Source organism: Equus przewalskii, chromosome 6 (genome assembly GCF_037783145.1).
Source record: "Equus przewalskii isolate Varuska chromosome 6, EquPr2, whole genome shotgun sequence".
NCBI lineage: Eukaryota > Metazoa > Chordata > Mammalia > Perissodactyla > Equidae > Equus > Equus przewalskii.
Window position 1 is genome coordinate 40,304,087 of NC_091836.1, and position 995,263 is coordinate 41,299,349.

The following is a 995,263-nucleotide window of genomic DNA, read 5'->3' on the forward strand; positions in this document are numbered from 1 at the left end:
CTATTTGTGCTCTCATTTTTTTTGAGAGTTGTTTTAATATTTTTTACTTTAATTGTGGAATTGTCCATTTCCACAAATGTTTTTATTTTGTAACCATTTTGTGGTTTCACTAAAGCTCACGACTACTATTTCTTCTTGGTGGATTGTAGTATTTATCCTATAAATACTATTCTTTCTCATGGTTAGTCTTTCTACCTGGATTCCTGTTCCTTTTGATATTAATATCATTGTTTTTGTTGTTTTTTATTGTTTTTATTGTTTTCCTGGTATGTTATTAAAACTTCTGTATTGCTTTATTTTATATGCATCTTAATTAAGTAGATTAAAATTAGATTCCACACCCCCCCGTCTGTGAATCTCTGTTTTAATAAAGTTAATATACTTATGTTTATTGGTAGTAAAACCTTGGTACTTTTTCAGGTCATCCAACTCTTTGTTTTCCATTTATAATTCTTTGTAGCTGCTTATTAAGCCCTCTCTCGGATCTTTTGCTGTATTTTTAAAGTCGTCTGTGTCCATTTTTTCTTTTCCTTTTCATTCTTTTTAGTTTTTCTCAAATAGTTTGGAAGTTATACATTATCTTTCAATTTTTCTGCAGATTATCCATACTTCTTCTTCTTCTTCTTCTTTTTTTTTTTTTTTTTGCTGAGGAAGATTCATTCTGAGCTAATGTCTGTGCTAATCTCCCTCTATTTTGTATGTGCGTTGCCACAGCCTGGCTGCCAACAAGTGGTGTAAGTCCACGCCCAGAAATTGAACCTGGGTCTCTGAAGTGGAATGCACAGAACTTAACCACTAGGCCATGGGGCCGGCCCCAATCCATACATTTTTAACACATGGAATTGAATGTATTTTTCTGAAAAAAATCTCGGGAATTATCATGGTTTTCCTTTCTTTAAGAAATCTCAGCTTGTTTCTTATTTTTCCTGGTTCTCTGTTCCACTGCTGTCCATCCATCGAAAGCCTCGGTCTCTCCCACGTTAAGAGCAGCTGATGTTTGAGTTTTAGATGTTCATTTTTTTTCCACAAAGCATAGCATCAATAATTATTTAGACTGAGTTATAAGTATTACTGTTTTCTACTGTTACTTTTACCTGCATAGCTTGACCCTTAGAATATGCTTCCTTGTCTTCTCGATTATTTTTCACCCTAATCAGCATGTCTAATAAAGCTGTCCTGGTATTGACCAGTATCTGGTGGAGGCCCCATCTGGCATAGTGCCTTGTGTGACATGTCTCTGGAATCTGACTTCTGTTGCCATCTCCCTGCCGTTCCCTTAGTTTGGGCCCTCTCACTTTTTGCCTAAACTCTCCTTTTGACCTCCTAACTGGGCCCTCTGCGCCCACGTGAGACTTAGCATGAGCTTAAAAAACAAAACCTAGAAACTCTTTTTTTGCCTTAAGCTACTGAGATTCTAGAGTTCTTCTTTTGTGTCAGTTAATGTGATTTATCTTGATTGATTCAGTATCCACTATGTTTATAACTGCTGGTCAGTCTCCCGCTTAAACTGTGAGCAACATTAGGAAAAACTCCAACTATTTACTAATAGTCATATCTGTAGCACTTGTGAATTGTCTGGCTCACCGTAGGCGCGCAATCAGTACTGGACCATCCATCCAGTGAATGATGGTGACCCCTCGATGGCAAGGATTCACCGTGTCTGGATAAGGCACAGAGCCTATCACAATGCCTGAACAGAGCTGAGGCCCAGTAAATTTTTGTTGATGGTTTGATTCATGAATACATGTCTTTACGCCTCTCTAACTTGACAGAGAAACATAATAAAGTACCATATTACATTTAAAGGAAATATAAACTTCCATATTCTTGCAATATGACCAATGTTCTTCTAAAGGGAGGACATCATTTGGAATCAGTAACTGCAGCGTGAGGGCTGAGGTCAGACCTCCTGAGTTTCCTGTCTGGTTTGATTACACGTACCTTGACTCCTTGATCTTTTCACTGCTCACTTTTCTCATCTGTAAGATGGGGAAGAAAAATAAAGGTGTGCAAAGCATACTGTGACACCCAATATACACATATTAGAATTCTGGTTATATTTTCAGTATTTTCACTTTCACACATGATTTAGAGTGTTGTAAATGAAGAAAACATAACTGGAAGGGAAGGAGGGAGAATATATTTGTTAACGTGCATGTAACTGTACTTTTAGCTGTTATTAAGGATCATACCTCCTTGCCCCATGGAAGTGCCTTACTTGTGCAGTGACATTTCTACAAACATTTCATTTCTAAGAACATCAAATACAAACATACTTGTTAAAGCCAGTTTCCCCATAGAAGGCTTTTCGACTGTATGATGGTATTTCTGGGTTGCTGTGGAAGGCAGGAACCATGTCCGTGTGCGCACGTTTCAATTAACAGCGACAGGAAGCTGTGCACTGAGGGCCCTAGAACCTCTGTTCCTCCAGGAACAGGTCTCCTGTTTGCAAGGACAGATGCAGAGAGCACCGTTCTGCCCAGAGTCACTTCTTCCTTGTCTTAGTAGGCAATTTTAATGTATTTTGATATTTTGTCAATACATAACCCCCAGAAAGCTTTTCTGAACCAAGTGTAAGGCAGATGTACTGACGCCTGATTCATCTATCAAGTCAAGAATCTACTCTTAACTAAAAAAAAAAAAAAACAAAAAAGAAGTCAAAGATAGAGCCAATAAAATTCAAAAATTAATGTAAAATCAATTGTTTACTTAAAAACTACTTCTCCCCAAAATAATTATATTTGTCTACCTGATTGAAAAATAATGCCCTCCTAGTAGAATTAATATATACTCTGTGCCAACTGAGTACTAATGGCTTTACCTACAGGCTGCATTTAATCCTATGACACTATTTTACTCTCAGGTCACTAATGGGTTAGCTGCCACTCACACAGCTGAAGTGTCCTGTAAACAAAAGCAGTGTGTGAGTGGGGCCTCAGGGGAGAACCCAGCTCGGCCTCAGCTCAAGGGCCACACCTCTGGACCTCTAATCTATCTTGCTACTTCCTTCTCTCATAAGGTGTTACTTTTGTTAGTGATATGATTATCACCATTACACCATCTGTGTGTGTATGTGTATATTTTCTTTTGTGCTCTGTACTGAAAATGATAACTGATACCTCAAAGAGCAGAACGAGGGATAGGAAGCCTGGGTTCCACCCACCTCGCTGCTGCCTCATGGTTTCGACTGGGAGCCTCTCCCTTCTCTCTCTTGAGGAAATCCACATCCTATTTTTAGTCCCATCACTTCTCTAAGATTACGTCCAGATCTAACATGGTATCGTTGTCTCCACCTCAGTCCGAAGCAAAATGACAATAACAAAGATTGCAAATATTTTAAGAAAAGATTATGAAATAGAATATACAAACATACTTTGAAAATAGAAATTCAACTTAGAGAAAGATGTACAAGTGTTAGTGCTGTGGATCTGTCCACAAACAATAGTTGCAGAACAATTCATTTGTAAGGGACCTCAAAATTCATTTATTAAATTTCCCTACCATTTAGCCCATATGTCATCCTAATTGAAAGTTTATTCTACAGAATGGTGGGAATGACCTGAACACATGGACAATGGATCACAATTCTTAGGGAGACAAAGGCAGAGTGTACCGGTGGCTGGCTCTGAGCTCTCAGGAATGATTCAGGCAACTGTCTCCGTCTTTTCTCTTCTGGACATAAATCAAAGACTCTAGCTTTCTAGCCTGCCAATTCAACACCTTTTATAGGCACTTAATTCACTCAGAAATTAAAAATATATACATACTCCTTACAGAAAGTACCATTATTCTTCAGCATGACACATGATTTGATTTTAAGCCTTTATATGTCTCTTCGATATCCTACAGGGGGTTAGAATCAGTCAAATGTCTATGATGGATAGCTATTGCTGCCTAGCCTACTCACCGCCCACATTGACTCCATTGATACCTTACTCAAGGAATCTTTGTGCCTCCCCTTCCCCTGCAGAAGTCACCAACGCAGCTTGTGGAGGTAGCACACAGACAAGTCAGGTTCTTGTCAAGAAAATCACACTATGTCCTCTTACCATTAGACCTTGTGTCTCCCGTCTTGCAGAGCAATATTCGGACTCACTAAGAAGGCCAAGTCAGTTGTCATTGTTGGCAAACCCAGGCTCCCGGGTCCCCATCCTCCTCCTCTCCTCCCCTTTCCACACACTCATACCACACAGGCTCTCGTGTTTTCACTATCACTCCTTCTTTCATAACCTATGAAAACCTAACCTTTTCAAGAAGTTGAAACCCCTTCACCCTAAGCTTTCAGTGATAGACAGCTTAATTTATCCACTCTTTCCAGGTATGGTTCCATTTTTAAAGATTCAGAACTTTCAGTTATGAAGAACATAATTTTGGGGAAAAGAACAAGCCAGGGCATATTGCTTGAGCAGAGAAGTCTTCACAAGTAGTCATTCAATCAAACTTGAACTAAGGTATCCAGCTGCATTCTAGAATAAAAAAACAACGAACACGGGATAAGGAGCCAGAAGAGTTGATTCTACTCCTAGTTCTGCTTTTAACTTGTATGAATCTCAGCATGTTACTGCCCTTCTCTGGACACCACTTCTCACTGTAAAATGACACTGTGGGGGACTGATACAAACGTCCCCAGAGTCTGTTCACTTCACAATCTTCCCCAAATTCAACTGGTAGAGTTTAGCATGTTTTTCGATAGCATTAAGATAGCATGAGGAAACAGACTCAGAAATGTATAAATCCTTCCTCAGATCAGGTTCCTCCCCCACCAAAGTCTTCAACTTAGAGGTGCACATGGAGGGAAGTGGCCAAAAGCAGTAAATTGACACTTTATTGTCAAATTTGGCTGAGTCATCAGCCCTAGCATAGAGAAGTGGGGCTGTTCCATGTACCCCAAGAATCCTTCCACTTTCCTCTAGTTTCAAGCTTAACTCCCAGCGTGTACTATGTTCTGCTCAACTGCCTGGTGGGCAGCAGACTTTAAAGAAGAGGATGCTGGGACCCACGTGTGTGCCAGAAGCCCTCGTGTGTGAAGGGCTAAGAGCCAGGAGCCTCTGTTCGACAAGCTGCCCGGTTAGACTAGGAGAAGCACAGGCAGTTGTCCAAGTCCAGAGGTCTGCAGGGCCCCTCTGAGGAAGTGACTTGATTTACTATGCATTCCACCATAATAATCTCCAGAAGTACCAGTTTTAATTGCTTTCAATTTCTTGCTCAGAATCAACAGCAGCTATGCCTATCAAATTCAGTTCAAACCTCCTAGACATTCAAGACCCTAGGGTTTAGGCCCAAACTACATGCAGTCTCAGTTCCTTGAACACACAGCCTCAGATCCACCCATTTTGGGTCATCTTGATTTCCACCGACCTCCAAGTTCCCTCCAACCCTTTGCCAGGCAATTCTCCCAGTTTGAGTGAATCCCTAACTTCTCTTATTCAAAGCTGACGAAGGCCAACGTCTCATGCTCTCACTGACCACCCAAGGCTGCCCCGAGATTTTTGCTTTGAGTCTCAGTCTCACTTGAAGTGTAGCCAAGTGTGGGGGAAAGAGCAGGGCCTTGGGTGTGGTGAAGTCCTGGCCAATTACTACCTGTGCAGTGGTGAACAACTTAGTTAACTCTTTGCCTCCACATTAATGGTGACAGTATCCACGCTCTAGGGACACTGTAAGGGTTAATTCAGAAGATACATACAAAGTGCTAGCCCAGTGTCTGGCACACAGAGATGTCCAATAAATGGTGGTTTACTCCCTCCACCCCACTCTTTAGGAGGAGGAAGGATTCGTTCTATGTTGACTCCATCTATGACCTTATTTTAATTGCAATTTGATAATAGCACTGGCTATTTATTTTTTAAAAAATAAACGGCCTCAGATACCTATCTCTCCACCTAAGGCGTTCTCTCTCCCACAAGCTTCACAGAATGTCTCCATGCTTGCACTATATCAGGGAAAGTAACATGGGAGGGAGAGGGAGGCAAAGGGAGTTGGTATTCACCTGCCCTCACGTGGGCCCTTTCAGTCCAGACACTTTCAGTTGCAAGTGACAGAAACTCGATTCAAAATAACTTGAGCAAATAGGGAAGCAGGCAGCCTGAGGTGTGCGTCTGCCTTTAGGCATGGGCTGTCCTACTGTCAGTGAGGTCCTCTCCTCTTGGTTCTATTTTGCTTTTTGTTGACTTCATTTTCTTGCAGACTTTCTCCACCTGTTAGGAAAGTTACCCGCCTCCACCACCGCCAACCGTCAGCGGAGCAACAGAGCCTGTTTCCAAAAGCACCTAGAAAATTCTCAGGGAAGAAACTGATTGACCAGGCCAGGGTCATTTGCCTACTCCCATACCAAGAGTATGACAGCCCCAATCAAACCGCGTGGAACTGACTCCCTGGGGGCCAAGGAGGAGGAACGTGTGCCGTGCATCCAAAGACAACAGCTCCCCAGTCTCCTCCAGAGCCCAGGGAGCACCTCCTGGCAATAAGCCTCCTGAAGGCAGTGACGCTGTGAAGTTCTTACTGAACAGTCTCCAGCACAGCGTTTGCTTTTTCAAGCAAGCTGCTTATAAAGACAAAGGAGCCGGTGTGTGTGTGAGATATGGGACAGGGGCTTTCCGAGGCTTCGTGTTGGTTAATGCATGGCAACTCTGTGAAGTAGATATCATTATTTCCACTTTAAAAATGATATGAGGGGCCGACCCAGTGGTCGAGTGGTTAAATTTGTGTGCTCTGCTTCAGAGGCCCAGGGTTTCGCCAGTTCAGATCCTGGCCGCAGACATGGGACCACTCATCAGGCCACGCTGAGGTGGCATCCCACATGCCACAACTAGAAGGACCCACAACTAAGGTATACAACTATGTGCTGGGGGGATTTGGGGAGAAACAGCAGGGAAAAAAAAGAAGAAGAAGATTGGCAACAGTTGTTAGCTCAGGTGCCAATCTTAAAAAAACATAAAAAATGAGATGGGAGGAGATGAGATGAGAAAATTGAAGATCACAGAACTGAAGCTGATAAACAGAATTAGGCTTAAGTCCTGGTCTTCTGATTTTAAATCTTAAATTCTCTCTGTTACAATACCGTGAGTATTGCTTCTTTTTGAGATGTTGACGATAATTCACAGAAATCAAGGTCAGATTACCGTGCCCATAATTCCACTGAAAACCCTCCTTTTGTAGGAATGTGGGTTTAAATCTCTGACCTTAATCTCTGTGCTGTGACGAGTAAGACTTTCGTTTTAATAGCAGCTTAGGCTAATTATCAATAAATGGAGAAAATCTCCTGCTCTAAGTCAAATACTCAAAATAGACCCACATAATTCAGATACTATTTGCACCCTAGACCCACTCCATTTACATGCAAACTGACCATCTACAGGAGCCACGTCCACCATGGCTTTCCAGGGAGAGCCCCTTTAAAAGGCAGGAGACTGCCTTCTCCCATTTCTGCCATGGCTTTCTCTCTCCCCAAAGCGCTATTGCGAGTCCGAGCTGGACCCGGCTCAGCCCAGGCACGCGGAGGGCAGGCGCCCCCTCCGCCCCCGGAGGCAGGGCTGTCCCCGCGTCGGAGACCGAGCGCGCGCCGCACGGAGCCGGGCCGAGGCGGGCCGCAGCAGGCGGACGGCCGGGCAGAGCAGCGGCTTTTGTTAAGTCCCGAACATTATTTCAGTGCCGCTCTTTAGATTTAAGCTCCCGCAGTTCTTTCCATAATAGCTGAGAGAAAGAAAAAACACTGCCCCGCACCCGCTTCTTCCCTCCCTCCCACACACCGCACCCGCCTCCTCCTCCTCACTCGGGCTTTCCCTCCTCCGGGCCTCCGGGCCTGGCCCACCGCGTGCCACATTGTCCGCCCCTCCGCCCAGGGCTGCTGTCAGGGTTCAGCTGGCGTTTGGACGGCGGGGCAGCCGGGCCCCACAGTGACCTCCCTGGACTTGCTGCTGGGCTCGGCGAGGTGACGGGTGGGCATGGGGCAGGTTACAGAGAATCAATCCCTATTTGTACTAGCTCACCGCACGCCAGGCGGCATCTTAAGCTACCTGATGATGAAAGGTTTATGAAACGCCATCCAGGCTGCCCTCTCCTCGGATGTTAAAGACCTCATCTGTTTCCCCTTCCTTATTCCTTATTTCTCATGCCTCCTCCTTATTCCTTATCTGCAAACAGAACAATCGTTTTTGTAGTAAAGTTCTCTTAACTTCAAAGAGTGCAGATGGTGAGAGAATACCATTCTGCCTAGAATTTGAGGTCCCTTTCCTGCCATTAATTTTGTCTTAGGACCATTCTTCCTCCTCCAACGCTTGAACTGGGAAGTAAATGGTGCATAACATGCATCTGGCTAATCCAAGAGGCGGATTGAGTCCTGCAGACACCTGATTAGGAGTACTCACGCCTTCTCATGCAGAGGAAGGAGCTGTGATGTTGAGTAAGGAACCGAGATTTCAGTGTCCCCTTCCAGTCACAGCTTCCCCCAGTCAGGGCTTCTTTAGTCATTGCTCAGTTCCAGTCACAGAAAGCCCTAACCACAGCCACAGGCCGCACCACCACGGAAGGACCAAGACACCCACTGTTTGGGTCACTTGCAGGATTGAGATTCCCAGCTCTGACTTAAAAGACTCTGAGACTGAAATGGAAAAAGGAAAAGAACAAGGCTGACTTTATCGATGTGACCGTTTCATTAGGCAAGGGATGGGCCTGGCGGAACAGAAGCCTTCTGTAGACAGCCCGGCATCAGCTGTTCAATCTGTAATTACAGCAATGAGCTGCTGAGTGAGGCAACAGGCCCATATAGGTGACAGTGTGTTAAACTCCAAGACAAAGGAGAGGAGAGATGGCTCCTCTAGAAAGAGGTTAACTGTGTGCTTTTGCAAAACGTGAAGGCCACTGGGAAATTTTACTCTAGTGGTAAATCCAAGCATTGGAAGAGATCTTCCTCTCTAGGTATTTCAGCACTTAGCAACACTCAGAGCCCAAGTTCGACTTTTGGTTTGGACCATCTCTAAGGACGTAGTTTGCCTCAGTGAGGGCACAAAGCACCATTCTGAAACTGCTCCCTCCAGAAGTCTTAGTTCCCAGGCACGGATAGCTCTTCCCAGTGACACAGGATACATCACGTTAGTCTGTTTCCTTAAAGTAGTGAAGCAAATGAAAATTAGTTGATGTTTCTGATGTATGGCGATGGTTGTTAGGGAGTTATAATTGCTGTTCTCCTTTCAGAGGTGGAGTTGAGATGACTCAACCAAAGCCTCACAGGCCCGAGGGAGCAGAGCTGGGGTTTGAACCAGCCAGAGGCAGCTTCAGTCCGTGCCCCACCATCAACCAGCCATGTTGATGATGACAAGTGTCTGTTGAGTGTCCCTGTCGTGTGCAGACGCGGTTACGTTATCTGTGTGTAGACAGTAACTAACATGGATCAGACGTTGTGCCAAATTTCAATTTTTTAATCTTTTAAAAATTTTATTGCAATACAGCAGGGCAAGATGGGGCATCTCAGGCAGGTCTTAAGAGCCCAAAATTTTGGTGGTGTATTTCCGTGTCTAACTTTTAATACAGTGTCTCTTGCCTGCAGTGTTCTTCCCTCTGCCTTAGATCTAGTCTCCACCTCACTTCCTAGGTGTGTCATGACTTTCTTCATCTCCAGAGAACTTTTAAAAACTATCCTAGAAAATGCCCATCTATCACTTCTTTGCATTCTTATGAAATTACCTATGTGCACCAGCCATTTGCAACTCAATTAATACTAAAAGAAGTATATGGGTTTCCTGTATTTCCTTTACTGACACGTGCTGTTTCATATAATTCGTAGTCTCACATACTACTAAAAATAGCAAAGAGGTTGTATATAAGAATGTCTGGTGTCTATTTGAGGCCCTCACAGTATTTAACAGAGGATAGTATCTTAGGTGTTAGTCTGAGAGACAAATGCTTAGGCTCCAGTCCTGGCTCCATTGTGTACCAGCTGTGTGGCTGTGGACAAGTTTTCTTTGAGCCTCAACGTCCTCATCTATCAAATGGGGATGACAATGGCACCACTTCACAGGTTGTGAGGATTCGGTGAGAAAAATGGAGGCAAACACTGACTGTCCCGCCTGGCACATAGCAAATACTCTATAAATCAATGGGAAGTATTAATTTATTATTGTCATCACACATATGGATACTTAATAAAAATTGTTAAATGTACAGGTTCATTGCAGGATCGGGTGAGGACATTCACAAATGGCAGTGTCTCTGCCTCTCCAGGTGGGGACTACAGACTTATAATGACCCATGGTCTTCATGGGCACTCTGGAGAGAAGTGGAATGGCAGTAAAAGGAAGCCACCTTTCCTTCTGTACTGAACTTTTATCACCGTCACCAAAGCCATTGCAAAGTGTTTCACTGTGCGCGTCACTCTGCTGGGCACTGTGCAAAAAGACTAGTAGAGAGAAAATTCATGTCTGTTGGGAGCTCACAATATCAAGGACGTTTTGATGGACATGTGAATTAGAACATAGTGGCAGGAAAAAAAATCTGCTAACTTAAAACAACTTTACAATGGAAAGGGGCCCTGAAAGTTATTCCAGTTCTCTAATTTTATAGATGAGAGCAAGGTTCACAGAGGTGAAACGACCTGCCCACCGTCTTTGATTTGTGCGGCACTAAGGCGAGGGTCCAGGTCGCCACAGCCCAGTGCTCCTTCCACTCAGAGCTACAGGCTGCACTGCTGCCAGGCCTGCCTTCTTCACGCACACACGCATGGGGAATGGTGCCGCGTGGACTTGTGCAAAGTGATGGAACTGTTTCCGTTCCACCTCTCTGCCCACAAATAGAAACAGATACGAGTGCTTTCTTTTTATGCAGTTGGAGAATATATACATTAAAATGATGCATGGGGGTTACTAGGAAGTATGATAATTAGCTGTGGAGATCTGGAAGAAATATTTCAGAAATGCGTGCCGAGGCCTCGCGATGCTGGGAATTTATTAGAATCGGCTCGGGAAGCTTCTGTGGGGGCTAAGTTTTCCAGAAGTTTTATTCCTCGTACAATTGCTTCCCATAAGAGGAAACCAAAAACTAGAATCATCAACTTCCAGGGCCTTAGAGTTAGAAGATCTCTCAAGAAGTCGTTATATCCATCCGATTATTTCTGTCAGAGTTTTATTTTTACCCATCACCAAGAAGATAAATGTCTGCAACTTTCTGAGGACATTTTTTATAACCACACACAACGTCTACACTCAGAAAGTCCTACAGCATGTCTACCTGAAAGCTGACTTGCTGCACTTTAAACCACAAGTGCTTACATTGCTTTTTCAGTGAGAGTGTAGATGGGCTGAGGCCCGTAGAATAAACTCATTCCTTGTTCTCTTTGGAGGAGCCTCCGCGCGTCCCAGATGTACTTCTTCTCAGGCCTCAGAGGCCTCGGCCCTTTTCACGGTATCATTTACACATAGTTGACTTTAAGAAATAAATTAAGAGGATGGAAAACAGCAGTGATGCAGGTGTTCTGAAACAGTGGTGACAGAAGAAGAAAATAGAAGGTTATTTATTATTTTCAAAGCAACAAAGTAGGAGGTTGATTGGAGAAAGGTGAAAGATGAGAGAGAAAGAAATCTGTCATTGAATGATATTTTCATCAGAGCGGAAAATAGGTACCAACAAATGAAATTTGACTCATCTTTGCAAGTTCCACTGAGCATGAAAATGACCCTTCAGAATTTCCTATAAGCTGTTGCTGGCTGTGGGATTTTCCAGGGCCAAGGGAATCTGAGTTCAGGAGGCCAGGGGATGCCAGAGAGAAAGGGATTTTTTGATGCTTGGGGCTCTGAGACTGTCACTTTAAAAAATGAAAGTCACATAGAAGGGGCGAAGTGGCATTTATCATTCCATCTCTCCGGGCTCCTGTCTCTTTAATCAGCTAGCCTGATTTGCCCAGTAAATGATTCCTGAGTGTGTGTGCGTGTGCCCGCGCGCGGGGGTTGTAGCTCTGTCAATCCTTGGATTAGAACCAATGATTGCAGCTTGTAGGAGGGCTGTCCAGCGCCAGATTGTAGGATGTGTCTCAGTGCCAGAGTATGAGTAGAGATAATTACTGAGAAGTCACACTCTCTCACACCGTCGGCTTTCTTGTTGTGTCCTTCAGCAAAACAGTGGATTTAAACCTCCTTCCACGAGCTTGAGAGCAACGCAGTCTGTCAGGAAAGAAAGGAAGAAAAAACCGAACCTGACAAAAAAGAAGAAAAAGAGGAAGAAAAAAAATCATGAAAACCATCCAGGCAAAAATGCACAATTCTATCTCTTGGGCAATCTTCACGGGGCTGGCCGCTCTGTTTCTCTTTCAAGGTAAGAGCTTGAGATTGATTTGCCTACAGTAGACCCAAGAATTGTACAGTGTGCTTTATATGATTCTCAGACTCCCTGAGTCGGCTCTGCTGCGCGGTTTGCAGGTGGAGGAGAGAGCGTTTACACAGCATGGCTGGGACTTCATTCTCCCTACCAGGCTGTGAGAATATTGATTTGCTGCTGGCTGCTCCCGGAATGGGGGAATGTATATGCATAAGTAAAATGTGTCTGGTGCTCCTGTTAGGTTCGTGGCTATGTGCTAGTCTCCCTGGCTGTATGTACATTCTTGCACACATACACAACGGAGCACACATGTAAGCAGGGAAAATTACAAATTCAGAGGGCAGCAGGATTGCTAATGTGTTGCTTATGTTTCTGGGAAGAAATTACAAGACGAAACTTTAAATATCGCCAGTAAACTTGCAAAGCTTCTGAAAGGAGCAAACAGAAAATTCAGGCTAGAAATAATCAGGTAACTGTGCCTCCTACAAGCCTCTGGTCAGAGATCCAGCTTGAAGGGATGAATCAATTTGGAGCAGCGGTGGACAACTGTATTAGTTTTTAATGTGTTTGGGGGTGTGTTTGTGACTAGGGGTGGTGGGGGTGGGGTGGGAGGAGAACAAGCAGATAAAAGGAAGTGGGAGCAAGCAGGGGCTCTGAAATTCAGGAAACCTTATCTAAGTTGAAGGCAGAGAGGCAGTAGAGTCAAATGCTAATTTTCTGTTTATTTATGGGCCTGGAAGCCCAGCCGTGGGGGCGGCAGGGAAGGGCTGAGCTTGCTCCCTGGCCGAGGGTATGCTCTGATGTTGGCTGTGCTGTGTTGGGGTGCATTTGGAATCTGTTTCAACCTTGAGTCCATTTGCTGCACCATGTGGCCCCAAGCTCTGTCTCAGCTCTCACATTCCAGGAGCAGTCTTATTTGCCAACCTGCTTGCTCCCCCTACCCTGTCAGGGGGTCTGGCTTGCCTCTTTCATATTAAAGATGCCTGAACTCAGAGATGGAGACAGGCAGAGAAAGTTTCCCTGGGTGGTCCAGCAGGGCTCTCGGAGAGGATCCCATGCAGAAGCTCAGTGCTGTGCAGCTGTATTCTCAGAGGAAAGTTCCGTCTCATAGGGTGAGAAAGGATGGGGAGTCCCACCCACCTTGTTCTCCTCTCCTACTGCAGTATGGAGTTCGCATGGTCTCTGAGTCCCCACCTCCGATCCTGCCAACCTCTCTCTGAGGGTAGGCTTTGGGGACGGCTGCTGTCCCCTTGACATAGCTTCCAGGGGCTACCACGCAGGACCTCACAAGGTGGGCAGAGGGACCAGGCTGGCAAGAATCAAGGAGGAAGGCAAGGGGGCACTGGAGGAATCTGAGTCGGATGACAAGGAGGTGCACTGGGTGGATCTGGCAGGGAAAGCCTTGATGTCGCCTGCTGCACTCAGCCTCAGAGGGCCACCGGCCTCGGAGTCTCTCCTCTCCCTTGGGGCCATTGGTGGGTGCGAGGGTGAAGGAGGCAACTTGGAGACATCCTTGACTGACTCTTCTTATGTAATATGGAGCAGCAGCCACGTGTGTGTGTGTGTGTGTGTGTGTGTGTGTGAGAGCGTGCGTGGTCTCGCCCCTACAGGGGGTGTGCACACCCTGATTGTTCTGGTGCACAGGGACTCACCCAGTGAGATCAGAGCCCCAAGCTGGCAGTGGGGGAAACTGAGTTCAGGGCCAGGCACCCTCCAGGAAACAGCTTCTATCATACTAACAACGGAAATAAAAACTAACTAGGCGAGGAGTGGAGTGAGGGGATCAGAGGAAGGGCAAGGGAAAGTCCCAAGTCCTCAATAATTTCCGTCTGTCCTGAGGTCTGTGCCTCTTCCATCCATCACAGCAAACTGGAGACAATGGCCAAACTTCCACCATCAACAGCCCCATTGGCAGCGCGCCAGGAGCCCCAGGGCCATAGCGAATTTACATATAAATTAGCATACGTCAGAAATAAATGCAGGGAAGCATAACATTTGCTCATACTTTGAATCATCCCTGAATAGATGAGTAGAAAGTGGTGGTGCAAAATTCTCCAGTGTGAAATCTGGAGGAGTTCCTCTCTTGGGGTGGAGATGGAGGCGACTGGGGTATCTGAGACCTCCTCTCATTCTACCAAGTCCTGAATTTCCTAGGGAGAATAATGATGGCAATGTTTGTGCTGCTCCCCTCGAGCCAGCTCTGAATAGGCTTCAATCTGTCCTAATAGAACGAGGCTGCTCAATTTTAAAGCAGAATGACCCCCAAAGACTCCCACACCACATGCCAGGTGGACCGGCAAAGGTGATGTCTGTTTTCTCTTTCAGGGGGTGAGAGCCGGCGTCTGCCAGCCACCTCTTATCAAACTTACAGAATTACTGAGGCAGCCCAGGTCTTGCCTGCAATAATCCACCCCTATTGCATTGACCCAGGGGGACTAGTTAGAATGCAGTACACATTCCAAGGCGATTTTTTCTTCTCCTCTGTTTTTGTTTTAAGCTGCTCTTCCTAGAGCGGCTACTTCCTGGCTTTTTTGCCTTCTTGAAAAGGTGTCCAGTGCTAATGGTAGGTTATGAACCCCTCTCTGACTCACTCTTCCCCCCGCCCAACTGGCAACCATGATCCGGCTTAGAGGGGGAGGAAATTTCTGAGGCATCAGCACTGATTAGTGCTGGGCAGAGGGAGGGGTGAGGAGCGCCCTGGGGCTCTGGCCCTGAGACGCACCAGGGTTGATAACCCGGCAGCTCCTCTTCCCCTGGAGCAGGAGCGAGGAAGCTGGATTAGGCGCTGTGCTGTCCTTTCAGCACACCGCCCACCTTCTGCCACTGAGAGGCTCTGGAAGGAATGGCTGGTGGTGCCGCAGCTTTTCTCTTTCTAGAAACCCGACCATTTCTCCTTCGAAGGATTAATGCTCTTTTGAACACCTTCCGATGAGCTTGGCTAGATTTCTGTCTTACCTTTCTCGTTTTCTCTCATCTCCTCCCACCCCACCTCAACTTTTCTGCCCACCTGAGACGCCAACAGGGTAGAGTAGAAGGGAAAGGAGACTGGCTAAGTTCACACTCTCCTTCGCTCAGTGCCGACCACACGGACACTGTTCAGCTGGGCAGATCGGCCAAGTTCCTGCCACTCACAGTCAACATCCGGGTGCCAGCAGCAGCCTGAGTTGGGCAATGCTTCTAAGGTGTGAGGGAGACAGATGAAACCATAACAATGTTTACTGGCAAAGTGAAAAATCGGTTTGGGAGGATGGGTCCCTGGGCCTGATGTAAGCGTTGTGAGCACTTGGAATCATGGCCAAAAGAAAAAGGGGAGGGGGACAGAGGGGCTTCACAAAGGAGCCCCTGGCTGCCAGGCTGGGGCTGCCAGCTTGGCCGAGTGTTGGCAAGTCGTGCATAGCGCAACAAATGCAGCTCTCTCCCTCCTTCTTGCTCGGGGACGGTCCTCTGAGCGTTGATCAAGGTGCCTGGAGAGGCGCAGCAGTGACCAGCCGGCCTTGCTGCGTGAAGGCCATTTTTGGAATTGCAGCTTTATTTACCAGGTGCAAAGCTTAGTCCTGGTACTGGTTCTTCATTTTGGCACTTTTAAAGCCAAATGTAAGCCCAAGAACCCCTCCTTATCTGCTTCACTGCCTAGCCCCTGACTGCTGTCCTTTCTCAGTGAGCCTCTCCGATGATGGTGCTGGTGTTAAGGGTGCTGGGCTGTGTCCTTGAAGAGTCGCCTGGTTCTTGCTGGAGCTGTTCCTCTCGGGACTGTAGCAGTTCCCTGGGCTCTGTCCATGCATGCAGTCTGGCAGCCCTGAGATGCAGTGACCCAGGCTGGTACCAGCTACTTGTCAAGAATGAGACAAACAAACCAATGCTGGCTTCAGCCACGGTCTATCTCTTGGGATGAAGTGAGCTCTCTCAATATCCTGAGACACGGCAATATTTCTGCATCAATATGGAACACTTAATTCTGGCATTTGCAGGAAACACATGTTGGAAACATGCACAATGCTCTGGGCTGTCTACTCAGGGTGGAAACACTCCAGCTAGGACGCTCACGTCTGGGAATGAGCTCTGTTCCAGGGTTTTTGGTTTGGGGCTCACGGCCTGTTCCTGCCTGCCAACTAGAATGCTAAAGATGAAAAACAACTTTGCTTTATATCTAACCTCAGCAGAGATCCTACAGACTCTTCTCACACTCTAATGAGCGTGTCTTCCAAATTTAAGACAGTGCTGGTGGCCTGAGCTCAGCTCACTGGGGACATCTGAGCTCAGAGGTCCCTATGTTTTCTGTAGGGGAAAATCTTTCCCTCTGTGAGCCTGTCTCCCCACCTGCCTGACGAGCTGGGGAGCAACTCCCGTGGGTGTTGTAAGGACTCATTAATGCTTGTAATACTCTAAACATGTGGTGCTAAGTGGAACTCCATGCTGAGATTGGTGTATTTATGCAGTTTACTTCCTTTCTGCTCTATTGGCTTGTTACATGTTTACTTTATGTCTATAGTCATTTGAAATTCAATAAAACAAATTAAACATAAAAAATGAAAACATGCAAAAATAAGGTAATCAACGGCATACAGGTCAGGTGGGGTTGTTGGCGCCGTTGTGGCAGTCCTCCCCAGCATCTCCTGGTGTCAAGCTGATGGTGGACACTTCCATTCCATTAGACAGTGCACTGCAGAAGGCCAAGGGGCTTTAGAAGAAGGATGCAAGGAGCACGCCTCCTATCCATTTGTGCAAGACACTTCCACATGCAGGTGCAATGCTGGCAGGGCGAGCGGCAGAGAGGAGGAGCATGGGGGTGGAGGAGATCAGGAGCTGGGAGTTTTAGAGGGGAAAAAACCCAGCTCTAATCTGGATTAGCAATGCGTGGGAAAAAGAGGGCTCTATTCTCTGCTTTGACTATGATTTTGGTCAGTAACCTCTGAGAGCTTTAAATTTTATGTATTTTTGTATTTACTTATGCAACCTTCTGGATTAAGCCTGCTCTTCTATCACTGCTTAAACTTAAAAGAGCTTAAACTTGAAAGACACGTGTTCATCCCCCTTCCCTCCCATTCTCTCTTTCCCAATCCCCCCCCCTTTTTCTCTCCCCTTTCCTCCCTCCCCCTTTCTGCCCTCTCCTCCCTCTTTTCTGCCCTCTCTTTTCTCTTTTCTCTTTCTTTCTTCCTTTCCTTTTTCCTTTTCCTCCATGGGAAAAATAATTGATCAGTTGACAGATCTAGGTCAAGCTGGCAGGGGTTGCTCTGCCTCATGCAGGCTTGCCTGGGAGAAGGAGGGGAAGTCTGTCCTCCCAATGCAGTAAGAGGGCGGCAGAACCAAGGAGCCGACGGGCGAGTTCGGCCATCCCTAGTAAGGGTGTCTGGGTCCTGTTGATTACACAGTCCCCAGCTATTTGAGTTACCTGACACTCTAATTTTTCATATCTAATTTATCTTTCCCTCCTTTCTGCTTTTTGCTCAGCTTCTATACCCTGCTTGTTCCAGTTTTCCTCATTCCTCTTTCTGCTTGCTTCTCTTTTTCTCTTCTCCTTTTTTCCTCCTTCCCAAACCAAGACAGATCACAGAATCTCTTCCATTTAAGTTATATTAGAGAAATGGTCTTTTGTTTATTTGCAAGAAGAAAAATACAAACTTGCCAGAAGAGCTCTGTAAGTCATTTGCAGACTGCAAACAGACCAACAAAGATTCACATTTTCATTGCTGAGAAGGAAGTATTTCAAGAAAGGCTGTCAAGCTAAGAAATCAAATATTGGAAAATACATTCTTCAGCTCTGTTACTAAGGGCATCTTAGGTTACTAAATTTGATTTTTTTTTTTTCTTGGCTTCTCTAAGAGTATTTCCCTTCATAGTAATAAAAGGCTTTCAAAAGACTGGCTGGTTTTGGCTTGAATTGCTTATTCACATCCACTCTCTAGAGGTGCTTCCTTTGCTTTGTCTTGGTGGTGCCACCAAGCTCTAACCTCACACAGACTCTCTCTAGTTGTTTACTTGTTCATTGGTTCAATCACGTGTTTGAACCAGCAAGTGTTTATTGAGCATCTATTAGGTTCCATGTGTTGTTTTAAGTGCTGGGAATGTATCAGTGACCAAAACCAACTAAAGGATGAGGCCAGAAATAGAGTACAATCTCCCTGATTTGACTTGTTTTGCCATCCTTTTTAGCAGCATTCAGAAGCACCAACAGAAGTGCCAGCAGCAATAGGGAGGACTCAATGACACAGCCTCTGGTTTCTCAAGCAAATGATCGTGGGTGGCCAGAAAGTGAATTTAACAAGTCTTCCATCCTTGTTTTTGGATAAGGAGCTGTGGAGGAGGATGCACAACCCTGACTGTGTTAAAATAAGTGAGAGGGGTTGCCTTTGCTGCTCCGTGTTGTCTCCTGCCAAGAAGGAACTCATGGACGTTTGATGTGCCCTCAGTTAGCATGTGGATGGTGAAGCTGGTGTAAGTTAGTTGGCTTTGTGACCATTGTCTCTTGTCATTCAAGTTATTGGTTGATTCTTGTCACCACTGCCATGCTGTCCAGCAGCCTACCCACCTCCTTTGTTTCGTGCCTTCTGCATAGAACTGGAGGGCCAAAGAAGGTAAGGGGTGAGCGGATGCCCATATAGCACCAGGCAGGGATTTGCCTCAGGCAACAGCTGTTCACGAACTTCTGTGAGGGATTCAGTTTCAGGGTAGATCTAAGATGATCTCCCACTGAGAGCCTTTTTATTTGCTACCCACTCATCACACCCTACTATAGGGTTTGTGGAATAATAAAGATACATCATTTATTTATTCTCCTCTGGCGCTATGCTGAGGAGGGGACACAAATCTTCTCTCAATCCATCAACTTGTGTTTTCAGCTATTTGTACCCAGAGGGAATATAGCTTCTGTTATGCTCATACCGTTTACTACAGATGCCCCCGAATGCTTGAGGATGATTGCCTCCCTGGCTGCTTCTATCTGTATGTCCATAGTGTTGGCGATTATTCTCAGCTTTTCTCATGTACAAGAACAGGTAACTACCTTTCTCATGGATCCATGTCAAGCAGCCAGAGCGATCTACATCTCCTGACCCTATCTCAGAGGTCAGGAAGGTCCTCGCGGCAGGGGGTGTGTGCACTGTGTGTTTATTTGCAATACTCTCATTCTCTAAGCCAGTGGCTCGCAAACTTGGTGTCCCATAGAATTGCCTGAGGAGCTTTATAAAAATATCAATGACTGGACCCTATCCCAGACCAATTAAATCAGAATCTCTTTGTGATGGGGCCTCCTATCAAGATTTTTAAGAGCTAAGAAGTTCTAATCCATGATCAAGTTTAAAAACTCTGAAGTACCTCTGAAGTTATCTGAAAATGTTCTACGACTTTGGGTAAGACATAACCCATATGCACCTCCAATTCCACATCTGCAAAATAAAGAAATTGGACTAAGAGATTTTCAAGTTTTGTTTCAAGTTCAACATTTTGCAATTCTGCCGATAGTCTTTTTGAGTATAATACTTGAAAGGTAGTGGTCCTAGAAGAAAATATTTAGAAACAGTCTCTGCTTGCAGTAAGCTGAGAGTATAACACAGTCACAGATGGATGACCAAAGTCACAGTGGGGTGTGTGTGTGTTGCATGCAAACACTACATATTGTATCATATATACTGTGTCCCACATCCCCACATACACAGGTATTTCTTTATCTATAAGGCATCCTTAGTTTAGGAGGAGGATTCGCTAGTCACAGAATTTCAGGTAGGGGGAATAAGGAATGATAATGACTCTAACTGATCAATCCCATAAGAGAGATTCAGGAGCCGTTTGAATGTGGGTCAAGATTGAATGTGTTAGCATTGGACTTAGAGACTGCGAAGTGATAGTGGGCCTTGGAATAAGCTCCATTCATAAGTGCACAGATCTGCATATTTCTCTTCTCCCTAGCCTACCTCCCCCTCCCCAGGATCGGTGAGCTAGGCATCTTGCTTCCATTGCTCTCCTTCTCATGGGCAACCAAGGCTCAATGCCAAGAACCTCAATGGCAATTTTGCACCTAGTGTGTCAGACAGAAGCAATGCTGGCTCCACTCTCTAAGCCAGGCCAGTCCCTCTAGTGCATGTAGGAGGGAAAAGTTGTCTGTTTTAATAGAGTCAGCAGGTCTAGGAGGCACATGGGGAACAGGGCTACTGTGCAGATTTGTGCTGAGTGCAGTCACTGGGTAACTCACCAAGTGTTCACACTGCTGGCTCCCCAAGGTGTTCACACTGCTGTGTCAGCCAACCCCAGAGTCACATCCAGCTCAAGCCCAGAGCAACTCTCAAGGTGATTTATTTCAGTCCCTCTCTTTGAGCTCCAACACATCAAAATGCAGCTGCAGTGGTCCCCTAGCTTCTGTCTCCAGTCCTTATTGGGAACTGCATCTCCAGATTGTCTGTTGTATCTGACCATTCAGGAAAACAGAAAGAGGAAGACAAAGAAGGAGAATCTGTCTTCTTATAGATTCCAGCCATTTGCCTTAGGTCTGGAGAGAAATTGTAACATTGTGGCTAGATCGCCTGGGCCCAAACCCTGGCTCTGCAACTTGCTACTTTGAAACCTGTGGCAATTTAATCAACCTCTGTGTGACTCTGTTCCCTCTTCTATAAAATGGAGATAATTATGGGACTTACCTTTAAGTCTGTTATGAGGATTAAATAAGCTTCTGCAGATAAAGTGCTTGGAAGGCTGCCTGGCACATAGTAAGCTCTCAATAAATATTACCTAAGAGTATTATGGTGGCTGCTAATACCACCACCCGCAGCACAAGTCTACTGTTTCTTCAAGATGACTTTTCTTCAAATATTTGAAAACATGATTCCCTCCTCCCCCTCAAGTCTCCTTTGCACTATGTTAAATAGTCCAAGCTTTTCTTCCATTTTCTATATAATCACCCATAGAAAGGGTGCTGACTGCCTTTTCTAGAGTTAGTCTGGTTGTTCCGTACTCTTCTCCCAGTGTGCTGGGAGTAGCCAAGAATATCAAGGGTCCAAATCCAGAGAGTGTGAAGTCTCAGGTCTTCAGAAAGGCATGAGAAATCCTACGGGTCTGGCTGGGTCTGTCAGCCTTTCTCCTCATCCTTTGTACTCCCTGTTCCATGGCCGCCTTGGGTGTTTCTGCTGTTCCCTCCTCACAGCTCCCGGGCACGCTGCTCCCCTCTGCTGAGTGCTGCCCTTGTCTACCATGAAAACACTTGTTAACATTCAAGACAAAATCCCACGCTCAGCCTCCCTCTGAAGCCTCTCGTTTCTTCCTTTCTGCCTCCGTTGCTCTCGTGCTGACCTCCATTCTGAATGTCCCCCAGGTGTTTGCGTAGTTACCTACTTAAACGTCTGTCTAAACTCTCACCAGACCATGAGTGCCTGGAGGTCAGGGACTGACTGCCTGATTTCTCTCTTCATTCCTAGCACAGCCAGCACAGTACCTGGCACAAATGTGACACCCAGTGTTTATGGACAGGAAGAAAGGAAAGAGGGGTTGGGGGAGGGATAAAGGCCTGGGATCCCCTTAGGTTTTTCAGGAGCTGTATAACTCTGTTGACTTATGGTAAGCTGTTGTGAGCTGCTGTTAATTCAATCCTTCTTTATCCTGTGCCTGTGTTGTTTTACTATGTACACAACAACCTGACCTCAGAACTTACCCTTTCTGAAGTCATCTTATTAGGTTCAAGAGATCTTTCTTGGGCTCCGAATCTGTAATCCCATATATTAGAAACCCCTTGTGGCTGTAATCAGTCATAAACCGTAGTTATAGATACCTAGGTAGTGGTAGATGAACCCAATATTTCTGGCTAATCTTAGCTGAGAGCAGAAAATAGTCACTCTAGTGGTCAAGAGATCAGATAAGTGGAGGAAGGCGTGGGTATCTGGAGCCGCGTTGGCATCAGAAGGAGCAACAGGGACAAGGGAAGTTTGACTCTAAGAAGAGGAGAAGGTGACTACATGCGTTGATTGAGTTGAAGACGATGCAGTGGTCAGGTGTTTCTTATCTGTTTCTTCAAATCTACTCTTTCTCCTTCTTTCCCAAAGCTTTCCACTGGGGCATTTGATTGTCCTCCTAAACGGTCAGGATGCTGGGCCCAGACATGGAGAAGATTAATTGACAGCTTTTTTCTCAATGCAATTGGTGATGCACAGACATCCACAGTTGGATAAACCGTTTTGTTAATTCTGAAAACAAATAAGAATTAATTAATTGATCCACATTTCTTCCTTTTCCATTTAAACTTTTTAATAGAAGAATCTAAATGCCTTATCATTATTTTTTTCATTACTTTTTTGCACTACTGAAGCCTTGTCCAAGGTCAAAATAATTTAATCATCAAATCCAAAGCTTTTTCACAGACTCCTAGAGTTGTGAGATGCCTTGGAATTTACCCATTCTCCCACCCAAGGCACCAATCTCACCTGAATGATGTTCACTAATTACTGTTCAACAATTCCAGAGATTTCCAGTGAGCAGACACTCACTGCCTGAGTTGCAGTCCCCAGTCTGGCTGTCTGCCAGAATCAACTGTGGAGCTCGTTCTAAGCAGATGCCCAGGTCTGACGCAAAAATTCTCATAGAATTTATCAGAATAGGGCAAGGTCATCTCTACTTTGCAGTAACTGCAGATCACTCTATCAGGTAGATATATCTGAGAGTAACTGGGATTAGCAGCTCTTTTCATAGTTGGTAAATTGTGTGAGAAAACACTATCCTGGCAGGTACTTTGGATGCCTCCTTAAAAATCAATTCTATCCTTTCTCTTTACAAACAGTGTTCTAAATTTGTTCAGGGCAGCAATGTGCCCATTCAAAATACTCATCTCTGAGGTTCCCTTATAGCTGAGTATGGTCATGCAACACAATTCAGACTAATAAGATGTAAGCACAAGTGTACTGGGTATACTCAGGAAGCCTGAGCTTTGTAAACCTTACCATTCCTAATTCTCCTTGACTGAGAGATTGGCATACTACCTGGAGGTCCAGGAGTCAATTTGCAAACAGGAAGACAATGCACATCATGACTGGAAAAGAAGGAAGCTTTTAGGTTGAACCAAATAGACTTGCTGTTTTGGTAAATCAAAAATAGTTGAGTATAAACAATTTCATATGGTTCAACCTAATAGAAGGACCCAGGTTCAAGATGATATAACAGTTGTACCAGCTCTGGAATACATATTTTCGTACTTATTATTACTTATGGAAAAAAAAATCCCTGTTAATTAGTTTTCTATTACTTGTAGCTGAAGACAATCCTAATAAATCTATGTGGAGCAAAAAGTTGCCTCTTCCTAACTTCTGCCAATTAGAGCTACTCAAAATACAAATAATTTTGTGTGATCCACTTTCTTTCTAAGAGACGACTCTCCAGGACCCTGCTTATCTTGACATTCTTAGTTCCTTCTCATGATTATCACAGGCATAACTTCTGGACCACTAATCATCCTCATCGTTATCTTCTGAACATGCTCCAGTTTGATAACAATCCACTAAAGGCATCACCAGACAGAGCCTTCCAGATGTAGTCTGATTGGCAAAGTGGAGCATGAACTATTACCTACAACATTTTGGACGTTATAGTTATATAGGCCCACTCTATTATTCTGTTAGTTTCTCTTTTTTTTTTTTTCAGACATACCACACTATTGACTCATATTGATGTTGTACTCATTCCTCTGACAAAAAAGCTATTATACAAGACCTCTCCGATCCTTGATTACAGTTAATTTTGTTTAAATGTTTCTTTTAAGTATTTGAAACTTCACTGCAACTTGGGTCATTATTTATATCCATTGAGATTATTCTGGGACTCTGATGAACTGTCACCATCAGTTTTGTTTCATCCCCAAATGATATAAACATGTCATCTCAACATCAGCAAGGTGAATGATAAAAAAGAAAAAAGTAACATAATAGATCCAAGGCCATGGCCAAGTTCTTTCTTTCTTTCTTTCTTTTTTTTTTGAGGAAGATTAGCCCTGAGCTAAATACTGACAATCCTCCTCTTTTTGCTGAGGAAGACCGGCCCTGAGCTAACATCCATGCCCATCTTCCTCTACTTTATACGTGGGACACCTACCACAGCATGGCTTTTGCCAAGTGGTGCCATGTCTGCACCTGGGATCCGAACTGGCGGACCCTGGGCTGCCGAGAAGCGGAACATGTGAATTTAACCGTTGCGCCACCGGCCGGCCCCCAAGTTCTTTCTTACATTTATATTTCATCTACTCCAGAATGATCAATTCAGACCCTACTGCGTGCTAGCCATAAAAAACAAGACATACTTCTTACACTCAATAAGGAGACAACTCAATATAGTACGGTAAGTGCTAGGATGTTTGTCATGGCAGCATCTAAGAGATTTTTCAAGTCAGAGAAGTCTTCTAGAAGGAACAGATGGTAAAGCTGAGACACAAAGGTGACTAGATTTAGCCAGTTAAGAGGAGAGATGAGTGTCACAGGTAGAGGAAACTGTATATGCCAAAACCTAGAGGCAGAAGAGCATGGTTAAGAATTCAGGAATCCAACAGCCAATCAGGCTAGATTGAGTGTGTCTATGTGGTTTAGGGGGGCAAAAGTGGAGGGGGAGGAAGGATGCAGGTAGAAAGACAAGAGGTGTAGGTAAAGATGGAGACAGACATCAGACCTTAGGTGGCCTTATGGTTCTTATTAAAGGTTTTATACTGAGGGAAGAAAGGTGTGGTGAAGGGTTGTGTGCCAGATAGTAACATGATCAGATTTGCAGTTTTAATCATTAAATAACATTATTTGGGTTACTAAAAAATGTTAAAATGTTACTCTAGTTACAGTGTGGGAAATGAATTAAAAGGGGACAAGACTAGAGGCAAAGGAGCATCCTAGGGATTGTTGCAGCCGATCAGACATGAGTTAACCAGGGGGAGAGTTGCAGAGATGGAGGGAGGTGGCAATATTCAAGAGTCATGGAGGTAGAAAGGTTCCGACTTGGAGATGGAGAAGACAGAGGACGGTAAGTGACAAAGGAAAGTGAAGAGGACTTCTAGCTTCTGGATAAATGGTGAATAGGTAGGTTTTCAGGAGGTGGTGATGAATTCGATTTGGGCCATGATGGGTCTGAAGGTGCGTGCTGAACATATATTAGGAGCTCTCCAATATGAAATTAGCTAGATAGATCTGGAACTCTGGAGAGACATCTGAGCTTGGACAAAGATGCTCAACACAGAGATAATTAATTACCCAGGAAGAGAGTAGAGAGTGCACGAAGAGAGTAGAGAGTACACGAAGAGAAATGAGGGAAGACAACTAGTATTTAAAGATTGGGAAGAGATCTTGGAAAGAAGATTGAGAAGAAGTGGTCAAAAACATACAAGAAAGACCAGGAGAACGTGGTGCCATCGAAGTCAAAGGATGAGTGTTGGGGGACGGCAGGAACATTAGCAGTGTCAAATGCTGCTGAAGGATCAAGTAAGATTATACTTAGTAAAGAGAATATCTTCGATCACCTTGGGAGAACAGTTTTGTGGAGTGGAGCCATAGTGTGGTGGATAAAAGTGGGATGAGGATATAGAAAATGTGAACAATTACTTCAAAAGTTCGTGGGGTTTCGGGTGAAAAAAAAAGGGAGAAAGCAGTGAGACAAAAGGAGAGTGCACTTGGAGAGGATGTTGTCACTTTTGTAAGACGGGAAAGAGCCCTCTGAAAGCTGATGGGCAGAGACTAGTAAACGGAAGCATGGAAGAAAGACACAGGAGATGACTGACCAAGTGGGGTCCCTTAGGGAGTATGAGAGGGTAGGCGGGGCGGTGAATCTTGAGCACAGGTAGAAGAATGAGTATTGAGAAAGAGAAAGACCAATTGCATCACTATTTAAAGTAAGGAAGGAGAAATACACTTAAGAATATCCATTATGTTTGTGTTTGGCTGCAAATAACAAAACTACATGATAAAAAATGGTTTAAATAAGATAGAATTTTACCCCTTGGCTTACAGAACATCCCCTTTGTTCATGGCTGGTGCAGTGTTCCCTAAACTCAGGGATCAAGCCCTTTCTGTTGTTTGGATCTATTGTACATGGCTTTGACACTACGCTACAATGGCAGCATCTGTGTGCCAGGCAGTGAGATGAAGGAGGAGATGAAAAAGAAAGGGTAGAATGGATAAGTGTACTGTCTTCCCAAGATGGTCCTTTCCTGGAAGCCCTTACATGACACTCTTCCTCACAGTCCCTTGGCCAGAACTTGGTCACATTGCCACATTTAGAGGCAACAGAATGTGGGAAATACATTATCCACTGCCTAGACAAATTCAGGGGCCTATCACCATGGAAGCATGGGAGGATGAATATTAAGAGACAATTAGGGGCTGGCCCCATGGCCGAGTGGTTTAGTTTGCATGCTCTGCTTTGGCGGCCCGGGGTTCCCTGAGCGCAGACCTAGCACTGCTCCTTAAGCCATGCTGAGGCGGCGTCCCACGTAGAGGAACTAGAAGAACCCACAGTTAGGATATACCACTATGTACGGGGGGTTTTGGGGAGAAAAAAAAAGGAGGAAGATTGGCAACAGATGTTAGCCCAGGGCCAATCTTCCTAAAAGAAAAAATAAATAAAAGGCTCTTTGCCTATTAGGAAAAAAAAAGAGACAGTCAGTGTGTTGTACGAAAGGAAGGTTAGAACTCCCCTTGACAAGAATGGAAGAGGCCCTCGGACATGCATGGTTAAGGCATTGCCACCTCCTCTGTGGCATCTAACCATGGGTTTGCAACGTCTCTAATCATAAGGGAAATGCAAATCAAAATCACAATAAGATAGCACTTTGCACCCATTGGGATGGTTATTATTTTCTTAAGAAAGAGGAATATAACAGATATTGGCAAGGACGTGGAAAAATTGAATTAGAGCACTTACGCATTGCTGGTGGGAATGTAAATTGGGGCAATCACTGAGGAAAACAGTTTGGTAGTTCTACAAAAAGCCAAAAATGGAATTACCATATGATCCAGTAATTCCATTTATAGGTATATACCCCAAAAACTTGAAAGCAGGGACTCAAACAGATATTGCACGCCAATGTTGCCAGCAGCATCATTTACAGTAGCCAAGGGGTAGAAGCAACCATAGTCTCCATCAATGGATGAATGGGTAAACAAAATACGGTACAGACATACAATCAAACATTTTTCAGCCTTAACGAAATTAATGAATGAAATTTTATACGTGCTACAGCATGGATGAACTTTGAAAACATTATGTTAAGTGAAATAAGTCAGACACAAAAGGACAAATATTGTATGATTACACTCATCTGAGGTACCTGGAATAGGCCAATTCATAGAAACAGAAAGTAGAAGAGAAGTTCCCAGGAGCCGGGGGGAGGGCATGGGGAGTTGCTCAATGTACAGAGTTTGTGGGATGATGAAAAAGTTCAGGAGATGTATGTTGACGGTGGTTGCACAACACTGTGGATGTACTTAATGCCACTGAAGTGTGCACTTAAAAATGATTAAAATTTTATGTTACGTGTATGTTACTCCAATAAAGAAAAATGAAAAAAAGAGGTAATTAGCTGTCCTTGGCACAGTGTGGATGCAGGAAAGTGAAGCAGTTTGCATTTGATGCCTTTTATTTTTTCTGAGCATAATTCGGGGAGGATGTGTGTTTACACACATGTGTGAACAGCTTCACATATGTGTTTTTCCAGAAAGCAGAAAAGAATTGAACTGGTTCCTTATGTAATGGGTCAAAGAGCTGGCTGGTGAGGCTGAAGGGTCTCATGCAGGGTTCGGTGCTCCTTTCCTCATGGCATTCTCTTTTCTCCCGATTTTTAAGATATAAAGAGATCTACCACTACCTTATTTTTCCATCTCTTTTTCCAGTTCTGGTGATACCATTTAGGAGATGGTACCAGACCACAAAGATAGAGTTTTACATTTGCCGTTTACAGAGCACATCCACATCAAATATATTTGTTGATCTCCACATCAATCAGGATATTCTTTTCTCATCCCAGTTCTATTTGGAATTGAATTTTTTCCCTAAGCCTTTATTTTCCTCATCTGTAAAAGGGGATATTTAAAGTTCCTTGGAATGTAGTTTTCATGTTTAATTGAATTATGTTTATGAAACCTGTCACTCAATACATAGTGGGAAAGTGAAAGCCAACGATTTTACGAGGTTTTTTTCACAGCCCAGGTGTCAGTGGCCGTGCCTGCCCATCAGTTCTTCTCAGCTCCCCCCTCCTGTAATCAGCAACTCAGCTCGGTTCCGCCTCTGAATGACTCCTGTATCTGCCCGCCTCCTGCCTGTCTGCCACTGGCTCAGGTGCGGCTTACGTCATCGCTTGGACCAACGCAGCCTCTTAGTAGGGCTCCTGCTACCCGTTCACATCTCAGCTCAGCTCACCCTCCATCTTGCCGGTAATTGATTATCTTGCTAAAAAATACATTTTGTCACCTCAGTACTTTACTTAAAGTCTCCACTAGCCCGCCTGGCTTTCAAGATAAGGCCCAAGGTCCTCAACTTGGCACAGAGTCCCTTCCCTCTCTTGCCCCAGCCTCTTTCTTGCTGAGTCTCGCAGCATCCTCCTCATCTACTCTTTAGCCCCACTGACCCTGAGCACTGACCCTGGACACTGATGCCCTTCCACAGCTCTGTGCCTTTGCACACGCTGCTCTGTGCTGGGAATGTCCTTCCTGCAGGATTAGCACAGTGCAACACAGCACAGACTTGTTTTAATGTCGAGGATAAGGGAATAAATGAGGCCACGAAAAGAATTTAAAAGGCTGAAAAAGGAGAACAAAACTGTTTTGAGACCTACTCTAACCCACCATTTCTATATCTGGCCTTTTTGCAGATCCCTCCCAACAGTTTCTTTGTTTCTAGTCTGCCCCAGGGAAAGAAGAAGGGGTGCATGGCACATAATGTTATTAAAGCCACAGCTGTCCCACTGTGGTCCCTGAATCCCAAAGTCTGGGCCTTTCTGACGCGCAGCTATCTGCGTTTTAAGAAGCCCCGCAGGCGATTCACAGTAAGTTTGAGAAGCGCTGAATTAAGGGGGTCATGAGGCACAGAGGGAGGGAGCTGATGGCAAGGGCTGCTGCTCCCAGCGTCAGGACGGTGACGGGGAGGGAGTCACCGGCCCTGCCCCCAGGGGAGGCTGCTTCTCTTGAATACGCCCACTTCAGAAAAAATAACACCAGAACAGAGCAAGCTTGGTGGTATGTAAACTATGAAAATATTTACATATTTTCATATGTAACGAAATACATATTACTATGTAAGGAAATGCATATTCCCTTTTGCTAGGGTGCCAGATTTAGCAAATAAAAATCTAGGATGCTCAGTAAATTTAAATTCTGGATAAACAACAAATAATATTTTATTATGCAAAGCACATACTTATACTAAAATATTATTTCCTACTTATCTGAAATGCAAATTTAACTGGGTGTCTTGCTCTTGTTCTGTTTTATCTGACACCCTACCTTTGTCCATAAGTGTTAAATATGTGAGGGAAATCGCCTGATCAGAATCAGATGTCTAAAAGGCAGGAGTCAGTTTTAGTAACCGGTTTATTTACTCTTTAATGGAGAGGTATATGATTTGAAAGGGAAGAAAAATAACGGCTGCTTTTCCTGACTCATTGGATTATGTGTAAAATCTACATTTGGGGAAAAAAAGAGAGGAAGAGAGTGAGCATATAGAGAGAAAGAAACAAGATGTCGGTTGCAAGTGGCCCGCATGCCAGAAAGTTCCTTCCCTCAGTTGACATAAATGAGCACCGTCATGGGCCAGGTCCTGTCCCCACGGCCCATGCAACAGAAACGCGGAGCGAGCTTCAGAGTTGAGCTCCCTCCCCTGAGGCCCCAGCTCCTGGGCAGGTTTTCTACAGCCACTCCTTACTGCCCCAGGTGACAGGATGCCACTTCAGAGGGTGGAATGTGGCACTGTGAGTGGGGAATGAATAACAGGCTTCCTAACAAGATGCAGCTGAGGGAGCAGCTTGCTGACAGAACAATTTGCTGGTGCCCGGAGTCTCTGCCCAGCCTCAGCAGAACTGCAGCGGGCGTCAGGAGAAACTCAGGACTTACCATTTGCCTAGGTGTCAGGTTCCCGGTGAGCCGGCATTCTTCCCACGGCGCTTTTCCAGGCCTGCAGCCTTGATGTGCGAGCCACCGAGGCTTCCAGAGCCCCAGGAATCACACGTACAACCATTCCTTCATTTTCCCCCCTCTTGATCCGCTTGTGTTTATGTAAATGGTTGGAAAAGCAGTTTTCGGCTTATTTCCGAAGCTTAAGGGCTTCCTGAGAAGCCTATTATTGAAAAATCAGAAACTGAAAAGCAACTTCTTAGACAATGAATTAGCAGCTCAATGACTGTGTGTAATGCAGAGTGTGCTGTAACTGGCTGCGTTACAACCGGGAACTCCCCTGGGATGCGGTAATCAAACACATGCCAACAGGTTGTCTGTTTCAACAGAGAGTGAGTAATCAAAGGAGATTTGCAGTTAATCCAAATATTACAGAGACGCATCCAAGAGAAGGCCAGGAAAAGGAGAAACTAGAAGAAGGGTGTGGGGAGACCAGAGCTTTCTGACCTGGAGTTCCATGTGCAACTGAGAGAACTTCAGGGGACAAAGTTCATCCATCTGAGCGCTGATGGCACCAACTACCTAGAGGGGAAACTGAGTCTTGGCTACACATTGAAGCAGACCAGAAAATTAACCTCAACACTTGCCTCTTCCACTTGACCAGTGATGTCAAATTGGGGAGCAAATTACCTAGCATTCAGTGATTTGCTGCAAAAGTCTGAGTCCTATACTGGTTTGAGGGCTAGGGGTAGGGTGAGGAGTGGGGAAGGACTTGCTCCATCTGAGAGGCGCTGGCTAGATAGTGGAACTATGCAGTGTTTCGGGGAGACGGTTCAGTTTGTGTGTCTATCTCTGTGGTTCTCACAGTGTGGTCCCAGGCCAGCAGCATCAGCATCACCTGAGATCTTGTCTGAAACGCAGATTCTTGGGCCCCATCCCAGCCCTATAGTCTCAGAAACTGAAGCGAGGCCCCGCATGCTGTGTATTAAGAAGCCCTCCAGGTGATTCTGACACTCGCAGAAGTTTGGGAACCACTGGCTAATCTGAGCACCTGCACACTGTGGGTACCAGCAATGCTCCACGTTCCTCTGCAGGCCTGTGGGTGAGCACAGCCATGGCTGGCTCGAGTCAAGATCCTGGAGCAATTCTGTGCTGAGCCGCTCGGTCCTGATCCCCTCACAGGGCTATGGAGTTTTTGGGAAAGAAATTTAACATTTATTAAACATGTACTAGTACTTGGTGCCAGGCCCTGGTAAATGTTTTATGTGTGATATTTTATTTAATCCTTTCTACAACCTTGTGAGCTAGGTGTTATAGGTAGGATTTTATTGCTGAGAAAATTTTGGCTCAGAAAGGTCAACTGGTCCAGGTCTGAATGTTTCCTGAGCCTATGCTCCTTCCCCTATCCCCCACAGCATCTCTGACAGGCGTCCTCTGCCCCCAGAATGCCTTGGGTGCCCCCTGCACAAAGCACTGCCAGCCTGGCAGGGCCCCAGTTCTACATTTCCATTCCTCCCCCACCCCACCCGACTCCTTGCCTCATGTTAATTTCCCACCTGAGTACTGAGTACTTTATAAATAGCAAATCTAAAATGAATTTTCTACCAGCGATCATTAGCTCCCTTGACATCCATTAAACATTCTCGCAAGCAGAGTGAAGTGACAAAAGGGATTGATTTTTACAGTATGCTTAATAGGGGAAAAGAAAGAAAGGTGTTGACAGTCCTTTTTTTTCTGTCCTGATATCACAAGGAATTTGAAATCAGTCAAATGACTTTTATCTGGAAAAAAGAAGGCTAGGATTGGGGGTGGGAGGAGTCAGGGTGGGGAGAGAGAAGCAGCCTGCCCAGCACCCTGCTCAGCCCACTTCTGCATTTGTGACAGGTAAACATGGAGTTAGTTAGCTCATGCCAGCCACCAAGATGAATATGTCAGAGTTAATGCGTCAAAATATATAGGGTCCAAGCCAGGGAGCGAGTGGAGGGCTGGGGGAGGCAGGAGAGCAGTGGTGGGGAGAGGCAAAGTAACCAATCTTCTGCGGAAACTACTGGAAGAATAAATGTGTTGATGCAATAGCTGAAGTCAGAGGAAGCTGGCATATGAGGCACTGTAGCTGAAAATTTAACTTTGATTTCAATTTTCATATTTGTCAGCAATAATTAGATTCACGAAATGTTTTGCCACTGTTCTAAAATACTAATAAGTAGAGGCCTTTGTAGTGTGGTTAATGGAGTCTTTTTTTCCTAGTGGTCTAGAAAAATTCCATTAAAGCAAAAAGTCATGCTATATTATGGCACTTCAACATACAGGCCTCTGCTGCCACAGTACTGCCGTCCCCGAGCCCGCCGCCCTCCGTGTAGCCACAGAGCCCTGGCTGGGGAGGGGCTTTGCATGTCATAAGCCTCAGCTGTCCATCATGTTTGACCTGCACAGACTTCCCCACATGGGGGAAGCCAGCCAGTCAGAGACAAAAGGAGACGCAAACTGAAGAAAGCATTGCCCTGGAAAGGACCCTCACCTCCTGGAGCAGGCTGAAGAGAGGACGGGGGAGAGGATGGTCGGGTGGGTGCCTGGCTCTGGCTGGGAAGTGCGGCTCCTGCCTGAGGACAGGAAATCCATCCCCGTTCATCACCAAACTGGACTCCCCGGGGTTAAGGCTGGAGCCCCTCCGAGTGGCAGAGCCCACATTTCCATCTTCTCCCAGTGCCCATCCTGCACTGGGAAGGCTGAATTCTCTGGAGATAGAGTTTGGTTAAAAGGTCTGAGACCTACTATTTTTGAGTGACTTTTTCCTGGGATGTCTAAACCTCTCTCTGATATCCCAGGGTGCTCCCTGCAGGCCAATATGTGGTGGAGGGGTAAATGACTCCCTTACACAGTTAAGTGTATAATACAGACACTCTCCAGAGAGCCCAAGTGGATAAGGAAGGGTCTGGAGCACGCTCACCTCCCTTCCACCCTGCCTTCACTGGCACACCACTGCAGTCAGGGATTCTCATGCAGGTGCGCTGGTGTCTCAGAGAGGCTCTCTCCTGTTGCTGCAGAGCAGCTGCCTGTTAGTGCATCTCTTGGAGTCCAGTGAACTCAAGAACTCTGCCATGATGCCCTTAATTTTCCTTCCCTAAGTTTTGAAGAGAATTCCAAGCCATCAGTTCTAAGTTAACCAACAGAAAAGAAGAAAGCAAAATGGAGCTGTGTGATTTCCATCACCCACCCCCAAGTCCCCTTCCTGTCAAATTGTGGTTGCTTGACCTAGTAGTAGAGTGACTTGGAATTGACTAACCTTAAAAGGGAAACGATGGAGGAATGGATAGATTGGCAGGGAGCCAGACTCGGACTGACAACTCAGCCCGGATAAAGGACAACTTTTGGAAGCCACTCATAGCAAAAAACGGTACCTCCATCGCACCCACGAATGCAGGGCAACTCCTCGCCTTTGCCCTGCCCTTCCCTGGGACCCTGCTTTCCTTGGCCTTTGTCCCTCTGTGCTATGCCCTTGCATGCATGCCTATGTCTCCCAGTGGACAGAGAATGGCAGCCTGTGCTCCTTCCCCACAGTGCAGAGACCTTCCTGGGGCCCAGGCCTCTCCCCAGCCCCTCCTTCCTTCCCTCTCTCCCCACCAGTCGCTATTTTGCAGCCGCCTTGCTCTTCCCCCGTGGCATGTGCCAGATCTTATCCCAATGCAGCACTTCAGGATGAAAGAAGGAGGGGATATTAAATCCACCAGTGATACGCGTGGCAATTGGGAGAGGCTTTTGTTGTGTCATTTCCTACCTCCTTCAGCCTATTAAGCAAACAAAAGTGCTTGTGGAATGAGAAATGTAAATGGCCAACGCAAGCCGATTAATCCTAGATGTACAATTCCATTAATAAGGCCGCTTTTTAATAGGCAGCTCCGGCAGCAGCGGTGGACAGGCCGGGAATTGATGTATTCTCTGTAATTGTATTGCAACTAATAGGATATGAAGAAAATTGTACTGGAGAAGCAGGTCTTTCAACACCATTTTCCAATCAGCTGAAATAATGACTTGCAGACGAAAGCCTTGAAAAGTAACGACACATTAAAAAAATATAACATCATCCAGGAGTATCCATTATTCCCAATCTTAGTTTGGGAGATCTTTCTTTCATTCTTCTCCCTCCTTGCCCCCACCTTCCCTCTTCAACTCCTCTCTACCACAGGGAATAACCCAAACCCAGAGGAGTCCTGTCACTTGTCGATGAGCGCAAGAGCTGTCAGGGAGGCCAGCTCGCAGGCTGCGGCTGTGTGTCTCCCTATTTGCAAGTCAGGAGGGAGAAGGAGAGAGGCAGGGTGCGGGGTGGAGAGATCACTGGAAGGAACCCAGTGCTGGATCTTAAGCCAGTCAGATGAGTGATTCTGGGCCGTCCCTTCACCTCCCTGGCTTCCCTTCCAGTTCCCAAATGCAGTGAATCTGAGTTATCACAGGGCAGGCTGGGAGGAAAGGCGGCCCCGCAGCATTCCGGGGCCAAAGATGGACGCCTGCGCACAGGGGTGTGCTGGTTGCCTGAAGGCCGCCTGCCGACAGGCTCTGCGGGACCCGGGTGTCTCCCCATGGACTGCGACTTCTCACCGGACGCCTGGCAAGCGCTCTTAGTCGTGGGTAAATTCATCTGTTCACTCCTTCGCTCACTCCCTCATTCATCAGATACTGACAGGATGCTGAGATGCTCTAGATGCCGCTCCAGGTTCTGGCCGCGCAGTGGTGAATAAAGCAGACAAAAAAATTCGTCCTTGCCCTCATGACGCTTGCAGTCTATCAGGTGAGCATAGTTTTTGCGGAGCCCTCACTATATATTCTATCAGTCCTTAGCCTTTTCGCTGGCTGAGAAGACAAGCGGAAGCGCCTCTGCTTTTGTGGATTTCGCTGGGGGCGGCAGCCGGCCCCTTGCCAGCACCTCTCCCTCCCCGCTCCCCCTCCCTCCACTGCGGTCGCTGGGTCTCTTTCCTGCCATTTGTATGCTGACTCTGCCCCTCCCTTGGTCGCAGGCTGGAGAGTAAATATAAGGAGAAAAGGCAAAGCACATTTCGGTTGAAATCCCCAAGGAAACAGATGTGATTGCTGTACAGAAATGGTTCCAATAAGGGCAGAAAGGAATATTGCTTTTATAGCTTTTGGGACATAAAACATTTAGAAAATGTGATTGACTGGCAGGGTCTAATTTATCATTTATCTCATTCCCTCTGCTCTCTCACTCTCTCTTCCCCACAACACGGGGGCACGTACTTAGAGGCAAACTTTTTTCTCCTCTTTGCTTTCCTTTCTTCTTCTCTCTCAGACTTGGATTTATCATCATTCTGTGAAGCAGGAGAACTCCTGTGGCTATTTATAATTAATGCTCAGAAACCTGCCAATCCATTTAATGACACTAGCAGGTCATGGCCCCCTTATAGCTCTCCATTAATCATCATTAGAACAGCTCTGAGTTTTTACATTCTTTTTAAATGTTAATTCACCTCTGTAATGCTCCTTTTAGTTAAAACTGTAAAGAGGCAAGTGGCTGGTCCCTCTGTGCCGCCTGCCAGGGGAAAGCCTGGTGGAGCTGATAAAGCCGGTTGATTTCATCTGCTCTTTTGTCCTCCACCCTGGCCCCACTACCAGATGCCAACCTAGTTTGTTCTTTGGTTGCCTATATTTCTCTTTTAAAAAATGCCTAGTGACTTAAAGTTCCGGGCCAATAAACCCACTCTGATATCTTTGGACTCTCAGGGCCAAGGTGACAATCTGTGAGGAGTTACTGACTCAGTGTCGTGATGTGGTTTTCTAGCTCCTTTAGGTGATGGATGGAGCATAAAGGGCTCCAGGGGTAAGTCGAGCTGAGAACTGCCCATGTGATTTTTCCAACACTCAAGAATATGCTCCAAATGAGCCGGCTGAATGAGGTTATCTAAAGAATTCTTCTTGTCAAGAGAGCTCACCACTTCCCCCATTTTTGCCACTAATGGGCTATGAGACTTTGGGTAAAACATTTCACCTGCCTTCTCACCTACAAAATGGGGCCCATATCTGTCCTGCCTAACTAATATGGTTAAATCTCTAAAGACTAGGTGGAGTTGAAATTATACCAAACTTTTAAAACTAATGTATCGATGCAAGGTGTCCATATAAGTCTCATTTCTTACCTTTCTCTGCCGCTTCACGTACATATCTCGACCTCCTGCTAAAGCAGTGCTCTGTTGTCGTTCAGGCCCGTGAGTGTGTATGCCCTCAAACCTCCATCTCGGTTGTATTTATATCATATTTCTCAAGCCGGAAAAGTATAGTAGAAAAAACATTAAAATGGCAATGAGGGAATCTGAATTTGAATATCAACTCTCTTACGTACTAACTGTGCAACTCTGAACAGCTTTCTTCAGCTCTCTCAGCCTCGTTTCCCTTACTTTTGGGCTTTATATTTCTAAGCCCCCTTGCTCTAGTAAGTCCTGTGATTTTATGGCTTGCCTCATACATGAGTCTGCCCAAAGGGCCGTGGCAGTGACGCAGGCCTAATTGGGAAAACCTGTCCCTTTGACCATCTGAGCTCTTAGATTCTCCTTGTCTCGTCAAGCAACGTGCCCAAGGCTTTAGAACTCTAACAAAAGCAGGCACAAATAGATGGGGAAAATAAAAAATAAGATTTAGTTCGTTTCCAACCCACTGTCTGACCTCTCGATACTACCCCTCTTTGTGCAAGGCATTCAGAGCTGTGGATTTGAACTTATTTTCAAAGTTGCCTCACATCCACACATTAAGTTGAGATAACTGCTCAGGGCCTACCAGGAAGCAGACATCTCCTATATTACATCATTTACTCCTTCTTAATACTTCTCTAAAGTAGGCTAACCTCGTTTTATACATGATTAAACTGAGGCATGAAGAGGTAGTGCTCCTGGTCTGAGGTTTGTGTAGCTTGCACATTGCGGGGGCACCGGTCAACCTAGGTCCCCTAAATTGAAGTCCAGACTTCTGTTTCATATAGTTTCATCTTGTTTTGCTCACTCTTCCGTTGTCTTTAGATGAGGATGAGGTAATACACTTTGGATAAAATAAAGACATACTGTATCAGCTGCTCCTGTTCTGGCATGAATTGTAACTGGTGACCTATGATTTGGGCTAAAAACCTACTTTCCTGGGTTGATTCCTCACTGTGCTTGCTTTCGCGTTGGCACCACGATGTATAAATGAGCTTCCATGGGATTTTCTACGGGGAGATCCACCAGCCACCCCTGTTCGTTTTTAGTCTTCCTACCTGTGTGGTCCCAGCCCCCATTCTTACAGGGACAGTCATACCTCCTTCTCCTTCCTGCGAAGCATCACTGACGCTCTAAGCAGACACCAGTCCCCAAGCTAGGCTTTGGCCATCTGTTCTGCCCATCACTCAAGAATGCAATAAAACCCACTTGACAATTATGTCAGCACAAAGGGCAGAGAGGGCTGCATAGCACAAAGCTGTGTAAAATTCATTCTTCCAAAGGTTGCCTCAAGAATATTCTGGCCAAAAAAAAAGCTCTAACAGCAAGTGGAGTATTGTGTCATCTGCCTTTTTCTCATTTCACTACTTTGCTTTATTAATGGATCTATGTTAGTTCTTGCTTGGTACAAGTTAATAATAATAAGACCTTAAAATCATGCAATGCTGTACACATTTGAAAGGACTTTCACTAATCTATTACATCTTTAAATCTTCCTGACTGTAGTTGAATTTTTGAACTGAAGGGGCCTTAGAAAACATTTAACCCAACTCTTCCAGCTGATTATTATGGATGTATTTTGTTTAGTTTAAGTAATGTATCCTTATCAAACATAATTTGGAAACCATACAAAAGTTGCTTTAAAAAGATTTAAAGTCACCCATGCACAATTACATTTAATGTATTTCCTTCCAAGTTTTTTCCTTATTCTCTGCCGTGGTTTTTATTATATAGTTATAATCATATCATTTATATCTCATTTTTTCTTTTAAGACTAGATCAGAAGCAATTTTCCATGTTGTCACATAGTGTTATTGAGCATAATTTTAATTGGTTTTATTGCATTACATCAAGCAGATGTATAATACCCGTTACCCTATGTTTGGACATTTATGTTGTTCTAATTTTTGGCTGTTATAAATAATGTTTCAGTGAACATCTCCATGAGTATAGCCTATCCCAGTTTTACAATTGTTTCCTTTAGACCAGATCACTAGAAATCCTATTATCACCGATTCTCTTATTTTACTCAGGGGAAACTGAGGCATAGAGAAATGAAGTGACTCCAGGTACTGTGGTCAGTGAAAAGATCAGCATGTACACCAGAAGTCAGGCCTTTTGTCTCCTGGTTTCACATTTCTTCCACTATCTGGTGGTCCTCAGAATTTTTAAAAAGGGCTTGAAAAACGTCTTGGTTGTCCACGTGAAGTAATTTTGTTTTTAGTGTCCAAAGATTGAGAAAAAACACAATAAAAATTGCCATAAATTCCGTAGCCCTTCTAAACAATGTGCGTGAAATTAACTACAGCAGTGTCCATATTTATTTAGGAACAACACGAGCGTGGATGTTGAGAAGGATCCATTCCATCTGTTGACAATGCTTGATGTGCACATGGATCCTAAACCCCTTTTAAAAACTTTTGCCCCCCAAACTAGGCTCCATTGTCCTTTAAAAAGAAGGCATCTTTGGGGGCCTCCCCAGTGGCATAGGGGTTAAGTTCATGCGCTCTGCTGTGGCGGCCCAGGGTTTGCAGGTTCAGATCCCTGGCATGGAGCTACACACTGCTCATCAAGCCATGCTGTGGTGGTGTCCCACATACAAAATGGAGGAAGATTGGCACAGATGTTACCTCAGGGACAATTTTCCTCAAGAGAAAAAAAAAGAGGAAGATTGGCAACAGATGTTAGCTCAGGGCCAATCTTCCTCACCAAAAAAAAAAAAAGAAGAAGAGTGTATCTTTGCTTTTCTGTCACGATGTTCGTTCCAAGCTAGAACCTGTGGGAACCACAGTTCTCTCCCATTGGACCTTTCCTGCCCTCTTTAATTTATAGGTAGAAGAGAGATGGAGTGACTGTTCTGAATGTTGACAGCTGCAACAGGCCTGCACCAAGTTTTATGTAGACTGCACAGCTTTACAACCTGAAAGATAGTCTCCAATAATAACAATAGCTTAAATTTATTGACCACCTATTAGGTACTAGGTACCATCCTAATTGCTATGTATGTGTAATTTCTGTTGATTTTTACAATGTTCCTATTAAATGGCTGCTACATTTATCATGCTTTTACAGATGAAAAGGCTAAAGAGGACAGGAGTTCAGTTCACACTATCTAATTGGCATGCAATATCCTATTAGTTTCAGGTGTACAACATAGTGGTTCAATATTTATATACATTATGAAATCATCACCACAATCAGTCTAATAACCATCTGTCACCGTGCAAAGTTATTACCACATTATTGACTATCTTCCTCATGCTGTTCATCATATCCCTGCGACTTATTTATTTTATAACTGGAAGTTTACATCGCTTAGCCCCTTCACTGACTTCACCCATTCCCCCATCCCTCTCCCCTCTGGCAACCACTGGTTTATTCTTTGTATCTATGAATTTGTTTCTGTTGCCTTTTCATTTTGTTGATGGTTTCCTCTGCTGTACAAAGCTTGTGTTTTTAGATTCCATGTATAAGTGAAATCATATGTTATTTGTCTTTCTCTGTGTGACTTATTTCAATTAGCGTAATATCCTCTAGATCCATCTATGTTGTCAAAAATGGCAAGATTTCCTTATTTTTTATGGTTGAGTAATAGTGGAATTGTTGCATATATGTATCACATCTTCTTTATTCATCTGTTGATGGACACTTAGGTTGCTTCCATATCTTGGCTATTGTTAATAATGCTGCAATGAACATAGGGGTGCATATATCTCTTCAAATCAATGTTTTGTTTTCTTTGGATAGATACACAGAAGTGGAATTGCTGAATCACATGCCATTTTTAATTTTTTGAGGAAACTCCATACTGTTTTGCATAGTGGCTGCACCAATTTACATTCCTACCAACGGTGTATGAGGGTTTCCTTTTCTCCACATCCTTGTCAACACTTGTTATTTGCCATCTTTTCAATAATAACCATTCTGGCAGGTGTGAGGTGGTATCTCATTATGGTTTTGATTTGCATTTCCCTGATGATTACTGATGTTGAGCATCTTTTCATGTGCCTGCTGGCCATCTATGTATCTTCATTGGAAAAATGTCTATTCAAGTTCTCTGGCCATTTTTTAATTGTGTTGTTTGTTTTTTTTGATATTGCATTGTGTAAGTTCTCTATATATTTTTGATATTAACCTCTTGTTGAATGTATGATTGGCAAATATCTTCTCCCATTCAGTAGGTTGCCTTTTCATTTTGTTGATGGTTTCCTCTGCTGTACAAAGCTTCTGGTTTTATGTAGTCCCATTTGTTTATTTTTGCTGTTGTTGCCTTTGCCTGAGGATACTGGGCCAAAAATATATTGCAAAGACTGATGTCAAAGCCTGACTGCCTATGTTTTCTTCTCGGAGTTTATGGTTCCAGGTCTTACCTTTAAGTCTTCAATCCATTTTGAATTTATTTATGTATATGGTGTAAGATAGTGGTCCAGTTTCATTCTTTTGCATGTAGCTGTCCAGTTTTCCCATCAATGTGTATCGAAGTGACTATCTTTTCCCCTTTGTCATAGACTAATTGACCATATAAGTGAGGGTTTCTTTCTGTACTCTGTACTAGGTTCCATAGATCTATGTGTTTGTTTTTGTGCCAGTACCACATTCTTTTGGTTACTTTAGCTTTGTAGTACAGTTTGAAATGAGGGCATGTGATACTTCCAGCTTTGCTCTTCTTTCTCAAGGTTGCTTTGGCTGTTTGGAGTCTTTTGTGGTTCCATATGAATTTTAGGATTCTTTGTTCTAGTTCTTTGAAAAACACTTTGATGTTTTGATGGGGATTGCACCAAAGGGTAGATTACTTTGGATAATATTGACATTTTAACAATATTAATTCTTCCAATCCATGAACATGGTATATCTTTCCATTTATTTGTGTCATCTTCAATTTCTTTCATCAATTTCTTATAGTTTTCAGAGTACAGGTCTTTCCCATCCTTGGTTAAATTTATTCCTAGGTATTTTATTCTTTTTGTTGCAGATAGGGTGGAGATTTGAGCCTTGGAATCATGGCCACCAATTGTACACTCTTCCCCTGTGCACACACAGCCTCCTTCACCCCACGTCCTCCAAACATTTGAGAAGTGTGATGAGGCAGGTCATGGTCCTTATATGTTCAGCTCTTGCTCTCATCCTTATCTCTCATTCAGAACCCACTTATGGAGTGAGGGACAATAAAGGACTCTTGGGACTCTCCTCTTTACTGGCTGGCTTTCCAGAATCACTGAGATGGCTCTTCTTCCTGAATAGGAATTTGCTGTGGTTATCCAGGCAGCAGCCACATTTGACCGAAGACTCTGTGCTCTGGCATGATTAGGAACAGATCTGTGGATGATTGTGATTACAGTATTAGATTGGGACACACAAAATGGCCAGTTTTCAACCATTTTGATGTCCAATAGCATCATTGTCATAAGGCTTATTCTAGTACATGTATGGGGCCTGATTGCCTCAGCAAGCTCATTCATTGGTTGATGACATATTGCAATAAAGGGAGGAAGATGGATATCTATCCACTTTGCCCACCCCTCAGCCAGCATAGGGAAGCTACAAAGGGACCCAAAAAACTTAGAGTATTGTAGGATAAGGAAGCTGTAATGAATAGATGATTAGGACATCACCTATCCCTTCTCTCCCACCTCTCTTCACATCACCTCAGGTTTACCAGCTAGCCTGAAGAAATTACAACTCTGTTTCGGTTCCTACTAGCTTTCATGTGAACTTGTGTTAGGGTTCTTACCCGCTTATGCTGAAGACCATATTCCTTTTCTGAAATGTAAAGCACCAGAGGAGCTCACTCCAGATGCACAGTCCTTATCCCTGGATAGTGTCTCTGTTCTAAATTCCTGCAATGTTGATCAAAAGCATGGGATTTAGAACTAGAGAGGTCTTGGTTTGAATCCTGATTCTACCATTTAATATGTGACCTTGAGAAATTTGTTTATTTTCTCTCAGCTTGGGTTTTGTCAACTATAAGATGATTTTAATGGTTAAATTCTAGAATATACGTAAAAGTGCCTGTGCATTGTGGACATGGAAGACATTTTTGCTCCCCCTTTTTTTCTGAATCTGGTGATCTGGGAAGGATGCCAGAGGAGGAAGTATGAAGGTACTCTCTTCACAGAGAAACACTATGTGCTGAACTGTAAATTGTCCCCTAAGTTCCACCAGGTGTAGTCATGCTTCTGTAGACAATGGACCATAACATTTCAAATATGGCATATTTTAGGAAATCTTGGACATGTTTTTTATTATTTAATTTCTTTCCTTTGAGATTGAAGTAAAACCAATTTCTGCTTCCTCTCTCTAGACCTAACCTTGGGCCTTCTGAGTTTTTGGAGTCTGATACTGAACGTCCCTAACAAACAGCCCTTTCTCCCATAGCGAGATACAAAAGAAAAGAGACATGCATAGAGACAGACAGAAACTTAGAGACAGAGGGAGAAAAAGAATTGATAGATAAATAGATAGATGTAGATATTTAAACTCTTAGAATCCCAAAAGTCAAAAATATTTAATCATCAGATAAACCTTTAATTAAAAACAAAATCTTGGGGTTGGCCCAGTGGCCCAGCAGTTAAGTTCGCACATTCCGCTTCAGTGGCCCAGGATTTGCTGGTTCGGATACTGGGTGTGGACCAATGCACCGCTTGTCAAGCCATGCTGTGGTAGACATTTCAGGAGATTTGATCTTCATTCTTATTGATTCTATAATTTGAATAATATTCTGAATATGTCAAGCTCAGGGACCAATTCCTATTGTGGAATCAAGAACTGTTTGCATTAGTCTACTTTGAGTGAGAGTGAATAGCCCAAGCAATGACCTTCCTCCACATTTAAAGTAGAGGAAGATGGCCATGGATGTTAGCTTAGGGCCAGTCTTCCTCCGGAAAAAAGTGGAGGATTGGCAGCAAATGTTGGCTCAGGGCTAATCTTCCTCAAAAAAACAAATAAGATAAATAAAAACAAAATCTTAGAGTTACCTATCCTTCTCAAACTCTTTCAAAACATTGAAGAGGAAGGAACACTTGCAAACCCATTCTACAAGGGCAGCATTACCCAAACACATAGACAATACAAAAGACAAAGACAATACAAAAAATTACAGGGTAGTATCCCTGATGAACATAGATGTAAAAATTCTCAACAAAATATTAGCAAACCAAATTCAACAATATATTAAAATATATATACCACAGTCAAGTAGGATTTATCCCAGGGATGCAAAAATGGTTTAATATCAATGAATCAATCAACGTGATACACCACATTAACAAGATGAAGGACAAAAATCATACAATAATCTCAATAGATGCAGAAAAGTCATTTGACAAAATTCAACATCCATTTATGATAAAAACTGTCAAAAAGTGGGTATAGAGGGAAGGATCTCAACATAATAGACACCATATATAACAAACCCACAGCTAACAACATACTCAATAGTGAAAAGCTGAAAACATTTTCTCTGAGATCAGGAATAAGACAACGATGTCCATTCTCACCACTTTTATTCAACATAGTACTTGAAGTCCTGGCCACAGCAATCAGACAAGAAAAAAAACAAAATAAAAGGCATCAAAACTGGAAAGGAAAAAGTAAAACTATCACTATTTGTAGATGACATGATACTATATGTAGAAAACCTTAAAGATTCCACCAAAAATATTAGAATTAATAAATGAGTTCAGTAAATTTTCAAGATATAAATATACAGAAATCTGTTGTGTTTCTCTAAACTAATAACAAGTAATCAGAAAGAGAAATTAAGAAAACAATTGCATTTGCAATTGCATCAAAAACATAAAATACCTAGGAAGAGATTTAACTAAGGAAGTGAAAGACCTGTGCTCTGAAAACTATGAGACATTGATGAGAGAAGACGAGGATGACAAAAATCAATGGAAAGATACACTGTGCTCGTGGATTGGAAGAATTAATCCTGTTCAAATGTCCATGCTACTCAAAGTAATCTAGATTCAATGCAATCCTCATAAAAAAAAAACCAATGACATTTTTCACAGAACTAGAACAAAGAATCCTACAATTCCTCTAGAACCACAGAAGATCCTAAATAGCCAAAGCAACCTTGATAAAGAAGAGCAAAGCTGGAGGTATCACACTCCCTGATTTCAAACTATACTACAAAGCTGTAGTCATCAAAAGAATATGGTACTGACATAAAAACAGACACATAGGTCAACGGAACACAGTACAGAGTCCAGAAAAACACCACGCTTATATGGTCAATTAATTTATAACAAAGGAGGCAAGAATATACAATGAGGAAAAGATAATCTCTTTAATAAATGGTATTTAGTAAACTAGACAGCTACATGCAAAAGAATGAAACTAGACCACTTTCTTACACTATGTACAAAAATAAATTCAAAATGGATTGAAGACGTAAATGTAAGCCCTGAAACCGTAAAATGCCTAGAAGAAAATACAGGCAGTCAGCTCTTTGACATCCGTCTTAGCAATATTTTTATGGCTCTGTCTCCTCAGGCAAAGGTAATAGGAGCAAAAATAAACGTATAAGACTACCTCAAACTAAAATGCTTTTGCACAGCAAAGGAAACCATCAATAAAACAAAAAGGCAACCTACTGAAAGGAAAAAGGTATTTGCAAATGATGAGGGTTAATACCTAAATATATAAAGAACACATACAATTCAATATCAAAAAACCAAACAATCCAATTAAAAAACAGGCAGAAGACCTGAATAGATATTTTTCTGATGAAGATGTATAGGTGGCCAACAGACACCTGAAAAGATGCTCAACATCAGTAATCTTCAGGGAATCATCAGTATCAGGAATGATCAGTAATCCTCTGTGATCATCAGGGAAATGCAAATCAAAACTGTAGGAGATACCACCTCACATCTGTCAAAATGGCTATTATCAAAAGATAAGAAATAACAAGTGTTGGTGAGGATGTGGAGAAAAGGAAACCCTCATACACTGTTGGTAGGAATGTAAATTGGTGCAGCCACTATGCAAAACAGTATGGAGTTTCCTCAAAAAATTAAAAATGGAACTACCATGCAATCTAGCAATTCCGTTTCTGTGGATTTATCTGAAGAAAACAAAACACTAATTTGAAGAGGGATATGCCCCTCTATATTCATTGCAGCATTATTTACACTAGCCAAGATATGGAAGCAACCTCAGTGCCCATCCACAGGTGAATGGATAAAGAAGATGTGGTGTGTAAATACATATATACACATATATGTATACATACAGTGGAATGTTACTCAGCCATAAAAAATAAGGAAATCTTGCCATTTTCAACAACATGGATGGACCTAGGGAGTATTATGCTAAATGAAATGTCAGAGAAAGACAAATACCATATGATTTCACTTATATGTGGAATCTAAAATAACCAAAAAAATGAAAAAACAAAAAAGAAGCAAACTGATGGATACTGAGACCAAAATGGTACAAATTTCCAGTTATAAAATAAACAAGTCATAGGGATGTAATGTGCAGCAGACAGAATATAGTCAATAATATTGTAATAACTTCATATGGCGACAGCTGGTTACTAGACTTATTGTGGTGACTATTTCATAATGTGTATAAATATTGAAGCACTATGTTGTACACCTGAAACTAATATAATATTTTATGTTAACTATACTTCAACGAAAAAATAAATAAAAATAAAGTTACATTAAGAAATGAAATAAAACAAACTCCTATGGGCCTTATAAGCATCCCCAGGCCACATAAAGAATAATCTCCCAGGTCATCTAGCTTCACCTATTCCCACCAAAGGTCAAAATCCCATCAAGCTACCTGTAGCATTTGAGAAAATGTGTTTGTCACCTTCTTTTGCTCAGGGCAGACTATTGGGCTATCTCTTCTCAGTGGTTTCCTTTAGTTAAAACATGAATTTTGAAAACAAGCAGACAAGGGTTCAAATCCCTGATGTGCCCTCTTCTGGCTGTAAGTTCTTTAGCCTCATTAAATGGAGCTATAAACTTTTGTCTGAGCGTTGTTGTAAAGATGACAGCACTTGATATTGACAAATAAAAATGGCAAGCAATAGGATATATTGGAGAATATGAGGAAGCCATTTGGAATAAACCTAATTCGGCCTGACCTTGTCTTTCCAAAAGGGCCTGACCCTGGCTGCTGAGCATGCATTGTATATCTGCTTTAGATATTCCCTATGGCAAGAACAAAGGCCCTTGAGATAAAGGTGCAACTTCCCTCCCCCTCCCAAGGTTGGCATTGTCGTCTCCTTAAGGATTAAGCATCTTTCCTTAGGCTAGAAACTGATTGCTGAGCTCACCTGTGACCGCCCAGCTCAAGACAATAGACTTGCCTCCTGCTATGCCCACCGAGATAGCAGACCCACTACCTGCTGTGTCCATCAAGCGCTGCGCTGACAGGACAATCTTGTGACTATTGTGGGAGGGACATTTCAATCATATGTGAAACACCCTGTTTGGGGGTATATAACCACTCTGTGCACCCCACTTCTTCGGTGCCCTTTCTTCCTTTGGAAAGAAAGGCCCCGGGCCATGGTCCTCAGATTTCAGCTCAGAATAAAGTCACCCAAATTTTCATTTATAGATTGGTTTGGATTATTTTCGTCGACAACATATAGCAGGTATTCAAAAAGTAGAGACACCGTGTTTAATTTCTGGTGTTTAGATGTGTCAGTAGTGGCTATTTCTTCTTTCTCCATCTTCCATTGAATGTCCTTAATGCTCACCAGTGTCCCTGTCCTCTCTCAGGATATTGGGCATTTGAACAAGATGTTCTAATTGGTGCAATTAGGAATGGTAAGCTAAAAGAATTTCCTTCAGATGAATTTTATCATCAAAATCTTCTTCATCACCCCATAGTTATTCTCATCATCATTTGAGTCAGACCATTAGATTTTCTTTTTTTATTTAAACTAGGAGTTTCACCAAGAAAGGGACTAAACTGTGACTGATGGCCATGGCTTGCTCTCTTAGTTGCAGGTGGAGGAGAGATCTTTAGCTATGCCTTGCACAGCCATCAAAGTCTTGGCAGAAGTTACCTTGCTACTGTAGGAAAATGTGCCCTGTGAGCTGAGAATCATTCTAAGATGGTTTCTGGATATAGTGCCAACTTTGGAAAGACAGCTGACAGGAACTGGGTAAAGGATCTTCATTGATTTGTATGGGTGGGAGCATTTGGCTTCACAGAGCCCTACGCATCGATTATATTCCAAAAATAATATTATGGATGTAACAGCATGAAAATCGCATGTCATGTCATAACTACAAGGATAAAATATTGGATCCATATTTAGCAATTATTGTGATCTCTGTTACATTACTCAGTTCCATACATAGAGCATTTCTAGTTTTCAGCATCTTATACTGAGGAATTCAGAAAAGAATGGTCAATGGAGACAATTTCTTCTCTCCACAAAGAGAGATAACTAGATCATAGAGAAAACAACCAAGTGTTGGAGGATCCTGCTTGCCCAGTGGCCAAATGGAGTCTGGCAGAGGAGATCCCCTAGGAAAGGTTAAAGAAATGAGAAACTAAAGGATAAAAGGGGCTACAGGAATCCCCATAGAAGATGGGCCCCATTAATGGGGCTTGTGGATAAGAAGCACAAGGCAGTAAATGGGTAGAGTCAATCTAGATGCAAGTTATGCCCACAAGGGATGGACAGATACTCAGAAACAACCAAGAACTAAACAGTAGCCTGCAAGAGGATGCTAGTATCCAAAAAACAATTATTAAAACAAAGCATGTAATCTAGGGTGGAAAATATAGACACAATGGGATATCCTCTGGTCATACTAGTACTATTCAAACCTTTATTAAAACTCTTATTAGAACCCTAGGACTTTTATGGCATGTGCTATAGGACCCCAGAGGCGCTCTGTGGAAATGATCAAAAGGCCATATCACAGGGCCTACGAGGACTGTCACGTGGAGATAGGGTCGTTCAGCAGGAGAAAGAAGTTAAGGGGTGACTCAGTACCAGTCCACAGTTAAAATAAAGGATACTCCAAGTGGATGACAAGCAGCTGTTCTTCATTAGGCTTTGGAAACTCAAGAAGGTGAAACCTAATTTAATTGCAGTAGGAAAAGCTTAACTGCATAAATGGAAAAGCCAACCAACCCATTTACACTTCTTCTAGATTCCTAGATCTTTGGGCCTCCTGGACTGTCATCATTCTCCGAGAAGAGACACTGCTTGTTCTCCAGTCTCAGATGGACAGAGACAGATGTTTCTGTCTCTTCCATGTCAAATAATGAGACTCTCCATTGCTCACCAAGAACACAGCCTACCCCTTGTCCCAAAGATTACAGCACATTCCCTAAAGCATGGACCCCACAGTTTTTCACTCCTCTGCTATTTGTACTTTAGTCTTTACTACAGATGCTTTGGTCCTATAATCACTCCTTTGCAAACACCCTCAGCTCTCTGGATCTCTTTCCTTTTGCTGCATTTCCCTGGCAAACCTTAAGGCTGGTTGAAACCACATACCCACTTTCTCTGATCCTGGACTTCTGGAGCTAGACATTGCTAGAAAAAAGCAATCTGATCTGATGTCTTTTTAAATCTCAGTGAGTACTTACTACTGCCTAGGAATCCTACTGTGAATTCCTAGAAAGTTTGTTTTCCTTTCCTTAAGACATCTAATATGTACTTTCTCCCCTCTCCTCAAAATGTTTACAGTCTTGCAAAAATCTCCTTTCTCCCGTTTGTAATGCACGACTCATATTTTGTTGAGATAGAAGCAATCAGAACTAACGCATCTTCTAGATACCAAGTGGTCCAATATACCTGCCTCTAATTTGTAGACCCATACCTTACTCCTCTTATAATATAAAAAAATCTCTTTCCATTTTAGGGTTAAACTTCTCAATTTATGTTGTGAGGCCTCTCTCCTCCTCTCTCCAGGATTTCAATCCTGCGATTATCTTCCTTTTTCTTCTGCATCATTACTTCTTTGCTCTCCACTGGATCATTTCCATCCACACACACACCTGCTCCAGTATCTCCCACCTTTAAAACAACAACAATAACATCAACAACTTCTCTTGACCTCACATCCTCCTTCAGCTACAGACATATTTTCCTGCTCCTGTCCCCAGTAAAGCTTCTCAAAGGAAAGGTCTTTATTTACTGTCTTCACTTTTTCACCTCTCACTCACTCTTCAACTCTCCTGTCTGGCATTGGTCCATTCCACTCCACTCTTCTCATCACTCTTCTCGTCAACATCATCAGCAACATTGATATTGCCGAATATAGTGGTCCATTTCTAATCTTTAATCTACCTCTGAGCTGCACTTGATATCATTGGCCTTTTCTTCCTTTTTGAAAATTTTCCTCTTGGCTGCCCTGGCATTGCACTCTCCTGGTTTGCTGCCTACCTCACTAAGCACTCCTTTTCCGTCTCTTTTGCTGACTTCTCTTCCACCTGATCTCTACATGCTGGGTTGCCAAGGACTTGGTCCTCAGGCATTTTCTCTCTCTCTTCACTTTTCTAGGAGATTTCATCTAGTATTGTAGTTTCCAATATCTCTATATACTGGTGATTGTCAAATTTGTATCTGTAGCCCAGACCTTGCCTGTGAACTCAAGATTTATAAAGATAGCTTAAACTTAATATGTCACTTCATTCATTCCATTACCCATATTTTCTCACATTTTCATATCTCTGAAATTGGGATGCATCTTACAGTCAGTGGCATCTTATAATCTCTGTCTGCCAAGTGGAGACTTCGAGCTGCCATTGCCTGCACATGCACAAACTTGGTCACATTTTCTTCATTTCCCTCGGTGATATGCATTGTTGCTACTACCTGTGTTAGTTTTAATTGTCATTTACAATTTCTTTAATAAATGAGTCTTTGAATCACACAATAATTCAGCATTGAAATAGAAATGATTGTGTTCACAGAAATGCGTGGAAACAGAATAGCAGGGTGTAAATTTGATTATAGGAAAGTACATATTTGTCTATGGAAGAATGACCCCAATTCCATATTCTCTTACAAAACAACAATCAAATGCTTTACTGAACCTAAGATGGAAAGGAGGCCCTCGGTCGACAATCTGGCTGTTTAGATACACAAAAAATGTTGCCTATCACACACTTCATCTTAAGGCAGAGGAAACTGACAAGTCCTGTGCGATAGAAAAAAGACTTCAAATCTAGGGAGGCTGGTATGACCGGTTAAAAGTGATTCTGAGGTTTTTTTCCCTTTCTTAGTAGTACTTAAGTTATATGTCTTAGAATAAATGGCATCTGCCATTTGATGTGTCCAAAATGGAACTCGTTATTCCCCCATCTTGCACTCCACTGAGAGGGTGTTCTTCCCTCAGTCATCTCTAACTCACTTAATGGCACCCTTCTAAACATATTACTCAAGCACAAAACTTAAGAATTACAATTCAAAGAAATTTATGCACCCCTATGTTCACTGCAGCATTATTCACAACAGCCAAGATGTGGAAGCAACCCAAGTACCCAGGAACTGATGAATGGATAAAGATGATGTGGTAGATATATACAGTAGAATACTGCTCAGCTATAAAAAAAGACAAAATTGTCCCATTTGTAATGACATAGATGGACCTTGAGGGTATTATGTTAAGCGAAAGGAGCCTGACAGAGAAAGACAAACACTATATGATTTCACTCATATGTGGAAGATAAACAAACATGTGGATAAAGAGAACAGATTAGTAGTTCCTGGTGGGAAAAAGGGTTGTGGGGGTGGGTGAAAGTGGTAAAGAACACATATGTATGATGATGGATAAAAATTAGACTATTGGTGGTGAGCGTGCAGCAGACTATAGAGAAACTGATATATAGTAATGTACACCTGAAATTACACAGTTATAAACCAATATGACCTCAAGAAAATAATTGAAGAAAAAAGTTATCTTTGTTCCTCCCTTTTCTTCACACTTAACATCAAATCTGTTAGCATTTCTTGTTAGTTCTCCCTCCAAAATAAATCTCCAATCCATTTTCATTCCCCTTCACTCAAATGCCTTCATCCAAGGGATCGTGACTCTTGCCTGGACTACTGCAGTAGTCGATTTTGCTGCTTCCACACTTTCCACTCATCCTTTACCTCAGGCCCCCTACAATCCATTCTCCAAACGGTAGCCTATATAATACTTCCCAGCATAAATCCAATTTTGTCACTCCTCCTTTACACTTAGAATAAAATGCACACTCCTCCTCACGCCCCCAAGGCTCTGCAGTCTTGGACCCTTGCCTGCCTCCCAGAGGTCCTCACGTGTCACCATCCTCCTCAGCAGTTTTGCTCCAAGAACTCTGATGTCCTTCTGTTTCTTAAATGTGCCAAGTTTTGTCTTACTTTAGGGACTTTCCATTCAGTTGGTTTTCTTCCTAAAGCTTTTGTCCTCCAGACCTTCCCATGCAGTGCTGTTCACTACACTTCAAATCTCACAGAGGCCTTTCTCATCCAGTCTGTTTACACGTGTGCTCCTTCTCTGTCACTTCACTCTGTGCAGCTTCCTGCAGAGCACCTACCAATGCCTGAAGCTTTCTCGTTAATTTGCTTACTTGTGTGATGTTTATTTCCTCCAACTAAGATACTAGTTCAAAAGGGTGGGGAATTGGCTCGTTCGTTATTGTGTCTTTAAAAGTTAAGGCAGTGTTTGGTTACTAGTAGAGGATAGTTCAATAATGTCAGAATTAATGAAGGAAGTGGCGTCGCTGAATCTGAGAGTGACACCACCCTTCCAAAACATGAAATATAACTCCTTTCTAGAAATTAGAACAATTTGTTAAACCTCATTTACCCTGCGTTTACTTATTTACATAGTGGCCAGACAGAAATCCTTATCTCTCTGGAATGTTTTAAGAACTAATAAAATAACTTATGCAAACAAATATTTTGCCAAATGGGAAACCTTAATATATTGCTCTCTGAGAATCAGATAAAAGCTCTTGCCCCACTCCCAGAGTGACATCTGTGGTCTAGGAAAATGCCTAGATGTGCATCGGACTCTGCACTGAACAGCCCCAAAGATCACAAGTAAAGACACCTTCCCCCACGCAAACATTAATCTTACCTTGGTCCACATTCAGGCAGTTTTCAAGCTGATTAAAACAATTTGGAAATTAGGATGTTTGCTTTTTACAGTTGATGAGACAGGATAACATTTGCGTTGTCAATATTGAAGACCTCGGTGTGTCACTGGTTCCAGGCACTGGCTCACTGAAAGGCCCACACCACTTTCTGTTTATATCAGTGGCCTAAGGGTTTCTAGAGAATAGTTACAACACTGAATTTAAACAAAAAACAGGACTCTCAGGAGAGGACCTTAGTGACTCGACGTGTCTGTCGTAGGATTTGGTGTGTTTTCATCCTAAACAATCTGTTATGTGGCCAGAAAAAAAAGTGTCACAAAAGGGAGCCCTGTGCTCGGTGCTGTCCTTTGCCTGTCAGTTTTTATCCAAGGGCTGCATTCAGTGCCCTGGAAACCTGTGCCATGGTGGAATTGTGAAATATTTTATAGCTGCATCCAGTCTGCGCACGCGAAAAACCCAGTGACCAGGGACAGAAATGTGACATGCAAAATTTATGTGGGAAACATACCTCAGGCCCAGGAGGGCTTACAGAGCAGCCAAGGAGGGGACATCGGAGAGAAGAGCCATCAGCGGGGTTGGAAGGTGGGAGGAAAGCTTTGAGCACCTTCTCTGCCCTGGCTCGGGCTTTGTCACACCTTCACCTTAGCTTGAATACTATGCAAGACGGCCCGTGACTGGCTCTTGAGGGGAAGGAGTCCCGTGGTCAGGACATCGCAGGACTGGACTGCCTGGCCTCCAGCTCAGATCCCAGTGGTTCCTGGGCGGGGAGAGAAGGCGACTCCTGATGAGGTTTGGACCCGCCCCTTTCTTTGAGCAAATATGCCAGTAGCATTTGGGTTAATGAACTGTGCCTTTTAATAAATGGTTCTTATCTCGCCACAGTGGTGCTAAATTGTCAGGGTTTTAAATTAACTTAATAGTTTCATAGATGGTACTTATTCACTGGTTACTTGGAAAGTGAATGCGGCCCCCAGCCTGGCTTCTTATTGAATTATGCAACAGTTAGTTATTTCATTTGGGTTTAAGGGGAAATGTTTAAGATTAATGTGCAATGCCTCAACGCCCCCCTTAATGGGCATTTCCAGGCCTACCCTAAACTAAAAGCCAGTTATTCATCATTGGGTCACTCAGTGCTATGCAGGCTTCAAGAAGAGGCTGCACTGGCCCAGGAATGGTCCACAGACTCCTGAAAACACTCCCCTGCTGAAGGAGGGAGACCAAGTGCCTGTCTTCTCTTCCTTTTGTTCATTTGTGCAAAATATTTACCGAGATGGGTCCTTTCCTGCCTGTAAGAAGCTTATAATCTCTAAGTCAGAAAGCTGTAAATGCTATAAAAGAGGTAAGTTAGGAAATTCTGGGACTTCTGAAGAGGAAGGAGAAATTAATTCTGTCCAGCAGAGAGGAAGAATTGGGGTGAAGTTTCTCGGAGGTGACAGCTGAGTGGGCCGTGAAGAGATGTATGTAAACACAGCGACGTGAGAGCACTCCAGGTAGGACATTCGTCTTCCGGCTCTCTACCTCATAACGATCAGCCTGTGGGTAAAAAAGAATTGCCACTTTTGGAGCATTTACTGTGACACTAGTATAAATTGTTAGCAAGAACTTTATGAGACATAAAGCAGCACTGTTTCCATTTTAGAGATGCGAAAACTGAGCCTCAGAAATGGTAAACACCTCGCCCAAAGCTACGCAGCTCTCGGCACACACAGATTCCAACTGAAGCCCAAAAAGGTCGGTAATATTGTTTTTGAGGCAATTTCTTTATACAGAAATTTACACCAGTCGGATCGTCATCACCATGAAGCAGAATCATCCATCATGCATTGGAAATTATGTTTGGAAAGAAGGAAACAACTTAGCATGTAGCTAGTGCCAATTATGTGCGAAGCACAGTGCCTGGCAGGTACTGTGGCAGGTACCGCGGTGACTAAGCCACTATCTGACCCTCCGAAGCTGCCAGGACATGCAGAGGAGGAGCACCATCCCCACCAACGAGAGACCTGAGTCCGTGACAGAAACCACTGATGTTGGCAAGCAAATAATGAGCAGATGTGCGGCCGAGTCCTAATTGCAGAGCGAAATGGAGTAAGACTGCAAAGCGTTGGCGTCCAACTCTGTCTGAGGAGCAGAAGGATTCGAGGAGAGTGTATAAGGGCGGCTGAGAAGGGGCACTTACCTGTGTGCACTTTGAGTCCTCGTTCGCGCTCCCCTGAGGGCTGCATCTATGGCCCAAGGGGGTGGTGGGGTGAACTGGAGCTGGTTACACACAGCCTTGGGGCCTCCTTCCACTGAGTGGGGCACACGTCCCACAGTAGCCAACTGGGATGGCCCTGCTGGGAACTTCAGGTGTCTCTGCCCCCGGGCAAGGACTCTGCTGTGACTGAAGAGAAACAGAAAACAAAACCTGGCCCTTTCAGCTCCTCCGCAGGTCCCTGGGAGAGGCACAAGGGGGCCTGCTGAGCAGAGTGACCTTGAGAAGGTCGAGCGGCGTCTGAAGTGGTGCAGCAGCACTGGGCAGGTGGAGCCGCGCGCCATAAAGGGAATCTTGTGTATAAAAGATCCGTTTTTCCTTTCTTCTGGAGCAGACACAAGGCTCTGACTTCATTTTGCATTCATAAAGCCTTCCTTTGGAAGCGCCTTTAATACTACTCAGGAGGCTTGAAGAAGCATGTTGGAGGGTCAAATACACATCTCCTTGGGCTTGCTTTCATCTGCCTTAAAAACAAAAATCTCTCCTTTTTTAATCGCCTCCTCCTGTAAAAATGGCTAATCTTTTGTTAACAGCAGCCTCCCATGGCACAGAATCTCAGCAATTAATACAGGAGAGCAAGGGAGAGACAGGCGGATGGGGGCCGCCAGTGGAGGGGAAGAGGGCCAGTGAGTGAGAAAGGAAAGTTGAAGGACAGGAGGGTGGGAGCTGGCTGGCCGTCACTCGAGGAGGGAAGAGAAGAGGGAAGAAGGATTGTGAATGCAAGATGCTGATTGGGTTGGCCCGCGCATCGGAGAAAGGTGCTTTCTGGGTGCAAGCCTGCAAATGTGGCCAGTCAATCCAAACTAGTTCCTTCAATGAGGGGCCTGGAACTGGAAGGATTTCAGTTGATTGCAGCCTTAGGACTTCTTCCTCCTGTCACCCTTCCTGTGATCCCTCATATTAACTTATTTTTGGTAATTATTAAGCAGATTCATTATTTTCGCAGTTTCTGATTATGATTTTTGCTTTAGAAATACATTTCTAAAAAAAAAATACACAACTACCCTGCTTAAAAACCTTCAATGGCTCCCCATTTCTCCTGGGATAAAACTCCAAACACTGCAGCATGATTTGAGGTTCCTGTGCCTGAGTTTTATAAACATTTCCATCCTCATTTGCTGCCAGGCCCCTCTCCTTATGCCCTGCATTTCTGTGCTCTCACACAAGCCGTGTTCTGATGTGACTTTGCCCCAGCAGTTACTCTACCCATGTACCTTCGCTTCCTTCCTACCTGACAAATCTCTTCTTGTCCCTTAAAACTCTGCTCAAAGGTCACTTCCTCTGTGACACTTTCATGAACTCCTCATGGAGTTTTTAACCATTTTCTCTGAGATACTTGCACGGCAGTCTGTGTGCGCCACCAACAATGTGCTCGTTCTATGAGCTTTAAATGATTTGTGCATGTGGACAGTTTTTACCGCCAAGAGATGTTCAGAAGCATGGAATATGCCTTATCCTTCTTCCCAGCACAATGCCTGGGACCTAGTTGGCGCTGAGCACATCTAAGCTGAAGACTGCCAAGGCTGTAATAATACAGTACAATAACCTACTCCCCAACATTCAGTGCTGGGAAGAGAAAGAGGAGGAAGAGGTTTCTGGATTCTTGGGACTTTATCTCATCAGGCAGGAGTAGGAGATACAGAGAAAGTCTGCTGGAGGATTTGGGGGGGGGGTGCCTTCTGTGTGTGTGCATGTGTGTGTGTGTCGGGGGGAGGGGGTGTAGCTGGGAGCTGATGAAGCCGATTCCCGGTGAGGAGATCACAGTGAGCTACTAGTGGGGTTCCTGAAATCCAAGGGAATGATGCTTTACTCCCAAACGTGGAGGAGAGAATGTCCAGAGGCCCCAAATCTCAGCTGCAGGTGGGGATACCTTCCCGCCTACCGTGCCAGATTCGCAGAGCACAAAGAGCATTTTGGGCATCTCAGAGCACATGGCTGTCACTTTTTTATTCTTCTTCCCCAATTACGTGTTTGGAACAGAGCCCTGAGGACAGTTTTATGCAGCAAAGGGAACAAAAGTATAAGCAGCATTTGTCTTACTTATGTGAAAAGAACTGTTGCAGAATTCCCTGCATGTCTAGATCTGAAAACATAGCTGGCTCCTCTTTGTCTTCAAACCAGGTGATTCCTCCACCCAGAGCTATGGGTTCCCTGCCCCTCTTGCTGCGGAGTGAAAGCTGGGTGCCAGCCCAGTAAAGTGTCATTTAGTGTCACTGCGATTCTAATAGCAAATGTCCCTTCAGTACATTGTACCCTAAGACTTAGATTTTTACCTCCTCTTCTCCTGGCCTAGGTTAGCCTGGACACTCCTGCCAGAGAGATGTGAGAGCTAAGGAGCAAGGACAGCATTTGTTTTGAGCTCATAAGCCTGTAGACTCTGATCATGGAACAATGATGAACTCAGCAGTCTGGACCTCTGAAACTTGTCAGGAAGGACCAACTCTGAGCTTCAGCATGAGTCACCTTTTGAGTGTTTCAGTTTCATGGACATGATACTGTGTGGAAGGATGGAAGAAAAGGAAGGAAGGAAGGAAAGGAGAGAGGGAGGCAAGAAGGAAGGATGGAGGGAGGGAAGAAGGGAAGAAGGAAGGAAGGATGGCAAGAAAGAAGTAGGGGAGGCAGGAAGAAAAAGAATGAGCTAGGCACAGAAAGCAAATAGACAGTTTGGGTATTTGTGCATTTTCAATCCAAAGCACATATTTGGGATCCTAATATTCACCTCTATAATATCTATCATCTCGACTTCTAAGTAACAATCTGGAATATTAAGACAAAACTGTCTTCCCTTCTCCTCCCCACTACACGAGTTAGACGTTTCGATACTTAGCAGTAGACAAGTTTGTTAGTTCCCTAAGTAGTTGATGATAAGGAATTTGTTTGTGGAGTGGTGTGGTTTATTGATGACACTTGTGTCTGATCTGCTCTCTGCGCTTATAAGTACAAGATTTGTGCTTAGCTTGTTGAGATAATAAAATCTACAAAGCAGTTTCAGAAAAGAATATGTACTTGAACGTAATTCTCGGTGAAAGCAATGCCTCTTTGTGGGGCATGTGTGTGTCTGTTTCTGAATCATCACTAATCATGAGACAGGGGAATGTCTGCTTTCTAGTGGTTTGTTTAAAAGGAGAACACCTAAGACAGGTCACCTATGATGATCCTAAAATGGTTTTAGGTTCTGAGTGGAGCTTTGGCCTGGCCCAGTTACAGAGGCCTTAGGCCAAAGAATCTTCAAGATCTAAGGAGAACTTATGGTAAATTTGAGAGAAAGTGAGCCAGAATCCTCACCCTTGGTTTTGGGAGGCCAACACAGTTCTTTGGTCCCCTGGTACCTCAGCTCCTCCCATGTGCCTATTGAATAGATAATGGCTGTTTTTCCGAAGAAGAGTGAGAGACCCCAGAATAGAACTGGTGCCACCTTGCAGCCTCCTCAGAGAAGCCACTGCTTGCAAAAATATTGTTATCAATGTTAGAGAAGTAATTAAAGTGAACTAATCATTTCCCAAAATATTTATGTATTGAAAGTAATTCCGACTGATTGCCTTTAAATAGCATTTTATTCTGTTTCAGTAATAAACAGTGATGTGTGTGCTTTTTTCTGCTTTCTGAGCTCCAGCCCACCCACGGTGGGAAGGACCCCGGGGTGGTGTGTGCCCTCCTTTTGAGTACAAGGTGCGAAGAGTACCTCATCAGTGACACGGCCCAGCCTCCGTCCAGTCCCGGGAATAGCCCCTGGGCCACCCTCTTCTCCGGCCGCAGCTCTTTGGGCAGGAGCTTTGGGCAGAGAGAGCCCTGTCCTGCAGTTACAGACGCTATCTTCTCCCAAATCATTGTCAGTTCTGTGCTGCTTCCTTCACGCCTCCGGCTGAAAGAAACGGGAGTCTGATTAAATTAAGGCAGACACACAAACAGCTGGGGTGCCAAGACCAAGGATTTCATTGAAAACAATAGTGTTTGTGGCAGTGCTGTCTTTTGAAGGTGCATGCAAACACACTGTTTCTGCAGTAGAGGTGCAGACTCCTGGCAGTTCAGACCCTCGGGGGCAAGCAAGAAAACTTTAGAGGATGAAGAGGCAGGAACGAGGAGCCAGCATGGTCTCTCGGTGGCCTGGCTGTGAGCAGGACAGGAGAGGCCACAAGGTGAAGGCCTCGTGTGTCAGGAAGGCGGTTGGGGGACCTGGTTCCCAATTAGACACTAACTGGCTGTGGACCTTTGGGCAAGCCCCAGACTCTCTGAATCTCCATTTCATCTGCCGTAGTGCAAATGGTCGGATCTTTGATGTTCTTTCCTCTTATGACATTCTTGAATTCTGCAGAAAGAGTTTACATGCAAAGAAAGGTAAGAGCAAGATATTCTGGTCAAAGGTGGGATGACATGAAAAACATAAACCCTGGAGAAAAATTTTACAGTGGAGCTCCCTTCCCAAATACTGGGAGACAAAGGGAGCAGAAGTACCCAGGGGGTGGCATTCCTCTGGATAGGGGCTGAAGAGCTGAAGGCTCTTTCTTCCTGTCCAGGACTGAGCAGATTATCTGCTGCTCAGGCCTCTGGCCCACCACTGTGGAGCTTGCCCTCTGCCAAGGCCCTAGATCACTGAGCCCCATGAAGGGGCCAGTGGCGAAGGCCAGACAAAGTCTATCCAATGACAAGAGATGCTGTGGCAGATGAGGGCAGCAGGCTGAGACGGCCACTTCCCTCATGCATTTTCTTTGTGAAGTTCAGGAGCACTCAGAAGTGCCTACAGTTCCCAGGAGGAGGAAAGAGCACGGCTGATGCCCTGTGAGGTTACTGGGACGCTACATGACTGCCTCCGGGCGCCACTCTGGCCCTATGCCCAGAGTCCATGGTTTTGCAGGTGTCTGCATGTGCCTTGGCCTGTGATGGACAGAGGTGCAGGTTGCGTTCCTCATTCCTTCTTTAACTTCACGGAAATCTGCCTTGCTTACCCATCAGAGTACTTGAAGTTCCCTCATTTCTTGCAGGCTCTTTCTAACCCTTCTCAGGCCTGCGTGTTATTCCCTCAATCTCCAAACAAGATTGTCTGCACAATGCAGCTGCCCAGGACTTTGGAAAGCAAGTTATGCATTCCTGAAACCCGCCCAATTCCAGTCTGCCAATCCTGCCACTTGGCACCTAGTATGAACACTGCTGATGACTTGGGGTGCATCAGGTGTAAGCCGGGAGCTGATTCTTCCCTTGAGAATGATAGGACCATTTATTGACAGCAAATCCAAGGGCAGGCCATCTGGGAAAATAATAGCGGATGAAATTGGGATGGAGTTGAGCTGTAATTATAGACTCTTAGAAAAGATTCTAGGTGATTTTCTAAGTCATTGGGTTGTAGACATTTTTTTAAACTAGTGACGCCTTTATAAAAAGAGAATCTCCTAGCAGCTCCCAGCATACAAAGCAGATAAAGAGGGCCTGCTTCATGGAGGCAGCTCAGTGTGGAGCCTGGTTGCAAACCTCCCAGACCCCTGGCCATGTGAGTGCATCCAGATACTGTCCATCTAAGCCAAGAAACTTCCTGCAGACAGGACACGAAGGAGAGTGCTTTAGTACCTTATTTGTTCCCATTTTGCTTGATTTTCTATTTCCAAGGATATAGTTATGTACTCTATTATTAAACAAAAACAAATAACTGTAAATAGTTGCACATCTGATGAGGAACAGTGCAGAACCCAGAAGTGTGGGCACCCGCCTTTGAGGCCAGTCCTCCTTCCCCTAAGCTAGAGGCCAGGCCACCAGCACGACAATGGCGGGAAGCCTGTTAGGAAGGCAGAGTCCCAGGCCCAACTCCAGGCCTACGGAATCTGAAATACGGGATGGGGCCCAGAGCTCTGCATGTTAATAAGGCCTCCAGGTGATTCTGATGCGAGCTGAAGTTTAAGAACAATTGCCATGGCCTAAACCATGATGCTCCTTGAATTTTTGCAGCAATTTAGAATGTTTTTGGTGTTATATGGGTTAAGGCTTTGGGTGTTTCCCCCTTGGCATTTTATGTGTTAATTTTGGTAGTGGGTACAGGAGGTAGGAGAAAAGATTTAAAATATACAGGATGCCCCACATTAGTTACCTTGTGATTAAGGTTGCCAGATTTAGCAAATAAAACTATGGGATACCCAGTTAAATTTGTTGTTCAGATAAACAATGAAAAATCTTTTAGTACAAGTATGCAATATTTGGGACATACTTATACTAAAAAGTTATTTGTTTTGTATCTGAAGTTCAAATTTAATTGGGCATCCTCTATTTTCTCTGTTAACTATATTTGGAATAGATCATGAATTAGGAAAATATCCTTTTTTAGTGTATTTTCTCCTCCTTTCTCTACACCCCAAGTCAGACACATCTCAGTACTGTGCTCTGATTTCCCCAGTCCCTTTCTATGTTGGTGAGAGAAGCTGGGAGAGAGAGGAACGTAGTGGTAAAGGAACTCACCTTCAAACTTATCATTTTTATTATATTATTTCACTTTCACATTCATCACATCATAAAAACTGCTGAGTAAGAGGCCAAGAAAACCTTTGAGGACTCACAGGGCAATTCTCGTGCCCTTCCTCCCACCAGCAAACACCCTGTCTGCCACCTCCAATGTTTACTGATAAACTCACCACGCTGGCAAATGAACTGCTCTTGGCCTCAACTAGACTTTACCAGCAAAACAGAGTCCATGTTTGTAAGCCACAGAGTAAGACTCAGCAAACAGACTCAGTTTCTCCTGTGGGTGGGAGCAGGAGTGGGGAGCATATTGTAGGAGGCAAAGAAACTATCAGGGGTTTTACCATAAGATTTCCAAATGAACTTGAACCTCCAATAGGACTTGACTTGAAAGTCAAAGGGAACAGGTCTGCAGTCTTGTTTTTGATGTACTCCTATTTAACAGAGCTTGAAGTAGGGAGCGGATTGGGAGATTGGGAGAAATATTAGCAGAGAAGTGCAAATAGAATGGAAGGCAAAAAAAAAAAAATGTTTTCTCACCATATCTCTTGCCTGATTTCCTTTGGTGGTGGAAAGAGTTAGGACTGGGAGTCAGCTGACTTGTTTTCTAGTCTCAATTCTATTTCAATATCACCGTGTGACCTTGCGTGAGTCACAAACCTTTCTTATTCTCAATCTTCTCATTTGTAAAGTGAGGGTATTTGTGAAATTAGAACCACCTCAAGTTCAATGACTAACAAGTTATACCATTTCTCTTAGGATCTGCTAAACTATTCCCCAGATCTCCACTTATCTGAATGGCAACTTAAACCATTGCTGCCCTGGCAAACTGATGAGAGGCAAGAAGTCAACTGATAAGATAGCAACTTATTTCATGCATAAGATTGTGCATTAAACACAAGGAAAGAGAAAAGACATTTGATAATTTTCCCCTGTACCTTCTACAGTGATAACAGCAAGGCCTCCTCAAACTGTGGGTTCAGGGCAGACTTTAATGAAATATGATTTTAGAGTAGGGGTCCCTTTGATCTGATCCGTGTAGCCTATCCTCAGTGGGGAAGGCTTTCCTGGCTCCAGAAAGGGCTGAATTTTGTTAGACATTAAGGGACTTGTTATTTGACACTAGTGGGAACTGGAGAGATAAGTTCATTGGTCTAGAGGAAATTTGAAAGTAGTGTACAACCCTCTGTGCACAGGTTAAAAACTTAATCATTGAAGGGACAAAAAAATGTTCCAAGACAGAAGGCTTTGTAGGGGACTGGAGCAGGTGTCTTTAGGCTCTCTGGTGTGGCTGGATGGACTTGAAGCTGGTATTGAGTTCCTGCCAGCTGCCACAGACTATGCCCGTTGTCATGTGCACATCTCCTCTGGGACAGACCTGCAGTGCAGAAATAGGCGTGACACCTAGCCATGCGATTGCCTAGGGCGGTCCCTGCAGATGGCAATGGATGGGCAAGACATTTTGAAACCACAATAACCCAAAGGCCCCCAAGTTCGAGTTCATGCAGGATTAGATCAGCATTTCATTTCTCTAATCCTCTCGGGGCTCTTTCCCTGGAAGAGAAGGGTCCAGCAGTTAGTTCTGACCTGGATGTTGGGTTGTTCTCAATACAATTTAATTCTCCAGAGAATCTATATTAAGAAACATTAGTGCTACTATTCTAGGCCGAAATTTTGTTATTTAGACGGAAAACGGCATGCTCATTATTTTATTTGAGGTGCTCAATTTGGCAATTGAAATGGGGGCTGTGTAAGTTATCAAGAAAAAGACGGAATCGAGGAACCTTAAGCAATCATAGCCCTCTAAAATCCATGTGGCCCATTTGTTTTCATATAGCAAGATGGGGCCAATCCTCCCCAAGGAGGAGGTCGGTCAATGGCTTTCCTTCCCTTGATCCATGACACATACAGTCAGGGAGCTGTATCGTATGTCTCACCTAAAACTCCCCTTTGGCTGTGCAAGTCTTTTGGAAAACAAACAGACCATTGTGGAAAATGTCCTAAGCTTTTGGCAGTCTCTTCATAGGTTTGGTTACAGGTTTCATTTGCTCTTTTAATGGGATTTTCTGTGAGTAATTGGCAGTCAGTAGGGTTCAGACAACTGGCTGAACAGGAGGCATCATAGGATCATAGAATTTTAGAGCTGGAAGGAACTCTTGGGCTTGCCTTCCAGACAGCAATTATTTTGTCTTAGGTTGAGCTAGGAGGTAGTGAGGCAGGAGGGATTGGATCCAGTCCTTTCTGCCACACAACTAGACTGATGGAGACCTTTAAATGTCAACAAAGCCATTTTGAGTGGAATTCAGAGCTCACTAGGAAACTAGTCTCAGATCTGTGCTGTTAGAGGAATCACAGGAACCAAATGCCTTGTTGTATCCCGGTGGAAGCATTCTGCCTGGGCTGCAGCCTGCCACAGCTTTATCAGCATGCTGGAAAACTGCCGATTTGAAGCAGTGCAGGCTAGACGCTATCGGCGCGGATCGCTATTACTATTAGTATTATCCATCTACTATTATCTACCATGACTATCACTATTACTATTACAGTATCAGCAGAGGTCAGACACCACCTGAAGATACCCGGATCTCCTTTGTTTCCCGTCTCCCACTCACCAAGGAATTGGTAACAGCTCTTTCGGAGACTGGCCTTTGGGGGAATCAGAGCAGGCAGAGAAGGAACACCTCCATCTGAGCTCACCCACAGCTGCAGATGCGGAGCGAGCGAGGGGGCGGAGGCTGGCACAGGGATGAGGCGGGCCGTGATTGAGTTGGCCTCCCAAGCCTGCCCGTCCACTCACAGACCAGATGTGATTATGTTCCTGTTTGTCTCCTGTGCAAAGCCAACTGCTGTACCCTGGCAGGAGTCACTGTGAGTTTAGGGGCAACGAAACCAACATAGAGATTTTCCCGGTTAGTCCATTGATTCTAGTGATTTGCAAGAAAGCAAAACAAATCACTAGGGTTTTTTCTGCCTGTCTGTTGATATTTCTGTGTCACATGTGTAGACATATGGACAAAGTTTGAAAGCCAGGAGGGTCTACGCCCTACACCCACTCCCCCATACGTTAAAGTCACAGCATGCTTTAGGAACTCTTCAAGTTTTGTACTTTCACCGCCAAATGGGCAGAAGTAATCACCAAGGCGTGCACACATTAGACCAGTACACAGAGACCCCACAGGTCAGGGTGAGTGGAGTGTCTCCTTTGGATTAGCTTTCACAGATCCATCTGTCTTTCCATTCATCTACCCAAACATCCACCGTCCATTCATTTTTCCATCCATCCAACAGATGGCCCAGCCTACTAGGAGGGCGAGAAGCGCTAGTGTACACTGATGACAAAAGCAGACCTGTGCTTGGTCCTTGCCGTTGGCTTGGAGTCTACTGGGGGAGTCATGGGAGTCATCAGTCCTAGAAAGAACAGCTAAATTGCTAGCAAATTATTTGTCTGATTTTATTATATACATGTAAGAAAATCTGTTATTATATGCAAGTAAGTAAGTATAAGATTATAATTTGTGGTAAGTACTATGACAGTGTACAGAGCGAAATGAGGGAGAACAAGCCAGTGGGGGGCAGCGGGATCCATAGACAGAATGATCTAGAGAAGGGCTCCTGAAGGAGTGACATTTAAGTTCAAACCTGAAGAATGAGGAGAGACCAGTAGTGAAAAGAGAAGGCAGAAGAAGGAGGAGCATGGGAGAAGCCTATCAGCTGGGAAATAGCTCAGCACATTTCAAGGGACTAAAAGAGGCCATTGTGCCTGGGTTGGATAGGTGAGGGAGAGAGTGGAACCAAATGCAATGGAAGGAGAGAGAAGCCAGATCATACAATTGTTTGAAGGCCATAAAAATGTTGATTTTTATTCTGAGTACAATGGCAAGACTTTGGAGGATGGATAGGGGTACAAAAGGATTCTTTTAGCTACCGCATATAGACAAAATTGGAGGAGGGTAATAGCAGACATTGGGAGACTATCATAGTAGCCTGAGCAAGAGATGCCAGTGGTTTAAACAAGAGAGAATGTGGGTCAGGACTAGTGGCACATCATTCTTAGAGACTGACGACTGAGCCGTCCGTGCCCAGGAATGTCACTGGAGGATTCTACTATGGAAGCCTTCATCAACCTTCTCCCTTCCTTAGGTTCTTATAGGTAGGTGATCAGCACCAGGGACAGTGTCCTACTCTCACTTAACAGTTGCTCAATGGGAATTCTACAAATGACTGTGCAGTAGGCTGAATAATGGCCCTCCAAAGATGCCCATGCTAGGGCATCCCTGGAATCTGTGAGTATATTACTTTACACGGCAAAAGGAACTTTGCTGTTGTGATTAGGTTAGGGATTATGAGATGGGGAGATCATCCTAGGTTTCCCAGATGGGCCCAATGTAAAGACAAATCCTTTTAAGATTTTCAGAGGGAGGCAAGAAGGTCAAAGGCTGTAGCAGGAGATAGGACAATGGAAATAAGAGGTTGGAGAAGTACAATGAGGGGCCATGAGCCAAAGCACATGGGCCGCCTCTACAGGCTGAAAAAAGCAAAGAAATGGGTTCTCCTCAGGAGCCTCCAGAAAGAGACAGCCCTGCTGACACCTTGACTTCAGCCTGGTGAGACCTGTGTTGAATATCTTACCTATAGAACCAGAAGATAATAAATTTATGTTATTTTAAGCCATGAAGTTTGTGGTAATTTGTTATAGCGGCAAAGAGAAACTAATGCAAAAGGTAACAGCGGTGAAATCAGATAAGCTCAAGGCCCACTTAGTGTGTCAGGACCTGTTTGCTGCACCCCCCAGGCTCCCTGTTTTAGATACACTGGACTGACACTAGCCTCCCACTGTGATGCATCCAAAGTTTGCTTCCCTTAGCAGAGCAGCCAACTGAGGACATTCAAGCCTTGGGCTTCTGGAATTGGATAGGCTCAGGAGACATAACCCAGGAAGCCAAACAAGGAATGTATTTATTTTATTTCTTTTTTCTTCATAAAAGTCAATTTTAGTAAATATATTGAACAATGGCAAGAATGATAGCTTGTTAGAACTAGTGAGTGTTTGTTGGAAAATGCTTGGGTCTAATTGTCCTTAATGATGTAAAGCTTTTTCTATTCAACCCTATACCATGCTCTTGAGCCTCTTACCCATTCTCTGGCACTGGCTTTTCTCTCTTGTGCCCTCATCCCTACCTTTATTCTCTCTCCATTCTGAGTCAATGGAGTGTGTCTACCCTTCAAACTCAGGAGCAGAGCAGGCTGATTCCTGTGGGGTGTGAGATAGGCTCGAAGCTTGAAGAGGACTCCACCAGAAGATACTCCACCAAAAGCATCCCAACTTTTAACCAAGATTTTACTTCAAGAAATCAAGCATCTGCCCTGAAATAAACTTTTACACCTATCTGACAGCAGCTATGCCTCCTCCACTGGCACCCACCACCCAGGTCTGCAGATGCCCCTCAAGTCCATTGGCATGGCTGGCTCATGAGCTTCCTGTGCTGGCTGACCAAATGCCCATGGCTAATCTTTTCCTCTGAGAAAGCAACTGGGCTTACCAGTCAAGAAGAGGATAAAGACATCTAAGACAGACTTAGAATCCCACCCTGCCTGATGGGATAGTCCCTCCTTTGCAGAGGCTGCCCGCACACAGTCCTGCCTGGAGGAAAGAGAAGGGATTGGACAGTGCTGAGGGTTCTTCTGGATCCTTTGACCTTTTCCCCACATAGAGTCTTTCTTTGAAACCAAGACTAATGATCTGGTATCCCTCCAGACAGGCCTCCGGGAACAAGGGCTTAATTAGGGCTCATTTATAGAAAGTTACTGCATATGCAGTTCCAGGCAACTTCACCAAGGGCTTAAGGCTAAGATGACAGGGGGTGACATGGGTCAAGATTTAGACTCTCTTTCCCAGAACTGTCACCTCTAGCCTGCCTCATTCAGGCTTCCCACATGCTACCTCAAATTTAAACAAAGCAATTGCTGCCTAACCTATGTATCTTTATTAAGAACGCTCCACCTCAGCCTTGGAGAGACGCATATTTAGCAGTGTGATTATTTGGGGTTAGCTAGTTTCTTCCTCTTATGAATACACATGAGGATTCTCCTTTCCCTCCTAACTTTGTTATGATGACTGCCTCACTAATAAGGGTTTTCCTATAAATGCATTTTACTTTCATAATTGCTGAGGAGTTTAAATGCTCTCTAGAGATATTAGCTGTTCCTATGTCCTGTGAACAGGCAGTGGTCATCAGCATAAGCTGTTGAAGAATCAATGGATCGAATAACCCAGAGCATTCTCACGTTCAGATCTTAGCCCCATGTTTTGGCCACAGTGCAGTGAACTTGTGAACAATGTAAGTGTCCTGCTTTGTCCTGATGGAGGAAGGGAAAGACTTTGGTCCATCTCGGTTGAGCAGAGGATAGCTTAGGATTCTGATAGACTATTCAGAGGGATAGGAGTGACATCTGATAGCAGTCACGTCTGAACATTTCTTATCCACTATTTCAGATCTTGATGTGTGCCCAGCTCCAATCTGCTACCTCCCTTCTGCCCCCTCTGCCAGAATCTCCATCTAGACACTTGTCGCTTGTCTCTGGATGTCTGTTTCCTTCTCACAAGGTTTTCTACCTTCAGCCCCTTGTCCTGTCCAATCTGGCTGAGGAAGTTGCCAAATTGCCAGTTCTCCTGGCATGTTTACCACCTCCTTCCTTCCAATGAGCCCTCCTATGGCACTTCCTGTCCTTCCGGACTCAATTCAGGCTTCTGACCATGGACTTGTACTGGTAGTTACCCTCCGGAACTGACACTCCAGTTTAGGATCTCTAATTTTTTATACCCCTGGCCTACGCCAGCGAGATACCGAAAGAGAGTTGATAAAAGATGTATTAGCTTGCTCTGACTGCCATAACAAAATACCAGAGAGCAAGTGGCTTAAACAACAGAAATTTATTTTCTCATACTTCTGGAGGCCGGAAGTCCAAGATCAAGGTGTTGGTAGATTTGGTTTCTCCTGAGATCGCTCTCCTTGACTTTCAGTTGGCCTTCTTGCTGGTCTTCATATGGTCTTTCTTCTGTGTATGCCCCCTTGGTGTCTCTATGTGTGTCCAAATTTCCTCTTCTTATAAGGACACCAGTCAGATTGCATTAGAGCGCACCCATATGACTTCATGTTACCTTAATGACCTGTATAAAGACCCTATCTCCAAATAGTCTGAGGCCATATTCTGAGGTCCTGGAAGTTAAGACTTCAACATGGGAATTTTGGGGAGACATAACTCAGCCTGCTACTTGTAGACATGAGAATGGTAACAATAATAATAATAACTCCTAAAACATAGTAAATGCTTACTGTACGCCATGCACTGTTCCAAGCTCTTAAAAATATCTCAGTCGACCTCCACAACATCTCTTTAAAGTGGGCATTATAAATATTCCTATTATTATCTGAGGCCCAAAGAGCTTAAGTAACTTGCAATAGACATTCAGCCGGTAGTAGATACAGGACTTGACCCCAGGAAGTTTGGCTCTGAATCTGTGCTGTTAACCTCTCTGCTATACTAATATTGCAACTAATGATCACATTTATTGAGAATTCATATGTGCCAGGCAGAGCATGAGAGCTTCACGAGCATTAGCTCAATCACTTCCACAACCCTTTGTAAGGTCAGCGTTTCAAAATCACCCTCTTACAGGAGAAAATAGATGTTGGCAAGATAAATGAGCTCACGTGAGGTTACAAAGCTAGTGAAAATCAGAGTCAGGATTTGAATGCGGTCTGTCTGACGACACAAAGTGAAGTTCTCACCACCGCAGGCCGCACGGTGCTGCCTCCTGATGCTTGCCTAGGAGGCAAGAAGTCCTGGGGCATTTCTGAAGGTAAATAGCGATCTTGATTCCACTAACTTGGCTCTGTTTGAGACACTTTAAGCAAATACCTTAACTTTCCATGCCTTGGTTTTCCTGTTGGGGAAAAAGAATTAAATTGACAAAAGATAAAGAAAGGAACAAAAAGCTTTTCTTGTTGGAAATGCTGAAGAAAGGGTAGTTTATCAAATATCATCTAATTTTGAGTTTCACTTTGGGAAGAAGCAGTTTGCCTTGGCTTTTAAAGTGACAGGACGTTACCCCTGGGACTGGGTGCTTGGAAATCAGTGCTAGAGAAGAAATGGCTGTCAAATACCTGTCATTAAAAAGATCATTAGTTTTTGATCGGGCATGAATTAAATAGAAAACAAGAAGCTGTGAGGTCCTTCTGAAACCCACTTGGTAAGAAATTTCTTGGGTAATTCTCAGAATCCCCAAAGTTTGCAAGTATCTTCCAAAGTAAATGGCCCACCTCCCTCCTCCAGATCATAGAGAAGCTGAGCCATTTTAGATACTAGTCTGGGCAGGAAATCTCATCCGAACCCCTCCCCTCCCCTGCCCTTCAAAGGAATGTATTCCGGTATAAATCAAGGAGGCAGCACGCGAGAACTCATTGCAGATGGCTAATTTTACTCCTTCCTCCTACACTTTAAACCCACTTACTTATTTGATGCATTTTACATGTAAAATTTATTTCTCCTAAATTTTAAATAGTTGTTGAACATTGAATAAATTGTCACCTTAAGATCAGGGACCATCTCTATTACTGTCCTTGTTTCCACTTTCTTTCAGTGAGTGAAGTGACAGCAAGCAGCCAACACTCGACGGTAGGATCTCTGTTTGCTGGGCATTGATTATGTGCCAGCATTGTCCTGGGTGCCTTGCATCTTTGCTGCACAAAATGTGGTGCCAGCACCAGCAGCATTTTCTTTGCTTGGGAGATTTTTGGAAATGCAGGCTCTCAGGCCCCGCTGCAGACCTCCTGCATCAGAATCTGCACTTGAACAAGACCCTTGGGTTACCCATATGCACGTTTTAGCTTAAGAGGCACTGGTTTACATCATTTCATCTATTCCTTACAGAGACTCTATGAAGTAGGAATTATTGCCCCTATTTTACAGATGAGAAAAATGAGGCTCAGGAAAGTGAAACGAGCTGCTTGAGGTTATGTTTACTGAATAGGTGAGAGACCAGGGGTTTCAACTCCATTTTCTCTGTCTCTGTATTCCATGCTTTTTCTGCTCTGCTGTGCTGACCTCAGGAGAATCCATTTACAGTAAAGCTGTAGCTTCAGAGATACCTAGCTTAGCGAGTTTTGAAATTTTCTGGGTTAAACCTACTCTGGTTAAAACATCTAAAGGTGCTGACCAGTGGACTCTCTGTCAGTACAGTCCATTCATTCATTCGTGGAAAAGGCATGTCGTTGTTCCTGAGCTTCTCTGGGTGCCCGGCAGCACCGTTGTCACTTCCCGGGCACAAGGACCAAGGGGCTTAGTGCCTGCCTAGGGGGAACGCTTGTCGCTGAGGAATCATGAAAGCGCCTGCTGCTCAGAGACCACAAGTACTTTCTGATATCAACCCAGAATCCCCAAAAAACACAGGCTGCCTGGAGATCAACATGTCCAACTTACCTCCAGGTTATACAGTATCTGGTTCCTTCTACGTTGCTGGTCAGGGTGTGGCACCTTTCCCCTTCCAGTCTCAGAAGGGAGCTGTAGAGAGCAGTCTGAGTTCCTCAGTAAAATCAACCATCAGTCTCTGTATCCGCAGCTCAGATCTTTCACGAGTAGGGCATTCCCATTTTCCTGAGGCTCCTCCATGAAGAAGCTAGACATAATGTCCACCTGGCCAGTCGGTTAGGGAGGCGGCCCTGCCCATTGACACCCACTTCCTACCCAGAGTGGAGAATGAGCTCAAAGCTGCCATGCAAATAAATCCTAATGGCTTTCCTCCTGCATTTACATTATTAGGAGTCCCTTTGACTGGTGTTATGATGATAAATGAAAAATGCTTTGCACCATTACACCAAGCACTAATGGAGAGCAGAAAGAATTTCTGCCTGTTTTTTTGCTTTGTTTTGTTTTTTTAAGAAAAAAAGAGAGAAAATAGCAGATGGGAGAGCAATTGGCTCCTGGTGTCCTGCTAAATTATTTGCACACGGGCCTGGGGGGAGGCTGCCTGGAGGGTGGAGCCGTTCACACTGCACTGAGCCATGCCCATGTGGGCTGCCTGCCTTTTCTATGCTGCAAAGGTTTTGCCAGGCTGAATTTTCCATTTCTCAGGATTCATTGACACTTAGGCCCATTTGATAGGCGGGTGTGCTGAGTTATGCAACTTCCTCAAATCATTACAGATAAATGCCTGATGCATCTAACTGGCCCGTGGACCAGCGTGTCTTCCTCAGAAGGAGCACCGTGAGAATTTACTGTCTAGTTTGTAATAGATTAGTTTTATTTTGTAACTTCTTTCTCTTTACATGTTTATCTTCTCAAATTTAGGTGCACTTTGTTGTTAAGATCATTGGACTAAGAGGGAAAAGGCCTGAGCTGAAGTTTTCATGTTCTCACCCGTCGTCACAGCTCGTGGAAGCCTTTCTGGGATTCGGTTTTCTCATTTTTAAAGTGGAGACATTTGATACTTACTTCTTGGGGTTATTTGTTTGGTTTGGTTTGGTTTTTTGGTTTTTGTTGGTTAGGGGGAGTTGAGAAATAATTTAAGTGAAATAACGTATGTTCAAGGTTTTGTACAACGTAAGGTGTAGGGGGAAGAACTATTCGTTTACTCTCTAGGTCCTTCCGGCTGGTCTGAGAATTAGATCGACACGAGATAGAATAACAGGAGAAAGTCCAACAAAGTTTAATAACGTGTATACATGGGAGAAACCTAGGAAAACTGAGTAACTTACTAAAGTGGCGGAAGCCACCAACTTAAATACCATTTTCAGCTAGGGACAAAGGAGGATGTTGGGGATAGCGGTTTGGGACTTCAAAGTGGAGGAATGTAATTCACATGTAAATAGAAATGCAAATGTTTGGTGAGCAGATGTTTGGTAAATAAATGTTTGCTGGGCCACCTATAGACAATGTGACAACAGAGAGAGAGAGGGAGGGAGAAAGAGAAAGAGAGAGGGAAAACTTTGATAAGCGAGCTTAGCAGGGACCCTCCCAGTCTACCACGCCCAGAGTCATCTATGACGATGGCCTGTCCTGGGAAGCGCCTTCTACCTTAAATTCTTTTAGGCAGTTAGTGGGAAGGTTAAGAGCATTTTGTTCCTAAAAATAAGCCAAAGAAACACATTTTGGGGTGGCAAATTCTGATCCCCCACAAAGGCCATAGTTTTTAAATAACTTCCCATAGTTCCTTGCTGAGTGTTATGCCCCGTCATGCCTAAACAGTCCAGGGTCAGTGTCTCAATCAGTAGCAGCCTTTTGATGTTAAGGCCCACAGACGCTAAAGTAAAAAATAAATACATTAAAAACCCAACAACACTATAAAGAGATTTTAGAAATCTGAGTGGGGAAGGCGTTCGGAACCCAGGGTGGAATACTGGCTCTTCTCCAAAACCAATCAAACAACCTGTTAATATGGCAAAGCCGAGTTCATCGCTTCCTGCGGGAAGGAGAACACCAACTCCACATGGTCTTCCCTGTGCCCCTGAGGGAGAAATGCAAATCTGGGCTACTTACTGAGATGTCCTAGTCTGGTTTAACTGGGTCTTTCAATGCAAGGGCTAGGGAGAGGCTGATTAGAATTCATAAGGATCCTGATGTAAATGGTTACAATCGGTGGACACAAAGAGTCTTAGGGTAGAAACTGTCCTTTGATATTTTTTATTGGTGACTTAATGGCTCTTTCAGGAGGCTCCTGAAAGGAACAATAAAGTTACTTGCAGCTGTAATCTTCTTGAGCAAGAGTCTTGTGAATAATAAAGTTGTGATAATAAATGACAGTGGAAGAGCGAAGACAGGAAGGTATGCAGAAAGTCTGGCTTCTCACCAGGTAGGACCCTATCAAGGCTGATCACAGCAGAGACTACTGCTGGTAGATGGCAAGTGTCATCCTCTTGGAAGCAGTCATTGAGGGCCTGGTGAGTCCTGTTGCCGTATTCTGCTTCCTCCTTGTCCCTAGAAGGGTCCTGTTTGGCCAAGAGGTCATGTTTCCCTTTAGATCCTTCTCACTCTTCCTGAAGACTCTGAGTGGCCATAATTTGGGTGTCAGGATGAAGTGCCGGAACTGAGTGTGCAGGTTCTTGAATTCATGTCCACGTGTGTCTTTGTGGGTCCTGAGTAATGAGGGCAGAAGTCCCGTTCCAGGATGGGGGTTGGACGCGTGGCAGTGGAGTGGCGAAGGGCCCCGGGAAGCCAACACGTCTCCACACTGACGTGTTCCTGTGTTCCTCAGCCCACCTGAGGAACTCCAGCTTTCTATCTCAAAGTAACCCAGTATGCAGGGAGGGAATTTCTCTGCTCCCAGCTTCTAAGGAGTTGTATTGAACAACTGCAAATAAAAAAACAATTAAATTTGCTAAAGGTCTGCAAAATCAGATCTAATCTCTTTGGGGACTTGGGAAAAACAAGCAAACAAAAGAGCTGGGTTATCGATTGCTGCATTTCAGCAGCTCTTAATCTGAAATGAAATCAGCCTGGACTGGGGCCCAAAGGCTGGAGACCCTGATATCCATTCTCCCCTTGTCAGAGGCCCACCTGTCAGAACTAGGGCTCCTTGTTCAACGACTAAATTAGTAGGCAGGTGGCAGGTTACAGAAAGCTGTGGCCATTGGGCTTTCTTGGGGCACAAAAGGCAGAGGAAGAACTGGAAGATTTTCTTAAGTGTAGAGCAGTGGAGCAAATTGAGTTCACAGGGTCAACGTTACTCTTCTTCACCATATCGACAGAAGCACCTAATCTGGCTGGCAGCGCTCTACCTCCATCCTGTATTTCCCTTTTATGAGGTGCTGTCACTCTATTATCTTCCCTGAGTTGGTCTTTACCCCTTTGACCTTCAGAGGTGGGGGCGGGAGGGAAGGCAGCAGACTGGTGGTCGGGGGCTCACCAGAGAGGAGAAAGACTTTGACCTTAGATAAACTAGGTGTGTAGCTTTCCCTGAGTTCAAATTACGTCTGGGATGGAGTGAGAGGGAGCTGGAATCTCACTGGGCGCGTCCAGTCCTGAAGCAGATGACTCACACCTGAGGAGCCAAGGAGCTAATCTGGGTTTGTGGCGCTTTGAGGGTTTTTTTTTGGTAATTGTAAGAAAGATCATTTGACATTCCCCGAAGCAAACCCAATAAAAGTCTGGGGTAAGAAATGTAGATCTTTTGGCAATTATCCTGAAAAGATCAACCAGACAAGTCAGAATATCTTAAAAGTTACAGTTTCTCAGTTTACTTCTTCAGATCCAGGGACAAGGAAGAAGAAAAGGGCCAATACCTCTATTTTAGTGAGACTCTTTGTCTTAGTCCACTCAGGCTGCTTTAACAGAATGCTATAGACTGAGTGGTTTATAAGCAACAGAAATTTCTCACGGTTCTGGAGCCTGGGAAGTCCAGGATCAAGGTGCCAGCAGATTCAATGTCTGGTGAGGGCCCCCTTCCTGGTTCATGGAGGGCCACCTTCTCCCCGTGTCCTCAGGTGGTGGGAGGGGTGAGGGAGCTCTCTGGGGTCTCTTTTATAAGGCACTAATCCCATTCATGAGGGCTCCACCCTCATGATCTAATCACCTCCCAGAGGTGAGCGTTTGGATTCCCTAAACCACGCAGTAGAGAGATGGCCGGGAGAGGGGCAGCCTCCTCAGAGAGGACCGTGAAGAGCACAGGCGAAATTGAGAGGACACTTCCAAGATTTTCCCAAGGACCTATGGAGCCTCCAATTCCTCTTTGTAAATAGGGATAAGATACCCACTCTACAAGGATGTTATAAGAACTCAGTGAATGTCTCCAGTGCATTCACAAGTCATCCATGAACCCAGATTTTGGATGTCATTACTTTCTAGAGTAAACATCTGTGAGGCTGATGATAATGATGATTATGAAGAAATATGAGTAATAAAGACACAAAGCGACACAAAAATAAATAGCTGTATAACTTACATGAGAATGTTGGAACAGATTAAGAAATTGGAGAACACTAAAGCCACTTGAGTCAACAGCTCTGGTATTTCCATGCACGCTCCTTGAACTCATCCAACTTGGTGTCTCTCAGGTAAAGACATGCCGAAGAATGCCTTTTTGTCTAGTCTCTGTATCACCAGGGTCTTTTACTCACACAGTGCTGCTCTAATGCACTTATTCAGTAGGATTTATAATGCAATTATGAATTCATGCCGTAAAACTTTCCCGGTCTCCAGAAATAGCTTGCACTTCCCTGCCATGTGTCCCAGGCGCTCTGCTCTTAGCCTCATCATGGCACTGACATTGCAATCGTTGATTTACTTCTCAGTCTGTCTCAAATGTGATTTGAGCTTCTTCAGCACAGGGACTGTGTCTCGTTCGCTATGCTCCTGGTACCTAGAATAATGTACAACACTTAAGTTGTGCTCAGAAGGTACTTGCTGGCCTTGCTCACTCATTAGCACATGTTTGTGGGGAGCACCTTTGCTGTCAAGCCGCAGGCACGCAGAAGTGTGACCACGTTTACTCTGGAGACTGCAGCTGAGCAGGGCTCAGCCAGAAGGAATTACTGAGTTAAATTGTGGTAAGTGCTGCAAAGGAAAAATACAGTGTGCAAGGAGAACGTACGAGGATCCCCAGCCATTTATGAGGGTGTGGGGAAGCATTTATGAGGAAATTATATTAAAATCTAAAATGTGAGGAAGAGTTATAATACTGAGAGCGTGAGGGGTGGGGTGGTGAAAGGTGAGTGAGAAGAATAGTCCTCTGAGAGGACAGAAAACTGTGAGGGGAAGGTGTCTGGATCTTCGAATGTGCAAAGCACCAGAGAGCCAGACAGATGGGAGGACTGGCTTCCTCCTGGTTGCTGGGTCAGTTGACGGCAGAGCAAAGACTGGAATCCAGGAGTTTTTCTCCCAGACCACACTGCACAACACAGCCGTGGTCAGGAGAATGAAAGCCTTGAGCTATTTGAGAGTGACAGCGGGCAAAGATCCAGAGTGATTACAGAAAAGGGAAATAACAAGTTCATCCTGAAAGTCACATCATGTTCATTGGGACTAATGGTTCCTCCTAAGCGAGACAGCAGTCCTGTACCTTATCACAGCGCTCAAACAGTGGGGTGGATGACCGGTCCCTGGCCCCGCAGCAGCCCTGCCCATTTCCTCTATCGAAATTCTCCCTGCAGGTTACAGCGCTAGAGGCCTCGCTGCTGGGTCGCTCATCCTGGAGAATCTGCTTCCCCAGAATGCTATCTCCCAGCAGGGTCCTGCAGGCTGCCACCTTAATAGCCTGTCTGACCACAGGCCCCCTGATCCTGTTGCTGGATCCCAGTCAGTATCTTCTCCACCCACTGGGCTGTCCCCAGAGGCATGCTGCAGGGAGATGGGCTACGAGATTCGTGTTAGCTTGATTTGCAGCAGCCCAGTGCAAAGCGTCTCAGGGACCTGCAAAGACCCCCACGGCCTTGACTACATTGCCTTTTGCTGTTTATCAGTGGAACCTGTCTGTTTTCATAGCCACTCCTCCGCCATGCTCAGGACTGCAGCTTTCCTGATGGGAATCATGCCCTGGCAGCGTGGGTTTCTTATTTGGGCATTGTGGGCAGTGGGAGGGGTGAGGAAAGCAGAAGAGAGTGCAGGAGGGGAAATAGTCATTCAGCATTGTGAGGGCTACTGCCCTGGCTAAGGCCCAAGCCCCTCCCACTTCCTTTCTGCCCCAAACACCCCACTCCCTACACCTGCTCATATCCTCACACTGACTTGGGGGGAGGTGGAGGAGAAGGACCAGCAGATAGGCTAACAAGATACCTCTAAGCAATGACGAGTCTAGGTTCCTGATCTGCTTTCCTGCATCCCCCATAGACGTGTTGCTCTAGGACAGCAGACTCCTGTGCTCATGAACTACCCTTGGCCCCTAGCTCGCAGCTGACACTTCATCTCCACTCATTAATTCAGTAAATATTTATACTCTCATTTGACTCCCACAACCACTGTAAGATTTAGCTAAAGTAGTTTTGATTTCTCCATCCATTTCACAGATGAAGAGGTGACCCTCTGAAGGTTACACAGAGTCTGGAGCCAGGTGTGCATCTCCAGATGCAGCAGGCTCTGGGAGAGGGTCTGCTTCCCCAGGGAGTTTCCACACAGTGAGCAGAGCCCTGGGTGGGACAGAGCCCAGCAAAGAGCGCCCCCATGACACACTCACTCCCCACCCCCCTTCCCATCACTCCTCCCACCATCCCTGCCACTTCTCACCTGCCAACATCCTCCATCTCCCCCTCTCCCCTCACCCGTCCCTACCACCCACCACTCCTTATCACTCCTGAACTTTCTTGTTTTGAGTGGTGGAAAGAAGGATGATGAAAGGCATCTACAAAATTAAGTTTCAAGAAAGAAACACTTCTCTACTTAAGGGTCCTTGTTTGGGAACTTAAAGCTTAGCGAGCTCAGGAGCTTTTGAATGTACCTCGAGTGGAGGGAGGACTTGACCCTCTGCGCTTCCAAGGCCCTATCTTTGACCAGTGCCAATTCCTACTGCTGATAACACTATAGCAGAGAGGGGAAGCACCGCATTCCTCTTTAAGGAGAGAACTGCCATTTGGGATGTGAGAAGGTAGTCTTCAGGATGAGCTTGGAAGTAGACAAATTCTTTCATCCTTTATTCTCTCCGAGTTGAGGAAATAACGGTTAACAAACCAAGACCCATCCCTTTATGGACTCCACAGTCTAGTGGATGAGACAGATATTAAATGACTAATTTTCTCATTAAAAATTTTGGACAGCGCTCAGAAGGAGAACAATTTTCTGTGAGAGAAACTGACAGAAGACCTCCTTTATTTTGGAGGGTGTCAGGGAAGACATTTTGAGGACGTCATAGTTAAACTGAAGTGACGGACCAGATTCTTTGTCTGGTTAAGAGAGGTTATGAATTGTTCAAGGTCACATAGCTAGCAGGCAGTAGACTTAGGACTAGGGGTCAAAGGACCTCAAGTCCATGGCTTAAAAAAGAATCCTATTTTTATCAAAATAATTATCAATAATACTACAAGTGTAATTTTAAAAAATTGGCGTCATTCTCCTCGCCCAAGAATCCCATTCTCCAAAGGCAGCCATTTTCAACTCCCTTGGGTTTACCTCCAAATTTCTAAATAACATGCTTGGAAAGCTATTTTATCAATGCTAGACATTTCTTTACTACAGAAAATGAAGTCCTATTAAGTGGATGTTGTATTTTTTTATACTTTTTGTCATCCTATATTTAAAGTTAATATTACTTAAAATTTTTTTCAGCTATAACATTTTTAATTTCCAAGAGTTCTTTATTATTCTCTACTTATTGTTTGTTTTCGTTTGAGAGGTAAGTGCTAAGAAGCTCTTTGGAAAGTCTCTATGTGAGCATGTTGACTAGAGGGCCTCATCCTGAGTTCATGGCGAGGAGCCAGACATTTTGTTGGGGAACCTTCAAGTATCAACAATTTTGCTCTGTTCTTGTGGGTGCATTTTCCAGAGAAAACTTCTCTGAAAAGTCTTGGAAAAGTCTGCTTCACTGAGAGTTATCTTCGACTCTGCAGTGATGTATTCCCAAGTGGTCCTCACCTGGAGTGAGCATCAGGGTCAAGGCAGGGCTGGTTAACCAAGGACTGCTGCCCCTCCCTGCCCGTTCAGGAGTCTCTGACTCAGGAGGTCTAGGGCGGGGCCCGTGAATCTGCATTTCTAACAAGTTCCCGGGTGATGCTGATGCTGCTGACTTGAGGACCACATTTTTGGAAACCACTGCTCTAGAGAATAAGCTTTCCATCTATCACCAGGATAGAAGTTTGGTGCCCCAGTCTGAGCGAGGATTTAAGGAGCATGACTTTTCCTCAAAGAGACTTTCAACAGTCTCCTTGTTTCTCCCCCCATCCATTACCACAGTCTCCATAAATGGATGGTGTCTCAAATTCATGAGCATTTCTAGAGTTTGCAGCCTGAATCAGCTTGCTTCTCCCATCCAGGCATTTCGGTTTTAACTTTCCCAACTTGGCTAAATCAGTTACTATTCATTCCTCTGCTTTCTGTCCTATACAATTTTCTCTACATATTCCATCTGCCGATGTTTTCTCTCATTTAATTTGTCTATATGGATTTTTTCATTGCTGTTATTTTAGAGAGGTATTGGAAGGAAGTAGAACTTAACACAGTTCTTCAGGCCACTATAATTAGTCATGTCAAGAGTAATTTCGATTGCAGGGCACTGCCTCCCTTCCCCGTGTTAAGAACAACTCTCTCTGGCCATACGCTTACAGTGAGCTGATGCTGTCCCCAACCAAAGCCCAGACACTGCAAATGTGCCATTATCCTAATCACGCAAAGCACTCTCATTTCCACTCCTGCCGAGGGAGGAATGCTTCCCAGAACTAAAATCCCAACTCCAAAAAGAAGAACAGGCGGTTTGACATTTTCTTGACTGTTTGGAAATTTTTCTAGCGCAACAAGCTGTTTATCCTCCACTCTGGTTCTTATTGAATTAAGGAGGAAGAAAAGCAATCAATTCACTCTCCATATGCTGCACGGTAAAAACCACCACTCACTAAACACTATGGAATCCTACATATGGAATAATATGTAGGAAAGGGGGAAAAAAGATAAATCCATCAACTAACAAGATAAGTGCCTTGTTCCTCCATCTGTTACTGCTGTGTCCTTATCTGGGATAGGAGCATGGCAGCCACGATATATCTTGTGTCAGGTATTATATTCCAAAGTCATATGAATGAATTTTCATGCTAGTAACCATGATGTAGCCCAGCCACAGCTAAATTTGTCCTAAGGCACCAACTGTCTTTTTGCATTTGGAAGTCCATTGAATTCACAGGCAGGAATAGGGTTGACTGCTGCTGTCGAGCGATGATATCTGTCTCAGAGCTTTTCCAGCACGGCTCTCTCTCTGCTGTGCATGGGCTGGTGGTGATGACTTAATGGGTTCACCTCTGAGGAAGTGCTCATGTCTTTGTGGGATACAGGAAAAAATTGGAGGCTTGGAGAAAAAGTATATAGAGGTCCTGTGTCTGGGTACATGTACAAGGATTGAATCATTGATTAGATGATTGGTTAGATGTGCTCTTTCTTAGGTCACTGGGGAAAACTTCAGATAGTCTTCAGTTGGAATGACATCTCAGGCTCTTTAGCAGCCCCAATTATACTGTGATGATTTCCTCATTCAAAAACAGAGTTTATTTTGAGGACTCAGGCTTAACTGAGCATCCAGGTGCAGTAACAGAGATGATGACACGTGGCGTCGGAACCCGTGATTTTGGCATTTCTGACAAGGCTGAAAATCTCAGTAGATAGATATAACTTGTTTGCATCCATGGTTGAGACTGAACCTGGCATTTCATTATAGAGATGGTGTAATTCATCTATATTATCATCACTGTCATCATCATCCTCACCGACGATAGCAGCAGCAGCAGCAGCAGCAGTGCTACAGCAGAGGGTACATTACAGCTTTCAGCACTTGGTGAAAATCTTATCTGTGTCCATCTCTGTCTTCATAACCCAACAGTGTCTGATTCATAACAGGCAGTGTGCAGGACAGAGGTACTTAGACATAGTGTTCATGAGCTAGATTTGCTTCAGGAGTCCAGGTGAGACACAGCGAGCAACTGAACTTTGTAAGTGGTAAAGAGTTGGAAAGAAAAGACACAGGTTGAAAATATGTAGCAAATAAACTCAGGAAATGAAGACTGATTATATTGTGATAGAATAAAGGATAGTGAAAAATGAAGTTTGTCTTCCAGGTTTTTAGCTAGGATGCCTGGGTTCATGGTTGTACCATATTTGAAGAATAGGAAAGAATAGGTCAGATTTATAGAAGAAAACAAAATGTTTCCTTTGAAATATATTGAGATTGAGATGCCTGTGGGTCATCCAAGGAGGGCTGTCCAGCAAGAGTAAGTGTATGAGTCTAAAACTCAAGGGAGATATCTAGGGATAAAGATATAGACCTGGGGTCTTCAGTGCACCTGTAGTATGGTAGGCAGCCTCTAAGATAGTCCCCAATGATCCCCATCTATTAATCTTGACACCCTGCATGTAATTCCTTTGCCTTGAGTGTGGGGTGGACTTGTTGACTCACTTCTAAAGAATAGACTGCAGCAGAAGCCCTGGGATATTACTTGCAAGACTATATTATTAATGTGCAGTTGTGCATCACTTAATGACAGGGACATGTTCTAAGAAATGCATTGTTAGGTGACTTTGTCATTGTGTGAACATCATATGTGTACTTACACAAACCTAATGGTATTGCATACTATACACCTAAGCTATATGGTACTAATCTTATGGGACCACTCTTGTATATGGTAGCAATGACATTTTGGTCCATCGTTGACCAAAATGTCATTATGGGGCATATGACTGTATTGTGGCTTCTATCTTAGGGTCTCTCTATCAGTGCCTCTTGGATCACTCACCTTGGGGAAAGCCAGCTTCTGTGGTATGAGGCAGCCTTGTGGGGAGATTCAGCTGGCCTGAAAAAAACCATGTGAATGAGCTTGGAAGAAGACCCCTCTATTCCCCCAATTCCCCCAGTTGAGCCTTCAGATGAAACCATAGTCCTGGCCAACTGCTGACTACAACCTCATGAGAGATCTTGAGCCAGAGGAACTCAGCTAAACCTCGTTCTGATTCTTTAGACACAGAAGTCAGAAGATAATAAATATTTGTGGGATTAATTTGCTAAGTTTTAGGGTGATTTATTACATAGCAATAGATTACTAATATAGATAGTTAAAATTATGAGAATATTTGAGCTCATCCAGGAAGAAGGTGTAGAGAAAAGGAAGTAGAACCCTGATCCTCTCCCGTGTCAAAGGATAAGAAAACAGTAAAAGGAGACAATATGGGGGACAGAAAAAACTGTAAGGGTAAAATGAGAAAAAACAGGCCAACTTGGCATTATAGAAGACCAGAGGATGCATTTTACAGAAAGAGAGAGAGATCAACAGTATCAAATGCTGCAGAGGACTCCAGTAATATAAGATTTGAAGTGTCCTATAGGTTTGGAAATTGGGATATGGTCTTGGGTGATCTTATGAGGGCAGATTCAGTAGAGTAGGGAAAATAAAAACCAGATAGCAGTGGATTGAAGAATAAATGGTTCATGAGGAAGGGGAAAAAGAGATCATAGACCATGTTTTTTATTTTGTTTTTAGACTATGTTTTGAAAGGAATGATTGAGGAAGGGAGAAGGATTGGATGATAAAGGAAGATATGACATAAAATAATGGCTTTTCATGCTGGAAGTACTTGGAATGTGTTTAAACTGCAATAGAGACAGAAGAAGAGAAGAAGCGAACTTTCAGGATAGGTTAAGGATCACCAGTGGAAGAAAGACAGAGAAAGTGGGAGAAGGTGCAGTCAAGGACACAGGTGGGGGCCGTTGGTCTAAATATGACCATAGCTCATCAGCTAAGACTGGAGAAAAGATATAAAGGAAGACTAAATGTGGGTATAAACGTTTCTGGGAAGGAAGATGAGAAATTGTGAGAGATTATACTTGACCTTGATTTACTTATCAAAGCAGGAAAGGGTGCATATCACAACAGTGCTTCTCCAACTTTTCCATTCAATATTCCTAATAAGAAAGAAGAGCTCATGTACATCTGTAGCAACTTGAAGCCATAGCACAAAGTGATCAGCAACAAGCTTAAAAATTAAAAATAATTATTAATACATACTATTTATATTATATTCATATTAAAGCCATGTTTTAATATAAGATGTTTCAATTTGTTTTAATATTTAACTTTCCTCCAAAAATTATTCAAATAAAATCTATGTTTCTGAAAGCTGCATTATATTTATCCTGCAGTGTGTTTGTCTTGGCACATTTCCCTGAAGCCCTAAGGGTATTTATAGGGCAGTTTGAGAGTCCCAGCATTAAACCATTAGCACCCACTGGCACATTAGCTCAATCAGATTTTGAAATTCATTCAGTTCTCAATGGTCACCTTGGGAAGCACAGAGCTTCATTTGAGTGAATGACTGAGAAAAATGAAATTTACATTTACTAGAGGAGATGAGGTGAGAAAGCAAAGAGAGAATAATCTTAAGCCTGGGGTGACATTGCCAGAATTGGGCAGTTCTCTTTGGTGTACCAAGGGTAGGGCTGTGTCCTCGTGGGGCATAAGGAAGGAGCTTATCTTTGAGGTGAGGCATGGCATATGGTAATCAGCCTGAATGTGGAAGTAGGGTATGGAGAGGTGGAAGTTGTTGAGAGTTGTAATAGAGTAAGTGACAAGGACACACTTGACCTCCATTTTTGCAAGTGATGAAGCTGCCAGGCATTAACGTTCCTGCAGGATGGGACTTATATATACCATCCAACCTGCGTTGCTTTTTGGGGGGCACCAGATAAATTACGAGCCCAATATTTTTCTTTTATCTCAGGGCTTGGCAAACTAAGGCCCACTAGTCAGACCCAGCCCATCACTTATTTTAGTAAATAAAATTTTATGGGAATATAGCCATGCTTATTTGCTGACATATTGTCCTTGGCTGCTTTTTCCCTATAATGACAGACTTGAGGAATTGTGACAAAGACTTTATGACCCACCAAGCCTCAACTATTTACTATCCAGCTATTTATAGAAAAAGACCCCTGTTCGAGATTGACGTATCTAATGAGATAAAACTTAAATAATTTCTGCAGATCAGTCCTGCTCATTTTCAACAATTCCGAGTTTTCAGGTGTTCAACTTAAGCCTCCTCAGCCTGCTGGAGGAGAGGCTGTGTTACACGTAAGAGACTTCTCAGCCTTCACCTGAACCCCTTCAAGTTTGGTAGTGTAAGCCCGTTAGAACTCTCTGTGCTTACACACAGTTTGCCTTTCAACAGAACTTCCTAGGTCCAGCTCAGTCTTACAATAGTCTCCCAAATTCTCCAGTTTGCAGAATTTCTGCTGGGAATTAGCCTTTGTATTATAGTCTCCTTTCACCCTTCTCAGCTATACTCTTCCTTCCAAATTTTACTTTTTTTCTCTTTTAGAACTTCCAAGCAAGCACACTCAGAGTTCTGGACTCAAACTTTGCTCTTTCCCTCTTCTTTGATCCTCAGTAGAGACAGTGAACAGGACTAGTTAGTGTACTTTAAAAAAATATCAATTCTTCATGTAAAAGGATTTACTCCACCCATCACACGGAGGCATGCATTCATGCACCTTCTTCTCCTTGACCTTTGAAATCCAGAGCCCCTGGAGCCAATCAAAGGGGGTGCTTATGGCCTCCCTTATAGCATTGGACCCCACATGCCCACCCAGAGCCTTCCTCAAGTCATAAATGCTTCTCTGATGCAGCGTTTGGGATGAAGTCAACTCTGAGTGTAGGTACATACAGCCAGTGCTGACTACATGTGATCTGTAGTGGTTAATGCAGTTTGTAGGATGACTGACTTGTGACACTCAGCGCAATTTGGGGCCTCCATCTTCACTCTTATCCAGAGTATTCCCAGGAAACATGTTATAGTTTGAGTAGGTCCCAGTTGTTACCAGGACCTAAGCTGAACACTGGCTGTGGAACTTCACAGCCAACAGACTAATTGCATTTGAAGGCATGTGGCAAATTCAGATTTAATTATGGCTGACTTTAAAAATCACTGAGGTCCAACCCAGTGCATAGAGTCAGCAACAGGGATATAGACACTAGTGTCTGGTTCTAGAAAATCGATTTATCTATAGCAGAGTCCTACATGGTGGCACTATCTGGACCCAGTCAGTCCAACCGGGGTTAGGGCAGGTCCCCAGCACCTGCAGGTCCATTCTTGCATTCTAGGCCATGAAAGTGGAAGTTTGGGGAAGGCATAATTTGCTGGGTTATGTGGATACACAAGGCTCTCATTAGACACCTTCTAACAACTTAGAGCAATTCATTGTAAACTCCACCTACTCCCAAAGCAGTTCCTGCCTTGGGCTGGATTAGGGGATCAGGAAATGGAGGGAAGGACGGCAATAGCATTTGCAGAGCACACACGTGGGAGAAACTGTTCCAGACTCCTAATGCATGTTCCCTACGCTGCCATGGATGGAGCGCCTTCGCGTGGCAGGTAGCTCTGGGCTCTTTGCATCCATTAGCTCTGTGGCAGGAGGGTGAGCATGACTGACCAGAACTGCAGCCTGCTTCTCCCGACAGGAAAAGCAGTCCTGCTGGGAACCACAGACAACTTCCCAGACGTTACTATGCACAGCTGAAAGCTTCATGTAGCATGACCTAGAGCTTTGTGTGGTAAGAGGTGGTGGCATAACATGTCACAGTGGGGAAACCATGTGAGGCGCCATGAGGGCGAAACTTTTGAGAGAAAGCGACGTGCAGTGAGGATTTTTAAGGAAGTTTCACTGTGTAATACATGGTGTAAGTCCTCTGCTGTCCCTTTAAATAAACCCTCATTCTTTTTCACTGGAATTCGGAAACAGCACATTGCACCTGGCCGGGAAGGGCTCTTGCTTTGTACAGGTTACATGTAGCTACCTATATCGAGCAGCCACCAGGTGCCAGGCACTGGCCTACGTACTTTATACACATTTTCTCATTTATTCTTCATAAGAGATCTCTGCACTGGATTACATTGCTAAACACATAGACTCGGAGAGGTTAAATGAATTGTCCAAAATCACACCGACAGTACGAGGCAAAGGTGGGTTTCCAAACAAGTCAGTCTCCCTCAGTCCTTCCCCTCCACCCAGGGCACGCTGCTGAAGCTGGCAGCCCAGGAAGCACGTTTGAACAGGTGAGGGTGAAGAAGCTGATGGAAAGCAAGTGCTTTTAACTATTGTCTTAACTAAAAATAATGTTAGGAAGAATAGACAGTAACAGGATGTGAATAAGAATGTGTAATGAACACCAAAGCCAAACATAATTATTCCTGCTTTAAATATTCTGCCCTTTTATGGGGTTCCTGCTGAGGTTCTCCCTCTCCCTGACACGGGCCGCTGAGCTGTGTGTTCGGAGGTGGATGTACACTCTGGTCAGTGATCGCTTCCAGGCTTTGGTGAATTGCATGTGGGGCTATTACAGCCTGGTTTGGGGATGACCACGAGGGCTGGTGGAAGACCCCTAACACGCTTCTTACCACTAAAAGTGAAGGTTAGGAGCACTTCCTTCTCCTCGTGACTGTCCAAGACTGATGATTCAGTTTACATTTCTTCTTTTCAGAGCTCACGTGCTCACTGTTGAATTAAACAGAGGTCCCTTCCCTTTGCTTCCCGCTGGGGCCCTGAAGGATTTGGGTTGTCTCTTGAGAGGCTCCCAAATCCCTGTTCTAATTTCAATTAGATGCTCTCTGTGGTGGTGCAGGCTGGGCTGAAGAACCGACTCCTAATCCCCACATTGGTGCTGATTCATATCTTTCCTGAGCTCCTTCATTGGCTGCTCCTGGGGGAGGGAGGGAGTGAGAACTGAGCAATCTTTCAGAAGAATAAATATGGTTTGTTTGTATTTGTTTCCACACTGAATTCTGATTGCATCCTGTGCCTTGACACCACAATTATTATCAATTTCCCCCGTCTGCTCTTCGATTCTTGCTGCCACAATGACGAGATGATGGATAACGTTAGATGTGGTAATTGGTTGAGTTGGGGGAAGGGAAAAGAAAGGAAAGACAGATGTTTCATTATGAGATTTTCGAAGCTCAGTTTGAGCCTCCAGAGCAGAGGCCTAAAATGAAGCTGCATTAGGGCAACTAGGAGGAGAGGGGACCCCATTCTGATGCCCTGCACACCTGTCCTAGTTCTGCATCTTTGCTTATTTTCCTTGCATTTTGTGTCTTGGGATTTCACACCATTTATGGTAAATGCTAGAAAGCAAATAAGATGGAGTGTGGAAAGCTAGACCACCCCGATTCTTCAGACTGTTGCATCCCCACTTTGTGGTGCAGTGGGCCACACGGCCTGGCTGAGTGACCATAGCCAGACTACGTCCTGTTGACTGGTGAAATCAGGTCACTCCTGCTTGCAATATCTCCTGATTTGTGTTTACAAATGGCAGCTTGGCAGCCCCTGCTGAGCTCCAACTCTTAGAGCTGAAGAGGTTGGTCTCAAATAAGAAGCAGCTCAGAGGAGCTGCTGTGCCCTGGGCCCTCCCCTGGCTCAGGCTGCCTCGGCCCCAGCTGAGCATCCAGTGACGAGTGAGGTGGTGAAAAAGCCAGTTCTCCGGCATCACTTTCTTCCCTGCCTGGCGCCCATTCTCTCCCTGCACCGTCTGTCCTCCCACCAATAACTCTGCTACCCACGCGGGCTCATGCTCATTCAATTTGCTGCCTCTGCTTCACAAACACCAGCTTCCCCTCTGATGTGGTCGGGAGGGCAGGAGAAAGCCGTGTCTCTAGAATACACACCTGTGTGTGGTATGGCCCTCCCTGAGCCTCTAGGTGTGGTATTTCCCAGACAATCTGATAGAATCTGAAAGCCAAGAGAGGAAGTTGGACTCTGCCCTCTCTGGGGACCAGGAAGACCTCACAGGTGCTGACAGGAGCCTGCCCTCACGAGAAGAGCAGCAGAGGCTGCCACTCTCCCAGCATGATCGGTGCTGTGTAGTTCTGTCTGTCGATACAGGCCATGTGGAAGAAAAGGGGAGCCCTAGGCCCCAGTAGCCCCTTCCTTGTTCCCATGTGTTTTTTGAAACCACCAAGCAGTTGGCCAGTTCTCAGTGGACACTGACTGGGCGTGCCATAAATGTAACTCAATTCTGACGCTATTTACCTGAAGAGAGCATCAGGTCTCACAAGTTAAGGGCTCAGTCCTACAAGACTGCTCCCCACTTCAGATGCCAATCGCAAGTCCAGGTTGTCACCTGTGCTTCTGACTGGCCGGCTATAAATTGGAGGTTCCCACAACCCTCTCCTCAGGTTCAACTAGTTTGCTAGCAGGGCTCATAGAACTCAGGGAAACATCTACTTACAATTACACACAGTGTAATTGAGTGCACATTACAATGTGCACTCAGTGTTATAAAGGATATTATAAAAGATACAGATGAACAGCCAGATGAAGAGGTAGTGGAGGGATGTCCAGAAGGATCTTGAGTGTAGGCACTTTCATCCTCTGGAGTTGGGGCTCATCACCCTGCTGGCAGTAACCCAGAAGCTCATAGGATCTCGATGTTCCAGAGTTTTCCTAGAGCTCAATCTGCAGCCCCCGCTTCCCCTCCCAGGAGGTTGGTGGGTGGGGCTGGAAGTTCCAACCCTGTAACCACGGGGTCTCTCTGGTAACCAGCCCCATCCTGGGGCCATCTGGGGACACCACCCTAAATCACCTCATTAGCAAAGGCTCAGAAGGGGCTTCTTCTGAATGACAGAAAACAATCCTATTACTCAGGCAATCCCAAGAGTTTGAGGGTTTTGTGCCTGGAACTGGGACACAGACCAGATCCACTTCTTAGTACACCGTGCCTGTCGTCGAGGAGCTCCTCTCACAGTGCAGGCTCCACGCGGGGCTGAGGCTTCCTGTCCACCCTCTGCCATCCCTCTAGCGGTAGCAGCAGGGCCTCCAGGACACATGTACAAAAAGAAAGGGGACGGAACATTGTAGTGAACAAAAGACTGTGCTGGTCACTCCCACGGAAGGGGGGTAGGGAGTCCTCCAGGACTCTGGGCTATAAATCGGCAGTCACATTAGGTGCTTACATTTATTTTTTTCTCATCAGCACGGACGCTGTTGCTGGTAATGGAGCTGCCATGCAGTAACTCATGCATGAGATTAGCAACAGAGGAGGGCCAGCCAGGGAGCTGCCAATTGCCGAGCAGGCACAGGTGAGAGGAGCCTGAGGGGGACCCTGTGTGGCTGCTCACTAGTGGGCTCTCACAGGGCCGAGAAGACTGGGCCTACAGTTTGAATTTACAGACAGGGAGGGAACCCTGGAGATAATTACAGTCCAGCCTCTGCATTTTATGAATGGGGAGCAACAGCCCAGATTGATGAAGGGACTGGCCTTAGGGCACACAGCAAGCTAGTGGCACAGCCTGGGCCAGTATTTAGAACAGTAAACTTTCCTTTACAGCGTGTCTTCCCTTTCTGAAGTCTTGCCTACAGAGGGATTCTCAGTGCAGGGAGGAGAGAGCATCCAGTGGGTGCACAGCCATATGGCAATTCCAGCATCACCACGTCTTTGTCTCCTTCATCTTCCCCCAGCAAACCCTCTCTCCTCTCCTAATTAACTCGCTCTCTCTCTGTCCTTGTGGTAATTTCCACCAGCTGGCCCTTCAAGGGAGCGTGTGTGTGCAGAATCGCTGGGGGCCCCAGGTGTGCTAGCTAATTGTGTACTCCCCACGAGGGACCGGAAAGTCCTTGGAAACCCAGCTCATCTCTCTCATGTGCACTCAGTGTGGGAAAGCTTGTCTGGACAAACAGGGCTCTGTTGTCAACTCACACTGGTTGCCAGACGGGAACTGGGTGGATCAAGGAGAGAGAGCTCCCGCCCCTTCGGTTCCAGGCACTGTCCCTGCATTTACTCAGCCCAGTGCTGGATCTGGAGACCAGGACTCTGAGATGCTCAGACACGCTGTAGTTAAGGAGTCAGTCACCTCAGAGGGAGCTGCTGTTCCAGGGCCACAGCTGGAGACCCTACATCTTTGCTCTCCTTCTCTGCAGGCCTCAGGGTAGGATGCCTTGTTCTATCTTTAAGTTGCCACCACTTACTTCATCCCTCAGAAAAACTTCTCAAAGGCTAAGCTTCCATGGGATCAGTCTTCCCAGGGACCACCTTCCTCACCACCTCCTTGTCTTTGCTAACTCCTCTCTCAGGCCTCAGGTTCCTTTCCGTTCATCCAGTAGATGGGGAAGAAAACCAAGGTTCCCGAGCCAGGCGCAGGGATTCACACAGGGGCATCGGAGCCAGACCCGGAAGCGGCGCACGGCTCCCAGGGGTTTCATCCGCCGGAACTCCATCGCGGCTCCACTGCCCTTGGCATCGCCAGCTGCCTGTCACCTCGCTCTGTGCCACGCAGCCTGGACCCCTTCTCCCTTTTACATTCGACTAATTCCTACTCCGTCAGCTTCTAAGTCAGGTTTGGTTTTATCTCCAGGCAGCCTCCCCTGAATCCTTAGCCGGGGAGGTTGGCCTCCCACATTCCCTGGGGTGCCCTAATGTGGCCCTAGAGCATCCATGGCAGTGTTAGCTCTGCTCACCCCTTTCTCACTGCGCCCTGACCGTCTCAAGGCATAAACTGTGCCTTTGTTTTTGTTTTCAGGTACTTTTTCAGTGGTTCTTAATAGAAATTATAACTTGGAATCACTCTGAGATCTAAAATATCTGTGCTTTGGACCTACCTACAAGTAATTAAATCAAAATCTTTGAGTGTGGGGTCCTGATAATTTTTTTTGAAAGCTCAAATATTCATTCAGGGTTGAGAATCATTATAGTAGATGCCTCAGAAATGTTTGCTGAGTAAATAAACTCTTTTTTTTCCAGCATTTAGGAATGCAAAGGAGATGGGGCAGCACAATGGGAGTCTCTCCAGTGTCCAGTGGATGGGTTATGCTCATTTCGTGTGATCTTTACACACAGAAACCAATCCATGTTAGTTATTTTTTAAAAATCATTCGACTTGTTCTGGATATTATAAATTGAACACAATAAAGTCCCTTTCTTCTATTTACAGAATTATGGGGAAAATGTGTCTATGTAGAGAAAGAAAAATAATTAACAAACATTTTATTATAAGCACTTATTGAGTGCCAATTATATGCCTAATCTCAAGAGGGACTGTGGGGATATATACAGTCTAAGGCATGGATTTTCAATGTCAGTCGGGAAACCAAGCAGATGCAGAAGACGGAGAATTATAGATGAATATTTTCTCTAGATATTTGTAAGGAGTACATTACTTGGTACAGATAATTAGAGAAGAAGACAGTGTACCATCAGGTGCTAATTATGCAGTATGGAAAATAATGTGAAAGGTGTAAGAGGAGAGAGAAATCATTGTGGGCTCATGTTTCAGAGAAGGCTTTGCAGAGGAGAGAGGCTGTGGGTTCAGCCTGGACGGGTGGCCCACACAGCACCCGGTGTGGGCAGAGGGAAGCCATGCAGGCCAGAGGACTCATATGCGCAGATTCAGAAATGGGCGGGTGTACCTGGACATTTTTAAAGAGACAGGTCTGGCTGGGACAGAAGGCATTTGGGAGAAGGAACATGAAATCCATGTGCTTGAGGAAGGCGGACCGAATGACGAAGGACTCTGACGAATGGGCAGAAGAGCTGAGACAAACTGGAGATGATGATAAGTATCGTTGGTGTGTGATCTGGGGACACTGTGGTCGTCATATGCTCGAAAACTGATTCTGACAAGGTGTGCATGAAGGTGGGTGTGAGAGGAAGCAGCAGCTCAGAGGCCCATAAGCGGCCATTTGGGTCATCTGAGTGTGATGTCATTGGGCTCCTACCCATGGTGGGAGCGGAGGGAGGGCTGGGTGTGCTGCTGCGGTGGGTGTTCACAACCGAGAACCTCGGCATCTCCAGGATGGCTGCCGGAGAAGCCCAAAGCACCCCCCACACAGAACACATCTGCTCCTCTGGGCTTTGGTACTGTCTCCCCGTTTCCTGTGCCCCTCGCATCATATCCTCATACAGTCAGAGGTAGTTTGGGGCCCTTGGATGTGGACCTGGGGTGGAGCCTCACTTGGAAGGGATGGGGCCAGTGGCATGGTGAGCTTGACGCTATTTTATCACTGTTGAAGCCTTCCGAATGTTTGGAGTTTTCTGAGCCTAATGGGCTGAGAAATGGAAACTCACTCAGTTGGCAACTCCTGCCCTCCCCACCTGCTGCTGTGCTGCTTGAGCTCTCGGGCAGCCTTCCTGCCAGCAGGCCGCACTGCCTCTCAGAGTTTTCCCATGGCATGGAAGCCCTTAGCCCAGACACATTCTTTGCTCAGCCCACGGTCTACTGGGGGTCTCAGGTGGGGAGTCTCCCTGCTTTAAAGGCATCCTCCTTTCAAAACTTTGGGAAAGACTTCTCCCTTCTCTGAGCCTAGAACCTTGGCACAGGGCTACTCATTTCTAGTGGTGTACTGAATTTAAATGGGCTGGCAGGAAGCTCTCTGAACCACGTGATGTGTGTGTTTTCATTTGTAGAAAGGGGCAAACAATACCTTTCTTCAATCATGTAAAGCTAAGTGATGATCTAGGAAAATATCTTCTGCATAGTAAGTGCTCTATAAAGAAGCTATTATCAGCGTAGACATTCATTTTCATCCCTGTGAAGACACTGAAGTTTGAGGGGCTTCTTGGCTTTCCCAAGACCGCCCAGCTGGTTAAGGTCCTTGGTGTAAGCCCAGCTCCTCTGAGATTCCTGAGAGCCCCACCTCCTCCTCCTTCAGCACAATGATTAGAAAAAGGCTGAGCGGGTCCCTGTGATGCCTTTGGGTGGGATTCTTATCACTAAGGTGACTGTGACTGCTACTTTATTCAGTGACCCCTCAGGAAAAAAAATAATAATAATAACCACCTCTGTAGTCCAGCTCCCCTTGGGACTGTGCAGTAGTCAGTGTCCTGGATGATAAAGCACACAGGACTCTGGTTTCTTTTTTCTATTGGACCAGCTCTCCCAAGACCGCATTTCTACCACATTTCCGTATCTCAGTGGGGCTGTCTGTCCTAAAAGGAGACATATTTTGGGAGCATAGATACTTCCTGAATCTCTGAGCTTCCTTTCATGCCCACAACATGCTCTCAGGTCCCTGGTCAAGGGCAGAAACACAGATCATCAGCCCTAAACCCCCAGAACTCATGGCAGGAGGAACTCCTCTCAGAACTGCACGTGGAAAGAGACCTAGTTTGGGAAATCGGGAAATAGGAGAGGAAAAAATGAATGCCTTCTGTAGAAACCCCAGCTTGCATCTTCCCAAGGTGTGCTTTCAAAGAGAGGAGACCTTTTGTGATTATAATTAATAATGGTGAGTCATCTGAAATACTTTTCATTATAAGAAGGCTTGAGGGACAGTAAATAATTGGTGCTAACAATCCCACTACGAATCAGGGAGCAACTTTTCTGCTTGAAGGGTAGAAATCGCTTTTCTCTAGTGGTACAGAAAGAGGAGACAGAGAAAGAGGGAGAGACAAGTACAAGGAAAAAGAGTAGTTTTATTCAAAAAACAAAGCAAGCAAACAAAAGGAGAAGAGCTTACCCAGGGATTACCAGGCCCGCAGGGGCCTTACAGAAGATCCACATTTTGGGCGCATCACTACATCGTGTGTTGGGCTAGAATATGTGCGCTAAAGCGGAATGAAGCATCTAACATTTCACAACCCCTCCACCGAGTCCTTATTGAAAACAAACTTCTTGCTGGCTCTCACATTTGCCTGCATTTGCTCCAAATATCTGCCTGAGGAGGCACGTGATGACTGTACCATCAGGGGAGAGTGAGGGAGTGTGTCCCTCCCTCCCGCGGGGTGGGCTGGAGGACAGGCAGGCTGGAGGGCTTCCCCGGCATGGGGCCTCCACACCGCCCACACCAGCAGGCCCCACAAGGCAGCAGGCTGAAACGCCTGTCTCCTCTCCCCCTTCCAACTCTAGGACTTCTTTGGTGGTGTCTCTTACAGTCTCCATCCGGGATCCTTTCCCCATCACACGCTGGCTGCTCTGAATCTCAAAGCACATATTTATCTTTTTTGACTTTTTATGAACAGACACCCCTCAGTTCATCTGTAAGAGGATTACTCTCTCTTAAAAACAAAATTTTTCCTTTCTTCTTTCATCGCTGTGTCTGAAAGGCCACGTGTGGCAGTGAGAAGCCTCCCCTAACACACCCTTTCTCTCTGTGTCTAGACTGCAGTTCAGGACGCATGGCAGCTTCCTGCTTCTTTTCAGGGCTGGAGCCAGGGCTGGGGATCTTGTGGGTGGAGGCGGGGGAGGCAGAGGCAGAGTGCTTACATCCATTGGAGGAAGTGCACGATTTGCAGGTGCTATAAATTTTAGGAAGTCGCCTCCATGGGCAGTATGTATGCATGAAGTGGAGGGGGATGGGTGGGAAGCAGGGAGAAAAGGGCCAGAGACTTAGAAATTAATGACACGCGCAGCGAGCCACCGCATCCTGACTTGGTAATAAGCTGGGGCCACAGAGAGAAGAAAAATCACCTGTATACAGATCCTGTATTTGGCATAGTTTAAATAATTTTAAATGAAACTGTCAGCCTTAACCTCTGAAATGTGCCTCCAGCAAAAGATAAACACAGAGAAGAGAAGACTGGGGTCTCAAGGGAGGGGGGAAGACATCACAATCTTTAACATTTTTAATCATCCTGTCTTCGCAAAACAGGAAACATTGTTGCAGATATCCTTGCAGACTATAAATTTTCTGATTTTTTGTGTGCTGTTCAATGCAAGCATGATAGTTCCATTTCAGAGGCTCAGCAAGACTTAAAATCTCTGCTCGGCAGCCACTGGCCCAGTGAAGGCACCAGGTGCTGTCAGTGGCTCAGCAATTGACCTGAAACCTGCAGGTAGCGGCAGCCAGCCCCTTGGGTGCAAAGGGTTGTCGCAGATTGGAGTCAGGGAGGTGCTACAAGCAAGGCAGAGGGACAGATGGCCCACCTGAGAGCTGTGCATCATCTAAAGTGTCTCTGTGCTCAGGCTGCTATGGGAATTTCCACCATCAGGCTCAGACCACTGAGATAAACCTCCGCCTTCGAGCTAACACCTTACTGAGAGTCTTAGCACAAAGGAACAGAACCACGTATCAGGTCAGGGGCTATAATTTTGTTTAGGAAACTGTTCCTTGGGAGGAAATCGGGCCCCTGAGGTAGGAAAAGAGGCTGAGAAGAGTGGAGGAAGGGTCTCAAAAAGCATAGGGGAGAGGGACTTAGCAATGGTGCTCAGAGTCAGATAGGACTTGGCTGAAGTTCTGGCTCAAATGGAGGATTGAGCCCAGGAGCAGAGAGAGGAGCTATGAGGGAGGTCTGGATCTCACAGATCAGGGTTCCAGAGCAAAGCAGTTAGATGCTAGTGGGTATGCCTGGTCTGGGAGATGTCTTGGCAAGGAGAGGCTCTCTGACCAGGGCGTCAGGCACTCCTCTGCTTGACACATGTCCTTCTCTGCTTTGGAAGCCCGTTGGGACTTCCCTCCCTCCTCGGTCCTCATCTGGCATGCCAAAGTCCAATGTTCTAGCATAGCTCCCAAGATGGAGGAGCCCAGAAAGCCAGCATGGCTCCTTGTCTGAGGGAGGTGCCCAGGATAGACAGCATGAAAGTCAGAGGTGAAGTTGGGCTCCGAGTGAAATGGAGCTGAGAAGTGAAAGTGGAGCTCAAAAGCAAATCTTAATATCATACATATTAACTCGGAACCAAAGAACATCTTTGACTATAGGGAAAATCCCATCTACTTGCAAGAGCTTGTGGGCAGTTACATTTGAGTTGAGTCTGGAGCAGGTGACTCTGCACGTTCCTTTGTCCTTTTTTGCCCTCTCATAGGAACCTCTGCTCCTGCTAAACTAGATTGGATCCCTGTGCTTTCCTATCTCTCTGTTTATGTTTAAGCTCTTCTAAGACTTGAAATGTCTTCTTTTCAGTTCATTCAATGTAACATGCCAGGCACAGTGTTAGATGATGGAGGCCCATTGTGATATAAGATGCTTCAATTACACCCAAGGAATACAACATTCATTTTAGGGGAAGAGGACATGTAGCGTGTTATAAACCAATAATTCAGTGAATATTTGCTGAGCATCCACTCTGCCAGGAGTTGTTCTAGATGCTGGGGATATAGTGGTGAAAAAAGCAGAGCCTCTACCCTCCAGGATCCATGTGAAGAAAGAAAGCAAAACAAACAGCTGTGGTAAAGAAAAATAAAGAAAGCTAAGTTGGATAGAGAGTATGAGGTATACTTCTTTAGACAAGGTGGCCACAGGTAACTTCTCAAATAAGGTGACATCTGAGCACAGATCTAAAGAGAGTGAGGGTATGCCGATGGTTTAGGAGGAAACACGCTGCATGCAGTAGGGACTCTCATGTGCAGAGGTCCTGAGGTGAGCAGAAGCTTGTGAGCCCAGTGGGCTAAAGAGGAATGAGGGAAGGGAGGAGAGCAGAAGATCAGGTCAGAGAGAGAGGAGGGGCTGGATCCTGCGGGGCAATTAGGTTGACATTTGCATGTGACTCTGAGTGAGATGAGAAGCCATTGGGAAATGGATAGCGAATAGGTCGAAAAGCTGAGAGTGGGCAGATTCTGCGATTTCAAAGGTCACACAGAATTTGCTGACTTGGATATGGGATTTCAAAGAGTAAAGACAAAGATAACTCCAAGTTTTTGTCCAGAAGTTTGGGAAGCATGTAGGTTCTTTTTACCAAAATGAAGACAATTAAGTGGGGAGGAGGTATGCTGGAAATGGGAAACAGTTATCCCGGAGAGTGTGAAGTTTAAGATTCCTATTAGATAGCAAAGAAGAGATAGGAAGTAGGTGTGTATGTGAACCTGGAGTTCAAGGGGAGGTCTGGACTGGAAATTTTGCAATCATGTGGGTATGGAATTTCACTTATTTGAGATTGCCTTACCTCGGGAATGAGTGTGGGTTGAAAAGAGAAGTTTGAGTATTGGGTCCTGGGTCCCTCCAACACTCAGCTGAGGAGGAAGAGTCATTGAGGCAAGAAAGAAGAGAGGGTAGATTCTTGGCAGGCAGGCGCCTCCTGCAGGAGAGCCGTCACGAGTGTTAGTGCTGCCGGAGGTGGGGCAGTGGAGGCTGGGAAGAGGCCCTGGGGTTCAGCTGTGTCGAGGTGGTCGGTGACCTGACAGGAGCTTTCCTGATGGCATGGCAGAGACGTGCAGATATGCATACTTTGAGGGGAGCCCCATAGTAGACATATTTATAGGGCATAGGGAGTACAGAGAAGGAAGAGAGCGTCCCACCATCCCCGGGGAGCTCCTTCCACAACCTCTGTCGACCAAACCCCAGCCATCCTTCCAGGCCCATCACAAAAGCCATCTGCTCCATCGCAGCAACCCTCAACTACCTTCCCTCCCATCCTCTCCCTGCTCAGTTGGACTGGTTCGCTTTCTCCTTCACCACACTGTAGAATTTGTGTGACATCTTACCTGTTCGTCCCTGTATATGTTGTAAGCAACCTAAGGATGCGGGCCGTGCGTTATGCCTCACTCCCAGTTCTCTCTCACTTCTAGCACCTAGTGCATTGCCTTCAGGGAATGGCCACTCGGAAAATGATTGCCGAATTAAAATCTGAGAGTTGTTACCAACCTCAGGCTGCCCCTTCCAGGGCAGTCTACACTGGGTCATCAAACTCTGAAGCAATGATTCTCAAACTTCTTTCCCCAATCACTTGGAGACATTATTAGAACACGCGTTGCTGGGCCTCAGCCCTGAGTTTCTGATTCAACAGGTTTGGAGTAGCCCAGAAGTTTGTATTTCTAACAAGCTCCCGATTGCTACCAAGACTTCTAGTTTAGGAAAAGCACTTTGAGAAGCACTGCCCAAGACCTGAAATGTGATTTCTTTCAAGCGTGTTTATTACTTAGCTTCCCTGGAGAAGCTGGCTCGGTTTTTTGTGCATAGAGGCATTTGGTCTGGGTGCATGGGAGGATGTGAATGCCACCTCTCCATGCTGTTCAGTGGCAGCATGGCACTGTGCATTAGCCTCCTGCATGGGGCAGGGAGCAGACATCTGCACAGCCATCAGAGACCAAGCCAAACAGCTGCCATTCTGGACCTACTGAGACTGAGGGCCACAGGCCTCTTGCACTCCCCAGCAAGAGTGCCAAATAGATGGGTACAGAATCTCCTGCACCTTCTTCTCTACAGTTTCATCACCTAGGTTCCAAAAGGGCTTGGTGGCTTCCAAGGATATATCTTAAACTATCTTATAGATTTGTTCGTATGCATATCATTGAGGCCCTAAATTCTGCGTCCATCTATAAGGTTGTTGAGAACAAGAAATGAGCCATATTTATTCTGGATAATCAGAACTTTAGCTGTTGCACAGTGTCTGCTTTTAAGAAGAATGACTATAGAAAGGACAAATTACTAGGATGATTATGAGCAGCTAGAATGGAGAATGGCCCTCACTAGGAGCAATCGCTGGTTCACGACAACCAGCCCTAGCCATCCAATCTCATTTCCTTTTTATAACAAGTGATTTGGGAAATTTGGTAGCCATGGTTTTCTAGATTTCAGCGTGGCGTTTCTCGGGGCTCCTCATGGTGCTCCCGGGCGGTGGGCGGATTTGTGCCTGTTGAACGGCAGTCTCCATAGTGTTCTGAGTAATGGATCAGTGTCAACCGGAGGAAGGCCTTGCGCTTTGACCTGGTCCAATTTAACAATTTTTATCAGCATTAGAGGCAGACACAGCAGGCACACAGATCGCACTTCCACCTGATTCAAAACCAAGAGAGTTAATAGTCAGAATGGCAGAATTGAGTTTCAAGGGATCTTGACAAGCTCAGCAAGTGGGCCAGGTTTTAAAAAAATGGGACAATTATCAAAGCAGTAAAGAGAAACAAGGCTCAGTAGTGGAACTTAAAAAAAAATGTTTAGGAATTTTGGTTGCTAGAAAGCATAACATGTCATTAGTGCAGTGTAACTTCCCAGAAGTTGATATATGGGGCTGTATTAATAGACCAACAGTGCCCAGAACAAACTACATTGGCAGCATTATAAGTGGTTAGGGATTCACAGACAAACAGAATTATGTCCGAGCGGCCCAGATGATGAATAGACTGGATAATGTGTCTTATGATTCTTATGATGAGTCATAGAAGGACCTGAGAGGGCTTAGCTTTCGGCCTAGAGAGGAAAAGACTAGAGGAAGACACAGTGATTATTGTGTTCGAATATTTTGAAATGTCTCATGTGAATACTACTTATTTTGAATAGCCCCAAAGGCCAAAGGTAAGACGGATGGATGAAGTAATAGGGTTACAGATTTTGACTTAATACAAAGATAAATATTCTAGAATCCAGAATCATCCACAGGTGAAATAATAATATTGATGATGACGATGATGAAGTGAGCAAAAACTCTAGCAAGTCATGCAGGTTGATAAAGCACATGCTACTCCAAATACAGGGCTTGATTCAACTAGACTATCAGGATGGCGAGCGCAATATCACTGGGAAAATGCAGCCGTTGGCTGAGCAATGATGTTGCAGAGGAGATTCAAGCATCAGATAGGAGGTTGAACAGGATGACCTTTATTTTGGAAATACTGTGACTGTGCTTTTCTAGGCCTGTGCACAGAAAGAACTGTCAATACAAAATATTTTTATTCTTCACATTTTTTATATTATTTCCTCTGGATGCTTTCAAGTATGACAGAAATTGTGAAGATGAGGATATTGGTTGCAAAATCTGCTCTTGCCGCAGATCTGAGTGGGAGACTGCCTGTGATCCAGGATTTGTGGGCCTGTCTGCAGGGGATCACTGTTTGTTTTATTGCTTATAAACAATCAATGTATTCGTTGTTGACGGCCAATCCTGTGCCAGTGTGACCTAAGTTGGCCAGTGCATTACAATTCCAACGCCCTACTGTGATAAAGAAGAATGTCTGCCACTCAATCACCAAGTTGGGCACCATGCAGACGTGCGAATCTTTTCATGCGTGTTTGTGTCTTCAATGCCAGTGTGGTGCCTGGCAACCATCTACATTCAACAATTTTTGGTTGATTAAAAGAAAATTAGAAAACAACTAAAGAAAAATCTCTGTATAACTGAACTTAAGAGACGTGAGAGATGAAAAACAAAGAGGTTCAAGTTGAACGTGCCCTTACCTTAAACCCAGCGAGCCCAAGAGAAATGAGGACGTAGGTTCAGACACAAATCTTCACGTGAATGTTTGTAGCAGCTTTGTTCATCATTTCCCAAAACTGGCAAGCCCAAACGTCCTTCAGCTGGTGAACAGATACAAAACGAAGGTACCGTGGGATACTGCTCAGCATTAAGAAAGAACATCCATGCAACACTGTGGCTGCCCCTCGAATGCTTTATGCTAAGCCAAAGCCGCCGGACAGAAAAGGCTGAATCCTGTGTGATTCCACTCACACAGTGGTCTCCAAAAGGCAGAACTGCAGTGACAGGAAGCAGCTGAGGGGCTGGAGGGGGGAGGAATTGACCACAAAAGAGCATGAGGGAACTCTGTAGGTGCTGGAAAGATCCTGTATCTTGATTACAAAGTTGGTGACATGATGGTGTGTTTGTTAAAACATGTCAAACTGTATCCTAAACATGGTGAATTTTACTGTATGTCAATTATACTTCACTTTAAAAAAACAAGCGACAACAAAATAGAGGCTAGAGAGGACTGGATCAGCCTTGGAGGAGGTAAGATAAAAATGGGGCTTCAAAGCTGGTGAATTAGATTTAGCGGAGAAGAGGGAGGGAAGGTTGCCACCTGAAGGCTGTGCTTCTTTATCCTGAGTTCTCTTTTCCGTAGTACACAGCTGCTACTGTTTCTGTGGAGGGACTTTTTCGTTTCAATGATTTCCTTTTGTTCTGCAATGAGGCAAACACCACGCGGATCCTGCCCCTTCGCAGCAGTGGACCGCAGCTTCCACGAGGCCCTGCCGTCAGGGCCCCTCTCCCGGGGCAGGAGCCTGTGAGCTGGACTCCAATGAGACCAAAGGTTAACCTTGACTTACAAGGGCCGCTCATCTACTCATGAGAAAAAGGCATGGGTAAGAAGAGGCTTTAGGGGCCGGCCCAGTGGCGCAGCGGTTAAGTTCACACATGCCGCTTCAGCAGCCTGGGGTTCGCCATTTTGGATCCTGGATGCAGACCTAGATGGCAAGCCATGCTGTGGCAGGCATCCCACATATAAAGTAGAGGAAGATGGGCATGGATGTTAGCTCAGGGCCAGTCTTCCTCAGCAAAAAGAGGAGGATTTGTGGCAGATGTTAGCTCAGGGCTAATCTTCCTTAAAAAAAAAAAGAGGTTGTAACTGTTCCAAAGGTTCAAACACAATGTCTCCTCGTCCTCTTTAAATGTAGTGGAGAAGTGACCGACCCAGGACGTTAGAGCACTGGGTTCTAGGGCCAGGTTTGCCTTGAGGCCAGCGACTTCACCTCTCTGGGCCTCAGCTTTCCCTTCCGGAAGAAGACTGTAGACAGATGACCAGGTGCCTGCGGTCCTTCCCCAGTGCTAGCATTCTGTCCTGTCGTGCTCCCATCTCTCAGTGGGAAGCGGCCAGAGGCTGTGGATCTGAGCGTGAGCCCTGCTCTTGACGCGCAGCTCCCTGGTGTTCCTCTGAGTGCAGCCGCCAGGCGCACACGCCAGGATCCCCGGAGCAGGAGACATCCAACACCAGGAGGCCGCCAACCAAGCAGAGCGGCACCAGGTGGCCTAGAACCCTGGCCCTACCCCTCGGTGTGTGACCTTGGCAAAGGCCTAAGCTCAATTTTCACAGCTGAAAGACGTAGATATTTATCTATTCCTGAGGACTAAGCATTGGAGATTAATGTACTAGCCAGGCATATTGCGAGTATTTACTAAATAACAGCTGCTAATGTATTATTATTATTATTATCATTGCTATCATTAACATCAAAGGTGTAACAGTCAGCATGCGAAAAGCAGTCCAACACACCAAGATGCAGTTTATCATCTACCTTCAGATCTGACCCTCATACATACTCTCCTTTCTGACCCTTTCTTCATGGCTAAACCTGTCCCTGTGAGATCCATGCTGGGGGCATCCACCCGATTCCCAGCCTCCATCCAAAATGGACTTGGCTCTGCCTCCTGGAGGCTCTGGGCTGCACACTGCTCAGGCGACGGCTCCAGGAGAACCGAGCCTAGGAAGAGAGGCTGGAGGGTGGGGGCAGCGCTGTGGCAGCTTCTGGCCTCCGGGGATTTATCATGATTTATGCCCAGGTTTCTGATGAATGTGTGAGAAACGCAGGGTGACGAAGCAGCACAAGTCAAACAACAGTAACATCTTTTGTTTTTTAAATGCTGTTGACCCAGAGCTTGGCTCTCTAGGCGATTTCCTCCTTGTCTCCCACTTTAGGACAGTTTCCTCCCTCTAGAGATGTTGATGAGAGTGCTGCTGAGCCTGTGAGGAAAGCACCAGGGAGAGGGGGCAGGAAGGATGGACACTGCTGCAGGGAAGGCGGCCCCTCGGTCCTTGATGAAAGTGTCGGGGGGAAAAAGCACATCCTCGGAGACCTGACACCACGTGGACACCTCCCAAGAACAGGGAGTTGCAGACACACTGCAGAGCCTGGGAACTTTAGGGTATCAAAGAACTTTGTCAAGAGGGAGACTCTTTCCAACGTCAGCAGTAACCGATGGGAAAGGGGAGGGAAGCCACATCATCAATTCCTCACTAAATCTGCTCTTTCTGGCAGCCATCTCCAACCCCAGTGTATATTTCACAGGGTATAAATTAATGGTGGCCCCACAAGGATTTTGCCTCATAACACTAGTCCCACTCTCTTGGTTTTCTTCTCTCTCGCTGGCTCCCTCCTCCTCTCTTTCACTCCTTTTTCTTGCTGCCCCCTCCCCTGCTCCCAATTTGGCAAACATCCTACAAACTGAGACACTGTGACACCCCAAACAGGCACACAAATCAGGGATGTCATTGACAGAATTCTGGGAAACAGCTATACCCTCTGAGGGGTCAAGATGTCCTTCTGCCAACTAAGAACCACATTCTGTCAGAGACTCTGACAGAATTTCAACTATCAGTGTCCATCCTGGGCTTCCAGGGGTCAAGGGTAGCAATAAGTCATGCTTAAAAAGATGGTCAAATAATTTGCCTGCTTCTCCTAAAAATCCCTAGCTCCTGAACATGTCATACTGGGTTGATACCCTTCTTGGACAAGGCCTCCAATTGTCGTTTTTACTCAATGTCGTTTTAATCAGTGTTTCTACAACCTTGATGGAAGGACAAATGGCATTCAAATCTAGGGGGAAATCGCACATATACACACACATACTGCTGTAGATCCAGCCATTTCCCAATTTCCCCAATGGTGGATAACCCCAGAATGACTTATATTTAGCTTTGGTGTACATGATAGGTAATTAATGCATAGTGGCATCACCTTCCTAATCAGGCTTTGCTCAGCTGATAAATGAGTTTGAATTCCTTGAATACATCCCAGCTGGGTGGTGAGGCAGAGCTGCTCAGGGATGAACTACAGACGACCCCACAGACCGGCAGCCCACTGGATTGTCACCTCTCTGGGATTGCTGTTCCCATACACAGTTATTGCTTCTATCACAGCCCATTTTTTCTGTGCATTCCACACTGCAAGAGGGAATTAGAAACTCTGAATCAGGCTGAAATCTGAGAAAAATGCAGCAGGCCATGGACTAGGAATAATAGACCTGCGGAAGCAGGAAGCTGTGACAGAGGTGATTGCTGCGGGAGAGTCATGCCTATGATTTCGTCCACAGTGCCAGCTTACTACATGTTGTTCTATACACAATTAAAGTCCTTGTCATGCGTGGGACCTACTGTCCCCAGGTCCCAAGGCCTAAGCCCTTGGGACTTGTATACTGATCTGAGGTTTCTTGGGTGCTGTAATTTCACAAAGCAGAGCACCAACTCTGATTGAAAGTCAATAAAGTATTGAATTCCACAGCGAACACTGTCTCTTTCTTTCTCAGAATTCCAAACTGGGCTATCATTAGCACAGACAGAAAGGACTGGGTACTCCCGTCTGAATGCGCCAAAGGAATCACAAACTGTTTCTGTGGGTCTGTGTAAGAGGAATTGAATCTGTCTAGGATAGTAGAAAAGGTCTGTGGTGGTCCCCTTGCCATTCTTGGAGCCACAAGGCCCTTCTCTGTCCTTTAAAGCCACAACAGGATGCCCTGATGGTTGCTAATATCCAACAGATGGCAGAGGACCACCAGGGGCTGTGGTTCTTTGAGCTACTCATCAGGGTAGAGCTATCACCCAGCAGGGGTTTCAAGCAGAGCAGGATGTGTGTCTAACAGGATCCTATAAGCTTTCGCCTGAAGCCCTCACCTTTAGCATAGTCAGCAGAGATACGAGCACCTGGGGAGCAGGTACATGATCTGTCTCCTCCCGGATATCACAGATCCTCCAGATGCCTGTGCGGAGCCCTCCTAGTCCTGACAGCCAAGGATTATGCCCATGAAAGGGGCCCGGGGAGAAAGCCATGGAGAGAGGAAGAGAGGGAGAAGAGAGCAGTAAAAGAGAGTGGGAAGACGGGGCAGGAAACAGAAACAAGATATGTGGGGCTATTTTCCAGCTGATAACACAGCCGTGATGCACTGAGTACTTCCTAAGGGCCAGGCCGTGTGCAAACTGTATCTCATGTAATTCTTACAGCAATCATATTACAATAGGTGCTATTATTAGCTCCAATTTATAGCTGAGGAAACATACTCTCTGAAGTCTAAGTAGCCTGCCCTAGGACATATAAAAATAGACATTCCAGCCGGAATTAAGACTTAAGAAATTGTGACGGTTTGGGATGAGTGACGTCTGAGTCCTCGTCTCAACTCCTGCCGTGGAGTCGTGCAGACTGTGTGCCAGCCCTGCCTCAGTTTCTCCTGAGGCAAGAGCCACTCCCCTTGTCTCTCTCTCAGATGTTGTGCAGCACAATTAGTTACTGGTTATAAGGCAGGGCAGGTGCCACTCAAGTTCACAACATTGCTGACCCCTGGTGACTGTGTCTACGAATTCCCTCCTTTCCGTGGGAATCGGGGTGGAGTAGGTCACGGCTCCAAACCCTGCAGCTGCTGACCAGATGCTAGAATCAAACCTGAAACAAGAGCCTTTGGGAAGGAGACGCCGTTTGTGGATGCAAAATCACAAAGCAATGATTTCTTCTCTCCTTTTAAATTATTTTCTTAGTGTTGGGGATTTACAGACTTATTCTTCTCTCAACGCCCTGCTCTCATAGCCTCTCATACAGAGGAAATGAAATCATTGGCCTACTCTCCAGCTCTTCATACGTGCACACACATGCACACACACACGCACACACACCACACGCTCTCAACCCAATCCTTAGTTTTCTGGCCTAGCAGGACTTTGAAGAATTGCTTTAGCCAATTGTGAATGATGAATGATGAAATTTTAAAAACACGTATTTATTATTGGTAAAGTAAAGATAGGGAAGGGAGAGGGTAAAGCCAGGCACAGAAGAAGAAAAAGGGACTAAGGATCAAGTTGGGAAATCAAGCGGAGAAGCAGAGAGGTCCCAAGGGGAGCTGAATTGTAGCTCAGAGAAGCCCGTGACCTTGATGAGCATGCCCTTGGCGTCCCCATTTCACAGGGATATGTATAAATTTCTCTCCTTCCCATTATAAGTCAGGGGCAGTCAGGAGCCGGGTCCCCACCGGGAGTGCGTGGGAGCGCGCTGGACTTCATCCGCCCGGGCTGCACTGCCTCTAGGCATTGCTTTTACACCACTGAGGAATTCAGCCGTGCTCCAGAACGCGTTTACAGGGCCGAGTTTAGGCCACTGGGAAAGTTTCCCCAGATGTTTTTGAACTGTGTCTTTAAGGTAGCTGCCTTCCTGGCTACAGGTCTGATATTTTCATAAACCTGCGATACCTAATTGTTGGACTAAATCAGTGTTATTCAAACTGCAGGTTTTGAGGTTATTAAATAATTCAGTCGCTTCCACCTGTGATTTAAAAAAAATGAAATAGGATTATCAAAGTGCATGGCATATAGTCGGGATATTTCATGAACATTTTGTTTTGGTGGTGGGGTGCATGTGGAGGCTGTGTTGTGATAAACAATGAATTTGTTACTGTGAATCACAGTCAGAACAGTTGAAAGCCATGGGAGCAAGTGACCCAGCAGGCCCACAGAGAGTCTGTGGGCCTCTGACCCTGAGCCACCCCATGAGACCACTTCAATCCAGAAAATGGGGGCAGAGAAGTCTTCTAATGACAAGCTATGCTTTCCTCTGTCTGTGGGACTGAATATTTGAGAAGATTCTAGCATATCTTCCACACCTGAAAGTTTACAGAAACCTCTTGAGTCAGCCCTTTGACCAGTTCTGGATGAGTACACTTAGGGAAGGGGAGGGGTTGGGGCGGGTGTAAGCTGCTGTAACAGGAAGGGCATCTAATGCGAAGGCTGCTTCTAGCCTGTGCACCTCCCTCCCGCCCCACACTTCACCCGCCTCACTTTCTTGCCCGTCTGCTCAGTCACATCTGATTGACTGGCTGACTCAGGCAACCTAATGAGAGGTAACACCCACATGACGAAGCCAACGCTGTGTAATGGGTTGATTGACATCTCTGGGATCTGACTGTGTGCACAGCCCTACTTGCAGATAATGTTAATGGCTGAGGAATTAAAACGTTGCTTGGTGCCTAATGAATGCATCATGTGCCTCATATTAGCACATGCCAGCTGCATCGCTGGGAACCAGGAAGCAGCAACAATTTCTAAATTATTTATCAGTTTCCTTACCTCTCCCCCAAAAGAGAGTTGGTTTATGCATTTATTTATCTCATGGACCAATATGTAGAGTAATTGCTTTGGGTTTTTGTGATTTTTTTTTGCCTATGGATTTTCTTTTTCTGATTCAACAGCAGGGGGAAAAAAGAGAGAAAATATCATGTCAGTGTCATTTGAATCATAATAGCTACCAATTCACTCCCTTGAATAAATAGAGAAGCTTATTTATCAAACACAGACAAGATGTCTGTCGAGTTGTTAACAGAGGGAGAGAGATTTGAGTAGGCAGAAGCAATTGCAAAAGTTTGCATATCTCCAGAGCTCCCTCGGGAGGAGCAAGCAAGCAGCTTCTTCCCTGGCCTGAAACCTCGTGTTCGGCAGCTGATTGGCCAGCCAAACGTGACTGTCAGAACCCTTCAAAGGATGAACTGGGAGGCTGAGAGGACCAGGCACGACCTGAGGAGTGAGGCAGTGCTTGTCCTCATTCAGCTCCTTGTCCGTTTAAGGCAGACGGAATGGGTGAAATACCAAGATATGGGAGCAGATAGAAAGGGTTAGGTTGTCTGTGGCTCTAGCCTTTTTATTCTATTTTATTTTTTCATCTTTATCCTGGAGGGGCCCCTGCTGCTCTCTGTTGCAATCACAAGCTTCTGGTGCATCCTCCCTCTGTCTCTCTCCTCCCGCAAGCAGCCCCTCTGGGTCCCCCACAATGCTGCCATATGTCTCCTCTGTGAACCCTCCCGCAAGAAGCAGCCCCATGCAACAGGAATGGCCACTATCTGCTGAGTAGCTACATCCAGGGGCTCGCCCAAGTGCTTTACATATATTGTCTCATTTAACTCACAATAAACTGTGAGAAACAATATTTTATGACAATTTTATATAGACGAGAAAACCAAATCCCAGGTAGGCAAATGACTTGCCAAGGTCATTCCCACTACCACATGTCCAGTCAGGATTCAAGCCACCAGGTAGACAGACAGACATCTGGACTGTGGATCGGGGGACCTTGTTTTGATCCCTAACTGCTGGGTTATCTTAGGCAAGTTGCCCATACCTCTCTGGACTCAGTTCCTAGGCGGCAGGTGGCTGTAATAGTGGGCAGAGTCTGTTCAGGACTCGATTTTCTGGGGTTAGACCCTAGTACTGCCAACAAGGTCACCTTGGAGGGCGCTACTTGACCTTAGTTTTCTCATCTATAAAACGGAGGTGATAATCATAGTGTCTCCCTCCTGGGAATGGTTTTGATGATTGAATGAGTTACAGCACAGAGACCCCAGAGCTGAGCTTGGGGCACAGTAAGCACACACTGCATGTCGGCTACTATTCTTTAGTTTTTGTCTGTGTTCATATTTGTAACATGAGAGGATTAGATGCAATGATCTTTAAGGTCTACTTTGGTTTGGAAATTCTATGAATCAGGTCTGTGTTTACACTTTCTTAAAGCTCTGTAGCTATTTATGGTGTTATGCCAATGAGAACAAAATTAGAGGGTGAAAACTGGCATGACTGTGAGCAGCACGCACAGCTTGCACATGAAGATCTCTCTTATTGGCAACGCTTGCTCGTGTCTCCATCTCATTTCAGATGAACGTGAGAACCTCACATTATCCCCTGTGGGTAGGGCAGGGAGTACTTTCCCCATTTTAAAGAATTATTCAGCGATTAGCCCAAGGTAAGAAAGGTTAGTGGAAAAGCAGGACGCCCGTCCACAAGTCCTGCTTCCCAGAGAGTTCTCAGTTGTCCGCAAGGCAAAGGGATTTGAGATTCTGAGTTAAACCCCAAGAAAGGAGGCGCCTTAGAAAATGAGCTTTTGTCTAACTGTATTAGGCATTTTCTATTCCAAAATAAAAGACTGGGCAAAGCGTCTTGGCTGTATTTCATCAGCTCATCTTTCTCTAAACATAAAAATTTACCACTTTTCCTTTTTCTGACTAGAGAGCAATTAATCTTGTCCCCACTAGACCCTCGCACTGGCACACATTACAGCTATCTTGAAAACAGACAATTCCCTGGGAGAGGAGAAAAGTGAAATAACCCAAAGCAACAAGAAGGATTGGAGAGTCCAAAGCCTGGCCAATGGGAACCAGTGAAAGTTGCCTCGGGGGGCTCCTCCAGTGCCTCCGGGTTGTCATCTGGGGGGACAGACCTGCTGCCCAGGCTTGCAGGCAGGAGTGAGCAGGTCAGAGCTCCAAAGGAACGCTGGTTGGCGGGTTGCATGCAACAACGCTACACAAGGTCCTGAGGGAGAAAGAAAGGCCAGACCTGTGAACTCAGAAGAGAAAGCAGCCAGTGTGCTAGGAGATTTTGTTGAGTGAGAAGCAAGCAATGCCTGTTAACACGTGCATTTCTAAACTCCCACAGCCTATCTTATCTATACCATGTAACCCGTTCTGAGCTCCGCTGTGCTCCCTTGCTAAACTCTTACCTCCCTCAGGAGATCACAGCTCAGAGTTGACAGGAAACCTGCCGTACACTTTTACATCTTCTCTCTCATGCTGGGAGCATAGAAGATGCTCAGTGAATTCCTGAGAAGTCAAACTGGATTGACCAAACTGCATCCCACCCAAACATCACTCATGCAGGAGTGCTGTAGTCTCTGAATCAGCGGTGGGGTGGGCACTCTTGACCTGGGGAACCCAAGAAGAGTGGCTGATCCACGAGACCTCTAGACACACTGTATAGTTTTTTGTATCAATTGCCTTCCCAAAGAAGTTTTTCCCGGCTTGATTCATTCACTTATTCAACCAATATTGATAGAGTGCATACAACCTGCTGGCGTGGGACTAGGAAATACAAGGGTATCAAGACAGCCACAGCCTTTGTCCATGCAGAACCGATCATATATGGGGAAATGTCGATCATCATGATTACACGAATTGTTTAACTGCAATAATTACATATGCTACCGAGAATTAGTGAGTGTTCTAAGCGTGCATAACAGGGAGCCCCACCCAAACCTGCCCAGGGTGCAGGGTGGAGGCGAAGGAAGAAATCTTTGAGGACAGGCTGTTTGTATCAAGATTTAGGGAAAGAGTGTGCAGTGCCAGTGTCACCTCACATGCAGGTTGAGGTGCCAACGTTAAAATGAGTTTGTCTTTCCTGAGGACTCCCTAACTGATTGCGGGTTAGCTGGTGTAGAAGCAGGCCAGGAAATCCACTCTGTTCTCAGAGAATATGCTTGCTCAAGGGTCTTCAGGACAGCCTGCCTTCATTCACGTGTTACAGAGCACAGGAGCTGCTCCTGGAGTTCTAGCTGCTGGACGGGGACGTGGGAAGTGATGCAGAGTGCCTGCACCTGTCTTTCTGCCCTGTGTGCTCAGTGGCATCAGCCTGGGAATCAGCTCTTCTCCCCAATGACTTGAGAAGGGGAGAATCAAAATTTGCTAGCCAAAGATTTCATTGGGAACAAGGGTATCTGCCCGGTGTTGAGGTGGCTGGGAATTCTAACCAGTTACCTGAAACTAAGACATTTCAATTAACGTGTGGCACTTCAACGGCAATCTCTCTCTTCCTGGCTTCCCAGTCAGAAAGCTGTGTATTATAAATAACAATCAGCCGGCCCAGTCAGAGGCTGTAATTGTGTCTCTTCTTTCTGCTGACATCAGCAGGATCCCCTTGAGTGAGTTACTGTGTGGGTATTTAATTGGGTGACACATAGGGGAAGCCAGCTCCGCTCTGTGTAATTGCCTCAGGTATGCCCCACTGGTGTCAGTGCGTACCCCCGTACAAAGGCTCTTGGACATCACTCATGTCCCAGGAAGCTATTGCAAAGACATTAGGGAAGACCAGGGACAAAGGGAATCAGCCTAGGGGCTTGAAAAATGAAGGAAAGTAGATGGAAAAGAAGACTAATCTCATGTACAAAAACAGTTGCCCTGGTTTACAGATTGAACTTGTTTGGAACCTAACATTTATTAATTGTGTGTGTGTGTGTGTGTGTGTGTATGTGTGTATGTGTGTGTGTGTTTTGGGGGGCAGAAGATAAAGGATGGGGAAGAACGCTAGCATGCACATAATCACAAAATACAAGGGAGCAAATGTTAGGTGCCAAAAGAAAGGCATAGTCATTTATTCAAACAATTTCGGCACCACTTCCTTCATCTAGGAAGAAGGAAACAGGGGAGGGTTTAACTTTTTTTTAACTGATGAGTGTCTGGCAATGAATATATGTCATTTTACTCCTTACAATAGCCCTCTGAGGTAGTATTTAATGTGTCTGTTTGACAGATGAAGAAGCCGAGGCTAAGAAAACATAGTTAATAGGTGGTAGGTATTCCATTCAGACCTGGGTCTGTCTGACTCCAAGTCCCGTATTAATTCCACTGCAAGCCAGGGAGTCACCACCTTTCAGTCCTTTCTCAAGCTTCTTGAAGATCACAGTGATTAATTAATGTGCAAAATATTTGAGTTTCCAATGTGTGCAGGGAATAGCTTTTGATCCTGTAGGGAATATGAGGAAGAGTAATAATACCCATAACAGTAATAGCTAATGTTTACATGGTAATTACTATTTTCTAAGTTTTGTTCAGAACATTTTACAAATATTAACTCATTTAATGAGAAACCTGCATCTAGACAACTGGCTTCCAAGCATATCATCTCTGTGCTCCAGAACAGTGAGCCTCTCACACCCGGGCACTCTGGCTCAGGAGTCAGGCAGCAGGCAAGAGCGAGAGCAGGCTGTTAAGCCGCTGCCCAGGCCAGGGCAGGCAGGGGCACCTTGTGCTGTGGCACAGGGGCTCCACGCCAAAAAACAAATTCCCCATGCTTTGCCAATTGTACCAAGAAATTTTCCTAATGGAGTCCATGAGCAAAATGTATGGATCCCAGACGGGGAAGGGAGGGGTTGTGAATCAGTGGGTGAGGGTGTGTTCACTAGCTATTTAATCTTTTTCCCATTCCTTACTAGGGGCTCAATTCCTCTCTGCAGCACCTAGGGAGGCTGCAGATAAAGATGTCCTTTATCCTCTTAGCAAAGAGGCTGGGATGGGCAGGGTTTAAATCATATCAGAAGAACTAGAGATTAGACGTTACTTAAACTATCCTAGCTGCAAGGTTTTTGAGAAACTTGGAAGCATAATTGAATTAGGGAAGGGAAAATGGAAGCTAACATCATTGAGTGGCCGCTCTCATATATCACGGCAGTGTGATAGAGTGTGTTCAGCTCCCTTGCCCGTTCCCACTGTGCTTATTCCAAACCCAACCTCTCCTGCTGCCTAACCACCATGCATAGCTACAGCTGGCTCCCTTCTCCTCTCAGAGGACGCCGTGTCTCTCTCCCTGCTAAGGGCTGATCCTGCCGCTTCTACCACACATTCCACCTGCTCCCATCTCCTCTGGAACTTTAATTCATTCATCTCTTCCTTCTCTCTCGAGCATCTTTAACCTCTCCTTCCCTTTGACCACTTTTTCCCAACTTACTTTTTTTCAATCTATCAAGTTTTCTTTAAAAATTAAGAATAACAGTAAACATTAAACATCTGTCCCCTTCTAAGAATTGCTCTCTCTCTCCTTCCATTATCATCCAGATGGCTTGAAAGAGTAGTCCACACCCCCACTGTCTTCATCTTATTACCTCACATTCAATTCTCAATCAACTGTGTTCTGGCCTCTAGCCCCACTATTTCACTGAAATTGCTCTTGTTAAAGTCAGAAATAATGACCTACATATCAAAAACTACAAAGCACTTTCAGAATCTCTCTGATCTTTCTCAGAACATATTCACATCTCACATATTTGTAATGTTTGACGCAGCAACTAAATACTACCTCTGTCCTGCAACTCCTCCTCCTCAGCTTCTATGGTACCTGCCTTTCTTTTCCAATTGTCATTTTAAATGGTCGGTTTCTTTGGGTTCTACCCTTAGCTCACTTACTCTTCATGTTCTCCTTGCCAATTTCATTTATACTCCTATTTTAAAGTTCTACTTCTATGCTACTAATTCCCAAATCTTTATTTCTAGTCCATGAGTTCCGTACCCACATATCCAACTGTCTGCTGGACAGTCACCTGGATACCTCTCAGGCACCATATGCTGCACACTCTTTATATACAACCTTGAATTCATCATCTTTATCTCCTACCCTGTTTTCTTCCGAATTCTCTTTCTCGATTTGCAGCATCTCCATATGCTCAGTTGCCCGGCCAGGAGCCTGGACTTTTCAATATTCATCTTTCTCCAGAGCTCCATTTACAACCAATCATCAGTCCTGAAATTTTTATTTCAAAGATATTCCTTTTTTGTCTTCCTGATGCCACTATCTTAGTTTAGCTTCTCTTTATATCATTCTTGGATGTTTACAGCAGCCTCCTATCTGTTATTCTTACCTCCACTCTGCCTATCACCTCCCCTGCTCAAATACATCCTTCATACTGCTCTCTGAGCAATGTTTCCAAAATCTTGAGATGACCATATGAGTACTCATATTCAATTGGACAAAGTTTGAGCTTTTTTTTGTGTTACATAGAAAGGTTTAATATATGTGACCCCAGCCCATTTCTCTAGCCTCATGGCCTACCCTTGCTCTTTATGTTATATCAATATCATGCTACTTTCAATTACCCCAACCTATCATGGTTAAATCTCTTCTAGCGCTCTGCCCAGAGTGCTCCTTCTGTCAGCAACATCCCGCATTCTCCTCTCTTCCATCATGTCTTTGGCTCCATTAGCTCTTTAGTCTGTCCTCTCAGTTGACAGAGCACAGTCCTTCACAGACACAAGGGAATAAATTTGGCAAGCCAAGTCCAAAATTATAAGTAGATAGGGTAGGTGCCCATCCACATGGTTTGAATGGTGGGACTTTGGAAAGCTCTCAACTAGTGATCTCCCATTGTTTAAAATTATTTTTATTATTGAGTCATTCCTTTGATCGCCTTTGTCTTCTAATTTTTGGAGAGTCCTCTATAAATTTCTCTGGGAGGAGGTTAATCTCTTAAATCTTTATCAGTTCCCACATATTATGGGAAGGAGGTCATAGTTAGCTGAGGATGAGGCCCTTCGTGAAATGGGACATGGGATAAAAAATTGCAATGTCGGGGGGAGGAGTGTTGCTCTACAGAGAGCTGAGATAATGTCAAATATGACAGTCCACATCACAGATCTAACTTGATTGAATCATGTGGATGGCGCCAGTAAGTTAGGATTCAGGTTAATACCCAGGTCACCAAGAAAGAGAAGAGATAAAAAGATTTCCTGAATAATACAGAATCATTACTCATGTAACCGTATGTTCACTTCCACAAAATAATGCTGCCAAAGATAGATTATTTATTTAATGGGATCTTGTGGGATGGGCCAAAGTATGTCTGAGTTTTAGAAATGAAAGATAAAGATAATGAACTCAGTACCCTACAGGTTGTTGGAGCTAGAGTGAGAAAGAAATTATGTTACGGTCAAAAGACTGGGAAGAGTGGAAGAGAGGCAGGAAGAGAAAGACACATTCAATAAACATGTGTTGGGCATCTACTACCCAGACACTGCTATGCCACTGAGATTATATTGGTGATCAATATGAACACAATCCCTACTGTGAATATCTGCTTGGCACAAGGTAGGTCTCAGTATACATATTTGTGGAAGGAAGGAAGAAAAAAGGAAGGATGGAGGAAAGGATGGAGGGAAGGAAAGAAAGAGCGAAAAAAGGGAGGAAGGAAGGCAACAGGTGCTCTATTTGTTGGTCTAGGATAGCTTAAATTAAATGAATCTGTATTAACAGTTTACTGTTTTACTTTTTACCCTATGATATGTTCTTGACCATGGCATGTTCTTCTAGAAAATTCATACTAAATCCATTCCCCATTAAGGTCAGGGAGCACTTTATCAGCCTAACCTGTGGACTGTATATCAATTCAGCATGTTAAATTTGATGAGTTATTAAAACAGATAGCAAGTGAGTGGTAGTTGGGATTCTGAAACCCGGTGCCATGAGGACCCCAGCTGATCATGTACGTGGGCCCTGTAGCCATGCTGGGCATCAGAGAATGCCTCCCTGCTAGTCTAGACCACTGAGTGGGCAAGCCATCTGGCGCATGCCCGGAAGGGGAGAAGAAAGGGGTACAGAGCTCAGGGCTGTGGCTAGTCCAGTCGTTGTTTTCTAATCAGTCTTAGTTATTTACAGACCCCAGAGCAATGGGGGGAGGGCAAGCTTATAACTTTTGATTAGAGGGGTTTATATGTGTTCTGGGCCAGTTTTGTAAGAAAGCTACCCCAATAAAGGATTTATCAAGACAATGAAAAAGAGAGACAAAAGGCTAAAGACCCTCTAGTGAAAACAGCTCTTTTATATTATGAGAGTCTAAGAGGGAAAACTTCAAACAAATGCCAGGCTTTGTCCATGCCCACCCCACCCATCCTTTCTCCTGCCCAGGCCAACACAGAGGCAGACGAGATCTCTAATCTTCACCCCAGGGTCTAAATACTATGGGTACTTGATTCAACCTCAATCATCTTACCCCAGATAGGATTTCCTTTCATTAGAAATGGGTTTCCTGTTTGGGCTATTCTTTGGGACCTCAAAGATGGCGAGTTCTAGCCAATAAAATAGTTGTGAATTGAAATTGGGCATTTCAACCCTGTGAAAGCCACAATGTGTTTCTCCAGGTAACCCACCACCTACATTTCAATTCAACTGGGCTCTTTATTGAGTGTCTACCCTGCCCCACACATGCGTTGGGTGGGAGGGGTAAAAGGCAGATTCCAGGCAGCTCCGGGACTTGTGGTGTGCACTGTGAGCACTCACTTGCTGAGGCCAGCACTGATTATTAGTGCCCTGCACACCGCCTTGAAAAGCCAGGAGCTTAATAAAGGCTTATTTATAAGCATTCTAATCATGATGATTCAATTACTCAATTATTTATAATTCATTTATATAACCATCAAACTTGTTTTGAGCACCTGCTATATGCTTTCAATATAAAGATGAATTAGAAACAGTCTCCTTGCCCTTGAGAAGCATTGTAGAGCTTGGTGGAGGAGACAGATGTACCAACAGACAATTACAGTGTAGTGGGAAGTGAGTTCTAACAGAAATCTACACAAGGGGCAAGTTTTCCAGACAGAAGGAAGAAACAAGTATTCTAGGCAGAGAGAAGAGCTCATATAAAATGTGAGACAGGTGGAAGGGAGCATGAGAGCTTCAGGGAATTGTTAGAGATGAGGTGCAATGCATCATAAAATGATAGTTGATGGATTATTTGAGGAGCCTGGAAGAGGACACGTTGAGAACTAAGGCTAGAGACGCAAGTTTAGGGGTTGCCTAAGGCACACCTAAAAGAAATGAGGCTGCGGCCGCTACAGGCTTGAATTCCTTACTGTGGACCCCTACGGTTCTTAAATGGTGGGAAAAGTGAGATCACAATGTGGAAAGGGGCAGTTCTGGAAATGAGTGAACCAAAATAGAGGACTATATATTAATGCAGGAAAGAGATGATGAGGAAATGAACTGGGCCTGTGACAGCGGGTGCGGAAGGAAGAAAGTGATTCGAAAGGTAATTGGGAGGCAAAGGTGAAGGTCATGATAAGCGGTTGTGTGTGAGAACAGGGCAGGACCTGGGGAGGGTGGAGGAAGTGCGCCATTCCCCTCAGAACAGGGGGTAAGAGAGAAGGGGAGTTATCAGGAATGATTGTCAAGCAGGATGCATGGAGGAAAAGCCACGGTGGCTTGCTCCATTGAAGGACTACTCCATCTGCTTCTAAACACGGTTCTCTTCCTTGTATACCTTTCCTCTACCCACCGAAGGTTGCCATTTTATGCTAGGAGTTTTCACCAAATGCAGATATCATGCAGACCCTGCGTATTGCTCTTCCCTGAGCAAACTGAGTTTGGGTCTCCCATGATGAAACTCACATACAGCTTGTGTGCATCTTGCCTGAATACCACAAATGCTTTGGAATAAGCATGGAAATTGGTTTCTAAGCTCCAGCAGTTTCTAAAATAGGGGTGGTTTAAAATAAAGCAGTACTATAAAAGGGATTCCTATAGAGCAGATTGTGGGAAATAGCAGTGAGCCTCCAAAATGGGAAACCTGGAGAAAGAGTCATAAAGGGCATCCAGACATTCCCAGGAAAGGGTGGTGCGGGAGGGAAACGTGTGATAGGCCAGGGAGAGCAGTCAGCTCTGTCTCCATCTCTTCAGTGTGGTGAACCTCATTTCTCTCCATCCCCTGAAGCTTCTTTTCACTTTATATCCTAGCTTGATGCAGATGTAATATATCCCGTCAGTGCAAAATTTGGGCTGGAAAATATTGTGGCCTTTGGAAATCTAGGAGGGAGTTGGGTGAAGGTTTTCCAAATGAATTGCAATGTGTAGATGCAGTACATTGGGGATGGGGAGGCAGAAGAGGGGAGGGTAGTGACTATCAGAAGGCTGTATGTGTGGCACTGCTTGGCTGGAGAAAATGGTAGACTGGATAGGAACAGGATTGATGTAGAGAATTTAATGATGGAGGGTGGATGAAAATTTGAGTAGAGTTTGTCTGATAGCTTCAATTTCCTTAGAGAAGTTAGAGAAAAGATTGTTTTCCGACACTATAAGGTTGGAGTGAATATTTAGCAGGATAGTGAAGGTTAAGAGAAGTGGAGAGAGAATTGACCAAAGATAATGAGTGGATTTGGGAGCTTCCCTCTCTGAATTTGGAGAGCATGAATGCACATGACTCCAGTCTACATGGTTGCATGGTCCTTATCGCTGGCCATGCTCGGCTTTCTGGGCAAAGGCTTGGAGTAAGCGGGCCAAAGGACTGGCTCCAGGTTGGGAATATATAAGGCATGTGAGTAGTGAGGGAGCTGGTGGTGTAGAAGAGGGAGAATTTGAGAAGTAGCTAGCATTGGGGCAACCACAATGAGACCAGCGATGAAGTGATGGCAAACATGAGTCTCGAGCTTCCAAATGTTATGTCACGTTTTCGTTGTATGAGAAACGGCTAAAGGATCTATGTGATCACAGGTCCTGTCTCAGCAGAATCAGTGCTACGTCAGCAGAGGCCGCTATATAGCCCACACTTTATAGCAACTGGGGTCCCTTTTGTTATCTTGGCTTCCCTACAATCAGTATGAACTCTGCATCATTAACAGTACTATCTCCTCTCTTGAAATGCAGCCATGCAGTCCCCTCCTAGGTAGAAGTTGTCTTATCTGCCTCTCTAGAACACCATTTAGGAACAGGGCCAGTAAAGAAGACATTCCCTTAGTAGCACTGAAAGTCCCCCCTGGTCTCCTTACTCATAATGAAATGGCTAAAATATGGGAGTTGATAAGGAAGGCAACATCCTCAGGTTGATAATGAAGATGGATGCTGCTAACATTTCTTATAACCATACTGAATACAGCTGTCAGGGCAGGAGGGATTTGAGAAGGTGGTATGTAATTAACCTAGTTGGAATTGGGCCAAGGAACCCAAGGTTAATGGCCCTGGGAATGGGAGCATTAATGACCACTAATAGTCAAGCCCCTTTTCATGTCTTACTCATTAGAGCTACCTTTTATATTCTATAAGATCATGGCCTTTGGCCCTGGGACCAAGGGTAATAGAGAGTGGCCACTCCCCCAGACAATGTGTTATGTGTTCTGACAGCTTCTGTCCAGCTCTTGATTCCCTCATCACAATATTCAGGTATAGTGTGTAGCAGATCTTAACACATACCAGCCATCTGCTGAACACTGCTGATGATAGCTAAGACATGTAGATGATGCATATTCATGGATAAAAATTGCTTCAGATTTTTATCCAACAGACTGACAAAAGCGTGACATCCTCTTGCTTTCACCTGTTTGGTGCTGGTATTCCATTTTCTAACACTCCTGGGTGAGCTGGAATAGAATCTTTAACCACTCTGGAATGTGTCCTCAGTCATATTTGACTGTGACAGGAATTATTAACATGTGAATATTCACAGTCTTCCGCCCTGACTTGATTGACAAAGAGAATGCTATTTTTGTCCATTCCATTTCTCCTTTCCTCTTATTCCCTTTACCCTCCAAAAGAGAATTCCACCTTTGCTATAAGCTAATCTTATATGATAAGCTTTTGTGATGCAAATTTGGGACACTGGCTAGAAAGAGACAGAACTGGAATGGGGAGATGAAGGTATAAACTCAGGGGAGAGAGGGAGAAAGCAGACACAGAGCAAAGAGAAAGGGAGGACAGTCTAATTCAATACAGTCATGATTTGTTGGGGGAAAGTTCATCACGGGGCTTGGAAAGAAAGAAGCTTCAAGGTAGCTGTGTCGTGTGCATGAGAGAGAAAAAGCACAGGAGAAGTAGGGGAAAGTGAATTTTAAGAAGTCTGGTTGATAATTATCAATCAGATCTCTTTTAGTATTCTTAGAGGCTTGCAAACAAACACTGGAATTATTTTAATTATGTCTGTGTGTTGGGTGTGGGAAGACCCCCTGAGACCGGGTATGTGCAGTTCTGGCATTGTCCAGCTCACACGTTTAACTGGAAGACTGAAATTGATGCCCTGAGAGCAGCTCAAACCTCATTCAAACCTTCCTTCTCTTGACCTCAGAGTCAGAAACACATTTTGTGGTGCTACCTTCCCTAGTGAATTTTAAAAAGCAGAGTGTGTTAAAAATTACTAACTACCAAGCAGCTGCATGCTGCCTGCAGTAACATGCTTTACAGAAGGCTCCACGGTTACACAGCAATTCCGTACAATCTTATTGAAGCTTTACATAAACTCTCTGGAGTAGATATTACTTTCCGATTTTGTAAACATGATAACTGAGGTCTAAGCCGCAGAGTGACTTACTTGTCCACGGTTACAAAGCTCATAAGGAGCACCTCAGCCCACAGTAGAAGTCTGAATTTTTATGACTTCAAATAAAGGCAAGAATTCAGTGAAAACTATGAGGCTTTTCTTAGGTTTCAAGGGCCAAGCTCATTTGGGTGATTCTCTACACACAGTTACTTTGAGCCGTTTGTTGAAAGAGTGTGATCATCCAGCAGAGAAACAGAACCGCAGCTTTTCCTGCTGCATTTCATCCTGCATCATAGCTTCAGACAGCTGGTGGGCTCTTCCACTTACCTGGCCCTTTTCCTTGGACCCAGCAAAAGGGCAATGAGGGATGCAGAGCCTGTCTCCTGCCCTTGGGAACTAAGGACTGGGTACAGACAGGACAAGAAGAAGATGTCCTCATGGTCCTGACAGCCTTGGCATTTCCTCCACAAATCTGCAAGATAATTCAAGCCGTTAAATCATCCAAAATCTTATGCAGTGACTGTCATTTTTCTGTGTGAACATCTCACTGGCTGAACACAAGCATCTCAGTAGCCGTGGTGTCCCAATTTTCTTTGTTGGAGATAACAAAACCAAATGTAATGAGTGGGAGGAGGGACTGAGTGCCAGGGGCAGACTGAGGAAGTCTCTTGGGCCTAAATACACCTAAAGCAGATCCAAAAGAAAGCAGTGATTACAGGCTAATTTTCTGCCCGCGTTATGTTGTGTCCCACCGTCTCCACAAATAGCAATTGCTTTATGCCAGAAATCTTTCTACTAAAATTCTCTTATTGGTAAATTTTGTGTTTAAAAAAAAGGAGACTAAGGGAAGATTTTTCAATTTGAAGGTGAGACTATCAGGATACCACTAAAAGATACAAGGCTGGCACACACCCAAGAGTTGATTTTCCTTTTCAAATGCAAATATTAGAGAAGGAGAAATGGTTCTGTTCTTTAATTTTGCCAGTTAAGGATCTGGGAGGTCCAAGCTTTTAGCTTTAGGAATGCACAGCTCCACCTCGTGCAAACCCACTTGGTTTCCTGGCAAGAAAGCTGATGGTGGGCTGAGGTGGGGAGCATAGGTGAGAAGAGGCTGACAAAGTTAGTCATTCCTGAGTCGTCCCAGGTGGCCCATTTGCAGGGAAAGTGAGAGGGACACAGGAGACCCTTCTTTCTCCTGCATTGATCCCACCCCTTTCCCAGGAGCAAGGAGAGTCAGCTCAGCCACTTCACTGAGACCCTCTTACTCTTCCAGTCTCTCTCTCAAGTCCTAAAGGTCTTCGTATGATATTCAATCATTCGCTCATCATCCATTCTATGATCATTTACTGAGCATCGTCTATGTGGCAGACCATGGGCCACACCTAGGGAATTAAAAAACACAGTTAAGAAAAGGAAGCTGAAAGCAGGATAGTCAAACAGAAAGTGGAACATGGGCATTGGAATCAGATCTGAATGGCAAATTTCACCAAAACCCTTCTTGCCTTGGATAAATTACTTATGATCTCATACTTGTAAATTGGGGTAGTGGGGAGTAGATTATTGGTACCTACCTTAGAGAACTGTTTAAAGGATTAACCAATACATGCAAAGCAATTATCACAGAGCCTGTCACCAGATCAGGGATCAATAACTGTGAAATGATTCTTCCTTCTTCTGAATTCTCAATGGGGACCTGAACCTTTTTTTCTCAGGGAAGCTTCTGACTTACAACCATAAGGGCATCAGGCCCCCAGGCCAACTTCAAGAGACACTTTCTTGTGCCTGTCAGGATCCAAATCTACCATCCTCTTGACAAGGAAGCTGGAAGGAAGGATAAAGACTGTGACATGTATAGTGGGGCAGGGAGAATTTGAGACAATTCCAAGGGAAGGGTACGTGGACTGGTGAGAGGCCCTTCTGTGCCGGGTACCATGTTAGGCATTTTGTATAGATTATTTTGCAGGCCTGTGTGTGGGGTAGGAATCCCTGCCCCATCCAGTCTCAACAACTCCAGGAGAATGCCACCAGAGGGGTCGGAGAGAAAAATAAGGAATGGCAACTTCCCAGAGCCCCAGAAGATCGCTGAGCCTTGGCCTTTTACCACCATGGCATGTGCATTTCTGAGGACACGTGGCAGGATCATTAAATCCTAAAAGAAATGAAGATTTGCATTGCAGTTGGGAATAAGGTGTAAATTAGCAATTAGTCAACTTTTTATCCCATGTCCCCCGCAGACAGAGTTTTGATACCAGGGAAAATCGGCTTACCCTCCAACCACCCCCAGTGGGAACCTGGGGCTTGATTTAAACTTGTCTTCACGCGTCATGTACCAGTGCTGAGGGGTGTACTTACTTTTCTTGAACATGCTGACCCCAAGCTCCTGCAGCGCACATATTGTTATGGAACCTTAAAGTGACTAACGACCTTCAAGTTTGAACGCAGCCTCAAGGGCAGGATTGTGAAGGAGAAAAGGAGAGTGTTGGTCCCTATTTCTCAGAGAGTCTAGGCATGGATTATAATCCATACTTTGCCTAATATGAGCTATGTGACCTTGGGCAAATTATTTCTTTGAGCATGTTATATCTTCTGGAAAATGGCGATTGTAACATCTGACAGGGTTGTTGTAAGGCTTAATTTAGATAGCGCAATTTAAATACCAAGCACAGCAACTGCCATTTACTGGAGGCTCAGTTAATATTAGTTCCCTGATACGGAATACAGAACGAAGGACATTTGGCAAAGATTTAGTGTTTGATGATGATGATAATGATAATAGGAGCATCACTGTGGGTATTCAGACAGGAAGACAAACATGGGACTCTACTGCCTCCAGAACTTGGCAGTGAGTCGGGTGCTAGCCGTGGAAACGGGGGTGGATGCAGCTTTGCCGATTCATGCTACCAGCAGGCCCTGAAGTTCCAGTCCAGGCAGCGAGCCGTCTATGGCCAGCATGACACCAGGGTGCACGAGGAAATCGATGGAGCTGCTTGATCACTCATCTCAGTCTTCTACATCTCAGGTTCCCAGGGCCAACCACTAGTTTGTGCCCCTTCCCAATGGTAAGGACACTCTCAGATGGGGTCTCTCTCAGCTCCCTGACTTGCAGCCGCCCAACTCTGCTTCTGATTAACCCTTTGGAACCTGGCAGAGATGGATTTCCTAGACCAAGTTTTGCTGGTCAGGAATTGGCAGGGACTTAAAATAACGGAACCCCACACCATCCCTTCTTCCATATCCATTGTCATTTGGTGCTAGTTTCCTAAAGCACTAGGTTCTCTCACGATCAAGTCGAGCAACCCCAATCACCCATGAACGACTGTCACTGTCTTCCTTTTTCTTCTTTTCCTTTCTACCAATATTCTTCTCCAACTTCTCTTTCTCCCTTGTCCTCTCATTTAGCCTTGTTCAAAATTGCTGAGTCAAAGATTCCTTTTCCTGCTGCCTCTCTCAGAAAGCTGACAAATAGCAGGATGCTAGCACTGGATGGGCCATAAATAATGCACGGTGCATAGAAACAGCTGGAGAGGCCCTCTGATTACAAAGAAAAGATCTTTCGATAACATATTATCCTATTTACTCTTCTTAACGCCACCAGTTCTTCATTCAGCAGTGGCGCACACCTACTTGTTCATCAATATGAAACCTCAGCAAAGGGCCAATGTTTCTCCTGCTGTCTGATCCCAGGTCCACCACCAGGAAGGCTTGTCTGACATCCTCTCCTGATGTCTGCCTTGCCATTCTCCAGGCCACTGGGAACCTGCCATAATGGTGGCCAGGCTAATTTCAGCTCAAGGCTTATGCTTCATTATTTTAGTCTTGTTATAGTCTTGATGTCTTGATACTTGCTGAACTCTGGAAGGGACAAAGACCTCTACCTCAGTCCCCTGATGTTTTTTTAGTGCCTAATAAGTTTCATATTCAGGACTAAGGGCTTGGTGAATCCTGGATGCCCCAAACATAAACCTGTAAAGTATGTTATGATTATTTCCAGCTTCAGTTGAGGAAGTTACAACTCAGAGAGTTAATTGATTAGTCTAAGGTCACTGAGCTAATAAATTATAAGTCTAAGATTGAAATCTAGTATCTATGACTTCATGTTCCACATTCATTTTTCTTTCTGCTGATTAAGATTCAGAATTTGAAGACTAACATAGGGGAGTATTTCAGTCAGGGTAAGAGCAAAAAACAGAATTCCACTTGGTTCAAATGAAGATATGGTAATGAAGAGATGAATTACAGAGTTTGTAGGCAAGGTAAAGAAAATCCTACAGGAATGTTGAGGCCCCCAGTGATTCACAATCAGGGGAAGCTGCTACCATCTCCAGGTCTATAGCGAAAAGGGGAAGAGATGATGTAGTTGGAGCCAAGTGAGAGCTGGAGCCATGGAGAAGAGTCTGCCTGCCAGGATTTGTGGCTCAGAAGACTCAACCACTGTCAGGATGGCAGCCCTGAAGCATAGAGAGAACAGGAAAAAGACCACTTTCTGTGTGATGCATTTGCCAAACACAACTGGAACCAGCTAGCAAGGGAGAAAGTGATGTAGTCGGTGGGGGCAGCATTCTTTGACACAGAGGAGAGCAGAGAAGGCCAGAGAATGTCTGTCAGGGGTTGGACCGTGAAGAGTCATAGCACATAGAGCGAGCACGAGATCCTTTATCATATGGCTGGCTGGCATGTAAGAGAGTCACTGCCTTCTTCCTCAGGCTCTATATCCAGAGGTGGATTTTCCATGAAGCTGATGAAATTTAATCTTCGAGGTCTATTTCCATTATGTCTTGCTGCATAATGGACAACCCAGAAACTTGATGGCTTAAAACAAAAATGATTTGTTATTCCTTATATTTCTGTGGGTTGGCTGCATGGTTCTTTTGCTTCGCATGGTGTCGGCTGGAGCCACTCATGCAGCTGCATTCAGCTGAGAGCTCAGCTGGGTCTGAAACATGCAAGACGGCTCCACTCGCATGTCTGGGGTCCTCAGTTCTCCTCTGCATGGTCTCTCTCTCCCCACTCGATCTCTCATCATTCTCTAGTCTAAGTTGAACTTCTTTCCACGGCAGCTGGCTTCCAGAAGGGCAAAAGCAGAAATTGTCAGACCTCATAAGACATAGATCAGGAACTGGCACAGCATCACCTCTGCCTCATTCTATTGGTTAAAGAAAGTCAAAGACTAGCCCAGATTCAAGGGGAAGGAAAATAGATTCTACTTCATGATAGGAAGAGCAGCATGCACACACAAGGTGGGAAGAATTGTTGGGGGCCTCTCTTCAGACAATCCAGCACAGTTTGCCTTCTCACTAAAGAAATTCAAACCATCTTGTGTGGAAAATATATTTACCCCCTCACAAGGCACCCCTAATTTTCATCCCACTATGGCATCAAGCTCAAAGCCAGTATCTCATGGTCTGTATTGAGTGGAGATGTGCATGTGTCTCCTTGGGTTCAGCACCTCTTGAGCTGAAGAACTGTGAACTGAAAAATATGAGTAAAATTCTCCCACATTCAGCAAATAGTTGTGATGTGTGATCACAGGAACATGATAATTTGATTAAACACTCCCATTCAAAAAGAGAGAGATGGGAAGCAGAGAGCAGTTACTGGTCCACAGCAATCCTAAAATCCAGAGGCATTTGCTGTCCACTCACCCTTCCTGAGGCCAAGACTTTTCTTTACTTAGGGGCTCTGTGAGAGTCTCCCAAGCCACTGCTTTTGTTTCTACCATCTGACACTTGGCTTTGCCCTCCAATTCATCCTTCCTTTATCATAAGAAATAGCCCAAGCTTACACCTGAGTAACTTTCTCAGCCTGCTTTCGTCCCATAGGAAGTTGAGAGTTCCAACGCCTATTGCACTTTGAACTTCCCTATTCCTTTATCCAATCTGGCAGTTCTGTCATTAGGACAAAGCTCTTTAAACTATCCTGTGTTAGCTATCAATCTTGTTGGGGTTTGCCCCAGGCCTTAGCATAATCCTTTCTGAGATTGACCTCTTTCTACCTTGGGAATGCACAGCTGCTGTGGGACAACACCCTGATGATTCCTAGGAGTCCTTTTGTCTTGCTCAGATAGCCTAGGTCATTGCCTTAAATCTTCTAGAGGTCTTAAAACAGGGTCCTCTAGCCACAGCCTTGATTTGATCTTTTCTCTAAGGCCCCTACTTTCAGAGTCTTTTGCCACCTGGAGAAACTGTTCTGGGGCCCCTATGTTTTCTCTAAATTCTGCTTGAACGCTGCTGTCTTTCTCTGGTTACCCTTTCTTTTGCAGTACCTTAACTTACACTACTAAAAGAAGACACTTGACATTTTCCCTGGAAATCTCCTTAGCCACGTTTGCAATGTACTCACCTCTCTGCTCTTCGAGCCTCTACTAACACTCTCCCCTTCCAGCCTTTGCCTGCTGCATCATCGCAGAGCCAACGCCACACGTCTATGGCAGCATCACACTTCTGGGTGCAATTTAGTTGTCTATTGTTGGTTATTACTGAGCAGAAAGCCTTCCCAGAACTTAATAGCTTAAAACGGCAACCATTTACTTGCTCAGGATTTTGCAATTAGTGCAGGGCTCAGCAGGGATGGCTCAAGTGTGCTCCAGACAGTGATAGCGGGGGTCATTCATGTGGCTGCATTCAGCTGGGTGCTCCTTTGGAAATGGAACATCTAAGAAGGTCTCAACTATGTTTTGGGACAGTCTATTACACAGCAATAGATAACAGAAATAGAACCCCTCACTTCTACTGGCTCCTTACAAGGCCCTGGACGAGGCACTAAAAAAAATAGTCAGCTGGTCAAATTATTTTCTAACTATAGAAAAGTATGACATTTTAAGTGTAATTAATCAGGACTTCTATTACTTAAAATTTGACATAACATTTATCCTACTTCCCCTGTGTCAGGTGGCATTTGAATGGCCACAAGCATTTTTTGGACCCAGTAAAGAGGAATTTGCATTGGAGATACCCTTATTTTGGGTTTATTCAGCTGTACTTTATGTACTTCACAGTCACTTTCAAGCATATTCTATTCTTGCTAGCTCTTCTGATGTAGAGATGGCTTCCCAAAATGTTCCTACTGCCTGCATGAGACACCCAGCGTTACCCCGATGTGACACTGCAACAGGAATGTGTCTTCTGGGGCCTAGCACCGGAAGTGTGTGGGGAGCGGAGGAAAAACAAGGTTTGAAGGGTGAGGAGCCTGAGGATAATCTGGAAATTTCTTCCAAATATCTTAGCACACAAATGAAAGGAATTTGATAGAGTTTTTCCAGATTTGGCTAAAATCCTAAGAATTTCTATGTCATTACCAATCCTGATTTGGGAAGCTGAAAAAAACCATTCTAAATTATCAATTTAAAAAATCAACCATACTAGCAGACACACTGAATTATCTTTCTATTCTTTCTCTAGAAAATATTATAAAATTATTATCACGTGAAGAAGTGATAAATGTGTATATATATATATATATATAGCTGAGAATGTAGGAAAAATATCACTGAAATGTAAGGGGAGATAGTTAATAATAATAGGTTATTTTTCTAGAGTTTCTGATGTCGCGATATTTTTCAGCTTTTAAAAATTTAAATAAATATTCACATTCATACTTAATTTTATATTTGTAATTTCATGATGTTTTCCTTAAAGAGGACCTCAAAACTATGTGAGATTCAGGCCCCACTGAATCTGGGCCATGCCTGTACCTAGAGCGGAGAGTTCTCTCTGAAAGGCAATGAATGGTGGGACAGTAACTAACAAAATCCTGGAGTTGGTGCTCTCTCTCAGCATGGAGGAATCATGCTCAGTGTAAAATGAATCATTTGGGTTGTGTTTCTGGGAGGATAGAGAATCAGAGGATACTAGAGCAAGATAAGACAAGATGAGGGATGGAGAAAGCAAAGAAGAAGGTCGCCTTACCTGGTGGCTGCCAAGACAGATGGAAACAGCACCTTGTGGCCCGAGGGCAGCCTCAGACCTGGTCAAGATCTGGGAGCACAGGGAGAATAGTAATGCTGCTAACAATAACACAACAATAACAGCTTAGTTCTCTTATTTCATTACTGTTTCAGGCATTGTTTTGAGCACTTTGTATGTATTAACTCACTTGACCCGTTTAACATCCTGTAAGACATTTTCCACTCTCCTATCCATTTTGTAACCAAGGAAAGCAAGCACAGAGAGGGGCAGGAAGCTGCCGTGGGGCACGCTGCCTGTGTGTGGTGGAGCTGGGGTGGCTTCTGCAGCAACGTGCAATGCAATACCTTGCATTGGTACAGCAACGTGCATTTTATCAAGCAATTTTACAGACAGCATCTCACTTGCAATCCTAGTTGTCCTGGAAAATTGGCAGGACAGTTGCTGCTAGTCTCATTTTATGGGTGATTAATTGAAATCTAAAACTACAAAGTGACATTTTTAATCACACAGCTAGTAAGTGGTGGTATTGGATCTGAAAACCAACTCCTGTATGCTTTTCATTATATCACACTGTGGATTAATATACTTCAGCTGTAGTACTTTTCAGTTTCTAAAACATCTTTATGTATAATGCTAACTCAATAACTTCCCCAACTTTATAATAAAAGTATTGTTATTATCCCGGTGTTACCAAAGAGAAATATGTGAGTCAGAGAGACGAAGCATAGACTGTACCTGGCTTTTGACTCCTCGGTGGTAATAACTGTGGTAATGAAGATGACGATGATGGCAGCTCAGACGGTGCCTCTGATGCAAAGCCGATCTGCAGGTTAGACGGAGGCCCCCATTTCACAGATGAGGCAGTGGGCCAGAAACATTGAGACTTTTTCAAGAGGCAAATCAGAATTAAACCAGGTTTAAAAGAATATAAACCCTGGCAACTTTTTCTTACACTGTACCTCCCTATTCCTTTGCCCAGAAACCATTACTGGTATTCTATTTTCTACTCCATCAAGGCTGAGCAACTAACTTTTATATTTATGACATCCACGATTGAGCCTAACCTACATACCCATCCTAATTTTTTCTTTGTAGCCTCTTATTTCAACTTTATTTCTTACCAAACTTATAATCATTTCTCCTCAAATATCTTTCATTCTTGTACCACTAAGAGTCTGTCATCCAACAAGTTCTATTTCCCTACTTTTTACCAAGTACTACACTCAACACACACAATTCTCTCTTTCTCAAATGTGCTTCCCCCATCTCTACCTTTCAAAACCTTCTATGTCACTTAAGGTTATGCTCTCACGTGTCAGGAACAGAGTAAATATGAATAAATGATTACTATTAATATTATCACTATTTTCATCATCAGTCATCCAATAAATATTTGAGTGTGTGCAATGTGTCCAAGCACCGTGAGGTGTTAGAAAAACAGTTACAAATAAGACACGCTATTGGCCTCCAGGAACCACGGTGGGTGTGGGGAGGGTGTATGGAAGGAAAGCGGGGACACACGATGAGTATGAGAGGGCAACTGACGGTGCCGTGAATCACCAGCCCGCTGTGGCGGTATTGAGAGCCTTTCAGAAAGGGCCGGGCCGCCTGGGGAACACGACGAAGTCGCCCAAGCGAACACAGAGTCACAGTGGATGGATGGCTGTCCAGTCTGCCTGAGACCACGGGTCTTTCTGAGTCACTGATCCCTGAGAACTAAAACTGCAACAGTCCTGGCAAACCGGGATTGTGGTCACTCTGCTGCCTGGCAAGTATTTCTGAATGAATGAATGAGTAAATCACGCATGAATACGCGAGAGGAATAATCCACTGCCAGTTGACCTCCCTCTGAATATTTGCAAACCCAAATCTGACCTGAGGGTTCGCAGCTGCCCCCTGCAGGGTCCTGTCCACAGTGATGTTCATTCAGAGGCTGCTGTCCATGGCACGATTTTAATAAGGAAGAAGATGGAGCTGTCACCAGAAGGTGGGTGAAGATAGCTCTGGAAATCTCCCCTCCCCAAGCCCATGTGTTTCATTAAAATATGTATGACAACATTTCTCCTCCTATTATTGTATTACACCATCCTTAATTGCATAATTCAACATTTTCAAGGGTATTTGGAGGAAATTTGGATGGTTCATTGACTGGTATTTGAAGGAAGCTGAGAATTAAATTAAAAAACATGAGAGGAAATTAGTAGTAAAAGAGACTGATTGAAGGGCTGACGTGGCTGACTCTGCGCTCCCGTCCCGGCGCCGAGGCACCAGTTTGGGTCTTTGGCCCTTCACACATCGCGCGGTGCTCCCAGCCCGGTCAGCAGGGGCCTCGCCTTCAGTCCGGGCCGGCCCGCGGCTGCAAGAAGCCTGCTGCGGGGTCCTCCCTGCCCTCGCCCCTCGCCCCTGTTGTTTGCGGTGTTTGTGATTTTTGACACGCGTTTTGCAGATTGCGTGTTTTCGCCTGCTCTGTTGTCTGCGCCCGGCTCTCGGGCTGATTGCAATCACGCTGATTAGGAGGTGGCGCCGGCCGGCGGCCCAGGCCGGCTCCGCCGCTGCCTGTGCGGTCGTCCTGGGCTCCTGGCTCCTGCTCCCTGCCCTGCAAACTTCCCTCTCCCACCCAGCATGGGTTCTCCTCCTTCCCTCCTCCCGGGTGCTGAGATCTTGCGCCGCAGCCTGGGCCAGCAGCCAGCAGAAGCTGGCGTGAAAATGAGGCTGGGCGGGGGCCTGAGGCTCTGGGACGGCCCCCAAGCTCCTGGCAGACATTCCAGCCCCAAAGCCGTTCCTGTCGTGGGAGCGCCCTCCTTCAGGCGCAGCAAAAGCCCCAGGTTCCAGTCGGCTTTACATGCTTACTCCCAGAACGGCTGCACATCAACAGAACTAGCAAACTGATGCTTTCCGCTTCACTGGTGGGTGGTTTTGCTAGCAAAAGAGAACGCTGGAGGGTGTGGGAGGTGTCAATTTATCAAAAGGGATGCAAGGAATTTGAAACGTGATTGCAAGAAATCTGAATGGCCTTCCAACTCCAGCGAGAGGCAGACTGAGATCTTTGGCTGAATTCAAAACTGGACGCCTTTGGACTGAAGGCACGTTGAGTTCCGGGGGAGCAAGTGAGTGGTCTGTGACCGAATGTTCAAAATGAAGCAGATCCCTTCCTTGCCCCTGTCAGCACTGGGATTGTCTGGGTGAAGCTCCCACTGTAGGGCTAGGGAGGAGGGGGCCTTCTGGGATCCTTTCCTGCCCTGGGATTTAGGGTTCATGGCTGAGAATAACCTAGGCAATGGCTTTCACACCCCTTTGCCCCAAAGAATGATGCTTTCGCAGTCCTGCTGGCAGCCAGGTGGGGTCCAGCCTCTGTCTGCGAAGGAACAGGCCTCCTGGTGACCTTGCATCTGTGCTGCTGTCACATGGGCAGGGTTCCTGCAGACGGGCCCCTCGCCCTCAGGGCAGTAGTGTTCAGCTTGGAAAGGACCTTCCTGAAGACAACTGGCAGCATCCTTGCTTGCAGACAAAGCAGGGGAGCGAGACCCCAGCAGGCCAGGGGCTGGCACAGCCAAGGGCAAGGAGCCCTGGGGCCTGGGCCACAGCCACATCCTATGACCTTATGGCTCTCCTGGAGGGGTCCCAGGAAGCTACTGGGAGCTGCATGCTGAGGGGGTAAAGATTAGCAAAGCCCTCCCTACTGGGGGCGTCATCTTGACCCAGCATCTTTGTCAGCTTATTTGAGAGCATTTAGCTTGTTCCAGTTCAATAATTCATTCAATAAAACTGTGAAGGCCTGGCATGATCTCGGACTGGAGTGTGGCTACAGGTACAAGGCTGCCCCAACTGACGGCCCCTCCCAGCACCTCCACCACCCACCCTCGAAGTGAGTACCAGGTGATGTTAACATCATTGGAACTGATAATGGGAATAATGACAGCAACCTGGGAATAGGCAGGCGGGTCTCTGTGAGGCCTTACCCGGACAACACAACCCCCAAAGAGCCTAGCCCAGCAGTGGTCCCGCATGCCTCTCCCTCGCAGCTTGCTCCTGAACAGAGACAGATTTCTGTTACTGAATTCTCTCCAGCCCGAGATAGATGCTCAGAGGCTGGGCTTCGCTTCACAGCAAGGTGCTCAGGCTTTGGAGGAGAAACGTGGCTCCATGTGATCTCTGGTCGGCGAGGAGCCACGCGTTTCCATCTCCTCTCGCACCAACTCCTAGGGAATGGGGCCCCCATCTCCATCCCACCTACCATTTTGTGCCAAAAGTTGCTGCTGCCAAGAGGCCCTTCCTGAGCCCATATCGCGCTTGGTGCTGTGGATGGTGCCACCATGTTAAAAACTGCTGAGGACAGAGGCAGCTTTGAGTAGACGTTGGGAGTATGGGCCCTGCAGTCAGACAGACCCAAGTTCAAGTCCTGGCTTAGGCCCCACCGCTCTTGTGATGTCAGATAGAACTGTGTTCAGTTTCACTTTCCTTAGAATAGAGGTGATACTACTACCCGCCTTGAGGAGTGGTCATGAAGAGTGATGTACGTGTTGCTTGGCACGTGGCTAATATTTATTGAATGCTTACTAACAGTTACTGAAATAATATTAAATATTTTATATTGTCGTTTTATTGATTCTGCTGTTATTTTTATTATGATTATCATAAGATTCTTCTGAGTCCTGCAAATGGCTCCAACCTCTGCCCTGGGGCCAGGACCTTTTTCGTCCTTTTGCTCTGAAAAAACCACAGCAAATTATTGCCCATTACTTCTGCCTTTTCCCTGTGGTCTTGTTTTATTAAAAATGCTAATTCCCCCAGCCTGCTTTCCCATCTTGGCATTTGCATATACATGAGCAGCTTGTCCCCATTCTGGAGTGGGGCTGAGCTGGGGCCTGAAAGGGAGCTCTGTTGGAGGGGCTGGCTGAGGAGCCAGGGCCAGAGCTGCCAGGAGGGGTGCCCACTTGCTCTGCTCCTCATTTGACCTCCTTTATGCTTGCTGGCCATCTCCTGGAGGCACCTGCTGGTAAGCAGGAGGATGCCGGCTCCTGCCTGGGGCTCTTCTAACTGGCATGGTCTTGCCAGTGTCAGTTCCAGGCAGGAGATGCGACCTGTGCACTCTGCAGTGGCGGGAGGCTGGTCCTGGCCATTCACTGGGCCAGGGAGCAGTGTCACTTGGCCAAGTGGTCCCAGGGACGTTCCGTTCCGGCACTCGGAGGCCCCCTCTGGAATCCAGAAGAGCTGAACGATAAAGCACAATGATTATTACAGCTCAGGGAAGACATGGCCGCTAAGCAGGTGTCCCTGCTTCCCCAGGAGAATGTCGGGGACCGTGGATTCCATAATTCTGTACACTCTTTATGGAGTGAGTGAGGCAATAGGCGAAGAAAGCATTCTTGGGGTCCATAGACGTGGGTTCAAATCCGATCTTGTGACGTAAAGTCTAGGTAAGTGAGGAGCTCACCTGCTCTGAGCCTCAGCTCTCCTCGTTAGAGTGGGTCAGTGGGAAGCGCTTCATAGAGTTAGGATGGCGTCCAACAGGTCAGGGCCTTGCCCAGGCTCATTCAGTCCCCTTTATCTCCTTTGTCACTGCTGTCATCCAAGCCATTCTAATCTCTCACCAGGACCACTTTGCCTGCCTTCTAAAATCTTCCCATGTTCCCTTTTGCTTCTTTCCAACCCATTCTCCAAACCATGCCAGACTGTCCTTTCTAAACACAATTTGGATCACATCACTCATTTGTTTTAAACTCTAAATTGGCTTCCCCTTTTTCTTGGGGAAAGAGGTTCCCAAATCTCTAATTTGTCCTTTGTGCCCTTCCAATCTCGTCTCACACACTGGCTTTTTCTAATTGTTTAAAATATGCTAAGTTCCTTCTGCATCAGGGCGTAAAATCTCCTGAGCCCCCAAACCAGATTCCTCTCCACCTGCGATGACATGCTCTGAGAGTGTCCTGTGCTTTTGATGTGCACCTGTATGTCAGCTATATACATATTTCCATTAATTTGTTTATCTTTTGTTATTTTGTGAATCGTTTGAGCTCTTTGAGAAGCTATATCATTGCAAATGAAACCCCTGGGTGATGTGTGTTCTGGCACCAGTCACGGGATGGAAGAAGCCCTCATCCAGTCTAGGGCTTTAATGCCATCTAAGTGCTGATGTCTCCAGCTGCCACCCCTCCCTTGAACTCCAGACTCGTAGATCCAGCACTCCATGATCTCTCCACCGGAAGTCTGACAAATATCTTAAAATTAACATATTCACAGCGAAACTCTTGATTTCAGGCTGACCCATTCTACACACAGGCACACAAGCCCTCATACATATACACAAACGTGTTCCCTCTCTGGTGGTCGCTATTTTAATAAATGATGTGACCATCCAACCAGTTGCTCAGACCAAAGCTCTGGTAATCTTCATGGATTCTGCTTTCTCTTAGCCCCTGTCCCACATTCAATTCTACAGGAAATACCATCATAACTGGACCTTTGCATCATCCCACTGCCACATTCTCTCTTATCTGGACTGGCAAAACCCTGGTAATTGGTCCTCCTGATTTCACTCTCTAAAATGCAGCCAGAAAGACCTTTTTAACACGTGTATCAGATCTTAGCATCCTTCTCTTAAAAACCCAGTATGCTGGAATAGAATCCACGCTCCTTCCCTGGCCTGTGATGTCTTGCGATGGCCCTGCCTCTTCTCTGAACTTCGTCTCCTGCCGTGTCCTCCTCACTCCCCATGTTCCAGCACAAGACTAGTTCCCAGCAAGACAAGTCCTGCCTAGAACGTTCTTCGTCCAGATATTTACACAGCCAGCCCTTTTCATCTTCTTAAAAGTTGCCTCCTCAGAACAGCCTTGACCACACTATCAACAACTGCCACTTCCCCCCACCCAAGTCACTCTGTATCCCCTTCCTACCTTTATATTCTTCACAGCACTCACTGCTCTCAGACCAATACGATTTGTTCCCTGTCTTTATTTACCTGTTTGTTGTCTGTCACTCTCATCAGAATGGAAACTGCAAGAGGGAAGGATGTTGAGTGTCTGGTTGTATAACTCGGCAGGTCTAGAAGTCAGACTGTCTGAATTCGATTTCCAGCCACACCACTTACTAACTGTGGTGTCTTAGGCAAACTACGTCCCCTCTCTGTGCCTCAGGTCTCTCATCTGTAAAATGAAGGCAATAATAGTAATGCCTACCTCATGGGGATGTTGTGAGAGATGATAAATAGATATAGAACACGTGGGGCAGAGCTTCATGGGAGATATTCGCTCAATAAATAGTTGTGGAATACCTAAGTCCTCGATCCCAATGCTTTCTCATTCCCGGCACATCATTGGTGGCTGTGAGTTCCAAACTTCACAATCCCTGTGGCAGCCCTGCCCCCTCCTGACCGCAGTGGACGTTGGAGAGAGAATAAACCCACACAAACTACGATCCCGGTAGGCTCATGCTGAGAGAGGCCTCCACGCTTCTTTTCTCTTTCTTTGGCCAAGTTACTCGTTTTGCTGGCACAGACAGGAGGAGCCTGTGCAGTTTTCCTCTGATTATTCCCAGCTCTTCGGAGGTAAGAGGTGAGGTCTTCACCTGGGATAAGAGAAGGAGGTTTGGAGGCTTGGGGAGAAAGCAGGAGCTGTGGGGTGGCCAGCTCAGAGGAAAGGAGAGCAAATTCCCTTGGAGAAAGAGTACTAAGGTCATGGGGCAATTCCAGGCCCACTTGATGTTTGAGGTCAGAAATTGAAACAGGCTTGGTGGCATGGTGACGCATTTTTCTCTAACCCGTTTAGCTGCTCTGTTAGAGGTGAAGTTAACTGGAATAGGGATTAACGCAATGCTGTCAACAACCCCTACGCCAACCACAAAAGGGCTGTTAGTGCCTCCAGAGCAGGTGGGTCTGGGCAGGAAGGCCCAAACCACAGGCTTGAAAGGGAATTGGGTTCCAGCAAAGGCGCTACTTGGCTCCCTTTGACCCAGGCACCTGAGGGCCACTCAGATCAGAGCCATCTGTCCCAGCTGGCTGCCTCCAGGTCCCTGCTTCTGATTCCACTCACTGTAGACACTGTGGCATGTCCCTCCCCACAGGGCCTGCCTCGCGCCCGGCCCCACCAGCTGTCCCTGTGCTCGCGCTTCCTCTCTGTCCCCCACAGTTCCGCCCTGCCGTTGGCCTGTTCTGGCTGCCTGGTCCATGGCTGACCTCAGAACAAGGATTCACTGGACTTAGGTTCCCAGGGGCAAACATGGCCACCTGCCCTCTCCTGACAGGGGGTCCCCTCAAATCAGGTGGAACAGCAGCCACCCGGCTCACCCATGGCTAGCCCCTTGGGGCTTGACAGGGGCTGTCTGAGATCCTGTTTCTTGGCAGAGAGTCAGAAGGAATTTTCAACAACTGAGCACCACCATAGCACCCATTCCCAGCTCCAAATGGAATCAAGAGCCCATTTCCCATGGCACAGGGGTTCTCTCATCCACAGATGGTGTTGGTGAACTCACGTGTACCACTTCTATCTGTCTCTGGGCTTTCGCACCTCTACCTAGATTTGCAGATTTTCCAGACTTCCCCTGTCTGTGTACTCTGTGGCCATCTGGGTGTTGGTGCACCCCCACACGTCTGTCAGCTGTCAGACTCCCCCGGTATCTGTCTATTTATTGGGCTGTAAATTCCCTGCCATGGCGCACCCTGTCCATCTGTCCACCCCCTTCCGCTTCTTCTGCCTGCATCCCACCCCAGCCCTACCGCAGCCTTCTCTTTTTTGGCACTGGGTGCTCATGTCTCAGAATCAACATACACGTGTTGAAAACAACCCGCCCTGTCCGCAGCAGTAGCATCGCTGGCCTGAAACAGGCCGAGGATGTTAATGCGAAGGCAGGGTGCCGCTCTGTACCCAGCGGGATGGCAACAGGACTGGTGTGAGATCGCTAGCCCTGCCTCCTGCTCCACCATAGCGAGGGCACTCAGCTCTCTGAGCCCCGTTCACCACACTAAGCAATGGGGATAATGCGACCTGGGGTATCGAGGTCGTTGGAGGTCTAGACAACAAGATGTTACTGTATGTCCAGCTAAGTTTACAGCACATAGTAGGTCTTTAAAAGTGCTCTTGAATCTATGGCGTATGGTGGAAACCTCAAACATGTAATATTAACAACTACCATTTAGGGAATAATTATTCTCACCATGTTGAGGACTTCATATGCTTCGTTGTGTCAATTTTTACAAAATCCAATGACTTTGCTCATTAAAGTGTGGTCCCTGAAACAGCAGCACTATTATTACCTGGGAATTTTAAAAAATGAAGAACTTCCTCCTCCATCCCCAAACCTTTTGAATCAGAATTGGCATTTTAACAAGATGCCCAAGATGTTGAAAAGTGACATAATACCATCCTGTATCCTCATTCTATAGGTGAACAAAGGGAGATATAAACCGGATAACTAATTTGTTCTGCGTCACACAGCTAGCACAGGGCAAGTCTCGGGTCCTGCGGCTGGCCTCTCTGACTCCAGTCCTCTCCACCACAGCCTGGGGCGCAGGAGGATGTAGTCACAATCGTGCATTCTCCCGCCCGCAAGAGCAGGGGGACGGCCCCTGAGTGCTTTCAGAGCCCGTGGCCCGAAATGCCCAGAAGTCAGAAGCCCAGACAAGCTGAGAACTGTCTTCCTTCCCCTCACTGGAAGGAGGTGTGGTGGCAGGAACGCCAGACTGGGGAGGAGGAGACTTCAGTTTAACTAGCTGTGTGATCTTGGGCATGTTGCTTTACTTCTCTGAGCCTCTGCTTCTTCACTGATAAAGTGAGATGATTGGACCAGATATTATAACAATGTTCCTCTGTTATTATCCTTTTATTCTGCAAGTGATTATGTCCTGACAATCCATATGCATGAGAAGTTTGTCTGTGTTTTGGTCTGATGTCAGTCACTACTCAGGCGATGGAGTTGGCATGGGGGGAGAGGAAAAAAGGGTGTAAGAGGTTGTGAGAGAATGGTTGAATTCGGAAATCCAAACCTGGCCTCCCCTAGAACCACTCATGCTCAAGCACAGACAAATCAGAGGGCCCTGTGTCAATTACTCCTTGCGATTATTCTGGAGCTTGTTTGTGGGACTAGAGGCCCTTTCATACATCATTCCTAGGACTTTCCTCAAGGGGTTTATGGACCAAGGACATCTGGTGCCTGAGGCTTTATGTCTGTTGGTGTGATCATCCAAACGGGGAAGGGCCTATAACACTCCAAATGCTGGTGCCCGAATATCTTTAATTCCTTCTGAAGGGTCGGGGTTATTTCTCCATCGGGAGTGCTAATGGGATTCTAATACCCTGGCAAATGGGATTTTTTACAACTGCCATTCTGCAGTTACTGAGATGGCGTGTCGCTGGGACAGCCCTATAAATCCTGCCGGGTCGCCTTGAGGAGGAGGCGGAGAGGGGACCATAGGGAGCAAGGGCTCACTCCTGGTGCCAGCCGTGTGGTGGCCCGCGGAGGGGGCTGCTCTGGATCTGGTTCTCAGGGTGAGTTACTAACTCTGCTGGAGAGCTGAGCTAAGCCCTGAAAATACGCCAGGGTCCACAGCCCCAGGGCCTAAAACAAACCAGACTGAATGTGAGGGAAATGAGGCAATGGGTCTGTAGGAAATAGACTTTATTCTTTGCCTCTTGCTCTTTCTCTTTGGTTTTCTAAGGCATCTGTTTCTGAGGGTTTGTGGGCAGAGGACTTCAGGATGTTTGCATAAAGCAGGTACCTCTGTCTTTCTGAGCCCATTGGAACAAGACCCAGAGAAAGGCTCACGGTAGATTTTACAGAGAAGGAACACACAATAGGTCCATCCTGATGTTGGGGTAAAATGGATGCCTCAGAGTAAAAGCAGTGTTTAAAAAGATAAATATTTTGATAGATAGATAGATATGTAATGTTCAGATTAATTACCCTCTGAGCACAATTCCTTGTGAAGCCAAGTCACTTACGTCAGAAAACTGTTCCCTGATAGCCTGCACCACGAGAGATGAGAAAGATGGGCAGATCAGGGTATATTCTTTCCATTTTAGAGAAGAACACTACACTCGAAAACTTAAATAGGTTGTTCCAGGACACAGCAGTTTAAGTTGCTGAGTTAGGACTCAACATAGATTTTGTGATTTAAACCCAACCTGCTCCCCAGCCCCTCACGCTGTGTTGCATTCTCTAGGAAGGTATTTGGCACAGTCCCCTTTCCTCCTCAAGGTCAGCAGTCTCGGCGGACAGCTGCCCTAAGGAATGATCTTAGACTGGGGGTGGGGTTGCTTATGAGTTGGACGTTTGCCCGAGGGCCACCTAACATTGCATCGTGACTACTCGGGCTCCAGCTCCCCTTCCCTCTGTCCTCGCAGCACGTTGCTAGGCTCTCTCTGGTTGTGCATTTCTTTCCCTATCTTCACTGGCCTGCTGCCTTCCTCCCGCTGATGCGAACAGCTCATTCAGTGGCATCACACCGTATCGTGAGCATACTTCTGTCCACAGCAGAATGCAAGCTTCTCTTGGAGGCTTCAGCAAGCATTTACTGAGTAAATAACATTTGCATAACTAGATCCGATGGAAGATATGAAAAAAGATAAACCCCAGTTCTAGTTTTCAAGGAACTCACAAATTTCCTAGGAAGACAGGATATATACATAAGCTAAAAATCAAAGTAATTTGTTGCCTTTATAATGTGCACTACTTTCACAGCAGTATCTTGTTCCATCCTCCCTTTAGTGAGAGGAGGCTAGGTTTTAATTCCTTCTTTAAAGATAAGGAAATGGAGGCTCAAAGAGGTAAACTGAGGCTTGCCCAAATTTATGAAGCTAGAAAGCTTTTTAGCTAAAGCTCTATCTTAGGCCTGTTGCTTCAAGTAGCTGAGGGTGGTAAGAGGATGATGCCGATTTGGGTGATGTAGATGCAGATACCACAGGCCATCAAAGGGAGAGCAAAATCATTAAGCAGGAAGGATTGGAACAGACTTCACAAAGGATGTGATGTGTAGACAGGTCACGTTTTCAATTTCTCTAGAATTTCCACATGGCCATCACAGGGATCGAAATTCACAAGTTGTATGAAGCCATCCAGACTTTGCCACCTGGGGCAAAGCCGTGCCATCCCAGTGCTGGGAATGAGCCTGCCCATGCAGCTCTCCTCACCCGTGATCTCAAGCTTCACACTCCCCCTGGGTGGCCGCCAGCCCCAGGAGGCCTGCCCCTCTGGACCCTGGCTCAGAGCCCTGCAGCTCCAGCCTGGAGGAGCAGAGCCGGTTAGGGTGGCATTTTCCAGGTCAAGGAAGAACCTGCTCTGACACCACCCAGCACCGCTGTCATTGTCATTCTCTGGGTATAGATGGGGAATGGTCAGATGGGTCTACTTGCCTGCTGTCCTTGCCAGTTTCCTAGCCCTTCAAAGAGTGGAGCTTGGAGCCGGACAACCCTCAGTTCAAATCTAGCTCCACCTCTCACTTCTTGTAGGATTGCAGTCAATGTAGTAACTTCTTGGTGCCTACTAACTTCAGCCTCAGCAATTCCTACCTCCCATATCCTCTTATTATCACTTGGTTATTCTTGCTTTTATTTTATTATCAGTAGACCTTTCTAAAAGTCCCGGGGACCGGTGCAGCTGGAGGAACTAATGTTCTCCAGGGATGGCTGGCGCAGGGCTCTTTCTTCTGCTCATCCCTGGCTGGGCGGGGTCCACGCTGACCGCTCCACCATGAGAGGAGCTCTGTCCAGCAAAGCCTACCTCCTGATGGTCTGGAAGGAGCCATGAGCCATCTGCATGGACCGAAACTGGCATGTTGTGTCCTAACCTAGATTCTGCCCGCAACTTACTGTGTGGTTTGGGGAAGTCACTTAACCTCTCAGAAACTCCAGTTCTTCAGGTTGAAAACAGTTTTGAAGAGAATAAGACCTCTCCAGGGCTGTTAGGATCAAGGTAGACGATCCCTGTGGAAACACCATAAACTGTCGGTCCTGTGCTCCAGGCCATGTGGTCTTCAGCTGGTGCTTTTGGGAGCTCGTCATATGTTCCTCTGAGACCCACACACACAGAGACGCGTCTGAGCAGAGATGCCAGCTGGTTGGTGGCACAGGTTCCAGGGACCAGTAGCAGAAGTTCAGGAGGAGCCAAGCCACCCACTCAGGTCCCAAGCCAGCTGGATGAGCCCAGCAGGTGAGGCTGAGACAGCAGTCAGTGGGAAGAGCACAGTGGTCCCAGGCCCTCATTGAATCAAAGCGAGGTCGGGGTAGCATGGCAGCCAGCGACTCTTGGTTTTGGCCTGCCTCTGGCCAGGGCTTCCATGATATCTGTGCTGTTACCCTGTAACCTTGAAAACACTCCTTCATTTCCCTCCCTGCTTGAGGATGGTTTGAATACACCAGTGCCAGTGCCTCCAGACTTCAGTCTGAAACCTAGGGCCTCACGTAAGCTTGTCTTCAGGCCTGCACTTAAAACAACAAAAACAAAACAAAAGCCCCAAGGTTATGCATATTACATGACTGCATCCAATCTCTGCTTAGGATTGATTTTTCTCCATCCCCGATTGCAGGAAGCCAGAAAGATGGGATTATTGTCTTGGGCAATCATGAGCTGAGACACCTGGCAGCTGAGCCCTCTACCTCCTCCTTCCAAACACTTGTAAATAGGCAACATCCAGCTCTATCCTGCCCCCAGAATCCTCAGCTCCTATGGCACAGACGGAGGCATTTACTAAATCCCATTATAACTGGAAGCACTTTGCAAAGCCACTCTCTGTGTCCCAGGGTGACCTTTCAGCACATGAATGCAGAAGAACCTGACCCAACCAGGGCTGACAGGCACAAGGCCCCACTCTAAGGCACAGGATTTCCAGTCAAGCGAAGCCAGACCCACCTGCTGTCCAAACAGATTCCATTGATCCAGGAAGGGAACAGAGACAGACAAAGGGCCAGAGAGGTAATCGCCCACCAAGTACAGAGACCCACAGGCTCCCACTGTGGACCCCACATGCGACGCCAGGCCTGGTCACCAACTCTCTCTCCAGGGAAGAACGGAGCAGGCTGAGGGCCCTGTGGACACTAGTGGACCAAACTGCTGGGCTTCTTGTTTTGTGACAGTGCCCCTTGGGGCACACACACTGGAGCAGGGGTGCTGAATTGATCGCAGAAATAATTTGCTATGTGTTTGTTCATTTGTCTCTCATTTGTTTACCTTCTGGATGTATGTAAAGTCTCTGTCCATGTCCTTGCTGCTCAGCTCCAATCGCAGGGTCTCAGCGGCCCCGCCTGCTGCTCTTGCTCAGTCCAGCACAGGCAAGTGCTCTCCTAAGGACGTAGGCCAGTGCAGGGGCAGCGGACTCAGGCGTGGTGCTCTCACCTGGATGGAGAGCCAGCCGCGAGGCCGCTCCTCACAGCCTCGGGCTTTGAAGAGCGTGGGAGATGGCCAGCGCTTTGCTCCCTCCATCTCTGTTGGTCTGAACCTTAGCCAGACTTCTGCAGGCTCCGCCCTGCTGCAGGGTCAACCCAGCTCTGCGTTCCTGAGCTAATGACATCAGAGAAGATTGGACGTAACCAGGGGGGGCAGGAAATAGCTTCAGAAGGTGCTGGCCTGGGGCCGGCTCCATGGCCGAGTGGTTAAGTTCGCGCGCTCCGCTGCGGCGGCCCAGGGTTCGGATCCTGGGGGCGGACATGGCACCATTCGTCAGGTCACGTTGAGGTGGCATCCCACATCCCACAACTAGAAGGACGTGCAACTAAGATATACAACCGTGTACAAGGGGAGTTTGGGGAGATAAAGGAGAAAAAAAAAAGATTGGCAACAGTTGTTAGCCCAGGTGCCAATCTTGAAAAAAAAAAAAAGGTGCCGGCCAAGCCACAGGCTGCTTTGCTTTGCTGTCTGCCCGCGCCATCTCCTCAGCCACCTACCAGACCCGCATCCTCAACTGGGGGAGAATGCAATCCTGTCACGTGTGTGGTCCCTGAAGGGACAGCCCCGCACTCTGTGCCCTCCCTCTGTGGGCCCAGGTTTGCCTTCTGGAAGGTTTCCCCTTCCTCGGTCTTGACATACGCCCAATTTAGCATTCAATGCTCAGCCGTGCGCTTGGCATCACTGAGACTTGGAGCCTGGTTCTGAGGCTGCACTAGAGGCAGCTCCTGATGCCCCGTCTGGTCCTTTCCAACCCTTTCTCCAGCTGCATTCAGTTCTTGCTCTGTTCTGTGACTGCGTCGTTTCTGCCTGTGATGCCGCATTCTCCACGCATTCTCAGGGAAGCCTCCATTGCGCCTCACATGTGGGATGCCACGAACGGTGCTGCATTAATGCATGAATGCAGGGTGTTGTCCACTGCTGCGGGTCAAAACCAAGTGCAAAGTGAGGTCAACGCTTTGCGTGTGGCACCGCCTTTCTAGAAGGAAACTACTTGACCTGTCAGTGCTGTCACCAGGAAGGCTCCCTTCACCAACGTGCTGGGGGGGACTTTGTACTGAGCCCCCGAGAAGGAGTCGCGGCTCACACCCAGCCTCTGGGGTTTCCATAGCAGGCAGCAAAGATGGCAGCAGACCCTGGAGAAGGCCAAGCCAGCCGGACCAGAAACGCAGAACAAAGAGAGAGAAAGCCCTTTGAACACCCGTCAAGGGGCAGCTCCTCCCTGAGCCTGTGACACAAGGGGAAGGTGAGCAATTTCAAGTTTGTGTGAGACAGGATTAAGGAACGACAGCAGCTTCCTTCCTGACATCCCCCTTCCACTGTCAGATGTGGTGAAGATGGGACGAAAGAATAGATACGAAAGTGCTTTGAACTTTTTTAGGCTCAAAGGAGCTTTAAGGATCTAAGGCATTATGATTATCTTTGTTGTGTGTGTGTGTGTGTGAGGAAGACTGGCCCTGAGCTAACATCTGTTGCAAAGCTTCCTCTTTTTGCTTGAGGAAGATTGTCGGCTGAGCTAACATCTGTGCCAATCTTCTCTATTTTGTATGTGGGACACTGCCACAGTGTGGCTTGATGAGCAGCGTGTAGGTCCGTGCCCAGGATCCGAACCTGTGAGCCCCGGGCCGCTGAAGCAGAGTGTGCAAACTTAACCACTACACCACCTTGCCCGCCCTACTGATTATCTTTTAACCGGATGGTAGCATTGATTTGTGGGGATATGGTGGGCTGTCTCTGGCTGCCTGGGCAGAGTCCTTGGAAGCTGAAAGTATTTATAAGTCTTGTTGTGTAAAGGTCATTGGCAGGCTAGGATTCGGGAGACATTTACAAAGGTGGTGGAGGGCCAGAGGTTAAGTTTTATCTTAATTGTGTGTTGCGAAGTGGCTCTCTGCCAACTCAGAGCCCAGCAGGGAGAGAATCCGGTTTCCCCTTCCTGCAGCACCGTTGCCCTCCTAACAGACACATGACTTCCAGCCTCACCCTGCCTCCTGCCTCAGGCACTTATGCTCCCAAGCCCTGGCATCAGGCTTCACCAAGAAAAATGATTATTCGTGATAATAATAATAATAGTAATGGTAAGTCAGCCGACACTATCACTAACGTCCCAGGGAAGGAGGCCTCAGAACATCGCCCGCAGCATAAACACTTTGATTTACTCTCCCAAGTTAGGATTCTGCTGTAGCTGATAAAGTGGAAAGATCCCAGTCAGAGAAAATGGGGCCTGAACACCCACCCTGACAGGTGCTAGCCTGTCGTTTGATTTTCTGAGTCTCGGTTTCCTTATCTTTAAGTGTAGATAATGCTAATGTCTCCTGTAATATTGATGCAAATGTCACAAGAGGAGGAGCCTGTCTCAGCTGGCTGTTAGTGCTATCACCAGTCTTTGAAACGCCTCGGAAGATACGGGAGCCCATTCACAAGCCTAATGAATCAGAATCTCTTTTTATACCCAAAATCAGAAAATCAGGTTCACTACCGAAATCAGAATCACGGGCCTAACTCGGAGTTTTTGTGAGGGTTACTGTTGATGCTGCGCGTCAAGCACAGCACAGCGGCCAGCGCGCAGCCCGGCTCAGGACCTGCTCTCACATCCTGGGGAACCTGAGCAGGAACACGGCTCTCTGCCCGGGGTGTGTGGCGCTTCCTGCCTCCCTGTGAACATTTACTCACCCGCTGAACAGTTTGGTGCTGTGTATCCTCCTCTGCCACTAGGACAAGCCCTTAAATATTGGGGATAATTACAGGCAAAATGGGAGAGCTGGATAGAGTCACCCACCCAGAGAGCAGGTAACAGATGAGGTGGGAGTTCTCCATGAGTTCAAGGTGAGAATTGTGAAGATCATTTTCTGCTGGTGTCAGGCACATTATTTTAGGAATGTGCAAATCTGGCCTTGGAAGCCAAGCCTGGTTCAAAACAATAATTCACAGTTAATGAACTTATAGAGTTATGGCCCTAGGATCAGAGCGTTCTTCTTGCTCATTTGGCCAGTTTGGCTGGATCAGGTGTTCAAGTATAGAAATGAGAAACATTTCATAGAGATTGCACATATAAAGCCTCCTCTGAATGCCCAGGCTAATTTACAGTCATTTTTGTTTAATTATCCTATGTACTGCCATAGCAGGGCTGAACAAATGAGTCTATTCTCTACCCAGTTTCTAGGTCGGGAAGTAGTCACGAAGAGAAGACCCATATGGAATTTGGGTTTAGAAAATATGCACAACTTGCTAAACTTGTAACTTTTCCAATGAGCTAAATAGAACTTATTCTTTTATTTTTTAAAATTTTTTATTGAGGTAACATTGGTTTATAATATTAAATAAATTTCAGGTGTACATCCTTATATTTCGACTTCCATATAGACTGCATTGTGTTCACCACCGAAAGTCTAGTTTCCATCCGTCACCGTACACATGTGCCCCTTTAAGCCTTTCACACTCCCCCAACTCTCTTCCCTCTGGTAACCACCAATCTGTTCTCTATATCTATTTATTTGTTTGTTTATCTTCCACATATGAATGAAGTCATACGGTAATTGTCTTTCTCCATCTGACTTATTTTGCTTAGCAAAATATCCTCAAGGTCCATCCATGTTATTGCAAATGGAAAGATTTCATCTTTTTAATGGCTGAGTGGTATTCCATTGTATATAAACACCGTATCTTCTTTATCTATTCATCCTTCGATGGGCACTTAAGTTGCTTCCAAGTCTTGGCTTGTGAATAATGCTGCAATGAACATAGGGGTGCATGTATCTTTTCAAGTTAATGTTTTCATGTATGTAGAACTTAGTCGTCCCCATTTATAACCATGTGTATTTGTTCATTTGCTTGGTTTTTCAAAAGTAAGTACACTAGATATAGAGAAGGCACTGCTTGATTGAATAGATTTCCTTTAATCAATGTTTTATTTCTGGGGTGTGCTTTTAATCTCTCAAAGTGCTCTTACCTGTATTATCTCATTTGATTTACACAATGGTCCTGTGTAGCAGGAAGCAGGTATTATTTTATTTCGTAGAACAGATGGAGGAACCAAGCCTTCCGCTCCTGAGGCAGTTAGCACAGGGGATGTGGTGGCATTGCTGGAGCTGGAACCTCAGGCTTCAGGATCTCCAACCTGTGCCCCTTCCATGGGATGACCGTCCCTCTTGAAAAGTTACACCTGCATTGTGAGAAAATATTTATTGTATCAACTTGACACCACCGGTGTGGGGGGTGAGAACTTGAAAAATGGCACAGAGGAATTTCTTGTGTGACTGCTCAGGGAGAAAGTTGTCTCTGTCTCTCTCTATCTTTTTCTCTTCTGCAATGTGAAAAAGAACCTTCTTTCCTGCTTCTGGGCCCTTTTAAGTGTTTTCCACGGAAGCGGACATAGAGCCACTTTAGAGTGCGTTTCAAGGTTGGTCGCTGAAGCGGGAAAGGTGACTACGGCAGACCAGGGGGCCATCCATCTGGAGACGGACGTGGCGTGGGTGTGGGAGGAGGGTCGCCGTTGGAAGACGGTGTATGTTTGCTCAAGACGGCTCAGCAGGCCCCTGGGGAAGTCTCCGGTTTTGGCACAGACTCAGGTCTCTTGGGTGGTGATCGGCAGGTCTGCCTTCTCATCGCCTCTGCTGTGGCTCAGGTCTGAACTGCTGTTTCGGTCTCAATTTACAGATATCCCAATCGTGCCCTGCAAATGGATGCTTGATTGTCTGCACCCAGGATGTCTGTGCAAGATTCTGAATAACATGTAGAACAACCAGACTCTGGCTGCCTGTGCCACATGTCCAACGAAGACTCCAGGCTCACTGTACTGGGGACCCTTCCTCTTTAATGTCAGCTATACCCTTTCTCTGTTGCACACTCTAAATGTTAGCATTAAGTGCACCCCAGTGGCTTAATCACAAGAGTCATTATCAACAGGCAAAAATAATACGCAGGCCAGCAAATGGGGGTGCAGAGACCTGATCGAGCCCTCCTTTATTTCACTTACATGGGAAATCCTGTGCCTTACGTATGCCCTGTCTATATTCTTCCTAATTGGTTGCCCAAGCATCACTCTATTTTTTCTAGCCAACTAGAGTCTAGCTTTTCTTTATTTACGCTCCGGCTCAGGCAGAATGGTCTTCTGGTCCTTAGCATGGTCCTTGAAGAGACTTTACAGGACCCCTCTATCTGCGTTCACCTGCCATCAGGCCTTTGGTTCAATTAGCCCATTTTCCAGCCAAAGTCCCCATATGTAACTTCTCTTACTTACTTTCCCATTACCCAGCCCTCCCTCTTGCCTGAGCCCCTGCTGCTACTCGAGCTTGCACAGCCCATCTGTACCGCTCAGTATTCTGGATATCGGCTCAGCTATTTGAATTAGCACTAACACAAACATCCTCATTTACATGGAATGCACAGAAGGTGACATTCTGTCTGTAACAATAGGTTATAATTATCATGTCTCTCATTTGTATTCTATTTTACAGCTTCTTGAATTATTTTCACATGCGTTACCCCATTTGATTCTGCTTACAATGCTCGGAGGTAGGCAATTATTCATTCCTTCCTCACTCACTGAATGTGTATGGAGGGGCCAGGGAGGTGATTAAGACAGCCGTGGTTCTGCCCTCGTGGGGCTTATATTCTAGAGAAAGTAGGTGTTATCTTTTCTGTTTTACAGCTGACCCAACTGAGGCCCAGAGAAGGTAAAAGGCTCATGTCCCTCACATGGTAGGTGCAGGAGTGAGGCCTAGAGCCCAGATCTGGACGTCTACGCTCGGCTTTCTCTGCTTTACCTGGCCGTGTCTCAGAGAACAGAGAAGTCCTCATCACAGGCGGAGGCTGTCTTTCACAAGTTGAGCACTTGGAATTCAGGACACATTCTCCCTTAGAAATTATGTTATAAATGGTTACTATGTTACAAGGCCATTCAACAAAAGCCCAGTTAACCCGTTTAACCCATAATGTAGCTAAAGTGTGCTATTAATAGGACAATTCCTTCCACTGCTACACGTTTGGGAGGTATTTCATCCGGCTCATTCAAAATTGATGCTGTGTGAAAAAAAATCAACTTTTGGCCTTTGGATTTCTTTAGTTACTCACTGTAGGCAGGGTACCATCCCAGTCTAACAGGTCCTCTTTCCTCCATTTGTTTATTTTCCTCATATTTCTGCTCTCTCTATTTTTGTATGTTCTGCAAGGAGCTAATGTTATAAGAACTAAGCTTAGTTTGTGTGGATGGCATGCTATTAAATGAGTAAGTGATTATCTGGCTTAAGGACAAATATATGGCTGTTTCCATAGATACCTGATCATAATAGCTAATTAGACCAACATGTTTTCCAAAACCTATTTCAGGGGCATTTCAGAAGTAACATACTCCAAATGTAACATACGTCCAAGTATGTACCAGAAGGAATCTGCACAGATGCGAGCTGAAGCATGCTTACTCCTCCTCTGAATGTTAAGACCCCAGATTCATGCCTCGCTGCCTCCTGCTTCCCCTTCGTAATTGCTGAAGACGTTTATGCCTAGATTTTTCATAAATCAATGTTTCTCTCGTTTCTAATATAACAATAGGTCAAACTTCTCTTGGAAACATAAGCAAATTAAAATTTAAATTGATGTGATTTATATGGAAGGACAGCCATGAGGATATAAAAGACAAGACAGCAATGTGGAGTGGCTCCGGGTGCTTGGACTAGAGGAATGAGTAACTTTATGACTGCTAATTGAGCTCATGGCTGTGTAATGATTAAGTTCCGGGGTCCTCCACCATGCCCTCCTTCCAAGTTCAGCACCGACAGGCTGACTTTCGAGGAGTCGCCTTTTTCTTGGGACTGGTGATAACTGCAGTTACCAGAAGAAGGAGAGATTCAGGAGAACCGAGACCAAGCCCTGTGCAATCTCAGCTGACGCAGACATTAGGTGACCAGATGTGCTGCTAACAATGTTTGCAGGACAACACAGAAAAGCCCCCTGTCGGTATGCGTGGTGTTTCATTTTTAGCTAATGTCAGTGTCGAAATAAAATAGGATGATCTGCTGAAGTCTTGACTGATACGCATTTCATAACAGCTGTGCAATTCACAGTTGAATTGATGAGCTATCAGGGTTCAGTGTTTCTGTAAAACAGAGACATCTAACTTGGAAAAGCTTTCTCCAGGGAAACAGACCTATTTGAGCTAAATCAAAACAAGATTAAAGAGTGATTAAAGTGCTGCGAATAAGAACGATTTGGAAAGGTCGGAGAAACTGGTCGTATTTAACCTGGGACAGAAAAGCTGTACGGAGATTTCAGGAAAACTTCAAGTGTTGTCCAAAACCTTCTCCAACCAGTGCTTTCCTCTGTCTCCATAGAGCACAGACCAAGGGAACCATCTTAAGCTGTATTATTAGGGATTTAGGTCAGTCAATGGTCCTGAAGCCCCAGCTGCATATTTAAATCATTTAGCCACCACTTAAAGCATACTGACGCCTGGGTCTTACCCTAGACTAGCGCGTCTCCAGAGGTGAGACCCAAGCATTAGTATTTTTAAAAGCTCTGCTGGTGATTCTAATATGTAGCCAGAGTTGAAAACCACTGGGTTGAATGAAGCGACAGGTTTCCTGAATACGTGGGTCCTAGGAACTGGTCATGAAAGCATCTGTAGATGTTAAGTTTTAAAAAAACTCAAGAGAGTCATATTTGAGCTGGATTGGTTATGGCTATACCAGTCAATTTAGTATCCCCATTTCTGACTTGGCCGCTTTTTCTAATAGTAAGTGGCCTGGGATCCTCAAGTCCCAGAGAGCATCGTAGCATGGGTTTCTCAGTCAATATTTGTTGAATGAATAAATTAAGAAATGAATGCTAAAAGACCTCAGAGGAGGGCAACTGTCAGTTTGTAAGGCTGACCTGCAGAGGTGAATTTCAAGAGTGGCTTCCCCAAAACAAGTGGTGCTTAAACTAAGAAATGGCTGCTAGACATTGTGATTCAAAAATATCTGCTGGGGCCAGCCCTGTGGTGTAATGTTTAAGTTCCTGCATTGGTGGCCTTGGTTCGGATACTGGGGGCAGACCTAACGCTTCTTGTGAAGCCATTCTGTGGAGGCATCCCACATAAAATAGAGAAAGACTGGCACAGACGTGAGCTCAGGGGCAATCTTCCTCTCTCTCTCTCACACACACACACACACACACACACACATCTGCTAAATTGCAAGACTTTCCTATCAAAAAGTGGTAGAGTTGGAAGTCAGAATTCAGAGGTCAACAAGGAAGACGGTGGTACAGAAGTGGAGGGAGTATGAGTTGATCACTCATTTGTGACGTTTGAAAGTAAAATGAAGAAGAGACGGTGAGGGACACCTGGAGGTGAAAAAAGGTGAAAAATTCTCTGTTTGAGTTTGAAGGTAGAGAGGAAGGATGGTGGGAGGAGGTTTAAGATGCTGGGCAGGGCAGTGTAGCCAAGGAAAGCAGGCTCCAGAGGAAAGAAGATTGAGGACACAGCTAGCAGACTTCTCAGAGTAATTCAGGTGTGCCTCTGGTCTAGTTAACTGTCGCTGAGCAACAAACTTCCCTAAACCCAGGAATTTGGTCAGAACTCGGCTGAGGGATCTTCCTGCTCCGTGTGGTATCAACTGGGGTCAGTGGGTGGCATTTGGCTGCTGACTGTGTTGGTCTAGAGGGTCGGAGGCAGCGTGACTCACATGCCTTGTTGCTTTGGAAGCCATACTCGCTTGGGCTCCTTTCCTTCTCCATGTGGACGCAGCACTTTTCTACCTGGTCTCTCCAGTGTGTTTGCCAGCCTTTTATGTGGTAGCCTAGAGCTCCCAGAGACCAAGATGGAAGCTGCCACTCCTCTCGGGCTGGGCCTGCACAGGCCTAGTATCACTTCTGCTGTGCTCTATTTGTCTAGCAAGGCACTGAAGCTGGCCCACATTCAGAGAGAGGAGAACGGAACCCACCTCTAGATGACAGGACTATCAAACAATTTGTGGCCATCCTTACTCAGGCACAGTCACTCTCTAGAAAGAACAAATGAACATAGAATGAACAATTCTGAGGTAGAAAATAGTGAAAATTCAGTAGAACATATATTGAATGGCCTGTACATGTCAATAAAAGAGAGATTGAGGCAAAAAAGTATATGTGGGGCTCTGGCCTTAGACTAATCTAGTTTCTAACCTTAGCTACTTATTAACTAATTAGTCTTGGACTGTTTCCTCGTCTGTAAAGTGTGGTTAAAGTAGGACCTACCTGAACAGAAACTGAATTCCTCAGGAAGCAGGAACTGAAACAATTTAACAAAAAGTTGTTTGTTGGGAGGTGCCCTTGAAACCCACACCAGTGGAAAGGTGGAGAAGGAAGCACAATTGGACAGAGGGACAACTCACGCTCTGGTGCAGGCCAGTCGTCACCTTGGTGGACCCCACAGTGGGGCACTTTGCAGTGAGAATGGCCCTTCAGAGTAATTCTGAGTAGACTGAGTGTCAGGTCTCTATTCAGTCATTGATTGTGGCCACCTGGGGAAGGGCCAAGGCCCTTGAGCGAGATGGCTCTCTCTAGCTGAGGGGATCCCTGAAGGGGCTGACAGCTGAGGGCATCTGTTGAAGCAGCCCCCAACAGCTGGAGCAACAACCCCTCATTGGAGGGGGTCTGGGCAGTACACCTCAGCGTCCCCCGTGCCATGTTAGTCAACCTCTAGACCCCGGCACAGCTCTTGTACACTGTAAGCACTGTTTGAATGTCAGCTTTTGTTTGCCAGTAGTGGTTGTGATAAAGGGTTTGTAGGCTAGAGGGCAGTTTTCTGAGCAATGATGTGGAGAGGAACCAGAGGATAGCTAGTGAGACCACAAGGGCTGCATCAGCGTTTAACACAGTCCAGGTGGGCAAGGAGTCAAAGGTAGCCAGAAAAAGCCCAGCTAATGGACTGGGCAAATTTTGAAAATTGCTAATACATTCCCAGAGCAGTGTTAGCAGGTAGCACTCTCTTCACCATGTGAATGAATGGAAAGGGAAAGGTCATGGGACCCACTCCTTCTCTTCCCCACAATTTCTCAGCATCACTGGGGCATGAGGTCATGGAAAGATAGTGGCCTCTGGGTTCAGATTCCAGCTCTACCATGCACCAGACATGTGAACTTTAGCAAGTGAATTAATCTCTCTGACCTCAGCTTCCTCATTGTAAAATGGAGATCACAAAGGCAAACTTGCAGGCTTGCTTAGTGGTCATGTATATATAAACTGCCTGGAAGAAAGGCCTGTGATCAACAAGTAAAAATTCTTATGACAGATGGGTTACTTGTGAACTGCCTCCTTTCTCCATTCAGAAATTACCAGGCTAAATCCCAGAACATTTAGATTCAGCTTAAACATTGATTGAGCATCCCCTGTGTCAGCTCCGCATCATGCACTTGCACATGTGTGCTCTCACCAGAGCCTCACAGTAGTACTGCTGCACAGCATTATCGCCCAGTTTCGCAGAGAGGGCAACTGAGGCTCAGAGGAGTTAAGAGCCCAAGGGGTTAAGTAGTGCAGTAAGCAGCCTTGAACTCAGGTCTCTTGACCCCAAGTCTCCCCTGTGTACCGCGTCACCATTACCTGCCCTAAGCTGAGGCACAGATTAAGTCTTTCTCTGCACCCTGGTGTTTGGCAGGGGTCTCGGGTCTACAGCAGGGCTCACACGATCAGGGGTCACACATTTCAGGATGGTTCAGCACCATAGGCTGGAGCATGCATCTCCACCATCAGCTTGGACTGTCAGCTTTCTTCATAATGATTAAAAGAAGGTAAAGGAGGAGGAAAAGGTCTAAAGAAATCGTCTTTGTACATTTTAATCTGAGCCCTTTTGAGCAGCGTGATAAGGCAGGTTGTGGAAATGTCAGCTTCTCCTTATCTCTAATTGACTTAAGTAGAGGCGGCTCTAATCCTTGTGTGCACAGGAGCCTGGACTGGAGAGATGAGGTCTATTGATTTCTACTTTTTAATTAACATATGAGCTGCTTAAAAACAATAGTATATTGGGGGCAGTTTGGGAGCAGAAGGGAACGTGTGGGAGGTGGCTTCCACGGCAGTGACATTTAGAGCAATATCGACAAGTGTCAGCGTTTGATTAGAATCAGGCTGGAGCAGAGCTCAGAGTGTGTCTTGTGCTTGGGCCTGGTCACAGAAGGCTGCTGCCAAGGCGACAAAGCAGTTTGTATTTCTAGAATGCACTAATGGGGAGACCCTTTAGTTTACTAAGCATTGTGCGTACGTTGCGGGGGCGGATCTTAAGGTTTGCATTTGTGCAAATTGCTCCTCAAACTGTCCTCTGTGTTGGTGCTTGTCCGGGGGCAGTTAATGAAGTTGCTGGTTTAAGTTCTATCTCATCTATGTGTTAGAAGGTTCATCCATGCTAATGAATAGCATCTGTGGTAATTTTGCCCATAGCATGGCTGATGTGCCTATGTGTACACCCCCCTGTGCACCCAGAGCTTACCCCACTCACATCCTATGTGCCTGGGTTAAATGGATAGGCTTTTGTCCTCATTGCAGTAGTCTCCTTATTCTGAACTCCAGACTGGTTGACTGCTGCCCCAGTTTTCTATAAAATCACTTCTGTTCTCCCACCCCTGAGAGCTGGAGTTCATGCTCAGCACTCTCCTCCCCTCCCTTCTTCACTAGTCTTATATCAGCTCGATCAAATCTGTGATCACCATTTATCTTCTGCATTCAATGAACATCACCACCACCTGGATATTCCCATTGCCACGCTCAATCTATGCCCAAAATTAGTTCCCTGGCATACTGTTTACCTGTAAGTCTGTGTAAGAACTAAGACTTGCTTCGTCTCCTGGACATTGACATTTGAACTCTGCTCTGTTCCAGTCGGGGATAGGAAAGGAGGGAGAAGCCTCATTGCTGAATTAGCTTCCCAAGGCCCATCCCTGTAAGAGCATTTCTATCGTTTCTTTCTTCTTTGTTTATTTTCAAGATTCCAGCACTTCAGAGTACTTCAGGGCCAAATGACCGTGGGTCCTGATACTTAGAACATTATTGGAGCGTGCGCTTAGGATAATAGGCTTTTGATTAGTGCTTTTAATATATTAATAGATGGGAGACAGGGGCATGGACTAGATGGCCTCTGAATGTTTTCTTTTCCAGGATTTAAAGATCTGACTATTCTGTAGATTTGGAAAGCAATAAACAAAATGATTGTTCATAGTATTCTGCCCATTCCATCATATAAAACTTTTCTCTCTCTCTTAGCTCCTGTTCTCATTCTGTTTATTTTCGTTTTACTTTTTATGTCTTCAAGAGGACACACTAATCTGGGAATATGCCGTTCTTCTCCATTAGAATTAATCTAAGTTTCTTAAGGATGGGGACCATGTATTATCCATTGAGATAGCTCCATACTAATAATAAAAGCTGACATTTATTGCGCACTGGCTTTGTGTCTCTGCACTTTACCTGTTTACTTTCTTTAATGCTCACACCCCTTCCATTGAGGAGTGAGGTTATTGTCCACGTTTTATAGTTGTGGAAAAGGAAGTTGGGAGATGTTAAGAAACATACACAGGTTCATGCAGCTAGTTAAGTGTGGGAGATGCTAAATCAGTGTGCAACACAGTTTTTCTGTATCCCTCCCAGTGCACAACACGCAGTAGATTCTTATTTAGTGCTAGTTGAATGATTGATGAGTTAAGACATGGATTCTATTTCCAGTTCTGCTACTAACTTGAACATTCCCTCTAAGTAACTGAGCTTTTTCTTCTACCCACCACCTTCCACAGGTCTCAGTGCATAGCAAGTTTTCAGTAAATATTCAGTAAATGAACACTAGCTGAATGGGTGAATGCATGGTTGATCCTGGAACTCTTTTCTAGGTCTAACAGTCTATGGCTGAAGCTTACGTTGCTTTCTCTCTTCTCTGACCTCTCACACCCACTCTATGTTTAGACATTTGATTATATTCTATCCTTTGTTAGTTCTAAGTGTTCAATGTGTGTGTTTTGTATTCCCTAATAAATCGTATTATATTTCCCTTGTATCCTCCATGGTGCCTAGCCCAGTTCCCAGAATATAACCGTACTCAGTAAATATAGATTGAGATGGAATTGAGTATTGCCTCAGCACACTACAAGCCAAAAGAAACACTGAAATAGCAGTAGCCTCCTGGGCAGTTGTTTTAGTCTTCAGAGAAACTGCCATGTGGTTTCTGCTGAACAGATGTCTTTGACAGGTCAGGGAGCAGTGTCCAGGCTGCTGGCTTAACGCACAACTTGACACACTACCACAGGGTACTTACTATCTGCCCATGAGTGCTGGTCTCCCGAGAGAAGGGGTGTTATGCAGGTTTTCGGAAATCTAAAGGGCAACAGTCTGAGAGAGAGACCCCAAGGTAATTGATAAAATTCTGCTAACTGAATGACTGGTGCCCTGAGACGATTGCAAACACACACACACACACACACCCCTACCTCAACTCTTTCTGATCCTAAAGCTACTTTTAAACTTGTGGGCAAAATTAGCCTATCAACCATGCTCCTTCCTGGAAGCGGGGAGAAAAAACAATTCTCAGAGGGCAATAGGGCGGGAAAATGCCAACGGGTTCCCGGTGCCCCAGGAAACAAGAAGAGCCTTGGTGGTCAGCGTCAAGAGCAGGCAGAGAAATCCTGGCTTCTTCAGCACCCCAGACTCCAGGACTTAATGAGCACCAACCTGAAATCAAGAATGATTGATACGCATGTTGGCGTCATGGCATACATATTTATCCAAAGATCATAGATTCTCTAGGAAGTAAGTAAAAGAAAAGTCAAGAGGATGACAGGAAAGTCCAGGCCTTGAGTGTCTGCCTACCCTTAGTTATCCTCCCTGCATCTAACCAGCCTGGCATTCTTTGCAGAAAGACGTAAGCATTCCTGTTTTGTAATTCCATGAATAACCTACTTTTGGAAGGAATGAACTCTTTTATCCTATTCCGCCCATGCCCTAAGTCACCTCCCCGTCTATATTCCCAGGGCTCTAACTCTCCACCTCACACACTGTTGTAGAGTTCCTTGAGGAGTGTGAAAGTGAGTTTCAGAAAGGAGCAGAATAGGAATTTGTCCATTCTTGTGCATCCATCACACACCACTGGACCCATCTGCGAAAGCGGGATTACTTGGTGCTGCCTCTGTACCTTGAAATCCCTCTGCACATCAGACATCAAGGCACCTTGCAGTCATATATTCACCGGAGGCTCTTTTATGGCAAGGACCATATCCCATCGATCTAGTACTCTCTGGTGCCTAGCACAGTGTCTGGTGCATAGTAGGCATTCAATAACCATTTGCTGAATCTATGAATGGAGGAAACTTTAGATGGGTTTCAGATGTACCTAACCTGCTATGATGGATGCTTTATATCCCCTATTTTAATCTATTTTTTTTTCTATAAGAAGGTTGAAAGTATGAGAATTTAAGGGCAAAAAGAAACAAGAAAGAAACACATTTAACCATGGAAGGCATCCAGTAAAGTTTAGTGCTTTTCACAGAGAGAACTTACCAGTTACTTAATTGGGGGACTTGAAAGCTCACAAAAGAGAAAGGAGGGTGGGAAAATAAGAGAGAAAGAAAAAGCACTTTCCTCACTATAGGGAGGGCTGGGACATGAACAAAAGCCCTGTGATTCACCCAAGAATGGAAGCTTAAAGCTCTACAACCACGTGCCAAGGCGCGAGAGGTCCTGCCAGCCTCAGCTCATGTGGGGCGTTTGCTCTTTGCCGCAGCCAAGGAAAGGGATTGAAGCAGGCTAATGGTGACCTTAGAACAGCTGTGCTGGAAGCCCATTTTGGAAAGAGGAAGCACCCTTATCCTGACCCTTCCCCTAATTCCCTACCTCCTAATTGCTAAAGGAAGCAAAAGAAAGAGTTAATTACTAGGCTAGCAAAACTAAGATCATGTTGCTGATGGAATAATTTATGCAGAAAAAAATATGGAGGTAATTAAGCAAGAAATCTGAACTAGAGGTGGGGGAGAAGAGAGAAAAGTAGTGGGAGGGAGAGATGACCAATGAGCAAAGTTACAAGGAGAGGCCCCTGCGACAGATAGCAGTGTGCCTTGAGCAACAGCCACAAGCAGGGGCTTCCACATACTATCTTACTGAGTCTTCACCATCGACACTGAGTGTAGCCCTGCTATTCCCGTATCCTAGACGAGGAAGCTGGTTTCAGCCAGGTTAAATGACAGGACCAAGACTCGGCCACCAGACCAGAGTCGGGATTTAACCCACGTGGGTCAGATAACACAGCAATGCTTTTGAAGCAGAACCGATGTAGGGGGTGCAGCCGGGGCTCGGGGTGGGGTTGCCGAGTGACATATTCTTATCTTCCTCCTTGTTTCTTTCCTGTGTTGCAACTGTAACAACTTTCTCTGAGCGGTTGAGACTGCCTGTCCCCCCACCGGCATAGAATTAAACAAAACACGTCCAAGACCGACCAGTGTAATAAATATTTATTGAGCTCTTACTATGAGTTAGGAATGCTACTATGTGCTGGGGATGCAAAAATGAGCAAAGCATTGTCCCTGACATAGGAAACTCCCAGTCCACCTAAAGGGATTATCATAAAACAAGGTAGGGTGACTTAGTAAGGCATGTGTAAACGCTTGAAGAAGTAAGTGGGGACACATTAAGACCTCTGATGCGAGAGGAATTAGCGAAAGCTTCTGTGATAAGCTGATTTTTTTGAGGTTAGGGTGGGAAAAGCATTCCAGACAGAAGGAAGAGCACGCACAAAGGCCCAGACCATGAGAGGACCATTGCATTTGGGGTGCAGGGAGTCATCCAGGCTCTTTCATGGGGGAGAAAGTAGAGATCATAGTCAGTTTTCAAAATCTGCTGCCTTAATGTATGTTTGTTTTTTTTTTTTTTTAAAGATTTTTTTTTTTTTTTTTCCTTTTTCTCCCCAAAGCCCCCCGGTACATAGTTGTGTATTCTTCGTTGTGGGTTCCTCTAGTTGTGGCATGTGGGACGCTGCCTCAGCGTGGTCTGACGAGCAGTGCCATGTCCGCGCCCAGGATTCGAACCGATGAAACACTGGGCCGCCTGCAGCGGAGCGCGCGAACTTAACCACTCGGCCACGGGGCCAGCCCCAATGTATGTTTGTTTTTAGGAGCAGGCTATTGTGGTAAAATAGACATAACATAAAACTTACCATCTCACCCATTTTTCAATGCACAATTCATTGACATTAAGTACATTCACATTGCTGTATAAGCATCACCACCATCCATCTCTAGAACTTTTTCATCATCCTAAACAGAAACTCGGCACCCCATTAATCAATGGCTCCCCACCCGCCTCCCTCCAGCTCCCACCAACCGATATTCTACCTACTGTCTCTGAATCTGTCAGTTCTAAGGACTTCATATAAGTGGAATCAGACAATATTTGTCCTTTTGTGACTGGCTTATTTCACTTACATAATATTTTTAATGTTTGTCCATGCTGTAGTATGTATCAGAGTTTCGTTCATTTTTGTGGCTGAAAAGTATCCCATTGTGTGTATATACCACATCGTGTCTATACATTCTTTTGTTGGTGGACAACTGGGTTGTTTATATCTTTTGGCTGTTGTGAATAATGCTGCTATGAACACTGATGTCCAAGCGTCTGTTTGAGTCCCTGATTTAAATTCCTTTAGGTATAGACCTAGAAGTGGAATCGCTGAGTTACATGGTGGTTCTATGTTTAAATTTTTGAGGAACTGGTCAACTGTTTTCCACAGTGGCTGCACCATTTTACATTCTCACCAGCGATGTACAAAAGTTCCAATTTATTCACACTCTCAACGACGTTTGTTGTTTTCTGTTTTTTTTAATTGTAGACATCCTAATGAGTATGAAGTGGTATCTCACAGTGGTTTTGTTTTGCATTTCTCTAATGATCAGTGATGTTGAGCATATTTTCACGTGCTTATTGGCTATTTATATATTTTCTTTGGAGGAATAAATATTCAAGTCCTTTGCCCATTTTTGAGTGGGATTGTTTGTTTTTTTTGTTGATGAATATATAAGTTTTGAGTCTCGGGGCCTATGGAATTGGAACTAAATATAACAAATAGAGTTTTTCGGCTTCTGCCAAAGGCACAGCTCTGCCTTGCTGAAATGTGAGACTGGAGAAGTATTTTAAAAAGTCCTATTGTTGTCATTGTTATATATTTTCTTGTATTTCTTGAACAAGTAGCCCCTCCACAGTCTCCCATGGCCAAAGGTAACACAACTCAGAGCAGATGTGGGAATGCCAAGCTAAACGAAAACCCAGAAGACCACCAGGAAACAATCTGAGGATGTAAATCATACAGCGTGAAAGCCACTGGATTAGAAACACATTACCCTTGTCTGATTTGCTAACACTCACATGTTCCAAGTAAACTTCAAGTGTGATTTACATCCCAGCATTTAAGGGAATGGGGAAGGGTGATCCAGCTCAGCCTTGATGAATGCCTCTCTCTGTGTTTGTAACTGCAGCCCTGGAGAAGAATGGGGTAGATGTCTCCGATCATGCAAATGGGAGACCTGGGCCCAGCAAGACCTTTGTCCATCAGTTTAAGGGCTTCTCTGCCCGGCCCTGACTTGATCCTGGATCATCAGTTACATCAAAGCAGCTGTGTCCTCTAGCAGATCTAGTCCAGGATTGGGGGTCAGAACTCCTGCCTTCGAGCCCAGCTCTGCTCGTGTTCCTTAGAGCTTCCCGAACCTTAGGCTTTCCTTCTGCAAAATGGAGAAATGGAGCTGTCACTCTAGAACTGTAATAGGATTCATACAAAACAAAGCATGTTCTGCACATAGGCAATCTGACAAGAAATACACTCTGACAGTGGTAGAGAAGAAGAAATAAACAAGGCGAAAAAGACGACAGCAGCAAAGCACATATGCATAGAAAAACAAATGGCAATTTTTGTCCAGCGTCAAAAGCAGATGTTATCTAACAGTTGGAAATTTTATTTGTTGTGTTTTCCTTTAGATTTGAAGGCCCCTCTCCCATGGCACAGAACCTCTCCTGTGCCTGTCCCCCAGCTGGTGCTCCCAGAAGGCATTCTCCCCCACACATGCTCTCTTCCCCTGGGCTCTGAATTACCAGGCAGTCCTGCTCCACGAGCTAATCCCCAAGGTGCCTCTCCAAGGGAGGTTCAGCTGCATGCATGGATTCCGCGTTAAATCCCTCGTATCCACCCATCCAAGTGAACAGCTGGTAGTGGATACTGATAGCGAGGAAAGAAGTCATCGCTTTGCTGGGGGTTTCTCTGAATAATAAGTGAATGGCCTATGACATTTCCAAGAGCGTCTAGAACAGCCGTCACCAAGCTGCTGCCACCGCTTTGCCCTCTGTGGTTTGAAACATGGGTAGAGCCTTTCCTAATGCTTATGGGAAATTTGTATGAATGGTGACATCAGACCATAGCCAGGGCCCTAGGGACAGCAAGTGAAAGACACACACGTGCAGGGGCATTAGAATCAAGTTTTCATTTTTGGCTTGTGACCTTGGGCAAGTTGTAAAGCTTCTCCAAATCTTGCTTCCGTCCTCCATGAAATGGGGCTAATTTCTTACCAAAAATCTGTTGGGATTCAATATAACAGCATAAGAGAGGGTCTCTGGCACATCCCGTAGGCGCTCAATAAATGTTAGTTCCTTAGTCCCTAACCCAACATAAAAGAAAATCATATACTTATTTCTTTGTCCAAATAAAAAGCTTTGTTGTGATATTTCTGGGAAAAAAGAAACTTTCCCAATGATCACCCTGTATCCTTGTTGGGCACAGAGCCATTATTGAAAAGTCACTTGCAGAAACAGTTGCACCACGGCCTTGGCAGGAAGAGGGCTGTGCTCGACTGGAGCCGGCTGCCCGAGTGTCTGGAGCACAAAGCCCTTCAGTCCGTGCTGAGTCTTTGATGACTGGTGTGCGCTCAGCCGCCCCCAGCTGCAAATCCCTGCATTTGCAATGGAGGGAGCCGCTCCAGTGGCACTGAAGTGAGAAGGAGAAAAAAAGCTTTCCTTGCAATCAGGCTTGTTCTGCAACCACCACTGAAGGTGTTTTTAACATTCACATTGGTTTTGCCTCTCAGGGTCCTTGATGCTGCTCATGAAGGGAAGGGAACTCATTTGTCTATGTGCCCCTGTGGCCAAGGGTGGTCCAGGTGACAGCTGTTAGTTCTCAAGCATGATGGACCCCAGGCAGAAGCAGGACTTAATTAATCAATGCAGTGATTGAGCACATCCTGCAAGCCAGGCACTGTGTTAGGCACAGTGGGGGATAGAAAATAAGGCACAGTCTTGCTTTCCAGTATCTTAAATTCTAGCCAAGGGTGATAAAATATATGCACGTGAAAAGTTAAATAGCGATTTGAGAAATAAACAACGGCTCAATTCAATGATATAGGAGATGTCAAGCAATACTCCGGTCCATGATTAATTACCAAATGAAAGGTATAGACGTTAAGTGCTATGGGAAGAAATTAATCAGTGTGTATTTATTGACTGCTTCTTACACGCCTGTGACCATGAAACAAGCAAGATATTTCTAAGGACCCTTCCCTCACCTCCTCATCTAACGCTATTTTGAAGTTCTTGGCAGTCCATTAAGTGCTAGGCGAATGACATAAAGGTCTTTATCCAAATTCCCATCCCCTCCCTTTCTAGGTGCTCAGCCTCTGTGCTTAAGTCCCCAAGGGGAAGGAGGCCAGGAGTGCAATTTCCCCATCAAGAGGTTAGCGCCCACATCTTCTGGTGTGCATCTCCCTTGGAGAAGTCATCATATGGCCTTGAAACTGTTGGTGCATCTGTCTCCCTCATAAGAGCACAAACCATCCAAAGACAGGGCCTTGTCTTATTTGCTTTGTAGCTTCCTCTGTGCCACTGCTTAACATGGTGACTGACACACAGAAGCCACTCCCAAAACATGTTTGAATGAACCCTTACAGCATGCTACTGACAAGGTATTGCTGCTGCCAGATATATCTATCTATAGAAGAACTGTTAAGAGTAGATAGTGCTTTACTGGAAAGAATGACTCTTTCCTTGTCAAAAAGGTAACACTTGTAACAAAAGTATGGATTCAGTGGTTGGGTGGCAGCACTCACCTTATTTCTTTTTTTCTTTGATAGAGAACTTGGGGGAGTGGGTGGTCTTGCTCAATTATATCTTCCCTGAAGCAGTCCCAGGGGCAAATAGGTCATTTGCATCCTACTGGCTGTAGGAGCATGCTGGTTCTCCTTCCGGTTGGAGCAGAGGAGATGGGCAGTAACCAAGAGAGTAAGATGCAGTATAGCCTGGGCGCCTGAACTTTCCCAAGCCTGCTCTGTGAATGTTGCCTAACCCTGATGGCAAATCAGAAAGGCAGAGGCAGGGTGGAAGGTCAATCAATGGCACATGAACAGATTGGACTGGCAATTAGCAATTATTTACTGAGCACCCAGTAACTTTTCTCAGCATCACCCTGGTTATTAGAGGGGACAGTCACATAGATATGGAGCCCAGAATGTGGTAAGCACTTCATAAGTATTTACTGAATAAATAGATTAACGAATAAAGCAGAAGATCAGAAACATTTCATTTTTTTCTACATTTTTATATTAATGTTATCCAACATACAGAAAAGATGAAATAATTCTACAGTGAATACCCACTGTAATTGTATTCTACAATTAACAGTTTACTCCGTTTGTCGGAAATTAATCTGTCTATCTGCTATCCATCCATCAATCTGATGATTTTGATTTTATAAAGGCTATATTCCGCTTAAGGAACAAGGCATATCCATGTGAAACAGTTGCTCTGTGTTTCACAAGACAGTGCTGAATAGTGAGATTTAAGCACGCATCTGGTTGGAGCTGAGAAGATGATCTTCCATGAAGGATAGGATATTCAGAGACCATTTCCCGGAGGGAAGCAGGGCTTCCGCTGGGTCTGGAAGACTGAGTAAGATTGGGATGGGTAGAGAGAGAGAGCACAGTGTTTCGGGAGTGGGGTTCCAGGGAAAAGGTGAGAAGGAACGTTTTGACCAGCACGCACCATCTCTTCCTTCCTGCCTGATGTTGTTCTGGGGCCATCGTCATCCTCAACATCATCAGTACTGAGGACGAAAACTCGATGTGAATACCTGGGGGCTTCAGACCCTGAGGGAGCTGGCATTTTTCTTGTTGAGAGTATTTCCAGAGGTTGGTCCAGAGGGATGAGTCGTTTTCACCCAGAATGAAGTTAAAGAAAACACTCGATCTGGATATTGTGGGATGTTGGAACTTGAGGAAACGGTTAGGAAGTAGGTGGGGAGTTTGAGACTCCAGGCAGCTAGTCTGCCTGCCTGCTGAGCAGGGAAAGTGACAGAGACCTGATGGAGGGGAACACACTGGCCTCCCGGTGGAGCACATGCAGCAGGCCCAGCATAGGGTGGAGGCAGCTGGAGGGGAAAGCAGGAGCTGACAGACCCATTCAACACTAGCCTTCCTCTCGGTGTCTTCTTGGGAAGAGGCTTCTGAAGATCAGCTTTAAAAGGCTCTTATTGCTTAGGTCCTTCCTGGGACATTTGCTGGTAACGGGAGACAGACATGATCCTTGCTTGTGCCCAAAAGGCAGACAGAGAAGGTGCAGAGCAATCTCTGAGCACGTCTGCATGTCTCCACAATTTCGACAACTCGTTGCCTGTCCCCTGGCAGGAAAGGCTTTGGCCCCAGGCAGCTGGAACACTCTGCATTGCCTTTGGTTTTTCTCTTTTCCTCCACTTTCTCCCAGAACCACCCTCGCCTTTCACCTGCATTGTTTCCATCCCCTTGAATGGGTTTACTGAGCATGGATTCAGTCCACCTGGGGCTCCCTGGCGAAGGAACACAGCGCCTGCACTCTGTGGAGATGCTCGCCCTGTGCGGCGCGGGCGGAGCAGGCCAGGCACCTGGTGTTCACAGAACAAAGGGCACCTGTCCTGTGAATGGTCCAGCCACGCTCGCCGGGAGGAATTCAAGCCAGCGCGGCGGAAGCAGAAGCCGGTTCATTTTGTGACCACGCCTCTGTGTACTCTGTCAGCAAGATGGAGAACACTCACTATTTTTTCTGGCTTTGAGGATTTCCATGTTTATTGCTTGTTTGCTACCACCAGGGAGAGGACAAGGGGAGAAAACAACAACTTCCTCAATTTGAAATTTTAAACATGAACGTATGAGGTTTCCCCTCCCTCCCTGGTCCCCTGCAGTTCCAGCAACACATGGAACCGGAGAATGTCAGAGCTGGAAGCACTGGAAAAATCCAGACAACACTGCCTCATTTTACACACAGGGACACACAGGCGTGGCATACAGGGACGCGGTCAATGCCACATACCTAGTTAGAGGCAGCCCTGAGACCAGCACTGATGTCTGCAGAATCTGAAGTTAATTTCCTACCACTACACCATGCAGGCTCTATTTCTATTCAAGTGAAAAAGCCAGCCTTGTGTAGGAGACCCTACTGTGCATTCGGCACTGTGAGAGAGCCCCGCGCATCAGCTGCTTTACTCTCACCAGGCCCCGGAAGGGTAGGCATTTGTCCCGATCTGTTCAGCTGTTGAAATGCCTGGATCACAGAGTGTGTGATGCAGAACCAGGGCCAGAGGGAGAGGCAGTCACTGTCTCCAGGACCTTATCTACTTGCTGAGGTGATGACAGAACAAATGTGATGCAATCAGGAATGACATTCGCTGTATGTTGGAAGCACTCAGTGCAGGGCACACAGTACACGCTAGATGTTTGTAGAGGACAAGAAGGGACTATCCCTCATCAAGGGGCCAGAGAAGGCTCTTTTTTTTTTTTAGGAAGATTAGTCCTGAGGTAATATCTGCCGCCAATCCTCCTCTTTTTGCTGAGGAAGATTGGCCCTGAGCTAACATCCATGCCCATCTTCCTCTACTTTGTATGCGGGATGCCTGCCACAGCATGGCTTGCCAAGTGGTGCCATGTCCACACCCGGCATCCAAACTGGTGAACCCCAGGCTGCCGAAGAGGAACATGTGAACTTAACCACGGTACCACCATGCCAGCCCAAGAAGGCTTTTTGAGGGAGCAGCACTGAAGTTTCCTTCTGGAAGAATTTCAGCTGATGAGAAAGAAGGCATTTCCAGCAAAAGCAAGAACGTGAAATAGGATGTGTTCAGGGAACAGCATGCAGGAAGGTGTGCATGGGGAACGAGCAGCCGTGCAGGGGTGGTGAAAAGTGGGACTGGGAGGGACTTCAGCCATTCACGGGGCAGATGTTTACTGAGGGCCGGATGTGTGACCAGCCCCCTTGTAGGCCTGTGATTTTTGCAGCCAATAAGACAGAGAGGGTAAGGATGGGAGGCACATACTCACACGCAGATTTTGATGTGACAGCAAGTGCCTGGGAGCCTAATTTGACAGGGGCCATCTGAGGTAAGACTTGAGTGACAAGGAGAAGCCAGCCGTGGGAAAAGCAGGGTTGGACAGCCCTCCAGGCAGAGGAAAGGCAAGTGGAAGGCTTTGAGGCAAGAACAAGCTTGGCACATTTGAGAACGAGAAAATAAAAGGCCTGTGTGAAGTGAATTTTGGTGGAGTCTACCAGTGCGAGAGGAGTTTGGGCAGCTGAGCGGGAGTCAAATTATGCAGAACATTCTAGTCCATGGCTTGGAGATGGAATTTCATTCTGAGTGCAATAAAAATAAAGTCTAATCTCCTCCCCTGCGTTATCTGACCTTGGCCTCTGTCTCTGTGGGAACAACCCACCTTGGTTTGCCCAAGACTTCCCTCTGTTTCGGCACTGAAGGTCCGGCATCCAGTGGATGCCCTCAGAACTCTGGGTTGGTCACCTTACCTCCCACCCTCATTCTTGCTTACTACAGTCCTTTCATGATTGTCTGGGGCCATGTTGTGGAGCTTCTCAAAAACTCGGGTTGATTCATTAGAAAACAGATGGCCATTCATAATTTTTGAAAATGATGTTAATATAATTAAAGCTATTTCAGCATTTTTAAGATACTGATAATTTCTAGGGTCATCAATTTACATAAAGATGCCTTTCTGTGGAAATTTGGGGATTCATTTTGATGTGGAAAGGGTAATGGGCCAAAAGATGTGGCTTCGTTGGGAATGAAAAAAGACGGTCTCCATCCAGATGTTCCCATCAACACCCTCTCTTGCAGAATTGATCAGACTATTTAGTCCTCATTCTTCAACTTGAAAGTAAGAACTCAGACTATCTATCCACAGTGAGCAAGACTTAAAGAAACAGGCCTTCACGTGGCAGCCCCAGCTGAGTCTGCACAGGTCTCTGGGATTACCTAAAGCTAGTTGTGAGAGACAGACCGTAGCCTCTGTGCTCGCCGCCTCTGGAACTGTATTTTCTAGCTTCTCATTAGTTAGGTGTGAAATCAGAATAGGAACTTGCTTCTTTAAGAATCTTTACCAAGATAATGAAATTCATGATCTCACAATCACATAAATCACTGCCAGCCCCCTTAAGTCAATTCATATTTCTGTAGTTCGTTAGTGGCTCGGGAGGAAATTGCATTTATTATAATTGCCTCTAATTGCACCAGATTAGTGATTACAATTATTGATGGCAGCTGATTATTCATTAGGCATCAAATCAATTCCCGTGCTTCCTCGTTACTTGAAACAGTAACTCTGATGAGGAGAGGTCTAAAGGAGGCCACGTCCACCCTCTTCCCTGTGGCAGGCAACCTCCCAGTGCTGTCTCTAAATAAGCACCTGAAAACAATTAGGACTTAAAGACACAGAGAGGCATCCCTCTCCTTTCCCATCCAATGCCTACTGCCAAGCCCAATACTGACTGACGAAATTACGGAGTCTGTTCAACATCACCAAAGGCTATTTGGAGGCCCCAGAATGCTCCAGAATTGATAGCTCTTCCAGGATGCCCTTCTTGGTTGTATAGTGGAGACTTCAGAGTCCCCTGGCCCAACTCTTCTGGAATATATATAGCCTAGAATGTGCAAAGAGGATGGCCCTTAGAGGCGCACAGACAACACTTTAAATTCTGGCTGAACCCTTGTGTGCTATGTAAAGCCAGACAAGACACTAACCCCGTCTGAGCTGTAGAATCGTCTGTAGATTGGAAGTAAACAAGTGACGAGATCGTCTCTGCTTCCTTGTTCACACTGTTCACTACCACCTGAACAGCGCCAGCGAACATCTGAGGAGTGAATGCCTGAGGGCAACCACGCCTACCGGAAAGGGTTGTGGGGAGGCTGAACTCGATTACATATTGAGAGCTGGTCTTGCACCAGCTTGTTTTGCACTAGCTTCTAGACCGGGACAGACTAGGAAGAAGGACATGGCCACCGATTTCTGAAAACATTGGCCATGAAAACTTTATGAATAGCAGCGGAGCATTGTCTGATACAGCACTGGAAGATGAGAGGATGGTGCAAAAAGATCGGGCAGGACTCAGCTCTGCCGTCCACAGGGTCTCCAGGAGTCAGAACTGACTCAGTGACACTAACAAGAACTTGCACCAGGTGGGATTAGTTGCTCAACAAATGTCATTTCCCGCCTGCCTCTACTTCCTCCATACGTTAACATCTAAATTATCTTCAAAAGCTTTATTCCTTCTCTCTAGACACTGGCTCAATATTAGCCGTAAATCTATCATTCGCGTATTTTCTTGTCAGTGAACACCAGTGTATTTGCAATATAAAAGCAGCTTCCAGAAGACTTGCATGGTGGTTTTTGTTCTTTGGCTCTTACGTGGGTACCTACAGGATGCCAGGCACTGGATCTAGAGAAGTTGAGAGACAAATAAAACCTAGGTATTGACCTTGAACAGTTCACAGCCAAATGGGAAAGACTGTCCATTCTGTTTCCGTGCTTTGTCTGCATTTAAGGAATGTACAACCATAGAGGATGGAGAAAGCCAGCTCAGCTGGAGGGTCAAGAAGGCCTCATAGTGGTAGTATTTGAGATGGGCCTTGAAACTGCATGAATTTCTTCAAACGCCTAATGGAATGATTAGATTTCCAAGAGAGCAAATAGCACCTGAAAAGATAGGAAATCAGAAGCGAGCACCTCTTCAGAGCGGCACTGTGCACTTCAAGGTGTTTGATTCATGACCACTGTGACAATTGTAAGCGCTGTTTGCCAGATGTCCCCACGGGCAAAAAGTCCATGACTGAGAGGACTTTCCTCTCAGCAGCTGAGATGTCAGAAATGTGGAATTGTTGGAGGGTTTTTCCCTGCAGGCTTCTTTGAGACCATATGTTGCCTTTCGTGACACAGAATCCTAACCTATCCTTTCCCCAAATTTCCAGGTCAGCCATATCTCTCCCCATTTCAGTGCCCTTGTCCATCAGCTCCCCACTTTTCACAATCCCCTACTTCCACTCATGATTCAGTTCAAAGAGCGTTAAGTGTATTTAGACATGCTGCTGCCCATGCAGATGCAGAATCCTCTGCATGCCAGAGTGGGAAGGAGGGAGGCTGTGGTGAGAAGGCATGCAGCCCAGCTCCTGGTCAGGCCTTGTCTGCATGGGAGCTGCTGCTGGTTTCCTCTGTTGCTCAGACTTGAGCCCTGCAGTGGGTCCGACCTGTACCCAAACCTCTGGGAAAGGAAACAGCCATGCTCAAAGCAATCCAAAACACAGGGCCTGGAGCCGGGAGGATGAGTCCTGGTACCCTTTCTCTTGAAGGCCATACACTCAGTTGCCAACACTCTGCCTCTTTCAGGGAACCTGAAGGGGCACATGCAACCTCTGTGGGCAGGATGAATTTATCTTCTACCTTAAGTCTCCTGTGCATCCTACTTCTGAGTCAGTTGAAACTTCACCGTTTTATCTTGAGACCTCCCCCTCCTACATCTCAGGCTGCTTATCCAGGCGGGAGGAAATTGACCCTCTTCTCTAGCTGACATGTTCCTCTACCTACTGTCTTCTAAATGTCCCAGATAGTGGCAGTCTCCTCTTTTAGGGGGAGGAAATACATAAGTATAACATCTCTTCCAGAGAAACAAGAGAACATCAGTATTGTATGACAGATCAGACTCCCAGACAATGCTTTCTCTTTCTTGGCAACTGCACCCCCTTATCGCTTTCCCAAGACCCATTGGAGGGTGGAGTCTTTCCTGAAGGGCAAGAGGACACTCCCCCATGGACTGGTAAAGGAAATTGTATTCAGTGGTTTTCTGATTGTGGAGAAAGCTGCTGTGGTCAGAGCCAGAGGGAAGTTCTGCCTGGTGACTGAGAACCGTAGGGGTGTGCCTGGGCTGCTCTGGGAAGCCACCTGGAGTCTTCTAGTAGCTCCCACATGAGCTCTGCTCTAACAGAGCTCTCCCAAACCCTAAACTTCCAGAGAAATACAGGGCCAAGCTCCATTCCCCGCCCATCCCCCAACTTCTGCCCAGTCCTCCATCAGCCAGTGCTGCAGTCCTGCAGCGTCCCGGTAACAGTTGGTAAATGACTCCCAGTTTAGCTGCTTATGCAGGATGGTTGTGCAGTAAGAGCCTTCATCCTTATGGCAGGCACATTAGTGCCAAGTTTGCTCATTCTAATTAATAACAGTCAGTAAACACCAAAGAGAGCTAATGATGATTACAGGCCACAGCTCCTGCATGTTAGCAAACACGGCAGGCAGGTGGCCTCTCCTCCCTTCCCAGGAAAGAGGCCGGGTCTGTTTCTTGAGGAGCTGCCATGCCTCCTCAACGCCCCTGCTGCCACATTTAGTAAATCTCAGGTTACTTCTCACCTCAGTTCCCGGCAAACGGGAAGAGAACAAGGTCCATGCAGCCCAGGCAACGGAGAGGATCTGGCTTCGAGAACAGAGGGCTGCGAAGCAGGTCCTTGGGTCCATTCAGGTTCTGAGACAGCTTGCCCTTGAATTTGGGATTAAACAAATTTTTCTATTTTTTCCCTTATTTTTAAAACATTTTTTCCAATTTACAAAAGGATGCAATTTGCTTTGAAAAATTAAAATACTAGAGAAGTCTGTAAAGAAGGAACAGAGAGCCTCCCTTAGTCCTACTCCAGAGGTAAGACTGAGTCACTGGGTGGTCTGTGCACAGCCCTGGCTCCTCCATCTCCTCTTCTTTCACCAGTTCCTCCTCTGATTTTATTCTCCTCTATTCCTGTGCACACGTGGTTTCGTTCGACTACTGAATTATCCCAGTTATGAGCCCCTCCCTCCTTGTTCTGCAAAGCTTTTCCCCACTCTCTGTCCCTAGACTTCTCCTGACTCAAAAATCCTTCCCATGATCATATTCTAGGCTCGAGCAGGCAAAGAGGAGGAGTCAGCTGCACGGTGCCCCCAGAACACCTCGTCTGGGATGTTTTCTTACTTGAGTCCCTGGGCTTGTGACAATTAGATATAATTAGAGAAACAGCCTCTCACTCAGGTCTGCATCTAAATTTGCAGAATGTTTAACTTCTCAAAACAGTCCCTGACTCCATGCCCCTGGGAGCGTGGGGGTTGAAAGAACTTACTTGCTGGATTGTTGAGGAGGCTGACACCTCCATGTCGTGAGCCTTCCAAGTGGTCCCCAGCTGAATGATAAAAATGGATCTCCGGCCACCTGGGAAGGGAACTCTGTGGCTGTGGGAAGGGGCGGTTTGAGGAACAGAGAAGCTTGCTGTGGTATCCAAATCTCACCCATGGTTTCACCTTTTGCTGGAGGACCCAGACCCTCTCAATCTGTCATTTTCCCTTTGCTAATCCAATCCTCCTTCTTACAGAAATCAGTTCATTTGGCTACAACGGTAACATTTCTTCTATCACCATCACTGCAATTCAGACAAGACTCTCCTCCTCAGTGGATGGACTGCCCAGTCTATCCCACCCAGAACTGATTCTCTGAGGGTTTAAGAATGAGGGGAGTGTAAGGAACTGCAAAAAGTGATGAGGGAGCATTTCTAAGGATGTTAATGAACAGATCCAAGTAAATAATAGAGTGTGAGTAGAATGGTTTATCTGATTGTCTTTTTAAATGTATGGGACCTTATACTCTGTTTCTTTCTTCTCTTTTTTTCTTTTAAGTGTGTCCCTTTCTATGGCTCTTCGTCTTTCCTCTATTTTTTCTCTATTTGACCACTTTCTTCCTCTCTCAGCTTTCTCATTCTCTCTTCTCTCCTTTTGATTACAACAAGGAGTTGAAGGGCATTTCTAAATTTAGTTTGATATATTTAGTGCATTTATTCATCCATCCATTCACTCATTTCACCAATACTCACTAAGTTCTTACTCTGCATCCATCTCTTTACTGGTTCGCAGAATAGAGAGATGAAGAGATAATCTCTGCTTTCAAGCAAGAGTGAATCAGTTTGAGGAGAAAGATGCAAAATCAAATAAACTGATAAATGGATGCTGGATATTATGGGAGTTTAAAGAAGGTGATGAGCAGGTTTACGGGGTCATATCAGGGGAAGTTCATAGAGAAAGCGACGTTTGGGCTGAATATTGAACTGTGTTGAAGGTATCGCCAAGGACAGGGTGAGAGGCAGAGAGCAGGTGTTTGAGAAGAAGGGTTTGAGGCCACAGGAGCCGCCTGAGCAAAGGCCCAGGGGCGTGCGGCAGTGGAACGTTTGAACATCAGAAAGTCGTCTCACCCGGCTGCAGACAGTGGCGACATGAAATGGTCCGGAGGTTAGCTGCTGAATGTGATCATCAAGAAGTGGGCAAGCTACTGGAAAATGCAAACAGTGTTTCCCGTGGGTCATCAGCTGAGGGAGTAGGGATGGTGACGTTTACATTCTACCTAACAGCTGGCTGTAGTGTTTGAATTTTTATACCGTGAGCATGTTTATTTGTTAAAATGTAACAATAATAATTTTATTAAAAGTATTAAAAAGTGACACGAGTAATTTTATTGAAAGTGTTAAAGTGACAGTAATGACTGATAGCATCGTGTGCCATGGTAAGGTGTTGCTTCTCCTCCTTTCTGAGAGCAGGGAGAAGGCAGGGTGACAGCTCTGAGACTAACGCTCTTGTGTTTCCTATGCCCTCACTTTAACGCTTTCTACATTTCTTTAACAAACTAAACCAAGTGTTTTTTTTTTACCTCTAAGTAACTCTTGGTTGACTTTATTTTTCTGTTGCTCCATGACCCTCGATACAAACAAGGTTCCCCACTGCTCCATGAGCAATTCCACTTCATCCCTGGTGATCGCCCCATTTCCCTGTCACTCTGTTTCTAGACACCTGCCTCTCCTCCTCCATTCTGCACAGCAGGGATTTCTGCTAGGGCTGAAAAGTTGCCTATTAATCGCTGAGCAAAGTCAGCTCCATCACGTTTTCCAGACTCAGGAGACCGCCTGTGCTTCTTGCACCAGCCGATGCACCAAGCTGCCCGGCTCCTCTCATTTGGAGCTTTTCCATCTGGTACCAGCACATTCCCCAGTAGCAAGAGAGCCCCAGCAGCTTCTGCAGCCGCCTCAGCCACTTGGGGAATGTGAACAGAAATTGCATAAAGCAGGAGTGACAGGAGCCACACTGGTCTTTCTGCAGGGCTGCCAGCGACCCCAGGAGGAAACGAAAAATCAGCTGTCCTTGGGGTTTGCGAGGAGATTGGGAGGCCCAGATAAAGAACCCTTCCTCTTTCTTTTCGCTGCTTCTCAGGCTGTACCTTCCTTCTCCTTCTGAACCCCTCTCCCAGGCCTCAGGCCCCTCTGTATGCCCTCCTCTCCCCTTGGCTGGTCTTCCTCTTCCGGGCTGGGCTGCTTTTTCCGTCCCTAAATCCCTGGTCCCATCTCCGAACTTTGTGCCCACCCCTCTTCTGTGAGGTCCTGCTCCAAACCACCTCCTCCAGGAAGACTTCCCTAGGACCTGTGTTCTTATTTATCTCCTGTCCTCTCAATTCCCGCCTACTTCACATCTATCAGGGATTAGGTGCCCCTAGATTCTGTACGTCGACCCTATGTCCCTTTTGGAAACTCCTTGAAGGTGGGAGGCAGGGTTTATGAGTCAGTGATGCTTCCCAAATCTAACAGCACAGTGCCAGGCAGGAGGCAGCTAGAAGCATCGAGATAAGATCACAAATTTGTTTTCAAGATCACAAGGAAAAGAGCAAGAACTTTGGAAAGAGACAGAGAGGTTGAAACTCAGCCCCGCCCCCTACATACCCCGTATTAATTCAGAGATCTTGGGCAAGAGCCTGAACGTAAAGGGGCTTCTCTTTCCATTACTATAACATAGAGACAGTGATCCTTCTCTGGGAGTTTTAGAGACTGTTACTTTAGGTATGTAAAGCAAGTAACTCAGGGCTTGGATTTCACTAGGTATTAATAAATCTTAGTTCCCTTCTTTCTTTGCAAGAATTTTTTCCTTTGGCCACAAGCATGTTTTGCCTCCACTACCACCCTCTCCTTCTGCAATTTTCCAAGTCAATCCCACCCAGGCAAGAAATAGCCCCCAGGCAGTACATCCAGGTGATGCCTCAGGAGTGAGTCAGGAAAAGGCAGAAAAAGAATCAAAGGCAAATATATATATATATTCTGATTCCCTAAAAGGGAGGGGTGAGGCTTGATCATCTTCTTTTATATTCATGGTGCTTTTCCCCTCCCCAGAGACTCAGTGCTACACAAATGTGAAGTTATAATAATTATGGTAACATTCAGATTAAATGTGATACTGACAAGCCTTCAGGAGATACAAAGATTTGCTGATTCCCACTGGAATGGGTAGAGCCAAGTCTCTTTCCTCAACCTCCTCTATTCTGATCCAGCGGGACTGCCTAGGGGTGGGGGAGTGGAGAAGAGAGGCTGACCCTTTGGAGCTTTATTTATTTATGTGATATGTATCAAATGCACCTGTTGCCTCCAGGCCTCTTAGTATATCTAAATCCAGTAGTTAGCATATACGTCAAATAAAAAGAAACAAAGCAACAGCAAATTTCCACTATGGACCAATAATTTGAAGTCAGTTGCTGATACCTGGCAATTTGGAGCAGTGATACAGAAAGCAACAGTAATAAAGAGCTTCATGGCCAGTGATCTGATTGCCCTCCAAACTAGGGGTCCTTGAAGGGAGAATCCAGGTATGAATGAATGAACGAACACTCAGAGGCAGAATTCCTCCTCGTCTCCACCATTCCCTACTCTTCTTAGTGCCCCAAAAAGGATGCCAAGGAAAGTGGTAACAGATCAGAGGCAGATTAGGGAAGGAAGCCTTCTCCTTTTCTGGAACATCTTCAGATCTCACTCTCGATTTTGACAGCAGAGGCATGGAGGTGCCTCTGGGAACTCTGCTCAGCAGACTGCAATCAGGTGAATAGAAATATATGTCTGGGGTCACATCCCAGGTAGGAGAAACTCCAGGCAGAAAGGGACAGAGGAAAAGAGAGATTAAAGGGTTATTGACTGCCCTCAAGATGTCAGGAGCTAAACTCCACGTTCATGTGTATTATCCTACAATAAGCCATAGGGTAGTGACTACGTCCTTAATTTCTTAGGGAAAAAAACCAAAACAAAATGAAAAACAAGACAGAAAAAACACTGCCATCCAAGGATGGAAAATAGTCTTCCCCAAGTCACAAAGGGCTGTGTTTTCTGGTACCAAAAGCTTTTATACCCCACGTGCTCATGTGCCTTGGACACTGAGAAAGGGTTTTCAGTCAAGGACACATTCTGTTGGAGGTTATTCAAAGCTATTCCATGCAGCCCTTCAAAAATCTTCACCAGTGGAGAGTCAGGGTCGGGGGAAATAAAATCTTCACATGAGGAAATTAAATTCTGCCCCAAAGATGATTAACATCTCCTAACACTAAAAACGAGGTTCCATCTTTCAAATGATAACACACGTTTTAAGGTAGCATCCTTTTCATGTGCATATGTGTGCAGAGTGAACAATGGTGACATGGTCAAGCATGTGGCGATGTGCATTGCGTCCCACACGGTGGACTCCTGAGCCACGGGAAGTGCTTGCATTGCCCCAGGGGAAGCATGTGGCGCTGGATCTGGAGAATTAGGGATCCACACTGGCGAAAGAAGCAGGAATGATAACAAGATAATAATGAGAACAATAGATAGCTACATTAAACATTTACTATGTGCCAAGCACTGTTCTGAACACATTACATGAAATGCATTAATTAAGGCTAAAAAAAAAAAAAGGAAAGCCCTATGGAAAAAAGAAAGCCCTGTGAAATAGACACTATTCTCTCTTTTTTTAGATGAAGGAACTGAGGCTTAGATATATAAAGTAGTTTGTGAATGCTACCCAGCTGGCAGTGGGAGCCTGGACTCCAGCGCCCTGGCATTGAACTGACTCTGTGCTCCAGACCCTTTCGAGGAGAGGAGGGACTCAGGGGGATATTCGAGTCAGAGCAGCAGCTTAGAGGGAAGATAATGGCTTGTAAAGATAAGACTTCTAAGGTAGCCAAGAGAGTAAGTGAAACTGTCAGAACTATATGAGCCAAAAAGAATGGACTTTGAAGGAGGAGGGAACACATCTAGTGTGGAAATACTGTGAGATGTTCCTCAAAGAAATAAATAAATAAAAATAAAATCTCATGATTGCAATGGTCAAAGTTTAAGAACATGATATCTGCTATTATGGCTCTCTTGGAAATTCAGTTTTCAGTGTACACAAAGGCTCCAGAAAGTCTTGCAGCTGAGAAACCAACTGAACGTTGTTAAAACCAATGTGTTTCAGACACATGGAACCATGAACCAACTCATCCACCATTTTATTTTGTATCTTCTGTTACCATCCTTGTAGAAGTGAAGAATCCTCTGTCCGTGAGACTGCTCTGGGTAAAGTGCTTATCCCCATGTCTCTTTCCTGCCTGTTCTGCCCTTGAGGGGACCCACGGATGTCCTTTGCAGACTTCCTCTTGGTTATCAGAGAAAGAGACCCATGCCAGAAGCTATGGCTGCGATTGCAAACCCTGAGTCCCCAGGTACAGAAAGAAAGCAGGTAGCTACCGCCAGCCAGCCGATGAGGCGTACTGAAAAATTAATTAATGTTTTGAGGTTAAACTCTCACCTACCATACCAAGACTACCACACACAGGGTAGAGCAGAAAAGAGGGCCAAGACCTCTTCAGCATCCATAGCAGTTATACAACGGGCAGGGGAATCGAAGCTTCCTGTTGTCTAGGATCGCTACAAACACCTTTAAAGAAAGTGTCACTCAATTTACATGTTTTGATCAAAGTCTAAAGTTTTAGACAATCCAGTAGTCTCCAGTGAGCAAAAGACTTAAACGGGTGTTTTACGAAACATGTCCCAGATAGCCAATTCAACATCATCAGATATCAGGGAGAGGCAAATTAAGACCACAGTGACATACTAAGGCACGTGCCCCAGAATGAAGAAAGGAGAGGAGGAAGGAATGGAGTCAGGAGGGGAGAAGGAAACGGACAGGGAGGAAGATGAAGGGAGAAGTAAAAGGAGAGAGAGACAGAGAACAGAAAAGAATCCTGCCAATGCAGTGTTGAAGAGAATGTAGAGGAATGTACGTCTCACACACAGCTAGAGGGACTGTAAATGGGGGCAGGCACTCTGGAAAATAGCTTGCCTTTATCCACCAAAGTTTAAGATGTGCACACCATATCAGTCAGAAATTACACTCCTAGTTATAAGAAATTTGTGCACGTGTGCATCAGGGGCTGTACGCAGGAATGTTCCTGACAATGTTGTGTAAAATAGCCTGAAGATGGAAACAATGGAAATGTCTATCATAGTAGAATGAAGACACACATTGTAGTGTATTCCTTCAATGGGATGTCAAATAGCATTGAAAATTAGTCAATTCTAACTACACACAACAGGCTGACTCACACGAATCAGACTGAGCTGCAGAACACATAACGTACAACATTCCAAAACAGACAAAACTGAACTCTTACGCACTGCTTTCTTAGGTGGGAAAACCAACGAAACAAAAACAAAGCAAAAAACCCAAGGAAGTGGTTATGATAAAATTTAGGATGAGGTTACGCTTAGTCAGGAAGCAGAGTACATGAAGGGCAAGGGGCTCATGAGTTCTGGGGTGTTGGCTATTCTCTTTTTTGTCTGGGTGGTGGTTACAAGGGTATTTGGTTCACAATCATTCATCAAGCTAGATATCTATGTTTTATGCACTTCATGGGTGTTTTATTGCAATTAGTAGTAGTAGTAGCTTTTGGTGAGGAAGACTGGCCCTGAGCTAACATCTGTTGCCAATCTTCCTCTTTTTGCTTGCAGAAGGTTGTTGCTGAACTCACTTCTGTGCCAGTCTTCCTCTATTTTGTATGAGGGATGCTGCCACAGAGTGACTTGATGAGTGGTCTGTAGGTCCGTGCTTGGGATTCGAACTCGCAAACCCCAGGTCACTGAGGTGGAGTATGTGAACCTAACCATTATGCCACTAGACTGGCTCCTTTACATTTTTAAAACAAGATTTAAAAAATCTCAATGTGAACACAGACCAATTCCACTCTCCTGAGAGCTATATGAAGACTCCCGACAGCCTGCCAGACAGCTTCACCCGGGGTCCAACAGCCACCCTTAACTCTAAGGATTGTAATGAACTCATCCCTCTGGCCTCCAAGTCTGTTCCTTCCTTTGTGTTTTCTGATTTTAGGAATGGCAGCACCATCCCGTTCTGGAAACCTGGGAGTCATCCTCTCTCCTCCTCCCACATTGTTTACATCCATTTAGTTCCTAACCCTGACTTATTTCCACCTCTCTCACATTTAAAATTTTATCTCCACCTTTCACGCCCACTGCCACAATCCTGGTCAGAACCGCATAATTCCTGACCTATGCGATAGTGACACTTCCCAATATTTTCTGTGTCTATTCTCCCCTCCATATGATGTCATTTGCCTCACTACTCTCAGAGGGATCTTCCTCAAATGCAAATCTTATTAGGTCGGATCATAGTTTAAAGGTCTTCACCATTTCTCTATCATCTGTAAAATCAAGCTCGGATCTCTCCATGTGGCACACACAGCTATCTACAGCCTGGCGTCTACATATATTTTCACTCCTGTTTCCAGTGAACTTGACTTGCTATTTCAAGTTCTCTTAACCTATGGACCTGTTCTTCTCGCTGCTGCCAATAGCTTTATTCCCACTCTTTGCCTGGTCAACCTCACTCATTTATCAATTGCTCAAGGCCCAAATCAAATGGCACCTCCTCTGTGGATGCTTCTCTTCCTGCCTTTAGGTTTTGTAAGGGTTATGCTTCCCTCTTTTAATGCTTCAGTAGCTTGACCTTAGTTTTATTTTGTTACTTAACATTCTCTTTGGCTATTATGTGTTGTCATGTCTGTCTCCTTTTCAGATCAAGTGAACTTCTAAAAGACTTTGTCACATTTACACATACAGCTCCAAGGACAATGCTTGGCACAAAGTATGATCTCAATAAAAGCTGCTGAGCGAATGAGTGAACAATAAATGACTCACATGAGACCCTGTGGCAGTTTGAGACTTATGGCATACGGTGAAGCAGCTCAGCCCCTGCAATGTTTAGCAGCATGTCAGTTGTTGACTAAACACAATGTTTAGCCACTTAGGACTTTTGACAAGGAGAATCAAGATCCTCAAGGATGCAACAGCTTATAAACAAGCATTGCTACAAATACTCTTTCTTTGTATACAAAGTTTCCTTAGGTCACCTTCAAACAGCCACAAGCACATGCTCACACGCATCTACAAAGGAGTAACTCATGAGTACAAAGGAAGAGAGGATGCTACTTCTTATCGCTCTATTCTAGTAGTTTCTCCTGGCTTTTCCATTGCTTTGGACTGCTAGCTTAAGTAATTCACAAGTGCAGAACAACAAAATCTCTAGGATTAAGTTATATATTAACACCACTTTGCTAGGTATGAAAAGCAATTAGGTTTCAACAAAGTTTTTTGAAATCACTTGGCTGTTTTTTCCTCATTATTTATTGGAGAAACCCAACCTCCGCTCAGATGCTTTGCCTTGCCTTGTGAAGAGCACTGCCTCCTAGCTCTCCTCCTGGTCGGGGAGCAGAGGCTGCTGATGACATGGCATCTAAGCCCACTGCTCTTTCTGATTAAACTGCTCAGCGTGTCTCTGGGTGACCAGCTCAGCAAGACACAAGAACCTGGCTCTTTTAAGGAAGTCACACATTTTCTAGGTCATCAACATGTATTAAATACAGTCAATCTGCATGTCATAAATATAAAACGAACACAAACATTTTTCCCAACTTGTGGTCGAAGTCAATTTATACTCTGTACCATTGTTGTTTGGTCCTTTTTTGGGTGGTTCTTGGGGGAAGGATGGGATAAACTGACCAGAATTCCATGAGACAGGGTGATCATTCAGTCCTTACCATGAAATCTGTAATGAAGACAGTCTTCTAAAGGTAAAAATGCTTGAAACTCATTGGGAGTTCCCCAGGTTTTTTCTTGGTGAGGGAATGGATTGTAGAACAGAGCCCTCCAGTACTAGAGAACTAACTAATGGCCCTGAATTGCCTACATAGCCCCCAAAGTTTCCAGCCTGTGGCACATCCAGTTACGGGTCGATTAGGAATAAGCGAAGCACAGAGCAGCCTAAGAACATTTTGGGGGGCTCTTTTCTTGCTGTCATCGATCAGACCCAGCCCAGTTGTCAGCTTTGGTTTCCAGATGGTGTCTGGGGAGCGGAAGGTTCCTCGCTCTTCCCCAGGCAGGAGAGGTCCTGCTGCTGCCTTCTCTTTCCTCTATCAGTGCTGTCCTCTAGGCAGTGGCAACTCCAGAGGGCACAACACGCACTTTCTCTGACAGCATCTGTTCCCCAGAGCAGTCAATTCCCTCAGGGAACAGGCTTAATAGGACATTTTTGAATGCCCAGAAGTGACAATGCACTTCGAGCCCACGTCTCAGGCCTCCGGGGTAGCAAATAAGGAAGAATTACATATGACAAAGGGGCAAAGGGGCTGCCTTTGTTGATGGCTGGTGGCCCCCAGCTCTGTGCACACGCCTCGAGGAAGTTAACCAGCCTCTGAGGAAACAGTCAAAGGAAAGCCTCTTGCTTTTGCCAGGAAATGAAGGTTTAGCATCTTGTGGATGAAAGTGTGTGTTCTGAGAGCTGTCATGGTGGAGAATATGTCCTTGGAGCTGAAGGCAGCAGGTGAACAGAGATGGAAGATTGGAAACAAGAGTGAAAGACAATACAAGTGACAAAATTACAAACCACTATGACTCTGATGTCAAACTCTTATTGATGTCCAGTCCCCAAGTCACCTTCCCATATCAAGAGTCAGACCATTAAAACCAAAAAAGTTACCAGCACCACACTTAGAAAGGATAGAATATCACCAATTACTATAAAGTTGGAAAAACAACCTGTTATATCTAGATTACATGAAAGGCAGAGTATTATCATTTAATACTTCACGTTACACTCTTACTGGGAATGGCATTTAACAATGGATAAGTCGGGGGACCTGAGTTTAGAGCCCAGTTCTGCCACTTCCAGTTTGTGAGTTTTGGGCCAATTGCTGTAACTCCGTGCCTCAGCATCCTCCTATATAAAAAAGGTCATAAAAATTGCACCTATCTCAAAGGGAATTTTGATAAGCGAAAAACATAAATCTCTTTATCTATCTATATCTTATAGCTACCCAGGTATATACAACTATCTATCTTAGAAGACCGTGCTATAAATGTTAGCTAGTATTGTCACTTATAATCATCCCATTCAGAGGCAGAACATTAATGATGGGAAAACTTGTACACTGTCTTGGTGTATGCATGTTTGTGTGTATGTGTATGTGACTGAAAAGGGGAATTTCAGGTGATTTTTGACTTCTTTTTTCAAGTCTGTTATGACATGCAGGGGCAGCTCATCCTAGTGTTTTGAAGCAAATATTGGTTGATTGATTGATTGATTTTCCGGGGTTTCCCGGGAAGGGAAGCAGGACATGGCTGGAGTCCTCTGGGTGTGCTTTGGGGCTTCAGGTTTGTGTGTAGCAATAAGTGTGGAACCAGACAGAGGGGCAGGGTGAGGGTGGGCTGGGATGCGCTGAGCGTCGGAGGTGGCTCAGAGGACGGCAAAATCAGCCCCAAGATGCTGCTGTGGCTGCCATTCTTCTTGAAGCAAATATTTAGATGAATTTTCTCCTTCCAGCTAAGCCACTTACCTTGGGGAAGAGGAAAGAAGCTATTCTTAAAGTAGAGTAACTGAGGCTATTGCATGTGCCTTTATGGTTAAGGTGTGCTCTGAGCCAACGAGTGGTTCTGTGACCTGGGCAACTTGGCTCCAAGGAGTGGAAAAGCAGAGCAAGATTCTGAGAGCACTGGCCGTTCCCTCCATCTTATCATTGACTGCTGACCCTTTGAAAGCCACTTCACCTTTCTGTGCTTCAAGATCCTCCTTGGAAAGGACAGTGAAGACAAGAATCCTTTTTACACACGGGAAGGAGATTGGCTCCTTTAGTCATCATGACTGAATCATAGAGTCAAGATCTTCCAACCTTTTAATGCTCATAACACCCTCTTGGTTCAGGAAGCCTTGGATCCCTGACCTAAAGCCAGTAATAGGTTTATCTTACTTCTACCTGGAAGACACATTTTTAAATCAACTTGATCATGTTTTCTCAGCCCTATTATGTGGCACATAGGAGTGTGTGGGTCTTTGCTTTGGACTGTCACCTTCCTGAATGCAGTGGATTCTGTCGTTGATCCAATGTGCCTGATCAATTAAATGCTTCTTAGACCGTTTTGATGATGGGGCGGGGGAGGTGAGTGATGGTCTATTATGCCTGAATCTCTGAGCAAATGTTAAATGTAGTCTTAAGACTGGAACATCAAAAGAGCTCAGCGCCAGAGCCCCACACCCAGCTCACTTTGCAGCATGCAGCTTGGCTTTAGGGGCTGACACCACTGCTGCTACCTAGAGATTCTGCCTCAAGGCCACTGAAAAGAGAACAACTACCCACCAATGAAGCCCCATCCCCTCCTGCCTTCCGTTGACTTGTTTGGTCCTGACATACACAAATAGGAACCACCCTGACGAACCGGTCAAGCCTTTTATACGCTGAGATTTTACCCTTTGAGAACATCCATTTAGAAATAGAAACCATCTATGTAGAGAAACGGGCTGGCCTGGAACCGGGGTGGCATCTTTGCTTCCTGCAGTTCCTTCACTTGCTGCTGCAGAGTCCCCTGGCCCTCCCCTGGGCTAGCTTGTCTAGCCCTCACTCCTGGGAAGACCCCTGCCCATCTGACAGACCCATTCTGGCGGGCTTAAGACGCTGGGATTGGAACCATCCATAACTGTCCAGTAGCTCATGATTACTCAGATAATCATGGCATCAAAGGACAGAGAGATCTGTTCCCTATACCTCGGAGTTTTATATAAAAGTGTTACTGGTTTTACAATTCCAAACCTCAGCTGTGTCTCTTCTTTCCCTAGAGCTGAAGTCTGTTTTGTTCTCAAGTTTTGAGGATTTCTTCTCTTTTTGTGTATATACCCATCCTATTATTGAAATAGTTCCAAGAAGATCCCCTGAGATTTTGAGAATATCATTTGCTAACGGGATTGGCAAAATCCTAACGCTCCAAGCAGTTCCTTTCTTGGCCTGAAGAATACGGTATTGGAAAGGCAGCCAAGTACCACCAGGATCGCTGGACGTAGTTTCATGTCTTTAAGAGGACGGTGGTCAATCTGAGGGGAAGGGATGATGTTCTCTGAGTGGCTGTGCAGACACCGACTAGAACTTAAGCTTGTGGGAGAGAGAATTCAGTTTCAGATGTACCATTCTACTTGTATGTGGCTCATAGTGAGCCCAGAAAATGAAAAAAGAAAAAAAAGAAAGAAAGCAAAAAGGTAGATAAGCAAATGTGGCAAAATCTTGATAATTGTTCATTCTGAATGATGGATACATGGGGCTTATTTTGTCATTTTTCTGTGAATGTTTGAACATTTTCTTAATAAAAAGTAAAATCAAAATGTAATTGAAGGGATAATGATGAAATACATATTAGGGTATGTAAAACAAAAAAGAGCAAGAATGAGCATTTTTATGTTTATTTGTTCTTGTTTTTGTTTTGGTGAGGAAGATTTGTCCTGAGCTAACATCTGTTGCCAATCTTCTTCTTTTTCTTCTTCTTTTTTTTTGCTTGAGGAAGACTAGCCTTGAGCTAACATTTGTACCAGTCTTCTCCCGTTTTGTATGTGGGATGCCTCCACAGTATGGCTGATGAGTGGAGTATGCCCATGCCAGGAATCTGAACAAGCAAACCCCAGCTGCCAAAGCAGAGTGCGCAGAAATTTAACCACTCGGCCATGGGGCCAGCCCCCTTGTTTTTGTTTTTGTTTTTCGCTCAGGAGGATTCTCCCCGAGCTAAAGTCTGTTGCCAATCTTACTCTTTTTTTTCCTATATGAGCCGCTGTGAGAAAATGGCCACTGACAGAGGAGTGGTGTAGGTCTGCATCTGGGATCTGAACCTGGGCTGCCAAAGCATGGTACACCGGGGCCGGCCCTGAAGACTGTTTCTGTTTATTTCAGTAACCAGCATGTCTTCTGGCTGGCCTGGATTTCTCTCAATAAGCCAACCTCCACTTTTGTGCCTTCCCAGCTGTATACCCAAAGGCCTGATCTAACTTTTCTCCTTCTCTTTAGTGAAACTTGGCCTTTACAGCAGTCATGCTACTCCAGAAAGGCCCATCAGCCACACCTAGCATCTCCACCTGGCGTTCCTGACAGTTCTCTGGGAAAACAAGGAAGTGGCTCTATTTTCTGCATTAGGGATTCTGCTCTGCTTCTCCTGTCCTTCCTGTCCTCCTGCCCCTTAGCATCCATGGGAAGAGTGTGGTGTGTTTGCTTCACAGGCTCCAGTTTATGAGATGTAGTCCTGACTTTAAAGAAGTTTGTGTTTTAAACAGTAAAGTAATGTTTTAGTTCCAAAGGAGATTATAATTGAGTTTTGTATTATTCAAGATATAGGCTTCAATGCTTTATTATAGGCAACTCCAAATATGGGGCTTAGTCAAGGTGGAAATGTATTTCTCTTTTAAGTAGGTAGATGGTTTAGGACTTGTGCAGTGATCCAGACAGTCATAGCTTTCAAATCTGGTTCCAAAGCAGCTGCTTCAGTACTTACCATCACATCTGTAACCCAAACAGCGAGGAGGAGTAAGGGAACAAGAGAATCACACATTCATTCCTTCCGAAGGCATGACCTGAAAGTGGCACACATCACTTCTGCTCTCATCCCATTGGTCAGACAGTGCCACATGCAGACCTAGCTGCAAACGTGAATGGGAAATGAAGACTGGCTATTAAAACAAGAAGAGAAGAAGTTATTGGTAAAAATTAGAATTTTCTGCTACAGTTAGCTAGTGGCCCACCAGGACTCAAATTCAGGTGTTCTGACATTCCATATGGTGCTATTTAAGACATGAAACAGAAAGTTAAAAAATGATTTTCTCCCCAAAATGAACGCACACAATTTGCTACACCCCATCTTTAAGGGACCCTGCAGGTGAAGGTCTCAGACAAGACCTGAGATGCAGCTGCTCTTTGCTAATCCTAGGAAGAAATGATTTTGCTGTCTGTTGCACTTTTTGCTTCATCCTATCTTTCAATGGAGGCCAGGGAGTTTTCCAGTTTTCTGCGTGGGAAGCCACAGTTTTCCCTCATGCAGAAATTACAGAGAGAGCTGCAACTAGCATATATCTATCCCCATAGTAGCAAACACAGTTGCAGAAATTTTGATTAAAAAAATCTGTTATCCAGGGTCAGGGCTGGAATATATGTTCCAACATGCCGTAAATTTTCTAGTAATCATATACTACTTTTTTAAAAAAAATCAGTAGCTTGAAGTCAGCCTGTGGTAAAACGTCCAAGGAAGAGAATCTTTTGTGGAATTTATTTTCCATTACATTTTTCTCCGGGGGGTGCCCTATATTCCCGGAGAAGTGATCAGTTACTTACCTTCTTCATTCACTCTGCTGGCTCCCCCCATCCTCCAGTCACATCTTTGGAATATGAAAAGCTATATTCGATGCTTAATGTATTCCTCCTGAAGAACCTTTAAGGCCATCTTCATAAACACAACATTTCTCATTTAATAAACAATCACTGTCTCATTAAATGTAAATTAGTTCTTTATCCTTAGCTGTATTTGTTGAATCTATTACTTACTGTGTTTACCAATTTTGTTTCCTTTGGCTGGAAAGCTTTCTGTAAACTCCTCATAAATATAACGTTGAAATGAAGGCACTCTCTCTCTGTTTGAGCACCTGCATTAGCAGCTTTGAACGGCCCTTTCCTTAAGGCTGCTGTCTTCCCTGGGCCCCTTATGCCGACGGTTCCAATCACCTGGAAACAGCTCAGCATGATTGCTGGCTCCAGGCAGCCAACCGTGGGCCTTTGTCTCTCAGCAATGTCCACGTCCACCTTCCTGGCACAATGCGGGGGATGTCCGAGGACTTGCTGTGGGGGGGACACGTATGATCTTTGAGAAGAATAAGGATAGTCAGTCTTTTGCCGAGTAGAAAAAGAGTTCTTTGTAGAAGCAGCAGCGTTTGGCACTCTGACTCACTGGGTTCTAACAAGTCCAAGTTTCCCGGCTTATAGGGCGCAGTGTAAGGCCCATCTGTTCCAGCAGGCCTTCCCTGATTAGATAGAATGCTTGGCAAACAGGGTCTCAGATAATGGATATTTGAATATTTTTGTAATTTCCATGCTTGTGCCTAACAGCTTAGCAGTTGGCCCTATGTTTAAAGAAAATGGGTAATAATCATGACTAATGTGGCAATTTCCATTCAAACATTTCAAATGGCGCTTAATTAAATCTCCCGGTAACATTTGGAAGCAAAGGTTCACCCTGCCCACGCAGTTCATGAAGGAAAAAGAGACAGGACAGTGGACGGAATCTTCAGGAACTTGTGGTAAGACCAAACCACGCCCAAAAGCTGTGACCACTCACTTCATGGCAGCCCCAAAGAGAGCACTGTGCACAGCCCAGCACTTTCCATGGGGCTGCTCACTGGCAGCCTGGCTGGGAAAGCATCTCATGACTGGCAGAGGCCCTCAGCCATCATCGCTCATTTCCACAGTGCCTGCGAGAATGGAGGCACCGCCGCTGGTTGAACTCCTGAAGGTGTGGTGACAGTTCTAGAAGGCTGTTCTTCTGACCCTGTCCCGGTGCAAAGAAGGCTTGCTACTTTCCGGGTCACACGGACGGCTGCTGGCTGGCAAGTTGGCTCATTCAGAGCGTGTCCTAGACGGCAGAGAAGCCCTCATCGGAATCTTCCCACAATGGATGCTTGTTCTGATTTTGAAAACCTTGAATATAAGAGCTTTCCTTAACTCTCCTTGGTAGCTTTTAATGTCCAGAACCCTGTTAATAATAAAATCTAAGAATCCTAGTATTTGGAGAGGACTTAGTAGTCTTCTAGATGGACCCTCTCATTTCAGAGATGAGAAGCTCAGCCCCTGCTCTCCCACCCGCCCCAAAGGCTAAAGACATATCCAAGTTCATTTCAGCAGTTTTCATCCTATTGGCCTGGGACCTGGGTCTCCTGACCTCCAGCCCAGTGACCTTTTGCTTCAGTGTTACAAGTGGATTTTTCCTCTGCTGACATCTGAATCTATTTTTATTCCTTCAGTGCCCGTTGGGGCTGGGCAGGAGGTGGAGTGATAGGAAAATTTATCAGTACCCCATTTGTATTCATTAGTCCCATCACACATGGCCAGCACTGCACTGCCTCACTGCCCGCTCCTGGCTCCTTTGGCCTTCCTTCCATTATGCCTGTCTTCTTCACCTCCTTTTGTCTCATTTTCCCAACCTGCAAAATCAGACAAATAGGATTTACCCTCTATCCTCTAGGGATGTTCGAAGATTGATAACACATCAGGAAAAAGACTGGATTTTATTAGAATTTCACAATATCCTATTTAAACAGAAAATAGTCCACTGAGAAAAGAAATTTGAAAATAATTTTCTCTTACGTTATTTTTAAAACTTACTTTCTTCCTCTAATTATTATTGCTTTTTACTTTTCAGTCTGGTACTACCACAATTTAAAGTCTCTTATAAAGGTCCTGAGGGCTCCTGAGAAAGCAGGCCATGCACTGAAGCAGGGCAGAGAGAAGGACGATGCAGGGAGCCAGGCCTGGGAGCCAGGCTGTCATGCTGACTTATGATGGATGAGGGGAAAGTCCATTTCTCATCTGTAGTGGGGGAGGCGAGGTGTAAAGAAAGATGCACCAGGAGTCTCTGGGCGACTCATCTCGCGGCAGATGAACTCTCAGAAGCTACAGAGGTTTTAGCAGAAGAGAGAAAGAACTGAAGAATCAAATTCATTATGTGAAGTATAATCTCACGAGGAAATATCAAAACATGTCAGCAGCACCCAAGATGGGAGGGTGGGAGAGGGTGGGGAACTCGCTGATGGTTTTTGTCAGCTGCTAAACCAGGCGTGGTGGCAGAGAGGGCCCGGGTTCCCCTGCTCACGCTGCAGACAGCCTTCCCACCAAACTCCCGAGGAGGCTGGCACCGCCGGGGGCGTTTCACAGTGAATGAAATCAGGAGATTCAGCAGGCATACGGGAGACCTCTTTGAAGGCCCTCCTTCCCAGGATAAAATTCACCTTCCCCAGCCCTTTGCTTTGTGTTCCTCCCTTGTAGGTTCTGCAGACGTGGAATCTGGAGGGTAGGTCTAAACAAGCCCCTGGAAGGTGTCACATGGAGCTTTCTCGCTAGAGTGCTCCCTGTGCATTTCCAAATTCTAGCAGAGCTCTCCCCACTCACAAACAGCCTGAATCTTGCAAATGAAAATAGATAGTTTAGGGAGCCTTTCCCTGGCCCTTTAAACATGCTTGGTGGACTGGAATTCTCTTAGTCCTGCACATGCATCAGGCGCCAGCCAGCTCCTTTCCCACACTCTTCTGCAAACTCGGCCCCTCCAGCACCCCAGGGGGAGAAGCTGCAGAAAGCTTCGCCAACTCTGAGCATGGGGCAGGTTTTGCAATTTCAATCTCTGCCCTGCTTCTCATTCCCAGAGTGACCTTGGGCAAATCACTTTCACCTCCCTGAGACTCAGTTTCCACATCTGGAAAGCTGAGATAATAGCTACCTGCCTCCTGGGGGGAATCTGCGAGGCTTAATTAATTAATGTTTGGCAAAGCTTCCGAGACCTTTGCTTGGAAGAATCCGTGTGAGTGCAAATTATTATTATTATATCACTGGAGCTTTAACTCCAATTTTGCTGCTGAGGCTAATAATTATTTCTTTTCTGAAGAAAAAAATATTAATTTTAACTCTAAGTAATTTATCAGGTAGCAGGGAAAAAATTTACCATTTGTCAAGGACTATGCTGTCTAAATGGAAGTTCCAGCAGCCCCTCTCAGTGAGCATTGCAAGAAAACTTTCATGTTTTCCATCCTCCGGGGCATCTGCTCTGCATGCCCCTTCTCTGGTCCCTGCTCTCCTCTTGCTCTCCACATGGTCCAGGTGTTTGCTAGGTGGGCCAGGGCCATAGCTCTGCTGAACGTGCTTTTGGTTTCCCTGTGCTGAGGGGCCCTCGCCCCAGCCCCGCGTTCCACCAACTGCCCCATCCTCCCAGCTCTCCACACTTCCTTTGGCTCATCATAGAAGCCAAATGCCAAGTATTTTTAACGAACAAGACTTCATACAATACCCTTGGAATGATTTCAAATAACTGGGCACCCTCTCCTGTAAAAGCGTCAAACTAATTTACTGTGTCAAATGAACCACCTCCCCCAAGACAATGGCCCGTGTTTTCCAGGGGGATAAAAATAGTGCGCGGTGTTGGCAGTCATTTTCTCCCTTTCTTATTCCTGTCCCTGAGGCTTAATGGACCACCTGGCTCCCCACGCCAGGTTCTCTTCAGTCCCCCAGCAAACTTCCAGGACTTCTCCTTAGCTGTTTCTCAAAACAACCTGCAACACTTATGTTGCTGCATTACCGAGGGACAGATAGGTTTCTGCTGCCCAAGCTTTGCCCTGACCCTCCAACCTCAAGCCACACAGAAAGTCACATGAGTCTGTGTTTCTCGAGGAACGCTGTAATTGCGCATTAGCTTCCGAGCCAGGAGCAGACATTTTGTGCAAGGCTTTTTCTCTCGGTGGTTTATGCCCCTTGTTTCTGTAGGAGTTTTTGCAATGTAAAGGTTAGTGTAGACTCCATTTTACTGAGGAAGAAACTGAGGAACACAAAAATAGCTTTTCACTTCTCTTTCCTCCCTATGGCAGCTCGTCCCTATGGCACCATCCCTGCCCCAGGCTTTAAGACTCATTTTCTTGTCTGAGTCTTTCTTCTCACATACCTCTTTTCAGGAATATTCTCACCACACACACACACACACACACACACACACACACACACAGAAATGCACACACACATTTCTCTTCTGTAACCGAAATCCTTAACTTTCTCTGGGACCACTTCCTGTGTGTATTGCCCAGGCCACAGCGGTCTGCTCTCCGCTTGTACCGTCACAGTGTGTGAGACTCTGGAAGATGTACACCAGCTTTGGTGCTTCTCAGGTCTCACGTGTTGGTAAGACGGCAAGCGTGATGAGAAGACGATGATTCTGAGCGCGTAGCAGACGTCTGATTGCTGCACGTTGGCTCTTGTGATTATTTCCAGCACTGTTCCCTCTGGACAAGAGCAGCAGGACGGACTTCTATGTTGATTTCTCATCTCATCTCCAGTTGTTTCTCACCTCAAAGTCTATCTCCAGTCTCAATGAAACATCGGTCATTTCCTGAACGTGTCATGTTCCGTTCTTCTGTGCCTTTGTTCATGCTCATCCCTCTGCCTGGAATAGCATTAACTCCACTTTCTGTCTAGAAATCTCCAACCAATATTCTTGGCCCAGGCCGAGCTTCTCGTTGGTGAAGTTTCTGGGTCTGCTCCCTGCCCCCTTCCTCTCTTCCCAGGTAGTTGGAGCAGGTCACATCTTCCCGTGCGCCATCATGGAACCCTGTGGGTAACTGATTGTTAGCATGCTCTGTGCTGGGTGGAACATTCTTGTTTTCATAGCTAATTCTCCTCCTTGTCTAGGAGCATCTTGAGAACAGTCCCTAGCCCTTAGCTGGCACTCAATAAATATTTAATGAATGCATGTGTGCACAAATAAGTGCCTCTAAATTCCATGTTTTTAGAGCAAAAATTAATGATACATTTGGTTTATTTTGCTTATGTGCCAGAAAAATACTGAGGAATCTGCGTAGGGCCCTGATTTTCTATGGGACTCTGCATACTACTTCTGATAAATGTGCTCCAACGCAGCTTGCTGAGACCATCAAGTCGCTCTGTTCTAGCAAAATCATACACATATTTCAGCGACTGCTCTATCGGTCCATATTCTCAAGAAACAATCTTGATCTTTATGCCAATCAATCAACATCCTCAGGAAGTCCTGCCTTTGTTCAACCTTCAGTCCTATCAGCCCCGAGCTAGGAAACACTGCACTTTAGAGCAGGATGAGTAATCTGTGTGTACACACCAAGACTGAAGTGATTAGCAATGAAAATGTGATGTCGATATGAGATGATATTATTAGAAACGAGTTAAGTGCATTCCTGGTGTGTGCTTTTAATGTCTCACCCTTCAAGAAAACCGCCCCACACCGTGTCTCATTTTGTGCAGTCAATACGATCCTGATAAGACCTATCACAGCGCTTGCGGGGCTAGAAGAAATTAGACATTTAGGGGACTCCTCTAGCGCCACACTGATTGAGCTCAAATGATGCTGCTAAATTGACAGATGCATTTGTCCTTGCAAGCTACTAAGGCTTCTTTGCAGAACGGGTATTACAAATTCCTTAACAGCGAGGAGATAAAAACAAACCAAGAACTCCTTTATTCTACCTTTATGCTGCTTTCTCCAGGAGGGAGTCTCGGTGTGCCTGCCTGTGGTGTGTGTGTGTGAGTGTGTGTGCGTGTGTGTGTGTTGGATGCAGGGGGAATGCAGCAGGAGAGCCAAATTGTTGCTCAACTCATCATACACGCAGTGTGAGTCTTGAGCTTTCCAGGGCTGACCCTCTTTTCCTGGCCATTCTGTTAATTGAGCCAATCGTGCCAACTCCTGAAATGCGAGGACAGTCTTGTCAGCAGGGGAAGGCACCTTGCGCCTCCCAGCCAAATGTGGCACAACTTTAAACCGATTAATAAAACTCTTAAAAGGATAATACTGTTGGGCAAAGTGCTAAGGTTTCCTGCTCTTGCTTGGGTTGTATTTTTATTAAGCTGTAAGCCATGTTTTTAAGAAAAAAAGAGAGGGAGAAGAGGAAGCAGGAAAGAGACTTTTATAGCCTGCAGGCTCTTGTTTGCAGATTATTTTCTGAAGATGCTCAGTAGAATATCAATTGCCTGTGATTAGAAGTCCTGCCAGGTACTGCCTTGAATGGAAGATGCTTTGGAAGTGAGACCAGGCCCTCAGAGAAGCTGCACATTTTAGCTTTGGAAGATGGCTCAGCTGGAATTTTGCCCCCACAGCGGGCAGAGTCGGGCAGGGGGCTTGGGAGGCTGGGGCTCTGCTGGGCGATGGGCAGGGTTTGAAAGGAAGCCTTCGTACTCTGCTCCAATCCGCCTTGGTGAGGAGCAGGCAGTGTCCTCATTACCAGAGAGCTGGTCTGGGGGGCCTGGGAAGGGCTGGGCTGGGGCAGGGGGCTTAGGAAAAACCTGGAGTGAGGTCAGAGACACTTGAAAGAGCTCTGACTTCAAAAACCTGAAAAAACTCTCATTGGAAGTGCGGCTGTTCAGGGCCATTCCATGAGTCCTCTCAGATTATAAGTAATCAAATTCACCCAAACGTTAAAAAAATGTTCTTTTCTTTTTTTAGAAACAATGATAATTCTAAATGGAAATGTGCTTCTGCATCAGCTCAGTTGTGTAAATGCTGATGTTTCTGCCCCAAATAACTAAACAAAGATGCTACCTGGATCCATCCCATTTGTCCATCACAATGAGAAAGATGGTACCAGCCATGGCCGGGGGGTGGGGAGATGGAACCCCATCTGGGGTGGGACCCAGGGACTCAAATTCTTACAGATGTTTATAGTCACAGAGGTGCTGTCGTAGCACATGGTCTGCGTTCAATAGTTACTGGTAGAATGAATGCGCTAGTAAGCAATAGTAATGCCTGCTCTGGATATTTCATCTACGTGGAATCGGACGCTATGTGGTCCTTCATGTCCGACTTCTTTCGCTCAGCACGGTTTTCCACGGTCGTCCGTGTTGCAGCAGGCATCAGTCTTCATTCCTGTTTATCAGGTGCTTTCTTTTTTCCCAGTGTCTTTTATTGAAACTTCTTCTCATTTCTACCTATGGATCCAGGTTTTTCTCTCTCTCATGTTTCAAGGTCCCAGAAACCTGGGCCTTCTTGGCTTAAGCTCTGGGTTCACACTTCTCGGCCTGAGAAATCGTTCTCCTTGGCACTAGGTGAGCTTCTACTGGGTGCGTGGTCCCTGTGCAGGGCAGCTGCCGGGCTCCGAGATCAGCTTCCCAGCTTGGCTTTCCTTCTGTTAATTCTTGCACTCCTCCCGACGTCATTTAGTCTGTCTCACTCTTCCTTGCCCTCTGATCTCTCTGCTCAAGGCTTCTGACCTCATGCTCCTCCAAATGCGAATGCAAAGAATCACCCGAAGCTCATGTAAAATGTCACTTCTTGGACCTAAACTGCAGAGGCTTTCATTCTGTTCATCAGAATCAGCATTTTTAAACAAGGTTTCCAGGAAATTCTGAAGTGGGTGGTCCTGTGTCCTTCCTTTGGAAAACTTTCACTCCTTTCTAGTATACTCCTCACAGTACTGGAATACTCCTCACCCTTCTAGAACACTCCTCCCCCTTCTGGTACACTCCTCACCATTCTAGTACACTCTTCATTCTTCTAGAACACTCCTCACACTTCTAGGACACCCCTCACCCTTCTAGGACACTCTTCACCCTTCTAAACACTCCTCATTCTTCTAGAACACCCCTCACCATGCTAGGACACTCCTCACCCTTCTAGAACACTGCTCACTCTTCTAGAATACTGCTCACCCTTCTGGTACACTCCTTATCCTTCTACTACACTCCTCACTCACTCTTCTAGAATACCCCTCACTGTGCTAGGACACTCCTCACTCACTCTTCTAGAACACTCTTCACACTTCTGCTACACTTCTCACTCTTCTGGCACACTCCTCACCCTTCTAGAACACTCCTCACCCTTCTAGGACACTCCTCACAATTCTGGTATACTCATTGCCCTTCCAGAATGCTCCTCACCTGGTTTCTAGATGCCTTCTCTTTCCCCTCTTCTGTCTCTAGTCACCAACTTCTTTTCAGGGACAGGAATGGCCATTTTCCATCTAGCTCACCACTGCCTTCCCTCCCACCCCCACTGTCAAAAACCTCAAACTTTCCTTTATTCATTCACTGCTTTCTAGAAGCATTTCTTGACTTGAATAATGCTAGGTGCAAGGCCACAGAGGCAAATCGCTGGGACCCCTGATCTCAAGGAGCTCACCCTCCTGAGATGGATCCTGGTATGTCACTAACTGCTCCATGCATCCCCCCACCATTTATTGCGTGCCTATGGAATGTCCCGCGTTCTTTGAGCACAAGCCACAGCAGTGAACAAGACAGACAGGGTGGTTAGATATAAACACACAGACACAGAAATAAGTACGACATCCTCAGAGTGTTGAGTGCAGTAGAGAAAACTAAGGAGGGTAAGGGGTCAGGGGGGCCTGGGAAGAGACAGCCCCTCACACAGGAGGCTCTGAAAAGGGGTCTCTGAAAAGGTCTCTGAAAAGGTGACGTGGGAGCCAAGCCTGCGAGAAGAACGACCCAGGCCCTTGAAGATCCACCGGAAGAGCAACTGTGTGAGAAGGACAGGCCAGCGCTGGCTCCAGAGCGCCATGACGCAGCTGAGACAAGGTGCCAGGGCACGAGGAGAGGAATGCCCTCCATCTCGTGGCCCTCGTTCTGAGCCGCTGGCCCTCTTTTGGTTGAAGAAGAGCTCGTCTGCCGCTGATGCCAGGGGCCTTCTTCCCTCCACCAGGCGGAGCCCCCAGCCTCACCTGACCCTGGATGAGCATGCCTCTATGAAAACAGGCCAGGAAGAGGAGCAGAAACGATCAGTCCTTAGACTGGGGTGCTAACTAAAGTTTATTGAGACCCTTCAGGGTATAAAGCGGGCCCTAAGCAGGCAGATGACACAAGTCCTCTATGCCTGAAGGGTAGAGGGAGCTGGAATTATTCACAAATTCTGAGAAATTCTAAAACCCCGAAGTGCTCTATGAACCTTGAAAGAAATGCATTTAGAATGAATTTAGTAGGTCATGAATTTGCAGAGTCCTTCACCCACAGGATATAGTACAGGCTGAAATAATAATTTAAGAATAATAACCATTTGTTCAATAAACAGGATTGCTTATTATGCGCCAGGCACTGCAGACTCAGAATGAACGAGAGCAATACCATCCCAGCTCTCCTAGAATGTACAGGGTAACAGAGAAGACAGCCACCGAAGAGTGATTAAGGCCACGTCAGTGCAGTATCGTGGGAAGAGCAACAACTTTCAAGTACATTTCTTCTGTGTGGCCTTGGGCAAGTTACTTAGCTGCTCTGTGCCTCAAGTTATTGATGTTTAAAGTGAGGATACTAGTAGTACCTCATCGGGTTGTTGTAAGAAGTAAAATGTTTTGAATGATGCCTGGCACACATTAAGTGCTCAATAAGTATTATCCATTAGGTAACTAACTAACCATATTTTTGATAAATGCTAGGCAGGGGAAGTGGAATCAGTAGTGTAACAGGAGCTCCTTGCTCCACCTGGAAAAGCGCCCCTGACACAATGACTTTGCAGGGGCCCCAAGCGCCGTAGCTGACGACGTACATATATTGACATGAATCCAAAGAAGTCCTGCAGAGTAGGTATTACACCTCTTTTAATTTACTCAGGAGGAAACAGAGGCTTTTCAGGAAGTTTGAGCATCCTGCCCAGGTCATCTACCTGGGAATGGAACCAAGTCGCACCCAAAGCCCAGGCACATTCTTAGCACTTCTCTTGGCGAAGACGCAGTTCTGGGAGGGAAGCTCCGTACTTAGTTACCGAGGGGAGCTGGGATGTTTGGGACCGCCGTGCGTCCCGCCCAGTGGCTCGTGGCATCAAGGTCAGAGGAGAGGGCTGGGCAGGAGACACTGTGCTGTGTTCCCGGGGGGCAGGTCTGTTCTTCCGTTTATGTTCTTCGTTAAAGAGCACGGTGTGGAAAGATGAAGGGGGCCCTGGTTCCCGTCTGCAGCTGACCCAGCAGCAGGGGGGCCGCCGTCTGAATCCTGTCCTTCGTAATCAAAGCTGTGCAGGTGTCGGCCTCTCAGAACTAGGTCACAAATGGGCCTGGCGCAGACACTCCTTTTTGGTACCATGGGCTTTGGGAGGAAGAGAGCACACATGAAGAGGGGTGTCTGTCTTCCTACGTGGTGTGTTGTTCCACAACACCAGCTTCTGTCTTGGGTAGGTCACAACAGGCTGGGCAAACAACCTTAGACAACAGTGTGAGATGCTGGTTGGGCCCACTAAAATAACTTTGGCCTATAGCAGTTGATTCATGGCCACACCTGGGTGCTCCGGCTTGCAGGGAGATATACAAGTGTGCGCCCTGTGGCCTGCAGACAGAACAGGGGCACACGCGGAGCTGCCTCTCTCTCAGCAAGGATGCTCAGGCCCCAGGATTTCCCTACAAGGCAGGCGAGTCAGAGCTGCCCCCATGGATGGGACAGCCTGGCTCTCAGGCTCTCCGTGGCTAGGCCCCAAGAGGACCCCCGCCAGAGCCAAGGATCCTTCTGAAACACAGAGCAATTGAACACGTTTGCCCCGAAAGAAAGCTCTTGTCTGTTCTTCTCCAGAAGATAAAAACTAAACCTGAAACGTTCCCACTCCCACCGCAACCCTCCATCCAGTCTGGGCGTTCCCACTTCCCCCATCTCTGCTTCCTTCCCTTTGTCTCTCTTTACCTGGCTGTGCTTTGTGATCTTCTGTGTGACAAATTTCAGCTGCCACCAATGTTCATGTCGAGCATGTTTCTCTTTCCCTTTGGATGACTGCGTGCTCGGTGAACGACTTCTCAGAGATGGCTCCCTGAATAGAAATGCACAGGAGACAGACAAAGCGAGCAGCGCAGACATCCCCACCATGGCTCGGGGAGTTTAAAAAGCCCCCATTGCCCTAGAAATGAGGCTATTAAGGTGTGACATGATTCTCGCTTTCAGACAGAGGCTTTTTAAACTGCTGTAGAGCCCAATCAAGAGGAGATGAAAACTTCAGTGTTTCAAGACACCCAACTCTTCTGCTGATGAAGGAGAACACGGCCGGACGCACGGAGAATGAGAAGCAGGCTCCTGGCACACGGTCAGCAGCCTGGCTGGGACGGCTCCCAGCCCCCCCCCCCGTCACCTCCTGTCTATCTGCTCGTCCTTTCCCCACAGCCTCCAGAGCCAGCATGAGGGGTGCAAAGGGGGCTTGGGATCCAGGAAAGGTCTCCGCTGGAGTCGAGCAGGGGGCGCCACCCCACCCTTGCACCCCCTCTTCCTCCTGGGGCCGTGAAGAATCCTGAACCGGAGCAGGCAGCAGCGACAGCCTTGTGACCCGCTGGGAAGAGGGGTGAGAACTGCGAGTAAATACCCCCCTGCCGGCTTGAGCCCAGGCTCTTCGTTATCATTCCCAGAAATAGCATCTGACCCACGGAGTGACTTTGGCACCAGGAAACCAGGGTTTAAATCCTGTCTCTGCTAATTTATCATTGTCTCGCCGAGCCTCAGTTTGTTTATTTGCACAATTCCTGCCTTTCAGAACTGTAGAAAGGAACAGATGAAATGTTTCATATTAAGTGCCTCACAGTAGAAAGCCAATATAGATTAGCCTGTGCCGTGTTCTTAAATGGCAAGGAAACGAAGGCAAGGAGTCCCACCCAGCAGGTTAGGGCTCAATTCAATTGAAAGTAACTTTAATTTTCTCCAATTGTTGAGTTGAAACAGAATTTCTGCTCTTTCTCAAAGTCTCACGTGGTAGATTAATGCCTCTCTCAGTCAGGTCCAGTTCTGCCAAAGCCCCTTCTCCTAAAGCAGTTCCCTCTCCTAAGATTACCAGGAGAAGCTGGAAGGAAAAAAACAGAGATTATTTTAGCCAAAAGAAGTACCCTTGGTCCTGCCAGCAGGGACCCAGAACCCCATCCCCAAATGTCTCCTGAATCCGGGTAATACCCAGTAGCGCTTCTTCACAGAAAGGTTGGGGACCTTAATCTTAAAGGATCAGATCCTGTTGACAGGCTACTCAATCATCTCTGGGGTCTTGGTGATGAGGATGAGCCTACCCCTTTCTGCGGGTTTCTTCTAAAGTGTCAGGAGTATTTTCCACCTGGAACGTTTGAATCCCCAGAGGTTTCGTCTTTGAGCCACCGGACGTGGTCGGGTCTTAGGAGGCCATGGCAGGCTCATGCCAGGTTGGATGATGAAGACCTGTGGGTTCTCTTCCTTCTTTTGAATGCAATTTTCTTTATTCCCACTCGTGGCTCCAGCATATGAGTGTTAGGGCTGAATTCAGATTTGGGGGTGGGGGAGCCAGATGTCCGGTGTGTGTGCGCCTGGGTTATGCAAAGTTTCTGTCAGGTGCTTGGAGAGAGAGATCCAGCTCAGCCATTGGAAAATGAAACAATCTGGAAACGGCAACGTTGTTCTCTGCAGTTGCAGGTGAAGCATCCAGTGGTGACTGCAGTTTAGGAAATCATGTCATTGTGTTCCCCACTCTGTCGAGGGAAACATGAGCCAAAAGCAATCCCGAGTAACTGTACACCACATTTTTCAAGTCCCCTCATGTCCACCACTCCCTTTAATTCTTTCAACTTCCTAGGAAAAAAGGATCATTCCTATTCTCTCTATTTTGCATAAACTGAGCCCTGGCTGGTGGAGATGTGTTCTGGCCAAAGTTATTCAGTGTCAGAGAGGGAACTTCAGAATCCATGCCTGTAGTACACCCGCCGGGCCACACTGAGAGATCCAAGAATGCCCGTTAGAGCGCGTGAGTGTGTTTGAGGGGGTGTGCGCAGGTCTACGTTCCCTTAGCGTTTGTTGGGCTCCCTTCCTATGGTCCATCGTGGTGGTCAATGCCAGGCAGAGGTTCCCTAGGGGAAGGAGAAAGAGAAAGCAAAGGAGAGCATCAGAGCAGAAGGAAGGGGACAGACTGAGACTTTGTAAAGGAAGCCATATTATCGCTCCTTAAAATCCTTTTTCCTCCCTCAGCTTTGCATGAGGTCACTCAGCACTTGTCTCCCAGCAGAGAGGAGGAAGGCTCTCCACCCTAATACGCGCTGAGAGAGCCTCCGAGAGCTGGAGCCGCGAGGGGGCGCTGGGCTGTTTGATAGCAACCCCCAGGGGCGGGCCTCTCCTGCTTGCCTGCCCGCTTCAGACCCCTGACTGCCAGGGGCCTGAGCTCTCTCAGGCTTGGAAGAGACCTTAGAGAACATCGATCTCAATCTGCACTTGCTACAAGAACACCTTAGTCAGCAGGCCTTCTCAAAATGCTTTCCCAGAAATCCAGTCCCTTTGGATGTTCTTTAAATACAAGAGCAAAGAGGGCTCTATAGTTCACCAGTCTATGAAATTGTTGGACAACTATCTTCGTCTAAGGATTCACATTGAACCTTGGCATACAAAGGCTCTGAGAATGCCTGCAACCAGGAAAACTGTCAAACTATGATAAGACTAACAGGCTTTTATACAGACATGGTTTGAACAGCTTCAGTGACAGAAAGTCCACCAATACATTAAAATGCTTTCCTAAAGTGTTCTTATGGTACATATATGTCTTTGGGCTTGTAGACATATTTTATTTTCTCTTCTAGTTGAGATGTTTCTGGAACACAAGGACTATAGACCATATTACTTGCATCATAGTATACAACATATAGAGATGCTCAATACTGCTTTTTCCAAAAGGGTGTAGAAGAACATTGAATAAAGTAGTACGTCCAAATTGAATGGCATTTAGTGACGTAATCTTGTCGCATTGTCCGGTTGCTGTAACCTTTAGAGCTCAGACAGTCGAGCTGGAGCCTACCTTTCTGGAACTCTCAACATATCCCTCCTCCTTTTATCCCATTTCCTCCTGTGATTTAGCTGAACGTCTTCAAGAAAACAATTTGATGGTGTTCAGAAGCAATCACTGGGCTGGGGGGAGGGGACAGCAATAATGACAATGTTGGCTTACCCTTCCCCAAGTCCAAGAGAGTCCAAGGTGCAGGAAACTTTGCACAGACCGTCCCTGGACCACATTTCTCCCTTACTAACTCAAATCCTCCCTCTGGTACCTGTATGCTCCTGCTTTCTCCTGGCTCACTGGGCACTCTGTGGATTCCAGTCGAATTATCTCGAGCGGCAAATATACTCTAAAAGAAGGCGAAGTGCAATGCATCTTACATTACCAGGGTTAAAATTTCATTTCGTTCCTTGTCTGATGTTATTCGGGACTGTTATCTTCCATCGTGCTCAGTAGGCAATAGAAATATATTCGTCGGCAGAAAGCCAGCCTCCGACACAGTATCTAGAAGATGCGCCGGAAGGAGGGGGTCATTGTGATTTGTGCTCCCTTCCTTCCACTCTGCTCCTGCCAATTAGGGGAGGGAGAGAGCTGACCTCCAGACCATAAATAACAGCTCTGCCACTGAAATCCCCCTGCCAGAGCATGGTTCTGTGCACATTGGCTACATATTCTACAGCTTCGTGTCCCTTTCAACCATTCTCCAGCACAGCTGGAAAAAGATGAGAGGAAACAGCAGGATGTGGATATTTGAGGGGTCTTCTGTCAAAAGGACCAGGATTGGTCTGTAACTAAACGTGCTGAAGGTAAGGCCTGCCTCGGTAGCCTCTGCCCTCCCATGATGGTGCTCTGCCCCCTCCTTCCTCGGGCTGTGACCCAGACCTGCCTCCACCCATCGTCGGAGCTTTTGCCCTATTCTTCACCCCTAAGATTATCAAAGCTTACCTATCTTTCTGTCCTTTTCTTTCAATGATTTACTCTCAACTGGACACATTGGGCGAGAAGCTCTACTTCAGACCAAACCTTAATGACTGACGAAGACAGTTTCCATTTAAATAGAAGACGATGCCTCCCTCCAAGGAAAAAGAGCATCTCTAAGTGTAGGTTCACGTAGGAGCTCGGGGAACAGATACAGCTTTCAGGACCCTCCAAGAATGGCCAGTGAGCACCTGCCGGTGTCAGGTTTGATAATAAGATGAGCCCTGATATAAATAATACCATGATTGTAAACAGCAGACTCCGGAATCAGGTTATGTGGGTTTGAATTGGACTTTAGACAATTTGCTTCCTGTGTGACCTTCAGGAAGTTCTTCATCTTCATCTACAAAATTGAGTATGATAATATTACCAGCAGTGTGACTCTTGTGAGATTAAATGAGATAATCTGTGTAGACCCTTAGCACAGCGCCTAGCTCAGTGTCAATGCTCTAAAGTATCAGCTCTCAATGTACCGACAATATTAGAAGCCCGTGTGGTATAAAGGCAAATTTCAATAATTTGGGGACCAATCAAACCTGAGTTTGAATTTTAGCTCTTTTGATTACTGGCTGTATGACTGTAAACAACTTATTTAACCTCTTTATAGCATCAGCTTCCTCTTTGGTAAACAGAAATAATCATGTGTTTGAAAATACCTTGTAGCTAGGAGGCATTCAATAAATGTTTGGGGATGAGGAAAACGTCTTCTGAGCAGACCACTCAGAAAAAATGACATGGGTTCCTCTGGGCATTTAAATGTGTGCATTTCAATAATGGGCTTGCTTTGTCACTTTGTCCTGAGGCTATCTATCAACTCTCATAGCACTTCTGTGAGGCACAGAGCAAATGTGGATAGCAGTGTGTCGACTGTATTAACAAGTGAGTGTCCCAGGCACCAGTCAATACAGCCCAATCAAGCATGACTCCAGACAGACAGGTTGCTTTCTCCCTTTGAAGCAGACGTTTTCAAATTATATTTTACATCTCACTTTTTCAAGAAGGATCTAAAATAGAACATTATTAAAATATACAAAATGGGGGCCCACCAGGTGGCATAGTGGTTAAATTTACATGCTCTGCTTCGGCGGCCCAGGGTTCATGGGATCAGATCCTGGGCGTGGATTTACATGCTGCTAATCAAGCCATGCTGTGGTGGCATCCCACACACAAAATAGAGGAAGATTGACACAGATGTTAGCTCAGGGCTAATCTTCCTCACCAAAAAAATAAAATAAAATAAAATTAAGAAGAAGAAAAATATACAAAATAGTGGAGCTGCTCGGAGTGAAGGGTGTGGACGCCTGCTCCATCTCCCCCTCAGCCCCTTCAGCAGCCTCTGAGCACCTCTAAGGAAATCTGGGACTCCACGAGAGACAGTTTAGACCCCAATGTGCCAAAGCCATGGCATTTTCTTTAGACTCTTTCAATGCATGGTGTGCGTTAATGGTGATTCCCACTGTCTTAGATTTAGTCAGATTAAGTTGTGTCAGACAAGTCTCCTTTCCGACTTTGACAGTGTTTTCCAGGGAAGTGCAGTAAGCATAGTGAATTGGTATTTCAGGAATGCATTTTACAGGGCCTTTGTAATAGCTTTGTTGGAATGACGAAGATATTTACACTGAATACTAGTAAAATTAGGTATATTAGTAAGTGGATGAACAGCTATAGCCAACAGATGCTGAATCCCTGATTGATCAATGTCAAGCAGTGGGCCGCAGGATGCAGTATTTAATGCTTCGGCTACGTCCTGAAGCATTAAACGTTTCCATTGGCAACTTGGATGAAGACAGAGAGACGACACTTAGCAAATCTGTGGATGACATGATCGTGAGGAAAAGCAAATTTGTCAGGTGATCGAATCCAGAAAGATCTTGTCGGGCTGGAGGAATGGGCCAAATCTAAGATGATGAAATTTAACGGTGGGGGGAGGGGAGGAGGATGCATACCTTATAATTAGTTTCAGTAAGTGAATTATTGAAATAAAGGTCTGTGTCACCCTTGTGTTAGCTTCAGGCGAGCCCTGGTAGCTGCAGGAGCTCCCCTAGGCTCAGGGCCCTTTAGGACGGCCCTTCGGGGAGCCCGAGTGCCAGGAGACGGCAGCGGAGGCAGGCCGGTGCGTCAGGCACAGCGTGGGTTCTAAAGAAGTCATGGCTGCAGGAAAGGGTGATGGGTCAGAGCTGGAGCCATTCCAGGCTGCGAATGGTGACAGGAAGCCAGGCGCATAGAATGACTGTCCCGCTCGCTCTCTCCAGGCATTCTCATCTCGAGGCCTGGGCACACCGTCTTTATGGGCCCAGGCTCTAGACTTAGACGCTGCGGGATCAAATACTGGCTTTGCTACTTACCAGCTGTGTTCCTTTAGGCAAGTTACTTATCTTCTCTGTGCCTCAATTCCTTCATCTATAAAATGGAGATGTACTTGTAGCTACCTGCCTCGCGGGGTTCTTGTGCAGATCCAGCTCAATAATGCATAGAAAGTATTTGTTATTTCGACTGCTGCTCACTGAGTGCACAGCTTGATCGAGGGAGGAAGGGCAAGGCCCACACTTCTTTGGGGGGAAGCTTAGCAGAATCAAAGCAGAACACTGAGCGCGGGAGATCCCGAGGCCTGGAAGCTTAGCAGGACCGTCACAGGAAGCAAGACAGGGAGCCAGTCACCAGAACTGGATAACAAGGAGCAAACTGGATTTGGGGGCCAAAATGGAATTTAAGTGATCAAAAGAAATGCAAAGTCCCAGTCAAGGTAGCAAGCAGTGGAGAGCCTGGGGCATTAGGCGGGTACACTTTGAAGCCCTGGTGTTTGAGGTCAGGATTGATTGTAGACACAAGGCAGAGTGGACACCGTTGTGGACAGTTCCTGCTCTGGACCCTGTTCTGAGGAACAACGGGGCACTGAGGCTGGAAGTTAGGAAGAGGCTAATAGATTGGAGAAGTTTCGTTTTAGCAGAGTAGGAAAGGAAGAGGAAAAAATGTGCCGATTTTATGGATTGTCAGTTTCCTACAAGTTACAAGACTGAGGTATATGTTATATAAAACAAAAACATTTTTGTGTGCCGCCTTGCCCTGAGCCCATCAGACAATGCCCGGGGCTCCACGCTAACCATCGCTCCACACTTTTAAAAGTTAGAAGCAGCCCATGCTGGCCAGGATGGGGAAGCGACACGAGTGCACGTTGCATGAACAGAGGACAGGAGAGCCTGCAGTGTGCCTTTGAGGGAACCACAGCCGAGTCCACACACGACCATGCGGCCTCTTCGAATATTCGCAGGCTGTCTCGTGAAGGAAGAGAGGCTAGTCCTTGCTCAACATGCTGCTGAGGAACAAAGGATGGAAGGTCCAGGGAAAGAATTTTAACTCTTAAATTCAAAACCAGTGAAACGCCCAGGATGGAAGCCTCAGCCTGGAGAGGGGCGTGCTTCCCGAGGGCTGGCAAACACACGGGGGCGTCAGCGCTGCTTCAAGAGTCAGGCTGATGGCGGTCTTTAAAATTTCTTCCCAAACATAGCGTTTTATGTTTTTATGAAAACTGCTACAAGACAATTGAGTAAATCCCAGGATTTTGGCTGTGGTTCCAGTGCATGAGTGCCATCTTTGGAATGGCTGTGCTGGACGTCGTCTTTGCCTGCTGTCAGTTGTAGAAGTCCTTATTAAGCGAGCTGTAGTTCTCTGCCGAGCCAGGAGGTGGAGCCAGTCTATAATGTAGCTGGAGGACCCCCCAGGGAGGGCCGAGCAATGAAGTTGAGCACTGGAGCTATCTGTGTGGATTGGCAGCCATAAAGGAATGTGAGAGCTAATCGGCCGCCATCTGTCTTCATTTTGCTAACCCCCTCTATTGGATGCCACAAGCAGCTCACTTCCTATATTTATAAACATCCCCAATCAGTCATTTCTCTGCCCGCTGTCACATATTTGTGGCATTAATGCTAGCTGCTTTATCATAGATTGGACTTCATTTCAGGCATAACTCTCCTAGACTGTGGTTGTGAGATCTTTATAGCCACATTACAGTCTACAGCTGAGCTGTGATTACACATGAGCACTGCAAGGCCACAAACAGTGATCTGGCCCACACCCACCCACCTGCCAGCCCTGCCTTCTGCGGGCAGCTCTAGATCGTGCTATAGACATAGAAAAATTGGACCTTGAGCGGGACTTGGAGAACAAAGGGGCGGGCACACTTTCACGAGGACTCAGGACAGATGAGGGCTCCTCCACAGGGCTGAGAACTCACGGAACTGTCTCCTCTTGGCAGAGTCCCAGCAGACGGACAGAGTTAATGGAAGGAAAAGAGAGGTGAGGGAAAGAAGTTTACAACTGAACTGACCTTTCTTGGGAGCCCCCAGATTTCAGAGGTGACAATGGGGCCATAGGTTTTCTTTACCTTACATCTGAATCAGGAATAGAACTTAGCATTTCTTCTTGCTCTCTGCCTCATGCTTGCCACGTTTGTAAGACTGCTTTTGTTACAGAAACAAACAAAAATCATCTTTTTTTGTTTCATTGCACTTGGGTTCTTGTGTGTCTTGTGAATGAACCCTTGGAACCACAATGACGGGCGAAGTAACAAAAGTTCCCTATCTGGAAGTCATGGCAGCCATGAAGAGGTCAGAATGCACAGTTATTCTTGGTCAGTAAACAAACAAAAAAATGGGGAGGGGATAGTAAAATTTTAGAGAATTGTGGGCCTCTGGTCGTTGCTAGAAAAGTATGGGATATTGGGTATGCCACCTGCATTTTCAAAGAAAATGCTTTTTTATTCTGAAAAACCCAAATTTTCAGTCCTTTGCCATGCTTCCTTCTTGCTATTCCCAGTAGCCTGGAAAAGCTCTCCTCGCTCTGGTGGGCGGAGCCTGCTCTTCCTCCCCAGCGTGCTTGAGTTTTGGAGGCTCTTCCCAGACCCCCACAGGTCTCCTCTCACTGCCCGTGGCTGCTCAGGCCTCCTCAGGCAATCTTGTCACCTCTTCACTATGTCGTCCCACATCTCTGTTCCTCTTTATCCTCAAATGTAGATACTGTTTCTTCCTTGTTCCCCAAAGAGGCATGACCACGTGATGGTAGCAGGGGGTGTTGCTTCAGGGGAGAGGAGAAGTCTAATTAGATATAAGACGCCGCACAGTGAAACCCTCACTCACGGCCTTTCCCTGGCGTCCTCCCGCTCCTCCTGTGCCCGGTCCTTCCCTGAATCCCAGGGCCCTGACCTGCCCTCTACTCTCCCTGCCTCTTCTCAGGGGAGGGACATTAGTGCCCCGGCCATCCTCACTCCCCAGCGTTTGCTCTGCCCGCAAAGAACACGGGCTTTGACATCGTTATGTAGAACATGTCCATCCTGAGGGTCTCAAACTCCCCTTCCAGACTGGGCTCTGATCCTCAACTCTCCAAACCAAGAGGCCCGCTAAGGTCCTCCTCGCCCTGCATACTCCCACCCTCCTCATCCCCCCGACAGCCAGCGCTACTCGGGACAGGTGGGTCCTGCCCCCGTCCCTAGAAGGCAGAAAGTGCTGCTGCTGTGGCAGTTACACCCCTTGGGGGGTTTCCCATGCTGGCGAAATCTGCTTTACGTGAACACCAAGAATAGCCTCGCGGGGGGAAGTATGGACTAGAATCTACACTGACTGGCACCAACCAGCGTATGAGAAACATGGAGCATGGAAAAGCGGCCAGCTCTGCCGCCTGTCAGCCGGGCCCTGGCTGTATGTAAATGAATCCCCCGGTCTTTTTTTAGAGCCGTAGCAGTAACTGCACGTCTAAATTTAAGTGGGATGCTGCTCAAGTTAGCTCAGCGGTGAAGCCGTGCGGCAGAGTTGGACGGCCTGCATTGCCAGCCCAAGCTTTACCGCTTACTAGTTTTGTTTTGTTTTGTTTTCCCTCTGGAAAAGCTCCGTTTTCTCCTCTGAAAAGGGAATAATATTCCCCTCTGAGTTGGTAGGAGGAGCAATATTCACCTCAATGCCTTCAAGGCACTTAGGACAGTTCTCAGTATGAAGTTAGCACTCAACAGCTAACATATTGATATTATTGATAACAACCAATGTCACCTTCCCCAACTACCACTTTTCTGTCGAACAGACACCTCAAAAATCAAAAAGCAGGGGGCTGGCTCCGTGGCCGAGTGGTTAAGTTCACGCGCTCCGCTGCAGGCGGCCCAGTGTTTCATTGGTTCAAATCCTGGGTACGGACATGGCACTGCTCATCAAACCATGCTGAGGCGGCGTCCCGCATGCCACAACTAGAAGGGCCCACAACGAAGAATATACAACTATGTAACAGGGGGCTTTGGGGAGAAAAGGAAAAAAATAAAATCTTAAAAAAAAAAAATCAGAAAGCAGCCTCTTCTCAGACCTACTCAGCTTAGGGGTGCTGCCACTGCATCGGGTCAGAGCTGGGCAGGACCAGAACTCTTGCGCTGTCAGAACTGGGGACTACTGTCTCCAGCTCCCGCCAGCCGGTCTCATCTCCTCCCGGCTGTGGATCAGGGCCGCACTGCCTTCAACTGAGGCGCTCAGGAAACCTCATGGATGGGACATCCTTCAGGACGAGGGCTCCAGCGTGCTCTGCTGTTCCTGTGCCCCGCTCCCGCGTGGAGGCCCATCTCTCTGCTCACTGGGAGGACCCCAGCGCTTTGCGAGCCTGTTTCCACGGAGCTTGGGAAGCGGTGACGGAAAGTGCTCTCGCAGCCTTGGGTTCCAACAGAATGGATCATGGTCTGGTTTTGCAATTGGATTCAGAGTCCTGAGCTGAAGACCATCCTGTTGGTCCTCGAGAGCAGAGAAGGTGGTCTCTCTGCACCTCGAATTTAACTCATTTCAAAGAAATTTGAAGTCTCATAACAGTGCTCCCTCCCTATCCCCCCACTACGTCCTCCCCATTATCTAACTCTTTAGCCCTTGTGGCAAATAGATATTAAAATATTAAATCTGTCCAAGATATCTTCTTCATAAAATATTAAGGGAAAATGTCTGTGTTAACAATGTTTTAGCATGAAATAATAAACAAACTGCAGTAATTGGGTATTTTTCTATTTTTCTTCTGAAGGTCATATGCCTCCACAAAAATCACCCTGGCAAACGTGCAATTCAGAAGAGTAATCGCACCTCACATTCAGAAACTGTGTTTTTCCATGTTCAAAGAGCTTTCTTAAACATCAATGAGTTCTCCACCAAATACCCTGGGAGGCGTGGATTGACATCTGCTAGTGCGGACGGAGACTCACAGAGAGCAACGCTGAGTCCCGTCTCACATCACGCCAAATCCTGGGGCGGGGATTCTTACCTCGATCTTCACGAATGGACCAGAAACAAGCCACAAGTGGGGCTTAGGGACCGACGGTTATTTATCCTGAATTTCTTAGGGGTTAATTCTTCTCCTCCATTCGCGTGAACCTGACAGATGAACTCCTGAGAAACGCTTTCATCTCTCCCCTTAAATCAGATATTCACTTGTTCCAAGAGTCCTCAGCTGGAAGAGGTCCCCCTGCCTAATAGAATGGGGACTACATGATTTTGAGGGACCATTTCAGCCAAAAGTGATCTTTCCTAAGTGCCAAAAATTAGAAGGAGGAGGGCTGCTATGGGAGAGCACAGATCACAGAGGTCCCCCGCATCTTCCTGGACTTCCATCCACTAGGACCAGGACAGGCGGAAAGCTCAGAGATGAGCTGGCTGCAAGCCTTCTTTGGCTGACACCCTGCCCGAGTCAGGAGTGTCTGTCCCCAGGTCCCTGCTCCATGCTTTCTTATGTGCCCATTGCATAAAACCTCTTGCAACCATTCCCAATAATTGCAGCATAAAAAGTGAGCTGATCAGCATCCGACTTTTACGGCCAGCTACTAATCCAGCCAGTGTTTTCTATTAATACTTTGCTTTTATATCCCAAGATCGCAGAGCAATTTACAAAGATTAATTAGAAGCACCTCAGAACTCTCCTCCTTGGTGGAGGCCAAGAGAGGGGAGTTCAATTAGTCTCCCCCTAGAGTGGGTGTGAGGATCCTAAGTGAGGGCTTGTCTGGTTCAAGCCAGGGCTGTATCTGAGAATAAAACCCTCTGTCCCATTTGCAGGCAACAGAGAAACAGTGTGTCATTCGATATTCCCAAAGGATTCAATTGAGAGGAAGTAACCCAGCTATATGTGTTTATTTTCTATTTGAAAAATAATGTAAATACCCAAATTTGTTACTACCCCCTGGGTCCTGGCAGGATGCCTAAGATATCTGCTGTTTTTCAAGATTACAGTTCGCGCCACCCCAGGCTGGCCCATTTCACTTTTTGCTCTTCCCTGGCCCAGAGCCTACATTTCGCCGTTCCCTGAGAGGTCAAGGGTAAAGCTGGTGTAAATGTGACCCTTTGAGGTGTGGTAGTATGTGGGCTGCCTTCTCGGGCTCCCCCTCCTGGTGCACCATTGGGCCTGGCTCTGGGAGAATCAGCTTGGCACAGAATAGGCAATGATGGTGGAGAAAGGACTCTATCAGGCCATTGAGGAAGCGCAGCTGTCGAGGGGCCAAGGGGAGGGGCCGGGGGAAAGCTGCAGTGACGTTCTGTTTTGTTCTTGCAACCAAGGCACAAATTAAGGCAAAATTAGAGACTTTCTTTGGGAGATTGGACGGATGGGAGGAGGAGGAAGACGGGAGAGCAGAGCTTTTAAGGACAGCAATTTGAGAACATCTGAGACAAATCTGTGGTTGATTTTTTTTTGCGGTTAGTTAGTGACTTTCTTTTTGAATTCCGGAGAGGTTTTCCCCCCTTCCTTTCCCTTTTTGCACCGTGCACATGTAAATGTGATTGAGAATTCTTTCGTCAGATCTGCTGCCTTGGCAGCCTTCCTGCCAGCTGGCCTGGCTGGGGGAACCCACGCTGGTGGCTGATTGCGATTGACAAGTCCTCCCAGGCTTCGTGGGAGGAAGTTTGGCTTGGCAGACCCTGCCAGACCCTCGTCTGGGCTTTAGTGCCAGGAGGGAAGGAGGGCAGAGGGGACCCCCAGCAGGACTGAACTTCTCTCTGCCCAAGGAAGGTGCCCAGGCCACCACCACCATTTTGTCTTTGTCCACACAGCACACGTAGTGGCTGGTGCAGAATGCTTCTTATTCTCATCAGGATACCATTTGGTGCAGAATCTCTGAGGCCCAAAGTCAGAGTGCATCTTGAAAGGCCATGTAATCCGCACCCCTTCCTCTGTCTCCAACTCCGGCACTTCATCAAAGCGCCAAGATATTAGAGGTGTAAAAATCTTGCCCACGCAAAATCACTGTAGCTTATGGCCAATTCTGCCTTTTTCTTCTCTATTTCAGCTCATTCTCTTTTGTGTCCCCTCTTCTTTCCCACCCTGGCTTCAGGCCATGTCATTTCCTTGTGTTTTTTCTTACTATCTTTCCTTTCGTCTCCTTGGCCAGCAAATTCTCACCAATTTACCAAGACCTACCTCAGGGCTTGTATCCTCCACCAAGTTCTCTCTGGCAACTAAATGGGGTAATGTTTACAAACTGTTGAGCGCAGAGCCTGGCATATAGTGACTGCTGTCTAAAAGGTCAATGAGATGATACCCTATCATAGTTCATCTCTAGTGTGTGTGTATGTTTTAGCTTAGTTTTTTTAAACAATATTTCACTTCTTCCTTCTTTGTCTCGAGTTCATAAAGCTACAGTGTGCAAAGACTCTCTAGAGGTCACTTTTTCTATAGGTGGCTGTGGCAGTCAGCCACTGAGAGGACCTCCGAGATCCTCTCCTGCTGGCACTCACGCCCTCGTGTAGTCCCTTCCCCCTGAGATTGGGTGGTACTTGCTGACTTGATTCTGACAGAAAGACCACAGCGGAAGTGCTCAGATGGCGCTTCTGAGACTCAGTTATAAAAAAGACTCTGGCTTGTGCCTTGGGCAAGCTCTCTCCCGCTCCCTCAGAGCGTTCACCCTGCGGGGAGTCAGCTGCCATGTTGTGAGGCCGCCCTGTGGAAAGGCCCACCTGGTCAGGGCCTGAAACCAACGGTCCTGTGAGCGAGCCTGAAACAGATCTCCCTCCTTCCAACCAAGCCTTCGGTCCAGACTGCTGCCCTGGCCGACGGCTTCACCGCAGCCTCCTGAGAGACCTGGAACCAGACTCTGGGCCCAGAAGCTGTGAGATAAGAAATGTTCATTATTTTCAGCTGCTTAGCTTGTTACATAGCAATAGATAACTAATACAGCGGGGTCTCAGGCCACTATAACACTCCATCCTCCTCTTATGATGCTTTAAAGAAAACGACTGTAGGTTCTCAAAAGGAAAAAAATACACAACCAGCTTTAGCATTAAGGGACTATTTTTTTAAGTATTTTTAACTCTTTGGAAAAAACAATCTAGATTACTGATCTCACACTGGCTGTATCTCAAACCAGAGCAACTTCAGCTATTGAAAGAGATATCAGACAATGCTGTCCATCAAATTCAATTCAATTGACTTAAAAAATAAGTAAATGTTCAATTGGGAGGCTATGGAAGAAGTGGAATTACTCAGACAAGAGAGGGACACTAAATAGTGCTAATTGTGCAGGTGTTATTCCACATGGCGTACGTTCTGTTGTCTCATTTAACCCTCGCATTCGTCCTATGCAGTGCATTCTATTATGAGTTCCATTTTACAGATGGGACAGCTAAGGCACAGACAGTTTAAATAGATTTCTCAATGTGATATAGCTGGTAAAAGTCTGACTTCAGAGCCCCTGCTCTTGGCCTCAAATGCAAGTTATTAAATACAATCAGGTCTTAAAACTTATAAATTAATTGGTTGAAGAATTGATGAATTACCTAGACACGAAATGATTTCGATACTATAGTGTATATTTTAAAACTCCATATCATGTATGGAAGATCTTATTTTGCCAGTCATAATACACACCCACATGAGTAGAATTGTCTCTTTAATGCTCCAAAGCACCCAGTACGTAACTCTATTCTTTCGTGACTATGCATCAGAAACAATGGGAGGAAGTAGGCCAGACAGGGCCCAGCACGGAGAGAAGCATGGTAGTTGTCAGTACTAAAGGAGAGGTGGCCGGAGATCAAAACAAGTTCAGGGTTGGTGAAATAAAAGTGAGAGAGAGAAAAATCAAATCCCTGTCTTTAGGAAGAGGTCGACGAGTAAGAGTGACCCAAAATTGATGAGTCAGACAAGGACGCGGAAACGCAACAATGGGACGCTTGTTGTGTGCCAGGCACTATTCCAAATGATTTACATGTGTTGTCTCATTTGATCTGCATGTCACCGTATGGCATGGTTACAAAAATTATCCCTATTTTGCAGATGAAGAAACTGAGGCATAAAGAGATTACTGTTAATCCCAAGCCATATTAGTAAATAGAAGGGCCAGAACACAAATCCAATATCGCCCAAGTCCAAAACCCTTCCTCTTAACCACTACACTAAGTTTTCTTGACAGTATAGTTTGAGGCAGTGGCGCTAGTAAGCCAAGGCCCTGAAGCAATTTGAACTGAACTGAAGAATAGGGATGTTCATCTTATGGTGTCTTTTATAGATGTTGGACCTGGGTAATACAGGGGAGCAAAAACCCCCTGTAGCCGGAAGGATGTGACATCCTGGCAACCTGATTCCACCTAGAACTAGAACAGACAATCAAAAGGAATAGGAACTGTGGGAATAAATAGTCAGTCCTGGTAGGATTTTACCAAACATCAAATATTTACACTTTTTATGTATCTATTATGGGCAAGGGCCCGGGGTTGGGTGCTATGGATAGATAAAGACATATAAGACAAGGTCCCTAGTCTGTTAGGAAGACAACACATATCATTCTATAACTCAGGGTGATGTGCAATCATTGCTAAGTGAAGTAAAGATCTTAACTGCTGGATGAGTCCAAGAGACAGCTCGCGTGCTGTGATTTGAGTTTTGAGCGAGAGCCCTTACTGAGCCAGTGAGGGAGAAGGGGAAAGGGCCTTAAGGAAGGCACGACTACACGAGGAACGTGGAGCCGGGACAGTGCTGCAGGGTCCCGCAGCGTGTGCACATTAGAGAGACGGGTGGCTTTTTGTCCTGTAGGTCGTGGGTGACTGCTGAAGGTTTTGACAAGACAGGCAACATGATGGAAGCAGTAGTTAAGCGAGGTTAAGAAAGCAGTTATACCAGGAACCATGGAGTTAACCTGGGAAAAAACTATCTAGGCTCTGGGGACAAGGGAAAGGCACTGGGCTGGAAGTCAGGAGAACGCGTTCCTGTGACTATCCTGCCGTTAATATCTGAGAGCCCGGCACCTGCAGACAGGGCTGCCCACACCAGCTTCTGCAGGGCCAAGACTGGCCTGTCCTCTTCTTCCTTGCACACGAGCACGAGGCCAAGGTGACTTTCTCCTCTCGGGGTTATTTAATCCCAAATCACAATTGTCATTTTGTGTTTGGTAACGTGCATGCAGTAAGTTTGGAATATGCCATATACAGGACAGGGAAGCACAAACCCACCCCTTCCTCATCACCTTTGTTGAAACATTTTCACAAACACACATACACACACCCCTCACAATGCCAGCTAAGCGCACTGGTGTTACTGCCCTAGCCTCACTGCTGAGGAGAGAAAAGCCAAATTTCCAGGTAACTTGTTGACCCCTGCCCAGTGTTTCTTAGCTTGGGGTGTAAGGCTGGTGTCAGACAAGACAGGGTGATAGGTTGATGCCTGTGTGAGCAGTATATTCCTCACCTCAGAAAGTAGGGAAGAATAGCTCTCCTAAACCAAAAGGCAGCAAACAAGCAAGAAATCCTCTCATCTACAGGTACACCCAGGGTCCGAATAAATGCAGATATTCATTAAGGAACTAACATGTTCGAACCCCAATACTGGGAATGTTATTCTCAAGATGATCTCTGAATATAATTTTGCAATCTTTCAGACTATTTTGCTAAGCCCCTACCACCAGCCTGTCCTCGCTATCATTGGCAGGGTTCATTCTCATGAAGGGGCAACCTTCTGTCCTGCCCCAGAGGGCAGCCCTCTTTGTCCTTTCTGTTTTCAGGGCCAGGATTTTCCCAGCAGTGCTGGCTCTGAGGGCTTCTGTCAAAATTAAACTCTCAGGTCTGAGGTGGAGCCAGTGGGAGCAGAGTTGCCTGAAGTGACTAGAAGTGGGGTTGACCAGGAGCTGAGTGCAAACAGCAAACAGGTTGATGCCAGAGGGGCAGGACCAAGGTCGGGTGGGAAGGCCACTTGTGAGCTGCAAACAAGGGAAGTGAGTAAGAGCCCAGGAGGGCAGGGGCAGGGACAGAGAGCAGCACTAAGGGGGCCCGACGACCTGGCTCTGAGAGAGTGCCACAGAATCCCATCTCTGGGGCCCAGGTGTCCTCTGGGTCCCCAAATGAAGACATTTGGATGGCCTCTTAATGTCCCAATGTCAGGTCACTGTCAGCACTTCTATGTATTGTAAGAATAATTTTCCTTCTTTGAATGCTTACTCTGGGCCAGGCACTGAGTAAAAGCTTTACAACTTTATCAAAATTGATCCACATGACAATCATGTTGACATGAAGGCCATTTTCCCATTTTATAGATGGGGAATTGGATCCCCTAATGGAGCTTGAACAATTTGTCCAAGGTGTGTTGGAGTCAGTGGCAGACCCAGGGTTCGAACCCAGGTCTGACCCCAAGGCCAATGATCTTAACCGCTGGTTTTTGCTGTCTCCACTCACTCCAAGGGCATGTGGGTGAAGGTGACAGCCGAGCAGCATTTGGACAGTGCTCCGTCACCTGCAGCCCAGCTGGGGTTGGGAGAGCGGGCTGTGCTCCATTTCTGTGAGCACGGGAAGCTCCCAGGAGAAAGCTGAAGTGCACGAGGAGACAACAGCAACAAGCAGGCCAAACGAACCCAAGGAGATGTCTGGGTATGGTTTCGGTTCATCCGTTCCAGGAGCCAGCAGCGTGGATCCAGCCACAGCTTCAACTTCTTAGGGAAATTTCTTGCCAGCTCAGCCATTAAGTCTCAAACACCTCACGTCCTCCCAGCCCCAACTTTACGGCTCCAGGTTCCCGTCTTCCCAACACCATTCACTCATCTCAGGCCAGAAGGCCTGGCAGAACACTGAATGGTCCCTGGGGAGGGGAGGCCCTCCTGTGGGAGGCCAGATCTGTAACAAACGACTTCCTAGGCAGACAAGCTGTGTTCAGAGGCCCTGCTGAGGAAAGCTGATGTCTCCCGGTGGGCCTGCCTGGCCTGTTGACTGCTGACAGGCCATGGAGCTGAGCCTGGGGAGGTGCACCCATAGGAGACTGGGGACCACACTCTGCCACCCCGCTGGGTTTAGGACCTAGCCTGCTAAGTTCCATCCCATCTGACAGCGCTACGTGGAGATGCACGAAGTCCTGCCCAACAGGACTGTCTGCTGATGAGCTGAGCCGGGAGTTGCCAGTGTGCATAAGGCAAGGCCAGGGATTTGGTCCCCATGAAAACCACTGATATAGAAAATGGCCACTCTGCTGCCTTCAGCCTATCTTGTACCAGGTAAACATGTGGCCTCAATCACATGAGGGAACAGGGGAGTGTGGATGGCTCGTCCCTGCTCATCACAGACAGTGGAGAAATACCCCCAGTACGTATGTGACTGGCACTGAGGGACCAGCCCGGAATGGAGAGTGGACGTCTTATTCATAGCTGAAGTATGCTCTCATGTGTCTGATCTAAGTCCCTCCTGTTGCAGTTAGTTGTATTTTCCCTTTTGGTTTCATTGGAAAAGTACGCTTCGTGTTACACTCTGGGGACGAACCAGCACTAGTCGTTCCTCAGTGTCTCCAACTCTCTGTGAACCCAAGACTGCTCTTCTTTCCCTCCACTTGCACAAGTAGCGTTTTGGCTCAGGTCTAATAATGATGCTCCTTGTGATAGGAGCTTGTATTGGTCAAGTTGATGATGAAGGGAAGAAAACTATTTTTTATAGAGTGTCTACAATGAACTCATCAAATTTTATCCCATTCAATTTAACATTTGACAAAACCAGAGAGGAATTTCCGGGGCTTTCATGAAATACGTAGTAGAGGGTGCTGAGTGCTGGCTTCAGACCTCCACCATGGTCTTCACGCTGCCGTTACTTGCTGAGAAGCCCTAGACATGGTACTTAACTGCTCTGCAACTCAATTTTCTCGTCTGTAAAATGGGGTCATAATATCTACCTCTTTAAGCACAGTTGCTGTACCCTTTTAACCTAGAATTTGCGATCACTAACCCAAGGTCTGGAGATCACAGAGGCTCAGTGATTACTTTAGTAACAGGTCAATGCTTGAATGGTTGTGAGATGCTTGAAATAGCATGTTTAAAATGCCTTATGGAACTTAGCATATAGTAGCTTTCCCAAAAAAGCCAGTTTCTTTTGCCTTGCAGTGGTAATGGGAGTCATGCAACCAGGGTCTGAAATTTTCTCTTCTGTGCGCGCCCGCAACACACATGCACATGTGCATGAGCATGCATGTGCGCACAGCACACTCCCTCTTTTGTTCAAAATTGACATTTCGGTGCTCTCTCTTCCTTCTCCCCTGCTACCTCTTGCTCCCTTGCTCTACCTGGGGTCCTTGCCAGCCCTTGATGGCCACCCGTCCCATGCCGCAGCCTCCAGGTCCTCTCTCCCTGTCCCCGTTTCCCCGCCGTCCTGGGCCTGTGGCAGATGTGCAGCCTCCTGCCTCTTCTCAGCCAGCGTGCGTCCCTGTCAGTCTCTGGCCATGCCTGGCAGCTGGAATTGCAATTCCCTTGTTTACAATGCATTGTGATTGCAGACACAGGCTGTGCTGTCACTTGTAATTTTATCTCGTCCTGTTCTCCCTGCACATTCTCTTGCCTAAGTGTCAAGCGCTTGCCCTTGTGAGAGGTACTATTGGCAGGAAATGTGCTCCAACATCTAGCAAAAAACCAAACTATTATTTATTTCTCTTTCTCTCCCTCTCCACTCAAGAGATGAAATAGACCAAGAACAGACCTGCCCTCCTGCAGCCTCCCCCCGCCCCACGCCTGCTTCCCCCTCTTCCCTCCGGTCCTCCAGCGGCTGGGGCTCCTGCTTCAGCTTGGACTTTGCTTCAGTGAGCCTGCAGACTAGGGGGCACGGCGAGGAGCCCCCCCCTTGGTGCACTCCCAGCAGGTAGTGTCTGGGCTCTCCAGAGGACCGCTGTGGCTGCAATCCTCAGGGCGGAGGGCGGAGCCTCCCCGGAGTGCCGGGCTCCATCAGGGTGTCTGAGACAGGGTGGAGAGAGCCACCCGCGTGCGTGGTGCTGTCCTAAGCCGTTTGCGCAGGGACCCTGGTTAATCCCCTTTACAGCTCTGCAAAGAAAGCACCATTATCTCTGTTTTGTAGATAAGAAAACTGAACCTAGGGCCCAGTCCAAGGTCACCCAGCTATGGTATGTGGGGAAATTGGGACTTAGAACGAACCCCATCTGGTTCCAAATCCCCCGTGTTTTATTGTATTTTGTTTTATTTTGCGTGTTTATCTGTGTTTCTGGACACACTCAGTCTCTGCAGTTCCCGTCTTGTTTTATGATCACCCATTTGCCTGTCCGCCTGCTGCTAGACTGCAGGGGCCTGAGCGCAGGGCCGGCGTCCTTTCGTTTTCCCCCTTAGCACCTAGCGCAGAGCCCAGCGCCTGGCGGGTCTTCTTCATACGCTGGTTGAGAATGAATGTATTCAGAGGGTCGACGTTGCTTTGTTCAGATTGCCGTCTGGCAATTGCTGAATTCTCTGCCCCGGCCTTATATACTCTTGTTTCTGCTGAACGTGCAGAATTCTTTGCCTCCAGATGCATAAGGTTGATTGTTTTAGACAAAGTTAGAGGGCGGGACAATTCAGAGCCTATACCTCATAACAATTCGATTCAAGAAGAAATCCACCCCAGTAGCCCCACTTGCATGCTGTTGAATTTGGCACTCGTAAGGATTGTGGAGAGGAACTCTGATACTCCTGTAGATTTTTGAAATCTATGTCAAGTCGCCTGTCCCTGTCCTGACAGCGTTCAGTTTTGGCGAGGAGAACCAGGGGTGGATGTCCTCTGAGCTCCCTCCCCCCAAGCCTTTCGTAATGCTCTCACATTACATCTACAACGAAAAGAAAGTTTACTGCTTTAAGAAACATTCATAGCAATCCTCTTTCCAAGGAAAATATTGCAGCAGCTTGAAGGGAGGGAGAAGGAATGAGAGGAGCTCTGGCTTGTTGATCGGCATTAAGACCTAAAGAAGTTGATAGGAAGGAAGAGCGAATCATTACGTTCTCTAAATGTCACATCAATGATTTCTCCTTTTTCCTGCCTGGTGTTCTGTCCCTGCTCACCTACTCACTAGCTGTGTGTCTTTGAGCCACTTATTCAACCTCTCTGTGCTTCCATTTCCTTATTTATAAAACTGGGCTTATGATGCCTCTGCCTTATAGGATTTTGCTGGGCTTAAATCAATCATAAAATATACGCAGGGGCCAGCCTCGTGGCTGAGTGGTTAAGTTCGCGTGCTCTGCTTCGGGGGCCCAGGGTTTCGCCGGGTGGGATCCCAGATGTGGACATGGCACCGCTCATCTGGCCACGCTGAGGCAGCATGCCACATGGCACAACCAGGGGCCCTCACAACTAAAATCTACAGCTGTGTACTGGGGGGCTTTGGGAGAAGAATTTAAAAAAAAAAAGGAAGATTGGTAACAGTTCAAGTGCCAATCTTTAAAAAAAATTGTATGCAGAACTCCTAGAACAGTGGCTAATACACAGTAAGCTTTCAGTTAAAGGGGGCTCTTAATACCATTGCTGTATTCACACTGGGAGTAAGGACAGTGACCTGAAAGAGCTGGGCGGCTGCAGCTGAGTGGCAGCATGAGACGGTTTAGGCTCTACATGGAGCAGGCAGGGGCTCACACCGCCGCCTGGGCAGGGCCCTCCAGCTGATCACCTGTGGTGTCTGTACCCTCCCTCCACATGGCCCTGCGCCTCCGCCAGCTGAAGGCAGCCAGAAAGCTTTGATGAGATCCAATTAGGAATACAGATTCTACATTCAAGAGGGCCGAGCGGTTCATGCAGAGGGAAGAAAAGACCCTGAAATTAGTCTAAGTGCTCTGCTCACAGATCCTTACAAGCTAAATGGTTAAGAAAGACGCACCATTCAGCAGCACTGACCCTGGGGGTGTCTGCCTCTCATCAGCTGGGACGCTATTATTGTTTTGCAAATGACATCTCCCTCTCAAGTGACTGTGTTCCCCCTCACTCTAAAAAACACATAAATAAATGGTATTTAGAGAGCCGCTGACTGTGGAGCTTGGCTGAGATGCAAGCCGGGGGCCAGCCTTTCCCATGACACCCCCTTCGCAAGCCCTAGGATGGGCTGTGCACGCCTGCAGGATTCGGGGTGACCAAAAAGGCGCATTGAACCACACAGCCTCCTCTCTGAAGCCACTCGGGCCTCTGTCCAGGAGTAGCTCAGGAAGACCTCAGAAGCAAACTCCAGATGCTTCAGGGCAGACTCAGAGCCAGAGCCAGCCAGAGAGTGGTGTCTCCTGCCGGGCAACAGCAGAGGGAAGAGGCGTGGGCGTCCACGGGAGGACGAGAGCCAAGGACAGAACACACCGGAGACCGCGCCTGGGCTGACGGCGTGCCTGTCAGGAGCTGGTCCCTTTGCCTTCCTCATCCGTGTGGTGGTGGGGAAAGCCCTGCTCTGCCTGGGCCCAGGCCTCTCTCAGACTATCCCTAACCGTGAGATCGGAACACCATCCCAGGACTCAGCCTCCTTCTCTGTGAGGAGAACACCCACCTGGGGACTGCGCCAACCTCGTGACACTGAGCAACGGGACTCTCCTTTCACTCAAAAGTGCCCCCACCTGACTGCATCTCCCTGGGTGACGGAGATGCCTCCCACTCTACTCAGCTCAATCCAACATTTGTCTTCCTTTTTCAGTGAAATTCAAGATTATTATTTAAGGGAGAGAGCAGGGATCAGCAAACATTTTCTCTAAAGAGCCAGACAGGAAATATTGCAGGCTTTGAGAACCTTGGGTCTCTACTGCAAGTACTTCATTCTGCCATTGTGGCAACACAGATAAGGAATGACAGCGCCTGTGTTCCAGTGAAACTTTATTTATGAAAACAGGCAGCAACGAGAATTTGGCCCAAGGGCCATAGAGTGCTGACCCTTGACATACTCCATCTGGGTTTTCCGACTCTGCCTACCTCCTCATGCCCTTCGTTCCTCTCCTGGTTCCTCTCCTTCCCCTGTGCTCTGCTGGCCAGGAGGGAGCAAGGCCCTCCTTTGGGATTCTGGTGAACCCATGGGAACAGGAGGCGTGTCTGAGGACTCCAGAGAGGCAAAGGCCCTCTGTCCTGCACCCGCCCGCCTCCTGCCTGCACCCGTGCTGCAGCCTTGCGCTCCGCCAGACTTCCTCTTGGGGCTAGATCTTGATTTACTCTCCCAGTTAATCTGAGGCTCAGTTTGGGCACTCAGAAAATTTAGGGACCCCTTTAATACCATATGGGAAGTTCCATCTGTCTATTGTTCTCTCCCTCTCCCTTCCCCTTCGCCTCTCTTCCAATCCCCCTTGTTCTCTCAATCTGACCCCCTTCCCCCTTTGCCTGCTTGCCCCTCTCCTTGCCTCCAAAGTCACTGCTTTCCCTGCAGGCGTTGGTGGTGAAGCCCCCGCAGGGGCTGCCCTCAGCACACCTCAGCTGGGAAACTGTATTCCACTTCCCAGCCCAGCCCTTCACTTCAGCTCCTCCATTCCCCAGGAGGGATCCTCTCCCACGCCAACTAGAAAGTCCAGCCCTAAGTCAATGAGTCCCTCTTCCTACTTCTGTGTGAACTGCGCCTACCCTGCACCCTCTCCCTGGGTAGGAGTGGGCTTTGAAGGGAATGGTCCAGCCTCCTGAGCTATGCCCTCAGTAGTCTCCACAGTGATTATTCCACTTTTCATGTTGCCCCCAGAATAAGGGGGATGAGACAAGTAAGCAAGCGGGGGAACATTCCATCAAAATGTCTCATTCCTAAGGCTGGCACACAGTGAGGGCACATGAATCTCCTGGCAGAGCAGCCGCTCCGTTGTTGGTGTCCTTTATGATTAGCTTTAGGGAAACTTAATTCAGAAGGATTCAAGAGTCCCTTTGCCCAGGGTGAAGAAAATGTTCCACGGCCTATCAGGAAGTCCTCAAGAAAGACAAGCCACAAAGCTCTACATGCTGCCAGCCTGGGTGGCTGGGGACCACACTCTTCCGCTCCTTTCCTTGTCATCTAGTTCTGCTCCTTGGAGCTCTACCGTTGGGAAGCATTCAGGGTCTGCTTGGGGGCTGATAGTGCAGGTCAACGTGTGTGTGTGTCTGGTGTGTGTGTGTGTGAGAGAGAGAGAGTGTGTGTATGTGTGGTGTGGGGGAGCTTTCCTCGACATTAGCCACTCAGAGACCCAGGCTGATGGAGGTTCCTCCTTCTGAACCCACACCATGTGGGACACGTGGCCTCCAAAGCTATCACCACAGCAACAGAAGGAAGAACTAGAGAGCCACAGACCTGCCCACGAGCGTTCCATGCCACTTCCACACCCATCCGTGCACCGGAGCTAGTCATGTAGTCCTGTCCAACTTCAAGGGGACTGGGAAATGTATGGAAGCACACGGATATTCAACGAGCAGTAAGTGGTTCTGCCACATGGATCTTTAGCGTCTTTAGACCTTAACAGCCACTTTAGAGAGCAGCACCTGGTTGCCCATACTATTTGTATATCTCCTCAATCATTACAAATAATTATTGAGCACCTACTTTATGCTGAATATATTCCTAGGCATTGGGGTTATAATGGTGAGCAGAAGAGAGCCTGTCCGTTCCTCAAATGGCTCACAATTAAATAATATAGTGTGACAAATGCTGTAATAGGAAAGGCACAGGGCACCATGGAAGCACCTGGCAGGAGGAGTTAATGTGCTTGGGAAGCTGGAGTTATCCAGGCAAAGAAAATACTGGTGGTGGGGCGTAATGAAAACGCAAGTTGCTCCAAGTCAGGTCCTCTATCTGCAGAAAGTGAAACCCAGGAGTCCCAACTCCCTGGTCAGAGTTGTGCCCCCAGTGGCCTCCCTTCTGGAAGAGGGACAGTTTGGAAGCAGAGAGTAGAGCCCAGTTGCTATAAGCAGATAAGCAGGGATTGTCTGCGGCTGAGGATCTCCCTTGCCTTCTCCCAAATGGCACTCGTCCCCTCTCTGAGCCAGCACACCTCTGGTGGCCAAAGTTGAACAGAACACAGGGAACCCCTGAGTCTGCGTCTCTTACAGATGTGAAACTACGAACAGCCCAGGATGCAGCTGCTCACGTTAGGACCCCTCCTCCAAGCAGCCTTCTCGGGGAGGTTGGGGCGAGGCTGTGGGGAGACACCTTGCTGTTTAGTAAATAATAGAAGAGATTCATAAAGTGCCGGGGAAGCACATTCCTCATGCAGAAATGTTACAGAATAACACAGGATGAATAATAGAAAAGGTTATTGAAAAATTCATAATTTCCAAGTGCCAGTGAAGGGCAGCTCCTGTGCTGTCTATTTGCCTGTAGAAAAGTGATTAAAATATATATTATTGTCCCATCTATAGGAAAATGTATTATTAAGTGGATACTAGCGTGACATTTGAAAAATCCATTTTCTTCCATTTAGCAGCAGAGGGATTTTGGCTGCAGCTTTGTGTTGCATGTTTCACAAGCATTTTAATAAGCCATTGAAAAAACAAAAAGGAATTTTAATTATGGCCCCCTGCCTCACAGCCATACTATTGCTTTGCATTTACAGTTCTTTTGCCAAAGAAATGTTGAAGCACATAATAGGGAATGTAAATATCCTGCCTACATTTATTATGTCACTTGCCAAGAAACAACCTGACCATTGACCAGTACTTAATGGGCAGAAAAAAGAAAGGCTGGGAAATGGATTTGCTGGTCCAGGCACAACAAGAAACAAAGCCTCGGGCTAAAGGCCTGCCATCTCTGAGAAACCTGAAGTCTGACTACCTCCTAAGCAGACATTCCCGATGCTGTCCCCGTGAAGCCAGGAGTTACTTCTGAGGTGTACTTCCACACGCTTCGTATTTCTGAAGAATGACTTGAGTCAGGGTTAGGATCACCTGATTTATCCATCTGCTTCTGGGAAGGCTGTAGCTCCTCAGCTTGAAGATCCTCGTGCCCAGTAAAATTCAGAGCTGGGTTCTGAATAGATTCAGATTCAGGGCTTGGGAAGAGTACCTCTCTGATCCTCGCTCAGTATTAATTTTCTCCTATGAGTTGAGGAAGGGTTGGGGACAGGAGGGGATCTGAGAGGAGTGGGCCACATCCTACCAACCCCAGGGTCTGATTCAGCTTGGACAGCTCTTGCGGCCGCTGGTCTTGGGCTAAGGGTTCCGCAGGGTCGGGGGTCATGAGGTCGTCCAGCAGCTAGGGCAGGAATTTAGGCAGAAACAACACGGTGTTATGAACAGTACATTCACAGTCCCTTCCTCTTACCAACAAATTGTGTAATTTTGCCAGAATCGCAAACCTCTCTGGGTCTCAGTTTAATGACAAGAAAATAGAGCAATTTGCATTAGATCATAATTTTCAATATTTTTATTTAAAACCAGTTTAAAAAATAGATAATTAAACCTTTTGCTCTACTGTAATTTCACCTGGGAGCAGATGAAGTGTTTCTCTAGTTTAAGGATGACCAGGGCATCAAATTGCCCCCCACCTCTTCCCTCTGCCTTTTCAAGGCACTCCCAGGAAGCCCAGAGCTCGGAGCTCTGATGCCACAGGGATTCCTGGAGCACAGTGTGGAAACCAATGTCTCTGGTGATATATAAGTCTCTTCCAGCTGGAAGTTTCTTATACTGAATTGTGGCCTATGTATGACTAGTCGAAATGAGAGAACGGCTTCTTCTGACCTTGTTTTTACTCCTCCTTATTTCAAGTCATCATGTATTTATCCATTTATTCAACAGACATTTATTGAGAATTGCACATGCATTGCAAGCAGAATACAATACAAGGACTGCCTGAATACAGAGCGTGTGGAAGAGGTGGTCCTTGCTCTAATGGAGCAACAGACATCTAAACAACTTGCCATCCTTCAAAACACAGGAAATAAGAGTGATATTGGATGTACAAGCAATTTGTTTACTGGTAAAAACTATGAAGTTTAAAAAGAAACGAGCTAAATGTCTCCATAGTTCATTTTTTTAAGGCCACTTCATTAATTAAATTCACCATGCTGCACCAGGATGGCTAAAATATTGAAATACTGCCCTGTGGGCTGGTGAATAGACTCTGCTCAGGTTTCCTGAGTGTCCTCTACTGCCTTCTAGCTTGTACCCACTCATCCCCGACTTTCCCTTGATCCAGCCACTCTTCTAAAATCTAGGAGGAGGGGAAGGGGTTCTGGACCCTCGAAGGCTATGGCCAGAGCCCGGCCTGAGTGTTTAGTGCCAGTACCTTATCAAATATTAAATATGTTGAATAACCCTCTTCCCAAAAAAGCCATGCTATGTCAATGCTTCTGTAGATTCTAAGTTCCCAGAAGACGGCTTCCACTTAATATTCACTCCCCATAGATTTCCTAGCGTTTCTCTGGCTTGAAACCAGATAGTGAAACTAATATCCCTCTTTAGCATTTTAATATTGTTTTGCCTTCTCTGTTCTCTCCTAGATGATCTCATTTAGATAGCATCTTTGCGTTAATGACTCTCAAATGTCTATCTCCAGCTCAAACATCCTGAGTTCTAGATGCACACACGCAACAGTCTCCTCGAGCTCTCTGCTTGGACACCTTACAGAAAACCCAAACTTCATCTTCCCAAAACTGAGTTCCTTTTTTCTACTGTGTTACAAACTCATCCCCCATTTGGTTGTCACTATGGTCAGTAAAGAGTGCCTCTATCCATTTAAGTGCTTATGTCAAACACCCAGGAGTCCTTTCCTTTACCATCCACCTCAGTCATCAGCCACTCTTGTCAGTTCTGCCTCCAAAACATGCCCTGTAATTATCCCTTCGTCCTTCTGTACTAATATCATCTTGGTTCAAGGCACAAATATCTCTCCACCCAACAACCAACTAGTCTCTCAATTTCTGCTTTTGCTCCCTCCTAGTTACTATTCCACGTAACAGCAAGTGTGGTAATACTACCCCTATGCTTTATAATCCTTCCCAATTACAGTGAAATTCAAACTTCACACCCTAGACTGCAACGTTCTGCAAAACATGCCCCAGGCTTACTTCTCCCAACCAATCCCGTGCCATTTCTCCCTCTCTTCCGTGCTAAACCATCCTGGCCACTCTCAGTTCGTCCACCATAACAATGTATTGGTATATCTGTCTCACTTCAGAGCCTCTGCCCTCTCTCCCTCTCTATCTAGAACAGTGCTTCTCAAACCATAATGTGCATGTGAATAACTGGAGACCTTATTAATATACAGAATATGATCTCATGTGTCTTGGGTGGGGCCCGTAATCTGCATTTCTAATAAGCTTCCAAGTGCCGCTGACCATTCGTCCATGGACATAATTTGAGTACCTTGCCAAGACAGATTTGGACTACTCCTTCCCAGCTTATTGCTTGGCTAGCTCTTCCTCAATTATTTTCAAATAGCTTGATTGAGGTATAATTCACATTCCTTACAATTCACCAATTTAAATTGTACGATTCAATGTTGTTTAGTATATTGACAGAGTTGTGTAACTATCACCACAGGCAATTCTAAACCATTTTTATCATCTCACGAAGAAAGCCTGCACCCATTGACAGTCACTCTTGACAGCCCCTGTCACCTTCAACCCTAGGCGACCACTAGTCTACTGCTGTCTCTACCAATTTACCCATTTTGGACATTGCGTATAAATGGAACTATGCAACACGTGGTCTGTGTGACTGACTTTGTTTACTCGGCGTATTTTTTTTCAAAGTTTATGTTGTAGCATGTATCAATACTTCACTCCTTTTTACAGGCAAGTAATATTCCATTATATAGACATATCACATTTTTTCTATCCATTCATCAGTTGATGGTCATTTGGGTTATTTTCACTTTTTAGCTATAGTGAATAAGGCTGCTGTGAACGTGCATGCACAAGTTTTAGTGTGGAGATATGTTTCCATTTCTCTTGTGTATACACCCAGGAGTGGATTCTGTGGGTCATATGGTAACTCTATGTTTAAAATTTTTAATAATTGCCAAACTTTTTTCCAAAGTGCTCACATCATTTTACAATCCCATCATCAATGTATGAGGGTTCCAATTTCTCCACACCCTCCCCAACACTTGTTAATATCTATCATTTTTATTATAACCTTCCTAGGGAGTATGAAGTAGCATCTCATTGTGATTTTGATTTGCATTTTTCTGATGACTAATGATGCTGAGCATATTTTCATGTGCTTATTGGCATTTGTATATCTTCTTCGGAGAAATGTCTGCTCAGATTCTTTCTTCATCTTTTTTTCCTTTTTTGAGGAAGATTAGCCCTGAACTAACATCAGCCACCAATCCTCCTCTTTCTGCTGAGGAAGATTGGCCCTGAGCTAACATCCGTGCCCATCTTCCTCCACTTTGTATGTGGAATGCCTGCCACAGCATGGCTTGACAAGCGGTGTGTATGTCCACGCCCAGGATCTGAACTGGCGAACCCCGAGCCACCAAAGTGTGAACTTAACCGCTGCAGCACCAGGCTGACCCCCCTTTCTCCATTTTTTAGATTAGATGTTTGTTTTTTGTTATTAAGTTGTAAGAGATTTTTATATATTCTGTATACTAGTCCCTTATCAGATATATAATTTTCAAACTTTTTTCTGTTCTGTGGGTTCTCTCTTTTTTTTTTATTGAGTTATTGATAGGTTACAATCTTGTGAAATTTCAATTGTACATTAATGTTTGTCAGTCATGTTGTAGGTGCACCACTTCACCCTTTGTGCCCACCCCCCACCCCACCTTTCCCCTGGTATCCACTAAACTGTTCTTGGTCCATAGTTTTAAATTCCTCATATGAGTGGAGTCATACACAGATTATCTTTCTCTTGCTGGCTTATTTCACTTAACATAATTCTCTCAAGGTCCATCCATGTTATTGCAAATGGAATGATTTTGTTCTGTTTTGCAGCTGAGTAGTATTCCATTGTATATATGTACCACATCTTCTTTATCCATTCGTCTGTTGATGGGCACTTAGGTTGCTTCCACGTCTTGGCTATCGTAAACAGTGCTGCAATAAACATTGGAGTGCACAGGACTTTTGGGATTGCTGACTTGAGGCTCTTTGGATAAATATGTGGGTTCTCTTTTTACTTTCTTGATGGCATCATTTGAATCACAAAAGTTTTTACTTTTGACGAAGTTCAATTTATCTGATTATTTTTTTTTTAATAATGTTTAGTCTGGAGATTTAATATTTTAGCAATATTAAGTGCTCCAACCCATGAACATGCACTGACTTTCCATTTCCTTAAGTCTTATTAAATTTCTTTCAGCAATGTTTTATAGTTTTCAGAATACGTTTTGCATTTCTTTTGTTAAAATTATTCCTGAGTATTTTATTCCTTTTGATGCTACTATAAATAGAATTGTCTTCTTAATTTCACTTTTAGATTGTTCACTGCTAGTGTATGGAGGTATAATTTATTTTGTGTATTTATCTGTACTCTGCAACTTTGCTGAACTCATTTCTTAGTTCTAATAGTTTTGTTGTGGTTTCCTTAGGATTTTCCCTATATAAGATCATGTCATCTGCAAATAGAGTTTTAATTCTTCCTTTTCAATCTGGATGCCTTTTATTTATTTTTCTTGCCTAATTGACCTGGTTAGAACCTGCAGCACAATGTTGAATGCAAGTGGCAAGAGCGGACATCCTCGTCTTGTTCCTGATCTTAGAGGGAACGCTTTAGTTATTCACCAATAAGTATGATGCTCACTATGGATGCTTTGTAGATGCCCTTTATCATGATGAGGATGCTCCTTTCTATTCCTAATTGGTTTTTTTAATGTTTTTATCACGTAAAGGCATTTCTTCAATTTCAAGTCAGCTTAAATGGTCCTTCCTTAGAGATCCCTAAACTCTTCCCGGACAATCTCATGTCAGCTGATTTTATAATCAAGTTTCAGTCCTGTACTGCCTCTTCTATATTCCTTATTAAATATTATAATTTTTTTTACCTTCCTTGGTCTTATTTTTCTTTCTGTACCCCACCACATCCATGAAACTCTCCCCAGGAAGGCAGGGACCAAGTTTGTCCTGTTCACTGCTGTATTTTCTGTGTCTATCACAGTTCCTGGCAGATCAATGAGTCAATATTTGGTCAATGAATAAACATTTGTTGAATGAATTAATGAGTGTTCTGTGTAGATAGGTGCTGAGTGGTCACTCATTAGATGGAAGTAGAAGAGACTGATGGCCAATTATCCACCTTTAAGTAGACATTACAGTAATGAGTCTGAAAAATAGCAGAAAAACTTTTAAAGTGGAAGATTTCAAACAATGGCCAAGACAAAAAGAGAAGAAAAGGATGTGGGAACCGACCACAAGAAGAGCTCTGTGAGGGTGGAACGCCCTCATCCCCACACCCAAACCAAGTACATTGTGTTCAGTAGTCTGGGTTGTTAACAAGGGAGTTTTGTTTCTTTCCAGGGTGACAAAGAACGACAATAGCTATTACACTCTCCCCAGCAGGCTAGCATTGTAGGCACGGAGCCAGCCTGCTTTGGGGGTTTTCCTATCCCAGCCTGCTGCGGCTGACAAAGGAAAAGGCCATGGCAGAGGAGACCACATGGTGGTTGGCTAAAGAAACCTCTAAATGGACCTTTATCATCAGTCTCATCTCATTCCTTTTACCACCCTGGAGTTAAATCTGTCCATGTCTCAGCCTCCTCCTCCTCCTGAGTCCCATCGTGATCATCTAAATTAAAATCTGTTATCGGTTTCTGGGTAATCCTCTTTGATGCCCTGAGTACTGCAGGATCTGTCTTGCTCAGACCTAGCATGTAAGTGCTGATAGCTTTGGAGCAGCTGAAATGGCTTTGTATATCTCACACAAATGTCTGCATCGCTCACAAACAGCCAGGAGCTGGCAAAAAAAGACACAATCATGGCTGCAAGTTTTGTGAAATTGGGAATTGCCTTTCAGGACAGCTCAGAAGGGCTCCTGGACATCCTCTCCCTTGGAGAGAGGGGGACAGGGCCCATGCTTCTCGGCTGCTGTCGTGACATCGTCCTCCCCGTGGTTTATTTTGTTTGTATGTTGGTTGTTCATAACAATCTTGCTCCAGTAGGTTATTCCGGTTACTTCAGTGGCCAAATTAGAAATGTGAAATTTTTGATGAGCACATTCTAACTTCTCCTGGGCCAGTCAACCTCAATCACGACATGACACAATTTCAATTTAGTTGTTTTCCCATTTCTGCCTTCCCTTGCGAATGACCTTTCTCTCCTGGGGGAAGAGAGGTGGCTATCGGGTCCCGTAGGAAGAGTACGCGTTTGGCGTAAGCAGACTTCGGTTCAAATTCTGCCTCTAATGATTACTAGCTGCAAAATGCTGCACGAGGGACGTGAGCCCTCTAGAACTCAGTCCCATTACCTAAAACACGAGGACTCGAATACTCTTGTAGCACTTACTAGAAAAGAATGTACTTGACGACTGTTGAACTTAGTTAATTATTGTCATTCTCCCAAGCTCTACAGTAAACCAGATTGTAGACTCCAGGAGGCCAGGGAGTGATTCTGCTGTGCTCCCCGTATTGGCAAGACGTGTTGCACATTATTCGCTTGGTAAGCACATGTGAATGAGTGAGTGCTCAATGCTCAGGGTGACATGGTACATGTTTATAAAAATAGTTATTTCTTTCAGTTTGAATGGTTCTCAGATTTTGTGTACAGATTAGCACATTAGAAAATCTCAGTTAAGGAGAAAATTCCTTCCTTTTGAGCCTTCTCTCTGTGACAGTGTCACACCATTTTTCCTAAGTAATGGACCCTGATAGTCTAACACTTCCTGACCTGGGGACCTGTGCCTTGGTCAGATGCAGATGACTTTGCCCTGGCGCCCAGGCCTCGTTCCCTGGACCGTCTCCAGGAACTTTGTGTACACCACTCCCTTTTCGCTTCTCAGCCTGCCAATTATTCCTTTCTCCCTCTTTCTCTCTCTTTCTTTTGCTTCCTCCCTCCCTCTCTCACTCCTTCCTTCTCCCTCTCTTTGTGCTTTGATTCTGAACCTTCTCTGGTACTATCTGGTGGAGTTGCTTCATTTGTTAGACAAGACCACTTCTTCAGAGACATTGGGATTTAATAGTGTCCCACGAAGCTGGTGGCAAAGTCATGATTAGATAGCAAACTTTTAATCCTGATCTTTTTGGCACTCCTATATTTGTGCTACCTATATCAGCTGGAAATATTTGTTAAAGTAATAATTTAGAACTTTAAAAAAAAAATCAAGCGAACTCTTTTTAGCAAAGGAAGTCTATGTACATGACCAATAGTTAAAACTAAGAAAAGTGGAGGTGCTCAGTTCAGGGCATGGACAGAAACACGCATACTCAGCTTTCCCCTGAAGTTTTAGGAGGCTGACTGTGCAGAGACTTGGGGTCTAAAGACCACTTTCCTATGAGCACTGGATTTGGTGAAGGGCGACTGTTGGGGTTACATTCTCTGGGTCATGCTGCTACAGTAGTCCCCCCATATCTGCTGGGGATACGTTCCAAGACCCCGCATGGTACTGGGCCCTCTATATACTATGTTTTTTCCCATACATACATATTTGAGGTGCAACAGCAAAACTAGCATGACTTTCTTTTTCCTTCTTCACAATCTCACAGATGGAAGATTCGTTCTTACCGTAGATCTTAGCAACCTGAGCACACATTTTTTTTCTTTCCTTATTAAGTAGAGAACTTCCACTTTTTCACTTAAAGGAGGCACTTTATGGTTTCTCTTGGCATATCCAAATTGCCAGCATCATTACTCTTGCTCTTTGGGGCCATTCTTAAGTGAAATAAGGGTTACTTGAACACAAGCACTGCAATGCCGCGAGAGTCCATCTGATAACTGAGATGGTTACTGAGTGTCTAATGGACGGGTAGTGTGTACACTGTGGATATGCTGGAAAAATATCCTGGGTGATTCATGTCCTGGGTGGGACAGAATGGGATGGCGTGAGATTTCATCACTCTACTCAGAATGGTGTACAATTTAAAATTTATGAATTGTTTATTTCTGGAATATTCCATTTAATATTTTCAGACGGTGGTTGACCACGGTTAACTTGGAAAGCGAAACCACGGATAAAGGGGTACTGTACCAAGGTTCTGCCTTTGGTTTGTCTCAGCCACAGGGAGAGCTTAGGCTTGGGGTGCTTGGCATAGTGGGTTCTCTCTTTGTTATCATGCCTGGCTTCATAGTAGGATGTTGAGGTGTGGTCAAAGCTCTATTATTCAGTCAGTTAAACTCAGACAGGGCCTAGTCTGAGAAAACACACTGCAGGAAGCACCTTGCCCACATCTGGTAATGGAAGCCGTGACCGACGCCCTCTGCAGCTCTGATCTCAATCTCCTCCATATTTGTTTTCATGCCGTGTGGTCCCCTGATTGTGACTCAGTTTGGGTTTCCATCAACAGGCTTTGACTTAATCCGGAGAAGATCGAAGACTCCTTGATGGAGACAAGGCACTGGAAAAGCAGACGATGCTTTGTGTTTGAGCTGGATTTATTTCTGGGTTTTTTTTTTTCTTTTTGTATGAATAACAATGCCAGTCCTGGGTCTGGCACTTAATAGATCCTTATTTGCTGGATGAGTAAATAACTACTCCCCTTTATTCACTCCTCTCTAACAGCCAAAGCAAGCTTCTGTCTTCAACCCTCTTACCCAGTCCCTGGTTCACTTCATATAAATGCTAATTAGGATGTGGGCTTAAGGTCATTATTCTCTCTCGGGGAGAAGACACCAAGGATAGGCTTTCCCGTTCCAGAGGAGGGCAGATCTCAGGATGCCTGTCTTTCTCTTGCTTCCATCCCTTCATCTAAACAAGGAGGTGGGAGGCTCTGCCCTTGGCGAAGGAGAAATACATTTCTTTGTTTCAGTCATTTGCACAGTTCTGTCATTATCACCCTAGCAGCATCTTGTGGAAAACAAAAATGTACAAGCACAAATTACTCCCGCTTCCCACAGTGGGCAGCCCCAAACAAGACACTTGCCAATGGTACCAAAAACAATTGCTAAATTGTCAAACAATAAACAGGGTAAACTGAGAGAGAAAATAAACCAAACAGAGAGAGAAAATAAAGCAAACAGAACGAGGGCATCAGCAATGGCAGAGCAAGTGGAGTGTCTCCTCTGCTGGGCGGGATGCTGCCAGGCCCTCACTGACACAGAATCAAGTGTTCCAGGTTTAAACCATGATGGGAAACCCAGCTCTTTCCACCCAAAGTAGCTATTGAGCCAGATGAAGAAGAAAGGAATCCATTAAAAACCTTGTTCCTGGGGCTTTTACTGGGGGTTTCGGCTCACAGAATTCACTTTTGTAAATAAGTATTGAATTCTTCTCAAATGTGGAACAGTGTGCTCAACCCAGCTGGGTGGAGAAGACCCACGGTCTTGTCTACAAGAAGACTGTTTTTAAAGGAGTTCTACACCAGAGCAAGGAGAAACTGATTTTAATACAAGGTTGTACACTGGGGCGAACGAGCAGAGTGGACAGCAAGTGGAACTGGAGATTAAGAGAGGCAGGTTCAGGAGGAGCTAAAACACTCAAAGAAGTGTGATGGGAAGACGGGGAGCACAAATGGGTATAATTTGGATGTGCAGGGGCAAGGCCATACCAGGAACGGAGGCCAGCATGAGCAGAGGCATGTGGTGAGAGGTCTCAGATTGGGTAGGAGGGAAAAGTAAGTAGAAACATACTTTGTAATAAATGTTGAGGATTTTATATGCTAGGCCAAGGAGTTTAGACTTCATCCTGACATCAGTGGAGAACTAATGGAAGGTTTTTTCAGCCAAAGAATAAAATGATGAAAGTGGCATTTAAGAAAAATGGATCTGGTCAAATCATGCAGAATCGATTGGATTGGAGGCGTTAACGGTGGCCAGACGACCTGGGATACTAATGCAAATAACGTGTTGAAAGGTGATAGAAACACAGAATAAGGTGGCTGTAAGAATGGAAAACAAATGGAGAACAGAAACACTTCAGCATTGGTCACTGTGGGTGTAGACAGGGCACAGGGGATCAGGGTAAGCCAAGGGGATGCTGAAGGTTTTAGCCTTTGCGCCTTTTTTTAGGTGGAAACATGGACAGAAAAATATCAGTTAGGAGGGAAAGGTGATTTTAGGGAGATGATGAATTTGCCTTTACTTAAATATGTTAGGCGTGAGAGAGTAGCAGGATACTCCAGCACAGATAGCTGGGGAAACTCGATTAGAACTTGAACTTCAAATGGCACCTTGGATCTGTGCAGAACTAAGTCCTGCTTCCTGCGTGTATGATAGCATTTTATAATCACATGCTACGCTCCGCGTATGTAAATGAATTTGGTAATTATAGGATAAGTCCTGTGGCTCTTTGCCTCTCTAGCTCCTCTGCATGGAATCATATTGCTTTGGGACTGTGAGAACAATAGATCAAAAGGGAATCCTCTTATATAAGGAGAGAGGAAAAGAGCAAGTAGGAATGACAAGAAGTTTCTAATTCAAATGGAGCTGAAGACCTAACACACATCCTGGTCCTGTTGCTAGTGGTAAAGAAGTGGAGTGAGAAGCAGAGTGGAACTAAAGAGAAAACAGGTGTTAGGAGAGAAGACATAGTGCTGGAACTGAACTGGACTTGGGTGATGGAACAGAAGCTGCCAGAACCAATGAAACACACTAAAACATGTCAACCAAGGTGGGAAAAGCTGGACTTTTCCCATGTGGAGCTATAACTGTCTACCTGCATGTCTGTATACATGATGACATGATTCCGAGGATAGTGTAAACGTGGATTCCAAAGATGAATTGCTGGTTGTGGCAGCCAGCCTTCAAGAGGAACTTCAATGAGCCCCAGCTCCTGGAATACATGCCCTTGTATAGTACCTTTCCACAGCATATCAGGGCTGGCCCTATGTGACTAAAAGAATACGGGGGAAGTGATGGTAGGAGACTTTAGAGGCGTGGCCATTTTTGACTTGATCTCTTGTATCACCTGCTTGGGGGAAAGCCAGCCCCTGCGTCTGAAGCACATTCAACCTGCCTCCAGTCAACAAGCAGCACCAACCTGGCAGCCTGTGAGGGAGTCACCTCGGATGTGGGTCCTCCAGCCCCAGTCAAATCTATGGATAAATTCAGCCCCAGGCTGCATCAAACTTCAGCCTCAGAAGTGACCCTGAGCCAGGCCTGCCCAGCCATGCTGCTCCTGAATTCCTGACCCACAGAAACTGTGAGAGGTAATAAAGTCTTCCTGTGGTTTAAGCCACTAAGATTTGGGCTGATTCGTTATGCAGCAATAGGTAACTAACACACTAGAGTCATACGAAATGTACTAGAACTGTTTAGAGTGCTCATCTCAGTTTTAATGAGAAAACATTTTGGCTGCTGTAATGCATCACCAAGCTATTGAAATTTATGAATAAAATGTTTTCAGCCCAAGGTCTATCCAAAAGTACGCAAAGTTTCGTGCAGGGAAGCAGAGCTCAGGAAGAGAAATGGATGCGTATTAGATGTCAAACACGTGCTTATTGAGTTCAATTGAATTGAAATTGCAGACGGTTACAGATGAGGCGCTTTACATTGTCACCTCACATGTTTATCAACTGCTGAACTCCTGACAGCAGTGTGCCGCGTGGAACGCTTCTGTGTGAAAGTCACTGTGGTGGAATGCAAGCTCAGCCAGCCGCGCCGCGGGAAGGCGGGCAGGAGTGCTCCGCCAACAGGAGCAGCAGCTTCCCTCTGGCTCAGGGCCCATGTGCAGAACCACAGAGGCTCAGCCCTTGCCCGCCCGTGCTCCTCAGTGGCCTGCCCTCGTCCTCTCCCTTGGCCTCTGCTGCGGGGGTCTATTTCTGTGACACCCACAGTTCAGCCTCGCCTCAAAGTAGGCGAAATCATTCCAATCTGATGCCATTTCCCTAGGGTGACTTGGGGCCAGGCCCTTTTGAGAACACATAGCCTTGGCTGTCCTCAAGTGAGCCTCCTGGTCTGTCCCTCCCCACGTCGTCTTCATTGAAGCTTCCGCTCCTCAACGCCTGCTTCCCTTACAGATTTCTAGCTTTCCCACCTGGCCCACTTCTTGCAGTCTGGTTGGGAGCTTTTCCCTGGGTGCTAGCCATCTGTCACATGCCTGTGCACTGTCCTTGCCTTGAAGCTCATAGGTCACTCTCACAAGCTGACCCCTGGTGGCCTCATTCACCATCCACCGACTGCAGACAAAAGCTGGTTCTTAGTCTGCCCAAAGACTGGGCTGTCACGCTGAGGTCTCTGCAGTGGCATTTCTAATTATTCCAAAGTCCTCCAGGGCCCCCTGGATTTTTCTTCCAGGCGGTACCATTAGGATCTTTCAGCACCCTTCCTCAGGCTGCCCCTCTGGGGTATGCTGTCCCCTCCTTTCTAACATGGAACCCCAAATGCCAGACTGAGGAGGGAATCCATGATAGAGTGGGCACTTCATCCAAATTTAGTAAAAATTTAAAACTTACCACGACTCAAGTTCAATAGTCTAATCTGAAAATATTCATAATTACAGCTTCCGCTTATTGGGCCTTGGCGAAGAGCCAGGCACTGTGCCGAGGAGGTTATATACGTGACCACATTTAATCCTCACCACACCACTGAGAGTTACTGTGATCATTGCTAGTTCACAGAAGAAGAAACTGAGATGAGAGAAGCTAAGTATGCAGCCCAAAGTCACACAGCTGTGAGACCTGAGGTCTGTTTAGTTAGCGGCATCCCCACTCTGAGGTGCTTGGGCACGCCCACTCTCATAACGCTGGAGGGATCCTGAGAGACCGTCCCCTGCAAGCCTTGACGCTGAAGCTGAGGACGCAGAGGAGCTGCGGGCTCCAACTCCTCGGCCTTGCTTTCTCCTACTCTGGGCTGCCTCCTTTGCCGGTGAAAATCCGTTTCTTCCACGCAGACTTGCGTCGTGCATTTCCCTCCTTGCTTTGCAGAAAACTTCAAATGTTGGAGTCGTAAAGGGACTTCGAGTGACCTCTTAACCCCGGGCTGCGCGATGACTTGGAGATCGCTGAGCTTGCCAGGTGTGCGCAGGATGCTGGCCGTCACCAGTCCAACTAGAAGAAGGCGTTTTGAGGAGCAGCCTTTCTACCTGGGAGCTGCCCTCCGCTCACGCCGAGAACGGCCTCTGACTGGCCTGCGAGTGCGCTGGGCCGGGTTCCGTTTCTGGAGGTGTCCCTGGTGCCCCCTGACCAGAGCCCAGTGGCCGTGCGGAGCTCGGGAGGGGTCCCTACCCCACCTTCATGGGGACCCGCTCCCGCGGCCCGCTCCAGCTCTATTACTAGCAGTTACAGATCCACGCCGGAAAGTGAACGCTTTCCCCAAAATGGGTCAGTTCTTTTTCTTCTGATCTCTTATTCTTCCCAGAGGGAGCAAACTCGCTGATGTTCCCCAGGGTGAGGGGCCGGCGTGGAGGCACGGCTGGCGCAGGCAGTGCACACCCTGCGAGGACGGCGCCTCCGCGTCCGCCCGTGAAGAGAGCGGTCCGAGGAAGGCCGTGGGGCGGGCGCTGCGGGTCCATCCCCCAAGGCCAGAGCCGGCTGCAGTTCGACGCCCGTGTGGCTGTTTTCTAGGGCTAGCTCTGGGTGACTTTTTCACTGAGATTGCCACTTCTTTGTCAGTTCTTATTTAAACGTCCCCTGGGTTGTAAAACTGCGTCGTCTGTCCCAGGTCTCAGAACGCAAAAAGCTGTTGCAGCTGCATATTGTCCAGAAGACGATGAGGCTGGAAAACGTGCTTGGGTGGAAGTGTCCTTAGTGGAAAGTGAGACACTGGGCGGCCTCCCGTCACTTGAGCGGCCCCAGCACGGGCCCCTAGGTGCTGGGTCTAGGTCCTCACCTTGTTATAGCTGGCTCCGCCCCACCCTCCTCCTGCCCCGCCTCCCTCGCCCGTGAGCCATGTGAGGTGAGGGAAGCAGGAGGTCTGGCAGCCAGCAAGGGGTCTTCACCTGAAGCCCTCCTCTCGTCCCGAGGTGGTGGCAGCGGATACGCTTGTGGTCAAGGCAGTAGCCCAGCTTCCCGGAGGCGGCACGCACAAAGGTTGTGCGCTCGGACTGAGAACGGGCGTCTGAGAGCGACCAGGTTCCAATCCTGCCTCTTCAGAACCTGCCCCCTCTGGGACCTGGATCAAGTTACCAAGCTTCTCTCAGCCTGCTTCCTCCGCAGCAATCCGTGGAAGATGGTATCTGCCTCTCAGGGTGAGGAGGCCAAGTCAGAAGCGCAGCACTCCGCCTGACTCACCGAAATCTCTGCATCAACAGGAGCCCCGCCTGCACTCGGATGTTTGGGCTGTGGCCCCTGGCAGCTCGCAGCTCCCAGGGGGCAGGGATTTTCGCCTTGTGTTTCTTCTCTAAACCCTTTGGCACCTAGCACGGTGCTGAGAATGTACACACCAGGCGCTCACGGAGTACCTTTTGAGTCAGCTGATGGACAACCGAGTCCGGGCAAGTGAACATGGCAGGACCGCTGCCAGCCGGCTGGCTGCGGTGACCTAGGGGATGGCCGGAGTCCTCCCCGAGCCTGTCCTGCAAGAGCTAAGGTCGAGGGTGTTTGCAGCACACCCGGCTGGTCAGCCATGAGGAGTACAGAGTGTGGCACTTGGGTGAGTATATTCAGCAGACTGGTTTTTTCATTTTATTGCTTGGCCTCCAGTGGAATCCTACAAGCTGACCAGTGCTGCTGGCTGCTCTCGGCTGCTTCCTCTGTCTCATGCACTTCCAGGGCCTCTTTCTTCCCGGGTAGCGAATCGTCTACAAGTATCGATTACCGGCTCCGCTCAGGAGAAAGCGGCAAAGGAGAGACTGTATCCGGGACAGGACGCGGCTCCCGCCTCACCCTCCTCTCCCAGGCCGCTCTCCCATGGCCTCTTCTCCTTCTTTGACCAAGGCAAACTGCTCAGTACAGATCCCCATCGCCCAGGAACAGTATTTGGAGTTGAAGGACAGAGGAAAAAGAAATAGTTCTTAAAACTAGGGAGTCGGAAATCACCACGGACAGAGAGCAGGGGAGAGGCAGACCATCACAAAATAGAGGAAGCCATCTGACAATGAGGTGAAAATTGCCACTGCTGCTGCTCCCTGACACCCTGAGCTTCACTCACGGGCTCAGGAAAAGGAAAACGTCCACAAGGAACCATAATAGTTTAGTGATGGCCTGCTGACTTGGAATGAGATAGAGGCTGCTGCTCTGCCGGGGGAGATCTCTCCTGTTTTCAACCCACGCTGACAGGATGTGGAAACAGCCTCTTCCCCAGGCCCACTCCTCCGGTGGCTGAGCACAGCCGCTCAGAAAAGCCTTGGGGATGGAGAGAATGTGGAGAAGAAACTCACGTCAAGACAGGGTTTTAAAAACATGCAGGTGGAGTGTGTGTGTGTGTGGTGGTTGGCTTTCCTACAGCTGTTTTAATGAATGTGCCTTCCCTTTTAGAGGCCCTCTGCCTCTCTCTAGCATATCTCTACTTTATGGCAAATGGGCTTTGATTTTGAAGCAAATTGACCTGGAAATAAGTTCCAGGATCTGAGTTCTTATGCCCCAGATGCTGGGTTTGGAATGGAAGCTGCTCATTCAGCAGATAGCAACTCCATCATATGAATCTGGAGGGGAGTGCCACACTGTATCAGCCTGGCTGGCGAAGGAGCATTGTGGGCTGGAGGCTGCTGCAGGCGAGGGTGGAAATATCTGGGGTGTGTGGCAGACGCTGGTGCTGCCTTGGTTCTCCTTTCTGATTGAACGCATGCATGTGTGTATGTAATCGAGGCTGTACTTGTATTTTGGAATTGTGCCATGAGTGGTGGGAGTGGGGACTGCAAGAATCTGGGATTACATGGTGGCAAAACTGATCACAAATCTGTCATGTCACTGGGAAACTGAATATGGTTTATGGAAAAAAGTGTGTGTTATGTGCATGCACCTGTGTACACATGGAAGCCAGATTTTTATGATGCTTCTGATTAAGAAGTTTATCTCAGCCTCCGTTTTGCTGCGCTCCTGACCCTCTGTGTTCTAACGTGTCTTTTGTATCAATAGGATATCAGCATTACTCTATTGAGATTGTAATTTGGGGTTTTGATGTAACAGTCAGAGACAGCAAATATTTATCGCGCATCTGCCATGGCCTGGCAACGGAGCCACTCTCTAAAGTGAAAGCAGAGTAGAGCAGAGTTGTGGGAACTGCTTGGGCTCAGCGTACCGCCGGTGTGCTCACGGCCGGCTTTGGAGTGTTGGACAGTACAGGTGTCAGGTCTAGTTTAAAGGTGATTTTTGATTTGTGTTGCTTTAATGCGTCCAAGTGCTACATTGTTCATGAACTGAACTGGCAATATAAGGGCTCATGTCACCAGAGCAGAGATGTTCTCCTCCCATTTCCAGCTTCCACAACACAAACTGTCATTGAAACGAAGCGTTTTCCCCAGAGGTGGTTGTTGTTGAGGCTGAAGAAATGAAACAGCTCACTGCAAAGACAGCCAGATGCCTTTTACAGATTATAGAGGTGAATCTAGACCAGAAAGCTGATTGGGAGGCAGGGGGCGAGGGCACCGGGCTGTCCAGTGTGCCGTCTCACCTTGAGATGGAGAGTGATGGAGCCGTCTTAGAAGAAGCAGGGGCCGTCAGCTTGGCCCCTCTGGGCCGGATCTGGGCTGCTCTGATGTGGCCCGGAACCAAGCTCTTGGGATGCTGGACAGAGAAGTAGGAAGGGAGTTAGTGCCAGAAGAGCAATCCCAGAAAGGCTGCAGGCTGCTCCTTTCTCTTCCAGGGAGGGAGACCTGTGGGAGAGATCTGTATCGAAGCAGCAGCTGGGTATAACTCTGGTGACAGTAGACACTCAGCAGATCCAAGGCCTCAAAAGCCCCCAGAGGTTGCTTAGTGCAGCTCCCTCCCCTCTCTGGTCTGTGTCCACAACCATTCGAGAACAACGGCGTTTCATTTTAAATAGTTCTCAAGAACGTTTCATAAACTCCCTAAAGCACAGGTACCAAAACAAAGCCCAGCAGAAAGAGGACCAAATTTCCTCTGGACCATAGCCAAGCACAATCCAAGATGGATACAGATGTTTCGAAAGCAGGCAGTTAGTCAGTAAATGTGCCAATATACCTCTTCTCTGTGCCCTCTGGTGACATGCTTTCCAAATTAAATTAGCTTGATATTGCTCAGGGCTCCTATCTGACTCTGATTCATTCTGGGGGGAACAACATTTTCAGTTCAAAGAAGAGAGGTGAGCAGAAGTCTTTGTCCCTGATAACATAAGAATGTGGACCCTGGTTCTGCCTCCCTGATGTTCAAGTGAGACAGGCAAACTGGAATTTAATTGTTAGTTGCTTGCATTCCATAGTCAGCTTGCACTTTTGCTAGTTTGGGGATAACTGAGTAGTGAAAAACCAACATGTTCTGGAAACAGAAGGCTTAAAACCTCTTCCATGCATGGATACAAAGGAGCTTCTTCTAATGTGCTACACAATTGCTCGTATGTATTAGTCACCAATTATTTGTGCTACAAATGCAAGATGGTATTCCTAAGGTGATACTAAAGAAGAAGAAATATTTTCAGAGCATATGAAGACTGATGAGATAGGATAAAAGTCCTGTGGATAAAAATATGCTGAGAATGGAAGAATTAATGCTAGGCTAAAGAGGTATGCAAAAAAAAAAGACGGGGGAGGAAAATGTTAAATGTTAAGAGTTTTGCCCTTGGAGAGCGTAGGTGGAGCTCCTGGGATGCAGTATCGCTCCGTATGGAATGAGCTCAAAAGAGAATGCACAGGCGTCTACTTCTGACGACAGGAAAAGACATGTTTGGCAGTGGTTGGTAATACCCAAAAAAGAAAATGGAGGTGAATAAATGAAAACCTGACGTGACTATTTAGGAAGTTTCCTCTCTTCTTGGGCCATAAAATCATATGGAGAGGCAGCTAAGATGCACCAGTCCCACTACTGCTCCCACTCTGATTTTATGTTAGACATTTGACATGGACAGAAGACCCTGGAAGATACGTGTCTCTAGTAACATTGAAGGTTGGGGCGAGAAACCACAGTGGGAGCACAGGGGATATCTTCACCCTTTCTAGTGCTTGAAGGTCAGGGATAAAAAGCAGAAAGGAGGAAATAAAGAGTAGTTATGTATTTAGTACTACAACACAAGAGTTTGTCTCTGAAAATGTAGTTTATCAGACTGAAATGATGGGCAGCTGGTGATAGACACGGTGTACCCGTGAAAGACAAAGAAAGTCAAGAGGGTCAAAAAGCAAAAATTGCATGAAATGGAGGAAAATGTCCGTATGGAACTATAACATTAGACCTTATAGAGAACAGCAGGTGTGGTATAGAATGGACTGTGGAAGGCGAGGTGTCCAGGAGAATAACAGTAAAGAACGTAGAAGCAGTATTTCTACCCCAATTATCTATATACTAAAGCACAGAATATAGGTAATAAATAAAGGTAATATGAGATTTTACCCAAGGAGGTAAGTTCTGTGACTCTAAATTTAGACCCATCAGGACTAATTGAAATTTGGTTTCCTTTCCTTATGCTTTTTCTCATTTCTTACCACCTTCTGTTACCCCAAGGATCTCCTAATGTCCACTGCTAAAACCCTTTCAATGTCACCATCTTCTTTAGAAACCTCTTATCGGTCTTCCTGTTTCTACTCTTTTCCTATCCCTCCCTCTCTCCTGTTCACTACTCACCAGGCAGAGTTATCCTTTTAAAACATAAATCAGATGATGTCGCTTCCTGCTTAGAATCTCCCAATGGCTGCTCATCTCATGCAGCATTCAATTCAAATGCCCCAGCCTAGCTCACACGCCTTTCATAATCCAGCTCCTGGCTGCTCCACAGCCTCCTGTCCTACCACACCCCTTGCTCGCTCATCCCCAGCTACCTGGGACTTCTCACTGTTCCTCAAACCCACCAAGTATGCTTCTGCTTCAGGGCCTTAGCACTTGCTGTTCCCTCTGCCTGAAATGTTCTTGTCCCAGATATTCACATGGTAGCTCAGTAACATCATTCAAGTCTAGGCTCGCATGCTACCTCCTAATATAACACACCCTGTGCCACCAGCCCTGCTCTATCCTTCTTCATAACACGTTGCTCACTGTAAATCACATATTTATTTATTACATCTGAGCTCTTTCCTAGGCTAAGATGTAATTTCTGCAGTAGCCGTGCTTTTGTCTGTTGGTCCATTAACATACCTCAGTGCCTGAAGAAGCACTTGGCACGTGGAGGATGTTCAGTGACTATTTGTGAAATGAATGAACTAATAATGAATCATAACTAGAAATGATGCTAACCAATGACTTCAATCGCTAATGGTAATCGGGCATTGCCAGAACACAACGCTCCATAAGGTGTATGATGCAAGAATACAAAAGACCCAAATGATGTAACATACAAGAGCACAAAGGGGATTCAGAGCTGATTGAGCCCACTCCCTGTTAGAATAATGAAACTCAAAATGTCCTATTTATTAATTTTCACGTAACTAGTACGTGGTGGTCCACACAGGAACTTAGGTCTCTACTGTCATAGGCCAGAGTATTGCTTGTTTACACTATTCAGTAAGCTATTTGTCCTCTAAAGACAATCTGAGTCTCTTTGGGAAGACCAGCTGTTTGGATTTGACAGTCACTTAAGAAGCCCTGTAAAGTACAGTAGGCAGCGTGGTGGGAGAATCGGGAGACGAAGGGAGGAGAGGAGAGATGTCCGTTGACCACCTCTGAGGGAGCTTTGTGGGTGCCTATATGAGGGGTAGACATGGGTGAATGCAAGGGACAGAGTGCTGTCTGTCCTTAGATGCAGACCTCAGGTCAAGAGTCACCCCTGTAGACAAGGGAGCTACAGACAGGAACTGAAAGGAATATTTCCATGGGGACTTGGTGAGACATGCAGCCCATATTCAGGGGCCTAAACAGCAAAGAACAACATAGAGTCAGGGGCAAAACTTCCTTTCAATGCCTCATTGGAAGCAGGGGGAACAGCGTGTAAGCCGTGAAGCTGAGTGTCAGAGGGAGCATCCGGAGCTGTGGGCGTGGCAGGTGCTGTGCTGGAGTCGTCTGCAGGCGGTAGAGGCTAACAGGAGGCCAGGGGCGAGGGCAGGTGGGGCCCATTTCTAGGGATCCAAACCCATCGATGGGGAAGATGTGGCCAGAGATTAAGTTCCTGTAGTTAGGTAAAATGGGTAGAAAGCCAGCAAATTTTATCTCCTAAAAATAATGTGAGCTCGGGGACGGCCCCGTGGCCCAGTGGTTAAGTTCCCAGGCTCTACTTCGGCAGCCCAGAGTTTTGCTGGTTCTGATCCTGGGCGCAGACATGGCACCGCTCATCAAGCCATGCTGAGGCAGCATCCCACATGCCACAACTACAAGGATCCACAAATAAAATATACAACTATGTACTGGGGGTATTTGGGGAGAAAAAAGCAGGGGGAAAAAAGGCAACAGTTGTTAGCTCAGGTGTCAATCTTTTAAAAAAAATTAATTAAAAAATAAAAAAATAATGTGACCTCAGGGGTACCCACAAGCTGATGAGGACTGGGGAAAGATGAATAGAAATAAAATAGGTGCATGTGTGTTTTATTTATCTCCTAGTTTGCACAGTCTCATGTAAACAAGCATGAAAGCTGAGACTCCGATCCCCAGCACACGTCCAGCTCTGTCATCGGACTGCCTTACACAGGGACAGCATTCGTTTGTGTGCATAACATAGCCTAGTATTCAAAAATGGTTTGAAAAGAATGAACAAATAATTTATTTCTTGCTTGAAAAGTTAATTCATTTATGTTAATATTTCGTTTATTACCTCTAAGTTGACCAGATTATTAAATTAACCATTATTTGGTATAGCCAAAATTTTGCTGCACAAACAGTACAAATTGATTGTTTCTGTCCTGCGACAACACAGTTGAGAAAGAAGTGAAGAATAAGGGAGGGAAAACAGGGCATAAATTGGCTTCAGTTCTGCTTCTGGGCCCCTATTCTTTTCGTGTAGCAGAAGGAAAATGTAGGCACCCCGGCCTCCAAGGAAGTCCACACCCCAAGAGCTCCGCATGGACCCTGTGTGTTGGGCCCTTGAGTTAATAAGAGAAGAAATCAAATGAGCTCTCTGGGAACTGTCAGTCAGTCGGCAGCCATCTATTAAAATTACGTGTTTGTGTTTGTCACTGAGACATCGGTTGCCTTCCACTCAGGTGCTCCTGTTGGTACATTGGCCTTCAGATTGGAGTTCTCCAGAATAAAAAAGAAAAAAAAAAGAGAAAAAAAAAAAGGGCTCTGAAGAAACAGCTTATCTCAGATGATCTCAGAAAACTCACCCCCAGCATTGAAGAGGTGGGGCCCCATGAGCACACAGGCGCCCCTCTAACTGGAATTTTACTCTGTAAGTTCCTTCAGGATGAGCCCACCATGTAGTGGACAGCCCCAGATAAGTGGTAGTGTGGGCACAGTGCAAAGAGTATGAAGTTTACAATCAGAAGATGGAGATTGGGTCCCGATCCTACCCTGTGATAGCTGCATGACCTTGGGAAAGTCACTTCACCTCTCTCAGCCTCAGCTCCTTCATCATCGGTGTATATGGCAATACTACCTCCCAGGACCGTTTTGAAAATCAAATGAAAATATATGAGAAGAGACTTTGCACTCGGTAAAGCCATATACAAATACTGGTTATTATTACAATGAGATCCTTTTGGTTGTTCAATAACTAAAAGCCTTTCACTAAAGACTAAGACAGACACCACGTTGTCCGCCAAATTCCACTTTATACCAAATCGTGTTAGAGAGTCCGAGTAGTTTCATTTTAAAATTCCATCTTCCTCTGCCTGCATATTTAAATGAAAATTCACTTGGATGGCAGCATGCTTGGAGCAAGACAGTGGTAACTAAATAAACAAATAATCAGCAATGGATTAGGCCCTGATACGGATGCGAATGCAGAGCACCTGCAGTGACACCAGCCTGCGAGTGATCAGAGCTGATGCTCCTCATGCTCCCGCTTGTCACCCTTTGGGCCAGGACCCGCGTTCCCTCCCACACAAGAAAGCACGCCACACGATTAAGCACCTAATGTGTATGTAGGGAGTGGGGAGGAGTTGATGGTATGTTTGCTTTTTACCTTATCTTGTCTGTGTCCGGCTTTTCCTCTGCTGTAAACCTGAGAAAAGCCTCATGACTCTTCTACATCCGGCATAAAATGGAGGGCAGGCCCTGGGAGACCAGTGTTTGAATGCCCGCATCAACTCTCACCCAGCAAAAGCGGTTGCTTTGACAAAGGTGGCTAAAGATCCTTAATTCTTTCTGCGAAAAGAGCTGATGGGCCCTGTTGGGATGTCTTGTCCCAAGCTCTCTGTGGGCATCTTGTGCTCTTCTCAGAGGACCGGTGGTCCCATTTGTGCTTGAAGAGGCAGGCAGTTGGCAGGCCTCAGATTCTGTTTTCCCAGCTCATGGAAGTGATTTCCTGGCAGGTACTATAGTGAAGTCTGGACTGGGCATCCGATCCAACGGTGTCCCGTTCGTTTTCTGAGGACCAACTCACCCAACACATCTTCTAGCAGCAACATGTATCGTGTGTCTACGCTTGGAATACTACTGACCTGCTCAGTGATCTCAGGCACGTTGCTTTAGTGTTCTCGTCCATATGATGGACCCACTGCCAGTCACCTCACAGAGCAGTTCTGAGTATTCATGTAGTCCAAATACAGAGCTAAGATGCTCTCTGTCACCTTGTAAACCACGGACACCACAGGAAGTCTCCCCTGGCTGCTCCACTACTCTTGACTGCTCTTCACTGTGTCGCCACAGCACCCTGCTGCATATTTGTCCTGTTTGTGAGCTCCTTGTGTTATTGGCTATTTCAGAGTGCTGCCTGTGAGGGTGGGAAGCATGCCCGCACATACCTTTGTAGCACTTAGCATCTTGCTGAACGTGGGGCGGACATTAACAAATGAATGATTTGTTAACTCAAGTCTGTTTTGCTTCATGAATAGTAAAGTTAGAACGCCCATTCGTGCTAATCAGGAAGTGCTCCATGGCCCAGGGAGAGGGCAAGCCACTCTCCAGCTTACACTTCAGTCTGCTGGATGCATTCATTGGTTCTCCCACTGTACATGTCTCACATCCTACCGAGTGCCGGGCCCCTGGGGCTGGTGGCCAGGAGCTGGGCAGCCGTAATCCCCATGGAGCGTGCACTTTAGGGGCTTCAGTTGCTGATCTGCTTGAAGCGTTTTTGTCCCTTCAAAGAAGAAACTCTCAGTGAGTCAAAGTACTTAGAGATCTCCATAACCTGAAAATCTTGGTGGTGTCTGAATAATAACCCACACCTTGTTATGTTGAGCTGTCATCAAACTAGAAACAGAATTACCACATCAGACACCCTGCAGTACTGGTGGAGCTTATTTCCTCTGCTATACGGAAGGCACCCGTGTGGAGAAGCCACCTCATTTTAAAAACACTCGTGTTCTATTTAAGTGTGTTAAATTATCATACTCTTTGGAGAGGAATATGTCCCATCAAATCATATGGCTACATCAGAGGCCAAGATGCAGGTGTGGTTGGTCACCCTCCTGAGGTCCTCCCCTGGGGGGTCACGGGGAGCCCCCTGCACAGGGAGAGGGACTTTGGTGTTCCATTCCTGTAAATGGCAAAGGAAGGATCAAGAATCTTCAGGATTCAGAGTTGACCAAATGTACAGAAGGCAATTCAGTCACTTCTTGGGATTCATAGAAATTAGTCTTCCATAGACTTTTCCTAGAGAAAGAGAGAGAGACGTGGGGTGAGGGAGGATGGAGGAAGGAAGAAAGGAAAGAAGGAAAATTTCATATAACTTTTTAATTTTTTCAAAAATTGCCTTTGAGTGTAACATACATACAGCCAAGTTCACAGCACGGCAGCTCAGTGAAGTGTCACAAACCGAACTTACTCAAATAGTCAGCCTCAGGTTAAGGAACAGAGCAGCCCAATCCCACCCATTTATAGTCACCGTTCCCCTGGCCTACACGTCAATCTCCCGCTGACCCCCAGCCCCTGCGGTGAGTGTGCCTGCTCTTCAACTCGTGTGAACAAACCGGCTCGCAGAGCATGCTGTCCTCTGTGGCCGGCTCCTTCTGTTCAGCACTGTGTTCTGAGATTTGGGCATGTTGTTGCCTGTGTTTTTGGTTGCCATCCTCAGTGCTGGGTAACATTCCCTTGTGTGAATAGGCTACACTTCATGGAAAGTATTTATCAAAGTTTCCTAGAAGAGGAAAAGTTTCAAAAGTTTGAATACACGTAGAGAATATAGCTATTACATCGTGGTGAGAAAGACAGCTAATTGCTCTAAAGCATTTATACTTGTTCAAAGATTTCTTTGTAGTAATTAGTAATTATTACAGTGCTAATAATTAGTAGTACTACAAAATGGATATGAATTATTAATCATTGTAAATGCCAATGTTTGGTTGTTTGGTAAAGAGTTCTATTTTGTCACCAAAATGAGTAGGAAGTGTGTGAGAAACAATGAATCATTGAATCACAGCTGCAGGACACTTAGCTGTTCATCCCAACAGTGGCAGCTTACCTCAGTTGCAGGCAAAGTATTCCTCAATAAGAAATGATCAGCCTTTAAAGTACTAGTCTGGAAACTTCCTACATGTGGAGTGACAGCAAACGCCGCACGCTGCCAGGCGACGGCAGAGGGAGACGACGGGCACGATCGGGAGATGCCTTTTACTCACCGAAACAAACCAGAGAGTCAGCAGAGAGGTGAGGGCTCCCGGACGGTCCATGCTTATTCTCCACCCTGACCTGCAGAACCTTCTTCCAGGGTCGGTTCTCCTCATGGAAGCAGTTTTCATCCTCTGCTTCTTAGTTTGCTGAGAAAGCATAAATAAATAAAAAATAAACAAACAAATAAATAAGTAAAAGATAAAAAGAGCCCAGCTCTCCTTCCCAAAATTGCTTCTTCCTCCTGCCTCTTCCCAGGGAACCCAGCTTGTGAATGACAGCTGCTTGGGCAGGAGCTCTGAGGAGTCTCTGTGCTTATCTCCCTCCCCTGCACCCAGTGATAAGATAATGAGATGCAAGCTCCTGTGTGTCTGACAAGCTGGTCTCTCCAGCAGGAGAGTTGAGAGGCTCAGGGGCTGGGATTGGAGATTAATTAATGCTAAAAGACACAGTTTGATGTGGCAATGAAATTTCGATTATAATAATCTCTAATTATCTTGTAGCATGAGCGCCCTGACTCTCCCAGGTGTTTCTTCCTGGTTGGGAATAGCGATTTGTACATGAAATAAAGCAGACTGTATTTTTGGAGGAGCAGTAGGGAGGGGGTGTAGGTGGGACTGGGAAGAGAATTTGCCCCGTCCTGCTCAGAAGCAAGGGGGTGCCTAGGGTGCCTCTTTGAGGAAAGTGTAACATTTGAGGAGAGTGAGGTTGGCATTATTTTACAAGTGTAACTGAGGCAAGATGGAGGGAAATGTGATGAAGGAGCCAAGTGGAGCCAGAATCCTTATCTTTATTTGACTCCTGAGTGCCAGGCAAGGACTCCCTTCTGCAAGCCTGTGCCGCCTCCATGACTACGGGAGAAGCAGTCCCCTGGTGGAGGACAAGTTAAGTCTCATCTTTCCAGGTACATCAGGAGTCCTTTTTATAACAGACATTTCCCCGTGGGAAAGAAATACAAGCCCTAAAGAGTTAGTGCTTGGACCAAGGAAATATGACCTCGACAGGGGAGAACAAGAACCCCTGGCTCCAGCTGCAGAAGCCTCTGCCCCAGCCCCTGAGCCCAGATATCTGTGGCAGGAGCTGTGTTTGCAGAAAAAATGTGGGCTAGTCAAGGCTGCGAAACTTCCATTCTGCTTCAAGATTACTCAGAAAGTTTGGAGGGCTTGTGAAGCCAGGTGAGGGAACTGACAAAACTTACCTTCTGGAAGAACACATAGGAGGGAGGAGACAAAATCTCTCACATCTACATGCTCTGAAATCAGCAGGAATTTACAAGAAAATCCTTCCACTTATTCGTGGATTCTCCCCAGGTGACCCCTTCCCCTCAGTGAGCCACAGCTGGGAAAGCCGTGCCATCATCACTGGCCATAGATAAGGAAGGATGGTTTAGAGCCTGGCCGCACATGAGCTGTGTGGACGTGAGTGAACTTCTTAACATTCTAAATCTGTTTCTTCATTTGCAAAATGTGGGGAATAGTAGTTATTAGTAATTCACAAAGACTATTTTGATGAGGTAATGTGTTTGGCATAATATCTGGCATATGCTTAATAAACATGGTGCTAACAAGAATATTTCAAACATACCCAGATCTTTTGCCCAAGCGCATAGACATCTGAAAAGCTTTTAGGTAGAATCGTTGAGTGTGTGTGCCCTGTGTGTGTGTGTGTGTGTGTGTGTGTATTGGAACTAACTGCACATCGGTTTTATTTGGGGCAGGTCTGGTAGCCAAGAGTCAGATATTCAAATGGTACTCATGTCTCTCATCCTCATGCCCAATACTAATTATCCTGCTCTCTAAGGAAATTACTGCCTCTGTCTGAATCTCATTATGTGTCAGGAGTGTGCTGGTCCATCCAGACCAAGGGCTACCTAAGTTGAAGACTAGGCAAGGGCTTTTCTCACTGGAGACTAAGAGAGGATGCTGACATACTGCTGAAGTTTTACAAGAAATCCAAAGGGGACCTTGCTGTTCCCCTGGGATAGAGGTAAGTATCCAGCTGGGATGATGAACCATGTGATCAAGAGCCAGGGATATGGGACAAAGGCAAACAGAGTAAAAGGAGATGGACACAGTTCCTGGAAAGAGGCAGTTGGTTGACTCATTTTGGGGGGCATCTGCTGCATGGTGTGTGAGGGGCAGGGATCAAGTTGAAGGGAGAAGCAGTAGGCACAGCGCCTCAGCCTGTTCCTTAGATCTCTGCCAGGCTCATGGATTGTGAGCAGAGAGATCTCAGACAGCATCCTTGTAAAGATTGTAACTCAGAGTTTGGGGAATTTTTCTATCATCCCTTTAAATGAAGATGACAGAGGTCTTCCCAGGAACTTAATAACAGATTCAATGAAGAGTAAAGCTGTGTGACTGCAAATACATTAAAGATTTTTTTTAAAATCTTTAGAACCATTACAGAATGCCTAAGTCATTTCATACAAGGCTGTCTTAGTCTGATCATTTCTAGTCATGCCAGAATGGAGTCCAGTTTCAACCTAAGCACAAGGAAGCTATATCACTCCTCACCTTCCATTATTCTAAGTCTGCATGTCTGTCGAGCCTCTGAAACGGTCTTATACTTGGAAAAATTTTGCATCCTTACCTGAGGGCATCCCATTTCTGAGCGGAGGGCTCTGAGAATGGGCAGCTATATGATGAGGATGTGCCTGCATGGGTATCCATACATTGAATAAGTGGCTGGCTGGGGAGAGTGGGACACTCCGTTGCCTCTTGCTTACACTTATCTGCTTAAAATTGCTTCTACTGAGGGAAGCCCCGAGAAGAAAGCAGCTGGCTTACAAGAAATACTCTGGAGGATGCACAAATACACATACACAATTTCAAAATGGGAATATTTACATTCGGTTGGTGTGGTTGAACAGAGGACAGAACCTCATTTGTTTTCTGTTAGACACACAATCTGTGTGCAAGAATAAAGGATCCAAAGTTATATTTTGCTAAAGGAGATGTATCATAGCTGGGTTTAGATTTAAGAAATAGAAACCCGAAAAATAGTGACTTAAATAGTATAGAAATACCCTTTTCATGTGTAAAATGCTAAAGATAGGCTGTTCAGGGCTGGTTGCGTGGCTCTGTAGTCATCCAGGACCAGTGCTCCTCTGCACTAATTTTAGTGTGACACTTGGCCTCATGGTCTTGGTCAGAGCTCCAGCCATCACATAATTCACCTTCCAAGTGGCATAAAGGGAAGAGGAAAAGTCAAAGCACATGAATCAACTATATTTTAGGACAATTCTTAGAGGCTCCCACACAACCCTCCTGCCGGCTAGAACTTAATCACGTGACTACATCTAACTGCAAAGGAGATTGGGCCACTGTTTCACTAAAAATTGAAGATTTTATGAAGATGAGAATGGATATTGGGACAGAAAGTTAGCAATATTCACCTTGGATCAGGATAAATCTATAAAATTTAATATCCAAAAATCTGATATCCCCAGGAGGAGATGCTTCTCAAATATTTTTTCTCTCTTCCAAGCGCCAACTTAATCTCTTATGATTAATCCTGGCTTCAAAGATTTGGATAAGCCCTTTTAAATTGAATCTAGGGAAAATCTTGGAAATTTTTAGATGTGCTTGGCTCTTCCAAGTTCTCAGTGTTACCCTTTTCCATACTCCACTTGAGTTGAATAAAAATCTGTGTGTGGTAAGAGTTTACCAGGATTGATGACCATTTCTTCAATTATCGTCTCACTCCTCAGCATTCATCCTCCATGCCTGGACCATACAGCCAAATGATGGAAATGAGACTTACAGTCAGAGATCAAGTCAAGAGTCAAGGACTCTTAACATATGATCCAATCAAGACCCAATAGGCTCCTTTAGAAACTTGGCTTTACTCTTTGTTATAGCCCTCCTGGGTCAGATCAGGATAATCGCCTTCCGCGCTGGGAGCTCCTGGAGGTTAATTAGTTATCTGTACTGCAGATTGAGCCTTTTATTGAATATTTTCTCTCTGGTATATTACATGAAATTTTAACTAGGGTTTGCTAGGTTTTAGAATTATTTTTTTCTGAAAACCTAATATTTAATGATGTCTTTGTGACATTCTTCAGAGCAAGGGAATAAGTTTGGATGAAAAACACTAAAAGTAAAAGCTGCTTTCAGAAACCAAAAGCTTCCCCCAATTTTATTGTTTATATGTTCCACAATCGCTAATCTGCTTTTCAATATTCTCCAGTAAACTGTTCTTTTGGTCAGGGTGAAATCAAGTAACTGTGGAAGTACCGCATAGTGGTTAGGAACTCAGGGATGTCTTGAGAAATATATGGATTTCAGTAGGGCTCTAACCCCTATTAACAATTTGCTTACCCTCTCTGATTTTTAGGTTTTTACTTGTTAAATAGCAATAATAACACCTATGGTGGGGTATTGTGAAGAGTTTATGAGACAATGTACGGAGAGTGCCTAGCTGACTGAGTTCAATAAGTGCATATGTGTGTGTGTGCATGTAATAAATAAACTTACTGCCTAAAGTACCTAGACAGAGGAAACCATCCAAACCACAGAAAGTACCCAAACTGACAACATTTTCAATTAATCTAATTCTCAATTTCAGTCTCTGTTCCCGGTCCACGTTATTGTTAAGATATTTTCAAAGCCAGGATGGATTTTTAAATCGCAATGTGTATTATTTTCTAAAAGTTCCCTCTAATGTTAATAACAGAGATTAAAACCACTAAGAGAGTGGAGAATTTTTTTAAACTACATGTTTTTACTATAGACAGTAGCGACTGACTCACGACTCAGAAGGATGTGGGAATAGGCGTTGTAATGCTTCCTCCACTTGACTGTGGATCACGTTGCTATTTTTCCATTTCATTCACTTTTGTTACTACAATTTTCATAATTGCTTGCTCCTAATTATAAATTTAAATGCATTTAAGTTTCAGAACCAACAAGTCTTTTCCTCCCTCTCCTCCATTTTGATTGGCTCACACATTCTTACACGTTTGCGAATGTGCCCTGTGCCTTTAAGGCCACTCAGCTGCCATCATATTTTTTTGGTGGGGGGGTCACATGTTATTTCCCTCAAATGTTGGTAAACATTGCTCTCACATCATCTAGCATTGAATGTTATCTTGGAGAAGTCTGAGATTAGCTTGGACTTATTTATTTAATTTTTTCCGGTGACTTTTTTCCCCCCCCAAGATGCTGGAGAGTTCTTACCTTCTCCTCCATGGCATTTCATGTAACAAGGTTATGTCTCAGCACGAATCATTCTGAAACAAGTGTTCAAGGACGTGGAGCACTCTTTTGAGCTGCCGATCCAGTTATTCCTTAATTTCACGGCTGTTCTCCTGTACTGTATACTGGAATACTTTTTCAGTGTATTTATTAGGTATTTTGGTTCAGAGATGCCACTTTTTCTTATGTTGATTCCCTCCATATTCATCATCTTCTCTAAGGATATCTCAGGAGTTTCCTTCATGCCAGCAATTGAATTGTCCATTGTGTCCCCTCTTTTATTATTGGTTCCCAATTCATTAGTCTTGAAATGATCCTCAGTGTGGGCCTCAGATCCAGTCTCACTTTTTCATCTCATTCTATTGTTTTTCATCTTATTTTATTTTACATTCATGCTCTTATCAAGTCATTGTACAGGACAGAGCACTCATGGAGAATATTCTTATGGATTTCAAGTTAGATTTTCTTCCAGTGTTTTTCACTGATGTTTGCAAGCAAAGTTTCTTCCTTTATTTCCAATTTGTTCTTCCCCTTCTTTCTGTAATATATTTAAAGAGTTGCCATAGCACTTCCTTGCATCCGGATCATTCTTGGGCAGCTTTGTGCAGTCCATCCAACTATCTGTTCTTATACCCTCTTCTCACTGCGTCCCAAACCTGTTCTGAGAGCCAGGTGCTTGACATTCTGTTCCACTTCATCACAGCCTGAGGGCCAGCGAGGGGGAGATGTCAAATGAGTCTGTTTGAAGTATTTCTTAATAATTGGGTTCCGACTTATCCTCTCATATTTTGTTAGACGTGCATTCCCAAGGGGGCTATCCTCAGCTTGGGAGTCTGTCATTTTGGAACACGCAAGACTTCACTTCAGACAGCGGGAAGCCAATCCTCTTTGAGAGGTTGTTCTGTTTCCTCTTCACCCATTTTACCAATCTCTCCTGTCCTGTGAACCTCAAACAGAATTCAGTGTCTGATGCTTTGAATTGAAAGTGAGGCCCAGCAAAAGTGAATATTATGGTTTGATTCAATCTCTGAACTCAGAGTTTTCTCTACATGTATTAAGATTCTCCTATTCTCCAAAATGTCAAAGAAAGAATTTGTTTGCTGCATATCCTTCTCAGTGTATCACCCAGGGTTCTCTCTGTCTGTCTGTCTGTCTCTCTCACACACACACAGACACACACATAGACCCACAGTCACTCACTAACAGCCATGCGATTTAGAAGAGCAAACAGCTGGACATAAAACCTGTCTTGGTCTTAATGAAGCAGAACTCCTACCATGGAGATCAATTTCAGAACTACGTCAGGAGGCGTTCTGTTCCTCGTGGTGTGATGTGCTCAGTGGAGGCATCTTAGGGGTAGAAGGAGAAAATGAGACAACCCAAAGTCATGAATATCCAAAGCAGCTCAACTCCATCTCCTCAAGGCTATGTTGAACCAAAACCCCCTTGTGAGCTGTTTTGAGTTGCAGATCTGTTTGCAAATGAGCTTGGAGCACACTGGGTAAACGGGATGGTTGGTAAATTCTATTTCACTTCACCAGTGAGCTGAAAAAGCATTGGATAATATGTTATGAGTTGTAGATCTGTTTGATTGCATTGTTGCAAAGTGGGAATTGTTTTGCAACATAGATTCTTAATCACTGAGGCATCTATGATTGAATGCGTCGAAAATTGGCTGAAATTGAAAGTTAACTATACTGCAGACGGCTTATTCTGGTGTATAATTGAAAATAAATTCTAATAACTCTTCTCGAAAGAGCTGCTCAGAGGAAATTTCAAGCCCCCTGAAAAAAAAATGCTTTCTCAAAGAGACTCTTCCTCTGCATAATGTAATAATGAAAACAAATCTCTCTTCTAAGCCTGAACTAGTTTTCCTGGATTTGAATACACTGACCAAAAAAATGTTGATATTGAACACTTGTAAACTTATTTTGTAACGTACATCCCAAGCTTTTATGCTGGAGAGGTCTTATCATTTCCCTCTGAAGTCACTTTAGGATGGTTTTACACAAGGACAGCCCAGCAGGAAAAAAAAGGCATGAGCTTTTTAAATCAAACAGCCTTAAATTTGAACCCTTGCTCCAGTCTTTACTAACTTTGTGACATTGGCAATTAATTTTTTTCTAAGCTTCAGTTTCCATCTCTGTAAAATTAGTTTAATAATATGATCTAATTTTCCCTGCTTTGTATAGTTGCTGTAAATATGAGAAATAATACATTTATTTGAACAGTATCTTGTACGTAGTTGGCACTCAACACATTGTAGAAATTATATATGGATATGTGTATCTATACATAAGGTCTATATATCCATTCAGCTATCATTCATACATTCATATTCTTGCTTAAATATTTATTTACTCATTTCTGCCCAACCACAGGCAACAATTAATAAGAGAATCAGGAAGAGACACCCAGCCCCACCCGGGAAGAAGAGTTTAACTCTGGCCTAATTCAGAAAGACTGGAGTTCCCATCCTGTCCTGGACATTAATCTCTCTGAGTCTCAGTTTTTCCATCTGTAAGACGAAAATAATAACTTTATATATTTCATTAGGTTGTGGGAAGTGTTAAATAAAATAATGCAGAGTATCTGTCACACACTGAGTTCTTTTTAAATGTTCACTGGTAACAGCAGCGACTGTGGCTGCACTATCTCTGCGCTGCCCCAGAGTCCAGTGGGTGAAGCATGGGCTTCAGGATCAGACTGCCCTGGGCCCCTCTGACTCCTCCACTAAGGGGCTGTGTGACCTTGAGCAAGATACCGCATGTCTTCTGTGACATCATAGTCCCATACGTAAAATGAAGATGCTAACATCTCCCAGTGTAATGAAGAGGTTTTACTGAGATAACACACATGGTGAGCACTAACTCATGCTAGTTGTCTCCTGAACGCCTTTCCAATTATTGTTGGTTTAGTTTTGGACAGAGTTGGACTTTGACATTGCTGTTTTCATAGTGACTTCTGCTCAGAAGTGGCCGAAGAAATTGTCCCCTGTCCACCTCCCAGCTTCTGAATAAAATGTCTGCCTCTTTGTACAAGGCAGTGGATGCCCACTCTGTCTCCTGGTTAGCCTCCACAGTGCTGTGCTCATTTCCCTTTCAAAATCTAGGCCAGGGAGGCCTGCACCGCATGGCCAGAACATCCACCTCTGACTGGCTATGGCTGCTGCTCCTGAGCTTGTTTTCTCCATGGAAGGCCAGAGTCTCTCTCCACGGAAAAAAATAAATTAAATATTAGATAGCCAAAAAGCAGGAGGAGAGACTCTTCCTCCACCTGCAAGGGGAGCAATCTTTAAGGTCTCAAGCAACGTGTATGCATGTTGTATGTGCTCTCAGGCCCTCTGCACACGACTACGTCATGTCTCCTTCCTGGTTCCCATTCTGGCTTCTCTGGCCCCACCTGTATTCTCAGCTCCTTCCCTTTGGCCCAGCTCAGGACGTGCTATCTATGTTTCCTCCGCTGCTGCCAGCCCAGCAGCTTCACCTACGAATCCTGTCCTTCCTGCTAGAGAATGAAGCCTGGCCCCAAATCGATGCCATAGAGCAGCAGTAAATGACTGGCCCCACTCACCATTATCAAGGGTGAGTCTTACCTGCCTCTCATCCTGTTCTCTGCCCACCTCTGCCACCACCTACCTTCCCTCCAGTTCCTGTGTCCAAGCCAAAAAGAATAACAATACACTGTCCTTAAGTAGATATTTTGCATGAAATCTTACCTCCCCAAAGTCAAGCTAGCCCTGGTGGTGCACGAGAGAACCTATCTTGTAGAAAAGTTACAAGGATTAGACTCAAACGACAGCACAATCTCAAATCTTGGAACAATCTCAAAAAACGGTAGAATTTTCTCTTTGCTTCCCAGATTCTGATTCCAGTCTCTTCCTGTGGTGCAGCTTCTCTGTGGACTGATGGCCAAGAAGTAACAGTCCCCCTCAGTGGCCCCGTGTCCTCAGTAGCCATATCCTACCAGGTCACACGGCGGCACCTGGCACAGCACGGCCTCGATGGTGCAGCTGCCGTTATCTGAGGAGCTCCCTATGGTTTGACACATCCTGCTTCTCAGGTGGCGCAAGCTTTGCTGGAAGGAAGAGTGTAGGTGTACCAGTTCATGGAAATTTCCAGTTACAGGAAAATTGTGCCCCTATAATAAGGTTAGGAACACTATTGTCACAGGAAAGTCGATGGAATCGTCTACTAAGTTTTAGAAACTTAGGAAAACTTTCTTCAAAAGCACGTGTAGAAAGATGCCTCATAAGTAAGTTAGATAAAGCAGGCGTTATTCTGAGATTGCTCTGGCTAAAATGGGATGGGCTGGCCTCAAGTCATACCTCTTATGACAGTGGGTTTGCATCCCCTTTGTGTGGTTTGGAGGCCACATGACATACGGTTTACATTCTGGAAAGCTAGATCCTGGTTCCAAATAGCTGTGGTGTCTTCAACAATCTCTTTGGTCACAGTTCTATTTCTAGACTGAAAACAGTATATTTCTCCCTTCATGCCACATGAAAATATTTCTAAAAGTTAAATTTTAGAATAATTGTACTACTAACAACAACAATCATAGCTCAGACTCACGGAGTGCTCTCAGGTGCTACTCTAAATTCCTTTGCATGAACTAACTCATTAAATCTTCGCAGTCACCTTGAAAGGTTACTCTTACTATGCCCATCTGACAGATGAGAATATAGAGGCACAGAGAGGCTGAGTAACTTTCCTGATGTCACACAGCTAATGAGTAGCAAAGCTAGGATTTAGAACCATGCCATCTGAGCCCACACCGGCACTGCAATCTCAGACTGCCTTCCTAACACATTTAAGAAGGTGGCAGTCACAGCACTACATGGAGAGGTTTCCTAGAATGTTAAGATGTTAGCAAAGAGATCTTTGAAGTCATACTATTTGGAATGGAAAATGATACTGATACTTTTTGTCTCTCCCGGTTTGGGGATTTCCTGAGAAGTTGCTGACTAGACCTTCTCTTTGCTGATAGCATTTATTTTCCAAAGAAAATTGCTGTTTATCAGATAGGACTTGATAGTTGAAGTAGCGATGCTGCTTTCAATAAAGAAGTCTTAGAAGTCTAAAACAAATGATGGGTGCTACTTTTCACCGCACACCACAGATGTCCTCCCTCGGAGGCTGGATCTGGAGTCCCAGTGTGGTTGGGGCTCACAGGCCCTGCCGATCTTACTGTTCGGTTAAGAGTGGAATTGTCTCTTTCCAGAGAACCAGCTTTTCCCTGTCCCACTGGGCAAAGCCCTCTCCTGCAGCCTCTCAGGAGGGGTGGGTAGCCTTTCCAAAGGGGGCAGCCGTGTTCCCCTCTGGTTCCATTGAGCTGGCGAAAGACGGCTGTCCATCCTGGGGAAGGACAGAGGCAGAGAAGCTCCAGTTCAGAAGGTGTCTTCTTGCTTTCTTTCTTCTGTGATTTTGTGCTGGTTCTGTAACCTCCTTACAGCTGGGAAGAATTAGCCTTCAGAGGGCTTCCTTAAATCTGGAAAAAGTATGAGGTCAAAGTGAAAGAAACAGTCATTCCTCCTCCTGGAAGGATAGACATATGCAACTTATTATTATGCCAATAAGACAAAGACTGAAAATGAAAACGGGCTCAAGAAAGGTTTAGATCCACAGACCTCAAGACAGATTATTAACAGAGCGTGTCTCCTCCCGCCTTTCGAAGGTGAAGCTCAGGGAGGACAGCGATCTTTCCCGACAGAGGCTCCCCTGCTGGCTCTCGTGAGCTATATTTTGGTGTCACCCGAACCATGGGATTGACCTAATTTGCCGTTTCTTGTCTTGTTAATGAGGCTAACGCTACCCCGACTGCTTTGGAAAAGACCTTGAAAAGTGAATCCAGAGGCTAGACTGCAGGACGTCACACTCCACAGGTGACTTCAATTAAGCGCTGTGACTCCTAAACCCACGCCGTTCCCACAGCTCACTGTGGAAATTATCTGTGAGGGTTTCTAACACTTGCGCATGCCTTCGGCCCACCCACCCCACAACTACTAAATCAGAATCACCAGGAGGGACCGAAACCCCAGGATTGTTTGAAATCCTCACAGGTGATTTCGATGCACAGCCGCCGTGCAGAAGGACTCTATTTGACACACAGTTTCTGCGCGTCGGTGACCAAAGGCTGCCAGAGTCTACCTTCTGCTTAGCTGCCGGGTTATGGTATCAAACAAGTTATTTTCATTTCCCAGGCACTAAAATCAGCACTGCGTGTTTGCTGTCGATATAAACAGCAAGGGAGTCATTGCCCGAGGGAGCGCCATTGCTCAAGAGACCTGAAATTGGTCTACACAAGAAAAACGGATTCTTAGGAGCTGTCCCTCTGTGCTTGTTTGCCATTTGAGGACAATTGATGGATGTCCACACTGTCACTACTTGCTAACCTCTCTGGTTCAACTTACATTCTGTACCCAGATTGACATTATCATTATGATGATGATGATCATCATCATTATTATTTTACCCATTTGCTACACTGAGTTCTGTGAAATAATAGGCGTGACTTTGAATGGGGCGTCAGTTTCGTTTGATAGCCCACCAGTGTGACCTTGGACAAGTCACTAACCTCCCTGGGCCTTAGGTTTTTCATTTACAAAAGGAGAGGAGGTAAATTAGGTTGACAGTTTTCAAAAGATATTTGAGAGGGGAAACCCTTTTAGAATAAAACAGATTAAAGGCGGGTTTCTCTGGCTGCAGGCAGGGGTCAGTTGGTGGGAGCCAAGCTCTGCCTCTGTGAAGCTCCCTGAGACCACACGACTCTCTGGTCTGGGAGCTCGGAGGGGGAGAAGAGCTGCATTTCACCTGTCATCGCTGAGGACAGCCTCAGTGCCCTGCGCTGTCATCCTGCCTACCTTCCACTGGGAGCCGCCAGCTGCCAGCCCCTCCTTTCCGGGAGAGACGAGGAGTGAGAGCGGACGGTGGCCACGTGGAGTACCCCAACTTGTAAATCACAGCAGCAGATAATCCCCAAGTTTTCACAGTTCTGATATTCTGAATTTTGAGACTCTTGATTTTTAAAATGTCTCCTAAGTAAATAGGAGACAAAAAAGAGATGCCCATCCAAATTTTTACAACAGGGCTATTTCCCGGCACAAATTCATCCATTTTGGAACAATTGCTCAGGTGGAATGGACAGTGACAAGCATGCCGAAGGAGCCTGGAAGCCGGGAAGGACCAGGAAGAGGGTTCTCGGGGCAGCCGCAGCAGGAGTCCTCAGCACGTTAGAAGGTCAGAGCTGTCTGGAGTTGAGTCAGTATCCCATTCTAGAAACTGGGCAGAGATGCGGAGTTGCTCGTCAAAAGAATAACAATTGGGGAAGTGGGAGAAGTGACTTTGAAACAGATGAAACAATATAAAACTCCAATAAACTCAGGTATCACTCTGGAATTAATGGAGGAAAAATTGGATCTGCTGTTAACTTAAACACCCATCTGCTCACATCCCTGGAGCCCGTAAATTTGTGGGGCTAATTAGTCGTTGCCATCCTGAGAGCAGCAGGGGGCTAAGCACGTTCCCTGGGGTTTTGTTACACACACAGCCCATTCTCCCTGCCTCTTCAGACGCCTGAGCTGGAGGGGAAGGGAGAAAAGTGAAGACGGCCAGTCCTGGAGAGATCTAGAAAGTTTGGATGAGTTGCCCATGTACACATCTTGACCTTCCCAAAAGACAGAGTTGGAAATCTCCAAACCAATTAAAATTTCCCTACTTTTTTTCCACCACTACAACAAACATTGCTTTTTCTCCTCTACCCAATTATCGTCCTGTCCCCTCCCTCAGTACCCCTCTGCCGCCCGGCTTGACTTCTCTAACAGCAATTGTGCCTGTACCAGAAACGTGGAGTCTTAGCATAGGCTCTTCAGCATAATCACTCCTTAATTAAGTCAGGCTATGGCTCGGTTTCTCAGAATCGCTTCCAGAGGGCTTAATTTTACTTCTGCTCAGAATTAATATTTTACGTTTTACTCTTAAAAGAAACAAAAAAAGACTAAAAAGGAATTCCAGAAGAGGAGAATGAGAAAATGGTCCAGGGAAAAAGAGAGATCATATTTCAACTCCCATTACAGAAATGTTCAAGCCTCTGTCGTTATTTTCAGCAAGTAATACTCAATCTGTGACATTCACTTTAGCAAAACAAAGCACGGATCAAGGTAATTAAGCAGCACAGCTCAGAGTGAATTAAGGGATGATTCTATCAACAGGAGACACCTGCTGATCCGGCACTTTCCACGTGCCTGCTTTGTCCTGGCTGTGCCTGCGCTGGCCCAGGGCTGGGGGAAGCCTGCTGACTGTTCCAGCACACAGGGTACCTGGTGCACCTGTGCTCCAGCACAGTCAGAGCTCCGTGTGCTCATCATGAGGATGAAAGATGCGAGACATGAATGATACTAATGACGTTATATCTTCTTTCTCAAGAGCTGGCCAACTACTCTCCTGTGCCCTGGCCTGAGCACTCCCTGGGGGCTCCGCCCAGCTCTGCACAGAAACCTGTGGACCATTCATCCTGAGATTGCAGGGAGTCCATCTCCCACAAGAAGGTGCAGCACTGCTGGCCCTGGCCAACAACCCTGTCTGTATCCATTCAGCCACTCAGTGACCCTCCACATACCAGATTGTGTCCGGCTGCTGGCGCTACAACAACAAAATGCAGACAAGAGTGTTGCTTCCATCAAGGCCACAGGTCTGTGTGTCACAGCACATGGGGCAGGCTGAGAGTTTGCTTGCACAAATTCACTCTGAGTGTGTGTAGCAGAGCTGTATGAATCCTCAAGCAAGGACCAGAAGTGTATCCTGAGGATATATCCCACCTAAAAATGGGTCCGGTGTGGATTTTTGCAGTACGGTCATAATTGCATGTACACAAAAATTCTGTGTTTCTTCTATGATCATCCATCGCGAGACTACCTCTGCACGGTCTCCCGGGGTGCAGAGCTGTCGTGCAGGGAATCCATTTGGAGGCCAAGGAGCTGGAAATGAGGTGCTGTGGCTCTGCTGAATGTGTGGGAGGTTAGATGCAATCTCCCTGAGAGATTCCTTCTTTTCATCTTCAGCCCTCCCTCCTCTCTGCCTCCCAGCTAAGATTAGTGTTGACATGGGGGCAGTAGAAAGGGGTGGAGAGAGGCTGAAGATGCTCAGAGGGACCAGTTAGACTGGGTGCCTAACCATTTATCTAACTACATGGCATATGCAAAACTATGTGAACAGACATGATAACATTTGTATCTGTGATCTGTGTGATCACCTGAAATTCCGGTTCCAGTCGAATGTGGTAGGATGTTGAGAAACTTCATCCACAGAGCTGTGACTGAGGCCACACTCTTGACTTGCGCGACTGATTACTAGCCAGATGCCACCCTCAGTCCCGGTCTCATGGGCCACAAACAGTCCCAGCAGATGGGATTTCTCCTACCTGACCTGCTCTTGCCGAGGGAATGCCCGAATTCATTAGCTGCCAGAGAAGTTTATTGTACCAAATACTATATCAGATAATTTTGCTGTAAAACAGCAGGGATTGAGAAATCCTTTCCTATATGGATTTTCTTCATAACAGTATATACCTTTTAGGAGCAGACTTACAACAAGGGGCTTAGTTTACAGGATTTCTCAATTTCTTTCCCTAAATATTTCATCAGCTTGAGATATTTGTCTTAATAAGATTGAAAGATACATTTTCCACTGTCCAAATTGGATAAGAAGGGAAATGATTTGTTTTTTCCTGAAAAAGAACTTAGGATGGCAGTCAGCCCAGGTATGTCCAGGTGCTATATATGGGAGCAGGGACTTCAACATTTATCCCATTTTGTGCATTGTTACCAAATGCTTCTTCTGAAGAGGACAGGCTGGAAACATTGGCGAGTGTGTGCTCTGCCCAGCTTCCCAGGGTCAGGTTGGGGGCTCTGTGCTCTTGGTCCACGTGGAAAGGCCCTGACTCCACTGCTGAGTCAGGCTTCCTTTATAATAAGTACACCTCACAACAATCACAGGAGGAAGATACCATTATTAGCCACTTAAAAGTTAGGTAAATTGAGGCACAGAGAGGTGAAGTGACTACCCGGGGGATAAGGAAGCCAGGGGGTCTAATTTCCTTGACAAGTCCTGTGCTGGAGAACCGTGTCATGTGCCTGCTTAGTGAGGCCCACCCTCTGGGAGCCCCTCCTTCTCCTCTCACGTGTTCATCATTCTCAGCCTTTCCACAAAGCACCAAGTCCTGCCGAGTGAGAGCCCAGTGGCTGGAGAGAGGGCACAGGCAGAGCATTCTGGGGAAGTGGGGAAGGAGCGTTCCATTTCAATCACGCCTTTCACGGCAGACCTACATGCTAAGTAGGGAAAGGAATTCTGTGCATTAAACCCAACCATGTGAAGTCTTCTCTTCTCTATCCTCAAGCCGTGTCTTACTCTTTCATAGTCACCCAGTTTTAAAATTGATCTCTTCCATGAAGATTTCTTCCAATTGCTTATTTTGGCATTCTTCTAGTTCTAGGTCTAGAGAGCTAGATTTGCAGCTGCACTTGCATATGTTTATTTGTGTGTTTGTTTGTGCATGATTATGTTGTGTCTTGTAAAACACGTACGTATGTTTCTTGTTGCCTCCATTGGATTGGAGCTCCCCTTGGGAAGGGTCAAATATTCTGTCTTTCATACCATTTTTCCAAGAGGATTTTGGAAGATCGGTAGATACTGGGTTATGTGGAGTGCACAGAATGGATGAACAGCTAACGTTGGAGACTGGATCATGATCATGACCTTGACACCATTTTACACCATCAAAATGTCCATGATACTTGGCCTTTTCAAGGAGAAATGCAAAGCTTAGCTTCTAACTATTAAGAATATGAAACCCCAAGACCAATCTCAGCTATAGATATGTACGTATAGAAGCACACATGTAAAAGGTTAAAAAATGCACTTGCACAGTGAGCTCAGAGAAATAGACAAGAGGGGAAGTCTACTTCATGGATAGACTTCAAGGGCAAACACACAGTTGATCATCTAAGATGGGTCAGCGAACTACGGCCTCTGGGCCAAATCTGGCCTGTGACCTGCTCTTAAAATAAAGTTTTATAGGGATGCAGCCACACTCATCATTTGACTTGTGGCCAAGGGCTGCTATCATACTGCAGAGTAGAGGTGAGCAATGAGGCAGAGATGTGGGACCCAAAAGCCTCAATATGTACTGCATAGCCCTTTTCTCTATTTTTGCTGCATATGACCCTCTTCTAAACTTCACATGGAAAAATTCCTGGAAGTCCAACTTTTTCACCCATACCTTAACCCATTTCCCTTCCCTCCTACAAATGTCATTTTGAAAAAAAGATGTCCAGAACTTCTATCTCTGCAAAGGAATTATTTCTTCAGAATATTCAATGCTGCGGTCTATTTAGATACAGATTTTAGATGAGGTTCCACATTTTTTATTGTACTTTTCCTTTTTAGAGTACATTTTAGCATAAATGGTACTAAAATTCTTTGTGCATTGTCTCACACGTAGAATCTCTTTGCCAAATCCTGCAATTTTGCCAGGAATTTCTGGAGTAGGTGTGATAACCATCAGACAGTTCTTGACACCTCCAACCAGAAATGTATAGTGGGAAATTGAAAAGAAATGAACTCTAGAGGGGGTTTCAATCTCAGCTTTTTCAACATTTGGAGTTTTGTTTCAATTTTAACCTACTATTCCCAGTAAGACATATTTCCTGGTTTTCAGTATTGATTTTTATATTATAGAAGAAATACAAGAACGTACTCACTGTTTCTGGGCCATGTTCACACTTAATATGTTTACTAAGGAATGTGTGAAGCCCTAAGTCCAGAATTATAGAGAGCCAGAAAACGTGAAAGCAGGCGTGGATTCGATATGCTGCCTTGTGGGGCTCCCAGGCCTTAGGCTGTACATAAAATGTTTAGCCTTCAGACCCAAGCAGTACCACCTGACAACTCTGGGTTAACCCATCTTAAATCTCACACATTTATCAGTGGGATTATATCCCCCACCAACCTTCCTTAACTAAAGGTCAAGTGGATCATGGAGAGGGGTCCAGAAATAGCAAGGCAAGTCCTTGAGACTCAGAAGCATTTGATCCAGGGAAAATATGAGCCCTAAGCAAAGAAATAAATTTACAGCTTACTTCAGACTTGAGAGTCTCACCATCAAGGATTTTCCTAAGTGCATGGATGGACCTGAATAGGTTATTAAAGAGTGCTGGGGATGGGGAGTACATCTGTAACCTTGAGAATAGGGTCACAGAGGGTGGCCACCACACTGTCTGTGGTGCTGCAGTATAGAATGCTACAGTAGAGACCTTTCGAAGAAGCTTGCTTCCAATATGAGGAAGGGCAAGCTTTGAAAAACAGGCGTGAGCCATCCGACAGACTGATCTTATTGGATTCTTGCCAGATTTCTGAATTCTATAAATCAGGCTCATTTAATAAACGACAGAATTAAGCCTTAGTAGTGTTAAACAATTTGTACAAAGTCATATAGTTTGTAAATGATGGAACTAGATGCAAATTCTTATCCGATTTTGCACTACACCGTGCTGAGTGAAAACTGTTGTCCCCTGATCTCTTGGAATCAAAGCTGGGTGAACGAGTTGACTTTTGTGTAGCTTATAGATAAGTTTGGTCTTTTTTGACTCACTAGAAATGATGAGTTTAGTACAATTACTTGAGGTAATTTCCATTAGGTATATATTGTGTCCTAGGCTGAGTCTAGCTTAGGACCTAGTTTCTTTTGGTAACATACACTCTGAACAGCCCCATCTCTTTGAACACTAAAATACCCTAATGATCATACTAGGAGAAGAGAAGGGGAAAAGTGTGGATGGTGGCATGTAAGCCATCATCCCACTCCTGTCCTCCCATCATACTTCATTATAGGGTGCAAGGATATAGGACCTGAGATTGTTGCACATTTCTCTTCGAGGCCTTCCTAAAGAACATTCAAGAACTACTTTTTGTGATATCTCCAGAAAGAGGAAATAGAGGAATAGAAATCACCCTTGGTCACATGAGTACAAATGTAAAGCAAAAGGACCTGACAAATATTGAAGCATGAGCCAGAGACAAAAGTGGGCCTGTGACATTCCCCAATGCTGTGCTGAGTGTACATTTCATCACATCGTGTGCCAGGTGCATGGAAACAGGTTGCGCTGACAGCCACAAGTGCTCAGTTGAGGACAGCACTTCCTCTATGACATTGCAGGGGAGGATGGAAAGATTTCTTTCTCTAAATCCTAAGTAATAATGATGGTAATTAAAGCACTGTGCATGGCACCAATTAATGATAAGTAGGGAATTTACTTAAATCAATTAAATCTAAAGTCACTGCTTTGGTAACTATATTTGAATACAGGCTAGAAGGACCTGGTGGGGCTCCCAGAAACAGAATGCAGCGTCTGTGTATGTAGTGGGGAGCGGGAGTGGGAATAAGTACTTATGGCACAGGAAGAGGTCTGGGCATTCCCAAGGCCTTTCAGCACCTGGAGAGCATGACGTAATTCACAATCCTGAAATGCATAGGCTGATAATTGCCTTAATCACTAGAGAAACATGGCTGAAATGTACTGAAATAAGCCATAAAACTCATTACAAGATAGCAAGATTCTATCTATTCTCTGAGGTCACGTTAGAGCTCCATAAGGTCAAGGAGTTAATCACCTCACTCAGTAGAAGGCCTGGAGATAAGAAACTGGGTGTGTGTGTGTGTGTGTGTGTGTGTGTGTGTGTAAATCTTCCCAGATTCCAGGACAATAGAGATGTCCAGGTAGGTGAAAGTAAAGTGGATGACAGTCTAAAAATAGCCAATTATTTGTGCTTTCCTTTCTTAACTTTTGGAGTGAAAACTTCTGAAGTATTGGTAATCACTAAATGGACTTGCTTTGCAAAATTAGTCTTCCCCAGACTGATCCACCCTCATACAGTCAAGCTGTCGAGGGTCGGCAGTGGCGCAGGACTGTAGCTTTCGCATCTGAACAAACTCCTTTCCCATTGGCCTGAGGAAGTGAACCACAGACAGTTGGACAGGAAAGAACCTTCGAAAGGAATCACCTGCTCTCACCTCCCAAGTCTGTCAGATGAGAGAAACAAGGCCCGGGAGATGGAGGGCTGTCCAAAGTCCCAGGGTCGTCCGTGGTGTGGCAGAACTGTGAGGTGGTCCAGGGTGCTGTCTCACCTAGAGATCAGGTTCTTTGAGGGGGAAAGGCAGAGGCAGTGGGCAGCACACGCCCTTTCCTGAAGATGAAATCTCTGCATTCCCCACTAATGCCAAGTACAATGCCCTCTTAAGCTGGGGGGACGGATCCTCACCCCCTCACCCCTGTAAGGGGTGGTCTCAGAGTTATGGGTAAACCCAGTCCACTAGCATTTGCTGCTTCTGCATTTTTGTACTCATTTGATGAAGGCGGCCCATGCTCATCTTCTCTCCAGGATCACTCAACTCTAACTTTGCTCCCCACTCTTCTCCATAGCTTCTAAGAAGCTAGGCCTAGATCCACAACTAAGACTAGATCTAAACTTCCTTGATTTCTCAGTAAAAACTGAAGAACAGCAAAGATAACAGAACTGCCAAAAGGATGATTATGAAGATGAACTGAGATTACGTACCTGGTTCATAGAAAGTCCTCGGTGAACAGTTCTCACTGTCCTCATCACCGTCAGCACCGTCCCTCTAAGAAGGGCTGTGTGACAGATGTGAGGAGAAGAGTGACTGACTAGTTTTCATCACCGCTATGGCCTCATTAAGAGAATGGGCTTAAACTGTAGCCAAAAAAATATCTAATTTTTTAAAAATAAAATCACTGAAAGATTCTATTATTTGATTCCAAGGAAATATCTAAAAATCCACCTGCCTTCTTCTTGGGATGATAAACGAGTTATTATCTGGAGATGGGGTGACTTCAGCGCCAGCTCCAAATGTTTTCAGGCATTTAGATACAGTTAATCATCAATAAATTACATGTAAATTTAAATCTACTCGTCAAGAATCCTAGGTTTTTGTTTGTTTCTTGTTTTTTGGTACATGTAGTTTCTAAGTCTGCAGATGAAAAAGATCAAGAATGCTGTCATTTTTTTAGAACAAAACAAGAAACTCTAGCTCCTGGCTTCTATGACTGCCAACTCCTCTTGAAAGTATTTCCTTTAAGTTCGATTTGTAGAAACAATTTAAACTAAGCTCCCGAATATGCATTTATTGAGGATTTACTTTGATAGATCCTGTGTAGGTGGTTATTGCAGAACTAATCCTCAGTAAATATGTTTTTGATAATCAGTTGACTTTCATTTCACACACAATAACCAGCACAGAAACCTTAGGCATAAATATCTAGTTGAAAAACAAGCTGAATAAATACCAACCAGTTATTAAAACCAGTTATTGAGGATTGAGTCCTTGTTACTGTCTGCACCCAAATCAACTGGCCACATTCAATGGGAAATTTTAGGTGGGATTTCCTGGTAGAGGCCGTGGAATGAAGCTCATTCACTGACACTGGTAGGATGCTTGGATATACATTCAGCTTGGGGCTAATAGGTTTAAATGTTTGCTTTCTGGGCTGAGGATAAACGAAGAGAATATAAAAACCAAATGAGTCCGCTGGGAAGGGAGTGCCTGGGGCAGGTTGTCAGCTGTGCTGGTCCGCGAAGCTCTGTGGGCGGTGGGTACAGGCTCAAGATAGCGAGAGCGGATCTCCGGCAGTGCTGCATCTTGTCCAGGAGCTGACAGCCTTCCATCTGAATCCTTAGAATATGGCACAGGAACTGGGGTCTGCTGCTGAGTTCCAGATCTGCAACATAACAACTTGTGACTTTGGGCAAATGATGACCTCCCTAACATCAGTTTCCTCTTTTGTAAAATGGGAACATAAAATAATATTGACCTCATAAGACTTCTTATCAAATGCGATAGTAAGTAGGACACGCGAAAGGACTGTTAACTGGATAGCACACGAATAGAGATACTGTTACTGTGATGTGTTTCCCATGAGAAAAGGCTCGGTATGATATGCTGTGGTCCCTGATTAGACTTCCTTGGAAACCAAATGCATTTATTGGGAAGGCAGGTGTCCAGATGATACCCAGATTTCCAGTGGCCACAGACCAAAATTATGCAAGCTGGTGCTCCAGTCTCAGTTCCCTTGGCATGGGGCCCAGAGCCAAGTCCACCCAGTTGGTGGCTCACCTTCCTAAGTGCTCGACCTGCTATCACTGTCCATCTCTTTGGAGGATTGCTCGCAAGTGGTGTTGTCAAATATGTAGCAGTTCAACTTGGGGCACAACAGGTAGCAGTTAGCATTTAGGGTGAGCTGACTCACCATAACCCTGGAGGGACTCAGAGCAGGTCCTGGCTTGGGGAGAGGGTCCGTCCCTTACCTCCTTAGGGGCTCCATGAAGTCAGAATTCTGAGCAAGAAGCTCTGGAGCGTGACTCCGTCCAGCACGCCCTCCCCTCGCTGCTTGTTGGCCTGAAGGCGAGAGGAAGGAACCAGACTCACTTTCTCAGTAGTAGACAAGCAAAGAGGTGAGGGTGCCCCACACAGTGTGTTTGCTCCTTCCTGTCATGGGGCAGGAATCTTAGCATGTGGAGGGCATCAGACCCTCAGAGGGAAGGAAGCACTGGAACACGTACAGCTGGTGGCAGGCACTAGCCTTCAGAAAGTCGCTTGGAACGCAACCTATGCAATTGCCTTCATCGTGCCTGCTTTGCCAGGCTGTTTACTGGAGCAACCTTATTACCAATCTCCTAAAAATCCCCATAAAATCCATAGATCACAGGCTATAGCATTATTACAGCCACCAGCCTACATGATGAACCTCTGCAGTTACTAACCGGGGGCTGGATTAAGCAGACCTTGGTCACCAGGTCCTCAGTGGCATGCACTGTGTGGACCCCAGAAGCAGCTCCAGAAAGAAGGAGAAGGACGGAAAGAAGAAAGAGCCCTTGACAGTCTCTCTTTTAAATTCTCCCCTTTTGATGGATCTTTTTCTGAAGGTGTCCTTTCTTTCTCCCTTTGTTCTTTCTGTCTCACAAATCTCCCTCCACCTACCATCTCTCTTCGCCCCAGGAAACAGATGTGGGACATTGGAAAGACAACTTCACAGTCTCCCTGCTCCGGCTGGAGGGACGGCAGCAGCAGCGGCCCCGGGGGAGGGCGAGGCTCAGGCCTGGCTGGCTGCAGCTGTGGGAGAAATCTCTGATGAATTTCCAAACCTGCCTTTGCTTTGAATGTGATCAACAGTCACAGTGGGGCCTCTGTGTTTTACTATATGAACAAGCTCAGAGGGAGGGAGGCAATGCAGCCCCCTCCGCTTCCTCTTTCCTCCCCTGCTGCAGTGTGGCTGCATGGAGGGCACAGAGAGATGTGTCTGCTGCTGTGCTGTGGGCGTGCGCCCGCCCTGAACAGAGCTGTCCTGGAGAAGGTGGAAAAGGGTGCTGTGCAACAAGCACATGCCCGCTGCAGCTGTCCCCAGTCCTCCTCTGGAAAGTGCGAGATATTCAGCAAGATGTAAAGGTGGGGCCTACCCTCAGCTCCTGCCAGAATGTCCTGGGCAGAGAGCTTGGGGCACCCACATCAGGGAGCCTGGAGCCACTTCTAGGAGGAGAACACAGATGGGGACACACCCACGCTTCCCTTCTTAGGGCCCTGCCTCCCCAGCATCTCTGTAGGCTCCCCTGGGACGTGGCTTGTGGGATAATTGAGATGTATTGGTGACAAAATGTGGCTGAAAAGGGGCTGTAAATTACAAAAATTCATGCAAATAGAAACCTGTCTCACGTTATTACATCCTCCAGCCTTATCAAAAGGTGGATGTGAAGTCCAGAGGCATTTGTTAGATGCTCGCTGTTGAAGCCTACATCCAACTCTCTACCAGAAAACTGTGTGACTGCCTCTTGGCTTTCTTGCCTGTCCAGTTGTCGTTCAGTCATTGACTCAGCTGACATGTAACCCGTGTCTCCTTGTGCACACAGCAGTACTTAGTGGTGGCCCTATAAGACAACCCATTCCTGTCGTCAGAAGGCTATTTGGTGGGATCATGGGATCTCTTTTTAAAGGAACAAGATCAATCCTCTGACAGTAGAAGAGATGGAAAGGGGGAATGCTGGCCTCCTTTCCTTTCGCCTGTGGAAGCTCCTTTCACAGAAAGCAGTCTTTCTAAGTGCAGCCCTAGGAAGATAAGGAAAAGCCAGGTGGACGCCTTTCTCAATGGCAGAGCCAGTGTCCTTATATCTGTTCCAAGTAAGATACACTTGAATATAGGATGTGCGGGATCCTCGCAGCCCCAAGAACTGCAGTTGTAATGGGAAATAACTCCTCCGGGCCTTTTTTCTTTCAAAGAGCCTCAGGGATAAGCTAAAGCAGTGCTTCTCAAAGTCTGGTCCCCACCAGCAGCAACAGCATTGCCCGGCAGCCCCTCAGAAATGCAGGTTCTGGGGTCAGATCTTGGACCTGCTCATTCAGAGATGGGGCTGGAGCTCGGCAGCCTGGCTTTCATGCCCTCGGGGGCCTCACACACATGCCAGCATGCTGCTGCTCAGATTTGGCTGCGTGTTGGAATCAATCGGACAGCTTTCAAAAACTCTGATACCTGCGTCCCACTCTGAGGAATTCTGATTGGATTGGACTGGGATGAAGCTTGGGTACCAGGATTTTTAAAATCTACTCAGGTGATTCTAATCTGAAAAGTGGAGGACCGCCACTGACGTAGTCATCTAAAAGTTCAGCCCTTGAGAAAAGGCGGCCTCAGATCCTTACCCTAGCCCAGAACTTTGGCAGCTATGCTCCCTGTTTTCTGGAATTCTCAGCAATTTCTGGACGTTTGCCCAGTCTTTAAGGAGAAGATGCTAATTAGTAGCATCTAAGCTGACTCTGATCACCTTCCTTTCTAGAGATATCCCACAGATGAACGGAATGTGCCATGAGGTGAGGTCAGTAAGGGTTCCTGAAGCTTCCTGGAAACACAGGGAAGTTGCTGGCACAGCTGGTTTTGCACAGGTGGCATTCTTCAGCACTTTGTGTCAGAGACACAGAGGGGACAGAGGCTGAACGCAGTGAATGGGCTGGGCTGCAACCCTGCTCATAGTCCCAACCCCCTCTCCTGATATTACTTCCCCTCCAAATCCTCACCTCGTCGTGGTAGAGAAAGAAGGGTGAGGGTGGCAGGGAGGAAAATTGAGATCACCTAGACGTTTAGCACACTGCTATGTCTGATTGTGAAAATCAACAAATACACTCACTGGAAAGAAAAGGAAAATCTGCCCAGCGAAGTTCTGTGTGAAGCAACCAGAGGAAAGGAACAGTATTACTCAGAGGAATTCTGGTCTCCCAAGGGAGCCTCAGAGCAGCATAAAAATTGTTCCATTCTTAGGGCTGGCCCCTTGGCATCGTGATAAAGTTTGTGTGCTCTGCTTTGGCAGCATGGGGTTCATGGGTTCTGATCCTGGGTGGACCTACACACCACTCATCAAGCCATGCTGTGGTGGCATCCCACATATAAAATAGAGGAAGATTGGTACAGATATTTGCTCAGGGCAAATCTTCCTCACCAAAAAAAAAAAAGCCCAAACAAAAAACATGGTTGCCTTCTGAAATGCTGGGACAAAATCCATTGCCCATGTTGGCCTCAGCCACATCTCATCATTAGACATGTTGCCTGGCTCCTGGGAGGCCCTCCATCCTCATTCTAGGAAAGAATGTGAGGGCATATGAGGGACAGCCAGGAACGTTGTCAGTGCTCCCCTTTCCTCCCATTATTCCCCTGCATTCACCAGATTCCAGCTGACATCTCCCTGGGCCTCGGTTCTCCTACCAACAGCATGTCAGTACCAGACCTCTCTCTAGAGTGTGGAGAAGCTGTGGGTAGGAAAGGTAGGAGGTATTTGCGTTTCAAGAGTGTTCTGCAACAGGGAAGAAGAGAACGTGGGAAGAAGTGCGAGAGAATCCACTCCATCCCCATCCCATTTGGGGGTCTAGCTAGAGAAGAGGTTTTCAAGCAATCCCTCTGCCTATAGAATACTTGCCTAAAAATACCATACCTCTAGATGATCCCACGTCATTTCTCCACCTAAATAGACTCAAAAGCAATCCTCATTTCTTTTTCTTCAGGCAATATAGCATGGGCTGTGATGTGATACCTCTAAATCAAGGGAATAACTGCAGGTCTTTAGGAGTCATCCTCCCAATGACATGGACAGAGCTGGGAGTTGACATAGAGCCTTCACAGATGCTACGGAGGAGGAGTTCAAGGCTCGACCACCTGTGGCTTGCTACAGAGATGCTGTTGAAGGTCACAGCAGCATGGATGTGGGAGCAGAGCTCCTGTGGATGGACTGTCACATTCCCAGTTTGGACAGAGGAGGAGTGTGGGTGTAGGAGCAGAGAGGAGGGGAGGGATACTACCAAGCCCTGGATCCAAGCTCTTGCCTTTTCATCCTGTCTCTTTCCTTGAAGGCCCAAAGGCCATAAGACAGAGAGTTAGAGGAGAGCTAGTCTTGGCTCAAGACTAGAGCCACTCTCGGGCCAGGTTTGGAGTAAGTATGCAATTGTCAATATAAATGCTCCCCCTGGGAAAGCACTTGCACTGCATTTGGAATATGCACATTTTGAATTTGGCCAAGACCTTTGTGTTCCATGAGCCACCCTCATGGGCAGCTGTTCTTCTATTTTTTCTTTTTTTCTGGTGAGGAAGATTCACCCTGAGCTAACATCTCAATCAGTTGCCAATCTTCCTCTTTTTCCTTGAGGAAGAGATAACAACTGTGCCAATCTTCCCCTATTTTGTATGTGGGTCACTGCCACAGCATGGCTGCCAATGAATGGTTTAGGTCTGAACCTGGGAACTGAACCCAGGCTGCTGAAGTGGACCACACCCAATACCAGGCCACAGTGCGAGCCCTCAAGTGTCCTTCCTTATCCCCCAAAGGCTGAGGAGCGTCCCTGGCTGTGGGAGCAAATGGGTTAACTGAGTTAAAGTGAGGAATGGAGATCTGGAGAAGAACCTCTTCAGCTGAAACTGCTTTGAACAGTTGGGCTGTCACCATTTTTGGTGTTACGTTGGCCCTATGAAAAGCAGCCAAAAAATTATAGAAACACATCGGGCTTGTAGTGCCTTGAATGGGGACTGAATGTTGAGTTGGCCCCTCTAGGCCCTGAGCCAGGCCTTAGATTTCGGGGCAGGTCAGTGGGAAATCCATCACAGAAGAACTCTGCAGTGCAAGATGGGAGAAAACCAGGCAAACTTGCCCTTGCCATGGAGGGATGGAGACAGATGGTGGTCAGTGCATTTTTAAGGCAGCATTGCAGCAGGACCTGCTTAAAAAGGGCCAGCCTCTTCTGTGAAGTTTTCCCTGACAGCCTCCACCGAATTCCAGGGTTATTTTCTCTTTGTATCATTTCAGCACCCAAATGAAAGACACGGCACTCTGTCCTCTCACACACCCTACGCCCACCCCTGTGTGTCAGCTATGATGCTACGTTATAATTCTGTGTCTCCTGTTGGTTTTCCCCTTTAGACCACAAGAAGATAGAATCATATCTTTCATCTCTGTAGTCCTAGAGATATCATAGTATCTGGTGTATACAGACCCACAATCCCTTATCTGTAATTCCAAATTCAAAAAGGTCTGAAAACCTAAAGGTTTCTTATAACTTATTTTGTAGTAGAACCTGGGCTAGGTGTTGTCAAGTTTGCAAAGTCTAAATGTAGTAGCAAAGTAGAAACAATAGACTAATAAACAGCAAAATGGGAGAAGTGCTAAAAGCAAACGCGAGCAGCAAGCTGTTGGGTACACAGGACAAAGTAACACCTTCTGGGGTGAGCCACAAGAAGGCCTCCGAGACGACGTGGCACTTCAGCTGGTTTTAAATCTTAGAAATGATTCCCTAAGATGAGGAGGCGGGGGGGGGCGGTGGTAAACTTGGGATGGTAGTTATAGTTTTCTGAGTATTTCCCAAACTTATTATATTTCTATCTTCCTGTGAAGTTTTCAAGCTTTCCCAGGACTGGGACATTATTTCCATTTTTTTCATTCTTTCTATATGGCCCAGTAAAAGGCCTTGTGAGCACTACTTTTGGGACTGTACCAACAAAATACGGTCATCTCCAGAATTCTCCTGCTCTGCAGGAAATATAGGCCTTGCACATAGTTTATGATCAAGAATATTTTCTTGAATAAATGAAAACTTAAGGAGTGCACCCTTTTTTAAACTAGCAAACTATTTTTTTTTTAGTTATTATTTTTTTTATTGAGGAAGATTGGCCCTTAGCTAACATCTGTTGCCAATCTTCCTCTTTCTGCTTGAGGAAGATTGTCACTGAGCTAACATCTGTGCCAATCCTCCTCCACTTTGTATGTGGGATGCTGCCTCAGAGCATGGCTTGATGAGTGGTATACAGGTCTGCACCTGGGATCCGAACACAGGCTGCCGAAGTAGAGCACATGAACCCAACCACTATACCACCTGGCTGGCCCCTAAACTTTATTTTTTAGAGCAATTTTTGGTTCCAGCAAAATTGAGCAGAAAATATAGAGATTTCCCACATACCCCCTGCCCTCACACACGCACAGCCTCCCCCATTATCAATATCCCCCACCTGAGTGGTCCATTACTTGTAGTCGATATAGCTACACTGGCATGTTATTATTTTGATGCTCACTTCTCCTTAAGAGTAATAATGAAGACAGACAAGGCATTGCTTACCCCACCATCTGATTTAGCACTTCTCTCTCCCTTCCCCGCTTAGAGGTTCGTGGTCTACTGAGAAACTTGCCCAGCTGCAAAGCCGCAGAGCAGGATTACAAGCTTTGAAAGGTGTAAACACTGAGAAGGCACAGAAATCATTCCTGTGCAACAGCAGGAAGCTCATAGGCATAGATATTAAAGGTGGAAAAAGACCCACGAGGTCAATCTCTCCCTCCGAGTCTAAACCGGGAGAAGTAATCGGGCATACCAGCTCCTGACTACTCATTCACTGGGGAAACAAGAGCACATCTTCACCAGCTCCCTGGTCCACTGATGCACAGTGTTCTCTGTCTTTCCAGAATGTGGCCCAAGGACAGCAGTGCTGAACACCAAGCCCTTAAAACTCTTTACAGTTTACAAAGCCCATTTCAAGTACCCCTGCAGCCTCATACATCCTGACGGAGTACGCAGACTGCAGAGAGTTCCCCCTCTCAGAGATGAGGGCGCAGTGGGAGAGCAGGCGGGGGGATTTCCCACACTGGGGGAGGGGCGGAGTCCTGGGCTGTGCTTCCCACAGGCTGTGGCAGGAGGCGACATAGCTCTCAGGATCCCTTGGCCACAGCCTGTGATAAGACCCAAACAGTTATTCTTAGTGTAACATCCGTAAAAACAACAAAAAATAGCCATCCTTCTGAAGTAGAGAAGAGTGTTTTAATTTGTGAGTAGGGAGCAAAGTTTCTGAGACAAATAGTTTCAGGAAGAGCTTAAGTGTGGCTCTTCACTGGGGACCTTCTCCAGCTCTTCAGTGTACTACTGTGGTCATCAATCTCCAAGAGGTGAAGGAAGGTGCAGCATTTTCTGAAAATATTTGACCACGATTCCATTTTTGGCAGAGCACCTTGAGTGGAAAACCCTTTGTGGAATGCAGTATGAGAATCAGTCAAATGGGGGACACGTGGTTACTTTTTGAGTCAACTCAGCTCTGGGGTGTCCTCCACAGAGGTTCTCAGAGGAGCTTGAGGAGAAAAACCAGAAAACTAAAATCTCTAAGAAAAGGCTAAAAAGAACTGAGTTACTCAGGCAGAATAAGGAAAAGATACTGGCAGTACACTAAAGTTGATTCTAAACTATTTGACGTGTTAGGGGACTTGGTACATGGCGCAGGGTGGGGCTGTTCCCCCTCGGCAGAGGGAGGCGGGGAGCCATTGGGCTGTGAGGAATCTGCTGTGCGAAGGGTGGGAGACTCCGAGGCCAGGAGCAGGCAAGGCATGGACTCAGCATCTCGGAGTTCCCAGACAGAGGGTCTCCTAGGACACGGATGAACCAGGTTGGATCCTACCTTGAGGCAGGGGACTGGAGAAAATTACCTACACAGGTCTCAGTTGGCCTTACGGTGTTGTGATGAGCTATTTCTGTAGAAGCCTGAACCATGAGCACTAAGATGAAACTATGGCTGCTGTGTGACAAAGGGGAGGATGGAGACCTTGGGTGAGCTCATCCTGCCCTGGAGGACTGAGGGGGAAGATGGGCAAGGGACAGAGAGGAGGAAGACTCAGAGCCAGAGCCATTTGAAAAGGTCCCGGAGCCTCAGATGGAAAGTCACCCTGTGGAGAACTATGACCTTCCTCCTTCGTAGGCATCGGCCAGCACTGACCCCAGGTCTCCGGGGCACCCGCCTGTGAGAAAAAAGGCTCCACGCGCCTCACAACTTCAGTGCCTGCGTCTTAAGTCTACCTTGATCTCTGTGGTCTGAGTGTCTTCCCTCTTTCCTTCCTGACCTTTCCTCAGCGAAGAGAGGGAGCAGGAAGTGCAGGGCGAGGCTGGTGAAGAGGGACAGTGAGCCGTAACAAGACAAAAGGAAAATCATGGAGGGAGGCTCAGCCCTGGGGATGCACTTCTCGCAAAATCCGAGTTTCATTAAATATAGAAAGGTAGGATGAAAAAATAATACTCACTCATTGTTACAGTTTCAAAGTCGGAAGCTGGCCTTGATTTCAAAGAACTTGTGTGTAACGTGATGCATGGCTTTCTCTTCTGTCTCTCTTTTTATAGGTAAGTGACATTTCATTCTGCTCATCCCCAAGGCAAAGTTGGATGTTTTTAAAGTGGAAAAAAAAAATGAGCGGAAAAGGAACAGGGAAGGTGGGAAGAGGTGGCAGTCGCGGGGCAGCACAGGTAGGTGCCCCTGAATTCATCGTCCTTTCACAGACAGGCGAGGGGGGCTCTTCCCCCCAGAGGCCATGCTGAATGCCTGTCCCCAGGACGAGAGGTCCGGTCACGGCTGTGGCTTTTGAGATGGAGATGCCTTTGCTCTTGGAAAGAGGTCGGTTCAGTGAAATGGATGGCTGGTGCTCTGGCCAAGGGGTCTCCCTTGGTGAAGTTTCAAATCTGAAATGAGGTGAGGTTTTGAGTCCTGGTGCGATGTATCTGCTTCTTTGCTGTGGATTGGTGGAAGAGCAAGTAGGGGAAAATACGTTTAAATCTGGAGATATAGGATTAAAATATTCCAAGGAGGAAAATTAGGAATGTGGAAGATGCCCTGATGGAACTGCAAATGGTATGGAAATTTCTAGACAGAAAGGAGATTTGTGGGGAAACTGAGATCCTCTGGTACTGGTATGTTAAGCGTCATTTACTTAATTGTAGGGTCCGTCTCATCACTGGGATGGATTTGTCTGTGCCCACCTGGTCGCCGAGGCTAGAGCACCACTTATTTTCTCCTCAGCTGGGATCAGAGTGGCTTTCTAAACTTGGAGGATGATTTGTCATTATAGTCACCTTACCTCTTCTTGGTCATTGAAGGAAGCAGTTCTGAAGTTCAAGACTAGTTTGGGTCTTGGGTTCAAGACTCTTCTGAAATTCAGTTGCTTTCCCCTAAGATCAAAGTGGAAGTGCTTTGAGTTTTCTTATAATTTGCAAACGATCCACAGAAATAATTGACTGATGGCTCTGCCCACATGTATTTGTTATTTTCCTTGAGAGAGAGAAATGTAAAACATTCTACTTAATAGTCTATAAATCTAGACTGGGAACATAAAACTCAATTCAATAAAAATATTTAAACTGTGCAGTCCTATCTTACATCCAATTAAGGAGATAAACAGAATTGATTGAAGGGTGGGTTGTTAGAAAGGGGAGAAACACTGGAACAAAGCCAGACTCAGCCGAACTCTCGGAGGAGATCTCACCACACAAGAGACCAATCTGTGGGTGTTAGAAGTTTTAAAAGAGACAAAAATACCAGAATTTGTTATGAAAGTTGTTTAATTCTGTTGCTAATATTTGATATACACATGTTCTTTAAAGTCTCTTTTCCTCAATTTCAACAAAAAGGAAAAAAAAAAGAAAGCTCAAAATGCAACTTCCTCCTCTGAAGTGGGAAAAGTTTTATTGTATGTGGAAAACCCCAAAATACCTCTTTTCCTGAAGTCATCTCCCAATCTTGTGGTCATTTATCGTGTTTTCACGGAAGACACAGTGCCTTCTAGTGCATGTTCATGGCTGCAGACGGGCCCAGGGACGCTCTCAGCATCGCCCCGCAGCATGGGGAAAGCAAAGCTGCCACCTCTCTGGGTTCCAGCCCAGGCCAGGGCTCAGCTCACCCCCACGCTGCAGCCAGAAAGCCACCCCCGAACCTTGCCCAGCAGATGAATTAAAAAGTGGGGTTCCTAGCCATAGGCAGCCCCTGTGTCACCCCTTCGTCATAAAACGCAGATTTCTTGTTGCTGCCTTTGGATCAAGGCTGATGGAACCATTGACTTTGTTAGAAAACTCCTCTTTTTTGGAATTTGTCTGCAGAATAAGGGCTGGAGGCTAGATTTTCCTTGTCTGATAGGCTGCCCTCTATGCAGGGGCAGGTGGTGGAGGGGTGGACAGGGCAGCTGTCTCTCCAGGATTCTCCTGGGACGCCGGAGCTTGCCTCATCTGCTCAGAGGCAGGGACGTGGGGAGGCTCTGGGGACTGTGATGGAGGAGGTCAGAGCCTCAGAATGTCTTATTAATAAGGAGGTAATAGAGCATATGTTAATTTTACAAGAAAAATTTCCACAGAGTATAGAAATACATGGGCTTATCTGAATAGTGTAAATATGCTACAATTCTCAGAACTATGAGAATAAAATGCTATTTGCACCTACCTTATAAACAACACATTTTCTGGCATTACCATGCCCTGTGGAGTAGGAGGACAAATGAGTAGTGCTTGCACACACATACATCCCCAAACACACGCACCAACACTTGCACATACAAACGCATATTTTTAGATGCAAATGCACAAAGCTATGATTTTGCCTTTGGAAGGTGACAAGGAGCAAAGACATTTTTCAGAATCAGATCTGCCCTCTCACTGTTGTTTCCCAAGATATATGTGCCTGTTTTATCCCCCATCCCTTACCAAACACCTTGCCCAGTCACTGGATTTAACTTCCTGGCTTGGATGCCAAAAGCAATAGGTTCAGGTTCTTCCTTTGCTCTGGAACCCATTGATCTGGCTGCTTTCCCAGCTTCAGCACCCCAGGTTGGTACAGTTCATCATGTGGGGTCCACCACTGATCTTCTTCCCTTTGTTTCCCTCTCTGCTCTGGATCCCGTGGCCTTCTTTGACTCCTCTTTCTGTCTGCACCAGTCCCAGCCTGGAAGGAGGCCAGGCTGCTCTATGGAATTTGCACTGAGTGCAAGGTGGTAGAGACTGAAACAAAAGAATATATGGAATTCCACAATTAGCCCAACCTTCTGCCACCCTTGCAAAGCCTGCTTTGGGGACTGCTGGAATCCCTACTCTTTGGGCAAGGACCATTTTGTCATGTTTTTTTAAAGCTAGCCTTTACTGGGTTTCAGATACCATGCTAAACAATGCACAAACAAACTCACATTCACACATATTTTATTTTTTTAAAAATCCTATGATGTTGGTTTTACCATCTTCTATTTACAAACAAGGAAATCAAGGTTTAAGGAGATAAGATAATTTGCCCAAGGTTGCTCAACCTTGAAGCCTGACTTTGAACTTGTAACTCTCTTACTATGACATCCATGTTCTTAACTGCTTGTATATAGAATATACTATCCCAGAAGAGCGAAGGGTGGCAGGAAAGGAATGTCTTCCAACAACACTGGACTTACTCCTTTCTAGCTGTTTAGATCAATAGAGCTCTTGACCACGAAGGTAGCCTCTGCACAGGCTTTGGAGGAGCCAGCACAGGTAGTGAAAACATGCAGGCTTAGAAGAACTTGGGTTTGAGGCCTGCATCTGCCATTAATTTGCTGTGTGCTCTCCGTCAATTTATTTAATTCTCTGAGCCTCTTACATCATGACAAAGGCAGATGCAGGATAATACTATTTCATAAGCTTAATAGGAGACCAAATCAGAGAATGATACCTATGAAAGGATGCTCTACCAACATGCACTTGTTATCATTACCTGAGATGTTCCATTGCATCCTGGTTCCCCAAACCTCTAAGTCTAGTTCTTGATTTTTCTGATGAGATCTACAACTTTTGCCAAAAGCAAGGAACAGTTCTTGGCAGCTTTCTGAGTCTTTACTTCCTTTTAATACCAGGCCTAGTGGAGAGCAAAATTGCCTGCCAATCACTCAGAAATGTGTGGGCCCCAGGAAATTAAATTCTCCCTCTCTCCAGCTGTCTACTCCCAAGTGCCAGGTACCAAGTGAATACACAGGCCACATGTTTCCCTTCCGTTGTCTCTTCCTCCTGTATGTTAATTTGATCATTTTAGTAGAACACATCAAACCAAGAAGATTTGAGATGTAGTTCATTATCCCCGAGGGCCAAAGGTTATAGGATGTAGTCAACGGGAAGGTGATTATTGCTCTCTTACATTATTCTCTTGGATTTCAACATTTTCTTTTTCCAACAATATTTAAAAGCCACCCTTTTACATTGGTCACCATCTTTTAACGGCATAGTGAGGGAAGAGAAGCTGAACAAAGGGGCCAGGGCCACTCAGCACGTCCTTGGGGCATGTGTGGCTCACTCTGAGCCGCTGGAACTCTCTGTGCATCTATGTGGCACTGGGGACAGAACGCACAAAACTGCTGTCTGCAGACTGCGTCCGGGTACACCACACGCAGTTGGGAAAACAACTCTCCAAATGCCTCCTGTGCTTGCCAGTGGCATTCACACACTCTCTCCTGTCCCTCAGGGAAATTAAGAAAGGAGCTCCTCTGAAGACTGATACCTGGACAGAGCGCTCGTCCTACCCCTCCTTTCCATACCTCATCTCTGGAGTGAGGTATCTTAATCCTTACATTTGCCCAACCATTCAGAGTAAAAACCTTTTTTGTACTGTGGGGTGAAAAATATTTTGGGTACACAGTGATTACACTGATGTGAAAAGCCAAGTGTAGAGCCCACGGCAAGTGAAAGATAAAGAGCTTTGTCTAAACTACTTGGTCAATGTTATAAGCTGACTTGTGGACTCTCCAAAATTCATATATTGAAGTCCTAAGCCCCAGGGCCTCAGAATGTGACTGTATTTGGATACAGGGCCTTTAAAGGCATATTTAAGGCAAAGTGAGGTCATATGGGTGGCCTTCCTCCATTCTGACTGGTGTCCTCATAAGAAGAAAAGATTAGGACACAGAAACACACAGAGGGAACACCAGGTGCAGATGCAGGGAGAACATGGCCACCTACAAGCCAAGGATAGCGGCTTCAGAATGAAACCAACCTCACAGACACTCACCTTGGACTTCTGGCCCCAGAACTATGAGGAAAGGAGCTGCTGTTGCGTAAGCCATCCAGTCTGTGGTCTTTATTATGGTCGCTTGTGCTGACTAAGACAGTCACAGCACGGGCACATCAAGACTCGGCCCCAGTGTCGAGAATGTGCAGAGACTCCTAGGGGTCATGCAAAGAAGGCAGGCTTATCATCCAAATTCCTCCTCTGCCGTATTTTGCTTGACCTATGGTAAGTTACCATTTTGATCCTCGGTTTCCTAATGTGTACAATGAGTATGACACATATCTCACTGCCACTTTGAGAATTAATCGAGATGATGAGTAATAAATATTATAAGACTCTAAGTGCTCAATATCCACGTCTCTAACTCTAGCTATTTCTCTCAGTAGTGATAGGAATAAAAAATAATTGTACATATAATGTTGTAATTTTTAGCATGTGCCAGGCATTGTGCTGAATATCCACCCAGGATACTTCATCTAGTTAGGCCATTTTGTCTCCTGGTAATCAAAGACAGCAACTCTGTTCTCAGGACTCTGTGCTTGGGCTTGTTGAATTCATCAGCCTGTAGGCAGGGGTCTGAGTGGAGGCCTCGAACTTTCCACTCCTCACCCTGCCTGACTGATATTCGTCAGCTTTCAGCCTCACTGGCTTGGGGAGTAGGACTGCCTTGGGTCACCGCTTGTCAGAAGCCCACAACCTATCCCTGGCCTGCCTCCCCTCTTACTATCTCCAGATGTCCCTCTATATTAATGACACTTACAGTTACAGACAACTGTGGCCAAACTCTAAGGATTCACTTACAAGGATTTACATCATTGAGGTTGAGATTACGGACCGTGAACATATAATGCGCCACGAACACACAAGACATTGACAGGGCAGGGGGATCAACTGTCCTGCCCATGGCCTGGTCTACTTGGACATGGAGACTTGCCTACAATGTGCCCTTCCCAGAACAGAGGATCTCAGAATGAAAAAACACAGTGAACACACACCAGTCTGACATCCTGAGAGAAGAGAAGCCCATGACCTCCAGGCATAGATTGACTGGAAGCCAAGAAGCACTGGATGACATCCCCATTGTGTGTTCACCAAGGACATGGCCTTCAGCCTCTTGGGTCCACAAACGGATGGATGAAATCAGTCTAACAGACATGGCCAGACTCATGGTGACAGACTCACAGAGCTACACTCACAAAAAGATGATGAGCACCGCAGAATTCCAATGGAACAGTTTACCATGGAAGAGGGCATGCCTTTCCAGAGATTGCTGCTATCAACATTTCTAGGAGCTGAGTTATTGATTAGTTTCTTGGTGGGTAGAAATCCGAGCATAGATTTGATCTGTGAGATAGGGCCCCACGCATCGGTGAGCATATCTGGGCCACTGCAGTTTTCCATAAGGGGCTGACCAGAGGGCCTCAGCAGGGTGGAGCGCTGTGACTGGCCCCTCACACCATGCCATCACCTTGGCCGTCAGGACCGGAGTGCTATGAAGTGAGTTGGCTTGAAGGATGACTTATTCCATCCTGCCATCCCTCCTCTTTGCCCCACTTAAAATTCCTCAGTTTAAGAGCATCCTTTTGCCCTTACAGGGAGGACCCAAATCCTCAAACATCTCCAAGGCTCTGCAGCTCTGCCTCTGCTGCTCTCAGCTCACCTCTTCCCCGTGCTTCCGTTGCTCCGGCCACATGGGCTGTGCACTGGTCTTTGGTCCTTCTGCCTGGAAAGCGCTCTTGCTCTCTCTTCACATGGATGACCTTAGGCATCCTTTATAACTAAACTCAAGATCCTTCCTTGTGAAGGCCTTCCTGGTCCCCAGGCTGGGTCATGGCCCTGGGATCAACCTTCTTCCCCGAGTGCATTTGTTTTGGTTTGCACTTAAGCATTCACTGGTGATTTAATTCCAGCTCCCCAGTGGACCAGCTGCCCCAAGACAGCAAGCTCTGGGGCTGCTTTTATTTCCCATGGTCTGCCCAGCACCTGGAACAATGTAGGCACTAATCCTGCTCGTGGAGTGGCCCAGGGAAATGTCCCTGTCCCGTGCAGTGAACTCCTTTCTGGAACAGGCTGGACCAGGAGCATAACACCTCTAGGGAGCCCTTTCAGAAAGAACACAACTGGGTTACCCTCTGTGCTTGATCAAGGTTGAAGGAGTTCACTGCCAACCTCAGGAGGCTGAGGAGTTCTCAACCCTGACCTCTCCTTAGAACAGCTGGGGGAGGTTTTAAGAAGCACTGATGCCCTCCGTTCATGCCTAGAGATTCCCACCCAAATGGTCCAGGAGCCTGGGCATCCTCAGGTGTTCCGTGTGCAGCCAGGCTTAGGAGCCCTGCTGGAAGGCGCCCTCTCTCTCGCCGTGTGAGTTTGATTAGTGCATGTTTCTTCCAGGTTCTTAATAGTCGTAGCACACTGTGCGAACCTCTTCTGGAGCCTCTCCCAGCTTGACCCTCACAACAGTTGTTAATCCTATTCTGTGGATGAGAAAGCGCAGTGCAGGGAGACTAAGCTTCTCCAGTAAGGATATGCAGCTCCCACAAGAAGAGGCAGGATTTGAACTCAAGTCTATCTAACCCCTGAGCCCAGCCTATAGATGCTATATCATATCACGTTACATTCTTGTGGTGCCGGACTTCGGGGACACTGTGTCATAAACATACATGTACATCTCCAGCATTTCCTCTTGGGATGCCTGGGTATTCCTAAGGGTTCACAGGTAGAACATGTTGCGAGTTGAGGTTAAAAAACCCCCAAGAACTTGATTATGTTTCCGAAGTGTCTAAACCCTGTCCTCTGTCCCCTCGTCCACCACTTAGAGCTTTGAGCTGAGAAAGAGCAGGGCCTGCGTGGCCACCAGTACGAGCTGTCTGGGCCCCATGCTTGTTAAACAGGAGTGAGGTAGAAAGTATGACGAGGCAGAAGCAAAGTCTTAAGATACCAATTTTTCCCCCTTCTAGTCCCCAATTTTGGACAAACATGGGGCCCACAAGTGAGTGAGGGAATTAAATTAACGAACACAATTTCTCCCTGTCATTGAACTCTGACTAATGAGTCTATTTCTGGGTAATAAGAGGAGCAGGAAGTGACAAGGCAGTGTAATGAATTAGTGGCCCAGAACCTCGTTAGTCAGAATAATCTTTCCACGAAAGATAAATGATGCAAACATTAATTATAAAGCCAGGGTGGAAACGCATCCCATTATTTGGCTTCCTAAGAAATCTATCCCAGTTATTATGAGGCGTTTCAAACAACAATGATAATAATAAAGTAAAGGCTCCGTCAGAACTCTAACCCTGGCGAGACCCGCTGGTGGTGGGAGCAAAGGGGACAGCTCTGATTTCTAAAGGGGCCAATTCTCGATCTCTTGGAAGCCACGGTGCGCTCAGAGTTTGCCCCAGGACTGGTTCCCCAGCCTCAGCCTCTCGGCGACCTGCAGCCCCCCGTGTCTCCAGCTTGGTCGCTCAGAGCCGTCCACTCAGGGCCACCAGACCCAGGTGAGGCCGGGAGTTCAGCAGGAGCCTTGACCCCTCAAAAAAATGACAAGGCCACGGGTTTTGCCATGAACTCTAGCATCCAAAAGACGCAGCAGAGGTCAAAACCACAAAGGAAATGGAGGGTCAGGGGTCAGGCTCTGGAATCAGCTAAATTCAAACCCTGCCTCTGTGTCTGAATAAGTTATTAGCCTGTTTCTTCACCGGAGAACTGGTGACAGCGGAGGTATCTGGTCAAGAGGGCTGATTATGAGGCTTAAAGTCGGCGGCGCAAGGAAGATGCTGGTACCCATTGCGCGTCCTGTGGATTCTGTTTCCTGGAGCCAGGTGAAGGCGGCAGAGCCGGCCCCCGGGGTGGGGCGCCCGAGCCAGGTCCTTCCCACGAGGAGGGCGGCGCGGGCCCGCCAGTGTCGCGCGGGGGTCGGCGGAGCGCGCGTCTGGCCTCGGTGGGCTCCGGGCTCTGTCCTCTCAGGATGCTCGTCGTCGCCTGGAATTTTGGTAGAAGCCAGGAGGGAAGGCGGGGGAGGCGGAGGAGGACCTCTCTGGGAGCCCAAGTAGCACAGGCTGAATCAGTAATAAATGTGGCTGCTGAGGCCATTACTCCGGAGAGTAAATAAACCGGAATTAAAAACCATAAAAAAGAACTCGGCAGCGTCCTGGTAATAAACTCGTCCGTGACTTTACGGCTCAGAGGTTCCTCCGCTTCTGAAGGTCGGGCTGTCTCTACCCCAGGGTCGGAGGGCGCTCGGTGGAGGGAGAGGAGTTTGAACTAAGGCGGGGACGCCCCGCAGGCCCAGTCCGGCGGCCTCTGCCCGGAGTGGAGGCTGCAGGCTGCTTTTGTTTTTAATCCTTTGTTGTTATCTCACTGGCAAACCTTGGTAATGAAAGAAGAAAAAAACCAATTAATTGGGAATGAATTTTAATTGTCTCTGACTTCTCATTTGTAGACTATTAAAATGAGTTCCCTATTAAGTGATCACATTGGGTTGAATCACTCTGAGAGACGGAAGGCACCCAAAACTGCTCCTCCAGGCCCGACTCCAGCCTCTTCCTTTTGGGCAAAAACTGGGCTCTTGGGTTTTAAGCAAAATGATGCAAATGGGAAAAAGAAAAGAAAAACTTGCCGTCAAAATCTTTTTTTTTTTCTTCTTCTTTTATGTGTTTTTTTGGCTGAAGAACAAACGCCTGCGTCGGTTATTCCGTGGCGGTGCGTTTCTCTCCCACTTGGGGAGTGCTCTGGGAAGGTGGCTGGGGACAGGGCCCAGCCAGGCTTCCGTAGCATCTCTGTGAGCCCCTTCTCTGCCACCTGGAATGGAGACTCCCCAAGGGGCTGCGCGAGGCTGTCAGGAAACGGAGCCCAGGGGGGCAGGACAGGGAGGGGCTTGAGAAAGGACCACCGACAGCTCTGCACCCCGCCCACCATTGCTCTTAAGCTTTACTGAGGTATAATTGACAAATAAAAATGGTACTCATTTAAGGTGTACAATGTGGTGATATTGAATACATTGTGAAATGGTCTCAACAATCAAGCTAATTAACGTATCCATCAGCTCATAGAGTTACCACTTTCCTTTTTGCGTGTGATGCGAACACTTAAGACCTACCTCTTAGCAAATTGCAAGGACACGAAACAGTAATGTTAACTGTAGTCACCACGGTGTGTGTTAGCTCTCCCAAACTTATTCCTCTAGCATCACTGAAACTGTGTCCCCTTTGACCAACCTCGCCCCCCTCCACCATTCTGCTTTCTGCTTCTAGGAGTTCGACTGTTTTAGATTCCACATGTGAGTGAGGTCATGCAGAATTTGTCTTTCTGTGTCTGTCTGGCTTATTTCGGTTAGCATGATGTACACTGCAGCACTATTCTCAATAGCCAAGACACAGAAGTAACCAAAGTGTCCAAGGATGGATGAATGGATAAAGAAAATGCAGTCTATACATACAGTGGAATATTATTTAGCCTTAAAAAAGAAGGAAATCCTGCTATTTGGGCCAACATGGATGGAGCTGCAGGGTCAGTGACGTTTCGTTGCTCCGACATAGGCTGTCCAGGGTGCACGGACCCCTCTTCTTAAGTATTCTCAGAAGAATGCTCGTCCTGCCCCCTCACTCCACGTTTTGCTTTTCCAGGCGAGGCATAGGGATGTTGTGTCCCTGAGCCACTGAGGATGTGGCAGGTCGTTCGATGTCGCTGAATTAAGCCCAGGTCACGTAGTTATGGGAGTGGGAGAACCTCTCTTTGGAGATGGCACTTCCTGCCTCTGTTCCTCCCTGTGGGGCTGTGTGAGTGTAGGCTAGCTGGACACTAAGAGCCCAGGGCCCAGGAGGCCCCAGGGATGCCAGTGCCTCAGCCTCGTCCCTCAGCTCTCCCTTCTCAGGCTTCCTCCCCTTCTCCCTCCTCTGACATGTCGCTCTCCATCCTTGTCTGTGCCTCTCGCTCCCATCCTCCATCCTCTTTGCCCCATCACCCTCTGCTCACCCTTCCTCTTCCTCTTGTCTCTTTCTATACAGAAGGGCCATGAATTCCTCCAGAGAAGGCTTAGCTCAGGAATTTGTAGGTGGCTCTTGGCTTCTTGCCTTTCTAGGTAAGCTCTACACTCAGCAACTTTATGGCTGTCAAGGCGCAGCCATTTCTGTCCCCCTCGGGCAGAAGCATAATCAGCCTGCAAGGCCGGTTCCACCCCCTCTGCTCCCTGGGGCTCTATCTGGCTTCCAGCCTCACCCACACCCCCACCCCCTCATGCACAATTTATTTATGGAGGGCCAGCGGCACCCGTCTCCTTCCATCTAGATTACCTGCATATTCAAGGGGATTAATTCGCAGCTCCTGCTTACACTTGCCTTATTAGCTCTGGGCTTTGCAGAGAATGCGGTTGAATCAAGGTTAACTCTGGGTCTGTGGTGCGGTGGGCCCCAGCAGGACCCTCAGCCTCCTCTGGAACCCATGCTGGACTGGGCAGAGCTGGCAAATGGCTTGGAGCCCTGTGAGAACTGTCAGAGTCAGACGTGTAAGAAGTTAAGGCCTGGTGTAAATCTGCAGGTCACCAGAGGGTGACAAAGTGCCAATCAACATGGGTTAATCAAATGAATGACATCAAAAATGGCAAAGAGAACTGTGTCTTCTGAGCTCGCTCCAGAATGAGGGCCTGGGAGCCTGGTTGAGGCAGTGATACTTCTTGGTTTGGGATCTGAGGCCCCTTTGAAGGTCAAGTCAAGGTTGTGGTCTCCAGAATATGGTGTCTTTGACAGCAGCAGTTACCCAGCTCAGGAGCAGAGGCCTCCCCCCTCAGTCTCGGAGAGCCAGGCCGGCTCTTGGCTGCCCCTGCCAGTGCCTCCACTGGGCAGCAGATGGTGAGAGGCGGGCTGTGAGCACTTCTGCGCTCCTCTCAGTGTGCCCCAATCCCTGTTTCTAAACAAATGGTCTGTTTTTGGAGTGGACTAGGCTTTCTGACCCCATGGGTCCTGGATGATGAGCCTTCCTGGCAGAGGCAGGAGGACCACGTCTGAGCATTGCTGGCACAGGCGTCCCGCTCCCTCCCTCTCTATCAGAGGCCCCAAGAGCGTTGTATAAAAGAGGGTGCTTCATGTGCCCTCCGTTTAGGAGGACTTACAACAGGGCAGGCTGTCCCAAATGCCTTCAGGATCCAGGCAGGGCAAGTGAATGAGCAGAGCCCGCCTGGATGAGAAGGATGGCGGATGGCGGCAGACTGGACCAAATCCACCTCATCTGAAAGCATTCAAAGCTTATTTTAAACCCTGGGAATACTTAACGAGACAAATGTGCGCCAACTTCGGGCTGCGGTCCATGCAGCTTTGCAACCCTGAGGAAACTACACTAGATGCACCGGCCATCCAGACGGCTTGCGTCCCCCACCCCTGCCAGGTACCACGGACCCTCGCTGGGACATGTCTTTGCTCAGGCTGTTCTGGATTCCTGGAATTTCTGTTCCTTCTCTTCGGACTGGCTACTTCCCATTCATCCTTCAAGACCCTGCTGAAGCCCCCCATCTTTGTTCCCATTGCACTATGATGGCATTAACGAGAAGGCAGTGGAGATATTTATTTTTCTTTCCCAGTGGACTACCGGTACTTATAGGAAAGGGACACGATCTTACTTAGGTTTTGGTGCTCCTGGCTGGGAAGGGCCAGAGGATTGGAAACCCACGTTTCTGATGGTGACTGTGAGGCAGCAGTGAGACCAGAAGGCAGCTCCACTGCCCTTCCTGGCTGCCCACCAGCTGCGCTGCTGGTGAACTCTGGGGCAGCCCTCACTCAGGGCCGCTGAGGGTTCCTCACTGAGCGGGTGGGGCTTGCAGTTGACCCATCGGATCTCTACTGACCTGTGAAGAAGCCTGCCTTACAGGACGCAGCGAGGCCAGTGGCCTTCTCTGAGCAGGGCAATTGGGCAGGCTCGGAAGGAGTGTGTGGCCCTTTAGACCAGATGCAACTCTGATGCTTCTGCCAGGCTCCAGATCTGCTCTTTGTAAGAGCTGCAAATTGTTTTCCCGTTGTGTGAGTGTTTGAGTGTGAACATGTGCGTCCTTTATTCCTATCCCCTCACCATCCTTGTCACCCGCCTCTGGGCAGGGCCTCCATTTAAACATGGCACCCAGCTAATGACACCCTACAGTTTGGGTGTCTCCTCACTGCCCCAGTTTTCTCCTCTTTCGGGATCTCTCCATGCTCCTCCATCCTCCGCCAGGAGTGGCGCTGGAGAGGCGGTCCGATGCCCGGGTTCCCAGCCGAGCCTCAAACCTCCCCTGGACGGCATCCCGGCCCTGCACCCTCCGGGCTTTCCTCTTTGGGACTGGAGAACACAGGCCTTACGTTTGCACACTGCCTTTAAAAACAAAGTGCCAGAACAGGCAACAGGGATTTCACATCTCCAGTCAGGGAAAAAGTTGCGTGCTTGCCACCCGCTCTTCATTTCTCAGTCTGTTGGTGTCAGACTCTGATGTGTTGAAAGGCAGCGCAAGAGGAAGGAGGTGGGGAGAACGGCGTCTCAGGGAGATAATTGACTTCAGAAAAGCTATGTCTGAGATGTAGGAAGAAAACAAGTGAAAATATGTTATTTTACAACCTTGATACTCCTGACCTCATTGAAAATAAATATACACACGCTGTACGGGCGATCAGGTAGACTGAAGAGTGTGCTAGCACGGGGTGCTGGCGCCCTCTCGCGGCCATTAGAAATAGTGCCACATCCTGTGTTCTGTTTCCCAGAGAAGCAGGCTGTGGCAGAAGCGTTTGGGCACTGCCTGAAGCGCAACCAGAAAGTGCCTCAGAGCGAACTGAAAAGCAGCTCCTAAAGGTCTCCCTTCTCTACTCACGACATTTTTGTGACTCCTAGGGCTGGCTGGAATTCTAGAAGAGAAGAGGTAGGTATAGTAGGAATACAATTCAATCCAAGAGCTTGGTTTGGTCTTTATCTGCAGCTTATCACCTCCAGATCCTCTGTGGGTCTCAGTCTCATCACCTGCAAAATGATAAACTTGAAATGGACGATGCTTCCGGTTCTTTCCAGCTGGGATAGTCTGTCAAGTCTCAGCAGCCCTTGAGGAATGCTGAAGCACCAGAGAGCTGGCGATCACTGATATTAGTCTGGTGGGGGAACTCTTAGTATGGGGTTGCTTCCTTGCATTTAAAGTGCTACTATTATAGCCTTTCTCTAGCTCCGATGAATCTCGTGTAGGCTCAGTGTAACAGAACCAGCCCTATTGTTCCCATTCCCTGTTAGAAGAATATCCCTATTGTTATTACCAAGCCTGACTTCCCTGTCTGGTTACTTACATCGCTGCCTCTCCCACACTGATGAGAGAGAAATCCTTCCCCTGGGGAGGTAGATTATCAGGCACCTAGACTCACTCCAGCTCCCAGGTCTGCACCCACAGGAGGCTCATGAGCGCGTGACTCCCTGAGCTCTGAATTGTGGACCAAAACGTGGAGCTCACAGTTAGTGATATTTCGTCTTAAATTTTCCCTTTCATCTGACTCTTAACACAGTTCACTCACTTGCTGCTAGAAAAGAAAGCTCCCCAGTGTGCCACATGTGTCCAAAAGAGTACCATTTTCTGCATTAACCCCTCATAGCAAGAGTCTGTTTTCTGTTAAATGTTTAACCCATGTGAGCAGACTTTGACCCTCACCCACCCCGCCTCCTGGTCTTGGATGGACTTCCCGGTACCCCAGTGTCATATGTTCTGCGGCTCTTGGATAAGATGCATAGAGTCATTGATCTTTCTGGTGAAGCCCTTGGGAAGTCTGTTTAGCAAGGGAGCAATTTCAGGAAGCTGACTGTTTCATTAAGCGTATGAAACAGCAGAGCGGCTCATCTGTTGGCCACAGTTTGTCGCCTGGTTGTCTTGGCTCTAGCCCAATATATCATGGGTTGTTTTCCCAACACATTTTAAAATTTTTATTACTGACTATGATGTGATTTCACTGCTGTTATTATTATAATTAATTTGTTTCTTACATAGCCTAAAACACAGAGTAGACCTTTGCCAAATGTATCATTATAACTTTTCTGGAATGGTGGCCACATTAATAAATAATTAGTCCTCACTGAGTGCCTACTCAGGGCGGCTGAGCTTTGCACTGATTTCTTCTGTTTTTGCTACAGCTCTAGAGGGGAGACAGTGGTATCTTATTCTACCAGATGGAGACACTGAGGCTCAGGGAGGCAGAGCGGCTTCTTCAGTTGCTCACAGCTACCAGCTCCTGGAGGAGACCAGGCTCACACAGGGCTCTGGCGCCCACGCCTGTGCTTCTCTCATGGGACCCGCTGCCCACAGCCGCCCACAGCCCCCATAGCCCCCACAGCCACCCACAGCCCCCACAGCCCCCACAGCCGCCCACAGCCCCCACAGCCCCCACAGCTACCCACAGCCCCCACAGCCCCCACACCCACCCACAGCCCCCATACCCACCCACAGCCCCCACAGCCACCCACAGCCCCCACACCCACCCACAGCCCCCACACCCACCCACAGCCCCCACAGAACCCCACAGCCACCACACCCACCCACAGACACCCACAGCCCCCACAGTCACCCACAGCCACCCACAGCCACCCACAGCACCCCCCAAGCCACCCACAGCCCCCACAGCCACCCACAGCCCCCACAGCCACCCACAGCCCCCACAGCCACTCACAGCCACCCACAGCCACCCACAGCACCCCCCACAGACACCCACAGCCCCCACAGCCACCCACAGCCCCCACAGCCACCTACAGCACCCCACAGCCCCCACAGCCACCCACAGCCCCCCATAACCACCCACAGCCACCCACAGCCCTGGCCCTGCTGACATTCTGTCTGGGCCCTGGTTCTCCAGAAGGTCATCTGGCCAGCACATTGACTGAGGCTCTGTGTGTCTTCTCGTGTGAAGGTGACTCAAAATCCGGGGCAGTGTGTTTTCAGTCTGAGCACCCTAGGAGACACTGGCCCTGCCCTTGGAGCAGAGGGAAAGCTCAGGCATCTGCTTGGATTGCAAGGAATCTGGGGCCCAACTGCAATATACGAGGGCCTCTTATTAAATGTGAAAGTATTCAGTGCAGGGCGGGCAGGCAGCTCAAGCAGAGAAACCTGGTCATTGGTCTGACTCTTCAAAACTTAACCAAGCTGGTTTGTGTGCCCTTGTCTGAGAGGAACGACGCTTAGCCAAATTCTGACACAAAGGAACCTTGGACTTGAAATCTTGTCTTTCTCTTCTGGAGAATCTGAGTTTTGACGGGAGACTGTGAGAGGACTCAAAGTCCACCTTGACTCTCAAATATATGAACCTGTGGAAGAGGAACTGAAAGAGAGGAGTCTCTGAGAGCAGATAACCGTTTTCAAATATTTCCGTGCGGTGTCTTGGGAAAGGAGTGAGATGTTTTCTATAGGATCACGTAAAGCGAAACCAAAACCTTAGAATAAGCTCACATTGATTGGGAACAATCAATCTAGTATAAAATAAATTTAAAGGTCTGAGGTGCCCGAAGAAGGAAAGGGCTGCACTGGAATTTTCTGGCACAGGAGGGTTGTGCGTGTGCGTGTGTGTGTGTGTGTGAACACCCATGCACGTGCTCGTACGTGCATACATAAGCACATGGTCACACATACAGAGGGAGGGGCAAACAGAAGATAGATTTAATCAGATGACCTTTACAATTGCACATTTTCTGGACTTCTATAATTAAATTTTTAAGATGGGCCTTTAGGTACCACATTGGTTATCAGAGAGAGAGATTTGCTCAAGAAGTCTGCCTGGTGCACTTTTTTTTTTTTTGAAAAATTTCAAATCTTGAAAAAAGTAACAAGAAAAGCATATTGAACAGCTTTCACTCATATTGGCCATGCATCTTCGAAGAACAAGGCATTCTCTTGTATAACCACAGCAATGATCAGTTCAGGAAATTTGACACAAATAGGATGCTGTTCTTTTATACGTGGTCTGTCTTCAAGCTTCCTCAGTTCTACAAATAACGTCCTTGACCACATTTCCGGCCACGGGCGCAGTCTGCTCAGCCACTCTCACTGGACACGCCTCTTTAGATGCCTGCCATCGGCCGTGGTGCTGCAGCCTTTGTCTTCCCGACACTGACATTTGTGAAGATGACACAGACTGTTCGGGAGTGCTGGGTGCAGTTCAAATGTTGCTCAAATCACCTGCAGATAGTCCCACGTCTGGCACATAACATCTAGTAAGAGTTAGCGACTGGAAGGGAATCTGTGAACTGGGGGCACAGGCCCTGGAGCCCGGCCTGCCGGCTGGATGACTTACCTTGGAGGCGGCAGGCGCTGGGGAGGGTGCCTGAAGTTTGAGTTCTGCTCTGCCATTTGAGTTTGCGCAAGTCACCGCCTCCTGTTAACCTCGGTTTCCTCCTTTCTAAAGTGAGGTCCTCCCACGACAGTAATGAGAATTAAGTGGCATATTGTAGGTAAAAGTGCTTAGTAAACTAGAGCAAAGTGCTGCACCACTGCATCATATTATAATTTATTATTAATACGCCAGCGAGGCAGCCTGAAGCCAGAATAGCAGAGTGAGCTGGAAAGGTCTGTAAGACGCAATGGAGAGAAGCAGAAGCGGAGCTGACGGGGCGGGCTTGCTGGGCGTGCAGCTGGACGTGGCGCTCAGGGCCCTTCTCAGGGTGCCCCGTGGCGCCTTCTCTCCACTACCAGGGGCTCCAGCACTAGTCATGGCCATGGCGCATTGAGCATCTACTGAAGGTCAAGGGCATTGCCAAGAGAAGCCAAAATGCTCATAATAACTCTGAAAGGTCTTATGACTTCTATGTTAAAATGCGGAGTTTCAGAGAGATTATGTTCTTCACTCAACGTCACAGTCACACAGTCAGAAAACGGCAGAATCAAGAAGCTAACTTGTAACACCTCCCGCAGAGGCATTGCTGTGTGTGCGTGTGTGTCTGTGTGTGTGATGACTGTTCTCGAAACTCTTCCCAATCCTTCCTTGGTGGCTCAGTGACACAGAGTCACGTGACATAAAGCTTGTCAGCAGGCCCAACTCTAAAGTAACAGAGTTTATTTAAATCTGTAGATCAACTCTCTTTAGGCAGGACCTTATTTTTTCATTGATATGCAGATGCATGCTAATAAGCTCTGGTTCCAAGCAGCATCTGACGACCTCCGTTTCATTTACTTATTGACTCTGTGAAGTGGTGTGAGTCTGGAGGACTCTTCAAGGAGTTCCTGGAGCTCTGCAGCTTCCCGGGGCCCTTGGTAACAAGCAGCCTCTCTCCCTTCCCCTGCCTGGGGGCCAGACCAGGATTTGGGGAGGCAGTAAACTCAGGTGCCCTGGGTCATGCCAAGACTGCTCTCCTGGACATCTCTCTGCAGCTCACACTCTAGGCAGTCATGCTGGTTTCAACAGGGTCGATGCATATGCCATCAGGGTTTATGGAACTGACATTGGATGTTAAACTTGGAAATATCAGGCTTTGCAGTTGGCCAGGAGACTGTGCCCTCAGGCTGTGCACACCTTTAAGTGGCTTTGCCCACTTGGGAATAGCGCCCATCACTCGGAATTCTGCTTCCCCCTATTTTCTGCACCAGCTCAACTGGAAGCCAGGGAGGCAGTTTGGGTATGTGGGCAAGGTCTCCTGAGTCTTGTCTGGGCATGGCACAGAAACAAGAAGCAATGTGAAACGGATGCCCATCCCCAGTCTCCTGCCTACCCCGTCCTGGAGCCGTGTGTGTGGGAAGGCTGGCTGGGGAGCTGGGTTAGACATCTAACTGTCCAGATGCCCCTTCATACCACAGTTCTTCAGACCCTCTTGTGCTGAGTTCTTCATTGCTCTCTTTTCTTTCTCTCTTTCTTTGTCAAGAGACTTTCAATTAACTGTTTGTTTTCCAGTTTGAGGGAAAGGTTGTCATTAGCTCTGTCTGCCTTCCATTACTCACCTTTCGTCTCTGACCTCTGACCCTCCCCACAAAGCTGAAGCTCGGGGCTGCTTCCCACAGCCTGTCCCGCACCACGGGCACTTGGAGAGAGAGCATTCCCAGAGCCCCTGGGACCACCCTTCCCAGTGCTTTCTCTTTGGCAGGCACACAGCTTCCTCTGACACCTTCTGTGATGGTTATCGCACCTATCATGTTACATAATTGCTTTTGAAATGGGAAATATTCCACTTTTGGAGAAAGTGCTTGAGGAGAAGAGCCACTCTCCTTGTCTTCCCTCTCCATGTGTGCCTGGACACGTACAACGCACAGCTGGTGACTGCATGATCTGTCCACAAACGAAAGTTGCCCCACTTCCTTCGGGTTCCTCAATCTGCCGGGGGCTCTTCCTCCATCTCCTTTTTGTTCTTGGGTCCAGATGTCCCCTCCTGCTCAAAGTCAGAAGGAAACATTTCGTGCACCAGAGAAGGAATGAGCAACAGGGATGGTGCCTGCAATAGTGTAGTCCAAAGTCTAGATCAAATATAGCAAAGAGTTTTTGTCTTGCCTGCCAATTGCAATCAGTTTTAGTGGCTTTCTGGATTAGTAAATTGAGAAGGATTCTGAAGTCAAGTCTGGGCTCAACAAGAAAGAAGCCCATGATCGATTAATAATGCCTGCCATGGGCATGGACATAGGAGTATTGGTGTTTAGTCATCCAAGAGATGATGCCGTACCTCTGAGTATGCTAGTCCTTTTGCTATTTGTGTCCAATTTCTGCCATTTCCTCTGACAGCTTCTGGGGCAATTAGTTTCCATAATAAGCCAGTAAGAAATGTTGTAAAAATGTTACAGTATCAATGTCACCTGAAACTTCTTAGAAGTGGAAGCCTTGATCCCAAGCACAGATATACTGGCTTCAAAACTGAGGTGAGACCCAGAAATCTGTGAAATCTATGCCCAGCCCCTCAAGTTATCCTGATACAGGCGAACCTGTGAGAGCTACTGTGTAACAGAACAGGAGAAACGGGGGATGTGGGAGCTGAAATGGAAAAGGCTAGTGATGGTTTTTGAATATCTCCTTTCTTTCTTTTAATAAAGTCATGGCAAGGTGAAACTACTGGTTTAGGCGTCTCTGGGTGAAGCCGCTTGAGAAGGACCTATATTTTATAGCAATTTTCAGCGGCAGACTTTATCGAGCTTCAGTGAATCCCTCCTGGGGCGCGAGGGGGGGGTGGGGGGGGGCGAAGCTGTCCGGCAATGGCGTCCTTCTCTGGTGTTTGCACCGCTGCCTCGGCTCCATACCACCTTGCCTCACTTCTCCAGGCGTCCCTGCTCATGGAATTGGTGTTTCAGATTTCACTCAAGTGAAGCAGAGCAGATACCAGATGTGCTGTTGGAGGGAAAAGGGAATACTTAGTGGCATGAATTTGTGTGTGTGTGTTTGTGTGTGTGTGTGTGCGTGAGTGTTTGTGTATTTTCCCTTCTTGAACACTATAGCTAGAGAATGGAGGTAAATGAAAATTAAGTAGGTTGAGCTGGCCCATCTTTCCATTCTCAGGTGATATCTCTGGAAATACCACATCCAGGGTCCAGACCACAGGGCTGGAGGCAAAACCTCTGCACCATTGGCACCTCTTCCCTGGCCTCCAGGGGCTGTGGCTGGATCATGGCTGAGATATCTCCCAGGCCGTGAGGGACACTGGGTTAAAAATTCTGCATTGCTTCACCAGGTTCCTGATTTCAAATCCCTCTTCTGTCAGCTGCTACGGGAAGGGTGTGTTACTGTTGGCATGCTATCTACCTGAGCAGCCTCAGGTTTCTCACCTGGAAAATGGGATAGTACCTGTGAGGACTCATCCAGAATCTGTGCACATAAAATAGCTATGCCGTTGAAGGCACTTCGAGCCCTGCCTCTGGGATTATTCTGCAAGTACCAGGGAGGACCGGCTCAGAAGTTCCTTCCCCTCTGGGCTCTCCTGACTCCTCAGTGGCTGGGAGCCCCAGCAGGCTGAGATGGGCTATGGCCCATCCTCCCTTGCCCAGACTCCACGTCATGTGAACAAACTGTAGAATTAGGAAGCACTGACACCCTCTTCTCTGCCTGTGGTGCTCAGCCTGTGCCCCCTGGTGGAGACTGAGGATCCTGCAGGCCCTTAACACTGCCAGGCTGGAGGAGGGAGGAGGCCAGCCACTCCTCCTCTTGGTGCCCTGACTCAGGAGATTCAGTCTTTCCTTCTCGCTCCACTGCAAGTGCACCCTGCTCAACCTGCTCTCAGTATCTACCAAGGAAGTTATCTGGGTTCATCCAGGTCTGATGGCTGCATCTGAAGTTGACTATCTCTCACACCAGAAATGTTCTCTCTGGCTGTTCACTCAACTCTTCTTTTGGTCTTGAATCCCTCCTGGCTCCTGGCAGCCCAAGAGAGGGGCCAACCAGCACCTGTGCTGTCTGTGTGGAAGGTGTCTGTGCTCAGAGCTCACTCTGCATTTTATCTGCCAGCCAGGGCTGTCCTGTGGAAAGGAATATGCTTAAATAGGCACATAAATATCACAGATATGCAACACCAGCTTCCCCGACTTTCTCTGTCTCTTATACACACACACACACACACATGCACATGCAGAAACACCGGCCCATAGAACTTTCTAGAAATTCTACTGGTGTAAACAACTCCCACACTCATCTACACAGATCTTATTCCTCATTATAACTGAACTTTCCCTCTCAAAGTACAGCTTCTCTTCCTTCCTACTAAACTCAACTAGAAGTTCTGCACATTTTCTTCCTAATCAAAAGGAAATGCTGATGACTCCACTAGCCGAGCATCGCTCCCTGGGCCTCAGTAGCTCCCAGATATCATCCCCCGCCTTTGCTCCCCTGAAGTAAGACAGGAAAGGGACAGGGAATGTGTGTATTGCTCGAGACGCTGCAACAGATGGGTCTGTGTCCTGGGTACTATGTGGGGTGCAAAAGGAGATGAGATGACCCTGCCCTCAAGCCCCCATGGGTCACCTCCCTCCCGGGAGATAAGGAAGCAACAAAATAGGCTCCAAAAGAAGTCTGACTATGTGCATGCCAGACCACTGCTGGAGCAAAGACCAGAGAGAGGTGCAATGGTGAGAGGTGCAAGGGGCTCAGAGGAACATAATTTTGTGTGGCAGGATGGGTTTAGCAGTAGCTCTCTGTTGTAGTTCGGAAGTATACTCCACACGTGTCAGAGCTTTACTTCGTCCAAAGGTTAGCAGCAAACCTACACTTGGGCCTGTGGAATGTCAATCAACAAATGATATTATTACTACTGTGAAAGGGGCGTGGCCGAGCTCTTAGGACAGATGGACCAATCCTCAAGGCAGCAGATGGTGTTCATACTTTCGGGGGTTGCCAGAAGAAAGCTTCAGAGCAGGTGGCTGGACATCTCAGAGGAAGGTCCTCTCAGTGAGAGCCTCTGGATTCCCCGTTGTCATGGGACTGATGGCTCCCAGGCTCCTCCGGAGCTTCCCAACCTTGGTGCCATGTTGGATGTAAGGAAAGGACTCTCTGAGCCAGCGGGGAGCTTAGAGGGGCAGGCGTGACTGATGAAGGGCAGGCCATGGTAAGAGGAGGTTCTTGTGACTGAACCAATTCCCTCTTGACTTGGAGTTCAAAGTCCTAACTGCAACTCTGCTCCTTGCTGGCTGTGTGATATAGTGTTCAAGTTAACTTAACCTCACCCAACTGCATTTTCTCCATCACTAAAACTGGGTATCCATCTCTGGATTTGGTGGTGAGAATGAAGTGAGCCCATGTGCGTGTGCCCTGACCGTAGTGCCCAGCACAGAGAGAGGGATGTGGTGATGGTGGTGGTGACCACTAGGATGACACAGTGATGGCAGCTCTCTCTAGCTCCACTAACCTTTCCAGAGTGATCCACAGAGGGTCACTCTAGCCGAGTGACTGGTGACAACCTTGGGGATCACAGGAATATATCCCGACCTCACTCACCACCTGCAAACTCTAGAAAGGAGGTTCTCCCCACACTTTCAGGGCACGTGCAGCCTGCTGGTCCCTGCAGGGCGCACCGTCTCTCAACAGCCTTCTGAGGAGTGGGCTGCCTTCTCTTTCTCATGCCCTCTCCGGCCCTGGCTGCAGCTTTCTGGGTGCTGAGAGGGAGCAGGAAGGTTGTGGGGAGGAGGGTGCTGTCCTGGCCAGTCTTGTGTCCTCTGGCTGGCTGATGCACTGGATTGCTTGATGCTGGCTGTTTGTTTAGCTTTGGGCCTGAAGATGGACAATTGGGCCCAGCCCCAGGTCGGAGCATGGGGGCCTTCCCATGTACATCTCTGCCTCTCACCGCTAGTGTCTCTGAGGAGCCTCCTTGTCCCAACAGCCCACATTCCTAGAAACTAGGGAGGCATCTGGAGGCAGCAGTTTGAACCTCAGCCCAGGAGTTGACCTGTGAGGGATAACGTGGCACATGGCTGTCTAGGACTCGGTGTCCCAAGGTGTGTAGGAGGGAACTGAGATGCTGACATGGGAAAGAGGAGCAGTGACCTGGGTGGAGGGGAAACTCCAGAAGGCGTTTCAGAGGGTTACTGAGCTCCTCCTCAGGACCAGCCAGAAAGGTGATGTCTGTGGAATGTTGGCTGAGACCAAAGGGAGGAGGCTGTGTGGCTTGGGGGCCTGAACTAGGACCATCTAGGTGGAAAGCTCAACCCAAGAGAGAGCTTTCTAGAGATTAGAAGGTAGGGGGTTAGCTATCCTTTGTACCTTACACAGGAGTCTCATTTAATTTTGACAACATCCCTGTGGGGAAGGATTTACAGTGGCCGTTTTAGAAATGAGGAAGCAGGAGCCCAAGAGCTGGGTAACTTGAACATCACCCAGCTTGGGAAAGGGCTAGGACTGCCAAGCAAACTCAGCCCTTCATCTGCACCGTTCCTGGGGACATTCACGCCGTGGCTGGAGGGCTCCCAGCCAGCATCTAAGCAGGCAAAATGGGTATTGAATGGAGAGTGAGGCTGGCAGGCCCACAGTCCCCGGGTTCCCAGGACTGGCCACACTGTAACGTAATGTAGCCTGAGCTGCATCAGCACAGGAAAGGAGGTGCTCCCCACACAGCCAGGGCACGTGCAGCCTGCTGCGCCCTGCAGGGAATGCCTTCTCTGAAAACCTCTCTCAACTTCTGTTGCCAGTTGATATGCCTCCGACCCCTCCTCCTGCCCTCACCCTCTGCTCATCCGACTGCAGCGGCACCGGTGTCGTGGCTGTCCCGCTCGTGCACTAACACACCCTCGCTTCAGGACATTTGCGGTGCTGCTTTTCTGCTGGCCATGCTTGGCCCTGGTGTATCAAGTCGACTACTCCCCCACTTCTTCAGGCCTCTCATCAAATGCCACCTGATCAGAGGACTCCCAGTCCCCCTGCATAGTAGAAACACGGCCATTCCATTCCATCTCTTTACCTTCGTCTATTGTTTTTTCTAGCCGTTTCAACACCTGACGTATATTTACTTGTTTATTTGTTTAGCGTTACTCTTTCCCCACTAGAATGACAGCTCCATATGACTGGGGACCTTGCTCACGTCTCCATCCACAGTGTCAAGAACACTGGCACAAAGAAGGCACGTAATGAATCAAGGTTGGGGATCTAGTCCTGGTGACTCGAGGGACTTTTCCAACCCCGAGACCCTAGGACCGTATGCTGCATAAGTAGTGCTGTGCGTGGCACCAGATGTTTACAAAGAAGTCTGGGCTTGGGCCGGTCCCCCAGAAGCTTATTACCACAGAGGAGAGGGGAGGAGCTCACGAAGGTGGTGAAGAAGCAGGGGACCACAGAGACCTCAGGAGGCGGGAGCTGCACTGTTTCTAAGGAGGCAGCCAGCCTGGAGCCGGCCAGGCCTACTCAGAGACCCTGATTCAGAGAGCCCTGTCTGCAGCTCTGCTGGCCGGGCCCCACCCGGACACCACAGAGAGGCTGGCCGCGAGGCACAGATGAGAACAGGCTAATTTCCTTTGATGTTTTCAAAGGTAGAAAAGAATTTCTGTCGCTTCTGAGAACAGGTAGCTGTAGGCTGATGTGGGTGGGGATGCTCCAGCTGCAGGAAATGCTCATTAGAAACAATTACACCCAGACCTGACCTGCTGGCATGCTTGGTGAAGCAGCCTGAGCTGAGCACCCTGGCCGGAGGGCTGTGGGCCAGTGGCACCAGGGCCACGACCGTGCTCTCCAAAGCCGGTGCAGACAGCCCCTTCACGAATGACCTCCCCTACTGCTGTAAAATAACAATTTGACGAATCCAGTGTTCCAGGGGAGAGTACCAAGTGTAACTGCATGAAATATGACAAAACATGAGATACGGTAATTAATAACACGAACCACTGATGCGCTGGGAGCTCGGTGGGTGTCCAGACATTCTGCCTCTCCCAGGTCCCCTCCCACCTAAGTAGTCTGAGTGTGACATTTCTGCCCCTTTCACCTTGCGTCTCCAGCAGGAACGCGGGCCTTCTCACCCCCTCAGTGACCCTAATGAGGGCTACAACAAGGGCAGGAGTTTGCATCCTGCTGCGTCCTGGACTTCCAGGGTCCCAGCAGACCCCTGTGCTTGGCAGCCCCTTCAGCAGGCTGGTCACCAGGCTTGGGGGCATCCAGCCTGGAGTGGGCACTTGTTTGCCTTGCCCGTCTCCCCAGGTGTGACTGCAGAACAGCGCAACCACGATTCGCTTGAATTAATGCTGCCCAAGTGCCTGAGAAGCCTGTGTTAGGCGCTGCAGCTGGAAGACCGGGTGTGAGGGGAGTGGGCACAGAGATGAATGGCAGAGTACTCTTCTCAAGGAGCAAAACAAGTCGACCTTAGTGCCACCGGGGAGAGAGGGGCAAAGGGTCACAAGGAGGAGAGGGGCACCCTGAGTTCGGCAGCAGAGGATTGTGAAACGCCCCCTCGTGGCCTCTGCTGTGGATTCTTGGCGGGTTCCCAGCCCCCACGTGTCCTCCCTGCACACACACATCCCCCAGTGCCGAATGTGCTCTAGCAAAGCAATCAAGTGAACGTGTTTTTAAAAGAAAACTCATTTACCAAGCAGGCCTCTGGAGCAGTTGATGGAATAGCCCTCCTCTGGATGGAAATAGTGGTGTAATGGCCTTCCCGGGGCTACCTCTGCACTGACATTACAGCAGGCTAATAAACCCCAGAGGGGTGCCCGGTGAGCTGCCAGCCACTCCGCACATCTGGATCCGGCGCCCGCAGCTCCGGAGGACAGCCACGGGAGGGCGCTCCGGCTCCCCTCGCGCCGCCGCAGCTGCGGGGGTCGGCGCCGCCACCCGGCTCCCCCTTCCCCGCCCCAAGGGCTCTCGCAGCAGGCTCCGTACCCCGAGGGTGAGCAGGCTGCGTTGGTGCCGCCCTCCGTACCGCCAACTGGATTAACGCAGAATGGTTAGCAAAGCCAACCCTGCAGACAGGATTGGAAGGAGGGTGGGTAGCTCACATCACTAAATCAGAAACCAGCACGTTAACATAATTTATTTGTCAAGCCCGTGGACAATGCTTTCAAATCACATCAAGATGTATCATTTCTCTTTGGGATACAGGCGTCTGTGAATTGAGCTCCAAAATCACAAAGGCAAGAGTAGTCTGGGCTCCCTCTCCCCCCAGCTTCTCTCGGATGCACCGGACATGGGGTCTGCTCCCCCTGCCGCCTGTTCCCTGCGGGCTCTCCTGCAGCGGGGGCAGCGGCTGCGTTATTGACCTTTGTGTCCCCAGGATCTGGCCCATAGCAGATGTGTGCACAGTTCACGTTTGAGTTGAACTCGATATTGCTGCTTCTGCGGTGGGAGCGATGCTCGTGCTTATGGTATGGCAACCAAGTTGTCGATCCTGCTGTCAGACGATGTGACATCATTTGGGATCCGAAAATGTGGCCGTCAGTCCCACACACTTCTGGGCAAGGTGCCCAATCACCATGGGAGATGGTCGCACCCAATCTCAGAGGCCTGTGAACCCCAACACATCTTAGAAGTGTTTCCTCAGGATTTCTAGAGCACTTGTGAGCACCGCAAGGCACATTTGATTTATTTAGTTGGTCTTTAAAAATGTATTTAGTTAGTTTTAATTTTACATAGCATACCCTTCAGTAAGAGCAAAAGCTGGCAAATGAGTTGGATGTTTGTTAAGGAAAATCCCGGGCAGCCCCCTGGTGGCCGTGGAAGGGAGGACGCTGCAGGCGGGCCTCCGAACCCTGAGCCGGGCTTGTTACCGGGAGGAGGAGCCCTGTCTCCCCTCCCGGCTTCTGCCATCGCCTGGGCTCCGCGTGCGGACGTGAGGGAGAGCCTGGGACCAGAGGCAAGTAGGAACATAGCGGGCGGGGAGCTGTCCTGGCGCTGCCTCGGCCTCCCTGGTACAGCTGAGCCCTTGGAAACCCAGGAACTCCTGACAGGACCGCTCAGGAGGGGTGGGAGGACGACGGGCAAGGAGCGGGGTGGGGGAGCAGGTGGAGAGCGCATTTGCTCCCCGGCCAGGCCCAGCGCAGCAGGCGAACTCTTTTGTTTAACTTGCAGAACTTAATTCAAAGGCTAGCTCAGTCCCTAGGCCAGACCTAGGAGATTTATCTTGTGATGTTGATTTTAGCCCCATTCCCCTGAAAGCACTGGTTCTTTCTGAGAACAGGTGGAGGGAGAGTCCATGAGGAGGGGCTGGCCTGGCCTGTGGAACCCCAGTGGGAGGGATGAGGTTGCACAGGGCCTTGTGCAGGGAGGGGATGGAGCCCCGTCACCAGGGAGACCTCAGCTCCTCCTTTTCCCTGTGCCTCCTCCAGGCAGCAGGTCACCCAAGGTTCATGGGCTCACCTGCTTGCATTTTGAGAAGCCTGTTTCAGAAAACACTTCTTTAGACACCGCGTTCATCTTCTTCCAGGACACCTGCCTGTAATTTCGTTACGTAGCCACCTGCCTTCCTCCAGCCTCCCACTGCTTGCTACGAGAAAGAAATGAAGTGGGAAAAATCAGGATATTATTACCTTACTGGCACTTTATTCTCTTGTTTCCTTCATGTTCATTATCAAAAGATAACACAGAATACTTCTACTAGAAATCACTGCTAGACGTTGAGGACTGGCCGGTGTGGGCAGTGTGCCAAGCACTTTACTTACACTCATGGGCGAATTCCTTTCTCATATCCTAAAAAGTCAGTGCCATTATGACCCTTATTTTGCAGATGAGGAAACTAAGCCACAGAGAAGTTGCAAGTTGTCCTGGTCACACTTCTCATTTGGGCAGTGCCGGGCCTCATGTCCAGCCCATGCTTTGACCCTGAGGCTGGGCTGTTGCACAGGCAGAAGTCACTGGAATGGCCGAGTAAGGCGTGGCAGAGGGAAAGTCACTCCCCAGCAGGATACCCCAGTTCTTATGTGCCCTCACTGGTTTGAGAAGTAGAGAAATGCCACTCTATTGCTTTCAGTGCTCCAGTGATGAAATGTATACAAAATAGAGATATAGACACCCCCAGGGGTGGAAAAGGGAGGCAGGCAAGGGTGACATGAGTTCTGCATTCACCCTGTCCAATCTCGCTTCCCTACCCCTCCCTTCCTTCCCCCAGGCTTGGACAGAACACCTCCGAAGGCTTGGACCAAGGCCTGCCTCTACCCTTCCTGCAAGCAGCTCACACCATTCCCCAGGCCACCCCTCCCACCATCACCACTTGCCAGCCCTCTAGAAGGACTTAGCAGGGAAAAGGAATTATTTGGCTTTGATAGTAAATACCAATTATTAATGATCACATGCTATCACCTGAGACAGAGGTGTTTTCCTTGACGTTGTTGGCTCCCAGGTCTGCACGTGATGAAATTCAACTGTATATGAACCTAGTGGTCTTCAGGCTGGAACTCATGCTGTGACGTCCATGACGAGGGGAACTGGCTTCACAGTCAGGACTTGAGGCCACAGGGTCCCTCCCCTCGCACACATCTGTCTTTGAGCCATCCATTCATAGAACTGGGTACAGGAGTGCATGGAGCCGGCAAGGAGAAGCCTGGATCCCAGGTTACAGAAGAAGGAAAAGGTACGACACAGTGAGGCCTTCCCGCACATCCTGGCCCAGTTCACATGTCCACAAACATTTCCTCAGGAATGCAGACAAAGCTACCAAGGTCCTGGGAATTGAGGAGTAGGCATTCTCCCAGGGGAATGCCATCGTACATAGAGCATGCGCCTCTACTACCCAAGGGATGGGCAGGACACACACAAGTATCCAGGCGGGAGCCCAGAGGCCAGAAGCTCTGGAAGAACATATTTTGCAGGCTGAATGCAAAGTTTCAAAGATATATCCAATAAATGAACCACTTAGTGGAGGTGGCCATGACTGCCCTCTCCCACCAATGCAAAATCAACCACACAGAAAGCAGAAATGATAGGTATTGCTATCACGGACTCGTCTCCCCAAGTAGGTTTATCAACCTAGCCCAAGGAATCTGGGACGAATATGATGTTTAAAAACTGGGGGACAGGGTGTGTTGGGGGCTGACACACATCACTGTGCCTTGAGGGGTCGTTTGAGGCCCAGCCCTCTTGTCCCCACCCACCCACATCTTCTGAGTTTCTGGACTTCATGGACTAAGACAGCAGCAGAGATACCCAGAACCTCCATAGGGTGCAAGAGAGCCAGCTGAGGGGGCTGAGGCAGAGCAACCAGTGGCTGTCTCCTGGCACCTGCAGATGGGCTGTGTGCAGGGCTCCTCCACAGCCCAAGGACCCAGATGAGACCTCTCTACTCCATGCTTGGGGCCAACCCAGATACTCCCATCCCGACACTCATTCCGCAATTGTCTGGGCAAACTTGCCACGTCTCTCCTTTGGCCAGAGCCGGGAGGGACAGGCCATGGTCCTTATCCTCCCTCACTGGCCAGTCCTGGGCCTCCAGGGGAAGAGGGAAGGGAGCACAGGAAAGACCCACCTGAGAGCCAGAGTGAGAATGCTGAGAGGCCATGGGACAACTCTTCAAGAATTTCTAGCGTGCCCAGAAAAGGGAAATGGAATCTTTGGTCAAACACAGTCGGGGAGAAGCTGCTCGTTGGTGTGTGTGACTGGCTTTATTGTGAGATTTGCTTTACTGCAGTGGTCTGCAACTGAACCTGCAGTATCTCCAAGTTATTCCTGCAGCTCACTGAACTTTCTTTCTTTCTTTCTTATTGCAGTAACATTGGTTTATAACATTATATAAATTTCAGGTGTACATCATTATATTTTGATTCTTGTGTAGATTACATCGTGTTCACCACCCAAAGACTAATTACCATCCATCACCACACACATGTGCCCTGTCACCTCTTTTGCCACTCTCCCTCCCCGCCTCCCTCTGGTAACCATGAATCCAATATGTTTCTATTTGTTTGTTTGGTGTAGTTTTTATCTTCTACTTATGAGTGAGATCATATAGTATTTGACTTTCTCCCTATGACTTATTTCACTTAGCATAATACCCTCAAGTTCCATCCATGTTGTCACAAATGGCCAGATGTCATAATTTTTTATGGCTGAGTAGTATTCCATTGTGTATATATACCACATCTTCTTTGTCCATTCGTCCCTTGTTGGGCACCTAGGTGCTTCCAAGTCTTGGCTATTGTGAATAATGCTGCGATGAACATAGGGGGCGTGTATCTTTATGCATTCATGTTTTCATGTTCTTTGGATAAATACCCAGCAGAGGAATATCTGGGTCGTATGGTAGTTCTAGTCTTAATTTTTTGAGGAGTCTCCATACTGTTTTCAAATAGTGGCTGCACCAGTTTGCACCCCACCTGCAATTCATGAGAGTGCCCTTCTCTCCACATCCTCTCCTACACTTATTGTCTCCTGTCTTGTTATTATAGCCATTCTGACAGGAGTGCTAAGACTGATGTTGAAGAGAATGCTGCCTAGGTTTTCTTTTAGAAGTTTCATGGTTTCAGGTCTTATATTAAAGTCTTTAATCCATTTTGAGTTAATTTTCGTGTATGGTGTAAGATAATGGTCTACTTTCATTCTTTTACATCTGGCTGTCCAGTATTCCCAACACCATTTATTGAAGAGACTTTCCTTTCTCCATTGTATGTCCTTGGTTCCCTTGTTGAAAATTAGCTGTCCATAGACATGTGGGTTTATTTCTGGGCCCTCAATTCTCTTCCATTGATCTGTGTGTCTGTTTTTGTGCCAGTACCATGCTGTTTTGGTTACTATGGCTTTGTAGTATATTTTGAAACCAGGGAGTGTGATACCTCCAGCTTCGTTCTTTTTTCTCAGGATTCATTTGGCTATATGGGGTCATTTGTTGTTCCATATAAATTTTAGGATTCTTTGTTCTATTTCTGTGAAAAATGATGTTGGGACTTTGATAGGGACTGCATTGAATCTGTAGATTGCGTTAGGAAGTATGGACATTTTAACTATGTTAATTCTTCCAATCCAAGAGCATGGAATATCTTTCCATTTCTTTGTATCTTCTTCAATTTCTTTCACCAATGTTTTATAGTTCTCAGTGTACAGATCTTTGACCTCTTTGGTCAAGTTTATTCCTAGGTATTTTATTCTTTTTGTTGCAGTTGTAAATGGGATTGTATTCTTAATTTCTCTTTCTGCAATTCGTTTTTAGTATATATAAATGCAAGTAATTTTTGTATGTTGATTTTGTATTCCTGCAACTTCACCATATTCATTTATTATTTCTAAAAGTTTTTTGGTGGATTCTTTAGGGTTTTCTATATATAAAATCATGTTGTCTGCAAATAGTGACAGCTTCACTTCTTCTTTTCCAATCCGAATCTCTTTTCTTTCTTTTTCTTGCCTAATTGCTCTGGCTAGGACTTCCAATACAATGTTAAGTAAGAGTGATGAAAGTGGGTATCCTTGTCTAGTTCCTGTTCTTAGAGGGATAGCTTTCAGTTTTTCTGCATTGAGAATGATATTAGCTGTGGGTTTGCCATATATGGCCTTTATAATGTTGAGGTACTTTCCTTCTATACCCATTTTATTCAGAGTTTTTTTCATGAATGGATGCTATATCTTGTCAAATGCTTTCTCTGCATCTGTTGAGATGATCATTGATTTTTATTCTTCATTTTGTTAATGTAGTGTATCATGTTGATTGATTTGCAGATGTTGAACCATCCCTGCATCCCTGGAATAAATCCCACTTGATCATTGTGTATTATCTTTTTAATGTATTGTTGTATTTGATTTGCTAGTATTTTCTTGAGGATTTTTGCATCAATGTTCATCAGTGATACTGCCCTGTAATTTTCTTTTCTGTGTTGTCTTTATCTAGTTTTGGTATCAGGGTAATGTAGGCTTTGTAGAATGAGTTAGGAAGCCTCCCCTCCTCTTCAATTTTTTGAAAGAGTTTGAGAAGGTTGGTATTAAGTCTTCTTTGAATGTTTGGTAGAATTCACCAGGGAAGCTGTCTGGTCCCAGACTTTTATTTTTGGGGAGATTTTTGATTACTGTTTCGATCTCCTTACTGGTGATTGATTTAATCAAATTCTCTATTTCTGCTTGATTCAAATTTGGAAGGTTGCATTACTCTAAGAATTTATACATTCCTTCTAGATTATCCAGTTTGTTGGCGTATAGCTTTTCATACTATTCTCTTGTAGTTTTTTGTATTTCTGAGGTGTCTGTTTTAATTTCTCCTCTTTCATTTCTGATTATTTGAAACTTCTCTCTTTTTTTATTGGTGAGTCTAGCTAAAGGTTTGTCAATTTTGTTTTTCTTTTCCAAGAACTAGATTTTTTCCTATTGTTTTTTTTTTAGTCTCTATTTCGTTTAATTCTGCTCTGATTTTTATTATTTCCTTCCTTCTACTGATTTTGGGCTTTGTTCTTCTTTTTCCAATTCCTTTAGGTGCACTGTTAGATTGTTTATTTGTGATTTTTCTTGTTTGTTGAGGTAGGCCTGTGTTGCTATAAACTTTCCACTTTTGCTGTATCCCATAAATTTTGGCATGTCGTATTTTCATTTTCATTTGTCTCCAGGTATTTTTTGATTTCTCCTTTGATTTCTTCATTGACCCAATCGTTGTTCAGTAGCATTTTGTTTAATCTCCACATATTTGTGGTTTTCTGATTTTCTTCCTGTGGTTGATTTCTAGTTTCACACCTTTGTGGTCAGAAAAGATGCTTGGTATTATTTCAGTCTTCTTAAATTTATTGAGACTTGTTTTGTGGCCTAATATGTGATCAGTCCTGGAGAATGTTCCATGTGCATTTGAAAAGAATGTGTATTCTGCAGTTTTTGCATGCAATGTTCTGTATACACCTACTAAACCCATCTGGTCTAATGTGTTGTTTCAGGCCAGTGTTTCCTTACTGATCTTCTGTTTGGATGATCTATGTAAGTGGAGTGTTAAAGTCCCCTACTATTATTGTGTTGCTGTCTATTTCTCCTTCTGTCTGTTAATAATTCCTTTACATATTTAGGTGCTCCTATGCTGGATGCATAGATAGTTACAAGTGTTATATACTCTTGTGGATTGTTCCCTTTATCATCATATAGTGCCCTTCTTTGTCTCTTGTTACAGTTTTTGTTTTAAAGTCTACTTTGTCTAATGTAAGTATTGCTGCCCCAGCTTTCTTTTCATTGCCATTTGCATGGAGTATCTTTGTCCATCCCTTCACTTTCCGTTTGTGAGTGTCTTCAGGTCTAAAGTGTGTCTCTTGTATGCAGCATATACGTGGGTCTTGTTTTTCATGTCTAATTTGTCACCCTACGCTTTTTGATTGGAGCATTTAGTCTATTGACATTTAACATAGCTATTGATAAGTATGTACTTATTGCCATTTTGTTACTTGTTTTCTGGGTGTTTTAATAGTTCTTCTCTGTTCCTTTCTTCTTCTCTAGCTCTCTTCCCTTGTCGCTTGATGGCTTTCTTTACTCTTATATTTGGATTCCTTTCTCTTAATTTTTTGTTATATCTTTATTATAGGTTTCTGGCTTGTGATTACCATGAGGTTCATATATAATAACCTATATATATAGCAATCTATATTAAGTTGATGGTGTCTTTAGTTTGACCTCTTGCTGAAAGCTCTACTCTTTTACTCCCTTCCTCCCACATTTTATGCTTTTGGTATCATATCCAACCTCTGTGTGTGTGTGTGTGTATCCGTTAACCTCTTATCATGGAAATAGGTAATTTTAGTACTTTTGTCTTTTGACTTTCATATTATCTTCATAGCTGGTTGATCTGCTACCTTTACTGTATTTTTGCCTTTATCAGTGATTTTATTGCCTTTTTTAAAAAAATAATTTTCTTATTCCTACTTGTGGTCTTCTCTTTCCCACTTAAATAAGTCTTTTTAGCATTGTTTCTTGGGGGTAAACTCCTTTAATTTTTGCTTGTCTGGGAATATCTTTATTTCTCCTTCCATTCTGAATGATAACCTTGCCAGGTAGAGTATTCTTGTGTGTAGGTTTTTTCCTTTCAGCACTTAAATATATCATGCCACTCCTTTCTAGCCTGCACAGTTTCTGCTGAGACGTCAGCTGATAACCTTATGGGGTTTCCTTCGTATATAACTTGTTGCCTTTCTCTTGCAGCTTTTGGGATTCTCTATTTATTTATTTATTTTGTAAAGATTGGCACCTGAGCTAACATCTGTTGCCAATCTTCTTTATTTTTTTTCTTTCTTCTTTTCCTCAAAGCCCCCACTACACGCTCCTATATTCTAGTTGTGAGTGCCTCTGGTTGTGCTATGTGGGTAGCCACCTCAGCATGGCCTGATGAGCGGCACCATGTCCACACCCAAGATCCAAACCTATGGAACCCCGGCCCACTGAAGCAGAGTGCATGGATTTAACCATTTGGTCTCCCGTCCAGCCCCTCTCTCTTTATTTTTAATTCTTGACATTTTAATTATAATGTGTCTTGGTGTGGGCCTCTTTGGGTCATGTTGTTTGGTGCTCTCTGTGCTTCCTGTACCTGGATGCCTGTTCCCTTCCTCAGGTTAGGAAAGTTTTCAGCTATTATTTCTCAAGAAGACTGCTCTTAGTGGGAGAAGTACTCAGATAAGCCCCTTGGAGAGGGGAGGGAGAGTAACAGGAGCCGATTACTAAGTGGAAGGCCCTTCACTTTCCAGAAGGGTGTGCAAGCCTGGAGCTGAGCTGCAGAGCTGAGACAGGCAGAGGAGAGGCTGCACCTGCCCTGGGGTTCTCCTCCATTGCCCCCATCCGGAGCACTCCATCTCTCCTCTAACAAGCATTGAGCTCCTCCAGAGGATTCATCACTGCCCGCTTGGTGCACCCGGTGCACCCACCAGTCTTGATCCAGCTATGCCTCCTCCCCACCCTCAGCATTAGGAGCAGTTTTCCTTCCATCGCTAACCTTTACAGAATTCCATTCACATCTGAAGGCACAGTGATAGCCCCTCTGTCCAGTGGCCTGGGAGTAGAAAGCTGGCAAGTGGTTTGTTCTCCCTCTGCTGGCTTCCTCCTTTCCTATGCGAAGCTCAGACTGCCTCCCACGTGCACCTCCTGCGACCACCCATGTTGACGGTGGCTGCTAGGGTACTTTTCCCACAGAGGGGTCTGGTAGTGTCTTTTGTGGTTGCTCCCTTCCTGCTGTGGGGTCTACAAGATCACTTTATGTGGCACTCTGGGGCCCAGCCTGGCTGAGAGGAGAGATCAGCACCAAGGAGGCGGCAGCAGGCAGTCTGTCTGTCCCCTCTGGTCCCCATCACTCCTCCTCCTAGGTCTCTCCATAGCTACTCAGTGTCAGCCCCCCTTGTGGTACCCTCCTTCCGCCTTACTCTCTCTGGAAGTCTTTCCCCCACCCTCCCTCCCATCCCTTTCATTTTTTTCTCTTCTCTTTCTTCTCTTTCATTTCTTCCTCTCCTTTAATATAAACCCCAAAGGGGGACAGTATAAGGACTACACCCCCAGAGGCTCAGGCACCTGCTCAGCTTCGTGGGGGTGCCATGGCAGTTCTGAGCTCAGGCCCTGCTCCACCAGGTGGAGCTGGTGAGGCTTCTCTAGAATGATCTTGGCCGAGATGAGCTAGCTGCTGCAGGCGGGCTTTCGTGAGTGTCCGCTGAGCTTTTACTCCGTGTGAGGTATTTTTAATATGCCATCTTACTCGGCACTCAAAAAAACCCACAAACTCTTGTGCAAGGTAGATATCATTAACTTTTCTTTCTAAGCAAAGAAATTAAAGATTAAGATGCTTGAGTAACTTGTGTAATTCAAATACTGAAAATGATGGCAGTGTGGATAAGATTCTGTCATCTGGTCCAGAAAGAAAGGCGCTGGAACAGCTCCTGGCAGCACCTGTGGGTGGAGTGTGGGGGCTGTGACCCCCCCAAGGCACACCCCCCCAAGGACCCACAGAATGCAGGAGGGAAGGGAAGAGCACAGAAGAAAAAGGGGGGCAGAAAGTCACAGGATACACTTCTGCAGTTCTTTACAACCCCCACATTTCTCTCTTCCATCTGGGAGGGGCCTCGAGCTCCCCCAGGGTTTCCTGGGACTTTCCTAGAGGTTGGCTTCGAGAGGAGCCCTTCCTGCAGAACTCTGGGGGGTAAGGCGCAACGTTAGTCCCGTTTAAAGAAAGGGAGAGAGAAACAGAGGAGAGAGGAGGGCAGAGAGAGAAAGGAGGGGGAGAGAAGAGATCAGAAAGGAAGGGAGGGAGGAGAGGAGGGCGTTTCCATTCTGGCATCTGGGCCAGGAAATGGGGACATGGGACTCTTAGCTGAGCTCTGATGTGGCCTCAGGGCAGAGAGTGCCTTGCTGAGTCTCCTAAAAGAAGGCAGACAAATGCAGAGAATGGGGCAGGAAGCCAAGAAACCCCAGTGCGACCCCGTCAGGGTTAAAGACACTGAGAATAAAACCCTAGGAAAAGAAGGGGTTAAAAGAGAAACTTGATTAAGGTTTAGTGATTCCAGGAAGAAATCAAAGGGAGGAATGTCACTGAGCATTCAGGGTTAGTTTTAGATGCTTTTGCTGAAAAATAGAATGGCAGGTCATTAAATGAATTTAGTTGGGATTCTGGGTTTTTATATTGTGGTTAATTAATCTATGTAAGTATTTATAGTGGTAATGGCAGAGCACCATCAGCCAAGACAAGTCATGACAAGGCAGTCAGGCCAGGCCCGGCACTGGGGTGGGAGGAGGCGTGGGACGGGGGCTTGGCCTTACAAGGGATTGCTGTGTTTTAGGTGTGCTGGGTGGGGGCAGAAGTGGGCTAGGGGAACCAAGCAATAGTCTCGGAGCTCAAGGGTCAACGGGCTGGTCAGTGTGACAGCGAGTGGGACAGAGCTTCATTCGGGGGGGCTGCTTTTCTAGTTCTAAGACGTTCTGTCTCAGTGAGGGATGGGGAAAAAATCTCCAGCTGAAAGATGTCACCTTCACCCTGACACGGGAGCCAGAGCATTTACAAATCTGCCCGTCACCGTGACAGCACGACAGATTGCAACCGCAGCTGGGGCTGAGGTAAATCGCCCTATAAGTCTTGCAAAAAGTTTTGGCTCTTAAGATTTTTATCATGGAGACAGGTTAAGGGATGGGGGTGCAGCTTGGAAACAGGAAGGAGACTGAAGCTGAAGCGCTGTGCCCACGTGCTCAGGAACTCGAGCAGCTGCAGGATTATCTGTTACCTGAGGGGAGGTGACAGGAGAAAATTACCCCGCATCAGCCGCATCTGTTGCTGAGCACCGTTTATTTCACCTGCACTAATTCACTTGGTTTGTCATTTTTCCTTTGTCTCCATGTCATCCACCAAACCCTACCTTTCTGTGCCCTTGTGTCCCCAGCCGGGCATCGTGGCTGTAGAAACAAAGCCTCAGGTAGCTTTGCAATGAACTGCAGTCACTCTTGAGTCTCTCTCTCCTCTCCCTTCCTTGTCATTTCCTCTATAATTGATTAGGAACTGGAGGCGAGAGAGGAGAAGCTGTGATTGCTTTTACAGCCTGGGTCTGCAGGCAAAGCACATTTCTCTGTTCGGCTTGGTCTCCTGGGATCTGCCTCTGTCAGGAAGAGGTGGCAGGGTATTAATAAGGGATAGCACTGGGAGAGGGCTACAAAAACTAGGCGAAAGCCCCGGCTCTCCCATTATCCTTGGGTGCTTGGCCAGCAACCTCTCCCCAGCCGGCGTCCTCTCACCTGCTACACAGGCCTGATGCCTGCTCTCCTGGGGCCTGCGGGGGTTGTGGTAAAGACTAAGTGAGATAGTATATGGGGAGCGCACTGTGCCTGCTGAATGAGAAAATGAATTCAAAGCACTTAATGGTGCCTTGCCTATAATAAATGTTCCATAACTACCATTATATTATTATGCAAATATAAGTAATTGTGATTTTTTTTTTTTTTTGCCCTTGCAGCATCTGCCATTCTTTTGGTTCCTAAGCTAGATACGTTTTTCATTCAACATTTATGGAGCAAGTTCTATGTGCTAGGCACTGCACCCTGTCCTGAGGATATGGGAATTTTTAAAATGCTAGCTCCCGGATCTGGGAGCACAGAGACTGGTGGGAAGAGTGGTCGCAGAGTTGAGAACAGGGGCTTCCAGCGCCTGAATTGGAAGGGCTCCCGGGGCGGGGTGGTGCGTGTGTGCCAGAGAAGGTCCTGATTGAGAAAGTGACATCGGAGCCTGGTTTGGAAGGGATTAGCCAGCCGAGCTGGCGGCAGGAAAGGGCATTCAAGTGGGAAACCAGCTCAATAATACCTGGGGCAGGATGGGGGAGCAGGGCCCTCTGGGGGAACGCAGGGCCCCCGGTACCCTGGAGCACGGGCCCCAGATCTCAGAGCGCGCAAGGGAGATGTGGGCAAGGGAGATACCGCAGAAGTGCATATTATTTCATGCCAAGGATCACAACCTTTCCTGGAGGGCAGGGAAAACCATTAAAAGCTTTTAGACAAGGAGCGACGGGATCAGATTTGCCTAAAAATCACTCTGGATTGGAAGGAGCCTGAACAGAGAGGAAAGATTAGCTAGGCTGACAGCACAGAGATCCAGAGCCTGCGAAGAAGCTGCCCGCTTTCGGGAGGGGCGGGAACCCCCCAGCTGAATTCTCTCAGCGCGGAGGAGATGCTCCCCAGGGTCTAGGGCTGGGTTGGGGCCAGGAGCCGGGAAGGAGCCGCCGAGCTGGCAGTCCGGAAGCCCCGTGCAGGAGCGAGCTGCGGCCAGCAGAGGGCAGTGGCGGAAGGGTTTAGACGCGGCGGCGCCTCCTCCTCCAGCTTACGCCGCAGGGAGCGGGGCTGGGAGGCCTGGCCGCGAGGGGAAATGCCCTGTGTTGCCCGGACGTTTTTCCCTGAAAGCGTCTGGGGCACGGTCCGGCCAAGGATTTAGTTTAAAAGAAATCTCTGTGATGCTACTGACAAGATACGTTGGACTTGGCTGAGAGGCCAGGGCCCCCGAGCACCGCCCACACGCCCCTGGTCTCGTGCTTATTGTGTTGCGTGCCCACCTGTCAGCCCCCACCCCCACGAGATGGTGTTAAAGGTTGGACGGGGTTAGCCCGAAGCCTTCCTGAAAGATTGACCTCATATGGCTCCATGCATATTTCATACTCATCATCTCATTTAATCCTTAGAGCAACCCTGTGAGGTGCGGATTAACATTTAACAAATGCGATTCAGAGAAGTTACATGGGTTGCCAGGAAATGGTGTAGTCAAATTTGACTCAAGAGCTCAGGCTGTTTCTACTATTTAACACCAAATCCTCTCAATATCCTTTGTCCTTTGAAATAGGATGTTTCTCTATTTCATTGGTGGTAAATCTGTGGATAGCGAGTGACTGAGAAGCCTGACCTGCACACCCACCTTGAAAACGGTGGGGGACACTGCAGCAGAGAAAGATGGAGGATGCCAAGTGCTTGAGCGTTAGCTGCAGCTGAGTTGCTTACAGGGTCATTTCCCACTTAATCCTTGGGGCAGCCCCACGGGTAGGATTATTATCCTTATTTTCAAGTGAGGAAACTGAGGCTCAGATAGGTTAATGGCCCGAGGCAGCACAACCAGTAACTTCCAGCAATCTATGCACCTCCACAGCCATGCTCTCGGCTCTGCTCTTGCCCTGAGAGGGACAGGAACTGAGGTCTGTGTGCCCACTTGGATGGCAGGGCTGACGTCCATTAGGAAGGCTGAGCTTCCAGCCCAGAAAAGTGCTCATCTAGTTAACGTTCCAATAAACTAGTTTCCGAACACAAAGTGTTGTTGATACAATAGACTTGTGATAATCCAAAACCAAGGAGAGCTGGCCCCTGTGGGGAGAGCAGCTAATTCCATTTGGGACGAAAAGAGCTGTGATCCTCAGCAAACAAGTTTCCTGAGCTGCCTTGAGTCTTGGAACTGTGTTGAGTGCTTGTTGTTGTGAGCAGTAGGAGAAGGGAGACACAGTGCAGCGCCGGACCGCCCAAAGGAGGATATGGGGCCACCAGGGAGGAGAGAGGAGCGTCAGCCCAGGAAAACAGCCCTGGTGACACAGGTGGATGCAGCCTAAATGGTCTGTGTAGGAGTCGTAGTGTTTCTTGGGTTAAGGCTGTCTGGGATACACGGGTTAGCCCGGCACAGTTACTTGCTGGCTCTAAGGAAGAGAGCATCCCAAGTCCCATGGACCTCCCATTCGCCCCACACGCCTAGATCAGACCACACAGGGTTGTGCTTCTGTTTACATATGAATTCTGGATTCTTTCCAGCACATTGCTCTCTCTGTCTTGTCGTTCCTTTTTCCTTTCCTATAAAATTAGTCTCGTAGCTAAGTAACCCTTCCCTGTTACGGAACCTCTCCGAGCCTCATCCTCCTCATGCGATGAATGAGCACGATACTCTCCTCGGTATCTGATTGCCATGAGAATGGAAAGAATTGGCTTATGTGATAGCAATTAGCTCAGGGATGGCACATAGCAAAGCTAAGTAAACATTGGTTTTCTTTCTCCCTTCACCCTTGCGTCTCAAACATGCTGGCATGTGCACACACAGGGCAAACCACAACCTGGCCAATAAATCTATGCTCAGTCAGAGTTAACTTAGAAATCAACATGGTGCAGAGGCTTTTAGAGGACTGACATTCCTCAGGTTATAGAAAACAATAATAATAAATCTTAAGGAATGTCACCTTGCCCCTGGCACTGAAGACAGGAACTTGAAAACGTTAGTGCAATAGCCTTGAGGGTGTGGAGAAAAGCGTAGACACAGTCTGCTCACAGCAGGCAGGAGGGCGGTTTTTAGAGGGAGCAAGCTGGGGGCGTGATGGACTGGCCACTTACTTGTCAGACTCTGTACTTGTTAATCTCTCAGATTTTATTTCAGGATGAGGATACAGGGTAAGATGGCAGCGAATGTGATAAATGCAGAGGTCACAGTCATTGAAAGTTTGCAATGAACTTGAAAATGTGCCTACATCCATCCAGAGCCGAGGAGACAGTACACTACTGCCACTGCTGGCGTGGTGGCCATCGTGAGGGTTTGCTGGGCCTGCCACCGCAGTCCCATCAAGCATGTCACATGGATTGTTTTACAGATTGGCTGATTATTTTCAATGCTTAGGGCCTTTAGTAATTTTGGAGCATTACTAATCTTCCATTATCTCTTCAAATACTATTTCTTAGCTCCCTCTGAAGCTCCTACTAGGCACGTGTCAAGTCTTCTCACTCTTAATTGCAATTTTGTATTTTTCATTTCTGTATTTCTGAATGACTTCCCTAGATTTATCTTCCATTTTGGTAATTTTATCTTCTCTGATAATGCTCAACCATTCACTGAGATTTTTAAATTTTCATGACTTCGTTTTTTTATTTCTTTTCTTCGTTTTTATTTCATCTCTTTTGCTCATACTAAGATGCTTCCTTGTTTGTTGGCTAATTTTGGATTGTGAGCACATCTTCAGCAGGAGAATGCGGGCATTGGAACTGCTGTGTGGCCTGGGGTGAGTGCATGTGCCTCCCAGAGCGTTCTGTGTTTGCTCTGCCGGGGGCCTCAGGAAAGAATCAGAGCCCCAAACCCACAGGCTGCGATTACAAATTCCTGGGGAGACATGGCTGTTCCACCCAGAGCCCAGGTCAGGACACACAGAGTTCCCTGCGGTCCCCATGCTAATTTTGAAATTGTTTTCTAATTCAACATTTGGAGATTTTCAGGGGCTCCAATCCATCCAGTTCCAGCCTCAGTTCCCGAGCCCCTGCTAAGACTTGGCCCCTTCGCTTACAGCACCAGGAGCTGCACCCTCCCCTCCCACAGCCCCAGGCAGCTGAGCACCAGCTCACATCCCCGCCACTCTATGTCCTCACTTGGTTGTTGATCCTTGGAGAATTTGCTTATTTTCTTGCAATCATCATCATCATTAGCAACATCATCATCATGGCTAACATTTATTGAGCCATCGTAATACGTGCAAGCTCTGTTCAAATTGCTCTAAGTGGATTAACTCATTTAACCCTCATAATGACACTATGAGGCAGATGCTATAATTATCCCCATTTTACAGATGATAAAATTGTAATTTCCTTGAAAGAACAAGCATTCCCCATTGAAAAAAAATAAGTCCTAAATATTTGCGTAATCATTTTCTAGCAGAGAAAGAAGAAATAGATTCATAAAGGAAAATGATTTTCCAAGGTTCACATAGTTAGTTCTCATCAGAGTCAGAACAAGCACCCTGTGTCCTTATTCTCAGCCCAATGGCAAATTTCCCTGTTAAGGGTCTTCCTTTGATGAAGTTCTATTCCTTTCTTATGTCACAGTCAAGATTTGATTTGCTGAGGGATATGGGAGAGGACGGTTATGGCATCCTTTCCTAACGGTCGGCCTGGTCGCTCGTCTCCGATCCCTATATTGCTGCGGATCTGTCTAACAACCTTGGCGCTGGGGAAGGGCTTTGCATCAACTGACCACAAAATCATTATAAGAGGTGGGTGTTAAATTTTCCATCTTCCGAGGAGGGTGTTTCTTATAAACCCAGATAGATTTATAAGTACAGATAGAACATCTCTCAATGAAAAGTGTTACGGTTGATGTGGACCCCCTCCTTTAATATGAGTTGTTTTGGGAAAAATAATCTATCTGCTGAAATCAACTAAGCAGCTTCTGAATTATGCTTTGAAGTTATATTTCTACTTCTGTAGAGAATTATGGTTAAAAACCAAAAGCAACAGTGAAACATAGGCTCCTCCTCTTAACTTTAGTCCTGAAGGCTTCTCTCACATTGTTCACGACGATGACTGGGCCTGGAACACAAGATTGGGCAAGTCAGAAAGTCTGGGGCTGGAGCCCAGCTATTCTTGGGACCTGACTGGTCCGATAAGGCAGGAAACAGCAGGAGGTGGTCTGAATTAACAGCCCTCTGAGTCTAAGAAGGCAAAGAATCAGCCGGAGTGGATGGGTGACTGCACCTCTTAGGAGAGAGCTCTCAGCTCCCTATGCTGCTTGGTGTGGCCTACTGACTGTGTCATTAAGAGGGCAGAGGCCATGAGGAACTGTGCTTCACCAGGGCAGGGCAGGCATTTTCCAGGAAGGTCATGCAATGCCTCCGACGTGCCCCACTTGTGTGGAAACCTCTGTTCCTACCTCCATCACTTCCTATCTCATCAGCTGCATTGGTTGCTTCCTCCTGACCCAAAACCTGTGCTTGAAACCAACTACCCAAGTTCATCTTCCTGCCTTCCTGACTGTGCCAGTGTGCTTTCTACCAGAGGTATATTTTTTCCCCCTTTTTTTTTGACACCAGCCACGTATTCCACCTCCCACATGACAGCAGTCATTCCAATAAGCAGTCATTCATTCCCTTTATAGAACCTGGGATTGACCCAACCCCATCTATTCTATACATCAAAGCTTCCAGCTTGAAGCATAGTTCTTGGGGCCATGGGTGGAAAATTAACTGGGGAAATATACAAGAAGGCCCTTTGGGTTGATGAAAATGATCTGCGTCTTGATTATAGTGGTGATTATACAGGTAAATACAGTTGTCAAAATTCATTGACTAGTACACTTAAAATGTATGCCTTTTATTGTTTGTAAATTATACTTCAACAAAGTTGACTGAGAAAACCCAACTCCCATGTTGGACAAGGAGGCACAGAGGTCCAGGACACCAAATCCTCACAGATTCTCTGAGTCTCATCTAGGAACAGAAGTGATGCTGGAAAACACAGACGATGCTGAAATTAAAAATGCACTTTCGAGGAATGAATGTTTTAAAATGAGAGTCTTTGAGGACCTGTGATAGTCAGGCACTATGCTAGATCCTGGGACTGTGACTAAAATGATCTCTGATGTAAACTTACAGTCTACCAGGGAAGACAGAGAAAGAAAAAGTTTCAATTCAGTGGATAAGTGCTATGATAGAGGCAAGAATAGGAAACTGTGGAGGAGCTTCAAACCTAGATGAATGGCATGAAAGGCTTTCTGCAGGAAGTCCATACTGAGCCCTAGAGATCAGGAGAAATCCTCCAGGACCACTAGCAAAAGTAGCAGTCAGAAGGTACTGAGCACGTGTGTGTGTGTGTATGTGTGTGTGTGTGTTCAGTGTCTTGAACTAGACCCCCCCTCTTGAAGACCAGGACTCTCAGCCACATAGAATGTTGGATACCGCATTTGGGTGGAAGGTCATTGAGGGGCTGGGAAATTATCAGTGTGTGATGGCACTGGGCACAGACTCTGGTGATCGTTCTGTTCAGGCACTAAGCAGAGCAGCTGGGTTAGCTGTGGTATCCTTTCTCTAGGAGTTTGGTTTAATCTGATTTCATTTGTTATTTCTGATTATATTGGTTACGATCCAAGCAATTATCTTTCTTGGTCAGAGACTCAATGCTTTATTGCATATATAAAGAAATGTTTCCCTTTTCTTAAAACTTCAGAAACTTTCTAATGACCAGCTTTTATCCAATGCCTCAAAGACAGTTTGAATATCTATCAGGATACTTGCTTCCTAAGGATCTCTTCTCTTTGCATTTTACCCTTTCTCCTTAAGGGATATCCTTTTCTCCCATGGCTTCCATTATCATCTGTAAGTTCAGAACTCTTGATTTTATATCTCTAGTCAAGATCTCTCCCCTTAGCTCCATTTGACCCAGTTGCTTACTGAGTCATAATAATCTTCTTAGCTCCACAATGACCTAGGTGTTTACTGGGCCATAATAATAACAAACACTTATATAGCACTTACTCTCTGCCTTGTACCATTCTAAGGACTTCACATGTGTTAACCCATTCAATCTTCACAGAAACCCATTGAGGAAGGCGCTATTATTGTATAGCATCCTCTTGGATGCCTTCCAAGCACCTCAAACTCAACAAGTCCAAAAGTGATGTCACAGCCCTTCCCCTAAAACCTACACTCAGCCTTCTGTATTTCACATTTCATTAAATGATACCATCTTCCCCCCAGGAGCTCAAACATGAAACCTGGAAATCATCTTTGACCTTTTCCATATTCAGTCTGCATTCCATCACCAGGTTTGCTCTCCCCTACCTCAAGGGGCAGCATCAGATAATGGCTAAGAGTTTTGTCTTTGGAGCCAGTCTGTTTAGGTTTGAATCTTAGTTCTGACGCTTAAGAGCTACAAGTCTTTATTGAAGTTACCTAAGCTTTCTGAGCCCCAGTTTCATCGTGAGAATTAAATGAGTTAAGGATGTAATGCATTCAGAATAGTGCTTAGAATATAGTCACGAAATGTTTCTCCATCTGTCTCAGTTTCCAGTTGGTGGACAGCATATTACACTAAAAAGAACAAGGCAATTAGTGACAGACAGACCTGGGATTATGTCCTTTTTTACTGCTTACTCTATGTGTAACTTGGTCTTGTTGGTTAATTCACTGGGCCAAGTTTCTTTATCTGTAAAATGGAGATAATACTCCCCACCCACAGGGCCACTGTGAGGAGGGGATGAGGAACCCTCTGAAAGAGAAGTATCTGGGCCTGGTGGATGGGAAGGGAAGAGGGAGCAACTCCGCAGAGTTGTCAGCTTTGCCGTAAACTAAAGGATCCAGAATCATGGGCAACAATTGTGCCTCTGACACCCCATCTCTCTTGTTTTTTATCCTTTTTTTCTTAAGACGTGAGTGTCGAGTTAGTGAGTTAGTGTGTAAGTCATGACCTATATCTTAACTGTACTCCAATGTTCAATGCCCATGTTTCTGAAAAAAGTATGGTCTCCAGGTCTTCCCTCCTCTTTACAGCAAGTACACTGCTGAGCACCTTTTCATTTCCTAGTTTAATGGTGTCTCAGCCATGCCCCCAGGGATAAGGACCTGGATGAACACAGATCTGTCCCCATCCCGTTGGATGGAAGGCCGGGCAAGTCAAGAAAGGGGCAGGGTGGGAGAGCTACACCACGTATGGGGCCCATTGTAAAAGGCAGATGTAGGACTCTTGTTCAAAACTTACTCAGCATTTCAGGATAGCAACAGAAGGACATGAAGCCAAAGTCAGGGGCTCTTCTGAGCTGTGGGACTGCACTGGGCACACACTCATGAGGCCAGCCCTGGTGGGGAAGACCGAGCTCCCTTTCCCAGGGCTCCCTGTGGCCTCCCCTCGGCTGCTGTAAGGGTCCTCAAACCTTCTTCCTCAGCCATGGCTTTGTCTTTTCACCCTCTGCCCAACCCAAGTGTCAGATTACCTTAAGAAGCAGAGGACCTCACACCAGTTTTCTGATCTCTCCGTCACCAGGAATTAGTCCACTCTTTGGACCCCCAGTTTGTCAGACTCTGCTAATCCAATGATCTCCACTCCTTGTCCCTAAAAAGTGAAGAAGGCAACAATAAAGATGTGTGATTTTTGAAAGTCAGCATTTAGATAGTGTCTATTGAGTTCCACACAGTGGGCTTTTAACATCTTTTTCCTATTTAATCTTTAAAACCGTCTATTCACTAGTTACTGCTGTCACTCCATTTTACTGATGAATTTACAGATTTAGAAAGATGAAGTATCCTGTTCAAGTGAGCAAGTGGTGGAGCTGGGGTGGGACCAAGCTCTCTGATTCCCGAGCAAGGGGAGAGGGTTTCTAGAGTCTGGAGAGGTGTGTAATGGACGAAATGAACAACCACAACCACCACCACCAAACAAAGAAAGGAGAAACAAACTGTATTTTTGACAAGGAGATTGAATATTATTAAGATGTCAGTTTTCCCTAAGTGACTTTATAGTATTAAGGCAATTCCAAGGAACATACTAATAGTTTTATTTCATTTAGTTGGAATAGCTGTCAGGGGAGAATAATGTTCACTTTTAGGCATAGCCAAGAAAACTCCAAAAGACAAACCGAATGGAGAGTAGAGGAACAGCCCTGCCTATTTTAAATCATTCCACCCAACTACAGTAATATAAACTGTAGGGTTCTGGCATAAGAATCAATAGATTGATATATGTAACAGGATCAATTGCCCAGAAACACTTTTATGAAATACAAGAATTTTGTGCATGAATATGACAATTTCAGAAATCAGTTAGGAAAGAAAAGGGTATTCAATAAGTGAAGTAGATTTTTCTAATAGTGAAAAATCGATATAGAGCCCCACTTCAAAATAAATTATAGTTAGATTACAGAGCAGAAAGTAAAATACAAAACCATTAAAACAAGAAGTAAATGTATGTAAATCTATCTGAGGATTCCAGATGGAGAAAGTCTGTCTATGTCCAAAAGCAATGACATAATAAGGGAGGAAAGACTGATGAATTTGGCAACCTTAAAATGAAATCCTTCTGTATGTCAAACATCATACAAATTTAAAAACAAAGGATCAATATGGGTAAATATTTTTAACAATACTGTTAATATCTTTAACACATAAAGAACTTTGACAATCAATATGAAAAACATGAATATTTCAACAGCAAAATAAGCAAAGGATCTGAAGAGCTAGTTAAACATATGTTAATGATGAAGAAACATAACAAAAACTGCAAATCACTTTCATCAAAGAAATTCAAATTAATGTAAGATGGAGATGTGCCTCATTTTGCCTCACAAATTGGCAAAAGTTAGAAAATGTTGACTCTCTACCTTACTGGTGTCTATTCTCAAACACTGCTGTTGGAGATGTTAGCTGAAGGCAGCCTGGCTGCATGCAGCAAAGATCTTAAGATACCCATGCCCTTTCACCCGGCGTTCCCACTTATAGGATTACATCCTAGGGTGATTAAAATATAACTCATAAAAGGTTTTCGTAAAAGGTTTTTTGTTGCAATGATCTATAAAACAACGAAATAGTGGAAACAACCTAAATGTCTAGCCTTCAGAGAATGGTTACATACAATAAATAGGATGCAAATTATGAAGTCACAGGTTTCCTTCATTCATCACAAATCAATTGAGGAGCGTCTAGGTGTTAGAAATGGTTCAAAACCCTGGGAATATATCACTGAGCCAAACAACAAAAATCTTTGCCCTTGAGGAACTTACGTTTTTGTGGGGAGAAAATAGATAAAAAGTATAACACAAACAAATTACAGCAAGTGCTGGAAGATGGTAAGTGTTAAGAAGAAAATATAGATAGGTAGGCGATGGGCAGGGGCAAAGACTGAGGTGGTGGCGTTGCAATTTTAAAGTGGATTATCACAGTTGGCCTCACTTGGCAGGTGTCATTTCTGCAGATGCATGAAGGTAACAAGTGAGTCAGCTTTGTGGACATCCATGGAGACAAAAAAGCATTCTGTAGAGGGAAAAGAGGCTGCAAAGGCCCTGAAATCGGAGCTTGTCTGGTGTGTTCAAGAACAGCAAGGAACCTAGTGTGGCTGGAGCAGAGTGAGCAAGGGGGAGCATGGGAGCTGATAAGGACAGAGAGGTGAAACAGGGGAGGAGAGCATGAGAGGTACCTACCTAAGAGTGGGATTGTGTAGGCCATTGTAGATGCTCCTGCCTTTTCTCTAGCTGAATGGAAATCCATTGGCAAGTTATGAGCAGAAGAGTGACATGAAATGACTCATGCTTTTGAAGGATAACTATGGTTTCTCTGTTGTTTGTAGACTCCAGGGTGGCAAGAGGCAAAGCAGGGAGACTTGTTTGGGAGACTATTCTGCTTAATCCAAGAAAGGAATGATGGTAGGGGCAGTCAAGGTGGTAAGGTCCATGTGAGAACAGTTAGTTTGAAGGCAAAAGCAACAGGATTTCCTAAAGGACTGGTTGACAGCTATAAGTGAGAGACAGTAGTCAAGTTGTCCTAAAGGTTTTTGGCCCCAGCATCCGGAAGGATGGCTCTGCCATTAACACAGATGGGGAAACTTTGGTTAGGAGAGACCAGCAGTCACTCTCCGACATGTTAACTTTGAGATGTGTGTTAGCCGTTCAAGCAGAGATGTTGACTAGGTAGCACGTGGTGTGAATCTGCAGTTTAGAGCAGAAGTCTTGCAGGATGGACACATGTGGAAGTCGTCAGCGTATAAATGCTATTTAAAGCCATAAACCTGGATGATATCACCAAGAGCATAGATAACAGATGAGAATCTATCCAAAGTGTGAGCCCAGGCACTCCACCATTGAGGGAGTAGGGGAAGCAGAAGATCTAGTCACAGAGGTTAAGAGGGAGCAGTGCTTGTGATAGAATGGAAAAAACAAAACTAAAACAAAAACAGGACAGTTGGTGTCCTGCAGGTTAAGTGAAGAAAATGTGCTGTGAAGAGTAAATGATCAACAGAGTGAAATGCTACTACTAGATGAGTGAGATGAGGACTTAGCACTGGACAGGACATTGGATTAGCAACGTGGAGCTTATTAGTGACCTTGACAAGAACAGTGTCGGTGCAGTGGTGGGGGCGAAGAGAGAGATAGAGAGGGAGGCAATTATAGGCTGAAAGTCTGAACTAACGCGTCCATGAATGCACGGAAATCGTCTCCTTTCACTAATTCAAAGACAGTTCTCACCTCTTTCTCCCGTAGCATCAGTCTTCTCCTTTTCCTGGACCACTCTCATCAACATACAAATGTTCTACAATTTCTCTTATCGCTTCTCAAAAACTGCTTAATGACGTAGGATAATGCTCAAGATATCTTGTTGAAGAAAGTACATAACACCAAATAATATACTCAATGTGATGCCACCATCTACCCAACATGGGATTCAGTCTCCTTTCCTTAGTCTCTAATCCAGTGGTTCTCAAAGTATGATCCCCAGACAAGCACCATTAACACCATCAACATCAACATCTGGGAAGTTGTAAGAAATGCAAATTCTTCAGCCTATCCTAGACTCAATGAATCAGAAACTCTGGGATCAGGGCCAGCAATCTGTGGTTTATAAGCCTTCCAGGACATTTTGATACACTATTCCAAACTCTCAACATATTCTAGGCTGTGGTAGGTAAAAAAAGGTTGTTTCCCCCAATTATTTTATTGAAATCATAAAGGTTTATAATGTGTAATTTGAGTGTACATTGTTACTTATCAATTTCTGTATAGACTGCATCATACCACCAGTACTCTAATTTTTATCCGTCACCAAACGTAAGATGAAGGCATTTGTGAGTTACCTAGAAGGATCACATCTCATGCCACAGTGCAAACAACATAAAAATGACTAATAGATGTTTCTTTTGCTAGAAATCCTTTTGCCCACCACCATATCATGGAGTGTTCCTGGCCACTTCCCTGATTCCCTTCTCTCCAAGGCCTCCTTCCTTTTCATCCATCTTCCCACTTCTCACCCTCTCAGGAATAGAAACACCACTTTCAATTGTCTTGTATAGAGTAGTTTAGCCGCACATAAATTTTATTGTGTTTTTTCTTCTCAACATTTTTACGTTTGAAATATCCTACCAAACAGTCTTTCTTAAGGGGAGGGATTCTACTGGCAACAATTAGGATAAATATCTTATCACATATTTGCACGGGTGTATTTGTAAATGTGTGTGTGTATATTCATACACATATTTTATAAATACATACAGATCATTATTCATATCTATAGGTATCAATATAATAAAATGTGAACAATTGCCCATAAGTGGCGAGATAGTAGATGGCTTTTGTTTTCTTCTTCTTCTTCTTCTCCTTCTTCTTTGGCATTTCCCAAATTTTCTGCAGTGGGCATATTTCACTTGTATGCTAAAAACAAGTGAAAATCGAAAATAAAGAAGGGAAGAAAGAAATAATAATGAATTAATCAATGAAGGAAGGAAGAAGGAAAGAATAGAGAAAAGAAAAGAGAAGCATGCTAGCTTCTCTGCAATGTTGGGCAATGCGGTTTGACTGCATGGGGAGTCCATAGTGTGGCGGGGGAGGTGGGGCCCAAGGCTGGTCGAGGGCAGAGGTTTAAGAATGGCTGTGGTGATGTGTATGTTCTCAGTATTCCATCTCGTCCACTGTAGCTGCTGCCAGTGCCTCTTTAGAAAAGCATAAGGCTGGGAATTTAGTCTGGCTTTGTATGGAAAACAAGGATATCATACTACACACCGGCTTTGTAATTATAAAGAAATGGAAATTTTTAGAGCAGCAAAATAGAAAATAGTTGAGCACATGTTCTAAATATAACTACACAATGCCATACACGCAGTAAAAGAGAGAGAGAAAGATAGAGATCCAGCTACGCACAAAAGGGTATTGTTGTCACTTAACTGTGATAAAGTTCTGTTTCTAACCATTTACTTTATTGTCCTGCTTCTATCTACATGGTTCAGCCTAGTCTGTCTCAACTTAGCCTCAGCCATTAAGTGAAGTCCAAATGTTAAATGCCTCATTAACACTTCCTGCCACCAGGAGCAATTGTGTCTCGAGTGATTTTCTTAACTTCTCTGGGGCCAATTCATTTTTTCTATTTTTTAGAGAACTAATCTTTGAAAAACCTTCCTCTCTTCCTTTCTGCATGTTTTCTTTTTCTCTTTTATCCCCTTGAAAGTGTGCACTACAGGCAGGAAACCACGTACTCTTCTCTTTGTTTCCAAGTCTTACTCAAGCCTACTCCCCTCATTTTAGAATCAATTTCAATGTGCTATGTCACAGATTAAGCAAATGCCACCCTTAAAAGTAGCACAGATGTAAGGCACACATCTTACATCTTCATATGGCATTGTCTTTCTCTAGTCCACTGTCACCCAGTGATGTCTGTGACACGCTAGATACCACATTTTTCCTTCTCTCTACAGAGACGTGGCCAACTTCCACGGCCTTTGCTATTTCCCATGACCAAGAAACATGCTATTGTGGTTTGAGTGGTGCTATTTCGTTTGATTTATGGTCATTGACATTTATTGAAATGGACTCTTTAATTCTGCAAGCTGAAGCAGTCCTAGAATAATATTTGCCTAATAAATGCTTTTCTAATGATAAAATAAAGATCTGTTTGTACACAAAGATCTGTTTGCACATAAAATTATGCTAGGTGCTTCAGGAAGATTCACAACACAACAAACACTAGCTTCTAAGAGCTTATGATACAAGACAGAGAAAAGCATGGTTATTAGATATGTGGTTGTTAGGTAGGGAACAGGCCACCCCAAATACAGTGGCTTAACTAAGATAGAATTCTACTTGTCTCTCACCTCACAGTTCAGAAGTAAGTAGGCTAGGGCCCCACAGCAGCTCTATCATCTCCAACGCTTGGTCTCCATGATTGTTCCAATTATCATCAATGCTCAGTTAGAAAGGAAGAAGGAAGGATGCAGGGCAAGCAATGGACACCTCTTTTGCTCATATGCCATTGGCTCAAACTTAGTCACATGACCACATCCACTCAAAGAAGACTGGGAAATATAGTCTGTAAGTGCATAGCTGGATGCCCAACTAAAACAGAAGATGGGAGAAGCAGTTTTTATTACTGAGAGGAAGAAAGGAAACATGGTTTCCAGGAGGCTGTACTGGTTTCCTAGGGCTGCCATAAGAGATTACCTCAAACTGGGTGGCTTAAAGCAACAGTGTTTTCTCACCATTCTGGAGGCTGAAGTCCAGAATCAAGATGCTGGCAGTGTTTGTTCCTTCTGGAGACTTTGAGGGAGCATCAGTTCAAACCTTTCTCCTACCTTCTAGTGGTTGCTTACAATCCTTGGTTCTCCCTGGCTTATAAACATATCACTCCAATATCTGCTTCCATCTTCACATGGTGCTCTCCTCTCTGCATATCTATCTAAATCTCCCTCTCCTTTCTATGATAAAGATACCAGTCACTGGATGTAGGGACCACCATAATTCAGTATGACCAAAGATCAGGGGTTGTCAGAGGTTAGTTTCCTCTGAGACTTGGTTGCCTGGTTGTAGCTGGTTGCCTTCTTGCTGTGTCCTCACATGGTCTTTCCTCTGTGTGCATGCTGTTGGTGTCCCTCTGTGTGTCCAAACTTCCTCTTCTTATAAGGGCCCCAGTTAGGTTGCATTTGGGCCCACCCTAACAGCCTCATTTTAACTTAATCACTTCATTAAGGGCCCTATCTCCAAATACAGTTCCATTCTGAAGTATTAGGGGTTAAGGCTTCAACATGTGGATTTTACAGGGACACACATACACAAAACCGTAACATCATATCTTGACTTGATTACATCTTAAAAGATCCTATATTCAAATAAGGTCACATAAACAATTACCAGAGATCAGAACTTGAATATAGCACAATTCAACTCACTACAGAGGCTATTAGACCTATTCTGTATATTATGTCATCAGTAAATGCAGTTTTGTTTAAAAGATAGATTCACGTGAGGGAAAGAGGCAGTGCAAAGAGGGAGGCGGTTACAGAATTCCTATTCCTATCTGTAGCCAACTGAGTCAGGGAAAGCATAGGGTCCTTGTGTAAGAAATCCAGCAACACTTCCCAAACAGAAATTGGTCTGCTCAGATGGGAAAAACCTAAATCAACGGTGAATAGGGGACAAATAGGTGGGAAGATTTTTTTGGCATTTCAGACTATTTCCTCCACCAATCATTATTTGCTGTTTATATTGAACAGCTTATGAAGTATAAATGATATAGAATAAGCTGCACATGTTTAAGTGTGAAGTTCGATAAGCTTTGAGCTATCTGTAGACTCATGAATTGTTGAAGTTTAATCACCACAACCAGGGTAGTGAACATACTCTCCCGCCTGTCAGTGCCCTCCCCACCCAGGAAGCCACTCATCTCCTTTCTGTCACCAGAAATTAATTGGCCTTTTCTAGAGTTCCATATATTTGCAATCACACAGTATCTATCTGCTTTTGTCTGTGTTTTTACTCAGCATAATTATTTTGAGATTTTATCCATGCTGTTGCATTTATCAATAGTTTATTCTTTTTTATTGTTGAATAGTATTTCATTGTAAGAAGATACAATAATTTGTTTATCCATTCACATATTGATGGACCTTTGGGTTGTTCCTAGTTTTTGCTTGGTAGAAATAAAGTTTCTATGAGCATTCATAAGATGGTGTGGTCATATGGTTTTACTTCTCTTAAGTAAATACCTAGGAGTGGAATTGTTGGACCACAAAGTAAGTGTGTGTTTAGCTCTTTATGAAACTGCCAAACCACTTTACATTCCCACCAGCAGTTTATGAGAGTTTTAGTTGCTCCGTAGCCTAGCTAACTGTGGAATTTTAATGACAGCCCTTCTAATGGGAGTGTAGTGGTATCTCATCATGGTTTTAATTTGAATTTCCCTAATGGCTAATAATGTTCAGCATTTTTTAATGTGCTTGTTTGCTAACTGTATATATTCTTTGGTGAAGGCGTTGGTCAAATCATTTGATAATTTTCATTAGATTGTTTTATTTTTTATTATTGATTTTGAAAGTTCTTTGAATATTCTGAATACAAGTTCTTTATCAGATATATGATTTGAAATATTTTTTCCCAGTCTGTGGCTTATCTTTTTGTTTTCCTAACAGTGTCCTTAAAAGAGGAGAAATTTTAAAATTTGTTGAAGTCCAATTTACTATTTTTTTCTTTTATAGATTATGCTTTTGGTGTCATGTCTAAGAAACCATTGCCTAGCCCAAAGTCGCAAAGATTTTCTTTCATGCATTTTTCAAGAAGGTTTTACGTTTAAGTCTTTGATCCATTTTAAGTTGATTTTTGTAAATGATGCAAAGCATGGAATGAAACTCTTTTTCTTTGAACCTGTGGATATTTAATTGTTCCAGCACCATTTGTAGAAAAGATTATATCTTTTCTCCATTCCATTGCTTTAGCTCTTTTGTGTAAAAAGAAAAAAAAAATCAGCTGTTCTTGTAACAGTGGGTCAATTTCAGGACTCTATTTTGTTTCGTTGATCTGTATTTCTATCTTTATGCTAATACTACACTGTTTTGTTTACTGTAGCCTTACAACACATCTCCAAATCAGGTAATGTTGAGCATCCAACTTTGTTTTTCTTTTTCAAAATTCCCCTCTGGATTTTGAAATCAGTTTGTCAATTTCTACTAAAAAGAGCCACTAGCATTTGGATTGAGATTGTAGTATTAAATCTATGGTTTAATTTTGAGAGAAAAGCCATCTCAACAGTGATGAGTCTTATGACTGATTTATCTAGTAGGTCAGTATCTGATTTACCTATCTAGCTCAGTAATTTATCTAGGTCTTCCTCAATTTCCTTCAGTTATGTGTTGTAGTCTTCAATGTACAGGTCTTAGATATCCTTTGACAAATTTAACAGTAAGTATTTAAATTTTCAATGTATTTTGAATGGCGTTGTTTTTAAATTAAATTTCAGATATTCATTGCTAGTATATAAAAATTCAATTGGTTTTTGCATAGAATATTTTATCTTGCAACATTGCTGCACTCATTAGTTGTGGTGGCTTTTTTGTAGATTTCATCAGATTTTCTAGAGTGGCAATCATGGCATTTGCAAAAAGCAGTTTTACATTTTCCTTTCTAATCTGGATGCCTTTTATTTCTTCTTCTTGCCTTATTGCACTGTCTAAAACCTCCACTACAATTTTGAATAGAAATCACGTAAACAGACATCCTTGTCCTGTTTCTGATTTTACAGGAAAAGCACTCCGTCTTTTACATTTAGATATGCTGATAGCTGTAGGCTTTTCATAGATGCTCTTTATCAGACTGACAAAGTTCTCTTTTTAATTTGCTGAGAGGTTTTCTTTTCCTTAATCAGAATGGATGTTAGAATTTGATTTTTTTTCTCTATCTATTGAGATAATCATATGATTTTCTTATTTTAGTTTGTTAATATTATGAATGATATTCATTTGATTTTTTAAATATTAAATCAACCTTGTTTTCCTAGGATAAAACTTACATGGTCTTGAGCTATTCTTTTTATAGATTGTTGGATTCGATTTGCTAAAATTCTGTTAAGAATTTTGCGTATATGTTCATGAGGGATATTGATCTGTAGTTTTATTTTTTTGTAGTGTCTCTTTACACTTTTGGTGTCAGGGTAATGCTGGTTCATAGAATGAACTGGGAATTATTTCTTTCTCTTCAGCTTTTTAAAAAAGCTTGTGTATAATTGAATTTATTTCTTCCTTAAATGTTTGGTGAAATTCACCAGTGAAGCCATTTGGGCTGGCATGTTTCTTTGTGGGAAGGTTTTTATCTACAAATCTAATTGCTTTTGGATCTGACTTTTAAGATTTGTTAGGTGGGATCAATGCAATGTTTGGTGTTGGGCCCCGCTACTGATGCAGCCTACTTATGAGTACTCAACTCAACGTCTCATGAACCATAGGTTTTCCAGTCTGGCTGGTAGGAACAGGCACTGTTCCTGGCCCTGTGTGAGTGCTGGTCACTGTTTCCTCCAATTCTCTGGATGGTTCGTTCCCTGGACTTTGGTCATTTCATCACACACATGCACTGATGACTCTGCTGATACTGAAGGAGACCCTCTACAGATCTCTGGAGTTGTCTCTGGGCAGGTCTCTTCTCCCTGGTATTCTGTTCTGAGAACTTTGCCTTCATCTCCCTGGTCGCTCAGCCGCTCAATTCAAGGAGTCCTCTAGGCCCGTGTGATTGCATCTCCCTGCACCATGCCTGGAAACTCCGTCAGGCAGTCAGCTGGGGCAGTTTAGAGCTCACCTCATTTATTTTCCATCTCTCAGGGATCACTGTCTTTCTCTGTCTGCTATCTAGTATCTGAAAAACTACTGTTGCGTATATTTTGTCTCTCTTGTTTCCACTGTTATTGTTTCGGATGGGTGAGTACTCTGGTGCCTGTTACTCCATCTTGACTAGAAACAGAGGTTGACAGTTTGTATTTGAATCTAGGGGAAATCATGCAATGTCCTCCTGGAGAGACAGATGTCTGGCTGTGCCAGGTCCATAATGTCAGAGAGAATATTCAGGGAGAGGGATAAAGTTGAGCTCTTATTGTAGTGCAATGCCTTCCTCACGTGTGTGGTGATGCTGGTGTAAGAAACCTACTGTGCTGCCAGTCATATAAACGTACAGCACATGCGATTATATACAGTATATAACACTGGATAATAAATGACTGTGTTACTGGTCTATGCATTTACTATATTATACTTTTAATCATTATTTTAGAGTGTACTCTTTCTACTTATAAAAAAAAGTTTACTGTAAAACAGTATACTGTTAGGCTGACAGCAGCCTCATCCATTTCATGTTTACTGTGTCTCTTGATTGCACCATTTTCTCTTGTGTTGAGATTTAACCTCATGTTGTTTTGTTCATCGTGGCCCCTAAGCATACAGAATTCACTGCTAATCCAGTAAGAGGCCACATAGAGTGAGTGACCTGGAAATGAAATTAAAAATGATTAAGAACTATGAAGGTGGAAAATCAGCAATAGTTATTGCTCACCAGTCAGGTATGTCCAATTCCACCATAGGCACAATCTTGAAGAGCAAGAACAAAGTGATGGAAGCTGTTAAAGGATCTGCTTCATTGAAAGCAATAAGACTAACAAAAATTCAAGAAGGGCCTGCATCAGACATGGAGAAACTTCTAATGACCTGGATTGAAGACCAGACACAGTAGCATATCTCTCTCAGCACCAGCACGATCACGGCCAAAGCAAGTTTGTTTGTGATGTTGAAAGAGAAGGCTGGACCTACTACAATGTTGAATTAACTGCTAGCTCTGGGTGGTTTAAATGATTCAAGAATTGTTATTCATTATATAAGATGAAAATGAGTAGTGAATCTGTGAGTCCCGATGTGAAGGCAGCTGAAAAATTTTTAGAAACTCTAGATAAGCTGAATGTGGAGGAAAATTACTTGCCATAGCAAATATTAAATATGGATGAATTCTTCCTATTCTGGAAATTGGTGCCTAAAGGACTTTCATCCATAAGGAGGCGAAATCAATGCCAGATTTCAAGGCTTTTGAGGACAGGATAACAGTCTTGCTTGGGGGCAATGTTGCAGACTACAAATTGAAACCCTTTTTGATCTGGCACGGTGAGAACCCCAGGACCTTCAAGCATATCATTAAGCACATTCTGCCAGTGTACTACAGGGAGGATAAGAAGTCAGATGACCCAGCTCCTCTTCCAAGATGGCCTCCTGAATTGCTATGCCAGTGAAATGGAGAAGTACTGTTTGGAGAATAACATAGCTTTCAAGATTTTGCTCATTGTTGGTAATGCTCCTGGACATCCTCCTTTTATTGGTGATCTTCATCCGAATAAAAGCTGTGTTTCTCCCTCCAAACACCACCTCTTTGATCCCACCAATGGATCAAGGAGTTACAGCAGCTTTTAAGACTACTCCCCGGAGGACATTTGCCCAGGCTATTGCTGCAGCTGACGAAGACACTCAGAAGACACTGTTACAATTGTGGAAGGATTATGACATCTATAGCTCCGTTAAGAACCTTATTTGGACTTGGGGTGATGTCACCAAGGAGTATAAGAATGGCACCTGGAAGAAGACACTCAAGAGATTCATCTATGACTTCAAAGGATTTGCCAAGGATGAGGAGGTTACAAAAAATCAACAGGCTGTGGTTGAGATGGCAAACAGCTTTAACCTGGGTGTGGATGAAGCTGACAGTGAAGAACAACTAGAGGTGGTTCCTGAGGAATTGACTGATGAAGAGTTGTTGGAACTGGGACAGGAATGCATAGCTGAAGAAGAGGAAGAGAAAAGGAAACTGCAGAAGAAGAACCCCAAAAATGTTCACAGAGAAGATTTGGCAGAACCTTTGTAGACCTCAACAAGCTCCTTAAAAGGTTTGAAAACATGGACCCCAACACTGAAAGGTTTTCGCTAATAGAGAAGAATGTTCATGGTTCTTACAAGCAAATCTATGATGAAAAAAGAAACAAACCAAGCAAACCACCATGGCCATATTTCTGTGAAGAGTGACACCTCCTCAAGAAAAGCCTCAGGCAGGTCCTTCAGGAGGTGTTCCAGAAGAAGGCATCGTTATCTTAGGAGATGACAGCTCCATGCATGTTACTGCCCCTGAAGACCTTCCAGTGGGACAGGGTGTGGAGGGGAAAGACAGTGATATTGATGGTCCTGATGCTGTGTAGACCTAGGCTAATGTGTTTGTGTCTTCATTTTTAACAAAATGTTTGAAAAGTAAAAAAATAAGATAAAGAAGTTTAAAAATAGAAAAAAGCTTATGGAACAAAAATACTAAGAAAGAAAATATTTTTGTACAGCTTTACAATGTGTGTTTCAAGCTGTGTTATTACAAAAGAGTCAAAAAGTTAAAAATATTAAAATGTTTATAAAGTAAGAAAGTTATAGTAAGCTAAGGTTAATTTATTATTGAAGAAAAAGATATTTTTATAAAAGTAGTGTAGCCTAAATATGTTTCTAAAGTTTACAAAGTCTGCAGCAGTGTCCAGCAATGTCCTCGGCCTTCACATCCACTCACCACTCACTCCCTGCCTCACCCAGAGCAACCTCCAGTCCTGCAGTCTCCGTTCATGTAAGTGCCCTGTACAGGTGTAGCACTTTTTGATCTTTTATACCATATTTTTACTGTACCTTTTCTATGTTTAGATGTGTTTAGATACACAAATACTTACCATTGTGTTACAATTCTCTACAGTATTCGATACAGTAACATGCTATACAGCTTTGTAGCCAGGGAGCAATAAGCTATACCGTACAGCCTAGGTGTGTAGTAGGCTATACCACCTAGGTGTGTGTAAGTGCCCTCTGCAATGTTCACCATGCAAATGATGCATCTCTTAGAATGTGTCCTCATCATTAAGCGATGCGTGACTGTATCGTACGCCTACATTGTGCCAGGAATGTGCTAGGCGCTTGACATAAGTTATTGTTTTTAATTCTCATAACAAGCACGTGTGACAGCATGGTGTCAAATTTATGGAGAAAGAAGTGGAGATTCAGAGATGCCATACACCTTGTTGGATGCAGTGTTTCTACCTTCAGATCTGAAGCTCTTTGCCTATCCTGCCTGAAGAATCCTTAGCTTTGGACAGGTCTATGTTAATTTATTCTCTGAAGCAGTCCTGGAAAACAGATAGCTCTTGGGCTTTGGAATCTGAAAGACATATGTAGTTTGTAAGACTGTCTCCATCCCCCAAAATCAATCAGTCATTCAACAGGCATGTGTTGTAGACGATGAAGGGGATGGGGGAAACAAATCAGACTAGATTCTTAGTCTGATAAAGCTGGCAACCTAATGATGGCGGCAATGTGGAGATTCAAACTCAGCTTTGCCTAACATATAGGCTTTTCCACAACATCATTCTGCATTCCCAATATAATTTAGCACCATGCTGACCACCATCAGGCTAATGAACTATTTTGGCTCCAGAGCAGTATATTAAAGTAGTTAGAAATGTGGACTATGAATTAGGCCTCCTGAGTTCACATCCCATCTTCACTACTTATTATCTAAGAGATCTTGGGTAAATTACTTAACCTCTCTTTGCCTCAGTCTTCTTACTGATAAAATGGGGTTGATAATAAGTATCTACCTTATAGGGATTTTGTGAGGGTTAAATGAGTAGAGCACTGAGATGAATGTTTGGTCCATTTTAAATACTTAAATATTGCCAGCATAACTGCGTAATGCTCATTATTACTTTCTCAGTCATCTGCCTTCCACTCTGTCAGTACTATTTATGTGCTTAAGTAACACTCTCTAAGTTCTAGACATGCAAACCAGCTCACTACACTGGTGAGCAATAGGGGTGTGTTCTGGATCTCCTGCCAGTCATTTTCCCCCCACAAACTATAGTCAGTAAGAGTGACCTGCTTGACATTTAAAATGACCCCATGCCTATTGCCTGACTGCTGAAAGGAAAACTTTAGGGATATTCCTTTGATATGGACTTGTTATTATAGAGCAAGATTCAAAGGTTATTCTTCAAGCATATAAATAATTAAGTCCGTGTTTTAATTTAGAAACATACAGAGTTCAAGGTCTTGCACAACTCTTACAAAGTGCGAAGGAGAAAGATGAGGGATGACTTAGGGATTAAAGCAAATATGCCAACGTTGGTGTTTTATTTTCTACTTTCTCATATATTCTAGTGGTGAAGAGGATTACAGTGACAATCACGGAAAGACACTTGACCCCTTTGGTTTAGCTTCTATAAACTTGGAGGGTGCTTCAGGGCCACTAGAGAGTGATAGGGTCACAGCTGTAGTCAATAGGTCCCAAATAAGCACACCACAAGGCCAGTAGAGCTGTTTCTCCTCTCCCATTATGATTTTGCTGGTCTGAGATAGGAGCTTTTCTTTACCCCTTGTTGGTATCACCCAATCACAATATCTATATTGTGCATCTTTAATTTCTAATTTTACCAATGAGGAAATGATGACCCCAAAGAGTGAAATGTCTAAAGTATCCCAGTTGGTTAGTGGAGAGGAAGGACCAGGTTCTAACCCTTTGATCATAATTTATATTATTATTATCTTAAAAATCCAATATTTAGCATTCATTACTATTTTCTAATTTTTCAGAGAGGAACCTCTCTGCCCAGAAAGGTTAAGTGACATGCCATCCAGGGTCACACAGCTATTTAGTGACAGATCTGCAACTGGAATCCAGTTCTTCTGATCCTCAATTTGCTATTCTTTCCACTACAAAAAAAGAAAATACCAAAATCCTCTTTTCAGAGTCTGGTCATTGAAAGTTATGAAGCATTTTCTTCTTCTTCATATTATCCAGTGGTGTTTTAAGCTGTTTGCCATGGCAACCATCACAATATTAAGCCCCTCAAAGCAGGATTGGAAAGGCCACTGCAGCTCTGCTATTGTTCCCGGTGATGGTAATGGATGGAATAGAGCAGAGCCTAGAATCCGTTGCCTCTGATCCTCTTCCACTCAAGTGATGTCGACCACACAGTCGCTGGACCAGAATTCAGTCTTCTCCATGATGGTTTTTCTGTATGGTATCTACCCCGTGATAGGTTTATGTTAAACACACAGCAAAAAAAAAAAAAAAACAGGAATAAAAATGGTAGGTTATAGAAGACCACTCCTACTCTCCCTCCCTCTCTTCCTCCTTCCCTTCCTCCTTCCTCTCTTTCTTTTTGTGTCAACAATAACACAGCCCCCAAATCCACGTCAAGTTTCAAATGGTTTCAGCTGAGCAGATAGCTTCCCCCATCATGCCCTAGGCCCCTGAGAGAACAGACACTGGTCTTAATGAGAATATAATATAAATATATCCAGATCTGCTACTGCTTGTTGCCCTCCTCCTTTATCTCATTTTCCCTCCTCTGGTATCTTCAGCAAAAAGATGTGTGTGTGTGTGTGTGTGTGTGTGTGTGAGGCGGGGGGGGGGGGGGTTGTGAAGATATTGAGTATACTTGCTACAGACTCGTGGTGTTTGAAAGGTGTTTTGCTCTCTGTTGACCCTGAGGTGGCAGAAATCAGCCGAGGGAGGCAGTGGGGGAGAGGGAGAGATGGCTGAGGTGGTGGTAGGGAGCAGCAAGAAGGCCTAGGGGCCAGTGCAATTCCTTTGAACCAAATAAAGAATTCACAGTCATGTGATGTTTCAAAATAATTTCCCAGTTTGACATTATTTATCAGGCAGTACATCTTTTTAAAGAGGTCATTTGAGCAAGTCAGAGGAAGGAGGGGCTACTCTTTTTATAGCAGGGATTGCAAACCAATCCTGTAGTTAGCACTAAGCGGACAAGCGGCGGGGGGAGCGGGCACAGGTGTTTAGGCCATTGCTTTGTCCTCCTGTCCAGATGCTGTGCCAGCTGCAGGGTGCTGAGGGAGCTCGTGGACCTCACCTTCTCCAAGTGTCTGATGCATAGCTGGAGGCGTCCTCTTTGGCTGCCCATCTGGCTCCTGGCACCAGGAAGTAAAATTATTATTATTTTTTCCAAATGAAAGGCTTTGAATCACAGCTGTTAATTACCAGATGATTATTAAAAACACATATTGCCTACTGAGGTTTGAGAAGACAACTCACGCGTGCTGTCTGCCTCTCAGAGGCTCTTAGCCTCAACCATTGTACATGTTTCTTCAAAGAACAAAATCTCACTTTACTATACATTCAGGCAAATGCAAATAAGAAGGGTAGTGAAGAGATTCCAGGACACTATTTAAAGTGAAGACTTTTTCTTCCTGCACAGCATGTTCCAGAATCTCAAATTGCTTGTCTTAGCCCAATGCTTGACTCGGATTACTTCCATTTGGGGGCCTTTCAAACACCTGCAGCCCCTCTGATGGTGTTGACTAAGGCCTGTGTACCAATGATGCCTGAGAAAAAGAAAGAAAGAAAAATGCCCAGCAGAAGGGCACTGATAAATTATAGATCTCAGCTGTCATGCTGGGTTGCTGGAACTTGGGTGAGGGACAGATGGAGGCTGCCTGAGCAGGCGCAGCCTGGGGGTGGAGAGAGCAGCCAGAGAGAGGTGGATTCTTTGCATGTCAGGGGAGATGGCTGGAAATTATGGCTGGACAAGGAAGGGGAAGTGGGCTGAGAGCTTTGAACTGTGTTGGAGTGGGAGTGGGGGGGGAGCTCCAGATGTTTATGGGCATTGCATGGGCATTCCAAGTCCAGGGGACAATGTGGTCAGACCTATAATCCAGGAATATCTTGTGCTCTCTAAATTCTCAGCATGGTGCTATGTACCGTGGGAAGGCAGGCATGCAAGGTGGGGTATCTTTTTTTTGTGGAGCTTACAAGCTAGTTGGCAATAAAGACTACAATGGACGGGGCAGTTTATGAAAAAGGGGAGACAGAAAATAAGGGCTAAATTCACACATTCAACAAATATTTACTGAATACTCATCACTACATGAATCAAGTACTGTATCAATGAAGAAAATAGGAAAGCCTGAAATAACATCTCTACTTTCTTGGAGCTTACATTCTAGCAGAGTGAGACAGACAATATAAAATTTGAGGAAGTAAAATATACACAAATCAGAAAACAAGAACGGGTAGTCTTGGTGGGCGGGAACCTAATTACAAGCAGCGTGACCAGGGCAGGCTCCATAGAGGAAATGACTTGAGTAGGGGGAGGGACTGAGCCAGCCAGACACCTTGGGAAGAGTGTGCCAGGCCGTGGAAGCAGCCTCAATAAAGGTGTTGAGGCAGAAGCAAGCCTGGCACATTCTCTAGTCAGTGGCCTCAGTGACTGGACTGGAATGAGTGGCAGGGACAGTGGAGAGTGGGGCAAATGAGATAAGGAAAGTAAAAGGGGAACCATGTGGGACTTGAAAGGCTTTTACTGAAAGCTTGCTGGGTCTGGAGAGTGATAGCATAGCACAGAACAGAAAATAACTTAAACTGAGGGTGAAGCATCACAGTCCTAGAAATTCATCAGCCATCCCCCAGGCTGGGAATGTCTTGTTGGCTGTTCTTCCAAGCCTTGGTCTCCAGGTTTGTAACTAGACCTGCCTCCCTCTCCCAAGAATCCACTGCTCCATTGCTCTTGAAGCTGATTCCCATGTCACCTGGGCAGCTCCTAAATTCCTCTTACTCTTTTGCAGAGAGCAGACTGACTCTCTTGTCTCCTTACTCCTCCTCCAATACACCCTTGGGGGGCTTTGCCTTTTATCACCCCAAAGAGCCCAGCAAGGTCTTTTCCTAAAGGAAAGCAGAGTTCTCTTATGAAGACAAATTTCGTGGTCCTCTTGGGGCATCTGATTTCAAAAGCAGCCAATTTACATACTAATACACTCAGGTAGTACCTGTCCAGGTACACACTAGGAGAGTGGAGGGTAATGCAATAAGATGTAGGATAATGTAGTGTAGGGTTGGGTAACAGTGTGTAATGATGAAAACTATCAATTTAGGAATCAGACTATATGGATTTGCAATCTGAAATGTCCTGGCATTTACAAGCGATGTGACCTTAGGCAATTACACAACCTCTGTGCCCTGAGTTTTTCATCTCTTCAGAGGGGTCGTTATGAGAATGAAATGAGTTCATACACGTAAAACACATTAAAAAAAAACCTTGAATGGGCTGAGTGCTCAGTAAATGTTGGCTATGAGGGCCACTGCACACAGTGGACATTCAGTAAATATTGGTGAGATGAAATCAGGCAGATTGGTGCCTGAGGTGACAGGGTGTCACTATTGAAGACAAGAGAATGAAAAGAGAGTTATTTTGTGAAAACAAATGAGTTTTAACAATATGTTAGTTTCTTTGTAATTGAGATATAATTCACATACTATAAAATATACCCTTTTAAAGTATATAACTCAGTGGGTTTTAGAATAGTGACAAAGTTGTGCAATCATCACCACTAATTCCAGAACATTTTTATCTCTCCAGAAAGAAACCCTGTACTCATTAGCAATCACTTCCCAACCCCTCCCCCGAATTCCACCAGAGGCTACTACTTTCTATCTTTATGGATTTACCTGTTCTGGACATTTAATATAGATGGAATCATTCAATATGTGGCCTTTTGTGTCTGGCTTCTTTCATTTAGTATAATGTTTTCCAGACTGATCCAAGTTGTGGCATGAATCAGTGCTTCGTTCTCTTTTTCTGGCTGAATTCTCCATTGTTTGGATATATCCCATTTTATTTACCTATTAATCAGTCGGTGAAAATTTGGAATATTTCTACTTTTTGGCTATCACTAATAATGCTGCTATGAACATTCATGCACGCGATTTTTGTGGACATACATTTTCATTTCTCTTGGATATATACCTAGTAATGGAATTGCTAGGTCAAATGGTAATTCTGTGTTTAAAACTTTGAAGAACTGCCAAATTGTTTCCCAAAGTGGCTTCACTATTTTATTTTCCCACCAGCAATGCATGAGGTTTCCAGTTTCTCCACATCCTTGCGAATACTTGTCAGGGCTTCATTTTGGTTAGAGCCATCCTAGAGGGTGCGAAGCAGTTCCTGTGATTTTGATCTCCATTTCCCTAAGGACTAATAATGTTGAGCATCTTTTCAAATGCTTATTGTCATTTGTATATCTTCAGCTCATTTGTTTTTAACATACTGCATTTGAGATGGGGATGGTAAATCTAAATAAAATTGTCCAGAGGGTAACATATGCCTTATAAAGACATGGGCAAATACGTGAGCAGGTGAGACTGGAGTTAGAGTTTTTGTAATAATCATCATATAGGTGGTTGCTGAAGTCATGAAGAGGCATGAGTTCTAGGAAGAACAGAAGATCAGGGAATCCCTGAACTTCTAGAAACATCCACTCTTAGTGGGAGAGGAAAAGAGGGGAAAGGGAAGAAGAAAGTAAGGGGTCTGCAAAAGTCAGGAATGGATCTAGGGTGCCTATTTGAGAGCAGAATTCAAATTTCGAGGAATTTTATTGGGATCAGCAAACTGCTTGAGGTCAGTGTTTTCTCTCTGAAATAAAACAGTCCCCAGGAAGATCATTGCCAGTTCCAGAACCCAGTCAGTAAGATCTCATCAAGTTTTATTACAACAAAAGAATTATAGTTGGGATATTATTACCAATGCTTCTCATATCAGCCTGCTAGGCTGCTTTTTAAAAAGATCTATGAAGTACTTTACAGATTCAGAGTATATTCCCTTATAGTTTCTCAAGCCAGAAAGAAAATGACCATACAAAGGAAAACACCTGATTGACGGTTCTAACGTTTTGCACGGCCCACAGCCTGCCCCTCCCCCCAAAGTGTGCTCTCCCTTTGCTCCTTCACGTTCACTCTCTAGACCCCAATTTTGTTCTATTTAGAAGACTCAGAGGAAAATCGCAAGCATTGTGAATCTTTCTCAACTTTGTGCTCACCTATTTCTTTAGATCAAAGATATGTAGATCAGCTCCTATTTTCATGTTGCTTAAAATAACTCATTTGGTCTTGTTGGGTAGGTCAGTGCTTAGTTTTGATGCTTATCTCCCATTTGTGTCCAAGATCAAAGTGTTTCCTTGTATATAGTGTTATTTAATCACTCCAAATTCCTCTAGAAAAGGCCTGTCACTGTTCCTGTTTATGCCTCTTATTTCAGTTCATTTTATGCAGCTTCAAACACAACTGACACTAACCCAGGTCCATTAATGGAAAATAAAGGTCATGGCTGCAATGCCAGTCATCACCTTTCCAGACTTCCACCTGGGCTTGTGCATGCGTATGTCAATCTTTTCAATTTTCTTCTTGATTTAGTGGAAACAATCAGAACAGAACTGGCCCTGAATATTGACTGCAAAGCTTCCTCGAAGAAATTCACCAACAGGCATGCAGCTGGCTGACTGGATCCCATGATTGAATTCACCAAAATGCGTTTACAGAGGTGAAGGCCTGCTCAGCCCAGTCTCAGAGATGGAGAATTCCTCTTCTACGGAAAATGCTTCCTGGGCTGGGTGTGCCGGTTGTTGCTGGTATCTATTCTGTGCCTTGGTGCTCCCTCTGCAGACCGCCCACCAATGCTTCTATCTGTACATGCACTTGTCTATCTGGTGTCCTGCTGTGTGCAGTATGCATAATGGTTAGGAGGAGTCATGCACTTTCAAATTCAACTACCCCTACCACTGCTTTGTGTGGTCTTGAGCATATTTTACGTAAATTTTCTGGGCCTCCACTTACTTGTCTGTAAAGAAGTTAATTAAAGATCCTGTTTCAAGGGAATTAATGAGATAAGCTACAGCAGTCCTTATTACAATAGGAAGTGCAAAATCCATCTTGCATTTTGTTATTTATTAACCTAATTTGTTATTTATTTACCCAATTGAACAAGATGGAACCTCTCAAGTCTTTGTAAATATCTACTTCTCTCCTCAGTCCTGCTCTCTTATCTAATTGGTTCCTTTTCCTGTTGGCTGTATCACAGAAAGTCTCAAGAATCCATCGCCTTCTTTCTATTCCCACTGCCATTGATTCTTTCAGGCTCCACCATGTTTCAGTGATTCTGCCTCCTGTCCTCCGCCATCCTATTCCTCTTCTCTTTCCTAGTGTCTTCAGAGTCCTTTTTCTTAAACACACAGTCGCCATGACAAATTGAACAACTGACTTTCTCAATGGGAGATTTCAGTGGGAGAAATTTTCAGGCAATCTGTCAATTGTAATTTGATAAAATGCCCCTATACTTTTTACTTTCATGGGTTTTTTGTTTATACAAAGTCTTATTATCTCAAGCCTGGTGGTATAGTACTCCATAGTGCTTGCATTGTTAGTTTTATGCATTCTTAGAGGGCACTGAGGTAGCTTTTGGTGATGTCTAAAATGTATGGACATTTTTCTTTTGCCAGGATATATGATCATGGTCTATAAACGATATATATTTTTCCATATGTGTATATGCATTTTTTAAGTTTTAAAAATACTATTTTATTTATACTCATGTATGAAAAAATGGCTATACTATCATGTTTACATATGTATCAGAATTAGAAAGAGTTTGATAACAACTAACATCTAAACTTTACAAAGAACACACAAACAATGAAACACTGAATGTTTATAGAGAGCAGAGTGGGGGCAAATAGTTAACTACAATTTTAATTTTCATTAAAGATCAGCACCCTCTGAGAAGAATCAAATCAATTAGTAATATTCAATTAGTAATAATCTCCACCACGAAACAATATATACGTGGAAAAGTTAAAGTCTCACACGCTGTAGTCATTTGTTCCCAATGATACGTTTCACTTTCTTTTTGGATTGATTCTGTTGGTATAATATAATGTTTTACATTAACTTTATTACAGTGATAATCATTTATTAATTTATAGCATTAGCATGATGAATATAATTATTACCCAAATATTAAAGTCTTGTTTTAATGAAAAAATTTGTTTTCATGTCAGCTGACAGCTATGGTACTCTCCCATGTAGAAATTTTGCTGTTTCCCCCATTTGCATGACTTAAATCCGAATTCCCTTAGCATGGCATTCAATGTGTGTTATAGTCTACTCACCCAGCCTCCTCTTTCATTGCTCCACTGCCAAGAACCTTGACCTCTAGCTTTCTTTCTGGCTTTTTTCCTCATTTAACATCATCCTAGTTCTCCACTCCCTTAAAATTACTCTAGAACATTATTTCAATAGTTGCGTAATAGTCTATCATATGGATAGGCCATAATTTATTTAACATCCCCATGTGGTTGATCACTAAGATAGTTTCTAATTATCTGGTATTATGAATAATGTTATAAAGAACATGTTGTTCAAATTTTTTGTCTACATCAACAGATATTTTTTTGAAATAACTTACTGACAACCTGAAAGTACGCTTAAAATAGTGACTGGTGGCAGACTCCTGATGGACTTAGACATATCTGACAACAAAGGGACCCTACAAATGAGGCAGTACAGGGAGAGAGACAAGGAAAGATGGGGACAAACCTATTAGTCATTGACTTCCCATCCACAGATCTGCCACCTCATCCTCCAGCTCAGAACTGACTTCCTGGGTGAATTGAGGCTTGTCCTTTTAGTAATCATTCTGGAAATGAACCTGGTTTTGGAGTGGCTGAATAGCCATTACCATTATAATGCAGTTAGAATACTTGATAAGTCCCACTTAAGGATCCACTAAATCCCCCTGGTTCTTTTCTGACTTTGATTTACGCTTTTCTACTTTAGTGAGCTCTTCCTTCTTTCCTTCCTTCACTCGCTCCCTCCCTGTCTTCTTTCCTTCCTTCCTTCCTTTCTTAATTCCTTCCTTGCTGCCTTCTTTCCTTCTTCCCTCACCCTCCCTCCTTTCCTTTCTTCCTTCCTTCCTTTCTTAATTCCTGCCTGCCTTCCATCCTTTCAGTAAGCATATATTTTAGGCCAAATATGTGTCTGGTAGTGTGCTAGGTAGAGGGACCCAGAAGTGAATAAGACGTGGCCCCAGCCAAAAGGACTGAATCTCATCATTCGCAGGATATAGAGTCAAGAATTTTTACTCTTGTCCCTAACTGTAATATCATTTCAGTGACTCCCAACTATTCTTTCTGCTTGTATTGGCCTGTTTTTCTTACTTTAGGTTAAAGACATTTCTAATATCCAGCCTCCTGCCCTTTGCTTTATTCCAAGATGTGTGATTATGCACAAGTGAATACTTCTCTAAAATGCTCTGAGCTTCTGAGATGGAAATTACTCTTCTTCTTGCCACTCTCAGTATCTTTATTAACAATCCCAATAACAATATGAGTATCACCAGCAGCACAATATCCCCCTGAGTCACTATTCACAATCATTATTATTATACCTCTTTTTATTATTTCCCCACTATCAACCAGGGGCTGCTCAGAAAATCAAAATCCAATAATAAGAATGAGGAATAATTAAAATAACACCAAGAACAATAGAAATGAGATGACAAATACTGAAAAAGCCAAGAGAATATAACCAAGGGGCTAACTTCACTGTGACAGGTGCTAATAAGATCAACTAGGAATACATAACAAAATCCTTCCTGGGAACTTGAAAATTCACTCCTTCTTGCTCAATGGCCTTTTTGCCACTGAGGTCTCAAGAGGTACTAGATTGTATAACACTTATTTAGCTGATCCTGCCAAAAATGTGCTGCAAGGGGGAAAAAAGATGAAGAAAAGAAAAGAAAACTCTTTCATTATGAGAGTCACACTGAAGAATATTTCCCCTCTGGCTGGATGCTGGCAAAGCTCCCGGGCACCCTTCACAGCTGCCCAGCTCCTACAGAAAGCTTTTTGGAGCTTTAGGGCGACTTCACATTTCATTTCCCCCATGTTCTACCCACCCTTGCAGGTTTTTACCCTCAGATAATGCATCTGAAAAATAGATATAATGTTCAGATGTACAGCTCATGAGAAAGCCAAGTAACATGGCTGCTTCTATACAAAACATTTACGATAGTAATGTGAAGTCATTTTGATGAAGCATATGAGTATTAAAAATTAGAGGGGATGGAATTTTACTGTCTGAAACAAAATCAGCTGAAAGAAAGAAACAGTTCGAATAGGCAAGTTCTGTTTTATGTATACATGGGTAAGGTGTTTAACATTGAACACAGAGTATGTCACTGAGCTTTACCTTTAATAGACGATAAGTTGTCCCCTGTGTTTGCATGCTTGGCAGTTTCTCTGGGTGCTTTCATGCTCTGTAACTCAGTTGCTCCTTCTGCTAATTTTATGCTGAAGGTCAATGTTGCTAGGCCAGACACATGTGTAGTGGAAAGAGCACTGGAATGGGAGCCAGAGGCCTTGGAGACTCCTTAGGTTTTTATTCATGAGATAAATATCCTTGACCATTCTTGAGCCAACTCTGTGTAAATACTCAAAACAGCATGATGCTCCACGAATCACTCCTTTCCATGTCTCAGTATTCTCATATAAAAAAAAAATTAAGGGCATTGGGCAAGTTGTCCCTCCCAACTCTGACATTATTTCCATTGTTTCAAAGATGAGAAACTAAGATCTGAGAAAGTTGATTTGTCCAAGGTCATATGCCTCAAGGGATGTTTGACATCTAGAATCTAGTACAGCCAGTTCTAGATTCAAGAGTCATTTCCACATTACCAAAGCTACTTTGTATCCAGAATGCCATGAAACTAGTTACACCTCTCCTTTACCGATTCACGCACACCTTTACCTGTCTTCCACCCATTTGCCGGGTCTATTCTATTGCTCACAAGTTCAGAAGTACTCAGCATGCAGTCTATTAGGTGACTCTGGAAAGAGCATTGTCTGTCTGAGACGCAAACTCTTCTCTACTTACAAAGCACTATGGCACCAGTCAGAAGGGGCCGGGCAGCCCCGCCCACTGCCTCCTCCCTCTCTCCTCATATCAGTCAGCCCAGCGTCTGCTGCCTCCTGAAATGGATTTCACTTTCTGTTCCTTCTCATTTGACACTTTATCAGCTGGAGATGGCTCAGAGACGGTGTTCTGTCAGCTCCTGAGATACATTCCATAGCTGCCAAAAACCTCTCATTCCATGGCAAGGCAGCTGAGGACACAATAAAGGAGAGAAAAAGAGGTGGATGATTAGCTTAACTCAATGTTGTTAAAGTAGTGCAAAAATCCCCCTGACTTCTCCTAGGGTGGCATAAAGGGAGAGGAGGGAAGAGGCAGAAGAGGAAGAATGAGCAAAGAATTGTCATTCCTGCTTCCATCCTGGAAGGAGGTTTGTCCATCTTAGTCGAGAATTTAGTGTTGATCCATCACATTCTCATGGATTATTGTGAACGTGTTTGCTTTGTAAATAAGTCATATTAACAGAGGATTCTTGTATGGGGAGCAGTGTCATTACAAGATTCTTGTGTATAGTGACTGTCCCTAGGGAGCTTAAAATCCTATCTGCTTTTTCATACACATGATAGTGCTCTCCATTTATTTAGAAAGCTGCTATGTCTGGATGTCAAGTTGTCAGGCTGACGGTGTCAAGGAGAGGAAAGGAATGGACATTCACTAGACTCTGATGTATCTAGCCTTGTGTAAGGCATTCCTCACCTGGTAGCTCATTTAAGAGGGAACAATTGGTCACGTGAGTTGAGCCCAACCACTGGGTGAAACAAGGGCTAAGAAAGGAAACAAAGTGACTGGGAGGGTTCTCAGTGGATTGGAAGGGGAGGGGCAAAGCTACAGGAGCAGAATAGTGGATCTTACCTCTGTCTGAAAAGACCCACTCCCGTCTGGACCACAAACAGCAGAGATCAAGGAGAACCTTTGTTCTGAAGTTCAGTTAGCATATTTGTTCTGCTCCACTTCTCTTCTCAGTAGAAGAGAAACCATCCATGATATTTGTTTTACTGTACCACTATTTTTATCTGGTATAAAATGTGTTGATTTTTCAGCATTTTCCTATTTGTTATTTCATTTGCCCTCCAGAGCTCAGAAAAGAGCATCAAACTTGCTTTGTTTCTCCCTTCCTGATCCTAGGGGAAGATTAATAGATCCGGGTTTTATGATGTCTATGCTCTCTGCTCCCTTCCCCCTTATCCTTTCTCCTTCTTTATGTGCCTTCTCCTTCTCCCCTGCCCTTGCTTCCACAAATATCTTCCACTTGGAATCTGATTCTTGATTTCTGCCCTGGGGGGAGGCGGGGTGGGGAGAGTTCCCATTCTCCTCAAACTCTACCAGAAATATGAATGCCCAGTACCAGGCTGACATCCCAGACCCTGGGTTACCATCCTGGGCATTTTCTGTCCCTTGTCCAATTTAGTTTAGGAGGTTAAATGGTTTCTTTTTTGATATAAAAATTAATTTTTGGACAAAAAGAAATATGCCTGCACAGGGGCCAAATTTGTGTTGTCTCACAGCGCGGCTGTAATTGCACTGTAGATCAAACTGACTCCTCTGTTTTCAGTGGCTTTTTCCGTCTCTGATGTCCCTGAGGCTGCCAGGAGAGCCAGCAGCAGCAGTTTTCATTAGCTGCAGAGCAAGGGCATGGCGATGGATGGGCTGGGTTAGCCATCATTCGTAGCTCTCTCCTCAAATTCTTTTTCTGGATGGACACGTACATTGCAGAGAAACACAGATGGACCCAGCATTCAGGTCTCCTGCCACAGTGTGGCGGTGAATGGTGGTAGCAACGGGAAAACCCTTCAACCTGTTGGTGGCAAGCACTACGACTCTTCTGCTTTTAGATGTCAGCAACAAGAAGGGTTTGACCCATTTCCCATGGTCTCTACACACTTCCCGTTACCATCCTGCCTACCAGAAGCCTGTGTCCACCTGCTAAAAATGGCCACTGTGAATTAACATCAAGGTAAGAACTTGTGAAATAAGGCAGAACCAACAAGAAATGTTCCAGAGTAATGAAAGTGAAGTGGCTTTTACGCTGTGTTCAATATTGTGACTTCTAGGAAGACCATGGCTTCTCTTAATATCCCAACTCCCATAGCTAATTCTAAACTTCTCATACATAGCTCCACCGTTGTTTGTCTGGTATAACTAGGCACCAAGATCTATGGCCCTCAAGCCAGCATCTACTCTGCCAAAAAGCCATGTATTACTCCCCAAAGAAACTTATGGGATTCTGACATCTACAAGGTGAATGCCAACTGTTTATTCACAAATTATGACATGCATTCCTTCAATTTTCCCATAATATGTTGGGGAATGATTTGTGTGTGGAGAGAGGAGTGTTCAGACATACTCTGTACTTAGAGAGAACATCACGCTAGGTGTTCACTCCTAGAGTGTGAACAACTCCTTCAAATGAGCCAATACTTGAGAATGAGATTATGGGGTCCTCTGATTAAACTTAGGGCCAAGGGGTGCGGTCTTGGATCCCAGCAGCCGCACCACTGGCTGGAGTGGCCATTCACCTACTAGCTGCCAAGTGAGGTAACAACCCCTGCCCTGCAGTGCTCACAGGAGCACCTTAGAGATGACTGAGCTGCAAGGCCTCTGAGAAGGAAAAGTTCTTTCTCAAACCCCTTCCCCCACAGTTTGTTAAAGGAACCACTATTAACTGCATTTTCCCTGCTTTTGAGAAACCAAAACAGCTCACTTTGTTGGAATGGAATAAACAAAAAAGAAGGGTTTTGGAATCAAGTGTTTTAAGGTTTGAATCCCAAATTTACCACTTCTTACTATCATGGATAAGTTACTTACTCTCCAGGAACTTTATTTTCCCAACCTAAAATGTGACGATAGTAATGCCTCCCGTGAAAGGCTGCAGGAATGACTAACTGTCTTCGTTATATCAGTACGTTTCCAACATGGAGAGACTTTGGTTTCTCAGGTGCTTTATAACCTATGGCATGCTTCTCATGCCCCCACACTGGTCACCCCTTGCCTGCCTGTGTCCACTCTCCTGTCCTTTCCGGGGCCTGTGGAGGGCTTTGAAAGTCAGGGGTGCTCAGTGCCCCCTGTCGGAACCTGTCAAGCCACAGAGTAACCTATCGTTTGCTTCTGGTCCAGGGAGGGCAGACAGCTGTCTCCCAGGTCTGCGCTCCTGGTCAGCGTAGCAGGGCGCCAGCGGGGGAGGAGGGATGCTGCAGCGTTGCCGTCAGTCACACACAGGGACCTGCGGTTGCCAGAGGCTGCCTGAGGGTCTGACTTCTCTTCCGTCTTCACCTGCAGACAGATATACAGCAGCTGGCTGAAGGCCGGGAGCCTGTAAAAGCCATGAACTAGGAGGCCCAAGTGAGGGGAAAGCCTGATAATGATGAAGGCGCTAGATGCACAGCCTCTGAGACCGGGAGAAGGATTATCTGACAGTTCGGTTTAATGGAAAGATCAATGGTTTGGGAGTCAAATAGGGGTTTGAAGCCTCTCTGACACTTTCCTCAGCACAGCGCTGAGTAAGTTTCTTTCTTCATTCACTCTCAGTTTTCTTATTTACATCGGAGAGCCATACCTCCCTCACAGGGCTGCCGAGTAAGACTGTGTTCAAACAGCAGCCCCACCCCAGTTACCCAGTTACCACCGGTGGGGCTTTGGGAAAGCTGCTGACATCCATACGCCTCAGTTTCCACATTTGTGAAGGCTGCCTCCAAGGGTGTCGTGAGGATTAAGTCATGTGATGCACGTGAGAAGCCTACGACATAGGACCCGACAATATGAATAGGCAGCAGATCTGCCATCTTTCTCTAGTAAGCGGCTATCATTGACGTTATTATGTAATTGATTTTAGCTTATTATACACAAAAATAGATAGTCTTACCTACTAACTGGACTGGAATAAGACACTAGTTAAATTGTGTGTGTTTTTTTAAATGGCTTATACTAAAATCCCTAGAAAATTCTCATTTTCTGAAATTTTTTTCTTGACTCTAGAGTTTCCTTCCATTTAATCCATGATTCTCTCTCTCTCCCTTTCTCTCTCTCTGTCCTCCGTGTAGTAAAACGGAGCTCCAGGCAGTCAATTTCGAGCCAGTGGGCTGTGAAAAGCGGTTAGAATAATAGTTTATTGACCCTGAATGTGGCAGCTGGAACTGAGGGCAGGCTAGGTTCAGGCAAAGCATAATCGTCACAATGGAGGTTTGATCATCTTTGATCATTTTTGTGACCTTTAAGAGATAGGATGTTTGCAGAGAACCAGGCGGGCACTGTCGGAGCAGCAGAGTCCTGGGGAGAGGCCCAGCCCAAGGCGGGCCAGGCGTGGGTGGAGGAGGCAGGCGGCCGGCGGTGGGGTGAGGCCTGTGATCTGCACTCACCTGTGGGAGTGGACTCTGTGTCCTCTGACCTGAGTGTCTGAGCTCTGAGAAGTTACCGAGGTCCATTGGTGATGCTGAGCCTCGATTTCAAATCTGTCAGCGCCACAGAAAAACACTCCATTTCTCAGGTCATCTTTGGCTCCTGGGGCTTTGCTCCTAAATACTGACTTGCCTTCTTCATTCACTGAGGTGAGCACGGACTTTCTGATGGAAACACAATTAGGAACTGAAAAATATTTAAGCTAATTTAATATTTCAATATTGTAAGCAACTTGTTTGCAGCTGGGATTACAAATAAAAAGATAGTTGAAAGGTAAGATGAAGGAAGAAACTCAGAAAGAGGAGGGCATGAAAAAATGAATGAATGATGCCTGCATTTTGCATAATTTGTGAATTAAATATAGTAAAATAAAAAACAAGGATTTATAGCTGTATAATACTATAAATTTAATAAAGAAAATATCTAGGTTCTGGGCAAATTTTCTTGTGAACTTCAGAAAATATTTCTAAATAATAACACGTTACCTCATTCTATAAGTGACATCTTTACTTCATTGGTTGTCTTTAGATTTATTCATTTTGTGAGCCTTTGGTTCAACTATTTATATTGAAAGGGACATTATGTACATGATGATGTTTTGTTTTTTTTTAAGAGAATATGAGTATCTTTTGGTATCTGTAATCTGAATTATGTTGCAGTTTTTCTCTTGGGCTAGAGAAATAGCCCATGTGGATTACACAGAAACTGATTTTAGCCAAGCTGCTTCCCACATTAGACAAAAGGGCACTTAATGTCAGTTTAAAGATGTTGTGAGCGCTGGGTGAAATATATGAGAGGGGGAGCATAAATTGTTTCTTTTCATTTAATTTCTTTTCATTTTAAGCAGAGGAAATCCTGGTAAACAAGCTGGTCAGCTAAAAACCAACATAAGTAGAATTGATTGCTATGGGGGAAATAGAAAAAAGGCACCACGCTTTAAGTAGAATAGAATCTAGGTGAAGGGTGAGAACACAGAAATGAAATAATCTTTTGTTTTTCCCAGCAACAATTCAGCAAGTGCACACGTTAAATTTGCATGAACTGAGTGCCGAAGTGCTGACTGTCTGCTAAGGGCGTGTGTGAAGAGGCAGCTCTGAGGGTTGACAGGAGAGGCTGGCAGATTCAGCTCCACGTTTTTCAACTGTTTGAGCGTGTTTATCAACCGTCGAGGTCTCAGCTTTGTGTCACTGTTCAGTTCGGTTACTGCAGAGGGAGTTGGCAGAAACCATCCTCGCCTCCTTTCCCTCCTCTCATAAAGGATGCCATTGTTTGAACAAGGCCTGAGACTTGGTGGCACCTCCAGGCCTGGCATGTGTTTATGACTTAACTAGCTGTGTCTTTATCATTAACCCCTTCCTAGTTGTACATTTCACTGGTTATTGTTAATATTGCTTTTTTTTCATATTTTAAAAATATTAACTCTTGGTTAGTATATGTCTGTTTCTTGGGTCTGGTAATTATTTAAGAAATAATTTTGATAGAGTTAAAATGGAAGAGAAAATAAAATGTAAAAGCCACATTATGAAGTCTACATTTACAAAATTTCACTTTAAAATCAACATGCTATTTTCTAGAGACAAGGTATGGCAAGTTTCCACAAAAACTGTGAAACAAAATAAAACTAAGCCAAATATAATGCTAGGACTTTCATAGTACTCTTTCTCAGAGGGATAATTTGCTATGTGGATTTTAAATGCATTCAGGATTATGGATTCAATTAAATGTAATTGCCATACGTAGTGTTCCTACCAAGTGTTTTGGCCAGAAGGAAGGTATATTAGTCAGAATGATGACTTATCCCATTTTCCAAATATATTTGCCAACCACTGCCCCTTTTTGTGCACATTCCCTCCACATCTCAAGGAGAACAAGCAAAAAGCAGTCAGACTGGAAAGTCACGTGAAATAGTGGAGGCAGCTGTTCTTATTTCTCTGAAATGCGTACGCCCTTCAGCATGATACCGATAAGCTAGAGTTTCATCTAGAGTTTCTCATCCGGTTCTCTGGGGCAGAGCTGCGGTGTCCAGGATGATTCTCGAGTGCTTCAGGCCCTCTACCATCCTGTCTGTTCATTCCCGCACCTGGACCAAACACACCCTCGTGGGCGTTTCCATTTTCCTGTCCGTCTACTATGACTCTAGTAATCCGCCAGCATCTGATTGGTTCTTAGGAGGAAACCGAGTGTCTTTTTGCACTAGAAGCTCTTGATATTCCAAAATTAGCCCTTATCCAAGGAGCAAGTTTTCTGCTTCCTATCTTTGGAGACGCCGACTTTCTCTGTAACTTGAAGCAAGTCTCTTAACCTTTCCTGATTTCCCCATCTGTGAATCAGAGGTAATTATTCCTCACTTTAAGGAGCTATTGAGAGGATTAATTTGTTAATGTTTGTAAAGTACTTTAGATATGTAAAGTGCTAAGTGTTATTAAATTCCACATAAATAAATTGCAATCTGGACTCCAAAGGGACTGAATAATTGACTTCATCCTTACGAGTTTATAATATTTTAGAAAAACCACAAAAAAGTGGTTTTTTTCACCTAACGTTTATAAAGAGATTATTCTTCTTTGTATACAGAACATGCAAATCAACCTCTCCTACCTGCTCAAGTTAATAAAAACGTAAAAGAAATGACTGTCATTAGAAGCAAACTGAGTCCTGGGGGAAAGTCTCTCCCATTTCAAACACTGCTGCAATCCCCTCCTCACGCAGGCTCAGGAAAGCTGGCGGAGAAGGTAAAGGAACAGAGAGGTCTATCAAGGGATTGGATATGGATTAGACAATTAAAGGTAAAAAAACAAGAAGAATTTCCTAATTGGGTTGCTTCCTAGACTTTGAAACAGTTTTGGTAAATAAGCATAACGTACTTGCCCTCAGGCCTAATTTCTTCGGGACACAGGAGTAGACTGTGGAATTGGTTGCCCTTCCTTTAGTCCCAGATCCTAATTGTTGTATATTCCTCTGACATAATCGCACCGCAATGGTGGGTCGACTCCAGCCTCTGTGTCCTGCTATATCATGCTGTGTCACGCTGGAGACTACATGGACTACTGGCTGCACGTGTGCTTATCTCCTGGGCACATGCAAGCACTTTGCATACTGACATAGTCCCCAAATGATGATTCAGCTGAAGCCATTTCCTGTGTTTATAAAGGGTGATGCTCTTTAAATAGACGCTGCACACAAAAGCAGGGACCTGCACTGGTGTTGTGCTGACATACTCTCTGATCCCTGGTGCTAACAGAAAACACTTTGTAGAGTTGTAGCCTTGGGTGACAATGATTATTGCCCATGTAACTGGGACTATATTTCCTGGAGCTATCCCCAGAGGACTGAAGTCCTCCTAAAGAGAACAGAGTGTCTGTGTCCTACAATGGGGATTAGGAGGCGCCGCCTGGGGGGCCTGGTGCAGTTCCCATCATCTTTCCATCTTTCCTGGTGCAGTCTCCTCATCTTTCAAATGGGGGGATTTATTAAAGCTACCACCTGCCTTATGGGATGCCGTAACTCTGAAGGTGTTGCAAAGTTTAAAAGCCCTATGCAAATACAATCAGTGCTATTAGAACCACTATTTTTGCTATGATCCGAGCCTTCTCCCTGGTTTAATGATGCCTCAGGCTCCATCACTCTGTCCTCATCTGCTGTGGTTAGCTCTTAGGAAACCTAACGTCCTTACAGAGAATAACTGAAGTTATAGCGCTGAAAAAAAATCCCTCTCAGTGGGCAAAAGAAACCTTTTCTGTTTTGTTTTTTAATTTCACCAGAGGAAGCATTTCAAGGGGAAATGCTCATTCTGTAATCTGTGCCCCTCTTTCTGCTGCACCTCCTAACACCTGGGCTGCTGGCTGGCTGACGGCAGAAGGACAGAGCGCTGTGTGGGAGGCTGGGGCCTCCCAGCCCACTCAGCCTGCATTGTCCTCCATCAGGGGATGTGTCGTTCGCCCTCTCTCTGGGAGTCTTTATTCTCTCCTACTCCTATGGATAATTAGAAGGACAAGGTAAGTAGATATGGTGGAGAACAACAAAAAATCTTCCCTCAGAAGGTGACTTTCAGGGTTGGCGAGATTTAATTTATTTCTCTGTGGCAGCCATCAGGGACAGACATCTTTCCCAGAGCTGATTGGGTACGTTTCCTGCATGCTGGTGGGACTGGGAGACATGCTGCTCTTTTCAATCCTGGAAAACTGAAACACCGCTCAATGGAGAGCTCTTCTTGACTTGAACGTAAGGATATGGTGCAGCCAAATCGGTGTGGTGAAGTTTTACAGACAGCAAAGGAGGAACAGCAAAGAGAAAGAAGACAGATGTTCACGAATGCACTTCTTCATTATGCACCCAGCCTCTAAGTTTTCCTTTCTGGATCCTTATGGCATAATTTTCCAGACCAGGACGAGCGTTAAGCATGTTGTCTATCTCCTCCTGTGCAGTTTGCAGTTTCAGGTGGATAGATCTGTGCATTTGCAGAGACATCAATAAGTTTGTGCATTTAAATGCCCTTTATCATCCAAGAAGCTCAGAGTGTTATAAACGATGGGATATTGCTTTTTTTCTCCCTGCTTCAGACACCTAATTTTCTTATAAAACTTCGAATTTCAGTGTCATCCTTCATGAGTCTAGGGTACCATCAGAAAAAAATGACAACAATATCAACAAATTATTGTAACAAAGACTTAACAATACATACAGGAAAGAATCAGAGGACTGGAGTTTAAGTCCTGACTCAGCCACTTACTGACTTGCTGAAGTAGTTTTGTTGCAGTAACTTAATCTTAGAGAGTCAACTTTGTTGTCTGTAAAATTGGGGTAAAAATATCTAACCTGTAGTGTTGTGATGGGGAAAAAAATGAGATACCTATTTCATTGTAAAACATTATACAAATCTGAGATGATTATTATAAACATGTCTTAGAAGCCACTACATCCCTTAGGAGCAGTTTACTTTTTATATAAATATGCCAGAGGGAAACTAAGTCACAGATGGAAAATGTACTTTTTCCTACTGAAATCTGTAAACTAACAGCTCTGAATCTCTTAATGTGGTAAAAACTACTATGAGCTTAAAACTCCTACAGCAAGATGCCAGCTGGGTAACTCACAAGCACCCAGCCTCAGCATCTCTTCTGAGTTGTCCCTGCAGACCTGTTCCTCCTTGCAGTTGCTGGCACAGCTATCTGCGTACTTCCTAAACCTTTCTCCCATCAGTCATCTCCTTGCTATTCATACAACTGATGTCTCAGTGAAGCCCCTCTTGTGTTTCTACTAAACGCAATAGCTTCATAGCTGAGCTCTCTGCCTTTGGTCTTTTCCTCACCTCTGAAATCATCTTCCAAAATCTTGCCAGAGCTATGTTTATGAAATGCAAAACAAACCATGCCAATCCTAAATATAACTCCTCCCCTATGGATGCCCCGGGATGACAGAATAATCTCAAGCTTTTCTTCAGGATAAAGAGGGCTTTTTATCACATGACCTCTCAAATGCTGACCCGCCACAGTCCTACTTCTCATTGGAACCCTCAGCAACACCAAATCAGTTTTCTGAAAGCCGCATGCGATTTTCATGTCTGTGAACATTCTGTTTTTCTTGCATAGAAGCCCCTTCCCAGGTTTCTTCATCTGGCATGATCATTCTGTGGTCTCAGGCATGCCTCCACCAGAACACAGCCAACACATCATTACCGTGTCACTGTGATACATCATGGGCCCCCCACTGCACTCCCAGGACACCCCATGGAACCTGTTACCTCTCACAGAGGTTGTAACTTTACTGACACATATTTCTAAGCACAGTCCATTGGCTGGGTTCAAGAAGTTTTGATGTCACTGTTCCTACAAGATTGAGATGCCATATGGGCCAAATCCGTTCAGTTCTATAGTAGAGCTGTGTGCATTTGGTCATACAGTCACTCAGCCAGCTTTGTAAGGGTTTTCTATGTGCCAGGTACTGCAGCAGTTCTAGGCAACACAGCGGTGAAGGGGTTCTTTGTCAGGTGTCCGGGGTGTGTGCCAAGTAGTATATAAATGGGACACAGGCTTCCCCCATAGCCCGCAGAACCACGGACAGTTCCGAAAACAGAGGACTGGAGCAGCAGAGAAGGATTCTTACCAGCAGGGGTCACTGCAGCTAACCAGACGCCCAGACGCCCCTGTCGCAGAGGCATTAGGAGCTCTGTCTTGAATTAATAACATTTTAAACGTTTTCTATTTATATGTGAAAATTCACATTTCTTTGCCTTTTGGGACTAGACTAGATCTATTCGTTTCCTTTAATGGCTTTGTAAACACTGTGTCTGCTGTGACCCGCCCCTCCTCCCTCTCTCCGCGTGCCGTCTCCTGCCTCCCACTGCATGGAGCGAGGAGTGGTTTTTATTTTGATTGCATTCATTTCCTATAAAGAGAGAGGCTGTGAGTGAAGCGTACATCGGTTCAAACGACTTTCTGTTTTGAGAATGTTCCCAGGGGGTGCAATTCTTTTAATTTATTTAATCTGATGTGCTTTTTCAGCCTCATTCTCTTCTGCAAAACAGATGGGAGGGACTGCCCAGCCCGGCCGCCTCTCCTCCCGCCTGGAGACCTGGGCCCTTCACCGCGGCGCGAGGGGCCTGGCGGAGCCGCGTGCTGGCGGAGCCGCGTGCTGCCGTGACACAGCGCGTAGCGGGGCTTCTCCAAGGCCCGGGGCCTTGACATCAGGAGGGCCCTGACTTTTCCCTCCTCTGGGGCCTTGCCCTTTTGTTTGGATCAAGAAGAGAGGACACAGAGCAGCATGTGTCCTCCACACTCAGACCCACGGCCGTTGCACAGGAGTCCTAGCCCTCCGTGGGCCCCACAGCAGATCAGCAGTTGAAGCAGGATCTGGCGCGGGAGCAGGTGCAATATGTGCAGACGGCTTCCTTTCCCACTGAAACGTGTCCTAAATAAACAGCATCGACTGCCACATGGTTATCAGGAACACAGGCTTCTGGGTCACACAGGTCTGGGTTTGAATCCCAGTTTGGCCTCTTGCTAAGAATGTGACCTTGGGCAAACTGACACGTTTAAGCCACAGTTTCCTAACGTGTAATAAAGGAATGACGATAATCTCCAGGGTTGCTCCGAGGAGTCAGTGGCATAGAGCTTGCAAAGTGCTCAGCCTTGTGTCTGGCACCGAGTAAGCAGCCAGAAGTGGTAATAAGCATGAAAGGTATTGCTATTAATTGTACAGAGTTAACACTATGGGAAATCATTCTCTTTCTTTTTCCGTTTGAAGGAACCAGGCTTGTTCGATGCAACCCCTAGGACACACGTCTGTTGCAGCACGTACATCCCCGTGTTGTCATTATTTTACATGCTGAGCCACTAGACTTTTTACCGTCAGCTGTACCGGGCAGAGGCTGAGTTGTTAGCATCTTATGTCTGTCATGTTTGGACAGGGTTCTGTCATAGAGGAGCAGCCCTATGAGTGTCCAGTGAAAGACAGCCAGGGAAGCTGTCCCATGGTCACTTGCTCCTTGATTTGTTTACTTAAGGTCCCACTTAGGTGACAAACCATTAGGCACCTGCTTACATGTGACAAGGAAAAAGCACCAATTACCTTAGTGTTGCCAGTTCTCTCTAAGTTTGTCTTTCAGAATAACTCTCTTGCATTTCTTTTTGAGAGAGACGTCTTTCTCTTTTATTCATGAGACTAGGTGTTAACTTTGTCTAGGGCTATTGTACATGGCTGTTCAAGCTGGACAGTGAACCGTCCACACATCTGTATGTGGTGGCCCTGCGTATTGAGTTAGAGAGAGACTTCTAAGGCATTGCATTAAGTCACATGCATATTGCTACGTACTCATGTATTTTTACTGTCTTTATTTTTACCGTCAGGAAAAATGTTACTCTGGCAACAAGATTATCACCTCCTTCCCTGTAGCTTGCCACTCCAGCCTGCAATACAAGTTACTGTGACAATTACAGGGCTCCTGGCTCTGCTGCCGCTTCCTAACTCTCTATAGGTGCCTCTGTCAACCTGACTGCTCAGGACAGAGACCCGGTAGCCTCCAGACCCTCCCTTCCTACAGTCCTGTCATCTCAGTCATCACCAAATCCTGTTGATTTCACCTCCGAAATTCATCTTGGACGTCTCCATCCCCACTCTCTCCATCAAGGCCAATGCCTCGGTCATCTGCTTCAACTACAGCAATAGCCACTGACTGGCATCTCGCTTCATTCCCAGCCTCATTCAAATCATTCTTATCACTGGAGTCTGCATGAGACTTTGAAAGCATGAGCTAGCTTATGCTGCTCCCATTCATCTATCAGTGAATTTCCTCCCGACTTAGGGTCAGATCCTGAGTGCTTCCCATGATCTGGAGAGCTCCACTGGCTCCAGTCTAGCCTCCCTCTACGTTCCCATCACATTCTCTCTCCCCCTGCCTCAGTGTTCTCAACTACATGGGCCTTCCTGCAGTCTGAGGAAAAAGTACTGAGCTCCGCCCCATTTCAGGATCTTCACATGTCTTTCCCTCCATCTGGAAGACTCTCCCCACTTCCCCTGCCTCACTGACTTCCTAACTCTTAGTCAGCCTTCAGGGTGTTCAAATGTTCTCCTTCCAGAGGGCTCATCTCTCACCTCTCTAGGCCACCTAAACTGGGTGGCCTCTGTCATTGTCTCTTAGTACACATTATTTGTTTGTATTTCTAATGATACATACCATTTGCAGGTATGTATTTATATCTGTGTGTTTGTTTAACATCTGCTCACACACTGGATGACAAGCTCTGTGTCTGGCAGGGATCCTGTCTGTCCTTTGCCATTTTATGCTCAGTGCCTGTAGCACAGCAACTGGCCAAAAAACAAAAAAAAAACAGGTGCTCAGAAAAGTGCCCGATGAAAAGCGCAGCCAAACTTTACTTATTTTCTGAGTATTCTAAAACTCAATTGACTTCAGGAAAATGCAAACCAAAGTACCACGTGATAGCATGGCCCCCCCCCCCCCCCTTACAATGACTCTCAGTCAAGACTGACCACAGCAGCTGTAGGCCAAGATGTGGAGCAACTGGAACTACCATGCGCCGTTGCGAGGGATGTCAAGTGCTAGAACTACTTTGAACAACAGCATGGCAGCTCCTTGTAAAGTTAGACATATACCCACCCTATCACCCAGCTGTTTCATGCCTTGGTATTTATCTAAGGGAGATAAAGCTATATGTCTATGCAAAGACTTGTACACCAATGTTAATGGCAGCTCCATTTATATTAGCCAAACTTGGGAACTATCTATGTCCATCAGTGGGTGGAGAAACAAATTATAGTAAATGCATATAATGGGATAGGACTCAACAATAAATAGAAATGAGCTATTAATATAGGCAGCAACATGGATGAATCTCAAACTGTTATGCTGAGCCAAAGAAGGCAGATACAGAAGAGTATAGATGGTACAGCTTTATGATTCCATTTATATGAAATTATAGAAAAAGCAAGGTTAATTTATAGTGACAGAAAGCAGAGCAGTGGTTGTTTGGGCCTGGAGTGGCATGAGGATTGACTGCAAAGGACAGGAGGTAACTTTCTGGGTTGATGACAATATTCTCTATCTTGATTGGGGTGGTGCTTACACAGAGGTATATATTCATAAAAACTCACTGAGCCACACTCAGTGAGTCACACATTTTATTGTATGTATGTATATGTATATAGCATACATACATATACGTATACACACACATAGATACATATATGTATATATATGTAAGTATGTGTAGGTATAAACTTTGATAAAGTTGGTTTAAAAAGTTCAGTTGGGGGCCAGCCCGGTGGCACAGTGGTTCAGTGAGCACATTCTGCTTCGGCGGCCCAGGGTTCACCAGTTTGGATCCCGGGTGCGGACATGGCACCATTTGGCAAAAGCCATGCTGTGGTAGGCATCCCACATATAAAGTAGAGGAAGATGGGCACGGATGTTAGCTCAGGGCTAGCCTTCCTCAGCAAAAAGAGGAGGATTGGCAGCAGATGTTAGCTCAGGGCAAATCTTCCTCAAAAAAAATTTTAAAAAAAGCTCAGTTGGCATATCAGGGAGCATAAGTTTTCACTGGTCATATACAGAAGTTTCAGCCTTGGTATAGGAGGGATCCCAGCGACCCCAGAGAGTGGAGACTGACCGAGGTGGCAGAGGAGAGAGCAATTCAGTTTTCCTTGATGGCATTTTCAGTTTGCCACAGCAAAGTGAAGCAGGGGCTCACGGCATTAAGATATAGATGGACTACATTTAGGATTGCCAGAAAAAAATACATGATGACTTGCTAAATTTCAATTTATGATAAATAACTAATAATTTTAATATAAGTATGTCCCATGCAATATTTGGGACATATATGCTAAAAAATTATTTGCTTTTCATCTGTAATTCAAATTTAGCTAAGTGTCCTGCTTTTTTACTTGCTAAGCCTAGCATCTCTCCCAGCAGACCATGTTATCACCCAAATGTTTGAAGTCATCTATGGAAAGATTGTCTTTTGAACATGTTTTGCATTTTGTGATGCTACTCACATGGAAAATTGGAATCAATACTATTTGTTGAAAATAATGTGGATTTTATAGTGAGTCAGACCTTGATTCTAACCTCAACTTTGTTTCCTAATTCTGAGAATTTGGCCAAGTTGTTTTAACATCTGTGAAATGAGGATAACAACATCTAACTCAGAGAGGAGTGGTAATGGGAGGATTAGGTACTGCTTTGGCCAGGAGAGGTCAGTGTTTCAACTTTCAGGAACTATAACACTGTGGTGCCTGGACAGGAGGCAAGAGCTGCTCATTGTTGGCAGTAACTCTAATTCTAAAAGGGATGCTGGGTGGTCATCTTAGTTATCACCATCAGCATCCCACTCCCGGTGGTGTTCCTGAAGAGGTCAGTATCGTAGCAGTGGTGGCAGGAACTGGACTAAGATGTCATTTTCACTCTGCTAATGCATCTTGAGAGAAAGGAAGAGGTACAGCATTGAAAAGGAGTAGGGAGGGGTCTTGATCTGCTCTGGAGAAACTGGAGGGGGTCTCCTCATGTTAAAGACTTGCTAAAATAGGGGATTGTTTCATCTAAGGAAGAGAAGAGGCAGGGCTGTTCCAGGGGATAGTGAAAACTACTCACTCTCCTTACTTACCTTACCTGACAATAACACAAAGACCTGAGGGCACTGGTGAAATTTATGGCCAGTAAATTCCGAGCCATTAAAAGGAAATGCTTCTTTATCTGCTATGCAGTTGACTGCCGTTGGAGGTCATTGAAGCAGAACCAGGGGCTATGTTTAAAAAGAGGACCCAGGAATTTTATGATCCATAAAATCTTGACTGCTAATGCAGATTGGAGCAGGGGCAGCTTGGAGCCCAGGGTGACAGAATGACAGCTGATGCCTTCAGCAGGGACAGGCTATCTTTTTTTTTCATTTTGAGGAAGATTAGCCCTGAGCTAACTGCTGCCAATCTTCCTCTTTTTGCTGAGGAAGACTGGCCCTGAGCTAACATCCATGCCCATCTTCCTCTACTTTACATGTGGGATGCCTACTACAGCATGGCTTGCCAAGTGGTGCTATGTCTGCACCCAAGATGCAAACTGGTGAACCCCCGGCTGCCAAAACAGAATGTGTGCACTTAACCGCTGCACCACCGGGCCGTCCCCAAAGGACAGGCTATCTTTGGGCTCACTTTTCCTTGTTCAATACATTCCTGGGCCCCACTCTTGGCACTGGGAACATCTCTCCTTTTACCTTTCAGTCCTAGGCCTGGTAGAGACTTTCTCTGGTTGCTAATCTATAGGTTCCCTCATCACCTCCTCTTTCACTTTTCCAAAAACTTTATAACTAGTGCCCAGTATGAAATTCCTTCTGCTGGAGTGCTATCATGCATGAACTCTGTCTGACTGGGCCCTGACTGATGATCCTGGATGTGCCATTCTCCCCAGGGTTATTTCTACCTGTCACACTCTATCTTAATAGGATGTATATATTAGCTATGATCAATGTGGCTGCATGGTCAAGGCAAAATTATATGGAAGAAAATCTGGGTACTGACTCTCTTCCCTCTCTTCTAGGACACATGTACAGGGATGTGCTAGTTCCACAGTCAATGCCATGTGAGAGGGGTCAGATCTGGAGATAGTCACCTTTCCCCGGGGAAGATGGAAGCAATGCCAGGACTTGACGTTCTGGACTTTCACTCGTGTGACTTAAAATTCAATCATCAGGTGGTTATTGTTGTTATGCCTGATTTTTTCTTTTCTTAAGAGGAGGTTATCCCTAAGGTCTTCATGCAAAATCAGGATTCAAAGTCATTTAATTATTTTACAGAGGAACTTAACCGGAACGGGGGCAGTGGGAGAAACATCAGTAAAAATGTACCCAAGGTGAGGAAAGAAGCCTCTCCAACATTAAAATGCAAAGAACATTTTTAGAAACACAATTATAAAAAGTGCATTCTAGGGATAAGATGTGGATAAAGGCTTTGACTTTTAGCTACTATTCTACCAGCTTCAAATTTTAAACAGACCTCCATCCAGTATTCTATGGGTTTAAGTGGGTTGTATTTCAAAACACCCCCAGCTGGTCACTGGGCAATGCAAGATGCTGCTGAAAGCAAGTGGTCTTACTTAAGGAACAAGCAGGAAAGCCCAAGATTTTAAATCCAAGATATGCTGTTTACCTAATTTCACATTGTTCTAGTTGATGGCCAAGAATAAGCTTCATTTAAATATATAGCTATGGATCTTATCATTGTTTTCACTTCCATCTTTGATGTCTTAATCCAACTTCTGTCTTTTTTTTCCTACTAGCTAGTTGTAGCAAACTCTGATGATGCGGAATGATGTGAGCTTGTAATATAGGCATATTTCATTTCTGGACATATGTGGGAAATTGAGTGTTATTTACATTTGAAAAAATTGAGTCATACTTCACATTCACTACAAAATACTGTCTTTGAAGCAACATCTCCAGAGCTCTTTGAGAGAGAGAGAAAGAGAGAGAAGGAGAGAAGGAGAGAGAGATTCTTTCTTAGTAGGAGATTATTAGATTATTGCCCCCAAATCTACCATTTTGGTGCACTTGAAGATTTCTGAATCATATTTTCTTAAAACATCTGCCTAGATGAGTTCTAATAGAAGCAGTGACTGCTGGAACATGAGTGGATCACCCATCTTCATTGACATAAGGAGCCAACCTTAATAACTCCAGGCATTTCATTTTTGAAAAATTTAGTCTATGACAATCCAAAGAGAACAGGAGGCACACTTACAGCTATTTTTTGGAACACATTCTTTGAAAGCCTTCACACCTTTATGACTCCACTTAGAACATGGCAACCATAACGAGAAAGTTCACAGCTGTGCCATCCTGGGGCAAAGGAAGGGATTGGAAGCAACAGTCTCACTACGCTCTTTATTCCTTAGTACTGTTCATTGGCATATTTATAAATTCTCTTAAAAAAAATGCTTCAGGCTTTTTAGGGAATGAGAAAATAATTCCATCTTCATGGTTCCAAGTACAGTCTTCCTGGGGCTGCAAAACTAATACTATAGAGGCTAAGATTGCCTGGCGTTCTGGAGCCTGAGAGCAAGCAGAAGTCAGTATTCACTTTACACAGCTCTGCAGATCTTCTTCAAAGAAGCATTGGAACCTGGACCTTTTCACTGGCTCGTCAACCTCCCTGTCATGACTCCCTTTCCCTAGCTCTTATTCCTTCCTCCTTTTGTTTCTAACTCATTTGTTTGGAGAACACACACTTAGGTATTTAACAACAATTTTATTTGCCTACGGTAAGAAATTCACAGCCATATAAAACAAATTTGTAAGAGGTTAGAAGAAAGACCTTGCAAAGAAAGCCAGTTGCCTGCAAGTGTTTAAGACATTTTCCATGATTTTAATACTTGGGCTCATTAGGGCTTATTTTCATTGCTGCTACAAACTTCATGGGAAATAATATGCTTTATCCGGGTCACTAATTTAGCTTCCTGACATTGATGAGATGGGAAGCAAGAATCCAATGAAAGCTCGATCCCAAATGGATTTATCTCTCCAGGAAGAGATCCAAGTTTCATCTTTATTTTTAGTGCTTTTTAGGTATTCTTTATAAGAGGGAGAGAGCGATGTCAGAGTGTTAATGAAAAAACTAAATAACTCTCTGAACATGAACCCATCATCTGAAAAACAGAAGCTAATTTTGAATTATTAAAGGAGGCTGGATCACAACTCACCACTGAGAAACAGAGGGAGGGAAAATGGTGTTTGGGAAGTCCAATTATTTCTGAACCAGAGACAGTCTTATTAAGTTGGGCAGAAAATTAATTAGGCTAATTAGAAAACCTCATTGGAATTGAGCAAGGAGTTATGAGAGGAAACATGACAACACTGGATGTGGTGGGAGAGGGAGAAGGTTCTGGGGAGAGTGAAATGAGTTTTTCAGGAAGCAATTGGAGGGTGATTCACGCGCATGGCAGTTGATCACTGGGTCACTTTAGAGGGAGGCAGCGGCGTTTTTATAGACTTTCTGTTCCCAGTTGTGGGTCTTCACTGAGTATTAAAAATGACGTCTGGTGTATGTTATAAGAGAAAAAAGAAAAAAGAAACCCTAAGATTTATTCTGAGGCTTCAGTGGGATTTTATATTTATTTTGGTATTTCCGATATGCTGGTTCATCAGCATGGCGCATTGTTAAAAAGTGCTGGGTGGGTGGTTTTTTATCTTCACGGATTTATGGAGTCCTTAAAACATCTGTTCCGTTCTGATTCCCCTGCTCAGTACAAAGATGTTAGTCAGGGGAAGTGTCTAATGATGCCCTGTTTCAGTGTACTGACGTTGGCAGCAGCTAATAGAGATAACCCTGATGAGAGGATCAGTGGTGTCTGGGGCTGGGGAAGGGAGGCCAGGGGATTCCAGCTCCAGGAAAAGTCTCAGGGAGACAGGGCCCTGTGATGGGGCTTGGTGCTGCAGACACTGAGACTTAAGGGTGAGGCAAGGGGGGGCCAGGAAGGGGACACACAGGATGGTGAGTGGGTCGAGGAAAACTGATCTCAAGGAAATCATGAGAATGGAAAGTGAACTCCACACTTTTCTACAGCCCTATTGCGGAGACCTCTTCCTTGATGGGTCCACTGGCGCCCATCTCCTGGCTCCTAGGGGACAATTCTTTCTGCTGTTGTTGTTTTCTGAGAAAGTAAGATGCAACCCAGCCCAACTCATCAGGATGGAGAGAATTTCAAAGAGGAGATATTTTCCATGTTGGGTAGGGGGTAGGACAGACCTCCCGATGAAAACTGATGGTACTGTAGATCAGAGACTCTGAAAGAGGCAAGAAGGAGGGACCAGAACGGAGATTTTTGATACCTAGTATATGTCAGAGGCTTTTTCTGCATTAACTCATCTTAATCCTCATGGCGATCCAATGTAGTAGATATCGTTAGTCACAGGGAGGTAATGGACTTCTGGGCATGAAGTCATATAGGAGCTGTACCTAATGAAAGAGGAAGCAGAAATTCAAACCCAGGTGTTATATGGACTGAATGTTTGTGTGCCCCCCAAATCCATATGTTGAAGCCCTAACTCCCAATATGATCTTCTTTTGGAGATGGTTCTTTGGGAGGCAATTAAAGTTAGAGTAGGTCATGAGGGTGGAGCCTTCATGATGGGACTAGTAACTTTATCAGAAGAAGGAGAGAAAGAGATCTCTCTCTCTCCATGTCTGGGAGGAAAGGCCATGTGAGGACACAGCGAGAAGGTGGCTATCTGCCAGCCAGGAAGAGGGGTCCCACCATAACCAGACCATACTGGCACCCTGATCTCGGACTTCAGCTTCCAGAACTCGAGAAAATACATTTCTGACTGAGTTGTTCAAGCCACTCAGTCGATGGTCTTTTGTTATGACAGTCTAAGCTGACCAATACACCAGGTTTGTTCCTGTTTGAAGCCCCAGGACTTCCAACAGCACCTCCAGGAAGTGCCTCCAGGAAGCCCCTCAATAGTGATTGAGGACACTGACCATTCTTTGCATAGGTTTCCACATGGCTCAATGTAACAGTGGTAAGGAGAGCCCTTGGAAAAGTTCCTATAATCCCAGGATGATAGAAGTTTGCCCTGCTTACCTAGAGAGGGACCCTGCTTTCCCCTTCCTCTGGGTAAGGGTAAAAAGGATCTTAACAGCAAGATTTAAAGGTGAGATACTGGAGGATGGGGACAAAATGATGCCAGAGGGTCTGAATTCTGAGTGTCCTTCATCACTGTAGCTCAAGGACACAGGCAGATGGGCAGCCTCGTCTCCCTGTAGGCCAGGGGCAAGTCAGAGCTGCATGTTTGAAAACTGCGACCTGAATCTGTGGGGCAGACACTGGGCAGTCCACTCGCACTCCCCCAGGCGCAGCTGGTGCAGTGGCCTCTTGGCCCTTCCTTGCCGTGGGCCTCTTCTCAGGCCATCCTTTTCCAATCACTAGGTTTGCTTGTCAGGCTGAGCCAAGTAATGAGACAGGAGTCAATTAGCTCTCCCCAATAGACTGCTCCCCTGTCTATGCCCAGCCTCCCAGGTGACCCCATTATGATAATGGCCCAACCTGGCTGCTCTCAGAACAGGTCTGATGGAGAAGTGAGAGCCTCCTTGAAATGTGAATTACAGAGAGGCTGGCAGACTATGCCTCTGTTCCCTGCTGGCTCTGGACAGGAGCCTTCTGCCTCCCCATTGTCACCACTGAGCGATGCCATGTGCTTATTCATACCGCACGCTGCTGGCATCCCAGGAACATCCCATCATGCCATTCATTCCAACAATGGGCTCGATCTGCTGACATGCAGGGAGACAGGTGGATTCAGAGTGCAATATGTACTGCTATCACTCTGGCATCCCAATCCGAACTCAGTCTTTAGAGCAGGTGCCCATTTTTATATCCTCAGGTATATAATGGTGCCGCTCGCTCCGGAGCTCAGTAAACACACCTTCACATAAAATCTAAGCAGCTTGACTGCAAAACCTTAGGAGAAAAAATTAGCAAGTCAGTCAGTCATCTGGATATGTGATTTAACATCAAGCAACTTAGTCTTTCCAAATATTTGAGTATGTTAATGTTGTGATAACACAACCAAAGAAACATTGTGATACGGTGATCGAGTGTTTCAATAATCTCAAATAATTTTCAGAATTGTATCATTCTCAAACTCTGGCAAGCAGTCCATCCTCTACGCACACACTAGTCATTCAGTCAGAGCGGGTAGTTGAAGACTAGGTACATAATATTTAGCCAAGACTAAAGCTAAATTTTGAGATAATTTAAAACACAGAGATTAAATGTATGTCACATGTGATAAGGTGTTCAGTTAAGGGGATTATATTATCCAAGTGATTTATAGCCTTAAACAAATTACTTTGTGTTCTAGGGGAGATAAAATCCACTCACAAGTCTGAGTCTAGAATGGGAAACTGGAGTGCCCTTTGTACTACAAACCCCAGGGCTCCTCATTCCAGAGCCCTTGGTGTTTTGCTTCGTATCCATAGGCAAATCTTTTTTTTTTGTATTGCGTAACAGTTTCCTTTTCTCCTCCCTTCTGTCAGCTGCTGTATATAGTGCTGTCCCTGTAGTTCTGGGATAATTTATTATTTAATTATGTAACCATTACATAATTCTTCAGCTTCAGCCTTCAATGTTTCTATTGTTGTTAATGTAACTGCTACGGAGGCATGTAAATTTTATTTATTGTTTCCATTCCGGAGCAATAATTATGTAACTTTGCAATTCGGCAACAATTATTTCTATTTGCTTAATTACATAACTACAACGATATTAAGCCTCTAAAACATTTGGTGATAGATTTATGTGGAAGATGCTAGGAGACAGCAATAATAATGATCTATCAGGGTAATAATAAAACTAAATAATAGTATTAATATTAATATTAATGGCAATAACGGTAATAAGCAGCAACATCACCATTTGCTTTTTCTTCATGCTGTATTTGGTCTCCTTAATGGGTTCCTTCCCAAGTCTCTGTGGTTAATTAGCTATATAACATTTGGTACTCAGCAGTGGGTACAATCTCATTTCCAGACTTTACCTGGCAAGGCTGTGCTTTATAGAATACCAGATGGAATGGGTCTGTTCTATCCTTTTATATAAGGCTTGGAGTGGGCAGATTTCTTTCTTCTGCGTGTCACCTGGGGCCCTTCCATACATAGGATACCCTGTACTGAGAGACACAGATGCTGCAGAATCCTAAGAACCTGAGATTTGTTTGAGATCCAGGTGTGTGCTGTGGAAGAGCCATTACGGTGGAAAGAGCATGGGGTTTGGAAAGAGACAGATCTGGATTGAATTCTGGCTCTGCTACTAACTAGGTGACCTTGAGTAAGTTACCTAACTCCTTTGCACCACAATTTCCTCCTATCCAAAATGGGGATAATGATATCTACATTGCAAGACTGTTGTGAGAATGAAATAAAATAACAGGTATCAAATTCTAGGCCTGCAGTAAGCGCCTGTTGGTAGCTATTGTTTTGAAGCTGCCAGTCAATGAGATTAAGAGGGAGAACATGACTTGAAGTTTCTCCTTTCTATAAATCACCTTGTTCTAGTCTTCTCAACTTGTGACCAGGAGTTCCCTCCCTCCCAGACCCCCGAAAATCACCGTAACAGTTAAAGAGCTAATATTTAGCCAATAATCACTGCATGTCAGATTCGTTACATGCATTATCTGATTAATCATCACAACCGCCTAAAAGGTAAGTATGATTATTACCACCTAGTTGAGAAAACTGAGACACAGAGAGATTGAGAGACATGCCAAAATCCTCCTAGTTCATTGGTAGTGGTGCCTGGGTTAAGCCCAGCCAGGCTGTCTCCACAGCAGGCGCTCTTAAGCCAAACTGTGTATTCCCTCCAGGTGCATATCCCAGCCACACAAAGAAGCAGCCATGTGAGTACCTCCCCTCTCTGAGGAGCCAACTTTCTCCTTCCCCTCTTGCCCCTCTCCAGTCCGTTCTCCACAGAGCAGCCTACCTAATCATCTTAAAACGTAAATCAGATGCCATTATTGCTCCTTTTAGACCCTCCAATGGCTTTCCATTACACTTAATATAAAACTCAACCTCTTGCCAGGGCCTAAATCTAAATATGTCTATGACTTGACCCCTGCTTACCTCTCCACTTCACCTCCTCCCCATCTCCATCACATGCAGGCCCCTCGACCTTTCCTGACTACACCATGCTCCACCCCCATCTCTCTCAGGCTATTGTGCTCACTTTCTGATGCCCGGAGTGCTCTCTATCTTCTCATCCTGTAGGTCTCAGCTTGTGTATAATCTCTCCTAAGAAATTTCCCCCAAAAGCCTTTCCTAAATTAACCCTGACCCCACGTCCTCTTATTCATTAAGAAAAGTCTTGTTTCATGTGTTACATGTATTATCCCTGTAGTTATTTTATTTTTCTGGTCATTTGTTTTTTGCAGTGTGTCTTCCACTAGGATATAAACTTCATGAGGCCAGGCACTGTGTCTGGCTTGTTCACAGTCCTACCCTGGCACATTGCTCAGGACCTGGACCTCAGTAAACATTTGCCTATGGAAAGAACGACTATCTGCCTTTGTGTGGTCATATATGCCCTTGGGGTTTAAATAGTTCATGCGTAATGGGAAGAAAGGAGATTGTATTTTCTCATGAGGAGTGTTGATTAACATCCAAGAGGTGATACAGCTCCCATCTTCAAAAGTTTAGACCTAGATGAGACTATTTTGGGGCCAGGAGCTGGGAGCAGAGAAGGACGGTAGTGTGGTCAGCCAGGAGGCGGGATCTGTCAGGGAGAAGGCAGCGAAACCAGAGGCACTGGGGAGTGTGAGGAGAGAGCACCTCCTGCTTCCATAAGTGTGATGGAAGTCAGGGCTGTTGTTCTAAACTGACGTTTGAGTTGGAACTCTGGGACTCAGAGCAGCTGCGTTTCCAGGGGTCAGACAGCAGGCCCCCATTCTGCCGAGAATATCTCTTGTTTGTACAATTACCTCCAAAGAACTCAGACAGACCAAATGCCATTATTCCACCTGTCCTCTAGTTATTATTATTCTATTGAAGCTTTTTTACTTCCTTGGGATATATATGTGTGATCTTAAAAATATAAGTGACGTTATTTATAGCAATGCGTTCTTTCTCCTTTCCACTGACTATTTTCGTTTTCAATCAGACGCTGTTCCTTCTTACACATCACATTTCACTCACTGCCACATGAATAACAGAGAGTATAAATATTCAGATCCAGGCCTCTGCGTCCCTTTTCTAATTCCCATTTTTCTTCTCACTTCACCTTCATGAGGATATTCCTCTCCCTTTTTCCCAGTAGCTTTGTCACCATAACTCCATCTTCTTCAATAGTCATCACTCTTATTTATTTTATTTTTAAATTATTCACTAATGTGACCAAGTAGGAATCACTTAGCTATTTTATGTCATCTCTCTGCATATGTTTTCTTTTGTGCGCACAACTACAGGGACGGTAATAAAGATTATGGAAGGGTCAACAGTCCAGAGTCCAGAATCAGTTGGCCTGGGCTCTATCTCAGCTCAGGAGCAAAACTTTTGGGACCTCAGTTTCTTCATCTCCAAAGAGAGTTCAACAATCTCTTCTCCTGGGGTCGTTGTAAGAATTAAACAAGATAATCCATATAAAGAGTTTGGTCATTTCTCAATACATCTTTACATTATTATTATTGTTATTATTAATTATAGTAGTAATGAGAGCATTTATGGTCCTAATAGCACCCGTGTAGAGACTACATCATGATTCCCATTCTGTAGGAGCCAGACCTCTGGGCACTGTGGGCTGGGTAAATAATATGACCTAGACGTTTTTGTATTATTTTTGAAAGTGTGCAGTTGCTATTGTGTTTAGTAATATAAACTCATTTAAATGCTACTGATTTCATGAAAAGTAAACCTGAATAGGTGAGGTGGAGGGTCTTGATAAGGTCTTGATATCTGAGAAAGTTGTTGAACATTGACAGAAGGTAGCAAGTAGAGAGACCAGGCGTATATCCAGCGCTCCAGCAGTTTCCTGTCAGAGAAACACACAATTAAGCCTTTAATGACTTCTGTTGCTGATGTCGTCTCGCAGAGATTCTCTGCTATATTTTCCTAGTTTGAATATTTCGTACCCAGTTCTGAATCCCCTATGCTTTTTTCCATTCCATCAGTTCTTATTTTATTCTCCAGTGATTTGATACTTTTAGTTTTTTAAGGTAAAAAGTCTCCGATTGAAACTATTCTTTCAATTAGGAAAGAAAGCCCTCAGCACTCTTCGCGCATTATGCCTCTGCTGAAAACGCTGGCAGAGAAGCCCCAGCGTGGCAACAAGATGAGACAGAAAGCAAGAAGGAAGGAAAGAGAAGTAAGTTACAGAACAAAGAAGAGGAATAAGTGCTCATCAGTAACTAGCTTCTGGTGCCCAAAAAGCATTCTGTCTCCTTTTTTCCGGGAGATCAAAATATGCTGAGTTCATTAGTTACTGCGTTGGGATACCACTGTCCTATGGAAGCCCCTCGGCACACCCTGCCTGCGGAGCACATTTCATTGACTCTTTCTTACAAGTGAGGCAACAGAGATTTGGAGCATTGGTGAGAAGTGCTCAAGGGGACAGCCAGTGACCTGAATCAGGCCTTGAGTTCCAAATGCTGTGCCCTTTCCACTTGTGCATTAGGGAAGGCTGGAGGGGGGCACCAATCACATGTCTGCCCTGCGTGTCCTGAACCAAATGAGAGAGAGACCAAGAAGTCAGATGACAATATTGGCTTTGTCACTGGTAATAAACACCATGCAGTCTCAGACAGACTAGCAATGCGACCTCAAGCCTCTTGCTCGTCAGCAGTCTGCTCTCTGCAGGGTGGAAGGGGACACACGGCATCCTGAGGCACCCAGCCAGCCAGAGCACACGTGCTCAGGATGGTTCCCAGGCTCACCAATCAGCCAGGTCTCTCCTCCCCTCAAGGGGAAGAGTGAGTGAGAGTGAGGGGCCAGTAGCATGATTCCAGCTCAAGTTTCCTCATGGAATTAAGACAATCAGGCAACGCCCAAATAGTCCACTTTGCTATTTTGTTTGTTCACTTGTTTGTAATTAAATCCTTCATGCAGCTAACCAGGCAGCAGGATTCATGCTCCCAGTCACCTGATTTGCCCCTCTGCCTGACAGGGGAGACCAGATGGCCAGGGTTGAGCATTCTCACACTTTTGCTTCCCTCCTCCCTTTGTACAGAAGGTGGAGAACCCAGGGCGTTTAGGTGAAAGGGAAAATGAGGCCATAAATCTCCTTACCCAGCCTAGCTTTCGAGAGCTGAAGTGGTCGACACGGTGGGAGCTCTCTCCTTCTTCCATCAGCAGCGAAAGTACTCACATTCCAAATGGTCTCGGCATCTGAGGACAGTCAGTGCAGCTTTCCCAGCAAGAGTTCTTAGGCAAGTCCGATTGGAGTTAAGTGTTGACTTTGTAGGCTCCAGGGTTATGACCACTTCTGAGCCCTGGCTTCGTAAGTCATGAAACTTTTCTAATAAGAAATAAATCTGCTAAATTAAATCAATAGCCTTTGGGTGGAAATGATAGCTTCCACATGCAGAAGTTCCCAGATCCTGAGCCACACAAAACTGAATTGGAGTTTCCTGAAGTCTCCTGTTCATTGTTTCTTTTCCAGTGCTTTGCCATTGATCCCTGGAACGATTGGGAACACTGGCTCGTCACGACTTTACTTTGCAACTTCATGGTCAGTGTGATGAGTATCACTGCCCGCTGCTCATTCTCCTCAGCCAAGGTTTCTTGAGTCAGAAAGGCCCATTACTGAAGAGACACCATCAGTGTCTGTCCCTACATCCAGAGCCTGGAGATCTTTGTGGGTGGTACAGGTGCTCTTTCTGCTGCTGTTCTGAGCACTGGATGCTGGTTTTTGCGGATGCTCAAATTCAGGATGATGCTCCTTTTCACATTTTTTGTAGCCCTGGTGATTCGCATGAAGAGGTCCTCTAATCATGTGCCTAGCAAAACAGAGACCCACCTCTCTGAATGAGCTGTAAAAATCAACCGCCACCAGCTATAAAAGTTATGCAACGAAAATAGCAGTAAAAAATGTAGTTTCTTGATACAAGCCATCTTGGAAATTCTCAAAATGCTACATATTCTTGTCACCATAAAGCTTTTATCAATTATGTCACTCCTGTTCATGGTCACAGTAAAATGCAGTTGGTTTTTATGTTATTCTGTAAGCATACTGATGGACACGAAGGTCTCAGGGTTCAAGCTCTGAGCAGCATTCATTAAGTAGATGACAAGGTTGGAAATGAAGATGCCAGGGCTTCATTCATGATGGCCCCAGAGACTGGCTAGGCTAAGACCACGCTCTGTCCAGGTGTACCAGTCAGGACTTACTCAGGCATGTGCTGGGCCTTTAATCCTCTTCATCACCCAACTAAACCTGAGAGTAGTTTAAAGGGAAGTTACTAGACCTCCTTTGGGCCCAAGTCCATACTGTTTCATAATTACTTTATAATTCAGTCAGAAATGTCAGTGTTTTCAAGAAGAGGAACTCCTTGTTCTGCTGGGCCCACGAGGTGAGCAGCCTGGGCTCTTCAGGTGTCGGTGGAGTGTTTCTAAGGGTTATTGTCCCAGAGGCAGCCGCCGCCAGCACCAGCTGCACACACACTTGAGCCTCGAGGTCCTCCTCACTGCTCTGAAGCTGGCATCGCCATCCTCCTGCCTTCTCCGCCTCTTTCCAGGGGAAGTGCCCCATAGCTCTGGGACGGGGGAGAGTATAAGCTGATCCCTGCACATCTGAGATGGACATGCTGTTTCTCATTGACTTTAAAAAACAACTGAGGGGCCGGCCCGGTGGCGCAGTGGTTAAGTTCACATGTTCCGCTTCTCAGCGGCCTGGAGTTCGCTGGTTCGGATCCCGGTGTGGACATGACACCGCTTGGCAAGCCATGCTGTGGTAGGCATCCCGCATATAAAATAGAGGAAGATGGGCACGGATGTTAGCTCAGGGCCAGTCTTCCTCAGCAAAAAGAGGAGGATTGGCAGCAGTTAGCTCAGCGCTAATCTTCCTCAAAAACAATAAAAAATAAAATAAAAAATAAAAATAAAAATAAAAAACAGCTGAAAACTTTGATGATTCTGTTGGTAATGGTATAAAATAATGTAGGCCTTGTGAAGAAGCCTGGAGTGGAACGTGTAGGCTGGACTGGACATACTGCCAGAAGATATCTTCCTTATTCTGCAGAAAGTTTTCTTTTTCTTTCCATTCTCTACCTTCTTATACCATTTCCAAATCTATTTTTCACTATTTCCCCCCAAACCAACCCCAAGTTTTGTGGTGGTTTGTTGTTTAAATGTTGTTTTTCTATTGGCACTTAACTTAAAAGAAGTTATCAAATACCTATTCTATTTTTGGCATCATGCTAGTTGCTGTGGATGCCGATTTGACAAAGGCATGGTCTCTGCTCCAGGGGAGCTTACACTGAAGAGACTGTGCGTATATATATATAATCTCCTAACTGTAATACATGTGATTATTAAACCACAGGTTGACTGTTACAGAGGATGGTAGGCAGAGTTCTATGATGACCCCCAAGTTCCTCCTCCCATTTGAATAAAATCTGTATAACCTCCTCCCCTTGAGTGTGGGTGAGCTCAGTGAATATGACAGGAGAGCACTCCTGTGATTAGGTTATTAATCAACTGACTTTAAATTAATCAAAAGGGAGACTATCCTGGGTGGGACCCAGCTGATCAGATAAGCCCTAGTAAGACAAGGCAGCTGTCAGAGAGACACTCTCCTGCTGGCCTGGAAGGAAGCAGCCTGTGGAAGACTCGATGTCTAGAGCCTGAGGATGGCCTCCAGGCCTTGAGAGTGATCCCTGGCTGACAGCCAGCAGTAAAACAAGACTCAATCTTTCAGTCCCAAGGAGCTCATTCTCCCAGTAGTTGGAGGGGGATTGAAAGTGGATCTTTCCCTGACTGAGTCTCTAGGTGACAATACAGCTGGCCAGCTCCTCAGTCTCAGCCTTGCGATATCCTGAGCAGATCACTGAGCGAAAACATAAGAACTCCTGACCCATGGAAAACATTAAATAATAAATTTGTGTTGTTTTAAGGTGGAAAATTTGTGGTGGTTTGTTCTGCAACAAGAGAAAACTAACACATGGTGTTTATACCAAATACCAGGGGATCACAGAGGAGGGAATAGTTAATTCCATCTGGGAAAGAGCGGGAATGTTACAGAGAGAAGATGCTATTTGAGATGAGACCAGAAGGGAGAGTAGATTTGCCAGACAGACAAAGGGGAGAGACATTTATGGCTGTGATATCATCCAAGATATGTTTGTGGAACAACTGGTCCGCTGACATACCTGAAGGGTAGGGTACCTATGCTTATTTAGTTCTTTCTTAGTACAGCCATTTCACAATGATATTCACGGACTTCTCCATGGGTAAAGAAGTGGAGTCACCTTCATCTTAGTTTCGCACATCATTGATGTCCCTCATATGCTATTGGCCAGCATTTTCTGTATCCCTCTTTTCAGCATTAGTCTCATATTGATTTATTTTTAAATCAGAAACATTATTAATGCATGCAGCAAATAGTTGAGTGGACATCTTTACCTTGTCTCATGACATTTTCTCTTCTTTCTGACTACCGTCATTCTCATATGGCTAATGTGCTACCTCAAACTCATAACCTTAGCAATCCAAAGTCACACATTTTCTTGTCAAATACAGTCTTTATCCAGGGGCGGTAAGAAACCTGGCTGTGTTCCAACTTCCATGTGTCCTATGTCTTCACTTGGGGTGACTAGGCACTGCATGGGCTTCCTCTCTTTTATTATGTACTTGGGGTCCTCGTGTATCATTCTGTCAGCTACAACTGCTGGACTCACAGTACAATTCCCATAAGCATTTTAAAGCCTGAATTCAATAGTGTTAAGGACCTCCAAATCCTGACATCTTCTGTTGTGCCATTTTTAAACAAAATAGTCAATAGCCATGGTGTCATTGACTTTGCCTTCTTCCGTTTTTCCAAAATTGCTCTGAAACCTTCCACTGAGCTTGGAGTACTTAATCGTCAGTGAATTCTTCATAAATGTCAGTGGGAAACCTATCTATTCCGAGAGCTTTCCTTTATCTCAATAGCTTTTATTAAGCTTCCTCCCCCTGAGGCACTGATTTTTGTCCCTTACAACCTCAATTTCTTCTTCCGAAGCAGCATCCTAGGGAGGACATTTCTTCCTTCTCCCCTTTCTGTCCTCCTCTTGGGGATGCCCATTCTTATCACTCACACTAACCCTTGACTCTTTACAAAATTACACATACTTCCTTAAAGAGCTGGAGAAATTATTTTCAAAAGTCACTCAACCATAATTCCATTTGGCAGAATAATATGCATTTCCGAACCTTCTGCTTTCTAGAATGGTCTCTAGTTAATATCATTCCAGCTAGGCCAATAGAGCATCTCCTTGTCACAGATGTATTCATGGCATGTGGAATAAATGAGGAGGTCATATTTTTAGCTCCAAATACAATTTTCCATCTCTGTTTTAGGTCTTGTGTGATCGCCAAGAATTGTGGCAAGAGTCTTTTCTATTGCTTGCCATTAAGGGACATACCTCAGAGCTGTTCTTCTTGTGGTTTCCAGGAATGCATTAAACTTAAGGTGAAAATAATTTTGCCTCAGCATTCGATACAAGGGTATCATTAATGATCTGAGTGCTATTGCGGACTACTTCCTTCCTAAGATGTCTGTGGCTTCTAGAGCAGACTCAGATTTCAAAACCACTGAGAGAACTCAGCTTGCTGGAGAAATCCTGTAATGTCTCAGGAGAAAAAGGGTATCTATGTTTCCTTCCTCTTTCTCTTCCTCTCCCTTCCCTGCACATGTTCACAAGGCTTAGCGACACCTTGGAGTTTTGTTTTTATGGGAGTTGAGATAATCACTCCAAAGGTGAATGCTTGCCCAGTTTACAGGCGGACTCATCATTGCTTCTTTCCAGCATCTCTGGATTGTAACACGGCACAGCGGCCGCCAGGGGAGAGCTGCACTTCCAGCTGATCGATAATTTACAAAACACACTCAGCCGCATCTTAGGAAAAATACATGGAAACACCTTGTATGAGGCCTGTCCCCTGAAAATATTGGATGTGGAGCATTAATACTCAACTGCTGTTGGCACCTTTATTTATTAGTTCACTTGGTTTATAGTTTAATATCAGGTCGCTTTTTGCTGTGTACAGCAGTTGCTTAACCAGGAAAAAGTCCACATGTTCCCTCCCTGGAGGTGAGCTTCTCTGCCAGGCAAAGATGAGATGAAATTTTGGCAATTTTTAGGCAGCAGGAATCAACATAACTGAAAATTTTATCATTTTAGTTTTCCTTACTTGGTAAATCCCCAAAGGAAAAATTTGCCCTCATGATTTCCCCCTTCTCTCCATTGACACCACCTGAAGGTGTGCATTTGGGGAACGTCTGTTCCGGATATAAGCTTTGATCATCTCTTCCACCCAAAAGGAATAGTCATTAAGCAACTCTTGGTGCACGGTGCACATTGTAGTAGTTCTGTCTCACTTAGGCACACCATGAAAAGAATTGCATATACTAGGTCTGTCTCCTCTAGGAGGCTTTAATTTAGAATAGACAGGAATACGGGAAATTCAGTCAATATGAGGCTTATGGCTGAACGAAGCCTTCCATGCCAAATAGGCAATGGTGATGCGAAATTGATGTTGAGCCGGGACAATTTCTGATGGGAGTTAAGCACAGAAGTGACTATTTGGGATGGTGGCCTGGTTAGGGCAGAATAAGCACTTTTACGAAGATAACCCACACTGCTCATTGTGTTTCCAGCCAGTTCCATGGGCCAGAAATTACACTGAAAGTTCTTTTCTGGAGCAACATTGGTGCCTGCTTTATTTCTCTGCTTACACCTCTGCCCCGTCCCTCTCTGTCAGGGCAATGGTCAGCACCTTGAGGCTATCTAGAACACCATGGGTGGAAGCCCCACTCTTAGTCTGGTCTCAGCTGCAGGGCTGTGTCATTTTGCTTAATTGAAAAGTCTTAATGGGTCTGCGAGGCTCAAAGGTTTAGCCATATTTCAATTGTTTGTCTTCTAAAAGCAGTTTCAAACCTGTGCGACTCCAAATTTCTGATACTTTTATTCTGTTTCTTTTTGTCTGCAAAGGAGCTCATTTTTTCTTGAAACACCTTGCCAAACACAGCAAGAGAAGATCAACATATGCTAGCATTCTGGCTCTTTCCAACCACTTTCCTGGGATGCTCAGGCTCAGTAGGCACTTGGTCTGCCTTCCACACTAACAAGGGTGACCGTTTTACCAAATGTTTCACTGCAGCAAAGCAGGGATTTCCAGCTTGCTTGATCTGTTTCCTCACTGCCTACCACAAAACTGCTAAGCTCCTGTCAGCTATTTCAGATGTTTTTTTACGGCAGCATCGTCTGCTTCAAGACCTTGATTTCTGTATTGTATCGGATAATGCTAGCTGTTGCAAGAAGCAAATTCCCACATTTTAATGGCATAACAAAGTAAGTTTGTTTATTAACAAAGTAAAGTTTATTTTCCCTCCATGCAAATTCCACTGCTTCACGGAAGGCTGGCTTTCCTCCACATGGTTGGCGCAGGGACCCAGGTTGCTTCGGTCCTGTGCCTCCTCGCGGTCCTATGGCCTCGAGGTCTTCAGCCTCCAGCTAGCAGTGCAGGGAAGAAGGGGGGCTCTTGCGGACCCTCCTTGGAAGCGGCGCCATGTTGTGTTACTTATGATCAGGCTCCGTTCCAGTAGTTCTCAGTGAATGTCTGTGCTCAAGTGTGAGGAGACTGGTAAACGTGGTCTCCGTGTGCGCAGCCACTTCCCAGTGACAACAGGACACTAGAAAAGGTCGAATCACAAGGTTTCGGTGCTATGAAGCTGCTTCTTCCATAAGTGGAGAAAAGTTTTAGAAGAAATTACTGAGTTCTATTCTGGAAGGAAAAGAAATATTCAGTAATACTTATGTATATATTATGTAATATATACACATAAGCATATTCATCCATATACTTATGTATTTAAGTATTATATTGGTATCATATATTATGTATAATAATACACAATAAATATAACATTTCCACCAATACCCTCCAGAGGTAGGGTACCCTCTCTTTGCAGTCCTGAGTTAGAGAGCCTTGTTTGGGAAGAGTTAATGTCAATGAGAAACACTAGTTTCCATGAAGAAAATACACACACCGTAACACACACACACGCACCCCTCATAAGTGAAGATCTTTTCGTGAGCAATATAATTCCAATTCATCCTTATGACACAAGCCCTCTTTTTTAAAAATTTTGGAATATATAAACCATAAATTTCCACACTCGGTTTTTTATGAGTAAACACTTTCCTGCATGCAAGCTCGGTGTCAGCCGGCACTGAGGCAAGCAGTATGGGATCCTTCTCTCAGGCTGACCACTCTTAGGAGGTGTTTGAAGTAGACGTTTGCTCTGCACAGTCTGCTCTCATATTGTGTTCTTGCTTCAAATTATGATATTTAAAAACACCCAAAACCTTATCCTCGTTTTTGCAAAAATGGCTCCCAAAAGCATTGTCAGTAATGCTGCTAGTTCACTCTATTTTCCTGGCAGATTGACACCCTTGGATATTACAGTTGCTACCAAGTTCCTAGTTGCTTCAGGAATTTTTACATTGTATTAGTGTAATGACAAAGTTTATCTACAGTATATGACTATGAATGTTCCACCATGCACTTCCATTAATAGACACGCCATAGTTTTTACATTAATCATAAAAGGGAATTAATTGCCTTTGGGAGTTTTTACCTATGAGCAAAAATGTTTGAGCCAATTATGCTTTCATGGTAAGGGATGAATACATTGAATTATGATACATAGATCACTGGTGGATTTCGGGAGAAGGGAGGAACTATCCCAGGAGAATAAGCCATGAGTGAGCAAGTATTAAAAAATTTAAAAACTGATAATACTGTCATTACATCACCTGTCACGGCTCAGAAGTTTAATCCCATTCAATGCAGGAGATGAAAAGGTAAACCAGGTCTGCTCAGTAACAGTAAGCGCCTGTCATTCAAATCCCAGCATCCAGATGGATTTGTAGAAAAGCAACATGAACCTGCTACAAGGAGCCAAAAGCTGCAGTGCTAGCTGGTGACTGGCTTTCCAGAAAGTTAAACTGAAGCTAATTCAACTGGATCCATGCATCCCCGTGCTTTGCAAAAGGATAAGCTGTCAGTATTACTTCAAAAGCCACCAACTGTATTCTATAGAAGTTTAAGAAGTTTAAGAAGAAATAGAAGTTTAAGATTCTATTTAGAGTCGATAAAGCTGAGCAAGAAATTTGAGTGGCTGATCAGACTTAATACACAGGAAAGTCCTTTTTCACACATGTAAGTATTCAAAGGCTGAAGGGTTTTTGTGTGGCTGTTTGCAATGACTTGGAATAAGAGGTAATTACAGGGTAGAAGAAAGATCATTTTAATAGTAGTCAGGAATGCTGCTTCTACCACAAAGTACAAGTTCCTCAAATTCTACACTCATTTATAAAATGAGGAATTTAACCACATAACATTTTTTTTTTTTAACAAAAACAGCATATCATGATGGTAAAACTCATATCTTAATTCTATATGTATTTAAGTCTCATTTGTTATTTCCCCTCAATATTGGCTCCCTTTTCCAGTCTCCCAAACTCCTCTTGAGCGCTTGAAGTTTTCCCGTTAACTACGACAGGAGAACTCAAAGACGGCCCCCAGATTCTTACCCTCTGGTATACATGCCTGTGTAAACCTTGAAATTTGAGTGAGAGCAAGACCTGTGAGCATGATGAGATAGTCTCTTATTGCTCTCTGGGTTGGGTTATGCTATTTGGCAAATGTGATTATGTTACATTATGTAAGTTTCCATCATAGCAGACAGGGGAGGGATAGAAAGTCAGACAGATGTGTTCCTGTTGGCCTGTAAGAAAGTGAATAGCACTGTCATGAATGGTTTATGAGGGCTACATGCCCAAGATCCACAGTTAGCCTCTAGGAGCTGACAGTGGACCCAGCCAACAGCTAACAAGAGCACAGGTACTTCACTCCTACAGCAGAGGAAATGCATTTCGGCACAGCCAGTGAGCTTCAAAGAGAGAATCGCAGGTGAGATTCCTCAGACAGAGAACTCGGAACCTCAGGTGAGATCACAGCGCTGGCCAACATTTTGATTTCAGCCTGGGAAGACTCGGAGCCGAGGACTCATGAACCTCTGACCCATGAAAGCTGTGAGATAATTGTAAAATTTTGTTGTTTAAATTGCTAGGTCCATGACAATTTGTTATGCAGCAATAGAAAACTAATATGACCATATGCAAAACTTCAAATTAATGTTCAAGTCATTTTTTTATTTCATTTTATATTCATTCATTCTTACAAAAGATATTTATTAAGTAGCTGCAATATGAAAAATGGCGTGGCAGGTACCAAACTAGTAGGATATAGGTTAGTTAAGAAAAGTTAGTCTAGGTTATAGACTAGTAAAGAAAATAGGTATATCAACAAAATCTGTTAAGAATGGTTCACATGTGTTCTAAGAGTAGCTCATATCTGGTGTGGCCAGGACACGAAGAAGAAGTAAATAAGTCTACTTATGGGTAGGGGACATATAAGAAAAGGTTCTATCATAAAATGTAACTTGAATTAAGTGTTAAAGAAGAATAGATGTTCTTCAGGGGGAAAGGACAGAGAAGAGCATTCTGAACAGAGAAGCTATATGACCAAACACACAGCGATGCTTTTGTAGGCCCTCTAAGTGGGTAAGTAGGTGAAAAGGATAGGCTGTGGTGGAGGAGGAAGAAAGAGAGATGAGTCTAGAGATAAATCTGAATAGAGACGTGCTACCCAAAGTGTGCTTCAAGGACTAGCAGCATGGATATCACCTGTGGACTTCTTAGAAATGCAGGCCCCAACTACATCTACTAAATAGACTCTACACCTCCTCAAGTGATTCACAGGTACTTTCATGTTTCAGAGAGCCCTGATGCTGGTGAGTCTGCACCCTGTCCTTTAGATAAATGAAATGTTTTTAAGATGGGCAACACAATTAGATCCATCTTTTAGAAAAAAGCATTGGAAGAAGTGAGAAGGACTGTTTACAAGAGTATGGGACAGAAACCACTTAGAACTTTATTCTAATAGTCCAGGCAAGAGAACAAAGCAGGAACAGTGGGCACAGAAAGGAGCAGATAAATAAGACGGATTCTAAGAAGACAGAATATCTAGAATTCGAACAACAGACTAGATGAGGTAACTGAGGGCAACTGAGTTGTCTAAAACAAACCTCAGGTGTCTGGTTAATATGATTACGTGGATGGAGTGGTCATTTTAAAATGTAGGAAATATAGAAGAAATGAGGAGTTTCATTTTGGGTATGGTGAGTTTGGTAGGCCTGTGGGACCAAGGTGAAAATGTTTGGTAGGAAGTGGATATATGGGTGAGGTCACTAGGAAAGTCTGGGTCATGAATTTGGATGTCAGGGACTTGGAGGGTACATCTGAAGTCATGACAGGGAGAAAGTGTTTCCAAGCTGATAATTCCTGCTTAATGTTCGCTTCCAAAATTTTTTAAGACTTCTAGACTTAAGATTTCCACTGGTACTTGATTTCCTCTCTTCCACTTTATTAAAAGAACACTTAGAAAAACACATATGTATATCCAGGATTAAAAGGTTTGAAATGGGCTAAGCACATCCAGCAGCCCTTTAGATTCTGATGTGAGAGGATTCTGGCTGCTCCAGGTGGGAAGTGATGCTGGTATGGAGGAAAATCCACCTACCCATCAGCTTTCATTTACTTCCTCATTCATGAATAAATCCAAACAAAGAAGTTATAACTGTAAGAGACTCGTGAGAAGATGCGGTGAAGAATTGTTGTACTTACAAGACGCATGTTATCACACCCAAGATCTAAGGGAGGAAACAGAATTTTAAAAAAGTTATGCTACAGAAAACAGAAGATAGCTTTAGAATATCTTATATATATTTTCCATAAAGGCAAAAAAAAAAAAAGTCACTAGCTCTGTGGAAAAAGCGATAAAATATCAGATGCTGTGCTAGCAGATTGAGTTAAAAAGAGAGTTCCATTATATCGAGAAATATTTAAGGAAACTACAATTTAAGAAGAGGAGTATAGGAAAGAAATAGCAGTCTAAAATTTAATCACTGGTGCAGAGAACACATTTGAGAATATTTTTCAAAATTAAAATGTGAAGAACAAAGAAATGAAAAAATTAGAGCAGAAAGAATAACACTTCTTACGTAAGGAGAACGTGCATCCTACAAGAACATGTCATACCAATTGAGAACAACATACATAGAATACATAATTATTTCCTAAGCTACATAGACACTTTAACTTACAGAAAGAAAACATTTGGTCAACACCAGGAGAAATAAATGAAAAAAAAAAAAAGAACATAGGCATATATGAACCCAATTTAAGTACATTATATTATATATTAATTCATATTGCTAAATACTTGGCACCATAGTAAATGCTGAATAAGATTCTGTTGAATTGATTCATAAAATATTGCAAAAAAAATCAAAAATTTAGTAATGAAGCTTCTAGAATTTTGCTTCCGGCCAAGAAAGATTAATTGGTACCAGAATTCCCTCCTGTTGTAAAAAGAAAACGGAACATAATATATGAATCAATATTTTTCAGATATTGGACAACAATCAGTGAGGACCATGATCCCTGAAAAAATGAAAACAGAGGAGATGAACCCTATGATCGGCTTGGCACTCAGTCTGGAAGCACTTTCGGGAAGCACATTAGTCTTGCCGAGTTGAACAGACTAGAGATCAGTGTTCAGCGAAGTTGAGGAGACTGGCAGGAGGGAGGTACACGGACAAAGAGCTGCAGAAATGGGCATATGGGGCCCCATGATTTTACTGGTGAATACTAAGAGGCACATCCATCAAGTAAACATGCACATGGCCAGGAAAAGAACCATCAGGGATTTCTAAGATGGATCACTCCTAGAACTCCACAGGAATTGGAAGAGAGTCCAGTTCTGACCAGCTAGACTGGAGAGACCTGACTGAACGTGTGGGGTGCTCAGTAAAGATGACAAAAGGATCACAAAACAGAAAATAAGTGAAACCAAAAGTTTATTATTTAAAAAGATTGTTAAAATTGATAAGCCCCAAGAAGATTGATCAATAAAATACAAAGAATTCAACAATTACCAAAATAGAGATGAAAGAGGGAGAATTATTGCAGCTCCTACAGACAGGAAAAGGATAATAAGGATGTATAATAAAATGGTATGAGAATAAATCTGACAACTTAGATAAAATGGAAAAATTCCTTGAAAAACAAAAATTACCAAAATGTCACAAGAATAAATAGAAAATCTGAAAAGCCATATATGTATATATAAAATAAAATAAATAAATGCATAGTTAAAAATATTTCCACAAAGAAAACTCAAAACCAACTTGGCTTCACTGGTTAATTATATCAAATAGTTAAGGAAGAAATAACACCAACCTATGGAAACAATGCCAGGAAATAGAGAACTAAGAAACACTTCTCAGCCAATTTCATGAGAACAAAATGGTTTTCAGATAACAAAATGGTTATCATTTTGTTATCAGAACCAAAGAAATTACAAGATTTTTTTTAAACTCTTTAAACCAAAATCACATATAAACATAGATACAAAAATTCTTCACAACATATTAGCAGATTGAATCCAGAAATATATGAAAATGATAATTCATTATGACCAGTGGATTTTATCCTAGGAAAGCAAGATTGGTTAAACATTTGAAAATCAATATAACTCTCCATACTAACAAAATAAAGGAGAAAAAACTCAATAGATGGAGAAAAAGCATTTGACAAAGTTCAACTTCTGTTCCTGATAAATACTCCCAGCAAAATAAGTTGAAAATGTAACTTTCTCAGTCTGACAATGGACATCTACAGAAAATCTATCATCATCCTTAGTGGCGAAAGACCTAGTGATTTCCCCCTAAAACTGAGAACTAGGAAAGAATGTCTGCTTTCACTACTATTTATTGTTGAGCTGGAGGTTCTAGCCAGAGCAAAAATATTAGGAAAAGAATAAAATGTTACAAATTGGAAAGAAAGATGTTAAGTTGTCAGAATCTGTGGATGACATGATTGTATACTTAGAAATCTGAAGGAATCTATGAAAGACATTGGTACTAATAAGTGAAATTAGCAAGGTTGTATGATACAGGATCAATATACAGAAAATCAAGTTTATCTCTGAATACTAGATGAATTGAAAAATTCAGTTAAAAAATCCCATTTACAGTAGCGTCAAAAACATGAAATATTTAGGAATGAACTTTTTCCAGCTTTATTGAGATGTAACTGATATATAACATTGTGTAAGTTTAAGGTGTATAATATGATGATTTATACATGTAATATTGCAAAATATTTACCACAGTAAGGTTGGCTAACACATCACCTCACATAATTATCATTTTGTTGTTGTTGTTATGGTGAGACCATTAAAGCCCTACTTTTACAGCAACTTTGAAGTGTATGATACAGAATTGTTAACTGTTGTCACTGTGCTGTATATTAGATCCCTGGAACTTATTCATCTTGTAACCTAAAGTTTGTACCATTTGACCAACATCTTTCCATTTTCCCCACCCCTTAGCCCCTGGCAGCCGCCATTCTATTTTTTACTTCTATGTGTTCAATGTTTTTCGATTCCACGTATAAGTGAGCTCATACACCATTTATCTTTCTCTATCTGACTTAGCATAATGACCTCAAGGTCCATCCGTGTTGTCACAAATGGCAAGATTTCCTTCTTTCTCAGGGCTGAATAATATTCCATCATATATATGTATCAGATTTTTAAAAATCCATTCATCCATTGACAGACACTTAGGTTGTTTTCATGTCTTTGCTATTGTGAATAATACTGCGATAAACATAGGAGTACAGATATCTCTTCAAGATAGAGATTTCGTCTCCTTCAGACATATAATCTGAAGTGGGGTTGCTGATCATATGATAGTTTTATTTTTAATTTTTTGAGGAACCTCCATACTGTTTTCCATAGTTACCACACCGATTTACACTCCCATCAACAGTTCACCAGGGCTCGCTTTTTTCCACATCTTCACTAACATTTGCTATCTCTTGTTTTTTGAAAATAGTCGCTTTAACAAGTGAGGTGATATCTCATTGTGGTTTTGATTTGCATTTCTCTGATGATTAGTGATGTCAAGTACATTTTCCTGTACGTGTTGACCATTTATTTGTCTTCTTAGGAAAAATGTTTATTTATTCAGCTCCTCTGCTCATTTTTTAATCAGATTGTTAACTTTTTTGCTATTGAATTTTATGAGTTCTTAATATGTTTTGGATATTAACCCCTTATCAGATATATGGTTTACAAATATTTTTTCCAATCCTGTAAGTTGCTTCTTTTGTTGGTTGTTTCTTTTGCCATCAGAAGCTTTTTAGTTTGATGTAGTTCCACTTACTAATTTTGCTCTTGTTGCTTGTGCTTTTGTTGTTATATCCAAAATATCATTGCCCAGATGAATGCCAAGGAGCTTTTTCCCTGTGTTTCCTTCCAGGAGTTTTACAGTTTCACTTCTTATATATTCATCTTTAACCCATTTAGAAATAATTTTTACAAGTGGTACAAGTAGAGGTCTAATTTCATTCTTCTGTATGCAGTTATCCAGTTTTTCCAATACCATTTATTGAAGAGATTATCCTTTCCTCATTGAGTATTCTTAGCTCCCTTGCCATGTGTTAGTTGACTGTAGATACAAAGGTTTATTTCTGGGCTCTTGATTCTGTTTCATTGGTCTATATACTTATTTTTATGCCAGTATCATACTGTTTGGATTATGATAGCTTTGCAGTATGGTTTGAAATCAGGAAGTGTGATGCCTCCTGCTTTGTTCTTCTTTCTCAGGATTGCTTTGGCTATTTGTGGTCTTTTGTGATTCCATACAAGTTTTAGGGTTGTTTTTTCTGCTTCTGTGAATAATGTCATTGGAATTTTGATAAGGAATTGAATCTACAGAGGGCTTTGGATAGTATGGACATTTAACAATAGCAACTCTTATGATACATGAACACAGGATATCTTTCCATTTATTTTTGTCTTAATTTCTTTTATCAATGTCTTATAGTTTTCTACATCTGGATCATTCACTTCCTTAGTTGAAGTTATTTCTAAGTATTTTATTGGTGTTGATCCTATTGTAAATGGGGTTTTTAAATTTCTTTTTCAGATAGTTCATTGTTATTGTATAGAAATGCAACTGATTTTTGCATGTTCATTTTGTATCTTGAAACTTTACTGAATCTGTTTATTAGGTCTAACAGTTTTTTGGTGATGTCTTTAGGATTTTCTATATACAAAATCATGCTTTCATTGAACAGATTTGGATGCCTTTTATTTCCTTTTCTTGCCTAACTGTTTGGGCTAAGACTTCCTGTATTATGTTGAGCAGGAATGGTGAGAGTGGGCACTCCTGTATGGTTCCTGTTCTTAAAAGGAAATCTTTCAACCTTTCACTATGAGTATGATGTTATCTGTGGGTGTGTCATATACAGCCTTTAGTATGTTGAGGTATGTTCCTTCTAAACCTAAGTTGTTGAGCATTTTTGTCATGAAATGGTGTTGAATTTGTCAAATACTTTTTCTGCATCTATTGAGGCGATCACACGATATTTGTCATTCATTCTATTTTTGTGGTTTATCACATTTATTGATCTGTGTATGTTGAACCATGTTTGCATCCCAGGGATAAATCCCATTTAATTTGGATTGCTAGTATTTTGTTGAGAATTTTTGCATCTGTGTTCATCAGAGATGTTGGCCCGTAGTTTTCATTTCTTGTAGTATCCTTATCTGGCTTCTGTATTAGAGTAATGCTGGCCTAGTAAAACGAGATTGGGACTGTTCTTTCTTCTTACAACAGTTTAAGAAGAACTATATTCATTCTTTAAATGTTTGGTATAATTCACCCATGAAACCATCTGCCCTTGGGCTTTTTAATTTTGTTAGGAGGTTTTGAATTAATGATTCATCTCCTTACTTGTACTTTTCTGAATCATGTTTCATGATTCAGACTTGGTAGCTTATGTGTATCTAGGAATTTATCCATTTCTTCTAAGTTGTCAAATTCATTGGCACATAATTTTTCATAGTAAGCTCTTATGATCCTTTGTATTTCTGTGGTATTAGTTGTAATAGCCTCTCTTTCATTTATACTTTTATTTATCTGAGTTCTCTTTTTTCTTGATAAGTTTATCTAAAGGTTTGTCAATTTTTGACTCAAAATCTATTTGTCTGATCTAAGTATAGATACTCCTGCTCTCTTGGTTACCATTTTGTGTGGAATATTTTTTTCCATCCCTTTACCTTGAGCTTATGAATTTAGCAGAGTTTTATGTTACAGGATCAATGTACAGAAATCAGGTTTATTTCTGTATACCAGAAATGAATTGGAAAATTCTATTAAAAAATCCCACTTACAGTAGCATCACAAAACCATGAAATATTTAGGTGTGAACTTTTAATATTTGTAAGACTTGTTCAGTTGGAACTATAAAACATTGCTGAGGGAAATTTTTAAAAATTAAATAAAAAAGAAGATATACCATATCTATGGATTGGAAGACAATATGCGTAAGGTGTAAATACTTCCAAAATTATACATAGGTTCAATGAAATTCCAATAAAAATTTTGGCATTAGTTTTCATGGAAATTGACAAGCTGACTTAAAATAGCCATACACATATGCTCAATTGATTTTCAACAAAGCTACCATGGAAATTAAGTGGGGAAAAAGATTGCTTTTTCAATGTATGGTACTAAAAAAACCTGGATATCCATATGGAAAAATATAAACATCTATCTTTACCTTGTATCATACACAAGCACAACTCACAGTGGATCATAGATCTAAATGTAAGAGCAAACTATAAAATTTCTAGAAAAAAATAGGAGGAAATCTTTGTGACCTTGGGGTAGGTAAATATTCCTTAGATCTGACACAAAAAGCATAAACCAAAAGAGAAAAACTAACAAATGAAAATTCATCAAAATTGAAATCTTTTACTCTTTGAAAATGTGAGAAGATGGCAAGTCAAGTGACAAAATGGAAGCAAATATTCTTAATGAATGTTTCTGACAATTGATTTGTACCTGTAATCTATAAATCAATCTTGAAACTCAGTAAAAGGTCAAATAACACAATGTTTTTTAAAAATGGGCAAATGTTTAAACAAATCTTTCACAAAAGAATGTTAATGAAATGTTGATATCCACATGAAAAAATGTTCAACATCAAGCAAGTCAGCAAGCAAACACAAATTAAAACCACAAGGAGCACCACTTCCCACTTTCTAAAATGAATGCAATTAAAACAACTGTAAAATAAGGTGTTAAGGAGGATGTGGGAGCCGGTAGAACTGTCATGTTTTGCTGGTAGGAATGTAAAATTGTACAATCACTTTGGAAAACATTTGGCAGTGTCTTATAAAATAAAACACACACTTGAAATATAATCTGCAATCCCTAAGCATCTACATAAGATAAATGAAAATGTGTCCACACAAAGATTTGCACTCAAATTCTCATAGCAGCTTCATTCACAATAGCCAAAAACTGGGGATAATCTAAATATCCGTGAAAAAGTGAATGGATAAGACATTTGTATTAAAGCCATAAATTGGAATTCTATTGAGTAATGAAAAGAAACCATTGATACACAAAACAGAATGAATGAATTCCAAAAACATTATGCTGAACCAAAGAAGCTAGACACAAAGGAGAACATAGTATGTAATTCCAACTGTATGAAGTTCTACAATGGGCAAAACCAAGCTATAAAGAAAGAAAAACAGAGCTGAGTTGCCTGGGGTCAGAGTTGGGGGTAAGGTAGAGGGACAGTTGGTGAAATACACTGCAAAGGGACATGAGCTAACTTTGGGAGGTTTAGGAAATCTTTTAAAGCTTGATTGTGGTGGTAGTTACATGGGTGAATAAAATGTCCAAATTCATTGAACCATACACTTTATAAATGGTTTTAAGTTTCTCCTTTTGCTCTTTCTGTATTTTTCCAAACTCTCTCTCCAAATTCATGTTTTAATATTTTCGTCAAAAATAAACTAAAAGATTATTTTTATCCACTTTTATTGCTCTTGCAGGAGACATTGTGTAAGTACTCTTTACAAGCAACCTAGTCAACTCTACATACTATAATCAGAATCTACAAAAACTACAGTCCTTTAAATCTTCCTTACTGCACATATACAAATGTAGGATTTCTTTTACCAAAGATGTACTGCATTCATCGTTAAAAAAAAAATATAAAACAGCAGGAGTTGATCAGCCTTTGCATTGGAATCAAGACTTACAATTTTCTTCATGAGTCTTGCTGGAGCTCACCTGTACAATCCTCTGGTCTTGATACATAGGAGTGTGGGCAGTGGCAGGTGTAGGCAGTGGCCCGTGGGAGCCGGGTAAGATGACCATACACAGAACAAGATCTGTGGTGAGGCCAAAACAAGATCCAAAGCAAAAATCAAGACTATATGAATTTTAACAAGTGAAACACAATGTAAAATGAGACAGAGATAAGAACAGATCAGAAATAGTCTCAAAAATGAGAGAACTGATTCTTCCAGATAGCTGGGAAAGCTAATTTTACAATTGAGCCCGTGGCACTAAGGCTAACAAAGAAATTACGTAGTATTACTTAATTATCCTTTTCCACTGAAAGAAAGCATGCCCATTTTCTGATAGAAAATGTGTTCCTGGAGCAGAACTGAAGACAGCATTTTCTGGGGGGACAGTGAGCATTGGGTAATGAGGTAAATGATATCTTCAAGAGAATTTTTTTTTTTACCTCTTATTTTCCTCATTTATTTTTTTTATTAAGGTTATAAAAGTTAACATCCTTGTGAAATTACAGTTGTACATTATTATTAGTCATGTTGTAGGTACACCACTTCACCCCTAGTGCCCTCCCCCCACCCCCCTTTCCCCTGGCAACCACCGATCAGTTCTCTTTGTCCATATGTTAACTACCCCCTATGAGTGGAGTCATACAGAGTTCGTCTTTCTCTGTCTGGCTTATTTCACTCAACATAATACTCTCAAGGTCTATCCATGTTGTTGTGAATGGGACAACTTTGTCCTTTTTTATGGCTGAGTAGTATTCCATTGTATATATATACCACAACTTCTTTATCCAATCATCTGTTGCTGGGCACTTAGGTTGGTTCCATGACTTGGCTATTGTGAATAATGCTGCAATGAAGATAGGGGTACATGGAGCTTCTGAAATTGCTGATTTCAGGTTCTTAGGATATATACCCAGTAGTGGGATGGCTGGGTCATAAGGTATTTATATTCTTAACTTTTTGAGGAATCTCCATACTGTTTTCCATAGTGGCTGCACCAGTTTGCACTCCCACCAACAGTGTATGAGGGTTCCCTTTTCTCCACAGCCTCTCCAGCACTTGTCACTCTTGGTTTTGGATATTTTTGCCATTCTAACAGGTGTAAGGTGATATCTTAGTGTAGGTTTGATTTGCATTTCCCTGATGATTAGTGATGATGAGCACCTTTTCATGTGTCTATTGGCCATCTGTATATCTTCTTTGGAGAAATGTCTGTTCATGTCCCCTGCCCATTTTGTAATTGGGTTATTTGATTTTTTTATTGTTGAGTTGTGCAAGTTCTTTGTATATTATGGAGATTAACCCTTTGTCGGATAAATAACTTGTGAATATTTTTTCCCACTTAGTGGGCTGTTTTTTTGTTTCAATCCTGTTTTCCCTTGCCTTGAAGAAGCTCTTTAGCCTGATGAAGTCCCATTTGTTTATTCTTTCTATTGTTTCCCTCATATGAGGGGTTATGATGTCCGAAAAGATTCTTTTGAAGCTGATGTCAAAGAGTGTGCTGCCGATATTCTCTTCTAGAAGACTTATTGTTTCAGACCTAATCTTTAGGTCTTTGATCCATTTTGAGTTTGTTTTAGTAAATGGTGAAAAAGAATGGTTGATTTTCATTCCTTTACATGTAGCTGTCCAGTTTTCCCAGCACCATTTGTTGAAGAGACTTTCTTTCCTCCATTGTAGGCCCTCAGCTCCTTTGTCAAAGATTAGCTGTCCATAGATGTGTGGTTTTATTTCTGGGCTTTCAATTCTGTTCCATTGATCTGTGCATCTGTTTTTGTACCAGTACCATGCTGTTTTGATTACTGTGGCTTTGTAGTATGTTTTGAAGTCAGGGATTGTGATGCCTCCAGCTTTGTTCTTCTTTCTCAGGATTGCTTTAGCAATTCGGGGTCTTTTGTTGCCCCATATGAACTTTTGGATTCTTTGTTCGATTTCTGTAAAGAATGACATTGGAATTCTGATTGGGATAGCGTTGGATCTGTAGATTGCTTTAGGTAGTATGGACATTTTAACTATGTTTATTCTTCCAATCCGTGTGCATGGAATGTCTTTCCATCTCTTTATGTCATCGTCGATTTCTTTCAAGAAGGTCTTGTAGTTTTCGTTGTATAGATCTTTCACTTCCTTGGTTAAATTTATCCCAAGGTATTTTATTCTTTTTGTTGTGATCGTGAATGGGATTGAGTTCTTGAGATCTTTTTCTGTTAGTTCGTTGCTAGCATATAGAAATGCTACTGATTTATGTATGTTGATTTTATACCCTGCAACTTTGCTGTAGTTGTTGATTGTTTCTAATAGTTTTTGTATGGATTCTTTGGGGTTTTCTATATATGAGATCATGTCGTCTGCAAACAGCGAGAGTTTTACTTCTTCATTGCCTATTTGGATTCCTTTTATTTCTTTTTCCTGCCTAATAGCTCTGGCCAACACCTCCAGTACTATGTTGAATAAGAGTGGTGAAAGTGGGCACACTTGTCTTGTTCCTATTCTGAGAGGGATGGGTTTCAGTTTTTGTCCATTGAGTATGATCTTGGCTGTGGGTTTGTCATATATGGCCTTTATTATGTTGAGGTACTTTCCTTCTATACCTATTTTATTGAGGGTTTTTATCATAAATGGATGTTGGATCTTGTTGAATGCTTTCTCTGCATCTATTGAGATGATCATGTGGTGTTTGTTTCTCATATTGTTAATGTAGTGAATCACGTTGATTGACTTGCAGATGTTGAACCATCCCTGTGTCCCTGGTATAAATCCCACTTAATCATGGTGTATAATTTCAAGAGAATTTTTAAAAAGCAGAAACCCTGCTCAAAGACACAGTCCTTGTGCCCAAGAGGGCAGAGGAGGTGATACTAAGATGGAGATAAAGATGGTCAATTTGGGACACAAGGTTAAGGCATTGCTTTCTGATAATCTAATTTAATACAGTGGTGATAGCACTAGGAGAGAATAAAAAAATAGTTGCGGAAGATATTACACAGTCTTCCTCAAATATCAGATATATTCAGAGGCTTCTGGCTGATGCTGGGACTCAGACAGTTTATGATTGAATCCTCTAACAAGTACCTATAGTGCAGGCATTCTATGTTGCTGTGATGGCCATATGCTTCTGACACCAGATGGAGAGGAAGATGTCATTCTGCTGTGAAAGTTGAGGAGCCAGACAGAAGGCTGTCTCGCTCTAGAACAGGTGGGGACAGCAGGGTTTCTCTCAGGTAAAGCCAGCATTTTCTTCAGGGAAGGGCTCTCTGTCTTCTAAAGCACTTAAGCATGTGTTTGGTTAAGACCTGAAAGTTTTACACAACCTGGAAAGAAATGGCTTTAGCTTAAAAAATTTTGAGATAACTGTTATATCTGACAACCCTGTCCGTCAAAGGAGCTTCAGTGTTCACACTATGGAATACCTATTTTTTAGACAGGCTACATCTTGATGTGTTCGCCAAGATGAGTAAGCTACAAGGTGAGTCGAAAGCTTCACCTGTGTATTGGGGTTATGTATGTTTTAACATATTTGTGCTCATGGATGCCTTACAAATGTAGTGTTTGCAACTTTGGTAGAAGTGATGCTGACACTCTCAGATTCAGATTCTTCGGGAGGCTAACTAATGTCAAACAAAGAGTGGAGGAAGACACAATTTAATTCAGCATTATTTCACGTCCCGGAATATTACTGAGTACCCTCCAAGACATCAACGAGATCAAGAAACAGAAACAACGACATCAAGGCACTATAGGGGACTTTTTAAAAAAATAAATAAAACACTCTTAAAGTACCCGAAACGTACAAAGACAGAATTGATCTTTTAGACTTATCATGTTATTTAAATATGAAAGGAGACCTAGAAAATAAGTTAAACTCTAGCTCCAGCTGATAGAATTTAAATTAGAGATTACACCTGCAGGAGTCTATTTCCACCCCAAGACTGGTTAGCAATAGAGTTTAGATACAAGTCTTAAGAGGCATTCATAGAGTAGATCTGTTGGTTGCAGACTATTCTGTCCATTGAGTTAAAGACCAGTTTAATAGATACCGCAAATAGACTAAACTTGTCATATGCTTATAACACGTAATTGTCACGTGCTTATAGCACATTAATTGTCATGTGCTTTTTTTAATGTGATAGAATTATATAAATAGAATTATATAAACTCTGCATTTCTGTAAACTTCTATGCATATGCCATTCTATGGGCAATGGTATTACTTAGTCTCCACTTGCTATTGATAGCTAGGATGAAATCTCTGATTAACTACAGATACTACACTCATTAAGATTGAGAGATTATTTTTCAAAGATCCTAAGCTGAAATAGCTCTCGACCAGCTCTAATATCCAGTAACCTCTTGATTCTATTCCAGTTTTACTTAGACTTCCACCACCCTCTGTGATTAAGCCATATTTTATTATAATATTTTTAAATTAATTGCTCAATTGTATTATTAATATTTTTAATGAGATATTTGTGTCTGTACGAGGAGTGAAAATGATTTTGGTATTATGCAATATCAGATTTATAAAACAAATTTGGAAGTTTTATTTTATCTATGGCCTGGAATATTTCGTATGTCATTGGAATTTACAGGTCAGCTAAACCTCAACTGTGAACCCATCTGGTCCTGATTCCTATTAAAAATGACAGGTATTTAATCTAATCTAGTCAGAGTTTCCAGTTCTCAAGTGAGTTTTGATAATTGGCATTTCCCTGGGATTTTATCCATTTTGTCTATGTTACTATTGCGCTTCATGTAGTATTCTTTTAAAATGATTTAATCGGCCTGGAGTCAATGTTTGTTCTTCTTTCTTTTTCCCTTCTTTCTCTTTTCTCACTCCTTATTGTGTCTATATTTGTTTTCTCTTTAATCAGGTTCACAAAGGAGTTTTCAATGAACTGGACAGTGGATGTTTTCCCCTTCTCTTTTCTGTTTTTTTTTTAAAATTAATTCTTGAGTGCATCTGTGTTAATCCTTCCTTCTTGATTTGTTTGCTTATTTTGTTGTTCTTTCTCTAATTTCTTAAGATGAATATTTGGTTCATTCACTTTTCACCTCTTTCATTATAATAAAGACAATTGGGGATACACTGATTTATCCTGGTGTTCCATAGACTTGATGTGAGGTATTTTAATTTAATTTGCTTCTTTGGTAAGTTGCAATTCCTTTTTTTGACTCAAAGATGATCTGGGATATATTTCTTGTTTTCTAAGTAAAGGTTTTGCATCATGCTTTTATTATTTATTTTTAATTTAAGGAATTTTGATAAGAGAATGTTGCTGTAAAATCTTTAACTTTTAAAATTTCATGAAGTTTCCATGTAACCTAGTGCAAGATTAACTTTTAAAACTATCCCTTTTAGATGGTATAAATTAATACTATCTGAATATAGAATATAAGAATATGAGATTGCATCTGAGGTCAGTTTTATTGACTATATTCTTCAATTCTTTTATCTTCTTATCATTGTTTTTTGTCTACTAAATATGCCAATTCTAAGGAAGTTGTATTACTGTTTCCTATTATAACTATTCTTTTAAAGATTTTTTTCGCATTATGGATAATTTTGTTTTACATAATTGACTGTACATTGTATACTATATAGAGATTTTTACCTATGTCATCTTAATCACTATTCACCCTAAGGCTCCCCCTTTTGTACTTTTAGAAGTTCCATTCTGTTATTAATGGTTATAGTCTTCTCTGCTGACATACGTATTCTTTCCCTATTATTTGAAAACAACATAAAATCTAACCTCCCCACTACACTGACTTTCATCTACAAAGATGTCCTATTTTTCTCCCAATCTGCCCCAGGTAGACATGATGCCTGGGAAAATTGTGTTCCTCCTCCTGCTCATCTCACATCAAATCCTTGATATTCTTTAACTTGCTTCTCCCACTTTCTTTCCCCTCAACCTGAAGTTCTAGGTTTTGATGCAGAATTCTGGACAATTTTTATCATTTCTTTTTTAATACAGGCCTTTCTTTTCAAGGGTGGGTTTAACACATTCTGGGGCAATTCATCCTTATCCACTCTGAGAGGAATGGAGAGGCACTCATTTCTCAGCCCTGTATCACCTTTTCTCATCTTACTCTCCCTGTAGCCTCTGTTCTGCTCATCCCTTGATTACTCGGAGTTGTTCTTGAGTATTTTCTTCAGAGGGACTGTATGCATGAAGCGGTTTCTGAATTATTGCCTGGTCTCAGTATCTTTCTTTTTCTGTGACAGGTGAATGATATCTTGATGAGCATAGGATTCTAATATTGCAGTGGTTGGCTCTCAGTGATCTATGGATGTGATGTCATTGTCTTCTAGCTTCCTGTGCTGCTGATGAGTTCAATGCCTGTCTTTTTCCTTTGTCAGCCACTTATTCTTTCTACATAGGAATTTCTAAGACTATATATTCATATAGAATTCTGGAATTTTATTGCAATATGCTGAGGCACGTGTTTTACTTATCAACCCAGCCTGGAGTAGAGTAAACCCATTCAACATTCAGACTCAGGTCTGTCAGCTCCCCCAAACTTTCTTCTATTATTTGTTCAGATTTCACCTCTCTTTTCTCAGTTCTTTTCCCTGTGTTAAACAATTTTTATTTGTTTATTAGACTGTTGTGTCTATCCTCATGATTATCGCCTCTTTATCCTTTTAATATGTGCTTTGAGAATACTTGGCCCCTGATGTTCCAGGCAACTAATTTGAAACTCAACAATGGCGTTTTCTCTCTACATTCACTTCAGATTTTTTTGGTTGAGAAATTGTGCAATCTCTTTTTTTTTTTTTTTTACTGCAGAAATACCTGTGTGCTAAACTTGAGTACATACATACATATATATATGTATACATATATATATTTTTTAATTCCATTTGTCATCTCTGGGAGTCCTATTTCCTTGAGCATGTGCCCTCTTAGTTTTGACAGAGCCTTATTCTCTAACTGCTGATCCCCCATGAATAGATTATTTTTCTTTTTTCTCTTTGGGATTCAGGTCATGTTGAGAAATTACTGGATATGTGCTGAAAGGTGAAGAGGGCTCTGCTCCTGGGGATCAGCAGAATAAAAAGTGAATTTGTTCCCTGCCCCCACTTCCTCTTACCTTTCTGCCGTCAGGAACAAGTAGGACTCAGCTTGCCTGTTCAGTTCTTTTTAAGCCTCCTTAGGACCTAGGAAAATCAGGCCACTCACACTAGGGAAATGTTAAGATGGTAGTCTTCCTCTTAGGAGCACACAGATTGATGTGGGATAGGCTTATCCCAAGGTCCACCACTTTCTGGTCTGGACAGACTCCCCGAAGGCAGTTCACAGAGAGCAAGTCCTATAGAAATTCTCTTCATAGCAATTCCAGCAGTTTCTTGCATCAGACTGTCCTTTGGCCCCAGATATGTGGCTCAAGAGACACAGATTAAAGTTGGAAATGAGGAGAAAAGAGAAGCATTCAGGTCATCACTTTACCAGGTTTGTTTTACTTATTCAGAAATATCTTTGGAGCAATCTCTATCAAACCCAGAATGCAAGCAGCAGCAACAGCAACAGCAACAGCTGTTATTAATTAGTAGTGGAATTTTAAGGTTTACCAAACACATTTGATCCTTGAAATCACCCTGTATTGTGGGTGTTAGTGTGAGAAAAGAGGTTCAAATTGTTTAGTGCAATGGCTAAATTTACAACTGGATAAAGAATGACACCAAGGCTTTGTCTTTCTAATTCCATTGATGTTTACATAACCGTTTTAACAAGCAAGAGAAAATCAAGACTAGTTTTGTTCTATCTACTTTAAGCTAAGTAGATAATAATGTAGTACAGTAAAGGAGAAGTAAAGTATATAAAAAAATAAACAACATCCAGCCTCAATATGAACAGAGTACTTTCAGATATTCTGGCTAAGGAAGTTATTTTCTTTTATTCGATGCGGTGTTAACTTTCTAAAGCCACAGACAGTATCTTTTTTGCTTGTTTATTTGTTTTTGTGTGTGTTTACACTTTTATTTTATCATTTGTGTGTGTGTATGTGTATACATACATAGATATGTATATACAGAAAAATCCACACATCCTATGTATACAGCTTCATACATTTTCCAAACTGAATACATCTATGTAACTAGCAGCAAGGTCAAGCAGCAGAACATTACTCATGTTTAAGAAGCCCTCCATGCTCCTGTGCAGTCATTACCCAAGCCTCAAATGACCATTACCCTGACTGCCAACAGCCTGGATAACTTTTGCAAGGACAACCTGATTTACCATTCTATATCCAGCATCTAATACAGAATGTTTCCTGTGCTTGGTAAATATTTGTTGAATGAGTGAATGAATGAATGCGTCAATGAATAACTGAGTCAAGTAGTAAGGGAAGAGAGCCTTAGAAGGTGAAACATTGCCAAATATGGCTTTGGAGCCAGAGATGGAAGAGAAGGCTCAATCTTAATCGGTTGTGTAACTTGAGGCAAGTTATTTAATCTTATTGGACATCAGGTTCCTTATCTAAAAAGAGAAACACCAATGTCTATCTAATAGGGCTTTTTGTGATAAGCCTTAAAGTTAATGTATGTAGAACCAGTGCCTGGCACCTAATAGGCTATTTATTATTGGTACCTAATAACTGTTGTCATTATTTGAAGAAAATGGATCCAGCTTTCTGTATTTGGGGCATGACTAATCTCCTTACCTTGATCTTTTCTGTCTTAAATAACATTCAAATCCTAGAAAAAAAAGAAAAAGTAATCAGCAAATAGGGAATATCATGGGGGTAATGCAGCTAGTGTGTGTCATGGAATAAGTTGAGGCCCTGATCTGGGTTTCTGCTCCTATGCCATAGTGTCCTCTGCTCATGGTATGTTCTCATGGTTTTCTGACCCTCCAGGCCTTGGCTTATTCCTGGTGGTGGAGCCCCAGCCCAGCCTGGTTAGATTTAATTTGGTGTCATGTCAAGCCCAAGTTCCAACCCCACACCTTGATTGTTTGAGTCCCACAATAATCTAGCCTCACGTGACCCACAGCACTAGAGTTTATGCTCTTCACATCTATGCTGTGCTGCCACCACCTCTGCACAAAGTTCCCTCTATCTGACCGCCACCTCCAGCCATCTTTGCCTCCTTGCTGCTCCCTATTCCATCTGAGGCAGTAAAGGATGCAGATAAATGTCCATAACAGATGGACACGGCCTCTTCACGTGACTCCTCCTGAAATGCAATGTATGGCCCTTGTTCTTTAAATTAAAAGAATTTCGTTTTGTTTTCAAGTTAAAAAGAGCAAGCATAGAGGCTGTTGATTTGATATGTAACAAGAATGATCAGGTTATAAGAAATGGTTTGTTTTCTGCATATCTTGTCAAATATCTTTTGAGTAGGTCCCTGATTATCAAATGATTTGTATTTACTTTAGATAAGTTGTTTAATTTCTCTTGCTAGCAGTTATCTCTTGTCAGAAAACAAAATTCAAGTGAGTACACTTTAAAGATATTATTGGATTTATTCAGAGATTCATGAATTGGGCAGCATCCCATCTAGTGGGTAGAAAGTAGCTCGGAAGAACTGTACAAAATGGAAGCTTTTATAGGTAGAAGGGGATGGGGAAAGGAAGTTACCAGCAAAGAGCGGGTTGTTTCAGGCAAGGTCACCTTCCTTTGTGGGGATGGCAGGGTCTATCAGGCAGATCACCTTGCTAGTGTTGACCAGGTAATTCCAGATTGGCTGGTTAAAGATCACATTCCTGGAGGAGGCTGAAATTGCAATTAAGTTAGGTATTAAGTCTTGGTTTGGTGTCATGGGCTTAGCACAAGTGACTCCATTTGGGGCCTGTTGTCTCTTTTTTAACAATTCTTCTCTTTTGATCAGACTTTCAGCTTAAGTGAGAGATGTGATCAAAATTTAAGGCATTAGTGCCACTCCCACCTACTGCTCTGAAGCTCTCACAGTTTTTGCTGATCCTTTGTGTAGTATTCACAGGTCATGACATCTTTTTGCTGAATCTTGGTGGCATTCACAGGCCACAACTTCCAGTTCACAATTTTTTTAGGTTGATCTTTCTCTTTGTTCCCTTTCTGACGTTCCAGTCTTAGGGAAATCATTCACTTTGTGGTTAGCAGCTGTGAGCATGCATTTAAAGCCTTTGATAGAATACAGTATACCAAGGGGACTACTATTATTATTATAAGTAGGATAATTCCCAAAGTCTGGAGTGTACTTTGGAACCATCGTCCTCAAGACCCAAAGCAGTCAAAGTCAAGTAAGTCCAAGAAAAACCCCATTGAAGGAGTCACCTTTTTAGGCCAAGTGGCTTACTTAGTGATCTTATGAACTGAGATTCAATTTCCTTAGAAGTGTTAATCTAGATGCAGCAAGTGGTGTTGACCACAGCACAGACTCTTCCTTGTTCAGCTAAAAGTTAATCAAGGACTATCTTATTATCAAGAACACTTTGGCCAGCGAGTCTAAGACTTTTCTTGGGCAGCTATTACTTTAGCAGCAGATTCTGCAATATTTTCTCCTTTACTAAGGAGAGATTCCTGCTTATAACCTGATTTGTATTCACTCCTAAGCAGAGAAGTAAGGACCTGCCAAAGGAAGTGAATCCTGAATTATGAATGCCTGGTAGGTTCTTTCTAACTGGACAATGTAAATTCAGGGGAGTTGACCAACGAGGTGTCTCAGTTTGTTTGTGGACATTTAGGGAACTTAAGAAGCATCGCTCGGTTATGTACCATCCATCTAGGCATTTACAGATCTAAGGAAAATGATTACCACCACAAATCCTGTCTGAAGAGCACAAACCACTCCCACTAAGGTGGCATGCTTAATGGACAGGTAGGAGTTTTTGAGGATGAATCCAGCAGTCTGAAAGGCAAAGGCTACCCCCCCTTAGCAATGGCCTGGGAGATATGGATGATGATGCTATCTTTCCAGGTCAATACCAGAATAAACAAAAGAAAGGATTTCATGTTTCGTTAAAGTATGAAGTCTTGATCTGGTGTCCTGGGTGGAAGCCATCTATCTCAATGTCAGCTACTTTTCTTCTTAGTCAATTTGACTTGAAGTTCTCCAGTGTTTGCAGAGGACTAGATGTCAGGTGGTGACTTCTTCAGCTGTGAGATGTGTACCCAAAGGTTAAGTCCCTGGAGTTTGGCTACCACCTGGATTGTGAGGAGGGCCTGGTATAGCCCTTTCCAAGGAGATTCAAGGGAGTCTTTGTTCTTAGTGATTCCAAATCAGAAGGGTGGAGAAAATTGGAAATGTTAGTTTGGAGAGTTATAGCCAGATGTTTGAGGAAACTAGAAGAAGTCAGGATCCAGTTCAATTTACAGGTATATCACAAAGCCTCAAAGACTATTAACAGGACTAGAATCTAGTACCTATAAAAGTGCAAACATAATTTTTCTCTCTACAATTATTCTCAATTTTTTTTACCACACATAATCTTAGCAAGGCTAACTTATTTGCATTAAATTTGCTCTGATTATTTACAGCAAGAATAAAGATTGACCATATAAGCTCTTTTTAAGGCTGCTTAGCTGGAACTTTTCATAGAGAATTTCAGTTTAAACTCTTAAAATCCTCTGAGGCCAGGAAACAAAGCCAAGGACTTGCCATCAGATTTTACCTGCAATATCTATAGTTTGGGTGAATTCTTCTCTTCTTTAGGTCCTCAAAAGCATCCTGAGGTTCCTGGGCTGGCCAGAAAGTAACCTTCCTTACTCACCTATTAAGGCTGTTGGGCACCCTGTAAGCAAGCACCAGGCTGAATTTTCCAAGCAGTTTCTTAAAGCTGTCAAGTCATATTTGAGTCTATGCATGTTTCTCTCAAATCAAAGCCAATCAAAGCTTTGGTAATATAACCAATGTTTCCAATTTTGTCTTGTTACAAGGAGAACAGATGATTCTCATTAAACTTATGTTAATAGCCAATGATTTTGCCATGACAATAATACTCAAGAGTTTCTGAATCCCCACAGTTAGTTTAAGTCAAAAAGACTTCATTTAGAATTTGATTTTTGGAAAGTTCATCAAGAATATTAAAAAGTTTTTAAAACATTAATTAAATAAGATCATAGGTCACTGTGAAACAATACTTAGTTGTGCATTTAGCCAAAGTGACAATTAGAGATTTCCATGCAAATTCATAAAGTTAAATAGTTGAAAAAAACTTAGCTCTTTTTATAGAGAAGACTCAGTGTTCTTAAGTAATCAAAGACCTGATAAAGGCAGGAAGAAACACAGAAAGTTATTTTGATAAAACACAGAACCTTTGTTTTCTAGGCAGATTACTAAAAATGTAAAGAAACACCTTTATCTACAATTTCTCATTAAGAGCAGACCAATAATCTAAGAAAACCTGTCCTTTCAGCAGATCGAAGAAAATTAAGGTTTATTTTTACGTACATACCTATTGATATTAAAACTTATTTTTAAAACCCTTATAACAATTCATTCAATCTTATCTAGTTTGACCATGTATAAAATTCCTTTCCCAAGGTTTCTTTCCCACAAACTTTCTGCAACTTTCTTTTACATTCCTATGTTTTTGTCCTATGTTTTTCCTCTTTCCCATTGTGAAATAACCAGCCTCACGTTAGGACAAATTTACTGTCTTTTCCCTCAACAAAATTCATCTCCATGTCTCATACCTTCTTTTACCATACTAACATGAGAGTCTGATATTTAGATGTCCCCATGCTCTAGTGGCTTTAAGAGCTCCATCTGCACCCAGCAATTTTGCAGCTTGTTTTTGGCTTTAAGATTCCCATTATCAATAGACTTCACCTCATGTGCACATTAACATGCCAGCAGAAACAAACAAGATCTTACTGTGGACTGACCAATAGAAGGCGCTGTGCACATCGCTGGCAATTCCCAACATGGAACTGGGGATTGGGGAAAGGATTGAACCAGAAGACCCCATAGAATGGGGACTGTGGACTTATTCCAAACAAATGGAGAACTGTAGCTCCCACCAGAGGTTCCCAACATGAAATCCGGGTAGCAGGGGACAAAACCAAAGGCTGGGGGTTTCCAACCAATGGAGGACTGTGGACTGAAGCAAAGGCTAGAGGCTTGGGCTCTGGGTGGAACCATCTGCTAGCTCAGGCTGACCTGCCCTAGACTAGAAAGTCAACTAGATCAGAAGCTCAATGCAGAAAGACTGGAGCACAGAACCTAGAGGAACTTAGCCATGGCCTTCAGAAACAATGAGAAAGGCAGAGTACTCAAAAAGAGTTTGCTGGTGCCACACCTGTGTTTCCTGTTGTCCTTGAATGCTTTCAAAAGTTCACTTTGGATCCCACTGCTGCCACCAACTCTGTTAAAAACAAATTCAACTGAGTTGAATCTTATTGACTATATTCACTGATTCATGAATCAGGGAGCATTCCATCTAACAGACAGAAAGATGCTCCAAAGAGCTGTACAAAATGGAAGCTTTTAAAGAAGGGGGGGGGGGGGAGGAAGTTATTAGCAAAAGAAAGGACTGTTTCAGGCAAGTTCACCTTCCTTTGGAGGAAGGTAGAAGAAAGATTACCTCACTAGTGTTGACCAGGTAACTCCAGATTGACTGGTTAAAGTTTACATTCCTGGGACAGGCTGCAACTGCAATTGTTTTAGGTATTAAGTCTTGGTTTGGTGATGTGGGTTTAGCACAAATGACTCCATTTGGGGCCTGTTGTCTCTTTTTTAACACTCTCCTGTGAAATGGAATGGTCTGGGACAGATTCCTCAAAGTGCAGTTGGGCAAATGAACATATAGTAGGCAAGTCAAGAGTATCATTAAAATGCAGGCCTTGGGAACTCTTCTCAGCAAGAATTGCCACTGCTTAGAAGGACTTTTCAGTACTTCCATTTTCCATCTCCATCACAAAAACTGCAAAACACTGAGAGCTACCTGGGAATGTAGTCTGAAAGGTTCATATGGAGCCTACCATGTTTGCAGAATAGTTTTCAGAGTAGTAATAATGGTAATGATATTACTATTTGGCTGCTACTACTCCTTTCGTTGTTATTATTATTAGTGGTAGTGATAATAATAATTATGCTAAGTATCTGCTGAACTTCATGAAATGAAAGACTATCTCTGTCTTTTTATACCCTAATGCCAGCGCTGAACATCTGGCACAGACTAGCAACTCAATATATATCAGTTAATGACTGAATAAAGGAATACCAGGTACTATACCCAATACTTTGCTATGTTATCTCCTTTAACTTGAAGCAATCATATATAATAGGGAGCATTATCTCCATTTCACAAACAGAAAAACTGAGTAGCAGAGATGTTAAACAATTTGCCAAATCACAGCACCTAAGTGTTTCCCTCCTGGGTCAGGTTGATTTGAGTCTGTACAGTACCTTCCACTATTCTGTAATTGTGCCAGCTTTTGGAACCACAAGGCAAAAGCTTCTTTTAGACCAGGTAAAATCCTCATATTATGCAAATCTTACATCATGTTTCCTGCCTCCCACTCTATTTTTCTCAAAAATGGGAATCAGCGTGCTAGGAAGAGATCCTGGCAGAAGATTCCTGAAACAGGGATACGAAGTCTTGAGGCCTCTGCTTTGGTCTGAGCATTAGAACATGGGACCGAGGTCAAGCTCTACCTTCCAGATGCTGTGCTGGGCTCTGCTTCTCATCATTTCTGTGTGTGAGAGAGATAGACAAATGGAAAGGTTGTTGCCATAGAGCAACAAGAATGATTAGAGGGCTGGAGGGATTGACTTGTGAGATAAGATTAAAAGGCCTCAATAGTCATCATTTGTTGGAGCTGTGACTGGGACAGACAGGATAACCATCTACCAATATTTGCTGGGGGTAATCATCTCAGACCACTGCACTCTCCACGCAAGTAGATGCTGGTTGTCAGAAAGGAACGAGGGGTTTGAGAGGGCGTGGACTGTGGCGGCACGCACAGCCTGCTGAGTGCCATGCTGCCTGCCTGACGCCACCTTCACTGTTCAGGGGCTCTTCTGCACCTCTGGCTTGGGAGGTAACTGCATCTCTGCATCTGCCCTGTGGGCAGTCACACCAACATTTTGGGTACAATGCAGTCTTTAGCGCTGGGTAGTCATTTTGCTATGGCCTCCTTCAAAATAAGGCAACAGAGGGAAAAGGATAATCCTTTAACTCCAGTGATCCTCGGAGCTCAGGTATTGCATTCACAATAGCCATTAGCCAAAGAAGTCAGCTACTGTCTTCATGATCTTTAGTTTCTGGTATAAATTAATACTGTAACATATGTAGTCTGCCTTTATTTCTCATCCACAGTTTACTTAATCCCTCAGGAGTTATCCCAAGGAAGACAGATTTTCACTCCTTGCTGCTTTTTACCAATCCATTCATTGAATTTCACAAGTGCTTGAATAAACAATGACAATAGACTGATACAAAATAGGTACTCAATGACTATTAGTTGAATGAATAGATGCATGAATATATGGCCAAACTGCATATATGGCCAAAGCTGCACCTTTTCACAGTCATTTTTAAGAAAGAGTGTCCTAGAATACATTGGCATCTAAAAGCAGATTGTGTAGAATTTAGAGAAATAAAGAGTTCCTTGAGACATGTGAAAAAATTCATGTTCTTTGAAAGCCCTCACCTGGATTGCTCTACATTAAATAAAATGCTCATCTCAGACAGCTACAGTAGGTACTGCCCTCTATAGATACACAGTCTGCCCTCTGTATCTGCAGGCAGATTCAACCAACCCTGAACCACTAAGCATATTCATTGTACCACGCCATTTTATATAAGGGGCTTGAGCATCCACAGATTTTGGTATCCACGAGGGTTCCTGGAACCAATCCCCTGCGGATACCAAGGGACGACTGTATATCATGATCACCTGGCCATGTAGTAATTGGTGGATAATTAAGGTTTTGGAGTTAGGGAGACCTGAATTTACAGTTCAGCTCCACATGTCACTGGATGTGTGACCTTGTGCAAGTTACAGAAGCAGTCAGCAGTGCTGCCTTGTTGGATTCTGAGACCAAAGGGAAAAACCAGCAATACTAGTCTTTGTTTAAAATTTTCATCTCTCATTTATTGTCACTTTTTACATTCATTTTGATTTTTTTAAAAAAATGTACTAAAATATGTATGATGATTGCTGAGTTTTTTGTCACTCCCTTAAATTTTCCTCCCAAGGTGAAGACCTCACTTACCTCACCCTAGTATCACCCTTTCAGCATCACTTTTTCTTCATTTTTAAAATAAGACAGCAATTTCTCCCTCAAAGGGTCATTGTTAGAATTTAATGAGTGCAGTGTCTAGGTGCTCACAGCGTATGCTCAGTAAGTGGTGGATATTGTCGTTATTAGCTGTTGGCTAAGTATCACTTAAGAAAAGAGTTGTAATGTTTTAGGACTGTTCTTAGATAGACTACCGGTACTAGGTCAAATGCTTAATATATAACTTGAAGAAATGGTACCAGTTCACTTCTAAGCTGCCTTTTACCCCCCTTTATATGATTCTTTATGATAACAAAATACTGTATGTCAGAATACAGCAAGGACATATTTATCCAGTATTATCCATGAGAATCCTGGCCTCACCAGTGCAGAGGCCTAGGATTCTCCTATGAGTTCAGTTCGCGTTTAGGCCAGTATGGTGTCGGGACAAACAGTACATGTTCGTGATCCTTCCTCTATACACTGGATGTGGTCTGAGGTGTGGTAGAGGCAGTGACCCATGTTGTGACATTGCCTTGGGGGACAATTGGCTGGGGAGACAGGGCCATAAAAATATCTGAGTGATATAACAATGAGCACAGTCACAAGAATGTATGGGGCACTCTAGGATTATAGAGGGTGGTGCATAGTCTAATGTGGAGGGAGAGGTAACTTTCTTGGAGTAAGCGATGCGTGAGCTGCGTCATGAAAGTTGACCAGACAACTGCATGTGAGGAAGGGGAAAAGGTGTTGCAGATGAGAGGAAGTCATGAGCAAAGGCTGTGAACCAGCACTTGTGTGCAGAGCTGCAACAGTCAGGACTGGGCAGGAAAACGTAACCCACCCTATACTAAGTGGGGTTACCAGAGATTACCTCATATAGGGAATTGAGCAACAAGATGTTGGAAGATTGAAAGGACAAAAGGAAATACTGAAGCCCTCTGGGAGCTGGGAGAACGAAGGGAAGAAGTTGGGATTGTCAGAACCCAGAACTTGCAGACTTGAGGAGGGCCTGCGGAACTGGGACCAGTCCACCAGCGGGAGGGTGCTGCCGGGCTGACGCTGGGGTCTCAGGAGGGTGTAGGAGGCACACTGTGCGCAGAGCTGGCAGTTACGCCTCTGGGGAGGGGGCATTGCCACTGCCTGTGCTGTTTCCTGTGACAGCAAACAATGAACTGAGTTGGGGATGTGGAAAGAAGCAGAAATGGAACCAACTGCTCCTGGAACTAAGTGCTGCTGCCAGAGAGAAGGGCCATTGCTGGGGCAGCAATGAGGAAGAGCAAGCCATCAGAAAGGAGCAAGTCCCTTCCACATTTCCTGCCTTTCATCCTTTATGTCCTCTGCTGACAAACCTAACAGGAAGCCAGCTGGAAAAGAAGAAATGTAGCTTGTTGAATTCCAGCCTCAGCGTCACAAAGCAGAGTATAGAGGGTCCATGCGGAGCTGAGAGACACAGTGGTTTATAGTAATGGGAGTGACTTTGGCATCAGTGGATGAGACGAAAGGCTGGAGCTGGAGCTAGGTAGAGCGCCCAGGGAGGAAAGTCTCAGGATTACCCGGTCCCCCTGTAATGCACGGTCCACTGTCGACATTGTGCCTTATGGGGAGGATGGATCCCTGTCTGCCTTCCTCCTAGAGAGGGTGACATTAATAAGTCAGCGAGGGAGGAGCTGAATGTCACACTTACAAATAGTTGGAAATGATCCTCAGCAAGTCATCAAAAATATTTAGAAATGATTAAATGGAAATACCTTCCTTCCTTTTGTTTTCTCTTGGTAAAGCACTTCATTGTTCAAGGAATAACTAAAGGAAGTTCTTAGCAGGCTCTAATAATGTAATTCTAATTAAATGCTTTTTAACATAAAAAATATTCTGAATAATGTGTTTAGTAAGTAATGGTGTTCTTGAGTAATCTTTACACCAAGCAAATGACTTAAGACCATTTATTAGAAGCTAGGAGGATCATTTTTTCATTGTTTTTTTCTTTGTGGTTTCCAAGGATGAGCACAAGAGCACCAGCAAAACAGTAGAAGGCATTTTGTACAGATGAACGACTGTCTCTGTCCACATCTTCATAGAATGTTGACTCTCGATGTGATTTTGTAAGGAAGGACAGGAGCCTTGGAAAAAAACCTGGTTCCTGACCCAAGGAATTTATAAGCGAAATGAAGAGATACAGTGGACAAACAGCATTTGCCTATGCCTGTGGCAACATGTTTGTTTGTCATGGATAAAACCTAAGGAAATATGAGACAAACGGGACCTGTTCAATATACCTCTCCCTCTAGCTGATGGCCCACGGTGGGAGTCGTTGCTTACTTTTTTGTTCTTTTGCTGATGCAGGCAAGAATCTCTCAAATATCGAAAAGTAATAAGACAAGTACAGTAATGTGTGTAAATCAATAATGCATTTTAGAACAATTACTGATGTAAGTCCCAGATGTCTTTTCTCCTGGACAGATTTTATATTTGCTGGAAAATAACAATCACTTTAGTATGTATCACTAATTAAAAACTGTTGAATAATTTCCAACAGATATTAAGTAATTGTTGGCAATTCCATGTCAGCACCGGTAAATAATCATCTCACCTTGTATCACATAATTAAAATTACAAAGCCCCCCCAACAAATATTAAGCAGTCATAAATAATTCCAATTGTGTACAAGTAGCAGCCACACATTCGACTCAGTTGTGTTTGTAATTTAAAATGACATTTTTCATTTGAGTGCTGATTTATGAAATTTTAAAAAATCAATTTGCCTTTCTTAATGGGCTAATGCTCTTTGGGGACACACCAGATGTTCTTCTGCCCAAGGTTGGCAGCTGGGCAGGAAAAATTAGCCAAGCATATTGATAAGAGACCTAAACAAGAAAAGGGTAGTGATAACGGGTGGCAGGGTAAAATAAATTAACTGAAGATTTGCTATGAATTGGTTCTTGTGGTCCTCATTTTTATGATTCACGTGGATGTACAGGCTGCAGTCTGCAGATTCTCTCAGCGCCTGTCTGTCCCTCTTCCTGACTGTCATTGTTGGCGTATTGGTGTCAGCGGCCAGGTCAGCACTGCAGTTCTCTTCTCTTCTGCTGAGGAACGGCCTCTGAGTGCAGGGAGGAGAGGTACCCTCGTCCCAGTGCTTCATTGCGTCTCCCTCCCACAACCTCGCTGCCACCACAAGAAGGGCAGGGTGCAGAGTTGAGAACGAGGAGTGCAAAGCCTGATTCTTTTAGAGAGATCACAATCTTTCCATTGATTTATTTAACAGATATTTGATGAGCACTTACTTTGGGTTATGTACTACAGTTGGTGCTGATGTTAGGGTTTCTTAACTTTTAAAAAGAGAGGCACTATACTTCCTTTGGTCTTTCACCTCAAACCATATAAGGCCTATGGATCTATATTCAAAAAATGGTACATGTTCTTTGTCCATTTCTTCTAATGTGCGAATGCCAGAAATGATGTAGTTAGATGATCTTTGACTTTATGGATTCTGAGATATTATTATGGGTCATTTAGGGTATCTGCAATCTCGTTCTGTGTACATGGAAAATGACCATCTGTAGTTGCCCCTGCCCTGGGTTACTGAGGTGCTTTCAGGAAACAGATGGCAACACCCAGTGAACTTCTAACTGCCTGTTCAATGACCTCTCCCCTACTAGACCATTAAGTCCAGGGAGAACAGAGTTCATGTCTATATTAATCAACAATCCATTCCCTGCAATTAGCCCAGTACAAACATTTGTTTTATTAATCGTTGATTAAAATTCTAAAACATTAAAAGGAACAGAGAACAAAATTGCCAACACCTTGCACCCTTTATTGTCAATTAAGAATAAATATTCATCTTGAAAGACAAAAATGGCTACATATACTATACCCCACCCCCAACCCCATGTGACCCCAATCCTGACTAACATCCTATTTAATTCTTTTTTCTTCAATTTATTTTTTTATTGTGGTCATAATAGTTTGTAACATTGTGAAATTTTAGTTGTGCATTATTATGTGTCAGTCACCATATAACTGTGCCCCTTCACCCCTTGTGCCCACTCTCCACCTCCCTTCCCACTGGCAACCATTAAACTGTTCTCTTTGTCCATAAGTTTATTTATGTTCCACAAATAAGAGAAATCATATGGTGTTTGCCTTTCTCTGTCTGGTTTATTTCACTTAATATAATACCCTCAAGGTCCATCCATGTGGTTGCAATGGGACGATTTTGTTTTTCTATGGCTGAGTAGTATTCCACTGTATATATATACCACATCTTCTTTACCCATTCATCGATTGATGGGCACTTGTGTTGCTTCCATGTCTTAGCTCTTGTGAATAGTACTGCAATGAACACAGGGGTGCATAAGCCTCTTTGCATTGTTGATTTCGCCTATATGACTCTTAATGGAGTGTGTGCTTCAAACTGTCCCATGCTAATGCACAGAGTCAGGCTGGGGTGTTATTCTTGGCGCGGCACACTGGGACAGTTCTGAGGACCACATAAGTAATAGTCCGAGCTGAGTTAATGGGTATCTTTGCCCTTCGCATCAAGAAGAAACATAGCAGCTGCACAATCAGATCCCAAAAGATTTTTTTATTTGTTCTACATCCTCAGGTAATGCGTGGGCCATACATAGGGTAGGATTCATTAAGAATTCTAGGTTGGAGGAAGGGAGTGGTAATTAAAGGTCACTGAAGACATCAGGGAAGCCAGGAGGTCTTCAGGTTCGGAGCCCAGTGTGATACATCCTGGCTCAGCGGAGATTTGGTTTCTGTCTGTGCACCAGAAGTGAGGAGGCAGATTCTGGAGCTTTGAATCCAGTGACAGCTGATCAAAGGAGTAGTTCTAAGTGAAGGGTGACCCCTTCTCTGATGTGGGCACAGAAGAGCACCTGTGAAGAGGGGAGGAGAAAAGAAATAGAGAATCAGTGTATTTGCAAGTGTGGCTTGGTCCCTGGGTTGGCAAAGTATATTCTGATATTCTTAATAAAATATTTGATCCCTATAGAAAGTCATTTCTGAAAGCTTTGAATAAGTAGATGGGTGAAAGTTCAGGAGGGTGGAGAAGAACACAGAAAAGTTTGAAAATTATGGTTGCAGTAGATTCTATTAAACATCTGGGTTGGCCATGTTGATAATCGGAGACAATGATATAGGACAAAAATGTATTGCTTTTGTGAAAAAAAAAAAAGTAGATTTCTGTGGATAAGACCTGGATTCTCAAATAGCTTTGTTTTGGACTCCCATAATGGTTTCATTAAAACTTAGTGACATATTCAAGAAGATGATGTTTAATGAATTTCTAAATTTGTTAAATTCCCCAAGGGTACACAGTACAGAGCATTTTGGCAAGTGGTAGAAGAATGCATGGAACCCTGTGTCTCCGGGAGTTCTCTCTCTAATTCCTCAGGTAGCTCTAACATAGGAGCATCTAAACAGGCACTTGCCAATCTACTTTTCTCTTTAAAGGAGGCTGATTTGATGATTGCTTTATATAATGCTAAATTCCAGTAATTTAAATGATGCATCATTTTCATCCTTTCTCAGTCTTTATACTGACACTGCTTCACGCTCTGAACCTTCTATCAAGGATCGAAACCTTTCTAGTGCCACTGACTTGGTACGTCTTCCTCCTCAACAGGGTCCTTAACTGCCCTCAAGTCAACTACGACAGCAGTGCCATATAATAGAAGGAATTTGGACTTGGATGTCATGTGATTTAATTTGCATCCTTAGTCCACCTCTTACCACTTACAAGACTTTGGTCATTTTTTTTTAACTTTTATGAAACTTACTACCATTCTTTAAAAATTGGGAAACAGCAGCCATCTCTAAGCTTATTGGTGGATTTAATGAGGGGATGTGCATAAAGCACCTGGTGTGGATCTTGACACATTCTAGATCGTCAATAAATCTCAGTTTCCCAAACACTCAGCACCAGGCCTGGCAGAATGGGCAACAGTGAAGGAATCCAGACACTCCTGTAAATGCTTACACTTCAGATGCAAACAGATCTACCAAAATGAAGGGTTTAGGATTTTTGGAATGTGAGAACAGGGTTTGTAGGAGTAATTACGGTCGCCATCGCCTTCTCTGGTGGAGCTGACCTAAGGAAGTGGTGTTGCTCATTTACTGAAGACAAAACAAGCAGGCTAGGAGGTTTCACTGCTATTTAGCTCATATTTCTGTGTTTGTGTTGGCAGAGTGTGCTTTAAAGCTGTGAGCTTCAAATGCTATCCTTCCTTGGTCCCTAGGCTCTCAGTGGGAATTCTGAAACATGGAACCACAGGTGTCCCCAAAGGAGGCTACATATCTTTCCTTCTTTCTGCAAAAGCGTCACATGGGCTAAAGAAATTGGATGGGTACATTTTGCTTTGTTTAAATAGCATTTGCTTTTGCTGCTTTTAATCATTGGTTCCCCTGAGCATGGCACGCTTTCTGCAGCACACACTGACTGCATACCTAACCGATATTTTGAACACAACAGCTTGACTCCCCTGTTGCTTGGATGATAGCAACTGGCTAGGTGTTCATCCTCTCCCTTCTCCCCCCTCTATGGAGGCAAGGAGATTTCAAGTGCAATTTGGCCTTGCACATCAAGCAGCAATTTTCCTGCAGAAACCAGAACCTCCAAAAACTCTACCCTAATCAAATCTATCAAGTCCAATTTAGAGGTGAGTTTGTGTCTGTTTATCAAGGAAACAGAGTTGAAATTGCCCCCTTTAATGGAATCACAGCTGCCCACCATAATCTTTCACATGGACGTTTGAATTAATGGCAGGACATGGCCCATGCTCTCCAACCTTGGAATTTGTTTCCAGTTATAGGAAATTGCTGTAATTTGTGTTCTGGGATTCTCAGGGATGTTGAGGCATTTTATGCTGGGGTTAGAATTAATGTGTCAGAGGAATTAAATAATTCAGAAGTGGTTGGGGGAAGATTAGCACTTTTATACAACACCCAATGAGTCACCTCTGCATCAAATCAAACCTACTGTGACCCACACGAATGACTTTTACCAAGGCAAGGAGAAAAAAATAGAGAAACAACTTTTTCTGAAGTTGAGATTTTAAATGAGAACACCACAGCTAAGGGTAGAATGTATTTGTCCTTCTGAACATAGGGCAGCTTTTGGTTCAATTGCATGTCAAGAGTCACCACACTGGCTGGGCAGAGAACCAAGCTAAGACATCTAGCTGTTCCCCGAGCCAGGGAACAGGCCATCAGTGGAATGTAGTGCCATCCCTTCTCCTTACCCACTCCTGCAGTAACCTCAGGAGGTTCAATTTCCCACTGAAGTTCCGGTCTCCCCTTAGAGATTGTGTTCCATTCAGCACGTGGAGATAGATACTATGGCCATTTTGCACAAGGACAGTCATTTCATTTCTAAAATGTCCTTACCAAGAGACATTCTATTCCTCTTTCAAGTATATTAACATCTTGTATTTATATACAACTATTCTAGCCACTTTTCCTGCTCCTTTTCCTGTTTTTATCCCATTTTATTCTCACAGTACAGAAGGGAGGTGAAGTATTTATAATGCGGTATCGTAAATGATGAAACCAAGGTTAAATGACATATCCAATTAACGATGGCACTAGAAATGCTCTCTCCTGACACGCTTTGACATCATTAAACTGTCTCCCGCTCCCTTTGCCTGACTATGAGCCGGGCACATGCTTCCTGATGCAGTCAACGCGCCCCGGCCTGCTCTGCCCCCCTCCCCGCCCCACCCCCCCCCCAACACCTTCTGCTACACCTCTTTTCTCCTTCAAGGAAGTTTCTCCTCATCTTCACCCTTCCCTCAAGAAATAATTCTGAGCATTACAATAAACAGGTAATAGAGACCCTCTCCTTGTGAAATGCACCTGAAGTTTTTCCTTTTTCTATTGAAAATAAAAGACTCTTAAATTAGAGAATCATAGAAATTCAATAAGTGTGGGGAGAAAGCCTATTCATTTTCTTGAAGAGTGGCTAATGTCTCTCAAAAAAATCTCCCATTTGGAGTTAATTCAGCTTTTCTCTTGCGTCTTTTCTTGTTCCTTTCCCTCCTTCCCAGGCCTGCCTCTTTTCATTTTACTTAGGGCCATTTGCATGAAAACGCATTTCAGCTACCTGAGGTTTTTATCTGCTGCTGTTTATTCGCCCTCAGAATTCATAATCCCCTGATACAGCCTTCATTTCTGCACCAAGTGAGGGTTCCTTCAGGTAGGAGGGTACAGACCACCGTGGAGGACTGGATGTCATAGGAGGGTCCTGGCATCAACAAGGACTGCTGGTAAAGTGCCTGGTGTGGGGACAAGGTGATGCTGGCGGGCCGCCAGGCTGTCTCTCCTGTGGCATCGGCAGCTCTGCTTGTGATCTGTTGACTGACTGTCCATCAGTCGGCATGTGTTGCAAGTGCAGAAAGCAGTGGCTGGTTTCCTGTGCTGGAAAGTGCTGTGCTGACCTTCCTTCCTGCACTTCTGATAGCTGACTAGTAGCCTGAGCAACTGCGGAAAGAAAGGGGAAAACAAAAACGTGGTGTTATTTTCCCCCACTTTATAAAATTGCTTATCGGATTATTGATTGAGGTTTATCCATTCTGTTGTGCAATACCCTTTGCTGCTGTTGAGAGTTGTGAAAAACTGCCTCTCTCTTAGGAGAGAGTCTTATATGCTGCCCACAGGGCCGGGAGGATCTGGGCAGATGCAGACCCAACTCCAGAGCAGTCAGGAATGACACCCATCACTGACAGGTGCAAATAATTCTAGCACGTTATTTACCGGGCATCTTGAGCTTCCAGACATTTCACAGAACTGCAGAGTAGCAGATAAGGCAAAGGTAGATCACTTTCCCTCCTGTGGCTGATGGGGGAGCTTCATTTTGTGGGGTATTTTCCTCCCTCTCCCTGACAAACTGTGTGAGAGAACACCACGCACTTAGAGTTCTTGCCATCTCTATGCAGCTCCATACTTTGCCACCTGTTTTTCCCACAGCACTGTTTTCCAACTCCTCTCTTGAAGTTTAAACTGACTTATTAATTATCAAGTAAGCTGGCTGGGTCTCAATTCCCCCTCCTCCCTCCTGCAACATTGCACTCTGGCATCTACATCTCAGACTGGCCTTCCTGCCCTTCTCCTTCTGTGACCACTCATCCTCTGTACCCTTGGAGGCTCCACCGTTTTTTGTCCCCCAGGCAAAGGTATTCTCCAGGGTTAAGTCTGTGGCCCTTTTCTTTTCCATATTTTCTTCCTTGGCATTCTTATCACCTCCCACTGTCCAATTATCACCTCTGTGGGAACGATGCCTAAGTCTGTCTCCAGCCTTGACTCCTATCTTGAAATCTAATTCTGCATTTGTAATTGCCTGAGGAATATCACCAGCTCTCCCCCTTGCCCCTACATAAGATCTGTCTCTCGGCACTGTTGATCTGCTGATTCTAACTTTATAATGCTCCACCCCTCCTTTTCATCTCCACCACCTCCATCCTAGTTCATTATTTCATTACTTCTCACTTGAACTATCAGAACAACCATTAATTAATCTCTCTCCCTTCTGTCTCTACCCTTCTTATCTCTGCTATATTAATCTTCCCAAAGCACAGCTCTGACCCTGACACTCCTTAGCAGAAACCATTAATGATACCTCTTATGCCAGGAAAGTTAAGTCCAAATTCTTTTCTCAGGCATGGGTGAGGGGGCAGTCAGCCAAACTCGTAAGCTTGACACTTATTGTTTCCCGTGGGTGCTCTAGTCCCCTCAAACCCTCGCCTTCTTCCTCTAGCGTGCACAAGCATTCCATGCCACACTGGACAACTGGTAGTTTCCTCAACATGCCACACTGGATGATGCCTCTAAATTTGATCATGTTGTTCCCCCTGCTGGGATTATGATCCCCTCACCCCCCGATCCCACCCAACTTCACTCCATCGCCTCCACCTTGACAAACTCTTTATTATTTTTCAAAACTCAGTGTAAGGATTATGTTCTCTGCAAAGTCTTCTTTCACCTAACTTGATGGGGCTAGCCATTCCCTTCTCTCTACTCTCATCATGCCTTGTACATCTCTATGTTATAATATCCACTTCTATAAAGCTGGGTCCACCTTGACCATCTTATTTGTCTTTATAGCCCCAGCAACTACCCCACATAGAATAAACATGGGATCATGTTTATTCCCTCACCTCCTAACCAGTCTGGAAAATTTGTTACTACACGACCATCACTACGATTTCTTCTCTCTCTGCTTTTTCTCTGGTCCTTCCAGCTGGAATCCCTCCTCTATTATCTACTCACCAAAATTCTACTCATGTTTATAAAGCTCAGGGTAAATACCTTCTCCCATAAGAAGCCCTATTTGATCTCGTTTTACAAAATGTCCTTGTGTGTGTGTAAACTCCAAACATGGAAAGATCATGATTCATATTTATCAGACTTGAATTAGGATTTTGACTCACACAAATAGAAGTTTATTCCTTCATTTTTTAGAAGTTTACTCTACACTACTCTAATATTACAACTCCTCTTTCAAGGACAGTAATACTTATGAGAGATCCTACGATGGCACCTGGAACACAGCAAATGATCAATAAAGATTAATTCATGTTCTTCTTTCTTTGAGGCACTTATCATTTTATGACTTTTAGCACAGACATTCATGTCATTTTCTTATTGTCGATAATAGAACAAAGCTCCCAGTGGAAGGACAATATCTTATTCACATTTCTTTTCCCAGCAGTGACTATCAGAGCCCCTTATATAATTTAGTTGTTTAGAATATGTGTTGAATTTAATGGAGCAAACTGATTTAGAAAACTTTATGCTTCAAAAAGAATATAGTTTTGTTATCTGCACAAAATTAAATATGTTTATGGTCATGCCTCTAAAATGTTGGACATTACACTTCTGGTGAGGAATGTAACCTACATGATAACATATTTCTATGGGAAAATCAGATTAGGCACCCATCATTTCAATTTAGTGTCTTTAATAGAAATATTGCTCATTCTCTCTGTGAGGACTGCCTATTATATCTTTATAAGCATGAAAAAAATGAAACAGCATTGACTTGACAACATTCCTTTCAAAGGTGGTCAATGAGGTAAATTAGATTACCTGGTGAATTCCATGCAGTAGTTGAACTATCCTATAAATCTAAGTGGAAAATCTTTAAAGAACTTTGTTCTCAACTATGGGAAAAATAGAAAGAATTGTTTATGTGCCTTCAACTACTACGCCTCAGAATCTTAAGAATATCTGGTGACCATCAAATTTAAAGATCTCTTAGTTTCAGTTTTCTCTTTTGAGAAAGAAAGCAAGGTCAATAATAATCTCTTTGCTTAGATCACAAAGTTGATATGAGAACCACATGTGAAGTTCTTGATTCCAGAGTGTGTCTTTGCTTGCACATCCCTAAAGCCTAATAGAGTGTCTGGGACAGAAGAAGCGTTCAACAAAGATTTATTGACTACAGGAAGAAGATGAGGAAGATTTTTGAGGATTTTGTAGTGTAATATATTAGAATTCATATTATGTAGTGCCACTCTCTTATTTTAGATGAGGTAATGAGACTCAGAGAGGACAAGGAATTTGCCCAATGTCACACAGCAAGCTACTGGCAGAGCAAGGAGCGGATTCTAGATTTCATGTTTCCTGATCCAATGCTTTTCACATCTGTCACACCATTATCAGCCATGTCCCAGATGCGATAAACTCTTTGAAGATAGAAAAAACCAATTCATTTCAACTAACGTTTGTTAAGCTTTTAGTATGTTCCCGGGATTACAAGATGAACTACACGGTTTCTGCTTGTCAGGTCACAAACTTTCATGGAGGAGGAAAACACATAAACTGCTACTAAATACTTATTAGAAAATAAGTACTGTAATGAAGATACAGAGAAAGTGCTGTGGGCTCACAGTGAATGGAGTTAATAAATAGGATTATAGGGTGGGCAAAGTTGAAGGCTGCGGAGTGGTTTTCATGGGAAAAGTGATATTTTTGGCTGATCTTTGAAAGAAACACATGGCAGGCATTAGCTAAGAAGAGGGGGAACAGTCTGGACAAAGGAAAAGTCTGGGAGCATGAAGGAGGAGGAGGGTGGCAGTGCCTCAGCCACAGCTGTGACTTGAAGGAGTCACAATAGGGATATGGAACAAAGACTGGAAATGTCAATGTGGCCAGATCACTGAGGACCAGGAATGCCATGCCTGGGTACTGAGACTTTGTTTGAGATGTAATGAGGAGCCATTGAAGGTGGATGAAGGTGGGCACTATCCTTTTTGGAAAACTCTTCTAGCATGATTAGAGTGGAGAGATGGCGGCAAGGAGAGCAGTTACAAGGCCCTTTCAAAATCCAGAAAAAGTGCTCTCCAGATAGGAAAATAGTGTTAAGAATAGAAAGAAAGCAACAAATAGGGGAAATGTGATAGAGAAGAACTAGCATCTTGAGCTCTGGATTTGACTGGCTGTCCCCTTTGTGTCCTTATACAACTTCCTTAAATTCGCTGTGCCTAGTGTTTTGATCTGCAAAGTGCCCACTCATAGTATTGCAATGGTAAAGTGCTAAAAAGGGTGCCTGGCTAACAGAAAGTTCTCAGTAAGCATTAGTGGTTGTTGTTGGTACCAAGATGTTAACATGGAATGTGGGTCTCCTGAAATCAGACAGTTTCACTCACTACTGTATTCCCAGTGTGTAGAAAAGTGTCTGACACATATTGAGCATTTAATAAATATTTGTTGTTGTGTTTGTTATTGTTATCAAAGTTTTTTGTGCTTTGCACCTTCTCCCTGTATACCCTTCTGATAATGATTTTATATGAAGTTATTTACATAAGGATTATAACTGGCATCTTCAGATAGTATGCATTGATAGGTGGAAGATTATTAATGGTATCACAATCTTTTCTAAAACTATCACTTTCAATTTATTCAGCAGAGGGCTTGGGAAACAGAAGTTGTAAGCTGAAGATGAACATGTTGGAGGCATCACTCCTTGAATTGATTTAGAGGATCTGTGAGCTGAAGTTAAGCCGTAGGGATTCAAAAGGCAAGGGTTCTGTTTGGCTGCTCAGTGGACTCACTGGGTCGTGAGAGCTGAGCCATGCTCTTTCTAAGACTTACTTTACTTGTCTTTGGAATGGGATTTATGAGCTGACCTCATAAAACTTTGTGTTTATGACTGGATATGTGTTGATAGTGAAGGACGATGACGGCAGTAGATGGAGAGACTTCATAGAGCATGCACGGATTCCTAATGATAAGCAGGAATTGCCAGTCCAGTTCTAAGTATTCATGGGCTGGAGTTCTCTTTGCACTTCTGCTGTTAAGCATATGCATTTCTTTGATCATAATTCACTTTTCTTCATTAAAATCTTATTAGTGAAAAATATTCTTCCAGCCACCTTCAACAAACACTTATAAAGAACCTACTATGGATCACACTCTGCTAAGTATGATGTAAATAAGTGTAAATAAAACACAGTCCTTGTGAACTGTGAACACAAAGAAATACTACCTATAAAAAAAATAAGTTCAATAACGAGAAAAAAGTGCTATCATAGAGATATACACAAGATAGAAAACAAAGAAACATCAGCTCTGTGGAATGGAGTTGGCGCTGGTCAGGGAAGGTGCTAGAGTCATGAGCTGGGTGTCCAAGTGTGAGGTGGATCACGGAGCGGGGTGGTCCCAGCTTTGGTAAACAGCACACGCAAAGCTTGTACTAAGTCACTACTGTGAAGCAGCCCACATGGAAGAGAACATATTAAGAATTAGATTGCAAAGGGAGGAAGGCGTCAGGTCTACAGAAGTATGCTCGTGTCCACACATACGCACACCGCGTGGCTGGTGGGACAGAAGAAAATGCCTGGCCAATGAGTTCAGACAGATTTGGAGCAGAATCCTAGCTTCTTGAAGCTTTTGAGTCTCAATTTCCTCATCAGTAATTAAAGATTCATCATATCTGTTTAGTAGTGCTAATGTGAATAGAGATATTTAACATGTCCTATGTCCTAGAAAATACATATAAAATATAAAGGAATTAGTGAATACTTATATGGTAAGTGGATACGTATGCCTAACGTGTCCACATATACATATATAAAATGTTTGCAGAGAGAGATACTGATTGATTTGGTGATGGAGACTCAGTGCTTAACTTTTTAAGTTCCTTTCTCAATTTCTAGAAAGACTAGTATAGTCATTTAGATCAACATGCAGCAATGGCACTAATTCCTTAGCAAATAAGCAATCCTCTTTAAGACACTCCCGGCCTTCTTGGGATAGCTTGGTTGCTGATTCATACCACCTGTGCCTGATTTGTTCTTCATGTTTCAGTGTTGTGCTGCGCATCCACCCTCACCTGTCCCAGGGGATTTGCTGCCATTAGTTCATGCCCGTGCCTTGTGGAGCAGCCAGTCAAGCTATGGCCTATGGAGGACGTTCGTGTAAGATGGGGAACTGTGGAGAGCGGAGAAACTGTGAACAATCAGCACCAACGGGAGGCAGCTTTTTGAGTCACGTCCAGCACCTCAAATTGTATTTGAGCACAGGTTTCAGAATTTCCTGGATATGCCTCCACCCCCTTTTTATGTCAGCTGCACTCTCAGTTTTGTTGCTGTGAAATCTCCTCTCTCCTTTTTGGGGAACTCTCCCTGATTTTGATCTGAGGCAGTTGTCATCTGGTGACAACCAGCAATTCCTGTTTATGGTACCAATATAAATCCTTGGCTTCCCCCTCAGTTCTCCTCACAAACCTGGGGGCCAGGGTGCCAAATGAGACAGTAGCTTCTCTGACTGTGTCCCAAGGTAGGTGAGCTATTGGGCTCCAGTGGCTGTCCTTCCAAATCATCTACCAGATTTGTTTCCAAACCCCTGCCTTGACATCAATGTGTGTTTTGATAGAAGGTTAATGCATACGTGAATACACAACTTTTTGATTTATTGTCGTTGTGAACTCATCACTCTTTCCTTTAAATTAAAACTCCCTCCAGATGGGGATCTGTGACACAGATTTATCGATCTGCAATAAAACCTCACTCATAATCTCTACAGCTGCCCATTCATCTTCTCCAGAAAGAGGGTTCATTACTCTGGATGTCCCAAGAATGAAAGCAAGAAGCTAACTTTCTCCTTTTGTTCCCATCCTGCCCCTCCTTTGCTTTCTGCTTCTCTCCTCCCTCCTGCTCTCTGCCCACCCCTTCCTTTGACTTCATGCAACCAACTGTATCCCCAAAATGGAATTACTCCATCCCCCATCTCTGTCATGTTCCCTTATATTTCTCTTCACTCCCTTGCCACCCACCCCAAAGATGTTCTTTATTGTGGGCATCCTGGAAGTGTTGTGACATTGAATCTGATCTGTGGCTGTAATCAATAGCCCAACACTCCACTCTGCTCCTTCCAGATGGGTTTGTACTCCCTGGTTTGGACAAACTGCTATGCACTCAGGAGATGAATGAGATCATTAGAAAAAGGAGACCTAAGCAGCCAGATTGATAGAAATCAGAACGAGTGACAGGTGGGAATGCACTAAGTCTGTGGCTGAAACGGGATAAATGTAGATAAAGAATGCTTACCTCTGTGTGTTTTGTTGGGTCCAAAGAGCCCTCTGATTTATTGCCTAGGAGATATTCTGGAGTGCACACATAATTGAGGCTGCTTCCACTGGTCAGCAGATGGCTTGGTCAGTGTGCCAGGATGCAGGAGAAGTAGCTGTTATCTCAGACTCAACAGAAGGAAGGGCAAAAGGACTTTTGGAGTGATCAGATGGATTGCCTAGTCAGTTCAGTGGAGTATCTCTTTATCTTGCTAAAATTCTCTTGGATTTCCCTGCTGGCAAAAAAAGCCTGGGTATCGTCTAGTCTAGTGGATTTCAACTGCAGTGTCATGATACCCTGGTGTGTTGCAATCAGCTGTATGGTGCAATGCAACACCCCAGCATGTCACAAGTAATTTGTTACTTCCAATAATAAAGTACTGAAATTTGCAAATGAACTTAAAACAATCAATTAAAACAGATTCAAGGTTATACTTATAATGTCATTTTCACTCATATGAAAACGATACAATTTCTTGAATAGGGATGGGATGTATTTAGAGGTAACCTGGAAGAAATTACACATTGTATATAGAGGTCTTGTGTGCATGTGGGAATTGAGAATTACTGTCCTGGACTGTCTCTCTTACCTAGGCAGGAGGACTGTCCTTAGAACTCCAAGTACTCATCTCTTGCATCCTCGTGGCATGACAAAAGATACCGTTTCTCATTCTCATTTTAAAATAGCAAATTCATAACTCATTGCCAAGCAGTGATTGCCAAAGTCGGGATTTGAACCCAAATGTATAAACTATTGTTCCAGTGCACTCTTTCCACTGACCACTGCTTCCTCCAACAGGCAGGTGTGAAGAGCCTGGGGCAGAGGCGAGGAACAGGCAGAGCAAGAGCGATAGGCAATGAATCACCATTTATCACTGTAATCAGGAAGCTACCCCAAGCAGGTTTAATCACCCCATGCGGAGAGGGATGCAGAGCAAGTTTATGGTTTACAGTGAGCAGGCTGACACAGCTGATTGATGTCAAATATGTCATGATGTATATTGTAAAGCAGGGAGATTTAATGGTGTAACTCCATGGCAGGCTTGGAAGTGAGATGCTGCAAAGTAAGGAGTGATGGATGGGCTCATTTACATGTAAAATTGCCAGTGGCATTGACAGCACTGGTATGTGAGGGGAAGATAAGAGGCACATAGCAAGATTCACTCTTGTCCTAGAATTGGAATATTAAAATACAGCTGTGGCAGCATCTGGAATTTGCAATGAACTTTAAAGATATAATTATTTTTCACCTTTTAGCTCTGAGATAATCTACGTCTTTTATAAGGTTTTCTAAAAAGCCACCATACCTTCCCTGGATCAAGTGCTTACAGTATATGGTGATGCTGGTATGAAATTTAGTTGTGTGGAGGTTGTTAGCACACCAAAATACTCCGTGGCTTTTATCTATCCCCAGTCTAACAACTTTAGGGTGCTTGTAGAGTAACCATGTGAAAGACTGGAACACACATTTTAAAACTCCTTTTGCCTCCCCCAAACTCTTGCCATCCTATGGTTTTCTCCATCCTATGCTAGGAAGAGACTCTCTCTCCTCTTATGTGTGTGTGTCTCTATTTAATTCTCCCCTAATAAGGCCGCATTATCAAGTACTGACTAACGTCTATTACATTTGAGAGTATGGGGAATGGATTTATCCTTTCAACAAATAATGATGTTTGAATCAACTCCAGCTAAACATTCAGCCACAAGGATAGACTGCTGGACCTAAATTGATGGATGAAGAGCACCTCATATTTGTCCTCCAACATTCGAAAAATGACAGTATAGCATTAGAGTCTGCCCACTTGCCTGTCCTTCCTCTCCATTCCACTGTCCCTCCTTTCTCATTTCCTCTTCCACACAATGTACACCAGGTACTGTGCGAGGCACTGGAGACATAGCAGCAAATGAGGTGCCAGGTTAGAGCACAGGGCACAGAGAAGAAAAGAATCTCATGACAATACTTCACGATGGCTGCTACAAATGCCTGGGAGGGATCACGGGAATGCACAGGAATATCTCCATGGGACAAAGGGAGGAACATGGCTGTCAGATAAACAAGGAGGACTTTTTGGAGGAATTAGCATCTGAACCAAGACTGAAGTTAGCAAGTTAGCAAAGTAGGGAGGAGAAATTCTACCCCCCAAAATGGTGTATATATGACTAAAGCAAAAAAGTTTGGAAAATTCGAGGACCTGCAACTAGTGCAATACACGAGAAAAGAAGCACTCAGGAAGGGACAGTCAAGAGATGAGGCTAAAGACACCATCTGTATCCTGAAGAGCTTGGCTACACCTGTCTAACGGTGTGGACTATGAGACACAAAGGATCCCTTGGTACAGACGATGATGTGTTAGATTCGCCCTATCCACGTATTTGCCTCTAACAAGCTGAGTCTTTTCTGGACATGATTGTCAATTGTGTGGCGAGGAATACCTGTCGACAATAGTAAAAATTATCATCAAAGCTGTGCCTTTGGGGATGCTCACTGCTTGTAATTAAGCACATAATATTTAGAACTAAAAATTTACCAAACATTTGTCAATTCCTTTAACGTATTTTATGTACTTCTTCAAAAACCAGATGATTGTTATCATCACAGCAAGTTAATTTTAAATGTTAATAGCATCCATACCTTATCATCCAACAATTCTTTCATTCCTTCAAAACATATTTATTGAGAACCTACTAAGTTCAAGGCATTTTGATAGGTGCTAAGGACACAAAGATGAATAACATAAGAGTCTTCATAAACTAATGAGGAAGACGCACACATGTATATGAAATGATTGCCAACACATCGTAAACTGAGCTATTATGAAGAATGACTGGGGCTCTGGGGAATAGAGGAATTTGTGGCCTTTGCCAGACTCTGTGACACACAACAGAAGAGATATTTGAGCTTTATCTTAAAGAATGTTTAGGAGTTTTCCATGGGCAAATTTTGCAGATGACGAAACTAGGGAGTTTTGATGTAAATAGTTCACCCACATTGAGTTTCATTGAATTTCACCAAGAAAATCAGAATTATGTTATTAAGTTCATTGAGCTCGACACAGTAATCTTTTATTCTTCTAAGGACTTGGTTGCAACATTACTTCTATGATTCTCCTCGGAGGGTAAGGTCGTGGTTAGGACTAGGACATCTGAAATCACAGAGACGTGAGTTCTCATTTCATCTTTGCCATTTACTATGTGAGATCGTGGATGAGTCACTTGATCTCTCTAACCTTCATCCTCCTCACTTGTAATAGTGCCTACTTCACAGAGTTCATAGAATATTAAAAGAGATAATGTACTTAGCTCGGTGTGAAGTACATAGTAAGAGTTAAATAAACGTTAGCCATGTATGATTAATATTATTATTATTATCTGTCATTTAATGCCTAATGAAACTTTGAATGAACCAGGACACAGTAACTTTATGGAGCTAATGTACCTCCCAGAAACCTTACTAGAGCTCTCTTCAGAAAGAACGTGGTCCCGTTGTAATAAATCAACACCACAAAAGTGGGTACACATGGCCCCTATTCTCTGCTAGTCGCTTGGGTTTTGCTCCAATTATTCTGCTATTTTCCCTGGTGTTTCCTTTTTTGCTACGAAGCTGAAAACTTCATGAATGTGCAGTTTACTTGCTCTTCCAGATCATTAACAAAGCTGCTATGAAGGCTTGTACCTGGCTCTCTTCCTTCAGCATCCCTCCCTCTAGGTGCCTCCCCAGCTGGTTCTCTGCTAGCCCAGATTGTGAGTCCACACAAATATGTTCTTCTCTCACACACACGTTGTTGTGTGAAAACAAAGGTACTGGAACCTTTTCATGCAGTTTCAGACAGTAGTTCATTTTCACTCCTCCCCACACCTTGTTTTTTTAAAAAAATTATCCAATGCTTGGATCCTAAAAGACACTCCTAAACTTGGTTCTGTTCTTAATCAATCCAGTGAAAAGAAAAAGTGAGAAAAAACCTAAAACCCTCAAAACAGAATGGGGAAGTGAGAGGGACCCACATTTAAAACCATTCTAATTTCTTGCCACTTGTTCTGCGCTGGACCTCCATGTTTCCTGGCATTGCTCATCATCTCCATATTGTTTCCACAGCTGCCCTTTGTTCTGCACTGCTGCACCCACCCTGGTGCCCAGCCTAGAAACCTAGACCTCTGATTCCTTCCACCCCCTCACCATCACATCCAGACAATCGCCAAGTAAGGCCTGGCAATTCAAACTTCCAAATGTCTCAAAACCAACCACGTCTCCTTTAGCTCCACTGCCACCTTCTATATCAACACACCATAGGCAATGGCTTTGGATGATGTGCCTCCATTTTTACTCTTCTGCAGTATTTCTTCTACTCAGCAATCAGAGATCTGTTCAAATGCAAATATGATCTTATTGTTCTCCAGTTGAAATACTTCCATGGCTTTCCATCACTCTCTGGACGGGATCAAGCTTGCACTCCTTTACTTGGGTGAGAAGGATCTTCTTAACCTTCATGACCCTTCATCCCCAATGCCCTCTTTGTTCCCCCAGCCCCCACCTTTCTGCTGGCACTATCTAGAATTTACCTATTGGTTTAGAGTTTAAATATGACCTCCTTCTGGGAAGCTCTCCAACTCAACTATACTCTGTTCTATGGCCCACTTACATGCTTCCATAGCTTTCCAAATCCCTGGAGCATAGCACTTACCATGCAGTGCTCTATTGTAGCTGCTTATCAAACTGCTCTCTCCCTTGCTAGGCTGCACTCTGTGAGAGCAGGCACTACCTCTCTTGCTCCTGGTGATCATGCACAGTACCTGGAGCACAGCAGGTACTCAATATACGTTAGTGGAATTCTTAAGAATCCTTTTGAATATCTTTGAAGGATCCTTTTTGGGAGGTAGGGAGAGAGGGATGAAGCCAATCAGGGATGAAACTAAAATTATCCTGGGAGTGGGAATGAGAACCCCCTCTGCACAGGAAAGGGGATGGCTTAGGTTTCTCCCCACCATCTGCCCCACTGCCACCTGTATCTCTCTCCAGTCCCTCTCTTGATCAGGATCCTGTCTCTCATTTCTCTCAACATGACAGTCAGCAGAAGGGCCTAAATTGGGATATTTTCCAGAGGCAGGTTGAGTAAGCACCCACTGAGCTGACCCTGATAGAAACGCTTAAGAAGCTTTGCAGGAGGATTAAGCAGCTGCCTTTAATCTTGCTTCTGTCCGGGTGGTGGGAGCAGATTCCAGCGTGTGGGCAGGGCTGGGCTGCAGAATGTCTGAGCCTCTGAGTTGCAGGCTGTGGGGGGTGGGCACTGAGGAAGCCAGGAGTTCGGAATAGAGAGAGAAATCTGGCAAAGAGGCAATTGTTTCCATTTCAACACTTTAAAAACCCAACTGAATTATCTTCTCTTATCTACTCCTTTATTTACAATTCAGAAAGCTTTCCTGTTTCTAAATGTGAGGTGCTCTCATTAGTGACTAGAAGATTCTACATTTGCGGATTATGTAACAACCAAGGCTAAATCCAGAGACACAGAAGCAGAAGAGGATTTATTGTGGATCACATCAAGTGAATCCATACAGGGAGATATCTGAGGCTCAGTCACTCATCCTGAATGCAGTGCACCTCAGATGCACTGATCCCCAATCATCTGCTATTTTCACAAGTGTCAGGTGGTGTGGCCCCGGGTACAGTATCTTTCTCTCAGCCCCCAGCACTCTCCAAATAGTAGACAGTTGCCCCCAAGATTACCCTAACTGTAGGGCATGATACTTTCTTAAGAGCCCTGAAAAAGGAGAGTTAACATTTTTGCAAAATCTGGGGTATTCCTTCTTGGATACTCCACATTTTAAAAGCCTTGTTAATATGGATTAAAGACAAAAGCAATTATCTCTAGATGGGGAAATAATTTCATTGGATATTAAAACTGGAAAAAGAGTTTAAAGATTATTTAATCCAACTCATCATTGACAGGTGAAGAACCTGAGTCTTTGAGACTTGCCCCCAAATCATGCAACCATGTATTGACTGAGCTGGCTTAGAATTAGGCCTGGCCTACTTTTAGCTATATCACAGTAGAGGTTTAAGAAGTTAAGGGTCGGGTTTTCTTTTTTTTAGGAAGGTTAGCCCTGAGCTAATGTGTGTCAATTTTCCTCCACTTTATATGTGGGTTGCCACCACAGCATGGCTGACGAGTGGTGTAGGTCCATGCCTGGGATCCAAACCTGCAAACCCAGGCCACCAAAGCAGAGCATGCCGAATTTGACCACTCTGCCACGGGGGAAGCCCCACAGGTCTTTGATGGGAGCCTTACACAGAGCTAAATGGGGTCATGTGCCATTTGAGTTTCCTTTTAGTTTGAAGGCTTAGAGTTGAGTTTCTAGGTCAAGTCCACACTTAGTATAGTCTAAAACATAGGAGGCACTCACTGAACATTAATTGGATAAATGCTGAATTTGTACTGTCTAGTTTCATGTACTCTGAGTGAGTTTCTGAGTATCTGGAACTTCCAAATATTTCACCTAACCCTCCCTGAGATCTTTAACTATTTTCCTTTTTTCCTATGTCACAACATCTATTTCCAAATATTCCTTATTCAGGCTGCAGGCTGCGTGGGCATTTTGAAATCCGGACACTTGAGGATACATTCCCTGGCTTTGTTTCACCTGGGTCTATTGTTTCAGGTTTTAATTTCAGTATGTTAATGTCATTCTCTCCCAGAACTGCTCAGTCTCTCTTTGCATTCACTTCCAGGCTGTTCTGAGCACCTGCAAGCCTGTGTGAATTTCCCTGAAAGACTCAAGTGCATCATTGTACTTGTGTATTAATAATATATCTGATTCATTACTACTGCACCCCAAGCAACACGACCTCAGGGTATATATGACATTTAAGACTAAAAATTATTTCACATAGAACAGATCTGCTTAAAAAATAAAATCATCTTTAGGGATTTAGGGAGAGTGAGAGTTTAATGGATGGTGCTGATTTTGAAAAACAAATAGTTGACCCTAAAACAGCTTCTCTTAGTCTTTTCTTTCACTGAGACCAAGACACTATCCTCAGCCTGGCCTCAAACTAAGGCTTTTGCTGGGCAGCTCAGTAGCAGCTCTCCAGCAGGGAGAAATTCACAGCTGCTCTCTCATCTCTTAGCCAATAACATGAAGAGGCAGGGCACCAATTGGAATATCCCAGGAATCCTTAGTGTTTTATGTGCAGCATGCACTGGGTCTTTTCAGTCTGTCCTGGAAGGGGCTGCCGAGCTTCTGTGCTGAAGATCTACATGCGTCTTTCTACGGCTCTGGCTCTACCTTTCTGAGCTAACTCATTGTCTAGCATTGGAGCGTTGGCCACACCATTTCAATTAACAACAACCCCCAGCCCTTGTGTGCACTGACTCAAGACTCAACGCTGCCTGTTTATGTCATTGGTTTATACTGAAAGACTTCCGGATATTTTCCTGACCTTACAGGGACTGAGAAGTAGATGGGCTGATGCCGGCTACTATTGCTGGCTTCGAATTTTACCACTTATTGTCTTTGCAAATAAGGGTGAATTCTCTCGACTGTGCTTTCTTCCAAACAGATTTTTCATCACCAACACCGAAAATGATCGGCTGGGGAGCTGGGGTGTTTACAATGAGCATTCTGCACTTGCTTACTCTCACACATTAGCAGATGTTTGCACCCTCCAGTCATCAGCTGAAGGAGTCTGAGGGGGACAATGACCTGAAATCTCCCTCCTTGCTTCAGAGCCGACCTTCACGCTGCAGTGCATCCTTCACGATGATTTCCAGGGAATTAATTTAGAATGGCTTTCTACTATCCTGCTGGTATCTCTGCAAAGGGCTCCCTTTGCCCTAAGCCTGCCTGATTTCAACCCATTCTCTCGCCTACTGACTTCAGTAAATGGGGAAAACATATTTAAATAAAACAGAAGCCAAGTTTCTAAGGAGTTATAGAGATCTCTACCTAGTGACATAGACTGAAATCTCAGCAGGTGCAAACTTATCCTTCCTGGAGGAAAAACTATATCCCTCTTGGCTTTAAAGCCATACATTTGCATATTGATAGACTCCACGGACTTGTGGAGCCGGGTTGGGATATTAGAAAATAAAAACCACAACTCAGGGAAGCACTTTGCTTCTTGGAAAGTTGTGGGGAAGGTGATTATTTAATATCTAGTGAGACAGAAATATTCAATTTCCAAAGACAAGCCGCACTTTGATTCACCCATTAGAGGCACCGTCCATTCATTTATTCATTCACTCATTCAACCAATATATAGTTACTGAATACCCTCTGTGTCAAACATTGTCAGTAACTGGGGAGACACTGGAGGGAAATAATAATAGTGTCAAAGTCTGTTGCTATATACCTCTTTTCTCTACTGCTTATCTACATTTACCACTTGTCTGTGTGTCTGCCTTTTCATCCAGCATCCATGCAGAGTAGAGCAGGAATTATAGAGTCCTATCTCTGCTTCTTATCAGATGCATGTCTTTGATCTCCCCACAGAGATTTAATACACAGAAAAGGCACTCAGGGAACATTTGCACTGGTTGTTCTACATGAGTTCTGGGTCATGGGGTTTCAAGGTCATGGAACTGGCAAACCCAAGGGGACTGCAAAAATGTCTAGTTATCAGATAATCCTTTTTTAATAGATGAGGACGCTGAGACTTGGGGAGTTTAGGTTACTTGCCAAAATCACGAAGTTAGTTATTGGTGGAGGAGAGATCGGACCCCACTTGTCCTAATGCCTTCTCACTACTCTTCCTACTGTGTGAGTTTGTGACCAAAACCTGTAAATCCAGCTGAAGACTATAAGAGACCATCTGGTCCAAAGCTTTGGCTGCAGATTTAGAGTCACCCAGAGGAGCATGTAAAACCACTGCAGATTGGGTTCTACCCCAGGGAACTTTAATTTATTTGATTTGGGTCCAGGTTCGGATGTCTGAATTTTTTAAGGATGTCCTAGATGATTCTTATATATTGCTTTTAGAAACAACTCAAGTGGTCCATTCACCCACACATTCTACTACCATGTTCATTCATGCATTTCATTTCATATATTTCCTTAGATATTAATTTAACGAGAAAGATGTACATAGAACATCTCCAAAGCAATCCATATCCTGTGTCAGGAAGATTCTGCCAGCCTCCCAGCATTCCACAGGCACCTTCCAAATCCCGTCCCCCAGTTACTAAACATCACTAACAAGCAGGATTAGCCAGCAGGCCCGTGAAGGCTTTCAGCTGGTCCCATTTTCCAAGCTTGCCTCACACAGGAGCCACTCGAGAGCCCTGCCATCGTCTGCTGGGACCACGTTCATGTTCAGGACCGTGACAGAAGGCACCAGGGGCTCATTTCCCTTTATTTACTTTTAATTATAATTTTCCTGCGTGGCTCTGCCCTCCCGGGAGAGCAGCAGCACCCTGTTAATGGGATTATGTGGTGTGGATGCTGCTGTGTGCGTGTGCGCCGCTCCTCCTGTCTCTGAATTTCACCCAGATAATTGATTTTGGTCTGTTCCCTGACACTTGCCTTTGCAGCACAGGGTGTTATTAGGGCCTTTGTTCCATTTTTGAGTGATAAAGCCTTTACAAGCCAGCCAAGCAAAAGCAATTGTTGCATCTCTCACTTTTCTTATTAACTAACAGAGAATTGCAGGCAGCTTGAAACCCGCTGAGAGAAATAATAACATAAGCGGCTGCTTGGGAGCAAAGTGGGTCCTTTCAACCACAACAGCCTGGAGAGATTAACAAGGGCCCCTCCTCTCCCTCATCCGCTGGATCCGAGCTCTCCGTCTTCTGTCTTCTATCCTCTCTGTCTTCCCCTCTTACATCTCTATCTGCTCTTGGACACTTTTCCACCCCCTAAAGCAACACAGTGGTCTATGGAGAAGAGGCATCATGTGAGATTCTGAAGGACCACAGGATCCCCACATGGACACTGGGTCTGCTCGGTGCCTCTGTTCCCTGCGGAGTGGAATCTCCCATCTCAACCATGGCTGCTTGTTGGTATTTAGGAGTTTCTGTGCTTGTTCTTACATATTTTTCACCTAAAATATTTATTACAAAATATTTTAAGCATATAAAAAAGAGAGAAAATGAACATTATTGTATCTACTGCCCATATTAACAAAAAAATGTCAGTCATATAGATGAGGAGTCTTGAGAACCCATGTCTGATCTGTTCAGCCTCTCTCCCTCCCCACAGAGTTCAACACGGTTCCAAATTTAATATCTGCCATTCCCAGGCATTCATTTCTATCTCTACCAAATATGTGTGCCACTAAACAACGTAAAATACTGTCGGCATGTTTTTAAACTTATAGAAAGTATATCATACCATGTGTACTTGACAATCGGAAAGTTTTATATGTGACATTCTTCTATTTGATACATGAGCTAAAGTTCCTAAATTTTTACCATTGAGTTCTATATTTGTCATATGATAAACCCCAACTGTGTACTTATCCATTTGCTGGAGGACGTTTCGTTGCTTCCATACACTTTGCAGTTACAAATGTTGCTGCCATCGTATCTGGGTGCACATCTCCTTGCGTACATACACAAGACTTTCCATAGGCACAAGCCTCCATGTGGGATTGCTGTTTGTTAGAGCTGTGCATCTTCATCTCTTGTGGATAATGCCAAGGTGTCTCCAAAGAGATTTTCTCCTAAAAGTGTAAGAAAATGAAAATTAGGGATTGTTAATCACATTTCACATGTGAGCACAGAGAAATGATCTCTCCCTTTGTTTGGCCAGGAAGACAATAGCTTTGGGGAAAGGAAAACCACTTGCCCCAAGTTTTCATTTTTATTCTCCCCCCATCCAGGGTGTCTTAGCTTAACAGAAGCATCACTATCCTCCCAATGGAAGTGGAAACTCATCCCTTGCTTTTGTTTTCCTTGGTGACATTGATTTCTGTCCTAGAGCCATGGCCAGGTAGGAGCCTTAGTCACAGACATACTCTTTCTTGTGGCAGCATGGTCCCTGCTCTGTGACAGAGGCTCTGCTCAATGACCAGAGCTGCATGTTGCTTTGCATGCTCTCCAGTTGCCATGAGCCTCAGCAAGTCACGGGAGCACACCGGCAGAACTGCGAGTTTGTCTTACGACTCTGTCTTGAATTTGAGTTCTCACCCTCACTAGTTTTGTGATCACAAACAAACACATCTTCTCAGGTTCTGTTTCCTCATCTGTAAAATGAGATGATCACCCTAGCCTTGCAGAGAAGTTGCAACGATTAGGGAAGAAAGCACGGCAAATCAAAAAGCACAGTGCTTGGCCCCCGGTGATCTCCCGTTGAACAGCAGATGTGGTTTTAACGTATGCTGTGCTCTGCATGTCGGGTGTAAGGTGGCCTGAATACCCCGTGGGGGGAAGGGCTCCTTGCAGGGAAGACTTGCCCCCACCTCCTTGCTTTGGACTTCCTTCCATTCCCTGGGCCGGAGCACACGGGCAATGCTGACCATGACGGTGATCCATGACAGTGTGGGGACAGTGTGGTGGACTTCAGAGGACTTTCCTAGACCTACCCCAGACCCTACCAAGGAGACTAGGAAAACCAGTTTCTGTGTGGACAAAAGGCTCAGATAGGAGTGGCTTCCATCTTGACCCTCTTCCTCGCCTCCGTGTAATTGTACTTTGGGGAGGTGGAAGAGCAGTGTCCTTCCTCTCCAATAAAAACTCGGGAATATCAAGACACCGCTCAGATCCCCTTAGAGGTGGGAGAGAGGACAGGGTCAGAATCCATTGTACACTATAGGGCACAAAGCTATACTATTTTTACGTTGTTTACTTCTTCACAGTTCTTCTTGTTTTCTCATGCAGTTGTCACCAATTTAATTACCCCTCTGCCTTTGTTTCTGTCTTGGCTCCCACTCCTCCTGATGTACTTCTCTCTCACCCTCTCCTCGTGTTTTCTTCCTCATTCTCTCGACTTCCTGGCACCTCCACAATTCACCTGCCTCCCCCCAATGACTCTCTTGCAGCCCTCTTGAATGAATGATTACTGGAAGGAAAAGAATTGTTTAAAAACGACAATGTTTTCTGTGCACCAATGTGTAAAATTTACAATAATAAAGCAGAACGGCACTAAATGAATTATGGTTTTAAAAAAACAAATTACCCACCTGTCAAATACTATTAGCGCTAGAATCAGTAGGAAGAATAAGAATGAGTGTACAGAGGGAGCTTTTCTTTTTTTGTAAAGCAAATATCAGCCCCTCATAACAGCTGGTTTGAGTCTATGAATGAGCAACTGATAAAAAGAAGGAAGGTAGGAAACTCACCATTGAATCGTTTTTCACCGTGTCAATGAAATGTGTTACATTTGTGTGGAGTTCAGACGTGTTCCTGTATCTAAGTAAAGGGCTTATTGCCTTTCCCCAAGCTTAACGATATCTTATGTCATAGGAGAGGGAAGATGGGAAAAGGGAAATTACAAAAACTAAAGTGGGTGTGGAGGTGAGTTTTCGACATCCAAGGACCAATTTGATTCTCAAAAAAAGCGGGTTTAAAAGAAAAGCCACATACACAAGAAAATACCTTGTCTCTGTGAGTAGACTAAAAGGCAATCTACATTTGGGCAGAGAGCAGTAGTTTTTTCTTTTCTTTTATTTCTTTCAATGCTGAAAGTCTGGAGACGAACTGGATCTTTAATGCGATAGGAGTCTTGCTTTCACAGAGGAACTTCAAAGTTAGTGTTAGGAATGGGGAAGAAAACCATATTACTTAGGAGGTGAGTGGTATCACTGGTGATAAGCACAGGGCATCCCAAGACCGTGGAACTTCCTTATTGACTCTCAAAGGGTTATTTTCTTCTCTAACGTTGGATAAAAGAAAACTTGGCCACTGGAGGCAAAGTCCAAACAGATTCTCAGCTTGCAGTCACTTGCAACTTCTTTGAATTCATCTAAATCTCTTGATTTTGTCCTTCAGATGAAGATTAAATGACCAAGACATTAGTTGAGTATGAAATTATAAGTGGGAGAAACTAAATTACAAACAGATTTAGCTCATCTGGCCCGCAGGAGACGCACATTATATCTCCGTTGAATGAAGGAATTTGCTATGAAACACCTGGACGGCCTGTGACAAGAGTTCTAATTAACAAGCTTCTGGTTTTTGTTCTGTTAACTATAGATAATGCTTCTTGCTCAACTCTAACATAATAGAATACAGTCTTTAACAGTGTCTTAGGAACTTTAGATAAAAAGAAATAGAGAAATAGAAATTATTATTAACATTATAGTAGCCTAAGTGAAAAGAACACTTTCCTATCATATTCATAAGATTTTTTTATATCTTCTTCAAATTACCCTGATGTACATTGCTTTAAAAAAACAACTTTGAGTTAGAGAAGTAATTGTGGGTATATTATTTCAACTGGAATTAAAAGCATTTCAACAACTAAGCCCACATGTGAAAGGTTGGTGCTTTGGTCTATGTTTCCATTTAAAGTGTCCAGATACAAGAGTGTGAGTCAGGAAGACACGAGGGTAAGCAGAAGACTTTCCAGTTTCTGTGTGTTCTTTGTGCAATTTAAGACTGTGTGTGATTACAGTGTTAGTTGCCTTTAAGGGCTTTGTTTTCCCCTGGGTTACAATATCTAAGGGAGGCGGGGGGAATAATAGGATAAAGAGAACTGAAAGGAATTCTCAAAAGGCATTGTGGAACACATCAGCTGAGGCACAAGTTATAAGTGAATCTGAGGGAGAGACAGTTAATTTCCTTCCATGCAAGCTTGAGGCTGAACAGAAGAACTTACTTGGCATAACTTTGTTTAGCAGGAGCAGCAAATTTTAAAAACTCCTTAGTGTAGGAGAAAATAATTCAAGCCATTTGGTAATAATTATCCCTTAAATTTGTTCAGATATTGCGATCTGTTGTTCCCTAAAATTTCTATATCATTCAGTTCTGATAACATTTGTTCAGTGCCCATTGGGTTTCAGATTGGTGCTGGGAACTTAAGGCTCTAAGAAGTCACAGTATTCAATAAATTACCTGAGAAAGTCAACACTTTATTATAAAATAGGCTTTGTGTTAGATGGTTTTGCCCAACTGTAGGCTAATGTAAGTGTTCTGAACATGTTTAAGGGAGGCTAGGCTAAGCTACTGTGTTTGGTAGGTTAGGTGTATTAAATGCATTTTTGACTTATGATATTTTCAACTCATGATTGTTTTATTGGGAAATAATCCCATTGTAAGGCAAGGAAGATCTGTACAGGAAACGATTACTTATACAAAAGAGTGAAGGGAAAATCAACACTATCAGGTTCTGGAGAAAGCTGTAGGGGATAAGACCCAAGTGAGATGATGACAGAGAAAGTTTAGCTAGGAGGAGCAATAACTCTTGTATTCTAGGGAGGAAAAAGAGAATGTGCTCTGATATAGGGATGATAGTGGGTATACTCAGTTTGAGTATAAACACAGAATTGTTTTCTAATAAATTCTGTCAACTTTTCTGAAAAACAAAATCACCTTTCCTCTTTGGCCAGCAGGGATTCTTAATAATATCTATTCAACTCCATAACTATTCAATCAATTAAATTTTTAAAACTTGACCACTTGCGTTTAATATTGTAATTTCATGTTTCTTCAAATCTACTTCCCCGCAAGGATTCAGATTTTGATTTGAATGGCTTGGAATGTAGGTGGGGCTGTGGATATGGTCTGCTTACTCACTCCTAAACCCTTTTGCCTTCGATTTAGAGATGATGTTCATGCAAGGAAGAAAGCAAATGCGAAAGGACAGTCTCTGAATCATGTCAGCTTTAAGGACATGCCTAAGCTCAAAGTGAAGGGAGGGAGAAAGATATTCCATGCAAATAGAAATCAAAAGAGAGCAGGGGTAGCTCTACTTATATCAGACAAAATAGATTTTAAGCCAAAAATGGTAACAAGAGACAAGGAAGGCCATTATATAGTGATAAAGGGGTCAATTCATCAAGAAGATATAATAATCATAAATGTATACAAACCCAATATCTGAGCACCTATTTATATTAAGCAAATACTAACAGACATGAAGGAATAAATAGACAACAATACAATAATAGTAGGGGAATTCAATACCCCACTTTCAACAGTGGACAGATTATCCAAATAGAAAATCAAGAACAGAACATTGGACTTGAATTATACTTTAGATCAAATGGATCCAATGGACATATAGAGAACATTCCATCTAACAGCAGCATAACACATTCTTCTCAAGTATACATGGAACATTCTTCAAGATAGATCATATGATAGGTCACAAAACAACTTAGCAAATTTAAGAAGATTGAAATCATATCAAGTATCTCTTCCAACCACAGGGGTATGAAACTAGAAATCGATAACAGACAAGCCCACAGCTAACACCATACTCAATGGTGAAAGGTTGAAAGCTTTTCTGCTATAATCAGGAACAAGACAAGGATGTCACTCTCACTACTCCAATTCAACATAGTACTGGAAGTCCTAGCCAGACAAAGGAGTGAACAAAAAGAAATAAAACAAATCCAAACCAGAAAGGAAAAAGTAAAATTGGCTTTGTTTGCAGATGATATGATCTTATATATAAAAGTCCTAAACACTCCACCGAAAATGTAGTGGAACTAATAAACCATTCAGGAAAGTTGCAGTATACAAAATAAACACGCAGAAATCAGTTGCTACACAGAAACAATAAAATATTTGAAAAAGAAATAAAGAAAACAATCTCATTTACAATTGCATCAAAAACAATGAAATATGAATAAATTTAATGAAGGACATGAAAGATCTGTACACTGAAAACCACAGACTTTAATGAAGGAAGTGAAGAAAACACAAACAAATGGAAAGATCTCCCATGTTCATGGATTGTAAGAGTTAATATTGTTAAAATGTCCATACTACCCAAGCCATCTATAGATTCAAGGCAATCCCTATCAAACATCCAATGGCATTGTTCACAGAAATGGAAAAAACAATCCTAAAGTTTGTGTGGAATCACAAAAGGCCCTGAATAGCCAAAGCAATCCTGAGAAATAAGAACAAAGCTGCAGGCATCACACTTCTTGATTTCAAACTACACTGCAACGCTATTGTAATCCAAACAGTACAGTGCTGGCATAAAAACAGACACATAGACCGATGGAACAGAAGCAAGAGCCCAGGAATAGACCTTTAGATAGATGGTCAACTAACACATGACAACGTAGATAAGAATACTCAAGGGGGAAAGGATAGTCTCTTCAATAAATGGTTTTGAGAAAACCATATAACTGCATGGAGAAAAATGAAATTAGATCCCTATCTTACGCCACTCTAAAAAATTATCTCAAAATGGATTAAAGACAAAACATAAGAACCGAAACAGTAAAACTTCTGGGAAAAACCTCCTTGATATTGGTCTTGGCAACAAGTTTTTGGATATGACAGCAAAAGCACAAGCAACAAAAGCAAAATTAATAAGTGGGACTGCATCAAACTAAGAAGTTTCTACACAGCAAAAGAAACAATCAAAAAATTGAGGGAGAAAATATTTGCAGACTGTATATCTGATAAGGGGTCAATACCCAAAATATACCAAGAACTCAAGAAACTCAATAACAATAAAACAACCTGATTCAAAAATGGGCAGAGGAACTGAATAGACATTTTTCTAAAGAAGACATACAAATGGCCAACATATACATGAAAAGGCACTTGACATCACTAGTCATCAGGGAAGTGCAAATCAAAACCACCATGTCACCTCACACCTGTTAGAATGGCTATCATCAAAAAGACAAAAGATGATAAGTGTTGGTAAACATGTGGAGAAAAGGGCACCCTTGTGTACGATTGGTGGGAATGTGAATTGCTGCAGCCACTATGGGAAACAGTATAAAAGTTCCTCATAAAATTAAAAATAGAACTACCGTATGATCCAGCAATCACACTTCTGGGTATATAGCCAAAGAAAATGAAAACAGAATCTCGAAGAGATATCTGTACTCCCGTATTCATTGCAGCACTATTCATAGTAGCCACAATATGAAAACAACCTAAGTGTCTGTCAACAGATGAATGGATACAGAAGATTGGTATATAAATACAATGGAATGTTTTTTAGCCCTCAGAAAGAAGGAAATCCTGTCATTTGCAACAGCATGGGTGGACCCTGTCACCATTAAACTACGTGAGATAAATCAGACAGAGAAAGACAAGTACTACATGATATCATTTATATGTAGAATCTAAAGAAAAAGCCAGACTCATAGAAACAGAGAGAAGAATGATGTTTACCAGGAGCTGGGAGATGTGGCAAATCAGGAGATATTGGTCAAAGAGTACAAACTTCCAGTTATAAGAGTAACAAGTTTTAGGAATATAATGTACAGCATGGTGATTATAGTTAAATACTGTATTCTATACTTGAAAGTTGCTAAGAGAGTAGATCTTTAATGTTCTCACCACAATTGAATATTGTAATTACGTAGTCTAAAGGATGTGTTAGCTAATGCCATGGTGGTAATCATTTTGCAATATATAAGTGTATCAAATTGACACCTTATATACCTTAAACTTAGACGATGTTATATGTCAATTACATCTCAATAAAACTGGAAAAAAGAAAACGAATGGTTTCTGCCCAAAGAGAGTTGGCTGCACTCTAAGTTGTGGATCTTAACTACTCAATTAGCTTACTATCTATAGACTCTGGAGGGGCAGGTGGAGCCCCAAAAGGCCCAGCTAGTGGAGTCTCAACTCCCAGCAACTCCTCTAGTTGATGTTAGTTCCCTCAGAACCAAAAATCAATTACTTCTTCCAGTTGACCCTCAGCTGGCGGCAACTCATCACTTTATTGGATGCTCTAGACTCTTTGCTCCAATCCAATGAAGTTCCCAGAAAATCTCAACCCCACAATCTCATCCACTCCTATTTCCTCATGGCCCATGGACACTGTTAGAAATATCATGTGTAAGTTTCCAGTATTGTGAACTCAAGTTCCCAAGGAATAGTCTCCGATGTCCTTTCCCGGTCATACCCCACTCCATTTCTTCAGAGTGCTCATCTCCTCACTTCATTAATACAAGTAAGCTCAGTAGACCTTGCAGCTCAATAGACTATTAACTGAGTGACAACTGTAAGACTTTATTATTACAGGCAGACATCAACTTCATGAGAAACCTTTGCAGCAATCCTGTTCCCCTTGAGAAAGGAGAACAAGTCAAGAGGCATTCTCCCTTGCTTTTCCTGTCCCTCACGAATAGTCCTTTTTTCAAAAATCCTCCATTCTAGCCTTCTATATTAGGTCAGGATAGAGGGATTGCAGAGCAGAAACCTTTCAGTCAAACCTTTGAGGAGGTGATTGGTACCACAGCTGCTGTTTCTCTGAACTGAGAATGTGGGGTAAGCAGTGGTTGATAACTTCAGAAAAATTGGGAAAGATCTACTTAGCACTTTATCCCATCTTATTATTGGATAAGATAGCAGGAAGCTGAGAATGGGAGACAGTTGGAATACAAGTTGGACAGAGTAACAAAAGAGAATTTTCAAGCATTAAAGGGGATTCACTAGAGGTCAAGTGTTGGGGGCCAAGCACTCCTGGCAGAAGTGGGAAAGAGCAATAGGGAGCTATTGTGGGTTGCACACAATGGAACAACAAATGATCACCCTGACTGTAGCACTGAGAAGGATTTAGAACGCCAAGAAAGAGAGGAGTGAAGTGGTTAGGTGCATTCAGAATTCATGCCTATCAGTTCTGAGGTAACTTATTGCCATTGAGAAAAGCCTGCCTGACATTTTACCCCTAATTGACCCATTTTCAATGGCCTGTGTTTTCTCTATAAATCTGAAACCTTGGAACCACACCACTTCCCCTTTGTCACACTACTCTACTGTGATTATGCAGCATAACCCAAGCTTAGTACATTAGCTAAGAGTGAAAACAAAAATTTAGTTTTACATTTAGTGGTTATCTTAAAGTTCAAATTATATACAGGTAGGTAAATGATAGCTATCTGGTATCATGTCTCAATTTAGCTTGTCATACTCTAAAAAAATGCTCAAATTTTATGGACAGTTATCTCTCTAATTTCTAAGTCCATCCTTTTTCTGCTCTTAAGATTATGCTCATCCGCACTTTAAGCAATCCCATAACATCATTACTTGATAATATTCTCTAGATCTCCCATTTCAGACATTGTACATAAACCAATTCCCCATTGGTATAAATTTATCTCTGTGTTGGGTCCTTACTTTTCTGTCTTTTCTGGGCAGAATTGCAAAATGGTCAGGTTCATGGCTCTGGAGTCAAATTGCCTGGGTCAAATTTCTAGCTCAACACACAGCTATGTGACCTTGAAAAGCTATTAAACTCACCATACCTCGTTTTCCTCATTTATAAGATGAAAGTAATAAAAGCCTCTCCCTCAGCAGGCTGTTTTTAGGTCTAGATGAAATGATTCATGCAAAGCACTTATCACAGTGTTGTCCATAGCAAGTGTTCAATAACTGTCACTTGTTATTATTGTTTGCATGATTATTACCACCATTACCACCATGATCACCATCACCACCATCATCACCACCATCACCATCACCACCATCACCACCACCATCACCACCATCACCACCATCACCACCATCATCACCACCACCACCATCATCACCATCACCACCATCACCACCATCACCACCATCACCACCATCATCACCATCACCACCACCATCATCATCACCACCAACACCACCATCATCATCATCACCACCACCATCACCACCATCATCACCATCACCACCATCATCACCATCACCACCATCACCACCATCATCATCATCACCACCACCATCACCACCATCACCACCATCACCACCACCATCACCATCACCACCATCACCACCATCATCATCATCACCACCACCATCACCACCATCATCACCATCACCACCATCACCACCATCATCACCATCACCACCATCATCACCATCACCACCAACACCACCATCATCATCATCACCACCACCATCACCACGATCATCACCATCACCACCATCACCACCATCATCATCATCACCACCATCATCACCATCACCACCATCACCACCATCATCATCATCACCACCACCATTACCACCATCATCACCATCACCACCATCACCACCATCATCATCATCACCACCATCATCACCATCACCACCATCACCACCATCATCATCATCACCACCACCATTACCACCATCATCACCATCACCACCATCACCACCATCATCACCATCATCATAACCACCTCTGTTACTCTCTCTCTGTCTCTTCCTTTCTCTCTCTCTCTCTACAAAGATACACATACTCATACACACACATACATGCTTATGTCCAAAACTCAAGGTTACACAACTTCCTTAATCATCCCTTTACCTAAATCTAGATACTAGTGATAAGAACTCCCAGAGCACTGATCCTCACTATCATGTCAAAGGAAACCTTTGTCCTATTTGGGACTCATTTCTTTAATTGAAAATAGTAGCTTCCAAAATGTTGGAGGGCTCCTTTTCATGTCTACATCTATAAAAATTAATAAATGACTGAAATTGTTATGGTTTGCTATTGTTTACAAAGCATACTAGCAAATTTGGTCACCTTTGAAGACCCAACATGGCTCTGAGGAGGCACTTGTGTCCCATTTTACTGATAACCAACTCTGCCATGAAATTAGGTGATGTGCCCAAGTCCACACAGCTGGAAAGTGGTAAAGCAGAGCCCTCGACCTCAGCCGTGTCACCCACGCACACCAGGCTGGGGCTGGACTGCGTGTGAATTCTGACAGGAGTCCCTGCTGCAGTCTGGTGACTTCCCTGAGTCTCCAGGAGGGCAGAACTCTGGGCAGTTGTCACAGGGTTCAGGCCGCACTTAAAACCTTCCCACTCAAATTTGGGAATGTGTAACTTTTCAGGAGACCTCACAGCTTATGTAGCAAATAACTTTCCATGGGGAAGCCATTCCTCGAACTCCAGAGGAGACTGGAATTGTATTCATACTATGGCTTTGCAGTAAAAATTAAGTAGCAGATACTCTCACTCTGCAACCTAAATTAAAGAGAATGAATTTTACTTGACTACTCTCAGAACAGCCCCATGCTCAGATTACCTCAAGGTTTATAGAAGACCCTTACATATTCATGAAAGCACAAAGGATGCCAAATAAGTCTGCATACTGAAGGTAGAGAGTGGAGAGGTCTGATTTCCTAGCACATATATATGTGAAAAGCCAGTATTGGTCAATTCTCCTACAGAGGAGGGTTCTTCTGCATACAGATGGATAAACAAAGGGAAAACACTTTGCTTCAAATCTACTTCAACTCCCAAATCAGCCATCAAAACAAGCCACACACTCAAACACAAGTATAAACACTCATGTCAAAGTCTAGATGTTAAAGGAGGAAAAAAGCAGAGGTCATATGTATGCATAATGCTTTCTCTTTTTACTCATGAGTTCAGAGTAATGTTTTCACCTGCTAACTCAATGTCAGAGTCTGAGAGACAGAACTCAGACTAAACAGCCAGGGGAATGAGCACGTGATGTTTGGCAAAGCAATCATTACAAAGAAACCTCACTTCTAAGGAAAAAAAAACATGGATGCCCTAAGGAGGATTTGACCTGGATATCTGTTCTTTGATGGTAAAAAGGAAGCATGATTCTGTAGACTCACTAGCAGTAAAGAATTTACTATGAGCTTTATTTATTTATTTATTTATTTATTTATTTATTTTGAGGAAGATTGGCCCTGAGCTAACATCCGTGCCCATCTTCCTCTATTTTATATGTGGGACACCTGCATAGTATGCCGAACCCAGGCTGCTGAAGCAAAACGTGCAAACTTAACCACTGCGCCACTGGGCCAGCCCCGATGAGATCTATTTTTAATCCCCATACAGGACAAATTTTGTTGTGACAAATTCCAATGGCCTATGAAAATTACTCTTGACTTCACCCTCAGCTTGGATACGAGGCAGACTAGTGTAGGGAAGCCCGCAACAGGATCTGGTATCAGACTTCTGGACCCATCACTGACTTATTCTGTGGCCTCAGATGAGTTTCTAAGACTTTCCAAGCCCCATCTTCCCTGCTGTAAACTGAGGAACAATAACACTAACTCCTTCTCAGGGTTGCTGTGGGGATCAACTGACGGAAGTGTATGCCTGTATGTAGGTGTCCATGTAAACCCACATGCGTACACATTCACACTCGTACATATACACTTATACTCATGCATACACGCATGCAAACCTATATGAGAACACTCTTCGAAAACTAAGTGCTATCCAAATGATAAATGAATTTTAAAATATAATTTAGGGTGCTCTGTTGTAAGGTATTTGTTGCAATAATATTTTCTCCTTAGTAATTCTGGACTAATTTGCTATTGCTCATAAGGTAAACAAAATATGTATGAGACGGCAGGATTAGAATTGTAGTTAATACCTATAAAATAAAGTTTTTCTCTGTGATATTAACTAGTCCAGAAAATATTAAGGTCATAAAGCTTATTCTACCAGTTGTGTCTTGAACAGGAGTTTGCAAATATAATTCTTACCAAAACATAGTAGATTACACCTGTTCGAATGTTCTCCTTGGGTATCTTCCCTGATTTTCATATTTGAGGATTGTGACACAGTGGAAAGAAAGGGAGTTTTCAAATAGACCTGAGTTTGACCCTTGTTCCAGCACCTCCTAGCTGTGTCAGCACGAGTAACTCACTCTCTATTTCTATTATTGCTATCAGTAGCTAACATTGGCCGACACTTAATATGCTCCAGCAGCTGCGCTAAATGCTTCATACACATTATCTCGTTTAATCCTCAGAATACCCAATGAAGTAGATACTAATTTTATCCCCATTTTAAAGGGAAGGAAACTAAAGCACAAAGAGGTTTATATGACTTGCCTAAGGTCATACAGCTAGTAAGTGACAGAGGAATGTTTTGGATCCCATCTGATTCCAGATTCATGCTCTTAATTGGGAGAGAAGGTCTTAAAATTACATGTTATACTATGATAACTTCAACCACTAGCAATCATCACCACCTGTGAGAGCTGCCTACAACCAGGCACCTTATTTGGTGTTGTAAATGCAATGTCATCTTTTACCCTTATATCAATTTTATAAAATAGTCATTATTTTTTTTGTTTTTTAAATAGAAAATTAATAATTAATAGATTAGTGTCAAAAACTCACCCAGGTCCCACAGGTCACTAAAGGTAGAGCCAAGATCTGGGCCCAGATCTGCCAACCTCCACGTTCCAGGCTTTTCCAATAGGCTTCACTTAGCAGTAAAGGTCTTACCTCTCAGCATCTGAGCTCGGTTTCTGGATTACCTGTCCCTAGAGCCTTGATTTGATCTGAGATTCCTGGAGCCAGGCGCAGGCATGGTGAGGCAGGCCTAGGTGTGGACTGTAGAGGGAGCAGGAAGTGAAGACAGCATGGAGCGGGAAAGGCTGAGTTTAAAATGAAAGGGAGAGTCTGAAGGAAGGAAAAAATCAAAAGAGGACTGGAAGGAGGTGCTAATATCAATCTCAGGTGCACAACCCAGGCCAGTCAGAGAGGAAGGGCTTCTGGAGCTCCCTGAGGCAGTAGGGACTGGAGCCGTCACTTGAACACGCGTGGGTAAAGCCAGCTCAGGAGACTGAGGGCATCTCTAGCTTTACATGTGAGTCGGAAGGTGGCTGTCAAGCCTAAATGAGACTTAAGTGTGACTTGAGGTGTTTTACAAAACCACTCAGTGAAGTGAACACTCAGTTGGTTCCCAGCTGGTGCTCTTTCCTGCCCCACCACCTTTTCCACTCCAGCCTGTCCTACAGGAAGGAGCTCTGTCTCCTTTCTCCTGAGGAGGTGGTACAGCCTGGCAGTTACAGGGAAGGTGGTGTGACGTGCAAGGACACAAGCTTTGTTATACAAAAGGGTAACTTTTTTCTTCCTACAATAACTCAATTTCTGTTACAGGACTCCATTTTGCTCAAAGACAGAAATTTTCATCTAACTATTTCCAAGATTTTTTCCTCAGCGGTTTTATAAACTCCTCTTGCTCCCTCCCCCACCCTGCTGTATTCTCCCTTCCTGCTTGAGATTGATCTAAGTTCTGGAAAGTTTGCGTAGGCTCATGGCGTGGGGGTGGGGTGAGGTAGGGAGAACATCAGTATACGAATGTCTCATTTCTATCCTGATATCCTCTGTCTAGTCTTTGTTCATTGACTTCTGTTTCATCTCACTTTATTTCCCTGCCTCTGTGCTACTCAGAGTAGGGGGCTCAGAGCCCTGCATCCTCACACTCTTTTAGCAAGCTCTGAAAGGCTGAAATTCCTTATGGCTTGGGCTTCTCATTCCGTCTTCTCCCATTCTCCAGTCTCTTCTACACCCAGGGTCTCGATTATGACCAGAGACCATGGCTTCGTGTGAGACGATTTCATGGTTTCTTCCCCTGAGTAATTACTCATTCACCTTTCATTCAGTTAACAACTATTTATTGGATCCTTACCATGTGGCAGGCACCATGCTCAAGGTTGTAGCTTTGAGTAATACAGATAAGGTCTGACCACATAGAGCTTCTGTTACGATCTTCATTGTCAACATCATCACTGTCATCCCTATAAGAATCGTCATCATCACTACTACCTAGTGAACTTTACTTGGATCAAGTTTCCTTGAAAAGGTTCACATGCATTAGTTTATTTCATCTTCTCAGCAACACAGTGAAATAAGCAATATTATTATGTATGCTTTACACACTAAAAACCTGAGGCAAAGAGAGATTAGGCAACTTAACCCAGGCCACACAGTTACTGAGTAAAGAACCAGGATCCAAACTTAGGCATACGTGGTCTATAGTCCATGATTTAAATTACCTTGCTATACTACCTTCCAAATTGGATATATGACCTAAAATGTTTGTTTCTTTAATATCTAACAAGTAAGATGGGGTTTATGTATTATCGGCGGATATTAGGCAGCTAAAATCCTCTGAGGGACGTTGCCTCCATGGTGACCCTGGCCATTATTTCACTTAACAAAATCTTTTACATTCTTACTATGTGCTCAGTATTGTTCTCAACACTGAGGAACACAGCAGCAAACAAGATCCGCAAAAATCCCAGCCCTCGTGGGGCTTACTAACCTGGAGGTTAAATGTATTATAAGAGGAATAGAAGATTTTAGGGGATGGTAGATACCTGTCCTTTGCTTTTTACTCAGGATTCCCACATCTCTTTGGGCTCAGAGCTGGAGCCATTTCTCTTTTTTTAAGGTCCAGGTGATAATGCAAAGTTTAATGCACAGCTCCCACCCTAACCATTCAAAACAGCAAATGAAAATCGCCAAATACATGAGTGTATGAGTGTCTTGGAGGCTATGACTTATGCCATCCAGAACGTTGCTGGGGATTGGTTTTAAGCTCCCTAGTCTGAGTGATTAAAATATTTACAGTATATATAATTGACAAAAGATTTATATCTAGAATGTATAAACAAGTCCTACAAATCAAAAATAAAAGGACAGGCATCCAATAAGAATGGCCAAAATATTTAAACAGGCACTTCACAAAATGACCAATAATTTGTAAAGGAACTCCACCTCACTAATCATTAGGGAAACGTAAGTTAAAACCGCAAGGATATATTACGTAGTGTGTATCCATCAGAATGGAATGGCGGAAGCTAAGAGCTTCACGACACCAGGAGCTGATGAGGGTGCAGGGCAACTAGAACTCTCGGACGTTGCTGTCGGGAGTCTAAATTGGTACAAACACTTTGGGAAATTGTTTAGCACTGTTAACTACAGAACCTCACATTATTCCTTCCAACATAGATTCCCGAAGCGTAGATTTATACATGCCCCAAAAGACAGTTTTACAAAAATATTCGTAGCTGCACTATTTTATCTTCAAACTAGAAGCAACTCAAATGTGAACAGTTAAATGGATATCCGAATTGGGATGTATTCATCCAATGGAATATTATAAACTGCTAAGACCAACAAACCGTGCGTAACGTGGATGAATGTCACAAACACAATGTTGAGCAAAAGAAGCCGGACACTGCAGAATTCATAACAAGTGATTCTGTTTATATAAACTGTAAAAGCAGGCAAAAGTGACCCGTAGACAGAAGTCAGGATCCTGTTACCTTTGGAGAGTATGGATGCGGAGGGACCCAGAGAGGGGCCTCTGAGCTGGGCTAATGTCCTATTTCTACAACTGGTGGTAGTAATACAGTTGTGGTCACTGTGTGAGTACTTATTATGCTGTAAACTCCGATGTGCTCATTTTTCCTATATGTATCTTATATTTCAATAACACTTTTCTTAAAAATAACTAGGATATCTACCACTTTCCATTTCCTGGTTCTTCCTCTGTTTTCCAAGGTTTCTCACGGAATTCTAATTCTGTAAACTTGTTTGAGAGCTTCTCCGGGGAAGAATTCTTGTCTTTTCATCTTTGTAAACCTCCCTTAAATCTTTTTGGACCTAAATAGCGAATGAATTAAAATATTTGTCGAGGAAATTCTCATTTTTTATGCCATCGTACAGCACAGTGCGTGGAACGCAGTAAGCAGAACATGAATACTGGAATGAAGGAATGAATTCATGCTTTGTAAATTACATTAATACTCTTTTTTAGTATCTATACTAGTATGCAGTTTATCTGAGCCTAGAAATGCAAGCTTATTTAACACAGCTTTCCAGTGAGCATGTGTGCTTCTCCCCGTTTTGTGAGTGGCTGGGCCTTGCTGAGTCATTGCAGGAGTCAGGTACCCAATAATGGATGCTTTGTTTACTTTAAATATGTGAAAAATGCTTTCACTCCTCAGGGGATTATTAATTACTGGTTTACTAATTACTCTGAAACTGTTTTTAAAAAAGAAGTCTAGGCAGTTGTTTGAATGAATTCTTATTTAAGTGAGTAATTAGTTGGATCAAAATAATTGACTAAATTAAGAAATCCTTTAATAGACATTATTTAGGTGTCAGTTTGATTGTGCTACTGGTGGTGTGTAACAAATTTGTTGTGTGATTAGCAATAAATCAGTCACTCTTGAAGGGAGCCTCTTCAGATCAAAAGGGAAGTCTCTTGTGAGGCCTGTGGAAAACCTAAGTATTCCCTACTTATAAGCTACGACATATTTTGCATTTTGTTTTTAAACTTTAGTTTACTGACAAGACTTAAAAGAGTCAGGGTACAGAAGAAAGTACATATATATTAACATGAAAAACTCTGATGGGGAAGGAAGGTATTTTTTGAGCCGTGTCAAGAGTGGGGCGGGTGGGCGTCCATTCGTAGATGAGCCCTTCCACACAGGCTTCTCCGAAGCTCACCCCTTCTTCAAGACCGTTTGAAAAGGCACTTATTCTGTCATGCCTTCTCTGACCCTCACCCCCTCAATTAAGTAGTTAGTGACTCTATAAATTGGGTTTTCTAACAGATTGTTCAAATCCTAAAATACTGTTCTCACTATGCTGCAGGCGTTCGCTGATAGACTGTGACCCGCCGGGGTGATCATCTTTGTAATCTGAGAAATCAGCTGAGCTAGTAAAGAGTGAATCAACAATGCATGAATGAGTTAACATTTAGGAGATTCACATCCACTTGGGTCCTTGCCAAGAGCCTTTTTTCTGCTTTGTGAGCGATATGGTTTTTCTCACGATGAAACGAACAGATTCCCGCTAAGTAATGCGAATTCTTCTGCCACGTTTGCCCAGGATGGTCCTTAATCGTCAGTTTGAAGGCCAACCCAGAACAAGCCCAGCGAAGGATTTTTAAACTGGCACCAGCTCCTGAATGGAAAAAGTTACTGTGCACCCACGGGCTATGCATAATCTCATAGGGGACCGTCCTCATTAACCGCCGTGATGTCAGGCACCACAGCTGACAGGGGAGGGGTGATCCCCGTTCTATGGGGGGAGACATGACTCTTGGTGGTAGCGCTCCCTGACATTGGAACACGTGTTCTTACTGGGCATGACTTTAACCGTGTGAGCTAGAAAGAGGTCGTGTATAATACCAGGTTTTATATTAAACAAAAATAAATTTTCTCTAACGCGAGTTTTCAGACAGGTTGTCCTAATATATTAACTTCTGTCTGTGTTTTGAATAGTCAATTTCACGGTGAAATGAGTTCTTAATAATATATTTACCACCTGGGAGAAATCTCCCAGCCATCTGGAAAGGAGAGGGGATTTAGTGCCTCCAAACGAGATTGGATTTTTTTTTCACAGTTATTTATTTATTTTTACCTCCGGTAGCGGGAAGGAAGACCTGGTTCCAGCACCGCCGCTGCAGTGGGTGGGGCGCGGCCTGCACCCGTCTGTGCGCATGCTCAGCCACCGCCTAGTTAGGAAGGCGGGCTGTGTCCTCCCTGGCGGCAATCTAGACCTTTAGAATGTCAACGATCCTGAAGGAGTATCCAATGTTCTATAATGCTGGTGGGAAATACGGAAATAGTAAACTTTAGTGTCTAGACTTGTTTATATTGTGCATTTTTATGGGGCAACAGAAGGTAGAAGATCAGAACAATGGCTTTAGACTGGAGAATACTGGATTCAAACCCTGATTCTATGATTTGTTAGTTATGTTACAGGTTAATAAATCCCCCTGAGCTTCGTCTTCTGCATATTTAAAATGAAGATAATTATATCTGCCTTTCAACGTTGTTGTAAGGATTGCAGATAGTGTAGAGAAAGTACCTAGTACAGTGCCGGGATCAGCGGTCAATAGGAAAGTGGTCAGTGTGAGAATATGGAACAGCTGAAAGAAAGTTAAAAATATATGACTGTGTGTGTCTGTATCTACATGTGTGTGCACACATACACACACACACCTCAATACAAAATATAACCTCCAGTTGATCTGATAGAAGATATCGAAACTGGATGGATAAAAAGAGGGGCTTAAGTTTTGAGAAGAATTTTCCAGAATTAAAAAAAATCTATTATTTATTCACTCATCAAATAGCTACTGAGCACCTACCATCTACCAAGCACTCTTCTAGGTGCTTTGTAGTGTCCACGAAGAAAACAAATATTCCCACCCTCTTTCAAGTTACTTTCTCAAGGGGGAGAGTGGACAGAAAAGGAGTGGTAAACACAATAAGTAAGTAAATCTTATATATTTTCAGCTGATCAGTGCTCAGAGAGAAAAAACAGAAAAGGCTTAACGCTTGCGAGTTTCAGGGCTGAGGCAGGTGGCAGTTTTAGCAGAGTATTCGGGGTAGGCATCGTTTATAAGATGACACTAGAGCAAATATTTGAAGGAAATGAGGAAGTGAGTCATGTGGACATCAGTGGAGAGAATAGTCCAGGCGAGGAATCAGCCTGTGCCTTAGCCCCAGGGCACCTGCCAGGCTGCTCAGTGAGCTGCAAGGTAGTTAGTGGCTGAGGCAAAGGGGTCCCAGGGATGTTGTAGAAGTGAAGGTAATAAAGATAACAGGAAGCGAGAAAAGGAGAGCCTTCTAGGTCATTGTAAGGACGTAGGCATTTATTCTGTGAGAAAATGACAGCCACCACAGGTTTTGCACAGAACTTACATTTGAAAAGGATCAAGAAATTCTTGGCTGCAGTGTTGAGACTAGATTTGGGTAAGCACGGGCAAATGTAGATGTAAGGAGAACAATAAGGAAAACTATTGTAGTAACCTGTGGAAGAGGTAGTGGTGGCCAAGGCGGTGGCAGTGCAGCCATTGAGAAGTGACCAGTTTGGAGGAGGCATGTACAATTGCAAAGCATTTGACCTGGACGAGTGGAAGGATGCACTTGTCATCAGTTGAGATGGGGAAGGCTGTGAGTGGGTCATGTTTGGGAGGTCAGGTGAGGAGTTCCATTTTGAAGATACTGAGATTAGTGTGTCTGTTAGGCATAGGTGAGGTTGAAGGGCAAGCAATTGAATATTCATTTCTGTAGTTCAGATTTGTACCAGAGATATAAATTTGGGTGGTGTTGGCATATAGGTGTTATTTAAAACCACGAGATCCTCAAGGAAGTGGATGAGACTAGAGAACTCCGATATTAAGGAGTAGGGGAAGAAATGAGGATACAGAGAGGGAGTCTGTAAAGAAACAACCAGTGAGGCAGGAAAAAAGCCAAGAACGTGGATGCCACGTGAAGCAGGCGTAGCACGGAGGGTGGGGCGATTCGCTGCTCCTCATAGGTCAGGTTAGACCAGGCCTGAGAAGGGACCATTAGGTTTGGAGGCAGGGATTCTAACAGCAACCTTGAGAATATTTTCAGATGAGTAGTGAGAGCAAAAGCCTGATTGAAGAGAATTTAAGAGACAATATGAAGAGGTGTAAAGGAAACAATGAAATATACAGATTTTTTGAAGAGTTTTTTTCCTACAAAGGGGAGCAAAGAAATAATAAAATTAAGGTCAAATAGTAGGCTTTTAAAATTTTTTAAATGGAATATACAGCAGCACCTTTATATGTTGATGGGAATGATCCAGAAGGAGAGAAAACATGACCTGAATGAGTGAGTGTGAGGCCAGTATGAATGATGTCTTTGAGTACATTAGATGGAGAGAAATCCTGTGCTCATTGGAGGCAGCTGTGGGTACTGATGCTGGCAGGTAGGTGGAGGGGTGGTGAGTCTATAGAAGTGCTCTTCTGAGCAGTTTTAATTTTCTCAGTGAAGTAGGAAGTAAAGTCAAGAGGCGAGTCTGAGGATGATGGAGGGAGCATTAGAGGTTGCAGAAGAGAGAAGGTGTGAAATGATCCTCTCGGTGAGTGGAACACTGAATAAACTAGTGGGATGGAATGGTTGTCCAGCAATACAAAGCTCTCTTGAGGCTTTTGAGGATTAATTTAAACTGAGATCCTTCAATTTATGGTCAGTTAAATAAGTACAATTTTTTGAAACATTTTATAAGTCGTGAACTGTTCTTGGCTATGGAGATGTAAAAATGAATAGGATGCAGCCTCTCCTTTCAAAGAACTCACAGTCCTACAGGAAGAGAGACTGAAATGTAAAATCGATAACTATAACAAATTGTGGTAATTCTAGAAATGAGTTATACTCATTGTTTTGGGAATTACTGCCAAGTGGTGTTGCCAAATATAGTGACATAGCAAGCTGGTGGGTATTTCACATCTGAATCAGAATGTGGTGCTCCATAGCTACCTTCCATTTACTCAATAAACATTTATTAAGTGTCGTGCACCATGCTACCTGTTAATGCTACAATGGCAAATAAGATAACTTCTGCACTCAAAGAGCTCACCAGCTAATGCCGTGATTTCCAACCTTAGCTACACATTAGAATCACCTGGGTGCTTTTAAAAATACAGATCCTCACGCTGTAGCCCATATCAATAAGTCAAAATTTTTTAAGTTCCCCAGTGTTTCCAGTACGCAGTCAAGGAAGAGAACTGCTCATCTAGTGAGAGAGACAGATAGGAAAATAGAAAATGAAAATATAGGTGAGATAAATGCTATAAGATAGGGAAGCACGAGGTACTAGAGGAGCCCAGCTGAAGGTTCACCACCTCAGACACAGGGATCGGTGAAGAGTTCCCAGAGGAAGGGCCACCTGGGTAGAGTAAAGAATGAAAGTCAGTGTGGGAAGTGAGGAGGAAAGAGTAGTGCAGCTGAAGGAGCAGAAGTGGCAAAGCCCGAGGGATGAAAGAACATGCTCTGTTCAGAAATCCGTGAGTGGTTCAGTAAGTTCAGAGCAGGGGGCATGAAGTAGGAGAAAAGTGGCAAGAGATGCTGAGTGACCGGTAGGCAGGAGCCACATTGGAAAGGGCAAACAACGAGATTTGTCCCCACGCTGTTGCTGAATCTTCATTCAAAGATGGCCGGGGAAGCCTGCCTATCATACAAAACTGGGTTCATTAATTTGCTGAGCAGGGGAGTGGAACACCTGCAGGACTCGCAGAAGGGTCAGGAGTTCGGGAAGGGCACTTTACATGGCTCTGGGGGCTGGGGTCAGCCACAGGGTGGTTTTAGGGCAAAAGTGAGTGAGCAGGGGCTGAGCAGGGATTGGTTCGGTTTTGTAAACCATGTGAGTTGCTGGAACGGTCAGTGGTCTTTTCTCTGGAACGTATGAGTCGATGAGAAGTTACTATTAAATCAGTTTGGTCTATTCTCTGGTCTTATTTTGAAACATAAGGGTCTGAATGAACTGATATTCAAATAATTTGAGCTTAGATTCTTTGTGTGGTGTACCATGGTTTGGTAGGGCTTCTCTGCCTTTTGGGTTGTGGTCCAGTTTTGCAAGCTGTGATTTCTGTTTCGTTTCTCACGATTTACTGTGTTAAGAAAATGTGGCGTGGTGAGGAGAGCACTGAGAGTCAGGAGCGTGCCGTAAAATACTGTCCACGAATCTGCTGACACCTGGAGGTGACCTAAAGATGAACCACAGCATCTACTGAGTGTGTTCAAGGCATCTAGAGGAAAACAAGTGCATGGAGAACTGACCATTTTTTAAAAGACACTGTAAAAGAAGTGTCTGATTGACTGTATCAGCTATCAAGTAAGGAAATTTGCATACATTTTCATGCAAACACTATTGAAATTATCAACATTTATACATGAATATTCCAAATATATAGAAAGCCATGATGAACAATGAAACACAAAAACATGTACTAGCTACCCATTTTTCTCACATGTTATCATTTTTACCAAATTTACATTTTTACCAAATTTACTTCAGACCTCTTTGTGAGGGAAGTAAAACATTATAGTCAAACTGAATCGCTCTGCTTATCCTACTTCAATTCCATTCTCCTCACTCCTTTCTTCTCTCCCCAGACGTACCCCAAATTTAGAGAATTTAGTGGGATTTCTTTTTCTAATTGTAATGCATTTGTGTGTGTAAGTAAAATATAATATTGTCCTCCATGATTTTGAACTTTTATAAGTGATCTCAATCTGGTTATATCCTTCTATCTGCTTGCCTTGTTTATGCAACTTTATGTTTCTGAGATTTGATTCATTTCCATTGATTATATATATCTGATATACATATGATGTATATATGTATATATTATTCATTTTAATTGCAGTGTAGTGCTCCATTTTATGAATATACTACTGTTTTGGCTCTCTATCATTTCAAGACAATTGGGTTGTTTCCAATGATCACAAACAACGCTGCAGTAAACATTCTTGTATGTGGCTGCTCGTGTATGCGTGAGAGAGATTTACTGAGTGTTCAGCAAAAGCACCTTCAAAATCTCTAGATATTGCCAAATTGCTTGATAAAGTGGTTTTACCAATTTACAATCTCACTAGGGTGCATGCGAGTACACGACTTGCTGAGTGTATAATGATATCTTATTGTTGTTTTAATTTGTATTTTCCTGATTACTTTTGTTGTTGAGCGTTTTAAAATACTTACTGGCCATTTGGTTTTTCTCTTACTGAACTACCCATCTTTCCTATTAAGTCTTTTTTTTTCCCTTTCTTGGAGGTAAATATTTTTTTTTCACACTTTGGTTACTAATTCTTTTATAGTTATATGCATTGCAAGTGCAATTTTTTTTTCTCCAAGTCTATGACTTGTGTTTTCATTTTATGATTTTTAGGGGATAAAGAAGGGGTTTTTTTGTTTTGTTTCTCTTTTAATTAACTAAAATTATATTCTCCTTTATGTGTGTGTGTGTTTGCATAAAAAATCATTTCCTACAAGAAGCACATAAAAATACTCTGTTATATTTGTATGCTAAAAATGACAAAGCTCTGCTTTTCATATTCGGCTGTTTTGTCTGCCTGCAGTTGATTTTTGTGTATGGTTGAGAAAGGGGTCCCGGCAATCTTTATTGATTCACCAGGAACCTGCAGAGTCACTGCTTTCCTAAATCCAGTTTCCACATAATGCGGTCTGTTTCAGGGCTTTTATCCTGTTCCACTGGTCCATTTGTCTATTCTGGACCCATACCACATGTCTTGATTACTCTAGCTCTGAAATACGTCTTGCGATCTCGTAGAATGAGTCTTCCCATTTTGCTTTTCAAATTCATCTTGGTTATTCCTGACTCTGTTCATTCTCTTAAAATTAATGTTTAGAACCACCCCAGATTCTCTTGGGATTTTGATCGGAGTTGTATTAAATTAAATTTGTAGAATAATTTGGTGTGAATTGACATGTTTATGATGCTGAGTTTTTCCACCCCTGAATGTGCAATGTGCTTCCATTTATTTAGGTCTCATTTTTTGGTTTTCACTAACATCTTATTGTTTTTTTTGTAAATCTCTTACACATGTTTTATACTGTCTTTCCTACAAACCTTGTTTTTGTTGCCATTATATATGGTTCTCCTCTAATTAATTTCTTATTTGTGTGCTTCTTGTGTTTAAAAATTTAATTAATATTTCTATATTGATCTTATATTCAGCAACTTTTCTAAACTTACATATTAATTCCAGTTAATCTTTTGATTTACTTGGATTTTCTACTTAGATAATCATATCATTAGAAACCGTTACAAGGCAGTTTGTTGTCTTCATTTCTAATGCTTCTTTTCCTTATTTCTTTGTGTTCTCTCTCTGTGCTGACTCTGACCCCTGACTCACTGTTGAACCAAAGCAGTGAGAATGAGCATCCTCGCTTTGTTCCTGACCCTTAAGTGATTGCTTCTAATAGTTTCATTATTAAATATGATGTTTGTCATACGTTTTTGGTAAATTCCCTTTCTCAAATTAAGGAAGTGCCTTATATTCATAGTTTTCTTTGAGCTTCCATCACAAATGGATCACATTTTATTAAATAGTTGTTCTGCACTTATTGAAAAGAATATTAGTGGGGTTTTTTTTCTCCTCAGAATTGCCCAACCATTCCAGAAGTTCACTGAATGAATCCGCTAGTTGTAACCCAGAGGCTGGCTCAAGAAAAATACAAGAGACAAAAGCAAATAGGGATCACACAGATGGTGTCCACCTTCTAGAACGGAGCTGGGAAGAGGCTCCTGACTCAAATGGAAATCTACTTCTTCAAAACTAGTCATCTACATCATTGCTTCTCAAAGTATAGTTGACAGACCAGTGTCATCAGTGTCACCAGGGAACTTGTTAGAAACGCAGAGTGTCAGGCCCACCCAAGCCAGACTAAATCAGAATCTGGATCTAATGAGATGCCCAGACACATCGCATGCCCATTAAATCTTGAGAAGGCTTCTTAGACAGTGTCCTTCAAACACCAGAGGCAAATTCATTCGTGTAACCTAGTTATTAACACATTTTCTAAAATTACACCAAATTTACATTCATAGGACAAAATAACTTGATCATTTAAAGAAAAAGACATCTCTGGATTTTGCATCTCTATAGGAGAGTGACCTATAATTTTCTTTTTCTGGTACTATCCTCTTCTGGTTTTGGTATCAAGACTATTCTAGCTGAACAAGTGATCCGGGGATTCTTTCCTCTCCTTATCCTCTCCGAAACAGTTTAACTTTTGAGTTTTCTGTATGTTGTATTTTTGTTATAACTTATCTGTAAATTACTTTATGCCTAATGGTGGTTATTAGGTTTTTTAACTTCTGATGACATTTTGTTTTAAATGTCACATGTCTAATTTGATTTTCCATGTTTTTAGTTTCTTTATTTGTTTTCAAATTTACCAGTAAATGTTTGTTCCTATTAATAAAAGATTCTCCTGAATTTATCATCATATACTGGTTTGTTGTATTCCTAATATTGCATATTTGTGCCTTGTCTTTTGTTTTTTTCTTTACCTATGTTAACAGAGGTTTAAGGGTTTTGCTGGTATTTTTCAGAGAGCCACTTCTTGACTTTATCAGTCCTCTATAATTTTTATTTGTTTCTATTTCAGTAGTTTCCTCCCTTATTTTTGCTATTTTCTTTATTTATTCTGTTGTTTTCTAACTACATGAGTTACATGACTAGCTCATTAATTTTCAATCTTTTAAAAAATGTTTAAATCTCCCGTTAGTATTGTATGGTTTTAGCTATATCCTCTGTTTGATATTTCATTATCATTTAGTTCCAAATATTTTTATTTCTTATTTGGTTCGTAAGCTGAAAGTTTCATATACATATATATTTATATAAGTAGTGACTTACTCTATGGTCTAAATAGTAATCTGTGATAAATATGCCGTGTGCACTTGCAAAGAATGTTTATTCCCTAATCCTTCTCTAATTTGTTAGGTGCAGGTTTCTGTAAGCATCCGGCCAGGCAAGGCCGAGTCTCTGAAGAGCCTGGGGACAATAAGGATCCGAGACTGGGCTGAGGAGGCAGAAGGACTGGTAGTAGTTCTCAGGATGGGACAGAGCCCAAGTCATGGATTAGGTCTGAGTGACAGAAACCCAGTTATTTTGGGGGGAAGCTAACAACAGAAAAGTAGAAAATGGGATATGGAAGGGCAAGGCATAAGATCAGAGCTGGAGCAACCAGGACCTTGTCAGTTTAGCAAAACCTGCATTGGAAAAGAACCAGGGACTCGGTGCTACGATGTTGGCATAAAAATCAGTAAAATAGGAACTTGATCATAAAGTGATGGTTAATGTTTCTAGTTCTGTGATCATAGATTTAATTTCAAATCTACATCTTTCATTTGGTTGTAGGGACTACAGCTGCGTTACTACCGTGTTCTAACCTTGGCTTTCTATTCCATAAAATAGGAATAATAATAACATTCATCATGTTGAGTTATTGTGAAAACTAAATAATAAAATGGTTAGTTTGGTCTGTGAAATCTAGTGGCTACTCAATGAATCTTAGCTATATTTGTATTTTAAAAATATTTTAATTCTATAATTTTGTAATATGAATACCTATACTCACTGACTATAATAAGGCAAAACAAGATGAAAGAAGGTACAGCCCTATGCTGAGCAGGCATAGGACGTGCTCTCAGAGCCTAGGCCACAGGCAAACCCACGGTGGGAGTCAGAAGGTCTGGCTTGTGTCAGGGCAGCTTCGGCGGGTGGAAATCATGCAGTTGCTGCAGGAATGGAGGCAGCATCTTTGCTTCTCATGTGCTTGAAGTCCAACAACATTCTCTCCTCTTCTCCCCACTTGCTGGGGCAGTAACATCAGGTCAGACATCAGTCTAGAGTTAACCAACCATTTCTTAACTTCAAGAATCATAATGCCTCAGAGCCTGGCATTAGCAAAATGCCTGAGATCAAAAACCAAAATTGGGGGCAAGGAGTCATGTTAACGTTCTTTAATGGGGGAAATGATATGCTGTAAGGAAGTCCCATTACTTCAGTAGACTGTCCTTCAAAAGCCAAAGGCAAAAGCATACAGGCCTTCACTTTAATTGTATTTTAGTCCAAGTGATGAGATTTAAAATTATTTTGAACAAAGCCTTCTATTTGCCTTGCCTCTCATTCAGCAGGAGATATTTTCCTACTCCCCCCATTATTATTTTTACCTTTTGGGTAAGAGTTTTGCTGTTATCTATACTACTGCAGCCTTCCACCAATGGCAGCAAGCTCCACGCCTGGCCTGTGTTGGCTTCCGTAGAGAGGTTGCCACACACAGGGGACAAGTGTACTTACACCAGCATTTTTGTAACCTGAGAAGAGTAGTCTAGACCTCACTTGTCAGGTTGCTTCGAGATCTAAAAATATACTACTTGCTTGCCTTACGAGTCAAGATGTTGCACACATTGCCAAGAGTTGGTTAACACCTACCATCTACAAGGCAGCTACCTATATTAGGAAGCCAATATGGTCCTTGTTATTCCCAAATCAATAGAAGTCTCACCTATCAAAGCCACAGAAAACAATGATTGAGGTTCCCTATCATAGCCAAGTTAGCCCCCCAGTAGAATAAAAATGCCTATGTAGGAAATCTGACTGACTGGTTCTCCCAAGACCCAATAGAAAATCTGTGGGATAGACAGTTTTTCAGGTAAAGGAATGGACTACCCCATCTGTAAATTGTCTAGGTGCTAATCTTGTTGCAATTTGTTCTATCTGCTTTGTGGTAATAACCCCAACCTGACCATTACTCCCAATGAGCTTCAGAGTTAGTGCTATGCTTTTGCTTGGGATCGTATTTAATATACTCTAAATATGCTTAAGGAGTGCCAGTCATCCCTTCATTTACCCACCCAGCACGTGTTCTATCACATCTGTACTGATAGATAAGACAGATGCTAAGAATACGTGATGAATAAGACATAGACCCCTTCTCAAGGAGCTCAGAGTTGAAGCACAGAAATAGACACAGGGGAACACAGCTCCTAGAAATGTACATGTAACAACACCAATAAGCCCAAGGTTGTATGGGTACCCAAAGGACTGCCACCTAACTCAAACTGTGAGCATCAGGGATGACTTCCTAGAGAAGCTAGTGTCCTCTCAGGCTCCTAATGGATGCATAGGCTTTCTTTGTGTAGAGCTGGAGGTCGAGAGAGCAGTGAGGGAAACCCAGCTGGATAGATGGTTCAGAGTAAAGGTATGTATTTGAGAAAATGTCTTCTTTATTTTTAATTAAAAATTTTTTTTTTGCTTTATTGTAGTAGCATTGGATTATAACGTTACATAGCTTTCAGATGTACATCGCAATATAATTCGAATTCTGTGTAGATTACATCATGTTCACCACCCAAAAACTAATTATAGTCCATCACCTCACATGTAAACCTAATCACCCCTATTGCCCTCTCCCCTCCCCCCTTCCCCTCTGGTAACTACCAACCCAGTCTCCATTGCTATGTGTTTGTTTGTCATTGTTCTTATCTTCTACTTATGAGTGAGATCATACGGTATTTGACTTTCTCCCTCTGACTTATTTCACTTAGCATAATACCGTGAAGGTCCATCCATGTTGTCACAAATGGCCAGATTTCATCACTTCTTATGTCTGAGTAGTATTCCATTATGTATATATGCCACATCTTCTTTATCCATTCATCCCTTAATGGGCACCTAGGTTGCTTCCAAGTCTTGGCTATTGTGAATAATGCTGCAGTGAACATAGGGATACATGTATCTTTATGCCTTTGCGTTTTCAAGTTCTTTGGATAAATACCCAGCAGTGGGATAGCTGGATCATATGGTAGATCTGTTCTTAGTTTTCTGAGGATACTCCATACTGCTTTCCATAATGGCTGCACCAGTTTGCACTCCCACCAGCAGTGGACAAGGATTCCCTTCTCTCCACATCCTCTCCAACACTTGTTTCCTGTCTTGTTAATTACAGCCATTCTGAGCAGAGTGAGGTGATACTTCATTGTGGTTTTGATTTGCATTTCCCTGATAGCTAATGATGTTGAGCATCTTTTCAGATGCCTGTTGGCCATCTGTATATCTTCTTTGGAGAAATCTCTGTTCAAATCTTTTGCCCATTTTTTAACTGGGTTGTTGGTTTTTTTGTTGTTGAGATGTATGAGTTCTTTGTACATTTTGGATATTAACCCCTTATCTGATATATGGTTTGCAAATATCTTCTCCCAATTGTTAGGTTGTCTTTTCATTTTGTTGATGGTTTCCTTTGCTGTGCAGAAGATTTTTAGTTTGTTGTAGTCCCATTTTTTCATTTTATCTTTTGTTTCCCTTGCCCACTCAGACGTGGTACTTGACAATATGCTGCTAAGACCAATGTCAAAGAGCGTACTGCCTATGTGTTCTTCTAGAAGTTTCATGGTTTTTGTTCTTACATTCAAGTCTTTAATCCATTTTGAGCTGATTTTTGTGCATGGTGTAAGGTAATGGTCTACTTTCATTCTTTTGAATGTGGCTGTCCAGTTTTCCCAACACTATTTATTGAAGAGACACTTCTTTCTCCATTGTATTCTCTTGGCTCCCTTGTCGAATAATAGCTGTGCATAAATATGTGGGTTTATTTCTGGGCTGTCAATTCTGTTCCATTAATCTGTGTGTCTGTTTTTGTGCCAGTACCATGCTGTTTTGGTTACTATGGCTTTGTAGTATACTTTGAAATCAGGGAGTGTGATACCTCGAGCTTTGTTCTTTTTTCTCAGGAATCCTTTGGCTATTCGGGTCTTTTATTGTTCCATATAAATTTTAGGATTCTTTGTTCTATTTCTGTGAAAAATGTTGTTGGAACTTTGATAGGGATTGCATTGAATCTATGGATTGCTTTAGGAATTATGGGCATTTTAACGATGTTAATTCTTCCAATCCAAGAGTACAGAAATCTTTCCATTTCTTTGTGTCTTCTTCAATTGCTTTCAACAATGTTTTACAGTTTTCGGTGTACAGATCTTTCACCTCTCTGGTTAAGTTTACTCCTGGGTCTTTTATTCTTTTTGTTGCAATTGTAAATGCGATTGTATTCTTAATTTCTCTTTCTGTTACTTTGTTGTTAGTGTACAGAAAAGCAACCAATTTTTGTATGTTGATTTTGTATCCCCTAACTTGACTGTATTCATTTATTGTTTCTAAAAGTTTTTTAGTGGATTCTTTAGGGTTTTCTGTATAGAAAATCATGTTGTCTGCAAAGAGTGACCGTTTCACTTCTTCTTTTCCAATATGGATCCCTTTTATTTCTTTTTCTTCCCTGATAGCTCTGTCTAGGACTTTCAATACTATGTTAAATAAGAGTGGTGGCAATGGACATCCTTATCTGGTTCCTGTTCTTACAGTTATAGCTTTCAGTTTTTCTCCATTGAGAATGATATTTGCTGCGGGTGTGTCATATATGGCCTTTATTATGTTGAGGTATTTTCCTTCTATACCCATTTTATTTAGAGTTTTTATCATAAATGGATGCTGTATCTTGTCAAATGCTTTCTCTGCATCTATTGAGATGATCATGTGATTTTTATTCTTCATTTTTTTAATGTGGTGTATCACATTGATAGATTTGTGGATGTTGAACCATCCCTGCATCCCTGGAATGAATCCCACTTGATCATGATGTATGATCTTTTTAATATATTGTTGTTATTCGATTTGCTAGTACTTTGTTGAGGATTTTTGCGTTGATGTTCATCAGTGATATTGGCCTGTAATTTTCTTTTTTTGTGTTGTCCTTGTCTGGTTTTGGTATCAGGATAATGTTGGCTTTGTAGAATGAGTTAGGAAACCTCCCCTCCTCTTCAATTCTTTGGGAGAGTTTGAGAATGATAAGTAATAAGTCTTCTTTTAATGTTTGGTAGAATTCACCAGGGAAGCCATCTGGTCCTGGACTTTTATTTTTTGGGAGGTTTTTGATTGCTGTTTCAATCTCCTTACTGGTGAGTGCTCTATTCAAGTTCTCTACTTCTTGGTCCAGTTTTGGAAGGTTGTATGTTTCTATGAATTTATCCATTTCTTCTATATTATCCAATTTGTTGGCGTATAGCTTTTCATAGCATTCTCTTATTATCTTTTGTATTTCTGAGGTGTCCATTGTAATTTCTGCTCTTTCATTTCTGAATTTTATTTATTTGAGCCTTCTCTCTTTTTTCCTTGGTGAGTCTAGGGTTTGTCAATTTTGCTTATCTTTTCAAAGAACCAGCTCTTTGTTTCATTAATTTTTTTCTATTTTTTTTTAGTTTCTATTTCATTTACTTCTGCTCTGATTTTTATTATTTCCTTCCTTCTGCTGATTTGGGGATTTGTTTGTTCTTTGTTTTCCAGTAGCCTTAGATGTGCTGTTAGATTGTTTATTTGGGATTTTTGTTCTTTGTTGAGGTAGGCCTGAATTGCTAAAACTTCCCTCTTAGAACTTCTTTTGCTGTATCCCATAGATTTTGGCATGTTGTATTTTCATTTTCAGTTGTCTTCAGGAATTTTTTTATTTCTCCTTTGATTTCTTCATTGACCCAATCATTGTTCAGCAGCATTTTGTTTACTCTCCACCTCTTTGTGGCTTTTCTGGTTTTCTTCCTGTAGTTGATTTCTAGTTTCATACTTCTGTGGTCAGAAAAGATGCATGGTATTATTTTGATCTTGTTCAATTTATTGGGACTTGTTTGTGACCTAATATGTGATCAATCCTGGAGAATGTTCCATGTGCATTCGAAAAGAATGTGTATTCTGTGGTTTTTGGACGGAATGTTCTATATATATCCACTAAGTCCATCTGGTCTAATGTGTAATTTAAGGCCAGTGTTTCCTTATTGATTTTCTGTTTGGATGATCTATCCATTGGCGTAAGTGGAGTGTTAAAGTCCCCCACTATTATTGTGTTACTGTCTATTTCTCCTTTTATGTCTGTTAATAATTGCTTATATATTTAGGTGCTCCTATGTTGGGTGCATAGATATTTACAAGTGTTATATCTTCTTGTTGGGTTTTTTCCTTCATCATTATGTAGTGCCCTTCTTTGTCTCTTGTTCCAGTTTTTGTCTTAAACACTATTTTGTCTGATATAAGTATTGCTACCCCCACTTTCTTTTCTTTGCCATTTGCATGAAATATCTTTTTCCATCCTTTCACTTTCAGTTTGTGAGTGTCTTTAGGTCTGAAGTGTGTCTCTTGTATGCAGCATATATATGGATCTTGTTTTTTTATCCAGTTGGCCACTCTATGCCCTTTGATTGGAGCATTTAGTCCATTGATATTTAAAGTAGCTATTGATAAATATGTATTTATTGCCATTTTGTTACTTATTTTTTTCTGGATGTTTTAGTAGTTCTTCTCTGTTCCTTTCTTTTTCTCTTGCTCTCTTCCCTTGTGGTTTGATGGCTTTCTTTAGTAATATGTTTAATTTCTTTTGTCTTATTTATTTGCTTACTTATTATAGGTTTCTGATTTGTGATTACCATGAGGATCCTATATAATATTCTATGTATATAACAGTCTATACAGAGTTAATAGACTCTTGAGCTTGACCTCTTTCTAAAAGCTCTACTTTCTCAGCCCCCTCCTCCCACATTTTTTGTTTTTGTAACCATATCTAATCTCTTGTTTTGTGTGTGTCTATTCATTACCCTCTTATCATTGAAATGGGTAACTTTAATACTTTCGTATTTTAACCTTCATCTTATCTTCACAGGTGGTTAATATGCTACCTTTACCTTTTTTACCTTTTACCTTTACCAGTGATTTTATTGCCTGGTTTTTTGGGGAGGTTTTTTTTGGATTTTTTTTATCCTTATTTGTGGTCATCACTTTCCCACTTAAATAAGTCCCTTCAGCATTTCTTGTAGAACTGGTTTGTGGTGATAAACTCCTTTAATTTTTCCTTGTCTGGGAAGCTCTTTATCTCTCCTTCCATTCTGAATGACAACCTTGATGGATAGAGTGTTCTTGACTGTAGGTTTTTTCCTTTTAGCACTTTAAATATTTCATGCCATTTTCTTCTCGCCTATAGGGTTTTGGCTTAGAAATCTGCTCATAACCTTATGGGCTTTCCTTTGTATGTCATTTGTGGCCTTTCTCTTGCTGCTTTTAGGATTCTCTCTTTATCTTTAATTTTGGACATTTTAATTATAATATGTCTTAGTGTGGGCCTCTTTGGGGTTATCTTGTTTGGAGCTCTCTGTGCTTGCTGTACTTGGATGTCTGTTTCCTTCCTTAGATTAGGAAAATTTTCACCTATTATTTCTTCAAATAAATTTTCTGCCCCTTGTCTCTCTCTTCTCCTTCTGGGATACCTATAATATGAATGTTAGTGCACTTGATATTGTCCCAGAATTCACTTAGACTGTTCTCATTCTGTCTAATTCTTTTTCTGTTTTCTGTTCAGCCTGGGTGATTTCCTCTAGTCTTTTGTCTAGCTCACTGATTCATTCTTCTGTATCCTCTACTCTACTATTGAGTCCCTCTAGTGAATTTTTCATTTCCAGTATTGTATTCTGCATTTCTGATTGGTTCTTTTTAATATTTTCTAGTTCTTTGTTGATGGGCTCACTGTGTTCATCCAGTCTTCTCCTAATATCTGTGAGCATCCTTATGAGATTTTGTTTGAAATCTTTGTTGGGTAGGTTGCTTATTTCTGTTTCATTTAGTCCTACTTCTGGTGTTTTGTCCTGTTCTCTTGCTTGGAATGTATTCCTTTGTCTCTTCATTATGCCTCTTTCTCTGTGCTTATTTCTATGTATTAGGAGAGTTGGGTTTGTCTCCTGATCTTGGAGAAGTGGCCTTATGTAAGAGATGTCTTTTGAGACCCAGCAGTGTGCTTCCTTCTTGTCACCAGCCCAAATGATCCAAGAGTGACCCCTTTGTGGGCTACTTGTGTCCTTCTGCTGTGGCAGGGTTTCTCCCATTGCAGGTACCCAGGGAGTCTAGTCTTTCCTTCCCTGGCCAGCTGTTTATAAATCTGGTTTGGGGAGCCTCAACACCATTGGCTAAAAGGTCTAACAGCACACTCCTGTTGCAGTTTTACTCTTAATTGGGTAGGTACTCAGTGTAGCTGGTTGCTAGACTCAGGGGTTTACAGTTGCTATAGGCCTCAGGCCTACAAGGCTGTTGTCAGTTCTCTTAGGAGTGCAGCTGAGTGGGACTGGCCCTAGGCATGGGAGCACTCAATTGTTTCAGGCTTTGGAAGGTGGGGCTGATCATTTTTATGGCTATTTGTGAAGCACAGGTCTTCTGCACTGATAAGCCTCAACCCCCTCCCCCCCACACACACACACACAAGATGACACACACTATCAACACAGTCCTGGTCCATGCACACTTCCCAACCCCCTGGAGCGTACCCCAATGCCCCACTGCAGAGGACCCCCCTCCACCAATGCCCCCCACAGTTCAGCTGGTCCTCACACAGGCCCTGCCCCATAGAGGCGGACACACTTGCCTGCCTGTAGAAGATCAAGGCACCCAGTCAATGCAGGCCGACAAGTAGCCTGAGGGTTTGCTGTTGGGCAGGGCTGGTCCCTAGGGCAGGCTGTCTTCCCTGGCTGAACTGGATTAAATCTGTGTTCTAGTGGGTGTGGCAGACCCTTGGGCTAACAGGCTAGGGGAAGAAACTCAATGGCGTCCAGTCCACTGGGGTCTGTGTCAGCACACCTTGACCAGGTCAGAACAATGGCCCCCACCAATGTCTCAGTCTCTGGAGAGGTCCCTCCTCTCACCGAGCAGCCCCTAGAGCCCACCAGGTGAGTCTCTTTTCACCACAGGATTGACAATCTTCTCTCTGGTGATTTTAGGTTGCTGAGATGGGTGAGTTTGTGCCTTGGCCCTTTAAGACCCAGGTCTTTTTGGCTTTCATCTGATAGCTTTTCTGGGGGTATCCCCACTGCAGTTAATAGCCAGCAAAGTCAGATAGTGAGACCCTCGTCTCAGTTGTGCTGAGTCTTAATGATGCTTATAGCAGTATCAGCCCCTGCTCTGGACCTCACTCCTCCAGGGAGGGCTGTGTACCTTAGGGTGGCCAGCTGAGAAACTCCGCTGCTCCCAAAGGTGGCTTTTTTCTTTCCAGCAGGAATTTCTGCCTCTTCTGCCTTAGTCAGGACTGTCCTTTGTTGTGGGGGTTCTTTTTATCCAGTTTTCAGTTTCCTATCCAGGGTAATTTTTCCAAAAATAGTTGTAACCTGGTTGGGTTCATGGGAGAAGATGAGTTCAGGGTCTGCTTATGCTGCCATCTTGACAAAAAGAGAAAATGTCTTCTTGTACATGGGAACACAGGCAGTTCAATGTTTCTGGAACACAAAATGTTACTATAGGTGGTGTGGGATGGAGAGAAAGGCAGGAATCGGGCACAGCTGGCTTTGCACCATGGTGGTGGGTTTGGATGTTTCTCTGTACACGACAGAGAACTTTAGTAGGCCCTGAGCAAGGAAATAGACATCTGCAGATTTGTGTGTTATAGAAAGTTTGCCATAACTTTAGGACAGAATATCAGGCAAGAAAAAGCATTAGGAATCTTACAAGCTGGCACAACTTTATGGACCACTCAGTGTAGTGTCTGGCACATGGTGTATTAGTTATCTATTTTTGGACAGCAAATTGCTCAAAAACTTAGTGCTTAAAGCAACAGACATTTATTTTCTCACAGTTGCTCTGGGTCAGGAGTCTGGGCAGAGCTGAGCTGTTTCTCCTGGCCCAGGATCTATCATAAGGCTGACATCAAGGTGTCTGCTAGTGCTATTGTTGTCTTAAGTCTCTACTGGTGGTAGATCTATTTTCAAGCTCACTCACATGTTGTTGGCAGGATTCATTCCCTCCTGGGCTCCTGGCAAGAGGCTGCCCTCAGATTCTTGCCACATGGACCTCTCCATATGGCAGCTCCCAACGTGGCAGCTCGCTTCATCCAAGGGAGCAAGCAAGAGAGCAAGAGACAGAAGGTGAGCAAGAGGAAAGTCACAGTCTTTTATAACCTAATGTTAGACAGTGATGGTATCCCAATCCTTTTGCTGTGTTCTGTTTGTTATAAGCAAGTCACTAGGTCCAACTCACACAAAACGGGAGGGGATTTATTTACCTAAGGGTGTAAATATAGGGGGAGAGAGGAAGGATCATTGGCACCATCTTGGAGGCTGGCTACAACACATAGGACATGTTTGTTATATATTAGTAAAATGTTTACTGAATGAATGAAACACTTTTTCTCTATATTCTTTATTTTCTTTTTTTGTAACAGTTTTCTGAGGATCATATAGATGTGTTGTGCTATTGAATGGAATTTTCTTTAGGGATTCTAAACTTCAGATAAAAAGTTGGTATAAAAATACAAGATATCTTGATATTTTTTTTCTTAATCTCACTGAAATGCCCTTTCCTCCCTTCAGGCCTAACTTTTATCTTTGCCTCTGGATTTTAGCTAAACAAATAATTTAATAACTGCAGATAAAGACATGGAACCCTCCAGGTAGCCATACTCTCAAGTGGAAGTTTATTTGATTATTCTTATTAAATAGTTGATTCCCTTTCTTCTCCTTTAATAAAGTTAAACTGTGGCCATCTGGAATCCTTTTCATCCACATGAAAGTCTCTTTCCTGGTGATGTGATAATATCAATAGTAACGTAGCCTTCAGATGCCTTGAAGGCTATGGGGAAGGTCGTGATGGATGTTATCACACAGAACGCAAGCATCCCATGAAACATACCTGCTATGTCAGCTTCTCCTTCAGTGTCTCTTGAAGAGATCCACTTCCCTCTGACCTTTGTGCATTCATTGCATGCACATTTTCAGAATATTCCTGATAACTAGCATTTAGATGATCTTTACATTTTGCAAAGAGCTTTCATATCAATCATTGCCTTTGGTTCTCATCCTAGCTCTGGAGAGTATCAGATGGGCCTCAGATCACACTTCTAGGAAATATCAGAGCCAGAACTAGAACCCAAATCTTCTTTGAGCCTGCTTTTTAAATTACATCATGTTGCATTGTGAAGTTCCAACTTTTTTTTTTTCATAAGTTGGAGTCACTAACTTATATTACTCTTAAATGTTTCCAGGGAAGGGTGCCTTAAACAATTCCTTGCTAAACAGCTGATTTTTCTTATACAAGCTGTTTTCCTGCCTGTAAATTTGCTTTCTCATCTATGAAATAGGTATATAATCATTTCTTCTAATAATGATAATTGTATGAGACTAAATGAACTCAACATAGTTAGGTTTTCAAGCTTACTTATTTTGGTTTACCAATGACGTGTTTCAAGCAAAGCCTACTGCTAGACAAATTAAGGATTTAGAGGGATATGGAGACACAGATCCTCTCCCCAGGAAAGATTGTAATTTAGAGCACTTGTTCTTATGATGTTCTGAGTCAAGTAGTTGTTTGGATTCTCTGAGGACTGTGGCCCTTCCATGAAAAATCTTCGTTGACAAAAAATTATGCATAGAGTTCCCGAGGCAATTATAGATCAGCTAAAACTCATCTTTGGATGTGAGTTAAGACCTCCGATCTAGATGCATGTGGTCTGCACACGGGACGCTAAGTGTAGGCTACAGTAACCTTTAGTAGTAGGCTAATGCCCAGGATTAGCTTTAATGGCTTGCTAATATTAGTGAAAATGTAAACACTTGAAATCATTCCATTGACAGGTAAATGCACTTTCACATTCTCCATTACAGCTTTAGGTATTTGGGTTAGCAACCAGACTGTCTGAAGTGAAGGATTGCTGCACAATTCGTAATACACAATGAATACTCACTTAGTCCATTCATTAGATTAAATCTGCATCCTAGCAGCTATTAAATGACACTAGCCCATTGTAACCACAGAAAAAATAAAGCTGGTAGTATTCCCAAGCCTTCTCCACTTTACTTGGCTCTGAGGTCAGCAAGTCTGATCATACACTAGCAAGTCACCCTTTTCTCCACGACCTTGTAGCATACACATTTCTACTTGGGAGATGCAGAGCAGGGAGGCTGGTCAGGAGTAGGTTTTCTTTCCTTGTCCTGAGACTTTGGCTTGTCCTTCAAAATGTGAGGTCATTGTTCTCAACTCGCTTAAAGAAAACCAAGAAACAAACAAAAAAGGGATTAGCGAAATTCCTTTGGGTAGGTAGAGCTGCAGAGGAGAATGGTCTGATGAAGTGAGCAGCAACAATCGATGTTCAAACGGAGGTCAGCAGGTCAGGCTGTGCCATTGGATTTGGCCAGGATTGTTTAGTCAATAAATGACCTGGCAGGAAATTCCTATAAACAAACTGCCCTGTCTTTAGTTCGGGAGCCGACCCACAGGGTTTCCTGATCAGAAGCACCGGCCACAGGCTGTCTCTCACACTCCTTTCAGCAGACGTATCTGCTGAGCTGAGCTGCGTGTACAATGTCCTCCCTGCCCTCCTGCTTCGTCTCCCCATCTCTGCAGCTGTCGTCCTACCACAGCTGTCTTGCTATTGTTAGTGGGTGAGCACGTGCCCTCCTGAGTGTCCACCTCTAAGCTGAGTTACTACTTGCTGTAGGTCAAGGAGATCCACATTTTAATATGGTCATTTTCTTGCTTTGCCAAATCTAAAGGAGACTATTTGAGTTCAGGTTGTACATAATTATTGGTGTCAAATAGATCTAAATAAATTATTAAATGTAAGTAAAAACTATGGCAGCAATCCTGATGTTTGAAATCTTTGGTTCCATACAGCAATAGGGTCTTAGGAACATAGACCTGTCAAATATTGGGCAACAAAGGGGCTGGAGGATATACAGTCCAGCACCCGCATTTCACAGACATAAAACTGGAATCCTAAGTGATTAAATGATGTGCTGTCCACAAGTCAGTCCTCTTTCTTTCTTCTTTTTTTTGTTTTTTCCTGAGGAAGATTGTCCCTGAGCTAACATATGTGCCAATCTTCCTCTAGTTTTTGTATGTGGGGTACCACCACAGCATGGCTGATGAGCAGGCTGTAGGTCTGCACTTGGGATCCGAACCTGCAAACCCTGGGCCACCGAAGTGGAGCAGAAGAACTTAACTGCTACACCACTGAGCCAGCCCCAGTCAGTCCTCTTTGTAATGAAAAAATATTTTTTATTACTTTTATTTTTTGGCTAACATTTCCATTCAGCATGGTTTCCATCCCTTAGTAAATGTAAAGAATAGCATTTCTCTTCAAAGTTGGAGAGAGGGCTGGTTTTTAATATGATTATCCCTAGGACTGCCTGCGTCTCCAAACTCACTTGCTAAATTAAAACTTCCTTCAGATTCCAGCTGCTCTATAACCGTCCACACTCCGGAACAATGTGGCAGTGTGTCTGGCGCTTGGTGGAGGCAAGTTCAGGAGAAGTCCCCCCATTTTTCTGAAATTTCTCCTCATGCTTTGTAGCAGGACTTAGCATCCCTCTGTTGTGCCACTTTCCTTATACAGCTCTCTAGTAGGCACCATTCAGGACAGAGCGCCATTCTGTCCTGCCAGGCAATGATCCGTGCGAGGGCAGGAACCATCCACCCCCCGCACAGAACAGCCATAAATTAATAATTAAAAATACCTTTGTCAAATGACAGATGTAAGAATGACCCATACATTACTCAAAACTTTTGTAAAAGAAAAGGAGGGGAAAGAGGGATATAGAAGAAGACAGAGAAAAAAGCAAGAGGGAGGAAAAAGTCCTCATTTTCGTGAGAGTTCTGAGGAAGGTTTGGGTCATTTTCATTTCATCTCCTAAATCAATTTGCGTGTCTGGAGCCAGGGCCTGGGCCTCTCCTCATGTTGGGAAGGAGTGGCTTTATTACCAGCCACTGGACTCGCTGATAGACTTGTCCTTGATGTTCTGGAATGGAGCGACAGGCAGCGGCTGACAGAGAGGCAGTGTGAGGAAGGCTCCCGCAGGGACGGAGTGTTCGAACCTGCTGAGGCGGCTCCCCACGGGGCCATGAGCTGTGTGCAAATGGCAGTCGGTGTACGCTTTGAAGCCTCCAGCCTTGGGAACTTCAAACAAGGAGAGGACAGACGGATGATCTATGGGAAATTAATATCTAACGGGGCTCAAAACTACTCTCCCTGTCACCTTCATCTCCCGCGCGCTCGCTGACAGTATTTACTTTCTGAACATACTGAACATTTAATCCAACAGAGGCTCCCTCACCCTTAATTTTTCTAAAACGGAAAACCTTACATTTCAATACCATCCATTTTAACTATTTTGTTTTTCGGCTTCACTTTGAACTGTTCCTTTCTCTAGGTTTTGGAAAGTTCTCTGGGAGCAGAGGAGTGAACAAGGTTTGAGGAAGGAGCTGGACTGGCAGATGGAACCCCTTGCCACTGCCCTGCCCTGCCCTAAAGATGCTCCTGGAATCCTGCTCAGAGTCAACCCCCACTGGGTCAGGAGCAGGTCTTCTTGCTCACCTGCGTATAAACCCACATACCCTAGGATTTGTACTTTGATTTGATTGCTGGAGTAGATAAGCTCACCTTGGACCATACCTGGAAAAGACATGGTTTGCCTCCATTCATCTATCCATCTCTTACCCATTCATCTATCTACGCACCATCCATCCATTCAATCATTCATTCATTTGAACATTCAGGCAAATAGACATCTACAAACATTTGTAGAGCATCTACTATGTGCCCAAAACTATGCTAAATGCTGGTAATACAAAGAGAAGAACGTGTGGTGCTGCCTTTGAGGAGTGTGTATTCTACACTGGGAAAGACCCAGAAGCAGACAGTTCTTTAATGCCACCCTCCTGTGTTTGACACACACAGGTTAACCTGTCCCTCAAGTCCCCCTTGAGGGCCCCACATAGTGTTGTCTTTTCACCATCTTTAGGATGACCAACTCGTCCAGTATTGCCCAGCACTGCCCAGTGCTTCCCTAGCTTTAGCACTGCAAATCTCATTTCCTAGGAAATCCCTCAGTCTCAGGCAAACCAGGCTGGTTGGTCACACCGTGTGTCCAGTTCCTACCCATTGACTCACCACCATGTACCCACCCGTTCTCAGCATCCCCTGGGAACTTGTCAGAAATACAAATTCTTGGACTCTACCCATGACCCTCTGAATCAGAAACTGGGAGTGTCACAACAATCTGTATTTTAATAAACCCTCCAGATGACTCTGGTACATGGTAAAGTTTGAGAACTACTGCTCTAAACTGGTTCTGACTTCTGACCCATCAATATCTTTCTGTCCTTAGGGGTTCTCAGAATCCTGTAGGTGACTGACTAACTGATTTGATAAACTAAATATAGCCAGGTGCTAATGATGATAGTATATTCCCTGAACTAATAATCATTAATATAGAAATAAACAAGCAAGCCAGTAAGTAAATTAACTATGATGGGGAAATATACTTAGGCAACAGCAGAAAGCTGAGACGCCACATCTGGTAGCTGAGGGATGTCTCCCCTTGAAAGGTCAATGTGTGTGAGAGGCTGAGGTAGAGCCTCGCTGTGTGTGGGCTGCCTAGAAGATCACCCCCCTTTCTAGCTCATGTTTTTACAGAGTTCTACAGTGCTTTTGTGTGAAGTCTCTGCACTGTTTGCCCCGCTATATCTGGAGCAAATATTTGGAGAAGTGCATTGCCTGTACACAAAGCCAGCTCCAAGAACAGTGCGAGGAGTCAGGGAAGCTGGCCTGTCGTCTCAGCCTGGGCATTAAGTGATCTTGAATAAGTAATTCAGCCATTCTAGACTTCACTTCTTTTACCCACTAATAGATGTGATAAGTGTGCGCCTCTTCTTCCAAGGTCCTGTGAAGCAGGTTCTTTTGAGAACTATGTCATCATAAACTGTCGTTTCTGTGATGACTGCTTCATACACTCCTATGTTGTATATAAATGTATAAATTCGTACAATATGGGAAAGATTTATACACTCCATATTGAATGAATAATGTATTTTTTTCTTGAATTCTGTAGAAAAGCATGCCAGTAATAGAAATTACACAGTGGAGGGGTCTGGGGCAGAGGCACGTGGTAAGTTAGGAAAGCACCCAGACACACTGCGACACCTTGTGCTAACTCTATTTCTTAGGCTCACAAAGAAAACATTAGTAATAATAAGAGAACACCACCACTGAAGTTGTCTCAGAGGAAGATATGCGTTTTCTAGTGTGCTCCAGGGTGTAAAGGCTGCGAGGGTCCTAGCCATGGGACAGGGATGGTCTCTGACCTGTCTTCGTGGTAATGGCGGCTCAGGCGTGAGAGATGCTGAGCACAGTGATAAACAACATGCACCACGTCCTCTCCTAGGAAGCTATCATTTGAGTGAAAAGTGCGGCACTAAATAACAAATTTAGAAAATAAGGTTACGTCTGTCACTCTTGAGCGCTGTGGAGGCACTAAAGATAGGGATGTGATTATGGGGAGGGGATTGCTACCTGAAGATGGTATGGTCAGGGCAGGCCTTTCTGAGGATGTGGCATCTCAGAGGAGCTCTGAAGGAAGAGAGGAAGCCAGTACTCAGAAAGCAGAAGGAACCATATTCTATGCAGAGGAATCACCAAGTGCTCGAGTCTTGACATAAGCCTGGGCTCGGTGTATGGGGAAAGCAGAGAAGATCAAGTATGGCTGGGGCACGGTGAGTCAGGAGAGGGGAGAGGTGAGCTCAGGGAGATGGAGGAGGAAAGATCCGGCCAGGAGATTTAGAGTTTGGATTTTATTTTAATAGTAATGAGAAGTCACTGGAAGTTTTAAAGTAGGGTGAACCTTTAATTTATTGTCCAAGTGGGATTGCTTTTGAAAGTGAAAGGGGCATTCTTAATAATGACACCTGCACAATGGTCTCACAGGTAAATAGGGGCTTACGTTTTCCCTGATTTTGAGCAGTATGGTGACATGATTTCTGTCTGTGAAAGATCATTGCAGCTGCCATGTAGAGAATATACAGCAGGAGGGCAGGAGTAGAAAAGCGAGCAGTGGAAACCAATGTGACGGCCATGGTTGGGGGGGGGGGGAGGCTAAGAATGGGCCTGAGACTCAGCCAGTCACAATGCAGGTCAGGGAACGCAGATGCGATGGCAGTTGTAGACCACCAGAAGGAAGAGGCACCACATGCAGCTTAGAATTGGTAAATTTAGAACAATTAAAGTGAATATTTCTTTACCCAGCAGGTAGTAAGTATATGAAACTTGTTACTCCAAGACATGGCACTGGCTGACAATCTAAAGAGGTTAAAGGAGAGTGAAGGGAATGAGTTGCTAAGGGAAACTAGGTTATTTTGGATACACCCACGATGTTGAGATATTAATTTGAAGGAAAGTAACGGTGGCCTCTCCATATCAGCCTCAGAAGTAATAGAGGACTGAAAATCTTCATTTGTGACGCTGCTTGGCAATTTTCACACTTTAAATTCCCCGCTGCCCACCAAGAAGCTTAGATCCTCCTCATCCTAATAGCAGCAACAACAAAAATAACAGAAAACAGATGAAACCAAAACTTTCTTTTGACCCTGCCATTCCTCAACCTACTAACCCTTTTTCTTCTTCCTGTTAGTGTCAAATCTCTTTACATACCTGTACACACTTTCTGGTGTTTATCTTTTTGCCTTCCATTTCTCCTTAAATTAATGCTTTTTAAGTTTCATCCTAACAACATTCTTAAAGGTCTCTCTCAAGGATGGTCCAAAACCCCTAAGACCAGATGCAATGGAATCTCTCTTCCTATCCTTTCTTTCTTGTTTGCAGCCCTGGGAGATCTCTGGGCTCCCTACAGATTTGGGACCCTCACCTCCCTCAGTGAAGTTTGGCCTCTTGGGGATGAGGACTGTGCCTTATTCATCTTTGTATCTTAGTAGTTAGCTTAGTGCCTAACACAAAATAGCTGCTTCTGAAATGTTGTTTAACTGAACTATGTATAAAATGGTCCACCATGTACACTGCCAGATCCTCACACCTCACAGACCGTGGATGCCCAACAAAAGTTGGTTGAATGAATGAAAGAAGGACCTGTTGGATTGATGAGACAGTCAAAGCATATTTATCGTGCCCCTTTAGGGTGCAGCTCTGCCTTAGGTGCGCAGGTGCTTGCAGTAGTGGGTAAAATGAGGAAGCTCTGTCTGTGGTCTCAGTTTCCTCGTCAGCCATTCACTGCTTAGCAGCGTGCAGTGCTGAGGCTTTTCCCCATCACACTGCTGCTGCAGACTCTCCGTCTCTGACAGTGTGGCAGTGTTCCTGACAATATCAAATGCAGTGACTTTTTATTAGGTCGCGAAAAAATTGTATATCGTGTAATTTTATAATTAAGAAACATTTAGAGTTTATCTATATCAACGCTCTCCAAATTTTTCAACGTGTTACTCATTCTTTTAATCCCCATGACACCATTTTCAAGTATGTCTCCCCAAATCTATTTTCAGCAACAGCTCATTTTCTCCTTCAAATAAAAGTATATGTATCTGCCATTCAAAGCAACTGATCAACCTTAATTCATAAACTGAACAAATAGTTATTGAGTTACTGTGTCCCCAGTGCTGTGCTGGATGCCAGAAATTAAATGATGAGCAAAACACAGGCTCCTTTTGCTGACAAACCTTATGATCTAATGTAGGAAATATCCAGTGTTACCACATTACTGAGTTTATATGATTCCAGCCAAAGTAAAAGACATTTTATTTAGATTCAACTGCCTTTGAATATGTATTCAACTGGATCTATGTATTCTCTTATGTATGTATTTGAAACATTGAACATGGGTATGACCATCTTTAGATAAATGTATTCTTTTACATTTATATTTGAAACTGAAAATAGGCATGGCCATCTTTAGAGGCTCGAATACACCGGGGGAGGCTTCCAGTGTTAAGCCATCCCGCTGGTGGAATAGCCCATTTTACAGACAGGCATGTTAAAACCCACACAGAGTTTTAGTGGCTTGCTAAGGGTCACACATCTACTCAGTAATAAAGCTGGGGCTAGAGCTGAGACATGGATTTCCAATCTTGTGTTTTTCTTTTCTTTCTGTTTTGATTTCTCTGATCCTCTTTCTTCTACTTCTTTGTATATAATATTAAAGTATCTTAGAAGTCCATTAGTAATGGAACCTGTTTAACTTAGTTTAATCCAGCATTTTCCAAACTTAATTTAACCGCAATCCCCTCATTTCACAAAGCAGTTATGAACACCTCCTGGGACACAGGTCCTTGCACAGAACAGACTTAGGGAAATACTGGCCCAGATAAGAAGTTCAAACTCTTTAACCTGTCATTTAAATTCCTTCACCCTCTACTTTTCCATCTTTATCTTCCATAATTCCCAGCTTACATCCTATCCTAAAGTCAAAGTTCTGAGTTATTTTATTCCCTGCTCAGAGTATGCCTTGCTCTCCACTGTTGCATCTTTTCTCACCCATATTCTGGGCTGTCCCCCTCCTACTGGCTCATCTCAATTCTGCCCATCTTTTGAGCTCTGCATACAGCTTCCAGTGATGAGTGCAGCTGGAAGCAACCATTTCACCTTTCTCTCCCTTCCCACGGTACTTAGAGTCTCTACCTTAATTTGGCAGTGAAGACATATGACTCTTTGCTGTTTGTTGTCTTTGCATGATTTTGTATCCTTTCCTGTGGATAGGCATCTTGTCTTGTTCCTTATAACTCCCATAGGGCAAGCAGGCAGGAAAAACTGAGAAATTTGAAAACCAGTCAGGATTTCTCCTTCTCCCTACCCTCACTAAATGACATCTTCAATGTGTACATCTCTTCCATTCTCATTGTTAAAGCTTTAATCCAAGGCTGTTATCTCTTGTCTAGGTCATGTTATTGTCTCCTAACCCGTCTCCTCATCTCCTGGCTCACCCAGCTTCAATCATCCTCCGCCCTCCTACCAGATGACCTGTTTAAAATAGAAATCGCATCAAGTCATTCCAAAGGTACCCCATAATCTGCAGGAAAGAGCACCAACTCCTTCACGTAGCATAAAGCCCTTCACTGTCTGGTTCCTAAAAGCCCTTCCATCTCTCTCTCTCTCTCCCCACTCTATCTCTTCCCCACCCCCTACCCCTCACCTTCATTCCCAGCTTGTTTTGCCATACTGAGCCCTTAGAGATTCTGGAATATGAAAATTGTTTCGTGATTTTCGTACATGTGATTGCGTTTGCCTTGAATGTTAACCCCCACCTGCCCATACACTATCTTTGCTATCTATTGCAGTTCTTAATTTCTCTTTGTCTGCCATGCTTCTGCCAGTTACTATGCTGAGATTCTTGTGAATATTATATGATGAACAGATTGCTCTCTCTCTCTCTCCCCTTCCTCCTTTCCTCTTTGCCTCTCCCCATTCTCACACACACATACCTTTAGACACACTGTTTTGCAATTATTGAATTATTTATCTATTTCCCCCGTGGGGTTACAAGCAGATAGGGATCCTGTTTGAGTTATCATTTTGTCTATACTACCTACAAAAGAACCTGGCCTATGTAAGGAGCTTAGTATTTGTTGAATAAATTAACAAATGCATAAATGGTTGCAGTTCCTGGTACCAATGAGGCTACTGTGCACTGGTGGGCTACATGCATCTAAAATAGGACACCAAGTTAAGTAAGAAGAATCCTGCAAGGGAGGCTATAGCAGTTGCAGGTGCTTTGTTCTATTCTAAACTGACATCTTGGCTCACTGACTTCCATTAAGCAGGCTCTGTAGAAAGTTGAGCCCTAGCAGCTAGGAACACATGCTTGAATCCTCCCTTCAGAAATAGGGCCTGAGAGACTGAAAGACTGGCAAACAGGCTGTGGGGCTTCATTCTTCCTTAAAAATCTCCAAATCAGTTGAAATTGGCAAGAATCCAGACAACTGCATTCCTCTTCCCAGTGTTTCTCCATCGCTGCTTCTTTATGGGACTACCTCAGGTACTTCAAGTATAAAAGGGGATGGAACGGTAGAGAGAAACTTTATTCCTCTAACCTAATCAATTATTAGTATAGAAAACTTGGAACATAAAGATCACACTTCACCCACTCAGGGATTTGCCACACTTCTATTCCTAGGAAATGATTTCAATTCTTCAAAGTCTATTTTCACCTTTAACGTCCACCCATCCATCCAACAGTCCATCCATTCATCTATTCATCCACCCATTCATCCATCACTTATCCATCTGTCGATCCATTCACCCACCCATTCATCCATCACCCAATCATCTATCCATCCACCCATCCATCCATCCATCCATCCACCCATCCATCCATCCATCTATCTATCCGTCTAACAGATATATAAGGTGCCTGCCTGATGCCAGGTATAATTTTCAGGGAATACAAAGATGTGTTCTTTGAGTTAACAATTTGTAAATATTTTGTGTTATCTTTGAGAGTGCTCTGTAAATCTGTAGTCCTGACCAGTAGAAAAGAGAAAACATTCAAAAATTAAGGTTTCACGGAAACTCTTATTTCTTTAAAATTGTATAGAGGACTGAAAATCTGAAGCTAATAGAGAACATCCTTGATATCTTGGATGGCTTTCTCCACATTGTGCTACTGGGAATCCAGGTGTGTTAAGGGACAATTAGAGGTAAAACTGATGCTTGTCTTTTTCAAACAGTGCCATTAAGGGTCACGTTCTGGTTTATCTTTCTCCCCTTTCAACCACATTTTGCAAGTCGCACAATATTCAGTAAAAAGGTGTTGCTATGTCTGAGACTTCTCTTGTCTTCCTGAAGAGTACACCTGGATGAGATCTTGGTTCTATCATTTACCAGTTCTGTGACTTGGGCACATTACTTAACCACTCTGTCCCTCAGTTTGCTCATTTAAAATATAGGGATAATAATATTACCCATTACCTATCACATCCCATTGTGAATTTTAGCTGAAATCCATGTATGTAAGGAGCTTTGCATATGCCTGGTGCACTGTAGTTGCTCAACTAACAGTGCCGAAGAGGATGATGATGTTGCATGATGTTAATGATAGTCTCTGAGACATTCTGCATTTCCATTTCAGAAGTCCCCCACTGTTTCTCTTCTTCTCTTTCTCTTTTTCTGAGACTGTTAAAGGTTGTTCTTATTTGTAAGCGCTTCCCGCCCCCCCTTTTGCCCTTCTTCCTCACTCCTCCTTCTTCTCTAGGTTCCCGGGGCAGGAAGAAACGTGTTTTTTACTGTGAGTAACTCTCCTAGCTATGAGAGTCCCCTGAGTGCTGAGAGAGCTTGGGCACTGCTGGAGGTGATGCACCTGTACTGGGTGACAGCCCATATCTGTAGCCACCACCAGCATCAAAAGAAACCCCAGGAACAGATGTGAGATTCAGGATTAAGCATAGGACAAAAACCAGCAGGAGGGTTTTCACTGGGAGAGGATGTATCAGGAGTCCTGCAGACCACCCCACATTTGGAGGTTCTCTAGGAAGACTCATAGGACTTAGCATGTAACGGCACCCATGAGTAAGATTTATTACAGAGGCATAGCAAGGATACACAGCCAAATCATGATGGATAAAGACACAGTTAGGAGGAACCCGTGTGAGACTTTCTTGTGCTCTCTCCCTCCCAAGAGGGGCTGCACAAAGCTCATTCTTCCTGCAGCAAAATGTGTGTGATTTTTCTGCCCAGGGAAGCCCTTTAAAGACTCAGTGACCAAGATCTTAATGGGGGGGCTGGTCATATGAGTACCCTCTCCCTAGCACATAGCAAAATTCCAGACTCCCAGAAGGAAAGCAGGTGTCCAGCATAAACCATATTGTCTGTACAAACAATGTAGGCACAGAGAACCAGGCTTATCAGCTAGAGAAGCGTGAGAACCCTTCCCAAATCCAAGTTCCCTGGCACCAGCGAAAGACCAACCTTGCAAGCAGGCCCTTCTAAGGACAGCAGCCTCAGACCTGCTGTGTTAACTTCATTCTGCACAGAGGGCCATTCCGTTCCCCAGCTAACAGTACTGTTTTCCACTTGTTGACTCAGCCCTGTGTGATTTCTGAGCCAGTCCCACCCAGGGTGGGAAGTTAATTAAGAGCTCTGTGGTCTATGTAATTCATCTTGCACTGATGATCCAGTATGAACTCCAGGGAGCCTGTGCCTTTCCTTTATCTTTTGGCTGAACCTCAGCCTCCCTCTTTCACACACTCTGGTTCCCCGTTAGGCCTGGATCTCTGCCTCAGCTCCCAGGCTGTCTTCCTTGTCCCCCTCCTGAATTATTACCTCCTCTTTCTTAATAGAAGTGTTGATGAGTCTGCATCCTCTCCATGAGTTTCACAGCCTTCATGGACACACGTTTTTCTCCCCCTATCTTACTGGTTTCAGACTTCTGAGAAGGTCCCGGGAGCCAGAGGCCATGATAATCCCAAAGTTAACTAAGTTAATGCTGATTCTGATGCTCACTGCTGGCCCTCACCCAGTACACTGGCCATCTCCCTCTGATTTAACATGACCTAGAATTGTCCCAATTTGCCATGGGCTTTTGGACCCTGTCCATTGATGTCCCAAAGGGTGCAATCTTAGTACTCGAGGATTTCTTCCACGCTATGCCTGGGTCTCTGGCTTCTCCATGGGTACCTTTTTACTGGGAACTGAGCATGTCTTTGGTGAAGAAGACAATGGAGTCAGAAAGAAGACCCACGTCAGCTGCCAAGAGAAGACACTGCCTTCTATTCATGTGAGCTCTCCTACGTGGAGCTGAGAAAGGCCTAAACAGTGACACCAAAATATTAATAAAGAGAGGACTGCGCTGTCCTATCCTCAAGTGTTGGAAATACTTCAGACCAATGTGACCTGTAGCTTAATTGCACATTTTCAAACAGCCTTTCTAAATTAAAACGTAATCCCCCAGCAATAAGGGGCGAGGTTGCCCCTCTCCCTCGCCTGGCACTTCATTTCTCTCACTCTTCTCTTCTTATCTCACTCCTGCTTTAAATCTCTTTCCTTCTGCTTCTCTGTTCATCCTTCTATGTCCTCTATCTATCTTTTCCTTTCTTGATGAAAATTAAGGAAAAAACAACTTGATAGATTTTCCGATAACCTTCGCAGAAAGTCTCACCGGGTTACATTTTGCTTTAATAGCATTTAAGCCAATCTGCCTGATGTTGCTGTAAAGGTCAATTAAATTCACCCTAAAAATTTCACTCCTGGCTCATTATACAATTGGAAAATGAATTAGAAGCACATGCTGCCCCTGAGGTTTCTGATATTTCACTAATGAATATGTCTTAGAATGCAAAAAAAAGGTGTTGTAGGCCACACAGCTGCTTGCAGTGTTACTGGCCTGGCACAGATCATTGGCACAGGTAGCAGCTTGAGACAGTGAATGCTAGTTAGTCCTGTCTCCACTCCACTTTAGGAGATGTTCACACTTCTTTAATGCCTGAGGGTATGATCAGCTCTTCAGCATCCCTGTCTACGTATCTGGAGCCCAGTTTTAAACCCCAGGAGAGACATCTAGCTCACCTTTCTCCCCTTTGCCTGCTCTTAGTGTGGGTTCAAGGACTGCAAGTTCAGTCTAGATAAAATATGATTCTGAAGGTAAATCTATAAGGAAGTTTGGGGCCTGGGGCATGTGTATTTCAAAGCCAGTTATCAGCTGATGTGGGGATTCTCAGATTCTGATGATAAGGAGGGACATGGTAGCTGTAAGTAGAGAACAGTGCGTGGGGGAGGAAATATGCATTTCTGGCTTAACTGGGGCCAAGGGTACAGGGAACAAAGTCAAATATGGGTCTGACTTAAAGAAGTAATTTTTAACTGACCTTCCTCACTGCTGGAAAAAAAAAGTCACCAGACAAGATAGCAACCTCCTTGTCCCTGAGAGTGTCTTCAACAGAGCAAAACAAGCCTGTGGCTGCCTTCTCTCCAGGGAGTTATGTTTCAGGTAGAAGCCTCATTTATTTATTCATTTATTTGTTCATTCAACGTATTTATTGATGTGTCATAGACAGAACTAATCTTAGGAATGGCTACAGCTGCCTTATTATGTATTGAGTTTTTTATGAGGGTAAAGTTATTTATTTTTTTCTTTTGGTGAGGAAGATTGTCGCTGGGCTAACATCTGTGCCCATCTTCCTCTATTTTGTACATGGGATGCCACCACAGCGTGGCTTGATGAGCAGTGTGTAGGTCCACACCCGGGATCCGAACCCTTGAACCTAGGGCCACCAAAGCAGAGCATGTGAGCTCAACCACTACACCACCAGGCCAGCCCTGAGGGTGAAGTTACTTTTAAAAGAAGTTTCCATATCTAAGTATTGAGTTTAAAACCTGTCCTGACATTCAGGTTTTGGAGGACTTTCATGTTCCCCAGACTGCCAAGGCTATGACTATTCTGCTTGCATGAAACTGCAAACTGGTTTGCTATTTTAAGGCAAGATGGCTCCAAATCTCACAATATGCGTTATTGGATGTCTATCTTAAGGTTTAACTATAAACCTAGCTAAACGAACTAAAATATATAGAGACAATCTCTCTAGTCCTTCAGGAAGGGGAAGGGCAATCAGTGATGTTCATCCTATATGTTTCACAAATATCCATACAGGATTTCAGTATTTTAGAGCTGGAAGGTACATCAAGGTCATCACGTGGAGTTTTTCACTTCTAAAGTGAGGAAACTGAAGAGGCTTTCCTCAAGTAGTTAGTATGAGAATGAGCCACACTTCACCCAGGGTCTTTGGACTCCAAAGCAATGTTCCTTCTTCTCTGTTTTTCTACTATATTGGCTTTCTCCATTTGTAAAACCCTGTTCCTCATGTAAATGGTGTTCCAGAAGATGGAAGCCTTCAGGATGTGTGTTGAGGGTGGCCAGTCAGGTAGTGAGGAGAGGAGGGCATGGGCATGCAGGGCTGTTGTCTCTGAACCCCAGGGGGTGAGTTCCCTTTGCTGTACTTGGCCTTGGAGCCAGCCTGCCTCTGAGAAGGATTTCATTAACATGCTCTTGATGTTTTCATTTTCATCTCCTGGTACCAGAACGTTCGTGTCCTTTATCTCAAATCTAGTGTTAGTAGATGCTCTTGGAGTCCTGTTGACTCCATTGTGCAGCAAGCTGAGCCTATTCAGAATGTCGCCAAGAAGCACCATGTCTTAGATCCAGGAGGTGATGATCAAAGGCACTCTGCCACTCATTAGCATCACTGACTGTCAGCAATCTAGCCTTGGAGCACAAGAAATAGAAAACTGTGCAAACTAAGGGCTGGAGATTGATGATGGCATGAGGGAAGGGTTTTCCCTTTCCTTCTTTCTAAACTCAGTCTGCAAGTCATAACTCTGAAGGCACATAGCCTTCCTATCTGACTTCCACAAAACCAGGACACAGCCTCAGGTTCTGCTGCCTCTTCCCTCCCTCTTCCTATCTGCCTTCTCTTCTCTAAAAACCCCTCAAGAGCGCAGAATCTCCTGTTGTCCATGAACATGAGCTCAGGCTGCCCCATGGCCTGGGAGGGCTGGCCAGAGCTTGTGGGGCTGGCTAACTTTAGAAAGCATTTTGTCACAACTAGAAGGACCCACAACTAAGATATACAACTATGTCCAGGGTGGTTTGGGGAGATAAAGCAGAAAAAAAAAAAAAAAAGATTAGAAAGCATTTTGATACATTCTTATTTAAAAGTCAGAGCTAGTTATACCAATATGATTTAACACAATCAAATTTCAGATAAACCAGTGCAGGCTTTGAGAGTAAGCCTGATGTATTTGGGCTTCCTATGGGAATGGAACTGGCAAAATACAAAATGAGATGCATGGGGCACTTCAATTTGTGATGCTGTACCCAGCCAGGGAAGTCAGAGGGAACAGAGAAGAAAGAGAGAAGCGGGGATGGAAGAAAGAGAAGAGACAAGGAGGCAGACCAGGCAATCACAGAATTACCCTGACGACAACAAATGGAAGGACTAGATAGTTTAGAATGCTATGTATCCTTCTTGGAGTGTAAGCAGTCAGGGAAGAAAAGGAGGGAGAGAGAAAGGAAATCCAGTGAAAGACAGAGTCAGTCAAAGAGGACAGAGCACATCAGGAGGGAAAGAGTCCAATCACTCCTCTGCTGGACACAGGGCTTTGAGTGTTGTCACATGAGGCCATCATTCTAGGGCTGCTGTGACCGGCAGGACCCACCCACCAGATCCTCTCCTCGGACTAACCGTTTTCAATTAAGACTATCAGAAAAGCTAATTATAATTTTAAATCTGCCTCTCAGACTCACTCTCCCTCTTGTTCTAAACGGATTGCTTAATGGTCCCAGTGCAAGGCTCTGAAACACTGGAGGTTTCCTATTATTTCTTTGCCTCCAGCAGGGACCAGGGAGTTCCAGAGCGTTAGATTTCAAGGGAAAATTGGAGTAGCAATACTCTCTTTCTCTTTTACAGAAACAAAGACTCTTAGCATTGGGAGAACATTCGATTTTGATTTTGATATAGTTGGACCTTCTACTGCATCAAAGAGTTTCCCTGCATGCCATCTGTGACCAGGATTACCTGGCTTTGTTTGAACACAACTGGTGACAGGGAGCTTGTTACCTTAGGTCCTTTGTTGGGCAGCTCTCATAGTCAGAATGTCTCTCCTAGTGTTGAGCTGACATCTGCCTCTTGCTAATTTCCATGCTTCAGTCTCAGTTCTGCCTTGTGCTCAAGATTTCTGGGCTTGGACAACCCAGTCTTCTGATCTCAGCAGTACCTGAGCTTGGGAAATAGGAAAGCTGGTCCCTCTCTCCACTGAGCTCTCCTCCGTGGGATCCGCCACCTGGAGTGCCGTTCTGTGTTGGGGGTACTAGCTTCTGAAGCTGTCCCTCCTATCGCCTGCATTTCAGATCTCCTAGATGAGCAGGGAGACAAACAGCCTCCCACTTCAGTTATTATGCTGTATCATATACGATGTGTAAGTACCCTGGAAGGTAGGTGTTAGTATCTCCATTTTTAAGTAAGAATTCTGAGGCTTAGAAAGATTAAGTGGCTTACTCAAAGTGATGTGACCAGCAAATGGCAAAAGCCAACGCTCAGGCTGGTGCCTGTTAACTCCAAAGCCTGTTTTCCTATGACACGCCCAGCAAAACACATGGGACACATGGTTTACCATGTAAGAATGTGCTTGGGAGTATATGTTACAAATAGCTATTTGAAGATGGGAGTGTCCAGAAAGATCCTGAATATGTTATATGTATATGGACTAAATGGTTGGCTAGCATCAGAGTCATTCCAAAGGTCACCCCTCTACTTTGCATAGCCAGCCTCACACATCCCTCCCACTCTGCACTTGACAGCTGGTGGAAACACACAGACAACAAACAAAGGCAAACAGCGCTAGCGGGGCCTTAGTCCAGTCATGTCCACGTGCGTGGCCTGTGGACTGCCTCCCTCTGCCACGCCCTGCCCGCTCCCTACACACACACATTCTGCCTTTTCATTCTTTTTTCCTATTCAGTCTTGTCTTGAATTTACATGGGCAAAAACAAAACAAAATAAAAAACACAAGCACCTATTAGGAGTGAGGGACCGCACCCCTCAAGATCACCAGTGGGTTGCTGGCTGGTGCTTTGGAACTGCCAGGCCAGTCAGTTGTGATGGGCAAAGCCCATTTCTTAGAGGGGGCACCTGGGGGCCAGGAGCCCAGCACGAACCCCACTGAGCAGGGCACCAGGGGCCTGGACCCATCTGTCTGCAGGGACGGATCCACTATTCCCTTCAGATCTCCAAATCCGGAAGGAACGTTATTAGGAACTAAGAACGCACCTCGCATTAATTTAGTGTGTGTGTGTGTTTCCCCTGCAAATCTGTAGGGACTAAAAATACCTGTGCGCTCCACGGCCCTGGAGACCGCTGACAAAGGAATTTGCATTCGCAGTCAGAAACACCCTCCGATTACTTTTGAAATAACCTCCCTTACATTTTAAACAGGTTGGCGGATTCATCATTTAGGCTACCGCCAGGAGGCAGCTATTAAGAGATGTGGCAGGGAACAGCATTTTTCTTAAAAGGTTAAAAAAAATGGTTATTTTCATTACAGTGTCGTGATTTTTCTGGTTTAAAAATAAAATCCATTTGAACTTGGGATTCTTTAGGCAAACTGATATCTTTAGGGAAAGTAGGTTAATAGGAAATGTTTTTGGAAGAACCAGGCTGTCTTCCCCATTCCTCTGGAATGAGAGCAGGACACTGTGCGCTGCCACCAAGGCGGAGAGCAGGACGCAGATGGGCGGGCGGAAGGGCCTGTCTTTTCCCTTCCAGGTCTCTTGGACGAGGGAGCAGGGTAGGAGGGAAATGCAAGATCACTTAGCAGCCTGCAAGTAAATTAACCAGCAAATTAACTTTTCAGATCTCCAACTGTTTGCCCTCTCAAATATATCAGTCCTACCAGTCTATTGTTTCCACTTTGCAGCAGGGCTGGGAACAGTGTGGTTCAATTCAAATTCCAGGGCCTGGGGAGAGCAGACCTCAGGGGCTCCAGAATGCAGGATGCAAGGAAGCAGCGGAGAGGCCACAGGCGCTGGAGCAGAGAGGCTGTGCATTTGCAGAAGGGGCATCAGAGAGGGAAGGAGCCAGGCATGTGTGTGCGTGTCTATGTGTATGTCTCTATGTATGTGTATGTCTGTATGTGTGTTTACGTGTATGTGTCTGTATGCGCATCTGTGTATGTGTGTCTGTGTGTGCATCTCCGTGTGTCTGTGTCTCTATGTGTGTGTGTGTGTGCGTGTGTGATGCAGGGGATGGGGTGTGGTGAGGGAGTGTTAAAGGCACAAAATGAAGATTTTGCACAGGACCACAGGCCTCAGGATCCCACACCAGCAGATGGTGCTGTAGGCACAAGTTTGAGAGAGGCAAGGCTACAGGTTTGCTGGAGACCTCAGAAGTAATTACCATGTTGAATGCAGGATTTAAGGGAAGATCACACCCCGTCTGCATGGAAAGCAAGCAAACCCTGAACATACCTAGGAGTTCTGCTTCCTCGCCAAGGAGCCCGTGTTATTTAGACTCATTGATTGAATTGCAGGTTGCAACTAAATGATGCCTCATATGGCTCCATCTTTGATGATGGGCTCGCTGGCTCCCTCGCGCCACCTAGAAGGAGCACTTTATAGTTTGGATATATGTTGGAGGATAAGGCACCCCTTTGTTGTACAGCTGCGGGAACGAGGCTTCATCCCTGGAGCCCCTCTCTCTCCCTCTCTCCCACCGATCTTTCTCTTGGCCAAGTTTTATCAAAACATCTCTCATATCTCTTATTCCCCCGTCCAGTAAAGCCTTCCATTACCTCACATCTGAGCTCATTTAATCCTCTCCTACCGGCGTCTCTGCCTGCAGTCATTCCCACTCCCATCCGTCTTGCATGCTGCCACGAGGTTAATCTTTCCCAAGCACAGTTCTGATTACGTCGCTCGGCGCAGACACTTCAGCGTCTCCACTGCCAGCTGTGGGGTCCAGCCTAGTCTCCAGCCTGGCCTCAGTCTGGGAGTCACACACAGCGCCAGCTGCACTTCGCGTTACCTCTTGCTCTGCTCGTTCCAGAGCCAGAGCTAGCTCCTTGCTGTTTCCCACGTACAACCAGAGCTCTGCCTCTACTGTGTTAGTGTTTTCATTTTCAATTTCATTTCCAAATGCCCCAGTCTCCTCAGATCTCCCCATCATACGCTACCTGCTCCGTGAAGCCGTCCTGGTCACACCAGCTTGAAATGCCCACTTGCTGCCCCACACCCCCAGCCTGTCCCAGCGCCTCTCTTCTGCACTTGGCCTCGTTCACCCGCTGTGGGTCCCTGCCCCCCTGGCCCTGCCTTGCAGGTGGCACATCTCCTCCTGTTCCCACCCCTGCCGTACAGGGGAACTCAGCAAAACTGACGGGGAAGTGAGGCCAAGAGTCTACCCTAATGTGCTTTTTTCTCAGCTAAGCTTCAGTTTGAGGCAGTTTGTGGTGATTTCTTTCCCCCAGCTTGGAAACAGGAGGCAAGAGGACCCTGTCTTCCACTGCCCGGCCGCCATGACCATGAGCACTCCCTACCCCTGCCTGCTCCAGCTCCCTCACCTCTTCATGGGGCATTAGTGGGCATCAGGAGATTTGATTTTTAACTTCTACGCTGCCCCCAAGTGGCAGGCCCGTCTACCTTCTGGGCCTTCTCCCCTCCACGAGGCTCAAGGAGGAAAGACGGGGCCTTGGCTCCTGCCACAAACCCCTTGCCCTCTCCTCTCCCACAACTCATTTGAAAACCACCATTTCAGAGGAAGAACGGCCTTGCAGCTCTGTGCTCACTGTGACCCCAAGGTTGCCCTCTACCCTTTGCGTCTTGAAGCTTTCCTGCCCTCCTGGGGTGGCTGGGGAAGCGCACCAGCAGCCAAGAAGCTGCCGCTCTGGCATCGCTTACCGTTCACGAGCTTCCCCAAGAAATTGGCCTGTCCCTCCCTTGCTCGTCTTCCGAACCAAATAAAATTTAGAATTATTTCAGATGGCCTAGTTGATGCCAACTTTCAGCCTCCCAAGTGCTATTTCTAAAAATTTATGCTCTCGTTTTATTTTATTCTTAGTAAGATTATAGACTTTTTCAAACAGAAGGAACCTTTAGTGATAATTTGGAAGACTTAATTGTGAATCTCAAGTCAGTGGCTGCTGTCGCATCTCTTCTCGCCGTCACTGTCCTTCCTCATCCAAAATAGCCCCGGCATTCCTTTTGGTATGAGAGGGAACCTTAAGGCTACACTTTGGGCTGTCCAGCTCTGAGCCCTCATGCGGTGGGGCACTGAAGGCCGGAGCTCACTCCCTCCCCTAGAACCCGAGTAACTTGGGGGTCGCACGGCTTTGAATCAGCTGGCACTTGCTGGTTACTGCGTATGTGCCATGTGGATGTCATCTCATTTAATTCTCACCACAGCCCTACAAAGTGGATCCAATCTCACAAGCTGAACAAATGGAGGCATGCAAAGTTTAAGTAACTTGACTAATGCTCCAGCCCTTAAGAGGCGACGCTAAGACATGAGCCTAGGAATTCTGACTACAGAACCTTTGCTTTTAACTCGTCCATTTTACTGCGCTCCTGTGAAGGCAAAACCCTCAGGGCAGGGAAAATAGTTCCACGGTGAAGTCACAGCAGAACGGGAGAAGATGAGCTTTGGGTTTGGACTGAACTGAGTCAAGTCCTGGTTTTACCAATTGTTGTATGATCTTGAGACGGTTATTTTAATTTTTCTGAGCCTTTGTGTCTTTATTAGCAAAATGAGATGAAAATGCTATTTCAAAAAAAAAGAGCACAGTAACTGAAGTTCTAGGTGTGGAATTCCTGGCAAGGGTGCCTGGGGAATCGCAGGTTCTCTCTGAAGGCGGGTTTCTCCCTCTCGGGGTAGAAAGTTTGAAAGTCCTCGCTTTGCGCGGGATGAGCCAAGGCCAGCTGCGCCTTTCCCTGGAGCCCAGCCCCGCTCTGACACCAGGTTGGGAGCCAGTTCTGGCTCTCTTCTTTCAGCAACGCCCCTTTGTAGCTTTGAGCAGGATCTCTCCCCTCCCCGCTGGGACGTGAGCTACATTACCATTTCCAAGGTTGGAGGTGTTCTATTTCCTTGAACTTTCAAGGTGAGAAAGTGCTGATAGAAAGACACCAACCTGAAAAATTTAGAAGCCAATTCACAGAGAGAAAATGATTGAAATAAAATGCTTTCAGCCCAGAGTATGGTGTTTCTCAATCAGGAATGAGCATCAAAAATGCCCTGTGTGTAGCGTCCAATTATTTAAATTTTATAAAGCTATCTTTGAAGCCCCTACCCCACTGACTCCTAAAAATTCATAATAGCTGAGATGAAAACTCAGATCTGTGTTTTAAAAATATCCCTGTTTCAGAACCACTGAGCAGGCATGGTACAAGGTGCCGGATGGGCCTATTTAAGCACCTGACCTAGCCTAAATACAGAATCAGCAAGCTGCCGTCATAGGGAGCAGATGTAAAAAGCCCATCTGAGAACAGTGTTACATATTTTATAAAGTATAGCTGAAGATATTGTCAGTTTATTATGTGTTGCTGCACATGCTAAACAGGGCCAAGAAAGAGGCTGCGTGATCACGTGAGCTGGTTTGTTTCTGTTTTAATCAGTGAGAACATTAAAACCAACATACGTTGTCCCTCTGTCTCGGCAGCTCAGAGCTAAATTTGAGCTCACTTAAGCTCAGTTGCCCAGCCCAGGTGGTGCTTGATACCTTTCTTTCCCTGTTCATTTCAACTGGTTTGTGTTCCTGTTTTCATTTTGAGCTATTCTGTTTTATATGTATTTTAACATCGCAAGCTGTCTCAGACCCTTTTTCTAAGTAGGTGGAATATAAATCATGAGTAAATAAATAAAGCTACTGAGGCAGTGAGTGACTTCTGAGAAAGGAGAGGTATCATAGGCAGGCAGACACAGCAGGACTGGATATTATTATAATGGGTTTTTATACTTTGATGATAAAACTATAGCTATTAGCTTTGAAATATTGTTTATACATTGTTGCCTCTTATATGCTTATTAATTGATTTGTATAAACTTACATACATAGTTTATCAATATGAATACTTTACATTTATGAGCTTGTTTTCTTCCAATTAGTCCAAGGAGAAACCCAGTGACAGCACGACACCCATCCACTGTTCCCCGACCCTCCCTCTGGAGCCCTGTCCACCCTCTCCTGCTCCTGTGGGCCGTCCTGCCCTGGGTTCGTGGGAGACTTTCTCCCTTTCCCTCCCTATTTGCAACTACTGGTCCCCTAGGTTCTTCCTTTCTCATCACGTACTTTGTCTTCTTCCACTTGTTTCCCTGCAGCTTCTGCAGTTTCTCCCAATTAAGAATGAAGAAGTTCAGTGAATTTCAGTCCTAAAACTGGGAAAAACTGTCAATGCTTTTAAGGGATTTCAAGGCTCTTCATGAAGACATGCTGTGTACACCTACAGAACTCCCTTGGCACTTTCACAAGATTCATTCATTCTTCCATGCTACTGGATTATGTTTCAGTGCATCTAAGACATCCCATTAGCAGATCATTCTCTGCTAGGCATAATCCCGCCAAATCCCGGATGTCCTCCAGCAAAAGTGGAGTAGATTCTGGCCGATCTGGCCAAACTGGCCACAAACAGGTGAGCAAGCAGAGCTCAGATGCTTGGGCCAACCCTCGATTAACCTTGAGGAAGTCCTTCCTTAAGTTTCACCGGGCTCAGCAGTATCTGGCTTTCTGGTAGAAAGTTTTAGAAAGATTATGCACAAGGAGGAGCAGATATCGACATACTTAGGGATGCCCAGATTCATCAATTTCTCAGCGTCCTTCTACCTTGTTTCATTTGTCTTGATTCCCCGAAAGGGCCAGTGGCTGCCTCATATATTGGCTTGTTCAGCCAGGATCTATGTTCATCAATTCTCCTTTTTACAACAGTCATCCGATTGGTATTACCAAATAGTTACGTATTGTTTTCTGGCTTTCTTTGTCAAATTTCAGTAAATTTGAAAAAAGCTCACTAGTTGGTATGTCTGTGTGTTGGAAGGATGGGGATGATGCATATAATGAGTACAAAACACAGTTGTAATATGTACGAACACATCCAATCTGGTGATTTGTATTCTTCCATCAGTGGATAGTGGCTATACTGAAAGCTGGTACCATTAAGATTTGATTAATGAATTATGTTATCATATTGTTGGATACTGGGCCAGATTTAGAATGGGTAGTGTTGGCACTTAAAACCAGCAACAGAGTATTTAGTACCATATGCCTTGATGGTTGCTTCAATGTGAAAAGAATATAGAGACCTTCTTGGCTCCCACAGTTGATGTAGGTTGGGGAAAATGGGGCCCATCACCTCTCCTTCAGTTGCTTTCACTGAGTCCAGCAAGACAAAGAATGAGAACTGTGAAAATTTGGTGTGGGGTGTGCTGCATATAACCATATTTTTCATCCTAATTTTATTTCTTTCAAGATGAATTGTTTTCATCATGATGCTTTGTTTTTCAGTTACCATTATTAAAAATGAAAACTACAACAGCAGCAGCAAAATAACAGTAGGATATTTTCTATTAAAGAAATATTGCTAAGCATCATATGAAAAAAATTTAAATCTAGAGTTTTATATATCTAATGGGTCAAGTTTCTTAACCGTAATATTCAAATCTTACAGGCCCTGATTAGGGGGTTATAGTTAAATCTTTACTACTTTGCTGCTTCTTGTACATTCTTGGCCTAGGTCTACCAATTAGTTTAATGCAAAATGTGTTTGTTAGATAAATCTTTCTCCATTCCTTCTAAAAATGCCTAAATCGTACTGTACTACTCTAAACTAGTTCATCTATATGAAAGAAATACTTAAGGTCTTTATGGTTTAGCCTATCAAAGTCTACGAAATGATTGATCAAAACCTTTATTATTGCCAAAGTTCTCCTTCTGACCCAGGGAAAGGGTCGAAAAGCCCATTCTCAATCCCAGTTTGGATTTTCTGAACCCCTGACAGAGCTGCCAAAATGAGAAACTAAGTTGTGAATTGTGATGGGAGAAAAGTTGATATTGTCTAACTCAGCAAAGGACAAGCTCGCTGAGGCCAGGGCTTTCCCTTCCTGGGGCCTCTTTCTATTTAGGACGCAGTAGGGCAGCAGCTGGAAAAATGGCAAGAACACAGATTTGAGCTCCAACAGAAACATCGCCACATCGTGGATTCTCTACCGGTTTCCTGTGAGGTGGAAAAATTACCAAACTTTCTGGAGCCTGGTTTCACCACACGTGACGTGGGATTAATACTTTGTCCTTTAAAAGTTTTCTCCTCATCATCCACTCCTCCCCACCTAACCAAAAACACCTGGTTTGTTGATCTCATATATTGGGCCTCCTGGAAACATTTTATGTAAAGATCGTTTTCCCATACTTTAAAAGAAAGAACGACTGAATATCACGGTTTACAGTGGTCTGGGAGATCCTGAGGGCAGGACCCATGGTTTGTCCACTGCTGTGTAGAGCCCAGCCAAGGATCTGGTATATAACACAGGAGACTCTGAATTGATTTTGGAATATCAAATGAATGAATGAATCTATAATAATGGGAAAACCGCTTGTCCCATGTCCCTCAGGCAAGTGCTGTTGTGGTTGCTGTTATATAATAGAAGTAGAACAGAAAGAAAATCAGGGAAGCTTTCTGTTGGACTGTGAAATATGTGACGGATTTTAAGTCACGAGAAAGCAGAAGTATCCATGTATACTTCCCTGTCCACAGTGACCTGTACATGATCTCGCACAATTAATCATTTAATACAGCCTTTTGATAATGACGACACTGAAAATGATGATAACTCTCTCTTATGTGGTCTCCACGGACATTGTCCCAGAGATGGATATGGCCAGCTGGGCAGAGGAAGTTCTCTTGGCGACTCATTTCTTTGTCCCTTTGTTCATTCTCTATTATTCCCTTTAGCGAAAGGCTTTCCAAGGGCTGTTTTTCGGTTCATCCTCCTTTGCAGAACTGAGAAGTGGGGTCCTGAGGGGTAAATGGTGGCAGAGGCAGTAAGGCAGCTAATGGGCAGAGGAAGAAGAGCCCTGTGTACAAGGGAGAGTCAGGCCAAGGGAGTGACACTTGACAATTTTGTTTTGAACTTCTGTGTTATTTCCAGTAAAGCGATTTCCTTGACATTTTCCTGTGGCATTTGAAGGGGGGAGAAAGTAGATTTTTTTCCTTTGTCATCTTTTTTCCTTTTCTTCCTCTCCAAAGTGATTTATTTGGTCTTTCTCCAAAAGTCAACACTCCTCAGAGTCTAATAAACAGTGTGAGTGTTGTAGAAGGATGCACGTTTGTTCTCCTCTGTCTGCATGGGGGCCTGTGTACAAGGACGTGTGTGCATGCATGTTGAGCCAACAGCTGTGGCCCCATACAGCTAAATACTGTCACATGAAGCTTGTGATTAAGATCCCAGTAACTAAACAAGCTGCTGGATGCGCAGTTAGAGGTGCACTCCACTCCCCTCTACCATGTTCACACTCTGGCTTGTGGATTACCCGAAACCTATCTTTAATGTCTAGCTTGTCCTCAGGTGCCTGGCCCTATTACTCACCTGATGTGTGATCATGAAAAGACCAATTAATTTTAATCTTAGCCCAAGCAAAACATAATTAGAGAAACCTGCTAGAAGAATAACATATGAGACTTTCCAAAGCCAAAAGCAGGTCAAATTCCGCTGTGAGGAATGTCAGGAGACTGGGTTTTCATCCCCTCTGTATACCAGACCCACCTGTAAAGAGAGATTGCTTCGGAGTGCAGCATCGGCAGGAGCTGAGAGAGACCTGCTTACAGGAGTGAGACGTCCTCATTTTCTCCATCAGTAGAACACACATAACTATGGCTATTCCAGAGGGCTAGTGTAAGATTTCATGAAAACACATGTAAACTGTAAAGTGCCATAGGAACACAAAGGATAATTTTGCTGAACTGATGCCTGATATACTGGAACGGTACCTAACTGCCTGTTCCACAATGGCCCCTCTTTGGCTTTTCCTTCTTGCACTTTTCTCTTGGTTTGGTCTGGGGCTTTGAAGGGACAGGCTGTCTTCAAGTTCAGTTCCAGAAGGAGTCTGGCCAGAATTCCAGACTTGCAAAAACCTCATAGGAGTGTTCTTGATTACCAAAGACTGCACCCACGGAGTCCCAGAGAGACAGCAGCTCACACCTGCGGCTCTGAGAGGGCCTCCGTTCTTCCCCTGGGATGCAGCAGACACACAGCAATAATGAAATACACCCATGCCAGACCTGCTTAAATCTCCGTTGGGTCTCCATCTTTCTTTCTCTAAATGCTTATGGAATAAATGGAATTTATAATCAGAAACCATAAACTGATTTATTACTCATCTTGAGGACAATATTTAATAACATATATTTTATCACCTCTTTCTAATGCTTTGTTGTGGAATTTTACTTAGAGGGACTCTATCCTCTATATCAAGCTATCTTTGGCACCAAAGGGGACTAAGGGGTCCAGAGGCTTTGGGAGAACATTCAGCTGCCCTCTGGGTTGTTTGGGAGGTCTCGGGTTCCGCGGGCTGGGCACCTCTTCTCAGTCTCACCACCTGAGAAGTGAGGCGATGTGAGGCGTGTAGGGGCTCATTATCCACTCCCAGCACCGGAAATTCTGTTTGGGGATTGATTCCTTTGAGCCTTGAAGGCATTGCCTTTACAAGTGTTCCCTATTCAAGTTCTGGAATCCTTGGAAGGAAAACTTGTTATCAGGGAGCTTCGGGATTATGTAACAGCCAATTTAAAAAAAGCATCCCATGAGAAGGAGATATGGGGTAGTGGCTAGAGTTGGGGAGAGGAGAGGGCTCAGGAGGAAATAAACAGAAGTGGGAACCAAAGCGGATTTGGCACACTTGACCATTCTGCTTGGTGGGATAGACTTAGCCTCTTAAGCTCCTACTCCTTTCTTCTGGGCCCAGTCTCTTAAAAGAAAGAGAGAGGGCACTAGCCTCTTGGCGTAGTGGTTATTAAGTCTGGCACACTCTGCTTAAGCATGGGTTCAGATCCTGGGCACAGACCTACACCACTAGTCAGCCATACTGCGGTAGCCACCTACATATAAAGTGGAGGAGGCTGGCACAGAAGTTAGCTCAGGAATAATCTTCCTCAAGCAAATAAAAAGAGAGAGAGAGAGAGGGAGAAAGAGATCTTTGTCTTATATGAGGCCCCATCGCCCTTAAATATTCCAATGTTTATCTCCCCCAAATAAGAATCCTATCTTCTACCAATATATAACCCTCCCAATCAGGAAATCAATAAGACGCCAATGCAACCTTCCAACCCACAGAACTCATTCATGTGTTGCCAATTGTCGTAAGAGTGTCTTTTTCCTTTCTGGCCGAGGATCTTTTCCAGAGCACACATTAAATTCAGTTGTCATAACTCACAGTCTCCTTCAATCTGGGGCAGTTCCCTGGTCTTCCCGCATCTCCCATGTCCTTATCAGACGTCATGTATATCCAGGCCTTCCGTTCTGCAGGGTGGCCCTGAGCCTGCCTGGTCTGCCCCACCTTTCTTCATGACCAGCCGCAGACAGGGCACTGCTGGCAGGAGTATCACAGACACGAAGCTGCACTCTTCCCAGTGCGACGCATCAGGCGGCACAGTGTCCGCCTGTCCTGGAGATGTTCGGCTTGATTCCTTGGTCAACCTAGTGCCTGCCAGGCTACTCTCCCGTGTGGACAACCTTTCCTGGAAACAACTTGAGAAAAGTCTAAATTTGAAGTCATCCTGATGCCAGACCCCACTCCCAAACCCATCTTCAGCACTGTTGCACTTAAACTGAAGTAGGTCAATGAGGTTGATACAGCAACACAGGGCAAAAAAGAGAGTTTCAGCAAGGTGGGAATGGGAAATGTTCTTACCTGTCAGCTTAGTCCCACCGTCATGTCTTTGGAAGGATATGACAGGCTTCAAATTCAAATATTCTCAATTTTATCTTTTGAAAATTTATTTGAAAATTATTTGTTTTATTTTTCACCTTCTGAGTCGCAGAAGGAGAAGAATGCAGCTACTTGAGGTCTTAGGGATAAACTTCAGGGAAGATCCTTGGCTGCAGCTGTAGCTCTTATCTGACAGTCTTTTAAATTATTGTTTTAAATTCTCTTCTTTCTAGATCCCATCCATGGTCTTCTTTATGGTTCAATGGTCTGTGGCCTTAGAATCTTGAAAAGCTGGAAGAATTATCTATGTTACAAGGGGATGTTTCAGGATTTTTGTGCTTGTGTGTATACCGTTTGCAATTTGTTTACTGTTTGGTTTTTGTTTGCTTTTTGGTTTTGCCATTTTTAAGAATTACAATAGAGAAGTAATGTAGAGCCATAGTGGGCCAGAGAGATAGAAACTGGACACAGGAAAATCAGGTTCCCTCTTTCCACTCTTATTTCCTAGCCTCCCCCACCATACACAAAACATCCCTTCTGGGCAAATCTCTAAATCTCTTCTAACCCAATAGACCAATCACAGAACTCTTGATAGAGGGAACCAAGAGGACCAATTCTAAGAGCAACTTTTTTCCTCTTCTGAACCACTGCTGAATCCTTAACAAGGCACCAGTCCTCCCTGGCACCAGCTCTGGCAGCAGAACTCCTGGGCATGCCCGTCACCAGCGCCATGGCTAACATACCTGGGTCTATGCTAAATTACAGTCTAGAGAAGGGAGGACTGGGGGGGGGGGGGGGCAGATGATCACAGGTTATAAATACCTTCAAGGTAACAATGCAAATGAGGGAAGGGAATTATTCATCTGCTCAGCAGGTGCTAGGACAAGGAGCAATAGCCTGGAGCTGAGGAGGAGAAAGTTTAGGTAGGGGATTAGCAGAAAAGCTCCTCACACAGAGAGTTTTCTGCCCAGGGCTCTAGGCCTTGGAGTCCTGTGCCAGGTACCCGGGACAGAGCATGATAATAGGCATCGGAAAGAATTCCTGGCGGATTCAAGAGTCGTGGGGGCTAACCCAAAGCTCTCTGGTTATCATCTGCATTCCTAGGATGGAATCCACACAAACTTTGCCTCAGGCATTTACTTTCTAATGTGGCTGTTCAGGAAACAAATTCCTCCTGTTTGATCCTTTGTAACAGCTGAAAGCCAAACTCAGAGTCTCACTCTTTCCCTTTTGCCCAGGAAGCTGGAGGTACCTGTAGCCCAACCTTGATAACTCGGGTCCAGCCCTGAGAAGCACTAATTCCATATGCAAAATGTAGGGCTCTTGAGCCAGATTTGGTGGGTAAGGAAGTGATACAGTAAGACACTTAAAAGATAGTAGAAACAACAGAAAGAACATTCCAGTAATAATTGTTACTGATGAAATTATTACTTGACTGCTTTCTGAATGTGTCTTATCTTCCCAATAAAAGTATTAAGTGGAACAGAAGAAAAAATAAGGACTTGAATGTGAGACCCATGTGGTTTTGAATCTTAGCTCTCTCAAATCTAGATGAATGACATTGAACAAGTGTTAACTGAGCCTCTCTCAGCCTCAGTTTCCTCAGCTGAAAATCTAGGATAATAACGCCGACCTCTGAGAGCTGGTGTGAGATTTAGGTAAACCAATTGGCACAGGCCTGTTACGCAGCAAACATAGGGTGTCCCCATTTCTCTCTCCCCACGTTGCCACCCAATTTTTCCACCTTCCATGAACAGTACAGATTTGCCAAATTTGGGTTCTAAATGATATGCGTGTGCACACGTGTATATTTATATATGTATGAATGTATATGTAAAGATAGATATAGATATGGTTATGGGTTTAAACATATATTATTTGAATTCTCTTTTCCACCCATTCTAACAATACCTACCTAGTATAGGTTAGGCACATGATAGGTGCTTAAAAAGTATTTATTGAGTTATATTCCATTGGGTGGTTTTGTTGACATCTCCCAAAGCATCCTTAAACTGAAGGTTCTTGTTTTCTTTCTGGTCATCTCTGCTGTTGATCAATCCAGAAAATAGATTGGTGGTCACAGTTATCACCATTGTTAGATGTAAGCATGAGTCTAAACTTTACTGACCTCCCCAGATCCCAAGACCTCTGAGAGCTGCGTTAGCGCAGACGCTTTGGACAGTCCTCTGCCTTGTGACAAGTCTCAGGGCACATGACGGACACACAACTTGGAGCTACTTAGCTTAGTCCCAGATACTGCTTAACAAGTATAATACCTACACACGTCTTTTTTAGTTCCAACCATTTTCATCTGAAAGCAGCTCTCCGTTCTCTTACCCTTGTCCTGATTCAGCCAGGTCTTTCTTTCTGGCATCCAAAAGCGCTGGAATCGCTAGTGGAAATTGGTAATCTGCAGCCATCTGGCACCCCTAACTAGTTCACGGCTCCATGGGATTCCATTCTGAGAATCCCCTCATTATGGCCTTTTCCCCAGGCTGCCTCTTGTCCTAGGAAGTGGCCAACCATAAAAGGCATCCGTTAGTCATGAACTGAATTTCCTGAGCCTCCGTGGAACTTGTTAGGAATATTCTTATTGAAAGGATTCAGTATATTCACATATGATCTGCTTTCCTATGCAGATTTCCTGTATTTTCAGCCCTGATTCCACTACTTTCGGATCTCCTATGAAGGCCTGTGCTTAGCTGTCCAAGTGAATTTGGGTCTCTATTGTTTGCTTGTTATTGGCCTTGCATTAGATTGTCATTGTTAACACTCACTGAGCACTTACTATGACAAATTAAAACAATATGAACATAGGCGAATATAATTTCTTTTTTACAGTCCTTACTAGTAAGACTTGAGGAGGCCGTGCAGTCCTGGAAAGTATGTGGATTTGGAGCCAGAAACACTGGGTGTGAATCCTAGATTGGTCACTCAACTGTATGATCTTGGGTAATTCACTTGATCCTGGTGAATTTCACTTTGGGGATAATAAAACCTCTCCAAAGAATAATTGTGAGATTTCATTACACATGCATGCATGCGTGTGTGTGCGCGCGCGCAGTCTCTGACAGAGAGCAGCCAGTAAGCAGTAGACACTAGAACCGCAGGCACATTAAATATAGCATACAAACAGCAAGAGCTGTGGCAGCATTTGCCTCCTCCATTAATAAAAGCTAAAAAAAGGCACTAAGAAAGTTTAGAGGAGAGAAAGATTATCCCCAAAATTCTTTCAGGGAAGACCAAGAAGGCTTTTAGGCTTGTCATATGTTCAAACTATGATTGATTTCTTTCCAGTCACTGAATACCTTGTCTCTGTGCTTTCAGGGCTGGTGATGGGGCGAGGAACCCGCACCTTCAAATAGACGGGGCTGTGAGAAGCGAACGGCTGTTGAGTGAACACGCGCCAGCCTGGGCAGGGCAGGCAGCGGCAGGGTGTGACCAAATGGTGTGCTGTGCCTATCTCCATGTCTCCATCAATAGCAGAGAACAAGTTCACACAGCTTTCTTCTCTTTGCCTAAGTTGAATTAGCCAGCATTTAGAAAATCAGGTAAAATCCAGGAAAGCTTTATAGAGGAAGGATACACTTCAACAAAGTGCCTGAGAGAACGTCTTGCCTATAGGCAAAGGGTAACATCACACTACACATATCACATGTGTATTAGGGTTCCCTGGAAAACCAACAGGATGTGTGTGTGTGTGTGTGTTACATATATGTATATATGTGTATAATATATATGTATATATGTAATACACACACACACGCATATATAGAGAGAGAGACAGAGACAGAGACATTTATTTTAAAGAATTGGCTCTCTTGAAAGTGGAGGCTGGTAAGTTTAAAATAGGGCAGCCAGCAGGCTAAAAGCCCCGGGAAGAGTCAGTGCTGCTGTTCTGTTGGGTCTGCAGGCAGAAGGCCTTCCTCTCCAGGCAGAGTCAGTCTTTTTTCTGTTAAACCGGTCAACCAATTGGGTGAGACCCACCCACATTATGGAGGGTAATCTGCCTTACTCAAAGTCTACAGATTTAAATGTTAACCCCACCTAAAAAACATTTACAGAAACATCTGGAATATGTTTGCCTAACTATCTGGGTGCTACGGCCTTGTCAAGTTGACACACAATACCAACCATCACAACCTGACTGAAATTACTTCATGACACATATGCTAACACCGCTCGCTTCCTTCCTAGAATGTCTCACAGACAGTGGGGTTTGGACTGAGCCACGCATGAAGGGGGAAGTGAGGGGAAAGGCAATTCACAACTGAGATGAGGAAGTATGTGTTTGCAGAATAGAAAAGGAGAGGGAGTAAATGTTCTCTGCCAATTTGTGATGGTTGCTGAGGCCAGTGATTCTTGGCCTAATTATAGAGAGCCTTGAATGACACATTGGAAAGTTTAGGCCTGATATAATAAGCAATTGATAAGAGTTTCTACTTCATTTTATTCCTCCTTTTTTTCCTAAGAAAACAGAAAGTGGGTGAGAAAAAGTTCAAGAAAATCATGAGTGACTGGGTCAGGCTGTTTTAAAGGCACAAAAGCTATACTCCCTGGGACAGAAATGTGTGGCACATCCTCAGTCCACATTCCCGCTGAGGATGGGAGGCGGCAGTTCCTGGGAGGAAAGAGCTCCTCTGTTCTTAGCCTCTCACCTGGGAAGTGGCCCAGGCAGTCCCCATCAATGAGAAAATTAGGGATTTCTCTTTGGTTGTTTGCTGCTTGTCAAGACCTACACATCAGCACACAACCTTTTTATGTCAATTACAGTACATCTCAAACAATTAAAAAGAAAAAGTCAAAACATTAATATTTCATATTGAAAGGTCATGATATCTCCCATCTCCTTTCCAAAGGTGGTGATAAAGAGCATGTTGGCTTCCCCACCATAATACTGTAAAACACAAACAAATCAGAGGTGGACACATCCGCTCGCAAGGCATCAGGAAGCAGAACCTATCCAGATCATAGCCAGATTCTCAGAGACCTTTGAGTTACGGCCATGTTCAGAGAGCCCCAGAACTGAAAGAGAACAAAACAGCATCTAGTATACTCCTATCATTGTTCAGAGGAGGAAACCGAGGTCCAGAGAGAAGTGATCTTCTTGGTGGTACACAGCTAATTTGTGGAAGAATTAAGACTGGAACTCAGTTTTTCTGAACCCCTGACAGGTGCACATTCTCTTTGGCTTAAGTTAGAAACTCAGAGTCTGAACTATTAAAGCAGAAAGGTGGTAGGGAGAAGATGACAGACCAGTGCCAAAGAGTGTTGTTCAAAGGGTCTTCCTTCAAAGGTGCTGAGCTGTGATGGATCTTCAAGCTAAACCTCATTTTCACAAGAGAAGAGAAGGGGCAGCATCCCACCTTTGTACATGGGAATGATCCATAGATAGATGACATAGAATGGGAGGAGTCTTAACCTTAATTAAGAAGCTGTTTGTGTGTGTTGGGAAGGTGGAATATGGTGGATACAAATAATAATATTTAGCATTTATTGAATACTTAATATGAGGCAAGAGCTATTCTAAGCCTTTCATGGGAATCAACTCATTTAATCCTTACAACTGTCTTACGTGCTAGATCCTATCAGTGTCCCTATTTTACAGACAAGGAAACTGAGGTGTTAGAAGTTGTTAATATGCCCAGGGTCTCATAACTAGAAAATGACAGGGCTGAAATTTTGACTCTGGAGGGAGGACTCTAAACTCCTACACAGTGGTGCCCATTTGGCTTTGGCTACCCACAGAAAACGTCATCTGTGAAAGTGTGACCTTCCACAAATGAAAGATCTTTGGGTCTAGTACAGGCAAACTGTGGGGTCCAGAAGGCTCCAAGAAGAGAGAACAGTGTGGGAAACATTGGCAAGAGGGGCAGGAAGGAAGAAGGTAACGGTCTGGTCTGAGTTGGTGATAGGATCATGCCTGCAAGAGGTAGATTGACAAATGCTGGAGGAACTTTACCTCAGTAGGTTCCTGGGACAAAGCACTCAAATATGGGGCAAGAAGATTAAGGTCCTTTTCCAGAATTTTAGAGTGAGTGCTTCCTGTTTGCCAGGTCCTGTTCTTAGCCCTTTACAGGTTATTTTATTTGATCTTTGCAGCAAACCACGAGGCAGGCACGGTTAGTGTCTCTATTATCCAGAAGGGGAAGCTGAAAGGTTTAGTGTATGAGCCCAGATTTACAGCCAGATAACAGCTGAGTTTACTTGATGCTGAGACTCACAGGGTTGGGTCAGAGCTGTGTGTGTCTTCATCCTAATGTAAGTACTAGTGCTCAGAAGTGGACCAGGGTTGACGGAGTCTCAGCTTCAAGGAGTAAGCAGGTCTGTAAAGACCGGCCACCCATCATGCATAGCCTGGGAAGCAGGGTGCATGGGATTCATTCATTCACCCATGTTAGCACCCACCATGTTCATGGCAGAAAGGGCTCCTGCCCTCAGAGAGCTTACAGCTTGACAGCATTCACTCCTAAGGAAAGGAGAGGAGAGAGCAGGCCTATCTGTGACAAGCAGTCTAGCATGGCAGAATCACTCCTTCAAACCAGCACTTTTTACAGTATTCCAGGCAGGTGGGGGCCCCCCACAGAGAGCCGGCTGACACATAAAAATGGCCTTCTGCATTTCTGCTGACACGTCGTCTGTATCTGATGGAGTAACATCTTCATTATGAAATTAGATGAAAATCCTGATGCACAGACTAATAGATAACATCCCACGCTTTTCCTCAGGAGCCGAGCAACAGAAACAGCAAAGACCAAGGAGTGGAGCCAGAGTCATCCCCTACCCCATCCGATTCCATTTTCATACCCACCTGTCATCTCCCCACAAACTTCATTAGCTCACAGAGGGGATGGTGTCTCATTACATTATCAGCCACCACCACAACAGAAGAGCTTTTTGTATTGAGGCTGCAGTTAAATTATGGATCAACTAGATAAATTTTACACAAGAAGTTCCCTGTGGTGCAGTGCTCCCTATGCATTCAGGACCCCTGATTTCCAGCACAAGAGCAAGCAAACTTTCTATTTACGAAGTCTGCACATACAGGCCATTGAAGATCAGAGAGTTGGAGTTGATGGAAACATGAGGCACGACACCCTGAAGACTCTGGATTCATTCTCTCCTACCAGGGAGGGAGCGGAGTGGGTTACTCCCTTGAGAGACTGAGCAGCTAGTTCTCTGCCTTCCTTCACCCTCCCTCGTCTCTCCAGGAGATGCCTATCTTCCACGATGGCTTTGTTGACCAGGATGGTTTCAACCCGACTATCGCAGGAAGGAAGCTAGGCACAAGCAGGACTCAGTGCAGCCAGGGAACAGGTGCAATTTCATCCTGTTTGGTTCACTCTGCCCTGGTTAAATGCTTCCTTTCCTGCAATCTGTGCCACCTACCTGTTTGTGTTAATGGTCCCACCGTGAAAAACACCAGGTCGCCTTGCATAAACCCAAGCCCCCACTCTCCTGGCTGGCCATGGAGAGGGAATTTCCACATGGGCTGGAAGGGCTGATAGATCCCCTGGGCTGTCTGATTCCTGGGCCATCATTCTCTTTGACAAGCCCTCCTGCCCAGGTGTGCAATGGGAGGAGAATCTCTGCCCTCGGGTAGGGCTGTACTAAGGGAACCTCTCAGCTGCCACCGGCGCGGGTTTTTAGGTGATGGAGCAGACCACTTTCCAGTCCTGGGTTGAGTTAATTTTGCTCATATTTGGGCTCTACATCAGAGAGAATCCTTTCTGCCTGAGTCCTAGGCATGCTCCGTGGGTTTATAGAGTGAACCGTGTTCATGTGGTCCCCTTTTCTTGCCAACTAAATGGGGAAGGACTTCTCTAGAGGATTGTTGATTGTGTGTCCTCTTCTCCTTACCAGGGGCAGGGCCATGCTGGGGATTCAGACAAGATCCCTGTACCCCAAAGGTGAACGGGGCAAAAATAGGTCAGAGATATTGAGGGGTCTTTCCTACAAAGCTCTGACCATGACTATGGTAGAGCCAAAGTTTGCTACAAGCTATCCTTATACTTTCCTAGCAAGGAGGAAGAGTCTCACATGGGCCCCTGGGCCAGGTTCCCTCGAGACTGCTCCCCATTCTGCAGTTTCCATCCATCCCCCTTGAGGATACTAAGACCACTCTTTTATGGCATACCTCCTGTGTGTTAGGCTCTGTCATGGACATTATCCTCACTTTGATCCTCATGATAAACCTCAAAGTGGGCACAATTTTTCCATTTCACAACTTGGGAACCTAAGTCTTAGAGTGGTTAGGACGCTTGCCCAAGTTCAACTACTTGGTAAAATCTACATCAATATAACTCCAAAGCCCCTGATTTTTCTACCACATTGTATCTGGGTCCTTATATCTACCTCCTGCCTACTACTAATTCATCCCAGTTTAATCCCCAGTTGATTGTATTGTTCCCCATCTCTACTTTTAGACTTTAGGTTGAGGCCACAGCTCTCTTCTTCTAGGCCCTTCTTTAGCTCCTCAGCAGCCTTCCATTCAGGCCCAAGGGAGCTGCCTCCCCTTTGACCAGCCCCAAACCAAGCTATTAATGTTATGTAGGGAATTATCTTCCTTCTTCATGTGAAAGACACATCCTTGGCCCCCAGCGATATGGCAAACATTTAATAGCCAACATTTATCTTCTACCTTTCTCTCTGAAGTCAGTCATACAGAGGCTGAGCCTTTGGCTTATAGGGAAATTTTTCTTCATAGGCTGGTAGGAGATCTACAATTAACACCTGACAACAGAGAAGAATTTAGGTTATGAGTCACTAACATGCAGGGAATATTGGTGAGACATGGATCCTTTATTCCAAATGCCAAAGAGAAGCTTATTTTTCTTCTGATGTGTCAAACAGCTGTGCCTCAATAGCAGTGTACATTGAATGAGGCATTTATCTACACGGACCCCTGATATCAGAGAGTGCATTCCACTGCAGGTAACAGAAACCCAAGTTCATAAACTTAACCATAGGGCATGAAGTCCAGAGATAGGCAGGCTCCATGAGGAGAAGCACCATGATGTCACAGCTTCCAAGAATCTTCTTATCTTTCCTTTCTGCAATCTTCAGTGTCAAATTCTTGTCCTTATGGTTAAAAGGTGGTTGCTTCATCTCCCCCTTCACTTTGATTTCCAAGCAGGAAGAAGAAAAAGAAGTTAGAAGGGGAAAGAAGTAGTGCGAGAATCAAGAAACAAAACTGTCCTAGGCATCTCCGGGAGGTTTCCATTTTCAGACCACTGGCCAGATCCCCATCATGTGGCTGCCCCTTGGGTACAAGGGGAGCTGGGAAAGGTAGTTTTTAGTTAGGTCCACTGGTGCCCTAAACCAACTCAGAGATAGCTGAGAAAGGAAGATGAGGAGACACATATTACGTAGATGGCTGGTAGTTTCAGATATCTTCTACTATGTAGACTTTTCCAGGAGAGAGAGGAAGCCACTAGAAGGAAACTCTAACATTCTGTACTTATACTAACTATACTATACTTACATACTATAGTAACGTTCTATACTATTCTTTCTTAAAGACAGAGCCCTCTGTTGCCTCTCACGTTGTTTATCACAAGAGTCCCTTAAGGGTGTCCACTACTTCTTGTCTCCCAACCCATCAGTCAATCATCCACTGATGCTCAAAACGTCTGTGTTGTTCTACTGTCATTTTTACAGTTAAGGAAGGATGACTAATTTTGTCTATTATATAAGGAATTCATAATGACCGTAGAGCAATTCAAATAAGGATAATAGTGGGTAGAATAGTCCAAAATGGATCATGTGTCTACCTTTTATTAAAAGCTCCAATGAATCCCCATTTCCAACAAAATGGAACACAGACTCTTTAGCAAGCCATGTGGGGTCCTTCTTTCCAGCTTCACCTCTCACCACTCCTCAGCCAAGAACAACTTCTCACTTTTTCTTAAACAAGCCATGATCTTTTAAAACTTAATTTTTTTCCTGTTCTTTGCTGGAAATAATCTCATCTCTCTTCCTCAATTGGTAACTTTCCCCCTATTCTACAAAACCTGTCTCTTCTGCTAAGTGTTCCCCAACTCCTTTGATCCTCACCTCCAAGATTTCAGACTTCCTCAACATCACTATCTTAGCTCTCATCATCCTGTTGGTAATTTGTATATGTGTTGTCTCCTCCACTAAGCGATGAGCCACTGGAATGTCAGCACAGGCTCCTATAGACCACTGCAGCACCTGTATCTACTACAGCATTTGCTACATTGTAGTTACTTATTAGACCATTATAATAGCACTATTCTAGGCACTTTGTATGAAGGAGGTACTATTATTGTTCACCCCATTTTACAGAGGAGAAAAACCAAGGCAGGAAGAGAGTAAAGGGCCACATTTATACCTTTAGCAAGTGAGAGAGCTGTGAGTGGAACATTGGCCTCTGGCTGCAGTGCCTATACATTTAGTCATTGCTCCACACTGCTTTGCAGTAAAATACCTGATTAGAGAATGAATGACAGCACAGATATTGTCCAGCCTGTTTTGGAAAGAGTATCTTATACTGCAGAGAAATATGTCGTTCATTCCTTTCCAGCTTATGACTCACTTTTGATCCACTTGCTGGCCCAGCTCTCATGCCTTAAGCAGTGAGCCTGGCATGATGGGGGCTGCCCTCCTTGAGGTTCAGCCCCAGGGTCAGTCCCTTCAGATGGAAGGTCACATTGCAGCATCTTGACATGGCTCTCTTGTGTTGCCTGCTCTCTCTCTCCCTCTCTCCCTCTGTTCCTCCCCTTTACCCTATGGTCCTCTCTTGCTCTCTGCCCCTTCCACTTCCCTATCATAGATGTAAAATGCGTGCAGCCGTCTCCGATGCTGCTGCTAACCACAGGCGCTCAGGAACAGTCTTGCTCCAAATCCTGCCTCCTATTTTCATATTTCCTGTGGCATTTCATAGAAATAGCAGAACAATTGCTCATCCACAGGGGGTAAAGGGAGCAGGATTTTATATAATTAAATGTTAAAGTGACAACGTTTCAGCCTATGGGGAAGTAGAGGGAAGGGAAGATGGGATTGGGATGGTCCAGGGTGAAGGAGAAGCCTGGGCTGTGATTCAGTCATGCAGAATCCAGCCTTAATCCTCTTTTTCATCTGTGACAAGGATGATGGACACAATGTGAGCCCTCGGTCCTGTCTTTCCTTCCACCGAGTTGTAGCAGCAGACTCCGAGCGGGGAATGGGTCTCCGCCAAAGGCTGCTTGGAATCACCTGCTTCCAGAGACACCTCTGGATTGTAGAAGCGTTAATTTATTTCCATCTTCTGCTTTGGTGGGAGAGACAAAAGTGATGGTTCATCTCCCAAAGGAACATTCTTAACACGATGAGGGACAGAGACGAGAAACATCTGTAGGTAGCAAGCATGCTCAGAGTTTCCTCATAAACACAGGTTTCCATGAAAACCAAACAAAGGAACGTAAGAGAAAGGCCAGACACATTCCCCTGCAGTTCCCAGATTTAAAGAAGTCACACAGCCGCATTCCTTTCAAGGGTGGGGGACCAGAGGCAAGCCTGGCCCAGAACACTGCTCCAGGCTGCACCCAGGGCTGGCCTTGCACACGGCCCCCTTCCCGCACACATGGGTGCACATGGACATGCTCTCCAGCCATTTGTTCCTTTGATGTGCACTAAGTGAAACATAATTACCCACTTTGTCACACTGCATGTGACTTTGACGGCCCAGTGTGTGGGCTTTTTTTAAAAATACATTAGAAGGTCCTCAAGGGGAAACAGTGTTCCTTTTGGGGTTTGTTTCAAGGACTTCTACATGGTTCTAAACAACAGAATCACCAGAACTGGTCTTTCCAGTAAAAAGCAGCTGCCTCTTCCCCACCGCCTTCACCTACAAATAGATAGAAAGGACAGAGAAAGAAAAGGGCACAGGGCAGGGAAAGAGAGGCACATCTATGAGGCTTTGATGAAGCCGATGGGGGAGGACAGGAAGGGAACCGTCGGAGCGGAAGCCCACTGGAATACACGGCTTTTGCATGTTAAATCATTTCCAGAACCAAGGATGGATGTCCCTGCACGAACCCTCTGCCTCCACCTTCAGAAACGTCCTACTTAAGCATGCGTTCAGTAGCTTTCCCAAATCCCTTGTCCGCCAAGTCTCATTTCTCTTGCTCACACAGGCTCCTCCTTCCCAGACATGCAAAACTCATCTCTCCACAGCAGCACTGACCTCTTTTCACTGGACCCTCCTCCCTGATCCAGGTCCCCTTTCTAAAGGAAGGCGCCTGGCTACTCCAAGATAGTGCACATGTGTGCACATGTGCCTACATGCACACGTGCATGCACACACACACACACACATACCACACCCCTAACTCTCAGAGCCTTCACATCTTTGTGGATACACACACTATATCCCCTGGAAACAGAGCATCCTGAACACATTTTGAGTCTATAAATGCTGTTAGAGATGAGGCTGTGAGTTTCCTTAAATGTGAAGCCTGCTCATTACTGCAATTAATTGGCATTGCTGTGCTAACCGTAAGTTGGCCTGCCTATAATAACCAGCAGCAGCAGCCTGCTGTGTGTAGGAGAGAAGCAGTGGTGGGGGCTGAGCCCTGTGCAGTGTTTACAGTGGAGGATACAAGAAATCCATAAGCATTTTCCTTTTTTATAAAGCAAGGTTGCACTATTGGATTTATATTAGCAATTTTCAATCATCTTTTATTAGGCCTACATTGATTTTCTGTTCATTTTTTTGCATATTAAAGCATAATAAGCTGAAGAACTTTCATTCTTGGTCAGCTGATAAAAGCAACATCACCACCCAATTGCTTATTAAGAGCTCAAATGAGCCCCTCATGAAAACTCCTTTGGATGGAAACAGACACGTGCTAAATGAAATGGTTATCTCTAAAATGAAGTTGACTTGAGGATTCCATATCAATTTATGTGTCTCTATCTGGACCACTGTTGGCCATGTGATGGCAGGTCTCAGGGATTTGTAAGAATCATTCATTCATTCAGCCTTTCATCCTGGCGAGTACTTCACTGAGCTAAGGGTGCAAATGAATTCCAGCCCTACTCTGGCCTAGCCATGTGAACTTGTTTCTACTATGTAAGCTTTCAAGCCCTTCATTCCCTCATCTATAAAATGAGGACATTGACCTAGACGACTTATATAGGCCTTTTTAGCTCTAAAGTAAATTGATCTAATGAAAAGAAAAAAAACCCTTCTAACAATGAGTTAAGGAAGATAACCATGTGTTTCTTGTAGGGAAGATGCCATGTGTTTATACTCAACTATAAGACAGGCAGTATGTTGTACATGCTATAGGAGATACCAAATGTTACAGGAATTCAGAAGAGGGAGATCATTCCTCACTGGGGTGACCAGAGGGGACTCTGTGGAAGAGGGGGTCATTCAAGTTGTGTCTCGAGGAGTGAGTGTTTCATTGACAGAGATGGGGTAGGGGATAGGGCATGTCATGTGATGGGAACATCTCACTCTTGGGAAGAGCGGAAGGGAAATCTGAAAGGTATGTTGTCTTGAATTCCAAGGAAACAGGCCATTTCAAGAAGGAGGAGACTATTTCAGGGGGGCCACATGCTGCCAAGAGATCAAGGAGGCTAACCATTACATCCTGAATGAACACTACTCCCGATAACAGGCCTCTGGTCCTCCTGGTGTGCTGGATGGGGTCTACTAATGGCCAGCTGTGAAACCACCCCATGGTGCTCTTCATGGCAGAAACTGGTTTCGTGCTCCCCAAGCCTGTGGCATCTGTAAATCCTGCTTATTGTTATATGGGCAACAAATGCTGCTTTTCCAGACACTCAGAAGTGACACACTGGGAGATGAATGGCAGGTCTGTTACATTGCTCAGACATTTTGGATTGTCTTCCTTTTCTTTCTCTGTGTCACATTCTTTCACTATGCCTATTTCTTGACAGTGGTTCTGGTTCTCGTTCCATCTGTTCCTGAATTGTCATCTTCCTTTTGTTCTTTATAAATTACTTCCATTGTCCTGTGTAAGTACTCCTCAGCCTCCCCATGGGCCATGGCATAAGGACTATTCCACAAGGAGCGAGGCTGGAGTCTTGTGTTTATCAAACCGCAGTTGAGTAAAGCGAGTCTTGACTTTAGAGTTCAAAGACTGGATTTGACACTTAGATCTTCCACATTCTACCATGGGGATTTGTCAGCTGCCTTTACAAATATGATTCTTGGTTTACTCATCTATCAAATGGGGACAATGGTTCTTCTGGACAAAGTAATTGAAAGAGACTCAAATTACATGGCAAAAGCTAATTTATTTTGCAGGTGCGACATTTTGATCTCTATTATAGTTATTATAACTGCACAGAGAGAGGGAATCTTTATCATTTAAAAAAATTCATCAACTATTCTATAAACTATTCTATAAAAATCATCATCATTCTACAAGCAAAATAATGTATATGACTTAAAATTATGTGTACATTTTGCATAGCTTGTCTCAACCAGTGTGCAGTTTTCTTTCTCGTCAGGAAATCGTGGCTGATTTCTGATTTAAGTCAGGTACATGGCTTTTTTTCACCTGTTTTCCTCCAAGCGTTTTCTACTGGACGTGGAACTCCTCAGGTGCCTCTACTAGGCATTTGGATGCACAGGTAGACCGTGTCAAAAGGTTACCACGTCCTGCCCTCTGGTTGATCGTACTCGGGTGGTGAAGGGACTTTAACGGTCCTATAGTGTCCAAGCTCATCTGTCTTTTTCTCAAGGAGCAGATCACATTGTAGACAGGAGCGATAGAGAGCACTTGGTCCTTGCCCAGGACTGTCAGTGGAGCTCAGGCCAGCCCACACCCTCAAGGAACAAGAGTGTCTTTCTCCTGACTGGAGTCCACAGAAGGCTGGAGCTTCTCACAGAAGGCAGTGTGCAGAGGGGCCGCCAGCCTGCCCGAGTCCATCGGCGGCACTTCTGCTTTCAGACAGGAAGCTTTTCTCTTGCCCACTGCTGCTCCTTCTCTAGGAACAGTCGTGGCATATCTTTTCTCTCCCCTAAGGCAGAGCTCCGAGTGTCATTTTTGGAGCTTAGAAGTCACTTTGAACCTTCAAGCTCTATGCTGGAGGATTCTTCCTTATCTTAAAGGATACCGGGAGGCAGAAAAGGCCAAGAACATCAGAGAAGAACAGCATATTTGTCCAAAATCGAGGATGTGGGCAGCGTAGTCTGGGCTATTTGTAGGGATTTGTATTAGGGTTAGGAGTTTTAAAAATATGCATTTGTGTATCAATTACTTTGGAGGGCTCAATTGTTCAGGTGAAGGCCCTTTAAAATCGCATCACTGCTGGTCTAAAATACATTTGAAAGTGCGAATGCTGGAGGTGGAGAGGGGGAGCCAGAAGCCCACTTGTGCAAATATAGGGACATAAATGACTCAGTTTCCTTCTCCATAAAGAAGAAAATAACGCTGAGTTACTTTCCTGGCAGGTTAGCTAATGTGTGGGTGTATGTTAATTAACATCTTAAAGAATTGTGAAAGCATAAAAACTTGAGAAGTACCCTGGTGTAGTATGATTCTTGGTGCATTAACCAGCTTGTGCCTGCCAGCATTTATAAGAGTGAGAGAACAAGAGAAAGCAGGGAGCAGAAAGCAGAAGACATGTGCCCACGGAGCAAGACTGGTTCAAGGCTGAGCAAAGGAATCTAAAGTAGAATACCATCCTCATAGTGTACCTCAGAGAGCACCGTCCTCATAACGTTAGCTCACCTTCACTGAGGAAATGGGAATGCAACACTTCAGATGCTTTGGGCTGCAAATAATCGAACCCTTACCAACAGAGGCTTAGAGTATTAGGACAACAGAAAGGCATGGAGGGAGGCTGTCCGAAAACTCTGTAACAGCCTCTGGGATCCAGGATCTCACAGTCAGTCTCCATCATGCTTGAGATGTGGGGTCTTCATTCCATGGGTGGGAAGTGGCTGCATTTCTTCAGCCCTCACGCTGTCACCTGACTATGATCAAAGACAGGAACAAAGCGGGCATAGAAGAGTGCACCTGCTTCTTTTTGATTGGGGGGAATATCCAGCCCATCTACTGAGTCATGTGGTCATCCTTCAATGCAAACAGACGGGAAAGTGACTATCTGGCATTTTTCGCTTTTATTGTGAGAGACAGCCTCTGCCAGTGGAAAAGAAAGGAAGGGAGAAAAAAAGATATTTTATATAGATGTAAGCTCCTAGTGCCTTTGTAAACAGTGGACTTGTAGATAAAGATCAGGGATTTGTTGGGAAATATTCACTCTGTGAACACCTGAGACAATTGCGCAGCTTCTCTCTAACTGCCAGCAATATGCTTGCCTAATTAGTTTCTCTACGGTCCCCACCTCTCTGTGTTCAAGCTTTGGCCTTGCGGTGCCTTCTCCTACCCACGGATCATCCCCAACAACAGACCCTACTGGATATGCATGTGGCGCCTGCACTGTAGACTAGATGCCTCTGTTGTAGCCCTTCCACACAACAGAGAGTATGTAAATGAGGGCTTAGGGACCCCAAGCAGCTTTGCATTCCTGGGAAGTTCACTAACTCTGCAAAACTGGATACAGTAAAATATGTGTATGGCAGCCCTGAAAACCAGTACTGAATCCTGGCTTGGGCCTGAAAGAAATGGGGGCAGTTCTATTGAAAAACCAGGCAGAAGGCCTAGTGAGAAATTAGTCAGATGTTCTGTGACACTGCCTAACCCACAGGCTTCCATCTGCTTGCACCCTTCTCTTCCAAATGAAGTACCAGTTGTGTTTGTTCGGTAACCAACTGGGCATCCTTCCTCTCATCTCCTCAAATTGCAAACCAGCAGCAGCAGCAGAAGTTTCCTCCCTATCAGACCAGAGCAGCACATGAAAGTTATTCATTCTCCTCCCTCTTTCCTGATGCATTTTTCATCATTAAAGGGAAAATGTCATTTTGGTGACAGATATTAGTATGATTGGTGTCAGGAATGAATCTTCCTTTCTCTGTCAGCCTTGCTTCACACGGTCCTAAGACAATGTTCTGTTAAAAGGCCACTTCCATTTCCAACTCCAGTGGTGTGCGAGAAGGGCAGGCTTCGGCTGTGATGGATGGGCTTAGTCAAGGCTGGAGCGGTGCCAGGGAGCGCAGCTGGAGCCTGACCCTTCTACCACCAGGCGAGCCTGAGGAGGTTTCTAGGAAGCCCATGTCTTATTTCTGGCTGAATTCTGTTGGGAGCAGTCTTAAAAAGAGGAAACCTCCAGCTCTGTTTGGTGACAAGGTTTTAAGAGATAGAAGATTTGCCATCATCAATGGCATCTAGAGTGATATAAATCCAAACCCTTCTATTGGAAAGCTGACCTAGAAATGAAAATTTTTGTTTTCTTTCAGCAAAAATGTAGGCCAACCTCTGCAGATGTTTTTCTAGGTGCAGCTCTGAGCCTTGCATGAGCTAGAGGTAATAACACTTTCGCCTCTGCAGCATACCTCATCTGATGCTCTGCAGAAAACACCCCTCCAGAATTCATTTAGAGTTCAGTTTCTTTATGCGTGAAACACAGATAATACTACCGCAGCTGTCTCTCTCAGCTACTGAGAGGCGGCTTCTTCAATGCAATGAAGGTTTATTGAACTCACACTCTGGGCCATGCGCTTTGCTCAGCCTTGGGAAATAAAAAAAAATAAACGGGAAATAGCACCTGCCTTCAGAGAGCTTATAGCCTGGTAGGTGAGATCAGGCAATTATACACAGTCAACCATAAGTCAGAAATATATGTGTTTAATAAATTAATATATATATGCATATATTCTAAAAAGAGTTTGATTTTAACTAGTTGGGGGAGGGGCAGGGAGCATCAGTAAAAGTAAAATTTCAAGAAGGAAATGGAATTCTAACTCATCTTTGAAATCTGAATGGGACTTAGAAATCTGTGGATGAAAGAGAAGAGAATCCTGGCAGAGCAAAAATCAGAGCAAATAGTTTGGGATACGCAGAGAGGCTGAAGAGTCACAGGATGGTGGATGAGCGTGGAGGTTGGACCACAACAGAAACTAAGGCTATAAAGTTAGCTTAGGGTATTTCTAAGGGCCTTGGCTGTCAAACTTGGGAATTTGAACTATATGGCATAGGCAGGAGAGCCACTGAAATTTCCTGTACAGATAAAGAACATTACGGAACTATCCTTCAAAAACGTAAAGCTGGCTTCTGTGATAGAATTTTTTATATCAGGAGTTATCCACTTTTTCTGATCCAAATCTCATTAAAAAATGTTTTGTAACACACTTATTACTATGCAAAATTAAGTTGATAATAAAATAAGCTACTTATACACTTAGTTCAAAAAATGACCTCTGTAATGTCCTAACTGGATCTACAAGAGAAATAAATAGAAAATGATTGATAACCAAATAAGTATAAAATAAATCTTCTGGCCCAACTACACATAGGCTGTATTGAATATCTACATGTAGAATCTCCACGAATGTGATGGCTACAGCACAAGCTGATACGGGGGTGTATGTAGAATTGGTGACTTAAATACCATGAGAAGTGTTACCATCGGTCACATGATTTTCCAAGCTAGTGAATGATTCTTGGTGAAGATCTGAACAAATCAAAGCACAATCTTCCCTTGGCTTATAGGTGCTTGCCTTCTTGGAAGATTAGTGAACATGAAAACCTTGCAAAAATATTTTGTGTTTATATATCAAGCGGAGTTCATTTTAGGCTTATCGGAAAAAAAAAAGGTTTCACTCACCCAAATGTCTGACAAGCATTCTGCACCCACGACTTTGCTGAGTCTAGCCTCTCTGGCCCCCATGCACTAGGGGGCAGGAGCGTCTCCACAATTATAGTGACAACCAAGTTCCCCTGAGAAGTCTGCCCAGCCCTTCCAAGAAGCAGCAGTTTAGGTAGAGGCAGCGTTGGAGGCAGAGAGATGAGTTAAGATTTAATTAAAATAGTAGAGAAAAGAAACAAGGGGAGGCTTAGCCTTAGCCATGGCTGTGGAGTCCTGGAAAGGAGGAAGAAATGTAGGAGACTTCCCTACACGAGTGAGAGAAGGATGGAAAGGTCCGCAGGAAAGTTTGAAGCTCCATGCAAACATTGTTGCTGCTAGAGTTAAATGTCATCATATCACTTCACAGAAAGGATATCTGAAGCCCTAGAAAGGTGCAGCGACTTTTCCAAAGACACAGAACAGTCAGGAATTGCATTAGACACCCAACGCCTCAGACCTACCACTTCGCTGTAACTACTAAAGCAAAAGAGCTTCCGCTCAGCATGGAGAATTATATGCAGAGAACTAGAGCAGAGCAAACGCAAAGATAGAAACAACTTCTGGAAACAGTCAAATTGCAAGTGTTCTACTTAGTACCTTGTTATTTTATGGAAAGCCTGGAAAACTCTAGGATTCAAACAAAGATAAAGATTCTACAATCCATCCACTTCTGTTTGCTTATGCTTCTAAATATTCATCAGTAACATTTAAGACAAAGGAAAGAGATAATTACAAGGGGAGTTTTTTCAAGATAGTAAAGGTTAACAGGATTCTTGGCATTTGTGTCCTGTCAATTTCCATGTAATTATGCTCAATTCCCAGAATTCAGAGTCGGTTGTGCCTGTTAATGCTTAAAGATGATATCCTTGGAAAATAATTTATAAGATCGTTTCTCACATTTTTCAGGTTCAAACCAAGCACCCTGGCTAATAGTTTGATTATTATTAATGTTATTCTTGGATGGAGAGTGCTAGGAGGTCATAAGTTGGATTTGGGGATTAGAGTGGGTTTTTATGAGAGTGTGGTAAGCTAGCTTTCCCAAGAACAAAATAAGAGCACTGAAAATATTTATATAACCTGATTTATAACTTCTCCTATTTTAGTTTGATAAATAAGAACATGGGAAGGACACCTCAGTTCCCTAGAACTGTACTACCTCTTGGAAGGAAGAAAGGAGTCTGGTAGAGACGTCTGTGCAGGGAGGTACAACCAACTGGCCTCATGGAAAAAGATTAAGATGTTAGATTCTAGATGTTTTTACATGTTCATTCATTCAATCATCCTTCTTACATTGATTTATTATTGAATATATTTTATCTCTTTCTGTGCTAAGATAGAGTGATTATTAATAAGACACTGTCCTTTCCCTTTTCTGTTCTCTTGTAATCTTGCACTTTCCCTTTGTAATATATATTCCGCTTGTGATTCATTGATTATCTGTACAATTTTTCTAACGTTTATCTCTTCAGTGGGAGGTAGCCTTGGGGGCTGGACCAAGGATATGACAGTCCCTGGTGTATCGCATTGCCTACCCTAGTACATACTTGTTGAATACATGTGAGAAGGGTGCTCTCATCCCAGCTGGGCAATCAGAAACCATCTTTCCAACCAGCTTACTTGAAACCTGATTTGGAAGAAAATTTTCTAGAGTCCTTCTGGTCTTAAGCCTGCCATTCCTTTAGATCGCTGGGGCCCTGTGCATGTTCTTCAGCTATGTCTTCTGGAAAACAAAGTGACTAATATAGCTTCCCAAATAATGTTATAGTTAGACACCTTCTGGGGAAGCAAATCATGTGGAGCATAAACTTCCGGCCCCAGGCCTATGCATTATCTATTGTTCTGGACGATGGCTGTCATAATGCTCTTCCACTAGAGTGGAAAATGAAGAATTATATGTAAAACTGATTGCTTCCCATCATGCTCTGGAAAGTAGGCTGATACAGGGAAGCAACAAGGCGGAGAAGAAAGAGCACGGAATCAAGAGTTTAAAGGCACATGCTGTAATCCGGCTCTTCTGGTCATTAAAAGTTGAGTCCTTGGGGCCAGCCCCAGTGTCCTGGTAGTTAAGTTTAGTGTGCTCTGCTTCGGCGGCCCTGGTTTGGTACCCGGGTATGACCTACACCACTCTGTTAGCGGCCATGCTGTGCCGGTGACCCATGTACTAAAAATAGAGAAAGATGGGCACGGATGTTAACTCCAGGCAAATCTTCCTCAGGAAAAAAACAGTTGAGTCTTTGGAAGGAATGAGCCAAGGGAGGTGAGGAAAGTGCCCGAAGTACATCAGGAGGGAATGTCCAAGGAAATAGTGAGTGCAAAGAGAAGTAGGCATCCCAAGCCATTGTTAAGAGGGGAAGTCAGGAGTCAGACATGGAGGAAATAGTCAGGGGAGTGGAGGATAGGAACAGAAGGCACTCCGACTAATTCTACCTAAAAAGATGCTTTTCCCTTGCTCAGGGTTCATTTTTCACACAAATCACACACGTATTTTCTTGGAGCATTCCAAAAATACTCTTACAAGTGTATACAAAAGTTCTCGAATGGGTTGTGCTATAAGGTATGCAGGGGGAATGATAAGCATAATTCCATTATCCCTGGCAATGTAGACAATAGAATTACTGGGTAGATGAGAACGTGACATTAGAAAGGTCACACCAGGTCACATCAATTCAGATGTCCTAGTCACCTATCTTGGACAGTGGCAATTTTGCACGGGAATCATACTTCAAAGGTTAGAAATATATATCAGACACCCTAACCTAATAAACCAGTATGGGTCTGTCACCCATTAATTTATCCAAATCTTCCTTATCCTATTTAGATATTATTTTTGCCTGTATAACCTTTTATACAGACATGCTTGTTCTTATCCTTAATCTACCATCTTTCAATTTCTTGAGATTCTTTTTTATTTCTAGTTGGAGTTCGCTCATTAAGCGTGTGTACACCCTATCCTTACACTTCATGAATACCAAATGTCCCCATCTTCTTAATGTCTTTTCATTTGTAAGTTTCTGCCAGAAAACCATTTTAATTTTTGAATTTTCCCTGACTGCATTATTCATTTAAATTCAGCCAATATTTATCAAAAACCTATTATGTGCCAGGCACTGTGTTAGGCTTCAGGAACATAACAGAGAAAAAGACAGAATTTGAACTATTACACATATTACAAATGTTAGAAATGCTGATGCAGTGGGCATTTACCCCAGTTGAATGGCATAGTTAAGGTAAGGTCTTTATGAGGAAGTCAGAACTTAAAAGGATGAATAGACTTACCCAGAAAGATGTGGGGACAGTATTCTAGGCAGGAATGCAGCATACGCAAAGCCCCTGAGTTGAGAAAAAGGAACCTTTGAGATATTAAAGCAATAATAAAATAAAGACCAACATGGATCTATAAGGGAAGAAGTGACAGGAGAAAAAGTTGAAAATAGATAAAGGCAACATCATGAAGGCTCAGAAACCACATAAAAGATTTTGGGCTTTATTTAAATCGTTGTGTGGCGTCACTAAGGACGGAATGGGGAGAGTGACCTGGTCAGATTTTCAGGAAAACTTTATTCCAGTGTGGATCCTGAAACAGATCTAGAAAAAGCAGATGGAGAAAATCCATGTAAGAGGGAATTGAGATGCCAAGGAAGAAAATAAAGAGAGATGGTGGCTGAGGCCAGGGTGAGGCAGTCGGGGTTGAGAAAAGTGGCTATCCATTTTTGGATGAAGAACCCATGAGAGAGAGAGACAGAGAGACAGACAGACAGACAGATTGGATTATGGGGAGGCAGGCAGTGGTGAGGGAGAAGGAGAGATTGAAAGTGACTCCCGATTTCTGACTTGAGCAATTGGGTGCATGAAGTTCCTGTATTATTTGTGAGCTATGATGATAACTACTATAAACACTACTGAAGAATTTAGCCATCGTAATTTTGAGTAAAGGTAATATTTCTTTCTTTGTTTCTATTTTTCCCAATATCCTGCTAATAGCTTTCATAAAACGTTTGGCCCAACCCTTCATTTTTGACAAAAATCCTGATACCTCAGACAATAATCTATAGTATCATATTCCAAAATGTAATATGAAGACCATAACCTAGGAACCACTGGCCATGACTGATTCCAATGTTGTTTTCCTGGGATATAAAAGAGTAATTACTGGCTACTATTTCTGGATTTTGTACCACATGCCAGGTACTTCACTGGATACTTTCCACACGCCATCTCATTAAACTCACAGCAAACAGACGAGGTAGGTGATATTCCTATTTAATAGAGGAGAAAATTGAGGCTCTGAAGGTAAGAAAATTATCCAATGTCAAGCTGGCAATTTGCGGAGCCAAAGCCACTAACCCCAACATCCATGCTCGGTCCACTCCTCATCACTGTCCCTTCGTCCACTGCCCGGAGTCCAGCATTTTAGACACACACTTTAGATGATTTTTCCTAAAATATATTACATCACGTTTGTCCACTTCTCTGCACACACATGACTTTATGGATCATTTCCAGCTCACGTGTGTCACCTAAAGATTTAATCACTTAGGGAACTTCGTGACTTCTGCAAACTTGGGAGAGTTTTCTATGCATTCCCTCTGACAGGTCATTGACAAAAATACTATGTTTGGTTTGTCCTAGCAACATGCCCTTTGTGAATCTAATGTTAATACATTGCTGTATAGAAACATGTCAATATATCCTTGATTTTTGTCTTAGCTTTACGCTAGTTCTCCACTTTTGAAGAAAAGAGTCCCCTCATTACCCACTTTGTTATTTTAAGGCATCTTTGATCCTGACACCTTGTCAAAACTGTTGTGAAAGCCTAGGTAAATTATTTTCACGTGTTGTCCCTTATTCACACGCATACTCACAACATTTTCCCCATCCTCCCTCCTACAGGTTCAAAGCACTGTTCAAGGCCACTGTCCCAGGCCACTCACAAGTTTCTCTGACTTTCTCACTACCTGCAGCTGCACCTGTGGCTTCTTGGTAAACTAGATGGAGAAAGCGTATAAAAGGCTTAGGGAAGTCATTCCTGTCCAGGAGGGAAAGCCCATATCGACTCCCAGGCTGGGAAGGGTGTGGTACTCTAACTGCAGCCTTCACTGTTCAATGGGAAAGCCCCTGCACTTCTAGTGGTAAGACGTAGAGATGGACCGGACGGTAAAAGGAGGAGGATGCGTAAGCTTACAGAAATGTGTTCGATTATTTCTTGAGTTTCTAAGACTCAATAAATAAAGACGCTTTGAATACGGAGCATTTTTTTAACTGAAGATGCTGTAAGGATTGTGAAGTGTCTCTAGTCTGACTTGACAGAGATTGAAATAAAGGAGAAAAAAGGAAGTGGGACAATTTGTGTATTAGTTTAATTAGAAACACAAAGAAGCAAGGCTTCCACAGGAAGTACAAATGCAAGCCTTTCACAAGCAAACAGTGAGAATACGTTTAGTTCTCTTAGAAACTTGTGGAATGCCTTCTCCTGGATGCTTCCATATCCCCTCCCCATGTCCATCTCTGACTCCATCCCCTCCCCCCTCTCCAGGGCCTGTGAGGCAAACGGTGAACATTTATAAATCTAACTCCGGAAACTAAACCTCTGAAAACCTTAGGGTCAATTATTTTAGTCTCAACCAGTTTCCATGTCTCGAGAAAAGTTAACTCAGCTTGAACACTAGCCTATCTGATTATGCGTTTATCTTTAACCCACGTCTCGTAAACTGATTTGATGAAACCAGAGAGTGAGTGTGTGCTTGTATGCATGCGTGTAGAAATTTTGTAAATGTATTATAATCATAGCAGAATAACGTTCCAGAAGTTCAGCCAGGACAACGTTTATAATAAAAAATATTGATTGATTTCAGGGAAAGCAAAGATCAGTTCTCCCCAATTACACTCTCACTGCCCCTTCTAAAGCAGCGTGACTCAGGAATTATATCACAGCTCTTAGTCTTTTATATACAGCTGCTCTTATCGAATGTTCCTGATGGCATATAAAATAATGCATATGTACATAGAATTTGTTGTGTGTCCTAAATGGCTTATCCTAAGAAACTCAGGAAAGACTGAGACAAAACTGCATCAGAACAAGTCTAAAACATGAAGTCCACATGCAAAAATTGCTAACAGAAAGGAGAGAAAGAGAGAGAGAGACCGAGAGAGGAATTCAAAATAAAAGTAAGAAGAGGGAGAGAGATATAGGCAACACAGAATAAGCTCTTACTGAAGAGATGGCAAAAAATAGGTCCCCAGAAAGTCAAAAGACACAGAGTATAAAACTTACTAGTCCAGTTGACCTCTCAGGCCCTTCCTACTATGATATTCTAATAGTCTAGTCTTAAAAGGATGGTTTAAATATTTTCTCTATGGCTGGGTGCCTGGCATGGACTATGATCTAGGCAGCCATGTCCCAGCTAGGCTTTAGGGGAAGATTCCCAAATGGGCAATTAATTTAGATTTAATAGGACAGTTACCGTAAGCTTAAATAAATGCCAGTTAAATATTAACAGCATATTTATTGAAGATTAACATTGCTGGTTGCATTGTGGGATTTCCTTTTCCTTAAAGAAACTCTTTATCGCAAGACTTTTAATCATCTTGACTCTTCTATCGGCTTGCCTTAGATCCAGGGCTGCTCACTAATTACTTCGTAGAACACTTTTCTGAATTTTGAAGTGGATATCTTGATGAACGAGAAGAGTGGAAGAACATGATGATGGGGGCTATTTCCCTATGAGAGGAACTGGTAAGAGAATATGAACAATAAACTGCTTTTGAGAAAAGTGTGAAAAAGCGTTATAACCATAGGCTGTTAGAGTTGGAAGGGTCCTGGAAGTCGTTTAATCCAAACTCCTCATTTAGAAGGAAAGTCGAAGCAAACTGGGCAACTTCATACATCAGACTTGGGGCTTAAATGCAACACCCTCAACCCCCAGCCCCTCTACCACGTTGTTGTCTTACTCTGGAATAATTCTTCTGTCAAAAGTGCGTTAGCCCATTTGGATGCATTAGGCCTAGAGGTTCTCAACAACACACCTATCATGAAGATGTTGGTTCTTTTGACAAATGAAGAAACCAAAAATTCAAAACAGCAAGTGACTTATCTAAGGTGACATAATGATGGCCTGAGTTGACTATAGAACCCAGGTCTTCTGGTTTGCAAAATGATACTTACAAAAGGTCATCTCCAGTAAAAAGGACAATTGAACCCATACGTTACTGAGCAAATTCTTGTCTCACTAAAATTTACTTTTGTTGCTGCTCTTGGCTGGGGAACAAGAGATAAAACCTCTAAAGAAAATGCAGAGAAAAGGTTAAAGAGAGACATGAGTAAAAGACAACTGTTAGAGAGAAAGGTGTGCAGGGGCAGAGGCAAGCCAATTCCTTTGACGGTAAATTTGGGTTCTTAGCTTCTGGTTTGGGGCTGTGAGATTGCCATTCATGAGACTCTTTCCATATGAGAAACCACTGCCTGACTCTGGTTGGTCTGCATCTTGTAAACCTTGGAATTGGTGTCTGTCTATGCATGTAGATGAATGTCTGCACGTAACCCTTGCTCCCTTGCACAGAGGTTCTGATGCTAATCCCGAGGCACTGCTCTGGGATGTTCAATGGTAGAAATTAGGAGAGATGCGGCAGACACAGGATCTTATCATCTAACGACTAGTCTAAGATCCAGAGCTGAGGAGGCTTTGGATTCAGCCATCAGGCAGACAGGAGCAAAGAAGGGCTTAGAGCTTCATGGGAGCTGCTCAGAGGGCATTGCTTATTGTCTGATGGATGGAAGTGTCTTGTCTTTTCTCAGGTTATTTTGCTATGTTTCAGATATACGTGGGAGCATGACAGATAAAAGTTCTCAAGCTGCCGCAGAAAGAGAAAACCATATCCTCTTTCTCAAGCGCAGGCTGTTTCCCAGAGACCTATATCCTGTGTACTTTTGGAGAGCACTGGGGTGGTGACACGGGAGGGGAGCGGGAGGGTCACCCTTCTTCCTGCCCTGACTTGGAGGCTAAGCTACTTCCCCTGTCTGCCCACATCTCAGCGTGAAGCTTCTGCTCTGTCTCTGGGATGCAACCCTGCAGGAAGTGCACACTGAGAGTGCTCATAGGCCTGCGCTCAGAGGGCTGTTCCTGGGGTCTCTGAACAAATGTCATACTTTGACCTCCTCTGAAGGAGGGAAGCCTATCCACTGGCCATCACTTCTAGTCCCAGTGCAGAAGCACAGTGGCTACCGTGTGTCCAGTCCCTGCTGTGTAACAGGCCCTGTGCTAAACTCTTTACATCAATTGTCTTATTTAATCCTCACATCAACACTTTGAAGTAGGTACCACTGTTACCACCACTTTACAAACAAGGTCTTTCTCCTGAGATCACACAGCTAGTCACGGGAAGATGACTTCCAGTTTGTGTGATCCAAAGCGTATGGTCATTCTTAATCAATAAATGTGTACTGAATGAATCGATGAATGCATAAACACAGAACGTTGAAGCACTTAGAGGTTTTCAATTGGACAGAGCACGTCAGACGTACCCATCCTCAGTTTTAATAAGCACCACCTGTGAATACAAAAGGCAGCTTCTGCTCATGGGCCTTCTGGGCTTGAGTTGTGTCACTTCTGTCCTGTATGCCTGCAACTTGATTCCTGCCCACATGCATTGCCTGCCCCTTCACCTCCTTCTTGCTGTTAAGTCCCAGCTTAAAGGCATTTCCTTAGAGAAACATCTTCTGATCCTAATTGGATCCTACAAGAAACTTCTGTCATATGCATTCTTCCATTCCCTCCCCATAGCTCTATCTAGTGCTTTTAGTATCTGTCTCCCTGCCTGACAGTGGGAGTTATGAGGGTAAGACCCCCGGTGCTTTTGTTTTTGTCTCTCTCATCCAGTGTGAACCCACCACCCAGCACATAGCTGGCATTTAGGGTGCACTAAACACTTGTTTGTTGAGTAGATTAACTTCTTCCCTACATTTACAAATCCTTGAGAGTACCCTTCCCCTCCCAATGCCATTTTAAATGAACTTAAAAACCATCGTTAGTGCTTGGAAATCTGGACAAGTGTAATGGGGCAAACAGTTCCCAAGGGGTGGATGGACCCCAGATCAGTGATGAGGATGTCCTCAAGAGCTGACATGGAGCAGAGGGTTGAGTTCATTACACCTTCAACATTCAGGAATGTAAATACAAATAAACTCCTGACAAACCCAGTAACACTAGACTATAAACAAATTGAGGGCAGGAGCTACGTCTTCCATCTTTGAATCTCTAACTTCCAACACAGCTTCTGGTGGATAGGAGGAGCTCAAAATCTCCTTGTCAACGTTTACTGAATAAACTGAATTCAGATGAATAAGTGGATACCCAGAGGGATACTGGACAGTGATAGTATCACTTCTTCTGTGGTTCTCTCTCTTGTCCACAGGTAAAGGAGATGCTTTATTATTTAGCTCTTCAGCAGTTTCCTTACCTGACAAATGGAGTGGAAGGAACAGTGGAAAGGGGCCAGGAGTCCAGAGTTCCAGTCCTGATTTACCAGTTATTGACTTTGTGTCCCCATGACAATGATGACTTCCTCCTGGGCTCAGTCCTCCACTTATGCAAAGAGCAGTCAATATTAAACATCTCCCAAGGTCCCCTCTTGCCGTATCCTTCTGTGACTCTGGGGATCCCGGGTCTTGTTATGACTGGAAACCTAGGTAAGGAGAGACCCCGCCCTACAGACCCCTGGCTCTTGGGATGCTCCCCTTTGGGTGTCTGACTTTGGCTCCTTTGGTTCTTTGATTTCGATCATTCCTTCTTACTTTTCTGTCTACCTACCAACTGTTCTACCAACCATCTCTCTGCTTTATGCATTTCTGATAAAGATTTATGACTTTCAAAGTCCATAGTAGCCTAACCTTTGCCATTTCTCCCTACCCTCCTTCTTGATTCTCTCTATTGGTGACCTCTTTTTCCTCCCTGGAGGCTTCTTCTCTGTCTTCAAGTTGCTTTTTTGCTCTTCAGGCTGAAATCCTAACGTGCTGCACTCTAGCCCAGATGAACAATGGTTTTATTTTGATCCTATATTCATATAGGAGACAAAAATAGCACGTATTTTTCCAGAGTCCAGCCCTTCCTCACTCTCCTGGAGGCATCTCTTTATCCAGATGGACACTGCCATTTCTGATTAAACCTTCCAATATCTATGTGGTGCCATGCCACTCTAACTGCCTTGCATTTCTCATCTTCTTGCCTGTGCTCCTATTTGGAATCTCCACCAGGAGAGGGGGGCCTTTAGCCTTTTTAGAAAAGAGGAAGCAGAACTGGCATTTCTCAAGCTAGTGCTCTTCTCTTGGTCTCTTGTGTGTGTGGAAAAGTCATGGCTCTTTAGCTAACCTGGCTTGCTGTAGGTAACAGAGAGTAAAAGCAAACAACAGCTGACTTCCCTTTCAGTGGGAATTCTTCCCTGTTCCAACCCTGCTTTAGTGTGTAGATGCTACACTGCCAGAAGTCTCTGTCTCCCATCTCCTCACCTGCCCGCCAGCCCTCTGGAGTCTGCCCAGGGAACCCCTTCTCTCCCCATCCTCTGTAGTCATTGGATTATTAAAGGGAATATGATTGTTTTCTTTTGCTTAGGCAGAATATGTGTGTGGGTGCGTGTGTGTGTGTGTGCGCGTGCGTGTCTGTGAGCTTGAAAGGCATTGTCCTATAGATATTTTTATAACCTGAAGCAATTACAGCTGTCAGCACAGAGACAAGCTGTGACAAGTTGATTTATGTGTACGGTATATGTGTACGCAAGAGGGAAGGAAGGAAGGAGAGGGAGATGGGGGAAGAAGGTGGAGGTTGGCGCTCGTTAGGAATCTGCTTTCCAGGAGGCAGAAAGGAAGTTGTTTCTATAAAGAACACAAATAATGAAATTGCTCTGACTGTCATCCCTTTTTCATTAACTCGGATACGCTGGGAAAAATAAAATAAATCCAGCAGTTTTTATGAAGCAAGAGACAGGTTAGAAGATAAGCCACTAAGTGCTGGTTATATTTAGGGATTAGGAGATGGGAAGGGAGTTGACATATGATTTTGATCTTCATTATTTAAACCACTTCAATAAGGAGTTTGAATAAAATGGATTCCACTTTGTTAATTGAGCAGGCATCTCTGACCTTTCCCCACTTTCTAAACTTCCATTTTTGAATAAAGTTTGGATCCCTGGGTCCACAAAGAAGGCACGAGGTTGTGGGTGGCTTTTCTTTGTCCACCCTGAGCACTGCCTGAACTCGGCGGGGTTTTCTGCCGGCCGCTCCTGGCCAGGATGCTGCAGCGCAGCGCTGTCCCCTCGGCCAGAGACAAAGGTGGGTTGACTGTTTTAGATCAACTGCACGCAGACTACTACAAACGGAGCATCTTAAAGGGCCCATAAAAAGAATTATTTTTCTGCCCAGCCATCATAATGAAGCAGTGGCAGGCAAAATGTATTAATAAAGCATCTTCCACCTTAAATGGATTTCTAAGTATTTTACTGTAGAGTTAATCATGTCTGTAGGCCCCTCGGGAAGGCCTGCTGTTGCATTATCCACATTCCTAGATGCAAAAACTAACGCTCATTTGTACCTACCTGGGAATTAGATGCAAGAGCCAGGCTTAGAATTTATTCTGAAAGGAATCATCACTGACATTTTCAAGCCCATAGGGAAATGACTCCAAAGCTCAGGATGAGTCCCTTCCCCCCATGACTGGCCTTTGTTTCCACTTGAGGTGGTGAGGATGGGTTTAGGAAGAGGGGTCGGTGGGGGAGCATGAAGGATGGTTAAAATGGACAGGTGGATGATTAGAGATAATTCCTTGGCTTTGGGGGAAGAAGAATGCCAAATTCAGCAGACTGAAAGCACACGTAACCTCACGCCAGGCGACTGCTGTCATACAACATCTTAACTTGGTGATATCATTCAACTTCCCATTTTCACAATTTCTCATTGTAAAACGGAGATAAAATAGGGTCTTGTAAGAATGGACTGGTGCTAAAACAGGTTAATCTTCCTCCTTTTCTTCCAAAAATATAAACAAAAGTCTCCTGTTCTCCATAGACATCATATTTTTTCCTGATAGTAAAGTCGTTTTTTGTGGCCATAAGTTGACAATCGATTTTTTTGGTGCTATATATCAAAAGGTCCCCACTGGCCAAAAGTAGCAGATGGGTTTCCTGGAGAATTTAATATCAGGAAAAGTCACCAGAGGAGACGAGAGAAGAATGGGCCTAATGATGGATTAATTGAGATCTTCAGTGTAAAGTTGCTCAACTTTTCACGGTCGACCACTTTCTAGTCAACTGTTAAAAGAGAAAGGCAAGCCTGCTCAGGCTTTCTTCGTCACCCTGGAGTTTGGCTTTCACATCTGTAAACCCTACCTTCACCTCTAGAGACCTAAAGTAATTAGAGTGAGGGGGATATGACGAGTGAAAAGTTTGCGTCATCCCTAACACGCGTGTCAGCCACATGTAAGTGATGGTTATTACTTGCAAGGCACAAGGACTTTTATGACACCAGGACTCTTAATAGTTATAAGGACACAGTCTCTTTGGTGTTGGCAGGATAGTTTTGGGGAAGAATTTTCTGTTATTTAACAGTTGTTTAAAAAAAAAAAAAGCTTCCTGGTTGGATATGATCGAAAGTCGAGCAGAAACAACAGAGCCACTGTTGCTTCCTCTCCACCCCCAGGGAGAACTTGCTGCATGCAGGGAGCTCTGATGTGGACGTCCCTCAGGAGAGAGTACTCAGGGTTAGCGGTCCTGTGTAGGCTGGGCTGCCCTGGGCTTCCCCCTCCTCAGGACCCAGGCCCAGGAGGGAGCAAGCATTCCACTCTGTCACAGTCGAAGTTAAGGGAGAAATAAAAATGTGGGTACAGGGGAACCCACAACAGCCAGAGAGGAGAAGTGACAGGAACTGAGGCAAATCCAGTTTATCCTGGGTTTCAAGAATTTGAAAAAACACTTCTTAAAATGAAACCAGCTCTGCAAGAGTGTGAAGCCAGGGAACTTGGGAGTCAGCTGTATAAATAAAGCAAGGGGCTCGCACTCGGGTCGTCTGAGGGGGCACTTTGCAGGCTAGCGTCTTTTAATGTCGACAAAACAAGAATGAAGAATGTAAGTCAGTGTCAGAACTTGACCAAAATTTTGATGCGATTTTGCCAGTTTCGCACACGAAGAGGCTTCTTTGATGTTGCGTTGTTTTATATATGGAAGCTCTCTGCTTAGAATAGTGGTGTTGAGTCTCTGGCGTTTGAAAGTAGCTTTTGGGGGGGCTGTCGGGTGGGCGTCAACTATTGAATAAAAATGAGGTTATTCTAAAACCTCCTCCCCACACTCTAAAATTACCCCAAATGCTAACGGAATTAATCTGATAATTTTAAAGGTGCATGTATGCATGCTGCAGGCTTTTCCTGTCCTAGTTAATTAGTTTGTGACCCTTATTAAGATGTCTCGGGCTTATGAAGACTGGGTGGTAACTTTGCCTTTCTTCTCAATTTGGAAGTGACAGCTCTTTAAGGGGGAAATGGTTAAACTCGTGGCCTTGGCGCCCGCACCGCCGTTTGCGGCATGGCGCGGCGCGGCGCGGCGCGGCGCGGCGGGGGTTAAGGTGGGCGCCCTCGCCCCGCGCCCGCCCGCCCGCCCGCCCGTCGGGATGAGCGCGCAGTCGGCCCGCCCGCTCGCGCCGGCACCGGAGAAAGTGGCGGTCAGTGATGGAGCCGCTGCCATGACAACCCCGGCGGTCGGGGCCCGCGCGCGGCGGGGCTGCTCCCGGGAGGAAGGCGGCGCGGAGGCCGGGGGCGGCCGCTGAGCGTGGCGTCCGCGCGGCTCCGGTGCTGGCTGCGCCTCGCCTTCCCCAGCGAGCGAGCGAGCGCAAGAGCGGGGGCCGCCACGGTCCGCTCCTGCCCGGCCGCCGCCGCGGCGACTGCTCCCGCCGAGGCCGGCGCATCGCAGCGGCTGCAGCGCCCAGTTCGGCTCCGAGGAAGTTGACCGAGGCGGCTGCGGCAGCATCGCCGGTCCGGATCGCACGAAGCCCGGCGTAGCCTTCTCCTCCTCGCACACCCCCTGCCGCCTCCTGCGTGCTCTACTTTCCATCTCCGCTATTGTTACAGATTATTCTCTGCTGGCAATCCTTCCTCCGAAACTTACAGAGAAAGTGTTGGATTTCCCCTTGTTCGAACAGAGGAATTGCAGACCACCTCTGGGTAGCCGGATCTAACCCAACCCCTGTCCCCTTCTGGTACCAAAGTGCTTACTCCACTCCAAAGTGCCATGTCTGAACTGTTAACGGGAAGAAGGGGCTCCTGAGCCGTGCCCACACCTTTGCACCTGCCTTGCGCTTTCCCGTTCTCGGCCACCTTCCTCGGCCGAAGCAGCACAGAGGAAGCCCCCCTTCGGATGTCCTCCGTGGAAACTGGTTCTCCGAGGCTGGAGCACTGAGGCTGGATCTGGGGGAGGAATATTAGACTTGGAGGAGTCTGCGCGCTTTTCTCCTCCCCGCGCCTCTTGGTCGCGGCTAGTTCACTGCTCCGTCCCTGTGCTCGCTCTCTCACCCCACCCACTTCCTGTGCTCGCCCGGGGGGCGTGTGCCGTGCCGCTGCCGGAGTTCTGGGAAGTTGTGGCTGTCGAGGATGGGGGTCTGTGGGTACCTGTTCCTGCCGTGGAAGTGCCTCGTGGTCGTGTCTCTCAGGCTGCTGTTCCTTGTACCCACAGGAGTGCCGGTGCGCAGCGGAGATGCCACTTTCCCCAAAGCTATGGACAACGTGACGGTCCGGCAGGGGGAGAGCGCCACCCTCAGGTAGGGAGCTGCCATTCTTGTGTGAATTATCAATGATTTGTCTGGGGGTGTGGGAGGAGAGGGGCAGGGGTGCAGGTGTGTGTGATGGGAGCCGCTGGCACGGAGGTCTCTGGGCTGCACAATTCATGGACGAGCTGGGTGCTGCGACCCGGGAATTTGGTGGTCATAGGGAAATGCTCAGAGGTGCTAGACATCAGCCGTTTTCCCAAAACTGGCCTCCTTGGCTCAGGACTTGGTAAGCATGAGGGGTGTCTGGGCAGGAAGCTGCTGAGATTGAGGACAGTGGCCTGGGCACTGTCTTTGCTGGGACCTAGTGGCCATGGTGACTAGTGGCCTGGCTGGGGCTCAGCGTCAACAGTCTTCTCTGAAGTTAATGAGTCCCAAAGGGCGGGTCTGGCTTCCTGTGAACGCCCTCACTCTGCCCATGCCATGGGGAGTCGCCTGCCTGGCTCCTCTACTCTGGTAGGGCTGCTCTTTTGTCCTGGGCCTGAGGGTACCCGGGCTTTCCTGAGCGCCTTCATGCCATGAGCTAGCGGGCAGAGGGATATGCTTTCTTCTGTCGGAACATGGCTTTCTGAGATTGATGTCAGGGAGGTGAGTCTGATTTGTCCTTGGAATATCAATTTACTCTGGTTAGCTGTGCTCTCTGGGTGCTGTCCACCAAAGCAACACGTGCAGAACTTGTCTACCCAGCAGAAACGAGCTGTCAGGGTTGGGTTCGGTCCCAATTGGCTTCTGGGCTTGAGGCTTACAGGCGCTGGAGGAGAAGACTTTTGGTCATGTTTTCCTGAGGCAGGAAGAGTCTGTCTCCCTGATTGCCCTGCCTGCTGAAACGCTAACTCGATTTCCTGTGTCTGCGCACTGAGCCGCTCACAGGAGAGCAACACAGAATTAGCGGCTGCAGTGGGAAATCTTACTCTCTGGAATGTTATGAGAGACTCAGCATGAAGTAGACGTTAAGAAGGTTCATGGGAAGGATGATTTCCCTGCCTCTCTTTGATTGCATATGCCCTCTTAAATAAAGTTTTCCAAACTAGGTCGTTGAGCTAACTGCAAGGCAGCATGGCAATATTCCCGTTCTTTGCACAGGAAGATTCTTGGAAAGATAGCCTCGGAGCTGGTGCCCACTGTTTTTCGCCCTGGTGACTGTTCTTCTAAGATCAGATTCTTTGTGGATGGTACACTTAAGGCAGTACCCACTGGATAGAAAATGTTGAGGAGGGGGCACTGGCAACACAGAGCTGACTTGTCGGGAGATTACCAAAGGAAGTGTGTGATTTAAGGACGCTTGCAAGGCCTGCAAGCATCCCATGCTTCTTTGTCTTTGGGGAGCTAACCCCCATGGCTCTGGTGAACTAGTAGTTACTCATTGGTTCAGGAAATGCACCTCTTCCACTGAGCCCTTTAGGGACTATTTTGAACAAAGGTTGAACATCTAACTGCCTCCCAACCTGAAATAACTAGGTATCTGCTTCATAAAGGGATTTCACAGGAGTTCCGAGTATGCCATGATTTCAGACTTTTAAAGAGAAAAACAAAAACAAACCTCTAAAGCAATATAGTGGATGGCTTTTAAGGTTGTCTGGATGTCCCTTTTGTCCCTAACCTTTGGCTGCAAGGAGAAGCCTCCAAGAGATAAACTGGACATTCTCGCATGGAGAACGTTTTAGAAACAAATGGGTTGGTATTTTCAAAAGGAGGGAGGAAGGTAGTCAGCGCTGTAGAGATTTGGAGATAAAGAAATAGCAGAGGGGCCCTGACAGAAGGTGCTCCCATGTGATAGGAGCAGTGAGGGGGGTTGGACGGCCAGGATCTAGTCTCCAGAAGGCAGCCCCCAGGCTCATGAGAATCAGGGCTCTCTAGACAGTAGCTGAATTTAGCAGATGCTCAGCCAGGGGATGGGCCTGGGTTAGGAGCAGCTTTCCTTTTAGTCACACTGTCATGCCCTAGCTGGCTTCTCTTTCTTTGTCCTTCCTTCCGCACCTCTTTCTTTCTCAGACTAGGGTCACTCTCCTTGTCTTTTTCAGGCACTAATGTTTGTTTGCATTTTCACATGTGCTCTAGACTCACTGGTCTTGTTTGGGTGTAGACGGGAGGAAGTGGGATATGGTGGGACACCTCTCTACACCCAACCCAGCCATGTCATAAAAAGGTCCTCCTGGAACCCCTCCTGACTTTCGGTGCCAGTCCCTGGGGCTGAATTTCCTCCTGATATGCAGGAGGAAAACCCTCCTAGTGGATGGACCCCTCTAGGGCAGGGATTAGAGGAGCTAGAATCTGCTTGACATCAACCTGTTGGCCGTGGGCCTGATTTAGGATGTGAATTGGGCAGCAGGTGCATGAGGCAGCCTGCACAGAGGCTGCTCATGTCTCTGCAGGACGACCCTCATTCTTCTCAGGCTCTAATGTACTGGAAGAAGGAAGTGCCGCCATGTTGGGGTGGACTTTTGTGGAGTGGAAGCCCTTGAACTCTCAAATACAAGCTCTGCACTTTGTAATTCGGTGTGCAAAGAAGCAAGTAGGAATTCCAGAATGCATTTTGTTTGCATGAAAAGTGATAAATTTGCACATAACCTGATTCCAGGTTGCAACAATCTAGTAGTTCAGAGCTCTGGGTCATTTTGTTTTTGCTTTTTATTGTGTGTATGTGGGTCTCTTCTTTCCTTTTTATTCCCTCCCTCTCTCTGTTCCTCCTTCCCTTCTTCCTTCCTTCATTTTTTTGTTCAGCAACTGACCAAGCTACACAGAACTACAACTAGAGAGGCCCTGAGCGCCTCTGCCCTACCCTGGAGAGCCACCCTGTCCGCATCGCTGTGGGTGATGATGGGCATGACGCTTGTAGTTTTCTTTTCAACCAGCAGAGGACTTTTTGCTCTAATTTCATTTTATTCTGCTTTGTTCTCCACCAGTTTCATTTTTGAGAATCTTTTCCAGTCCCCAAAGAATGAATGCTTTTTCAGTGGCAGATTCTAATGTGAGGCAACTGTTTTTTAAGGTTTTATTTCATCCAATTAGCACTAACAATCCTTGCAGAGGTATTGGGGAACCTTTCCCCTAACATGGCGTTGACAGCCTGAAAAGAATTGCAAACAATTTGCATTCTCCCACTCTTTCTGCCCTCCTGCTGATAGTCTCTATGCATATTCTTTTAAAAGGATGAGGTTACATAAAACAGAATGTGCAGTAATAGTAATATTAACCAGGGTGTATTGAGTGCTCACTATATGTTAGGGAGTGTTCTAAGTGTTTCATATATCTCACCCATCATCCAACCTCATAGCATTACCATTTAACCCCAATAAAAACCTTGTGATGGAGGTGCCATTATTATCCTCATTCTACAGATGAGGAAACTGAGGCATGAAGAGTTTACATCATTTGATTAAGATTGCACAGCTAGGAAGTTTTGAAGCCAGATTATGAGGCACTAGTAAAAATAATGTTTATAAGATGAATACTACTATCAATTATTGGTCAGTTACCGAGTTAAACATTTTGTATACATAGTAACATTTAATCATCACAACAACTCTGAAATAGACTTAATTATCCCCATTGTGTAGATGAGAAAGCTGAGGCCCAGAGAGGGAAATTTAACTAAAGTCACACAAGTAGCAGGGGGCAGAGCTGGGATGCTGGCTTGGGACTTTGCTCCTTGACTTTGCACACCAAGGTTCCCTCTTAAATTCTGTGTCCTCCTAATTCCTCGCTGGTGCTTAATATCCCCTCCACTCATTTCGGCTTAGCTCCTGTCTTGCAATGTTGCTTAGCTCTCTGTCTTCTTTCTCCGTGGGGATTGGCGAGCAGTAAGCTCTTGGAAAACAACGATCATGGCTTGTAACGCCGTGAGCACTGTGTGCTTTCAAATGTTTACTGAACTGATGAAATGAATGAAAACAAAACTAAAATATCCCCCAGCCTATATTCAATTTATCTCTTTACCACACTTCTCTATCATTTTAGTTTAAAATGCAACTGTGGTCAACCAACAAAGATTTATTGAGCGGTTCCTACATGAAGGGAACTGAGCAGAGTGTTGAGGTATGAAAAGGTATGAGGTGTGGACTTCTCACTCCAAGGCCTTGGATTCAGCTCAAAGGGCTGGACTTGGACAAAGAAGTAGTTAGCAGTTGAGGGAGAGTATGCCCATTCACAAATGCGTGATGCGAGGTCAGAGGAGAGCACCCTCTCTCCCAGTGTGGTGGGCCCAAGCTCCTCTGATGGAAATGCTGAGAAAGCAGTGAAGAGCAGTCCTACTGAGATGTCCAACTGTGTGAGTGTCATTAATTAGAGAACTTTGCTAATCATTGTGTTACTTGGCAATTTTTTTTTTTTTTGGTGAGGAAGATTGGCCCTGATATAACATTGATTGCCAGTTTTCCTCTTTTTGTTTGAGGAAGATTGTGACTGAGCTAACATCTGTGCAAATCTTCCTCTATTTTATGTGGGATGCTCCCACAGCATAGCTTGATGAGCAGTGCGTAGGTCTGTGCCTGGGATCCGAACCTATGAACCCCAGGCCACTGGAGCAGAGCATGCAAACTTAACCACTATGTCACCAGACTGACCCCATCACTTGGCAATTTTGATGAATGCGTTTCATAGATTCCCCAAATATGGCAGCAACTAGCAAAGTGAATTATTCCCTTGGGATCATCTCGTAAGTGTCAGAGGCTGAACTACACCTCTGCAGTCTATCTAGATGAGAGGCTTTGCACTGCACCATGTCGTTTTGGGGGGATGAGTTAGAAATAAAAGGTCTGAGAAAGGTACAAGATTGAAGTTGCATTTTGGTGTAACAGTTCCATGGACTAGCAGAGAATAATGTGGTTTTGATACTTGAGAAAACCCAGGGAGTTCCCTTCGGATGTAGGAGGCTGCGGCACTTTCCTCTTATCCGGTACAGCTCTTAGCCTTCGTTCATCAGCAGATGGAGTCTCTGTTAGTCTCTTCGGCTGCTCCACAGCCTGCGGAGGGAAGAACCGTGCCTGCTTCAGGTTTGTATCCCATACCTGGCACACGACTCGGCCCATGGTTTTTGCTGGTAAAGTCTGAGTGACTGTGTTGCTGCCCTTCCCTTCACTCCCTCTGTCGTAGGCACCTTGGCCTTCTGTCTGCTTCACGGAGGCAGAAAGCTGCTTCTAGCTATAGAGCCCTTACACTCATGACTCCCCATGCTGGGACAGTCCTACCCGCCATCTTCCAATGGATGGCTGTCTCTCATTTTGGCTTCAGCTCGAATGGAGCCCCTCGCGGAGGCCTCCCCTGATGCCCAAGTGAAAATAATCCCCGCCCGCCTCCCCCACTCTTCCTCTGGTGTGTCGTCCTGGATTTTGAGCTCAGAGCCGAGATCTGCATCCCGAGTTTTCCCTTCATTTATTTCGTCATGTGTTTATGACCTGTGTACCTCCAACTGGACTGTGATTTCCTGAGGAGAGGCACTTTCTCTGTCTGCTCTGCGCTGTGTAGTCTTTCTGGCCTGAAGAATGTGCTCAGCAGACGGTTGTAGTGTGAGCGAGTGAAGGATGAATGTCTGAGACCACCATATCCTTCTCCTCGCTCGTCTCTGTCCTTTTTCTGGAGTTGTCTTCGCTCTCCTGGCCCTGGACATGTTACTGGCTCCCTGTCATTTCTGTCTAGGTCGTGCAGCTGTGTGAGGCTTTCCTGTGTGTGAGGTTGCTCTTGAGGAGGTTACGCATGCACATCAGGACGAGCTGGTGTCTTTCTGCTCAGAACACAGATGGACGGTGTCAGTTATCTGTTATTTCATAGCTGCACCCATGACACTTGCCCTCTCTCTGCCAGGTCACTTCCCTACCCAGTCCTTGAGCCTCTGAAGAAGTGCTGTTCTCTGATGATGTACTCAACCCCAGCTGGACCTTAGGGAAATTAGCATTCTCAAGATAAGGAGGGGCCAAGAACCCCGCCTCTCTGCCCATCCTTCTTTCTCTCTATTTGGAGTCTGCTGGCAGCGTTGTCTCCTGGTGTAACTATCGATCCGTTGTTTATGAGTTAACTTGTTCAGAATAGCAATGCCACTCAGGCGGTGTCTGCTGCCCTGACCGCCCTGCCCCCTCCCAGGATCGAGCACTGCGGGCTCACCGCTGAGGCTCGCCACGCGTCCAGCCGGTAGACCATGGCTCCAAAGAGCATGGACAGATGGGGCTGCGGAGGGAGGCTCCTGAAAGCACACTCAGCCTGTTGAGGAGCCAAAAACTAAAATGGGGAAACTGAAAACCCAACCAACCCTGGGGCAGAAGGAGAAGGAACATGTTAGTTGTCACAGGAATCTAGGGAAGGGTTCGGAGGGCCAGTCAGTTCTCCGACACTCGTCACCTACAAGTATAGCTGCTTTGCAGACATATTTCTCTTTTCTTTTGAGTTTGAAAGGATTGCAGTGACCAGGGAATTCAGCCACCTGGTTTTACAGATAATGAGGCTAGTGATGATCAGTCTCTCCCAAGGATGCCTTCTTGCAAGGGTGACAAGGAGCTGATATCCAGCCCCCATTCCATCACCCACGGGAGCCCTAGCTCAGGGCTACCTGCGCCTGAAAGAAGGCCACCTTTTCCTGGTAAGCGCAAATGTACCCTGCTGACAGTGAGGGCTTCGGAGGCCACAGCTGTCCATCACCACGCTCTCTCCCACCTGCTGGCCTTGTCTGGTACTGAAGCCTACCTTCTCAGCCCTCAGGCTCTGCCTCTGATCCTTTAGGGACAGCTCTGTTTACAATGCATCAGGCGCTAAGCACTCTCCCAGCAGTCTTCTTTAATCCTCACAGCTGCTCCACGAGCTGGGTGCAGTTATTATTCCATTGTACAGACCAGGAAACCCAAGCACAGAGCGGCAAAGTGCGGCATCTCCCAGATCACACAGGCAGGTGTGGCTGGGACTCGGAGGCCCCTGGTCTGCCTCCTGGGCCAGCTGTCTCTTTGTGTCATAGGGCTCTTCTCTTCCATGCCTTCTTTTCTTCATTGCCAAGTTCTCTTCTCAGAAACCAAGTGAATTTGGTTGTTCCTCCTTGTCCTGGAGCACAAGAACCTCCTTTCTGGAAGTATTTTAGGAATGGGGCCCAGGGGTGTTTAATGTTTTCTGTAGTTTATGGCCTGGAGATGCAGAGAATGACCCAGCTGGCCTCTGGAGCTCCCATCTCATCAGAGAATCCTAGAATCTCCATAGTTTGTTCAGCGTAAGACTTTTATTCCGAGTTCTTCCACCAACGTTTTGCTTCAGATTTCAGCAATCTTGGACTCTTACACAGAGAGTTAACAATTTCTCACATGGCCATGTATTCCTCTGGAATGGGATATGGAACAAATCTAGGTGGGAACACAATTCTATGAGGATTCCACAAGCCAGTGTATCTGGATGTGCTGGCAGTGGGAGGTAGAATAAGTCAGACTTTGACCTGTAATTTTCCTTCTTTGTTGTACTAAATTAGGAACATTGATGTCTCTCCTGGGGAATCTTGAAAACATTTATAACTATTATTACTAACATATTTATTCTCTTAGGTTCAAAGTCTCCACTGATGGGTAAAATATAACATTATCCTTCTATTATTTGAAGTCATTTTACTTCCTTGGGAACAGGTTGATGGGTTCCCACTCTGTGTAGTAGACTACTGATAATAAATAAATAAATAGTACCATTAACATCATATTGATGGTCAAATAATACTATTTTTAGGAAATCAAGAATTGATTGGGTTTAGGATGCAACTCAAATTACACGTGTGAGCCAAGGGAGAGGCGGGAGCGGTTGGAATGTTTAATGGGAGTGCAGTTGATGGAGACAAAGATCACCAACACACAAGACCTTCCTAACTCATAATTTCTTGAGTTGTTTTATTTCAGAGGGGGAGTGAGAAGAAAGGTAATTCTTTATTTTTCACAAAAAGATTGTTGCATAGCAAGTTAGGACGGTTCATGGCTCTGAAGATGAATTTTCTACCAGAAAAAACCATATGGAAGATTCTGTTGAGCCAGGTTATCTGAAACAAATAGTGTGATCAGGAATTCGTGTATAGATTTAGGATTTGTAGACCTTTTTTCCTTTCAAGACTGATTTTTCCATGATAATTCCACTGGAGTCAGCTGGCAAAACAGGGGTAGAGATGCCATCTCTGGCGGGGCGGGTGGGTCTAAGCCCTCCCAGCTTTAATGTTCTCTGATTGTATTTTCCCTTCATTCACATCTCCTCTTGATTCATTGAGAGGCGAGCTCAGAACTGGCACAGTGACGGCAAAAATAGAAAAAGAACTGTCTTTGCATTTGGTAATTTTTCTTCTGTGTGAGTCTAGGGCAAGACCCGTGTGTCTGGCATTAGAAACTGATCTTGGAATTCACTGATACAGCCACAGGAACAGTCCTTTTCACTTCAGCCCTATGCCAGGGGCTTAAATTAGTTTAAATTATATATAGCAGTCTCAATCTTTCATGATACGTTTTTCCCAAAATTTATTGGTTCACATGGTTTGGTTATTTGGGTTTATCTGGGCAAATTTGGCCAACTTTCTGTTTTGTCCGTGTGAGATATTTTGGCTTAGAAAGCTTTTGGGAGGTAAGATTTGTCATAAAATGAACATATGAATTAATCTTATAATCTTACTGATGGATTTTTAAAAATAATATAATTTTTAATGAAAACAGCATCAACCTCTAGACTGATGGAAAACGGCAAAGCTGAAATCAACCTTCAGATAAAGCTTTGTTGGCCCCGTGGAGGAAAAGGAAGATAGGTTTGTGTGAAAATAATTTCTTGATCTTCTCTGCCTTTCAAACAGGCTGTAATGTAGTCGATGAGTAGGAAAGTGCTCTTGCACTCAGAGTAATCAGTTTTGGACAAATTTACTCATCCAGAGAGCTCAATCCAACACTATTCTAACTGGTCAGAAGCTATGAGGAAGAAAGTAAGAAAAAGAAGATGTGCAAATGATTTTTAAGTTGGTGTAGTTCTTATACATGAAAACTCGAAAGAGCAACACTTTGGTGTTGTGGGTTAAATTGTGCCACCCCACCTCCACCCTTCCCAAAAAAGAAAAAAAAATATATATATCTTGAAGTCCTAACATCCAGTAACTCAAAATGCAACTTTGTTTGGAGACAGGGTCATTGAAGATGTAATTAGTTAAATAAGAAGTAATTAGCTAATTAGTTAATTAAGTGTAGGGTGAAGACCTACACGGAGAAGGCCATGCGATGATGAAGACAGATGCTGGAGTTGTACAGCTGCAAGCCAAAGAATGCCAAAGGTCGCCAGTGGAGCTCCAGAAGCTAGGAAAAGGCACGGAAGGATTCTCTCCTACAGGTTTCAGAGGGAGCATGCCCTGTCCACACCTTGATTTCAGACTTCTGGCCTCCTGAATAAATTTCTGTTGTCTTAAGCCATACAGTTTGTAATGCTCTGCTATAACAGGCCCAGGAAACTGATACACTTGGGTATTAATAAAAAGTTTTCTTAAATAATCATCACATATAAAGGACCACTGAAAGACATGGTTAGACCACTTCATCACCCGTCATGACACGAGCCACTGCAGTCCATAGAACTCTGAAACGCTCGGACGACTGTTTCTCTCCCAGTCATGACCCCCCAACCTCTCCATCACAAATGTCTGGGAGGCTGATGGGGAGTAGGAATATAATTAGAATTGATTACCCTCTTTTTCCTAAGAGACCATCAGGACAAACCCTATTGTATCTTACTTCTCAGTTATCTTAGGCACCTCAGAAGTCAAAGGCCTCCCCAGGCCATGTGTCATTGTTTAGATTCTTGTCACCATATGGTCTTGTACATCCCCTAATCTGACCCAGCTGCAGACCTCTCCCTAATCCTCTGAAGAGTTCTGCTCTCTTGTCTTTAGGATCTGCCATTAGCAAAATGCCTCTGTCCTCAGCCTCTTCTCTGACTGTTCCCATCTTTTTTTTTGTCCTCAAGCTGAAGCTTAGCTGTTTTCTGTGTTATTTCCACTCCTAGAGTCATCTCAAAAGTGACTGTTTTTCTCCTATACCTGCTTCCCACAAGGCCTGAAAGATAGATGTTCTCCTTGCTGTTCGTTGTGGCTTCTGGACATTTCTTTTTCCATCTTTCTCAAACTCTCCAGTTACATTGGGGCACATGCCACCTTCCCCACAGCCCTTCCCTCACTGTGGTCTTCTGCTGTCTATCCTGACCAGTCTCCCTCACTCCTTGTCCTAAAGTGAATCTGCCTTAGGACTCAGACATTTCCACCTCGATGCATCCGAAGCAGTGCTCTTGATACCAGCCCCATGTAACTCATCACTGTCCACCACCAACCTGGTCTTCCCTCAGCCTGTCCTGGCCTTAGGAATGGGCACCCCCATGCTTTCATCTAGCTGCTCAGGCCAAAAACCTAATACATAGACATTTTTTCTTTCTCTCTTATGCTACATCCACTCTGTCAATAAATCCTCTTTGACTTTACTTTTAAGATATATCCTGAGTCACACCACTTTTCACCATCCGAACGTTACCTCTCTACTCAAAGCTACCATCAACTTTCTCCTGGACCGTTGGTAGCATCTCCTCTGGTCTTCCTACTTCCACTTCTGCTCTACCAGAGTCCATTCTCCACCTGAGAGCCTGAGTTATCATTTAAGAGCATCAATCAAGTAGCAACGCTCTCTGCTCAGAACTCGACAGTGGCCTCCAGTTACATTTAGAATGAAATGCGAACACGTCAGTGGTGCACAAGACTTTTTGTCACCTGGTACCAGTGTTCTACTCAGACATCTCCCTCTGTCATTCTTGTCCCACTCACAAGGATGCAGCTCCCTGAATTTCTCTGTTGTTCCTTGAGCCCACCTGGTCCATTCTTGCCTGAGGAAGTGCTCTCTCCTCTGCCGAGACCCACTACAGTGCTGTCTGGCAGGATCCTTCATGGCGTTCATGTATCTGCTCAAATAGTGCATCCTCAAAGAAGACTTTCCAGACCATGCTTTTTGAAAAAGTCATACCCTCGGCCCCCACGTCACTCTATTACCCCACCTCGCTTTAATTTTCATCATAGCTGTTAACACTTAGAAAATTCTGTTAATTATTGATCTATTACTTATTTATGGCCTCCTCCACTAAAATGTAGGATCCACAAGGCCCCTGACTTTATTGCTGTCATTTATGGTAGCTAAATTACCCCCTGGAACATGGGACATATCAAGGAATGTTTGTCAAGTGAATGAAAAGTTTAATAGGAATAAGAATGAGCTGTTACTGGTAAAAATTGTCTCCCTTTTATCCGAAAGAGGAGGCTCGGCGGTCTCTGCGTTGGCAGAGGTCTGGGTGTCCTGGCACAGAGCTCTGACACGGTGTGTGTGACCGCCCGTTGCGTGTCTTCTGGGACAGTGAGTGGACCGGGCCCTGGAGGAGGGAATCGTGGGGACGGTGTGACACACTTCGTAAAATCTGCATGTGTGGAATTGAAAGGACCTTTACATTTCCACTTTCACAAGAGGTTTTATAGAATATCTGATAAGCGCTTAAGTAAGGATTGGTTTCTAGCTCAAGGCCTACAGGCTTAGGGGAAAGGAAGGAAGTGGCAGTGAGGCAGACATCGGGCTGCGAGCCTGAAATTCAACAGATTATTCAATGTCCATTCTATTATTGTAAACTTTCTGTATTAAGAGAAGTTTACCTTAAGGCTCTAGAGCATAAAAACTAAGCACCAGCTCTGGAGCCACCTCTCCCTGGGTCCAAATCCTGGTTCTGCCACCTCCAGGTATGTGATTTCTGGCACGTTGGTTAACTGCGCTCCGCCCCAGCTTTGTCATCATTTAAGGGAACTTAGAGTGTGAGTACTGAACCAGGAGTGAAATAGGAAGCATTTAGATCAGTGCCCGGCACTAAGTAAGTGTCAAGCTTTGTACGGCCAGGGAAGCTCCGAGCAGGGGCCAGTAGTAATGCTGTGAACCTCGTGATCCTGGGAGCACTGTGGAGACATACAAAGAACAGGAAGGGGGGCACTGGGGTCATGGCTGACAGGGGTGCAAATCCCCCAGCGACGTGGCTCTCTTTGTGGTGGGATGATTTCGAAACCTCAAGTTTCCTTGTTTGGGGAGTGTGAGTAGTGGTCCAGGGCTAGAGTGATCTGAGTTTCAGTCCTGGATCCATCACATCGTCATGGAATACTGCTGAGAATACTGGCGTGCCCTCAGTCTCCCTGTGTCTGAAGGGAGAAGAAGCGGGGCGTGATGCGTACTGCTCTGTTCAGCTCTTTACGTTTCAGGGAGATTGTTAGCTGTTCAAAAATACGTCAGCTGTTTATTCTCCTCCCGGGGCACAGAGCTGGACTGCATTTCTCAGCCTCTCTGGAATTCAGGTGTGGCCATGTGACACTTCCCCCGGAAGGAGTGTGAGCAGCAGTTATGCGTGGATTGGCCCATCAAAAGATCCCAAATGCAGTGCTTCATGCTCTTTCTCCTCATGCCATCTGGATGCTGATGTCCAAAATTACCTTGGAAACCTGTGTCCTATTTCGCAGAAGCTGCACGAGCCAAGTCACTGAAGGCCCGCACAGAGCAGGGCTTCTGCCCCCGCCCTGCCCACTGACCCGGAACCGTGTTCCTGAGGTCATTGATGAAGAAAAATGTGCTTCCTTCAGAAAAGCCTTCCGTGATTTCGGAGTTTATTTGTTGCAGTAGCTACAGTTACCCTGTCTAATGCAACACAATGTTCTAATTCATATTTTCTGATTTCACCTGCTTAGAAATACATGGATATATTTTTTAAATCCAAAGTTAAGCACTTATTAAAATTTCTTGGCAAGCCTTTTGATGGTTTTTGCATGTGTCTGAAGGTGGGAACCATGGCCTTTTCCAACTGAAGCCTCAAATGTTTGATTTTCATTTGCTTGACTCTTTACATCTCCAAACCGAGTAAAATGTGTGCTTTCCTCTACAAGTAGGTGAAACCAGTGACAAAGAAAAGTTCTACCTCGAAGTAAATTAGCACATGTCTGTAATGGATACCACTCAAGACATACTATAATTAGTGAAAATCCCTCTCAGATGACAAATGGCTCATTAATGGCTGCAGGTTTCTTATTCGGTGTAACCTTTTGTGCTGGAGATAGTCTAACGTTCAGTGTTTTAATTGACACACAGTAAAGAGACAGATGAGATGATTTGTAGGCTTGTTCTGAAAATGTTGAAGAAAAAGGAGAGAAAACCTCTGTCGGAGGAGGTCAGATTTCAGAAGAGCACGAGCTGGGGGGCTGGTCACGCGTGCCGCTGAGTAAAGGGGAGGGAAGGCAGGAGGGGCGTGCAGAGGCAGCCTGGTGACAGCTCCCGAAGAGCAGAGGCAATGCAGAGACATCGGGACTTAAGGCAGCTCCGCTCCATGATTTCCTGGTTCGGGGTCAGGGATGGTCTTACTTTCATTGTCGCCTCAGTATGACGCAGAATGCTGGCACATAGTAGGACCTTAACATATCCTTGGAGAGTAGATGGACCAGCTTTCATGTGTCACTTCAGCACGACTCACTGCACGTCTTGTTTGTGCCAGGTGCTGTTCTAGGTGCTGAGTTCCTCCTGTGGAGCGATTGTCAGTGAAGGGCAACTGGGGCTGCAGCTTATATGCATTGAAGACAAGGTGTCCTCTCCTAGCACACAACTTCATAGACCAGTCAGGAATCCATGCCCTTCCTCCAGTCTGGCAACTCATTCACTAGGGCTCCTGGTTGGGTGAACAGGGTCCCAACTGCGTTCTAGGCGCCTCTTCAATGTCTCGAGCCCAGTGCCCTGGAGCAGTAGACAACCTGCACAACTGTACCTAGCAGGCACCAACTATCAATGGATACATAAGAGACAAACAATACATTATGTGGTGAAAAGCATTATGCCAGAAAATAAAATGTGGGTGAGGGGCAGGTTAGCTTGGGCTGCAGGGAGAAGGGTGTTTACAGGGTCAGGAGCATGACCGTTGGGGAGAGCCCTGCAGGGGTCAGCAGGAAAAACATTCTAGGCAGGGGAATCAGCAAGTTTCCTGCCTATTAAAAGAAGAGCAGGGCAAGAAGGAGGTGGTCTCGGGACTAAGAAGGAGTAGAGTGAGAAGAGACAGATCCGGCCTGAGTGTCTGTGAGAACTAGTGTAACACACCAAAATCAAGGAGCAAATGGTGAGAGAAGCACAGATTTTAGGAAATGAGAAAAATAAAAATGCCGCACAAACAAATGCCACGGCTGTGTCGATTCTGTTTGCTGCCTGTGGCTGCCTGAGAGCTCACAGGTGGACGCTGGGCAGCCGTCACAGCCAGGTGGTCGTGTGGCAGGCAGCCGGTGCTGGGTGCCTTGCCCTGCCTCACACACCTCAAGCTGTGAGGGTCTAGTGTTTTCTAACTGAAAGATCGTCCTTCGTTGGTCCATTATTCTTTGTCGTTTTCATTTATCACATCTGAAAATTATAAACATTTAAAATCTGCATAATATCCGATTTGATGTTTTTCCTCTTGCCATTTCCGGGATATTACATTGTGAGATGAAGCCGGCGTTTGACGATCGTGTGTGGATGTGTGTGGATGTATAAGCAGACACATATTTGGAACTAATGGACTCATAGAAATCAGAGATGGATTAGGGCTAATGAGCTGTTCAGAAGAATTATTTAGCACATATTTCATATCTCTATTCAGTAATCAAACCTCCACACTGTGTATGCTAAGAAGGTGAGGTTTTTGCCTTTTTTTCCCTCTTTGGATCCTATGTGTTTGTGTCTGAAAGTTTAGCATTGTGCTCCCCCCACAGCATTTTGCACTGACTTTATTAAGCATCCAGCTTGACATTTTCCTGCCCTTAGGGTTATCTTTGGTATCAAAAAAATAGTTGCTTTGCTTGTTACCGTTAGTATATAACTAGTCGTTGGTGCCAAGCTCCAAGGACCCACTGGGGCGCTGGGCAGCTCAGCGCAGGTGGCAGGGAGTCGGCAGGGACTGAGTCCTGCCTCTCCCCAGTTGCTTCTGGTCTTTGGGAGGGACGGGCCTGACTCAGAGTGCGCTGGCTGGAAGATGTGGAGAGTTAACCTAGGCAAGAGCATTAGAGAAATAGGTTTTTGAATTTTTATCCAAAGCACCTGATTTCCTTGCTGCCTTCCATTCTCAGTATGGTAGGAAATGACCTTCCTGCTGGAGGAGCAAGTGCACTTGGCTGTTGCCCACGCTGGCTTGTGCTGTTCCTTCAAGCAGAGATGTGCAGCAGACCTGCAAATTCCCATTCACAGCATGGCTTTCTCCTCCAACCAGAAGGAAGAAGGAGTGCGAGGTGGGATGCTTGATGGTCCGGCATTTTACCCTGAGGAGGACTGACTTTTTGAAGCTGTCACAGAGACATGAAATTATGGGATTTAAAGAAGCCTGGGAGATGGGTTAACACATTGTCAGCTTCCCAGAGTTGAATGCCTATCCTGTGAACTTTCTTTATAGCTTGGTTAGATATAATACATAAACGTTGATCCTAAACATATATGCTCAACTCTTGTTAGTCTATGTAAAACGTGCTAATTGAGAATGTATTCTCTAGTGGGAAAAAAAAATAGACTCTGGGGTTGGGACAAATTGGAGCTCGAACTTGATTTGTGAATTTATTAACCTCTCTTAGCTTTTATTTTCTTATCTGTGAAATGGGGCTAAATAATACCTTAATACCTACCTGACAGAGTTGTTGTAAGAATGCAATAATAATAATAACAACAAAACACAACATCATTAGCAGCACGTAACGGGAACCTATCATTACATGATAAACGCTTTACATGGGCCATCTCATTTAATGATCATAATTATTTATAATAATTATATAGGATAATAGGCAAAATCTCAATGATTGTGCCTGGCACTTTTAGGCATTAAACATTTTCTTTTCTGTTAGTAATATGTTAAATTAGCAAAAAAGGAAGCTAAAACTGTTTGTCATGGATGGATGATGATGGACGATATGTTCTCCCATCCATGTCGTGGCTCTTGCCAGACTTTGTGGATGTAAACCTCTTCTGTGCCTCTCATCTGTGTGATGTCCCGCCACAGAGGTGCCTTCAAGTCCTGCAAAACACCATTCTCTGTGGCTTCCTCAGTCCGATTGCTTTCTCCATCCCTTCTCCCTTATTCTTTTCTTCTCTTCTGTTTCCCAGACACCAGTCCAGTGGAAGTGCCGCAAACAGCACAAATCTCAGTCTTTCCTTGATCTTTCCAATTGGAACAAACTTCTTATTCTCCTATGTTCACATAGCATGTTATTTATAACCATTCACTCATGTGTTCAACAAATGCTTCTTCAACACCTGCCGCGTGCCAAACCCTGTTCTAGACCGTGGGACACGAGAGTCAATGACAAAGAAGTGGTTACCTTATATAATGTCAGGTAGTGATAGCTACTCTAAAGAGAGCAAACCCATCAAGGAATGGAAAATGGAGAGTAGGTGGTAATTTGAGACCCGGTGGTTGGGGGAGGTCTGTCGGAGGCGGGGCCTTTGAGTGAGGTCTGATGAAGTGAGGGAGTGAGCATGTGCACATTTGGGGGAGGGTGTTCCCGGCAGAAACACAGCAAATACAAAGATGCAGAGGCGGGAGCATCCTTGGCTTGCACAGACAGGAGAGAAGAGTGGAGCCAAGGCCAGGCCGCTTGGCTGCGGTAACAACAATGACCACTCGGGATTTCATTCTTAGTACTGTGGAAGCCACTGGAGCAGTCTCATCATTTTAGCTGCTGTATATTAACATTTAAAAAAGTTTTTCTGTATTTTATTATTGTTTTCATGTCCTACCCTTGTTCAATTTTTAGTTCTTTAGAAGCAAAGACCATATTTGATTTGTATCTTTGTATCAGCGATGGGACAGAGCCCTCAGCTGGCTTAGTGAATCTCCTCTGAGCTCTCACAATTACCTGAGCCGCCGCCTCTCATCAGCGCTCACCTTAATACACGGAAAAGCTCTTTCTCTGTCTCTCTCTCTTTGGTTCGGCTCACACTGACTCACAAAGTATGAAGCCACTTCCAACTGTTCCCTTGTGAGGATTTCCTTGATGGATCGTGAAATATCCCCGGAGTACGAGTCCGTTGGTGTCCTTGGGTGAATAAAGAGTGTGCCATCTCTAGACTTTCATTTTCATTGATGATCAAAGGCTCAGCCACATTGCCAGGCCCCTATTGCTCATGGTCTTACGATGGTTGAAATTGATGAAATGTCCTGAAAGAATGATTTGTAATAAATGCTTCGGCAGAGAGGCCATAAACTGCTATTCTTATTTTATTATTTAATTGAAATTTTTTTTCATGGCTTTTAAAAAGCACATAATTACTGTTCATTTCACTTTGTTATTATCGCCCTGGCTGGTGCCGGGTTGTTTGTTAACCCTACAGTGTGTGCCAATGGTATTTTTGGTCTGTATTTCCCAATAACTACTGCTGAGTTGCAGAAAAAATGTTAATTAAACATACTCCTATTTTTAAAGGAGATATTTACATATACTTCCTGTCAGAAATACATTTTGAACTTTTCTATTATTTCTTTATGTTTATCACCAAATTCTCTGCTAGAAAATGGGAAAGAACGGATAGGTGGTGATGAGGCTATGGTCCGGGCAGATGGGTAATGATGAAGAGTGGGCGTCACGTGTTGTCCTGTGATTGGTCCTTCTTTCTCCTGACTCATTTTGGATCTGCTGGCACCTCTCGCTGTGCCTGGCTCGTGGTAGGCACTGGGTAAATGTTTGATGAAATGTTTGTTTGAGTAGCACAATATTTAATGTATACTGGGAGCCAAATATGTATTATTTTCCTTTTTATTATGAAATATGTTGTATATCAATGTGTATATAACATATCTATGCATTAAAGCATACCAAGTTGATCTCCTGTGTGCCCTCTGCCCACTCTAAGAAAGAGGACCTTCCGTCACCTGGACCTCCCATGCTCCCACTCTGTTTTATACCCTGTCTCCTCTGAGGAGCTGACCACTGCCCTGATTTTTTCTTTTTTATTGTTTCCTTCTTTTCTTTAGAGTTTTATAAACTATGTAAGTATTCTTAAACAATATGTTATCCAGTTTTATTTGCTTTTTTCCTTTATATAAAAAGAATTCTTATTTATTATTGTGCAAATGTTTTTAATTTAATATTATGTATTTTCTAATCGTTTGAAATTAATATCATCCTGAATATGAGTAAAGGCAGAATTCTATCTAAGTCATTGTGGATAATTGTCTGGTTTACGACTCATCAGTTTAAAGTGGGTCCCTGCCCTGTGAGTGTGAGTGTGTGTGCACACACACACCTGCCAAACCCTGGAAACACCGGAAGGCTCTTCTGTCAACACAGTAACCACAGTAACGCTCATAAAGTTTCTGAGTCATAGAGTTACGTGTCACTTTGATTTTCTCCTTGTGTTTTCTATAATTATTAAATTTTAGTTTGCTAAAATCAAAAAGAGATCAGTGTTATAAAATCTAATAGAAGTAAAAATAGGTTACCCATCCTACTGTGTATGGGTCACAGGGCTTTTTGCGCACATGCTACCCTGGAGGGCATTCTGCTAAGTACCACGTAGGCTGCACAGATGAGTGAGGCATAGTTCCTGTCCTCATCCAGCCTCCAGTCTGGCCAGGTAGGAGAAGCTTCAGAACCAGGACTTCAGAAAGAGGTTTAAAAGGATGCCACGGCTGGTCTGGTCTGGGAGGCCACTTATAATCTGCAATATGGGAAGGGCTGGTTGGAGAAGCACAGAAGGGGTCCTGTGGGGTGGCAGGAGAAGGCAGGAAGGGGCCTGGGTCTGTGAGAGCTGAGGGTGGCTGGGCTGGCAAGGCCAGAATATGCCAGTGGCCTGGAGCAGCAGGAGGTCACTAACTGAAGTTAGCTAGTTCCTAGAGGGGGAGAGGGTGGCAGAGTTCTGGGCCACCTCAGCTAGTCCTGCCCCCACGGCCACGCCTTAGTCTGTTCCAGAGCTGAGCCAGGAGCAGTTGGGGTCTGTCAGAACACAGACTGATAAGTGCATGCTCTGTGTGGCTATGTTAGACTCAGTTTTATTCCGCAAATATTTATTGTTTGCAGACCATGTGCCCATCACTATTCTAGGCACTGTGGAATACAGTAGTTAACAAAACACACTATGTTCCTGTCCCCACCAAACCTACCTTCCAGCAGAATGAGACAGACAGTGAGCAAAATTCCCACAGAAAACGGAGGAGGTGAGCTGCTGGTGCGTACTGTGCAGGAGAACGAGGGGCGGGGAGGTGGGAAAGGAGGATGAAGTCTACTTTCAAATGAGGCGCCTAGAGACTCTTTGCTTATTTGTATATTTTAAATTGTCAGCAGAAACAGATATTATTTTAACATAAGAAGAAACACATAGAAAAAAAATTAAAGACAGTAGTTTAAGGCAAAAGAGTCATCCCTTGGTATCTGAGGGCCATTGGTTCCAGGACATGCCCCCTGCCAATACCCAGACGCTCAAGTCTGTTATATAAAATGGCATAGTATTTGCATATAACCTATGCACATCCTCCTGTGTACTTTAAATCATCTCTAGATTACTTGTAATACCGAATACAATGTAAATACTATGTAAATAGTTGTTATGCTATATTGTTTAGGGACTCATGACAAGAAAAAGTCTGTACGTGTTGAGCTCAGATGCAGCCATCGTAGGCCTTTCGACCCACGGTTAGTTGAATCCAGGGCTTCTGAACCCACAGATACGGAGGGTCCAATGTATATACTTTTTTCAACATTTGAGGAAAAGAGATTGTACAAGCTATATCAGGAATATGTTTCAGTCTAAAACTCTTACAGCCACAATGTTGATCTTTATTTATCACCTACGTTCTTCTTCCTCTATCTTAATTGCCCCGTCTGAAAAAATAAAAATGAAAACACTCTGTCCACCTTCATCACTGAAAACTTGTCTCTGATCAACGGATGAGGGATAACAAGCTGCTGCTGATTATGGTGATTATTCAAAGCTTAATGAGCATGCGCTTATCATCAGTGGGCACTGCAAAGAACAGGACGGGAGTTACACCCTGCCCTCAGGAGGCTTTCTGGAAGGTTCTGAGCACTGAATCAGAGCTGGTGCAGATACAAGAGACTGGTTGGAACAGCCAATCCTCAGGCGACTTTTAGCCCAAGGGCCTTTGGAACCAAATTGCATGGAGCAGTTTAACTGCCTGGACACCACAAGCCTCTTAAAAGCAATGGCCGGTGAATAAGCCAGAAGTCGTAAATAGATAAACTAACAAGCAAATAATGGAATTAATAGATAGAGGAGCAGAACCAGTGCTGTGAGCACCCGCTAGATCAAGAAATGTCAGCTTTTCTCTCAGCTTTTCCTCCACGGCGCCAACTGTCAGTAATTTAACTAACATTTTGTAAATAAATGTGGCACTCGGACAGCTGTCAGCGCGCCTGCTATAAACACTCCTTTGTCACTGAAAGCTGGCAGTGCCACGCTGTTTCTCCTGCAAGTGCGGCCGGCACTGCCAGTTGGCTCCTGGGCCCAGGACTGTCAGGGAAACGCATGGAGACAACGGCGGAGGCCGGCCCGCTCCTGTAGACCCACAGGCTTGTGCGGCTCAGGCCTTTTGGTTACACTTGGCCAGTTGGTGAGGCGTTGCATTTTCCTGCCTGTCCTGTTGACCACAGGTTGTTTTCCAAACACCTTCGTGTTTCAGTTAGGAATTCTGCCTCCCTGACCCTTTACCTTCCCCCAGTGATTGTGCTCTTCCTAAGATATTTATTTATCTGGGTCAAAGATACTAAACTTGCTCTTTCCTCCTCTAGCTGCTAGATGGTTATCTAATTCTCCACTGCGTAGTTTCCTCTGTGTGTAAGACGGACGCCGGGACTGTGCATCCACTCTCAGAGGTTTCACCCCCGAGCTTGAATGAGTCAGTGCTGTGGTGTGCTCCGTGTCCCTGGTGCACTCTCCTTCCAGGATTCTGAACCTGTACCCAAACAAGAGCAGAGGGGGAGGAAGATCTGTCTTAATATAAAGGTCCTGTGGGTAATACATTCGGGTTATTGTAATATATGTAATCCAGCTTGGTGAGAAAAAGGGTGTACTGGGTAATTAAGTCGTCAGAAATATATTTAGTAATAAGAAAACATAAAATGGTCTAGCGAACATTTACTGAACTCTCTTTTTGGCCATGTTCCTTTTCCAAGCCATCTATATACTATCTCACTTATCTCTGGGTGATCTATTATCATCCCTATTTTACAGATGGGGCCCTGAGCATGGAGACTTTAGGCAACCTGCTCAAGGCCTGATGCCTAGGTGTGGCCGAGTGAGAGTCTGATCTCAGAAGACTAATTCCAAGGCCTGTGCTCCTGGCAACCACTCCACGTCCCTATTGTGGTTACTGTGTGCGCCTGGGGTGGAATTACCAATTTCAAAGAAGTTAGGACACAATAAACCCCACGGTAAAACTAAGGAACCAGCTTTGATCTTTCTCTAATGAATGAGAAGCCTTTTTATAGGATTGTGGCAACTCATCAGGAACATTATTCCCTGGAAGATATCATGGTGTAATATAGAGAGAATATAGGGGAGTGATTAAGAGAACGGACTCTGCTGTCAGCTTGGAAATCTACTTAACCTCGCTGGCAAAATAAGAATAGTAATTAATAGAAACTACCATGTAGGGGTGTTTTAAAGCTTAAATAAAATAACTCATATAAAGTATTTAGCAGTACGTGGCGCAGAGCAAATATTCATTCTCTCATTGAAATATTTATTAGGTGCACATGATGTGTCATGGATTCTGTGGTGAATAAGAGAGACATCATATATTCTTGGAACTTATATTCTCCTGAAGGGAGATGGTGAACAAGCAAGCAGACCTATACAGTGTATCAGATAAGATGAAGTGCTGTGATCCAGGCCACCTGGGTGGCTGCTCTAGGTTGGCGGGTCAGTGACATTTGAGCTGAGATCTAAATGGAGGGAAGGATCTGGGAGTAGGGCACTCCAGGCACAGGGAACAAGCTTCCTGTGTTGCAGGAAGAGAAAAGAGACCATTGTACCTGAAGCAGAGTAGACAATGTGGAAGGAGCTGCAGGATGTTGTGGGAGGGATGCGACGGGCAAGGCTCTGTGAGCCAGGTAATGGATTTGGGTCTCATTTCATTATATAAGAGGAGCCATCAGAGCATTTTCATAGAGCAGTGACATGGCCTGAGTTACTCGGTTACAACCAGAGGCTGCTGGCTGGCCATTTGGGGAATGGTTTATAAGGCTGAGAAGTGAAAACTGTGACACCTGTAGAGATTATGCAGAATCCAGGTGAGGGCTGACAGTGGATTTGACCATGGTGGAGGCAGGAGAGATTGAGAGATGCTTGCAGATATGTTTGATGGTTAACCAGACAAGCTGATGCAGTTAATATAAGGGTATTAGTGATTGTAATAATTGTACTCTGTGCTATTTTTAAATAACACTTTACTGGTGGTTTTGTTGGACTATCATTATTGCGGTATTTACATAATGAATTATTTACATCTTGAGATGTACCCATAGAATTATTTGCCACAACTGCACTTTGAATCAAACATGGATATTCTAATTTAGAAAGCATCGCTACCCGCCTCCTCTACTTAAAACCCGGTCAGAGGCGCCTCCTTTTTGCTTTTACTCCCTTTCTCTACTTATGAGACTGAGATTGATTTCTCTTGTTTGTTAAAGTTATAAATATTCTCCCCAAGAGTCCATTTGTATCCAAGTCTGCATCCGAAGTTTCCTGATAGTTATTTTGGATTGAAGTGCTGTGTGTCTGCTGCCCACAGAGAATTCGGCAAAACAAGGGAGGTGTCACGGGGGCCCGGTGAGGAGAGGAAAGGGGGTGGAGGGACCCTGACCTAATCCACCATCTCCCTCTGACCCCCTCCCGCTTCCTCCCAGGACCAGGTATGTTTTCTGTGGACCTAGTTTCGTCTTCCATAGAATAATGTATTTTAGTTAGGGCCTCTTTCTCTAGTCTTCTTACCTGTAGAGTTTTAGCCCCAAATGACAGAGGGATCTTAGTCCTGGATTCAAGCCCTGTTTCTTGTAGAACGAAGAACAAAGACTGTGCAGATGAAAACAGTGACATATCTCACTTTTTAATAAAATGCTGGCATTTGCTATCGTTAATAATGATGTTTTGTTCCTATGCAAAATCAACATTAAAGTATTAGTATTATAATTTTACTCAGGTATTGCAATAACTGGGAATGATAAAAAGAGAGGAATCAAGGAAATCATAGGTATATATGCATATAGAGAGCAGGTTCCTAAATATCTTATTAACTCCTAAGCGTATCAGTATAAAAATTGGTATTCAGAACGATGAACCTGAGACATCATTTTAAAATATATTAAATTACATTCAGCATATGCAGTCTCCCAAGGCATTGAAGGAAGCTGTATATTTTAAGCAATTTGTCATCAAAGTTGGTTAAAATTAAGGTGATAATTTTAGGTCGTATAGAATTAAACTTCAGGTTTGTCTCCATATTTATTTATATGATATGTTGCGTTCCTATATATAATACCAGAAAACTGACATATCACTGTAAAAATGCGTGTTTTCTATTTATCTTACTGTAAAATACTTGTTTCTTACTTATCTTACATTTTGAGTGTCTTTAAGAAGGTATTGTTTGCTTGGGTGTATTTTTATCGCGCTGTGGATATAGCTAAATGATGAGGTATCAAACCCCTGGCCAAAGGGAACTGGTTCGTAAGATCAGCCACCGCTCGGAAAAAAGACCCTACCTGTGGTACCTCAGTGGAGGGAACTGAGGAGCATGCAGATCTTACACAGTTAGTACCAGGATTCATTCGTCACTTATTATGTACCAGACAGTGTTCCAAGCGCTTACGTCTCTCTCTTAACAGCAACAACCAGTGAGCTAGATTCTACTATTAGTCCCACTTAGCAGGTAAGGAAACTGAGGTCCAGAAAAGTTAAATAACGTGACCGAAAAAATATGACTAGTGAGTAGTGGAACCAAGTTTTCCGTTCAGTTCCAAAGGAGACTTTTATCCTAGATCCGAAAGAAAAAGTCCAACATACCTACTGTCTTAGCTTTTTAGTTTTCACCTGTGAAAATATAAAGATAAGAGACAAGAGGGTCTTCCTCCCTGTCTGTAACTAGCCAGGACGTCTGCTCTGTTATTCCTGCAGAAACACAGGCTCTGCACTTTCGCTCAGGAGTAGAGTCAGCAGTTTATGTGTGTTTTTTAATACCCTCTTAGCAATTAATTATTCCTTTTAATAAACGCAATGAAAAAGAATTGGTATTGGACTCGTACTTTAATTGAATTAATAATTTATTCTGGCTATTAATGTTTTTTTAATATTCTGTGTATTATTTCTTGTTCTATTAGACAGATATGGCAGGGAGATAAAGTGTGAGGCTGCCCGGCCTGTGTGTGCGGAGCTCTTTGTGTAACGCATGGGCCGCTGGCAGTGGTCGGCATTAAGTGGGCGCTTGTTGCAGGGAGGGGGTGAGATACAGTGATGCCTTCTCATCACTGCTGAAGTGACTGAGGTCTTTTGGATAATTTCCTGGGCAAAGGTGAATGAAATAGCAAAGTCACTCATATATGATGCCAAATTTTTCATCTGAAAGTGACTTCTAGAGTCAAGTCTATTCCCATTTCTCTAGTCATAGACTGATCTAGGCCAGGGAATACTCTGCACTTAATACCATGACAGTCTGGATCTGGGCCTAACTGTAGAAATAAATCATAATTTCTTTATAGCCAGTTTTCCATTTAGAGAGGCAGCCCCTATGTTAGAGTTATAATAAAGGGCATGAGGTATGGACCAAAACTATTTCCTAGTGGATGTTCAGCAAAATATCTCAAAGGGCAGAGAAAAGATGAAATTCTTTTAGATTGTATGTAGCCTGTCCTCTGTAGCTGACTGTTTCTGTCTAAGGTTACTGAGCCTGACCTCAAAATAATGTTGTCTGTTATGTCTGGGTAATAATAGGCGCGCTTGCTGTCAGTTTAGCTAGGACACCTGATTTGTCCATTCATTGATCTGACATGCACTGGGTGCTAACTACGTGCTGGGCATCATTCTAGATGGTTGGGATACACAGTTGACCAAGATAAAGTCCTTGCCTTCATGGAAGGTCACAGTTTTGTGGAAAAAACTGATGATAAACACACAATTAAGCAAGGAAATTTTTGATGATAAGGTCTGAGAAGAAAAGGAGCAGGTGAGGTGATAAAGAATAATTGGAGCGGGGTGGTCAGCAATGGGCTGCTGAGACGGTCATGCTTGAACTCAGCCTTGAGGGATAGAAAGGAGCCAGCCAGGAAAAGAGCGTGGAAGGAAGTAGAGAATTCTAACAAGAGAGAAAACAAGCACAAAGCTCGTGTGGCTGCAACCATCTTGGCATGTTTGGGAAAGTCAAGGTAGTCATTGTGGCTGAGCATAGTGACAAGAGCAAGTGTGCAATAAGAGAGGTCAGGAAGGTAGGCAGGCACAAGCTCATGCCCTGCCTTGCTGGCCAGAGTGAAACCTTTGCATTCTTTGTGTGCGGTGGGAAGGATTAGAGGTTTTAAGCAAAAGAGTGTCTTGGCTGTGTGTGTGTTTCTAAAACGCCCAACTGCTTTGTATACAGCAAAGTGTGAGGGTGACAAGAACGAAAGACCCCTTTGGAGGTTCTTGTGGTCAAGCCAACGTGAGATGATGGCGGTAGCTTGGATGAAAGTTGTGGCAGTGGATATGCAGAGATGTAGTTGTGGAAGCCTATATTTTGGAGGAGAACTATAGGACGTGATGCTGGACTTTGTGATAAGAGAATAGAAGGAATCGAGGATGACTTCCAGGGATTTGACTTAAGCACTTGATGCTTCATGATTCTCTTGACCAAGAGGGAAAAACTGGAGAAGAAGTGGGGTGAGGAGTATGAGGAAGCAAGATGATCTCCTTAGATATACTAAGTTTAAGATTTAGAATCAAGAGGAGTTTTCAAGTAGATTTATGATCGTGGAGCTCAGGGAAAAGATGAGAGTTGGGGATATAAATTTGGGAGAGATCAGCTTGTATTTGTTGTTAAAGTCTTGAAACTGGATAAAATCACTAAAATAGGAGAGAGTGTAGCTAGAGTGCAGAATCAAGGATTGGAGCTCCGAGGCTACACAGCATTTGAAGATTAGAGAGAGGAGGAGCCAACAAGAATGCAGAGAATCAGCAGCCAGTAGATAGGGAAAAAACCAGGAGGGCGTGGTATCCAAAAATGCAAGAGAAGAAAGAGTGTTAAGGAGGGAGTTACCAACTTTGTGGAAGGCTGCCCCAACCAGGAGTTCTGGAAAATGAGAGAAATGTCCATGAGATTGGATAAGATGAAGGCTTCATGATCTTGGCAATAGGTATTTCAGAAGAGTAGCAGGGAAGAGGAACAAAAAAGATAATAGTAACTGGAGAGGGAAATCAAGTCAAAATAATTGTGTGATTGTATCTGCGATCAGACACATGCGACCTGGAGCCTGATTGCGTGCTGATGAGAAGGTTCCAGTAGAGATGGAATCTTTATGATGCAAGAGAGCAGAGATGAGAGGCAGAGCAGAAGTCGAGGGCTGGCCTTCGCAAGAAGCAAGGGCTCACTCTTGGTGCAACAGTGCTTCTGTTGCTTGCTTCCTAAATTTTTCTTCTTTTAGAACCCCCTTATTCTTGTAAACCACTCAGCTGGGACGATTTGATAACATATTTTTATGAATTTTCCAATAGGCTAGTTGAGAGTATGAGGAATTTTGCATATGGAGATGGATGAATGAGTGATGTTTTGCGGGCCTGGGGGAATTGAGAGCAGTGGGGATGGATGCCAGATTGGAGTCGGAGACGTGTGGCCCAGTGCTGGAGCACATGGAGAATATCATTTGGTTTGAGGAGCCCCAATATGGGCTACTTCATCACCCTTAAGTTTTACCTATGTCTTCTCTCTTGTCTAACTGGTTTTGTTCTACAGATCTGAGCTGAACCAGAAGAATCTGGTTTTCTTGTTTGTTTTTTTGTGAGGAAGATAGGCCCTGAGCTAACATCTGTTGCCAACCTTCCTGTTTTTTCTGCTTGAGGAAGATTGCCACTAAGCTAACCTTTGTGCCAGTCCTCTATTTCATGTGGGATGCTGTCGTAGCATGGCTTGAAGAGTGGTGCTAAGTCCTTGCCCAGGATCCAAACCTGCAAACTCCGGGCTGCTGAAGTAGAGTGCGGGAACTTAACCGCTACGTCCCGGAGCCTTCCCCCAGAAGAATCTGTGTTAAACTGTCTGTGTACGTCTCACCCCAGAGAACTTTCCTCATGATTTTTAGCTTCATTGTGGATGACCCCAAAATGGGATGGACAATTTTGAAGCCATCTGGTTTGTCTCGACTTCCAGTCTCCACCCTGAGAGCATTTACCAGACACTGCTTGATCGAGGTTTCTTATTTTTGCTCTTGACCTGTGCAAAGTGCCGCGTGCAACTGCTGTGCAATCCCACTGCTATATAATATAACGGGATAGCAACAAATGCTGTCGTCTGCTCCCAGGAACAGTTAATCGTAGAAGAAGGGGAGTGGGGAATGCTTGTTGGAGATCAAACAAGTAAAGACATTAATTGGTGTAATTTACTGGATAAATATGTTAAAGTTTACTGGAGGGGGTCTATATTTGCTTGGTTGTCTCAAGTGTTTTACAAATAGCACCAACTATATGCACAAGCAAATTTCTGTGCATGGTGCCCATAGGCCTGCCTGCCCTTCCTTCATTACAGAACACCTTATACACCTAGTTCATTTCCCTTGAGTTACAGAACTTATAGACACTTTTGTTGCAAATGATTGTCCCAAAGCTTTCAGGAATGTTTCTTTATTTTACCTCTTTAAATAACTCTTGGTGTTTCTCAGGGTCAGAGTGTCCTCCTCCTGATTGTGGGTAAGTTCAGTGGAGTAACTGAGCACCTAACACCACACGTGGGTCTTGTCACTCTTTGTACCCAACAAGTGTTAAGTGCTGGGGAAGGATTTGTTGCTGAATTTCGCATGTTGTCCCAATGTTGCTACATCCTTGAAACATGAAAATTATTTAAATACACCAGCCTTGTTTTGATGACATAATCAGTTTATGAGCTCACACAACCAGTGATGTTTTTAAAATGCCATTTCTGAATATGGGTACACATTACCAAAATATTTTATCAAAGTGGACCCATCCCACCAAATACATTGTTTCCTTTTAATTGACTCTCTTGACCAGAAGGGAAAGTTCACATGGCAGTATGAATGGCCCATGTGGAAGAAGACGAGGGGAGAAGGAGGATATTATGGAGGATAAAAGAGAAGAGGCACATTTTACAATTTCTCACACATCTTATTTGTATTTACTTTTTTGGTTTTTTTTGTTTGTTTGTTTGAGGAAGACCAGCCCTGAGTAAACATCCACCGCCAATGCTCCTCTTTTTTGCTGAGGAAGATTGGCTCTGAGCTAACATCTGTGCCATCTTCCTCTATTTTATATATGTGATGCCACCACAGAATGGCTTGATAAGCAGTGCGTAGGATCTGAACCCAGCCAGCCGGCCCACCCCTGTATTTACATATTTTTTTAAAGGGCCATAACTCATAAAACTATTGCTTTGATTCCACTCACTCACTGGCATTCTTCTGTTCTGTATTTGTGGGCAGAGTGAAAACTCATTAGTCTGGAGTTGGAGTTGCATCCCTGAGCACTCTTCACTTCTCTGCAAGCCCCAGCCCCAGCCCCCTGGGGGAGTCAGAATAGCACAAGGAAAATAGCCCTTGGGATAGGAATGCAAATCCTGTCTTTCCCACTCCATTTCTGTGTGTGATCTTGGGCCAATTAATTAATTACTTAGCTTCCATTTTTCTTATCTGGAATCCTTTTTGTAAACGAGGATTAGAGGAGATAATGTTCATAGTAGAGGGCTGGGTGCAAAGGCAGGCAGCCCATGGCATCCCCCAGCCCGAGAGCTGCACATCCATTTCCCACAGCTCCAGATGATGTCCTTCCCTCTGGTTCAGCCGTTCTTCGGCCTGGGGAAGGGGGGATGCTGCTGACAGTGGTTGGACCCCTCCCATGGGGCAGGTGCTGTGGAGGCACTCTGTGGTATGTGACCTCATGACTGTGACAGTCACAGCTAATCAGTGCTGCCCTGGGATTTGAACCCAAGACTATCTGCCTCCTATGTCCTTGATCTTTTTCACTAAACTATTCTGGGTCCCCAAACTGAACATGGGCTAATGGCTCTTTCTACCTGTGAAGTAGTGCTTTCTGGGTTATAAAGCATTTCCTCATAGTCTCTTTACTCCTCTCTCCCTGGAAACTATAAGCACCTGGAGAGCAGGGAGTGTCTTTATCTCTGCGCCTCTACAGCCAGGCATGGTTCCTGGTCCATAACACGGTGGAACAAACAGGCGAAGTGAATGATAGACTTTTATTCACTCCTGTCTCAAGCCTGGGAGGCGCCAGGAGGATTGGGATAATGCTTGCAAAGCACCAAACACAGCTGAGCAAATGCAGGTTCTTATCGCTATTATTGGGGAACAGGTATTATTCACTTGGAGTGATCAAAACAAACCCCTCCCAAAACGACTAAATAATGGATTTGAGCTCTCAACCCAATTCTTGTGTTTCCAGTTGACTTCATCACCTTTCAATCTAGGTGAAGTGTAGATGTATTCAAATGGGCAAGTGTTTGCTGCATAATAATTCACATTAAAGGGCACACTTAAAATTATTGAACATCATCTCATATTACAACTGATTTTCCTTCCTCCACTTGCTTCCTTTTTTCCCTTTCTTCCCCTTCCTTCTGGAGACATCTATTGATTACCTATTTTATGCCAGGGTTTTGTTATTTGCTGGAGATTTAAAAAAAAGAATTAAAGAGAACTGTAAAGCCATGGGAAGATGGGTACTTCAACAACTCACTGCAATGCAAATGGAAAGTGATATAGCAGAGGCAGGCGCAAACTGCTCTGCAGAAACAGAAGGGAGAGTGGATTAGTGGGGTAATTGTTGCTCGCTGCTGTACTAACAGCTTCCAGATCCTAGCAAGCCACAGGATTCAAGTTAACTTCTTACTCATGCAGTGTCCACTGCAGGTGACCTGGCTGTCCCAGTTGACCTCCTCAGGGAGTGATTTAGGGACCTGGGCTCTTTCCATTGTGTGGCTTATTTATATTGGAGCCCTTGTGTCCATGCAGGTGGAGAGGAGAGAGAGGATAGAGAATCAGCAATGCCTTTTGGGGTCAGGCCTTTTTAATGGAGCCTAGAACTCTAACATGTCCCCACTTAGCTGAAAGGAGCAGGGAAAGGCATCCTGGCTCTGGTTCTGGGAGGAATGACAATGGTTGTGTGGACACATAACATTTTCTCTGCACAAGGAACAGTTATGCCCATTGAGAGCAAGAATGGGGCCAGGGGATCCAGGAGGACTCTGCAGAGGAGGCCACCTTTGCCAAAGCTCTTGAAAAACGCGTAGGGTTTAACCACGTGGGAATGTTGCAGGGCATCCCAGGCAGAGAGACGCAGGAGGATTGGGCATGCACCTGTGGATCTTTGTAATGCAGTCAGGGGCGGGGAGGCATCAGGGGAAGGGGCGTTTCAGGCAGCACTTTGCTGTCACTGCATCCTCACGTTCTCTTCCCGGCCCTCTGTTGACCATCTCACCTGGTGGTGGGTATTTACTGTTTTGGTTACCCAGCATCCAGACTCCTTTCCTATTCGAGGAGATTCTCTGATGTGTGCTCCCGGAGGGGCCATCTCACCTATGGAAGATCTCCACATACTTGCCTTGCTCATTTCCTGGCATGTAGGGTTTGGACATATGAACTAGGCTCATCCTAACCAAAGCCACATCAAAGATGTCAGCTCTGGGCTAGTGACACAAAGGAGAAGGAGTAGCCAGAGGCCAGCATCACTCTAGGGGCTGGGCCAAGTAATCTGTGTTTCGAACCCATTGTGCTTCTGATGTGTGCTATGTTTGAGAATCACCACTTTCACCTGTTTCTCCCTGCTGAGCCCACCCTCAAAATTTCTGATTCAGTGGGCTTGGGGTGGGGCCTGAGAATTTGCATTTCTGACAAGTTCCCAGATAGTGCCGATGCTGCTGGTCTGGGGGCTGTACTTGGAGAGCCTCTGTGCTGTCGTATTACCTCAAACATATACAGACTAGGAGAGACAGGAGGGCCACCAATGGAAAGACTCTCAGGCAGAATGAAAGGGACGGAGGAAGGAGTGCACCGGGGTGACTCTTCCGCCTCTCTTTCCCCTCTGCCCTCTGAGACACTACGCTCATTGCTGCCCAGCTCTTCCCATCACATTGGCCCATGGTGCATGGGTAAAAATTTTAGAAATGCAACTTCTTTTTTCCTCTACAAGTGCTGGTTCTGTCGTTAGAAATGTCTTGCCAAATTAGATCACAAATAAGCCAAGAATATCCTTCAAAATGCAGATAATCAGATGTGCGGCGGCAGAGTCTGATCCTTCCCTCACACATCCTGGTGCCGGCCCAGAGCTGCTCTCTTCACAGCCTGGCAGACATTCTCATTCTCACTCACATTTCTCTACAAGAGAACGGGTTACCGGATAGACTGATAGTCCTTAAAGAAGATTCTTTCTTAGAGGGACTTCATAAAATCCAGATCTGGGCATTATTTGCATGTGAAAATTCTGCTCTTCTTGCTCATAAACTTTTCTGACTCAGTTGTTTCTTTTTCCCTTTTTTCTAAGAGCTTATAAAGGACTGGTAATTTTAAACCATCATATGCGACACTGATATGCTTTTGGTAGCAGATAAATGCCACTGGCTGATATGAAGACAATTTGTCTGGAGAATATGAAGTTCTGTATATCCAGAATTACTAGGCACAGTGTAAAATTCTCTGTAAAAAAGAAAGAAGAAAAAATCGCCAGGCGCTCGCTCGCAGTGCTGGGTTCTGTGCTGTGCTCTGTGGATCTTCCTCCTTGTCTTGTGTTAGACACAGAGGCGGGGGCTGCTGGGGAGAGGGGAGTCCTCAGTGAAGAACTCCTGTGTGCCGGAGGGAGCTCAGGCAGTTCTCTGATCCACGCAAAAGACAGGGAACACACCCCGTAGTCTGAAGGTCCACCTCCTAGTCCTGGCTTTGCTTCCACACAAGGAGCAATGACATCAGCATGTCGTCTCAGCATTTTGCCCTTGAAATAAATTTCTGCCTGCTGCTCTGATATCCAGTGGCTCACTCCTCACTAATTCAAAATAGGTCCCAGTGGATTGGCATCCCCTCCATCTGAATTGCAGCGTGCGCTTCATCTCCTCCCGTTTAAAATGAGGATGAGCAGGCTTATAGTGTTTAAGAGTGGGAGCTGCTTCAGGGTTAGGTATTTGTAGTTTCATGAATTATTTATTTAAGCACATGTATACAGAGCATTTATGTGTTGGAGTAGTTGCCTGATCACACTCGAAGGGGTGTCGTGCAAATGTGCCATGCCACAGCATCCCCATTTTGACATATGTGGTGTATAGAATCAAAACACTGCTCCTGGGATAGAACAGGATTAGTTCGGTTTGGAGTCATTTGGCTCTCATGATGCAAGACTAAGTAAATGCGTTTTATCAGCTCCCCTGTTGGGTAAGGATAAAGCCCAGCCTGGATCTATTTGGGCTTCATGCCTGGAGTTTGAACTAAACACACTCCCATTGGTGTGTTCTAGAATTTCATTGTTTTTGTTTTTGTTCCCCTTTTCACCAAGAACAAATCTAGGAAAGCAGCAGTATGTGCTTTAAAAGTTTATAGCATTTTCCTTATAGAGAGATTCACAAAATAGTATAAATCAAGTCCAATTTTTAAGTATTTATGCGACACAAAGTCTCTGCTTTCTCTGTTTCCTTAGCATCTCCCGTCACCCGGAACGCACATGCACAGCGCCCAGAGGTCTGCTGTGACACTTAGTGATGCATTCAGGTGTTTAATTTGAAGCCGTGTGGGGAGTGAGATGCCTGCGCGTCTCTCGTGTGTGGGCAAATCCAGCCTCAAGCTCACTTGGAACCCTTTACTCCACCAGTGTGGCTGGGGGCAGCTTCTTGACCCCCAGGGTGTTTTCACCTGCTCCTTTCTGGTCCATCGGAGGATAAAGATTAAAGTCAGGGAATCGAGAATGAGTCCCTAAATCATATGTAAGCGGATACTCTTCTCTGAAAATAGTAAGAGGTGAAATATCAAGAGTAAAACGACTAGGTATTCAAGTTTTTAGCTAAATATTCAATATTTCTAAGATTATTTGAGGAATTAACCCAAAAGTGAATCATTAGCCAGCCAGTGTTTGTCAGAAGAAAGGGCAAATTGCATACATTACTTGGTTAATAGCCCCTGTGGGGTAGTGTCTGAAGTGTATAGTGGCCTCCTGCACCCTTACTGACACCCTCCCAAGGTCCCACACGGAAGGGTAGATGTAATTGCTGGCCGTGGTGCGTCCATCCTGAAATCTCTGCGAGACAGAAGTATTAAAATGAATAGGCGGCGTCTGGCAGGTCGCTTCCTGCCAGTGATAAGCAATCTTGCCTATTAAGTGTCTTCCAGTGCAGGCAGACACTTACATTCTGCGCACGGTCACCAGCACGGCGTGGGGTGATTGATGGAATATATCTATACTTTGTATACAGCTAATGAACTGGGGATGGTTGCTTAAAAGGAAGACTGATAGAACCCAGAAGTCTATAGCCACATTCTGTCCAGAAGGAGAATGAGGAAGCAGTCCAGGGACTCAGCGTAAAGGGGCAGATAAATCAGGCGGATAGACATTCTAAACAGGCCTGAGAGGCTGGGGCTTGCCGGCAGTGAGAGACTCTGGAGACCCAGGGAGAAATGAGGAAATGGACCGCTGAAGAGCGCCTTGCAGCTTTCCATCCTTAGCACGCTTGGGGTGGGCAGCCATATGTGCTTTTTATAAAAGCATCTTCTTTCTCAACCCTAGAAACATTTGTCTTAAAAGACATTAGAAATTGTACCAATGCCCTTATTTTAGACGGGAGAGAGCACCTAGGTAAAATAAATTGCCTCAAAAGTCAAACAGGCAGATTTCCTTACCCTTATTGTTCTTTAAAAGGAAAAGAAAAAGGTTGTTGTTGTTTAGAAAAAAAAAGAAAGGGAGAAAAAGAGACAAGCTCATTGTAAAAGCCTAAACGGTTCGGTATTTTAAGTAGAAAGGAGACGTTTCCTTGGAGAGGTCTTTCTCCTCATCCTCCAGAGGATTCCATACATTTGCATATATTTTTACATTCATTTCTACCCAAATACAGTGCATAAATATGAGCTGTACACTAATGAAACATGTTTCACGTATTGACCTGTGGCTTTTTAATTTACAAATAGTATATTGGCAACATACATCCTTGTCAGTATGAATAAATTAATCTTGCTTCTTTTACCTAGATGAATAATATTCTATTTTCTAAGATGCCATAATGTATTTCACTAGTTCCTTATCAATTCACATGCAAATTATTTCCAGTTCTTCTGCTCTGCCATGCAAGCCCACCGTGTGTGTCTGGGTGCGTGCATGGGAGCGTCTCTGTAAGGCGGACTCCTGGACACAGGATTGCGGGACCAGTGTATGCACACTGAAAGTTTGAGAATTATTGTAAAATTACCTAACAAAAAGGTTATTGGAATGTGCCATCCCGCCAACTGTGTATAGAAGTTTCCAGAAAACCTAGCCAGTAGTGTGTGTTTTCAAACATTTGACATTCGTCACGCTGGTAGGTGAGAAATGTTTAATTTATATTTCTTTAATGATGAGGTTGACTGTCTTCATATATTTGCTGGGCTTTTCAATTTCATTTTCTTTGCATTGCTTGTTCATGTTACTTTCCTATTGTTGTTGTCTCTTTTTCTCATTGATTTGCAAGAGTACATAATGTGTTAAGGTAATTTGACCATTGTTATGAATGTTATAAATTACTTTCGAGTTTGTTGTCTCCAATCTTATTTTGTTTATCAAACATATTTTTCTGTATAAAATGTTTCATTTTTATGTAGTCAAATAATTTTGCCTTTGTGACTTCTGACCTCATGGTTAAAAAGATCTTTCCTTTCCCCATCCCCAGATTTTGAACAATATGAATTATTTCCTTAATAGTTTGTTTAATTTTCATGATTACTTGTTGATCCATCTGAAATGTATTTTATGCCAGGTGGGGCGTCCAGCGTTTTTCTTCTGTATAAACAAGCTCATAGTCCCAGCATCATGTATTGAGTCTGCCTACTCCCACTGAGTGGAAATGCCATCCTTATTATATAAAAATAACCATATGTATCTTGAACAAATTCTAAACTCTCTTTTATTCCATTGATTTGTCAGGCTCTTACTATTAGAGCCAGTTCTATGCTGTTTTTAAGTATTACTGTTTTGTAAACTCTTTCAATACTTGTCAGGGAGAGCTCCCCACATTAAGTATCCTTTTCAGATTTTTCCTAATTGTCATCTGGGGAACAAGATGAGAGGAGAGGCCGTGAGACTCCATCGTGCTGGTGCCTCCGTGTGGTCCCGATGACCCTCTTGGCTGTCCTGGCTCCTTGGAGCCTTGCTCCCCTCCATCTGAAAGTCTGAGACAGTGGACATTCACCTGTCACTCCCAGAGGGCTTTCTCTGACTTTCTTGGTAACAGGCCCTCTTGTTGGGAAAGCTGTGGGGGCAAAAGGCAGTGCTCTGTTGTGTGGCTTCTCTCCTGCCTCTGGCAGCTGGCTGGAGAATGGCTTCCTCCTTTCAATTACGGTGGGCTTGCTTTTTTTACACTATGCTCTCTTACATGATTTCCTCCCGTGCTTGGCACTGACGAACCAGCTTTATCTTCACGCCTGACTTTATTGTCCACCCTCACTTCATGTGTTAGGTATGGGGGAGCCCCAGGGGCTGCTTGAGAAACTGCCTTTGCCTGTGCAGCCGATGTCCACCCTCATGGTCAGGTCAGCAAGTTCTGCATTCCTGTCAGCCTGCTGTCTCCTCGGGACTGCGTCTGTCTGGCTGCAGTGAATCCCAGCACCAAGCAGAGCTCCTGGCAAATAGAAGCACTCAAAAAGTGGCTGATGAAGGAAGGAAGAACTAAGAGGAGGGTGGGGGAGAGGAGCAGGACGATACAAATATGCACCAAGAATTTGGGATGAATGTAACATCTGCCAGACACAAAGGCCCTGAGGTCTGTCTTTGATTCTGACTCTGTGATCTTGTTTTACTGCGTTAGCACTCTGGGGCCTGTTTCCTCACACATTGATACCATTCAGTTACCCATATGGGGAGTAGTTAATATACCAGTTAATAACATTGACTTTGGCATCAGTCAGATCTGAATGTGAGTAATGGCCGTACCACCCACTGATTTTGTGATTGGTTTAATTTACTTTTTTAAGCCTCAGTTTTTCTTCCTTAGGCTAGTAGTGAGGTTGAAATGAGATCATGCATTGAAAGCACTTGGCACAGAGCCTGATATGAAGTTTGCTGTTACTGCCGTCGAATTGATTCTGACTCCTAGTGACTCTGTATATAGCAGAGCAGACCCTGCTCAGTCTTGTGCGCCATCCTCTCCCATTACGGCGCTCTATCAGAGAATGCTCTGCTGCTATTCATAGGGTTTCTGTGGCCAATATTTTTTGGAAGTGGGTGGCCAGGTCCTTCTTCCTAGTCTGTGTTAGTCTGGAAGCTCTGCTAAGCCTATCCACCATAGATGACCCTGCTGGTATTTGAAACACCAGAAAACAACTGGGCCATGGCAGTAAGAGCACCCAAGCTTAACCAGGACCAGCTTGATATGAAGTAAGCACCCAAAATATTAGCTCTTACCAATAGGATTTCTGTAATTTTATTATCATTATTACTCCTATCTTATTATTATTAAGTGCAAAGACGATAAATGCAGTTATGTCTTTGGCCATAAGGCCATAGGTGCGACCCTGAGCAAGACATTCTAAAAAAAAAATTAGCACAATGGTTATTATACCCAAAGATGTGTTTTTCAGGAATTAACAAAACTTAGCCATTTTTGCTCACCAAAACATTGCTGTTCCTCTGATGATGGCTTGTTATAACAAAGGAGTTAGTGTATCTCAGAAAGTTGACTTGCTTTGTGTCTAGAAAGAATGATTGCTTAAATGAAAATTAGTGCTTCCCTCAACACTCTAGTCTTAGGACCCTTGCACTTGCTGTTCCCTCTGCCTTCCCCTGGATATCTCACTGGCTTCTCAAGAACATGGATCAGGGTGGCCTTCGCTGACCACTGTTGTAACAAAGCTCTACGGCCCCGACTCTGGGCAATTCCTTACCACTTACTACCACCAGACATGTCCTGATGTTTTTATTTTTTAAATTTTATTTAAAGAATAAGAACATCTAACATGAGATCTACCCTCTTAACAGATTTTCAAGGGTACAACATAGTATTGTTAATTACAGGGATGTTGTTGTCCAGCAGATCCCTAGAACTTACTCATCTTGCATACTTGAGAGTCTGTGCTCGTTGCTTAGCAACCCTCCATTTCCTCTTCCCCCAGCCTCTGGCACCACCATTCTACTCTCTGATTCTGAGTTTGACTGTTGTAGGTATCTCATTATCACTAATGAGATAAGTGGAATTACGAGATAAGTGGAATCAAGCAGTATTTGCCCTTTGTAACTGACTTATCTTATTTAGCATAATGTCCTCTGTGTTCATCCATGTTGTTGCATATTGTGAGAGTTCTCTTTTTTAAGGCTGAATGCTATTCTGTTGTATACATATACCACATCCTCTATATCCATTCATCCATCAGCAGACATTTAGGTTGTTTCCACATCTTGGCTGTTGTGAAGAGTGCTACAGTGCACACTGGAGTGCTAATATAGTTTTGTGTATTTATTGTTCACCCGTCTATTCCCTGTCATCCCCAACCAGAACCTAAGAGGCATGAGGGCAGTAGCTTTGTTTTGTTCACTGCTGTTTTCTCAGAGTCTAGAACATGTACTGTCCTAGACTTAGATCCAAGCACCTATTTCATTTGTCCTTAATATTTACTAAGATGGAAGGCAATCTCAGTCCAAGTTTTAGGCTTTGAACAAAATGAAACTCCCAGAATGATTGGAGAAATGATCAGCTCTGACATCCTTGGGAATTCAGAGTCTTGTGCCTAGTCTACTCTCAGTACTGGGCCTAGACCCAGAACAGTGACCCACATCCCCACAGTCTCTGAAGAGCATCCGTTTGAGTCATGAGAATGCCCTGTGTGAGGCCTGAGTCACTTGTAAGCCTGGTTTTAGTTGAAGATCCAGACCCACTAAGAACTAGCACTGTCAGCCTTGCAGATCATTTTCAAAAGTCCTGAGAGAGCAGAAAGCTCTGTTTTGATGTAAGATGGACATTTCTCGTTCCTTCTCATGCCCCATTCCCTATTTTTCCATCCTGTTGAGACTCCCATAGCTACTCTTATTTCTCTCTCCCAGCACTTTGCACACTTCCTATTATTTACTATTTGTAATTAGTCTGTTCCTGTTTTCCTCACTAGAATATAAACTCCATGAGAAATGCTTCCCTGTTGTTTTGTTCGCCACCCTGTCCTGACTACCAAGCATAGTGCTTGACTATATTTAGAGAGTAGTGACTGGATGCCGATTGACGGTTTAACTTTGTTTCACCTTCTCCTTCACGCTGCATCCCACGGGTGATAGGAACGGGATGCCCAGCCCTTCCCAAACCTGCCTTCAGTACCACCTTCCTAGGTTGCTCTATGGCCTCTGTTGGGTCTGTTTTTCTCTAGATTCTTCACTCTGCAATGTGTCCTACACAGCAGGGATCTCAGAAGGATGCTCCTGAATATGGCCCAGGGCAGAGCACGTTCCTCCTTTCTCCACTGCACACAAAGTTTTGCTTACCAGACAGCATCAAATTCCCTTGCCCAGTTTTCTGGCATCTGACACGCTGACTTCAACCTCCCATTCTATCTTTTCTCCCCTGTATCTGCACTTTGCTTCAGCCAAGCCAGACAACTCACCTTCATCAGATAGACCCTGCATTTTCTCTCATAAACTTTGTTCACACAGCACCCTCTGTCTGAGGAGCCCTCTCACTCCCCTTTCACCCCGTCCCCTTCTTTGTATGTTTAGGTCCCACCTGAGCTTAAAAAGAACATAGAATCTGGTTAAATCCTGACTGTGTTTGACCAGTGGATAACTCCTCCCTGAGCCTCTGTTTAATTTCTGTCAAGTGGGGCAAATAATGGTACCTACCTTATCAGGACATTGTGAGCGTTCAATTATATACTGTATATGGACTGGCAAAGAATAAGTGTTTCATAAATATAAACTATTATTTCTCTTCAAAGCCCAACTCAGAAAAATTACCCTCTGCCAACTTTCTTCTAATCTTCCCGGGCGTGGTCTCATTTCTTCCTTACCGTCTCCTCGAGGTTGTGGCCATGTTGGCCATGAATTAGAACTCTTCACACGCATGTTCTGTCTTCCCATCTGTCCATCTAGGATGGGAAACACCTTGAAGTCTGGAAGCCTGTCTTGTGTTCTCCACAGTACTCTACGCTGCAGGTGTTCTGTATATTTTTTAATGGACCCAATCATTTTGCTGCTTCCCAGGCTTGATTCTATGACAGTATCCTGGGTGTCAGGTAAGAATAGTCTGATTTTTATGTTGGTAATGGCCCTGCAGCTAGGCCCTGCTTTTGAGCTCTTAATATGGTACTAGGAAAATCATTAGTTTCGAAAGAAGTAAGATCAGAGGGTGAATACAAAAGCATTTGATGAGGCTCTTAGTGTAGCAGTATGTCTCACTCATCTTTTTTCCTTAGCCTTTGAAATAGACAATGGCCTGGAGCCTTCTCGGCAGATGGACCATGTTTGTGCCTTAGCCACTTAACAGCCATTAGCCTAATTCCATACACTGCAGCCAAATTAAATAATAAGTAAGAGCCTATGAAAAGCTGGTTTGGAGGCAGTGTTACTGCCTTTCGCTTGATGGCCTTCTCTGAAGCAGATGTTCCCTCTCTACCCTGTTAACCAAGTCCCGTGACAAGGAGCCTTCACACAGAAACAACAGTAGAGGCCTGGAGGAGTTTCCTGAGCTCTAGAGATAGGTGCAAAGTCCTGTTCTAAAACTGAAGATTCCACCACCCCTCCCAGCCTCCATGCTGCCTGCTGAGAAGACCAGGATTTCAACCCGAAGTCATAATAACACGATTTCTGCTTTGATTGGTCAAGAGTTGCTGTTTGGGTTTGTAGATAGTATATGACCTATAAAAGTGCACGACAAGGAAGTAACACCCTGGTCTTACTCCTAACAAGTCTGACAATAAATTCTCCTTTATTATCCCTGTTTTCTTGCATCCATGTCCTTGCTTATAGATCCCTCCTACAGGAATGCCTCCCCCTACCCCCAAATCCTACACATCCTTCAAGGACCCACCTAAATGTCCCATCCCCATATGAGTGTCTCTGATTCTCAACTTCACTCCCTCCCAGGGGTGACCACATCCTCCTTCAATCCCCCTTCACACTGAATCGGAACATAATTTTTCATGGTATTCACTATTTTCAAACTTGTAGTATGAATGTTTGGATATGTGCTTTACCACCAGAATCTAGGTTCCTAGAAGGTGGGGACTTTATATTGTTCTTCTATGTATTTCCTAGAATTTAACCTTATTTGCAATATGTCTGTGTGTGTAGATTTATGTACATTCACATACAGTAAATATTTTTGAATCAATTCGTGCAAACTCATAGCAATTTAACCTTACCTACTGTCTCTCAGCTTGCCCTCGGTGGCTTCAGATTCTCTGCATGTAGGCGAAAGTTCTCTGTATATGCACGTCTCTGTCACTGTCATGCTCATTGCCTGGCTGGCAAGGGGTTAGAATCAGATATCTTCTAGAAAGTGTAGCTGTATTTCTCAACTTAAAATTTGGCAGAAAATAAAGGAAAATTTTATTAATTTTCATTAAAAAAGAAGAAATTCATTACTCTAATACAAAGATCCTTGTTGGAATAGTTGTACCTTATAAATAAGCACACGTGGTTCTTAGGTGTGGTAGCTGCCTGGTGGCCAGCACATCACTTCTATTCTCTCTTCCTATCTTTGCTAAAAGTTCCTCCAGACTCCAGAAAAGAAAGGCAAATTAGTTAATTTGTTGTGATTCTGCTAGTGAGGTGGCAAGTACATTTAAAGTCCTTGACCCTAGTAACACACATCAACTTGTTTGTTTTGGGTCAATTTTATCAATTTTGCAAAATCAGAAGGTAGCCACTCATCGTGGTTCCTGGACAGAAATCATCAAGTCCTCCAGCTGCTGGCAAGGTGGAGCCTGGGGAGGGAAATCAGATGCTCATTGGTTTTCAGGCATCAGGAAAAGACTGGATGGTCTGTTGTCGTGGCAACATTTCTTTGATGTTGCAATAAGCGTGGAATGTGAGGTGCTAAGGTGTCCAAAAATAGAGACACAATGTATCCTTTTCCCCTGATATTTTTATAAGATATTTTCACAACATATTTTGGGACTAAAAATTAAGATCCATTTTCCTGGTTATGAGGGTAAGGTGGATATGGTACCCAAGGCTGTTAGAATGGCAGAAGCCAAGTTTGTGTGTGTATGTGTTGGGGGGCGTGGGGTATGTGTGGGTGTGTGGCTGTGTGTGTGGGGGTGTGTGTGGGGGTGTGCACTGTGAGCACTGATAACAGGCATTTGCAGACCAGTACATCTACCTAGGGGCATGAAATACAGAGAAATGCAGTATTAAAGTTATGTTAAACTTTTTGGGAAAGTAGACACTCTTACCACCTAAACCAGAGGAAGGAAGGAGCTTTCTTTAGGTAAGTAATTTCATCGGAGTGGTGGTTTTCTGTGATTGGTTTTCTGTAGTCATACTGGCTTGAGCAGCGTTAAGTCTGGTTGAGGCTCAGTGCTGGACAAAATACAAAATGGCCACAGGCTCCCAGACTTCTGTGGAGCAGTGGTTTACTTTCTAATGAAAAGGGAGGAGGAGAAAAGAGTAGGGAAAAAGGAAAATTGTTGGTAGACTAACAAGAGTTTAATAAACCAGGAGAAGGAAAGATAAAGAGATCAAAGATGAGAAAAAAGACAGGGGAAAGGAATGGTGTGCCGTAAAGAGAATGGAGACCTTGAAAGTGAGTCTGATTAACCAAGCCACTCTTCAGAGACAGAGAAGGCATCACATTCCTTGATCACCTTAGCAGCCACTATCTTTCATAATATCAGTTATCTGTCAGGTCGAACAAGTGAGTTCCTTTTAGTAATGATTTGTAATTAAGTAGGTCAAATCAGAGGGATGCAGCAGCATCTTCTGACACTGTTCCCCAGGGTAAGATGCTGACAGAGCTGTGATTTAGGTAGGATAGGACCTCCTTTTCCCTACAGTAACCACCTGAAGGATGCCTCCTGGCACTGAAGGGAGTCTGGGAATCAGAGGTCAGCGGTTTGGGGAATGAGACACAGGCATTGCAAATAGCCTAGGGGGCTTCTCTCCCCAGACCAGGCAGGGAGCCTCAATGGACTGGTGGCAGGGACAGGAGGTGCAGGACCAGCCTGCTGTACTCTGACCCAGGCTCCGGGAAGCAGGAGGACTGCTAGAGCTCAACAGCACCCAAGCTGCCGGCCACACCTTTGCCTGGATGGTGCGGAGGCTCCGACTCCGCAGGGAGAAGATGACCCGCTTTTCTCTACGGCACGGAGTCCACGGTCAGCCAACAATTGGCTCACTCAGGGCTTCCGGTGCTGCGGTAGGAGTATATAGATTCTTCCCTTCCCATCAGCCCCTCCCGGGAGCCTGTGTGCCTGGTTGAAGCAATTTCTCCCCACAGTGCCTCGCATGAAGTGTGTGCTCAATCAACTTTTACAGAATAAATTGTTTTTTTAGAAAACAAATCATTTTATGTTTGTTATGAAAGTTTTAAGAAACACTGATAAGAAAATACACACGCACACACACACAATTAAAGGCATCTGTAATTCACCACCCACAGTTCATCATCATTAACACGCTGGTATATATGCTTTCTTTACTTTATACAGTTATATATCTGATTATATTTTTCATTTATAAAAATGAGTCTCTATATTACACAATCTGTTGTTACATGTATGTATATAGACATGGAAAGGTATTACGGAATATCTATGTTATATATGTAATACCTTTATATGTTATTAAATAGCTTATAAATTATATTTTGTGTCTACGAAATATTCCATTTTACAGATGGGTCATTATTTATTTAATAATCCTCTATGGTTGGACAATTGGACTGTTTCCAGTTGTTTGGCTGCTGAAAATACCATTCAGATGAACATCTTTGTTGTTCAGTTTATTTGCAACCATGATTATTTCTTTAGGATGATTTCTTGCAAGTGGAATTGTAGCAGAGAATACACCAACATCCAGTGCTTGTTGATACTTGCTGTCAAAGTGCCCCTGATGGGTGACCCTGTGCACTCCTAGACGGAGTACATCCTCATGTACACTTCTCTACTGGGTCCCTGCCCACCCCCAACATCAATGACCAATGTTGACTGTTATAATTCTGTTTAGGTTTGCTAGTCTGATAGGTAGACATGCCATGCCATTGTTTTAAATTGCATTTCTTTGAATAGTACTGAGTTTTAACTTTCCCCCCACAGAGTGATTGATTGTCTGATTTTTCTTCCCAGATACCTCCGCACATGGATCCCGGCTGCACTCCTAAAAGTGGCAATATGGCAACTTTTAGGCTTTCCTTTTTATTGGAGAAGCATTAGATAGAAAATACGCTCCATAAAATGCATTTCAAAAAAGATTTTAAGAATGTAAGGGGAGAAATGTAGATGATCAGAGAGGCAAATTACAAACTGAGGGCAACTGTAATAGTTTTTAAGAAAGGCAAAAACTCAAAAGATAATAAATGGTAAAAGAACAAAATATCTTAGGAAATCCACTGCTTGGGTGAGAATCCTATACTGAGTGTGTTCCAGTATAGGAACAAGTGCCTTCCTCAAGGGAAGTGCCCTTTCCCAGCACCACCTCCAGTGTTCCACTATAACAGCGTGATTTTGTACCAGTGTCCCCACCAGGGACACATCCTACTGTAGCTCACTGATAACAAAATCTTCCTCTCCTAAATATAAAGTCCATGCTTTAGCTTTTAAAAATAACAGCAGAAAATGACCAGAGGGGCACTCTGCGACGTCTAAGAATCCTAGGGCAAGACAGCCTGTTCTTAAGATAGCTCCGTCCTTGTCTTGCTGAATTATTTACCAAACCTGTGGGAGCAGAGGCTGAGTAAAGGCACTTCCTTTCTGAACATGCCCAGGAACTCCCAGGGCCTGGCGGGGAAGCCGGTGTCTCTAGGATGTCTGATACCTGGAGTCTGGGAGTCTGCCATTGATTTTCTTGAGAGCGAACCTCTCTGCAGACGCCACAGCCCTGTGTTAGCCAGCATCGTAGAGGACTGATCACAGGCAGGCAAAGAGAACGGGGAATCCCGTGCTCTCATTTCACCTCTGTCCTGCACTGCTGCTCCCCTTAATTTCCATATCTGAGTGGAAGGAGAAGACAGGGGTCCCCACCTCCAAGTCAGAATAGTGACCTTCAGCACTTGAAAGTCCTAGTTATTACCGATACCATTAGAGCCGTCCACACTAAAAAGGCCTTTGGGAGTGGGAGGGATATGGGAAAAGATGACAAGCATGATGTCTGCATTGATTTCTTCTTGACACAGGTGATTTCAACAGGCTTTCCAAGGAGGTGTATGGTCCTTTATCATCCCTTTGGGTCCCTGGCCAGATTTGTCAGTTTCTTGGGCAGGAAGGCTCTTAGGAATGAGGATACCTGGAGAAGTCTCCTGGCCTTCGGGCTACTGCTGGGCATAGTCTCCTCTGAATGTGTCTCCGGGTCGCTTGGGCCACAGTGCAGAGCAGTGCTCCACACAGGACCTTCCTTCCAGCACCGGGACATGGTTCTCTCCTTCACATTTATTAGCTTTCTTCTCATCCTCTTAAAATTTGCATTTCTCTTCTAGCAAGGTGTCTTGCCATTCACTGATGGAAACTGGGCAGGAGTGGCTACCCCTGCCCCTTCTCTCCAAGGTCAGCCTCCATCTGTGTGGGACAGTGTCAACCAGAAGCAATGCTGGCAGCCCTGAGTCATGTAATAAAAGGTGTACGGGGGTGGGGATTGGCAGAGAGAGTGAATTCAAAGCTCTTCTGTTAACCAGCTTTGTGTATGAATCGGATTCCTGAACTGTCCAAAAGGATGAGTGAGCACACTTTCATTCCTCAAGCATCCATTTTGTGCTGTCCACTTTGTGTCCTGTCAGTTATCTTGTTTAATCTTGTTGATCGTATGTTAACTAGGGAGTCTCATCCCTCATTTGCATACTCAGTAACTGAGGTTGGTAGCAGTCTAAGGTCGTATAAGCTACAAAGTGGCCATGCTAGGATTTGAACATCAGTTTTTATTTTAGTGCAAATCTTGTTTTCTTTCCAAGATGTTATAGTTGCCTTACTTCACAGGGCTGTGTTGAGGATCGGATGATTATAATATATATGAAAGGTAAAAGAAAACAGTCTAAGCATTTTTTGGTCGTGTTCTTCTTGCTTTTATATTTTAGTCACCTCTCTGTTATGAAAAGGCAAGTTTCCAAAGGTCCTGGCTTTGAAAGGAAATAACACAACTTGGAGAAACAAGGGGAGAGAACTTACAGTCTCTCTGCTCATCCCAGGAAATCGGTTGTCCTACAGCGTCATTCCGAAAGGTCCATTTGTCACCCTGGGAACTCAGCCACAGCCCTGCTCTAGGGTCCACTGCTCTGGACTGCAGCGGGCCAGGCTCTCCTGAGCAGGCTCAGCCTCCCGTCCTGCTGATGTCCACTCGTGCTAGCACATTCTGAAATATCTCCCTGCCTCATCCCAGGGCTCATGCATCCTTAAACCCTGGAATCCAGTTCTTACTCGTGATTTTTATTGTCACAAACAATATAAATAAAAATAAAAGTAATAAATATAAGAGTATTTTAGTTGCCATCCCACTAGTTTCCGCCATCATTGTTTATGTCCCTCTCCCACCATGGAGCATTTTGGAATAGGAGAGATTAATTTATCATCTTGTCCTAGTTCCCTAATCTCAATTTAGAAGGTGTGGAGTTTTAATATGAATATAGACTTTTTAGAATCAGAAAATTCTTCCAAGGGATGTAGCTAGGCGTGTGTGTATATATATTTATATTTCTCCCATGACTTCATGTAGTATGTTTAAAGCTCCTGGAAATTTTGCTCTAGGAATGGCAGCAGAAGAAGCCGCAGGCTTCATGGTTGATTGCTTTTCTGATTGGTGCCGTAAAAAAAATGCATTAGAGAGAGAATGTTTGATTTAAAGAGCACCTAGTTGCCGACACCACCTCTGTTTGTTTTCCTTCCTTTAGCAGAAACCTTGTAAAATTTTTATGAAGCATTAATGGATCTGAGATTTTCTCAAGGAAATTTTATGTGGTGAGCTTAATCCCACACATCCGACACAATTTAGCAGTCTTTAGAGACATAGAACATAAAAAGCCCTCGGAAAGGACCCTGGGTGCCTCAGTGCCACAGAGAAAGTGGTATCGCGCAGGGAAACGGACTTTGCTCACGCACGATCCTTTAATATGAAGTTTCAGGCCCTGCTGGGTGGTAAAAGGAATAACCAGGCTGGATAGAGTAATGAGATATCCCGGCCGCAGAGAACACAACACAAGTAAGTCAAAACTGCAGGTATTAAATTTTAATTCATAATTTAGCACTGACTTCAAGAACTTCCCCTATATAACTCTACTCATCAATGAGAAAATCACATTAGGAAAAACAAAAACTTATTTGTATCAACAACTCCTGTGATGTCAACCTGAAATCAATGGCTTTGATCTCAGAGAAACATACACACTCACACACACACACTCAACTCTTGCCTCCAATTTATTTTCTATATCTGAAACCAAAGAGCTTTGAAGAAGATAAATTAAATTTTGATATATGCTGATGAGTGAAATCGCATTCTGTAATGTGAAGCTTGGTATTCCATAACCCAAGCAGCTCAATGCATCTTAGAATACTAGTGAAAAGTGGGCATTTAGAGGAGCCCCTCACTTTCCTGTTCGAGAGTTCTTGTCATTTATTGGGGGAATTCTATTAGATTTATGATCAGCATAATAGGGGGAACAGTGTCTTTTGAGAGAGAGGAGCTCTCACCTACTAAGACATCTCAGTGCCCTATTGAAGGACTGTGAAGGGTCTGAGATTTTACCTGACTTCAAGCTGATAAGGTGGCCTGCCACAGTTTCCTCAATGCCGGCAGAAGACACAAGAGCCCTGGGTCAGAGACAAAAGACTTCATTACTCATGGCACAGCAAGTGTCATGAGCTTCATGTTCATATCAGTCCCTTTTGTCCTTCAAGTCCCAAGAAGGTGATGTGTGTGGCTCAGGTGGATACTGTGTACTCAATTTGAATGACTATGGGAAGGGAATGGGGAAGACAACTAAGGATGTTGGCAGATGTTTCCTGAGAGAGTTCCAGGAGCTGGGGCCATCCCTTACTGTTTCTGATAAACTTTTCAGTGAGGTTAAGGGGAATAGCGGTCAAATTATGGTCAGAGCCATCAAGAGTGGGATGGCAGACCCAGTAGTCAGTTAAATTAATGTGTTCATACAATTTTAGAGAGCCATACTGGTCATTTTCCTTGTGAAGATGGTTCCACAGGCAGTTCTAAAAGACAAAAGGTGATTCATGTCCCTTCCACCCTGTAATTCCCAGGGTCTGAGGCGTCCCTCCCCAGCAGCCTGGGCTTTTCTTCTCTACGTCTATAAGATTGGTATGTCACATCCAGCAGCTATAACTTTACCCTTTCTAGCCTACTGGAATGTAGATCTTTGTACCTAGATCTTTTATCCAGAAGAGTCAGCTGCAAGAGGGTCAAGGGAATTTTTATAAAACTTAGAGAGATGCATTATGTCCCCACTCTGGCCTGTGTGGGCCACTGTAGAGGCTTTTAGACAAGAGTGTACTCAATCACATGACCATTATCCTTTTGATCTAGGACCATGTCAGTCCAACAAGAGAATCCAGGGGGCTGAGCCAGAATTAAGTTTGAATCCTCTAGATCACCTTTTGATCAGGTTGTCACCTAGAGGGTGAACTAACCAGGCTGGTCTGGGGTTGCTGTTAGAGGAAGGAAAGAACATCATCCCCAGGAATGGTCAGAGTGAAATCTTGAATTTTCAGACAGGCTTTTATAACCTCCCATTTGTTTTGTTCTGTTCATTATCCAGGAAGTGGCTGAAAAGAGAAGATCTTTTTCTTGGAACAGCCACTCTCAGCAACCAAAGTGACATATGAAGGTGCGTAGACTGGGAGGAGATGAGGGAAGCAGAATCAGAAATCTTTTTGATCCAATTTTTCAAAAGTTGTTCCAGCACTCAAAAATATCAAATGGCTATGGCTGATAGGAAGAATAAGTTCCATCAGATACCTTGACTATCAGCTCTTTGTTGAGTTGTTTTAGTGATAAAAGGTGCAGCATTGCTAGATTGCAGAGGTTCTAGAAAGCCTAACACATGACCTAGATTCTTTTCAAGGGCCACAGAAGTGTTGGCTAGAATTAGCGGATTATGCTAGAAGAGCAGCACTCTGCTGTGAAATTGTGTCTACTGCAGCGAGGCAACAACAATAGGCCTGAAGTGGGGGAGTCAAAGGTCACATGTAGGCAGTGGGCAGGAGCAATGCCCCGTGCAATGTGGCCTCCCTCACCACAAGGTAAACAGGTCACCTTCGCCAAGAGTCACAAGTGGCAGTCCCTGCGTTAGACACATAGAGTCCTTTACTTTGTGCCCAGTCTTGGATGATGGATGTTTTGCCACATCCAGGACAATGATGGATCCAGGCATCAATGGTGTTCATCAAGGTGATGTGACTTGATTTCAATTGGTCTCTTGAGAGAACAGGCCATTGCTGTGGTCATCCTTATGAGTGACCTAGGAGGTTTGATTAGCAGCTCTGTGATTTGTTTCCATAGATCATGGCCCCAAAGAGGGGTATCTAATCTTCCATTCTGTAGTTTTCTAAATGGCACACCAAATAGCTAGGCTGTCAACAATAGTCCAAGAGTCAGTAAATATGTAACAAGATTCATAAAGAAGAATGTTAGCCAGAACTATGTGAATGACCTTGAGTTCTGCCACTGAGTGGAATGGCTATGTCCATTTTCGGTTCTAGTCTGCTGGTTCTGAGATTGAACAGCTGCAGCAGTGTAGAGGACACTATTGGGTTTCAGCTTAGTTGGAGCATCAGTCAGCCAGGTCCAGCATTTAGGGGAACCTCTGTGAACTGATGGCCCTACTGAGTCAGTGGCTTTGATTCAGGCAATGGAATTGGGGATAAAGTTTCTGCAGAAGTATAGCTGACACTTTTCATGTAAAGCTGAGATGCCTCTGAGTTAGGCAGCCTGCATTCTTCAATAGATCATTTCCATTGACAAGCAAGGCTTGTTGGGTTCTCCCACCTTGACAGTCATTGGGTCCTAACTGAGCCACCTCAAAATGGGGATATCAGGCCAGAGAGTCTCGAGGCCTCCAACAGTCAGGTGCTCAGTTTTTACAAGAGCCCAGTAACAAGCTTATGGCTGCTTTTCAAAAGAGGTGTATCTGGTAGACATGTCAGGGAGGTTAAGAGTCTAAAACCCCAAGGGAGACCTCTGGATGAGGCTGCTTCTCTTTTCCAGAGGCTCCAATCAGCAAAATAATCACTCACAGAGCCTTGTAGCTCAGAAGGGTCTTGAGGGTTGGGGCACCCCAAGAGTAGAGAGTATGCCACAGGTTGCTGGGCAGCTTCCAACACAGCCTGTTGGTTTGGGCCCCACTCAAAGGAAGCTGACTTGAGAGGCAGTCAGTATAGAAGAGCAAGTAGAAGGCTGAGTAAGGCGCATCCTTTTTCCATTACCCAAAGAGTCTGTTGACGTGCCAGACCTTCCTCTTGGTGGTGAGAGGCTGAAGAGACAGGAGTTTTCCCTTGACCTCCAGGGAGATTGAACATTGTATATCTATATACATAGTCCAAAGAAACTTTATGTGGCAGGCAGGGCCTTGAATTTTGCAGGGGTTTATCAGCTAGCCTCTTCTGCTGGGGGAGGTGTGAAAGAATTGCATTCAGAGTCATTGAGACTGAGGCTTCTAACTTGCCAATTGATAGAACATCATCTATGGAGTAAAAACTTTGGACAGAGTAGAAGCACCAGTGCTAAATCTTGATCCGACCCCCTGGTGACACAGGTCAGGGGAGTTTGTCCCACTAGCATTTTTCTATCTATAGCTCTTCCTAATTGAGAGGATCTCTGTGACACTTATGGGATGTGAAAGTACAAGCATATAACACATCAGATCCTACTGTTGATGTAGAAGCAACAGTGGCAGCAACAGTACATTGAATTGGCTTAAAGGGCCCAGCCCACAAAGTTACACTAACTTCCCTTCTCCACTGTGAGCCCTGCTCAGGCCCCATTAGCTGAATCTAAGTACCCCTTCACAATAGGGACAGGTAGGATGGTGACTTAGGATTCTGTATCCAACAGATCCATAACATTTTGATTCCTTCCCCTCGTCGAGTTTCCCTAGCATACTTGGATGGGTACACACAGCCTTCAGTCCGCCTTGGGGACAGGGAGATCTCATGCCCCCTGCTGATCATTTTTCTGCTCAAAGTAGCTGAGGTCAGGGCAGAGGGGGTGAGTAGGATCAAGGGGTGTGGAGGTAGAAAGCACTTCTGCACCAATAAGCCAGGAACAGCCAACCAAACAAATTTCTAGTGTTTTCAATCCTCTCAAAGTTCTATATTTCTATATAACTCATTGCTGATGCCATTTATTTCAGCTCTGGGCTGATTCCTAGGCTCAGCAGCCACAGCCATATTATCTTTCTTATGGGGCTGTGAAGTTTGCTGCACCACTGTCATGATAACATCCCTTCCTCCTCCCATCTGGAGGAGCGTAGGCAGCAACCAAACACCACTGAGGACTTGTTTCAATCCTCCCTGTCACCACTCAATCTCCAACATTCATTAATAGGTAGGACAGCGGGAACACTTACTCACTGCTCCACCCCCACCACTGGGCAATGACATTTGCTACAGGATCCCAAAGAGTTGTTTTCTATCCCTTACTGCAGCCGGTGAAGCCTACCTTTTTTCTCTTCCAGAAAGCTCTTTCTCTGTTAATATCCTACTCTCATCATTGAAACCTATCAGGAAATGTGGAGGGTCTGAGATGCTACCATACTTTCAGTCTAACAAGGTAGCCTGCCACTGTTTCCTGGATGCTGATAGAAGACACAAGACTCTAGGGTCAGAAACAAAGGACTTCATTACTCTGGCACAGAAAGCAGCACAAACTTCAGTTCACATCACCTCCTCATGCCCCCCAAGTCCACAGATGTGATGGAGAGCAGCCAGGTGGGTGCTCTGCACCCAGTGGGTTTGCATTGCAGCTGAGTAACCCTGAGTTTAGGGAACCTGAATCTTTTATAATGGACTTCAAAAAAGCCTGCTCAACGTGTGCCTGGGAGGGACACATTGTCTTTATTATAGTGGGCACTAAAGAAAACATGTCCTCTGCTCTGAAGGGAGATACTATTATCTTCCAAGGTTATTTATCTACAAACATCTGTGGAAAGATTATTGGGTCTTTTGCTTGTAAGATATGCAGAAATGCAAGTGACCTATGGCAAATTTTTCCTAAGACGTTGCTAAAAGGATCCAAGCCAGAAGCACTGGGACAGGTGACTGTCACAGCTCTAATCCTGGCTTGAGAGCATCCCTTGATTCAGTAAGTACTTACCAGAATGTTCCAGGTTCTGGAATAGACACAGAATATATGATAAATAACATAGTAATGGTTTCTTCCCTGACAAAACTAAACTTATATATAATAATGGTGGCATCTACACTTAGGTAGTGCTTACTATGTCCTAGTACTTTTCTAAGTAATTTACATTTTAATTATCAAAGTGACACATTGAGATAGATGTTATTGTTATTATTCCCATATTTACAGATTAGAAAACTGAGGCACTGAGAGGGAAGCAGATGGAGTCGGGATTCAAACCCAGGCATTTTCTCGAGTTTGTGTTTCTAACTACTCTGTCTTAGACTGCTTCTGGATTACCACACAGTATCATGAATTCAGTGGCTTTCTAATACAAGAACAACTGGGGTCATCTAGGAGGAGTTTCTAAGCCAGACTGAAGGGCATACAGAGGAAGTGACATCTAAGAATGATCCTGAAGGGTGATCGGGTATTAACCAGTCGAAGGTGGTGAAGAGATTTTCCAGTAGTGCAACTGCATGTGCAAAGGCAGTAGAGGTGAGTTGGGATGGCTCATGATAATATCTACTTTGATGGGTCATTTACTCTAAGGCACACGTTCCTTTGGAAAGAGTAAGCTTGATGAAACTTTCCCCAGACTTCTAATTCACCGCTCTCTATTTCCTGTGTATTTGGATCTAGAATATTCCATACATTTATTGTCAGGATGTCAGAGGAGCCTCTAAAATGTCAGTAAAGTAAGCCAGAGCATAGCAGAAGTTATACACAAAACCCACCATTCTCTGAGTTTCTTTTGATTTATGTAGGACTCATAGACCCCAGGTGCCTAATTATTTAGCAAGTAGAGAAATTAAGGCCGGTTATGCAGAGGATTATGGAAGAGAAGAAAAAGATTCAAAGCCCAGAAGACTGTTTGGATGTTAATAGCCTCTTTAACAGTCTCTCTTCCTTATGGGATTCTATTAGGCATCATTTTTCCCATGACCAATGGCTGGGTCTTACCTTTATTGTCTCCCTCCTGGCAGCAGTGGTGGGGTTCCCTTGGTTGTGAGTACTAGCATAGTTATATTGGTCTTCCACACACTAACCTTCCGTGTGATCACCCAACATGTTCCCACTTAGTGTCACCAGATGGAGAGTTCCCTGTGATCTGACAGTTCTGAATAATTGATACTCACTCATACTGAAGTTGAGTTTAGGTTTTGTGGTTCAGCAGGATGCTTTACTCTTGTTGACCTTAACCTTCAGAAGCACTCGGGCATTACCGAGAGATCAATAAAACTTCCCCCGGCTGGTCTGAGAGGACAGGAGCCTGACAGAGAGTGATGATGGAGAGGAGAGGGAGCAGAAGATTGTGCTGTAACCTGGGGAACAGGAAAGGGAGAGAGTGTGAGCCAGGAGGGCGGAGGGAAGGGGTAGCATGGGGCTGGAGAGGAAGAGAAAGATAATTTATAAGAAGGATGAAATGAAAAATAGAGTGATGGAAAAAAAGGGGTTTGACAAATAAGGAAGAGAATTGGAAGGATAATAAACAGAAGCATGAGAACAAATGAGGGAGATGCAAGAAAGGAGATTTATTCCTTAACTCTTGTGAATGGAAGGCTACAGTATGCAAAGGTATATACTACAGGGAGTTCTTAAGAAACACAACATCTCATGGGAAACAGATGACTGAATAGCTTATAGAGTGAAGCAGAATAAAATAAGGGTTGTAATAAAGGAATTAGGTCACTGCTGGGCATGGGAGGGAGGCGAAAGGGACTTCATGCTTGAATGCCAATTGTATGCTAAAAGAGCATCTGCATACTGTAGTTTAATTATTTATCATTAATTATGTTACATTGTATAATATGTTGTATAGAATTGTTTATGAGTTATTATTTAGTGTAATTATCAAATAGCACTTCAAGGTGGAATTATTGTCCTCATTTTAAAGACGAAGAAACAGAAGCTTACAGAGGTTGAGTGTTTTGAGTGAGCACATTGTTAAATGGGGAGCTGGAACACGCGCCCATTTCTTATGACTCTTACGCCTGTGTGTTCTTCTCACCCTCTCAGGCTGCCACCCACAAAGCAAAGCATTCCGGTGATTTATTCGTACGGAGGCAGTGGGGAAGTCTTTGGTGGACTATAAACTAATTAAAGGCTGGGGCTGTGTCTGATTTTTTAAAACTTACCATGGCTAACATAGTAAATATTGCATAAAATATGTTAAAATATTTGTGGAAAGAAGGCAGAGTTGGAGGGAGGCAGGGTGGAAGCAAAGGAGAAAGGGAGAAATGAAGGAAGGAAGGGTGGGAAGGAATTGTATTTGAGCTGAACCTAGAAGAATAAATTGTATTTTTCTGGGTATGGTGGTGGGAGGAAGAGTATTTGAGGTTGAGTACCATCATCAAAAGTACAGAGTGTGTATGTGTGTGATAAAAGAATGACAATTCATTCTAGCAAGATTCTAGACAGAAGAAAATAGTGGGAGATAAGGTTGCTAAAACAGAATGGATCTTGATTGATTGATTCATTCATTCATTCTTTCCTTCAACAAATATGTATTGAGTGACTACTTTGGCTGGACATTGCTACAAGGGCTTAGGACATGTCAGTAAATGAAACAGCTAAATACACGTGCCCTTATGGATCCTACATTCTAGTGATGAGAGACAGGTAATAAATATAATACACAAATAAATAATAGAGAATGCAAAAAGTAATAGTGCTTATGGATGAAAAAAAGAGCAGAATAGTGGAGTGAGATACAGGACAGGCCCAAGTAGCATATTTAGGGTAAACCATTAGGAAGGTGATATTTGAGTAATATCTTAAAAGAGGTGATGGAATGATTAACGCATTTGTCTAGGGGATGAATTCCAGGCAGAGGGAACAGTCTGTATTAAGGCTCTAGGACAGAAGTGAACTTGGAGCATTCATGGGCAGCCAGGAGGCCACTGTGTCTAGGGTAGTGTGCATGCCGCGAGGTTGGAGGACAGAGAGGCGGCAGCAGTCTAGATTGTATCAGGCCTCGAGGACTGTCTCACTCTGAGAAAATAGGGAGCCACTGGATGGTTTTGAGCAGAGGAGCAGCTTATGTTTGAAAAGGATTTCTCTGGTGGCTATGTGGGGCAGACGCGGAAGCAGAGGACCAGTTAGGAAGTTGTTGAAGTCATACAAGCCACAGATGGTGGTGAGGAAAGTGGCTTCAGAGGGCAATGCTACCCAGGGCTGGATTTTGGAGAAGTTTAGAAGGAAGATCCAATGAGATTTGCTAATGGACTAGATGCAGAGTTTAGAGAAATAGAGGAGTCAGGGTAACTCCAAGGTTTTTGGCCAAGTTGTCAATATCTGGGAAATATTGTGGGTGAGGCAAGTTTGTCGGAAAAGATCAGGAGTTATTTTGTGCAAGATAATATGAGATGACTATTAGACACCCAGGTGCAGATGTCAGGTGGGCAGATGAATATAAAAGAGGCTGGAACGTAAGGGAGATGTCCAGGTAGGAGCTTACACTGGGAAGTCATAAGCACGTAGATGGTATTTAAAACCACGAGGTCAGAAGATAGCACTAAGAGAAGAGGAGAAGTCCAAAAATCCTAGATGGTCTCAACTGCCTTGCCAAGGTTTGGAATTGTTTGATCGATGGGGAACTATTGATATTTTTTTGAGAATAGGAGTACCAAAATCTCAACTGGGCTTGTTTTGTTGGTGCTTTTGTTTGTCTGTTTTATACAGATGCCACTCTGGTGGTCCTGTGCAGATGGCCCAGGAGGACCAGTCAGGAGACTGGCACGGAGCTGTGTGAAGGATAATGAGGACCTGAAGTGGAACTGTGGCAGTGGGGATGGAGGGGCCGAGAAGGGGGAAAGATAAAGGGAGGAAGGGAAAAGACAGCAAAACCAATTGTCCTTTCACTCAGTTCAAAACAGAAATCACCAGATCAATAGGAAAGAAAACATAATTTAAGCCTGAAAAGAAGGTTTTTGTGCTTTCTCTCTCCTTTTTTTTTTGAAACTGCTTGAGGCATGGCTATGGTTTATAATGCGTTGCTTCCTAGGGGCATAGCTGACAGCAATAGGAAAGGAAAATAGAGACAGAGTTTTCAGTATTTCAGAAAACCGGTTTCTGTCTGAACTGTGGAAGGTAAGGAGCTCGCTCTTGTCATTACCTGTTTAGCACGTTCAGAATCTGGGAGAGAATTTGTGAGACAAATAGATCTGTGTATATTTGGATAGAAAGATGGAAATGTCACCATTCCCCCAAATCCCGTGGTTTTTTATATAATTGCAATCATACCACTTATATAGCAATAGATTAAAGGTACATATATAAAGTAGCTAGCCATGTGCTTAATGCATGGTAACTAGTATTTTACCAACAAGAATGCTTTACGATTTAAAATCACTTTTATGTACTTTATCACAATAAAGTCTCACAATGATCTTATGAAGTAAGTAATGAACATTTTCCCCCCCTTTTACTAATAAAGAAACTAAGCCCTAACCAGGTGAAAGTGACTTGCTCACATCACAGGGAAACGGAAGCAAGAATCAAACCAGTTTGCAAGCTGAGGTCTGCTTTTCCACAGCATGAGCTGCCCGGAAACATAGGGCCTATGCCACTGAGTACCCTGGATCCTGAGTCTAGAGCCTCCTCAGGCCCATTATGTGCCATTAGAGGATTCATTCATGATTCTCTAAACTCAGCACCATCTTTGACAACTGTTTCCTGAAAATGTTAAGGTTAAAGAATGGCAGGCTACTGCTGCCATCCTCAAAGGCACCCAGAAAAGGTAGGCTCTGGGGCTCACAGAGTAGGTTAAAAATGGCCGCCCACTTCTTTGTCTCTTCTCCATGAAGTACCCCATCTTGCCTGGTTAGGGTTTATGTCTTCCCTACTCTGTGCACTGTGCTTCTGGATCTTGCTGGCTGCCCCATGGTTTGTAGCAAGAGTATAGTGGGCTTTGGAGCAGTGAGGTTGTTGGTGGGATAATTGATCCCCAGTGGAGCACAGGGGTGGTAATTCCTTTTTCATTCTTATCCATCACACATATCCTCTCTAAAAGGCAATTTGAATAGAGCTTTTAGGTGACTGAACACAAACAACTTTCTACCCCGTTAATTCTCCTGATGATTATTTCAACTATTTCCCCACTGACTGTTTCTCTTACTGCTCTTTACGTCTATTGAAGACCAGTGGTATTTAAGACCTACCTGGTGAATTCGTTTGTCAGCAGGCAAGGGGACTCTGCCTCTATCTCTGAAACATCTGTAATCAAACACAGTTAATTATAGGGCAAATACAATACAGCAGCAGGGCTTTTAAAGATCAATTAGCATGCAATTCAAGATTAAAAGCAGAAGAGAACTAATTCTGTTTTCCATTTGGGTGGTAGGCTGCTTAAGGAATAGTTGTACAAAGGCCAAAGTCTTGGCAAGAATATTTAATCAGAAGTAAAGAGAGTTTACCCAGGTGTCTTGGTTACTCATAAGAAGTGGGGGACTCCATGGGAGAGGGAGGCGCTGGAAGGCAGGCTACATTCTCCAGGAGACCTTTCATGGTTTTCTCTCCTCCTAACCTCAGATATACTCTATTCTTTTAGTCATCCTCTGTGTGAGTTATTTGCACTTGTTCATGTTTTTCTGTAATTATTCATAACTTTGTCTTCTTGACCTACACCGTTTGTCCATCAACTCTGGAGAGCAGGGACCTTTAATCTGTTGCCTTTGGAGGCTGATAGAGGTGGGGCATGCTAAGTTCTCCATGCCTTTTACTATGAATTAAAGCCATATAATAGATATCGAGAGTTTCATTGTTTGGGGTTTAGTGTCACAGGATGTGACTAGAAGTATTTTAGACACTGGACAGATCTGTCCCTTTGAAGTCCTTCTATTATGTCTAATTTTGAGTACTATACAGAACGGACACTGTATACATTTTGAAAATGGTAACCTGCTCTCTAAACTGAAATTTTTCTCTAACCCCAGTGAACCCTTTGCCCTTTCTCCCCTTTCTGTGTTTTCATCTTAGTATAAGGAAAGAAAGATGATAATTCATAGATAAAGGCAATGAAAGTTATGCAGGTAGAAACTTCACCCACACCTTATCACAACCAAATCATAATTGTCCTCATGCATCCAGGTCAAGAATGACGATGTTAAAAGACACTCATCATGGCTCTGATTTCCTTGTATTTTACCTTAACTCGGCTTGAGTTAGTCATGAGATTCAGCTGAGTTTCCTGGCTGCTTCCATGTTCTACTGGCTAGTGAGCCTGGGCTGAGGTTCATTTCCTTTGAGCCTCTCTCCACTTCTGTGCAGGCTAGACTGCAACTCCACATGGACCTTCCAGATTGGTAAGCCCTGTTGTCATTCATTTGTCAAGCCTAATGTCATCAGTCCTCTTCTGCAGACTTCATCCTTCCCAAGCTGGCGGTTTGATTTTTACCTGCAGATTCACGTCTGTTCCCAGTTCCCGGGACCCTACACTGAGGCAGCAGTTTTCTAAATTGTTCGAGTCCTAAATTCTGGGACTTAACAGCATCCAGCTTGGCAGCTTGTCTGACCACAGTTGGCACTGCATTTCTCACACCTGGGCTCTTCCTCATTCTCCATGCCGAATCCTACTCGCTGTTCTTCATTATTTACACCACAGATGCAGGATGGTTGAAGGTTGTCAATCACATTCCTCAGTTCATAGACATTATTATCTCTGAAAAGTGCTCTTATTTTTCCTCTTCCTTCACGATCTAACTCTTGTTCCCCTTCCTCCGTGGTCCTCCACACAAATGTGTCTCATAAATTTCATTGAATGTGCTTATATCTTCATGAATCACGATGATGTATTGTATGTATATGTCACTGATTTGTCCGTTCCTCTAATTCATGAGGGCCATTTCCAGTTTGCCTCTATTCCAAACAATTCCACAACAAACATGGCTTTGTACACCAACACGAAATTTCACTAGGAACAGAGCTAGTGGTGGCATTGCTGGCTAATGGGACTCCAAATGCTTAATTTTTATTAAGAGCTTCCATATTCTGTTTCAGCATGGCTTTACATGTCGACACTCTCCAGTAGAGTGTCAGAATTCCCGTCTGCACACATCTTCACCAACGCTTAGTTTTATCCACTTCCTGATTTCTGTTTTTTTTAGAACTCTGTTCGTGGATGTACAATGCTAGCTCGTCGTTGTTCCCAGTCTCCTTTCATCGTTTGCTGTGAGTGTGAGCGCCTAGCATGGCTTAGTTTGTCTTTGAGGCTTTTCCTTCTGTGGATAGCAGATTCTTCTCTTTTGCCTATTTTTTGATTGAACTGCCTATCTTTTTCTTATAGATCTCCAAGAATTCTTTGTATATTCTAGATATTAATTACTTGTCAGTTTTGAAAATAATCCTTTTTTATTTTTTGCTTTATTATCTATTACCTTTGTCAGTGGTGCATTATATAATGATTAAAAGCATATATGCTGGAACCAAACTGTGTGGGTTCAAATTCTAGCTATGTGGCCTTAGAGATGGTCTTTAGTTTTCTGTCTGTAAAATGGGTATATTAAGGTTACCTTCTTTATAGGGCTCTTTTTAGGATTAAATGAGTTAAAATTTGTAGAGAATTACAACAGTAGCTGGCAAAGAGTAAGTTCTATACATATTTTTTTCAATGAAAACAAATCATTTCTTTTTTTTAGCTTTATAATTTCACCTTTCCCATTTTGGTAATTAATATGAAGTCCACTTTAACATAATATAATATAACCTTAATGTAACAGAAGGTAGGGATCTAGCTTTATTTTTCCTCAAGTATGAACAAGTTTTCCAGTATCATCTGCTAAACAGTCAATCACACCCTGTTGCGTTGTGGGGCTACTGTTTTCGTGTCGAGTTCCTATACATTCACGGTTCTCTGTCTGAGTTCTCTTGTCTTTCCCCTTGTTCTGCTGTTCCCGGGTCTGTACCATACTATTGCGTTATTCTAGCCTTACTACCCAGTCGGATGGTTTTCCTTTTCCTCTGCTTTATTTCTTGTGACTGTGTTTCTGCCTGGATCTCGTCGTCATTTTTCTGTCTACTTGTACTGACAGAGCACATGATATGACCCTCATGGTTTCCTTAAGAGTCTCAGAGGCTATCCTGGACCAAAGGACTCTTAATGTATTTTCTTCCTGTATTGTTAGAGTATAAAACCCTAGGAACTGCAACATTGGTGCATCTTTCATTTATTTGTAGTTTGCCAGCTATAGTGTCGGGGGCAGTTAAGATGTTTTTAAGGGTAAAAAAATAGCACCACTTACCATCTCGCCATATCATTCTAAATGAAAGGAAGTCTAATGATTTCTGTGCACAGTTGAGTGAATTGTGAGTCAGCTTTTTCCTTTTGAATCCATCTCATTCAGAGAGGTCTAAATCACTGTATAACTTCTAGCGAAGCTAAACAATTCAAACCAACAAATAATCAGACAAATAAACAAGTAAGCAAACAGACTAACAACAACAAAATAAATACTATGTGCTGAACAGTCAACTTAACTCATGGGTCTTCAGGACTCGCGAAGAACTCTAAATTCATTAAAGTGGACTTCAGGTTCCCTAGAACCTCCCCTGGCCAAGGCTGCCTCTTCCTTCTGTTCCCATCTATAATTACATCACCAGGGAGGACTACACAAAAGGGAAGTGTAAAAAAAAAGGCCAAATCGCATATCCTTTCTAATCCATTTGGTTGATTCAGTCCTTCCGGAAGGATACAGAGAAAGTTGAGCACAAGACTCTACTGTGGGAACTCAGGGCTTTTGGGAATTCCAAAGCCTAGAATTCTGAATATGGGGACCCCAACTTGGCCCTTACTCCACAGCGTGTGGATTCAGTTCAGCTCCCCACCATCCAGAGGAAGACTTTTGTGTCTTTATCTGTGCTTCTCCTGGGAAGTATCTGTACTTGCCCGTCCACTCCATAGCGGTGGAGTCTTTAGGGCAGGAGTCATGGGCTTTGTTCTTCTACGTCTTGCATTATTTAGAAGAATGACTGACACAAATAGGCATTTTAGACATATTTGAATAAATGGACAAGTGAATGAACTGTGATAAAACTGTGTATTTGATAATTTATTACTTGTCCCAAGTATATTTAGCCTATCACTTTTAAGACAGGAATCCTTTTGCATCTTGCTTACCACCCCCGGATGTTTGTCCTATAGGTAACTTGAACTGTGATCAGCATTAACATGCTTATCATTTACATGTGAACTCATACCTCTCTGTTCTCAGGTTAATTCAACAAACATAATTTAAGATCTACTCTGAGCACAGTATAATGTCTGAAAGGTGCATGAAAGATATGTATAAAGTGAAAATAGAATAGAAGGTGTGAACACGAGCTCTTGGGTCAGATTGCCTAGGTTCAAATTTTGACCCTGACCCCTATAAGAACATGATCTGGGATAAATCACTAAAATGCTCTTTGTCGTAGCCTTCTCATCTGAAAAATGTTATTTTTCTCATAGAGTGATTGTGAAAATTCAATGAGATAACATGCATGCAAGGCCAGGCACATTCTTAACATATCATAATTATTAGATACTAGTGTTATTGAAAAACTCTCAAATTTAGATGGGAAAATAAGACATAGTCTGGGGCAGTTTACACTTCTGAAAAGGCTGAAGCATATCACAGATGTTCTAAGTTATTTATGCCTATACTGTGTCCCCGGAGTCCCCACCCCATTTAGTTTGCAAACTCCTTGAAGAGGTCTCACTACCTTGACAGGTAAGCATTCTGCTCTCAGTGGATGGTCTTCAGACGTGTAATCTGACCCATTTTATGCCTTAGAAAAAATTTAGATCATATAGCTCCCTGTTCTCTCTGTCCATTTCCTGTTTCTTCCCAGCTTCTGTATCTTCAGATAATGGGTGAGACCAGAATAAGGATTTTTCCTGCTTATGGAAAGTCTGGTCTCCTAGGTTTGTACACCACAAAAAGTTAAGGAAAAAAAAGTCAAACAAATAAACAAAAAAAGCTTAAAGGCTTAGACTCCTATGTGAATAGACTTGTCATCATTGGAAGCTCCCTTTTCTTGAACCACTCTGCAGGGGTTATGGAAAGGTGATGTATGTGTGTATCTGGCTCACACACTTGCGTGATAGAGTTGTTCACCACCGGATTTCCTACTGTGGCTGTTTTGTGCTGTTTCAGCCTGAGTTCATGTGAATCTTTTCTCAACAGTTTCCTTCTTGTGAGGGAGAATGTGGGTTGCATTCGAGAGCCGTCAGCTTACTGCTATTACACTTGAAAGGAAGAGGGTCCTGAGGGGAGTGGAATTTCAAGTTTCCATGGGCATCAGGAAAAGGAAACAGTTCTGCCCAGAATTTGCCGTCATTTATTTTGGAGAGCTTTGTGGTGTGCTCTGTGCAGGATCAGGGATGCGATGAGCTGGACTCGGGACCCCGGGGGCCTCAGCAGAGAATCGGGTACCTCCAGTACCAGCAGCCAAGCATCCTTAGTGAAGCCTAAGCTGTGTTTCCTGGGGTCTTGATACCTTTTCAGAAAGAACTACGTGGCCTTTGAATGCATTTTAGACATGCGATTGGTGCAGTTTGATTGCTGTTTTCTTTCTTCTTTATTAATTTGGAAAATCTTGAATGCAGTTTAACTCAGTTTTCAACATAGTTAATAGAATAAAGTTGACACGATGAGAGGAGGGTAGTGAGTGGACTTAGAGCTGAGAATGGGTGAGTATCGGAGATGAGCTGTTTTGATTAGTCTGGTTCCCTTCTGGCTTTGGCTGCCAGTTGGCCTGGTGGGAGGCAACCTGGTCCAATGGACAGCCATCACTCAGCTCTACTTATAAGCTGCCTTTTACATTTGACAATTTTCAATGTTCTCTTCACATTTTCTACCCTAAGGAATCGTCTGGTATGTTTGTGTTTTCTTAAATTCTTCCTTTCTTGCTTCCCATTTTCTTTTTTTGACTGTAGGAGATGGGTACACTGGTTAACACACAGATAATTTAGAAGGACGTTTCAGTCAGTTTTCTCCTCTACCCCCGTTCAGGAGTAATCACATTTACAAATGAATGGATCCAATTAATAGTATAAATAAAGTCCCATATGCTCTCTGGAGTTCCAAGATCCATAGGTCAAGGGCATACTCTCAGTATACCAAGTCTGTCTTCTGCCTCTGTTTCAAATTTTTGTAGGAAAACAGTCCGCTGTGGTGAGCCCGTAGTATTTTACATGGAAAAGAATCACAGCAAACGTCCCACGTGATAACAGCTCTCATTTCCATAACTCTGCTCCCTCTTGAGCACAGGTACATTTAATTCTCACAAGTGTTACCTAAATGAAGGAAGCAGCATGAGGAATACACAGAGAATGAAAAATATCCACGTGTGTGGGTAGTACATGGCCGCTAATCTTTCCTGACATTTACTTTCACTCATGAGCACAGGGGTGACCAGCCCCACCAGTCCTAGATGCTGAAGATAAATGTCAACCCCATCTGTTGGAAGCTTTCTATGCATACATGCATATTGGAAATCAAATATATTTGGCATATCACACACTGAGGCTCGAGTGCCCATCCTTCAGAAGAGCATTGATTGCTCTCTGCCACCCACTCACCACTGCCATTTGATAGAGCTGAGGAATGGAGGACTAGTTTGCTGCATTTGTAATGGGAGAAAAATCCAACTAAACTTAGCAGTTTTCACATCATGTGCTTTCAGTGCCGTGCTTTGTCTCCCCACGTGTTGTGATGCCAAATTTCCCAAGAGCATCTGCTCTTCCTATTGTGAAAACAAAGAACTCGTGTGTGTCATGCAAGGGCTATTCTAGCCCTGCCAGATAGTTCTGTACATTTTAATTGTCCTCAGATTGCGCTTCACCAGTCACTCAGGTGCACACCACTTCTTCAGCCCCAGGCAACTGAAGTCGTCACATTCATGAGCAATTGCTTCCCTCACATAAAGGAAAAGAGGGTTTTGGTTTTAAGGTCTTGCCAGTTCACTGACTAATTTACTCTTAACCTTGAATATATAAAGCCATTTGAACATTGTGCTTGTATGACATGGTTAAAGGCTTGTGTAAATATATCCAATAAAGGCTGGGATCTAAAATAGTCAGAAAGAGCAGACTTTGTTTCTTTTGACTAGATGTGATAAAAATCTAATGTCCAATTAAGATCTGAAGCAGAAACCTTTGTAACCCAAAGCAATGTAAGTTGCTTTCAGGAGAAAAAGGGGAAAAAAAATCTCCGTTCTTAGGGAGCCATTAACAATGCAGTATAATGTGGCCTCTGATACATAAGAACAGCCTAAAGTAATTTGTGGAGAAAATCAGTCACAAGCTAAAGAGAAAAGACAGTTGTCCAGATTGATTACAAAGTCAAGAGGGACTGCCAGTGGGGGCAGCTGGAGTGATAGCCAAGGAGGAGGCCCTTCCTCATGGGCTCTCCATGGCCAGAAGGAAAGAAAGGAGCCACGTAAAGTCAGGCAGCCTTAGAGGTAACTTCTGGAATCTTAAGAATGAGAGCACACTTCATTTATTCAGTTGAGATAAAAAGCCTGCTTCAAAAATAAAGGTGTATCTCATACTTTTGAAGACAAAGTGTGAATTGGTGATAGAGCGAACAACAGCGTAGGCTGGAAAACCTGGAACAAAATCATCGTAAGTTGAGTTAAGAGATCTCAAGGAAACTACTCATTTGAATATTTTATCTTATCATCTGTTTTTCACCAAAATAGTAATAGACTCCTAGAATGTTTGCAATGGAGGTGACTTTCGAACATCTAGTCCAGTGGTTTTCAAACGACTTTTGTCAGAGAACCTGTTCTTCTGAACGAATCTTTCCAATTTAAGAAAATAAAGCAAACAAACAAGATCAGAAGAGAAAAAGAGTGGACTTGCTCATGCTAATGAGCTGAAGAGGTCTGAGGCTCCCCCTGCCTGGGTCTGCTCTGGAGGCCCCGAAGGAGAATGCCAGGGCTCCGTGAATAGAATTGGAACCTAAGTTTTTCTGGTATTAGTTCTCAAACTAGACTTGTGCATATTCTGCCAAAACATGTTTCCTTAGTTTAATAAGTTTTTAAAATGCTGCTTATATGATCCAGAGCTTGGAGAATTGCAAAGCACACCAGTGCATTGAAGGCTGTGAGGAACCCTTTGGGTTTGAAATGTATTAATGTGTGTTTGATCCAGTTTTTTACCTGCATACTTGAGTGTACCTGACTAGGGAACCCTCTCGTCAGAATCACCTCTTAACATCTGTGGCAAACAAGTCCCCTACAATGCAGTTTAGAAAACACAAATCTTGTTAGGGTCCTGGTCTAATTCCTTCATTTTTCAAATGGGGATACTGAGGCTTAGAGAGCTGGTAAACTAACCTGCTCTGGCTGACACCATTGGAAGCATAGTTAGAAACCAGATGTAGCACTCTTGAATCCATGAACCCAAGGGGCGTTTCAGATATATTCACTTTAACAGGTCCACACAGCTGTGGGCAGACAGCGATCATATTCTGTTTGTCTGTGCTGAACACTGAGACACAGAAAGTCAGGGATACCCAGTCAAACTCAAGTCTAACTGTCCACTTGTGCCCTGGTTTGATTACAGGGGTCTACATCAGTCCATCTCCCTGATGAAGGCGAGAGGTAAGGCTGTCCAATTGTTTTTTGTTGTGTTTTTTAGAATTCTTCTCTTTTTTTTTCTTTTTTTTGAGGAAGATTAGCCCTGAGCTAACTACTGCCAGTCCTCCTCTTTTTTGCTGAGGAAGCCTGGCCCTGAGCTAACATCGTGCCCATCTTCCTCTACTTTATATGTGGGATGCCTACCACAGCATGGCGTGCCAAGCGGTGCCATGTCCGCACCCCGGATCCGAATCAGCGAACCCTGGGCCGCCAAGAAGCGGAACATGCGAACTTAACTGCAGCGCCACTGGGCCAGCCCTTTTCTATTGTATTTTTTAAAGATTGGCACCTGAGCTAACTAACAACTGTTGCCAATCTTCTTTTTTTAATTCTTCTCCCCAAAGACCCCCAGTACATAGTTGCATATTCTAGTTGTGAGTGCCTCTCATTGCGCTATGTGGCCGCCGCCTTAGCGTGGCTTGATGAGCCTTGCCATGTCCGTGCCCAGGATCTGAACTGGTGAAACCCTGGGGCGCTGAAGTGGAGTGCGCGAACTTAACCACTCAGCCATGGGGCCGGCCCAAGGCTGTCCAATTTTTATATTAGGACATGCTAAGTCTGAGACTTAAACTAAAGGAAATATGCAATGACGTTGTTTGCAATTGACATAGTAATTTCTTAAGATTCAAAGAAACCAGTGCACGCTCACAACCGTTTATAGTGATTTAAGTTGTTTTGCTATGTTGGCATTAGAAAATTGGGCAAACCTCTGGCCAAGGTGGAGTACAACCCATATGAGCTCTAGAGTTGCAATGAAAGGGAGTTATGGAACCCTCTCAACTGTCCAAACTTAATTAAGATATGATCGGGCAGCCTCTCTGTGGCCATTAATTCATTGTTGGGTAATCCAATAAGGGGATATTGTTAGAAGCTGTTTGAGAGATACTTGCCTCATTATTAACTCAAAATTGCCCAGTAGGCAGCACTAAGATGTCATTTTTTCTGCTCAGAAGAGGATTTAACATTGAAAGACATTTGACATCCACTTTTGACAGTACTTTACACTCAAGCATTATGGTTGAAACATTCACAAGTCTGTGGATATGATAATGGAATGGTGACATCTAATTACTAAATGGCAATTAATGATCATAGCCCTTTGTGAATATGTAAGGTCATTCACTACAAGGAAATCATTGCTCTTTGCACATATTAATTAATATAGATAAGCAGGTGGTGACAGAAAGGTAGCTTTATAACTTTATTGTTGCCGAGTAAACTTAGTCATATTCACTTTGCCCCTTATCGATATACAATTAATTGCTTGCTGACTTGAAACCACATGGAATATAGTTTTAGAACTAATTGAAGAGGAATAAGAACTGTAGGGAAGTGGAGGGAATGGATATCAAAAGAAAATTCAGGGTATTAGTAAACTACTTGGATGCCTTAGTTACTTCTACTCATATTTTTGAAACAGGAATTGGTAACTTTTACCAGATTGGTAGCCAGACCTTAAACAGTAGTAAACTTTTTGCAACGTGGTGTCTGGCATATCCAGAATAAAGTTAATTTGTTATCTCCTCATAGAATCCCAAAGGTCTGGATTCTATTGTCAAGTCAAATTCAACCTGGTAGTGGTGTTCCATCAGTCCTGGTGGATATAGCCAATATTTGTTTGCCAAACACCTGCTTGAAAATAGAAATTTTAATTAAAAACAAGAAACCGAATTCTGTTATCTCTATTGATCCCCTCCAAACTCCCCAGATTGTTTTATGATGATTTACTTGTAGAATTTCAAAAAAATAAGTTTTTTAAAAAAATGGACAATTAGTTGAATTTTACAGTGTTCTGTGTAGAAATAGAGTGAGTTTTCACTACGTTTCCAAAAGTGAAAGGGAGACAATACCATTATTTTCTATATTATTTCATTCCCATGTATTTAATGAGTACATACTATGTGCCAAACACTGGCCTGAGCCCAGGATTTGTTAACAGAAGAAGCTTTGATTGTGGCCCTGAAGACACTCAGTTTGGTGGTGGAAAGGACGGCAAACAAGCGATTACGACGCAGAGTAGTAAATTCCACAGCAGATGTATAAGCAAGTTGTGAGGGCTTATGGGAGCAAAGAAGAGCAAGAGTTGACTTTGCACGTAACCCATGCATCTACATGCTAGCAGTCTGAATCAGAATCTGTATCACTTATGGGAAGTACTTTGTTCTACAGACCTATCCCCCTGTCATTACTTCAAGTGCTTTCATAGTTCTGCAGTTTGGACCTGTGGGGAGAGTCTGTGTATATGTATGTGTTTATAATAAGTTTAAATAACCTGATCCTTTTATGATCTCACCAATCCCTATTGGGATCGATTTGTTTTGACATAAGGGAGGGAGATGAGATTTGGCATGTGGTAGGTGTTTTAGGTGGACAAGTCCTGAACAATTTGGGCAGTTTAGAAATGTCCTGCATCTTTTTACTCTGAATTGTGTAAGGCTGCCTGTTGAGGACTGGAGAGGAGAGAATTAAAGTGTTCTGACACAGTATTCCACATTGCCTAGGTTTTAAATAGGCAACAAGATTTCCACCTAAGAAACTCCAATGTGGCTCTGTTTGACCAGCGAGCTTTCTGATTAACTGTGTAATGGCAGCTGGGTGCCCCCTGAAGTCATTTCCCTCCTCTCTCCAGCCATGGGCAGGAGTGCTCTTGATGAATCTCTGCAGGCACTCCTTCCTCAACCAAGGGATGAGTCATTGGCATTCAAGCTGTTAAGTGGTTAAAATAAAACATTTTCATGGAAATGTTCTGCTTACCCTGTATTCCCTGGCACCTCTGCAGTGTGTCTGTGGTAAGAGAGGACCAGTGGGGACACACATCACCCTTGTTTTGTCTCTCTTGTTGGAATAGCCAGTATTTCTGTGCTAGGATAGGATTTGAAAATTGTTCTAGTTCATTTCAGATCACCCTGCATGTCTTCTCGGGCTCTGAAAGTAGAAGAAAAAAAACCTCAAAAGCTACAGTTTGAAATTAAGTTGGAGATTGCCTATCAGCCTAAAGGCAAAAGAAGTCTCTGAGACACATGCTGAGGATGGCGGACGCTTTCAGACAGCAGCACAGTGTTACCATGAAAAGGGAAGGCTTTTCTGTTGTTTATACACAGGAACTTGCCCTGATTGGAGAAGAGTTTGTGATCCTCACCAGTGTGGGGTTGCTTTGTTAAAATGACTAGGGGAAGGCACAGAAGTGAGAGTGTAAGAGAAAGAAGGGGCAGAACAAAGATAAAATGAGTAGGAGGATGGAAAGGAAGAGCCATTGCCTGGACATGGATGGAGGGGGAGGGACAGTGGGGGTGGGTGGGGGAACAGATGAGGAAATGAAGCAGATAACAACTGCTTCTCTAATTGCAAGAGCAGCTGGGGACACTGCAATCGGACCCGCTCAGAGGAGAAGGTCCTTCCAGCCAGGGTGACCTCCTATGGAATGCAGAGTTTCTGCTTCTCTAATATGTACCCTTGAAAGCATGCAACATTGGGACATATAAAATGAAGGGAAGGGAGGGTGGAAAAAAGGGGAAAATTATTATAATTCTTAGCTGATTTTAAAAAGCAGTGATTTGGGTACTTTTATTCATTACACGTAATAAAGGACTCAGGCTGTGTTGCCCATGACTTTAAAATCGAGAACCCTATTAAAGCCTTTTCTTGTTAGTAACTCAGTGCTTTGGAAACTCACTAAGAAAAAAAGCCAATTTAATCAAGGCAAGATTTAACACAAAGGAAGAACCTGATTTTGCCTTTCTGCAGAAAAACTTTGAGGATCAAATGGCTTAAGATTTTCATTTACCTTAAGAATCCCTGTGGAATCAGCACTTGGGGGAGGGGCTCCTTTTGGTAGCTTGCCGGGCACACCCAGATTCCGTTTCTTCACGCTGAGTCCTGACCGCTTCCTTAGCTAGTGAAAGAAAAGTAATTTTTTCAGTAGTGCTATATGGAGGAAAACCGATGACCTAAATGAGGGGGCAAAAACAAATCTACCTAATGTCCAAAGGTAGGGAAAGGTTGGTTGGTTTCTCTTGACCCCAATGGATCCCTTTCTTAATGACTAATAGTGTATCTTCCATTGCCAAAGGATAGTGTGTGATATGATGAAAGGAGATGCTGGAATTGGGGAGACATAGATTTGAAACCAACTCTTGCATTTGTAGTCTCTTTAAATTAAGTAAATTAAATTCTCCAAGCCTCATTTTTCATATCTGTAAAGTGGTGGGTATAGTATTGTATCTGCTATTAAAAAAACCTCAGAATTTCACTGGGTCAACTTCATGTAAGTTTATGTCTTGTTCACTTAACAGTCTGAAATGAGTGTTTCTGATTGTGGTGAGGAGAGAGCTCCTGCTCTGCACAGTCACCCAGGGACGCAGGCTAACAGAGGCTCCGCGATCTTGGACACATGCCATCCAAGGTCACCCTGAGCACTATCTTCCAGCCAAACAAAGAGGAAAGAGCACGGAGGAGCACACCTGGGAGGTTTTGAAGGGTCATAATGGTGCATATCAGTTCTTCTTGCATCCCTTTGGCTAAAATGCAGTCCCTTGGTCTACCTGGCTGCAGAGCCTGAGAAGAGGAATCAGCCTAATGCCAAGAAAAAATAGGAAATGGATTTTGTTGTGTAGCTAGCCATTATAGCTACAGTATTTTCAAAAATATCCATTTGCACTCTTCTTCACATATTTAGAACACACATAGCCTCAAGTTAGACAAAACATTGAATCTAACTATTGCATCCAGCTCGAAGTCCAAGATCACTTGATAATATTTACTCATTTTTTTCATGACCAGACATGGCTTTTCATGGAAAAGTGGCTTATAAAACTAAAAAGATTGCCACTCCTTGTTCCAATATCCTTTTTTAATTTTTTATTGAGATATAATAGACATATAACAGTTTCAAGTGTATAAATGATGATTTGGTATTTGTATATATTGCCAAATTATCACTACAATAAGTCTAGTTAACAATCTGTCACTATACATAGTTACAAGCTTTTTTTTTCTTGTGATGAGGACTTTTAAGATTTACTTTCTTAGCAACTTTTAAATATGCAATACAGTATTATTAACTATATTCACCATACTGTACGTTACATCCCACTAAGTGGAAGTTATAAACGTCTCTTTAATGGGTTGAAGGACAGGATTATCACAATAAAACATTTGGACGTTTTGGAGTTTGGCAAGAGAGGAATTGGAGATATAAAGCAGTGACCGGTGGGTGGTCTGGTGAGTGACGCCTCTGTCCTGGCAGTTGGAGACATTCCTCACCTAGAGTCTGATTCTGCTCTCCAGCAGGAAATTTTGTATCTGTTGTCCCCTGGGAAGTTCACCCACTGGGTAATTCTTTTTCGTTCAGTGTCCTCCATGACCCCATGGACAGTGATCATTGTTGAGCCCATCCTCCTTGGGGGCTGAGTGCTTTATGGAGCTTGTTTTCTCTTAGTGCATGTGGGGGACATTGGCAGTTGTTTTACAGTCATGGGCTCTTTTAAAATAGACCCATGGTTTCTTTGGCTACACGCTTCCTTCAAAAATGCCATAAGCTTCTGCTCTGTTTGTTTTCAGGCAGATCCATTTGCCATATGCAAAATATCAAAGGCATAACTGGCATAACTCTCAAGCCTACATTATGTCCTTCCTTTTGTGCCCCCATGTTACTGTCTCTCAACTTAATAGGGCTACACTGAGCTCTTCTAAAGAAAGGGCTTGGTAAGGAAGGCAGCAGCTTTCATTTGATAATTGCCACAAAGGTGAGTCCTTTTATCCAACTTAGAAGTCTTAATGAGCCTTTCCTTGCTTAGAGCTGTTTTCTTGCTTCCTGACATTTGGGATCCAGGTTCAGTTGGTTTTTCTAAACCTGGAAGGCCTCCAATTTCTGGAATCAATCTCTCCTTCTCTCCTCCTCTCTAATTTTAATATCTGCTTGAAAACTGGTACATTCTTTCCTGAGCTCATCTCTTCTTTGTAAGCATTGGTGTAAAAAGAGAGCAGTAATTAATACACACAAATACTTCGGCTCTTTCCATTGTAGGGGAGGAAGACATTTCCTCTTCCCAAAGGTGGGTTCATCTGGCCGAAGAACGAATTACATTCACATGAGACAGAATAGCAAGAGAAAATTAAACAAAGCTTTATGAGGAACCATGGCCCGGGGCCTCTCTTCCCGTAGGAAGAAAGGGCACCGAAGAAGTGGGGTGCACATAGTGGTTATATACCCCCAAACAGGGTGTTTCACATGTGATTGAAATGTCCCTTTTACAACAGTCATGAGGCCGCTCTGTCAGCACAGCGCTTGATGGAGGCAGATAGGTCTGCTGTCTCAGTGAGCGCCGCGGGGTGGCGGGTGTGTTGCCTCCGGCTGGGGGGGGGGGTCACAGATGAGCGCTGCACTCGGTTCCCAGCCTAAAGAAAGATGCTTAATCTTTAAGGAGATGCCAATGTTGGGAGGGGGAGGGAAGTCAGTTATAGGAGGTTACCAGAGAAGCACAATAAAATGCAGATTTTAAGTCCTTGCCTTTGGTATTGATTAAGAGTTTCTAGAGAGAAAGTCATCTCCTTTCTTCTTCCTGGTACAGAGATGGGGGGCACCTTTTACAGATAGAGATTTACCTTACAGATGTAAGTGTCCTAACAAAGGGCAAGTTCCATTCCTCAGAGCCTCCTTCCCTGTCCCAGTTTATCAAAAGCAATCAGCCTCAAATGATCCTGATGCCAAAGAGACATATCTTGGGGTGGCCAATTTCAGGTCCCTACACCATCCATTTCTTGTAGAGCAACAGGCTCAGTAGGCACTTGGTTTGCCTTAGAAGTTATCAAAAGTGACAGTTTTACCAAATATTTTGCTATTTCAAAACAGGGAACCCCAGCCATCCAGCCCACTCTCTCTGTTTCATTGGCATCGATTGCCCAACCACAGAGTGGTGCTACTGATTGTAAAGTGTGGGAGGCTTTGCCTCTTGTGGTCTTCAGGGATGCTGCTGTATGGAGACTGCTATGTTCAGTGTGTGACTTCCAGGTCTGCCATGAGTATCAGCTTCTGGCTGGGGGAGGGGAGAAGCTAGAGCAGCACGTGAAGGAGACTCCCAGGGCCGGGATTGGTAAGTCCTAAGTGTCACTTCTACCCTCATCCCATTGGGTCAAACTCGGGCCCAGTGTCACACGTAATTTCAAAAGTGGTTGGAAAATGTCATCTCATGAAGTGCCTAAGAAGAGAAAGCAAGTTTTGATGACTAGCCTCCAATCTCTCTCATAAATACCCACCACATGTAATTCTTGTAAGGATTGAAACAGGCTGTGTAAAGCGCCTAGGGTGAAAACACAGCATATCATATGTACTCGGTGAGTGCTAGTCATTTCAGCTCCCTCCTCACTCTAGATATTCCCCAAAATAGCCAATAAGCACTGAATAAACGTGGAGTAAATGATTCCGTATCCACAGTTATTTCCCCTCTGAATTAGGGACCTTTGAAATCTGACCCTGTTTTAGACTGAACAATTCTGAATCTCTTTGGGCCTGATTCTTCTTAGAATTAAAAACATCTCTCCGGAAACCTAGACTATTTCTAAAGAACTCCATCTGTCTGTTGGAAACCGTTTCAGAGTTGAAACATCAAGCCTGACAGGTCCTTTGGCCACTAAAGATGCAGCCCCTGGGGACATGCCTATGCTGGCTATTAACATAAAATGGCAGAGCAGAGATCGGATGAAAGTCATCTGCTATGCTGAATTTGGCATCCTCCTTAAACACATTGCCTTTGAGTGTACTTTGCACAAAAGCTGGATTTTCTTTTCCCCAGATTTTAAATCACTTTGCAGACTACAGAAAGAGTTGTAAAGGGCCTGTTTTGTTTCCTTCCATTTCTACACTTGTTTATAATGTTTGTTGCTTTTACCCTCTCCTCGTTCTATTTTTTTTCAGTTGGTTACCTTTTTCCCAGCTTTATTGAAGTATTATTGACAAATAAAATTGTAAGATATTTAAAGGGTATAATGTGATGATTTGATAAACGTACACAATGTGAAAAGATTCCTCCATCAAGTTAATTAACACATGCATCACCTCACATATTTACTTTTTTTCTGTTGAGGACGGTTAAGTTCTACTCTCTCAGTGAATTTCAACATGCAATGTAGTGTTATCAACTCTAGTTACCATGTCTTATGTTAGCTCCTCAGTCCTTATTCCACTTGTAGCTGAAAGTTTGTACCCTTTTACCAACCTTTCCCCTTTTCCCCCACCCCCCAGCTCCTGGCAACCACTTTTTTACTCTCTGTTTCTGAATTTGATTATTTTTGTATTTTTTTAAGATTCCCCATTAATTGACACCATGTAATATATTTTTCTTTCTCTGTCTGGCTTGTTTCACTTTGCATAATGCCTTCCAGATTCATCTATGTTGTTGCAAATGACAGGATTTCCATTTCCTTTTAAAGGCTGAATAATATTCATATATTATATATATCTCTCACATGTTCTTGATCTATTCAACCATCGACAAGCTTAGGTTGTTTCCATGCATTGGCTATTGTAAATAACACTTCAGTGAACATGGGAGTACAGATATCTCTTCAAGATAATGATTTCATTTTTTGGATATGTATCCAGAAGTGGGATTGCTGGATCATATGATAATTCTATTCTTAATTTTTTGAGGAACCTCCATACTGTTTTCCATAGTGGCTGCACCAGTTTGCATTCCGTCCAACAGTGCACAGAGCTTCCCTTTTCTCTATATCCTTCCTAGCATTTGTTATTTCTTGTTTTGTAATAATAGCCGTTCTAACAGGTCCTTTGCTCATTTTTTAATTGAGTTTTTTTCCCCATTGAGTTGTATAAGTTCCTTGTATATTTGTAATCTGAACACCTTATCAGATATGTGGTTTGCAAATACTTTCTCTCATTCTATATGTTGCCTTTTCATTTTGTTGATGGTTTCCTTTGCTGTGCAGAAGCTTTTTAGTTTTATGTAATCTTGTTCATTTTTGCTTTTGTTGCCTTTTCTTTTGGTGTCAAATCCAAAAACTCAAGATCCGAGATCGAAGTCAAGGAGCTCACTCCCTAAGTTAGCTTCTAGAAATTTTATGGTTTTAGAGCTTACTTTCAAGTCTTAATCCCTTTTGAGTTGATTTGTATATGGTGTAAGATAGGGGTCCAGTTTCATTCCTTTGCATAGTTGATCAATTAATTAAACATTTCTCGTGTCATGGTGTATATGGGACATGTATAAACGTAACTTCACCAGAGTGAGACTTTCCCTAACCATCCTATCTAAAATCACAGCACTTTCTTCCTCTCACCTGTGTTTTAATGTTTTCCTTAACATGTTAGATACCAGCATATTACTTACTTGTTTGCTTTTTGTTCATTTTCATCATCTAGAATAAAAGCTTTATGGGGGCCAGGATTTTTTATTGATTTTGTTTATAGCTCTATCCTCACTGGCTAGAACAGTGTCTGACTAAAAAAGGAGTTCAATACGTATTCATTGAATGAATAAATGATTCTTCTTCCTTGCTCTTAAGGAATTTAAATTCTAGTAGGGGAATTCTGACACATACCCGCATAATTATAAGGCCAAAAAGATTATATTAATTACCTTAAAGAGTTATAGTGTTAACCAAGAGAAAAAAAGGAAAACAAAGGGAGAAATAATTTTTGTTAAGGATCTATTATGCCTTAATAGCTTTGCTTACATTATTTCATTTATTTTAATCCATACAGTAGTCCTGAAAAATAGGTCACAAATCTCCCACTTAACAGCTGAGGAAACTGATGCTCTAAACGGCAGAGTCATTTGATCAAAGTTACCAAACTAGCAAGTAGTGGAAACAAGATATTAATCAGATCTATCTGGCATTTTAAATCTGTGCCAGTGATTTATAAACTTCTTCATATCCCCCCATAGAAATAAACATATCTTAATTGTAGCATTTCACAGACAAGCTCTCACACATATGGGCATGTGCAAACACACACACACACACACACACATACATACACACAGATGCATGGAAGTATTTACTTTATATGCGAAGCTTTCTAACATTTTCTATCCTATTTATTCTATCCTATCTATCCTATCCTATCTATTCTATACCATCCCATCCCAAGCCATTCTATCCTATTTTTTATTTTGATTTTGACCCATTAAAGAATTTTTACAACAAAACAAATGGGTTACAAAGCAGGATTTGAAAATATTTGCTCTTTGTCATGTTACCAGGTATTGAAAGAAACCGGAGACATAGATCGCATGCTGAGGATTAGGGTAGACTTTATTGAGGGGTAATGTTTGAGCTGGGCCTTGAATGATGAGTTGAGTATAATAAAAATCTTAAAAGTAATACAAATTTCACCCATTCAGACAATAGTACTCATATAATTTAGGCTTCTATCAAATAATCCAGATGCTTTGCATTTTGTGATAAGGCTGAAGAAAAGTCAAAACGCTCTAATGCGTTGCTTTATTTATTTAGATAATCAGTCAGTCAATCAACTGATCAGTTATTCTCATTCACTTAGAGGTAATTATTGAGCTCTGGTTGTATGTCAGGAGGTGGGTTCAGCACTGGAAACAGAGATGTTCCCGTTGCTGTCTACCCTTAAGGAGCATGTGTTTGTACTTCACTTTCCAGAAGCTGACCTGGCAACTAACCCTTTGCACTGGGGCTTTCCCACTCTAGTCTACTGTCCGCAAGGAATTGGCATTCTTCCTTGGCTGTGTGCTAGCCATCCTGGGGATACAGCGTTGCTCTCTCCTTTCTTCTTTCTTAAAATGGGATCTCTAAGTTAAACTGGAGCTATTCCTTGCGTCCTGATGCCATGCATTGGCAGTGGTGGGCTTTCTCTGTAAAAGCCTTCCACGTAAATGATGGATCTAGATGTGATGAGGTAGATTTATGGGTTTTTTCGTCACCTCTCTTGCCTGAGATCAGGTTTATTCCCCAAGTCAGGGAAATGAAAGTTCCCTCATCCATTTAAATCAGAGATTCTCTGGAGAAGTCGTTCTGTGTGGCTCCCTGGGCAGTACCTTCTTCTTTATGGTTTTCCGGGTCTGATGAATCGATTGCGGGTAAAGGCAGTGAGGCAGCTGAGCTTCGGCAACAAGGCCTTTGACAGGAGAGCCTCTAACAGGGCCCCTGTTTTGAGTGGGCTTTAGATGACTAAAACATAGTACCAAAAATGTTAATATATATTTCCTTAATGAACTTGTGTTATTTTGGAATGGATAAAAAAACAAACTAAGCTATATAAACATCAAATACAGTAGAAAGAGACATCACCTTTCTGATCCTGTTAATCCAGATTTAGTGGGCCTGGAACGTTCTCCACCGTTTTCTGTTTGTTTGTCTTAATTGCTCTACTAGAGGTTATTGGTACTGTGACCAACCACTGAGATGTGTTGTGAATGTGCTCCTCCTGATGTCCTCTTGCGATGCTCTGGGCTGAAGGTCCTTCGAAGGTAGTTCTGCGTTATGTGCCTCACCTTATTCCCAACATGGAGTCTTACAAAAAGAAGCTGCTCAAAAATGTACTAATTGACAAATTAATATCAACTAATATACCAACACAGCAATTTGTAATTTATAAAACACTTTCATATACATTTCATCATTTGATTTAAAAAAAATCAACAGCCATTTATTTAGTGATTTGTTCTTATCAAGTTTTTACAAAGTATTTAACTTACTTTTCATAGAATGGAATTACAATATGAAATTACAGTAGTTATACATGGCATAAAAGAAACTGATTCTTGGTAATTATTCACCTAACTTGTAGGATCAGAAAAGTGGTAATATACTAGTCTAATAACTCTGGGCTTTCAGTGTGTTTTACAGAAGAACTAGAGAGCATCAGCTAATCTGGTGGGGTATTTACTGAAAATTAATTGAGGGGTTCTGATGTGTATCAGTCAGCTTTTGTGAAGTTATGTTGCAATAACAAATGTTCCCAATATATTAGTGTCCTGCAACGACAAAGATGGCTTGCAGCTCTGTGTGCATTCTCTTTCTCTCTTTCTCTATCTGTAGATAGTTAGATAAATAGATTTATTTATATATGTTTGTGTGTATCTGTGTGTGTATATAATATATATTTATTTATACACATGCATACATGCATACACACACACTCACATTTATTTATTTAATTCCTAGACCAAAGTTGGAAGGAGTAGGTTTTATTTGAGATATGCAGTCTTGCTCCAGAGAGAAACAAATGGCAAAACCACAGGATGGCTCCTAAAGCTTCCATTTTATAGCAGCACGTGAAATTTCTGTTCCTATTGCAAATGACCAAGACTGATGTCAATGAGGTGCAATATATAGTTCTTTTTATAGAGAGAAGCTGCAAATACTTAGAACAATAAATATACTCCACACAAATATAGAGTGAGAATGTGGAGATCTGGGTAGAGGGATCCATCTTATATTGATTTTGATCCTCAAAAGTAACCATAAGTTTGGCAGAATAGATTTTATTCACTACATTTTATAGACAAAAACCCTAAGGCTGGGGTTATCTTTTTTTTGTTTAACATTTTCAAGTATCTTAGCTGATAAATGGCAAATTATAAATTTGAACTGAAATAAAAATCTGACTCTTTTCCTAACCTAAATCTGATACTCTTCTTGAGCATGCTACATGTGTGAATGTTTGATGTCAGAAATTAGAATGAAAATATTCTGGCTATAGAGTGTTGGACAATTCATTTTTAAATTTTCACTCATATATTTCATTTTCTTCAAAGTGATCAACATTAAACCAAGGTAGTTTTCTTTGTCCATGGATATGATCATTATTTTTAGCTTATTTTATTAAGATTCCAGTTTTGGCATATACGTATATGTGTGTGTGTAAAGTCAGGTTTCTTTAGTCCTCTGCAGGACCTCAGCAAAATATTCTTATAGATCCTGCTAACGTGTTGACTTTCAAATCAGAAATTAGATTTCGTTGATGCAAACCTAAACAGAGAAGAGAAACATAATCCACCTTCCTGCATTATTAAGATTTCAGATATACAGTTTTGATAAAAGCTTGCAAGTACAAAATTTGCTGTCAAGTCTAATGTAGCATGGAGGATTCTGTCTGAGTTGGCAAAGGATCACATTTTCATCTCCTACGAGGCAGGGATTGAGCTCTATAAACTATTTTCCACATGCATGCTCTACTCAAAAGAGAAAAAAGACTATTTCATTTTGAATCTTTGTCTGGTTTTAGATTGGGTGGGCTCTAAACCCACCTGATAAATTGCATTGTGTGTGTGTAATATACATACTCTCTGACCTAAGCGAAAACATTGACTTCAGGTACAAGGAAAACCAATGCTACACAATAAATGGACTAGATGACTCATTCAGTTGGATTCATGTTTGCTATACATTTAGTACTGTGGTGTGTACTATAGAGAAGATGCAGTGCCCTTCTGGCCGCCAAAGAGTTCTTGCTGAAGAGATGAGTTATGTGATCTGGGGGAGATGCTCTTGAAGCAGGATTTAAAAAAGGCTGTTTTCGTCTGACCTGCTTTGTTTTCCCTAAGATGGGGGGAAAAAATCCATCTACTCTACTGCATAGTTGAGAACGGTAGTTCCATAACAAGAAGGTCTGGTTTGGAATTCAGAGATTGAGTCATTACTGGACATAGACAGTCACTTTTCTGACCTTTTCTTCATTTGGCACCCTCTTCTGATTTACTAGTAATTAATAGGTGATTCATTAATTAAATTAGTTCAGCCCTTCATTTAATAAACATGAAATGAGGTCATTGTCTGTGCCCAGAACTGTGCTAACTGATAGAGAGCCAAGGTTATAAGCATTGCCCTTGCCCTTCATCTGAAAGTCCAGTGGGAAAACAGACAAGCCGAAAACAATTCCAGTGCTGTGTGATAAAAGCTATGTCAGGTATAAGCACAAGCTGTTTCAGGACATGGGGGAAGAGTAAATTTTCTAGATTCGAACATCTTGATAAGAGTTTCTAGAGGAGGTGGTCCTTGAGATGAATCTTCATGGATGAGAAAACTAATTACCCAGATAATGAAAGGGGAGAGGGCATCCTGGACACGTTGTACATGTCGTAGCATGCACTCAAGAAGATAGGCAAGAAACGGCACATACAAGTACTCATGACAAGTAGTTAAGTTTAGTGGCAGTGTGGGGGATTTGGGAGGAGGAGAAAGGTTGGGGATGACAGTAGACAGGTAAGACAGAAGTCAAATTTATGAAGCACTTGGGGCTGGCCCCGTGGCTGAGTGGTTAGGTTCGCGCGCTCTGCTGCAGGCGGCCCAGTGTTTCGTTGGTTCGAATCCTGGGCGCGGACATGGCACTGCTCATCAGACCACGCTGAGGCGGCGTCCCACATGCCACAACTAGAAGGACCCACAACGAAGAATATACAACTATGTACTGGGGGGCTTTAGGGAGAAAAAGGAAAAAATAAAATCTTAAAAAAAAAAAAATTTATGAAGCACTTATAGTGCATGTTTATGAATCTGTGTTATTTTGGACTTACGTGCAGAAGCCAATCAGTCTAGCTTAGGCAAGAACTTGCTTAAAATTATTGGATGCTCTCCTGGAGTGCAAACACAGGGCCACAGCTTGTCTTCAAAAATAGACTACCACTGAGGACAGGAATGTGATCAGGGACCTCAATTTTGCTGTTCTCTTCATGGGTTCTTTATTCTCATTATACAGAATTGCTCATCTGCTTTTATCATTCATGTGATGGAACACAGATGGCGCATCATCCAAGGGTGTATCTCACATATACAACCACCAGAAAGATTGAATGCCTCTCTGTGTTCATTTACAAATTGTCTTTGAAAGGAAGTTGGTTTGATCTGGTGCCTATACTTTCACCACTTTAACTGTAGCTAGGAGGCAAATTGTGTTGTATGAACGTCATTTGGCCTTGAGGCTGCAGGGGAATGGTTGCATTGGAAACTCCCAGAGAAAAAGATCGGGAATTTTACAAAATATCCCTATTATATAAGTGGGCTCCAATGACAGTCCACTGGTAAGTACATCATAATGACTTCTGGAGTTTTGGAGACATACACCACTGAAGATTCTGATTCAGTAGATCTGAGGTGGAGTCTTGGGATTAGTGATTCTATTGCCTATTTAGATTGGGAGCCATTTTAAGGAATTTAGATTTTCTCTCAAGGAAGAGAGGAAACCTCAGGAGGAAGAAGGAAGTGTTACAGGATAGGAGAGGGTAGATTTGCATCATAGTTCATCCATGCGGGCCAATTGTTTGGAAGGGAGAGCATGAGAGTACGGTGACTTCTTAGGAGTTTCTTACATTCATTCTTCTGAACGAATGTAATAAACATTCATCCTTCTTCCTTATTCATTCTTCTAGGGCAGGAGTGATGCAAATAAAGAGGCGGAATATTTAGAGAGTTTAACTGGCAGTTTGTTGTCATCAGTTATATCTGGGGGAAAAGGAATGCATCTAGAGCTACTCCCATATTTTTGGATGGGTAATGAGGTAATTAGGTGATAGAGGAGGAGAAATGGGATTTGTGGTGGGAATTGATGAGCTGAGTATTGACATTTTGTGTTTAAAATGCCTACGGGGCCTCTAGCTGTGCAAATCCAGGAAGTAGTTGGGTATATGGGAGTTCTGAGCTAAAGATAATGCTTTTGTAATCATGTTTGCAAATGATAGATGAAGACATTGTGTGCGGATTTCCTAGGGTGGGTATAATTAAGGACAAAGAGTCTATGAATTTTGGGGACAGCAAGAATTAAGAGGGAGTGAGAAGGCTGGAAAGGAGTAGCCCATAGAGGAGACACATCAACAGAAGTATAATATAAATCAGGAGAGACTAGGGAAAGATTTTAAAGAAGACAGAATTGGCCAATAGCCTGAAACATTGGTGTCAAAAGTGTCTACTGCGTTTTGCTGGGAGCAAGTCAGTTATGACCTTGAAGAGAGCAGTTTTATCCTTTAATATTATTGGCATATATCTGTTTTACCTATCTCATGGTAAACTTTATTCATGCATTTGTTGAGTAAACATTCTGTGGTAATATTGGTAAGTACACAGAAAAAGGACCAGCTAATGTGGGCTGATGTGTTGGCAGAAGTTTGCTAAGAAAGGCAGAAACTCCTCTGTCTTTTTTTAATGTTCATACTTTTCAAGATTTTAGCATAAGCTCACTCGTCTCTCCTGGCTCTACACAGACACCAAGGACTACTTCATTCCACTTCAGTGATTTTAGCCTTCGGGCCAGTGGCTCCCCAGTTTATGTTTCTGGCCTTTGCTGGATATCAGATCTAATTCTCCCACCACCTGCTGGGTATTTTCACCTGGATGTCTCACATGTACCTCATATTTAACAAGGGCTGAACTGGACTTCATTTCCAGCTTCATATTCTGAGTTCTTATTCCTAAACTAGTGATCTACCTGGTCACCCAGAGCAGACACCTCAGGGTCCCCCAGCCTCCTCCCTCTCCCTTATTCCCTGTTGTCTGCTGAGTTTATTTTTGAATGACTTTTATCTCTCGTCTGCAGTCACGCTGCCACTGTAGTAGGTCAGATTCTTGGTGTTTCTTCCCTGTATTATTGAAATAAGCCAGCCTCCCTGCCTCAGGTCCTCCACCCTCTAAGGCATCCTCCTCCACTGCATGGCCATCGTGATCCTTCTGCATCCTTTAAGCCAATGCCCTGCTTCCACCATTGGTGGCTGTGTGCTAACTATAGGTTACCATCTAAACAATTTAGCAGGTCATGCAACACCTTCTTAATCTGTCTCCATTCTAGGCCTATCCAGAAATTTAACACAATTTTATATTTTCATGCGGTCTGCCAGGTCCTGAGCTAGGTCCTGTGATAACAGTGCCCTGCTCTAATGGGGCTTACATTCAAGTATGGACGACAAAAATGGAATGGGGAATTGAGAATCTAATGAGTGTTTGAAAAAAGTGCCTGGAGTGGTGTGACCGTGTAGCTATGTGTCCCTGTTAGTCTGAGTGGTACGGGGTACCTGCCATGGAGGCTTCTCAGAGGAAGCCATGTCTAGGCTGAGGCCTGGCTGAATGAGGAGGAATCAGGTAGGTGAAAGTTGCAGGGAGGAGAATGCCGCTTGTCAGGATCCTGAGTGGAAGAGAGCGTGGCGTGTGGAAGATGGCGACTTGGATGGAGAACAGAGAAGGGCCAAGGCTAAGGGATGTGCCTGGTTGGACCTCAGCAGGAGCCAGATCATGCAAGACCTCATAGGATTGCCTTAGGGAGTTTGGACTTTCTCTTATGGGCTGCAGGAAACAACCAACGAGTTTGAAGGGGCAGTGACACGGTCAGTTTGTGCTTTAAGAGGATGACTCTGACTACTCTGAGCAGAATGAATTGGATAATGCCAAGGGTCAAGGTAGGAAAAGCAGCCACCTTATTGGTCATATCCTATTGTCTCCTGGGCCCACTGCCTGACACCTTCCACACCCAGCGCAGTGCCAGGCACCCCTGAGCTAATGTCTTAATATCCAAACCTTCCCTATAAGGAGTGAATGAATGGTCTAGACATAACAGATGTCTTACTGTACCTCAAGTATGGGTGGTTCTTTTGCATCGGCTGCTACTGCACAGGTTTCCTTTACCAGAAAAGCCCCTTGCCTTTGGGCACTGCAAACTCCTAGGCACCCATTAAGATGCTGCTCAAATCGCACCTTGCATACCTTGTCTGCTTTAGTCCTTAGAGCAAGCATATGAGACAACCATTTTATCTCCACTTTACAGATGAGGAAAAAGAGGCTCAGAAATATTAAGGACTCGCCAAGAGTCACATAGTGGGGTTTTGGGATTTACAGCTGAGTCTCCTTGTCTTCATATCTGTTTTCCCCACTCTGCAAGGCTCCTGAAAACATGAGTGATGGAGGATGGATAATTTCCGACTCTGGGTCATTGCTACAGCCCCAAGGTAAACCTGACTCCCTGGGCCTATATTTGCCCTCCTCCAGGACTTCCGATCACACCCTCTGACTCATCACCTCCCTTGCTCTGTCATCCCCTGTCCCTCTAGATGGAGGGACTCTCTCCATACAGCAATAACTCATTCAAACCTATAATTTGCTTTCCTAGCTTTCTGTCTTCTCTGATCTGGAAAACTCAAAGCCTCCCCAGTCAGTCACACTTTATGAACACTGTCACCTGATCTGGATGCTCTGGGGGCAAAGCAACAGCAGTGCCCAACTTCAATGGAGGCATTTCAACATACCATCACCCTTGTTTCTTTGATATTCTCTTAGGTCTAAAGTCAGCATCCATCACTTCTCCTGCTTCCTTGGGTTCTGTGTGTGGATGCCTGAGCGCTCGAGTGGACCGGCTTGGAGGCCATCCCCCTGCCCCACCCAGCTCCTCACCTTACCCCTCTGTGCTTCCACCAGGAACACTCAGGCTGCCTTCCTCCAGCCTCTGTCCTTGACTTCTGCAGGATGATGCTGGCTCTTTGTGGGGACATGTAGAACACAGAGCCTGGATAATAAATTTGGAAGACTAAAGATTTCAGATCAAAGCACAGGATCAGGTTGTCTCCGTCACAGTGACTCAGAAGGGGCCTCCTGGGCCTGAGCGGAGAGCCCCGCTGGGGACTGGGAGCATGCAGGGTTTGCAGCCCTGGCCACGCTCCAGCTGGGTGGAAGGTGTTCTCACCCTAACTGACAAATTTTCTCTGAACTGCGTAGAACACTTAAAGTGCTCTGAGCTGGGTTTCTGGCTCCTATTCTTTCTCTCTCTCTCTCTCTTTTTTCCTTTCTGTAATGCAGGTGTCGTAATAATGGGAAGATGTCCTTGAAAAAGTGCTATGGAGCCTGGGATTCCCTGGTGGCTTCATTTTTTATCTTTCTGACGAAGGTGCTTTCTTGCCCAGCCCCTGTTGGTTATGAATCTGTCTGCCGAGTCTTCGGTTCCCACTGTGTCTGGAGAACACTACTGAGATTTTGGCATTTTGGTGCCCCGAAGTGCTTGAAGGAACTGCAAGGCCATGTTCACATGCATTTCTCATGCCTCCTTCCTACCTCCCCTTGCTCTGCTGCCTTCCCTCCCCCCATTCCCCAGTCCTTCTGCCCCACAACCTGCCTTCTTCTTTGCTCAGGGCAAACCCTTCCTGGCGGTGTTTGCTCCATCTTTCCTCGAGGCCTTGTAAATGTACAGACCATTTAGACTTTAAGACAGTGGGGCCACTTTTCATCTCAGGCCAGGCTGCTGCCTGGTTTTACGGGGTCATAAAAGTCCTGACAGGAGTCATAAAAGCCTCCAATTGCACTGCAGAAACCCTTGGAGTATATTTTAAGGGCCCCTGAGTTTTCATTTTGCTGCTTTTATGGGGACTCGTAAAAGCTGCGTGAAGCAAGCCCTCTGATTGGCTGCTCAGCACGGAGGTAGTTAAAATTACAGCTTTAGACAAATTGTTCCAGTCCCAATAAATCAGCATCCGGCATGTGGCAGGGGGAAGGCTTCCAGTTCTGCTGCATTCCCTGTGGCCTCCCTTGTCCCACCTCCCAGGCAAGGCTGTGCGTGGGGCCCGCCCTCTCAGGGCCGCCATCATTGCTCGAAACCATTCCTTGCAAAGAGAACACTTGTTAATCACCCAGCTGTTTTTATGCAATTTACTGAATAGCTGGTTGACTTTTTTACCTCCATAAACCTGATTTTTTTTAACCAAATTGATTTACTTTTAAATCAATTGAAATTAAAGGGATACAATCTCAGACTCTATCCATCAGCATGGCTACAGTATACCTGCTGAGTATAACCTGCTTTCTCCCTGCGGATCCCCTCACATCCCATCTCCCAATATGCCCTTCCTTTCTCCACCTTCTTCCTACTGTTGTCTTAGCATATCTGTCCTAGCCCTACGATGGGCCAATATAGGGACACTACAGGGCCAAAATGATCAGTGGGAATATCATTCTCTGGATCCATCCCAATTTTCCACTGGTTGTACGTGGTAGAGAGCCAAACCAGAGTATTATGGGAGGCTGCTTGCCCTTATTAACTTTTTATTAGCTTGTGGCACAAGTATGTTGCCAGTCTAGAGAAGTCTCAAGATATTGAGTGGAGAGCCAGACATTGTTTCTTCCCTTCTTTCTACACCCAGAATCAGTCAGGCCCAGCTGAATTACCCTGCTAACAGTCTGAGGCTCAATCAATCTCTTCAACTGAAATTTGGAAGTTAAGAAGAAAGGGACTAACCCTTCACCACCTTGGACCCTCTTCCTTTTCAGGCAAAGAAGGCTTTCAGGAGAGGCTCTGATGGTGGAAGAGGCAAGGAGGAGGGTCTGCTCATGCCCTCTTGGGAGAAATGTGCTACTCCTGTTTGTGTGGCTGCCTCTGTTGCCATGGCAACCACCTCTCTCCCCTGCTATTTCTGAAGAGCACGTGCTTGTGGGAGTATCATTCTGAAAAAAGATGCTTAGTCCTCTTTCTCTGAGGTTAGCTAAGTCAACACCTCCAACAGTATGAGGTATTTTATTACTTGGGAAATGCCCAACTAAGTGTAGATTGGTGGGAAAGCAGAGTGAAGCAGGGAGAAGGGCTTGGGGAAGGGGAGGAATGGAAGGGAGTGCTGCCAGGCAGTGGATTAGCCTGAGAAATTAGAGGAAGATACATGTAAGAAAAGCTCCACCACCATTGGTTCACTTTCAGAGTCATGGGCTGGCAGATCAGCCCATCTAAGGCAGGGAGGCAAAGGGAGGCAGCTGTTGCCGCAAATGTCCTGCATAAGTCAGAGGAGCAAACAGCTTCTCTCCTGACATATGCCTCTGTTTTGAAGGGCCTTATTCTTTTCTTAAATAAATGAACTAATCACAAAGGTTACGGGCTACGGGAGAGAAACACATCTTATTTCTGTCTTGCTCTAGTTTTATATAATTATTCTATCAACTGTGGCTGATCAAAGCATTCATTAGGGAGAAACTATCTCTCCTATGCTTTTGTTACAGTTTGGAGAGATTTGACAGGCTTTATATGCCTCTGGCTATATTTCCCTTTTTCTTTTTCACGGTTGATTTCTCTCTTCTTCCTCTCCTGCTCCCCTTTCTCCGTACTAGTGATTTCTAACATGACTTTTTTTTCCCTCTTTTTCCCCTCCCCCTGGCTTAATCAGATCTCTCTTAAGGCATCAGGGGAACCATGAGCCAAAGCAGTTCTGGGAGTTCTATCTGCGTGTCTAGTGGGTGAGCACTGCGGCAGATCTTCAGTGTCAGAGAAGCGATTGGCCACATGGAGGTGCAGAGGGCCCTCCGCTAGGCAAGCGCCCCCTATCCCTCCCTGCCTTCCTTGTGTCTTTCTCATGGACGCCGATTCTGTGCTGAGCTTACTGCTCTGTTCCAATAGCCTCCTTCCACAGACAGGCACATAGCTGACATCCCTTTGTTAAACAGAGGGGGAATTCTGTGCTAGCAAAGGATTTCGGTATCACCACCTCTCTGTCTTTGCAAACTCTCATCTTTCAGCGTGGTTTTTGCCGCTCCTCCTTTCATTATTCCAGTGCTATCCTTCCCGTGGAGGTTGCTCCAGTTTATTTACCATAAAGGGTTTTCCCCCGAGGATTTCAGCAACCCAATAAATTACAGGAGGATGTGACTTGAACTTGGAGAGCATGCGAGTGAATGTGTACAAGTACATTTTTCATATTAACGTGCCTCTGTATCCCATTGTGTGGCATAATTTTATCTCATTCTCCACTGGGCTAATGACAGACTCCTTCACAAATTTATGAAAGTGCTTTGGTCTTCAGTCTGTATTTCATCCTTCATTTATTCACTCATTCAACACACGAAGCACAGACTCTGTGCTGGGTACTGTGCTGGTGCCTGGGGACATGGAGATAGATAAGAAACAATCTCTGCCCTCTTGCAATTCAGAGACAAATAGGGCAGGAAAAATGTAATCAATTACTTACTAAATATTGTGGACAATGCAGTGATATATAAGGAGGAAGCAGGAGTAAGCAATGACTTTCTGGGAGTGTTTAATCTTATCTGGATTTTCCTCCAGAGGAAAGAATAAGGAAAAGGCATTCTAGGTAGAGAAAGAAACGTAGGAAATTCCCAGAAACATAAAACAGCATGTTTGCTGCATTCATAGTTCTCTGCTGAAGAAGACCAGGTGAGAGAAGCCTTGAACAATAAAGAGGCTGAAGAGGAACTCAAGGATCAGATTTTGAGGGGTATCAGTATTGCAAGATACAAAACGTGGATTTTATATTACTAAAGAAAAAAAACAGCATCACATGTTTCCATATCAATGTGGGGCATTGCATGTCCCTTCAACTTAGTAAATACTTATTGAGTACCTGCTGTGTACAAAGTAGTGCTAGGTGGGGCAGAGTTACAATGATGAAGAGATACAAAGATGATGTAATGATGTATGTTAGTACCAGCCTTCTAAGAATCAGCAATGTTTTTGCAGAGACAGGGCATAAACATAAAAAAGCTGACTAATAGCAACACACACACGAACACACACACACACACACACACACACACACACACCAGACAGCAATGGAAAGTGAGATGACAAGATCATACATCATGAGTAATTGTCGAGTAATCTTGAGGATAAAGTTATGGAAGTGGAGGACATGGATGGTCAAGGAAGCCTGCACAGAGGAGGTGAATTTAAACTGAACCCAGCAGGGTGGGAAGGACTTGGAAAGGTGGAATCTAGATGGATAGAAAGATGTGACTGAAGGTGTTATGGCAGGAAAATCCGGATCTTAATTAGAATGCAGGGAACGCAAGAGGCCTGCTGGGAGGACAGGGATGGAAAAGCATGGTAGCTGGCACTGGATGTTGTTGCCTGAAGATTGTGGAGGGTCTTCAAACGTCAGATAAAAGGTACTGGACTTCCCCCATTGGCAGAAGGGAGTCACTGAAGGTATGAGCAGGGAAGTGACATGGTGCTGGTTACCCTTCTCTTAAAGGGTGTTTGTGGCACCTTTATTGTACAAAAGCCATCAAATTAATAATTCTTGAGTTATCTGGAACATTCCTATGGCAAGATATCATATCTTTTAATGGGAATTCAGGAATAGGAGGTTATGATAAGCAACTGAATTAGGAGGATATTAAAAGGGAAAATTTGGGGTGAAGAGGATAAGAAGGTGAGTTTTGAGTGGCAGTGGTCCTAGATAAATCCTACTGTATCAACTTCTAAGAGAATGCAATTTATACTCTGAATCAGCATGCAGAAAAATGAAATTGTGCTTTTGTGTTTGTTCCCCAAACTAGGAGGCTTCTGGTTATTGCTTGTACAACTTTCTACCATTAATATGCACAGACTTATGTTTTTTCCCTTGTTTTTCTTTTTTCTGAGGAAGATTAGCCCTGAGCTAAGTGCTGCCAATCCTTCTCTTTTTGCTGAGGAAGACTGGCCCTGAGCTAACATCCATGCCCATCTTCCTCTGCTTTATACATGGGACGCCTACCACAGCATGGCTTTTGCCAAGCGGTGCCATGTCCGCACCCGGGATCCGAACCAGTCAACCTGGGGCTGCTGAGAAACAGAACGTGCGATCTTAACCGCTGAGCCACTGGGCCGGCCCCCTCCTTGTTTTTCTTCTAATACTCATGATTCTTCCCAAGAATCTCAGTCTATGTATTAAATTGTATGGCATCAGATTGGACCCAAGTTCTGCCACTTCCTTGCTCTGTGATCTTGGATGAGTTATTAAAACTTTCTGCGCCTCAGTTAAGTCACGTGGAAAATGGGGGAAATACTAGTAACAGTTTCGTAAAGTTGAGGATGAAGTGAGTTTTACACATAAAAAGCACTTAGACCAAGTCCTGCACTGAGCAAGCTCTTAACCGTTGTTGCCTTTCCTGGATCCACTGCTTGCTGAGCTAGCTTCACTGAGATGTTCACTGTGTAGAATTTGGTTCTCCCTCAGCCACACAGATTCTCTAAAACCTCAAGGCTCTCTTGTAACCTTTTTTTTGAGCATTCCTTAGCCCCTGGATGGCCCAGCTCCCCTACCTTCATTTTGCAGATTTCATAGTCCTCTTCATTAAACATTAGCATAATGTATTAGCATATCTTTAGCACAATTATATTTTGATTACTCTAGTCCCAGTCAGACTAAAAGATGCCTTCAATCTAGGTATAAATAATTTAGAATGTTTATACCAAGGGGAATTACAGAGGAGGGAAGGAAAGGAAGGAGAGAGAATATGTATGTGTTTGTATGGGTTTGGTGGACATGGGGCAATGATTGTGGCAAAAGACAAGTTGGATTGCCACTTTATCTTGCATCTCTTCTCTGAGCTATGCTTAAGAATGCATACGTGTATATATATTCTAAATACAGGCACCATTTTGAATTACTTCAAATCCTTTCCTTTCTTTTAATTTTATTAAATCTGTCAAAAATGTGTCTCATTTGTTAAGGAAAACATAGCGGTTTTGAGCTTCTGTTTCTTCCTTAGGGCCAGATCCCTGTGTGAATGCACCCTCTTCTGATTCATCTTTGGAAGATGTCTCTTCCCTCTTCCCTCCCCTCATCATCGATGTCACTTGCCTTTGTGCTACTTTATTGTCAGTTTGGAGACCTATTTCCCTTGATTGGTATCCTCAATAACAGGCTAAAAGAAATCTTCCTATGTTTTGGCTCTAAAGAAGTTTCACACACACACACACACACACAGATGGTTCGTATCGGCTGTAACTTGAGCATATCTGTGGCAGGATCACAATCATTCAGAGCCTGTAAAGTTCCAGCTACCTTGGAGATTGATTCAGCTTTCAAGTAGCTGTGGATGGTAAGATAAAAGGACTGCTCTCCTTGGGAACTCTTAAATAATGACATTATTGGTTAATATCTGAGCAGAATGGAGAGAAGTTTAAGGTCTGAAATGAAGACAGTTTTTATAGTGACATTTAGAATGGATGACATATGTCTAAACCCATCCTTGAAAATTGTTACTTCTGTCCCTTCCCACCCAGAATGACAACAAGATACTTGGGAGAAGTAGATCTAAGTATTCTTTTGCTTCTGATGTGAAAATGCTATTGATGATGGCTGAAATGGGGTGGGGGTGCTAAGGAAGCAGGGGACGACTCTGTGAAATGATAGCATTGGTATAGCTGTCATTAGATTAGGTTCACCTTGGGAGTTTTCAAAAAATACAAGTTCCCAGGCCTCTAGCCTGGAGATTCTGCACATGCAGGGATGGAATTTCATCAGCTGATTCTGACAATCTGCTATATTTGGGAATTCGGGTTTAGATGGTGTCAGAAAGGTCTGAGATTGAATCTTCTCTTGGCCAATTTACATCTACAAAGCCTTTGGCAAGACACATTCTCTCTGAGTCTCAATTTTCTCATCCTGTGGTTATTTGTTCTAACCCATCTCCTCCCTAGATGGTAAACAACTTAAGGGCAGTATCTCTGTTCTCTCTTTTTATCAGCTCTTGCATAGTGCCAGGCAGGGAGTAGAAACCTAGTTAATTGTTTTAGATTGAATGAATGAATGAGCGAATGAATGAATGTTGGAAGGAAAGGATATATGAATGATATCTCAGACATTTCTTGTGTGTATTAAAGAGATAATAATGTGCAATACTCCTTACATATAGTGGGGATTCAAAGAAGCTTCTTTCCTCCTTTTCCATTCTTATTTTCTACACCAGCGTGCTCACTGTGTTTTGTTGTTTTCATATTCCTTTGCCTTCTGTCTCCGTCTTTCAGAAGGGGAACGAAGTGCTCAGACTGTATTCCTCCTGTTGTCTATTTCACTTGCCTCGACCCACAGCAGGTCCCGTAGTTTACATATTAGCTCACCTAGACAAACTATCATTTTGACTTAAATCCTTCTTGTTTCCCTAAAGAGAATGCTTCCTTTTATTAGCATTTTTAAAACAACGTTAAACAAATAATAAATATTTTTGACGAAATAAAAAATAAAGGATTTTAACCACATCTGGGTATTTCAGTTATTAGTGTTCATCTGTGCCCCATGAATGCGGATAAGTGAGACATCTTTGCATTATCATCCTGTCACAAACAGCCTCTTTTCCTTCCTCTCTTCTCATTAGGTATTCCCTTCTTTCAGAAGCCTCGTCCCGTTTGGCTAATGCATCCTGACAACTGCCTTAATGGGAGTGCTTGGTGTTAGCATTCAAGGATGTGTAGGAGTTGACAAAAATCTACCTTGCAATCCTTTTCTGGCTTGAAAACAAACCACTTCACCCAGGGAGACCTAGCATCTGTCTCTCTCAACCTCAAATGCTGAAAAAGCTTGAGAGGAGAGGAATGGCCACTGATTTAACAAAGACAGTTTGATTTGTTTGTCTTTCTTTTCTTCCTTGTGAAAAGGCTAGAGGCAGGAGGAGAAATTTGGGGAGTAGAAAATGTTTCAGTCTACCCAAAAAAACAGGAAAAACTCTAAGAACAAGAAGAGTTGAGAAAATGTGAGAAGACAGCTTCCCTTTGATATACATGAAAGCCTCTATTGCAAGCCCATCATAAGACAAACGTATCTCTTCAGGACTGGAAACCTCAGCAAGGCCCAGAAGACCTGGTTCTCGCACCTAGGCAGCCTGCGGAGGCGTCCCCCAGGGCGGGTGTGAGCAGCACCTCTTCTGAATTCAGGGGAACTCTGCAGTCATTTCCTTTGGGAACAAAGCTTAACGGGCTAGTGATTTAGGGACACAACTAGGAATCTCTTTCTTCCACAGAACTAATGTAGACCAGGTCATCTAGAACTCCCTTCCTGCGTTTATTCCCCAGGGTCCCCAATCTGAAGCTGCTTGTCCTCTGTGGTCATAGAATAGCCTTGGGCAATTGTTGGTGCTACTCGCTGAATATTTTGCACTCTCTGAATCCTAAGCACTTCCTTTGGTAGGATTCTACTTCCTTCTTTTGTTGGGGGAGAGCATGTGACTACTTCTGGCCAGTGAGAGGCAACTAGAAGAGACAAGCATCACTTGGTGAGTGGGTTACACATTTTATTTCCAGTATAAAGCCCTCTAGAGCACTTTCCCTCTCTTATGACAACCAATAGCTTTAAAGGTTGTGACTGGTCCATCAGCCTGGGTCCCTGAGTGACTGGATGAAAAGAGCCCCTGGGCATCCTCCTGCAGGCTAAACTGTGATGAGCATCTAGAGGGAGAGACAAATAAACTTTTATTGTTTTAAGTGACTGAGACTTTCAAATTGTTTGTTATTTCAGCATAAGCTAACATAGCCTGGCTGTTACAGACTCTGATTCTAATGCGAAAATAATCAGGAATTGAAGCCTGGCTCTCTACAGTGGCTGCTTACTTTTGATGCTCAGCTTTCTGCAGGGTGAAATGGAAATAAAATAATAGTGGCAGTTCATACCAGGATCACTTGTGAACACAGATAAGACTGAGACCCAAAGCCAGGCTCTGAGCAGCAGAGGACCACTAGGAGAGTCGGTAGGATCTAACTCCCGCTAAACACTAGGAACACAAGTGATCTGGGGCCTGGCAACAGCTGAGGGCTAAATGAATAGGCCCAAAATGTGAGTTCTCCAGTCAAATATTTCTGATAATCCTTTTCATTGCAGTCTGCTTTGCTTTATTTATGCAAAGAATATATCCCTGGGGAAAAAATCAAGTCATATCATAAATGCATCAGAGGAGCCTACTATTTAAGGAAGTCTATGGTGAATCCTTTTGTGAAGGAATAATCATCTACCCTGATTTGCATTTGCTTTGCAAATTTTGTTTTTGTGTGTGTGTCTCAGGTTTTAGGAGTTTGAGGCCCATCATGATGCATTCTGTCAAACATAGAGTCCAGCGGAGCTGAACTGTCCTCTCAGGTCAGCTGAAGCACAGAGCTTGACGTCATGATGCGGGCAGAGCTGGGGGACAACTCAGTATGAGCTTTTAACTGAAAAGCTCTGCAGCTGGAGAAGGTGGGTTCAAGGTAGGTGGTGGGGTTAGATTTGATATACAGGAGGTCAAAGGAGGTAAGGAACATGAGGAGGAGACAAGAAACCATGGAGTGGACCAAATTTAGATTATAGAGGATGGCATGAGGAAATTGTCGGCATGAGGCACCTGGGGAGAATCCACCAAGCCCTCGGTTAAGACCCTCAGTGAGGAGAGGCAAGAGGACACGTCTGAATGTACTGAGCGTGAATAAAGAGGCCACTGGGCTTAGATTTGCTTTGCCCACTCTGCCTTGACTCCACTGTGTGGAGCCATGTAATAGTGAGAGAGCGTGCACTGTGGTCAAGGACAGACGGGAGATTAAATTGCAACTCTGCCACTTATTGGATGGATCTCTTTGGGCAAGGTTTATATATTTTTTAAATTTTATCATTATTATAGTATTTCTGAGCCTCAGTTTTCTGTCCGTATGCAGAATGTCATAATCCGTCCTTGCAGGACTGTTGTATGGATCAAGATCCCATGAATGTCAAGTACTTAATATTATAGCTGACCTCTGATAGGACTCAGGAAATTACAACTATCAATGTTGTTGACTGTATATTTATTTTTTCCTCAGATCCTAAATGTTAAAGTGTTAGTATAGTGTCGAGTCCATGATAGGGCTTTTATAAATGTTCGCATAGATAATGAACCATCATGGTAGCACACAGAGTATGGAGAATGAAAACTAGATGTGAGTACTGAGGGGTAAGGAGCCTCTCTCTGTATGTCGTTTGCCTTTCCTCCCAACATTACAAATGCCCCCCAATTGCCCCGAAAAACATGTCTATTTCACAGAATCCACATTTCTCAGAAAGATTAAAACCATGTTCAATGATTCCATCTTCTTTTTTTATCCTTTCTATCTTACCACATCAGGTTCTCTATTCATTTGATTTCAACAACTCAAAGCGCTCTCCCTTTTCTTTCTTTTCTTTCCCTTTTCCTTTTCTTTTCTTTCTTTCCTTGTTTTTTTCCTGTTGTCAGAGCCCTAGGAGATTCTTTTCCCTTTTTAATTAAGAGCGAATGAAAGTAACAAAGTGTTTTATAACTGGAGAGAATTCACCAGCGGGACACCAAGGTGGAAATCCACACGGTGAAAGAAAGGCAGACAGACACTACATCAGCGCGGTGGGAAGGTGGCCTGCACTTGCTCTGCATCCTGCTGTCTTATTGCTCAGCCCTCCCTCTGCCCATCAGCCTGGAAGCTTTACCTCTGGTGAAGTCCCCCTGTCTTTTGTTAGGAAAAGCTGCAATTGAAAGCTTGGTTTTTTAAAGCATTTTTAAGCACACAGTGTGCTCTCCTGAAATACGCCTGTGCCTGCAATGGTCCTGCAAGTTAATTCCTGCTGCCCAGGGAAGTGTCCTAATTTTCCCTGACTTTCACTGACCTACTCCTCACTGTGTCCCTGGTTGTCTTTAAACACAGGTACAGCTTGGGATTGGAACAGCAAATCCCACGGAAGTGTCTGTCAGATGTATATGCGTGTGCTGGTGTAAAACAAAGATGGTGGCTAAGAGAAATTGTGTAAGCAGAGAAGGAGAATAAAAAGCTATTGCAGAAAGCCATGTGGAAAGAGAGACGCTTTCTGGCACAGAGGCAGTGCCCAGTCCAGTGTTGTGCCGTGCTCTCCAGGCAGCTCTGGAGCGTTCTGATATTGGGAGAAAGGAACGCAAGCCCTCGGTGATGTCTTTGGAGCCCTGAATCTGAGTCCTTGTCTTCCGGAGCTATGTTTTGCATACGGCCCTTTGAAGACGGCATTATGAGATTCCTAATGAGGAAAACATGCTTTTATTAAACTCCTGGACCAAATTGCCTCCCTGTTGCCCTCTTTCTTTTTCATGAGACGTGATGGGTTATTACATTTGTGATTAAAAAAATCCGTCATCGGTGTGTTTGGCCTTTTCAGTTTTGTTGGAAGGTGATCGTGACTCCAGTTCTCAGAGGAACAGAAGGATGGAGCAGGGAGGGCATGTTTTGATGTTTAAGGAACTCGCCCTGAAGAGAGGGTTGGCTCTTTTTTCTGTGTTCGCTGCTGACCGTGTGGTTCAAGGGGTTGCAGAAGGTCACTGAGCTGACCACATGCACACTGTACCTATTCTTCACAGCAACAGTGAAGAAAAGGGACAGGCCGATTTCTTAAGTCAGACAGCAGATTGTAGATGCCCATAAAGATAATTCTTGAACTTTTAGAAAATCCAAATGCTTATCCTCACCATGGCTTTCACATGATACCTAATCAGCTTTTTACTTCATGTTAGCTTTGTACTACATATCTATTTGGATCTAAATGTTTCAGAAATGACTTCTTCCTAGAAAACATTGATCACACAACTGAGCATTTGAAATTCAACTAATGTGTGATATAGCAGCAGTCCCAGACTTTCAGCTCACCTGGTTACTGGGCTATCGAAGGAGGATGAGCGTAAGGATTCTGTTCCTCTGTGGTTTGACCACCTGCTTAGGGATCTAGATATCAAGTTGTGGGGATAACTACTTCAGTACAAAGGTTGATTTTCTTCAGAATCCCCTGCTGCTCTTCCCAATGACTTGACACGTACTTAGACTACTAGAATGACCTTCTAACTGGTTTCTTCATTCCCATCTCAAGCCTCCCATCTGTTCTGTATTCGGAAATACTTCTTTGTGCTAAAAAAGTGCCTTGATCATGTTAATAGTCTCCTTGAACAAACTTTAAGGAATTTTCCCTTCAGTGGCCATTCCTGTCTGATCCAGGCATCTGAGAGTCTCTGTTACGTTACCCACCTCTACTTCTTTATGTGTTATCTGACAACAGACTCCCACAGGAACCCTTCATGGTAACTGAATGATATTACTAGCTATCATTGAAGGGACTCAGATTTCTCCAGCTCACACGATGTTGCCAGTATCCTTTTGTCTCCTTGTTAACCTTTGCCACCCTTTATTTTTACTATCAAAATTGTACAGTTTTCTCAAGGCCCAGCCACATGCTATCCCTCTTAAGATTTCCCTGATGAAAGTATGATTTACTTGATGCCAGATGAGTCAGGTTATATCCTCAGCTCTTAGATAAGACACTTAGACTTCTCTTCGTCTCAGTTATATTTCTATATATAATCTCTAAGCTCTCTTGAGCTTCTTTCTGTAATAGGACGCAACCTCATCCTTGTGTATTTCCTATGGGCATTACCACCATGTGTGGCTGTGAGTTGTTTGTAAACGTGTTTAGTTATAAGCCTGAGCAAGCATGGAACCATTTCTTAGATGATTGGCATCTGCCATAGCAATTAGTTCTATGATTTGTAAAATTTCTTTCATAATTATGTGAAGATCTGAGTGAAGCCACCTCCGGTGAAAACTCATACTTTATAAGACAAAATAAATCAAGATGAGGAACTCCTTGAGACGAGTTTTTTGCAGTGTTCCTAACATTTTCCTGAAATATAAATAAATGCGTTTTAGTAAGCCAGCCTCTCTTTGAAGTGATGTGAATTCTAGCAGTGCTTCAGAATGAAGGGGATCATCAGGCCTCTCTGTTAAGAAATGCAGAATAGACTATGGCGGGAGATCAAATCTGTGCCTCACCGCGAACTGGAGGAGTGATCAGTAAATGTCTGTCCTGCTGTTTATCAGCAGGGGTGTTTATATCTAACATGTTCTTTTTTCTTGTAAGAAAAAGATATTTGCATTTATGATTTACATTTTTATTACCTACAATATACCTGAGCTTTGTAAGCATTATCCCAATTAATTCTCATAATAATACTATGACCAAGAAATTATGCATTTTAAAGTTGAGAACACTAAGATTCAGACAGTATAAGTAACCTGGCCAAGGTCCCACAGCCAGGAGGTGGCAGTGGCACTGCTCCCACCCTGACCCTCTGAGTCCAGAGTGCACGTTCCTTCAGGGCATCACGTGGTTTCCGTATGTGCCTTGCCTTTTTCTGCCTCTGTGCGGGTCATTCCCAAGCATGTACTGCCTCTCCCCATCCCACATCTCTACAAGTGTCCTCCCTTATCCCCAAGCCCTGTTCTCCATCAGTTTGGAAGTAATCACTTCTTTCATGGGAATTCTCACGGCACTTTAGATTTCTATCTAAAACTGCTTGATATAATTAATCACTTTCGTCTATATAAAATAGTCATTTATGTACTGATTTCATCTTCCTCCCTGCACAGGGAGCTCCTGGAGGGCAGAACTGATGCCCTTTGATTCATTTGTACTCTTCAAGAGTGACTAGAACCGTTGATGCAGTGTAGTTACTCTGTGCACGTATGTGGAAGATGAAGTCGGGGAAGGAAGGAGAGAGAGAGAGAGGAAGAAAGGAAGGAATTAGAGGACAGTAGAAGATGGTGTATAATTAAGTGCTAAATTGTGTGGTTCAGACTAATTATAAAGCCTTTTAAAAGAAATTCAGTTTTATTACTTTCAAGACTATAAAGTAAAGTTAATTAATGGCTAACAAAACGTTGTCAAGTAGCTGTCTTGTCATTCCCACTGTAATTAATCAATGCTTTTTGCATAAATGCAAAAGTGGACTTAAACCCAGCCCATATCCAGATTATTGAGAATTTCAAATTAGTATAGTCTGAAATAATGAGTTTTTTAGAGGGTTAGATAGAAGGCTAAAGAAGAAAACATAAAGAAGACAGAGGATGCCTCTAAATATTTTTTCTCTTTAACTAGTTCTAACCAGGGCCTTTATAATTGTTGAAGCACATATAGGACCTTATTTGCCAAAATTATAGCATATTTGCTTAGAATTATTTTTTCTTCCTCTTCTTTTGATTAATTGAATGATTCATTCATTCATTTAAAAAAGGAGGATCTAAAATGACTATTTTAAGGGTATATCAAAAATGCTAAAATGATGCAGTAATAGAACAGATTAAAACAGTATCAGAGGGAGGAGGGAAGGAAAAGATAGAATAAAAACCTAGAAATGATAGGATAGGACTTATGAACAGTGCAGCATAAGAGTCAGGAGAGAAAGAACTGCTGGATAACTTCCAGAGTTCTTGCTTAGGTACTATTTGGAAAGGCTTAGGGAAGACAGAAGGAGGAGAAAGAAACTCGTGAGGTAGAATGTGGAATTTAATGTTGGATCTGCTGTGTTTGGGGTGCTTATGAGCTGTCCAATTAGCGTTATTCAGAGAGCAGAAGGGAGGGTCACCTGAAAGAGAACCAATTTTGGAGTCATTGGTAGATGCGTAGGTCAAGGTGAAGCTTTTCACAAAGGAGCAATGTATAAAGTCAATAGAGAATAGAACAAGGAAGGGTATCACAAAGATTGAAGTAAGATTCAGAGAAGTTATCTAAACAATGGTTTTGAGGAGTTTCCAGAGAAGTCAGAGAAAAACCTGGAGAGAGTGATATCAAGGAACCTAAAAGGAAATATTTTTAAAAAGAGGTCTTTAAAAGAAGAACTGTAAACCATGATCTATCAGCTGCTGTATTTAGACTGCCATAGTTGAGTGCAGGCTTCATCGTGGTAGAGAAGGGAGCTCCACTGGAGCTGACTGTGGAAGGAGAAGTATTATTTTAAGGAACTTAGTGGTAAAAAGAAGCAGCTAGTGGAGAACTTGGAGAAACAAATGGAGTTGGGAATAAATGGGATCTAGAAAAAGGGTGATGGCAGTAGTCTTGAACAGGAACAGCATCATCTCCTCCACTGAGAAAAGAGTGGAACTGTGAATATCTGACTTTAGGATAGAGCTGAATGAAGAGTTCTGTTCACTGTTGTTTTTTTTTTTTTTTCCCTGTTGTTGTTTGCTTTTGATAGCTTTGTTAAGGTATAATTTACATACTATAAAATTCACCCATGTTAGTGTAAAATTCAAAGTAAATTTATAGAGGTGTGTAACCATCACCACAATCTAGTGTCAGTTTTAGAATGTTTCCATCACTCCAGAAAGTTCCTTTGTGCTTATTTGCAATTAATCATCACTTTTACCCCCACCCCCCCAGCTCTAGGCAACCATTGATCTGCTTTCTGTATATACAGATTTTCCTTTTCTGAATACTTCATATAAATGGAATTATACAATATGTAGTTTTTACATTTGGCTTCTTTCATAATGTGTTTGAGGTTTTTCCATGTTGTAGCATGTATCAGTAATTCATTCCTTTGTATTTCTTAATAGTATTTTCTTGTAAAGATGTGACACATTTTGTTTATTCATTTACAAGTTGTTAGACATTTAGATAGTTTCCAGATTTGAGATATTATGAATAATGCTGCTATGAACATTCACCTCCATGTCTTTATGTGAACATATGTTTTCATTTCTCTTGTAGAGATTCCTAGGAGTGGAATCACTGGGTCATATAGTAAGTTTATTTTTAACCTTAAAAGAAACTGCCGACCGTTTCTCCAAAGTGGTTGTAACATTTTACATTTCCACCAACAATTTATAAGTTCTTCATCTTCTCCACATCCTCGTCAACACTTGTTTTTGTCTCTCTTATAGCGATCCTAAGGGATGTAGAAACCACAAGGGGATCTCCTTGTGGTTTTAATTTTAATTTCCTTAATGACTAATGATGTTGAACACCTTTTCATGGCTCATTACTCTTCATAAATCTTCTTGGGTGAAATGTCTATTCAAATATTTTGGCAATTTCTTAATCGTATTATTTTTATTCTCATTTAGTTGTAAGACTTCTTTGTATATTCTGGATACACGTCCTTTATTAGATGTATATTTGCAAATATTTTCTCCCTGTCTCGGGCTTGTCTTTTCATTTCCTTAATGATATTTCTTAAAAACAATAATTTTTAATTTTAATGAAGCCCAATTTATCTTTTTTCCCCCCTGTATATATCATTCTTTTGCTGTTGAATCTAAGAACTTTTTGCCAATCCTTGGTCAAGAAGAGTTTCTCCTGTATTTTCTTCTAGAAGTATCATGATGTTTTAGTTCTTACATTTAGATCTGTGACCCAATTATAGTTATTTTCTGAGTATGATATGAGTTCAGGACTTAAATTCATTTTTATTCATACATATATTCAACTATTCTAGCTTTGTGTGTTGAAAATACTATCTTTCTCTCATTAAATTGTCTTATCACTTTTGTCAAAATTCAATTGACCATAAATGGAACTTATGGCTTTTCTTTCTTTTTTTTTTCCTTCCTGTGAATGAGATTTATTTCTGGAATCTCAATTTTATTCCAGTGATCTAAATGCCCATCCTTGCCCAAATACTACACATTGTTGATTATTGTGACTTTATAGTAAGTTTCAAATCAGGTAATGTAAGTCCTCCAACTTTGATCTTCTTTTTCAAAATTGTTTTTGCTTTTCTACATCTTTTGCATTTCCATATATAGTTTAGAAACAGATTGTCAATGTACACCAGCCTGCTGAGATTCTGATAGGGATTGCATTGAATTTATAGATCAATTTGGGGAGAATTGCCATTTTGACAACATTGAGTCTTCAAATCCATGAACATGGAATGTCTCTCCATTTATTTAGATGTGTTTTAATTTCTTTACACACTGTTTTATAGTTTTCCATATAGACATTTATTCCTAAGTATTTGATTCTTTTTTATACTACTGCGAATGGAATTGTTGTCTTAATTTCGTGTATGGCTTATTTTTTCTTACTATACAGAAATACAATTCATTTTTGATTATTGATGCTATTTCCTGCAACCTGGAAAAATTGTTTATTAGTTCTAATAGTTTCTTTGTGAACTCTAGAATCTTTCACATCCAGGATTATATCACCTGAGAATAAAGACAGTTTCATTTCTTCATTTTCAATCTAGATGTCTTTCATTTCTTTCTTTTTTTCTCTCTCTCTTTGCTCCGAGTAGAACTTCTGGTACAGTGTTGAATAGAAGTATCAAAATTGGATTTTCTCATGCCAACAAATTGGACAATTTAGAAGAAAGGGATAAATTCTTAGACTCTTACAACCTCCCAAAACAGAATCAAGAAGAAATAGAGAATCTGAATAGACCAATCATAAGTAAAGAGATTGAAACAGTAATAAAAAACCTCCCCAAAAGTAAAAGTCCAGGACTAGATGGCTTCTCTGGAGAATTCTACCAAACATTCAAAGAAGATTTATTACCTGTTCTTCTCACACTATTACAAAAAATTAAGGAAGATGGAAACATTCCTAACACATTCTATGAAGTCAACATCACCCTGCTACAAAAGCCAGACAAGGACAACACAAAGCAGGAAAATTACAGGCCAATATTGCTGATGAAATTAGATGCAAAAATCCTCAACAAAATATTGGCAAAGTGAATACAGCAATGTGTTAAAAATATTATACACCATGATCAACTGGGATTCATACCAAGGACACAGGGATGGTTCAACATCCACAAATCAATCAATGTGATACACCACATTAACAAAATGAGGAAGAAAAACCACATGATAATCTCCATAGACGCAGAGAAAGCATTTGTCAAGACCCAACATCCACTCACAATAAAAACTCTCAATAAAATGGGTATAGAAGGAAAGTACCTCAACATGATAAAGGCCATATATGACAAACCCATAGCCAACATCATACTCAATGGGGACAAACTGAAAGCCATCCCTCTGAGAACAGAAACAAGACAAGGGTGCCCATTCTCACCACTCTTATTCAACATAGTACTAGAGGTTTTGGCCAGAGCAATTAGGCAAAAAAAAGAAATAAAAGGATTCCAAATAGGCAATGAAGAAGTGAAACTCGCAGTGTTTGCAGATGACATGATTTTATATTTAGAAAATCCTAAAGAATCCATTGGAAAACTATTAGCAATAATCAACAACTACAGCAAAGTTTAAGAGTACAAAGTCAACTTACAAAACTCAGTGTCATTTCTATCCTCTAATAATGAACTAACAGAACAAGAACTCAAGAATACAATCCCATTTACAATCACAACAAAAAATAATAAAATATCTAGTAATAAATTTAACCAAGGAAGTGAAAGACCTACACAAGGGAACTTTGTGTAAAACATTACTAAAAGAAATAGATGATGACATGAAGAATTGGAAAGACATTCCATGCACATGGATTGGAAGAATAAACGTAGTTAAAATGTCCATACTACCTAAAGCAATCTACAGATTCACTGCAATCCCAGTCAGAATCCCAAAAACATTCTTCACAGAAATAGAACAAAGAATCTTAAAATTCATATGGGGCGACAGAAGACCCTGAATAGACATAGCACTCCTGAGAAACAAGAACAAAACTGTTGGCATCACAATCCCTGACTTCAAAATGTGTTACAAAGCTGTAGTAATTAAAACAGCACGGTAGTGGTACAAAAACAGGCACACAGATCAATGGAACAGACTGAAAGCCCAGAAATAAAACCACACATTTACAGAAAGATAATCTTTGACAAAGGAACCAAGAACGTACAATGGAGAAAGGAAAGCCTCTTCAATAAAGTGTGCTGGGAAAACTGGACAGCCACATGCAAAAGAATGAGAGTAGACCACTATCTTTCTGCATACACAAAAACAGACTCAAAATGGACCAAAGACTTGAAGGTAAGACCTGAAACCATAAAACTTCTGGAAGAAAATATAGGTAGTGCACTCTTTGACATCAGACTTAAGAGGATCTTTTTCAAATACCATGTCTACTCAGACAAGGGAAACAAAAGAAAAAATAAACAAATGGGACTTCATCAGACTAAAGAGCTTCTGGAAAGCGAAGGAAACCGCAATTAAAATGAACAAACAACACACCAACTGGGAGAAAATATTTGCAAATCACATATCTAATAAGCAGTTAATCTCCATAATATATAAAGAACTCACACAAATGAACTACAAAAAAAAGAACCCAATCAAAAAGTGGGCAGAGGATATGACAGACAGTTTTCTAAAGAAGATATACAGATGGACAATAGGCACATGAAAAGATTCTGAGCATCACTAATCATCAGGGAAATGCAAATTGAAACTACAGTTAGATATCATTTTACACAAATGTGGTAGAGGGTGTGGAGAAAAGGGAACCCTTGTACACTGCTAGTGGGAATGCAAACTGGTGCAGCCACTGTGGAAAACAGTATGAAGATTTCTCAAAAAATTAAAAATAGAAATACCATATGATCCAGTTCTCACACTACTGAGTATTTATCCAAAGAATTTGAAATCAACAATACAAAGAAACTTAGGCAACCCTATGTTCATTGTGGCGTTATTCACAATAGCCAAGATGTGGAAGCAATCCAAGTGCCCATCGACATTGGATAAAGAAGATGTGGTACACACACACACACACACACACACACACACACAATGGAATACTACTCAGCCAAAAGAAAAGACACAATCGTCCTGTTTGCAACCACATGGATGGACATTGAGGGCGTTATGTTAAGCGAAATAGGTCAGACAGAGAAAGAAACATGCCGTTTGATGTCACTCATAGGTGGAATATAAACAAACTTACTGACAAAGAGGACAATTTAGTGGTTACCAGGGGGAAGAGGGGTGGAGGGTGGGCACAAGAGGTGAAGGGGCATTTATATATGGTGTCTGACAAATATTAATGTACAACTGAAATTTCACAATGTTAAAAAATATTATGATCACAATAAAAAAAAAGAATGCAAAATGGTACAGCCACTTTGGAACACATCTTGGCAGTTTCTTATAAGATTAAATATTTACTTACCGTATAACTCAGCAATCCTACTCCTGGCTGTTTACCTAAGTGAAATGGAAACTTTATTAACACAAAAATATAAATTAAAAATATAAATACAAGTGTAAAAAAAATTGGATTTTCTTGCCTCTTTCCTGATCTTGGGGGAAAGCATCATTCAGTCTTTTATCATTATTGTATGACGAGCTGTGGATTTTTCAAAGATGCTTTTCTCAGCTGGGGATCTTTCTTTCTAATCATATTGGTTGAGAGTTTCTATCACAAAATAGTGTTGAATTTTATCAAATGTTTTGCTTCATCGATTGAGATGATCATGTGGCTTTTCTTTTATTCTATTACATGGTGTGTTTGATTAATTGATTTCCAGATACTAAATCAAGTTATCACTCCTGTGGTAAGTCCCAGTTGGCGCTGATGTAAAATGCTCTGTATACATTGCTAGATTCAGCTTACTAATACTTTCTTTGAAAGTTTGCATCTGTGGTCATGAGGGATATTTGTCTGAGGTTTGGATTATTTTTCTTGTGATTTCTTTTTCTGGTTTTGTATCTGGTAATACTGGCCTCATAGAATGAGTTGGGAAGTGCTCCACCTTTCTTTATATTTGGCAAGAGTTTGTGAGGTTTAATATTTCTCTTTTAAAAATTATTGTGAAATCACATAGGTCTGGATTTTCTTTGTGGAGACTTTTTAATTATTAATTTAATTGTTTGATTTAGTTCTATTCAAATTTTCTCTTTCTTCTTGAGTCATTTTAGTAACTTGTGTCTTTCTAGCAATTTGTCTATCACATCTAAACTGTCTAATTTGTTGTCATAAATTGTTAATATTTCCTTCTAGTGTGTTTGTAGTCATATAATCTTAGCATCTGTAGGATCATGTCCTGTTATTCAATTTTGATGGTTTTTTTCTTCTCTCTTTTTTCTTCGGTACTCTAAAGAATCGTCAATTTTGTTGCTCTTTCAAAAAACTAATTGTTGTCTCATTGGCTCTCTTTGTTGTTTTTTCTCATTCTATTTTATTAGTTTCCCCTCAAATCATTATTATTTCTCTTCTTCTGTTTGATTTCTATTTATTTTTTTCTTTTCTATTTTCTTAAAGTGGAAACTTAAGTTATTGATTTGAGACTCTTCTTCCTTTGTAACACTGGTGTGTATAGCTGTAAGTTTCCCCCTAACACTGCTTTTGCTGCATCTCATAAGTTTTGATATGTTGTGTTTTCATTTTCATTCAGCTCAAATTATTTTCTAATTTTTTATACCATCTTCTTTGACCAAGGCATTATTTATAAGTGTATTTTTAAATTTCCAAAGATCTGGGGACTTCTCAGATTTCTTTCAGTTATTGGTTTATAATTTAATTTTCTCATTATTGAGAACATGCTTTCCATGATTCAGTCCTTTTAAATGTTGTCACTTACTTTGGTCTACCATATGTTCAGTCCTAGAGAGTGTTCCGTGTACATTTGAATTAGATCTGCGTGCTGCAGACATGGGCGAAAGTCGTCTGGATAAATCAGTGAGGTCCAATCGGCTGGCAGTGTGGCTTCAAGTCTTCTGGTTGTTATAGCAATTGTTGAGAGTAGTACTGAAATCTCCAGCTTTAGATATTCATTAGTCTTTTTTTTCTTGCAATTTTGTCAGTTTTTGCTTGATGTATTTTGAGTGTTTTTAGGTGCTTTATACATCTACAAGTTTTATATCCTTCTGATACGTGAACTTTTATGAAATATGTCGTATATGAACTTCATCATGAAATGTCTGTCTTTGTCTTTGATAATATTTCTCATCTTAAAGTCTATTTCATGTGATATTATTTCCAATCTGGATGTTTTCTTTCTTATGGTTACTGTTTAACTGGTATATCTTTTCAACCTTTTACTTTCAACCTATTTGTAGCTTTGAACTTAAGGTGTATCTCTTTTAGATAGCTTATAATTGGATCTTAGATTTTTATCCAAACTGATCATCTCTGCCTTTTGATTGGGATATTTATACTGTTCAGATTTAATGATAATTATTTTTATTATTTGGTTGGATTGACATTTGACATTTGTTATTTGTTTTATGTATGATTCCTGTCTTTAAGTTCTTCTGCTTATTTAGATTGACTTTTTTGTGTTTAAATATTTTTAGTGTATTATTTTAAATTCTTCTATTGACATTTTATCTATATATTTGAGTTATATTTTATTGGTTGGTCTAATGATTTTACTATATATATGGTAAATACTACATATATATGTATGTGTATATATATATACATATATATATACTACAATGTAGCTTATCACCATCTACTTTAGATTAATGTTTTTTTAATTGTGTTAATGATAGGTTACAATCTTGTGAAATTTCAGTTGTACATTAATGTTTGTCATTCGTGTTGTAGGTGCACCACTTCACCCTTTGTGCTCACCCCCCACCCCACCTTTTCCCTGGTATCCACTAAACTGTTCTTAGTCCACATTTTTAAATTCCTCATATGAGTGGAGTCATACACAGATTATCCTTCTCTAGCTGGCTTATTTCACTTAACATAATTCCCTCAAGGTCCATCCATGTTATTGCAAATGGAATGATTTTATTGTGTTTTGCAGCTGAGTAGTATTTCATTGTATATATGTACCACATCTTCTTTATCCATTCATCTGTTGATGGGCACTTAGGTTGTTTCCATGTCTGGGCCATTGTAAATAATGCTGCAATGAACATTGGGGTACATAGGACTTTTGGGATTGACTTCAAGCTCTTTGGATAGATCCCCAGTAGTGGGATGGCTGGATCGTACGGTAGTTCTATTTTTAATTTTTTGAGGAATCTCCATACTGTTTTCCATAGTGGCTGCACCAGTTTGCATTCCCACCAGCAGTGTATGAGGGTTCCTTTTTCTCCACAATCTCTCCAACATTTGTTACTATTAGTTTTAGATATTTTTGTCATTCTAATGGGTGTAAGGTGATATCTTAGTGTAGTTTGATTTGCATTTCCCTGATTATCAGTGATAATGAGCATCTTTTCATGTGCCTATTGGCCATCCGTATATCTTCTTTGGAGAAATGTCTGTTCATGTCTCCAGCCCATTTTTTGATTGGGTTGTTTGATTTTTTGTTGTTGAGTTGTGAGAGTTCTTTATATATTATGGATATTAAGCCTTTGTCAGATATATGACTTGCAAATATTTTTTCCCAGTTAGTGGGTTGTTTTTTTGTTTCAATCCTGTTTTCATTTGCCTTGAAGAAGCTCTTTAGTCTGATGAAGTCCCATTTGTTTAATCTTTCTATTGTTTCCCTTCTCTGAGAAGAAATGGTGTCCAAAAAGATCCTTTTAATACTGATGTCAAAGAGTGTACTGCCTTCGTGGCGCAGCGGTTAAGTGCATACTTTAGATTAATGTTAACTAAATTCTGATGAAATATAGAAAATTTGCTGTGTTACAACTCTATTTCCTCTCCCTATTTTTGTGCTATTATTGTCAGATATGTTATATCCATATATGTTATAAACATAGCAATACAATATTATATTTTTTCTTTATTCAATTTTATATTTTAAAGATGTTAGAGAAGAAATGAGAAAAATACTTTTGAATAATTCCACATTGTTACCCTTTTTTGTGTTCCTCATTTCTTCCTGTGAATTCACGTCACCATCTGGTCATTTTTTTTTATCCTGTAAGACTTTCTTTAGTATTACTTACTTGTAAGGTAGGTCAACTAGCAATGAATTGTTTATCTGAGAGTGTCTGTATTTCACTTCATATTTGAAGGAGAGTTCAAATCATTTTGTTTCTACTGGAAATAGAATTCTTGGTTAACAGTATTCTTTTCCTTTCAGTACACTGACTGTGTCATCTCACTGCCTTGTTTTTCATCATCTTTGGGAAGCCTTCCCAATTATTTCTTTGAATCCATTTTCTGCCCCTTTCCCTGCCTCTCCTCTCCTTTGAGACTCCTGTTATGTATGTGTTGGTACTGAGGCTCTATTCATTTCTCTTCTTTTTTTCCCCTCTGTTTTTCAGTTTGGATAATTTCTATTGATCTCTTCAAGTTCACTAATTCTTTTTTCTGTCATCTCAAATCTGCTGTTGAGTACTCCAATGAATTTTCATTTTCTCATTGTATACTTTGTACTCCAGAATTTGCATTTGCTTCTTCTTTGTAATTTTTGTTTCTTTGTTGAAAGTCTCATTTATTGTTGTCATACTTTTCTTTAATTATAAAAACATAGTTTCCTTTAGTTATTTAAACATACTTATAAGAGCTGCTTTGTAGTTTTGACTGCTAAACTCAAAATGTGGAGACACTCAGAATTTCTATTGCCTGCTTTTTTGTAAGCATAGGTCATAATCTCATAATTTTTTTTTCTTTTTAAAAATTTACTTATTCATTGGAGAGTTTAATACATTCACATGGTACAAATTCAAAAGGTACAGAAAAGACAAACAGCAAAATGTCTTCTTTGTCACTCCTGTCCCACAGCCCCTTAATTCCCCTTTCTGGAAGCAATTACTGTTGCCAGTGTCCTGTGTCTCTTTCAGATATAGTCTGTGTGGAAGCAAGTACTTTTTTTAAAAAAAAATTTTTATTGATAATCTCATGATTTTTTTAAAGTGGGCATTTTAGATACAATATGGTGGCAAATCTGGATCCTACATTCTACCCCTCCGCCCTTGGAGGAGGTGGTTGTTTTTGCTATTTTTGTTTGTCTCTTTTTGTTTAGTAAATTGACTAGAATAATCTGTGAAATCTGTTTTCTCTGCTGTGCAGTATGCAGTCAATATCACTTCTCAGAATTTTCTTTAACATCCGTGTTTTACTTTTTAAGCTTAGTCTCTAATGGGTTGCCCTGGGTCTGTGAAGCTAGATTGTCAGCCAGTGATTGAACAGAGGTTGTGCTCCAACACCTCAAGCCAGTACGCCCTGTGCTGACAGATTTGTGTGTGGGTAGGGAGCACATTCGAAGTTTGGGCCATTTTACAATCTATCCATCTTTTTACCTTCTGCCAGGGTCTTTCGTATCCTTTCTTCACATGTTCACAGCCTCAAAGTCAACAAAGAGTATATGGCCGACTCGAGGCCTTGCCAGGCTAAGCTGTACATGCATGCATATAATGCGTGCCCAACCCTGAGCAAAACCTCCTGCTGGTGGAATCACTTGCCCTCCCTCCCAGCCTTTGAGAGTGTCACTTGTACCCACAACACCAACACCATCACCTATAGCTCCAGCTCAACTGGGCATCTTAAACTGTGGCAGCGGAGCAGCTAGTCCTCCTGACCTGTCCTGCCCTGAAGACCCTCCACATTGGCTGGGCATGGGGTGGGGTCAGAACTCTACAGATCTCCACATTCTTCACCAAAGCTCAGCAGTTTTACAAGAATATATGCATCTCAGACAGTTGTATGCTTTTCTCAATTTTCATGTTGCCTAAATGGCTGTTTTTGTTAATTCTGTTCAAATTTATAGTCTGTTTTTCTTGGACAGAGTACTTGCCAGTCTCCTTTCTTTGCCATAGCAGACGTCCCTGGGTTTTATTTAGCACTGTTCTCAGACCTTTAAATTTGTGATTTTGGGTGATGTTTCTTCAGAGTCCACATGATATTTGTTATCACAGCTCTCTAAATTTGTAAGTAAACTTTTAGTCCCATGTGGCCTTGCAAAAGACACTGCCCTCACTTTCTGTCAGTTGCCATGAGCTCACCTAAGAGCCTTGCAACACTTAGTTTCCAAGATGTTACCTCTGACTGTGGAGTAAAATTAGAGGCTCATATTTGCTAAGGAGACTACAGTCAATGACAGTCTCCAATCCAGGCTTCTCTTGAATTTGCTGGTTAAACTCAGGACAGATATTCCATAGGTAGCTTTAGGCCTGAAATTATCATGTGGACTGGATGCCTGTAACTGCACTGAGTAATGTACAGTAGGAACAATCTAAGAGAATGTGTATCGTGGTTCTTAAAGATTTGAAAGCTGCAATTCAAGGGCTGTTAAGACCTTCAGCTGGTGATAATTGGATTTGTGAGACAGTGCAACATGTGATAAAAATGCTCCTGTTGGAAGGGATCCCAGTTTTCTTCTATCCTTCCTATTAATGTGATAAATGTTGCTGTCTCAGCTGATAGGGCCATGTTGGATAATCAGATTGGAATCAAGTGTGAGTTGCTCGGGCTGGCTCCATGTGAAACTCATGGGAAGACTTGAAAAAAAATACTGTGGAGAACGAAAGAGGGCCCTGGGTTTGCAGAGGGAGCATCTTACTTTCATCATGAGGCTCTTTGGTACAGGGAAGACTTATTAATCATAGACCCTAGTCACGTGCTGCTGCCTCTGCATGCCAGGTCCCGTGGGAGGCTGTGGGAAAGGCTCTCCAGTGTTCCTAGGCAAATGCTGTAGTGGAGGCTCGGAGAAAACAACAGCATCTCTTATGGGGGTGTTGGGCCTGGGAGGAACCAAAATAATGTTGGAAAACTAAACTTTTCTTAATTAAAGCTGGTGGCAAATAAACTCGAGTAATATGGCTCTACAACTGGGAAACAGAAGTACAATTTGAAGCTGATGGCTGTGAATCTGGGGCCTCTGATCATAGCTGGCCCTTCAGGAAGGACAGAAGCCTTGGCAAAGGTGTTTCCCCTGCCTGGAGGACTGGCTGGGCTAGGGACAGGCAGCTAGAGTGGCTTGCTCTCTGACTGTTTTTGAAACAGTATTCCCCACCAAGATAGCTAGCTTTCTGGGTTTCTAGACTCCTGGAATCTGCTCATGAAGACCAGCCCTTTGTCCTATAGGCTTGTTTAGGATTTTTCCTGAAGTGAAAAGCATCATTGTGAGTGCTGGAATTGAAGAGATGAGGCTCAGAGAGGGGAGGAGAATAGTATTTGTTTGCTTTTCTGTTTTTAAACATTTTTATTTCTTCATTTTCTCAAAGACCCCTAGGCTGTGCTCTTCATCGTCCATATGGTCCATTGGACAGCTCCTGGTGGTCTGTTCTTGACCATCCATCTTGAAAGCCCTGTATAGGACAAATCCATGGCTGCTACCTCTCCTTCTTCTATTTATGCCTCACTAACTGGCTGCACTTATGCTGGGTGGGTATTTTCCAGGCTTTCCCTGAAGTTGTTAACTTCTGGCTCAGTCACATTCTTGACCTCTGAGGCATGTGGCTACAATTTTCTTTTGAATATTTTCCTTAGGCCTCTTTCTCACTTGTCTGTGAAATTTAGTCAATCTTTTCACAAGGTTAGGAACAACCCACAACAATGTACATTGATCATCATGTGTGCGTCAGGATGGGCTAGACTATGCTGCGGAAATAAATAAACCCTCAGATCTTATGGGCTAAACACAATCAAGTTAGTTCTTACTCCTTCTGTTGCCTGGAGCTGATTGCACAGACCCACTGAGAGTGTCTCCCCTGTCTGTGACTCCTGGATCTGAGTTCTTTCTGTTGTGTGGCACTACTGTCTTGGAGTTCCACGGCATCCAGCTACAGATGAGAGAGAGAGAGAGGGTACAAGCCTGAGCAGTGGGAGAGCATGGAAGATTGAGCAGGAGGTTTTATGGCTGGGCCTGGGAGTGGCATTTCTCCAAGTATTCTTTATTTTTTTTTTGAGGAAGATTAGCCCTGAGCTAACATTGACCACCAATCCTCCTCTTTCTGCTGAGGAAGACTGGCCCTGAGCCAACATCCGTGCCCTTCTTCTGCTACTTTACCTGTGGGACGCTTACCACAGTATGGCTTGCCAAGCAGTGCTGCGTCTGCACCCGGGATCCCAACAGCGAACCCCAGGCCACCCAAGCGGAACCTGTGAACTTAACCTCTGTGCCACCGGGTCGGCCCCTCTCCACATATTCTATTGTCTAGTAGTCAGTCACATGGTGTCAGCCTCCCTGTAAGGGAAACTGGGGAATGGAGTCTTCCTGTGTGCACAGGATTTGGCCAGTCTTTACCACACCATAACTACTAATATCAGTCTGTCAGTTATCGAAGTCTTAGTGCCTGGGCTTGAAGGGATCTTTGGAAGCAATTTAGTAATTCTTCTATCTGCATTTAAAATACCTTGGACCAGTGCTTCTACAACTGTGGTCCTGGGACAAGAGTGGTCCTTAGCATCACCTGGGAACTTGTTAGAAATGCAAATTGTTGGGCTCCACTCCGGACCCACTGTATCAGAAATTCTGGGAGTGGGGCCAATCCATCCGTCTTTTGATAAGCCCCCCCTAATGTTCTGAGGCTCCCTAAGGTTGGAGAGCCACTGTCCTAGACCAGCGGATCTCACTTAACCTTGGCCACCCATTGGGATCATCTGGGAGCTTTTCAAAGTACTGATCTCTGGTCTACACCCTGGAGATTCTGATTGAATTGGCCTGGGGCTATGTCCTGAGCTAAAGAGGAGAACCATTGCCCTTGAATGATTTGTGAGAAATGTTTTTCCCCCCTGAAAATAGATCCCATGTGGCTTCAGTGGCACTTAATAACCACTCAAAGGCTGTGGGAGTGATGAAATTTCATGTCGCAAGCACTCCCCTATCCCTTTCAACTGGAAGCAGCCATCAAGCTTTGCATAGTATGAAGACAAAACAGAGATTTGAGAACTTACAAATGGAATCCTGATTCTGTCACTGAATCATCATTGGCCTTGGGCAAGTCAGTTAATTTCACTATGTCTTGTCTGTCAGACGGGAGTAGTAACACTTGCCCACAGATGTTTCCAGCATTATCTAATTAATGAGCAGCGAGTGTTTGGGAAATATGAAGTACTGTACAAACGCTAATCATTATGATGAATGCAGTGCATTTTGCAGATACAAAAGTGCTGTGTATATGCTCATAATTATTATAATTATTGCTAATACCAATAATATTGCTACTACGAACACATTTCCCTTGCAGTGGGAACTGAGTTTGTCCTTTGGGTTAACAACTTGCCCTACATTGTCAGGAAGTCTTGCTAAGCAGCTGTTTAATGACCATTGCTCTCTGCCTCCCCGGAAAGTGTCACTCATCAGGAGTGCAGATAGTCATGTATCAGACCATTCTGGGGTCTACTTATGAGATGTCCCTGACTGTTAGGTCACTGCCAGATCATGTTACAGAAGCTCTTCTTTAGGTTAAGGAAATGCCCAGAATATAGAGTTTATCCAGTCTTTCTAGTATTTTCATCACAGGCATTTATTTTGTCCTTCTACACTGATATTTTATCTACAATATCTTTGCCGTCTGCTTTCATATTGTGATAAATGTGCTGAAGAAGACCCTAGTGTGTGTTGGTGAGTGTGAGTAGACTCCAACGCTGACAGTTCACAGATATTATCAGCAGCAAATGGTGTTGAGAACAGGACAGACGTTTTTGCTGTGGTTTTGTTTTGTTCAGTTTTAGCTTGGATTTTGACTGGGAGGAGGGGTCAAAGGCAGCTGTGTCTCTCTTTTCACTTCGCAAGAAGGAATGGTACTGAGAATTGTGGGATTGGTTTGGGCAAAGCCGATTGGAAACAAACAGGATCAATAGATGATATTAAGATACAGAAAGTAATTAAAAGATACAGTTAGCATTTCCCCATATTCATGTTCATTCTGACTTTCATTTCCTGGTCATAGGATGTGGAAGTCTGAATTACTAGAGCTTCATCCACATTCCTGCTTCCTGATTTATTCACAGAAAAATAGGAATGAAGCTTACAAAAACTCCTCCTGAGAATTATCCTAGATTAGCCTGAGACCTTGGAAAAAATATGGAGCTGCCTGATGGTCCCTCCCATAGACTCCTGCGGGCCCTCCAGACATCATCACCGTTTCAAAACCCCAGTGGCTATCTTCATTTTCCTCTTGGTGAGGCCACACATGATAACTGAAATGTCAAGTTTTTTTGCGTTAGCCTGGGGCTATATTAACTCAATGGGTTAGTGCTGATTGTCTTATGCTGATCAGATGTTCTGACTGGCAGAGATGACTTGAATAAATAAAACTGGGGAAACGTAATTATTATCACTTTATGTGGATCCAAGTTTCTGACCTACATCATTTTCCTGCCTTCTGAGGAACTTCTTTTAACATTTCCTGCAAGGCAGGTCTGACAACAGATTCTCTCAATTTTGATTACCTGAGAAAGTTGTTATTGCTCTTTCACTTTTGAAGGGTAATTTTGCTAGCTACAGAATTCTGGGTTGGTACATTTTTTCTTTTAACACAAGCCATATAGGTTACATGGGGTAAAAGGAACTAAGGTAAATAGATCTTTAGTGTGAGGTTTTATGCTTATCTGGCTAGGGGTTAAACAGTGTTTACCACTTGTTGTAGCTGTAGGTGTCAAAGGCTAAAACTTCCTCTGGTATCCTTGTTTTTGCCTACTCTGTTGTCTTTAGGTTTTCCTAAAGACTCCTTAAATAATGTCTGAGATGCACACTTCTTTTGATTGCATTCCCCTGTTATTACTACACAGGCCCCCTTCTGATGTGGCGGCGAGGCGTGGGAGGAGGAGAAACATTCTACAGTCAGGTGATTAGGTCTTAGTATTTTAGTGAGCCTGTGTCCCTGGCCTGTGACCATTACAATTGTGTCTCAGTTTGTGTTGCTTTAGTGAGACAGGATGGCTAGGGCAGGCTGCAGTGGACTGTTTCCCTTTCCTCAGGTCATTTAGACTCGGGCAAAATAATTTCTCTTGAAATTAGGCCTTATGAAGAACAGAATACTACAAGTGTGTTTCCATATGGCAACCTTTCCTCTCCTGCTATGAAGTATGAGGGGATTTTTCTTTGGTCTTCACTGTGAGAACCGAACCTGGTAGGGCTTCTGGAGATGTTATTTGCAAATGTGTGTGGGAGCATCTCTAAAGACTGGGACCCCCTGGAGTTTTTAACTCTCAAACTTGTCCACATGGCACCTCCAACGATCTGTGGATTTGTTGTTAACCATATTAAGTTTTCGTGTCCCAGTACTGGACCACAAAGACTTTTGCTCTTGGCTTCAGCCCCTGTAAGCTGTGATTCTCTGTATCCCCCTAACTGTCTCTTCCATTTTGGGGGTAGTGGTTTGCCCTGTGACTTGCTTTCTGTTGAATCTAAGAAGCTCAGTTTCAGTTTGCTCAGCTTCATCTTGTTGTGTGATGAGACTAACGACTTCCAAGTTACTTACATCCTGGAGTGGAAACTCTGTTTGCTCCAATAATTATCACTTAACAAATGCAGCCTGTGTAGTCTGTCAGGCAGGAAAATAATCATAATCATATGGGTCTTTCCTGTGAAAAAGTGGGAAATGGAATGTACATTGACTTACAGCTACAACTATTTGTTTTTACAAACTGCCTTTTTAAGAGAAAAAGAAGAAAACCATAGAAGGGTGGGAGGAGGTGGGTCAGAGGAGTAGGTATAAAACCAACTCTGCCTATTCATGGGGAATGAATAATCAGCAAATTCATTACAGATCCTTATGTTTCTATAGGGAAGTCTTATTTATGAGGCACCGGCAGCGTTCCGTATGAATGAATTTGTCATATAACTGATCTAGCATCCTTTCAATTGAACTTAAAACATTACAATCCTTTTTGATAGAATTCTTTTTCTAAAATATATTATTGTTCTGTCTTATTGAGCAAAGCGTAGAGAATATCATTTATCTTATTTTGTTACTAAGGTCATTATTGTAAACATCAGTCACAGAGCAACTCTGTTGTATGCGGAGCAGCTCTCAAGGGCTCTGGAGGTGACAGGACTGTTTGCAGGAAGCACACTACCTGCCTTGCTTCCTGACGCTTATCTTTGCCCTTTTCACCAATGACTCTTAAAGCCCCCAGCCCATCTCCTCAAAACAAAATAAACTATATTTTACTTATATAAAATCTGTTTATCTCCAAAAATCACCTCATATATCATTTCATGATGCACAAGCAAACATTGGAAAAACACCGTTGTAGGATAGGGAGAATTGAAAATCAGCAGTGGAGGGTCTGGCCTGGTGGTGTAGTGGTTAAGTTTGCACGCTCCTCTTCAGGGCCCAGGGTTCGCCAGTTCGGATCCTGGGCGCAGACCTATGCACTGCTCATCAAGCTTTGCTGTGGAGCCATCCACATAGAAGAAATAGAAGGACTTGCAACTAAGATATACAACTACATGCTTGGGCTTTGAGGAGAAAAAGAAGAAAGAAAGAAAATCAGCAGGGGAAACTAAATTTATGTTTATTTAATTACTAAGTAGACTATATGTACCAAAGTAAGTTACAGGCTCTGGCCTATATGCTAAAAAATAAATAAATGTGTACCATGTCAGTTGTATTATGGAGTACCATGGAGAAAAATAAACCAAGGCAATGAGCTAGAGGTAGGGGTGGTCATGAAAGAGCTCTTTGTTAAGATGATATTTGAGTAGAGACCTAAAGGAAGTGAAGAAAGAAACCATTTGGATATTGTGGAGTAGGGAGCGGGAACTGCATGTGCTAAGGCCCTGTGACAGGAGTATGCTTGGGATCAGGAAAAAATAAGAGGCAGATGTGTTTCTGGCAGGGTGAGGGAGGGAGAGGAAGAAGGAGATGAGAGCTGAGAGGTAGTGGAGGCTAGATCATTGAATTAGCTATTGACACCAACAGTGCTGCAAATAAAACTCGAGGGCCTACAATAGCATCTTTCCCCTCACTTTTGGATTTGTGTATTAGCTGCAAGGCTGTAGACTGCAAATTAAGCTCAGCCCTCTTTCACACCTGTTCATTTTGAGGCCCAGGCTGAAGAGCCAAAAGTTACTCCCAAATCTCTTCTCCTGGCAGAACACTAGAGTGCAAGACGAAAGCCCAACCACTGATGCACTTTGCAAGTCTCAAGCCTGCTCACCTCCTGTCTGCTAACATCCCCCAGGCCAGACCAAGTCACAGGGCTAAGCCCACAGCCAGCAGGCAGGAAGTTACACCCTGCCCCCTGTTGGGGGGTAAAGAACTGTGCCCGATTATTCACTCTCCCTCAAACAGAGAGGGATTTATAGACCATTGGAAGTCTTTAACTTTTACTCTTTATCGAATGGAAGTCACTAAAGAATATTGAGCCAAGGAGTGACTTGCTCTGACTTTTGTTTTCAAAGAGTAACTCTGGGAACATGAGGAGAATAGATTCTAAGTGTCAAGTTGGATGCAAGAAGAACGGTGAGGAGACTGTTGTCATATCCCAGAGCAGAGATGATGGTGTCTTTGACTGTGGTACACAGTGGGCACAATGTGGGATAGACACCTCCTGGATCTGTTCCACAGGTAGAGCTGTCGGGATTGGTTGAGAGATTAAACGTTGGGTACGCGAGAAACAGAGTGATCCAGGATCAAGTAGGACTCCAAGACTTTTGCTTGGAGGACCTGGAGCAATGAGTAGGAAGACTGGACCAAGAACAGGTTTGAGAGCTGGGGGTGGGAAATCCGGAGTTCTATTTTGATCGTGTAAGGTTTGAGATGTCCATCAGGCTTTCAAGTGGAGATGCCAAGTAGGCAATTTTAAATATGAACCTAGGACTCGGAAGAGAGGTCTGATTTGGAGATAGGATTAGATAAAAGTTTATGATAGATTTACACCTGTATTTGTCTTGGATGTTGAAAATAATATTTCACATAGAGCCAGACTGTCTTATATAATCATTTGTGGGTGGGAGATTCTAAATCCTCTTGTTCTCTACTGGCTTTTCACCCAAAATATAGCATGCCCAAGCCCTCTGCTCCCTCTTGCTCTTCCTCTCACTCTTTCTTTCTTTTTTTTTCTGTGAGGAAGATTGGCCCTGAGCTAACATCCATGCCAATCCTCCTCTGCTTTGCATGTGGGATGCTGCCATAGAATGGCTTGATGGGCAGTCTACAGGTCTACACCAAGGATCTGAACCCGCGAACCCTGGGCAGCTGAAGCAGAGCACGTGAACGTAATCACTATGCCACCAGGCCGGCCACCTCCTTTCTTTCATTCCTAATTGACATTTTTAAAGAATAATCTACTTCTTCATTTCCATCTGTTCTTTAATCCACTGGAATCTATATTCTAACTGCTACATCTATTAAAACTGCTCTGACCAAAGTTCCGATTGTGCCAGCCCCGCCTCTTCCGGAGCTCCCTACAGCTTTGGCTTCTGCGGCACTGCCCCCTTGCCTGATTTTCTTTATGCTGCTCCAGCTGTTCATTTTTTCTCCTTGTGTACATTTTCCCTCCTATTCTAACCCCTTACACATTGGTTCTGTCCATGACCCAAAGTTGTTAGCCCTCTCCCTGGGAGATCTCCTTCATTTCCTGCATTTTCACAGCTGTTTATGTAGAAGGGCTGGCTAATTGCCATCTCTGACTCTGATCCCTCACTTGAATCTATTCAAGATATTTCCAGCTCCATGTTGAATACATCCAAATCCATGTCTAATAGGTTCCTCAATTTCGAGTCTCCAAATGAAATACCCCTGGGGATCAGAGAGGTAGAGGCTCTAGTGACACATAACGTCTGATAGATATCGTCCTCGCCAGTCCCCAGGCCGACAGCCATTCACCTCTGAATTTGTTTGTGACGTTCCGCTGGGGAACCATCCCCTGCCGAGCCATCCTTTCCTTTGTTTTCAGGTACTCTAATTTAAAACATCTGATTCAAATGGTATCTCCTTTAAGAAGGTTCCTCTGAGTTCATAACTAGGATACAATGTTCTTCCCTGGTACTCCGCCAACATCCTATTTACATGTCTCATCAATTATGTTGACATTGCGTGTACATCTTTTCGCCTAACTTTCTAAATTAAACTTCTCCAGGGAAGAATGCTGTATTCATCAGTGAACTTCACATACCTCCATCAGTACTCAGCACTTGGCAGGATCTCGATAAATATTTTTGAATTTAACAGAAATGACACTGGGATCGATGAATCCAACTAAAGATAAGCAAGACCCAGATACAGCCATAGACACATAGTCTTTTAGGCGTCATGGCTTCTCCTCTGGAATTCGTAATAACTTTGGTCCATTCAAAAGCTTTTTCTTCATGACCACTATACACTGTAATGAGAGTGTGCTCATGACCGTAGGCAAAGGCACGGGATGATTTACATGAGTTCTGACAACTCCTTAGAAAGAGAAAGTAGCCCAATCATGCCCGGCCAGATGATGAGTGTGTCTCATGTTATTTCCAGGCACTGTAGGGTTTTATTTTTGTCATGCACCAAATGGACTTGGTGTCAGGCAGTCAAATGTCTGGCAATCTGCCTCGCTGAAGAGATAACATGAGTAGCGAGTAGAACATTATTGTGTGATAATGATTTCCAGCAGCTATTGAAGATAAATTCCAATGCAAAGTAGAAAGCTTTATTTCCAGGGGAGGAGATATCGATCCTGTGGCCACTGTAAATAAAATGAGAACTGCAGGTGTAAAGAGAGGTCCAGTCCTGTCATTGCCACCGAGATCTGACTAACAGAAGGAATTGCCCTGTGAAGCCAAATGAAAACTCACTTTCTATGGGAAGTTTGATGTTCCCCTGATGCTGTTACTTTCTTGTAGGAATGTGTCACAGGAATCAGATGGAGCATGTGAAACATAGGAGCCACCAGAGAACAATTACCAGTACAATTCCTAAATGTGGAATCACACAGAGACCTCTGAGGATCAACCAGGATTTGTCACAGTACGGTCCCTAGGATCTTGCTTAGTTCTTTGAGAGGAAATGTTTTATGAGTTGGCAATATGTTGGGAGCCTAGGCTGCGGAATTGTTTTATAGACTTAATGGCTGGTTAACACACTAGTCTCTTTTCCTTTCCATACAGGTTGAGATTGATGATGTGATTATTCTTCATTAGCTTTTGAAGAACTGATCACGGCAGCCTTTCTAGTTCGTAGACTGTTCAATCCAGGGAGGCCCTTCAGGATCATCTCATCCAATCCTTTTACTTTTCAGCAAGGAAATGATGACCCAGAGATAAGGAACATAGACAAGGTCACATAGTTAACTTGGACTGTTTTTTTTAAAGCATTATGAAACTGTGTGACTCTTTTTAACCTTACTAGACTTCTGGTGATTGTAGAAGATATTTTCTTTGGAATAGCATTAATTTATTCCAGAATGAGAAAATCTTCACAGAGACCTTTCAAATTCATAAGCATCTGGAGGAGAGCTCCCTCCCTCTTGTTCCCAAGGCTGGAGGGCACATTTTTATGTCCTTCCACTGATAAATGCAGACTCTCTAGTGCTCTCCTCCTCCTTATTCTCACCCAGGCATCAGCTACTAGTGGGCCTATGGGTCTAAAGTTGCCTCTCCAAGACCTCTGGAGGGCCCTGAACTTCACTGTCACTAAGTTCAAGATCTACGCCATGTGGATCCATGCACCTCACACATCAGTGAAGAATGTTCGCAGGGTAAATGTTGTTGGAGATCTGTGACTGAAGGTCAGCAGTCGACAGCTTGCTCAAGTGGTGATCAGACAATGGCAAATAGATTTACATTAAATACATCTAAAACCCAAGAGGCCATTTTTATCAACCCTCAGCCACAGGGGCACAGTAACTCTCTCACGTGGCTGTTTCCATGGCACCTAGTTATCAACAGTGATTAGAAGGTGGGAGTTTAGGGCCAAGACCCTGGAGAGAGGGGTGGGCTCTGTCTCTTCCCAGTCTCAGAGAAATGCCCCACTGATCCCCAGCGAGTTGTGTCCTGCGTTAACCACAGCATGGCTGCGTGCTTTGATTAAGGCTTTTGTACTTTCTTAACTTGATGGATGTAATTCTCCAGGTCTTGGTCTGCTTGCTAATCCCCTGTGTTGTTAAGAAAATGCTCCTGCTGCCGTGCACCGATGATCTCCATATACACCTGAATTACACACACTCAAATGCGAAAGGGATATTGAAGGTTTGGGCCTGTTTCTAGTCTCCTGGCACTTTGGTTATACACAATTTTAAGCTTGTTTATGCTCATGTTTCTGATATTTTTCTTCCAAAGCTTTCTGTTTTTCATTCATGAAGAAAATCTGTTGCTGTTTTTCTTTTTTAAGATTATGATAGTTTACAACCTTGTGAAATTTCAGTTGCACATTATTTTTAGTCATGTTGTAGGTGCACCACCTCACCCTTTGTGCCCCCTCCCCACCCCCCCTTTCCCCTGGTAACCACCAATCAGTTCTCTTTGTGTAAATGTTAACTTCCACCTATGAGTGGAGTCATACAGAGTTCGTCTTTCTCTATCTGGCTTATTTCACTTAACATAATACCCTCAAGGTCCATCCATGTTGTTGTGAATGGGGCGATTTTGTCCTTTTTTATGGTTGAGTAGTATTCCATTGTATATATATACCATATCTTCTTTATCCAATCATCAGTTGATGGGTACTTAGGTTGCTTCCATGTCTTGGCTATTGTAAATAATGCTGCGATGAATATAGGGGTGGATGGGACTTTGGAATCACTGATTTCAAGTTCTTTGGATAGATACCCAGTAGTGGGATGGCTGGGTCATAAGGTATTTCTATTTTTAATTTTTTGAGAAATCTCCGTACTGTTTTCCATAGTGGCTGCACCAGTTTGCATTCCCACCAACAGTGTATGAGGGTTCCTTTTTCTCCACAACCTCTCCAACATTTGTCACTTTTAGTTTTGGATATTTTTGCCATTCTAACAGGTGTAAGGTGATATCTTAGTGTAGTTTTGATTTGCATTTCCCTGATGATTAGTGATGATGAGCATCTTTTCATGTGTCTATTGGCCATCCGTATATCTTCTTTCGAGAAATGTCTGTTCATGTCCCCTGCCCATTTTTTGATTGGGTTGTTTGATTTTTTGTTGTTGAGCACTGCTGTTGTTTTTATTTGCTTTTGGAGAACTGAGAGGACTGTGGATCGAGAGAAATTGGCAATGTCTCTTTCTAACGGACCTGAAATGAACTTGATATTGCAGCTCTCTTTGACGTTCATTTTAATCTGTAAGAAGCTCTATTTATGACTACAGCACCCCACAGCAAAGCTCCCTCTTTTCTACTGCTGTAGTTCATGTCTGTACCAGTCATTTGGCAGTTAATTGTATACTGCTTTGTGGCATTGTAATTTCACTGTTTATGTATCTATACTATTTGTGTGAGTGGACTCAGATCCTTGAGGGAGAGAATTGAGTATTACACTTCTTTGTCTCCTCTCTAACACCTAGCAGAGTGCTATATGCACAGTTGGCTGTCAAACAATATTTGCTGAATTATCTACCACACAGAATTTCTTAATGCCTCTGCATAATGGTCCCAGAGAGAATGTTACATAAAAAGAGACAATATTCTTCCTAGTATTAAATATTCGGTGAAATGCTACAATAGTGATGTTTCAAAGCCTTGCAGATTAAATGTTTCAGGGAGTGTAAATTGGCTGTTGGTGTGTGTGTGCCCATGCACATGCGTAGCATTTTTACGTGCATGTGTTGGGGAACCTATTCCTTTCATCTCTAATTTTGAGAACCTTAATCAATCCCTCTAATTAAGGATGGAGAACATGGGCTGGGTAATGGATATCTTGCTATGGATGGCAAGGCAGTAATGCCTCGACTGGAAAATAATTAAACCCCAGATTTCAGCCTGTCTCTCTATCACCTATCAGCAGCAGCAAATCTGCCTTAACAGCCAAGAATTCCCTTATCTCTCAGTGACTCTGGACCATGTGCTGCTGCTTTCTGTAGATGGCAGATAGAGCTGTATCGCTACCCGGAGGTGACAAGAATATAATTTACAGGCTCAATCAGTTCTGGTTACCATGTAATTACAGAGTTATTACATGGTCATTTGTTTCTGATGGACACCGGCAATCTCTTATCCTATTCTCCTGTGGTCTGTTTCTTGTCTTATGCAACCAAGGATGTTTAGTCTCTTCTGCATGGAGTGGCAAATGGTGTGCTAGGGAGGAAGGACAGAAATAATTCGGGATAAGATGTTGATTATGCTGGGATGCTATTTGTTCTCCTCAGTTGTCCTGGTGATAATAAAACATCCTGTGGCTTTCCTCCCCTAGGCTCCAAGTTCACATTTTCTCCGTTCAGAGAGGATGGAGACAATATTGTACTTGGCAGCATGGCGGAAGTTGGGTGTAAGGAATATTCTGACCCATCCACCCAACAACGAGACGGCACTGTCAACCTCAAGATTATGTCATTGCCGCTTGTAATTTGAACCTCATGTTAAAACAGTACCTGTGGGAATAAAAATTCCTTCTTATAATGAAAAGAGGAATACATCTGAGTGTGTAATTCAGTATCATAGAGAAACCGCGAGAAGGCTCAGTAACCTGCCCGGTGGCACCAAGTGAGTAGCATGTCTGGACCTTGCATGACACAACTTTGCTCCTTCCACTTTAACACATTTAAATGAATTCCTGTCATTAGGAGGCGCTGTCCTTTTAAAAGTACAAGTACTAGATCCCATGTGAAGAAATTTGAATCTTACCACATATTTGCTCAAATGACTTGGAATAAGCTCCTTAACTCTATGTTTTTGTATTAATTATCAGTTGATGCGTGTGATACCACTTCACTTTCTGAGGGGGTCTAACGTGTGAATTTCTAATTTGGGGCAAAATGGACTGAATGAGGCATTTTTGTCATCATCAAACAGTGTGATAGCCATGTCGCGATGTGGGCGGTGTACTGGAGGCAGCATTGGAATGCAGGTCAGGAGATCTGGGCTCTGGTCTCAGTTTTTCCAGTAAACTATGTGATTCAGAGTCTACTACTCTGCCTGCTCAGGCCTCACTTGGCTTCTCCGGAGAGTGGACAGATGGACTAGACAGTTGCTGAGGTCCTTTCCAGCTCTGACAAGTCATCTATGACTCCATGATTTAAGTCAGCCTGCAGGAAAGGCAGAAAGCAGCTTGGCATCTTTGGGCAGAGAAACACAAGGTCACAGGAAGAAAATATTCAGTATTGTTATCAGAAAAGCTTCTCTGTATATGGGGTAGGAAGGTGCCGGGTGCACGTCACATTTTAGTTGATAGAATGCTGTGACTCATTAACACACTCTCACTTCTCTCGGTTCAAAACACCTTGCTGATTTAATTAAAATACTTTTTTTTCTTTTGAATGGCTTAAAAACAGCACTAATTATAATGTAACTGCTATGTAACTAATATGTGCAGGTAATATTGTGATTATATATAGACAGCCATATGCTACTGTGCAGCCATTCTCAATGCTGTTAAACTGCTGAAGCGGATAACTCCATGTCCGCGCACAAAGTAATTGCACCAAACTAATTTGTGTTTGCAAACAGATCCCAAATTAACTATGTAAATAGGCAGATCTGCAAACAAAATATTATAGTGTGCATGTGTGCACAAGCATGGGGCCAAGTGGAAGTCCTTTCCTACCTGCATGAGTGATGTTGTCGGAGAAGGACGGGGGGTTTGCCTGTGGCCTGTGTTGCCTTCCTTGCTCCCAGGTTCCTCTGAACTCTGGTCCTGTGTTAGCAATTCTGAGTCACTCTGTTTGAATGTAGGTGACTGAAGGCGATCTAAATTTGTTTTCACTAGGAGTAAAGGGTTATTTTCATGAATCCACCTTTCTTGACTGCTGGCTACCCTCCTGTGCTCCTTGGCCAGTGATGTTTCCAAGATGGCTGCCTCTGGCTAAGTGGTTAATATGGAGTGAAAGTTTTCTCACTATAAAGAAAGGAGAGTTGGTTCTCTGACTTGGCAGTTGTTAGTGCCCTGAGGACAACATGGTCTTCAAGTCAAACAGGGCTATTTGAAATCCGGCTTCACCTCAGCAATCATTTAACCTTCTGAGCCTCAGTTTCCTTGACTGTGAAGGACAGGAGGATGTTACACTTGCCTCGTAGGGCTGCTGGAGGATTAAGCGAATGTGTGTGTGGCATTCAGCATGGGGCTGGCAGGTGGACAGTGCTCAGTCAGCACTTGCTGCTGCCCTTGCTGTGTTTGATGCCACCATGGTGGTGGTCATCCTGGCTCTCCCCACACAACTCCCTGTGTGCCCTGCCAGCAGAGTCAAGATGGATTTCAGACGGGCTCCCAAGCTGGGATGTCAGCACCAAAGAAGAAAGCCCACGGCATTGGTCAGGGATCTCCAGAGAAGCAGAACCAATAGGCTATGTGGAAATATGCAAGAAGAGATTCGTTATAGGCTCTGGCTCATCAGATCATGGAGGCAGAGGCATGCTACAATCTGGTGTGTGCAGACCGTAGAACCAGGAAAGCTGAAGGTATAATTAAGTCTGAGTCCGAAGTCCTGAGAACCAGGAGCGCCAATGACCGAGGGCAAGAAAAGATGGACGTCCTAGCATCCTAGTTCAAGAAGAGAGAGAATTCGGCCCTCCCTCTGCCTGTTTGTTCCATTCAGGCCCTCACTGGGTAGGATGCTGCCTGTCCACATTGGTGAGAACAATCTCCTTTACTCAGTCTGCAGATTAAAATGCAGAAACACCCTCACAGATGCACCCAGCAATAATGTTTTGCCAGCTATGTGGGCACCCCTTCGCTGAGTCAAGTTGACACATAAAATTAACCAACACGCCCACTTTAACCAGGGAAGGTGAGCCCCAAAAGGAAGTCAAACGTGTCTGTCTTTTTCTCATCTGCATCCCACCCTGTACTCAGCATCTCCTCCTCCAGTTCCGGGTTAGTGGGCTCCTCCACAGCTGCCCTCCACCTAGGCAAACCTTCTGTTCTTCACTTTTCTGACATGCTTCTTGTTTTGTAAAGCCTGGCTCTCCTGAGGCCCTTCTCTCAACACTTGCCCCATGCCTGGGTAGTTATTTTGAGCAAAGGCATTAGTAGGGTACAGTAACCATGCTGGTCTCCGTGGGACCCTTGCTCCACTGGTACCTCTGCCTGAGACACTCTTCCTGGAGACCCGCAGGGTACAGGCCCTCCCCTCCTTCAGGTCTTCACTCAAGCCTCACCTTCTCCAGCAGGCCCACCCCCACCTGGTTGCAGAGCAGTCGGCCCTCCACTCCCACCCACAGTCTCCATTCGTCTTACCCTGCCCTAGTTTTTCTATTTTTTTATAGCCATCATCTCCTTCTAATATTTTATGCATTTTACATATTTATTTTGTCTGTTTGTTTCTCCCTGCTTACTTATAAGCTCCCTGAAAGCAGGGTCTTTGTCTGTTTTGTTCATTAATGATTGTCAAAGACCCCAGTCTGTGCCTGACATGAGGAGGGCTGCTCATCAGTTTTAATCAAAGATTGCTGTTTGGGCTCCTCTGCTTGTCATCGCAGAATCTGTGTGGACTGGAGGGAGAAGGACCCTGAGACCAAGACACAGAGCAGAGCAGCCTTCGCGGGGGCCTCGGAGGTAATAGAACTGAGGGACCAGATAGAGCCAGCGGCCTTGTGGGCAGGGGGCCGGAACCAAAGGGAGCAGAGGCAAACCTCAGTGCAGGGCTGTGGGGACGAGACAGCAGCAGCGCAAATCCAGCGCGCCCTCGTGTTGCATAAGTGACCAGGTGAACCACTTGGTCTGTCTGCAGCTTAATTTTCTCATCTGCCAAGGACAATAATATCTGCCATATTCACCTTATATGTTTTGTGTGAGGATCAATTAAGGCAACCATGAAAGTAATTTCATAAATATATATACACACACATATATATATATCACTGTTCAAATATTAGTGGCTTATTATTATTTATGTCTGTCTCAGTTTACCAGTTTGAGAAATGGGCCATACCAGGAATGGCCATTAATTAGAATGGAGATTGAGTGGGAAGAAGCATATTTCTGAAGGACTGTAAATCATCGTTATTACTTATGGATTGCTTTTATGAGCCAGCCAATATAGAGAGCATAGGTGAGATGGACTAGCTTAAAAAGCCAGAGGCAGACTAGACATTTCCAAAGACTCACCTCAAGGGAATAATTAATATGAGAGTTACATGCACCAAGAAACGCGCCAGCTTGGGAGACGCTTTTCGGGAGAAGAGGTTTCGCCTTCCTCGGCACACCTGAGGCATCTCTTATTTCATATTAACCTAAGATTAGCAATACCCTTGTGGCACAAAACAGTGGGTATTTTGATTAGAACAAATAATCGGTCCCCAGGTGCTAGGCATCACCTCTTTCTCCCTGTGAGCCTTCTTGTCGTATTGATGTGTCTGTCCATCCACCACCCCTAGCCTGCAGCACAGGCAGTAGGGCGTGGTAGACGCTATAAAACTTGCTAGCCATTCAGGTTTGAGAACAAGGTCTCCTGTTCTCTCGTCTTCTTCGGCCTCCCTGAGAGTCCTTTCTTCTGCCAATGGGTGATCTCCTTAACCTCTGCTTGTTGTCGCAGAGGCGGGTCTGGAGAGAAGGAAAGAGATTTGTATCTGTGCATGTGCTTTGGTTTCAGATTTCCGTTTGGATATCAACTCACCGTTTGCCAGCTATATGACCATGAGCACGTCACTTAAGCACCCAGTTTCCTTACTGGCATAAAAAAGGGCTAATAACTAGTCCCACGGTTGTTGCAAAGACTAAATTGGTTAATATATGTGGACGTACCTAACACAATTCCTGGACAATTCCTGGCATATAATAGACATCCTGTAAATGTTAGTTTTGCTCTTCTGTTCACACAATAAACAAGCTGGAGTCTTCCATATCCAGTATTTAAAAAGAGAAGGGTTTCAGTTGCATTTACCTAGATTGGAGACTTGCTTTGTTTAAAATGCACATATCAGCCTGTATCTCTTTGTTATTTTTGCTCTGTCTATTTTTTAAGGTGTGTATGTGTGCGCATCTGTGTTGGTGGGGGTTTGTTTTTCGAGGAATCATTTTTTGTTTCGTGTTTTTGGCTTTTTTGGTTTTAATTTGTAGGCAAATGGATGGGAGAGAACTGCAAGAGGAGCCAGGTATAGCTGAAGATGAGAATGTGGAAATGAAGGATGTTCACTAGACTCCATCTAAAGTGCTGATGGCAAAGGACTTTAGTTCATCAAATCTCTTCAAATGTATTCAGAATAACCTTAAGCATATTTTCGACAGTCATACATTTTATTTTTGTCTCTGGGCGTTAATGTGCTGACTTATGGGATTATTAAACTATAATTCCCCAAGATATATTTCTGTCACTCAGTGGGCATGAATGTGCAATCATTAGCAAACCCAAGATTTAGGATTCTTGTGTCTGCATGTTAAATGGGAGCAGAAAAAAGAGCATGACTGATGCCAGAAGTGAGGGCAACCACCCACCACTCTTCCTGAATCGCTGGCAAATTCTGAGTGCTAGTGGAAGGATTGTGGGATTTGGAACCAGAAGACATGAGGACCAATGCTGGCACTGCTGTTGGTTAGCAGCATGGCTTTGGGCAAGTCACTGAGCCATTCTGAGCCTTAGTTCCCTCATCTGTAACATGGAGAGAATATCTGTCATGTGAAGATCAATTAAATTACATATGTTAGCAGATTAATAAATTGTAAAACGCTGGCCACTGTTATGTTATTTATTGTTAGTCATCCTGAGTTATTGTGAATATTCCAATTTGGGAAATGAGAACCAGGATTATAACCTGATTATTACAAGGGTCTGCTTTTCTGTCGACCATGTGAGGTTCATAGTTATGCAATGTTTTAAATGCTGGTGAGCAGTGGGTCACTCACCGTGTGTTCTCTCTTACACTTTGAAAGGTAGGTAAGCATCTATACACTTTACTCTAGAACCAAAATGAAGAATTCAATTGGCTCAGAACTTAGAGCGGCTGCTCTTTTATATACCAGCAATGAACAAGTGGAATTTGAAATTAGAAACAAAATTTCATTTACATTAGTGCTTCAAAAAATGAAATACTTGGGTATAAATCTAACAAAATATATGCAAGATCTATATGAGGGAAACTATAAAACTTTGATGACCATAATCAAATAAGAAGTAAATAAATGGAGAGACATTTCGTTTTCATGGATAGTAAGACTCAATATTGTCAGGATGTCAGTTCTTCCCAACCAGATCTATAGAGTCAATGCAATCCCAATCAAAGAGTTTATAAGGAGAGAGACAAGACCTAGAATACCCAACACAATATTGAAGGAGAAGAACAAAGCTGGAGGACTGACGCTTCCTGCTGTAAGTAAGGACTTCAACACTTACTGTAGAGCCACAGGCGTCAAGACCTTGTGGTCTGGAAAAAGAATGGGCAAATAGATTCATGGAACAGAGCAGAGCTTAGAGGGTGTGTTGATTTTTATATTAGAAGTCAAATAGCATGTCCCTCTTTCGTATTCTGTAGGAAAGAGCCAAGGCCTCTGCACGGCCTGTGGGGAATAGCCATTTTTCTAAAACAAATATGGCCACTGTAACTGGAAATGCCCAAGGGAGATTTACACTTCCTGCTGGTCAGTCACTTCTCTACAGGGCCTCCAAATGTGTTTCTCCCTGCTGAAGAGGAACAGTTTTACCAAACAAACAAAAACTACATCAAATAGCCATAGGGCCAGCCCCAGTGACTAGTAGTTCAGTGCAGCGTGCTCTGCTTTGGCAGCCCAGGTTCAGTTCCTGGGTGCGGACCTACACTACTCTGTTAGTGGCCATGCTGTGCTGGCAGCCCACATACTAAAAAATAGAGGAAGATCGGCACGGATGTTAGCTCAGGGAGAATCTTCCTCAGCAAAAAAAGAAAAATCCCCATAGGGACAGGGGCCGTGGCCTTGTTGTTCACCTTATAGCCTCAGCACCTAGGACTCTGCCTGGCACAGAGTTGATGCTCAAAGCAAATATTTCTGAGCATTATTCCACTCATTGAGCTTATTCCTACACTGGGCTAAGGTACTTAATTTATGCCTCTGTTATGTAAGTAGAAGTATGAAGAATCCTCGATTAAAGAGGAGGAGTTCTAGAGGCTGGGGCTGCTGTTAGGCTGCTGGAGCATAAAAGTGGAATTCAGAAATCCTTTTACATGACTCTATGGGCCAAGGGAGAGTTGAAAGGGATTTCTTTTGGCAGGATGCTGAGGAATCTTGTGTTTACTCTCATGTTTTTGCTACTGCTTGTTTTGGTTTGTATGTCTCTCCACTCCTACATGGCCACTAAGGGTTTGGGCTCTGTTTTAAGATTTGACCTAATTCTTCCTCCTCTAAACCTCATGGATGCTGCCTAATGGGTGTGCCAAAAGCAAAAGGAACTATACTAACCACTTATCACTTAACAGATGACACTTTTTAAAATAGGAACTACATGCATTTCAACAAAGGGGGAGGGTGCTCTCGGTAGACTGTCCAGACGTCAGCACGCTGCCTCCTCTATCCTCCATTGCCATACAATTACTGAAGCCCAGTGTGTAGCGAAGCAAGGAGCTCAGGAGCATGTGTGGCTCTACGTGGAGCCACGGACCCTGACTCAGGCAATTTTCACAGTTTGTTGATTTGGGTTCATTTATAGTTTCTACACGATTGGAAAGTGGTCACCCATTATGGCCCTTGACAACTACTTCTGGGTCAGTTCAAGCATGTGATTTAATTATTCTCCCCATAGCTGGATGGCAAGGAGAAAACAATCACAGCGTTGGATATTCAGGGAAAGTCCGGGATTATTGTTGTCCTAGAAGTGTCGATTGATGTCAAGAGGAGAGAGAAGAGAAGGTTAAGTTTGAAGAATCATGCAAAGAAAAAAAAGTTCTGATCTAGTGAAATATGTATCACCTGGCCAGCATCACTTTGTCCTAGAACCATTCTCCTGGTTAAGGAAGGCCCAATCTTAGTGGGATGAGTGGCAGTGCTGCCATTCTACTAGTTTAAAAGGGCAGAGGCCGACTGTGGGGGTGTGTGTTAGTAGGTAGTATGCATTACCTACTATGAGGCTGTGCTATGCTGGCGACCACCAAGTCTCTCATAATCTCGGCCCGTATGCAGGGCTCCAGCAATGATGACTTTGCCTGTGTGACTCTTTCTTTCAAGAACATATAAGGCCTTTGCATGTTAAGATTTACGTTACTACTGCAGTACATGGAAATCAAATCACATGGGACACTTGTGTTTCAGAGATGGGAAATCTGAGGCCAAAAGAAATATGAATTGTGGAAATCAATAAGTATGTCAGCTTAGGAGAGAGGATGCCTCTCCCGAATATTGTCATTTCATGGTATCTCTTTTGTGCATCTTCCCATGGATCAAAATATTTTTTATTTCTGTGTCCCCAAGGTGGCCCACAGCTATGAGAGAAGATGAACAATACAGATCGAAAGGGCCGAGAAACAAGAGAGTAAGCTGTCCCATTTGCTATCCTGAGTGTTTCTGGGGCACAAGGAAAATCAGCCTCCACCACGGCCTTCTAGACAGCACAAATCCTCTTATGAGACTGTGTTCCAGAGCAGCCTGTGCTTTCTGGAGTAGAGCACTGCCTGGGGGCCTGCAGTGAGCTGAAGGGGAAAGGCAGTTTTCATTTTGTACTAACAGCTTTAGAGTTTCTTTCTTTCTTTCTTTTTTTTTGAGGAAGATTAGCCCTGAGCTAACTGCTGCCAATCCTCCTCTTTTTGCTGACGAAGACTGGCCCTGAGCTTACATCGTGCCCATCTTCCTCTACTTTATATGTGGGACGCCTACCACAGCATGGCTTGACAAGCAGTGACGTGTCTGCGGCCGGGATCCGAACCAGCGAACCCCAGGCTGCTGAAGCAGAATGTGCACACTTAACTGCTGCGCCACCGGGCCAGCCCCTAGAATTTCTTATTGTTTGTTGCATTCTGTTTGTTGTTAGGACCCACCATTTCTGTGATAAGCAGTCACACATCTCTTTGTACTTATTAAAGGGTTAAGCGCTGGCAGCTCCGTGAGGCAGTTGCAGATCTCAAGGAAGGGGAGTCAAAGGTGACATTGGCTGACACTGTTGCTGGGGAGGAGGAGGGATGGAGAAGGAAGAAGCCAAGGAGAGAAAGGAGGGGATGGGACGGGAGTCATGGAACTTGCCCTCGCAAACATACTGATAATTAGACTACACTCTTAACAATTGATAACTTCTCTTTTTTCAGTTTATAATTCTACACGTAGAGATCGTTAAAGATATTCTTCTGGTACATTTTCTTATTTTAGCTTCTTTTACAAACATAGTGTTATGATTCCCTATATGAGTAATTATTTTTCAGACACATGATTTCAATAGCCATTTAATATCCTATTCTATGGCTAGTCTATCATTTCCTTAAATACAAGTCAACAAGAAAGGCCTGGACTGTACCTAACTCCCAAGTGTGAGTACACTAGGTCAGAGACGGGTTTCCTCTGTGCACATTTACCAGCGTGGGCCAGTAGTGGTAGGGCTGAGGCTTTCTTTCCTGGGCGCTTCTCTTTTTCTATGGTGCCATGTGGCAGCTCTGCCTCTTGATATCCCTGGGTCACCAGCTCACTTTCTTAGACTCCCTGAAACAGGAGACCATTTTTTCTGAGCTCTTTCTGAGCTTCCACTATTTCTGGAAATCCATCAATGCGTTCACAGCAGTTGTTTGGATGGGAAAATAAAAAGACGAGAGAATACTGCTGTCCTGGTTTTGTGCAGGTTATGTATAATAATATAATTGCTTATATAAAGTTAAGAAACGGAAATGGCATTTTACCTGTGCAGCTGTGTCTCTCACCTGACTGTGACCATCCTTACCGCATGAGCTGGACAGGTTACTCCACCCATTCCAGCCTCCATTTCCACAAAATAGGGATAAAAACAGTGCCTATTTCATAGGATGGTTCTGAGGATTAAATGAGATAAATAAGATAATGTGCATGAAATGCTTAGCACAGAGAGTGGCACCTAGGAAGTGCCCAAGAAATGGTGACAATTCTTGCCATTTTGTCATTATTGTTATTCTGAGCTTTTCCACATCAGAGACTATATCGCATTTATGTTTGTCGGAGACATTTGATAAATGTTAAATTGAACCAACTGTTCTAAGGAAAAAATAAAGAAATAAGAAAAAGAAAAAAAAAAACCTATTCCTTTATATAACAACACAGCACTTCTTCTGGCCAATGGAGAAAACACACATCCTTACTGCTGTGAGTTATGATAGACTCTGAATAAACATAAGCCTTTCATGTGACCTAATGATTAATGACTTATGCAAAGAAATTTTAATACCATTAATAAAAAATTAAGCAGCAAGCTTTCCCCACTTTTTTGACAATGTCTGGCTTTCACCTGTTCTCCTGGGGACAACAGGTTTCCAGGAACATGCTGAGTACAGAAAATAGATCGTTCCCACACAGTGCTGCCCTGTGTTCCCCATGTCTTCCTGAGCAGCATGTGGGAGGGATACAAGGCACTCGTTAGAGAGAAGAGAGGGGCCTTTGTGGCATGAAGCAGAGGGCCGCTGAGGGTTCTGCCTGCCTGCCTGCCTGTCTGTCTGTCTGTCTATCCACCCATCCATCTATCTCGTATTCTTTAACCTCCTTTACCAGGTCCCGTCTTCTGTGCTCTTAAGGACTGGGATCTGCAATGGACATCCGTCATTCGAGGGAGAATGAGCAAGGTTATGGCACTGAACGCTCAGGAAGGAGACTTACCCAATTAACTAAATAATCTTTCAGTGTTGAGGCCAAATTTCAGTCAGTGTATCCAGGCCAGCCTGATGCTGATTCCTGAATATCCCTTATGAATATTTTGTCTCCAAGCCTTTGGACAGCATCATTTCCACCTCAGATGTGATTTTCCTCTTGCTTCAAAGGCTTAGTCTCAAACCTCATTATTCATTTTGAAGCAAAATTTCCCAAACCGGAATTCTCGGACTTCAAAACCAGGGGAGTCTGCCAGAACCCAGTCATCATTGAAATTCCTGAGAAAACGCTAGCTACCTAGCCACAGCTCTATTCTTGACCCTAGAGGACTGGGTTGGCCAATATGCAAGCTCAGCTAAAGACTGACGTCTTTGGCAAACTTCCTTCTCTTGGATCCCACTGTCCCCTCACATACTGTCTGAGGCCAAGAGAAAACTCTGTCTTTCCCAGTGAACTTATTTTCACTATGGTCTTGAGGGCTCCATTCCATCCTTGACCCTTGTGAGAGCTCCCCTTGAGGTCAAAGTCGAGTGGACCAACCCTGTGATGTCTCAAGTATATGAATGGATTGCCCTTGTAGCCTTAACACCCTCCCTTCCTATACTGACCTAGCATTTCCTTCCTAATTAGTTCATATTATTTTTTTACAGCTGTGTGCACCTGTGAGTGTGTGCGTACCTAGGTTTATGCTTGCACACCTACTCTTATTAGCTACATTCAAACTCTTAGGAGGGAAAGGTCATTCCTTCTTTGTCTGCCTTTTTGATGAGCTCTCAGAATCTAAGTGCGTACACGAGGGTCTCAAAACACACTGCTGCCTGACCAGCATGCGGGCTGCCCCTTTTCAGCCAAATCTGAAGGCACACTTGTGGAGCAGCATAGCACCCCTATGGGCACGCCTACCCCTGCCTCCAGTTCCCAGGCAGACCCCACAGCTCCCTCGAAGATCAGAATATCTTTTGTACTCTGTCAAGATCTCTGGGTCCACATCACACACAACCCTGGCCCCTGTATGGGGAATGTGTGCACCATTCTTTGGTGCCAAGAAGAGAGGGGCCAGTATTGTGTCCTAGGGGTGAATAGTGGGACCGTCGCAGCCCTTGAAGCTTTCCTTGTGTTCACCTCTGCAGCAGAAAAAGAAGAGGCTTTTCTCACTCATCAGAATGGAGAGTGCTGCATTTCTCGTCATGATTCCAGAGCCCCTGTGAAGCTGTGTGTGAGACAGCAGTGTGAACGTGGTTGACGTTTGTGGATGGTTGGGTCCAGATGGCAATGACAATGGCTCAAGGACCTAGGAGTCGAGAAATCCCAGCAGAAGTCACTTTGGCCTCAGCATTAGCATCTCGACATCCTCAAGACAGATAAACAAACAAACCAAACCCAACAACAGCAGCAGCAACAACAACAACAACAAAAAAAAACAAGAAAAGCTATTGTCCCCAGAACTAAAGAGCTGTTTCTTTTTGAGCGATGACTAAAACCCGCAGCAGCCAGAGCTTCTTTCCTTCAGCAGCACTTGTTAGAGTCAGGTGGGGGGCGTCTGAAGAGTGAGCCCATGCCGTGCAGGAGGCTGCAGCTTCATTTACCCAAGGGAGAAGCGCTTTTGTCTTACGGCTCAGGACTTTTGTTTTTATTTTGTTGTTAATTATGAGCACAAAAGAAAGGACATTCAGTTTTTCATATATGACCAGGTCATAGGAAAAGTAATTGAAGGAAAATATAATTGGAAGGTGATGTAACCTCCTGACTTTATGGTTAAACACCTCAAATACCAACTGTCAACAAACAGAAAGAACAACTCAGGCACATCTGACAAAAAGGAGAAAATCAGACCACAGGGTACGTCTGAAAAAAAATTCCCAAGTGATCCCTGGAGGAAGATGTCCCCAGATGGCCCAGGAAGGGGGACCATGGGGTTGACACGTGCACAGGGCATTTCGGAGGAGAAAGGGCAGTGAAAGTCTTCCCCTTCACCTCTGCATCCCGCCACCAGGCCTGCTGCAGGGACTGGCTATTCATGAGAAGGTTCCCCGGGTCCTTTGAAGCACGTCAAGCTCCTGCCTGGAAACAGGGCTGGGTTGCGGCATAGACGGAGATTGCAAAAAAGAGGAGACAGAAGGCAGCACTTCCAGTGAGCAGAAAATCAACTCCCCTCTAAAAACATTGTTTTTGAAGTCAATAAAGTCTCTCTTGCAGGGCAGTCGGTGGGCGGAGCGCACGCTTCCCTTGTGACCTTGCTTGTTATCAGCACTGCTGGAGATGTTTATTGCTTCCATCACACTACCTGAGCCAAGGTTTCACTGCTGTCAGTGGCGGCATGGCGGGTGGGCCTGTGACTCATCTGGGAAGCCTGCACAGTGCTGTGTTCAGCTACAGGTGCAGCGGGGGAAAATTGGAGTGGCAGGGGGAATTTGACCAAAGGAGGGGCACACATTTCTGTTTAACGCAGTCAGGAGGGCAGCCATCGAGGCTCTTGGCTGTTGGACGTACCGTCTGCTTGGTGGAAGAGGAGCTGCCAGCTTAGAAGGCCTGCCCTCAGGGGAAACTGAAGTCCCATTTCTGAGTCTTTCTGTGGGGCTCTTCCAGCAGCGTTCACTGGGTCTCTAGCTCATCACCAGGTTATTTTGAAAGATGCAGTGCCTCTCTCTCAGCTTTCCTACTGATGTTTTCTGAATTTCTGGGTTGGGCTATCCCAAAGGCCATTGGAAACTTGCTCAGTGACATTTACCTAACTGAGGCCACTGGCAGCGTGACACGGTTGGGTGACTTTAGGGCTTAGAGAGAAAATACTGGCAGGAGAAAGGGAAGGGCAGTTAGGAGGGAGGGGAGACATGGGTCCTCTTTCCTGTAATGCCATGCGACGCTGGAAGGCAAGCTGGTTGGCTAATAATTATCCAGCCAGGAGCCAGCCCAAGTCAGGGCTGTTGATGAGAAAGGCAGAACCTGGATCTGAAGCTGGCAGGGCTCCAAGAGCTGTCTGTTTCCACAGCCCCTGGCCTCCTGGAGCAGCAGAACAGTCCACAGTTGGTCCTCCCAGCCAGTGTGAACAAGCCCTCTTCTTCCGGATTCGTCCAGTTCCCGAGATTCTGGAAACAGATCCATAGGAGACAAAGAAGGAAGGAGAGGTGCCCAGCAGTTCTGTCCTGGGAGGAGATGTGTTCAGGAATCATTTGTTTTGTATACCAGGTACCACTCACTGTTGGAGCAAGAGAGAAACTGCCCCTGCCTTTATGGATGTTATTATCAAGGGAGGGGACAGACGTAAACACCAAATCATACTGATAGTTGCTTACTGTTGAGATCTAGGCTTCAAAAGAGAAGTATGTGTTATGGGAAGGCTTATGGGAGACAAAGCCTAGACCAGAGCGTCTAGAAGCTCCACGAAGAAGGAGCTTTCAGCTGAGACTCCATGGATGAAGAGGAGTTGGCTAGGCAAAGGGGAGGAGATAGAACCGTGAGCCAAAGGTCCCGAGGCCAGAAGCAGCCGAGCGTGTGCACAGGCACTGCGAGGCCCGTGTGGCAGGGAGCGAGGCTTGCGTGGCAGGGACATCAGCAACAGAGCGGAGTTTGCAGGGGCACTGGCCTCTTCTCTTTTGGGTTTATTTGCCTGCTTCTGTTGTTTTTCTTTTCATATTTATACGTATTGTTTCCCCACAGGTACTGTAAGGAACTTAGGTTGTCTCGTCCCTCTTTTGCGTAACTGTGCCTGACTGGTGGTAGGAACTTTGTCCATTGGACTTGATGAATTCAGAGCCTGCTATGTGTCAAGGGACGGGAAGGACGTCTTGAGGCTGGCTGGTTGGCTAACCTTGATGAGTGGAGGTTTTGTGGTTAAGAGTTTGCCTTGCGGAGTCGGGTATGTGTTAGTTCACATCCTAGCCCTGGGACTTTGGCCAAGTTACTTAATCTAAGTCTCAGTCACCTCGGTAGAAAAATACAGATAATACTCACCAAAGTCAAGTATGAAATTCATCAGCAAGTAATAATGATGATGATGATAATAATAGTGACATTTTTACCCAGGCACGGTTCTGAGTGTTTCACAGATATTAACTCACCCAATGCTCAGAGTGACTCTGTAAGCCAGGCACTATTATCATCCCCATTTTACAGATGAAGAAACTGAGGCACCGAGAGGCTATTACATGGTTAATAGGAGTTAGCATCTGGGTTTAGAACCCATGAACTCTGCATCCTGAATCTGCCCTCTCGACTACCACGTTTTCTTAGATTTTCAGTCTGTGTGGGATCTCGAGTTGCTGGTGATGCTGAGTCCACAGTGCCCACTAGGGAAGGACGTGAAGTGACCACAGTGAGTCAATTCTCCCTTCTTATGGAGGGGCCACTGTGAGTCAGCTCTCCCTTAAATAATGACATACAAAAAGGAAAATATCATTGTATATTTTGTATATCGTTACTGCATATCATTATTTTGTATAGGGTCATTGTTTGCCTGCCATGTTGGTCTCTTGTGTCACCGGGGTGAAGATGGAGGAACCCGAAGGGAAGGTTTCGACTGCCTGGACAAGCAGTCCCTGCTGATGGACGAGCTGACAAGCTGCCAGCAGGACTGGCACAGGGAGCCAGGAGCTCCCCTCTTCCCCCAGAGGACCCATGCAGGACGAGTTCCAGCCAAGCCCTGGCTACTCCTCATTGCTCACCTAACTACCTCCGTCCATAGTTTTGATCTGAGATGTGAGGAGCAAAGCCATGCATGAGCTTTCTCAAGCGCTGATCTGTTTCAGAAACCATTGTCAGGAATGCATGGATGCCAGTTGCTTATTGCTCTGTGATCCCAGAAGATTGGATTCAGTGCTGTGGAAGCTGGCAGAGTAATGGGCCTGACCTTGCCTGGGTGGGTGGGTGGGGATTGGGGGGTGGTTACTGACTGATTGCACCAGTTGGCCCGGTGCTCATCTCCCAGGTTGCACAGATGGTGAAGGGAACAGGATCAATTAAATTGGTGGGGAAAGTTTCAGTTTAATATGTGGGAAAAAAAAGTCAGACATTTTAAATAGCCAGGTAATTATTAAAGGAAAATAAAAACATTGTAATGTTAAGAAAATATCCAACTGGCTTAGAAAAGTGTTCTGTAAATCCTCAATAGACGTTTATCCAGAGGAGGAATATTCACTACGCCAAAGTTGCTCTTAATCCTTAATCCACAAAGCTGTGATATCAGGATTTCACCAAGTAAGAACTGGCGTGGCTGCTGACTGGAACCCCCCATCTGTCCCCTCTCCCCTCCTTTGTTTTTAGGACACCAGCATTCTTTCTAAGTTTGGGAGTCCTGATTTATTCATGTGTTTGAATACCACACCCTACCACTGTCTTTGGCATTCAAAGTGTAAATGGCACTTTATCGGGGAAAATGTGAATCTTGTCAACAGCCCCCAGCTCTGCCATGCTTATCAGGGAAAGAGAGGGGGAGAGCGAGATTCAGAGAGATGTATCTAGTCCTGTTCATTCCAGAAGAGTGATAGATAATAACATTTCCAGGCTAGAAATGGCAGGAAATCTGGCGGACAGGAATTAAGGCACCAAATGGAAAAGTCAATCGCTTATTCAGCTGCAAGTTTCATATTTGAAGTTAATGTTATTTGACTTGGAGCCTCCCTCCTTGCCTGCTTCTTTCTTCCGTGAGGCAGGCGGAATAGCACTTAATTCTCTCTGGCAATCATTTTTTCCAGGCCCAATGAATTTGTGTGTGTGTGTGTGTGTGTGTGTATACATTCTCATTTAAATTTATATTGTTTTGCAAATGTATATTTTTCAACCATGTTAGGTATTTCAAGGCTCCACATAAGTAAAAGGAGGAAACTGTGATTGCTTTTCTTATGATGCCTCTTGCCACCTCTAAAATAGACCTAAAGCAAGAGCTAAAGTCATAAAAATAAAAATAACAATACTGCTTTTGTAGTGTTTTCCATCATATTTCATAGTTTCCTGCTGCATTTGCATTGCATTTGATGGAAATCACTAATGGCAATGATAAATCAATCACAACAAAAATAATTGACTAACCACTGGGCAGCATGATTTAAGTTATGCCCACACTAGTCCTCTGAGGGAGTACCTGTTAGGGTCTTCGTTTACCAATGAAGAAATTCAAGCTTGGAGAGGTTACCTAATGTGCCCAAGGTCAGCCACTCAAGAAGTGGTGGAGATGACAGTTGATCCCAGGCATGTCTGACTCCAGCGCCTGACCTCTTCAAAGGTTCACTCTGCAGATGATGAGAATGAGGCAAAGGACTTGTGAAGTCACAGAGGAATAAGGGACAGATCCAGGCACTGGATTCCAGTCTTGTCAATTCTTACAGCTGAGAAGAAAAAAGAGAATCTAGTCACCCAAACAAACTAATTCTTATAGGGCGGGACCTTCTAGTCCCTCTCTCAATGCAACAGAAAAGGGTTGTAGAATTCTCGGCCAAGCCTATAGCTGTTCTCTTGGGATGTGGGAGTTAGGGGGTTGAGTGAGGGTGGGAGGCCAACCTTCCAAGGGTGAAGTAACATCAAACAGAGAAGAAATACTCTCTCCTCCCCTGCCACGAAACCTTCCAAACGAAATTTTTGCAAAATTAAGCAAACGCTTGTCTCAAAATCCAAAATGGAGGGTTCGTCTTCTCTAAAGCTGTTTCCTAAAACAGAAGATGCTTAATATGTGTTCGCTCTTTTCCTTGTGCTGATTTCCCTAATTGGTGGGTTTCCTTCCAGTAGCAGCTGACTATTCCCCATCGGAGTAGAAGCACTGAATCTTGGGGTCTATTTACAATAGCAAATATGTGGTTACCCAACAAAAACCAATGAAAAAATAAAATAAAAAAACCAAAACCAAATAAAACATTGTGCTTCAGCCTCCTGCTGGACAAAGGGCCTGAGTTTTGGGATATAGCTGTGTGTTCTCCATAGAAGACTGGGGATGAGCACCTCACAGTCTTGACTTTTCTTCCCCCTTAAGCAAAGCTGTAGCTTTAGCTTCAGCTTCAAAGCCTTTTGTCTATACCTTCTTTGGATGAACCCAGTTGATTCTGATTTGGAGTCATAGTCACTGAAAATAGCCAAATAATTTTGAATATACTTCCATGTGACGTTCTTTCTCTGAGGAGCTCAAAACAACTTTGTGTTTATTATGTCAGTTCTACTCAAAATATCCCTTTAAGATGGGAGGGTGACAGTCGTGATTTTCACATCAGAGAGAAGGAAATAGATGGAGGCACAGGTAGTTTGCAATAAGTTAGAGGAATTTCAGCATCTCCTTGATTATGCTGGTGGCTGGTAAACAGACGGAATAGAGAATGTTGCACCTGGACCCAGGAGTGCAGCAGAAGGAGGAGGAGGAAGGGGCAGGAGTGAGCACACTAGCTTGTGAACTTGAGATTTAGGAACGTTATCAAATCTAGCTTGAATGGAAAAAAGTGGATCTCTTTAGGTAGTACTAGAAACCTTCCAAAAGCTAACCCAAGTATTTGTGTAATTTGTGACCAACTGAATAATTCTGTTAGACGCTGGAATTGAGATGGAGGAAGTGGAAAATGATCAGAAGCCCTGCCTGCAGGTAGTGGAGCTCAGAATTATCCATAGTATGGGAGGAGTGGAGGAACAAAGGCAGGTAGTCCTCCTGAAGCATTCAAAGGGCTTGGTGTCGGGGGTCTGGTAGAAGGCGTTGGACCTGGGTAGGAAGCAGAGCCTGAGTGGTCTCTGAGGAGCTGGAATGTAGGTACACGGGTATTCTCTTAAGGTGTTCTGCACACAAGGGTGAAATACTGCTTTGGGGAACATGCCTGCTGCGGACATTGCGGTATTCAGCTTTCCACTGGCAATGCAGATGTAACAACGTTGTCACACCAAATGAATGTCCTCTGTGTGTTGATTTGGTTTGGGTTTGGTTTGGTTTCTCCAGAGTCCTCTAAAAGTCTTGCCCCCAGGTTCTTGCTTATTCAGTCATGGACATCAACGATAACAACTGAGGGTACCACTTATTATAGGCATTAGTCGCTATGTCCAAGGGCTTAACTGAATTACCTCATTCTACCTTCACAGCTTGTTATCATCACCCCATTCTGAAAGTAAGGACGTCAAGGCTCTTAGAGATTCAATAACTAATCTAAGGTCACACAGCAAACGTGACTGACTGCAGAGCATGGGGATTAAGCCTCTACATCAGGCCTTTTCTCATTAATTTACTCAGAAAGGAATTTGGAACTCCCATGGATTGGCTTACGGGTCTCAGCACATGTCTGAAAAGAGGGTCCTTTGGCCAGTAAGCACTGTGGCATTGTGATTTACTCTCAGTTCAACTCCTGGATCCGTTCTACACTAGCTGTGCAATCTTGATGAAGTCATTTAACTTCTCTGCACCTCAGAGGACGGGTGCAAAGATTAATGAATGAATATTTGTAAATCACATAAAACAATGTCATTTGACATTATAAGGGTTTGAGGAAAGCTGGCAGGGCTGGTGAATGAAATTAACGGAGGTCTGAGTTCCCTGCTAAGCTTTAGTATGGAGCGAGCCATATTGCAAAGGAAGAGACTGGCTTTGAGTTGGGATCAAATGTGGCTGTATCTTTGACTGTCAATTTTCATCCTCAGATCTTCTCACTTGAACACCTTTTATGGGCACTAAATTTGTTTTAGGATAATGAAAGCAGATGTTCCGTTTATGCCCTCACCCCATTCACCTACATGTCTCGTCTCAAAGACACTTTCTCTCCCTCAGGACTGACTCTGAGCACGGCGGAGCGCATGTGTGTGGGTGAGGTGGGCACTTGGAGAGCTTGCTTCTGAAGAGCTGTAATCTCAGAGGGGTTAACACATTATCTGGGCATACTCAAATAGGATGAGCCATCAGATAAAGAAACAGACCAACTCACGAATGAATAGAACGTGTTTATTAGAGTGGAAGGAAAACAGCTTTCTGGCACCGCTAGCACTATGGCATCAGGAACAGCAGCTGTAGCCCGGGACAACAGGCAGCGAGAATAAGAAAGTACACATGTATTTTCAAAGTGCTTAACGTCAGGAGTGGGTATTTCCAAGCGAGGAGGAGATGCTTGCCCATGTGTGTGTGTGTGTGTGTGTGTGTGTATGTGTGAAAGAGAGATGGGAAGAGATGTAAAGGGACAGGGACAGAGTCACAGCAGAGTGGCACAGAGGTAACGAGGCAGGAGCGGGTGGACGTAGACCCAGGGGGACCTGAGTTCAAATCTCATCTCTTGCACTCAGGAATTGGGCAGCCTTGGCTTCTTTACTTGACCTCTCTGAAACTTTGCTTCTTTATCTTCACAGCCCAATCATAATCCATCCTTGGTTGTCTTGTATCTCAGGACCACATGAGATGATATATTTGAAGTGTCTAGCACAGGACCCAACACACGGAAGGTGCCCAATAAACGCTAGTCCTCACTGTGGTTCTGCAGTGGAGTAGTCCCAAAAGGGCACAGTAGGTCTTCTGTGGTTCCTGAGCACAAAGACAGCTGTGCTTTCAGGAGAGGAGGAGGAAAGGCAAGAGGCGTGAGGCAGCGAGGAACCGTAAAGAGCAGATTTATGGTTTCATTTTTGCAGTGGGTGAAGAAATACGAAATGACAAACTCCTCCTCTTTTAAAATTAAGAATTATAATTGTCCTTTTTAATTCAATAAATACAAAATATGACTAATCTATATCCTTGTTCCAAACTTTGGCAATTTAAAAGGGAGAAAGAGAAGAGGTGGATGGAGGGGATGATAGAAATGGCTCTGAGAACGAGCCCTGCACTGCAGTCCTGGGTTCCTACGCATCCTGCCATCCCAACCCCAAAAGAGGGGCTCAGTTTTTATAACCTGAATTTTCAATATAGGATTTGCCTGGCAGACAGAGAGGATTCTGCTTCCTAAAAAGTTTGATAGTCACTAATGTATATTGTTTGATGTATGTTCTTCCCCCTACAAGGTCGGGTCCACCAGTGCAGGGATCAATAATGGTGCATCTAGTCTGATGTATAGGATGAGTCCATGAATGAGAGAAAGAAGAGGAGAGAGGAGAGGAGAGGAGGGTTGAGGCGGGGAGGAGAGGAGAAGTAGACTTTCTTGGATGTAGGGAATGTCCTGTCCTTGAACATTGAAATTATTTTTCAATCTTGTTTGCTCTTCTGAAATTCCTCAGCCTGTAGGCTCTAAATCAGTACATTTGGTCATTTCTTCATTTGTTATGCCCCTAATCTCATTGTTAGCCAAGTTCTTACATCCCCAGACTTTGTGTGTTCAACTTTTGCATAATCCACAAATTCTCCAGTATACTACACTGAAAGCACTTTGCAAACACCCCATGGAGACTCAGGTGCCCCACTGATGAAGGCGCTACCTACCGCCCAGCAGTGCTGCTCGCCAGCCAATAGCTCAGTTTCGGGTGTGCTGCCCGCTTTGTTGGTAGAGCAGTGTTTGTACAATTGAGTATTTTATTGCATTCTTCCCTCACAGAAAAGTGAAAGTGCTGAGACCAGTGATAAGAAGCATAGGTTTCATAAACTGAACACAGTTGAGGCAAAGATGGAAATCATTAGGTGTGCACAAAAAGGCAAATGGTTAGCCTCAGTAGGATGCGTGTCACACTTGAGCTGTCTGATTGTGTGTTCAGCTGTGAAGGAAAAGAAAAAGGAAGAACACAGTGCACCAAATATTGTCAAAGTTTAATTCCAAAATATGGTGTATTTTGGCGTTGTATGGTCTCTGTTAGGTTTCTAGGAATGCAGATATAACTCTGGTCGTCCACTGTCACGCATGGTTTTAGCCGTGTCCCGTGGTGTGTGAGAGTCCCCTCCTGGATTCCCTGCCCTCCTTCTCTCTGCTCCAACTCAGGATTCATTTGTACTAACACCACATGAATCTTCTCTCCTATCCCTCTTTTACCATAAAGTTCCACAAGGTCTCCTAATTGTCAAATAGACTACACTGTGTTTTATTTTCAAGAATTCTAGTAATGTCTTCTCAATTGTCCAGTTTTTAGGAAAACGTCCTTGAAAAAAATGCTTGCCATTTCTCCTACTTCTCCCAACATTCAGTCTCCACTGTAGGCTGCCCTTTCTCCAAAGACGCCATCAGCCTGCCTCTTTCTTTCCTCTCTGCCTCTAGATCCGGCTAGGAACTCACATTTCCTCTTAAATTTGTTCTTCTGGATCAACTCCAGAGGGGAACTCCAGACACTTATTTTGTATAAGGCAGCCATGCTTACACGGTAGATCCTGAATAAGCAGTTTAATTGAATTTTAAAGTAGATCTAGAATCCCTATGTTCTTTCTTAGCTTTTATCCTTTACCAGGAATGTCCAGGAGCCAGGGACTGTTTGCTGCTTTGTTCTGGGTTTTCTCTCTCGTCTTGCGCTACCTCATCTCCTGATCAGTTATTAAATTACCTAAGACCATTGCCCCATGTCTTTGCTTCTCATTTCCAAGATCTTTAATTCATTTTTTTTCCATAACCTTCTGTGCTGATCTCATCATTCCTGTTCTTGTTTTTGCATGCAATACTTTTCTTTATCTTTCTGTAGATGTGAAACTTATTTATAGAGTTCTATTCTCATTGCTCTTTTAGCTCTGATTCCTCTTATTTAAGTTTTTCTGTCTGTCAAGCCCTTTTATTTTGCATCTTCATTTGATTTCTGCAGTCCCTGCCTTGGTGAACTGTTTGGTGATTCTTGATTGCATGCTCATCTTTGTAACAGTGAATGCCCATTAACTGCCTGGGGCACGTCTTTGTGCCTTCTGATGGAGGAGGTGGGCAGGAGGTGCTACTCGAGGGATGTGCACTGTTTTCAGTGATCGTGGGGAAAGAGAGGAAGGTCTTATCAGCAGTGTACCTCGTCCTGGCTGTGGTTGATCTCTGATTCTACCAAACTCATCAGCCTTGGGAATTGCCCTGTATATTGGACTCCATCTCCCACACTCATTCCTCGAGCCTTATGTCAGACACTCCATGTCTTACTGCTTGTTATAGAGATTCAGTCTGTCTGGTTCCCACTGCAGTGGAATAACTAAGGCCAGGTTGCTTCAGACATTCTCCAGCTCTTCTCCCTCTAGACAGGAGCACTGTCCACGGCTGAACTTGCCCACACATACCCTGGTTTGGAGCTTCTCTGTGGTGGTTGCTTTGCTCTGCTTTATATCATTCAGCGATTTTTCAAGTTCTCATTTCTAGTATATTTCTTTTTTCTCATTTTCTGGAGGTTTTTCTTGGGCAGGGGGATTCAGACAGGGAGGGAAGACTGCAACAAGCCATGTAAAACTAGAAGTTGCCCCCTTCTGTGAGTCTGAGATGTGCTGACTCTCAGAATGTCACCAAACCAGGGTTCCACTGCACAGGACCTAGATTATGTTGTTTGAACCCTGTCACCTGTCACATACACGCAATCTGTGCATCTCAAATGGAAGAGGCAGGGATGCACAGTGGATTCTTGCTCTATGTTGCATGAAATCAAACCAATATTCCCCACAATTTCTGTTGTAGATATTGTAAAAATATGAAATAAAGGAAGAGTGAGGGAGGAAATTAAAGAATGCTGCTGGGGTTATGGGTAGTTCAAACTATTTTTTAGGACTCTTTTATACATATATATAATTTATGACTCCGTATATGTATGGAATACATCCCCCACCCCCACCCCAGCCTGGTGCTTTCTACCTCCTAGCCTTCCTGCCTTGACCATTCCTTCTCATAGTCAGTGTGCTCCAAGATCAGGCTCTTGACCTCCAGCCTACGTTTTAGTTGTCCACTTGACTCCTGTCCAGCTCTTGCCTCTTTGTAGACATAGGCTGGTCTGACATGTTGGTAGCATGGGCCAAATGGCTCACCAGCCTGACCACACAGAGCCTCCTGACTCCCTCTTCCTCATGGCTGCCTCTGAGAGTCTGCATTTGATGCCTTGAGAATCTGGTCTCCACAAAGGAGAAGTGAAACACTGGAGAGGCTTTGCTGCCTCTAAACCACAGTGCTTTAGGTGTGCTACACACTGAATTGTGTCCCCAATTCCTATATTGAAGCCTTAATCCCTGATGTGGCTGTATTTGGGGACAGGACTTTTAGGAGGTAATTAAGTAAGGTTAAATGAGGTCATAAGGGTGGGATCCTAATCTGAGAGGATTGTTGGCCTAATAAGAAGAGGAAGAGAGAGAGAGAGATCTCTCCATACACATGAACTGAGGAAGGGCCATGTGAGGACCCGGCGTGAAGGCAGCTCTCTACAAGCCGGAAGAGGGTTCTCACCAGGACCCAACCATGCTAGTACCCAGATTCCAGCCCCTAGAACTGTATATAGTTCTAGACAGGAGCACTGTCCATCTATATATTCTGAGATGTGCTGACTCTCAGAATGTCACCAAACCAGGGTTCCACTGCACAGGACCTAGATTATGTTGTTTGAACCCTGTCACCTGTCACATACACGCATCTAGAAATATATAGAAATATATTTCTGTTATGTAAGCCCCCCAGTCTACGGCATTTTGTTATGCATCCTGAGCCAGCTAGAACAAGGTGCGGAGCCTTCTTTGAGTCGTAGAATGGGAGAACAGGAAGAGGCCTTAGGGATCATGTGATGATCACTTTACACACGTGCTTTAGAAATGAAGAAACAGAGGCCAGATATATCAAGTGACTTTCCCAGAAAGTCGGTGGCACTGGCCGGACTAGAATTCAGATCTTAAAATGACAGCCCAGTGAAGTGGAAGCCAAGCCTGACTTCCTAAGCCAGGCCAATGTCTACGAACACTGAGCGTCCAAATATGCCCCAGTGCAGGTGCTCTGTAACTAGTTCCCATGGGAATCCATCTCTGAGCCCTTTGAATTGCTTCGTGAACTTTACTTCAGCTTTAGAGTCTGGTTTGTTTCTTCGGAGTATTCACGTCAAGGATTCCCACCCTTTTTGTTCCCTTCCCACCCCACTGATTCCCAACTCCATTCCCCAGCCAGACCCAAAGCTGCACACCATCTCATGGGCTCTCTTCCTCACTGAGTTCTCAGGAGCCCATTCTGCAGTGTTGAGATCTGGATACATACTTTTTCCAGGTCAGAGTCTCTTCCAGACACCTCAAGCCATTCAAGATCCCCAGACAGGCATCCCACAGTCACTCCAGACTCCTGTAAGAGACCCCTAGTTCCAGCAATATGGATCGAGGGGGAGTTCTCCTTCCTCATGAGACCGAGGCCTCTGGTTCAGTGGTGGAGCTGCCTCCACAGGCCACGACTTAGTCATATCACTTCTCACGAAGACCACACTTGGCTTTAAACTTCTTCCTGAAGATGCCGTGCATCCAGCACCTCCACTTGGGCTCTCTGTTAGCTCGGTGTTCTTCTACACTCTGTGTCTTATCACAAGTTCCCTGTTTGTTAGGACTGACAGTGGAGCTGTGTGAAAAGACTCAGTTTACCCAGTGCATTCAGGGCTGATGACCTAAGAAAGCACAGAGAAGGGAGGCCTTGTCTTCAGAGTTCTCATTTACTTAAGAGTTCTCATAGACTTAAGAAGTGAGTCTAACCTAGAGTGAGGGCTTCCTAAATTTTAAATGCTAATGTGCTATAGATGGAGGGGGTGTCCAATTTTAATGAGACACAGGCAATAAGGGAAAGTGAAATATTTGAACTGCTGTCCTCTACTGATGTAAGGTGGATAGAGATAGCTTTTTGCTACTGATAAATCAGTAAAGTAAATACAGAAATGTGGAGCAAAGCAGAAAACATTTCACTTGTCAGATGTTATTGGTGGAAATTGTTCATAGAAACCAAAGGCCAACTTTGACTTCCAGTCACAGAAATAATATACTGCATTGGATTTCCTTGAGAATATACAATCTCTTGTGCAATTGTAGGCAGCTAGTATTTTCCTTCCATGAGGGTCTAGACCTGACATTGCAGAATAATTTTAAAATCAGTGTATTGCTTGCTTCATATGGTGTGATTAATCTTTGTTTGATTTTGCATGTCTACAAATGGTGTTAGTGGTCATAACTGAAAACTATTGCTATTTTTATTGGTCTGGAATGTGAGTGTTTGTGCTAGAGCATCTGTAAAAGCAAACACATTTGCTATGTTGAAAAAATAATGAAGATCCAAGTGATTTTAAGATGGCATTTTGTGAATGAACACTAAAACGCTGCTAGATTTCTATTTGTTTTACTGTTAATGCTGCGCTGAAGATACAGTGACGCTGCAGCACATTTCTTCCCTGTTGCTTCTTTTCTTTTGTCTTTCGAAACATACCCATCCTAGTTGCAATTTTTATGCAAAACTCAAGATAGCCATGCATTAACTTCATGATCTAAGAAGCAAATAAATGTAAAAGTAAAGGATCTCGTAGCAGTGCCAACCCTTCTGTGTCATATGTAAGTGACATTTTGCTTAGCCTTTGCATATTTTCTGAATACATTATAATATAATGGCCAATATATCACCATCATCTAAATGTCCGTATCAACACATTAGGTGTTATGCTCACTGATGTTTAGCTTGTTTCATGTTGCAATTACAAAGGTCCCTCAAACTCTGGCTGATGAATTATTTTCGGTTCCTTGTGGGGAGGGGTTGTGTTTAATTTCCATACCCACCTTTATTTAATAGAGTGATGTGGCTAATGGATACGTTGAATTAAGTTGAATTAGATTGAATTGAATTGAACTGAACAGAAATAAACTGAATTGTATTGAATTATAAACCAGAGAGTGAAACTACAGGGTGATCTAATAGTATCTGATAATAACAGAATACAGAATTCATATGCCCAGCTTAGGAGACATTTGATAACTCACAAGTGAGAAAATTGCCCTCCTCCTATGTTATTGGGTATCCTTGCCAAGTGGAGATGAATGTCACATGAGAGCCAAGGCAATTATATAGTTCAAGCATCTTCTGTATTTGTGTGGTAGCAGTCTGTGCCAGGAGGGTTACAAACCTGCTTTATTATTCTATATGCCACCAAGTAGGAGCTCCAATTTTTATAGAATTTTTAAAAAAATTTTCCTTTTGTTTAGCAGCAGTTGGCCCTGTGCAAGCACTTAGAATAAAGTGATGTGAGTGTGTGTGTATCAGATAGGGGGTATCATTTGCTGGTTTTAATTGGTAGATTCAACATCTTCCACTAACAGTGCAGAAGCCACTGGCTGAGACGTTACCATGGTAAATCAAACCGTGGTGTTTGATTGGTAGCCCTGAAGCAGGTACAGTCATTTTCATCAACTCCAGGAAAGTTGAGGCCATCTGGTTTTGCCTCACCTGGAAGTAATTTGCCACCCCAGGTGCAAAAAATTACCCTGAGGTCAGTAAGGGTGAACCTGCCTCCGGATGCTCCAGCGGAGCCTGAGAGAGGAGCAGTGTCACAGTAATTTTTATCTGTTTGTTTTTATATTTTCGAGCTTGGAGAAGTGAGGGCTAATTATGCAAACCAGAGCCAGAAATAGACTTGGCAGGTGCTGACCCAGCTAGTTCCAAACAGCACCGCAAAATCCCTCAAACTCATTCGACAGCGACTGTTTTAATGGTCCAGCTCTGAGCCTCGTAACAAATTTGGATTTTATAAAGGGAACTTTTTCTATGAATCAAGTTTCTCAAGAATACAGCTGAAGAGAGCCGTGCACTTTGGCAGAGTAAGGAGTGAATGCCATACATTCGTAGGGAGGGAGATCTTTCAAAAAGGTTTCTCCCTCCAAAAATGTCTTTCGAGCATACACATTTTCCATTGCACCTTAGTATTTTAGAGAATCTTGTGATCACATAGGATGTAACCAGACCTAACCCAAATATAGATAGTGAGAAGACTACAGAATCATTAGCTCTTTGGAGTAGTTAGAAGGATTTATTTGGCTCATGTGACATTGATTTGTTTTGGCTGCACTTGAAATGTGTGGTCTTTGCAAGTCAATAGAAATGAAGTTCTTTATTGAATAGGAAACACTCCATGGAGTAAATTATACAAAGAAACAAAAGGCAAAGGCTCTCAGTCTCTTGTGTTTGTGTGGGAGTGGATGCCAGGGAGGCTGGGCTGGGCTCTGGAAAGGAGAGTGCAGGGGCTTGAAATAAAGGGGGCAGGTATGAACTGCATAGTTGACTTAAAGGGAAGCCATGGAAAATCTTGGTTTGGAAGTTGGCAGGATGAAACATATGATCAGGGAAGCCTGAGAGAAGTAGGGGACCGAACACCACAGTAAATCGCTGCTACAGCGTGCTTCTGGCAGAGGGCTGGAATTGGGAAGGCCCTGCAAAATCATTGAGAGTGACGCTTCGTTTTATTAGTGGGGGCTGCAGAGACTGGCCTAGGGTAAAACTGAGAGGGAGTGGTCAAAGCAGACGTGACCCCAGTTTTACAGTATTCTCTTGGGGAATCTACTGATCCAGCAAAGCCTGATAAACTAATGGAATCAAGTCTCTCCCCACCCCTCCATGCCCTAATTGTTCACTTACTTCAGAGCTGGACTTCAGTCATTCGACACAATTTTAATATTGCAAAGATTGCGTTGCAATTGCTTGTTGTCCAGATTCTCTTTGATCATTGGCTCAGTTTCATCGAGGCCAGAGCAGGCGAGGAATTAAAGTGCAATTCCTTGTCCTGCCTCGCTGGGCTTTGTCTGGAGAGGATGCGCAATTAGAAATCCTCTTTACTGAGCTATTCTCCCACTCCACCTCCTCGCCAAAAGGGGCACAGACATAGCGCTTGGATAGACCAGCCCCTCGCACAGTCTTCACCCGCTCTGACCTGCTGGTCCTCCCTCCAGCGTCAGCCTCAGTGAAAGCTCACTTCACTTCGCCTAAAAAACAATGCGAGTTTGGGGAGCAGAATGTTCTGTCCCAGCGCACCGTAGGTACAGCACAGTTCGCTCTAAAAGCTAACTAAAATGTAAGGGAAATTGAGGAGGGAGGTCATATTCAAAAAGCAGTGTGAGGAAGAGAAGAGAGAGTGAAGGGGCACAAGGAAGGAGAAATAAGAGAAAGAAAGGGCGAGGAGAAAACGGAAGACGGGTCCTTTCTTAGGGGTGGCCTTTTGTGAGCAACACGCTATTTTTAAGAACCTGATAAAAATGATGATCTTTTTCTCCAGGAAACCAATTCCATCTATGGATCTTTGGGTAGGAGATATATTTTTATATATATATAAACTTGTGCCTAACTTAACCACAATTTTGCAAAGTTACATATGTAAGTGTGTATATATACATATGTCTATTATATGTGTATATATATGAGTGTCTGTATGTGTGTGTATAAAACATAATATATATATCTCTAATAAATTGCAGTTAGGTTAAGTGTGAGTTACCCAAATGGAAACAGACATAGATATCAAACACAATCCTTCATTCTCCAAAAGGTACAAGAGTGCATAATGAGGGGGAACTGAGCAAAGACAAATTCAAGGTGACTGTCAGGAATGAAGAGTTAATGGTGAGGCCTCCCACAATGTAGCAACTTCTTTAAGGGAAAGGATTTGAAGACACGGGTTTTGGGTGATTTAAAATGAGCTTCACTAAAGCCCTGGATAACACAGTGAAGGAAACAAACCTGAAAATAGCTAGAGGAGCAGGCAGAGAGGACTAACCGATCTTTGCTCTTTGAACCCCATGGCTCCCTTCCATTTCGTCTTTCTTCAAGCTGACAACTTTACTTTCCACAGGGAAGGCAGCCTCAGTGACCACCACCTTGGATTATGGGTCAGAACATCTTACCTTCCTATTTCAAATGGATGAACGTTTCATAAAAATACTACATTTCAGTTGTTTTCTAGAACGTGATTTGTTGTATGTGTGTTTCTGCATTTCTGCTTAGTTGTGAAATGCAATGTAATATAATGGAGTCATTGTCACACCTGCAAAGATGTGCACATATGTTAAAATTCTAAGAACACATTTGTCTCTACTCTCAAAGGAAAAGGTTGGGGAATTGCATGTTCCCACTGGCCTATCTGCACACAAGAGTGTATGATTCTTGGAGAAACATATGCAGCTGGCTGTCTGGATCGTTAGGAATTATGAAAGGCGGGCTTTGTAAACATTGCATACATTCCCAGCCATTGAGCACTGTGACATTTCATGACCAGCTCCCTCAGAAGAGATGCCAAGCTCAGATGTCCTTTCTGCAGTAGACTTGCATAATTAGGCTGCCCCCAACTCTTCACCGGCACAAACACGCATGCAACATCTTTCTGCTGTTGAGTAATCATATGTACCTGGCCACTTTTCTGCCTCCTCAAAAATAATTTCAAGTCAGAAAATCACAGTATTTGAAAATGTGCCTTTTGTACTATCTCCACCCTTAATTGGGTCCTCGTTGTCTCCTTCCTGCAACCTCTTGCAGCAAGTTCCAAGCTGGCTCCCTTCTCGCTGATGTTTGACTGTTCATGTCTTTCCAGCACCAGACAACTGTCTATAACACAGCAAAGGTTGTGCTATTCCATATTTTAAAATCTTTCTATGGATTCCAACTCATATCATAAAGTCCAAAACCTTTGCTATGCCATTCAGGAACTTCACATTCTGACTTGAACATAAGTTTTATAGCCTCACAATGGAAGAATTAAGGGCCAGGAGTCTAAGTGGTAGTCTTGACTTTCTCACTTGCTTACTTAGTGTTATTGGGTACTGAATTAAATTCGAGGAACTGTGTAGGTGTTCCTTGCTAATTGTTCTAACAGCATTTCCGTTGGTTACATTGAACTCAGAAAGGTCCAGTAACTCATCTGTGGACACATGGAGGTGCCTCATTTGAACTCAAGTCCATCTGATGCCAATGCCTGTATTTAACCACCATGCTATAATGTCCTTCTTTACTCTGCCTATGTGTTCTTAGGAAATGTCTCTTTCTTTTCTAACATAAAGTGGAAAGTCAGGGGGTAAACTAGGCCAGCAGTTTTCAATGTTTTTGAAGTTCTTCATGTCTTACATGAAGCACAATTTGAAAATCACTAGAATACCTCTAAGAGGATATCTGCTCTAACATTCTAATTTTCTCTCTGGGTTGGTATTGGTCTATCTCCACCCCTCCTCTGCACTGTGAATCTAATGGTCCTTCCATGTTGAACAGCATCTTCTCAGAAAATGCTGGTCATTTCCATACCTCTACTTCTCCCACTCACTTCACTTGCTCTGCTCTCTGTGAATCCTTTTCAGTCCTCTCCACCCAGAGAATGGTTTTAACTGCTTTATATTTTGAGTCTTTGTTGTTGTCTTTATTGTTATTTAGAGTTGTCTAATCTTATTTAGAGTTAGTCTTCCACAGATTCTGAACTCTTGGAGGGAGAATCATAACTTTTTCATCTTAGGTTTCTATAGAGTCTGTATTGGTTTTATGTAGCTGCTGTAACAAATTACCACAAACTCGGTGACTTAGAATGACACAAATTCTCTTATAGTTCTGGACCCCAAAGATCTAAATCAGTTTTACTGGGCTAAAATCAAGATGTGGGCAGGGCCACACTCCCTGCAGGGGCTCCAGGGGAGAATCTGTTCCACGCTTTCTCCAGTTTCTGCTGGCTGCTAGCATTCCTTGGCTTGTGGCTCTACCACTCCATTCTTTAAGACCAGCATGTTTAAATCTCTCTGCCTCATCTTTACATTGCCTTCTCTTCTATGTGTTTTCAAATCTCCCTCTGCCTTCCCCTTATAAGCATACATGTGATTACATTTAAGGCCCATCTGGATAATCTCCATATCTCAAGATCCTTAACTTAATTACATCTGCAAAGACCTTTTTTATTTGTGCTTTTTCATATAACCTCACATCCACAGATTTCAGGGGTTGCGATGTAGGTACGTTTGGGGGCCAAAGTTTTTAACCTACCACAGTTTGCCATTTGCCCCCAAAGATTCACATACATTCCACATGCAAAATACATTCACCTTATCATTCTTAACCCATTACAGCATCAACTCAAGTCAAAAATCTTATTTAAATATAATCAGCTCCCAAAGTCCCCAATTTCATTATATAAATCAAGTATGGATGACACTCTGGGTATGATCCATCCTGAGATAAAATTCCTCTCCATCTGTAGGTCTTGAAACTAGAAAACATGTCTGTTTCCAAAATCCAATGGTAGGACAGGCATAAGATCCCAGTTCTCTAACATTCTTACTCCAAATGGGAGAAAATGGAAGGAAGAAAAAGTTCATCACTCCAGAGCACTTTCAAAATCCAACAGGGTCAATTCCATTAGAATGCAAGGCTTGGGGATAATCCTCTGTGGCTTACGTCTTCACCCTCTGGGCCCACAGCTCTGCTTTCTGGCCCTAGACTTCTGGCTTCTGGGCCCAAGTCTCAGCCCTCAGAGTCAACTTTCCTTTTTTCTTGAGTTTGCAGCTCAGAAGTTTTATCAGCCTGTTTCCTGCCTATAGAATTTTTTGAGTCCAACAGTTTTCTTTTATTTTGTCATAACTTCATCCCTTTCAGTCCAAGCTGGCAATATTTCAGCTTTATAATGTTCTTAAAAACTTTGTGGGTCTCTTATGTATATCATGGGGATTCATACCATTAGGCAAAAGGGTCTTCCACAGAAATTTCCCAGATAACCCCATCTCTAGTCCTGTCTTTTGCTGATATGGTTGAGTGAATCCACGTGTCATACATCTAATATCTTCAGTGCTAGCAAAAGGTTGTCAAGCCGCATCTTTGGGTTTTTCTTCAGAGCACATTTTCCTGACAGTAAACCTCCAACCTTTAGCATCTTTTGTAATTTAAGTAAGCTGAGAATTTCCCAAAATTCTCAAAGCGGAGTCCTTTTTGTTTAACAGTTCTCCCCCAATTTATTTCTTTTCTATCATATTTTACTCAAAGTAGAAAGAAAACATCAGGTCATGCCTTCCACACTTTGCTTGGAAATCTCCTCAGCTAAATATCCAAGTTCATAACTTATAAGTCCTGCTTTCCACTCACTGTGGGACACAATTCAACTACATTTTCTGCTACTGTATAACAAGGACCATCTTTGTTTCAGTACAATAACGTGTCACTCATTTGCTTCTCAGCCCTCACCAGAAGTGACTGTACTGCCCATATTTCTACCTTAATCTATTTAAGACAGTCTAGAATTTTTCCATCATACACCTAAGAATTCTTCCAGACTCTACCCTTTATCTAGCTCCAAAGTCAATTCCACAATTTTAGGTATTTGTTCCAACAGTACCCCACTTCGTAATACCAAAATCTGTATCAGTCAATGTTCAAACACAAAAACAGAACGACTAAGAGGTGTACATTAAAGGATTTATTGCAGGAACTGGCTTACATGATTGTGGGAACTGGCTAGGCAAGTCCAAAAACCATAGTGCAGGCTGTGAGGAAGGGCAAGCTAGAACTCTCTGGCATGGGTTGAAGATGCTATCTGTGGTGGAATGTCTTCTTCCCAGAAGACTCAGTTCTGCTCTTAAGGCCTTCCAACTGATTGGATGAGGCTCTTCAAAATTATGTACGATAATCTGCTTAAAGTTAGCTGATTTTAAAAATTAATCATATCTATAAAATACCTCCACAGCAACAACTGCATTAGTATTTGATTGAATACCAAGGCATTATTCCCAGCTAAGTTAACGTGTAAAACTGACCATCACAGAGCTGCCACTGGGCCTGCTTGTACAGGGTGCTTGATGCATGTGTACAGATGAAAATTAAATGCTATGTTAGGAGACTGTTATCCTCATACCAGTGAGGAAATCACTTCCCTGAAGTACAAGAAAATAAAAGTCATTAAAATCCATTAGACATGGTTATAATGGGAATGTGGGGAAAGAGCATGCTAAATATTGAGAAGAAGTTAAACTCCTAATAAGGTGAGATCTCCTAACCTGGGGCTTGTGGAGCCAAATGAGCTTTAAGAGGTCCATGAACTTCCCTGAATTATGTTGAGGGCATGTGTGTGTGTGTGTGTGTGTGTGTGTAGAGAGAGAGAGAGAGAGAGAGAGAGAGAGCACATTTGTCTGAAATTAGAGTCCATAGTGTTCATCAGATTCACAAAAATAGTTAACTGTTTTAATATTTAATATAAAACAAAATACTGCCACATATATATGGTAGCCAGGTTCTCCATCTATAGAATTAGGCCTCATTAGGAGTCTGGGCTATGGATTTAATACAATCTTCTTGTGTTCATGAACTCGCATCTCCCCTAGACAGTCTGGAGTCAACTCATGGAGAACTCAGAGATAATGCTAATAATCGTACTCATGGGGATTCATCAGGGCCGAATCAGTAGATACCTATTACCCCAAAGCCTACGAGTATATGTTTCCCACTAATAACTGATGCCTCCTGGCCCCAAATCAATGGCTAGGTAAAGCAAGGGAGCAGTAAGGCAGCATAACTCCCTGAATGAGCCAACCCCAGCCCCTCCCCTGACTTAGAAAGGAGTTAATGCACACAGATGGCTGCAAACCCCCTAAGCAGTCAGCATACTGTAAAACAATATTAACATCACTGCCTTTTGAATACCATGTCTTGTAAACCCCAGGATATGACAAGCCTCTTGAGAATCTTCTTTGATTGTGTTACTCAGTCTCCCGTAGGGAAGTAAGGAGGGGCAGGGGGTAGATACCAGAGGAAACATATAATTAAGAGTCTCTTAGAACAATAAGGGTTCTCAAACACATATGCATGAAACTGATTTGTTGCTTTTGGTATTTCTGTTGGTGAGTAATTAACCAAGTTTTGGGAGAGCTTGTGCTAGCTTGGGCAATCTGATTGTTGCGAACCATGGGGGAAGAATAGTTCCCTTTAGCTATATGTTTTCAGAGATACTAAATGGAGATGTGAATGGAAAGGAAAGAACAGACTTTCTGGAGAGATGCCATTATGGTAATGTCAGAACTTCTCTTCAGACTCAGATAAATCTTTCTTGTTATCATCCTTATTTTTAGTTTTATAGGAAACAGGAAGCCTACTTCAATGTGAGAATGCTGTGTAAAGGGATCTCCTTGTCACCTCCCCAGGAGAGATCCATGGTTGTCTCCCTGGGTCTCTGGTTCTTCCTTTTACTGGAGCAATTCCTCACCACGGCAGCAAGTGTGTGTGGATTGTGGGGAGAGGGTGCTTTATTCTGCAGCTGAGAGGAATAGAGATTTTCTCCTGGGAACCCTTCTGAGAGAAGAACAAGTTTCTGAAGAACACTTTGTGCAAGTTATTCTATGGCCAGATCTGAAGAGATATGAAGATGGTGTCATTTCTGAAAAATGAGGCTGGTTTAAGAGTCCCGCCCTCTGGCAAACTGCCTGTAGCCACTGAGTCTCTCAGCTTAGAGATGTGCTAACTCCACTTTTTCTGGGGACCACTTGGGCTTAATAAGAGAAAGAGTTTGGCGGTCATCTAGGCTAAGGTTTTCCAAATGAAGTGGCTTCTGAATTAACAACAGGGAGCCCAAATGGGAATTGTCGTATTGATGAAAGGAATCTAATGAAAGTAAAATATTTTGATTTACTTTGGAGACCTTGGGCAGTTAGCTCCCTGAGTCTCAGTTTATCCAACCAGAAAAATGGGAGCAGAGGTGCTTCCTTATCCATAGAAATGTTATGTGACTTAAGGAAGTAACGCTTGTGTAATGATTTGTTAATGTAAACGACCCCACCAGTGCTTTGTATTACTTGTAGTAAGTTTGCAAAGTACCTGGCCCCTCCGATGAAAATGAGCTTTGGAAATGGCAGGCTATGAATATTGTAAAAAGGAGAAATGGCTTCCCCTGCTTTCCAGAAGGGTACTTGAGGAATATAGGGCCACTTAAGCAACATGGGAAGACATTCAAAATGCCCTGGCCTGGAGCAGTCTTTAAAAACTGCCACCCAGAACCCCAGGACGAAATTCACCATGCTGACCATTAAGGCAAATTCAGTTTTGGAAATAAAGTTCCATTAAGTTATCTGTCCAGTAGTCTAGGCTCCTGTATGGCCCAAGGTTGCATTCAGAGGCCAAAGTGCGTGCTGTGGCTGAGAGCCATTCCTCCTATAAACAGCTTCTCACTGGCAGCAGTCTCAGACTTCCGTTCTCTGTTTCTTCAGTCAGTTCTCATCTCTGGCCACAAACCTGTTCTAAGGGTGATAGATCGTCAGCCGATGTACACACCTGCTCCCTCATCAAGTCAGACTGCAGAGGACACTGTGGGTCTGCTAAGGGTTTTTTTTTAGGGACTTTTGGGGGCTCAACCTGATTTGAATGTGTGCTATCATGCCGCTGTCACAGTGGCAGTTCTAATTGGCTGAGGATGAGTCTTGAAATGTCACAGAAAGATTTATCTCTCAGCACAGGTTCTCCCTCAACTAATTTTGCAATTGGCCACTGGATAATGGGTTGTTTGGAAAACAGTGCGCAGTCTCAGTGGCTTTTTGTTTTAGCGTGAACTCGGGAGGCTTCTGGAAGCAACGGGGCACATGGGAATGAAAGCCTGACTGGCTCAGAGACTCTTCAGCAGTGGGGGCAACAGGCCTTGCTTGCCAGGGATTTGGCTGCCTCTGTTTCTCAGGGTGCTGTCGCTGTCCTTGTGGGAACTCGCCAGACAGGTGGGTGGAGAAACCTGTCTTGGTAGTGAGGGCTTGTGAAGAAATATGGGGCTTGACATCTTAGACCTGTTAGATCTGCAGCCAGAATTAATTTCAGAGAAGATAGTTCATGAAAAATGGACTTCCCCTACTCTCTTTTGGTTTCCCAGAAAAATATATTTTGTTGATCTGAAGGTGCCATCAACTGCAAGGTGCTTGTTGATCTAATAACAGCTTTTTAGGGTGGGGAGAAGAAGGAAGATGGGTAGCGTGTCACATGCACATACAGGTTATAAGATAAATTTCTAATTCAGAAACTTTAAAATCGGAAAACGTATTTTTTTTAACTGGCATAAAACAGTGTTTTTGGTGGCCCAACAGTGAAAGTCTGAAATACATTTGCTCTGGAATCTCCTTCCCATGGAATTCCCAGTTTGATATTGCATTTATTAAGATAGTGAAGGACTGGCTTTTATTGGTTGTTTTATACGTGTTTACATCTAAGTTAGAAGAGAATTTCTGAGGATCTCAGGTCCAAACAAATCCCTCTCATCTCCAGAAAGCTCTAGATCTTCTGAGCTATTATTAGCCTGGAGAGTATAGATAATTGCAGTCTACACAGAAATCTAAAAATAAAGTGTTTCTTCATTATCTCTAAAGATTTTTTTTAGCACATAGCCTTTTCCAGAAAGGTTTACAAGTGCTTAAAGGATGGCTCTTTCCATTCCCCACTCTTCCCCTGGAAATTTGAAGAAAAAGCAAAACTACCAAAAAGCAGAAATCAGGCGAGAAAAGAAAGTGCAACAATGGTCTTATTAATCTGCCTCAGAATGATTGAGAATTGGCTGAAAATCTAATTCTTCTTCTGCAATAGGTAACCTTTATCTTGCTGGCATTTACCTGAGCTAAGTTGGTGGGTATGTAATCAATGACATGATTTCATCATTATTTTTTAAACAACAGACACAATAGTATTGATCACCCCATACATTTCATGCTAAAGAGCTGCATTAATCTGACTTAATCAGTATGTGCTCTTGAAACAGTTGTCCTGAAACCTGTTTTTAGCAACAGTCCTGCTTGCTAAATATTTCTTTTCTTCATCTATAACTTCTACTTAAATCTTGCGAACTAAGGGCCAACAGCCTTTTTCTGTAAAGGGTCAAATAGTAAATATTTCAGGCTTTGTGTCCCATGCTGCCTCTGCCACAGCTTCTCAACTCTGCCATGCAAGCACAGAAGCAGCCAGGTATAATGTGAAATCAAATTCGCATGGCTGTCGCCCAATAAAACTGCATTTGCTGAAGCAGTCGCTGGCTGGGACTTGGACCGCAGGCTGTATTGCTAACCACCCTTGTGGTCCACGGTTGGAGAAAGAAACTGTAATCACCACCATGACTTGTTGAGGGCCGACTATGTAGAAAACATTGTTCAACTCCACGGTGGCCAGCTCATCACCTTTCCTGCTCTTCTGGAGCTGACGCTCACATGGAGAGTAGAGAAACATAAAAGCTAGTAAGTGAGTAAGCGGAAATAAGTTCAATTGGCAATAAGTTATATGTGGAAAAAAGGTGATTTGATAAAGAATAACTTACACTTGGGGGAACATAATTTGTAGTGAGGAATTAGAGGGTTTGAGTATGAACCCACGTTTTCAAGACCTGTGCCAATATTTTCTAAGGAATCGTGCATTATCTCCCTCAGCATCAGCTTCCTCATTTACAAGTTAATTAATCGCAGCGCCTGTCTCACAGGATCACAGTGAAGACGAGGGAGATTCGTGAAAGGTCTCTTGTGAACCTGCAGAGCCGACTGCGTGGCATTCCCTCTCATTATCAATATTGTTTTTGATATTGTTTTTATCACCTATATCTTTATTGTCCCTCATATTTGCTTAGAAGTTTTGTTCCAAAACATAACATAGATTCTTTAAAGAAACTGGGTGGACTACAATTCTGTGCGCTTCATATCTGCTTAAGAGAGGACTTCTCTAAGTCATTGACAAGTTGAAGCTGCTCTCTTCGTATTCAGCTGACGTGAGAAACCAGTTTAACATCCATACTTTATCCCTACTAGAATATCTGTCATTGTCAGCAGCCTGTACTACGGACTTGTTGGTAACACATGAAAAAACAAGGTGAGCTGGTCTAGATCCTTAGAAAAAGAGCGTGAAAAAACTTAGAGTTGTTCTTGCCCATCAGAAGCTTTATGAACATCTATTGATAAGGGTGATGAGGGACAAACGTTGATAATTAAGCTCTCGCATGTTCAATCCACTCTCTGATTCAAAATGGCCGTCTGAAATGTATACTCTGTTTCCACTTACTGGAGGAAGATTTCAATAGAAGTTCAGAGTTCTTAGAAAATGCATTCCTACAGAATGGAGAGAGCAAGAAGAAAACACAGTAACAGCTAACCTTTGCTGAGCCCTTATGAGCCAGGCACATTGGATTTGACTGTTTCCCAAACCCCACAATGAACTACCACAGCCTTCACAGGTAGCACAATTCTCATGTTACAGAGGAGGAAATGGAGAGTTAGAGAATCTAAGTGTCTTCTTCAAGATCAGCCGGCTGGTAAGTGGCAGAAGCAGAATTCCAGCTTGGACCTGCCTGACCCAAAGCCAACCCTCTGTTTACCAGATGGTGGGCTCTAAATTTTTTGATTGCTAACTTCCACCAACAGAAAAACAAACCATACAAAGTAAAGCAAAGAACAACAATTAAAAAAAAAAGTCTCACTCATAATATATGCATATTTATTAACAAGTTAAATCCCTTTACCATTATACTAATATATATGGAGCAAATTCTCAAACATTCACAAAAAACTAAAGGTAAAAAGGATGCACTACAAACATAACTAGAGGGGCTGGCCCTGAGGTGTAGTGGTTAAGTCTGGCACGCTCCACTTTGACAGCCTGGATTCACAGGTTTGGATCAGGTGGACCTACATCACTCGTCAGCCGTGCTGTGGCAGTGACCCACATACAAAATAGAGGGACATTGGCACAGACGTTAGCTCGCAGACAATCTTCCTCACCTAAATAAGTAAATAAATAAATAGAAATAGAAGAAGCATATTTTCCCCCCATGGGAGGGGATCACCACCTGCTTTGAATGACATATTCTTTGTATAGCACTTCACTGGACGACCCTGGCAGGCCAAATAGACACATCAGGTCTAGCAGTATATGTCTCCTGGTAAATCTAGTTTAATCTCTGTATGTAGCCCTGCCTACAAAGGCTTCGTCTCCCAAGAATTCCAAATGAGGGCTGCCTGGCCTGGGGAGGATGGCTCAGGCTAGGCGAGCCGGTGATTATTCATGCAGGGGCTTTCCCCCAGCAAGTCAATGGCAGCGGCTTTTCATGTCACTGGGAGCAGAGCTTAGCCTCCCTCTGAGCTCCTCTGGCTACTGCTGCAATGTGCTCACCACCGGGGTACCCAGGTGAGTGCCGCTGGATGACCCAAGCAGTAAGCTCTGGCCATTTCAAAAATGAACTGCTTCTTCCAGCACACAAATATCTTGCTAATTAGCAATTAGCCCTCAAGGGAGAAGAAATGGAGGGAATTGGGGATCTGAAACAATCTCCTAAGGGACATGGAAAAAAAGCAGCACTTAAAGTAAGCCAGATAGAAACTGGGAGCTGTCTCATTTGGGCAAGATGTCTCGAGCTGTTTTTCTAAATGTTTTAGATTCAGCAAAGGACCCCAAAGCATTCTGCCAAGTGCTTTTCCCTTTAATTTTTAAATGCATTCAAATTTCAAGGGGAATTTAATCCGTATGTTTCTGGTTCTTTTACACTTAACTCATCAAAATGTTGTTCTTTAAGAGCTGTTTGATCTGTAAGGCTTATGAGCCTTTGTTATAAGCCTTTTCAAAACCTCTTTCCCCCTTTTGAATCAGCAAATGGAACTGTGCCAATTCTGAATGGGATTTGAATAAAGAGAAGTCCAACTTTAGGATTATGCGCAGACCCTCCGGGGTATCTGAGCTGACTTCGCAGAGACACACACTTGACCCTGGCGTGGTAGCAGGGCCAGCAGCATCCTGGGCACACTTAGCACTGGCAGCAGGGCTTGGAGAGAACCCAGAGGAGAGAGGCGATGCAGCTCAGAGGGCGTGCACTTCTGCTAGAGAACTAGGAAACCTTAAAACTGAGCCTTCAAAGTCATCTGGCTCATCCTTTCAGTCAATGACATCTGCGACACACAGTAGTGGAAATAATGATGTCAATAGCGGTAATAGCTAATACTCAGGAACACTACCTAGATTGCTAGCTGCTTTTCTCGTGCTTTATATGCATAATCTCTCTTAATTCTCATCACAACTCTGTGAGGGAGCTGTAGGGGTAGTAAAATTTAGTGGATACGAGCTTAGGATTCTGAATCGGCTGGCCTGCATTTGAGCCCCAGCAGCAGCATTTATAAACTCGAGCACGTTAGGAAAGTTCTTTAATGCTCCCAGAGTTGTGCTTCTATTTGCTCTTGTTCCTGTTATGATTGTTGATGCTGCTGCTCATGGTGCTGTCGTTGCTCCACTGTCTTATGGGGCAGCCATTTCTGTTGTTAGCTACTGTTGTTGGAAAGTTGTCCTTTTTTGGTTTTTGTCTCTGTTTCCATGTCAAAATCTCCTATCTTACAAATTATACCCACTAGTTCTAAAACAGAGTTAGGCTAACTCCTTGTCTACGTGGCAGGCCTTCATGTACTTGAAGACAATTAGGATATGCCCCCAAACTTCTCTTTTCCAGGACTAATAACCCATATCTGACCCACCGTTCCTGGCTGGGACCTGCTTCCTGACCTCTGTCTTCCCCTGGCTGCCTGGACACGCTAGAATGAGCACAAAGCGTCAGATGAGGTCTGACCGGTGTGAAGCACAATGGGACCCTGCTCGCTTTGTGTTGTATTTTATCCTCCTGTTAAGATGGTCTTAGAATCTTTCAGCTTGAGGAAGTCACATTATCCCTTTTCCTTCATCTAGAGCTAGTGTCAGTAATATAAGATTTTTCTTTTTATATGTGTGCTGGTTTTAAGGCGGTGCTTCATCTTGTATATATCTGCAGTTGATCTTTTGTTTCAAAATATGGTGCTTTGTTGTGGACCCTGTTGAATTAATAAAAATGAATAAGGATTTAATGGGAAAAATACATATCATACTGAGTATTTAGATGTTAAGTGGGGGTGTGGTCAACAGGAAGAGTTTCGTGAATTCCTGTTCATATATTAACTAAATTCATAGCCTCCTGATCCCAAAACTTCACAGCCTCATCCTTAAGAGTCATTGAGAAGCTCAAGTAAGTTTTGTCATGAAAGAATGCTGAAAAAAATATATTGTCCTTGGCCCTCCCATTGAGTAAGCAACTGAGTGAGCTTACACCCTGTGTAGGACATCTTTTAATTTGCCAAGTGACTAAATGTGCAGTCATTGCAGCTGGCGTCCACCAGCTGTGCCCACATGGCCCACTCAGCTGGACTGCTTTTCAAAGAACAGACAGGGCTCATCTACCTTATCTGGGTACTAAAATCATCTTTGGGTTGGAACATTTGCATGAAATCGCCAGCAGCCAAGGGTAGACAGCTTCCCTTGACAAAGGCAGCTCTCGTCCTCCAGGCCAATGGACAACTTCTAGGGAGCACTCTGCCTGCGGATGAGTGCTCTGCTAAAATGGCTAGGCCCAGGGCTGCCTGTCAGTCCTGCTGTGATTCTAGCCATCTGTCCACTTTCCTTTTACCTGCATTTCATCTTTGGAGTCTCATGGGCTCTGGTAAGCTCTTTAAGCTTCTCTGACCTATTCTACCTCTGAGCTGGGCAGTCCCTACAGGTCCTTACTTAACCTGAGAGCTTTTCAAATGCATCTCCATGGAAATTTTTCCTCTTGCTAACAGTCCTTGGTTTGGATTTTAATCTCAGAAAACTGTGAAATGTACTTGTTTCATATGATGCTTTTCTGAGAGGTTGCAGAAAGATCTAATAGCTGGGTAGCTTATGACAAGTGGGAATGAAGAGAATTGATTAAGCAACAGCGCCTGCATTTCTAATATGTAACCAGCCCAGTGACAGATACAGGAAAAACATGAAACTTTAAGACAAGCTCTCCTGTCCTCTACCCAGTCTTGACAGTTATTTAATATTGTGGGGGGTGGGGGGAACACGACCCATGTAGAGGAAGTAGTATAAGTATATGAGAGAATATACAAGCAGTGCTAAAGAATTTGGTACAGGCTCTAGATTCTGTGGACACTCAAATGAGGAAGAGCACACTATAGGCCAGATTAATTCAGAAGGCAGGACAGGATCTGAGCTTGTTAGCTGGATAAGATGTAGGTTGGTACAGGAAATGGTGAGATTTTGGAATGAGGGTGGATCACTGGAAAATTATCTTGTACGTGGAAACCAAACACCTGCACACACATACACACACACACATACATACAAACATATATACAACACAGAAACGATAAGCCAACATTTCATCCTCGTTTAATTTCCTAATAACTAAAAGCTACATAACTGCTGTTGCCAATAGTGATGTACACTGGCATATTTCTAGTAAGACCTTTCACTTCCCAATAGGATGGACGCTATCTCTTTTGAAAGCCAGAGTAGCTCTTTAAACGTACTAACACTTGTCTAAAATAACATCCAAAATAACCATCAAAATAGTGTATGAGATAACCCAATGACTGGCACACAGAAGGTGAAAAGCACCTGTGTTATTTATACTTTCTAGAGCCCTTACTTGTGTGCTAAGCACTCTCCCAAATCCTATATATATATATATGGTTTCATGTCGTACTTACAACAACCTCTGAGGGTAGGTAATACTATTATTCCCATTCACAGAAAAAGAAAATGAGGGCCTGAGAGATTGAGTAAGTTGCCTGAGGGCAGAGTGTTAATAAATGAACCAGGCATTCTGACTCCAGAGTCAGGTGAGCATTTAAACAATGTGTACGTAATAAAATCATCTGAATCCGCAGAGCAATGAACCATTTGCAAATAACCTTCTCATGCTCATGCGTTGCCTCCTTTGTCCTTCACAACTTTCCTGTGGCAAAGAGAGTATTGTGCACATAAGAAAGCGGAGGCACGAGAAATTCCTCCAAGGGGTTCTAGTCTCCCCTCTGCTCAGAACTCCCTCATGCTGCTCTGGTGGTGACTCATCACACACTGTCCTTTCAGTATTTTTACCTTCCCATCCCTAGTGAACTTCCCTTCCTTTTAGCTTCCCATCGCATGCTTCTCCCCTGGACTCTGGGATCATGCCCAGCTTCGCCAACTCCTCCATCACTAGGTCAGATAGCCTGTGCTTTCTTTGACCACAACCTCCTGTCCTTTCTCAGCTTGCCCATTAGTTATTTCTCTTCTCTGACCTCACTGAAACCTAAGGTTCTTTGAACACGCCACTTTCCCTCATCTCTCAGCTTCATCCTTTCTTCACTTCCTTCCCCATCCTGCCTAGATGTAGAGATCCGTGGCTCCATCTCTCATTGCCAATATCCTCAATTCCACTGTCCTTGTGTCACACTCTCTTGCAAAACTTAATTCCAGAAAGAATTACATCTTAAGAGTTTACACTGGTGCTGCTGGAGAAAAATCATAAAGTTTTTTACAGTGCCGTCTCCATAAATTCATGAGCTCTCCCCTCACCTAGACCCATAAAAAGCCTGGCGAATCTGTTTCCCTGTTTCGACATCTCTCCAGCGTTCATTCTTCTTCTGTGAAGAAGCACTGTGTGCTTAACCCTTATAGTCCTGCCTTTCTCTCTTCTTCCCAGAGGATTATATTGCCTTGAACTTGGCATTTCCTCCTTTGGGAAATTCCTTTTAAAACTCATCTTAAACATCATTTTTCTCAGAGAGGTTCTTCCTGCTACCTATATCCTTTCATGGTTTCCTAATCCTCCCAATTATAACACATACCACGTATTTTTATTACTTGTTTAACTTTACTATCATCCGTACGTTTCAAAAGGTCAGATCCCATATATTGTATCCCCAGCAAGTACACATTTTAGTAGGTGTCCAGTAAATATTTGCTGAAAAAAATGGATGAATGAGTAAATGAATGAATGAAGAAAAATACACATATGCCATCACGTAAGAGCTTTCATAACCTCCTGCCCCTGAGGCTGTGAGTCCTCCCTATTTTCATCTTCTGTCCTCTTAGAAAGGGAAAGGTGTTCTCCTCCCACCCAAACCTAAATCTGCCAGTGATGCCAGGGACCTCTTCTACTCCCATCTTCTTGGCTACCTTGCTTTATAATTTTCCTTCTCTTTCCTCTACTCAATCTCTTACTATCTATTGTCTCTTCAGCAATTAAACATGATCAAATATATTTCATATTTACAATCAAATCCTTTTCTTTCTTTCTTTTTTTTTTTTTTAAAGATTTTATTTTTTTCTTTTTTCTCCCCAAAGCCCCCCAGTACATAGTTGTATATTCTTCGTTGTGGGTCCTTCTAGTTGTGGCATGTGGGACGCTGCCTCAGCGTGGTTTGATGAGCAGTGCCATGTCCGCGCCCAGGATTCGAACCAACGAAACACTGGGCCACCTGCAGCGGAGAGCGCGAACTTAACCACTCGGCCACGGGGCCAGCCCCAATCAAATCCTTTTCTTGATTCCATGTCCAACTTACGTTCTGTCTCTTTCTAGGCATTGTTTACAGTTGCTGTCTCCACTTCTTGAGCTCACATTTAGTCCTCACAGTCCCTGACCTCTGCCCCCATCACTCCACTGAAACTGTGCTCTTTGTGGCTCTAATTGCTGTGACAGTCATGGAAATGTTGGTATCTCCCTGAGGTTCCTTCGTGAGTGTGTCCTTTCTTCTGGGTTCCAGTGCCATCTATATGCTCATGACTCCCTAATCAATAGCTGCAGCCTAATCTCTCCCCGGACCTTCAATTCATTGTCCTTTGGACCTTTGCATGTAGAGACCCGCCAACACCTCAAACTCAGTAGGTCTAAACTGATTGCATCATCTTTCTCCCAAACTCACTTCTTATACAGTGATCCTCTACCCAGAAGATGAAGCCAGAACCTTATTATCGTTCCAGTTCCTTTGTCTTTATTTTCCAAATCTCCCTCAAAGCTGACCACTTTTCTTTCTTCCACCACCACCTGGCTAATTCAAGCTGCCTTGATCTCTCATTGGGATTACTGTAGCACCACCTACCTGGCTCTCCCACCTCAGGCTGGCCCTGATCCAATTCATTCTCCCTGCTACCGCCAGAGAGAGCCTTTGAAATGGAAATCGGATTCTGTCCTTTCACTGTTTAGAACTTTTCATTGGTTTTCCCCTTATGTTCAGCATAAAGTCACACCTCCTTAAATAGGTTTAGGGGGTCCTAAGTCTTTCACCATCTGATCTCTTCACATCCCTCATTTCTACCTTCATATCTGTACCCACCCTATCCCTTCCAACATATTCCCTACAAGCTAATTCTATTCTCTGCCAACACAGAACTGATTCCAGCTTCCTTCCATGCTCTCTCCTGCTTCTAGACCTTTGTGCATGCTGCTCCTTCTGCCTGGGACACTGTGGATCAGAGGTCTTCGTAGTGACACATGCTTACTGAGTCCACAAAGAGCATGGTGCACTAGAAAGAGCATAAGATTTGGAACCAGCTACCTGGCTTACAAATTTATTCTCCCATCTGTCTATCCAGCCATCCAACAGATATTAGAGCAGGCATGCTTCTCAGCCTTCCTTCCTCCAAAACACACTTCACCTGCCTATCTTCTACATGTCTTCATGCTGCATCTTAGGCATCCACTACTCCAGAGAACCTTTCTTTAACACACTCACTTCTCTCTTTTTAGATGTTGCATTGTACCCTAACTTCCTGTACCATAGAAGCTTCTTTAAGTCAACAAATATGTGTTGACTTCCTCTGTTGTCCAAGGCGTTGTGGTAGGCACCAGTCGCACTAGACTTTGCTTGTTTATTTGTCTGTATCTCCAGTAGGATGGTATGTTCCATGAGGGCTATGACAGTGGGCATTTCACAATTGTATTCTGCCAGTAACTAGCACTACTCCTGAATTATGGTAGATTATCAAAGCAATATTTGTTGCCTGGCTGGCTGGCTGGCTGGGTAGAAAGATGGAAGAAAACATTGGCAAGCCTAGTTCCAGATCTTATGCTCTTCCTGGTGCACCGTACCTTCTCTGTGGGCTCAGGAAGCATGCGTGACTATGACAGACCTTCTGATACCCCATAGCGGGCACTAGCTCTTCTCAGTGGGGGCAGGGCTTCTTCTCCCTGGCTCCTCCAGTGTCTCTCTACCTCATTTCTCTCTGTCAGAGTCTCAACTCTTAAAGATCTTAGTCCTTCTCTTTGGGAAGTCCCCAAAAGCAACTTAGAGTGCCATATATCTGAGGGATGAGGTTGACTTAGGAAGAGCTGAATTATTTGGTTGGAATTTGCAGTCCATTGAGGACACTGGATCGAGGTGTTGGTAAATAGAAGCCCCTTTCAGCAGAAGAGCAGCAGGCTTTTCCTCCTCTTTTATTATGATGATGATGATTATTTTTGTGGTTCCCATGGAAACAACCAGAGTGAGAGAACAAAAAAGTCAGGGAGGTTAGAATGATGAGACGGCCCCCATATGCTTAAGAACACTGAGTGTGTGTGTGTGTGTGTGCATGCGTGTCTCTGTGTGTGTGCGTGCACTGCACTCACTTTGTTCTCTAGCACTCTGTTGGGTCAGGGGAAATTGTGATATTTATTCACAGCATTTGTTACAATCGGGCTCAACAAGGAGACAACTATCAGCTTTTAGCAATTAGGGAGCCTTTGTCATGACAGCTCCATCAGATTAATAGCAGGGGGAGAGACGGCAGAGATGGAGACGTTCAGAACATGAGCCAGAAGAGTGTCAGAGAAGAAAATATAACTCAAAGATGGAATCCCCAGCTCGGCAGCGTTCCCCTGGCGTTTTTAGCGGAGCGGGATCACCCTCTGTGCCTCCTGTTTGGTTTTAACGGGGCATATTAAAGGCAGCTTCCTGGCAGGCCTGAGTCCTCGAGCTCTTCATCTGCTACTCCACTTTTTTCCTCTGGCTTTCTTATTCTTTACCTAATTTGGGGCTTGAAAGAAAAGCCAGCCCGGGGCCCCTTCTCAGCGTGGTCAAGCAGAGTGCTAACATCTTGAGCCAACAAGAGAGGGTCACAAGAACCTTTCCCAAGTAGGCCTTCCAGCCACTGTCTCCCCTGTGGCTCTGGAGGGACTGGTCTGGCTACCTTCTGAGTCTCACTGTGGCTATAATCATCAGGAGGCACTAGAACTATGTAGTATCTCAACCACGAAAGGTGTGGAAAGAAACAGACGTGAAATCCCTGAACTGGGAGTGATTCATTTTGATTGGCATTTGAGTAGAGAACACAAAAGACAAGAACCAAAGGGGGCATCCATGTCAACGCTGGTGAGTTAGCCCCTTCAATTGGTCTTCCCTCTTCATTCATGGGCAGTTGTGTCTGAAAAGTGAAGGACTTCCTTTCCCAGCCATCTTTGCATGTGGGTGTGGCCAAGTGTCTGCTTCTCACTCATGTGCAACTTGCAGATCTTCCACGAGCTGTTTATCAACAAGTAAAGCAATACAGTATTAGAAGACTCATGTTAAAAGCAGAAGAAACCTCATCAGCCTCGGCCACTTAAAGACTGCTCAGAGCAGAGCCCCAGCAACCCAGGCCTGTCTACTGACCAGGAACACCCACAGTGAGCCGAAAACACTCTTCTTTTGTGTTAGCCACTGAAATTTTTGAGTTTCCTAGTAACAGCACTTACTACCACCCTAGCTAGTTGTCCAGTGGGAGGAAGTGGGACGTCATTTCCTAACCATCCCACTATTGCTTTGTCATCCCCCAAATTTGCCATAGCTCCTCTCTGACAAAGTGCGGTGAAGCCTGAGCGGCAGCTTCTCTCCCACAGCCCACGCCTCCTTCTCCTTCAGCACCACTGCCAGGGACGCGTGCCCCATATCTTTTAGGCTATGTTTTTATCGGAATGATTTTTTTTTTTCTTTCTGACCAGCGGCCTTTGATTGCAAGGAGCGACTCAGTTAGACATTACCAGAGTAACAGAGTGTGTTGTAATTGGCCAGGAATCGGTCTTGAAATGTCAAGGAAAGATTTATTTCCTAGTGCAACCTCTCTAGGTGCTAATTTTGCTATAGGCTGCTGGATAATGGTTCCCGCTCACAATGGGCGAGAGTTCCTAATCAGAATACAGAGCTGTAATTGGGTTGAAGGGATTTTAAATCATTAAAGTTGCATTTAGAAAGGGGAATAGAAATAGAACCCCAAGATTGAATGACTCACTTAGTATTTAATGAGGGAGTCATGGAGTATTACTTATAATATTCTCTTAATGACCTTACAAGCAATGTAACTCCCCCCGCCCTCCAGGGTCTAGTCACAAGGCACAATTCTGCAGTCTCAGATCCAACACTCCGGAGCGATTAATTACTGACCCATCAAGGAGCAATCAGGCTCTGCTCGGCCAGCAGAAGCTCTGAATTCTTCCCCACTGTCTCCTCACTCTTCATCTCCCTGCCTGCCCTGTTCTAGTGCTGCCAAGAGGGGAGTCGACACTTACCAAGCCATAAATCATCATGCAGTTGTTGGAAAGCCCAGTTTACCATGAGAGCAGGAGGGTGTCAAAGAGTAAGATGTGGAAGGTCCGGGAGGAGGGGGCGTCAGAAGCAGGATGGAAGGCTCTGGGGAGCGCACGGTCTGCAGGTCTCAGAGGATGTTCTCTGGTGCTTCCCTCTGAGCTGGCACGTGCCAGTTTATCCAGTCTCAGTCACTGGTTCATTAATGACTGAATCCCCATATTACTGGGTAAACTCACTAGTAACCACCAGAATCAGAGAACAAATGGCATAATGGGAAAGAGAACAGATTTTTGAGTCCTAAAGGTCAGGCCCTGCCTCCTTTGAGTCATGTGACCTTGGGCATGTTACTGTCTGGCACACAGTAGGCACTAAATAAATAGTAGCTTCCCTTAGTATCATTGTGACTGAGGGTCGCTCACTTCCCCCGTTACCCCCAGTAAATCTGTTTTGGGTGATATGAAGCTCCAGCACTGATTTTGGATTTTATCTCTGGGTAGATCTGCAAGGCCCCCAGATCCATAAGTGGAATTCTTTAGAACTTAGTTTAAAAAAGGGCTGCTCACGGCAGATGTACCTATAACTTGTGCAGATTTAGAAAGGACCTGACCGTCTGGAGAGAGCATGTGCCTATTGTTCGTATGTTGGCTGCATCATTGCTAATGGCCCCCTCCCACTGATGACGCACAGTCTGGAAACACGGTCTCTTATAGAGAGCGCTGTCTGAGTGGCCCTGGAGTCAGAAGAGTCCGAGTTGGCCTCCGTTGGTCCTTGGCTCCATGTCAGCCAGGCTGCTGCCAACATGGCTGTCCTGTGCGCTGGCGACCAGGATGAGTCTGGGCAACAATGGCCTGGGGTTCTAAATCATCAGTAATGTTACTTGTTCCATCCCGAGTCAGGCCCTTAGGGAAATGACTTCACTTCTTCTAGTACTTAAAAATAAGTCTCTGAGTTTCTCTTAGTCTTCAATTGTAATTCCTATTATCTTGCCACATGATTGGGACATCATGATGAGTAACGCTTGCTCCAGATCAGGCTCCCAGATGAGGCCAGCGTGAGAAGATCTGCTGAGAATGTCTCTGAGCAGAGCCCTGAAGGGAGGAGGGGCTTCTTTAACACCTGGGGGAAGAATGGGTGCCTGGGGAACACAGGCTTTTCTCTTTAAAATCACAGTCTTACATGTTTCACCTGAGTGATCGTCACGAGGCCCATTCCCCATAAAAGGGCGAGAGGGAAGGGGTACTGACAGTGTTGGAGTGTCTGCTCCTGGGCAGGTGGTGGACCGGTCACTGTGCAGACACTGTGCAGTTGAGTCAAACCTTCCACTGCTAGCGCCCTGGTGACAGCCTGAAGCTTCCGCTCTGCCAGTCTGCCTTTCCTCAACTCAGGCAAATAAAGATGCGCAGCAAATAGTTTGTTATAATGTTTGTTATTATTAACATCCGTCAGGCCCACTAGAAAGAAATGTGTCATGATTCGGAAAATTAAAACAGCTAGGATATTCTTTAATTATGAGGTGTTGACTGATTTAAGTTTAGTAACTGTGAAAACATCAGTAGTAATGTAGGTGGTTTACCAAAAATTAAAAATAATACCCACTTCATACAAATTAAAGCCAGAGCAAAGTAACACTGTGTGAAAGAACATGCTGTACTTTGTGCAGTTAGTCTCTTCCCCCAATTGTGACTCATTTATAATAAATCTAATAATGTTTTAGATGCAAAAATGTGGTCCATTATTTTAGACTCCTACGGAGATGCTTTTGTACGAAGATTCTTTGGCATGGCCGCCGTCATCGGCGGATGACGCGTTAAGTCATCGGTTCTGAAACGTCCAGTGTCTGTGCTTTTGCTTTACCGAGGCCACCTCTGCGTGCTGCGAGCTGGACTGTTAGAGCCCCGGCTCAAGGGCGGCAGTCGTTACTAAGCCAGGCGCTAGAACGACCGATGACAGAGACGTGCGCTCCAGTCACACACCTCGGGTGCTCCCAGAAGGTGGCCCTTTTCTGACTCTAATGCAACTGCTTTGGCTTTGGCTGTTCAGTCTTCAATTTCAACTCCAGCCAGGGCTGGCCACTAGCCAAGAGGGCACCTTTTAAGAAGTAGAAAACATGCCCACGTGGGTAAACATAGCCCCAGAAGTACAAGGCTTTGTAAACCTACAGCATCTTTGCATGATTTACATCAGGAGATGAGACCCCAACCTGGGGCTCATACCTGGATTTTAGTCCTTTATTTGCCCTTGGTCAGGCTCCTTTGTGCAGTGAACAACTGTGCAACTCATGCATGGCAGCCCTGCTCTCCTAGAACCTGGACTGTTTTAATCACTGTCAGAGCAGTGTTCGAGGGATCTGCTAAATGTTCACGCGGACTTTCTGGTTATGTTTAGTTGGGAACCATACATAGTTTTGTCTTCTCTATAAAAGCAGCAAATCCCCAGAAGCTGGTCAGGGAGCACCAGCTGTTTACTGCCTGCAGAAGCTGCTGCTTATCTCCTTGAAACAACCTGCCTTTTAGAGATCATGTCTTAATTAACTCAGTGTTATCGAAACTGAAACTGTAGCAACATTGTAAAATCAAATTGTAAATGAAAGATTAAGGGGATGAGCTCTGCTGACCTGGGAAGCGAGCGCAGCCTCTCTCTCCGGAGTGGCGGCCGCTGGTCCAGGCCGGTCGGGGCGACCTGCGGAGAGTCAGAATGATCAAACCATGCATGGCTCCATCTGGAAGGGGTCTTGGATGGAGTTTTTATAATCCAGAGGCTGTCACATGTTTTCTATTTCGTGACAAAGAATTTATTCTTCTGATGTTTAATATATTCTGATATATTCTATTCTATCTTATTTATTTCATTTTTAAAATTGATGATTAAAAATCATCCAATTGATTTCATAACCCACTAGAGGTTCACAACATGAGGACTGAAAAGCAGTGACCTAGTCCAATTCCTAAATTTTAAAGTGAAGGATTGAGGGCCAAGATGTGAAGTGATTTGTCCCAGGAGGATCACCGGTGGCAGAGCTTGTTCTTAAATTCAGGTCCGCTGACTCCCGGCGGCTCTGTGCTGCGGTCTGGTCTGCTGAAGCTGTCCCTGCGGGCCGCTCCAAGAAGCAGGGTGTCCTTCCTTCCGGTGTAACATGGGCTGAGCACATCCCTGACGTGCCCTGGGGAGATAGGCGCTTTCTCTTACGTCGCATGGGTAAGAACCGCTGGTGCTCGGTGGGCAGCTCTGTGCTCCCAGGCCGTGGCCCCACGGGGGCAGGATTCTAACCGCCCGGTCTTGCCGTGGCTCCTTAAGACGGTGTGCCCGTTGCCACAGCACCCTGTCTCCCTTCCGCCCCCTTCCCCCGCGTTGCCCCAGCTAGTTCCGTGTGGACTCCCCTGCCCTTGAGCTGCTCCTTCTGAGCCCTGGCCTGAAAGTGCAAATAGAGTGGCAGTCTCCTGGAGACTGTAGCTCTGATTTAAAAGAAAATATTTGGGACACCATGACAGGCATTTCTTAACTTCTTTTCCTATGTTTGCGTATATTTAATGTACTGAAAGAAGTTTTCCAAACGAAAGCCTCCTGTTTGATAACCACACCCATTTGCCTCATCTCTATCCGTCTTTGAAGCAATCTAAGGACCAAAATAGTTTATTTACAGTATTGATCTGCGTTGTGGATAAAACAGGCACTCAGTCTCCTTTTCCCTGCCCGGATGGCTTGGGAAGCTGGCTGGCTGGCACTCACAGTGACGCCACAGACAGGCATGGAGCCAAGTGATGGGGAATGAGTTCGTCCCAACAGCATGCAAGTTTCCTTCCTATTTGAAGCCCGCTTTCAGTCTCCCTCACTGGCACATGCTTCTGTGACAATTTAACTACAATGTATAGAATTGGGGCGTGGGAGGGGCAGGCCATCTCTCTGGAGTTCTTCGCATTCCATTGCCTCCTTTCCTGTGGCCCCGGGCACATGGGCACAGACTTCCTTGAATGGCTGCATTCACAGATGCACAACTTTCTACACACAGTCAGCTGTTCTTGACCATTGCTGCCTTGCAATAGCTTTGTTCTCTTTTTGCTGAGGGAATCCCCTCCTTTCTTTTCTCTGAAAGCTCACAGCTGATCCCCCGCCCCTCACATACATAGACAGACGCTGAGCTGTGTTTAGCTATGTGAGGTGGGCTATCAGCTGCGATTTAATGAAGAGTATCACTGTCAGATTTTACAAAATGAAGTTTCATCAGATGGGGAAGGAAGACGTCTGCATAGAAACTACAGAGGAAATTTGACAGCTTTTTCAATCCAGTTATCAAAGCATTTGCAGTTCAAAGCGGGTGAAGCAATAATGTAATTTTAACACTGAATGTTCATTTGTATCTGAGTGTTTCAATAAATAAAATGGTGGGGGGAAATGAGTGCAGACCTGTTGTCTCCGATCCACTAAATTTAATATCCAGAGTATTGACTGACAGCTTTTTATCACCATAATTAGTATGGATTGTTCCTGAGGCCATTGATCAATCTTCCCTACCTCTCTGGACTTGAGTTGCTGTTTTTTCCTCTCTTGCCCTCCCCACTTTTTATTTTAATATTGATCTTGCCAGTTGCATTCCACCATAGCGAGGCTGCTCACTTAGACAAAAGAAACCTCAGAGGGAGGAGAGATGGCCGCTGTTCCTAAGTTGTATTCCACCTTTGACATCAGTCTGCCTCATCCACCTGATCTTGTGGACTGACCTTCCGCGCCCCTTATGTAACCATGCACACTACCTCCCCCACTGGGTGCAGCTACATGAAGACCAGCCACAGAGACACTTGTTGATGAATATCCCTTCTTTAATATTTCCAAGCTAAATAAAGGATTTTGGATAGACTGATGAACTCAGCCATGTGAGTGTGTGTGTCCATGCATGTAATCTGTTCCACATAATGTGGGCCAGAAACCCAAGACCTTCTTATTTCTTACCAAGTTTCTTCCAGTTTGCTGCCCTAATTCTTTTATTTCATTCCCTTTTCCTTACCTCTTTCTGTCTCTCTGCCTCACATTCACCAGTGATGGAGTCGTGTTTCTCACTAGCGCTTCCCTTAACTATTGTCAAGATAGTGACTGTCTCATCTCCTGCCTCCTATCGTTTCTTGGCTAACGTCAACCTTCCATCCTCAAACCCTCCACACAGAGGACAGTGGGTTTGGGTTCATGTCAATACACACTTTTATCATGTTTCATGTGCAGGCTCCTGGCCAGAGCTCATATAGCTTTCTGTCACCTGATCCTTCCCTCCCTCAAAGCCCCACTTCTCACCACTCTCCACGGGTCCTCCACACTCGAGACTGAACTGCCTGTCTCGCATCTTCAAGTCTTTGCTCACATTGTTAATTTTGTCTGTAATAGTTTTTCCATCCTTTTTCCCTTTGACTACTCTTTCTCATCACTCAGGAATTAGCTCAGATGGCATCTTTTAGGAAACATTCTTTTAGCTGTCAGAGTACCTAAATATGTCTTCCTTCTGTGCTCTGAGGTTTTTGTGGAATATGCATACATTTTCTTCCTGTGTGTCTTTATCTCACAGTAGAAAGTAAACCTCTTGTGGACAGGGACTGTGTATTTTTCTTCGTTCTAGCCTCCATGCGAGGAACCACACCTTGCATCTAGATTGTATTTTTTAAATACTGGAAATAAGTACCCCTAAGAAGAGAATCAGCAGACCCCAAGAGCTGGGGATCCCCTGTGTCCAGTAGGATATGTTCATAGTGCCTGTAACATGCTGTAACATGCTGTGCTGGAGAGCAGTGTATGAACAAGAGCTAGATAGAGTCTCACTTATGCTCAGAGTGGGGAGGAGAGATGGGGAAATACCCCTTCTGCAGGTAAGGAGACAGCAAAGTATCTTTCTCGTACCGTAAAGAACCAAGGCATTGCAGATTGGTTGGGTTGTACAGTATGAAAGCTTATCAGCCTGCACATTAAAATGATGTTTTCTCATTGGTCTTCCTAATGGAGTTTCTCTCTGTCCCACTTTGTGGTAGAGATCACGGATCAGCATCACTTTTCTGAAGGACATTTCATAAGGGGAGTAAATGTCACGCATTTCTAAAGATGCCCAGATGAGCCCTTATGGACTAGCAGGGTTTCCACACTGTCTGGAAGACGGCTCCTACTTCCTAGTCTTCCTGGCTGTCTGGAGCCTGTCTCCCCCACATCCCTGGCACAGCAGCCCACCCCCACAGTTACAGGTGCTGCACACATCTTACGCCTCATGTTGAGGCATTAAACTAAGTGCAATGCTCCTTCCTAACTGAGCATAACAGAGCCAAATTGGACTGTAAAGGCCACGGTTCCTGAGGGCCCCAGAGAGCCTGTGGCCTCTACAATGCAAATTGGCCCCATAGAAAAGCAAAACAGCGCCAGGGCTGGCCCTCATTTCATCCCCATCATGCCTATTGTGGAACATCAGCCACAGATGTTTCTGGAGGTGACCCCCAGATGCACGCAGGCACAGGCAGCGCCTCCTCCTCAGCTGCCTCTATCCAGGCTTCTATCAGACAGATTTGACAGACTGATACCAATTGGCACATCTTCCCTGCCAGATTGGAATCAGGCCCTTCTATCATCTTTGGGTCCATTGTGGCTTCAAGGAAAACGTACAGAAGGAATGTGATTCCTAGCTACGCAGCCAATTTTCCCTTTGCTACAGTGCTGGCATTTCTAATCTCAGGCATTTCACTGCTGCAGAGCACATAGCTACAAATACAGTCTCCAGCTCAGGAACTTTGATATTTGCAGGCACTGGAAAATGCCTTTTTGTGTTCATACAGTTGGTCTGCTAAATTTCTTTTAAAGAAAAGTATTAAATGAGCTTCAGATGTATTGTTACCTTCTTCCTAATTCTGTTATATGTGCTGAGGGAGTGACAAAAATCAAGGAAGACGCGTACTATCTTTCTTTACCTGAGATTTCTGCGGCTTCTGCACATGTGTCCTTTAGGCCGGAAGGCATGTCGGTACTCCTAGTTTGCCTTTTGGGACCATGTCCTGACTGCACCACTAACCAGCTGTGAATTTAGGCAAGACACTTACTTTTTCTGAGGTTTCATTTGCTCGCCCCTAAAGTTCTTTCCAGGTTGGTGTGAGGGTTAAACGAGGGAACATGTAGGAAGCAGCCTAGCACAGAGCCTGATATACAGCAGGAGGTCAATCAATGTCATTTCCCATCCCTTCCCAGGCCATTGGGTGTCCCTTCACATGGCTTTCCCATGGGCACATCCTTATTCCACAGCACCTTTGAACTTAAAATAGTTTACTAATAATAAATCCCATTTTGTGCTGTGCATATAATGCACACATACATGTATATGTATGTTATTTATGAATGTGTGTGAGGATATGCACCAAACTATTTATAGTAGACGTTTCTGAGTGAGGAGATCATGAAGCACGGTTCCTTCCTTCCCTCCTTCCTTCCTTTTTCCTTTCTGCCTTCCCTCTGCTCTTCCCTCTCTCCCTTCCTTCCTCCCTACGTCTCTCCTTTCCTTCCTCCTTGCTCCCTTCTTTCCTTCCATCCTTCCTCCTTCCTTCTCTCCATTCCTTATTTCCTTCCTTTATCTTTCTCACTCTTGTTCTTCTTTCTTCGTCTTTCCTTCCTTCTTCTGCATCTGTTTTTTCCTATAATGAACATTTTATAAAATAGTAAAAGATAGAAAAATATTTTGAAGGGTTCACCTGAGGCTCTACCAGAGCACAGATGCAGGAACATGATTTGGGAGCAGAGCTAAAGATGTAATCCAGTTTCTGGAAGCTGTGCCCCATTTAGTGAGGATGAATGGCAACTTGGAGCATAGAAAACTCCCAAGGGAGTGGGATGCTGTAAGTTCAGAATAAATAAATGTGTCTGCTTATTAATTTAATATGTACTGTTAGACCAGGAATCCATTTGTATTCAAGCAGAAACGAGAGCTATTAAAAGACATCTCAGGAGAGAAACATGAGAAATCAAAAGAAAAGAGAAAGGAACGGAGTAACAACGGGGGCATTAGGGGTGGGGAGGGAAGGAAGAGGCAGGAGAAAGGACCAGGTAGAAGACCTTATGAAGAAAGAAGAGTGGAAAGACAACACAACAGAAAGAGACAAGGCCAAGGGACCCAGCAGAGAGGATTATCCTAGTTCCGGGGTCAGGATAGAACTCAGGGACCTGCAGCAGCCTGACACGTGGCGAACTGTCCTTAGTTATCGTGAGTTGACTCCTTCAGCCCCCAGGCTGGGGATTTCAGGCGGTTTCCTCTGGTGGGCTGGCTGGCATTGCAGGTTTCTGTCCTCATACAGCCATGATGGGCTGGCCACCGAGTGCTGAGCTGACTGCTTCATGTTGCGGGACACTGGCTTTGGGCCCACCTCCACCAGACCTATCTTTTTCTCCTTAACCTGAAGATTTTTTGCGACCTAGGAAGAGGGAGTGTTCTGGGTGGCTCCTGTGCATGCTATGAGAGGAGGTAGGATAGAGTGCCTTGAACCTGGCTACGCTGACCTGCAAAGTCCTTGCTGTAAACCCAGTCCCTCCTCGGCACGGGAATCTAGAAGTGGAGTCCCTTGGACGGGGGTCTGGCAGCACATGCTCCATGGCTAACAGGGCGGATGTTGGTCTGTAATAAGTCAGTGAAATAGTGAGTTTCAATTACTTACATGTTCCCTGAAGATGGAACAATTGCCATTATCCTACATAATATTGCTTGACCTACATTTTTACTTGAAAGCCTTCAGCTAATAATTAGTTTGAATGTTGAGTTATAAATAAACACATTCATGTTGCAGAAATGAAAGGGGATAGGGCAGTGACACCCCACACTCCTCCCTCTCTTCCTGCCCTCTTTCCTTTGCCTTTTGTTTGATATTTCAACTTAGCTTTTCCAAGGTGATAGTCACTGGGGAGTTCTTGTAAAGAGGAGCCCCTTCGGAAGTAATGAGGCAACTGGGCTTTATTCGGGAAAGCGGCAGGATCATGAGTGCCGGCGAGATTTGAGCCATCTGGATAAAAAGGGTCAAACTATCCGCTGGCAGCAATTAAGCAGCTCCGTGTGGAGAAGTCACATGACCATGCCAAAGGCGCTGCCAAGAACAGGAGATTAGCAAACAAAAGTACCCACCAGAAGGTGTCCAGGTTGGCTACTGCTCTGGCCACTTGGCATTTGCGCAGCTTCCTTTCTCTCCGGTGTCCCATCTGTCTGTGCCCACAGCCCACCTCTAAGCTGTCTGCAGAGATTTTAAACAAACTCAAACAGAGCTGAGTTTAAAATGTTGCAAGTCCAGAGCCAAGTGGATCATGATGATGAATCTTAGACATTTACAGCATCTCTTCTCAAATGGGTTTGTGTTGCCTCCGATGTTTTGGTTGCTCTTCGTTGCTTCATTGTGGTAAGTGGAAAGGTGTGGTGTAGGTGAGAGTGATGATTAATTCTCTGATGGTGAGTGTGATAGCTTATCCATAGATGTTTACAATGAGGTTAGGGAACATGTGCCTCGATTATTTTAGCTCTTTGTGAAGCCTTGAGAATAAACTGAGTCACTTTCTGAGTTCTGGAAATCTTTGATAAAAAAGTCCATAAAAGGCATGCAAAACTCCCAAATGTATACACTTACTCATTCAACAAATATTTATTTGCCAGGTACTGTATCAGTCTCTGTGGCTAGAATAGGGCCCCGTTCTCACCCATGTTACCTCTTGGTAAAAAGAAGGATGAACAGGCATTGTGACTGTAGACTACCCCCTACCTAGAGTCCTCTTTTGGATTTCTAGTTGAAGTCAATGACACAATAACTTTTCCCAATGATTTATAACACCCTAAGCCTTTCTTGTCCTCTGTGCGTGCCAGTGTGGAATGGCAGTTCAAATAAAAGAGGCATGCTTTCCCCGAGTTAAAGACGACTTGCTATGCAGCAGTCTATGATACAGTGTCATTGTTCCTCATTTTCTTAGTTTCCGTGACATAGCTCTCCCCGAGTTGTCTTTGTCCCACTTCAATAGACACTGCTTGGTCCCCTACACCATCTTGAATATTGGTGTGCTGAAGAACCTTGTGTCCTCTCCTGTACCCTGTCTGCACATAGACTCTCAAGATTTCTTTAATAAATTTATATTTTTGCCTCAACCTCTCCAGTAAGCTCCAGACTTACAGGAGTGAAAATCTGATGGACAGTCCATGCAAACATATAACGATATGGTAATCATTACTATGATAATACTTACTATGGATTCAAGGGGTGATTCTACCAGGCCGTTGTATGTAAATATCTAAAAGAGAATGATTGATTTTTCTCTCAAACCCTGATAATCAAGCCCACTCCTTCTCCATAAAGAATGCTACCTTCCACCCTGTTGCTAAGACCAGAAATGTAGGAGTCAAACTTTATTCCTCTTTCATTTTTCCTCCCAGCTCTGCTATCTCCGCTGTTTCCAATCCATCTCCAGGTTTCCTTGAGTGTACTTCCAAAATATATCCCTAATCCATACTTTGTTCTTTATGTCCACAGCCTCTAGTTAAAGCTGCTCTCATCAAAAATGACAGTAACTACGTGAGCTTCCTAACTGGCCTCCTTCTACCTCGAGATTCCCTTTATGCTCTGTTCTCCAGAAAGAAGTCAAAGGCATCATTTTAAAACATAAATCAGATCATATGGCTTCTCTGCTTAGAACCCTTCAGACCAAACTCTTCGCACTTAAAATCCAATCTCCTTACAAAGGTGTCAAAACCGACAAGATCTGGCCCCTGCCTTTGAAGGTTTACAGTGTTCGCCTGGGCCCACTTGGCGTGGCCACTCTGGTCTTCTCTCTGCTCCTGGACCACACCAAATTCTCTCCTTTCTCAGCACATTTGCACTGCATCTCCTGTCCCTTAGATTTGCACTTGGCTGGTTCCTGCTTGCTATTTAGATTTCAGGACAAACGTTACCTCCTTGAAATGGACTTCTCTGAAGACGTCTCCACCCCTCTTCCCAGCTCTCTCGTTATTCTCTAGTCCATTGCCCTGGGCATGGTCTTCAGAACACTTGTTGCTGTTTGAAATAAATTCAAACCTTGTTTTAGTGTCTCTTTCCTCCAACCAGTGGGAGAGGAGGAGTCTTGTCTTTTGCGTGCCATAGCCCAGTGCCAGGAACCGCGCTGGCTGAAACTTGATGCTTGACAAGTATTTGCTCGCTAAGTGAATGAATGATTGAATAAATGAATAATGAACCTCTCTCTCCATAATTTTGGTTTTCCTAGTACTGGCAAACTTAAAAATGGAGAAATAATATGCTCTTCGAAGTTTCTGCATGCCTTATCTTTATCAAGGCAGTTACCTCTCTGGAGAGCTGACTTGTCAGCCCATGGCTGAAGTGTGATCAAGTGGACTGTAGGCGTGCACTCAGTGTATTCCTTATATCGTGTATGCTCGTGGTGTGGGGTTTAATGCCTTTTCCATTTTTGGTTAAATGGCTTCACTGAAAATGTTTTTAATCATGTTCATGTTTAGTTGAAACTTTGTGGCAAGAAGTAATTTAAGGAAATATGGATTTTTTTTTAAATTTGAAAATTACATTAAAACGTTATTTCTGGGTTTATTTTAAAGATTTAAATGAGTAAACATAGGGTTGTTTCTTGAATTTCTGTATTCATGTAGAATATATTCACATGCTCTTTTCCTGAAGAGGAAAACTAGGATGTTGAATTCTCATTTTGTGTTATAAAAGAAGTGAAAATATGGCAGGAAGGTATATATGTATGTAGATGCATATATATGCATTTGTTATTTATTTGAATGTTTTGATCTCTTGACTTTTTTTCTCCTTTCTCTTTGTGTTGGAAAATTTGGGGTAAGAAAACTTCAAACCTAAAATTCTTTCGAGCAGGGTAAGTTGAACAGAAGGAACATATTATCCCGAGCTGCTTTTGGTAAGCTTAAACACAGCTTTGATACAGCCTAGAGAGTTAAACCCAAGGGCAAACACCAGGAACCCATATCTAGTTCTTAATGCTGCTGTCCTCTGCAGTCCTAAACAAGCCACTGCCCCTCAGGGCCATGGTCTCCTAGGTGTAAAATGTGAATTGTTTTTGGAATATCAGTGAGAGTTTAATGAACTGGCCTTTTAAAAAGATACGTAGATGCCTCAACATCAAAGTCAGCTAAAGGAAATACACACTAGGCTTCAGATGTGCTCTACTGAATGACTTTCTTGTCTAAATTCTTCAAGAGGTAAGATGGAAAACATTTTTTCCCAGCCAGTCGACACCAGCTGGGATTGGAGTCTGTCTCCATAATCACGATTATTAATACAAATTCTTTAGCGCAATTTTGCATTTGTTGGTGAGGTTGTCAGTGATTCATGCTTGAGGCAGAAGACGTTAGTTTGATTCTAACATAGGCATTTTGGCAGAGGAAGAGGGAAACTTTACTTTTTTCAACAGAGGATAGAAATGACTCAGATTGCAAGTAGCTGCTCTACCATACAACAAAAGGTCACTCCTTGCCTCTCATTTTTTCCTTCCTCAATTGTCTGGAATGAGGGCCAAGCTATTCTTCCCCCTCCCTTCTTTCTCGTCTCGCAATGCATGGCTTTCTTTATGTAGTGCATTCTAGTCTGTGTGTCACCCAGGCTGAGACAGTGCTATGCAGATGGATGCATTTTAAACAGACCGCAATTGAAGCAGACTTGCATCATTTAGCCTATCCACTGAATCCGCATTGAATGGTAAATCAAAGAAACCAGTGTCCCCTAACATTTAGCCTAGTTAAATGTCTTGAAAAACAAGTTGCGTAGAAGGGTGCGGCTAACCTATTGGGTGGAAGAAATACAAAAGAAGAAAGGAAATGAAAAAGACAAAAGATATTTTCAGAAACCATTCACTTAGTAAATAATGGGACTTCTTAGAAAATCCCCTGAGTTTCTCTATCAATTGATAGAAAATGGTGTTTCAGTCTTGATATGGTGCATGGCTGGCTGAGTCAACAGCAAGCCCACTGAGAGAGCATGTGGCTGTAAGTACCACGTGGACACAACTGCACCCAGCCCACGGTGAATCCTCCCATTAGAGAAGATGCCCTGCTGTCTAATCCTAACTTCCCCAGGTTCCTGGGGGGTGAGGTTTGGACTGGAATGCCTGTGTTGGTCTAATAAACATCTACTGGTACTGGGAACCATGTTCCCTTCCACACAACACACCGTGTTCCATGATGGCGGTCTCCCAGTTTAGGAAAAGTCACCACTATCAACCACATCCCCGGGCTTCTGTTCAGGTTAGCTTTGACTGAAGCGATAGCAACTCTATGTTCCTATTTTAAGATTGCAGGGATAATCCTCCTTGGTCACAGTTGGTGAAACAGCCAGAGGAGGTCTTGTTACCTCCAGAAAAGACCTGGAAGCACTTGAATTCCTGCTGGGCCTACCGGACCATCTTTTATGTTTTTAGACAGAAGGAAAGCTTATTCTGGTAGAGATCTTGAGAGCTATTCCTCCCGGTCACCCTCTCCTAGTCGTTCTTTATATTGTATCAACATGCCCATCCCTCAGAGTATGTTCTTTTCGTACACATTATGCAGTTTTCCTGGTGGCTTTGATTAAGGATAACAGTGGCTCCCTCCTTGCTGTGTTCTCTGGATGCTTCCCATGCAGACCTCACTGAAACACTTCACCTGGGTGGTTGGTAAGATAGTCAACCACTGACTTGCTTTTTAAATAACTTTGGAATCATCACCACGGTTGTAATAACTGCCTCTGTGATTTGCATTTAAATAGTGTTTTCATCCACAGATCACAAAGAGGAAAGCTATCTTAACTCAACGTCATGACCTGAATTCTCTTCTTCTCAAAGCCAGCCCATGTGCACCAAGTACAAATTTTTCCTCCGTGTTTCATTCAGATCTGTGTACTCTACCGATCAAAACAAGTGTTTGCTTGCATTAGGATGGAAGTGCCCAAACAGCTCAGACGTGCACTGGGTTCCCTGCCTTGCTTGTGCCTCATCTGCCCGGATCCTAGTGAGCTGTGACTGCAGCACCTCCATCCCGGGCTGGGGTGTGAGAGGCAGGAGTCAGGGCTTGGCTTTGTCAACTCCCAGATGGTGTGCTGAGCACCAGGCGGTTACAAACATTATCTCTTGAGTTGTCAGTGGAGCCAGTTTGATCTGGAAGTGATCGAGAGGTAGTAAATATGGAGCCCCCAAAGTCACTTTAGTGTCCCTCTCCAGAGTGCAGTTGCACTTTGAAGGGACTCTCCCTGCAGTCCTTTGGGTTCATTGACTTTTCAGTTCCTGGGGAAGGCTGAAGAGACAAAGAGCTGGCAGAGCTCGGGGACAGCAAAGGAATCTGAAGTGAACATCAGGCAGAAGACTTCAGCCCGATTTATGACAGTTCCCTCCTGATCACCCAGTTTACCCACTGCTGGAGCCTTTCTCACTGGCCTCAAGTCTTTTTGTTCCTTTTCATGTCATTCTTCCTCATCTTTTGGCAGGAATTTTTTTTCATACTGTACACTTGAACTTATTTCATCATCAACACATTTTTCTCTGTCCCATGGATTCTTTAGAAGGCATCTTTTGAAGATATGTTTCTATTCAGACACAAGCTTTTGTTTAAAAAAATAAAAGAGGTGTAAATATGGAATGTTATTGAAAAGGTCTTATCTTGCTTTAGACATGACATCTAAAAATGTGTTTAAAATAAAGAGCAAGTGTTGTACAAGGCATGTGTCAAGGCAGTTGGCTTCCTGTAGTGAGAGCTGGGTCTGCTTTAAACACATTTCTGCCCCTGCACAAGCTTTTTATGTGTTAGGTCCCTGCGACCCCAATTCCTCTTTAGTTTGCGCCCCTTCCTGATCCACCACTAGAGGGACATGCAGGGCCCTTGGTGTGCTGCCTTGTTCAGTTACCATAAGGAGAGCACTCTCGATGAGGTAGAAGTATTTTCCCCAAAATACTGATATTGCCCTTATAAGAAGCATAGCCTTCCTCACCCGAGGGATGCTGCCCTCTTTCCTTCACTACCCCGCTTCCCACACTCTGCATTGCCCTTTTGCTTTGCATTTGAATGTAACGAATTCATAATTCTGTAGGGCAGAGAAGAGTATGGGCAATTAAAGTTTGCTCTTTAAGCCCTAAACTACAATAGATAATTGCAGGGGAAGGCTCTTGGAGGTCCTCTAGTTTAGCCTCTTTAAGATGAGGAAACCTAAGTCCAGAAAAGTGCGCTGACTTGCTCAAGGTCACACAATAATTGCTGGCAGCCCCTGATTGAAACTGCTCACTAGGACATCCTGAATGTCTTTTAGCCCAGAGCTCACCTCACAAGGTGCACGGTGGTCTGATCTCACGTGTGTCAACTCCGGTGCCTGTAAGCTTGAGTTGCATTGCCCTGTAGTTAAAAGTAAGAGTGGGCGTATCCCTATACAAACTCCAGGAAGGTGTTTCTGAAGGAGTAGGCAGACTCGTCTTGTAGGGGGAGGGACAGCCGTTCATCTGGCCTCGGTGACATTCCACCACTGTCGGTAACCGGGCCATGCAGGCAGCCTCGGAAACCAGCTCTGGGCCCAAGATCTGTTGCAGGCACCGTGACTTAGTGTTGCCTGACCACTTGCCCTTGTTGTTTTAATGTTTACTTAATTTACAAAACGATGATGTTGCATTCCTCTCCCTTCATTGATTAGCACTCAAACCTCCAAGGAGCCAGGAAATGCAGATCATTCCACATGCTGCACAGCAGAGGTAGTTGAGCTCAGCTCCTCACCGCCTCGAATCTGGAAAGGTCCTCTGTCTACCGCTGCTCAAGCAGATAAGCAAAGCAACCTCTGATGCCTGTACACATGCTGACCCTCCTCCTGCTATGTGCTTTCCCCCATTCATCCTTTGGTTCGCTGCTATAGTGTCTTCCAAATTCAGCTCAGGTGTGGTCTCCTCTGCTACTCTCTGAGCATTTTTCCTCCCTCCTCAGTTTGGATTTGGTGTCTGTACCAGCCAGAAACCACTCTTCGTATATCAATAAACACACCTGGTTACACTGGTGTTGGAGGTGATAGAAGAACTGAGAAGCCAACAAGGGGATGACAAGACAACCAAGAGATTAAACAACAGCTGGTTATACTATCCTCCTCCCCATCCTCAGCCATCTCCAGGGCTGGAGGGCCGAAGGGTGACGCACTGGTTTGAGCTCAGTGGCCAGGCCCAGCCAGGAGGGGCTGCACAGTGCAGGGAGGGCTGGAGCCCCTGGGGAGACAAGCCACTGCCTAGATCTGCCTAAACAGAAGGGGAGGGAACCTTCTCCCCCTCCTGCCCTTCCACTGACCCAGCCAACGCTGCAGCCAGAGGACCAGGAAGCCTGGGAAATGTAGAAATGCGGTTCTCTGGATATAGGGTAGAGCAGAGGAGATCAGGAAATGAGCCAGAGAACAGATGCATGGACGGCGCCCCTTCGCTGGACTCACAGCGTCCTGCACCTACTGCCCTCGCAGCAGTCACCACATTGTATCCTCGTTGTCGGTGGGATAACTTCAAGGCAGGGATTGTTTCCTATACCATGAGCGCCCAGCACAGTGCCTGGCACAGAGAGGTACTGAACAAATGCATGCCCAGGTCTGGGAGACTATGGTATGCCCTGGAAATGCACGTAATTGTTATGAAGATCAAGCCAAAATTATGAACTCGGCTAGGAGGACTGAGGAATAGGGCTTTCTTCACCACATGTGACAGACAGATGGCTCGGCCCTTTTCCCTGATGCCACCCGCGTTTGTAGACTTCAAGATGAAAATATAACGCAGTTAATTAAAATACTGTGGATGAATGAACTGTAGATTTAGGGAAGAAAGAGAAGTGCTGTGCTGAGCCCAGTTACAGGACAGTGAAAGAGACTTGCAGAGGACAGAGCAGAGCTCTTGGGGATGCGTCCTCCGGGGGTGAGGCTGTCTGTCTTCTGGCATGGACTGATCAAGGCAAAGGCTCCCCAGCCCTGACCAGTCACAGAAGTCCAAGGCTCCTGAGTGACTCATGTTCATTTCAAATTCTGCATTAGAAAATTCTATTAGAAATCGAGTGTTCTTTTAAAATTGCCTCTTTTTTTCCAATTTTTGAGGAAGATTAGCCCTGAGCTAACTGCTGTCAATCCTCCTCTTTTTGCTGAGGAAGCGTGGCCCTGAGCTAACATCCATGCTCATCTTCCTCTACTTTATACGTGGGACGCCTACCACAGCATGGCGTGCCAAGCAGTGCCATGTCCGCACCCGGGATCCGAACCGGGGAACCCTGGGTCGCCAAGAAGCGGAACGTGTGAACTTAACTACTGTGCCACCGGGCTGGCCCCTAAAATTGTCATTTCTTTGTATGGGAACTCTGATCTACCAGTCTAGTAACACCCTCTAGCAACACAAATGGTATTCAGTCTTGCTACGTGAAAACAGAAGGCATATTTGCCAAGCTGTCTGTGAGGGAAGGGAGCATCGTTTTTGTTCTGTCTGTTGTTGAGACTGGAAAGGTTAGAAAGGTATGTCAGGCTCCAGACTGGGGATGCTGAGTGTGGACCCCTTTCCCTGGTCTTTGTGCCTCCTGTCTGTCTTATTGGCTGTGTCACATATGAGCCTTTGGCTTTTTCAAGCTTCTACTGGTGGAAAAACTGACAAATCATTACTCTCAAAAGTGGAGGGCTGTGATTTGCAAAGCAAGGGGCTTTGAAATACCCTGATACCTAAAGCATTACCATCCTTAGTGTAACTAATACTGAAGAAATAGTGCTATGAGGCCCTTTGATTCCTCCCAGGAAGAAAATCCCAAAGGCAGTAGGCTCTAATCTGCTTGGCTGACATGATGCAATAATAACCAAATAGCAGAACAGCACCGCTGTCCACAGCTCCCAGCCTCCTTACACTCCTTTGTTTTTGTTCATTGCACTTATCATCTGATGTATATGCTTATTTTGTTTTTGTTTGTGTCAGCTCCGTGAAAACAGGGCCTTTGTCATTTCTTTTTTAATTCACTGCTCTATTCCTGACTCAGAACAGGCACGTGGTGGGGCCTCGATAAGTATGCATTGTGGAGGATAATACGTATTCTAGACACCTGTGCTACTTCAGGGCAAAGCTTAGCCAATAGTTATAGGCGTCTGTCTAGTTCCTTGCCCCTCCCCACACCCCCAAGTACCTAATTCAAAACAGAAGAAGATCTTCATCTGCTTTGGACCCAACCGTGCTGGACTATCTTGAATTAAATCAACCTTGTCACTCCATCTGCCCGCCCCTGTGTCAGTGTAGATTAATTACTACATAATATAAAACACATTTGTGTAGCATCTTCACAATAGTCTCAGGGTCCGTTGCAGTCTTACAATCTAAATTGTAGCTTCAAACATGAATTTCTTTAGTTTAAATGCATAAGCTAAGCAGGCAATCTTTTTTTTTTTTTAACCTCCCGATTCTAAAACTAAAAGACCAGCTGATTTCAAAGTCCCTGAGTATTATTAATTACCAGTGGCTCAAATCAATGCACAGGTTTTGTCTAGAAAGCTATTTCCTCCTTAGGTGAATGGCTGGGAATACAATATGTAGTAATCAACAATTTGAGATTGTTGTAGACTGAGAGTGTAGATTGAAGCTGAGAAAAGGCTGCCGCTTGGCTTGGCCCCTCCCCTGCCCTGTGCAGATGGCAGAGAATGAATCTTGACTTTGCAAGGAAGACAAAGCAAAGTGGAGGTGTTTGCCTCGCAGTCACAAGGCAAAAATGGCAGAGAAAAGATAGAAACCCCAGAACATGGGCTTCCTCTCCGAGCACAGCTACTTGCAGTTTGGGCAAGCTGATCCACTCTTCTCTCACCCTGGGAAACATGCCCTCCTCAGGAGCGGCAGGGTGGGGGCTGGAAACAGATGAGAGTCCACCAACGAAAGGAATGATGAAGTGGCCCTTTAAATATAAATCTCTGGAGCCCCAAACCCGGTGGATGTTCCCTTAAGTATTCAAATGAGATTGCAGCATCAGATTGGTATGCATTAGGCTGGTTTCAATGAAAATTAACATGTAATTGCTTCAAATGAAGTAAGTGAGGAGGTAATCTGTTCTTAAATTGGATTCCCAGGATTTTGTGGTACCATAATGCAGCTGTGAAATGAAATATATTTTAAGGATGATGTCCTCAAGGGGGTGAAGGGGCTAGGAGGGGGAGAGGAGTAGATAGAGAATATAGTCAAAGCTCCTCTCTGCCCACCCCCCTCTGCCCCCCGGCCTGCATCCTTCTTTCTCAGTCTCATTCTCCAACTGCCAATGGATGAAAAGATATTTTCCCACCCATGGGTGGTTCCCATTTTCTGCTCCTAAACAGATGCAGTCTCCCCACTAGGCATCAGCTGGTCCTCTTCACCTTCTTACAGTGGCTGGAGCTGATTCCCAGAGGTACTGAACGCTCCTAGTTGCCGTAGCTCTGTGGTCCCTCAAAGCTGGATTTATGGGCAGAAGATGCTCATTCGGCATATGGCCTCTATTGAGGCCATCCGCTACTGCCCGAGTTGGTCATATTGTCCAAAGCACATTGTGCAGTGGTATCAATCATTGCTCCTTGTACTCCTGCTATCTGAATGTGGGGACATGCATGCTTGACCTCATGACTGACACTTCTGATATCAAAGACTTGAGTTTGGAACTGCAGTAGCAACAGCAGCCAAATTCATTACCGCTACTGTCTTCCAAAGCCTAGGTCCAGCCAGCACCCTTCCCCCCCGACACACACACTGCCCAGCAGCCATGATATGGTCTGTGAAGTCTGAAAATGAGCCTGGGAATAATTAACCTTCTTACTCTTCCATCAAGATGGGAAGCGGCTGGGTGAGGAGTCAGTGCAGGTTAATACATTAAATTGTTTGCCTTTGCCATCCTAGGCTGAAATGGGATTTTCCCTCACAAATGACATGAGCTGGCAGTGCTCTGGTCTTGTGGCACCACTCCTCTCTACGAAAGAGCCATCTCTGATGGACTCTTGGGACCTTCTGCACCAAGGCCACCTAAGGGTAAAGCTGTTCAATGAAATGAATCACCTGGCCAAGCTGGGGTGGAGGTTCACATGGCAGCACTCCTGCGGGTCTGGACCAAGTCCCTGTCAAGGGGCTGGCATCGCACTGGCATGGCTGACTGTGCCTTAGCACATGAGGAGATAGGGATTTATAGTACGCTGTATAAAAAACGTGTGTTTCAATAAAAGAGCCCCCATCAGAGCTATCGAGCAGGGAAATGAATAGGAAATGGAGAAGAATGTGATTCTGTGCGTCACTCCTGCACCTCTGCACCCTGCCCAGCCTGAGCCCTGCCTGCCTTTCCCCATCGCAGCTTGGTTTTATAGCTTGGCTGGTGATGTTTGTAATTCCCGTCTTTGGTTCTCCCTCTGTTGATGTTGCTATTTTCTTTCTGCACATGTTGAACAGCTCTGGCTTTAAAACTGATCAGAGCTAATGGCTTCTTCCAATGTACATGTTGTATTTCTGGAAATGTCTCAGTATATGTGCTCAAGAAGATCTTCAAAAGAATGCCAGAATGTTTCCCTTCTCCCCAGGGGTTGGTGGACTAATGAATTCAAAGAAGATAAAAGTGAGGAGAACGGAGTGAGGGCAGGTGACAATACTTGGCTTACCCTGCTGAGCTTAGGTCTCCCGAGAAACGGTGGACTGAGACCCTGAGGATCCTGGCTGTGGCTTTTACTTCCTGCTATACATACGGTCACAAGGTTGTAAAGAAACTCCTACACAGGCTCTTTGCTGTGGGCAAGAGAGGGACTAACCACCATGATGACCTTTTTAATGTCTATATAGGGAATCGGGCCTCTGGCTACGTTTTAAGATAGAATTTCTTTACCACATTGGGCAAATCATCTATGTTGATTGGTTTCTTTCTTCGTCTGGTAATGGGAGGGGAATAATATTTGCCTATCTGCCTAGGGTTTTGCAAGGATTAATAGCTGTCTTGCCCTCCACATCCCCAGAGAGAGGCCCGCCAACAGCAAAGAAAGAGACCTCAGCATTCTTGTCTAGGTGGCTCACAGGTGTGGTATCTATTTCATAGTTTATTTGTAGTCTAAACCCCACTGCACCCCTTGACAGAATCTGACTGGACTGCCGCAAGCTGAGCTAAGTTAGAAGAGGCTGGATGGAAATGGATTTTCTGGTGTGTGTGTGTGTGTGTGTGTGTGTAAGCGTGTCCACTAATCATTATTTTTGGATGATCTAATATCTTGTATTAATCATTTTGAACCATTTTCTGCTCTCAAAATCTGTCAAATGATCGCCTTGATTTGCTCTCCTGGTTTAACTCTCTGCAAAGTTTGCAGTGTTCACAGGACAAAAGTAGAAAAGGCCAGTGGTTTTGTTCTCATTTTAGAGCCAGAGAAGGAGCATTTCAATCCATGAGCCTGAGGAGCTGCAATTCATCTAATCACAACGCTCCTCTCATGTGAGGACATCGGTCGGTCCTTCTTCCCAGGGCCTCATCTGCTTTGAATACAAAATCAGGTCATGGTGTTAATTCCCTGCTCTTACAACAGAAACCAACATCAAGGTCTAAGTATAAAAAGTAAAATATAAACCCAAATGCATGACAGTAGCAACAGCAGATACTGCAGTCTGACATGGAATACCAAAAAACCCCTCCAGTCATCTATCAGACTGCTAGGGTCAACAGGGGTGTGATGAAATGCAGGGATGAGGGACTAAATGGAAAATGCCCGACTCCATTTATTTAAGCAAAGAAGTATGAAGTACAGAAAATATAAGTGGAAAGCGGGTCCATTACGGAATCTTATTCCGAGCTCTATTCTTGTCATCCCCCGTTTTGACCTATGAAATCCCCTCCTGTTCCTCTCTTAAATTCTACTCCAGAAGCTTTAATTCTCATTTTATTTTCCTTCCCCACTTGTAATCTATGTCCTCACACAGCTCTATAGCCCACTATTCCGAGTGGCAGCCCCACCCCTTTTGTTCATCCTCTCTCTCTAACGAGCCTAGACTGACAATTTTGCCAATAGTTTTCATACATAATAACTTAAGTGCATCACTTTTCTACAAACATGTTATCATTAGAGTTCAATTCTTCTTCTCCTAGCCTTTGTGCCTGGTAAATACAGTCCTCTGACGCGTGTTTTGGAAGATGGCTTCGTTTTATGCATGTGCCATTAGTGCCAATTGCACAAAGCAGAAACACAAATTACCTGCATTCTGCAGACATATCTAATAACCTAGACACCATGGGCGACACGCGCTGCAGCCTCTACCTCTGTACACGAGACTGAAAGGGGAACACCTACACCGCCTCTTGCTAGGTAAAGTGCTGTAGCGCTGATGAGCAGGTGTAGGGAAGTCATGGCATAGCCTCGTGCTGGGAGCTGGCCACTGGGCGGGAGCCCTCGCCCAGGAGAGATGGCTACATGCCAGTCTCTGGGACTGAGGAGCTTCAGACCCTGCCAAGGCTGAGAATTAGTATTAAAGTAATCCCTGCTGGAGACGGGAGCAGGAACAAGGTAAACAACAGGGGAGGCGAGAGAAGGGTGCCTCCTGGTGTAAGGGACACCTAGGGAGGTGTGTGTGGGTTTTTCCCCCTATAGTGTTCTGTAAGATTCTCTTCCAACTGGTTTTATTTAGGCAACTCTGTAGTCAGCAAATCAGCCTCCCCTGGCGCTGTTAACGTCAAATCAACAGGGTTTTCTGGGAACAAATATTTATAACAAAGAACCTGGGCTCCACCAATGCCACCTACTGTCAGACTTCATGCATTTGTTAAGGGAGCCTAATGGAGAACCTCGTCTGCCCAGGGAGAAAGAAATGAGGGTCCCCTCTGAACATGGGCTCTGGAGCCTTTGCTTCCAAGAACAGCTGTTGGCAGGTATCAGCACTGCAGCCTCAGAAAGGGACAGGGTCAACTGGGGGACCTCTGGGGTCCTGAGCAGATCAAGCCATTTCCATGGCAGACCCCCCACCCCGGGCAGGGCTGGAGCCCTGCCTGCCCAGGACTCAGTCCTCCTGATCCAGTCTCATGACCCCCTCAGTTGGCCTGCCCCTGCTCAGAATCCCTCCGGTTTGGAGCTTGTCACAGTGCTGCTCAGAAGTGGATTCTTGATGCCTTGTGACACACATGTGCTCACAGACGCATGTGCACACACACACATGCATGTACACACTCATTCATCCAATAGGAAACAAAAAAGAACTGAGAAAATGGAAATAGCTGTCTCTATGTTTTCTCTTTTCTCCCCATTTAAAAAATATTTTCCTTGCATTCTCCCTTTCTGGCCTTCTCCTATGATTTTTCTTTCTCTCCTGTGCCCTGTCCTGTCAGCCTCCCTGTTTCTCCATCTTGACTTCCCGCTCTGCTTCTCCCTGTCCCTTTTCTCTCATTTGTAATGAGGCTGCTCAACTGCCAGAGGGTCAGTGCTGTATATCACTGAGGGATCAACGTGAGGGCCACATTGACAAGGAAAGCTGTCATCAAATTTTACAGCTTCATATAAAATGCACTGTCCATGGCAAGGACAGAGAAGGGGCTGGAAGGGCACAGAGGGTGGTCTGGGGAGAAGGAGTGGACAGAAGAGAGGTTCTTTAATGGCTGAGGGGGGCAGGAAATCTGTGTGCTTTCCACACAAGTATATTCATGGAGACACATCTGCTATCTCTTCTAAACCGAAGCATGTTCCCAGAAGACTCACCAAGAGACCCAACAATTAGTAAAAGCTTCTGTGATGGAATGTTGGTGGGGTCCATTGTACAGAGCCATGGAGAAAGCTGATCGGAGCAGTCTGAGTGCAAGGAGCCATGGGCAGTGTTGTGGATGTGACCTACAGCCATTCTTCCTTGAGAAGTGCCCTGCCATTGGTCCTTCCTGTAAAATGCTGTGTGCACATTCTGTACATCAATCAACAGGGGTCTGTGTACCTGCCATGCAACCAGCTGGTATTAACCACCATTGACGCTTAGTAGAAAGGCCTCTGTCCTGAAGGCCTTAACAACCTGGGAGGGCAAGTCAGCCCAGCCCACATGAATCAATTAGAGAGCCACATATGACAGTTCATTACCCAGACTGAAGTTCCTGCATTCTCAAATCCTTCCCTCAAGTTCCATTCCTTCTTCTGGGCCCTGCACGCATCCACTTACCCAAGCCAGACACCAGGAGGCAGAATAGGTCCTTGCTAGATAGAGTATGGCCCCCTTGGAGAGAGACCACGGGGATTCAGTACCCACTCTGTAATTTATCAACAGTGTGACCTTCAGCCATTTATTAGGCCTCAGTTGCCTTGTGTGTAAAGTGGAGACATTTGTGACAGCCCCGTCACGAGTGGTTGTGTGGGTCAAATACGATAAAGCACGTAGCACTTAGCCCAGTGCCTAATGCATGCTGGTGATCAGTACATGTTCACTCCTATTATTATCGTGTGCTCCATCCTTCCTTAGCCCTCCCCCCCTAGATTTTCAGTCTGGGGAAGCATCTCTAATCCCTGTCCCCTCTGCTGCAGCCCTGGGGCTCTGCCCGTCCTCAGACCTGGGGCCCTGGCTGGGCTGGACCACTGGGAGGTCTTGTAAATGCTGCCTCTGCTTCTCCTTGTTTGCTCTCCTGTGGGTAGTGGTGATCTCTCGGACCATGGATCTGAGCACATCCCTGTCCTGTCTGAAACTCTTTGTACCTACGCGTTACAGTCCACATTCCTTAGGGTCACTAACACGGAGGCCTTTCGTGAAGATGCCTTTGCTCACCTGTCCAGGTTTTTACACATCTGTTTCTTACCCAAATCCTACTCTCCAGCCCCTCTCAATAGTGCCTCTCAGCTTTATACATCAGGAGAATCTGGGGAACTTATTCTGAGTATTGGGTGGGAAAGTCTTTATTTATAAAATACAGGTTTTGTTTTTTTTTATTTACGCAAGTGTGTCTGATGTGCTTTTCAAGCTGGAAAGCACTGACAGTGCCCCAGACACTCCCTGCCTTTGGCCACACAACAGGCAGACGCCCTGTCCTGTTCATCTTTGTGTATCCAGCCCCTAGTGCATTTAGTGGCACACAGTAGGGATGCAAAAAAAATTTTGGTGACTGACTGAATCAATAAATAAAGGACGTTTCCCACAATACCCAAGGGAATTAGACTAAACCACATACATCCACAGGATACAGGGAAGGAGAGATGAGGATAGCCTGCTGGTGTGCCTGTGTGTGTGTGCACGCGCATGAGAGAGAGAGATTGGGGTCCAGGGTGGGGAGGGAACTGTGGGCTGTGGGCAGAGGAAGGAACACAGTCCAGGAAAGGTGCGACATCACATTTTGTAAACACTAGGAGTGCCCCTGGCACCTTGCACCACGAGGGGAGGGGGAGACTGAGCGTAAGCAGGGTCTGGCCATCCGTGTGCCAGTGAACGTATGTTGATGGGAACAGAAATATAAACAGCCAGGATCAAGAGGATCCTGAGGCCATCAATTCTTCCCTGAAGAAAAGTCTGATGGATCGAAATTGTCGTACAAGAGCGCTGTGAACAATAGCAGGAGATAGAGTGTCTCTGCAGCCCAGCCGTGGCGAGTGACTTCTTAATGGCGAGGTGGTGAGGTTCAGGGACAGTGCTGAGGTGACAAGAGATGCCTGCGCCAGTCATTCATTGTGGGAGACGACGGTGGTGCTTTCCTTTTTTCCTTCCATCATCCCCTTCTTTTCTGTGATAGATGGGGACCCAGCCATTTGTGGTATGCAGAGGCTGACAAAATGAGGAGATCAAATTGGAAATCAGAGCTCTCACCACTGCTGGTGGCGCGGAGACTCGCGGCTCCCTCCCACGGCGGGCAGTGGGGAGGGAACAGCTGCTGTCATTTCTCCCTAGGAGTTGTTTTGGGTTTTACTTTTATTTCTCCCAAGACAGAGGCGCTGGAGAGGGTAGCCAAGGCAGCCAAGAAAGGAAAGGAGAGAGGGGAGAATGGGGACGCACGAGGAAGGGAGCCCTAGGAGGGGGGCCGCATGGGCAGGAAGGAAGCCTGCCGGGCGCCTTTTCTCTGTTTTTCGCCCATTGCACCCTGGCATCCTGTCTCTGCCAGCTGTCCCTGCTTTGTGGTCAGAGGTGCCCTTTGTGATCTGTAAGATGGCGTTTAACCTACAGGGTGTGTGGGAAATGAGCCACGCCACTGCTCCTTTGGCAGGTTGGGAAACTAAGGCACAGCCCACTCCGGGCACTTTAACTTGCTCCTGTTTGGTTTTACTCTCAGTGTTCAGCCCTAAGAGTGTCAAAAGGTATCATCACATCTATCTTTGGATGGATGAAGAATTTATTCATTTCTTTGCTTTTCTGCTCCCTTATCCCAGGACTCCTCCTAGGGCAAACTGCCCCCAGGGTCCCTGAGGCTGTCTTATGGGTGGATTCTGCCCTCTGCTGGATCAAAAGGTGGAGAATGAGGCAGAAAAGGGGACTCATTCCAGAATACGTACCTTGGCATGCTTCCCAGGAAAGTCTTTGGTTAAAGCAACCTGAACCCTAAATGAATACAGCTCAATATGCCTGTGATGTATTAATACCCTGATAAGCTGGTCAGAATGTGTTTCCAAATAGACCTATTACATAAGTGGCAATAAATACTAACCATCTCTCCCCTCTCTGCGGCTTGTGCATGGAGAAGGATCTACAGTGTAGGATCCCGGGGCCATGCAGGCAGACTGTTGGCAATTCCGACCTTCTGACTGATAGGAAGTCCTGAGCTGCTCATTACACAGGTCCCCTGTGACATCCACATCGCACAGTTGTGCCCTTTGCCCACCATTTTAATGACTTTCTATTTTGTTTTACAACCTGCACTCTGCTGCATGTCCTGGTCAACAGTATCTATCTTTGCTGCTGTTGGTTGCTGCCCCGATGCTTTTATGGGCATTGATTCCCTTCACTGGTTCCCCAAAGAGGTTCTTTTCCTTGAGCTGGAGTGTCATTCCGGCAGATTACGGTGTCTGCCACTCTGCGCTCCAATCTATTGCTGCCCTGGGTTTTATGCTGTCCTACACATGCAGCCAAACCTCATTCATTTCGTTTTCTGGGGCAAGCAGAATGGAAGAAGTTGCTATTAATAGGAGAATGGATGTCATGCTGGCAGGCTTAGTGATGTCCAAGTTTATGGTCTGCAAATTCCAGAGCTCGGCTCTGGCCTTAGATCCACCCTTCTTCCTCTAAGTGACTGAACCAATCAAGATTCTTGCATCGGAATTGACTCTCTAAGAGTTTTACCCTCTTTTCAGGCTTTTGTGAACAAATGGTATTCTTGTATCTAGGCAAGCTCACCCATATATCCTCCTCTCTTCTCTGCTTGTGACCATCAGTTTGCATTTGGAAGAAGGATGGCCAGGGTCGCAGATCAGTCTGAGTGTGGAGGGGTGGGCAAGAGGGAGATGGACAGGAGAATTACATGGCAAGCAGCACACCAGGGCCTCTGAGGAAGCTCTGCTTCACAGGTTTCCTGGACACTAATGGATGTGAATCAACTGAAGTCACTCGTGTATTTACTTTGATCAACTTGTTTACTAATCATTTATCACAAATCAAATAGTAAAGCAATTTCTAAACAATGTCCCACAGATAAGAAGCCTCTTTTGAATATGCATACAGAATGTTCCATCTCAACTATTCCTAGGCCTGCCTACTCTCGGCAGTGGATTGTAGAAACTCAGGGACTGCAGAGAGCAAAACCTCAGAGGCTGCTTCTCCAGGGACTTTCCTCAGGTCATTGTGGACTGGCCCCAGGCTGTATAGATTTCCCCTTCATACAGGAACGGGAGCCACAGAAAATCTTCCAGTGGATTATAGTTGTGGGTGTAGGAGTTTACCCAACTGAACTCACATGCCGGGAGATCACATAGATGTAGGCAGCTGGCAAGGCTGGGAATAACCATAGACAGCGCCTGGAAGTTTTCCTTGGGATGGATGGTGTTAGGGGCACAGAAGACTTCTTTTGACAAAATGTTGTTGGGAAAGTACAATTTACAAAAGCAGCATGTGGGGGTAGGAAGTTAGTGTCTATGTGGCCATGTATTCTGAAAGAGAAGTTTGGGGCTTGCCATATAGGGACTTGGTATCCAAAACTATTTGCATTTTTAGAAAGAACAATTGTCTATAATGTATATGACTGTGTAAGCATTATTGTTACTATTGGGTCTCTAATGACAGTTTGAGAGCCAGCTTAGAGGAACTTTTCCAGCCTCTTGCACACATACTGATCCAAAGTGTTGGACTTTACCTCCAGTAACACAGCAAAGGGGTAGCAAACAGACCCCAGAGGCTGAGTCCAGGGGTTGCCATTCTTAAGAGAGCCTACCTGTGGGAACTCTGGGAAACTTGACCCAATCACCTAGACCCACGGGGTTTCTATCCGTGCTTTTACAATAGGAGAAATATATTTTTGATGGAATTCCTAAATATAGACCTTAGGTGGGTTTTCCACGCCTTCCTAGAAGCAAGGTCACCTTTGTATTAATCTATAGCTTCCTGTCTGTTTTTCTTCAAAGTCAGGGAAGGAAAGACTTGTTAGGAAATAAAAATAGGATTTTTGTTGTCATTGTCTTTGCTTTTCTTCAACACACACACAAAAATAGTTGTCTCCCTCCACCAATCATTTCAAATTGGGGTTTGTATGACTATATCAGAAAGACAAGGAGGAGGAATGTAAAGGGTATTGGAGGTAGCAAAAGTTCATGGCCTCAGCACTGGAAACAGTGGAAGCTATGCTCAAACACTTGCACTTCTGCTTCTTGCCCCCTTTCCTCTGCGCTCCTTCCTGGTCGCTATTCCTCCCCTTCCTGAATTCTCTGGTGCAGTTTAGCTCAGGCTTTTTATTAAGAATAATCTTCATTCCTGCAGATAACTGTATAGTCATTCTGTTTCTCTCTGGGTGTTCTGCAGATCATGAACATTTTAAACAGGTTTTGACGAATCTGAAACTACTAACGTGCAGCCTATGCTTAATTAGAAGAAGCCAATTCCAGGGACAGTTAGGACTTCGGGAATAGGAGCTTTGTTTCAACACTAAATATTCTCAGAAGGAGAAAGGAGCCCAGAGATGACCAGTAATAGGAGACCATCTTGGCAGATGGAACGCTTGCGTCTAGAAATCAGTTAATCAGTAGGGTAGGGGGAAGAGAAAAATCTCAAAAATGAGACCTGGTTAGAGTTGTTAGGGAGATGCAGGGAGAGACCATATCAATCACATAAAGTCATAAAATTAGGAGAATGGAATGTGTCTCCCAAGTGGAAGGAAGGAGAAGATATGCATTTTCAACCTTCTGAGTTTTTAGATTCTCTTGATAATTACAATGAAAGGAGCAAGCATGTTTCTAATTTTACTCCATGCATTTAAATTCTAATTAATATTATTTGATCCTTCTGTGTCCTGCTGAGGTGAACTAAAACATGCTCTCTTGCTCTTATATCCCCCTTTCTCTAGAGAATTTGCATAAGAAGTGAAGGCAGGCTTGCGTTTACTGCATTTTAGTAATGGGCATCCTTGCCTTCATGGCTCTACTCCGCTGTCTATTCTGACCTCCTAACCTTTCCTCTCTGTTCACCTTGGCAAAGAGGGGGACAGTTAAGGGTTTCAGATGGCCCTGTGCATCAGGGAATAGGTGGCATGTCCTTACCGAGGTGCACGCAGCAGACCTGGGAATTCTTGCAGACCTGGAGGTCCCTCAGAGATCTCTTTGTCTTATATAGAGAGGAAACTAAGGGCCAAGGAGGCAAGGTGACATGCCTGCCATCACTCATTTTGTAGTCCTAGGTCTGGGGTTAAAGATTTGCCTCTGCCCAGCTTTGATTTGATAATTCCATGAAATATAATTACATGTGAAAGAGTTTTGCATGCTGTCGTGCACAAGGAAAGTTTGAGTTATTCTTTTTCTGGTTAATTAAGAAAAAAAAACTCTTATGAAATGTCTGCTGCATCCTCCCTTCTCATTTTGCAAGCTTTCCTGGAGCGTCAACTGTGGCTTGGTGACTTTTGGTGTATGGTGCACCGTGCCACGTGTGCAGGCATGTCAGGCTCCTCGCAGCCTGGTGTGAGTAACCATGGAGAAGAGTTGGAGACATTCCAGTATTTGGGCTGTGCCTGATGCCAGCTATTGTCTCGGAGACACCTGGCTTAGGATAGATGCCTGCTGCAGTTGCCTTAGCTTCAAGCAACAGATATTTACTGACTGACAGTAATAGTAGACTAGGTATCCTGGGAGGCACAACAGGTCTGGGGGGGCGGTTAAAAAAATAAAGGAAAAGAAAATATACCAGCCTTGCCTTCACAATTGCCATATGGCCTGGTTAGTGATGTGACAGAGGTGTGTGAGGTGCTGTGGAGTGGTGGATGTCAATGCAGATGTGGTAGGTCAGATGGAGCCTTGTAAAGGAAGGTGCATGTGGAGGAGGAAGTGGGGAGAGAGGTGTTCTAAACAGAGAGAACGCATATGAAATGGTTTGGGGTCATGGGAGAGCATGCCACATTGAGGAAACTGCAGGAAAACTGCAAACACATATGGTGATATGGCTCCCACACAAGGCGGTGGGTCTGACTGAGGCCCGGGCCATCACTGGTGTGTTACTCTAACTGTTGGAGCTTCATGCTGAAGGCTCTGGGAACCACTGAAGGGTTTTGAACAAATGAGCCTCCAACAGATTTGCTAGAAGGATCCTTCTAGCAGAAGGAGAGGGTGGACTAGAGGGGTTAAATTTGGAGGCAAGAGACCTGTTGGCGAGGCCGGTGCAGTGACCATCTAGGTAAGGTGACATTGGATTCCCTCCATCCCTCCCACCGCTGGGTGTTCAGAAGGTAGCTGGTTTGAGTAAGATGAGGGAAAAATTTGAGCATGCCATTGAAGGGTCAAGATCAGAGAGTAAGTTATGCAGCGAAAGAGCTAGCTCTCCTATAGACCCACTAGAACCCCATTCTGCAGAGACGAGTTAATCGAGAACATCATCAAAGGCACTGAGAGTTTTTGTCAAGGACGTGGATAATCATTTGCCCGGTGTGTGTTGAAGGAAAGTACTTTGGAAGGAGTGGCCGATGCAGCTCCAGTGCTGAGAGGACCCATTCTGCTGCCTCACCTTTTTGCGTCTGCACAGATACAGCCTGCCCCTCAGTCTGCCCTTGGCCATCAGCGCTTGCTCTTACTGCCAGCTTGAGGGTGCGGGCCATGTGGAAGGAGCACATCCCTCTCTAAGGGTTACTTGCCTTTTGTTCGGGGCTGGGCATTGTAGTTTCAGGGTTAGAATCACGCCTAGTCTTTTCTGCATCTGCCCATGTTTGTCATTGAATTGCCTGTGTGGATCCCCTGCTTCTTTTCATTTAAGTAGCTATTATCTTCTTTGTATCATAAGCTCCTAACACATAGGGAGTAAGGAATCTGTGTTGTTCTGAAGAGTGAGCACTGCATCTCCACAGGCAGAGAAGCACAGTAAACAAATGTTTAATGTTGAGCAGGTCATGTAGGCATGCGTTTGGTTACTTGGAAAATAATACTGAAGGGAGGGACAACTGTATTTTCACAGAGGAATTGTAAACATTCCACCTCCTTGTTCTTGTAGAGTCCTTTATACTCCTCCTTAAATACTTACTTTGACCTTCATGACGGCCATAAGAATTGAGTGGGCAGAAAACTTTTTCCCCGTTTGATGCATATGAAAACTGAGTCACAGAAAGTCTAGGGACCCAGGCTTGTCACAGCAGATTAGATAATAGAACAAGGACCCGGCTAGCTCGACTCCATGGAAATCAGGCCAAAAGCCCTGGGCATGGTCGTTGCTTCTCTTCAATATGGACAAGCAAGCTGAAGTTATATCTGATAAGATACACTAATTCATGGCATTGTCCAGATGGTAGAGACCTTATTAAAATCTGACTAACACCCAGTGCATTGTCAAGCTTTCAGAATATTCATTATAGAATCTCTCTTAGAATTTGCTAACCCAGGAGAACACTATTATTTTATCCCAGGTTAGGGAGCAGCAGACGCGGATTCTCATCCCCAATCTTTTTTTTTTTTTTTTTTTTGGAGGAAGATTAGCCCTGAGCTAACATCCGCAGCCAGTCCTGCTCTTTTTGTTGAGAAAGATTGGCCGTGAGCTAACATCCAGTGCCCATCTTCCTCTACTTTATATGTGGGATGCCTGCCACAGCATGGCTTGCCAAGCGGTGCATAGGTCCACACACGGGATCTGAACCAGTGAACCCCGGGCTGCTAAAGCGGAATGCTCGAACTTAACCACTGCACCACCTGGACAGACCCTTATCCCCAATCTTTTTTGAACTAAATAGTTACAGAGCCATAAGCTTATAAATGAAGTAGCTGCACAGACTTAACTTCTCTAGGCTCCTTATCTGTAGGTTGGTAGATGATCTCTCAGGTCCCTCCAAGCACCAAATTTATACTCATTTGTCAAGTTCTCAGCAGACAGACTACTTCTACAAGACTTTCCCCGGCCCCTTGGACTAGAGTAGGTTCTCCAGCACTCGTCTGTCTTCTGTGCAACACTCCAGCGTCCTGTGAGAGACCTCGCACTTCACTACAGTCGGTCTGTCTGCCTCTCTTCTGCATGAGCAGAAGGTCTGTCTGTGTCTGTCTTGTACATCCTGCATCACCTTGCTTAGGTGCTGGACAATGCATGGCGCATGGGAGGTGCTCGGTGAACATTTGTCCAATAAACGACCAGTTCAGTAAACTTATTCTTACACACCTCTGTTCATCCACATCTGTGGAGCTAACAACGAGAAGTGAAGTGCAAATACTGAGAAGGAGAAGGACAGGCCTGGTGACAGGATCCTTTTGAAGGGAAAGGTCATCAAATGGGCTGAAGAACGGGTAGGAATCCTGTGACCACAGACACCCCTTCACTCACGTCCTTCCTGCCAGCCTGTTGAAGCTGATCCTGTCTCCCTAACAGAAGAGCTGTTTAGATGTCTGACGGTCTGAAGAAGACTCAATATCTCATGGAAGGGAAAACCCTTCTTGGAAAGGGAAACCTCAGTGTTAATGTTGTTTCTGGCAGTGACTGGCTCCCGCCCCCGTTGTACTCTCTTGCATTGCTCTCAAATGAGGTTTTCATCTTGCCCTTCGGCACTCCTAACCCCTTAAATGGCACTTCACTGCTACAGGTGAGAGCAAACCACGCTCATCTTCTAGAGCCTTCTAGGGCCCCTACAAGCTGACTGTAGTCTTCCTTCTCGCACTTTGTTCCTCTGCATCCTCACAGAAACACCCCTTCTGTCAGATCACACCCTAAACATGTGCCACATATCCACACCTGTATGTTTAGAGTCCATTTTCTTCTTACTGAGCACACCCTCTCATCTTTTCTCTGTTGATGCAGATGGAGTCCTCATTCAAGGTAGGCTCAGGCTCACTCCCTCCGTAAGATTTCCAGTCCACATGCTCTTCTCCCCCTCCCGCCACCAAAACTCCTGAAATCCTTGCTAGGTGTCCCTTTTAGTACTCACACTTGATTAGGTTGTATTCCTCTTGGTATCAGTATCTCAGAACCCAGAAATGGTCTTGCCCTCAGAGGCCTCTTTTAGCCCTCGATGGCCCCCTACCTTTTCCACTTTTCTTGGCTGCAGGCTCTCCTCAGCCCCATCTCCTCTCTCCCTGGAGCCCGGGACACTGGCTCTGCCCCCCGCCCAAGCCTGACTACGGAGCAGCCTGCATCTTTCCAACACCTGCTCTTCTTTGCAGCCTCCAAAGCATCCCAAGCTCCCTTTCCTTTGGGGTTTCTCTTTCTAATCACAAAACGTTTGTGAGAATTACAAAGAGGATTGTCTTAGTTCTGGAGGCCCAGAAGCAAGCCCTGAGATGCGAATTTGGGTGAGAGTGACTTATTAAGGAAGTGCTCCCTGGAGAAACCAGACAGGGAGTGAGGGAAGCAGGGCAGGGTCGGGCGAGAAGCCAAGTGGAGAGGCTCAACTTCAGGAACTTACCCACGACGGTGGCCTCAGCCTCAGCCTCAGCACAGCGAGACTCCGCAGGCACAGAGAGCAGCTTTCACACTCCCGCAGGCCTCCCTCTGCTGCCAGCGGGGCTGGGGGGTACGGGGGGAGGGGACGGATGACACATGCAGACTCCCAGGCACTTGCAGCTCTCTGTGAGCGGCCCCCAAAGACAGGCCTCCAGAGAGAGTCAGAGGCGTGGGCTGTTGGAGGAGAAGCACACGGAAACCTGGGGAGCGGCACAGATGTGATCAAAGGGACCCGAGGGGGCTGGGCTGAACAGGGACTACTGACATCTTCCACACAGGTGGGGACATTACGGTGGATCTCAGACCAGGGACCCGTGGCCGCTTGCTGCTCCCTTCAGATCGACTTCTCCGGCTCCGCGCTGGATCCCCATCACGGGCTCACGCATCTCCCTTTGGAGGCCTGCTCTAGCATGAGCCCACACCCCTCTTTCCTCCAAGCCTGCCCTTTTTGTCATCAGCTGAGGCAGAGCAATAGGGGCATCCTTCCCTTAGGGGAACCCACCTGTGAGACTTCTTTCTAGGCCTTTCCTTCTGGCCTAGGAAAGGTCCTTTCAGGGCTTTCCACATCCTTAGTACATGAGATACATGGAATTGGCTGGGAGTGCCACTTGCTGTCCCTCTCTGTGGTGCCTCCGTGTCACCAATGTCCATTTTATGATGGACACAGTAGGGGAAAGACAGGAGGCTGGAGCTGGTCAGTAGCCACCTTCAACTACAAGCTGGTCTCAGAGGTCTGTGTTCCTCGGAGAATGAGTTCTTCAAATCACCAACTGCCACAGGGGATGGATGAGGAAACCCGACAGGAAATATGCCAGCGGCGAGGTCTTTACCCGGGATTGAGCAGGATTCGGGATGGCAGCGAGCCGAAGGAGGGCGGTTCCCCCCACCAGGAGCTTTGTCTTTCTGAGGGGTGCATCGTGCCCCCCAAAGTATCATGCCACCCAGATTGACTCTGGAGAGGTCCAATTCCCTCTTCTGTGCTCAAATATTCTTGTGCTTACTTGTCATAGTGAGCCCTGTTTTCCTGGACCCTGGGGACCCTCTCTTCTCACAGGCCACCAAGGATGCACAAATGGAGGAGGAGCTTTGCCACCACTCCAGTGTGCGGCCCTGTGCTGGTCTGCTCTCCTGTTCCAACTTTGTCTCAACCTCTCAGATGTACAGGTGGCACTTTGTAACCAGGCAGCCGCTCTCCTGGGAGGAAGCTGCCAGCTTACCACTGCCCCTCACTGCCTACTGGGCCCCGGACAATCACTTTAGACACAGTGGCATCACCAAGAGGTGAAATAATGTGTGGCCAAGGTCATTCACGAGGAAATGGAGAAGGCCCCCTCTAACCCAGGAGCCCCCCTTGTCATTCTGGAATTCTCACTTTAATTGGTCTGTTCTTCCTTCCCACCGGTGTGCTGTGGGAGTTTATGCAGCAGACTGTCTCTTCCTAGGGAAGGAAACGAACAGCTGTGGCTTTAAGTGGATTGCTTCTGTCCCGACCCCTCCCTTCCCAGTCAGGGTCATAGGTGTTCACAGTCTCTGGGGTGGGGACCAGGTAGAAAGGCAGCCTGTCTGCTGATTGGTCAGAACCGCCTGTCAGGCTTCACGCTCGCTGTGAAGGAAAGTCAGCTGAGTTGGGTCTAGGGAGTGGTTTTGGTCTCCTAACCATGAGGTTCTCCCCATGCCCGTGGTGTTCAATCCTAAATATAGGCGCTCCTTCAGCGATGGTAGGAGGGTCGTTAGAGGCAGGATCCAGGCCTGGGAGAAGGATTCAAAGTGTGTCTAAACAAGGACCTGGAGTTAGAATTGGCCCCAGAGTTGGGGCCCGGAGTGACACACATGCTGGCTTCACCTGAGGCTGACTCGGAGGTGCCAGCCCACCAGGCTCTACATCTTTCTTAGCCACTACTAGCCCTGGGCTGGGAGGAGCCGGGTCCTTCCAGAGCCCTTTTCCAGCATGGTCCAATGTGCCTGATGTGTACAGCCCATCCCAGTTTACCCGAGTGAGTTCTGGTTTTCAAAGTGTAATTGTAAAAAGGATCTGGACTAGCAGTGTTCCCCTACAAACACCCTGCCAGGCTAGGTCTACCGTCTCCAGGATGAAGCTCCATCCCAGGCGTGGGCTTTACATGGTCCGGCTGATGAGGACAGGAGGAAAAGTAAAAAAGAAAAAGAGATTGCAGACAGATTCACTGGCTGGAGTCTCATTTCTTCTTCTCAGCCTCCTTTCTGCAAGGGAGACCACCCACTGAAGAAGAAAGAGACAAGCTCAAGTTCTGTGCCTTTTATAACCATCGGTAATTTTTTGAGGCAGCTGCTGCAAAGTTCATTTTCATTCTCTGAACTTCAGGATAAAGCAAAAAATCTTTCACATGGCGTTCTGCACAACCTGCCTGCAACAGCCAGGGTTCCTGCAGGGGAAAGGCGGCGTGTGCAAATTGGGGCATTTAAGGAGGGTTTAATAAAATAGATATTTACAAAGATGTGGCTGAAGTGTAGGAAATCCCACAGGGGATAGTCCTAGTCAGGACCCTGGGGCTAGTATAGGAGGGCATCATTAAAGCCTGTAGGCCTGAAGGGATAAAAGGCGGAGGTCACAGCACCCACAGGGAGAGAGGGCTGTGTGGAGAGGGCCACTGGCCAGCTGTGCTCTTTGACACAGGGACATAGCCAGCCTGTGACAGCCCCTCTCCTACTTCCTCCACCCCATCTCCTGTCCCTGCTTGCCATCGGCTGAACCCAACGGGAACCCGGAGGACAGGGGAACTTGTTAATGTGATCCTACGTGTCTGTCTCCAGTGGATTGAGGGGACATGGAGAGAGCAGTGCGCTCGCTCGCTGGCCTCATCTCCCGTAACTTTTCTCTTCTGGCAAGGCCTGACACTCCATACCATCCAGATCTCCACCCAGCCGCCCACATGCCAGTGCTATTTCACGGCTCTGTCGTTCTCGGCTGGCTCATGCTCTCCTTCTGCCTGAAACGCCATGCCCCGCCCTCTGCTATTTAGCAAGCTCCCTCCAACCTCAAAGGCCTCCTTAGCTGCTCTCACAAGACCCAAATTTCCCTGAAAGTAACCAAGAGTCCTTGGAATAGAGAAACAAATATTATATACTCCCTGCCTTCCCAGAGCTCCACATAGCACAGGAAGATGGAGCATGAACACACTGCTATCAGTACATCCACGGCACCAGTATATCTGGAGAACATTCATGGGGGATTAAAAATTTTGCAGAGGAAAGGTAGATGGGATACAAAATAATATTTAAAACTGGCCTTGATAGGGAAATAGGAGTTTGTCTAACAAACAATGGGGAAGGGCATTCTAAATAAAATGAGTCACTGAATCCTAAAAGTGAACAGAGAGCTTGAGCGACAGAGAGAAGAAGTCCAGTATACCCAGTACCTGGCTTGCCTGGGGCAGTGTGTGTTGGGGAGAGGTGAGATGGGGCTTCGCAGGGGGCCATTCACTGGAGCCCAAAATCAAATGGCAGATAAAGTCCAAGGTGAATGTCCGCTGAACTCTCCCTCAGCACTTTTGGACTCTCTGCTCTAGGAAATGTTGGTCTCCACAAAGGGGTTCAAGAGGCCCTCATCTGTATGTGGACTGTTTGAATATGTTGTGGAAAGGAATGGAAAGAGAAACCTGTAGGCTGCCTGGCTTCGGTCTCCTGGAGATGAAAGGTCCCATTGCTTTTTTCTGTGGTCATATGGCAGATCAAGATGCTGCCCCACCCAGATCATCTTGTGCTGGAGTTTAGAGTCCTTCCTTGCCATATGGATGTAGCACATAGTTATTGAATAAAGAAGTGGCTTGTGGGTGCTATGGCTTACAAGTGTGATACGACCTATCGAGCAGTTCTAAGCCTCCTTCAGCATTTGAATTAGTATTGGGTTTTTGTCACCGATACAAATCAAAATGTCGTGCCATTCATTTCAGAAAAGTCATGGCCCACCCAACTCAGCAGTTGGTTTTAAGATGATGCTACTTCACTTGACGCGGACAGGAAGAACGGATGGATAGGTGTGCTTATTGCGAACCCTTCTCAGAGGTCCACAAAGCCAAGCCTTCTTGATTTATTCCCAAGACATTAGCGAAGTGGAAGGTGATGGCCTCCACTGTTCTGATTCCCTCAAAGGGTGAGCATGCGTGGAGGGAGGTGTGTGCGTTTTGTTGGTAAAGGTAGGTTGGTGCTGACATACAGAGCAGTTACCCTCCCAGCCTGGGCCTTTGCTGCACACCGGCCCCACGGTCCTTTACTTCTCAGGAGTTTGTGAAAGGTGGCAGATTTTAATCAAAAAATTAATCAGTCAACAGATATTTATTGAGTGCTTACTGTATACTCAGTACGGTGTTGTGTAGGGGCACATGAGAAAAATAAGTTACCATCTAGCGAGTGATATGTATAGACCTAGAGTGAGAAAGAGTATATATAATGGATTGTATAATCATATTGTTTGTTGGGTTTCTCCTACATACAAAACAATGCATTTACATGCGTGATTTCATTTAATCTTCTCATTAACCCCACGCGGAAGGAAAAGTTATTTCCATTGCAGACGAGTTAAATGAAACGCAGTGATGTCAGATGGCTTGCTGAGAGGCAACAAGAACAGAGCTGGACTTGAATTCCAGCAGTCTGACTTGAGGGCCTGTTCTCTCTCCTCTTCTCTGCCTCCCTCAGACTACAGTCCCCCGCAGCGGGCGCTCACAGTGCAGTATGTGCACAGCTAGGTTTGTCCCCTGGTGCTTTGACCTCTATCATAAGAGCTCCTTGTGCCTTGACCCAGGCATGACCAGCCTTGTCATTATTTTCATAACTAAGACAGACTTCATAGCACGCATCCATTTTTTAATGTAAGGCAAAAAGTGGCTGAGAAATGCGAGGCCAGTGTGCACTGAATGTAAGTTCAGTGTTTTTGTCTCTAGATGACCCAAATCAATTTTATAAGTATCCCCATAAGTTTATATTCCAGTGGAGTCAAAATTAGCAACCCCACTAGTAAGGCCTTCTCCTACAGTAAAGAGCTAAGGTGCCAGTGATGTCTGACTTTCCCGCGGGTCAGTGATGAAGCGTACTGGTTTGTGTGTTTGCTGGTTCCCCCAGAAGGAGATCTGGAAGATGCACACGCCAACCCCATGGAATTGGGTGTCAGTATTTCCGAGCTGTCCACATTGTGGTGTTTCTCTGTGAAGCTTGAGGAGAGGGGCAGGCACAAGCGAAATGCTCAGAGGAACCCAACTTAGGGGCAGCTGGAGCGTTTCTGTGTGATAAGAAGAGACTGTGACCAGGTGCTGTGAAGGGCGGAAGCACTTATTTCGCTGCAGTCGTGAGCGTTGCTTGAGACGTGTTGCTTTTCAAAAGCAGTTAAGGGACCATTTGGTAGAAGAATGGTTGGATTACCCACTGTCTGGATCCATTATCGTCCTCAGGTCTTTAGGCAGGCGCGTTTAAGAAAGGCCAAGCCTGGATTTCTCCCTCTTTCTTCAGTAATCCTTCTCTTTATTTCAACACTTTCTTTGTCTGTCTTTAGAAGGTTCCAAGTTCCAAGCAAATATATTTTGCTCCATTTTTCTTCCAATTTCTAGGCCTCTCTCTCTCTTGTCTCCTCCCAAATCCAAAAGTAGCGTGAGGCCCGAGTTCATACTTTTATGGTTTTATCTTTGCAGTACTCATCCTGGGCTTGCTTAATCATTTTTTTTTTTTGCTGTTCCTCTATGTATAACTGCAGCAAGTGTAATAAAACCACTATTCATCAGCAAGAGATTAAGGACATAGAGGGCTGCGTTTTTAGAGCGTTGGCACAATCGGCGCAGCTGCAGAAAATTACAGGTATGGCAGCTTTCTCTACCATACGCTGTGCTCAGGTGCAAGGTCCAGCATGGGCGCATGGTGCTAGTCCTCTTCCAGTCAACTACACATGAGGCTATTTATCATCGAAGACAATGCATTGACTATCCACGCAGGCCAGACACTCTTGATAAGCTGTGTTCAAATAGACCAGACCTATTCTCTTTAAGGAGAAACTTCTCCAAGAAAAGAAATAGGGTGCAGGCAGACACACAGACTGAGAAGGGCATTGTGAGTCAGCAGTGAAATGGTACAAAAGCATCCTTCCTAGGCTCTCCCACTCTGAATATTGCCAGGATGTTGCATAGACCAGGCCATGGGCTGTCCATGGGGGCTGCGCATTGGAGGGGAGGGCGGCGAGCCTGGTGGCAGGGAAGGGCCATTCACGCAGACAGTCAAGTCTGCTGGCCACTTGCTGGAGGGCTGGAGGGCTGGAAGTAAGTAGAGGCGGCGTTGAGGCTGGGGGACAGGAGGCGTCCACCACAGTTGAGAGATGTTTGGAGTTTGGGGAGTTGGGAGTGCCAGGGTTCGTTCCAGAAGCCTTACATGTGTGAAGGTTATTCCTCTGTTCTTTGTGTGTGCGGCAGGATGGGCAGAGAAGACGCTCGAGGTGGGAGCTTAGTGCCTCTCAAGATTGTGGGGGAAGCTGAGAGACTTCCAAGGTTTGGCAGGGCACTCCACCCCTTTCCACCTCTCCATTTCTCTTCCCAGCCAGCCTCATGCTGACCTGTGACTGCTTCCCCAATGGCAGGTGGCCATCTCCAGCTACACTCCCCTGGATTAGTCAGGGATAATTGACATTGAAAGCTTCCTCACTCCCAGTTAATCATATAGTTAATTACCTTCCTGAGGGAGTTGGAATACCGCGGTGTATTTTAGGAGTGATTTTTTGGAACTATGTTAAAGGCTGTCTCTGAAAAAAGGAGCCTGTTGACTGCATTTCCTACAATAATCTTCTACTGACTCCTCACCAACCAGAGTGTTCACTGTGGCTGAGAGAGCAATTATGCTCGTTTTCACTTTTTTTTTTCTTGAACCTGAGAGAATTGTCTCCTCTGCATCGTTGTGGAGACTCGATAAATGAGACAGATAGATGGGGGCAGGTATGAGGAGGTGACAGGAGCTGGCTGCCAAGTTACCTTTGTGATCCATCTCTGCAGAAGCCAGCGTTAATTCCGTGGAGCCTCAGCAAGACTGATATGCAGCACTGACAGTTTGGACATCTAAACATGACCTTGGATGTGCCCAAAACCATAGCTGACGCTATGCCAAGTTCCCAGTGTAGTATATCACAGGGGCTGCATCACCGTGCTGGCAGCTGGCTGCGTGCAGAGTGTCAGCATATCTGCACGTGAACATCTTTGGCCCTATAAGTGTGGTGTGGTGTGGTGAGGCCGCTTCCGTTTCAGCCAATTTCCCATAATTAGACAGTCACGAGGAAGTCCAGGACAGTCACTCGTGTTCATCAAGAGGCTGTGCAGTGCCCCTACTGTGGGCATCAGAAACAGTTATTCGAGCAGTTTAGGGGTTGTTGATCAGCATTTCCTGCACCACGGCCGGCCATTCACCTGATGTCTGGTCAAATTTCAGCTGCTGGAGGAGAAGATAACTAGGACTGCTTCTGGCTTCCCAGAACATGTTGGCTGTAAGAAAGTTCTCTCTTGTAAAGTAATGGAAAGCTGTTTCAAACAACAGTCAGTTCCTACTGCCCACTTGCTCCATTGTTTTCATTTCATCAGTAACCAGATGTCTAACTTAATGGCTTTCAAAGTGTGGTCTCTTGACCAGGTAGGGGCCCAGCAATCTGTATTTTCTCAGGGCTTCCTGGTGATTCTGATGCACAGTGAACGTAAATGTTACAGGGCCTCTTGGGAGGTCCTATAAGGACACTCAAGAACACTGAATTTGAACAAAGAAACAAAACTGGGTATGAGTCTTGATTCTGCAGCTTAATATTAGCATGATCTTAGTCAACTTAGATATTTCTAAGCCTCAGTTAATCCCATCTGTAAATTGGCAATACTAAGTGGACCCAACCAAGTTTTTGAGATGATGAAGTAGTGTATATAATAGACCTGGACAGTACCAAGCATATATGTAATATGTGTTCAATAAACAGCCGTGAATATGAATTTCACCCACTTCTCTGCTTGGATCCAAGCAAAATTTAGAGCAGGGACCGCCCTTAAAGTTATTAATATGAATAACATCCCAGGTACATTACTAGCAAAGCAAGCTGTGGAGTGTGTTGTTCTTAAGGGATTTCAGCCCACTCTGGTTCCATAGGCACATCTCAGGTGGGGTAGCCTGAGAGGAAGAGCATCAGCTCTACAAGGAAGGTAAGGAAAGGGACGACATGAGGTGCTTCTTCCGTCGGCCGCACTTCTCACCCTCTCGTTCACCCTCAGAGTATGTTCTGGGCATTGTCATCAAAGCCAAATGGAAGTCTCGGAGTATACTCTAGACCAGTCCAAACTTCATGTGCATTCTAGTTCCCCGGAGATCTTATTAAAGTGCAGATTCCAGTTCATTATATCTGAGATGTGGCCTAAGATCTGCGTTTCTGTAAAGCTCCCAGTTGACGCTGATCAGCTGGTTTTCTCAAACCCTAATGGCCATACAATTCACTTCTAGATTTATGTTACTTAAGGAATGGTCTAGGGGCCATCAGCATTGGTGTCACTAGGGGGATTACTAAAAATGCAGAGTCTCGGGCACCACCCCAGACCTACCAAATCGGAATGTGCATTTCAGTAAGATCCCAAGGCAGTTCGTAAGCACGGTGAATTTTGAGATCCCTTCAGGGTGTGTATTTATTCACACAGGGCCCTGCACTCAGAAGGACCCTTGATTAAATGCTGTGCTCTCAGCATCTTGAATTCTTAATAATTCTTAAACAAAGGGCTCTGCATTTTCATTTTGTGCCGAGCTCCACAAATCATGTAGCTGGTCCTGGATACACTGCTCTATACCAGTGTTTGTCAAACTTTGGTGTGTCTATGACCCAAGTGGGATATTGTTAGAAATTCATATTTGTGGGTTCCCAAAGATTCTGAATCGGTGGGACAGGAGGTGAGACTAAGAATCTGTAACAAACCCTCCATGTGATTCTGATGCGGGTGGTCCGTGCCCACTGCTAGAAATGCTCCTCCACTCTTTCCCTAGTTAATTCTTCTGTCATTGCCATCCTGTGTTGTCCAGAAAACACAATAAGCAGCACAAAACTTGCCGGACACCAGAGCAAAGGTGTTTCTGGTTGAGTGGTTTTCCGTAGCTACGGGAGCTCTCAGCAAGGCTTCCCACCTGCCGCTGAGTGGCCCTGCAGTGATCGTGTGACATTTACACAAGTACAAGCAGAAAGGATGCAGGGACAGGATATCTCATCTCGAGAGGGACTGCCTGGGGAAGCTGGCGTGCTCAGCAGCAGTTCTTAGACTTTTTATGGTCACAGACCATTTTGAGAATTCAGTAGAGGCAATAGTCCCTCCCCACTGAGAAATTCACCTTTGCATCTTCTGAGGAGCACATAGGACCAGGAATTAGATGACCAGGCTGAGAGGTCTGACTCCTTCACTTGTTAGCTCTCTAATCTGGGGCAAGTTACCAGACCATTCCCACCCCTGGAGTCCTGGTCTTTAAAGTAGAGAATGAGTAAGATCATCTACCTCACAGATTTGCTGCAAGAATCAAATGAGACAGTCTGGATGTAAAAGTACTTTGTACACTGAAAAAGAATGTATAAATTTGAGGCCTCATTATACATGCCGTGCTACATTGCTATTTCCAGCATTATAGTTAGGATCAGGACACTGTGTTTGTGAATTTAGCCTAAGGCCATAGAACATACTTGGTGTGGCGAGAGAGGGAAATGAATACAGACAGATATGATGAGTACTTGGCGAGAGTAGATGGGAAATTTGAACGTATAGGAAAAGAGAAGGGAGCTTACACAATTTGGGGACTCCAGATGCAAAAATAAAAGAAAGAACATCTATTTTTACATGTGCAAACGGTTTTGAGATTTTGGAAAATGACTTTAGTCTAGCAGTAATTGAACATTTCTGCCCCTAGATATAATGAAGATAAATAGCAATGGTGGTGGTCCATATTTAGTTTTGACTTCAGAAGCCTTCTGTCGGAATTTGCTATTCTGAGATGAGAGGAATAATGTTTAGTAGTTAAAATCTGGGTCTCTGATCTAGCACATATTATCTGTGTCACTTGGGAGAATTATTTAGTCTTTCTGTTTTTCAGTTCCTTTTTACCAATAGAACTTTCCTCATAGGGTTTTCATAAGTATTGAACACCTTAGTATACCCCAAACACCCAGAGGGTAATGTGAGGGATTCTTATCATCCACGTCATGGAAATTCTTGAGCAAAGGGAGGGCTGGTAGTGTTCCAAGGCCCAGCCATTCTTGGTGAGGACGATGCCTCCAGGTTGTAACTATTGACTAGTTACTACTCAATAGTCAGTAGTCCTGTGCTTAGGTGGTTGCAGAAGCCCTGGCATGCTCAGGACCCAGAAGTCTGACATAGCCAATGTTCTGAGACTGTAATGCCATAAGACCTCTGCCACCAAATTCCAGAAAGTCCCACCCATGACAAATCAAACAAAGGAAATGTATGTGGGCAGGGAGCGAAGGCAAGGCATGATAACAAGTCATCCTAGCCTTGCCCTGAAGACCTCAGTCTGATGGCTCCAATTTTCTCTCCAATCCCTTGACCATCCATCTGATCTTCCCTCCAGGTGCACAATTGACAACCGGGTCACCCGGGTGGCCTGGCTAAACCGCAGCACCATCCTCTATGCTGGGAATGACAAGTGGTGCCTGGACCCACGCGTGGTCCTTCTGAGCAACACCCAAACCCAGTACAGCATCGAGATCCAGAACGTGGATGTGTATGACGAAGGCCCATACACCTGCTCTGTGCAGACGGACAACCACCCAAAGACCTCACGAGTCCACCTCATTGTGCAAGGTAGGCAGGGCTTGAGTGGGCGGTCTGGGTGGGGAGCAGGGAGAACCTGTATTGGACACTCCTTCTGTGCTTCTCAACAGAGATGTGTTCTGTTTGTTCCATCGGACCAGGACATCTTCCTTAATGCCATTTTGCCATTCGATGCTGAATTTTCAAGTAATTTTCCCACTCAATAGAACTAGGATTTTTTCTTCTTCTTCTTTTTTTTTTCTGGGGGGCTTTTGTTCCAATAATATATTTTCTCAGAAAATTATCTTCTAATTATTGCTTTCCTTGGCTTTTTCCTCCTCTAAGTGTTTTTAGGTTCCATCCAATTCTAAGCTTGCTTTATTTTAAGACCAGCATTTTAGCTCTTCTGTCACTACACATATGCCGTACCCTCACACAGCCTTCAAGGAAAGCAGAGCTGACCACAGATGCTCCAGACACCTCCCTGGGATGCATCCTTCGCAGCCGCCTCCATTGTTCCCAGTTTGCTTGCATCTTCTCTCATCTCCCAGCCCAGTTTCTGATACCACATCTCCCCTTTAACACCTGGGTCTGATTGCCATGTTTTCGTTGCACCTCAACTCCCCTCCTCTTCCTCTGTGCTGCCCCCTGCCCCACCCGGTTTTTGAGGCCTGTGTATTTGTTTTGTTTTTGCATCTTTCCTGGTTCTGTTCTCTCTGGGTTTCTGAGGCCCTGAGAGTGGTGCTCCCTTGTTCTCCATGAAGCAGACTGGCCTGGAGCATTCAGACAACGTTTAACCCCTGTGGACAGATACCTATTAGGGAGGAAGAGCTCAGAGTCAGACTTGGCCACTTTCTGGGTGCGAGACGTTGATCAAATTATTAACTGTGCCTCGTAGTTTCCTTCTGTAAAATGGGAGTCAATGTTGTGAGGATTAAAGTTTACATGTACTAATGTGTCAGATACTTAGAAGAGGGCCTGGCACACACAAGTGCTGCTTAAGTGTTACCTACTGTTATTATTTTTAATATTGTTGTTACTTTTTAACTTTTCTCTAAAATTAAAAAAATAATTTTTTTTTTTGAGGAAGGTTAGCTCTGAGCTAACATCTGCCGCCAATCCTCCTCTTTTTGTTGAGGAAAACTGGCCCTGAGCTAACATCTGTGCCCATCTTCCTCTTCTTTATATGTGGGATACCTGCTACAGCATGGCTTGACAAGTGGTGCATAGGTCCACACCCGGGATCCAAACTGGCGAACCCCAGGCTGCCAAAGTGGATTGTGCGAACTTAACCACTACAACACCAGGCTGGCCCCAATTTTTAACTTTTTAAACATCTTTTACAGTGGACCAAATACCTCGTTTTATTGTCTCAGAAGCTTAAGCCCTGAGCGATGGAGCCCGGCTCCTGTTTGGTGTTTCTTTTCCTCTGTGATTCCCAGATCCCATCGTCCAGCTAAACGGCAGGTCCAGGGCAATGGACTCCTATTCTGGAGGCTCCTTCAGCGGCCCCGCCTTGTCAGTGCCCAAGGGAAGGGCAGAGTTGTTGGCTGATTTGTCAGAGAAACAGTGGGCAGGAAGGTGGCTCAAGAAGGAAGAATGCAAATGAGGCTGGAGAATTAGGGAAGGCTACCTGGGAGATGGCTTGATGGTGGCTGGGAACTGGGAAGAGCATGGTCGGGCAAGCGACGATGATACGAGGACACACCCTGACAAGAACAGCATGGGCTCCGGCTCTGGTCAGGGTTTATGCCAGCGGGATGGTCCAGCACCTCATGCTGTGGCAAAGCTTGTTCATATCAAGTTGTTTTTATTTATTTTTTTCTTATTCTTTCTTTCCAAAAGGAAATTATGATCGCTTTTTCTTTTATTGGTTCTATAAATTAATATTTTTGAAACTGCTGGATAAAAGCAGCATTTCTTAAAAGAAATGGGATTCTATTGAAGGTATCAGAGTGTATTACAAACAGCAGAGTAGGTATTGTTAGGTGAGATTTTTGTTTCAGTGTGTGCAAGTTTTTATTGTAAAATACACTTTTAATTGTAGATAGTGCGTCAGAAAGCGTTTGAGAATCACCGTTCTAGTGAGGAGGTGTGGCGAGTGCTGTAGTGGCGTCAGCCACAGTCTCTACTAGCGGCGCTTTAGAAGCCATTCCCCGCATCCCCTCTTGCTCCATCCTCCCCTTATTCTTGAGAGCATGATATGTAGCAATAGCAAAGAGATATTAGGATCTATGCACTGTTACAAACATTTGCTTTAGGAAGCAGAACCTTTATGGAACTGGAAAATGGAAGGAAGAGTGAAAAAAGGTGAAGCTTCCTTGAAAATAAGGACTGTGTTTTTGTCATTCTTTTTTCTTAAGCCACCCGCACACACACCCCCCCCCCCCCCCACACTCCGGCCCTAAGTACCTGAGAGAGTGCCTGATACAAAGTGAACATTTAATAAATGCTTATTGAAGCAAAGGCTGGAATTATAGCCCAGAGGGCTTATATAGGCTCAGCGAGAGGAGGCAGATTGTGGGGGTTGGGGGGGAGACGGGAGGCAGTGAGAGGACGGGGTCTCCATACATCTTCGCTCATGTCCCAGCTAATGGAAAATGTCTGCTCCTCAGCTCGGTGCTTACGTCTGTGATTTGGCTAGATGCCCTCTTAGCATGACATGCTACCTCAAGTATTGGAATCTCATCTTGGACTAATTTTCGAATGCTGATGGCTATATTGATCTGGAAACAAGCTGGGTTAAAAAAGGCCCTGGTCTTGTACACAGACTCAGCCCCAGCTAATCTGCTGTCAATATGCCTGGACTGAGCATTATTGACACTTTAATGAATAGAGGATCAGAATTTTTCAGAGCAAACCTGTCCCCACTCTTAAAAGCAATCAGACAAACTAAATAGAGCCACACTCCTGTTTCTGTATTGGAAAGAGGATACATCACCATCCAGGATTAAAAAAAGAAATATATTTATCTTGGGATCAGTTATTGTACTGAACATAAACACTAATTCCCCTAGCAGAAGCTGACTGTCTGGATTTTGTTGAAGTTGCTAGTCAACCCTGAGCAGAATGCTACTGGAATGAAGTTAGGCATATTAAGTGTTCAACATGGTATTATGATCATTAAACACACACACACACACACAAACACACACACACAATAGCAGCACCAGAAAAGAACTAAACTGATATTCTACCCATGAGTCTGTGTATTTACGTGTATGTGGTCAGCTTCATATATAAATATGAAGGAAAGTAATGGCATTTCCATAGAGTCATGCCAGCTGCTTGAGGTCTTGCTTATGTCTTTGCCCTTACCATCAAATACCCCTTTGACCCCGTTAGGTCTTTGTACTGGATCTTCTCTATGACTGTGTTTCAACATGTATAGGTTTTGCTGACAGCCTTGATGACACCTTTGCATCTGCCTAAGAATCAGACTCTTCAGCCCTTTGTGTGTGCACTCATTCATGCCTTCATTCATTCATGCAGTAAATCATCACTGAGAACCAGCTCTGGTTAGCAGTACCCTGGCCGAGCACTTAGCACACGAAGATGAGTAAACGGCTGCCCTTGAAGAGTTAGTTACGTTCGTGTGGCGAAGATGGAGCTGTATGACATTTACCCAAGTCATCCCCAGGAATCTGGCTTCTGAGAGTATAGCTGCTGTTGGCTGAATCCTTCCTGGGCACTGACTTGCTCCACGCTCCTGGAAATACCTGCAATGTCGGTCCTCTTACCCCCATGTTATCTGACTAGATGTTTTAATGGAATTCAGAGGTAACCTTTACAAAAGTCAGCCTGGTCCATTTATGTGGCATCCAGATTTCCCAGTGCTGCTGTACACTGGTCTGTTCTGTAACTCAAGCACAGGGTGAAGAGCTGGGGGCTTCCCTTGGCTCGTGTTTCCAGAGCTTCAGCTGTAAGCGTCATCTTCAGTCTTTCCAATCTTCAGGGCAGCCTTTCCCTGGTGGCAAGTTCTAGATGTGTGCTTTGTTCTCTAGGATATTTTAAAAATGTGGCTGATAACACTTCATATCCTTACAGTAAAAGAAAAAGGGAAATGCTCATAACCTTTTTTAATGGGTCCATCTCTTCTTTTCTCACTACCTGTTGCTGTTGGACTGTATTCTCCTTTGTTCTTTTAGAAAGATAGCTCTGGGGCTACCTAAATTCTCCTAAACCTTCCCCATGCTGCCGGGGGTGGGGATGGGGGTGGTTTCCCAAGGTCCCGGCAGGCTGTTCTAGTGATTGGAGCATGGACTGGGGCGTGTCTGTCCTGGGCTGGAGAGGAGAGTCCTTGCAGTGGGCAGTATAGGGGTGGAGGAGCAATTATGAAGTAGAGCCATAGAAAGCTCCAGGCAGAGTAAGGGTGAGTGGCCCAGAGAACTCAGCCTGCTGGGTCAAGGATGTCAGACCAGCCTACAGGAAGAAGGTGATGGTACTTCTGATTTGCATTGTCCGAGGTCAGCGTGGAGGGAGGAACAGGCTCAGGGCTGCAGACAGAGCCTAGCTCATCGTGTGAGGCACGTCTCTTAGGCAAGGCACGAACAGGGGACAACCTTGGGGAGGGGAGTGGCCCTGGAGCCAGTGTGGCAGGGAAGTGGAGGGAAAGGCAGTAGGGGCTGGAGGCAGGAAGGCGGAACGGAAGGAAAGCTGAGCTAAGTAGCTACACAGTCACTACTTGAAATTAAATTTTATTTAGCTAAAACCTACCAATGGGAGAAAATATTTGCAAATCATATATCTGACAAGGGGTTACTTTCCAAAATAGATAAAGAACTAGCACAACTCAACAACAAAAAAATCAAACAACCCCATCAAAAAATGGGCAGAAGATATGAACAGACATTTTTTCAAAGAAGATATACAGATGGCCAACAGACACGTGAAAATATGTTCAACATCAGTAATTATTAGGGAAATGCAATCAAAACCACAGTGAGATATCACCTCACACCCGTTGGAATGGCTATAATCACCAAAACAAGAAATCACAAATTTGGAGAGGATGTGGAGAAAAGGGAACCCTCATACATTGCTGGTGGGAATCAAACTGGTGCAGCTAATATGGAAAACAGTATAGAGGTTTCTCAAAAAATTAAAAATAGAATTATCGTATGATTCAGCCATCCCACTGCTGGGTATTTATCTAAAGAACGTGAAATCGACAATTCAAAGAGATTTATGTAACCCTATGTTCACTGCAGCATTATTCACAACAGCCACGACTTGGAAGCAACCCAAGTGCCCATAAACAGATGAATGGATTAAGAAGATGTTGTGTATATATACAATGGAATACTACTCAGCCATAAAAAAGACAAAATCTTGCCATTTGTGATAACATGAATGAACCTTGAGAGTATTATGCTAAGCAAAATAGGTCAGACAGAGAAAGACAAACACCATATGATTTCACTCATTTGTGGAAGATAAACCTGTGGTTAAGGAGAACAGATTAGTGGTTACCAGAGGGAAAGGGTGTTGGGGGAGGGTGAAAGTGGTAAAGGGGCACATATGTATGGTGACTGATAAAAACTAGACTATTACTGCTGAACAAGATGCAGTCTATACAGAAATGATATATTATAATATACACCTGAAATTTACACAATGTTACAAGCCAATATGACCTCAATTAAATAATTTAAAAAACAAACAAATAAAATTTAAAATTTACTTTTTCAGTGGCACTAGCTACATTCCAAGTGCTTCACTAGCCACATGTGACCAGTGGTTATTGTATTGAAAGGTACAGAAGTAGGATTTTCTTAGCATTGTAGAAAATTCTGTTGGACGGTGCTGTGACTACCATGTGAAACAGCACGTGTTTGAGGAAGAGTGGATTTCATTGACCTGAAGGATCAAGAATGGCGTGGAAAAGAGAATGGAATTTTGGAGAGAAGATGGAAATAAGAAAAGATGGTGGTCTTTTAAAGACGAGAGAGAATAATTGAAAAAATGGAAGACAGGAGTTCTTCCATTAGCTAGGACAGAGAAAAAGTCCAGAGTCTGAAAACATACCCAAAGGAGAACACACAGAATTGAAGACTGGGTAGCTGTGGGAATGGGGGTGGGGAGTCCATGAGGACATTGAGATCCCTGCTGTGGAGCCCTCGGGGAGGGCGATACTAACCCATGGAAAACGTCATGTGGTAAAGCGTCACGTGGCAGCAGAGGTAGAGGAATTCAGACACTTGGACTTCTTGATTGTAAGATGTCTTGAACCCTCCATTGAAAATGAGTTTGTGAAGAGTGAGAAATGCCACTCAAGGATTTGCATTCCCACTTAGGCAGCCAGAACATAATCTTGTAGGCCAGGGTGAGGGAGATCCATCTAAGATTTATTAAAATTCTGGCCTAGTGATTTCCATCCCTTTGACCTTAGGGTGTTCTGCTTTATGAGTGTAATTAATAAGTGGCTGCTTCTGGAGTCTAGCTGCATATTTTAATCCTTTCCCCTTCTCGATCTTGCTGTCAAACCAAGCTTCTCAGACTACCTAAAATGGCCATACCCCTGTTTCCATTATTCCCTTGGTAGGGGCCGCATCTTGGAAAGCACAGAGTGAATAAAATGCTTCATGGGACTGAATCGTTTGCCAAATTAAGGGCAGCATGGAAAACATCTCAAAAACCTTACTTGTATTTCTAAAAGCCCTTGTGTGGTGTTGCAGCGAACTGCTCTGTGGTCTGCAGAACACCAGGGCTGGCCTCGTCATTGAGCGGGGCCTGGGGCTGCTCCCACGCGGCTCTGCTCTCACTTACAGACGTATGTGCATGACAGTAACCAGGAGATTACAGTGCTTATAAAAGTGGAGATGTTAGTCAAATAATAATAATAATAATAATAATAATAATAAAAGCTTTTGTCTTGTTTATCAGTTTTCCAGGCCTTAGTTCTCTCTTTTGTCACTGGAGCATCTAATCACCCCCTCCCTTTTGTTTGGTGTAAATGAGATTTCCTATTTCTTCCTAGGCAGAATTAATCTGAAAATCCCTGCTATTGTTTGATAGTTAATTACCTGCCTTTTGGAGTCAAACAGCTCTGAAGCTCACGTGAAAGGAAGAAACACTAATGTCTGTGGGTTGGGACAGGAATGAGAGGAGGAAGCCAGGACACTGCCATCCATTCTAGAGAGGAAGGGACCCCGCCAGGGAGATATCCAGCACAGGCAGGTGACTTGCAAACAATAGTGCCTGAGCGGTACCAGCCCTGCATTTACCTTTTATTTTCTTCCTGTTCCAGACACTCTCCCCTTATCTGCTTGATGTGTATAATCCTGTTGCTTTCCAATCCTAAATAAGTAATTGACCTTGTCTAGCCAAACTCATTATTACGATTAAGAGAACAGGAACAATAACTTTTAATTTCGAAATGGGTACACTCCATAGCCCCCCCCCCCAACCCTGAACCTGAACAAAAGGAAATTTGAAATACAACGTATCAAAGGGAGTAATGTGCTCTAATCCTTACATTGAAAGCAAAGGTTTCTGTCTCTCCAGCGGCATCACCCAGAACGCAGCATGCCCTCTTGGTACTGCAAGTCTCTTGTGGAGCTGAGAAGACCTTTGTACTAACTATTTTCCATTCAAGCTACGTCTTTGCTGAGTCCCTGGTGGAGGAAAACATCCCCATGCAGCTCTAAATCAACAGAAGTCACCTTCTGAGTACATCTGTGTTCTTCAGGTTTCAGTAGCCCTGTGTGACAGTAGATCCCATTTGCCATCCCAAACTACTTACCAGATTCTCTGTCCTCCTCCTGCCCTATTCAAAAAACAGGTGAAAATGCACATTTGGTCTGGTCATAAGACCGTGCATCTGAATTTGACAGAACTTTCAAAAAGTCGGGAAAGTAAATTCCACGAAAAAATGGAGGGTTCTCAAAACACCCTGGAGAATGACAAGGAAGTAGAGCGTTTTACCTGACACTGACTTACAGGATTTAGAAAGCATGCAAATGAGGCAACTGGGTTCTACCTGGTGAGTTTTTAAATGTCTTGATGCAGTTTCTGACGATGAAGAGACAAAATTTGTTAGTGGGTTAACTAACATTTCAGTAAACCCACTGAAACATCATCTGTCTGCAAAGCCGAGTAGGGTAGAGTCCATTAAACTAAAGAAATCTGAACAAATCGTTATAATAAAAGTCATTGGTTTAGTGACGGCATTTTCTGTGCCTTCCGGTAAGGCTGGGGAGGGTCCTCATCTTTCTAAGTAGTATGGGAAACTTCACATCTGCCTCCTGGTGCTTCCAGGTCAGAACAGTAAATAAAAATATGGTCCCCCTATCCAAGCCCTTTACACCACTCACAGCTTTAAGGAAGCAGAAAGCTCCAGTGACGCTATTGCTTCTCAGCAGAGACCTAGAGGAGTCAGGCAGTATCCCTGCAGGTAAGCAGTTGGGAATCCCAAGGGAGGCTCTTTAAGCACCCACAGAATTCTTATCCCTTAGGTGGTTTTCCCCAGCGAGTCTGAGCTGCCTCAGGTTCCAATACCACAGAACTGAGAAAAGTTGCTCTGATTCCTCCTGGACCTTGTATAGCCCTGCAGCTTCCAGGTGAGACAGGTTGTCATTTTACTTGGGGAAAAGGCAAGCATCAGATCCTGAATAAGCAGCACTTCCTAGATACGTTTCTTTAGACTCCCATTCCCATATCAGAAGCTCCCTGTGGTTTATTCAAGCTGAATTTGAAGCAAATAGTGACAATTAAGGATTGCATGAGGTCTCTTTGTGTCCTCATGACCCACTGGTACAAATCTGGCTAATCCTAGAATATGTCCCCAAAAACCCTCAGTACCACATTCCTAAAGGTTTCAGTAGGTCGCACCTATAGGTTGTATCTACGATGGTATCAAGGAGAGCATCACTGGTCTGAATGCCGTGATGTTGCGAGAAGACTCTTAGTACACACACAAAAAAGCCCCTCAAAGTCTCTGCCAATTCTTCTCTCCTTGCTAAAATGGAAATACCTAGTTTCTTAGGGCATGAGGAGAAGTTGGTGACTAAGTCTTAGTCTATCTGTTGTCCAATTGAGGATTGTCAACTGACACCTTTCAATTCCTTTTAATAGTATTTCGAAGCCAGGCACTGGGGGCATAGAGATTCAGAGGGAGTTTCTGCCCTGTCTAGCAGAAGAGACCACTATACTAAAAATAACTCTCTCATGAGGTAACATGGGTTAGGATGCTTATACAGATAAATGCAGTGAATACACTGAAAAGGAATAATTGAATTTATATGCACAATCAGGCATAACTGCAAGGTTGCATTTCACCAGGGTCTTCAGTGGTGACTGGGATTTTTCAGGGGATCCAGAGAGGAGAAGGCATCCCAGGCGGGAGCAACGGCATGTGCAAAGCTAGAAAGTCTGAAACTGTATGACATGTTGGAGGAAGAGTGAAGATGCTAAAGTGTTCACTGGGCAGGGTTCCTGGGGGGAAATCACTGGGCACGTGTCCAGAGAGATAGGCTGCCTCTGCGTTGGACAGCCTGTGAGCCGAGGAAGGGGCTCACTGAGAAGCAGTCGGCCGTGGAGTCAGGTAGATTTTCAACACAGGCTTGGTTTTCCTTGATGTTCATAAGAACATCGCTTTTCTTTCTCAAGGAAAGTTACATTAGATTGTTTTGGCAAAGGACAAACATCCAGAGGGCTATCTGAAATAGAAATATGACCAGGTCAATTTACCAGGTCAAAGTACCAGGGTCAATAAACCTTGGGAGGAAGGAAGAAGTATTGGAAGGAAAGAGTGTATCCAAACCCAACAGGGTCTATGTCCTTTGCATGGTAAAGATACAAAGGGGAAAGATTGTCAAAGACGCTTCTTCCACCAGGTCAATTTTTTTTGAAGTATAATTGACATATCAACTAGGTCAGTTTTTAAAAGCACCACAATATATGTTTTATAATTGCAGTCACAGTAATGATTCTTTTTCCACAGTATAGTTAAGGTGCATTTCTTTGTACACTAGCAACTGGAGTACACTGTCCTGGGGGTTTTTGCTCTGTCATCATGATTATTGTACTGGAGAGGGCAAGGATGCTGCTAAGGATAAATGAGACTTGCAAGAAGGGGTCCACAGCCCTTAGGAACTGTGAGGCTGGCCCATCGCCTGCAGCCACCTCTCACGGTTACCGAAGAACCCATGTGCATTGAGAAGACTCTGTGTGTCAGATGTCTGCAGGCTAATTTAGGCTTTGAGGTGTCACCACTTGGAATATATCTTAGGACTTATATTCGCATTGAATGTCGTCTGTGTCTAACGTTGGTATGAAATCTAATTGGCTTCTGCTGGAGTTCAGCTCAGTGGTGAAATGCTCCTGGAGTTGTTGGAGCACAACGTTTTTCTTTTGAGAGATCTTCCTTTCATGTTATTTGAGAAAGAATTTATTGATTTAAAATTAGGACAGTTTAATTTGGTGGCATGTTTTCTTTATGTCTCAATTATGTATTCATGTCTTTGTGGTAAACTCAGCTGGTGGAGGGATTAAGAATTCAAAATAGAAGATTTGCACTTGGCAAATAATGCTTTCTACTGTGATTAATTGGGAGTCTGTACAATGAACCCAGTGTTGGCTCCGCTGGGGATTGAATAGCTTAGCAGAAAGAAGTAAATTTCGGGATTTAGGAGTCCTAGATTCCAATCTGAATCTTGACAGTAAGTACCTGGAAAAATGACCTACTGCTTTCATCTATTTCAGATTAGATACACTTTACAGAAACTTTTTGATATATAACATAATCTAATTTGGAGAAAGTTACCAAATAGACGCGAGGACACTGACCGCCACTACATATTAACGTTCTTCATTTTTGTACTTATTTATTAGCAGTAAAGATTTTTAGGCTGTTACTTCTGTTTATCTCCTTTAGGCTCTTTAAACAGACCCGATCCTCTATCCCACGAATGCATGCATGTTCCCGGTTTTCTGATCTCACTGGTGATGGTCCTCTGCTCTCCTGCCGTCACCCCCTTTGCTCTCACAGTTATGTTTGGACATGTTTTGTGGTGGTCGTACTGTGCTGTGAAACTGGACTTTAGAGACGGGCACTTGCACTAATGCTGCCCCTCACTCTAAGGACCCAAGCCGTCCGTGCCTTCTCTTCCTTCTCTGAGAAAGGAAGATCAGAAATTGTGATTTTCTTTTTTCCCTTTCACTCCTGCATAGATTACCATGTGTCAAGTACTGGAATACAGATTGAAATAGATACACAGGTGAATGAGACTGGTTCCTACCACCAGGATATATTATGGGGATGTGGGCAGCAATTAAATTTTAAAAGGGGAGCTGCTGTAACAGAGACATTCAGGAGAATCCTTGGACTAAGGGAGAGGTACCTCGGCAAGCTTGGGAGCAGGCTGGGGTGTCCGGGAAGGCCAAGCAAATAGAAGTCTTTCAAAATGGATAGTCTGACGTTTTATCTCTCCACTGTTAAACTGAAAATAAAATAGCTAGTCTGCCCACACTCACTCTGTTCCTCACCACCTGTTTTCCCGGTGTACTGTGAGCCTACTGAGGGCAAGGAGCATGTCTGCTGTTGCATTCTATCCCCAGTGCCTGGAATTTAGTAGGGGCTCACAGGCTACTTGTTGCATAATGATTGTACTGTAAAGCTTCTTTTTTTTTTTGGCTGAGGAAGATTGTCCCTGAGCTAACGTCTATGCCAGTCTTCCTCTATTTTGTATGTGGGATGCCACCACAACATGGCTTGATGAGTGGTGTGTAGGTCTATACCTGTGTTGGTGTGTAGGATCCAAACCTGTGAACCCCAAGCTGCCAAAGAGGAGCGTGCAAACTTAACCACTATACCACCAGGCCAGCTCCCTCTGTGTTTTTAATCATTAAGCAACATGATTCATCGTGTGTTGGGACTGGCAGTGGCAGGCTGTGTAATGGCCACCCAAAGATATTAGGTCCTAATTCTTGGAATTGTGAATGTTAGCTAATATGATGACGTCTTTGCAGATTTGAGTAAGTTAAGGATTTGAGATGGGGAGATTATCCAAAATTACTCAGGTGGGTCCTAAGCGTAACCTCATGTGTACTTATAAGAGGGAGGCGGAGGGAAGTTTGATACAAACACACGCAGAGGAGAAAGCGATGTGAAGATGGAGCTGAGAGAGATTCAAACTTGCTGGCCTTGAAGATTGAAGTGATGTGGCCACCAGCCAAGGAGTATCAGCAGCCACCAGAAGCTAGAAGAGGCAAGAAGCCAACTGTCCCCTACAGCACCCTCAGGAAGCATGGCTCTGCAGCACCTCGGGTTCAGCCCAGTGAAACTGGCTTTGGACTTCTGGCCTCCAGAACCGTGAGAGAATACATTCCTGTTGTTTAAGCCACCAAGTCTGTGCTGATTTGTCACAGCCACCACAAGAAACTAATAAAAGGACCTTCAATGTTTGGAGTCCCTAATGTCTTAAAGTCAGAGACAGTTGGTATTTCAAATCTGCCAGAAGTTTGGGTTTGTTCACTGTGAGAATTGAACTCACCTTTGGGGCAGACCGTTTTTCATCAATTCGTGTTTAAAGGAGCCTTTTTGGAACCACCCTTGTCAGGTAGATGTAACAAAGTTCCTTATCTTTGGGGCACCTGCAGGAGATGATGAAATAATCCAAATGCCAAAACTTGCAGCTCCCTCTGCCAGTACCGCGCGCCTGCGTGTCCCTCACGCACCCCTCTCTTCCGTAGGTCCCCTTGTGGGAGAGGCCTTTCTGACCCCCTGCATCAAATCACTCACTGGGACTCTCTTGTTTGCTTTTCTTCATGACATAAGCCACCTGTTGACATGATGTATATTCCATGGCCAAGACTGTAGTTGGTCTCACCCCAGCAGACGCATGCGCTGTGACGGGGGCTCGGCCAGCTTTGTTCACTGTTGTATCCCAGTGCTAGAACAGGGTTTGGCACATAGGAGGCCCTCCGTAGATATCTGTTGAAGAAATAAATAAAGGGAAATGGGCCTGCCATTAAGTGAACTTGATTTTTTTTTCAGCATTTATTCTGTTTCTTTGCTTGAGTGTGAAAGCGTGAACTTTTCTGTTATTTCTGTCCAAATGAGTTGATCAGCCTGTTCTCACACCAGGTGCCATTGCACTGAGTGTTCCAGGGTGGATTTCCTCAGCAAGGGGGGAGGGGCTGGTGCTCCAGGTGAAGGAACGACACAGACGGAAGGGCTCCAGAGACTCCCCTCGGTGGGCTGGAGAGAACGCTCGAGCTGTGAAGGGAGGCCCACAGCCTGGCGAGGGAGAGGGCCAGATCTCTGCCTGCCTGAGAAGTTCCCATTTCATCGTGGAGGGGATGAGGAATCGCAGACAAGTCTCAAGCAAGGAGATTCCATGAGTCATGTTTTTGAAAGACCTTTGCTGTCAGAGTGGTGATTGGGCTGGAGGGGGAGTCCTGAGGCAGGAACACTGAGAGAGAATGAGAACATGGCTTATCCTGTGCTCCTGACCTGAGGAGACCCCCTCCCTCTGTGGGGGAGACAAATAGCACTTGAGAGCCACTGAGTGAGGCTGGAGGGTGTGTGCACTCGTCAGGGTGGGCTGGGCCCAGTGTCCCCAGATGACCCTCTTCCAGAGAGACTTATTGAAATGAAACCAGCTCACCAACAGGAGCTAAAGTTTACACCAGGCCATGAAGAAAGGGTAAAGCTTAAAATGAGGCAGGAAAGGGTAAGATCAAGCACCAGGAGAGCCATTTAAACAGAAGATTTTTGGAAATAGGAAGAAGAGCAGATTCAGAGACTACCACACATGAGGCACCAAAAACTGCCTGTCAGACCCCTCATTCCTGCTGTCTACCTCAGGATCTCATGAAGAACTTTCTAGAAAAAAATAAGAAGATGTATGTTGACTGCTCCCCAGACGGACTGGACCTGAGTCACTCAGGTGGAGGTTGGGTGAGGAACTGGTGTAAGGGGGGTCTGGGGCTCAGCAGAGCCAATGGCCAGAGGCAACTGAAAGTCAAATTGAGAACATTTTTTATATAAAATACTAAATTATATTCTGGCTCGGTAGAAGGAATTGTATCAAATCTGGTGTGTAGGCCTGTTGTGTGTTTCTAATTATAGTGTGGCTGTCGTCTTCCTGAGCTTGTTGCTGTGTTGTTGTTCAAGTGAAAAATAGGGAACAGAGACATAAAGAGGAGCACATCAGCTACATGGGCCTGTATGGTCTTTCCCCATATTCTTCTACTTTGTTTTACTGTCGTTTCTAGAGTTATTCGGCTTTTGTCTTTCATTGCTGCATGCTGAAACATCTGCAGCCCCTTTTCTTTCTTTGGGCAGGGCAGCTTCCAGCCTGGTTAGGACTCAGGAAAGGCATATTCTGCCCTCTTCTGGAGCTCAGAGGCTGTTTTTCCCCTAACCAGGACTCACGGGACCAGGAAGCGAGGGGTGGAAATGTCAATGGCACCACTCACTATTACCGCTAGTGACCGCTAGCAAAATGTTTGCTTCCTGTTCCCTCATCTTTATGCTCTGCTGGTCTGCAGACCTTAGTTGCAAGCGGGGGAATGCTCCCGCCCAGTGACACAACAATGATTCCATTCAACTGGAAATTAAGACTGCTACTAGCCTGATAAATGATTTACAAATATTTTCTCCCAGTTGATGAGTTGTCTTTCCGTTTTGTTCATGGTTTCTTTTGCTATGCAGAAGCTTTTTAGTCTGAGGTAGTCCCATTTGTTAACTTTTTCTTTTGTTTCCCTTACCCAAGTAGGCATGGTGTTCAAAAATGTCAGAGTGCACTGTCTATATTTTTGTCTAGGAGTTTTATGGTTCAGGTCTTACCTTCAAATCTTTAATCCATTTAGAGTTAATTTTTGTGTATGGTGCAAGGAGTTGATCTCCAAAATATATAAAGAACTCATACAACTCAACAACAACAAAAAACAAACAACCCGATCAAAAAATGGGCAGAGGCTATGAACAGACATTTTTCCAAGGAAGATATACAGATGGCCAACAGACACATGAAACAGTGCTCAACATCACTAATTATTAGGGAAATGCAAATCAAAACTACAATGAGCTATCACCTTACACCAGTCAGAATGTTACCAAGACAAAAAACAACCAATGTTGGCGAGGATGTGGAGAAAAGGGAGCCCTCATACACTGCTGGTGAGAATGCAAAATGGTGTAGCCACTATGGAAAACAGTTTGGAGATTCCTCAGAAAATTAAAAATAGAAATACCATAAGATCCAGTTCTCCCATGACTGGGTATTTATCCAAAGAAGTTGAAATCAATGATCCAAAGGGATTTATGCACCCCTATGTTCATTGCAGCATTATTCACAGTAGCCGAGATATGTAAGCAACACAAATGCCCTTCTACAGCTGAATGGACAAAGAAGACATATATATGTATATATATATATACACACACAAAGGAATACTACTCAGCCATAAAAAAGACAAAATCGCCCCATTTGCAACAACATGGATTGACCTTGAGAGTATGATGCTAAGCAAATAAGCCAGACAGAGAAAGACAAATACTGAATGATTTCACTCATATGTGGAAGACAACAAAGACATGGATAAAGAGAACAGATTAGTGGTTACTGGAGGGGAAGGAGGTTGGGGGCTGGGCAAAAAGGATAAAGGGGCACATATGTGATGGATAAAAATTGGACTACTAAGGGTGAGCATGATGAAGTGTGTTCAGGAATTGATAAACAATAATGTAGACTGGAAGTTACACAATAGTACAAACCATTATATAAGCCCAATAAAATTTCTTGAGGGGGAAAAAAAAGACTGCTACTAGCCACTTTGGTCTCCTTATACCTCTGAATCAACACACAAGGACAGGAGTTACGTATTGGCTGGGGTGATTGATCCTGACTACCAGGGAGAAATTGGATTCCTGCTCCACGATGAAGGTGAGGCGGAGCATGTTGGGAATACAGGAGATCCCTTAGGCCTTCTCTTAGTACTGCCATGCCCTGTGACTAAGGACAGTGGAAAACCAACAACCCTATCCAGGCAGGACTGCTAGTGGTACAGACCCTTGAGGAATGAAGGTTTGGGTCATCCCACCAGGTAAAGAACCATGACCAGCTAAGGTGCTTGCCGAAGACAAAAGGAATACAGAGTAGTTAGTGGAAGAAGGTAGTTATAAACACAAGCTACAACCACGTGACCAGTTACAGAAATGAGGACTCTAATTGTTGTATTTCAATAGTTCCTCTTTATCTTGTTATGAAGATATTTGTGTGCATATATATATACATTCATTCAGCAAATACCTTTGTTTCCTTTCCTCTCTTATTCCCTTCTCATGTAACATAAAATGCATTGACTTTGTATCAGTATTTGTGGTGTTAATTTTACATCATGGTATTTAAGTTACAGGATATTAGAAGAGTAAAGACCCCTCAAGAACTTTCCCTCATCTTGTAGGGAAGGGATTAGTGCGTTTTTGGTTATATGCAGGATAGTTGTATCATGCTAGGTAGAATCGTGACCTTGCTATTGTCTATATTTGGAGAGTAAATGTAATTTAAGAAGATGGGTATGGGTGCCAAGTTAACAAGAGGTGGACTTGTGATGATTAATTTTGTGTGTTAACTTGCCTGGGCTAAGAGATGCCTAGATAACTGGCATCCCTTATTTCTGGGCGTGTCTGTGAGGGTATTTGTAGAAGAGGTTATCATTTCAGTCAGTAGCCTGAGCAAAGAAGAGCTCCCTGGTCAATGCAGGTGTGCAGCATTCAATTGATTGAAGGGCTGAATAGAACAACAAGGCAGGGGAAGGGCAAACTTGCTCTCTGCTTGAGCTGGGGCATCCATCTCCTCCTGCCCTTGGACAGCGGCTCTCCTGGTTCTCAGGCCTTTAGATTCAAGCTGGGACTCACACCATCAGCTCTCCTAGATCTCAGGCCTTCAGACTAGGACTGAATTTCACCAGTGGCTTTTTTGGTTCTCCAGCTTGCAGCCTCCATAATTCTGTGAGACAATCCTATAATAAATCTCCTCATATATATATATCCTGTTAGTTCTGTTTCTCTGGAGAACCCTAATATGGATGACAAGTGAGTTTTTCATATTAAAAATCTTTCTTAGATTTAGAGTAAGTTCAGCCCTATAGGTGATAGCTAACGGCACTGGGAAATGTAGGCAAGGGCAGTCCATAGCACTCAGGACAACAAGAAGCCCATCAGCCTGGCAATAGAAGGTAAGTTGAGACAGGGTCATTACCACCTCTCCCTCCAAACACACAGAAACTCCTGCCTCACCTTTCAACCCAGGAACTGGTTGAGGAAAGAAGCATTTATAGCACAAATTATTTCCTCCTTCATTCATTCACTATTCAAATATTCATTGAGTTCCTTCTATGACCACACATCATGCTTGACTCTGTGGGTAGAACACGAAGACCAGATACTTGTCCCCAAAGAAGTAATATTCTATTGGGTGACAAGAGAAGTAAGTAGTTCATTGTAATATAGGCTGAGAGTTGGGGCCAGTCCTAGGGCCTGTGGCAGTGCCCCAGGGGACTTCCCAAAGGAAACTAGACTTGGTGGAGAGCTGAGTAGGGCTAGTAGGTGAAGTAGGGTAGGTGTACCGTCAGACAGACAACAGCATGTGCAAAGACTAGGACATGAACGGGAACTTGGCCAATTTTGAGAACCAAAGGGCATCCCACAGGCGGGCCTTGAGAGGAGAGAGGGCTGAGAGGTGAGGCTGGAGAGGGAGCAGGAGCCGGATAACAAGAGTCTTGTAAGCTGTGCTACCAAGTCGGGAATTTTTCTGAAGAGCAAAAGGGGCCCAAATTAGGGGAGAACAGACCCTGTTCAGGAGGATTTCTCACAGAGTTTCAGTTTGGAAAAGAGGACATCTGGGAGCAAAGCAAAGGCAAAAGGGCCCTCCGTGGTTCACCATCCTTATCCAGTCTATCCCTGACCTGTGCCCACTGGAGCTGCCCTGGGCAAAGAGGAGGCCAAACCAAGCTCGCAGCCTAGATTTTATCCTTGAGCAGGGATTAAATTGCTCACTGATTCTCCAGTCGGCTTCAGCGGGCCCCTCTCAGAAGGTCAGTAGAGTTGTCGTGTAGCCGTCCCTGTCTGCCGTGGGCAGTTCTCTCCCTCTCTGCCGTTCTCCATCTGTCTCTCTGAGGCTGTCCAGCTACTTGTTTTATAGCCGTGTGTACTTTTTGTTGTCTTCTGTCAGTTGCAGTTTTTCATCGTTCTGGTTTCTTTTTGATCTTTAATCTTTTTTGTTTCTCTAAAGCGTTCTGTTTTACTCTTCAAGTCATTCTCTAGGCTGATCCACCATTCTCTCACTTGTCACCAGCAGCCTGCTTCCTTTTGACCTTTTGTTTTCAGACTGTGCCCTCTTTTGCTTGCGTGCTCTTTGTTCTAATATTTGCCAGAATCTTCTTTCCCCCAGCCTCTACCTTCTCTTTCTGTCCCTTCCCCCTCTCTCCTCGGTCCCTTTATCCTTTGGTATCCCTCAGTCTCCCCACTGTCCCCTTCCCTCTCAGTTCACAGCTCCTTGCTCCTAGCATGCTGCCCGCTCCCTGCCCTTCAGTCTTGGCTGTCACCTGCCACCTGTCCCTTAGGGCCGTTTCTCCTCCAAATGGCATCCATAGTTTTGCATCCAACACTAAGAGCTTACCTTGCTATTGTGGAGAGGATAAGATAATCAAATGTGCCTTTTATTTATTTCGTTTTCATTTCACTTAATAAGCGCATCTTGAACTGAGCTGCAGTTTTACCCACAATATATCATTTCCCCTGGGGAGTCCACACACAATCTCCGTTGAAGTTCTCTTCCTGCGCAGTGCCGGGAGGGGAGACAGTATACTTAAGATTTCTTTGTTGAGACTCAAACACATGTCTGTGTACTTTGTCCCTAATGCGATATGTGTGTATATGCAATTGTGTGTGTTTGTGTGGGGAGCTTTCCATCTGTTTATGAGCCAGAAGGAGCTCACAGCTGATCGTGGATGTAATGGACTTGTAGTGTTTATCCACAATGGATATGAAGACCATAGAGGGAAAGCAGGCTCAGCTGGGGGCCTGGGGACTGCTGAGATGACTTGAGCAGAGGTGCCTTTCCAAACGGCCTGATGCTTTACTCCACGCAACTCCCCACTCATCTACTCTAAGGAATGACAATTGTGGAAGTACGAATCATCAGAAATGTCATGGCCATGCCTCCAGCCACCTGGAATCCTTCTCTGCAGAGAGGCACTGCCTGTTATCAGTCCTAGCCTGGCCACAGGCAAGAACATCAGGAAAGAGGGGTTTCCTGGAATGGAGCAGTGGCCACAGTACAAAAATTTTGGCTGAGTCCCAGGTGCCTTCTCTGACTCCTGCTGTGCACACAGGCCTCTTTTGCTCCAGGCTGGGATACTTCACTGGGGCACAGTGACTCTGATGTGCCCACAGATAGTTGGGTCATAGAAGATTATGACCATAGCTTCTCTTCTCACAGCGCTATTAGAGGCAACTGTAGGAACTCAGTAATAGGCAGGCTTTTGTCATGCAATGATAGTAGTATTTATAGCTATACCTTATTGAAACCTTACTATGTAGCAGCCAGGAATTGGAAGAAGCACTTTACGTATATTATCACATTTAATATTCAAAACAACCATATGCCACAGATGCTATTATTAGCCTTACTTTAGAGATGAGGAAACTGAAACTTACTAATCTGGGTAAGGTCACACATTAGTAAGTAACAGAGCCAGAATCTGTGCAGTCTGACTCTACCTAGGCCACCGCCAGGCTATACTCCCCTTTATGAGCACAGACGCAGGTTAATCTGACTCAGTGGACCGGATCCCAAGTAGGAATGGGCTTTATAAACATGGGTCATGGGCTCAAATCACTTCAGAGCTAGAAGCCACCTTGAAGCCCACCTAGCCAGTGATTCTCACATTTCTTGCCCATTACAATTACTTGGGGTATTGTTAAAGAGGAATGATGTTGAGGTCCTGTCCCTGAAGATTTTGATTCAATTTATTAGAGATAAGGCCATGGCATGATTGTTTTTTTAAAACTTCCTGGGTGCTTGTATTTTTCACTCATGTTGAGAACCATTGTTCTAATATTACAGATGGGAAAACATGAAACTTAAGAGGTTAACTGACTTGTCCAAGGTCACAGTCACACCACTGATTAAGGGCAGCTGTGAGGACCAATCCCAGCTCTCCTGGCTCTCATCCAGGCCTCTTTCCCTTGCCCCTGATCAAAGACAAATCTTTACTTATATGTGTGAGAGAACACAGTAAAACATGGTGGGTAAGAGTTTGGACTGAGACCTCACTAGGTTAGAATAAGAGCTGTGTAACCTTGGGCTTCAGTTCTCTGTGCTTTGGGTTTATCTCATCTGCAAAATGAGGATAATTATAAAGTCTTTCTCAAAGAGTTGTTGTGAGGTTATATTGTGAGATGATTCCACTAAAAGGTTTCATAGTCCTGCCCAGCATATGGTAATTTTTTTACTGCATGGAAATGACTGTTTGTTAACCATCGGCCTTGCCAGCCATTCTCACGGTAGTCGTCAGTGATGTCAACTTTGATTTTTTTTTAAAAAAGTAGAATATAAGTAAAGAATGTTTATTCAACTAAAACTCACTGAAGATGACATGTGTTCTTAAAATGTACCTCGAGCATTGGATATCACCTGTGGATCCTCACTGAGTGTTTACTGGTCACGTGTCTGGCCACTGGTTTGGCTGAGGGGGGCCTGGCATTCAAATCTAGTGCTCCCATATTGCTGCTCCCACATGTTAGCACAAATAGGGGTACTGTTCTGCCTCCCCAAGTTTTCCTCAGTCCTATCACCCGAATAGACGTAGAGCATTTATAGTGGCGATGATGGGGAATAACATTAGCATTTACCCTATAGACTAACAAGGCCTTTCCCTACGGAATTATTACTGTCAGGAGGCATGCTTTTTTCCTTTTAAGTTCTATCCAATAAAGAAGCCATGATAGAACACAGTTAACTCTCTAAAGATCTTGTCCCTTAGCTGAAGTAAGATTTTCTTCCCAAGTTTCCTCTTACCTCACTAGACCTTTCCTATATGACTGTTTTATTCTCTGCTTCCTCTCACCTATTGGTCTCCACATCTTACCCTTCTGTTCTTCTCAGTTGGGCTACATCAGATCCAATGATCCACCAGGGCCAAGGCTTCAACTGCTGTGGTGTCACTAATGACGGCCACATCCTTATATCCAACACCAGCAAGCTGTATCTGTAAGAGCCCATTGGATTCTCCTCTTGAAAATTCCAAAATATGTTCAAAATTAAACAACTCATCTTACTCTACTGCCCTTGCCACCCCAAATTCTTCCTGCTTGTGTATAAACAATCTTGAAGAATGGCAGATCTATATTCCTATCGCCCAGGATGGAGAACGAGAGATTATCCTTGATTCTTTCCTTTCTGTAGCACGACTCATTCAGTCACCCGATCCAATAGATATCCCTTATTCATCTCTCTCCATCTTTACTGTCGCTGCCTTGCTTCAGGCTTTTATCACATTTTACCTAACTGATTGCCTTACATACTGTCTCTGTCCTCCACTATGCATGCTCTGTCCAGTGATCACAGTGATAATAATAGCAGACATTTATTGAGTTCTTACCTGATGATGTGTATCAGCTTAGCACTCACAGATTCTCATTTAAATCCCACAACAACCATAAGCAGTAGATAAGAATCTGATATCTACACTGTGTAGATGAGGACATCAAGGCTAAGAGGGGCTGAAATCTTGCTAGTGATCATAAAGCTTCCGAGTAGAAGTTGAGACTTGAACCTGCATCTGCTGTTGAAGGAATGCCCCATGGTGGGTAGGCCCTCCTTAGGAGGTGGAGCCCTTGTTCTGCTTTCTCACAATCCTCCTGCTAAGTGCCGCCTCCTGCAGAGAAGTCTTTTTTCTTCTATTTTTTGGGGGTTTCCCTGTCTCCTCAGCAAGGTTGATTTCATTGCATTTTCATAATATTTCATGCTTTAATTTAATTTATTTAGTGCTATTGTACAGTGCCCTGAGCATCTCAGGAGAAGCGAGAATTTTATAAATAAAATTATTATTACAGCTGCTCTGATAGCAGCCCCTGAGCTATTTAGTAGATAGATCAATTACTCTCAGTGTTGACAATTTCCACCTAAAGCCCTTTACGGCCCAAGTTTTTCTTGTCTTTTGCTGCTCTGTCCTGCTTGTTGTGGCCCTGACACAGTGTGTAGCATTTCTCCTCCCTCATCAGAATTGAACAGAGAGCATCTCAGCCGAAGTTCCATGTAATGTATTCTAGAGAACATGACCTACTTTCTTCAACCTTTTTGAATCACTGAGGTTCCAAATCCCATTTGCTAGCCCTGTAATGTCAGTTTTGCAATAGGTCCACCCTCCTTGCCCACCTCATGCTAAATAAGACGTCATCTATTTGTCTGTGTCATAAATCTCTTCCAGGGTACCCCGGAGCTGGGTACGAACTGGTCGCAACGTTTATGTGGCACCTGGGATTTCAGGACTCTAAACTTGGAGATTTGTGCAGACAAAATTTTTGTCAGTCTTGGAAGGAAGTGAAGCCCAAACAGGGGGAATAGGGTAAGAGTCACTGTGTTATTGACCATCATTTCTAGCATCAAGACTACTTTCTGGAACATAACTGCTACTCACAATCTCGTAGCACTTTATTAGCAAGAGATATGAAAGTATCATTGTCTTCTATTTATAGAATGCCAGTGACATGGTGAGGAATTCACAGGATAAACCAGTGGCCAAGCTGGGGTTTCTCCCTGGACATCTCCTAAATCATGCTATTGAACTTGTCTTTCCCTCTCCTGGATCCCCACATAGCATGCTCCTCTTTCATTCTTTTCGACACAGTTTACTCAGTCATTCACTCAGTAAAAATTAACTGGGTGCTTACTACGTACCTGTTATATGGCAGGCCTGCACAGTGATGAGCAAGGCTGACATAGTCCCTTCCTCCTTCTGGAGACTGGATTCTGCACTTATTCTCCTTTCATCTTGAGTTGCCTCCCTCTCAAGCATATATTATCTTCATAATTTATGATTGTTTTAAAGATGTCTGATGAAGTTTCATAATTAACCAGGAGAAATACACTGTCCTGTCTTCATTCTGTGTTTTTTTTTAGAAAATAAATGGAAGTAGCCAATCTGTCCATTACAAATGAATTCATTCCTCGTCAAGTGGCGGCTGTCTTGTACCTCGCCTGAGGCTTCTTATGTTGTGAGCAACATATTGGCTTTAGTTGTCAGTAGTTCTTCCCAGCTGCACTGGGAGCCCTAAATGATGGGTAGACACAATCACTTGAAAGAATTTACTGTATTATACGTGGCAGCCATGAATAGTAGCAGAAAACACAATGAACTTGTTTAAGGTGGAAGTGTATAACCCTTTGTCCTGGCCAGTCAGAGGTTGTTGGATATGTAACAACTATATTTCCTTCTAGCCAAATAAGAATATTAAATGAACTATGACTCAGATGTCTAGGTCAGCAAGAAATAGACAGGATGAAGCCTGTTTTGTCTCCGAAGGGAAGAATAATTTCCAATGAAAAATGACTAACCGGAAATATTCAAATTGCTATAAAAGATGCAGCATAGAAAACTGTCTAATTCTGTTCAGTTTTCCTGCAGCTCAGAAATGCCTTGCAATCCACAAAGTAGTCAGAGAGAACCCAAGGAAATTTACTCTCCTGGATCGTGGATTCTCAAGATACATTAATCACTGAGTGACAGTTACATCCCTACTAAGTGCAAGCTACTGTTGACGATGCTGCTTGTGCTGACTAGGTACATTCCACCACAGTTCCCCATTTTATGATGAGTTAGGTGGGAACAACTCATCATTTGTCACGTCTCTGGAATACATCTAAAGAAGTACAATTCTAGGCCCTTCCTCCCCCTCCTATTTCTCCAAATAGATGGTGAACTTCGGAGGTCCTCTCACATGGGTCAGGACAATCCTGCATTGCTAATGGAAGGCTGGCTTGGTCCATTGGTCCCTTCTTTACTGGGTATCTCATATCACTCTCATTGTAATTCTGTGTTAGTCCCTTAATAAAAATGGCCGGCAAGCCCAGAGATAACAGAATAGGAATCAATGGGACCTGCAATTGTCTGCATGCCAGATTCTCTTGTCAGCCTAGTCTCCAATCCATTCTGCCAAGTCAATCTCCTCTGGGACTGAGACGTTTGAAAACAGTGCAGCAGCCTCATCTCCCGGGCAGTGTTTTCCTCCATCATTTGCTTTATTAAATATTGATTTTCTGTTGCATTATTAAACCTTAAGTCCAGAGCATAAATTCTGGGCTGATACTTTAATCTGGCTTTCCCCATTTTTTTTGGCGTTTAGAACTGATTTTCAGGCTAGTTCTCCTGGGGAATCTTTAAGTCAACTCAAGGCCTGAGAGAAACCTGCCTGCAGGAAGGGGAGGAGTCCAGTCTTTCGAAGTAGCCTGCCTCACCAGTGCACTGCAAGAGTGACTGAGCTTGTGTCAGGCAGACCTTCGCTTTACACGGTTGTAGACACAGAGCCTGTCCCTACTGGGATTCAGGTGGTTGAACAAGGAAGGTCTTTGGATTTGCACCACCAAGCCCATTGACTAGGCAAATGGTATGCTGAATTGATTTTAGAGTCAGACATCACAGAGATCTTCAGACATTATCTAATCCATTAGCCATTCACCCCCTTTTGTTTTGGTCTCTATTATTCCTAGGATTTGCGTCATTGGTTCTAATCACACAGGCCTTTGGCTTTTCACTTATTTGAGGCCTCTTGTTCATTCTTATTTCCTCTTCCTCTATCTTCTCTCTAAGGGTCAGTGGTTGAATGGTCAACTGTCTCAGCCCATTGTGGGATGGAGCCATCGCACACTTGCCCAAATTCTTTCCTGAGAGATGCAGACACCTCCAAGCAGCCATGTTAGCTGAAGTGATCTCCAAGTTTGATTTGCCATCCCTTGAATAGCCTCCTAGACTGGCACTGTGACTGGCCTGAGCCTGAAGGTCAGATGCAGAAGGGATGGTCATGCCCTTGCTTTCAACACTGACAGACAGACAAGAGAAAAATGAAAGTAAATACTGATGGAGTTTCTCTGACAAGACTGAGATATTTCGCTGTCTACATGGATGTTCGTAGAGAGCTGTGACCATCTCCCTGTCTGGATTTCAGTCAGTCCCATCTTTCTCTCAGTGCCCTGTTAAGTCCTACATCTCCAGAAATCAAGTGTTAGGAAATTATTCCAGGAACTGGCAGAGCCTCTGGAAGAATGCCAGGGGTTAGGAGAAGGATGAGGACACTCTGGGACAGAGAGGGAGCACAGCTAACTCAGGCCAGCCACTGACACCTGCCAAATGTGAGCCTTCAGATGCTGTGGCCCATGGGCTTACTAAGCCTGTGTAACCACATCAGATGAGATTGAAAAAGATCCTTGGGGAATATGTCACAGAAAATGTGTGAAGTTCAAGGTGGAAGAGATTGTCTACTCCATTTTCTCCAACCTCCCTCATGTCACCAACGTCTGTAGGCTTCCAAAGAATGAGACACGTGCTGTTAAAGATCAGAGAGATACCAGGGCCGCCCAGTGGCACAGTGGTTAATTTCGCACGTTCCACTTCAGCATCCCAGAGTTCACCAGTTGCGAGTTCGGGTCCCGGGTGCAGATCTACATACTGCTTGGCGAGCCATGCTGTGGCAGGCATCCCACATGTGAGGCAGCAGAGGATGGGCATAGGTGTTAGCTCAGGGCCAGTCTTACTCAGCAAAAAGAGGAGGACTGGTGGCAGATGTTAGCTCAGGGGTAATCGTCACCCCCACAAGAGAAAAAAAAAAGATCAGAGAAATCCCAGGTCATAAATCTTCCCACAATTCCTTTTTCCAAACCTGAATCTCTCTATAATAAGTAGGTAGGTAGGCAAGTAGTGCCTACTAGTCATTTGAACACTGTCACTGATGGCCAACTAACTACCTAGTCACGTAGGTCCTATTTCCTCTATAAAAGCTCTAGCTTTTATATATGTATTCAAAATTTGCCTCACTCTAATGTCTGCCTCTTGGTTATTTCTGCTAGAACTGCATGGAATAAGTTAAATGTTTTGTAGCAATAAAAAGGCTTGACTTTTAATTAAGAGATACGAATTTTGAATCTTACTATCCATGTAAATTTCCCCAAGTTATAGGTCAAAAAATGGCTGAATATTAGCAGTTGTGTATGTTTCAATCTGATGCTTAATCTCTCTGAGCTCCAACTTTCTCATTTATAACAGCTTGAGTATAACCACTCAGCAGTATATTGGGGGGGGGGGTTGAAATTAGGTGAAGTGCCTTAAATTAAGAAGCATTCAATATTTTTTTAATTTAACTGTATAAATATTCGTTAAACTCCTACTGTGTATCAGGCACTTTGGTAAGTGCTGGGAATAGCAAAGTGAATCGTAAATGGTTCCTGACCCCACGATGGTAATTACAATATGTGAAGATGCCTATTATGTTCTTTAAGTCTCCTCTTTTCCCCTAACTAAATAGTTTAAGCATTGAATATGTCTATCATTGTACACACCTCCTTATATTGTCATTATCTCTTCATCCAAAAGATGTAACTCTTTTGGGCTCAAGAGTCATTCACCAAATGTCACATATTTTTCTCAGTAAATTTGGGTTGTTGAATGAATTTCTAATTCTTCATCATTCCTTTTGTGATAGATTCTAGTGTCTTCACTTCGCTCTCAGATGTTAGCTAACCTTCTCCCAGGGCAGCACAAGCTCACAGAGGCCAAACAAGCTCTCTGACTGTCATCTAGTCACTGCATGCCCTGTTGCTGATCCTTTATTGTCCTTTCATGCCCTTTGTCTACCTCTATGTTCCCTTTGGTTTCCTCATGGACAATGTTTACCAATCTAATGTGTGTCATGGCTTAAAAATCCATTTTAATTACATGAATTCACTCAAATAGTTAAAAGTTTATTGGAAAGATGGGGCAGACTTTGTAGAAATAAGAGGAGCAAGAACAGGTAAACCCTGTGAGAAGGGGCTGCCCTTGACAATTTCTTTCTGGGTTTCTCTTGTTGGCGCTGTGTGGTCTCCTTATTTGTGCTTCTTTCTACACATCTCCTGTGGTCTCTTGAGTCTCTTTCTTAGGATTTCTCTGATCCCCACTAACTTCATCTCACGTGTGGCCTTGGCCTGCCTTGGCGCACATTCAGACAGCTGGAGAGATCGCAGCCCAATAACTTGGTTTTGGTGCCTCCAGTCCAAATTAGCAGGAAATCGAGTCCGACTGTCTTTGTTTGAGTTAGGTGACCACTCTTGTTCCAATCAGCTATTGTTGGGGTGAGGGTAGAGATCATCTGATATATTATGCTGTCTATGTCTATTTGGGGTTCTGCTATTTCAGAAAGTTTATAGGGGTAAGAGGTGAGCAATTGACAGCTCTAATACAGAGATGTTTTGTAATGTGTGCAAGGTTAAAAACCAAGGATGAACTCCTGAACCTTTTGCCTCCCTCTAGTTTTTCTCATCTAACTTACTCCGTTTATGAGCACTGCCAAGGTTATGTTTCTCCCTGAGACACCATCGGAAAATGTGTCTAGGGAATACAAGCCTTCTCTTCAAAAGATAGGACTTGGGGATAATGTGTTCAGTGGCTAGAAATCACCCTAACTTGAAATGCTTTATCCTTCTAGAAGGATGAGACTATTAAAGTCTATTGAAATGTCAATAATTAAAATCAGGAACAGTATTGGGAAAGCCAGCCATGTTCCATGCCACATCTTGGCTCTCCCCAGCATGGAGCCTCACAAGATGCCTAATTTCCCATTTGTACATGGTGGAGGGCTCCAGGTCACACAGGAATAATGCAAACGGGTTGGGGACCCAGGGTCTATGGGCTATTTCTGTCTCAAGTTATTTGGATTTTTCCATTTGATGCCATCAGAAACTCAGGAACTGATCATTTGTGCTGGAAATAGCACAACTCCTGCCCTTCATTTCAATCGCTTTTGCCATGTTTGATTGGCGAATTTGATTGCTGGCCACAGAAAATTGCATTTGTGTCAAGAGCATTCTGAACAGATCAATGTAGAAGGAAATCAGGCAAGATCAATTGCAATACCAAAGGACTAGTATAAAAAGTCATGCAACTCACATGTCATCCTGTAACTCTCAGTGTCTAAACATTTCCCACGTTCTTCAGCACAATTCATTGGTTGAACCCCATAATACTCCAGGAGGTCAGTTAGTGTCTGATGCTAGGCATCTAGAAGAGAGGGAAATAACACTATGTCAACCCAACTGTCCTTACACAGAAAACTTGCCAAAAGTAAGACAACATGTACTAATACAAATAATTATTGTAATTACTCCATATATTTTTGAGGTACTGTCTTATGTTCTCTAAGCATATTTCTAATTTAAACTTCAAAAGAAGCTTATGAGTTAAATCTCTTTATCATTACCATTTTATGTCTAAGAATGAGACTTAGAAAGGTTAAGGGATCTGTTTATGATTGCCCATGTTTGAACAAATTCCGTTCTTTTCACTATCTCCATTTGTTTTCTTTGTATTTTTAAGCCACAGAGTTCTATACCAACACGAATAAGCATTATGATTGCTGCCCCTATTCTTGTTATTTTACTAATTCCACCAGACGTGTAGCAGGCTAGGTAGGCACTTCCTCCTCTCCATGCAGGGGCAGTGGTATCCTTGGAGGACAGCCACTCAAACTCTTACTGCATCTATAATAGTTGTATGCATCTGACCCTTATAAAGTAGTTTCCCTGTCTATTATCACAACCAGCTTTTAAAGTAAGTAGGGCGAGTATGATCCATTCCATTTTCTAAGTGGAGTAAGTGAGACTCACAGAATGTGACTCGTACTTAAGTTAGTGAAGAGTGGAGGCCCCTGGCTACAGAGCTGCTGGTCTTTCCATGTCCTTGCTCTTCTATAAGATAAAGCATTTACTTTTAAAGAGAGCACAACTTAAATGGTATGCACCTTTTTCTTAAATATTAGACTGTCTGCACCTCCACTCCCTTGAAAACATGAAAAAACAACAACCACCAAAAATCAGTTCAGAATGCTTTAGCCAAACAGTGTGTCTTATGTCTTATAAACCTGTTTGGTCGTCCCCAGCCCTTCACGGACTGCCTTCAACAGAGAGATGCATTGGAAAGAGGCTTTCACTGGTTACTGGAACACCAGAAACAGGACTTCAAGATACTTAATGATTTAGTCTTGTCACTCTTCTTTGCCAAAAAATGTTTATATTGATGGCTTCCTGCATTCTGTGCCCTCTGCTGGGCACTGAGTAGCTGCTGGGCCTTGAACAAGTCACTTTGCTTCTCCAGGCCTCGATTCTGTCATCTGCAAAATACACGTAATAATGCTCCTTTCCCTACTTCAAATAGTGATTGTAAGAATAAGATTAAATCATAAGTGGTTTATCAATCAAAACTGGTTATATTAACTAATGAATCCCTGTACTTATGTGACGTATTGTTTTAAGGACTCGAAAATATTTGCGAATGGATTGGCAAATTAAGAATGTACTTTTCTGCATGCCCCACGGGTAACAAAACAATGCTGAAGAAGTGACACCACCTCAGGTGTGTTGGACAAGGGGCAGAGCAAAGGGAAGTCCCCGTGCCCCGTCGTTTCCTCTGGGTGGAGAGGGCTGTCTTTGGCAGGATTCAGCCACTCATCTGTGCTCCTGGAACTGCCTGCTCTGAATGGTGTGATTTCTGTGGCATTTTCTTTCTCTTCCTGGCAATGACTCTGAAGTCTTATTTTTGCCGCCTCGACGGTAGGGCTGTATAGTTGACGGCCTCTCTGCGTTGCTGGAGCTGTGCGTCTAAACCATGCTTGCCTCGGCTCCACCGCCACAGAGTTCATTACTTTTGAAAAGCTTCACGTTTGTTTGTGTTCAGATTATTGTTGCTCTACAGAGGGAGGTTATTGTCAGGCAGGAGAGGAGTGTGGAGCAGAGTTCATGATAATCAAACTCTCTCTTCTCCTTAGATGAATATTTCTTGATAACAGGACTTCACATTTGTCTGATCTGGCTGTTCGGAACCAGGGGACCAAGGACCTTCACTTTTCCCCTGCAGCATGCTGGAGGGAGTTCAGCAGCATTCAGTTTTGGGATGTGGGAGGCTGCTGCTTTGCAGATAAAGGGGGTAATAAAAGTGCCCAGCTCTGGTACTAGAGAATGATTTCGTGCAGAATATAGACACGTCAGATTTTTAATTAAAGGCATACAGTACACTTGGTCCCCAGTGACAGTGTGGGTGCAGGGCACGTGTCCTCTCCACTTGAGCTGATGATCTTCTCTCAACTCTGTGATGATCACCACGTCATTTTCAGCCCTTGTCTTCCTCTTTCAGTGCGCAAGTCCACCCACACTCTCATCACTCACGTATGTCCACACCCTATCTCCTGCTATGCACCTTGCACCAGCTGCATAAGCATTAGAACCTCAAACGTGGTAAAGTCAACCAAGATTGTGTAAATTTAGGGTATACCGGAACATAGTCTTTATGCAGACAAAGAATAAGTTCTCTGCTTTCTCAGAGATGGAGTTGCAGAGGCTATGTGTCTGGAGTGGTTGTAAGAGATATAACCAAGACCTTTTAATTGGGATTCTGCCATTCTCTGCATCTTCCTTCTCAGTCTGAAAAAAAATTCCTACCCCAATCTTTAAGACTGAACTTAACTACCTTTTCTGAGAAACCACCCTTAACTATTCCCACACTCCCCACCCCATCTCAAGAAAGTTGCTGGCTTCCCCCCTTGAACTTGTAAAGATTTTTGTTTGTATCATTACTGTAGCATTCCTTACGTGTTTGTGATTATCCATCTTGTGAGTGTTCCCTTTGCCCTCATTGTCTCCCTTGAGGACAGAGCCAGGTTTTTATTTATTTATGTATCATCACCATCTAGTGTGGTCCCAACATATGTTTGACACTGAAGAAAGGTTCACTGGATAAATCCATGAAAGGATTTTGCTTGATCAAAGCGCATTGCAATTTTCCTTCCAGTTGAGTGTTACTGTATGCAGAAGAGAATCCATGTAGTGCAGAAGGCTGGCTCGTCATCTGTCCTCGGGGAACTCACAGAGCTTCTCATTCCAGGGCAGAGGTCGTCAGGTGCAGTGCCTCAGGTGGGGCTGTTTGCACAAGGCTAGGTGAGAAAAAGTAGCCATTTGTAAAAGGTGAGTTTTTGGCATTTTGTTTGGAGAGATAGAATTATCTTTCAGAGGGAAAAAAACAGAAAAAGTCAGTTTCGGAGAAAGTCTTCATCTCTATAGAAGATGAAACAGTTTTATATTGAAGGCAGTTTCTTTCCCTTTTGCAATATAACAAGTAGAAGATATTGTCACATCTTGTCATTTGAAGAGTGTGAAACTGGGTTATATAAGTAACAAAAGCTATCATGAGTATGCTGCTGTTTAACAAATGATAAATATTTGAGGGATTACTCTTTATACATTCAGAAGGAATTTCTAAATAAGACACCAATGGGTAGATTTCCTCCCCGGTTATGCGTAATATAGGGTATCATGTCTGTAGATTCCTTACTATTCTGGGAATGGGGAAGGATTTTAGCCTCTCTGAATCCTAGTCAGGTATATGAGCATAAAGTATTTTTTGTTTCTTTGTTACTCAACCTTATCCTTGATGCCTTCCATGCTACATTGTGTGGATCATTACAGCCTAAAGCACAGCAAAGTGGAGGTGATTATCAAAATTTGAAATGCTGTGACATTTTGCTGCCTAAAAGTAATTGATTTATTAGAGACATTACAATACATGCATGATTCAACATAAGAGGTTTCTTTGAACTTGTTCAGTATCAAATCCTCTGGGAGACTATTTGTTTTCAGCATCTCAGACAGAAACTCTCTTTGATTTCGATTCAGTTGGCCTTATACAAGTAAATATTATAGCTCAACAGTAGCACTCCAATCCGGTGGACACAGTGTGATCCAATTTAATAGCTTTAACAATTCCAACTGGTGAGTACCAGAATATTAATACATTGTTTTGCACTTCTTTTGCCACATAGTGGAACGAGGGACAGGATCAGATGACTTTATAATATATTATTATCATTACTATCATAATTATTGCTAAAAATAAAGATAATATTTCATAACAAATCAAATAAAATAGAGAAAATTTCAGAAGACCTTTGATTCTTTCCTAGCAAGCAACTTCTTAGTAACGCTATACTTCAAAACTGTGTGCAAGGACCTATAATTGTGTTCAGTGGTTCCACACCTGAGCAAAGAACCAAACAGACTAACAAAATGCCTAAAGCTAATGAAAATCTTGTTGTTGAAAGCAGTGAAGCCCCAGTGGGGCATGGGGTAAAATACTGGGAAGATTAGAACCTCTGCCTTGATGGCTGTGAACTAATATACTTATCCTGACTAGGTAAACCTCTAGTTAATTCCCAATTGCTTCAGGCACCTGTTCAAAACCTTTTGAAATAGAAACAGTCTTAATCCAGGATACTGTTTGCTTCCTTATCCAGTATTTGTTGGTTATAAATGTTCCAAAGCAACTTTATTACTCCTCACCCTCGTGAGAAAAGATATGAAAATGAATAATGGAGTAATTCAGGGACTTTGCTTACTAACTCATGTTAAACAGGCTTCTAGAGTGCATACCCACGATGATGCCTGAATAGGACATAAGATGATGTAGGTCTTGGATAGCACATAGTCCAGGTCTAGAAAGGGAAACTGTCTCCTTGTAGATGGGGAAACTGGATCATCAGAATCATATCACTTGATGAGGTCTCAGGGAGAAACACGTGGCTTATGCTTATTTGTTTGAAAAAAAAGAAGTGAGGATAAACTTTATTATTAGGTAAGTTATTGTTTGTCCTTTGTTATTCAGAAAAGCTGCAATCCTTCCTTCTTACTTGTCAAAGCATTCATATAACTAAACATCATTTTGCTCTTTCTGTCAGGAAGCTCCAAAAGAAATTTAAAGCTTACCATCAAAATTTATGTTGACATTTATGGTTGGCATTTGAGGTGTTGTTCTCCTTTTCCTTAGACCTTATTTTCTGTGTTGACTTTACTCTTTTATTTTGTGTTTTCATTGTAAGATGTCTCAAATTTATTGTGGACATGGTGGAATATAAATAATTATGAATAACTTGATAAAGAGAGCTTTATATATACATATATATAAAAGATATATGCATATAAAATTTAATATTGTTTTAAATAAGCCCTGGACAATTGACCACTGTGTTTTCTAGGATGTGGATCATCTGTCCATTCTAAAAATTGGGGGTGGCAGAGGAATGCTCATCGCTGTCTGTCAAAAAAGCATGATTGCAGAGAAAGGAAGTACAGATTGAATTAAAATAATAAAAATTTCATTAGTGTAGATATAAACCTTTTAAGAGAGGTAAGATTTTTATTCAGAACAAGAATGTTTTTAAAATATTATGGAAAAATGTAGATTATAAGAATTTAACATTTAACTTGTCATTTGGATTAATGGATTCAAAGCAAAGAAAAACTTGGGCGTTTCAGTTATTCAGTTCAAACAATTACATTAATTAAGGAAACTGAATTCACCTTTTATTCCTGATTTTATTTATTTTCCATTAATTTATTGAGTACTTGCTATGTTTCAGGCACTCTGTACTGTCTGAGTACTCAGAGATAAAGAGAATTGCTGTCCTCACAGAATCTTCAAGAAGCTCCGTCCTCTATTAACATGCAATACAATGAGCTGTTGTCAGATGCTAGAGAAACAAAAAAGAAGGTCAAAACTGAACTGCTTCTTGCTAGAGTGCAATCAGGGAAGGCTTCCAGATCTGAGTCTAGATTTAATGGGCTGAGAGGAGTTAGCTACACAAAGATGGCGAGTCTGCCAATCAGGAACCCAGAAAGTATGCACAGGAGAGAGTTCTGAGGAAAGGGTGATGGGTCAGAGATCCTGGTCCAGTTTACAGGTAATAATGGGTGAAAGTTGGGGGTGGGTAGCCAAGGACAGTGAGTGCGTATGTGTGTGAGAGAAAGAGACAGATAGAGACAGAGACAGACAGGCAGAGACAGAGAAAGAGGGAGAGTGTTTGGCTACATCACAGTAAAGGATGAGATTGGAGAAGTGTAAAGCTTCAGTCCTGGAGGTCAGAGGTCTGCACAGCTCAAGATTTTGCACACTGCTAACCTGAATGAAAAGCAAATACTTTAAAAAATTAAAAGCAGATGAGATTTGCATTTCTGAAAAGATAATTCAGTCATTTTGGAAGATGATTTGGAGAGGGACCAAAACTGGCCTCATCTAGTATAGTACTTTCAGGGGAGCAATGAGAATGGCCTAAATTAAGGTAATCAGCCATAATGATGGAGAAGATAGAGAGTTGAATGGTTTTTCACCAGTGAGAATTCATGGAACTTGGTGATTGATGTGAGAAGTAAAGAAACTGAAGAAGAATGAAAAAATTTCTTGATTGAAGGGTAGTATAACATAGTGGTTTAGCATGTGGCCACTGAGAGCAGACTGGCTGTCTTAAAATCTGGCTGTTCAACCATGATATGTTTCTTAACCTCTCTGTACCTCAGTTTCTTCACCTGAAAATGAAAAATGATAATAATGATAGAAAGCTATTGGGAAATCTGATACTCTTTCTTGAACCTCTTTAAAGGCCCATGCACACCAGTTTAAGAGCTCTTGGAACATAAAAGAGGGCATTAGTGGGTTTGGAGAGACAGGTGATTCATTCAGTATAGGACTTCACATTCACTTTGTATCGTGTGTTCACAGTCTAATGAATTATTACATAAACTCTGAAGATGAAAGGGAATAAGAACATCCTTAAAGAGAATGAAATAATCCAATAGAGAGATGTTGGAGATGATTAGCAAGGGCATTCTGAAGGCAGAAAGAAGTTGACAGCCATGTTAAGTCAAACATGACTTTTAAAGAAGCTACTAAACAGTGATGGGTTATTACTAAAGGCAGAGATTAGCCAAAAAGTAAAGCAGACTACTTCAAAGGGACAAGGAAAATGGGGAAAAAGGTTCAAGGCCTTAAAGTAAAAGGACAAATCACAGAAATTTTATACAGCTGAATAGCTTCTCCTAAACCGGTAGTTCTAGTCTGTCCTTGATTCCAGAACTGCAAGCTCATAGATTTCCAAGCCCGGAGGAGAAAACAAAACAAAAAAATCCTCTCAGACTTTTCTATAATTCGCTTTCTGGGAAGCTGGACACAAACACAAGGACCAGAGTTACTCTATAATTCTGATACATTTCTAGTCACTACACTTGGTAGTTCCCCTCACCACCTGCACTCCACTTTTCCTTAGAGGATGCACGATTAAAATCTGGTGGAGCTCTGTCATCAGGTTTCCTTTCTATTGTTTCCTGTTGCTACCAGCCCCAGGCCAACATGGGCCCCTTCCTGGAAAGAGTTTCAGAAGGAAAAAACAAGAAAAGAATGAGCAGAGAGTAGAGGAAAGAAATGATAAATTTGGTCCATCACTATGTGGATATGGTCAATCATCCAACACTATAAATTAAGGCTACGTATTTTACTTGAAGATCTCAGAAGGTTGCAAAAAAGTAAGGTATGCTGTTCTTCTAAGGGCATCGGAAATTTCTTATTGTCCAATCCCATAACATCGTTTCAGTATTCACTCTGCTGAAATTATAGTTGCTACCTCTCTTCCTCCTGGTATGCTCTCTTTCCTAATTCTTCATGAAACCACTCTCTGCTGACTTTCACCCAGCTCTGATCCACTCCATCTCAGTTCCCTTTGTTTAATAACCTAGATTGTTCTCATAAATCCTAAGTGCTGGTGTTCCAACTCTTCCCTTCATGTCTTTCCCAGGTGAGCTACTCGGTTGTGGCCTTAGCGTGGAGATATTGATATGGCAAGCATCAGGGTATGCTCTGCCTCATCTCTTTTCTAAGTTCCCAAATGATTACAGGTTGTCTCTTGAGCATCTGAACTTGTAAGTCCTGCAGGCAATTTGAACTCAACATATTCCAAACTTTTCTTATTATCTTCTGTACCTAATTGGGTTCTTGGTTTCAATCAACAGAGATCGATTCAGGTTGACCTAGCAAAAAAAGGAATTTATTGCAAATATGTTGTAGAACTCATGGAATTGACCAAGTTGATTCAGAAATGGAAAAGAGGTCAATACATACACAAAAAACCCCACAAAATAAGAAGAGTCCCTCCAGGGCACGGCGGCCACCACAACTAACATAGGCACCATTCCAAAGTCTGTAGCAAGAGCATCCAGTAGACAGAGACCAGTTCATCTGCCTATTCTTCAGCTGCTGGAATGTAAGAATGCAGCTCTCTGACCTTACCAGGTTTCAAAGTGGGCCTGCACTATCTAGGGTTTCTTAAATATAGGAAGAGGGCTGAGATTCTGGGTTGTAGCCCAAAAGAATGGCAAATGCCCGCTGCATATTCCATGAGGTAAGTCTGTTCTTCAACTGGTATTTCTTATCTCAATAAATCACGCCAATATATGTTCACAACCAAGCTAGAAACCTCAGAATAATCTGCAAGGTTTTCTTTTTCTTAATGGTACACATCTGTTTTGTTGGTATTGTCTATTTAAGTCATTAAGTCTTACAATTCCATCTACCAAATGTTCTTTAACTCTTTTCCACTCTACTCTTTCCCCTCTTAGATCAACCCTATGGCGTTTCTAACAAGGACTTTGAACGCTTTCAAGCAATGACGAGGCGAAGGGTGTTAAGGTTGCGGGCTCCAGTGTTAGACCACCTGTGTTCAAATCATGCCTCTACCATTCACTAGCTGGATGACCTTAAGCATTTTACCTAACCTTGCTTTATGTCATATGTAAAATAAAGTTAATAATAATACATGCCACGTGGGGTTGCTGCAATGATTGATTGAGGCAGTATGTTTAAAGCATTTTGAATGCTCACAAATAATAGGCATTCAATAAAGGAGGATAATGCTAAAAATCAAAAGTCGTGGGGATGGTGAGGTGGTGAAGATGGTAACAACGGTGGTATGAACAGGAGTAACTGCCTCTAATCAGTACTCTCTTGGAGATGCAGTCTATATTGCTGCCAACATTATCTTTCCAGAACATAAATTTGATTTTGTTACTCTCTTACTCAGAATCATTTGATGGCTCCCATTTCCTATGAGATAAAATCGAACTAGTAAAACATATGAACTCCTGAAAAATGGGACCCCACATTATCTCTACCACTCATCACTACCCATGTTACCATAGAAGAACATGGACCAACTCATGCCTCAGGATTTCAGAGATTTTGCTTCTCGTAGCTTCCCATGTGCTCTCTCTGCTTCCTATAACACTCTCCATTGCAGCCTTGGAACTCCTACATTTTCTGTAAGACCAAAACACATGGCAAGTTTGTTTGCATTTCCCCCCTGCCCTTTCCCTATGTTTCCATCACACTTGGTATATACATCTCAAATGGCAGCACTGTGAAGTATTTGTTGCATATATTGTCAGCTTCCTCATCTACTGGTGTGCCCTTGCAATGAATGTTGCTGTTTTATTCGTTTCCATCTCTGTGCTGTGGGAGTGGCACATGGTAGGTCCTCAAGGAATGGTTATTCAACTGCTGCCTTAATTAATACATTTGTAATGACTCTGTGAAGACCCAGAGTCCAACTTGTCCCAGATGAGTGCACCATGCCCCACTGGCTACATTTGGCAGTGAAATGAACAGGCAGAGCATTTGAGGGTCTTCAAGCTTTGCTTTAATGATTTCCAGTTGAATGATTTCCTGCTTGGCACCAGGCACCTTGCTAGAAACTTTAACAGAATACTGGGAAGACATGGTCCTCTTTCTGAAGGAATTTTCATTCCAGGATAAACTCTAGGTTAATGGACATCATACTTATGGGACTCTGGAGCCAAGTTCACAATCACCATTAAGGGGAAGAGCCAAAGGACTGTGCATGTCCTAGAACAATATTTTAAAGCAGAATCTACTACCCTTGCCAACACAGGTGCCCTTTGAAAAAGCTCCATGTTCCTTGAGAGAATCGGGACAAGTATATTTTCTCTAGATCTAACAAGTTGTAGAAACTTTAGATCCCTTCTCCAAAAAATAAAACAAAGTCACAAACTCTTGATCAGGGTAACTACTACTTGCTCTATTGTATTTGAAAATAAAAGGTGCTATTGAATGAAACTAAACTATTTAATTGGGAATGAGATGAAGAGACCATCTGAATTCAAAAATAATTCTCACAAAGTTTAATTATTGAAAAAGAATAATTTTATTAAAATACATGAACCCTCTTTCCATCTGTAGAATATGCCACACTACCCAGAAAGAATTCCCATGTGATGTTAAGTTCTGGAGACCAGAGTTGGGAAAACACTGCTTGAAATGCTTCCATCCCAGTCACTATGCTCTGATTCAAAAACAAAGGATTTTCATGGGTACTTGGAAATGATCAGCCATTATCTAATAAACAAATGAGTGTGCAACAGTAAAGCCACAGCACCTTCATTGCACTGATCTAAAGGATCCCACTGATTTCCCTGTAGTCAGAGCAAACCGCACTGAGTTCTCCAGATGGCAACCATTATTGCCTTAGAATCTGATGCCCACACCCCTTTAACCTCTTGCAATGCCAACAACCCTTACTTATGAGTTACTTGGGGAACGTGACCGATGTTATTTCTGTGGAAAATCATTTAATCTCTGCACCTTCTATACATACAGTTGAACTAAAATGAGAAAGAGAGAGATTCTGTATTTGAAATATTTTATTTTGTTTTTTGAGAGCCTCTCTTGAAAGGACTGAGTTCAGGGATATCCACTGTTCTTCCTGCCCCATATCCTGTGTCCACTGACAGAAGAGGGGAAATTCCACCCAAACTTCTGCCCCCTTGCTAGGGCTGGAGAAAAGGTTTCCTTTCTTCTCTCTCCCCTTTGCTTTCTTGGAGAAGACAGGATGAGGCCGGGCTGATCCAGTTAACTCAGTGATGATTGACTACTTCCAAAGCAGACTCCTCTCCCCAGCTCATACTCTTTGGATCCTTCCTTGCTTAAGCGTAGAGGGAAATTGCACTTCCGGGGTTCCTGCGGGACACAGACAGGTGGGGCTCTGCTCCCTCTATTTAGTCTTTTCTACCTGCTACTGGATGGGTACATCAGATTGGCTTCAGGCAAAGAGCTGCTGCTTTTCACTTCAGGATGAAGGGAAGAGGAAAATCATTTTCCTGCAGGCCCTGACTCACTGCCCGTCCAACTGTCCTGGTATTAAAGCTGATGGAGCCCTTTGACCCCACCTGAAGCTTCGCTCTGCCCCTCAGATGTTTGCACCTTGAAGGAAGAACCAGTGGACTAAAATTTCAATGCTGCAGTTTTTGAATTTCTTCTACAAATGGAAATTACACATTACAAATATGTAATTCTACCAAATCAATTTGATGATGAATTAGCTACACGTAGTCTTCTGACAAAAAGAATATTCAGTTATAGGCAGTTGACCTTTAGTCAGGTTAACACAGCATTATTAATATACCATGTCACTGTGATCCTATGCTTCGTGTCATTGGGTCAGATTTTGCAATTTAGGAGGCAACATTCTTGTGAAACTGTGTGGCTGGGCCTTCCATTTTCAGCTCGTCTTCTTTGTTGTTTGAATTTCTGTTGATTTGGATTATTACTGTGCTCTGCCTCAGCCCACCAGATTCTTTTGCCGAGACTGTTTATACCTTGTGACAGCCTTATGATGTTATCTGATCTGTTATTCTTCCAGTTCCTCTAAAACGGTCTCATGTCTGTGTTTAGTGCTATAGAAACCGAAGAACTTTTTGACAAAAATGGAAAACAGAACAAAACACTCTCAGTCCTTGACGTTGGAAGGCATTACATGCCTAAACATCAGATTCTCTCTGTCCTCCTCTCTATTCCTCTCACTGTCTCTCCTTCCCCAGTGTGTATGTATGTGTGTGGCTAGGTACAGAGATACGTGTATATAAGCCTGCAAGCATGTAGACAGGCATATGTATAAACATATATGCACGCATTTTTTGCAAGAGAATCAACACTTTTGTTGTTTCCTTTAATGCTCTCTTTTCACTTTTCTTTCTCAAGAGAGAAAGTTTTCTTCCATCAGAACATTGCTCTGAAATAAGCCTGCATTTATAATGCATGTTGAGTTTTTCCAGTGCTTGTATAATGAGAAATGATACCCAAAATTAGAGCTTGATGCCTTCCAATTATCCCATTGCATATGATTTTGTTATACCACAAATAGTTATTTTCTTCCTTCCCAGTAGCTACATAAATGGGCCATGGTAATCCACTCCAAAACAAATGGCCAGGCATTGCTAATTTTGCTGTATATAGTAAAAAAGTAATCTTCATCATTAAAAAATAGCATATCTGCTTAGTGTCTTCTGGTCACAGTCACAAGGCAGGCTCCAGACCTTCACCGTGGAAGGAGGGTGGAAGTTGGTTCTCCAAGGACACAGCTTCTCTGAAAGCTAGGACAGAACCCAGGATGAGGTAGAAAGGGGCTACAGGGCTCTGTAGCGTCAATTACGCTCACTTTATTTTGGGGCTTGGATTTGCTCCTGTTGACCCTGCTTTGTGCTCAGGCAAACAATGGGTCAAGGCACTTAAAGCAGGCAGCTGCACTGGACTCGATTCATCCTAATCAGAAATAATGGCCGTGCTCGCCTATTAATCTCTTTCCACCCTGGAAATGGGAGATTAGGGGAAGAGCGAAGTCAAGTCTAAAATGTTCTGCCTTAGATGGGTAAGAGGATGATTGAAATCAATAAAGCCAAGGCTTTTGGGAAGCCTACTTGATTCCAAATTTACTAAAGACAGAAAGAAAGAAAGACCAGCAGGAGCCTTTGGTGACTAGAGCTTGACCACTGAGCTATTGTAGCAGCCTTCTCCTCATGGAGACTTCCCAGGAGGAGCTTAAGTTTTACTTGATTCCTCCTCATTCTGATGTTCTTCTTGCATGAGGAGTGGAAATCAGAGTGAGGTCAAAATCAAGCAAATTGGGAAACCGAGTAGCCGAAGTTAAAGGAATCAGTCAACGGCCAGCAGACCCCGGAATACATTAGCTTGTCTATTTCTACTAGCCCACATCTCCTCAGTGGAAATCCCATCAAATCGTAGGCCTCTCGGGCAGACTTCCCTTCTCACTTTGGCTCTGGGATCACAGCACCCTGAGGAAGCTTCAGGCCACTTGAAATTCACGATGATGGCGACAGACAGAGACACCATCTCGTCATCCACACGGCTGCTGCGTTGGCCAGCTTGGCTTTTCCCCCGTGAAGTCTTCTGGCCTTTAGGCTGTGGTAACCCAGCCATATTTTGTATTTTTTTCTTAAGTGATATGAAAATACTTTCAAATAAATTGCCTACTTTGGTTCTCAGAAAAACTCTGTAAGCCAAGGCAGTTGTAATACTTTCCTTTTTATAAATGGAGCCAATAAGTCCTGAAACATCCACCCTTTGGCCCCAAAGTGTACCAGGGCTACAAGCTCTGCGGTGTCGCCCTGGCTCCAGCACCCTTTGCACCGCTGGTCGGGTGTCTCTGGCTGGGGCTCCCTGTGACCTTATGCGTGAAGGTCTGAGTGCCTGGCTGACTGCATGTGGGATGCACTTGTGGCATACTTTCAGACTGGGGCGAGTGGTGATGACAGCTGTGTGAATATGACTGCTCTCTTGACCCCATGTCTAGGAGAATGTTGTGTGTCCCTGACTGCCACCATCCACACATGTACCATCTTGCAGTCTCCACTGTGTGCATGATGGAAGTGGAGCCAGCGGGATCTGCAGCCTTTCTCACCTCACCGTGCAGTTCCACAGGGAATGTGCTACTTTGAGGCCCTTTTCAGTCTTGCTTCTCTTTTCTTCATCCTCCCTGGAAAGGAAGTTACTCAGATGGTGTGATATTTTTAAGGCTTGAGTGCCCTGAAAAAACAAGATGAAACGTCTAGAAGTATGTTCAACAACACCATATCTGGCTTCTCTGCATACCCCCCCCCCCCACTTCATATTTTTCTTAGCTGTTCTGTTTTAGTTAGCGCCAATATAGTGCTCCCCTCCCACATATCTCTTTAGGGTGAAATGCCTGCTCAGTATGCTTTGGAAAGGCAGTATATTTTAGGCAGCCTGATAAAAGACTCTAATAGCCCCAGATTAATGCATTCATTCTAGCCAATTGAAGGATTCATTACAGTGCTGAGGCTGAGGCTCCTCTCTGACGAATTTGCCCTGGGTAATGAGCCATTCAACAGCTGCTAGCCTGCATTGCTGGTACCCTGCAGAAGAGGGCAGTGAGTGGAGCTGAGCAGACGGAGGTACAATGCAAAGAGCAGGGGAGCTTCTGGACCTCTCCAGGCACTGGAGAGCAGCTGTGAAAGCAAGAAACGACTGGTGGCCACATCTACTTGTGGTGCCGGAACTGAGAAGCACCTGATGGGGGATGTGCTGAGGAGTGGGACAAGGTGTACAGCTCTACCGTATCTTTACAGGTTGAGAAGTGAGGTTCACAGCAGACAAGTATGGCTCTGCTTTGAAAGTGAACCCTGATTGGGCAACTATAAGGACAGTGAGATGTGGGAGAAGCTTCCAAACAATTGCAATCTGTGCCTCTGACTAACATCTCTACATAGTGATTTCCAAAGAAGGAAAAAGAGACAGAGTCAAAGAAAGGGAGGACTCTCTAAACACTAGCTAGCCCAGTGATTCTGTGGGACAGGGTGGGTGTATGATGGTGATTTTACCCTCAGGGGACATTTGGAGACATTCTTGGTGTCCAAGGGGAGGAAGTGAGATGCTACTGGTATCCAGTGGGTAAAGACTAGGGATGCTGCTAAGGATCCTACAATGTACAGGACAGGCCCCCGCACAACAAAGAATCATGCAGCCCCAAATGTCAATAGTGCCAAGGTTGAGAAACTCTGGCTAGCCCTAAGCCTTCCTGTTATAGACCAGAAAGCTGAAACACAGCAAAAGTGCTTGGCCCGGGGTTACACAGACAGAGAATGGAGGAGCTGAGGGCACAGAAGCCTGTGTCTTTTCTCTCTCAATGCCATGCCCTTAGAACTGGGAGGCCTGCTTTCAAATTCTGCACTGATAAGTACTTTCAGGAATGAAGTTGTTCCTTCTCTTCCTGGACTCCAGAGCACCCTTCCCAGCCCATGTCTCCAGGAAGGAAAATTCCATTGCCTGCCTTTATGAACTCATGCTGGTCCCTAACCACTTTGGTCTAGGCAGATTTCTTCTGGGGGTTAGCTTATTATCTTTGTTATGCATTTTAGAAGTGGATGGTACTGCTGATAAAAATAGGAGTTGCCAGAGGAGCTAGCACCAGACGTTATGAGATGCCGTATGTGCAGTGTTGTTGCAAACAGTTTCCCATGAGGGTGGAAAGGAGACCCCTACACATACACATAACTGTATCTCACAATTATTAAATATTGATTCCTCTCCGCGGGGGCCTGTGCCTAATTTCAAATGAAGGCAACTGCATTAACTTGTGCTAATCTAATCTAGACCAATAGCATTGCACCCTTGGCTGTCTCTGCTGACCCTGCTTCTCTGATTGACAGTGTAGCTGCCAGCTGACTCTTTGCCAACCATTTTCACTCTAGAAATGAACAGATATGAGTTTATATTTGAAGTTATAGGATGTATGGGGTGTGAACACTGGAGCTTAATAAAAAGAAAAGAAGCCTCCTTCATGATGGATAGCAATTACAGAGAATTAGATTAGCATCAGTGTCTGGAGTAATCGTAAACGTTTTCTGGTGTGGATGTTTGATGGCATTAGGAAGGGGTGGGGAGTGAGGGATGATAGGAAGGAAGAGAGGCCAAAGATAAGAACAAATATGCAAGTCCATAGTGTGGGCCTAATGGAACTGAGATTTATTTTTCTGTGTGTCTTTTTAAGCCTCTAGATAGATCACAGAAAATACAGCCAGCCAGAAAAGAAATAGCCCAAATGTAATTTAGAGGACAGCTTTTTAACCAACACTTCAGCTTGGAGACACCTGTCCTATGTTCCTTGAAGATGCCCCGCTCAGGGGAGGAGTATTAAAGTTGCTGATTTATCTTCAATAGCGCAGATCTATTCCTAATTTATTGCCTAGAGACAGGGTTTTGTTTAGCTTTTCTGTGTTACTCAACATAACCTTCTCAGTAAAAGAAGAACAGCCTATAGACCATTGTTTTTTTGATTTCCTAGTGCTCTAGAAGAAGAAACTGAACTTGGACTTCTCAAAAGCATGTTGACACTTTCTCTGGCTTAATGACAAACAGCCAATTTTGCAGTAGGACGTTTGGCTGTCCTGCCCTCTGATTCCCCATAGAAATGTGTGTATACATGCACACATGGGACACTTGTGTAGCTTTTGGGATGTGTGTGGCAGTAACAGTCATTCGAGTGTCAAAAGTTAGGCCATGGAAGGGGCCAGCCCGTTGGCACAGCAGTTAAGTTTGCACACTCCACTTCAGCAGCCTGGGGTTCTCCAGTTTGGAGCCCAGATGTGGACCTATGCATGGCTTATCAAGCCGTGCTGTGGCAGGTGTCCCACACATAAAGTAGTGGAAGATGGGCATGGATGTTAGCTCAGGGCCAATCTTCCTCAAGAAAAAAAGAGGAGGATTGGCATTGGATGTTAGCTCAGGGCTAATCCTCCCCCCCCCAAAAAAAAAAAAGTTAGGCCATGGCAACCTTTACCAGAAATATGTCTTTTAATACCTTGGAGGGACAGGAAAGATAATGTGTATGATTCCGTTCAGACATACAAATGAACAGTCTTTGGTTGTGCCCCTGCAATTTGCAAGGAACACTTACATGCTGGGGGATATAAAAGTGAAGCATAGGAAAGAGATAAAAATACTCTAGACCTTTCCTTTATGAGCCTCATATTCTAGTAGGTAAATACACCAACAATTCTAAGACGTGATGTCATGCTGTATGAGAGTGCTTTGAACAAAGGACTACAAAAGGGCAAGGGGAGATTAATTCTGACCGGGGAGTTCATGCATTCACTAAGTACTTGTTGAGTTCCTACTGTGTGTGGGACACTGTTCTGGTGACAAGGGTAGAGTGGGGACGTATGGATATGATTCTGTTCTCATGGAGTTTACCTTCTTTTTTTTTTTATTTATTTATTTTTTTTTATTTTTTATTTTTTTTTTTTTTAAAGATTTTATTTTTTCCTTTTTCTCCCCAAAGCCCCCCGGTACATAGTTGTGTATTCTTTGTTGTGGGTTCTTCTAGTTGTGGCATGTGGGACGCTGCCTCAGCGTGGTCTGATGAGCAGTGCCATGTCCGCGCCCAGGATTCGAACCAATGAAACACTGGGCCGCCTGCAGCAGAGCACGCGAACTTAACCACTCGGCCACGGGGCCAGCCCCTGGAGTTTACCTTCTATTGAGAAGAGAAAGAGAACACACACTAAACAAATAAATGAGAATTTCAGAGAATGGGCATGTGCCCTACAAACAAGGAAGCAGAGCCATAGGATGGGGCAGGCCACATGGTCAGGAAGGATGAAGGGCAGGTGACAACTGAAATGAGAACTAAATGATAAACTACTAACCATATGAGGATTTGGGGATTTGGGGGAAGAGCATTTCAGGAGAGGGAACAGAAGCTGCAAAGGCCTGATGGAAGAACCAGCTGGGCACCTGTAAGGAATAGAAATCAGGCCAGGGGACCTGAACAGAGTGAATTCTGGGCAAAGCGGTCTGCGAAAAGTCAGAGCTCCTCAGGGCCCACTATGCTGAGTCACAGAAACACAGGTATAAACTTTGAATTTCATTCTAAATGTGATCAGGTGCCAGTGGAGGGTTTTAGGCCTGAGATGCTATGATCTAATTTATGCTGTTATTGTTTTTAATTTCTCCAGCAGTGACGCAGAGAATGGGATGTCTAACAGTAGAAACATGGAAAGAGGTGATGGAGGTAGGTAGTAAGAGGGAAGAGAATGATACTAAGTCAGGGTGAAGGTTATTTTTGAGATAAAGTCAACAGGACTTAATAACTGGATGTAGAAATAGAGGGAAAGAGAAAATAAAGGATGATTCCTATGTCTTTGTCCTGAGCAATCAGGTAGATGATGGTGTCATTAACTAGGAAGGGGTACTTAGGATGGGGAGATGGAGAATCCAGAACTCTGTGTGGGACATAGCAAGTGATTCGTCTATTGAACAATTAAATCAAGATGACAAACAGGCCAAATAATTATCCTTTATTGAGCACACACTACATGCTCAGTATTGTTCTAAGCTCTGTTGTGTATGGACTCATTGAATCCCCAGGATAGCCCTATAGGAAAGATAATTATCATATCATCTTTCTCACAGAGGGAGAAAATGAGATCCGTGTCCATAGAGCTAAAAATGTTGAATCCAGAATTTGATATATGAGAGTCAAGCTCAAAGGGGAGGTTAGGGCTGGAGGCATGGGTTTGGAAACCATGAGCCTCTGATAGTCATTAAAGCTATGGATGACATGGGAGAGGATTTTATTCAGAAAAGAGGGCCAATAATCTAGCAATAGATCACACCAATATTTAGAGTTTGAGATTGAGAAGGAGTGCCAGTAAGGTAAGAGGAGAACAAGGGCAATGTGATATTGCCAAGCCAAAGAACGAAGTATAGATGCTGCTGAAAGAGAAATAAATACGACAGAAAACTGGCCATTAGATTAAATAAAATGTGGCAACTTGGATTTCCTTACACAGAGGTTAGGGAAAGCCGCTCTAGTTGGAGTGGTGAGCGTGTATGTTTGCGTGTGTGTTTCTACTTTTGACCACTTAGAGTGTGCTAAGTGTTTTACACGAACTCTCTCAATCATTCCTGTCTGTGCTATTAGGTATGGTTTATTATATGCTCTTTGCAAATGAGCACACAGAGAAGCTGACTGTTTAAAAAATAAATGGCTAATAGAGAGTAGATCCAGGATGGGCATCTGAGTCTCATTGGCTATAAAACCTGAGCTCTTGGCTACAGTGGTATTCTGGAGATTTCCAGATGACCTTAATGCCTATTAAGTCATTCAGATAGACATGTATAATGTTTGATCGAGAATAATTATAGAGAAGAGTAGAAAAGCGAGTGGGGAGAGGAAGGCCTGATGTCTCAAACCAGAGACTTTAAACCTTATTTCCTGGGGAGTGGGAGCCAGCAAACTTTTGAGCTTTTGGATTAATTCATTCACTATCAGTCATTGAACCAATATGCGTTCAGGGTCTGTCCCATGGAAGGCACAGGGCCAGGGACAAAAAGGTGAGGCCGTGATGACAGACCCTCACAAACTAGTGGAGAAAGGAAAATTGCAGGCCCAAATAATATGCAAAACGTGTGCAAAGATATCAGTGGAGTACAACGGACAGAGAGACAGTTCCAACTGCACAGAGGCAGTGGTGATGAATGGCCTAGTTGGGGACAGGTGTACTTCTCTAAGACCTACAGGACGAGCAGTGTTTCAGAGAAGTGGAGCTGAGAAGCAAGAGTCTGGTAAGAGGCAGAAGAAGCCTCGTAAACAAAGGCATGGAGTCAGGAAAGTGAAAGAGAATGTCATTCTGCGACAGTCGTAGTCTGGAGGGCTATAGGAATAGTTCTAAATAGAGGGCCTTGAATGTCAAAGTATGGATTTTCTAATTTTGTTCTGTGAACAACTGTGAGTAATGTAACATAAAATATCACAAAGCATCACCAGGAGGAATTGAAGAAAAGAAATAATGTCACATCTAGAGAGTTTGAATGATTGGGAAGCATAGCGGAATACAGTTGTTCACATAATTTGTATGGAAGAGGTTTATTCCACAGTTGAAGATATCAAGGACCTTAGGTTCAGAGTGTCTGTCAGGCATGAGGCACAATATCTGCTTCTATATGCTTTTCTGTGATTGGACATATTTTGGACAGAGTGGCCAGGCTCCTTGATGTTCACAGATAAATGAATGTTGTTCAGAGATACACGTCTATTGTAGCTCTTACGGGTAAAAGCAGATTCTGGTATGAAGACCATACAATTGCATTTCCCACCGCAGGTGGTCAGGTGCTCGCCACCCCTCTGTCCCAAGGAGGGAGAAATCCCTTCCCGAGTGATGCTGGGGAGCAGATGGCCTCATGTCAAGATCCATCGACACCCTGATGGGCCCACTTCTGCCTGCTGTGAACTGATGAGGGAGAAAGAGAGTTATTGTCAAATTCCCACCTTGCCCTTTTCCATATAAAGTTAACTTGCAATATATATATATATATATATATATATATATATATATGTATATATATTTTTTTTTTTTTGCTTCGGTTGCTAATGCATTTTGTTCTCCGGAGTGCAAGAGACCCAGCTTCCTGCGTAGCCTTTAATTAGTTTCTGGATGATGACATCTCCACCGAGAAGCCACTGGTTGCGTCCCTCCAGTCTCGGGGGGAGATAACGGAATCTAATAAAGACATTTGGTATTTCTGGGTGATGTGTTTGACAAGCTTTGTATTAACAAGAAGTCATGTTGAAACTTTTTTCTTTCCCCAACTGCACTCCCTCACGTGCTCCAGCATGGTGACATTTCACAGGGGGATTAACAGAGCCGCAGCTCGCCCGGAGAACTTGTAGCTTGATGCAGACCAGCCTGCATCTCCACCCCTCATGCTAGAGGGGAAGAGGCTTCTTGATCTGTTCACCGACCGTAACCTTTATGAGGGATTTAGTGGCAATAAGGCCTTGGAACAAAAAATCAGTTTAAAATCAAATGACAGGTTACTTTGGGCAGCAGTGGGGCCACTTCATGGGCTTCAGGATTCCAGGCCAGAAAATGAGATGTCTCTTCCACTTGCCTAAGCTATTCCCAAAGAGGGTGGTCACAGGGAATGTGGGTATAACTCAAATTTTCATTTCGGCATAAGCAACATCGGCAGAAGGTACTCCAGTGAGGCAGAAACTGCCCGGGGGGCTGTCCACTGTCCCCTGAACTCGATCTTGCAGGTACTTGAGCGGGAAGAGAACAACCTGTGGAAGTATTTGTAGCATACCGCAGTCAAGGAGGGGTGATGAAGACTTCGCCACAACCTTCCCACTGCAGCCAGCACGATTCCCTGTTGCGGTCGGTTTTATGCTTGTATTTGAGGGCATACGCTACCAGTGCTTTTAGGCAATTAGGAATTAAAGTGCCAATGGCGCCATCGAGGCAGCTGAGAATGTAAGTGAGCTCGGCACAGTTGGCAGCCAGCAGATTGACAGCACAGAGATGCAGGCATCAACAGAGCTGGGCGAGGGACACCTGGGGACAGGGACTCCATCTCTGCCCTGAAAGGGGCAGCCTGGGAGAAGGGAAGGATTAGTACCTGCCCCCTGGAGAGTGTGAGCAAAGAGAATCATGGCCAGGAGTTCAAAAGATTGTGGTGACATGTACATACATGCTTACATATTTGTTTAATTTGTACTATCTGAAGATAGAGAAGTATGAACTTCATCCTGGGGTCGAGTAACAGCACTGACTCTTGTAGAAAGACCATTTCTCTCTCTACAAGGTGGGCTTCTGAGCAGAGGCAAGAGCACCCAAGGGGCAGAATTAGCCAACATCTTCCTGAATTTGGAGAAAACTGACCCCTATTGAGAATGAAATAGCCCCACAGGAAGTACAGGCCCTGCAACTGAAATTTATCTAAATGGTGCCTCCGGCCATGGCCAGGGCTGCTGGGGGTGCCCAGCCCTGTGTCCTGAGCCACACGGGGTCTGTGTCTTGTTTCTCGGAAAATCTTTTGGCACTTGTCCAAAACATCTCTCTGGTGGATGGGGTCTGTGATCAAAGCGGCAGTCACAATTGCGTACCTTTCCTTAACTGGTCGCTTGAGTTCCATGGACATCAGCTGCGTTCTTGCTTTGGGAAGAGAGAACCATGGTAAGATGCCAGATGCCAAGGGAGCAAAAGAATCAGCTTAAAGAAGCCTCGTGTCCATGTTCAAAGAATATGGTAAGGCTATGGTGGTGGGGGACAACAGGAATAGACAACTCCTGGTGAGGAGAAATTAGAAACGTGAGGGATCGGAAACTTCCTGCCAGCCGCTCGCTCTGAGAGTGAAGAAACTGTGTGTGTCAGAAGACTTGAGAGGTGTGCTATGGTGAATCGCGGTCAGCAGCTGCGGATTGGCTTCTGCAGCAGACGATTGCGCTGTTTCCCACTAAGTGACTGAACTCTGCATTGTCTCCATCCCAGTAGCATTCATCAGTGGGGCGATTAGCAGTTCACTGAGTGCCTTCAATTGCACCTACACATTTCATTCCATCCCAAAACCCTCTAGGAAGGGCTTGGGTCTGAAACCTGCCACTTTCTAGCTTAGTGGCTTTGAGCACATTACTAGCTATTTAAAGCCTCAGGCTTCTGGATTAAATGGGAAAATATATGGGAAGTATCCAGTATTTATTAGATGTTCAACAAATATTATTTCTCTTTCATGAGGAATAATGTTAAAAAAGTAATATTGTCCTGGGTTTTCTATTTTGTTGTTTTCTTTTCCTCATGAAATCATGTAGGTGGATCGGGTTATTAATTGATTTCCATTTTGGTCGCATCATTTTAATTTGTAGGACCTTTCCTTTGTGTGAATTTTACTTGATTTTTTTAGGGACGCCTTATTGGGGAATCTGAAATTTGTCTGACTTCCTGCTTGATGACCTTGGGTTAGTTGTACATCCTCTCTGAGTTTCAGTGTATTTACTACTCAGTGAGGGTAATGCCTATGAGTTCCTGTGAGCCTGTAAAAGGAAGCAGTAAATGTTAAGCCCTCGGCAAAGTGCTTGGCATAGAAGGTGCTCAGTGGTTCTTCCCTTCCTATCGCATCCCTCCTCCCTTCCTGAACCGGTCCCTAAAGAGCTCCTCTGGTGGGCAGGAAGTCATGTGCGTTCAACCCAAAGCATATGCCCTTATTCTAGAAGCTGGAAAGCAACTAATCCTGTCTGATGGCAGGTCCATTTCATGATTAGCAATAATTCCCTTATGTTCCCACATTAAACAATTGATGAAGAGATACTTCTTAGCAATTTCTTGGATGTTGCCAAATATAATGGAGCACTTATGGTTACAGGTAGGTTGCTGTGAAATTCAATTTGCACTAATATGCCCAGAGGCAAGAAAGCATGGAGTGAGGAGTGTGTGGTGTTTACTTTATTCTCCTACGTCTCTATCAGGAATGACTAAACTGGGTCAGGGAGCAGAGCTCCTCAAAACTTCCTTCCGCCTTTCAGCTCATCCTGAAAGGAACAAATTCCAAACTTCAGAACCAGTGGTTTATGACTAATCCCCAATAAATCACTAGCTTTTCTGCCAGGGCTTCATGATTCTCCAGCAAACATGAGTGGTTTTAATATGGAGAGAGAGAAAGAATAAGATGTAAGAAATGACAAAAGGGTTCTGGTGAAAGAAATAACAGTTTGCCCCAGGCTATGTCATTAAGGAGCTCTGTACATTTTCAAACTCTAATTTGGGATTCTGAACATCTGTAATCTGCCCTTTCCCTTCTCAAACTTAGAGGCAGCAAGCATATTTTTGGCAAGAACGTAGGATCTGTTGCACATCCCCGTCCCAGGCTACGTCCTGTGTCCTCACTCAGAAATGCTGTTCATCACAGAACCAGTAAGTCCGCCTCTGAAGGAGTAGTTAGCATCTGCTTTGTGGAGAACGGGCATGTCCATCTCAACCTTAAATCAAAGCACATCCAACACGACACCTAACATCTGTATTTCTCCTCATTTTACCTCTAGAAGTATACATTTTTAGTAACCCTAATAAATCACATTTTAATAGTACTTTATGTTTAAAATATGATTTCTCACAGTTTTGTCTGATCCACAGAACATCTATTTTGAAGAGGCGAGACATTCATTAATATAAATAAAATAAACGCAGAGTTAAATGATTTACATGAGTTCATACAGCTTGTAAGTCTTGGGTCTGAGCTTAATACCTAGTCTTCTGATGCAAAGCTTAGGGATCTTTTTATCAAAAGAGACCCCACAGATCCCACATCACTGGAATACATATTCTATTATACAGATATTTCTATTGGGAAGAAGGAGGAAGGAAAGATGGAAGAAAGGAAGGAAAGGAAGAAAAAAAGGAAGGGAGGACTGACTAGTTTTTTCAGTAAAAATAAGCCAAATAAATACCTTTCTCAGTGGACTCAGCAGTGGGTTTAATTGTCATTTCTCTGTCAGGCATAGAGACAGCTGGGAACACCTGGTTTCAGGAAGCAGCAGCCAGAGCACTGCCTCCAAAGGCAGCTCTCCTGGAGGCTACCACTCTTGGGTTCAGCACACGCTGAGAGGAAGGTGAATGGGAGGATGACGATTAGGAATGGCTGGTGATGGAATAGGGAGGAGGACAGATGTTTATGCAAATGTGGGAAGGTCCAAAAAAAACATATTGATGAAACCTCCCACCCACTCTTCTGATAGAGAATAACACCAAATAGAAATGAACAGAGAAGGCTCCCTTTCCCAGATGTACTATGGGCATAGAGATGTTCACATGGAGATGTGAAAGAAGATGCCGGATGAGGAGCAGATCTGCATGTGGATGGATGAATCAACAAGACTCAAAGGAAACGATGTTGGGAATCTGCATTCTACTGTACTTAACTCTCTGTATGAAAAGAATATATTTAGGACAAAACATTATCTGCATTCAGGTACCATGCTCTATACTTATTACCTGGGCAACCTTGAGCAAATCACAAAAATCTCACTAAGCCTTAGTTTCTTCATCTGTAAATAGGAATAATAATAGTACTGCCTCTTAGGATTCTTATGAGATTAAATCAAATAATGGAGTCAAGCTCCCTGTAAAATGTCTAATTCACAATAGAGATTCATAATGTGTCAGTGCCCGGACACACACACACACACACATATATATACACACACATGGTTAGTTTCTGTTTATTTTTCTATCTATGCATCCATGATTCCACATGCATCTGTTACTTTTCTAACCTATCTACTCCCTCATTAAAGAAAACACTCTAAACCTCTGCAATTTTCAGTTGTATGTACTTGAACAAATTCCATGACTTCTCTGAATACTCATCTGTGAAATGTGAGAAGAGAAACGATTAGGGTGACCAGTTTATCCCCATTTGCCTGGAAATTCTCTGGTTTCAGCACAGAAGGTCCTGTGTTCCAGGAAACTCCTTAGTTCCAGGTAAATCAGGAAAGTTGGTCATTTTAGAAATAGTATCTGCTTGTGAGGTTAACACAGGGGTAAAATAGAGGTAATATATGCAAAACACCTGTTCTATAGCAGATATTTAATAAATAGTAGCTGTCAACATTATTATAGATGCTGACAGTCTTTGGGGGCTATTTAAAGATCTTGAGGAAGTTCAGTCATTTCACTTTATTTGCATTTTCATACAGCCTTGTAAAAACATTCTAATTCATTCATTCAAAAATATGTGTTGAACACGAACTGTGGCAGACATTGTGGCTTGTGCTGAGTACTTCAACAAACAAGACAACCGCTGGGGCTTACAGTTTATTTGGTAGAGCAGACAATTATGCAACAATCTAATATGGGGAATTCTGCTTCGGAAAAGATGATCAAGGAAGGCTTCACAGAGGAGCTAGGATTTAAGGAAGACAGAGCCAGCCAGGTGAAGAGCAGGGAGAAAGGCAAGCCTAAAGGATCTGAGTCAAGGAATGGCTTGAGGTGATCCAGGAGGAAAGGAGGCCAGTGGGGCGAGAAAAAGAGAAGAGCGTGGGATGGGTGTGGAGAGGGAGGCAGGATCTAGTTCTTGACAGGTCTTTGAGGCCACGGAAGGAGTTTGTCTTTATAGCCCATGACTGACTCATCTCAGTTTGCAGTAGCCTGAATCCATAGCTTAACAACTCAACTTTGCATTAGACTTTGTCTTGGTCCACAGTGGCCAGTGTGAAAAGATGGATTAGTCCACAAACCAGCATCTGCTTGATTGAATGTTTAAGAGCTTTCTGATCTAGATTGAACATTCATACACCAGGCAATTGACATAGGCCTGTGTCTGTGTGGGGTCTGGAAACCAGGAAAGTTGAAGGCACTCCAGATTGGTCCTTTTAATTCTGCAGAGACAAAGGTTCCAAGGCCTTGGCAGCGATGCAGCCCTTGCTGTGAAAACTGTCTTGAGTTGCCGTGGACATCTCAGATCTTCAGTACAGAGAGGAGGCAGGGGAAGTGCCTCTGGCAGCAGAAGAAGCCATCTGGGATGCATAGATCTGCATGTGTCGTGGGGAGTAACCTGGTCCAGGCAGCTTATGTGCATTCTCAACCCCACAGGACCGTGCAGTGCTTAATAAAGCATCTTAATTTGGATTTAATAGGATATCTACTGTGTGCTAAAAACAGCAAATTGCTATTTATTAATGACATAATTATTAAAACTTAACACCTGGGCAGTGGAAGCTAAACCAAGAGTAGAGAAGTTCCCCAGAATACTGTTTTAATAATTATGTTATTTAACTATTTGCTCATTTGAATTAAAATCCAATAAGATCAGATTAAACCTTAACATAATACATTAAATATGGAACTGTATCCAAAGACTGTGGCTTATCGGTCTTCTGCCTTTCTTCCCAACTGTAACCTAACCACTTCTTGGTCCTTCTGTTTCCATAGTGGTGTGTCTGCTAGATTTAGATCTCAAAAGTCAACAGAGATGTCTCATATATCTATGTGAAAACAAGCTGATGGCCCTTTTAAGCATCCGTGAACTCTTAGCAGAGCTCAGACCTCACCACGGACCTTTGATTATATAACTTCAGCCGTTAACAGGATGGTTCTGCCTGCCTGCATGTCCCTTATCATCTCACCCTCAGCATGTCTAAAACAGAATCAAACTAGTCAAACTAGTGTTCTCCCGAAAAGTAGTTCTCTCTGCGACATGGAGAGGTCTGCTAGGTCTGCCATCCAGCTGCTGTTGAACAAAATGGTGTTCATATTTGACTTCATATTCCTAGCTCCTCCATCCAGGCAGTCCTCAACTGCCCACACATTTTTCTTGGCATTACTCTCAAACCCATCCTTTTCTTTCCATCCTTATAGAGTCAGCAGTTTAATTCATGCCTTGAACATCATTCATACAGATTGATTTCTCTAACTCCAGTTTCTATCTATTCCACTCCCTTTGTTACCAGATTATTTTGCTTAAAGTACATTTTAAAAAAAATTATGGCATTCCTTTTTTTAAAAAAAATTCAAATGCTTGCCATTGCCTATAAGATAGAGTTAAAATTCAAGACCTAGCTACTGGGGCTGTTCCGTAGTCTGGTTCTAGCTTACCTCATTGATTTTTGTATCCCATTCTTCCTTGAGTCAGTTAAAATTTATCTAGGGTTCACTCTGTGTTGACACTCACATATGTATTTGCCAAGCACACACAGTATTAAAACTCACTTATTGAGTACTTCACGTTTCTATGAGCTTCTTTAAGTGCATTTTATAAACTTACCCCTTAAATCCTCAAAGGAACCCTGTGAGGTACATGCAATTACTAGCTTTAATGCAGAGATGAGGAAGTGAGGCACAGAGAGGTGAAGTGACTTGGTCAGGCTTACCCATTTTGGCTATAGGAGAGCCAGGATCTCAACCACCACTCTCTGTTGCCTCTTATAGTAAATAGACTTTGTATCTTGACACACCTCGTGGGTTTCTGTCTTCCTGTTGATGTCCATATATTGTGCCCCTTGAAGCAGTTTCCGTCTATGTGACTTTTTCTGCCTATGTGACTGTTTCTCATTTGTTGATATCCCAAATAGACTCTATAGCTGAAGTGAAGTCACTCTGACTCTCCTACTCGCCACGATCCTCTCTCTTACTAACTCACCAGAACTCCAAATTTGTACCATTCATTTAACATTCAAGCACGTGCAATGTTGTGACAAATTTTGCTTTATTAGTCAACTCTCTGGGATGTAGGTATGCACTATTTCACCAAACAGATTGTGAGTTCATAGAGGGCTAAACAAAATTTGTGTATTTCTGCACGTCATTCATATACCCAACCACAGTTGTATGCACAGTAGGTGTTCAGTAAGTTTTTGTTGAATGACTTTTGTCCCAGCCTCCTTTAGCAGCTATTCTTCCATGAATGATTATGCCTGGCAACAAAAAGTCTTAATAAGAGTATTTTTCTTGTGTTGTCTCCATTGCCTAGAATGTCTTTCCTCTTCTCCTCCTCAGAACGAATTAAATTTACTTAAGTTCTTGGGCTTAACTTAGGTGTCCCATATCCAAGAAACCTTGCATGACGTTCATCACCATCTGGCTTAGGTGTTTTATCTTCTGTATCTCCTCAACACCTTATGTATCCTTCTATGTCACAATTCATTAAAGGAATATACTTCTTATTTTATATCTCTAGACTGTGAACTCCTTGAGGACAAGGACTGTGTCATTTTACTGTTATATTCTTAGTGCTAAGCCCAATGCTGGTTATATGGAAGTGATCAATGAATATTCATAAATGAATGAATAAATGAGTGAATTAATGAGTGAAAGCAAAGAAATCCTATTTCTAACAGCCTGCATGGTGAGAAGAGGAATGATGTGGAAGGTATCCGTGGAAACGATATAAAAATATAAGTGACTATCTCAGTTGGCCACAACTTCCTTATGAACATGGATTAGTTAAGATCACAGTGCATCCTTATCAATTCAATTTAATTTTAAATTCTGGCAGTGTGCTAGAAGTTGCTACCTAGAATATGATATTTCTAATCCCCTGGCATCTTAGGCACTATGCCAATTTAGTTCTGATAATTCGGATTGCATCTCTGGTCAAACCACCTCAGCTCTATGCCATGAATGGTCTGCCTTTCAAATTCATCCAGGACCCGTTTGCCACCTTCGAGCTACACTCTTAGGCAGGACTGAAAGGACAGCAAGCATTTCTCCAACTTCCACATCATGAGTTAGGCAGGTTCCAGTTGTTAGTTGAGGGAGACAATTCTAGATGATTCTTCTAAGCATGAGGTGTGATTGTCTCATTTAATATACTTACTGTGCTGACAGCTGTGGCCCAAACTTCCTTCTCTTCGACTTGAGGACGATCTGTTGTTCTCTAGTGTATGATTAGCAGATTAGCTATCATGTAAAAAGCCAGGAAAATGAACTTCCAGTAAGCCCTTCCAAAGCAAGAGTAATTCATTACCCAGCCTGATTTCCACTTAAAATGTACTTTAAGCACACTTCCAACTACAAACTCTAAATCACCCTGTGTTCACGAAGTCCATCATTTTTTATTTTATTGCATGGCATTGGCGTGACATAATCCCTTGCAGAGCATCTCAGAGTGCTTTACAGATCAATAAATTACTTACCTGCACAGTTGAAGCAATGTCTGCAAGGCCAGCACAGTCATTCTGCAGGCAGCTTGTCCTCCAGGAAGCGGGCAAGGCTGTGTGAGTGCCAAGGAGGGGCGGCAGTGGGGTCCAGGCAAATGTATGGGCTGGGGAAGTGGAGGTTCATGAAGTGAATGTTCCAGTGAAATCTCCATGAATAAAATACATCAAGTTTAAGTGATTCTAGAACTAAGAGAGTTTAGAAATTTGGGTCCTTCAGACAGTCAGCAAATCAAGTGTTCAGTCATAACTTAGCAATTACCTTTCTGTCCTGGAAGATTCAATCAGCTTTTAAAATGATACAGCCATAAATTGCAATCTTGTGTCTTGGAAGTCCTAGATAGTAGGACCAATAGTCACTCCTCAACCCTCACCACATTGAATCTTCATTGTTTCTGTCCTACCAAATACCTGTGAGAATGCAGACAAGTGTGTGTGCAAGTGCACACACACACACACACACACACTGCCTTTCCATCTGAAGCTTGCTGTGGACTTAAATCTAAAAATGGTTAATTCGTGCTTACTCTGTGGAAGACATCCTGTTCAGGACAGCAGAAAATTTTTAAAAAGTTGGTAAGATCCATGCTCAACATCTTATACTGAGATAATTTATAGCATAGACAAAAGATGAGACAAATGTAACGTAAGAGAGTTCATCTTAAATGACTTACAGGAGGCTATATGATCTCCAAGAAGGAGAGGCCACATCCTCTTAGAGACCACCTGGGAGACCGTATGGAAGAGGTGGTAACTCAACCAGGCCTTGAACAATTCCTTGGGTATAGGTGGTTGGAGAGAAGAGCCTAAGTGACCAAGATCAGCAGCAAGGGCATGGGGATAAGGAAGCAAAAGTGCAATGCATGCATATGAATGAGTGTTCCCGGGCAGGTGGAGCATGAGGAAGGAGGGGAAGACAATTTTAAGGAGAAAGAGGTACAAGAACAAAGACTAAGGAAGGTATCAGCATGATACTCTCTTTTTGCAGTGGAGAAAGTCCAACACAATCAGGAGGGAGTGATGAATGGTTCTGGTAGAAGAAAACCCAGCATTGAAATTTCCAAGCAATCTGATTTTCATGTGAGGGTTGTACTCTGGAACAAGGAACAAGGTCAATGTTCAGCTCCCCTGGGACCTCCAGCAGGCCAGATGGCACTGTGGACTGGATGGATGCTGTGTCCTGAAACTGCACACTGGTGGCTCAGAGGAGTACTTTTTCAAGGAAAGAACCGAACAGGAAGACCACTGAGAGAGCCTGATGGAGGGGCCACTTTATTTGCGAAGAACTAATGTGACAAAACCAGTGTCAGTAAAATTGAAATGACATGTGTTGATGCAATTCTGAGGTTTTACAAACATTTAGCAGGTTGGAAAAGTGGTTCCCTTGAACAACCATTATAAATCCATCATATAAATATTTATTGTTCTTTTACTATGGGTATAAATATAAGTAAGCCATGGCTCAGGCCATCAAAAAGCTTGTGGTCGAGTGGGTGAGAGATACCAAGCAAATAACTGTAACATAGTAAGAGAAATGCCAAGAATTGGAGTTTGGGGGCCCCCAAAATAGCACCCTTACTTTATAAGCCAATTGGCAGACAAGACAAATGAATAGTCACACAGGAACCAAATATCACACTCGCTGGTGGTAAAGATGATACTGGACGATTAGGTGTAGATGTGCAGCAACGAGCTTCTAATGCTGCACCCCAGATCGAGACGGGTGCACGCAAGCAAATGCAATTGTGTTGCTGGATATACCCGTCACCATGGGATGCGGCCCCTGTGAAACGTGCACGAGGAGGAACACAGCAGAATGTAGGCTTCCTAGGGGATGCCTGGTTCCAAAACAAAGGACGAAGGAAGTGCAGAGGGAGCCCTGCTCCCAAATTTACCAATTAGAATGAACCCCTCCCCGTTTTGTGGGGATTAATTTAGAGTATAGAAAGAGAAAGACGCCAAGTGTGTTAAGGCTAAATGATGTTCCTTTTGACGGTTCATCAGTCGTGTGTTATGTACTCTGGGAACACAGATGAGGAGGAGCAGTCATTTTGAGCTATGCAGGAGGGCGAGAGGAGTAGGGGTAGGAAAAGCTGCAACAAAGTGGCATTTGATTTGAACCTTAAAGGATGACTGATAGTTTTCCAAGAAGGACGTGAAGAACAGTAGAGATCCCAAGCACATGATGACTAGGAAGGACGTGATGTGTTGCGGATGGAAAGCGGAGTAAGTAGAGGTGCAGTCACTGGGAATGACAGTGGCAGCATAGGTTGACGGGTGATTCTGAACGGCCTGGGGTGCTAGGATAGGAGCTTGGATATTATCAGGTAGGCAATAAGGAGCAATTGGAGGTGTTTAGGCAGAGATGTGATATGATCACAACTGCATTGTATAAAGACGACTCTGAATGCAGTGTGGAGAATGCCTCGTGGATATGTGTCGGACACGGGTGGGGATGAGAGAGGAGACAGGAGGAGGGTGGAGGCTGGGAGAATAGGTATGCAGTTTTGCAGTGGAATCCATTCCCATTCCGACTCCCTGACTTTGTGATTAAATAGGAGGGAATAGAAGCTAAATTCAAGGGAAGATATTTCTTTCATGTTTAAGGTAATTCCTCTAATTTCTCATGATTTACTTCTGTAATTCCTATGAATTTCAGTCTCTGGCTATTCTGCCACCTACCATTTTAAAACAACAAAAAAATATTTCAGCAGGATTTTAATTTTCCTTCTACCTGTTTTGTCTCCACAGTATCTCCCAAAATTGTAGAGATTTCTTCAGATATCTCCATTAATGAAGGGAACAATATCAGCCTCACCTGCATAGCAACAGGCAGACCAGAGCCTACGGTTACCTGGAGACACATCTCCCCCAAAGGTAAGAGAAGCAATTTGGTGTATCGTGTCTTGAGAGGACATGGGAGAATTATTGGTCACGACTAGGAGGTTATGGTGATTTAGTCTAAAGGCTCCTACATTTTTAGGAGTTTGATAACAACATACTCATGGCTTTGCAGAGAATTTTGGTGTTCTCTGCAAGATAGGTATATCCTATGAAGTTTTAGAAATCATATTTGAGGATCTCTCCAATCCCTGGGAAATTGATCCCAATTGTTTCTGGATGAAGTGGTGGCAAGAGGCTCTGAGTGAAGTTACTACTCGGGTTTGATGAGGCGATGGTCAGCTTTGGTGGCCTCGTCCCGCTGGTGTTTTAAGAGGTAGGAAACACTGACACACGATGGTGAATGAGAGCTTTGAATGGCCACATTCCTAAAGGGAAAATTTCCACCTCCGTACTCCTTCAGCATGGCCAAACATCTCGTCTCTAGTCTATTAGTTGTTTTGTGGTTTTGTTGTTGTTTTACTCTGATTAATCCTAGGTAACAAATAGAACTTAATGTGCGCCTAAAGTGGAAAGTTTACTTTGTCTACATGTCTAGCTGTTTTGTAGACCAGAGTAAGTATTGTTTTGTGTTTTCGTGGATTGAACGTTAAACATTTAGAATTCAAGGCAAGATGTCATTTACCATTAAGCTAGATTTTATGCAGGGTGCCTTAAACTATTTTGTTTGTTCTTAAATATTTACTGAGTGCTTACAATAATCCAGGCACTCTTCTAAGTACTGGGGATATTGTTTATATTATTTGTATATTTTATATATACAAAATATATAATATGTTATTGTTTATTTATATTTATATTAAACAATAAACTAGGTTTATTGTTTATTTTAAGCAATAAACCAAAACATATAAGTTCCTGCTCTCACGAGTTTACCTTCTTACGAGAAAAATGACAAAAGGAATGAATATACAATATAACAGGTGGTGATAAGGATGAGGAAATAGACCAGCATACATTGACAGAAGGACAAGAGGTTTGGTCAAGGAAGGCCTTTGAAAAGGTGATTTTGAGCAGAGACACGAATAACAATTCTTAATTCATTACTTATTGCCAGTTAATGTGAAATATGTTTATGTAGGTATTTATATATATGTATGTATGCATGTATGTATGAAGGTATGTGTATTGTTGATAGTGCAGGATTAAAGATTCTAAAGGAACCATAGTGGTGGCTGTTTGCTTGGTGTTGCACGGTGTGTCCCCCAAAGGCAGACCCTGAGAAGGTGACTGGAATGCAAGAAGTTTGTTCAAGGTGCTCTTGGGATCAACCCTTTGGAAGGGAAGGGAAGGGAAGGGAAGGAAGCCAGGTAGGCAGAAGGAGGAGCTGAGTTGCGGTGCAGTCCAGTGGAACATCTCAGCTGACCCTGTGGGGAGTTCTGAAGCTAGGATGACCTTTCAGACATGTCCTCTGTTGAGGTGAGGGGGCTAGCCTTCTATATCAGCACAGTGGTCAGTCCCTGAATTTGGGCTGTCCTCAGAAGGGCTATGACCTTGGGCCAGGCCTCTCTCTTCCCATGAGACAATCCCCATAAAGGGTGGCATCTGAGGGCTGTCCACTAGCCGCATGTCCACCCACTGGCTAGACGTCCTTCATTCCTGAGGGTGACAGAGCATTACAGTGTCTGCTCTGCACTGGGACATTTCAAAAAATAAGTTTAGGGCAATGAATGGGCCCTAAATACCAAATTCTCTCTCTCAGATAGTGTCAGTTTGCCCTCCAAGAGGTTCTCAGAGAAGACATGAGATTTTCAATGTGTTTGGCCTAAATTCCCGGCAGCTGCCCCATGCCACCATTCCTGATGAGCAAGGGGATCAGAGAGAGCTACTCACATGTCTACCCATCTCTTGATTTGAAATGACCTTCACATGTGGACTGACCTAAACTCTGAGAGAAGGCTACAGCTGTGCATGTGATGATTAGTGATGTATTGTGGCCCTAGGGCACATGCGAAGGAGGGGCCATCCAAATGGACAGACTTTCTAAGTCCATGGTGCACACCGTTCATCACTGCTTACTGCAGAGTCCCAGTAGTATCGGATGCCAGGGTGGTCTGTGCCTTTAGCATCTGCAGACATTCATCATCCCAGGGACACCCACTTCACCTTCCGTCAAGAGGCACTGTGCCCCTGCCTCTCACAGGTCTCCCTCTGTCTCCTGTTTGATGTCTTTTCTCATTGCCTTCCCCAGCCTTCTGCTCTTTGTCCTAGTCTGGGTCCTTTTTTTCCTTCTCCTCCATACATTTTCTCGTTTTGTCTTGCCCTTTTATGCTTTCTTTTTTTGTTCTTCACTTTCCCTTTCTCTTACAGCCTAAATGTTTCCACTTTAATTGCATTTCTTTCTACGTTTTCTTTTCTTTTTATTTTCTCCCTCTCTTTCCTCTCCTCAGTTCCTTTTGTCTCACCTCTGCTTTGGAGCCCTCTTCCGTCATCTTGCTGAAATGCATGCCTACCGTGTGCCCTAAAGTCCTTTTCTCTCTTTCGTGACCATCGAGCAGACTCGTTCCCCCAGGGGACTTTACCTGAGCCTGGGCCAGATGCTTGCATTTTCCTGGGGTTTCAGCTGCTATGGAAACAGAAGATGGATCAAGGGGAGAGGAGCAGGGTAATGAGAACCTACCTGTGGATTAGAGTAATTTAGATGAACAGCTTTTCCAGATCCCTGGTCCAGATTATCTCGCCCAGATTAAACTGATGAGACACGCCAAGCAGTAACTAATCGCCTAGGGCTCACCAGGGGGCCGTTTGCCCAGTGACTGATTATTTGGAGATCAGAGATGTCACTGGACTACTGCCAAATCTGAGCTGAAGCTAGAGACCCTTAGCAGTCAGACCTTCGTCTTTCCCACCTAAATATTTCCAAAAAGGTGCTTATTTTAAATCAGTTGGGACAGGCTTGGGGTTCCTTGGAGAAAAAGATATGCCACACCTTCACAAAGGCTCCAAAGGCAGAGAGCTATTGTTATCTTTTGTCTCATTCTGTGCAGGTAGATCATGTTTCAGCCAAGATCATTCTTACTTACACACCCATTAAATCCTCGAATGGATAGCTGATGGAGGCTAAGCACTTTTGGCAGCCCTGATGGCTTCACTGCGTTTTCTCTCTCCAGACTGATCCGTTTGTTCTGTACATTTCTGAAAAATTCTAGTTTCCTCCACCGTAAGTCATATGGTGCTACTTGCAATAAACTTCTATAAACCTCCTTAGAATGTATGTTTGTAGTCTTGATCACCTTTTGTGTGGAAAAGAAGTACAACAGTGTTAACCACCATTTTAGCAGCGGTGGCTCACGCATTTTGATATACAGAAGCTAGGAGTTACCATCTGGTAAGAAGGGGGATGGAGGGGCCTTGCTTGTGAGGTTGTCTGCCTAGCACTTTACACTAGATGAGGAAAATGTCAGTTGTCCATATCCAAGGTGGAGGGATAGTAAGGCCTCCCAAGCTACCTCTCGGCACTGCTGTTGATCATGAAAAGTAGATTTTCACTTATTGTTACTGAGGGTGTGTCTTCTTAGTTCCCTTCCTGAAATTACTGTGCCACAGAGTTCAGGGAGAAAGTGCACTAGCTTGATAAAGATACCTGCCCTCATTCTGCACACCTGTTTTGGAGTGTACACCTGTTGCATGCACCTGCACAGGCCTTGATATTTTCATGAGGAAGAGCCCCCATTTCACTGTCTTACACAGAAATGCCACCTCAATCTGCGTGAATGTTGTATAGCCTCTCACCAAATTCCACGTAAGTGTTAATGTTCTATCTCAGGTGCTGAAGTACCCCCCGTGGGCCGACGCGTGCCTCTAGACACACTTCCCGTTCATGACCCTGTGCCTCTTCTTTTGTCCTTGTCTAGGCAAGAATTTATTTCAGCATAGCCCTTAAGTTCTAGTCTTTCTATCTCCAAAAGAATGCCTTTAATGCTCTCTATTCTTCTAAGACTGCCCTAAGTAAACAGAAGTACTATCTCTTTCAGTGTATCCTAAATGATGCTTTTTAGGATCTCACTCTCATAGAAAAGTATCCTCAAAGCCCAAGTTTTATGTCTCAGCTTCTGTTGGATTGTAACAGCTTTAGAGAGAAGGCTGAGGTTCCTTACTGGCACATTTCTGGGAGCCCAACATGAAACTCAAGTGAAGGTAAGAGTCTGGCCACTGGTGTGCTGGTTCCACCGTCCATGTGGAATCAGGGATCACTGAGGGTCCTAATGGAGCTCCCCTCTTGGGTGCACCTGAGGTGGGCACTGCTCCTTTCTCCCATCAAGCAAAACACTGAAAATAAAAACCTCACCGAGTCTCCTGAAAGAACACCTTTTCCCCAGATATTGACTCCAGCTCAGAAAGATCCAGTGACCTGCTCGTCGAGATGTCCTGGTTTCTGATTCATGAGTTCTTTGAGACCAGGGCCTGTGTCTCACTTGTCTTTGATTCTTCACCTCCTAGCACAATCAATGCCAACACCTAAGAAAGCATCTAAGAAATGTTTGCTGATTCAGTGAACAAGCACTTATATTTGCCAGTGCCCCAGAGGGGCTTGCCTGTTCTCCCAGTTCAAAGACTTCAACTTCCTTAAGGAATTCTCCTCTACTTTGATGTCGCAGTCCAGACCTGTCATGTGTTCTGCTGCAACTCTGCTAGCGAGTCTCTAGGACATTTTCTGTGGCCTTCACAGAATCTTCTAGCCTTTCCTGAAGTTCTCCTCATGAGGAACCTGATGTGGCAGGGCTCAACTTCCACCTGGAGAGACTTCTTCTGAAGTTTTCTTTTGCAAAAGTTGAGAAGGCTCACAAGTGACTCTGAAGGTGGGTCTTCTGTGAGCTCCCTTCTGCCTTCATCGCTGCCTCACTGCAATCACTCCCCTGATGTGTGTGTTTCTCTGACCTTCTCTTCATCTGGCCCTTCTGGGGAACCTCATCCTTTTGGTGACTTACTGTCCCCAGCCCTACCTGTGCCTAAACTCTCAGTGATTGCCAACAGCTTTGTAAAATAATCCTGGATGTTGCCAGGGAGAGTTCATTCAACAGTATACAAAACATTTGCTGTTCCTCATGGGTTAAGAAAATAAAAAAATATAAAGAAAGAAATCAGTACAAAAAAGAGAAATATTATTTAAAAATCTCCCCCTACCCCCGCCCACAGTGTGTGAATTGAGGTGGGATAGAGATTGATTGGTTGTTCTTTCTCAGGGCCACACAGAGGCCATGGGGGCAGAATTAGAGAGGACCATATGTCCACTGAGTTCCAAATCAAGCCCATGTTATGGAAGCTTTCTCTCTCTGCAGCATGGGGTGGGCCATTCTGCATGCCCTCCACAGCCGTACTCGTAGGACTGAGCAACCTTTCTCAGAGGCCAAATCTCTTCCCTTCCCAGCTCAGTTCTCCTGCCGTGTGAGAAGAGGCCCAGTGGGCAGTTGGCTGTCCTGGCCCTTGTTTCTCGGTTTCAAAAGGCACCAGTTGGTGAGGACAAAGAGACCCTCGAACAGGAGCTCTTGTACTTGCCAGTGCCCTGAGCCCTCCCCTTGCCACACGCCCACCTATTTTCCCATTTGTCAGCACTGACAGGCCTTCCTCCCCAGCCAAGCAGGACACTGAAGCACTAATTGGCACTGGAGGTATCACAGCTTGAGTTCAACCAGAGCTGGCGTGCGCCATGACTTCGGTGACAGCTCTGTGAAAAAGTGTCAGGAGCGGAGCTCTGGCGTGCCATCGGCTGACTGCAGCACCCTGGCACTAATGAGCAGCCTGTCAGCACCAGCATCAGGGGCCCCGTGTGGCAGAGAGATCATTAGGATGGCAGATGAGAAAAACTTCTCCAGCAAAGAAGAGCCCGGGATGGGAGGGAAGGAGGACAAAATGGAACTAAAGGCATCACCTTACCCACAGATGGTAAGCACCCAGCAGGAGAGGACCAAAAAAAACAAGGAAAGAGAAAGATATTTCTAAAAGATCTCTATCTATGCCCATTTTGGACAACTCTTGGAATCTCGTTTTGGTTGGGGTGGCCTGTAATTAATCGATACAGGCTGTAAATCTTGTCTGCAGTAAGCCCAGGGGAAAGTCAATGACTAAATTAACTCTCTAGTCATGGCTTCTGAGCTCTGAAACCAGGAAATCACCTAAGTTCCCAAGGAACAGTGTGGGAAAAGGAACGGAGGGAGGAGTGTGGCCTTGGGATCTGTGTCTTTTTGCTCCCTGCCCAGCGGACCTACTGAGTGGCCAGCTGCCTGCCTACATTCTGCTGGAGTGTTAGAATCCAGGAGAGGCAATTAGGAGCGGGAGCCTTTCTCTCTGTTGTTTCATACCAGATGTGGGCTGTGGAAATGGCCAGTGTGTCTGCTCTATGTATCTGCTTCCTGAGGGCGGGTGTGAATTTTCCAGCTCATCCATTCTTCTGCTTCAGGCTCAAGCCTGGGCAGTTCTGAGCTTTACAGAATGCCTGGCCCTTCTTCGTGGCTTTGGCCACCTGCAATGACTCCATTTCCATGAGTGGAGGCAGCCTGATAGATGGGCTTTGAGGGCAGGTTCAACTGGATTTGAATTCCCTTCTACTACTCACCAGCTGGGTCGTGCTAGGGTAGTGAAAAACCTCTCCAAAGGTGCACTTCTTTATTAATTTTCTTCTTGCTTCTTGGCATGACACATAGAGTTTTCATGATTTGGTCCTGGACCCCGATTGCCCCACACACTGTAGTCACACTAACAACTTGACATTCACCACATACTTAGCATCCTCACCTTTGCACATGCCATCTGTTCTCCCTAGGTCATCATCCCACACCTTTTGGATAGAGTTCTACTCTTGTTTTGAAACCATGCCCAAATGCTACTGGTGTGAAAATGTTTGCTGACTTTCTTCAGTCAAATGAGTCACCTCTTCCTCTCAGATCCCACAGCACTTTGCACACATTTCTATCGATGGCAATTCTTGCAGTTACTCGAAGGCTCCTGAGGTCCTCCCCCTGTCCTGGGGCTCAGGGAGGGCAGGAACAGTCCTTACATGGTCTTGTTTTATCCTCAGTGCCTGGTACAGCACCAGATGATTATTGGCCCTACAAGTGATTTTTGAACAAAGTATCCAATACCCCTAGATGGAGTATTTTTCCTCTCTTTTGAAAATTAAGCCTTTCTGGTGCATAATTTAAAACAAAATCAATTTTAGGGAGTAAAGGGTCAGATACAGGAGTTTCATCTCTTCACATCTGTCCGTCATCTCATGTTTCCCAAACCAATCAAAGGGATTCTTAAGAAAAGGCTCTTCCCTCTGGTCTGCCCCCAGGACCAAGCCTTAGACTCTTCATCTGCAAAGTAGAGAAAATGATGCCTTCCTAACATGGATGTGGCCAGAATTAAAAGTGCTTGGCAATCAGAGCAACCAGTCCTGTGACAACGCACAGGAGGTGCCCATCGACGTCACCCTTCGCTGCCTCGGCCAGGTCCCTCCTCTTCATACCCACCCATGTGACGAGAACAAATGGAGAGGAAATTAAGTTCTTTCCTCTGAAAAGGTTGAATCCTTCCAAAAGCCCAAAGTCGGTCAGTTGCCAGAATGGATGGACATTCAAATATGCGTAGTCAGCCCCCTCCTCACTCCCACCATTTTCTAATTAACAGAGGTGCTGGATTAAAATTCCCAGAGTACTGCAAGTAGCCATCCCAGGAGGGCCAAGTAATTGCTATTGCAAAAGATATCACAGTGGTCATTGACGGTGGGAGAAAAAAATAATTGCACCATAATGGAAAGTGGCAGATCTCCTGTCCAGAGAAGCAGCAAAGCATACGGTATTAGGCATCAGGCCCAACCTAGACAGAGAAAGCGATTTATTATGATAAAGAAAACCAGTGGCACAACCTCAGGTGTGGGGCAAAGTGAGCCAAACGGTTTAAACGCAGCCGTGCAGACCAAGGTGGGAAAAAAGAAAGCGGAGGAAGACATGTATAGATCATTCTTTAACTCCGTAATTCTCTTTAACTGTAAAATTACAGCTAGATAGATGCAGTTAGGGTAAAATTTGCCAATGTCAATAAGGGTTTTTGTAAGTTTAATATTTATGATCTGGTTTAAAGCAATATTATAGCTGTACAGCTTCTCACTTCAAAGAAGAGAAAAATCATAAAAAGACTAGTGGGGAAATTAATGAGTTCAATGTGTCTGAATTGAGAACATATGAAATCAAGCCTCGGTCTAGAAACCAAGGGCAGGAGTGCATACCACAGACACTGTTTGTGGTTTTACCCAATTATTTTAAAACCCTTGAAAAATGTAGAATCAGACATCTGCTGAATTCAGACATTGCTAACAGCATCCTCCCCTACACTCTCCTGAGTCTTAGGCTATTTATGCCTGTACTTGGTGACCGTTACCATGCAGAACTCTTTTGATGGAACAAAAAAGGAAGCATAAAAGCAAGGAGATTGTATCATCTTCCCTACAGATGCTAACCAGCCCCGGCTCAGTGAGGTGCAGAGGCTTGTTAAAATGGCAGCCCCTCCAGGCCAGGAGATCCTGTCGCTGACGAACACCCATAACAGGCAGCTCTACAGGGAGTCCCAGAAGGGCCTCAGCAGGACCTCACCACCCACCACAACCACAGTAACCTCCTCCTCGTCACACCCCTGCAGATCAGCTAAAGGCTTCAGGCGTTCCATGTCTGGGCTCCAAGAAGAACTGCCGGGAGAGCTGGGAGAAAGCTTCTATTCAAATTGGCCTTGTCACTAGGACTTGAATATGTAGTTCTGACTTTGCACCTACTTTGGATCTTGAATCTTGTCTCAACCTGTGATGACTGATTTTGCCCTTGAGTCTAAATTGCAACCAGAGTCTCTATCATCCGATAGTAACAATAACTAAGAGTTTGTGGATGCTTAAAAACATGCTAGGCACTCTTCTAAACATTTACCATAGTGGTGTGTATTCTTCACAATAGCAGCGTGAGACAGGTCCTGTGATTAGCCTGCTTTAACTGTAAGAGAACTGAGGCTGAGAGAGGTCAGGTAAATGGGCCAAGGTCACACAGCTCCTGCTGCAGAGCTGAAATCCAGCCCCTGGCAGTGTCTCCAGAAGACTGGCACTTAACCGCTGTGCTATATAGTGCCATTATAAAGGGGGATCCCTGGCCCAAAGCATCAACACCATTTGCTTTATATCCTAGACCTAGGGTGGCACCTAGAAATCTGCATTTTAACAATCCCACAGGTGATGTGTTGCACGCTCAAGTTTGAGGATCCTGCTGGACAGCATTTGCTACATGCTGGGCACTCTGCTTCACATACGTTGTTTCACTCAATGCCCACAAATGCCCTAATAAGTAGACATTATTTTCATTTTAGCACAAAGGAAATGGAGATTTCAGAGGATACTTTGCCCATAAACATCAAATGGCCAAGGTGAAATTCAAATCTTAGTCTTTTTGACTCCAAGATCCATATTCTTAATGCATATTGATTTCCTGCCTGCTTTCTGACCCTTTGCTGCTTCTAGATCTCTGGGACATGTCAATTCTCTGGTTTCAGACCTCGTGCCAACCCAGGGCCTAGGGTCCTTGGGCTGTCCACTTTCTCAAGGTATTCTTGCAAATTCCTCCATACTCTTGTCCAGAAACTGGACTCCAGGTCGGGCACTGCACTTGGCCACAGCATGCCATCCTCCCCAGTGATGTCAGGCTCCTTCCGTGGCTCTTTGCGTGAATACCTGTGAGCAGAGGACAGAGCCCCCGCATGGAGGATTGACCTCTCCTCAGTTCTCCAGTGAGTTCTCTTCCTCCCACTGAGCCAGGCTTTATGACTTAACAGTCTCTTCCCTCTCACCTCCACCTGGACCATGCAGCATGGCAGTGATGCTGCTCCTCTCTGACTTGGTTTATTGTCTCCTCATGTTAAATACTATCATTCACTCACACAATGATATGTCTTCTGCTTTGGTTGTCATTATTAGGTTGTTTTATACTTTAACAACTTTAGATATGAAAAGAAATTGTGGGATTCCAGGGTATGTTTTCATTGTCTGACTCCATTTAGTTTCACTACGTGTCCTTGTGGTATTTGGCATACTTCATCTTCCTAGTGGTATAAAATGCTTTTCCTACTGGAGCCAGGACAGTTGGAGAGGAATGAGCAGAATATCAATTCAGTTCCTCTGAGATCAGGCTCCAGCCTCCCTCCTGGCTCAGCCGTGCAGGTTCTCCAAACACTACTGCACAGTCAGTCTGTTCATTGCCTTGGAATTTGGGGTCAGGAAGTTGTAGCCCTTCTTTCCCTAGGAGGATCATCTTGCCACCTTGTTTCTCTCCAGCAGAGGCTGACTCCTCTCTACTTCCCCCTTCCCTTTGCACCGAAAAACAAATCCCTCTTTTCTCTTCTAAGGGAGAGTTAAAAAGAATGACATTGGACTTTATCATTCCTCCATAATGGATTCAGGACTCCTCCTGTTTAACTAATCTGCAGCCCAGGAGGCCTTGTATTCCTTCTCTAATTCCTCGCATCACTGCTTTGCCCTTTATGCAATGGTTCACTGAGGTCACTGTGGTTGAAGATATGTGGCCAGTCATCTGCATGATAGAGAAAGACAAATGGCTTTCTCCCTCGGTTGATTTATTTATTCTGTCACACACCATTCCAGAAAAGGACTTAAGCAGAGAAGGTGACGTGGACTTGGCCCCAGAAAAACTCCTCAGCAAAACAGTTTTGATTGTTCATACATTAATTCATTTATTTACTCAATAATCACTTATTGATCACCTACTGTGCAATAGGCAACTATCCCAGGCATTGGAAACATACAAACGACAAAGCAGATAAAATCACTGGCCTCACAGAGCTTATATTCTGGAGGGAGAGACAGGAAATAAGTCCATCGATAAGTAAACCTTATAATGTGTTATATGGTAATTATTGTGTAAAAATTAATCAAGATAAGAGGCGAAGAGATTATCAGGCATGTGTTTGGGGTTATAATCTTAAAAACTGTATGTAGGGGATGGGTTCATTAAGAAGATACCCCATAGAAGTTGGGGAAGGAGACATTTGGATAACTCCAGCAGAAGCATTCATGGCAGAGCTAACGGCATGCAGAGGCCCTCAGGACACACTCGGCATGGCCAAGGATCATCAAGCAGGCCATGTGGCTACCAATTTATTTAGTATCTGCCTTCCTCTCCATAGACTAGAAGCTACATAAGGGCATGCTTTTCCTAACACTGTGTGCACCAGTGCTTAGCATGGTGCCTATCAAATTATAGACATTCAATAAGTATTTGTTTAATGAATGAGCGAATAAAGCAAGTGTGGGCTTATAGTGTGAGTAGTTGAAGAAGCACGCTTGAAAGTGATGAGGTTCCAGTCAGAAATTGTGGTCCCTTACTTAGCGATTTCAGGTTCCCGAGAATGACATGCTCAGGCCAATGACAGTGCTAGTGATGGCTGAGACAGCTGAGACAGAGAAGAAGGTCCAGGGAGAAGAGGGGTCCAGTCCCTGTGTCTGACAAATCATGAGGGGACATTGAAGTCACCCCAGTTAGTGGCCCAAGTTAGTGACAAGTCGGGGTGTGAGCCAACTGTGAAAGCCCTCATAGAATCATGAAGAGTTTGGGACATCAGTCACTGGCAGCAAAGAAGAGGAAGTGTACATGCAACATTGCCAAAGGGCAAGGGCTTCAAAGGAACAGGGGTTTTCAATGAAAGTGTGAAAGAGGAGTAGTCTCCAAGTGACGAGTCAGGAGGACCATGTCCCAACCTCCGGATGCCAAAGCAAACAACCCAGCAGTTTCTTCAGAGAGCTACCTAAGAAGCACTGGCCTCAGGAAACAGCTGGGTTTTAACTAATAAAGGCAGTTCAGGGAATGCTCAGCCTAGAGGCTCAGGGCCTAGGGGAGGATTTTGCTCATATTGTGAGCGTTCCAGAGGGCACAGTGATCAGACTTGGAAGGTGGGGAGAAAGAGGAATGAAAGAGCTGCAGGGCGTTGATGGCGTTGGGCGGGGGTGTTACACAGTGCGGTGCGTGGTCAGCCCACCAGTGAGGGGTGTGAGGCACAGTGGACTCAGTCCCAGTGGTCCCCAGTGGAAGACAGTGAAACCACATCCACAGGTTTGAGCTGCAGCCTGTATCTGTGGTAAGGGATAGAACTCCCTTTTCTTTCTGAGCCTGAAGGTGGGGTTGTGACGCTGTTGGCAATGTCAAGCCTTCTTGTGATCCAGAGCAAGGAGACTGACCTCTAGGTCAAGGTCAGAGATCATGAGATGGCAAGAGTAGAGAATACAGTATGGAGTTTAGAGATATGTAGAGGCCAAAAGGATAGAATCTGGTAATGTGTTTAATGTGGGGTGGGTGTGAAGGTGGGGACTAAGCTGACAAGGACTCCCACACATCTGGTTTGACCTCCCCTACTGCCTGTTTTGGGGGACTGCAGATTATCTGTCTAGCTTTTCTCCCATGTGGCAATAGGTAGGAAATTAGGTACTATTTAGTGTCTGATTTATTTCTGCCTATTTGATCTATGTGGGTTAGCTACCTTTAGTCCAAAAATGATTGTAACGACTTCAGACTTATTTATTTATTTTTTAGAGAATCAGGATTTATTAGATTGAACAGAAATGATAGAGTACAGCAGAGATATGATAAATAGGCAGAATGAATCATCTTTTATTCAACAGATATTTATTGAGTACCTAAAACATGACAGTGCATATCTAGGTGCTGCCTGTGCGGTGAACACAGCATTCAAAGCCTTTGCCCCATGGAGCTGCAGTGTGGGAGTATAGGTTACATTTAATAAATAAATATGTAACCTAATGTCAGGGAGAGATAGTGTTTTGGAGCAAAATGAAACAGAGATGGAGTAAAAAGTGATAGGTGATGCTCCTTTAGGTGGAGTGTTGAGAGTAAGCCTGAGAAGAGACCTAGAGACCTGAGTGAAATGCGAGGTGAATGGGACATATCAGGAGAAGGTTTCCAGGCAGAAGTACCCAAAAGTCCAAAGCCCATGAGTTAAGAATATGTTTGGTGTATATAAGGAATAGTAAGAATGTTGACACAAAGAGAAGTGACATAGGATGATGTAAAGAAAGCCAAGAGTCAGATTATGTACTGTCTTGAAAACCATGTTAAAAATTTTGGCATTTGTTCCAATAAAAAACACTGGCAAATTTTAGGCAGGAGAGTGAAATGATTTAATAAATGTTTTTAAAGGGCCATTTTAACTGCTTTAAAAGAAAGATGGGGTCAAGGTGGGGAGTGCATAAGGGTAGCAATCGAGATACTAGTTAGGATGCTGTTACTTTAGTCCATCAAGAAATGATGATGTCACGGACTATAGTGGTAGGGCTGAATATAGTAAGTTTGTGCTTAATCTGGAATATGTTCTGAAATTAAAGCTGACAAGGTTTGCTGATTTATTAGATGGGGGTTGTGAGAAAGAGTTAGAGATCAAGGGTGACTCTAAGATTTGTGGTCTGTGCCACTGGTGACTAGTGATATCATTTCCTGCTATCAAGAACTTCAAGAAGAGCAGGCTTGTAGCGGAAAATAAGGAGCTTGGTACTTTAGATATACAAGTGGAAGTGTTGAGTAGATAGTTGGCTATGCAAGGTTACAAGGACTAGAAAAATAAATCTAGCTATCATCAGCATTCATATGGTCTTGAGAGCCATGAGGCTGGCTATCACCAACAACAGAGTGAAGACAGATGCAAGAGAGTTGTGTGGACTGGGTCTTGGGGCATTCCACTATTTAAGTGTCAAGAAGAGGAGGAGGATGCAGCAAAGATGATTGTGAGGAAGTGGCCAGAGAGTTGCAAAGGAAATCTGAAAGCCGAGTGAAGAGAGCACTTCATAAAAGGAGGGCATGATTTATAGCACAAGTGTTCTCAGAAGTGAAGGGAGATGAGGCCTGAGAATTGACAAAATGCACTTATATGAGACAGTGGCGTGAAGGTTCTGGTGAAAGATGGTAGACAAAAGATTAACTGGAAAGGGAGAGAATGGGTTGAAGAAGTGGAGAGAGTAATAAACTTTTTTGAGAAGTTTTGCCATAAAGGGTAACAGAATATGGTGTTAGTGGTTGGAGGAGTCTCATCTGTAGCCTGGATTCCTTTGGCCATTCCTCAGTCATTGTTACTTGTCTCTCTTCCTCAGATGAAATAAAAGAAGGAATTAGCCAAGACTGTTCTCTGCTTGTTGAACAACCTATACATTTTTATCTTCAGCCAAGAGACCTCAAAATTTTAAAGAAATTTTGAGTGCTCTGGGAATTTGGAGCCAAAGTCGCCATGTTGCTAAAGCAACTGACTCTGACTCTGAGAAATATCGTCTGGAGGTGAGACTACCTGTTGTGAGGTCTAGCGAGGTTTCCACTGGTTGAAGCACTTGTAGGAAACATTGCTTGGAGTGTGAAACAACCCATGAGAAGGGGCATGGATACCGAGGATGATTTCTGTTATCCTCCAACCCCTCCTTAGAGACCAGGGCAGAAGTTCTCAATGTCCTTTATAGTTGGTACTCAATGACCAGATACTCAGCTGGAGCAGGGGTATCTGAATTCTTCTTTTCCTCCAAACCAGAGCAAGAACCGAGTTAGCCTGGGGTAGCCACCTCTCCTGGCCACAGATAGTTATCCAGGTGAAGCCTCCTCCGTGCCTAGAGCAGGCTCCAAAGGGGATGGAAGCGGAAGGCCAACTAAATACCCTAGAAGCGCAGACAAACACAGCACAAGTGCTGTTTTAGGAGAGATAGTTGTTTTGGGCAATTATAGATCTATAAAGATCTACGTCCTGGAAATTCTGCAAACATCCGTGCTGCCCCAGTGTGGCTGAGTCTAGCTCAGGCAGGATAGAGGAAGCAGAGAATCTTAGTGTTTAGTCTAGAATATTAGAGATGGAGGAGAGCTCACCAACCTGGAAGAAATTCCCACTGGGACAGGTGCTGACATCTTCTGCAGCTAATCCTGGCTTCCAGGTAGAACCTGAGTGTCTATCCAAACCGTTTCTCCTCAGAGTCCTAACAAACCCGTTCTCATTGTCCCCATTACCCCACAGGCACTTCTTTCCTCTGAGAGGAAAAATCCTTGATTAATAAGGCACAGTGTATAAGATGGAAGGATGGGAGGGAATTGCTTTTATCCCTCTCTGTACCTCTGTTTCTTATGGCCCTTGAGCATTCAGGGCAATTTAGTGAGTGTGCCCACAATGTTTTCTTCAACATCATTTTGCTTCCCTTCGCGTTGCTTTCAAGAGTGCAGCCTGACCAGTCCCTGTTCTGCTCTTGAATAGTCACAGTCTTCCGTGTGTTGATACGTTTTCTCTCTTTATCACAGCACTTTCCTAGGCCTCTTGATTTTGGTCACTCAGGTGTTGTCATGGCAATGACATCCTCAGTAGAGTGGTGCTGCTCATGTTGTCATGGTTATAAGGACCTCTTGCTGAGAGCCCTACTTCATTGTCATCCTGCAGACAGCAGTAAGGTACCCTACGATCACTTGGCAAGCCTGACTTCTTGGGCTAAGAGCAAGTGGTGTTGTGCCTGAGAATGCAAATGGCAGTAATTAGAAAAATAGCAGCAGCCTGAAATGGTTAAATTCTCTCCATATGAAAAGGAGGAGATTGAAAGAGGGATAGTCGTCGTCACTACCATTATCATATCCTTCTCCTCCTCCTCTTCATTATCATCAAGACCATAGCTGCTAATATTTTTATTGTAGGTTGGCTATGTTCTAGGCACTTTTCTCAATGTTTTACATGTATGAACTCTTTAAGACAACCTTATGACATAGGTGTTGTTACTGCTCTTTTGGCCAAGACTTAACAGCATTTTGGTTGCAAGAGTCCCTACCCTGAACCCATTACTCTATTGCTTACTATTGTCCTGTTTTATTATTGATAGCAAAAATCAAGATGAATCAACCCAGCTACCGAAGGGGTGGCTAAGTCAGATAATCTTTTTTTTTTTTGCTATAATTCAAATAGTTTATATTTTTATACCACTTGTAAATATTAAAATATTTTCATTTGATTCTCTAACAACCAGATTAAGTTAGCACTGCTAATAACCTTATTTTACAGATGAGAAAACCCACATTAGGAAAGTCTGCAATTTCCAAAGGAAATTTGGCTGCTAAATTGCGTGTCAGACTAGGTCTGAACACATGACAATGTTTTGATTCACAATGCCCTACTATCTATCATATCATATTATATAGCCCAAACCAAAGCTCTGGGGATGAGAGTAGCCAAGCCATCTAAAGTGAATAGTTGCCAGCACTATTGGTGGTAAAGAATAAATGGCAGGTCTTGGCATGTCATTCCGGTAGCCATTTGTCCTCCTTTGCCCTCCTTATTCTATGTCTAATAACTCCACTATTCCAGTAGCTACTCTTATCTATCACAATATAGGCAGGAGAGCAGCAGCCTTTCCAACTACTGTCATTGACTCTGTGCTGCTTTGAGCAAGTCATTTAACCTGTGTGGGAGAATCCCAATAAAAGGTTAATTACAGCTCTATGTCTATGCTGATTTTCAGAAAATGACAATGGAACACAAATAAGTTACTTAGCAGCCGCCTCTAAGAAAGTACAGCTTTTAAGTCAGAAAAAGCTCAGGCCTAAGAGTTGACAGGTCTTCTCATTTGATTACAAGGGGCTTGGAGAGAGATGTGCTTATAAGGTTAATAAATGTGGTAAAAACAATAGTATCAAAGGCCTATAGTGTTCTTATTGTATGTCAGCATTTTACCTATGTCAGCTCATTTGATCTTTGGAACAACACTATGAGTTTGGAGACTATTATTATCCATATTTGACAAATGAGGAAACTGAAGCACAGAGATGTTAATAACTTGCTGAAGGTCGAGTAGCTAGTAAGAGATAGAGCTGAAAACTGAACCTCGCTTTCTAGGTCTGTTTGTGGACATCGGCCTGCTGTCTTTCACGGGCATGGGTGGTTCCATGGGGCCTGAGCCTATGCAGAGGCATGACATGGCACACTTTCAAGACTTGAGTTCTGATTATATCACTTTCTTACAGTGTCCCCTTGACCACATGGCCTGCCCTCTGTGAGCCTAAGTCATCTTCATGTCACCTGTAAAGTGAGCATCACGATAGGATGCATATTCTGGACGTATGTGAGTTTTACATGAGATAACACATGGAAATGCATGCCCTGTGCCTGGTATAAAATAAATGCTCAATGAACATTTGTCATGGGTGTGTGGCATCAAAGGTGGTGCAAACAGTGAGCATTAGAATGTGTAATCATGCTTGTCCTTGATGATAGCATCTTCTCTTATTTTTAAAAAGGAACAGGCTGCTTATAACACTTGAGTGAGGTGTCATAGCTCACATGTGACAAGTAAGATTTGGATGTCCAGCTCCTGTGCCTTTGCACCACACCTCATTTCATCTGATAGAGTCTGGCCTATACTATTTTATATGCCCTCTTGGCGCAAGGGATACCATTTCCTTTTCACAGCTGTTGCAGAGCCTCAGTTTCCCCCTGAGTCAAACCTACAGCCTCTTAAGTTTCCTAGTGGACATCAGAGGATCCTAATGAATGTCTGTTGAATGGAGATACTGAATGACTGACTGCTAATTGTCTCCTTACCATCCTTTCTTTCGGCTACAAAAAAATAAGTTTAAAATTAGCCACATCTGATTTGGATAAGAAGTTTAATTAAAATAGCAGAAAGTGACTGAAATTTAACCAAAAGTAATGTTTTGTTCTAGGTTTTAACAAACGAAAACACAAATAGAAAATCATTATTTCTACTTTAAACAGATGCTTAACCGGGCATTTAATGATCTAGCCTTGAACTGGGATGTGTTCTTGTCATTTCTCTGTAAGCAAGATTCTATCCGTATTAAATTAAGTGCATGTAGCTATCAGCTGGGATACCAGTCTTCAGGGATGGGAGGCCTGACAAAGAGCCTCCAGCATTACCACTCTGAACAAAAGTAGCTTGGGCATAGGGTTGGTGCTGCCAAGGACTTGATACCAGGTGCTCGCTGCTGTCCTCATGTGATACTTATGCATCGGCTTGGAGGATGTTTCCATGTGCCTTTTAAAAGGAAAACCCTCTTCTCGGCCCAGCTAATTGATAGGGCAGCCTAGTAGGAGGAGGCCCATGTGCTGCCCTCCCCGAGCGCCATGGCTGCTGAGTGAGTTGGAGGCAAAGTGAGAGAGGGCCAGGAGGGTCACAGCAGTGTCTCTTTCAAGATACAAGTCAGATACAAAAGGGAATTAAAATCTCACGTTGTGTTGTTGTCGCCTCACCCGTGTCTCGCCTCAGAGAGTTCCGCAGCTGGGGAGTGCTGAGAAGTCAGCCTTTTAGAGCTGTTGCAACTCATACTGACTATAAACTTCCCACTGTGCGAATAAAGGAAGGGCGGTGCTTGCCAAGTGCTCAGAGGGGCAAATGTAAGTTCTTTCACCATCTGATGATGTACACCATGTTGGGAAGCATTAGGGGGAAGAAAGAAAAGGAGAAAAGAAAGGAAAGAGTGTGTTGCAAAGCTGGCAAGTGGTGATCTGGTATTCCTTGATAACTCTTCGACTGAGGCACATTGGAGAAGCGGAGCAGGCGACCAGGCCATCCTGTGAGGCACGCCTCTTCAGTAATGAGGCTCGGTTGCCTCTGGCCTCTACTCGGGAAAGGAAAACCTTCAACACACAGATGCCCACCTGACATCCTGGGGTCACGTGTGATGAGAGGGGTGGCAGGGGATACTGGAAAGTCAAGAGCATTATGTCAGGACACTTAGTTTGAGTCTTTGCTCTGCCAGTTACTAAGTGGGTGACCCTCAACAAATCAATTAACTTCTCTGAGCCTCCACTACCTCATCTGAAAAATAGGATCAGAATATGGAGATTAGCTATCCTAATTGCACATGTTTTATAAACATGGAAACATTATGTGCATTGTCCTTCATTAAAAGTTCTGTATTAATCATGCCTATTCTCCAGGGCAATGTCAAGAAAGTCAGGAAGACAAGGAGGAGACATGTGAACCCAGTACGGGGCAATCTTCTCAGACAAAGATGTTTTCACATTTTTGTAACACAAACTCAAAAAGCAAATGATGTAACCATTGTTTATGACCGTTGTTATAACAGCAGCAATTATCATTTGTCCCCATTATCTTTGTTAAGTCTTACATTTATTTATGTAGCATAATTAATTTGAAAGTTCACTTAAGCGTTTCACAAATGCTACTTAGAATGTAGCCCAAGTGAGTGAGAAGACTTGAATATGGAACATGTTTAAAAAGAGCAGAACAATAGGCACAACCGTGGAGAACAGAAATGAAAAGGGAGATCCCAGGGCCAAAGGAAGATTTACAATGGTCCTAGTTTCAGAGTTGGGCTGGCATCTTGGACTTCCGAAGGATTTAGGCCCTCGAAGCCAGCGCTGGTTCTCTTTGCCCTGTATCATGACGCCAAGGATCGGCAGACTACAGCCGGGGGCCAGGTCCAACCTGCCAGCTGGGTTTGAACAATCTGTGGGTTCAGAAGGAATTTTACCTTTGTAAATGGTTGAAAAAAATTAAAGAAGAATATTTCATGATGTGAAAATTATTTGAAATTAAAATGTTTTATGAGAACATAAAACAAAGTTTTATGAGAAAAGGGCCACATCCATTTGCTTATGGCTGCTTTTTTCTTATAGTGTCAGAGTTGAGTAGTTGCGACTAGACCATATGTCCTACAAAACCTAAAGTATTTATTATCTGGTCCTTTAGGGAAGAAGTTTGCTACACGAAGACTGACTCTTGACAGTTCTGCTTGCTACTATTAAAATTCTTTTTTCATCTAAACTCTCTTCCTTGGTTCTCTTTCTCATCCTTCTGTGAACCTGCAATTATGGTAGTTCTCATATACATTCGAAACCCACTTCTCTGTCTTTCCAAGAGTGGCTCCGTGCCATTCCTTGAGGGCTCCTCTCTGGCTCACAGATGTTAAGCTCCACCTGACACCTATATCTAACCTTGGTTACCAACGTTTTCCTCTGCTACCACAAGATACTTATTTGCCTGGCCCCAGAAGAGTACTTCCCTGATTTTCAAACTACTCTGTACTCTACCCACTTTGCCTTTTGGAGAGTCACTTTTTTCTGGGGTTTCACAAAAATGCAGCACTAGCCCAGGATCTTTGAACTTGTCAGCTGAAAACATGCTCTCTGATCTGGTGTTGATTCTGGTTGTGCCCCTGGGGAAGTTTGTTCAGATGTTGTTGCTGTCTTTCTTTTTCACACAGTATCTTGTGGTAGCTTCTGAACCTGCCTTCACTAGTCGTCTTAACAGCGGGCACCATCTTCAGGGAGAAGCATGTTTTCATTAAATCAGTACCTTCCAACCATCCCGTGTCATTGCAGATTCTTCAGCTCGTCTGGTTTCACACCCGTATTTGCCCATCGCCAGCGCCAGCCCCTCCTCCCTGATTCTGTCTGAAATGTGTCTGTAGCACTGACTTTATTATTTGTGAAGCAGAGGTGACAGGCCTTACGTGTCCTGGATGATCATGGTCGTATGTGCTCTACTCAATTTATTACATTCCTTTTGAATCCCTCAGGCATCTCCAAGATGAACAGTCTTTCAGAATCCCATCATTATGATTTCATAGTTTCAAAAATACTTTGCACATTATAATAATAATAATAATTTGACCGAAGAGAGAAAAGCATCATTCTGTCAAAGAGATTTCTTTTCTATTGAGATGGACTTTGAAATCCTGTCACTCATTTTCAAAAGTGAATCCCAAGTTTTATATCAGAAAATTAATTCGTGGTTATTGCTAACTGTTGGAAGTACAGTGTTATTTATATTCTTCTTTAAAACTCTTCTACTTTTCAAAATGTTTAATATGTTCTTGCAACAATTTTATTGTCATGAACTTCAGCTTTATAAATGCATTTTCAATTTTAAATTCTAGTAAGATATGTTTGAAGACACAAGACATTGAATTAGAAGGATGGATCTTAGGGGAAATACCAAAACATGCACATATGCCGTATGTGAGACCAGTTCTCACCTACGACGAAGCCTGGATTTCTTCGTTTATTTCCGCCTTGCCTGTGATTCATAGAGCTTCATATGATCGTAAGATTCTGTTTTAGCTGAAGTCAGAGTCGTGACATTCCCTAGTTGTTCCCAGAGGGAGAAAGCTGACAGAGTCCAGTGTTGGGTGGATTTCCTGAGAGAGTTCCCAAATGCTATATGGGCCTGCTTATGATCTCATCATTAGGGTTTTTAAAGTGAATGCCCTGGGAAAGCTTGCAACTAAGTAATGTTCGCCTTTGCATGTGTAGTCCATTGAACACCGAGGTGTGGTTGACAAACATCCGCCGTGGTGCTCAGTGGCATCCTCCGTCCTCGGCGCTGCTGCCAGAGCCAAGGACCACACCGAAGGCCCTCTCCCGGAGGTGCCGGGTTACAAACCAACCAGCAACTGTTTTGACCACAGTAATAGATATATTCTCCTTTATATGATAAATGTGTGTGAGTGTGTGTATATATAATGCATATACCATAGCCTGATAAGGTTTGATATCATACTCTGTTCCTGTTTTCTCATTGAACTATATATATGTACATATATGTTTCCGTTAAATTTATATATATATAAAATTTTATTGCTCATTTAATTCATGATACTTTGATCCGAATGGCTGTTTACAAAATAAAAGCTAGGCTTGAAGAATGATTTTGCTTTCATTAAAATTATTAAAAAGCATCCTTAGGGGGGCCGGCCCCATGGCCGAGTGGTTAAGTTCACGTACTCTGCTTCAGCGGCCCAGGGTTTCACTGGTTTGGATCCTGAGCGCGGACAAGGCACCGCTCATCAGGCCACGCTGAGACGGCGTCCCACATAGCAGGACTGGAGGGACCTACAACTACAATATATAACTATGTCCTGGGGGGCTTCGGGGAGAAAGAAAAGGGAAAAACTAAAAAAGAGAATTGGCAACAGATGTTAGCTCAGGTGCCGATCTTACAGAGAAAAAGCATCATTAAATAATTTTTCTTGAGTGTTTATTATTTGCCAAGCCCTATGCAAAGTGCTCTACATAGATGATCACCTTTAATCTTCGTTACAGCCCAGTGAGGTAGGTACCATTATAATTTCCATTTTACAGATAAGAATATTGAAGCTCAGAGAGGTTAGGTGACTTTTCCAAAGTCACACAGTAATAACTGCTGTGGCTATTTTTCATTAGCTCTCATAGTATCTACAGAAACTCATTTTATATTGAAGGAAAACAGCACAGTGGATAGAGCATGGACTTGGAATCACACAGACCTGTATTTGGCTCTTAGGACCTATGTTTATCCTTTGTCAGCCTGTTTCATAATTTTAAGTTGAAAATAAGGTATATCTCTAAAAGTAAGACTGAATAAGTATCCTGGGTCAGCTATAGGCATAAACGAGTATTTAATCATCAGCAGCAGCCATGAGTACTAGTGTTGTTATGAAGAGACCATGGCAGGAACTCATCTATACATGAATCAGCTTAGGGGTGGATGGAGCAATGAGGAAGCTCTGAGTCAACATCAGAGGCGGAGAGACCAGGGTGCCACTCTGGACAGGCGGGGGGCAGGGACGTGCCTGTGAGCCGTGCTGGTGTTACAGTGTGCCCACAGATTCCTCGAAACCCCCATCAAATGAAGCCCAAGCCCCTTCCCTGGATTACGGGCCAGTTGCCACGACTCCCTCCTATTGAATGGAAGGAGCTGGAAGCGAGGTGCTGTGATGTCCTTGGCCAGGTCACAGAAGGCCAGGACGTGCTGCTGGTTCCTCATGAGACATTCGCTGGGGAGCCTTGGGACACCATATAAGAAACAATTACCTAAGACTGCCATGTGGAGACTCCTAAGAGGCCCCGGGGGCCCACGTCCCCAGGCTCAGCTGTTGGAGTCTGAGTGACGAGCCTGCAGAGGACCCCGACTTCAGCCCTAGCCACCAGCCAACTCACAACCTTGTCCAAGAGCAGGCGAGCGCCTGGCTGAGCCCGTCCCCTCCGGCCTCGTGAGCGGACAGCAGGCCTGCTGCTGCTCTGAGCCTCTCTTTGGGGCGGTTTGTTCCTCAGCAGTGACTCACCGCAACATGGCACCAGGCATGGGGTGACTGACTGTCATGTCATCCTGCTTCTCACCCTGGCTTCCTCTTCCCTCTGCACTGCTTCCCTCTGCTGAAGACAGCAGGGACCTAATGTCCTGGGCCACATGAAGGCCTTTCCAGGGCTCGAAGTCTGTGGTCTGATCTCAGAGTTTTCCTCTCAGATTTCAGTAATCTCTGGTGAGCAGGGTGTCTCTATCAGACTCCAGGGAGCTCCCAGAACCACAGAAGGTAAGTCAGGCGCTGTGTCCCGAGAATTAGCTCTCTGATCTCCCTGCCTTTCGCTCAGAGCACCCTTAAAAATGGCGAAAATTTGGAGGTCTGTCATAGAAAGGTTTCCAACCCATAAGGTTGGACCCTCCGTCTCTCGGGCTGTGGGCTTCTCCATGGATCCAAGGCCATTCCCTCTTTCTGGAATCCACAGGCAGAGGCCTGAAGCCGCTGTCCCTGTCATTCCCTCTAAACCAAAAGCAGGGCAAGTGGAAGCTTGGGAATCTGTCTCCCCAAAGGCAGAGGACATCAGAGAGCAGAGAGAGGTTGGGAGCACGTGAGCAGGGAAGGAAAACGTCCCCCGCTCTCTCAGCTGGCCCCAGGCCAGGCCCCAAGTACATTAGCTGCACCGTTTCAACAGGCTCGAATTCTGTCCGCAGCTCAACCATCCCCTTGTTTACTGTTGAAATAATTACTACTTTGCCATAATATTAGCTCTGAGCCGTGACTCCATTACCATTATCACCGGAATATTACCCATTTATTATCTCCCAGCAACCCTGGAAGATGGATACTGGGCTTCCGAGACCAATTGTTCTGCAGCGGATGGGATCTTGGTGCACGCTGCTTAATGAGGTAAACTACATTACAGCCAGCGTTAATTTGGCCGCCCTGCACCCCGCTACATCGCTCTGAACCTGTAAATCTGCCTCTGTTTTTGATGTGCACTTAATCAGCCAGGAGGAGACATCCCGTGAGAAGGGGGTCGAGCTCGGGGGAGAGGAGAGGAGAGGAGAGTGAAAGTAAGCAAGTCCTTGTTACTGGGTGTGTGTTCCAGACGAGGGAGACTGCGGAGGCTTGGGCAGACTTGGGAAGCAGGCGGAGCGAGCAGGCAGAGGCCGCACATCCTCTGGTCTTTGGGCCAAAACTGCTGAGAAGATGCAGAGCTGCTATGACCGTTTCGACGTGATCAGTGCGCCTCCCCTCTCACAGCTCAGCACTTGTGGATCCACAGAAACTATTTCCTGATCACTTTTAACTTTTCTCTTCTATTTGACATCCTCGTTATGACCACAGCAACCCACAACAGACGTATTAGGAGAAGCAGAAGACAGAGCTAGACAATGAGACTGTCTTTTGGCAGGAGGGGTGGGAGAGACCCGGGAAACACGCCGCTCTCCTGGCTCGCTGAGCACACGGGAGCCTGTATGTGGGCGCACAGAGCTCACTGCTGTGGATGAAAGGCAGCTGGAAACACGTCAGGTGAATGGAGCCGCAGATGGCAGGCATTTCTGCATCAGGCCTCCCTTGTCATCTACATTCCTGCTTCTCAAACTGTAAGGTGCATATAATCACCTGAGGATCTTGTTAAAATGCATATTCTATTCAGATTCAATAGGTCTGGGGTGGGGCTGAAGATTCAGCATTTCTAACCAGCACCCAGCGATGCTGACACTACAGGCGCACAGATGGACCACACTGAGGACTGAGGACCTGGTGACGAGTGAGGAGCCTCTTCTAGCAGAAGACACTTTGCGTCTAGAAATGCCAGTACTGGCTCGCTTCTGAGCGTGCTCTGTTCCGAGCAGTCTGGTAAAACAGCAACGTGGTCCCCATTTCAGAGGCAGATGAATGGAAATGTGTTGCTTTTGCTCCATCAAATGTTGGCAACTTCCACACAGGTCCTGGGGTGAACAAGGTGCTAAAACATCTCAGAAATCATGTTCCAAGTACAACAGAGAACAGGAAGACTGCCAGAAAGTGGTGCCTTTAGTTTGTAGGTGGAGAACCTTGTAATCCTGAAGTGTCCTAAGAGGTTTCATGTTACAAATGGAGAAAGAACCAAATAGGCTTGAATACAACGTCGAACTCTTGAAACCTCAATCTAATCCTCTTCTCTAAAGAGAGATGTTCTCTGCCATGCCGCTTGTGAGTGTCCCCAAATCATCTATTCTTTTTTTATCTTAAAAAATTTTCTCTCCACACAGCCTAAATAAACTTGAAACCTAACCTATTATCCCATATATCCAGCCCAGGTAATCGGATGAAATTAACAAAACTGCCTTTTAGAAAGTTCTGCTGTTCTTTCTCTAAAGAGTGGAGCTCACATGCTTCTCAAAACCTGTCTCAGTTTACCTCCTGTCCATCTTCCCAAGTACCATTGAGTTTGAGAGAGAGGGAGAGGGCGAGAGGTCTTTGTGATTGAATGGGTAATCTCGGAGCACCAGGAACCGGCGGGCAGTATAAACTGGGGATATATTTTACTGCAAATCTTCCCTACCAAAGCTTTTTGTTACATCCATCTTTAAAACTCATTATTGTTGTTATCTCAGAGCATACATCGGAAGTATAGCATCAGAGTGTGTGTATGTGTGCTTATGTTTGTGTGTGTTTCATTCTTTACAACACTCAAATACAAGAATAATTTTCCTTTTAAAATTTAATTACAATTAAAGGGAAAAAAAACGATGGCAACTTAATTTCCTATTGTCTACCAAACTATTCTACTAGTGGTTGGATAAAATTTATATGGCTTGGGATCATTATGCCTTCCCTGGTTCCTTTGTTCATCCACCCATCCATCCATCTTTCCATCAATGAACATTTATTTAGCATCTACTAGGATCCAGTAAAGCTGGAAATACAAATATATAAGAAAAATAAGGATGAATTAGACATAGTTACTGCCCTCAGGGATTTCACAATTTAACAAGAGAGGGAAATTCATAAATAATTTATTGTGATACCTTTTGGAACATTCCAGTTGTTCTTGCCTTCCTGCAACCCTGCAAGCAGTTTGCTTTGTTGAGATCATCTATAATTCTTTTTACTGAACCAGAGGCAAAAGGTTATGTAGAAGCCAGCAGAACGCTGAGGGTGTCAACTTGAGTCTAATGTTGAAATAGTGTGTCTAACTGTCTTCTGGGGTGGTTTCCAAAACAACTGCAACGCTAGATCTTTATCTTGAGTGCCCCCATTTTAAAATGGGGCTATACCAACTTGATGTTCCATCTCAAGACTGTTTTGATATAGTCCAGTGAGAGATTGGCATGTTCCAAACACGCATGGAACCCTCAGCGTCCCTTTCTGCTCGGCCGTCCACCGTTGACGCTACATGTGTGAGAGGACAACACCACCCTGCTGAAGGCGCTTGGCCACTTGCCTCCTTCCAAGAGGGGAGCCTCTGCTGAAGAAAGTTGCCCCAAAAGAGCCTGAGAGGCAGTGGCACGAAATTTGATGGAGAAAAAAATCAGCCTCTGAGAGATATATCATCAGTAGAAGGCACTTTGGCATACCAAACTGGTGAATTGAGGCAGTTAGTCAGGAATACTGGGGGAACAGGGGAATCCCAAATAGTTCTGTTAGATGTGTTAGGATATTTGCCTCAGAGAAAATTTAATCATGAATCAAATATATATGTTTTCTATATAAGAAAAATTATAATAGGTAATACATATAAATACATATTATGTTAGTAGTATGTGTGTATATATGTGTATTATATATTGTATATTATGTATAACATTACATTTTGGCACATGAAGACTTTGCTGATTTGGTTGATAATCAATCATGTGGCTAGTGTTGATCCAGATTTAACCGTATTTTTTGAGGTTAGCATGTGTTGGATCCAGAAGTATATACTTAAGTTTAATATCATTTAGTTTTCATCCCCGCTGGCAATACCATTCAGTGATGTCTAGTTACATGAGCCAAATTAACGAAGAGGAGGTTTTGGCCGTTGAGCAGGGTCATCAGTCAGAGTGGTTCATGCTGGAAATGCAGTGTCCTTGTGGAATGCCTCTGTCCAGGACCCCTGGCCTCTTGCCATGACCTATCACAGTTTTCTCTACAAAATGAAGCGAATAATGAGTTACTCCCTACTGTTAACACTCAAAATGTCTATGATATAGATAAAAACTTTGGGGCCCTACTTAAAAGCGATCATGAAAATGCAAAATTAGTTTGCCTGTGTCTGTACACAAGCCTTTGCCATCAGCGCATCCTCCTGTCGTTCTCCCAGATTTCTAGGACATCCATCAAGCCCAATTGCCCATAAACAGTAGAAATGCTCTGTTAAGAAGCAGCGTTTGGGAAGGAAAATGTAAACTAGCCTTTGTTGTGATGCTCTCAGTGAGTGTGTGCTGTCTTCTCTCTCGCTGAGAGGGAAATTGCTCTGGGGACAGCCTGTGTTACCCTATCAGATGCCATTGCAGCCCTTGTTCAGGTGTGCTATGCAGAGGCTCAACCGCTTCTGGTGGTTTGACCCCTTCTCTTTGGTTTCCTTCATCGTGTGTGTCTCTCAGCTCATTGGCAGAAGTCAGAGGTCCTCAGCAGGGCTCTCTGTCCTTAGCTCCAAGTCCGCAGTCAGGCCTTCACCATCCTGGGGGCCTATGGAAATCAAGGCCTCTTTATGTGCATGATTATTTTTATTTATCCACTCTCAAGGGAAACACCTTCTTAGCGGTTACAGTGCATACAAGAAGATGACTGAAGCTTCCTTTTGATGTCCATGGAAATGGGGGATCATCCTCAGTAAATTCTTCCAGATTCTCAATTCATAAAGACAAATGCTAAATTTTAAAAGGTCTTGGTTAGCTAAAAAAAAGTTGGGGGGGGGAGTGGGAGAATGGGAACTAGCGAGGAAAGAAGAGGCCGGCATCTGGGCTTGCCTTTCCTCTCCTCTGGTTATCACAAGAGCAAAGAATCCCGACTGGCTTCCTCCCTTCCCACTCAGCCTGGGCCTGGGCTTGAGGCGGGTTTCACAGGGCCCAAGAAGACACCCTCTTTGAAAGGAAAACAAGAGTAGCCGCAGAGTATCTGAGATTCGTGAGATCACTACACAAATTAAAACCTTTTATCAGCCTCTAATAGCTGAGCAAACTAATTATATTTTGGCCAAACTTTGCCAATGACTCCCTCGAGATATTATTATAAAATTTTGAGCTTGGAAATGTGTCCCCATTCTGTCAACATCAGGATGTTTCAGCTGCAGGAATGAGGCTCCAGCTTGTTTTAGCTGCCGTGATGTGCTTTGCATAAACTGTGGCATTTGCACCCGGGTGTGGCTGGGAGGGCAGCACAGCTGTGTTTGAAAACACACAGAGGGTGCGTTTCTAGCAGTTAGACTTCAGACACAGGGGCTGAGTGTCAAGAAGAATCCATTTTGCCCCCCAATTGTAAGGAGATGCTGCAGGGTTCTTAGCTCAAGATGTAAACGCACTCACTCGACATCTCTGTTGGAACAGTTTCTAACTTCGGGGACACTTGTCACCTCCATTCTCAATACCTCCATTTCTTCATATGTAGGAACAGCACTTCCCGATATGTCACTGCTTAAAATCTTCGAGGGTCTTAGAGCAAAATCTGGAGGAGGGGCACTTTCTCGAAGACTTTGATGAGAAGACAATAGACCCTGATTTGTCTTGGATGATTTAGGTTTACAAATAATAAGGGTTCAAACCCTATGTGGTTCAAGTAAAAGTGAATTTGTCAGTCACCAAGTGTTTATCAAACACACTAGGGCAATGTGGCATTATTCAAGGTCCATGATGGCATTCATTGTGCCTGTGTACACCAGTAGATCCCTTCCCTGTCCTTGTACTTCCGAATAATTCTCTGTGTGGCCTCAGAGAGCAGAACCACCCTGTGGCAGATGCGGCCCTCCTCATGCACAGAGTCCCGTGAAACAATCAAAATCAAAGGCAGCTGGAGAAGCCCGAGGCTTTCCCTCACCCTTAGCCTACTATTGGAGCAAGAGCCAGGGACTAGGGGCTGCTGTTGGTTTCCTTTGCTGGCTTTGTTTGGTGCAGCTGAAAGCAGAAAACTGAGCAAGATGACCTTCCAGTGTACCCAGGCACCTTAGGACAGTATGCTCAGGTCTGCCAGAACTGACCATCTGCTTAACTTTTTGACCAACATGGGCCACTGGTGCAGCCAGGGAGCCTGGAGGGTCAGGAGAAGTGGGAGGCTCTTGGCCACTAGTCCAAAAGAGAGTGTTGAGAATGGCCTACAGGGACACAGAGCCTCCAGCCCTGCAGTGTGGCCCAGAGCCCTCTCAGGCCCAGAGCGAGGCAGGAGATGTGGAACAAGGAGACTGCCAGGGGCCAGACCCCCCCCCCCCACCATAGGGTCCCCGGTTCATTTTTGTCTCTGCCATCTGCCATCCCATCTCAAGGGCTCCCAAGATGGGTTCATCAGATTCTTGAATTCTTTCCAGTTGTCACTAATTACACTGCAGCTCAGTAAATCATCCCAAGCTAGAGCTGACAGGGAGAGAAGCAGGCCCTCTGCCACACGGAGCTGGGGTCCCTGCCACACCTGCGGCAGGCACCTCAGAGGCAGCCACCCCATCAGTGCTCCAGGCAGATGGGATGGAGCCCAGTCACCCATGCCCGGGTGCCCCTCTATCCCTGGGCTGCGCCTGCGTATGCGTTCTCATCCTGGTACCTGTCTCAGGCAGTACAAACAGACTGGGAGAATTTAGGCGTGTGGCTCTGACCAGAGGTTGTGATTGCTGTCTGGATACGGAAGGCAGCTGAGGCGAAAGCTATATTATCATTTCATCTGGAGTTTTGTGGACTTGGGATGGCGCTTCTCAGATTTCATTACTAATGCAATGGACTGATTCACTGGATCCAGGATGTGGTGTAGAGATCTGTGTTTTAAATGTGTACCCTGGTGGCCCTTGGGAAGTGACCTGGTACCCACTTTAAGAACCTCTGAACACTGGATTACACTGTACCTCTCTCTGGCTGTCGGCTCCTAACTGACCTCCTGTTTCTGGATGGGGTGGTAACATCCTCTTTTCAACCTTGCTGTTCTAATAAGGACACAGATTCCTTCTGATTCAAACCACACTCGATGTGTCTGCACACTGGAGCTACACACACAGCCCAGGTGCACAGACCCACAGCTGTTGCTCTGAGAATGCCTGTGAGCTCTCGGAGTCCCGCAGCCTTGTGTGGCAGGCAGGGAGGGGGCGCCCCGGAGCCCCATTGCCCCGCCCAGTGTCCCTGCCCAGCCCCTTCGCTGCACAGACCGCTGGCTAATGGGGTGGAGCTGGCTGAAGTGCCTTCTATTAATGGAGCAGAATATAAACAGAATAAAGCCTTCATTTCCCAGGCTGTGGTTTCATTATTAATATACTTTACAGTTCACAGGTTGTACGTTTGCGCCCGTGTTTTCTCAGCTGGCGTAATCTGCAGCTCCGAGTGAGAACAGTCATAAAATTTTCATTTCCAGTTGAATGTGCGTCCAATTCGCCGTGAAATGTTCTATCTGTCGTGAATATTAAGTGCATTGAAGCAATGGCTGCTAGATTAGGCGAAGAGGTTCCTGGCCCCTCCCAGGCCTGACAGAGGACACAGGTTTGCAGAGCTGTGGGGCACAAAGCCTGTGGTTTACAGGCTGCCTCCCTGAGCTGTGGTGCAGGAGAGAAGCGTGCCACAGAGGCGGCTGATGGGTCAGGAGTAATGGAGAATGTGCCCCTTGGGGCCAATGAAAAGCAATCAGACAGGAGGTGAAAGGGGACTGGAGGTTCAAGTGCAGAGAAGAGGGTAAGGTTATACAGGCCCTGGCTGCTGCTGCTGCAGAGTGAGGGGTGGAGGGGAAGGAGGGAGCGGATGGCAGAGGGGAGAGCAGGCCTGAGTGGAGAGTGCACATGGGGAGGCTGGGTGGCAGGCATAGTATTAGAAGGAGCAAATGAGCATTTTAGGCACGGTGCCTCTGTGGACACATCAGTAAAGCAAAGCGGATGAGGAGAGAGCATGCTGGGGGAGGTGCCGGGACAGGCAGGAGTGGCAGCAATTAGGAAAGCATTTCTGTCCCATGGCCTGCAGATGTGGAGCAGGGCAAGAGAGGCAGAGGGGCTTGGTCCTAAGAACACACGTTACCTACTGCCCTCTGGCCGGGACTGGAAGGGATTTGTCTCCCAGCACTGAGTTGTCCTCGCACCCTCTCATGCCGTTACCTGCGCTCTTCCAACTAGTTCTCCCTTCCCATTCCCTCCTCTCCTCTTAGTTGTTGCAGAACTGTGTTTTCAGGGTGCTTCAGGGAGCACACCCAAACAGGGGGCAGGGGGCAGGGACGAGAGAACAGGAGGGCTCTGGGCACCAGGTTCCACTAGGTCATTCCAGCTGCTGCATCAGGTTCTGTCCTCCCGGTGGGCCAGTGCTGGTCCTGTAAGGTTTGATGTGATGGCTGCCCCAGGCTGGGGGCCGTGAGAGGCAAATAGGAAGACTGAGGGAAGCAGCGGAGTCGCCTTGCCTCAGCCCAGCCTTGCCAGCGATTGAGGGAGCCAGCTGTGCCCTACAGCAGAGTCCAGGGAGACAGTGACGTCGCTGTCCCAGAGCTACAGTGCTGATACGGGCGGCGCCCAGCCCGCACCTCCTCCCAGGCGATGACTCCTCCAAGTCCAGCCAGCTGGCCCAGAGAGAGAGTGCGCGTGTGTGCATGCACACGTGTGGGCATACGTGTGTGTCTACGTATACGCAATTATACATCCAAATCCAGCGGCTATACAACCCTTGGCTGTTTACAGTTTAAGCTCTCAACAGCCCAGCAATGGTTGTTTCCCTCTGTTGTGGTTAAGGAGTAGGCACGGGAGGCATTTCTCCACGGTCCCAGGGTGAAGTCATGATGGTGGAGGTCAAAGAGAACAGCCCTGTTCTAATTTGGAGCCGTGTCCCCACTCCTTCAATATTTATTTGACTTCCTCTCTTCCGTTTCCAATTGTTTTTCTTTGGATAATGTTCAAATAATTTTGTGTTTCTTAAACATACACCTCCTGGGAGGAGTAAATTGGGAGGCAGAAGCTTAAAATGAGCTGGGCAAAGATGGTAAAATGATCAAAGATGAATAATATACCCCGCAAAATCCTACACATATAACCCAAGGATGGATGGTCTCTTCTATCTGTAGCCCATCTTTCCTCATACCAGTCACACACCTACTCACCTTAATCGCTTAACCTTGAGAACATACCTGGAAGTGCTCTTAGGGCACATAGGACCCTCTCTGGCCCCTGTCTCATCCCTGTCCCTGCTCACCACTGCTCTGCAGGGTGCCCAGAGCAGAGAGGCTGCACTCATGTCTCTGCAGATGCTGCTCCTTCTGCCCTCTCTCCCCCAAACCTCGTGCTCACCCCTGTAGTTGCTCCAGGGTCCCTTTAAATGCCCCTCCTTGGGAAACCCTTCCTTGGCACCTATTTTGACCCCCAAAGCACAGCCCCGCCCCCTGAGCTCCCTAGGAGCAGGAGCTGGATATACACACACCTCGGTTCCCTCCTCCATCACTGGGTGGTTTGTCATCTGTTTGCACATTCAGGTTCCTCCAGGGACAGTCCCCCTTTCAGGGCAAGGACTATAGAGTGACCACCCTTCAACAGACGTCCTGCCCAGAGCCTGGAGCACGGGCACTGGAATGAGAACAATTTGAGTTTCAAGTGCAGCACAGCCACTTACATGCTATGAGACTTTGGCTGAATCATAAAACTGACTTGTGCCTGGATTTCACATCACAAAAATGGGGATAATTAGCTTCCTTAGAGGGCAAGGTGTAAGAAAATAAAAATGCATAAAGATACATGCACCCCTATGTTCATTGCAATATTTTTCACAATAACCAGGACTTGGAAGCAACCTAGGTCCCTGTCAAGGGACGAATGGATAAAGAAGATGTGGTCTATATACATAATGGAATCCTACTCAGCCATAAGGAGTGACGAAATCCAGCCATTTGTGATAACATGGAGAGACCTTGAGGGTATTATGCTAAGTGAAATAAGTCAGAGGGAGAAAGTCAAATGCCATATGATCTCTCTCATAAGTAGAAGATAAAAACAACGACAAACCAACACATAACAACAGAGATTGGATTGGTGGTTACCAGAGGGGAAGGGGGGAGGAGAGAGGGCAAAAGGGGTGATTAGGCACATGTGTGTGGTGATGGACTATAATTAGTTTTTGGGTGGTGACCATGATGTAATCTACACAGAATTTGAAATATATTACGATGTACATCTGAAAGCTATATAATGTTATAATCCAATGTTACTACAATAAAAAAAAGAAAACTTAGAAAGATAGTACATAGTAAATAACTGCTCAGTAAATGGTGGTTCCCTTTCCTTCAATAAATATCTCTTCTTCCCCAAAAATGTTTATTGAGTGACTATATAAGAAAAATATATAATAAGTGGAAAATTAATTCATTAAGTAATTTTCAGATTCAGATTCTACTAGGGATTCAGAGGGGAAAGATCCAGGGCAAGTGTGGCCAGGGTCTTCCAGGAGAATTTGGGCCTTGAAGTAGTCCTTGATTTAGAAAAAAGGGCCTTTTCTTCTGAATGTAAAAGGCTAACCCTGTACACATTTGTAGGTGTGCCTCTCTCTCTCTCTCCCCCCAATCCTCTGATTCCTTTCCTTTATTGGAGCTGAACATTTTGCTTACACTGCCTACCTCATGGAACTTTACCACATGTGTCTCTTTAACCTTAAATTTGAAATTGTTAACCTCTCAGGAAGGTCTCCTCCAACTCTTAATTCCTGGGATCTTCCAAGAACTTCACTTTCTCTTCACAGGCCCTGGAGAGAGAGGGGTCTGAATTGGCCATCAACAGTCACAACTCAAAGCATCTACACACAGGAGGAAATGGAGAAAGTGCTCTCAGAATATTCATGCCTGCCCAATCTTTCATTCTACCCATCGTTTCTCAGAACTCCTGCCCTTTACCTGCATTCAGAATGAATTCCACCAATGGCCCATTCTCAGGGAGAGACGGAAAAAAACTGTACATCCTTCTCCTGGCTTGTCAGTGTAGAGTTGAGATAATAATAGTCTTTTTCTGATCCCCTGAACTTTCCCATCTGCTTCATAAAACAATGGCAATTTTTTTCCCTTGCTCTGTCTTTCTCTCTCTCTCTTTTATTTTTATCCTCCTACACTATAATTTAAAACTGTGGCAGTGCTATAGCCCTCAAGTTTTTTTTTTCCCCTCTCTTCTCCCTTGCTTTAAACATGACTGTTATTTAAAATGGCCTTTCATCTGAGCACCAGGAAGCTGCCCGAGCAGGGAAACTGCCTTGTGCCTTCATAGAGGCGGGTAGGGCCAGTCTGGCCCCTGGCCTAACCCAGGACCTAGTTCCCTTCAGGACTGCCAGGAAACTCAGAAGTGTTGTTTGTGTGCTTGTTCCATTTTCCCCCAAGGCACTTTTTAGAAGACATCAGAAGCCAAGGTCCTAGAAATGCCCTTACCTCTGAAAGGGCCATCGTATCAAGCTGGTGACCCTCCATGGTCTACCAGGCATCAGATCCAAACAAAGGGATTTCAGCTGAATGCAGTAAGTTCAGTGTGCCCAGAGATGCCAGGAGGGGGACATTTGTCAGCCGCCAAGTGCTGAGACTCTCAGCTGTTGCTATGCAAGCTTTTCCTCAGCTACTCTGCCAATCACACCCACCCTCTGCATCTCTGCCTCAGCTGATGGGCGATGTGCATGAAAGGGAGATGGCCAGGGGCTGCTTTCCATGGGAAATGCCATTTATTTCAGGTACCAGGAAGGAGGGCGATGCCCCTGGTGTTTCCCATACCAATGCTACAGCACCCCTCTGCGTCTGATCTGAAACTCTGGCTAGTTATCACTCTGCTGGAAAATTCTTCACACACTGCCTGTCTGTGTCAGTTCATTTCCATGTATGCACCTGTACCTCCAAAAGCAATGTTGGTCTTGTCTTTTCTCTCCAGAGCCCCCTTTGAACTGGCATTGGCAAAGAAACCATGTTGTAAGTAATCTTTATGAAAGAAGATGCCATTGCAATAAAATACAGTGGACAGTACAAGCTTGAAAATAGCGTGTGTGTGTGTGCGTGTGTGTGTGGTGGGCGGGCAGGTGTGTCCCAGCCCTCATGGAGATGATTACTCCACTCCTCAGAGTATGCAGCCATTCTGCCAGCTGGAGAAGGGCCTCTCTGGGGAAGACGTGTCTGCCTGTCCCCAGCAGGTCTGTCCCTGGAAATGGATGGGGTTTTTATCCTGGCGAGAGGGGGCTGTTTCCTTGGCTGTGATGCCCGAAAAGACCCATGGCAGGAGGAAGTTCTTGGAAGTCTAGTCTCTCATTTCAGGTTGTTGGATTAGATCCTAGATGTCATTGCTTCCATCTCTTCTTCTCTTTTGGAAATCTCCCTTCTCTCAAACAGCGGACAGGATCTTTAAACCATATAGAATTATTCAGATAAGCGAGAGCCTGTGGACCCGGAGCCTGGATTTACTCAGGAATGTGACGCCCAACCTGGTGGTGGTGGCGGAGGTTGAGGCCTGCCTGCCCTTTGTCTTTCCTTTAACTTCTCAAAGGGTCATTTTCATCAATATCTTTTCCTTCTTCTCTGACGGCCCAAGGATGTCAGAATATTTTAAATTCATCTGTCCCATTCCGACTTCATTGCCATTGCTGGCCTACAGTTTAATTAAGAATATATTTTAAAAGTATTATTTTACACAATTTTCATTTATCACATATTGATCACACCCTGTGCTCTGCATTCCCTTCTGCGCATCCATCTGGGATTATTTTTTATTTTTTTCTGTTTAAAGTGCCTCCTGTAGGGTTTCTTCTAGTGTAGGTCTGCTGGTGGCACATTTTTGCTTAGTGAAAATGATTTATTTTTACCCTGATTCCTGAAAGGTACTTTTCTGAGTGTAGGGTTTTCAGTTGGAAGTTATTTTCCTTCAGCGTGATAAGGGTCTGTGGGCTGCAGTGGGCTGTCTGCTTTTCCTTCCACAAGGATGCTTCCACCTTTCTCCCCAGCTTGCAACAATCCTAGTTGCTTTTAAGACTTCGTTTATTTTTGTTTTTGTTTGCAATTTCACTATATGTGTCTAGGTATGGATTTTTTTTGTTTCTTTATCATGCATTGGATTTGTTGGTATTCTTGAGATTATGGATTGAGGTTTTTTATTAATTCTGAGAAATTGTCAGCTATTATCTCTTCAAATATTGTCTCTGATTCCCTTCTCCCTTTCTCCTCTCCTCTGAGATTCCTCGCTAAATGTATGCTGGCCCTTCTCCTTCTGTCTGTGTCCCTTATTCATTCTTTTGCTTTCTCTATCTTTTTGTGTCTTCATTCTACTTACTGGGTAATTTTTTTTCTTACTTATATTATAGTTATTTAATCCTCTCTGTAGCTGTGTCTCATCCTTCAAACCTTTCCATTTTTTTAAATCTCAGTTTTATTTTTCATTTTGAGAAGTCCTATTTTGATTGTTTTCCTCAAATGTGCTATTTACTCATTGTCATTTTATTTTCCATGAAGATTTTTCAAGTTTGTCATTTGTTTGTTTATATAAAGTAAGTATGGCTGTTTCACAGTCTGCATCTCATAACTCCATTATCCGACATATTTGTGAGTCTGTTATTTGTCATCTATTTAATGCTGCTCTCACTTTTGGTATCTTGTTTTCTTGTGTGTCTGGTTATGTTTTGCTGTATGATGTTCATTGTGTTAAAAAAAACGTGAAATAATTTGAGATTTAGGATTATAGTACTGCCCCAGGATTATAGTACTGACCTGGGATTGCAGTACTGTCCTAGGATTACAGCACTGTCCTAGGATTGCAGTACTGACCTAGGATTGCAGTACTGACCTAGGATTGCAGTACTGACCTAGGATTACTGTACTGTCCTAGGATTACAGCACTGTCCTAGGATTAGAGTACTGTCCTAGGATTATGGTAGAGACGTAGGATTACTGTACTGTCCTAGGATTACAGTACTAACCTAGGATTATAGTACTGTCCTAGGATTAGAGTACTGACCTAGGATTACAGTACTGTCCTAGGATTACAGTACTATCCTAGGATTACAGTACTAACCTAGGATTACAGTACTGCCCTTCAGAGATCATTTGGGTTTATGTCTGCAAGACGGCTGGGAGACTCTCTGTTCAGAACTACTATAAACTAAATTAAGGTCTTCTGGTTCCCCAGATAACCCACATAATTTAGACCATAATGCTGTTTCTTAGAAGAAATGTTCAGCTTCCAGTTCACTCTCATCTTGGGGACACAGCCTTATGAGTTCTCAACTTACTGTAGGTAGGTTTTCTTATCAGACACCTCCATTTCCAAAGGCTCTTGGCCTTTGTTCTGTTACTTTGGCCTTTTTCAGTTGTCCAAGATTTAAATTTGCCTAACTCAGCAAACGCCCTCAGGTCAGGGACCATTTGACTGGATTCCTGTTTGCCCTTCAATTTAGGGTTTGGTAATTCCATACCAGGAAGGAAGCTCTTTGGTGCTTTTAAGAAGGATGTAAACTATGCCTTATCAAGCTTATTCAGTCGTTTTCAGTAGGAGGATTGGCTGAATAATGTGATCTGTCCTTTCCAGAAGTAAGAAGATGGGTATTTTCTTAACCTACAACCCATTTCAGCTTTCCATCCACACACTGAAACTTCTTTATGTGGTGATGGCTGTCTTCATGGGGAAAGAGCAAGGCCTCTGGATTCCACTCCAGTATTCACTGGCTCTTTGTCTTTGTGAGTTTTTATCTTTCTGAGTCTCAGTTTCCTCAGATGTGAAGTGAGGAGACCCATAACCTGTACTGCCTACCTCTCAGGGTTATGGAAGGCTTAAATGAGCTCATGAGTGTTTGTTGTTTGGTTGACTTGATGGTGTGTATGAAAGTGCCTTGTGATATGCCAAGCCTGCTACATATTTACTAGGTTTGGAATTTGCTGGCTTCTTAAAGAGGGTAGAGTCTAAGGACAAAAGTAGAGTAAGGAGGAGGGCAGGGCCTCCACAGCTGCTGGCCCTACCCAAGAGAAGAAGGCCTTCCGGGTAAAGGTGACAGAGCCCTGCATCACGAAAGCATGAAATGCCCCGAGCCTGGGGGTGTCGCCTCGCCTGCCCTCTTCCAGGTCAGATAGAGACTGTGGGGGATGGAGGAGCTCTGACCTGCCCAGGGGAAGGTCTTGACCGGTGGGTTCCACTCGGAGCCCTCAGCTGTCCCCCAAAGACCCTCAGCCTCCCTCCCCTCACCTGCCCTGTCCTCCCCTCTTGGCCGGGCTGGTCACTCAGTGGCAGTTCTACTTTGCAGACCTTCTTTTCCTCATCTTTATTTTAACATTTTTCCCCATCTTATGAAAAATTAGAAATTTATCTACAATCAGCCTGTCGCCTCCCTATCAGCTGCCCCTGCTCCTCACTTCTCATTTATTTCTGACCGGCATCATGTAAGGCATCCTTAATTTAATGAGCTAGAAACTGCCCACAGGCAAAACAGTGAGCTGACGTCAGGGCTGGCTGCAGGTCCAGTTAGTGATCCTGGATGTCTCAGATTGTCCACCTGAGAGCAGAGTCCCAGGAAAGGGGGTAGGGTAGGGTGGGCGTGGAGTGAAACTCGGGAGAAGGGAGGCGGGAAGCAGGAAAAGAAAGCCCCAACAAAGATCCCCAGTCTTCTGTGGGGAAGCCTGGATGGAGGGTGCTGGGTTGGAGCACATGAGACCCAGCATGTGCTGGGGAGGTGGCTGTGAACAAGAAGTTCATTGCTGGTTGAAAAAAAGAGAGAAAGACTAATGACAGCTTCGGGATCCTCTTTGCTAAAGACGACGGTGAGAGACGTGGCCTTAGTCACATGGCTACCTGGGTCTTTTCTTGACGACACCTGGCTAGGTAAGCAAGGGATGCGTCTGTGTCCACCCCTATTTCTGAAGTCATGTTCAGAGCAACATTGATGGTCTCTGAGCGGTTCATAGATATTTTTGTAGGGAGGAAAAATGGACCTTGGTCAAATAAGTTTAAAAAATTGTGCGTGCTCCCTTCCGCATTTGGCCATCTAGGGTGTGTAAGAACCTATCAAAGATTCTGAGGAGCCTTGCACTTAATCTATTTAATTCAAATTTTCCCCAAACTTGTTCGATAAAAAAATCTTTCTCTTGAGAATGCTGATTTCAGATGCATCTTGCAGGGCATTTAGAATTTGGGGAAAACATTAATCCCAAAGCAATAGTCATCTCCCTTTTACCTCTTCTGTTCAAGGACTTTCTGTCAAACAATTGCATGTTTCCAGAAGGGTCTCTGTAGGAAAACTGTCTTCCTGGAGTCCTAGGAGCTCCCTGTCTGGCAATGATAATCATTGCCTTTTACTGAGAGTCTGCTGCATGTCCTGTGTGCGCTGTCTGTGTGCTCTTCAATCCTTGTGATGCGCCTGCAGGATGGGCAGTGTTATCCCCATTTCACAGATAAGAATACCACGAGTCAGGCTTGTTAAGTTCAGTGCCCACAGTCAGTGACTAAGCCAGGTTTTCATCTAAGGTCTGGTTGACTCTAATGCAACATTTTCCTACCATACAACATCAATTATGAAAATGGGACACATTTACAGAACAAAACAATTTCAAAAAGCGAATGCATTTAGCAACATTTCTAAAGTTATATATAAACCTTTCCAAAGTTATATATAAGCACCATTTAATGCTAGCTCCAGAATAAAACCTGAACATTATCTAGCCTTATTTTTCTTTTCCATTTGCAAACAAGGAAACTGAGATCTGGAGAAAGTGAGATCACATGGCCAGCTGGTGTCACTGTCAATATGATCACACAATATGATCACTCTGGCTCCTGGCCCAGAGTTATTTATACCCGTGGCAATTCTTTTTCCTCCTCTTCTCGTTGAGATGAGCAGACACTTTTCTTCATGCTAAGATTCCCCAGTGTGCAATGTGCAAAGAGAAGATGAGGACCCCTCCCCCTCAGCTCATTCCTTACGTGAGAGGCATCGAGAACAAGACCCTCCTGTCTACCTGCATGCTGGGGCCTAGCACAGTGCCTGGAGTGGGGAGAGAGGAGCTGAGTGAGTTACTGTCCAGGCTGCTCCTGGATTCTCCTCATGTCTAGAAGCTGGGGAAATGAGACAGTTTTTGCAGGTTTAGCTATGAACTCAAGCCAAGGACAGGCTGGAAGGCAGCTCCCGTGCGCCTTACCCCAAGCCTCATTGTCACCTGTGTCCTTGGCTTTCCAGTCCGCCTGCCTCCAGTTCACCAACTACCTCTAGATTTGAGCTTCTGAATAAAGCTGACAGCGGGGCACTGTTAGCTCCCGGGGCTGCCAGACAGCGTGCAGCTCAGCTTCTGCCTACAGACTGATGCTATCATCTGCCCCGCCCCTTCCCAGGGAAGCTTTTTTCCCACCTGCCTTTAGCCCCTGCTTTCTAAACTCTCCTCAGTCACTTGTCTCTTCCTTGCTTTACCTACTGCCTGTGATTTTGCTTCTTCTCTTGTCTTTGTCTAGAACTCTTATAGTCTTTTCTCCTTACTTTCCCCGGTGTTTCTTAGAATGCCAGTCTTACTCTCCTCGCCATCTCTCTGACAGCTTCCCCATAAATATACTTTGTGCTCTCTCTCCTGAGCACGTCAAACATCCTCACGGCGTTTCTTCATGCCCCCGCCCACAATGTCTCCCTGGGCTACTTCCACCATTCTCCCTTCCTTCAACCATTCTTGCCTCGTTTCTCTTCATTTTTTTCCCCTCTTTATACACTGTTCCTCTTCCAACTTCAATTTTCTTTTAAAGAGCATCCATTTCTTGCTGCACATGCTCCCCATTCCTCTGCCATTTGTGTGGGAGCCCCTAACCTCTCCTAACCTGTGTCGTTGTCCTTGTTACCAGAAGACAGGGCAGCTCTGTCCCACAGACGTACCAGTGACTGGCGGGCTGAAGGGAGCCGGGACTTCCTTTCCCCATGCATTTGGAGAGATTTCTAGTTGGGGCAGCATCCTCTGGCTCCTGCTTGGGTTCTCTGGCCTGGGGTTTCTCCACCTCGGCACTGTCGACATTTTGTTCTGGGTAATCCTTTGTTGTGGGGGCTGTCCTGTGTATTGTGGGGTGTTTCGCAGCCTCCCTGATTTCTGCTAACTACATGCCAATAGCATCTTCTTCCAGTTGTGACACCCGAAAATGTCTTCAGACATTGCCAAGTTGGGGGCTCAGTCACCTCTGATTGGGAACCACTGCCCTTGCCACAGCCTACAGCCCGACTTCTGGAAGCTGGTGCTGAGGTGAGTACACGAAAGAGGCAGAGGTTGGTCAGGATGACTTGGAGCTTGTCTTTTTGCTGTTCCTGTTTTATTGGTCCCTTTGCCTCTGCTCTGACCTTTTCTACTCCTTCTTTAATCTTTTTATCCATGTTCTTTTTAGCCTCCCTTCACTATAATCCAAACTTCTTTCTCACATGACGACATGACACTCTTGAGTCCCAGTCTGCTAAAAATGGCCCTGATTAAACCCTTTCAGTGATTCTTACATAGGAGGCTCTGCCGGGGTTGCATCTGGAGCTTCAGAAGGTCAAGGTGTCATTCGACTGCTCAAGGGAACGGGCTCTTTGGCTCCCAGGTGGCTAATGTCTGTTTGATTAGCTGTAAAACAAAATCTAGAAAATGCCAAGAGGCAAATCTCAATTCACCTTTCAGAGTAGAGCTCACTGCCCAGTCAGGGAGGGGAGAGTTAGGGTGGTGAGTTCCACAGCTGTTAAATTTGCAACAGGTAAGCAAGCAAATAGACTCAGTCTAAAGTGGCTTCTCTCGCCTGCTGTACCACCTGGGTCACCTTCATCTTGCAGCTGATGACTCCCAGCTGGAAGACAGCTCAGTGTTATTTGCTGCCCTCTCTGCTCAGCTCTGCCTTCCCAGTTGGGTCCCCGCCTCCATTCTAAGCAGGCTCCCCCTTCACTATTCTGGTGCCATCTTGTTACTCAGGTGCTAAGCTCACCTCCGCAACCAACAAGCTGGTCTCTGGTCACATGTCTTCACTGCACATCTCTGTACATCTCACTCCTAAATCTGCTTTAAAAATGGTAAACCCAAAGAACAAGAGAAACCAGACACACCCAATGAACCTCCTCTTAGATAAAATACAGCACTCTCCAGCTTCTCTTCACTCTTGCTATACCACATTTGTGCATACTCATAGTCCATCCTGGAAGGCAAATGTGGAATATTCAGTCAAGGCCATGCATGTGGTGGGTTCCCACTGACCATCTCCTCATATGATGCTCTCCTGTGCATACACTATGCTTCCCACAGGATTGTTGCCTTGCTTGACAAACATCCTTTTCATATTCTTTTCCAAATCAAACATGGTGCCCCAGGTGCAGCCCCTCTCTCAGGATTACAGCACTACTGACCTCACAGAAATTATTACTACAGCGTCAGGAATAGATAGAGGCGATTGTCTAGTGCTTTCCCTGGTCTGCTAGTGATCACAAAGGTAGAATGCAAAAAAAATTGACCAGGATGTAGGTGATCAGTGGCCCAGGCCACTGCAATTTAGCGCCTCTGTAACTTGTGTGTGCTTACCTGGCTGAGCCAATCCATTGCTTTCCACCTTTGAGTTATATAACTCTGCCCCTTTCTCTGACTCTCTGTGCCTTTCTGCGCCTTCGCCTCACCTGGTCATTTTCACACCAGATCATTTTTCAGTCAGGATGCTTTCTTCGTTCAGCCTGACCCCTGCTGTGCTGGCTTTTCTCTTGGGCCTGTATCGACAGGCATGGCCTGTTCTCAGATGGGGAGTGTGAAAGTGGTGTGAATGGGGCGTGGTTTGGCTACACAAAGCCCTTTCCGACGCTCTGCAGTGACTACAGGAGAGGCCAAGATGGGTTCATCAACCACAGACTCAGACTCCGCAGCCCAGTGCTCTCCTGGGCACCTGCCGATTCGAGCCGAGTGAAAGTGGGCCTGCCTCCTACGGACCCGTGTTGTCCCCGGGGCCCCCAGTTCCCACAAACAGGATGTGTGTGTTTGTCTGGCTGACTTTCTGCAGGAGGCTCTGTCACTCTCCAACGTTCCCTTTATCATTGCAGCAAAGTATTTAAACACTACCTACTGAACCCCATCTGTCACCGCGCCCCGTCGCTGTCAGGGCCCTGCCTCCCCAGGTCTGTGAAGAAACTCGCTGGCAAAGGCTCTGTGCCAAACAACAGGGCAAATTAAATCAAAGCGCGCTCTGGCACCCAGGGGGAAAATGCACATCAGCTTTGACTTATTGCATGGAGCACGCTTACAAGAGAGAAAGCAGCGGCTTTTGTCACTGCAAGGGGCCATGAAAAATGAATTAGGGCCTCTGCTGAGAGAGGGCATGGAGGAGAATCTTTCATTCTGAGACGATGTCCTCTCTCACCTTGCAAGAAGGAAATAATAAAAGAAGAACTTGCGGTGGGTCTAAGTCTCTCCAAGCTTTGGCTGTATCCTCAAGCACTCCGGGGTGTAGAAAGGAAGTGAGGAGTTGGGGAGAAAAGGATCTTGAGAGGCGTGGTGACAACCTGGGTTGTGCGGTGCTCCCAGAAGGCAAGAAGTGAGCAGGCATGGCTGAGAGAGAGCAGCGCCCTGCGGGGGAGGGAGCTGGGACGAGGAGGGGTGTGGAGAAGACACTGGGTCTGCTCCTACCTCACCCTGCTGATTAATTAGACCACAAACCCATGGGAAATGTGGCCATGACATTTCCCAACCCTTACTACAGGCCACTTACGGGGCTGACTCTTCTTCACACTTGATCTCTTTTGATCCTCACGTTCCCAAGAGACAGGAATTATTTTTGCCCATTTTACAGATGAGGAACCTCAAAAAGTTTAAAACAATTGCTTACAATCAGCCAATTTCTGTGTGGCAGGGTCGGGATTCAAATCTACATGTTTCTGACTTCAAAGTGCATTGCCTCCCTTTATGAAAGAATTTCTCCTCTGTCTTCTGGTTCCCTGTGAGACACAGCTCATTTATTTCCTATGATGAGGGAGGGGCCTTCGATCGCCTAATAGATTGCTCACCTGCCATACTAATGGAGCTGGCATTCACTGTGGGTTTAGTCTCAGAGTCTTACCCACCAGACACATTTGTACTTCGTGACAGCGTGGAGCTCATGGACAGCTGCTCGGGCATTTCTGCTGCAGCCCTTCACAGTAGAGGTCTTGGCGGCAGACAGCGTGACCTGCGTCTTCTGGGCGAAAATGAGCCCACGGACCATGGCTAATTAGATGCCAGGCTGGCCGACTCGGCCCCATGCGCCGGAGCTGGAAATGCATGGCGGGGTGTTCGTTGGTCTGGCAGAGAGGACGTAGGGTGGAGGGACATGTTTTCTCTGTTCTGTCTTCATCTCAGTTGTTAATCATCTTTTGCCCTGTGCATCCATCTATGGGTTATTACACTCTGCAAGTGTGCATTTGCAGATCTGGGCTTGTATAAAATATATTGGGCATTGGTTTAGATGGCAGGTAAGTTTTCTGATTTTCTTTGAGAGGATTGCTGGATGTCACCAAATGTTTGGGCAATTCTTGGACCGCTGATGCATTTCAAATGGAATGTGCCACGTAAGTGGTGCCTCTGCTTTTTGCAGTCTTTCAAAACCGGTACTCCCTAGGCCCAGTCTTGTGTACTCTGCTAACCTTGCGCTGTGTCTACATATTTCTTAAGTGTTGGGCTTACATACTTTGGCCGTCTTACACAGATCACTGGGCATAGCAGGAAGAGCAAACAAGTGTAGACCTAGGGCCACGGTGTAAACAGACCCCTGATCTAGAATGAACCTTTTATCTGACCTCCCGTCTCCACTCAGCACAAGCAAACAAGGGCACCACCTGCGATGGCTTTATCAGAAATCCATGGGCACATTATTATAGTGAACAGGCGTTCATTCACAAGACAGTGACACACACCCTTCATACATGTGACAGTCAAACTGACTGGTTGAATTCAGTCAAAATAGGCCAATTCAGTAAAAACTCAACAGTTCTGTTTGGAAGCTTCTTCTGTGCTTAATTCCATAAGTTTTCTATTTCTAGGCTGTCGCCTGATGTAACGGTTTGAAATATTAACCATCTCTTCAGGAAATTAACATCAGCATTGACTGCCCCCTGTGCCTCATATCTCTTTGAGAATTATTGCTGTTGGGTGGCTGGTGGGTCGAGGGGGTGATAATATGTAAGAATATTGTATCAATAACCTCTCTCCCTCCGAATATCTGATTTTCTAGTACAATCCCACCTTTAGAATAGTTACCATCCTAAATATGGGTGCAAGTTGTGGTGGGATCAATCCCGTAAAGAGAGTTAAGTTGCACTGCACAAACTGAAAGAGAAGGAGAGGACCCTGGGGGAGGAAGCCCTCCCTGAGGGGCCCAGATGAAAATCAATGAAACATGGCAGCTGGACCTCATAAAATGGTGCCGTTGCGGATCGGCCAAGAAGCATGCCTTTGGCTGGTCAGTGAGAGGACAGTTTCAGAAGTTTTGAGTAGAATCGGTTGATGAAGGGGTTTGCCATGGAAGACTCACCCCAAGAAAAGCATGTGAGTATTTTGTGCCTGGGATGCTGGGAGGGAGAGGGTTACCATTTGGGGTGTTTGGTGACTCTCTGCTGGCACACAACTCATGTTGGCCCTAAACTCACGCATAACGTTTGGGTGAAACAGGCAGTCTTTCTTCCCTCAGTTACTAGGGGACTTCGTAGATGAATCCCGTGTTAACTCTGAAAGGAATTTTTAAAATCCCACAGTGTAGTCTTTTTTTTGAGGCAAGAGAACAAGTTCAGAGAAGTTAAGTGAATTTCTCAAAGTCACACAGCTAATTAGTAGCAGTAGCAAGACTAGAATCCAGGGATTTTGACTTTTATTGTCATGTTTTTCCTACAATGTCATGATGCCTCTTTGTACCACCATGGCGATATTTAATTTTTTGTTTGTTTTTAAGAAAATTCTACAGTTTTACTTTGAATAAAGGTGCTTCAAAATGTGGATGATACAGTTAGAAGCTAAAGAAACTAGAAGATGAATAAAAGATGCCTATACATATCTTTAATATGGCACTCAGTGCTGAGCTGAAAATTTGGTGCAAATCCGTGTCCTCAGATTTGACTCGTCTATAGATTGCACAACTAGATAATAAAATATTTCAAAAAGCAAATCTATTCACAATCTGGCCAAACTGACTTGTTTTAGCTGAAGACCTGCAGCAAAAGAGGGTCAACAGGTGGGAAAGTCCTTGTCTGCAGAGCATGGCCTGAAGCCTGGCTGAGTTGTAGGTGTTGGCAGCAGAACACCAGGGGACCTTCTGTTCAAAGGTGCCCCAAACCCAGCAGCGCCTAGTCCTCAGCCTGGTTTGGGAAGTGTTGGTAGGAGTCCTGTTGTCCTTTGCCCCTGAGCACCCTGGGAGGCCCAGGTTCCTGAGGAGCAGGAAGTGGGAGCCGCTGCAGCGTCCGTGGGAATGGCGTCGTGGAGAGAGCTCCCGCTCAGGAGCCGGAGGATTCGCGTTCGGTCGCTGGCTCTCCTCGTCTTCGCCGCACGGTCTTGGGCATGTCTGTTAACTGGATGTGAAGGTGAGATAGCTCATCTCATTAGTCGGCCTGGTGCACGAAGCCATCATCACTTCCTCACCTGGAGAAAAGGGGGCGTTCCATGGAGAGAACTGTTGTTTAACCCAGGGGGCACAGGCAGCTTCATCTACCTGCTAGAGCCACCACACGAGCTCTCGGGAGCCTTCATAGATCGCCTCGTCTCTCTGAGCCTCGGTTTCCTCTTCCCTGAAGTCAGGGTGGTACCGATGCCCACCCAGTGAGTGGGGAGCACTGCAGGGATGAGTGGAGGCACCCTGACACTTCTGCAGTGCAGACATCGGTCCACCCAGTGCCCACAGAGCGCCACTCCCGTGCTGCCGCTCCTCCTCTCACGGCAGTTACACTACTGTGAAAAGTCAGTTCCACCAGCAGGGTGAGTGCCAGGGAAGAGGGGGACCCGATCTTTGCCTGTGTTTATCAGAGCTGGTAGCTCACCAGCTCACCAGTAAATGCAGAACCAGTAGTTCACACTGCCTGCATTCGGGGACGTGGTGTAGATGGAGGCGTCTCTGACATGCCTTTAGCATTGAAGGTTTGGGCATCCAGGGCCAGGCGAGCACAACAGGGGATGGAAGGCTTGCACGTCACTGTCTGGACAACGGGCGGCTGCGGCTCAGTAGGGTGGGAGCTGCCAGTCTAGCAGTTTTAATAGAACAGGAGCAGATAGATTTCAGTGCAAGAAATGAGTATAAATATTGTGAGTGGGGGAAGGGAGACAGCAGAGAGATCGTGTGCGACTGGTCACAGTGGGGAAACTTCGCAAGAACTGGAAACCAAAAACACAGAGCTGAGGCAGGTGACCGGGTCGAAGCCACTGATAGCTGTGAGCCCAGAGCTTGCTCCGCGAGGTTCGGACTGGAGGGGGGAGACTCCAAACTGGTGGGGCTCAGCCCCGACCGAAGCCCACCCAGGCACATACAAGGAGCAGTCAGCTCCCTCCTTGGCCTCCCTGCGCCCTCCCTGCACGCGTCCTGGGAGCCCTGCCTGCCTGCACAAGGTCTGCAGCCCGTGCCTCACCACCCAGGGCGATTCCACATCACTTCCTTTCAGGTTTCCTGCAGGGCAGCAGCCCCTGCCACCGTAGCCCCACAGATTTCTTCCTCAGCAGCTTCCTGATTTGCCCCACGTATGCAAACCTGCTCCGTGGCTCCTTGTTCTGTTCTCCTCTGTGTGCCGGGTTCCCGAGGTTTCTCTGCGCCTGTTGGTCTGAAGCCCCAGGGTCAGCAGGATCCGTGCCAAGGCCCTGTCTCCGCCCCTGCCTGCCTCTGCCCTGCCTCTGGCCCACCCTTAGGTGCCCTGATGCCTAGACCGCACCTTACCTTGAGAACAGCTGCTCCTTCCATCTGAAAGCTGCCCCCTGCCATTCTCGCAGCTTCCATATGGATGTCTCCTGGGTTGCCGACCTCCCTCTTGGACTTAACCTGTGGTTTCGGACTCCTTCCTGCAGGTGCCCTTTCTGCCCTGGCCTTGTCTGTCACTTTTCTCAGCTCCTTCTCTCTGGTTCTGCCACCTCCCATTCCCAGTGTGTCACAATCGAGGCTCGTGCTACTGCAAAATGTGTCTCTGCCCCTGGTGGGCGCCAATGCTAATTCAAAGGCTGTGGCTTATCCCAACAGGATTTATCTTACATTTTGTGGTAGAAGCATGATGACATGGACCACTATGGATCCCATAGAACTAAAATTAAAGAGAACATGCTATCCTCTTGATAAGGAACAGGGAACTGGTATTCACTTAATACTTACCTGGTCCAAGCCACTCTTTTTGTCTTGCTGGATTTGTGCTACAGCCTACTAACCTCACCCTGCTACACCTTAGCCTTGCTTCCGCCTCTTTGTGGCACAGCACCCAGAGTGATCTTTTGAAGCTGCAGCTTGCTGCTCCACGGCACAAAATCCTGGAGTGGTTTCCATCTCATTCAGAGAACAAGCCTGCGTGATCTCTTTGGCCTCATTGCTCTATCTGTTGCCTTTGAACATTCTGCTCCAGCCACACTGCCTTCCTGCTTGCTCCTCAAATGTGCCATGCAGATCCTGCCTCAGGGCCTTTGCACTTGCTATTGCTTCATGGACCAATGCTTCCCCAGATGTTTACATGGCTCACTCCCTCATTTTCTGTAGGATTTGTCTCAAGTGTCACTTCAGTGGAACTTCTCTGAGTTTCCTGTCTGCATTTGCCCTCCTATCACGTAACCCCTATCTCGCTATGCTGGTTTCTTCCCTCTCAGCACTTTTCACCATCTATACACTGTATATTATTTATTTATTCTATCTGTCTGCCTCCCCACTTTGAGGTGTGAGCTCCTTAAAGGCACGACTGTGGTCTGTTTTGTTCACTACTCCATCCCCAGTACCTAGTACAGAGTGTGCCATGTAATAAGTGCTCAATTAATGTTTGTTCAATGAATGAAAACTCTCATTCACCCCTGCTCACAGTTGATGGCTATCCTTCTAGAAAATCTGTTGTACATGTATACATACGTGCATGCAGAACCCACGTCATACATAAACAAGGTACCACAGTACTTAAAGTTCTAGAACTTCATGTTCTAAACTTAACAATACATCATAAAAGTTTTTCATAGGAATCAACATAGCTAGATGGCACTCAGTTTAGCACTGCACAGTCCATTAAATCTGTGATACATAGTAATTTCTGTTTTACTCTTTCGAAGAGTAATTCCCCAAGTAGCCTTAGACATACAAATGTTTGTACATATATATGATTATTTCCATGGCTTGACTCCTACAATGAAACAACTTGGTCATAGGACATGTTTGTTTCAAACTCTTATATGCCAGCTAGATTGCCCTCCCAAAGGGCTAGGTCAGTTACAACCTCGCCCACCCGTGCAAGCGCCCGTTTCCCCAACTCTGAGCTCAGAACAGATGCTCTCAATAGTTTCCATTTCTGCCAGCGTGATAGGCAGGACATTGCACCTCATTTTAATTTGCATATCCCTGTTGCTAGGGAAGTTACCATGCGAATTTTTTCATACTTCAGATGTTTATTGGATATTTGTATTTCTTCTGTGAACTACTTGTTTATGTTCTTCATCCATTTTTCCATTGGGCTGTTTATCATTTTTACAATTGGTTTGCAGAAGTACCGTCTATGTTAGAGATGTTAACCCTTTGTTTAAACACTGCGATGTCCTTCCCTGGCTATCTCTTGTTTTTTTACTTTATTTTATCGTGTCATTTGTCATACACAATTTTAGATTTGTGTGTAATAAAACCTGTCACTCTTTTCCTTTATGGCTTCATCATCTCGAGCTTTGCTTAGGCAGGCTTTCACACACGCTATACTGTACTGTGTATCTTTGTAAGCCGTCTTCAATCCCTTAAAAAAAATAAAGGGAAGACATAAAGAAATGAATGAATTAACATAAGAAGCGTTCCTCCCAGGCACGTCACATGGAAGACAGAGGGATCTTGCATTTACCCAGCACTTTTACTTCCCAAGCGTTCTCAACTTTATGATCTCATTACTCAGGTCTGTAGTGTATCCAACAGACAGAACTGCCAATGGCTCCCGGAAGCAGCGGCTCGTTGTATTTACCTCCGTTCCTTCTGCTGCCCCCGTGGAGGAGTGTACGGCCCCTTTAGGTTTGGAGCTTGGGGGCGACAGCCCTGGCTCGCAGTCCTCGACTGCCTCCCACAGCCCCCATCGGGAAATAGATGCAGGGGCGGGCCAGAGGCGCCTGTGAGCTATCTCGAGTGCCCCACTAAGTGCCGAGTGGTCATGGGCCCTTTGCCCTCCATCCTTTGCCTTGCTGGTTTCAGCTCCCGGCAATTTCTCCCAAGACGGCAGGAGTTACAAATGCTGTCTGAGTGGGCAGCTAAGAGGCAGAGAGTGGGGAGGGGGCAGCAGGTGAGGGAGAAACTTCCCATCCCCACTGGGGTCCACGCAGCCCTGCACTTCCCTGCTTGCATACTGCCAGTCCAAGCAAAACCCTAAACTGTTAAACTGAGGCTGTGCCGAGGGACAGGCGGGCCGCCCGGGCGCTGGAGCCCAGAGGCTGAGGCTGGCGCATCAGCTCCACTGCCGACCGCTGGGGAGATGCGGCGCGTAATTTTACCTTCCTTCATCATGGTTATCTTCCATTACTGTGACACTAGAATCTACTCTTAGCTCCCGCAGTTGTTCTCAGAATTAAATAAAATTGCACATCTGAAGTATTTTAAGCATAGTTAACACTCAAGAAAAGCCTGACGTTTTTATTAAAAAGTTACAATATATATAAATATAAAAACCTCTGGTGTGGGTTGAAAGAGGATGGCTTTTGTAGGCAAACCTGGATTTTACTTCTGGCTCTGCCATTTTTCAGCTGTGTGATCTTGGGTAAATTACTTAACTTCTCTGACAGGCTGAAGTTCGTTCAGGGCCCAGAGGGGACTGCAGCTCTGCTCTGCCTTTGCTCAAGAACCCACCCAAACTCTCCATCGCCTCCTGAATCCTAACCAGCAGCTGGGCTCTCCCAGTTAGGATTCTTGGCTTACAAAAAACCTGCACCGATTCTAACATAAGCTACAGAGAATATAGAGTCAAGAATTTGGGGGCCCACAGCATGTATACCAATCTTGGCAAGAAGCAGGATACATGACAGCTGAGGAGGACATTATGAGAATGAAGCAGATAAATAATGATGATGATGATGACGACCACCACTGACCGAGTCTCACTGTGTGTCAGGCACTGAGCACTGTACACGTAAGGACTCATTCGGTTCTAATAACGACTGCAATGAAGTATGTATTGCTGTTGTCTCCATTTTACAGATGAGAAAACTGAGGTAGGAATTAAGTAAAAAGCCCAAATGAACACGCTCAGAAAGTGGCAGAGGTGGGCCTCCACTCCCGGCAGTGGGCCCCAGCTGCAGCGGCTCACACCCAGGAACACTGTCAGGATGCTCCACTGGCCCTGGCTCAGGGCTCCTGGAACACCAACCTTAGGCCAATCTCTTCTGCTCACTCCGTGTTCAGGGGTGCAACCCAAGGAGGAGCAAGGGCAAACGTGCAGGAAGACGGAAGAAGGGGAAGCCGACACAAGGGGCTGCCTTCTAGCGCTAGCTGCAGATTCATAAAACGGTCCCTGCCAACCTGGGCTCCGGGATGACTCAATAGAACCCTATGAAACAGCTGCACTGGGATGACGATGCATCAGCTCGCTCCTTGGCATCTCCAGTCTCTGTTGGTCGATGCCCACCTAGAGGAATGTTAACTCCTCGTGTCTCCAGCCGTGTTACCCCATCTCCCAGGAAGCCGGAGGCTCCCTGGGATTGGTCTGGCCAGGGTGCAGGCTCAGACGTCCCTCTTGTCATCTGAGTGGTGCGTGGCCACTGTGGCCTTGTGGTGACAGCCACAGCACACTGTGCGCCCGAGCTGGGGTCATTGCAGCTAAAAGTACAGCGAGCACCCAGAGCAGCCTGGGGTGAGGCAGAAACCGAGTCCCATCCTCCATCTAAATATTGTTTCACATGAAGACCATCCTATCGGGGCCAAACAGAAGGCACACGTAGTGAGCACAGAGGCCTTTAATCTCTTCCTATGAGAAGCCAGCATGATGTAAGTTTTAAAGATAAAGAATTCCAAGGCTAGAAGGATTTTGTGATTTGAAGGGGGTTTTATAGCTGTTTAGATATTGGGGTGGAAAGAGAATCCAGGTTCCCTAGACCTTTCTGAGTAAAGACTTTTGAATTTCTGATTTTTCTTGGTAATATAGATCTGATATGCCCATACAGTCTGGGGTTGGGTGGGAAGAGTTACAGGCAGGAAAGCTGGAGATGTGTGTGCGGATGGATTATGGCCACCTGTTTTGGAATAAGTATGTGTAATGGTTGAATGACTAGTTAACATCTGAACCAGAGAAGTTCGTTAATAGATTCTGACTGTAACTGTTTCATTTGAAACCAAACGATCTTTTCAGAGATTACAAGAATTAGATGCTGTTAGTCCTGATGAGTGAAGGTTGGCTTATCAAATAGTGATGAAAACATCTAACACTGATGCTCTGGTGACACAAGAGGAGAAAAAAGGGGGACACTCACTGCTTATCGCACTTTTCACGTGCCAGCCCCATGTGGTAAGGACAAGCAGCATCTTATATGTATGTACTGTTTCTCCTTACCCTGGAGTAGCTAGATCAAAGTAGCTTTCCTTGCAAAGGCTCATTTAGTCTCACAGCAAAGATTCAGTGTATGAACGACTAGACGTACAGCCCAGGAGTGCAAAATCAATTAATTTGAGAAATAGAGTGTAATGTCATAAGGCTGATTACTTAGATGCTGCTGCTGAAATATTGTAAAGATCCCTGGAAGACACGCTGTCGTTCAGGTATGTACATTTCTCACCCTTTGGTTATACCACTCTCCTTACATCTCCTGGAATTTACATAAGCTTGCTCACTCACGCTGTCTTTGCCCATATTCAATGGGTTTCAAATACACATTCAAGCCCTTACCTTAGGCATTTTCTTGGAAGGATCTTTCATCCTAACTTTGCCCAGATCCCTTTTTTTCACTTTACTTAAAAATTCATGGAAAATCATGCCTTATCTATGAAGCTTCCCCATAGAGTCCAAGTGGGTGTGTTCTTCAACATTTAGGAAAGAAACTAATAGGAAGGAAAGAGAGGTAAACACGCCACCAAGAACACTCTTTGTCCCTCTTGTCTCTATTGGGCACAAGGCTCGTAAAAGTCAGAACCTGGATCTTAGACTCTTAGCACAAGTGTTCACACCTGCACTATTGCAAATCATGAATTCAGTACATATTTACTGAGTGCTCACACTGTGCCAAGGCCTGTGCCCGTGTGGAGCAGAGGGACACAAATGGAGAAGACCAAGACCATGCCTGTCAGCTTGTATCTACGTGTTCGCTGGAGCTAGTTCCAATAAGGTGTGTCTTATGAGGTGAACGTTTGGAATCTATATTTTTCTGACTAATCACAAATCTAAACTAGGTCCAGGCAACTAAAAGGAAAAGGAAAACATGTATTGAGTATCCCTTTGTGCCAGGCACTGTGCTAATTAAATGTATATATTATTTTAATTTCTACCACAAACATGCAAAGTAGATATTGTCCTCATTTTTCAGAGAATTCAGCCTCTGTGAATAGTTCAATAAAAATTTAGCAGCACATGTATAATAATGAAACATCTCCTGCATCATGTTTGTTTGTTGTTTATGAGGTGGTTTTTTTGTTTTTTATTTTGGTAAGGAAGATTGGTCCTGAGCTGACATCTGTGCCAATCTTTTTCTATTTTGTATGTGGGGCACTGCCACAGCAAGGCTTGGTGAGCAGAGTGTAGATCCACATCCAGGATCTGAACCCGCAAACCCTGGGCTGCTGAAGTGGAGCACGCAAACCCAACCACCAGACCACAGGGCCGGCCCCAATCATGTTTTATTTTTGTTTTAGAAGACTGGCATAGGATCCCATTTGGTGAGAGAAGAGGCTGTCCATAGGTTTAGGGTTGGCTGATGGTTGTGATTACTAATTCAGGTGTGCATGCACGCGTGTGTGTTTGGAATGGAGAGATGAATTTAGAATAAACTTGCACCATTTTTAAAGGTAGGCTGGGCTAATGCTAATTTCATAGTTCAAAAAATGGTCCAGTTGCTAAAAGGACAGTAATATTGACAATGACATCTCTAGCAGAAAAGAAATAGTGGTGAATCTGGGTCAGAGGTATGATGAAGGTCAGAGAAAGCTGGCTACGTCCCTGAGTGACCCGCAGTGATCACCCACCTGTGGCCAGTCACTATGGCTCAGCCTCACACATAATTGAAGGGTCGTAAGAATCTCGGTTCCTCCTGACTCCTCTATCCCCTATATTCCAGAGCAGAAGCAGCATGGCGGGGGGAGGGTGGTGGACAGAATTGAATCTGAAGGCAGGCGCCACGTGTCCAGTTTAATTAAGTGTAAGAATGGCTGCTGTGAGAGGCAAAGGGGGAAACCCAGGACAAAGGATGTGATGTTGTTCTGAAGCAGGGAAGCTGACAACATGCAATAGGACAAGAAATAAAATAAGGAAAAACCACTAATTATTTCATGTGCTTGAGAATCTGCCATCTATTTAGAATTATGTTCCATTGCAGATCCAGAGATCTAGAGAGGATAGAGAGGGCAAAACTAGTGACAAACTACTACATGTTTTTTAAATTAGCGACCAAAGGTAACTAAATTTTCCCTTTGTGTTTCAATGGGCGTAGAATGAGACAAGCTCTAACCAGCAGGCTGGCATGCTTCCTGGGCTAGGAGACCATTGCTCCAGCTATCCCACTAAAACACTGCACACATTTTAGTAGAGTGTGGTGCTTCTCCCCGTAGACTTGTGTTAATAAAATACTTAGCAATAACTATCCTGTCTAATGTGGCAGATGGTTATATAGATCTTACATAGTTCAATTTGTGCAACAGCCCTGTAGAATGGGTATTTCACAGGCCAGGATTTATACCAAAAATTGCACAGCTCATAAATGATATAGCCAGGATTGGAATCAAGATTCCGGACTTCTAATTTAGTGTTCTCTGCATTACACAATACTGCACTGAGATTACCAGGACACTACTGCTGACCTAGGAAGGTGAGAAAGCATAGTTATTGTGTGATTTGGGGTCCTGGCAAGCCAACAATCCAAAAATGTTCCTGAAATCCCATCACTAAGGAAGAAATCCTGTAAACACATCTGAGAGATGCGTGATTTACTCCATCAAGTGATTTGTTTTTTTGAAATCAACTTTACTGGACTATAATTTACATACAATAAAATTCAAACATTTTAAAGTTGATGGCTTTTGACAAATTGTATACAGTCATGTAACCACCCCCTTAATCAAGATATAAAACCTTTCCGTGCACTAAGAACATTCCTTCACACCCCTGGACAGTCATCCGCTCCCGGCAGCACCCAGCCCCAGGCAACCACTGATGCGATTTCCAGAACTATAGACAGAATTTCATCTATATGAAGCCACACAGTGTGTATTCTTCTGGATGAGGCTTCTTTCACTTAGCATAACGTCTGTGAGATTTATCTGTGTTGTTGCAAGTAATATCACATGGCGTTATTATACCATAATATTTTATCCATTCATTTGTTGAAGGGCATTTAGATTATTTCTGGTTTCAGGCTGTTATGTATAAAACTGTTATGAACATTTGTATACATGTCTTTCTTTGGGTATATATTTTTATTTCCCTTGAATAAATAGCAAGGATTAGAGAGGCTGTGTTCCATGTTGTGTGGTTTAAACTTTACAAGATATATCAAAACAGTTTGCAAAAATTGTTGAGCCTCTCAACTACCAGAAATATATGAACCTCCCATTTGATCCACATCCTAGATATTTGGAAGTGTGCCATATTTTTTGTTGTTACAATTAATTAAAATATAATAACAAATGTGGTTGTCAGTATTATTGAGATATAATTAACATAGTTAACAATTCACCCATTTAAATGTGTACAATTCAATGATTTTTTTGTATATTCACAGAGTTGTACAAGTATCACTTTTTTTATGTAACACAATCAGTTTTAGAAAATTTGTATCACCCCCAAAGAAACTTGTATCCTTTATAAGTCCCTCTTCATCACAACCCCCTCCTTATCCTCTCTCAGCCCTAGGTAACCATCAATCTACTTTCTGTTTTTATAGAATTGCCTGTTTGATATATTTCATACAATTGGCGTCACATAATATGTGATCTTTTGTCACTGCCTTCATTCTCAAGGTTCATCCATGTTGTAGCATTTATTAGTACTTTGTTCCTCTGTATAATCAAATAACATTCCGTTCTATGGATATACCACGTTTTGTTTATCCATTCATTAGTTTATGGGCATTTGGGTTGTTTCCACTTTTTAGCTATTGTAATAATACTGCTATGATCATTCGTGTGCAAGTTTTTGTGTGGATATATTTATTTCTCTTGGGCATATGCCTACAGGTGGAATTGCTGGGTCATATGATATCCCTGTGTTTCACCTTTCAAGAAACTACCAGACTATTTTCCAAAGTTGCTGCACCATTTCAAATTCTCACCACAGTGTATGATTTTCCCATATCCACACCAACATTTATTATTATTGTTTTTTTTTATTATAGCCATCCTAGTGAGTGTAAAGTGTTATATCATTTGCATTTGCCTCATGGCTAATGATGTGAATATATTTTGACATGCTTCTTGGCCATTTGTATATCTTCTTTGTAGAAATGTCTGTTTAGAACCTTTACACATTTTTAATTGATTTGTGTTTTTTAAGTGAGTTGTAAGAGTTCTTTATATTTTCTTTATATGAATGCTTTATCAGATTTATGATTTACAAATATTTTTCCCATTCTATGGGTTCTCTTTTCCCTTACTTGCTGGTGTTCTTTGATATTAATTCTTTAAAGCTTTAAATTTTGATGAAGTATAATTTATGTATTTTTTTCCTTTTGTTGCTTGTGTTTTGGTGTCATATCTAAGAAACCATTGCCTAGTCCCAGGTTGTGAACATTTACCTCTATGTTTTTTTGTAAGCATTTTAATTCTTACATTATCCATTTTGAGGTAATTTTTATGTATAGTGTGTGGTAGGGTCCAATTTCAGCCTTTTGCATGTGTATATCCAATTGTCCCTGCATCACTTTTTGAAAACAGTATTCTTTCCCCTGTGAATTGTTTTGACATCCTTGTCAAAAATAAATTGACCATAAATGTGGGGATTTGCTTCTGGGCTCTCAATTCTATTTCGTTGATCTATATATCTATCTTTATGTCAGTACCACATTGTCTTGATTACTGAGGCTTTGTAGTAAATTTTGAAATCTGGAAATATGAGTCCTCCAACCTTGTTCTTCTTTTTTAAGATTGTTTTGGCTATTCTGGGACCCCTGAATTACCATGTGAAATTTATTCTCAACTTGTCAAGTTCAGCAATGAAATCATCTCAGATTTTGATAGCAATTACATTGAACCTGTAGATCAATTTGAGGAATATTGTCATCTTAACAACATCTAGCCTTCACATTCATGAACATGGAAAGTCTACCCAATTATTTAGATTTTATTTAATAACAGCCAACAATGGTTTGTAGTTTTCAGAGTATGGGTTTTGTACTCTTGTTAAATCTATTGCTAAGTAATGTCATTTTCAAATTGTTCATTGAAAGTGTACAGAAATACTGTTATTATTTTGTATATTGATCTTTTACCCTGTAATATTGCTCAACTCATTTATTAGTTTTACTAGTTGTTTTAGTGGATTCTTTAAGTTTTTCTATATATAAGATTATATCATCTGTGAATAGAATTAGTTTTACTTCTTCCTTCCCAGTCTCAATGCCGTTTATTTTATTTTCTTGCCTAATACAGTGCAATCTTCAAAAGAATTGGTTGATAGTAGACATTCTTCTCTTGTTCCTGAACTTGGGGGGAAAGCATTCAGTTTTTCACCATTAAATTTGATGCTAGCTATGTGTCTTTTGTAGATTCACTTGATCAGGTTGAAAGCTCCCTTCTCTTCCTAGTTTGTTGAGTGTTTTTATCAGGGAGGAGCATTGGATTTTGTCAAATGCTTTTTCTGATCTATTGAGATGATCATGTGTTTTTTGAGCTATATTCTGTTGATATGGTGCACTATATTAATTGATTTTCAGATGTTGAACCAATCTTGCATGCTGGTGTAAATCCCATTTGGTCATAGTTTATAATCATTTTTACCAATTTCTGGATTTTGTTTGCTAGTATTTTTGTTAAGGATTCCCACATCTATAATCATAAGAGATACTAGTCTATAGTTTTCTTTTTCTTGTGATTTTTTTTTCTGGTTTTGGAATCAGGGTAATACTGGCCTCATACAATGAGTTGAGAGGTATTCTTTTCTATTTTTTCTTTTTGAAGAATTTCTGAAGAATTGATATCAATTCTTCTTTAACTGTTTGCTAGAAGTTACCAGTGAAGCCATTTGGGTCTGGGTTTTCTTTGTGAATAAATTTTGGTTACTAACTTAATCTATTTATTGTAGGCCTATTCAGTGGAAGTTTAGGTTATTGATTTGAAATCTTTCTTCTTTATTTTAATGTGGACATTTAGAATTATAAATGTCTTTCTAAGTCCTGCATAAGTTTTGATATATTGTTCTTCATTTTCATTCATTTCAAAGTATTTTCTAATTTCCCTTTGACCCACTGCTTATTTAGGAGTGAATTATTTAACGTTCACATATTTGTGGATTTCCCAAATTTCTTTCTGTTACTGACATTTTTATTTCAAACTTTTAATGGTCTGAGAATGTACTTTGTATAATTTCAATCCTTTTAAATTTATTAAGACTTGTTTTATGGACTAGTACATGGTCTATCTTGGAGTATATGCCATGTGCCAAAGATGTTTATTGGGTAGAGTATTTATCCAGTGGAGTATTCTATGCCAGTATTTCAAAAATTTTTGCCAGTCTAGTGAGTGTTAAGTATTATTTCATTGTGGTTTTAATTTACATTTTTCTGCTGAATATGATGTTGAATATCTTTTCATTTTTATGGGAAATTTATGTATCTTTTATAAAATAGCTTTTCAAGTTGTTTGCTCATTTAAAAATAAATGCAGGGGCCGGCTCCGTGGCTGAGTGGTTAAGTTTGTGGGCTCCGCTGCGGCAGCCCAGGGTTCGGATCCTGGGCGCGGACATGGCACCGCTCATCAGGCCACGTTGAGGCGGCGTCCCACATGCCACAACTAGAAGGACCTGCAACTAAGATATACAACTGTGTACGGGGGGTGGTTTGGGGAGATAAAGCAGGGAAAAAAAAAAGATTGGCAACAGTTGTTAGCTCAGGTGCCAATCCTTAAAAAAAAAAATAAAATAAAATGCATTTTGTTATTATTGAGTTATAGGTATACTATAAATTTGGGATATAAGTTCTTTGCCAGATATATATGTATTACAAAGATTTTATTTCCATTCTTTGGCTTACATTTTAATTTTCTTAAGATGTCTATTTAAGAGCTAAAAGTTTTTCTTCTGATGAAACCCAAATTGTCAACTTTTTCTTATATAGCTAACTTTTTCTGGCTTTTGCAACCACTCTAAGGATGTTTGTCCTACCCCAAGGTCATGAAGATGTCCTTCTAAGCTTTCTTTAAGATATTTCATAATTTTAGCTTTTATGGTTAGATATTCAATCCATGTGAGATCATTTTTATATGATACTAAGGGGAGGTTTTTTTATTCTTCTGATTTTGATATCCGGTTACTCCAGAACATTTATAGGAGAGAGTGTCTTTTTGCCCATTGAATTACGTTGGTGACTTTGTCAGTTAGAAATTGGCCATATTTGTGTGGGTATTTTGGAGCTAACTGTTCTCGTTCATCAATCTCTGTGCCTGTCCTTTGTTGATACCACATTGTCTCGATTTTTGTAAACTTTGTAGTAAGCCTTAAATGAGATAATATGAATCTTTCAAGTTTATTCCTCTTTTTTTTTAATATATATATATATATATATATATATATATATATATATTGGCCACTGTAGGTACTTTGCCTTTTCATTTGTATTTTAGAGTAATTTTGTCATTTAAAAAAAAAAACAGTGTTTTTTATTGTTAGATATTTGTTCTGAAAGAGTTAACATGGCTGACCAAGACTGCTATCTTTAAAGAAGACCACTTAGAAGGTTGGGCCTTAGGTGGTGTCTTGGAACTTGGTAAACAATTTCCTACACTTGTATAAAATTTACCCTAACTGATAAAGGAAGCTCACTGTACCTCGACTGTTTGTACAATGTGGTTTATGCTACAGACCTGCTTTCCTTCTGGGATTCTGGAATCTGGGGACACATTAGGCAGAGGGTGACTACGTGACCAGCCCTCCATTAAAACCTTAAGCACTTAGTATCTAATGGGCTTCCGTAGGCAGAAATATCACACATGTTGCTGCGTATTCTCTGCTGGGGGATGACTGTGCTCTGTGTGACCCCTCATGGGAGGGAGAGAGCACAAGGAAACCTCATGTGGATTCCTCCAGACTCCTCCTGTGTCTTTGTCCTTTATGACTCAGCTGTGTATCCTTCCCATGTCTCTGTAATAATTCTCAGCCATGAGCACAACTAAATGCTGAGTTTCACGAGTTCTTCTAGTGAATCTCTGAGTATGAGAGAGGTCTTAGGGACCCCTGACACACTATTCTATTTCAATATGTGGTTGCTAGTATATAGAAGTACAATTGATGGTTTTTGTATATTGACCTTATATTATATGACCTTGATAAATTCACTTATTAATTATAGCAGGCTTCTGAAGATTCCTCATATTTTCTACATGGGTAATTATGTCATCTACAAGTAAAAACAGCTTTACTTCTCTTCTAATCTATTAGCCCTTTTACTTTTGTTTCCTATCTCATTCCTCTGGTTAGGTCTCCTATTGAACAGAAGTCGTAGGAGTATACATTCTTGCCCTGTTTCTTATCAAAGGAGGAAGACATTCATTTTCTCATTATTAATTTATTATTTACTTGTTCACCTGATTTATGACTGTACCATTGCTTGATATTTTTCTAAGAGCATATTTCCCCTAAACAAGAGATAAGACCATAGCATAAACTGTGTGGGTACCACATGAGCAAAGATTGAAAGAGAAGCCCTTTACCGAGGAGGAGAAAAACAATCGAAAAGTGACAATGTGGTATCTAAAGAACTACTTAACATGTTTGCTGTTTTTCCTCCAACTTGCCTTTCTTCTTCACTTATATATCTCTTAGTTCCTACTCCAATGCCTACATAGTAGGTTCTCAAAAAAAATAAGGCTTTTAGAATACTTGAATCAAAAATCAATCACTAAGGGGCTGACCTAGTGGCGTAGTGGTTAAGTTTACACACTATGCTTTGGCAGCCCGAGATCCACAGGTTCTGATCCCAGGTGTGGACACACACACACACACACACACACACACACACACAATCAATCACTATAAGGGATTATTTTTAATTTTGTCAGATGCTATAATTGTATTTGGTAATGTATTATCAAAAGTGTTACTTTTTAGGATAGATTCTGAAGTATTTCCAGGGAAAATGAAATAACGTCTGGGATTTACGTTAGAATATTCCAGCAAACAACAATAGTAACTAAAATGAGATTGTCAGAATATTGATAATTGTAAAAGCTGGGTGCTATGTATATCATACTAAAGAATATTTTTGAAAAAATTAATCACTTGTGCTAAAGTTTTGAGATAAATAGGAAATTCTGTTTGGGTAATATTATTTTTCAACTTTCAAGAAATTAAAGGCATGTTTGCCAATTAATTTTTCGTAACAGATTATTGAGAACTGTAGCAGATATTGGTACTGACAAGGCATCAGTCACTGACAGATAAGAGAAGTGCTTGTAGAAGGAGCAGTCTGCTTTCACTGTCTCGTCTTCCTCGGGCCACACCCACTGCTGACTCACCAGGATCGACTTCTACAGGCACCGCTGCGCCACGGTACTCAGACCACCATGGGTCTTCTAGTTGCCAGATCTAATAGACACCTCCTCATCTCACTTCGACTCTCTTCCTCCTTTATATTGTTTACAGCCTGCCCACTATTTCTTTCAGATTTCTGTTCCTTTACTTGGCCTGTGTTCCAGTTAGCTAGTGCAGTGTAAGGAGCCATCGCCAAGCTTAGTGGTGTAAACTAACCATTTTAATCATGTTCACAGATACCTTGACTCAGGGATTTGGACAGAGCACCATGGGGACAGCTTATCTCTGCTCTATGACATATGGGGCGTCACTTGAGAAGACCTGAAGTCTGGGGACACTAGACAGTTTGGGAGATGGAACCATCTCCAGGCATCCTCACTCACTGGTGTAGCTGCTTATACTGGCTGTTGGCTGAGGCCTCTGCTGGGCTGTCAGCCAGACTCCTACACATGGTCTCTCTGAGTAGTCGGTCTACATGGCCTTGTTTGGGCTTCCTTACAGCAAGGTGGCTGGGTTCCCAGAGAACAAGTGATGCTGTAATACAATCCTCCCCAGATCCAAGGAGAAGGCATCACAGAGTCCACCCCAATGGAAGGATTATCAAAGTCAGTGGGGCACGGGGACGTGGTTGAGAGATCTTTGGAAAACACAGTCTGCTTTAGCCTCCTAACACTCTTTCATGGTTCTCTTTCCTCTTTGAAATTTCTGTCTTATCTTTATTTTGGGCCCTTTCTCAACTTACTACTTATGACAGTAGTCTCCAGGGTGGGTCTGACATGGATCCTTTCCTCTTTTCACTCTCCACTTTCTCCTTTTGTCTCATTCCAGGCCCCCGCTTTAACTACCACCGATGTGTAGCTGCAACAAACAGCATAACAAGCAGACCTGCAGCTCAGACTTCACTCCCGAGCTCCAAATCCGAATATTGAACTATTTAGAAGACAGCTCCATTTTAATGCCCTACAGCCACGTTTTTTTGGGGTTTTTTTTTGCTTGAGGAATATTCGCCCTGAGCTAACATCTGTGCCAATCTTCCTCTAGTTCGTATGTGAGCCACTAGCACAGCATGGCCACTGACGAGTGGTGTAGGCCACACCTAGAAACCAAACCCCAGACACGGAAGCAGAGCATACCGAAATTAACCCTTAGGCCACAGGGCTGGCCCCTAGCCACTTTAAACTTATATTATCCACATGGAATTCATCATTTGTTTCCTGTATTCCTTCTTACAGGGAATGGCACCACTGTCCTGTTGCCCCAGACAGAAGATTGTCAGTTATCTTAGACTCTTTCTTTTTATTCCACATATCTTTTCCATCAATTTCCAAGTCCAAGTTCTTTAGAATGATTTCCAATCCTTTTAAATATCCTTTCATTACCTTAATTTCTCTCCATTTTCACTGCCACTGCCTGGTTGAGGCACATATTATCTCTCACTAGGATCATGGTGCTATTTCCCTTACTAATCTTTCTATCATGTAGAGTTGTGCTTCTCTACTTCATCCTCCATCTGCTCTAGAGGGCACTGTATATCATATATATCTGCTTATGTTAGTCTCTTGCTTCAATTTCGGAAATGATTTCTCATGCTTCTCAGGAATATCCTAAAACCTTTTTGCTGGTCATATTTAGATAGCTGCCCAAGTGCCCACGCTTAATTCTCACCATTCTTTCCACAGCTGTACTTTAAACCTCAGGCTCAACACATTACTTATAAAGATCTCTTAAAACACCGTATTCTTCTATGCCTCTGAACTTTCGCACACACTATCCCCCTTGCCTGCAATCCTTTTCTCCCTTTGTCTTCTAGGCTTTTTGTTTATATTTGCCCTCTTAAAATCTGAATTTAAGTGCTACCTCTTCCATGAATATTTTCTTGGAAAATAAGCAGCCCCCTTCACCCACACACATACACACGCCCACCGATACTACCAACAAGAACTCTGTAGATGTGTGGGCGGGATGGGATACTCTGCGTTGTTCCCTCTGCGTACTTCCAGTGTAAAGTATCACAGGCTGGTATATTGGTTGTATCACATAACCCTCTGTAGGCTGTAAGTCTCTTAATGTGAGAACTCTGCTCAGTAATGCCTTACTTGTTAATTCTATCAACAACATTGACTAGTATCTCCTACTACATGCCAGTCACTATTGTCGAAACAGAGTGCCATGGTAAACAGTATTTTATTTGCAGCCTATCTCTAGCTCGTGGAAGGTATTCAGAACATCTGTGTTGAATTTTTACAAAAATCAACAATGAACTATTGTAGGTGCTCACTGGTGTTGTTAAACGGCTGATGAGAAGAAATGCTCCTCCGTGGATCTCAGCTGGGGTCGTTAGAGAAATCCTTCTGTGCCAATAGGGCAGGAATTGTGATTTACCAGTTTACATAATGCAAGTAAGTAAATTTGAAGTTTGCTGTCAAAGCTCCCTTGATTTATCTTAAAGTATGTTGACGTCTGTATCCCAAAGAAGAGATGGTAACATAGCACCACACAAGCTCGGCATCCCAAGCATGCAGGCGTCCTCATGTCCCCCTGGGTGCCCACAGCTCTGTGGCGCTCAGACCACACTAGCCTGCACTTTCCCAGAGTACAGCTGGAGATCCTCTGAGGCCTCACGCTCTTCTCAGTCTTCCTTTGGTGGGTTCTCTTGGGATTTGCTTCCATTTGCTTCTAGTTTGCAGACCGCACCCCGATTTTAAAGTAACAAGTAAGAGTTCTTCCTCACCCTAGAGAATTGGCTGTCCTTGCCCACAGGGCTGCAAAGACTCTGGAGGAAAATCACATGTGAGGCAAATGACATCATTTCACTTTTAGCAGCTTTTATCTTTTTTCGGCCTCTGTTGTACTGTAGACATTTTTATAATGGGCATAAATCTTCATTTAATTTTATTCGACATACACTGCTTTAAAAGTGCCACAGAGGCACTGAGTATCACTTATTTAGGAACTGAGTTCTGCAAACAGCTATAAAGGATCAACCCTGGGTGTGACCAATGGTAATTTAGAGCATGGCCACATTTTGATTGGCTGAAGTTTCTGTTAGTCCACTTAGTCCACACACCAATTGGCGAAGCATAATTACAAGCCTGAAGCGCGCAGGGACTTTTCTTACCGGGAGGACTATTGCTGCCTCTCTCAGCATGTTAGCATCCTTGAGTAAGTATCTGACAGTGTCTAGGTAAATAAATTCTGCATACACAAAAGCACAATGGATTCCTCCAACATAAATAGAATTGAGAAACGTATATATATATATATTTTTTCATAATTCTACTTATGCAAATAACGCAGAAACATTTGTTCACTTTCAATTGGGACTGTTTATGGTGCCCTAATAGATGATTGAGGTCCTTACCCCCATAGTGGGCATTGACTGTGGCAGAACCTTCTTTCATTAACAGAACCCCAGTCTATTTTTATTAGACATCTTGAAATAGAGAAGCTTGATGCCCAGAAATAGCATAGGAAGCCTGATTCCAGAGCATGAAGCATGAAGCATGAAGCCCAGAGAGCGACTGACAGCAGGTGCTCACTCAGCTAGGTCGAGCACTGACGTAGTTTTCCTTTAGGTTTGGAGCCAGGGTTGATCACATACTCTAGGACGCATCCAGGAATACAGCCTTGTGAATTCTCACGGTGACGGCTAATATCAAAAATTAACCTCACACATGATGAAAAGAACAAGAAAGCTGATAATTCTTTTAAGTATTAAAAAACAGTACTGATATTAATAACAGGTGAAATTTATTTTTATTAACTCCTACTTCTAAAATTTCAACCAGGGTGCTTTAAGCCCAATCTCCTAATACTGCTATGTTTATTGCCAAAAGTAACTGTATATTGATATTTCAGAAATGCTGCAGGGCTTTTATGTAACTAGTTGCTATTTTACCTCAAAAAAAATAAATAATGCTTCCTGTTTTTGCTTTTACTTATCTGGAATAAGTAGCTATTGACATCTGCTAAAGTCTGTATAAAGATTTATTTACTTGAGTGCAAATTGTGACCAATAGGGAGCCTGGCTCCATGTTTATATTGAAGGACAATAAATTATGATATTGACTGGGCTGAGACATCAATATTTGCATTGTTGTAAACATTTAAAAAATCTCTATGAAATATTCTTCAGAAATTCTCTTGTCATCAGAGTAGCTGAGCTAGGGCTCTTCGGGGAATAGCTTGTGTCTGGAAGCAAGTGGGCAACTTGAAAGAGCTATAAATTGTTCTGGTTTCCAAGTATACACAAAGACACAGTTTTTATGGTGATAGATAATGGTGATTATTAGGAGCTTTCAGATGACAACCCCAAACCCCACCCCCAAACAGAGGATGTTTGTCTAAACCAGCTCCCTGAGCAGAAATATTCTCCATGACCAGCTTATGTCTTGAAAATCTCATGTGTTCCAAAGAATATCAATGCCCAATACAGTGAAACATCATTAATTCCAACTGGACTAATTCATAACTTGATATATTTAGACTCAGCTAGGATGAACTTTTCCTTTGTGTTTACAGTGGAAAGAAGAAGATGACTTAAGACAAATTAAAGCAGGTAAAATGATCAACTAAATACTTATTTAAGAAATCTATACAAAATATTGTAACTGCCTATGAATGCCAATGTGTTCACTTCTAACATCTTATGTACAAGAGGGGTATGTGTGCATTTATGTGGTATATGTAATTTTTAACTAATTGTATGGATAGAAATGTGGTTACATAATTTGTCAACGTGTTCATATTATTGTATGCATTTGGGAGGGATAAGGCACAGGCAATTCCTATTATATCATGTATAAATTAAACTTCTGGGTCATTCTTAATTCCTAATCATCTCCAACTTGGCATCCTAAGCTCCTTTGTCCAGCCCAGTGACACTGGGTGAGTGACTCAAGGTAATGAGCCCTACGTTTTGGAGAGGCATGGACCGAATGTCCTAGTGCAGAGCTGGATGCCCATCATCTTTGTAAAGAAAGGCAACTGTAGGAGCATCCTGATCAGAGATCAAAGAGCTTGGAAAGATGAGCAAAATATGATGCCTATTAAAGTTTGAGCATGAACTTGGATGGAAAATTTGGCATTTAAAAAAATATTGGCATCATGGGTGTATTCCTAGAGGGTGAAAAAGAAAAGAGAAAAGAAAAGTCTAATACAGTCTGCAGTTGCTTCAGTCTCTTCCCCAGGCTGTTCATCACAGCACCTTGTTCTAAGTTAGTCTCAAGGACTGACAGTGCTTTCAGCTAAGAGAGCTAGAAGGGGAGGCCAAGATGGGCAAGAATAAAAGGGGCCCTTCCTGTTAAAGGAGGGGCTTCTGAGGGAAAGTGGAAATTTTCCTGCCAATAATGATGGCTGCAAATGAAACTCTCAGCTCTTGCCCAGTCCCCTGGCAAGTCCCTGTTCTGTCAACACCCCAGAGACTCCATGTCCTTCTCCTCGCACTCCTTTTCTGGTCTTTTCTTTCTCCCCTCCTCCCTCCCTTTGGAGAAGCTACCCAGTGCAAGTGGGAAGGGCTGACTTAACCAGGTAGGCCTGTCCCAGGACTTCCAAAGGCTGACCTAACCTCCCAGGGGGCTGCAGTCCAGCCTCCAGCTTCATAAAGGAGGATTGTTGTGAAGGTGAAATAAAATGCAACATTTTTGGCAAGTAGAAAGGCCCAAACAGGCGAAAATTTCCCTCCCTCCTCTTGGCTTTCTCTTTACCTGGAGAAGAGCAGACAGACACCCAGGGCGGTAGTCTGCTGGGGATGCCACCACAGAGTTCCACAGACTGGTGGCTTAAGCAGCACACATTTATGTTCTCAGCACAGGGGCAAGGTTTTGGCAGGGCTGGTTTCTTCTGAGGCCTCTTTCTTTGGCTTGGAGACGGCCGTTTCTCCCTGTGTCCTCACATGGTCTTCTTTCTGTGTGTGTCTGTGTCCTCATCTCCTCTTCTTAGGAGGACACAAGTCCTGTTGCGTTAGGGTCCACCCTAATGGTCTCATTTTTCCTTTATAACCCCTTCAAAGGCCTCTTCTTCCAATGCAGCCATATTATCAGCTACTATGGGTTCGGGCTTCAACACATGAGTTTGAATTTAGGGAGGACACAATTCAGCCAGTAACACCCAGTCACTCCCTGCCCTCTGCCTCCTCCAGCTCAAGGACTGTGCCCCGGGTTGGCTGGGATTCCTCCAGGGCCCTGGGAAACTGCCTCGAATGGCAGAGTCACCAGCTCAGAGAGACTGGTGCATAAGTAACTCAGAGTTAGAGCTCATGGTTCTGCCACAGCAACACGATGATGAAAGCACAGCTTGAACCTAAGTGAGGTGCTCGCTCACCTGGGAAAGCTGTGAGGGGAAAGAGCAAGATTCCATCTGGGGGCTGCACTCCTGATGTCACTAGCAAAGGGAAAGCTGCTCCTTCTGGCACTTTCCTCTCCAGACTCATCTAAGCTCCCAGCTTCCCTGCTTCTCACTTGCTCCTGCCTGGGCCCCATCTCTCTCAGAGCCATCCCGGGATATAGTGTTCTCTCAGCCCACCTGCCCTTCAGAGGACTGGACCTTAATCCTTGCTGTTTTCATGCCTTCACTTTGGCATTAACTAGGGGCCGTCCTGGCTTGTCCACATCCCTCACCCAATGCCTTCTCCACTCTGTGATCACAGGAACATCAGAAGTCACTGTTATGAACTCCTTTTGTATCTTTCTCTTCTCACCTTTCGAGCCTTTTTGTTTTTTTAATTGCCATGTACATCTTAAGGGAAGAGGAGTGACAAGTTCATGGTCTGGATGACTCTGTTTTCCTAACCATCCTTCTCCACGGCAGTCCTGACCCAGCTGGCACCTCCTCTCTCGCTATCTCTTCCTCCACCCACTCCAGGCCTGGGCCACACTTACCGCTGTTCAGGAGCATCCACGCATGGCCATGGTATGTGCCTGGGCTTGCCGTGTAGCATGGCACCACCCATCTCACTTACTCCTGCTTCTCCTTGAGCCATATCTTCAGTGCTTCCTTTGGGGTCAAATTCACAAAACATGTTCAGCTCTTAGGTCCAAAGGCCACACAGGAGATAATTTATTCTTTAGAGCATGCCCCCTTTCTCAGGGAAGGAATGAATCTTCTCCACCACCCCTCCTGGCCCTGTTTGCTACCAGTCCCCGAAGCTGTCTGCCTCTGTCCCAGCCTTGACAGATGAGTCTCACTCCACCAGGGTCTTTATGATTCAAGGTACAGTCTACCCTCTTGTAGATGGTAATCTTGTTAAAGTAACCATTCTAGCTTATCCCGCTGCATCACAAGACCAGTGGAGCTAAACTCAGGACTGACTTCATAGGTGGGCAGTGTTGGCAGACACCTGCAAACTAAGAGTTGTTGGTTGTGAGCAAGACCCATTGCCCCGAGTTTTGTCTCAAGAGGTGTGGCTACTAGCTGGCAATTGACCGTTAGTATCTTTAGTGTAAGTTTGGTTCCTGTGAAATAATAGCTTCCAATATCTATGCAGTATTTTACAATTTACAAAATGCTTCCATATATTTAAGATATTTAAGCTAATCTGTAAACTGTAGAGTAGATATTAATTCCTTCCAATTTAAAGGGAATATAAGATAAGCAACTTTCTCAAGATAACACAGTGGCAAGCTCAAACTTTAACTAGTCAGGTCTATAATGCAAAATCTCTGTCTATTACAGCAGTCTGCTGCTCTGTAAATTGGAAGTGTTTTTAACTACTAGTAGTTCTTTTCAAATGGGATTGTGTGTCTCGTCCTATCCTGGAAGGAGGTCTTGTTTGATGGATTGGAAGAAGATACGAAGGAAGGAGACTTAGAAACAACATGTAAGTGCTACTAAGGAAAAGGCTGGAGAGAGAGAACACAAAATTACATACACTTTACGTTTCTCATGACTACTATCATCACTGCAAGGAGCAATTTTGGCCCACTTCTTCTTTTTTTTTTTTTTAAGGAACGTTAGCCCTGAGCTAACATCTGCTGTCAATCCTCCTCTTTTTGCTGAGGAAGACTGGCTCTGAGCTAACATCTGTGCCCATCTTCCTCTGCTTTATATGTGGGACGCCTACCACAGCATGGCTTGACAAGTGGTGCCATGTCCGCACCCAAGATCCGAACCACGAACCCCGGGCTGCCGAAGTGGAACGTGCAAACATAACCGCTACCCCACCAGGCCAGTCCCTGGCCCACTTATTCTCGACTCTCTACTGTATCATTGCTGATGGAACTTTTCCTACTCCATCACTGTGTCTGAAGAAACTCAGTATTCCGTGATTCTCAACTGGGCACTATTGCTAGGGGATATTTGAGTATGTGTGATGGTGTTTTCGGTCTGCAGAATGACTGGAGGACTCTAAGGGCATCCAGTGGAAGGGGGCCAGGAGTACCTAACATCAGCACCGCGTAGAACAGTCCCACATAGTGTTGAACTCACCTGACTACCGCGACTACAGTGTCACCACGGAGAAACTACACTGGAGGGACACACGAAATTCATAAAGCTCTGGCATCTGTTCATCGGGCCCCCAAGAGCCCAGACTGAGCGCTCTGCTCTGCCTTTCCTTGTGCTTTTACCTTCCTTTGAGAGGTTTTTCTTCTTTGATGTTATGTCCTTCTTACTCTTGAAATGACTCAACCACAGAAATTCCTTCCCCTGACACATGAACAGGGACTTCCGCCTTTAAATTCCTTCTTTGTCTATATTTATTCTTCAAAATATTCTCTAGACCAGTGGAGACCCCTCAGGCTGTTGATGACAGAGAATATGCTGTCTAATGCTCATCGATCATTTCTCCTTGTCTCATCTGTCTGTCTAACCAGTTTTTAAGCCCTAGAGGCAAGGCCCATTCCAGTTCTGTTTGTTTCAGAGCTGAATGCCTTTCCCATGCACAAATAGTGGTGAAATAATGGTGCTTTAGATCATAATTGTAATTTTGGTAAGTGGAATATGCTACTCTTTTCAAATGCTTATTTTTCATAATGTTTAGAATGAATAATAAAAGAAACATGGAGCCTATGGTTCAGAGGTTCTGTTTGGGGACCTTTCCCCCTAATAACTTGAGAGGAGCCTTCTTTCTTCCAACACTGGCCCATGTGTCAGCCTGAGTGTGCATGTGACTGAGCAGAGGGCCCTTGAGGTGTGTATGTGTCAAGCTGTGAGTGTGTGTGAGTTTGAAGTTCTGTGAATTCCTGGGGAAAGACATCTGATTAATAAGAAAAAATAAAACACTAAAAAGACTTGAGAAGATGGTCTGGAAGACTGAAAAACCCCTAGAGAATATGATTATAGGAAGTCAAGTGCAAATGAATCAGGGATTTGTGATTCCATGAATATTTCCCAGTATAGAACATCTGAAAAATAGACTTAAGGGAAATAAATGGCAAATCTAAGCATTCTCCTAAATAGAGAGGGAAAATAATGTGGTACCATATGTGCATGTGTGAGCATGCATGTGACTGTGTCTCAAATAAGCTTACAATTTTTTGAGCTTACAATTTTCAGTCTGTGTGCATGTCCAAAGAGAGTATGTTGGGTGTATGTGAATAAAAGGAAAAATGCAGTGTTGTGGGGATGTGTTTGGTGTGTATGTATCTATTTTGAAGAATATTGAGGAATATTTAAGGCTATTCCCTCAATAAACATTTATTGAGACAATGTATATGACCCCTGGAGACAGACTATTTAGAAGTGAGATTTTAGTTACTTTATATGCTTTGTGAAATATAATCTCCTCTCTTGTCAAAATCCTTTAGCATTGTGCGCTACACACAGAACGTAGAGTTGGTGTTTCTCTGGGAAGTGAGGCAGTCAGTTCTGCTAACCAGTGTGTGGGGAGACAGCCTGGATGGGACACAAAGCACAGAGTGGAGAATGTGATTCTCAGTGGAATCCAGAACCAGGAATGCTGGAGGCCAAGAGGATTATGAGTTTCCCAAAAATCTCCAAGCTATTTGAAGGAACATTGAGTTTCTTGGTGTACAAAAGATCCAGATTTACTAAAACTGAAAGGACAAGTAGATTTTTTAAGAAGCTTTAAAACTTGGGGACATCCAAGATTCTGACATTTGAAATACAATTTGTTTGGCACCTATATTGTACCATATACTGTGTTAGCTACTAAAGTTAGCTACTTTTTGAATGTACATTTCTATCAGTTTTAACACATGCATAGACTCATGCATCTACTGAACAGCATACACAGCAGTCCTGTTGCTCCAACGTGTATATATGATGCCCTTTGTAATGAAGCTCTTACCTCTCTCTTAACCTCTGTTGTTCATATAGGATGATTTCTATTCATCTGTCTTCATGTTCACTGACTCTTTACTCTGTTGTCTCCTTTCAGCTGTTGAGTCCATGCAGTGAATATCTAAAATTGAATTCTAAATTTTTTTGTTTCTTTCTTATGACTTCTCATTCTCTGTTGAAAATTTCTATCTTCACATGCACTTCAAAATTGTTCACCTTTACTTCATGGGGCATAGTTATACTAGCTGCTTTATAGTCTTTGATGATTGCAACAAATAGGTTTTCTTAGGGTTAGTTTCTCTTAATTGTCTTTTCCCTTGTGAGTTGGTTAACTTTTCCTTGTTCTTTGTATGATTGGTAATTTTGCATTATTTCCTCCACATTTTGCATATTATGTTAGTTGACTCTAGATCCTGTTAAAATTCTTTGAGAATATATCCAGAGGTATACTGTCTAAAACAGCTAATTGGTCCAGTTAGGTTCATATCATAAGTCCTGACCATCCTTCTGATTGTGGTTCCAATGCCAGTTCCATTTTCAAAGGTGGTGTTATTTAGATGTGTCCTCTGTTGGCCAACTAGGACTCTGGGTGGTAGTATGCACAATGGTTTGGTTCTCAAAGCCTTTGGTACACTGTTTTTGATGAAATTCCACACACATTCAATGGTGAACCTGGGACTTTATACACTGTTTTATGTGATCCCTGTCTTGAGCTTCCTTCTGTCTGTGATTTCCTCCCACTCTCTAGCTCCTATGGGCCTCTTTTCTCTACCTTCTACCTAGAAAGAAAAACTGTTAGCCTCCTCTTAATGTTTCTCATTTTCTGTGACTGAGTCAAACTCTAGGGCAAAGCAGTGAAAGACAGCAAAGAAGGAACAAATGTAACGGAAATTTTTCCACATTTTTCAGACCACAGGGGCCCTTTCCTAGTTCCTCTGGTCATGAAGAGGATTTGGTTTTTTGAGTTTTAGGTGTTTGTGTGGCAACTCTGCTACTGCTCTTGCTGCTGCAGGGCTGCAGATCCAGGATTGAGGCTGACCGCAGGGCAGAGACAAGAGGAAAAAACCAGAAAACAAGGAATGTCCCTTACTCTCTGCATCTTACAAGTTTGCCCATTCTCAGACCCACAAGAAATGGTTTATCTGGAAGCTTTTTCAGTTTGCATCTACCACATAGTTTCAGGATTCTGAGTGTTCTGAGTCTAAGCCAGGAAAGATAAGGGGGAAAAAAACACAGGCAAGTTATCACTATCTTGTTCTTTCCTTATGTTTTGATTTCCCTCCCAAATCTGCCTGCTATTGTTCACTGAGACTAAAGTCCTGAGATAGTTTTTTTTAATGTACACTGTCTCATTGTAATGAGTGGGAGAGTTGGAGAAAGGTGTGCTAACTACATCTTAACTTGAACAGCAAGTCCTACAGAGAATTAGTAATAACTGACTAAAATCAGTCTCATTTCCTATCACTATGCATGTGTAATTTTAAACAATATCAGTGGATCAACATCCCTCACTACCTGCCCTTGGTGGACCACTGATGTAGGTAAAAGCTGGGAGTAATAGGAAATTATAGTCAGGTATGTGTGTCATGGGTTGTCAAAGAATTTAATAAGGGTGGACCCCTTCATTTTGTGTCTCTGAATATGCATTTGAATATAGAGTGGATTACTTTAATAGACCCTTTTTATACGAGTATAGACAGAAAATTAATGCTGACTTAGTAAACTATAAATTCATTGAGAACAGGGAACATATCAACTTTACTTTTATTCATTCATTCATTCAATTATTCAGTAACTATATTGTGTATAACTTTATGCTACAGATGCAGAAATATTATCTACCCTTAATATACTATTAGTCTGAAAGGAGAAATAAGTAACTAGATAATTTAAATATGATGTAGTAAGTGTTATCATGGAAAAAAGCACTGGGTGTTTAGGATGTACAGTGAAGGTGGAAGGCAAGAAGGCATTATCCCAAGAGCGCCGGAAAGATTAAGGGAGGATTCTCATAAAAGATGAAATCTAAACTGTGACCTTAACCAAAAGGAAGAGACAGCCTGAGAGACAAGATATTTCCAGGTGATAGCATGAGTAAAACCAGAGACAAAATATAAGGTGATGTTCTTCTGGAATTATAAGTTTTTTCAGTGAGATTTGAGCCAAGTATGGAAATATATGATGGAAAATAGGTTAAACAAAGAACAAGAGGTTAGGCCATGATGGGCCATATAGGAATTTATGCTGAGTATGTGCTGACTGGATCAGATGTCTATACCTATTGCAAGAAGTAAAATAGATTGTATCTGAAAACATGTTTTGTAAATTAGAAAGCCCAGAAGCTATTTACTAGTCCCTGATGTGTAAGGTGATAGAGGTAAAAATAGATAGCAGAAGATAGATTTAAGGCATATTGCACAGGTAGAATCAATAAGACTTGGTGGTTGATTCAGTATTGTATTCAGGGAGTGGTAAGTGTCGAGAATGACTTCCAGAATTTTAGGTTTAGCCATTTGGGCAATAAAGATGCCCTTTGTTAATAAGATAAAAATTGAAGGAAAGGAAAGTTTGAAGGAGAAAATCGAGAATTCTTTGATGGAAATATCAAATTTGGGATGCCTATGAGACTTTCAAACGACTCCTTTAGGTAGGCCATTGCATATATGATTCCAGGGCTCATGAAAAATAAATAAGGTAGGGAGATAAATTTGTGAGTTATTGCCATATAATTGGAAGTTCAAAGCCGTGGAATAAATGACATTGACTGGGAAATGATCATATAGTAAGGAAAAAAAGAATGCCTAATGCCTAGGACCTGGCTTTGAAGAATCCCAATGCGTAGAGGTTGGACAAAATAAGAGAAGCCAGTAAAGGAGATTTTGAAGGAATTTCCAGACAGGTAGATGGATAATTAGGAGAATATGTCATTACAGAAGCCAAGAGAACTCCATTTAAGGGAGTTAATTGTCAACTGTGTGTGTTGCTGCTGAGAAGTCTCTCAACAAAACGCTAAAATGAGTGCAATGAATCTGGCAACTTAACAGTCATTCAATGACCTTGGTGTGAGTAGGTTCAGTGAAGAGGTGTAGGCGGAAGCTAGATTGGACTGATTGGAGTATTAAGAAGAAGCAGAGAATTCTAGAAACGTATTTGGACAATAGTTTCAAGAAGCTTGGCTGTAAAAAGGGGCTGTGAAATATAGGGTCAGTGGAGAGGAGTGGTGTTAAGGAAGACATTTAAGGGGTGAAATAAATCTAGTTAGATCACAACTATGAACTAAGACTGGGATAGCAAACTGATTTTTATCTCTTGAGCAAAGTCAATTGGTGTGATTATCTAGAATGATATGTTTAAAAATAATAAAAAAAAATTGGAGGTATAAGTAAATAAATAGTAAGAGAAAAACATTTACAGAAATAATCCAGTAGAACAATAGCAGATGAAGATGTAGGAGCAAGTAGAGGAAACTGAGTCCTTGAAAAGGTGAGAGGGGAAGAAATTCATAGATCAAAGGGACGAATTGGCGTTTTGATATCAGGAGAGACAGACGGCTGTTCTGCTGGAATCCTAGTATCACCCAGGAATAGAGGTGAAGGGTGTGAGGGTATCTTCCAGTGAAGGATTGCAATGAGGGGTCATAAAATCTAAGTTTTCTAAAACTTAGAAGACAATGAGATGACAAGCACAGATGTAGAGGTTTGCAGATCTGATCATGAGAAAATGAATGATGCTTGTCTAGTGGCTTCTTGGGCTTTTTTTTCCCCTCAGTAAAGCAAGAGACAAGGTCATCAGCAAAAGGTAGCACCGATGGAGAGAGAGCATGATGAGGTAGTGAGATGTTTGAAGAGAATGAAGAAAGAAAAAATAAATCTTGAGAGTGGGGGAGTGTGGTTATCAGAGAAACATGGTAGAATTCCAGGGCAGTGTTGAATGCTTATTTGAGGCAGGTAGTCATGAATGTATGGCAAAGCCAAACTGCTGGTTCGCGTACATTCTGAGAGCAAATACAGAGAAGACAGATAGTTAGATCCATCTGGAGTGGGGTTTCCTCAGACTAGTGGAACATACCGATAGAGATGAAGAAGCTATGAGTATTTTCCAGTTGGAGATTACAATGATGGAACATAAAAATCTAAGTTTGATCAAAAGGGATGCAAAAGTAAAAAAGACTAAAATGTGTTGGATGAGTGGATTGGAGGCCTCAGTGAAGTAAAACAATTGTTTCCATAAAGTACTGAGCAAATGTGATGGCAAAGCTAGGAAGCCATGGATAGAGGGAGATGCTCAAATTCATGACTTCTGAGGTGGTCCAGTTTCTGAGAAGTTCCGGTTGTGAATGTGGAGTAGATCACTGAGTGACAGAGGAAAACACATTGGAGCTAGGGAGATGGAGCATGTAACAGTCAGGTTTCTGACAGATCATGTTTCTGGACGACAAAGTCCCTGAGAGTGATGCTGGAGTTGGGATGGAGATGGAGCCTGAGCCAAGAGCAGAGGTGTTCAGTGAATGGGAAGCGAGGACCAGGAGGTCAGCAGAGAACAGAAATGTAGTGAGGAAGAGGAATGTGGAATTACTTTGATGATATCAGCCTCAAAGGTGCAGGATTTTAAAAAACTGGAGTCTAGAAGTTTCACTGGAGAGCAAAGATGGCAACCAACAGTAAAATGAATCAGTAGCCTCCACCTGACAGGACAGGTCCACAGTGGAATCCAGACTCCCAGACTCGGTATTACTGTAGTGGGGGGGGGGGGCCCTCTCCAAGAAGAATGAGAGGATATGAGGAGCTCCTGGTAATGCTGTAGAGATTCCAGAGTGCAGAACGAACAAGTGTGGAAAGGAGAGGAAGCGCGTGGCGGGGAGTCAGATGACAGGTGATGTTAAACAGTGTGATATGAGACTATAGGAAATAGGAGGTGGCTGGAGAGATGGAGACTTGTACTTCAGGGGTCAGCAAACTACAGCCTGTCACCTGTTTTTTGGTTTTTTGTATATCCTGCAAGCTAAGAAAGTTTTTTTGTTACATTTTTAAATAGTTGCATATCAATCAAAAGAAGAATAATATTTTGTAACATTTAAGATTATGTGAAATTGAAATTTCATTGTTCATAAATAAAGCTTCCTTGGAATGCAGCCACACTTACTTATTTCGGTCTCCTCCATGGCTGCTTTTATACTACATCATAGAGATCAATCATTGCTGCAAAGGCTGCATGAACTACAAGGTCTGGAATATTTGCCACTCTGCCGTTTACAGAAAAATTTTGATGACCCTATTCTAAAGGATTGCTTATGAGGGTCTCTTGGGGAAGAGTGGTTATTCTAGCCAATACTGGTATCTTCCAAGTATCCAAGGATGCTCCAGTGGTGTTCAGACCAGCTGTTCCCACAGGCTTCATACAGAAGAGTGGTTATGGCTAACTACTCCCAAAGGAGTGACAGTGGCTTTGAGAACACAGTAGTCATGGGAACAAGTTTCTGATTTACCTCAGCAACTGGAGAATTGCCTTTAGCAAACACTTGCATTCTGCTTGCTTGCTTTGTTTGTGTAATTTTATCATCTGCATATGCTCTGGCCCTCTTACACTCTCCTCTCCTTTTCCTCTCTCTCTCTCTGTCTGTCTGTCCTTCTGCTTCTCTCTCCCTCTCTCTGGCCTGCCTTTATGAGCTGCTGACTCCATTGGTTGATTCATGAGCTTCTGCCCATTTCTCCACTGCCCCTTGGAAGGTGCCAGTCAAGTCCTAGATGTGGCGGTTAGTCTCCCGAAGTTGATAATTAGAACAGAAATAGAAAATATCTTGAGGCCCATCAGTTAAGGTTGTTACTTTTCTCAATTCAAGGACCAATAACATTTTGGGTGGTGATCAAGTAAAATGTCCCTTTATCTTTCTCTTGGAATTGTGGAAAAGGAAGAGAGTTACTAGGTTTGAAGAAGCCCAGAGCAGTGGGAGTTAAGACAATTTAAGTAGAGCAGTTGAGGACAGGTAGAGGTAAAAAGAATACAGCACTGTCAGTGGCAGGCAAAGTTCCTGGGTCCTAAGAAGGAAGGAGGGCAGGGTAGTCACATCAGCACCTGTGTAAGGATGAGGACATTTGTCCTATTTGTGCACTTGAGGCTTCAAATCTATTGAAGCAGGTGATGGGGATTGCTCAGGGTGGTTCTGAGCTCCGGCTTGGTATTGCCCTGTTAAGCTGAGTTTGATACTTTGTGAACAGAAGCAGCTGTTGCTTGAAACCACATCCCAGTTGCTGGCTTGCACAGCGCTGCTCACTGTAGTGCTTCTTGTTGTTAGTGTTTCTGCTGCGGGAGCTACCCCTTCTTCTGCTGGGCCCCGTTTTGTGTTGATGGCAGCACTTTTTTCCCTGCCTGTCCCGGGAAGGTAAAGAGCCTAATCACATTCCCTGCAATCATTCCACGACTAATTACAGACAGAGCTGAATCACCAAGCTGATTCCACTCAGAAAAAATTTCCACCGAATTGATGGTGACACAAGAAAGCTCTCTGAGACACTTCTGATTAGGGCACGCGGTGTCCTAGCTCATTCAGAGGAAGCAGGGACGCTAGCTTCAAGAGCTTTTAACTAAAGATATTTGTGGAGATGGCCAAACCTGGCTCTTTTCTTAGTCACTCCAGGCCTAGCTTGATGAAGGCTTTTTTAATCCCCCTTAGGAAATATGGATTAAATTCTTTAACCTTAGGAGATTTGAGAGGTCTCTTTAGGTGTCCAGCCCTTTTTCAGTAAAAAAAGAAAAACAAAAAAAACAAAAAAAAGGGAAAAAATAAACCTTAAAAGATAGGTATCTGCTGTTTTCTTAAAAGTCACCAAAGAAAGTTTTAAATAGTTCATTATGACAGCTAGAACAGCCATCAAAATTATAGTCATTCAGTTCATTCACTCAATCGTTGACCAGAGGGGCCTTCTATGTGTTCAGCACTGCTACAGATATTGGAGATATAGAGACAAATGAGTCCCTTCTCTCTTGGAAATTCAAGTCCAGTGGGGTAAACATATGTAAATACATAACAATGCAGTGTGATTAGTGTAACACTACAAACAAAAAAAAAATAAACTGGGTAGAGAGGAGGTAAGGAGGTTTGAGTGTCAAGGAAGTGCTCCCAGAGGACTAATACCCAAAATGGTTCTGAAGGATGTGTAGACATTGCAACGTGGACAACGGGCATGCAACCCCAGGCCGAGAGGGAGAAGATACAAAGGCACAGATGAATAGGCTGGTGTTTAGGAGCTGTGCTGGTGCATCCACTGGGTGTGGGGAGAGAGAAGTTGGTAATAGAAGAATCTGGAGATGTAGACGAGAGACAGCTCGTAAGGAGCCTTTAGATACCATGTCAAGGAGGAATGTGGAGCCATAAAATGATCACTGTGGCCGCAGTGGTCTTGGGTCTCTGCGGGAATGGTGAGAATTCTGAACCCTTCATTCCTTTCATCCTAACTCTTGGTGGGAAAAGAACTCTGAACTCCCCTCTTTCAGTGAAAAAAGAACTCCTCAGATCTATGTATTCCTAAAAAGGATTATTTATAAGTTACTTCCTTTCCCATCCTCCACAAAATATTTAGTGAAATATACACAAAGCTGTGCGTTACTTCTGGAGTCATGTCCTTCTCCCCATCATCAGTTATATTTTGAGCAGTTTTTCTATTTTTTCTCTGTGGGCCTGGGGGTTGATAGAGATTTGATTCTGTACCATCACTGGGGGATGAACCAAAGGAACATAGAAAGGTGGTTATAATCTTTTTGGAACCTAACCTCCTTTCAGACCTTTTTACAGAAATGTATAGAATCTCAGAGGAAAACCACACACACAGATCATAATGTCATTTCCTGAGGTTCAAAGACCCCTGGGGTTGAGTTCCACAATTCTCAGATGAAGAACTCCTGTTCTTAATCTAGAAGGCATCTTCCTGGTCAATTACAGACTGACTGTACACACTGCTCTGCTTTTCCAGAACCAGATCATTAAGGTGACTCGCTGCAAGGGGACTTCCGGCCCTAGGGGGTGCAGAGTCAGCGGAACCTTAGCCTGTTAGGAGCCTCTCAAGGAAAAATAATTCCCTTAAGTTAATCTGGGCAAGGAATTTCAAAGCAAGTGAATTCTTCACATCTCAGCGCTCGGTACTGGCTTATATCTCTAGAGATTTAGCAAACAGCCAAGATACTGAGGTAATATGACACCGCGGAGTTCTATATTTATCCCCTATCAATGTCTTTCAGATCAAATTGGCTGAGTTTACAAATCAAAAGCTGATTCCTTTATTTCTTTTTTATTTTTTTTTAGCAGCCATCAGCTGCACTACTGCAAGTACCCAGGTTCCAGACGTCAAGCTGCAAACTCGAAGCATCCAGCTGTGTGCTCTCTGACTTCATCATCGCCTGTAATGGAGGGTCTGCATGCAAACCACGCTGACAGCCCTCGCGGAAAGGCACGCAGCAGAGAGCACACAGCTGCCAGGGCCTAGCTGGGGGGCTGAAGCCAAACCTGCAGAGAAAACTAGTGTCACATCATCAAGGGGAAGGATAGGCCTCTGAGACACACAGGGCCTGGCTCCGTGGAGGACAAGGGCTCCTTCTCATATAATTACATCTGGGCTGCAGCTCCTCCTTAATATAAAGCTAATGATCATTCTCAGAAAATTTCCCAATCAAAACATTAAGGGAATTCTTTTTTTCCTTTTAGCTATCTGTAAGTAAATATATTACACTTCATATATGCATATTCCTACATATTCAGACGTATACATATATTCAGTTTCAACTATCAAACAAGTTCTTAATATATGCCAGAACCTATGCTAAGTGTTTTGCTGTTATCTTTATAGATAGATAGATAGACATGTAATTTATAGTTGGCATGAGTATGTAATATTTTTATTGGATCTCTATTTATCACTTTATGATGGAATCAGTTTAATAGATTAATTTTAAACTATCAGTTTGCATGTCCTTCTTAAGCAAAGAGGACAGAGAACATTGAAATTGTCTGGGGAATGGTATCTTGTATGTGTGGGACATAATGCAAGAGAAGCTGTGATGAGCTGGAGGATACCAAAAACAGGTCTTAGGAATCTGACAGAAAGCTGAGGGAAACGCTGAGGCAAGTTTCCCAGTATAAGAAGAGTCCATATGAAATAGATACAGTCTGAGGCTGGCAGGAAGGTAATGACATGGGACATCGCACACATTGTACACTCTATGACTTTAACTCTTGGCTTGCTAGCAACCAACTCTAGTGTGTTTAAGGAGGATTCCTCTTATATAATGGAAGCCAGCTATTTAGAACAATTCAACCTGTTCCATTCCCTAAACATGGGACCTATGTTTGATACCAAACGTCGTTTTCTCATTGACTGAGGCTGTACCTCAGTGCTACGACAACCCAAAGCAAGTTTAGGCCTCCAGAATTTTTTTCTGAAAGAGATCTTGTAAATTCGCCCCTTCTTGGAGAGATCATCAGACCCACCTTTCCGCCAGCCACGCTATCTGTATCCAAAGGAAAGGCCATGGCAAAAAATATATGTATAAAATATATTTATATCCTTTTCTTTTTGTTGTGGAATTAGACACATTTCTCAAGCCCTCAGCAGGTTTCCTATGAGCTATCCAGCTATATCTGCTTTCTTAGAAGAAATGACACTAAGAAATGTTATCCCTTGTAAATCAAATCCTATTTTAAGTGAAGAGAGTAGAACTTTCTAGTTAAAGGATCTGTGGTGAATCCTTTGTAAAGTTTATTATTAATTTTTACTAGAAAAGCAGAAATTTGATTATTCTTTCATTTCTTGCATTGAGATTTTCTTGTATCAAGGATCATCTGTATTAAAATGCGCTCACGCTGAGCTGTGGCATCAGTGAGAATAATGGTTATGGCAGCTACTGTTGATCGCGAGCTCACTATGTTCTAAGTACTCTACGCACGTTTGCTTATTTAATGCTCACGATAGCCCTATAATATAGTGTTATTTCCCCCATTTTACAGAAGAGGAATCTGAAGTATGGAGAAGCGAACTATCAGCTAGTACCTCCTGCAGGGCCCACTGTGAGGGCATTGGAACTCAGCAAGGTCCCAGTGCAATAGGGGCAAGTGGTGCTGAGAGCCTCAACCAACTCTTTGGCCTTTTGGCTCCAGTCTAATAGCAGATCCTCAGAAGCTATTCTATGTAGATAATTCAAAACAGATATCATGTTTGGAAATGCTTATGAACTTTGCTAGTCTCAGCTTGTTGCAGCAGATACTGCTGTCCGGCCTTTGGGTAGAGCCCCCGTGTTCCCAGCCTGATGTAGCCTCCAAGGATTGCATCAGTGCCATGTCATTGTGGCTATTAGGAGCCATCGGGGTGCCTGGAGACCCTCAGCTCTCCCTCAGAGTTGCCTCTAGTTAGTTGTTGGAGTCCCGACGATGTGCTCAAATGCAAGTCTTCTCGTGTTCTGCCCCTTGCCCCCTCGATGAAGGCCCTCAGCTTTGCCTCTGCTGGCATAGTGAGAATGAGGTCTGTTCTGAATGGTTGTGGGCTGTGCGCTCACAGATCCAGGCTGCACAGAGTTCTCAGCTGGCAGGGGATGAGGACGGCCTTTCCCAGACCACTGGCAGGTGTTGACACTGGATGTCACATCCACACTGCCCGCCTCTAACATCTTTCATGAACATATCTTCTGTAGTTTCTGGCCCAAACCACCTTCTCCATCAGACCTCAAAACCAGTCTCTCTGGCTCCTAGGGATTGGTATTCAGGAACAGCAAGCACACCTCTGTCACCCTGTTCTTGTCCATTGGACCTCCCAGCCTCTGAACAAAACCATGTCTTCCTCCATCAAAAACACAAAGCCTCACCTGCTTGTCAGCTTGTAATAAAGGCACCTGGAGGGACACTAGCTGCCCTGTCCTGTAAACAGCTGTCCCTGAAGCTCAGCCTGAGTCTAACAGGAACATCCTCATGCTAACTGAGAGGGAGACAGCCGTGGTGAGTCCTGGTCTAGAACGAGACTAGTCACAGGATTTGAACCAAATTTTAAAAATAATGCCGTCCAACTCTCAAATTCTGAGAGTCTATGTTCCATATTCTTTTTCAATTTCTGAGGTCTAATGATTTTTTATCTCCGCTGGTATATATGCCGTAAAAATATTAAACAAGGAGACAGCTGTGTCTTCTCTTCTCCAACAGCTACAGCTGTTCTCCTGACAAGCTTATTCTTGGGTGTGATAAAAATGATAATTGTGGCTATTATTATTTTCACTTATAAAGGTTTTTAATGCCCAATCTGTGAACTCAGAAACTGGGATTTTCTTTTCCAAAGGGATACTACTTACACAGGGCAGTTCTGTCCTTCGGTTGGTTTAAGACTGCTCAGCTCAACCCTTGGATGGTGTGAAGCTTCTTTGGGGATTTGGGGGCAGGTGTGATCACGTTTCCAGCTTGCTTCATTTCACTGTTGGGTTGTCAGATTTCACTTAATGAAATAGCTGTGTTCCTGAAAAGTTGGCTGTAAAACAAATTCTGTTAGATAAATTATACTTCCTTATTGATCTACATTTTTAAATTAAGGATGCATACCCCAGAGGAAATAATTGGCCCCAAGACTAAATATAAATTATACTAAACACTCAATAAACCTTTTAAAATAACATATTTACAGAAAATCTGTTCTGTTAGAACACTAATGGCAATGATATTTTTTAAAGTCAGGAAATACAAATATTATGCTAAGAGCGATTACCAGAGTGGCACTGCCTTGGGAATAGAGCCACAGGAGTAACATGAAGTCCATGACTTTTTTTTAAATTGAATTCAGCTTGTAGTTCTGAGTCTATCAGTCAATCAGTATGTTAATAAGAAGGTGACAAATTTCAAATTATATAAAGTACTTTCCTGGTTGCCTTGAGACCCAGAGATGTCCAAGACTCGGTCAGCGTTTCAGTTGCACCGGAAAATGAAAGCAATGTGTATAGCATAAAACAACCATTAGAAAAGGCTGTTATAGTTGCAGGAGCTGTGGACTGGGCACCAAGAGACTGGCGTGCTCTGTCACTAACCAGACATGGATTCCTCTAACCTGCAGTTGCCTTCATGAAAAATACGAGGATTGGACAATATCACTAATTTCCAAACTTGGCTATACCTGAGAATTTCCTAGCAAAATTATTAAAACTCTTCATCCCAAGAGATTCTGATTCAGTATGTATGGGTGGGATCTAGAAATCTATGTGGAGACCACCATTCTAGGGAATTCCCCTGAAGGCAGACTGTGTTCTAGCATGGCAACTGTAGAATTATAGGATCACTAATGTCCCTCTAAGCTCGTCAATTATTTTATGATTTCAAAGACTGGATGACCTCAGGACAGCCATAGACAGTGCAAGTTAGGAGGTAGACCAGACTGTGTTAGTTTCCAAGGGTTTCCATAACCAAGTGCCGAAAGCTGGATGGCTTAAACAACAGAACGGCCTCGTCTCATGGTTCTGAAAGCTGGAAGTCCAGACTCACGGTGTCAGCTGGGCCGTGTTCTCCCTGAAACCACAAAGGAGAATCTGCCTTTGCCTCTTCCAGCTTCTGGTGTCTGCCAGCAATCCTTGGCTTTCCTTGGCTTGTGGAGGCTTCCCTGCAGTCACGTGGCCTCTGTGCATCTTCACATCATCTCCCCTCAGTGCACGTCAGTCTGTGTCCAAATTTCCCCTTTTTATGAGGACATCAGGCACATTGAATTAGGGCCCACCCTAATACCTCATTTTAATTTGATTACCTTTGTAAAGACCCTATTTCTAAGTAAGGTCATATTCGGGGGTGCTGATGGTTAGAGCCTCAACATATCTTTTTGCAGGGACACAATTCAACCCATAACAGGGAGTTTTTATGGAAGAAATGGAATTTGAATGCTAGGTGGTATTTTCTTAGGATGACAGAAAAAGCATAGCTTTCTAAGTGATAGAAGCAATCTGTGAAAAAGAAATACTCATGTTTGTCCAAGATGAAAAATAGCACAGCCTGGCTTCAGAAATGCAGTAGTGGTGTGGTGATGATAATGATAATAGATGATAGCTAACACCTGTAAAAACTTAACTTGTGTGGGGCTGGCCCAGTGGTGTAGTGGTTAAGTTTGTGCACTCCACTTCAGTGGCCTGGAGTATGTGGGCTCAGATCCCAGGCATGGACCTACACATTGCTCATCAGCCATGCTGTGGCCGAATCCCTCATACAAAACAGAGGAGGATTGGCACAGATGTTGGCCTATGGCCAATCTTCCTCATCTCCCCCACAAAAAACCAAAAGAACCCAAAAACTTAACACGTGCCTTTCACTGTTCCAGTTGCATTCCATGTGCGTTCCATCCTCAAAGTAACCCTAGAGGTAGGTACTATTATTCTAAGTGAGTTGTAGAGATGAAGACATGGTGGCACATAGGAGTTAGGTAACTGAACAAATCATGAAACATGAGGGCAGAGGACTGGCTTTGTCCAATCCCAGACTCTGGCTTTTTGCCGCGATGATCTGTTGCCTTTCCCCCGGCACTCACGTGAGGTCAGTTTGGACGAGTAGATTGGGGCCACTTCATGAAGGGCTTTGATAAGCAAGGAAGTTTGTGTTTGATGTTACAGAAACTTGGGAGCCATTTTTAGGGTCTAAAGAGGCGTGGCATGATGATGCGGATATTTTAGGAAGATGAGTGTGTCATTTCCACCTGAGGATGCATTTTCTTTAGAAAAGAAAGATTTATAAATGAGAAGCTATTGACCATGAAGACTTTCTTTTCATAGGGTTTTGTCAAGTGATTCGCCTCTTTCCCACTGGTAGCTCTTAATCAAGAGTTTCCCTTAGCACTTTAAAAAGTCTGCTCTGTTGATCTGGTTTTTCTTCCCCTCCAATATTCTTTGCGAGTTCTTCATAGGAGTGATAAAGCATTGATCATTTCACAGCCAGAGTACAAATGCTGTTAAAGGAAGACTTTCCTTGAATCATTAAATCTATAAATTCAGATTTCAGTTTTGTGGGTCTTGTTTGTTTATTTCTTCATTTTAAGCAGCCCCTATAGGAATCTCTTTTGTGGTGGTTCAAAATGTAATTTATGTGTGTACTGATTGTCTTTCTCACTGGTTTTCCCCTGTATGCTTCTGGTAGAGAAAAAAGTATGTGAGGAGAAAGGGGGAAATAATGACAATGACAGCCAAAATGTATACAGCATTTCACTAGATACAAATTGCTTTTCCTATGCCTTACCCAATTTAATCAGAAGGTGTGCATATAGTAATTGGTGAGCAATGGAGTCATTGTGATTTTTCTATAAGCTACATTTGGTCTTGGGAGCAGATGATAGTAAAACAAAGCCTCATTGGTTTTTGCAGGATGACATAAGAGTAAATCCTCCCCTCCGTCTGGATTGGTGGAGACATATGCCTTCCCCACGTCTTAAACCACCAACTTCCTTCCCTATGTAAGATCGCCTGATATTAATAAATAAAATTACACATCTACTAACACATCTCCACAGAAAACTTGATCAGTTCTTGCTTGTGATCACCCTAATATTTGTGTACTCGCATTTCAGTCCATGGCTGTAGTCCCCCCAACTTGCTTCTCCATTTAGATGTCCATACAACAAGCTCATCCAAGCTTGGTCCCTGGAAATCTTACTCTGGTCACACAAGAACATATTTGGATGGTAGAATTAAAACAGATGCATGGTCTCTAGTTGGAGAGAAGAGCAAGAGAGCCAGAGAACTCTGTGTCTTTTTGTTTCCCTGCTTTGATGGTGTAGTACACAGCCTCCCAGGAGATCTGAGGTCCTACCAGTCACTGCTCCGACACTGGAACTCAATCCAGAAACAGCTGTCCAGAGCTAATTTATTTCCTAATGCTACGGCACTGTTAATTTATAAATTACACTAGTAATTTGAGCTATTATTAATTTCAGATGGTGTAGGGCAAGCCTAATTAAAATATGACACCAATTGCCACACATATGTACCAAGGACTACCATTTAAAATTAATGGGAATATTAAGTGTGACACTGGTCTCCGAGATGCTTTGCACAGTAATTATAGCATTCTAGCAGGGACAGATCTGACAAATGTAGGCTTGAGGTTGGTGGCAAATAAACAACGGCAACATAAAAGGAATCACAAATTCTTCATTTAAACCTTTTCTCCTCATTTCTTCCACCCTTCCTCAAATCAAGGTTAGTACTTTTTCCCCCAAAGATGTTTAGAAAATAGCAATAGTAAAGACTACTGTGACAATTAGAAGTTTCTTAGGGATTGGGAGTGTGACTTTGTATGGGTTAACGTTGCTTGTCCTCTCCATATCCTGGATCTGGGGCCCCGTTTTCTACTTAGTAGCATGTTCTTGGTTCTTCTTGTGAATTGAATAACTCTTGCCTTTTTGTTGTAATAGATACAGGCTGTCTTTTGCTCTTCCATAGGTAATAGAGGTAGGAGAATTTCTGCACAAATATTCTAGGTTCCATATGGCATGAAGATACATAAGGGAATGCTCAGACTGGGCATATTGCTAGATGGTGGCACAGACTTATGAACAAAGAATGGCGGCAGAGTTGGGCAAGTAGTGGCCCTTCTTTACAAGATAGTTGTTTTGTTATTGTCATTGTCATTGTTACTGTTATCTTGACAAAAATGGTTACTTTAACAATGTTACAGTACAAACATAACCATAACTTACATACCACATATATGATTCTTTGTATTATGTTAGTTTCTTACTGTTGTCATTTACACCCTTTGGATCAGCAGATACATGTGGCGTCATGGAGGGGTTTCATCACCTGGAGAGAAATGTGCCATTCTTCCCTTTCCACTCATGTGGGGCCACTCATGTTATTGTAGCTTCATTCCACCTGAGTCTGTGCCTACAGACAGATTACAGGATTACTAAGTGAGGCAACAGGTGGGCAGCACATAAGAGTTTTCAAAGTGCTTTCGTATATATTTCTTCATCTGTTACTCCAAACAGCCCTCTGAGTTGTGAGGATTGTATGCATGTTATGTCTAAGAAAATGTCTCTTAGTTGCCAAGGACAGTGTCAACTTATGCTTATTGTCCCATAGTAACTATTAATAGCACCCCTTTATTCTTAAAAGTATACCAGTTTATGTAATAAAATATATCATCAGGCTAATTATCTTCACTTCACAGAGGAGGCAGGATAACCCCGGGATGTATGCAGTTACTTTCGCTCTCCGTCTACATTCGTCTGCCCCCAAGGAGGCTGAAGCTCAGGGTGACGAGGAGAGCGAACGGTGAAATCTGCCTTCTAGGCTCTAACGTCATGGTCTTGCCATAATTGAGTGCTCATGGCCAGACCTCAGGCAGGAAGTCCAGTAGGTAGAAAGCTGTTATTATGATTCATAATTTTTGAGTAGAGAACTGAGTCTTAGGATGGTGAACCGACAAAGCAAGATTTGCAGCCATGTTTTCTTGCTCTTTACTTTCTGCTGTGTTTGAGGTTAGGGTGTAGAGTCTCTGTTGTTATCTGTCTTCAGGATCTTGTACCCAAGTGCTCCAGCAGATTGAAGTTAGAAAATTGATTTCTGCTCCTCTAAGTGAGTGTCTAAATCTAAAAACAGAAACTTGAATTTATTTTATTGGTGTTTCCACTGCCTTTTGTGGCTTGTGTGTGTGTGTAAATACTAGTGTGGTATTTTTAATTGATTCGTGGTCTGGGATGCAGCCATCGACTCTAAACTTCAAGGTTCAGGCTAAACAATATGTTGAGATCAGAAAGACTTAATATTCTCCTACGATGCCTAACTCAGATCCCAGAGCCTGACTGCTTGGTAAGATTCGGACAGTGTAAATGTCAAGATTATTAATCACTTGTCGAGTGCCAGTAATTCTCTGGGCACTGTGCTTAGGCCAGGTAGGAACACAATCATTTCAGCTGGTCCGCTGGGGAGCTAAAGAAGAGTCGGCGATAGAAGCCACAGAAGAGCAGGGGGAGGGAGAGTCAGATTCTTAAGTTCCTAAGAATCTGAACTTAGAAGCGGCACAATTCTCTGCAGACACAAGCAGTCCCATCCTTTATTTTCTAAGTATATACCTTTGGTGTCTTTTCTCCTACTTCACCACCTCTTCTCCTGCAGCGGTGGGCTTTGTGAGTGAAGATGAATACTTGGAAATCCAGGGCATCACGCGGGAGCAGTCGGGGGACTATGAGTGCAGCGCCTCCAATGATGTGGCCGCACCAGTGGTACGGAGAGTGAAGGTCACCGTAAACTGTAAGTGGTCCCACGAACCCCCAATCCGCATATGTATGAGGCTGGCTCTTGTCGTGGCCACAAGAAAGAGCTGGATGGCAGAACCAACTTCTGACTCAGGATGGGAAATAACGCAGGGTCATTGTCCATTCTCTGCTTTCAAGAGCAACAACTCCAAACTGTAGTTAAAAAAAATTGTAGCTCAAAGTAATTTAATATAATCCCAAACTTGACTTACGTTCCTAGAAAATCATTAAATGGCATTCAGTACATGATTTATATAAACGTGTCTTTGAATCCCAGTTTTTCCCACACTTTACTCATAATGTCTCCAAGCTTCTCACTCTCTAGACAGTCATCTCAATAATGGGGAGAAGAAAAACTCTGTGTATGAAGGAAATATTACAATTTCTACTTATAGTATATTTATTTTATCTCATTCTTTTACAATTATATATGTTTATGTACATGGTGTGCATTCATAATTTGCATATAAATAGATAAACATGCACATATTAGAGGGTGTATCTCAAACCTAATTTTGGCTCATAGAGGTACAGAGTCCAGAAGGTTTGGAGGCCACTAGACCTCTCATTCTTTATTGACCATCCAAATGGTCTCGGACGTTGATTCTACTCCGCTTTCCCACCCCTCTCTCTCACCCTTTCCCCTCTTGAGTCCTTATTATGTACGTTGACTCAGTTCTTTATGACATTTTGAAAGTTTTCTCTGCTGTGCCCACTCCAGGAAGTCTTATAACCGAGTAGAACCCAAGGACTAAACCAGCAGACAAGAAGCCTTTCTCCTTCAAAACTAGGGTGGGTGGAGGGAGAGGGAGAATATTGTGTATTTTGTTACTCATTCTTTCCTTTAAAATTTTGGTTTATGTTACAATGTGAACCTAATTAGTACAGGGCTCTTTAAGAAGCAAGGAAATAGATATAACAGTGCTACCATTTTTTGTACCTACCACAAATTTTATAAAAAGGGACTTAAGATGACTTACAGTTAATAAAGACTAACCTAAAAAATACGGAAATGTAAGCAAAGAGAAAACAGATTTAGGAAAATAAGTGAAAGCTAGGGATAAATCAGTGTATGAAATATATACCACAAGGTGGTTAGATGTGGGTCCAGAGTTTGGCTTTGAGTTGCTGAAGAAAAAAGGGAACATATCATCTGCTTTAAAGTTTGTGTCCATAGATAAAAGCAAACTAGTTTCTTGGGAGAAACACTGCTTTTCCTAGTACTAAGACCCAAGAGAAATTTCTCTTTAGGATCTCCACAAATAGAGTTATTTGAGATATAGTCAACAACATCAATATGATGTTTCCACCATAAATAGAATTGCAAGTCTATTATGGCTGTTTTTCATAATGCTCTTCAATGAAAACTGTTGGAATTGTCAACGGTAGTCAGGTAAAGACTTCGAATGAATGCCAACCAAGTGTATAGGTCTCATTTGGTCTGGCTTGATTCAGGGATCCATTTTAGAATACCTAGAAGAATGACTGATCTGTATATCGTTCAGGTAATTCTCCATGAATATTATTTCTTGCAACTGAACCTTTGATGGGAATTGAATAGTTCGAGGTTATATACTCTGGCAAGAACCTGGTGTGCAGAAATCCTGTAAGGCTGATTAAAGGTTCTGACTGGCAACCCCTGGAGTGTAGGGTTGATGGATTGGCATTATCCTTTGAAAGTTAAAAAGTTTAGACAGGAAATATGCCTGAATACCTGGTCATTCCACCTCTGTATGGAGAAGAGAAGCAATACATGCCAGGGAGACCTGGCTTTTCCTTAGAACGATACTGAGTGGTTTCATTCTCTGGCACAATTTGTATAGCAATTCATCAGCTCAAGTAAGCAGATGTGGAGCAGGGAGTGGAAAACAAAATCAGTGACTGAGGCAGCCTGCCTCATTTCAGAATGCATTTCAAAATGCCACAGGACATCTTCTCTCTGCAGATCCACCATACATTTCAGAAGCTAAGGGTACAGGCGTTCCCGTGGGACAAAAGGGGACACTGCAGTGTGAAGCTTCAGCAGTTCCCTCGGCAGAATTCCATTGGTACAAGGATGACAAAAGGTAAGGACTCCCTCCCTCCCCCACTGCTCCCCAGGAAGAGGGAAGCTTTGCAGGTTGCTGATTCCAGATGGTTGCCAGTGAATCCCTGTAAAATCCTCTTCGGAATTCCTCCTACCTGTAAAACGGAAACAATACGCAAACCAGTCTTTTCTTAATATTAATGAATTTCAGCTATGCTTTTAATGTGGCTATGCAGACTTATCACTTGCCTGCCAAGAAGCCTGAAAGAAAACATTTTTTTAGGAAAGTAAAATCTCAAAGGAAAGGCCACCAGGACATTGGAAGGCTTGTTAATGTTTTATAGGCCAAGAAAATAATATGTTCTGCCTGAAGCTATTTTTAACACATCCTCAGTCCTGCGTGAAGGCATTAGGAATGCTCACGGGTGCTGGGAGTGGCTTACAAGCTAGCGGTAGCCAGAGGTCTCCAGCGCGGTTGCAGACTCTGTCAGTAGTTGGGTACCAAAGAGCCCATGACCCGATTTAGCCCGCCCTTCGTGCCCAGGTTGTTCTTTCCCTGTAGGAGAAAAGAGAGGTGACCATTCCCTTCCCTCCCATGTTGCAGCCATCATCAGGGTATTTGTTGTGATTCACGGAAGACTGTCATTGCGAGGAGTTCTCAAATGGCATGTTAGCACAGGGTTCAGCAGCTCAGTACAGCCAGGCAACATGACAATTACTGTTATCAAAGAGCTATTTTAAGGTGGATGAACAACAAATAAATGTGCAAGAGCTGTCCATGTTCAGAACACTTTCATAAAAACGAGGACGGGTGAGGCGAAAGAGTCCTGCTGTGTATGTGGGGTGGATAAGGAGGAAGGCATTACGGAGGCTGAGAAGCTGAGAAGGGAAGACAGCAAAGGGGGGAATTGTGAGAAGGGAAGCGGTGTGAGCAAGTCCAGGCCAGGAGCCACCCAGCTCTTGCCACATGACTTAGGACATCTTTAAGGTGCCTTACGTTTCTTTCCTTTTGAGGTCGGTCAGTCACCAAAAGCTCACCAGTCTCTGAATCAATCGCTGAATTTTGTTTAGAACCAAGTCACTTAGTCACAAGATTCGTTGTGTCTTATCACAATCCTTCCAAATACGAAGCAGTGCTTGTTCTCCTTTAAGTACAAGTTCTGGCAGCCTCTTCGGTGTATTGTGTTCATCCAGCCCGTTTTATAGCTGAAAGAACTGAGGCAGAAAAAGGAAAAGCAAACTCATAAGAGATAAGAAGAAGTAGCTGGCTTTCCCCCTTTTTCCAGGAATTCAGAATCAAGCAGAGGGGAGTAGTATTTCCCCAATAAATAAACATGGTTACCTTTCTTAGAAACCATGCTTCACTGGTCTCTCCCTCCGTTCTCGTGGTACCAGGAGGAAAAGTGAGGCCTGAAGTTCCAGTATCAGAAAAATCAACAAGAACGAAAATACTACAGAGCTACAGGGCCAGTTCCTGAACCTTTGACTGTCCAGGTTGTCATGAAAATTAATCAGCTGTATCCTATTTTTTAATTATTTATGGGAGAAAAGTACAAGCAAAATGTAGGGGAAAGCAAGATCTTAAAATATGTGGAGGAAAGTAGAGAAGGTCATAGGCAAAAGTGGCCAATGGTGAGAAAAAGGGAGAGAGAGCTGCGCTCTGCAGGGCGGCTGCATCATAGGAGGGGCCACAGCCTCTGCCAGTATTCACCCAGGAGGAGAAAGGCAGACGGCATGGCCAGGGAGGGTTTCAGAGGCCCTGGCTCAGGCAGCTTTGATGCCTCCTTTGTCTGAGCTCTTCTCCTGACAGCTCCTTCTCTCCCCTTTAATTGATTCTGGTCAGTTTTCCACTTGCTGCTCATTTATTTATTTCCAGTGTTCTCCATTGAATGGAGTTGTCTGTCCTCCTGGCACCCAGCTCAACAAGAACATCTCTGCCTCTCAGTCCTTGTTGCTGCCAGTCCTTCTCATGCCGCCAAGGCGGCAGGCACCTCCTCCAGGCAGGTCTCAGATGTCACATTGCATCTGGCCTGGGGGAAGCTCTAACCCAGCTCATATTCCCAGTGAGATAAGCAAAGTTCTGAGGCAAATCAAAGGAGTCTATGTGATGGGGACAGTCAGTTTTCTCAAAATTTAGGTCTAAGGTAGATCTAGATGCTTTGACTGCATAGTAGCACCACTCAACTGCATGCCACTGTGTGTCATGAATCATAGGGAGAGGAAATGGAAGGCTGTATGCAAAAGGGCCACCCATCCACGGGAGCATGATCCAATGAAAAGCCTACTGGTTCATTAAGAAACTAAAGCCTAGTGGCAGTGTGGGATGGGGATATGGCACCACATGGAAAAAAGGCAAGCGCGTTGTCAGAATCTGCAAAGTGCTGCAATGCTGCCGGCTGCCCTACGCTGCTTTCAGCTAATGGTGTTTCAGAGATGTCAAGCAGGAACCTGCTTTCAGTAAGTGTCTGCCCAGTGCAGAACTGAAATCTCCTTCACAGCTTGGTTCTGACGTGAAGGCTTCCTTCCCAGCCCAGGAATGGCGTCAAAATGGCAAATGGGACCAATATGCTTGAGGAGCTCTCAGAAACCTCCTGGTGGATGGGTGTACAGCCTTCTTGGGACATCACCCCCTAGAGGATGAGTGTCTACATGACAAGCTGGAAATGGTGGCGTCTGGCTGCACAGCCAGGTGCCTCAGTCCATTCCACAGTGCTCACATTTTAATGAAGTCCATGGACTAAGGCCGATTCACTGCCCCTAGCTTAGAGAGAGAAAGGCTACCAGAGGAAAATCTAAATAGCAAAAACCAAGGCAAGTCCCTCCAAACAACCTTCTAACTTCCCTGGAGACAGATGTTGAGTGACAACTCAAACCAGAGCCTGGCTCTCTCTTCTGGTCACTGATCTTGGTAAGTTCTGGCGGTAGAGAGAATCATTTTGTGTGGCTACAGAGACAACACCTTCAGATAATGACAAAGCAGCTGCCCTCTATCCCAAAAACATACTGTGATGCAGGGCCAGGATGGAGTTCTCGACAGCTAATGCCATAGAAATATATTATATTAAATAATGTTTTCTACTTTACAAAGCATTTTCTCATTATCTTGCTGGGCTTCGCTTTCTGCTTCTGCCTTGAATAGCCTTTCTTGGTTTGATGACTCTGATACCAACCATTTGTCCCAATTCATGTCCCCTGAGTCTGTTCCAATGTGCGTCCACCCTGACATTGTTTACTCTCCATACGTCCTGCTCCAGCCAGGCCATGAACAGGCAACTTAGGTTTGTGACAATGTTCCCTGAGATCCTCCACTGAGAAGTATTTTTTCCCACTAGCATTCATCTTTCCCGAAGCATGGACTCAACTTCTGGACAAAGAAGACAAATTATTGCAGGGAAAGTAAATTTTGGCTTAAAGCCCATTCTCTGAAATAGGACATTCCAGAGTTTTTAAAAAGAAGAGAGTTGGTCTCATAATTTCCATAGAGACATGCAATTTTAATAGGAATTGCTGCTATCAGCCTTTTACGATGGAAGATATGGCCCTGCCAAGCCCTAAAGTAGCTTTCTTCTTACCTTCTGCAACTGCCCAGGAATGGTATCCATGGTTCTAAAAAGCATATCCGTCCTCCCCACTAACTATATGTGGCATTTCTTTAGTGGCCCCCACCACCACTATGTACCCTTGTGGCCCACTGGACTGCCATGGTGGCTTGCTCAGGGAGACTGTCCTGGCTCTACAGGGTCATATGCTTGGGATTCTATCATCCTTCTCAGACTGAGCTGCTATGATATTCTGGGCAGATCACCTTTCCCAAGCCCTTCAGAGTCCCTGATATTAAAGTGATCCCTGATTTTTATATCCTATCCACAGCCAAAAATTAGGTATCATTTGTAGAATGGATCAAGTTTTAAGGGAAAATTTTATTACTCAGGTGCTTGAAAAATATTGTTCCTTAAAACCTCTCAGGTTTTTCTTCTCTTTGAAGATTGAGCTTTTCATTTTCATGGTTGTCATCATCATCACCATCATCATCTTCATTGTCACCAGCAGCAACATCAATTAAGACCACACTTTTGAGTACCTACTGCATCGATAATATTGTTCTGCATGTTACACAACTGGTACATCGTGTTTGTTGAAGGCACCTGCCTTCAGAGAACTTAAATATCTGTATAGGGAGATGATTATCTGTGTAGTGCCACAAGTATCTCCAGGCACATACATAAAAAGAGAGAAATACAATTATATGTATCATTGTGTGTGAACTTCTTGTATACTTGAATGGAAACATAGTGATTATAATGATGTCAGAGCAGGGGCAATGAGAAGATCATTAATTCTAGAATCTGTCTTCTTCCTATGAGAAAAATATAACCATCTCCTTTTTTTCTTTTTTTGTCTCTCTTGTTTGTCTCAGACTGGTTGAAGGAAAGAAGGGGGTCAAAGTGGAAAACAGACCTTTCCTCTCAAAACTCATCTTCTTCAATGTCTCTGAACATGACTATGGGAACTACACTTGTGTGGCCTCCAATAAGTTGGGCCACACCAATGCCAGCATCACACTATTTGGTAAGACTGAGCGCTGAGCTGGGCAGTGAAAGAGGGGAGGGTTCATATGGAGGAAGAGGAATTGGGAAGGAAGGCCCAGAGGGGCAAGTCGAAGAGCGTTGGGAATTAGTCAGGCAGGGGCGAATGAGAAGAGGGAGAAAGAGGAGAGAGAGAACTAGAGCATGTATGAATGTAGATACTGGCAGTGGGAAAAGAAACATTCCTGTTTGACTCTATAACGGGAAAAATCCTGAGACAGGAGAAAAGGGCTTTGGGATGCCAAAGTGACATTTAATCTCTTCTCTTCAGTGCTATCTCCTAAACTAACTGTGGGGATTATATTTGGGTATAATAGTAAACGGCCCAGAGAGGAACATTTACTATTTAAATACTTTGTTCATTGGATTGGTGTAAAATGTTACCATTTCTGAAACTTTTTTCTGGCCAGTGGTTCATAGAAGAAACGAAATTATATTTATAAAAGTGGAATCTTGGGCCTGGGGATCCTGAATAGTATTAGCTTCATGGGGAGAATTAATACAGAGAATGGGGATGTCCCTCATTCTCCATTTGCATCAAAGGGTGCTGTCTGGCTGGATTGAGATGGATTTATTCAACCAAGCCACCATCCTGACAGAGTCACCTAGTCATTCATGCATTAATTCATTAAACACCTATTTATTGAAGGACTAGTGCGTACAAGGCAAATTGCTATGTCTTCATTACATATCTGGCATCTATATTGGTGCCAGAATCAAGTAAAGGAAACAAAGAAACGAGCTCCCTTGTAGACCCTGGATGTCTGGAACTTGCATAGGAAGAACAACCACGCAGAAGGGAGTCTGGATGCGTTTCTCTGTCATCGGGCAGGACTGAAGGCATCCAGTGATGGTGTCCATCCCTTGATGGGTGCACATTCTCCCTATGGGCTACAGGGTTAATTTCTGCTTTCTTTAGGGGCAAAGCCCTCCATACCCCAACAAGTTCAGGTAGCTTGGAATTTTTCAGATCTGTTCTCCTAGTCTTCCATGTTACCAAGCACTCTTGAACTTGGTGGGGACGGAAACGTGAGGAAGTTAGCAGATAATTGGCAAGAATATGAATCCTTTTATTCTGAGAACTCCCAGATAACTCCATAGCTTCAAGTACCTCACCCTCACCCCCAGCCCTGCCACTTCCTTTCTGTGGCACAGTGGATCCAGCTTGCCCCGAATGACCTACCTGTGGGGCTCCATTGTCCCATCTCTGTTTCCAAATCACATTCTATCCCCCTTCTATCTAGCACATAATGCCCAGCTTTATCCAAGAGGGCTGGGAAGGGGAAGTCTGCCCTTGATCCCAGAGCTGGTAGCTCAGAATGGGCAGAGCTGTGATTAGAGTGATTGATCTGTCTGACATCTTTCACACAGGGATGATCATAATTGCCCCTCACATTTGTCAGGCCTTTTTGGCTTTTTGGCAGGTGTCTGTTTGTATGCACAAAAGGGCCAGAATTCGAAAGGAATGGACCCCCCTTCCCGTGCCTTGCAAATCTGAGGCTCTCCCTAGCTCTCCTTCCTACCCCTCCCAGTTCCCCCCTCCACCCACAGCAGTCCTCATTCCTGTAAACAGTTTTCCCCCACCTTTGACCTCCTTGCTCTTCTGATTTGGATGCATGAAATGGTTTTGCAATTGGCTTTATCACTACTGTCTAATTCCCTGGCCTCTTCCCCTTAAGCTATCTTAAGATGAGAATAGGGAGGAAAAGCAAACTTTAAGAGTGAAATAGCTGGCATTTGTGACAAGGAATAAGGTGAAGCTTGTGTCATAAATCTGCTCTTTTCAGCAGACATATGTGTGGCAGTTAACAACCCCCCATTGGTCTGTCAGCATTCACCCTGCATCTTTTGGGGTGGGCCTGCAGTTGCCAGCTTTCTGGAGTTCAAGGTTCTCTAAAAAATTACATTCAAAAGTGGTTGTATGTATTCAAATTAGAAAGATGGAGTCAAAGAAAGGTGAATGGGGTATGCATGGAGGTGTTCTTTAATGCGGAAGGCTCAGACCCTTTACATGCTAAATCTCTAAGAGGGAGGAAAAGTTTGGAGCATTTTCCAAATTTAATCAAACAGAAACCAATGTTTTTAGCCTCAGTTGAGAGACCGTTTCTGAGGACCCCATCCCGGAAATGCCTCATGGGTGACAGAGTTCCGTGGACAGGACAGTGAAATCCTGTTAATGCGCACGGTGGGCCTTTCCACCCCCTTGGCACCCCCTTGGCTCCCTCTGAGGTTAGGCCAGACATTGCAGCCCCTAAACTCACTATTGAGGCCCACTGTCGATAAGGCCGTTTGACAAATATAAACTTATTAGGCAGTTGTTCGTGTCGTTTCCCATTATCAGAAGACCCCTCAGCTCAGAGCCATCAAGCAGACATGCAAGTTTGGAAAGGAGCATTTACTTTATGCAAATATACAAACTGTGTGATGAAGTTCATAGCATCACAGAAAGCCAGCTAAATTATCTTCATCTTGCCATCAACTTGCACATAAGCTGCACACCCTCTGCACATGATCTGAACGTTGAAAAGTGAGGACTGGTGGTGCTGGGAGGCTCCCATCCTGGTCGTTATCTGTGAGGGTACTTAAGCCAAATGGGGCAGGGGTGAGCCTTCCTGTCGTGAACCAATAGGTTTCTGAGCTCCTGATCCCTGAGACTGCAGAGATTGTAAGGGACTCGGAGAGTACTGCTCCCATGATCCTGAGTCACCGTGGTTCCTGGGGAACCTTGTTCCTGCCATGGTGCCATGGGATCAGAAATTCCTAAACTTGGTCTCCCAGAGTGAAACAATGGGGATGGGGATGTGGGACAAAAATCTCATCTGGAAAGGGACTTTTGTCCTTTGTTACCAAATCAGTACCCAAACTCAGTACAAGCTAAGAGTAAATTCATCTGCACTAAAAAATACGCAAGCGACCAGCTCCCTCACTTCCCAACCGTGGCATCCAAGTATGGACGCATAAAGCACTTTGGTGCTTCTCATGCTGCATCTTGTCCTACCACCTTTGGTTTTTGTGTCTTTCTTTATTTATCCATTCCTCCAAAAATGTTTGTGAAAGGCAGTATACAAACTATATATGACAAATATATAGCTACTGTATATAATATATGTGTTTGTTTTCATTTTTCTCTCCTGTATGTCCCTCACCCGATTTAGAACTAAATGAGCCTACAAGCTCAACTTTGTTGCAAGGTCAGTATCCCCATTGCTTTATGGTTTCTCTCCCCTCCCCTTTCTCCCAGAACCCCATTCCCCTCCCCCTTTCCCCGCTGCTATGCATTACCGGAGAATTCTATCTATAAACTTGCTTAGAGGATGGCAGTGAAAGCTAAGGAGGTTACTGGGAGCTGGCGAAACTCCAAGGATAGCTCCATTTTCTCCGCTCATCCCTTGCCCACACTTCCCCAAGAGGACTGGGAGGGGGAAAGGAAAAGAAACATCATAATTATTGCAAAGCACAGAGACCTGTGTGAAGGCAAAAGTTTGAGAGAGTGAGTCTGAACTAATAGGAAGAGAACTCCAACCCACTAAACAATTTTCACAACAAGAATCCTATTGATGGCCTTCAGCAGCAAAAGCAAACACTGTGTGCAGAAAGACTCAAATATTCCCTAAAAATGCACCACCTGGTTCACACTGAGGTTCTCCAAGGGAGGAAGGTAGGCATGGTGCCACAGGCGTGGTAGTCAATAAGCAGTGATCTGGAGTGGGATGCAACCGAGTTCTAGTGCAGAGCCTGACATTTAGTGGTTCTGTGTTCTTGGACAAGTCACTAAGCCTTATTTAGACTCAATTTCCTTTTCTATAAAATGGAATTGATCTGCCTTATCTACCTTAGAGTTGTTCCAACATTCAACTGAGAATGCATATTAAAAAGGCTTTGAAAACTGCTTGGTACATTTTGAATCACTGAAGTCCCATTTCCAGATGCAAGCTGAGAGACAAGGACTTCCCTCAGTGTCATGTCAGAGGGTTCACTAAGTCACTTCTCAAGCCTTTCTCCCCAGCCCTTTACATCCTTTTCCACTTCGGAGCCCTTCGCTATGAATGACTTCTGCATCTCTCACCTCTATTTGCACAACTCTTCAAATTTTCCCAAGGCCCACCAGCCTAGCATGAATGATTCACTAAGACCATAACTAAGCATTTGGGCAGAAATGGGCCCAGCTAAGTGGTAGAATTGGATGCATGCTGCCTGTGCTGCTGTTCCTCTCCTAAGGACAGTGCTGACCATAGGATAGCCCAACAAGAAGGCAGCTGTGATGACAATGGGGGGAATGGCTTTGTCCACCTTTTGCCCCAATCCCCTGACCTTTCTCATCCCACCTCTCCCCACACCCATCCTGTTCATCCATTCACCTCTGGCTTTGCAAACAATCATCAGAGGATGGCAGACTTAGAAAGTAGGGGAGGAGATGGAAGGAAATGAATTATATGGAAAGCTGTTTGACAGATGAGAAAAATATTTTTATCGTGAAAAGATTCAGGGCTGCATTATTCACCTTGGTGATGTAGAGTGCCATGGTGATGAACTACAAACAGGAAAATGAAACAAAGAAAAAGTGAAGTCAATGGAAGCCTTCAGGTTCAACTTATGATTCAACTTATGTTTACTGAACCCCTTGCAAAGCGTATTCATGGATCTAAAATAGAGAGCCTTAGAAATGTAGCTAAATAAATGGTAAAAGGGAAATTTGAGAGACTGGAACTAAGACAGGCGATGCTGCAGGATGTGCTTTCAGAAGTGACTAAGCTCATTCTGATCACTTAGCTCTTCATTCTCAGAGGGAATAAGAGGTTTTAAAATGGGTAGCAGTTGCTAAGGAGTTAGTATTTAACTGAAGATGTACTCAACTGATAGAGGGAGCATCGTCCCACTCCTAAGCTGACAATAACAGTCCCGACCAGAAACAAACAAATCACTACCTGACTGCTGAGCACGGGGCCAGGGGCAGGCTCCACATGCTGAGATGAAGCTGGCCTCCCTTCCTCTGCTCTCAGCTATGAACGAGGGTGAAAGGATCTCTATGCCAACTTTCTCCTCTGATTCTTGAGATGCTCTCAACCCCTCACCCTTCTTATTGAGCGCAGGGCACTGGGTCAAGGCCAGAAGTTGTAGATTGTAGACATGTAGAATGATCTAGGATTTGGATTAGTGTGGTCTTCAGTATAGCTCTTGGACTCTGTACAACTAAGAAATATTTTAGAGGAAACAGACCTTGCACCTGAGGCATTTCCCTCATTCATCTGTGTTTTTTATTTTCCTCCTCCTTGGCTAGTCTCCCATACAATAGAGAGCTACCCATTTTCTCAGGGAATACCCCCAAGTTATGTCCATCTTATGTGACAAATACCAAGAAAAATTTGCATGAATGTGTGGTTTTCCACTGACAGGGAACACTTGGCTTGAAGAGTAGTTCCAAGATATTTTGCTACCCAATATCTGGATGGAATAGAAGGATTCTGATAAGAGAATTTCATTCCTTCTCAGCATTTTCTGCCACCTTGAAATATTTTTCTGCTCCCCTTAGCAAACACAACAGATTGCGTGTCACCCGTGTATTAATATTTGGTCGAGCAGGACTCCTGCCATGATGAATAAGGACTCAGGGACATGTCAGCATCCCCCACTGAACTCCCTCATAGGCAAGTGTGCCAGGCCCCATGCTGCAAACTCAGCGGCTTAGTGGCTGTTCATTTCCCATCCACTGGTCCTTTGTCTTTTATCTCCTAGGCATTAAGTCAGATTTGATGGTATCAGTGGGCAGGGAAAGGTTGGCTGATTAATGCCTGTGAACCTCACAGTGACTATCAAACCAACTTATTAAAGAAGGGAGGACTAAAGTAAACTGATTCAGAATGAAAAACTTACAGTAGGAGAGATGATCCATTCTTCCCTGCAGAGGATTAAAGACAGTTAATTAGGCCCAGCTATCCAGCAGTTAGCATTTCTATGCCACGTGTGTCTAAATAAGAGGAGATGTAAAAAGAAAATTCCATCACCCTCTTTCTAGAAGGTTCATATATCCATCCTGACATGAGGCCAGCCTCCTGTGCCCACTAGAACCAGACAGCAAGCAGCCCTCTGCTTACCTCAGTAGTTGAATTCAGTTGGCTTTGGTGGCAAAAAGATCACTGTATGGGTTGACCAGAAATATTGGCTTGGAAGGTTGGGGGAAAGGATTCTTTTTTGTTTTATTTCATTCTTCCTTTATTTTGAATTTTTTTTTTCCCACTCTACCTGGATTCTCATTGGCAAAAAGATCTCAAATTTCAGGCAAGCTCTTGGTGAGGAAAATACACGCTTAGATTTTCAGGGATTGTTTGTTTTCTTGCTAGCTAAGCATTAACGCGAAGACTTGAGCGTGTAGCCAGTACTCACTTTGGAAGCTCAAGCAAGGCTCATACTTCTGGAATCTGGACCCAATAGCGATAGCACAGCAAGCAGGATATAGAAGACAGTGTTAGCATTTCTACATCTCTTCTTAGTACCAAACCAAAGGGAATGTGCTTGAGTGCAGCATGAGGGGCTTAGAGTAAATATAAAGACTATCTTGGCTACATTCCCCACCTCACTGTGATGAGATATGAGCAGGGGCACATTATAGTCAACTAGAAGAATTGAAATATGGCTACCTGGAAAAGGCCAAGGATAAGTTCTAGCTAAGGTCAAGGATGTGTGTCCAATAGTCCTTTAACTATGTGGATACTAAAGAGCGTTGATCTTCTTTCAAGTGGCATGTGTTGGAGAGTCAGGGGAAAAAGTAGCTGGATGAGAACAATTAAGCTGAAGTTCTCTTCATATCTTTGCCTTATGGAAGATAACTTCTGGTATCTGGAGCACTGCAGGAATGTATGCTTTCAATCTATTTCTCTTTCTGATAGTTCCAACAACCCAAACTACCAAACAGAGCCCTTCTCTGTGTCCATCTGCCAGCATTTCTGTCACTCTATGGGCTACTGTCCCCTCAATGCACCCTACATTTGTATTGTCTGTGGTTTGGGGGTGAAAGGCCTGTGACTGCTTTATTCCTCCAAAACTCCCTCTTCAGACTGTCCTCCCTCCTTCCGTTTACCCTCCGTCTTGGTACAGAAAGATTCAAGTCAGTGGTACCTTAATGAGACAATTCATGAAAATAGCCCCTCCTTAGCTTCTGGACCGGTTTCGAGGGCCCAGTAATTACTCCAAGGGACTGTCCTTGTTAAACGCACAGACAACACGGCACCAGCACTCCTGGCTTTTCTCCACCACCTGGACTTTACATCAGATCTTCTCTGAATCACCCCTTTGATCTTTGAGCATGGATCACCTCTTGCATCTTTTTCAAAGTGGCTTCTCAAGGTTGCTAATGTCCACTGAGATCAAGAGGGATATTTTATCTCAGCTCCATTTAAAGAATAGATTGAGAGCTTGAATGCATAAGTACATATTCAACTGATTTGGGTCAATGGTTTTAGTTAAGTTTAGGCTGAGTTATATCTAGATTTTCTTTCCTTCTGCACGAGGACCTTTGCACAGAGAATTGTATCACTTCAATGCAAAAAATTTTAAAGTCATTTTCTTTTTTTCTCAGCTTTGTTGAAGTATAATAGACAAATAAAATTATAAGATATTTCAAGTGTGCATCTTATTGATTTGATGTACATATGCATTGTGCAAGGATTTTCCATCTTCTCTATATCCAGGGTGAACAACCGCAGAAGCCCCCAGCTAAAGAGGGAAGTAAAATATTAGGGATCATTCCACTTCAGGCCAGTCAGAACATCTGCTATCAGCAGACATGGTTTTGTGAATTGCTCTGAGAGCTCAACGTTTGTGAAATGGGATCTTTCATGGTCCGGTCATCAGAGAGGAGCTGGCGCCCCAGCATCTCCACAGGCGGGCAGCAGCATGTGTGAGTGCAAAAGGTGCTCATTGCTGCAGGTTGTCCAGAGAGAGAAAGTCCTAGGGGCCAGCGTGCTAGTCTGACACATCAAGAGAAGTCAAATATCAAGCATCTGGGCTCCTCTGGTACAAGTAAGCTAGCTCCCCAGTATTTCTAAAATGTGTAGATAAATACCACTCAAACTTTTACATCTCAAACATAGCATGGGTACTTACAGTCAAATTGCTGTTGTGCAATCCATTTGTATCAGCCAATTTTATACTTAAGGCCTCTAGACTTCAACTAATTAGAGGATTGCCTGGTGACCAAAGAAAGAAAGTTCTACAAAGAAGTATTTATTGGCTTGGGGCCTCAAGCTTGACGTTCCTGAGTTCCCTGCTCAGACAAGGTGGATGTGTGGCTTTCGATGGGTCAGAGACCCGATCTGACTGTCATTCCTATCCTCCCCTGGTCCCCAACTCAACCTTATGGCAACTGACTTCTCATCAAACCACAGAGGGGCAAGTACAAGGGCTGGTCTGTGGTCAGGACAGCAAGAGACCAGTGTACCAGGGCTGGAGAAGGCCCTGGGCCAGGAGCACTGGCTGTTCCCCAAACTGTCTGAGGGCAAAGCGAGTGCCTCCGACTGCTTTCTACCTTAACAGTGGCTTGTTTTTAATTTCTTTTAGAAGTGAAAACTACAGCTCTGACCACTTGGAAAGGTTGGTATATTTATTTTCCAGGCAGCTTCTGCCTTGGTGGGAATGGGCTATACAAAACTCTTGACCTTCTTCCAAGATGCCTTCTCTTCTAAGCTAACCCCAGGAAGCAGCCCAGTGGGTACCTTCCCTGACCTTGGGCTGTCTCTATGTCAATTTAGATTATTAACCTGTCTCCAAAGACATCCCACTCTCCCTGGGTGGCTTCCACTTGCAGACATCTAACTTCTCTTTACTGGCAGCACTAATGAGCACCTGTCAGTGCCCAGAATAGCTCCATGTCTGGGCTCCTCTGTACCAGGCCTGCCTCTTTCCTTGCACACAGATGCCCTAATGTGACAGTTTCTTAGATCTTGGCCTTGCATGCTGCCCTTTGCTTACCCCATTCTCTCTCTCTCTCTCTCTCTAACTTGGAGTTGGAAGGGAAGTGGCTAGAGGGAGGGAAAAATCGAAGGAAGGGGGTGGTTCTTGGGTGAGTCACTTGGCTACGAATAAAATGCATCTTATTTGAGGCTTTCATTCCTGCCAGATGTTTCCGGTGGATAATTGACACTCGTCACAGTTCTCTGAGACCCTAACTATCCTGGTAATTGGTCTCTTTAGGCCTTCTCAGCTCTCTAATGAGATAGAGGCAATAAAGGCACCCATGCAGAGTGGAGGCGTGGCGAGATGAAGGGCAGAGGCCTCTTCTCTGTGGCCCATGTCACCAGGCAGATGGGCTGAGTTGTCACTCTGGCCAGCACAGGCTCTGGGAGGGCCTTGCTCCGGGATACTGGGACTGCACCTGCCTGGGCAAAAGGTGCTCATCTTGTAGCGTTCTTCCATGGGCTGGCGAGTGTGGTTCTCCACTTAACCAGAACCCAGAGGGCAGAGGGCAGGGGCAGGCCCAAGGCTTCACTGTACTCTTTTACCCTTCATTCTCTGAAGACGCTTGAGTCACACAAAGCAGCAGGTCCGAGTTAGTGGAAAGAAAATTGCATTTGGAGATAGAATTCAGGGGATCTTGGGGAAGTAACTTAAGGCCTCTAAGGTTAAGATTTTACCTATTAAAGTAGGAGATAATAATCCTTATCTTGTACATGAGCATCTTTAAGGGACTGGAGCACCTTTCCAACTGCAAGCACTCTGCCTGAAATCCCAGTCGATATGATTTTACTTCTATGTATACTGTCCCTCAACCACAGGAATTTTCAGTGACTTTTATTGGAAAGAGTTAGAAAAAGAGGGGAAGGGTATTTGGAAGACAAAATTGAGGAAGAGCAGGAGACAAGGCAGGAAATGGGTTTTTCATTTTGTTTTTCTCCAAGTAGAATCTTAAGAGAAAGAAAAACACAAAGTAAATATGGGCATGTCAACATGCATCACAATGTTCCTGCTCTTTCCTTCCTTCAAGAAACTTTCATTGAATACCGGCCATGGGCCCAGTTAGACACAGGCCCTGTCCTTAAGGAGCTTACAGCACAGAGGAGGAAATACCTAAGTTAGACAAATAAAGAAAATTACAACACAAGGTGGTACTTATTTTAACAGCAGGATGTACATGGTGCTGTGGAAGGAAACCAGAGCGAGTCACGGAAGGCTGCCTAGAGGAGGTGACTGGGGGCCAGAAAAGAACCTGCAACAAGAAATGGGAGGGAGCTGGGTGAAGAGTGTTTCAAGCAGAGGGGCAGAGGGTGTGAAGATGGAAAGGAAAGAGAATATGGCTGGAGGGTACACACTCTTGTTGCATGGAGTCAAGGGCATGGAGAAACCAAAGAACGTGTGGCAGGAAGAGAGGCTAAGGGAGCACATCGTGAGCCGTTTATGAAATGTAGTGGGTGTTTCTACCAAGCAGCTGGGAAGGCTGCAGAAATCAAATAGTTTAGTAGTGCGATCAATATGGAATTGTGGAAACATCACCCTGGAATTAGTATAAAGAATAAACTCAAAGGGTCAAGGTCACAGGTGGCAAGGCCCAATTTGTGAACTTTTATGGACATTGAAAGGAGAGCTGTTGCAGTCTCCTCTTTGAGAGATTGTCTGGGGTATCCCTACCTCACTGTTTCTCCAGAGACCACCCTTGTTTTCTCCTCCTTCTGTCCAGCTTTGTCCAGGTCAGTTTTCCTGGACGTGCTCGAGGAAAGGAAGGGGTGGAGTGAGGGGAGAGTGTGTGGAGAGGGCAAAGGAAGGCTGGATGTGACCCTGCACAGTGAGTGACAGCCCGCCCGTGGGCCTGGGGCAGGAGACAGGAGCAGCAAAGAGGCCCCGCAAGCTTGTCCAGGGTAACAGCACATTCAAAAGGCAGCTCTAGTGTACTCAGTGGCCTTTTCATTTCTTCTATGGGCAGAGTTTTCTGACATACCAGGTCAGGATCCCCTGATAGGCTGTCTGTGGTGCTTCCCAGCAGGCAGCAGAGACATAAAGGCTCTCTGAGGTGTGCAGCAATGAGACCTAACACGGTGCCCAGAGAGAGCACCTGCAGAGCCGCCCAGCCATTGTGAGGTGCCCTGGGGGTTGTTTGCCAGCTCACAGCCACCTCCCTTGTGGCGCTGCCGAGTCCCTGGCCTGCAAACAAGGTTTTCCGACTTTCCTTACATGGTAACCAAGCCAGGTCCCTGCTGGGCTGCACGCCTGGCTTGTGGCATTCTCCATTCTCCTCCCTGGAGGCTTCCACTGGCTGGGCAGCCCGAAAAGGAGGAAATGTAGGGGAGAAGCAGAGAGCATTTAATGCATGGAACTGGCATTTGTTTCCCTTCTCTTTTCAGGGCATCTTCTTAGCCATGGCCAGGGTACAGGGATGGGGGAGGGGATGCGCTGGGATGAATGGAGTGGTTTCAAAGCTGTGAGTTTAAGCGATCAGGACAGCAAAAGAGATGAAGGAGAAAAAGAGCCATGTGCCAATGGATGTGTACCTGGCCAGGAGCACAGTGTGCCAGGTGTGCAGAACACATTTGGAATCACTCTGCAGTGCACACATGGGAGGAGAGAATGCAGCCACTAACTCTGCCCAGCTTAAACATGGAACCAAGCCCCCACAAAGGCCTACTGGTCCAGTGGACTCAGAAACAGCCTTTGTGTCTTAGAGGCAGCCTCAGGCACAGGCAAGGGTCTTGGTGTGAAAGACCTTGCCGTGGCCCAGGGCAAGAAGGGCTTCCTCATAGGGCAGAAACATAACTTCTCACCTGAGAAGGCATCGAGGAGGGGCTTCTCTCCTGGCATTCCAAAGGATGCTGTGTAATAACAGAGTGAGTGCATATCAAAGAGGGAGTTCCTGGTGGTGGTTGATATAGAAACATAGTAATTAGATTTTAGAAGATACAACCAATTAGTGACCAGTGGTAGATAGTAAGCACCTCTGAAATTGAAATGGAAGTCATCGAGAACTTTACCGAAATGCTCCTTTATCATCTGTATCCCACCATGGACTGGGAGCAGGAGGGCACTGCATGGCAGATGCCTTCAGTTTTGTGTTGCCCAGAAGGTCACCTCCCTTCAGGAGGGAGAGCAGAATAGGTGTCTCTTCTGCTTCTCATCATGAGAACTTGCACTGCCAGGAAGTCCTGGCCTTGGAAATACTGAAAACCAGACATCAGAGATGCATGAGGTTAGATGACCTGGTGTATTTCAAACTCATGACTATCTATTTAGCCACTGCCCCAGAATGACAGATTTGTCCCCAACATCTAAGAAATAAAATCATATGGACAGCATTTCCAGGCCAAGAGTTCTAGGACATGATGGAGTCATCCCATGTGGAATCAATGAAGCTTGGTTTGATGCTGATCTGCATTAGCCAGAAGTGTCTCCAATGCTCAGCATTCAAGTCAGGCAAGCAGGTTCCGGCTTTATTCCTTCACCCCAGTGAGGACATGGACTCAAGGAGGACACCAGCCTTAAATACCTTCATTAAATTCAATGCAACAGAGCATGCCAGAGCAAGTCCACTCTGAGAAGGTTCCCTGCTTCATTAGGTACCTAATTCATCTGGGCATCCAAACTTGTGGGTATGGTTCATGAATCTTAGCTCCGTTTGTTATGGGTGTTCTTGGCCATGGGGTCAAGGTAGCCAGAAAGCTTATGCTTCAAATGATAAGGAAGCTTCTGGGGAGTTTTATGACCTCAAAGTTTTTTGCCTCCTGCCTTTGGCTCCATCTCAGAGTATCTGTTTGCAGGCCAGATTGGTGTGTGCCTCTTAGGGAAAGGTGTCATCCATCTCCCACCCAAAGACATACACTATGGTGGGTTCTGCATCCAATTTTGCACATATATTCCCTTACTTCCACATACATAGCAAAAGGCCTCTTATTCCTTCACTTGATCCCACCTCCACTTCACGCAGACTGGTTTTGGCTCTTCAGGCATGTAATACTTGAACTAGGTCTGCTGTTGCCTCGTCCAGATGGTGAAGAGGTCAAGTGCTCCAGGTGGAAGCCCAGTACACTGCCCTGAGAAAGAGTGATTGACATAATGGACAGTGAGCCCATGCAGCAGCAGCAGGGGGACAGACTGCTGCATCCAACAGGTCCTTTCCTGCATAACAGGTTGAGCAGCTGGAATGTTGTATGAATGTTTAAGTCAGGCAGTGCTCAGAAGTGATTGGATGGTGATGCAAACGATGCAGTCGTCTTACTTTATTGCAGCTCTATGTAGGCTATTAATTAAACTGCCACCTTCTTCTTGAACTTGACCCTGAGCCCTGGCCTTAGCATGTTATGACACAATAAAGGTGTACTGGCCACCATCCCACCTTGACCCTAGCCTCATGTTCTCTCTTTGCATGGGGACGCTCCCTGTTATAGATTGTGCATCCAGGGGATTGAAGCTGTAGAAGGTTAATTTCTAATGCAGCCCCTATGTAAGCAGCTGGAACACCAAATGCTCCCAGTTAGAGGGATGCTTTGTCAGAGGCAAGGCCTAATGAAAGCTGACCAGGCAACAGAGGTTCCATCTTATACCAGGTGGCTCCTGACAAATGTGTTCTCTCCACAGGCCCGGGTGCAGTCAGCGAAGTGAACAACGGGACGTCGAGGAGGGCAGGCTGCATTTGGCTGCTACCTCTTCTGGTCTTGCACCAACTCCTCAAGTTTTGATGTGAGTGCCACTCTCCCGCTGGGGAAATGCTGCCGCCACTCCACCCACCAACAGAAGAGCAAAGCAACTCCGACAGCAGCAAGAGCAAACCCGTTTCTAAATACAACACCATCAAATGAAATTCCAAGAAACAGAGCCCAATGGGACACAAATTCGAGGGAGGGGACAAAGAATACTTTGGGAAAACAAATTTAAAAATGAAATTCAAAGTCGCCTTGCAGATATGTAGGTAGAGCTGAGTTTTCTTTCTTTTCCTAAATGGAAGAACGCACACCTGGCTTTGGACCCACCTGCAAGCTGCATTGCGTGACCTCTTTGTTACCAGGTGGGCAAGGGCTCAGCCGCTCTGCCCGCTAAAGTGCCCCACCAAGGAAAATTTTGCAGTCGGGCATCCCAAATTCAATCAGTCCATAGAGACGAACACAGTGAGACGTGCGGGCCCACATGTGCCCCTGTGGCCCCTTTCGTAGACTGTGCACTATTGTGTGTGTTATGAAACGCAAAATTTAAAAAAAAATAAAGAAAAAGGAAACTAAACAAGACAGCCTGACAGCTACAACAATCCCACAATCAACAGTCACAAAAGATGTTATTAAACTTTTTTTTTCATTTTACTACATGGACATCATGGATAATAAGGGATTCTGATTCATTATTAATTTTATTAATTATATTTTCTGATATGAGTCTAGAACTTAGTGCAAAAACAAGACAAAACTAAAAAAATACACAAATGAAAGGAGTGAAGAGGAGTATGTTTGTTAAACATTAAAAATGAATAGTGTACTTCTTAACTAGGTTTACAACTGGTGGACCACACACCGGGCATTAACCACCTGGTGAGGATTTGGCAAATCCACCAAAAAAAACACATGTGATTTAACCAACATCTCCACCAGCGCTACAGATTTCTCCTTATTCTGGCATTTACTGCAGACAATACTATGCTTCCTCACGCTGTTTAGAAATGGAAGGGTGATCTGCACTGTATCTTCAGTTTGTTGGCTATGCTTCTTTTGATGACATATATTATACAGTATATAGACACATATATTTTTTTTGTTAGAGTTCTAGCCATTTTATTTCTCAGCAGGGTCCTTTCTCAGACATTACTGCATGCTGTATATGGCGTTAGCTGTGTGTTGATCTTTTAAAAGATGATAGAGTTTACTGGTAATTGTGTAATCAGCTCCTGCCTTTTTATTTTCTTGGGTTATTTACATGTCAGAGACATTTATAAAAAGTGAAAAGAGAAAAAAAAACAAAACACTAATACCAGGCGCAGCATCTTTTCCAGGTGTGGCTCTCTCAAGGCAAAGGCCGCCGCAGGAGGCCTCCCTTCTCCATCGTGCCTCGGGGCATGAACAAACAGCAAGCACCTGAACAGCTAAACAGTCAGTAACCGCTTGTTTCAGCCCATTATGGGAATCTCTGATGCCTTCGTGACCACTGGAGAATTGAATCCTCTTGGTTTATTTTATTTAATTTCCCACCTTTGTGTGCGTGTGTATGAAAGAGAAGAAAATGCAGTTTTTAGGTACCCTTTTTTTCCTCCCCCGAAGTCTGGGAACCAGAGTGGCCTCGGGGAGGGGTCCTGGATGTGATGAGGGAAAGTGGGATTGGGGGCTGGGGGAGGGAGGGGTTGTCTCTGACTTGACATTAAAAAGTGTTCCATGTCCCTCTTCACCTGGTGTGGTACATCATTCTCAAGTGGGGGTGAGGGGAGCAGAGCCTGCCTGGCTCAGGTGTGAAGACCGTGGAGGGGATGGGCTCCAGACTCAAGCTCCTGCTCTTTAGGCCCCTCCTGGGGGTGGAGTGGGCCTGTTTCTGTGGAATGTGCGCTTGTGACAGACAGGGGTGCGGGAAACCACCTTCACCCTCCTAAAGGAATCAAGGAGGGCGTGTCTCATGGGGACTGTGTCAGAAGGTCCTGGCTGAGGCCGGCAGCATCCTGCTTGAATCCAAACACCTCACCTCGTAACCTGGGCTAAATGTCGAGTCCAGTTAGGGAAAGGCTTTTACATGTGATTATTTCAGGGAGGCAGCATAGTGCAGCTCTCACAAAAAAGAAAAAGCTTGAAACGTTGTGGGTTGGTATCGAATAATCCTAAATCCCATCAAGCAGTGCTCTGGGGAGTGTCTTCCCTCCGTGCCTGTTCCCCAAGCCTGGCCTCCAACCACAAGTTAAGAGGAAAGGTAGATTTTAATACAAAATAGTATTCAAATAATTCTAAATTGTTCTGATTAATTCTGGGAATTAAATAAGTAGCCGAAGATTCACTGAGAGGCAGAAATGAGGTGAGAGCCAAAACACTCAGGAATTACTGAACTTATGTCTTCAGGGGTCAATTCCACCTGAAAGTAGGAAATGTTTGGAAAGGAGTAATTTCATTTCCAGCTGCTGCTAGCAAAGTTGAGAAAAGATTGTTGATTTCATGTTTCTCTGTGCCCTTCTGACCTTCCACCCCCACCGCCAGGTATCAGATATCCCAACTCCTTCCTGGCGGCATGCTCTGGAACACCGTGGCCAAGCCTCACAGATTTTGGCTGTGTTGGTGTCATTCCTCCCTTATGCCCCAGAACTGCTAAAAGCAAGAAGCTTTGAGTCTCCTTAGAGTGAAAGTGGGTGGGTGAGAATTATTAGCTCTCCCATGCCTCAACTTCTTCAGACACTGACCAGAGGATTTGGGTGAGATCATGGTTCATTGCAATAGTGTGGGGAAAACACAGGTAATTTCCATATTGCTAAACTTGAGCCCAGAGCACCTCTGAATAAAATATACCAAGGCGTCTGCAAAGAGACACTTCCTATACTTTACTGGGACGGGAGAACATAGCGGTGCATCACCTCCATTTGAGTCAGAGCTTTCTCTTTCACATTAGTAAGCATGCTTTAGATCAGTCTATCACCATCCTGCTAGGAGTAACTGGTCAGTCATGGCCAGCTCTGTAAAGTGGCATTTATCAGGAAGACTTCACTTTCCCTGTTTGCCAACTCAATTGTCCTTCTTGTCTTGAGGTTCTTTAGAGCTCTGGTTATTCAAGAGCATATCTCTTGTAGAACCAGCTTTGCCATGACTCACGGCTTCAACGGATAGGAGAACTCTCTATCCTGCCCCAAGAGGGGTTTCCTCTCATCTCCTGCATAGGGTACCATGTGACCTCCAATCTGCTGAGTTTCAGTCTTTAAAGGGAGCATCCAGGTGCCCACAAGAAAGGCCTTCAACCAGATCTAGAGTTCCATGTCCAGGAGGATATGGCTTTGATAAGAGCTTATAGGGACAATTCTCAGGCCCATATCTTCTCAGGAAACAGGAGCTTAGCAAGAGTGTTCATTACAGCGAGTGAAGAAAGGCATCCTGAATAGTGCCTACAGTTACTTTTCTTGACACAGTTTGTGATGGAAGACCATTAATACAGGCTGGCCTGGATTGCACATGTGCTAGACTCCCTGAGACTCAAGTCACTGTCATACTTTAGGATTCATTCAGTACCCTAATTTTAGGATGTTTCTTGGGGGAACAGTGATTTAGGTTTGGGAGATTTTATCCCATAATTGTTTCTCATATGTGTAGGGCTGGTAATGGGGGATTTTCAAGCCCTAGCCACTCCAAACATTCCTGTAGAATCCCAATCATCTTCTGTCAACAGAATATCTGCGCTCTAGCCACACAGATGTGAATGGCTCCAAGTTCCTGCAGTTAAATCTCCCCCATAAATCCTTCCACACAGTGGGCTCAGGTGTCTAACCTGAAGACTTGTCAGTACTTGTCCAAGGAACGCCTTCTGATGAGTGGGACTTGCAAAGCTGGAGCTATTTTCACAGTCAGTGACCCATAAATTTTCATTTTTGTTGCTGTGGATGGTGATAATGATGGTGATGATGAATGGCAGTTATTGGTTCTTCAAGCTGGAGATAAGTTAGCAAATGAATTAACACTAAAATATGATTGAGATTTAGCTCACTCCTTTGGAGTGGCCCCATCTTTATCTTACAGCTCTGAACCATGAGTTTAGAAAGGAAGAGAGTCACCCTGATCAATCACAGGATTGTCCCTTTAATGTGTGGATTTGTTTGATAAAAATTGTAAAATCTGGCATCAGCAAAACATCCACATTTTCTATTCTCACAATGGTAAAAGTTTGAGGTGCTTCTCATTAGAGGAGAAAAACCTATGCAAAAGGAGAGATGTGGCAGAGTAGATGGTCCCTGCTTATGACGAGCCTACACGCAGTCGTGCTGCTACTGGCCGAACACATCTGCACATGCTAATCATTTGCCCTTCTTCAGACAGGCAACTTAAAAGAATTAAGATTAGTGGTATCTGAGAGAGGAACTAGGTAGTACCTCTTTCCAGCAATTTTTTAAGTTTTAAGCCAAATTCCAGAAGTAATTTGGTTCAGAACTTGCTCCTTGGGACATGACTGTAAGGTAGTGTCTCTTTTGTCATCCCATAACTGCCCAATCAGGCCACTCCGAAGCACTAGTTCTTACATCTCTCTGCACTTAATTCAGACTCGTTGTCCATGAGCGTCCAACTCTGTCTTCCTCCAAGGCAATAAATGCAAATTAATATCCCCATGATCTGTGAGTAACGAGGTCTCTGACTCTGCATCTTCATTCTCATTTCCCTGTCTCCTACAACTCCATATCTCTCCCATCATATCTATATCATGTGACTAGAACAACATGGCTTTCTGAAGGAAAGATTCCTTAATTCCTTAGCTCAAGTTAAGATCACTTCTTGCAATTTATGTTTGATGCATTTTGGTGCATCATCCTTTATGATGAAGGCTTGGTTTCGCTTTAGTGTTTTGAGTGTCGATTTTGCTCCCATGCAAGCCTCCATGTAACTTAAAACACCTGCCTCTGGCGTATTGTGAAAGTATGTGAGTGCGATTCCATGCTTTGGGGATCACTAGCAGTATTTGAAAATGGATTATTCCTCTGCCAGAATATCTATTTGATTAGAGCTTCCTAGAAACATAACTTGGCTATGGTCATAGCACGTATATGGCTTCTAGTGAACCTGATTTTGGAATTTCTTAGTGTCAATGCAGTATTTTGGATACAGAACTGAAGTGATAATCAGTAGAACTAGGTTCTAGTCCAGATTCTATCACTAGCTGGTGGGGTTCCCTTTCTTTATCTTTTATACAAGGTGTTATGATGGAAGATTGTTCATCTTTTTCAGTCTTTAAAATTCAATATTCAGGTAATTCCAGATTTTAGAAGATTTCTGCAAGAAACAATTGAGAAAGCTGCATTTTTGGTAAGTGACAGTTGAAGGTGTGAATCTGGGCAAGTTCTATAGCCAATGCATTTGTCTTTGTTTCCAGAACGGCTCATGAGAAGGGAAAACACATAATCAGAGCTGCCGTTTCTGCAGGTTTCAAGTGACTCCTTAAGGAGGACTTGAGGGATGGAAGCTCCAGCCCTCGGAATGGAGTGTTGTCTGATAAAAGACAGTGGCTTTTTCTGGAACGGGAAATGATGTTAGCCCCAAGCTGCTATTCAGTTTTGCTCTCTGTGTGACACAAGTAAAACAGGAGAAAATAAACGGCCACACATCAGAAAGTCTAGGGGACACGTTGGAACTAGGAAAAATTCTCCAAGTTCCCACGAGGAATGTGTGTGTGTGTGTGTGTGTATGTGTATGTGTGTGTATGGTATCTACTGTAATTACTTAATTACTTAATTATTCAAAACAGATGACACCTGTTATTCCCAAGATTCATCTTTAAAATAACGGGAGACAGTAATGAAAAGAAGAGTCTCCAGATAAGGTTTTTAATGATCATATCACTTATCGTCCTGATAAGCATTCTGCTCGAGGACCCAGAAAGGTTTGTGCAGGTCTCATTTGACGTATTTGTGTATTTTTGGTTCCATTCTAAGTTCACCATGTCCCCCTCACCTTTCATCCTGCCCCCTAGACTCTGTGCTTCATTTTTAATTCCTCTGTGAAGAGCATGAGGATGGAAGAGGCAGTAGGCAGAGCTCAGACTGAGTTTGGCGTTTGAAGATGCGTGAGCCCTGGTCCCTTCCCTCAAATGTTTGTGCCCGGCCACTCTCTTAAGCTTCAGTTTCTTCTGAAGCATCACTTGCAGAGCTGATGAAGGACCAGATGGGGCCATGAAGCCACCTATTCTGCACTCTGTAAACTCAAAAGGGAAGAAAAGCACAAGCCATGTAGCACACGTGTGGGTGAAGAGTCCTTGTCTTCCCTTGGAAGGATGAAGGAGAAAGAGGAGGACAAAGAAAATAAATGCTTGATCAAGTCATCGATTCAAGCCAGCACATGTCATTTTTTTCACTCTTGTCCACAATTTTTCTCATTCATATTGACTACTTGGAAAGGAAGACAGACAGGAAGTAAAATGTAGAGCAATACATGCTGTTTGTTAGATACAAAATTCTTTTCTTTACGTGTCCATCTTAGAGTTTAACAAACAAGAAAAATGAAAATAAAAAGATAAAATAGAGAAGAATGCAAAAAAATAAGACATCCTTTAATCTGTGTGATGGAGTCTATGTATACATACATCAAGTGTGTTCTGTGGTGCTGAGAGTTAACTTCTCAGAGTGGAGAGGAGAGGCCCTTCCTGCTTACTCACTAGTCGCTGTGAGCACCATTGCGAGGCACGCTCTTGACAAAATACAATCAGATTTCACGTATTAAAAGTAGCATGTGCTATTGCTTGCAAATTTCCCCTCATCTTTTTGAGGAATGGGTATAGGTAGAGTAGCGAGAATGTGAAACCAGCAGCCAAAGGATGCAGTCCAGCCCAAACACAGCCTCAGATTTGCTGTGGGATCTGCACAGTTCATTGCACCATCCAGGGCCTCGATTTCCCAGTTAGTAAAATTGATGTTGACAAGCTGGTCTCGGAAAGCCTCCCAAGGTCTGAAATCCTCCTTCTGCCTTCTTCTGTAGTTCACATCTACCTCTAGAAATAAGAATATTCCATGTTTGAAACCAAGGCAAAGCCTTTGGGCAGGCATTGGCCATGTGGAGACATGTAAGGGATACTATTCACACTTGACTAGGAAGGGGCCTGTTTTTTCTGGCATGACATCAAGATTGAAAAGGCTACCATTCTCAAACCTTTGGATGTTAGGCTACTCTTTGAGAAGAAAAATACAGACACACTATCAAGACCAGAAATCCGAACAAGTACAAATGCACAAAATGCTCTAGAAGATCTCAGATGGTTTGTGGGCTGTTCCAGACATGCCAGTGAGCTCCATGTTAAAACATCCCACCGTGAAGTTTCATCCTGGATTTTTTTCTATAGGCTGCTTATATTTCTCAAATATACTTGATAAGAATTATGTGCTACATGCTGTGATTTTTAACTAAATAAACAAAAAGCAGAGCACACTCTGGAGTCACCCAGGGAGTCTCATATAGATTAGAGCCCATCATCTAGGAATCAAACCCATAATGATCTAACGCACAAGCTCTTTGTCCCCAAATTCTTTTTGCTAACTGACTCTTCTCACTGTATGTTCCTTACTCTGACAATTATACCAGTTTCGGTAAAACCAAACCTGTTTGTGATTTTATTTGTAATAATTAGTGATTCTGACTCCTCCTGTCAGCCAAAAAGCTCATAGCCCACAGTGAGCCAAGGAAATCAACTCAGCACTGTTTTTATACTATGCCTTTTAGGACTAAGGTGGTCAGGACATTTTACTTAATAAAACCTAATTCACCAAACGCTCAATGTGTTAGGGTTCCAGAATATCAGGATAATTCATCTTTCTCGCCAGCATTTTCTTCCTCATATTCAGGGTACAGGATGCCCCCCCTCCAAGGGTGAAATATCTTTTTCATCTACTAAGCATTTGATTGAGCCAACACAAGCACAGCATGTGTATAAGAGGGTCAGGCAAACCATTTGCCCAGCTCTAGTTCTGAACAAGGAAATCAATATTCCATGGCGTAATTCACTAGTAAGAAGTAATCGTCCTCTATCACAACAGCACAAGGGCAGTAAATTCATTACAATGTGTTTGCTGTCACTTCTCTCACGTATCTCAACACTGCTGTTTTACAAACCCTTCAGACACCCTGGCCTCCTGATCATTTTCACATTAATACATGTCTTTTTTCCCAGCCACATACAGAATCATTCTTCCAAACATTGCATACTAGGAGCATCTATATTAATGACTCATCATTTCTTGTCTTTAAAAATATTAAAGGATAATCAGTCAGGTAAAGTCCATGACATAGGGTGATCTGAGCTCCAGAACACTGGGAATCAAATTGGAATTTATGAGTATAAGCATAGACTATTTTCATTAATAAACATAGCAGTGTTAGGGCAGGTTCCCAAACTGTCAATGAGAAAGTCTGTATGACTAAATAACCCCACTAACCTAGCTCACCCATGTCTTCTTTAGTGGCATTTTTTCTATATAGTTCCCTGTATCTGCTTTCCCTCCCCCATTCCCTTCCTCCAGTACAGCCTACCTTTGCACGAATAACCTAAGAAACAAGCTACCTAAGAAGAACTAACTTGGAAACAAAAACATTCAGTTATACAAGGTTGTTCCAACACCTCTCTGTTTACACTAAGCATTCAGAGAGTAACATTATGGCTTTGGTAAAACAATGTGATCTGGTTGGGCTACACCTGGGAATATGCATTACCAATACTTTGAATTACATGTACAGTGCCCTGATCTACACATCAGCTCAGATCATTATCAAGGGCTTAGTTGACATCTGAGGCAGTTCTATGCTACCAGTTGCATCAACTGATCCTAGTCACTTGGTTAACATTAGTCAGGAAAGATGGTTGGACTCACATATTTATTCAGCTTTAGCCATCTTGTGAATAACCCAGATTAGCCACATGAAGAGAACAATTACCAAAGAACTCCTAGGTTCCATTATTTCAAAAGTTCCTTAAAGAGTGATGTCCGCAACATGGCTAATAAGACGTCCTTGTCATATCCCCTGCCTCAACAACAACAATTTGGCATCCATCCATGGAAAATAGTGGCTTTGTGGGAGCTGTGGGATCAAGTACTATACATCAAGGGACCATAAGGAGTCTTGACCACCTGTGCATTGGGTAATAGTCATACAGACCTCAATCCTGGCTGTGCATCTTGCAGGGGCCCATGACCCAGATTCAGACCCTCTCAGCCACGTTCCAGGAGCCCCTGGAGGACACTGCCTTAAACAATCAACCAAGAACTTGAGAGTCTTTGTGGAAGTATGGGTTTCCAACAGAGAAGTTCAAGCACAGCATTAGAGTTAAAAATATGATGCATTAGAGAGCGTAAAAGAAATAGTTTGACTTTACCTGTGTAACCTCTCCCCAAAGGCAGCACAACTCAGTGCCGAGTGAGACCTTCTTACCCCATGATTTCTTCCACAGGGGAAAGTAAGTGTGTATAAGTGAGCACTCAGCTCCCATGATGTGTGCAACATTGCCAAAGAGGCCCAGTTCTCTCTTGCTCCATCCAGAGTACTAAATCATGAGCTGCGTGACTTGGGGTGCTGGAAGAGGCTGGGAGAGAGCCAGATAGGACTCTAGGAGGGCATTAAAAAGACACAGATCCTACTAACTAGTTGCAGGCTCTATTAAGAAGCTTTCCCTTGAACTGCTGATGAATCTTCACCCACGGACTCCCCCACTGGCCCACAGCCATCCTCAGCATTCCATGTCCCTCACCCACACACCCACATATCCTATGGCCAGCTCTCTGGGCATGCTCCTAACGTTGGCAAGAGTGAGCTTTGATAGATGGCTAGAGAACATGTGGAGAAAGCTTTCCCAAGCTAGGAGAAAGCTCTCTCTAAGGGTCAGGGAGAGACCACAAACTTGAGCCTTAGTGCTGCCCTTGGGTAGGCAAAAGAGAGGTGTCACCTCTTGGCCTCATGCATTGAAGAATTGAGAGAAGGCAATCAAGCCTAAGAATACTGCCACAGGAGACAGCATGGAGCAGGCATATCCATAGATTGCCTGAGAAAGCTTCAGAATCCCCAGCAGAGCTGACGGAAGATATTTCTTTTCCAAAGTCAGTTATTAAAGACTATAGGAGATGGCTGATACTATAAACATGAAGATACAATGCAAACTTCCAAAAACGAGAAAAATCAAGGAAATATGACACCACCAAAGAATCATGATAATCTTCTAGTAACCTCCTCCAAAGACTTGGCGATCTGAAATTTACCCAATAAAGGGTTCAAAATAGTTATTTTAAGGAAGCTTAATGCGCTACAAGAAAGCATAGAAAGGCAAGTCAACAAAATCAGGAAAACAACAGAGGAGCAAAATAAGAAGTTTAATAAAGAGCTGGAAATCATAAAAAAGAACCAAAGAGAAGTGCTGGAGCTGAAGAACACAATGAATGAAATTTTAAAATGCAGTAGAGACCATCGACATCAAAATGAATCAAGCAGAAGGAAGAATCTGTGAATTGGAAGACAGGATCTTTGAAATTATTCAGTTAGAGGGAGAAAAAAGAATGAAGAAAGCCTATGTGATTTATGGGACACCATCAAAAGAAAAAATCTGCAAGTTATTGGAGTCCCAGAAGGAGAAGCAAGAGAGAAGGGAGCAGAAAGATTATTAAAGAAATAATGGGTGGGCTGGCCTGGTGGCACAGCAGTTAAGATTGCATGCTCTGGTTCAGCGGCCTAGGGTTCACCAGTTCAGATCTTGGGTACAGACCTATGCACCACTTATCAAGCCATGCTGTGGCAGATGTCCCACATATAAAGTAGAGGAAGATGGGCACAGATGTTAGCTCAGGGCCAATCTTCCTCAGCAAAAAAAGAAATAATGGTGGAGAACTTCCCAAATCTGGGAAGAGATATGGATATCCAAGTTCATGAAGCTCATCAGTCACCAAAGAAACTCAAAGAGATTTCCCCAAAATACTTATAATTAAACTTTCAAAAATCAAAGACAAAGAGAAAATATTAAAAGCAGCAAGAAATAAAAAGCTTGTCACTTAAAAGGGAACCCCAATAAGGCTATAGGAGAATTTCTCAGCAAAAAATCTTATAGACCAGGAGAGAGGGGGAGGATATATTCAAAGTGCTAAGAGGAAAAATTCTGCCAACCAAGAATACCCTATCTGGCAAAATTGTCCTTCATAAATGAAGGAAAGATAAACACTTTCCTTGACAAACAAAAGCTGAGGGAGCCCATCACCACTAGACCTGTCTTATAAAAAATACTGAAAGGACTTAACCAAGCTGAAATGAAATGACACTAATTAGTAACATGAAAACGTATAAAAACATACAAAACACTGGTGAAGTTAAGTAGTCAAGTTCAGAATACTCTAATACAGTAATATGGTGGTGTGTTAATGACTTTAGTATAAATTTAAAGGACAAAAGTATTAAAAATAACTATAGCAAAATAACTTGTTAATGAATATAGAATGTAAAGAAAGGTAAATTGTGACAACAAAAATATGAAAGAGAGGAGTAAAAGATTAGAGTTTTTGTAGGTGATCAAATTTAAGTTGTTAGCACAAAATAGACTGTTATATCTATAAGATGTTTAATGTGAGCCTCATGGTAAAAACAAAACAAAAACCTACAGTAGATATCAAAAGATAAAGAGAAGGGAATAAAAGCATACCACCATGAAAAATCGTCAACTGACAAGAGAAAGCAGCAAGAGAGGGAAAAAGAAATAAGGAAACTATAAAACAGCCAGAAAACAATTAATAAGATGGCATTAGTAACCCCTTACCTATCAATAATTACTCAATGCAAATGGATTATATTCTGGAAATCAAAAGGCATAGTGTGACTGGATGGATTAAAAACAAGACCCAACTATATGCTACTTACAAGAGACTCACTTTAGGTTTAAGGATGCACAGAGGCTCAAAGTGAAAGGACTGGAAAAGATATTCCATGCAAATGAAAACCAAAGGAGAGCAGAGGTAGCCATACTCATATCAGAAAAAATAGCCTTTAAGCCAAAAACTGTAAGAAGAGACTAAGATGGTCATTATATAATGATAAAGTCATCAATTTATCAAGAGAATAAAACAATCATAAATATACATGCACTCAACATCAGAGCACCTAAATGTATTAAGAAAATACTAACAGATATGAAGGGAGAAATAGACAACAGTCCAATAATAGTAGGGGATTTCAATACCCCACATTATACAATGGATAGGTTATCTAGACACAAAATCAATAATGAAACATCAGATTTGAACTATACGTTAGATGAAATGGACCTAATAGATATATACAGAAGATTCCATCCAACAGCAAAAGAAAATACATTCTTCTCAAGTGCCCATGGAATATTTTTCAGGATAAGTCATATGATAGGCCACAAAATAAGTCTTAGCAAGTATAATAAATCATATCAAGTATGTCTTCCAACCACAATAATATGAAACTGGAAATCAATTATAGGAAAGCTAGAAAATCCACAAATATGTGGAAATTAAGCAACACTTTCCTGAACAATCAATGGGTCAAAGATGAAATCAAAAGAGAAATAAAAAAAAAATCTGAATCCAATGAAAATGGAAACACAACATACCAAAATTTAGGGGATGCAGCAAAAGCAGATCTAAGAAGGAAGTTTATAGTGATAAATGCCTACATTAAGAAAACAGAAAGATCTCAAAAAAAACCTAAATTTACACCTCAAGGAACTAGAAAAAGAAGAACAAAGACTAAACTTAACATAAGGAAGGAAATAATAAAGATAAGAGAGGAAATAAATGATATAAAGGACAGAAAAACAATTTAAGAAGTCAATGAAACTAAGAGCTGTATTTTTGAAATGATAAACATAATTGATAAACCTTTATCTAAAATATCTAAGAAAAACAAAGAATACTCAAATACGTAAAATCAAAAATGAAAAAAAGAAATTACAATGGATATTACAGAAATATAAAAGGTCAACAGAGACTACTTTGAACAATTAAACACAAATAAAATGGATAATAAAATAGATAAAATCTTGGAAACATACAACCTACAAAGACTGAACCATGAAGAAATAGAAAATCTGAACAGATGAATAGCGAGTAAGTAGATTGACTCAGTAGTCAAAAACCTTCTAACAAGGAAAAACACAAGACCAAAGGGTTTCCCTGGTGAATTCTACCAAACATTTAAAGAAAAAATAATGACAATCTTTCTCAAATGCTTCCAAAATATTCCCAAAATCATTTTATGAAGTCAATATTACCCTGCTACCAAAGCCAGATAGGGACACTACAAGAAAAGAAAACTATAGACCAGTATTCCTGATAAATATAGATGCAAATATTCTCAACAAGAGATTAGCAAATCTAATTCAACAGCACATTAAAAGGATCATACTTCATGATCCAGTGGGATTAATCCCTGAGATGCAAGCATGTTTCAACATATGCAAATAAATGAATGCAATATGCCACAAAGTAAATTGAAATATAAAAATCACATCATCTCAACAGATGCAAAAAACAAGTAGACAAAATAGAGCATCTTTGCATGATAAAAACTCTCAACAAATTGGGTATAGAAGGAATGTACCTCAACATAATAAGAACCATATATGAGAAGCCCACAGCTAACATCATACTTAAGGGCCAAAGGTTAAAAGCTTTCCCTCTGAGATAGGAGCAAGACAAGGGTGCCCACTCTCACCACTCCTATTTGACATAGTACTGGAAGTCCTATCCAGAGCAATCATGCAAGCAAATGAAATAAAACAGATCTAAATTGGAAAGGAAAAAGTAAAATTGTCTTTGTTTGCTGATAATATAATTTTATATATATAAAATCCTAAAGCCTCTGCCAAAAAATTGTTAGAACTAATCAATAAATTCAGTAAAGTTGTAGGATAAAAAATCAAAACACAGAAATCAGTTGTGTTTCTATACACTAACAATAAAATATCAGAAAAAGGAATAAAGAAAACAATCCCATTCACAACAGCATAAAAAAAACCAATAAAATACTTAGGAATAAATTTAATCAAGGAGGTGAGAGGTTTGTGCACAGAAAACTGTAAGACTGATGAAAGAATTTAAAGAAGACTCAAATAAAAGGGAAGATATCCCATGTTCATGGATTGGAAGAATTAATATTGTTAAAATGTCCATATTACCCAAAGCCATCTGTAGAGTCAACAAAATTCCTACCAAAATTGCAATGGCATTTTTCACAGAAATACAAAAAGCAATCCTAAAGTTCGTAAGGATCCGCAAAAGACTGCCTTAAAGCCAAAACAAACATGAGAAAACACAAAGCTGGGCATCACATTTCCTGATTTCAAACTACCTTACAAAGCTAAGGTAATCAAAGTAGTGTGGTACTGGCATAAAAATAGACACATAGACTATGGAACAGAATTGAGAGCCCAGAAATTAACCCTTGCATATATCATCAACTAATATTTGACAAGGGAGCCAACAATACTCAAGGGGGAAATGATAGTCTCTTCAATAAACGATGCTGGCAAAACTGGATAATCACATACAAAAGGATGAAATTGTACCCATATCTTAAAACACTCACAAAAATAACTCACAATGAATTAAAGACTTGAATGTAAGACCTGAAGCCATAAAACTGCTAGAAGAAAACATATAAGAAAAACTCCTTCACATTGGTCTTGGTGACCTTTTTTTGGATATGACACCAAAAGCACAAGAAAGAAAAGCAGGAATAAGCCAGTGGGACTAAATCCAAAAATTAAAAACTTGCATAGCAAAAGAAACTATCAAGAAAATGAAAAGATAACCTAAGAATAGAGGAAAATATTTGCAAACCATATGTCTGACAAAGGGATAATATCCAAAATACATAAAGAACACATACAACTCAGTAGGAAAAAACCAAACAATTTGATTTAGGAAAAAAACAGTTAAGAGGGGCTGGTATAGTGGCATAGTGGTTAAGTTTGTGCCTCCTGCTTTGGTGGCCCAGGATTCGCTGGTTCAGGTCTCAGGCACAGACCTACACACCACTCATCAAGCCATGCTGTAGCAGCATCACACATACAAAATAGAGGGAGATTAGCACAGATGTTAGCTCAGTAACAATCTTCCTCAAGCCAAAATAGAAATATTGTCAACAGGTGTTAGCTCAGGGCCAATCTTCATCACCACAAATAAAAAAGAGCAGAAGAAATGGACAGATATTTTTCCAAAGAAGACACACAAATGGCCAACAGGTACGTGAAAATGTGCTCCTCATCACTAACCATGGAAATGTAAACCAAACCACAATGAGATATCACTTCACATCTGCAAGAATGGCTATAATCAAAAAAGATAAGAGAGAACAAGTGTTGGCAAGAATATGAAGGAAAGGAAACCCTTGTACACTGTTGGTGGGAATGTGAATTGGTACAAACACTATGGAAAACAGTATGGATGTTTCTCAAAAAATTAAAAATAGAACTACCATATGATCCAGCAATCCCACTTCTGGGTAAACATCCAAAGAAATGAAATCAGGATCTCGAAGAGATATCCTCACTCCTTGGTTTATTGGAGCACTATCACAATGGCCAAGACATAGAACCAACCTAAGTCTGTGTCTATGGATAAACGGACAAAGATGTGGTATATATATGATGGAATACTATTCAACCATGAGAGAGAAGGAAATCCTGCCATTTGTGACATCATGCAAGGACCTTGAGGGTATCAAGCTAAGTAAAATAAGTCAGACAAAGAAAGACAAATACTGTACAATATCACCTATATGCGGGAAATCAAGATCAAGATGGCAGAATAGGGAGATCCTTAGCTCACCTCCTCTCATGGACACACACAAACTACAACTGCATAGAGAAAAACAATCACTGAGAATGACCTGAAGACTAGCAGAGCAGATTTTGCACAACTAAGGATATAAAGAAAAAGCCACATTGAGATGGGTAGGAGGGGCAGAGACATCATCTAGTCAAGACCCACACCTATGGCATGGTGACCCTCAAGCAGGAGGGATGTCACAACTGCAGAGGTCCTCCTGAATGACCCAGCACCTGAGGCCCACATAGGGCTCTCCAGCCCAGGGGAACTGCCCCAGGAAGACCAGCCCCAGTAACATCTGGCTTTGAAAAGCAGTGGGTACATCCAAGAGAGCTGGAGGGCTGTAGAAAACAGAGACTCCACTCTCAAAGGGTGTGTGCACAAACTCACTCTGAGTCCCAGTGCAGAGGAAGCAGTTTGAAAATTGCCTGAGTTACATGTGAAGGAGATTCATTGACTAATTCTAGGGTGTGTGCTGGAGGCACAGGGATCTGTTGGAACTTTCTCCAGGGATGCAAGTACTGGTGGATGCCATTTTTGTTGCTTTCCTTCTACCTAGCTATCCCAGCCCTGGCAGGAGTCATTTCTGACACTCTCCATCTACCTTGCTAGCACCACTCACCATTCCTCTGCAAATCCACACCAGCCAGGACTGCTCCAAATTGGTTCCTGTTTTGCCCACCAAGAGGGCAGCCTCAGCACTAGAGCCCCTCCAAAGGAGCTGACCCCAGGTGGACAACCTTGAACACTAGCATCTCTGTAGCAATAGTAGCCCAGGCACAAGAGGAGGGCACACTCAGCCTACACAGGGGACACACCTAGAGTACCGAGTTCTAATGACTAGGGTGTATTGAACTACTAGCCCCACAGTACACCTTCTAAATAAGGCCACCTCTTCAAGATAAGGAGACATCATTGGTCTACCTAATGCATAGAAACAAACACAGAGAGTTAAGCAAAATGAGGAGACAAAGGAATATATTCCAAATGAAAGAACAAGGCAAACCTCAGAAAAATAACTAAACAAAATGGAGATAAGCAATCTATCAAATAGAGTTCAAAATAATGGTCATAAAGATGCTTAGTGAGCCAGCCCTGTGGCCAAGTGGTTAAGTTCACGCACTCTGCTTCAGTGGCTGGGGGTTTCGCTGATTCAGATCCCAGGTGTGGACATGGCACTGCTCATCAGGCCATCCTGAGGTGGCATCCTGCATAGCACAACCAAAGGCACTCACAAGTAGAGTATACAACTATGTATGGGGGGGCTCTGGGGAAGAGAAGAAAAAAAAAGATTGACAACAGATGTTAACTCAGGTGCCAATCTTTAAAAAAAAGAGGATGCTCAGCAAACTCAGAAGAGGAATGGATGAATGTAGGAGGAACTTCAACAAAGAGATAGAAAATATAAAATAACCAATCAGAACTGAAGAATACAATGGATGAAATAAAAAATACACTGGAGGGAATCAATAGCAGATTAGATCATGCAGAACAGATAAGTGATCTGGAAGACAGAATAGTGGAAATCACCCAAGTAGAACAGCAAAAAGAAAAAAGAATTTGAAAAAACACACAAGGATAGCTTAACGGCCCTTTGGGACAACATTAAACATACTAATATTCACATTGCAGGGGTCTCAGAAGAAGAGAAAGAGAAAGAGACAGAAAACCTATGGAAGAAATAATTGTTGAAAACTTCACAACCTGGCAAAAGAAACAGACATCCAAGTCCAGGAAGCTCAGAGTCCCAAATAAGGTGAACCCAATGAGAACCAAATCAAGACACATTATAATTAAAATGTCAAAGTTAAAGATAAAGAGAAGATCTTAAAAGCAGCAAGAGAGAAACAACTAGTTACAGACAAGGGAAATCCCATAAGACTATCAGCAGGTTTATCAGCAGAAACTTTGAAGGCCAGAAGGGAGAGGCACAATATATTCAAAGCGCTGAAAGGAAAAACTTACAATTAAGATTATGCTACCTTGCAAGGTTATCACATAGAATTGAAGTAGAGCATAAAGAGTTTCCCAGACAAGCAAAATCTAAAGGAGTTAATCATCACTAAACCTGCCTTAAAAGAAGATTTAAAGGGACTTCTTTAAATGGAAAAGGAAGAGGCCATAATGAGAAATAAGAAAATAATGAAACAAAAAATAAATCTTACTGGTAATGGCAAACATATAGTAAATATAGTGGGTCAACTGCCTAGATAGCTAGTTTGAAGTTCAAAAGACAAAAGTAGTAAAATCATCTATGGCTACAATAATTAGAAAAGGATGTACAAAATAAAAAGATGTAAAATATGATGTCAGTGGCTGGCCCGGTGGTGCAGCAGTTAAGTTAGCACGTTCTGCTTTGGCTGTCTGGGGTTGACCGATTCAGATCCCAGGTGCGGACATGCCACTGCTTGGCAAGCCATGCTTTGGAAGGCATCCCACATATAAAGTAGAGGAAGATGGGCACAGATGTTAGCTCAGGGCCAGTCTTCCTCAGCAAAGAGCGGAGGATTGGCAGCAGTTACTTCAGGGCTAATCTTCCTCAAAAAAAAAGCACAGAACTGCTTTAAAAAAATGATGTCAAAAACAAAATATGTGGGCGGGAAATAAAAACTAATTGCATTTAGAATGCACTCAAACTTGAGCAACTATCAACTTAAAATAGACTGCTGTATAAATAGGTTGTTATATATGAATCTCATGGTAATCATAAACCCAAAAACCTAGAATAGATACAAAAAAAACTGGAAAGGAATACAAAAACAACTCTAAAGAAAGTCATCAATCACAAGAGAAGAGAGCAAGAAAAGAAGAAACAGAAGAGCCACAAAAACAACTAGAAAAAATAATAAAATGGCCATCATTATATGCCTACCAATAATTACTTTAAATGTAAATGGTTTAAATGCTCCAATCGAAAGGCATAGGGTGGCTGAATGGACAAAAAACAAGACCCATATATATGCTGCCTGTGAGAGACTCACTTCAGATCTAAAGACACACAGACTGAAAGTAAAGGGATGGGAAATGATGTCCTATGCAAATGGAAATAAAAAGAAAGCTGCGGCATCAATACTTATGTCACACAAAATAAGTTTTAAGACAAAGATTTTAACAAAAGATAAAAAAGGGCATTACATAATGATAAAGGGATCAATTCAACAATAGGATATAACATTTGTAAATATCTATGCACTCCTCAGAGAGAGGGGACTCTCTGGGGACTTAGACATTGGTGGCAGCCATTGTTGTGACCTAGTGCATGTGTGCTGACACAGTCGCTGGCAGACACCATTGGAGTTCTTCCCCTGGTCTGTTAGCCTAGAAGTCTGCCACACCCACTAGAGTGAAGACTTAATCCAGTTCAGCCAGGGCAGGCAGTCTGCCCTAGGGACCAGCCTCACCCAACAGCAAGCCTTCAATCTAGTTGTTGGCCTGCATAGACTGGGTGCCTGGATCCTCTGCAGCTGGCAAGTGTATCTGCCTCTGTGGGGCAGGGCCTGCATGAGAAGCAGGTGAACTGTGGGGGGGTGTTGGTGCAGCGACTGGGTACACGCCAGGGGGTTTGGAAGTGTGCATGGGCCAGAACTGTGTTGATGGTGTGTGTGGACCTCTGGAGGCATGGGGCTATTCAGTGGCAGAAGACCTGTGCTTCACAAACAGCCACATTTGTGGGGATGGCCTCACCTTCCAAACCTGAAACTATTGAGTGCTCCTGTGCCTGGGGCCAGTCCCACTCAGCTGCAATCCTACGAGAGATGACAACAGCCTTGCAGGCCTGAGACCTACAGCAGTTGTAAGCCCCTGAACCTAGCAACCAACCACACTGTGGATCTACTCGCTTAACAGCAAAACTGTAATAGGAATATGTCATTAGACCTTGCAGCCAACTGTGCTGGGGCTCCCCAAACCTGATTTACAAACAGCCAGCCAGGGAGAGAAAGCCTAGTCTCCCTGGTACCTGCAGTAAGAGCAACCCTGCCATAGCAGAAGGACACATCTAGCCCACACAGGGGTAACTCCAGGAACATTTAGACTGGTGACAAGAGAGAAGGACACTGCTGGGCTTCAAAAGGCATCTCTTACATAAGGCAAGTTCTCCAAGACCAGGAGACATAGCTGACTCACCTAATACTTAGATATAAGCACAGAGAAAGAGACATAATAAGGAGGCAAAGGAATACATTCCAAGCAAGGAAACAGGACAAAACCCCAGATAAAGGACTAAATGAAACAGAAATAAGGAATCTACCTAACAAAGAGTTCAACCAACAACTCGTAAGGATGCTCACTAATCTTTGGAGAAAACTCAATGAACACATTGAGAACATGAACAAAGAACTGGAAAATATAAAAAAGAACCAATCAGAAATGAAGAATACAATACTGGAAATGAAAAATTCACTAGAGGGACTCAATAGCAGAGTAGATGATACAGAAGAACAGATCAGCGAGCTGGACAAAAGGCCAGAGGAAATCACCCAAGCTGAACAGATAAAAGCAAAAAGAGTTAAAAAAGAACAAGAATAGTCTAAGGGAACTCTGGGACAATATCTAGTGTGCTAACATTCATATTATAAGTGTCCCAGAAGGAGAAGGGTGAGACAAAGGGGCAGAGAATCTATTTAAAGAAATAATAGCTGAAAACTTTCCTAACCTAAGGAAGGAAACAGACATCCAAGTACAGGAATAACAGAGAACACCAAACAAGAGAAACCCAAAGAGGACCACACCAAGACACATTATAATGAAAATGTCCAAAATTAAAGATAAAGAGAGAATCATAAAAGCTATAAGACAAAGACAACAAGTGACATACAAAGGAAACTCCATGAGGCTATCAGCAGACTTCTCAGCTGAGACCCTACAGGTGAGAAGAGAATAGCATAATGTATTTAAAATGCTGAAAGGAAAAAACTTACAGCCAAGAATACTCTACCCAGCAAGGTTATCATTCAGAATAGAAGGAGAGATAAAGATCTTGCCAGACAAGCAAAAATTAAAGGCGTTTACCACCAAGAAACAAGTTCTACAAGAAATGCTGAATGAATTTATTTAAGTGGGAAAGAGAAGCCCACAAATAGGAATAAGAAAACTATCAAAACAAAACCCCACAGGCAATAAAATCACTGTTAAAGGCAAAAATACAGTAAAGGTAGCAGATCAACCATCTATGAAGATAATATGAAAGTTAAAAGACAAAAGTACTAAAATTATCTGTTTCAATGTTAAGAGAGTAATGGATAGTAATACACAAAATAAGAGATTAGATATGATTCAAAAACATAAACGTAGGTGGAGGGGAATAAAAGAGAAGATCTTTTAGAAAGACGTCAAACTAAGGAGACCATCAACTCAATATAGATTGCTATATATGTAGAATATTATACATGAACCTCGTGGTACTTCAAACCAGAAACCTAAAATAAATAAATAAGAGAAAGGAAATCAAACATATTACTAAAGGAAGCCATCCAGCCACAAGTGAAGAGAGCAAGAGAAGAAAGAAGAGGGAAGAACTACTAAAACATCCAGAAAAAAAGTAACAAAATGACAATAAATACATATTTATCAATAGCTACTTTAAATGCCAATGGACTAAATGCTCCAATCAAAGGGGATAGGGTGGCCAATTGGACACAAAAACAAGACCCATATATATGCTGCATATAGGAACACTTCAGACACAAAGACACTCACAAACTGAAAGTGAAAGGATGGAAAAAGATACCATGCAAATGGCAAAGAAAAGAAAGCAGGGGTAGTAATATTTATATCAGATAAAATAGACTTTAAAACAAAAACTGGAGCAAGAGATAAACTAAGGCACTACATGATGATAAAAAGAACAATCCAACAAGAAGATGTAACAGTTGTAAATACCTATGCATGCAACATAGGAGCACCTAAATATATCAAGCAATTATTATCAGATGTAAAAGGAGAAATAGACAGTAACACAATAATAGGAGAGGAGTTTAAAAATCTGCTTACACCAGTGGATAGATGATCCAAACAAAAGATTAATCAGCAAACAGTGGCCTTAAACGACACATTAGATCAGAGAAATTATTAGATATATACAGAGCATTCCATCCCAAAACCACAGAATACACATTCTTTTCAAATGCACATGGAACATTCTCCAGGATTGATCACATATTTAGGTCACAAAAGAAGTCTCAATAAATTTAAGAAGACTGAAATAATATCAGGTATCTTTTCTGACCACAAATGTATAAAACTAGAAATCAACTACAGGAAGAAAATTAGAAAAGCCACAAAAATGTAGAGATTAAACAAAATGCTACTGAACAACGACTGGGTCAATGAAGAAATCAAAAAATTCCTGGAGACAGCTTAAAATGAAAATATAACTTGCAAAACTCTATGGGATACAGCAAAATCAGTTCTAAGAGGGAAGTCTATAGCAATTCAGGCCCACCTCAACAAACAAGAAAAATCCCAAATAAACAATCCAACAGTGCACCTAATGGAACTGGCAAAAGAAGAACAAATAAAGCCCAAAATCAGCAGAAGGAAGGAAATAATAAAAATTAGAGCAGAAATAAATGATACAGAGACCAAAAAAAAAAAAAGGGAAAATATCAATGAAACCAAGAGCTGGTTCTTTGAAAAGATAAACAAAATTGAGAAATCTTTAGCTAGACTCACCAAGAAAAAAAGAAAGAAGGCTCAAATAAATAAAATTCAGAAATGAAAGAGGAGAAACTACAATGGACACTTCAGAAATACAAAAGATTATAAAAGAATAGTATGAAAGCTATATGCCAACAAATTGGATAATCTAGAAGAAATGGATAAATTCTTAGAATCATATAGCCTCCCAAAACTGAATCAAGAAGACATAGAGAATTTGAATAGACCAATCACCAGTAAGGAGATCAAAACAGCAATCAAATACCTTCCAAAAAATAAAAGTCCAAGACCAGATGGTGTCTGTGGTGAGTTCTATCAAACATTCAAAGATGACTTAATAGTCATCCTTCTCAAACACTTCAAAAATATTGAAGAGGAAGGGAGGCTTCCTAACTCATTCTATGAAGCCAACATTATCCTGATACCAAAACCAGACAAGGACAACACAGAAAAAGAAAATGAAAGGCCAATATCACTGATGAACTAGATGCAAAAATCCTCAACAAAATATTAGCAAACCAAATTCATCAATACATTAAAAGGATCATATACCATGACCAAGCAGGATTTATCCCAGGTATGCAAGCATAGTTCAGTATATGCAAATCAGTCAAGGTGGTACACCACATTAACAAAATGAAGGATGAAAATTATATAATCATCTCAGCAAAGGCAGAAAAAGCTTTGACAAAATTAAACACCCATTTATGATAAAAACTCTCAACAACAAAACAAAAATTGGGGGGTGTGGCGCCTGGTGGCATAAATTTAACCAAGGAGGTGAAAGAACTGTACTCTGAAATCTTGAAGACATTTATGAAAAAAACTGAAGATGACACAAATAAATGAAAAAATATACAGTGCTCATAGATTGGAATAATTAATATTGTTAAAATATCTGTATTACCCAAAGCAACCTACAGATTCAATGCAATCCCTATCAAGATACCAATGACATTTTTCACAGAAGCAGAACAAATAATCCTAAAATTTATACAGAACCACAAAGACCCCAAATAGCCAAAGGAATCTTGGGGGAGAACACAGCTGGAGGTATCATGCTCCCTGATTTCAAACTATAATACAAAGCTATAGTAATCAAAACTGTATGGTATTGGCACAAAAACAGACATAGATAAATGGAACAGAATAGAGGGCCCAGAAATAAACTCATGCTTGTGGTCATTAAATCTATGACAAAGGAAGGAAGAATATACAATGGGGACAAGACGGTCTCTTCAATAAATGGTGTTGAGAAAACTGCACAGCTACATGTAAAAGAATGAAACTAGAGCTCTTTCTTACACCATTTACAAAAAGAAAGTAAAAATGGATTAAAGACTTAAACATAAGATCCTAAACCATAAAACTGCTAGAAGAAAACATAAGCAGTAAGCTCTCTGACATCCATCTTAGCAATATGTTTTTGGATCTGTCTCTTCAGGCAATGACAACAAAAGGAAAAATAGACACATGGGACTAAATCAAACTAAAAAGCTTTTGCACAGTGAAAGAAACCATCCAGAAATCAAAAAGGTAACTTACTGAATGGGAGAAGATATTTGCAAATGATAAGGGATTAATATTCAAAATATATAAAGAACTCATACAACTAAATATCAGAAAACCAAAAAATCCAGTTAAAAAATGAGCAGAGGACCTCAATAGACATTTTTCCAAAGAAGACATACAAAAGGCCAATAGACACTTGAAAAAATGCTCAACATCACTAATCATCAGGGAAATGCAACTTGAAACCACAAGATATCGCCTCACTCCTGTCAGAATGGCTAGTATCAAAAAGACACCAAATAACAGCTGTTGGAGAACATGTCGAAAAAAGGGAACCGTTGTGCACTGTTACTGCGAATGTAAATTGGTGCAGCCACTATGGAAAACAGTATGAAGTTTCCTCCAAAAGTTAAAAATAGAACTACCTTTCAATCCAGCAATTCTACTTCTGGTTATTTAGTGAAGAAAGACAAAACACTAATTCAAAAAGAAATATGCATCCCTAAGTTCACTGCAGCTTTATTTACAATAGTCAATATATGGAAGCAACCTAAGTTCCCACTAATAGATGAACGGATAAAGAAGATGTGGCATATATATATATATATATATATATATATATATATATATATATATGGAATGTTACTCAGCCATACAAAAAAGAATGAAATCTGGCCATTTGCAATAACATGGATGAACCTAGAGGGTATTAAGCTAAGTGAAAAATCTCAGACAGAGAAAGACAAATACTATATGATTTCACGTATATGTGTAATCTAAAAAACAAAACAAATAAACAAACAAAACAAAACAGAAGTCAACTCATAGATATAAAGAACAAACTGCTAGTCACCAGAAGGAAGGGGATTAGGGGGTGGATGAAACAAGTGAGGAGGATGATGGGGTACAAACTTCCAATTATAAAATAAGTAAGTCATGGAGATGTAATATACAGCATAGGGACCATAGTCAATAGTATTGTAATAATTTTGTATGGTGACAGATGGTTACTAGGCTTGTCATAGTGATCATTTCATAATGTATATAAATCTCGAATCAGTATGTTTTACATCTGAAACTAATATAATATTGTATTTCAACAATACTTCAATAAAAAAAGAAAAAATATATCACTTATATGTGGAATATAACAAAGCTGAATGGTGGTTTTCAGGGGCTGGGGGTGGGGAAACGGGATGTCGGTCCAAGGGGACAGATTTCCAGTTATAATATGAATAAGTTCTGGAGATCTAATGTACAGCCTGGTGACTATAGTTAACAATACTGTCTTATGTACTAGAAAGTTGCTAAGAGAGTAGATCTGAAATGTTTTCACAACAACAGGGAATGATAATCATGCGAAGTGAAGGAGCTGTTAACTACGCCTACTGTGGCAATCACTTGGTATTATACAAGTGTATCACATCAGCACATTGTACACTTTAAATTTACACAGTATTATATGTCAATTCTATCTCAATAAGGCTGCAGGTGGGGTTCCTTAAGGGAAGAAGTCTGTCGTATTAAACTCCAGTTTTTCAGTGGCTAGTGGTTTCTGGCGTGAGAGGTAGTGAACAGAGGCTCACTGAGGGTCCTTGCTTCAACACTAATATCTTAGAAGAACTTCAAAACTCCCTTTTGGAACATTAGCACTCCATAGACAGTTGAAAAAGGAATCCAATAGATATTTGCTGTTGTTTGTGACATTTAAGTTTATGTAAGGATTTTTTTTCAGTCCAATTATTTTTTTATATTTCTGAATCATCTTATCTTCTTTCTGGCACACTTCTTCCTAAGAGTAAACAAGGACCCTTCTAGAAATCAAAGAACTGCCACCAGTGAGGAGAAAACTAGTTACACTTGGGATTGGACAAGAAACCACATATATTCATTTATTCCCTGTTATTTATTGAGGATATACTATATTCCAGACACTGTACTAGGTGCTGGGGATAAAATGGTGGGCAAAACAAAACCAGTTCCTGCTCCTGACACATTTCCAACCTAGTGGGTGACAGAGTCAAAGATAAAATTATCGTACAGGTCCAGGATCCAAGATGGCGCCGTGAGTAGTCCTCTTTGTCTCTCCCCCTTCGAGTCTACAATTATTTGGACACTCATCGCTTGACAAAGGATATCCAGACAGCATCTCAGGACGTCTGAGAGACCCACGTGACTATACATCGGAAGGCGGACGGACTTTCCTCCGGGAGGATGTGGAAATAGGTGAAAACTCTCCGACCCCGACGAGCAGCCTAGTACCCGCAAGCGGCTTTCCTCCAACGGACGCCCCCAGAGGATCTACACACATCTAGGGCAGGAGCGAGCACACAACAGAGGAGCGACGGTGGAAACAGGTGACCAGAACCCTACCTAAGCCCCCCGCAATTACTCCTAAATGCAGAGGGAAACTTTGGAGTTGCACACCTGAGCCCGTGGGGAGAGTCTCTCCCCGCCATTGGCGGGGAGACCCTGCCTGGTGTTCGCGGCGCCCGGAGGGTCCCAGAGAGAGTTGCTGAGGGTATGGAGGTCTCCCAGCTGCCGTTGCCCGCCCCGTGGGACTAGGGATTGCCGGAGATCTCGGAGAGGACCGGGGCTGGGGGAAGTTTCAAAGGTCAGCTCTGCGACCCAGACAGGAAGCGCCGGAGTTCCGCACGGGCAGCAGACAAAACTCTCTGTCTGCCATTAGCAGAGGGGCCACACCGAGCATTCACGGCTCCGGGAGAGGCCCAGAGAGATTCCCAGAGGGCGGGGCGACCCCCAGCTGCCGTTGCCTGCCTGGTGGGACTAGGGATTGCCGGAGACCTCGGAGAGGACTGGGGCTGGGGGAAGTTTCAAAGGCCGGCTCTGCGACCCGGACGGGAAATGCTGGAGTTCTGCCCGGGCAGCAGACAAAACTCTCTGTCTGCCATTAGCAGAGGGGCCACGCCGAGCATTCACGGCTCCAGGAGAGGCCCGGAGAGAATCCCAGAGGGTGGGGCGACCCCCAGCTGCCGTTGCCCACCCCGTGGGACTAGGGATAGCCGGAGATCTCGGAGAGGACTGGGGCTGGGGGGAGTTCCAGAGACCCAGCTTCGTAACCTAGGGGGAAACCCTACAGGCTCACAGCAGCCTTAGGGAAAGCCTCTGCACAGCACCAGTAGAAGGCACCCAGCCACCAGCCACAAGGCTGGAAGACCCCAGGGCAAAAGCAGCATAGCTAGGTGAACTAACCACAGACTGTAGAAGATGCCAATAGCTCTCCTGCGACCCATAGAGGACAAGTGAGATTTTGTGGGTGCCGACAGCAACGGAGCGACAAATATAAGTGATCCCACCCCTGGCCGCTGGAAAAGCCCATAACACCGTTGCAGACCCCAAGGAGAGAGCACATCTAGGTGGGCTGCAACAGTAGGCACCAGCAGCCTGAAGCCCCCCTGTGACGGCCCCCACAGCAGAGGAGGGAATCCAAAGGGCCACTGTGGCTATGAGGAGGGGCCCAGGCCCAGTTAGCAACTGTGGACAGGGTTCCTGGTTGGTGCAGTATAAACAGCTGCTCCCCCACCGCAGCAGCTGAAACAAGTGAAAGGAGCAACTAAACTCTATCTCCATGCAGAGGCACAAATCAACAACATCAAGCAATATGAAAAAATACATTAAATCTCCAGAACAGAAAGAAAGTAACAAATACACAGAAAACAATCCCAAAGAAAATGAGATATATAACCTAAATGATGATGACTTCAAAACAGCCATCATTAAAATTCTCAATGAGTTAAGAGAGAGTTCTGACCGTCAACTCAACGAGTTCAGGAGCTATGTCACAAAAGAGTTTGATACGATAAAGAAGAACCAAACAGAAATATTGGAAATGAAGAACACAATAGAGGAGATTAAGAAAAATCTAGATGCTCTGAACAGTAGGGCCGATAATATGGAGGAAAGAATTAGCAATTTGGAAGATGGCAATATAGAATTGCTGCAGGCAGAGGAGGAGAGAGAAGCAAGACTAAAAAGAAATGAAGAAACTCTCTGAGAATTATCAGATACAATTAGGAGATGCAACGTAAGGATTATAGGTATACCAGAGGGAGAAGAGAAGGAGAAAGGGGCAGAAAGCCTATTCAAAGAAATAATGGCTGAAAACTTCCCAAATCTGGTGAGGGAGATGGATCTTCAGGGACAGAAGCCAATAGATCTCCAAACTTTATCAATGCAAGAAGACCAACTCCACGCCATATAGTAGTGAAGCTAGCAAAAGTCAACGACAAGGAGAAAATACTAAGGACAGCCAGGCAAAAGAAACTAACGTACAAAGGAACCCCCATCAGGCTATCAGCAGATTTCTCAGCAGAAACTTTACAGGCTAGAAGAGAGTGGAATGATATATTCAAAAATCTGAAGGACAAAAATCTACAGCCGAGAATTCTCTACCCAGCGAAAATATCCTTCAAATACGATGGAGAAATAAAAACTTTCGCAGATAGACAAAAATTAAGGGAGTTCATTGCCACAAAACCTCCTCTTCAGGAAATCCTCAGGAAAACCCTCATTCCTGAAAAATCCAAAAAAGGAAAGGGGCTACAAAACCAAGAGCAGAGGAGATAAGTAGAAGGACAACAACAGAGAGTAGCAGCTCTACATCAGAACAGATTAAACCATGGGACGAGAAACAAAGGAAACTGAAGAAAACCGGAAAACAAGACACAAAATGGTAGTGGTAGGCCCCCACATCTCAATAATCACTCTAAATGTAAATGGATTGAACTCCCCAATCAAAAGACACAGAGTGGCAGGATGGATCAAAGAACAAGATCCAACAATATGCTGCCTCCAGGAAACACACCTCAGCCCCAAAGACAAACACAGACTCAGAGTGAAGGGATGGAGAACAATACTCCAAGCTAATAATGAACAAAAGAAAGCAGGTGTCGCTATACTAATATCAGACAAGGTAGATTTCAAAGCAAAACAGATAAAGAAAGATAAAGAGGGACAGTATATAATGATAAAAGGGACTCTCCACCAAGAAGACATAACACTTATAAATATATACGCACCCAACACAGGAGCACCAAAATTTGTAAAGCAACTCTTAATAGAACTAAAAGAAGACATCAACAACAATACAATAATAGTAGGGGACCTCAACACACCATTAACACCAATGGACAGAACATCCAGACAGAAGATCAACAAGGAAATAATAGAATTAAATGAAAAATTAGACCAGATGGACTTAATAGATATATATAGAACACTTCATCCAAAAACAGCAGGTTACACATTCTTCTCAAGTGCACATGGAACATTCTCAAGGATTGACCATATTTTGGGAACCAAAGCAAACATCAATAAATACAAGAGAGTTGAAATAATATCAAGCATCTTTTCAGATCATAATGCTATTAAACTAGAAATCAACTACAAGAAAAAAGCAGAGAAAGGTGCAAAAATGTGGAGACTAAACAACACGCTTCTCAACAAACAATGGATCATTGAAGAAATTAAAGAAGAAATCAAATTTTATCTGGAGACTAATGAAAATGAGAACACGACATACCAAAACATTTGGGATGCAGCAAAAGCAGTCCTAAGAGGGAAATTCATCACAATACAGGCTCACCTCACTAAACAAGAAAAAGCTCACATAAGCAACCTCAAACGACACCTAACAGAACTAGAAAAAGAAGAACAAACAAAGCCCAGAGTCAGTAGAAGGAGGGAAATAATAAAAATAAGAGCAGAAATAAACGATATTGAAACAAAAAAGACAATAGAAAGGATCAATGAAACAAAGAGTTGGTTCTTCGAAAGAATTAACAAAATTGACAAACCCCTAGCCAGACTCACCAAGAAAAGAAGAGAGAAATCGCAAATTAATAAAATCAGGAATGACAGAGGAGAAATCACAACAGATACCAATGAAATACAAGAGATCATAAGAGAATACTATGAAAAACTATATGCCAACAAATTGAACAACCTGGAAGAAATGGACAAATTCCTAGACTCCTACAATCTCCCCAAACTGAATCAGGAAGAAATGGAGAATCTGAATAGGCCAATCACAAGTAAGGAAATAGAAACGGTAATCAAAAACCTCCCCAAAAATAAGAGTCCAGGACCAGACGGCTTCTCTGGAGAATTCTACCAAACATTCAAAGAAGACTTAATACCTATTCTCCTCAAACTGTTCCAGAAAATTGAGAAAGATGGAGAACTCCCTAACACATTCTATGAAGCCAACATCACCCTGATCCCCAAACCTGACAAGGACAACAAAAAGAAGGAGAACTACAGGCCGATATCACTGATGAACATAGATGCAAAAATCCTCAACAAAATTTTGGCAAACCGATTACAGCAATACATCAAAAAGATTATACACCATGATCAAGTGGGATTTATACCAGGGACACAGGGATGGTTCAACATCCGCAAGTCAATCAACGTGATACACTACATCAACAAAATGAAAAACAAAAACCACATGATCATCTCAATAGATGCAGAGAAAGCATTTGACAAGATCCAACACCCGTTTATGATAAAAACCCTCAGTAAAATGGGTATAGAAGGAAAGTACCTCAACATAATAAAGGCCATATATGATAGACCCACAGCCAACATCATACTCAATGGACAAAAACTGAAAGCCATCCCTCTGAGGACAGGAACAAGACAAGGGTGCCCACTTTCACCACTCCTATTCAACATAGTACTGGAGGTGCTGGCCAGAGCAATTCGGCAGGAAAAAGAAATAAAAGGAATCCAAATAGGTAACGAAGAAGTAAAACTCTCGTTGTTTGCAGACGACATGATCTTATATATAGAAAACCCCAAAGAATCCACAGAAAAACTATTAGAAATAATCAACAACTACAGCAAAGTAGCAGGGTATAAAATTAACGTGCATAAATCAGTAGCATTTCTATACACTAACAATGAACTAACAGAAAAAGAACTCGAGAACTCAATCCCATTCACAATCACAACGAAAAGAATAAAATACCTTGGGATAAACTTAACCAAGGAAGTGAAGGATCTATACAATGAAAACTACAAGACTTTCTTGAAAGAAATTGACGATGACATAAAGAGATGGAAAGACATTCCTTGCACATGGATTGGAAGAATAAACATAGTTAAAATGTCCATACTACCTAAAGCAATATACAGATTCAATGCTATCCCAATCAGAATCCCAAGAACATTCTTCACAGATATTGAACAAACAATCCTAAAATTCATATGGGGCAACAAAAGACCGCAAATTGCTAAAGCAATCCTGAGCAAGAAAAACAAAGCCTGCGGAATCACAATCCCCGATTTCAAAACATACTACAAAGCTACAGTGATCAAAACAGCATGGTACTGGTACAAAAACAGGTCCACAGATCAATGGAACAGAATTGAAAGCCCAGAGATAAAACCACACATCTATGGACAGCTAATCTTCGACAAAGGAGCAGAGGGCCTACAAAGGAGAAAAGAAAGTCTCTTCAACAAATGGTGCTGGGAAAACTGGACAGCCACATGCAAAAGATTGAAAATTGACCAGTCTTTTTCACCACACACCAAAATAAACTCAAAATGGATCAAAGACCTAAAGATTAGGCCTGAGACAATAAGTCTTTTGGAAGAGAATATAGGCAGTACACTCTTTGACATCAGTTTCAAAAGAATCTTTTCGGACACTGTAACTCCTCAGTTGAGGGAAACAATAGAAAGAATAAACAAATGGGACTTCATCAGACTAAAGAGCTTCTTCAAGGCAAGGGAAAACAGGATTGAAACAAAAAAACAGCTCACTAATTGGGAAAAAATATTCACAAGCCACTTATCTGACAAAGGGTTAATCTCCATAATATACAAAGAACTCACACTGCTTAACAACAAAAAAACAAACAACCCGATCAAAAAATGGGCAGAGGACATGAACAGACATTTCTCAAAAGAAGATATGAATATGGCCAATAGACACATGAAAAGATGTTCATCATCGCTAATCATCAGGGAAATGCAAATCAAAACTACACTAAGATATCACCTTACACCCGTTAGATTGGCAAAAACATCCAAAACCAAGAGTGACAAATGTTGGAGAGGTTGTGGAGAAAAAGGAACCCTCATACACTGTTGGTGGGAATGCAAACTGGTACAGCCACTATGGAAAACAGTATGGAGATTTCTCAAAAAGTTAAAAATAGAAATACCCTATGACCCAGCCATCCCATTACTGGGTATCTATCCTAAGAACCTGATATCAGAAATCTCAAGAGTCCGTTGCACCCCTATGTTCATCGCAGCATTATTTACAATAGCCAAGACGTGGAACCAGCCTACATGCCCAGAAACTGATGATTGGATAAAGAAGATGTGGTATATATACACAATGGAATACTACTCAGCCATAAAAAAAGACAAAATTGGCCCATTCACAACAATGTGGATGGACCTCGAGGGTATTATGTTAAGCGAAATAAGCCAGTCAGAGAAAGACGAACTCTATATGACTCCACTCATAGGTGGAATTTAGTATATTGATAAGGAGATCTGATCGGTGGTTACCAGGGAAAAGGGGGGGTGGGGGGAGGGCACAGAGGGGGAAGTGGTGTACCCACAACATGACTAACAAAAATGTACAACTGAAATCTCACAAGGTTGTAATCTATCATAACATTAATAAAAAAAAAAAAGAAAAAAAATTATCGTACACACACACACACACACTATAAACGTGTTCTGCACAGGGTGCTGTGAACACATGGAACACGAGGAGCTATCTAGGAGTCCAGGAAATTTTCCCGATGATGTGACATGTGATCTGAGCTACCAAGGATGAGAAGGAGTTCCATGTGTAGGTTGGAGGAGGGAGGAAAGAAGGACACAGTAACCACTGGTACCAAGGCCCTATAGTCAGAGAGAAGACCAGCATAACAGAGAAAACTTTCATCTCCAACTTTATTCTTCCCATATACATCATTTTAATTGATTACTGTTTCTTTTCAGGTAGAGAGAATCTCATATGTATAACCAAATGCAAACCAGTATGACTGTCATTTATCTTACACACAATAACTCACCAGTGAACCTTCTGTGTTAGAAGACAGAGTATTCTCAAACCTGAATGCAGCACATCTCAGTTACTGGGGGAGATACCTATTAAATTAGAAGCTCTAGGGCAGGGCCATGGAATGTGTCTTCTAAAGAGGTTCCCCAGCTGAACTCTCAAAATAAGGAAATCCGAAACAGAACATGTGGTTCTTCCAGTTTTCTTTATCTCCATAAACGACACCATGAAACTTGGCTCAAACCAAAAACCTAGGATTTATCTTTGCCTTCCTCTCCCTCACCACCTACATCCAAGCCCTCAGAAAATGCTCTCATTCCCAATGCGTATCTCATGTGTGTCCAGCTCTCTTAGACTTTGCTCCCACCTTCCTCCAAGGCCCCATTCTTGCTCTGTCTACTCTATGCTAGCCCCCTAACAATTCCACAGCAGCCCCTAACTGGCCTCCCTGTTTCTTACATTCTCCACACAGCTGCTAGAGCGACATTAAAACAAACAAAGAAAACCTATCATTCTACAGCCTATTGTAGCTTTTGACTCATTTTAACTCAATTAATCCTGACAACTCTCCCTTGGGTATCCCTCTGACTCTAATTTTCAGATCCCTACATTCAGACACAGGGAGTGCTCAAGGTCACTACAGGTGAAACCAGGATATTAACTCAGGGGGTCTGACTCTGGAACTTGCAAGCTCAGTCTGTGAGCTATACTACCTTTAATAAATATCATTTTTATTCAATTCTAAGATACATTTTTTTTCACTTAAATATCTTAGAAGTTGGAGACGTGTCTTGGCATGCCATGGTTTAATTGTCATCATTTTTTTTTTGTGGAACATAAAATAATGGCATATCATGATGCTTAGAATTGATGAAATGCAGTATTTGTTGAATGAATGGATGGTAGTAGGAGGTCACTGGAGCTGCTCTGGGCATCTCTGCTTTACTCTTTGCATCAGGGGAACAACACATACACATCACTGAGACCTGTGTAACTATTCTTATTACTATCAAATATTTATGGCTCCAATTATATTTTAACTTATTTAAGAAAAAGAACCTAAGGGAAAGTCATATTAGAGTAATCCACCCTTTGTTTCACATTTCTTGATGACAAGTAAGAATTTAGACACTCAAATATTCAAACTGCTATTATGAGCCTTTTTTTTAAGGCATAAACTCATCTCGTTTTCCATCATTCTAGGTGGTTTGACCTAGATGGTCCTAATTTTGGTCACCATTTTTCTTCTTCTCTGTGAATCACACACCTTTCGACACAGCCGAATGTTTTCTTGTGTTAGAGGAAGACAAAACCCCACCAGGTAGATAGGACGCTCACCTTTCTATTCGTTTGCCTGTATTTTATTCATTCCTTTAGATGGATGCTTTGGATGGGACATCTGGGTGTTTGCAGCACTATAATCAATGAGTGTGGATTATCTGCCTAAACAATCATACACTAGTAATAGTACTAAAAGTAAAAATGTATACTCATCTATTGTTTTTAATTTATAAAGCAGTTTTACATACTCTATCTCCTTCAATCTTACTCTAAGCTCTCTGTAACTATGTAAGGAGAGACACTGCCTCTCATACTCTGCTTCTTAATTGTCTCTCTCTCTGAATGCTCTCAGGGCTCGGAAATGACTACTTTAGATAGGTCCAAAGTCATGAATTAGACACGCAGACACTGGGTCAAGAGTCTCAGCAAATTCTGGAAGTGCTCTTCAGAGTGGTAATGAGCCTGTAACTTCAGACCAGAGCTTACTATGTGTGTTCCATGGCACTTGGCGTATCTTGGTATGGTTAGATTTGGCTGGAGAAAATTAACAGAGCAGGGCCTGGGCAACTGGAACCCCTGAGCCTGTAACATCCAACCATGAACAACTTTGTCCATTTCACATTGTCTATTCGTCTACACTACACACATGCTCTATGAGTGCCATGATGCAAAATGCTGGAAACACTGCAGACTTCATAGCAGATTAAACCTTCCGTCTGGGCCCTGTCAATAGGGACATACTCCACTGCATAAATTTTGGGGGTACCATTACCTCTAGTCTATGTAAGGGAGATGCCACAGAGCTGTGGATGGAGTGCACAGCCTGCATGGCTTCCTGCTGGGGCCCTGCATCTCTCTGCAACATAGATGCTAAAACTAACACCATCCAAGTTTAGACATTGCCTCTTTCCCAGAGATTCCATGCCAACCAAGGGGTTTTGAAAAAGTTTTGGGCTTTGGAAAATTTCTAGGAATAACCTGATGATCTCTGGGGAACTACAACTATAGAGTAAGAATGTACTGTGCAACCTCACTCTGTCTGTTTCTCATCTCCCAGTGACTTGAAAGGACTTTCTCTGACTTCCCCCTCTGCTAAGATGAATTTCCTAGGAGAGATTTCCTAGTGGGCCGGATAGTGCTAAGATTAGGACTAGCATGGCTGGAACACATCCTCTGTGGTTAACCCAGAATTGTTCAGCAAGAGCATGTGGCCAAAATCCATCAATACAACGTGGGTACTAGCCCTTCTTGCTAAACAGGATCAGCAGCCCAGCCATTAAACAGAGCTGGAATGCCTGGGGCTTTAAGACCCTCCAGGAGCCCACAACCTCTGGGAGTTTTTACCTTCGATTCCACTTGAATCCAAGAGGCTTTAACCCTGCTGGCAGCTCCAGAATTACTGCTGTGGATTAGGGAGAAGTTGTTATGAAAAGTTGAGGTTGTTGCTAAGTGAAGGAAGTCTCCCAGAGGCAACTGACAGAGTAAAAACAACACCTGGTTAAACTGAAATTGACATGAGAGCTCCTCTTGGCTTTAAGCTGCTTTTGTAAGGGTTAGAGTTCCATCTGCCTGATACTGAAAAGGCAATAAGCATAGAAAATAGTACTTCCTCCTGACATGCATTTCCCCAGCAATGGGGGGACACAGGGAGAAATATGGTAAACCATAAGGACCAGCAAAGAGTTTTTGGATATTGGGGTATGAGAGGGTCCTCAGCACGTCTTCACTACCCAGGTGCCAAGTGTCCTTTGTTGGGGAGGAGTGTGCTGTGTGAAGCAGGCAGGTCCTGCACTTTGATGTTCTCTGCCATCCTCACCCAGAGAAAGGAATCTATAAGGAGAAATGGCTTCCTCCTGTTCAGGAGGCCTTAAGACCCTGGTTGGTAAGAGGGCAAGGCTCCTGACATCTAGTGTTTAGTTGGTTTTGAATGAGAGGAGCCCAGAGCAGTTGGCCAGCAGGCCTTGTCCTTTGGGGGCCCTTACCATGGACTCAGTACTGTGCTGGGTGTAGAGAGATTCTGGGAGATCTGCTCACGGTCTCACCCTCAAGGCAGCCTCCTCGCTACAGCACTGCTACACAAAACAGAGACTTATTTCAAAAGACAGCAGAGGGGCCCGGCCCCGTAGCCAAGTGGTTAAGTTCACGTGCTCTGCTTTGGCGGCCCAGGGTTTCACCCATTTGGATCCTGGGCAAGAACATGGCACCACTAGTCAGGCCATGCTGAAGTGGTGTCCCACATGCCACAACTAGAAGAACCCACAACTAAAGATGTACAACTATGTACCGGGGCACTTCGGGGAGAAAAAGGAAAAATTAAATCTTTAAAAAAATATGACAGCAGAGTGTGAGGTCATGCCAAATGGTGTTGCCTAGATTCTAAGGATGGGAAGTGTTCCAAGGAGATTGGGATGGGGGGATGGCTCTAGGGGTCAGGATAAGCCATGAAGTAGGACTTGAGTAGGGGGCAGGAAGACAGGATTTGGACAGCAAGAAGAGGCGGCCTTCCAGCAGGGAAACCACATGAAGGAAACTCCAAGGTGGAAATGAACACAGCAATTACACCTTTCTCTAGTGAGAAGAGACAGTAAGAGATGGGTGAGACCTGTGTATTGCTCAGTTTTTGCCTTTCTGTAATGCACATGAGCAAAAATCATAGATAAAGGACACATAAACAAATGGACTTAGCTTATTGCTGTAAAGCTTTGACTGCAAGCACCCAGGTAGAACCCCCAGCCCTGGACCTGAGTTGGCTCTCCTGTGGGTCACAGTTCTATTGTCTGTCACTTAAAGATTTTCTACCCTAAGAGAAGTTGCTTCCTATTCTCCTCCTTAGGCTTGACTTGACTCTCTTTTGTCTGCTAGAGTGGTAAGTTCTAATGGTATGAAAAAATATAATGAAAACTAATACAAAGAGGAAAAGGGAGAGTTATATTCTAAGACCTTGAGCTTTAATGAGAACCTAGTGCCAGGGAGGAAACGAATCTTTTATTGTTAGTATAGCAGTGACATCAACAGATCAAGACGGACTACAGCCCAATAGGAGCTCGCCTGGGAAAACCTGATCTTCCAGGCCTTAAATGCTTAGTGTTGAGTATCTTCCTTTTGCCCCTCTAAGCCAATCTTCCTCTTCCATCCTACTCTGTACCCAGGAGGCTGGCTTTAACTGCCGGCCTCAACTAAGCCCCTTTTTTATCTAGGTACAGGCTGGATTTGGCTGGTGGGGGGCCACCAGCAGGAGAGCAAAAGGGAGAGGAGAGACTGGGCTATTCATTTCCTGGGCTCCTCTCTACTGGCCTGAAGTTGGCAGTGGCTATGTTCCTCCATAAAGGCCTCAGCTCCCATCAGTCGGCTCTCTCCACAGCTATAGGCCTAACCAAATTCTCATAGCCACTCCATGACTTGACCTTTCAGGTCCAGGGATGGTAGTAGTAGCTTCCCACTGTTACTACACCTGAGGAGTCTCCCCATCCCTTGATGGTTTTCCTTAACCCCAAACACATCATTGTAACTGAGCCCTCCATTCATCTCTCTGCAACTGCCCTTTTGGGTATGCTGCGTGCTTCTTGCAAAACCCCTGAATGATCCATACATTGCTCAATCTGGAGAGCTCCAGAAGCCTCTAGGGGAGGTGTCCAAAAAGGACTGGCGCATCTGAGGAACTTGCACCAGGGCTATGTACCAGCCAGTACAGAAGCATTTCCATATTTTAGGAGCCACTGTAATCATACAGGTAGTGCTGGCTGCCTATCATCCCCGTCCTGAGCATTAACTGCTTGTCTCATTTTTCAAATAAAGAAACCAAGACTCAGGGAGGTCAGATGAAGTGGCCCGTTAGAATTTTCCTGTCTGCAAGGGTTTTGGGCTTCAGCTTACAAGTCCTTTTGGGATGGTGAATGCCACATTCTATATATAAAACCATGACATATAAAGGAAACATGTAAGAAATTCTTTCAAAAGGGTCAGAACCCTGACTGCATTTATGTTCTTTACCTGTGATTTCTTTTTCACCAACTCAATGAGTTTAGTTTTTCTGCTCCCTGGGAAGAGCCGATATCATAGCAGAGACCTTCCCTAATTCTTTGTTTTGGTACAATGTCTAACATGTTTTTGGCATTTAATGAATGTCTATTAATAGCACATATCCATGGGGGGCTTTGTGCTCAGTGTGATCATTTGTCCTTTCATACACAGACCTAAAATACAAAATAAGGGATTGACTTCTTTCCGTATGAAATCCTAGATCAGCTCTTGAGAGGGCTTTCAGAGGTCGTGTAGCTCAGCTCCTTGTCTCCAGCCAGGACTGGGCTTGAACTGTGACAGTCAGGGCACTGTCTTCCACGAGCACCTCTGCACAGGTCCCAGGAGGGCCCTTCCCCAGCTCTAACAGCCCAATGGCATGAAGATGCCTCCTCCTGACTGATCTAAATTCCTCCCGCCAGAATCTCTGCCTGCAACAGTGTGCACACGGTGGAGAAAGGAAACCAGTTACAGGCCAGGCAGGAGGAAGCAGAAGGAAAATGAAAGCAAACCAAGTGGAAAGTTATGGCAAAGGGCTGAGACGCAGTGGGCTCCTTCCTCTATAGTCAAAAACAAAAGCATGTCCTAGTTTAAGATGTTTTGGGGCAGACATGCATTCACCCACCAAAGAGACAGATGTTGAGCGTCCACTGTGTTTCAGGCACTGCATTAGGCACTGAGGATGTGGGAGAGGATATGGAGACGAATGTAGGAATATGGATATAGGAACAGGACAGAGGAATGAATCTTGACCATGAGGAGCATTGCTTTTAAAAAGGATGACAATTAGAAAACAATACTATGGTTTGTTGTTTACTCCCTCCCATTTTCAGAAAGGGCCTAGTCCTAGGAGCTTGAGATATGAGCAAGACAGTTTCAGGATGTTTACTTTTCAGCAGAAAACTGGAGTGAATCAATAACTGTTTCTGATAAGTATCCAAATACTGTAGTACCCATGACATTGGGTTTTGTTAGAACTAAATGAGTTAATATGTACATATATATAAAGCACTTTGACCAGTGCCTGGAATTCATTATGTCACAGAGGAAAGGTACAATGTGAACTGAGAGAAAACTAGGCACCTAATCTGCTCTTGGGGATCAGAAAACACCTCCTGGAGGTAAAGGACATTTAAACAGAGATCTAAAGCCTGCGTCGGAGTTCATCAGGCAAAGGTGGAGTGAAGGCTGGCAGAGAGCCTTCTAGGCAGAGGAACCGGCATTGTGCAGATACTGGGGAGCAAAGAGCTTGGGACAGGAAGGGCGGGCTGGGGCGCAGATAGAGAAGAGGAGAACCAGGAAGGGATGCAGCTAGATCGGTCCTCGGGGAGTGGATGGTTCAGAGCCCCAACCGCTGAGCAGCAGGTGGGCTGAGTCAATCAGCCTCCCTGGAGCGGGGCAGCCCTCCTATTGCACACTCAGTATCCTGTAGTGCTGAGGACCAGATTTCAAAGTGGGGTCCACTTTTCAGGCCTCTGTTCATGTGCTTACTCCAGGATAGGCCTTGGAAGCTGAGTGGAGTCTGCCTGGGTCAAGTCACATCTGAAAACAAAGCTATACCAGTGGAGGTTCCCTGTCAAATCATCCAGGGTCTTCCCATTAAAACTTCTTTCCATCACCTGGAGAATGAAGCTCCCAGACAAATAGGGAACTGAAAGACCTTGAAGTTAGGATCCCAGGACTGTCACCTCCCACATGCGAATGGGAGAGATTCATACTGTGGGGACCAGTGCCCTGGGCATGGAAACAGTGCCTAAAGAGAAAGAAGCAGCTCAAAGGCTAATGTTAGTGCCGTCTTTGTAGGGAAAGACCTTAAGCAGCTCAAAACTGAGCAGCAGACACGGTTTGGGGATGTGGAACCTTTCTCCACCAGCAAAGCCTCAGAGCTAGATCTGCAATTAAGCAACAGAGGCTGGTCTCCTGCTCTGGCTAAAGCCACCTCCCCCGTGGTCCTCACTCATGGGGCTCTCACACCCCACCAGGCTTGAGCTGCTGCTAGGACTCCACTTTTTAGGTGACATCTGTTCCACACAGAGGGAGCAGCACTGGAGCAGATCAGCTTGCAGTACCCAAAGGCTCACACGCCAGAGCCCCTGGTCCCCTGTCCACCCAGGTGGCCAACATGCTCTGAACAGGAGAACATTTTTCCCTCACAAAGCACAAAAGGTCTTGTTCATCCTTCCCTTAGGACAGACAGCACAACCTACCCTACCCTGCCCTTTTAAAGGAGGCTGTGCTCAGTGGTTCCAGAGTGACCTCCCCTCTAAGGGATTCGCCCAGGCACTTCTTGGGTGTGCAAGGGAACCACTCAGTTCGCCAGCACTGTGAAGCAGCTAGCACTACCTCAGCAAAGAAGAAAACTGTGCTCAAATATTTCATCTTGTTGGCAGACCCTGTTCAAAAGCTTTTTAGACAATCTGGTCAAGGAGACTACTTTCAGGAGAGTAGACTAGTTAAAGACTTCTGCTTTCAGCCCTGGGGAAGTAACAGGACTGGATTCATCCTCCTGCTGTAAGCAGTTAGAAAACAAACTGAATACAGGCACCCAGACCCTAGTCATTGGGTAATATAGCCAATATAGAGACAGTTGTCCCTAGGAGAAGGGAGACAAATCAGCGAGGTCAGCGATTGCCCCAGCTTACTGTTCAAAGAGAGTTTCCAGACTTCAGGACAGGAAGCATGGGCCCAGCATCGAGCCTGGCACTCCCCTGAAATGAGAGAGTTTGGAGCCCAGGGAGGCTGACACAGCCAGGATTCACAGGGAGAGAGTCAGAGAGAAGAATGCTGCACAGAGCTAGAGGGCACCAGGGATGTGCATAGCTCCCATGGAGTCTTCCCCTGGAAACTGACCATGCTACCATGTATGTGCATGTGACACCCAAGCCCAGGAAAGACCACCAGAATGGATCAGGCTGAGAAAATGACCACACATCACACAGGGATGAGAGTCACTCCTGCTCCACCGGACAGAGTGAAAAGTCCTCCTTACATATATCTACTTTTGAAAAAAAATTCAGCTGTTCAAAACAAAAAAAAATTGTGTTTCCTACTTATGGAATAGTCCAACTTGGGTGTTCCTGGTCAGCATCAGGAGTGGAGGCCGTGTCTACGGTCAGTCGTGAGCCGACGCTGAGGCAGGCTTTGCTGTACCTAATGGTGGCATCCAGGGCTGCCCTGGATATGAGCAGCCCTCTAGCACATCAGGCAGGAAAGAGAGGCTGGAGAAAGTGTAGCTATTTCTTAACCACTTTGTCCTGGAAGTCACACATATCATGTCTTCTCTCATTATTTGGGAAGAAATTGCCACCTTGGCCCATCTACAGCAGGGCTTGAAAATGAAGTCTCTGCCTGGGAAGCCTCTTCACGGGATCAGTGAGTCTTAGTTTCTGCTGCAGACAGAAGAAAAGTCTGGCAGAACTTTGTTTTATTTCAATGACTGATACTAGAAAGAAAGCTGAGGAGTAACTTGTGGGGATTCCTATGATTGCCATCTAAACACCAATCAGGATTCAAAAAAATTACCCCAAACCCAAAAGTACATTATTTATTGTGTCGATTGCCTACCATGCTGCCGCCACCTTACCATCCTTCTCATGCAAAGCTAGTTTAGCCTTCAACCAAACTCTTACAAATTGATGCAGACAGTTGGTGACTCAGTTCCATTTTTGCTCTTGAAATCATCATCATCATTTTATCAGTAACCACCATTTGAGGAAATGAGTGGCAAATTCTTATTAAAGCAAGGGAGTCAAAATTAGAAATATAGCCTTTTTTTCTTCTGCTCATAGTCAGGGACAATGTGTTCCTGCTGTCATTACTAAAGTGTCAAAATTCAGGAAAAATATGCGTTCGACCTCTTCCCTGACACTTCCCCTCATGCTCCATGGTTGCGTCTGTCTGGCTACAGGCTTTTGAGGGATGTCAGTGGCAAGAATGCCGGATGGCTTCATGAAAACACACAAATCACAGGAAGACGACTTCCTTGATGTAGTCACCCCTGCAAAACTTTTCCGGTGGCGTGGATCAAAACTATGGAAATGCTAAAAAAATAAAAACATTCAGACTCATGGACGTTTTTCCTACTAGTCCTTTAAGCATAATTCTACTCCAGTAGGCCAAAAGCCTGGTTTCAGCCACAGAGACATGGGAGAGTTGCTATAGCTCAGTCATTGTTTGTGAACACAGAAGGTGAGGGTGGACCGTACCTGGTGGTCCTGGTCAGCCTACACTGGCTGTGCAGATGTAGGACCTGGAGCTCCCCAGGCTTTTATGTGCTTGGAAGAAAAATAGGACCTGGAGAGCTACATGTGTCCTAGGCCCTGGGAAAAGATGAGAGACAAGTCGTTGGCAGGCCCCCAGGTGTTGCCCCTATTTCAGCCCATGGATTCAGTCTGAGCGCCACGGAGGAAAGCAGTCACCCCATTTTTTCATGTGAGACATATTTTCCGAAGAATAGAATGATGTTGTGGCTTCTTGGAGATTTTTTTTGCAGCCTTGGAAGGCAACGTTTTAAAGGATTCCGCATTTTCAGAGAAGGAACAAACAGCAGTGGAAATGGTGTGGTGCCTCACTAGGTGGCATTGGTCACCAACATCATGAAGGAAGGCATGGTCGAATGTGGGAAGTCATGGCCTTTGTGAGATATACCAGAGAAAGAAAAGGGCAAACATGCTGGGGTACTTGGTGGTGGGTCAGGAAGGAGGGCATGAGGACCAGCTGTTACTCAGAAATGAGGAGAGGCCAGCAGTGTTCAAGTCACACAATTCATAGGACAGGAGGGTGCAGCCTGCGCTGCTTTGGGTTATATATATTTTTGGTGACCTGATACAAGTTTTGGGGGATTCTAGTCCAATGTCCATTTGCATCACGACTAATTGCTATTTTGAGAAGAGAGTCAGAAGCTTACTTTCCCCACAGCTGCCAAACTGCCCAGAGGCTCCAGAGCGCAGCTTCACCCTCAGCAGCTGGTCCTGGCCGATCGCATGACAGGAAGTGACAAGTTGTTGGAGCTCCTTGGGTGTTGGAATCAGTGCCCCTGAGGGATGTCCTGTAGTAACTGGATATATCAAACAGGGAACAGGACCTATACAATTTTTTAAGAACTCTCTAAAGTGGTTAAATATTTTAAAATTTCTCAAAAGCACTAAGGGAGGAAGAGCCCGGAAGGTAATATGTATGTCAGTATCCATGTAGACCCAATTTCTAAAACTACAGAAGACTGTGCTCGTCCTAGAAAGGAGGCCTGTGCAGACGTCCTAAGACATCAGGCTGGGTCTGTATGGCACGGACACTTGTGTAGGCCATGTGGCAGGTGGTGAAGCCCAGAGTAAGGCCCAAGAGTACCTACAACAGCAGGAGATTTTTATGAAATGCGATGACAGGACTTAGAAAAGAATTTTTAAGCTGTGACTCTACCAAACCATTTAGATGTTACAAGACTGGCAGGTCCCTGAGGCAGAGTCTACAAGGCCTGCACAAACGGTCATCTGTGACCTCAAAACTGCGAGTACCTCCGTCCCTGCTGCCCAGGGCAGAATCTCACTTAAACCGCAACTGGTCACGCAGAGGCTGGAGGAAGCTGCAGGTCAATTTTCTTTACCATGAAACGGGGGCACCGAAGCCCCTGCACAGCAGCCGAGATTAGAGCAGCTGCTCTGGGAGGCCATGCAGAGGGAGGCACGGGACGGAGCCAGGCAGAGGGGCTCGAGTGAGTCTGCGGGTGTCAGACACTTGTTCCCCTGGAACGGCACGCTGACAGTTCACACTTGGAGCTGAATGTTCACTGTTAGTAAAGTGAATTCTGGAGAAGAAAGAGGGGAGGGCCGGGGATAGCGGGGCAGCAGCAACCGAAGGCCCAACTCCCATCTCAGGGCAGGAATTGATGTGGGTGTCAGAGCACCCTGAGGTCAGACCGTAACCCTGAAGGCTTGCTGAGGGGGCAGCCGGTCTTGCCCTCCGGGCAGACTTTCTGGGAATAAGATTTACTCCTAAAGAATTTAACGCTAACAAGCAAGTCAGCAGAGGAAACTACCCTCTGGTCTCTGTGGAGGCAGGTCTGAAAAAGAGCACAGCTTTTTAGCAGCCAGGGATTCAGCCTCTCGGGGCTGTCCTTGCACCTGCTTCTGTGGCAACGAAGTGCAGAGGAGGTGCCGCTCAGCTCTCAGAGAGGAATGCTTCTGGAAAACCCGAAGAATGTGCATGCAAGCGCTTCTATTCTGTGCTAGTTGTCTTGGTTTCCTGCTGCGGCAATAACAAATCCACACATATGTAGTGACTGAAAACAGCACAGATTTATTATTTTAATAGTTTTGAAGGTCAGACGTCCACAGTCAGTCTCACTGGGCTAAAGTCCAGGTGTCAGCAGGGCTGGTTCCTTTTGGAGGGTCTGAGGGGGAATCCCATTTCCTGGCCTTTTCCACCTTCTCGAGGAGGTCTACATGCCTTTGCTTGTGGCCCCTTCCTCCCCCTTCAAAGCCAGCAGCGTAGCATCTTCTACTCTCTTTGACTCACTGACTTTGCTGCCATCGTCACATCAACCTTCTGCTTCCTTTGCCACATTGCCTTCTCTGACTCTGATCCTCCTGTGTCCCTCTTATAGGAACTCCTGTAATTACGTTGGGCTTTCCACAATGATCCCCCATCTCAAGATCTTTAATTTAATTACAACAGCAAAGTCCCTTGTCAAGAAAGGTAATATATTCACGAGGTCTGGGGACTAGGACATGGAAATCTTTGGGGCCAGGGGCAGAGGCATTATCAAGCCTATCACAGTAGGCCATCTGTGGCAGAATAGAATGATGCTGGCAATATACCTGTGGAGGTTCTGAAGCAACTGTCCTCCTGGAAGGATGAGGATAAACCAGAAAGACTCAAGGAAGAAGACGTTATGTTACTTTCAAGTAAAGGAATTTAGGAAACAGTTCCTTGAGAAGTGTCCTTTTTCTTCATGGATGAATGGGACCCTGGAGAGGTTATGAAAATATGGAAGCATCAGACAAAAGGAAGTGCCATAACTGCCTGTGCCAGACATCAGTGTTCAGTGTTTTACTCAGGACCGAGTTGGTAGAACACTGCTCTGTTTATACTAAGAGGAGACGGATTATTATTAGGGAGCCCCTAAAGTCTAAGTATGTGGTGAGGGGCTCTCTCCAGCTGCATGGGAGATAGAGATGCTGGTATAAAACCCAAAACTGTGAATGAAGAGACTGGAGCTTGAGATTGGGTCTAGGAATCCACACACATCCATCTAGCCACCATTCATTTCCAGACTCACTCTCTTTGATTCAAAAACAGCTGCCAATGAAGAAGGCTTGAAAAGGGCTTCTCCAGGATTGGGATCAGTGAGCAATGACTGTGGCATTCATGCCAGAAAGAGCAGTGTGGGGTAGAAGAGCCTTATCAAGGTGGCTCTTTTTAAGAAGGCCCAAACTCTGCGTTATGCCCAATGTGGTTCACAGTGATTCTGGGAGTGGCAGACAAGGAGAAGCAAGGCCCGGAAACGCTTCAATACAAGACTAGCTGTCCAGATGCAAGAGTGTGCTGAGCAGACATCCCAGAGCTGCCAGTGCCTTCGGGGTGTGCCACAACTGCTAAGAGCCACCTTGCTCAAGGCCTTGCCCTGCCTGGAACAGCCTACCTGTGGTCACAATGAAACAGGGTCTAAACATATGGCCATTTTGGATGAAAGCAGAACACTGTGAAAGGCAGCACTTTCCCCAGAGCTCCCTACCAGCTCAACCCGGGCTTTCTTGGGCCTGAATCATGGCTTGACCTCTCCTATTGTCCAATTCTGCTTCCTCTCCCTTCTCTTAACAGGTGTCGCTTTCTAATAAATATGTTGCATCTTAAACACTGGACAGTTTGGTATTATTTAAATAGAAGTCAGCTTGCCTCAGAGAAGCATGAGCAGGCAATGTAAGACCTGAAATTTGGAGCACAGATGAACCTGAGCTAAGTTCAGTGGCAAGGAAGGGCATTATCCTGAGGGGAAAATAAATCCAGACATGAAGTGCTTGTTTATAACCAAGATGCTGGGAATATCTGGTTGTTGCTCAGTGTGCCATGATGGCAAGCTCCTTGGGAGCAGCCGCCTGGCGTGGTAGTAGGCTTTGAAGGAAAGCGACTGAGCGAGTACTCTTGAGCTAAGAAAGTGGTAACCTTGGAAACCAAGCATTCAGCCCCACTGCAGTGAGAGCAGGGATTTCAACTGGCAAAGGCCTCTTGGCAGCACAGACCATTTGTTCTAAGCAGTGACAACATCCTGCATCCAGAAGGAATGGCAGAAGACCAGTAGAGTACTCCTGTCCTTTCTCTGCCTGGAGTTGAGAGAAGAGCTGTGCCCTCCTCTCACTCCTCTTTTGGATGGGGTGGGTTCCTAGGGTCTTCGATAACTCAGGAGGCTATGGGCTCTAGAGTGTGAGGCACTACTTCCTATTAATATGGGCATGCGGGTCCTTGGGTAAACAATTGGAAACATCAAAGAGATGTGGATGTATTTGTAACCAAAGCTGGTAGGACAGGTCATCAAGATATTTAGACATGCAAATTGACACTATCACTCGTGCATAATACCAAATTAATACTAACACTTAGAGCTTCTATTTCCCGTGTGTGGAAGAGAAGTTGTCATTTGATTTTCTTCCCACATAAGAGACGCTCAAGCAATATTGGTCATGAGTGTGCAGAGTCTAGCAGCGGACAGAGTGAACTTAAATTTCTTCTCCAGAAAAGAAGGTGGAACTGAGGAAGTACAGCCAACCATGAGTCACACCTCTCCATGAAATAACTTCAGCAGCTCAGAGGTTTTGTGTGGTCTGCTACTCTTGCTCATAGTTGTCATTAAATAATCTTGCGAGGAAGATTGGGTGTCATTAGCCTGCAGCACTGTGCACCTAACACTGCAATAAGAAAATCATGATGATAACTTTTAATATTATCCCTCCAAGGCAGGGCTCAGGAAGGGTGTTTCCCCTTGAAGTGGGGGTTTGGGGATGATTCAGTTGAGGCTGAGGCTGGGGAGGGACATAGAAGTTAAGAGTCTCTGCAGGAGAGTCCAGGGCAAGGTGTCTCATCGGGGGATTGAGGCATACCCCGTTTGAAACTGAACTCATCCTAACTAGGTAGGCGTCAGTCACACACGGCCCACACAAAAGTGGTGCAGAGAGCAGGCTTGCTGCTCTTTCACCTGGGAATACTGCGAGGCCTGAAGAGGATGGTAAGAGAGAGGGAGAAGCTCTGGATCTCCGGGGAGATGGCTAGAGTCCCCACTTTTGTGCTTGAGGCAAGGAGCTCTCAACAGTCTTTATTAATTAGCAGTGTCACAGTCAGTTTTGAGGCATGTCATAAGCAATTTGTTGGTAATAATAAAGTAGCAAATTTTTCCAAAGATTTCTTTCTTTATAAATTAGATTAGTGTGCAAGACTTCCCTGGTTGTAACTGAGAGATAGCCAAATCGAATTAGTTTTGGCAAGAAGAGGAACTTACTGCAAGCTCCACAAAGCTAGAAGAGCAAGGGGACAGCTGGGTGTCAGCCTGCAACCAGGAACCCTATGTCCCCGGGGCATACCCATTTCACCTTTCAAATCTGCTTTTCCCTGCAAGTTGGATTCATTCTCACTACAGCAGAGTCTCCTCTGCAGGGCAGGAGACAGCCGCAAACTGTTCACAAGCCTCACAGGTCACACGTTTTCCAGCAGAGCATCCTGAATCTCTGTTCCAAGCTCCAGTTTGAACATCTCTGAGGAATGTTTCTTATGGGTGTTTCTCGGGTCACGCAGCCACTGCCCAAACAATCAACTGTGGCCCAGGTGTGTCATGCTCCTATTCACCGGACTCCAACAAAAGTCCACGCCTCCCAGAGAAGCCTACATCACCCAGACCCGATCTCCAAATTGCTTAGAGAGCCATTACTCTCGCCCAATCCCCCACCTCTCTCCAGTTCCTTCATATACTTGTTTGGAACTCAGTCTTTTGGTAGAAAGCCCCTGCATCCTGAACTCCTTCCCTGAAAGTGATTTCCGTGTTCTTCTCCCAACTGCCCTCGAAGATTCTACCTCTCCAGTTCCTCTCTCAAATGGAGGCAGGTTCTCCCTCTCACTGTGCCCCAAACAGCTCTGAGTGTGTGCTCGTTGCTCTCTGTTGCTCCGTCCAAACCACTTCTTCCTTTCTTAAAATCCCCAATCCTTTACTATCAGGTCTTTGAACTATATCTATCCCTCTCCCTTTTTGTTATCCTCATCCGCTGACCTACTGATCACTTCACTGAAGATTTGAGCACTTGCTTCATTATCATCCTCTCTACTCTCATCTTCCGTATCCGTGAGGACAATTCATCTAACATCCTGCTGTTATATTTGGGCCAGTGGGGATGGGACAGGTGCAGAGGACAAAAGAGAAAGGAAATGTAGTTGAAACAAAAAGTGAGGGCTCAGCTCAGCCTTATGTTATGTGGGACTGTCCGTAGGTGGTGCGGGGAAGCATATGCCAGGGCAAGAACGCTGTGGACAGCTTCACAGGGGCTGGAAACAGCCTCATCCATTTGAAAAACTGGAAGTCATGTTGACTGGCCAAGACCCAAGGAAAGTGAAACGTGCAAAGGGGTGAGAGAAAACAGTGGAGATTTAAAGTTTGGAGGGCTGTGTATGCCACGTTTAAAGAATTTCACCTGTTTCCTGTCTTTACAATGAGGGATGGTTGAACAGCTTAGCACCTGCGCAGGTCTTGATCACAGTGTTTTGTACATTACACAACAATTTGCTTCTCAGACTCTCCTTTGACTGTGGATTCATGAGGCCAGACATGGTCTTATTCATCTTTATATCTCCTTATCTAACACAGTCCACACACAGTAGGTCTCCGTGTTTACTGAATGAAACAGTAGAGTTTTGGGAGATGTCTGGATTTTCTGTTCATAGAATTATTTATAGAGAAAAATATAATAAAAATGTATTCCAAGTTATAAATAATAGGCTTATAGAAAAGCCTTAGAAACCCTGTGCATCCACAGCCCTGGGATAAGATTTTGTAAGTTTGACACCTTTTAAAATCTATTCTAGACAACAGTGATTAAGCTGCCTGCGTTGAGGACTTTGTGAACACGTCTTTTACATGGCTTTATTGGTTTAGAGACTGCAAGGTGATTTTCAGGTATCTTATTTTATTAAATCCTCTCCATCAAGTTTAAGGGAGTGAGAGATAGGTCTTGTTGCTCTTAGGCAGAGATTCTAAGCCACTTGGCCAAGGTCAAACCCCAAACAGGTGGTAGAGCCAGACTTAAACTGCCATCTTGGTTCCAAACACAGTGACCCCTCCACAGCTTTGCGCCACCTCTGGATCACAGCAAGGACACCTGACGTCAGAGACTGTGGGTAACAAGTGAAGCTGTTACATGCACAGCTATAAAAAATCCAAGGGAAAAGCCATCTGTGCTAATAAGTGTGTGAATGACCTACAGAAACTGGCGATACTTTTATCCTTTCACTGCTCATGCTATTGGTCAGACCCTTGTACTATGTCTGGTATGAATCTTAGTCTCTCAAGAAAGATGTGCAGAAATGTAAAAGGGCTCAGTCTATTATATCTGATGTGGAAAGAATATTATAGGGAGGATTATGGTCACCACCTCCACAAAGGGCATAGCCTCACAGGAAATTAGCAAGTTGGAGCAATATAAATATAGGCCAGAGCGAAGAAAAAACTTACTGATTGTGAGGGCTGTGAGATGCAAAGAATGCTTTTTCAAAGCAGGATATGAAATCTCTATCACTACAGATTTGAAGAATAAGAGAAATTCTGTTCAGAATGTTGAAAAGCCTAGAAACTGAAGGATATATAAAGTTAGCCCTGCTTCTGTGTCCTCCGGGGGGGGCGGGGGGGGGGGGGCATGGTCATGCGCGCCCTGGGGCTTACCCTGACCTTTCTGATTTCATCCATCTGCCTCTCCCACCCAATGCCACTGTGTAGCTTGCTTACTACAGTGAATGTGTTTTGCTTTCTTTATTTTATAAAACTTGTGAAGTATGGTCTAGGCTTACATTCCCAAAGAAAATCTGCTGTCTGAAAGGCACCACCTGTTGGTGATGCCAGAGGTGAAAACAGAAAAAAACTAAACCATCTGTCTCTTCCTACGTTGATCCTCACCAAACTCATCACCATGTTAGAAATATCACATGACACTTTTAGAAGGGGTGTTAGTTACTCTTTTCACTCTTTACCAATTGCTTTACTCTGCATTCTCCCCTGGATCCAAAATGATTATATGTGTCTGTCTTATTGTTTAAAATAAACATATATATATATATATATATATATGTATATTTATGGTTCTTTAATGTTTTTCTTCTTATACCATCACATGCTATTGTTAGGATCTGTTGTGATAGATTTCAAAAAATGACACAGTTTTCCCTCTCACTATATCCATGCCCCTTGAGATGCATAACTCTGAGAGGACTTCCACTTGGCTTATGGGATGTGAGCAAATGTGACACAAACAGAGGCTTTAGAAGTGCTTGGCCCTTGGGGTTTTGGTCTCTTGCTGCTCTCTTTGAACAATGTGACCATAATTTGAAGGAGCTTAGGCTGGTCTGCTAAAGGATGAGACGCTGCATGGAGAGAGAAGCAGAGATAAGTCATCCCGCTGGAGGTACCCTTTAGATGAACCAGCCAGACAACCGCCAGACATGGGCTGAATCCATGCTAGGTCCTCCAGCCCCTAGCTGACTCCCTCATTGACCTCAGTCTCATGAAAGTCTAAGAAATTAACCAAGACTAAGTCATCCTGTACCAAAGCAACCACCAGTTAATACACAGAATTATGAACTAAATATATGGTTGTTTTAAACGGCTAGTTTGTTACATAGCTAATAATTGATAGAGTCTGTAAACTTAGAAATGGCAGGATTTGTTTCTAATTGTTTCCCTTTTGGATTGATTTTGTTTATTTTAGGAAAAAAAACTCCAAAAACTGAAAAGACATACAGAGACTGATGTATCAAAAATCCATGGGCACAATACTTAGATTTTAATGTTGTATTTGTTTCAGATCATTTAACAGGGGAGAATTATGAATAAGATTGACCTCCCCCAAAATCCATTCTCCTTCTTACTTCCTTTGAACAACTACTCTCATGAATTTGGTATGTATTTCCCCTGCAAAACTTTTTGCACTTTTACTTTAAACACATGTTTGTGTGTGCATATTTTCTTACATAGGGAATTATTCCTTATTCAATGAGACTAAGATATATTGAATTATATATAAACGTCCTTCATATATGTAAACCTGAACTTATTTTTCCATCTACTGTTGATGGACATTTGGAGTTGCTCCCAACATTAAGTACTGCAAGTCCATAAAGATTCTAGTATGTATCTCTTTGTGCACATGTGAGAGAAATAGTAAGAAATAGTTATTGAATAATTAGTGTGAACTTTCTTAATTTTACTAGAAATTGCCACCTTTCTAAAATAGTAATAATAGTTTAAGTTTTGCTCAACAATGCATGAGTTTCAACTACCTCACATGAAACAGGTATGTGATTTTTTTTTCAGGCAAGGATGGGGTTGAGGATTAAAACAAACATTTTAAAAAGTCAAAAAATTATATAAAGACATATGTGTAAAAAAGTCATATATAATAAATGTTATATTTTAATCAGATATGTGAAAATAGTATTTTGTTTTATTTGTATTTTGGTGATTACTGATAAGATAAACCATTTCTTTACATTATTTACTCGTCCTGCAGACTTTCTTTTCTCTGAATTTTTTGTCTATTTCATTTACACATTTTTCTATTGTGTTTGTCTTTACTTATTGCTTTTTAAAAAGTTATTTTTATACTTTTTTGGATATTTACCTCTTGTTGTTTATAAATGTTGCAAATATTTCTTCCAGCTTGGTCTTGCTTCTTACTTATATTAACCAAAAGAAATTCACATTTTGATGTAAATGAATGTAATTGATATTTTTATTTGATATGTGGATGTCTTTTCTGTTTCACTCTTTCTTTAAAAAATTATTTCTTGAAGAGTGACATCAGCATCACGGCAGAGTGAGCTGTTCACTTAAGCTCTCCCTACTAAGATACAATGAAAAGGACATTCATTAACCAACAGAGGACATACACTCAACACAATAGATGTCTGAGAAGTCCACCCATCCATATATCTGAAAGTGGGGGTGCTGGACCTCATGGAAGGCAGTGGAAAGACGTAAGTGGATTTCCTTCCCCTCCCCTGTGGCAGTGATCTAGGGAACAGGACTTTATCTGGCAGCTGGCAAAGACTCTGAGAGGAACAAAGAGAAAAGGCAGCCCTCCATGGGAATGCTTTCACTCTTGGAGTTGCTTCCCAGCCTGGGGGAACACTCCACACTGAGGTGGCGAAGCCACTGCAGGGGTGTCTCCACCAAACTGGGAAGCCCAGGTGGGTCACCAGTGAGTGCAGAGCGGGAGCACAGGCGGGAAAGAAGGCACTCCTTGACCCCCATCCTGCCTGGCACACCAGCTCAGCCAGTTGGCCAGGGAAGGGGATCCCTGACAGGGTGCCTGTGCCTATGTGTGTAAAGCATTTGTGGCCAGCAGGCAAACACAGAAAGGCCCTATCAGCACAGCTTCTAATGACAGGCACAATTTCCAGGGGTCAATACAGGTTCAGAAAACACAGCCACTGCCCCACTGCCCCAGTGGTGGCAGGTGGAATCTGAGAAAAGATACTACCATTATGCGATGGCAAAGGTCCACCCCATCAAATCACATGAAGAAATAAACTAATACTGTGGACGAAAAGGAAAATGACAAGTATCCAGAAACCAATCCTGAAGTCACAGAAATTTACAATCTAAATTACAAAGAATTGAAAATAGTTATCATAAAGAAACTTGATAAGTTTGAAGGAAACTCAGAAAGACAGTCAATGAACACAGAATAAAATTAATGAGCAGAAGGCATTCATCATAAAAGAGATTGAAACTCTGAAAAAAAAATAAACAGAAATGTTGGAGATGAAGAACACAATGACTGAGATTAAAAAAAAAATCTGGAATTCTTAAATAGCAGAGCTGACGTTATCGAGGACAGAATTAGTAGTTTAGAGGATAGAAATAAAGAAATGCTTCAAGTGGAGAGAGAGAGAACTAAGACTAAAAAGACATGAAGAAATTCTCTGAGAAATATCTGACTCAATTAGGAAATGCAACAGAAGGATTATAGGTATTCCAGGGGGTGAAAAGAGGGAAAAAAAGCACAGAGCATGTTGAAAGAAATAATAGCTAAGAATTTCTGAAACCTGGAGAAGGAGCTGGACTTACATGTAAATGAAGTTAATAGAACTCTTAATTACATCAGTGTAAAAAGATCTTCTCCAAGGCATATATTAGTAAAACTGACAAAAGTCAATGACAAACAAAAAATATTAAGGCCAGCAAGGCAGAGGAAAATAACCTACAAAGAAACCCCTATCCAGCTTTCAGTGGATTTCTTTGAAGAAATCTTACAGTCTAGGAGAGAGTGGAATGGTATACTCAAAATACTGAAAGACAAAAACATTCAGCCAAGAATACTCTATACAGCAAAAGCATCCTTCAGATACGATGGAGAAATAAAAACTTTCCCAGATAAACAAAAGCTGAGGGACTTCATTGCTACAAGACCCCCCTAAAAGAAATGATCAAGAAGGCCATGATACCTGAAAAATATCAGGGTTTACAAAACCGTAAGCAAGGAGATAAATAGACAGACAAAATCAGAATATTGCAGCTCTCTATCAGAAAAGGTTAGAAAACACTTAGTTATAACATTAAAGATAAAGGGAAAGATAGCATCAAAAATAACTATAATCACTTCATTTTAATCACAAACTCACAACACAACAATAGAATAATTTGTGACAACGGTAACTTAGATGCGGAAGAGAAAAGGGATGGAAGCTGCTTAGGCTAAGGAGATAAGAGGCTATTAGAAAATAGACTATCTCATCTACAAGATCGTTTATACTAACCTCACTGCAATCACTAAACAAAAAGTCAGAACAGAGGCACAAATGATAAACAGAAAACAGAGAAAACCATCATAGATAATCACCAAACTGAATTGTCAGTCATAAATACATGGGAAGAGAAACAAGGCAATGCAGTACAACAAGAAAACAAGAGATAATATGCAGTATGAAGCCCTCATACATCAATAATCATTCTAAATGTAAACTGAATTCTTCAATCAAAAGACAGAGTGGCAGGATGGATCAAAAAACAAGACCTAACAATATGCTGCCTCCAGGAAGTACATCTCAGCTCTAAAGACAAACACAGGCCTAGAGTGAAGGGATGGAAGACAATACTCCAAGCTAATGGTAACAAAAGAGATCAAGTAGACTTGCAGACAAAGTAGACTTCAAGATAAAAACAGCAATGAGAGACAAAGAGGGGCAGTATATAATGATAAAAGAGACACTCACCAGGAGGACAAAACACTTATGAGTATATATGCACCTAATACTGGAGCACCAACGTACATAAGCAACTATTAACAGACCTAAAAGGAGACATTAACAGCAATACAAAAATAGTAGGGGACCTCAACACCCCACTTACATCAATGGATGGATCATCCAGACAGAATGTCAACAAGGAAATAGCAGAATTAAATGAAAAACTAGACCAGATGGACTTAATAGATATATATATATAGAACATGCCATCCAAAAGAGCAAAACACACATTCTTCTCAAGTACACATGGAACAGTTTCAAAGATAAGCTGTGTGTTGGGAAACAAGGAAAGCCTCAATAAATTTAAGAAGATTGAAATTATATCAAACATCTTTTCTGACCATAATGCTATGAAACTAGAAATCAACCATAAGAAAGAAGCTGGGAAAGACACAAATATGTGGAGACTAAACACCAAGCTACTGAACAACCAATGGATCAATGAAGAAATTATAAGAGAAATAAAAAATATCTAGAGAGAGGGGCTGGCCCCGTGGCCAAGTGGTTACATTTGCACGCTCCGCTGCAGGAGGCCCAGTGTTTCGTTGGTTCAAATCCTGGGTGCAGACATGGCACTGCTCATCAAACCATGCTGAGGCAGCGTCCCACATACAACAACTAGAAGAACCCACAACAAAGAATATACAACTATGTACCAGGGGGCTTTGGGGAGAAAAAGGAAAAAATAAAATCTTTAAAAAAAAGATCTAGAGAGAAATGAAAATGAAAATATATCATACCAACTCATATGTGTGCCACAAAAGCAGTCCTAAGAGGGAAATTCATAGCAATACAAGCCCACCTTAACAAACAAGAAAAATCTCAAATAAGCATGCTTAGGCTACACCTAACAGAACTAGAACTAGAGAAAGAAGAAAAAACAAAGCTCAAAATCAACAGAACAAGAGAAGTAATAAAAATTAGATGAGAAATAAATGAAAGAGAAACCAAAAGAAGTAGAAAACTAAGAGCTGATTCTTTGAGAAGATAAACAAAATTGACAAACCCTTAGCCAGACTCACTAAGAAAAATAGAAAGAAGTCTAAAATAAATAAAACTGGAAGTGACAGAGGAGAAATTACAGTGGAAACCACAGAAATACAAAGGATTATGAGAATACTATGAAGAACTGTATGCCAACAAATTGGACAATCTCGAAGAAATGGATAAATTCTTAGACTAATACAACCTCCCAAAACTGAATCAAGAAGAAATAGAGAATCTGACTAGACCAACCACAAGGAAAGAGATGGAAACAGTAATCAAAAACAAAAGTCCAGGATTAGATGGCTTCCCTGTAGAATTCTACAAGCATTGATAAAAGATTTAACACCTATCCTTCTCAAACTACTCCAAAAAATTGAATGAGACGTAATACTTCCTAACTCATTCTATGAGGCCAAGATCACTCTGATCCCAAAGCCAGACAAGAGCAACACAAAGAAGGAAAATTACAGGCCAATATCACTGATGAACATAGATGCAAAAATCCATAACAAAATATTGACAAACGGAATACAGCAACACAGTAAAAGGATCATACACCACCACCTAGTGGGATTTATACCAGAGATGCAGTTATGGTTCAACATCTGAAAATCAATCAATGTGATACATCACATTAACAAAATAAGGAATAAAAATCACATGATCATCTCAATAGATGCAGAGAAAACCAACATCCATTTATGATAAAAACTCTCAATAAAATGGGTATAGAAGGAAAGTACCTCAACATATTAAAGACCATATATGACAAATCCACAGCCAACGTCACACTCAACAGTGAAAACCTGATAGCCATCCCTCTGAGAACGGGAACAAGACAAAAGTGCCCACTCTCACCACTCTTATTCAACATAGCACTGGAGATTTTGTCCAGAGCAATTAGGCAAGAAGAAGAAATAAAAGGTATCCAAATTGGCAAGGAAGAAGTGAAACTCTTGCAGTTTGCAGATGACATGATTGTCTATATAGAAAACCCTGAAGAGTCCATCAGACTACTACTAAAAATAATCAGCAACTACAGCAAAGTAGCAGGGTACAAAATCAACTTACAAAAATCACGTGTATTTCCATACTCTAATAACGAACTAACAGAAAGTGAACTTAAGAATACAATGGCATTTACAATCGTAACAAAAAGAATAAAATATCTAGGAATAAATTTAACGAAGGAGGTGAAAGACCTATACAATAAAGACATTACTGAAAGAAATTGATGATGACATAATGAAATGGAAAGATATTCCATGCACATAGATTGGAAGAACAAACATAGTTGAAACTTCCACAGTACCTAAAGCAATCTATAGATTCAATGCAATCCCATTCTGAATTCCAATGACATTCTTCACAGAAATAGAACGAAGAATCCTAAAATTCATGTAGAACAACAAAAGACCCCAAACAGCTAAGGCAATCCTGAGAAAAAAGAACAAAGCTGGAGGCATGGCAATGCCTGACTTCAAAATATACTACAAAGCTGTAGTAATCAAACACCATGGTACTGGTACAAAAACAGGCACACAGATCAATGGAACAGAATTGAAAGCCCAGAAATAAAACCACACATCTATAGACAGCTAATCTTCAACAAATGAGCCAAGAGCATACAATGGAGAAAGGAAAATTTTTTCAATAAATGGTGCTGGAAAACTGGACACCCACATGCAAAAGAATGAAAGTAGAACATTATCTTAGACCATTAGGCCATACACAAACATTAACACAAAATGGAAGGGTTAGCCCTGTGGCCAGGTGGTTAAGTTCAACATGCTCCACTTCAGTTGCCCAGGTTCAGTGCCTAGGCGTGCACTTACAGCACTCGTTGGTCGCCGTGCTGTGGCAGCAACCTACACACCATATAGAGGAAGACTGGCACAGATGTTAGCTTGTTGTGGATCTTCCTCAGCCAAAATAAATAAATAAATAACTCAAAATGAATTAAAAACTTGAAGGTAAGACATGAAACCATAAATCTCTTAGAATAAAATATAGACAGTACACTCTTTGACATCAGTCTTAGAAGCATCTTTTTACATACTATGGCTGCTCAGACAAGGGAAACAAAAGAAAAAATAAACAAATGGGACTACATCAGACTAAAGAGCTTTTTCAAGTCAAAGGGAGCCAGGAACAAAATGAAAAGAGAACCCACCAACTGGGAGAAAATATTTGCAAATCATATATCTAATAAGGGGTTAAAATCCAAAATATATAAAGAGCTCATGCAACTCAACAACAGAAAAACAAACAAGCAAATGAAAAAATGGGCAGAGGATATGAACAGACATTTTCCAAAGAAGATATACAGATGGCCAATTGGCACATGAAAAGATGTTCAACATCACTAATCACTAGGGAAATGCAAATCAAAACTACAGTGAGGTATCACCTTACACCTGTTAGAATGGCTATAATTACCAAGACAAAATATAACAAACTTTGGAGAGGTTGCGGAGAAAAGGGAACCCTCATACACTGCTCAGGGGAATGCAAAATGGTGCAGCCATATGGAAAACAGTATGGAGATTTCTCCAAAAATTAAAAATAGAAATACCACATGACCCAGCTATCCCACTACTGGGTGTTTATCTAAAGAACAAGAAATCTACGATTCAAAGAGACTTATGTACCCCTATGTTCATTGTAGCATTGTTCACATTAGCCAAGATTTGAAAGCAACCCAAGTGCCCATCAACTGAAGAATGGATAAAAATATATAGTGTATATATACATATAAAGATATACAATGGAATACTACTCAGCCATAAGAAGACAAAATTGTCCCATTTGCAAAAATATGGATGGACCTCTCAGACATTACATTAAGTGAAATAAGTCAGACAGAGAAAGACAAACTGCAGGATTTCACTCATATGTGGAAGACAAACAAACACAGGGACAAAGTGAACAGATTAGTGGTTCCCAGAGGGGAAGGGGGATAGAGGTGGGCATAAAGGGTAAAAGAGCACATATATATGATGACTGACAATAATGTACACCTGAAATTTCACAATGCTATGAACTATTATGACCTCAATAAAATAAGAAAAAAAATAGCTATGAGAAATAAATTCCTATATCATGTTCATATGATATTTACTACTATTTTCTTTAATAATTTTATAGTTTTGCATTAAATCCACATGGAATTGAATTTTAGTTAGAATAAGGAAGGGATCGTACATTATTCCATATGGAAAGGTAATTATTCTTACCAATTTTTAACCATTTTCACTTTCCATATTGATTTTAAAAACCATCTTTATTAGATAATAAGACTTAAAATGCTTGATGCTGGTCCCAGGTTTTCTATTCTGCTCTGTTGATTTTTTTTAATCTATTCTTGCATCAATATGACATTCTTTTTTCTATTTTTTGAGGAAGATTAGCCCTGAGCTAATGTCTGCAACCAATCTTCCTCTTTTTGCTGAGGAAGACTGGCCCTGTGCTAACATCTGTGCCCATCCTCCTCTATTTTATATGTGGGACGCCTGCCACAGCATGGCATGGTAAGCCGTTTGTATGTTTGCACCCAGAATCAGAAACTGCAAAGGCTAGGGCCACTGAAGCAGAGCACTGGAACTCAACCATTAGGCCACCGGGCCGGCCCCTGAAGTAAATTTTGATAAACAGTAATATAAGCCTCCCCTCTTTGTTCTTATTGGGTAGAACTGTCTTGGCCGTTCCTATTTTTTACTCTTTTATTTTAGACACACTGTTTTAAGCCCCACAAAATAGTCCTTTGAGATTATGATTAGAGTTTTATTGCATTTAAACAATAAATTGGAAGATTTATATATTTATAATACTGAATTTTCATGTCAGAACAATGCCTATCTCTCTTTTTATTTAGGTTTTCTTGATATTCTTCATGAGTTTTGTATTTCCATAATAGTTTTGCATATCTTTTGTTAGATTATTCCAAAGGACCTTTCATAGTTTTTGTTGTTATTGAAAATAAGATTTTTCTTTTCTGTTACATTTTCTCTTTAATTACATCTGGGAAAAAGAAATATTCTTTAATATACTCAGGTTATATCCAGCAATTCTACTGTGCTTTTTATGTTTATAGATTATTTTGGATTTCTGTGTACGCAATTACATTTTAAATAAATCAGAAAGAATATCCTCTTCTCCTTTTCAGCTCTAAAACATGTTTTGTTCTTCTCTCTTGTCCCATTTTTGTTCAGAGCCTACAGTAAAATGCCTACTACTCATTCATATCTCAGATATTCGTTGAGAACCTACCCTATGACAGATCCTGTTTAGATACTTGCAATATACAGGATACAAAACAGAGAAACATTTCTTCCCTAATGAAGCTCACATTCCAACAGTGGGCAAAGTGAAAAAATATATATGTAGGAGGTTAACCAATCGTTAAGTGCTATAAGAAAAATATAAAGCAAGCTTAGAGGGCTTAGGTACAGAGGGCATGGGATGCAATTTTAAATAGGATTACCAAGGTAAGTCTTGAGAAGGTAATATTTGAGGAAGGCCTTGAAGGAGCTGAGGGAGTTCACCTTGCAATGGTCTAAGGGAGCAATTCAGGTAGAGGGAAATTCTCAGACAAGGTTCAAAACAGTGGAGAAGGTGAGAAATAAGAATTGATTGAATTCTCGGCTTTCTGTTGGATTGGATGTGATTTTTAAGAGAATTCAAGCTCTCAAGAAAGATTCTATGGTTTGTGGCTTAAGAAACCAGAAAGATAAATGTTCTTTCAACTGGGAAGAGAAAGACAAAGGTTAAACAGCTTAAAGGGGAGACGAGCAAGAGTCTAACTGCAGACATGGGAAGCTTGAGATGTACATTAGACACCCAAGTAGAGGTGTTGACGTGGCAATTTGATATTTAATCTGAAGTTCATAAAAGATGTATGGCTGGAGATATAATTTAAGGACACTGACAAATAGAAAGTATTTAAAGTCAGGAGACGACATGAAATCATTAAGACTGAGGACTGAGCCCTGGAGCTCTCTAAAATTAGAGATTCTGGAGAAGATGAGGAACCTGGAAAGGTGAGGGAGAAAGAACAGCCAGTTAGAAGAAAAACTGAGACTATCGCATCCTAGAAACCAAATGAAGAATGTGGAACAAGGAGGAGAGAGGGAGCAATGGTATCAAGGCTGTCGACAGGTCAGGTAAGATGGATCTGAGAATTAACCATTGAATGTAGTAATGTGGAAGTCAGCAGTGACCTTGTTAAGTTCATTTTTAATAGAATGATGGGACAAAACCCTTTCTGAGACATTTGAAGAGAGAATAGAGAGAGACGTCTGACACAGTCGATATAGATAACTCTTTTGAGTTTTGTTGCAAAGGAGAACAGAAAATTTAAGCTATAGCCATAAGAGAAACAAAGACAGGAGAATGGAGAAATAGCTTGTTTATATGCTGATGGAAAATACCCAACAGTAAGAGAGAAAAATTATGTAGGAGACAAAGAAGATAATTGCAGAAGTGATGTCCTTGAGTAAGTAACAGGGAATGAGATTGAGGATGTAGCTGGAGAGATGGGTTTAGATAGAGCTCATAAGGTATTTCTAATCAAGTCGTGGACAGGTCCTTCTATGTATACACACATACACCTATGTTTCATATATTTTTAACAGTGGAAACGAAGTTGTTCATAGTTGTCTTAAATGTACCTGTAATTATGTCACCTTTTCCCATCTTCATTATCTTGGAAGATGTCTATTTGCAGATAGTGTTTTAAAAATTCATGATATATGTATTTACAGACATATTCAAGAAAAAATAACTCTTATGTGACTTTTCTAATTCCAATACAACTTATATACTTGAGTTTAATTCTAAAAAGCTTTGTGAAGACTTACTCAGTGTGTATGCATTACAAGGTTTATGAGTAAGTTCAACTTTCTATGATAAATACCAAATGAGTAAATACAATTTCCCACAACCAACAACTAAAACAAGCATTGTGCTAATCATAACTTTGAAGCTAAGAGTTATATTTTATGGAATAAATGCAAATTATTTTGGTTAGAATCTCTTAGGAAAATTTTCTTGTAAAGAAACTAGCCAAGAAAACACTTCTATGGCAAAATATAGGTAAAAAAATAGATACAAGTTTTAAAAAACTTTATGCCACCTGGCTAAAAAGTACTTGTATCTACAAACCCTCTACCTGAAATGATCATTATTTAACATTTGAAAGAGTAGCCGATGGTTTCTTCTGATTTTAACGAAGGCTGGATCAATGTATTAGGGGCTTATATTTTTCTATTTCTACTTCTCTTTTTTTCTTGAAGTTTTGCCATAAGTTTTCTATTGTCTTAATATAATTTATAGAATTAGCTTTTGGTTTTGTTTAAAATCTCTATAGACTCATTTAGTTGTTTTTTGGATCAATCATTTTTACTTATATTTTTATTATTTCCTTAATTCATTTTATGGTTCATTTTTCTTGTCTAGATTTGTGATAGAATGCAAAACTCACTAATGAGTAACTCAAGTTTCAGATTTTCTTGTTTTTTAATTTGTGCATTTAAAGTTATAATGTTGCATTTAAAGCTATAAATTACCCTCCAATTACTACTTTAACTGCAACTTGCAATTTGTATATATAGAGCTTTCCTTGTCATTCATGTCTAGATATTTTATAAGTTTATTGTGATTTCTTCTTTAATTCATGAGTTACCTGGAAATATGTTTTTCAGTTGCCAAATGTATGGGGAGAGGTCACTGACATTGTATTTTTGTTGATAATTTTGCATTGTAGTCAAGGAACGTAGTCTGCATGATATCTTTTATATTTGTGACAAATGTATGAATACAGATATAAAGCTTTATGATAATGGTGGCCTGCTATAGCATAATTTAACTATAAAAATAAAATTAGCTCTTTGCTTCTGCTCTCTGCCCAGGTGTTTTCTTACAAGAGTCTTTCCTTAGAGTTGTGGAGGGCAAATGAGACCCATTGGGGAATGCAGGGGAATGGGGGGTGTCCCCAGATCTCAGAATTATCCCCGACCAATCTCTCTAGATCAGACCAATGAAATGGGTGACAACAAACCTGGAGCACATTGACATTACTGTTGCTATCTTAAACATCCCTGCCAGGCACAGGGTCCAGTGTTGTTTCTATGGATATTTCAGGCAGAGCTGACAACTGTCATCAAGTGGCTCAAAAATGAAGCTGGAACATAGTTGGATTTGGATTCAGGAGCAGGACCCCCGGCCTCCTGTCAAGTCCTATCTTTCCAGTTCCCTTTCTTCTCTTCCTAGGGCAACTTCACGTAGGGTTTTTTCCTTGTAGGAAATTCAAAAAGTCCCATGTGTTTCACCAATTCACCTGTTAAGTGATAGGCTGAATCTTTCTCCTGCCTCATTGCAAACAAGGAGCCAGCTTCATAAAGTATTATTTGCATTGCTTTGCATCTCTCCTTGTTTCACTTTCCTTTACTTCACCCTCATTGACCTGGGTTTGTACCACTTAAATAGAAAGTCAACACTTTAATGCTTAATTCAGGCTTTGTTGTTTAGGAATCTCAGACTAAGGCAGTTGATATTACAAGTGAAACCTTGAAAGCGTATCCTTAAAATTATTCTTGAGTTGGATTGTCTACCTGTCTAGAAGCAATATAGACTTTATTACTGGTGTTACTAGGATGATAATAAACCCTGGTATGGAGTCGCATTGAAATTTATCTAAGCTCTCATTGGTGGCTAATTGGGATAAAATGTAGTTAAAAGGCAAAGCATTGGAAGAGCAAGTTTCATTGTCAATCAGTATGGGAACCTTGAACATTACAAGGCTTGTGAAGTAGGTGGATGATTGCAATGCCACTAGAGACTTTGAAAAGCATTACAGGCTGAGGACAGTTATTTGCCACCTGAGTGTGTCCTAAAACTGGAGGGCCTCTCTGGTAGCTTTAAAGGAGACTCTTACGTCCTGCAGCTCACAGTAGCCCAAGTTGAAAATCAGACTCCAAATCTGAATATTAGATTACAGAGGTGTAAAGAAGTCTAAATATGCAGCCTCAGAAGTCTTCTCCTATCAATGGCAGTGCCCGGAAAGTGAAAGTTGGGATCTAGAGACAGGGGACGGGGGGCACATTTATGCATGAACCAAAAATATTGGACTCACAAGTTTTTCTGAACATTCTTGCTAGGAAATCCTCAGGAGAAAATCTATTCCTTCTCTCTTGATGGAAAAATATCCTCCTTTTACTGAAAGATCATGTGATAATTTCATCTAGAGAATATGCTTCACAAGATGACTTTACTCCCACAAGATAATGAGAGTCAAATCTAAGCACAGATTAAGGAGATGTGGAAACGCTCTTTTCTTTAGGGAGATGTAGTCTTCATTTCAAAGGAATTTCAGGACCTGGCAATATATATAGCAGGAACCTGGGCAACACACATCGAAGTGGATCTTGGGGGTATTAGAACAAGACTGTGATGAACTATACAGCTGGATAGAGGAGAATTCACTAACCTGCGCTACTCTCCCACAATTCAGCAGGAACTTCTGGAGTAAATCCTAGAACAGCTGGAATGGCTTCTTGAAACCTGGCCTCAATAATGGTCTGCACTAAAGTAAGTGATATGTCAGTTTTGAAGAAGGGATAAGAAGACTTGGTGAAATGGAATGCTAGAGTGAATTTATTATGGATGACCTTGGATCCTACTACCTGACTACACTCTCCAGGAGGGTCCTGAAGACACATACTACATTAGGGCAATCAGGAATGCATTGGTGATGGGCATTATTGAGAAGCTGAGTAACAGCTAACCTCTGAGGACTATGGTATATTGTGGGTATTGCTATGTTTGAAAAGACATTTTTCATATCAATATCAATAACGGGATCAAAAATGACAGATGCTACATAGCAGCACATAACCGTCATAAGCAAGGTGAATGTAATTGCTGCAATAGGCAGTAAGGCTGTCTTACCCACAAGAATATATGATGGTAGCTAATAAATCATGGTGTTTTTAAGGGCAGGACTAAAGGACAGAAGACTATGGTATTATTTAGTTTACACAGGAAAAAAAACAGACAGATACCAAGTAGCATTGATGTTAATTGATACAATAGTAAATCACAATCCCTCACCTAGTTATCAGATCTAAGATAGTTCACAGAATCATAATCAATTTATTGAAGAAGAGGTCATGTCCCCGTCAGGCATTGCCCTGCTACTCCACTATAAATATTTGAAGTAAATATTTCTCTGATCCTTTCCCAAACAGAATTTAAGAAAAGTTCTCACTATGCAATAGGGAAACAGACATTTCTATAATTTTTAGCTGTTGAATCTAAACTTATATTTATATCACGAAATGAAAAAGACCAACAGGGACCCCATACTTAGGGTGAGGGATTGCAGAAGCCAGTTGATAAATAGATTTTGGCCTGAGATTATCTCAATTGAGGTTTCACTGAGTCAGCAGATTCACCCTGTGGTTATTTCCCTGGATCCCCAACTGCATAACTGGGATAAATATTTTTAGCATCTAGCTGAACCTTTGCTTTGGTTTCCTGATCCACTGATACTATGGTAGGTATTGGTAAGCAGAAACTTCTGAAATGGCCTCCCCATCCTTCGTCCTCTCCCATTGCCAAGAATATTGTATTCCTTGAGAAAATGTATATTCACATCACAACTAAAGACATAAAAAGAGGCAAGGTGATAGTCTCTATCATATCTCTTTAATTTATCTGTCAGACTTTACAAAAATGCGTCATGGCAGATGGTTGTCCAATACAACATAACTTAACGAGATGGCATTCTAAGTCACAGCTGTTGCTTCAAGTGTCATCTTTACTGAGAATTAACACAATTTCTGCCACTTGATACATAGCTAATAATTTGGAAAATGCTATTGTCTGTTGTCTTAATTTCTAGTACTTAAAAGGATCAAAAGTGGTTTGCCTTTACATGGCAAGGAAAGCAGTATACCTTAATGTCCTGTTGTAGGACATGTGAAATAGTATGTTCTAGGTCATAATATAGTCAGTTCACAGAGACTTTCCTTGTCTTGACATTCACTGGAAGATCAAGCTGGTGAGAAGGAGTCACATGTAAAACCCTAAAGAAATGCTTGTCATACTATCTGTGGCAAAAGTCAGTTTAAAAAGTTCTTGGTTTTTTTAATTTTAATTTCCAATAATTTACAAACCAATACTTTTGTAAAACACAGAGCCAAGAGCTTGGATGTTGTGGAAATGTCAAAGTGATATATAAAGTGCCTAATCACTCTTCCTTTCTGTGCTTATTAAGTGATCTCTTGACTGGTGAGTTTATCCTTTGGACTTATCCCTTAGACCCACAATGAACAGTCCAGAGACCAGCAGCACTTAGAGACCATAGTTTGATTAGCACTACTCTAAATGCCAGAGTAAGAGATGTATATATTTGCATGCATATAAATATATAACATATGTATGTTTTTACTTATTTATTTATTTATATATGTATAGGTATGTTTGTATATGTATATACACACAAACACACACCTCGACCATAGAATAAGAAATTAAAAAATTAAAGAAACTCAGAAGCTTGGCATATCAATGAAGATTTTGGTTATCCTGTGGTCTGGGGTATGTGGTAACATTGTAAGGTACACCACGCTGCACCTCTTTCAAGTAAACAAGAGGCAAGGCACTTGGTTTTTCTCTTTGGATTTTGGAGGTAAAATATACTTCATTTGGGAATACTGCTTCAAAGTACTTATTGAGTCATCCATAGACAGCCATAAAAGGGTTTTCAGTAGGTTCAGACTGCAGTACACGCTGTTCTGCCCCTTGGGCCATATAACTCAGGTGCTAGAAGACCTGAGGTGGATAAGGATGCCATGTGAAGTTTTTGTCAAACTCCAATAGAAGTCTAAAAGAAAACATATAAGCTTCTGGCTTAAAACCATGACTTCTCCATCAGAGAACTATATTCCACTTGAAAAATAGCTTCTAGTAAGACACTGGGGCATAGTAGAGACTGACCACCTGACCATAGAAAACCAAAAAGACTCTAACCTGTAATGGCAGAAGAGAAAGAGGGCAAGTCCAAACATAGAGGCACATCCCAAGCTCTGCATGAGTTACATCTTCTAACCTTCCATTGGGTAAGGAAAGTCACAAACCTAACCTAAAGCCAAGGGGCAGGAAAGTAGATTCTGTCCACTGTGAGGTCAAAGAAAGTCACATGACCAAGTCAAACATCAATGGAATCGGGACATATAGTCTTCCCAAGGAGGTAGATGAGAGAGTGAATATTTCTTAACAATAACATAATCTATCACACGTACTAAATTATAAACTTGGGCAAGCTGATCAGAAATCCATTGCAGAATGAAGTAGTACACGTGGGACCAAGCTCAAACAGATCCAGGAAGCACAAATGTGTTACACAAAGTGATGTTATTACATTTGATGTCCGACATCCATTCCCATAAACCACACTTATAACCTCATTGTGATGTGAGAAGGTTCCTGTGACCAACTGAGAGAAGAGGAAAGGAATTTGACCTTATTCCCAGATATGTCAGTACAAAATGTTAGCACTATCAGGAAATTAACCACTACCTCATGGTCCTGAAGGCATGGTGAACAGTGGTAAAAGGAAATCCTTTTGGGATAAAGCTAATCATCCATTTTGTAAGAGGGAGAGGTGGCCAGAAGAAAAATATAGACTGACTTCTGAAAAAATGACTTGTCTGATTCATCGGAGGCCTGAAAAGAATAAGACTAGACAAATACAGATGAGGATATCTTGGGAAGAATTATGTGGATGGACCTCTGACACTGGAACAAAGTGTGGAGATCTTTTATCTCATATCAATGCCCAGTAGAGAGCATACATTGTAGAGTACCTGCACAGTAAGCAAGTGGGAAGTATGATCTTTCCAGTGGATATCAGACAGCTTCTTTCCTCAGCTATCCTGATGCACAGCCAATGGGCTTTGGTGCAGAGATGGAGGCTATGAATGGATCCACCAATCCAAGTTCGTATTCACAAAGGCCTAGCTAATGCCTCTGACAGCAAAAGAAACGGACATGTGACACTACTCCTTGGAGTTCCTACCAGCCATCTGGCAGAGACTGAGTCCATTGAACTGTTTCCATAATGAAGGAGCATAAGTTTGCCTTTGTTAGAATAAATATAAATATGTACCTGTGCCTCTACCATCCAAGGCTTACAGAATACAGAGATATGCAATTATACAACAGTGCTTCATATCAAAGGGCATATTTAACAGCAAAGGAGATCTGACAAAGTCTCATGATCACAGGCTCACTTCTCTTTTCTATGCTATCACCCGAAAGCAACCAGCCTGAAAGAACAGGGAAACAGCTGCCCATTGATGTCTCAGATAGGGCACCAATAGTATGGCTTCTGTCCTCCAGGATTTGGCATGTGTTTTAAATCAACCACCAATATATGGTTCTGTATCTCCAATAGCTTGGATAGACGGGTTCAGAAAACAAGGTTGGAAACAGGAATGGCTCCTCCCGCTAGCATACTCAATGGCTGAGTTGCAGAATTTCCAATTTCTGTCTCCTCACCCTTGAGCATGCTGAAGTGGAAGTCCTGGTTCACAGGGTGTGGAGAATGCTGCCAGGGGATACGTTAAATCTTACACCAAACTAGAAGTTGAAACTCTTGCCTTGTTATTAGGGTCTTCTCATGTAAGTGGTTAAACAGGCAAAGAAAGGAGTTAATGTAACTGGGGGGGTTAGGAGGCCTTGTTTATCATGAGTAGCTAGAATTGATACTACATGATAAAGATACATCAGTATAGATACTTCATTGAGGTGTCTCTTAGAACTCCCATACTTGATAGTAACTCAGTTATTATAACAAACGCATCCCAAACAGGATAGGGAAACTAATGGCTTAGATACCTGTGGGATCAAAGTCTGGATCACCCTACCTGATGTGTAACCCTGACCAGCCTAACTGCTTTCCTACAGTGAGAGAAATCTAGAATTGCTTGCAGAAGAAGGGAGAAGATGGAAGGCTTGCAGGCTTGGAACCGGCTACAGTGATGGGTACTGTTCTCTTATATTAACCCTCTTTGCTTAAGTGTTTCAGGAGCTCACAACTGGCTATAATCTGTAAGCCCTTAGACTTGTGCCCCAATTCCCTGCCCTTTGGGGAAGGCACGAAGGTGCCATTTTCTCACAACACGCATGCATGCACACACAGGATAGAGGTCCTATATTGTAGAGAGGAAATTGAGTATAGTGGGTAGGTGCACTTCCTGCCTCCTACCAAGCCTTGCTCCTCAGCCACTGCCACACAGCTTTTTTCTCTGGAGTTTATAGCTTCTCGTAACGCTTCCAAAATTTGATGAAACAGCACACTGCATGGTGTAGGATCTCATATCCCACGTGGCCATCAAAGGGGTCAGATCTGCAGCCCAGGAGTGCAGGAGACTTGACAGTGTTCAGAACACTTCAACTAATAGAAAGCAGGAGAGGGAATGCTGTTGGGAAAATAAATTCGCATCTTTCCGCTCTCCCATGGACTATCCCAAGGCGTGGTTTTCCCACGTACACTGTAGAAGACTCACGTGTCAAGCAGTAGTGACAACTAAGCGACCTGCTTTGTCTCTTCCCTGCCAGGATCACTGTGGAGCCTTCATCTGTACACACGCATTCTAACTTCTCTCCTCTCCTAACAAATAAGTATCCCCTGTTTCTAGTTGAAGGCAACCCTGCTTGCCCAGTAAAATCCATCCCTTGTTTGCCTACTTAGTCCCAAGGTTTTGTCCTGTAATTATTTCCACTGTGTCCTGCATTATCTTTTTCCCTCTCTACTGAAGCATTTCCATCAGACCACAAACATGCCAGGTTTTCCCATCGTTAAAAATCTATTCCTCGTCCTCACCTCCTCCTCCAGCTACTACTTATGTCTCAGATATCTTTTATAGCAAAACTCCTCTAAGTAACTCTATGGTCTCGACTTCCTCTTCATCTATGATTTCTTTAACATATGCCAGGATTTTGTCCTCACTACTTCATTCATTAAAACTGCATGTCAATGTCCTTCCCTTCAAAAAATAATTTTCCCTCCAATGTGTCAGTCAAGTCTCAATCCTAACCTCGATACACCTTTCGGCAGCACTTGATCCAGTTGGTCAGTGTCTCTTTGAAGCACATTTTTCACTGGGTTTCTAGGGTACCCCCTCTCCTTTCCCTTCCTACCCCCATGGCAGCCCTTTCTCATTCTCCTTTACTTGATTGTGCTCTTCTTCCTCATCTTTGGATGTTGTCTTTTCAGATCTTTTCTCTTCTCTACCTATAATTTCTTCCTGGGTGACTTTTTTCCAGCTCTGGCTTTCAATGCCATCAGTATCCTGGTCACTCCCAAATTTGTGTCTCCAGCCCAACTTCTCCCCTAAACTCTAGACTAGCATATTCAGCTACTTAACACTTGGATGTCTGAGAGAAACCTCAAAGGTATCATGCATGCACATGTACACACACGGACACACACACTATTCCACTTATATCCAGTACAGTATACCAGCCTTCTTCCAGTTGTTCAGAAAGAAAATTTGGGGGCACTCTTGATTACTCTTTCTCTGTCACACTCTCTCCCAACACATCATAAAATTCTGGAAAATAAACCCTAGATCCAAATGCTTCTCATTATCCCCACTGATGGCACTTAGGAGAAGCCACCAAAATGTCTACAAGGATGACTGCAATCGTTTTCCAACAGGACTTCATTCCTTCTCCATTATAATCTACACTTTGCACAGCAACTGGGAATGATACTTTAAAAATGTAAATCAGATCATGTTTTTGCTAATTCACAAGCTTCCAGTGATTTCCCAACCCACTTAAGGTAAAAAAAAGAAAAAAAATTTTATCAAGCTTACAAGGTCCTACATAACCAGGCCTCTGGCTATCGCTGTGATTTCATCTGCTAGCTCTCTTCTTACTCATTCAGATCTAGCTTGACTTCTTTGCTATTTCTTCAACATCAAAGTATGCACTTACCCCTGGACCTCAGTACCTGATATTTCGGCTGTCTGGAATGCTCTTTTCTAAGACCTTAGGCTTGCTCCTTCACGACGTTCACATCTTTACTCAGTCTATCCCCTTTAGGCTATTCTATGCTTCCTCATGGCACTTATCACTAACTGACAACTTACTACATATTTACTTGAATATTTCCTGTCTTTCCCACTAGAAAATGAGGTTCACGAGAATTAGGGTAACACTTTATTCATCATTTCATTCTGGCACTTAAAGGAGTACTTGGCTGATATTCAGTAAGTATTTGCTGAATGAATAGATGACTAAATGAAATGACTCTATGGTTCTTTACCATTAATATTCACACATACATTCATATTTAGACTTATTTATTTATTTATTTAAACCACTTGTTCTTTTTTGTGTGCTTATAACGTCTTCTTACTCCAGGAATTTTAGTTTTCTCATAATTGTTGTGTTTTTTACTTTAAATATTCCAAAGTTGGATTTCCATGTATATTTTCATGTTTTGGATTATGACCTTATTTTTCCAGATGATTTCTTCTGTGGGGGTTCTTCGTGATCTGCAGATTATAGAAGCATCCATAAGATGTGATTTCTTAGTTGCCTCTGTCAAATTGTTACTAATTTTGCAGGTTCCAGACCAATTTTATTTAATAAAAACATTTGGGTCTTACATCTTAGAGCAGTTCTAACTGGGCCTTCTGCTTTCTTGCAGTTGAATAATATCTCTGCTCTGTGGTCTAGACAGGGGAATTGCTTCCCTGCTTTCTTCAGACCAGGGAGTGAAGTTTTTGCTGAGGAGCCACATTTTCCAGCCTCCTAGATTTATCCAGGAAGCATATTTCAGCTGTCCCCCACACACAGGACTGGCAGCTAATGTCCATGCCATATAGCCGTTAAGGCCCCTATGGCATGTGTCTTGCCCATTTTCCTTTAGAGATCCTATGGTCTCAGCATCTTCTTTCCACTGGATGCTCCATCTTTCTTCTGGAAAGTGGAGTTAGTCCCTTTTTGTTTCCAGATTTGGTTACATAATTGATTTCTCTCAAGAATATTTTATGTTGTGGTTTTATGTGTTTGAAGTGGAAGCTGGCTTCCCATAATAGTTCAGTATAGTCTGCGCTGGAAATCTCTAATTTCATTTAAAAATGCCTTGGATGACATCACAGGCTCAGAGGTTCACAATGGTGGTAGTAGTGGTGTTAAAAATGCAGTGTATCGTGGGAGAACATGGGGAGACTCTAAAGAGGAAATTAGCATTGAGAAACACGTCCACTTGCCTGAAAAGAAGTAATAGGTGGTGTATTCATTTCCTGGGGTTTCTATAACAAATTATCACAAACTTAGTCATGTAAAACAACATATGTTTATCTCTTATGATTTTGGAGGCCAGAAGTGAGAGATTAGCATCCCTTGGCTGAAATCAAGGTGTCAGGTCCTTGCAGAGACTCTAGAGGAAAATCCAATTCGTTCCTTGTCTCTTTGAACTTCTGGTGGCTGTCAGCATTCCTTGGCTAGTAGTTGTATCACTCTAATCTTCAAAGCCAAGATCTTGAAATTTCTCTCCATTCTGTCTTCATATCATCTTCTCTCTGTGTGACAAATATTCCTCTGCCTCTCACTTATGAAGACATACCTAATGGCATTTAGGGCCTGCTGGATAATCCAGGATAGCCTCCCATCTCCGGATCCTTAACTACTAAATCATATCTGAAAAGACCCTCCTCCGCATTTTTTAAAAATATATATATATAAGGGTAGACACAGATTGCAGGGATTGTAATGTGGATATCTTTTAGGGGACCATTTTTCAGCCTACTACAAATGGTGATGATAATTACAAACAGGAAAATCTGTCCCTCTTCTCTCAGCACCCTACAGGAACAACTTCAGAGGGAGAAGCAGAAATGATAGAAAGCATGTAAGCCAAGACAAGGAGAACTGATAGACAGAGGAACTGTATACAGAGGAAAGAGAATTGGAAATGCACATCAGAGAGATGATAGTTTTTAGATTATTCTGTTCCATGTGAAATTCTAGGGAGAAGATTGAGTACAAGGAAGATGATGGAACTGCCTTTGGCACTCCCAACTCTTCATAGCTCAAATGACTTTTAGGCAACCACATTTACTTTGGAATTAAACAGTTCAAGATAGTATGAATGGCTGATGGAATGAAACTGCAAACTTATGCCATGCTCTCCTTCTTCAGTGACTCCAGAAGCATAAAGAGCACATGGATCCTGAGGAATGGGGTCAGACAGAGATCAACACATTCTTTTCCAGTTCACTGGGGTCAACCAAAGGTCAACAAAAATCTCTCAAAATAAAGCATTTTGTGCAAGAAGAGTATATTTCCTAAATTTGGGGAGGTGGGAGGGTAAGACCGTGGTGTACAGGGGTCACATAAAAAGAAGGGTGGAGTTGCACAAAGTTCAATAAACTAAAAAGTTCATTCGGGTAAAAAAGAAATTGTTAGAGGTCACTTATGTCAAGTTGGAGTCTAACTAAGTGCTGTTTTCTCTTCAAAATTAAGCACAACAGGAGTGTTCCCTAAAGAAAAAGCGGTCAGAGAAAGGACAGAAGTTTGCCCACAAATGCATTAAAGTTTCTTGAGATTCAGCATAAAGACTATGCAAGATACCTTGTAGATGCAAGGTTCCAAACAATCGATCCACTTTCTTCTGATGATGGGAAAAATAGTGGCGAATTGGGTGGTCTAGGACTTTAATCTAAAGGGTGGTGGAAGACCCCAAACTTCCAACCCAGTTTGATCTCTGAGTACATTCCACCCCTTGTAGAGTCACAAGAACTACTAGCAGAACTCGTCTTTCTAAAATGAAAATAGGCCCTGAAAGCAAATGCTGGTCATGTACAGACCCTGCTGAGGATCTTCTCTAAACCAACCCTGTCGCCTTTCCTGTGCTCCAGTTCTCAGGACTGAAGTAAAAACTCTTGACTGCAGTGTGTGTGAGGAGTCTAGAAGAATACTGGAGGCAAGTTGAACTGTGGGGTACATCTAAGAAGGGAAAATCCAAGGAGACACTAGAACTGTGAGCTTTGGTCAACCTCAGGGAATGGCACGAAAACTAACAAGCATTTATTTTCAACGATGAGCCAAGCATATCAACATATGTATCTCACTGAAATATTTTCGACAGCCCGTAGGTGGAAGGGCTGTCCCCTTTTACTGATATAAGACAGCACCTCAACAACATAGCTCAGAGGTGCAGCAACAAGGCCAACACTGGCGTCTTTGTCTTACTTCCATTGTCAGGAGCATTCTTGGGGTGCTGAGGGTGGGGTTTGAAAACAGCAGAAGAGGGTCTCCACACGTTCCTTACCTGCATCTCGATTGCTTCCTATCCTGGGAAAAGAGGTAGTTAAAACTTTCTTTCCTACTCTTGTTCCCTCTTCAAGGTGAGATAAGCCCCTCCAATGTGTTCTCCTGGCATCCCGACCTCAGCACCATCACTTTACATTTATTTGCCCCTGTTCCAGTTGCCCTCACTGGGCTTCTTGAGAACAGGAACTGTGTCTTCTTTAGGGCTCTTACCCAGTGCCCAGCACAGGGCTGGCTATAAATAAATGGCACAGAAACCACAAGCCATCTCCAGTGCAGAGTGAGGGAGTAGATCCGACATCACTCAGATCTGGGAGACAGTTACAGAGTGCCCTCTGTGCTCAGGCACCATGCCAGTTGCTCACACATTATTTGCATTCATTAATCTCAAACAACCCTATGGCATAGCAATGATTATTGCTACTACCACAGATAAGGAAACTGAGGCTCAGAGAGGTAAAAGGACTTGCCTGAGGTTACATGGCAATGGACAGCGTATGGATGTGAGCACATGTCTTGTGGGTCCAAGTTCAGAGTGCTCCCCCCACACCAAATTTACTGATTGCCCCTCCACGGACACAGGCCTTTATCAGGACTACCAGGAGAAAACATGGCCTTTGCACAAAGGGAACTTAAAATAAGAGAAGACAAAGAGAACTACCTAGAGATCCGTTAAAAAGCAGCATGTAAAGGTAAAGGGCCAACTGACCAACACGCTGGGGAGACATGGGGATTGGGAGTGATCCCGGGTAAGTGGGGTTAATCAGAGGAGGCCAGGCTTCCTAAGGGAGGTGACATTTGAGCCAGCACAGCCAGCAGGTCTGCAATGCAGAACTGGCTCACTGAAGAGCAGGCTCTGCTCACTTGGAAGTGGGTGTAATTAAGTCCTTCCCCAGCAGCTGCAGAGCTGAGGTTGCTGGGCTGCCGCTGGTGTATTGCTAGTGCCCCCCTGTGCACAAAGGAAGAACTGAGAAGCTTACGGGGCATCGGTGGTGGCACTGCAGCTACCTGTGCCCTTCACCAGCAGCATGCATTTCAAGGCTGACTGCCCCAAACCCAAATTTTGAAACAGCTCCTTCAGTCTGAGTAACAAATAGCTAAGCAAGTCTTCCAGCCCAGAGGGAGACCTGCCCTTCTCAGCTACCCCCAGCAGTGAGAGCCTCCGGCCTGGGCATGCTCTTCCATGGGTGTGCTGTGGACAAGGCGGAGCTGGAAAAGCCCTCCAGGGGAGAAACAGGGTTTGCACTGGGGGCCCAGGCTCTGTGCAAGGCCAGTCCAGGTGAAAGAGCCCCCCGGGCTGGGAGGAAGACAGTGTGTGCTTGAGACGTCAGTGTTTGTGCCTAGCTTTGTTTTGTTGGGCAATTTTTCCTCTGGATTTCAGTTTCTCCTTCTGCAAAATAAGCGCTGAATCGTATTGGAGATGATGTGGGTATCAAGTGCTCACTGCCTCTCCCGGGCCCTTCCTGGGCTCTGTGGGACAGTGGTATTGCTCACCTCCTCTCCCTCACTGCTCCTCATTCTCTCCTTTCCCTTGCAATCAGTCGGAAAGAATTTTCCTGCTTTAATGGGTTAGACAGTTTATTTAGATTAGAAAATGAAGGAGACACGTCCTGACGTTTCTCT

At 43.8% G+C, this 995,263-nt stretch overlaps 1 protein-coding gene and 1 pseudogene across 11 annotated transcripts; both read left to right on the top strand.

Moving 5' to 3' along the window:
* The first annotated feature begins 11,884 nt into the window (after nucleotides 1-11,884).
* Nucleotides 11,885-920,041, top strand: NTM (neurotrimin). 11 transcript variants are annotated; one of them, XM_070623476.1, is made up of 10 exons: nucleotides 11,903-12,297; nucleotides 533,023-533,107; nucleotides 749,175-749,407; nucleotides 809,490-809,615; nucleotides 899,110-899,244; nucleotides 901,195-901,315; nucleotides 905,693-905,844; nucleotides 909,017-909,052; nucleotides 914,415-914,447; nucleotides 919,413-920,041. In XM_070623476.1, the coding sequence occupies exons 1-10, from the start codon at nucleotides 12,216-12,218 to the stop codon at nucleotides 919,511-919,513; spliced, it is 1,104 nt and encodes a 367-aa protein (XP_070479577.1). In that variant the 5' UTR covers nucleotides 11,903-12,215; the 3' UTR covers nucleotides 919,514-920,041. The 11 variants fall into 11 exon arrangements, with proteins under 11 accessions (XP_070479581.1, XP_070479577.1, XP_070479579.1 ...); XM_070623481.1 differs by lacking the exon at nucleotides 11,903-12,297 and adding an exon at nucleotides 287,929-288,844; XM_070623478.1 differs by lacking the exon at nucleotides 909,017-909,052 and having other exon boundaries at nucleotides 11,979-12,297.
* On the top strand, nucleotides 26,903-27,014 carry LOC139084399 (U6atac minor spliceosomal RNA; annotated as a pseudogene).
* Nucleotides 920,042-995,263: the final 75,222 nt, after the last annotated feature.

Coding starts and splice junctions, on each gene's coding strand:
- NTM (XM_070623476.1), top strand. CDS start 12,216: ATGAAAACCATCCAGGCAAAAATGCACAATTCTATCTCTTGGGCAATC. Junction 533,108..749,174: donor GGGGAGAGCGCCACCCTCAG/GTAGGGAGCTGC, acceptor TCTTCCCTCCAG/GTGCACAATTGACAACCGGG. Junction 899,245..901,194: donor AGTGAAGGTCACCGTAAACT/GTAAGTGGTCCC, acceptor TTCTCTCTGCAG/ATCCACCATACATTTCAGAA.